Source organism: Mesoplodon mirus (assembly GCF_964341445.2).
Source record: "Mesoplodon mirus genome assembly, chromosome: 11".
Lineage (NCBI taxonomy): Eukaryota > Metazoa > Chordata > Mammalia > Artiodactyla > Ziphiidae > Mesoplodon > Mesoplodon mirus.
The window spans coordinates 7709118-8860983 of record NC_138987.1 but is presented as its reverse complement, the minus strand read 5'-3'; the positions used below and the strand labels follow the sequence as shown (position 1 = coordinate 8860983).

At 36.3% G+C, this 1151866-nt stretch overlaps 3 protein-coding genes and 1 pseudogene across 21 annotated transcripts; 3 read left to right on the top strand and 1 right to left on the bottom strand.

Moving 5' to 3' along the window:
• Window positions 1–316555: 316555 nt before the first annotated feature.
• Window positions 316556–705725, top strand: PPFIA2 (PTPRF interacting protein alpha 2). 7 transcript variants are annotated; one of them, XM_082636667.1, is made up of 30 exons: window positions 316556–316632; window positions 339710–339763; window positions 513779–513880; window positions 525088–525252; window positions 531512–531586; window positions 561238–561354; window positions 584612–584833; window positions 600053–600199; window positions 601275–601409; window positions 606746–606829; window positions 607093–607224; window positions 608774–608836; window positions 612955–613046; window positions 617706–617841; window positions 619560–619780; window positions 622205–622442; window positions 626055–626084; window positions 629356–629486; window positions 631206–631360; window positions 642793–642886; window positions 667997–668078; window positions 672325–672525; window positions 680399–680461; window positions 682359–682388; window positions 684190–684365; window positions 688233–688330; window positions 694021–694196; window positions 695077–695145; window positions 700886–701045; window positions 702233–705725. In XM_082636667.1, exons 4-30 carry the CDS (start codon window positions 525142–525144, stop codon window positions 702289–702291), a joined length of 3297 nt encoding a protein of 1098 aa, XP_082492793.1. In that variant the 5' UTR covers window positions 316556–316632; window positions 339710–339763; window positions 513779–513880; window positions 525088–525141; the 3' UTR covers window positions 702292–705725. The 7 variants fall into 7 exon arrangements, with proteins under 7 accessions (XP_082492793.1, XP_082492794.1, XP_082492792.1 ...); XM_082636668.1 differs by having other exon boundaries at window positions 684172–684365; window positions 704344–705725; XM_082636666.1 differs by having other exon boundaries at window positions 684172–684365.
• Window positions 700941–856492, bottom strand: ACSS3 (acyl-CoA synthetase short chain family member 3). 9 transcript variants are annotated; one of them, XR_014295379.1, is made up of 19 exons: window positions 856099–856492; window positions 823156–823300; window positions 801894–802082; window positions 798036–798170; window positions 791825–791965; window positions 782294–782374; window positions 782118–782213; window positions 760041–760192; window positions 750835–750938; window positions 735446–735541; window positions 732657–732720; window positions 724273–724354; window positions 721999–722121; window positions 720447–720484; window positions 719079–719145; window positions 709713–709812; window positions 709452–709627; window positions 706751–708620; window positions 700941–701064 (listed from the first exon to the last, which is right to left on the bottom strand). XR_014295379.1 is itself a non-coding variant. In XM_082636672.1 (19 exons), the coding sequence occupies exons 2-19, from the start codon at window positions 854877–854879 to the stop codon at window positions 708552–708554; spliced, it is 1905 nt and encodes a 634-aa protein (XP_082492798.1). In that variant the 5' UTR covers window positions 854880–854914; window positions 856099–856172; the 3' UTR covers window positions 705798–708551. The 9 variants fall into 9 exon arrangements, 6 of the variants coding, with proteins under 6 accessions (XP_082492798.1, XP_082492796.1, XP_082492797.1 ...); XM_082636672.1 differs by lacking the exon at window positions 700941–701064 and adding an exon at window positions 854833–854914 and having other exon boundaries at window positions 705798–708620; window positions 856099–856172; XM_082636670.1 differs by lacking the exon at window positions 700941–701064 and having other exon boundaries at window positions 705798–708620.
• Window positions 856493–860266: 3774 nt separating this feature from the next.
• LIN7A (lin-7 homolog A, crumbs cell polarity complex component) lies at window positions 860267–1101193 on the top strand. Of its 4 annotated transcripts, none has more exons than XM_082636676.1 (11): window positions 860267–860379; window positions 876778–876832; window positions 878698–878815; window positions 911190–911297; window positions 970255–970434; window positions 970589–970679; window positions 1005867–1005985; window positions 1057321–1057392; window positions 1059682–1059891; window positions 1091525–1091743; window positions 1098844–1101193. In XM_082636676.1, the coding sequence occupies exons 6-10, from the start codon at window positions 970598–970600 to the stop codon at window positions 1091741–1091743; spliced, it is 702 nt and encodes a 233-aa protein (XP_082492802.1). In that variant the 5' UTR covers window positions 860267–860379; window positions 876778–876832; window positions 878698–878815; window positions 911190–911297; window positions 970255–970434; window positions 970589–970597; the 3' UTR covers window positions 1098844–1101193. The 4 variants fall into 4 exon arrangements, with proteins under 4 accessions (XP_082492802.1, XP_082492803.1, XP_082492804.1 ...); XM_082636677.1 differs by lacking the exon at window positions 860267–860379 and adding an exon at window positions 862851–862914; XM_082636678.1 differs by lacking the exons at window positions 860267–860379; window positions 876778–876832 and adding an exon at window positions 877436–877760.
• On the top strand, window positions 1054712–1056016 carry LOC309812117 (lupus La protein homolog; annotated as a pseudogene). Its single transcript has one exon. The product of its transcript is annotated as a lupus La protein homolog (transcript).
• Window positions 1101194–1151866: the final 50673 nt, after the last annotated feature.

Sequence of the window (1151866 nt, the reverse complement as noted above, 5' to 3'; positions counted from 1 at the left end):
AAATCTACACTGTCCACCAATGATTCCAAGAAGGTACTAAAAGAAGTAAAGTTTGGTAAAGGGAGAAGTGGCCTCATGAAAGAGGAAAACTGTCAGGATCCTCCTGTAATCTCCATCAAAGGGGACAGGTAAATCCCTATTTAATCATAAGCTTAAGGTTTAAACTCAATAGGTTAGGAGAATTAATGGCTAAAGAAGATTAGTAGGGGGATGCTGCTTCCCTACTCCTGATATTTCCTTCTATCTGGAGGGAGTTCCAAAAGTGTAACCTTCCTAGCCTCTCTCCTAATCCGCCTCACTCACTTCTTCCCACAAATGTGGAGTGAGTTATTTTACTGGAGAGCTTGGAAAAATGTAGTGCGCTTGTGTATTTTAGTTCCCTTCTCTCTCTCTCTATCTCTCTAATGCAGGTGGTTTTAAAAAAACTTAAAGATGCTCTTTAAAAATTTCTTGGGCTTCCCTGGTGGTGCAGTAGTTGAGAGTCTGCCTGCCGATGCAGGGGACACGGGTTCATGACCCGGTCCGGGAGGATCCCACATGCCGCGGAGCGGCTGGGCCCGTGAGCCATGGCCGCTGAGCCTGCGCGTCCGGAGCCTGTGCTCCACAACGGGAGAGGCCACAACAGCGAGAGGCCCGTGTACCACAAAAAAAAAAAAAAAAAAAAAAAAAAAAATTTCTGGTCCCCCTTTCCAGAGGTTTAATTCAGTAGGTCTAAGGTGGGCCCATGATTTTGCATTTTTAACAAATTCCCAGGCGATGCTGATGCTGCCAGTCCAGGAAGAACACTTTGAGAACCACTGCTGAAATACAACTCTGCCCAAAGAAAGCGTACATTCTGCTCTGCTCCTCCACCACTAACAGTTATGCAAAGGCAGCTTCTGCCCCTGTGGTAGGGTCAGCGCTAGGATTACCTCCAACAAGGTTGGTGTCTGGCCAATCCTGGGTCAATATACGAATGTCTCCTTGGTCACAAATGGAAGTGCTCTGCCTGATTTTGATTTTCTAGCTGTCTTAACATTTTGTCTATATTTTAACTTGATCAGAATTTGAGTAGGAAAGAAGGGTGCTATTGCTGCCTCTCCTCAAAATCTCAAAATTAATATCTATGCCCTCATGTAGTCTACCTGCCTGGATTTTAGGAAGTGTAGAGAGAAAGATGAGGGCTCTCTATCTTTGTAAAGTCAGTATGCAATCCAGTAATGCCCTTTGTGCACTTGAACCCAATGCTGATTAAAGAAAATCTTACAGATAAATATTATTTTCACCTCCCAGACAATGAAATATTTCATTGTTAGCTAGAATTTTAGAAGTTATCTCAAACACATGAAATTCTTTTTCTGTAGAGTGAACTATTAGCAACCTGTTTTGAAGAGCTAATGCTGCTGAAATCATTAGGATGGGACTTTCGGGAATGATGTCTAGTGCTCAGTGAGTAAGCCATCTTGATATATGCTATCCCGGGAAGTTAATTTTTCAAGTTTGATTAATCATCGACTTTATTCCTTCAAGGTTTTCTATCTCATGCTGGGTGGATTACAGTCCAGTGACTACTCCTAGCAGTTAGCCAGCTGGTGATAATTGCTGTTAATTTCCTGGTATTTGGCAACCAATTTATCCTTGACAACTGGAGGGAGATAACATAAGAAAGTGTCAGAAGGGAACTGCAAAAATAACATTTATTGTTTTTGCTTGATTATAAAAAGTGATACATTCTTACAGTTGAAAGTTTTAAAAACATGGAAAATAAAAGGAAAAAGTAAGAATTTAAACACAATCCTTTTATTCAGAGAAAAGCATAATTTTTGCATAATTTTAGTGAATTTCTCATCTCTCCATCATCTTTCCTTACACATCCTGATATGTACATACATACCACCACCATCACTACTACCACTTCTACTAAAAATTTAGCATCGTTCTGTTTTTCCAGCTCTGAATTCTACTGTTTTCTATTTAAAAATCAATCCTCAGCATTTTCCATCTTTAGTTTTCAGAAGAATTATTTTTCATGGCACTACAATATTCTATTATATGGTTGTGGAGTATATAACCAGGAGCAAAAAGGTAATCAAACTAGCAATTTATCCTGAAATTCTTTGTAGAATCCAGGAGGAGTGATTCTCAAAGCAGTCAGATAATGTTATTTCACTTGATATACTTTAGCCTAATGAGGGCCTATGCAGCCAAAGAAACAAGTCTAGTGTTGTAGGACATATGTTACATTTTTATTGTATATATTAATCAGTCAAAAACCCAGACTTGAGGAAATGAGAATTTATTTTTTAATAACTAAATCTGAGTCTCACCTAGATCTATCTTTCTGAGTTATAAATAAATTCAGTCATTATTAGGAATTCCTTTTCTCCCAGGTATACAGTGTTTCCATAGTCCAATGCAATATCAAGACATTTTCTACGTGTAAGTGCTGATTGAGGTATAATGCTCGCTTGTCCTGCCTATAGGAGCTCCTCCGATGCTTAAAAATTACTCTGAAAGATTGGTACTTGTATTAGTCAGGGTTCCTCAGAGAAGTAGAACTAATAGAATCCATAGAGATAAATGTGAGGAGATTTATTATAGGAATTGGCTCATGTTGTTATGAAAGCTGAGAAGTCCCACAATATGTCATCTGCAAGCTGGAGAACCAAAAAAGCTGTGGAATAATTCAGTCCTATCTAACGCCCGAGAGCCAGGAACTTTGATATCTGAGGGCAGGAGAAGATGGATGTCCCAGCTCAATAAGAGCGTCAATTTGCCCTTCCTTTATCTGTTTTCCATTAGGGTTCCCAGTGGATTGAATGATGACACCCACGTTGGTGAGGGGGGATCTTCTTTACCCAGTATACTGAATCAAATTCTAATCTCTCCTGGAAATACCCTCACAGAAACACCTGGAAATAATGTTTTACCAGCTGTCTGGGCATCCCTTAGGCCTGTCAAGTCCACACATAAAATTAACCATTACAGCACTCATTGGTGCTCCTGGGTGCCTATTCTTTGGGTGCATATCACAAGTATTTCTTCAGAGTCTTACCAATCTCCCCAGCTACTGCCCTAAAGTACCTAGAGGTGGAACGTACCTTCTGCCCTCCAAATTTATTTTAGTCTGTGGGAAATATCTCCTTTTATTTTCATGCTCTTTGAAGATATAATATTTTTAATGAAATACGTTGTTAATTAAAATAGGAAAAAGCATGGTTTTCCAATAGTTCCTCTTTTGGTGAGCAAAAATCTCTAAGACAAGGAAGTATCAAGGACTTGGACCAAAGTGAAAAGGACATTTTATAAAGTTTAATATATAGTTTTGAATACAAGAATGGATGAATGAATGAATGAATGGTTACCAAACTATGAATAGCAAGGATTTCTATAGTGTGTTATTATTCAAAAAATCACATGTATTGTCTTATTTTACTTCACAATGACTCTGAGGTATAGAGACCATTATTCCCATTTTTTAGAGAAATTGGTGCTCAAAATAGTTTCGACCTGCCCAGGGCCATATTTGTAGAAAATATCAGGTCTGTGGAATTTTGATCCTAGGATAAATGTTCATTTTGCCAAACATGATTCATACAATGGAGTAACCACTAGAGAAAGAAGAAATAGTACAAAAGTCTAAGGAAATTGAGTATATAAAAATCCATAGCAAGCATTCAGAGAATGGAGACTGATGGCTCAGGAATGAAGAGAACAACTGTGTAAATTTCTAACTAGTACCACATATGCTACTTGTTGCATCAAGGGAGACACTCAGGAGAAAATGTGCTTTGTGAAATAGGATGAGAAAATATTTGGAAATCAAAACAAAGCCACACAGATAAAGAATTTTAAAAAGTGATGTAAGTAGGAGAGTAGAGAAACAAACTGTTCTACTGGAACTCTAAAATCAATAAGCATGTTCTATTATAGGAAATCTAGATTTCTGGGAAAAACAATGTAACAGTGTAATAAGTCCCCTGAGTGCCATTGATTCCAAGAAGTCAGTATAGCTCCTGGAAAGTACCTATGGTTTATTATTGACTCCCAGCTGAGGGTTGTAGACCTAACATGAGCCGCTAGGAGATGTGCTCGTTGACAATGGGATGGAACAGACAGCCTGTCCCTCCTTAATCTAATCTGCTGGATGCTAATTGTCCCTGCTAATTTACAAGGAGGTGAATGATATTCCCAGAGAAAGGCTCCCAAAATCTTAAAGAACTGCAAAGTGACTTTGAACAGAAAACTGAAGTACTTCAAAGAAAAGTGATGTTTTTAAGTTAATTCAGGTATTACAAGAGGTACTGAAAAAGGGCATTTGGAGTCTAAATCATAATGTCAGAATCCTTGGTGTAGAAATTAGCTCACCTCACAGGAGTCAGAGAATGTGTTTGTTTTTTGCCTGCAGACTGCATGGCTTGTCCAAGAATGCACTGAGCTGAATAGGGAGGAGAGATTCAAATTCTAAGATAAAGGAACAAAACTGTGGAGAATAGATATACTGGCCATTAATAAACATAAATAATTATTTAGAAGAGGCTAAAAAATAAACTTTATGGTCTCAGATGTCTATAATATACCAATTTTTAACATATGGATAGTAAAAAAACTAAACATGAGATTATTGCTTAAGGTGTAATGTTTAACCTCAGTGATGTCATAAAAAGTTGTTGAAGTGGATTCACAAAGGAAATAAGTAACTGGAGCTAGTTAAAAAGCAAATACAAATCAGGAGAGGAGAACCAGCAGTAACCAACATCAGGAAGACATATGCTAATGTGTTGGATTGTAGAGTGGATTAGGGCTGTTACTGATACATAGATGTGAGTACATTCTCTTCCTAACGGCAGTATATATATTTTTACATCCATTCATCTTCATGGACCTTCTTGGAGAAAACAATATCAACTATAGAAAATGAAACAAATTAAAATCCAAACAAGGCTTGACTTTTTCAGTACTTAGGGTGTCAGCTAGATAAGCACTACTGGTGAATTGAGGTATCAGGAGGCATCAGAAGACAAATTGTAAAGGAGTAGGGGTCTGGGAGTGGAATGTTTGACACCTGAGAAAGAATTCTTTCAAAGGAAAGAAAATTTCTGATCATCAAAGGACAGCAGTGGCTTAAACTATAATTGGGAACTGGAAGAAAAGTGAATCTGTAACTCACTTCCTCCCACTTCCCCCAAGGCAGGCAATTTTGACTGGACCAGATCTTGTGAATATTCTGGTGAAATTTGCCAGCTGGAAGATAAATGAAGGTCTTCCAGGAGCTGCTGTATACTGACCAGGTATCCTTTTAGCAGATAATTTCTGTTTCTTTAGGACTGTTTATTATAAATAAACCTACAATGGATTTATGAGACATGACTGTATTGGACAACAGAAGTTAGTCACATAACCTTTGTAGTTACATGATTAATAGTATATAAAGCCTGAGAGAACCCCAAGCTAAGTAGCTTCTCTGTAAAATTTGTAACAGTCTTTGTCAGTGCTGGTTACTCTAACCTAAAACACACTTCAGAGTGAAAGCGATTTTAGGAAGGTGAATCTGATGGGGTTAGCGCATCCCAAATTTTGATTTGGCATTGATTGTGGCTCTTCTCTTGCGACCTTTGTGAACTAGGAGTAAAGCTCAGTGCTGGATAAGACTTATTCTGTGTGAGTCTGGTTGAGAATTGTGCCCTTTGGAGGAGGGCAGTGCTGTGCTATTGAACTAAAGATGAACTGAGGCCCCATAGTCAGGTATGTGGGATAAATGAGCTAGTAAAATCTAAGTCTCTATGATTTAATGTTAAAGTGACTTCAAACTAGGGAGCATTTGTGAGAAGGTAAAAGGAGAGAAGTGCTGGAGAAATATCATTAGCATTTCAGAGCCAAGTACATAAATGCTGCTTCTCTACAATCCTTACATTTTAAGGTGACAGACTAACAGATGGAAGGAATGGATGATACATTCCTGACACAAACTACAGAACTGGCACAGAGGCAAATTGAGGGACTTTCTGGACATCTGCTGGAAGTCTCAGTTGGCTAAAATCAGAGTATCTGACAAGTTCTCGACCTGCTTTGCTGGTGACTTCATCTCCCAAAGGGTAAAGAGAGCAAGAACAGAAACTGCTATTCCAATTTTGACCCTCTCTTCAAAAGAATTGGTGGAATAGAAGAGATGGAAAGCCTTGAGGAAAAGAAACAATATTATTTTGTAAGTTACTGTGCCATGAAGGGAAGACTGGGCCTACACTGACCTATAATCTAGATATTGTGAAGGCCAACTCCATAAAAGTCAGGGGAAAATAGGCTCACTTCCATGAGATAGAGCTCTACAAGGGAAGAGAGTTGTGAGTGTATTGGTTTTCTATTGCCGCTATAACAAAATTACTACATAATTGATGGCTTAAAGCAATGTCCATTTATTACCTCACAGGTTTGTGGGTTAGAAGTCTGGGCACAGTGGATTCTGGATTCTCTGCTCAAGGCATTGGAAGGTCAAAATTAACATGTTGTTTGGGCTGAAGTCTTACCTGAAGGCTCTGGTGAAAATTTCACTTCCCAGCTCATTCAGGTTGTTGACCAAATTCATTTCTTTGAGGTTATAGGACTAAGGTTTCTATTTCCTTGCTGGCTGTCAGCCAAGGGCTAGTCTTTGCTTTTAGAGGTTGCCTGTGTTCCTTCTCCTGCTTTTTATGTGGCTCCTTTCAGTAACAGCAGATTGAGTCCTCTGACTTTTGCTGCATCTTTCTGACTCCATCTGGAGAAAATTCTCCGCTTTTAAGGGCTCATGTGATTAGACTGGGTACACATGGATCATCCAGGGTAATCACCCTTTCTTCAGGTCTGTAACTTTAATTATGTCTGCAAAGCCCCTTTTTTTTCATGTAAAAGGGGAGGGATTAGTGCATGGATATCTTCAGGGGCCAGCCATTCTGCACATTAAATGAGAATTTTCTTGATAAGATTTAAACAATACATAGGATCAAAGTAAGGCATGGAAAGTGCAGATAAAATTTCCCTTGAGGGCTCCCCTGGTGGCGCAGTGGTTGAGAGTCCGCCTGCCGATGCAGGGGACACGGGTTCGTGCCCCGGTCCGGGAGGATCCCACATGCCACGGAGCGGCTGGGCCCGTGGGCCGTGGCCGCTGAGCCTGCACGTCCGGAGCCTGGGCTCCACAACGGGAGAGGCCACAGCAGTGAGAGGCCCGCGTATAGCAAAAAAAAAAAAAAAAAAAAAAAAATTTCCCTTGAGCTAAAAATTTTAAAGAATATGTGTACAAAGTTTTTAGAAACTTACATTTTAAGTATAGTGTCAGGAAGTCTAATACCCTAAATGAGCTATGGATCTGAAAATGTTGAAAAAATACCAAAAGGACAATTACATTTATATTTTCATTAAGAAGATAGAGAATTTTAGGCTTGGAACAAGCTGAAAGAAGAGTATTAATGAATATCCAAGAGATGAGGGAACTTTTCCTTTAAAATAAATTATCTTCACACTGGAAAACAATTCATTCAGGAAATATATGAAATAATTGTTGTAGCTGCTCAAATGAGTTGCATCTTGACCTACTCTAGCTGAATTATATGCTAGGGCAGTGAGAGGATTTAAGAAAAAAAACACCAAACATAATCTTTGAGAAATCATATTGAATGGGAGAGATTCAAGAAATACAAAGCATGAAAGCATTCTCTGTCTTGTTCTGTTCAGTATGTTAGACAAGGACTTACACAAGAATACAGAAAGGTTTGCTTAGAATTATCTTGTTCTTTAATTAGGAAGGGGAAAGTTAACACACATTAAACCCTTCCAAAACTCTGATTTGAATGTTTATTATTGGAAACTAACAATGAATACTCATTCAGATGTTATAAACTGATGTGGACACAAATGGTGGCCAGATAATATTCTTAAAAAGATAAGGGAGGATTGACAGTGCCTGCAGACTCATTTTTTGTGTGTGTGAAACAGAAATATAAAGATGATATATAACAAGTTCTCATATCAATCGCTAGTTTTTCCACATTAAGGAACCAAAAACTTTTAACCAGAATGGAGAAAATAAATGTTCTCTGGTCTGACCTATAGTTTTTTTCCCAGAATTTGGTAATTAAAAAAAGATTGTGTCATGTTCCTCTTGTCCTGAACAATTTGTACTTAGTAACCATTTTTTATTTCAAATTGTAAATTAAAATAATGTGTTCATTTTTTAGCAAGTGATTTTTGAATACCTGTTATAGAACAGAGCTGGCTCCAGGCAGAGTTGTACTCTTTCTTGAATCTCTGTTTGTTTGTGGGATCAGTTTTCTTATTCCTGAAATGCATTACTAGGATAATTTCCCCCAGTGAGGGTCTGTTGAAGGTAAACTTCCTCAATTCTTATATGTCTGAAAACCTTTCAAGCACACTTAGATGATAGTTTAGCTAGGTATAAAACAATATAATTTTATTATAAATAAAATTCTCTTAATTTATTTCAGATATTGAAAGGTATAATTCCTTTGTCATGAATTTTTTGTTGCTGTTGAGAGTTCTGTCATCTATTAATTGTTATTGTTTTCTTGATAATCTGTTTTCTCTCTTTGGTTGCTTCTCCTTGTCTTTAGCATTCTGCAATTTCATTTTGAAGTATCAAAGTATGGATTTGGTTTTGTTTCATTTTTCCTAAATTGTTTTTATACTTTTTGATTGCTGATTTTTGATATCCTTTATCAATTCTATATATTTGTTAGCTATTTTTTTCCTTGAAAATTTGCCTCTCCCCCACTCTCTCTACTTTTTACATTGTATACCTTTACAATTTGTCTTTTAGAGCCCTTAATCTTTTTATAGAAAACTTTTCTCTTTATCTCTGCCTGCTACATTTCAGATAATTTCTCCAGTTCTAACTTCCATTTTACTAATTATCTCTTTTATTTCTTCCAGTTTTATTGAGATATAGATGACACACAGCACTGTATAAATTTAAGGTATACAGCAAAATGATTTGATTACATACATCATGAAGTGATTATCACAATAAGTTTAGTGAACATCCATTCTCTCATATAGATACAAAATTAAAGAAATGGAAAAATGTTTTTTTCTTGTGATGAGAACTCAGGATTTACTCTCTTAACAACTATCATATATAACATACAGCAGTGTTAATTATATTTATCATGCTGTACATTACATCCTTAGTACTTATTTATCTTATAACTGTAAGTTTATACCTTTTAACTACCTTCATCCAATTCTCCTTCTTTCCCATCCCTCTGGTGATGAAAAATCTGATCTCTTTTTCTATGAGTTTGTTTGCTTGTTTGTTTGTTTTTGAATTACAATTGACCTACAACACTATGTTAGCTCCTGTTACACAACATAGTGATTCGTTATTTCTATACAACTAATTATCTCTTGAGCAATTGGTCCACTATTTGACCAAGTCATTAAAGTTTATTTTTATTTCAATGACTACATTATCAATTTTTATATGTCCTTTGGCTTCTTTTCCAAAGTTGCCTGGTTTTGTTTTCTATAGATTTCTTTCTCATATTTTCAATTTTATCTGTATAATTATTTAAAACATCCATTTGATAATATTTAAACTAATAATTACATAATCTGAAATTCATGAGAGTAATTACCATATGTGTTGCTTCCACTGACTCTCACTCACAATGTTTGTTTCCTCCTATATTATGGAAATTTGCATATTTATGCTTATTTTCATGAGAGTTTTATCTGTGGGAATCCTACAGGACTCAATTGAATATTTGCTTCTGTTAGGCACCTATGGAATTTTATATATATATGAAATTCATACCCTGAAATTATATGATGGCAGGACTGGGAATTTTTAGGGGGAAGCTTATTTGTTTCTACCAGGATTCTATACTGGACAATGTTTTATTTGTTAGGAATTAGTGATCTTTTGGATATGAATGTAAGAACCCAAGCTGGCTTATGCAGCAAAGTGGGGTTTAGTGGGGACAGATGAGTTACAGAAAATCCATAGAGTTATTTACTGGTGGATAGATAAAACCCAGCTCACCTGTCTGTCTGTCTCCCTCTTTTCTCTCATTATGAATTATTGGAAAAGGGCATATTGGGTCAATTCATATGGTCTGAAAGCATGTTCACATCATGAGAAATGGATTTTAGAGGACCTGCTCTTTAGGTAGGTAGAAAATTAAGGAAGGAGTAATAATAATTTTGAGAGACTGGAAGCTATTTTTTGGTGTAATGTAAGCTGACTATTAGCTCTCAGTTCCCAAATACTAGGCTTATTTAGCAAATCATATTTGACAATTGATGGTATCAGCACATGAACAGATGTACCCAGTGAACATAAAAATTAGAGAGCAGAAACATCATGAAAAATCTAAATTATGATACCTAAGAAAAGAATGGAGATGGATTAAGTGTGACTATCCCAGAGGACTCCCTCATACATGGCATAGAGCCTATGGAGGGGGTAGTGATTCTCTGGGTGCCAGTAGTGAGCAACATACAGAGGAAAGTGTGCCTGTCATCACCCTCAGATGCTGCAGCACAGTGGCCAGAACACAGATGTATGAGATATGACATATGATTCCAACATAAATCCAACACATGAGCTCAAGCCAAAGGGCTGGTCAGCAGTATGCTGTTGGTAGCTCAAAGCCCTGAACTCATCATGTGCCCCATGTCAGTGAGCATCACACACAATCAGATTGTCAAGGCCATTCTGGAAGCTCAATCTTATATAAATAATCCTGTGAAAGAAATAATACACTGGCTTGCAGGGAGCAATTGTCTTTTTAGGCCACCCTCTAGGAAATAAGGCCCAGCCCAGTGGGCCCTGAAATGACCTCATAGGCATGAGTTTTGGAGCTCCTTGGGGGTCTCTGGTTGAACCCATGCGTAGGATTGAAATTTGGAAAGTGCCTGGAAAGGAGACACGGGCACCAGGGGCTATACAGGTCCTAATCTAGGCCTGAGACTTTCTACCTGTATATCACTGCAGACTTCAGCTGGCACAGGCACAGGAGGAGGACTTTGACAATTTTGAGAAAGATCCTTTAATATCTAGGGCCCCTTGAAGAGCAGAGCCTGAGGCAGGGGCCCCACTTGCCTGGATCTAAAGGAGTTACTGGTCTCCATTATGAACTCCAAGAGGGCAGGAAAGAGTACATTTTCTTCACTGTTTCCTCAGAACCAAACACTTGATAAATATTCAAAGAAGGAATGGACTGGAACTTGATTGCCACACACATGAAAGATTAATTAATCATGACAAAATTTTAACTTAGGGTCCTAGCCCTTAAATGTAAAGTATATATCATAATACCTTTCTCATAAGATTTTAAAAATATTACTGTGATAATTCATGTAAAGTACTTAGAAGAGTTACTGGCAGAAATGTATAATTAATACATATTAGTTGAACATATAAATTAATTAAACCATGAATGAAAAAGAAAGTTTTTTAGATTTTCTGCTTGTAGAGATTTAATTCATCATTTAATTCATGATTTCTGACTCTACTGTGACTTAAAAAATTAATTTCAGAAATGGTAGGTCCTGGCTCTGATTTACCCTGGTTGGGTAAAGGCCCAACCTTTACCTGGAGAGAATGTAGACTTTGCTGGAGAATATGTAGACTTCGTCTCCTGTCCTTTTTAATTTTTTCTTTATCAAAGAAAGGAACCTCTGGGGTGCCAGGCACCAGTATTTAGCTTAGTGTTTATATACAGTAGGGGCTTAATAAGTTTTTGTAGAACTTAGTTGATTTTACTGAAATAAAATTGATTGGTTATATTGATGTTGCTCTGGCCTTAGAACCTGCCAGGGTCTGTATAGAAGTTCCTAGAATTTTCTTATCTGCCCTATTTGTGTAGAGGCCTTGAAGATTCTGAGAAAAATCTGGGTTTAGGTTTAGAGACTTCCCACTAGAAAAGCTAGAAGTGAACTTAGATGGGTTAATTTCCTTGGAGTATTTCCAATTATTTCATATTAAAAGTAGCACTCTCAAAGGCTCAAAGATTACAGGAAACATAACTTAAATATTTGAAGCATGTAGAATAATGCTAATTTTTCTTTTATTCTTAAGTTATGTACATTGTATAACAAACAGAAAAATGTTGAATATTTAATTTATCTGTAGGACTCTAACTCATATTAATAAAAAATATGCTGAGAGTTGTTCATATCATACCTTTCCTTGGAAAGTCTTTGAGGGCTAAGATTATTCTTTTATACATACATAAAACCCTCATTCTCTGACGTATTTTATCTTAATATAACAACCACTGTCTGAAAAAAATGTATAATTCCTTTGTAGCTAAAAGCTAGATATATCTCTGCAGAGGTATGGCATATTCCGGAGGAGAATAAAAGAAAGTCTGTAATTTTATTTGAACTTGAGATTAAAATAACCAAAATATGTACTCCTTTAAATTAAAAAATCTTTTTAATGTTTTTGTATTTAAAATGTCATTAGTATATAATGACACACAACTAGTATCTTGAAACTTTGACCACATGTTTCTCACCTTATGTTGGACTGCATTAGGATAACAGCTGTCAGTATGATCTGACATAAATTGAGGAGTCTGCTCTTTTCCACTGTAGTCCCAGCTACCCATAAAGGCCCAGATACCCACGAAGATGGTGTCAACTTCAATAATAAGTACAAAACTGTCTTCCCCAGAGCATGTCATGATCCTCTTTATCACAAAGATTCAACCTGAACATTAACATCATGCTAACTGGCAATGTGTAGTTGATATTAGAGAGTTTACTTTGTTTCCTTTTCTAAGGAATAAAGGAAAATAAATAGATGAGTTGCACCATGAAGAATGCATAGGTGGACAACAGCTATTGTTCCCTTGATTGCTGATGACTAATAGGCATAGGAATTTCCCATCAACTAATTTAAAATCATTGTTTGAACAGTATAGCTTAAAATAATTCCCTAAATACTTTCTTATTTAGAAATCCTGAAACAGTGGCAATGGTCTCTATGCTTTTGATTGTTATAATGATCATCACTTTTAGGTTTAATTAATCTGAAATGGAGAGCACTTTTTGGCAAATGGGATTCGTTTCTATCGAGTCTCACCATCAGACCCATGAAATATATCAGTACACCATGCACTGAATCACGTGTAAAGGTGGAGTATGCTCAAAAATTGAGGGAGGGTGTCTTTTAGCTGCTTTTCTTGTTGTAATTGAACTTTGATAACTGAAAGCCTCTACATTCAAAATGTCTTCAAATGACAATTGCTCCACACTGTATGCTTTTTATTCTTTCTTGAAATTGTAACTGGTTATAACATCAATAACTGACTTTTAGTTCACTTGTGTTCATTTGAGCTATTTTGCTGTTGTGTGCATGCAATATGAATTATAAATGAAGAATGCAAAGCAATGATCTCACTAACTAACTAATTAGATCTTGCTTTTTGAATTCTATTGCTATTAAATGCAGTAGGTGTGTGTATGTGTGGGGTCAAATAGGAAAGGGAGCTACTATTATTGATACCATTCTTCTGGAACAATGTCATCAATTCAACCCAATGCATATTACCCACATCTAGACATGCCTAACGTTAAAGATATATGGATATTTATAAAAAAGTAATAACATCTAAGTGAACAGCAGAAAAATTAGTGTCTATTTTAAGCAGATTAATAGATGAAAAGGAAGTTCTAAGCAGGTATTTGCTCCCTACATGTCTTACAGATTTCTGGATCTTATTTTTAGAAAAAATGTCACCATTATTTCGGGCCATTCATCACTGAAATAAGCAAGATTACAGACAAAATGCAGCCATAGTAACCTAGTTTAGGCTTAACATATATTGGAAACTTAGGCTTAAAATTAATTTGGAAAAATTTAGAAATAAGATTGCTCCATCCCCAAGCTCCTTCAATATCCTTAGCAGAGGACATTCAAGAAGCTTTAAAGCAGCAGCTTGGCATCTAACTACTTTTGCTATTAGTCATGCTCTAATCTTTGCCTCAAAGCCTACATACATCTGAGCTCTTGCCTGAAGTCCATCTCTCCTAGGTGGGTCCCTGCCCCAGTTTTGTGCCAATCTCTTTCATGTTGAATTTAACACTGACTTTTTACTATATTTTCTGGTTATCTTGTATTTCCCACCTTTTGGTCCCTGTATTAGTTTGCTGGGGCTGCCATAACAAAGCACCACAGACTGGATGGCTTAAACAACTGAAATTTATTTTCTCACAGTTCTGGAGGCTGTAAGTCTAAGATTAAAGTGTCAGCAGGGCTGGTTTCTTCTGAGGCCTCTCTCCTTCACTTATAGATTGGCTGTCACTTCCCTGTGTCTTCACATGGTCCTTCCTCTGTATTGTGTTCTGTACACGTCTGTGTTGAAATTTTCCCCTCTTATAAGGATACCAGTCATATTGGATTGGAGATCACCCTAGCGACTTTATTTTAACTTAATTACCTCTTTAAAGACCCTATCTCCAGATACAGTTACATTCTGAGGTACTGGGGCTAGGATTTCAGCATATAAATTTGGAGGAGGGCTATAATTCAGCCTATAAAAGTTCCCATCCTTTCTTCTCCTTTTACAACAGCAACAGTTATTATGATTTTCATAGCTAACATTCCTTGAGCACTTATTAGAGACCAGACACTATTCTAACTGCTTCACTTCTACTGTGCCATAAAGACTAGAGCTCTGATCTCACACTTTAGATTGCCAACCTTGTGACATGAGCCTTGTTACCCTCTGCCCGAGTCTCTGACGTTAGTTGGTTGATACCTGACTCTGTAGAGACAGGATTGCCTAGTAGTTATAAGTGTGGGCTTTAGAGCTGGACAGCATGCATTTTAATTATAGATCTGCTCTTTATTGGTTGATTGATCTTGGGAAAGTTACTAACCTCATTGTATTTCAGTTTTCTCATCTGTGTGAAAGAGGAAATAATATTAGCTATAGAGTTGTTGTTGATGGTTAAATGAGTTCGTACAAGTAAAGTTCTTAGTTTTTCTGGGTGTGTGGTAGGCACAGAGAAACACTTAGTGCAGCCTACAGTAATGCAATTTTGGATAAAATGTGATTGGCAATCAGTTCCCATCCTCTGCAGCAGCCTTAGCCCAGTCATTTCATTATTCAAATATTTTAACTTCACATTGTACAGGTTATATTTTTTGGATCTCACATATGGTATTATGATGGAGTTTCACTGTACTTGCTCTATTTTAACTCTTATTACGGTTTCATTTTTTCCTGACACCGGGATTCCTGCTTCTGTTTCTATACTTGCCTTGATAACATCTGCTATTACCTTTTATGTAGGTATCACCTGCTTGAATTGCCACCTAACTGTTACTCTGTGAATACTATACCAGCCTGCTTTTGCGTCTGACTGCTGCCTGTAATAGTTTTGCCCTATTCCATTGAATATGTCTAATTCCTCACCTGGTTTGGTCATTCTAGTGCTGACGTCCCATACTGGAATACGGCATAAGCCCTTAAGATTCACCATCTGCTGCAAAGAATTTTGCTATCTCTGTGTAAATGCAAATAACCAGTAGGTGACCATGTTCACTGGAGTGATAAAATTAGTTTACTCCAATTACTCAGCAATGTATGTCTTCAAGGCTCTACCGTCTCTCAGTGTCTCATCCAATAGTTAGCTGTCAATAAAACTCTTTGCTGCCCTGTGCTCGAAATTGTGGGCATGGTAATAATATGTTTAGAAGGTGTTATAGTACATGAGTTAAGTCTATCACCTCTGGCATCATATTGATGGGTCTGAGTATCAGTTCCACCACTTACCAGCCTAATGATTTTAGCCTCGGTTTCCTCATCTGTAAAACTGGCATATTTGGACCTATGGAGAAGATGTAATGAAATAATTTACTAATCAATTACATGTGCCAAGTGCTCTACAAACATTATCTTATTTGATAACCATAACAACTCTCTGTGTTAATAATTATTATTCTTGTTTCATTTATAGAAGTGTTGTGATCCAACCAGAGTAAACCCTGCCATTCCTTCTACACTTTGCTACTGTTTTCTTGTAAAATATCTTCTATTATTTGGATGTTCAGATATTATTTATGAGCTTCCTGGACAAGGAAAATATGTTATGTTTTGCATCATGCTAAAACCAGCTCTTACTCCTGATAATTACATACTATATATTTTTTGAATAAGTAAATTAATAAGTTTCCTGAAAGTGATTTTATAACAAAGTTTTATCACATGGGGATCTGTCATGGCAAATAAAGAGAATTGTATTTTTTCACTTTTCTAACAGAACAGTCATATTTGAGAAGGTGTAGAAAGCCCATGAATAAGAAGGATGAAAGCAAAAGACACTGACCAGAAAAGATCATTGTTTTCAGTAGAGGTCATATTGGGCCTATCTTTTTTTCTGGAAAAAAGTTGCATAGCTTTTTAAAAAAGGTCATTCTTGGGATGGCACATCTCAAATTTAATTTTGGCTTATTTTAAAAAATGACAGTAGAAATCTTTTAAGAAAAACAACTATAGTAGAAATGCCACATATTAGAAAAAGGTGATACTATAATTGGCATCAGAACCATAGTCTATTTGGGCTGAGATGGACTTGAGTGATGATCCAATCAAAGCTCTCAAGATAAAATGAGGAAACTGAGCTCTGACTATGCCATCTGCTTTGCTCAAAATCACACATATAGCATCAGAGCTAGGTTTAGGACCTTGGTCCTATGTCCTTAAAAAATATAATAGTAATGGATGTTGAGAAAAATGGTCCTTAAAACTTTGTGTACTTTGTACAGATTTATTCTACTATAACAAATATGTTAGACTTGCCTCATTTAGGCTCACTTGCCATTAATGTAATTAATTCACCTACTGATATGTGTATTTGTAACACAGTCACTCTCAGTTCTGCACTGTAGCTTCTTTGTCAAAACACTCATTTATGCTATGTGCAGTCATTCAGTTTGCTCTTGATTATATTTTCTTTTTTTGCTCTATAAATGTTACCTTCCTTTTATTTATTTATTTATTTTTACCATCTTTATTGGAGTATAATTACTTTACAATGTTGTGTTAGTTTCTGCTGTATAACAAAGTGAATCAGCTATATGTATACATATATCCTCATATCCCCTCCCTCTTGCACCTCCCTCCCACCCTCCTATCCCACCTCTCTAGGTGGTCACAAAGCACTGAGCTGATCTCCCTGTGCTGTGCGGCTGCTTCCCACTAGCTATCTATTTTACATTTGGTAGTGTATATATGTCCATGCCACTCTCTCACTTTGTCCCAGCTTATCCTTCCCCCTCCCCATGTCCTCAAGTCCATTGATTGTATTTTTGAATACATGAATGATGTTATGTAAACATAATTTCAATTTGAATTCATTTAGAATAAAACCTAAAGCTAGTCGAGGGGAAGCTGCCATAACATATGGAACCTGGAACACCTGTCTATCTTTCTTCTTGAGAAGATGGTGATCATCTATCCAAGAATCGGTAGAAGGGGTCATTGTTAGGTTGACCACATTTCTTGCTATTGTTCCTGTTCTTATTCTCCTCAGTATCACCACATTGGACATTTCAGTGTATTAGACTTTTCTGAAAATGTGGGATTTAATACTATACCAATGAAAATAGCTTATAATTGAATATTAAATACTCTTTGTTCTAAAACATTCCTTTTAGCCACAAGAAAGTTCTCCTCTGGTTACTCTGTTGCATTCTCATTCTCTCTCACTCTCATCTCTTCCCTCCCCTCTCTGCACCATTCCCCCCACCAATCCCCCATCTCATTCTCCTCCTCCCCCACCTTCTTATCTTCCTCCTCCTTCTCACCCTGGTCCTCCCCCTTTCTTCTTTCTTCTCTGCTCTTTTACCTTGAAATTCTCACCGATTTATTATGAAGTTCAGTTTAGCTATGGCTTTTGTCTATTTCATTATTGTATAACCTAGATTCAGCTTCCTCCCTAATGAGGTTACATCCCTCTAGCAAATTTGGAAACAAGGAGTTTTGCTTCACATCTGCTGCTGAATCAGATCCATGCTGCAGCTGCTAATCTTACTGCCTAGCTCTCTTCCTCCAAGTGATGTTTCAGGTAGATATTGTCCTACACAAAGATGCCCCCCTTTTTTTGCAAGCATCTAGGGCATCCATGTTGCAATAATAATGTTTTTCCATCTTGAAGTTTAAAAATCTTGCTTTACTTTCTCTTTGTATGTGTCATTACTTGACCTTGATATTATCTAATCCAGTGCTTGCTCCTCTGTTTACTGAATCAGGATATTTCTAATTCTTATTCTACTTGATTTCCACACCATTACAGCAGGTGGTATTTGATAGGCATTTATGTTTCTTGTTAGAGGAAAACACAGATGACTTATTATATGCTTCTGGTCTCTTAATTTTATCTCCTAACCTTTGGCTTTGGCAAATAGCATCAAGATTTAGTAATTATGGAGCAAGAACTTAAATACAAAAAGGAAATGGGTCCTTTGCTAATAATTAGTAAATGTTGTATCTAATTTTATAGTTTTACGTTTATTATAGAATTACATAACGTCTTTAACATCTTCTGAAATGGCAAGACCCTGAGAAATCAAACAATTTCAAGGTTATAACCTGTAGACAGGTCAAACTCATATCCAAAACCCAACTCATCATTCCTACTACAAGTTGTTTTTCCTCCTTGGTTTCTATGGTACTACCATACATGTTCCCTTGACCAACTGTAACACATGGGTTCATCCTTGACTTTGGTCTCTCCTTCACTTCTTAAAACCAAATCTTCTCCAGTGTCTGCCTATTCTAACTGTTGAATATCTCTTGAATCTTTTATTGTCAGTCTATCCCTACTGATAACACCTTGCAACAACCTGCTAACTGGCTTCCCTGTTTCTAGTCTTGATTTTGTTCATTCTGTTCTTCACATTGAAAGATGGATATTTTTAACATGAAAATCTAAGTGGCTTCTTCCTTTACTCAATTCAATGGCTCTTAGTTGCTTTTATGATACAATCTAATGTTACATGGTGAATACAACAGCTCAGCTGCCCATGCATTCAATTTTCCTTTTCCCATATCAAAAAACCCTTGGTTCTATTGGTTCCCTATGGTTTTAGGGCTATTGATTCCAACCAGGCTCCAAGCATTGAGCAGGAGACATGGGTGAGACAAATCAGTCCCTTCTAATACCTAGCTTTCATATGACCTAAATTGAACCAACCAAAGTGAATTTCAGGATTTTTCTGTAAATAGGACTCACCTTCCCCCCCCCTTTTTTTTTTAATGCTGGCTGTGAAGAGGAAGCAAGTAGATTTGGAGAACTGCTTACAGTTACTTTAAGACTATCAGTACAGGTATTGGGTTGCCAAAAGTGAATCAGCGGCGAGGTACTGGATCTGAGGAGAGGAAAGAATAAAATGGGTCCTACTTTAATTGTTTGCCCACCCAGCTGAGGATTTAGAGGTGATTTTTCTGTTACTTGTGCTGAAAGCATCTTAACTCATACCTCTTACCCTTAATTTAATCTCTACAATAGAATTGTATAGAATTTCATTCAGGTCACTCCTTCTCTCCTTTCTGGGTCATTGCACATATAGCTTGCCGCTGTTGAACAGTTTTCTTTCTTTTATGTTCACCTTTTAAAAACTTGGCTAATCTCCAAACATTTTTAGGTCTGAGTTTTGATTTCAGAAAGCCTTCCTCCAATTTCAGAGTTGGTACCGCTGTTTTGTTCTCCTCTCCCACAATATTTGTGATCTTGGTTCCTGTAATTATATACTTGTCTGTACCTTCAGTAAAACTAAGTGCTTTCATGAGAGGGATCATGTCTATATGGTTCATTACTGCATCTTTGGCACCTGGTTCAGTGCATGGCACGTGATAAACATTTATTCATTCACTCAGTAAATATTTATAAAGTACCTAATATAACCTGGGAGTCTTCTAAGATCTGGGTTTAGAACTGTGTATATTACAGATCTTATATTAAGATCTGGGTTTAGAAGTTAGTGAGGTTAATGACTCCTCTCGTACAGTTCATATTCTAGTGGGTCGATATGAAAAATACACCAATAAAATAATAAATATATAATAGGTTAGGTGGTGATAATTGCTATGCAAATGAATAAATCAGAGCAAATGAATGAATAAACTTCAAGAAGTTGGGCTTTTGTTTTATGTTTATTATGGTATACGTTTATTATGCTAATTTAAGAAATTTAATTGTTCTGGTCATTGTTGACCTAAAATAGATTGCCAGATATTTCTCCAGCAAAGATGGGTTTATTTGGGATCAGCAGAAAATTGCAGCTTATGGTATGCAACCATGGCCAGCTATGTGCAAGTAACCCCACGGCAAAGGGAGGAGAACACTTTTATAGAGGGGAAAAGGAAGTTGGGAGGGCTGTAACAAACAGAATCCATGACTTTTCATTGGCTGGAAAGAAGAGTCTTTCTTCTTGCTGTTGGGCTCTGCTATTGTTAAAGGGCGTGAGAGTTCCCCCTTCTGGTCTCCTGACTCTGTTTATTTGAGGTTTCTGATTATTAACTTTTTACACATTTAAACTGTCCCTAACAATTATTTTCTAAAGAAAAAGCTTTACTTTTTAAAATAAATGTTCAGTAGTTGGAAGAGCATTGTTTAATCATCACCTCCCAACATTTCTCTTAAACCTCCCTCCAAGTCTACATTTTTAAAGCAATAACATTATGAAGTAATATTTCTAAGAATCTGTTAGCCATCTTCTTAGCCTTTTACTCATCGTGTTTGAATAGTTCAGATTATTATTAAAGTATAGGTTATTATAACTTAAAATAATAAATCCTAGAGATTATTTATGAATATTTAAATTCCTCAATCATATCTTTGAACAAGTTGTCACTTTAAAATTGCCTTTAAAATGATATCTCAAAGTGACTTTTTCATTTTCTTTCCAGAATCATGAATTATAAATTATAGTATAGAACTATCTATGAGACAAGACTGAAAAAGAGGTAGTTCATAACATCTTTGAAGTGGTTTTAAATTACCGTAATTTCAGCTTTTGAGTCCTGATATAATTTTCATTGAAACTAGATACATATGCTATCATAAAGGAAAGAGATTTTTGTTATTTTTATGAATGTTGACCTTTTAAAAAGATACAAAAAACTTCCATTTCTTTAAATTATAGGTATTTGGAAGTATAAGTTTTCAGTTTGACAGCAATATTTGCTTCTTGTGTATGTGCTTCTTTTAAAATTTACGTACATATTTATTGATGTATAGTTTTTTTAGAAGGTCCACTTTCCTTTGCAATATTAACAAAAATATCTAACATATCACCGTATTTTCTTTTGTTATTTTATATAAAAAGCGGTAGAAGGGTGTATTTATTTAATCAATAAATATTTAGAATGCCTAATGTGTGCCAATTACTGTGTGCTCTTTTTTTTTTTTTTTTTTTTGCGGTACGTGGGCCTCTCACTGTTGTGGCCTCTCCCGTTGCGGAGCACAGGCTCCGGACGCGGAGGCTCAGCGGTCATGGCTCACGGGCCCAGCCGCTCCGCAGCATGTGGGATCTTCCCGGACTGGGGCACGAACCCGTGTCCGCTGCATCAGCAGACTCTCAATCACTGCGCCACCAGGGAAGCCCTACTGTGTGCTCTTTATCTCAATTATTAAAACCAGAATATAACTATAACATTATTAAAAAATATCAGCTAGAGTCTCATCAAGCTATCTCATTGAAAATAAAAATTCTAAGATTGTTTGGAAATCCTTCTGTACAACTGAGATGGATTCTGTAGCTCAGAGATTTAAAGAGCAGAGAGGAAAAGGATGTTTCTTCCAGAGGATAAATATGACTAAACTGGAGAACCCCCAAGAGTATCTAGAATTAAATGGACATGAGACAGTATAAAAAGTGTGCTTTAATATTTACTTACTTGGTAACAACTGAGAGGCGTAATGCTAAACTGACATTTTGTGCTATTCTACTCTTTCAACTTTGCAACAATGAAGCTTTCAGATATCTCTGCTGGTTTTGTATTATACTCTTAGGTTAGAATAAATCCTATGCCTCTGTCTGTCTTACAGCAGCACAGCGCAGGGAGATCAGCTCAGTGCTTTGCCATGACCTAGAGGGGTGGGATAGGGAAGATGGGAGGGAGGCTCACGAGGGAGGGGATATGGGGACATGTGTATACATATGGCTGATTCACTTTGTTGTACAACACAAAGTAACACATTATTGTGAAGCAATTATACCCCAATAAAGATCTATTTATAAAACCAAAACCTATGCCTCTAAAATGTCCTGCTTGCTCAGCACACCTTGTCTGGGCCATTGGGACAAGTAGGGCTCAGCTTACGAGGTGCATCATAGCAGTTTGGTAGCCAGCCTCTAAGATGGTGCCCAATGATTTCTGCCTTTTTGTATCTATACCTTTATGATTGCACCAGGGTTGTCTCTGTGATCAATAGCAATTAGAAGAAATGATGGTATGTCACAAGGTTAGGTGTAAAAGACTGGAGCTTCTGTCTTTTTCTCTCAATCACCACTTGCTTCAGGGAAAGTCATAATGTTGTGTGAGCAGGAGAGGCCTCTGTAGAGAGGTCCATGTGGTAAAGAATTGAAACCTCCATCAGAGGTCACATGAGTGAACTTGGAAATGGATTTTCAGCCCCTTAAGAGGATAGCAGCTTTGGTTGACTTGACTGCAATCTCATAAGGGATTTTAAGCCAGAACCATGCAGCTAATCCCTGCCTGAATTCCTGACCCTCTTAAATAGAGTTGAGATAATACATGTTTGTCAACGTAAGCTGATAATTTGGGGGGTATTTTGTTACACAGTAATAGATAACTAAAACACCTGTAAATTATTTTTGTCTTTTGGTTTTATAAACTAGACTATGGGTTCAGCACAATGAATTTTCAATAACTGAAATCTATTCTTAGGGAAAACTCAGGAAAATTTATAGAGACTTGCCATTTTTTCCATGAAGTAGAAATGCTTGTCATTTTATTTTTTCAGGCTTCCTTTCCTTAAACCCATGGACATGTCTTTAAGGAAGGAAAAGAAGGAGAGAGGACCTGAAAGAGGGACAGTGGGGCAGCATCTTGAGTGCTTGCTATATTTCAGGACTCTGCTAGGCAATCTATCTAATCTTGTCACAACCAGAATTCAAACATGGCTACGCTTGAGTACAATGACTGATTTTACATTATACAAAGCTACTAAATAAAAACATCAGAGACTTAAGTCCATAATGTGTGAAGGCTATTCTGTCCAGTTCAGTTAAAATATTTGGGGAATCCACTCTAAATATCTGTATCGAGAAAAATATCTGTATTGACAAATTTGTTGTAAGGATAAAATGATAAAGCAAGTGCAAACAAAGCTTTCACCACTGCAAAGCACAAGGCAGTATAAGACCTGGTATGATTTTTATAGGTCTTGTGATGGATGATCTGTTCATGGATAAAGCTGCTGAACAGAAGTAGATTTTATCATTTTGTATGCAAAATGAGTTTTTAATACACATTAGCTTGATAATCTGCATGTTTCTACATAACTACATAGATTTAAATTTTTTCTATACATGTACCCAATATATATTTATTTCTTGCATTGAGAATCTATTTTTGAAATATTTCTATGTATATAAAATTTGTGAGAGAAAAATAATCTTCAAGTTGAGTGTATAGAATGTTACCATTCTACATTGTCTGAAGTGCAAGAGTATAGATGGAATAGTTTTAAATTGCTGAAAATATATGTGTTAATGTCAGTTTGGGTTACTTTATCTTATATTTGCCAATTGGTTTTAGATACCTATATCATTTTGTGACTGCTTAATGTTAGCTGAGGCATTACCAATATGCATTTCTAGGAATGATCTGTTTCGATTAATACCAAAATAGATTTGCAATTGTTCCTTTCAACTTAATGTGTTGGTGGCATGTTTTTACTTTTGTTTTACTGCTTTACTTATGTCAATTCTAAAAGCAGCCATATATACTAACAAAGATTACTAACTTATGGTTATAGCTAGTTAAATAAGGGAACAACTGGATAATTCTATGTGCAAGCTGTTGGTTTCTCATAGGGAAATGAAGAATCAAGTAAAAAAAACCTGAAAATAGAGGTTTGGCTGGCCCTCAATGATTGCTTTGTAATACTGATGAGCCACAGATTAGATCTCAGTATCCTTATATGTTACAGAAATGTTTGTTAAATTCTTTTTGAAATTATTTTGAGTTCCATGACATAGAAGACGAGAAATTTATTTTGTATCTACACGTAATGAGTTAAGACTAGAGCCCATGCAGCTGACTGGTTAAGGCTTCTAACATGGGATCTGGGGCAAGGTACCTACTTTGGGCCAAAGAATGGGAAATTGTGATTAAAAAGGAAACTACATAGAGATAGGCTTGTGCTGGCCCCTTATTTATTAAAGCCTTAAAAAAAAATATATATATATATATATATATATGGTAAATTTAAAATATTTTTTTTAGATTTTTTTATTTAAAAATAAAATAATTAATAAAAAATAAATGAATTAATGAAACTGGAGAAGCAATCATGTGCCAATCTTTCAGGTTATGACAAGGTTTTGAATTTTATCCTAACAGAACTGGGGAGCCACTGAAGGGTCTTAAAGAGGAGGTGAACAGATTTTAGATTATAGAAAGATCATCTGATGGCAAATGGATTAAACTAGAGGCAATAAGTCTGATCATATGGCTGATCTGGGCAAGAGATGCTGGTTTGTTAATAAGAATCGTTAGAGTGGGACACAATTCTGAACAGTTGGTATATTAACTAGAAAGTAATATAAATAAAGTAATATGCCAACGTTTGGCTGCAAGTAGTAGAAAACCTATCTTGCAGTGGTAAATATCTAGTTTATTTTTTTTAACAAGACTCCTAAAAGTAGATGGTGGCTATTGTTGGTTCAGGATCTGAGTGATATAAGGACCAGTGTCTTTGTAGTTCTTTGGAAAATCTCATGTTTGTTTTCTCTTGAATACAAAAGTGATGTGGGATAATGGCTGAAGAGAAAAGTGTTCTGCTAGGTACATATATCTCTTTTTATCGTGAAAGGAAAAGCTTTCCCAGAAACTCCTTCAGCAGACTTCCTTTTAAGTCTTTTTGGCCAGAGCTAGATCCCATAGCCATCCTAGCTTGAGGGGAGGTTGGGAAATCAGGGAAAAATATGGTCATGACTTATTATCATGATCCATCACTAGGGTGCCATATTGCTTCCCTAATTAAAATCATGATGTTAGTAAAGAAGGGAGAATTAACAGTGTCTTCCACAGTTAGCCATTTTGACCACAGTGGCACAGTGAAATAGGTTTCTGTGACTCTCTCTGTATTTAGGTGTAAATGTGCTGCTTCACTGGCTGATTCATGTCCATGATTGTTTGTGATAGGCTTAATTAGTGAATATATAACCTAAATGGATGTGAAAATTCAATTAAAAAATAAAGTTTCTCAAGGAATTTAATCTTCCTTACCTCCCATTTTTATTTATATCATCCATACACACAACCTGTACCAACTAAAGCATCTCTCTCTTTAGCCAGACTGCCATGGAGCTTTTTGGTTCCATGACGATAAAATGTATGATTTTCATTTCAATGAGAAGGAATTGAAATACAGGCTTCAGAACTACAATGTCAAAGGATACCATACTACTGACCTGCACTGAAAATTTTTCATTATTCAGAATTCTATTATTTTAAAGAGTTTTCATCAAGGCAGGTGATTTTTCTTGTGTCAGTAGTTCCTCAATAGGAGAAAAATCGTATGATTATACAGCCTTCACAATCTGCTTCAGTTCTTTGGCAACAACGGCTGAAAGGATATTAACTCCAGGGAGCCTTCATCAGGCTTGAAGAACTGTGGCATCTGGCGTGTTAATCAGGGATTTTTGTAAAGTCAGTAAAAACAAAATATCTCCCATGTATTTTTAACTCATTTAAAAAAATTAAATGCCATGGACCTTTAAATGTTATCAATTTAGTAACTGAATAACAGTAATCAAGCTCTTTGTCTGTTGAAGTGAAGGTATTATGTGATTCCCTAAGAGGTAGTGAAAAGAGCTTGCTTCTTAATTTATCTTTAAGGGAGAACTGAATATCTTAAGCAGTTTTGTTACAGAGTAATTTTTTGGATAGAAACTAAAAAATATGCAACTAAAATATATAATCAGAAGAAAAGTAAAGTTAATAATCTTAGCCAATGAAATTAAATGTATGTCATGTCTTGTACTATTTTCTATTATGTTTTCTATTTTCATATTTTATGCTTACATATGATATATTTTATTGCTATGTACTATAAATAAAAACTAAGATGCAAATAAATATGTCCTATTCCACAAATGTGCTTACATGTTAGAATATAGGCTAAATAAAAATATCTTACTCATCAGAAAAACAAAACAATTGACAATGTAATTCTTAGAGTCATTGAATTTTAGATTACAGAGATGGTTTGAGAGATCAATTGCTTAAACCTATTTATTTCTCAGATAAAGAAATACATAGCTCAGGTCATTGAGTTACCTGTTCAAGATCTCACAGCTTATTAGGAACAGTCAGTACTAGGGTCACAGGCTCCCAATATTCAGTGTTCTCTCATGATCCCAAATGCATATTCTTAAATGTACAGATATAGTCATTGCTCAAAACAGGAAATCCTTCAACTGTACACTAACATCAGATAGGTGGTGTTGGTCTATTATGCACCAAAGAGCCCCTTAACGTAGTTACTCTTTGAACCTCAATTTGTAGAAGGGTGGAATCTGTGGCAGGGTGGGAGATAGTTGACTGGAAATCATTTGAGGTTTGCCTCATTCATTCATTCATATAACATATATACATGAGTATTTGTCAAGTGCCATGTATTGTTCGAGGCGCTGGGGTTATAATAATGTACAAGACATAAAATTCTTCTCTTAGCATTTGCATGTAGAGAAGATAAGTAAGGATTAAGCAGACAAAGGAATAAACAAGAAATGTATTTACCTGGATATGTTCATTCTTAAAACCTTTAATTTCCCAACTCTGAGAGATCCTACTCATTCTTTGAAGTACATGCAAAATCCCCTATTCTTCAATATTTTTAAAGTTTGTAGAAATTTCTTTAGTAAGGGAATTATCTAGCCTTCTTCTGGCATTGCACACTAGAAAACTGTGGGCTTTGGAATAAAAAACACCTGGGTTCCTATCTGTACACAAGCACACATCATATTTGTGACCTAACTTTCATAAGCTTATCTCCTCACCTGCAAAATAGACCTAAAACACTATGCCCAGCACATATTATTAAATAGGTACTCAATAGATGCTATTTCCATTTACTCCCATTATTCTTAGGGTTCACTCTACATTGAGAAATATAGATTCAGTGTCTGAGTTAAGCCTGAATAAATCTCCTATCTAAGGAACCTCTATCCAGAATCTAATTCTGTTAGAAGTATAGAGTAAGTAATTAATAAGAGTTGGTGGATAGCAATGTCTTGATATTATGTCCTCTAGCTGAGGACATAATCAAGTCTTCACTAGGCCTTTCTACCATTTTATGGGTGATAAGACCAATAAATCCCATGGACATTAGCCCTTTGTCTATGTCTTTTGTCATTTGTCTGGTGATTAGAAGTAGTGTTGTGTGAGACAAAATGTTGACGCATTAGTAAGTCCACAGATGGTGGCTCAGATAGAAGCATGATGGGTAAGGAAAGCAAATTCAAAAGCATAATGTGTCTATTTCCCCAAAGATTTTTTACTGCTTCCTTCATGATGGAAGAGATCCAGTGTAGTCAATCTGTCATCTTCTAGCTGGCTGATTTTATTAAGGCTTGATAGCATGATGAGGTTCTAGATTTAGTCACCACTTCTAAAAAACTAGGTGACAGTGGTGGAAGAGAGCTAAGTCTTCATGAAGAGAACTCCAAGGTGCTATGCCCATGTGTGTTCTATATCCATGCCAGCATGGCCGCCCACCTTGTTATGAGTCCACTGAGCAAGCTCTAGTTTGCTGGGAAGGAGGCTAACCTACTTCCAGAGTAGGTGAACATATGCATCAGATTATTAATGGTCTGCTTCACTGTGAAAGTGTTTTGTTGAGTATTTCTTCCCTAATGTTCTAGTCACAAGTCTTTAATCTTGTTTCTTACAAGTCCCTAATAATTAGCCACAGCCCAGTAATAATTGGTACAGCTCCTTCCCTCAAGCCATCTACCTTTGCAGATAAAGTGGACAATGAGATATACGGCTAATATTCCGCCGGCTGAAAGAATTTTCTTTAGTCTCTGACCTTCAGTCTTTCAGAATGTGGGTAACATAGTCCACTTTTGGATCTGTGTCTGGGTTTTAGACATCTTCCATCTATTGGTCTATGTCATGTGGTTTTGATTATATTTACTTCATGGCAATTTTAATAAATATTAGTATATACTTCCTTTCAGCATTTTTCTTTAAAATATTACTGCCAATACTTGCGTATTTCTTCTTCTATGTGATCTTTTATATTAATATAGTAAAACTAGGTAGTTCTATTGTTTAACTCAGTTACTCAGGGCCTATTTTAAGACTTTTATTAGAACTGAGTATATATTTTGCCTGGTTTTGAAGGTCCTCCATAATAGAACCTCACTCAAACTATTTAACGTTGCCTCAATGATCAATCAGACTCTTTTCCTTAGAGTAACTCACACAGCTATTTAAATTAATAACAGCAATAAAATATTTTGAACGTACTATATACTAGTTGCCAAGAAGTTCACAGAGTTGGTCAAATATGCTCCCTTTCTTCTAAACATTTGCAATGTAGTAGAGAATATTTGTTATTCATGAGTAACAATGGCACAAGCTAATCTGTAATATATGTTCCACAGTAAAAGTGTGAATGATTTATGGACCCAGCCTGCCCATCCTGTCTCCATCACTTTCTCAGTGTTACCCATCTTCAAAGCCCAGATGAAAATAATTTCCTACATGAGGTCTTCTATCATGACTATACTTCACAGTGATCTCATTCATTCCACTATACTTCATAATATTAACTATATAACTAACACTGAATGCATTTCCACTTTGTGCTAGATATTATAGTAGTGATTTAGAAAAGTTTATTCTCCATATCTTATATGGGAGGATGCATTACTATCATTCTCATTTTATTTATGAAAGAATTAAGGCTCAAAGAATTTTCATACTCCGAAGTCATTCAATTAAAAACTGGTAGAGTTAGAATTTGATCCTATATTTGTTTGGCTTCAAGGTTCAGACATTTGACAACTTATTTCCTCTTTACTCAGATTAACACTAATTTAATAGTCATATGTTTGTTATTTTTATTAGCTTCCCATTGAGCCATGTATATTATTTTATTCCCTCAAGGGCCATTTGTCACTAAAATTCTATCAACATGTTGGCTAAGCTTATTCAGCATTATAAACAATTCTTTTATACATTCAACAAATTTTGAGGTCCATTTCCCCCTTAAAAAAAACTCCTCTTTTTTCCTCATTTATCTATTTATTAACATTTTTATTGGAGTATAATTGCTTTACAATGTTGTGAGCAACCTTGTCTTCTTCCTGATCTTAGTGGAAATAGTTTCAGTTTTTCACCATTGAGAACCATGTTGGCTGTGGGTTTGTCATATATGGCCTTTATTATGTTGAGGTAGGTTCCCTCTGTGCCCACTTTTTGGAGAGTTTTTTATCATAAATGGGTGTTGAAGTTTGTTGAAAGCTTTTTCTGCATTTATTGAGATGATCATATCATTTTCACCCTTCAATTTGTTAATATGGTGTATCACATTGATTGATTTGCGAATATTGAAGAATCCTTGCATTCCTGGGATAAACACCACTTGATCATGGTGTATGATCCTTTTAATATGCTGTTGGATTCTGTTTGCTAGTATTTTGCTGAGGACTTTTGCATCTATGTTCTTCAGTGATATTGGCTTATAGTATTCTTTTTTATGACAGCTTTGTCTGGTTTTGGTATCAGGGTGATGGTGGCCTCATAGAATGAGTTTGGATGTGCTCCTCCGTCTGCTAAATTTTGGAAGAGTTTGAGAAGGATAGGTGTTAGCTCTTCTCTAAAAGTTTGATAGAATTCACCTGTGAAGCCATCTGGTCCTGGGCTTTTGTTTGTGGAAGATTTTTAATCACAGTCTCAATTTCAGTGCTTGTGATGGGTCTGTTTATATTTTCTATTTCTTCCTGGTTCAGTCACAGAAGGTTCTGCTTTTCTAAGAATTTGTCCATTTCTTCCAGGTTGTCCATCTTATTGGCATATACTTGCTTGTAGTAATCTCTCATGATCCTTTGTATTTCTGCAGTGTCAGTGGTTACTTCTTCTTTTTCATTTGCAATTCTATTGATTTGAGTCTTCTCTCTTTTTTTCTTGATGAGTCTGGTTAATGGCTTTTCAATTTTGTTTATCTTCTCAAAGAACCAGCTTTTAGTTTTATTGATCTTTTCTGATGTTTCCTTCATTTCATTTTCATTTTTATTTATTTCTGTTCTTATTTTTATGATTTCTTTCCTTCTGCTAACTTTGGGATTTCTTTGTTCTTCTTTCTCTATTTGCTTTAGGTGTAAGGTTAGGATGTTTATTTGAGATGTTTCATATTTCTTGAGGTAGGACTGTATTGCTATAAACCTCTCTCTTAGAACTGCTTTTGCTGCATCCCATAGGTTTTGGGTCATTATGTTTTCATTGTCATTTGTTTCTAGGTATTGTTTGGTTTCCTCTTTGATTTCTTCAGTGATATATCTTGGTTATTTAGTAGCTTATTGTTTAGCCTCCATGTGTTTGTATTTTTTCCAGTTTTTTTCCTGTAATGGATATCTAGTCTCATAGCATTGTGGTCAGAAAAGATATTTGATATGATTTCAATTTTCTTAAATTTACCAAGCCTTGCTTTGTGACCCAAGATATGATCTATCCTGGAAAATGTTCCATGAGCACTTGAGAAGAAAGTGTATTCTGTTGTTTTTGGATGGAATATCCTATAAATATCAGTTAAGTCTATCTGGTCTAATGTGTCTTTTAAAGCTTGTGTTTCCTTATTTATTTTCATTTTGGATAATCTGTCCATTGGTGAAAGTGGGGTGTTAATGTCCCCTACTATGATTGTGTTACTGTCAATTTCCCCTTCTATGGCTGTTAGCATTTGCCTTATGTACTGAGGTGCTCCTATGTTGGGTGCATAAATATTTACAATTGTTATATCTTCTTCTTGGCTTGAACCCTTGATCATTATGTAGTGTCCTTCTTTGTCTCTTGTAATAGTCTTTATTTTAAAGTCTACTTTGTCTGATATGAGAATTGTTACTCCAGCTTTCTTTTGATTTCCATTTGCATGGAATATCATTATCCATCCCCTCACTTTCAGTCTGTATGTGTCCCTAGGTCTGAAGTGGGTCTCTTGTAGACAGCATATATATGGGTATTGTTTTTGTATCCATTCAGCCAGTCTGTGTCTTTTGGTTGGAGCTTTTAATCCATTTACATTTAAAGATACGTAGGTTCCTATTACCATTGTCTTAATTGTTTTGGGTTTGTTGTAGGTCTTTTCCTTCTCTTGTGTTTCCTGCCTAGAGAAGTTCCTTTAGCATTTGTTGTAAAGCTGGTTTGGTGGTGCTGAATTGTCTTAACTTTTGCTTGTCTGTAAAGGTTTTAATTTCTCCATTGAGTCTGAATAAGATCCTTGCTGGAGAGAGTAATCTTCATTGTAGGTTTTTGCCTTTCATCACTTTAAATATGTTCTGCCACTCCCTTCTGGCTTGCAGAGTTTCTGCTGAAAGATCAGCTGTTAACTTTATGGGGATTCCCTAGTATGCTATTTGTTGCTTTTCCTTTGCTGCTTTTAATATTTTTCTTTGTATTTAATTTTTGATTGTTTGATTAATATGTGTCTTGGCATGTTTTTCCTTGGATTTATCCCGTATGGGACTCTCCGTGCTTCCTAGACTTGAGTGACTATTTCCTTTCCCATGTTAGGGAAGTTTTCAACTATAATCACTTCAAATATTTCCTCAGACCATTTCTTTTTCTCTTCTTCTTCTGGGACCCCTATAATTCGAATGTTGGTGTGTTTAATGTTGTCCCAGAGGTCTCTGAAACTGTCCTCAATTCTTTTCATTCTATTTTCTTTATTCTGCTCTGCAGTAGTTATTTCTACTATTTTATCTTCCAGGTCACTTATCTATTCTTCTTCCTCAGTTATTCTGCTATTGATTCCTTCTAGAGAATTTGTAATTTTATTTATTGTGTTTTTCATCATTGTTTGTTTGCTCTTTAGTTCTTCTAGGTCCTTGTTAAACATTTCTTATATTTTCTCCATTCTATTTCCAAGATTTTGTATCCTCTTTACTATCATTACTCTGAATTCTTTTCCAGGTAGACTGCCTATTTTCTCTTCTTTTGTTTGGTCTGGTGGGTTTTTACCTTGTTCCTTTATCTGCTGCATAGTTCTCTGTCTTCTCATTTTGTTTAACGTACTGTGTTTGAGGTCTCCTTTTGCAGGCTGCAGGTTCATAGTTCCTGTTGTTTTTGGTGTCTGCCCCCAGTGGGTGAGGTTGGTTCAATGGCTTGTGTAGGTTTCCTTGTGGAGGGGACTGGTGCCTGTGTTCTGGTGGGTGGGGCTGGATCTTGTGTTCCTGGTGGGCAGGGCCACATCTGGTGGCATGTTTTGGGGTGTCTATGAACTTAGTGATGTTAGGTACCCTCTCTGCTAATGGATGTGGTTGTGTCTTGCTAGTTGTTTGGCATGGGGCATCCAGCACTGGAGCTTTCTGGCCATTGGGTGGAGCTGGGTCTTAGCGTTGAGACAGAGATCTCTGGGAGAGCTCTTGCTAACTGACATTATGTGGGGCTGGGCAGTCTCTGGTGGTCCAATGTCCTGAACCTGGCTCTCCCACCTCGGAGTCTTAGGCCTGACACCAGGCCGGAGCACCAAGACCCTGTCAGCCACATGGCTCAGAAGAAAAGCAAGAAAAAAAAAAAGAAAGAAAAAAAAATAATAAATAAAAATATTATTAAAATAAAAAAATAATAATTAAAAAAAAAGAAGAGAGCAACCAAACCAATAAACAAATCCAGCAATAACAAGCACTAAAAACTATACTAAGATAAACATAAAAATCAAAAACAAATCAGTGGCAGACAGCAAACCCCAAGTCTACAGTTGCTCCTAAAGTCTACTGCCTCAATTTGGAGGTAATTCATTGTCTATTCAGGTATTCCACAGATGCAGGGTACATCAAGTTGACTGTGGGGATTTAATTCACTGCTCCTGAGCCTGCACTGAGATACTTCCCTTTCTCTTCTTTGTTCGCACAGCTCTTGGTGTTCAGCTTTGGTTTTGGCCACACCTCTGTGTGTAGGTCACCCTCAGGATTCTGTTCCCACCCAGACAGAATGGGGTTAAAGCAGCGGCTGATTAGTAGGCTCTTGCTCACTCAGGCTGGGGGGAGGCAGGGGTATGGTATATATAATTGGAATGCGGGGTGAGTCTGTGGCAGCAGAAGCCAGAGTGATGTTGCAACAGCCTAAGGTGCACCGTGTATTCTCCCGGGGAACTTTTCCCTGGATCACGGGACCCTGGCAGTGGCGGGCTGCACAGGCTCCTGGGGGAAGATGTGGGTGTAGATTGTGACCTGTGTTTGCACACAGGATTTTTGGTGGCTGTAGCAGCAGCATTAGCATTTCATGCCCATCTCTGGGGTCCAATCTGATAGCTGCGGCTTGCGCCCATCTCTGGAGCTCTTTTAGGCCGTGCTCTGTCTTCTGTGGGCAGACAGGGAAGGAATCCCCTCTCCTCGTGCAACCCAAAACAATGGTCTCTTGCCTGTTTGGTAGTTCCAGAGTTTTTCCCAGACTCCCTTGCAGCTAGCTGTGGCACAGTAGCCCCCTTCAGGCTATGTTCATGCAGCCAATCCCAGTCCTCTCCCTGGGATCTGACCTCTGAAGCCCTAGCCTCAGCTCCCAGCACCCACCTGCCCCGGTGGGTGAGCAGACAAGCCTCTCAGGCTGGTGAGTGCTGGTTGGCAGCGATCCTCTGTGCAGGAATCTCTCCATTTTGCCCTCTGCACCCCTGATGCTGCAACCTCCTTCGTGGCTCCGAAGCTTCCCCCCACCCACCCCCTGTCTCCACCAGTGAAGGGTCTTCCTAGTGCATGGAAAATTTTCCTCCTTCACAGCTCCCTCCCAGAGGTGCAGGTCCCATCCCTATTCTTCTGTCTCTGTTTTTTTTTTTTCTTTCTTTTGTCCTACCCAGGTATGTGAGGATTTTCTTGCCTTTTGGGTAGTCTGAGGTCTTCTGCCAGTGTTCAGTAGGTGTTCTTTAGGAGCTATTCCATATGTAGACATATTTTTTATGTATTTGTGGGGAGGAAGGTGATCTCTACTTGTTACTCCTCTGCCATCTTGAAGGTCCCCCCTCAAAATCTCTGCTTTTACCTTGAGAATTTTTCAGTACACACCTTTCTATTTTATCACTAAGTGATCCTATAAAATAGTGAGTTTAGAAAGTGATTCATAAATATTCCTGTTTAAAATGTAATGAGAGCCACATTTTGATTGACTATACATGACAATTTTGTCTGAAATATTCATTTCCTTCATTGTCCATTTTTTCAGTGTCTATTTGTTAAATGCCTAATTTATTATCTTTTTTCTAGACTGGGGATATGGTGGCAACTAAGTGAGGGTAAGATGAGGGCACACAGGCAGGAAACCCATTCTAGTTTGCAGTATTCCCAGAGAATGTGACACCTAACCTGAGATCTGATGGATGAGGATTACCTAGACAAAATAGAGGAAGAGCACTTTAAACAATGGAAAAAGTATATGTAGAAGTTCAGTGGTTTAGGAGAGCATGGAGAATTATTGAAGCAGAATACATGTGTTGGTATGGAGTGGGACATGGGAGTGTGTGATAGGAAATGGGTAGAGAAAAGACCTGAGTTGTGTGGAGGGGAATGGTTATACAGCTTTTGAAAAGACTGGACTCAGTTGTGAAGTCAGTGAACTGCTAGGACACTTCAAGAGGAGTATGATACTCAGAACATGGTAGGAGAAAGATTATTTTACTCTGGCTGAACTTTGGAGGATGCATTGGGTTGCAGAAGGTGTTAAGATTAAAAGCAGATAGCCCAGTCAAGTGGACAAGTTAAAAAAATACTGGAGGTGGAACTGGCAGGACTTTGTGATTGAATGAATGCAGAGATTCAGGAGTACCACACACTAAAAACAGTAGACCAGCCATATGCAACCTGAAGCTACAATTCTTGAAGAAAATATTAAGGCATAATAAATGCAAACATGATTATAATTATAGGTGTTATTTCCTGATAAGTTACACAGTGGAAATGAAATATTTTATAAACAGTATTTAAAAATAATTTCTAGGCAACACATCAAATGTTAAAATGGCCTTCAGATGTGATCAACATGTAAAGGCTGTTTGAGATTTTTGAAGTGTGATAATTTGCTCCATTCCTGGTTTTATTTACAAACAATATTTACTTAGCCAAAGATACTCAGGAAGACAGTGATTCTTTCTTATACACAGTGGATTTGGCTAGTTCAAACCTAACTAACTGCTATATTAACATTTTTCTGACAATGTAGAATGTGATATGGTGTTTTTAAATATATGTATTTCATTGCTATTATATGTTCTTGTTGCTATGAGACATTAGTACTACCCAGAAATCCTCCTTTCTTATTTGCTATTCATTTCCTTATTGCTATCAAACCTCAAATCTTTATAAATTATTGCATTAACATTTTCTTTTTTCCCTCAGATTATTCCATTATCCCTATAGGTGAAATGTACAAGATGAAAATTAAACTAAAATTAAACATAATCAAACATGATTTCATCAAACCTCAGCATATATTCTTTAATGAATGGAAATATTTTGTCTCGTTATACATTAATGTCCTAAGAACAAAAGTAAATTACATAGAAAAATTGCCAATAAAGAAAAGGGGAAATGAACAAAGTAATTGCAATGAGAGGACAAATGATTATGAATATTGTTATGTTATTTAATTTCAGTGTACTCTTTTGGTGCCAGTATTACTCAGTTATTTAATCCAAGTTATTGTCATTTGAAGTAATGCTTATTCCAGGGTACAATAGAAGGCAAACACCAGTGGTATAAGTAACACTAATTAGAATTTTTTCATCATATTGGTGAGTTAAATTTGTTTTTGATGTTTTATTTATATTCTATCTACCTTTTTTTTTTTTTTTTTTTTTTTTTTTTTTTTTTTTCTGTACGCGGGCCTCTCACTGCTGTGGCCTCTCCCGTTGCGGAGCACAGGCTCCGGACACACAGGCTCCGCGGCCATGGCTCGCGGGCCCAGCCGCTCCGCGGCATGTGGGATCTTCCGGGATCGGGGCACGAACCCGTGTCCCCTGCATCGGCAGGCGGACTCTCAACCACTGCGCCACCAGGGAAGCCCCTATATTCTATCTACCTTTGAGAGTATTTGGGTATCTCATTTGATAAGCACTTTCATATTCTTTACCTTTTTTGATCCTACTAATAATACTGTTAGAAAATTATTTTTATCATAATTTTATGTAAGAGAAAAATTGAGACTTGGTGAGGTTTAGTGACTTTTCTGACAATACCAAGCTGGTAAATATCAGAGCTGGCACTTGAACTTAGTTGTTCTGACTCTAAATCCTATTTTTTTTCCTATATCATCATTATGCTTAAAAAAATGATGAAATGTAGTGGCTCATTTTCAATTCCACTGACATTCATTAAACGCCTAATTAGGTGCTGAATGTTAGTTACGTGCTACATCACTCCAGTTGCAGAGGCTAACAGCAGATCTAGTCTCAGATACAGGTAACTTCAATACATTTTGATATATGCCTTTTAATTTAGATTTTTGTTCAGTTAGTATATTCTTTGAAAATGCAAAAGAAATGCCATCCACTGTGAAAAATGTGAAGAATCAAATTACAATTCAGATTGTTTTCATTAGATTCCAGTGGTAAGATAGGAGGTGACAGTCTATACTGGCAACTCATCTGTGAACAAATGTTTCCCCACCCTGCCTCGCTGTGGTACTAAAGAAAAGGGTTCAGTGAATCCAATAAGCATAAGAACCCAAGTATGGTCCTCTGCCATTTGTTAGATTTTGCTCAGCTTTATTCAGCCAAACAACATGGCACACCTCATTGCCCTAGATCACAGGAACTAGTGGACTATTCCAAGTGCCACATTTAAAGTAACCTCTTTTTAAACAAAGAGGACCTATCTTTTTCAGTGGTTTGAGAGATGAACTCTAAGTAGCTTTTCACAAATAAAAAGAAACAAATACATATATCTAACAGGCTTCCATATAGTTTGCGGAGAAGCTTATTCTTGAACTAGAAATGGGACTTATTGTTTTTGTCCTTCAAAAGTAGTCTTAAAAGGAAGAATAATGTTAGGACTACTTTCTTCTATTGGAGTTCAACATTAAATCTAAATTCTTGCATTAAAAAATTTCCCCCGTTGGGACTTCCCTGGTGGTCCAGTGGTTAAGAATCTGCCCTACAATGCAGGGGACAGGGGGGTTCGATCCCTGATCGGGGAACTAAGATCCCACATGCCATGGGGCAACGAAGCCTGTGAGCCGCAACTACTGAGCCTGCACGCTCTGGAGCCCGTGTGCCACAACTAGAGAGAAGCCTGCACACTGCAACAAAAGATCCCACATGCTGCAACGAAGATCCCGTGTGCTGCAACTAAGACCCGACACAACCAAAATATATATATATATATATCATATATATATATATATTTCCTCCATTATATCAGCTTGAGTCTTGGGTGAGTTTAGATAATGTTTTCAATTACAAATATTGATTTATTAGGAATTTACTAAAAATGAAATGATTGCTGATAGAGCAAGCATTTCTCCCAGTTTGCAGCAAGTTGATTTTTAGGTTAATAGACTTTAAGTAGAAATCCTCATAGGTAAATAGTCAAATACAAATTATAATGCTCTGAATGAAATTATCTTGGGGAATGTGAACATTTTAATACGCTTGAAATTTTTATTCATAGCATTTTTTTTCCAGTTTACTTCTTTTCATAGCCAGAGAGAGAGGAAAAAACTGCTTGTTGATCTTTGGAAGCCTAGTTTTTAGTTAGTGCTATGTGCTGTTGAAATTCCACTGGAACCGATTTAAAGCTTAAAGGATATTGAAAACCTTTCTTTCTGTCTGAGCATGAGGTCTCTGAAGCATAAACAAGCTTCAAGAAACTACCATACAAATCCCAAATTATTGAACTAAGGTAAGGAGCTACAGTTTTATAACCTGACCAGATTCTCTGTACTTATTAAAGAATTTTTAAAGAATGTAGCCCTGGAAAGTACCAGTGAATTTACCCTATCTTTAAATGCTTATAAATGCCCTGTATTAGGCTGATGGAAGATTTGAAAGCATTTGCGTGTGGGGAAAAAGTTATCTAGTGCTGCTGATGGCAGCTGAGGAGACTGCCTGCGTTTGGTTCGTAAGGGGGCTATGTCTGAGGGAATACTGATAGCGCTGCCAAACAGGTTTGTCTGCCAGACACTCAGCAAGCCAAACTGAGATGCCGAGGTTTGCAGCAAAGAGTTTATTCACCAGGCAACCAAGTGAGGAAATGGGAGAACAAGTCTCAAATTTGCCTCCCCAAAGGAGAGGGGCTCAAGATTATATATGACTTTAAGAAGCAGGGTGGTCTGAGGCGTGGGGAAACATGATTGGAGATAAGAAAAAGGTGAAGGTAATCGTCATTCTGCACAGGGGCAATTAAGCTACAGGCTTCTTCATGGGACGCATGTTTAGAAAATTTCTTAGGTCACTTGATTCATCCAATTTTTCCTTTGAAACCCACCTCCTTCACTAAAGCAACGCCCTCCTCCATTTCCTCCTTCCTCAGATTTTTGAGTACGTTCAACGTATTCTGCTGTTTGAACATGATGCTTGAAGGCATTCTATGCTAATTGTGGCCATTGATACACAGCACACAATATTCCCTAGTTACTGCAAAAAGATTATATTGTACCCTGGTATCATGGTAAAGCTTTCTAGAATCAAATATATTTCTACAATTTTTGCTAACTTTCTTACTCATAGGTAGGTCCAAGTTTACCACTTTCATGTGCTTTCCTTTATCTTTATAACTTTCAACTTTAAATTAACTTTCCAATATAAGTTTTTATTCTAGCACATGAGATTTTCTAGGGCTCTTAATTCAATTAGTTTCCTTAAAGCCTTTTACCTGTTTTTGGAGACTTTTTTTAACTTAATAATGTGGGGGAGATTATAGCCAAAATACAAAATACATTTAAATGACAGAGTACAAAACATGATCCTGTTGGAAGAAAAGCTGAGATATGATGACAAGTTAATCCTACACTTTCTTTTCAGACTCACAGGCAATTTATATTTTTGTTAACACATGCATATAGATTCACTGTAAAGCTTTTTGATTTGGATACAGAAAATTGAACCTACATGACAGTACTCCATGGAAGCATATATTCAGATAGAGAAACTTCAGCTACAGAGAATGTAGCTAACTGGATTTTTGTTCCAGCTCTTCACTCTCTCCAGTAACAGGATTATACATCCATACCCTTTACCATGCAACTTTACAGTGCCCTCCCACTCTGGGAAGGCTGTCCTCCCCTGTCCCTTATCTGGGTTCAGCAAGTGACTTGCTTTGGCCAGATATTGGCAGATATAATGCAAAAAGGGGCATGAAAAACATATGGGTGATTGTGCCTCCTTTCCACTGTCATGGGAAGAACATGCCAGGTCAGCACGCTGGTCCCAGGAGGAGGATGACAGATACATGGAGCAGAGCCAACCAAACCAGGTTGACCCCAGATCAGCCAACCCCCATCCTTTCCAGTGAATGAGCAGCAGAGGCACTCAGTGAAGCCTAGACTAGAACAGACAAACTAGCCAACCCACAACTTGTGGGCTAAAAAAAAATTTATTGTATGCTGCTGAAATTTAGTTGCTTTTTTTAAAATATAGAATTATTGTGGCCATAGTTAACAGATATAGAGGAATACTTACATAAATAACTGAAACATAAGTTTCACATAACAACTCCTTTTGTATGCTAGCTTAATGTAATGAAATACTATGCACTCTGATTTTTTCTATAATTATGCTATTTTTATATTCCCCTCTTTTTGTTTCTATTTAATTATTTAAAAGTGATGGTTATAATCAACTAGAATATATTACATGGCCACTACAGGATCTCCATCCAAAATATCTTTATCATTTTGTTGTTTCAGTTCTCCTGGACTCCTTCCATATTCCTTGTGACATCTCATGTTGTGCCCTTAAATGTGACATAGTCAATCTGGAGATCTTGTTACTGTCAAGCTAACACATAAGATTGGCAAGGCCAAGCCCAAGGCTTGATTGATCCAACTGGTAAAGATACAATGAGCCACTTACAGATTTATACCATTTACTACTTACATAGACAATGGAAAGAAGACTAAACCAAAGGTGCCAGTTCCCTGTGATTCTTGTTCCACACACTAAGAAGGATAATATTGAAACAAAAGGGGCTGGATGATGGCAATGAGATCTGTTGGAGACACCATTGCTGAGGAACCAAAGACAGTCTGTAGCTATGTTTAATTTCTGACACTATTCTAAGGGGGATGGGGTAGAAAGCCCCATACTTCATCAAAACCCAGAGACCATGAGAAACTGTTTTGTAGATTGCCTCCCAGGGGAAAAAAGGTGAGTAGGAAATGGCCTCATAACAGCTCCTTAGAGGCATCCTATCCTCTTGTACTCCAAAAGAATCATAAGGCATCCTGCCAAGACTCAGATAAGCTGTGATTCAAACCTCTGCCTATTTGGATATGTGCAAGGTAACCAGGACTTCATGGCAGTTATTCCCCTAGAGTTAACATTGTATCTGATTTTGTTACAGCAAATGCTCAAAGTTCACAGACTTTGCAGAAATGTGACATGCTCCAGGAGTCTATGTAAAAATAGTAATGGCCTGTTTTACTTGTTATCACAAATGGCTACACAATAAATATATTAGCATCTTTCTTATAAGTGCACTTAGTAACTGATTTTTACCTCTGACCTAATAATTGTTTTCTCCTGCATAATTAGCATTATGCTCATGCTGGTAATTAAAGGGTTACTTAAACCTCTTTTGGAAGGAAGACTAATTTTCTGCTTCAAGTCTGAAATAAATATGGACTTAGGCTGCACAGTGCCATGAGGTTTCTTGTGTAACACCAATAATTTTCCTCCAGAATCAATTTATTCAAAGGCTTTAATATTTAATCATTTCTTTTGATATTATTATATTATTACTATGCTCTAGTAGTTTCTTGATGGCATCGTTAGGATTTTCTATGTATAGTATCATGTCATCTGCAAACAGTGATAGTTTTATCAATGAATTCCATAAAGTTACAGGATACAAAACTAATATACAGAAATTTGTGGCATTTCTATATGCTAACAACAAAATATCAGAAAGGGAAATTAAGGAAACAATCCCATTTATCATCACATCAAAATTAATAAAATACTTAGGAATAAACCTACCTAAGGAGGCAAAATACCTATACTCCAAAACTGTAAGACACTGGTGAAAGAAATTGAAGATGACACAAAAAGATGGAAAGATATACCTTGCTTGGATTGGAAGAATCAATATTGTTAAAATGACCATACTACCCAAAGCAATCTACAGATTCAATGCAATTCCTGTCAAATTACCAGTGGCATTTTTCACATAACTAGAAAAAAATAATTTTTAATTTGTATGGGAACAGAAAAGAGCCAAAACAATCTTAAGAAAGAAGAACAGAGCTGGAGGAATCATGTCCCCTGACCTCAGACTATACTACAAAGCTACAGTAATCAAAACAATATGGTACTGGGGCTTCCCTGGTGGCGCAGTGGTTGAGAGTCCGCTTGCCAATGCAGGGGACATGGGTTCATGCCCCGGTCTGGGAAGATCCCACATGTCGCGGAGCGGCTGGGCCCGTGAGCCATGGCTGCTGAGCCTGTGCGTCCAGAGCCTGTGCTCCACAACGGGAGAGGCCACAACTGTGAGAGGCCCGCGTACCACAAAAAAAAAAAAAAAAAAAAAGCAAAAAAACAACAATATGGTACTGACACAAAGACATACAGATGAATGGAAGAGGATAGAAAGCCTAGAAATAAGCCCACACACTTATGGTCAGTTAATCTAAAACAAAGGAGGCAAGAATATAAAATGGAGAGAAGACAGCCTCTTCAATAAGTGGTGCTGGGAAAACTGGACAGCTACATGTAAAAGAATTAAATTAGAAGTTTCTCTAACATCATATATAAAAATAAACTCAAAATGAATTAAAGGATGAAATGTAAGACTGGATACTATAAAACTCCTAGAGAAAAACATAGGCAGAACATTCTTTGACATAAATCATGGCAATATTTTTTTGGGTCTGTTTCCAAGAGTAATAGAAATAAAAGCAAAAATAAACAAATGGGACTTAATTAAACTTAAAAGCTTTTGCACAGCAAAGGAAACCATAAGCAAAATGAAAATACAACCTATGGAGTGGGAGAAAATATTTGCAAATGATATGACTGACAAGGGCTTGATTTCCAAAAGATACAAACAGCTCATACAGCTCAATGTCCAAAAAAACAAACAACCCAATCAAAAAATGGGCAGAAGACCTAAATAGACATTTCTCCAAAGAATACATGCAGATGACCAACAGGCACATGAAAAGATGCTCAACATCTTTAATTATTGGAGAAATGCAAATCAAAACCACAATTAGGTAACACCTCATACCAGTCAGAATGGCCATCATCAACTAATAAATAATAAGTGCTGGAGAGGGTGTGGAGAAAAGGGAAACCTCCTACACTGTTGGTGGGAATGTAAATTGGTGCAGCCACTATGGAGAACAGTATGGAAGTTCCTTAAAAAACTAAAAATAGATTTTCCATATGATTCAGCAATTTCACTCCTGGGCATATACCTGGAAAAGACAAAAACTCTAATTTGAAAAGATACATGCACCCCAATGTTCACAGCAGCATTATTTACAATAGCCAAGACATGGAAGCACCTAAGTGTCCATAAACAGATGAATGGCTAAAGAAGATGCAGTATATATACACAATGGAATACTACTCAGACATAAAAAAGAATGAAATAATGCCATTTGCAGCAACATGGATGGAACTAGAGATTATCACACTAAGTGAAGTAAGTCAGACAGAGAAAGACAAATATCATCTGATAACTTATATGTGTGGAATCTAAAATTGATACAAATGAACTTATTTACAAAACAGAAATAGACTCACAGACACAGAAAACAAATTTATGGTTACCTAAGGAGAAAGGGGAGTGGGGAGGGATAAATTAGGAGTTTAGGATTAACAGATACACACTACTATATATAAAGCAGATAAACAACAAGGACCTACTGTATAGTACAGGGAATTATATTCAACCTATATATTACTATGCTAGAGAACAATACTAATTAAATAAATAATAGTTTGGAATTTGTATTTCAAATAGTATTGTCAGATGTAAGTTTTTTTGTGACTCAACTTTTCAGAGGATGCAAAATATTATTACATTAGGGCAGTGAAAATACTTTGTATGATGGATACATGTCATTAAATATTTGTCCAAACTCATAGAATGAACCCTAAGGCAAACTATGAACTTTGGGTGACTATGATGTGTCAGTGTAGGTTCATCAGTTGTAACAAATTCATTACTCTGGTGGGGGATGTTGATAATGGGAGGGGCTATGTATGTGTGGAGGCAGGGGTATACAGGAAATCTCTGTACATTCTCAATTTTGCTATAAACCTAAAAATGCTCTAAAAAACAAAGTCTTTTAAAAAAGACAAAGATTTATTACAGTTCAACCATTAAGTTGTACTTACTAAAATGTAGTCTATTTCACAGTAAATTCCATTTCCTTATAAATATAGAAAAATATTAATTAGACCATTGAAATTTCTATACAGTCAGAAAATGTCTTTTTCCATAATTGGCATGATTATAAAATTACTAAAATAACTTCATTAGGTTTTTCATGAACATACATGGCTTGATTGTTCTGAGAGAGATAAAGCAATTAATTCTGCACATGGTTTCCACAAATGTTTTGGCTAATGAATCCATCAAAATAGCAAGTTATATCTCTTAAGATACTTTTTATAGGACATAGGTAAAAGTAAAAATACCCCCAAATATTAGGGTTAACTCTAATGATTTAAAATAGCTATCCTTGAAGAAATTTTGCATGACAAGTTTAAAATTAGATAATGGTTGATGCAAAGATGTTAAAAATAAAAGATGGAAAAGAAGTGTTCCTTTAATACACACAGTCAACAGTTTCAACACTATAAAAAGAAGGCCATTTCACAACTTTCCTAGAAATTGCATTGAAAAAACAAAGTTATAACATCAAGCTTCCGGCCTCATGCAGATCCATCTGGAAATTGACTTCTTGTCTCTCAGCATTGTGTGCTTCAGCTCAGTGACATTTGGATAGCTATTGGGCTCTTCTTTCTGGCTTCTATCCTACCTTCCCATCAAAATCAAGAATCTTTCAGCGATATGTTAACTCTTCTGGGACCAAACCTTCCTTTAAAAGAGTAATCATGATTTTACTAAAAAGTCTTCATCAGTGTTGTGGAAGTGTTGACCCACATTATCTTCCCCAATAGCAACGTTTTGCTAACTGTGTGTGAGTACAGCTGTGCTTGACCAAAATACTTCTATATACAGTTTCCAGGTGTCCTCACATAGCAGAAGCTAAATAATGTTGCTGAAAAGAAAAGTAACTAAGATTTTGAAAGTTTTTTGGAAGATCTCAGCTTCTTTTTGAAATCAAACCCTCAGATTATGTCTAATAAGGAATTAAGAGTCACCTGAAAGAAAAAGAAAAGAAAAGGGAGGGGTGCCACAGGAAGATGTTCTTAAAATTATTCTAAGAAGAATATTGGTCTGGAAGCCTGATTTAGTCCTTCTCACCTGACTGGGGAGACCCTATATACGGTATTTTACATTCAATTTTATGCAAGGGACAATTTTAATCACTTGATAATGATGAGCTAGAGGGGTAGGACTACTTGGTGTCAATTTCTAGATTTTTCAGAGGGTGCAAGTCATAAGATAGTATTATAGGTTTGTTAGGAACTAGAGATTTTACCTGCTTAGTTGAAGTACATCTTTCCCTTTCTCAAAGATATACACACACACACACACACACACACATGTGTGTATATATATATATATATACACACACACACACACACACACACTATATATGTACATATATGTATATTAGTTTTTGAGAAAATTTGTTGTTATTTAGCTGGATTATTTTATTATAATTTTGTTGTTGTCATTAGGGCTATTCACAAATCTTTCGTTTCTCTGCCTTTGTTGCCTTGGCTGAGAAATTGTGAGCAGATACTGTATGCATAACTTCCAGGTGTTAACATACCAGTGTGGGAGGCAGACTCTATCAGCGTAGGTCTGTTAAGTGACCTCCATGAACAGCCTCTCTGCTGACCTGCATTGGACATGTAGCATGAGGGAGAAACAGACTTTTATTGTCTCAAACCAGAGAGATTTGGGGATTGTTTGTTACTGCAGCATAATTTAGCCGGCCTTGCTTATCCTAATACTCATGATTTTTCTTTTCCAAATATATCCCCATGGTTGCTGAATGATTTCTAATTTGTTAAAATTTCTATCAAAATATCTTATTGGAACACATTAGTTTTGTTATTCCAATCATCATATGGTGTTATATCATTAAATTACATTCCGCAAAATTCTCATCCTTGTTTCTACTTCTAAGAGAATTTGTACCTGGTTCTCCATGCCACCACTTGTTCAGATCATGCTCATATCTTCTCTGATTTTATTGTCTTAGTTGTCATGTCATACAACCTTAGCAGTTAACATTAAGGAGAGCCTCCACTGACCATATGTTTGACTCTTAAAATTAATAAACGTCTTGCATAAATTGGTGTACCTGATACCTACTCATGCCACTGCTTATAATACAGGGATGTATCATCTTCTGAGAAGCTGCTCTGATCTCACATACTAGGAAAAGAAGTTTTTCCCTCCCTCCGTTTATAACATGGGGGAAGACTTTGTTTCATTTCAATTGGGAACACTGACTATAAATATAGCAAATTCTTTTGGGGATTGATTCCATGAAGTCATAAACTTTTATTTAATAACATTTAAAAATAAGGTCCAAAATAATGTAACTAAATTAGCTTTTCATCCAACAACAAAGCTTTAAATTAAGATGGATATTGGAGAACACAAATTTTGCATCAATCGTTAGAACCTATAATGTTACATATGATATTCATTTCTCAATAATTTTATTTTTTCTTTTGCAGTCACTCTCTTGTGACTTAATTTGCAGTCTGCCTGCCACAACTAAGACCCCATGCAACCAAATAAATAAATAAATAAATATCAAAAAAAAAGAATGGCTATTTTAAAAAATTAAAAAAAATAAAAATAGATAATCTTTCCACCAACTGATGCTCTCTGGCTTTGACCTCTCATTCATCTATCTTGTCTTCTATCCTACCTCAGTCATATATTTCCATGGAAATACCCCTAAGGCCCTGTCCTTACCACAGTTACAGCCACTCCAGATTTCAATTTTGTTGTATTTCACTCTCTAACCACATCCTCTTTTTATTATTTACCTCGAGTAACTAGACCTCAAGCCTCCTTCAATCTAACCAGTACCCTCACTGCATTCATATGGCCATTATTTCACTGTTCTTCACCCTCCTCATATCTTTTTCTTCCACTCAACTTAAAATTGTGATCTCTGATTTTAATTCCTTGTGTATACTCTCTACTCCCTTACTTTATGTTATTCTTGCTTTATTTTACTTCCTTAGCAAAACATAAGTCTTGTCTAATTAAACTATTCTCTTATATACCAGGCTTCCACCTGTGTAACATAAGGCTGGGAAAAAAGCACAACTATGCTAACTTGTCTCACTTTAAATTCATGACTTTGAATCACAGATGGATCCTTCATTATGCCCAGCAATCTTACTCTGTATCCCTAGTAATTTCATATTTCCTCTTCTAGATGACTATTTATTTTCTCTCCTCCTCAAACTCTCAACATCTCTTCATCCTCACCTTACTAACTACTTCACTGAGAGGATTGTAGCAAGTATCAGTGAATTTTCACAGAAAGCCACTACTACATCTAACAATCTACCAATATTAGCACGTTCATACTCCAGTCTTCCTGCTTGTCGCCATATGTGTATTCATAGTGTTTCTATTTAAAGACTACCCCTCTGCTTATGCACAAGATGCCATCTACTGTCACATACTCATTGCCTTTGTTCCAGAAATCCTCTCATCTCCAATATGATTTTTTACTTGCTAGTGGATTGTATACAAATATATTATTTCTTCTGTCTGAAAATATTTCTTTCCCCATTAGCCTTAATGCCGTTTTTCCAAAGAAGATACACCAATAACCAGTAGGTACATGCAAAGGTGTTCAACATTATTGATCATCAGGAAAATGCAAGTAAAAACCACAGTGAGATGTCACCTCACACCTGTCAGGATGGTTATTATCAAAAAGGCAAGAGATAAATGTTGGTGAGGATGTGGAGGACTTGTACTTTGTTGGTGGGAATAGAAATTGGTACAACCATTATGGAAAATAATATGAAGGTTCCTTAAAAAATTAAAATTGAACTACCATATGATCCAGCAATCCCACTTCTAGTAATGTATCCAAAGGAAACAAAATCACAAAATCACTATCTCGAAAAGACACGCACTTCCATGTTCACTGCAGAATTATTCACAATAGCCAAGCTATGGAAACGACCTGAGTGTCTGTTGACAGATGAATGGATAAAGAAAACATGATATATATGCTCAATGGAATATTATTCAGTGTGAAAAAAAGAAGAAAATCCTGCCATCTGTGACAACATGGATGAAGCTGGAGGGCATTATACTAAGTGAAGTATACAGACATAAAAAGACAAATACTGTATGGTATCACCTATACATGGAATCTAGACCAAGAAAAGTAAAACTAATAGAAACAGAGAATAGAATGGTGGTTACCAGCAGCTGGGTGGTGAAGGACATGGGAAGATATTAGTCAAAGGGTTCAAAATTACAGTTATAAGTTCTGAGGAATTTATAGTACAGCATGGTGATAATGATTAATAATACTGTATTATATACTAGAAATTTGCTGAGAGTAGATCTTAAGTGTTCTCATCATACACACAAAGTAACCATGTAAAGTGATGAATGTGTTAATGAATTTGATTGTGGTAATCATTTCACAATGTACACGTGTATCAAAACATCAGGTTTTACACTTTAAGTATATAAAATTTTACCTGTCAATCATACCTCAATAAAGCTGGGGGAAAACTCAGTATTTCAAATTAGTTCTTTTTAGAGTAGAATATGATTTGTCCCAGATTTAGCCACACATTTACATATTTTAGCTTCTAATCATTTTTCTTAAGTTGTACACAGTTTCCTTATGAAAAATCTATTTATGCCTTGATTTCATAATGAAAAACCAAATACTTTTCCATAAAATAATTGGTAAGCCTGATGTTGCAAATTTACCCAATAGAAAATACACTCTTCCAATAATTTATTTGTCAAGATCCTGTAAACAGATTTTATTCTAATTGTTATTTCTGTCCTCACTTGTCCTTTATAGAAAAAGGACATATTGCTGTGTTTCAGATTCATCAGTATATTTGTTTAAGAATTCTGTTAAATATGAAAAGGAAGTTGATCTTAAGTACTATAAATGGTACACATTATTCTATAGGGAGGAAATATCTCGTTTAAGTCATATGCCTGCTTATTCCATAAATAATTCACAGATATCTTTGGCCAGCTCAAAATAGAGTCCTGCTAACTCACAAACTAAATGTGGAACTTGTAAGAAAATAACAATATGGGCAATTCTAGTTGCACAATTTTAATGGCAGATTATTGCAAAGTTTATTTGAATTTTTTGACTTATTTTCTTTATGGATTATATTCTACATATTTTGGATGGGCTCTTTACAATATTTAGTTTACAAAAATGGTACCACACTTATAATAATTGTTGCTTCTAGTTAATAGAGGTATATTTATTTACCTGGAAAATGCTCTAAGATTCTTAGATTTTATTAGGTTATAGTTTATGAAATTGTAAATTGTTTCCTATATATTTATGTAAAAGGTGTTATCATGTAAAATATTTTGAGTACCTTTTTGATATATTTTTTAAAGTCAAGTTTATGAGCAATAAAAGAACTAGACTGATGAAATTTAATTGTGAATCACTCCTTTTCACTGGTTTTTACATTTTTATGTGCATTTGGAAAACAATGCATAGAGTACCTCTATGTATAAATATGTACATACGTATGTATATATGTAGCAAATTTTTATGATTCACTCAACTAATTAAAAACATCATCAGACTTCTTCAACAATCACATAGTTTTATTTGTGATTCTGATTTTTTTTTTTCTGAAGAAGTAGACAAGGTGAGAAGGTGAAGACATGAGACTTTTAAAAATGGAATTAAAATAGTTGTATTAAGTGAGTTTTCACTTAGAAAATAATCACCGTTGGTGACTATATATTTATGTCATGTTTAAAATATTTTAGAGCACGCTTTTGAAATTAATTTTGAGTCAGATTTATGAGTGATAAAATAATTAGCTCATTGTTAGACTTCATATATAATGGAAATGTAGTTGAAAATCACACCCGTATTTTTAGAGTCAAAACAGCAGTCTGAAATTTTAGCCTGGTAACCTTGGCCTACCATGGGCTACCAAGGACATGGGCTCTAGGTGCGTGGGGTTCAGTAGTTGTGGCATGCAGGCTCAGTAGTTGTGGTGCATGGGCTTAGTTGCTCCATGGCATGTGGGATCTTCCCGGACCAGGGCTCGAATCCATGTCCCCTGCATTGGCAGGCAGATACTTAACCACTGAGCCACCAGGGAAGCCCCATGCACACGTGAAATTTATACAGTGTTATAAACCAATGTTACCTCAATAAATAAAACATAATTAACAAATTAAAAAAAGGACATTCCTTAGTAGCACACTTCACACACACAAAAAAAGAATATAGGCTTTTTAGTTAAACTATAGATATTCAAATGTTAAATGTGCCACTTTTAAATTTTGTGGCCTTTAGTAGATTATCTCTGAACTTCTATTTTCCCCCATGTAAAGTGGGGATAATAATGGTACTTGATCAGAGGTTGATGTGATGTTTAAATGAGATAGAACATGTAAAATGCTGGTGACAGAGAAAGCCTTCAATAAATGCTATGTTTTGATATTCAGGAAACTACATGTTAGCTTCTTCAGCTGTAAAATTTAAAGTCCTTTATAACCTCAAAATGTTACATTTCTGTTATTTTAGGTCATGTCAATGTAAACTGAAGTAGACATTTAATCAGTTATTCAGTGAACAGAGAAAAGAACCACTCTATAATCAAGGTTTATGAACAAATTGTAAGGACCAGTTTTACATTAACGACCCACTGAAAAATTACTCGTTTTTTAACTGTAAGAAGTCAATCTCATTAAACCTCCTTTTTAAAGCATTTAGATATGCCACAGATGTAGTTATATTGTATGCTAAACTGTCTTAGCTCCCAATTACCTCACCCTTTTCTTCCAAATTATTATATTTTTTATTGTCTCCCTCACATTATGGATTTTGCAATTAGAACAAAGCATGTATACAATTAGCAACTTAATTTAGGTTGAAATAATGTTTTCATGTTGTGCTTGGTAAAAAGACACAACTTTTTCCTTTTCTAAAACATCTTAATTCTCTCCTTACCTGTCAGTAAATATTTGCTAAAGATGATAATATTAATGGAAATATGGGTCCATTTTCTCTTCCAATAGAAGAGCAAAAAAAGACTGGAAAAAAAAAGTTTAATTGGCATTTGCAATTACAGAGGGTCTCAGAGCAGAAAATAACTGGGTAATTGTTTTATCAATTTAGAGATCATACACAGAATTATAGCATTTGCATCATTTCACTGCATGTCTTGAATTGATAGTGTAAACTATTTGGGGATGATTTTGGTTTCAAAATATGCAATGGATTTTTTTCCATCAAAATCAATATCTCTAAAAATGTGTGCATGATGAATGAAATTTTATGCCTTTAGTGATGACCTCCATACTTCTCAACTATTTCTTACTGTGAAGTACAAAGTAGCTACCGTAAAATGAACTTGCATCAGGCTGTCCATTGTTTTCTTCAAATTGTACACTGATTTCTTATATTTGGATTTTACTGCCTGAACTGAAATTGGCTCATTGATTGTGATACATCTCGCTGCGCTTCTTCTAGTAATTGTTTGCCAGAAAATGTAGCTTACCCATTAAATGCTAAACAGCTTGTGTAGGATTGGCCAATATCCATGATGACCCAAGAATAAAATGCATGGTATATCATGAAATATTGATAACTTTCATGACATAAAAAACACTGAAACCAGCAAATTCCATTGAAACCCTTATAATTAAAAAGGGCTTACAGTCACAGACAATCATAATTTTAATATTGCTCAAATATTGTTATCTAAACTATGAAAGAAATTAATGTGTATATTAATGATGAATGAGAACATCACAAATATCCTGTTGGAAAATCAGCTTTATCTGAGACAGCAAAGAAAAGACTACTGGCTCCTTCTCTCTAATTCTCTGTTACTCCTAAATTTAGTCCAGGTCTCACAAATGTAAATGCCTGAGAGAACTGGAACATAAATGGGTAAAGAGGGTAGAATAACAGACAATAAATGTGTTTATGAATCCCATGCATGGCATCTGCCTAATTTCACTGCTGCTTATAACAAACAGCTCAAACAGGTCACATCTTGGTTGAGACTAGTTTTAACAACTTTGTTTAGACTGTATCCTCACTTTATCTATCCTGTAGCAACTATTGTCTCTGCTTTCCACCTCCAATAACTCAAGTACACTCTGCATGCCTCTACACTAGTCAGCTAAATAACCAAACTGATTACATCATTTCCTGTTGAAAATATCGTTTTCCTTTTTACTTCATGCAAACACTTCACTTTCCAATACCATCCTCTGCCTCTGGCCTCACTGCAGCAGCCCATGCTCTAGACACATGAATGTCTCACTGAGCTCTTTCAGTCCCTCAAGATTTTTCAGGACTAACATCCATCTTTTAATATCCCTCACTCCTGAAAATTTATATAGGATGAAAATCCTTCTTTTAAAATCAACTGTTTTTCATCCTGATTCTACCTAGATCCATACACTTCTCACACTGTATTGCAATTTTCAGCGCCTGTGTATGTTTCTGGAACTTGGCTTCCAGGACAAGGAAAATTCTTGTTCATATTTGCAGCAAAACCTAACAATATCTATTACTCAATAGATTTTCAATTAATGTGTGTGTGTGTGTGTGTGTGTGTGTGTGTGTGTGTAGAAACCAATGAGTGAGCTAGCAGTGTGGTAAAATTCAAATTCAAATATGTGCACATCAAAGCATGGTAAATGTTTCCTATAATTTTTCATGTAGTGGAGATTGGTTTCAACAAATGTGAAAGTACAGAGAGAAACAAAAAATGCAGTGAGAGTTTTCAAAGGAAACGGTTCCTTTATTTCCATATTAGCAGAGATTAGTCTCTACATGTATCTACCATTGTTCCTTAGCCTTGACCCAAGGGCCTTTCATATCTGTGGTTCTTTTATGATTTGCTACTTTTCTGTAGGGTTTTCACCTGCTTTTCATTTAAACAACAGAACTGTCCTTGAAATCTCAATGTTTTTAAAGTAACTGAGCTCTTTAGCTGTCTGTTTCTGAGATAGCAGACTTTTCTATGATATCCCGCACCTGGGTCTCAATTACACCTCAAAAGACAAAGCCAAAAAAGCTCAATAAAATTTAATTCTGTGCATGAATGTGTGTGTGTGTGTGTGTGTATGTTTAAATAGTGTGGGCTAAAGCTAGTGACTCGAAAATTCAGTGTAGCTTTCTAGAACATATATTATTACCTAGGCCTCCATAAAAACCTTTATTTTTCTTTGCTGAACCTAGAATATTGCTATTGCCTGTCTTTGTGATGATTCTGCTCTATTATTGTAACAACTCTTAATTAAGCTTCCGTTAAAACTGATTATAAAGACTGTTGGAGGAACAAAGTCGTTGCCTACTTTTTAAACAAAGACGATTATGTATGTCTAAGAAACACAATTTTCTTATCTTAATTTGTGTTATTTTTTCTGATCTCTTTAAAAAACATTATCCACATTTTTATTAAATCACACTTTAAAAATAAGAAATGTTTACATTTCTTATTGCTGAGTTACTTTAATATTTCTCTGGCCTTTTCCATTTCTTTGGTTTACTACAAAGTTCTAAAACTGTTCTCTGTGATTTTTTGTGTTCCCCAGAGAGTTCAAATTATGAATTGAAGCTTTAGTGTCAAATCCAGTTAGAATAACATCTCTGCCAATTATTTCTATCTTGATTAAGATATTTAACGTTTCTAAGCTGTAGAGAAAATAAGTATAATACTAGAATCCATGTCATAAAGTTGGGAAGATTAAATAATAAAATGCATGTAAAACAGACTGAAAAGTATCTAGCACATTAGCATTCAATAAATGTCAGTTGTTGGAATAATGATGAGGTCAATGATGATGATGATGTTAAATATTTTCTCAATGTGCATTTACACTGCAACACCTTTGCAACCCAGCTTCTACCTACATTGCTTCACATATATAACAATTGCTGCCTATAATGATAACCATTCATCACATTCAATAAGATCTTCCAACATGCACCAGGCACTGTTCTTGTGGATGGAGATACGGCAATATATGTAGAGACAAAAATCCTAGTCTTTTTGAAGCTTACATTAGGGTTGAGGGGCAATAGATAATATGAAAATAAAAAGTTCATTATAGGGCTTCCCTGGTGGCGCAGTGGTTGAGAGTCCGCCTGCCGATGCAGGGGACACGGGTTCGTGCCCCGGTCCGGGAGGATCCCACATGCCGCGGAGCGGCTGGGCCCATGAGCCATGGCTGCTGAGCCTGTGCGTCCGGAGCCTGTGCTCCGCAACGGGAGAGGCCACAACGGTGAGAGGCCCTCGTACCGCAAAAAAAAATAGCCCTCAATCTCTCATTATCATTCCATAAGGTATCGATATAATTTAGCAGTACCCAGTAAACTCCACTGCCTTTCTAGGTATCCTCCCATCCCCCAATTTTTTAAATGCCTACATCATTTCACCTGCCAAGTGAAAGTCTCCATTGGGACTGTTTTCTTTCTTCTTTTTTAATTTTCAAGTCACTACAGGTAAAATTGCTGGCAAGTACACTGACATTTTGTGCCAGTGACTAGCCATGCCCCATTTATCAGACACAATGACACTCTCTTCACCTTTTGGGTGGTGGGTGAGCCAGTCCCAAATCCTAATCTTATTGCTTGCTTTCTTACATCACCCTACTTCTGATACCACTTATATTAGTCTAGGTTCACCAAGAAGCAGACATTGAGATGCGTTAAGTAAGCAAGGGTTTTACTAGAGAAAATGCCTCTAAGACAGAAAATGAGAGGGAGCTGGAGAAAGCTGGGGGAGGCAAGTCTGACCCATAGTAAAGGAAAGTTAGGGGAAAGGATCTTAGTCTGCCCTGCAAGTTCAGAAGCTTCAGCGAAATCACTAGAGAGTCCTGGAGCTATTTTAGGATTCCTGGTGTGTTCAATCATTGGTGGGGAGCAGCCAATAAGGAGTATGGCCTTCGTGAAGATATGGTGGTGGATTCAGAGTGCAGCAGTTGATACCTGTGGACAATTAAGCTCCCTAGAATTGGAGGTTTGTAGGTGCATCCTCATGGCTGCCACATTAGATGAATAAAATATAACACATTAGTTCAGGAGTGGAGGGGAGTGGATTACAAACTCAAAACTACAGAGGTGAGGCAGGTAATATAAATTAACAACGTAGGCAACCTGGCTACTGGAAAGAAACAATGCTCAAGCTTGAAGACAAGAGCCTCAGTGTTGGAAAAACAAAGTTTGGTGCTTGTGAGGGAATGACTGTTGCATGGAGAAATTGGAGTCCACCACTGTCAAGTCATCTGATATATATATTTTAAGAAGCCAGAAATGTGCATATTTATATAGATATTAGTTTTACATACTGAAAACTAATTTTACAAAAACCTATTGGGCTAGCAGAATAGATGGCATTAACAAGTTGATTTTGGTTTAAAGACTTCAAGTTTGCACTCTTCCATTTAACTAATCTTAGGAGAGGACTCATTCTTCTTACCTTCCTTTCTATTGACATACTACAGGGAGAATGCTCTAGCTCATTCTGCAGTCCCAAATGTGAGATGGGATAACTCCATCACCTACTCTTTATTCTCTGTGCCTTCTAGTACTTGAATTCCTGGCAATGCTGCACAAAGGCAAAGGTTTAAGACAACCAGGTGAGGAAAGTTCTGCCCTCTTGTGCTGCACCACTGTCATGGTCACTGCCAAGGATGCCTTCCACCCTGCCCTACTAGTTTCCATTGATACACTCTTTTTTCCTCTGGCCTTTGCCAATGATCTTTCCCAGGCTTATTGCCACCACTGTATATCTGTTACCATTTCAACTCTAAAACTAATAGTCACTTTTACACTATTACACTCTTTTCTTTAGACAAAATACTTTCCACATGTATGTACCTGTAACTTGCCAGCTCTCTTGTTAATGCAGATGGGCAAACTGAGAAAATAAAAGTGCCTGGAATTTTTTCCCCCTTGTTGTAGAACCTCATCATCAAAAATTGTCTAAGGTTAGAATGGGCTGAGAGCTGATGTTTGCTACATTAGAATGTGTTTTTTTTTCCCCAGTGAGAAGATACATAGTTTTCATCTGAATCTTAAATGAGTCCTTGACCCAGAAAATATATACGAAAATTTGTGGGATTTTTTTTTTTTTTCCTGATTCAGAACCTCTTTTATGAGGGAAATGTAGTTGGTCTCAAGCGCCCTTAGGGCACTTTTCTGTGTTCTCTGTTTCAAATCCATGACTTTCTCATCCACCAATAATAGAAATTTAGAGAAGTAAATGTTCTCTCCTGCACACTCCTCCACACTCCAACCGTTCCTCCCTTAGAATTAGTCCCACTCAAGAAATGCACAATTGCATCATTCCACCTTTCTTTCCTTAAGTGTTCATCCAAAGAAAGAGCATTTAGAGAGACTGAGTCCCATTCGCAGACATTATTTTCAACCCCTAGTAACCTCAATCTAAACTACTCAATTGCTTACTCTCAATGCTAAAAGCAGTTTAAACTGAGAAATAAGAAATGTTATTATTTTAGCATGTGTAGATATAGGAGTCTCATTCATCCACTTCCTTATAAAAACAATGCCACAAAGCTTACATTTCCCGTAAGAATGTTATTGAGGATGTCGTTCAGTGCATTAAAGAGGGTCTTTTGAAAGGGTCCATGGAATAAATTTCACTCTGGTCTCAGAATCAGGAAGAGTTATTGCTTTCCTTGAGAAACTAGTTGTTTTTATCTTAACACACTGAGAATGTAACTGAATAAATGCCATTCTTCTGGAAAGCTTGGAGCCAACCTGTAAACCCTTCAAAAAGGTTAATGGTATTTATTTTGTATTAAGCTCATGCTGGCTCCATTTTACTTCCATGCTTATTTTCTCTCTGCCTTGTATTTCTTCTCTTTTTAGAATTTAATATTACCTTGCTATATGGCATAACGTCTTTCATTGTATATCTTCTTAAAAGTCTTTTCTGGACCAAAGCAACATAGAAATACATTGCACATAAAGTCAAAACACTCCTCCAACTAACAAGTTCCTAATTACACTGAATGGCCACATCTGAGGCTTAAATATCATGTAAGATTTTATGAGAGCCTTTAGCCTGCCCAATTCTGACATATTACCACAGGTGGGATTAATTTTAGAGTTGTTTCCTGAGTACATGGCGACATTTATTGAAAGCACATTGCAGAACGAATGCACAGAGTGAAATTCGGTTACGTCTACCAGCAGAAAACTTGTGAAGTGTGGCTCTACATAGAGCCTGACATTCTCCAATCCCTGCTTCTCACCAGTGTCAAGATAGTCCTGTGAGATGTGACTTCCTGAAGAAATAATTTGACCTTCTAAACCTAGACATTTGTAAAGAATAATTTGCTGCTCTTCCATCTAGATAGGGATAAAGAGAAGAACATCATAAGCAGGCTAGGGTTTCATTAAATTTCTGAGGCTTCAACTCTGTCTTAGATCAATAACCTCTCATAAAAAAACTCAGACCTTAGTTGATATTGTCTTTAAAAAATTTTTTTTGCATGTAATGTAATGATTGTTGATCCCTCCAGTTTTTTCTCTGAAAACTCTATACTGTTTTATTACAGTGTGGATAAACTTACTCTTGCTATTTCATATATTACAATTTAAAATGCCATTCATGTAGCCTACATTTAATTAGACTACTAACAGGTTAAACAGTCATAGGAAAATTCACTATTTCAAAATGGTGGACATCACATCTCCACTGCCTAGGACCCTTCAAAAGCTTCCCACTGAATTTAGAATGAATCTAAAATCTGTACCATGACTTGTAATTCTCCCCTAGTCTGATGTCTGCCTAACTCCTCTGACCTCACCTCCTACCATTCTCCCTTTCATTTTCTGAGTCCTGTAATACAAGTCTTATTTTATTCCTCTAATAACCAATATGGGTTTCCTCTCAAGCTTTTGCACTCACTCCACCCTTTTCATGGAAATTCCCCCTAGAATCTTGAAATGTCTGGGTCTTTCTCTTTATAAGTAAACCTAAATAGTGGACTTTTATGAATAATAGTCTATAATATTTATAATAGACTACTTCCCTGTGTCCCCACCCAATCACCTCATCATGTCATTCTTTCATTTATTTTATACAGATTACACTAATTCATTTGTTTTTTAGTAGTTTACTTACTTCCTGTTTGTTTTCCATTAATATGGTATTTCTGCAAGAAGGTATCTTTTGCCTTCCAAAAGGCATTTTGTTGAGATTGACCAAAATGGAAAGTTGAATGGTCTTGAATATCTTTTCTTATGGTTCATTTATTAAACATCCAGTGTAAATAAATGTGAATCTGATGTTTTTTAAATCTCAAATTAAATACATAAGAAAACAATTTTCTACTTATTTGGAGGTGACATCTCTGAACCAGGAGATAAATTCCTAAATAATTCAGCAAGTTTTATTTTGCACCTACTATGAGTTTACTCTAGTACATGGTGGGGATAAAACAATGAAAAAGACAGATGTTAGTTCCACCCTAAAGGATATTATAGACTAAAGGGTTCCTTGTCAGAGCTTCACTGAAGTGTCAAGCTTAAATATTTGTCACACCTTTTGATGTGTTTTGAGGTCTGTGTATCTGCTTTTACTCCATTACCATCTGGACAGTCAAGAAGAATAGCATAATGAAAGGAAAAACTGTCCAAAGTATCTGTCATTTGATTCAATTGATACAGATTGTGAAGATAAATCTTACTAATAGGGTAAGCAAGAATGAGTATTGTCATACTGTGTATAGCAAGCTGGAAATACAAACATAAAAGCAAACAAAGGAAACCCAGTTCATGCAACAAATCCAGTTCAAAGTGAATTCAAGGTCTACAGAAATGGGACCTGGGTAAAAATTTTAAACTGCTTTATATTATTATTCTCTTCAATTACATGCTATAGACTATTTCTAAAATGTGTTCTAATGTGGGAAGATATTTACAAAATAATAAATAATCCCCAGTGATGAAATTCTATTCTCCATTGCTTACAAAAGATATTTTAATCCTTTAAGGTATCATTATTTTTGCACTGACCAAAATCTTCTTGTGGAAAACCACTGGTGTAGAATGTGTGTGTGTGTGTGTGTGCCAGTGCATGTGTGCCTGTGTGTGTGTGCCTATGTGTGCACTGTTGCATATAACCCTTATATTTTTCCCTATATCATTTGATTCCCTGTCTTATACTATATGCATTCTAGGGTTTCTGCTAAACTACTGTTCTGTATTAAATTGAAAATCCTCATGAGGAAATATCTCTTCTTTCTCTAAATAGATTTAATATAGTCATACAAAGGTTTATTCCCAAGACCTTTAGTTATATTCCATAAATATGCCCAAATAAGAGCATGCATTAGTTTTCATATCATCAAACTCAAGGATAATATTCCTGGGGCAGCTTTACAGCACTCTATAATATTAAATGTACGTAATTTTTTTGTTGCAGTTACCTAGGAACACATTGTGTTTGAAAATGCTTCCAAGAGTCACAGTGAACTTGTAGCAGTAGAATTGAACCAAGTACAAAATTTTGCTTTATGAATACAGTTTACACTAAACTCCTTTGAAAAATCATACCCTGAGATGTGGTGATAAAGTTGCTTCTGAAATAAATAGAAAAAGTGTAGCTTATAATTAGTCATATTTGCTAAAATACTAAAAATTCCCACATCTTTTCTCATATGACTTGGTTGCTAGACTACATGGTTAATGATGTTTAATCTGTGAACGTGTGAGTACTCCCTTAGTACTCTGACAGGATGTTTCAGTTAATTATTTCTCCTATAATTTATCTTCAATTTTGAATATGATTCCAGTGGTGAAAGGTTTATAAATAAAAATATATTTGCTATATCATTTTGCTTTCTGGGTGAGGAAATATTTGGGCCTGGAAAGAGTTTTACTCCAAACCAGTGCCCAGTGTTAGGAAATGCATGGCTAGAGCAAGCTGTGCTATTCAAAAGTGTTCTGCTTTTGTCTTTTTGAATAATATAAATAAATGTCCTATTCTTTCTTGCTTATTGAGTTTTTTGCTACGGGTCTAATTTTATTATTTTATTATTAGTCGCTAAATACTACTTCAATCGGTTTACATTTTACACAAAGTATCTTATTAACTTGTACCAAGATTACTGGTGTAAAAAGCAATCTGTATGTGACCTTAATGTAATTAGAGAATTATGTAATTGCATAGAGTTCTGATTGGTTTTTTTTGATTTGGACAGGCAGTGATCCACATCTCAAAGATGCAGGGAGCATAAAATATTCCTTCAGCAAATGTAATACTGCCTGAGTTTTACATTTAAGATGATATGTGACAACCTATATTTGTTCTGTATAATTTTTTTAAATGGCAGTTCAACAAATTCTGCAGATGAAATAACCCAAAACACCATACTCATTTACATTATATCTATAAGCCAGATATCTTCTGGGTGGAATCTCCCACCTCTTTGAAATCACTTCAGATAGGCTCAAACTTCCAAACATAACCTTTGGAAACCTAAGCCCTTTCTCTAACATTGTGTGAATTTATTGGAGCTTCTGTGGTTATGGTCTCTGCCTTCGGGCTTATGCTTTTGTACATGCTGTTTTACCTCATACAACTCAGAAGTGAAGCTTATTTCCATTCACACTGTTTTGGGGAAAATATCCTACAAAAAATCACTCGTAACTGAGGTGGTCCATCAAATACTGATTGGAAAGCATATTATGATGAGGTGCTAGAGTTGGGAGAGGAGAAGCTGTATACTGAAGCAAGAGAAATAACTAGAAAGTAAATAATTTCCACTGGATATTTCTCACAGGTATTCCTGCCACACACATCTCTCTGTTTCTTCCAACTCTCTCTCTATTCTTTCTTTGTCTCCCTGGTTCTTCTGACTCTCTCTCTATTCTTTCTTTGTCTCCCTGGTTCATCTGACTCTCTCTCTATTCTTTCTTTGTCTCCACACAGTTCCCTCTCAAGAGCAAAACAAATGCCTATCCTTGTCTCTTAATAGAAAAGTTTAGTCACACTGTATCTTGGTTTTTCCTGATACTAACGTCCATAGGACTCAACCTCTACAGAAAGTAGGTTAGCAGGGAAATTACTCAAAGTCCTTTCCCTTCCAGGGTAAGTTCTTGTTTTTGCTTTGTCCATCTGACTTTTGTGAATGCAATGTTCTTATGTGAATGAAGCAGAAATGGTTCACTTGTAATAGCTGAGGGTTTGACAATCTCTAGTTAGGACAACAGGGGGCGTCTTGAGATGGTTGGTTAACTTAGCTCCTCACCGAATGGTAGCTTCATCAGTCACCAAGTTTATCCTATGGTAGAGCTACTTCTGTAAAAGTAAAGCAGCATTTTCATAGGAAAATAATTCAAGGGCTTCTTTCTCTGGTTTCAAAGGACCAGACTTACCACTTATCACAGCATTATAAGAAAAGTGAGTCTTCTCTTTTTGTGTGACAAGTATATTCCAGATATTTGTAGTATTAGTAATGAAAACCTACATTTATTAAGTAATAAGTTGCTAAATTTTTAGTATCTACCCTCATAATAAAATTATATTAATTATGTAATAATTTCTAAATTGGAATATGTGTTATCAAATCAGGTAATACCTTCGTGTCTTGCTATTTTCCCAGAAATAATATCTGTAAAATATACAATCTATTTCCAGAGCAGTGTCATTCATCCAGAACATCTGCATAATTGTCTGTTTAGAAGCTTCAAGAGTTACAACAAAGAAACCAAAAGTATTTAGAAAAATTCTGGGCCCTGGCAGGCCAACAGGGCCGATGCAGACCTGAAAAATTATTATTCAAAATTAACACAATAGAGTTGAGATTTTGCTTTCTATCACATTCAATCTATCCACTTTCTCTGAATACACAAACTCACATATACAATTCATTTTTGAAAGAGAATGTTGAAAATATTTATTTTAAAATAATAGACTTGATTATACAAAAATGCCAGACATATTACCATAGACATTTTATGCTCATATTTTAGACATGTCTTTGTATTTAAAAATTGTTTTACATAGTTGCTTAGCAACAGTCTGGTCATTTAGTTCAAAAATGATCTCTAAATCACAAAGTCTTTTGTCAAACAAATCAAATAGTCTGTTTTTTTTTCATGTACAGGAAAAAAAAGCAGAAGTCTATTGTTATATATAAAGGGCTATAGTATGAAATGCTGAAAAATAACATTCTGACTAGATTATTTGTTGTGATCTTTATTTTAAGTCTTTTTATCTAAGACATTAATAACAGTGAAGTCAACTGTTCTTCACTCTGTTCAGTTGCTGGTTAATGTGACATCCAATTTATATCCAAAAGGTTAAGTGTGTGTGGAGAACCTAATCTTTTAAGAAAAAGCTATATGAAAATGTGCTCCTTTATTTTCTGTTTTTGTATTGCCTGAGGAAGGGATTAAGTAGGGACTTAATATTTAAAACACATAAACATGTATTATATGCATAGTACTTACTTGTATTGTAGAAACTTGTAACATTCTGCCTGGTATTAGAGTTTTGTGCATATTTTACCCTCCACACTAGTCTCTGTGTTCCTTAAAATCACAACCCTTTCTTATTCATCTTTTAGTTCCTAAATCTAGTATATCTTGTATACAACAGACACTCCATAAATGTGTCAAATTGAATATTTAATAATAGTAATAATCATAATAACAACCATGACATTTTTGAGCAGTTATCTATGTGTCATGTATTATACCAAGTACTCTCTTTTAACTGTAGAGGCAAGTATGGTTATTTTTCCTATTTATATCAAGGACAGAGAAGAAAGAAATCTTACATTATAGAAACTGTAAGGGTTGGGAAACACTGAAGTAGAAGACCAAGAATTGCAGTCTTGCATATTGTGATAAATAAGGTAAATTTAAATGCTTATACTCTTAAGATTGATGGGTTTAGCTATTGTTTTTCACAAACTTAGATCTCAAAACACAGCAAGAATAATTGTTTATATCTTAGTGTAGCAGCTATCTGTTGATTTAGCCTGTGCACCATCTATTGCCTCTTCTGGTAACAACATTCTGTTTTTTTCTTGGGGCACCTCCTACCTTCCATTCTCAGTTGATGTGATTACAGTGGGATAGTCCATCCTCCAGCTGCAGGTGTGGGAACATGATCCAGGCCTCATCTATGACAGTGGTCTTCCCTTTGGCTATCCCTGTGGTAATCAATTCAGCAATGACTATATGACCCAAACAAAGGAAACAACTGGTAGCACTAGATGTTTTGTTGCAACTGGCGGAACTTCTCCTTTCAATGGGATTGCTGAGCTGGTTGGACTTAATCTAGAGCTACTTATAGTCACTATTTCTTTAGCAGTGTCCCTGTGAGACTGAAGCTCATGAAGAAGAAACAGTGCCAAGGCAGACATCACAGAATAATCATTCCAGACAATATCCACAGATGGGTGATAAAATCATTGGGTGAAAGTTTGAGAAGAAACAATTTGTTTGCATAGTCTCAAAAGTGTCTCTTCCAAGTTATTTATCAGTTACAAAGGAAGAAATGTTAACTTTATAATGGAGAAACCGGGCAGAAAAACCTTAACTTATCAAGGTTAACATCTCCAGAAATAAGATTTATTGGCATTGTGTTCCTTCAATATTATGCATTTAGAGAAGAAAAAAAGTCATTACTCTGTCGTATTCTTGCCAAAATTGCCTAACTTCAATCTAATCATTAGACAAGAAGAAATACCAGACAAACTCAAATTGAGACCCATCTGCAAAATAAGTGACCAGTACTCATCGAAAGTATCAAGGTAATGAACACAAGGAAATAATGGAATTTTCACAATAGGAAGAGGCTGACGTGACAAAACAACTAAATGCATGATAGCTGTCTGGATTGGATCTTGGGAAAGGAAAAAAAGACTTTAGGAGAAAAAAAAAAACCCTAGTGAAATTCAAATAAGGTCTACCATTTACCTAATATTATTGTTCTAACATTAATTTCCCAGTCATAAAATTGTATTTTGGCTATCTAAATAGTTAACATTAGGGAAAACTGAATAAAGAATACATGTGAACTCTTTGTAATAGTCTTCCAAATTTTCTGTAAGTGTAAAACTTTCAAAATCAAAAGTTAAAAAAAAACAAAGAAATGGAGTCAAGAGATAGAGAACAATAGATTCCTGGCACTTTATATACCTCCATCCAGCTATATTTCCACACACTAGGCTTTTCAGGTACACAAACTAAAAAATTCTTTAATCATTTTAGCTGGATTTCTCTCATTTCCAAGCAAAAGCCATATGCCAAATATGTATTTCTTTTCTTTGCCAGTGAGTTTACTGTGTCCTGTCTAGAAAATGCCTCATGACCAATGAAATGTTTCACAGAAGGGAATTTTCCAGATGGCTTCTGTATTCAAGGCAGTAACTTCTTTAAATTTTAATACTATTGCATGGAGGCATTTCTATAATGTACTTTTCACTTTCATGTCTTTGTTGTAGAGCGTACTGAAGTTGATTTTTCATTGTTTCAGTGATTTTCGATTCATCACTCTAAACATCTTCCATTATATAATGTGTTGGTATCATGATCAGTTGAGGTGTAGAAATGTATGTTTCTACATAGATTGACCTTTGATTAAGATTAACTTTGTCTCATAATTTTTATGAATCACCTTTAGTGTGTATGGTTTTACATACATTTTCTCTGCTGATGACCTATTTATAGCAGTTCCTTCCCTCTAGAACTTTCTGCTATATATTTGCTATTGGAAAACACAACCTTATTGAAATCAAATCTAAACCAAGAGTCATACTGAAAATGAGGGTGTCTCATACGATCAGAAGGCATGGATCTTGTGATATCCATTTTGGACAAAGCAATTTTGTTGGGTTTTTTTTCTTCATGTTTGTAACTATGGACTACAATCTATAATGGTGAATATATTGCATATGTCACTTTGGGATATGATAGTGTGACTTAATTAGAAGTTAAAGTTTGTTTTTATTAATATTTTTCAGCATTTGTTTTCCTAATAAGTCATCAGTACTCCTGTTCACTATGATACATTTCCCAAAATGCCCTAAGAAAAATGAACATCACATACTGACAAGAACTAAGAGTAACTCCGTTGAGCAGATTAAATGTGTCTCCGTGTACCAGGGCCTGTGATTACCTCGTCCTGCTTACAGAGTCATTCATGATGTCCCTTTTGTGACAGGTCCTTTATCTTAGCTGATGTGAATTAGAGTTTTCTTTTTTGTCTGAATGTCAGTTCCTTACAGCCACCCTACCTGCTTACTCCCTTTTATCTTGGGTTCCTTCAAAATTTGTCTCTGCATACTTATTGGGCTTATACGTAATCCGAGCTGATGGCACTTCTTCTTACTGCCCATATGCATCTATTATTACCTATTCTTTTTTTTTTTGCTTCCTTCAATCCAGCAGCAGGTATACTGTACTGTCATTTCCTTGGCCTGGAATCAATGGTCTCTTCCTGCCAAGTGCCATAGATCTTACAAAGTGCTTCTGCTGCAGTAGTGATTTTGTTACCTATTAAAAATGAACAGCATAGCTTCAGAGCCTTTACTATAAACAGCATGGAATTTCTCAAAGGTCTCCCACTGATTGTTCACCAGATTAATCTCTACTAATAGTCTTGATTCATAAATTGACATTTTAGCAGTCCTTTCTAAATTTTTTCCCATCAAAGTGCCAATTAATTTTTATTGTTTGTAGGGATTGGCTCTTAATCATTTATTGTTTGTTTATTTTACAGCACTTACATGTTAAAATATCTACTCTTAAAGAAAGAGAAAAAGAAGAAATAAACACGAAGATTCAGAATCTTACACCCTGTCTTGTTCTTGTGAACTGTTTGTCCCTCAACCCTTTAAACAGACTATAACTGTGAAGGGATGCTTTCTGTGCATTCTGTCAATTCTGATCATCAGTTGCTAAGCAAATTTATTGAAAACTGACTTTGTTCAGAGTACAGTGTTCAGTAAAAGCGAAATGATATAATGGAGAAAACCTGTGAAGGGAGCCAGAAGAGGTAGCTTTTAGTCCCAGCTATGCCTATATATTTCTGTGTACTACTGTGTAAGTTCAATTCCATCTTCTGAAAATAGTTAGGCTTGACTACATAAACTTAAATTACTTTCGTCTCTAATATTTTATGAGTCTACTGTGCTCCTTAAGGAATTCACAATTTAATTGAGATGTGAAATGAGAAGAGTGGCATTGGCTGCAATTCTTATAAGAGTTCTGTAGCACAGGGACCATGTCCTATTGCTCTATGGTCCTTAGTCCAAGCATAAGCCCCAAACAGAAGTTCCATTTTTTTCCTACTGAGACACAAATGACAGATGACCTTCACATTCATAACACCTACTCAAAGGAGTACATAGGATTATGAGCTATTCCATGTCCAAATGGTAACTTACATCCTTCTCTGTCATACTGAAACCCAATGATACTCTTGAACCTGCTGTTCTTCATGTATTTAAAAATCTTTATTCAATAATAACTGATAAACTTTAAATAAACTTCACATATTTAAAGTGTACAATTTAATGTGTCAGCATATGTATACACCTTTAAAATTATCACAATCAATATAATGAACATATCCATCAATTCCAACAATTTCCTTGTGCTTCCCTGTAATTCCTCTTTTCTACTTCTCCATAATATGATTCCATCCTCAGGCTACTACTGATCTGGTTTCTATCACTAGAGATTATTGTGAATTTTCTAAAATTTTAAACAAATGAAATCAGGGAATGAGGAGATACAATTTTGGGAGGAGGTGGAGGTCTGGCTTTTTGTACTGAATGATTATTTTGATATTTATTCATCTTGTTATAAGTATAAATAGATAATTAACTTTTATTCTTGGTCATATTTTATTATATGAATATACCACAGTTTGTTAATCCTTTCCACTGTTGGTGGACTTCTGTTTGTTTCAAGTATTTGACTAATACAAAGTAAAGCTACTGTGAACATTTGCGTATATGACTTATATGGACATAAATTTTCATTTATTATTGGGTAAATACCCGGGAGCAGAATAACTGAATTATATGGTTGGTATATGTTTACATTTTTAAGAACCTGCTACACTTTTCCAAAGTAGTTATACCATTTACATTCCTACTAGCTGTGTATGAGAGTTCTAGTTCCTCAACATCTTAATCAGCATTATGGTCACTCATTTTAGTTTTAGCCATTTTAATAGGTGTGATTGTATATCATTGTGGTAAGGTAAATTTGCATTTCTTTAATGATTAATGATGCTGAGCATTTTTTGTGTGTGTATATGATAGAGATTTATGTATCCCTTGTAATATGTCTGTTAAAATCTTTTGTCCATTTTTTATAAATTTGGGTTTTTTGTTTCCTTATTGCTAAGTCTTGAGAATTCTTTACATATTATGGATATAAATTATTTATCAGATATATGAATTATACATATTTTCATTCAGTCTGTGGCTTGAATTTTCATTCTCCTTATAGTTTCCTTTGAAGAGTAGAAATGTTAAACTTTGTGTGCTAATTTATTTTTGAAATAATAAGTGGCTTTCAGATTCTGGAAAAGTAATTTTGGAATATAACCACTGAAAATAGGAGAAGGCGAACACAATAGGTTACTATGTGTAGTCAGATGTAGGAAAGAGCTAAGGACAAATACTAAAAGTCCAACAATATCTATCAATTACCTAATTCTTTAATATTAGAGCCCCCAAGTTTTAGTCAGAGCTTATGGCTATCATGTACAGGCTATATGGTTATCACCTACAGGCTACATTCCCGGCTTTCTCCACAGCTGGTGTATCTGTGTGACTAAGTTCTGGCAAATAGGGCATAACTGGAAATAAAGGATGACATTTGTAGTCATGCTCATAAAATGAAATGTACTTGTGGTCCCTTGCCTTCTTATTTCCCGCTTGTGCCAGATAGCAAGTACTGGAACAGCATCTTTTGCTCCAAGGATGGAAGTCATGTATTCAGGAATACAGATTGCCTTTTAATCTCAGGCTCCTTACCTCCAAAGAGGTAAGGATTTATGAAAGATATAAGAACCATCTATTTTCTTTGTTTCTTTGTTTCTATAACTTTGGATTTCTTTGTTATAGTAGTTTAGCTTGTGCTCTAATTAATAATGTCAGATTAAGGAAAAGCGGGTATCACAAATATATAAGAGGTATAGAAGACAAGTTTGTTTCATATATTTTAATTTTTCTGAAGTTTGATAATGTATGGAAAACACTTTTAAATACTAAAATTGGACTATTTCCTCAAAATAAACTGTATATTTTCACATTATAGGGATGTTCAAAGGATTCATCTGCCAAATGATTTTTTAATGTGTAACCTGAGTAAAATGGGCTTCTTCAGAGGTCATTTAAAAATCTAATGGATACTCTTCTGGAATGGCAAATAAGATATCTGATCTCAAGGTTAGGAATTATTGCCTAATTACATATGCAGTGGTTACTTCTTTCCCAAAAAATTTGCTGATGCACACATATAGGCATACGTATATATACACACCTATGAATGTAATCATGCTTAAAACTGATAACTCAGTCTTTAAGAATTGTACAGATCTGTTTTTTTTATTGTATTATTAGGTTTAAGATATGTACATTTCCCAAGGTCTGGACATTTTCTGGTTGAGCCTTGATCACAGTTTTAAGCCTTAGGTTAGTAAGTGGGAGTTGTGGTAGTTTTTGACCTTGATAGTATTCAGAAGCCTATGTGGTTCTTGAAGTCAGTGTTTCCTGTTTTGCAGTTGACTCTTTACCATGTAGGCTGGGGAGGTTGCTTTGATCTTAGCCTTCTGTAAGGGTTGGCCACATGAATTTACGAACTTGCCAGGTTACTACCCTTTATGAAAGCTTTATTCACAGACTTGTAGCAATTTTTATTTAGGTGAGCAAGTTTTATGCAGGCAATTGGCTATTTTTAAATCAGTAGGACTACAGCAGCAGCCTTAGCAAATGTAGGTGGACAGTACTGCCTTTAGCAATCATGCACGGCAGAGGCAAAGGATTTGGTTATAGAGAAAAAGTGTACTAGATTTCTGTGGCCGTGTAACACATTTCCATAACCTTAATGGCTTAAAACAATACAAATACTATTTCATTGTTTCCATGGTAAGGAGTCCAGGCAAGTGTTGGCTGGATTTTCTGCTCAGGTCTCCCACTTCTGCAGTCAGGTAGGAGCAGGGGCTGTGTTCATATCTGAGGCTTGAGGACCCCTTCCAAAATCATTCAGTTTGTTGGCAGAACTCATGGCAGATTCCATTTTTCTTTTAGACCAACCCAGAAGAATGTCTCTCTCATACCTCACCTTATTTTGTCTATCTATCTATCTATCTATCTATCTATCATATATCAATCTATCCATCCAGCTATCTGTTTTGCTATCTATGTATATATCTATCTATGACATATTTATTATTGTGGTAAGAATATTTAACATGAGTTCTACCCTCTTGACAAATTTTGAAGTGCACAATACAGTATTGTTAATGGCAGACACAATGCTGTATAGCTGACCTCTACAACTTACTGAATAATTGAAACTTTACAGCCATTGACTGGCAGCTCACTATTTCCCCCTTCTCCTCACCCCTGGTAAATACCATTCTACTTTTTGTTTCTCTAAACTTGGCTTTTTTAGATATTCATATAAGTGGCAGTATTTATCCTTCTGTGACTGCCTTATTTCACTCAGCATAATGTCTGCCAAGTTCATCCATTTGGTGAATAGTGTTGGGAATACTGAATATTCACATGCACAAGAATTAAGTTGAACTCTTGTCTTATACCATACACAATATCACCCAAAATTGGATTAAATACTTAAACATAAGATCTGAAACTGTAAAACCCCTAGAAGAAAACAGGGGAAAAGCCTTATGACAATGGTTTGGATATAACACCAAAGGAAAAGACAACAAAATAAAAAATAGACAAGTACGACCACATCAAACTAAAAAGCTGCTGCATAGCAAAGAAAACAATCAACAAAGTGAAAAGGAAACCTGCAGAATGAGAGAAAATATTTGCTAACCATGTACATGGTAAGGGGTTAATTTTCAAAACATATAAAATTGAACACTTAAACTCAATAGTAAAAAAAAGAAATGACTTGACTGAAAAATAGGTAAAGGCCTTGAATAAATATTTCTTCAAAGAAGACATACATATGGCCAACAGGTGTATGAAAAGGTGCTCAACATCACTAATCTTCAGGGAAATGCAAATCAAAACCACAGTGTGAAATCATCTCAAACCTGTTAGAACAGTAATTTTATATATATAAAAAAAACAGGTATTGGTAAGTTTATGAAGAAACTGGAATCCTTAAATTCTATTAGTGGAAACATTAAATGGTTCAGGTGCTATGGGAACTATGTGGAAGATCCTCAAAAAATTTTAAAAAGGTACTATTATATGAGCCAGCAATCCTGTTTCTGAATATATGTCCTAAAGAACTGAAATCAGGATGTTGAAGAGATATGTACACTTTTATGTTCATTACAGCATTATTCACAATAGCTAAGATATGGAAACCACCTAAATGTCTGTCAACAGATGAATGGATAAAGAAAATCTGACATATACATTAATGGAATGTTATTCAGCCCTTAAATAAAAAGGAAATTCTGCCACTTCATTTTACTAAAGGACTTACCTGATCAGGTCAGACTCACCTAGGATAATCTCCTCAATTTAAAGCCAGTTGATTAGGGATTTTAATTATCTCCTAAATCCTTTCACAGTAGCACTTATATTAGTGTTTGAATAACTGACAAAAGTTGTATACATTAGGGGCCAGAAATCTTGGAGTCAGGGAGAGGCCATCTTACTCTTATCAATTCTGCTTACTTCAGGGAATCTCTCCTAAATAGGTCTTTAGACATTAAGGTGAGAAATAATTGTTCAGCTTCTTAAATTTTTTCTTAGCTGAACCTACAAACTGAGGCTTAAGTTTTTATTCATAAAGAGAGTTGAGTTCCATGTAGTGCTATAGAGCTCTGATGACATTTTAAACTAAGATTGTTCATGCCGGGCATACATGCCTCAAAGTCAAGAGTAACCTTCAACCAACCTGCTCTGGAATTGTAATTACTGAATTTTGAATATAGCTTTAGATATCTGAGCCTCAATGTCATTTCACTCACAATGAAGTGATAGATATTATTTGTAAACAAATACAAGTAAATAATTTCCTATTATTAAAAAAATCCATCTTTCAGGGCTGTGGTAGTGGAAAATAACACAATGACATTATTGCAAGCTTCAAGGATAAGACACCAGTAGCTCTCATACAAACAAAATGGCAGGGTAGCCAGAAGCTTAGTAAAGAGAACTAGGGAAAGAGACAGTCAATAAAAGCCCTCCTGGGATCATAGACAACACTAGGAATTGGAAAGCACATATACTACTAGGCTGAGCCCACTCAAGAACAATCAAGGCAAGAATTGAAAGCATACCCCAAGCCTCACACAGATCAACAGTGTCTGTCTGAAGTTTCACAGGGGCTAAAACACAACTTCTGACTGAACACTGACAGAATAAGTTACTCTAACCAGGGGTGACTCCTCAAAAGCCAAGTTTTTAAATAACACCACAGTCATCCCTGGAAATCTCAAAGACCATGTGCATGCCCAAGGCTGCATTCTCTTAGTAGTGATCAGAGAGAGAAACTTCAATCTATCATTCCTGGCTGAACATGGGAAGAAATATAAAATCCCTGAAATGTGATAGTCTCCAAACCACACAAACACATTCAACAAAAACCTAACTGGCTAAGGAGGCTTATGTGTAACCTTTGACCAATAAGTGGCTGTGCTGACCCAAGTGGCCAGGCTTAAGAAAATAAAGGGTTGGGGGACATGAGCAGCAAACATGAGTCTGCACACTGCAGGGGAAATACATTTTATAGAATCAGTTTTTTCAAGTCACTAAACAAATAAACTAATGACCTAGCAAGTAACAATTCCCAGGGGTGATAAGTATCTAGAACTTGTACAATATATTATCAAAAAATGTCCAGTTTTCAACAAAAATAATGGAACATGATAACAAACAGGAAAGTGTGACTTATACATAAGGAAAAAATTAGCAGTAGAAAAGGTTTTTGAAATTGCCCAGAGAGTGGACTGAGCAGAAGAAAAACTTCAAAGCAGATTTTGCAAATATATTCAAAGAATTAAAGGAAGCAAAGCTTAAAGAATTAAAAGACGGTATCTCTTTTATATCTCATAAAATATTGAACATCAATAATGGAACAGAAATTTTTAAAAGGAACCAAATTAAATTTCTATAGTTGAAAAATACAATAACTGAAATGAAAACTTCACTAGAATGGCTCAACAATAGATTTGAGATGACAGAACTTTAAAAAATCAAAGAACATGAAGAAAGAGCAATAGAGTTATGTAATCTAAAAGAGAGAATAAGGAATTAAGAAAAATTAACAGAGGCTCCCACACAAAAACTTCTAGAACTGATAAATGAATTCAGCAAGGTAGCAGCAAACATGATTAACATAGAGAAATCAGTTGCATTTCTTTAGACTAACAATGAAATATCAGAAAGGGAATGTAGACAAACAATCCTTTTTAAAATTGCATCAAAAAAAAAAACTTAGGAATAAACCTCACCAAGGAGATGAAAGACTTATTTGCTGAGAGCTATAAAACATTAATAAAGGAAACTGAAGGTGATTCAGAGAAATGGAAAGATATCCCATGCACTTATAGACTGGAAGAATTAATATTGTTAAAATGGCCATACTACCCAAAGCAGTCTACTGACTTAATTCAATCCCTATCAAATTATCTATGACACTTTTCACAGAACTAGAACAAATAATCTTAAAATTTATACGGAACCATTGCCAAAGCAATCCTGAGGAAAAAGAACAAAGTAGGAGGCATAGCCCTCCCAGACTTCAGACAATACTACAAAGCTACAGTAATCAAAACAGTGTGGTATTGGCATTAAAAACAGGTATATGGATCAATGGAAGAGAATAGAGAGTCCAAAAATAAACCCACACACCTATGGTCAATTAATCTTCGACAAAGGAGACAAGAATATAAAATGGGGCAAAGACAGTCTCTTCAGCAAGTGATGTTGGGAAAGTTGGACAGCCACATGCAAATCAATGAGTTAGAACACACCCTCACACCATAAACAAAAATAAACTGAAAATGGCTTATTGCACAGCAAAGAAAACAATAAACAAAATAAAAAGCAACCTACAGACAGGGAGAAAGTATTTGCAAATAATGCAACCCACAAGGGTTTAATTTCCAAAATATACAAATAGCTCATACAACTCAACAAAAAAACCAACAACCCGATCAAAAAATTCACAGAAGACCTAAATAGATATTTATCCAAGGAAGACATACAGATGGCCAATAGACACATGAAAAGATGCGCATCACTGTTAATTATTAGAGAAGTACAAATCAAAACTACAATGAGGCACCACCTAACACCAGTCAGAATGGCCATCATTAAAAAGTCTACAAATAACAAATGCTGGAGGGAGTGTGGAGAAGAGGAAACCCTCCTACACTGTTGGTGAAAATGTAAATTGGTGAAGCCACTATGGAAAACAGCATGGAGGTTCCTCAGAAAACAAAAATAGAGTTGCCATATGATCCAGATATCCCACTCCATATACACAGACAAAGCTATAATTTGAAAAGATACCTGCACCCCTATGTTCATAGCAGCACTACTTGCAATAGCCAAGACATGAAAAAACCTAAATGTCCATCAACAGATGAATGGATAAACAAGATGTGGTATATATATATACACACATACATACACACACAATGGAATATTACTCAGTCATCAAAAAGAATAAAATAATGCCATTTGCAGCAACATAAATGGACCTAGAAATTATCATGCTAAGTGAAGTAAGTCAGAAATAGAAAGACAAATACCATATGATATCACTTATGTATGGAATCTAAAATATGACACAAATGAACTTATCTACAAAATAGAAACAGACTCACAGATATAAAGAACAGACTTGTGGTTGTCAAGAGGGAGGGGTCTGGGAGGGTTTGATTGGGAGGTTGGGACTGGCAGATACAAATGATTGTATATAGGCTGGATAAACAACAAGGTCCTACTGTATAGCACAGGGAACTATATTCAATATCCCGTAATAAACCATAATGGAAAAGAATATGAAAAAGAATATATATATGCATAACTGTATCACTTTGCTGCACAGCAGAAATTAACACAACATTGTAAATCAACTATACTTCAATAAAATTTTTTAAAAGGTGTGAAAAAACAAAAAGAAAAATTAACAGAGTCTCAAGAGAAATGTGAAACACCATTAAACACACCAATGTATGTAATAGTACTACCAGAAGGAGAGGAAAGAGAGAGTAAACAATTAAGGAAATAAAGGCTGAAACCTTCCCAAATTTGATGAAAAATATGCATACATGACAGTCAAGAACTTCAACAAACTACAAGAGAAAAAGGAATCATAACATCAAGCTAACTGCTCATCAGAAACAATAGAGGTCAGAAGGCAGTGGGATGACATATTCAGAGTACAAAAGCAACAACTGTCAAACATAGAGTGTTATGTCTAGTAAAACTATTTTTCAAAAATGAGGGTGAGATAAAGTCATTCCCAGATAAACAAAAACTGAGAATTTGTCGTGAGTAGATCAACCTTAAAAGAAATATTAAAAGACTGAAAGCAAGTGACAGAGAGTAATTCAAAGTCATAAGAAAAAACAGAGTGCCACTAAAGGTAATTATGTAGGTAATTATAAAATACAGTATAATTGCATAGTTTTTCTCCTTTCTTCTCCTGACTGATTTAAAAAGCAATTGCATAACACAACGTGTATATGATTATATTATTGAGCATATAACACAGAGAAATGTAATATATTTGACAAGAATAGTATGAAAGAAGGGGATGGGAACAAAGCTATGGTGAAGTAAAGAAATTACACCAGGTAGAAGAAATAAAGAAAACCAGAAAGGGTAAATAAGAAAGTTCATACAACAAACTCTAAACACATATACATGCTTTTACTTCTTTAGCTTTCTTAAAATATATAAATTATATAAAGCAATAATTATAACATTGTATTGTTCAGTTAGTAAAATGTATAAATGTATTATATATGACAGTAATAGTATAAAATATAAGGAGGAAATGGAGTTATATAAGAATAAAGTTTCTATATATTATAAGAATTGTCAGTATAAATCTGAAGTACACTCTGATAAGTTAAGATGTATATTGTAAATCCTTGAGAAACTGCTTTAAATGACTCAAATTGTAATTAAAATTTGCTTGAGATTAAAAATATTACCCTAAACAAAATCTGCTTAATATAAAAGAAGTCAATAGAGGAGTGACAAAGATGGAAGTAGGAAGACCCTGAGTGCACATCCTACCATGGGCATGTCAAAATTACAACTATTTACAGAACAAATATTGATGAGAATACCTGAAAACTAACAGAAAAGATCTTCTACAACTAAAGATATAAAGAAGGAACCACAACAAGACAGGCAGGAGAGACAAAGACGCAGTATAGTCAAGATCCATATCCCCTGGTAGACAACCCATAAGCAGGAAGATAATCACAATTTCAAAGGTTCTCCCCAAGGACTGAAGTGTTCAAGCCCCACATCAGCCTCCCCAGCCCAGGAGTTTTGTACTGGGAATATGAGCCCCCACAATGTCTAGCTTTGAAGGCTAGTGGGACTTGCTTTGGAGAGAGCCAGAAGGATGTAGGAAACAGAGACTCTGCTCTTATAGGGCGCACACAAAGTCTCACATGCTCTGAAACCCAGGGAAGAAGCAGTAATTCAAAAGGAGCCTAGGTCAGCCCCAGTTGCTGATCTCGGAAATCCTCCTGGAGAGGCAGAAGACAACTGGGACTCATGCTGGGGACACAGATGCTGGTGGTAGTCACTTTTGAAAGCTCATTCTACCATGAAGATACTGGTGCTAGCAAGTGACATTTTGGAGTTCTCCCTCTAGCTTATTAGTGCCAGAATCCAGCACCATCCACCAGCCTGTCTGCACAAATTCTAAGACTTTCCAGGCCAAGCAATTAGCCTCACAGGGACACAAACCCACCCATCAGTAGGCCAGAAGCAGTCAGAGCCCCCCTCTCCCCAGATCCCCACCCTTCTAGGACTCAACACTGCCCACCAGATGTCCCAGGACCCAGCTTCACCCATGAGTGGGTCAGTACTAGCCCTGGAACCTCCAGGACCCTGCATCTAGCCATGTTGGGACCTGACGCTACCCACCAGTTGGCTGGCTCTGGGAGACCCTGAGCCCCATAGCCAGCCACCCCAGGAACCAGCCTCAAACACCAGTGGCTGGTAACCTATATACTAGACAACCAACAGGACCAGGGATAAGCCACACCTACCAGTGCACCCATAGTAATTGGCCCCACCACAATAGAAGGGCCCACACAGCCTACATAAGGGTCACCTCTAGAAATATAGCTTGGGTGAACAGAGGGAAGTGTGCTGCTGGACCCCATAGGACATCTTCCACATAAGGCCACTTCTGCAAGATAGAGAAAAGTAGCTAACCTACCTAATATTTAGGAAGAAAAACAGAGAATCAGGCAAAATGAAGCAGCAGGGAAATATTTTCAAAATGAAGGAACAAAATAAAATTCCAGAAGAAGGGCCAAGCAAAGTGGAGATAAGCAATCTACCCAATAAAGCATTCAAGGTAATGATCACAAAGATGCTCAACTAACTCAAAAGAAGAATGGATGAACACAATGATAAGTTTAACAAAGAGCTAGAAAATATAAAGAAAAATCAAACAGAGATGAAAAATGTGATAACTGAAATAAAAAATGCACTCACTGGAAGGATCAACAGTAAATTGGATGATACAGAGGAACAGTTCAGCAAACTAGAAGACAGAGTACTGGAAATCACTCAAGCTGAACAGAAAAAAGAAAAAAAGAGCTAAAAAATAGAAGAGTTTAAGAGATCTCTGAGACAACATCAGGTGTACTAAATTCATATTATAGAGGTCCCAGAAGGAGAAGAGAGACAGAAAGGGGCAAAGAACATATTTGAAGAGATAATAACCGAAAACTTCCCTAACCTGGGAAAAGAAACAGACATCTGAGTCCAGGAAACACAGAGTCCAACAACATTAAACCAAAGACATTCACATCAAGACACATTATAATTAAAAGGGCAAAAATTAAAGATAAAGAGAGAATCTTAAAAGCAGTAAGGGAAAAGCAACTAGTTATGTACAAGGAAACTCTCAAAAGGCTATCAGCTGACTTTTCAGCAGAAACTCTGCAGGTCAGAAGGGGGTGAAACAATATGTTTAAAGTGATGAAAGGGAAAAACCTACAACTAAGGATGGTTCAATATCTTCAAATTAATCAATGTGATATACCATATTACAAATTGAAAAATAAAAATCACATGATTATTTCAACAGATGCAGAAAAGCTTTTGACAAAATTCAGCATCTGTTTATGATAAAAAACACTCAAAAAAGTGGTGGTTATAAAGGGAATACATCTCAACATAAGAAAGGCCATATATGCCAAGTCCACAGCTAACATCATACTCAAAGCTGAAAAGCTGAAAGCATTTTCTTTAAGATCAGGAAGAAGACAAGGATGCTCAATCTCATCACTTTTACTCAACATAATATTGGAAGTCCTAGCCACAGCAATAAGAAAGAAAGAAAAGAAAGAAAGAAAGAAAGGAAGGAAGGAAGGAAGGAAGGAAGGAAGGAAGGAAGGAAGGAAAGAAAGAAAGAAAGAAAGAAAGAAAGAAAAGAAAAGAAAAGAAAGAAGAAGAAAGAAAAGGAATCCAAATTGGAAAGGAGGAAGTAAAACTGTCACTGTTTGCAGATGATATGATAGTATATATAGAAAACCCTGAAGATGCCACAAAAAACTGTTAGAACTTATCTGTGAATTTAGCAAAATTGCAGAATACAAAATTAATTAACAGAAATGTTTCTATTCTGTACACTAACAATTAACTATCAGAAAGAGAAATTAAGAAAACAATCCCATTTACAATTACATCAAAAAGAGTAAGATAGCTAGGAATAAACCTAACTAAGGAGATACATGATCTATACTCAGAAAACTATAAGGTACTGATGAAAGTAATAGAAGAGGATACAAACAGGTGGAAAGATACACTGTGCTCATGGATGGAAAGAATTCATTTTGTTAAAATTACCATACTACAAAAGGCAATCTATAGATTCAATGCAATCCCTATCAAAATACCCATGGCATTTTTTCACAGAACTAGAACAAATCTAAAATTTGTATGAAAATACAAAAGACTCCCAGATAGCTAAAATAATCTTGAGAAAGAAGAACAAGCTGGAGGACTTTAACACCCCACTTACATCAATGGACATATCAAAGTATACTACAAAGCTACAGTAATCAAAACAATATGGTACTGGCACAAAAACAGAATGATAGTTCAATGGAACAGAATAGAGAGCCTAGAAATGAACCCACACTTATATGGTCAATTAATCTATGACAAAGGAGGAAAGACTATACAATGGGGAAAAGACATTCTCTTCAATATACGTGTTGGTAAAACTGGACAGCTACATGTAAAAAAATCAAACTGGACTACTTTTTCACATCATTTACAAAAATAAATTCAATATGGATAAAATACTTAAATTTAAGACCTAAAACCACAAAACTTCTACAAGAAAATAGGTAGTACATGCTTTTAAATTAGTCTTAGCAATATTTTAGGGGGTATGCCTCTTCAGGCAAGGGAAACAAAAGCGAACAAATGGAACTATATCAAACTAAAAAGCTTTTACACAGCAAAAAAAGTCAACAAAATGAAAAGGCTGCCTACTAACTGGGAGAATATGTTTGCAAATGATATATCTGATAAGGGCTTAATATCCAAAATATACACAAAACTCATAAAACTTAATATCAAAAACCAAACAACTCAATTTAAAAAAGGGTAGACAACCCGAATAGACATTTTTTCAATGAAGACATACAGACAGCCAACAGGCACATGAAATGATGCTCAACATCACTTACCATCAGGGAAATTCAAATCAAAACCACAATGAGATATCACCTCACACATGTCAGAATGAGATTTATCGAAAAGATAACAAATAAGTGTTGACAAGGATGTGACGAAAAGAGAATCCTTGTGTACTATTGCTGGGTATATAAGTTGGTGCAGCCACTATGGAAAACAGTAGAGCAGTTACTCAAAAAATTAAAAATAGAATTACCATACAATCCAGCAGTTCTACTCTTGGGAATTTATCCAAAGAAAATGAAAACATTAATTCAAAAATGTATATGTACCCCTATGTTCATTGCAGCACTATTCATAATAGCTAAGAAATGGAAGCAACTCAAGTGCCCAGCAATAGATGAATGGATAAAGAAGATGTGTGTGTGTGTGCACACATGCGCATGCATGTGCGTACACCCAAAAAACTCTTTAAAGAAGAACAAAGTTGGAGGGCTTAAACTTTCTGATTTCAACCCTACTGCAAATTATAGTAATCAAGACAGTTAGTTATTCCAGTGGTACTGACATAATTATAAACATATGGTCAATTTATTTTTGAAAAGTGTGCCAAGAAAATTAAACGGTGAAATAATAGTCATTTCAACAAATGTTGCTATGAAAATTGGATGACCACGTGCAAATGAGTGTAGTGGGACCCTACCTCAAATCACATGCAAAACACAATATAATACAATGCAGTACAATAAAATGAAAATAACTCAAAATTGATCATAGACATAAATGTAAGGACTATGAATATAAAACTCCTGGAAGAAAACATAGGAGTAAATCTTAACCACCATGAGTTAGGCAATGGTTTCTTAGGTACTACACCAAAAGCACAAATGCTAAAAGAAAAAAAGGACTACGTCAGTTAAAACTTTTGTGCTTCAAATGATACCATCAAGAAGATAAAGTAAAATAAGTTTCGTAGACTGGCAAATACATTTGCATATCGTATATCTGACAAAGGACTTGTATCCAGATATTTAAAAAAGACTTACTTTTCAATAATAAAAGACATATAATGCAATTAAAATGGGCAAATAATTTAAACAGTCATTTTCTCCAAGGAAGATATACTTATGACCAATAAGCACATATAAAGATGTTCAACATCATTAATGCAAATCAAATCAAAAGCACAATGATATACTACTTTACACTCATTAGGATGGCTATAATAAAAAAGACAGACAATAACAAATTTGGCGAGGATGTGGAGAAATTGGAACTCATACATCATTAGGGATAGTGTATAATGGTGCAGCCATTTTGCAAAACAGAATGGCGCTTCTTCAAAAATTTAAACACAGTATTACCATATGACCTGACATTCAACTCCTAGATATACACTCAAATGAAATGAAAATATATGCCACACAAAAACTTGTACATGCATGTTCATAACAGCATTATATAGCAGGGCGATTGAAGATTTTCTAAATTAGATTTAGCTTAGTGCTGGAGTTGAGTGGGGGAGAATGGAGATTGATTGCTTATGGGAACAGGTTTTTTCAGGGGGATTGAAGATGTTCTAAATTAGATTTTCACGATGGTTGCAGAACTTAGTGAATATACTGAAAAATGTTGAATTGTATGCTTTAAAAAGATAAATCATACAGTATGCAAATTATATCTCAATAAAGCTGTTTGAAAAAAACAACAACAAAAAGAGCAATGACATACAAGGCCAGGGACTTTCTGAAGCTGTACAGGATAATGTATTTAAGATCACCTGACAGAAGTTGGCCCATCCTAAGCCTCTGGGGTCACAAGGTACAGAAAAAAACAGATGTTTTACCTTAGAAATATGCGGATGGTGATTCTCCAGTTGAAACAAATGAGAAGACTAGAGGAAGCCTTTCTTATGCCACAGATTTCAAAAGTCTCTACCCTTATTAAATGACCTAAAGCACAGGACTAAAATGCTTGCTTACATAATAGTGTGAAAGCATAGAGCCCCAAAGAGAAATACATTAGAAAGGATTGAATTAAATTTAAAGGCTAGACGGGGAGAGAGTAAAACAGCATATGGTGACTGGAACTGGTAGCAGTGCACTTCTAGACTTTGTAAGAAGGCAACAATAGCTCAAATGTTGCGTGAGAAAACGGTATGAGTAGGTGGCTTTCCCAGCTCCAAATGAAAGACATTTAGTGAAAAATATTAACTCCTCAATGAGAACCTTCTCCTGATTGTGTTTCTTAAAAGTATGTTTAAATATACACTGACATTGAGTGTCTGACTTCCCACCATAGCTAAAATAAATATTTTCCCCATTTGTTCTCCTTTCTTCAAAAACCATTGAATTTCTGCTGTGGTCTACAGCAGTGATTTTTAACTCTGACTGGACATTAAAATACCGTGAGCCAAGATGTCCTTCAATAGGTAAATGGATAAACAAACTGTGATATATCTATATGTTGAAATTTTATTCTTCAATAAAAATAAATGAGGTCGGTGAAAAGACATGGAAGAATCTTAAATGCATAGTGGTAAGTGAAAGAAGCCAATCTGTTAAGGCTATGCTCTGTATGATTCCAACGAGGGTATTCATGTGAAAAGGCAAACCCGTAGAGACAGTAGAAAAATCGGCGGTCTCCAGGGGGTGGTTGGAGGAAAGAAGGGGTGAGTAGGTGGAACACAGGGGACTTTTAAGGCAGTGAAACTATTCTGTATAATACTATAATGGTGGATACATATCATTTTTTTAAATAAGGCACATTGGAGACTTTGGCGGAGATAAGCTCAACTTTATTGGTGCTATGGGATTTATAGTTTTCTCAGTAGACAAAAACTGACACTATAGCTGCAAGTATGCAGACCTCTTCTTGCAGAGATTAAATGAAATAAGAAATTGGGTAGGACTTTAAATTCATCAGGCTTTAAATTCTTTCATATGAATAAATTATTTCAATTTTAAATGTAAAATTTCTTTGGACTGCTTTTTTCATATCTTCCTGTGAATTAATAATGGAAGGGATTTATATTCAAATATGGAGCATATCTTAGTTGTTATTTTATCACTAGTAAACTTAAACTCATTTAATCTTATTGCAGAAACTGATGAACTATAGTGACATGAACTGACATAATCTGGGTTGGGAAATAGTAAAGAGTATTACATTGGATTGAGCAACACTTGGAGTTAATTTGACTGATATATTAAAATAGTTTTAGGATGGGTTGTGCAGCTTTTTGTGGGATATATCTTACCCATCCTCAGATCAAAGATAGTCCAAAAAGGAGCCATTGGTATTTTGGTTGGAGCCTTTTGGTTATGGTAGTGGGATAATTCTGAGAAAAATGCTGATGTGCTCACCTGAGAGGGAAAATCACATCCTAGGTAGATCATAAGTCAAATGATCAAGTCCTATAGCTGAGAGTGAAGAAGTCTTTGGAGGTTGACAATGGCCACTCCTTTCTTTAGCAAGTCTTCCCTAGAAAGGAGGTTCCTAGGATGAGCTGTACATTAGAATCACCTGGGGAGCTTTAGATAGTACCAGTGCCTTGGTAACACCCAGGCTAATTAAAGAAGAATATCTTGGATGAGACCTAACATCACAGAGAAGTAGACGTGACATTATTTAATGAATTTGGAAGAACACATTGAATGTATGCAGATCACCCACTGCTTCCTGCCCTCTGAGTACAGAGAACTATATTATCTATGCCTTCTTCTTCAGGATCAGGTACTCGTGGGTGAGACCTGCAGAATTCCTTTCAGGTTTGTGACTGGGTATGTAAATCTGGCAAATTTAGGATAAGTTATTAGAAGATTGCCCTTCTCCAACTTAGATTTGATCACTAATTAAAGCTGACAATTTGATTTCTGTTATGCTTCCAAGGTTGTCTCTCCATTGGTTCCAAACTAGGGACCCAATTTATTAGCTCTGTACAATCCTAACTGATATGTCTGTGAAGCACTTAGGAACCAGAGGACTCTCAAAGAACCCAGTTGCAAAGAATACAGCTAATTTCATATGTGCTAGGTTATAAGTAGCCTCTCTCCTGTTCTTTTGTTATTTTCTCTTTCTTACACTTGAATTCTCTCTCCTAGTTACTTCTCTCACGCTGTGTACTGCACATTGGCTTCACTCTTTCTCTTTAGATAAACAAGCTTGTCGATGAGTCTCTTTGTAGCTCATGGTGACTCGAGGTTTCTATGACACTGGTTTAAACACCAACTGAACAATACCTTATAAATCAAAGAATCAATACCCACAAACTAAGTCCCTGAATCAGAAAACATAAATTTCCAAGAGAAACAATAAAATTAGGTTATTTTGGAATATATGCCCATTTTTGTTCCCATCAATTGTGTTTGCAGGGAAGTCACAGGTGCATAAGAGGGCAGTTCAACCCTTTATCAGAGCCTGGGTCTGGGGATGCTTCTCAGAGAAGTGTTGGCTGGGAAGGCATCCCATAGTATACCTACAGAATCACCAGCTTTCTTTTATTTCTATATTTATTCCAGGTCTTCTAAGTAACCTTCAAAAAGCCATTGAAACTTCTCATCCCACAATTGCAAAACTACAAAAATTCTCATTGTAAAAACAAATGAGATAATTGTATGCACCATTTTGAGAATTTTGGGAAAAGCTCATTTCATTGTATTTTTAGGTAGTTCAATTGTATATATGAAAATTCAGGTGAAATAGGAGTAGTTGTTTAAACTTCAGAAGTTGTTACTATTTTTAAAAACATAGAATGATTATTGCAGGTAATACTACCTTGGGAAAGATCATCACAAGCATTTGATTTCAATAATGATCATTGTTAGGCACTAATTATTGCTCTATAACACTTATTTTTTAAAAATTCTTTAAAGTGTGTATTAACTGCAGTCCTGAATATTTGGTTTTGTTTAAAAATAGTCTCGACTGAATTCTATCTCTCTCATGAACTATATAAAAATTGATTTTTGCTTTTCAAGAGAAGGGTTGAAAATGTAGCTTGTTAAGAAAGGACTGTTTCATTTTGTTTCCTTCCTCATGTTCTCTTGCATTGTTTGATTCTTTTCATTTAGTTGTACTTTAATATTGTAGGGCTTGAAAATTTCCTAGGGAAATGAAAGTGCCTGTTTTGGTTTCCCCTTTTATTAACGAATCATTGATTAGAAGCAGTACTTTTTATAGCTGAAAAAGCACTGGATAGAACTTCGGAAGACCTGTATTTGATTCTACGTCTCTGACTGATGAACTGTATGACTTTGGGTTGGTGACGGTATTTCTGAACCTCATCTGTTTTCTGAAACTCCTCACAGTTTTCTCATCTGTGAAAGGAGTTACAATATATTTTCTTTGATTACCCTTCTAGCTCTGATATACTCTTCTATGAATGGCTCTGTGGCATGATTCTTGTTTCACACTTATTATGGTAAACAATTACATGACCAGAGAATTACATTTAAAAATGTCTGTGAAACACCATCAGAGGTTCACTGTCAATGAGAGACACTTGTACCACAAGAACTTCGCAGAGAATCCTAAAAAATGCGAGTAAATCTTGATTTATTCACATGCATGAACATTTGCTCCTGATCCAAATGGTCTCTGAATTTGCCTGAAGAATGAAATGCTATGTTGGTAAAGGTGGGGAGTGACACGTGTGCCCAGAAACAAAAGATATGAGATTTGAAACTTGTGCAAAGAGTAGGATCTTTTCTGAGAATCTGAAAGTAAGTCCACCAAATCCAGATTTAGGAATGCTTCATGGTTGCTGTCCATTCCCAGTTTTGTTCATTCATCCTGTTATCTTTCATGTTTGCTTTGAGTCATGGGCATATGCATGAAGAGGGGCACACAAAACAGAGGTCCAGGCTCTGAATTGGTATGGCATCACTCCCATTGCCTTCTAGGGGTCAAAGAAAGCCACAAGACCAAGCCTTGTGGAGAAATAGGCTTCATCTCTTAAGGGGAGGAGCTGCGAAGTATTGAGGTTATTTTTGAAATCTATACATCCTTAATTTTTGATAAAATTAGCATATGATATATACCTTACAGAGTTTTCATGAGCATTGAGTAAAATACAGTGCCTGTTTCAGTGCCTGAAAAGAGTAGCCACTCAATAGATATCTCTTTATCAGCTTCATAGTTATTGTTAAAGATCTTACCTGTGTTTAGGTCATCAGGATAACCAAATTCTGTTACTTCTACTCCTATTTTGCACTTCTTCTCTATCTTCTCAACAGTGCCTGTTGCTACTGACTGAATTGTGACCCCACCCCTCATCACTTCTCACCATTTTTATTGAAATAACCTCTTAAATAATAAGCAACTAGCTATCTCTTTTGAGGAACTATAAACTCCATGAGGGCAGGGACCCTGACTTTCTGATTTATAGTTGCATATTTATTTCCTGATACAGTACATTCTCACAGATGTTCCACCAATATTTGCTGAGTGTATGAATAGATGATTAAACTCTGCATACAAATAAAGTTTTAGAAAAATCAAAATCTTGTTACTCTGTTTTTTTATATTCCTCCAATGGCTCCTCACAGTGTTCAAAATAAAATATAAGTTTCTTAGTTTAATCTACAAGGCTCTCCATGATCTGACCCCTGCCTCTGAAACTTCATCTATCACTCTTCTGGTACATGTAACCTATCTTCCAGGAGTTTTCTCACTCAATTATTATTTACTGAAAGATGTCCTTTTCCCTTGGAATAGCCAGATGTCCCTTATTTAACTGGAGAAACTCCTATCTGTCTTTAAGGCTTAGGTCAATAATTTCCTTCTCTAGGTCATCCTCTATGAAGTTCCAACATTAGCCAAATGCACTCTTTTTATCTCTTAGCATACTGTGCATAACCATGTCACAACAATTATCAACTTACAAATCAGATGCTACCTTTTTCATCTCCATATGACCTGAAAGCATCTAGCATATAGTAGATGTTTCATAATTACTATATGAATGAACACAGGCAGGATAGCAGGTATGGAGGAAGTGTAAAATTCATTGCCAGGAATTTGATGGGGTATCCCACTTAAGCCTGGAGATGTATATTTCTTCTATTATTAAAGTCTCATTAGAGTTTTCCCCCACTAAATGGACTAAATTGCCTTTCTTTGCTGTTAAAATAACTCTTGGTAGTAAGCTTGGTGTTACTCTATCCCCAAATTACTATTGTCCTAACCTTTTTTTTGCACTAAAGCCTGACTTCATTTCTTTTTGACTGGTGGATTATGATTTATTCCTGAACAATTTCAAAAGACTTAGACTACCCCAAATGAATCTATGTTTGTATGATGCCAAACGACTCATTTGGTAGTGACTAAATTACTTTGGCATCGTGAGCACAGAGCCAGTCTCAGCTTCTTCAATAATAATAATAATGATATTTTGTTAGTATAAGTGCCTCCAGGAAAAAAGAGAAATCCAGCATCGATTTGACAGGACTAATGTTTAAGTGGATCCTGCAGCATTTGCTTTTCAATAGAAAGAAAAATGATAGTTGTACAAAGCAGCTTGTGAATCCTGTGTATGCCATTGGTGCATCAGTTAAAGTTGCCCCAGGCCACTTTTTACTTACTCTTCTTTGATTTACTGTCTTTCTTAAAGTGGAATACAAATGTATTCTAAACAATTTTAGGTCACCTAGGGCTTTTTTATTTTTCCCAGCTATAGGCCAAATTTCTAAATTCTTAACTATTTAGAGGAAGAATAACAAAAAAGCACATAATTTAGTAAAGAAAAATACAGCAGAACATGAAAAATAATCCTCAATATGTGAGTAAGCACATTTCCTCACTTCTTAAGATTAAACTAGAGCTAATCCTTTCATAAATACACTTGAGAATTTCAAAAGATGAGTGAACTTCTTTTGGGAAAATTTTTATCTTTTATTTTTCTTTGTAATGTTGCCTAAGATTGAGCATGTGCTTTCATCGTTTATTAATTCCTCTCCTTACTGCACTAAATAATAACTGACATACTTAAAATGCAACTTAGGATGAGTAGAGGTTTTCTTGATGAAAACTCACATCCTTTTTATTCAGGTAAGAAAACTGAGGCCCAAGGAAAGCATGTGACTAGGACAAGGTCATACAACTGTGGGCAAAGAATGTCACCTGTCATTTCAGTAGAAAAAGGATGCTGCAGCCATAAGGCCATCAGCCACTGCAGCTGCCCCTGATGATGTACACTGAGGGAAATTCAGGATGGAGAAAAGCAGGATACTGGTCCTAGATAGTTAAGGTACATATCAAGGGAATAATTTCAATAAGCTTAGAATCTTGCATCTTCCCATACATAGAAAAGCACTAAAATCATTAACTTTAAATGTCTGTTTCTGTGATTAATAGTAATCTTTTGATGTTTGACTACTGTCTTTTTTTTCATCAAAAACTCCTATGTATCCTGGCTTCTCTGTACTTCTTTGGAACAATCTCTCACAGCTATCTGAGAGGCAGTATCCTGGGCTTAAGTCCTCAGTAAGTCTGCAAAATAAAAAATAATTCTCAACTTTTGGGTTGTACTTTTTTTTTTCAGTAGACAAAGCTATCTAATTCAAGAACTAAACCAGGTACTAAGACTTCAGTCTCTTTCTATTCTTTCCACTACATCAATATATTTTTTATTCTACTTGTTCTTTTGGTGTTATCTCTCTGAATTCTTATTAATAAATTATTTTAAAGGTAGCTATACAGTTTAAAAGCAATGAGAAATTTAGCTGAATGAAATTAGTTTTAAGAAGGATTTGTTTATAATGCAAGACAATTATTATCCAGTCCTAATTTTAAAAAGCTCTGTTTTTGACACTATTTTACATAAATAAAAGAGAAATTAATAATTAATGTTGCTATGAAGATTGTAAGTCTTATTGGGAGGTTATTTTGGGATATACTCTATAGGCAAGACATATTTTGGAAGTAAAATGTATTATCTATTTTTAATTTGTATTGAATTTTATTTTTACTTGATGCATTAGGAATCGCTTGGGAGTGTTCTAAAGCATTGTTCTGGACCTGCTTACGTTGCACTCAGTATCTAAAACAAAATAAATCTATATACTGAAACCAGATATATTTATGATCAATCCAACTTTGCAGTTCTGGCTAGATCAATATTCATGCAGTCAAGATACAAATATGTCTGTATAGTATTAAATAATGGCTGAGTTCCTTTCCTTTTAAATTAAGTCATTTGTACACATGTTGAAGTGCTATAATGTATATGAATTCCATACAGTTTACAGTTTGCTATATTTGTAAATATATGAAAAGAACTTGCAAAGTTTTATTTACAAAATTATGGTCTAGCTGAACAAGAATGCAAATATTCTTGTATATTTCAAGATAAAAAGGGCATATATATAAGTATTTATATGTGTATTTATTTTAAGATCTTGTTCATTTAATATCACCTAATTTTACTTTTAAATGTGTATCTACCTCTTTTAAGATGTCATTGTCGAAGAGCAAATTCTCATGGTTCAAAGCATTTCTCTGCTCTTACTAATTAGACTTTTGTAACAACACTATGAGGAGTAGGTATTACAATTTTTATTAGGGAAGAACTAAAAAGGCAGAAATACTTTTAAAAACATGTATTTTCCCAGCTAGTTTTATCGTCAAAATAAGTGGGACGAGTCTCAGGTTTCCTGAGTTTTTGTTTTACTACAGGTCATGCTAAAACCTTATCTCTTTCTCTAGGGAAAACAGAGAACTGTGTTTAGATTAACTTTGATAGCTACACATTTTCAAATGAACTGTTTATTAATTAAGAGCGAAATGATAACTAGCATTTTGAGTGTGTGTATGAATGTGTGTGCTGATTTGGGAAAGGAAGAGCATGATAATAAGAAAGTGAGAATGTTTCTGGAAGAGCATTAAGAATGTTTTCTGTGATTGCTATCAGCCTGACCTTGGGAGAAAAAGAAAGAAATGACCAAGAAAGGATCTCTGGACAAATGGCAAGAGGAAGCACTGAGGAAGAATCCAGCTTAAAACAATATCACCAAATCAGTCAAATAACTGGTTGTAAGTAACAGAAACCCAGTTCAATCTGGCTTAAGCAAGAATAATTCTTATTACAAAACATCCTAGAGACAGATCTAGTTTCAGGCCAGCTAAATCCAGGGTTTTGACCCTTCGGATGTCATCAAGATGTTGCTCTACAACCTCTCAGCTCTGTTCTTGGTGGTGTTTTACAGCCTGCCACTTAGGAGTGAGATCTGTAAAAGAGGTATAGATTTAGGCGTCATCACGGGATCAGTGTTGATTGTATCCCTGAGAAAGGATGAAATCACCCAGGAGAGGGTCCTAGAGTGAGAAGAGAAGAGGACGTTGAAGAGAATCCTGGAAAATACTAGCATTTCAGGATGAGGCAAAAGAGCCCAAAAAAAGACTGAGAAAGAATCTCCTGAAAATAAATAATACTAGCAACACAGGGGCCATGGGAAAGGTTGAATGTGCCACAGATATACATTTTCTGGCTATCTGATTTACAACAATTTCTTTTATTTCCAGAAATAGTCTCTATACTCAGGGTATGGCCACCAGGATTATATAACTTGACTTCTGGCCACAGCTGAATGCTTTAGTGGGTCCAATTGAGCCAAACTGGCCCTGTCAGGTTCTTGTTTCTAATAAACTGAAATTTAGAACTGACAGACACAGATACCACTTATGCCATGCTGAGTCAAAGCAAACAAGTAAAACAAATTAAGTAAAAATAAAGCCAGGGACAAGTCGGGAAGTAGAAGAGTTTAAAGAGTCTCAGCACGGAAAGAAGCATCTGTTGGAGAAGGTTGAGGAAGGAAAAGCATAGGGACTGGGGAAGTTTTTGTTTTGTTTTGTTTTTAAGTTGTAAAAGACTTGAGTATGTTTTAATATATTTGCTTCCCCATTCTCATCAGATGAACTTGCTTTCCGAATCACGAAGAAAATAGAACGCGGTAGATAGAAAATTCCTCAATTCCTTGCCACCAATGCTGGAACTATGAGCATCTTCGTTCATTCCTTTGTTCTTCCTTGCGTTGTGTCACAAAGGAAAAAGGTGCCTGTTGGGTAATTTACACCACTCTAATATTATAAGCAGATCCCCAAATTAAATAACCTAATATGTGGGGGTCACTTTATAGCAAGATTAATGAAATGAAGTCCAAGCCTGCACAGCAAGCATCCTAAATTCCAGGGGTCTGTCTGCAAGGTCTAAATCCAATTTGTTCTGGCTATCGTTTGGTACCATCTTATAGCTGCTCTCTACTCTGGCTTAAATATGCATGAAGATGATTCTAGGACATGAATCCGGCTGTGACTTCCAGGACAGCACTTGCAATTCCAATATTCCTAGTCATCTGGCCCTTGAGACTGGGACTGAAAAAAAATGAAAACATAAAAATCAGCAGTGCCTGCAGCTTCCCTGCCTGACTCCAACCACCTTCCATATACTTCTCTTCCCCCCAGGAAACAAAAGCTTTGATCTGCTTCCGTTTGAGAAGGGGAGCTGGATGGAGGACAGGAGCCGACTGCCAGGTTGCACTGTATGGCAAGTTTCTCCTGTTTTCTCAAGCGTATTCTCTAGGATTATTGTATTCTCGATGCCAAGCACAGGGCTCAGTACATAGTAGGATCTCAATTCAATTTTGCAGAATATGTGACAGAATGGAAAATTAATGAACAGGTGGATAATTTATGCCAGTTTGGGAGAGGGCAGGATCCAGTGTACAAGAAGAAGGATACATTTTCAGGAAGAGGAACTTGTTTTTTCTGCTGAAACCTTTCTATTCTGCAGGGAAAGGAACAATATGGATTCTGCCTCACACACTACAGAAAATCAGATACTAGGTATTTGATGTTCTTTTAAATTCTAAGAATAGTGTTCTGTGTGAATAAAGAATTACAATAATTGGGAATATCTTTCAATGTTTACTTCTAATTTTCATTTCCAAGTGAATTAATTGAAATAGTCTGACACAATTTTCTTATTTTGGAACAACCAACATTATTAAAATAAGTTATGATTTTAACAGCTGCAAGTTTTAAACTAAGCATGACTTATTAAAGCAATAATCTTGGGTTTGAAAACGAAGTGGCTTATTTACATTGCTACAATTAAAATGTGGCTCTGTTTGATCAACACCTTTGGGTTTGTTTGGTTTTTTTTAGAAAAAATACGTATACACATGCTTTTAAAATGCTAGTGTTCACTTTCTGCACCTTTCTTCTTTAAATCAGGCAGAGAACAATTCTTATTCCCTAGTTCTCTTGGAAAATTAATCTAAGCCAGGCAGAAGCAACTATCTAGAATGGGCTTTATTTTATTGTATGTCTAATAGGTTACCCTGGTCCTGAATTTTTTCATACTGTCTGGTTTTATCTCCTGTTACTATTAAACCATCCTGCAGCACTGTATCTTTTGATAGTCCCTTTCTGATGAATAAAAAACCAAACTCCTTAAAGATCTCTTTTCAAATTGCAAAGCGTTGGAGATCCTTTAGAATATAGGGATGTAGATAAAAAGAAGTGTAATTTTGTTACTGTAGTTGACCTCCGCTTAGAGCAGAAACCAAAGTTATAGTGGGTAATACAGTTTCTGTGGGGCACCTGTCAGGGATAGTTTACAGTGATGTTTGATTCTGTGCAAAATTGACCGAGCTAAGCTATGTCCATATAGCTGGTAAAACATTATTTCTAGTTATGTCTGTGAGGTGTTTCCAGAACAGATTAGCAATCTATTCTGGAATAGATTAGCAAGAAGGTCCTCCTCACCCATATGGGAGAGAATCATCAATTCCTTGTGGGTCTAAAAAACAAAAGGGCAAGGTGGAAGAAAGGCAAATTCTCTGTCCTCTCTTCTTGAGCCCCCCTCAGACGTCGGAGCTCCTTTTACTCAAGCTTGTGGTCTCAGACTAAGAGTTACACTATTTGCTCTGCTGGTTCCTGGCCCTTTAGACTCAGACTGAATTACACCACCAGCTCTCCTTGTTCTCCAGCTTATAAATGGCAGACTGTGGGACTGTTTGGCCTCCATAGCAGCCTAAGCCATCCTATAATAAATCTCCTATATATGTATAAGAGATCATTATAATCAATATAATAATAATTATAAATATTATTATATATAATAATCTCATATGTATATACATATATATATATATATATATATATATATATCCCATTGGTTCTGTTTCACCTCAATACATTTACATTTATCTTAGAGAAACAAGATTGAGATAAGACATTTGTAATTTTAAAAATTAAGAGTATTATGGCATTTTTCACAGAACTAGAACAAAAAATTTCACATTTTGCATGGAAACACAAAAGACCCCGAAGAGCCAAAGCAATCTTGAGAACAAGAAAGAGAGCTGGAGGAATCAGGCTCCCTGACTTCAGACTATACTACAAAGCTACAGTAATCAAGACAGTATGGTACTGTCACAAAAACAGAAATATAGATCAATGGAACAGGATAGAAAGCCCAGAGATAAACCCACGCACATATGGTCACCTTATCTTTGATAAAGGAGGCAAGAATATACAGAGGAGAAAAGACAGCCTCTTCAATAAGTGGTGCTGGGAAAACTGGACAGCTCCATGTAAAAGAATGAAATTAGAACACTCCCTAACACCATACACAAAAATAAACTCCAAATGGATTAGAGGCCTAAATGTAAGGCCAGACACTATCAAACTCTTAGAGGAAAACATAGGCAGAACACTCTATGACATACATCACAGCAAGATCCTTTTTGACCCACCTCCTAGAGAACTGGAAATAAAAACAAAAATAAACAAATGGGACCTAATGAAACTTCAAAGCTTTTGCACAGCAAAGGAAACCATAAACAAGACAAAAAGACAACCCTCAGAATGGGAGAAAATATCTGCAAATGAAGCAACTGACAAAGGATTAATCTCCAAAATTTACAAGCAGCTCATGCAGCTCAATATCAAAAAAACGAAAAACCCAATCCAAAAATGTGCAGAAGACCTAAATAGACATTTCTCCAAAGAAGATATACAGATTGCCAACAAACACATGAAAGAATGCTCAACATCACTGATCATTAGAGAAATGCAAATCAAAACTACAGAGATATCATCTCACACCAGTCAGAATGGCCATCATCAAAAAATCTACAAACAATAAAAGCTGGAGAGGGTATGGAGAAAAGGGAACCCTCTTGCACTGTTGGTGGGAATGTAAATTGATACAGCCACTACGGAGAACAGTATTGGAGGTTCCTTAAAAAACTAAAAATAGAACTACCATACGACCCAGCAATCCCACTAGTGGGCATATACCCTGAGAAAACCATAATTCAAAAAGAATCATGCACCACAATGTTCATTGCAGCTCTATTTACAATAGCCAGGACATGGAAGCAACCTAAGTGTCCATCAACAGACGAATGGATAAAGAAGATGTGGCACATATATAGAATGGAATATTACTCAGCCATAAAAAGAAACGAAATTGAGTTATTTGTAGTGAGGTGGATGGACCTAGAGTCTGTCATACAGAGTGAAGTAAGTCAGAAAGAGAAAAACAAATACCGTATGCTAACACATATATATGGAATCTAAGGGGAAAAAAAAAAAGGTCATGAAGAACCTAGGGGCAAGATGGGAATAAAGACATAGACCTACTAGAGAATGGACTGGACGATATGGGGAGGGGCAAGGGTAAGCTGTGACAAAGTGGGCGAGTGGCATGGACGTATATATACTACCAAACGTAAAATAGATATCTGGTGGGAAGCAGCCGCATAGCACAAGGAGATCAGCTCAGTGCTTTGTGACCACCTAGAGGGGTGGGATAGGGTGGGTGGAAGGGAGGGAGACGCATGAGGGAAGAGATATGGGAACATATGTATATATATAACTGATTCACTTTGTTATAAAGCAGATATTAATGCACCATTGTAAAGCAATTATACTCCAATAAAGACGTTAAAAAATTAATAGTATTTAATATAATTTGAAGTGGGGCTTTTCTCTTGCCCTACATTCAGCCTGTGTTGCTGTGATTATAATTGACGCTGTCCACCAATGTTTCTGGTTCTCCTTCCAGACACAGGGTAGGCTTTTATGTCCTAGCTTTCTTGATGACAGGCATGGACATGTGACTTCCTTTGGGAAATGAAGTGTGAGCAGAAGTGACATGTGTCACCTGAGAGTAGAAGCCTTTGCTGATTGAGATATAGTTTGTTGTGTTCTTTTCTTCCTGTTGTGGCAAACTACAACATTTCAGGAGGTGGAATCCCCAGCCGCCTACAACCCTAAAAGAGGACGAAGTAGAGCAAACCCCCCCTGCTCACCCAAGACCGACAAGCAGCATGAGTGAAGTAAACTTTTGTTTTAAATCACACTGATTTGGAGATTCATTTAAAAAAGAAGAAGCTAGCTACTTTTACTAATATAGGAATTGATCATGAGTAGTAGGGTCCTCCATAAAAACTAAAAAGCAATATATGATGTTGGCTTAGGAGCTGGTGGTTAAGAAGGCGATCAATGTCATGTGGTGACAATTCATGTTATCCTGTGGGAAAATATTTGGTAAATCTGTCTCCTGAGGAAACTTGGGAGGCAAATCATGTACATATAGAACTCTTAGCTTGAGGGAAAGAAGTCAGAAAACAGAATGCCAATGTACATATTGGTTGCTGTTGATTGCATTTCCCCAGGAATTGCAGGAAGACATGAGCTCAAAAAAGAATTTGTTGGCTCTGCAAGTAATAAATAACAGGACTAGATATCCCAGAAACTCAGAGCTTTAAAATATTGGCAGAGACAGGTATTTTTAGACCCTAAACAGTGAAGATAGCATTGAAAAATGCTTTAAGCAACAAAGATATATATATATATATAAACTCCATCTTACCACATGTGTCAGGTGGCTAAAGTCCAAAACACTGACAACATCAAATGCTGGTGAGCATATGGAATAATAGAAACTCTCATTCATTTCTGGTGGGAATGCAAAATGGTACAGCCACTTTGGGAGACAGTTTGACAATTTCTTAAATTAGTCTTACCATATGATTCATCAATTCTGCTCCTATGTATGTACGTACCAAAAGGAGATGAAACCTTATGTTCACACAAAAACCTGCACATGAATATTTATGGCAGTTTTCTCATAATTGCCAAAAGTTGGAAGCAACCAAGATGTCCTTCAGCTATACACCTTAAACTTGTACAATGATGTATGTCAATTATTTCTCAGTAAAACTGGAAAAAAAAGATGTCCATCAATAGGTGAGTGGATGAACAAACTGTGGTACATCCATACAATGAGGTATTATTCAATGATAAAAAGAAATGAACTGTTAAGCCAGAAGAAGACATAGAGAAACCTTAGATGTATTTTGCTAAGTGAACGAAGCCAGTCTAAAAAGGCTAGATACTGTATGATTCCAACTATACAACATTCTGGATAAAGCAAAACTATGGAGACGGTAAAAAAACGATGGTTTTTAGGGTCAGTGAACCCCACTTCCCCTACACACACCTGAAAGTAAGCTGGATACTAACATGTGGAAACAGCACAAACAATCATTTCATTTTGACTGGAACTTTCTGTTGATAATTGAGTAGCACTGAAGAAGGATGAGGTTCAGCAACTGGCTTATTTTTCACTCTCAGCATGGCAAAGGAAATACTAGCTGACACGAGAATGAGAATCTAAGGGTTTGGTACAAATAATTTGCATGCTTATGAGTTCTAATTCTATGTAAACTTTGGGGATCTTCAGGTAAATATTTACCTTCTTATTACTCTATTGTTTTTGAGAACAAATAGTTACCTTTTGGAATGTATATTGTGTGTGTGTGTGTGTACTTAAGTGCATTTAACCCAGAGCTGCACAACTGTAAAATTAAGAAGTCTGTGCAAATCCCACTTATAAGAAACCTGGAAGGAAAACAGACTTGGGTCACCAGAGTATAAGTAGACTTTGCAGCACTGCAGTAGGGTGGGAAGAACCTGGGCTTGGAGGTCAGGCAAATTGAGATCTAATTCAGGCTTTACTGCTAGGGCCCTTGAGACATTTTTGTTAACCTCTATGAGTTTTGATTTGCAAGTGGGATTAATGACCCCCCATAGGATCACTGTGATCATTAAATGAGATGATACATGCAAAGAGCTTGGCTCATAGTAGAAGCTCAGTAAATGTTAACTAGCTTCATTATGCTGACATTTAGAAACCGTTGAATAAATAGTGAGTCAAATAAGAAAGTAAATCTAGAGAGACACGACCTTGGTCCGGGCACCGTAGAGATCTTGGTCTAAGCTCCATATAGATCCTTTCGTACAAATAAGTAAACTTTTCTTTAAACTCAGTCTCAAATATTTACTGAGCAATTACTTTAAGTCCTATATTAGACTAAGGTATATGAATTTTAAAATATATAAACCTTTTCTTCAAGATGCTTAGAATGGAGTTCAGAGAGTGATTATTTATATATCCAAGACAAACAGAGCAAACATTGTCAAAAAGCGAATGCTAATTGGCAAGTGAGGCAAGATTACTATGATGTGGGAGTGTTGGCAAAATTCAAATGGAAAATGAAGGATTTTATCTGGGTCTTAAAAGAGGAAAATGGCTTAAATAAATGAGTATGTGGAATAGAACATGAGAGAGGAGTAAGTGACTGATGTTGAGTGTTTACTATGTTTCAGGCACTATCTACATATATCACAATATATAGATAGGGCCTGATACAGTGTTTGCATACAAACAGATGGATGGTGTGGTGGGGGGGGGAGAGACATGGAGAATGAAGATGAAGACATTGAAAATTACTCCACCAAGAAATTTGTCCAAGCTCTTATAGCCAGCAGGCACAGAAGTGGGTTTACCAGCTAAATTCTGACTCACAAGATTCTAATATAGCATGACACTTCTTGGCTATTTTTTTGAAGAGGGGTAGTAAACTATAAGGTTAGAGAGGTTAAAGTCAAATTATTCGCTTAGATCATGTCTGCTCTCCCAGATTCACAAAGATTTCTGTATGGATCAAGAGTAAGGCTGGACCCTCAAGTTGGAAAGAGGGAAAAAGATGAAGATGTGTAAATCTTATTATGGAATACTAACTAAAATTTTTATTTGGATTTTTACCTTGTAAGTTCAGAAATAAATTCTTGAGATCACTATTTCTTTTATAACATTTGTTTTCATAAAAATTTTTACCCATTAAGAATTCCTCCTACTTTCATATGTATTTTCTGGTAAGCATTGTGTTCAAAATTCACAAGTTGACTTCAGCAGGCAGGGTGATGGAATTAGATTGTATTGCATTATCAAAAAGAGAATCTGGTAATTTTTCATTTTAATAAATTTAAATTTGTTTAGATTATAATTTTTGTGCTGGATATAATATGACTTGTATTTACAATACAATTTTATCATTATACTATATAATATTGAAATACAGCAGGTTGCACATTATTAATCATTAATAATGACTAATTTGTTTGTCTGTCAAACATTTATTGGACCATTACCAAGGTCAGTAAAAGAATTATCATAATTTATTCTTACTGTGCTTGAATACTTTTTGAATGGCTTTAATTTCTATAATCTTTAATGAGATATCTTCAAAGGTAAGTGAGTATATATGGATTGAGGAAATAGTTACTGATATTCTACATCACAAGTAAGTTATTTTATCAGTTTTATATGTTTGTTTTGCTTCTACTGTTAGTTAACATTACCTATTAACATTGCTATAAAATTTTGTTGGTATCTCCTTTTTGTTCTCTTGGGGTAGAGTTTTTTGACAGTCATTAATTTTCTACAAAATGCTGTGTGACACATTCGTTGCCTTTCACACAAAGCTTACATAAAGTTTGCTTAGATCGTCACTGGATTTTTCTCTCATCAGCTTAGTATATTATTTTTATGTGAAGTTATTATTTTGGTTTAGTTTGTGCTTAAAATTGTATCTGTTTATTATGATTTTCCTAACAGTTGTCCAACTATCTTATATCATATGTATTACAATTGTAAACTAGTCACAATATTTACTGTCTTTTGGTGTTTTGTATAAAAATGTAAAACATATTAACTGTATGTAATATTTATAATATAGGCACATATAAAGAAGAAAATAAGTTACCCATAATTCTATGACCCAGGGATAGCTACCATTAACGTTTAGGTACATTTTGAGAGAGAGATAAAATCGATACATGGATGCAAAAATTATAATAGGAATTTCTCGGTGAAGTTACATTCAGACACACATTTCTCAAAAGAAGATGTACAAATGGCCAACAGGTGCATGAAAAGGTGTTGAACATCACTAATCATCAGGGAAATGCAAATCAAAACCACAATGATATATTACCTCACCCATGTTATGATGGCTATTATCAAAAAATCTGAAAGAAACCAACGGTTGGTGAATTTGTAAAGAAATTAGAACCTTTGTACACTGTTGGTAGGAACGTAAAACGGGGCAGTCACTATGAAAACCAGTGGGGAGGTTCCTCAAAACACTGAAAATAGAACTACCATACAGCCACTGCTAAGTATCTAATCTGCCCCCAGCAGAGACCAACACTGAGTCCCCAGTATGGCACCATTCCCCAGGGTGATCAACCAGCTACCTGGTGACAGGTTTATTACACTGTATTGCTTCCATCATGGAAGAAACTGTGCTTTATTCTTATTAGAATAAATACTTACTCTGGATATGAACTTACCTTCCCTGCACACGATGCTTCTGTCATAACTATCATCCAAGAATTTACAGCATGCCTTATCCACTGTCATGGTATCCCACACACACAGTTTGTGATCAAGAAACTCAGTTTACAACAAACTAAGTGTGGCAGTGGTCTTATGCCCATGGAATTCATAGGTCTTACCATGTTCCCCATCCTCTTGAAGCAACTGGCTTGATAGAACAGCAGAGTAGCCTTTTGAGGACTTAGTTATAGTGCTAGTTAGGTAGTAATATTGTGCAGGTTGGCAGCAATGCTCTCCAGAAGGCTATATATGCTCTGAATCAGCATCCAATATATGGCCTATTTTCCCCATAGCCATAATTCATGAGTCTAGAAATCAAGAGGTGGAAATGGAAGTCACACCACTCACAGTTACCTGTAGTTGCAAAATTTGGGGCTCCTCATGCCTCTGAATCAACAGGCAAGGAAGGAAGTTACTATTCTGGCTGGGGTGATTGATCCTGATTACCAAGAGAAATTGGACGGCTACTACACAATGAAGGTAAGGAAAAGTATGTCTGGAATACAAGATATCCCTTAAGGACTTCTCTTATTACTACCATGACCTTTGATTAAAGTCAAAGGAAAACCATGATAACCCAATTTTGGCAGGAAAATTAATCACCCAGGTCCTTCAGGAGTAAATGTTTAGGTTATCCACAAGGCAAAGAACCATGAAAACTGAGGTTTCCTGGAGAAAAAGAATCTCTCTTAAGACTGAAGCATTAACTTCTGCCTGAGTTTCCTTCTGCCCTCTAGATTTCAGACTCAAGACTACAATATCAGCTTGTATCTGAGCTTTTAGCTGGCTGACCTGCCCTGCAGATTTCAGATTTGCCAGCTCCCACAATCACATGAGCTGGTTTCTTAAAATATACTCTTAATATATATGTATGTGTATATCCAGTTTGTTCTATTTCTTGGAAGAACCCTGACATAGCAAGTTTCTAAAATTCTCAGCTTAGCTCTTACATGGGCGAATAAAACTACCTATATTATAAAGTTGTTATGAGTAAAAACTGAGACAATGCAATCAAATTACTTAGAAAAATATCAGACAAATCATAAGTACTTGATAAATACTAGCTTCCACTCTTTTACTATTACTCTGATTTATAAAGAAATAGTATTCCAGGGCCTCCCTGGTGGCGCAGTGGTTGAGAGTCCGCCTGCCGATGCAGGGGATACGGGTTCGTGCCCCGGTCTGGGAGGATCCCATATGCCGCGGAGCGGCTGGGCCCATGAGCCATGGCCGCTGGGCCTGCGCATCCGGAGCCTGTGCTCCGCAACGGGGGAGGCCACAACAGTGAGAGGCCCGCATACCGCAAAAAAAAAAAAAAAAAAAAAAAAAAAAAAAAAAAAGAAATAGTATTCCAGGTATAAACTTCTTTTTTTTAGCTATATCTTTATCTCAATCTATTTTAATGTAATAATTTCACTTTGCTTTTTCTCTAGCAGACTCCAGGAAATGATTAAACTTTCTAGGTATTAAAAAGACCAGTTCTTTTTGATAGCATATTCATTGATTAACTCAATTTTCTCAGGTTGGCTGAACACACATCTTAAGTCTCTGAAACCATTGTGCAATTATGATTATTGATTAGATAATGTCCACAGAAAATCTATGATCAAAGAAGAAAATGACAAGAGATCCACAGTTTCCCCAACAAGCCTTTGGTCATTTGGGCCTAAATGCTGGCTTTTGGTAAAAATATTTAATGAGCACCTACTATGTGCCAGGGTCTGTTCTACAGACTGATTAAATAGCAGTAAGCAAAGCATACAAAGTCCCTTTTTCTCATAGAGGCTGCATTCTATAAGCCCATTGAAGGCTTTTCTTTGGAAAGAAAACTAGCCTTTGGAGGGTTTTGAACACAAGGGAGGTGTATAGGAGAAGAATATGAATAAGGGTTCACAAAATAAGCTCTTTGCATGATAGGATAAGCAAACAGAAATTAGGTCACCTTTCTGGTTATAATTCTCCAAATAAATGATATATGGTACTTCTTCCACAAGTTACAAACTCCTTAGCAAAACCGACTTCACCTTTCACATGCAATCTAATGTCTGAACATATGTTATGTTTTTGTTATATAATCACCACGTTTGAAAACTGTTTTGCTATCTTGAACAGAATAATGTAAACTTGGTATAGTTAGTCATCTTTCATTTTTCTTTAAATTCCTTTTTTGTGTATTTTTTATTTGATTAAAATTGAATAATAAAGAGAAAGAGAGAAAATTGCTAGAATAAAGTCCTTGAGTAATGGGGAGAGTATTAGGATTTGCACACATAATTTGAACAACCAGCAATCTGGGGAAAAGCCCCGATTTATAGCATTTGCCAATTTTTATGGTATAAATACTCCCTCCCCCTAATTTTCATTGGCTTGTTCAATTTAATAGTGATTATGACCAGGAGGGTTAAGAGCATCTGCCTAAAAGTTGTCACTTACCCAGAATTTTTTTCTAGCCTTTTTTTAGGAACATGTAAATATGTCTGCCATTTTATCAGCATTACTGGAACAGTACTCATACACAATCACCTCTAAGATGAAACAATATGCAAGCTCATTTTTTAAAGTAATAGTAATTCTCTTCTTTCATTCTAGAAAATGAAAAATAGAAACAATAATAAAGCTACTATATTTATAGTACAGGCACTGAGAGATTTGAATAAAATGGCAACATTAAATTAGGGTCATTTCTACTCCAGGAGACCAGAACTTAAATTGATTGAAACAGGAGACCTTCAAGATGGGAGAGGAGTAAGATATGGAGATCACCTTCCTCCCCACAAATACATCAAAAACACATCTACATATGGACCAACTCCTACAGAACACCTACTGGACGCTGGCAGAAGATCTCAGACTTCCCAAAAGGCAAGAAAATCCCCACGTACCTGGGTAGAGCAAAAGAAAAAAAGAAAAAACAGAGACAAAAGAATAGGGATGGGCCCTGCACCTCTGGGAGGGAGCTGGGAAGGAGGAAAAGTTTCCACATACTAGGGAGCCCCTTCACTGGCGGGGATGGGGGTGGGCGGGGGGAAGCTTTGGAGCCACAAAGGAGAGTGCAGCAACAGGGGTGCAGAAGGCAAAGCAGAGATTCCAACACAAAGGATTGGTGCTGACTAGCAACTCACCAACCTGAGACACTTGTCTGCTCACCTGCTGGGATGGGTGGGGGCTGGGAGCTGAGGTTCTTGCTTCAGAGGTCAGACCCCAGGGAGAGGACTGCAGTTGGCTGGCTGTGTGAAGACAGCCTGAAGGGGGGCTAGTGTGCTCCAGCTAGCTGGGAGGGAGTCTGGGAAAAAGTTTGGACCTGCCAAACAGGCAAGAGACCATCGTTTCAGGGTGTACAAGGAGAGGGGATTCCTTCCCCGTGTGCCCACAGAAGACAGAGCACCACCTAAGCAAGCTCCAGAGACGGGCATGAGCCACGGCTATCAGCTCAGTCCCCAGAGATGGGCATGAACCGCTAACGCTGCTGCCACTGCCACCAAGAATACTGTGGGCAAGCGCAGGTCACTACCCACATGCCCCCGGAAGCCTGTTCAGCACGCCACTGCCAGGGTCCCGTGATCCAGGGACAACTTCCCTGGGAGAACGCATGGCGTGCCTCAGTCTGTTGCAATGTCACACCAGCCTCTGCCACTGCAGGCTTGCCCCGCATTCCAATTATGACTACCATACCACTCCCTCTCGCCGGCCTGAGTGAGCAAGAGAGCCCTAATCAGCCGCTGCTTTAACCTCCTCCTCTCCGTGTAGGGAACAAAATCCTGAAGGTGGCATACACTCAAAGACAGGGCCAAAACCAAAGCTGAACCCTAGGAGCTGTTCAAACAAAAAAGAGGAAGGGAAATTTCTCCATGCAGCCTCAGGAGCAGCAGATTAAATCCCCACAATCAACTTGATAAACTCTGCAACTGAAGAATAACTGAATAGACAGTGAATGTTCCCAAAATTGAGACAGTGGACTTTGGGAGGAACTGTAGACTTGGGGTTTGCTTTCTGCATCTAATTTGTTTCTGGTTTTATGATTATCTTAGTTTAGATTTTAGTGCTTCTTATCATTGGTGGATTGTTTATTAGTTTTGTTGCTCTTTTCCTTTTTTAAAATTTTTATTTATTTATATTTATTTTTTAAATTTTTTATTTATATTTTTAATTTATATATATATTTTTAATTATCATTTTTTTCATTTTTCTCTTTTTGTTAGTGTGTATGCTTCTTTCTGTGATTTTGTGATTAGGTTTGCTTTTACCATTTGTCCTAGGATTCTGTCCGTTTATTTTTTTTTTCTTTCTACCTTTTCTTCTGAGCCGTGTGGCTGGCAGGGTCTTGGTGCTCCGGCTGGATGACGGGTCTCACCCTATGAGGTGGGAGAGCAGAGTCCAGGAATTTGGACCACAAGAAAACTCCCAGCCCCACGTAATATCAATTGGTGAGAGCTCTTCCAGAGATTATTTTCTCAATGCTAAGACTGAGCTCCACCAATGGCCAGCAAGGTCCAGTGCTTGACGCTCCATGGCAAATAACTAGTAAGACAGGAACACAACCCCACCCATTAGCAGAGAGGCTACCTAAAGTCATACTAAGTTCACAGACACTCCAAAACACACCACCAGATGCAGCCCTGCCCACCAGAAGGACAAGATAAAGTCCCACCTACTAGAACACAGGCACCACTCCCCTCCACCAGGAAACCTCCAAAAGTCACTGAACCAACTTCACCCACTGAGGGCAGACACCAAAAATAATGGGAACTACGAACCTGCAGCTTTGAAAAGGAGACCCCAAACACAGGACGTTAAACAAAATGAGAAGACAGAGAAATATGCTGCAGATGAAGGAGCAAGGTAAAAACCCACCAGACCAAACAAATGACCAGGAAATAGGAAGTCTGCCTGAAAAAGAATTCAGAGTACTGAGAGTAAAGATGATCCAAAATCTCGGAAATAGAATGGAGAAAATACAAGAATATTTAACAAGGATCTAAAAGAACTAAAGAGCAAACAAACAATGATGAACAACACAATAAATGAAGTTAAAAATACTCTAGAAGGAATCAATAGCAGAATAACTGAGGCAGAAGAACGGATAAGTGAACTGGAAGATAAAGTAGTGGAAATAACTGCCATAGAACAGAATAAAGAAAAAACAAAGAAAAGAATTGAGGACAGTCTCAGAGACATCTGGGACAACATTAAGTGCATGAACAGTTGAATTATAGGGGTGCCAGAAGAAGAAGAGAAAAAGAAAGGGTCTGAAAAAAATATTTGAAGAGATTATAGTTGAAAATTTCCCTAACATGGGAAAGGAAATAGTCAATCAAGTCCAGGAAGCACAGAGAGTCCCATACAGGATAAATCCAAGAAGAAATACGCCAAGATACATATTAATCAAACTATCAAAAATTAAATTCAAAAAAAAAAATTAAAAGCAGCAAGGGAAAAGCAACAAATAACATACAAGGGAATCCCCATAAGGTTAACAGCTGATCTTTCAGCAGAAACTCTGCAAGCCAAAAGGGAGTGGCAGGACATATTTAAAGTGATGAAGGAGCAAAACCTACAACCAAGATTACATTACTCAGCAAGGATCTTGTTCAGATTCGACAGAGAAATTAAAACCTTTACAGACAAGCAAAAGCTAAGAGAATTCAGCACCACCAAACCAGCTTGACAACAAATGCTAAAGGAACTTCTCTAGGCAGGAAACACAAGAGAAGGAAAAGACTTACAATAACAAACCCAAAACAATTAAGAAAATGGTAATAGGAATATACATATTGATAATTACCTTAAATGTACAGGGTTAAATGCTTCAATCAGAAGATAGACTGGCTGAATGGATAAAAAAACAAGACCCGTATATATGCTGTCTACAAGAGACCCACTTCAGACCTAGGGACACATACAGACTGAAAGTGAGGGGATGGAAAATGATATTCCATGCAATGGAATTCAAAAGAAAGCTGCAGTAGCAAGTCTTACATCAGACAAAATAGACTTTAAACTAAACACTATTACAAGAGGTAAAGAAGGACACTACATAATGATCAAGAGATCAATCCATGAAGATATAACAATTGTAAATATTTATGCACCCAACATAGGAGCACCTCAATGCATAAGGCAAATGCTAACAGCCATAAAAGGGGAAACTGACAGTAACACAGTCATAGTAGGGGACATTAACACCCCACTTTCACCAATGGACAGATCATCCAAAATGAAAATAAATAAGGAAACACAACCTTTAAATGATACATTAAACGAGATGGACTTAATTGATATTTATCGGACATTCCATCCCAAAACAACAGAATACACTTTATTCTCAAGTGCTCGTGGAACATTCTCCAGGATAGATCATATCTTGGGTCATAAATCAAGCCTTGGTAAATTTAAGAAAATTGAAATCATATCAAGTATCTTTTCCAACCACAACACTATGAGACTAGATATCCATTACAGGATAAAATCTGTAAAAAATACAAACACATGGAGGCTAAACAATACAGTACTAAATAACCAAGAGATCACTGAAGAAATCAAAGAGGAAATCAAACAATACCTAGAAACAAATGACAATGAAAACACAATGACTCAAAACCTATGGGATGCAGCAAAAGCAGTTCTAAGAGGGAAGTTTACAGCAATACAATCCTACCTCAAGAAACAAGAAACATCTCAAATAAACAACCTAATCTTACACCTAAAGCAATTAGAGAAAGAAGAACAAAGAAACACCAAAGTTAGCAGAAGGAAAGAAATCATAAAGAACATATCAGAAATAAAAGAAAAAGAAATGAAGGAAACAATAGCAAAGATCAATAAAACATAGCAAAGGTGGTTCTTTGAGAAGATAAACAATATTGAAAAACTATTAGCGAGACTCATCAAGAAAAAAAGGGAGAAGACTCAAATCAACAGAATTAGAAATGAAAAAGGAGAAGTAACCACTGACACTGCAGAAATATAAAGGATCATGAGAGACTACTACAAGCAACTATATGCCAATAAAATGGACAACTTGGAAGAAATGGACAAATTCTTAGAAAAGTACAACCTTCCAAAACAGAACCAGGAAGAAATAGAAAATATAAACAGACCAATCACAAGCACTGAAATTGAAACTGTGATTAAAAATCTTCCAACAAACAAAATCCCAGGACCAGATGGCTTCACAGGTGAATTCTATCAAACATTTAGAGAAGAGCTAACACCTATCCTTCTCAAACTCTTCCAAAATATACCAGAGGGAGGAATGCTTCCAAACTCATTCTATGAGGCCACCATCATCCTGATACCAAAACCAGACAAAGATATCACAAAAAAAGAAAACTACAGGCCAATATCATGGATGAATATAAATGCAAAAATCCTTAACAAAATACTAGCAAAGAGAATCCAACAGCACATTAAAAGGATCAGACACCATGATCAAGTGGGGTTTATCCTAGGAATGCAAGGATTCTTCAATATATGCAAATCAATCAATGTGATACACCATATTAACAAACTGAAGGAGAAAAACCATATGATAATCTCAATAGATGCAGAAAAAGCTTTTGACAAAATTCAACACCCATTTATGATAAAAACTCTCCAGAAAGTAGGCAAAGAAGGAACCTACCTGAACATAATAAAGGCCATATATGACAAACCCACAACCAACATCGTTCTAAATGGTGATAAAATGAAATCATTTTCTGTAAGATCAGGAACAAGGCAAGGTTGTCCACTCTCACCATTATTATTCAACATAGTTTTGGAAGTTTTAGCCACAGCAATCAGAGAAGAAAAGGAAATAAAAGGAATCCAAATTGGAAAAGAAGAAATAAAGCTGTCACTGTTTGCAGAAGACATGATACTATACATAGAGAATCCTAAAGATGCTACCAGAAAACTACTAGAGCTAATCAATGAATTTGGTAAAGTAGTAGGATACAAAATTAATGGACAGAAATCCCTTGCATTCCTATACACTAATGATGAAAAATCTGAAAGAGAAATTAAGGAAACACTCCCATTTACCACTGCAACAAAAAGAATAAAATACATAGGAATAAACCTTCCTAAGGAGACAAAAGAATCTATGAAAAAAAATGGTTTTGAAGAACCTAGGGGCAGGACAGTAATACAGATGCAGACGTAGAGAATGGACTTGAGGACATGGGTAGGGGGAAGGGTAAGCTGGGGCGAAGTGAGAGAGTGGTGTGGACATATATACACTACGAAATGTAAAACAGATAGCTAGTGGGAAGCAGCCACATAGCACAGGGAGATCAGCTCGGTGCTTTGTGACCACCTAGAGGGTTGGGATATGGAGGGTGGGGGGGGAGGCACAAGAGGGATTGGATATGGGTATATATGTGTACATACAGCTTATTCACTTTGTTATACAGTAGCTACTAACACAGTATTGTAAAGCAATTATACTCCAATAAAGATGTTAAAAAAATAAATAAATTGATTGAAACAAAGCATCACAAGCTAATTTGTTGAATCTTGATATAGGATATTGGTTACTTCTCATGTGGCAAGAAATTCATTCCATAGTCTTCTCTCAGTTTAAAATGAGCATCATTTTTTCTGTTTTGTAAAACAATGGTACAATTCCAATAAATTTATGTGTTGACCAAAACAATCTTTCATTCTAAGTTTACGCATAGAGATTTTCACTATTCATGGTAACCGACTGTAATGCTTTATATTGCTTTATTGAGCACATTATATTCCAGATGCTGCCTGTGTCCTTGAAATAAAGTAGTAAACTACATGGATAAAGTCTCAGCATTAGAATGTTTTGGAGAGTTTGTCTTACTATTTTGTGATAGGTTTTAGAAGAAAATGTAAAGTATTTTTCATGTATGCTTTAGAAAGATAAGTAAAGGAAATGTTGAAGGATGTCATAGATGGAGCTCCCCAAGAGGGAGATTCTGAGAAGAGATTTGCATGTGAAATTTATTAAGGACTATTTCCATGCCTGTGGAAGGAAAGCAAGAAAGGAGGTTGGCCAAAGGGAGAAGTTGGGCTGTGATGCAGTCTCAGCAAAGTTTCAGCGAATTCCAAAAAAAATCCTGAATGTGATATGACCCTACAGAGTTTTCCTTAGTTTGGGCAAGAGTGCCAGATTTAGTAGTCTTGCACTGACCAATCATTAAATGCAGGGTACTCTGGGCAGGAGCCATGGCCTTGGTTGAGGAGACTCTCTTCAACTATGGTGATTCTCAAAGAAGGCTACTTGATGGTAAGTTTTATGTGTTACCTTGACTAGGTTATAGTCCCCAGTTATGCAGTCAACTACTTATATAGGTGTGGCTGTGAAGGTAATTTTGGTTGATGTTAAGTAAGGGAGATTGTCCTAGATAACCTGGTTGGCCCTAATTCAATAAGTTGAAAGGCCTTAAGAAAAGAGCTGTGACTTCCTTGAGGAAGAAGAAATTCTACATGTGAATAGCAGCTTTAGCTTGAGCCCAAAAGGTCAAGCTTGCCCTTCCTGATATCCTGCTCTACAGATTCCAGACTTATCTTGCCAGTCCCTATAATTGGGTAAGTCAATTTCTTGCAGTAATTTTCTTCATATACACCTTCTACTGGTTCTGTTTCTCTGAACCCTGACTGATACAAGCTGACAGCTAAAAACTGTCTACTAACAGAATGCCCAGTAGCTAGTTGATTAACCCTTCAGTCCTTAAGGGGTATCTGAGATGGACGTCACAGTGTTCATTATGGAGTAGTTAAATTATTCCTCGTTCTCTACCTTTCACATTCAAATTCATACTTCCTACCACCTGCCAGGCAGAGAAAAATAAGAGAAGACTAGGAAGAGCTATTATGCTATTGTACTAAAGGTGACTCATATTCAGGAAGCATACATCCAATTCAAGCAGTCTTAAACTACATAAATTGAAAATCTGGAGGCAATGCTAGCTTCAGGTGCTGCTGAACCCAGGGATTCAAAACAAGTTATACATTTTTGGATTCCCATCCTTTATCTTTCACATCTGCTTTCATCTGGATTAAAAACATTCTCACCATTTGTTGGCTTCCTCCACTGCTTAGGATTTTATAAACCTCACACAAGCAAGTCTGATGCAAACAAACTAAGAAAAAAATATCTGCATATCAAGCATTCTGATTTTAGAACTAGTATTAAGTTTTATTTCTCATATTTGAATGATAAGAGTAACACTTAACCGATCACTATGAGCAAGGAAGATAAAATATGCTGATTGAATAACAAAGTCTGGGTCACTAGCCTACCACTGGAGATGGAGGTTTTTAAGTTTCATGAAAGGAAAGGAGCTGGAACACTGACAAGGAGGTGATAGTGAGACACCTGTCTATAGCTGGGAACAATCATTATAAAGATTTTTTAAAAATCCACTGCAGAATAAGAAGATGACAAGGAAGGTTATCTTTCTCAGCCTGGACTCTGGGAAGAAAAATAATCTATTATTATTAAATAAGTATTATTATATAAGTGATATGTAAGTACTCATTATATAGGTATGTTTAACATATAAAGTATAAAATAAAAAATCAAAGATAAGAAATGACTGTTTTATAAAACTCAATGGATATTAAAAAGAATAAAATAAAACCTACAGAATTAAAGTATATAGTTAGTGAAGTTAAAAGCCCAGTAGATGGGTTAAATAGCCATTTAGTCACAATATAAAATGAGATTAGTAATATAAAAAATAGACTGAAGAAAATTACTTAAAATGCAGCACTTCAAATTAAAGAGAGAATATTTGAAAAATTAATATAGAGGGAGATTCAACATGTATTGAATAGGAATTCTATAAATACAAATGAAATGGAATGAGAAACAGCAATATTTGAAGGGATAAAGGCTTAACATTTCCTAGTATTGATAAAAGACTTAAATCCTTATGTTCAAGAAGCACTGTCCGTTCCTGAGGAGAATAAACTAAAAATAGAGCCATACCTCAACACACTATAGTGAAAACAGTACCAAAAGAAGGTGAAGGCAAAAGTCAGATCAGGTACAGATCAATGGTCATTTTTGAACAGTAGACTTTTCTTCTTAAAATCAAAAGAAAGTATACTATTAGCTTCAATGTAAAGAGAGAGAAATAGTGTCCACCTAAAAGTCTATTCAGTGGTGTGTTGGAGCCAGCTCATCCTGACTTGGAAGAGCAAGTTGTTAAACCATTGGCAGCTCCCAGGTTCAAGAAATAAATATAGTCCCTGAGATAGTAGCTATGAATTTTTCTGAACTGAAACAACATTACCTCATATTCCAGAAGCTCAACATAACTTAAGTAGGGAAAACAAAAAGAAATACATTTGCTGACACATCTGAGTGAAAATTCAGAACACCAAAAACAAAGACAAGATCATAAGTGAAGATGGAAGAAAAAAACAGGAAAACTAACATCAATCTGTTTGTCAACAGTTTTCTCTATATCACTAATAGGAGTCATTAGACAGTGGAATAATATCTTTAAAGTGATAAAATTTAGAACTGTATGCTAGTCATATATGTGTATTTTAGCTAACCCTGTTTAAGAAATTGTATGTTTTAATATGAATTGAGCTAAGCATTTTATGCTTTTCTTTAAAAATAGGAATAAATTATATATTATTATCTTTTCATGTTACACTAAACTTAGAATAGGGCTTGGACTTCTAAAAGTTTTATATTCGCTCTATAATATGTGTTGGCTTATTTTGGTTTCTCTTTTATATTTTTATAATAAGAAATCTAACTTAGAAAGTAAAAGTAAATATTATCTCAAATCTTCTGTAAACTTTTTAATATTTTGCTATGGAAGTTATAAAAGTTACCTCTATATACTTAAAGAAGTAAATTGAAACCCAGTTCATCTTTTTCAACAAATCCTTAGATCATCTGGAAGTACAAAAGCAAGCTGAAGTTGCTGGCTAGAAAAGATATTTATTACTTCAAAGGAATTTGGCCTATTTGAATTCCTAACTCTTCCTGGAAGTCTGTCTATATCTACAGCCTTTGATCAACTTGTCAGTCTGGTAAATGGACTGGTTCACCACCCAGAATAGATTCTGATGGGCAATATAAAAACCTTAGCTGTCTTCTTTTCTTATCCCATTTCTTTGTTTTGTTCTACTTTCACTCTTCATGATAAACTATTTTTAAAAGGATGAATTATGTGTATTTTATAATTGTTTTTGACAAATACTTTGGTTAAAATTTTATATAAAAGGAATTTGATTAATAATAAACCATTGTACTGGATTTATATTTCTATTTTCCTTACCCTGAAAAGTCTACAACATGAACTCTTCAATGTTTATTTGACCCTCATTACTTAAACACTTCAAAATTAGTTTTTGGGGGGATAGGTAAAATGAATTCTACCTACCAAAACTTTGAGTAAGATTTTGTCCTACCCTAGGTTTAGCCTATCATACAAAATGATAATAGTGTGTAATTTATTCCTGTCTTTAAAGATAATCATAAAATACTTAATTTTAATTAAATTTAAAACATTATTCATAGGGACCTTCAAGATGGTGGAGGAGTAAGATGTGGAGATCACCTTCCTCCCCACAAATACATCAGAAATACATCTACTGTGGAACAACTCCTACAGACACCTACTGAATGCTGGCAGAAGACCCTAGACTTCCCAAAAGGCAAGACAATCCCCACGTACCTGGGTAGGACAAAAGAAAAAAAAAAACAGAGACAAAAGAATTGGGATGGGACCTGCACCTCTGGGAGGGAGCTGTGAAAGAGGAAAGTTTCCACACACTAGGGAGTCCCTTCACTGGCAGGGACGGGGGTGGGGTGAAGCTTCAGAGTGACAGAGGAGAGGGCAGCAACAGGGGTGCAGAGGGCAAAGCAGAGAGATTCCCACACAGAGGATCCATGCAGACCAGCACTCACCAGCCCGAGAGGCTTGTCTGCTCACCTGCTGGGGCGGGTGGGGGCTGGGAGCTGAGGCTCAGGCTTCCTAGGTATTATCCCAGGGAGAGGACTGGTGTTGGCTGCATGAACACAGGCTGAAGGGGGCTAGGGCACCACAGCTAGCCAGGAGGGCGTCCAGGAGAAAGTCTGGACCTGCCTAAGAGGCAAGAGACCATTGTTTTGGGGTGCGTGAGGTGAGGGGTTGCAGAGCACTGCCTAAACGAGCTCCAGAGATGGGTGCAAGCCATGGCTATCAGCGCGGACCCCAGAGATGGGCATGAAATACTAAGGCTGCTGCTGCAACCACCAAAAGTCCTGTGTGCAAACACAGGTCACTATCCACACCTCCTCTCCCAGGAGCCTGTGTCCCGTGATCCAGGGACAACTTCCCCGGGAGAACACACAGCACACCTCAGCCTGGTGCAATGGCATGCTGGCCTCTGCTACTATAGGCTCGCCCTGCATTCGGTATCCCTCCCTCACCCCAGCCTGAGTGAGCCAGAGGCCCATAATCAGCCGCTCCTTTAACACCCGTCCTGTCTGGTCAGGGAACAGATGCCCTCAGGCAACCTACATGCAGAGGCGGGGCCAAATCTAAGGCTGAACCCCAGGAGCTATGCGAACAAAGAAGAGAAAAGGAAATTTTCCCCAGCAGCTTCAGGAGCAGTTGATTAAATCCCCACAATCAACTTGACGTACCCTGCATCATTGTAATACTTGAATAGACAAAAATTCATTCCAAAATTGAGGTGGTGGGCTTTGGGAGCAAGTGTAGACTTGGGGTTTGCTTTCTGCATCTAATTTGTTTCTGATTTTCTGTTTATCTTAGTTTAGTATTTGGAGCTTATTATCATTGGTAGATTTGTTTACTGATTTGATGCTTCCTTCTTTATATATATATATATTTTATTCCTTTTTCTATTTTTGTGAGTGTGTATGTGTATGCTTCTTTGTGGGATTTTGTCTGTATAGCTTTGCTTTTACAATTTGTCCTAGGGTTCTGTCTGTCCCTTTTTATTTTTTTAGTATAGCTTTTAGCACTTGTTATCTTTGGTGGATTTCTTTTTTGGTTTAGTTGCACTCTTCTTTCTTTCTTCTTTTTTTAATTATTTTTTAATATTTTAATAATATATTGTTATTGTTTATTTTAATAACTATTTTATTTATTTATTTTCTTTTTTCCTCCATTTTCTTCTGTGCCATGAGCTGGCAGGGTCTTGGTGCTCTGGCTGGGTGTAAGGCCTGAGCCTCTGAGGTGGGAGAGCTGAGTTCAGGACATTGGTCAAGCAGAGACCTTCTGGCTCCATGTAATATCAAATGGCAAAAGCTCTCCCAGAGATCTCCATCTCAATGCTAAGACCCAGCTCCACTCAATGACCAGCAAGTTACAGTGCTGGACACCTTATGGCAAACAACTAGCAAGACAGGAACACAACCCCAACCATTAGCAGAGAGGCTGCCTAAAATCATAATAAGTTCACAGACACCCGAAAACACCACCAGACGTGGTCCTGCCCACCAGAAAGACAAGATCCAGCCTCATCCACCAGAACACAGGCACTAGTCCCCTCCACCAGGAAGCCAACACAACCCACTGAACCAAACTTAGCCACTGGGGTCAGACCCCAAAAAACAATGGGAACTACGAACCTGCAGCCTGCAAAAAGCAGATCCCAAACACAGAAAGTTAAGCAAAATGAGAAGACAGAGAAATAAACAGCAGATGAAGGAGCAAGGTAAAAATCCACCAGACCAAACAAATGAAGAGGAAATAGGCAGTCTACCTGAAAAAGAATCCAGAGTAATGAGAAAAAGGATGATCCAAAATCTTGGAAAGAGAATGGAAAAATTACAAGAAACGTTTAACAAGGAACTAGAAGAACTAAAGAGCAAACAATGATGAACAACACAATAAATGAAATTACAAATTCTATAGAAGGAATCCATAGCAGAATAACTGAGCAGAAGAACGGATAAGTGACCTGGAAGATAAAATACTGGAAATAACTACCACAGAGCAGAATAAAGAAAAAAGAATGAAAAGAACGGAGGACAGTCTCAGAGACATCTGGGACAACATTAAGTGCATGAACAGTTGAATTATAGGGGTGCCAGAAGAAAAAGGGAAAAAAAGGGACTGGGATGATATTTGAAGAGATTATAATTAAAAACTTCCCTAAGATGGGACAGGATATAGTCAAGCAAGTCCAGGAAGCACAGAGAGTTCCATACAGGATAAATCCAAGGAGAAACAACAACGACATACATTAATCAAACTATCAAAAATTAAACACAAAGAAAAAATATTAAAAGCAGCAAGGGAAAGCCAACAAATAACATACAAGGGAATCCCCATAAGGTTAACAGCTGATCTTTCAGCAGGAACTCTGCAAGCCAGAAGTGAGTGGCAGGACATATTAAAAGTGATGAAAGGGAAAAACCTACAACCAAGATTACTCTACCCAGCAAGGATCTCATTCAGATTCGACTGAGAAATTAAAACCTTTAGAGAAAAGCAAAAGCTAAAAGAATTCAGCACCATCAAACCAGCTTTACAACAAATGCTAAAGGAACTTCTCTAAGTGGGGAACAGAGGAGAAGGAAAAGACCTACAGTAATAAACACAAAACAATTAGAAAATGGTAATAGGAACATATATATCAATAACAACCTTAAATGTAAATGGATTAAATGCTCCAACCAAAACACACAGACTGGCTGAATGGATAGACAAAGAAGACCCATATATATGCTTCCTACAAGAGACCCACTTCAGACCTAGGGACACATACAGGCTGAAAGTGAGGGGATGGAAAAAGTTATTCCATGCAAATGGAAATCAAAAGAAAGCTGGAGTAGCAATTCTCATATCAGACAAAATATACTTTAAAATAAAGACTATTACAAGAGACAAAGAAGGATACTAAATAATGATCAAGGGATAAACCCAAGAGGAAGATATAACAATTGTAAATATTATGCATCCAATATAGGAGCACCTCAGTACACGAGGCAAATGCTAACAGAGATAAAAAGGGAAATCGACAGTAACACAATCAGTAGGGGATTTTACTACCCCACTTTCACCAATGGACAGATCATCCAAAATGAAAATAAATAAGGAAACACAAGCCTTAAATGATACATTAAAAAAGATGGACTTAATTGATATTTATAGGACATTCCATCCAAAAACAACAGAATACACATTTTTCTCAAGTGCTCATGGAACATTCTCCAGGATAGATCATATCTTGGGTCACAAATCACGCCTTGGTAAATTTAAGAAAATTGAAATCGTATCATGTATCTTTTCCAACTTCAGTGCTATGAGACGAGATATCAATTCCAGGAAAAAAACTGTAAAAAATAGAAACACATGGAAGCTAAAAAAGATATTACTAAATAACCAAGAGATCACTGAAGAAATCAAAGAGGAAATAAAAAAATACCTTGAAGCAAATGACAACAAAAACACGAGGACTGAAAACCAATGGGATGCAGCAAAGCAGTTCTAAGCAGGAAGTTTATAGCAATACAATCCTATCTCAAGAAACAAGAAACACCTCAAATAAACAACCTGACCTTAAACCTAAAGCAGTTGGAGAAAAAGAACAAAAAAACCCCAAAGTTAGAAGAAGGAAAGAACTCATAAAGACCAGATCACAAATAAATGAAAAAGAAATGAAGAAAATGACAGCAAAGATCAATAAAACTAAAAGCTGGTTCTTTGAGAAGATAAACAAAATTAATAAACCATTAGCCAGACTCATCAAGAAAAAAAGGGAGAAGACTCAAATCAATAGAATTAGAAATGAAAAAGAAGTAACAACAGACACTGCAGAAATACAAAGGATCATGAGAGATTACCACAAGCAACTATATGCCAATAAAATGGACAACTTGAAAGAAATGGACAAATTCTTAGAAAAGCACAACCTCCTGAGACTGAACCAGGAAGAAATAGAGAATATAAACAGATCAATCACAAACACTGAAATTGAAACTGTGATTAAAATTCTGTCAACAAAGAAAAGCCCAGGACCAGATGGCTTCACAGGCAAATTCTATCAAACATTTAGAGAAGAGCCAATACCTATCCTTCTCAAACTCTTCTAAAATACAACAAGGGGAGGAACACTCTCAAACTCATTCTATGAGGTCACCATCATCTTGATACCAAAACCAGACAAAGATATCACACACACAAAAAAATAGAGGCCAATATCACGGATGAACATAGATGCAAAAATCCTCAATAAAATACCAGCACACAGAATCCAACAGCACATTAAAAGGATCATACACCATGATCAAGTGGGGTTTATCCCCGGAGTGCAAGAATTCTTCAATATATGCAAATCAATCCATGTGATAAACCATATTAACAAATTGATGGAGAAAAAGCATATGATCCTCTCAATAGATGCAGAAAAATTTTTGACAAAATTCAACACCCATTTATGATAAAAACTCTCCAGAAAATAGGCATACAGGAAACTTACCTCAACATAATAAAGGCCTTATATGACAAACCCACGGCCAACATGGTTCACAATGGTTCTCAGCACTATAATTCAACATAATTTTGGAAGTATTAGCCATGGCAATCAGAGAAGAGAAAGATATAAAAGGAATCCAAATTGGAAAAGAAGTAAAACACTCACTGTTTGCAGATGACATGATACTATACATAGAGAATCCTAAAGATGCTACCAGAAAACTACTAGAGCTAATCAATGCATTTGGCAAAGTAGGAGGATACAGAATTAATGCACAGAAATCTCTTGCATTCCTATACATTAGTGATGAAAAACCTGAAAGAGAAATTAAGGAACGAGTTCCATTTACCATTGCAACAAAAAGAATAAAATACCTAGGAATAAACCTACCTGAGGAGATAAAAGACCTGTATGCAGAAAACTATAAGACACGGATGAAAGAAATTAAAGATGATATAAACAGATGGAGAGATATACCACGTTCTTGGATTGGAAGAATCAACATTGTGAAAATGGCTATACTACTCAAAGCAATCTACAGATTCAATGTAATCCCTATCAAACTACCAATGGCATTTTTCACAGAACAAGAACAAAAAATTTCACAATTTGTATGGAATTACAAAAGACCCTGAATAGCCAAAGCATCTTGACAAAGAAAAATGGAGCTGGAGGAATCAGGCTTCCAGACTTCAGACTATACTACAAAGCTACAATAATCAAGACCATATGGTACTGGCAAAAAAAAAAAAAAACAAATATAGATAAATGGAACAGGATAGAAAGCCCAGAGATAAACCCACACAAATATGGTCACCTTATTTTTGATAAAGGAGGCAAGAATATACAATGGAGAAAAGACAGCCTCTTCAATAAGTGCTGCTGTGAAAACTGGACAGTTACATGGAAAAGAATGAAATTAGAACACTCCCTAACACCATACACAAAAATAAACTCAAAATGGATTAAAGACCTAAATGTAAGGCCAGACACTATCAAACTCTTAGAGGAAAACATAGGCAGAACACTCTATGACCTAGATCACAACAAAATCCTTTGTGACCCACCTCCTAGAGAAATGAGAATAAAAACAAAAATAAACAGATGGGACCTAATGAAACTTAAAAGCTTTTGCACAGCAAAGGAAACCATAAACAAGACGAAAAGACAACCCTCAGAATGGGAGAAAATATTTGCAAATGAAGTAACCGACAAAGGATTAACCTCCAAAATTTACAAGCAGCTTATGCAGCTCAGTATCAAAAAAACGAACAACCCAATCCAAAAATGGGCGGAAGACCTAAATAGACATTTCTCCAAAGAAGATATACAGATTGCCAACAAAAACATGAAAGAATGCTCAACATCATTAATCATTAGAGAAATGCAAATCAAAACTACCATGCGAGATCATCTCACACTGGTCAGAATGGCCATTATCAAAAAATCTACCAATAATAAATGCTGGAGAGGGTGTGGAGAAAAGGGAACCCTCATACACTGTTGGTGGGAATGTAAATTGATACAGCCACTATGGAGAACAGTATGGTGGTTCCTTAAAAAACTAAAAATAGAACTACCATACGACCCAGCAATCCCACTACTGGGCATATACCCTGAGAAAACCATAATTCAAAAAGAGTCATGTACCACAATGTTCATTGCAGCTCTATTTACAATAGCCAGGACTTGGAAGCAACCTAAGTGTCCACCGATAGATGAATGGATAAAGAAGATGTGGCACATATATATGATGGAATATTACTCAGCCATAGAAAGAAATAAAATTGAGTTATCTGTAGTGAGGTGGGTGGACCTAGAGACTGTCATACAGAGTGAAGTAAGTCAGAAAGAGAAAAACAAATACCATTTGCTAACACATATATATGGAATCTAAAAAAAAAATGGTTGTGAAGAACCCAGGGCCAGGACAGGAATAAAGACGCAGACATAGAGAATGGACTTGAGGACATGGGGAGGGGGAAGGGTAAGCTGAGACGAAGTGAGAGGGTGGCATGGACATATATACACTACCAAATGTAAAATAGATAGCTAGTGGGAAGCAGCCACATAGCACAGGGAGATCAGCTCGGTGCTTTGTGTCCACCTAGAGGGGTGGGATAGGGAGGGTAGGCGGGAGACGCAAGAGGGAGGAGATATGGGGATATATGTTTATGTACAGCTGATTCACTTTGTTATAAAGCTGAAACTAATACACCATTGTAAAGCAATTATACTCCAATAAAGATGTTAAGATAAATAAATAAATAGGCAAGTCACAGAGTGGGAGAAAATATCTGTGAAACGTAAAGAACATGTATCCAGGACATATATAATTCTATAGTTTAATAATAAAATTCCAACAATCCAATTTTTAAGTGAGCAAAATATTTGAACAAATCTTTCATAAAAAAAGATAAATACTGGCCAATAAGCACATAAAAAGTGCTGAAGATCATTAGTCTCCAGGAAATAATAATTAGAATTACTTCAAACCCTACCAGACTGAATAATATTAAAGTCTGAGCACACCACTGTTGGTAAGGATGTGAAGCAGTTGCAACTGACATATATTTTTCATATAGAAAATGGTACAGTCACTTGGAGGAATGTCTCATAGCAATTCCATTCCTAGATATTTACACAAGAAAGATAAGAATAGATATTCATAAAAAGATTTGTACAATAATGTTCGTGGAAGCTTTATTCATAACAGCCTTAAACTGCAAACAGCCTAGGTGTCCATTAATAGAAGAATAAATAAACTGACTATGGTATAATAATAATAGGATAAAATACTATTCAACGATAAAAAGGGAAAATGTACTAATATACAAATGACATGAACAGTTCTCAAAATAATTATGCTGAGTAGAAGAAGCCTTACAGGAAAAAGTGCATACTATTTGACTCCATCTATAAGAACTTCTAAACAGGCAAAATTATCCTATTCAGGAAAAAATATCAGAATAGCGGTTTACTTTTGGATTGGGGAATGACTGGGATAAAGCACGCTGGCGATCAGTGTTCTGTACCTTGATCACAGTTTTGTTACACAGGTCTGTTTGCATCTGTCAAAACTTTGTTAAAAAACACATAAGATTTGTGGTTTTTTTTTTTTTTTTGCAGTACGCGGTCTTCTCACTGCTGTGGCCTCCCCCGTTGCGGAGCACAGGCTCCGGACGCGCAGGCTCAGTGGCCATGGCTCACGTGCCCAGCCGCTCCACGGCATGTGGGATCCTCCCGGACCAGGGCACGAACCCTTGTCCCCTGCATCAGCAGGTGGACTCTCAACTACTGCGCCACCAGGGAAGCCCAAGATTTGTGCATTTTTATGTGTGTTTTATATCAAAAGAAAAAAGTATGAGCAAAATATTGAATTCTAGTTATATATGCATGCCGAAATATTTGGGGAGAAATGTACTGATGTCTGAAATTTATTTTGAATTACATCAAAAAATAAGATGGAGTGATGGATAGATAGATAATTAGATGGATAAATAGGTAGTAAAATAAGTATAAAACATTTTAATGACAGAATTTAATGGTAGATATATGAATGTTTGCTATAAAATTCTTTCAACTTTATTGATGTTTGAAATTTTTCATAAAAATTTTGAAAAAATAAAAAATAACCATTATTCTTAAATAAGTTTAGCTAAAATAAAAATTATTAGAGGACTTGAAAAATATCACTAGATATAGAAAATTAGTGTTAGGATATGGAAAAATTTGGAGGCTATATTTTATATGAAAAATGTTAGAAAACAAGATGTTCAGCCTGAAGAAGAAATTAATAAAAGTAGACATAATGACAGTCATCAAAGATTTAAGAACTTTCAAACAGTTTTCTTTTGAAAGAGAAATTAGTGTGGATTATGAGAACACATTTTAGGTTACTTTGTAGAAACCCTTTTTAATAACCAGCAATCCAACCTTGGAATTAAAATGAATAATTATGTGATACTGGATATATGAAGGTATGATATAAAAACAATTCCTGAATTAGATGAGGTCTGGGATTAGAGTATAGCAAGTATAGCAGATTTTTGGTTTTGCTTACAGGAAAACAAATGGTGCAGAAAGAGAATGTGGGGCAAGAGAAATTTGTTTTTGTTTTTTAAGAAAGAAGAAAATACAGCATGATTATATGTTAAGAAAGATAATTCAGGAGGAAAGGGAAATTTAGGAGAGGGACAGAGAGGGATATAGTGGGAGCAAAACTCTAGACCATGATAAAGCAGGTAGAATGTAGTCATAAGTGACAGATAAATCTTTGATAAAAATGCAAGTAGTTCATTTCTTGTGATGGAGGTGAGGCAGAGAATACGAGTACAGTGCAGTAGATTGAGGCATATCATGGTGAGTGAACGAAAGTGTTCTAATAACCTATGAATATATATCTCAACTGCCTAGTCCCTGAAAATTCTGAAAAAGTTTGATTTTTGAATTTTCTTATTTCATGAGAGAGAAACAGAAAAAGAACAAGAAGGATACCAACATTTCCAGAATACGTACTACATTCCACACACTCTAAAGAAACTTTACTTGTGTTATCACATTTTATACTCATAAAACTCCTGAAATAAAGGCATTAGTGTGACTATTGTATTGATAAGAAAACTGAGAAACAGAGAGATAAGCTCTTTGCCCAATATGATACATTGAAACGACAAAGTCAGGATTTAGAACAAAGGTCTGGCTGACCTTAGACTCCCTGTTCTTTCCATAACCCATCATTGCCTAAATAATTGAAAACTATACACAAGAAACTCCATTCAAATTCATTTTAATGAAAAATTAATACTAATATGTTTTTAAAATCTTTCCTAGGGTGCAAATTTTATGATAATGGTTTGAAACAATTATATAAGCTTTCTTTATTTTCAGTTTTCAAGGACTTAAGACCACATTGGCACTCTTGTGGTACTTAACAGACAATCCCTAAGGAGGGCACTTAGAAACTAATATGTACTGTTTATAGTTCAAAATATGTCTTAATTTGCTAATTCATCCATTTTGTTATATAATTTTGATGCCCAATAACTACTTATATATTTTTTTGAAAATGACAACACACCATATGTTTAATGTAAAATATGCAGCACTATTTTCACAAAGTCTTGAATTTCAGGTAAAATATCTTGTATTTTCAAAATAGTGCATTGTCAGAAAGTAACTGTCCACATGGTGATGAATATCAGTAATTCTTTTTCACTTGAGTACAGTAGGAAAATCAGTTGTGTATTCTGCTATTTTATTAGTGTGCATGGTCATTTATAAATCAATAGCTTAACTTTAACAAATATTTTGCATTGTTAGCAGGTAAATATCTGGTGCCATCTGTGCATGGGAGATTCGATAATACTTGAGAAATCTTTATAAACTGGAGAAAAGAAACTCTTATTCTTCTTTCTCTAATTATTATTAATATTAATAAATCTCAGAAATATGTACATCATCAAAAGAGTTATATATAAAGTTAGTAGAATACAAAATAATTTTGTTGGAAGTCAAAACAAACTTCTGCACAAAGAAGCATACTAATATTATATGTAACTCCACTCCCCTCCCCTCATCTTTTTTAAAGACGGAAACAAATAACCAAGACAGAACAGGTCTTAGAAAATGTTAAAAATGTTAAGGTTGCTCAAAATGCAAATTTTCAGGAAAAGCGTTATACAATATATAGGGATATAGGAGACAAGTCTGTTGTTTTTAGAAATACAAGATATAACAATTTAGAAATATTTAGATAAATTATTTTATGATGAACACTCTGGATGGTACATTATAGAGAGTCTGGATTATGTTGACTTCTTAAAAAAAAAAAGAGTATTGAGCTTCTGGAAGGCAGTTAGGTGGATCCTTTTGATCCCATGAAGCTTTTATTCTTTGGGCAGTTTATTTTAGTTATATTATTACTCTTAGTGTGTGGTCTTATTCTATGCATGATTCCTACTCTTAAGATTTGGCTTTCAAGGATTTTACCTGTAATTGAGTGAGTGATGGCCTTGCAAGGAAGTTCTCTTCACTTTGGTCAAGCTGAAATATCATGGCGTGACCATGATTCAGCCATGCAGCATTAGGTCTTGCCCTTTGCATCTGCAGTGCAGCTATTGATCAAAGACTCATAAGGAACCCCACATAGGCTTCTGGATCATCATCATTAGCTTTTGCAATTAGCAGCCACTTCATTAGCCTTAACTTCAATCTGTGATCTTTAGTTCAGGGAAACCATGGCTCATATTCTCTGTCTAGTTTTGTAATTATTTATGGTACAGAATAGGTCCAATACCTATTACTCCACTGTAGCTGAAAGTGAAAGTTATATAGATAAATTATTAACCAAAACAGAATGAGGGTTTTGTTTTGTTTTTTCTCCTAAAAACTCTTTCCTGAAGGGTATGTATTGAATCAATTTTAAAATCACAGGTATTCTATGTATATTGTAGGAGGGAGTAAATCAATATTACCTTTTGTAACTTATGCTATTTGTTGTTAACTGAGCTTTCTAGCATAAAGTAAAATTATGCAGGTATTAAATCAAAGAAAGAAAGTAGAAACACACTGTAACTGTGCAATTCATGGGAAAAAGCAGTATGACCACTTTAGTTTTTCCTTTTTAAAACTTTACACATTCCCCAGCTCTGTTAATTGAAAAGGCGTGGAGGCAATGAAAACATACTAGTATTGAGCTCTTCTAGCTTTCACATATTGTTCTCTAAATATCTTTCCCCAGTAGAAAAAGGAGGCTTCTTGAAAACATGACTGATTTCAAGTCTGGGTCAGGAAATGTACAGGAGAAGCCTGACATCCCGTTGTGCTAGAAGGTAAGTTATGGAAAATAAATGAGTTGATATCAATGTTCACAGGAAATGTCACCGACTAAAGATGAGAGAGTGTCTTAAAAAAAAAAAGACTGACTTTGTTTAAAACACAGTGAGTACTAAAGGTCATGAGTTTATCACAGTGTTTAAAAGAAAGGAGAGAGAAAGAAAATTCACTCCACACCACAGGAAATAGATAGTATAGCAATTATTCTAATTGAATTTAAAGTATGATACTTAAAAAAAAGAATTAATCAATTATTCTACCTTCCCAACATAAACTATAATTCTATGTAACAAAAAGACCCTAGTAGGTGGAGAAAACTGTCTTTTATAAGAGAATTCCACGTAATAAATGCAGAAGAAATGACATAATTGGAAAACACTCTTTTGCTACTACTAACAAAAGAACTGATTTGGGCAATGGTCAATAATGGATGCTAAAACCATTAGGTGAAACTTGATGGAGAATTTTGCAGTGAAGGAATCAGACTGCAACCATATGAAACTACATATCAATCAGTATCACTGAACTGAGACAACTGGACAATATGTGCCTCCAATGAGATGCAATATGATGAAGAAAGCATCACCTATAAAATATTTTTGCAAAAAAAGAAAACAAAGTACTTGAATTGAATCAAGTTTTTAAGGACTTATATCCAGTCTAATAGAATACAGTGTAAAATGCCACAGGAAATAATCACCCAAACCAGACTGTGGATCATCTATAACTAATCTAATTTCCTCAAAACAGCTATGACAAGAAAAATAGAGTGGGAGGAGGGGAGACTTTTCTATATTAAAAAAATAAAAGAGACAGAGAGAGAATAATTTAGGAAATACAGTACCAAATACAAAGAATGGAGCCTTTGGATTGGATTCTAATTTTTTAAAAAGCACATATAAAAGGATATTTTTCAGACAATTAAAGGCATTTTAGCTGATAATAAGAAATTGTTAATTTTGTTAATTGTTCATAGTAATAGTGACATTATGAATTTTTAAGAAAATTACTTTCTTTGCTTTTGATGTATACTAAAATTGTGTGAAATGATATGCTGTCTGGGATTAGCTTTAAAATACTTCAGCCCTTCCCCACCCTCACCACTTGTCTTTCCTCCCAAAAAGGGCAAGGAAGATAGATTGAAACAAGTACAGTAAAATATACAGGATTTTTGAAACTGGGTGATGGGAGTCACAGGTGCTTATTTTACTCTACTGCTGTGTATGTTTGGAAATTTTGTTAATGCAAATTTATAACAAGATAACAAAGATAACTGTGAAGTTGTATTTTACTGTCTTTGAAGAGAAATGTTTAAAACAGGCCTTATTTTAACATGTGATGTTAATTTCCTCAATTGTCCTAGACAGGAACTTGAACTCAGTTCATATGTAGCATCAGTATGATACATATACCCAGCAGGAAACAGATGGCACCCTCAAAGAAGTTAACTGACAAAAGTTTAATGGCTGAATTATTTTTAGAGATGAGTTCAGGGTGAAGGAAACCAAGGGATGGTGAAGCCTAAGGGGTTTATGGAAGCGAGTATTATCCTAGGCCTGATAAAACAAGGGCAGGGAATGAAACAGTGTTGCTGGAATTTTTGAGAGCTGGAGCCCTGGGAATGGGCCACAGGAAAGGATCTAGAGCTGTGGAGACAAGACATGTGCAGGAAAAGCATCACCTTCTATTCCCCTGCTGGTGTCTTCCATCTCCGTAGTCCAGCTGGAAATCAGAGGCTGCAGTCCACAGAAGTCAGACTACAGGAGTACACAGTAGGGCAGACTACAGGAGTCCATAGAGGGCAGACTACAGGAGTACACAGTAGGGCAGAGGTGGGCAGAGAATTGATGGTAGATGGGGGAGGCGAGGAAAAGTGCAATGGAGAGAAGAATTAATCTAAGTGTTTATTCCACTAAAAATCTGGTTCTGATTCGAAATAATTTTGTAATGTAAGGTAAAGTTTTACAAGGTTTTCAGAAGTTTCATAGTATGTACAATATCTGTCAAATTTGTGTTTTTGTAATTCATAAGTTGCCAATTGCTTCCATATCTTGGCTTTTCTGAGACAACATGGATGGACCTTAAGGGTATTATGCTAAGTGAAATAAACCAGAAAGAGAAAGACAAATACTACATAGTATCACTTATATGTGGAATCTAAATAAAAAGTCAAACTCATAGAAACAGAAAGTAGAAAAGTGGTTGCCAGGGACTGGGATGTTTGAGAAATAGGGAGAGTTTGGTACAAACTGTCAGCTAAAAGATGTCTGAGGTCTAAGGTTCTAGTGAATAACATGGTGACTATAATTGATAACACAGTACTGTATAATTTAGATTACTAAGAGAATAGAACTTAAATATTCTCACCAAAAAAAAAAAAAAAGATAAATATGTTAAATGATTCCTCCCTAGATGGGAGGAATTATTTCACATGTGTATGTGTATCTAATCATCATGATGTAAACTTTAATTATCTTATAATTTTGTCAATTATAACTCGATAAATGTGAAAAAAATCATTCATTGCCTTAAGTGGAAATACTAACATATTACATTTTAATAATATTTGATCACTATATTTACATTTTAGAGTATACTAAAATGTCCTTTTTCCCAATGCTATATTTTCTCTTTCACTTGCCAAACTTTTTAATAATATTTTAACCTCTGTTTTTAATAAATACGGTCACTTGAAAGACAAACAACCTGAAGTTAAAATTACTATTAATCTTTAATTCAAATGATAATTTACAGAATTCTAAAATGAAGGTATCCATGAAAAAATGGCATCCAATAATTTTAAAAGCTGCATCATGAATGTGGCAAGAATTTAAACACAGGAATTTAAATAAAAGATGTGTTGGAAACTATATTTGAAAAACTGCATGGACCAAGATCATGCTATTTCTTTTAATTTCAAAAATGTACTAAATTGGCAGAAAAGAATGAATTTAGTCAAGAGATTTTGAGCATCACAGTCGCATTCAATTGTGTATACACTGTATAACTGAGTGAATAAAAGCTACGTTACAAGTTAGGATTGAATCTCTGTCCATTTGACCCACATATTCATATAGTTTTCAGTAAAAGAGAAATTACACCAGGTCAGTTAAACAGGCAATGAAAACTTTTTTCAAGACTATCACAACAGAAAAGAGAGACTGTTGTAATAGGGCACAAGTATTGAACTCAACTCCACTGAAACGAAAAGTGGAAAAGTACTGAAGGACATGGGGGTGTGGAGGGGAGGCTCAATCAATGCGAACAGGCTAATTGATGCTTATAGAAGTTAGGTTCCTACCCTCCTACAGAAACTGGGGAGATAGGGGTGATATCTTTCTTGATGATTACATTTCAGAGAAATGAATCCCAGGTCCTTGAGAAAGACATTCCTGGGTTGTAGAAGATTTACGTCTCCAAAGGGCATAGAAATAATTTACAATTGCAAGTTTTCTAAAGTAAATGTTCTAAGAAGGGAGATCAGGGGCATATAATAAAGAAGAAACTTGGTTGAAGTTTAGTAAAGCTGAGGGGAACATTAAGGAAAGTCCATCTTGGTCAGCTACATCAATATTCAAATTATTGGATTGAAATGAAGATGTCATAAAACAATGTATTTTGTATTTGATGTTTTCAAGGCATTTAGGGATATATTACTATTCAAAGTTAATCTTACATTTAATCTCTAGAGAATCTGGTTAATTGTACATTTTGTTTTACTTCAAAGAGTTACACTTTCATAAAACTAAGGCTTCCATATACCAGTAAAATGATGTGAAGACTCTTGATCTTAGACTAAGCAGCCAATTTGTTGTCATAGATAATGAGGGGGCAGGAGCAGCCCAACCGTTGAAAAAAGTAATAAACCTGCCTGTTAACTACTGAAAGGAATTCTATTTACCAGGGATCCTTTGTGGGAGGGTTGGCATAACCATAAATTGTAAATCAAAGCATAAACAACCATTGCATGACAAAAAATTCCTTCAGGCAATTCAGTGAAGAAAATCCACCAGAAAATTTTTCTCTTCTCTCTTTTCTAATTGATATGCAACTTATGTTCCAAAAGGCTCTAGTCTCTTTTGGCTTAAAACTTTATACCTGCTGCTCCTTAAGCTGTCTTGTTTTTTAAGCTGGGTGAAAGTACACAGGGGAATATGTTGGTAGAATATTTAAGGGAGAATAATTCTATAAAATCCCTTGGAAAATGTAAGCAAGGAAAAATAAGTTGTATTTTTGAACAAAGACAAATCTAAGGTTACCTTCTCTTAGATATGACCAAAATGCTGAAATTGAAGACATTTGGAATAAATATGTTTTTATAAAACAAAAGAATGATTTATTTAGGTACAGAAAGAATATTTGCAAATGTTTGAGGAAAAAAAACAAGAAAGAAAAAAATCAACAAAGGATTATGATGAAAAGTTGTGGAAGTGGGGAAAATAAGCCATTTTCTGAAAATACTGATGTCCAGTTTACATCTCAATGAGAAACTGAACATTAATATTAGAACCAGTTTATAGATATAGCCTGATACTATTTGTAGTTTTGTAGCTACTCATGCTTAAATTAATCATTAGAACATAAAGTATAGCTCACTTTTGTATGAGGTCACACACTTAAAAATATATTTATATGTAATTATGTTTTTTTTCTTTTCAAGCTCATTCTTCTCTATCTGCTAATAAATTTGAAGCTATTCAAAGCAAAGCTCACCACCAAAGCTCTCCCTATCAATTACATCTATGACTGTGTTTTTTTTGTTGTTTGTTTGTTTAAGCACGTGAAGGAAGATAGCTAGATGAGTCACAGCTCGTGTATCTGATCTAGGACTGTAATCTAAGCTCCAAAGCAAATACTAACAGTTTACCTGGCATCTTCTCCTGGGTGTCTGAAAGCACCTCAACATATCCGAAGTTGAACTAAACCCAAAGGCAATCCTGTGAAAGTCAGCACCCTGCTCACTTCCCTTTGCCTCACCACCCTCCTTATCCAGTGCTTTCCCATGACTTGTGACTTTTACATCTTAAATGTCTTTTGAACCTTTTTGCTTCTCTCCATTTGTACTGTCACCACCTTCATCCAAGCTAGCATCCTTTGACATCTACATAATTGCAACAGCCTGGACCATCTACATCTTTCTTCCTTACCCTTTCCTCACCTCCTACACCAACACATTTCTGTCACTTTTCACTTCAGCTGGAGTGAGCTTTCTCGAGTGTAGAGCTAACCACCATGTTAACCTCCTCTTTCAATTTTTTAATGGCTTCCCTTTGATTTTAAAATAAAACAGAATTATTTTATATGACTTTCAAGAATCCTATCTTGCCAGCCTTATCTCACCCCAGACTTCCCCTTGCTGCTTCTCAGCAACCACACTGGCTTTCTTTTGCTCTTTTACCACCTCACTAACATACTACATACAGGCATACCTTGGAGATATTGCAAGCTTGGTTCCAGTCTACTGCAATAAAGTGAATATTGCAATATTCACTTTACATGGATTTTTTTGGTTTCCCAGTGCCTATAAAATTCACATTTACACTATATTGTAGTGTGCAATGACATCATGTCTAAGCAAACAATGCACATACCTTACTTAAGAAAAATTCTATTGCTAAAAATGCTAACCATCACCTGAGCCTTCAGTGAGTCGTAATCTTTTTGCTGGTGGAGGGTCTTGCATCCATGTTAATGGTTGGTGACTGACCAGGATGCTGGTTGCTGAAGGCTGGGGTGGCAGTGGCAATTCCTTAAAATAAGACAACATTGAAGTTTGCTGAATCAATGGACTTTTTCTTTCATGAACAATTTATCTGTATCAGGCAATGTTGTTTGATAGCATTTTACCCACAGTAGGCTTCTTTCAAAATTGGAGTCAATCCTCTCAAACCCTGCCTCTGCTTTATTAACTAAGTTTATGTAATATTCTAAATCCTTTGTTGTCATTTCAACAATCTTCACAGCATCTTCGCACTGTGAAGTTTCCATCTCAAGAAACCACTGTCTTTGCTCATCCATAAGAAGCAGCTCCTTATCGTTTCAAGTTTCATTATGAATTATTATAGCAATTCAGTCCCATCTTCAGGGTCCACTTCTAATCCTAGTTCTCTCACTATACCCACCACCTCTGCAGTTACTTCCTCCACTGAAGTCTTGAACTCCTCAAAGTCATCCATCAGGCTTGGTATAAACTTCCTCCAATCTCCTGTTAACATTGATATTTTGTCCTTTTCCTATGAATCATGAATGCTCTTAATGGCATCTAGAATGGTGTATCCTTTCCAGAGGTTTTCAATTTACTTTGCCCAAATCCATCAGAGGAATCAATATCTATGGCACCTATAACCTTAAGAAATGCATTTTTTAAATAATAAGACTTGAAATTTGAAATTACTCCTTGATCCATGGGCTTCTGACGGATACTGTATTAGCAGCATGAAGACAACATTAATCTCTTTGTACGTCTCCATCAGAGCTCTTGGGTGACCAGATGCATTGTCATTGAGCAGTAATATTTTGAAAGGAATCTTTTTCTGAGCAATAGGTCTCAACAGTGTGCTGAAAATATTTAGTAAACCATGTTGTAAATAGATGTGCTGTCACCCAGGATTTGTTGGTCCATTTAGAGAGCACAGGCAGAGCAGATTTAGCATAAATTTTAAGGGCCTTATTTGGGAATGGTAGATGAGCATTGGTTTCAACTTAAAGTCACCAGCTGCATTAGCTCCTAACAAGAGAGTTACTTAACCTGTCCTTTGAAGCTTTGAAGCCAGGCATTGACTTCTCTCTAGCTATGAAAGTGCTAGATGGCATCTTCTTTCAATATAAGGCTATTTCATCTACATTGAAAATCTGTTGTTTAGTGTAGCCGCCGTCATTAATGATCTTAGCTAGATCTTCTGGATAACTTGTTGCAGCTTCTACATCAGTTCTTGCTGCTACACCTTGCACTTTGATGTTATGGAGATGGCTTCTTTCTTTAAGCCTCATGAGCCCACCTCTGCTAGCTTCAAACTTTTCTTCTGCAGCTTCTTTACCTCTCTCAGCCTTCACATAATTGAAGAGAATTCAGGCCTTGCTCTGGATTAGGCTTTGGATCAAGAGAATGTTATTGCTGGTTTGATCTTCTATCCAGACCACTGAAACTGTCTCCATATCACCAAGAATGCTGTTTAGCTTTCTTACCATTTGTGTGTTCACTGGAGTAGCACTTTTAATTTCCTTCAAGAACTTTTCCTTTGCATTCACAACCTGGATAACTGTTCAGTGCAAGAGGCCTAACACATGGCCTGTCTCAGCTTTCAACTTGCCTTCCTCACTAAGCTTAATCATTTCTAGCTTTTGATTTAAAGTGAAAGATATGTGATTCTTCTTTTCACTTAAATACTTAGAAGCCATTGCAGGGTTGTTAATTGGTCTAATTTCAAAATTGCTGTGTCTCAGAATAGGGATTTTGAGGAGAGGGACAGAGATGAAGGAACTGCTAGTTGGTCAATGGAGCAGTTAGAACACACACAACATTTATCAGTTATGTTGGCCATCTTATATGGGTGTTATTTATGGTGTTCCAAAACAATTACAATAGTAACATCAAAGATCACTGGTCACAGATCACCATAACAAGTATAATATTAATAAAAAGTTTTGAAATATTGGGAGAATTACCAAAATGTGACACAAAGTGAGCAAATGCTATTGGAAAAATGGTGTCAATAGATTTGTTCAATGCAAGATTGCCTTGAAGCTTCAATTTATATATAAAAAAAATGCAGTATCTGCAAAGTGCAGTAAAATGAAGTGTGCCTGTGTATCCTGTCCTCAACTAGAGATTTATGCTTGCTAGTCCCTCTGCTTGAAATGTTTGCTCCTCAAATGGCCGTATAGGTTCTTCTTTAAGGTCTTTGCTCAAATATCACTTCCTCAGTGAGATCTTCCCTGACCATCCTCTTTAAAATTTAAAACTTTTACCCCAACTTCTACACTTCCTATTGTTCCCTCTATTCTTTCAATGTCCTAGTTTTTCTCCATGGCTATTATCATCTTGTTGTATACTATATATTTTATTTATTTTGTTTATTTTATGCACCATCCCATTAGAATGTAATCTCCCTGCCTGAAGACATTTTTCTCTGTGAACTGGTAATACCGAAGAGCTTAAAAGAGTACCAAGAACACCGTTCTGCATATTCTCCATTTGCTTTACCAGGTCTGCTTCAAGTTCTTTCCCTGCATGTTCTGTGCTATGGGAGGCTGGCCTCTACAGATTACCAATCTGGACTCGCTTGCCCTCTGGCTTTATACTTGCAGGAGTTTGACAGTGGGAAATACTTTCAGAGACTCAGAGGAGAAAGGAAATTTAGGGTTTATATTTATTCCCCTTGAAGCACCCCAATAGTGGCTATGTTTGTCTATTTAAGGTTACAGCTCTCCCATAACACCTTTCCAAAGGTTCTAGGATCCCTAGGTCTGGTAACTGCTAGCTGTCCTTGCCCCTCAGGGGACAAGTCTTCTGTTTTAATTGCTAGGCTTTTGTCCTGTTTCTTTTGTTCCTTCAACCCTTCCTACACCCCTGTAACTTACCCTTCATTGAAGCTCAATTACCCACTTGAGTGTGCCATCTATTTCCTGCAGGTACGCAGACTGATAAAGAAAGAATTTAACAATGAGACCAAAAAAATAGTGTTAATAAAACTATTTCTAGGAAAATAAGATGTGTAAAACATGGCATATTTCTAAGTACACTGTTAATGCTCAATAATATGTACTAATTATTAGACCAAAATTTATTCTCAATATTGGCATCAATAAATCCTGTATGGCATTTTGTATACAGTATAGCATTTTAGCATTTACTACAGCACACAGTATAGCATTTTACTAAATCCACCTGCCCTTTCCCGGGTTAAAATATGTCATCAATAACCAGAAAGTAATATAGTAATAACTTTATTAAGACATGGGTTTTCATGATTAATTTGTTGTCATTTTATAAAAATTCAAGTGCGTTCTCTAAAACTGCTGCAGTAGCAAAAATATATTTACTTTGTTTTATGTCGCTGGGTGACTCCTCTGTGTACAATAATGTAGTTCAAATACAGCTCAATTTATGATGCAAGAAGATAAATCATAGAACAAGGATTCTAAAAATAGCCAGTGATTACCTGTCAGCAATCTGAGCTTCAGACCGCTATACAAAGCGACTCACTTCTACTTAATTGAGACAGTGGCCACAAAATCCAAATGGCCAAATATAAAGCTATGGGGAATTCAACAATTAATTTAAAGGTATGTTTCGAATTCTGTGTTCTACTTAACGTTGTGCGTAATTTTTTTTAGGAAGGTAAATCTACATGATGCTACTTATGTCTTTTAAAAATTCTCCCTAGTGAAGAAATCAACACTGCAGCCTTCTGTATGGAATTCCTCTTAAGCTCACACCTGAGCAAAACGTAATCTCTAAGACATTGCATGGGATCCCAGAAGATCTTTAATGAGCTGAGATAAGAATTACACTGGTGTCTACAGGGAGTCCTACAAGTTCTTCTTTGCCAAGAAGATAAAATTCAAAACAGGGAGGACCAGAGCCTTTGGTCAAGATATAAACTTAAAAATAAAATTATACAATTTTATTTCTATAGCCACACTATGTAATTTATTTCATACTGTAATTATAATTTTTAAACTACATAATTAGTAATTTTAGTTTTAGTCATTTAATCTAGTCATTTACTTTTATCAACAGTACAAAATACATGATTCTAAATAAATCTGATGTTGTTTAAGGCCAAATGTCCTTTCAGACATTTCAAATAAATCCATGTGGAATCTACATTTCTGTCATTCATATCCACTATGACTACAAAAGGCAAAAAAAGCGTCATATTCCCCTACTTTCCACAAATTCATTTAATTCAAATTCTTCTGTGTCTACTACGTATGACATTTGTCTTCCACATTTAGAGTTAAGCAATTTGTCAGAAATCTCTTCACTCCTGGTACATAAAACCCAACCAGCTCTTTTCAATTTTTATCCCTTCCAAGCCTTTTGGCTCAGTGACAATATCTCACCTCAGAAAAAAGCCATTGATGTCTTGGGATAAGATGATGAATAAGAAATTCCTTTGGAAATTTCAATATTCTCTATATACAAAAATTGTTGAAAATCATATTTTATTCATACTATCTTCCAGATTGATTTGTATCTTCAACAACAATGTATCTTTTTTTTTCCACACTTTGGAAACTTTGTTATCTATATTCTTATCTCTTGGAGCTAGTAATGCCATTCTTTCTAATTGTCACTTATTCTCAGCTCTGGAGTATACAGTGTCCTTGACCAATTTTCACCCAATGCCGCATTTCCACCTATGCTAACTGAGGATGTGGACAGACCCATAACCACATTTTACAATTGTAGGGTCTGCTTAGGGCTCCCCTGGAGTTGTGCAGTGTGGGAAGTAGGATTTCTCTGTGGACAGGCAAGAGAAACAAGCTTAAAATCCTACAAAAACATTTGCTAAGTATGCCCCTAATGTCATCATAGAATTAGTACAACTACAAATGTAGGTACCCATAATATCACACCATGCAAAAATTGCTTCTGGGAATTAAAGGCTCTTCCAGTTCCTCAGTCCAATGATAAAAATGGCCAAAAGTTCAGTTTGTTCACAGATCACTTAGGATAAGGAAATGCCTTATCATGCTCCAGAGAGTCTAACTCTGAACATTTCCCACTCCACAGTAAAATAAAGACTGCTATGCTAAGTGTTGTGAATGTTCATCTTAATTTGTCTAATATAGCTACATTTTAAAAGATCTAAAAAGTCTAAGTTCAATGAAAATCTATGGAAGATTTTTAAACAAAGTTAATTTAAATTTGTTGATATTAAAATAGCTTAAAATGTAGTCAATAAGAAGATCAATAACTTTGTTTTTAATTCAATAACTTCATTAATTCAGTAACTTTATTAATACTTTATTAATCAGATCATGTGACTTTTTTCCTCATGGAATTAAGATTCCCTACTTTGACTACTCCCCCTTGACCAATTGCAAGCTAGTCAGAGGCAGCAGCTGTGGCACATCCCTTTGCTGAGCTTCATGCCTATGCCTCTTTGTGATATGAAGGGAAAAGCAGATGGACTGGAAAGAGCAATGAGAAATGCATAGATGACCTCTATGGTGCCTTTTGGCTTGGAGAGTCTGGGGCCTGAGATTAGATACTAAATTACTCATTTAATTTCACTTCTGCCTAGACAGTACTCTTTACATTTAGCAATTACATTTAGCAATTATAATAAGATTACGTTTTGAGATAATTGCTGCACCAGGCATATTATAACATTTCATTCCAGGGGTTTTTACTGAATTCATAGAATGTTGCATTTTTCTCTCCATTAACTACCCCCTCCTCCATTTTTGCTTTCATATAAAAATATTTATCAAAGTAATTTGGACATACAGTTTAAAAATACATAATACTGCAAATCACACTCTCCACTGTTAATCTTCAGTAGTAATCATTTCTCATTCATTCAGTTGTCTCTTGTGATATTTACCTACAGATTTCTAAGTAACATGTTAATGTCATTACTTACTAATTTGTATCTTTGTATAATATATATTGACTTCCTTTTATGGCAGGTAAAGATTTTGTTTCCTTGTGTTCTTGCTATTCCCTTTCTTCCACTCAATATGGAAATCATAAGTTTTAGCTTAATCAATATTCAGTGCTTAGATTATATGGCTATGTAAATGTTAAATGTTATTCATTGTTGAGTATATTGTGATTTATATTTCCTTTCTTGAATATCTTTTTATAAAGTTAATAACTTTTTAATGTTTTCATAAATTTGTTATTGTTTTTGAATTCTCTGGTGAAAGCCTATAATCACAAAGATGATAAAATATGAAAGGGTAATGTTGCAGAAGACACACCAATGGAAAGTTTAAAATGCCAAAAGTTCATCATATTAGTAGAGTTTTGCAGAGAAAGAGAACAAATAGGATGCGTGTATATATGTAAATATGTATATCTCTATCTATCTATCTATCTATCTATCTATTGAGATTATAAGGAGGTGGCTTACACAATTATGGAGACTGGCAAGTCCAGATCTATAATGTGGACCCGCAGGCTCAAGCCCCAGGAAAGCTGACAGTGCAGTTCCAATCTGAGGGCCAACAGATGAAGACTTAGGAAAGCAATAGATACAGATAAACTCCAAAAATAATCTGCTGGAGAATTTGCTCCTGCTCAGGGAGGCCATTCTTTTTGTTCTATTTAGGCCTTCAACTGATTAGGTGAGGCACACTCACACTATGGAGGGCAATCTGGTTACTTACACTTTACTGACTTAAAAGTCAATCTCATCCAAAACCACTCTCCAAGTTGACACATAAAAGTAAACATCACATCCATGACTTTATTTAAAATTATATCCCAACATAATCAGGTTTTCCTCCCAATATGCGTATCTTAGGAAAATTCTGAGAAAAAATATGGTCTCCTCCCTACATGATTATTTATTTGAAATAGTAGTTGGCTTTGTTGCATCCCCTGGGGATACAAAAGGTCAAATAAAGAGAGAACATGAGTTTTCAGTGACTAGAATTGAAGCAGAGAGAAAGAAATAAACTATAATTTTTTAATACTTATGCTGCTGTCTCTCTGTTCTTTTTTTTTTTAAATTGTCTCTTATACTTCCCTAGACCTGTGCTCTACAATGTGGGAGCCACTAGCCACATATGCCTCTTTACATTTAAATGAATTAAAATTAAATACAGTTAAAAATTCATTTACTTGGTCACACTTGCTACACTTCAAGTGTTCAATGGCCACATGTGGTTACTCTACTGCACAGTGCATATATATAGAACATTCATATTACCACGAAATGGTCTATTGAACAGCACTGCCCTAGACAAATAATATAGAATTATTAATCATGAACAAATACATTGTGCCTGTCTTGTGAGAAGACTGAAGCATGAGTTGGGCTTACAAAGGCTGCTTGATTCTTTTTACCATTAATAAAAGATGCTTGAAATCCAAAACTAATAAAACCTGAAAGAAATCTTATCTTTAAAACACTGCATTAAGATTTCTTGGTTTTTATAACTCAGCCTATGACTCAATTGATAATAAAGGCCAAGACATGAGAAAGAACATGACATATTAGAGGAAAAGCAATGTGCTTCATATTTGGGAATATGGCACACGAGGAAGAGTGCTAGCCTGTCAGGGGCAGGTGAAGGGCTAGGTTCTGAAGGCGTATGTGAAACATATTAAGAAGTTTAGTTTTAGTCCCAAGGACAGTAGAAAAGACATTCAAAATTCTTAAACATGGAGGTAGCATAAGCAGATTATTTTCTTTAGAAGCAGCTCTGTTTTATGAAGAAAGCAAGCTAGAAAGCAGATAGGATTTAGAGTTAATCTTTTCTGGATTCACATTATTTTTTTGTCTGTCACAATCTGAATGGTCTGGTACAAGTTCCTTAAATTCCATCTATCCTAGTTTCTCATTTGCAAAATGGAGCTAATAATACTTCATGAGTTGTTAAGATAAACAAATGGAATAAAATATGTAAAGTGCCTATTGAATACTTGATATTTAATAGGAATTTTGTAATTTGCTAGTGCATAGTCCTTCCCTTATTCACAAAGATATGAAATGGAAATTATGCAAGTTTATATTATATTTGAGCCCATAGCTCAAGAAGATTTATACATGGTTTAATTGCTGGGAAGTATAAGAAGTTTGAGATCAGGTAATAGCTTTTCAATCAACCTGTGACAGCTCTGAGTCCAGCAACATCATGATATAAATGAACACCTCGTATCAAGTGGAAGCAGACATCTTGCTGATGTACTGAACACCTAACTTACCAGCTATTCTGAGACCCATCGATATAGCATTAGGCACGATCAAAATACATACAAAGGAGAAAATAGTTTTTATCATATCAAAATGTTTTTCAGTTAGCGTCATGGTTCACTGGGTACCACAACCCAGAGATGTGCTTTCAATCTTCAATAGATGTGTATAATTTATATTTTCTACAACTGAGAATACATATTATGAATATATTTATTTGATCCCCTCATATGGCTAGAAAGCTTTCCTCCTAGAGAGTCACATAACTTGTTTTTATGCTTCATTCAGGCATGTGCTCAAGTGTCACTCTTCCAAGGGCACTTCCTTGACCATGCCACCTAAAATAGCATTTTTCCACACTAATTTGAAAAGAAACATTCACCCCAATGTTCATAGCAGCACTATTTGCAATAGCCAAGACATGGAAGCAACCTAAGTGTCCAAGGACAGATGAATGGATACAGAAGATGTGGTACATATGTACAATATAGCCATAAAAAAGAATGAAATTTTGCCATTTGCATTAACATGGATGGACTTGGAGGGTATTATACATAGTGAAATGTCAGATAGAGAAATCCAAAACTGTATGTTATCACTTATATATAGAACCTAAAAATACAAAACAAACTAGTGAATGAAACAAAAAAGAAACAGACTCATAGATGTAGAGAGCAAATTTGTGGTTACCAGTGGAGGGTGGGAAGTGGGGAGGAGCAAGATCAGGGTAGGGGATTAAGAGGTACAAACTAATATGTATAAAATAAATATACTGGGCTTCCCTGGTGGCGCAGTGGTTGAGAGTCCGCCTGCTGATGCAGGGGATGCGGGTTCGTGCCCTAGTCCGGGAGGGTCCCACATGCCGCGGAGCGGCTGGGCCCGTGAGCCATGGCCGCTGGACCTGCGCGTCCGGAGCCTGTGTTCCGCAACGGGAGAGGTCACAAGAGTGAGAGGCCCGCGTACAGCAAAAAATAAATAAATAAATAAATATACTACAAGGATATATTGTACAACACAGGGGATATATTTTTCTATAATAACTATAAATGAAGTATAACATTTAAAAATTGTGACACTCCGTTGTACACCTGAAATTTATATAATATTGTAAATCAATTATACCTGAATAAAATATTTTTTAAAAATAAAATTCACAGAAAAAAATAATAATAAAAAAAGAAACATTCAACTAGTGAATACATTAGTAGTGTTGATAAGACTTGGTCCTGTAGTCTTGCATTTATTTATCTTGGATTGTTTTTAAACTTCAAATTGCCACATTTGAAATCTCTCCCTAAATGTCTTGAAAAATGTTTCCAAAGAGGTTACTTGAAGGAAAACCTAACTACTAATTATCTTGTTCTCACATGTGACCTCTAGCACATGACAACAATGGACAAAAATTGTGTTTGTACCAAATATTTTCATCTTTGTGTTGGGAACCTGGAAAGGCTTGAGTCTAGATATTTCAAATAGCCTGGGTATAACCGTCAGGAAAGTAGAATTAAAATGATAAAGTACTCATTTTAAGAATAAAGAAAAATTTATCAAACCTACAAGTCTACTCCACACTTTCCAGGAAGTCATTGTCAGTCATTAGTTCTGTTTTGTCTGGATTGTTTTATTATCTGTATAGCATTGTTGGTTTATGCAATGATTTGAATATTTTATTTATTGTAAATCAACTATACTTCAATAAAAATAAAGAAAAAGGAATAATGTCACTAATGATTAAACTGGTATGAACTCCTAAGAATATTACATAACACTTATTAAATTTCTTTTATTTCCCATTAAAATATAGCCATATAATTTGGGAAAGATGAAAATTACTTACAACAATTTAAGCAGGGGCTGGGGAAATTGATAATTTAAATCATGCTAAATGTGCCTCACCAATTTTTTGGAAAAATGTTTCTTACCTACTGTTTAAAAATTTCTGTAGCAAAAGGTTTTTTTTTTTCTTGGAGTTTTCCATTAAAACAAACTTTGAACATTCCCAAAAGATTCAAACTTCTTATTTCTTGATAGTTATGAATAATCTGATCTGGAGCTACAATGGATTCATAACTTGAATGCTTCACTTGGAACTTTTCTGAACTCCAAAAGGCATGTTGGATTAGGAGGTACAGCCTCTAGTCCCAAAGGCAGAATATTTTTGACACAATTTATGTCACAGAGGTTGCAAACCGGATGCCCACTTGTCACATCCTGCTTGAAGTCATGTTTTCCTTGGCTTACATGATGTTTCAAAAATGTTAAATTATTTAACAACAGTTTAAAATGTTTCATTTCATAGCAAACTGAAATTTGGGATTCTGGGCTCCATTATTGCTACCCTGCATGACAAAAATCTTCTGGAATAAAGCAGCCGTGGGGCTACCAGGATGGGGCTCTCACACTTAAGTTTGCCACACAATATCTGCATTGCTCATTGTCTTACTTGTCCAACTACTTTATAGAAGTTGAATTTATGACCACTTCTTTAGGCTATGTCCAAAGTCTTGCCTGACAGAAAATGATTTCCCAAAGTGCTTGCTATGTCATCAAATTCCCCAAAATAAAGACATTTTTTGGTTTATGAAACTCTACAAAATTTCCAGGCAGAGAGCAGACATGTATCATGGGAAAGATTAATAATTTCATTCTCCTGTTAACAAAGATTGGTTTGTTAATGCCCAAGTGGGGAGGAGAGTTCTAAGTGAAGGTCATATATAGGATATGTAAGTGTTCATGAGGGATGCAATAAACAATGGGTACCAAGTGTCTATAAAAGTCTGAGTGGTCAGGCTGTGGAGAGGAGAGTTAAAATGACAGTTCATAAAAAACAAGAGAGTTAATTTACTTTTGAAGTTAATGGGTAAAAATTCCCTGACCTGTGATGAACACAAATAGCAGGTTAAAAAGATGCTCACAATGGCTTTTGAACTATTTTGAATAAGTTGCAGATTTTGAAATATGTGGTTAAATATACATATTTTTAAAAGAAGAAGACGAACATATGTTTAATATTCTATGGTCCTTGATCTCACAAGTGCTTTTTAATTCTCATGCTTTTCTTGCTTTTCATGAAAAACAATTTTGAAATCTGTTGTCTTCTCTTCAAGACACATGCAATTAGTTTTTTTTGACATTGCTCTAAGAGTAAACATGATTAAAATGGTAATGAACCATTCATACAACCATTAATAAAATGTGTATTAAATCCATACTTAAAATTTCCATGTAGTTCTTTCTGTAAATCTATTCAACTTTTTGAATTTTGTCTCATGTAATTTTGGAACTGAGATTTACCACAGTCAGCCATTATCAGGATTATTTGCTGCCGTAAGGGATGATAAAAACTGGGTCAGAGAATACAGGTCTAATTTGAGGAAATAGAGTATATGCTCTTTTTACTCATTCAAAAACATTTACTAAAATCTGATTACATGTTACTTAACACTAGTCCTTGCTGAGGAGATTCCTGTTCATAAGGAGCTACCACCCCAGCCAGGCAGAAAGACAGCTATTGACAGAAAGACAATAACTAGTACAATGTGATAACGGTTTAATGATCTGAGGCAACTGCAGAGGGAGCATAGGAGAAGGATAGATTAATATTGCTATGAGAATAGGAGAGTTCGCCCCAAAAAAGTAATAACTGTGAACTGGACTTAGAAGGATATGATATTATCACATAGCAAAGGGATACAGAAAAAGCACATGGTAGGTTCAGGGAGCCATAAGTAAACTCATGATTGAAAAATAACTTTGATGAGAGATAAGACTGCGAAAGGGTATTGAGACCAGATGGCATGTTTCATACTGAGACATTTTCCAAGGAAAATTGAGGACAACTGCAAAATATATACCAAGAGTCTTGGAAGTTATATATACCTTGAACAATTTCATGTATCGCAGTTTTTTTTCTAAAAAAATAACGTGAAATAGACTGTGATATAGTAGCAGGGATGCTCCTCACAGCAATATCTAGAATACAAAAATTTGGAAGTATCTTAATAAATGGGCAACAATAGGGGCCTGAAATAGGGGTAGAGCTTCAGAATAGATCTTTAGAATTACCTACATTTTGATATTTAAGGATAAGATTTTATAGTTAAAGCAAACTGAGTTATACAAAGATCAACTTCCAACCTCTCTAATTATTTCAAGACTTGAACTATTTCTCACATCCCCATCTGCAATATTCCCATTGACTTTAACGACTTGCGAAGAAGTTAATAGATTCAGAGGAGGCCTGGGGGAAATGGTTGTTTGGCAAAGTGAGTCTGATGGAGAGAGAGCCAGGTTTCTGCATTGTATCCATTTATTCACCCTCACCCTTTGGTACCTATTGTTCACGTTTCATTTACATTTTTGGGGGACAAATTTATCACTTTTCCCTAAAATGTGATTCTTAGTATGTCCAGTATATACTAAGACAACCTCTTATCAAAGGCAGTTTTTTTATTCATTCTAACTTCTAAATTTTTTTTTTACTTCCTAAATTATTTCTTTATTTTTATACAGCAGGTTCTTATTAGTTATCTATTTTATACATATTAGTGTATATATGTCGATCCCAATCTCCTAATTCATCCCACCACCACCACCCTCTTCCCCCCTTGGTATCCATACGTTTATTCTCTACATCTGTGTCTCTATTTCTGCCTTGCAAACCAGTTCATCTGTACCATTTTTCTAGATTCCACATATATACGTTAATATACGATATTTGTTTTTTTCTTTCTGACTTCACTCTGTATGACAGCCTCTAGGTCCATCCACGTCTTATTTAACTTCTAAATTAAAGAATGGCATATGAAGGCAGACAGCTTGACTGCAAATTTTGTCTCCACCATTTTCTTTTTTATTTTTTGAATTATTTATTTATTTATTTATTTTTGGCTGTGTTGGATCTTCGTTGCTGTGCATGGGCTTTCTCTAGTTGCGGTGAGTGGGGGCTAATCTTTGTTGAAGTGTGCGGGCTTCTCATTGCGGTGGCTTCTCTTGCTGCAGAGCATGGGCTCTAGGTGCGCGGGCTTCAGTAGTTGTGGCTCACAGGCTCCAGAGCGCAGGTTCAGTAGTTGTGGTGCACGGGCTTAGTTGCTCCGTGGCGTGTGGGATCTTCCCAGACCAGGGCTTGAACCCATGTCCCTTGCAGTGGCAGGCAGATTCTTAACCACTGTGCCACCAGGGAAGTCTGCCTCCACCATTTTCTACCTGAGTGATCTTTGGCAATAAACTTAACCCTTCTCTTCCTCAGTTTAATCATCTGTAAAAATTTGGAATAAATTAAAACTTACCTGTTATGGCTTGAATTGTGTCCCTCAAATATTTAAATATTGACGTCATAACCCCCAGTATCTCAGAATATCACCCTATTTGGAAATAGGGTCATTGAACATATAATTACTTAAATGATGTCATACGGGAGTAGAGTGGGTCCCCAATCCAATGGGACAGGTGTCCTTATCAAAAGGGTAAATCTGGACACAGACATGGACAAAGGAAGAATGCTACGGGAAGATGGAGGCAGAGTCTACAGGCCAAGGGATACCAAAGAGTGCCAACAAACACCAGAAGCCAGGAGAGAGGCATGGAACAGATTCTCCCTAATAGCCATCAGAAGAAACCAAACCTGAGATATTTTGGCTCTAGACTTCTACCCTCCAGAACTGTGAGACAATATATTTTTGTTGTTTAAACCACCCAGTTTGCGGTACTTTGTTAAGGCAGCCCTAACAAACTGATATACTACCTCATGGTACATTTGAGAGAATCAAACGTAAAGCTTATAGAATGATTCTTCTCACATAATAAGCTAACACTTTTAGCCATCAACTGAAAGAGAAATAGAAGTCTGGGTACAGCTGTTCTTTGTGGTACTCCTCAATTATGACAGCTACCTAGATCTAGTCTGCTCTTTGTAAGTCGGGTAAACTAAAACTTAGCACTTAAATAACCAACTCACCATTAAAAAAAAAATTCCAGTGTGAACCCTTCAGCTAGACTGTCCCCTATCCAAAGAATGCTGCCATCTTTTTCTTATTTTACCCCTTCAATTTGATGCAAAAACTTCAACTCATTTTTAGCTTTTCTATTTCCTTCATGATTGGTCACAAAATCTTATATTTTTTTTTGGTGTATGTTCAGGTTTTCATAACATAACATTTAGACTATGTTAATGGTCTCCATATTATTTCCCTGTATATAAATTCTGCTGATCAGCACATTATCCTGAAATGTCTTTCTGAGCATGTCGTCACCTTGTTAGAAAATGTACAGTGTTTTCAGAAACTGGTTTAAATTCTTTAACTTGACATTCAAGACCTTTTATGATTAGACTAACATTTAATTTACCAAACTCATATTCCACACTCAGGAAGTTGATTTCCATTTAGCAGGTATGCCCAGGGCAGAAAGCATAGCAAAAAAAGCTTCCTGGGCTTCCCTGGTGGCACAGTGGTTGAGAGTCCGCCTGCCGATGCAGGGGACACGGGTTCGTGCCCCGGTCCGGGAAGATCCCACATGCTGCGGAGTGGCTGGGCCCGTGAGCCATGGCTGCTGGGCCTGCGCGTCCAGAGCCTGTGCTCCACAGCGGGAGAGGCCACAACAGTGAGAGGCCCGCGTACCACAAAAAAAAAAAAAAAAAAAAGCCTCCTGTTTTTGCATTTCATCTTCTGCCAAACAAATATTATGGCTCAATTTTTTAATAAACTGTCTTCTTTGTTCCCAGAATACTTCACTGCCATTATTTTATTTTTAATAACTATGTTAGACTTAGGAAAAAGTTTATAAGATAATATGGTGAATACTTACTTACTAATTACCCAGAATAAAATACATAGCCTTAAAAAATATCCTCAGAGGTTCATTATGTGCTCTTCCCCAACATAACCTTCTTTTTAAACTTCAGAGAAAACCAGGTTCATAAATGTCTTTATATTTGTACTATGTTTCTACCTTTAAAAAATACATAGTATTATTTTTACATTTAGTATTTTATATTTACGCTGTATGTATCCCTCTACAACTTGTTTTTTACTCCAAATTATGCCCTTGGGACTCATCCTATTGATTCATGTAGCTCTAGTTCACTTATTTTTCCTTTTGTATGGATTTTTATGTGTGACTATATCAAAATGAACCCATTATCCTGTTGGTGGACATTTAGTTGGCATCTGATTTTATTCCATTCATTTATCATACATTAAAGAAATATTTATTACGCATCAAAGATACAAGAGGAAAATGAATTACCCATCCTCCTGAGGCTTATGTTCTAGTACAAATCCATCCTCTTTTACAAACAAACATGAGTTTATCTAGAGTAAATTTTCAGTGATGAAATTGCTGGGGCATTGGTTATACATATCTTTAACATCAGTAGAAACTGTCAAATTTTCCTCCACAGTGATTATACCAGAATATTAGAATGTTATTTGATCTACATCCTCATTAATGCTTTACGTTGTCAAACATAAACTTTACCAACCTGATAGTTGTAAAAGAGTTTCTCGTTATAGTCTTAATATGCAATTCCCTAATTACTATAGATATAAAATTTTTTTAAAGTTCATAGGCCATTTGTGTTTCCTGTGCTTTTGTCTATTTTTTGTACTGGAATATTTGACTTTTTAAAACTGACTGGTAGGAGTTCTTTATATTTTTTTGCATGCTAATCTTAATGCCTTTAAACAAAGTTTTATAATTTTCTCTACAAAAGTCAACACTTCTTTTGATAGATTAGTCTTACCCTATATATTAACTTTTTAAAATGATGTTTATAAATTACATTTTCTAATTGTTTTTGTTTGTAAATGGATTTTATTTGGGGATCTAAGTCAGGGGTTAGCAAATCTTTCTATAAAAGTCTAGTTAGTAAATATTTTCAGCTTTGTAGACCAAGGAGCAAAATCCAGCAACTGTTCTCACCAAAAAGCTAAGAAATTTTTTACATTTAAAATCATTTTTAGCTCATGGGTCTTAGAAAAACAGGCAGCAAAATGGATGTGGTCTATAGGCTGTGTAGTTTGCCAATCCTTTTACTAAACTGTGGCACACTTACCAAAAATTCTATTGTTAAGTGTAATAAATTGTAGATTTGTATGACTGTTCTAATTAGGTACTTTTCTTTCTAATCGTGATAAAATTACTTCTTTTTTACTGTATTTGGTTAGGACTTCCAGAAAAATATTTAGTAAAAGTGTGTTGATCGTGCTATACTCTTGGGGTTTTTTTTGTTTGTTTTTTGTTTTTTGTTTTTTTTTTGCGGTACGCGGGCCTCTCACTGTTGTGGCCTTTCCCGTTGCGGAGCACAGGCTCCAGACGCGCAGGCCCAGCGGCCATGGCTCACGGGCCCAGCTGCTCCGTGGCATGTGGGATCCTCCCAGACCGGGGCACGAACCCGCATCCCCTGCATCGGCAGGCGGACTCTCAACCACTGCACTACCAGGGAAGCCCTATACTCTTGTTTTTTGTATAAAAGGGACCATCAGAATATTTCACCATTGGGTATGGTATTGGTTATGGGCTTGTATTGGAACATTTGTCAGCTTAAGGGACTGTCTTCTATTCCTGGTTTCCTGAGAGTTTATTACTATTATTATTACTATTATTATTCTTATTTTATTATAAATGCATATTTAATCATTTTTAATTTTTCTTCTTTTAAATTAAAATTTTATTTTCCCCTTATGACTAAAGCAAAGCATATGAAGATATTTTCTCATGTCAAACTTTTTTGATTATTTGTATTAAGCTTTGCTGAATAAGATTTGCTGCTATTTTACTTAGAATTTTTAATCTATGATAATATATAAGATTAATCCATAAATTTCCTTTCTCATATTGCCCTTTTCTGGTTTTGGTATCAACACTATATTAGCTTCATAAAGTGAATTGGAGAGTATACTCATTTTACGATTATTTGAAAGGATTTGCATGTAATTGAAATTATCTGTTTCTTGAAAATAGGCTTCACCTGCAAAAACATCTGAGATCAGCAGGTTTAGGTATGTATGTCTGCAGATTTTAAACTATTGATTCCATTTCTTTAATGGTTCTATATCTTTTGAGATTTTTATTTCTTAACAATGAGATTTGATAAGATATGTTCTAGGAAAACTTGCTCCTTTTACCTAAGTCTTCAAGTTTATTGGCATAGATTTGTATTACTTTGAGTTTTAAGACATTTTATTATGAAAAATTTCCAAACATTCATCAAATAGATTAATAAAATAAACTCCCCTGTACCCATTTGCCAACATCAATTATATATAATTATATAATCATTCTACTGTTTAATTTCACCTATCTTCTTGACACACTTTTTATGGCACAAATATTTTAAAACAAATCCAATAAATCATATAATTTTTTTTGTGAATAATTCACTATGTATTAATTTAAAAATTAATAATAATAAATAAATATCTTCTAATATCTGTCTGCATTTAGCTTCCCTCTATTTTTTTTTTTTTTGAATGCATCCTTTGGGGGAAAAATTTAAGCTTCTAAGCTCAGTCTGGTTTTCTCTGTAGTTTCTCTCTTAGAATGAATTAGTTTCAGTGTTCATATGGCCTTGTTATTCATTTTATCTTCATGGTTAAAAACTATTCTGTAATTATAACATTGCATATAGAAAAACTATGCAGCTTGAAATTAGAGAATCTGAATTATAGTTCCCACTTACTATCTACATGCAATTTGCAAGTTATTTAGGTCTTCTGCATCTCTGTTTTCTTAATTGGTTCAACAGAGCAAAGTATTTTATTTATCTCCTACTGAGAATTCAAGAATTTAAATATATATTAATATACTTGTAAATTTTTAAATGCTATAGAGAATGTCATTTGCAAAAGCAATATGAAATGCTGTATTAATCAGTGCAAATTTCTCTGGACTTCTGAATGGAGAACTCAATGTGCATGATCTACTGATGGCATATAAGTAGCCCAATCTCTGTATATTAGGGATCAAGTTTTAAGTTTGTCCTATAATATTTGATATGAGCAGAATTTTGCAGAGGAACATAATTTAATAATAATCCTACTGCTGCTGGTTTGGAGTTGGGTAAAAGAGGTGATGATATTTTCAACTCTTAAAGATTTATGTTCTATCCAATGGCAAAAGGAATTCTCTTCTGTCCCAGTATTTATACTTCGAAAATTATAGCGGAGGTGCTAGGACAGTATGTCTCCATATATTTTCCAGCTACCACTTGCAATCTCTTTCATTAATTCTCATACTCATTTTCCTAACCCTCATATTAAAATTTTATACTGGATTCTAGGCTTAAGCTAATTTTTGGTTGTTGAGATATAAATGAGCAAGAAGTGTAAATGGAAAATGTGTTATGTTGTCTTTTTCTACATGCTTGTTTAATTGTGGTACTTGGATACATTTGGGTGATGATGGAGTTAATTTAGCTTAGTAAAGAGGAAGAAAAAATGGAGGCAACAAGGGTAACTGGGTATCCTGAGCTTGTATTAGGACTGTGTAATGCTGAAATATGAGAAACTTGTTCCTATTTCCTGCCTTCCTCCCAATCAGTTTGCATATATACAGAAAGGTGTTAGTTCCCAAGGGCTGTTTCAAACTCTTACTGTATGCAAGTATCTATATGTACATATGTTCACACACACACACACACACAACCCTTTGGCATTTGCAATTTTGCCTTTGTAGCAAAAGATACGGTTTTAGTCCAAAAAAGATATGATGAAATTGTCTTAGAAATAAAGGACATGGATGTATTGTCTCTCTATTCTTCTTCTGTGTTTAGGGTGATATTTGAATCTTAAATGTCTACTTTGCACAATTGCTTATAACATAAATCAATGTGACAATGGCAATAGCCCATGTCAGACTTTTCATGCCAGCTGATGTCCAGTCATTAAATAACTCTATCAGCCACAATGATGCTTGGAATTGAAAAAGTTATTTTATCACACATTAGTCTGGCAATGAATAAAAGGCCAGTGGCCATTTTGAGTGTTAGACTTTTGTTTCTACAGAATATATAAAACTATAAAATCGATCCAACTAATAAATGCTTCCACTTCTGCAGATACTATAAAGTTGTAACTTTTCTTTTTTTTACTAGAACTATAACTCACTTACCATCAAAGTATCAAAAACTTGAGTGCTTATTTTTGACAGCACACTGGAGGATAGATATTGAACCATCAACAATGACGAGAAGAAAACTATGCAGGAAAATATATTGACATCCTGCTCAAGCCACCCTAAGATGAAACCTAAATTTACTAGAGCTTATACTACTGCTATTGTATGATTCAGCAGGTATATACCAGTGTGACATACCACCTGGGTGTTCTGATTTTTCAGGCAGTTCTTATGACATACAAGTTGCTAACAATAGTGAACTTTATCATTGTTTAGAACTAACTTTCTTATTTTAAAGTGATATATGATCAGGAACAAGATGTTACTTAATGTGGGGGAGAGAGAAGAAATTTTGTGAGAAGTGTCTGGAGGAAGTGAAAAATTGGATGTGGAGAAGGAGAGCACAAGATGGTTTATGCTCAAACTTCCTTCCATTTACTAGTTTTGAAATCTCTAAAAAGAGTCCTATAATTAAAAAGTGAAGGTAAATGTTTTCAAAGTAATTTTGGAATACAGAGAATATACAGTGTCATCTCAGGGCTTAGGAGACAAAGTGTGATCTTGAGTGGTTGGTAGTCTTTTTTCAATATCCATGAGGATCATACTGCAGCTCTGACACCATGAGAACTGAAACATTATTAATGTCCAGGAGAACTTCACATCTAGATGGAAATGAGTAGAAAAACTTGAGACAATGTCTTTGGAATCATATAAAATACACATTGGTGACCTTCAAAAATAATTGGAGATTGGGGAAATGGTGGAATGAGTGTTATGGTGCTGAAGTCATTCTCTTTAAAACTAGACGGTGGCAAAATAGGGTAATACAAGTAACCTAATATACATAAATATAAGTTACATAGGTAAGAAGGGATGGTGTCTCATGATCTTAACAGCCAGTGGTACAGAGGGAGAGAATTTTTTTTTTTCTTCGCGGTACGCAGGCCTCTCACTGTTGTGGTCTCTCCCGTTGCAGAGCACAGGCTCTGGACGCGCAGGCCCAGCGGCCATGGCTCACGGGCCCAGCCGCTCCGCGGCATGTGGGATCCTCCCGGACCGGGGCACAAACCCGTGTCCCCTGCATCGGCAGGCGGACTCTCAACCACTGCGCCACCAGGAAAGCCCAGGAGAGAATATTTTTATGTATTGCAAAAGGTTAATGAATTATCTCATAGTCATACTGTATTGAGTACTAAGACAAAGCAAAAACAAAATTCTGCTTGTGGGACTTTCTGCAGACTGTTTGAAAATAATTGATATGTAGCTGTTCCAATATCTGCAATTAAATCTCTTTATAGTTGAACATCTAAATCTTTTTGTTCATTGTTTCATCTGACTTTGACTTATAGTGGCTTCACTTCTTTCACATTTGGTGATCTTTGATAGACTTTATAGCTGCATCTTATCCATTGAGAATCTAGCATAACACAAATTGGGAGATCTTTTTTCCTAAGACAATTTTCTTCTTCATTTACTAGTATCCAAGCTGAGATCGTTTCAGCCTCCTGATGGTCGTAGTCAGTGGGGAAATCACAGACTTTGTGTCTCAATTTCATTCCATCTAAGACTGAATATACTCACGGCAGTGTTATTGTTGGAAAATGTCCTCAGAACAACCATTTTTAGGGCCATGTACCGTTCTAGCGCTGGATCTTTTTTTTTTTTTTTTTTTTTTTTTACTATGACAAGATAATTAAAGACCACCTTATATCTTGTGAAACCAACTATGCCTTCTGGGAAGTGTTCTATTTAGGATATAGTTGGACTGTTGTAACAATGGTCTATCAATACACTTAGCCACTTGTAAACATAATGTGTGAAGCAGAAGTAACAGTAACTATATACAGACATTTGTCATCACTATCTCCTGGAGCTTTTATTGTTAGAATCTACAAAATAATCTGAAATACTGATGTGCTATGTTTCCTCTTTTACCTGACATTACTCTTTGCCTTTTTAAAAAAATCTTGGAAGTCACCAGTTGGAGAGTTTTCAAACATGGTAAAACACTTTATTTCTGGGGTTTTTGTTGTTGTTAATCTTAAAGTTTATGGTTTTCTCATTTTGAAAAAAATTTATACTTGAATAATTATTTGGAAAAATATATTTTAAAAAGAGGAAAAATGACAACTGTAATTCCTTCATATAGAAAAATAGAATTATCATTTTGAATTATTCAATTCTAGCATATATATGCATTTTTACTAATATATTTTCATTTAATATGAATAATTGATAACATATTTTCATTTAGGGAACAGATTTAAAAAAAATAAATTTATATGATCAATCTAGAAGTTCAAATAAACTTTAAAAATTGAAACAAAATATGGCATAAAATTTTAACACCCTAATGTAACCACTCTAATACTTTAATAAACCCTATCAAGATCTCTAAGTATACCCCCACACACACGCTTTCCATATATAGCATATTATGTAATATCATGTTATACTTGTTGTTCTATAACTACCCTTTTCTCTTCATAGTATGTTCTAAACTGCACAAAAACAACTTTTAAGAAAAACTGTAATAAGGATACAGCTCAAGATAATAGTTTAATCGAGACAGTGAAAGCTTAGATATGTAACATTTATTCTCATCTTTTCATGAGATCTTTCAAATATGTGCCTTTATAAATCATTGCCATCTGTGATTTGGTTCGTTTCCATTCATTCTTGCATGTATGTATACATTAGGCATTAATTTCACTATTGAGAGTCCATTATTTTGAGTGCTAGAACTAGATGCTGGGAAACAAACATAGCTCTGCCTTTGAGACATACCAACTCAGTGAAGAGGAAACAGAATTAAATACATATAAAACATATTCATGACCTATATAAAAAACACTGGGGGTACTTAGAGGAGTGGGCAATTCTTCATAAGGGGGAAATTGGTTTAAAAACCCTAAAGAAGAATATCTTAGTTGAGTCTTGAAAATAAAAGATGCTTGTTTAACTTATGGACTTGTAAGACTCAGGGTGAAGGAGAAGAAATACGAAATAGTATCTGGTATTCAAGTAACAGCAAGTTCAATATAGTCAGTAAGTCAAAAGTGTAAGATTATTAAATTATAGGTAGTAGTGGTAGCACTAAGCAAACCTAATTAACAAGAAAGTTAATCAGGTAGAAAAAGACATTTTTCCAAATTCAATTCTTTTTTTTTTTTTTTTTTGTGGTACACGGGCCTCTCACTGTTGTGGCCTCTCCCGTTGTGGAGCACAGGCTCCAGACGCGCAGGCTCAGCGGCTGGCCATGGCTCACGGGCTAGCCGCTCCGTGGCATGTGGGATATTCCCGGACCGGGGCATGAACCCGTGTCCCCTCCATCGGCAGGCGGACTCTCAACCACTGTGCCACCAGGGAAGCCCTCAATTCATTTTTAGTGATATGTACTCCTTGTATTGTCAGACACAGCAATACATATGTATTATATGCTCTCCTGCTATGATGGTGAGATTAGATATTCATTTCAGTAAACACTTGAGTATGTTTTAATTAAAATGCCTTCTGAGAAAATGGAATGTCGCATTTTTAAATAGAATTTCAGGTTGCTATAGTAACTAATAAAACTGCCACTATTTATTCAAAATAACATAAAAAGCATCTTTAAAGATGGTAAATCACTTTCAAAGTATCCCGACCATTAGTTACTGATATTAAATTGAATTGTATTCACAATTAGTTGAATGTTTCATGTGTGAGAAACTGCAGAAAATGTATATAGAAAAACAGAAAATAGAGATACCCTTTAAAAGCTTATGTGTTAGATGGAAACAAATGTTTAATGCACCTTCCACAAAAGAGAAGATGGTTTCTCTTCACTGATCAGATCATCTGTTAAGTTCAAATCATCCAGTAAAATTATTTTTTTTGTTGTTCCCATGAAACTATGCAAGCCACTGAAGCATAAGGGTGGCTAAATGAGGGAAACAGTGAGTGACGTAAGTGAGTAATGCATCCTGGAAATATGTAGCTCTTATGGTAAAATTCCTGCAGGAACACCTGTCTCTATGTTGCAGACCTTCCGACATTGGAAACAAAAGGCCAACTGCAAAAAGGTTTAATATTTAGTTTTTTCACAATATAATGAATGCAATTTGAATCTAAGATATTTTCTGACACAGTTTGAAAGTTAGTTTAGTCAAATTAATACATAATCATGTTTGTATTTACCTAATAATGGCAGAGACCGTTAGATTATTAAAAAAATTAAGTCAGGAACTTGAGGTCAAGAATCCAAGTATAAAAGTTAAGAAGAATGCCAGCCAAAGATTTCAAAGACACACTCAAGGCTTGAAAGCAAATTCCAAAAATTACACGTGTGCATACTACTAGTGGACACCATGATGCTTTCTCTTCTTTTTTGAGAAAGCAGCATATTTGCTCTATTGTTCTAGATGGTCTTTCTCTGGCCTTAGTTTCCTCATTTTCATTTTCAGCATGGTGAAAATAATGCATACTGAAAATGGAGAAATAATTTTAAGGATTCTAGCACAGTGCCAATAATCTTTGGTTTCCTTCTTTTGCCCACTGTCTTCAAGTTTCATAAGATTTTATAAATCCTACTTTGCCACGGAAATTTACAGAAGAGTGTTTTCACTGAAGGCATAATTTTGAAATTAAGGAAGAGTTAAAAAGTCCTGCATTTTTTTTAAAAAAATGAGCAAACCACGCATGGCAAAGCAAAGTAATTGGTTTCATCGATAAAAAGACGCAAACAGATTCTGAGATCCTTTGTCTTATTAGTGCTGACATGATTCATTACTTACATTTAAGAATCCCGTCCATATTGTTTTGCTTCTATGTCGTTGTATTTCCTAGAATAGTAAAAGAAAAAAAAAGTATATTCTTTCCTTTATATTGTTTTATTTTTCTGTTTAAAGAATTTGAAAACTTTAGCTGAAATCCTCCTTACATCCTAATGTCTTTCAGGGTTAGTCATTTATCTGTGAGGGTTTCACGAATTTTTTATGGAGTAATGGAACAGACATAAGCATTTCTTATTAAATGACTCCATAAAATTTTTTATGATAATTTGGAATCAGAACTTAATTTTTAAATGTAATTTTCATGAATTAACTATTTTCCTCATTTGTTCTAGCAATATTTGATGGATAGCACATGTTTTCTTTGAGAAGACAGAGTTAGAAGGTATGATCAGAAGAAAAACTTAAACCCTACCAGAGAAAAGAACTGCTAGGCATTCATAAGAAAATAATATTTTAAAACTAGGACTGGACATTTAATTATTTCTTTTAACAGTAAAATGAAATAAAATGATGTCTATCAGCCAAAAATTATCCAAGAAACAGATGGCAAGAAAAAAATGTTTTGTGTATCATCAATTAGTTCATGTTAGTTCTAGCATTCTAAGGAAAGAAAAACTCTTTTCTTAAAATGTATTTATTTTTCCAATGTTAAAGGTAATTACCCTGATATTAAGGTGGTGAAATCAAAGCATGAAAATTAGGTGCTAGAATTAGAAAATTCTGAGTTTTCATCCCATATCCGTTGCATATATATTGGATATATTACTTAACTTCTGTAAGACCCAGTTTCCTCAACTATGAAAAGGAGAAAATAGTAAACAACTGTATGTAAAATATGAGATTATATGTGTGACACCTTTAGCAAACACTGTGGGTTGTTGATGGTAAACAATCAATAAATGTTATCATTACACTTATATTTATTTTTCTCTCAGCATACAGTGTTATACTCAACATAATTAAAATACATTTTCTTCATACTTCTACTCCCTTTGCATGGTTAACTCACTGTTGATCAAGGTAAAGCTAGTGGTGAAGCTTCAGGAAAAATATGGTTTTCAATGCCATTTCTACATTTCCCTAAATTTTAATAATCATTAGAAAAAAATTAAAATATATTGATATATTTATACTTTTTCCAAGGAATACTATAATATACCAAATAATCAGTTTTTGTTCTAGTATCATATTTAAGTAATTTTTTAAGAGGTGGAGGAGGGAACAAAATGACTACGATTTCCTTGAGTACCTTAGTATTTAAAATATTTGCACATCCTGAATGCATATATATTTAAGACATAGTAGTGTATATTTAGGGCATAAAATTCCCTTAAAAGCATAATGACAGATATTTAAGGATTAAAATATCAAAAGTAATTTTACTACATTATAGGAATGTTCCTGAATTCCATCTAATTTTCAAGTAAGTACTTACATCAAGTAACACGAATAATTATATGCTCCTCTAAATTTGTATAAAACCATTTTCATGTATGCACTATATGACTTTAACATAACAGAGGAAGTGCCTACAAAATGCAGAATGTTTTAATCAGTGTTTTATAAACTATTTGGGGAAAAGCTTGACAGTCAATCGGAGAAAACCAGTTTAGAAAGAGTTTACCACACATTGTTCACTGCACTCAACCCCTATCTGCATGTAATAATCACAGTGGTTTTCCATTGTTTCTATATATAGGGCTTTATATTTAAAAAATTTTATGTCTCAGAATGAGTTTCTGAATTATATTATCCAATTTGTAGATTTCTTTTCTCAAACCAGATTATACATTCCTAAAGGATAGAATTCCTTTTCATCTAACTTTGAATGAACACCAATCAGTACCTGGTACTCATGGCTGCTTGACTGGATTAAATTGAATTGCATGAAAGACTTCTGGAGTCTGATTTTAGGAGACTTAAATTCACATTCTAGCTCTTCTGTAAATAATCTGTGGGTTACTGAACTAGTTGCAAACACTTTTGAGTCTCTGATTCCTCAGCTGTGAAATAGGGATCATAACATGCTCTGCCCTGTTGTCCTCAAAGGTCTATTTAGTACAATAATATGAATAAAAGTGTGTTGGTTTACCACAAAAGCATTACTTCCTTTCTAATCAGGCAGGAGCTCTCCTTTACCAGCTGACACTAAATTATAGAGCCCAGATTTTACAAGGCCAACCTTGGGTGGCAAAATAAACAGTCCTATTCCCGCTTCCTTTCTCATCAAAAACAAAATAAACTATGTCTCCAAATATTAACTGATATCCTTTTCTATAGAACCAATTATCCAGTAAAATTAAGGAGGTTGCCAAGGACAGGAGTACGGTTATGTCTATTAAGACGCTGAGCCTAATAACAGATCTGGACAATTTTATTAATTTGATTATTCATTTTTAATTTGCGTGTGCTTTGTCAGCTTTGATTTGTGTTTGAATTGGATATTTATGCCTTGCCCCGAACTGGATTTGCATCTCAATTGGGCAAATTTTTTTTAAACATAAAAAACCTCATAAACCAACTACAAACTTTTATCAGTGCTTTTATGATAGTGTTTCTGGCAATTATTCTACTGAATTGTTTTCACTATGATACTTAACATATATTTGACACTTTTATTAAACTGTCTATAATCAGCTGTGTGAGTGTACCGTTTCCTGATGGACACTAGCTGATACAGAGTATAAAGGATAGTACCTAAAAAGAGAAGGAAGCTACTGTATGTGAAGGATTTTCATTTCACTAAAGGAGTAATGACTTTGTCCTATAATCAGGGTTTTAAGCAGAAGAATGGTATTTTCAAATTTCCATGATTCTCCTAGTAGTAATAACCCAAGGTCATGGCAACCCAATATATCAAGAGATTCTGAAATTTCAGTATTGAGCACATTCAGATCCTGTGGTTTAATAAAAAGCAAATTAACAAATAGCTTGCTTACATCAGTTTATTGATTGCTTTAAGGTATATTTAACCCAGATGGGACAAGATACTGGAAAGAAGGCTTAACAATATTAGTCTTCTCTCAAAAATGCCTTCAGACTCCTCACACAAACATTTATGAGCCTCCATTCTTAGCCCACTTTGTTATTATCATTATTTTTTCTTTGTTCTACTATCTCAAAAGTACTAATTGGCATGCCCCTGACATCTTACCTTAACTCGATTTGTATGTTGTTCTCATTTCTGAGAAGAAGTCTCAGGAACTTTACTATCCTGTATAATGTATTATGCAATTTTTCTTACTCCCTTTTGTCAAAGTCAGGAACAACTTATTAAAAGAAATGTTTTTGTTATTTATTCTTTTCAAGGCTGCTGGCAAATTTCCACATAAAGTTGTTCAATCTTAAGTAAGTTGATGAGGGGGAACAAAGATTTCCATTTAAAATTGTGTGTCTATGGTATGTAGGGGGGCCAAAGAATCTATTAAATGTCAGATTTGTTTTAGAAAATCATGTGGAGGTTGGATGGGGATGAGGCAGGAAGACCACAGAGGATGCTATTTCAATAGCATGAATAAGAGAAGTTAAGTGAATGAGGATAGAGTGTAGGGAAGAGATTTAAAAATTAGTCACCAAATGCAGAAGATGATATTAATAGAAGAGTTGCTGAGTAAATGTAGGAGATAATATAAATAGAAAAGTTGCGGATGGTTGTAACTTGAGCGAAGCTTGGTAAATGACATGACTATTTCTGTCATTCTATGTAGGATCTCATATATCGCTGGTGGGGTTATAAACTGGTATTTCTTTCCTCCCATTCTCTCTTATACCATTTTAATTAGGTCTTCACTTCCACTACTCCAGTGAAAGGGCTCTTGGAAAGGACACCGATGACTCGTGCGTTGCTATACCCAGATGGTCAATTCTGTTCTCATTTTATGTGACCCCTTAGCAGCATTTGACAAAGTTGGTCACTATGTACTCTTTAATATACTTTTGTCACTGGTTTTCTGGACACTAAACTCTTGATCTTTTTCTTTCCTCTCTAATCACTCTATTTTTTACAGTCCATCCTCTTGTGAACTTTTAATGTTTGAATGTCCCAAGGGTCAGCTCTTGGTTCTATTTCCTTCTCTACATACAATCACTTCCTTATAGTCTTATCCAGGGTACTCTAACTTTTCTCAAATTTGTATCTCCTGCTAAGAACTCACTTTCAAACTTCAAACTCCTAACATGGTATAAAACTTTCTTTAATATAGAAATAGCTCATATAACTCAATAACAAAAAAAACAAAAAACAACCCAATCAAAAAATGGGCTGAAGACCTAAATACACATTTCTTCAAAGAAGACATACAGATGGCCTATAGGCACATGAAAAGATTCTCATCATTGCTAATTACTAGAGAAATGAAAATCAAAACTACAATGAGGTGCCACCTCACACTGGTCAGAATGGCCATCATTAAAAAGTCTACAAATAACAGTCCGGGTAAGATGGCGGAAGAGTAAGACGCGGAGATCACCTTCCTCCCCACGGATACACCAGAAATACAGCTACACGTGGAACAACTCCTACAGAACACCTACTGAAGGCTGGCAGAAGACCCCAGACCTCCCAAAAGGCAAGAAACCCCCCACATACCTGGGTGGGGCAAAGCGGAGGGATCCCCACACAGAGGATCGGTGCCGAGCGGCACTCACCGGCCCGAGAGGCTTGTCTGCTCGCCCGCTGGGGCGCGCAGCGCTGGAAGCTGAGGCTCGGGCTTCGGTCAGAGCGCAGGGAGAGGACTGGGGCTGGCGACGAGAGCTCGGCCTGAAGGGGGCTAGTGTGCCGCGGCTGGCCGGGGGGGAGTCCGGGAAGGCTCTGGAGCTGCCGAGGAGGCAAGAGACTTTTTCTTCCCTCTTGGTTTCCTGGTGCACGAGGAGAGGGGATTAAGAGCGCTGCTTAAAGGGGCTCCACAGACGGGCGCGAGTCGCGACTGAAAGCAAGGAGCCCAGAGACGGGCGTGGGACGCTGGGGCTGCTGCTGCCGCCGCCGAGAAGCCTGTGTGCGAGCGCAGGTCGCTGCCCGCGCCGCCCTTCCGGGAGCCTGTGCAGCCCGCCACTGCCGGGGTCCCGGGATCCAGGGGCGGCTTCCCTGGGAGAACGCACGGCGCGCCTCGGGCTGGTGCAACGTCACGCCGACCTTTGCCGCTGCAGGCTCGCCCCGCACTCCGTGCCCCTCCCTCCCGCCCGGCCTGAGTGAGCCAGAGTCCCCGAAGAGGCTGCTCCTTTAACCCTGTCCTGCCTGAGCGAAGAACAGACGCCCTCCGGCGACCTACACGCAGAGGCGGGGCCAAATCCAAAGCTGAGACCCAGGAGCTGTGAGAACAAAGAAGAGAAAGGGAAACCTCTCCCAGCAGCCTCAGAAGCAGCGGATTAAAGCTCCACAATCAACTTGATGTACCCTGCATCTGTGGAATACATGAATAGACAACACATCATCCCAAATTGAGGAGCCCGGAGTCAGTGCTGTGCCTCTGAGGTGGGAGAGCCAACTTCAGGACACTGGTCCACAAGAGACCTCCCAGCTCCACATAATATCAAACGGCAAAAATCTTCCAGAGATCTCCATCTCAACACCAGCACCCAGCTTCACTCAACGACCAGCAAGCTACAGTGCTGGACACTCTAAGCCAAACAACTAGCAAGACAGGAACACAACGCCACCCATTAGCAGAGAGGTGGCCTAAACTCATAAAAAGTCTGCAGACACCCCAAAACACACCACCAGACGTGGACCTGCCCACCAGAAAGACAAGATCCAGCCTCATCCACCAGAACACAGGCACTAGTCCCCTCCACCAGGAAGCCTACACAACCCACTAAACCAACCTTAGCCACTGGGGACAGACACCAAAAACAACGGGAACTACGAACCTGCAGCCTGCAAAAAGGAGACCCCAAACACAGTAACATAAGCAAAATGAGAAGACAGAAAAACACACAGCACGAGAAGGAGCAAGATAAAAACCCACCAGATCTAACAAATGAAGAGGTAATAGGCAGTCTACCTGAAAAAGAATTCAGAATAATGATGGTAAAGATGATCCAAGATTCTATTTCCCAGATCCAAAATCTTGGAAATAGAATAGACAAAATGCAAGAAACAGTTAACAAGGACCTAGAAGAACTAAAGATGAATCAAGCATCAATTAAAAACACAATACATGAAATAAAAAATACTCTAGATGGGATCAATAGCAGAATAACTGAGGCAGAAGAACGGATAAGTGAGGTGGAAGATAAAATAGTGGAAATAACTACTGCAGAGCAAAATAAAGAAAACAGAATGAAAAGAACAGAGGACAGTCTCAGAGACCTCTGGGACAACATTAAACGCACCAACATTCGAATTATAGGGGTTCCAGAAGAAGAAGAGAAAAAGAAAGGGACTGAGAAAATATTTGAAGAGATTATAGTTGAAAACTTCCCTAATATGGGAAAGGAAATAGTTAATCAAGTCCAGGAGGCACAGAGAGTCCCATACAGAATAAATCCAAGGAGAAATACGCCAAGACACATATTAATCAAACTGTCAAAAATTAAACACAAAGAAATCATATTAAAAGCAGCAAGGCAAAAACAACAAATAACACACAAGGGAATCCCCATCAGGATAACAGCTGATCTCTCAGCAGAAACTCTACAAGCCAGAAGGGAGTGGCAGGACATAATTAAAGTGATGAAGGAGAAAAACCTGCAACCAAGATTACTCTACCCAGCAAGGATCTCATTCAGATTTGATGGAGAAATTAAAACCTTTACAGACAAGCAAAAGCTGAGAGAGTTCAGCACCACCAAACCAGCTTTACAACAAATGCTAAAGGAACTTCTCTAGGCAAGAAACACAACAGAAGTAAAAGACCTACAATAACGAACCCAAAACAATTAAGAAAATGGGAACAGGAACATACATATCAATAATTACCTTAAATGTAAATGGACTAAATGCTCCCACCAAAAGACACAGATTGGCTGAATGGATACAAAAACAAGACCCATATATATGCTGTCTACAAGAGACCCACTTCAGACCTAGAGACACATACAGACTGAAAGTAAGGGGATGGAAAAAGATATTCCATGCAAATGGAAACCAAAAGAAAGCTGGAGTAGCAATTCTCATATCAGACAAAATAGACTTTAAAGTAAAGACTACTAGAAGAGACAAAGAAGGACACTACATAATGATTAAGGGATCGATCCAAGAAGAAGATATAACAATTGTAAATATTTATGCACCAAACATAGGAGCACCTCAATACATAAGGCAAATACTAACAGCCATAAAAGGAGAAATCGACAGTAACACACTCATAGTAGGGGACTTTAACACCCCACTTTCACCAATGGACAGATCATCCAAAATGAAAATAAATAAGGAAACACAAGCCTTAAATGAGACATTAAACAAGATGGACTTAATTGATATATATAGGACATTCCATCCAAAAACAACAGAATACACATTTTTCTCAAGTGCTCATGGAACATTCTCCAGGATAGATCATATCTTGGGTCACAAATCAAGCCTTGGTAAATTTAAGAAAATTGAAATTGTATCAAGTATCTTTTCCGACCACAATGCTATGAGACTAGATATCAATTACAGGAAAAGATCTGTAAAAAATACAAACACATGGAGGCTAAACAATACACTACTTAATAACGAAGTGATCACTGAAGAAATCAAAGAGGAAATTAAAAAATACCTAGAAACAAATGACAATGGAGACACGACGACCCAGAACCTATGGGATGCAGCAAAAGCAGTTCTAAGAGGGAAGTTTATAGCAATACAATCCCACCTTAAGAAACAGGAAACATCTCGAATAAACAACCTAACCTTGCACCTAAAGCAATTAGAGAAAGAAGAACAAAAACATCCCAAAGTTAGCAGAAGGAAAGAAATCATAAAAATCAGATCAGAAATAAATGAAAAAGAAATGAAGGAAACGATAGCAAAGATCAATAAAACTAAAAGCTGGTTCTTTGAGAAGATAAACAAAATTGATAAACCATTAGCCAGACTCATCAAGAAAAAAAGGGAGAGGACTCAAATCAATAGGATTAGAAATGAAAAAGGAGAAGTAACAACTGACACTGCAGAAATACAAAAGATCATGAGAGATTACTATAAGCAACTCTATGCCAATAAAATGGACAACCTGGAAGAAATGGACAAATTCTTAGAAATGCACAACCTGCCAAGACTGAATCAGGAAGAAATAGAAAATATGAACAGACCAATCACAAGCACTGAAATTGAGACTGTGATAAAAAATCTTCCAACAAACAAAAGCCCAGGACCAGATGGCTTCACAGGCGAATTCTATCAAGCATTTAGAGAAGAGCTAACACCTATCCTTCTGAAACTCTTCCAAAATATAGCAGAGGGAGGAACACTCCCAAACTCATTCTACGAGGCCACCATCACCTTGATACCAAAACCAGACAAGGATGTCACAAAGAAAGAAAACTACAGGCCAATATCACTGATGAACATAGATGCAAAAATCCTCAACAAAATACTAGCAAACAGAATCCAACAGCACATTAAAAGGATCATACACCATGATCAAGTGGGGTTTATTCCAGGAATGCAAGGATTCTTCAATATATGCAAATCAATCAACGTGATACACCATATTAACAAATTGAAGGAGAAAAACCATATGATCATCTCAATAGATGCAGAGAAAGCTTTTGACAAAATTCAACACCCATTTATGATGAAAACCCTGAAGAGGGTGGGCATGGAGGGAACTTTCCTCAACGTGATGGAGGCCGTGTATGACAAACCCACGGCCAGCATCGTCCTCGATGGTGAAAGACTGAAACCATTTCCACTAGGATCGGGAGCAGGACAAGGCTGCCCACTCTCACCACTCTTGTTCAGCCTAGTTTTGGAGGTTTTGGCCACGGCAATCAGAGAAGAAAGGGAAATAAAAGGAATCCAGGTCGGAAAGGAGGAAGTAAAGCTGTCGCTGTTTGCAGATGACATGATACTGTACATAGAGAGTCCTAGGGATGCTACCAGAAAACTACTGGAGTTGATCAATGAATTTGGTCAAGTTGCAGGATGCAAAATTAATGCACAGAAATCTCTGGCATTCCTATATACTAATGATGAAAAATCTGAAAGTGAAATCAAGGAAACACTCCCATTTACCATTGCAACAAAAAGAATAAAATATCTAGGAATGGACCTACCTAGGGAGACAAAAGACCTGTATGCAGAAAATTATAAGACACTGATGAAAGAAATTAAAGATGATACAAATAGATGGAGAGATGTACCATGTTCTTGGATTGGAAGAATCAACATTGTGAGGATGACTCTACTACCCAAAGCAATCTACAGATTCAATGCAATCCCTATCGAGCTGCCACTGGCATTTTTCGCAGAACTAGAACAAAAAATTTCACAATTTGTATGGAGACACAGAAGACCCCGAATAGCCAAAGCAATCTTGAGAACGAAAAACGGAGCTGGAGGAGTCGGGCTCCCTGACTTCAGACTGTACTACAAGGCTACAGTGATCAGGACAGTATGGTACTGGCACAGAAACAGAAAGATAGATCAATGGGACAGGATAGAAAGCCCAGAGTTAAACCCACGGACATATGGTCACCTTATCTTTGATAAAGGAGGCAGGAATGTACAGTGGAGAGAGGACAGTCTCTTCGATAAGTGGTGCTGGGAAGACTGGATAGGGACATGTAAAGGTATGAGATTGGATCACTCCCTAACACCATACACAAAAGTGAGCTCAAAATGGATTAAAGACCTAAATGTAAGGCCAGACACTATCAAACTCTTGGAGGAACACATAGGCAGAACACTCTATGACATAAATCGCAGCAAGATCCTTTTTGACCCACCTCCTAGAGAAGTGGAAATAGGGACGGGAATGAACACATGGGACCTGGTGAAGCTTGGAGGCTTTTGCACAGCAAAGGAAACCATAAACAAGACCAGGGGACAACCCTCAGGGTGGGAGAAAATATTTGCGGGTGAAGCAACTGACGGAGGATTGATCTCCAAGGTTTGTGAGCAGCTCATGCAGCTCAATGACAAAGGGACAGGCAACCCAGTCCAAAAATGGGCGGAGGACCTAGATAGACATTTCTCCACAGAGGATATACAGACTGCCAACAAGCACATGAAAGGATGCTCAACATCTTTACTCGTTGGAGAGATGCAAATCAAAACTACAATGGGATGTCATCTCACACCAGTCAGAATGGCCATCATCAAGGAATCTAGAAACAATAAATGCTGGAGAGGGTGTGGAAAAAGGGGAACACTCTTGCACTGCTGGTGGGAATGTGAATTGGTACAGCCGCTATGGAGAACGGTATGGAGGTTCCTTAGGAAACTACAAATGGAACTACCATGTGACCCAGCAATCCCACTGCTGGGCATATACCCTGAGAAAACCATAATTCAGAAAGAGACATGTACCAAAATGTTCATGGCAGCCCTATTTACGGTAGCCCGGAGATGGAAACAACCTAAGTGTCCATCATCGGATGAATGGATAAAGAAGATGTGGCACATATATACAATGGAATATTACTCAGCCATAAAAAGAAATGAAATTGAGCTATTTGTAATGAGGTGGATAGACCTAGAGTCTGTCATACAGAGTGAAGTAAGTCAGAAAGAGAAAGACAAATACTGTATGCTAACACATATATATGGAATTTAAGAAAAAAAATGTCATGAAGAACATAGGGGTAAGACAGGAATAAAGACACAGACCTACTAGAGAATGGACTTGAGGATATGGGGAGGGGGAAGGGTAAGCTGTGACAAAGTGAAAGAGCGGCATGGACATATATACACTACCAAACGTAAGGTAGATAGCTAGTGGGAAGCAGCCGCATAGCACAGGGAGATCAGCTCGGTGCCTTGTGACCGCCTGGAGGGGTGGGATAGGGAGGGTGGGAGGGAGACGCAAAAGGGAGGGGATATGGAAACATATGTATATGTATAACTCATTAAATTTGTTATAAGGCAAAAAATTAAAAAAAAAAAAGAAAAAAAAATCACTGGAAAAAAAAAAAAGTCTACAAATAACAAATAATGGAGAAGGTGTGGAGAAAAGGGAACCCTCCTACACTGTTGGTGGGAATGTAAGTTGGAGCAACCCCTATGGAAAACAGTATAGAGGTTCCTCAAAATACTAAACATGGAGTTGTTGTGTGATTCAGCAATCCCGCTCCTGGGCATATATCTGGACAAAACTATAATTCAAAAAGATACATGCATCCCTATGTTCATAGCAGCACTATTTACAATAGCCAAAACATGGAAACAATCGAAATGTCCATCAACAGATGAATGGATAAGAAGATGAATATTATTCAACCACACAAAAGAATGAAATAATGCCTTTTGCAGCAACATGGATGGATCTAAAGATCATCATAGTAAGCCAAATAAGTCAGAAAGAGAAAGACAAATACCATATGATATCACTTATATGTGGAATGTAAAATATGACACAAATGAACATATCTACAAAACAGAAACAGACTCACAGACACAGAGACAGACTTTTGGTTGCCAAGGGGGAAGGGGGTGGGGAGGGTTGAATTGGGAGTTTGGAACTAGCAGATGCAAACTATTATATATAGAGTGGATAACAACAAGATCCTATTGTATAGCCCAGGGAACTATTGATATATTCAATATCCTATAATAAACCATAATGGAGGGACTTCCCTGGTCATCCAGTGGTTAAGAATCTGCCTTCCAATGCAGGGGACGCAGGTTCAATCCCTGGTGGGGGAACTAAGATCTCACATGCCACGGGGCAACTAAGCCTGTGCACCGCAACTACTGATCCCACGCGCCACAACTAGAGAGGAGCTCACCCGCTGCAATGAAGAGCCTGCATGCCACAACTAGGACCTGACACAACCAAATAAATAAATATTTTTAAAAAACATAATGGAAAAGATTATTAAAAAACCTGTATATTTGACATATTTACTTGGATGCCAAATAGATATTTTAAACATGTGTGAACACACCCAAAACTACGCTCTTGGTCTTTCTTCAACAAACTTTTCTTGCTAGACTTGTCGTTTTAAGTGATGGCAACTCAAACTTCTGGTTGCTCAGGCTAAAAGTCTTGGGGTTATATTTGACTTCTATATATCTTTACACACCATATACATTCTCTTAGAAAATCCTTTTCTGCTTAACCTTCAAGTGCAGGTATCCTCCACTTTCTGATATTTCACTAGTCCATCTCACTTTTATGAAAGACCTACATTAGTATGTATTGGCTTTTTCCATAAAAGCAAAAATCCTCTTCAAATTTCTTTTGGCTAATTAAAACAGGTACTAAATTCTTACTCAACTGAATTTTCAATGTAATTAAATTCTTCCCTGTCCCTGCTCAACAGTCCTTCCAATACTCCTAAACCTATTACACTTTTTTCCCCATAATGCTTATCACCTTCTAGGAAACTCTGTAATTTACTTATTATATGTATCATCTGTAGTCTACACCTGAATGTAAACTCTATGAAGGGAATATCCTTTGTTTTCATTCATTAATATATTATGGCTACAAAATGATGCTTCTCACAATATTTTTTCAATAAATACTTGCTGAATGAATAAACCATTTCACATATCATTTTGACATTGTGTTGTGATATAGAACATTCACATACTCTCCAATAATTCCACTTCAAATTACATATATCCAAAAGAAATTACAGCATATTTGCACTAGGAGATATATACAATCCAAAATACATATGGGACTCCTATAACTCAATAGCAAAAAAGCAAATAACCCAATTTTTAAAATGGGCAAAGGACTTGAATAGATGTTTCTCCAAAGAAGTCATCCAAATGGCCAATAAGTATATGAAAAGATGTTCAACATCACTAATCATCAGGAACATGCAAATCAAACCACAATGAGTTATCACCTTACATCTTTTAAGATGGCTATTATCAAAAAAACAAAAGATTACAAGTGTTGGCTAGATTGTGGAGAAATGGAACCTTTGTAGACTATTGGTGGGGCTGTTAAATGGTACAGCTGCTATGGAAAACAAAATGGAGATTACTCAAAAAATTAAAAATAGAACTGCTGTATAATCCCATAATAGCACTTTTCGGTATATATCCAAAAAATTGGAATCAGTATCTAAAAGACATAGCTGCCCTCCCATGTTCATTACAGCACTATTTACAATAGCCAAGATATGGAAACAACTCAAATATCCATTAACAGATGAATGGATAAAGCAAATATGGTATATACATACAATGGAATATTATTCGACCTTAAAAAGAAGGAAATCTTCCCATTTGCAACAACATGGATTAACCTGGAGGACATTATGCTAAGTGAAATGAGCTGGTCACAGAAGGAAAAATACTGCATGATTCTACTTATGTAAGGTGTCTAAAAAAGTCAAGAAATAGGAATAGTAGGAAATAGTCAAGTATAATATGCAGGAAATAGTCAAGGAAAATATGCAATGAATCTTAGTAAAAATGTTGAGTGAAAAATGCAGGTTCAAACAAACTACATATGATGATGATAAATATAAAACGCAGAATACAGATTTGATTAGGAAAGGAATTCAGAGTAAATATAAATTAAGGTTAATGTTATAGTTTTTAGTTGGTGTTGGATTTATGGTACTGTTTGTTTTTATAAAGAAAGAAAATAAGACAGAAAGAAGACTATATATGAACCAATGTTAATAGTATATCATGAACTGTATGATATTTTATAATAAGCCATGAATCTAATTCTCTGCACTTAAGTTCCAATTGGAATTTGGGGAGAAATTGTTTATATTTCCCTTGGTTGTGCTTTAACTGGCATTTTATTCTCATGTCATTAGAAGGCCTAGGACTCTTCAGGGCAATTATCTTTTACTTCCCTGTCCTGGGTGTCTCAGTTCTTATAGGAGCATGCTCAATAAGCTATTTGAATAAAGTTGTATCTGTGTCATAGAATTAACAAATATTTAAGTGTGATCCAGAATACCAGAAGTTCAAAATACCACCCTATTCATGTGGTTTCAAAAAGTGGAAATGTATTCTCAGCATATAGGTAGGGGAATTTTGTTCAGCAATGTACTCTCCTTAAAAGTAGTCAAAAGCAAAAGTAGTTTAATTTTAATGAAACCAGATACTCTGGTTTTTGAACTAATTTAGAAAAAAAAGTAGAAATATGAGTAATTAACTACATGGGTGAATTAAGATGAAAACAGCTACGAACATGATGAAAGCAATATTTAAAAATCAATTTCTTTGAAATATGGTCAAATTTAATTTGGGATGTTTTGGCCACTAAGAACTCTCACTTGGCTCTCTAAATGCAAATGTTCATTTTATTGCTTTTAAAATATTTATGTGTATTTTAAAATTCAGCAGTATCTTGGTTTATGAATTTATTTTATCCTATAGACATAATACAGCAAAGGTGATGATGATGGTGAAGATAATATACTGTTTAGCTATGACACTTTCTGAAAATAATAATTAAAAAATATTATCATGAATACATGCACTAGAAAACAAATGAAAAATAAAATCCAGATCAAATAATTGGCATAATTTAGGAAAGAGCCTAGAGTTTTAGTCTTTATTATTAGTCATATTTTTCTTACTGGAAGAGACTTATGAAATATACCTCTAATATTCATAATAGTTTCAGGAGAATAATAGGAGTTTAATGTTTCAAAACACACTTAGCAATACATGAATAATATGCTGCAAATTGTGTAAAAACAGTTATAATTATTTTAGAATCAAAGGGTAGATGATAAATAGGAAAAACCAAGTTTTTTGGCTGGGAAATATTTTATTCTTTCCATAAGGGGATAGAAAATTTACTCTATCACTTTCCTGGTTCTTTACACTGTAAAGGACTAGATAAAATGAACATGAAAAATTGTTTCTAGTGATAAAAATATAAATGCCATACTAAAGACTTAGTAAAAATTTCTAATGAAGCAATGGTTTATGATTTTATTAAGTATGTTAATTTTATGCAAAAATTTCTATCTTTATTTTAAAGTATTAGTTAAATTAAAGTGGGTTTATATTTTAATATTTAAAAAAATACTCTTACATTTCACATGGAGTCAATGTCCCAAAATAAAGTGGGTTTGTTCATTTGTTTTTTCCTAGAGATGTTAGCCAAAATTAGCATTGACCATCATTATAATATAATTAATTCAGATGACAGTGGTCAGCAAAGCAGCATTTAAATCATTTATCATATTAAAGAAGTATTTTCTCATGTTTAAATTAAATATAGGATACCTGAGTTATTATAATATACTAGAAGTTCTTACTCTATCAGCTCAAAACTCCCTATATCTTCACAGCTCATAATCTGTTTGATATTTATAAACAACTTGCTGATTATTTCTTATATTAAACATAACTACATTTTGGATCAATAAGAAAGCCGTAGCCCACTGGAAAAGAGAGAATAAAACCAAATCATAGTGGGTTAACTGATTTGCATGCTCTGAGATGTTACCAGCTGCTGCTGTTAATAATAAATGAAGTCATCACTTTCACCAATCTGGAAAATAAACTGAAATAATTATGTTTTTAATTTTGATTTAACTGAAAAACAGTTATTGGGAGGGGAAAGAACATTCTCCCAACTGAAAAAACTGTAGTTCACTGACAGCCAGGTCAAGAGTGTATTTTTTACAGTGGCCTAATTTATTGGGTTGCCTATCCACTGAAGTGAAGGCAACCTCAGAGGGCCTTAATGCAGAGGTCCAAGAATAAAACTCAAAAAGCTCTATATTGACAGTCACCAGATATTACTTAAAGGCACTGTTTTTAGATTAATACTCATTTCTGACCTTACTTTATATAAATAGCTAACATTATTAAACACTTTAACTTGCTTTTCTGGTACAGTAAATATCACATTTAATCACCAAAATATACTTGAAAGAAGGTTGATGCTATTATGGTCCCTATTTTAAATGTAAGGAAACAAATTTATTCACTTGCCCAAGGTCACATAGTAAATGACAGAACATGAATTTCTACAGTCTTTCTGATTCAGACCCTGAGATTTTTTTGTCCCTGTGATGCTGACTTCCTATGTGCTCATTATTAAACCACTATTTACGCTGAGGAATTAATATATAGATCACATATTTGGTTTAAGAAATGTTTTCAAGAGAAACAAAACAGCTCTTTATATTGGCACATAGCATAGTAGCCACAATCTAGTACCATGAACATTTAAGAGCCCAGTATTCCAGAAGACAGAGCTAGAAGTACCCAGTAGATAAGTTAAAATATTTATTTTATTTGATCTTATAAGTTAGTAGTTAGATACAAAGCTATAGCAATTCAGGGTTACAATGTACAATTGTGGTGTTGTACACCCACAACTCTAGTGAGCACTATTCATGTTGCAGACTATGTAGCTGAGATGATGCACTGGAAGTATCCAACTTCTGTACACATACTTCCAATACTTTTTAGACTTTTGATTTCAAAGAGCTAACACTGGAACACATACCTTTTCTATGTATTTCACTAAGCAGAAAATAACTAGGAAGTAGTATTTACCCTCTTCTAATCAAGGAACTAAAATACAAATAAAGAACAATATAAACTTACATAGTCAAAGCCTTAAGTATGTTCAAAGACAGACCAAAAGCAATATGTCAACTGTAACAGTTTAGATTTTTCTAGGGAAGTATCAATAGTAAGAGTTCTGGAGTCTGTTTTAATCTAGATTCTGTTTTTCCTTACTAACAGTAGCACATATCTCATAATTAGCTTTGCAAATTTAATGAGCTAGTGTATGTAAACCCCTAGGCACAGTGGTTGTGACATAGACTAGTTCAATTAGTGTTCAATAAATGTTAACTAGTTTTAAAACAAAATTGCAAATATGGCAGAAATAATTGCTTGTTTTATAAATAATTCTTACAAATTAATGAGAAAAAATAAAATAAATTATAACTAAAATAGAAGTAGGCAAACAAAAGAGGTAATATAATTACTGCATAAATAGTTATTTTTAAAAATTCAACCTTGGTCATTATCAAACTAATGCAAAGTAAGGCAAAATGAAAAACATTTCTTGTTGTACTCATTAAGCATAATATAATAAATAATATTTATACTGGAAAATGTGATATAAAAGTAGTTTTATCCTTCACTGATGGTGACATTGTAATTATACAACTGTATTAGAAATATATTAGGTAATATGTATTAAAAGGAATCTTTATGTTAATAATCTTTGATCCAGTAATATCTGTACTGTGGATCTTATCTAATGAAATAACCCTGATATAAAAATAAATACATAAATATACTCTGATAAGGGACTCTTACATAAATAATAGTTTATATAAGAATATTGCATACTATTAAAAATAAACATTATGAAGAATCTGTAGCAAAAAGGAAAATCCTTGGAGTTTTAAGTGAAAAAGAGAGTAGAAATTATAAGTATGTAAAAAAGATAAAAGAAATACTAGCTTGAGATACAACATCACGTCACAGTAGTTGTATTAAATTGGTAGCATTCTGAGTGACTTTTTTCTCGCCTCTTTCCATATTCTGTAATATGGTTACAATACTTTTATAATTTTAAAATACATATTATAATATAAATGATATTAAATAAATTTGTGATTATTTACATTATCTACATTGGAAAGTTATATTGAGAAACTATGGTGGCAGCCCAAAGAGGAAATATATCAAAATTGTCTGAGAAGTAATTTTTAAAGCCTCAAAACAACCACAAATAAAAAGCACAGTTTCTTTGACTATATTTAGGTATAAAAATTTATAAATTGAAAACATTAAGAAGAAATACCGGGCCTCCATATGAGTTAAAAGTAGAAAGACTACACAAGAACAGCACAACATATATTATTTCATATATGAACAGTAAACAATATAAAAGAAGATTTTAGTCTTTGGGAACTCTGTAAATAAAAATAGTACCTACACTCCTTTATTATCTATCACAAATCAGGCATTATGCTCCACACAGGGGATAAAAATTTAAAAGATTTAAACATAGAATGTCCTTTCAATGAGTCTGAGGCACATTTAGGGAAAAAAAGTTAGTTGAGTTTAGGAGTTTAGAAAACACATTGTGGAGGAGTTTATATCTTAGGCAAATTTTGAAGGATGAGGAATGTTTGATAAACCAAAAATGCTAAGAGGAAGAGAATACAGCATGAGCAGAGATATTATAGAAAAAAATATCATAGAAGAGGTAGTTTGGTATTATTATAATGTAAATTACCAGACAGGAGTAGCAAGAGAGGAAAACAAGGAGATAGGTCATGGAAAAGCATATGTGAAATATTTAGGGAAATAAGCTCACTAGTTCCTCTCTTGCTCTGGGCCATGGACCTCTGATTACCCAACAAAAGTAATTAACTGACTTCCTTTCAAAATTGTATATATTAATAAATGCACTCTATTATTTTGCATACAATTTTAGATAGTTCACTGAGCACCCAAAATCGATTAACTAACTCTGAATCCTGTGACAAGTGAAAAACAAAACAAAATAAAGCAGCAAAAACTAATCTCATTAATTAAGCAAAAATTATGTCAGAAAAAAAGGAGCTATAATTTCTTTACCAGAAAGTCTACCAGTAAATCTTGCTTGTTCTAATTCTGAAATACATTCCAAATCAATCCACATTTTCTCACTTCCAAAGCCCCCTCCCACACCTAAACCACTGTTTGGCTACCTAGAAGACCTCTTAGTTGGTATCATCGTTTCCGTTTTGCCTTCCTATAATCTATCTGTACTCTGCACTGCAGCCAGAGTGATCTGTCTAAAAGGCATACCAATTCATGGTACCGCTGATTAAAACTCAAAAGGCATTTTATTGCACTTTGATTAAACCCACAGCAAGTACCAGCGTCCAGAAGACAGGTGCTCTGGCCAGGACTGACTTCCCAGCCTCACCTGATACCCTCTTTCCTGCTGTGCCTGAGCTCTAATCCACTGGCTTCTTCATCCTCTTCACCTCCCCAATTTTTTCCTATCTCAGGACTTTGAATCTGCTCTTTCCTCTGCATTATACGCTTCTTCCAACCTAATCATGATTGATTACTTCCTAGAATAAAAATCTCAGCTCAAATGTTTACCCCTGAAAAAGAATTCCTTAATAACCCAATCAAAAGTACCCTGCTCCCTCCAGTCACTATTTCAATAATGTATTTTTATAGCAATTATTAATATCTGATACACTGTGATTATATGATTATTTACATTATTAGTCATTTTCTCTCTCCCCCCACCCCACTCACCCTTAAGCAGAATTTGACTGTTTTCTTCTCACCATTCCTATCTGCTTGGCACACAGTAGGTAGTCAACAAATGTCAGTTAAATCAATTTCTCTAAATAATTGAGACTATGTATAGTGCAGTATTTAGACTAAGTCTAAAATATTAGCGTCCATGTGTGTCCTGAACAAATGTGTTAAAGGAATGGATGATGTCTTTTAGTATTGTTTCATGTTGACATTTCTGAGATGAACAATTAACATTTGCAGATGGATTTAGGTTTACATACAGTACCGTAATTTTTTTTTTTTGCGGTACGCAGGCCTCTCACTGTTGTGGCCTCTCCCGTTGCGTAGCACAGGCTCCGGATGTGCAGGCTCAGCGGCCATGGCTCACGGGCCCAGCCGCTCCGCGGCATGTGGGATCTTCCCGGACTGGGGCATGAACCCGTGTCCCCTGCATCGGCAGGCGGACTCTCAACCACTGCGCCACCAGGGAAGCCCACAGTACCCTAATTTGTTTTTCAATTACTCCTTTTAAAGAAATGACTTAAGCAATTTTGCTTAAAAGTTTGAAATTTCTATATATCTAAATTTCTATATATATAGATATCTATATATCTAAATTTCTATATATCTATATATTCTAATATCTAAATTTCTATATATATCTATATATCTAAATTTCTATCTATCTAATTTCTATATATCTAAAGGGAACATAAAATTATCTGTATTTTTCCTAAGTCCTCTGCCAAGTTGTTTTTCTGCTTATTTGAAGTATAAAACAAACATTGCTGAAAACTGTTTCTCAACATTGCTACTTAGTAGGTACCATACATTCAGTCCCAAATATTTGGAACTAGTGAAATAAAAATTTGGAATTGTAGATATTTAAGTGCTAGAAAAACAATGATTAACATGTAGCATAACTTCTATTTTTTAAAATGCATTATGAAATATGGGTGGGATGACTATATGTTTTGGTGTGCCTGAGATAGTCCTAGTTTATGTTTGCTGTCTTTATTATTTATACTTTTATTCTCAAAGTATCTCAAAAATGATGTTAAAGTATATACTAACTATAACTATGGGTAATATTTAGCTTTGGTAGCATTATTTGTCAAACGGTGAGGAAGGATAATAATAGTCTCTACTTTTATAGGTTGCTGTATGGATTAAAGAGTTTAGTGCATGTAATGTGCTTAGAAAAGTACCTGGCATATGATGCATGTGAATAAATGTTGGTCATTATTATCTAGTTCTATTATCTAGGACGGACGAGCAAAAGATGCCCAGTTAGGCAGAATGACAGCATTTAGTGGGTCCAGAAGCACTGGCCCTTCACAGATATCTTTTCCTATTTAGTTGTGTTCAATTTTTCACCTGATTTTTCTATGTAAATGGAAGCCAAATAACCACCCAGATCACCTGCAGTCCTTTAAAATGATTGCTTCCCTTGTAGGTAGATTTTCCTGGTGTTTGACTTCAGTAGGAACAGGTTATGCTGAACAAAAGACTTTGAAAACATATAACATATGGACATTATTTGGTTAGGAATATAGTAATACAATTTTTTTCATGTGGGGAAGGAATTGGACTTTGGATTGTGTAAGAACTGGAAGACTGAGGTAATCTGTTTGAATAGAGGTATAGTGCATTAGTTAATATAGCAATTCTAGGCCTCTTGTTTTAGAACAGCATTCATTTATTTACCTTAGGTAAATCACTATCAGATGGAATAGAACTCACAACTGAAATGAAAGTATATGTATTACATTCACGGCCAAAACCAGAGGGCTGTACTATTCATGTGTTCAGGTCCTGTGTCTTATAATAAAAAAGGATTTGGGGATTCCTCTTTTAGAATCTTCAAGAAGCAAAATTTAAAAAATATAACTCTTTTGTTTTTCTTTAAGGGAAACACAATTTTTGTCGTTCAATTTATGCATGGAGAATTCAATCCTAATAAATATGAATCAGTTTACATAAATTTCTCAGGAAACATCTCTAGTAGAAACAAAATTGGTCAGGAGATCTTCACTCTTGAATATGTCTGTGTGAAAGTTCATTATTTATTTCAGAATGCTAAGTTACCATGGTATTTATAATTCTTCTTCATTTATAAATTAATTACAAGAGGATTTTGGAAAAATTGCTGACTTATATTTGTATTTTTATATTCATTGGTCCTTAGTTTACATTGTTATCCAATTCTAAATATATTCTTCTGTAAGCAGATCTTTTTGGGAAATCTACAGGTAAAACCATCTTGATCATTGACAGAGAACAGCTGATTCTTCTACTCCCAAATTCTGTCTCAGGACAAAGAACATTCAATGCTGATTTTTAGTCCACATTTCCTCAGACTATTGTCTTCCTTGCTCAGACTACTGTATTTGTGGGAAATGTTTTAATTTTATTTTTTAATTTATAAAAAGTGTCAACGTGACAAATATGGTGCACTTAAATGGTTCATTACAGTGCAAAAATAGATCCTTAATATGAATTTACAATCAGTATCAGTGGCTTGGATTTATAATACTTCCTATAGAATAAAACAAAAAGTAGAGATCATTTGCCAATTAATCGGTTGTGAAATATTCTGAACCAGTGGAAAATTACCTGGTTTGTGGATGACAGAAATCCTATATGATTGTAATGAGCTGGAGGATGATGGCTTATCATAAAAGGATGCTACTGTGAAAAACAAGAAACTGATGACAGATATTCTGAAAGTCACTAAGAAAATGACAGCCAAGGCAAAGAGAACTCCTAAGAAATAACATGTCTGATATAAGCTGTCAAATAGTAACTTCTACATGAGGTTGGATTTGTATTGGGTTAGCCAATATAAACATCTTACGGAAAATCCCGAGCAAACTTTTTGGCCAACACAATACATCCAGCAAAATTGAGATTGTTGATTGTGAAATGAATACTGAAGATCTGATTAGACTCCATTGAAAGAGCAACCAGGAAAAATGTAGTGTTACCGCTTTGTCAAATTAACCATTGGATTATTTTAGATATTGGCTCTCCTACACACATGAAGGCTGAAAAACAACTGTTGAACCCCCTATCCAGTCATTTTTGGTGCATTATCTGAGACCAATCTATAGAATTGCTACATGCTAGTTGTGGAGATGATTATCAATTTGGATCATGCATTTGTTCATTTATCAAATAATTATAATAATAAACATAAAAGAGCAAGCATTTATTGTGCAGAACCCTGGAGATTCACTATTGACAGAATAACTTGTTTCCTTTGGATAATATGAAATACTTTTTGGATCAAATGGCATACTGGTAACATGGGCTTAAAGAGTTGGGTTCGTTGTTTAAATCTCTCAAGTTAGAGTTGATTGACATTTTTTCATCTATCTTATAGAAAGAACTAATTGATAAGGCAACTAAGAAAATATCCAGAAATATTTCACAGTAAAAGCATTACTGATAACATTTATTGAGCTTTCACCACGGGTGACGCTATTTAACACCGTAAGGTTATTAAATCGTTCCTCACAACAATCTTAGGCCAGTTGTATCAGAGCAGGGTAATCTACTTTAACAAATGGCTCATTCCAATGGTTCAGTTAAATAGTCAAAGGGGATTATTCCTGGTAGATGGGCAGAGGTATGCCCACATTCACCTGCCATCAACTGGTGGAATCAGAAAGAAAGCATGAAGGAAAAATACTCTCTTCTTAATAATCTTGGTCCAGAAAAGACAAACATTACTTCTGTTCAGATTCCTTCAGGAAGAGCTAGTAACGTGGCCACACTTGGCTACAATGATAGCTGAGAAATGGAGTCTATAGATGGGCAAATCTTGCCCAGCAAAACCTGACTAACATAGAAGGGGAGAGAGTTGAACAGCTAACCTACCTGCCTAATATATGTTAATGTGATCCACGTTTTACTGATGAGTAAATTGAGTCATAGAATTTTTGAGAAACTTGCTCAAGACTACACAGCTAATAAGTGGTAAATTTGGGAATTTCACTGAGAATGTGCTGTCTTTCATTCCCCATCTCTTAATTCTCAACTACTAATTTAATTAATTTATAGTAAATTGCAAGTTGCTTTTTAAATTCCCTTAGTTTTCTCATGTTTATATTTTGTTTTTCCCTAACTAGCATTTATACTTAATAGCAGAGACTCTGCTTCTTTCTGTTTTTGTAACACTCTAATATTTTTGAGGCTCTGAGATCACTTCAACTCATAATTAATGTTCAGTAAATCTTATCTGAATGTCAGATTACAGATTAATGTTTAACCTAATTTAAAAACATAGGGCATGATGTAGGAACTGATGTAAGAAAGGAATGGAAGTAATGGCTGAGTTCAGTGTCTTGGCAAATTTTCAGAAATAAATTACAATGTAAAGTTAAACTACTAGCACAATCTCTGATCTAACCAAGGAAATGATGCATGTGACATAAACTATAACTATAGTTTATAACTAGTTTATAACTAGTTTATAACTAGTTTTCTTTTCTTTTGGTATCATTTGAAAAGGTCTTTTCTAAATAAGCTGTTAATATTGTATGGTAAATAAAGGAATGGTTGCTATACAATGCTTAACCTTATTTTTAAATGCGTCAAGGTCTGACTAAATGAATAAAAGCCATACATTTATGTCAAATTTTTTCAGAAACAATAGAAACATTTTTCCAACCCAAAGGAACCAAATTTATTATGCAGGTAGTAATAAAAACACACCATAGTTAAAAGTACTCTGATGGCCAGGCATAATTGTTAACTTACTGAATAATCTTTAAAAATATTTTATATAACGTTTCCCCACCAATTTCTGTAGAATATTTTAAATCTAGACTTAAATAGGCAAATGTATTGAATATGTTCTTCTGGTAGGGAAAGGCCAGATTCCAGACATGATCATATCACAATTGTAGAATTCATGGGAAATATTCAAGAAAAATTATATGAACCAATCTAAAATTTTCCAGGTTGACTACATGTTGAAAGATAGAGATAAACCTTGGAATTAAATGAATGTTGGATTTTATATAGGACATCTGGAAAAGCAATGTCTTTGTAAAAGACAAATTTAAGTGGTCCTTGTTTTGACACATTGAAATGCCTGGTCACTATGTTGGTGAAATTAGAATTTTCTTTATAGATTGCTTTCAAATCTTGAACATACTATTTCCCCAAATTTAGGCACTTTGACCTTTGAAATTTTTACCATTTTGCAAACTGCATTAACTATTATTTACTAAATACTATATTTAAATGAAGTTTTCTTTTTTCACTTAAAGAAATTTATTTTAAAGGAAAACTTTATATCATGCCTTTAAATAAAAAAGCATCAATTTTTACAAATAAAATATAAAAATTAATAATAAAAATAAAACAGTTTAATTAATTAATTAAACTAAAATTTATTAAATTTTTACTTTAACAAGTATGCAAATTTTTCCAGATAATTATTACTTGAAAAACATATATTATCCAGTCTAGAAAGGTGTTAAATAAAGACAAATAAGCAATAAAGTGAGATTTTCCTTTTGAAATAATTAGAAAGATTGAAGAGAATATTTGTCTCAGTATTTGATTTAATTTTTTAACATTGTGTTCACATAAATGAAATCATCTTTTACCATCAGTGGTATGATCCACAATTGGGATGTATCAAGAAAATGTACTGAATATTTTATTGGTATGAAAAGCATTAGTGTTTGTAAGGGGATTTGACTACATCGTGAGCTTTTGTGTTACTACTACAAAGAACAAGAAAATTGGCTTACTTATTGACAGTAAAATAGGTCGTGAATTTTTGCTACAGCCATTCTCTCTGCCTCAAGTATCTTCATTCCCATTTCTGCCTGTTAAAACACTTCTTCATCTTTTAAATCCCAAATTTAGTGCCACCTCTTCTAAGAAATCTTTCATGATCACAGTCAGCAAAACTTTTCTTCTTGGTTTATGACTATTGACCTAGAATCTCATCTGGTTTAGCGTATGTCCCAGAGTTTTCACTATTTAATTATTACCAATAGTGCATTAAAATAAACTGACATGCAATTGGTTGACTCCACTCTGCCCATTTTTTACCATCATATTTTCTAGTAGTATCTGAAATACATGTGCAGTGCACAGAGTTTTCACTTGAAAGTGCACACAAAATGGAAAAACCACCAGTATCAATATATCTCTTTTCCACTGCTTTTTCTAGGCACAAGTTAACAAACACCTCTCTTCATGGGCAGCATGAAGAGCAAGACCTTCTGGGCCTCTGCTGGGCACTGATGTGACCATCAGCTGTGTCATGGCCCATTCACAGCCTGTAAGATACATGAAGCTGTGTGAGAACAGTTAGCATTATCAGTGGGAAATTACAGTTTAGCTGTACAAAATGTGAGCAAGAAAAAGAGCCTGAGCCCCATGATTTAGAGAGCATAGAGATTCTGAATGTTCTTGCTTCTACAGTTTTGCCATTTATTATTTGATATAAATACACAGTATTAAAATATGCATTTATTTTATGTTTGTTAACATTTTGAAATTTGGTTTGCTTACATTTAACATCTGCCATGGGCCTCATGATGATATCAATGGCCCATGAAAGTAAAAAGTCATAAAATCTGCTTAAGAGGCATCAGCATCTACTTCAAATGTAAGTCTTCATTTTAAGAAGATGGTGCCCCACAAGATGAATAATTAACTCACGTAGCTGTAGAAAATGTGTTATGGATTTCTCTCGAACCATGACTTTTATTTAGAGCAAATAACTATTCTTCTAAATTAATTTCACATTTTTCCCCAAGTTTCTTTTACATGTACAAAAGGTAAAACAGTCAGTCACTTTTAATGTGTTGCTCCGTTAGCAGAACTCTGGGAACAAGTAAAGGATAATTGTTTCATATCAACGATGACTTTTCGTCAGTGTTATCTGATGCTTCAGAGAGAAAATCAGTTGTTGAATTAATCTACTGCTTTCATTTCATGAATTCAAAGTAAAGCATTGGGAAGTTCACTTTGTACAAAGTGAAATACCTGACAGTGTTATGAATACTACTGTAAATTCAGTTTAAAAATTCAACATTGAACATAAAATTTGTGGTTTTGTAGTGAAAATTCAAACACAAATTTTGATGGAACACAATGTCATGGAAAACCTGTTTTCTTAGCAAATTCAGAACCCTCAAAGGAGTAATGTGGTTTGATTTTGATTGTGGTGCACACACAAATTTATAATTGTGTAGAAACAAGCTGTGATATTCTACCAATCACAATAAAATTGTCCATGTTCACAAGTATTTTTTTATTATACACTGTAACCTATTTTACAGTGAAGCTGATATTAAATACCAATACTACAGCATAGCATCATGTGCTTTCCTTCTTCATTGCCCATCAGCAAGTGGATTTTTAAAATGTTGAGCCTTTGATGAAACTACCTTGTAAATTAAGTGCCTTAGAATAATATTGAGTTTATTTTATGAATTTGTGTTCTAAATTGGTTGCATTTGGCCAAAATCATTTGGAAGGCTAAAACCGATAAATAATGCAATAACAATCTACAGCTTTCAGAACTCTTAGTAAGTTACAATTACTGAAAATGACACTTGCAAACAGGAATTCATTTGTTTCCTACAAAAGCAAGGGAGGAAGTAAACAAATTAGATGATGGAAACATAAATAGTATATGAGATATAGTTTTGAAATAGGGTAGTTATTATTATATATTGATTTGTCTTAAGACTCTTTGAAGGAATTTGTATATTTAATTGAATAAACTTACATTTTATGCCAAAACTAAATAAACTCGAGAAGCCTAATGATTTTGCAGCATCTAAATTTTGTGACATTTAGAAAAGTAAATATAGAGTTAATTTATTGTTTAGTTTGCTGTAAACTGTAAGAAAAAGTTTCTCTGAGTTAAGGCAAAAAAGACAAGTACATTTGAAAATATGTGGGTTGAAATAATTATCTATTTCAGTATAAAAAAATAGAAGTGACAGTATCCTTCATTTACCAGAATATTCTCTGAGTTTCTTTTACCTCAGTACCTATCGGGAGATTATTTCCTCAAAGAAGATTACGGTCTCTAGAAGAGGTTTAATTAAACACGTCAACCATTTCAAATGTACCAACCATAAATGCAATTTTGAAGATAATTTGCAGACCACTTTATGCAAAAAGAGAGACAATTTATTCTTCAGAAAGATAGAAGACATGACATTAGAATAAGATATGTTTATAGATCTCAGTAAAGTTTATGCATGCTTACCAAGAATAATTTTGCTTATGGAGTATATCAGTGATTTACAAAAAACTATTAATTGAAGCATATGTGTACATCTCCAAAGAGTTTCACTAATTGAACCCAACGATGTAATCAGGAAACAGAACACTACCAAGAACACATAAACCCTCTTCATGCCCCTCTCTACTTGCTATTAAGCTATAGATCTGTTTTGCCAGTTTCAAATTTTATATAAATGGACTCATACACTACGTAGTCTTCTTTATTTGGCTTCTTATCTCAAAATATTGATAATAATGTTTCCATATTCCCTAATATTTATAGTTCTGGTTAACACATTCTCATTACTCTGTAGATTTCCATTATGTGAACAAACAAAATTTACTTACACATTCTAATTTTGATAGACATTTTGGTAATTTCCAATTTGGGCTATTGGAAAAAAGTGCTTTATGAATATTTTAGCATATGTTTTGGTGTATTTTAGTTATAAGGTCATATGATTATAGTTATGATTATAACTATTTTATATATCCACCACGAATAATAAAACAATTTTAAAGTCAATACATAAATATTTTAAATTATGTGATTTAATTTTAGGTCCCCTTACCGTCTCAAAACTGTCCCAGTTTAAACAATAAAATAAATGATCACATTAATAATAACATGTTCTACTTTATATTATGAGGCTGCAAATAAGAAACTATTCTGTTGTGTGTGCTTTTTGTTCCCCAAATAAAAGGACACAATTATTTACTATGAATAAAACATTCATGCAATTTGCAATTTGCTTTGATTGTAATTCAAGTTGAATACAGTTCAAGATGGAGCATTAACAGAAAGTAAAATGTTCCTTGCCATTACTAAATTTTTTTTTCAAATAGTGACCAAATCCAATTTCGAGTGAGTAATTAGAAGCACAAAAAAATAATTTAAAAACTAAAATGATTCACTTTTAAAATCCATTTTATTTAATGGGCAAATGACAATAGTGAAAAAGAAATAATAACATAATTCAACTAAAATTTTCCATACTTGAAACCACAGCTTAAAATATTATTGTGGCAAGTATAACTTAACATTCTGTTATTAAAGGGAACATTCTTGAACTGTTGGTGGGAACGTAAATTGATACAGCCACTATGGAGAACAGTATGGAGGTTTGTCAAAAAACTAAAAATAGAACTACCATATGACCCAGCAATCCCACTACTGGGCATATACCCTGAGAAAACCATAATTCAAAATGAGTCATGTACCAGTGTTCCCATCTTACCCCTAGGTTCTTCATGGCCTTTTTTTTTTTTCTTTAGATTCCATATATATGTGTTAGCATACGGTATTTGTTTTTCTCTTTCTGACTTACTTCACTCTGTATGACAGACTCTAGGTCCTCCACCTCACTACAAATAACTCAATTTCGTTTCTTTTTATGGCTGAGTAATATTCCATTGTATATATGTGCCACATCTTCTTTATCCATTCATCTGTTGATGGACACTTAGGTTGCTTCCATGTCCTGGCTATTGTAAATAGAGCTGCAATGAACATTTTGGTACATGACTCTTTTGAATTATGGTTTTCTCAGGGTATATGCCCAGTAGTGGGATTGCTGGGTCATATGATAGTTCTATTTGTAGTTTTTTAAGGAACCTCCATACTGTTCTCCATACTGGCTGTATCAATTTATGTTCCCACCAACAGTGCAAGAGGGTTCCCTTTCCTTCACACCCTCTCCAGCATTTATTGTTTCTAGATTTCTTGATGATGGCCATTCTGACTGGTGTGAGATGATATCTCATTGTAGTTTTCATTTGCATTTCTCTAATGATTAATGATGTTGAGCGTTCTTTCATGTGTTTGTTGGCAATCTGTATATCTTCTTTGGAGAAATGTCTATTTAGGTCTTCTGCCCATTTTTGGATTGGGTTGTTTGTTTTTTTGTTATTAAGCTGTATGAGCTGCTTGTAAACTTTGGAGATTAATCCTTTGTCAGTTGCTTCATTTGCAAATACTTTCTCCCATTCTGAGGGTTGTCTTTTGGTCTTGTTTATGGTTTCCTTTGCTGTGCAAAAGCTTTGAAGTTTCATTAGGTCCCATTTGTTTATTTTTGTTTTTATTTCCATTTCTCTAGGAGGTGGGTCCAAAAGGATCTTGCTGTGATTTATGTCATAGAGTGTTCTGCCTATGTTTTCCTCTAAGAGTTTGATAGTGTCTGGCCATACATTTAGGTCTTTAATCCATTTGGAGTTTATTTTTGTGTATGGTGTTAGGGAGTGTTCTAATTTCATACTTTTACATGTACCTGTCCACTTTCCCCAGCACCACTTATTGAAGAGACTGTCCTTTCTCCACTCTATATTATTGCCTCCTTTATCAAAGATAAGGTGACCATATGTGCATGGGTTTATCTCTGGGCTTTCTATCCTGTTCCATTGATCTATATTTTGGTTTTTGTGCCAGTACCATATTGTCTTGATTACTGTAGCTTTGTAGTATAGTCTGAAGTCAGGGAGCCTGATTCCTCCAGCTCCATTTTTCGTTCTCAAGATTGCTTTGGCTATTCAGGGTCTTTTGTGTTTCCATACAAATTGTGAAATTTTTTGTTCTAGTTCTGTGAAAGATGCCAGTGGTAGTTTGATAGGGATTGCATTGAATCTGTACATTGCTTTGGGTAGTAGAGTCATTTTCACAATGTTGATTCTTCCAATCCAAGAACATGGTATATCTCTCCATCTATTTGTATCATCTTAAATTTCTTTCATCAGTGTCTTATAATTTTCTGCATACAGGTGTTTTGTTTCCTTAGGTAGGTTTACTCCTAGATTTTTTATTTTTTTGTTGCAGTGGTAAATGGCAGTGTTTTCTTAATTTCACTTTCAGATTTTTCATCATTAGTGTATAGGAATGCCAGAGATTTTTGTGCATTAATTTTGTATCCTGCTACTTTACAAAATTAATTGATTAGCTCTAGTAGTTTTCTGGTAGCATCCTTAGGATTCTCTATGTATAGTATCATGTCATCTGCAAACAGTGACAGCTTTACTTCTTCTTTTCCAATTTGGATTCCTTTTATTTCTTTTTCTTCTCTGATTGCAGAGGGTGGAACAATCCCAAACCCATTCTATGAGGCCACCATCACCTTGATACCAAAACCAGACAAAGATGTCACAAAGAAAGAAAACTACAGGCTAATATCATTGATGAACATAGATGCAAAAATCCTCAACAAAATACTAGCCAACAGAATCCAACAGCACATTAAAATGATCATACACCATGACCAAGTGGGGTTTATTCCAGGAATGCAAGGATTCTTCATTATATGCAAATCAATCAACGTGATACACCATATTAACAAACTGAAGGAGAAAAACCATATGATCATCTCAATAGATGTAGAGAAAGCTTTCAACAAAATTCAACACCTATTTATGCTAAAAACCCTGCAGAAAGTAGGCATAGAGGGAACTTTCCTCAACATAATATGACCATATATGACAAACCCACAGCCAACATCATCCTCAATGGTGAAAAATTGAAATCATTTCCACTAAGATCAGGAATAAGACAAGGTTGCCCACTCTCACTACTATTATTCAACATAGTTTTGGAAGTTTTAGCTAAATACTTTTTAATTCCAAAAGCCCACCAGGATTAGGCATAGTAACAGCTTGCATGAAAAGAAGGAGGAGTTGGTGAGGCTCATATCCCATTTCAAAGCACTTTATTCGGTATTGTTTGGAATATGGAAGGCATCTGGCATTGTAATCCAATTAGTTTGCTTCACTCAAGTAATTAGCTGAATGTATATTTCTGAAAAAACTATAAAGCCTGTACAACATTGGCTTTGTTAGGGATGGACCAAATGATGCAGGCCATGTTGAGGATTTTGAATTAGATCCTAGAATCAAAAGGAAGACATTGAGGACCTTTCAAGTGACATGATCCTATTTGCATTTAAACATGATTTTTGGGGAATAGATTGGATTGAGGGAAAAATAGTGAGCTGAAGGTCAGTATAAAGGTTCAGCTTACTATTTTCCCCTCATTTTGATTACAGATCTCTTTCCTTGCCTGCTCTCCCATTTTAAGCAGAGAATCCTGAATCACTCTCCACTTCGTATGAAAGTAACACTCATCAAGACCAAACATCAAAAGAGAAATAATCAAGAAGCAGACTCTCAGTATAGGGAAACAGGAATCACTTATAGGCAGGGGCATAACCAAAGGGAGCATGAAATATGAATGCAATGGTGGTAGTCAGTGAATGTTTGAAAGCCCAGAGTCTTAAAAATCACTGCTCAAATCAATTTTACTTAATTTCTATTTCTTGGCAAGATTGTTGGCTATGTAATAAACAAGTATGATAAATGTTAGGAATTAATACTATCCTAATATCATATTTTAAACTTTTGACTGAAAGAGAAAACAGTCTGAAGAGGTAAGGAGACAAATAGGACAAATAGTAAGAAAAATTGTTTTAAAATGATAATACTTAATCCTGAATGATAATTTGGATGCATGAATTTTTGTGTTGGCTCACAAAGCTGAAGATAAATCATATTTGAGTTGATTAATTATTTTTGCTAAACTCAGATTATATTTGATATTCAAATGAAATTTATCATCACTTTTTTTTTTTTTTTTTGCGGTACGCAGGCCTCTCACTGTTGTGGCCTCTCCCGTTGTGAAGCACAGGCTCGGACGCGCAGGCTCAGCGGCCATGGCTCACGGGCCCAGCTGCTCCGCAGCATGTGGGATCCTCCCGGACCGGGACACGAACCCGTGTCCCCTGCATCGGCAGGCGGACTCTCAACCACTGCGCCACCAGGGAAGCCCTATCATCACTTTTGAAGTAACTTGCAAATTAAAAATGTATTGCTTACTTTCAACTCATCTCATGTACATTATGACGAAATAGAAGTAATGTTTTAAAAGAAAAGAATAATTATCCTTTAAATTATGTTTATAGTTTTAATTATTTTCTTAAAATTGTTTTATTATGCAAAACCTTTTGCTTTGATTGTATCAAAGAAAAAGATTTATTAAGCCATACATTTTATGTGAGATAGAACATATAGATTTTATATATATCTAAGAAATTCAACATATTTCACATGATAATTGCCACTCATGGTTCTAAAAGTTTTTCTTACACAATACAGAAAAATAAGTACAAACGTAATCAGGTTAATAAATTATCTTTTATTTTTATTTCTTTTTTTGTACATAGATGCTCTCTAATTTTAACATCAAGTATTATGGGAAATATGTTCAATTCATTCATTGGTATCACTTAATTAGGAGCCTATTAGTACTACAAAATTAAGTATGCAACAAAATAAACTTATGTAAGCATTTTCAAGAGATGCCAAAAATATGGGAGCAGGTGGGAGAATGGTAGGCATCCTGGAAACTATAGCTTACTGAAAAGACAAGCTCTACACTACATTCCTATTTGAAAACCACATCCAGATTAACTATAGCCTCATATTTTGAAGGAAAAAGGAGGTAACAACTTAAGAATACTAGTATTACAGGATAAAGTTATTAATCATTATGAAGAAAGTAAAACATTTCCTTAAAAACCCTTCCATCTTCAAATGTGATTCATTAGGTCAGAATATTAATTGTAAAAGATTCAGGATCTTGTCAGCAAAGTCTCACGAAGCATGAAGAAAACAGAAGGACGTCATTATGTATCAGCTTAAAAAAATTTAACCAGACCAAGTGTTTTTTCAGACTTGCTTATGCTTAGTCATGTGCATGAAGCATGTGACAGGATGGCTGGGCACCTCTTCAGGTGAACGTATCACAAGTAAAAGTAATGACTTTCTCCTCTATATTTTCAGAGCATTTGATCATACCTATTCTTGTGTGAGTCTCAGTGTGAGTGTGTGTGTGTGTGTGTTTATTTTATAATTGAAGTCTACATCTATACAGTTAATTGCTCTAATTTTAAGTGTATGACTGGAGAAATTTTAATATATGATTTTTCAATATGAATACACTTATATAACCACTACTCAGACCAAGATATTGAATTCCAGAAGATTCCCTCATTCTGTGTTCCATCCTAGGGTCCTTCCTCTAGAGATAACCAGTATTCTGATATTTATCATATTTATCACCATAGATTTGTTTCACCTATCCTTGAAGCTAGTATAGAGTCATATGCTATGCATGAGTTCTTTCAATCAACATTTGTGAGATCTATTTATGTGTGGTTATCGCTAATTTGTTCTTTTTTATTGCTGTGTAGTATTCCTCTAAGTATGCATAATACATAATCTATATATCCATTCTATTGTTTATGGCCATTTAAGTTTTTTCAAGTACTTGGCTACTGTAAAGAAAGCTCCTATGAATAAATGATTTGTAACTCATATGCACTCTTAGGAATATCAAAGAGTAGAAATAATAGGTCTAAGGTAAATGTACGTTTAATTTTCCTAAATACTACCTAAAAGTTTGCCGAAGTGGTTGTACCAATTTACACTAAAATCAGCAATGTATGAGGGTTTTCCTTACTCCTTCTCTGTTCTAACACTTGGAATGTTCTCTCATTTTAATTTTCGCCACTGTGGTGGGTATTCTGTGGTTTTAATTTGCATTTCTTTGATTAATGATGTGAAACTTTTCATATGCTTATTGACTATTTGAACATCCTCTTTTGTTAAATGCTTGGTCAGTCTTTTGGCCATTTTCATTTAAATAGACATTTTTTTTCAAATCGAGATTTTTAAAATATTTGTTTTCAAGTGGACTCAAGTAGAGTCCTTTATATTCTCAGTATGAATCCTTTGTCCAGTATATTTATTGTGAATAATTTCTTCAAGTATGTCTTATTTATTAACTCTCTTAATAATAATTTTTGATGAACAGATAATTTTAATTTAATGTTGTACAGTTAGAAATTTTCAGTGAATTTTTTGTATGTCTTACTAAAGAAACCTTTGCCTACTCTAAGGTCATGAAGATATACTCTTATGTTTCTTTCTATAAGTATTATTGTTTTACCTTTCTCTTTTGCATCAATAGTCATAATTGAATTTCTTCTTTACTATGGTAAACATAAGAGTACAGATTTATTTCTTTCTAATTTATATTTAATTTTCTAGTACCATTTATTGAAAAGGCTACCCATTCTCCACTGACTGGCATTGGCATGTTTATTTATAAATAAAATGACTCAGTATATATAAATCTACTTCTTGACTCTCTATTCTAGTCATTGGTTTATTTGAATAGTTTTATGCCAGCATCACACTGTCTTAACTATTATAGCTTTATAGTAATCCTTGTAATCTGATGGTGTAAGTCCTATAAGATTTCTTTTTAAAAAATTGTCTTTGATATTCAAAGTCTTTGGATTTTCAATAAATTTTGTTTGGGAACTCTAATTGTGTCAGAGAAAGACAAGTTCATGTTTTAGTCTATAAATCTTTATTACAGTAAGCAAGCCTTTGTTATTTTATTATAATATTATTTTACTGCTCTTTTATTAGCAGAAATTCTTCCACAGTAAAACTGCAGAAAGCGCCAGTGAGATGCAATTTTTATTATGGGCAATTACAGATTTTTTTAATGTGCCGTTGGAAATTTTCAGAATATCTAGACTTATCAAATGTTATGCAAGAATGGGAAATTCACAGTATATCTGACCACATATTGAAAAAATTTTGAGTTAAAATTCCAAACAATTATCTAGGAAATTTATAGTTTAGCAGTTGAAACTTTTCGAAAAATACTGTGATAGGATTGTGATTTTTTAAATGCAGTTTGATAAGATCCTTTATGTAGATTTTAAGACTCAACAACGTTTTTTTTTTTAAATTTCAAAACTCCTCCATATCTTCTTAGCAAAAGCAGGAAGGAGATGGTTTGTTAGCTAGAAAAGTTTGTTTGATTTAGGAAGGTTTTGTGCTTGTTGTTTGTTGTATTATAGGCTTGATCATGCTTTAATGCAAACACTTGAAAGGGAAAATTTGAATGTAAAGGAAAAAGAAATAATAACCAGTGGTGTGAGTTGAGGTTCTTGAGAGGGCAGGAAGGTGTAGGTTAGAAGCTCAGATAGAAAAATTGGGCTTGGATGTGATGAGGGACACCTCTATTGAAAGGGAAAGAACACAGAGGAGAATGAGTATACATATAGGCTTGCAAGATTGGTGGAAGGAAGCTGAATGACTTCCTCTTTCTTTTCTTCTGTCAAATAGCAAGGGAGATCATTTGCTGACAGAGAGGGGCACAGAGGACAGGATACAAGGAGTGGAGAAGTTTGCAAATAATTTATAGAGTGAGAAAGCAATTTGACCAGAGAAACTTAGCAGGTCAGCTGTTGGGTGGGACTGAAGGTTAATGTTAGTTTTGTTATCATAAATTTGCTTAATGTAGAATTCTTTCCAGAAGTAAGTGTAAAATTGTCCTCTTGTGTCACCACAAGCTATTGTGTTTCTAAAAATCTTTTCAAAATATGTTATCTCACAGAGGTTTATTTCAGTACAAGTCTAGATATCTGACTTCATTGGGAAACATTCTTTGATACAGAAAGTTATTATGCTTGGAAGTTTTAAGAAAGTCTTTATTTTAATTTCCCTAGATTACAAAATTTTTTGTTCTGTCTGTGGTAAAGAAGGAAAATAACTGTCAACCATTACCTGTATGATTGATCATCAGCTACTTGAAAGTCATTATAAGGTCAGGTTATGTTATATAGATAGATATAGATATAGATACAGATATAGATAGCTCGCCCCCACCTTAGATGAGCTTCCCTCCTATCTTCTGTTCTTTATATTCCTTTTAATTGTCAGGTTTACAACTATTAACACCTTATATTTGCATAAAACTTTAAGGCTTGCCAAATATTTTCTCCTTTCTTGCCCAAGTTCACTCAACCGTTATGCTACACATTTGGCTACAAATGCAATTCTTCTGAATCCAACTCTAGTTCTGTTTCCACTATACTACAGGAGGAATAGTAATACACTTTTAGCTAAACTGATTTAATTGTACTGGGAGGAATGACTTGTATTTATTTCTGCATATGTTTTTATTTGAACATGACTATTCAAATACATGATTTTCTCCTTTTACGTTTCATAAATATCTCGTACAAACTCACTATTAATTAGTCAGATGATGATTAAATCCAGTGGACAAATGTTTTAAAAGAACCTTGTAATCATTTCTTTCTTACTTTTCTCGGCAAAAGAAAAGAATACTTTATAGTGTATATATAATTTTACCCTAATTTATTAGTTTTGTAAATGTAGAGTCTTTTATTCCAGTATTTGTTAGAGTGGGGCATACTTGGATTTATAAAAAGGAACATTAAATAACACTCAATAACCAAGAATTTGAATGTCTGCATTTCAGCTCTATGTATATTTTACGGAACAAGTTCGAGCTTTGAAGACCCGGTTCATGGTTTAAGTCAACACTGGTTGAGATCCAAAAATAAATAGCATGACTAATAAAGAAAAAAATGTTTCTATTTCCTCATGATCCACACAAAATTTTTTTTGTTTTTTCTACATATATAACTGCACAAAAATGACAACTGAAATGTCCCTTTGAAAATCTTCTCAAACTTGAAAAATCAAGACAAGATCATTTAAAGTTTAGATCTAGGTAAAAGATTTGAACAGATATTTCTCCAAAGATGATAAGCACATTAAAAGATGTTCAATTTCAGTAATCATTAGGAAATGAAATCAAAACCTCATGAAATACCATTTCACAACCACTAGACTTGCTGTGATAAAATAGATAGTAACAAGGGTTGGCAAGGGTAAGGTGAAATTTGAACCCTCATACATTGTTGGTGGGAAGGAAGAATGGTGCAGCCACTTTGGGAAACAGTTTGGCAGTTATTCTAAATATTACATAAAAAGTTATCCAGAAACTTCACTCCTAGGTATATACCCCCCCCAAAATGAAAAAAATATCCACACAAAACTTGTACATGAATGCTTATAGCAGCCTTATTCATAGTAGACAGAAAATGGAAAGAACCGAAATGCCTATCAACTGCTGAATGAATAAACTAAACATGCTATAGCCATCACAATGAAATATTATTTGGCAGTAAAAAGGAATTAAGTACTGAAACATGCTACAACATAATGGAACTTGAAAGCATCATGCCAAATGAAAGAGGTCAGTCACTTCAGTATTATATGATTCCACTAATATGGAATGTCCAGAATAGGCAAATACATAGAGGTAGAAAGTAGATTAGTGGTTGCCTATGTGTAAAGAAAATTGCATGAGACAAGTTAAAGAAACAAGGAAGACTTTCTTCAAGACTATCGTAACAGGGGAGGGAGATTGAACTCAACTTCTCTAAACAAAAGGTGAGAGGATTGTTGAGTGACTAAATGTGTAGGAATGCTAAATTTGATCCCTTCTAGGAAACACAGGACTCTTGACCAACTTTGGTTCAAGCGCACAAATGGCTTTGCTGAACCTCCTTGTCTCCATCCAAAGTTCTCCCTCTCTTTCACTGATTTTCAACACAGTCTGAACAACTTTCCCACCCTTCCGTAGCTCCTTCTCTATTTCTTTATACACAAACATTTCAAGGACTGTGGCAAATAGAATCTGAGTTGGCATCAACACCCAGAGACCCAAAGCATTGTCGTGCTCTCCTTCTTTCTCTCTTGTTCAAATGAGAACCTATGGGAGCCAGGTAATAAACTGAGTTTTGGTGAAAGTCTAGCCCATAGTGAATCTACTGGGTCTGCACACCCATTCAGTGCTCATTTTCTCAATTGGTGACCACATAAATGGAATTGGTGTACTTGGCAATAGGGGTGACTCTACACTGAGTCCCTGGTCTATGGCATAAGAGCTAATGTACTTTGGAAAGCCAAATGGAATACTTTGAAACTACTTCCCCAACCTCAACTCCATCCAAGAAAACAATATTTTTTTCCTGAGGAGTATGATGAAGATCAGTGCAACCATTAAACACGTAAGAGATGCAGAGGTAATGGGGTCCTATCACATATCCATTTAATTTGCTGTTGTGGCCATTGCAGAAATTAGAGAGTTACCCATAGTCTATCTCAGGCTCTACCAAGTAGTAACTCCAATAGTAGCTGTCGAGTCACTGCTAGAGCAGATTAATAATACCTCTGGCACATGGTATGTGTTTTTTAGTTTCACACACGCATTTTTTAACATTCCATTTATAAAATAAGTCAGAAACAGTTTGCATTCATGTGGGACAGACAAAATTAACTTACGGTTTTGTTTCAGGACTATGTCAACTCTCCTGCCCTGTATCAAACTAAAGTCAAAAAGATTTGGGCTACAGAGAAATCCCATATAAACCATAGTGAACCATACTGATGGACATAATGCCAATGTGACACAGTGAGCAAAAAGTGACCTGAGTTAAAAAAATATATATAGATCCATGTTACTCACCATTGTCTTGGTCAACTGGTCAGAGGCTTGGATGAAAGAAGACTGAAAGGTCAGAGACAAAATCCCTAATAGAGGCGTGCAAATGGACATATGGCACAGGACACAAAGTAAAAAATTTTGTATTTACTTTACACCAGAAAGCATCCATCATGGAAGAGACACTGAACAATGAAGTAGACAAAATGACTTAGCCAATTTTCTTCAGTGACCACCCCCAAAATGGGATGAAGAGCAGAATAAAAAAGTGGCTAAAATGGCAGACATGGCGGCTATTTATGGGCCCAATTTCATGAAGTATTTTACCAATGGATATCTAGCTATAGCTGCCTCTGAATGTATAACTTTAAGGAACAGAAGCCAGTACTGAGCCCACCATATGAGGCTATTCCTTGAGAACCATCAGGCTATGACCCTAATCAGCAGAAGGCTATAAGGCAGTTTTACACAATGAGAGCAGGGAATAATGCATGTGAAACCCATATGATCCACTTGGGGTTCCTCCTGATATTCCCTGGTGGTCCCCTGGTAACTGTGGATAGACACATGAACTACACTGAGAAAGGTATGACTATCAAGTGTCCAGACCATACAGAGGGGGTGTTTTGGAAAGGAATTTTTTTACTTAGTATTGGTTAATTAACTCAATGTTGATACGTTATACTTAGGCTAAAAAACAAACTAACTCTTCTTAGTTTTAGACAAAATTGGTCTTCTCTTATAGACTTTCTCCATAGACTTCTGAATACACTATCCTATATAAAAGTGATAATGAAGGTTACCTTGAATCCAAGGTGGTAATAACTCTGTAATACCTTTGTTAGAAATTATGAAAATTTTATCCACTATCATACCATTCTCAGTATATTTTCATCAGTTGCTTCCCATCTTAATTTAGATTGAGATTGATTCAAGAATATTTTATTTAGAAACATATATCAGAGATAATGATTAATCTATATGTTTTCACTTTCAATAAAGCAACAGACAAATTTTAGAAAATATGTCCCTTTTGTTGGTTATCCTTAAATGTTATTGAGTTGAATAGCATCTGTTTACTCCTCCACCTTTTTACACTCTGCTCTCTGACCTAGGAGGCTGACCTGGATAGCCTATATCAATGGGTACCATTTCTGTATAGCTTCCAGTACAGAAAATTGGAAACTGTGGCAAGAGATCAGAAAAAAGTAGGAAAGTAAGATTAGGAAACTTGCTACCCTGAAGTCTTTCCCAAAGGGGTTCTTTAAACTGGTTGTTTTTCTCAACAAAAGGTCACATCTCCTCTCAAATTGGTTATTTAAATATGGGTATGTGCTTCCAAGTTCTTTTAACTGTTCCTCCTTCTTGTCTCTTTTGACATACAGGCGGTACCTACCCTCAGGCTATCACACTTTCTTATTTGGTTTTCCAAGATCCTACCCGTACTTTTGTAAATAGTGTTTTAAATGAGAGTATATAGTAATGCAGTGTTTCTCAATATTTTTTTCATAGTAATTCAGTGTTTCTCAACATTTTTTTGCTATCTATCTCCTATAGAATCTTTTTAGACGTTGCTTTTCTAATCGCGCCAACCCCCCATCTTGTCCTTCTCCTTCTATTAAATACTATTATAATATTCCAGATTTTTTACACTCAAAACCCAATATTCCCCACTTGGGGGTACCCCTATTGAGAATGCATGGAAAACTGATAAAAGAAGAAGTAGCCTAATGGGATTTAAGGGTTGCATACTCATACCATCAAGGACCTCAATTTGGGGGAAGAAATACGACATAATAGGCTTACAGGAGATGTGATATATGCCTTAACTCTCAGCTCATATATGCCAAGAATGGATAGATGTGGGAACCAAGAGATGACAGTGAAGGTGGTTCTTCTCAATATTACATATAGTAATATTTTGAGGAATTTTTCTTCTTATCACTACAACCTTGAACTTGGTAGGTATGGGGGTTCTAGTACCCAAAGAAGGAATATTTGCTCAAAAAAATACATTCATGATTCCAACAAATTGGACGCTAAATCTGGCCATTTTGGGCTTCTCATGTCTCTAAATCAACAAGAACAGAACTAACTGGCGTTATTGATCCCATTAGCTGGAATGTATTGGGCAAAAAGAAGACTATTATTGGAATCCAGGAGGTTCATGGGCGCCTCTTTTTACTTCTTTGTGCTTGTTAATAGCCCTGATCAGTGGAATACTGTGGCAATGCAAGGTGTCAGATTCTGTAGTAAAGATGATTTGGTTTACCACACTAAGGAACCCTGTCCAGAAACTTACTGGCTAAGGGTAAGGAGAATATGGAATGTATTGTGGATTAAGGTAGTTATAATCATCAACCAAGGTCTTTTGACCAGCTAAAGAAGTGGTGACTTAGCCATATTTAACATTATTTAACTCTTTATCCCTCTTTTTCTCCCACATTCTTATATGAAAACTGGTCATGGTTAATATTTTAGATGTCAGATAGGAGTATGACTGAATGAACATGCTGTGGGTCTCTATGTGTCTCCTGTATTGGGAACACATTCAGACCAAAGACAACAGTGTATGCTGAGAAACAAAAGGATGAACAGTGCCATATGTCTTCTGTTTGTCTTTTTAGATTCACTCTTCACTCTATTCTCCTTCCTGAAAAGTACACCTATATTGCCATCTCATCAGGCTCTCTTGTCCTCTTCCAATTGAATTTGGCCAATAAAGAATCTCAGACAGATGATCGGAAGGAAGGAAGACAGATAAACTGGTTATTTAGTGCATCAGCCATTTCCCTATGGAATTCTTCAAGGGTTGCCACACTACTAACTTTAAAAATAATCTCTTTAATAAACCCTCCTCAATTTATCCTAATTGAATATACCATCTTTATCTTGCTGAGACCTTGACTTATACATTACTTCTGATATATTTTTGTTTATATGAGCCTAATTCCAAGATTATATACTTATGTTAGTCATATTACCTATAATATGATATTCAATAAGAAACTAAACTGGAGGAGTATTTTTTGCCAAAGAAAGTAATCTGAATCTTGAAACCTGTAAAATTAATTGCTACTGTGGAAAAAACAGAAAACAATCTGACCTGATAAATTCAACTATAACAGAGTGTAACATCATTCCAGTGAAAACCAAGTTTTTTTCTGAAGACTGTATGGTAATTTACAAACTATTCTATGGATGGGCAAGAAACCTAATTGAATTATTCTCTAAATTTGCACTTTTTTGTGCTCATATGCAGGTAAAAATCATGTATACACTTAATGTGTCTTAACTGTATTTAGCTTAGTATGTGATTATTTTTAAAAACTAACACTTCTATTTATAAAAGTTACAACCCCAAATATAAAACTAGAGGTCAATTCAAGTATTTTTTAAATGTAATTAAGATGATGTTCGTTTCTGATTAAATGGATTAAATGTACCATCTTCACTGTTTTGTCCCCAGGGTATAGCACAGTGAATGACCTACTTTTCAAGAATTACAATAAACTATCAATATTTATTGAATGAACAAAACCTAGTTTAAAAAAAAAAACTACCAAAAATGTCCCATAAAAATGCCAAGAGTCTTATGTAAAATCTAAGCTGAAGTCAAAATAACAGCAAAATGCATTCAATGTGACATTGTTCACAATTCTCAAATTTCTTTTATATAATCTTTTAGAGATATAAAACAGAAAAAAGTTACCATTATTTTAATAACAAAAATATGAAATCATTTTAGTCAACTCTATCAATTAAAATAATGAATGACCCAGATATTTAAATTAATACTCACAATTTTCCAGAATGGGAAATGAACCACTTCGATTTTCCTCCTTGTAGTCTAATAAATTTTGTTGACTTAGGCCTTTTTGGAGATTCACATCTTTCAAATTTGCATTGTGGCCCATCAAATTAAAAAGGAGAAATACCTATTCTATGATTCAGAGTGACCTCTGTTCATAATGATGTATTTCTACACACCTCATATATGTGTTTGTTTATTGAACCAGCTATTGAACAATTTTAATTAATTTATACCCTCTAAGAAATTGTTGTTCATAATAACCGTGTCCATGTCATGACCTGATTGTCCATAAAACAGAAAGATAAACTATAATTCAATAAAGGGAAATTTCTAAAATTAACAACTAAAACAATCATCTAATAAATTCTATTAAACTCCTCTCCAGTGATTTTAATGAAAACTACTAAGTTCCTTAAAGGAAAAATAATTCAAATCTCCAATCTATGTGCTTCAAAAGCTTTCATTCAAATAAGAGAGATAAAGAATAATCGTCCTTCCCAGTTTCCTCAGGGCAGTCTGAATTTATACCTGTGTTCCTGACTTAATTAATAAGATGCCCCTTTCATTTTCAAAGGTGGCCTTGTTAGGTCAATAAATCATGTGATCACCCTAGAGATAATGCATATAAACCAATAACTAAAATATAAAGTGGTAAGTAATTAGTATCTGGAAATAAGAAATGTACAAAGCAAGTACGATTGGAATTCATAATTGGGTGAGTTCAGTTCTCCCTAGTGATCAGGGAAGGCTTCAAAGCAGAGGTGGCAGTTATGTCAGATCTTAAAGAAAGAGGAAGATTTCAATAGAGATAAGATGTAGGGCAGGAAGCTTATTCAAAATGTGTATATATTTAATGTAAAAAATTCACATTAAAGTTTGAATGTAGATTAAAATGTAGCTTTTTAAATAACAAATCTGTTTCTCTTTTTTTACTGACCTTGCATTCACCATTCAGTGGCGGAAATTTCACATTTTAGTTTTATCCAGTTTTAACCCTCTTCCATGAAGATAATTTAGTCAAGAGACATACACAATAAAACAAAATGTTTAGTCTCTCATATATTTTGAGTCTTCCATTCAGAAGAGTATTTACTGTGCACTATTTGCAATGTTCTAGCATTGTTGATTTTTTACAAGAATTTTAAGAGTAATACTATATTTAATTCTAATTAGTTAAGACTGCTATATTTTTCACTCCAACAATACGTCCATTGCACTTTTCCTCATCTTGAGTGAAAGGAGAGTGGCTGCTGGTATTTTGGGGTTCCACTGAAAATGTTAAGACTGTTTAGTTTGGGTCAAGGGTGACAGTTTTTTGTTTTTGTTTTTGTTTTTTTTGCGGTACGCGGGCCTCTCACTGTTGTGGCCTCTCCCGTTGCGGAGCACAGGCTCCGAACGCGCAGGCTCAGCGGCCATGGCTTACGGGCCTAGCCGCTCCATGGCATGTGGGATCTTCCTGGACTGGGGCACGAACGCGTGTCCCCTGCATCGGCAGGCGGACTCTCAACCACTGCGCCACCAGGGAAACCCAAGGGTGACATATTTTTGAAGGTCACCGAGTACTGTCATGTAGAGTTCTGTTATGCTAGCTATCTCAGTGTAGCAATGGCTTCCCAGAACTTCTCCTACTATTGTCTACTCTGATAACTCACTCTACTTCATGACATGAGGATGCACAGCAAGAGGATTTAATATCATATGAACATGTTTTATGGCATCAGAGACCAGAAGTATGTGGGTGTGATGGAGAAAAAAAGTCTAAAATGCATGAAATGCATGGAGCCAGAAATTAATCTGTAAACAAATTCTTCCAATTATCAAATTATCAAATTGCCCAGGGTGTCTCTCTCTGTCACTCTGTCTCCGTCCTCCTTTCTCTCTGTCTGCCTTTCTTTATCTCTGTCTCTCTCTCTCAATATGTGTGATGGGCATTGCTTGACATAGAATTAATCAGAGTTCAGTTTTGTAGGGCACAAACCTGTAGCAATACTACCGAGAGTTAGGTCTGAAATAAGAGAACAGTAACACCCATAATCCATTTCCTTTCAGTTTGGTTAAAGCATGATGGTGCTTCCTGACAGACTTACTCTCACCTCAGCACTTTCTGTGACTCCCCACTTGGGTAGTTCACCTGCCTAAGTAACCTTGGAACAACTCTCAGAATCTAGCAGCCAGCACCCTCACTATCTTCCAGGTCCCACATCAATTTATGCAAGAATTTTGGGGAGTCAAACCCTACCATTATTGCCTAACTATGTCATATGACCACTTACTCTGCTATGGGAACCCCAAGATTGATGTGGGAGAAGATAACACCTGGGAGATAGTTTTATTCCATAATCCAAAAGGAAATGAACCAGGACATCCTCTCTCTTTCTCATTATCTGACTCTTCTTTCCATGGCAAAGGCTGGAAAGAAAAATCAGAGGAGGAGTTTTGCCGATTTCACTTTCTTCTCTCTCCCTGCTTCCACAATCCCACAGGACAGAGAAGGACTGGCTTATCCCCATTCTCTATGTCCTAATTTCTTTCTACTAAGAACAAAGAGCCTTAAAGCCTAGCTGTCACAGGAGGAAAAGATATCTTCTCATTGCTATGGCTGTGTTATTACTACTCTTCAAAATGTTAAGTGAGAGATGAAACAAACTGCTATTTTTTTTTTCTCTCCATAGAGCTGGTTCTTCATGTCCAATGTTCTTGCTAAAAAGAACAAAATCCTACCCTTTCCTTCCCAGGAGCTATAAACTTCCTGGCTTAGTTCTGGAGGTGGGAGATGGAAAACTCAAACATGATTTAAAGGGGAAATTAAAATGCATGTGGGTCATCATTTGCAAAATATTAATCATGATACACAACTTGTATCTTTTAGCAGCTTTTCTTTTTCCCTTATCTTGGTCATAACCCTTCTTTTCAGAATGGAATACAGAAAAATGATAAAAACAGATCCTGAAGCACTTTAAAAGTATAGAAAATTGATATTTTTAACTTAAAAGAAAAGTTTTGCTCCACCCCTTGTTAGTACCCTTTGAAACTATGAATTTTATTTTCCTGGGATAAAAAAACTTTCATGACCAAAGTTCAAGAAGCAATACCTATATGAGTATTGAAACTTTTATGCATACTAATAAAAGTAATGTGAGGTTACATTTTTATCAGCACTCTGTCATAACTTACAGCATAACTCTCAAATCACATACCTGATTTATTGTTTTAAATACATATTTAATAAAAAGAAGTTAAATTATGTAGGCTATACTACCAAATGGTAACATAGAGTCCAAACCTAACAGGAAATTCTGTTATTCTGATGCCTAAAAGTAATATAATAAAAACCTCCTCCAGTTTGTCATATTTTCTGTGCCAGGAAGAAAGGGAAGAATTCAGTCTTGTCTTTAAAATCACTTTTAAAACTACTTTTTTCAATCACTACAACTATTTATATTAGATATTTGCTGTATTAGGATAATGAGGCTGTTAAAATCAAAAATCTGGAGGTTACATAGTCCAGGTCTAGCAGAGATACTCAAGAGTGTCTTCAGGGAACCCTGCTTCTTCTATCCTTCTCTTCCACCCTCAACATACATTTTCTTCCCTGACTTAGGAAGGCTCTGAACTTCTGATCATCATGTTCATGTTCTAGAGATGAGGAAGGCGATAAGAGAAGGTCAAAGGCAAAGCCTAATTTTCAAGAGATTTTGACATTTCATTCAGGAGGTAAAACCTGGGGCATCCTTCTACATTCTACTGGCCAAAACTCTATATCCTGACCAATCCTGTAAGGAGGTTGTAAAGAGACTGGAGTAATGAGTATTTTGCTTCCCAGTCTCTACAGAAAAGGAAGGAAGAGAGGTTTCCAGTGAGTTGTGAGTGAGCCAACTGCCAGCATCTGCCACACTGACATAAGGCTGTCTTTTGGCATGAGTTCAAACTTAAAGGAACTTTGAAAATACCATTCCCTATTTACATTCATGATTATAAATTACATTTCTATGATAAAGCTCTATTTATAGTAAATGTTTATGATTTGGGATAAAGAGTCCATTAACTAGAAACTATACCATTTTACATGCTATGTAGCATCTAGTATAATTAAAAACTAATTCTGATCTATCATGGCAAAGTTTCTTCATGACTGAGACAACAATTCTTAGTCAAAACCACAGTAGGCTGACAATATTTTAAGTTATAATAAAAAGTCAAGGTGTTCAATGTTAATTTTTCCACAGGAAACAAAAGCAACTGATTTTCAATTGAAATTCTACTTGAGCCTCAGTGAAAAAATCCTTTGGTCACCACATCCAAAGGTATACAAAAATAAAAAGGAAAAGGCAAAACTCATGAATGAGGATGAACTTATTCAGGAGAACATCATATTTAGCTCTTTTATTTTCTTTAGGTAAAGTTCTTTATCATTGCTACAGTTTAAGTTATTATATCTGATAATGCACTATAACTATGGCAGAATGAGAAGTTTGAGGATAAGGGTCAGACGGCATCTTGAGTTTGTATGAAACAACTTATTGTATAATGATAGACACCTGGTATATGTTTAATAAATAAGGAAAGGAATTTGTGTAAATGGAGGGATATATGTAATTCACACAATTTCTATGGCAGAAAATGCCTAAAACCAACTTCTGAAACCAAGGTCTCATAAGAAAATAAATATCCTAAGATAAGACTCATGATGGACAGTTTTGAGAACTTTTAGATAAATATGCAGACATTATCCATTCAGGAAATACTTACAGAGCATCTATTCTATGCTAAGGCAAAGTTCTAAGTGATGAGAATACAATAGTAAATGAGAGAGATGTAAAGATGTCTGAACCATACTTTAAAATGTTCAGCCTACAGAACATGATATTAGTTTAAGAGCCAAAAACTAGAGGCCATTAGCTGGTGTAATCAAGAGTTACAGTCTAGGGTGGTCAATCTCCATTGTTTTAGAGGACCAATGCTTTAGTGGTGGTTACAATAAGGGCTTCAGATATCAGTGTGTTGAAAAACAAATGGTTTTCTAGTTGGCATACTGGACTTCAGAAGTGGATTTATATTAGTGAAAAGTGTGGCTCTTGCCTATTATGATGAATATTACACTTGGGGATTAGTGGAGAACTTAACAATATTCAAGAAATATCCATTCGTTAAAATGTCTTAGAACTACTTCCTTCCTTTACACAATAGAGCATTAAAAGATAGCAAATCATGAATCTTGTGTCCAACAGTCAGCCTCAGGCAGGGTGATAACTTGCTGCCTGAAGATGACCATAACTATGACAGAACATTGTTTTATCTGCCGTTTGTGCAAAGTGTGGTTGGTGTCCCTGAAAGGACAGAGAGCTGGGAGAAGAAAAGGAATATAGAGGAGAAGGGCCAGGCCACCCGAGACCTCTTTGCCAATTGCTGTAATCTACAAATATAAAACTAAAAAAAATAAAAATTTAAAAATTGTGCATGACCAAAGCAACTTAGGTTGTATTACAACGAAAAAGATCCTACCCTACAGAGCTTATATTCTGGTAAGAGAAATGAACAGTACACAAATAAATATAGTAAAATGGTACAAGGCCCTATGGGGTATTCCCAGGACAGACTCCCCCTCCCATGACCTCAGCACGCCTTTTGTCTGCAGAAAAACTTTAGTCAAAGAACAAATTTAACCAGAGAAGTGAGGAAATGCAGAAACAAACAAACAAACAAAATGCAGTCAAATAGGGCAAAGTAATAATAGTTTAGTAATTAAGCAAAGTCAAGGACATTTAGTTCCTCTCAAGGGCTATAGGTAATATTCTGAGCCATATCTTTTGAGCTGTTTTGTAGATACTGAAACCCTCACAGGTGGAAGAAGTTAACTACATGATGACCTGACTGTAGCCATGACATAAGCTGCCACAGTTCTGAGAACTGGCTTCAAAGAAATGGGAACAAACCAACTCTGGAACTGCAGATTAACTATACTTAAAACAATCAAGATGATGCTGATCAGACCACCATATGACTAATTTCAAGATAACTGTCAGAGCTGACTATGCTGTTCTGCATGTAGCTTTCTCTCTCTGCCTATACAGCCCTGAAATTCCCATTTAAAAGCTCTTTCCCCCTGATCAACAGGGGGTGTTGGCCTTTGGACATGAGTCTACCTTCTCCCCAGGTTGCTGGCTTCCTAAATAAAGCAACCTTTCCTATCTACCAACACTTGCCACTTGAGTATTGGCTTTTGAGTGGCAAGCAACTGGACCTGAGCTTGGTAACAATAGTACATATTAAACTACTTTATTGAGTATTCACAGAATGCCTTTGAGTAAGTGGTTGAGCCAAGATCTGAATGAAATGGACAGAAGCAAGTTTTTTTTAAAAAATTACATAACATAGTTTTGCTTTGGGTTTTTTTTTTTTTCAGGTATCATCAGGATTTTGGAGCTCTTCTCCCTAAACTGTACATAAACCAATGTTGTTGGAACTAAGTGTCTGCTAACGATACAAAATGAGTGCTAGGTGGGAGAAAATAATCCTCAGTACTAAAGAACAGTTTGAACATCTAGCTATGTCATCTGGGGAGAGAAAGTGACTATTTTGTAGTTTATGATACATAAACTGAGATTGGAATGTAAAATACCTAATGTCTCTTTCAACTCTAAAATTTAAGTGATTCTTATTCTAAATAGTCTAGGACTAATTGACATTGTAGGCTTTGATATTAGTGAAAGTCAAGACAAGTATTTTTTTATAAGAACTTCATTGTGATATAACTCACATAACTTACAACTCATGCATTTATGGGCGTACAATTCAATCATTTTCAGTTGATTTACAGAGTCATGCAACCATCACCACAATTTTTAACCACCCCCAAAAGAAGCCCTGTACCTATGAGCAATCTCTCATCACTTCTTCCCAAACTATTCCTCCAGTCCTAAGCAATCATCAATCAAGTTGCTATCTCTATGAATTTGCTTACTCTGAATATTTACTAGAAATGGAATCATACAATACAGTATGTGATCCTTTGTGACTGGCTTCTTTCACTTAGCATAATGTTTTCAAGGTTCATCCATGTTATACCATTTATCATTACCTCATTTCCTTTATTGCCATATAATAATATTCCATTCTATGGATATACCACATTTTATTTATCCATTCATCAGTTGATTTACATTTAACGTTTTCTTACTCTTGCCTACTATAAATCAAATGCTGCCATGAGCATTTGTGATCATGTTTTTGTGTGGACTTATGTTTTATTTTCTCCTGGGCATATATCTAGGAGTGGAATTACTGGGTCATATGGTAACTCTATGTTTAACATTTTGAGGAACTACCAGACTATTTTCCAAAGTTGATGTAACATTTTACATTCTACAAGTAGTGTAAGAGGTTTCCAATTTTCTACAGGATAAGCATTTAAAGGTAAGCTTTTAAAATTCAAAAGTTAATCTTAGGATAGAATAGCAGATCATAGCCCTCCAAGTTTGCACTTAGTAATCTCAAACCTTCATTTTATTGTGACTCTCTGAATGGACCCAAGCAGTTTTATCACCTACTGTAACTACTAAATAGTGTGCACTTATTTTGCCTCTCATTCTTTTAGGCTCTTATTTCATTATCTGCTATTCTATTCACTGAAAGTGGTCACATTTCTCACATTTCTCAGGTGTGGTAGGCTGAATTATGGACCCCAAAGATAAGTATTAATCTGTGAGACCTTTGTGACATTATGTAGCAGAATAGACTTTGCAGATGTAATTAAATTAAAGATCTTGAGATGGAGAAATTATCCTAGATCGTCCAAATGGGCTCTAAATGAAACCCCAAATTGGGAGGCAAAGGTAGATTTGACACAGAAGAAAGCAACGTGACCACTGTAGCAAGATGCTACACTGCTAGCTTTGAAGACAGAGGAAGGGGCCACGAGCCAAAAATTCAAGGAATAAATATCTAGAAGCTAAAAAAGGCAAGGAAATGGATTGTTTCCTAGCACCTCTGGAAGAAGCACAGCAATGGCAACATCTTGATTTTGACCTAGTGAAACTGATTTCAGACTTCTGACCTCCAGAACTCTAAGAAAATAAATGTGTGTTGTTTTAAGCCAGCAAATTTGTGGTAGTTACAGCAGCCATAGGAAATTAATAGATCAGGTAATACATTCACATTTTAATAGGATTCTTAGGGGACCTGTACTTTCTTACCTTATAGGAATAATTTTTTTAATTTAATTTTCTTAAAGTTTATTTATTTTTTATACAGCAGGTTCTTATTAGTTATCTATTTTATACATATTAGTGTATACATGCCAATCTCAATCTCCCAATTCATTACACCACCACCACCACCCCCACTTTCCCACCTTGGTGTCCATACATTTGTCCTCTACATCTGTGTCTCTATTTCTGCCTTGCAAACCAGTTCATCTGTACCATTTTTCTAGATTCCACGTGTATGCATTAATATACGATATTTGTTTTTCTCTGACTTACTTCACTCTGTATGACAGTCTCTAGGTCCATCCACATCACTACAAATGAGCCAATTTTGTTCCTTTTTATGGCTGGGTAATACTCCATTGTATATATGTACCACATCTTCTTTATCCATTCATGTGTCGATGGGCATTTAGGTTGCTTCCATGGCCTGGCTATTGGAAATAATGCTGGAATGAACATTGGGTGCCTGTGCCTTTTTGAATTATGGTTTTCTCTGGGTATATGCCCAGTAGTGGGATTGCTGGGTCATATGGTAATTCTATTTTTAGTTTTTTAAGGAACCTCCATACTGTTCTCCATAGTGGCTCTATCAATTTACCTTCCCACCAACAGTGCAAGAGGGTTCCCTTTTCTCCACACCCTCTCAGCATTTGTTGTTTGTAGATTTTCTGATGATGCCCATTCTAACTGGTGTGAGGTGATACCTCATTGTAGTTTTGATTTGCATTTCTCTAATGATTAGTGATGTTGAGCAGCTTTTCATGTGCCTCTTGGCCATCTGTATGTCTTCTTAGGAGGAATAATTCTAATGGAGTAGGTAATCCTAGGAGTATTTGGGGATAAATAAATTTTTTGTGTCTCATCAACCACAGATTCTACATGGTAGCTTATTCTTAAACTTCTGTAATTGGGAAAGTACATAAAGATCTTTAACCTTTGTATAAATAACAGACAGGATTCCAGGGAACAAATTCTATGTTCCACTAACTCAATGTGTAAGTAAAAATGTATATTTATTCTTAATTTTTTTCTTTACTCCCAAATCTATGATCACTAGAGGTATTATCTTGACTTCCTTTGACTCCAGTAGAAGGAGGTGTAGCTGAGAGGTTTGCAAACTCAGGCTTTGGGATTTGATTACAAATTGTGCTAGAAGATACAATGCATGTATATCAGAGTTCATTATGTGAAGAATGAAGGAGATAAGCTTTATAAAGTACTTAGTACAGAGCCTAGTGTATAGTAAACATTCAAAAGTGGCCATTACTATTGTTTATTACTATTATTATTATTATTATTATCAATGAAGTTATCAATGAGTGACAGCTGCACACTGATAAAGAGCTCAGATTCTGAAGTCAGACTCCCAGGATCTGGGTCCTGGCTCAGATAGGTATTAGGTGTATTAACCTGGATAAGTCATTTATCATCTCTGTCTCAGTTTCCATCTTTATAAAATGGTTTTAATAACAGAACCAACTCACAGGGATGTTGTAACTACGGGATGAATTCACGGATGGATGTGTGAAGAGTCATGCCTAGCACCTAGAGGCTTGGTAAATTTTAATACTTCATATTATTTATTGAAGAATTACTTTAAATTCCCTACCTTAACACATCTGAGGGTCTCACCTTTTCTGCCTGTAGAGTCTTATTTGTTTGTATGTGGGTACTGTAAACAAAGAATGTTGGCCGCCATTCTAGTTCTACATGGATCAAGCCATTAGCCACTGCTAATGTTGTCCTGCAATGGTGCACCTGAGGGGAATTCAGGATGGAGAAAAACAGGAAGCATTCTGTGCTATGGATACTAGCCCTAGATACTTAAGATGCATATCTAAGGAATAATTATGAACCCAGATTCTGGCATCTTCCCACATACAATAAAGCACTAAAATCATTATCTTGAGATGTTTGTTCTTTGTGATTAGCAGTAATCATTTGATGTTGGACTACATTTTTTTTTTCCTGCAAAAAAACTCATGAATATCCTGGCTTCTCCCTTACCTCTTTGGAGTAGCCTCAGAGCTATCGGAGAGGCTGTTTCCCAGGCTATGGCCCTAAGTTAGGTCCCTGAATAAAACTTAACTTGTAACTTTTAAGTTGTGCATTTCCCTTTCAGTTGGCAGTGGAGAAAACCTGAGTAATCTGATGTTGTGTTTCTGTGTCTCCCAGCCTGTCACATAGCTTTTGTCACAACACTCTGTGTACCAAACAGTGTTGCCTGGATCCCACAAACCAGTGGGGAAAATCCCCTATTAGGTGGCCCCTTTACTCAACCCACTTACACAGTGCTTGGTGATAAAGAGGCTTCTGGAATTCCAAAAGCTTCCTTGGGGGCAACATCCTCAGGCCTGCCACTAGGGTGCAAATTTGTTTCTACTTTTGGGAAAGGAGCCTTTTTTGCCATGATAACTCCCAGGCAAATACCTAATGGAGCTCAGCTTACATGGAATCTAGGCTCTAAATTCAGGTTAGGCATGGGGGGGGGGGAGCAAAGCACCCTGCACAAGCATACCAGAATCAAGGTCAGAAGGGAACAAACAAAATAATACCCTGAATTTTATGGATGAGTTTTTCTTCAAAAATGTTCATACAAATTCGTATAATTTGATTCCACAAACACTATTTTGATAAATTTTCTTAAGCACAACATTCTTATATTGCACATGTGCAGAGCATCATCATATTTACTCTTGAAAAAATACCCTGGAATATATACTATTAACCCCATTTTGCATTTGAAGAAACAAAGATTAAGATAAGTTAGGTAACTCAGAACAAGTCACAGATAAAGGAGAGAATCAGGACTTAAATCTATGCCTACCCATTCTCCCAACAGCAGATAGATGTGACAATGTGCTTTTTTTTTTTTTTTTTTTGCGGTATGCGGGCCTCTCACTGCTGTGGCCTCCCCCGTTGCAGAGCACAGGCTCCGGACGCGCAGGCTCAGCGGCCATGGCTCACGGGCCCAGCCGCTCCGCGGCACGTGGGATCCTCCCGGACCGGGGCACGAACCCGTGTCCCCTGCCTCGGCAGGCGGACTCCCAACCACTGCGCCACCAGGGAAGCCCGACAATGTGCTTTTAATCATTTTCCAAACACTGAACATGTAGGTTGTTTCCAATATCTTGTTATTAAAAGTAATGCCACAATGAATATACATGCACATTAATCTTTGTCAGGATTTTTATTGCCTCTAGATAGAATAGCAGGAAGTAACACACAAGGTCAAAGGGTATGTAATATTTTTAAAGATTACTTTTTAATACATGAGATTGTTTCTCAGAGGGTTGTTCTGGGCCTTACTCCCAGCAGGTGAAAGAGTGCTTAATTTGTACACTTTCACCCACGCTATTATTCTTTATTCTTTGTGAATTTGACAGGTAATACAGAATATTAATTTAAGCAATTCATGATGAGGATGAAAATTTTTGTATGTTTATTAGCCCTTCATATTCCTTCTAAGATAAGTTAGGTAACTCAGAAAAGATATGAGTTGTCTACTCATATCTTTTTTATGTATATAATCCCCTGTGCTATACAGTAAATCCTTGTTGTTTATTTACTTTATGTATGGTAGTTTGCTTAAATTTCCATGCTTAGATTTTCTTTATGGTGGTCTTGTTTTAATAGATAATTATACCTAATATTAATATATTCAGATTAATTTTTCCTTTATGAGTTATTTCATGATTTTGTGCTTAGAAAACTTTATTATCTCTCTCCCCTAGATCATACACACATGTTCCCCTGTATTTCCATCTTGTTCCTTTGTAGTTGTATGTTTCACATATAATTCTTCAAACTGTTTGGCATTATTATATTATATAGTGTAAAGTTAAAATATGAGTTTATTTTTTCTCCTATAGCTAAAAATTTGTAGCCACATCATATGTTTATTTATCCTCAGTAGTTCTTATTAAAGTTTTTAATTAAGCCTGTATTACAGATATTATCCTATACTTTTTATTTTTGCATTTTTGTACTAGCTTTGTAAATTTTTTCCATCATTTTAGTTTTCCTTTATTATCTACAAGGATGCTTATGATTCTATAACACTAAATAACAAAGTAAAATCATAGGATTAATAAGTGATGTGGCCAAGCCTGGATTTGAATGCAAATTTTCAAACTCTAAATGCCATGTAGCTATCATCCTGCCAGTCTATCCCCATTTTATTTCTCCTCCTTTTTTTCTTATTTCAGATAGCATGTATTGTTCTTATATTTTAGCGATAACACATAGTAAGTGCAGTCTAACATTTTCTTACATTTCTTGTGGGACTACATTTCAAGAGTCAACTTTGTGCTACATTTTTAAGGCAATACCCCCATTACACTCTGCAACAGTCTTTTCATTAGCTTAAGGCCAATTCCTTACCTTAACACTTCCTCTAGTTTCCTTTTCTTGAATAATGAATACTATATCTTAGTAGTTTGCTGTTCAGCATAGATAAGATGTGCATTTTCTCCTTGGAATCTTCAGGTCCACCTGGATGCTGCTAGAATACTGCTCTCAGATCTTCTGCTTGAGGACAGTGCAATGTACAAATTTCTCCTGTCTGGCAGCCTTTAGCCAGTGTGGTTCTGCAAGATTTAGGAATTATCTTGTCCTTCTCATTTTGCCTGTTCTTCCAACACTGAAAGATGGTATTTTCCTCCCCTGGATACTTCGAAATAAGTGGTATTTGTTTTGCTAGGCTCAGAATGGCTGCTCCAACATACAGTGCCATTCACGTCCCAGGACTGACATCCCTGTTTGGAAATTTTCTCAGTTGGCCAAACTACATCGTGGGTGCATAGTGTCCAGGGCAAATGCTTATAGAGAGGGATAGTAATGACATAAAACTGAAGAAAGCAGGTTCAGTTTTGGTACAGATCCTGTTGTTTCAAGGGCACCATCCATGTGATTTTACCTGAATCTCAAACTCATGACTTCCCTGTGTGGTGGTGTTTGTTTCATCCACCAAAATATAGAGCAGGTCTGAGTATTTGCAGAATGTGGCACATCTGCTGTGTAGCAGAGGAAATACCTCCCACAGTTTGGCAAATCAGAATTAGTACTCTCCCTTCTAGGGCCATGGAGACTTGGACACTTGTGATTTCATGAGTAATTTGAAGAGAAAGCAGAGGAGGTGGATGAGTCAATCATTGAGAAGTATTAGTCACCAACATAAGACAAAAGCCATGCTTGTTTAAGAATTCTAATATTACACAAACTACAAAGATTTAAAGACTTGTGACACCTCATTTCAATCCATTTCCCTGAGAACTGTTCTTGCAGTCCATGATTTCAGGCAAGCAAATGCAAAAGTTCTGCCTGCTTCTTGCCCATGCTTTGTACTTTTTCCTATCTATTCCTTTTCATGGAACCCAGCTATGTGATGTCTTTGTGAGACATGATAAGTGGTTGTAAGTTGACTCTGACAGGTTTCCCTCTCTTACCATTTTGCTCTATTGTTTCCAACCACCCTTACATAGTTGCTATGCTTTTCTTCATGAAAATCCAGATAAAAGTTACACTGGCCCTGAAAACCATCTGAATCATTTTCCATTCCTTCTCTACTTCACTTATCTTTAAGAGGCACACATAATGAAGTCCTGTTCCTGTTCTCTTGGATCAACAATTTTTGGTTCAAGAGTATCTTCTGTTTTGTTTCCTCCTCCTCACTCAGTTATTATTTTGTACTTACTTGAAACAATTTTTCAAAATATATAAGACAAATTGTTAGGAGTATTTTCAGTGGCTTGCTCATAGTCATATACCTGATAATCAGTGGTAGAGCCCAAAGTGGATGCAAGGATGTTAATCTTGTGGATTTACGGTATAAAATTCTTTCTAATATACTCATTACCTCATTGGAGGTTATAATTCATATTATAGCTAATGATTACAAACTAATATGAAATATATATATATATATATATATATATATATATATAGTTTTTTTTTTTTTTTGCGGTATGCGGGCCTCTCACTGTTGTGGCCTCTCCCCTTGCGGAGCACAGGCTCCGGACGCGCAGGCTCAGCGGCCATGGCTCACGGGCCTAGCCGCTCCGTGGCATGTGGGATCTTCCCGGACCGGGGCACGAACCTGTGTCCCCCGCATCGGCAGGCAGACTCTCAACCACTGCACCACCAGGGAAGCCCTGAAATATATTTTTGATGCACTATGACGTAATGTGAATCCTTCATAAAGCTAAAAAAAATTGCCTTGATTATATTTGATTTTATAACAATTGATTAAAGGGAGTAAATGAGAATAAATATAAGTGGTTAGCACAGGGTCTGGAACATAGTACTCAATAAGTCTTTGCTATCATTATTTATTAAGTGGCTAATAGATGTCAAGTAAGATGCTATTCACTCTATAGCTAAGGAAGCCTTTAAAGCAAATTATTTAATTGTTCTGGATTTCTTTTTGGGCTTTGACATTTTCCTTGGGTTTATTGTATCTACCCACTATTATTTCCAGTATAATTGAAATCTCAGTATATCATTAAGTGATTTAGAATTTACATGTCAGAGAGTCGTATGTTTTCTTCATTTATTTAAGTTCCTTTAGTTGTATGTTGTAATGAACCAGCCAGGTCCAGAATTGTGTTTGTTGGAAAGAAACACACTCTCATAAGTCCAGTTATGACTATTTGTCATAGTTTCTGTTTGAAAAAAATATTAAAAACCTTTAAGATATTTTTATGCTGTAATATTTCTTACACAATGAGTATATCAAATGAAACCTTGTGATTGAAAATAAGCAATTGCAATGTAATAACATGGCTTCAGTTAGTACCAGATACACATTAAGGCCATAGTTAGGTAAGGGTAGTTTCTAAATCTCTAATGTTTAAAATTAAAGTGCGTAATAATTTATTTCATAAATATACAAAGGCATTTTTTTTTTTTTTACAAAGTGTGCCTAACAATTCCCTGTATGAAACACTATCAGGTTGTATTTCCATTAGCAACCTAGGATGAAAACGACCACCACAGCAATGTCCTTAATACCTCCTTTTCACAGAAGCCATATTTATGGTTATGATTGGGATTTCAAGACTCAGATCCTTCTATTTTCACAGTCTTCAAAGACAAGATCTTTTTATACATTGTTTCTTGCTCTTTCAATTGTCCAAAGTTAACCTTCTGTTCCTTCTGGTGGTTGTGACACTGATCTCTATTCTTCCTCTGGTCTGTGTGAATGATTCAGAAACAAGAAGAAACTGAACATATGTGTATTGCTTACCATCAGTCAGGGCTTTCTGCCTATGCATTATCCTCTTTTGCCCCAATATAAAACAAACCCACGTCAGAAGAGGTACCGTGTCTGAATATGAAGTGAGATAAATCAGAGCAGCATAACATGTAGGATGTGACATATCACTTGTGGAGAAGCAGAGCCCCAGTTTTCTTTGAGAAGGAAAGGCTGAACCTGTCAGGAACACATATCCTTCTGCATTGTTTAGTTACTTGCATTGAGAAATGCAGATGAAGAAGCTTGATTACATTCGGAAAGAGGCACACCCAGGTATTGGAGTTTGCTCATGGTAAATCTCTCTTTTCAGTATTCCATGTTTCCACTTTTTGCTCTATCCTGTGTCCCAGTCTAAAGAAAATCTCAGTTATCTGTAGGTCAATCCCACTAAAGCATTGATCTGAGAGTAATTTAAGGGAAAGGTTTTCAGACTAGATGTGTGTACGTGTGTGTGTGCCAAGAGGTAAAAGAGAGAATTCGAAGCTCTTGAATAAACACAGTATATTTAGTTAGGAGTGCAGTCAAGTGCATGTTAAAGAAACCTACCTACATATTCAACTAAACAGAGGTATAATCTAGTTGTGCTATCAAATATAGTGGCCACTAGCCATACATGGCTCTTAGTTAAATTTTAAAATACATTAAATTAAAAATTCATTCTTCAGTCTTACTAGCTGCACTTCAAATGCTCTATAACTTTGTGAGGACAGTGGCTACTGTATTGGGCAGCACACAACACCACAGAAATTTCCATTGGACAACAATGGCAATCACAGCACTGGTGACACTCAGGCTCCTTCTAGATTCTTACTAGGTTGTTCACTGTGTATACTTGTCCATGAGTTCAAGCTTAAAGTGACTGTCCCATCTCCAGGCCTCATGTCAATGCTCCAGGCAAGAAAAAGGGAAAGAGTAAGAGCCAACAGGCTGATTACAGCTGATTCTCTCCTCAATTATTTTTTCCAGAAAAATAATAACTCTTCCAGAATCTCCAGCTACTAGGCTCTTTATAGCACATGGAACTGAAATGGGTCATACGGCTTCCCCTGACTGTGAGAAGGTATAGGGTGGTGGATATTTCTATTGACACCTTGCTACTACAAACAAAGTCAGAGTTGTGATGTAAGACAGAAAGAAAGAATCAAAATTGAGTAGGCGGGCTTCTCTGGTGGCGCAGTGGTTGAGAGTCTGCCTGCCGATGTAGGGGACACGGGTTCGTGCCCCGGTCCGGGAAGATCCCACATGCCGCAGAGCGGCTGGGCCCGTGAGCCATGGCCGCTGAGCCTGCGCGTCCGGAGCCTGTGCTCCGCAACGGGAGAGGCCACAGCAGTGAGAGGCCCGCGTACAGCAAAAAAAAAAAAAAAAAAAAAAAAAAAAAATTGAGTAGGCAACATCAGAGTTTGAAACTCATGGGATACCTCTTTTACAGCATCAATTTTACTCAACTTTAAGCAATTTAAAATATTTGCTTTAAATTTTTGACAAGCAAATTTTAGGTAATTTAGAATATTAAAGTGCACATTAAAAGAAAGATGAATATGATATACTATACAGTAGAATATAAAGTTATCATGGCTTTTTAGATAGAGCTTGATAATACAAAGAAATGTTGTCCTTTGGCAGGACCACTTTAATATATACATCCACAAACTTTGGGGATCCTTATTCTTCCTCTTCTGCTATTAGGAGGATTTTAGTTAATTATTTTTTAAATATCTATCTATCTATATATATATATAAAATATACATAGTACTTCCTTTATGAGTAGATTTTTCATTTTTGTAGGAGGCTGTAAAGAACTGATAAGTCTTCAGGATGTCAGGAAATAACGAACCCTCCACCATGGTGAGAGTTGAAAAGATTTCGGTTGTTTGGGCTTGTGTGGGAACCAAAGCTTTCTGCAGTCCCTCAGATAAGCCTCAGTGACTATTAAATATAACTCGTGATACTAATCATCTCCCTTAAAATACCCTTTAAACTGTATATACCACCTTCTTACAATTAGAAATTAGATTTTGGATTTCCAAATAATATGGTGATGGAAAGAAAGCATCAATCTAATTCTTCTGCCATCAAATGATTACTCTCATTTACTCAGGATGTGACTGTGCATTTACAGGCGCCTTTGTTTTGAAAGTCCTGTAGAAGGTCTTTTCTAAGGTAGCATTTTTGTGTGTGTTTGTGGGGAGAATGATACCTTTTTCCTTTCCTGAAAAATAAGTGATTTTTTGGAATGGTTTGTCTTTTTTTATTCCAATCACATTAACTTTCTTAAAAAGTATGATTTCTTTAATGACCATTATAGATCTTCCAGGACCTGAGCCCAGTCGACTTCCTTGATCATGATCTTAGGACACTCTAGGTCTTTTCTTAAGCCTCTACTTTGAACAAATCTGATGACTCATATTCCTCGACAATGTTATTTGCTCCTTCTTAGAGTTTTAATAATGCTGTTCCCTTCACCAGCATGGACACAGGCTTAATGTACCACATGGGTGGTCCCACCGAAGGCTGGTCTTAGTAGGGGAGAGCTATGATTTTGTAGAAAAAGTGACCAACAGTGGATCAATTGTCCATAATTTTCCTGACTGCCCCCCACATTCCAAAATTTTCAATTAAAAAATGGGATTTTGGGGCTTCCCTTGTGGCGCAGTGGTTGAGAATCTGCCTGCTAATGCAGGGGACATGGGTTCGAGCCCTGGTCTGGGAAGATCCCACATGCCACGGAGCAACTAGGCCCGTGAGCCACAACTACTGAGCCTGCGCGTCTGGAGCCTGTGTTCCGCAACAAGAGAGGCCGTGACAGTGAGAGGCCCGTGCACCGCGATGAAGAGTGGCCCCCGCTTGCCACAACTAGAGAAAGCCCTCGCACAGAAACGAAGACCCAACACAGCCAAAAATAAATAAATAAACAAATGTGGGGTTAAAAAAAAAATTTAAAAAAAAAAAGAAAAGCCTTACAGAATTAAAAAAAAAAATTGGATTTTGATACATCATCATTCCTTAATGACTTCATCCTGAAAGCTGCATATTAGTCACAAATATTAAAAACAGAAATGACCCTTTATTTTGTCTCTGTGATGGTATGGTTTATGTAATAATTTAAAATATTTAGTATTCCTCAAAATGCAGCATCTTATTCTGTAGCATGGACAAACTTCTACATGTTGTTGTGCTTGGCACTCTTCTAGGTAAAGAAAAGAAGGAAAGGAAATAACAGAGGGGACTCTGCTCTCTCCCTTATACTTACAATTTCAAATGGATACCAGGGCATAGATAAACGCAACCAATAGCAACGAGTGAATAAATTGAAGCATTTATGTCTTAAACATGGGAAAATTGAAGTAGTAGAGATTTTACATTTGCTTTTGTTGGAATGACAAGACAGTAAAGAAATTCAAAAGGTCACTGAATTCATTGTTTTAAACTCTTTAAACTATACGGTACATACATAAAAGTGCACAAATCATAACTGTATTGCTTGATTAAGTACTAAAATAAACACACCTATGTAACCACTACATATATCATCATATAATAGAGACCCTGCACTTTGAGAAGACTCCTTCATGTCGCTCTCCAGTGCTCTCTCCACAGATAACTGCTATTCTGACTTGAATCACAAAAAACTATTTTTGTTACCTTTTTTGCATTTTACAGGAGTGGGATCATACACTGTATATTCTATTTTGCATGGACTCTTTTGTCCAACATAATACATCTGAGATTACCCATGTTGTTGTGTGTAGCAGTGATTTATTTATTTATTTATATTTATTTTTTATACAGCATGTTCTTATTAGTTATCTATTTTATACATATGGGTGTATATATATATATCAGTCCCAATCTCCCAATTCATCCCACCACCCCACCCCTACTTTCCCCCCTTGGTGTCCATATGTTTGTTCTGTACATCTGTGTCTCTATTTCCGCCTTGCAAACTGGTTCATCTGTACCATTCTTCTAGATTCAATACGTATGCATTAATATACGATATTTGTTTTTCTCTTTCTGACTTACTTCACTCTGTATGACTGTCTTGAGGTCCATCCAAGTCTCTAAAAATAACCCAGTTTTGTTCCTTTTTATGGCTGAGTATTATTCCATTGTATTTATGTACCACATCTTCTTTACCCATTTGTCTGTCGATGGGCATTTAGGTTGCTTCCATGATCTGGCTTTTGGAAAGAGTGCTGCAATGAACATTGGGGTGCATGCGTCTTTTTGAATTATGGTTTTCTCTGGGTATATGCCCAGTACTGGGATTGCTGGGTCGTATAGTAGTTCTAGTTTTAGTTTTTTAAGGAACCTCCATACTATTCTCCATAGTGGCTGTATCAATTTACATTCCCACCAGCAGTGCAAGAGGGTTGCCTTTTCTCCACACCCTCTCAGCATTTGTTGTTTGTAGATTTTCTGATGATGCCCATTCTAACTGGTGTGAGGTGATACTTCATTGTAGTTTTGATTTGCATTTCTCTAATGATTAGTGATGTTGAGCAGCTTTTCATGTGCTTCTTGGACATCTGTATGTCTTCTATGGAGAAATGTCTATTTAGGTCTTCTGCCCATTTTTTGATTGGGTTGTTTGTTCTCTTGATATTGAACTGCTGAGCTGTTTATATATTTTTGAGATTAATCCTTTGTCCATTGATTCGTTTGCAAATATTTTCTCTGATTCTGAGGGTTGCCTTTTCTTCGCCTTTGTAGTTTCCTTTGCTGTGCAAAAGCTTTAAGTTTCACTAGGTCCCATTTGTTTATTTTTGTTTTTATTTCCATTACTCTAGGAGGTGTACCAAAACAGATCTTGCTGTGATTTATGTCAAAGAGTATTCTTCCTATGTTTTCCTCTAAGAGTTTTATAGTGTCCGGTCACACATTTAGGTATTTAATCTATTGTGAGTTTATTTTTGTGTATGGTGTTAGGGAGTGTTCTAATTTCATTCTTTTATATGTAACTGTCCAGTTTTCCCAGTATCACTTATTGAAGAGACTGCTGTTTCTCTGTTACATCTCCTTGCCTCATTTATCAGAAATTAGTTGACCGTAGGTGCATGGGTTTATCTCTGGGCTTTCTATCCTGTTCCATTGATCTATATTTCTGTTTTTGTGCCAGTACCATATTGTCTTGATTACTATAGCTTTGTGGTATAGTCTGAAGTCAGGGAGTCTCATTCCTCCAGCTCCTTTTTTTCCCCTCAAGATTGCTTTGACTATTTGGGGTGTTTTCGGTCTCCATACAAATTTTAAGATTTTTTGTTCTAGTTCCATAAACAATGTCATTGGTACTTTGATAGGGATTGCACTGAATCTGTACATTGCTTTGGGTTGTATAGTCATTTTCACAATATTGATTCTTCCCATCCAAAAACATGGTATATCCCTCCATCTGTTTATGTCATCTTTGACTTCTTTCATCAGTGTCTTACAGTTTTTTGAGTACAGGTCTTTTACCTCCATAGGTAGGTTTATTTCTAGGTATTTTATTCTTTTTTTGCAATGATGAGTGGGATTGTTTCTTTAATTTCTCTCAGATTTCTCATCATTAGTGTATAGAAATGCCAGATATTTCTGTGCATTAATTTTGCATCCTGAAACTTTACCAAATTCATTGATTAGCTCTAGTAGTTTTCTGGTGGCATCCTTAGGATTCTCTATGTATAGTATCATGTCATCTGCAAACAGTGACAATTTTACTTCTTCTTTTCTAATTTGTATTCCTTTTATTTCTTTTTCTTCTCTGATTGCTGTGGCTAGAACTTCCAAAACTATGTTGAATAATAGTGAACATCCTTGTCTTGTTCCTGATCTTAGAGGAAATGCTTTCAGTTCTTCACCATTGAGAACAATGCTGGCTGTGGTTTTGTCGTATATGGCCGTTATTATGTTAAGGGAGGTTCCCTCTATGCCTACTTTCTGGAGCGTTTTTATCATAAATGGGTGTTGAATTTTGTCAAAAGCTTTTTTTCTATCTACTGAGATGATCATATGGTTTTTATTCTTCAATTTGTTAATATGATGTATCACATTGATTGATTTGCATATATTGAATCCTTGCATGTCTGGGATAAATTCCACTTGATCATGGTGTATGATCCTTTTAATGTGCTGTTGGATTCTGTTTGCTAGTATTTTGTAGAGGATTTCTGTATCTATATTCATCAGTCATATTGGTCTGTAATTTTCTTTTTTGTACTATCTTTCTCTGGTTTTGGTATCAAGGTCATGGTGGCCTCATAGAATGAGTTAGGGAGTGTTCCTTCCTCTGCAAATTTTTGGAAGAGTTTGAGAAGGATAGGTGCTAGCTCTTCTCTAAATGTTTGATAGAATTCACCTGTGAAGCCATCTGGTCCCGGGCTTTTTTTGTTGGAAGATTTGTAATCACAGTTTCAATTTCATTACTTGTGATTGGTTTGTTCATATTTTCTATTTCTTCCTGGTTCAGTCTTGGAAGGTGATAACTTTCTAAGAATTTGTCTATTTCTTCCAGGTTGTCCACTTTATTGGCATAGAGTTGATTGTAGTGGTGTCTCATGATGCTTTGTACTTCTGCCGTGTCTGTGGTAACTTCTCTCTTTTCATTTCTAATTTTATTGATTTGAATCCTCTCCCTCTTTTTCTTGATGAGTCTGGCTAATGGTTTATCAATTTTGTTAATCTTCTCAAAGAACTAGCTTTTAGTTTTATTGATCTTTGCTATTGTTTTCTTTGTTTCTATTTCATTTATTTCTGCTCTGATTTTTATGATTTCTTTCCTTCTACTAATTTTGGGTATTGTTTGTTCTTCTTTCTCTAGTTCCTTTAGGTGTAAGGTTAGATTGTTTATTTGAGATTTTTCTCATTCTTGAGGTAGGCTTGTATTGCTATAGACTTCACTCTTAGAATTCCTTTTGCTGCATCCCATAGGTTTTGGATTATCGTGTTTTCATTGTCACTTATCTCTAGGTATTTTTTGATTTCCTCTTTGATTTCTTCAGTGATCTCTTGGTTACTTAGTAACGTATTGTTTACCCTCCATGTGTTTGTGTTTTTTATGTGTTTTTCCCTGTAACTGATTTCTAATCTCAAAGTACTGTTGTCGGAAAAGATGTTTAATATGATTTCAATATTCTTAAATTTACTGAGGCTTGATTTGTGACCCAAGATGTGATCTATTCTGGAGAATGTTCCATGTGCACTTGAGAAGAAAGTGTAATCTGCTGTTTTTGGATGGAATACCTATAAATATCAGTTAAATCTATCTGGTCTACTGTGTCATTTAAAGCTTTTGTTACCTTATTAATTTTCTGTCTGGGTGATCTGTCCATTGGTGTAAGTGAGGCATTAAAAGTCCCCCACTATTATTGTTTCACTGTCGACTTCCTCTTTTATAGCTGTTAGCAGTTGCCTTATGTATTGAGGTGCTCCCATGTTGGGTGCATATATATTTATAATTTTTATATCTTATTCTTGGATTAATTCCTTGATCATTATGTAGTATCCTTCCTTGTCTCTTGTAACATTCTTTATTTTAAAGTCTATTTTGTCTGATATGAGTATTGCTACTCCAGCTTTCTTTTGATTTCCATTTGCATGGAATATTTTTTTCCATCCCCTCACTCTCAGACTGTATGTTCCCTAGGTCTGAAGTGGGTCTGTTGTAGACACCATATAGATGGGTCTTGTTTTTGTATCCATTCAGTGAGCCTGTGTCTTTTGGTTGGAGCATTTAATCCATTCACATTTAAGGTAATTTTTGATATGTAAGTTTCTATTACCATTTTCTTAATTGTTTTGGGTTTGTTTTCATAGGTCCTTTTCTTCTCTTGTGTTTCCCACTTACAGAAATTCCTTTAACATGTGTTGTAGAGCTGGTCTGGTGCTGCTGAATTCTTCTAGATTTTGCTTGTCTGTAATGCTTTTGATTTCTCCGTAGAATCTGAATGAGATCCTTGCCGGGAATAGTAATCTTGGTTGTAGGTTCTTCCCTTTCATCACTTTAAATATGTTGTGCCATTCCCTTCTGCCTTGTACCGTTTCTGCTGAGAAATTAGCTGTTAACCCTATGGGTGTTCCCTTGTTTGTTACTTGTTGTTTTTCCCTTGTTGCTTTTAATAATTTTTCTTTGTCATTAATTTTGTCAGTTTGATTACTATGTGTCTAGGCATGTTTCTCCTTGGGTTTATCCTGCCTGGGACTCTCTGCCCTTCCTGGACTTGGGTTGCTATTTCCTTTCTCATGTTAGAGAAGTTTTCAACTATAATCTCTTCAAATATTTTCTCGGGTCCTTTCTCTCTCTCTCTTCTCCTTCTGGGACCCCTATAATGTGAATGCTGGTGCATTTAATGTTGTCCCAGAGGTCTCTTGGGCTGTCTTCATTTCTTTTCATTCTTTTTTCTTTATTTTTTCCATGGCAGTGAATTCCACTATTCTGTCTTCTGGGTCACTTATTCATTTTTCTGCCTCAGTTATTCTTCTATTGGTTCCTTCTAGTGTATTTTTCATTTCATTTATTGTATTGATCATCTCTGTTTGTTTGTTCTTTAATTCTTCTAGGTGTTTGTTCTTTAACTCTTCTAGGTCTTAAACATTTCTTGCATCTTCTTCATCTTTGCCTCCATTCTTTTTCCAAGGTCCTGGATCATCTTCACTATCATTATTCTGAATTCTTTTTCTGGAAGGTTGCCTATCTCCACTTCATTTAGTTGTTTTCTGGGGTTTTATCTTGTTCCTTCATCTGGTACATAGTCCTCTGCCTTCATTTTATCTATCTTTCTGTGAATGTGGTTTTCATTCCACAGGCTGCAGGATTGTAGTTCTTCCTGCTTCTGCTGTCTGTCTTCTGGTGGATGAGGCTATCTAAGAGGCTTGTGCAAGCTTCCTGATAGGAGAGACTGGTGGTGGGTAGAGCTGGATGTTGCTCTGGTGGGCAGAGCTCAGTAAAACTGTAATCTGATTGTCTGCTGATGAGTGGGGTGGGTTCCCTCCCTGTTGGTTGTTTGGCCTGAGGCAACCCATCATTGGAAGCTATAAACTCTTTGATGGGGCTAATGGCAAACTCCAGGAGGGCTCATGTCAAGGAGTACTTCCCAGAACTTCTGCTGCCAGTGTCCTTGTCCCTGTGGTTAGCCATTGCCACCCCCCGCCTCTGCAGGAGACCCTCCAACACTAGCAGGTAGGTCTGGTTCAGTCTCCCATGGGGTAACTGCTCCTTCCCCTTGGGTCCTGATGTGCACACTACTTTGTGTGTGCCCTCCAACAGTGGAGTCTCTGTGAAAATCCTACAATCAAATCCTGCTAGCCTTCAAAGTCTGATTCTCTGGGAATTCCTCCTCCCGTTGCTGGACCTCCAGGTTGGGAAGCCTGACAGGGGGATCAGAACCCTCACTACAGTGGGTGAACTTCTGTGGTATAAGTGCTCTCCAGTTTGTCAGTCACCCACCCGGCAGTTACGGGATTTGATATTATTGTGATTGCGCCTCTTGTACCATCTCATTGTGGCTTCTCCTTTGTCTTTGGATGTGGGGTACCTTTTTTTGGTGAGTTCCAGTGTCTTCCTGTCAATGATTGTTCAGCAGTTAGTTATGATTCCAGTGCTCTCACAAGAGGGAGTGAGCACATGTCCTTCTACTCTACCATCTTGAACCAATCCCCCTAGCAATGATTTTGTTTATCATTGCTGTTCTGTACTCCATTTTAAGAACGTAACACCATTTACTTATTCTACTGCTGATGGTTATTTGGTTTTTTTTCCAGTTTAGTGTTATTATGAAGAGTACTATAATGAATATATAGCACTGTGTTCATATTACATGTTTCTGTTCACAATTCTACTGTACATTGTATATTATATCTACCTGGAGGTGGAATTGAAGAGGTGATTAGAGTCTGATTTGTTAGAAACTACAAAACCATTTTCCAAGGAGATTGTACCAATTTCTGCCCCAGCAGCTGTACATGAGAGTTCAAATTATTCCTCATCCTCACTGACACTAGGCATTGCCAGCTATGCCCGCTATTTTTTAAGGCTTCCTTTTGGGTGTAGTGTGGTATCTCATTGTTGGTTTTCATTTTACTTTTCCCTGATGATTAAGGATGTGAAACACTTCTTCACAATGTTGAAGTGAAAATAGAAATGAAGTTTTCCCTCTACTAAGAGCAAAGAAAACAAAGCGAACAATGAACAGGCTAGAGAAGAAACATAACCTGGCCTGAAAGAGTTAATCACTCCTAGTTTTATTTTAACTGTTACTAATCTGTAGTGTCTGTAGTTAGATTTGTCCTTCACAAAGCTAACCTGTCACCCCTAATCCTATGTAATTTAGGTAATTTCTCTTGTAGCAAATCACACCTTGTAGCTGTTTGCATTTCAAAAAGTAGGTCACAGACAGATAGCCCAGAGATGAAGGGACCCATTTACCAGGCTGCCTGATTCCAGCAGTGACTGTTTTAAAATATTGCAAGAAGAAGAAGAATGTAATACCTTCACCGCTTTATCTTTATCACTTACTCTGGATTGTGAGTTCCACCTATAAGACCCCCTGTAATTCCCCTGGACGGGGTGGGGCACAGCTTTTGAGGCACTGGCCTGCTGTGTCTTCCCTTTTCCTGGCAAAGAAGATAAAAAACCTCTCTATTTCTTATCCTCCACATCTGTCTCCTTATTTCTATTCAGCTTCGGTGCACAGGGAGCCAAAATTTGTTGGCAACAATATACCTAAAGGCAATTTGGATTTCCTCTTTTGTGAAGAGCTTGATCAAGTCATTTGTCTTGTTTTTTTTTTTTTTTTTTGGAAAGGGTCATCTATCTTCTTTATCTTGTTGGATTTTTTGAATGTGAAATATTCTGAATGAAAGTTTTCTTTAGATATAAGTATTACAAATATCATCTCTCTGAAGCTTGGCTTTATATAGTGCCTTTTGATAAATAAGTTTTAATAAAAATGTATTGCGACTGGAGAGACATTGGTACCACGCAGCAGAACTTAATAAAAATTTCTATAGGACTCTTTCTGTCTCATTCATCAGTATTTCCTTCCCCCGCACCTTTTTTTGATGGTCTATTTAATCAATTTGTGCCTATAAGTTCCTGTAAATCTGTGCTATAATTCCCTTTACTCTCCTGTTCCAATCCTTAAATAGCTTTTATTTTCACATATTTATTTTACTTGTGAATAAAAATACATTTGTGACAGGAAAATATTAAATATTTCAAGCCCCCAAAGCTTTATAAGGAATATGTGTTGCTTGCTGAGCTGGGTGATAAGAATGAAGAAATTTGCAAGACCTGAGAGGCTGAGGGATTACTGCATTCTGCTGAAGAAGAACCCTGAGGGCAGATTCCAGAGGTTGAAAAGCTGTAGTCCTGAGGCCTGTGTGGGAAGAGAGAGCTACAGGAGGAGGAAGGAATAGAAGGTGCTTAGATTGTTCTGAAGTTCTGCTATGTGGTTGCAGTAAATCTCCATTTTCATTAAAATCTACATTGCAAGTTGCTGCTTTTTAGAATTGTACTTTGGAGAAGGGTGTGCAAAAAGTTTCTTACTCAGGATGGGAAAAATAAATGAGATGCTGACCATGGGAACCCCATCACACTTGGGTTAGCTGCAATTCTAACTTAATATCTGCACAGTGTAAATATGCTATTTTTCGGTTGCATTTTCAGTTAACAATAGAAAAATGATTTATAGCCCTACAGCAATGTATTTATTACAACAAATAAAATTATATAATATTTTTCCAATCCAGTATACTTCTCTAAAATGTAGACATGTGAGAATTATACCACAATATATTTGACTTGGGCTTACCTTTGAAAATTAGTCTTTTTTTTGCTACATCATATTCATACTGTTAATTAAATTACATTGGTAATATAGAAGGTCACTTGCTATTTTGTATTTACAAAGTAGGTTTTATCTTATTTGATGTACTTTAGCCATGTCCTTGTTCTTCCCTCTCAATTATGTAATTTAAGAGGAAGTGTGGTTTTATTGTATCCAGAAAAAAGAATACTGAAAAGGATGAACAGTAAAAGTAATAATTGCCTGTCTCTTATATTGACATTTCTTTTTGAAAAAAAAATGAATGCTGTACCTTCAGAGGGTACTATCAGTACTATTATGTTTAAAAACCGTATTTTATTATGGTATACCACTAATCTTTCCTCTTCCACTTGATTCTCTAATGTTTTCTCTTCTATAGCATTAGAAATTGATAAAATTAACTGAACTACTCCCTGACAGATGATAACTCCTGCCCTCCTTCCCACAAAAGAAAGACTTTCACCTAAGATTACTGTCAAAAGAATTTCAAGATGTCTACAATTTTGTATGCATGTAAAATTCTTGTAACATGTACATTCAGAAAGACATGTACATTTATGGCTAAAATTATCATTGGCGAGAACTGATATAATGGGGAGGGATGCCAATGCTCTGGCAGGTGAAAAAGGGAGAAGATGATTTCTACAAAGAACCTGAGTGTCAAAACTAGAGTCTTGATGGAATGCTTTGTTTAGACTTTCGACAGAGATTTTCAAAGTCATGAACTTTAAATGTTGTTAATTCCAACATTTTAAAAACGACAGATAACTCATTTTGTGTTATATCTTCTACCCCCAAAAGTTAATTTTTTGTCTTTGTCTGGTTGTCAAGGGCTGATTAGGTAGTACAGACACTGATTACTAAAAGATTCCTTTTTTAAATTAAGGAATTCATGTCTACAACCTTCCAGAATGAAAAAGATTTCTACTCTTTTGCCACTGGGATGAAGAGATTTTTTTTTGTTAATGGAGTGCACGTGAAATCAGGCAAAACGTTCAATAGACACAAAGGGAATATCTGTTGAAGTGCCTCCTCCTTTTTAGAGTCTGGACATAGGAAAGTACTATTTCTGTACATTCTGCCTTCCATGTGTCTATGGACAATGACCATCAAAAATTCCCAGCAGCCAGTGGCACCTCCTGTTGGAAAAGTTACTCTGCATGAGTTTCAACACTCAAGGAAGGTGTCCTAAATTTTACTTCTTTCATTAGTCTGGAGAGAATGTTACTGCACAGGTGCCAATTCTCCTTGTGGCCTTTTTTTCTCCTAAGTTGCCTTAAAACTGGTGTCTAAATAAGGCAGGTTGTTACTCTTTCTGTATATTTTACTGAATCAGGGGACATGTGTCATACAAGAGCAATATACAATGTCCCCAGTCCTGCTGAATGTTTTCCCTGCCATCAGTTTCATGATTCTTCACTTTGCTTCTCTTACTTAGCTCTAATAAGCAAACAGGGAAGGTAGCAGCCATCTCTGGTTTTTCTTTCATCCAGTATGTATCACCCTGTTGATAATTTTGTTTTCTTGAGGCCAAATATCATTAAAAGTAAAAGCAAATTACTAAAGGCAGTATGTTGTCGTATGAAGAGAGGGTTTTGGAGCCAAGGGTTTTCAGTTTAAAAGTGGCTGTATCATCTACTCAGGAGTGGGGACTTAGTCAAGTTACACGTCTTCTGTGACTTAGTTTCCCTAATATAAGATGGTGAAAACAACACCTAGCAGGAGGTGCTATGTAATTAGATATATGAGATATATAATGTTCTTATAACACAGCAGGCATGATTTAAATAATAGCCAGAAGTCAAAAGTAAAATTCAATTTCTCTGTCTGTAAGCAGCTTGGAATATAATTGGAAATACATCACACACACACACACACACACACACACACACACACACACAATCAGTATTACAATATAGTATATAATTTTGCCAGATGATTGATAGGGATGATTACTAGGGAATTTTAGAAGTCCAAGAAAAATATTCTATGACATTCATAAGCTAGTGACCTTTTCTGAGCCAAAAGCACCACAGTGAAAACATTGTCTTAGGCAGGTTCTTTTGACAGCAGTTGCCCCAAGACACCAGATGTGGCTGTGTAAAGTTAGAAAGCTACTGCATAAATTTAACAATGTGCTAAAGGCCAGAATTGTACAGACAGATAATTCTGTTCACGCTAAAATTAAAAACATTTAAGTACTGAGGGGAGTAAGCAGTACAAATAGGTAATTCACTCACCAATGTTAAAAAGAGATGAGCATAATTTTCTTCCACAGATAGATTGGTAGCACCATTGATTTGAAATGAATTAAATTGTACCGAGCTACTTATTAATCCATAGAAAACCAACTGGGGTTGTGAATAAGTACCTTGCCAAATTTTTTCCCTAGCAACTTTACACCCTGGTGTTAGTGTTGAATTTAATAAAACAGGGCCAAAGAAGCTGTGGCAATTGAAGCATGAAGCTTAGCTGCAGAGCTGAGGGAGGCCACACAGGGCTTTATCCCGACCATTTCCCAAAGATATGTAATATCCACAGAATATACCTCAGGATTTGCTCCCCTCCAAATTCTTAGCCCTCCCCTTACTCTTGGCCTCCTACATACAGATGTAGAAAAGATTCAAATCCTAGTGCCTAATAGAGTAATAATAATAACTGTATTAGTCTCCATTTGCTTAGTACTTTACAGTTGTCAAAGTGCAGTCACATATATTTTCAGTAGTTTTTATTGTTTGTGTTTCCTAAATTTCTAAAGATGTTTAAAAAAATACTTTATTTTTTAAAAAGATGTATAATATTCACATATTATTGGAGGCTTTTCTGAGAATTAAATTAAAAAATCATTTAAGATGTCCCTATTTTCAAATAACTTTAGACATATAAGATGAATGGAAATATAAGAAATTTAATCAGAATAATTATGTTTCTCGGTAGGAAAGGAAATGGAAGTGTGAAGAATTTGGATTTTGCTTAGCAAATCAAAATGAGATGTTTGAAATGGGGCCTTGAAGATTCTGGGCAAAAGAGAAAACAGTAACATTTCCCCCTATATCTCAGTTCAGCTTCTTTAATGCATCTGTGTAGCATTAATATGGTTTTATAAGTCTTTAGAGAAAGAGATTGGAGTTTCCAGGACTGTAAACTTAGACACTGAGAATAACAAGTATTCTCTGAGTATTGAAAGTGACTCTTAAACACAGCACGCTCAAGGACAAATACCCAAGTCGACAAGCATGTCTTGCTCATCATCAACTCTAATAAAGATGAGCTGGGCAAGTCGCAATGTATCTACCAGCGTTTCTGACAAGGAAATGAATATTTTCAAGAAGTATTGCCCTGAGTGGATGATTGGATGATTCAGCTCTTCAACTACAGGAAATCAGTAGTAAAGCATAAAAAGCCAAAAACAAGTCAAATAGAGAGCCTTTTACTCTGTGTGGTGTGTGTGTGTGTGTGTGTGTGTGTGTGTGTGTGTAAGGGAAAGAAAAGCATCTAGTTTAGGTAAAAAGTTGAGGTTAAAAAAAAACATTGGAAATGATTGTTTAAGTGCTATAAAACATTGAGTATTTCAAAGCAATGCTTCTGAGGTTTCCATTAATACTATGTTTTCTAAGAGTTTAAACATCCTATTTGGGGAGGGTGCAGAAGTAATGAGACTTAATCATGCTATCTCTGTCTTTTGGTCTGTTCAAATATGTTGTGAATATAAATTTAATCTACAGCCAATATGAGACTCTGTCCAGGGATATTTTAATATGACAATATCATAATAATAATGTTTATAGTATTATTAAAATAAGAAGTCTGGGCATTGCTCATGTTTTTCACATGCTAGGTAAGGTCACAGCAGAAGGTAGACATTTCAAAACAGCAGTTTACTGAATACAACTTGCCATACTTAATGCAAGAGTTAAAAGTTAGATTTTACTAAAAAATGAAAAGTCTTGGACAAATATAAAACTGGATGTGACACCATAACAACAGCAAGCATAATTCAAGTCTCTCCTGAAAAAACCAAGAAATACTGTCATTCTGGTTATATAGTGTCAGGGCTTCCCTGGTGGTGCACGGGTTAAGAATCTGTCTGCTAATGCAAGGGACACAGGTTCGAACTATGGTCTGGGAAGGTCCCACATGCCGCGGATCAACTAAGCCCGTGCACCATAACTACTGAGCCTGTGCTCTAGAGCCTGGGAGCCACAACTACTGAAGCTCACATGCCTAGAGACCATGCTCCGCAACAAGAGAAGCCACCGCAATGAGAATCCCGCGCACCGCAACGAAGAGTAGCCCCTGCTCGCTGCAACTAGAGAAAGCCCACGCGCAGCAACAAAGACCCACCTCAGCCAATAAACAAACAAACAAACAAACAAATAAATAAATAAGAGTGTCAAATGCCCATTTGGTTTAGCAACATGAAGCTCAAAGTTGACATTAGCTAGAGAATATTGGTGTGGGTTGTAGAATGAGTGGGAGCTAATGAAATGAAGAGATTACAGATGAATATGTCAGGGAATTGGCTATAAATGGGAAGAGAGCTAGAGTAGTAATAGGGAGAGTAGATGGGTCCTACGAGGGATTTAAAAGATGGATGAGGCTTGAGCAGGTTTATATGTTTGAAATAAGGAGTCAAAAGAAAGCAAGAGGTTGATAACAAAAAAGAGAAAGAAGATGAGTAGAACAAAACATGGTGAGCACTCCAGAGCACTGGCATATATTTGAAACCAATTTAAATGAATTTTGAACATTCTATAATAAGTTCATTTTTACTTGTGTGAAACAAACCTAAAGTGAATTAGAACCAACAGAAATAACAGAAAAATTACTTACTAAGAAGGGATAAAATAATAAGCTATGAAGACAAGGCTTCATTAGTTTGAAATGAATTTCCTTATAAAATACATTAAATAAATGAGAAAATATTAAGAAGACTGATCATGGTAGTAATGGGTTTTAAGTTTCATGAAATGCTGTGATAACTAGGTTGGAACTTTCAAGTGGAAATTGAGTGATCATCCTTAGAGATGCAAAATATTCCTGGAACTTATAACAAGGATGTTATTAAAGTGTTCAGATAAATATAATTCTGGCTCAAAATAATAAGCTTTCATTTATCATCTTAACTCTCAATAAAATTTGCCTTCAAATGTTTTGTTGTTTTTTTTTTTTTTTTTTTTTTTTTTTTTTGCGGTACGCGGGCCTCTCACTGTTGTGGCCTCTCCCGTTGCGGAGCACAGGCTCCGGATGCGCAGGCTCAGCGGCCATGGCTCACGGGCCCAGCCGCTCCGCGGCATATGGGATCCTCCCAGACCGGGGCACGAACCCGTATCCCCTGCATCGGCAGGCGGACTCTCAACCACTGCGCCACCAGGGAGGCCCTCCAAATGTTTTTATGGAAAGTAAAATTCTGTCTTATAGTTTTTACAGTTTCTGGATGAGAACTTCTGATACCCTTCTAGGATTTAAAAAAAATGTTTTAAAGAGTTGAAAACCAGTGAAACTGCTGCTATAATGAGATATAATTATAGAATTCATCTGTTTAAAACTTTGGTTCAATTCAGTCATTACTTCATTTCTCACATAACAATGTAACTCAATAAAGGTTGAGTTTATTGCCTACATTTGGCTGTGTCATTCCATCCTTTTGTTATTTATGCCACTACTGGAAAGAAATCAATATCTGTTTATATGTGATAGCTGATAAAATTAAGGTTTCTTCATTATTAAGGTACATAATACAGTGACTCTAGTAAAAATCTAAAAATGAGAAATACTATATTGTATTATAAGATTGTGACTTTCTCACTGGGTAACAATACAAACATCAGTCTATCTTTTTTGATATTTCACTGCTGCAAGTGGAACTGAATGAGATAACATTTCTTTTCTACAAAGATATAGCCATCCTATCCTCCATAGCATTTTAACAATACTATGACTATTAATGATATAGTCTATTATTGTTACTATTTATTTTATCCAATGTGTTCAAATATATATATATATATATATATTTTTTTTTTTTTTTTTTTTTTTTTTGCGGTACACGGGCCTCTCACTGTTGTGGCCTCTCCCATTGCAGAGCACAGGCTCTGGATGCGCAGGATCAGCAGCCATGGATAATGGGCCCAGCCGCTTCGCAGCATGTGGGATCTTCCCGGACCGGGGCACGAACCCGTGTCCCCTGCATCTGCAGGCAGACTCTCAACCACTGCGCCACCAGGGAAGCCCTCAAATATTTTTTTAATGAAACAGTTTCACCTGCCATCAGAGTGAATCAACATAATTTAACTGATTTTTACTTGTAGTGGTGAAAAAATTACAATGTGGGTAAGAAACTAACATTTTTCTCATGCAGTGAAAGAATGCACATGAAAGACACCATATTTGCAGACACTTTGAGAATAACAGACGGATTTCAAAATTAAACATGCCTTTTAATTGAAATAAAAAAATGTTTGTGTGTGACTTCAGTTTATTTTTTTTAATTATTCCAAGAAAAGGTAATGTGAAATAAAGAAGCATAAATTTTGACTAGTTTTACTCTCTTTTTTATTATATTGGTTATCCATATGTGAAAACCCTTTGTAAACTGTAAAGCCATATACAAAGATTTTCTTATTAGTGTATTCCTATTCTGGTAATTATTAATAGATTGATTCTTTTTATCAAAACTTGTGGTATCAGGAGAGTAAACATTAAGGATGGGGTTTATGAAACTGTGAAATTTTATTTTCATTTGCCATAAAGTTTCATAATTATATACCCACACATCCTGGCCCCAAACACTTTTGAAGCAGTATACTCTGCATATTCATTATTTAATTAATACATTGTTAATGAACTAATTTGATATTTTATTATTTTTATTATAGACTAGGCGCTATATAAAATATAAATTGTAGCCCATCATTTAAGTCACATGCACTTAATTAGGTTTTGAAAATCCTAATTACAAAATGATTCAGTGACTTAGCATAGAATTAAAGAAAAATTTTCCTGTATTACTGAAACAGCTTTTCTTAAAGCATCTTTTTGTTCTTCACTGTGAACTTTAGCCATACAATGTAAAGGTAAATGGAAAAAAATAACTTGAAAGATAATTCAGTATGGCATGTGAAGTGGAATAATTAATTCTTCCACACTATACCATATTAAGGGAAATGTCCTATCTCAAGTGAACTTGGGAGTGAGAAATGCAGGGAAATTAATTAGTGTAGAGGAGGGCATTTATCCTAAAGTGGGGATGAGGAATGAAGGGTGATTGTGAACAAGAAGTAACTGGAATGGTGATGATATCCAAAGGACAGAGCTTGTCAACAGGAACTCTTAGCCCATAGCATTGCTTCATGGCAGGCAAGGGGCATTTTCTGATTCCTAGAGGTCACCTAGCTCCCTGGAGCACATGAAGAGAAGCTGGCATCAGGGAGAAGGAGCCACTCTCAGGAGGGTGGAAATTAGAAGTACTAGGCAGAGTGTCACCAGCTACATGGACAGAGGTTCAGAGGAAAACTCCAACCCTATGAAGGGAATTGGAGACATCCGGGGAACTACAGTAGAATCATCAGACTATGAAAATATGACAGAAGTAGGGGGAAGATGCAGCTCACAGGGCCCTAAGGTACTCAGGAATCTCTTCTAAACTGTAGCTCCAAAACATGTCTTGAGGAGGCTGATTCCAGAATCATTTTGCTGACTTCCACACATTTCAATGGAATAAGTAAAATATAATGGAGGCATCAGTGACTGTAGCTGAACCATGAAAAATTCTCAATAACTTCAAAACACTAGAAATTGTACAGAGCACATACTCTGGCCAGACTGTATGTGTAGTGAGGTGGTTGCACCCAGAGTCTGTCATACAGAGTGAAGTAAGTCAGAAAGAGAAAAACAAACACTGTATGCTAATGCATATATATGGAATCTTAAAAAAAAAAAGAAAGAAAATAGTAGTGATGAACCTAGTTGCAGGGCAGGAATAAAGAGGCAGACACAGAGAATGGACTTGATGACATGGGGTGGGAGGGTGAAGCTGGGGCAAAGTGAGAGTAACATCGACGTATATACACTACCAAATGTAAAATAGTTGCCTGGTGGGAAGCAGCCGCATAGCACAGGAAGATCGGCTCAGTGCTTTGCGATGACCTAGAGGGGTGGGATAGGGAGGATGGGAGGGAGGCTCAAGAGGGAGGAGATATGGGGACATGTGTATGCACATGGCTGATTCACTTTGCTGTGCAACAGAAACTAACATGGTATTGTGAAGCAATTATACTCTAATAAAGATGTATTAAAAAATATATATATAGGGGCTTCCCTGGTGGTGCAGTCATTGAGAGTCCGCCTGCCAATGCAGGGAACATGGGTTCGTGCCCCGGTCTGGGAGGATCCCACATGCTGCAGAGTGGCTAGGCCCATGAGCCATGGCCGCTGAACCTGCGCGTCCGGAGCCTGTGCTCCGCAACGGGAGAGGCCACAACAGTGAGAGGCCCGCGTACTGCAAAAAAAAATATATATATATATATATATATATTTATATAAAATATAATAAATAAATATATAAAAATATAATCATGTAAAATGAGATACACAAAATAATGATAATTGGGATCTGTTGCTTCAGAAAGGAAATCAATTTCAAAATTGCTGAGTATTGACATGGAGAACAGACTTGTGGTTGCCAAGGGGGAGGGGAGTGGGAGAGGGCAGGACTGGGAGTGTGGGATTAACAGATGTAAACTATTACATATAGGATGGATAAACAACAAGGTTCTACTGTACAGCACAGGGAACTATATTCAATATCCTATGATAAACCATAATGGAAAAGAATATGAAAAAAAAAAAAAGAATGTCTCTATGTGTATAACGAGCCACTTTGCTGTAGAGGTTGGCACAACATTGTAAATCAACTATACTTCAATAAAAAATTTTTAAAAATTGCTGAGTCTCGGGCTTCCCTGGTGGCGCAGTGGTTGAGAGTCCGCCTGCCGATGCAGGGGACACGGGTTCGTGCCCCGATCCCGGAGGATCCCACATGCCGCGGAGCGGCTGGGCCCGCGAGCCGTGGCCGCGGAGCCTGTGTGTCCGGAGCCTGTGCTCCGCAACGGGAGAGGCCACAGCAGTGAGAGGCCCGCGTACAGCAAAAAAAAAAAAAAAAAAAAAAATTGCTGAGTCTCTAGGAAATAATAATAAAAGTCAAAAACCTATGTATGGACTTCTGCTTCTGGCCAAGATGAAGTGACAGAGACTCAATTTACCCTACTACCTAAAAACAATGAAAAAATAAATGGACAAGATCTGTAAATCAAAGGTATTCAAAACAGTGGACATAAAGCAAGGAAGGACAGTGATCCCTAAGAGACAGGGCAAAAAAGAGGTGAGCTCTTCCCAGCTTTTTGCCTTGAGAGAGCTTCCATGCTGTGTGGCACAGGGAGGGGGTACCTAGGTAGAGACTGCCATGGTCCCTGAGTTAAGGAGTCTGAGCTGAGGTCTGGAGAAACCAAGGTGGAAAGAATTCTGCAAATCCCAACACCTGAAAAGAGAGCTGCACAGAGATCTGCAGTGGATTCCTTGAGTATTGAAGAGAATACTGATCAGTGCATGACTGTGAGAAAACTCCTGGAGGCTGGGGAAGGCTTAAACGCCCTAAAGGATGGGGATGTTGTTTATAAGCATGACATGAAATAGAGGACCCCTAAAGTAGTAGATTAGTGAATTTCTTTACATAATAGCTGAGAATACTCTACATCAAAAAAGTCAAAAGACAATGATAGATAAAAATGTATGCAATAAATGGAACAGATGAGAGCCAGTTTTCCTTAATATGCAAAACAACTCATAATTAGTTAAGGAAAAGATTAATAGTCCAATGGAAAATGAAAAACACTGTAAAGGTGCAGAGTATGTGGAAGGGTGATTATTGCAGGGTAATTTGTAATTAAAAAAATTTTTTTTCTATATTCTATCAAGAAAAATGTGGTTGAATATATTTTGGTACACTCACAAAATGAAATATTATTTAGCATATAGAAAGAACAAGGGAAATCTCTATATCCTGATATGAAGAGAATAGGACAAGTTATTTTGGAAATAAAATTACAGAATATTAATATAGTATAATCCTACATTTGTAAAAATTATAATAAATGTGTTTGTAATACAAAAAGAAAATAAAATAGAAAAAAGTTTATAAAATGACATTAATAATGAATAAATATAAGAAAATAACATACCAAAGGCCAATATATCTATGAAATATGGATGTATTAATAAAAATAGTATCAGATTTGTAAAAATATAAACAGTTGATAAACAACAGTGTTCATATCTGCTATGTAAAACAGAAATTATCAAACAGTTAGTGTTACAGATTCTGGAGTCTGAGCCCGAGTCCCAGCTATACCATTGACAAGAGTGGCTATGGGAAAATGGCTTAACTTCTTTAAGCCTTAATTCCACATCTCTAAATAAAGCAGGTATTGTCTGTTCCATTGGGCTATCATGGGAGTTAAATGAGAGGATGAATGTAACATACCAGCCAAAAAGATTTGGGTCATTAGTAATGAAAGGCAACATGTACTGATTGTTCACCATGTACCACATATTCTAAGAACTCCGTATGAACTATTTTAGTCTTCAATAGCTCTATGAATGGAGACTACTACATAAGTTGATATGTATATATTTATATCGTATATAGTGTCCAGAACATAGAAAATATTATGTAGACGTTTGTATCATTGTCATCCTAATTTCCAAAATTTAAAGATAAGGGAGCTGAGAGTTTAAATATTAAAGGTTAGTTTATCTATCAAGGAATTTACCTTGAATGTGAATTTAGAAGTGTGGCTCTAGAACATAATCTTTATTTTTTGTGCACTTATTAGGTAAATAATACCTATGATTGTTATTGTTAAATTATTTGATTCATGTAAATATGAATATTTGTATGTTCACAGACTATGTCAAGGAAGACTATGCATCAAGCCATTAATTTAAAAATACAGATATATGAATTAAAAATAAATTATGTAAGTATATGTATATCTGTGTGTATATTTGTATACTGTCTACCTCTATACATATGAAGTATCTGTCTATAAATGTGTACATATATATCACATTAAAATGTAACAACTTATATATGTACAACAAAAATTAGCACGTGCATTGATTATTTTGCTTGTAGTTCCTAATATAAAGAACATAATTTTTTCTTGTAGCTAATGAACAATAGTCAAAAGTTTGAAGCTTGTTTCATTGAATAAAATTGCTAAATATATGTTATGTGTTAAAAATGTACAGTTATAATATATTAGAGAAAATAGTGTTTGTTTTCTATGGATATGAAGAAGAATATCTTCATATATGAGAGGTATGAGCGGTACTTTTGCTTTTGTGCTATCACCAACCTTATAAGATGATTATTTTTATCTGCAGAATGCTATTTCACATGTTAATGAAAGAGTATACTTTGTTCATTTGTTTTATTTAGAAGCCTCTGATATTGTTTAATATAAGTAGTTGATCTTTTAAAATCCTGTCTCTTATTGTATCTCCCTCAGGAATAGAGGCTGCTTCAAAATACTGAAATATGCCTCATATGATGGACATAACACAAATTAATAGAATCTCTTACTAATGCAGAACTTCTAATGTAACCATGGTTTCATCATTGAACATTTCTATTGTTAGTTCCCTATTCTAAAGGAGAAAGGCAAAACAGCAGGACTTTTTGATATCAGGATAATCTGAATGTAAAATGACAGAATAAAATACAAAAGGAAGATAGCTGAGCTTTATGTGAGTATGGATTTAAATATATAATCTTAATTTCCAAAAGGTAAAATGGATTCCTATGCCAAAGCAATGCCTCTAATTTAAACTACAATTTATTGTGAAGAATGAAGTGCATGATGAACCATTAAGGCAAACTGTCAGTACTGATGCTTAAATGTTGTGATTACAGTTGCTATTTGGGGGTAGAGATCATTTTGCTTGAATTACTTGCTGGTAAGTTTATTGTTCAAATAATATGGTCCCTAAAATGTGGTATAAAATGGATAGCTACAATCAATAGACTTGTGATTTACATATCTGTTGTAGATATTTTCATTGTTAAGTTGCTGTGTATAAAAAAAATAGAGATGGCAAACCTGTGGGAAAAATGTTGAAGATGGAAATTACAGATTATGCTATTAATTCACTCAGTGGCAGGGAAAGTTTCAGGCATACACCAGCTTCACAGTGTTAATTGGAAGAGAGTAAATGTTCTAAAAATACGTAAAAAAAAAAATTAGCTTCTTTGGTAAATAATATTAAACAATACTATGTGATAGTGAAGTTAAATTGTACATCATTTATATTGATGGATAGATCTGTGACATAATTGATTAAATTAATAGTTGTAATGTGAAGTTTAATTTCAAAAGCTCCCAGAGCAAAATATTCAAAGAAAATAAATTAAGTTTTCTTTGACCTGTCAGCCAAACATTGATGGACACAGGAAAGGATACTCCTTTTTCGATAATTTCACCCTTACCCTCATCAAATTACATTCCACTAAACAAAACCCTCCTACCTTATCCTTTAGAATACTGTATCAGAGTTCCTAGTTAGGTTTTGGCAGATTTTTAAAAACATGTATACATTCTTTAAACTGAGATATAATAATGATGATCTAATGACTGACAGTTAACTCCTTGAAAAAGATCTCAGCATGGCATTTTAAAATTTTCATGACTTATTTTGAGCTACTACAGACTTTCCATATCCATTTTTTAATTGTCTAGTATTGGAAAACATTTCCTAACTAATCAGAGATGCAGATTACAGGAGTAAACATTTTATTTTAGCTCTAGCTTTGATTCTAAAGCACTGTATAAAATGAAAAGAGTAATTTAATACCTATGGCCTGATTACCTTATAGGACAGGTTTTATTATTATTTGTGTTAGTATTACTATCAAGGATTAGTGGTTTTTTTAGTTCACAATGGGATCATGAAATGGTGTCATTTATCGTGGTAGGCAAGAATTGGTCTTACTATGGAAATCATATATTATTCTCAAATTCCTTACATGTGAATAAATTGTTTGCACATGGAGGAGTTAGAAACTTACAAATGTATTTCAAGCCTCCCATACTATACCTACTACTGAGCATTTAATCTGGTCATACTTGAAATTCTTTGATGAAATGCAATATAATTAGCTTTCTTATCTTCCACAAATATAAAATGTGTGTGTGTATATACATGTGTTTATATATATATATATAATCTAGGTAAATGTTTTTAATCTAGGATACAAAGATAAACAAGCAATTTGTTTTATTCTGTGTGTTTTGGACATTTTTAAGTTAAAGTTTTTTAAAGTAACTTTACTCATTTTCAGAGATCTAAATGAAAGTGTACTGGCAGCACTCTGTTTAAAGGTGTCATATAATGACTACATTTTAGCATGTTTTCCTTTTACAGTAGTTAAATTGTGAAGTGCATGGCCAGAATAGCTCCTGATGTGAAAAATTCACACTACAGTCATATCATTTAAAATTGATTTATCTTAGAAAACTGACAGTATAATGGATATGATGTCATTAACCTTGAAACCAAGATCTATAATTATCCAAAGTTGAAAGGAATAAAGGTCACCATCTAAAGGTTATCCTCAATATCTTGATCTAATTTCTAAAGGACAAACTACTTCATCTAACATCCACTGTCTAAGTGATCACAAAATAATCATTGTAAATTAGTCTAAACTAAATCACCTTGTCTATCTGTAGAGTTCCTTTGTCCTATAATAGGTAAATGACAAAGGAAGGGAATATTGGATTACTCTTGTTGATGCCTACATGGTGCCTGCCCCATAAACGTATGCAGCCTATTAAGCACGTGGTGTTTTATTAATCTCAGCCAGATTGGCCAGCGTGGTTAGTCCTTTCTAAAATGTGTCCTTCCTTCATCAAATAAAGGTTTTTCTAAAGTTTTTCAAGAAGATGACATCACTGCAACCCTGTTGTCTTGAACAGGGTCTTGAACCACGTGAATAAGTTAAACAAATCTTGAGGTTACAGAAAAGCAATTAATCCAGTCATCTGAAGGACTTTCAGGTAGAAACACTGTCTTCAATTTACATGGTAAATACATTATTCCAGTAAAAGACAAGAAAATAAATAAGTACAAATATTATTTCGTACAAATATTATTTCAGAAACGTTTCAAGTAATGTAATGTGGGTATGTAAGATAATATAAAGCAAGATAAATACTTAATATAAGTACGCATGTAGGAAATAACTATAAATAATATGAAGAGACTGGGTATAAAACATTTCATGGAGACAGTAATTGATAAATGATAAATGATAGTAATTGATAGTAATTGTTAAATGATAGTAATATTCCTTAGTTGTAGGCTCATTTTCCAGTGTTATGACTACCTATTTTATTAGTCATATCTTCAACTATTTGGCCAATTTTAAATGTGCATAATGCCTTATGTGTAGTTTGAATTTACATTTAGAGTACATTCGTATGGAATATTATAATTTATTCATTAAAATTAGCGCTTTTGATATAAGTATAAACTAATGTCTTTCCGAAAATGAACCAAAACATAAATTAAACATTAAAAATTTTTTTTTGTGGTACGCGGGCCTCTCACTGCTGTGGCCTCTCCCGTTGCGGAGCACAGGCTCCAGACGCGCAGGCTCAGCGGCCATGGCTCACGGGCCCAGCCGCTCCGCGGCATGTGGGATCTTCCCCAACCGGGGCACGAACCCGTGTCCTCTGCATCGGCAGGCGGACTCTTAACCACTACGCCACCAGGGAAGCCCGACATTTAAGTTCTTAAAATGTAATGTTTATGGCAATAACCAGAACAGGATATAATGATATTCTTAAACACTGACTGACAGGAATATTGAGTTTATTCTTGGAGTAAAATGGAGAAATTAAATAATATTTTCCCATATCAGGAAAACTAACTCCCAGTTTTAACCTCAATATAATTTTAATATTCAGTTTTTGATAATAAGAACCCAAATATTCAAATTATCTTAAAGTACTTAAGAGATTTTCCTATAATATGCCTCCTGTTTGGAAAAGTAGTATCTGTGAGGTAATTATTTTTAGTAGCCCACATTTTTTTTTTTTTTTTGCGGTACGCAGGTCTCTCACTGTTGTGTGGCCTCTCGCGTTGTGGAGCACAGGCTCCGGACGCGCAGGCTCAGCAGCCATGGCTCACGGGTCCAGCGGCTCTGCGGCATGTGGGATCTTCCCGGACCGGGGCACGAACCCGCGTCCCCTGCAACAGCAGGCGGACTCTCAACCACTGCGCCACCAGGGAAGCCCTTAGTAGCCCACATTTTACTTAAGATTTTGAAAATGGTTCCTTCTAAGAAAATGCAAAATCCCAACATTTGCAGATGAAAATATTTTCTCATAACTGCTATCCTTGACAGTATCAGAAATTAGCCTGAGACTATTATAATGCTCCATCAAGTAAGTGACATCTTGGTGAAGTAGGAGGAATAAACAAACAAATAAACCTGAGTTTGACCTAGAGTAAAGCAATTATGAAAAGTTATTCAAGTGAACAATCTATCTTTGCATATTTCAGTTTAAAATTCTAAAATGTCACTTTTTTTTTAAGTTCAGTTTGTCAGCCACTTTCTGCATTATTAGAGTGATATTTAAGCACATACAAGTTTTTACCCTTTCAAAGCAAAAATAATACCTTAGGATAGTTTAACTAGATGTTGCTTGCTTTTTAAAAATTGAAGTATAGTTGATTTACAATGTTGTGTTAGTTTCAGGTATACAGCAAAGTGATTCAGTTATATATATTATATACATATACATATTTTTTCAGATTCTTTTCCATTATAGGTTATTATAAGATATTGAATATAGTTCCCTGTGCTATACAGTAGGTCCTTGTTTATCTATTTTATATATAGGTAGTGTGTATCTGTTAATTCCAGACTCCAAATTTATCCCTTCCCTGCCCTTTCCCCTTTGGTAACCATAAGTGTTTTCTATGTCTGTGAGTCTACTTCTGTTACGTAAATAAGTTCCTTTGTATCATTTTTTCAGATTCCACATATGAGAGGTCATATGTTATTTGTCTTTCTCTGTCTGACTTACTTCATTTAGTATGACAATCTCTAGGTCCATCCATGTTGCGCAAATAGCATTATTTCATTCTTTTTATGGCTGAGTAGTATTCCATGGCATATACTATATACCACATGTTCTTTATCCATTCATTTGTTGATGAACGCTTAGTTTGCTTCCATGTCTTAGCTAGTGTAAAGAGTGCTGCTATGAACATTGGGGTGCATGTATATTTTCAAGTTAGGGTTTTCATCTTTTCCGGATATATGCCTAGGAGTGGGATCACATGGTAACTCTATTTTTAGTTTCTTAAGAAACCTCCATACTGTTCAAATGCTTATATTCTGATACAAAGACAATGACCATAACTACATTAAACAGCATTTTATAAATTCATTAATAAACTAAATGGTATATTGGTGGCTTAAATGATAACATAAATTCTATATAATTTAGTTATTTATTTTTTAGATGAAACCTCAAAATTGAGAGGGTAAAGCAAGGTGTGTTTATCTATCAAGACCACCCCTGACTTTTACCTGCTTGTACAAATTTGCTCTACTGTGTGTGACCTCTACTTCTTATCTCAGCTGCAAATACTAGGTTTTGCCTGATTTCTCAGGTCTGGAATTACTGGTGCTAAGAATAACTGGCATTTATTTAGCTCTGTATATAAATGATCTCCCTTATCCTATGATATAGATACTATTTTATCCCAATTTTATACATAATGAAATGGGAAACAAGAAAATCTAAATAATTTTCCTAAGTCAGCTGTCATATGAGAGGAAACCAGGCAGTCTGCTTAGATGATGCTTTTAGTACTATATTTTATTTCCTTACTTAGGGCAGATGTCCTCCCTTGCTCTTTCAGCCTCTCATGGGCTGAAATTCGGCTCCTATCTATATAGGAGCAAAGCCCACATGCTGCCAGGCATTCTACTTGCCCCTACTTGACTGCTGGATTGTGACCTATTATGTATAGACATGATGATTCAGATGCTCTGCCTGCTGAAATATTTGTGTATAATTTATCAGTATATCTCAGTGGTACATCTCCCTGCCTGCTTTTAGTTCCAAGACTCTCTTTATATCCTGACTTCCTCCTACACTTGCTGAACTTCAAGATTATTAAAAACAACTCAGATGACTTCTACAATAATGTGGAGTGGAATATGGAGTCACAATGGTAAAAAAGAGAAAGAAAAACAGGAAAGTTTTGTAGTTAAAACTCAACAAATCTTAGTATCGTATTAGGTACGGGATCAAAATTTAGAATTAAATGGAGATTCCAAAATTATGAACCTTAGTTATTGGGAGGATGGATGTGTCATACAGAGAAAAGGGACACCGAGAGGAGTTAGGAATAAAAAAGAAAAGAAATAAATTTGGTTTTGGCTACATTAAGTTTGAGGCAAAGGAGAAACATATGAAGAGTATCTTGACATGATGTTCACATGTTTATTCAATCACTTTGCATAATATCATGTGTTTTTTTTTACTTTTTAAATATCTCATAGTGAGATGTAGGAGCTCAGTAACTTGCACTAAGAGGCACATAATTTTCAGGAATTTCATTGTAAATTTAATTATAATTATTAGATGAAGGCATAGATTGATATCTAAATTTGCCATTTTCAAGGCCAATTCATTTTAATTTGAATGTGCTATACTTAATTGATAATAAATTTTTAAAAATATCAAATGATCTCACTAAGGCAGAATCTGCTTTACAGATATATTCAATTAATCTCAAAAAATTTCAGTGTTAAATTTGAAAATACTCTTAATTTTTATTTGTGACCTTAATAACTTTAAAGTGAAATAAAAAATCAGTCTAAAAGTTTCTGATTAATGATGCTTAAGTTTTCATTGCAGGTAATTTTTAAGGTGTTTTAATAAGTATCTTATTACAGAATTCTATATTATAAAGGAACAGAGGTTTGAAGGAAGAGATTATAAGATTTATTCCTGATAATCTGCTTAGGCAAATTTATATAATTATTACTTACAATATTTAAAATATTCAATGAATTAATGTATTTATATTTAGAGAGCCAAGAATATTTTTTTCTGTTTTCTTTGACTTTTTCTGTTTCTCTTTTTTTTTTTTGACTTATTTAATTAGAATACTGAAACCCAATTCAACAGAAATTAATTAAAGGAGAATTGTATTTTTTGCTATATCTTTAAAACTGATTGCCTTTAGGTTCTGAAGGGGTTTAGAAATCATGAATACAGTTTTGTGTTTTATAAAATTTTCAAATATTATTCCAAATTTGTCAACTTTATTATAACCTGGAAGTATCTTTATAGTCATAAAAACCACACATGATAAAAAACAAATGCAATGAGGAAATAAATAAGTTTTGTAAAGAAGTACATTTTGTATTTAAGCTTCTCTGTAACTTAATAGGAATATAGAAGTGAAGTGTATTTTTAATTGAAGTAGTTGATTTACAATATTATATTGGTTTCACTTGAATAACATAGTGATTCAATATATATTATACTGTATATGAAGTTATAAAATGTTGGCTATATTCCCTGTGCTGCACATTACATCCTTGTTTCTTATTTTTTTATACATAGTAGTTTGTAACTCTTAATCCCCTACCCTTATCTTGCCCCTCCCTGCTTTCCTCGCTCACTGTATCTGTGAGTCTGTTTCTGTTTTGTTATATTCATTTGTTTGCTTTATTTTTCATATTCCACATATAAGTGAAAACATGATATTTGGCTTTCTTTTTTTTTTTTTTGCTGTACGCGGGCCTCTCACTGCTGTGGCCTCTCCCGTTGTGGAGCACAGGCTCCAGACAGGCTCTTGGCTTTCTTTATGTGACCTATTTCACTAAGCATAACACTCTCCAGGTCCATCCATGTTGCTGCAAATGGCAAACTTTCATTCTTTTTTATGGCCGAGTAGTATTTCATTGTATATATATATATGGCTTCTTCTTTATTCTTTCATCTCTTGATGGACACTTAGGTTGCTTCCATATCTTGGTTATTATAAATAATGCTGCAATAAACACTGGGATTCATATATCTTTTTAAATTAGTGTTTTATTTTTCTTTAGATATGAACCCAGGAGAGGAATTTCTGGATCACCTGGTAGTTTTATTTTTAATTTTTTGAGGAACCTCCATACTGTTTTGCATAATGGCTGCAACAATTTACATTCCCATCAACAGTGCACTAGGTTCCCTTTTCTCCACATCCTTGCCAACACTTATTATTTGTTGTATTTTTGATGAGAGCCATTCAGACAGATGTGAGGTAATATCTCGTGGTTTTGATTTGCATTTCCCTGGTGATTAGTGACGTTGAACATCTTTCCATGTGCCTACTGGCCATCTGTCTGTCTTCTTTTGAAAAATACCTATTCAGGTCTTCTGCATTTTAAAAGTAAGATATTTGTGACATGCTTCTAGGGTCAAAAGTTTCTCCCTCTCTCTCTCCACACACAAACACGCACACACACTATGGGTCTATGGTTTGAAAAGTACCATACAATAACTGATATTTATAACCATAATACTGATGAATTGTCTGATGAAAAGAAGATCTGTAATAAATATTCTGGAATGAATGAATGAATACTAGAATGTAAATTCCATAAGCACAGATTTGTTTTGTTTTGTTTGTTCACTGCTACATTTTCAGAATCTATAACATTGTCTGGCATATCATAGATGCTTAATAAAGCATATATAGGATGAAAGAAATAAAATTTATAAATAAAATTAATAAAAGCAGTGAAAAATTATATGAGCAGAAAAATGTTTCTGGCTACTTGGATTAACACTGCCAATCCCTAAAATCTTAATTCCCAACCAAGCATCAAGTATCATCTTGGATTTCTAATTTTACTTCTTGTTCTTCCTCTGTTATTTATTTCCATATAAAATTAACATAATGCCAAAAGATCTTTACTCCAAATGTCCTTTGGTTTCTTAATCACTAAAATTTTAGGGTCATCTATTTGAGCAAGCTAATAATCTCATGTCTGATAATTTAGATGTATGCAGGTCATCTCTCAGTCAGATGATCCTTCTCATCATTTAACCCTTTTTCTCAGCTTCTCTCATGCCCCAAATAAACTCTGTATATTTGTTCAACCCATTTACTCATACTTTTCCCTCCTAATATAACTCACAAAGAACATTTAAAACCAAATTCATATTCACTTAATTTGAGATACTACTTGTTTGATTTGCATAAAATTTCACTGGCTTATAATTTTACTTTTCCATGCTTAAGTCCATTGTGATTTTGTCTTATTTCTCCCTTAGGGGCCCAAGGAGTGAGGCCCCAATTTTCTTCCTGCATAGTTAATATTAAGCAATATACTGTCATCATTCAATATATACTTGTTCTATGGAAAAAAAATTCTTGATGCAGTCCTTCTTTTTCATTGCTTATATAGAACGGAAAAGGGGGAAAAACCTGAAAATGGCAACAACATCCAAAGAATAGTGATATGTGAGCATATTAGAAAAGATACTGTTTTGAAGAGTATACTTATGTACTAGTCAGGCTGAAGGAATAGCAACTATTGTGGATCTGTGGCAGAGGGAAAAAAGCCACAACAAATTGTGATGATTCTTCACATTTCTGTTAGGTCTTCTTGGCATGGCCACTTCTGCTCACATTCCATGAACAGAAACAAGTAACATGACAAGGTCTATGTCAATATGGAAGGGACACATACTCCTTCCACAAAGGGCAGTGAAATGAGCTTTGCAATAGGTGGCGATTTATAACCTTCTTCAGGGAATATTATGAATAATAGCAAACAGTAAGAAAATATACCACAATAGGCATTATAATAAAGTAACGAGATTTGTTTTCCTGTCCCAAACAAAAACAGTCACAATAATATATTGTCATTGTATATAAACTCAGGTCTATACAAGTTATAAAGATTATACAAATAGTGTATAAAACTAATGGGTATCTAATACATCATATACAGCTCTGATTACTAATATTTTGATCTCTGATTGCCTTAAGAATCTCATGCTATAAATATTCACCTCAAAGAAATGTACTTATGCATATACTTCAAAGTTTGCATACAATTTTGGGGGGGATTCTGGAATTTTCTAATGCCCACCTAATGACCACTTAGAGCACTACTGACTCCCAAGACAAGAACTCTTATTATATCTTTTCAGCTTGCTTCCATCTCTTCCACACCATTAGTAGCCACATTTTATGGATAGCTACTATTTCTACCTGTAATCTTCTTAAGCCATTGTGATTTGTTTTCTGCAATTATCACTTCAGTGCAACTTCCCTTGCTAAATATTCCAGTAATGTCTACTGCTAAATCTACAAAATGTTTTCCAATTTTCATCATACTTGATTTCCAGGAATATCTGACACTGGTCACCACTCACCTCTTCCTTCAAATGCTTGTTCTCTTTCCCTGGTATCCCTGACATATACCCTCCTATTTTCCTTTCTTGCCTCTGCATATATCTTGTTAGAATTATTTCTTAAATACTTGTGTTAATTGAGGTTCTGTGGCTCTACTCCCATCTTGTCTAATTCTATACTCTCTTCATTGTCAATGTTGTTCACTTCCATTGTTTCAAATGTCACTAATGATTTTCAAACATTTATCATAGGCCCAGATTTCTCATTTGATAGATTAGCATTTCCAACTCCTTTTGAATATCTCTAATTGGATGGCTCACAGTCAGATAACAAAATTCAACATGATCAAAAGTGAATTCATTCTGTTTTCACTGAAATGCACTCCTGCTTGCTTTGTGTCCCACTGAAGGATGGTTCAATCGTCATATCTTACCTATTGCTTTCTTTCCTAGTTCCCAATTTTTATCCTGTCCCTTCCAAAATGTGCTCTAACTTTTCTTGATTTAAAACTTTCCTAGGCTTCCTATTCCCCTCAATAAATTTTAAGCTCTAACAAGATTTACATGTTCTTTCACATATGGTGCTTAGGTTTTCATTCTTTTCTTTCAGTCTAAGCCTCTCTTATCTCTACACAGTAGCCAAATGGGCACTTTCCCCTGTTTCCTATGCAAGCTATAGATTATCTGCCTCTGGTTATTTGCCCTTGCTGTTATATTTTCACACTGTTTATTCACAGACTTATTTAGAAAATACTTCTCATCCTCAGCTCTGATCTCCCATAAGTAGATTAGTGGTTCTTTTCTGTGCTCCTATATCACCTCCATTATATCTCTTGTCATATTGTGTGACTCCTGACTCCCTACAGAGCTGGTTCCTAGATGATGCATGGACACCTAAAATTATGAACAAAACACTTATTTACAAATGTATAATATTATAAAATAAGTTTCAATACCCAAAGACCCATTTTACAACCCCAAAACTCTAAAATTCACTGGGAAATTAAATGAAAATAAAACACTGATGTACACCACAACAAATATTTACTAACCATGTTAAAATGGTTTCCCTATACAAACCTAACCTGGACCCAGTTACAGTTTGGCATTATTTGATGATAGTTGTCTGCCACAACATACGTATCTGTGAGATGATTTTGCATTCTGTGCTGAATAAGATTTCAGGGAACATCCAGTAGGCTGGCATTTGGTTAGTATCAGGGTTTTTTGTTGTTGTTGCTCTTTTTTGTTTCTTTGTTTTTGTTGTGAGCCGAATCCAGAGAGATAACACCGGAAAAAAATATGTGGGGTTATAAAGGACCCCAAATTTCCCTTCCCACTTCCTAAGATAAAGTGTCATATGGGACATCACCTTGAGGCAATGGGAGCCTCAAAGTACATTACCAACAAGGTATATCAGAGGTCATGGAATTGAAAGCTCACAAAACAAATGAAAATAGTCAAATCACTCATTTTATCAAGTCTGTTAAAAACACACAGAAACAAGGGAAAAGAGATAAGATATATTAACACAGATGGGATAAGGTGCAGTGGGGAAGGACCACACTATCTGAATGCTGGGGTAATCTATGTTCAAATGTCCTGTTCCTCTTTCTGCCATATCAACCGTCCTCACTGATGATGTGGTTACAAAGGCCAGAGTTAAAGCTTGAGCTGGGGGTAAAAAGGCAGAAGATGCTCTGGGTAAATGACACACACTTGTTCTACTAGAGAGATGCAGGGACAAATACACCTGGCCAATATTTCTAGCTCTCCTATTATCCTAATGGACAGCTATGGATTTTATATGTGTTACTTGGGCAGAAGGCATATAGGGTGATAACTGAAGTCACCAATGGGTGGCCAAATAAATACTTCATGAATGATAATTTTCATGTGTATCTTGTGTATCCTGAATACTTAGAGACTCCTGTATATTTGTTCTTACATATATTTACATATTATAAATATATGGTACCCAGATGTTTCATGAGCATTAAGTATCTCTGATCTTTCCATCTTATTCTGTCTATTGTTTATTTTATACTTAGCAATTCCCATGAATTCTGCCCATGTCTAACAAACATTTTACTTACCAGTTACTAATCTATTCTTAAAACATTTTAAATGTAAAACATTTGCCTACATTTTGCAAACCACAAATTTATTCATCTAATATAACTGAATAGTTTTAATAGCAACTGTACATCTCACAAAGGTAGATGGTGTGGTTGACTGTATTTGCCAAAAATGGCTTCAAGAATACTCTTCTTACCATGTGATTTTTGATGCTTCTCCCATTGAGAGGTGGGGGTCAATATTTCTCCCCCATGAAACCAAGTTGGCTTGTGACTGTCATCCAATAATAGGTGGAATTGACACTGTGTGACCTTCAAAGCTAGGTCATAAAAAGTGAAGGAGCTTCTGCTTGTTCACTACTTCTTTTGACTTTGGTGTAATATCTGACTGCCCTTAGGCTGCCATGTTGTGAGGAAGCCCAAATCATTCTATTTAGCAATATTACAAAAAGAAGCCAGGGGATTAGAGAGAGAAAAAGAGATCTCCCCTGTCAGCCCCAGCTGCTTTAGCTGCCTACACCTCCCCTCTTCCAGATCTAGCCACCATCACACTACAACCACATGAGGAATTCCAAGCCAGAACTACCCATGTGAGCACTTTCCAAATTCCTGACCAACTGATACCATAATAAATAAGAAAATGACTGTTGTTTTAAGTTACTAAGTGTTGGAATAATTTTTCACTCAGTAATAAATATCAAAACACTTGCCATTTCCCCACATGGTCTTGAACTCCCTTCCACATCTCACCCTCCATATTCATGGGCTATGAACTTGAGTCCACCCCATTTAAGACTGAGCAGGATATAAGACTCAATTGCTAAAGACATTACACGTAACCGTCATTTTGAAGAGCGTTTTCTACATGACTTCAACTATCTAGGACTTATCATAAAATTATTCTTAGTTAGTATTGAAGATGCTGTCTTCTATTCATATTCTTTCTAAAGCATACATTTGTATTCTTCATTGCTCTGTGAATCTTTAAACTATCTAAAATGAGGATTACCCATATCAGTTATTTTCATCATTTAGTTTACTATCCATAACTGCTTGCACATGTCTTTAAATGGTGAACACTAAGGAAAAGCTCATTTTCACATTGGTGATTATTTTTCTGATGATTTCTCATCCAAAGAACAGCAGTGATCACTGATCTCAACTTCATGCAGTTTATTTGTGTTGCCAATTGATTCAAAGAAATAATTGGATTAGTATCATTGATACCAATGATCAAAGTAGATAGGTAATCATAAATAAGTCTGAGTCAAGTTCTGGAAGATTTATATTTAATAGGAAAAGTCAAAAAGTAGATATCAAAAGTCAAGCTGTACCTGCCTAGTTTCTTCAGGTACTTGAGCTAGAAAACCGAGGAATTAGTACTACTGAGTACTCATCTGTAAGACTGGAGTTATAGTAAAACTCACAGCATAAAATTCCATGATTCTTTAATTCCAAAGCATGGCTCTCTGAATTGGAGCAGAAGCAAAAATTAAAATCTTTATTATGGGGCTTTGTGTTAGAATAAATCTCCTCTCTAGATAAAAACAACTGTTAAATATATTTAGAATGTTTCTTTAATATTTTACCTCATAGTAGTCTAAAGAGGAACATAGATTTTCCCCATGAAATATTATTTTTCCTTTAAAAAGGAGAAAAAGTTATTTCATAAGGCATCACTGTTCTAATTTATTTGTTTTCAGTGCCCTCATATTGCTCTTAGATTTGATGCTAGACACTGAATGATGCATAATAAAATTCTCTGAAACATGTCTTATTACACTTTGACTTCAAAAAATAACTAAGTTTTTGCTCCTCTAGAACACTAAGATTCCTTAGTTATAAGTTGAAATCCCTGCGACTACTTGTTAAATTGCTACATATTACAGTAATCTCATCTAAATGCATAGATAAAGGCTGATTAATGTAGCCTTTTACAAAATTTATCTTGTGAGAATTGATACTTATGCATTTGTGTGGAAGCACAAGAATCAGCAACTATGTGCTTATATAACTTTCATGTGCTACAGTCTGCTTTTTTAGACAGGTAAAAAGAATAATGTGTAGCATAAATGCAGCAAGTTACATGAAACCTATATAATAAACAATGCTTACTATTTGTGACAGAATTGGGTACTAATTGTATGATCATTGATTCCAATTAATTGCATTTTTTTTAAATGTACACATAACAGAAAGTTTAAACATATCGTCTACATACTTTTTATTTCCACTATCACTTTCACAAACAGTATGTGAGAGAAACTGGATGAGTTTTTACCAACATCCTCTTTATTCTTCTTCTGTCCTTAAGGCTAGACTACTTTCCTAGGCTCTCTTGTAATTGGAATGCTGCCATGTGAGTTATTCTCACCAGTGGCATATGAGAAAAGTATGTTTCACTTCTGGACCAAGGATTTTAGAAGTGGGTATGCTGCTTCTCCCACCATCTGGGTTCAAAACCCAAGAAAATGGTAGAGATCAGACAAGAAAGGACTCTAAATTACTGCATGGAAGAAAGCAGCCCACTCACCAATTCTCACCTTGGAATATTGAAAAAGTAAAAAATAAATTTCAGTTGGCTTTGTGACCCATTATTTATGTGGGATTGTTTTGTTGCCTGCTCTAAATAATACAGTGTAATAATATCACATGGCCTAATTTTTTAATGGAATAAAATAAATTTCATGTTCCCACAAAACTATAGGTAGGTAAAGTGTATGATGGGAGTTATTAAAATATCTATTCAAACCCATCTTAAATTTTAAATTCAACAGTAAGCATAATGTCAGTAAGCATAATAATAAAATGTAATTTGTTTCAAAAATGTTAACATTAATAACAGAATATGAATAATCCTCATAACAGTTAATAAAACTGTTGGGAATACAGGCAAAATATTTTCATAGACGGTTAACTCTATAGCTGAAATGAGGTGACATTGAAAGTAAAATGTCTATTACAACTATAAATATTTGCTTTATTTTGCTTCAAAATTATATTTGCACTTAAAAGGCAACTTACTGACACTTACTAAATCTTTGTTACTGTCATGGTCCATACTTAATTACTCATTTTCTTTGGCATCTGATCTTAGTACACTTAACCTTGACATAAAAAACCGTCCTTGGTTTAAAATAGGACAGTGCTTTTTATTATTATTACTATATTATGTTACTAATATACCATGTGATATTCAGAATATCTAAAGAGATGGAAGGGCTGGCCACCATAGTAAAAATGAGAGTAGTTGTATAACATGCTCCCCTTAAAAGAGCATATAGACAAAAAGACCACATTTGAAATACAATGTGCAGAAGAATTAGTAAGTGTGCCTAGTGATAGTGTATGCCTCTATGGATTAAATTTTTTCATTGATGCTAGGCACTAAAACTAATAAAAGAGGTGGGTTCCACTACCTCTGCCTAAACCTAGTTGACTTTTTAGAAGATAAGCATATTTCATCTTTGTTTTTAATGGGAGTATAGCTGCTTTATAATGTTGTGTTAGTTTCTGCTGTACAGCAAAGTGAATCAGCCACACGTATACATGTATCCCCTCTTCCTGGATTTCCTTCCCATTTAGGTCACCATAGAGCAGTGAGTAGAGTTCTCTGTGCTATACAGTCTGTTCTAGCATATTTCATCTTAATCATTGATCCTTGGCTATCAAAAACCATTAGGAGTAGAAGATAACCTTAGCATAATAATTCGTTTTATATTTGTTTGGGAGACCTTTTTGCCTTAACTGCAAAATATCAGCTGTTTTCTTGTTCTGTACTTATTTTGTTCCCAAATTTCTTCAGATTTATTGATTTAGTGTTCTCACAGTGGGACTCCTGACCTAACAGTATTCTATTACCTGGGAACTTACTAGAATGCAAATTCTCTGGCCATATCACAGACCTACTGAATCTGAAACTCTAGGCATGGGGCCCAGAAATCTGTGTTGTCACAAGCCCTCTAGAGATTCTCTTGCTTACTAAACTTGAGATCCACTAAACTAGAAGAACGGGTGTAGGGGATGACTACATTGCCTAAATGTTATTTACACTCTTTGCAGTGGTGTTAAGGGTGAGAATGTGAGAACAGATAGTTTCTAAGCAGAGAATGACCATGAAGAATATTTCTTCTTACTAAAATACTCTTTACTCCATGACTGTTTCCTGCCATCCATTATCAAACTGTTCCTTTCTGTGATATCAACTCTCAGGTAGCTTTTAACTGTGTTGTGTCAATTATATGTGGGTATTATATTTAGAATTAATACTTCTATTTGATATATGAATAGGAGTCAGGCAAATCAAGACTTTCCTTGGAAATACTAACAACATTTGAGGCTGTACTTGGCAAATGTTGATTACCAAGGAAATTAGAACCAAGGTTTAATAAGGAAGGAATTCTTGTACAAAGAGACATTTCAACTGTCTTTAAAAATAAGGTTTCTGAGGTTTAAAGAACATTTTATGTCTTCTGGGGAATTCCAGAGAGTGAAAGTTATGAGTACTGATATATGATTAGTATGATAAAGCTATTATTAAATTAGATCTATATAAAAATGGACTGGGATGCCTCGTGACTTAATGAGCTTCCCTGTGGTTAAGAGTATTTAAGTCAACATCAAATGGTAGCTTAATTGGGTGATCTAGATACTTGTTATGTAAAGTGTGGTTTCATTTGGTAGTTGTTATAGGTGCAGAATCTCAGAGTCCACCCCAGTCCTAGTGAATCAGAATCAGCAATATAACAAGATCCATGGGTGATCTATATGCACATTATGTTTGAGAGATAGTGCTCCAGTTGACATGTAATGAATCTTTATATTACTCTTATACTTAATTTAAATAGGTTTATGTTGTGACGCAGAATTTGAATAACAGTCTAGAAGAGATGGGGGTAAATATGTGAGCTTGAGCTCACATTCTACTGTGAGGTCATTAACTTAATTAAAATGCTGCCCCCAAAATAAAATAGTCTGTTTCCTGAATACTGCACTTAATGTAAGTGAGCTGGTATTTGAATACTATTTCTATAGTTAGCTTTGAACTATTTGTTTTACACAAAAGTGAAACATACCTTTTGGGTTTATTGCACTACCTCATGAGGATATTTGTACCAACTTCCAAATTATACTCAATGTTGAACCCTTCTCCCAATTCCCTCTTGCATACCATCTTCCTTTTCACTAAAACTAGGATGTCTTAACTTCCCTTACTGAAACCTTTCCTTTCTGCTTAGAGTAGGTAGTAGTTGTGTCTTCTGCTTCTTCCCTATTCCTGATGGGTCTATATGAATGGGCAGCAGAGGCAGAAAGAAAGGAGAATACCTCAAGTGGTGTATAGGAATGGGGGAACTGGAAAAGATCAAGGGAGCAGACTTTGCTCAAAGCTGAAATGTACTCGGGCAAGGAATACTTAACATACAGTTCTCGTTGCCAAAGCAATGGATGGAAAAGAGCTGGAGAGGTAATGAGAAGTGACAGATTCCGCCACACCCTAGATTGACTCAGGTCTCTACAACCAAGACTTCCATGCCCTGGTCCTGGGAGAAGGAAACCGCTTAAAGAAATGACAAGCACGCAAGGCCAGAGAGCCAGAAGATCCCCAAGCCTGTTCCCGTCCCCAGCAGTGTGGGCCAACACACGCCTTCCTGTAGAGACCTTTGTGTGTGGGAAGCCCGGGCGAGGAAGAACGTACCCCCTTCTCACACCTGCCCATCCCCAGTTCTTGCTTTCGCCGGGGGCACTGGGACCAGCGCGAGCCGGCAGCGGCTTTGGGGGAGTCGTGTGTATCCGCGAGCGCGTGTGCGTGAGGAGGAGAGCAAAGACGTGATTACTTCAGAATTTATTTAAGGGCCGGTGGAAACCACTGCAGCAGCTTCCAGGGGAAGCCCTAGTTTCAGAGGAAGAGGAGGTGGTGGCTGCCAAGGAGTGGGTGGGTGGGGGGGCGGGGGGGTGGAGGGACAGAGGAGGAGGAGCAGCAGCAGCAACAGCACAAGGCAAGTAAGGAGAGAAGATGCTATAGCATCCGCACCGGCGCCCAGCAGGTTGCTTCTCCGGGCCAACTGATGCCAGCAAAGAGGCTTACAAAGAGGCTAGGAGGCGAGGCTGGGTGTAGGGGGGCTGGCTGCTTGCCTTTCTGGAGAAGAAACACCTCTTTTAGGTGAAATAAGACACCCTAGCTTGGAAATAGGCAGGGGGCCAGGAGGGGACCTGCCCTGCTTCTCGCGTCCCTGGGGACTCGCTTCCCTTTAGCTTTCCAACTCCTGGCAGTAGCCATAAACTCCAGAGGGGCTCCGGGTGGATGACTGGGTGGAGAAATTCCCTTCCAGATAGTCCTCACACCTTTCCCCAAAGCTCAGGTTTCGGGGCCACACTCTGGGTGGCCCGGTGGCGGAGGGAGAGCAGCGTCGCTTGGTTCAGTTTCTACAAGTCAAACCCAGTCCCCACTTGCCGGCTCCCCGGGTCTCCAGCAGCACGCGGGGAGCTGCGGCTGCTCGGGCAATCGGGCCGCTGCTGCTTTAAGAGCCGCCTCCCCCTCTCCTCCCTTTGACAATGGTCTGAACCGAGCTCTGCTTCCCAAAGCAAAATTTGTAATATGCCATTTTTCCGATGGACGCTTCTCCTTTTGGCTGCTGACGGAGCCGCGGGAAGATGCCGAGCTGCTGCCACGCCACCCAACCGGGGCACGTTCCAGAGGACGCCGGGGCACCCGACTGTCTAAGCTGCCTTTCTCCTCGCGTTGCTAGGGAAATGGTCCACGAGTGCCGGGTGTGAGCCTCCCCGCTCGTCAAGCCGGAGACTGCGGTTGTCAGTGATCAATTGAAGAAGCAGGACCCGAAATTACAGACATTAGGTACAGAAACTGTATTTGAGTTACACGGCTCCCCACCCCCCACCCCGGCTTTATTTTTTTACCCCTTCCCCCACCCACCACCGCCACCCCGGCCCCACCCCGCCCCCAGGGAAGATGAGATGCAGATTCCCTCCTTGTCAATTACTGTTCCGTACCTCTTGCTTTCCACCACCATCCTCTCCCTTCTCCTATTTCTCTACCTTCTCCCTACTTGAATATCTCCTGTTGGGCAGGATGAACAGTTTTGGTGCAGAAATTACGAAGTCAACTTCTTCAGGGTGGTGGCGGGGGGTGGGGTGGGGGTGTGGCTGAGAGAGAACTGTCCAGCCCGCCGTATGGTGTGTGCAGGCTCTTTGGCCAGCTGTAAATGCACTGGGGTAAAGAGAGTGCAAAATGCTTCCATTAAAGGGGTTAATAATATTTCCCGAGGACAGGGGACTTCAAAGAGTTAACTAGGAGGAGGAATATTCATGTAATGTAATCAGACAATGGCTAGGATTTCTCTCACCGAATTATTCCTTGTGGGTTAACTGAGATGTAGATAGGTCAGTTCTTAAGACTAAATCTTTGCAGAAGAAACTGACTACAGAGAATAATTACATCTTTTTCTCTAGTAGGATCTAAATCCTAAAGATCTGTTTGAATAAAGTGATTCATTGACAGAAAAAAGCCTTTTGTAGCACTGTCATATCTGAATAGGTACTGTTTGAACAGCACATATTGCTAAGAAACACACTGGATCTTGAAAGCCCTTGGGTAATGACTCCAGTGGGCATTCAAAACTTTTATTTTGAAATCTGAGGGATTTAGAAGACAGTCAAGGTTATGTGCTAAGAAAAAGGGAGTTGGTTTTCCTGGTATAAAATTCTTCAAGCTATATTTAAGCACTGAGATAATTAAACCAACTAGGTGTTTTGTTTTGTTTCTTTTCACAATAAAATAATGTCTCTAGACCTTGAAACTTTCAGTAATTTAATGAACAGCGGGCATCAACATCTAGAAGAGTATAACATAATCCATATATCAATTGACTTTGGGGAGGGGATGACGAAAAGACAAATACCAAAGCAAATTGTTAGTATGCCCTTTCTGGTTTTTCAGGAATTATGTGATACACTGCAGTTTTTAATATTGAAAATGATTCTAAAAGTTAAAAGTGGTATATGAAATAGACGAGGTTGAATGACCATAGCCTTCTGTACTGTGCAAGTTGCTTCAGATTTCATCCATTCTGTAAGAGGGTGTTTGACTCTTACATTGAATACAGATTTTTAATTGCTTTTAATACCTAAAAATGTGCATTTAGGAAATAAGTTATACTATATTTTAAGGAATATACAACTATTTTGTAATTTATATTAGAATCTCAAGATTCTGTTTTATTGCAAGAAACTAAGCTAGCTCATGAAAGTGGCCTTATTTTTTGCAGACAAATTTTTGCCTTCTAATTTTGATGAGAAGACTTTAGATTTACTTATTTGGGTTGACTGTGAGGAAAAAGAAGCATGTATTCATCTTATTTCCTAAGTAACTTTTGCATAGCTTGATTTTTTTTTTCAATTAAATTTGAAAAGTTTAGAGCACCCATTGGAATTAAACCTTTAGGCATGGAAGCAGAATGAATCATAAAGGTAAAATACTCTTTCTGCAAAGATCAATGTTGGTCATTTTATAATAGAAATAAATACTTGAATTTGTAATAGTCCTTTATAAGTTAACAATCTGTTCTCAGTCAGGTATCCTATTGGACCCCTACAATGGGCTTGCTAAAATAAATGCTTGCATTATTATTCCTACTTTACAGAAGAGAAAACTGAAGTTTGGAGACATGAAGTGAGCTGCTCTGGTTCACATGCCTTGGGAGTAGAATTGAATCAAGTTCTTTTGAGTGTAGATTTTCTAAATCCCATCATAGCATCTTTCAACTAACTAAATCAAAGACCAACTTTTATACTGATCTAAGAGCCTGAAGTTTGTGAATGTCTAATGTCTCAAGGTGATGACGTTTGTTAGAATTAGGGTAGGATATTCAGAAGAAAACTGTAGCTGAGGTAATCACTACAGTTATGTTTTTCCTTGGAATTTAAAGTTGTTATAAGTAATTCAGAGTAGAGGCAGACTAATAGCTTTCTTCAGGAAGGATATGATTTAAAATACAGTTTTGAAAGTGTTTAACCTTAAATTTAAACCTTGCAAGTGTTTTGGCACAGCTTGTCACTGTGCTACCATTTCCTCTCCCAGTATTTTGTTTTAACCTTAAATGTCAAAAAGAAACACATTGGCTCCTTATAATGATTTCTCAGAATGACACAGCTGTTCAGTTTGTGGATTTTATGCATGGTATGTGAACTAATTGCTTTAAATATTTAAATGTGTTGGAACATATTTTTGTTTTCCAATTCCTTTTTAATTAATGTAAAGAAAATTTGTAACAGTTAGAAAAGAGTCTCATTTTTTCCATCTTTGTGATATTGTTTGAATGAAATTCAGGTTAAAAAAATCAAAAAATATATTTTCATCCATTAAGTGGTTAACAATAATATCAAGTGTATGAGTGTGAGTGTGTGCATGTGTGAGTTGTGAGTTCGTGTTTAAATACATCCGATATATCTACTCTGCTCTATACTTTAGGGTGAATAAGAAATTGAACAATTCAAGTTCTTGTCTTCAGGGAGCCCAGTGTTTTGAATGATGAGCAATAATTCAAAGCATTACCTTGAATTGTTCTAAAATCTACCGCTGCCTTAATTCTTTTGTATAGGCTATCAGTCACAAAATACTTTCCTTTATCTTTCAAAAAGTTTCTCCTGGTTTTCAGTGGGCCCTGACCAAATTATTCAGATAATTGAATTCTCTCCTCAGTAACCCAATTTATATCAAGAATCATAAAAAATAATTAACTATTGAGCTGTTAAGTCTTGATATTTTATTTGAAAATATCATCAGAAATACTTTCCCCAAGGACAGGAATAGGTAGGCAGAAAAATGAATTGACAATGTATTATAAAACCAAAGAATGCTCCAGGATCAACAGCCAAACCAGCCTTTCTCCACATCAGACTTCTGCAAAACCAAGCCCTCTAATTAACAGCTCCTGGCCTCAGTACAACAACTGAAATTGAGATGGATTTGATTTTTTTTTAAACATAAGATAGAAAAGAGAAAATGATAATTTCTGATTTTTAAAATGCTACACAATAGGTCAATGTTACATCTTAATGTCTGTGTTTTCTATTTTAAATAAATAATGTAAAAATATTCTGAACAATTCATTTATTTTATGACTGACTCCTGATTAGCAGTTAGGATGTGAAGTTTCTACATTAGCTAATGTACTTTATGGCATCTGTTCTGTGGAATATTTGAAAGAGTGTTAGTTTGTATTGTTTGGATGGAAACCAGACAAAGCAGCTCACAGGAAACAAAGGAGTAAGTGTAATTGGTAGTATAATAACCTAAACAAATTTATGCATCTCAGTCTATTTCATAAAGCCTATGTCTAATTTAGTCAGAATCACTTGTCTACCCTGTATAGACTACTGTAGGGATTCAGGAAGAGAGTATATAAAAGTACTGGGTTGGCCAAAATGTTCGTTCATTTTTTTCCATAAGCTGGCTCTAGTAGCAATTAGTTATCTTTGACTTCATTCAAAACAATTTTGTTAGACTGTATGTGGCAGCTGTCATATTGGTCTGCATTTAAAAAAACCTTATCAAAATTGGTGAATTTTTGTGTAGTCATTTTAATATTGAAGATGGAAGGAAACAAGCAACATTTTTGGAATATTATGCTTTATTATTTCAAGAAAGGTAAAAACGCAACCGATATGCAAAAAAAAGATTTGTGCAGTGTACGGAGAAGGTGCTATGACTGATCGAACGTGTCAAAAGTGGTTTGCAAAGTTTTGTGCTGGAGGTTTCTCACTGGACGATGCACCACGGTCCGGTAGACCAGTTGAAGTTGATAGCGATCAAAACGAGACATTAATTGAGAACAATCAACGTTATACCACGCAGGAGACAGCCGACATACTCAAAATATCCAAATCAAGCACTGAAAATCATTTTCACCAGCTTGGTTATGTTAATCACTTTGATGTTTGGGTTCCACATAAGTTAAGTGAAGAAAACCTTCTTGACTGCATGCGATTCTCTACTTAAACGTAATGAAAATGTTCCGTTTTTAAAACAAATTATGACGGGCAATGAAAAGTGGATACTGTACAATAATGTGGAACAGAAGAGATTGTGGGGTAAGTGAAATGAACCACCACCAACCACACCAAAGTCAAGTCTCAATCCAAAGAAGGTGATGTTGTGTATCTGGTGGGATTGGAAGGGAGTCCTCTACTATGAGCTTCTTCCAGAAAACCAAATGATTAATTCCAACAAGTACTGCTCCCAATTAGACCAACTGAAAGCAGCACTTGACGAAAAGAGTCCAGAATTAGTCAAAAGACAATGCATAATCTTCCATCAGGATAACACAAGACCACATGTTTCTTTGATGACCAGGCAAAAACTGTTACAGCTTGGCTGGCATGTTCTGATTCATCCGCCATATTCACCAGACGTTGCACCTTCAGATTTCCATTTACTTAGTACAAAATTCTCTTAATGGAAAAAAATTTCAGTTCCCTGGAAGACTGTAAAACGCACCTCAACAGTTCTTTGCTCAAAAAGATAAAAAGTTTTGGGAAGATGGAATTATGAAGTTGCCTGAAAAATGGCAGAAGGTAGTGGTACAAAAGGGTGAATACGTTGTTCAATAAAGTTCTTGGTGAAAATGAAAAATGTGTCTTTTATTTTTACTTAAAAACTAAAGGCACTTTTTGGCCAACCCAATAATAAAATGGGAGTTGTAAAGTCAAGAAGCTTTAAGTTAGTTGTATGAAAAAAATTAATTGATAAAATTAAAAAGTAAAAGCTAATTTTTATATAAAATGAATACTCAATTATTTGGGGATTTTCTAAATGACAGAATGAACATTAATTCAATCAATTATTTAATACAAACATCATTTACTTCCCACCTGTTAAATGCCAGACACTATGCTTGCTGTTATCAACATAATAACGAATAAGGGTAAGATGGAGGTATTAGCTATAAGTGAGTTGTAAACTTGCAGGGAAAGAAAGGTGATCAATTAATAAGCTTAGTAACATCTTATTATAAACTGAATTAGGCGGGGTTAATCATGAAAAAACTTTGAGAAGTAGGTGAAATCAAGCTGTGTTTTGTGGGTAGGAGATATTTAGACTGTCATGAAAAGAGAAAGCATGTTAGATGGAGGAAGTCAGTGAATCATATTTCATTGAGGTCAAAACTTTCAGCATCATTGGAATTGGGGCAGTGGGTAGAGGAGAAATAGACAATTAGGTTGATGAGTTGCAAAGAGTTTGGAGAGTTGAGGGTCAGGTGGGATTATTGGAAATCATTTTTTTTACTAAGACTTCCCTCCCTTTTACTTTCTTTAAGCAATGATGTGTGAAGTGATGCCCACAATTAATGAGGACACCCCAATGAGCCAAAGGGGGTCCCAAAGCAGTGGCTCGGACTCAGACTCCCATTTTGAGCAGCTGATGGTGAATATGCTAGATGAAAGGGATCGTCTTCTAGACACCCTTCGGGAAACCCAAGAAAGCCTCTCACTTGCCCAGCAAAGACTGCAGGATGTCATCTACGACAGAGATTCGCTCCAGAGACAGCTCAATTCAGCCCTGCCACAGGTATGCCTCCTGGGAGCTTCTGTCCTTCCTACTGCAACTGAAAATGTGATAAGACTTAAATAAGCTTTGCTTTATTCCCATTCTTAGAATTACTTTTGCCCTTAGTAGATATGATATGCAAATTTTGGTGAGAAAAACTTAAGAATAGATAATTAATTCACATGCAACCTTGCCTCAAACAAAACTGTGGTACTTCGGTGGTGGGGGATTTGAAACATGAGTTCCTATCTGGTCTTTCTCTTGAAAATTTTATCTGTTTTTTGGTGGAGGTAGAAAATTACCTGTTGATCAGCTTTTAATTACAAGAATGGGGGAATAGTTTTCTCCTTCTTACTTTTTAAACACTGTTATGACATTTGGAAATATGTATTTTACATTTTCAGTTATGTAGTCTGTCTTTGGAAATAATAGTTCTTTGGAAGTCTGCTGTCCAATATTTTTTATTTGTCTTTCTTTAATAATGCCTGACACCTGCTTAAAATTCTTGAACTTATTGATGTATTACCCTCTTCTGAAAACAACATTTTGACCAGTTTCTTTTTAAAAGAAAACATTTTGGAAATAGGAGAAAAGGAAAAAGTTCAGCTTTATTCTCACAAACTTAAAATTGTTAGATTTTAACAATTTTATAAGTAAATATTTATAAAATAATTATTTTATATGTACTATGTAATAACATGTTATATGCATTATGTATATGTAATAATATTACTATTATATGCAGTAATATTATAAAAAACAATATATATATATATATTTTGTGTGTGTGTGTGTGGTACGCGGGCCTCTCACTGCCACGACCTCTCCCATTGCGGAGCACAGGCTCCGGACGTGCAGGCTCAGCGGCCGTGGCTCACGGGCCCAGCTGCTCCGCGGCATGTGGGATCTTCCCGGACAGGGGCACGAACCCGTGTCCCCTGCATCGGCAGGCGGACTCTCAACCACTGTGCCACCAGGAAAGCCCCAACAATGTTATTTTTAATATACTATTGTCATATGTCTTATTTTATAGAAAAAACAACATTTTAAGGATTTTCAGCTAATTTATATACAAATTTAATAATGAGTCAATTCTCTAAGAATAGCATAATTGTGTTTATTTTAGGTATGAGAAAAATCATAGAATATGAATGACGTTTTTAATAATCACCCCTCAATAAACTATATTTTTCTTTTAAATACAAGTTTGATTGGCCCTCTACTTAAAAGACAGTATAGCAAATGTTGAAGAGTTGACCTCTCTCCATGAAGTTATGTCTTGTAGGAAATATCTTTTCATAAACATTGAAAATTATATAATCAAAGTTGATAAAATTCTAAACCCAGCCATACTGTTAACTTGCAGTATGATGTTGAGATATTCATGACTCTCAGAATAAAAAGGATCACCTAGAATGCTCTGTCACATTCCCATTAGGTAATTCCATAACTCCTGTCCCGGTTCTTTTCATTTTCAGTCTGTCTTGTGTTGAGATGCAATAATATTTCCAATAACTCTAACCTGTTGGTACACTAATTTGTTTAATCACAGAATATGTTGATTCATTTCAAAAGACAGCTATCATATCTTCACTAAGAATTATATTTTTCAAGCTAGACATTTCAGTCTTTGCAATTGTTCTTCATAAGGTGATTTCTAGAATGATTATCATCATGCTTACTCTCCTCAAAGATTATTTGAGTTGGTTAATGTTGTTAACCAGGATTAGTCTCAGAACCAATCACACTATTCATTACCTTCTGTGACAAGCACAGAATGGGGGAGTCATTTCTCTTTGTGGACAGAGTGTTTCATTAGGAAATATAGGATTGTATTATATTTGGGGGTAAGTTCAGCATACTTTTATTATGTATTAGAAAAGCAGAAAACTGAAGTTTATAATTGAGTTGCATAAATGCCATGTATTCCCCAATTTCCCCACACTCTTCTTAGAAGTTGACTCTTTGGTCATAAGTGTAGGACTACACAAGTATTCCTCCTACAGTTATCTTCTTATATTTTATTTAAGCTTGATGCTATCAATTTGGGATCCTAACACTATCAAGGTGATTCTAAGAATAATTTGGTTTTTAAATTTTTTTTCTGTCTATAAACACATGGTTGACTATTTTATAAGGATGTTATAAAAATAAAATATTAGAACAAGGTATTTGGGAGGAAAGGAGAAAACTGGAAATGTTTTCATACATAACTATATTGCATAGATAAATCTCTTCTTAAAAGTACAGGAATGAAAATATTTTAATTGTAGCATTCAGTTATGTTGAAAATCTAGATTATAATACCATCTAAGTTAAAATTTTTTGAATTTTTTTTTTCTTTGCGGTACGCGGGCCTCTCACTGTTGTGGTCTCTCCCGTTGCGGAGCACAGGCTCCGGACATGCAGGCTCAGCGGCCATGGCTCACGGGCCCAGCCACTCCGTGGCATGTGGGATCCTCCCGGACCGGGGCACAAACCCGTGTCCCCTGCATCGGCAGGCGGACTCTCAATCACTGCGCCACCAGGGAAGCCCCTTGAATTTTAATTATACTGGTGCACAATCTCTTATCTAAACCCCTTGTGTTTTAAAGTTTAGAGTTTCCCCAATTTTCTGCATGTGTACAATGTATACTATGGAACACTCCACTAGCCAGATTCTGGGAAGCACCCTATAATTATACACTTACATATTTCTGAAGAGAATTCTATGAATATTCCTACTGTGTGGAAAATATAAAGACTATAAATGACCTCATGTTAGTATGGTCTGGTTTTGCCACCAATCAAGTTTGCAATATACTTACAAATAAATATCAGTTTTCAGAGTATTTGAGTTTTGGAATTATAGATTAGGGATTATGAGCCTGTACATTTAGATGGTTATAGTTCCAATCTCTTTTATAAATACTTTGACACATTTTTTCAATATTTATTTGTATTCTACAATTAGAAATATTTAATACCCCTAGCAATCCAAAGGTCCTTAAAGATAGTGATGGTCCTGTCATTTGTTAAAGCAAGTATTTAATAACCTCATCTGTAACTTTAGAGCTATAAGGTTTTTTGCAAGTAATAGAGGAATATAAAATTCTTCTTTAATTGGTATCTTTGAATCTTTTAAAATATTTTGTGAGCAATGTACCTGCGCTGTTTGGTGGCATTGCATTTGACATTTACAAAATGACTCCCATAAATGTGAGTTTTGAGGCAGAAATAAAGTATGTAAAATTGAAAACTACTACAATAACATAAAAGTAAAATTTGTTTTAGCAAACATGGGATAGAATTCAAAGCAGAGTCAAACTTTATGACATATCATGTTTTCAATTGCCTATACAATATTTTTTAGTTGTTGATGATTTAGTGCTTTGCTTTAGTCATTTTCTCTCCTATAACATTTTTTCTGAACACATGCAGCAGTGATTTTAACAATCCTAACCATGAAAAGTATTTTGTAGTCATATTGTTTACTTTTTCATTATGTGATGGAGTGTAACTGTGTTTAACAAGGACTGATAATTCCACGTCATTCCACATTCTAGGCCTGATGTTTCTAAGCTATACACCGATTTTCTACCTTTCTAATGCACAGATCCACTTAATGTTCCATGGAACCTGAGATTCAACATGCCCAAACTCAGTTATCATCTGCCTCCCACTCGACCAAATCTGCTCTAACTCCTCACCCAGACACCTGAGAGACCTCATAGCTAATTGTTTTCTTCCCCATCTCTGAATTGGGCCATACTGTTTTTTTTCTCTTAAATAATCTTCAGATCTCTCTATTCTTTTCTGTTCTTTGGCACCTGACCCTTAATTTCTTTTTTGCTCTATCTCCTAACATTCCCACTTTTGTAAATGTGTCACATTGTTTGCTTGAATAATAGCACACTGCTTGCTGTGTCCTGACAAACATCATGCTATTCCAGCCTTTTTCCTTCAAGCATATTCCTTTCTGCCCATAAGTTCTTCCTCAATATCTTTGTCTGGTTCATTTCTCATCCTAGCCAAGACTTTGTTTGTTCTAGGAAGTCTTCTCTGAATCCCCAAATACATATCTTACCCTTATCATTTTATCATTACATTATCTGTTTATGTGTCTGTTTCCCACTCTAGACTATAAGCTCCTTGAGAACAGGAGTATATCTCAATCACCTACAACCCTCTGGATCAGCAGAGTACCAGGTCCATAGTGAGGGCTTTTAAAGTAAAACTAAACTAAATGTATATGCATTTTGATGTAGAAAGAGGAAAAAAATTGACATAGGAAGATCTGGTTTGTAATGTGTTTCTATCATACATTATCAGCTTGAGTCAGGACTTCAAACTGACATGCTACAAAAAGTGGTTAATACTAATACCTCACAAGGTAGTTTGTGATGATTAAGGAAAGTAATATAAGTAATTGAGGCATTTATTTATAAGGCATTAAATATGGAAATGCTTGCATTTGTTTTATCCAGAATGCTAAAGATGAACTAATTTCTACATATGTATGTCAATGAGTATTAGAACAATTTGCTAGGAATACTGATAAAATAAATAGTCTTTAACATTTTTGAAAACAGAGCAAATATTTACCAATTACTAATATGCTCACTAAGAATATTTAAAGGAGAGGTAAGGGGAGTGAAACTTCCATTGCAAAAAGTCATTAGATATAAAAGTTTAAAATTTCTTTTCAGCACCTGATTTAGCATATTTTGAGGGTCTTCTGTGTATTATTAAATGATTGCATATGTTGTAAAGGGGATAGAAAAAAAGGAACATAGTTTGGTTCCCAGAGAACTTAGGAAATAGATATAAATGGATCCAAATTAATATAGTACCAGAAGATTATAGAAGTACTGAAAGTATTTGCACCATAATACTGATATGTTATTAACTACAGAAAGTTTCATGTGGAAAGTGATTAGAGAGATATTTTTAAGAAAAGGTTAGAAAGGGCTAGAGGGTATTTCGCATCAGACAGTACAGTTGTGCATAGAGGACCCTGCTCAAGGACATGTGGGGGATTAAAATTCAGCCTGTGGGGGCTTCCCTGGTGACGCAGTGGTTGAGAGTCCGCCTACCGATGCAGGGGACACAGGTTCGTGCCCCGGTCCGGAAGGATCCCACATGCCGTGGAGCGGCTGGGTCCGTGAGCCATGGCCGCTGAGCCTGCGTGTCCGGAGCCTGTGCTCCGCAGCGGGAGAGGCCACAACAGTGGGAGGCCCACGTACCGCAAAAAAAAAAAAAAAAAAAAAAATTCAGCCTGTGTTCTGCCTTCCAGGCTAGGCTTGGTGTTCCTAATTTGCATAAAGGAGACAGTTGATCGAGCAGTATACCTGGTTAAAAAGAGAAGAGTAAATAGGAATTAAATAAGGAGAATAACTAACGGATTGTTTGTTGAAGGGCTATAGGGTAGGAATGAAGTTTTGTATAGTGACAGTGGATGACTGCAGCCTGTTCATATGTGTGGTGGAAACTAAGGACAGACATTTGTATACAGGGTAAGCAGTAGAAGTTTGAGTGAACTAGTGACATGATAAGGCAATAAAGAAGGAATAATATTCTGCCATTTTGATTTAGGATAGCTTATATAATACTCATGTATCAGTTATCTGTGGCTAAAATAATGCTATGTAACAAACAACACAAAACCTCATTGTCACGCAAAATAATGGGTTTATGGAATTCAGCTGACCTTGACTTGGACTGATCTTGGCTGGGCTCACTATGCCACTGGTTGGCTGAAAGTTGGCTCAGTCAACTGTATGTTAACTAGCTATCTGATCTAGGATGCCCTTAGCTGCACCAACAGGGGCCCCTCAACTCTATTCATGTGTCTAACCCTTCAATAGGCTAGTCTTTGCATGTTTTCATGGTGATGGCAAAGGAGTAAGAGTAAAGCAGAAACAAGCAAGTACTTTAAGCTTCTGCTTGGGTCTTTTTCTCTTTTTTTGTGTGTAATACCCCTTGGCCAAGCCCAGAGACAGAGTGCAAAGCAATGCAGCATCACATGGCAAAATTACAAAGAGAGATGAAACACAGTTACCATCATTTTGGTCATTATTTATGTTAGGAGAGCTTATTGTGATAATGTAATAGTTCTGGTGAGGTGTGGGAATTTGAAATAGAATTGTGAACCTTGAAACTAAGAAAGACATGTTAATGTAAAGAATGTGGAGGGGAAAGAATGGACATAGCCAGATAATGAACTAAATGGCCATGACTTTGGACTTGAGTTAGAAGATCTGAATTTGAATTGGAGTTCTTCCACTTATTAGCTGAGATACCACTGGTAAGTAACTTGACTTCTCTGAAATTCTGTTTCCTTAATTAGAAGGAGGGGATGATATCTACCCTAGGAGTAGTTAAAAGGAGGTGTGTGTATGTGCTTCAGAAACCCTAAACTTTATAAAATGTCACCTGGTATTTTTCATAAACTGGGATGTGCCAGTATATATTCTGATGAGGAATTAAGTTAAAAGAGGCTACTTGTGGAGAAGAGGAATACATTTATATTTTAACATCTTAAAATACAAAATATTTAAGTGAAACTTACAGGGAGTTACAGAAGTCACTTTTATTCTAGAGGCGCTCTACCTAGGTATATTTTGGGCTTGCTACTTACTAGCTTAATAACCTTGGTCAAAGTACGTAGTTCAAATAATGATAGAACCTGCCTCACAGGATCATTATGAGAAATAAATGAGCTGGAACATGGCAACTGATCTATTCAGTACCTCACAGAGAGTACATGCTCAATAAATGGTACATGCAGCTATTGATGCCGTTATTATTACCATAGATATTATCATCATTATCCTTAGCCAAACTTAACTGCACAGTTTTACTGAGTAATAATGAACACTAGCAAAAGTTGAAAGCACTAAAAATCCTTACTCTCCACAATCTTTATCAAATTTTGTAAGTTCTTTGATTGATCATTCTTTAAGGGAAAAAAAAATCTTAACTACACTCTCTTAAATGGTTTTCCCAAATTCTTCACTTCCTCAGTGGCCAGTCTCACATGTCCCTTGATTAAGTCAAACAACATCCTTCCTGTTGTGCTAAGAAGATAACATCTGGATTGAGCTCCTTCCTCTTCAATGAAACCTAATACCACAACACCACATACACAAGAGTTATATCCCTCGCTCCTGTCAAAAAGAAAGATGCTGCATATTTTGCTACCTCTGATTATAGTTATTCTATTCTTAATGTGTTTCTCTTTCTTCCAGTTAGGTATTTTTCCCCTGGCCAAATGAAATGGTATTCACCTGCAGCCTTTATTTCCTGTTATTTATAACCCTTTATTTGTCTTTCTTTATATCTCTTTTTTTTGGTGTGGTCATGCCGTGCGGCATGCATGATCTTAGTTCCCTCACCAGGGATCGAACCCATGCCTCCTGAAGTGGAAGTGTGGAGTCCTAACCACTAGACCGCCAGGGAAGTCCCTCTCTTTTCTTTTTTAACCCTTGTAATCAGGCTTCTCTCATCACCATTCTCCTAAAACTACACTCCTGTATGCCACCAATCGGTATACATTTTGCAAATCTAGTGATCCTCTTTCATTCTTCATGTTCCTTGGCATCTTTGTGCCAAGTTATGCTATTAATTATTTCATCTTGAAATTCCCATGTCCTTAATTCTTCATAACCATTCCCCTCATAGGCTACAACGTATGTTGTTCTTCAGTACTCACTCTTTTCCCACATACTCCATACACTTATTTATACCCATGCTTGTCTTTATTTACCTATGTTCTCCAATCTTAAGCACTGCCTTTCTTGTTTAAGACCAATACTTCCCTTCAAATCCTTGATCCCCTCCTTTTCATCTCCTCCTTTGACTTTTTTTTGTCTCCAGCATCTTCAATTTCTCCCTCTCCCTCTCAGCTGGCTTTTTGGTAACATATTCAAATCTGTTCCTTAAAAGTAAATGATAGCAAGTACAATACCAATAAAAGAGTGCCTTAACACTGTGTCTCCACTTAGCTACCAATCTATCTTTTCTTTTCCTTTATTTCCCAACTTGTCTATTTTCACTGTCTCAATATCTTCATCTTCTATTCACTTTTTGAGCAACTGCAGTTGGGCTTTTCCTCTAACACCCTGCTAAAAATTATACTACCAGTAGCCAGTTGATGAATGCAATAGGTTTGTTTTATTAAAATTCACTGCAAAATTTGACACTGTGATTAACTCCCTTCTCAAAAATTATCTCCCAAAACAAAACAAAAAAAAACCCAAAAAACTATTTTACTCTCTTAACTTTTATGAAACCACATTGTCTTCATTCTTAAGTCCTTTTGACTTTTTTCTCATAATTTTTTTCTGTGAGCAGTTCCTCATCTAGCCACTTTTTAAATGTTAAATAATAAATAGAAGATGAATGATAGTAATAGCTAACATTTCTGAACACTCTGCCTACACCAGACAATGTTTTTATTTAAGCATCCAGATATTAAAATGGAAGTCTTTCTGTTTGAGGGGAGGCTAAATAAGTGAGGTACAAGACTTTATTTGCAGGATGTGCTAACATATAATCCAACTAATAAATCCAGTATTAGGTAAAACTCGATTTTAAGACTCTACAAAGGTTGGTAAAGCTAAAACAGAGACAGAACTGTTTTGCATAGCTGTTGGTCTGCTGTGCATAATCTCCTACTCCATGTATGAGGCATGGGGTGATTCCTATTCAACTTAGACAAGTGAGAAGGGCTTCAGGGGAAACATTCTGAGCTTGATGTGTTTCCTCCAGAAGCTGAAGAATATAGAGGCTGAAGTCTAAAAGTCACAGCCGTGGCTGGAGATGCCCCTGCCTCTACAGCAGATTGAAGAGTCATTTCTCAGATAAACAGCAACTCCTCCGATATCAAGACAAAGATTAATTTTTTGAAGAGCAAATGGTTCCATTCCATTCATGGCTTACTTTTGTTTTATTCTAAGCCATCTTCTTTACTTCATTATGTTCATCTAGATTTAAAGAAGTATTAAACTTCTGTAGAAACCTTTAAGAGACATGGGCCACTGAAAGCACTTATCAGGACCACTCCTAAGTTCTAATAAGGAAAATTTTATTAAAATAAAATTATTATTAATGAAATGTGAAATGATTATTAGAGTTGGTATAATTATACTGAATATAATTATTCAAGGATCGCAAATCCTCATATTTATGATACCATGAATTTGCTTTTTATGTGCCTTTTTTTAAGTTAATAAGCAAGACAGTATAGGCTTCAGGGAAAAGTATTTAACTAGAAATTACAATACCTGGATTTCAGTTTCAATTTTGCCAAACCCTGTGACAACAGAAAACCATTGAACTTCTCAGGCTTCTGTTTATTTACATATAAAAGATGGAATTCTAGTACTGTTTAATATGTTGTATACTTTTGCCAATTTCAAATGATCATAAAGGGTATGCACCTTAGCTTTATGAATTTATTCATAGTCATTTAATACACAATTATTATTTATTCAACAAATATTTTAGGGCCTGCTCTGTGTCAGGTTCTGTGTTTACAGTATACATATATATATATATATATATATATATATATATATATATATATATATATATATTATTTTAAGACCTTGGCCAATTATGGTTTCTAGGAATATGCTGTGGTAATAAGAATACAATGCCTATAATCCACTGAATATTATATTTATTTGTAAATTCTCTGAAACTATTGTTTCTAGTTATTTTATTGCCTTTTATTCTCTACTGTGATGAACAGTCTATGTTCCTAGAATAGGCCAGTTCCCTCTTTTGTGTCCTAGATATCCTCCCCTCTTGCTATTCTAGGACAAAACATTTTCCCTCTTTTTCCTACATCATCAATGTTTCCATCTGTAATGGATTATAACGGATAGCATTAAATATGCTTATATTTCTCCCATTTAAAAAATCTATTAACAACCCTGCTCTACCAAGCTACCACCCCATTTATCTTTCCCTTTACAGTGAAAGTTAAACATTTTTTTTCCTATACTTGTTCTTTCTAATTTCTCTCCTCTCACTTCTCTTGAATCTACACCACTCAGGCATTCACTGCATCAACTTCATCTAAAATGCTCCTGCAAATATTATCTATAGCTTCCATATTGCTAAATGCAGTGATCAATTCTCAGTCTCCATTCCTGTTGATCATTAGACACTTTTCTTGTACTTTCTTCGTTTGGCTCTAAGACAGATCACTTGCCTGGTTTTTCTCCTACCTCACTGGTCATTCCTCAGTCTTTATTGTTAGTTACTTCTCATCCTCCTGACTCATTAATACTTGATTACTCCAGGTCTCAATACCTGTACCTTTTCTCTTTCTATCTCTATTGACACCATTGATGATCTCTTCCATCTCCTGTTTTTAAATACCATCTAAATGTTGATGACTCCGGAATTTACGTTTCTAATCCAGACATTTCCTCTGACCTTCAGACTCATGCTGTCAAATGCAGAAATTTAACATGTCCAAAACTGCGTTCATGATCTTCATTTAGTCTTCTGCATCTCAGTTAATAGTAATGTCAATCTTATGTGGGCTTAGGCCAAAACCTTGGTGTCATTTCTTTCACATTCTGTATTCAGTTTAGCAGTTAAGCCTCTCAGTTCTATCTTCAAAGTATGTATAGAATTGAACCACTATAATCACCCCTACAACTACTCTTAAGAGTAAGAGTCACCATCTTTTCCAAGAGATTAGGATTTTGCTAACTGGTCTCCTTGCTTGTATCCATGTACCTTATCAGTTTACTGCAAAAACAACAGCAAGAGAGATCCTGATTCTGATAAAAGGTAGGTCAGATTTTGTTTCACATCTGCTCAAATCTCTGAAATGCTTTTCCATCTCAGTGTAAAAGCCCAGGTCTTTAAACTGGTTCAAAGGTCTAACATCTCTGCCTCCTCCTCTTTATCCGTCTGATATCATCTCCTGCTATTGTCTAGCTCACTCACTCTACTCCTACCATCCTGATGTTCCTGTTTTTCAACATGTCAGGCATTCAACTGCCTTAGGGGCTTTGCCCTGGCTCTTCACTAGGCCTGGGAAAGTTGCCTCCCCATAAAACCATGTGACTTGCTCCCTCAACTCATTCTGGGCTTTACTCAGATATCACCTTCTCAGTGAGGCCATGCCTGATCACTCATTTAAAATTATAATAACCCCCTCCTTAATACTCACAGTCCTTCTTCTCTGCTTTTACTCCACAGCACTTATAACCATCCAACACAGTGCATATTTTATTTCTTTGTCTTGTTTATTATCTCTTTCTCCCTCACTACATTCTATTCCATGAAGCCAGGGGATTCTTTTTTTACCGGTTCACAGCTGTGTTTTCTGCCTATAACAGTATCTGGCATTTAGTTGTTGTTCAAAAAAACTAAATAATAAAATGAAAGCAAAAATTATTCCTTTGCTTTCTGAACACATTCTCTATATTTTGTACTTATATGGCAAGTCAGATAGTCATAAACATGTTAGACACCATATATTAAATATCTTGATAAAACAAAAGAACAAATACAATTTATAAAGCCTTATGGCTAAAGTGATTATAATGCTAAAGTCATAGTATATATGAATCTGGTGTTAATATTACACCTCAAAGCCCCTTCCAGAATGAAGTGAGTTTTATATCAAGAGGTGGTGGCATTTTGAATATTTTACAAATCAGAGCATGGGAGATCAGAATGTAAATGACTTGCTTTGAAGGTATGAATAAAGATATTACTCCAAGTTCTTTTGACTTCAAATTTCTTTCTTTTTCACATTTTTCATGCTCTTTTACTAAGGAGTTTACTTCCTAAATTAAAAGAAATGGTATAAATAGTTTTGTGATGTTACAAAACTACTACCACTGTTTGACATCTATATCTGACTTTCATTTTATGGAAAAACAAAGATAAAAGTAGAATGTTTGGGTTAGTTTTTATTTTTGAAGCAGTTTATTTATTTATTGTTTTGCTTGCTCTCATTCTCATTCTCTAAAAATAAATATTAAGAGAAAAAAGCCATTAGTATTCTCAAGATGAATTTCTAACTTGAGTTTTCTAATAAATTTTATAGTCTACTTTGGTATACTTAATATTAGCATGCATATGATTCATTTGTTTTTTGTTAATCTTTGAAGAGAAAATCTAGATTCAGTAACAAAGACGCTGAAATTCACACTATTTACTTTTTCCTGGATATTTCTCTTCAGAGCCTTATGGCTCAAAACTAGGTAGCAACCATAAAAATGCTGTAGTTTGGGAAAAGAGAGAGAGTTTAGAACTACAGTTGTGGAATTCTTTTAAAACATGACTATCACACCCTAGCTAATTATATCATACATCTTTGTATTGACCTCTGCAATTTAATTAGTTTACAAAATAGTAGCTCTGTGTTAGCTTATGCTCCATGGCCCTTAGTAAGCCCTTAAAATTTCTTCTCTGATTATTTAACAGTCTTAAAGATTATGTGATTTAATCTTATTGAAGACTAGCAGGCCAAAGGTACATAGGACTTGAATTTTAAATTATACTCTGTATTCTAATCCAAGTTTTATTTGTGTTCTAGTGATTTTTTTACATAAAAGTCTACTAATTTCCCCCAAACATGACAGAATTTATTGAGTGAGATTCTGAATAATAGGTAATTTCTTTCTTGATCCTTGAATTAGGACACATTTCTCCCAAAATGAAATTTTTAAACTCTTTTTTTGCCTCCCATAAAGTGAGATCCCTTATCCTGGAACTTGGAATGGGTACTATGGGAACAAAGTAAATCTCATCTCTCTTGGCTCTTATCCCCTCCTCCCACCCCTCCCAGGAGGTGTTCAAGAGATCAGATCTCAGGTCTGCTTTCAAAGGCAGGTATAAGAATTAACAGTTATTCCTCAAGTACTTTGGCAGAAGAAGATTTTCGCTTTGAAATGTTTCTTTGACTGCAAGCCCATGTTAATTTTGATGTTAGAGGAAATTGTTGAAGAATGGAAATGACTAGAATTTGACATCACATTGTTCTACAGTAAACTAATTTTTCTGGTTATTTTTTACCTATGATTCTTTTTATGCCCACTTTTACGGTAAGCTGCTTTAAGATATATATTTTGGCTCAAATTTTTTTCTATTCCTGTTAGAGTTTAGAAAATTCACTTATGTTTTGGTGACTTATAGATTTTTAATTGACTAAGTTAAAAAAATACTGGTTATTAATTTGAAAGTTTTTCATGATGAAGTCCTCACCTAATGATCAATTAACTCCAAATAATGGCAGTATTATTTTATCATTGTTAATTTTATATATGGGAAATATTATTTAACAATTCTTATTTAAAATGTCATTTAAAGATTTTATTGCCTGATATACTCTGTCATCAGAATGTGGTCCTATGAACTATATTCAGTCTGTACAAAATATTCCATGGCAGTTTACATTGCTAGAGATAGAAGAAACTTATCTACTAGCATATTTTTCATAGAAAAGATGTGATTTCTAAAATCACATTTTTTAAAGTAACATTGTTAAGTAAATGTAACTTTTCTTTTAAAAATGTAATTTCATTTGACAATTCCAAGTATAAAGTTCTATGTTGGTATAAATCACAAATTTTAATGACTCCCACTATGATTATAGAGTTCCTATTTCTCTTTACAATTCTATTAATTTTTGCATATGTTTTGAGGATTTTATTAGTTGCATTCAGCTGAATCACTGTTCACTTCATGGCCAATTTAACCTTATGTCATCATGAAGTGTCCTAGACAGGCATTTTCTCATAAATTCTATTGTGTCTGATTTTAATAGTATTACAGCAGATTTCTTTTTTGTTAGTGTTTGCACTGTGCATCTTTTTCTATCCTTTTACTTTCAATGTGTTTGTCTGTACATGTATCACAAATAGCAAATAGTTTCTGGATTTTATTTTTATGCCGTCTGTCAATCTTTCTTTTTAAATTATTTGGTCTCTCTATATTTACTGTGATTACCTGTATATTTGTACTTAATCTACTGTCTTACTAAGGGCTTTTTATTTTCTCTATATGTTTTGCATTTCTGTTATTAACATTTCATGTCTCCTTTTGAATTGATTAACTATGTATTTTTTATCATTCAATTTCCTCCCTATATTACTCTGGTACTTTTACACTCTTGCTTTTCTTCTAATAGTTAATGTATAAATTACAACATCCATTTTCAGTGTACCAAAGTGTAATGTTTTGGGTTTTTTTGTTTTGTTTGTTTTTAATTAATTTTTATTGGAGTATGGTTGCTTTACAATGTTGTGTTAGTCTCACTGCACAACAAAATGAATCAGCCATAAACATACAGATATCCCCTCCCTTTTGGACTTCCCTCCCATTTCCAAAGTGTAATGTTAATGTGTACTTTTCCTGCCTTATATTTCCATGTGTATGATGTGAAGATATTATTTTGTAGCTGTTTAGAGGCAATATTTCCCTTAGATTTATTTATACATTTACTGTTTGTGTTACTACTCACTCTTTCTGGATCTCAGATCTTATATCTGAGGCCATTTTTATTCTACCTGAAGAGCAGCCTTCAATATTTTCTTTAGTGTAGATCTAAAGATAAGTAATTTCTCAGCTTAGGACTTTCTGAAGATGCCTTTATTTCACCTTTACTCTTGAAGGATGTTTTTGCTGGATATAGAATTTTAGGTTAGTGGTATTTTCTTTTGGCACTTTTAACATATTTTATTCTGAACTTCATTGTTGATATTGAGAAGGCAGTAGCCAATTTAATTGTTGCCTCCTTCAGAATAAATTGTACTTTTTTTGTTTTTCCTTTTGGCTGCTTTAAAGAATGTTTCTTTTTTTTAAGAAGTTTTACTATGATGATCTTACAATAAAATGTATTTATTTTTTCCTGTTTTGTGTTCATAGGTATTATTGACACTGTAACTTAATGCCTTTTATTATTTTGGGAAAATATTTATTCATTTTTAGAAAGCATTGCTACCATCAAATTGTGTTTTCCCTTTCATTCTTGAATTCTACTTCCCGTATGCTTATTCTTCTCATTTTGTATTCTATGCCTCATATACCCTTTCTTTATTTTCTTTCCCTTTGTCTCCTTATGATTTATCAGGAATATTATTGGTACCTACTTTTAAAAAACAGTTTATTTATTTATTTATTAGATCTTATTGTATTAGATCATAAGTAAACCAATTTTTTTTTAATGTGGAACATTTGTACTTTTTCTTATCAACAAAGCTCATTCAACTTGCAGTATGCCATTATTAGAAGCAGAAGGCTATGAGCTTTAATGAGCTCAATAATGTAATTAATCGAAACGACAGTTTAAAGCAATTTTCTTAAACATGCCCAGTTCTGTGAAAATTAGTGATCAATTATCTTTCTTAATTCATTTTCTGATGTATTCCTAGTTTTGTTACATATTCCTGCTGGATTCTGGTTGTCAGTAACTATTTCAACAGTGTTGAAAAATCATCTCTTTTCCTCCAGCATTTCCTCCTTCTAATATGTCCTCCACACAGCTGCAAAATTATCTATTTAAAATTCTAATATGACTATGCTACTCCCTTTCTTAAAATGCTTACATGTCCACAAAAAGAAAACAAAAAACAAACAACAAACCTCCAAAGCTACTAGAACCAATAAACTAGTTCAGCAAGGTCACAGAATAGAAGATGAATATGCAAACATTGACTGTGTTTCTATCTAGTATCAAAAAGTAAAAAAATAAATTAAGAAAACAATTCCATCCACAATAAAGTCAAAATAATTGAGAATAAATTTAACAAAATGCATAGCTTTATATGTACTGAAACTGAATACTGAAAACACACACTGAAAATTATAAAATATTGCTAATAAAAATTAAAGGGATCTAAACAGGGAGAGACATTCCATGTTCATGTTTTGGAAGACTCAAAATTAATATAACACATATGCACACATTGATCTATATACTGAGCACAATTCCTATCAAAAATATCAGCAGGCTTTTTTGCAGGAAGGGAGAAGGTGATTCTAAATTTTATATGAAAAGGCAAAGAACACTGAATAGCCCAAACAATCTTGAAACATAATAACAAATTGAAGGACTTACACTTACTGATTTCACAACTTAGTCTAAAAGTGCTGTAATCAAGATAGCTTAAGGATAAACATATCCTTAAAATAGATTAAGCACAGACATAAGGATAGAACAATGGAAGACAAGAGAGAGTACCAAACAAAACTCTTAGATTTATGGTCAGTTGGTTTTTAACAAATATACCAAGACAGTTTAATGTGGAAAGTATAGACTTTTCAACAAAAAATGCTGGGATAATTGGATATTCACATAAAAATATTAATTTAGATTCTTTCCCCATACCATACACAAAAATTAACTCAAAATGGCCCAGAGACCTAAACGTTAGAGCAAAACAGTATGCATTTTAGAAGAAGAAAAATTGGAGAGAATCTTTGAGAACTTGGATTAGCCAAAGATACATGGCACTAAAAACATAATCCATTAAAATTGATATATTGGACTTCATCAAATTTTTAAAATGGATACTTTATAAGCCACCGTAAAGAAAAATAAAAAGACAAAGACAACTAGAAGAAAACATTCCCAAATTATTTATCTGATAAAAGACTTGTATTCAGGATATAATAGGAACTCTCACAATTCAATAATAAGATAATTAAAATATTCCTAAACAGAAAGTGATGTCAACAACATAGTCTAATAATAGTCCCTCATTCAAACTGCCCCCTCAACAACAACAATTTGGCATTCCATTCATGGATTAAAGTGCCTTTGTGGAAGCTGTGGGATTCAGCACTATACGCCAAGAGATCTGGGAGGAGTCTCACCCACTATGTATTGAGTAATAGACATATAGACCCTGGTCCCAGCTGTGGACCCTGCAGTGGCCCGTGAACTGTCTCCAGCCCCTCTTCACTGGGGTCTAGAAGACACTGGAGAACAATGTCTTAGACAATCACCAATAATCAAGAGAGCCTTTGTGGAAGTCCAAGTTTCCAGTGGACAAGTTGCAGCACCAAGAAAATTGGTACACTCACTATGGAAAAGAGTATGGAGGTTCCTCTAAAAAGTAAAAATAGAATTATCATATAATCCAGCAATCCACTCCTGGATATATATCCAAAGGAAATGAAATCAGGACCTCAAAGAGATATCTGCATTCCCATGTTCATTGCAGCATTACTCACAATAGCCAAGATATGGAAACAACCTAAGTGTCTGTTAGCAAATGAATGGATAAAGGAGATGTGATATATACATAAAGGAATACCATTCAGTCATGAGAAAGTAGGAAATCCTGCCATTTGCAACAACATGGATGGACCCTGAGGGCATTATGCTAAGTGAAATGAGTCAGATAAAGACAAATACTGTGTGATATCACTTATATGTGGAATCTAAAAAAGCCAAAATCATAGAAACAGATTGTAGAATGGTGGTTGCCAGGGATTGGGGGCAGGAGTGGAGACGTAGTATGTGGAGGGAGAATAAGGAAATGTTGGTCAAAGGGTACAAACTTCAAGTTATAAGATGAATACTTTCTGGGGATCTAATGTACAGCATTGTGACTGTAGTTAATAATACTGTATTACATACCTGAAAATTGCTGAGAGAGTAGAATTCAAATGCTCTCAGCACAAGGAAGAAATAGTAATTATTTGATGTGATGGAAGTGTTAACTAATCCTGCTGTGGTAATCATTTTATGATGTTTAAATGTAATCAAATCATCATATTGTAGACGTTAAACCTACACAATGTTATATGCTAATTATATCTCAATAAAGCTGGAAAAAATGGAAGATATTGGAACATTAAAAAAGTGGGCAAACAACTTGAATAGACGTTTCACTAATGATGAGGAGTGGATATCAATAAACACATGTAAATATACTCAACAACTTTAGTCATTAGAAATTCCAAACTGAAACCAAAATGAGATTGCAGTTCACACCCACGAGAATGTTATAATCAAAAAGACAGCCAATATCTAGTGTTAATGATGTTGTAGAGAACCTAGAACTTCCATCAATTGCTGATTGGCATCTAATATAGTACAGCCACTATCAAAAACATTTTGGCAGTTTCCTAAAAAAGTTAAACATAAATTCCATTCTTAGAAATCTACCCAAGAGAAATGAAAACATATGTCCATATATAGTCTGTTTACAAATGTTCATAACAGAATTATTCATAATAGCCAAAAATGGAAGTGGAAAAAGCATCCCTCAATTGGCAAATGTATGGACAAAATATTGTATATCCATGTAATTAAATGCTATTCAGCAATACCAGTAGCAAACTACTGATACTACAGCATAAGTGAAACTAAAAAGCATTATGCTAAGGGGAAGAAGCAAATCACAGAAGATCACATAGAGTATGATTCCGTGTATATGAAATATCTAGAAAAGGCAAAGCTATAGAGATGGAGAGCAGACTAATAGTTTCCTAGAGATAGAGGTGGGAAAATGAAGTGACTGCAAGTGAGCACTAGGGATCTTGGGGTAATGGGAATACTCTAAAATTGTATTGTGGTGATGATTATATAACTCTATCCATTAAAATCATGGCATTGTACACTTAAAGCAGATGAATTTTATGGCATTTAAATTATTTCTCAATGAAGGTTTTAGAAAAATATTTTTTCACGGCTCCTAGTCCTCTAGAACAGTTTTCAAAAACTTCACTGAAAATAAGAAATCACAGTGCTTGTTGACAATGACATCATCTTCTCTGGATATTTCAATTTCATATTTTTAGTAATCACCTCCGATAGCTCATATAATTAGATTTGGAAAACACTAATCTGGAAAATAAATTATTAATCTTCTTACTATATTTTAAAATCTGATTTCAAATCTGCCTCTCTTCCCCCTAATATTCCACTGTCTGGCTCATAACTTAAAATACAAGCCTAAACTTCTTATTAATGCTGTCTTTCTCAGTGTCATTTCATGTATTTTTTTTTCTCTAAATGCATTCTCTGAGAATATAGAGATTTTATCTTATATCTCCATATCTCCCCAAACTACTAATGCAGTGCTGAGCCTGGCTTTATCCACAGTTAACGATTGTTAGATGTTTGAAGAGGTTCACTTGGGGTTAAAGAGAAAATCAAACTGTGAGCACCAGAGGCACAGGGAGAGCACCTATCATTTTCACCACAGTATTCTCAGATTTGAGTGCTATATGCACCTTAAATAGAAAACAGTGGTAACATGAGACCATGGTTTTATCTAGGACAAATATTGATCATTTTCAAGCTGAGAGACACTGTATTCCTGCCCTCGATGATTTTACATATTTTCAGAAGTCACAGATTCCTAATCAAAACATTATAATAAAATGTCTATGTTATAGAGAGGCATGTGACTAGTAGTACGGGAACACAAAGGGCAGGCATGTAGGTTATCCTGGGGTGTTATTGTACTTCACTTATAGAAATGAAAAAAGGTAAAATGAAAGATGCCTCTGCCTTAAGGAATGAGTAGCTTATTTGAGGTGACTGATGATTAAACCTATATTTATGATTATATGTGATAGAAGTTTGACAATGATGGAAGTATGCAAATAATGAACAAGAGCAAAAAATCTCAGAGTAGTGGAATAGGGGAAGAGAAGAAGCATGTTGATCACAAATTCCCAAGTACTATATTAACTGACTCCTTCAACTGTTTTATTTTGTTCTCATGAGAGTCCAATATAAAATAAAACTTCTTTTAATTAAAAAAATTTAAAAATAAATAAATAAATAGTATGATGTCGAGGGGAAAACAGAAACATTATGGATTAAAAACAATCTCATAAAAAAAAAAAAAAAAAAAACAGAGGGCTTCCCTGGAGGCGCAGTGGTTGAGAGTCTGCCTGCCGATGCAGGGGACATGGGTTCGTGCCCCGGTCCAGGAGGGTCCCACATGCCGTGGAGCGGCTGGGCCCGTGGGCCATGGCCACTGAGCCTGCGCGTCCGGAGCCTGTGCTCTGCAACGGGAGAGGCCACAACAGTGAGAGGCCCGCGTACTGCAAAAAAAAAAAAAAAAAAAAAAAAAAAAAGTACTGAAAGTAGTCCCTTTAATTCTGTTTTATGTATAGCAAGATAAAAATCTCAGAGAAGTATGTTTTCTCTCTCACACTACTGGTAAGTATCACAAGCAGGATTTAAATACAGGTTTCCCTAATTATTTTATTTTATATATATTTATTCATTTAAAAATTTCTTTTCTTATGGTAAGGACACCTAACATGAGATTTACCACCTTAATTTTTTTTTATGTGCACAATACAGGATTGCTAACTACAACACAATGTTGCATAGCAAATCTCTACAATTACTCATTTTGCATAACTTAAATTTTATACTATTGAACCTTTAAAATGCAATCTCTTTATTTTTTGAATTTTATTTATTTTTATACAGCAGGTTCTTATATACATATTAGTGCATATCTGTCCATCCCCATCTCCCAATTCATCCCACCACCCGCTCACCCCACTTCCCCCCTTGGTGTCCATACGTTTGTTCTCTACATCTGTATCTCTATTTCTGCCTTGCAAACTGATTCATATGTACCATTTTTCTAGATTCCACATATATGTTAATATACGATATTTGTTTTTCTCTTTCTGACTTACTTCATTCTGTATGATGGTCTCTACATCCATCCATGTCTCTACAAATGACCCAATTTCGTTCCTTTTTATGGCTGACTACTAATATTCCATTGTATATATGTACCACATCCTCTTTCTCCATTCATCTGTCCATGGGCATTTAGGTTGCTTCCATGACCTGGCTATTGTAAATAGTGCTGCAATGAACATTGGGGTGCATGCGTCTTTTTGAATTATGGTATTCTCTGGGTATGTGCCCTGTAATGGGATTGTTGGGTCGTATGGTAATTCTATTTTTAGTTTTTTAAGGAACCTCTATACTGTTCTCCATACTAGCTGTATCAATTTACATTCCCACCAACTGTGCAAGAGGGCTCCCTTTTCTCCACACCCTCTCCAGCATTTATTGTTGGTAGATTTTCTGATCATGCCCATTCTAACTGGTGTGAGGTGATACCTCATTGTAGTTTTGATTTGCATTTCTCTAATAATTAGTGATGTTAAGCAGCTTTTCATGTGCTTCTTGGACATCTGTATGTCTTCTTTGGACAAATGTCTATTTAGGTCTTCTGCCCATTTTTGGATTGGGTTGCTTTTTTAATATTGAGCTGCATGAGCTGTTTATATATTTTGGAGATTAATCCTTTGTCTGTTGATTCATTTGCAAATATTTTCTCCCATTCTGAGGGCTGTCTTTTCGTCTTGTTTATAGTTTCCTTTGCTGTGCAAAAGCTTTGAAGTTTCATTAGGTCCCATTTGTTTACTTTTGTTTTTGTCCATTACTCTAGGAGGTGGATCAAAAAAGATCTTGCTGTGATTTATGTCAAAGAGTATTCTTCCTATGTTTTCCTCTAAGAGTTTTATAGTGTCCAGTCTTACATTTAGGTGTTTAATCCATTTTGAGTTTATTTTTGTGAATGGTGTTAGGTAATGTTCTAATTTCATTCTTTTCCATGTAGGTGTCCAGTTTTCCGAGCACCATTTATTGAAGAGACTGTCTTTTCTCCACTGTATATCCTTGCCTCCTTTGTTATAGATTAGTTGACCACAGGTGCATGAGTTTATCTCTGGGCTTTCTATCCTGTTCCATTGATCTATATTTCTGTTTTTGTGCCAGTACCCTATTGTCTTGATTACTGTAGCTTTGCAGTACAGTCTGAAGTCAGGGAGTCTGATTCCTCCAGCTCCGTTTTTTTCCCTCAAGATTCCTTTGGCTATTTGGGATCTTTTGTGTCTCCAGAAAAATTTTAAGATTTTTTGTTCTACTTCTGTAAAAAATGCCATCGGTAATTTGACAGAGATTGCATTGAATCTGTAGATTGCTTTGGGCAGTATAGTCATTTTCACAATATTGATTCTTCCAATCCAAGAATATAGTATATCTCTCCATCTGTTTGTGTCATCTTTGCTTTCTTTCATCAGTGTCTTATAGCTTTCTGAGTACAGGTCTTTTACCTCTTTAGGTAGGTTTATTCCTAGGTATTTTACTCTTTTTGTTGCAACGATGAATGGGATTGTTTCTTTAATTTCTCTTTCTGATCATTCGTTGTTAGTGTACAGGAATGCAAGAGATTTCTGTGCATTAATTTTGCATCCTGCAACTTTACCAAATTCATTGATTAGCTCTAGCAATTTTCTGGTGGCATCTTTAGGATTCTCTATGTATAGTATCAAGTCATCTGCAAACAGGGACAGTTTTATTTCTTTTCCAATTTGTATTCCTTTTATTTCTTTTTCTTCTCTGACTGCCATGGCTAGGACTTCCAAAACTATGTTAAATGATAGTGGACGTCCTTGTCTTGTTCCTGATGTTAGAGGAAATGCTTTCAGTTTTTCACCATTGAGAATGATGTTTGCTGTGGGTTTGTCGTATATGGCCTTCATTGTGTTGAGGTAGGTTCCCTCTATGCCCACTTTCGTGAGAGTTTTTATCATAAATGAGTGTTGAATTTTGTCAAAAGCTTTTTCTCCATCTATTGAGATGATCATATGGTTTTTACTATTAAAGTTGTTAATATGGTGTATCACATTGATTGATTTGCATATATTGAAGAATCATTGCATCACTGGGATAAATCCCAGTTGATCATGGTGTATGATCCTTTTAATGTGCTGTTGGATTCTGTTTGCTAGTATTTTGTTGAGGATTTTTGCATCTATATTCATCAGTCATATTGGCCTGTAATTTTCTTTTTTTTGTAGTATCTTTGCCTGGTTTTGGTATCAGGTGATGGTGGCCTCATAGAATGAATTTGGGAGTGTTCCTTCCTCTGCAATTTTTTGGAAGAGTTTGAGAAGGTTAGGTGTTAGCTCTTCTCTAAATGTTTGATAGAATTCACCTGTGAAGCCATCTGGTCCTGGGCTTTTTTGTTGGAAGATTTAAAATCACAGTTTCAATTTCATTACTTGTGATTGGTCTGTTCATATTTTCTATTCTTCCTGGTTCAGTCTTAGAAGGTGATACCTTTCTAAGAATTTGTCCATTTCTTCCAGGTTCTCCATTTTATTGGCATAGAGTTTCTTGTAGTAGTCTCTTCTGATGCTTTATATTTCTTCAGTGTCCATTGTAACTTCTCCTTTTTCATTTCTAATTTTATTGATTTGAGTTCTCTCCCTCTTTTTCTTGATGAGTCTGGCTAAAGGTTTATCAATTTTGTTTAGCTTCTAAAAGAACCAGCTTTTAGTTTCATTGATCTTGGCTATTATTTTCTTTGTTTCTATTTATTTCTGCTCTGATCTTAATGATTTCTTTCCTTCTCCTAACTTTGGGTTTTGTTTGTTCTTCTTTCTCTAGTTCCTTTAGGTGTAAGGTTAGATTGTTTATTTGAGATTTTTCTCATTTCTTGATGTAGGACTGTATTGCTATAATGTTCCCTGTTAAAACTGCTTTTGCTGCATCCCATAGGTTTTGGATCATTGTGTTTTCATTTTCATTTCTAAGTATTTTTTGATTTCCTCTTTGATTTCTTCAGTGATCTCTTGGTTATTTAGTAACGTATTGTTTAGCCTCCATGTGTTTCTAGGTTTTATGTTTTTGTCCCTGTAACTGATTTCTAATCTCATAGCCTTGTGGTCAGTAAATATGCTTGATATGATTTCAATTTTCTTAAATTTACTGAGGCTTGATTTGTGACCCAAGATATGATCTATCCTGGAGAATGTTCCATGTGCACTTGAGAAGAAAGTGTAATCTGCTGTTTTTGGATGGAATGTCCTATAAATATCAGTTAAATCTATCTGGTCTATTGTGTCATTTAAAGCTTGTGTTTCCTAATTAATTCTGTCTGGATGATCTGTCCATTGGTGTAAGTGAGGTGTTAAAGTCCCCCACTAATATTGTGTTACTGTCAATTTCCTCTTTTATAGCTGTTAGCGGTTGCCTTATGTATTGAGGGGCTCCTATGTTGGGTGCATATATATTTATAATTGTTATATCTTTTTCTTGGATTAATCCCTTGATCATTATGTAGTGTCCTTCCTTGTCTCTTGTAACATTCTTTATTTTAAAGTCCATTTTATCTGATATGAGTGTTGCTACTCCAGCTTTCTTTTGATTTCCATTTGCATGGAATATATCTTTTGCCATTCCCTCACTCTCAGACTGTATGTGTCCCTAGGTCTGAAGTGGGTCTCTTGTAGACACCATATAGATGGGTCTTGTTTTTGTATCCATTCAGCAAGCCTGTGTCTTTTGGTTGGAGCATTTAATCCATTCACATTTAAGGTAATTATTGATATGTATGTCCCTATTACTATTTTCTTAGTTGTTTTGGGTTTGTTTTTGTAGGTCTTTTTCTTCTCTTGTTTCCCACTTAGAGAAATTGCTTTAGCATTTGTTGTGGAGCTGGTTTGGTGGTTCTGAATTCTCTTAGCTTTTTCTTGTCTGTAAAGCTTTTGATTTCTCCGTCAAATCCAAATGAGATCCTTGCTGGGTAGAGTAAACTTGGTTGTGGGTTCTTCCCTTTCATCACTCTAAATATATTGTGCCACTCCCTTCTGGCTTGAGAGTTTCTGCTGAGAAATCAGCTGTTAACATTATGGGAGTTCCCTTGTATATTATTTGTCATTTTACCCTTGTTGCTTTTAATAGTTTTTCTTTGTCTTTAATTTTTGTCAGTTTCATTACTGTGGGTCTCGGCGTGTTTCTCCTTGGGTTTATCCTGTATGGGACTCTCTGTGCTTCCTGGACTTGGATGGGTATTACCTTTCTCATGTTAGGGAAGTTTTCAACTATAATCTCTTCAAATATTTTCTTGTGCCCTTTCTCTCTCTCTTCTCCTTCTGGGACTGATATAATTCAAAATTTGTCATGTTTAATGTTGTCCCAGAGGTTTCTTAGGCTGTCCTTATTTCTTCTCATTCTTTTCTCTCTATTCTTTCCTTGCAGTGAATTCCACCATTCTGTCTTGCAGGTCACTTATTCATTCTTCTGCCTCAGTTATTCTGCTAGTAATTCCTTCTAGTGTATTTTTCATTTCAGTTATTGTACCGTTCATCTCTGTTTGTTCTTTAATTCTTCTAGGTCTTTGTTAAACATTTCTTGCATCTTCTTGATTTTTGCCTCCATTCTTTTTCTGAGGTCCTGGATCATCTTCACTGTCATTATTCTGAATTCTTTTTCTGGAAGCTTGCCTATCTCCACTTCATTTAGTTGTTTATCTGGAGTTTCATCTTGTTCCTTCATCTGGTACATAGTCCTCTGCCTTTTCATTTTGTCTATCTTTCTGTGAATGTGGTTTTCATTCCACAGGCTGCAGGACTGTAGTTCTTGCTTCTGCTGTCTGTCTGGTGGATGAGGCTATTTAAGAGGCTTGTACAAGCTTCCTGATGGGAGGGACTGGTGGTGGGTAGAGCTGGGTGTTCCTTTGATGGGCATAGCTCAGTAAAACTTTAATCTGGTTGTCTGCTGATGGGTGGGGCTGAGTTCCTTCCCTGTTGTTTGGCCTGAGGTGACCCAGCATGAAGCCTAGAGGCTCTTTGGTGAGGCCAATGGCAGACTTTGTGAGGGCTCATGCCAAGGATTACTTCCCAGAACTTCTGCTGCCAGTGTCCTTGTCCCCGTGGTGAGCCACAGCCACCCCCTGCCTCTGCAGGAGACCGGCCAACACCAGCAGGTAGGTCTGGTTCAGTCTCCCATGGGGTCACTGCTCCTTCCTCTTGGGTCCTGATGCACACATTACTTTGTGTGTGCCCTCCAAGAGGGGAGTGTCTGTTTCCCCCAGCCCTGTCAAAGTTCTGCAGTCAAATCCCGCTACCCTTCAAAGTCTGATTCTCTGGGAATTCCTCCTCCCTTTTCTGGACCCCCAGGTTGGGAAGCCTGACGGGAGGCTCCAAACCCTCACTTTAGTGGGTGAACTTCTGTGGTATAATTGCTCTCCAGTTTGTGAGTCACCCACCCAACAGTTATGGGATTTGATGTTATTGTGATTGCGCCCCTCCTACCATCTCATTGTGGCTTCTCCTTCATCTTTGGATGTGGGGTATCTTTTTTGGTGAGTTCCAGTGTCTTCCTGTTGATGATGGTTCAGCAGTTAGCTGTAATTCCGGTGCTCTTACAAGAGGGAGTGAGCGTACGTCCTTGTACTCTGCCATCTTGACTGCAATCTCTTTTAAAGCACTTAAGTTTTAGAGTCAAAGATAGTCAAGAACAATATTAAACACTTGATACTAGTTGTTTTACATTTCTGGAGTAATCATTTAACTTGAAACTTTATTAAATAAAAACTGATTCTTAAGAATGATGACATACTTTAGAACCAGAATTTTTTTCTATTTCATCATCATAAACTTAAATATAATGTATATAATCCTAATATACAGAGGCCTGAAAGGGATTGCTATATTAATTTGTAACATCTCTTCAGTAAGAGATTTGTCAAAAACACAAGATCAGATATAACTAAGAGAATATTTTCTGATGCTCTGAGCTGATTTTCAACAGAGTTTGTGGCACATATTTTGCTGATTTTCCATTTTGAGTCCCATACTGACCTTGTCCAACTTTGGTCTGTTCTTGGAAGTTGTTTTCTTGTGTATTGCTTGCTTTGTGCTTTGCAGAAAATGTTCAGGTATCTACACCTACAATTATTTAAAGTTCAGTTTAAGTAGACTTTAACATCTCTTACACTAGTAGAGAGGTACTTTTCTCAAAATTAGAATCATATTATATGTAATTTTATATGCTACTTTTCTCGTTTAACATATTATGAGCAATTTTTCCTGTCATTAAATTTTCTTTCCTTTTTCTTTGATGTTGCCTTTGTTTTTTTTGCTTTGGCTGTTGAACTGGGTTTCCTTGCTTTATTCTCTGCAGTATATATAAGAAAAACAAATTATTTGTAATTAAAGTAGTGAATACTGTTTTTCTTTGGAAAAAAAATCACCTATATTTCTTTATTTAGCAAGATTAGGAGAGTAACTGTATCACTTTTGCACATGCTATAAAGTAGAAGAACTGGATATTTCTCTATTCTTGCTCTTTTCCCATACTGAACTTCCCCATCTGTGTTAGCATAAATCCATATTATTAGAAACTTTTATATAATACTTTTACCCTAACGTATATTGTCTATATTTGCATTCAGGGTTGCAATTAAGTGTTCAGCAGCTATTAAATACACTCATGTTTAATACGTTTGAATGTTTGTATCATTCCTGTATACATCATTTACCCATTTTTATATTTTTTACCTTTGGGTTCATCTCTTGGCCAGATGGAATGTAATCTTTTGTTTGTTTGTTTGTTTTGTTTTGTTTTGCGGTATGCAGGCCTCTCACTGCTGTGGCCTCTCCTGCTGCGGAGCACAGGCTCCGGAGGCGCAGGCCCAGCGGCCATGGCCCATGGGCCCAGACATTCTGCGGCATGCAGGATCCTCCTGGACCGGGGCACAAACCCGTGTCCCCTGCATAGGCAGGCAGACTCTCAACCACTGCTCCACCAGGGAAGCCCAGAATGTAATCTTAATTAAACTTTCTAGGAAAGATATTTGAGTGGTGGTATATTTTCTGAGCCCTTACATATATGACAGTTTCTATTAACTTTTTATATGGTCAAATTCCATGTTATATTCACTTATATCCCTCATATCATGTTGTGACATAGGTTTTAATAATTGAAATCTTTTATAACTGCTCTTCATGCATCCCTGCACTAACTCTTCAGACTAGTGACTAGAATCAGAAACAGAAATGATAGCTATTGTTTAAGAGCTTGTGTTCCAGAGACAGTTCTAGGACTTTACATATAAAACAATCAATCTGAACCACTACCTTATGGACTAGAAGTACTATTATTCCTCTTTTACAGGTGAGGAAACTGATATGGAGAGGGTTTAACTCACCTTCTCCAGGTTGCAAAGTAGTATATGTCAGAGTTCCAATTCTAACTAAGAAAGTCTGATTTCTGAACTCTCACACTATCAGTCTACATGGGTATACTTATATACTGGTATACAACTTTTGGTACTATTTCAAACTTATATATCTTTTACTCAACTGAAATGTCCTAAAAGGAAAGGTTGTTGTTGTTGTTTTCCTGTTAAGATATTAGCAAAATAAAGCCCTTTTGTAAACCTGAGACACTTAGGTCTATGGACTCTAGACCTTGATATACAAAGAAAAGGCATTGCCTCTGAAATTTGAAGTGTAGATTTCAAGTTACATCAACCTATTCAACCTCTCTGTGCTGCAGATTCTTCATTTTTGAAGAGTTAATGAGGTTCACATCCATAGCCAAGAAAAACCAGCAAAAAGGACTAAGCTAAGCCTTCAAATTCAAGTATTTCACACTGTCATGTGGAGAAATGCAGACACACTGGAAAGTTCCAGTTCTAGTCTTAGTTCTCCCAGACAGACCAGAGATAGTTTTCTTTTAACTGCTGATTTCAAATAAGAAAAATAGAAAGGGAGATGAAAAAGAAGACAGCATTTTTTGAGCAGCCAGCACCAGGCCATCAGATTAGCATCCAAAGGAGGACTTCTGAAGGTAAAAACTGAATTTAACTGAGCTTTATAGCAGTGGTGGCAGTGATTTTAGCCAATGGAAATGGTGGTAGTTGCAATCAGAGTTAGCAGTGCCAGGATGTCTGGAGCTACAATGTAAGAATTTAATTGTATTTAAAAAAAACACAAAAAACTGTTTTAGTTGATGGAGTCTATTTTTTGTCTTAAATATTTATAATCCTAGGGAAAGTAATGACTGTTTTTTTTTATTTTTAAATTTCTTTTTTGCGGTATGCGGGCCTCTCACTGTTGTGGCCTCTCCCATTGCAGAGCACAGGCTCCGGACGTGCAGCAGGCTCAGCGGCCATGGCTCACGGGTCCAGCCGCTCTGCAGCATGTGGGACCTTCCTGGACTGGGGCACGAACCCGTGTCCCCTGCATCGGCAGGTGCACTCCCAACCACTGTGCCACCAGGGAAGCCCATGACTGTTTTACATTAGAAATTTCTCAGAAGCAAAGCCTGTATCTAATTAAACTTTGGGTATTCCCAGCACTGTACATTATCTAGCATACTGTAAATTTCCTGCAAATTTTTGGTGAAGCAGGGTGGGCAAAAGGCAGTTTCAGAGAAAATGAACTGAGTAGAATTAGAGATTTCAAGTAGAAAGAAATGTTTCAAGAAACTTTGCTATAAATAGGAAGATACAAATGGATGGTAGCTGACGGGTAAAGTGGAATCAACAGAAATAAATGTTTTCTTTTCTTCCAGACAGAATAACAGGATGTTTTTACACTGTCAGTACTGATGGAAATAATCTCCATAAATTTGTGATGTATGGGGGGGGGAACTTTCTGGAGTTAAGTTTTTGAGGAGGTTTTGGGAATGGGAGAATGTATAGCTTTTTACATAGGAGAATACACAGTTTTTTGTTTTTTTCTTTTTTTCTGTGATAATAAATGAGATGTTAAAGTATGTCAGTAGAGGTGCTAGAGAGCCTGTGAAAGTTCTCTGCTGGTTGTTTCAGTATTCTTAGTGCAGTAGGGAGCAAAGGAATAAGTTGAGAATGAATATGGGTGATAAGCTGGGGACAGAAGAAAAGATGAAATAGTTTTCTGAGAGAATGAAAGAAAAATGAATTAGGATGTAGAGTATGATTGCTAAAAAGCATTTAAGGTTTGTTATAGTACCTATTGTTTACTTGTTATTTTTTCTTATTCACTTTGTATATTTATGCATTCTCCTCCCCCTTTTTTTCTTGATTAGAGTACTCAAAATGCTAGCTTTTGTTGCTGTTTTTTTAACCTTACTGACTTTTATTTGGCTTATCAGCTTTATAATATTTGTTTCCTTATTCATCAATTTATTTTTTTTTATCATTTTCAAATACTTTATTCTCTCTTCTGTAGGTTTATCATCTTGTTCTTTTTCTAACTTTATATGTTGAATGTTTAATTCACTTATTTTCAATTTTTCTTCTTCATTATTATGAATATTAAGGATTTTTTTCTTCTGAGAACGGTTTGTTTTCTTATCAATAGGTTCTGATATGGTGTTTAAAATATTCTGCAGTTTTAAAAAATTATATAATTGAGTAAATAGTTTTGAACTTTTCAGATCAAGAAATATTTTTGGCTTATTTTTCTAATTTTATTAGTGTTTCTATCTTTAATACATTCTGATCAGAAGCTGTGGTTTTTACTAGTGCCAACGTTCAACTTATTGATTTTTTAAAATATTCTAATATGGTAAAATTTGTGAACTTTCTAAGGCAATTTGGGAAAAAATTTTATTCTATTTTTTCAAGGTAGAAATTAATGTATATATTATCTAGACCTATTTTATGCAATTCTTCTAAATTGCTATTTAATTTTGGTACAGTTGATCTCAATATCTCACATGAACTGAGAAAAGGCTGAATTAATTATATAGGAAATTTAATAACATTTTGTCATTTCTTATAACTACAGAGCTTTCAAGTTATCAGCCAGGTATAACACAATGTCATTTTGAAACATAATAAGTACAACAATTAATAATCACTGTTAACAATATCAAATACAATCTTTTAAAAGAAGGTATTGCATAAATCTTTAGTGTTATTTTTAAGATTATTCAAATTTAGAGATAAACAGTTGTAGCCAAGCCAAAAGATGACTGGAAATACTCTCATATGAAACAGTGATATTTTTCTTTTTTTTTCTAATATTTTCAGATAGCTCCAATATTTAAAATAAGCAAACTAATAATAATTTGAAATTCCCTAAAATGTGCTTCAATCTTAGACATTTTAGTTGACAATTTAGATAAAATTAACAGAAAATATCATTTATAATTTATCTCATTGAGAAGTTTTTAATTTTATCCTCTAATTTGTGCTTTCAGATATAAAGCACCTTAAGTGGTGGTGGTGGGGAATTATCCCATTGTAATATGAAGAATTTTCTCAATGAGTTGCTTTATAGACAGAAATTCTAGAGTGGCTTTATATTTCATAATTTGAATTACAATAGATGTTTTTGCAAAACTTAATGCACTCAACTGGAAGCTTTTCAGTGTGTATAGGGAATTGTATTCTATTAAGTGAACGACATGATTATTTTTATGAAGAGTAATTATTTTCTTGGACACCTGGAGTATGTGTTAGAATTAAAATACCAAGGAAAGAATAGGTGACTATATTGATAGATGAGATTGTGTCTCATTGATTCTCCTAAGTACCTCAATATGGACAGCTTTCTACAGAGTGACACACTTTGGTCACTGTTTTCATGAAAGTAAATTCAAATTATTAACATTTTATTTATTAACATTCTTTTAACTTTATATATTTAAAACAAATTGTAAATGTGCCATATATCATTTCAACTAATCATCACTATAATCTGAGGTGGCTTGTGCAATCTTGGCTGTGTATTTTCTGTAAACTGACAATGCATGTCCTTCTTATGCTTTCAGCTGTAGGCAGAAAGGGTACAGTGAATTAGTCAGTATTTCAAAGTGTCAATTATAGGTTTCAAAGAGGCTGTGTAGAGTTAGTGGAGCAGTGAAATATGAGGCAGCCAAGCAAAGGCACAGCATATTCATAACCTTTGTGTTCCTGAACATGTTTGCCTATATGCTTTAACCTGTAAACATGGGCAACTAAATTTTTAATTGAGGCTAGGCACAGATGATAGAAGGTTATATCCTCAGGCTAGGTTCTGTTGGTTGATGTTATATAATGCCAGTGGACATGTAATTCATGTATTTCAGAGACCTGACAAGTTGAAGAGGTAATTAGTATCCTTTATGCTTGACACGAAGCACTTTGTGAACTATCAGAAGAGAAATTTGGAAATAAATCATGTCATGGCAAAGCAGCGAGACCAGTTTAGATAAGCATCAAGTGGGCAGGTTTTTCAGAATGGAAATCTTCCTTATGCAGGTTGGAATGAAGCAGCCTATAACATCTATATCAAGACCTAAATTTTGAATAATAAAAAGTTCCTCTGTAGAACCAGAGCTTGCCTGAGGTGGTGTCCTGATTTGTCTTTCGGAAGGCAAGGAGAAGAAAAAACAGTAACTATTTCTTAAGGGATATTGCTGTGGGAAGCTGAAATTTCATAAAGAAGTTAGAGGTGCACTTTCTCTCCTGGGGTTCTGTGATGTTAGATAATCCTTTGCTGATAAATGAAGAATTAAAAAAAAATTTTTTTGAGGCAAACTACAGAAGCATTGTTACCTTTTATCTTAAAATATATTTGAAAGTTTAATCCCAGATCTAGCCAGTTTAGATTTGGGAGTAAGGTATATGTTATATGTACATTATGAGAATTCTCATATGACTTGATGGACAATGAATCTTGTTTAGAGAAAAGTCTATATTAGAAACAGGTTGATATGCATGAAATCAAGTTCTTATTGTTGATTGCTGTAGAGCATATTTTAATATTATTGCAAGGCTCAAGATACCACTTGATTTTTGGTTAAGATTAAACTTTGCTGGAAAGTAGGAGTTGGGGGAGAGAGTGAAGGTGTGTCATACCACAGAACTCTGTCTAGGTTATACCTATTTTATGTATTGCAACATCTATGTGAAGTTTTGCATGAAAAAATATTATTTTAGAGATAAATGCTATAGATAAAGTTTTCTCTGAAAAACAGATATGTTTTCCCTTTTGGACAGGAGGAACAATTATAAATCACAGATCTAAACTAGTGACCTATATCTATCACTACAGATATATTTTGGTTCTACTACATATTGTTTTAAATAGTAAAAATGTCTAACGTATTAAATTCTTATAATTTATCAGACACTCCATTAACTCCTTGAAGTCCTTACAAAACCTCTATGAAGCTGATATTATTGTTTTTCCAGATGAGGTTTAAGAGAGAGTGATTGTCGTGTCCATGGAATAGCAACAGTAAATGATGAAGCCAAGGCATAAGCTCCAGCAGTCTGATCCCAGAGCTAATTTTTGGTTTTAATCTACTAACTATGGATTAATTTCTAAATTTCAAATTTGGGAGATTTCACATAAAGTCCGAAATTCTAATCTCTCTAAAAACTTGGGTAATCTGGTTACAACAGTTTGCATTTCTTCATGGGAACAGTAAGTGTGAGCTGAGCAGCTACTGGCCCTTTAGACACATTTCTGCAGGGCTCTCACAATTGCTTAAGATCACAGGGGTTGAGACCCTGAATGGTAAAAGTGATCATGTTCTCCTCTTTGTTTGGATTGCCAAGATATTCAGAATGCTGTTTGTGACGAAGTAGTAATTTTTTTCCCTCTGGTATTGATTTTTTATCTTCATAGTTCACTAAATTTTTTTTTATTAGTCATCAATTTTATACCCATCAGTGTATACATGTCAATCCCAATCGCCCAATTCAGTACACCACCATCCCCACACCACTGCGGTTTTACCCCCTTGGTGTCCATACATTTGTTCTCTACATCTCTGTCTCAACTTCTGCCCTGCAAACCGATTCATCTGTACAATTTTTTAAGGTTCCACATGCATGCGTTAATATACGATATTTGTTTTTCTCTTTCTGACTTACTTCACTCGGTATGACAGTCTCTAGATCCATCCATGTCTCAACAAATGACTCAATTTTGTTCCTTTTTATGGCTGAGTAATATTCCATTGTATATATGTACCACATCCTTTTTATCCATTCATCTATCCATGGGCATTTAGGTTGCTTCCATGACCTGGCTATTGTATATAGTGCTGCAATGAACATTAGGGTGCATGTGTCTTTTTGAATTACGGTTTTCTCTGGGTATATGCCCAGTACTGGGATTGCTGGATCATATGGTAATTCTAATTTTACTTTTTAAAGGAACCTCCATCCTGTTCTCCATAGTGGCTGTATCAATTTACATTCCCACCAACAGTGCAAGAGGGTTCCCTTTTCTCCACACCCTCTCCAGCATTTGCTGTTTGTAGATTTTCTGATCATGCCCATTCTAACTGGTGTGAGGTGATACCTCATTGTAGTTTTGATTTGCATTTCTCTAATAATTAGTGATGTTGAGCAGCTTTTCATGTGCTTCTTGGCCATCTGTATGTCTTCTTCAGACAAATGTCTATTTAGGGTTTCTGCCCATTTTTGGATTGGGTTGTTTCTTTAATATTGAGCTTCATGAGCTGTTTATATATTTTGGAGATTAATCCTTTGTCGATTCGTTTGCAAATAATTTCTCCCATTCTGAGGGTTGTCTTTTCGTTTTGTTTATGGTTTCCTTTGCTGTGCAAAAGCTTTTAAGTTTCATTAGGTCCCATTTATTCTTTTGTTTTTATTTCCATTACTCTAGGAGGTGGATCAAAAAAGATCTTGCTGTGATTTATGTCAAAGAGTGTTCTTCCTATGTTTTCCTCTAAGAGTTTTATAGTGTCCAGTCTTACATTTAGGTGTTTAATCCATTTTGAGTTTATTTTTGTGTATGGTGTTAGGTAATGTTCTAATTTCATTCTTTTCCATGTAGGTGTCCAGTTTTCCCAGCACCACTTATTGAAGAGACTGTCTTTTCTCCATTGTGTATCTTTGCCTCCTTTGTCATAGATTAGTTGACCATAGGTGCGTGGGTTTATCTCTGGGCTTTCTATCCTGTTCCATTGATCTATATTTCTGTTTTTGTGCCAGTACCCTATTGTCTTGATTACTGTAGCTTTGTAGTAGAGTCTGAAGTCAGGGAGTCTGATTCCTCCAGCTCCGTTTTTTTCCCTCAAGACTGCTTTGGCTATTCAGGGTCTTTTGTGTCTCCATATAAATTTTAAGCTTTCTTGTTCAGTTCTGTAAAAAATGCCATTGGTAATTTGATAGGGATTGCACTGAATCTGTAGATTGATTTGGGTAGTACAGTCATTTTCACAATATTGAATCTTCCAATCCAAGAACATGGTATATCTCTCCATCTGTTGGCATAATCTTTAATTTCTTTCATCGGTGTCTTATAGTTTTCTTCATACAGGTCTTTTGTCTCCTTAGGTATGTTTATTCCTAGGTATTTTATTCTATTTGTTGCAATGGTAAATGGGAGTGTTTCCATAATTTCTCTTTCAGGTTTTTCATCATTAGTGTATAGGAATGCAAGAGATTTCTGTGCATTAATTTTGTATCCTGCAACTTTACCAAATTCATTGATTAGCTCTAGTGGTTTTCTGGTGGCATGTTTAGGATTCTCTATGTATAGTATCATGTCATCTGCAAACAGTCACAGTTTTACTTCTTCTTTTCCAATTTGTATTCTTTTATTTCTTTTTCTTCTCTGATTGCCATGGCTAGGACTTTCAAAACTATGTTGAATAATAGTGGTGAGAGTGGACATGCTTGCCTCATTCCTGATCTTAGAGGAAATGCTTTCAGTTTTTCACCATTGAGAATGATGTTTGCTGTGGGTTTGTTGTATATGGCCTTTATTATGTTGAGGTAGGTTCCCTCTATGCCCACTTTATGGAGAGTTTTTATCATAAATTGGTGTTGAATTTTGTCAAAAGTTTTTCTGCATCTACTGAGATGATCATATGATTTTTATTCTTCAATTTGTTAATATGTTGTAGCACATTGATTGATTTGCATATATTGAAGAATCCTTGCATCACTGGGATAAATCCCACTTAATCGTGCTGTATGATCCTTTTAATGTGCTGTTGGATTCTGTTTGCTAGTATTTTGTTGAGGATTTTTGTATCTATATTCATCAGTGCAATTAGTCTGTAATTTTCTTTTTTTGTAGTATGTTTGTCTGGTTTTAGTATCAGGGTAATGGTGGCCTCATAGAATGAGTTTGGGAGTGTCCCTTCCTCTGCAGTTTTTTGGAAGAGTTTGAGAAGGATGGGTGTTAACTCTTCTCTAAATGTTTGATAGAATTCACCTGTGAAGCCATCTGGTCCTGGACTTTTGTTTGTTGGAAGATTTTTAATCACAGTTTCAATTTCATTACTTGTGATTGGTTTGTTCATATTTCCTGTTTCTTCGTGGTTCAGTCTTGGAAGGTTATAGGTTTCTAAGAATTTGTCCATTTCTTCCAGGTTGTCCATTTTTTTGGCATAGAGTTGCTTGTAGTAGTCTCTTAGGATGCTTTGTATTTCTGTTGTATCTGTTGTAGCTTCTACTTTTTCATTTCTAATTTTATGGACTTGAGTTCTCTCCCTCTTTTTCTTGATGAGTCTGGCTAATGATTTATCAATTTTGTTTATCTTCTCAAAGAACCAACTTTTAGTTTTATTGATCTTTGCTATTGTTTTCTTTGTTTCTAATTCATTTATTTCTGCTCTGATATTTATGATTTCTTTCCTTCTGCTAACTTTGTGTTTTGTTTGTTCTTCTTTCTCTAGTTCCTTTAGGTGTAAGGTTAGATTGTTTACTTCAGATTTTTCTTGTTTCTTGAGGTAGGCCTGTATAGCTATAAATTTCCCACTGCGAACTGTTTTTGCTGCATCCCATAGGTTTTGGATCATCGTGTTTTCATTGTCACTTATCTCTAGGTAATTTTTGATTTCCTCTTTGATTTCTTCAGTGATCTCTTGGTTATTTAGTAACGTATTGTTTACCCTCCATGTGTTTGTGTTTTTTTCATTTTTTTCCCTGTAATTCATTTCTAATCTCATAGCGTTGTGGTCAGAAAAGATGTTTGATATGATTTCAATTTTCTTAAATTTACTGAGGCTTGATTTGTGATCCAAGATGTGATCTATCCTGGAGAATGTTCCATGTGCACTTGAGAAGAAAGTGTAATCTGCTGTTTTTGGATGGAATGTCCTATAAATATCAATTAAATGTATCTTTTCTATTGTGTCATTTAAAGCTTCTGTTTTCTTATTTATTTTCATTTTGGATGATCTGTCCATTGGTGTAAGTGAGGTGTTAAAGTCCCCCACTAATATTGTGTTACTGTCAATTTCCTCTTTTATAGCTGTTAGCGGTTGCCTTATGTATTGAGGGGCTCCTATGTTGGGTGCATATATATTTATAATTGTTATATCTTCTTCTTGGATTGATCCCTGATCATTATGTAGTGTCCTTCCTTGTCTCTTGTAACATTCTTTATTTTAAAGTCTATTTTATCTGATATGAGTATTGCTACTCTGGCTTTCTTTGGATTTCCATTTGCATGGAATATCTTTTTCCATCCCCTCACTTTCAGTCTGTATGTGTCCCTAGGTCTGAAGTGTGTCTCTTGTAGACAGAATATATATGAGTCTTATTTTTGTATCCATTCAGCAAGCCTGTGTCTTTTGATTGGAGGATTTAATCCATTCATGTTTAAGGTAATTATCGATATGTATGTCCTATGACCATTTTCTTAATTGTTTTGAGTTTGTTTTTCCAGGTCCTTTTCTTCTCTTGTGTTTCCCACTTAGAGAAGTTCCTTTAGCATTTCTTGTAGAGCTGGTTTGGTGGTGCTGAAATCTCTTAGCTTTTGCTTGTCTGTAAAGCTTTTGATTTCTCCATGAAATCTGAATGAGATCCTTGCTGGGTAGAGTAATCTTGGTTGTAGGTTCTTCCCTTTCATCACTTTAAGTATACCATGCCACTCCCTTCTGGCTTGTACAGTTTCTGCTGAGAAATCAGCTGTTAACCTTATGGGAGTTCCCTTGTATGTTATTTGTCATTTTTCCCTTGCTGCTTTCAATTATTTTTCTTTGTGCTTAATTTTTGTCAGTTTGATTACTATGGGTCTCAGCGTGTTTCTCCTTGGGCTTATCCTGTATGGGACTCGCTGCTCTTCCTGGACTTGGGTGGCTATTTCCTTTCACATGTTACGGAAATTTTTGACTATAATCTCTTCAAATATTTTCTCTGGTCCTTTCTCTCTCTCTTCTCCTTCTGGGACCCTTATAATGCCAATGTTGTTGTGTTTAATGTTGTCCCAGAGGTCTCTTAGGCTGTCTTCATTTCTTTTCATTCTTTTTTCTTTAGTCTGTTCCGCAGCAGTGAATTCCACCATTCTGTCTTCCAGGTCACTTATCCGTTTTTCTGCCTCAGTTATTCTGCTATTGATTCCTTCTAGTGTAGTTTTCATGTTAGTTATTTTATTGTTTATCTCTGTTTGTTTGTTCTTTAATTCTTCTAGGTCTTTGTTAATCATTTCTTGCATCTTCTCGATCTTTGCCTCCATTCTTTTTCTGAGGTCCTGGATCATCTTCACTATCATTATTCTGAATTCTTTTTCTGGAAGGTTGCCTATCTCCACTGCATTTAGTTGTTTTTCTGGGGTTTTATCTTGTTCCTTCATCTGGTATATAGCCCTCTGTCCTTTCATCTTATCTGTCTTTCTGTGAATGTGGTTTTTGTTCCACAGGCTGCAGGATTGTAGTTCTTCTTGCTTCTGCTGTCTGCCCTCTGGCTGATGAGGCTATCTAAGAGGCTTGATGGGAGAGACTCATGATGGGTAGAGCTGACTCTGTCTCATTGGCGTTCCTTCTTTATATCTTTAGTTGTAGAGATCTTTTCTGGTACGTTTCAGTCTTTTCCACATGGTTGTTCTGCAGTTAGTTGCCTCTTCAATAACTGGTGCTGGGAAAATGCAAGTAATAAAGCCCTCCTTGTCCCGCTCTTTGCCTTGGTTGTGTCTTTTGGCTCTGACATGCTCTGAGAGGTGAACCCAGTTCTGAGGTTATGCCATAGCCTCAGCTCAAAAGTCTCCCATAGTTCACTAAATTTTTGTGTGCGTTTATTTTCAGGCATGTCAAAGTCTTTGTAGAATGCTTTATTTGACTAGTGTGCTAAAATCTCTTCTGTAATTGTATAAAGACCTTAGGTTTTAAAGAGACATAAATTTTGTCATAAAGAATTTATATAGATTGGCATTGAAGAGTATTAGAGCTACTATAGTTCTGCCATGTTGTCCTTAGGTTTATGAAGTTTATGTAACTAAAAAAAAAAATGTCGATCGTGTATGTACCAGTGCTATATCATGAGATTATGAAGAAAGAGGTAGAGTTGCTTTTAGAAAAGACTTGTAGTAAAATAATATTTTTCTAATGGTAAAATTGTGTAGAATATGCTTTGTGAGACCCCCAATTCATTTGAAATTATGTCTCAACAGCAGCTACCTAATCATTGAGAGCAGTCTTAGAGATCAAATTGCCAATAAATGTGAGTGTGTGTGTGTGTGTGTGTGTCCTTATTAACTGGAATGAAGTCAACATGTGTTAACAGAATAAAAATTCTGCAGGATTCACTCTACCAGATATAGAAAACATAGTAACAACAAGCTCTGCCCAATTTCAGCTTAAGAATCCATTAAAGGATGCAAAAGAGCTTAGATCATATGCAAAACAAAATATATAGTCCTGCTGAGGGGCAACAAAGTTGATCACGGGAATTTTTCTAGGAAAATCTCTGGGATCAATGTGAAAGAATATCCAAGCTTGACCTCATCTACACCTGTATCTCCACTTCACTTTTCTCTTTGTTGTAGAACTAATGTAATTTCTAATAGCTGCAGCTAAGCAATAAAAACTGTCATTTTTTTTTCCTGCTAGGTTGTTACAGTTTATTCATTAATCACCTGCCTGCCTGTTGTACTTTGCAAATTAAGTTTGTTTTGTTTTTTTTTTTTTGCAGTATGCGGGCCTCTCATTGTTGTCACCTCTCCCGTTGCGGAGCACAGGCTCCAGACGCACAGGCTCAGCGGCCATGGCTCACGGGCCCAGCCGCTCCGTGGCATGTGGGATCTTTCTGAACCAGGGCACGAACCCATGTCCCCTGCAATGGCAGGCAGACTCTCAACCACTGCGCCACCAGGGAAGCCCCCATATTAAGATTTATGGCACGTTTTATGTGCCGATTCTAATTTACTTAGTATTACTTCCCCACAAAAACATTTATTTTTTTCTTAACATATAATATTTTATCATTTTTGTGAGCTTTCATTGGCCAGAGATTTTTGCTTGTAAGTAACAGAAGTTGATTCTGGCTAACTATAGCCAAAAAAGAATTTATTAGACATATGCAAGGCAGTGTGGAATCTCAGAAAGAAAACCTAATAGTTAGGTCTCAGAAAGAAGAGGGACCAAGGAAAATCCAGTGATGTGAACAGGAACAGAAGAACAGTCAATGGGGTGTTTGCATATGAGCTGTATCATCTCCAATTCTTTTCATGCTATACGGCACTCTGTTCAAAATGCACATACCCAGGTGAAAACTGAAACAGCCAAAGTTGAGTCACAAGCTCACATCTTGGCCACAAGGGGTCTAATTGATGGTCCAAGAGTATGTGACAGAGAGGGGCAGTGTTCTAAAGAAGTTGAATTCTCATTAACAGAAAAAGGGAATAAATGCTGTGCTAAAAACCCATAGATGACACTTCTGTTGGAGTCTTAAATTCTATCATTTTAGTTCTATTTATATGTATGTAGCTCTTAGCCATTCAAGAATGAAGTCTGTATATGCATTTGACATGCAGACCCAAATGTATTTAGTGCCAGTAATTTCAACCAATTTTTCTTCCAAAAAACATTTTAAAATCAGTTAGAGCTTTTTCCAGAACCATTTCTCTTCCTAATTAAAGAATCCTGTTGAGAGCAACTGTCCTCACAGAAGAAAGTAACAATTAGGGATTTGATTCTATTTGAAATTTAAGATGTGGGCATATGTAGGCTATGCTTTCTCACTGATTATATCACAGGTTAGTTCACAAGAATCATACTTGACTTCTTAAAGTAGAGAATGCCAGTTCACAAAGAGTCATGTACCACAATGTTTATTGCAGCACTATTTAAAATAGTCAGGACATGGAAGCAACCTAGGTGTCCATTGACAGATGAATGGATAAAGAAGAAGTAGCACATATATACAATGAAATATTACTCATCCATAAAAGGAAACAAAATTGATTTATTTGTAGTGAGGTGGATGGACCTAGAGTCTGTCATACAAATATCATATAAAACAAATATCAAATAAAAACAAATATCATATGCTAACACATATATATGGAATCTAAAAACAAAATGGTTCCGATGAACCTAGGGGCAGGACAGGAATAAAGACACAGATGGAGAGAATGGACTTGAGGACATGGGGAGGGGGAAGGGTAAACTGGGACGAAGTGAGAGAGTAGCAGTGACATATATACACTACCAAATGTAAAATAGCTAGTGGGGAGCAGCTACGTAGCACAGGGAGATCAGCTCGGTGCTTTGTGACCACCTAGAGGGGTGGGATAGGGAGGTTGGGAGGGAGACGCAAGAGGGAGGAGATATGGGGATATATGTGTATGTATAGCTGATTCACTTGGTTGTACATCAGAAACTAACACAACATTGTAAAGCAATTATATTCCAATAAAGATGTTTAAATAAATAAATAAATAGTTTGTATTAAATATCAAATAGATAAATAAATAAAGTAGAGAATGCCAGCCTATGTTTAAATTGCATTAAGTTTTCTTGAGGCTTGCTAACTTTAAATACATTTAGAATGGTTACAATTTGCTAATAAAACAAACATCATCTTTAACTGTAAGAAAATTAAATAATGCTCTTTCACACTCAAATATTCTTTATATTTAAAACAAGGATTTTTAAATAAATTAAGCAAAGTATGTCATGATGTTATTTATCAGACATACCCTATTTTTTTTTTTTTTTTTTTTGCGGTATGCGGGCCTCTCACTGTTGTGACCTCTCCCGTTGTGGAGCACAGGCTCCGGACCCGCAGGCTCAGCGGCCATGGCTCACAGGCCCAGCCGCTCTGCGGCATGCAGGATCTTCCCGGACCGGGGCATGAACCTGTGTCCCCTGCATCGGCAGATGGACTCTCAACCACTGCGCCACCAGGGAAGCCCTCAGACATACCCTATTTTAAAAGCCAGTGGACATAAACACTATTTTGAAATGAGTTTGTCCCACCAAGATATTTAAATATATATAATTGCAGGAAAGTAATGAATTTTTGTTCAATGATCCTTTTAAGATCTATGGTTGAATGCTGTTTTAAATACTGATTTAATTAAACTAAGATAGATACAGGTGTTCAGGTAAAAATTTTAACTCCTCCAAATGCATCAGTTTGACTTAAATTTCTCTTTGATATCATTGGTATCTCAACATGTTTAAAAAAAAGAAGCAGAAGAAGTGTGACACAGAGATGAAAATTAGGCTTCTATTTCAAGGACATCTCCTTATTAAGGGATAATCACCACACTAAGAAATTTTTAGTGGCAAATAATCAGGAAGCACTATTAGGATCAGAAATTTGTATAATGGGAGAATTGACATCAGAATAGTGACTACACTTACTGATACTGTATTGTGTACTTAAAATTTGCTAAGAGAGTAGATCTTACATTATTGTGGTAATTATTTCACAATACATATGATTATAAAATCATGACACTGTATACTTTAAACTTGCACAGTGTTATTTGTCAATTATTTCTCAATAAGGCTGGCAAAAATTGTCTATATATAAAGGTCAATCGTATGTATTGAGCTATAATTATGTTGATAATAATATGCTCAATTTTGTTTTAAATTATTTCATAGAGAATATAATTGACATATAATTTTTTACTAGATTCAGGTATACAACATAATGATTCAATATTTGTATATTACACTGGGAAGCAATCACAATAAATCTAGTTAACATCCATCACCATACATAATTACAAATTTTTTCTTTTGATGAGAACTTTTAAGATCTACTCTCTTAGCAACTTTCAGATGTACAATACAGTATAATTAACTATAGTCACCATGTTGTACATTATATCCCCATGACTTGTTTATTTAATAACTGTAAGTTTGTACCCTTTAAATTAGTCCTAAATGGTAAAATATACAAGGTAAAATGAGATCAAGGGTGTATAAGCCATTAGCTTCTCTTAAATTCATGTGAAATATATACTTTTGCCAATAGTAGTTCATTTGATTTATATAATTTAGATTTCTTTGCCTAAGTTTTGTACATCCAGCTTGCAGAGCATTACTTAAATTACTAATGAGTTTTCATTATTCACCCTAGCATTGAGGTTTATGTTCATAAAGTCTGACAGCAAATGCTGCATTTCTCTCATTAATGTTATGGCCCTCACCTGAATGTTATGAAAAAAAAAAAGCTGAGGAAAAGCACATAACATTTGATCATTACCTAATCTGCCCACAGCCAATAGCTTTCTTTCACTTGAGCATTCAACATGAAATCATCTGAGAAAATGTATACTTATTTATCATTCCCTATTTTTAAAATTTTAAAATGTTATTTATATAAAACTTAGAACACAAGCACGAATTTAAGAACATGTACCAGATTCAGCTATTAGTATGTAGCTATTAACATGTAGTAAATTCAGCTTTAATATAATGAAATTCTCTTAATATTAGTAAACAGGGAAAATAGATAAATGAAGATAAAAATAATTCTGTCTTATAAATGTATAGAAAGTGTTCCCAGGATTAGCACTCTATGTAAAAAAATTGTGTTATTACTATGGTCTGCTGTGTATATTAGGAAATTATCTGCATATATATACTAGGGTTCTTGTGCCGTTTTGTGAGATTAGAGCCAAGGAACACTTTCATTTCTTCAACAACTTGACCTCCTATTGCCTGCAAGATTAATAATAAGAAGAATGACTCAGGGAAATTTGTAAACAGACTTTCCTTTTCATTAACATCCATTGACCATTTAAGGATATTTATAACAAATTCTCCATCTTTACCTCTTGGAAATGATGTGTTGGCATGTGCTCTTGACCCAATTCCATGCTAAGAATTAACATATGTATCCCTGTCATTGCCTTTATTTTCATAAAATAATATCAACTTTATATTCTTCTTGGTTCATTGGTAAAGCCAAAGGCTCTTCTCTTATTCACATACATTATCTCCATGAACTCTACCTTGTATCTTTTATGAGAGTGTAGTTGCAAAACATAATATTGTCATAAAATATTGTCTGAAGGATATTAAGATCCTCTATTCCTTCAGATTTTATATTCTAATTCTTTTTCTTGATTCAAACAATGTAATTTCTCTGTCATATTCATAGCCTCTAAATGTCAACCAATATCAAAATTGGTCATCTGTCTTCTCATTTTACATGGACTCTGAAGGTGAACTCACCCAGTCTCATGGCATTAAATACAATTCATAACATGACAACTCCCAGATTTCATCTCTGGCTAGTAATGCTTCCTCAAGGAGGACTCACAACTGCAACTGGTTGTTCAATAGCTCCATTTTGACACTGAATAGGAATCTCAAATTTAACATATCTATAACTTGAACATCTAACTCCCCGCCAGAATTGCTCACCCAATTGCCTTCAACATCTCTGTAATAGCTTCCATTCTTCCAGGTGCTTAGGCCAAACATTTGAAGTCATATTTAATCTTCTTTCTCTCATACACACACGAAAAGCAGCATTTAATCTTTTTGGCTCTACTTTAAATACATAGAAATGTGTGCATGTCTGTATATATGCATGTACTACATACACACACACACACACACAAACACAAACACATTTCCCATTTCATCTGCCCCTCTATCTCTTTGACCATACTACTCTCCTCTGTTTTCTTCCGTGCAATCACACTGGTACTCTGGATATTCTTCAGAACTCTTCCTGGAGTGGCCTTCTCCCAGAAATCTATATGGATCATTCCTTTACTTCATTTGGATCTTTAATCAAATGTCATCTTATTGTTGAGATGACATTTATATATAATGTCACCATCTCATATAAAGTGACTTCTCCCATCTTTGACTTTTTCATCCACAGCACTTATTGCTAACAGACAAATTATTTATCACTCATCACTGTTATCTAGAATATAGGCTTCATAAGAGCATGGATTTTGTTTCCTTCTCTGCTGTTTTCCCAGTGGCTAGAACAGTAATGGACACATAGTAAGTATTCAATAAATGTCAATGAATAAATGAATCAGGCTGACATAGGAGTTAAATTAGACAGCAGGAAACTCCATGGCAATGATGTGGGAAGTATGCTATAGACAGAGTACACTGGCAAACCCATGATACACCCCTAACACATTAGGATTTCCAGAACTTCTTAGGAGTAATTGAAATTGGGTTGCCTTAGAACTGTAGAAGTTGGCCTTGCTGGATCAGTGAAGTGTTGTCTATTACTTTCATTATTACCCTGTCATAACTTCAGATTATGGAAGCTGGAGGAAAGTGTAAGTTTCGTGAAGCAGTAGAGAGTATACTCTTTGAGAGGGGCTGTAGAAGCAGCCTGCCTACCTTTGTGTCTTATCTCTGCCATTCCTAGCTGTGTGACTTTGGACAAGTGTCTTAAGTTTCTGGTTGGTCAGTTTTTTGCCTGTCAAGTAGGAATATAAATAGTACTAACCTCATGAGTTTGCTATGAAGATTAAATGAATTAATATTCTTAAAGCTCTTAGCATACAGTCAGTCCTCACAACAGCTTTGTTATTATTAGTTATGGTATTTTCTAACAAATTTGCACTGAAATATTAAAGGGAACCACAGAAATACTAATCATGGCTATGTATCACACAGGTGACAATTTGTCTTATTATTAATTTCTATTATGCACAAAAAGAGCAAGAAAATGAAAAAAGTTAACATGAAAATAAAAAATTTAATATTTCAGGCTTCCAAAAATAGGTTCCAGCCCTTGCCTTGAGAATAATGAGTTTATGATAAAAGCAAACTTTACTTACTCAGTGGGACTCTAGCCCCATCATCACTTCTCTTGGAGATGTGGTTGAATATAACAGAACATTTAAGGAAGTCTTAGGTACTGATAGGATGGTAACTTCATTATCCAAGTTAAAGACAGCACAATTGGAAGTATAACCCAGTCTTTTTTTGTGTGTGGTTGATATCAAAGAAAAAAAAAAAGAACAGTGATGTCCCACTAAAAAATCCTTTTATGTTATTGTTAGAGCCAGAGTGAAAGGACTGAGTCACCCACTAAGCCACGTGTTAAATCACGATGTTTCAAACTGTATCTACCTTCAGAATATATTTGAGAGTGGGCTGTTTGTTAGCCATAACTGGAAACATTATATGGCACCAAAATGCAACCTAAAGACATGTAATCTCTATTACTGGTACTTACTATTAAACTCTTACTCTAAGTTTCTAAGTCTGTTTAGAAGTTTAGGCAGCCCCTTTTAAGGCACATCCTTATGAAACAAAATTAAAGTCAGTTGAGAAAGACACATTTGCAATTAAGGGATTTTAGCATTTTTGTCCTATACAGGAACAATATTATTTGTGAGGTTCTCTTTAAGATCAATAGAAAATATTAAGGGCTTTTTATCAAGCTATCAGGATGGTACACTGATATAAGCCTCAACACTTTCAAACTTGCAAAGTGATTTCTCTAATACTTATAGATTTTTGTTGAATATTAAAGATGAAAATGAGACCAATATATAGCATGTACATATGTGATATATATTATAATATATGCACATTATGTATATTTTGTGTGTGTGTAATTTTCATAGTCTTGGGATAAAGTGGCACCCTGTAAAACTTGATACTAAAAATAAAAAACTTGAAGGGAAAACAGATTTTACTATAAAACAGCTAAACATACATGAAAAAGATAAAATACATATAAAAATTAGAAAAAATTATATGCAACAGAGTTATTTGACTACACATATTAAATAATCTTAATATGTGAATAGATCTTAGAAATTATTGAAAAAGATAGACTTTCCAATGTTCCAAAGGCCATGAACAATTCATTCAAAAAAGAAATGATAGGGACTTCCCCGGGTGGCACAGTGGTTAAGAATCCGCCTGCCAATGCAGGGGACACGAGTTCTATCCCTGGTCCGGGAAGATCCCACATGCCATGGAGCAACTAAGCCCGTGCACCACAACTACTGAGCCTGCGCTCTAGAGCCCACGAGCCACAACTGCTGAAGCCTGCGCGCCTAGAGTCCGTGCTCCGCAACAAGAAAAGCCACCGCAGTGAGAAGCTCATGCACTGCAACAAAGAGTAGCCCCCACTCACCACAACTAGAGAAAGTCCACGCGCAGCAACGAAGACCCAACACAGCCAAAAAAAAAAATAATAAAAAAATAAGATGTGATATATTCTCCCCTACTGAAGTGGCAAGTATTGATAATTTCCATATTGCCAAGACTATGGAAAAATAGTCACTTATACAAAATGTTGATGTAAGTAGAAACTGGTAAAACTTTTTTGTAGAAAAGTATGATTATATGAGTCAAAATTTTAAATTTGTATATTTTTATTTACTTAGCAGTTTAACTTAGAATTTATCTGGAGGAAATAATCAGGCAAGTGTTCAAATATGTACCTACAAGGATGTAAGTCAAAATATTGTTTATAATATGCAAAAATGGTAGGAACCTAAGTATCCAACAATAGAGGATTTGATAACAAAGTCTAGTGTATTGAAATGGTGGAATGCCCTGTAATCATTAAAACATATGCTACAGAGATATGCTTATGGACTTTGAAAGCTCTCAATAGATTTGTTTTTAAATTATTTATTTTTGGCTGTGTTGGGTCTTCGTTGCTGCACGCGGGCTTTCTCTAGTTGCAGCAAGCGGGGGCTACTCTTTGCTGCAGTTCATGGGCTTCTCACCACGGCGGCTTCTCTTGTTGCAGAGCACGGGCTCTAGGCGCGCAGGCTCAGTAGTTGTGGCACACGGGCTTAGTCGCTCCGTGGCATGTGGGATCTTCCCGGACCAGGGCTCGAATCTGTGTCCCCTGCATTGGCAGGTGGATTCTTAACCACTGCGCCACCAGGGAAGCCCTCTCAATAAATTTTTAATGAAAAAAAAATACCTACCAAATATCAGGAGCAATATGACAATAAATATATTATATATTTATAAATATATGTGTGTGTGTGTGTGTGTGTGTGTGTGTGTGTGGCATGTGTGTATGTATACCATTACTTAATTAATTAGTTTGTTAGCAGAGGTGGACAAGCCAAACAATGTTTCTGCTTCCATGGAGTGTATGTTCTTCAGAGGAAAGTCTAACAACAACTATGCACACAAATTAACAAGATAAATTCAAATTTGATGATTGTTCTGAGGAAAAGAAAGGAATAATTCTTGCATTAGGCGAAATGATGAGCACTTAAAAAGGGAACTCTGGAAAGAGGACTTTGAAGTAGTAATGTTTGAACCAAGATTTAAATGAAAAGAAGGAGCTAGTCATGAGAGAACTGAGGAACACTGCCTTTCTGGAAGAGGGAACAGCAAGGACAAGGATTCTCAGGCCAGAATAGGCTTGCAGGGCAGGAGCAGGAAGAAGGTCTCTTGCACAATGAGAAGTGTGTGAGAGAAAGTCTGAGATGTTGGTAGTACAATGGCCCTGGTGGGTTGTGAGTATTTAAAAGTGTACTTTAATCTTAGTGCAATGTATGAATTTTTTACAGTTACAAAAAATAATGAAACAATTTTATTTTAAAAATTACCTTGCCTTATAAGTAAAAATTCACATAGAATCTTTAACATTGCCTTCCTAAAACAACACTGTTTTGCCTTCCCTAACAGTTTAACAAGGAACCAGGTTCATTGAATCACAGCTAATTGTAAAGCTTTCAAAATTAGCAGGAATCTTCCATTAAGGGCCCAGTGATTATGTTTATTAGTATTTCTGGCCTGATTTGTATTAGGTAAAAGATGCTATTACAGTGTAATCTCATGCATTTTAACAGCTGTGTTATTCCCAATCATTCCAAGAAGCCTATAAACTGAGTCTCTTATATGAGCAGAAATTCCCTAAACACAGTAGATAGTAACAATCCATTTTATTTTAAGGCACTTTGCAGAAATTAGTGGCTCTATGTAATCAGTTTAATGTTATGGAATGTCACTATTGCTTCATGTTAACTCAGCTAAATAAATATTAGTTGTAATTTTTGTAGAAGTAATAATTTTACCAAAATAACCTCGGAAAACTTTTTATTTGAGGTTTATTGACTTACAAATAATTTCTAAATGCATTTCCTTAATTGTATAGTAATTGGTAGATGGGTCCCAAAATGTCTACTTTTGACCAATAAATATTGACCATTTTAAGCCATTTTCAATTTGATTCTAAATTATGTTGTCATCTTCTTTACTTTCATATTTCTCAAAATTAAAAAAACTAATCACAATAAAAATAATTGCTATACATTTCTACCTGATTTCATTTTAATTTTATCTTTAGCTTTAATACATGCAAAGTGCTATTAAAAATGAACAGAGTCAAAGGAAGGGTATCACACGTGGATCAGAAAAGTATTTTTGTATATTAATTTTCTAAGATTGTGGAAATAACAAAAGTAACACAATAAATAGCCTCATTTAAAAAATAAAGGTGGTCATGAAATTCTCCACTAAGGCAACACAGTACTGTAAGAAGCTTTCCAGGTTTAATTAAAATTATAAAATACAGCTTTTCTAGGTGAAACCACATTTTTAAAAAATACTCAATGCTTTCCCACATGTATAAGAGAATACTTATGTGTCATACAATGCTAAACTTTTATGGTTTTCATTTTAATCACATAAATTTTAGAGAGGATTTTATGGGCTCAGTGTTGAATAATCCCTAATCTTCTAAATTGGTGTTGTCCATTCCTAGAGAATAGCATTAATTTGTTTTATAAACCTTTTAGAACAGTACTCTTTAATAGAAATAGCTGCACATGTAGTTTAAAATTTTCTAGAAGTCATTTAAAAACAGGAAAAATAAATACAGGCATACCTCATTTTATTGCACTTTGTTTTTTGTACTTTGCAGCTATTGTGTTTTCTTTACAAATTTAAGGTTTGTGGCAACCCTACCTCAAGCAAGCCTATCGGTGCCATTTCCAACAGCATTTACTCACTTTGTGACTCTGTGTCACATTTTGGTAATTCTCACAAAATTTCTAACTTTTTCATTACTATTATATTTGTTGTGGTGATTTGTGATCAGTGATCTTTGATATTACTATAGCAAAAAGACTAAGACTCCCTGCAGGCTCAGATGATGGTTAGCATTTTTTTTTTTTTTTTTTTTTTTTTTTGCTGTACGCGGGCCTCTCACTGTTGTGGCCTCTCCCGTTGCGGAGCACAGGCTCTGGACGCACAGGCTCAGCGGCCATGGCTCACGGGCCCAGCCGCTCCGCGGCATATGGGATCCTCCCAGACCGGGGCACGAACCCGTATCCCCTGCATCGGCAGGCGGACTCTCAACCACTGCGCCACCAGGGAGGCCCGATGGTTAGCATTTTTTAGCAACACAGTATTTTTAAATTAAGGTATGTACATTGTTTTTTAGACATAATGCTATAGCACACTTAATAACTACAGTTCAGTGTAAACTTAACTTTTACATGTACTGGGAAACCAAAATATTTGTATGACTCGCTTTATTGTGATATTTGCTTTACTGCAGTGGTCTGGAACCAAACCAGCAATATCTCCAAGGTATGCCTGTAGGTGAAATAATATTAATAATGTGTTTTATTTAAACCAATGTATCCAAAATATTATCATTTCAACATGTGATAACAGCCACGCTTCCAGTGCTCTGTGGCCACCTGTGGCTTGCAGCTCCAAATTGGGCAGTAAAGCTTTAGAACATGCATTGATCTGTGATTTAAGTCCCTAAAGTTTCTCCAAAAGATAGACTATTTTTCATTTAACAAAGATGGTTAACACAGCAGAAAGAAGTTAAAGGACTGATTAGGCAGTTTTGCATCATGACAAAATAACCAGCTGTATCACCATTATTTGGATTGTGTTTTTGCATTTTTCCTTTAAGTAGAATGTTTTGGCCTGGGTAGAAAAAGTCTTGTATGCTCCAAGAACCTATTGTATTAATTCACTGAGACTGCTTTGCATTCTATATTCCACAGACAACTCGTATTCTCTCAGGCCTATGACTTTGAACAAGTCATTTCTTCTATCTGGAATAAGCTTCTCTCATTTTATGAGCAGTCAAAACTCTACTTATATTCAAGGCTTGGCTCAAATGACACACCCTGTGTAAATCCACCTTAGACTCCCACAAGCAAATTAGTTGACTCCTCAATCATGGGGCTTCCATAGCATCTTTGTGTGTATGTATTTTCTATACCACCTGTTGAACTGTATATTGATTTGGCTTTTATATGATTATTTTACTTCCCTCTCCCTCCAACCGTACTATGCACACACTGTGAGTAGGTATATACATTATTCATTTTTGCCAGTCTGACACCAGTCAGAGGATAAACACAAGGTAGGTTACTATTGTTTATATATTATATTTTGCTACCCCAAAGTGTTATGTACTTTGGCTTTTTTTAGATAAACTACCATTCTAAATTCTTCTTATAAATTATCTGCAGGTATTAAAAATTCCCAAGGCACATGAACTTTGCATGTGCACACATATATGTAATATGATTCTGCAACTTTAGTGGGACCTGCTATTGTTATTTATTTTATCTCATCTCATAGGTGCTCACTTTTTGGAGGGCCATGACTCTTCATCAAATAGATCCTCATTATCATTAAGTTTCATTAAATATTTTACAGCTATTTTTCACATCATGAAATCATTTTATACATCCTTTCCATGTTTTTTTGTGTATTTAAACATTAGCTCCTCCAGATTGTAATCTTTTTTTAAGAGTAATGATTATCTTTATTTTTAATCAACTCTCCCCATAATACCACAGAGTATTCTGGGCATAAAGTAGGTACTGGGTTCAATAAAAACTTGTTGGTGAACTCCAAATATTTCTACATAACAATTATGTGTAATATTTAAGCATTACTAAATAGTAATATAGTTAAACATGTTTATATGGTGTAATTTATAATAAACTCTAATTATTTAAGTGCATGTTGAATGCCTGTTTCATACTTGAGTTCATTCATTCAGCATATTGAGTGCTACGAATCCAGCAAATGTGCTGGATACTGAGCATGCATTAATGAATACAAGGAACAAGATCCTGCCCTTTTGTATTTTACAGTGTAATGAGAAATAAAGATAGCAAATATATAAGCAACAATACATATAAAATACTCTTAATTCAATGAGGAACAAATGGTTGAGAAAGAAAGAATAACAAAGGGAATCCACATAGATGAAGTGGGTAGGGCCTCCATGAGCAGGGGACATTTAAACTGGGATTTGAAGGATTAATAAAGAATCACTATATGAAGATCAGCAGAAACAGCATTCACAGGAGAGGGAACAGCATGAGTAAGACAGAGCATGGTCCCTGCTGGGATTTAAGAGATGGCCACTGCACCTAGGACCCAGTGGCATGAAATGAAGGTGGATGGGTAGGCAAGACACAGGATTAAGCTGAGATCTGTAGGCAACAGCAGAATTGGGTTTTACTTAAAAGATTTTGAGTAATGAGGGCATCATACATATTTTAACAGATGAATCTGCAGAAGCAAGTGGAGGAGGGCAAGAGGGCAAATAGAATAAGAGGCACATTGTAGGAGTTCCTAGGATAGAAGATTGTGACTTGGGCCAGAGTCGTAGCAGTGGTGAGGAAAAGAAAAGGTGACATATTTTGGATTGATTTGGAGAAGACTTAAGGGATAGTATGGGAGGATTAAATAAAGAAGGGTGAAGAATCAAGAATGACTAACAGTGCTTCTGCTTTGCAACTTGTGGGTGTTAAAACTTCTTTTTTAAAAAAAGATGGGCAGACTATGGAGAACAGCATGGAGGTTCCTCAAAAAACTACAAATAGAACTACCTTATGACCCAGCAATCCCACTACTGGGCATATACCCTGAGAAAACCATAATTCAAAAAGAGTCATGTACCCCAATGTTCACTGCAGCTCTATTTACAATAACCAGGACATGGAAGCAACCTAAGTGTCCATTGATAGATGAATGGATAAAGAAGATGTGGCACATATATACAATGGAATATTACTCAGCCATAAAAAGAAACAAAATTGAGTTATTTGTAGTGAGGTGGATGGACCTAGAGACTGTCATACATAGCGAAGTCAGTCAGAAAGAGAAAAACAAATGCTGTATGCTAACACATATATATGGAATCACAGACGTAGAGAATGGACTTGAGGACATGGGGAGGGGGAAGGGAAAGCTGGGACGAAGTGAGAGAGTGGCATGGACATATATACACTACCAAATGTAACATAGATAGCTAGTGGGAAGCAGCCGCATGGCACAGGGAGATCAGCTTGGTGCTTTGTGTCCACCTAGAGGGGTGGGATTGGGAGAGTGGGAGGGAGATGCAAGAGGGAGGGGATATGGGGATATATGTATATGAATGGCTGATTCACTTTGTTATAAAGCAGAAACTAACACACCATTGTAAAGCAATTATACTCCAATAAAGATGTTAAAAAAATAAATAAAAATTAAAAAGATGGGCAGGACTAAGAAAAATACAATTAGGAAGCTATAAAAAACAAATTTTAAACTTAAGTTTGAGGTATCTGTGAGATGCCCAATAAAATGTAGGATAAGTATATTGTTATAAAAATCTGGAGCTCAAAGGAAATTTGGGGAGCCAAAAGTACAAATTTGTAATTCATTGACATATTTAGATAGTCTTGAAAACTTATGGAACTGGATGAAAACCCCTGGAGAAAAATTGTAGAGAAAGAAGGAGGAGGTCTCCAAACTGAACCCTGGGGAACACCTGTGTATGAGCTCAGGCTGCCATAATAAATACTACAGACTGGGTGACTTAAATAACCATTTATTTCTTACAGTTCTGGAGGCTGGGAGGTCCAAGATCACTATGCCAGCAGATTTGGTTCTTGGTGAGCGCCCTCCCTCTGACTTGCAGATCTCTGCTTTTTCTCTCTGTCCTCAAATGGAGGAGAGAGTGAGAACTCTGGTGTTCCTCCTGTGTTTATAAGGGCACTAATCCCAGCCTGAGAGCTTCACCCTCCTGACCTAAAGCTAAGCACCCTCCTAAAGCTAAGCACTTCCCAAAAGCTCTACCTCCTAATACCATCGTTATGGGGATTAGGCTTCAACATGTAAATTTGGAGGAGATGCAAACATTCAGTTGATAACAACTGGCATTTAGAATTTTGTTTGAGGAGGATACACTAGAGAAGTAGGTGCAAAACCCAGAGAGTGTAGTGTCACTGGAGGCTTCCCTCCCAAAAAATCTTTTTGTGGTTTTCTAGTGCACTTTGGATAAAACCTCAAAATCCTTATTGTGATCTATAAATCCCAGTGTTTTGAAAAAGGATACGAACAACTCCAGGAAATTGTACTGATACATAGTAAAATGGACTTAAATAATTTGGTGATGTCAACAAGACTGGCTTCCCTGGAATGGTGTATTTGAAGCCAGACTGCAGTGAAATAGGCAATATTTATAGTGGAAGGAACTAGTGGAGACAACAGTTATAATTGTGGCTGTCATTGGCAAGAGAGAAACATAGTAATGGGGAAAGAAAATGGACAGAGAAAAGATACATTTAGACAGGGACATCCTACAGCACCTTTCTGTATTGAAGGGGTGTGTGTGCAGAGCTACATCAGCTTGCAAAATCTGGGATAGAGCATAGCATGGCTCTAGACAAGAGTAGTCACAGTGCCATTGGTGGTGGGGGAGGGTCTCAGAAAGAGAAGCTAGAGCTGGGTGTTTGCCAGCTGCCCTACTTTTCTTATTCCTATCCAACAACCAGCTGCTAGGAGCGAGTGACAGGAAATTCCTGCTTATATCCCATGTTTTCTCTCACTTTCTCTAGTTACCAGTCTGCTGTTCTTTCTCTTTCTCTCTCTCTTTCCTTACTCAATTCTTGTAAATCTAAGCTTTTAGCCACTTCCTTTCTTACTCTTTTTACCTTCCCAGAATATATATAGCTTACTCTTCTGAGGTTAATTTAAATCAGAAAAAGAGTTCAGTTCAGGATTTATCAGAAGAACAGTTATGTGGCGAAATGAAGCATAAGTAATAAGCCTCTATTTAGATAGTCTTAGTGGATAACCTCATTACTATTTTTACAACACACTGAAGGATAAAATGGTAGATTAGGCAGTGATTGATATTTATTTATTGAGCACTATGTTTCATATGCTGTTTTAAGTGCTTTATATGAAACATGTTATTTAAATTTCACAATAACCCATTTAGTCAGCTATTATTTTCATCCTCATTGTATAGATAAATAAAGAGGTTAAGTGACTTAAATTAAGATCATGCATTTCGAAGTCTTGGAGCCAGGAGTTCACTCAAGTAGTCTGACACAAAGTTTAAGCTCTAACCCTTAAATTCTACTGCCTGAGGCACCAGATATGGATGGATGTCCCAGCAGAGTTCCAGAATCATGTGGTTCCTCAGAGATGGTGCCCTCTAAACGAATGGATCAGTTTGACCCAAGCCCCAAAAGGAGGGAACCATGTCTCTGTCTAACACTTATAAGCAGCAGCTACAACACCCATGCTTCATAAGAGCTGCCCTTTGCTGAATGGTGCCTAAGTGCCAGGCGCTGTCCCAACCACTTTACTTGTGACATTTTCATTTAATCTTCCAAATAATGTTGTTCAGGGGGCCCTTGATGATCTTTATCTCACAGATGAGGGAAATGAGATTCACAGGTTGCTGAGTCATTTCCAACCTAACCACTAAGTGTTGGAGGAGGCAACATGACTCCGAAGTCTAAGTTGTCAATCTCAAAATTTTGGATACTTTTACTTGTTCAAAATTTTTACTGAGTTTAGCCATTTCTCCACAGTCCATCTCTATTTTCTAAACCTTTTAATCTCAATTTGGGAGTCACTTGTAGGTGACATTTTGTTGGTTTTTAAAGTATATAAAATATAGGAAGTCCGTACTTTGAGCATTCTCAGTGAAGTTTATTTCCATTCAAAATGTTTCTTTTTACTCAATTTTTATAATCAAGTAATCTTTTTAGATTTCATGTGTGTTTGTTTTCTTCTTTGTTGCTTTTACTGGTAATTGTCCTCTGAAATATTTCTGTGGTAATTTTTAGCCATCACTTTACTTTTTATATTTCTCAACACTATGCATTTGAAATGTAAATTCAAACATAATGCACAATGCCAGAAGTGGCACTAGTAATCTTTTATATAATGATATAAAACTATTTTGCAATACATGTTCTGATATCATATGCTTTGGAATGTGAAAAAAACCCAAAAAACCCAAAACTTTGGACAGAGCAAATTTTCAGTTTCCATGTTTTATTCCTATAAAGAACAAGAATCTTTATTCCTTATAAGAATAAGCTCTTCATTATTTTTTTTCACACGCTATGACAAATTTTACATTTGGCAGAAGAAAACATCTTTAAAAAGCCTAAGAACAGGAATTATAACTTATTTTTAAAATTTGAAAGTGATAGACATACAGTTAGTACAACTTTGCCTTTGATGAATAACTGTAATGTTTCAAAACATTTTCATTTACATATCCAGTGTGATCTTTGTTATTACTTTTACAGTTACATAGGTTTATCTTTGCTTTTCAAATGAGGCAATGGTGGTCCTCAGAGGCTAGCCTCAGAGAGCCAAATAATTTTAAATACAGGCAAGCCCAGAATTAGCTAGATGACAAAGATGGAATATCCCCTACCTTTTTTTTTTTTTGTCATTTCGGCCCCTTCTCAGGGACTTCACTGGCAGTACTGAACAACCCCATGGACGCAAGAGGTGCTCCCAAAGAGAGTCAAAAGATACTACCCTCCCAAGACCCAGCGCCACTCCTAAAGACAACCAAAAGAAAAAAAACTCAGACAATTCCCCTGAGAGCTGCAACAGTCAGTAGGAACCCAGCCGCAAACAGAGTGCAACCCACATTTCTGTCCAGCCATATTTGGGGGACTCCCCGCCACCTGACTGTTGCCAAGCCAACGAGACAATCAAGAAGGCAGAAGCTTTCCCTGGGAAAGAATCAACAACCAATGGGTATCCAAAAGCAAATTCACAAGTCAGTTAAAAGATCTAATTCTTACAAGTGCTTTTTGCCTGCCAGTCTGAATTTGGGAAGGAAGAGACAAAAATTTTACCTTCCTCTCTCAACCAGGCACCACAAATAGAAATCTGGGAGCGCTGACTTTGATAAGAATTCTTACCCTTTGCTTTCTTCTGCCAGTTTTCCCCAGGATTCTACAGGCTCTGGAGCGAGTGCGATGTCCACCAGAAGCTCAGGAGGCGGCGGAAAAATAGTTTTCCTTCTACTCATTTTAGTGAGTGCTTGGCCTAGAACTCCCTTTTTCCTAGGGCACCTCGTAGGTGGAAAAGCTTATCCAGGTTAAAAGTTCTTGCTGTGGCCGCTGTAATTCACGGTTTATCTCGGGTAAGGTTAACCCGCTTGTTCGGCCTTAAAACAGAATTTGTTCCCCTGACGCCTCACGCTGGGCCCACTCCAACTTCAGTCCGGCCCAGTCTGACCCGGAACCAGTCCCTTTCCTAACTTGTCCGCGGTCCGACCCCAAACCCGGTCCCGTTTTTAAGTCGGACCCACCTCTGACCCGCAACTCGGTCCGTTTCTAACTTGGACCCAGTCCGAGGTTTCCGCAGCGACCCCGGAAAAAGATAAGTTCAAACACAGTCTGAAAGCGCCTCAGGCAGAAGCCGCGGAGGTTCCTCGAGCGACCGACCCAGCACCTCCTGAGGCGGCGAGAAGGACTCGTGCTCAGGGCTCAGCAGGTATCATGTCGGGGTGCTCGTCGCTCCTGCGGCCGTCGGGGGTCTCCTGCGGTTCCCTCTTCTCACACGAAGAGCTCTTAAAAAATAAACTGCGGCATTTAAAAAAGTTTAGGAGGTGGGCTTCCCGGGTGGCGCAGTGGTTGAGAGTCCGCCTGCCGATGCAGGGAACGCGTGTTCGTGCCCCGGTCTGGTCTGGGAGGATCCCACGTGCCGCGGAGCGGCTGGGCCCGTGAGCCATGGCCGCCGAGCCTGCGCGTCCGGAGCCTGTGCTCCGCAAGGGAGAGGCCACAACAGTGAGAGGCCCGCGTACCGCAAAAAAAAAAAAAAAGTTTAGGAGTTATATATGAGCAAAAGCCGATTCAGTCGAGAAGCATCCATTCTAGCAAATGTAAAGGAGCTCCCAGGAGCTGTTCAAAATGAAAGACTTTCTTAGTCAGAAGGGAGTAGGAACGAGGAAAACAAACTAGGCAAAAAAGCACGTTGGTTGGTTACAACAAAGTTACTTTCCTTTAAGGGATGGCAGGCGTCTATCAGGCAGATTCCTTAATTAAGGCTGATCTGGCGATTCCTGACTGGTTTAAGATGCCATTTCTGGGAGAGCCAACACTGTAAGTTGTCTCAGTTTGGTGAGGGGCTTAGCGTAAGCAACTCCATTTTGGGCTTCTTGTTTTAAACAAAGAATATAATCTTTTCTAATGCAGTATAAGATAGAACAGTAAGACTTGAAGAAGAAGCAGAAAAAAACATCTTACTGACTTATACAGCTAAGAAAAGACAAGGTCGGGTAAAAATAATAGGATCTTTACCTTTATACATCTCCCACCCCCCTCCACTATTTTCAAAGTACTGTGCATTATCAAACGTTATAGGACTGATGTCACAACAAAGGGGGTGCCTACATGCCTAACAACATTATTAGTTCCCTCTTTTCTTCTTTGGTGATTCCTTATCCACAGCCAATATGCAGCCTGTAAACATGTTCAGATCTTGCCATCCTAAAAAAAACAAACTTCCTCTACTAGAAATGCAGATTTTCAGCCCCAGATCCTCTGAATCAGAAACTTTTGGATAAGGTGTAGGATATGCCTTTATATCAGCTTTCCAGTTTACTCTATGTGCAAAGAAATTTGAGACTGACTTACAAGGTAAAAGTAGCAGGACTGAGTGATCAATTAAATGTGACAGAGAAAGGAATCATACAGGGGTTTCTCAAAGTTTGATCTAGGTGATGAATGTTGGTATTATTAATTCAGGTATGAGGGACAGTTGAAAAGATAAAGACTTCAGTTTGGATATACTATATTTGAGATTTCTTGGTGACATTAGGCACCAGGACAGGTAATGATTTAGGAATCATCAGTATATATTGTCGCTGGTGGTTATGACTCTATGAATGAATGAGATCATCTGAGGGAATCACAGAGTAAGAAGACAGATGGGTCAAGGATAGAATTCTGTGGAATACCAGTTTCAGGGGAGCTCAGGTGAAGAAGCATCCATGAGGAATCTGAGAAGGAGTGATCGTGAGGTTAAGAGTGGAACTAAAAGAAAATCCAATATTTTTATGGAAGACAAGTTTCATGGATTAAGATTTTAAGGAGCGAAGATTTACCCATGCTATAGTAGTACTGACATCTAATAAGAATTTTATTTGGCAACATATTGAGATTATTGTGCCCTTGACAAGATAAGATTCAGTACAAATGTGGAAATGGAGACAAGTTTGGAATTGAATGATTAGTAAAGATATGGAGAGAGAAAAATGTATACTACACCTAAAAGATTAACTAAAAAGAGAAGGAGAGATAGAGAGATACCTGGGGGATGATTTAGGGCTAAGAAATGTATATTCAGAGACAATAATTAATACTGCTTAATATTATAAGATGGAGAATCAGCATGGTGATAAAATCCACTAAAAGCAAACTTTCATGTTTATAGAACCATCTTAGAATCCAATAATTTGTTTTTCCTTTCATTGTGATTACACTTAACTAACCTATACCTAACTTTAATAATCAAGGTAGAAGCTTACTTTTGTTTTAGGGTATATTTCATAATTTTTAATTTACATATTCTTGACAAAAGCTTATATTACTAATATGAATAAAGTAATTTGACAATTACACAATTTTTGTTACATCAAATATTCATGATACTGAAAAAAAACTTTAAATCAAGAAGAAAATATGTCTGCAAAAAGTCATTTACACAATTATAACATCATAAAAATTTGAAATAATTTTATGTATTGTATTTATTTTTTTAAAAAAGAATATATAACAGAGCAAGGTCTGCTTAACCCTATCACATTTTTAAACTGCTATTGAAACAAATCAGATTCAAGTCAGTAGTCAATTGGTCCAGTTTTACCTTTGAGGATAAATTTGCCCATTAATAAAGGTTTATATACTATATGCCACCTTTAGTAACTTCTTATAATTTCTTGAATCCTACAATGTTTTATTTCTGTGGTTTTGATTTTGAGTATCCTTTGATAGTAGAATATCAGATCTAAAGGTTTTTCTGAGTTAGAAGAAATAACTCTGCTTTTCAAAGTTACTCAAAGATAGCAAATATCTTAGCTCTAACAATATTTGCAATACAGTCTCCTGTGCTCAAATATATTTTATTACAGTACATGGTAATTGTCATGGAACATACAATAGATAACTTGCATCCAGTCTACTCAAAGCCACTACTTTAAAGAAGAAAAGGAATGAATCTCTTTCCATAACAGTGTGTGTGTGTGTGTGTGTATGTACAAGTGTGTGCATATATATATGAAAAGGATTAGGTAGGTTAAATTAGTAACACCTCTAAACCACACGTTCCACACACCACCCCTCCACAGGCACAGGAAATGGCCAAAAGTTATGCAAATTAATTTGCCGCAAAGGATTTGCCTCAAATTATTTTTAAAAATTCTGTTTTTTCCTCAGGGTCCTATATCTTCATTTTCCTTCTTCTGACTCTTTATCCACAACAATCCTACATAAACAAATCTAATTTCTTAGAAACAAATATTTTCAACTCTTGGTCTACTAAATTAGAAACTCTCAGAGTAAGATATGGGATCTGTATTTTTGTCATCTTCATGTTTCTCTCCTGGAATAGTGATACCCATGGTGACATTCATGTAAATATATGTTATGTGGCTTATTTTAAAATGTCCCTCAACAAATTTATCTGAATAGGATTATTCTTATCACATTGGTTATGGTATTCTATATTGCAGATTCCAAACCCCATATATAAATTTGTTTAAAAAAATTAATGTCAATACTTCCTTATTGATCATTCTACCCTGATTTGAATGGAAATAGTATATTCATCCAGTCAATCATATTTATTGAGTGCCTATCATATGTAAACATTGATCCAGGTGCTGGAAATTGAGCGGTGAACAAAACAAAGTGTTGGCCTTAAGGAAACATGCTGAATAGTGAAGGGGAGAGAACTTGAGAGCATTTGTAACATTTTAGAAGTTTTTATTGATTGATTTTCATTTTACTAAAGAGAACCCATGTTCTCTTGCAGTTTCTAGGTTAATGTTGTTACTAAAAAGTATAAATTGCCTTCTTCTGAATATGTAAATCTAAATCCAATAGTATGATATAGTTATGTATAGATTTTTCAGCTCAAGTGTCCTATAAAACTCTTCATAGTTATAAATGTGACTTATTTAATTTATCTGTTTTTCTTTTCCCTTCCTTCCCCAAACTAATTGGATGTATCTCCCTAAGTCTGAGCTGAGAGTTGTCGTAAGGGAAGAGAATTGTAACTAAAATAAATAATTATATTTTGTAAATCAGTTTTAAATAATTTATCATATAACATAACGCTTAGTGAATCGGAATAGCCTTAAGGTCTTAAAAATTACTGAGAAATTATCTCATTTGGAATGTATACTTTCCAGTAAGACCTCCCAGTTGAGAGGGAGGGGGAAGATATCTTCCTTTTTATGTTTAATTCATTACACAATTAAACATGTTCATTACATAAAATTTAGAAATTCAGAGGAAAATCTACATTTTCTATGTAAGCCTTCCACTTCTCTCATTATGTCTATCTGTGATTTATTTCAACAACAAAAATGATTCTAGATTCATAATAAACACAGATTTAAGATTAAAATTATTTTCTTTCACATGCAAAAAAAATCTTGTTCCTTAAGAGAAAAAAAATCAAGGTCAAAAGGTAGAACTCTATATCCTTTTAAGTGTATGAGGTTTAAGGATGAAAGAGTATCTTTTCATCTAGTGGAGAAAAACGTAGCAGGAGATCAAATAGGTCAGGACTAATTGGATCCCATTTTAGTAGGTTAATTTTTTTTTTGCCTATTTTCAAAAAAACTGTCAAAAAATCTTTAATTCCTTTCCTGAGAGAAGAATTCATGATATGGCTTGAGAAATACCTTGATCAATAATGAATTCTGAAGAAATGAAAATACAGTAATATGTACTGTAGACAAAAAGTTTTGCTGAAGCCATTATATACAAGAAGACTTCAAGAAACCATACTTAATTATAGGTCCCAATTAAACCTGCAAAAATATTGAGATCTGTTCACCTTGGTTTATGTCTCTGCTTCATAAGATAAGCCTGGTTGCTTCATGGTTTTGTAAGTCAAATATGCAAGGTTTAAATGTGTAAATATGCATTTTTTAAGTCTTTTTCCCTCAACTTTTTATTCAGTCACAATGTCTCCTGATGAAATTATGGTGCCACATTCTTTATTATTGGATTATGAGCGTGGAGGGCCTGCAGGCCACATACCTGGTAGAAGAATCGAAGAGCCAGCTTTTTTTCCGCCCCTACCTGTGTGTGATTCAAAATAAAACAAAACACATCGAAACAATGTTGCAATTAATATTGTTGTTGCCACTATTGCTACTCGTGCTACTGCCAGCTAAACCTTATTTGCACGTGCCGTGTGCAATCATTTACTCCCCCAACAATCATGTGAAACAGGTACTGTTATTATATAAGTTTCATATATGAGACAGTAAAACACAGAAATGTTAAGTAAGTAGCCCAAGGTTACATATCTAATCAGTGTCAAAGTCAAGATTTGAACCTTGGTATCCTGGCTCTAAAGCTCATACTTCTAAGCAAGCTATACAGCCCCATGTGTTAGCACGAACACGAAACTGCATGACAGAACCACAATATGTTGAAATTAAATTAGCTTATATGTTGATTTTATGATTGCACAGTTCTGGATAAACTGTTTTGTCATTTTGGGGGGGCCTACTTGTTCAGACAATTACGTAACGCTGGAAATTAGGAATGAGGTTAGGGAGCTGCCTAAGGACATTAGGGTTGAGGAATATAAAATGCTAAACCATTTAGAAGAAACAGAAGTCAATTGACGTGTAGTGGTGATCAGTTGAGCAGAAAGATATGTTTTCTAAGGAAAACGTATTTTTATTTTTTTGACTAGTGTGTGTGTGTGCGCAGAGTGTGGCTAGATCATCTGTAAATGCTCCTATGGGGGGAATTCTTTACATGGAGTTTTAAGAATGTCATATACTTTCTAGTGCCTCTTTGAAAGGATGCTTTTAAATTGCCTTATTTATTACTAAAGCACTAGGTAGAAATAAATTGGATACATATGTTCATATTTTTACTATGTGGTCAGATATTGAATGAGGAGTATTTTAATCTATGTTGTAAAATATCTCAGGCTAAAAATAAAACATGAGTCATCTGCCATGATGGTATATTCAACAGCTAAAAATCACAGTGCTTTTTAAACATTCTTTTGTGTCAATTTGACTGAGTCATTCGTACATAATTGAAAAGAAATTGCTTTTTCTTTATAAGATTCCATATCATACCTGATAGTTACATGTGGCTTTAAGGTATCAAAATTGAATCTAGTAGTAGTCACCACAAAAAAATATTTTTCTTAGAAATTTAAAAATTCTTAAATATTCAGAAATGGCCAAGGCAACAGAAATGTATATGGAAGAAGATACATTGTGAGTTTTGCATACTTTTGGGGGGGGGTAGGAGTTTATTAATTAATTTATTTATTTTTGCTGTGTTGGGTCTTCGTTTCTGTGCGAGGGCTTTCTCTAGTTGTGGCAAGCGGGGGCCACTCTTCATCGCGGTGCGTGGGCCTCTCACTATCACAGCCTCTCTTGTTGCGGAGCACAGGCTCCAGACGCGTAGGCTCAGTAGTTGTGGCTCACGGGCCTAGTTGCTCCATGGCATGTGGGATCTTCCCAGACCAGGGCTCGAACCTGTGGCCCCTGCATTAGCAGGCAGACTCTCAACAACTGCACAACCAGGGAAGCCCTTGCATACTTTTTATAATTCATACTGAGAATTGTTAATAACAGTGCAGTCAATTGGTTAATCCCTTAGTGTTTTTTCCCCAGCATTCCTTTACTTTTAGAAATATAATTAGAGTTGTACAAATGCATAAAAACCAGAACAAGAAAAATGCTTATTTCTTTTATTGATTCACTGGTACAAAAAAATTAATTCTGTGAAATATTTTTATTTTATTCATGAGCCCTTTTATGGTGAATATTATTAGAACTGTGTGAATATTGAGTTTAGTTGCTGTATTAGTTATCTATACCTGCATAAACAATTACGCAGTTGTGTAAAACTCAAAACCAACTGACTTAAAACAGCAGCATTTATTATCTTACAGTCTCTGTGGGTAGGGATTTGGTGTGGTTTGCCTGGATCCTCAGACTCAAAGTCTCTCATAAGCCTGCAATCAAAGTATCAGCCGGGCTGCAGTCACCTTAATCTCAAGTAGGGGAGGAGTGGCTTCTGAGTTCACTTACATGGCTTTATTTCCTGGCTGCTTATTGGCATGAGACATTAGTTTCTTGCCACATGGACCTCCCCATAGCAATATTTGTAATGTGGCAGCCTCTCCAGAGGGTTGAGAGAGACAGAGACTGAGAGAGACAGAGAGAGAGATCACAGTTTTTGTAACCTAGTCTCAGGAGTGACATCTCATCACTTTTACTACATTTTCACTAGTTCCAGCTCATACTCAAGGGGAGAGGATTACACAAAGACATGAAATTTAGGAAATGGGATCATTGAGATCCATTTTAGAGTCTTCCTACCACAGTTTCCAAAGATATCATAAATATTGAAAAATAAGTGAGATGTATCTTTTCTTCCCTTCCCCTTTTTGATAATTTTCTTCTTTATGGAATTCTCTCCCTGGGTGTTACCTCTGGTCTGAAATGATGCATCTCCTTCCCATGACTGATTAAAATTCGCTTTGCGCTATTATCCCTCAATAGTTACTTGTTGAAGTAATCTTATTTTATGTGCAAGACATTTGGCAAATGCATTGTGGACAATGAAAGAATGAGTAACTTAATGTACTTCTTCCCACTGAGTTTGCACTTGAGGTGCTTAAGGTTGGACAGAATCTGTGGAAATGATTCACTTAGTGTTAGTGACTAATTATAATTTTAATTATGCCTTAGGTTTCAATGACTTAGAATAGAAAAATAATGTATCATGGGAGAATATCAGGTACTGGGACCTGAAAGGAGTTACTTTTTAGCAGAGACCTTAAGAAGGCCTTGCTACCACCATATAGGCAACTGTCTACGCCAAGCTTCCTTCCATGGCTTTGGGGTTTTTTGAATGAATGTATTTTTTGAGAACCCACAGAACATAGTTAGATAAATCTCTGCTAAAGGAGTTAGAATTTATATGGAAAGAAAACACATAGAATGATAATGTAAGACTATATATTGGGTTGGCCAAAAAGTTTGTTCGTATTTTTCGTACGATCTTAGAGAAAAACCCGAACGAAATTTTGGCCAACTCAATATATATGAAAATAAACATAATGAAAATTCAGTGGATGGAATTTTTTAAAATTATATTTGACATTTTTATTTTAGGGTGCAAAAACAAAAACAAGCAAACAAACTCCTGGCTGGGCTGGTCAAGAAAGTGTTATTTGTTTTGAATCTGAAGTATCCTCATACATCCTGTGATTCAGGTCAAGCCTACTCTGGCTTGCATTTTTAATATCCCCTTGTGGAAGGTTGAATAATGGTCCCCCAAAGATGTCCATGTCTTAATTCCCAGAACTTGAAAATATGTTACCTAACACAGTAAATGGGACTTTGTAGGTACGTTTAAAGGATCTTGAGATGGGGAGATTGTTCTGAGTTACTTGGGTGGTCCAGTGTTATCATAAGGGTCCTTCTAAGAGGGAGGCAAGAGGGTTAGAGTCAGAAAAAGAAGATGAGAAGGTAGAATCAGAAATTAAACTGGTGCTCTTTGAAGATGGAGAGTGGGACTCTGAGCCAAGGATGTAGGTTGCCTCTAGACACTGGAAAAAGCAAGAAAGTAGATTCTCCACTGAAGTCTCCAGAAGGAACACAGCCCTGCCAACACCTTAATTTTCAGATTTCTGGTCTCCAAAACTGTAAGAGAATAAATCTGTATTGTTTTAAGTCACTAAATTTGTAGTAATCTGTTAAAGCATCAATAGGAAATTAATACACTCCTTATCCCCAGGGATTCCACTCATCCACCACCAGGCTAGTTTGCTTAATCCTTCCAGGTGGTCCTTTTGGGTCAACTATATTTCAAGATGCACTCCTTCCTGTACAGCCCACATCTAGTCCTCAGAAATGTGTGTGTATGTGTCTGTGTGTGGGTGGGGGGGTGTGCTTTAGGGTTAAGGAGTGAGAAACAGGGACAGGCTTTGGTGCCCATATCTGAAGATGCCACACATCCTGAAAAACAAAGATACTGTACTATACACAAAGAAGATAACAAATGTTGGTGAAGATGTAGAGAAATTGGAACCCTTGTACACTGTTGGTGGGAATGCAAGATGGTGTAGCCAATGTGAAAAACAGTATACAGATTCCTCAAAAAATTAAAAATAGAAGTACCATGTGATCCAGCAACCTCACTTCTGGGTATTTATGCACAAGAATTTAAATCATAGTCTCAAAAAGATTTTTCACTGGGTCACTATTCACAGCAGCTGAGATGTGCAAAAGATCTACATGGATGAATGGATAAAGAAAACGTGATATGTGTACACACACACACACAGACAGACATACACACATACATATATACACACAATGGAATATTATACAGCCTTTAAAAAGAAAGAAATCCTGCCAAATGCAACAAGATGGATAAACCTTGAAGATATTATGTTAAGTAAAATAAGGCAGTCACAGAAGAACAAATTCTGCATGATTCTACTTATATGAAGTATCTAAAGTAGTCAAAGTCATAGAAGCAGAGAGTAGTGGTTTCCAGGGGTTATGGAGAGTGGGAAATGAGGAGTTGATAACCAACAGGTATAATGTGTCAGTTATGTAAAATGTGTAAGTTCTAGAGACCTGCTGTACAATATTGCAGCTACAGTTAATAGTACGGCATTGTGCACTTAAAATTTTGTTAAGAAGATAGATCCCATATTAAATGTGCTTAATGTATATAAAATGATATATATTTTTTCCTACCCAATATGTCAATAATGCCCCATTAAGAGAAGATGCTTTTCAATTCTGGCAGAACATTTCTTTACAGTATTTTAGCAAGACCTGGTTCAACTCCTTGCTTGAGGATGTGGGGATGCTTGTCACCATAGCATTGTTCTTGGCCTTTGGGCCAAGCTAAAATTGAGAAGAATTCCAATTTTAATATTGGATTATACATAGCTACTGCATTATGTTTTCAGGATTCACAATCTAGTTTTGGGGATGCTGGAGGCAAAGGAATAAAGACTAATCTACCATCTAAAAGTAACTGCAGGCAGTTCTTACTTTGCATGCTACTGTGTTAACGGAAACCAGTGCATGTTGGAACCCGAGGAGCTGTGGCCTTGCTTTACACAGCAACTGAATTGCCACAGAGCCATGCAAAACTAGGACATAGTTCTTATACTCACCAGATTTGGTTAACGCTGTATCATGCAAAGTGAGGACTATCTGCATGTATTGCCTGGAGGGCTTCATTTAAGAGAAATAGCCAAATTTCTTTGCCACTGCACTAATCTCAAGAGACTTAGAATTCTATGCACTTTGGAATTCTTATCTGGCTGAGTGGCTCAGTTGAATGCTCTCATTTACATCTGGAAGGAATAATAAATAAGGAAAAATAAGTTTCAGAAATATTAAAGAAAGGAGAGATCCGAATATGAAATATTCCAATTTTATTTGATTTACTGTATCTTATAAATCAAAGCGTATTTATTATAAACTTTGATACTTGGTATTGGTTGGGTTTTTTGGGAACCTGTTCAGTTGAATAGAAGAAAACAAGACTGTCTATAGAACATATACTGACTATAGAGCATTCTGTCATTGACTAAATCTCCAGCTTGGAAGTCTTTCACACTATGATATAATCTCAGTTAGTTTCATAGCATAATATCAGTACATGTTATGCACTGATTTCAGTCAGCTTCATTTTCTTTTATTTAATAGTATTTTGAGAATGTGATATTGATATTGCAAACATTGATTCATATCAGAATCCCGGTAGCATCAATTGAAATGGAGCTGCTCAGAAGAAAAAATAGAGAAATTATAGTCCTCTTGCTATTTCTGGTTACCATTATAGTCATCATTCTTTACTTCAAAAACAGAAGAGATAGGAAATGAATTTAAAATCTATTTCTTATGATTTAGAACTTGATAAGTTTTTTTCTTAAAAGAAAATAGCAAAATAGAGGGAAGTTGTCTGCATATCCCTTAGATTCAAATTAGACTTCTTTCTGAAAATTTTGCATATCTTATTTTAGATAATGCTACTTATTACTGTTTTATCTAGTTCTCATCTCTCTACCTGATTTCTACATGACTATTATTTCCAAAATTAAGGTATTATCATGAAATACTTAATATTTAGCTGAAAATCCTGTGCCAGACTTGTCTGTAAGTGTGAACTTAATGGATTTGAAAATATTTCATCTGCTTTCTTGCCAGTTTCTCATGATTACCTTGAAAAACTGTATATGTTAATTGGTCTAATACATAAAATTTAGACAGATATACTTAGATATTTGTTAGAAATATCTGTAATATACATATTTATTTTTAAATAAACTACTTGTCCTATTTTTGTTTTCAGTTCACAATCAATTCTTCCTTGTAGTTATTTATAAATCAAAATGATACATGTCTTTAAGGTACTGCAGTCAGTGGAATTGCCGATAATAGTTGGAAAAGAGATATATTTTATTCTTTCCTCTAAAAAAGTCACCTCAGGATAATATCCAGTTTTTTTTTTAACCCAGTAAAAGTTTTAAGCTATTATTTACTGAGTTAAACATAAAATCTGATTTTTTAAAAAGGATGGGGTATTGTATTTTTTCCTAGATATCTACTTGTGTTTTGTGTCAGGGAAAGATCAAGCATCATATAATTGAAGGTTTAATTGTAAATTAAGATCACAGTAATTGAGTCTGACTCTCAACCAATAAAGGCTGATAGATAAATTTCCACAAATTTTGTGTACCTAGGATCATAACGTTGATATCCTCTTTTAAATGTTGGATCCTTCCTGTCAGTTGCTATAGCACATTTCAAACAGGCTTAAAGCTGCCCACCATGGTATATAAATATGTGACATCAGATAAAACAACACTGAAAGAGGAGTAAATTGTGTATACATTCATGAATTTTATACAAAAAATAATTCTTACTCTACAGCAAAAAGATTCCTCAAACTTTAGTAGGGAGAATAAAAATTATGTATTTAAAAAATACTATTGGTGAAAAATTTATAAGAACCAAAGCCATAGAAATGCATGAAAATTATAGGGATAATTGAGGAGGTAAAATATGAAACTTAGGATCTCTCGCCTTTCAGGGAAAATACATTCTAGAAATTTAATGGAGATTCGTACCTAAAATTAATCTGTATGTTGGTCTCATCTACATGCATGCTAATGCTTATCTGTTTCAATGTATATCATTATGTAATGTGTCCATAGACTATCTTTATTTTATACATGTATAATCTAATCTGTACCTGTACATTATTCCATGCTTAATAATAGCTACTTTTAATTGATAATTTACTATAGGTTATCAATTTAACTTTCCATGAACAATTGTAATTAATAGTCCAAGGTCCTCCTAAGATAAGTAGTAAGACATAGGTTGACTTATTTTATATGAGGTATATAAAGGAATTTGCCCAAGGTCACATAGCTAGTAAGTAGTGAAGCTAGGCTTGAACCTGTTCTCTTGATCACTAAGATATTTCTTCTTCCATGTGTGTTACATCTTGTAGGCTTGAGGTAGAATTAAAGGGCTGTTGGCTACTCCTCAGCCAGGTTCTCTTGGGATGATTGGTCCTCTATTGTGTTAACAAAAATATCTGATCATCAGTCTTGCCATCCAGAAGTTTAAATTCTGCAGTAAACTCAAATATATTCAGCTTCTCAATGGCTGGTATACACTAACCAAACCAATATATATCCAGAATGAAAATGTACTAATATAGGATAATGAACATTTCAGAGTGATCCCAAGTACTACTGTCAGCCAATCAGCTTGCCCTCTCCTTATAGGAGTTCATGGGAGGCTAGATTCAACATAAATTTATGAAATTCCTGTAACATTTATTAGTCATGCTTTGTGATAACTACCGAAGATAGAGATGGTAAGTGCCTCATTGAGCTAATTTAGCCCTCAAATGAATGGCAAAGACAGATGAGTAGAATGACAATTATAAAATGATGTGGTAGAGTTGTGAGTGGGTTAAGTGGAAGATGCTGTGGAAATAACAGCAGAACAATTACCCCAGCTTGAGGGACTCAGGAAAGACTCCTGAGCGGAGGTGATGCCTGGGCTGAGTCTCAAAGGGTAAGATTTATCCAGAGGAGGGAGGGGTGTCTTTCTAGGCAGAAAGATCTGTGGAGCAGAAGCATAGAAGTAAGAAAACACTTGACACAAAAAGGAGGTACAGGGTTCATTATGATAGAGAGTATAAGGTTTCTTTTGAGGAAGTGGTAAAAAGTGAAATAAGAAAAGTCTAGAACTATATAATGAATGACTTCATGCATAAATATGCTTGATATGTTTTTCATCCTAAAAAGAATAGGATCTTATTAAGGATTTTGAGTATAGGAGTAACATATACATATTTGCATTTGAAACACATCATTCTGAAGTAGTGGTTCTTAAACTTTAGCCTGCATCAGACTCACTTGGAGGGCTTGTTAAGAGTTTCTGATTCAGCAGGACTGGAGCAAGCCTCAAGAAAATGCATTTGTAAGTTACTAGGTGACACTGATGCTACTAGTTTCCAGGTCACATTGTGAGAAACACTTCTCTGGAGAAGAGATTGTATAAGGATGAGAGTAGAAAAAAAAACTCAAAAAGACACTATTTTGGAGAAATCCAGGAATAGGGGAAAAATAAAATGAGGCTTTGACCTAAGGTAGTGAATGGAGTGGATGATGAAAGGAGGTAGTAGGTTGAACTAAGCAGATATCTAGAAGGAAAAATTGACTGGCTTGGTATTTGAATACCAGAGTGAGGGAACACTATTGACCTCCAGAAATCTCGATTGACTGTTTATTGGAAATGCCAAAAGAGATAAATGCTGGGAGAAGAAATTGGATGGAGGCAGTTGCCCAGAGTAATGGCAGAGGAGGAGAGGAGGTGAGGTCTGATTTGGCCATATTAAATTTGAGATAACAAGTACCCATCAATGTGTAAAAGTTGGCAAAAGGGAGCTGAGTCTGAGTCAGGATTTAGCAAAAGTTTCCCTTTATCACCTCAGCCATATGGAAGGGAATAGACAAGAAAAAAGGCAGCACAAAAAAATCATAATGGAAAGTGCTTCAAAGAGGGCACTCCATGGAAAAGGCAGAACCTTAAACCTCTTTGGTACTTTCTTCAGAAAACCCTATTCCATGCAACACTGACACAATTATGTTTTTGATACATATTGGATTTCCTGTCTAGGTTTGAGTTTGAAAAGGATACTTTGAACTTAGAAATATATAGCAAAAATCTTTGGAATTTTACTTTTTTGCTAAATCCAGTGGCATTAACGCTCTTATCTGTAGGTCAGACAAGGATATTCTTTTTTCCATCAGAGAATATCCACCTCACCTCAGAAAAATCCTGCTTGCAATTTTATTCATTTCTTCTACAAATATTGAATAAGTATGTTTTCTGCCAAGTCACTATGTGGCATGCCAAGATGTCCTCCACATTTTTTTCCACACCTCCACTTGCTCAAGAGAGCATAATAGTTAAAAATCATTGCTTCTGAAGTTAGCCTGTTTAGCTTTGAACACTTAGTAGTTATGTAACCTTTGTCAAGTCATTTAAACTCTTGAAGACTCAGTTTCATCATCTTAAAAATGGTGAAAATAATCAGCTAAAAGAGCTGGGATGCTTTTTAATGAGGCAATAGAACTCTCAGCGTGGCATCTGGTACAGTAAATGCTTAATAAATGTTAATAATTATGTTACCCAACCAAGGTCTTAGGGCAGACTTACCCAGTGTGCATTCAAAAACAAATACAATTCCAGCAACATGAAATACTCAGACTTATTGTCACTTTATAAAATTTCCCTTTACAACCCCTATATGTTGTAAATTCAGCACCTTATTTCTCTGAATTCTTCCTCGTTATTCTTCAGATTGACATTCTGAAGGATCCTTGAAGTCAGAGAGGATGTCATAGCCTCTGGATTCCATACACCAGATTCAGTGTGGTGCCTTGTGCTTATTTTGTGTGCAGCATGCATTTGTTGACTAAATTGTCTTTGTCATTCTCATGCCCTACTAGACTGTGGACTCTTGGAAAGCTGTGACCTTGACTTATTCATCATCATGCTCTCTGTGTCCAACACAGTGCCTCAGTCATAACAGATGCTCAGTCATTCTGAAGGAATTAATTGTGTGGCTCAGGGAAGATTCAGATTTAGGCTGGACTATGATCACAGTAAGAGTGTAGGTATTTTCCTTTATTAAAAAATTTTAAAGAATGACTAAATAGGGCTCTTTCTGGCTTCCGTAAGAAAGACGATTTATTGGTTGTGTATGTTTCTTTCTTCTTCTCTGCCTCTCCGGAAATTTACCCTGTAAAGTTGCCAAGGAAACACTAACAGCTTAAGCCTGGTAGAGGAGGAAGATGCCTCATTAATAAACTCAGCTTCATTATTTGGATGCTTGCCTCAAGGAGCTGGTGTTCTGGGATGAAAGATTGTTTCCATTAAGCCTTATGTAAAAAACTGAATGATTTTTTAAAAGAAATTTTGTTTTCTGACTGTTACTCATTGCCAGTGCTATGTACCTACACACTATGAAATATTACATAAAAATAAACATTATTGATTTTTAGTTTAATGTATTTGAACTGTTTATTAATGCTCAGCACATATGTTATATAAAGTTATCAAGCATTGATTTATTTATTGTGCAATCATTAGGGTATCGGGTGTTTAATTTGAAGTATTGACAGTATTTCACCAGAAGATAAACTTAATGTATTGTTTATTATCTATTAAATCAGTTTGTGTATTTTCCTTCTTATGAACTAGAAACTCTGGGATATATAGAAATGTATTGCCTCAAGATAATATAGAGTTGAGTGTCTTTTTTAAGGAGGATATCTCATTAGTGATGTATAATGGAAAAAAATGTACACTGTGCTTGGGGTTATAACACCCAGGATTTCAAAGCTTCTTTGGAGCATTTACCGGCTGTGTGATCTTGGGCAAGTCATTCATTAACTTGTTCATTCAGGCATTCGAAAAAGATTTGGTGTACAGATACTATTACCTTGAGCCATGCTTTCAAAGTGATACATTTATACAACAATTAGAAATACTTCATCATTTGTATACTCTGAGACTTGGCTTTTTTAGGTATAAAATTATATTACCTGCTTTACTCATTCAGTCAGTCATTTATCCATTCAGAAAGCACTTGTTGAGCTCCATGTGCGGCAAACTGCTCTAGAGGCTGATGAGTGGTGCCCATCCCTTGCTGAACTCCTGACAACATTGTTCTTTTACCTTTACTCCTTTGGGCTTGGAGTGGTTATTATGACTTTCCGTCAGTCTCCATGCTTCACATTCCACTGGATCCATTAAACCCTCCATACCTCTATAAAATATCCTCTGGTTAAATGCTCTTTTACATTGTCTTTGAGTTTGCCTTTTGTTTCTGGGTAGAACCTTCACTGATTTAGACAGTTAGTTATATTTGGCTTGTTTTTTACACAGCAATGGAGCCAGTGTGGCTGGGTGGCATGGGAAAGAAGGATATGGCAAAAGACAAGATCAGTGAGGTGGGCAAAGCCAGATCATCACAGGACTTGCATGACATAGTAATAAGTTTGTATTTTGTTCTAAGATTAGTGGAAACCATGGAGGGGTTTGGATCATGGGAGTAATCTGATCTAATGTGCATTTTAAATAGATAGCTCTGACTGCAGTGTGGAGAATATATGAGGAATGAGGATACAAGAACAGATGCAGGGACAACAGTTAGGAAGATCACTCTTTAGCCCAAGGGAGAATATTCTTGATTTGGTCCAAGGGATCAGGTTGGTAGTAATGCAGGTGGTAAGAAATAGTCTAATTCAAGCCATATTTTAAAGATAGAATTGGCAGGATTTGCTGATGGATTTGGACCTAAGAAACTGGGTAAATGGTGATGTCAAGATGGACAGTACTGGGACAGAAACCTAATTTGGGGGAGGTTCTGAGGTGAAAATCAAGTTTGATTTTGCATTAAGTTTTAGATAACTGTAATACACCCAAGTGGAGGTTGTAGGCAGTGTAAATCTCTGAGGATAAAAGGAATCCAGAATTCATTAGCATACATGGTACTTAGAAGCCATGGTACTAAATAAAATTACACAGAAGGTGAAACTCAATGGATACTAAGACCAAAAAAAGTATTTCAAGAAGGATGGAGTGGTTAACTGTGTCAAATGTGGCTTAGAGACAAGAAAAATGATGATGAACATTGACAGTTGATTCAGCTAATTAGATGTCATTGGCAGCCTTGATAAGAGGGGTAGCAGTGATATAGCGGGGACAAAAGCCTGCATCGAGAGAGAATGGAACATGAGGGACATTTGGGGGAATTTTTCCATAAAAGGGATGAGAGAAATGCTTAATTTTGATATTTTGAATATATGAATTTTGTAAGCTTCTCTACAAACATAAAATACCTCATCATATTTTTAAAGACCTTGAAACAAATTTTAAATATAATAATTCAGTAAATATGGTTGATGTTTTACTATTTTATATTGATTTCACTATACTAATATATTTTTGATAGATTGTTTAGTGCATGAAAATGTACTGTATATTGAAATATATTCACTTTCCTCTAAAGATATTCTAAAATAATTGCAAATTACAAATATGCATAAATCAAATTTCAAAATACTCATAGCTGGTAACAATATTGTAATGCTTTAAGTATTTTCATATTATATAAAGTGATTCTTTAGAAGAGTAGTACTTGAAAACTTGATATTAACTTTAAATGTAACTATTAGGTTTTAAGATATTCTGGGTCTGATGGCGTGTGCAATGTTAGATTCAACTGACTGTTTAGAATTTTCTATTCTTCACTTTTAATGTATTTGATACCCAAGCTACCTTAACATCTTTTCCTTGGCCGTAACTGGCTGATCCTACTCTTCAGGGATAAAAATAGGATCCAGCAATAGCCCTGAGTGAAACCTCAACTTCTAATATCCTCCTTTTTCCCACCTCCACACAGAGGAAGCAAGATTTACAACATCTGAACTTAATGACCTGCAGGGCAAACCACATGATTTATCCCTATAGCTCCATCATTCAAATTGTCTGTCAAGGGAAAAATATGTCAACTTTTAGAGCAAGGGAAAAAGGTGCAGATGGGCAACCAACAGCATCAGTGCAGCACAAAGTAGAGTTTATTTTAAACCTGGGTGGAGGTGATACCCATGCTCCAGGCTGCCCTCAAATCTCACTCTGCTTAGAGCTCTGACACTGACTGCTCCACTGTATCTGTGGCTCGCCCTTCCCAAGCCTTAAGACTTCCGATTCATGGGTCAGCCTTGAATTACCAGGTTTCCATCTCAGAAGCAGGGTTTTCCCATATTAAAAGAGACTGACTCTATACAGCTTGTGTCAAGGACTGCTAATAACCTGGCTCAGGTATTTGACACCTTGGAGAGGGAAGTGAAACTTTCATTAACTGAATTTTCTTTTTAAGAAGTGAATTGGCTTCCATAATTAATAGATCCTAGTTTATTTGGTTCTGTGTAGATAACAGCAGCCCGTATAAAGGAGGCTATATAATGCTGATATTAAGCAGCAAGCTGTCACTGAGCAGCAGCACGTGGGCAGGTGCCAGGTTGGCTTGCCACTCTTCTGTAGATTTGACTGGGAAGGAGACAATGATTCCAAATGGATCGAAAGAGTATATTACATATACAGCATAAACAAAGTCTCCATGGTGTCAGCTTTCCACACCCCTAGAAGGGCCAGGACTAGGGTGAGACAAGTAAGGTACTTAGGGCACAAAGTTTAAGGAGTCATTCACTCTCAGGATTGTACAAGTGTCAGCTTGTTTTTGCAGATGTCTAAGAATGAGGTGCCTAGGGTATAACATTTAAGGAGGCACTCACTCTCAGGATCCTGCAAAGGCAGGATCAGCACCTGTATGACCCTCAAAATGAGTGCCTCCTTAAATTTTGCGCCTTAGTCACATCAGTAGCCTAAATCCAATCCTGTACATGGTCGCTAGGCCCACAGGACAACACTAAATTGAATGAGCCAGATGACAGACAACAAGAGTGACAGGCTGCTCTGTTGGGGAGGAGCCCACTCCATATTGCACCTTAGCAGTTTTATAGCCTGCAGATGGATCTGGGGATGGGGGAGATGAGTGCAGTGGAAAGTTCCATGCCTCATTGGTGCCAGGGACGAGAATGAGAAACAGCCATGTGTAAGGTCTTCATGACTTGCTTACCTTGTCATGTTCCTGGGAGGTCCACAGGATATTCCACCAAGACATGGGCCAGCCTAAGGTTAGCCTTGCCTACATGGCCCATGTGGATATGTGCAAGGTCACCAGAATGCCAGGATAAAGCTGTTCTCCTACAACTGGTATTAAAAACACAGGTTTGGAGTCAAACAAATATATTTTGTAACCCCACTTCTTAATAGCTGTGTGATATTGGGTAAATTATATGAACCTTTTAACCTAAGTGAGAAAAGAAATAACTACTTTATAAGGCTCTTATAACTACCCTATAAAACGGTTTATAATGTATATAAAGCATTTAAAGAGTGCCTGCATGTAGTAAATGTTCAGTAAGTAGTTATTATTTTATTAGCTATTAAATCTAAATGAATATGGTGTACAACATAGTTTTTAAAAATTCCATAATGTAGTAAAAAGTCAAAGTTTGTTTTGAATGTTTTAATCAAACAAATAACATTATTACCGTAGTAAGTTTAAAAACTATCTAGGAAATCAATGTTTTTACTTTTTAGTGTCTCCCTTTTAGTTATCTATATAAAAATACATGTAAATAACAAGATAGACAAATTTGTCAAAGATTTAAGTTATATTTTGTAGATAAGATATTCAGCAACCATCAGAAAGACTGACTCACTTTCAGCTATTTTCAGAGTTTCTCAAGGGATTTATTTCACCTATTAATTTTACAACATAAATGCATTCATGCACACTTATGCTTATTATTCACACCTGAAAATTTTTTTTGCATCCAGTGATAGATAAGCCATGTTTAACTTGGGCATCTATCCAAGTAGGACACTCTCTCTCAACTTACACTCAAAATAGAAAATAAGATCAAAAAAAAGGTTTTTAATTAAAAGAATAAACAGAACAAAAGAATATATCTGTATTCTCTTTAGAGCCATGAGTTCATAATTTGCTTTAATTCAACATGTTAAAAAACAGAAATACCGGGCCTCCCTGGTGGCGCAGTGGTTGAGAGTCCGCCTGCCGATGCAGGGGATACGGGTTCGTGCCCCGGTCTGGGAGGATCCCATATGCCGCGGAGCGGCTGGGCCCGTGAGCCATGGCCGCTGAGCCTGTGCGTCCGGAGCCTGTGCTCCGCAACGGGAGAGGCCACAACAGTGAGAGGCCCGCGTACAGCAAAAAAAAAAAAAAAAAAAAAAACAGAAATACCAATGCCTTTTCCATTCACCTTCAAAATTCTATTGTTGCTTTATTTTTTTTCAAGACCATGACTATCATGAAAAGTTTAAAATTTTACAGATCTGAGCATTGGCCCAACTTTTCTATGATGGCGAGAAATCATCATGGTAGAACTTTTAATTAACAAGATGACAAAATGCCTCAACTAAACTGCTAAAATATTTCTTTCTCTGAATTAATTTCCCTATTATCTCTCTGATAATGTCATCAGAAATTCTATTGTTAATATAATTTATATGCCTTTCTATGAATAACGAAGGTATTAACTCAAAATGTACTTAACACCTTTTTTTTTTCTTTTCATTTAAAATGTGCTTGGAAGAAACCTTTCATGTGAATAGAACTTTGTTTTTTGTCATGGTCATAACAGGAGTATTATCAAAAAGTGCAAAGGGCTGTGTGTTTTATTTTCTGTTAATCTAATACTTTAGCCATTTTATTACCATTTTATTTCACTCCATGAAATTCTAAAACAATTTTTAGATTATATTTTATCTTTGGATTCAAAAGGAATGCTAATTTTGTTTGCCAATTTATAAATATGTTTCATGCTTAATTTTATTGTATACTGACATGATTTACTTAGATAACAATAGAAATGTTAAAGATCACGTAAGATCAAATAATTTAGATGATTTGATTGTTTATGGTATGCGTGGTGTTGAAATAAAGAATTTCAGTAGGATGGAGAGGGAGGGCCTTTTCAAAATAGACTTAATATTGCAGACATATTAATTACGATCTTTTAGTGTTTGGGAGCCAGAAACTTATCTTAAAGTTGCAGGCAGGGAGAACATCCAGTTTCAAACATTGCTCAAATGATAGTATCAAGGACTTAGACACTCCCATTATATCTTATAGAATCCATATTGCCTTAATTCTCTGGCAGGCCCCTACAACATTTGAAGCAATTTTTATAAGCCTCTTTTAGAACTAGAATGGGGAGGGAAGAAGTTCCTCAAAGGGATGCTGGGTAGGAAAAAATATTATATACAATATATGCATTACGAAGAAGACAGTAAGTTTCTTGGCAAGCATTCTTGTGGTTGCCTTATCATTCATGGCCCTTAATAAAATATGCATGCAGAAATTCATCACTCACCGACTTCCTGTTCAAAGTCAGCTCCTTCAGATGGAAACTTACCACACCATCCCTTCCTTCTTCCCTGCCCTGCCTTTAATGTTTCCTTCACATGCTCATTAGAGTCCCATATTTATTGTTAAGATTCCCCATTTTTGAGATACCAGTGAAATGATGTAATTGAGTCCCAAGTGAATTAGTAGCATGTCTTCTTTTTTTTTTATTAGTTTCTGCTTTATAACAAAGTGAATCAGTTATACATATACATCTGTTCCCATATCCCTTCCCTCTTGCGTCTCCCTCCCTCCCACCCTCCCTATCCCTCCCCTCTAGGTGGTCACAAAGCACCGAGCTGATCTCCCTGTGCTATGTGGCTGCTTCCCACTAGCTATCTACCTTACATTTGGTAGCGTATATATGTCCATGCCTCTCTCTCTCTTTGTCACAGCTTACCCTTCCCCCTCCCCATATCCTCAAGTCCATTCTCAAGTAGGTCTGTGTCTTTATTCCTGTTTTACCCCTAGGTTCTTCATGACATTTTTTTTTTTTAGATTCCATATATATGTGTTAGCATACGGTATTTGTATTTCTCTTTCTGACGTACTTCACTCTGTATGACAGACTCTAGGTCTATCCACCTCATTACAAATAGCTCAATTTCGTTTCTTTTTATGGCTGAGTAATATTCCATTGTATATATGTGCCACATTGGCATGTCTTCTTAATGATATCCAGGTGTTGGCTGTTTCTCTGATCATAGATATTTAAATCTCTTTTCCTTCTATCTTTACTCAATTATCTTTCTTTCATCTTTGATTTCTTACTGCAATACATTTCCCCAGGTTCCTCAAACCTATCCATTTAACTAGATGCAAACAGATAAGAAGTGACCAGGGTCACAAGAAAGAAACTTTTTAGCAAAAACTGTAACTTATCAATTTAGCCCCAAACTCCTATTCATCTACCTATGAGCAGAAGTTTGTTGTTGTTGTTTTGTTTTTTCATTTGGGAGCAGTGGGGGGATGGTTTAAAAATTAAAACAGTTGCAAACATTAAAGTCCTGAGAGATTTTACTTAAAAACCTAAAATTCTAGCTTCTTTTGAAAAAGCCATATGATTAGTAACCCTGGGACCAAAGCCGTACAACTGATAAGGCTGAGCTCTAGTTCCTAAATCAGTGCACTTGCTCTCGAGTTTGTCACAGCATCACCCATTTCTTCATTTGTGATACCTTTGTCAATTGTAATCATTTCTCAGGCATGATCTACTGTGTACCGATTTAAGATTAGAAATCAATCCTTATAAAAGAATAGCTAATCTGTCCATATCTGTTAATATTTTCATCTTCTATGTATAGTAATAGAGTGAACTGTAGATAATTAAATTTTTTTGTACTTTAAGCGTTTTCCATGGGTTCAGTATTTGCAAATAATATGTTAAATTGCAGTTTCATTAAATTTTCTTTTTTCTGTTCTGCCCTCAATTCAGCTTCTTAGAGAATGAAACATCTGCTTTCCCACCTAGATCCATTTTCTTTACATATTTCAGGAATAATTAGTCTGTTTGTATTTTTTTCTATTTACAGATTATACAGAGTTGGAGAAAATATCTAGATTTTTAGATATGACAATTGGTAAAGCATTACAGTGTGTAAGATTGTCTCAAAACAAAACAAAAATATAGCTGAGTGCCCTAACTTTGTAGCTAAAGAAAATATTACACTGTGGGACTGGGAAATTCTCCATGCTGTTGAGTAGCATTTTACAATCAACCCCTCTCCCCTTTTCAGGATATCGAATCCCTAACAGGAGGGCTGACTGGTTCTAAGGGGGCTGATCCACCGGTAAGTTAGATTCTTCATTAAATTTAACTATTGACAAAATGAATTATGTACATACCAGATCATCAGAGTTACTTGTATACAATTTGTTATACAGGTAACTTTTTGAAATAGTTTCTTTCAAAACTTTATAGCTATTGCAGTAACTAATACAAAAATGTGAACTTGCTCTGAGGTGTCATTTAGTGTTTTAAAAAGTTTTAATACTTGTAAAATTCATCTCCATACATTGATTCTAAAAATAAGAATAAAAGCTTCATTAGTATGTGTAAACACCTTATGTCCTGCTAATGGGCTACAAAAAAAGTTAAAACTGTTTGGAACTTGAGAGTTTACCATTGTAAATAAGTGTATGATTTCAGTTGCAATATACTTTCTAGTTACTGAGAAAAAATTATTTTATCAGCCCCTTTTTTTCACAGTATTGATTCTTGATATTGCTGTTTCTTTCCTGCTTTACCCAGGAAGCTTCTAGAAAATTGGAGAAAGTGCTTGAAAGTTTTAAATGATTATCATTTTTAGGCAATAACAAGAGATTGATAGTCTAGTATTGGAACATTGTAGTCCTTTCTGTGATGTCTGATTTCAGAAAACATTGAGTAAAACAACATTCCTGTGATTTCATGCTTGAGGCACAAACATGAGTTCATGGTGTATATCTAAAGTTATAAAATTCAATTTGTTTCAACAAACAGCCAATGCATAAATTTGTATCACTGCTTGCTTTTCACTTAGCACTGCGAGGTTTAATGTGGAACACACAGAATCCTGTGTTGTCAGTTTTTAGCTATACTTCATCTAGGCATCTAGCTGAAGTATATAACTACTTTAAGACACCACTGAAGTGTTAAAAAGATAACTTTCAATTGTAGCTCTTTCTCTCCTGTCTCACTCTAATGTGTCTCATGATGTTGTCTAATCTTCATAATGCTCCTAAAGTAGGCTAAACAACATATTTTAGTCCTTTCCCTTCCTTTTATTTTCATTGTCTAAATGTATGCAGGAAAAAAAATGTACTGTCTTCAGATAGCTGCTTATATTTAGTCCCTGAACCTATTATACTGCAGCATAAGACAAGATGAAATGTAAGTCAGTATAGTAGTGTAGGTGACTGCTTATGTGATGTAATTTCATCCTGCTGCTTTGCGTTATGTTTGTGCATAGCATTCAACTTTTATTAGAAGAATAAATCCATTTCCTTTAAAATACCTCCCTCACTGTTCACTGATTCCTAAAAGAATTCTGCGATTAGAGATATGTTGGTTTTAAGAGGATTTGTCCCTTGTTCAAAACTAAACTAAACTAAACACCTCTCTTCTGCATGTGACGATAAAACTCTTACCTGCTATTTACATGTTAAAATAAATTAGTTTATCATATCCTTTCAAGAAAGCAAGTTTCTAAACATGGAAGATTGAGTCAGCATAAATCCTAGTTACTGAAAGAAGCCCCTTACAGGGGAAAAAGGTCACAGAAAGGAAAGATGGTGACCTAAAGGCGAACTTAATCAACTTCATTCCCAAAAGCTAAAAGTGAACTGTATATTTGTCTGCATTTTTATACTACATGTATGTATGTCTTTTTTTCTTTGGACATAATTTATAATATTATGAAGATATAGGTTCTCTCTTGGCCATCCCTTACCATGATGATGGGTGTTTTATACTGCTACCTACATTTTCTGAAATTCAATGACAGTGCTTACTTTATAACTTTTTGTAAAGTGGAAAACATCACACAAATGTCAGAGTACATAAGAGCTTAGACAATCTAGGGTGTTAACAGTATATATACATTTAGTGTTTCCCATTGTTAAAGAGATATTGAGAGGATATTACCAAGAGCTAGGTAATAAAATCACTTTTTAATCTTCTATAAAGCTTATATAAAGTAGTCTAAGTATGAAGGTAAAATGGTAATGGTGTCTAGAGTTGCTTCAGTCATTTAAGAATAAGGCTTTGAATTAAGCTATTGTTTTTGCCCCCAGGTTAGAAAACTGAAAGTCAGATTAAATTACACATAACCTAAGTCCATTTGAAGTTTCATATTACTTTTTCTTTCTTTAAAAAAAGGCCTTTATAATAGATTAGCTGAATACTGTTATCAATTATCCATTTCTAAAGTTGTGTCTTTTTTATAAATGTTGACAGTGTATTACTAAACCCATTCTATGATGAAAATTTCATTGGTAAGAAATTCAAGTTCCTATAATTTTTTCTCATTGAACAGTGTATATAAAGTGTTGAATGAATGGTCTCTCACAAGGATATGTAGCTGTGGAGTAATTACTAGTATAATAGAAATATCAGATACATCTTTAAATATAAATGGTATATTTAAAAATTGAAAATTTTTCTGTGGGTAGATATAAATATTATTTCTGAAGCATTAGAAAAAAGTGAATTTTGCATTTTTTCAAATAATAAGCATGTATAAAAAGTGTCAAATTTGCAACTGTCATTATAAATAAATTTGCATATCTGATAAGAATAAATTTGAGTAACTCCAGGAATATAGTTTGCATTAATATTTTTAACAATAAATGCTAAATAGGCTTTTTGAAAATTCAAGAAGTCTCAGGTTTAATGCTAATAATGAAAGAGAGAATCACTCATTCATTATTTTCAGGGGCAATGCAAGAAGTTTTATAATGGCTTTCTTCTGAAAAGAATTTCAAAAAGTATGTTTTTAAATTTGTAAACTGGAAATCAGTTGCTGCTGAAAATAGAACTTGCAGATTTTTCTAAATCACATAGTTATCTTAGAAAATAAACCCTTCTATCATTAAGAAAAATATTGTCCATTATGTTAACTTAAAATTGTCTTTGAAAATTTGTATCTAAGATATTCTACATTCTGCATATATATATATATATATATATATATTTTTTTTTTTTTTGTGGTACGCGGGCCTCTCACTGTTGTGGCCTCTCCCGTTGCGGAGCACAGGCTCCAGATGCGCAGGCTCAGGGGCCATGGCTCACGGGCCCAGCCGCTCCGTGGCACGTGGGATCCTCCCGGACCGGGGCACGAACCCGTATCCCCTGCATCGGCAGGCAGACTCTCAACCACTGCGCCACCAGGGAAGCCCTACATTCTGCATATATTTTTCATTCACAAAAATTAGATCACAGATTAACCTCCAGTGTAAAAACATAGCATATATTTACATATAAAAATAAAAAGAAGGAAATAGATAATTAAAATCTAAAGGGTAAAATGTCATTATTAAGTGCTTTTTTAATATACCATTTTTCTATAGTGTTTTAAATTTAAAATATTAACATTATTAAAAATGAAAAGCTCATGAAATGTAAGGTGTCAGGGATATCCCTCATTATCAAGTCGTCAGGTCATCAGGCCAGCCATTAGGAAGGCCAGGGTAAGGTCTAGGTAACTCAGTTTCTGATAGCCAAGGGGATTTTAGATGCTGAAAAACAGGTATAAAGCATGAATAGTTAGTTATACTGCTATACCAGCTGAACCTGGTATGTGGAGAGCTGTGGATATGCCGGTCCATGTGGTACCAGTAGTGTGTCAGATCACTGTCCTGTTTTGAGCCCATGAGCCAGTGACATAGAGGTGTTGGCCAACCCTCAGCCTGGAGCCAGGATTTGTCCCAGACTGCAAGCTAGGTCTAAGTCTGCAGGTGGGTTTTAGTAGTTCAGCTGGCTTGGCCACAAAAGTTAAGTTTCGTGATACAGATCCAAGCAGACTAATGTATACAATGGAGGGGAGTTTCTCTTTGTCATTTGGTTTAAGAAACTTTCTGATTATTTATAAACTGATATAAACTAGCTTCTTACTTTCCTATTATTTGTGATTCTTTTTGAGGGTTAATATGGACAAAATCTAATAAAGAGTAATATGGGACAAACCCTAGACTATATGAAACACATTCCTGAACACACTGGTCAAATGTCGAAGTGTCCTGATAGTTCACAATTCTATTATCAGTATTTGAATCAAGTCCACCTCATTGCCTCATCCAGGACTTACAGCAAGAATGCCACTGGGGCTATTCAGTTCCTCCTTTGTTTTTCTTTCTATTTGTTACCCCGGAGTGATAAGCTCTATAAATTTGCTTCCTACACAACTTAGTATTTTAATTGTTCTAAGTTTCCTTTATTCAAATGCTAATGGTTCTCTTTATTTCTAGAGTGTGATGAATAAGTGAGTATGCATTTAATTGGTATCCTTGGGCTTGATATGCACACTGTCCTGAACATTCTCCAGCTCTATTAATTCTTCCCCCACTGAGGAACCAGAATTGTACATTCCACGTTTTTGTACTTTCTGTTCTCATTTTAATGGTCTTCCTGATGGTTCTTATCAATTTGAGTAAACACTCCACAGAATTTAAAACAAATTCAATTTCCTGAGGGTGCTATTTAGACCAGGTTATATATTTTTCATATTGTAGATAGCATTAAAATTTTAAAGTCTCCAAAACTGATCTTAATTTGACTATTCAAAAAATGCCAATGTTCTATTCACTTGCTTCAAAAGATAAGGGAATAAAATATGTGAGTCTGAATTGTTATCTAATTTAATTCCTTTCAGCCTGAATGTTATATTGCTATATTACTAACTTTCATTCTCATATTTGTTTAGTCAGAATTCAGTGTATATTTGAGTGTATGCTGTGTGCTAGACATTTGTTTAAGTTTTGGAAATACAGTGGTAAACAATTCACAGCTTCTTGTTTCAGAATCGTACAATATAGTGGAGTAGACCGGTTGGTAAAAACTAATTACGATATAATGTAAGCACAGGATGAAATGAAAATAAGAGGATCACGTAATCCAATTGATGGGAGTAAAAAGGGGCTGGAGGATCAAGGAGGGCAAATAAAAGAAAGTAATGTCTAATTGTAGAATGAGTTGAAGTTTGCCAACTGGGAAAGGTGGAACATGGAATTTTAAATAAGGAAATACTATATGCATAAGTTAAAAATTAGAAAATAACTTAGAGTGGCTAGGGTATGAAATAAGCTGAAGGATGGGAGGTAGTGGTGAGATAGAAGGTAAAAGATTAATCCAGGGCAAGAAGTAAGAAATTTCATGGAAAAAAATTGTACTCTATACTAAAGAACATGAGGACCCATTAAAGTCTTTAAACAGGAGAGTCACTTAATCAGCTCTGTCCTTTGGAAACATTTTTCTGACTCTAGTGGAGAGTTGATTTAGAGAAACGACTAAGCAGGAAAACCATTGAAAAAGGCTCTTGCAGTCAGCCAAAGGAGGGTTGACAAAAATGATAATGGTGATTTTTTTTGTCTGTCCTACTACATTATAAAACTAATTGAGGCAATGTCTCAGGAGAAAGTCAACATTCTATTTTGTTTAAAACAATAAATTTTCAGTATGAGCCTATCAAGTGACAGTGAGAATGGAGAGGAATAAACTGATTCATGAGCTGTTAAGGACTTAGTGAACACACAAGAATAGGTGGTTGTTTGGAGGAAGGAGAATAAAACTTATTGAAGAGTCAAGGATGACTTTGAACTTTCTAATTTGGCAATTGAGTGGATAAATGTACCATAGAGAGAAGAATCCCATGAGGTAGAGCATTTCTGGAGGGGGGATATTGAGTTCAGTTTTGGACACATTAAATTGAGGTGACAGAGTTGGGAATGTATGAATGATTTTGGAATTTAAAGGTCAGATATCATTTAGAGCCATTAATTTGAACATATAGAATAGTTAATTGACATTGTTGGAGCTGATGAAATCATTCCAAAAAAAAATGTATTCTGAATGAGAAGATAAGAGTTCAGAATAAAGCCCTGAGGAAGAAATGCATTTAAACGTCAGAGGAAAGGGAAAGGGAAAATTAAGAGGAAGAGTATTCCTCAAAAAAGATAAAACAGGAAAGAATACCGGAAAGTTTGTAATCATGAATGCCAAGGTCAAGAGAGGGTGGTGAAAAGGGTTATTAGCAGTTTCAGGATGTTGAGAGTTCAACAACAGAGTGCCCCACTGAAATTTAGCAACAAGAGGATAAAAGGTGGTCTAGGTGAGAATAATTTTAGTGGAGTAATTCAGGTAGAATCAAGTTTCCAGTGGCCTAAGAAATTAAAAGGAAGATAAGAATTGGATTCAGTGGCTAAGGAAACAATTTCTAAGTGTTTAATTATGAGGGAAGTGAAAAGAAATAATAGCCAATATAAGCGATGAGGCTGAGAGACAATTATTTTAAGGAGAGAAAATTTGAGTGTGTTGAAACATATGGAAAGCACATAGAGAGGGAAAAGGATTTACTGAGGAAAGAGAAGTTAATTAATAGGTCATTGGATGGAGCAGAAAAAGATGGACTCCAGAGCATGTTACATAGAAAGAGAAATGTCGCTTCAAATGTGAAGTGGAAGTAGAAAAAAATAATGGAAACTGATGCAAACATTTTTGTAGGTGGGGATCTTACAAAGTTGCAAGAGTTTCCATTTAATGGTTTCTATTTTCCCCACAAAGTTAAAAAGACCTAATTAGCTGACAGTAGTGGGGAGATGATGGGTTAAGATATTTCAGGAATATAGAGACGATGCATCTAGCCATTATGGATTGTGGGAGAATTAGGTAGACCATAGATGGATTAGTGGAAAGTGTTGGGGTACACTTGTAGGCAGTGAATTTGTAGCGGTTATAAATAAACTCAAAGGTGTGTTTTCTTTTCCTCCAACAGTGCTCTGTAGCTCAGGTATGGGGGGAGGATGCCTACAGTCATTTTGATTTCAGGCTGTGGTTCTGCCAGTCAATTACTGTGGAAGGCCAGTGGAGCAAGATAATTGAGAATATTAGCAAGAATGTCATAAAGTCTAAGCTGAATAAGAATTTCAGTGAAGGTAGGAAGGGATTGATGAAGCAGAGTATTCAGGGTCTCAATAAATTTGAAAAACAGTGTGTAGGAAGAGGGATACAGAACTGTGGTGAGAGAGTAAAATGCTTGATTTAAGCATTTTAGGACCAAAACATTCCCAGGTGCTGGTAAGACCCAAGTTGTGGTCATGGAAATGGATGAAGTACAGAGGGAGTGAAGCTCATTGGAACTGATGACATCAAGGAACTGAGAGGCTAGTTAGATGGATTATCTATGTGGACCCTGCAGTCTTTTCTACCTATATTTACTCCCTTGATAATCCTAGCCTGTTTTACAGCTTAAGTGCCATCTAGACACTGATAACTGAATAATTTACATCTCTAGACTGGATCACTCCCCTGAACTTCAGACTTGTATATCCAACTAAATATTTGACATATCTACTTGTATATCCAATATGAATTTAAAGCTTAACAAATTAAAAACTGAGCTTCTGGTCTTCTCTGTCACTCTCCACAAACCTCCTGCAGTTTCCCACCTATCAATTAATGGCTATTTCATGCACTATTTACAAAGTTAAAACCTTAGAGTCATCCTATGAGTTCTGTCTTCATAATTTGTTGATAATTTAACCAATTTTCAGAAACACCCCTACAAAATTACCACCTTGATCAGAACCACCATCCTTTTCATATGTCCTTTTTCAGTGAACCAAGCAGGATAAATTTCTTAAGATATGAGTCAGATCATGTCACATCAAGGCTTAAATCATTGTTGGCTTCCCATCAGAATAAAATCCCCAAAGCCCATGGAGTGGTTTCTAAGACACTTCATAACTTCTCACCTTACAATTCCTCTAGGAACTCATCTCATACCTTCCTTCCCATAGTTCATTCCAACTTGCTATCCCTTTACCTGGGTGTGCTGTTGCTATTATGTCTTCTGCTTACCATACTGTCTCCACAGATAGCCCCCAAACCTATCTCTCACTTTCCTTGGGTCTTTGTTCAAATGCTAATTTATCAGAAAGATCATCCAATATTCTTTTCTCTGCCCCATGTGTTTATTGTTTGTTTTCTTCTACTATAATATAAACTCCATATAGTCAGAGGCATTGTCTCTTTTGTTCACTATTATATTCCAAAGGTCTAGAATAATACTGTGAGTTCCTCAGTGTATATTTGCTGAATGAATAAGAACAAATACTCTCAAACACATGATTTATATGATCATATTTGTGTGCTTAATGTATTGATAGTAACTCTAGCAGAATACCGTATGGAGAAAGGGATCGAAGCTGTTATAATAATTCTGGAATGAGATTACACGAGTGTACTTCAGATTATGGTAGTGGTAGCAAGAATTAAAATAGCAGAGAATAAAAACCTTACAAAGGCAGTGTTAATAGAATCATCTGGTGGGAGAAGAAATAAGACTCAGGGATAACTACAAATATTGGCCACTGGGAAAAATAACAGCAGTGCAAAAATCATAAGGATATATTTGGATACTGAATATCTTATTTATTTATCTTGTTTAATATCATTAAATATAATCCCTTTGAAGGCAGAAATTTATGCCTGGTTTATAACTACACTCCAACGAACAAATGAATGAAGAAGAGGAATTTAATAGGTCTTCAGATGGAACAAATGGAAACCAAGTATTGAAAATTTCAATAAATAAGAAAGTAAAAGATGTGAAGTGGAACTTCCATTGCTGATTCAAAATTTTACTTAGAGCCTCAAAGCTAGTACCATTGGTGATAAGCATCTCCGCATTTCATGGAGAAGTGCTAAACATACCACAGACTTACTAGTTAATAATTACAGTAGTATCAGTCCTGCCACTGTGAATCACCACCTTTAGCCTCTCTAAGTGAAAACCAGAAAAGACTCATTAGCAGAATTTCAGCTGGTGAGAAGTAATGCAGGGTTTTTACTCTCATGAAGAAGAGAAGGGTGTCCTTCTAAGCCACATGGGAGTGGACCCAAAGGAAAGACTCATAGAAGAAGGCAGTGTTATCTCTGTGTTTAGATATTTATTCAACAGCTATATCAGCAGGCAATTCCATGGAATATATGTAAGGCAAGGGGAGAAGGAAATTAATGTGTATCCCTTAGAGTTTGAAGATAAACACGTAACAACTGAATCAAATGTTTGCTTCCTATGTGCCGGTGTGGATAGGGGATAGGGAAGAAAGGAATCAATAACTTCATTTTAATTATTTAACTTATCAATATTTTTAACTAGTCAACTAGTCAGAATAGGTACTTAAAATATTGAAGTCATGAATATGTAGCCAAAATAATGAAAGATAGTTCGTATGCAGGAATTTTGTCGTGAGAGAAATGTAATGCTTTGTATATATGATACCAAAAGATTTCCATGTTAGGTAATTTCCTATTCATTAATGCATTACTGATTAGACCTATTTAAGCATCTGTATTTCAACACAAACTACTTATTTAGAGGGCACATTTGAACATGGTTTCCTGTATTCAAACATTTAAATCATGTTTAATATGAAAATGAGCAAAGAGATATGAATTATAGACTAACATCCAAAAGTTGGGTTAGAATAACACTGAACGTGGAAGCACTTTTGAGATCTCTCAGCATATTGTTTCACTGGTGATTAACGTGTTAAGAAACATTTTAGAAATGATTTTTTCCAGGATAGGAGAAGTTATTTGGGAAGCTGAGAGTAATAAAACAACTTCTTGTTAGAAATAAGGGTCTTAGTTGTTACTTACTGTTAATTTCTAATCAATCTATAAGAATAAAGGTACTTGAAATTTTTTTGAGGGAAAAGCAATATATTAATGCAAAAGGACATAATAAGTAAAATAAATTAGGAACTTGCATTATTGCAAAGATATATTATTTTTGTTAATAATAATAAAACAATAAACTATATATTAATATATACTCAGTTTTCTGATCATATAAAGTTTAATATGAATCATTTTAATTTACCTATCTTTGTTCCTCAAAATCTCTATTACAATTCTGTCGAAACTAGTATTTCAATTACAGACATTGTAAATACTTGTATTTTATTCTTTTCCTATCTTTTCTATTTCTCTTTATTTTTATTATACATAAATTTATTTGTACATATGTGTGTGTATTTATATATAGCATATATAAACACATTTAAGTATATATATAAATATATGTAATATATATAAACATACATATTTATATATATTTCTTTTTTATTTTAATATGTATTTTCTCCTACAAAAAATGGGATTTTTTTAGTTTCTTGACTAAACAAGAGGCTGGTTTCTAATTAGACTGCTCTTATCCAACACAATAAAGTGGGACTATTTTTATTCTTGATCGAAGATGCTTACAATTTAGGATGTTTATTTGAAAGACAGATGGATGAATACAGCTTTATACATGTAATTGCTCATTAAAATGTGAAAAATATAAAGTAAGAATAAAAGTTTATTTAGGAAACATATTTGTAATGCTATTGTGTATGCAGTACTATTCTGGGACTTCAGAAAAAATGAAAGATATCAATTCAGTGCTATAGATTTTTGCACTCTAACTGGTTAGCAATTGTTTCTTTTTAAAACATGATTGATAAGTGTAAAAAAATGGTACATAGATAAATAAATACTTTTGTGTTATATGGAAATAATCACAGTAAGTGTGTTTGGGGGGGTTATTTTTATTTTTTTGGAAGACTTGTTTTGAGAGGTGAATGTTGAACCAGATGTTGAAGATCTAATTTGCATTAAATTAAAATCTTTACTTTGGATGGAAGGAATTAAGGGTCTTTCTCTCGTATCCAAAAGTAGTTCAACTCTATAGACTTTAGCAACTCATAAAACTGGCTACTGCAACTTATTTATAGTACATCAGTTTAAATTTAATTGCTGAAGTTTAGAGTATAAAATTAAACCTGGTCTGGGGGTATTTTTTTAAAAGTATATGTGAGTTATTTTTTTCTAGGAAGCCCCAGATACCCTCCAGGCACCTCTGCAGCTTAATGGCTAAACACCTGTTCAGCCTCAGTGAGATTAGACTATGGGCCAATTCTTATTTGGCCATTCCAGAAAAGAGTCATGATTGCACCCAACTGGCCCTCTAAGAAGGAGGGTCTGATGAGCTATTCCTGCATAGCCTGAGGCAGTAGAATTTGCATAGATTTAGGGCTGCTGCTGTTGCTTTTCCAGGGATCCCAGTGAGGTGATGCACTACCTTCTTTGGCAAAATGAGAAAGGAGCTAGTTTTCTGATGATTTGCCCCATTCTACCACTGGTATTCATCAGAGGTTGGCTGGAGAAACTGCAAACTTCTGTGGCTCCCCTATTTCCTCATAAGGCTTCCAGAGGAGGCAGCATTAAGGCTTACTTGTCTTCTAGCCCTGCCTAGGAACTTGTGTTGCCATGTGAAGGAACTTACCTGGAAGGAGAACAACTTATTCTAGCTACCTTTCAGTAACTACATTGTCTTTTTCAAATGCAAACTCAGGGAAACATGAATCAGCAAAATGTGAATGCTGAAATTACATGCATATTCGCTTTTTTCACTTAACATTAATTATAACCACTACAGGCACTTTAAAAAGGAATCTGATTATATATTCATAACAAAATTATTATTATGCAAAATTATTATTTTCAATTGAAATCTATGTTGTTTCAAGAATACCACATAATAGGAATATGCCTTAAAATTATTTTTCAAAAGATATTTGAAGATAGGCTATTAAATTATTTTTCAAAAGATATTTGAATATACTTATTTATAAGTGTAGGCTATTAAATTATTTTTCAAAAGATATTTGAAGATATTTGAAGATATTTGAATTCAAATATCTTTTGAAAAATAATTTAATAGCCTATACTTATAAATATACTTATAAAATTATAAGCATTATAGGAAGTATACTTATAAAATTATAAGTGTTATAGGAAAAGTAGAAGAGTTATAATATTAAAAATTTAATATTTGGCTAAAAATGTTCATCAAAGTCCCTGGAAAGTTGCAAAATGATCTTTTGGCTATATAACAAATTCTCCAGATACCTTATATTTTACTCATAGGAACAATTTATATTTTTATTGGAATATGGTGGAAAGTTTTGTGGTAATGCTAGTTACTTTTTCTATTTTTCCTTTTCTTCATCATAGATTAAAATGAGTAATCCACATGAGTGACTATTTTTCTTCTATGGACAAGCTTTTTGAAAAAAAAATTAAAAATCTTGGTATTCATATCCAGAAACACTGGGTTTCGTTTAATTTACATTACCGTTCTCTAAAAGGCCAGGAAATTCACTAAAATATGACATTACAACCAACATCATTATTTTAACTTTTAAATAAATGTATATAAGTAATTGCATTAAATATAAGTGGAATAGTCAATGTGAAATAAAGACTGTCTGAATGAATTTTTTAAAACTATGTGTAGCTTATAAAAGAAATCTAAAATATGGAAATAAAGGTTGAAACTAAAGTGACATAAAAGATATACCATATAATACTAGGTAACTAAAGCAGGTGCAGCTATATTAATATCAGAAAGTGTAGTCTTTCATAAAAAACAGTAAATATAAAAAGAGAGATACTTAAATATAAAAAATGGTATACCAGGAAAGTAGAAATTTTAAATGCTTATGTACCTAATAACAAACACTTAAAATATAGAGAACAAAAGTTAGCAGAAATAAAAAGAGAATAAAAATGCCCTCTGTCATGGTGGAATATTATAACACTTTTTCAGTACCTGACTGGACAAGAAGATAAAATCTGTAAAGATAATGATAATATGAGCAATGTGATAAACAAGATTGTCCTCAGTGATATATAGAGAATCTTGCATTTTATTTCCCAAAATTGACCAGATGTGGATCATACAGGAAAACTCAACAAATTTAAAAGAATTAAAATCATACAGAATATGTTCTCTTACAATAGCAGAGTTCAGCTAGAAATTGATACAAAAAATGAAATTAAAAAATGATAAATACAAAGTACTTAAGTTTTTAGAAAGTATGCTCTATGCTTCTAATTAACTCGTCGGTCAGAGAATTCAAACTAAAAATAAGAAAAAAATGTTGAATTTAGTGATATTAGAGTACTACATATTGAAACATATTAGGAGGTAAAGCCCCGCTTAGAAATTTATAGCATTATTATATGTTAGAAAAAATAAAGGCCAAAAATCAATGATCTAAGCATTATCTCAAGAAGCTAGGAAATAAAAGAGCAAATAAAACCTAGGGTATATAGAAAGAAGGCAAAAATGAAGCTAGCAGCAAAAATGAATAAAGTAAAAATATTTAAATAGAGTATAAACAAAGCTAAACGTTGGTTTTTAAAAAATTAACTGATAATTCTCTGGTGGATTGGTAAAGTTCAAAATAATGAGGCTATTTTGAGCACAATTTATGCTGATGTATTTGAAACTGTAGATGAAATGAGAAAATTCCTAGGAAAACACGTCTTAACCATGTTAACCCAAGAAATTAAAAAGTGCAAATAATACTTCACATGAAAGAAATGGAATCATCAATTAAAAAATCTTCTCACGAAGAAAAATCCAGGGCCAGATGGCTTCACCTGTGAATTCTGTTATCATTTAAGGGAGGAATTATACTAACTATTAAAATTTCTAAAAGACAATTAAAATGAAGAAGCACTTCCCAAGTCGTTTTATGAGGTGTATTATTTTTCTATTGCTGTGTAACAAGTTACCACAACCTAAGAGGCTTAAAGCAAGACACTTATTATCTCAGTTTCTGTGGGTCAGAAGTCTGAGGATAGCTTAGGTGGGTCCTCTGCTCAGAGTTTTAACTGGTTGCAATCAAGGTGTGGGCTAGGCGGCATTCTGATCTGGAACTCCGGGTCTCCTTCCGAGATCACGTGATTATTTGTATATATGTCTATATATACATGTATGTATGTGAGTGCTTGTGTGTATATGCACATATACACATACATGTGTAATGATGGTTATGATCTCCATTACCTTTGTCATTCATATTCTGTTTAGTTAGAAGCAAATCACAAGCCCTGTGATGCTCAAAGGTACGCCCCATATTCATTCCTTCTATAAACCCCCTGCCCATGCTCAAAGGGAGGGGTTTATAGAATGGATGAACATGAGGGCCACTCTTGGGTCTGTCTGCTACATGAGACCAAAAAGTCTTAAAGCAAGACCTGAAATACTACCAAAATGTTAGTTAATTAAATGAAGCAATACATAAGTATATGATGACAGGACCTAGTTGGGTTGCAGAAATGCAAAGTTATTTTAACTTTCACAATTCAATGAATGTAATTCTCCGTGTTAATTAATAGAGAAAAGAATTCATATGATCATCTACACAGATGCAGACTAAATGTAGATAAAAATTCAGCATTTGTTTATAATGATATTTTTATATCATATAATGATCATGTAATGACTTAATATCATTACATATTAATGATATAATGATTACTTTTCCTGGTAGAATTTCAACATTCTAGAAATAGAATGAACTTTCTTATTAATTATTCAATGTCATTATTTTATTCAAATGTTTATTGAGCAACTAATATTTGCCAGGAACTCAGCTGTTTTCCTTGTTTATATACACTCATGAGAATGTCTTCCTTTAAAATACTGACAGCTCTCCATGCATATTCACTATACAGAGAAGATTACTCTACTTATCAAAGTACTTACACATCAAAAGTACACACAAAGTACTCTACACTTACCATAATGTATAGCTGGGTTAATTTCTATTTAATAATAAATATTTTTCTCCCACCCTTCTATGTTTATTTCCTTCCTTTTTATTTAACGAAACATAGTAGATCTTCCGAATCTTTCTATATTTAACAGCTGGAGATGTTTAACTTTCAAAACTCATTTAATATAATTACTCCCTTTTAATGGCTAGATCACACAAACTTACTTCTTGGCCAACCATACGAAATTAATGAAATAAAAAATCTTTGAGAGGGCTTTCCTGGTGGCACCGTAGTTGAGAGTCCACCTGCCAATGCAGGGGACACGGGTTTGTGCCCCGGTCCGGGAAGATCCCACATGCCGCGGAGCGGCTGGGCCCGTGAGCCATGGCCGCTGAGCCTGCGCGTCCGGAGCCTGTGCTCCGCAACAGGAGAGGCCACAGCAGTGAGAGGCCCGCGTACCGCAAAAAAAAAAAAAAAAAAAAAAAAAAAACTTTGAGGAAATGTGACTTTCACCCTAGTTTGATTGTTTTTAAGTGTAAAGAAGATAGATTATAGAAGATAGAAATAAATTATGTGATATACTTCCCAGATAATTTGGAGCATGAAAATTTTGTAACCTGTAATAGTTACACTCATTGTATAGAAAGATAACCAGCACCAGAATGAAGATTTAAAAAGTTATATTCTTTTTGTTTCACTACTCTGTGCAGAATTTTAATTCTACAAACAAACCACCAAAACGCATACATAGTAAATGATAATTAGGTAGAGGTTTATATTAATATCCTTTTAAACTACCGATAAATGTCTGGAATTATGTTTATTTTATGTTTGTTAACATTGAGACTTAATATATCGCAGCCTAAAAAAGTTTCCAGTATAGAATAGCCTTTACCTGGTATTGTTTTTAGAGGATGTAACTAGTATTAAGCTAAAGAGTACAGTTGATATCTTGGATCATATGGTAAGACTCCCTTCCTTCCTTCCCCCCTTTAAAATTTTTACTTATGGATCTATTTCTTTCAAAGCACTAATCAACTCTTTACATTGGATTACATGGCAATCAGTCTTGATTTGCTTATCTAAACTAAATGATGTTGGATGCCATAAACAACACAGGAAGAATGCTGTGTCCTAGTCCTTAAGAAATGTAGTTCTAAAGTCGTCAAGGAATTAAGTTCACATTTTCAATGCTATTCAAACAAGTTTAAATATTTATTTGGACATAAAGGAATTCCATTTTCAAGATACTGTAGTAAGAAAGGTTGCTGAAGATACTCAAAACGAAGTTTCATTTATATTAGTGTTGAAGATGTGTCAAGAATTGAAATGTATTGCCAAAGTGTAACTCTAAAAATGCAGATTTTGCTAAAGTATATAAAGGTTTTATTTAACTATCATATCAAGCAGAGTATCCATAGCCACTCATCTAACTCTCTTATTATTTTCTATCAAGGTTAGATTTAATATGAATGACTGAGAAGGCAACTTTCTTTCCTTTTCTTAAGATGTTATTGCCTTCGGCAAGCTAGTTTTTATGGAAACCAAAAAAAAAAAAAATTCCTTTTGCAGGTCTATCAGAGAACTCTATAATCCTTACTCTCAGATTAATAGACTACAAGTTTTATATTTAGTTTTTTTGAACTTTAGATGTTTTTTCTCAACAGCTCATGTAATACAAAGTGTTATTGCCTTATGTCTTCCCTTTTCCTTTCCATTATTTTCTCATATTTTATCATTAACACCCGTTTAGATTTACAGGTGTTTTTGTTCATTTTATTTTCTTCCTCACTTGTACTCTTCACTCCTCAAGTAATTTTGTTACTCTTCTCCATTCTTAAATACTCCAGTTGTTTCTTGCTAGCTTCTTTTGAGTATGCACAATGACAAAGTTAAATTAAGAAATACTCCAAAAAAAAGAGAAATATCCTATTTTCTTAACTGATCATACAGAGCATGTGTGTGTACACACATACACACAAACACGTTACTATATAATGTTTTATCTTACATTTATACATTTATATTTAGTATGTATATATGTATACATACATATATATGTAAACTTAAATACTCCACTGAAATTATACATGTTTGGCTGGTGTTGTGAAGGAAACAACAGGGGGCTATAATTAAGAATGAAAGACAAGGTCAAGGAAGTTCTCTCTGAGGAAGTGACTTCAAAAGGATGAATTACCTGACGAGTAGATGATGAATGATCTGGGAATATGTAATAACATTAGGAGAGTAGTGGGTTAAATAGTGTTCCCCCCAAATTCATGTTTACCCAGAACCTTGGAATGTGACCTTATTTGGAAATGTAGTCTTTATAGGTGTAATTAGTTTAGGATCTTGAGATGAAATCATACTGGATTTAAGGCGGGCTCTAAATCCAATGACTAGTGTTCTTATAAGAAGAGGAGAGCACACAGAGAGACATGTAAAGGAGAATGTCATGTAAAAATGGAGACAGTGATTGGAATCATGCACCTATGTATCAAAGAATGACAAGGATTGCTAATAATCACCAGAAACTAGGAGAGAGTCATGGAATAGATTCTCCCTCAGAGTTTCCAGAAAGAACCGAACCTGCCCAACTACTTGATTTCAGACTTCTGGCACCTAGAGGTATACATTTCAGTTTTAAGCTACCAAGTTTTTGGTAATTTATTATAGCACCCTTAGGAAACTAAGACAGGGATTAAGAGTGACTAAAGTTTAGTAAGCTAAAGACAAAGTACATTTTCTTGGAGTATTACATTTGATTGGAGTAAGAGAAAATAGTCAGATCATGTTGTGTCTTACAGAAGTGTGGATTTTATTTCAAGTGCTATAGGAAGTCATAGGAGAGTTTATGTGAGAAAATATGTGTTAAAATAATATGCTGGATGCTCTTAAAAACTGAGTAGAATAGGACAAGAATTGAAGCAAGGAGAACCTGGTAAGCGGGTAGGCTACTGTAGAAGTCCAGGTAAGAGATGGCGGGAGTTTGGTGTAGAGTCATGGCAACAGAGAAGTAAAGCAGGCTGAGATCTATTTTGAAGTTAGAACTGATGACTTACTGATGGATTGAAAGTTCATGATGAGGAAAAATTTTAAACGCCTTCCTAAGTTTTGAGCTGAGCTACTGGGTAGATGTTCATTAAATTTACCAAAACAGAGAACATAAGGAAGATAAAAATTAGGGAGCAGTGAGAAAGGAGGATTTTTTTTAACTTTTTATTTTATATTGGAGTATAGCTGATTAACAATGTCGTGGTAGTTTCAGATGCACAGCAAAGTGACTCAGCCATACATATACATGTATCCATTCTCCCCCAAACTCCCCTCCCATCCAAACTGCCACATAACATTGAGCAGAGGTCCCTGTGCTGTACAGTAGGTCCTTGTTGGTTATCCATTTTAAATATAGCAGTGAGTACATGTCGATCCCAAATTCCCTAATTTTCCCTTCCCCACCCCCCCGTAACCATAAATTCGTTCTCTAAGTCTGTGAGTCTGTTTCTGTTTTGTAAATAAGTTTATTTGTATCATTTCTTTTTAGATTCCGCATATAAGGGATATCATACGATATTTCTCTTTCTCTGTCTGACTTACTTCATTCAGTATGACAATCTCTAGGTCCATCCTAGAGATGCTGCAAATGGCATTATTTCATTCTTTTTAGTGGCTGAGTAATATTCCATTCTATATATGTACCACATCTTCTTTATCCATTCCTCTGTCGATGGACACTAAGGTGGCTTCCATGTCTTGGTTATTGCAAACAGTGCTGCAATGAACATTGGGGTGCGTGTATCCTTTCGGACCATGTTTTTCTCCAGATATATGCCCAGGAGTGCCATAAACAAAATGAAAAGACAACCCACAGAATGGGAGAAAATATTTGTAAACAATGTGACCGACAAGGGATTAATCTCCAAAATATACAAACAGCTCATACAGCTAAATAACAAAATAATAACCAACCTAATAAAAAAAAATGGGCAGAAGACCTAAACAGACGCTTCTCCAAACAAGATATGTAGATGGCCAAGAGGCACATGAAAAGATGTTCAACATTGCTAATTATTAGAGAAATGCAAATCAAAACTGTAATGAGATATCACCTCACACCCGTCAAAATGGCTATCATCAAAAAATCCACAAACAATAAATGCTGGAGAGGGTGTGGAGAGAAGGGAACCTTCCTACACTGTTGGTGGGAATGTAAATCGGTACAGCCTCTATGGAGAACAGTATGGAGGTTCCTTAGAAAACTAAAAATAGAGCTACCATATGACCCTGCAGTCCCACTCCTGGGCATATATCAGGAGGATGTTATTTAGCTTGACATATGTGAGTTCTTTACATGGATTGAGATTTAAATTTCAGGGACTCCAGTATGTAAATAATATTTAAAGGCATGAGAATAGTTAAGGTCATCTAGGGAGAGAGTGTAGAAAGAGAGAAGTCCAAGCCAACACTGAAGCTAATTAGAGGAAAATATGCAATATAGGACATTAAATAAGAAGCTTCCTGCTGGAAAATATATGAAGGTTTATGAATGTTATGTTATAGAAAGAAACAGAGGTAAGTAGGGAACCAAGTTCTATTCCCCTACTGTAGTGAATATAACAGATTTATTTGTATATAAACAAGGGTTTCATGAGTCAAATGATTCAGAGTTTAGGACTGTTTGCCTATTATCTTGAGAAAAGTTTTCCTCAGCAATACATTCAGAGCAAGTGTCTGGAATTTCTGTGTTTTTAGTCTTTATGCTACTTTTTACTATTTAAGACAGGATAAGGAATTACTGAAGCAAATTGCCAATGACATTTTTGCAAATCCACAAATCTAATTCACATTGCTTTTGATAGCTTCTATGAGCAATAAACTTCAATAACATTTTGTCTTTAATTTCACAGCCAGTTCAAATAGTAAACTTTAAAATGTTTATATGTAAAATCCAAATGAAAAGAAAGGTGGATGCAAACATATAGCCAATCCAAAGTTTGGTTCATCAATATGGTAGAACTGGTCTTTTACAGTCAGTCCATTTTTACACTTGTATACTATAGAACTGGAATTGACCTTACAAACTGTATGGCTTGTATACCTTTACAAATAAGGGAATCAAGATTCAGAAAGACAACCTTCCTGTGGTGGTCATATCTTGTTAGCGGCAGAAGTGGAACTAAGATCACTGGTTTTCTTTTGGCTGGTCAAAGCTGCAACTGTGGAAACCCCTCTTTGGAATTAATCACAAGGGGATGCTGTCTTTAAAAGGCAATATTAGATTTTAGTTTCATTGAGGGAAAGAACAAAAGAGAGAATATTTATTAAATACTGTGATTATATGAGATAGAAATAAAGTCTTAAGAAATGACCCTAGGGTTTAATCCCAATTTTATCACTTTAATAAGTGCTTTGATTTTAGACCAGCTACTTATTCTCACAGAGCATCAGTTTTCTCATCTGTCAAACTAAGCCCGCATTTCACTGTTTTGTGAGCATTTATCATAATCCTTTAGTAACTATAATTAAGATTCTGAGCCTCTTGTAGCCTTCAGACATAACACCATTAAAGTAACACCATTTTGAATCATCACCTTGGAAGCTGGCCTTGATAGGAAGAATCAAGTAGAGGGAAGAGGGAGAAAATAATGAAAAAAGAGAGAAAAGAAAATAGCACTTTTACGTTTTAGTCATGTACATACAACATTGATACATTGACATTGTATCATGTACATGCCTGAAGATTTGTCTAAGTATTCCTGTAACACCCTCAACTTTCAGAAGACTCTGCATGCCTGTGCTACAAAATGGGTGGGGGGAAATTTCTCTTTGCATTATTGGGCCCTCCCTAGCAATAGACTACTGTAGCTTGTTATACATTGTGAAGAGCCAGGAAAAGGGAGACTGGGAGTTCATAGTTCTACTCCTCCAGCCTTAGTGTTAAGCTGGTTCTGTGCATCAAGCCTCAGGACAGGGTCTTTCTCTACTTCCCTGGACCTTCCCTAGTGGTCTAGAGTTTTCTACCCTCCCTCCAAGGCAGCTGACCTCTGTCTCAAATCAGTAAGTGTTTCCACAAGCTAGTCTCCTGCCCTTCCCCCATGGCAATGGACCTCTTTTTTATATCATTGCAAAGTCCTAGAATTAGGTCGGTTTCTTCCCCCTCTCCCAATGGCAGATGTTTTTTTCCTACTGGCCATGATGGTTAGAGGAGGTGGATTTCTATTCCACTCCCAGTGGCAGCTGACCTTGTCCTGGGAACAAGGAGTGAGAGGATTCTCTGTGCCCTCCCTAATGGCAGCCAACTTCTGCCTGGGACTTATGGCAGGATTTCCCTTCCTTTCTTGTGCAGACAGATGACTCTTGTTATCAAAGCAGGACAAGAAAGATGTTAGATGCTAAAAGGGTTCTCGCCCTTTCCTCAGTGGCAGACACCTTTTTCTGTTTTTATGCCTATCCCCAAGCAGCAGTTGAGCCCATCTTATAAAAAACTGATGGTGGAGCTGGTGCAGGAATTCTGATCTCTCATGATAGCCCACACTATGCTTTTAAGAATTTGTTAAAATGTGAGTTTATTTCCTACTTCTATGACTGCTTTTACTTGTCTCAACAGTTTGAGTATCCTGTGTTTCCTCAGAGGGTCTTGTCAACCTTGAGTATTTGATTTATCTGGTTGCCTTGCATCCTCAGCTCTCTGATTTTTAAAGGAAAAATTGTGATGTTTTTAGATCACCTTTTTTTTCTCATTGTTAGCATAGGAGCAATGTTCTCTTAACACTTTCTATTATCCTAAGTGGAAGTAGAACTCCTCACCCAATTTATTTTATTTTTAAATTTAAATTTAATTTAATTTTTTTATTTTGTCCATGCTATGCGGTATGTGGGATCTTAGTTCCCTGACCAGGGATCGAGCCCATGCCCCCTGCAGTGGAATCTCGGAGTCTTAACCACTGGACTGCCAGGGAAGTCTCTCACCCAATTTTTTTTTATCCAGTATTAGAATTTATTATTCTTCCTTTGATTGGTTACTAGGTAAACTCTTTACCTAGTACTGATGAGTGATGTGAACAAATAATATAAAAGTTTGAACGTTATCATGGGCCTTAAAAGGTGAGAGGTAATACTCTGAGAGACTTGAGGGAACTAAGGGCACCAAAGAAATAGCAAATTCAAACTTCCTACCTCATACTCAAGAAATGAGATTCTTGAAAGAAATGGTGGATAAAAAAAACAAACAAACACAGTCATTATTCATTCTCTGCTTTATATCTTTCCTTCTTTCTCTCTTTCTATTTTTTCTCCCACCCCCCTTTTTGCTTTCCCCCCACCTTCCCCAATAGCTGAATTCTAGTTAATAAAATGTGCTTAATGTATGACTTCTTTGTACTTGACTTGATATTAAAGATCTTCTAGACACTGTTCCCATGCTATATTCTAGCTTCCCTCTATATCCAGAGAAGAACTTCTGTTCCAGACAAACTTATATTCGTATTATCTTTCCCTCCATGTTTTTGCTTATGTATAGAATGCATTTTCCCATTCATATCCTAACTCTTAATTTTTAAAACATCTAAATTCTCAGTAACTGAATTGCTACCACCACAACTTATTTGTACATTTAACATTTTTAAAATAAAAATCTGACTTTAATCCAATGTGAAATAAAATGATCAATAAAAATAAATTTTAAGTAACAAATGCATTTCCACTGCTCATTTGATCATTTACAATATGCTGAAGCCTGTACTATATCTTTGAGCACTATACAAATATAGAACAAAACTACTTTCTGTTGGAATTTTTAAATGAAGAGCACCACCTTGTGGGAATATATGCTTATATGTAATGGAAGACAGGCATAATAATTCATTTAAAAAACAGTGCTTATAATTTATACTATACTAAATTATTAGCGTAGAAATAAAACCTCATGATTTTTCCTAAGGAAAATTAAAAGATGGAAATATGGAATTAGAAAAATTTTATTATGCAATCATACATCAATTTTTTTCATATTTAGTGAATCAATAAAAATCCTCTAAAATTATAACTACTAATGATTCCTTTTATAGGAACATTATTTTAGAACTAGTTTTTAGCATAACATAATAAATAGCATTATAAGGAACTATTAAGATGACCTGACCCCCAAAAAGCCTTTCTTTAAAAGTAGGGAAACCAGAATTGAGGGAGTGAATTTAGTGTGTGCACAAACTTATGTATAACCAGTGGAGGGCTAGACGTGGTCACGAAAACATCATTCCTGTTTGCCTGACTGGTTTTGATCAACTGTCAGACATTAGAATATAGTAATAGTTCATTGACCAGTACTGGGGAATCCTTCATTGATCTGTACCGGGGAATAGATTACTTAACAAAAGCGAATTTTGTTATCATAATTTAAAGAAATACGTAACATATAATATACTATTGTCTACTTAAGAATAATACTCATTTTTCTAGAATCTTTCTGTGGCACATTATCCCTATTTTTCTAACAATAAATAATTAATGCATCTAGTATTTCATGGAATTTAACTTGAAAAAAACTTAACATTTTTTATGGATTAGATTGATACTGGTTCTTTTAGAGCTTCCACATTTGACATTATTTCATCCCAACTTACTTTCAAAGGTTGGACTGAAGTTTGGTGATATTCCTCTTGCAATTGGGAGCCCAGAGCTGGAAAGTATTTCCTCCTCCCAAATATAAAAAGAACACAGGTTTCATCACCTTACAAACATTGTACTTATGCTTTGGGATTCCAAATCACCTTACTACTTTTTGATAACAAGTCATATCACTCTTCTATGCTGAAACTGTGGAAGAATAAAATCCATTCTGGTTTTTGTTCTTTTAATGGTTTATTTTTTAAACATGGAATTTTCTTAAGCCAGGTTTTCCCCACCCTGTTCTAACATGTTTGAGTTGGGCAATTATTTCTAATGAAACTATGCATCTGACTTTCATTCTTTCAGTTTGTTAGAATCTTTATATATCCTGATTCTGTTCTTTGCTTCTTATTTCTGTAACTTTGAGTGATAAATATAATTTGTAAATGTGCCTTTGTGTCTTCATATACAGCAACAGCAAACTATAAAGTTTCAGTTACAAAAACTTGAGTCTTGCCTCTGGTGACCAACATTCAGGTGACTCACAATCCAGTTATTCATTCTGATAAGAAACCATCTCAACCATCATATCGTCCAGCCTGCATGCCCTTATCTTTTCTCCAAAAGCCTCAACTCAGATAATCAAACCCACCAGGATTATTGGACTATAGCAGTATTTCTCTCTCTATTCTTATAACCAATTGTAATTCAAATAAATAATTTTACTTGTAGCTGTTTTCATTCATAATTTATTATACCTAATTAAAGTATGACTCTGAAGAACTACTAGTCACAGATTTATTGGATTTTGTATGATTTCAGACATCATTATACAGGGTAATTCATGGTAGCTTTAGGACAGGAGTCTAAAGGTATTTTAGTAGTTGAGAGGTCTTTGGTGTTTTTCTTTTAGTTTTTACATGGGCCAGGTGTGTTCAATAGATAGCAGTGGCAGAGGTTTCAAGATGGAGAGCAGAGCATGAGAAGTCTCTTGAGACTTTGATTCAGAACTCATACAACCTCATTTCTGGAGCATTCTATGGTCCTCAGTATATCACGTGCCAGTCCAGATTCAAGGAGTAGGTAACTGTAACTCCACTTGTTAGTGGGTGGATCTGCAAAAAAAATTGTGGTCACTTTTGTAATCTACCACAACCAGACTTGTAGCCATGGAAGTGGAAATGGTACTCTTTTGGGGTTCCTGGACCACATTCCAATGTGCATGTGTAGGGGGGGATGTCTGATAATTTAATTCAGTTCTGACACTATTTATCCAGAGATAGCATCAGATTCTACAGGTTGAGGGCTCAGTCACATAAGACCCCACCCCCCACACCAGATACACACACACACACACACACACACACACACACTCTTACACATTTTCAGACACCAGTCAGTTGTAAACTCTGGCTAAATAACCTGTGCTTCTGACCAATAGGCTACAGATTGGAGGTTCCAACAGCCCCCTCTTTGAGTTTGATTAATTTGCTAGAGTGGTTCAGCAAACCTGTTTACTCACTAGATTACTATTTATTATAAAAAGCTATAACTCAGGAACAACCACATGGAATAGATGCATAGGGCAAAGCATGAAGAAATAGTGTGGAGTTTCCATGCCCTCTCCAGGTGCACCACTTTCCCTGAATCTCCACCTGTTCACCAACTGGGGAGCTCTCCAAACTGTGTCCTTTTGGGTTTTCATGGAGGCTTTATTACATAGTCATGATTGATTAACTGCTTGGCCATTGATGACTGAACTCAATGTCCAACCCCCTCCCTGGAGGTCAGTGGGTGGGATTGAAAATTCAGATCCTCTAATTACTTGGTTGGTTCCACTGGCAACCAGCCCCCTTTCTTAGGAGCTATCCAAAAGTCACCTCATTAACATAACACTTTATCACTCTCCACACTTAGGAAATTACATGGGTGTTGGGAGCTGTGAGCGAGGAATCACACAAAGACCAAATGTATATGAGTCATATATTTTGGTCATCTGAATGACCAAATATATATATATATATATTTTTTTTTTCACAGTATCACCATACACACTGTGAGACAATAATCAATGGGATCTGGAATCAGAGAAACAATTGAAGAAGGGAGAAAAGTCAAATTAAATCATTTGACCTAAGAGACTTTGTTAATGAGATGCAACATAATTTATGTGCTTAAAGATTTGCAGTAAAGTTGACTTGGATTAAAAGTCTGTTCAATTATTATCACTAATTCCCTTCCCTAAAACTGACCTTAGGCATGTCATTTATTTTCTATAAGTTCTGATTTGTTTCTTCATTTGCAAAAAACTGGAAATGATAATAGCTACCTCATTAGGTGATTGGTTGGATTAAATGAAATCATGAAAGTAAAGTGCATAATTGTATGCTTGATAGAGTAAGGGCTCAAAAAATGTCATTAGTTTATTATTTGTAGAATTAATAACTTCCTTAGTAGTATTATGAATAGTGTCCTGATTACAACAAAACACATATCAGAAAGAAAACTCATTTGCAAGTAATCTGTTTTGGACAAGGTGTGATTGTATTGTCAATGGAAATAGTTGCTGGGGCGTTGAAAATTTAAAACTGGGGTTTTAGATGGAAATCACAGATAGAAATGTCCATATAGAGAGGACATTTGAAACCTTGGGAATGAAGGAAATTTGGAGCAAAGATCTGTACAAGAAAAAGAACAGGCAGCCAAAACTAAATACTTAGGAATTTAGAAGATTCGGTTATGATTAATTTGGCAAGTTTGATCAAATATATAGGATAAGATGGTATTTTTGTTGTTGTTTGCTTTCCTGGCACTAATTTTTGCTCATCATGTTTCCAATCATTGGCATTGTCACCAGCTGTTAGAATCCTTTTCCTCTGTAAGGACATTTCATACATCCCCAGCTTTCCATGCTTAATGATCTCAGCCTGAAGCATAGTGTAGGTGAATAATAATAGCTCAAGAAATATTTTAATTTAATAAAAGAGAAGACATAAGGTTCATAATATAAATAAGATTCCAAAAATGTTATGATAGTCCTTCATATTGCATAAACATTAAATTTAACTGTATCTAACCATATACATTTGTATGTAATCATGTTCACATTCAAGGATCATCTATCATATCTAAGTTTCCCCTAAACTCAAAACTCAAGTATTTATTTAAAAAAAATAGTTATTCCTGGTAGTTGAGTATAAAATTAACAATACCAGGTACAAATGGTAGTAACTAATTGCAGTTGATATAGGAAAACATGGAATCATCTGTTTTTTTCAAAAACAACCTTACATTCATTTTATTAATGGCTCAACATAGGGCAGAATATTGTCCAGATTATGAACAATTTTGGACTCCTATATAGTTATTATAATCTTAGTGTGAACTCTTTTTTTAATTGAAGTCTAGTTGATTTACAATGTTGTGTTAGTTCAGGTGTACAGCAAAGTTATTCAGTTATACATATATATATTATTTTTCAGATTCTTTTCCATTATATGTTATTACAAGTGTGAACTCTTTAGTGAAATATTATGAAAGTTTCCAGTTCTGTATAATAGACATTTACTGAGCATATATTCTGTGAAGGATGTTCTTCTTTATCAATTAAGAAAACATTTATAACCTTTGTGTAAAACACATATACTTTAACTTTCTTAGTTTAAATCCAGAAATATTTTCCAGCATTAGTAAAACCTGTTGTGACTGCATAATGTATTATATTTTATTGCTGACTTTAGGAAAACTAAATTTTTCAACTGAGTAGACATTCTTTATAAGTGTGGTTAGGGGGAAAGTGTGTGTTTGAGTCATGCTAGATGTGGGAGGGGGATGTAGGTCGTTGTATTTTATTTTTCTAGGCTGTAGGCGGTATGTTGATATGTCAGGAATATTTCAAGACTCAGGAGTGAATGTTCTATTGTTTCTATTTTCTTTTGTCAGAGGTCTGCTGAGTGTTGTTTTTGTTGTAGGTGGTATTTGGAAATTTGATCCAGAGGAACATGTTTTAAGAGAAAAAAAGTGGATGAAAATTGATACCAGTCAAACCTACTCCTACACTACTCATCTGGTAGTTGTTATTGCTTTTGTAGTTTTATTTTGTTTCCTCATGAGGCACATAGTGATGAACAAGATTGTTGGCTTTCCTATTTGACACACTAAGGGCTTTGACAATTCCCTTGCTAATAAGTACTTCTTTCAAAGGAGAGAAGAGAAAAGCCACAGAAAACTAGGGAAGAAATATGGGAAGGAGTCTCCAAAATATATTGAAGTGGGGAAGAAAATTTAAGACAATAAAAAGAAAAAATTGGAACTGCAGCAGTTTTCATCTCACCATATTAAATATGGAGCTCTAAGAAATCTTTGCACAGAGACTCCACACTTATAAAATGATTATCATCCTGGATAGATCATATGTGGGTGAAATCAATTGGACAAACATTGCTCCAAGACCCATCCTCAGCTCTCTACTTATCTCTCTCCATAAAATCATCCAAACTTGTGACTCCAAGTATAGCTTTAAAAATTATCTATCTCTATATAGATAAATTTCTCTCAACATATGCTATTTACTACTTATTATTGATTACTTATGTTTTTCCTGAGTTCTAGATCCACTTTACAACTTGCATGTCACAAACACCTCAAGTACAAATCCAGTATTGCCATCATTTTTTCCTCCTATATTTTATATTTCAGTAAATGGTTCTACCACCAAGTCAAACACTTCAGTTCAACACTTAAATATCATTCTTGAATCTTTCTTTTTCCTGAACTACTCTTTCATCACCAACTTTCACCAATGTACTCTCCAATTTCCATCAATTAAATCTTTAAAATACATCTCAAATCCAAACATTCCCTTTTCACTGTTAGAACCCTGGTCCCAATCACTGCTATCTCTCAACTGGACCTCTGCAACAGCCTCCTCATTAGATTCCTTACACACAGCTTCACTCCCTCAAATTGTTCTCTAACTTCTATAGTAAGTGGCCCTGTGACATGTAAATCTGATCACAGCATAGCTGCAATGGAATACAGGAAGAAGTGAGGTGGATCACCGGAGATGGTAGTCAAATACTTAAATTCTTATAGCTGGGCTTTAGAAAATCAGGCAGTCACTGACAATGAAAGATCAAGCATTGCCATATGAGCATGGGTGTCAGAGACTAACGGAGGCAAGGACACTGAAAAACCTAAAAAATCAGGTTGTTGAATGAATTTCCTGTCATTTTTCAAGCCATTAAGAATGGCAATAGGAATAGGTTGAGAACCTGGACTCCTGCCCCTACCTGGAATTAATGAGGCAGTAACCACCTCACCCACTGGAGGCTTGCTAAAACATAAAATTTAAATAAGTTTCAGGATTCATAACATAATACCCAAAATGTCCAGGTTTCAATAGGAAATTACTAGCATAGCAAGAATGAGGGAGAGTTCAAACTGAATGAGAAATGACAATCAACAGACATCAATCCTAAGATGGCACAATTGTTAGAATTATCTGTAAAGGATTTTAAAGCAGCCATCATTAAAATGCTTCAATGAGCAGCTATAAACATGCTTGAAAAAAATAAAAAGTAAAGTCTCAGCAAAGAAATACAAAGTTTCATCAAAGTAGTAGAGGATATAAATGGAACCAAATGGAAATTTTAGACCTGAAAAGTGCAATAACAAAAATAAAAACTCAATGGCTGTGCTCAACACCAGAATGGAGAAGGCAGAGGAAAGAATCACAGAATTTGGAGATGTAAAGAAATAGAAATCACCTAATCTGAAAAGAAGAATAAATAAACTGAAAAACAACATAGTCTCACACACATATGGAACTGAAACCAAATCTCTATCATTCATGTCAATGCAGTCTAAAAAAGAAAAGAGAAAGAAGGTGGGCTGGAAATGTCTTCTAAGAAATATTAGCTGAAAATTTCCCCTTTTCCCATTCTAGTCAAACTTCTGAAAACAAATACAAAGAAAAAAATCTTGAAAGCAGCCAGAGAGAAATGACATGTTATCTATAGGAAAAAATCAATTCAGATGATAGTGGAATTTCATCGAAAACCTTAGATGTCAGAAGAAATACTTCACTTTTCTCCACAAGAGGGCAGTGCAAGAGCCTCTGGGGACTCTTGTTTTAACTGTGGAGAATTAATGTGTAAGACATGAAAATGACTCAATTTCAAAAAGTTATTAAACAGCTTTCCCTGCTCTGGGGAACAGCCAAGTTACATTTGGATTGGACCACTTCATCAAGTCACCTGAAGACCGGAAATATTCCCTTTGCTCTAAAGAATACAAAATGAAAACTTAAACATTTTTTCATTCCACAAAAGAAGCTTATAGAAATCATTCTGGCTATGAAAAATGGGAATAGTTAGCTGCAGCAGGAACATTCAAAGAAAGAATGGAGACTTTTTGCCTTATACATAATTTTAAACCCTTAACTATAAAATTCATATTGCAAGCTACAAAACGATGCCAACCTTCAAACCAACAATTTATGTAGAGCAGCTCATGAGAACAAAACCCACTATTAAAAAGATTACAGACATTTCTAGAAATGAAAAAAGCTCCAACTTCTATTTGCATTCATACGTGGTGTGGCAGGGCACAAAAACTGCTTTACTGAAAAAAACAAATGGTAACATTTTACTTATATTCCAAGCCATTCCAAAGTGAATACCAGCTTACCACAGAGAGTACCTATAAATAGATTTTTTACTTCTAAGTTTTGCTAGAGTCCAGCAGAGTTTTAAGTACCTGGTTCTCTCATTTTTGGCATATATTTTCCTGAGATCCCAGTAAAAATAGAAACAATCCCTCTATTACCCCCACAAAACACACAGCCACAAAACAAAAATAAAATTACCTTAGATATCGTAATAAGGGATTATGGCTAATTTTACACTCTCCCATCTTGTTTAATAGTTTCCATTGTCTCATTATCTTTTTCTATTTAATTATACAGTTTTCATCTGTATAAATGCGTGATCTTTAGTTTATTAAGATTTCTTTCCTTTGATCATAAAATTCCTCCTGCCTGAAATGCTGTATTGCTGTATCTACCATACTCTTCTCTATTGGCCAGTTCCTTTTTATCTTTCAAGAACAAATTTAAAAGTCACCTCCTCTGGGAAATCTCTGCAAGTATTTTCTTTCTGCCCTTCAAGAAAAAAACATGAAGAAGAAGAAGAAGAAGAAAAAAAAAACCCATCCTAACCTAACCATGACTATAGCACTAGTTCTTTTAGCTGAGTACCTAGGTGACCGTGCATCACATTGTATTAGAATTGTTTGCATATCTGCTTTCCACAAGGTTGTCAGAAACTGGAAGGTGAGGACAATGAGAAATTTTTCACCAAATCTCCTGTACCTGGCCCAGTACCCAGCACAGGACTCCATTGTCTGGTTTAGTAAATATTTCCTGTATTTTCTGTTAATGAATACTTTCGAGAGTTGTATTTTGATAAGAAGTCTACATTAGCACCATGTAAAAACACCTGTAGACAAATATATGATATCGCTTATATGTGGAATCTAAAAAAAAGATACAAATGAACCTATTTACAAAACAGAAATAGACCCACAGACAGAAAACAAACTTATGGTTACCAAAGGGGACATGTGGGGGGGGATAAATGAGGAGTTTGGGATTCACATATACACACTACTATATATAAAACAGATAAACAACAAGGACCTACTATATAGCACAAGGAACTATACTCAATATTTTGTAGTAACCTTACAGGTTACTGCAAAGAATCTGAAAAAGAATATATATATATAAATATATATATATATATTTATTTATTTATTTATATACACACACACACATATATATACACATATATATGTATATATATGTGTATATATATATAGCTGAATCACTGTGCTGTACACCTACACGCACACACCACATCTTCTTATCCATTTACCTGTTGATGGGCACTTAGTTTGTGTCCATATCTTTTTTTTGATATTGAATTGTATGAGCTGTTTTATATTTTGGATATTAATCCCTTATGGATTGTATTATTTGCAAATATTTTCTCCCATTCAGTAGGTTGTCTTTGTGTATTGTCCATGGTTTCCTTTGCTGTGCAAAAGCTTTTAAGTTTAATTAGGTCCCATTTGTTTATTTTTACTTTTATTTCTTTTGTCTTAGGAGACAGATCCAAAAAAATGTTGCTATGATTTACGTCAGAGTGTTCTGCTTATGTTCTTTTCTAGGAGTTTTAAACGTACTAGAGATTAATCAGCTTTTATAAAAAATCTTTACATCTAAAAAATTTTTTTTAATGATGCATAGGTTTTAAATCTATCGTTAAATCATATATTAAAGCTCATTCAATGAATATGCATTTTATTGGTGTAATTGATACATTATACAATCACTATATATAAATATATCTCCTCAGATCTATGTTATGTAAATATTTACAAAGCTTATATGATCTAATTTATGTCCATTTCTGATCCTGATATTAGCCACAGAGCTTGTTTCACCTTTCTTCTTGGCATATATCCCTTCTGGAAGAGGTAGAAAGGTCAACTAATTTAGTTTACCCAGGGGAGCCTGCTCAGCCTCCCTTTGCCTGGGGTCCTTTTCCTCCATTCTGTTGGCTCTGGGCCACACCTTGCTATTCTAGCACTGAGAACAACAGGAGACTGTAAACACTGTGTGTCATTGAATCCGATTGCTCTGAAAAGAACTATCTCTGAAGGCTGCAAATGGGATCAGGAGGCAGCAGCTTCAAAAAATGAGAACGCAGTAGATATTTTGCCTTGCATTCTAGAAGTCAGGTGGGGAAAGTAAAAACAAGAACAGAGCTGTTGATTGCTAGTTAGTTCTTGTGAATGGGATGTAGTCACATCTGAAATAGATGTTAGTCAAGATTATCTGGCTCAGATTTCTCTCTGTACAAATCAGGAAACTGAGGCCGAGAAAGCTTAAATAGCCAGCCCAGGATCAATACATATTTAACAGCTTAAGTACCTGATAGCATAGTGGTATTATTTTAAGCTGTCTTTGAGAATAAAAGTGCTTTATAAGTATGTTAGATAACCAAGAAGAAATTCTTTTTAATACCAGTAATAGTACTTTTCTAATACTAATCTTAGATATTACTATTATATTCTAAAATTTCTTTCTCCTGAAAATTATATTAAGGATAGGACTAAAACTTTATTTTATGAAATTAAACCATTATATTAGCTTTATAGATCAATGAATGTTCATGGTTTAAAACTAATAAATAACCATATCAAACCTTCTTTTACTTATTATAGTTCTTGAATAATTTTATTGCAGCCAATAGTGAATTTTCAAAAATCAATATTTTGCTTATAATTCAAATTGAAGAATATTAATGGGTATCTTATCATTAAATGTTATAAAATGAATATTCAGATATTAATAAAACCTCAAGGCATTTACCAGATAGAATGAAACAAAATATATGTAGCATTTTCATTTTGTTGTTCGTAGTATCATATATGGCCACAAGAGGGCAATCTATGAAAATAATTGAAATTCCAAGGACCACCTCAGCAGCATTTAATGTGTGGATGTTGTGTTATCTTTGATCATGAATTTAGTATTATTGTCAGAATATATAAAAGGATACCATTTTAACTATATAGTATTTAATTTTTTTTCAAACTTGGAAATGAAGACAAATTAAGCTACATATTTTCGTTTAGGTTGTGATGTTTACAACTATGCAATTGATACATCCCATGAGTGACACCAGAATAAGATTACACCCTTCTCATAATGATGTAGTGGAAAAACAGTTATAATGAACAGCCAGTACTGTCCTAGGAGAGTGACCGTCTTTCAGTGATCAAAATGACTAATTTTTAAAGATTGTCAAGGATTTTGGTGACCCTTGCCTAATCACTGATAATCTGTTTTCAAGCACATCATAGAGCACACCTAAGGCAAAAAAGGATCCCTTATAGATGTGCTCTATAAGGGATCTTAGGTGTACTCACATCATAGAGCACACTTAAGGCAAAAAAAGGATCCCTTATAGATTAAGATCTATTTTGAGAGGTAGAAGTGGATTGATTAGTATTGTCTATATCCCTATGACTCAAGGTAACGTAGCATAAAATGGGTACTTTCTTTACTACTAGGATCAAAGAGGAAAAAAGGGTTTAGAGATTAAAGAAAGATTTGGTATACTGAGTACTTCAAAAATCTCTGCCCATGCTAACCTCCCACCCAACAAATTCCCAAAATAACACACATCATTCAAAATGTATGCTTTTGTTCCCAGGGAAATAATGCAACAGAGTTTCCCAATTGAATTTCTGGAAGCAGGTGTCCTTTATGATAGCATCACCTTAATTCCTGCCAAGAACATAATGTTCAGGACACAATCCCAGTTTTATTTATTTCATTATTGTTTGCAGTACTCTGCCCACTCTACCAGACATACTGCAGGGCGACTCAAACAGCTTGGCAGAATTTCTGTTTATATCCAACATTGTGTCCATTTGGTTACATGCCTCAATTTTTAAGAGTATGTGGTTTTTTTAAATTTAATAAGGATGTAATAATAATACTGGATTAAATATTTTCTGGAATTATATTTTTGTGGTCCCTCACACCATGTAAATTTGAGATTTTATAAGTTGAAATAGGCTACATTAGTAGAAAGCATCCCTTTGATGTGCAATGGAAAAAGCTTGAAAATAGCTTCTTTTTCAATTTACAGAGAAGAATTCTTTCAGGTAGCTTTAAAGTCCTTTTTGACCTAGGATAAGTCCTCTCCACGTGCTTTAATGTTCCTGTAGTAGGTAAGATGTGTACATTACATTTACAAACTTGCTATAAATGGTATCAGCATGAGTTTATAATCTAACTTAGAAAAGGAGTAACAAAATCTAGTGTTAAATATCCTGCTATGGGAACTAGACATTTCTCTCAGTTAAGTAAGGCTCTATGTTTGGGTTTTTAATGAAATCTGAGAATGATTGCTATTGAGAATTGGTCCTCCCTCTTTCTGTGACTTATGCATCACATTTCTCTCTATCACAAACAGCTAATATATAGCACATAAAAGGATTATGGGGAGTAAAAATAAAAGAGAGAAAGAATCAGGAAATAGCAATAATACTTAGAAAAATACTGGAGAATAATAGAAATATAAATGAAATCAATAAATCTTTTATTTTACTACCTATAATGCTAGTTACTTTCAAATAAGATGTTCAAATACAATCTTCTCAAGAACTCTCTCAGGTATGTGTTATTGTAGCCAGTTTACAGCCTTAGAAACCATGACTTTAAAAGCCAAGAATCTTACCCAGGGACACAAAATAGCAGCTATACAAAGTATCAGAGCCAGGATTCAACTCATGCCATCTGAATCCAAGCCAGGTGATTTTTTTTTTTTTTTTTGGCTCTTGTGAAAATTTTTAATGACCATTACTGAATTACCAGAACACTAGAGATCAACAAATTTCCTGGCCTAATAGAAGAAGTTGAGAGAAAGGATATAAAAGGAAGAAAAATAGAGGAAGAGCAAAAAAGAGGAAAAGTTTGCCAGGACTGGAGATGGAGAATGTTGGGCTCTGTATCTGAGAGGCACCAGAGCATAGTGGAGAGATAGAATCCACTTCTCTACACATATGCTCCTACTCACCTGTATCCCATCCTGAACCCTGCTCTACGCATGTGTTGTCAGCTCTCGTGGCCTGTGCATAAGCTGTGTATCACCCTCTCACCAAATGTGATAAGGCTTCCTCTCAGATATTACAGATATGTCAGTCAACTTTGGCTGAATTTTGAAAGCTCTTTGGGGCTTTTTTTCAGGCTTTTTTTTTTTTTTTTTTAAGCTGGGAGATTTTTGCTAAGTCTGACCAAGGAACCTTGCAAGGAAGATCATGTCGTGACATTAATGTATCTATGATACCAGCTAAGGTTTTTAATACACAGCCTTCAGCTCTTTCCTATCACACTGAGTTTTCCTGTGTTCATGGGGTGCCATCCGAAGGGAGTTCAAATTTCAGTAATGAATCTGAGGGCAAGCATAATTTTTCTTGCTAAATTTCTTGTTTCAGGATGTAAATATAGGCTTTGAATTCCTCATTCACAGCTCTTTCCAAGTGTTTAGGACATGTCCATGCAAATTGGACATATTACAGACAACCTTGACCTATCACAGTTATGGAGATTGATAAGCTTAGACCCCAACCATAACCCTAGTTAAAGTGTATAAGTACACAGTAGTGACATGTCCCACACTGTCATGAACTTTTATTTAAATGACCATAGTTTTGAGCCAAGTTTCTCTATGACACAGGACAGCTCTTTGCAAGACAGTGGTAAGCATGGGGTAAACTCTAGTACCACTTCAGACAGTGATTAATTTATATGAACAACATCATAGCATCATTACCTATATGCTTTAACAGAGTTAATGTCATTCTACATGAAATTTGCCCAATTATTCATGTTTTAACTGAATATTTAAGTTACTAAAGTGTTTTGTTAATAAGGTAGCCCATTGCAAGATGGCCTAACCTCCCTCACTTTTGCAAGTTGATATCATATTTAACATATGAAAAGACTTTTAAATTTATACAACCTGTATCTTAGAAGTTGTTACTTCTATCAAAATTTTGTGAAAGGCCAAAACCAGTAAAGAGTATGTCATTGTCTAAATTCTCATTGTTGTCTCTGGTAGAATTTGAGGGGGAAACCTTTAAGATATTTCATCATCATCCTTATCACGATTAGATATTGTATATAAAATTGTGACTTGGGACAAGTGCTAAGCAACGTACAGATTATAGGATTGGCCTGGCTCGGAACCTAAGAAATTAATAATTAAAAAATAGGGTATACAGAAAGTAACAGTCATATATCTACTCTATATTTTTTGGATTTGCAAGTTGGCATGTGATTGTCAACTACTAGGAAGAGTGTATTTTGACCTTTAGTGTTTGTAGAGATGAAGATCCATTTTTCAACCTACCTGTCTCTTCCATTGAACCTGTTCCTTCCTATTCACTGTTTCACATGGAATCTTTTCCCTTGGCAAGGGGAAGATGTATTAATCACAATAACCAATTAGTGCAAAATAATAGGTGATTCAATATAAAGGATTATTGGTGTTTTGATCAAGAAAATAGTGAATATTGTTTTAGGTTGTATGTCTGTGTGTTTTTTATTATTCTTTTTATGCAGCTATTTGAGTAGTGCCCAAAATTTAGCTGACTTGTTTACAGGAGATAAAAGAGCACTAAGTAAAATTTGCCTTTTTTAACCCCAATATCACAGTCTTACTTTCATCACATCACATGGAAAATGATGTGGTTAACACTTCTCTATTGAAAATAGACTCCAAACTCAAAAACATGATATCTTTAGCTAGCACATAATAATTTCCATTTCCACAAAAACTTTCTTGGTGTCCTGATTTATCTAACTTGAATTCTACTTTTTAAAGTATTCTTGTATAAGTTTTTTAAACTAACATATCATAATAACACAGGCTATTTATCCTAATGTCTATGGTTCTTCATAACAATACAAAAATTAGAAATCTTTTAAATTAACCATTCAATAGATATTGTTTTAAACATTGAGGCATAGAAAATAGAGTGGTGAATAAGGATCTTTACTTTCATGAGGCTTACAGTCTTAATTTATAGGTGAAAATACAAAAATACAGATTTGTCTGTCACATTTTATGATTCAACTGTCACTATATTAATGCTAAAGGTTAGTAAGCCATTATACATGCTGTTTAAAAGAACTGACAGTGAATTGAGGGTGATGAATATACAAATAAGTCTAATGTAAGAAATACAGTTACAAGCCTTCTAATAAAACTAAACAGAATCATCTGGGAGTATATGAGAGGAAGAAATTACACCACTGTGGCTGGAGGTTTGTATACAATAATGAATAATGAATAATTATATGAACATTTATATTTTATATCAAATGAATAATTACAACATAGTAATCACACAAGGATGATTGCACCTGTGATAAGCTTATTTAGGATGCAAGATTTTCCTTTTCTCTTTCCCATTTTATACACACACAGACACACACATAGAGTCCTTTTAAGAAATCAAAATTAAATACTCATTTCTCTTTTGGATCACCTACCTGCAAGCTGAATTTTAACCAACCCTGTGGTTCTTTTTGCTTGTATACTTTTTGGTTTTGTTTGGTTTTAACTACTTTGGCCTACTTTTAGGTTGAGTGGAAGAACCTTATGCCACCTAACCATGTTTTAAAGCTTTCCTCCTTCCTGAATCACCGCTGATGATTACTGGCTTAGGTAAAATTAGAAAAATCAGTTTCTTCAGAATCAGGGACATAGAGAACAGACTGGTAGTTGCCAAGGGGGACAGGGGAGGGGGAGGGATGGAGTGGGAGATTGGGGTTAGCAGATGTAAGCTTTTATATATAGAATGGATAAACAAAAATGTCCTACTGTATAGCACAGAGAACTGTATTCAATATCCTGTGATAAACCATAATGGAAAAAATATATTTTTTAAAAATTGTATATATATGTATAACTGAATCACTTTGCTGTACAGCAGAAATTAACACACTATAAATCAATTATACTTCAATAAAAAATATTAAAACTGAAAAAAAGAAAAAAACTTAAAAATTAGTTCCTTAATTTTTATGGTTTGTTTTGATTACCAAATACTGTTATCTTTCTATTTTCACCAAAAACTCAGTGTATTATTTATATATTGGGAATAACTAATGTCTTTCTTTTCCTAAAGAGTGAATATATATTTTGAGGCCTCCTACCTGTGCAAGTCTACAATTCTACTATGCAAAGTAGCTTGTTTAAAATGGACATTTTACTGACTTCCAGGGAATAGTGTTGTCACTTTGGTTTGTGTATGTTAACTGGTCTTCATTCATTCAATAGTCATTGAGTTGTAACTTTATGTGAGGCACTGTTCTAAGTCTTAAGGTTACAGCAATGAGCAAAACAAAATTCCCTCCCATTATATAATTTACATAATTCTAGTCGGAGGAGAAAATGAGTGAGTTTCATTCCTTGTCATGTGTTTTTATATCAAATTTATATAAGAAAATGTCCAGATACATATCTTAATCATCAGGACATTTGTTCTTCGTTCAAATATCTGGTTTTAGGAACTGTACTCACATACTCACCGGATAGAATTGTGGATATACTGGATATACAATCTGAAAACAGGTGGTAGTGGGAGTCTTATATTGTAAAGGTAAGTTACTCTGACATCTTTGGCAGATCATTTCACTGCTCACATTTGTAAACTAGTGATATATCTTTCAGCCTTAGAAAAAATAATGTCTCAATTCTATGTAGTAGATGGATGAAGTTAATGCTATATCATTTTAAGCCATTAAAATTGCCTAAGTTCTCATCACTTTAATGAGCATTTATAAATACCAGTTTGTATTTCTCATGACACTTATTCCTTTTTATCTACTCTTTGAGATTAGTTCATGCATTTTGAGTGTCTCTTTTTTCACTGTTTTGAATACTTCCTGAAAGTCTTTTATCTCTAAATAAGTTGGAACATTCCTCTTCAGGGACCCTACAAGATTGCTTTTCTATTCACACTTCCACTTAGTGCTTGCAGGAAGGCTAATCTCCCATTTGATTAAAATAGATTGATATTGGATGCAATTGGAGGTTCATTATCAAGCGTGCTCTTCATTGCAACTACTGTCTTTCCCAAATTCGTTGTGGAAGAGCATATTCACTGTCTTGTTTTCCTTTTGTTTTAAAAAACTTTTTTTATTCTTTATTTTATTTTATTTTTTACATCTTTATTGGAGTATAATTGCTTTACAATGGTGTGTTAGTTTCTGCTTTATAACAAAGTGAATCAGTTATATATATACATATGTTCCCATATCTCTTCCCTCTTTCGTCTCCCTCCCTCCCACCCTCCCTATCCCACCCCTCCAGGCGATCACAAAGCACCGAGCTGATCTCCCTGTGCTATGTGGCTGCTTCCCACTAGCTATCTACCTTACCTTTGGTAGTGTATATATTGTCCATGTCTCTCTCTCGCTTTGTCACAGCTTACCCTTCCTGCTCCACATATCCTCAAGTCCATTCTCTACCTTAGAATTAATATATTCCTGAAATGGATAAACTTCACTGTATATGTGTATTCTTATTCACATCAGTTTTATTTTCTTCTAGACTATAAATCTTCTCTCTTTCTTTAAATTATAATTTACTTAACATTATTGCTAGATGACCCTGGTTGTCCCCAGTATGTTTTCTTTAGCTTTGGAGGTTTTATAACTGAGATGTCATAATTCTGGGGGAAAATCCAAAGTATTGACAACCTGGGCTCAGTCTGTTCTATCTGGTCCATTTTTCCCAGACCTTCCCTGACTACTTCAAATGCCAATTTTTTTCATCTCTGACCTGCTTTCTTTTTAAGCTTCTGCCAGTGCTTTTAAGCCATGTTTACCAGGACTCTAGGACTGTGTCAAGATGCCCCAAGGACAGTCCAACAGGGACTCTGAACAGGCAGGTCTCTGATTCTGCTACCTCTGCCTCAAAGAAATCCCACTCTTGTATATCTTATATTGTGGGCTTCCACATTTAATTTTATTTAACATACATTCTTCCATTTAGAAAAAAGTTTAAATTACTAGTTACTGGATTATATCAACATTTTACTCAAAGAATCTATATTATGCCCCTTAGCACTGACATCTAGCCCTCCAGATTATTTTGGTGTTGGTGTTGAACTCTATATCAAATTGCAAACACATGTTGTTTATTGGTATATTCCCATCCTGACCTTCCATTAAAGTCAGAATAGGATAATAATTATGTGATAATTTGTCACTTCATTGGTCACCACTGTGGGTTTATGTGACCTGGTTGGCCAGGAAAAGGCCACCTCCTTTTTCAATCCACCTGGCTTGTTGTCCAAGTTATCAGCTTGGACAAAAGCCTCCCTGCTCTAGATGGGAGGCTCTTGCTTCAAGCAGGAGCATAAGAGTGTGCTGCTCCACCAGTGAAACACCAATCCTAGTGTGATGCTTACTGGCGCCTCCTTTTAGCTCCGTTTAGCTTTTAGCCTTTTAGCTTCTTTTGCTGGTCCTTCCTCATTTCACTGGATTCTGTAATATTGGGGTCCTGGAAGATTCTCTCTCTACATTTACTCCTATACACTTAAGCCTATACACTGAAGACTCCCAAATTTATAGTTCTTTCCAGGATTCGCCATTGAAATCCAAGCTCCTGTGTCCAACTACCTCCTTGACATATCCTCATGAATGTCTAATAGATATCTAAAACTCAACATGTTGAAAACTGTGCTCTGGATGGTCCTTACAAACCTGATCCAACCATAATCTTCCCATCTCAGTTTATGGCCACTCCATCCTTCCATTTGTGGTAGGTAAAATTCTTGAAGTTTTGCTTGTCTCCTATTTCCTTCACATCCAAATCTACCTTCAAAATATTTTTAGAGTCCAGCTAGGTCTCACCAACTTCCACACTACCACATTGGTCTGAGCCACCATCTGCGTTTACCTGCTCAGCCTCCTAGCTTGTTTTCCTTGTTCCACTCTAACCACCCCTCTCCATGCTTTTTTTCTCAACCCACCAGTTTTGAATGGTGACTTAACTCAAAAGAAGCAGTGTGATGATGTTCACAAACAATCTTTGTGTTTTGATTTTTATAATTATATATATATATGCAAGTTTGTTAATAATTAAAGATGCTTTTTAAAAAAAATTATATCCATCTTCTGAATTGTTGTATCCTCAGTGCTTAGTGCAGAAGTTAGAATGTTATAAGCACTCAATTAACAATTGTTGAATTAATGAGTGAGGGATCTCATTTAGAGAAGTTTGGCAGGTTATTGTTATCTATAAAAGTGTGATGGGCATAAAAAGCAGGACTTTTTAATATGAAATGTTTTCCCAATTAGTGAGAGATAATATATTGGTGATTAAATTTCAGTTTTCTTGGCTCTACCTTTTACATTTAATAACCATTAGCTGAAGCTAATTATTACCTGCATTCATTTATTTAATAAATATTTACGATAACTTTATGGCAAATAGTGTCCTAAGCACTGGAAATACAACAGTTAATAAAACAGAAAAAAATATATTCATCATAAAATGAACAAATATATAGATATATAATGAAGTGAAGAAAATAAAGCTGATTAAGGGAATGGAGAGCTGCAGTGGGGATTGGGAGTATACTTTTTACACTCTCGTCAGATAGGGACTTCTGGAAGTGTTGACATTTGGGCAGACACTTAAATAATTCATAGAAGAAACTATATGAATATTGGGTGGGCTTGGGGGAGAGCCAGGCAAAAGGAAAAGCAGTTGCAAATACTAAGGGGTGAACATGCTTAATATGGGATTTGAAATCACAACTGACTAATCTCTTCTTCCCTTGCTCTAGTTCTTGTCCTCCCCTACTCTACTTCTTTCCATTGCACTTATTCCTTTTTGGGGTACAATATAATTTACTTATTATGTTGGTGGTTTCTGCACTTCTTTCCCACTATAGTGGAAGCTCTACAAAGAAGGATATTTGTTTATTGTATTCACCAATGTACCCTAAATGCCTAGAATAGCATGTGACTCATAGCTTCTGCTCAGTAGATCTTCACTGTTTCAGTTGACATTATATTTTGGGGCCTGCAAGGAGACTGTGTGGCCACTGGATAGTGTGCAGGGGCATAATGGCATGAAGTAAACAGGCAAGGCCATGATCAAATATTGCATGGCTTTGTAGACTTGGAAAGGACTTAGGGTTTTCTCTGAAGTGTGATAGGAAAGTATTAAAGAGTTGAGAGAAAGAGAATGGAATGGTCTGATTCACATATTTACAGATCTTATAGGCTGCTGTATGAAGAACACAATTCACATTTTCTAGGATCTCCTAGTTGAGTGGACAGGTGTACCAATATGCTAATAACTCACCTATTGCAGACCTTGTTAAGGGCTACAATTGAAGTGCAGACTAGTGGAGTGAAAATAAAAAAGATTCTGGACTGGTGAGACTTCATAGAAGAGGGGGCACTGGATCTGGATCCTGAATTTCAGTAAAAAGAGAATTCTGGGTAACAGAAGGCAATCAAGAAAGGCAATACAATCTATTGGTGAAAAAAAAATTTAGAAAGGAGATTTGATTCTGAGTGAGAGGGTAACGATGACACTAAGGGCTTTACATACATTATCTCACTTGATTTTCACAACACCACCAATGAGTTAAAACCTATTTTAATCTCCACTTCTCAGAGAAAGAAAACTGACAGAGAGGCTAACTCAAAGTTTTATTGGTCAAGAAAGTAGAGGCATGGGGATTTGAATTTGGATCTGTTTGACCCTAGAGCCCATGTACTGAGTTGATGATTTAATGATAATACAATCATAACTCAAAGACATATCCAATTCCTTGCATCTAATCAGTTCAATCAAATTAACATTTTTTGCATGACTGGGGTTTCCAGTGTATATAATGCTGTCCAAGACACTGTAATCATATTACTAATTATGTGTCCTTTTGATAATTAAATCAAAGCATTTATAATACAGATTTCTGCCTTTGTTATGAAATGTTAATATTTATGTTCCTTTCATTTATTTATATGTGGTGAATGTTAATTACAAGGCAGATAAATTGAAGGAATTAATAAATGCCCACAATTTATCATGACATAATAAACTCTTAATTCTGTGTCTGCATGGCCTCCTAATCAACAAGCTACAAAACTGTGACTTGACCGTAGTCATTTAGGTGTCTGTCTACATTTATAGCTAAGAAGTTGTGATTCAGTAATAATAATTCACTGTCAATATGTTCAAAATGAAGTTTTGCTGAGGTCATTCCCTAAGTGGTGGTTAATCATTCATTCCTTATTTAATTATTGCACTGAAGAATGTACTAATAACACAAAACTAGTCAGATGACCTGGATTTAGAAGAGAGGGTAAACGTAAAAAATGGAATTTAATGGAGAACAAGGTGAAAAGATAAACTTCCCAGAGAGGAAATATTAGCCAGCAAATTTTGAGGACCAGGGTACACTAGATGAGTGTTTCTCAACCTGATTCACATAATGGCACAAAGAGAAAATCATGATATTTCTACATCACAGTAATGTAGACAGAGGAGCATACTCAAGCCTACAATTGAGCACCTCAGGAGCTCTGCAAGTCCCAGACTTTGAGGAGTCACCCTGAAACTGAGAAACTGGTGTTGCAGCACACCTGTAACCTATTTGCAGCACACTAGTTGAGATGCTCTGCCCTAGTTAGCTCAGAATGATTCATGGTATGACCAAGAAGAGCAGGATATTGTTATCTCTCTTATATTCAACTTGACTGTAAAATAAAAGAATTGCACTATGTCAGTGATCCCTTAATCTTGTTTGTATGTTGAAAAACAAACAAGATTAGAAAAATACTAATTTGGCATCCTTAAACTAATTAAACCAAGATCACTAGAAGTGAGGCCTAAATATTGGTATTTTTTAAAGCTCCCTAGAGAATTCTAATGTTGGAAGATTCTAATGTTGCTAGATGATTGCTAGGGTCTTTTATGCCTCTAACTATCTGAGATTTTAAATAATGTTTGGAGATAGTGTATAGCAACGTAAGTTTAGAGGCGAGTGAATATGTGGATGCATTAAAGGGACAATCAAGGGAAATCCGTAAAAGAGACAGTCCCAGAAAAGAGATTGCAAGCCATTGTCAATGATGCTTAAGAAGATTCCCTGTAGACCTGAAATTGCCAGGAAGCTTCTCTTTCTCGTTGTGACAAAATCAAATAGAAGTATCAGTCTCAGACTTTGAGATGAGAGAAAAAGATAAGCATAGGTGCAAATACATGTAAGCGTATAAAGAAAGGGATTTCACTATAAAACTACTGTTAATCTGTGGAGGGTGAGTGAGCAAGCAGGGGATAAAGGCCTTAAATAGATTGGAGAAAAGTTTATTGAGCTGCTGTGAAAGGAGAAAGAGGGAAATAATGAGGGGCAGGCAGCTTAGGGAGCACTGCTGAGGTGGAGCCTGGCAAGCTTGAAAGTGCATTGGTTGTATGATGTGCTCCAGCAGCACACATCAACTCAGGTTGTAGCAGAGAAGATGGACGATTGGATTAAAACAATTCTTTACTGAATGAATCAAATAAAAGTATATTAGGAAAATAGGATGATGATATCAGCAAGAAAATGGAAGTCATAATAGACCATAGATTCTTGGTTAGGTGTGGAGAGAGTGGAAATAAGAATTGGCTGATAAATTGGGAGAAAACTGGGTTAAATGATGTCTATTTTCATGATGTCCAAGAAAAAAATATAGTGGAAATATAAGAATATAGGAGTGAGAGAATGAGGATTGATTGTTCTGGGAAATACCCTCTATACCATGTGGCAGGGATCCCATTAAAGTAATACTTCTGACCTAACTTGTACTCTTCCAAGGATAAATGATTTCCTGGGTAAGCCAGTCTGAGAGAATGAACTTGGATGCATGGCTTACTTTTTTGGTCCCTCATTTTATCAGTTTGTGGAACTGCCTGCCTCAGGGGCGCATGCATTGTAAACTGCTTTTTGCCACGCTGTAAACTTTGTAGCTTCTCTCAACCCACTCATCTATAGCCAAAACCTTTAATTTAAGGAGGTAAAGTCCACTGATTTGCTTACATATCTAAGCTATGTTCTTTAATATGGTTATATTTCAATATTCTCTCTCTCCCCTACATGATTAATTCATACCATTCTCTCACTTCTCAAACATTCAAAACACCCTTCCCCAACCTACCCTCAGCTGATAGCCTTGCTTCTTAAGTTCCCGAGGATTTGCACAAACTCGTACCACAGTTACCAGCATAGGGACTCACGTACTCTGCCTTCCACCTGTTATCAAACATGGGGTCCTCTTCCTCTCTAAAGACAGTCTCTGTTCTCATAGATTCTGTCTCCTCTCTACTCAAGGGCATTGCTCCAGAAATTTGCCCCTTTTCATTCTGCATCATCAGTTTTTCATATTCTACTAGAGCCTTTCCCTCAGCACAACATGTTCTTATTTCTCTCCTTCCTTTCTTTGCCAGCCACTGTCCCACTTCTTTAATTCCCTTTGCAACAATATGCTTTAAAGTGTTGTATAAACAGTCTCCAATTTCTCTCCTCCCATTTTATCTTAAACTTAACTTCAATCAGCTTTTCTTCCAACCCTCCACCAAGCCAACCTTCACATTGTTAAATCCAAGGGCCAATCTTCATCTTAATTTATCTCTCAACATCTGATACAGATGATCACTCTCACCCCTTGTATTCAGGTTTATCACTGGCCTTTCAGGACGCATTACTGTCTTGGTCTTCCCCCTACTTTGCTGATTGTTTCTACTTATTCTCCTTTGCTGGTCTCCCAGGATGCTTACTGTTGGAGTGCATTAGGGCTTGGGCTCTTACCTCTTCTCTCCTCTATTTACATTCACTTCCTGAGGACTTCATTTTAGTCTTTTGGTTTTTAGTCTGTATGCTAATTTGGGCTCCAGATTTGTATATTCAACTTCCTTTGTAACATCCCTATTTAGATGACTAATAGAAACCTCAAACTTAACATGTGTAAAGCTGAGCAACTGAACTTTTCCCAAACCTGCTTCTCTGGCAGTCTTCTCCATCTTAGTTGGTGGCAATCTCATTCTTCCACTGATCAAGCCAAAAACTTGAGCAACTGCTCAGGTCAAAGGACTTGCAGTTGTACTGGATTATTTTCTGTCTTTCACAACCCACAACTGATCCATTAGGAGAATCTGAACACTTCAATATTAAAATAAATAGTTCATCAGATAGCCAGCCACCTAAACATTTTTGGATGTATGAAATCAATCAATCAATCATGTGTAAATCCCCTTTTCATATTCTGTACTGAATTAAAATCAGTGGTGGATAAAGCAGTGCCAAGATATAATTTTGAGTTACAGTGTGGTTTTGCAATCAGATAAACCTGATTTCAAGTTAAGTGACTTTCTCACTTACCAGCTGTATGACCTTAGACAAGCTATAATTTTTCTAAGACTCAGATTCTTTATATATAACTGAGGAATAAAATACCTCCTTTAGAAGGTTTTGTAAAAGTCAGCACTATGACTGGCATAGAATATCATTCAATAAATGGTAACTGTTGAGCCATTGTTTTTGCTCTTAATAAAAAATAAAACAGGATAGTGATTGGCTTTAGCTTCCAAAGAAAATTCTTGGAAAAAGTATAATTAAGGAGGAAATAATGTACTTGCTACCATGACAATTTGGCAGTAGAGATTTTAAAAAGAAAGAAATAGTCTAAAGATTAGTTTAGTCCACTCCACAGTTTTGCGTAATATTGCCCTTGTTCCTGTGTTATTGCAATCTTTCTAATCTTAAACATGGGATTATGAATGGAGTGTCCATCCATATAAATTAATTGTTTTAATTATTTTATTATTCCAAGCTAACCATGGTAATGTTATCCTAAAGGTCCTTGCATAGAGTTGGTTACCATCATGATTTCTCTCATCCTATCAGTTAAATCTATTTCTTCTGGGGTGGTATAAAGTGTTTAACGTAAAGTGAACCGGATGAAAAGCATTAGAACATCTGTCTTGTTTGCTTGGAATATACCTTTATTTTCTTTAATATGATATTTCAAAGCTCTGTGAATGTGTGCATGGAGAATTTATGCGTACATTTGGGTGAGTGGATATATATATGTGCAAAGTGAGCTGTCTCAACATATATATTTAAAATCTATTTTCTAAACCGCTACATGGCATTATTTAATAAAAACAATATGGGTTGGTAGTTAGAATATCTGGATTTGTTCATTCTTCTTTTTGTACATTTCATTCAGCAAAGACTTGCCTATTATGTACCAAACAGTGCACTCAGCACAAAGTTGGACTGTTAAATATACAACATATTAACTGTAAGAATCTGGGAATGAGAATAAAGATTTTTGAATTATCAGGACTAGTCAGCAAGTCAAAATGAGATAGTTAATATTAAAATGCAATCCATGAAAAAAGAGAAGCAAATCAGCCAGAAGAGAATCTTTAAAGCATTTCCCAAATACTTATTGGATGCCTATTCTATGGCATGCATGGTACTGGTTCTTGTTAGGGACAGACAAGAAATTCCATATAAGCCACAACTTTTGCACACTAAGGAAGCTTCTTTTACCTCAAACTTTAGCTAGGAATTATGCTTCCTGATTAAAAAAAATAAAATTCAAATTCTTTATGAGCAACTGAGAATTCTCTGTATTTTGATGCAATAGTTCTAGTGCAGAGTATCTGAGAACATATATGGAAACTGGACAGTATATAAGATTTGTCCAGAGTGGAGGTATTCTGTTTGGTAACAAATGGCTAAGAATTTTATCAATTTGTAAAGAAAAGTGAAACTTAATGTAAAAACTGTACCATATAGTAGAGCATGTAGGGCATATTCCGGTTCAAGTTCAACATATAATACTATATATGTAGTTATCATGACATAGAATGGACCTCCTACTTCTCTACTAATTCTTTTTATGTGTATAAAGTCAGAGCTCTGAAACTTTTTCAGGTATCATTATAAAAACCTGAGCTATGCGGGCATCTGGTATCCAGAGTGGTAGATGACGAAATAGCATCCTATCATAAAACTTTAATGTGATTTCTGTAAAATCAGACTAATGACATATATTTCAGAACATAAAATAAACTTAACATAATGTAATGAAATTATTGACTTGTAGAATTTAGAGTTCTAATCAATTAATATTTTTTCTGCTAAAGGGCCAAACAACACAAAAAAACTCAATGCTGAATTTCATACAATTAATATTTGTAATTTAAGCACAAAAATATTCATAGGCTATCATCATAATACATGTAAACATTTGTGAAAAATGTGGTTCAAGAGAAACCAGAGTGAAAGAGAAGAAAAAATATGAAACAAGATAACATTTAAAAGTTTTCTAAGTTGAGTTCTGAAGACAGTATACATGCAGGTATGTATGTGTATGTATGTGTATATATATACACACACACAGGTGTAATGTATATACACATGTGTATGTGTATATATGTACGTGTGTATAATTTACACAATATATGTATATACATACATATATAGATACATATATAAAACTTTATGAGATAATGTAAAAATATAACACATTATTATCAAGATATGGATTCAAGCCAAATTTAATATTTTTGTTTTGCTATAAATGGAAGCTTGTCAGTTTCAATTTCCATATGCTTGATTTTTTTTTCTTGGTCTACATGGTCACAAATCTTGAGGGATACTAAGGATTGTCTTTATTTGGGACACCCTCAGTGAATGGTTAACTAGCTAAAAAAATTTTTTGAACTTGGCAAAAAGTCTCTGAGGCATTAGAAGATTTTTTTTAATTGAAATACTTTAATGAAAGATCTCATTGCTAGACTTGATGACACCTGTTACATCGAGAATCTCATTGGCATGGTACAAAGTGCTGTTTCCCCTCAGTTCACCTGCCTTTCATTTCTGTTCTAACTGTAATAGGGGTCTGGTACATCATCTCCCTTCAATAAAGATTTGTTGAATCAATGAGTGAGTGAATGAATGAACAAGCCTTACAAACTTGTGCACAGCCAGCTGTATCAGAAAGTAGGAAACTCAAAAGCAGGATGTAAAAGTTTTGGCTATCTATATAGGGTCATCTTTGCTGCATCCTGAAAAGTTCATGATATAAAGACAAGGATACAGATATAGATAAAGGTGCATAATTATGAATATATATTTAGATGGGTAAATAGATGATTGATAGATACATGATAGGTAGATAGATAGCAATATATACTTAATTATCTTCCATATGTCATCCATATGGATTCACTAGGATGTATTTCCCATCTGGGCTGTAAATTTCACTCCATCTGGCATGACTTCGAACTGAATGCTTGGCTATAAAATTCTTTGTTACAAAGCTATGATGAAAATTGTATCGATATCTCTCCTCTCTCCTTTCCTCTTCCACCTCCTCCTCATCTTTCTTCCTCCTCTTCCTTCTTCTGCACTCTCTCTCTCTCTTGTTCTTCATCCAGTATGATACTCCCCCTGAGTGTTTATTGGAAACTAACAGCAAATGAGAAGCCCTTTTCAGTTTAACTCCCCAAATTCTTATCATTGTAGCAAATTTTTTAGCTCATTATCCAATACCTATAAATGAATGAAAGAAAAGCTATATTGAATTGCTTGTCTTGAAGCAGAATATGTCTAACAGTTATTTGTTGAAAAAAAATTATGTTGAAGGGATATAAAAATGTTTGTGCTTAATCTTCCTGACAGGATATGAAATAGTAGCTCTAAAGTATCTTTGAACTTTTTATAAAACCAAACTCATAACATACATTTCAGAAGGCTTAAGAGTAATTATTCCCAGAGGCAGAAGGGTATATTATATGACTTCTGGGAATCTTCCCTGTAAGTCTATTAAAAAGAAGTGTCTGGCTTGAAGACTTTTATTTTACCCGTTTTTAAAAAAGTGTAATTTAGTTATCCTTTTGCTTTTTCATTTTCAATTTTTTTTTCTGTAAAAATTCAAGTGCTTGAGATAGCTGGCATTAAACCTTCTAGAGTTAATATCGTTAATTTACTTCTGTTGGTGAAAGATATATCTTGAGAGATTTTAGGGAGTGATCTGTGTGTAACAATTGAAACAGACATATTATTTACCCATCATGTGGCAAACATTGGCTGAAAACCAGTTGCTACCATCAGCACGTTAAATTTCGTTTTACATAGTAATACTGTACTTTTTTTACTTTTATGTTAATAATTAAAATAATCTTATTTTAAATCAGAGACAATTAAACTAAGTATGAAATTTCTTGACAAGCCACAGCCATCCTGGAAAGCTATTTGGAAAGCTAACCAAAAGTATGAGAATATGCCTCTAGATTCCATATATATTTTTTTTTAATTTTATTTTTTTTATTTTTGGCTGCTTTGGGTCTTTGTTGCTGTGCGCAGGCTTTTCTCTAGTTGTGGCAAGCAGGGGCTACTCTTCGTTGCGGTGCATGGGCTTCTCATTGTGTGGCTTCTCTTGTTGCGGAGCACAGACTCTAGGCACACGGGCTTCAGTAGTTGTGGCACGTGGGCTCAGTAGTTGTGTCTCGCGGGCTCTAGAGTTCAGGCTCAGTAGTTGTGGCGCACGGGCTTAGTAGCTGCATGGCATGTGGGATCTGCCTGGACCAGGGCTCAAATCTGTGTCCCCTCCATTGGCAGGTGGATTCATAACCACTGCGCCACCAGGGAAGCCCTCATATATTTTTAGAAGACAAGTATGTTCTAATTTTACTTGATTTCATAGGAATAGGGTGTTCATAGACTGTCTCTTTACTAATTTCACTTGAGCAAATGTTTCTATATGAAAAAAACACACCTAGCAGACTTACTTCTTATGCCCTGAAATGTTTTCAGCCATATTTTCCGAACTGTTCTATTTCTATGCCATCTCATATCTTTTGACACATGGATACTTCTCTTTGGAAAGCCTTCAACCTCCTATTTTGGTGAGGGTCACTCTGATACATCCCTTGAATTAGATGCTTTTCAGATGACCTCACTTAGTCTCCTTTAGGTTAAGTCAGTCGTCAGTATTAATTAAACTGCATTTCAGTTGTCTTGCTAGTTAACTGTCTCTTACTAATTGATGTTTCTTCCACCAAATTTAAAGTTCCTTGAGGACAGATATTGTGTCTTTTAGAGGTATGCCCCTAGCATCTGGAAACAGTACCAGGCCTCTATAACCAAAATGGATAAGGTAGGATTCTGTATCCTAGCAATTTTCAGAACTGGGCACCACTTTTATTATTGCTACTAGGCAGAGAGAGAAAGCTGAGTTGTCTCCAAATAGACCTTCAGAACAATGAAATAATGTTATTATCATAAATAGCCTACATAGAAAAAAGAAAAGTTTGGGGAAGAATATATAGTTTGGCAATTTCAGCAACATTTAGAATAAAGCAGTGTGCTTAAAATAATTACGTATTAACACTATTTCTCCTTCCTACTTCTTTCAACATTAATTCATACTGCTTTCCTCCCCTCTCCACAAAAGAAATATGAAAAAGAAAAAACATATATTCTTATTGACCAAATACTTCAGATTTCCTAGCTTATATAGTTTTCTGGATGATGCAAATTCAGCAAATATATGAGATTTGCCAGGAATATGTGATATTATAGCAGAAATATTTGATTTATTGTCTATTCTACATAATAATAAGAAATATAGTGAGTCATTTGATCTAAATTATACCAGAACCAACTTACACGTAAGCATAAACGTACATGGGGGTTATAGTTGTACCATAATAATCTATTTGGCAAACAAATTTTTCCTTTAAATCCTGGGCTCCCAAGAAACTTCAGATTTGTTTTTGAGACATGTTTTCCACTCACAACTCTTGAGAGTATGAGTTACGTGGTCCCACCCACCATAAGAGGAATTATGATCCCAACATTAATTTCAAGGGGGAAGAACCAAAAATTTATATATACATCACTGATTACCACAGCTAATATGTGTATATAGTTACTTTATTTGAGAATCAATGGAATAAACCCCATGTGGGCTAAGAAATCAGAAGGGTAAAAATGATTAATTTGAAAAACAAAATAATATGGCCAATTAAAATAATAATGGAAAAGGAAAACATGACCTTTCAAGTAAACTTGCAGTGATAATTAGAGTTATAGTTAAGGAGACTAATCATTTTAGCAAATAATACATACTTTATACAGGAAAAAACATTTTTAAAAATAATTATTTGTGCTTAAAGAAAAAGAGGATGGGAGCACATCAAAAGGTAACACAATCCAACCTGAAGGACCTCCTGGTGGCCAATGCTGGGATAATTTAAGCATCAAATAAATGGTATTATAACCCAAAGTATAAAATAAATATACCTGAGTCCATGCCAATATAAATAAATGATCGAAAAAATAATCGGATGAGAGAAGCAAATCTTCTGTACAGAATTCCGTGTAACATATATACCTACTCCCACCTCCAGGAGGTAAAGCTCAATTTCACCCCTCCCTATCACTTCTTTGAGAGCATGCTAATGACTAACTTCCAAAGAACAGAGTATGGAAAGGGAAAAATAGTAACTTTACAGTTGAAAAACCTAACAAATATTACTTTAACCAAGTGATGAAGGTTAACATCGCTAGTAATATGTGGATATCATGTATACCCAGTATGATCTGATGAGGTCACTTCATTAATATGAGGTGATGAGAAAGTCACTTCACTCCTATGGTATTCTTTTCCAAAACCCATATCCCTAGTTTAATCTTGAGGAAAACATCAGACAAAATAATATAAGCATCAGATCAGGAGATATCCTACAGAATACTTGACCAGAAATTCTTGATAGTCTTCTAGAGACTATCAAGATCATGAAAAACAAGGAAAAGCTAAGAAGCTGTCACACCCCAGAGGAAACTAGGGAACCATAGAAACTAAATAAATGTGGTACCCTAGATTAGAACCTAGGATAGAAAAGGGACATTAATGAAAAGACTAGTGAAATCCAAGCAAAGCCTAGTTTAGTGAATAGTAATGTACCATATCAGTTTATTAGTTTTAACAAATATACCATAGAAATGTAAGATGTTAACAATTAGATAAATTGGGTGAGGGATATATTCATACTATCTTTGCAACTTTTCTATAAGTCTAAAATTATCCCCCAATTAAACACTTATTTAACAAGTTATCTTCTGATTTATTTAGCAGCTTGCTAAGTAAACAATTACCTACTTACATAATTTACCATAATATAGGAATCCCATCTAAGGAAATGAGAATTATTTCTACTTCTTCCCCATTGATATTATAAACTTGAATCATGACTAGACAATCAAAAGTAAAAATGGATAATAATTTAAGTTTTAAGAGCTCATCACCATCATATTACTTTTATAGTCTTCAGGTTCAAAGGAGGTGGTTCCTGGTTCTTGATTGTAAATAACTATGTCATCTTAGATACGTTCACAAAGACACCACTTTTGGTTCATTCTAGTCTCTGTCCTCCTGAAGTCTCCGCCTTTGAACGATGTGTAAATGGAACATTTATTTTTACCTCTAAAAAGTGTAAAGTCATCTGAATATGATCTTTTATACAGACTGAATAATCTGTGTGAAAAGACATAGAAAAATGAACATGCATTGCAACACAGCCTAAATATTTGTAATCAATATTTTTAGATCTTGGGTCAAAAATTTTCATGTATCTAAAATATGTTTTATTAATTGCTTTCTATATACATGAGATAAAGTTGTAATTATTTAAAACACATGTATGGTACTTTTTAAAGCATTAATTGTGAAACAATTTTTTGAGTTAACGTGGGGGAAATAAGAAAACAATGCTTACATTCATATTCATTATGTTCTTTAAGAGTTTAGAAAAGTAAAAATAATTGAAGCATTTTATTTGATAAAGTGCCTAGTATTATATAGCCTTACTGAATTATATGCCTTGCCCCTGAATGTCCTAGCCAGCTAAAATATGACTTGATCTATACATTTTAAAAAGAACTGTTTATTTTTTTTTTTTAAAGGCTTTAAAATTTAAAATCTCGTTGAACAGACTGGGATTAACAAAGAGATTTAGAAACATACAGAAATAATCATGATGAAATAATAATTTGTTACTAGATACAGCTTTAAACAGTATAGGAAGCATGCTTCAGGTTAGTCAGAAGAGGTCCTCTGAATTACACTGTGCATGCTTCCCTGAAATGAAACTGTATGTTATTGGTTAACCAGGATATTTAGCATAATCACTCTGCTAGACTGTGGTGGAGGGAGGTGATTATCACTGAGAACAGATGGGCAGGTCCACAGCACTGCCAGATTCTGCACAAGCTCCATTTATTGTTGGTTCTTGCTTTTTTTCCTTCGGTGTTTTAATTTTTTTTTTAAACATTGTATGTTCTAAAGAACTAGCTGCACAAAAGGTCAGTAGCCGATGACCTTTCAGCTTAGATTTCAAACGTAGGAGAAAGATTCAAAACGCTATCACTGTGTATCTAAGAAGGATGGGGCAGATTTCATTTTACCCTCTAGCCTCCCTCAATGCATGCACGGATTTATCTGTACGCTAAGCTCTCTGCTCTGCATCTCTAGCTCCTTGTGGATTATATTGTCTCTCTGATCAGAAATGATTTTCTCGGATATGAACACCGTTTCTGGCTCCCCTAAAGTGCATCCTCCTAATGGGACCCGGTTTTACACTTTTCAAGTAAGTGTGCTTTAAATGGCTTCACTACTTAGGAAGTTAATATATAGTCAAACTTTTAATAAAAAGAAAAGTAAGGGAAGGAAAACTGCAAAGTGTGAAAGTATTAAAGGGGATGTAAGATATAGATAATGTGCATGTCAGTTTAATCTGTTTTTTTTTTATGTGGAGATGAGATGGCGTTAGGATTCTCTGTGAATTCAAGCAAAATAATAGTGAACCCTTAATTTTCACAAGGATTCTTAAATCTGCTACAGTATCATCTTTTGAGAGTTTATGAGTTATTCTCTTGAAGTTGTTATTTATAGATATAATATGGTGAAAATTACAGAGTTACTTCCCTGATATATCACAGAGAGGGTAGAATTAAAAGACATTTTAGGGAACTTTGCAAACTATGTTCTCTCGGCTTAGAAAAATGTTTTGTATTTCATATACATAGCTTAACGTAACTCCTGTTATTTAATTTTGTTATGTGTGCAATATACAATCAATCAATAATACAGTAGCTTAAGTACCAGGTTTAGTATGCTTTTCAATTTGAGATAAAGTAGAAACTCATTTAGATGGAAGATTTTCTGTGTTATCAAAAAGTCAAAATGATTTACAATATAAATGTAAATGTGAGTTAAAAAGCTGTTACCTACTAAATGTATTTCAACTGCCTGTGAATAAATCAGTCATCAGTCTAGAAAATGGTTGTCTAAAGTAAATCATATTCTACTTCATTTTTATCCTCAAATTGCATTTTTCAGTACTAAGGATTACTTTGCAATTCAGTCATATCATCATTAGATTAAAAGGAAAAATGAAACTCTTCTCTTTGTAGATTTTACACTATGGGAATATAAACAGCCCACCATTTAATTATTTTAGCTATATAGTTATAATGCACTGAAAAAATAAATGTAAAGACCTAGAGAATTAATATGGTAGAGGCAGCATGAATTCTTTTGAAAGGGGACTCTGAATAAATGCACATCTGATTGATTAAAGTCTCTTGCCTTTGCAAACTGTAGCAGTAGATATAATTACTCTCTCTCCCCCTTCTTATACTTCTGTTTTTAATTCTGTCGCCTCTCCTGCCTTACACTGATGTCTACTGGTAGTGCAGGTCTGTGCTGTTACAGAATATATTTACTTCCCAGTGACTAGCAGCTTATTGTGGCAGTGACTCAAAATGCAATTGCCCCGGGGCTGTTCTACAGAATTATTACTTTTTTCTTCTCCGTACACTGAGATATAAACACTCCTTACAGTATATCTCATAGCTGCCTCTTAGGGGCAGCTTTTGACATTGGGTATTCTGCTTCAGTTTCTTAAAGTTTAAGGGTCAGTGAATTCCATAGCTCAGTCATGACACAGGCTTTTTACAATTCTCTCAGTAGATCTTGCTGACACATTTCCTGGCAGGTGATTTTCTTTGAAAACACACTAGAATGATTTTTAACCACTTATTTTTTTTGTTGATGTTATAACAATTCATGTAAAAACACTAGGATTTCAGATAAAATAGAAATGTTGGCAAATATGAACTCTATTCTCCTACATTTTTAAAATCACAAAATGGTATTTGATCCTGGCATTCATGATAACAGGCAATGTGTGTTTAACTTTTTGTTGCTATTGTTTGTTTTTGCTTTTGGTGGAAGAGAAGGAAGAAAGAAGGATGTTTTTTTTTTTTTTTTTTTCTTTTTGCGGTATGCGGGCCTCTCACTGTTGTGGCCTCTCCCGTTGCGGAGCACAGGCTCCGGATGCGCAGGCCCAGCGGCCATGGCTCACGGGCCCAGCCGCTCCGCGGCATATGGGATCCTCCCAGACCGGGGCACGAACCCGTATCCCCTGCATCGGCAGGCGGACTCTCAACCACTGCGCCACCAGGGAGGCCCAGAAGGATGTTTTTTAAAGCATGAATATAAAGGTTTATAAAAGTTGACTCTTTGCTTTTATTTTCAAAGGTCTGAATTAAACAGAATTATTTTTCTTATATATATATATTAGCCTATTTAATGCGGTATACTTTCTTTGGTTGAAATACTGTCATGAGAAATGAGATGCTGTAAAAGTAACAAACGATTTGTCAAAAAATGTATCTTGTGGAAATGATTAGTTAAATTTTCAAAAGTGGTTCTCATTATAGAATGGCATAAATGCATTTCTGAAATGATTCTGTATCAAGGAATTGAGATTTTCATGCTTACTTTCTTAAAATTATTCTTGCACAAGAGTTAACATATGCAGAAACATTTAAGATAGCTTAGTATGAATGATACTGAGTTTCAGTTCCATCTTCTCATCAGACGTTTAAAATAGCTTGTCATTTTTGCTGAAATTGTACAATATTAAATTTTAAAAGTAAGATATAGAATGTATTTGACCTGAAGGGTTCAAAGGTAAAAAGACAACAAATAAGAAGCTGAAGGATATTCTAATTACAAGCCTTTCTTTTTCATTGTATTTTAATTTAGCCAAATATATTCATACTTCTACACACACATGCAAATACTATTTTGTATAGACTAACACTTGATTTAAATTAATTTCCTTATAAATGAGACCTCACTTCAATATTCTGTGAAGATAATTGTGTCTGCATGTTTCTATTCAGAGGTTCTTAGACCCTGGGTGATGCCAACACCCAATTTGCACTATATATTTTGTGCATAAGTTATCACCCAAAATCAAATTTTAGAGTATAGTTGCCTAGAATGATTTTTGATTGACAGAAATTAAAAGCAATTATAATATTTGTATGTATTAGAACTGTCAATTTATGGGACTCAAATATGTACAAATGGGAAACCTACCTTCAAACAAAATTATATTATATTATATATATATATGTGAATACAGTAAAAATTCTTTTAAATTTTATGTCCATAAAAATGATGTCCCACAACTCGGTGCTTTGTGACCACCTAGAGGGGTGGGATAGGGAGGGTGGGAGAGAGGGAGACACAAGAGGGAAGAGATATAGAGATATATGTATATTTATAACTGATTCATTTTGTTATAAAGCAGAAACTAACACACCATTGTAAAGCAATTATACTCCAATAAAGATGTTAAAAAAAAATGATGTCCCAACATCATTTCACATTTAGCTCTATTTTTGCAAGTAAAACCATTTAATGTGCTTTATTAAACTTCTAGATTAGCTAATCATGACTTAATGTGTTAATTCTCCCAGGGGTATTGATGAGTAACACGCTACCCCCTCATTTCCTAGAGATTAAGTATCTTCACCTAGATGTTTTCAAAGTCTGTGCAGTCCTAAGATTTCATGGGAGTTTGTCAGTAGTTGCTAGAGACAGTAGGGAAGAGGAATACATTCTTTTGAGGTTCTTCATGTTTCCTTATTCTCCATTTACCTATTTTATTCATTGAAGCTCTATGCAAACTTTCATGAACTACAACAATAACAAATAGTATACTATTATCAAAAACAAAGCAAAAGTGGTTTGTAAACCACTTCCTCAAACCAAAGGAATATATTTCTGATGGGAGCAGTTTTGATCTATTGAATCCACAGAGCAATTATTTCTGCTTAGAATACATTTCTTTGCCATTTCATCCTAGTATTAATAACATTAACTGCCAAGAATGTGTGTAAAAGTTTTTGACTGTTGCCCCCGGTATCCACTGAAAACAAGAGAAAGACACTTTGTCACAAAATATGGAAACACATTAATCTTCCATTTGCATGTTTAAAATACTTTATGTATCCCCTGTCCTTAAAGGATAAAATTCACTTCTTTAGCTTGTCATAAAAAAGCTCTTCCTGGTCTGGAGCTCATGCAACATACTACTTTATTTACCTGCTTTCCCAGAAATTTGTCTGTACGCTTCTGTTCTTTGCCTCTTCACTGAACCTGCCCATTGGAAAACTGTTTTTGCTTAAAGACTCATCTCAAATGCCACCTACCCCATGAAGCCTCCACTCATTCACCTGATTCATGCATGATGTATTAAGATGTATTAAGTATATTTCCTTTGATCATTTGCCTGTTTATACCACTACTGAAGCACTTACTATGCTTTTTTTTTTTATTGGAGTATAGTTGATTTACAATGTTGTGTTAGTTTCAGGTGTACAGCAAAGTGAATCAGTTATACATACACATATATCCACTCTTTTTTTTTTTTAGATTCTTTTCCCTTATAAGCGATTATAGAGTATTGAGTAGAGTCCCCTGTGCTATACAGCAGGTTCTTATTAGTTGTCTATTTTATATATAGTGTGTATATGTCGGTCCCAATCTCCCGTTATCCCTCCCTTATTATGCTTTGTTTTAATCCCCGGGAACATTTTATTAATCTGTGTCCCTAGCAAATGGATACTGCCAATATCTCTGTATAATAAGCAGAGGCATATATTTGGAAGGTAAGTGATTAAAATATGAAAATTCAACACAATAAACAACAAATTCTTTTTGTGTTAACTATATAAGCAGTTGGTGAGACATATATTATTAGAGAAATATCTAAAGATATATAAAGGTAAATGTGTTTAATACTAAGCCTTTGTGTACCATTGTTGGGTTCTTCAAAATAGATAACAGTTACATTGGTGATCTCAGAAAAGCTTTAATTTTATTGTCTTTAAAATAGATTTCTGTTACAGCTAGAAAAAACCTTTTTGAGTTTTTTTTATACCTCTTTACCATTCCTTATTAATTGGGGCGTTTCATATTTTATCAAGAGAACTTTAAAATTGATTAATATATCATTTTTCATTTAGCAGATACTATTACTTGAAATATATAGAAGACTAATAGGCAAGTTGGAAATCTCAATTGCATGAAGAATTTCACTCAAATTCTTAATAATTAGGATGGGGCACCATATCTTTGTGATCATATGAGGTTGAAGTAATTCTGGCTTTTCAGGAAAAAAAAAACAGATTTTTTTATATTCTGTCATTTTTTCTCCCTGGGAATACACCATTATTTTTCTATTATTGGGAGCATATTATAACTTCTTACTGTTAATATTTTTTAAACGTGCTGGAAATATCTATCAGAATGCTTGGAACATGTTATGTATTTAAAAAAAAAAGAAGAATGAAAGCAAAGTAGCCTCATAGAGATAAGAAAGACAGACCCTTTGGCTCCAAGGTTACAGAGTAATATAAGCAGACTTCCCCAACTTAGTGAGAGAACTGAGGTTTTTCTCTGTTGCCCAACTGTATGCAGTCGTGATTATGATTATGACTGGTAGAGCTAACACAAGAGGTATTTCAAGCAAACTGACTGACATGTTTAAAGGTACATATTGGTGTCTGGGAAAGGCAGAGTTTAGTATAACTGGAACATAAGCTGGAGAAGGAAATGGCTAAAAGTCAATGTGCAAACTCCAGAATATAAAAATAGGTTTGAATGTCAAGTCCAGATCCTCAGGAACTTGAATTTAGGATTCAAGGATTTTCAGCAAAGAATGACAAGCTTCGATTTACTGTTTAGTTAGAATATTGGATTGTGTCTTGGCTGGTTGATAGGACAGAGAAAACTATTCAGTAGCTTTCCAAAAAAATCTAGATGAATTGTCATGATTTCCCTGCTTTACAGATGAAAAAAACTGATGCTCAAAAAAGGCACTTAAGTAGTTGTTAATAATGCAGGGTATATGTAACGTAGTTCCTGTCTGAATCTGGGGTTATGGAACCCAAAATTCAACAGTCTTTTCTGTATAGTCTTCTGCCGAAATTGCTGATGATTACATACATCAGCAAAAGTATTCCAAGCTATATAATTCTAATCCTGTTGACCTATTAATTCAGAAACTTATAGAAATTTAACGCTACTTCTTCAAAACATTGTACTACAGCCTCGTTGGGTTTTTAAACTTGAGATTCTTATTCAGTTACATCTCCTCATTTAATCCTTATTAACACAGTTTTCTTCTAGTTGGAAATATGTTTTTATAGTAATCAAATTGCCAATCAAATTGTGCTGAAAGGCAAAAAGGGAAATTGAGGGGGAAAATCTTCCCTAAACACGCACCTTTGTTAATATAAGAATGCTCTGTATATCAGTGAGACCAACCGTAGAAAACAATGAGTAGCTCCTGAGCTCCCCATAGGAAATCATATGTCTTCCATCTGCAGAGGTTTGTGCTTAATAGAATTTGGCTAGGCAATATATTCTGAGAGGGCAGGCACTTTTTTTTCATTGTTAAATCATAGCACCAAGCAGTGTCCAACACACAGCCTTGATTTAGTAAGTAGGTGTTGAATTGAATTACAAATTGAAAAGGAGTATGTATTCTGATCTAGAATGACCTCTCCATAGGAATACATAAATGGTTGTAAGATACCCAGCATAGCGTCCACAAATATATTTCACTTATACCTAGCTAGCATAGCTTTATATTTCAAGTATTGTCTGCAGGGGAAGGAAATTGGAAGTAGGGAAATTAATTAGGAGGCTCTTAAGGTAAAGCTTTTTTTTTTTTTTTTTTTTTTGCGGTACGCGGGCCTCTCACTGTTGTGGCCTCTCCCGTTGCGGAGCACAGGCTCCGGACACGCAGGCCCAGCGGCCATGGCTCACAGGCCCAGCCGCTTTGCGGCATGTGGGATCCTCCCAGACCGGGGCACGAACCCGTGTCCCCTGCATCGGCAGGCGGACTCTCAACCACTGCGCCACCAGGGAAGCCCCTAAGGTAAAGCTTTTAATGCACGGAGCACAGTGCCTGGTGGTTAGTAAGAGCTCAATGAGCAGCAATCACAACAGCAGCGACCAAAAGTGGGGTCTGCAAAACAGACTAGACAAGGCAAGGGTATGAGCATAAAGGACCAAGGAAAAGTCATTAAGAGATAGATTCAAAGGAATCCATTAACTTACTGAATATAGGAGACCAGAGACAAAGGCAAGATTACCTCTAGTGAGGGAGAGAGATATATGGAGGAGGAGCAGCTTTGCAAAACAATATATTGAGTTTGGTTTTGGACAGATTGAGTAGACAGTTGGAAATAATGGGTTTGGTTCTGAGGAGGCAGGTCTGCCTGAATAGTAGTTGTAAATGTGGGAGGCATCTGCTTACAGAGTAGGGAAAACTATGGAAGTGGATGAAATTACCTTGGCAAAGAATGAGGAGAATGGGGGTGGGGGTGGGGGTGGGGCTGGGCGTGAAATCCTTGGACCCGCTGACTTACCCAGAATTATTATCACTTGGAGTGTGTGTGCTTGGTTTATTTTGCAAACACAGTTTGGAAGCTTTTTCCTAATCACCTCTCCTTGAATATCACCTCTGAACCTAATTCAGTTTAGGTGCTCTTGCCTCTTTGTGTGTGTCTTTGCTTTATTTTGTAAATGCATTTTGGAAGCTAGCATTTCCTTTTAACCCCCTCCTTAAATATTGTCCCCGAACTTTAATTCAAGTTAAATCCTCCTGTCCTTAACACCTTCACAAAGTAACTTGATGTATGTCTATTGTATTATTTATTATACCTTATTTAAGTTTTTACTTATCTCTCTTCACCACTAGTCTGTGAACTCCTGAAAAGCATAAAATTTATTTTACTTAACTACTCATATTTGTTTATTGACACCTAACCTAATGCTTGTCGTATAGACAGAATCTGTTTTTTGAATGAATGAATTCATGTGTAAATTGAAGGCTAGCTAAAATTAATCCTCATATTAATTTCTGAAATCATTTGACACACCTTGTTGAATATCCCCATTATGCCAGACTTTAACGATGGTGAGCAAAATACCAGTTTTCTGTGCTCAGAAGTCTTAGTCGCCTCTTGGAATATTATCCAACAGTCATAATAGCACATTATTTGGTTCTCTGAAAATACTTTGACTGTAAAGGTTCATATAGATATTACTATTATAATTTATGTAATTCCAATTAAATAATTCTAATTCCAAATCTATTTTTAATTCTGATTCACAGTTAACTTTTCCACTGTTGGTTCTTTCTTTTATATTTTCAAAATATTTTACAAATAATAAGAATTATTCTCAAAAAATAAAATTGCACGGTAGTTTGGAGCATGCCTTTTGAAATTAAACACATGGTTCAAAACTAGTTTCCACCGTTCACTAGTGTCTAGCTATAAGCACGTGAAATTATTTCTTTCTTTTCACTTTCCATGACTGTCTATAGGAAAACAGTAGAGCATGTCATGAGGTTATCATGATGCTAAATGGATTATTTATAGAATAATATATAAAGTATTTACTTCCAATAAAGATGGCATTCAATCAAGATTAGCTAGTGTTGTTTTAATGATTAATGTACTTTCTAAATAATAGCATAATTTATTCCACAAGTGATCTTTTTTCCTTTTGCTTATTTTAAATTTAGGAAAAAATTAATGCTAAGAAAACATATTCACCACTTTAAATACTTTAAGTGCTTCATGTATACGCTAAGGGATCTTATTAAAATATATTTATTAACTTTTCAAGATCTTAATTTTATATTAAATATTTTTGTGCTTATAGAATATAAGCTTTCAGAGAATTGATTTAAGTATCCCTTTGAAAGTATACTTGGATTCCTTTTATAAATACATTTTTGGTATTTTTCAGTTGTATTTGGTAAAGTCATTTTGACGTTTACCTTGTATCTTCATTATGACTTTTATTATCATCTCAAGTTTTACACAGATACAGATGCAAATTTAAAATGACCAGTTTGTGAAATTGGCTAACTTAGGATATAATTCAAAATATCTACAGATTAAAAGAGAGTGGCTCACTTTGTATGCTGGGTGCTCCACACAATATGTAAAGATTTAGAGTAATTACTAAATTTATTTAGAGCCAACCAAATTTGATGCTATTATTGGCAGCAGAACTGTCAAAGAATTGCTGAGTATGTTAACAATGCTAAGGAGTGTATAACATTTTTAAAGAACATCACAAAATTATTCTCTAAGTTATATCACAAAGCAGAAGTTGGCAAAGTTACATGGACAACTGAGCAATGTCATTAGGAAGAAATGAATATAATCTAGTTCTTACAGCTTAAATATTCTCAATTTTAATTATGTTGGTGAAAAAATACAGAAGATACACAAAAAAAGACATACTTATTTGTTGTTTTCTATCAAATAAAATCAATGCAAAAGCGACAGTTGTGAACTACAATGTAATGTTACACTGTTACGTAGCATACTGTTTCCTTTTATTTTGTATTTTTGTTTTTCTCATTAAGCACATCATTAATCTTCTCTTTCTAAAATAATCCATCTTTGAAATTACAATAGGCCTACGAGATGCTAAAAAAAAAGCATTCTTTGAACTCCTAAAACAAAAAAGCTATTATTATAAAATATTATAAACTCACTGTATTTGAAAAGTTATACTTAATCATTGTTAAAGTATATCGTGTTGTAATACCATTTTGTTTAGATGTTAAAATATTTAATGCATAAAAAATCAAATATTTTAACAATAATATAAAGCAGTTCAAATATTTGCATACACATTTCTTTCATTCAAGAAACACTCAGAGAAATTGCTTTAGATGTGGTCTACATTTTCAAGGAGCAAATGTTACAATACATAATAAGTAAAAATAAATATTAGAACAGAGAATCATGCAAAATACAGTGTTGTGCTAAAAGAATCAGTAAATTTCAAGTGTGTCTTTGAGAAAGACTTCAAGTAAGAACATTACTTTTAAAAAATAGTAAAGAATTTCAAAATAACTATATCACAGAAATATAAGTGAAAAAAAAATTTTTTGGCTATTGTATGCCAGCTATGTTCTATGACTGGCCAAGGGGCCATTATCTGTGGGACCATCCTAGACAGACCTCTGCCACTGCAGGGCTTTCCCCAGATATTCAGTGTCCTGTATCTTTTTGCAGTTCCAAAACATAGTATAGACACCAGGCCTCTGTGTCTTTACATATGCTTTCTCTGTGTCTGTGTTGTGTCATATACATATAGAGACACTCATTCAATACAACCTTATGTCCCTGACTTCAGATTATACTACAAAGCTACAGTAATCAAGACAATATGGCACTGGCACAAAAACAGATATATAGATCAATGGAACAGGATAGAAAGCCCAGAGATGACCCAATGCACCTATGGTCAACTAATCTATGACAAAGGAGGAAAGGATATACAATGGAGAAAAGACAGTCTCTTCAATAAGTGGTGCTGGGCGACCTCCCTGGTGGCGCAGTGGTTGAGAGTCCACCTGCCGATGCAGGGGACGTGGGTTCGTGCCCTGGTCTTGGAAGATCCCACATGCTGCAGAGCAGCTGGGCCCGTGAGCCATGGCCACTGAGCCTGTGCGTCCGGAGCCTGTGCTCCACAATGGGAGAGGCCAAAACAGTGAGAGGCCTGCGTACGGCAAAAAAAATAATAATAATAATAAGTGGTGCTGGGAAAACTAGACAGCTACATGTAAAAGAATGAAATTAGAACAATCCCTAACACCATACACAAAAATAAACTCAAAATGGATTAAAGACCTAAATGTAAGGCCGGACACTCTAAAACTCTTAGAGGAAAACATAGCAAGAACACTCATTGACATAAATCATAGCAAGATCTTTTTTGACCCACCTCCTAGAGAAATGGAAATAGAAACAAGAATAAACAAATGGGACCTAATGAAACTTCAAAGCTTTTGCACAGCAAAGGAAACTATAAACAAGATGAAAAGACAACCCTCAGAATGGGAGAAACTATTTGTAAACAAATCAAAGGACAAAGAATTAATCTCCAAAATATATAAACAGCTCATGCAGCTCAATATCAGAAAAACAAACAACCCAATCAAAAAATGGGCAGAAGACCTAAATAGGCATCTCTCCAAAGAAGACATACAGATGGCCAAGAGGCACATGAAAAGCTGCTCAACATCACTAATCATTAGAGAAATGCAAGTCAAAACTACACTGAGGTATCACCTCACACCAGTTAGAATGGGCATCATCAGAAAATCTACAAACAACAAATGCTGGAGAGGGTGTGGAGAAGAGGGAACCCTCTTGCACTGCTGGTGGGAATGTAAATTGATACAGCCACTATGGAGAACAGTATGGAGGTTCCTTAAAGAACTAAAAATAGAATTACCATATGATCCAGCAATCCCACTACTGGGCATATACCCAGAGAAAACCATAATTCAAAAAGACGCATGCACCCCAATGTTCATTGCAGCACTATTTACAATAGCCAGGTCATGGAATCAGCCTAAACGCCCATCGACAGACGATTGGATAAAGATGTGGTACATATATACAATGGAATATTACTCAGCCATAAAAAGGAATTAAATTGGGTCATTTGTAGAGACGTGGATGGACCTAGAGACTGCCATACAGAGTGCAGTAAGTCAGAAAGAGAAAAACAAATATCGTATATTAATGCATATATGTGGAATCTAGAAAAATGGTAGAGATGAACTGGTTTGCAGGGCAGAAATTGAGACACAGCTGTAGAGAACAAATGTATGGATGCCAAGGGGGGAAAGTGGGGTAAGGTGGTGGTGGTGGTGTGATGAATTGGGAGATTGGGATTGACATATATACACTAATATATAAAATAGATAACTAATAAGAACTTACTGTATAAAGAAAAATAATAAAATAAAAATTTAAAAAATACAACCTTATGATGATGGTGATCATGAAGAGGAAATACTTCTTCTTCTAAGAGGCTTTCATGAATAGAATCATTCCTGAACTAGCATGGTATTCTGAAAAGAGCAATGACTGATTTGTTTTACTAAATCTTAAACATTCAACATTTACTCTTTTTTAAAGCAAAAAACCATTTTGCATAACAAGAAATAAACTATATATTTTCTCTGATCCCGAACATATGTATTGATAGAGGGTAGAGAAAGCTAGGGAAATCGAGAAGGGTGAGGCTAAAGGAAGAGCTGCAACATTGGCCTTGGAAAGAAGAATGCTTTGCTTTCTAATAAATAAAACATAAAAGGTGAAAATGGATCAAGGGATAGAAAGGTGGCTGTGTCTGGGATAATAGACATCAAGTGGCAATGAGAGTGGAGCCAAGAATGGAAGCATAGTTTTGGATCAGTCTTAAAAAGTGAGTTTCTGGGCTTCCCTGGTGGCGCAGTAGTTGAGAGTCCGCCTGCCGATGCAGGGGACACGGGTTCGTGCCCCGGTCTGGGAGGATCCCACATGCCGCGGAGTGGCTGGGCCCGTGGGCCATGGCCGCTGAGCCTGTGCGTCCGGAGACTGTGCTCCACAGTGGAAGAGGCCACAACAGTGAGAGGCCCGCATACCACAAAAAAAAAAAAAGTGAGTTTCTGTGTTAATCTCCCAAAATGGAAATTGGAATGGGAATAAATATTGGTAAATGTGGCAAAAAAAATCAAGTAAACAAAGAATCAAAGTGCTAACAAGATTAAGGTTAAATTATCTGAACATGGGTCAGTCTTCAGTCTTAATAAACATAGGAAGAAATATTTTTGATTGAAATTATATTTCACTTTTTTTAAAAGAGGGGAAAAAAAGCTCACTGAAAAATTACGCTTTACTCAATGCTTCTATAATACGATGTTTTAGACATAAGTTCCAAGAAAGTGTATTTTATTTAACAGTGATTCCCAGAACATTCCATCATGCCTGGCACATAGTAAGCTCTCCAAAAAATATATGTAGAATGAATAGATATTCTTTAATAATATAAATTTAAAGATTTTTTAACCTCATGAAATATTATAACTGAAATAAAGTTAATATAGTTTACACTATTAGGTAATTATCAAAGTTATTTAAATATTTTGCCTATATGTAATATTAAAGATTAAATGGCAATATACATCATGTATTTAGGGAAATATGAGTAGATAAAACATTGTAAGTAATGATAAGAGTACAGTCATAACTTATTATAAGCTAAACAAAAGTTAGCGGAGTTTGTGCCTTTGTGGGGAAAGCTCAACATACCATCATATATATAGCATGCCACAGGCTAGATTATCTAGAAAATTGCCCTTACTTTTCACATTACATTAATATAATTTCATTTAATATAGCCTGTTAGGGTACCACATTTTAAGATAAATCTTTAATATGGAATGCTGTCTACATAATTTATTAAATGAAAAATAGATCTTTGAAGAAAAGATGGAAAAAATTGTGGACATTATGTAGCCCAGGGAAAGGAATATGGAAGAAAGACATAATCTCTTCCACTCAAAAGAAATGTTCTTTTGATTTGGTACACTGTAATTGTTCAATATATGTGGTGAGAAAACTGCAGGAATTCATGAGTTTGAATAAAAATAGAAGTTTCAGTTGGATATAGAAAATGAGTTTATGACTATTGGGGTGATAAATTATGAAAGTGGGTAGTTGTCAGTGATAGCTCAATGAAACCTTTATATTGGGGATTTTCCAGGGGAGGCAGAGTACAAAAGGCAAGGTGCAGGTGAGATAGATTTGAGTCTCATATCTGCAACTTAAAACACGTGCATATGCAAAAATTATTAAACTTCACTAAGATTCCATTTCTTCACTTTTAAGTAATGAGAATAATACATTTCTCAGGGTTGATGTGAGAAAATGTACTTGAAAGCATTTTATACATTTAAAAACAGTTCAGTTAACGCTCTTTACAAGCAACAGAAACTGATTATGGTATGTTAGTCAAAAGAAAAATGTATTTGAATGTTATGGGAAACACTTTTATTGACTCATACAGTAAACTGTGTGCCTGGTTCTGTTCTATGCATTGGATAATTAGTGAGTAGGTGAAAAATGAGGCTTTTATTCTGGTGGGACAAAACAGGTAATAAATAGGATAATGTATAGCAATGAGCAAGTGAAACATGAACCTTATACTCTAATTGGATGAAACAGATAGTAAAATAAATAGGACAATATATAGTATGTTAGATGGTGATAAACGCTAAGGAGAAATATAGAGCATAGACAGTGGATAGGGAGCATCGAAGTGTACAGCTTAAACTTTGGGCAGTGGCGGCGTTGTAGAGAAGGGGACATGTGAGTAAAGACCTGGAGGAATCAGAACAGCTTTGGATCTCAGTACGAGAATGAACTGAAGGGTGTACTCTTCACAGCACTACCACCAGATAGGTTAACTCTACCTACATTCCCTCATTCAAGATTAAATTCAAGAGAGAGAAGTCTGGTTGGTCCAACCTGGACCTCACTTAATCATAAACATGCCATCATCTACTTGCCTTCTGCCTGGCTTGCTCCCCCTCTGTGCCAACACTTTTCCATTTACTATAATGAGGTACACTCCAGACAGAATGCAGTGCTCAAACAGATTTTAGCCTTTCTTTAAGAAAAGAAAGTATCCATTACATGTCTATATTCCTCACTCCTCCTAGAACTTCCTTTCCCCATTTTCTACCTGTTTGCCCCCAACTCACTCATTCTTTCAAACCATTTACAATATGTATCTTTTGTGGATATGTCAGTTCCCAGTTAAGTTCACTACCCTCCTTGTTGAGATCCCATAAAATGTTGTGCTTACCTCTATCATAATAATTAACACCAATCTACTTTAAGTAGGCATGTCTGTTTCCCCATTATACTGTGAGTTCCTTAAAGACACAATATATATTTGTTAGCTGAATGAATTATGAGTGCTCAATAAATGTCTGGATATATAAAGGATACATGTCATTTTCCCCAAAAGTCACAAGGTGCCTTTTATACCAAGCTTTATGTTGAGACTATGTCAATTAAACTTGACAATGTGACTACAAAATATGAATTATCCAACAGAAGATAGTTATCTTGCCTCTGTGTGTGTGTGTGTGTGCGCACATGCACACATGTGTGCATTATTATTGGTGTTGTTTTCTTTGTTTATTTGGTGGAGAGGAGATGTAATTAACAAAATAATTTTTTGTAAAAACTTTGAAAGAAAAAAATTTAATACATTCCTAAATTTTAAATAAATATATTCATTCTTATTTAATGTCCACTAAATGATATCAGGATCTATGCACTTCATGTGAACTCCATATAACACTTAGATGTTCCATTTCAATCTGATTGATGCTCTACATTACCATGCTGTACATCAGCTTCAATTTTCTTTCCCTATCTAATATCTTCCTAAAGCTATCAGGTTTGAATATTAAATCCTCATTAATCTATAGTGCTATAGTATAGCAGTTTGAAGGCAGACAGACCTGAGTATCTCTGCCATCTACTGGGCATAATCTCTCTAAGTTCATTTTTTTTCATCTGTAAATGAAGTAGATAGAAATTTTGCCCTCAAAGGATTGTCATTAAGGTCAAGTGAGATGTTTACCATGGGGCTCAACATGCACAAATGTAAAACAAAAATACTTAAAGCATAATTTTTATTAATATTATTATTAAAGTATCAAATATTTGACTGGAATACTTTGTTTCTCAAGACAATAATTACTTCCTACTAACTATCAATGGAAATTCTCTCTGGGAATTGATATTGGGCTTTCAGATTTTACATTATTGACTATAGTTTATTTTATCCTTCCTCTCTCATGGATCAGAATAAAAGATTCTTAGAACTGTTATATGGATTGTCAAACTTTAGAATACATAATTATCCAGAAATGCAAGCTACCATATACCACCCCCAGAGATGATTCAGAAAATCTGGTAAGGGCCAAGGAGCCTTCATTTTTAAACAGAATTCCAAGTGTTGTCTATGTGGAAATGTCACAAATGGGGAACCAGTGGACAGGAGATGGAGTTCTTTTACCACTATAAAAGGTACTTTCTGTTTGAAGGATAACTGGTGGGTAGAAGGTTAAATATCCACAAGGCCTTCTTCTAGTTATAAATAATTATTCTGTTTTAGAAAGACATGATTTTGATTTGTTGTGATGAATTCATTTAGTTATATCTTTCATGGGCCAATTTTTAACTCCAATTGATGTATGAATTATGAAAATTCCAAACCATTTCTTTGCATTAAAATAAGCTAATTAAATCAAGGACCAGCCCTCAGTAATGATGACCTTTAACTTATCCCTCCTTTAGGGGATGTGTTTGTCAGGGAATTTCCAAATTCAGATTTAATATATTGCTGTGTCAAGATTGATACTCATCTGTTGTTAATTAACGATTTACCTGTCACCCAGAAATTATGTAAAATGAAATAGAACCTTTAAATTATCTACTATAGTAAATGTGACCAGTTCTGTTTTAAAAATTCTGATTTTTAAATTAAATTAGAGCCTGATTAAAGTACTAAGTGTTCATTAGAAAAGTGGTGTTATGTAGTTGCTATTCCTGGACTACATAATTCTTAAATAACAAGAATAAGCCCTCTTGTGTGTTTGATAATTATCTTTATGCCTTCAGCTGAATTTCAATAATAAGGCCTATGAAGTGTCACTTTGCTTTCATAAAATATCTGCCCTTATGTCAAGATGTATTTGCAAGTGCAAAATCACAACAAGTTCATAGGAAAATTATAATGTTGAAACAGTCATGAAAAAAGCACTAGTTTATTATTGGTTATAAGTTCATTAATAGCTGTCTCAAGATATTTTTGAATTTAGCTTCAATGAGAAGGTAGTCAGCAATCTTATTCTAATCTTACAAAATAAGCATCATCATTAGATATATTTTAAGAAAAAATGCTTTTAAAATACTTGAATTATTAGTGTTTATTAATGCCTCTGTCTCCAGCCCTTTGTGCTATTTTTAAAAAGTGCAACAGTCACTATGCAGACATTTTTTTAACATCCAGCAGGATCATCCTAGAACAGACAATATTTTTTGAGACTTTGTGGCATGGTTGAAGGAGTGTAAGATTAGAAATCAGATCAACAGATATCCGGCCAGTTACCACCTGTGTGACTTTGGGCAAGTTATTTAACTTTTTAGTTTTAGTTCTCTCACTATAAAATGAACACAATAAAACCTATCTCACAGGAATTTTATGAAGATTAAAAATGGGTAAACTACCAAGTACAGAGTAAGCTTTTAATATTAAAAATAATGATGATAGGGGCCTCCCTGGTGGCACAGTGGTTGAGAGTCCGCCTGCCGATGCAGGGGATACGGGTTCGTGCCCCGGTCTGGGAGGATCCCATATGCCGCGGAGCGGCTGGGCCCGTGAGCCATGGCCGCTAAGCCTGTGCTCCGCAACGGGAGAGGCCACAACAGTGAGAGGCCCGCGTACAGCAAAAAATAAAAAAAAATAAAAAAATAAAAAAATAATGATGATAATAATAATAATATTAATGGTACATGATTTGGTTTCTAACTTCCAGGGTAACCACCAATGGTTCTCACCTCCTGAAGTTCATGCCTTTGTGTAGATCTCTCCTTCCTTAAATTAGAACTGCCCCCGTGTGAATAACAAAATATGGTGTAAGTGGAAGTGCATGCCTTCTGAAATGAGATCATCAAGTCATTGCAGCTTCTACCTTGCTCTCTTGGAATTGCTCACAAGCCAGCTGCCATGCTGTGAGGATGCCCCAGAAGCCCTATAGAGATGCACACATGAAACAGAACTGAGGCCCCCAGCCAATAGCCAGCACTAACTTGCCAGTCCTGCGAGTGAAATACTTTGGAAATGGATCCTCTAGTAGTATAGTCAAGGCTTTACATGAGTGCCGCCCAAATCAATCTCTAACTGCAACCTTCTGAGAAGTTCCAAGGTAGAACTACCCAATTGAGCCATCCCCTAATTTCTGACTCACAAAAATAATGAGATAATAAATAATCACTGTTGTTTTAAGCCACTAAATTTTGTGATTTGATATAGCAATAGATAATTAGCACGACTGTCAAGGCAACCTTGTCATCTCTAAACAAGTTCATGGTAACCTAGTCTGTCCATTTATATTTCATTACCCCTCATATAACTTTCCTAGCCAAACCAACTTGCTCTTTTGCCACCTAATTTATCTTTGCTCCCCACTTTACCTCCCTGCTTTTACTTCATAAGTTCTTCAATCTTCGAGCATCAATATCCTTCACATGAAAACTATTTCATGAGCCTTTCTTCCTGAAACTCCTTTCTAAGATGTTTACAAAATAAACATATAAGTTGCTTTATCAGCAGGCAATGTCACTTCTCTTTGGATTCTTTTGGCAGCTCATCTGGTTTAACGTTATTTTATGGTGGTTACATAAACATATATGTGCTCTCTGGTACTTGCCAAAGGCTTTTTCTTGCTAAGAAGGACACATGATTGAAGGTCACGTCTACTTGCTAAGACTGTGCACAGGACAGGAGCTTTTCAGGCAGGGGATAACCAGTCCAAAGAGAATATTTGGAAGAAAAAATAAAAGAAGCAACCCCTCATAGGATTTTTTAAGTGGAATATTTTACTGTAATTTACAATTTTCTTCTAAGCAGAATAATGTTCATTTTAGTAATCTGGATAAGTTAAAATAATTATTTTATGAAAGAAAGATACACGAATATTCATCTTCCTTGAATAAAATACCATTTTGCTTTGAAAGACTTTGAACCCCTATTAAGTAAATATACAGATTAGAGTAGCTTGGTTAGTAATGTATTTTATTATCTTAACAAAATTCAGCATAACATTGATTCTAATATTTGAAGTGTGATAAAGTTTATGTGAAATTTTAGTATCTTCAGTTGTACTTTAACTCTGTCAACTCTGGGTTTGTCAACAAATAAGTGATTGATCTAAAAGTATTTGAAATTATTTTGGATAAATTTCCAAACCCCTTTCCTCCAAAAATAAATGGTCACAGGATATTTTCAGAGTATGTATATATCAGACAAAAACATAAGCAGTTAAATTGACTTATTTTAACGTGTTTTCATTGAAATATTTCCTAAAATATGAGATTTTATTATCTAAACATTTTCAAAATCTTTGCTTTAGCTCAGCAAAAAGTGCTTCAAGCAGCTCTTATAAAATGTATATATATATATATATATATATATATATATATATTCTGATGACATTTATATGATCTTGACAGGAGAGATTTATTTACTGTGTGTCTCTGATAATATTAAAAGCTTAGGGCTTCCCTGGTGGCACAGTGGTTGAGAGTCCGCCTGCCGATGCAGGGGACGCGGGTTCGTGCCCCGGTCTGGGAAGATCCCACATGCCGCGGAGCGGCTGGGCCCGTGAGCCATGGCCGCTAAGCCTGCGTGTCCGGAGCCTGTGCTCCCCAATGGGAGAGGCCACAACAGTGAGAGGCCCGCGTACCGCAAAAAAAAAAAAAAAAAGCTTATATAAGCTCATAAAAGTAAACCTATTATAATTAATAAACAGAACAAAAACATTAATCATATACCAGGCTCAAGAAAAATAGTAATATAGAGAAACTGGACCTTATCTAAGGAGTTAACAAAGGCTATTATGTTAGATAAAATTAGTTAGGATTCAGTTGAATTGAATATTTTAAAATTCTCAAAAAGCATTGACTACAACAAGAGAGAAGTTCTTTTCTCTACTACATAAAAGAATCCTGAATACGAATGGTCCATGTCCAGCTTTGTTGGAGGCTGGTATAGCCATGTGGATTGTGTTTTTGCCAGGAATTCTCTTCACTCTTCCCCTCTTCCCTAACACTTATTCATTCTTCAAACCTCAGATCTAAAATCATTTTCTCAGGCAAACTATGGTAGATACTGATACTTGCCTCCAAATATCTATTATTTTATTCTTCTCTATTAAAAGTGACTCAGTTCTTAATTAGGCACATTTAATATGGCTTTGTCATCCTCCTTTACAGCTAGGTATGGCTATATGACTGAGTCCTCACCCACTAATGTAGTAGGGCTGGTTGTGTAATACTTCTAGGAAGCTCTTGAAAAGAGATGAAAGGCACCATTCCCCACTTTATTCCTTATTGATAGTTGGAATGCAAAGCTGATTGTTGGAGCTCTGGAAGGCATCTTTGATGATGAGGTAGAAGCACATCCTCAAATTGGCAGAAACAAAAGAGAAGGAATATGGGCCTCTGTTAAATTGGAACTTCCATAAATAGCCTTGGACCGCATACATCTATCAGTCTTTTCTATAAGACAGCAGTAAACTTCTCTCTTGCTTCTGTCACTTTTATTTTGTGATTTTTATATCAACGGAACCTTATCCTAACTAATATAACAGCTATTGCTAACCCATTAAATAACTTCAAGTTCCTCTGTTTTACAGGTTTATAAGCACCATACTCTTTTCTAGTTATCTCATTATATAATTATATATATATGGATTTTTTAAATGAAAACTCCAGACAGCAGAGCCCATGTATGTTTTTGCTCACTTTTTTTCACTGAAGCCTGTCTTGATACTGACCACAAAGTCAATATTTCATAAATGTCTGTTCTATAAGGAATGATCATAAGGTCAATATGTATGAGCTGAGATTGATAAGCTTAAGTGGAACTTTAAATTTCTCATAAAGCACAGAGTCCTCTGTTTGTACTGGTTGTCTGTCCAGCAGTAGTAGTGGATTTAAGACTATCTCTTTGTCATAAGACTTAGCTGGTGAGAAAAGTAGTGTGAGAAATACTCTCTGCTTTGGTGGGATGATGAAATCCACTGTCCTCATCACTCTGATGAAATTCACAGTTTCCAGGTTTCTTAATTTCATTTATCTTTACTTTCAGGAACTATTTCCATCGTGGAGATGGGGGTATTGAAAAATAGTTATTAAGCATTTGTTCACAAGTCTACAGTAAGATAGAAATTTAACAATCTTAAGGTGATTTTAAAATCTCACAAAGGGGCTTCCCTGGTGGCGCAGTGGTTGAGCGTCCACCTGCTGATGCAGGGGACACGGGTTCGTGCCCTGGTCCAGGAAGATCCCACATGCCGCGGAGTGGCTGGGCCCGTGAGCCGTGGCTGCTGAGCCTGCTCATCTGGAGCCTGTGCTCCGCAATGGGAGAGGCCACAACAGTGAGAGGCCCGCGTACTGCAAAAAAAATAATAAATAAAATAAAATAAAATCTCACAAATATTGCATCTTTAAACTTAGAGGATATTCTTCACCCTCTTACATACTTTGAAAAAATTTTAAATATATATATGATTTTTTGCTTCATTATGAGAATTCTGCCAGTTTTCAGAACCAAAAAAACCCACAATTTTGTTTCAGTTTATTTAGCATTCAAATTAGTTTTGATACAATTCCATGAAAGCAGGAGAAAATATCAAAAGAATTTGGGTTGCATATCATCTTACCTCAGGAACACAAAGCCTTACCACAAAGCCTTCCAAGCAATTAAACTTGGCAAATGTAAGAGCAGCGAGAAGCACAAAAGAATCAATTAAATTGTTTAATTGATTCTTGTTTAATCAATTAAATTGTTTCCATAAAGGGACATGAATGTTAGCCTTCTCAGGGGAGTGGAGGGTTTTTTTCCCCAAGAAAAACAGAAAGTCTATAGAGGCACCATGGTAACTACAGGTAGAAAAGCATTCGTATGTATTTTGCTCATGGGAACTGGAAAGTCAAAAGCTGTTCTAAGGATCATATTACTAAATAGGTAATTGGTGGGTTGTGCAAATTGTTACCATTGCATTCATTTAGTCTTAATAAAAGGATGTAAACATTTATGCCTGGAAAGCTGAGCGCAGTGGCATAGAAATAAGAATCATCTTCCTCTAATTCTGACCATTTTTTATTTAGTGGGATTTCTCTAAGGTTGTTTTTTTTTTTTTTAATACAAGAAATTTTAAAATTCTGATGGGCCTTCTGAAACATCAAGAAAAGAGTCAATAATGGTTCATGAAGTTCTAGTCTTAGATATATTCTAATTCCTTAAAAAAAGATAATTGCTATTAAATAGAATTTTATATCATCTAGAATTCTCCATTAATTCCCTGGTTAAAACAAAAATATATTAATAAGCAATACATCAACAGATGGTAAGGCATGACATGCAACCTGCTGGTTGTACAGAAGTAGATGACAAAAGAGGAAATGTGAAAGTTATTTTTCCTGGGTGTCTACAGAAAATGGATATGCAGCCCATGATAACTATTTTTGTATTGCGATATTAGAAAATTTAACATTAAAAGTGCAATTGAATACCATCTGTATAGTTGTAAGCCAGAATCATGATCACAGATCAGACATATTAAGTAAAGCTCTAATGAGAGGGTGAAAGTCAGAGGTACAATTCCTACTGAGAATGTTTCCAGACTAGAACAGTGTACAGATTGGATTTATTTTTTCTTTCAGTTGAGATATTAGAGTGCTTTTAAGTTAGAAATATTGACCGCTCTAGGAACTTGGGGTCAACTAAAGCTTCTTTAACAGCAGTAGATATTTCAAAAATAATTTAATACATTTAAGGACTGTAATTAATTTCTATTCTACAGGAGTATTGTAATTAACAGTTTTGAAGCTTCTAGCAACAGTGATTGAAACTGTGCTGCTCTTTTTCTGTGTTCCTTAAGGGGTTTATAAATTCTTAGCTGGGAAAGTGAAGAAAGACTTGTGATTGTGGTTATCAGACCAAACCCAGGATCAGAATCACGAGGTGAAAGCTCTGAAATTAGAGGCAGAGTGGAATGTGGGGATTCAAGTTCACCAGAAAGAACCTAGAAGTAGAGACAGCTTGTGAAACCTAGGTATTGACTCTGCTGTTTCCCCTTTGAGGATGCAGTCTTGCTAAAGCCAAGTGTGGGTCAAGGATCACAAGAATGGGTGTCTGTAAACATTTTTTAAATGGACATGCATAGATTGTTGGCATTACAAAATGATGACATAAGGTCTAAGTATAGAACATTATGTTGTTATTAGAAAGAAATTGGCTATTTTCTCACTACTACAGACAATGTGATAGCAGTTGTGTAGCCACCCTTTAGGGAGTCAAATGATAAGGAAGAGACGAGCCAAGATATGCTACTGCTTTGGCTGGTACCCCTTCTTTTCTTAAGGTCTGTGACTGTCACCATTTAATTGGGAACTTATAGCACATGAATACATCTGTGCGGTTTCTTCCCACCAATATGTGACAAAATCTGATAATCTGAAGTTACTCATATTTGACATTTGGAGCATGATATTTAATTAAACTTATTATTAATTTAATTAATCAAACTTCTTATTGCCTTCTTATGATATCAACCAAGCTATATTAGCCTATTATATATTTTATAAGTACTTTTGAGTTTAGGTTATGAATTTTTATTAATTTTCCTTAAGCATTTTCTTTACATATGGTATGTTAATAACTCACCCTTATTACTAAACAACAAAAAAGGCTTTTCTAGAAAAATAACTTTATTAAGCACTGACCATTTTTACATGATTATAATTAGAATTATAAAAAAATCATTATTTTATTGTTTTATAGATAAACAGTAAAACACGTTTTTTATACAGTTCGATGAATTTTAACACATATATAGATTCATGAAACCACCACCACAATTCAGGTACAGAACTGTTCCATTACCCCAAAAACTTCCCTACTGCTATCACTATTCCATCACACTCTCCCTCTATCTCTATTCCCTGGCAACTTGATCTATTCTCCATCATTATAGTTTTACTTTTATCTTTCAAGGATGTCATATAAATGGAATCATACATAATTTAACCTCTTGAGACTAGCTACTTTCACTCAACCTAATACATTTAGAGATTCATCCAAGCAGTTGTATGTATTAATAACATGCATGTTTTTAAAAGCTTCTTATACATAGTTCTGGAGGTAATTTTTGTTCCAAATGCCTATATCTTTTTCCTAGTAAATATGCCATCGACCAAATTACAATTTTAATATCTCTTACTAGAAACAGCAAGCGTTAAACTACAAGGCCAAAACAATTTTTATTTGATCTCTATTCACAATAATAGTGTGGGAAAAGGCAAGATTTTATTTTAAAAATTTGCTAGAGGCTTTATCATAAAAGCATTTTAAAATTGCATGTATAAAAATGTTCTTTTATTAGCAATCCTTTCAACCATTTTTATCCCCAAGTATCAGAATAGAGACATATACTTTGTGTTTAATGGGAAGAGTTGGATTTTAACAAATGTAGTTTATATTAATTATCAATTAATTTTTATTTTCTAAATATCTGAAAAGTAGCAATTTGGAGGAATGGCCAAAAAAAAAAAAAAATCAACATGTAAAGCAGTGCTTCCCAACCAGAGAAGATTTTGTTCCTCCAGGGGACATATGACAATGTTTATAGACATTTTGTGGGGTTTTTTTTGGGGGGGAGGAGGGGACAATATCCTAGCATCTGGTGGATATAAGCTGGAATATTATTAAACATTCTACAATGCACAGGGCTGTCCCTCGCAACAAATAACTATCCAAAATGTCACTAGTGCCAAGATAAAGAAACCTTGAATACGGTGTTGTATTCCACAAATGTTAGCAATTAATTTTCATCAACATTTTCTAATTTATATACAAAGACCATATTATTTATTATCATTATGCCAATTTCAAGCATCCAAGTTTTGACACTTGTATTTCAACTTTTTGTTATGAAAAATTTCAAACTACAGTGAAACTGAAAGAAACCGTTAATGTTTTCCAATATTTGGTTATATTATGTCTATTTTTTCTTTTTTCTGAACAATCTCAAAGTAAGTTGTGTAGATCATTGCAATTCATCATGAACTCCTAAGAGTAAAACATTCTCTTCTATAACTACAATCATGTCACATGTAAGAATATTAACAATAATACCCCAGTATATATCATCTAATACACACCTCATATTCCAATTTTTCCAATTGTTCCATAAATATGTTTTATGACTTTATTTTTCTTTTGAAGAGGATCAAATCAAGGATCATACATTGTAGTTGTTTTTTGTCTCTTTAGTCTCTTTTATTCTAGAATAGTTACCCAACATTTTGGCATTCAAGGATCCGTGGTCCTTGACTATCATATTTTCCTTTGGGAGTTCTGAAACAGTAACTTTATCATCCTATTATCCCTTCTATTTATTAGCTGGGATACTACTATAAAGAAGAGCATTGTCTTATTAACTGTGGATGAGCTATAGTTCCACCTAAAATAACAGAGCAACTCTGAATTACCAACAGAGTAAAGAACTGATGCTATAGAAACTTTCTTATTTTGTGTGTGTTGCGTGCATAGAGATTTTATAGGTGAAATTTCTCACATTAAAATAGCACAAGAATCATTTTAGACACAGTACAATCAATACAGCAGTTGTTACACAGTATTGACAACTTTGAATTGTCTCACAAAATTTGGATGTATGATTTACAAATATCTTTTTCATTCAGTAAGTTTCCTTCTCATTTTGATTATGGTTTTCTTTGTTGTGCAGAATCTTTTTAGTTTGATATAGTCCCATTTGTTTATTTTTGCATTTGTTCTCCTTCGGAGTCAGATCCACAAAAACATCACTAAATCCAATGTCAATGAGGATACTGTCTATGTTTTCTTTTAAGAAGTTTATCACTTAGGTCTTACATTCAAGTCTTTAATTCATTTTTGAGTTAATTTTTGTGTGTGGTGCAACATAGTGGTCTAGTTTCATTCTTCTACATGTGGCTGTCTAGTTTTCCCAACACCATTTATTGAAGAGACTATCCTTTCTCCATTGTATGTTCTTTGCTCCTTTGTCATAAATTAATTGTCCATATAAATATGCATTTATTTGGGGGCCTTCAATTCTGTTCCATTGATCTGTGTGTCTGTTTTTTGTGCCAGTACCGTATTGTTTTGACTACTGTAGCTTTGTAGTATAGCTTGAAATCAAGGAGTGTGATACCTCTGGCTCTGTTTTTCTTTCTCAGAATTGTTTAGGATATTTGAGATCTTTTGTGGTCTTGAATTCAAATTTTAGAAATTTGTTCTAGTTCTGTGAAGTATGCCATAGGAATCTTTATTGCATTGAATCTGTAGATTGCCTGGGTTGGTTGTTTTTTTTTTTTTTTTTTTTTTGTGGTACGCAGGACTCTCACTGCTGTGGCCTCTCCCGTTGCGGAGCACAGGCTCCGGACGCGCAGGCTCAACGGCCATGGCTCATGGGCCCAGCCACTCCATGGCATGTGGGATCCTACCAGACCGGGGCACAAACCTGTGTCCCCTGCATCGGCAGGCGGACTCTCAACCACTGCGCCACCAGGGAAGCCCACCTGGGTTTTAACAATATTAATTCTTCCAATCCATAAACATGGAATATTTTTCCTTTATTTGTGTCTTCTTCCATTTCTTTTATCAGCGTCTTATAGTTTTCAATATTATAGGTCTTTTCAGCTCCTTGTTTAAATTTATTCCTAGATATTTTTTTTGAGGTGACTGTAAATGGGATTGTTTTCTTAATTTGTCTTTATGATAGTTTGTCACTAAAGTATTATATAAAAGCTACAGGTTTTTGTATTTTGATGCTGTATCCTGTGACTTTACTGAACCCATTTATTGGTTCTAATTTTTTTTGGTGGACTCTTTACGGTTCTCTCTATATAGTATCTTGTCATCTGCAAATAGTGACAATTTTACTTCTTTCTTTCCAATTTGGATGCCTTTTATTTCTTTTTCTTGCCCAATTGTTGTGGCTAGGACTTTCAAATACTATGTTGAATAAAAGTGGAGAGAGTGGGCATCCTTGTCTTGTTCCTGATCTTAGTGGGAAGCTTTCAGCTTTTGACCATTGAGTATAATGTTAGCTATGAGTTTACAATATATGGCTTTTATTATGTTGGGATACATTTCTTCTATACCCCCTTTATTTAGGGGATTTTTTATCATAAATTCATGTTTAATTTTGACAAATGCTTCCTCTGCATCTGTTGAGATGATCATATGATTTTTATCCTACATTTTGTTAATGAATCTTTCAGTGTGGCAAATTAGTGTCTCCCCTTACCCCCTTCTCTCTCTCTCAAACACACACACACATACACACACACAAATCTTATTATGGACCCATGCATTTTTATATTTTCAGTACATTAAGAACAATTAATCAATTGTAGACATTTGTTTTTATACTCAAGTTATCCTAGATTTAATCAGTGGGAGCTCCTTCAAGCTGACCCTTGTGTCCTTTGACATGCCTCTGTTAGTCTTTGAATGCTTATTTATTTTCTGTCACAGAAAAGTTGTATTTCAGGCTCACCTTCCTTTCCCTTCTCCAGACATAAAATCAGTCAGTTATCCAAAGGACCTTGGTTTCTTTTAAAGGTAAAATGTCTTTTTAGAATCCAGGATCTGAGCACCAGAAGAGCTCGTTACTAATTTTTAGTAACTGGGCACAACTCCAGGTTGTCATATGATCTATTTAGATTGTACTCAGGAAAGCAAATAGCTCAAGAAGCATTCAAATTGAGAAAGTAGCTGCATTTATTCTTCTATTCATTAAATATTTGAGTATGTGCTCTGTGGTAGTCACTGTTCTTGAGGATACAAATTTTATCCCCAAGATAGTCACTGTCTCTGAGGCTACAAAGACAGTTTACTGTTGTGATGGTGCTTCACTCTGTGGAAAGGAGATTGAAAATAATAAATAAGCAAATAAATATTTAGTATGTTTTATAATGATAAGTGATGTGGGGGTAAACAAAGCAGGACAAGGTAGGGGGCAGAGTAAAGGAGACAGAGTAAATGTGTGGTGGCTATTTTATAAAGGAGTCCAAGGGGGGGAGCTTGCTGAAATTGTGACTTTTGAGCAGAAACCTGAAGGAGCTGAGCATGTGAACCAAGCAGGTTATAGGCTGGTGGAATGGTAGGGCTGGGAGGAAGGCTAGTGCTTAAACTGAAGGAGCAGCAAATATAAATCTGAAGTGGAAGATAACTTGATGTGTCCTAAGAAAGCAAGGGGACCAGTGTGGCTGGAGCCAGAGTGATCAGATACGGTTAGGCAGAGCTGCATATCTGGCATGTTCTGAGGGATACCCTAAAGCAGTTCTCTCTTTAGCTTCCCTAGCTATCAGTTTTCATAATCTAGTATTAAATTTACTGGTTTGGCTTATTAACAGGATTAGGGAATATTTTACATGGAAGGCCACCTCTACATATGAAATTGGAAAGAACACATTGGCTTTCTCTTCTATTAAGTTCTTAATTCCTATAACGTATCAAGAAATATTGTTTCTCATCATCTTGGACAAAAATATTCTAGGCCCAAAAAAGGAAAGAGAAACAGTTACAGTATTCTGTATATAATTTTGGAATAAGTGAATGAAAAGATTATTGAATGGATTTAATTATCATAAGGTTATAAAATAGAGGGAACCAGGGGTTTTTTGTTTTTTTTTTCTCCTACCAACATTTAGAGTACACACCATGTGCTCTGTCCTAAGCAGTTTACTCACATATTAGCTAGTTTAACTTTATAATAATTCAGTGTGGTAGTACTGCTATTATCCCATTTTCAAATGAATAACTTGCTCAGGGTCACACAACTAGTAAGTGGCAGAGCCTAGATCTCAACCCAAGCAGTCTGCTCCCGAGTCCTTGAACCAATATACTAGAGTTCCTCTAAGTATCAACATGCTGCCACATTGCTAGTAGAAAGGTAAAACAGAGAGAGGGAGAGTTGGTAGTATATACAGATATTTTTTCTCCTAATATTTTGCCTTTATGTCTCTATTAAGTTGTTAGACACTTTTTCCTTTATTTTTCTCTATCTCCAGTGCCCAGTTCAGTGCTCAGAATATAGTTCAGAAACGTTAATAGCAGTAACTAATCACTACGTGGAACTCCAAAGCTGGATGATGTGGAAGAATATTCTATAGCTCTTTTCCCAAGGAATTTTCAACCCTAAAATCATCCTCAAAGTAGTCACATTCTAATTAGGTTCTGCAAATGTTGATGCCATAACTGGTTGGTGTAACCATAGCATAGCAAAATGTAAAAAAAAAATCCTCAATATGAAAAAAAGATTAAATGAGTTAGTTCTCTGTTGATTACAGGGAATGTTCTAGAAGAATTCTTTTACTAGAAGATGCAATTTAAAATAGGCCATGTAGGGCTTCCCTGGTGGCACAGTGGTTAAGAATCCCCCTGCCAATGCAGCGGACACAGGTTTGAGCCCTGGTCCGGGAAGATCCCACATGCCGTGGAGCAACTAAGCCCATGCACCACAACTACTGAGCCTGTGCTCTAGAGCCCGCAAGCCACAACTACTGAAGCCCACGTGCCTAGAGCCCGTGCTCCACAACAAGAGATGCCACCGCAATGAGAAGACCGCACACCTCAACGAAGAGTAGACCCCACTCACCGCAACTAGAGAAAGCCCGCACACAGCAACGAAGACCCAATGCAGCCAAAAATAAATAAATTTATTTAAAAAAATAAAAATAAAATAAAATAGGCCATGTAAATGAAAAAATATATAAATCTAGATTTATAGGTCCGTCAAAACCAGCAAGACAAATTTATCTTCAGTTAGTTTCAAACTGGCTTTCTATGATGGGATAATATCACCTGGTAGACACTGTGGAACTATTTTTATGAACTGTTCATTATGTTGCAATTAACATATAAAATTGTAACTTTAAGTTTCGTCAATAGATACAGACTTTTTTTTTTTTACAGTGAATGGGACAAAATTTCTCCCCCTTTTTAACAAAAGTGTCTATCATTCATGAATGTTAATGAATGCATCAATTTTTGAAAATAAACAAGATAGCATAAAAGGTACATAATAGGTTATTTTTAATGAGTCATGCATTCTGTATTTGTCTTGTCAAAAATAGCAGTGTCTCTTATTGCTCATATTTCAACTCCTATCACTCCGCCTAAACACATTTCACAATTTGACAACACAGCAGTTGTCTTTCTCTAAATTTAAGTTGCAATAAGTGAAGGGCAAAAAAACCCCGAAAACACCCAATAAACTTTAGTATGGACTTTGCAAGTTATCAGTAGGGCCTATGAGTTTTGAAAGTCTTTTTTTGTTGTTGTTGTTTTTGTTTTTGTTTTTTTGCGGTACTCGGGTCTCTCATTGCTGTAGCCTCTCCCGTTGCGGAGCACAGGCTCTGGACACACAGGCTCAGCGGCCATGGCTCACAGGCCCAGCCGCTCCGCAGCATGTGGGATCTTCCCGGACGGGGGCACGAACCCGTGTCCCCTGCATTGGCAGGCAGACTCTCAACCCACTGCGCCACCAGGGAAGCCCTGAAAGTCTTAATTTAAAATTTTATCAACATTTAGGGGAAAATATACAAACTAATGTTAAATGCAATTGTAAAGTTAAAATAGAGCATCTTTTGTCCTATTTTTACTGGGTTTAGTCACAACAGGCTTATTCTTTGTTAGGTTATTTTTGGCTCCTGATGTTAACTATACAGAAAATTATCATGTATTTGAGAAATAGAAAGTAGTACTGATGAGCATAGATTGGAAACAGAGAGGAGGGGACAAAGAATTGCTGAGCTTTGAGGTAATTGGGGATAATGGGCTAACCTGTGTCTAGATTTAGAGACTTTGTGAAAGAGCTGGTAGATATGGCTCATTCTCTCAGGATTGTTTTTCAGTAGTAAATTTAAACTCCAACTTTAAACTTGGAGTTTAAATTTCAGATAGGCCTGACTTCAAAGACCTTCACAAACTATTACCAGCTCTGTAACCTTGAGTAGTTGACTTAACCACTTCTAACCTACTAAAAAAATAGATACAAGGAATAATGATAGTGCTCATATCATGTGTTGCGTATTAAGTAAAATAGAATATATACTTTTTGCACAATTCTTGTTTTCATTAAGGCTAGTGAAGCTATTGATTGGTGATATTATTTAATAGCTCCTTAATTCCACAATGAAAGTGTTCTGAAATTTTTTAATATTCAAAATTTATTATTTGATGTTAAATTAAAAATACAGGGCACAATGTTCAGTGTACAGTGTAATCCTATTGTTATAAATGTTTTTTTTTTTTTTTTTTTTTTGGTACGCGGGCCTCTCCCGTTGCGGAGCACAGGCTCCGGAAGCTCAGGCTCAGCAGCCATGGCTCACAGGCCCAGCCACTCCATGGCACTTGGGATCCTCCCAGACCGGGGCACGAACCCCCGTCCCCTGCATTGGCAGGTGGACCCTCAACCACTGTGCCACCAGGGAAGCCCTGTTATAAATGTTTTTGAGTGAATGTATTTTTAAAATTCTGGAAGTATACCCTGAAAGATATTACAACCAGTTTTTTTCTTTCCAGAACAGTAGGATTTAAAGTGATTTTACATGTTGCAAAATACTAAAGGTTTTTTTTTTTTGTTAGATTTGCAAGATTTTAGGTGATTTTATTTTGTTTTTGCTTACTTGTACATTCAAATTGTTTTAGAGTAAATGTACTTTACTTTTTTGCTGAGAGATAAAAGTTACATACAATGCTAATCTTAAAAATATAATTTTAATTTTTCACTTGTGCATCAGAGCTAATAAATAAGGTACAAAGTTCTTTCAAATCATGGAAAGCCTTCTAGGTATTTATCATATATTTTGTTTATTAATGATAAAAGAATATAACAGCTCCATTATCACCAAAGTGCATGCCTTTGGTCTAAATAAAATTGTTGTGAGCTTGTTTATCATTTGGCTCTGACCTGAATAAACCTGAAGAACTGAAGCATAGAAAAATGACATGATTTATACAAATCGTGATACCATGTAGGTAAATTTTCAGCAATATTAATGAAAAAGCATGATTCAAGATAAGTGCATATTGGTGACTAAATTAAATAGTTCAAATGTTGGTTTGTTTTAAACAATTCTATTTGAATATCATTATGAAGAAAAGTAGAAAAATATCTAATTTAGTTTTACTTTAAACAGTGGTTTTCTATTTTTGGCTACACATTTTTATTATTTTACATAAGTAATAAAAAATCTATATCCTTATTTAACAAAGGATAATGTTTTGAAAAAAGTTAAACTGAAATAATTTTCCCATCAAGCCATAGTTTCATTGGTAGCTTTTAACCTCTGACACTGAGTAATAATGTAGATAATGGGTTAAAGCCTGACCCTCTCTAGCCAGAGGGGAAATAAGAGGAATGATGGACAGGAATTGAGCAGTCAAGATATAGTAGGAAAAAGAGAGAGAGGCATATAAGGCAGAGAGAAGATTTGACCATAATGGACTTCCTGTTAGATACTCTGAGATGAGATTCCCTCAGCTAGGGGCAGAAAGGAATTTGGTTTCCTTAGCATGCCTATTTCCCCTGTAGGACATATAAACCTGTGAGTTCCCAGACCAAATACTTCCTGAAAGGACACACTGAAAGGAGCTGATTTGAGAATCTGTGGGCTTGCCATTGGGCTAGATGTGAGAAAAAGCAATTTGACCCAGCAGTAAATGTGTGTGTGTGAAGGGGGAACACCCATCCAAGGAAAATCAATGGACCTTGAGGCTTAGGTAAGGATAAGCTGGCTGGCAATGTTGACCAGCTCCAACAGACATCCCAAGCTACATTAACAAGCTACATTAAGACCATTTGTGAATGTAAGAACATAAGATGGGAGATGCACCACTGGACAGACAAGGAACAAAGGAGGTAGGGATAGCATCCTTTGAGGCCCCTGACTCTTGTTCTTCTTTTGTGAGCTTGTAGAAGCCTTACCACCCTGAGCTGTCTTCTCAGAGAGTAGCCAGAGTACAAAATATGGAAGTCCTGGGGAATCAGAGCTTTACCTGAAGAGACTGTTTAAATTATCAGACTGGATTAAGTTAATTTCTTATCCACCACCCAATGTGTGTAGCTTCTTCAGGAGAATTAGGTGAATTACATAGTAAACAAACAACTCACTCTACCTTCAAACATAGTGCTAGTTACATTTATGACATGGTTACTGTAGTGCAGTTCTGACACTGGCTACCTATAGTTAGCACAGACTTCATAGTTGAGGACACAATCCTCTATAAGACTCTTCATACTTCAGACACCAGTGGCAAGCTCTGGGGTTCCCAAGCTACCCATACTTCTGACCAACTGGCTCTAAATTTAACGGTCCATACTACTCCCTCAGTTTCAATAATTAACTAGAACAAATCAAAGAACTCAGGAAGCCGCTATACTTACAATTAAAGTTTCACTACAAAGGATACAAATCAGGACCAGCCAAATGTAGAGACACTTGGGTGAGATCTGGGAGGGTCCCAGCTGTAAAGCTTCCGTGTTCTCAGGATGCATCACCCTCCTGGTACATTGATGTGTATCACCAATCAGGAAGTTCATCAGGCTTCAGGTGTCCAGAGTTTTTGTTGGGGTTTTATTATGCAGGTATGATTAATTGAATCACTGCCCAAGTAATAGAACTTGATCTACAATCCTATCCTCTCATTGGAGGTCATAAGGTCAGGCTAATATCACCTGGCTCAAAGCTCCAATCCTCTAATCACATGGTTGATCTTTCTGCATTGCTCTGACCCTATCCTGAAACTATCTGAGGGACTATCATGAGTCACCTCATTAGCATAAACTCAGGTATGGTCTAAGGGACCCACCATGAATAATAAAGATACTCATCACTGCGGGCATTCCAAAGTTTCAGAAGCTTCCTCCTAGGAACCTGGGACAAAAGACCAGACAAATGTGTTATTATACAACAGTTTACATATTTTAGAAATTGTATTATTGTTAGAATTTTAACAAAATTCAATAGTTTTCTGAAACAAACTTTTATACCATCAAAACATTTCTTGTACTACGTATATGTGTATAGTTGGGTATACATATACATAGTATACATATGCATAGTATATACATAGTATGCATAGTATATATATCAGAATATATACAGGTATGTCTTATATATATGAGAAAAGAGTATGTATTAAGCGGGATGGCACCATTTGCACATGTATCTTACGTAAATTCAACTATTCATGTACTGCAACAACAAAAGGGGAGACAAATAACCATTTAAATGTTGCAGAAGATTCCAGACAATGAACATATTCCCCAAGTGAACGTGATATGGGAAACCTAAACAATTTCTGTAGTAGATCCTGTGCTTCTCATGGTATGAGCACCTTGTGAGGCTGAATGCAACCCCTGTTTTAAAAGATACTTCTCATCCATTAAAAAGTACGCATTGTACTTTTCATACAAAGAAGCCCCATGGCAGGGAAGGTCATCCATCTGGTGCTCTTCCTCAGTGGGAGTGATATGTTCTAACTTGGGAGAACTGCCTGGAATGGACTTAGTGTGATGTAGGATGTCGATCTCCAGTGTGATGCCTCCCTGAGGGATTATCTAGAGTGGTTTTGAATAAATTGGTTTTTGCCTTATGAGCTGACTTTAAAACCTAACCCTCTCCACAGAAAATATGTGATTTCCCTGTAAACATGTATATGTGACAGGTTTGAGGACACCATATTCAGGTTAGCCTTTGGCAACTAATTTTTAAAAAAACAAAAGTGAATAGTTGTAGATTTGCCCTAAAATAGAGTGACCAGATGACAGGTAAAAGAAATATTTGTTGCATTATCTATGATATTTTTTGAGGCACAGCTTGTAATTTTTTACATGAAAGACATTTTTAGGAATCTAATTTTCTCATTCTTGTTTCTTAGGGCAACACAGTTTTAGTTATGTTAAGTAACATCCATTTGAGCATTCCTGGGAGTTTAACACTGTGTTTAGGAGTTGCTCTATCATTTTATAATTGGAGTAAATGGGGGGAACACATGTGATACTCATTAAAATATTTTTCTTTAGTCTATTGTAAATACTTTCAGAAAGAGGTATGTGTATTTCACTATATAGACTTACTATTGTGCTCAATATGCCTGTTTTAGAAAGATCATTTGGAACAGAGCATCCTGGGTTCTGATTCAATTATGCCCCTACAAATCTGCATGATGTGGAGCAAGTATCTTCCAGAGAGTCACTTCTTTCTTTATAAAATAATAGGTTTGGACTAAATGATCTCTAAGACCCCTTCAGCTTTAAAAGACTATAGTTTTATAAGTTTTTTTCATTTCACATATACAGCCTCTGAAGTGTCATTTGAATAATTATTAATTTCATAAGTATTCAATGAAGATGAATGTTCTCTATTTACAATGTTAATCAGAACTAATATTCAAAATATTGTTCTTCATACTTAAGTCTATTTTACAAAATGAATGAGTCATTCATTCTGTGAGTTTTTATGTCATTCACACAGAACTCTTTAGAAGCCATTTTTATTTCTGTCTAAAGGAAGAGATTTATATAGAGTAATTTTTGTTGATTTTATATACTTGAATTGAAACAGTGATTTGTATTAAAGATTTTAAAAATGAGTCCTCTTCCATGATACCATACTGTAATGTAAATATCTCTATTACAGCATTTATCACATTTTATAATAATTATTTGTGTATGTTTTTCCTCTCAAAAGTTCAAAGACCACATCTTACTGAGGTTTATACTTTAGCATCTACAATGATGCCTGCCAAGTGATAATGGTTTAATATCTGTTAAATGAAAAAATTAATGAATAGTGACCAAAGAATGTGTCATTATAGAAGCCAAGAGTGGAGACAGTTTTAAAGAAAGAAGCAATAATTTGTATCAAACCGATTATTAGAAGTGGATTAAAAGGATCACTGGATTCAATTCATTAGAAATGAAGCCAGATTCCAATGAACAAATTAAACCAAGTGGAAGCAGTGAAGTTAGACCACTTAAGAAGCATAGTTATGAAAAGGAGAAATCTAAGGCAGTAGAGTAGAGGTTGTAAATATGTTAAAGGCATTGTTTTTAATTTTTAAATATGTCAATGGTATATAATGTGTGAAGGTCATGCTGAAGGATCCAGTGGAGATCCTGGAAGAGAAAGGTACCCAGGGTGAGTAGCAGAATGACACATCAGAGGAGGTAGAGGAAAATAAAAGTAATTCATAAACAAATTGATATATTTGGAAAGGAATAGATGACTGAGTTCTTTGGAAAAGATACTTTAAAAAGAAAATGAATGCATGTGTAGAAAAGAGGGCAAGATAAAGAGATTCACACGTAAATAGGAAAGACTAAAGATGGAGGCCATACCTTCTCTGGGTAGACAATGGTCATTGTCCATTGCAATGAATAATGACTTATAAGAATCTCTCTCCTTGCCTAATATCCTGAAGGAGTATTCCTATTACCATATTAGAATTCTCCAGAGCACGTGGTTATTGTTCAGTCAACACAAACTCTCTTATAAAATGGCTATACACTTTGAAATATTCATCAGTGAACCGTTTTTAGCTATCACCTTTAGTCCTAACAACACAAGAGTTTTCAATGTTTTTCTCTAATAGCATTGTTTCTGTAATTATCTGTAGAATAAAAGCAAATTATCTGTGGACAATAAAAACAGTGCACTTTCTCTGAATTATTTTCATTTTATATGCTGGCTTAATCATTTTTTACTTAAGTTTTAATTTTATGATCAGAGAACATTTGCAATTAACCATTGGTTTAGATTAGTTTACTGTATTCTTCTTAGTAACTTACCACTTTTAGATTCATTCAGTTTTTTTTTCTTCTACTGGGTTTTCGTAATTTTCTCCTCCTGTCTCCTAAGTTATATTTATTTTTCTGCAATGCTTGGCAACAGAAAACTGCTGTGAAACTGGGTCTGAAAAACATGCAGGACCATCCTCTTCTCATGAGATAAGGAAACTAGAATTAAGATAGTTCTGTCATTATTAACTTATTAAATGATTTTTTTATCTTTGATAATATCTCTGTTTTATGTCACTAGCAAAAAAAAAATGTGAACACGGAGTATTTGTTACAGTTAAAAGAAAGTCTAGCGAGAGTTCACTGGACATAAAAGGCTGTCACTGGACTCTGAATATTACTGCCTCCATTTTGGTGGAATGAATTGGCTCTGTCCATGTTGCTGCCTATCACATGTCTCAGATTATAAACCGCAGGTAGAAGCATCCAAATGGCTGAATGTACTGGTGCTCTGGTCGTTAAGGATCAGGGTAAGCATCTGGCTTTTGGCAGTGAAATGCAGACCTTTCCTTCCATCAAGACACATGCATCCATCCCTCTACCTCTCTCTCTCCCAACTCAGTTACAGTCTGGGCCCTCTGTATCCACGGGTTCCACATGTGCGGATTCAAAAATTTTGGACAGGGAACCCTCGGATACAGAGGGGCCGACTGGACTAGCCATTTTATATAAGGGACTTGAGCATTAGCAGATTTTGGTATCTATACATTGTCCTGGAACCAATCTCCTGTGGATACCCAAGGATGACTATACTTACTTCAGGTGGTGACCACCTTGTCTAAACTCATCAATGAAATCATTATAGAGAATTTTAAGAGAAACAGGAAAAGAGGAAGCTCTGTACTTGTACACATAAAGTTTGGGAGCAGTATGGAGTCCCATCTTTTTAAAACTAGGGAACCTAAAGAGAGAAGGCAGACTTTCAGTGGGTAAAAGAGAAAAGAAAAAAGAAGATTAAAGAGAGGGGTACAGATAAAAAGAGTGAGTCTGTTGACATTCAAGTACTCTTTCTTTTCTTCATTCCTGAGACTCATTTTTATTTCTATCCTTGAATTTTATGACACCCATTATTCTTATAATAATTTATCTTTCTTAAACTAATTCGAGCTGTTTATCTGTTAACTATGGTTGCTGTAAGTACATTCCTTATTTGTAGGTCAATTAAAATGTGATAAAGTATGGTGAAATTTGATGTAGATGAGATAGTCAAATATTTATATAGTGTTTGACATTTATAAACTTTTAAAATTATGAACTAAGTTCTACATAAATAATGTCATATAGGTTGGTATAATATAAAAATCCTATTAAAAAGGAGAAAAAACAAAGAAATTATACCCTTGCAAAGCCTAATTTTTTTGCTTAGAGACAGAATTAGTACTTCAACGTTTAAACTTACAAACAATAGGTTATTTCCATTTCAACAAATTACTTGCTTACCTGACTGTATTTCTTTTGAAAATACTTTAGTGTCTACAGTCACAATACAAAGGATCTAAAATTCTTCCAGGATTCAAGTAGTGAGTTTTTCTGTTCAGCATATTCAAATTTTCAATTAACCTTCACACCATAACATTTCTGGATTTTAGGGGCCTCTTCTTGAAAAGCTTTTCAAAATATTTATCCCAACTTATAAGTATTGTTTAAGAATAATACAGATAGCAGAATTTTAAGTCAGATAATTGTTGATATTAAAATGTATTTGTGCTTTTTATATCTTCTTAATTGTAGATATATAACAGATAGTTTTTATAAGGGATGCTGAATTATACTCACAATTTCTGAATTATTATCACAATTATTTTTATCAAAATATTATTGCTTTTTAATTTATACATATGATTGGAAGAAGAGTAGATATTTTTAAATTGTTTTTTTTTAAACTATAATGCATGACCATATTTATTCCTTTTTATTTATTGAAAAGTACCCACATGGAACTTCATTTCTATCAGACAGGTGACTTCACACTTTTCAACACGAGTGCCTATTCCAAGCTCTGTGTGTTATACTTCTCTATATTCTAACCCCCTGGTTCCCTCTTACATCATCCCATTTACCTGAACTCTATGTCTTCTTCTCTTACCTCCTCCATGAAGCATCCCTGATTATCTCCCCGCACTCTATTCTCCTTTCCTTGAACTCCATGTGTAATCTTCTAATAACTATCTCAAAAGAGTTAATGCAAACATGAAATTAGATGGCATCTCTACAATGATTGATATATTTCAGGTGCTCAGTATATACAAACTCTCCCTTTGATGAAGTACATAAGTATCTAGACAGAAATTTTTACTTGACATTAACCAAACCAAGCACCAAATGGGTGATGTTTCATAATATTTTAATTACATAAATATATACACATATATATTTTGAAAAGAAAGTGAAGAATCTTTGCAAAGTGATGCCTTTTACCTAGAAAACAGAAGTTAATTGCTTGCATCTGATACTAATTCCACCAGAACTCTGTGTTATAATTAGGACAAAGTGGTTTGTGAAACTGTCTCAGTAAATGCTCCGGAGAATGCAAAAAATATTCACCTAGAGAAGACAAACCTTTTATTTACATAGGTTTAGGAACCCCTGGGGTGCCTACAGCAATGTCTCTACACACTGCGGTTTTCTCCTGAGCCACACTTCATGAAGCCATGTCTTTCCTATGCGCATCCTCATACTATGAGTAAACCTCCTCTGAAAGTTGTACTAAGTACGAGTTTAGTTGTGTATTTGTAAAATATAAGTAGAAATCAGCAATTAGCTTTTCATTTTGGAATCAAAGCTCATTTATTATAATTTGTGCAGAATGTCTTTTGCATAAAAGACGGTTTGTTGGTGTCTATTCTTCCTGATCAGAAGTCTCAATAGATTAAATTTATCGGCTGTTTTTATATAGATATATTTTGTTAAATTTTCTAAACTAAATCCTCTATAGTCACCAAGATATCATTCCTATAATGATAGAATCTGAGGTACCTATACTAGAGCTGAAACTTAACTTAGGTCTCTGTGATTCCAAATATGGCCTCTTTCTACTATCCTATGCTTTCTCTTGCTTACAAACATAAGGTTCTATGATGTTTAAAAATAGTAAAGGCAAATTGTTGACATATTTAAGCTAAATTAAAATATTCAGAGCTACAAATTTAAGATCTGAAAAAGTCTTCTTTGAAAAACTGAGAGAGAGCCCAGTTTTCTGCCTGACAAATAGTAGGCTATTAATGGATATTTATGGACATTTATTAAATAAGTCAGTTCAGTTTTTATTTAAAATATAAATAAGACATCCTGATAAATCTAAGTTCTTTTCAAAATACATATGATTCTCTGTTAATATTTTATAAGAACAATCAAATTTTGAGGTCATATCAATACTTGTAACTAATATTATTAGTACATATTGCTTTTCACAAATAATTCTTCATCCAGTGCTAAAGGATTTTCTCTCTCTCTCTTTCTCTCATACACACACGCAGAGTTATGTTTCTTAAAAAAAAGAGACGCCAGTACTTCTGATAATATTTTAAACATTTTACCTATACTACCTCTAGTTTCTATATCATTTCAACCATATTTTACCATTCTTGCATTTCAGCCTCTGATACCTGTATTCCTCAGGATCACAAGTATAGCCAATAAATGTCATTGAAAAAGACAAAAACAAGAAAGGAGGTGCACAGCTCTTCTGCCTGTTATTGTGAAACAGAATAAGGTGTTATACTTTGGTTGGAGGAGGCCACATAGGTCAGCCACAAATTAGCATTTGAACTTTTTATTCAGGCTAAATGAGTCTACTGAGATAGGATGTTAATTAGTTTGAGCAGATGTATGTCAACATCACTCTAGGGAAATAAATGAGCCAAAAGACTGAAAAAGAACTTAGCATCATGGAAAAAGTACTGGATGAGAGAAAAAAAAATGTAATATCATTTAATAAATATTTTTACTTTGCAATTTTAAAGAGAACATCCCATTTAAATATGAAAATGTTTTCTTTTGATGTTTTTGTGAACTCTTTGATATAGTAGAACTTGAATTCATTCTTAAGTCTAGAATTACTGAGCCCTAAAAACAAAGAGTCTTTTAAGGGCATCTTGGGTATAATTTTCCATATATTTATAAAATTTCTTTAGCTTGAAGTCATACTTTTGGTCATGCAACAAAGAAAACACTAGTTTAACTTTGGGATAAAAATTATTTTCCTTTCAAATGAATAAAACTATGGAAACCTATAACAGACAACTCCATGAAAGTCCAATTTCGCATCATCTTTTCTTGGCCTTTAATTGTCTTACCACCTAAGATATGTGCACGCATGTGTGTGCACACATGTGCATGCACACACACACGTACTGCTGTCACCACACCCACATTCCATTTTTAAGAAGAAAAACAAGGCTCTTTAACACTTATTTTTGAAATGTAGCTAGCTGTTATTATCTGAGTTTTGCACCAGTTAGAGTATCCTGAAGCAATTCTTGATTCCTTTAGAGAAATGGAGGATGACATTTTCTCCCTGTGTTTTAAAATTGTTTCAACTATTTCATGTTGTATAGCATTTTTTTAAAAGGTTCAAAATTTCTTAATTTTCAGGACTATTAACTTTGGGATGAATTTTAAAAAAGAGCTTAAGCTAGCCAAATAGCCCTATATTGTATTTCAAGAACTTATAAAAACAAGTTTTATGCTTTTCTATTACAAAAAGGACTAAATTTCAGCCTTTTTAATACAAAACATACTCACCTAGAAATGGCACAAATGCCATTGTGTAAAATAGAATAGAATCATACATACGTTCATAACATACATTGCAGTGCATGTTTCCCCAGGCAACTCCAGCCAGAGTGTAAATTGGCAAGTAGTAACCCATATTTTACTATCTGTGCCCCCACTTGCCATTACAGGTCTTTAAATCCTTAGCATAGGGCCAGCCACAGCTTCAACTGTTTTAAGTCTCCAGAGGTATCTCAGGAGTTCTCCTAAATAAATTCTTTAAGCTACTGTTATCTTCATTGACTGTCCTGGACTCTTTGATACACATTGCTCTATAGCTCTGTGATCACACTCAGATGGGCTTGTCTCCACTATCACCAATATGCTAGGGCCATGATCTGTTCCATGCAGAAGCATGGGAATCCTCTCTCTGGGTGGTCCAATTATTGGCGACTTATTTGTATTTTACTTATCTGAATTTCCTGATTATTGTCAGTGAGCTTATCTCAAGTTATAAATTATAAGAAAATATATTCGCATTAGGGTAAAGAAATATACATCATATTAACTATGCATCAATCCTCCGTTTGTTTTAAATACTCATTTAAGTCCAAGCATCACAAACTGAGAAGTATAGAGAACATTTCGAAAACCATGAATATAATTCTCTGCGTATTACAGTTTAGTTGTGAGAAAAATCGGACATGATACAATAGTATTTCTTACTTATAAGCCAGAGTAAATCATCTGTATCTCCTCTGAGAAATGAGCCAATATCTGGGATCCCAAGAAACTATACTTGGTAAACCCAGAAGAATATCATCTTTTTTAGGGTGATTTTGTTTCACGGGATATCTTTAGAATAACAAGATAATGACTCAAAAACGTTTTGAACACTATTATTCAAATAATGGCCTTCTATAATGGCAGATTTCAGCAAGTACCACTTGATTCCAGGGAAAACCCTTTAGTTGTGCCATCCTATGACTCTTATTTGAGAAGTGCTTTAGTTTACCAAAATATGTACATTTCTTGTCAGTGAGTGTAAGTTAGCTTCTACAACTTTTTTTTCTCCATTCTACAACTTTTTTTTCTGCATCCTACAATGTATTTCCATGACATATAGATTTAAAACTTATTCTGTTCTGTTTCCAAAATGCATTGTGGATTTATATGAAAATATTGTTTACTTGTATTCTATGTAAGATAGCATCAATAAAATATGCAATATAATTTTATTATAATACTAATATTTGCAAATCTAGATAAATTTAGATGTGTCAGATAATTAAATAAATATATTTTCTTACTCCAGTAAGAAAAATAAATGAAAATGTTGTGGTATTATATGTCTACATATTAACACTTTAAGAAAATTGAATTATAAATACATTAATGTAACAAATTCTTCAAAGAGAGCTATTATAATGGCTGTCATGAAATTTGACCCAGGTACAATTCCATATTTCTGCCCTTCAGATTTTAGAGAATGAAGGTGGAACATTTCTATGCCACCTTTTGGCTAATAAGATAGAAAAGCAGAATGCACATTATATTTTATTTTTATTAGCTGTGTAAAATTCTTAAAAACATACATTAAATATTTGAACATATCTTTAAACAATATCACTAAAATGTTTCATCTCTGATGAAGTAAAAAAAATACCATATTTCACACCCAACCATATTATATGAACCAAATAAATGAAATTAGAAGAGAATTATGGTGTAGTTGAAAAATTATGATCCAGGACCACTGATTCCCAGCACATGACTTGTAACTGGAAACCCACCATCCTTTAAGGAGCTTGCTGATCCCTTTTTCTATGATAATTCATTGAGCTCTTGATAAACATAATAGGTTAGTCAAATCTCAATGTGTGAGGCTTAGTGCATTTATAAACTGTTCATATAAACGTTCACACAAATTAGGCCATGGCTTTTCTATAGACACCTTTCCTGAGCCTTTGATGATATTTGAGACATAATTTATGGCCAGAGACTTTGTAAATGCATCTTAGCATAAGTATTAATTCTCTCAAACCATTAATACTTTTAAGTAAATTACCCATTTAGTGAGCTAAGTGCTATTTAATTTGAAAAGGCTCAGTTGTGATCTGAAATTATTTAACTCTGAGTAATGGCCTAGACTTTCTGTATTTTCGGGCATTAGTTTAAATAATAGAGAAAGAAAATTACTATAGCTATTCACCTATGCAAAGGCTAACTTTAATGATAGCTGGTGGAAATTGCTGAAACAATGCTGCTTCCCAGAATAATTGATAGCCTTTGTGATAAGATCTTTGAATAAGAAATCATTAACTATAACAATTATATAACTTTTTAAAGTTGATCAATTTTAAAGATCCTTCTCTACTCTGGTAAGCAGAAAAGAAAATATGCAAGAATTATAACCAGAGTGAGTTTGACAGAAAGGATTTTAAATATTCCTTTAAGGTTTTGGTATTTGGAGATTTTGAGGGTCTATCCTGTACAAGAAACTGCTGATCTGGGAATATCCCGATGAATGAAAGTAGGCCTGATTCCTCCACACATGGAGCTTTCTTTCAGTCCTGTTGGCAGACAGTAATCACTCTAAATAGTGTATAGCTGTAAATCAAGAAAGAATATTTAGTTATCTAAAAATATGTAAAAATGACTTTAATTTGGAGAGGGAATAGAAAAGGCTCCCATAGATGAACATAATTATATTTCTTTTTACTTCAAATCTAGTGTCTCATAATTCTCTAGCAATCTCTGTAATCATAATTTAATGGTAAATTGAGTTGATTTTACCAATTATTCAAATCTAAATGTGAACAGGCATGGGAACTTTATCAATCAGAATAACCAAGATTGCAAGAATGCTTGGTAGGATTTACATTGAAATGGTTAGATAATCTTAACTTCATTTTATGAAAAAGACTATTTGTGTGTGTATGTGTGTAAGTTTTGGAATCGAAGAGACCTGATAAACTGCTTCTTATTTAATACCTTCTTTTTCTTTTGAAAAAATAAAAGTAGGGGCCATCAAGGTCACTTAGGTCATTTATATAAATATAAATTTTTTTTCAGCAGCTTAAGAAATTGAGTTGCTACTTCTAAATTATGTTGAATCTGAAAATTAGATAACCTGACACATTCTTGCTAATAAATGAAAAATGCAAATATAAATGTAAGAAATGCAAGATGTATACTTCTGATGTATACCTTACATTTTAGTTTCTCTTAGATCTATCATGAATTTCAGTAATAAGGACCCCAACAATGGGTAGCTCTCAGGTTTCATGCTATATGTGGAATTTCTTTCTTAAATTGGTTGACTGCCATTGATAAGGTTTTTGCTTGATGTCTTACCAGCCACAAAAGTTAGTGTAGGGGGTAGATAAATTGAATCTAAACAACCTAGTAAGCATTCATTAAAAGCTGGCTCAAATTTCCCCACTTCCGTTTGATGACAAACCCCACTTCACCGCCTACCTAATCTCATCTTATGCAACAAGCGTTCACTCATAGAATGGCCTATCAACACATTTTACATTTAGTTGGTGAAAAACAGTTCAGAATTTTGCATCTTTTAAAATGCATGGAAAATTGTAAGAAATATTCTATAAATAATCACAAAACCAAAGTCAATCAAGTTCAACAAGGAGCCTGTTTAAAATGTTAGAATGTCAATAAACCCATCCAATTATTCATAATAAGATGTATTATTCACTTGATAGCCGTAGGTTTTTGTTTATTCGTTGGGTTAATTTTGGTAAAATAGCCATCACACATTTACCAATGAATAATTATTGGACTATCTTCACCCTAAAGTATTCAGCCTAATCAGTAAGTTTTCATTATGATGAATAAGTAATGATAACTAGAAAGTGTGAAAATATAGTGTACATTATTTAAAGTATTTGGAAACAGTTGGCAAGTGACCTGGATGCACCCAATCCAGTGATTCCTCATATCATGGCTAGTCATAGATGAGTGGTATCAGAATCACCAAGGGTGCTTCTGAACATAAACATTTATTAGTTCTTTGCCAACAACTTTTTATTCATTTTATTTAGGGTTAACCCCTGGGAGTCTCTATTTCTAAAAACTATTCGAAGTATCCTGATAGGCAGCAAGGTGCAGGAGCCACTGAATTTGACTGTGTCCTCTTATATTTTATCGGTGCCATATTCAAGCACCCAGAAGAAGTTTAACTGTAGTATGTATATCTCTGAGCCTTAGGCTTTTTGTTCTTCAGACATGGGTTGAGAGTCTGGATATTTTTTTGCTCTTCATTTACAATTAAAGTGCTATTGTTTATTTTGCAAATGATCTCAGCTCTATCAAGTTACTGATTTGCTGATTTGTGCTCTAATCTTATTCTTGTCCTTTATGAAATGAATTGTAATGTTTTGTGTTTTACCAAAGTATCAGTGAAAAGGTTAACAGAAACCCATGACTAAAGAACTACTTATTTTCTCCTAATGAAAGTCTGTCACTGTTTGAAAATTATGCCTATTAAGATTTACAGATTATCAATTCAAAGAATCTCACATTAATGAGATATAATCTCTTTTGGGAAAAATAGGAAAATAATGCCAATGTTATTCTTTAGTTATAGTTATCATATTTAATGAGATTTCATTTAATGAATAACATGTGATAATGATTTTATACACATTATTATATGTTATAACACTATATTACATACCATATAATCTAAATTAGAATTATAGTTTGAATACTTCCCATTTTGAAATCATGGAAATAAGTTTTTAAATTAACATTATCTTATATGCATTTCTCACAACATGTACAGAATATTAGAAACGTTATTAAAACTTTGTCAACTACATTAGAAAGTACCATATATATGTATATATGTATATACATACATATATGAAAGAGAGAAATATGTTTTCAGAGCTTTTAATCTTCTAATCTATATAATGAATGTCTAAAAGGCAGGCACAAAATGTACCACTTCCAGAATTTACATGATCACAAAAGCCTGTGTTTTTAAAGTATTTAGAGGAGCTCTCTTTGGGAAATGCTGTTCTAAAACTAATTCACTCCCTTAAAATTTGCTCACAAACCATAGCCTTTGGTCCTATTCAGCAAAGAACTTCTACCTTTAAAGACAGGAGAAAAGCCTTAGTTATTCAAATATCCACCCAGCCTTGTCACTGAGAATTTAAAATGAATTCATATGGTACCAAACAAGAAAAACCCTGGCATACATTTCACACAACCTTCAGTTATTGTGCTGAAAATATTGTATAGCTTTTTAATTAGCTCAGAAAACATTTCTGTTTCAGCTCTCAGAACTGAGAACTTTTACTTGATCTGTTTCCCTTTCACATGTACAGAAACATTTTCTGCTGTGAGATTATTCACCACACCTCAGACAAAACTCCCCTTTGTCTCAAATATCTGCCCAGAAAATTTCTTAAACATTTTGTTCCTAGATCTGAGGAAGAGAAAATAGGCTTTCTTTTGGATTAGGGACTATTAAGTGTAAATCTTATCCAATTTGGAGGCCATGTTTTCCTCCATTAAGTTGAAAAAATTGGAAGAAGCCATTGTACAGAAAAAGAAAAAGTAAATAAAAAAGATTTAGGGGAACCCTCTTGCACTGTTGATGGGAATGTAAATTGATACAGCCACTATGCAGGACAGTATGGAGGTTCCTTAGAAAACTAAATATAGAACTGCCATATGACCCAGTAATCCCACTACTGGGCATATACCCAGAGAAAACCATAATTCAGAAAGACGCATGCACCCCAATGTTCAATGCAGCACTATTTACAATAGCCAGGTCATGGAAGCAACCTAAATGCCCATCAACAGACGAATGGGTAAAGAAGATGTGGTACATATATACAATGGAATATTACTCGGCCATAAAAAGGAATGAAATTGGGTTATTTGTAGAGATGTGGATGGACCTAGAGGCTGTCATAGAGAGCGAAGTAAGTCAGAAAGAGAAAAACAAATATCGTATATTAACGCATACATGTGGAACCTAGAAAAATGGTGCAGATTAACTGGTTTGCAGGGCAGAATTAGAGACACAGATGTAGAGAACAAACGTATGGACACCAAAGGGGGAAAGTGGTGGGGTGGTGGTGGTGGGATGAATTGGGAGATTGGGATTGACATGTATACACTAATATGTATAAAATGGTTAACTAATAAGAATCTGGTATATTAAAAAAATGATTTAGGAAGAAATAGAGAAGAAAGGAAGAAAGAGATCTGGAGACATTAGAGTTCCTAGTTACAGTTGCCCCCAGAGACCCAGACACATCCTAGTCTTTGAGTTCCAGGACAAACCTCACTATCCTGGAAATATGTCCTACTTTGGCTTAAGAAATTTAATTTGGGTTGCTGTCATTTTTGTAGTTGACTACCCAAAACTGTATCTCCCAACAATCGAGTTCTACAATGTTTTTTTTCCTATATAGATCTTGACACCACTTGTATCCTACCTTCCTTACTGCTGGCATTTTAGTTCAGGCTCATTATTTTCACTTCAATTATTGAAGCACCCTTCTACCTGGTCCCCTGATTCTAGTGTTAGCTTCTTTCAATTTAAGTTGCAATATCTAACACCGTTACTTGTAGAAGATCAATTTCTAACAACAACAACAACAAAATTGTATCAACTCAATTAGAATTTTTCTGTCTAACCACTGCCTTTAAGATAAAACCCGAGGGAATTCCCTGGCAGTTCAGTGGTTAAGACTTCATGCTCTCACTGCCAAGGGCCCAGGTTCAATCCCTGGTCGGGTAACTAAGATCCCACAAGCCGTGCAGTGCCACAAAAAAAAAATAAATAAATAAAAATAAATAAATAAAACCCAAATCTTAAAATTCCATAAAGATAATTCTTAATCTGGTTCCCAGCTACTTCTCCAGATCTATCTCTTACCACCTACCCCATCATTACCACCAAAACATACACTCTATATTTCAGTTATCTACTGCTGCTGAACAAAAACTCCAAAACACACTGGCTTAAAACAACAATTGATCATTATTTTTCATTATCTGGTAGTTGACTGGATGATTCTCAGAGTCTCTCATGAGTTTGCAGTTGGAAAGCAGTTGGGGCTGGAGTCATGTGAAAGCTCAACTGGGCTGGACATCAAAGATGGCCTCTTCACTCTTAGGTCTAGCAGCTCAGCGCTCCTCTGCTCCTGGCCTCTCAGCGGTGCCAGAACTTCTTGCACAAAGGCCTGCAAGAAGCAGGAGGCAGAGGTTAGGTCATTTAAGGGCTATGCTTGGAACTGGCACACTATCACTTTTGCCACATTGTATGGGTCAAAGTATTTTATTCTCGTTTCATACGTAAAAGATAGATTTGTACTGAGCTACAACAAAGGCCACATGAGTGAGTTTTTCAAGTTGTTTAAGTCTTATAATAGAACTTAAACTTTCATACAATTCCTAAATATGAAAAAAAGTCCTATAAATCTCCTTATTTTCTAATAATGAATATCTTCTTGCTCTTCAGCCTTCATCTCCTCATTTGAAGAAACATGTGATAGCATCATAAAAGAGACCAAAATCAATAGCTTTTACATAATTATTCAGTTTTTGGGGGGAGGATAAGGTTGGGGAGGGGTTCTATCCATGCCCATGAACTTTCTTCCTTCCCTCCTTGCCAAGATTGTATCTGGATGGAGAGGAAATATTAGGTATTTTTTTGACATTGAATTAGATTTTCTTAGTTTTAGGTGTCTCACCATGATCTCATAGCATCCGCTGTGGTGAAATTTTACCTTCCAGGAAATTGCTCATCATGACCTGGTATCCATTGATGTGTGTGGCTGGTCCCATCTGATCTTTCAAGTATTGTTCTGGAACTCACTGCTGATAACTGTATACCTGCCCTTTGCCTGTAGTCAAGAGTTCCCAAACTCTGGGATGCTTTTATATTTAACCCAGGCCTCTTGAAATCCACCATCATTCTCAGAACTTCTGTATATCCCTTGGTGTCCCTTGTCCGAAAGATTTCAACCACATATTTCATAATTCAGGCTGGAGTGTGCCATATCTGCTGAGGCTACTCTCATACTCATTCATCTAGACAACTTCTCCTGTCATTACTTTGTTGTGTTATGGAGACCATAGCAACTGGTAACACTGGGGCTTCTCTGAGGGCTTTGGAGTTTGCCAAGACTACACAGGGGGAAGCAGGAAAATTCCAAGATGATCAGTTTCTCCAATCAACCTGAATTGATTCAATCTTCCTAAATCTCTTTATGTGTCATTTACTTTATCTGCTCTTTCTTCTGACATTATGGTCTGTCATCTCAGCTTTGGTTCTTAACAGATATAAACTCTCCTTTGGTTTTTTCTAGAAAAACTTTTACTGTCTCTTTTGAAAGTCTGCTTTGCTATGAATTTTTTAGTTAAGTTTGAAACTCAAAGTTCAGTAATAAACTTTTAGTCCTGGAGGTTCCCTCACGGTCTTCTCTAAAATAATTCTAAAAGAATGAAATGTAACAAGAAAGTAATTTAATTTCCAAGAAGGGAAAATACATTGGAAATATTTCAAAACTTTGGCCTCCTTAATTGCACTCCTTCTTTTACTTGGTAAAATATCCAGCAAGGAAGTGATGATTGAAAGATAAATATTATATTATTCAAGGTCACTAGGAAACAGGATGGCACAATGACCTGAAGCAAGGAAATACGAATTTAGGAACCATTATATTTGAAGATGATCTTTGTCATAACACTGATAAGTTGTAATTTATATTTCACATTTATCCCTGTAGTACTATTCTAATTCAGAACAATTTTTGCACCCAATTTTATTCCCACTCAAAACTTTTACAAGTTTTAAAAACTCATAAGTAGTGAAAATCACTATAGAAATTCTGCAACTGAGTATAATCTACCAGCCCTTATTGCTATAGATTTTGAGGTCTGCTCCATTGTACTCTTTTGTTTGTTTGTTTTTTAATAACCTGGGCCTGAAGAATAGGATAAAAAGGGTATTAGAGACATACACCATTTAAAGAATATATGTATATATTTGATAGACCCTAGAATCATAAATGATCTTTGGAGAAAATTAGTACGTTTTATAGAATATTCTTTTATATTAAAATGTTTCAACATTATTTATAACAGTACCATATTGAATACCTATAAGCATTTCGAACATTTTAACCAGTGTCCTTTTCATCTAGTTACCCACTGCATTTTATTCACCCCTTTCTTCAGCCAAGGTATTGGTGACATTGGATATGAAACTAAACCCTGCTTTGCTCAGACGGCTAAGTGCCCCTTCACAGCATTTCATACCAGTGTTATGATACAAAGTTGGAATGTCAGCTAAATTTTGGCCAAAAACCAGTTACATGAGAGACACATTATTAATAGAAAACTCTTAAGTGAAATTTGATAAATGGAGACAACTTCTTAATTGAGATAAAGGGGCATTTGCTTTTATCAATGAGAAGCTACTTCTGTTAATATGTTGAGAGGAAGATGCAAATAACAAATTTAAAAACTTTCCTAGGCATGCTGCTAAAGAGTAGGTGGTTATGGGATGGAGGAAGAAACAAGCAATAGGCAAAGTTCATGCTTTGATAATTCCATCATAATATCAAGAATTTTCTAATAATTAATACCTAAAATTCTGAAAATGGAATAGACTATATCCAAAAATGGTGTGCTTCTGTTAACTAGATATTCACAGAGAAGCTGGATTTTCTTTTACACATAGAGTAAAGGAAAATCCTAACTGCATAGTATCTTATGTGTTTGTTTGATTATTGATTTCTTGCATTTTTCACCCAGTTCTCCTTTGGCTGAAAGCAACAGATGCTTGTGAACTAGATCAATAACAGGGAGTATTAATTATAAAGGTTTAAAGGACCTCACAGAATCCAAGGATGGGAGTGAAAGGATTATCTGACTTTATGAAAACTGGCAGGCTGAGCCAGTCTTAGGCTGCCAGCTGAGCTGTATGAACAGGCTCTCGGGGACTGCATGATTATTATCTCACTTTCCTTTTTTATGTCTGCTCTATCCTTCTTTCTCTACAAATTGGCTTAGTCATCAGTTTGCACAAGCCTGAAAATATCCACCCCAGAACCTAAGGGTACATAATCTTCCAGCTATGAAGTCGACAGCTCACTAGTAACAATCTCTAAATCTCTAATTTGATTGGATTAACTCATCTGTTAAAGCCAGACCACCCAAGTCATAAGATTCTGTCCAGCAAATGTCATGACTGCATTTATTTCAGAAGACTATTTTTGACCCAACTGTGACTGAAGTTGTGGGTGGGGAGACAGGCTTACATTAAAGATAATGCTGACCTTTTAGGAAACTGAGCAGCACAGTTCTCAGGTAGTATGTCCATTACATCTATTTTCTTAATTAACATCTACTTAATTAATTTTGTTATTTCCAGAAGTGATATCATAAACCTGGGAATTGACCTCTGAGTTTCTTTCTAATTTTCAGATTCTGTTGTTCCCATTATTTCTTACCAATTTTGTTATTATTTTAGCCCTTAAATTCACCTCCTTGACTCCAGTCTTACTCCATTTCAGTGTACCCTCCTGTGTCATTCTCCTTAAGAAAAAAAATAATAATAATCTTCAAAACATCCCCGGGACCCTTACGAGGAAATCTTCCCTTTCATATCCTACAAGGTTTGTGGGAAGGAAGACCTTCTTTCTATCTCATATCTTGCCACATCTTCACATGCCAATATGTCAATCATCTGATCACTTACTGGTTGCCGATTATTATCTTCTTCTTCATCATTTGTTTGTTTTGTTTTGTTTTGCTGTACTTTGATTGATCCAGCCTTAGCCTAGGGAACTCTTCATTATTCAAAATTCCATCCAAACATTAACTCACTCTGAAAGTCTCTGATCCTTTGGTGTTGCATTTTGTTTCCCTTTTCTGTGATTTCATGGTATACTCTACTTACACTATCATCATATTTCTTCTGTACAGGTAGTGTTGTTACTTAATTATCTGTCTCTTATGCTCTACTACAGTTTTCTGAAGGGCAGGGGCATTATCTTTTATCTGTGAATGTGTGGGGCCCTGTTGAGTCCTAGGCACATTGTAACTAATTACTCAACAGGCATTTTTTTAATGAATAAATACCATACTGTTTATGACAGTTTGATTTGCTGGCATGGTTTCCATTTCCTGGATATAAGAAAACTGAAAAATTTCCCTTGAGAAATGTGAATGATATAGTAGGAAAATAATTCAAGTTATTTTTTGAATATAATTCCAAAGAATTATAACTTTTTGCACCTTAGGTTTCTCACTAATAAAATAAAGAACAAGGAATAAATGATCTCTAATAATTCTTCAAAACTAAAACACTAATATTATAGAAAAATATTGACTTTTTAGTGTTCAGTAGTAACATCAGTTTTTTTTACTCATAAGTATTGCTATGGTAAATCAAAATTATGTGTTGATAATTGTACTCCAAGCTTATCACCAAACTGATATAAATGAATTTGAAGTATATTAAAACATAACAAAAAACCAGATAAACAGGTGTAAGTCTCAAATGTATTTCCGCTGCCCTGACTTCCACAGAGTCCTAAAGTGTATATACAGCTGCATACTTCACATCTCCTCTGGGATGTCTTAACAGACACCTCAGACATCCTCAAAAGAGGATTTTCCACTCTCAAACCTTGCGTCTCTCCAATCTTCTCCATCTCAATAAATAACAGCACCATCTATTCAGATTGCTTTTTCTTTCTTTTTTCTTTTTAGGATTCATCCTTGATCTCTCCCTTTTCCTTATATATATCTCATCCCCCAATTCTCAATGGAAATCAGCAAATTCTATCAGCTTTACCTGATGTCATGCATCCAAATATCCTAATTTCCTTCCAGTGTTAGATGATGTCAACTCTTAACTGAAATATAACAGTAGCCTTTTAACTGGCCCCCCGTGCTTCCATATGTCTCCCCACCATAGCAACCAAAGTGATCCTTCAAAAGAGCTATCGAGGGACTTCCCTAGCAATCCAGTGGTTAAGACTCCACACTTCCACTGCAGGGGGCGTGGGTTTAATACCTCGTCAGGGAACTCAGATCCCACATGCTGCATGCCCCCCCAAAAAAAAAAAAAAAGTACTGATCCTGTCTCACGTCTTCCATACTTAAACCCTCTAAGGGTTTCCAGTGTACCTGGAAAAAAGAATTCTTCAAATCCGGACTCTGCCCTCCATAGCCCTCCTCTACTGTGCTCATGCCTGCCTGGAGTGCTATGACCACAGATCTTTGACTCACTCTTTTTTTTTTTGGGGGGGGGGTTCTGTTACTTTTTTTTTAATTTAATTAATTTATTTTTTATACAGCAGGTTCTTATTAGTTATCTATTTTACACATATTAGTTTATATATGTCAGTCCCAATCTCCCAATGCATCCCACTACCACCACCACCACCACTTTCCATCCTTGGTGTCCATAGGTTTGTTCTCTACATCTGTGTCTCTATCTCTGCCTTGCAAACCAGTTCATCGCTACCATTTTTCTAGATTACACATATATGCATTAACATAAGATATTTGTTTTTCTCTTTCTGATTTAATTCACTCTGTATGACAGTCTCTAGGTCCATCCACATCTCTACAAATGACCCAATTTTGTTCCTTTCTATGGCTGAGTAGTATTCCATTGTATATATGTGTCACATTTTCTTTCTCCATTCGTCTGCTCATGGGCATTTAGGTTGCTTCCATGACCTGGCCATTGTAAATAATGCTGCAATGGACATTGGGGTGCCTGTGTCTTTTTGAATTATGGTTTTCTCTGGGTATATGCCCAGTAGTGGGATTGCTGGTAATTCTATTTTTAGTTTTTTAAGGAACCTCCATACTCCTCCAATTTACATTCCCACCACACCAATAACGCAAGAGGGTTCCCTTTTCTCCACACCCTCTCCAGCATTTGTTGTTTGTAGATTTTCTGATGAGGCCCATTCTAACCGGTGTGAGGTTATACCTCATTGTAGTTTTTTTTGTTTGTTTGTTTGTTTTTTGTTGTTTTTTTGTGTTTTTTTTTGCGGTACGTGGGGCCTCTCACTGTTGTGGCCTCTCCCGTTGCGGAGTACAGGCTCCGGACGCGCAGGCTCAGAGGCCATGGCTCACGGGCCCAGCCACTCCGCGGCATGTGGGATCTTCCCGGACTGGCGCACGAACCCGTGTCCCCTGCATCGGCAGGCAGACTCTCAACCACTGCGCCACCAGGGAAGCCCCTCATTGTAGTTTTGATTTGGATTTTTCTAATAATTAGTGATGTTGAGCAGCTTTTCATGTGCCTCTTGGCCACATGTATGTCTTCTTTGGAGAGATGTCTATTTAGGTCTTCTGCCCATTTTTTGATTGGGTTGTTTGTTTTTTTAATATTGAGCTGCATGAGCTGTTTATATATTTTGGAGATTAATTCTTTGTCCTTTGATTCATTTGCAAAGAATTTCTCCCATTCTGAGGGTTGTCTTTTCATCTTTTTTATACTTTCCTTTGCTGTGCAAAAGCTTTGAAGTTTCATTAGGTCCCATTTGTTTATTTTTGTTCTTATTTTCATTACTCTAGGAGGTGGGTCAAAAAAGATCTTCCTGTGATTTATGTGAAAGAGTGTTCTTCCTATGTTTTCCTCTAAGAGTTTTATAGTGTCTGGTCTTACATTTAGGTCTTTAATCCCTTTTGAGTTTATTTTTGTGTATGGTGTTAGGGATTGTTCTAATTTCATTCTTTTCCATGTAGCTGTCCAGTTTTCCCAGCACCACTTATTGAAGAGACTGTCTTTTCTCTATTGTATATCCTTGCCTCTTTTGTCATAGATTAGTTGACCATAGGTGCGTGGGTTTATCTCTGAGTTTTCTATCCTTTTCAATTGATCTATATTTCTGATTTTGTGCCAGTGCCATATTGTCTTGATTACTGTAGCTTTGTATTATAGTCTGAAGTCAGGGAGTGTGATTCCTCCAGCTGTTTTTTCCCTTCAAGATTTCTTTGGCTATTCAGGGTCTTTTGTGTTTCCATACAAATGGTGAAATTTTTTGTTCTAGTTCTGTAAAAAGTGCCATTGGTAATTTGATAGGGATTGCATTGAATCTGTACATTGCTTTGGGTAGTATAGTCATTTTCACAATATTGATTCTTCCCATCCAAGAACATGGTATATCTCTCCATCTGTTTGTGTCATCTTTGATTTCTTTCATCAGTGTCTTATAGTTTTCTGCGTACAGGTTTTTCACCTCCTTCGGTAGGCTTATTCCTAGGTATTTTATTCTTTTTGTTGCAATGTTGAATGGGATTGTTTCCTTAATTTCTCTTTCTGATCTTTCATTTTTAGTGTATAGGAATGCAAAAGATTTCTGTGTATTAATTTTGTATCCTGCACCTTTACCAAATTCATTGATTAGGTCTAGTAGTTTTCTGCTGGCATCTTTAGGATTCTCTATGTATAGTATAATGTCATCTGCAAACAGTGACAGTTTTACTTCTTTTCCAATTTGTATTCCTTTTATTTCCTTTTCTTCTCTGATTGTCATGGCTAGGACTTCCAAAACGATGTTGAATAATAGTGGTGAGACTGGACATCCTTGTCTTGCTCCTGATCTTAGAGGAAATGCTTTCAGTTTTTCACCATTGAGAATGATATTTGCTGTGGGTTTGTCATATATGGCCTTTGTTATGTTGAGGTCAGTTCCCACTATCGCATTTTCAGGAAAGTTTTTATCATATGGGTGTTGAATTTTGTCAAAAGCTTTTTCTGCATCTGTTGAGATGATCATATGGTTTTTGTTCTTCAATTTGTTAGTATGGTATATCGCATTGATTGATTTGCATACTGAAGAATCCTTGCATCCCTGGGAAAAATCCCACTTGATCATGGTGTATGATCCTTTTAATGTATTGTTGGATTTTGTTTGCTAGTATTTTGTTGAGGATTTTTGCATCTATATTCATCAGTGATATTGGTCTGCAGTTTTCTTTTTTTATAGTATCTCTGTCTGGTTTTGGTATCAGGGTGATGGTGGCCTCGTAGAATGAGTTTGGGAGTCTTCCTTCCTCTGCATGTTTTTAGAAGAGTTTAAGAAGGATGGGTGTTAGCTCTCCTCTAAATGTTTGATAGAATTCTCCTATGAAGCCATCTGGTCCTGGACTTTTCTTTGTTGGAAATTTTTAATCACAGTTTCAGTTCCATTACTCGTGATTGGTCTGTTCATATTTTCTATTTCTTCCTGGGTCCGTCTTGGAAGCTTATACCTTTCTAAGAATTTGTCCATTTCTTCCAGGCTGTCCATTTTATTGGCATAGACTTCTCTTTTTTCATTTTTCATTTTATTGATTTGAGTCCTCTCCCTCTTTTTCTTGATGAGTCTGGCTAATGGTTTACCAATTTTATTTATCTTCTCAAAGAACCAGCTTTTAGTTTTATCAATTTTATCTTCTCAAAGAACCAGTTTTTAGTTTTATTGATCTTTGTTATCATTTTCTTCATTTCTTTTTCATTTATTTCTGATCTGATTTTTATGATTTCTTTCCTCCTGCTAACTTTGGGGGTTTTTTGTTCTTCTTTCTCTAATTGCTTTATGTGCAAGGTTAGGTTGTTTATTCAAGATGTTTCCTCTTTCTTAAGGTAGGATTGTATTGCTGTAAACTTCCCTCTTAGAACTGCTTTTGCTGCATCCCATAGGTTTTGGATCATCATGTTTTCATTGTCATTTGTCTCTAGGTATTTTTTGATTTCCTCTTTGATTTCTTCAGTGATCTCTTGGTTATTTAGTAACATATTGCTTAGCCTCCATGTGTTTGTGTTTTTTATGTTTTTTTCCTTGTAACTGATTTCTAACCTCATAGCATTGTAGTTGGAAAAGATGCTTGATATTATTTCAATATTATTATATTTACTTTATTTGTGACCCAAGATGTGATCTATCCTGGAGAATATTCCATGTGCACTTGAGAAGAAAATGTAATGTGCTGTTTTTGGATGGAATGTCCTATAAATATCAATTAAATCTATCTGGTCTATTGTGTCATTTAAAGCTTGTGTTTCCTTATTAATTTTCTGTCTGGATGATATGTCCATTGGTGTAAGTGAGGTGTTAAAGTCCCCCACTATTATTGTGTTACTGTCGATTTCCTCTTTTAGAGCTGTTAGCATTTGCCTTATGTACTGAGGTGCTTCTATGTTGGGTGCATATATATTTATAATTGTTATATCTTCTTCTTGGATTGATCCCTTGATCATTATGCAGTGTCCTTCCTTATCTCTTGTAACATTCTTTATTTTAAAGTCTATTTTATCTGATATGAGTATTGCTACTCCAGCTTTCTTTGATTTCCGTTTGCATGGAATATCTTTTTCCATCCCCTCACTCTCAGTCTGTATGTGTCCGTAGGTCTGTAGTGGGTGTCTTGTAGACCGCATATAGATGGGTCTCGTTTTTGTATGCATTCAGCAAGCCTTTAATCATATGAAAAAGAAGGGAATTTACATGGCAGAGCAAAAGATATGCAAAACTTAATGAAACAATTCTCTTAAAATTCTCAAACTTATTTTTATAAGATGCAGAATGCACTTGTAATGATTAAATGACTTAAGCTGATTTTTTTTTTTATTGCAAACTGTTTTAACATCAGCTTAGCCCCCATGTATGGTATTCAAAAAGAACACAGCTTTTGAATTAGAAAGATGACTTTAGTTAAAACGAGGATTGAACTTAGGAAAAGGCTGGGGTTTCTTCTGAAAGGAATCTTCAAGTACCAATATGTATAGAGAAAGAATACTAATTTTGGTTACATTTTCCCCCTTAATGTTAAATATAGAAACTATATAATACCTTTCAAAATAAAACACTCACATAAGATAATTTTGCTTGGAGTAATTAATCCATTCACATTTAAGGTGATTATCTATATGTATATTCATATTACCACTTTCTTAATTGTTTTGGGTTTGTTTTTCTAGGTCCTTTTCTCCTCTTGTGTTTCCCACTTAGAGAAGTTCCTTTATCATTTCTTGTAGAGCTGGTTTGGTGGTGCTGAGTTCTCTTAGCTTTTGCTTGTCTTTTGATTTCTCCACTGAATCTGAATGAGATCCTTGCCGGGTAGAGTAATCTTGGTTGTGGGTTCTTCCCTTTCATCACTTTAAATATTTAAATATTCCCTTCTGGTTTGTAGAGTTTCTGCTGAGGAATCAGCTGTTAACCCTATGGGAGTTCCCTTGTATGTTATTTGTCGTTTTTCCCTCATTGCTTTTAATAATTTTTCTTTGTCTTAATTTTTGTCAGTTTGATTACTATGTGGCTTGGTGTGTTTCTCCTTGGGTTTATCCTGCCTGGGACTCTCTGTGCTTTCCAGACTTGGGTGGCTATTTCCTTTCCCATGTTAGGGAAGTTTTTGACTATAATCTCTTCAAATATTTTCTCAGGTCCTTTCTCTGTCTCTTCTCCTTCTGGGACCCCTGTAATGCAAATGTTATTGCATTTAATGTTGTCCCAGAGGTCTCTTAGGCTATCTTCATTTCTTTTCATTCTTTTTTTCTTTATTCTGTTCCATGGCAGTGAATTCCACCATTCTGTCTTCCAGGTCACTTATCCTTTCTTCTGCCTCAGTTATTCTGCTGTTGATTCCTTCTAATGTATTTTTCATTTCAGTTATTATATTGTTCATCTCTGTTTGTTCTTTAATTCTTCTAGGTCTTTGTTCTTTCATTCTTCTAGGTGTTTGTTAAACATTTCTTGCATCTTCTCGATCTTTGCCTTCATTCTTTTTTCGAGGTCCTGGATCATCTTCACTATCATTCTGAATTCTTTTTCTGGAAGGTTGCCTATCTCCACTTCATTTAGTTGTTTTTCTGAGGTTTAACCTTGTTCCTTCATCTGGTACATAGTCCTCTGCCTTTTCATTTTGTCTGTCTTTCTATCAATGTGGTTTTCATTTCACAGGCTGCAGAATTGTAGTTTTTCTTGCTTCTGTTGTCTGCCCTCTGGTGGATGAAGCTATCTAAGAGGGTTGTGCAAGCTTCCTGTTGGGAGGGACTGGTAGTGCGTAGAGTTGGGTGTTGCTCTGGTGGGCAGAGCTCAGTAAAACTGTAATCTGATTGTTTGCTGATGAGTGGGACTGGGTTCCCTCCCTGTTGGTTGTTTGGCCTGAGGTGACCCAGCACTGGAGCCTACCCGGCTCCTTGGTGCAGCTGATAGCAGACTCTGGGAGGGCTCACGCCAAGGAGTACTTCCCTGAACTTCTGCTGCCAGTGTCCTTGTCCCCACGGTGAGCCACAGCCACCCCCTGCTTCTGCAGGAGACCCTCCAACAGTAGCAGGTAAGTCTGGTTCAGCCTCATATGGGGTCACTGCTCCTTCCTCCTGGGTCCTGATGTGCACACTACTTTGTGTGTGCCCTCCAAGAGTGGAGTCTCTGTTTCCCTCAGTCCTGTAGAAGTCCTGAGGTCAAATCCCCCAGGCTTCAAAGTCTGATTCTCTAGGAATTCCCCTTCCCATCGCTGGCCCCCCATGTTGGGAAGCCTGATGAACCTTCACTCCAGTGGGTGGACTTCTGTGGTATAATTCTCCAGTTTGTGAGTCACCCACCCAGTGGTTATGGTATTTAATTTTATTGTGATTGTGCTCCTCCTACCATCTCCTTGCAGCTTCTCATTTTTCTTTGGATATGGGATATCTTTTTGGTGAGTTCCAGTGTCTTCCTGTCTATGATTGTTCAACAGTTAGTTGTGATTCCAGTGCTCTCGCAGGAGGGAGTGAGCACACATCCTTCTACTCTACCATCTTGAACCAATCTCCTGACTCACTCTAAAATGTCACCTTCTTACTGAAGTCTTCCCTGGTCAAGAGTTCAATTCATGTTTCTTTCAACATACTATGATCCACTTTCTTTTGATATATATTACTATGTAAAATAATGTACATTTATGGTTATTTATTTTGGGGGTTTCCTTCCCACCTTTCACATATATCTATGAGGTCTATTTTAACATGTAGAAAAAATTTATTAGATGATTACTTTAGTTTTAAGAATTAATATTCATTGGTTTAAAGTTATTAGTCTCTTATTCTCTCATTTATTAGCCTTAAATTTTAAATTGTGACTCGTATTTTTCTACTCTTAATTCTAGCAAATTTTAACATTCACCTTTACAGAGCTTTGTTAAATTTGTATGTTGTCATTTACAAACTTAATTAATACCTTTTTATATTTTGGTCTGCATTCATATAGTTAATAACTTGATTTCCCTTTAATAGTTTAAATTGTTTGGCAGATAACATCATTTTAAATTGCACTTTAATAAATATAATATATTCAAGTCTAAATTTCCTTAAATATTTCAATATTGTAAACTTAGTAAATTTTTTTACTTAAAATAACAGTTCTAACTAAGCTGACACAGAACAAGAAATAGCCTTGGTCACCATTGTACCTAGAACAATCTTGATGCATAGATAATTTATCTCTATCGCTCCATCTCCCTCTCTTATCTCCATCTATATATCTATATCTATAATTGGAATAAATATAAAGTTTATATTTTTCCTGGAGGTTATTCCTTCATGCTGGACTATTGGATTGGGCTTTAGTTCTCTCATTGGACCTCTCATTTTTTTCTCTCCCCCACAATTTTTTTGTTTTTGTTTTTTAATGCATTACTCATTATTTTAGAACTGTGCAATATAAAATAAAAGGTTAAGAGTATTAGATTGAAAATAGGAAAATATAATTTTGAGGAAATTAAGATGTTACTTCATCATTTGATGCTGGAAAGGAAAATGAGATATTAGCATTAGGCTCAGGACTCTTTTTTGATTGGCTAGAAAAATCTATAACAGCCTCATTTTTATATTTTGTTTCTTAAATCTTTATTTAATATAGAGAAATGTCTTCTTTGTTAATGAAATTCATTAAAATAAAAATAATTCTCATTTTGGCAGTCAGTTTTTTATTCCTCTGACACATTGACTCTGATAGCTGATGGCTTCTTTGCTTTCAGATGAGTTCTTCTTTGTGTTGAAAAGAAAACAGTTTCACTAATGAGTTATAAATGAAGATGTTTGATTTCTTGCATTTCATCTTCTAAAATTATAACTCTTTGTGCAACACTTTAATTTTAGAAATAATCCAAAATTAGAATATGATACATTTTACTGATATTGAAAAATACCACAAGTGTTTCTTTTCATAGCTGTTATTATAAAATATGTTTTTTACACTCATTGGTTTATGTCTAATTGTAGAGTGCACATGACTGTTTTATGTGTAAAATATAATTTTCTGTTGTTCATGCTGCTGATTCTGTTGTGTGGGTGAGCACCACAGTCCCATGATTCTGAGAAAAATAAAACTTGCCTTTAGCCCATTTCCTCTGCTGCTGATTATAGAGATAATTATTCTGATGTTTCTGTGGAAATACTTTTAATGATGTGTTTTGTAGCTGTGTTGCTGGTGTAGTATCTCTGTTTGTTTACTTATTTACAACTTTATAAAGTTAAATTATATTTATGGGCATAGACAATGATAAGTCACTACTGCTTAGGGCTGAACACGTAAGTACCCAGTAATTTGAATGGAATGTAGATTCCCTCTCATTGTCAGGAACTCATTTTATTTCATTCCATAGAAGTTATATTTGTCTGCTTCCACTTATAAAAAAGCTCTGTTCAAAACAAGTTCTGTCTCTAGAATATATGCAGTATGTATGAATATTATTTTCAGTAGAAAGCTGATGCTTTATCTACTTCTATTCTTAAAGGTGGAGTCCTATGCATTTTACCTACTCTTTTGTTGAGTCTGATTTCCTTTTACCTATAACATTTTTTGGGTTCTTGATCCTTTTCAAACAACCTGTATGCTTTAAGACGGTACCCTGACATCCTCTGTCTATTAATGATGGCTGCCGTAATTCTTGCTTACTGGATCAATGGTGCTCTCTCATTCATTCAATAAAAATTATTTTGTGTCTACTAATGGCCAGGCATTATTCTAGGAACCGGGATACTGAAGTTAAAAAAATAAATAGAAGACTCTCCCTTGTGGAGCCTACATTCTAGTGGGAGTGACTGGTGATGATGATAAATATATAAATAAAATATAGAGTATATCAGATAATCATTAAGCACTAAAGAGAACAGAATTCTGGAGTTATTAGGAAAGGCTAATCTGAGTATTACATTTGGGCAAGAACTCAAAGGAGGTGAGAAAGGAAATGTGCAGATATTGGAGAGTGTGTGTGTGGTGTCACTGTATACCCTGTCAAAATGAGTTTTAGTCAGGGGGGTTTGGAAGGGAATAGAAAGAGTGGAGGTAAATACCATGAGTAGAGATGACTTCTGGTTTTTTTGCATGGATTATGGCTCATTTTTAATTTGTACATGGCTCCTTCCAGAAATTATAACCCCTGTTCTTACAAAGTAGGTTTAAAATAAAAATATAATTTGTTTAATAGACTGCTCCTATCAGAGGTTGTCCCTATATTAGTTTTCTTTTGTCTGTGGAATGTGAGCTGGTGCTAAATTTAAATGTAATTTCAGAATGAGATTAAGAAATTATAATCTACTCTTACTTTGCATATTTGTTAAAAATTATTTAGCACCTCATAGAGTTCCAGATAAAATGATTTATAATTGAAATTACATTGTTACTAATACCTTTTATAGGTGTACATTTCTTTTTGTTAATTAATTTTTATTGGAGTATAGTTGCTTTACAATGTTGTATTAGTTTCTGCTGTACAGCAAAATGAATCAGCTATACTTATACATATATCCCCTCTTGTTTGGATTTCCTTCCCATTTAGGTCACCACAGAACACTGAGTAGAGTTCCCTGTGCTATACAGTAGGTTCTCATTAGTTATCTATTTTATACATAGTAGTGTATATATGTCAACCCCAATGTCCCAATTCATCCCATTCCCCCCTTTCCCCTCAGTATCCATACATCTTTATATCTGTGGAGACAACTTTTAAAAATAATTTTATTGTAAAGAAAAGCAGAAAAATGGGATGGTGGTAGGTAGGAGATGGAAGGACTAAAAATGCATTTTTTAGGATAGTTGAAATTGCAGCATGTTTGTATGCTGATGGGAATGGTCCAGTGGAAAGAGAAAAGTAATGATGCATCAGATGCCCATTTCTGGTTTCTTAGTCTGTTTTTATGTCTTGCTTATGTAGTACTGACACCTATTAAAATTAGATATTGATTATCCCACTTCCTTACAGGCAAAGAAAACATTATGATTCAAAAAAAAATAGATCAAGACACAAATATTTTGACCATATAATTGGCATGGATTTAGTAAAGATTAGAATAAACCTCAATTAGGTGATTAATATGTCAAATCACCACTCACCAGAGTTACTGTATTGAGCAGCATTTATTAAGGACTGTTATCTAGGGTGTGTAGAAGGCTCAAAACTCACTTTGATCTTTTGTTAGTGATCATTAGGCCACACATTTTCTTTCGTGTGACTCCTTAGATCTGTAAGTGTCAAGAACAGGTTGTTTTCCATTAACTCTAGTCATTTAGTTATACTCTAGCAATCCATCTATGAATATTTAACACCACTCTTTTTTCAAAAAAAAATGTTCTATAGTGTCTGGATTTATGTGATTCTCTAACATTAACTACAAAATAGGACAGCATATAATAAAAAGAAGTTTTAACTATTATCTTTTATGATACTTTGATAATTTGACACTACCCCATCTTTCCTCCCTCCCAAAAAGCACTATACTGGCTTCCCATTGCACTTACAATAGAATCCAAACTCCCTCCCTGGGCTACCAGACACTGCATGGTATGAATGCTACCTACCTACTTCCTTTTCACACACTTACAGTCATCCATTCTGTTCCCAACACACTAGCTCTTAGAATATACTATGCTTTTCCCACAGGAAAAGTTGTGTATATGCTCTCAGGAAAGCATCCTGACCCCTCCCTCACAACTATTCCCTTGACTGACTGCTTCTTAACCTTCAGGTCTCTGACACCTTTTCTGTCTTGTTATTTGTTATTCTGCCAAACCTGTTAAAGTACCTGACACATAGTAGGTCACCAAAAAATATTTGTTGAAGGAAGGAAAGAAAGAAGGCAGAAAGGAAAAAGGGAAGAAAACAACAGTTGTCTTTTGCATTGTGAGAGGTTACAAATGAATAAACCCAGATAATTCCATTTTTAAAATAATCCATCATAAATATTATGATAAGCTCTAAATAGCATTTTGTGTAATATGCCTCTACAGCTAAAGATTGGCAGGTTTTAGCAGCATGTTAATTATACAGGACTTGAAACATTTTTTTTAAATATACTATTTCATGCAATTTGACATACTATAGATTTCTGGATGGCTCATTATAGTAATGAAAGCAACATCACTGTAAACAATCAAAGTTACATGCATGTAAGTGTATGGATATAGGCTCTCCTATTGCATGCTTATGTAATGTGGGTCTCTCTGTAATTAGCTAATCAGTTCAAATAATTTTTCTAATTTAATTTTCTTCTCCATTTCCTATTAATAGATTGTCATGGTTGATTTATCTGATGTAATTAATAGCTTGGGAACTACATTATGACTGCTGAAAGGCATCATTAAAATGAATCTTTAAATATTTTCAAGCTATTTAATTTCCTTAAAGACAAATTGAAGAGGATAGAATCAGTTTGAAGAGAATAAGAGTTTCAGTACAACATTAATAAAACATATAGTTATTTTAATTGACCAATATGAGAATTCATTCAATTCGTTATCTCATATATTTTTAATCTTTAGAAATTATATTGTTACTTTAATTGAAGAAATTATCATTAAAAAGGTGGGAACTTTTATGAGGGAAAATAAAAAAGAGGAAAAATTTCAAATATATATATATTCAAATTTCATATAACTAAAAGAATAGGATACCTTTGTATTTCTTGGTATCGCTGACTTTACAAAATGGACTTTTCCATTTAGCTTTAAATGGGTAGACCAAATAGAATTGTAAGGGCTTGCTTCAACTTAGAATTGCAATTCTTTATGACTCATTTATTCAACAAAATATTTGAGTACCTATAACGTGACAACCAGTGTTCTAGTTAACTTAAGGAATTATTACAAGATAACTATGTCATTTATTTACTCAGTTGATATTTTTTGAGTTTTTAATACATGCCAGACAGTATGGTACATTCTGAGGCAACAGCAGTGAACAAAACAGTCTTTGGCCTTGTGGAAATTATTGTCAAGTGAAAAAAGAAGCAGATGGATGGATAGAAAGGTGTTAGGGAAAATTATAAGTCAAGAAAAGTGATTTAGAAAGTGCTGGAGAAGACAAGGCGATGCTTGGAAAGGTGAAGGTGTCTGCAAGATTATAATGATGGGTTACAGTATCTAAGATGGGTATCTAGGGCTGTGAGGACAAGAGGCAGAATGAAGAGATGATATGCAGTGGATGTGGGTGCTCCTAGCTTTGGAGAATAACTGAATTTGGGGTATTTGAGGGAAGAGTTAGAAGTACAGAAAATGGTATATAGAAATGAGATATTTAGAATTTAGATTATGGTAATTAGGGTGTAGCTGTTGATGTTAGCAGGACATAGCATGACCTTGAAAGTGGGTGGCTAAGATATGATTGAGGATCAAATCATTGAAAACAAGAAGGTCAAGATTCTTTTGCATGAATGTTGAATCATCAAGAATTCTGACTGGAAAAAAGAAAGTGGCTTTGAGCCAGATGTTAAAATATTTAAGGTATGAGGGAAAGTAATTAAATTACATCTTTAAATTACTACAACAAAGAAAGGTAGCAGGCAGTGTATCCTAAGAGTTTGGGCTTCAAAACTGGAGATTTTCCAGAAGGAAATAGTCTGACAGTGACAATGAAGAGTAAGAGCTCCTATACAAGAAAGTTCATTGGGTACTCAGCTACTTCCATATCAAACAAACATCGCTAGTTTATCTGGTGGGTATGGTAGATTGATGCTCAACACCATCCCACTTCTAATGGGTCTCGATGAATAGCAGAATATGGAAAGCTAGAACCTACATTTTCAAGATTCTCTTGCAGCCGGAGCTCCTGATATGATTTGATTCAGGTTTAGTCGATCTCATGACCTCTCAGAAAGCTCTCTTTCTGTGGCTTCCATCCTATCAGCTGAAAAACACAACAGAGAGGTATTTAGGGCTTCTGTGGAAGAGTTAACAGAGGTCTCAGCATCTTGTTAGCCACTTTGTGGATGCTGAGAGGCAGGGAGTGTGGCAGAAATCTTAATTGGTGCCAGCTGTAGCAGGTATGCTGGGCTTCTGGAGCTTCCACTGCTGTTGTTTTCCTGATCACTGTGTGGTGGCTGAAAGCTAAGGACTTCCTGATTGGGAAAAGATAGCAGTTCCCCTTGATCCTTGTTATGTGGGGTAGCTTTAGGATTAGTTATTAAATATTTAACCTAAAGTCGGTTTATTTAGCCCTCCCAGTGATTCAGTAACTTAATACGCTATGATGAATCCCCCACTAGCTAGAGTGGATTCTGATCTCTCTAATAGCATCCTCTTTAATAGAACAATATCCAACAGTTAGAAAGAGCTACACAGAATTCCATGTGGTAGTCATACAGAGAGAACTTAAGGAAAAATGTTACATGAATGACTTTTTTTTAGCTTCTCTTTTGATCACGAGGCCTTCCCTTTGGCTGTGTAGAAGGTAAGGGTAATTATTTGAATATGTTTTCCTCTGAGTTTGATAGCATTTCCTGTCTGGCATTATAAATATCTTTCATGAATTATCTAGTTACCTGAGAACTTTACTAAGTGCCATGACAAGTGATCTACGCATTCCAAGTGAGTCTTTTTTCTTCATTAACCTTCTAAAACAGTTAACACCAGAATGGACACATTTATATAAAACAAATAAAACAGCTGTATTACTTCGCTGAGGTTTCTTTAACAAGGTATTACAAACTGGGTGGCTTAGACGATAGAAATTTATTGTTTCACAGTTCTGGATGCTCAAAGTCTGAAATCAAGCTGTTGGCAGGGTTAATTTCTTCTGAGAGCTGTATGGGAGAATCTGATCCATGCTTCTGGTTGTCTCAGGGATTCCTTGGCTTTAGGTAGTCTTCTCCCTGTGTCTTCACATTGTCATCCCTCTGTAAGTGTCTGTCTCTCTACCCAAATTCCCCCTATTTATAAGAACACAATCATACTGGATTAGGACCCAACCAAATGACCTCATCTTAGTGTGGTCATCTGTAAAGATCTTATTTCCAAATAAGGTCACATTCATAGATACTGGGGGTTAGTAGTTCAACATCTTTTGGGGGAACACAATTCAACCCATAACAAAAACCAAATAAAAATATAAATGTCTGGCAACTGAAAGGTAAGTGCATAGTAGAGTTGATAAAGAGACAAGAAGTTTGTATGTTATATCTAAATCACTAATTTAATCTCAGTAAGAACTCTATCAGGAAATATCATCCTCATTTCGCTAATGACTAGACTGTCCTGATATTTCTTATTTCTTAGTTTGATAAATATACCAGGACTATGTAAGATGATATTCTGGGTATTTGCATCATTCAGCCAAATTTAAACAAAAAACAGTATTTGTACTCTGAAGTTCTAAAACTAATCTATTTGAAACAAATCTAATGCACTTTTCTACTCTTCTATACTGTTTTCCCCAAATAGAAATTTACATAAGAATTATAAATCTAGAAACATCCTTTCCTTGATTTTCACAATCTTCATGGAAAAAGATAACATTGTAAGAACTATTTCAAACATGAGGAACAGAAAAGTTGGTATGCTGAGAATTTAAGGTCCTTCCAGGAATGTGATGCTGCTGTGGTGGAAACTTTTGGTAAGAGTTTCAGTAAGAGGTGATAAGGACTGAGGGGAAGCAGAGGAGGAATAAGATCCCAGAAATGTGTCCAGGATAGAGTTTATAAGTCTTTATGATTTATTGGATGTGTAGCAATGAGAAAAAAGGAGTTTAGAATGACTCTCAGATTTCTGATTTGAAAATAAGGTCATAAAATAATATCATAAAAGCATCCACGTGTATATAGAACCGTATTCAAAAGGAGAAGACATAGAGAAAGTAAGTTTTGAGGACATTGAGTTTGAGGTGACTTTGAAACATTCAGGTGACGTGCACTAAGTTCAAATATGAGAATCTGAGCCGATGGGAGAAGCCAATGATAGTCTTCTGAGTCCTACTGAACATCAGAGTAAATGTTCAAGAGCAGCCAATTCCAAATATGAGTCATAAATCAGAAAACAGATGAAGCTGAAATAATTGTGGCACAGTACTTAGAATTTTTTCACTAATTACATTTTTATTAATTTAATTATATAAGCCCAGTATGTTGTGCAATATAAATAATATACATTTGGATTTATATATTATTTGCAGTTATTAGAGTATGTTTATACATGTTAGTTAATCCTCAGGATTTCTGAGAAACAACAGGTTTTGTCCTACATGTAAGTTTCCTCTTGATTTACACTTGCCAATGATTCAGTACATCGAGTTGGCGGGAAAGAGGGGTGTAGCACTGTCGTAGATTATGTTACTGTTAAGTTAGCATTATCTGCTATTTTTCAAGTGCCAAATACTGCTCATTACAAAAGTATAACTTTGTCAGTCCATTTTTTATAAGTGATTTAAAAATACTAAAAAGAAAATGAGTGTTATAAAATTCATGCAGATGTCAGTAATAGGAACATACTATACTTTCTCTCTCATTAAATTCCTCTTAGTTTTCATGTATATGGTCTCACAGATTAAAGTTAATAGCAGGAAAGAACACTGAAGGAATGCCAAAAAATACATAAGAAGAAAAACACTGAGAATCCACAAGTGATTATTCTTTAAAATAAAAGCATAAATGACAGTTTAAATGCTAAAATGTCATAGAATAACAAATGAATTAATTTATTTCTACAGTACGTTATCAAGGAAAGGACAGTAGATTGCAGAAAGGAAAAGGCTAAATCATGCAGGATAGTTTAGTAAGTTTACTATAAGAAATAGAAATCAAATCTATTATTGTATAAAGGTAATTATTTTGAATTTCCAATTTTGTCAGTAATGTGTCATTTATTTGTATCAGAATACTATAACTTTCTAAAGTTTTTTTCCTAATTTCCTGGTCTTAATAAAGTGTTTATCTATATGTGAATAAGTTATAAGAGAGTGCATCCCTCCAAAAAGATCCTAACTTTGTGTGGGTGAAAATGCTCATTTAAAAAATAACTTCTGAAGGGTTAAAATAAAGTATCCTCACTTACAATTAATCCATTTCCCCAGATGATTGCAAAAAGAAGTTACAGGCATTTGTTATTATTTAGCAACTCAGTACATGAATTACTATCATACAATGTAAAAGTCAAGGCCTTCATTCTGCTTGTTGCATATTACTTAAATTAGTCTACTCCCAGGGTAAAAGGTAAGGTAAGGTATTCTGAATGATAGCATCAGTAGGAGTGTACATGTGGGTAGGGCTTAAAGAAAAGAAGAAAATTTCTGAGCAGGTCTGCTTATTGGACTGACTCTACGTACAGAGTTTGTATGGAAGGGTTCAGGGGAGGAATCTGGGCTGGGACAGAGAAGGGCAGGACCAATTAACAAATACAGTCTTTCCTTAGATTCTTCTAGTTCTATTGAAACAGACTTAAAAAGATTTTCTATCTATCCTCACAATTCCAATTCAATCTGCTCATGTAGTACCGATTCAGTGTGTCTTTAAGAAATAATCATATAAATAAATGAGAGGATGAAACACAAATACATATCCCTTTTATTTTATTTTTCATTTGTTTATTTTTATAGAACAATGGGGTTTAGTTGTGGCACTGAGGGGGAAAGAATCATATATAAGACAGGCTGCTAATTTATTGCTATTTAAATGTCACAAATGAGAAGTAAATCTAGATTCATTTGATAAATTGCTATTAGAAAACTGATCTTAAGAGGTCACCTACCTATCTATGCTTGATTATTCTACAGTTACTATATGTTATTGATGAATTTCAAATAATATAGCTTTTAAAAAATACATAAATAATTAAAAAAATAAAAGTGTTAATTTCTTAGTTTGATAAGTACACTGGGACTATGTAAGATGTTGATATTAAGAAAATCAGGATGAAGGCTTTATGGGAACTATATCTTTAGAGCTCTTTGAAAAGAAGATAAAACTGTCTTTGTTCACAGATAACATAATAGTCTCTGTAGAAAATCCAAAAGAATCATCAAAAAAACTCCTGGAACTAATAAGTGAGGTGGTAGGATACAAGGCTAACATACTAAAGTCAATCACTTTCCTATATACCAACAATGAGCAAGTGAAATTTGAAATTAAAAACACAACACCATTCACATTAGCACCCGAACAAGTGAAATATTTAGGTATTAATCTAATAAAATATATACAGATCTATATGAGGAAAAATACAAACTGATGAATGAAATTAAATAACTAAACCAATGGAGAAATATTTCATGTTGATGGAAAGAGGCCTTCTATAAATCTAAAAGTAGTTTATAATAAACAGTTAAGAAAGTAAACATTTTTGAGAAAAGCTAAAATTGTAAAAGAAAATTCAGTAAAAACTAAAACAATCTATTTATTTTAATGGTTGTATAGTATTCCATTGTGTGGAGGTATAATACTGTATCTAATTATACATGAATTAATGGGCATTAAGTTGTTTCTAGTTTTTTTGCTGACACAGAAAGGAGTGCAATGAACATACATTTACATACCTTTAAAATAATTTTAATAGTATATGTCAGGATAAATTTTTAGAAGCAGAGTTAAGTCAAAGAATACCTGCATTTTCAATTTTGATAAATATTACCAAGTTGCCTTCCAAAGAAATGTGTGACTTTACATTTCCCTAGTTGAATGTGTGCCTACTCTGCCTAAATCACCTTATAAATGACACTTATGACATTAATGATCTTATATATGACAACTATAATACTATGTGGAAACAGTGGCTTCCTTTTACAAATGAAGAAAGTATATTTCTAGTCACTTAGGATATACATTTTTTATGTTTATTGGCCTATTGTGTTACTTGGTAAACCCTCTTTTTCTGCCTTTTAACTTTTCTGCCTTTTTCTGGTTTAATTTTTTTTAATACAAGATATTCATGTTTTTAAAAATTTATTTATAAATTTTCATTGTTTTGAGTTAATCTTACTAAGCTCTTATTTTTCATTGATAAACACTGTCACTGTTTGAAAATGAAAAATATCATTTTCTATTTTGTTAGAAAGAAAGTATTAAATCCTTCCCATTAGCTGTTAGACTATTTTAGGAAAGGAGTCTTAATGGTATTTGAAATATTATAAATGCCTTTATTACACATAAGGTTACACATATGCTAATGATGAAAAAAAGGCAGATGATCAAAACCTATAACAATAAAGTGCTGTATTAGGATATGAGGCGTGCCAATGAGATGCCTATGAACATAAAGTGGTTCATTTCTAATTTGCAAGGTACCTTGGAAAGCTAGGTCCATACTAAATGTGCTTTTATGCTTAATTGGCCTCTTTGGTAAACCTGCCTTAAATTATTAAAATGTTCTCTGAAAAATCAAGTCTTTTTGGTTTTGAAACTGATACAAAATTAGTACATCATAACATTGATTTGGAAAGAAAAAAACAGAAGTAGTTATGAATGAAGACTCTGGGTTATACCCTGTGTTTAAATCCCTGCTCTGCCACACGTATTTGTGACTTTCTGTACCTCTTTTGTTTTCACTAAAATTGGTATACTCATGAAACTTATCTCATGGTGTTGTTTTTAAACACATTAAAATATGTAAAGAGCTTTGAATAGTATCTTGTACCTAATAGGTGATAGATAAATTTTAAATATAGAATATGATTATAAATGTATTTATATTTTTTTCTTTTAAAATTCTGTTCAGTAGTCAATGATTTTATTGTGGATGTACTGATAGATTAAAGTTACACAAGTATCAAATTCAAACTTAAAAACAAATGTGAATTTATCCGTGAAAATTGGAAAAACTAACATGTAGACAAGCTTGAGGTTCAAATTACCCAAAGCTCATGAGAAATGTATTTCTGAGGGAAGTTATTATACATACAATATGTACACATACACACATACACATCTATCTCATATGTTTATTTGTATATCTATTATTATGGGAATATATATATAAATATATATATAATAGCTGTTTGAAAAATATTCAATTCTTGAGGGTTCAGCTGAAATTTGGAATGTGTGTGAAGATAATTTGGAATCTGCCAAGTGAAGAAACCAAAATATAAGGCATAGGCAATTAGGTGGTTGAAATAGTCAGGTTGCTCTTTATCTGTGGAATATGTTCCTTTCTTTTTTCCTCTTCTAGTCTTCCTTAACATCTAACAGATAGAATATAATGGTTCTGAACTTTTTAAGATGTTCACGTTACTTCTGATGAAGAAAGACAAGGTTGAGTTCTCACAGAAATGATCTTGAGTTCTTTGTTGTCAAGGAAAAGGGAGAATATTTACTTTAAAGGTTGTGTCTGGCTTCCTCTTTTGTTCAAGTTCTGTTTTCAGAACTCTGACCTGTCCTGGATCCACAGAAGCCTCATTTGATTGGGGGACTGAGTGGAGGTGACCTGGAGCTTTGAGCTTGGGGCAGAGAGAAACCAAAGACTGAATTTCACACAAGAAGACATCATGCAATTTCAAGTTTAAAGAGAAAGTTAGGAATCAAGAGCTAAAATTGAAATGAAGGGGCCTCAGATGGGGCTGGGTAGAGTGAGCAGGTTCAGAAAGCAAGGACTGAAAGTAGTCCCTGAAGCAAGAGGACATGGTTAAGAGGGAGCTATCAAGGGCCCTAAGACCCTTGGGACACAGATGACTTTATGTAAGTCACTGTAATTAAAAGCTTGTTCACCTCAGCTTTATACCTGGGATTTGGCCCAGATATATCATCTCAGGTCAAAGGTAGGAGAAGAGGATGATGGAATAGGCACTCTAGTAATATAATTTGAAGGTCTTCCCTCATCAACAGGAGGGCTAGTGTTAAAAACCTTCTTTCCCTTACCATTTTCTAATTTCTGTGTAATATCTGAAGTCCTTGAACCGCTGTGGAGTGGTACTACCTGATTTCCAGCATCCATATATCCATACTTCACTGGGAATTAATGGACAGGTAGTTCTGCTTTGGTTCAGACCCCAATGAAGTGGTCTTGTTCCTCCTATTCTTTAAAATGCCTTACTTTTTGTGTAGTCATGGTAGAGGAAGACTGGTCTAGATGAGAGCCACATCTGTCCCATTACCTATTTTTGTAAATAAGCTTTTATTGGAACACAGCCATACCCATTCATTTACGTCTTATCTATGCTTTTTTTGTGTTGCAACAGGAGAGTTGAGTGGTAGGAAAGAGACTGTATGGTCTGCAAATCCTAAAATATTTTCTATCTGGCCCTTTGCTATCCAAATGATAGTCCTGATCAATGCAGATAATATATCTACTGTAGACCTTCCTGGTTATATAATATCTGAATATTATGTCACATTTTTCACAGAAGACATTGATAAACATTAGCTTCAAGATAAAGATTAACAGAACAGTATAGGAATAGAAAACCTAATATATGTGTTTAATTTAATTTATCAACAAATAGCATCCTTAGTATATATCAGTAATGTATTTTGTTTGGAGTAAAGAATGAGCCACAATCCGTGTGCTCAATGAACTAATATTCTAATAGAGAAAATATACATAAACAAATGCAATGCTAGGTGGCAATGTTAAGGTAGAGTTATATGCAAAGTGGTATCTGAACATAAGTTAGTTCTGCTGGTGGTGAATTGGGAAAAGTTCTAAACAGAGTAGACATTTGACCTGGGCTTAAAAACAAACGAAAAAAGGAAAAGAAAAAAGAAAAAAACACTTGGAATTTGCCAGGCAGACAAGACAGAAAAAGTATTCAAAGAGAAGGCCGTGCATGAGCAAAGCATATCAGTCCTTTTGGGCTGCTATAACAAAAATACCACAGATTGGGTGGCTTATAAACACCAGAAATTTATTTCTCACAGTTTTGGAGGCCCAGAAGTCCAAGGTGAAGCACCAGCAGATTCAGGGTCTGGTGAGCAGGACTAGGGACTGCTTCCTGTTTCATAGATGACCATCTTCTCTCTGTGTCCTCTTATGGTGGAAGGGGCTAGGTGGCACTCTGCGGCCTCTTTTATAAAGGCACTAATCCAATTCATGAGGGCTTTACTCTCATGACCTAATCACCTCCCAAAGACCCTACCTGCAAATACCATCACATTGGAGACGCTTTCAACATATGAATTTGGAGGGAACACAAACATTCAGTGTATAGCAGGGTCTCTGATAAAAAGTAAGCATAGGGAATATCTTATAAGCCCAGTTTAACTGAGCATTATGTATGACCTCCAATTTCCTCAACCTTGTTCCTTACGCTTGCATGGCAGCATTCTCATGGTATTAGCAGCTGCTGAAATACTTATTGGTACTCCATCCTTACTCTTCATCAAGAACCTGACAAAGTCAGGGTAGCTCTGTTCTGTGTTCTGTGCTTTAATGAGCCCTGCTCTGGTCCTCCTTTGATCTCATTCATCCCACCAGAACAGGTGTTCTTCAGGTCAAGAGGATATGCTCAACTAGGTCCTCCACTACCCCTTTTAGGTCATCTCTATGTACCAGGAACCCTGAAATGCCCTGACCCAGTAACCTGAGCCTGCTCCCAAGGCCTGAAGGGACCTCTTCCTCTGTCTATAGACCTCATCTCTGACATGTGCACCCATAGAACCATTGAGCCAAAGAGTGGCTTTTTGTAGTGGAGGAGCTCAAGCCTGTGGCCCAGAATGTACATGTGCACACATGTGTTTGAGCCTCTTCACTGTGTGGGACAGAGCTCTTTTTGGTGGGAAAGGAAGGCGGACAGCACTCAACCTCCTTTTGTACTCTTGTCATAAGCCCTGCAAATGTTATGGGCAAACCTGTAGCCAGATGCCAGAAAACAAGTACTAACTGCTAGGACCAGTACTCACTGTAGCTCTGGGTACAGATCAGACCTGCTGGCCATCACTGTAGTTCTAGATACAGATCAAACCCACTTGCATAGAGAGCAAGAGCTCAACAAAGACATCAAATAAAAACTGTCATGGGGAAAATACTTGGGTAAAAAGAATAGAATGCCAGATCCTGTCCTTTTGATTGATTGACAAGATTTTCTATCTCTTTCCAAAGATGCCTTGTAACAGTTAGTCTTATTACTCTGAATACATTCAGGTGCAGCTTCTTTTTAGCATTTTAATAGTTTGGCACTTTCTTCTGTTTCCTTTCCATAGTCAACCTGCTTCTGAGCCTCAAAAATTTATGAGAAAGAAGATTCTGTGTTCATCAAGACTTTTAAATACTTGGGAAATACCTAATCTATGTGTAATTAGTGTATAATTAAATTATTTAGTATGAAACTGCATGTAAAAGTATCTGACAACAAATAATAATAATCTGCCTCCAGAATATCAGTCTATCTTTAATTGTCTTACTTTAAATATAGTATTATTTTGCTCAAATTACCTTTTTTGTATTTTTTTCATAAACTATAACAATCCAAAAGATTTTCTTTTAAATGAGTTTTTGAACTAAGCATTACTTAGCAGTCTGCCCCAGTTTTCTATACATTGTAGATTCGGCTTAAAATACCTTCTTTGTGTGTTTATGCATAAGTGTTTGCATGACTATTTAGACTTTGAGGTCAATTTTAAAAATGTAAGATTTATAAATAGGAAAAAATGAACAATCTCCAGGGACCCAGGAAAATCAATTTCTGTATAAAGATTGTAGATTTCAGTTCCTATTCTACCAAAAGGTTATCAGAAACTGCATAAATGACAAGAAAACTGTTTGCATTTTTTTGTTTTATTTTTTCAGTTAGTAAAGGTTATTCTTTTTACAAAACAACAAAAGAGTGAATAGTCCTATGTATCTAGACTGGGCTAGCTAGAGTTGCACAAGAAAATTTGATCAGAGTCAGGTTATGGAAAACTTTGTATGCCGTGCTAAACCACTTGATCTTGGAACTTTATCATGTGGACAGTGGGACTTTGTTGGGCTTTTTTTTTTTTTTTTTTTTTTTTTTTTAACAGTGTGATGAGCAGATCTGAATTTCAGGGATATTTTTTTGAGATCTGAAGTTTTGTCTGGAGTGTAAAGATTCTAGAAAGGAAACTAGTTGGAAGGCTGTTACCATAATCCTTACCAGAAGAACTGATGTGGACCAGGGCTGTGGCAGTGAAAGGGAGAAAATGAGAGAAAAGAACTCACTAGAGAGAAGTGGTTATGGGAGGTGGGAATGTTTAATAAAACACTGGAGAATAAAAACCACACATAGGATTTCAAAATAACTGAAGAGCTCTTGTTTGGTGTCAAAGTGAAATTAAATATTCTCTCTCTGTCTCTCTGTCTCTCTTTGTCTCTCTGTGTCTGCCTCTGTTGCACTCTCTCTTTATTTCCTCTTTTAAAATTTCTGTAAGTAGATGGCTGTATATAGAGGAAACTTTCCAAGTAAAGGGAGCAGTATAAGTGGTATTAGATAGTAGATGATGGCCTACTTTTACTAATTGTAGATATTGTTTAGATAAATGATGAAAAATAAATTTAGATTAACTTGAGTTCAGAATGTCTAAGGCTGAGGATAAGAAAGAAAGATTGAAAGGTTTGCTTATAATGAGAAAGGGTCATTTGATCTATTTTCTTAAAATTATAAATCAGGTCAAGGCATGGATTCGACGAAAATATGGTATTCCACTGGGAAACAAAGTAGTGCCTCCAAAATGTACATCCCTTTTTCTGAGAGAAAATGTTCCTTATTATGCAACTTCCTCTCAATGCCAGGGCTCAGATCGCTTTCTTTTCAAAGCCACACTAATGTCTTTAGCTCTATGCATCCTTGGCTTTCAGTTTCTTGTTCTTTGATCTACCTTAGCAGCAAATTGACAATAGGAGTATTAGAAGCACTAGATCTACTTGAGTCAATCTTTGTCTTGGAAATAATATTGTCTTTAGTATATTCTTTAAAATTTTTCATTAAAAAATAAAAATATTAATGATAAATGTAAAGATTTAGTAAAACAAGACCGTATATTAGCTTCTATAAACTGGCTAGTATTATTTAGTAATAATAATCCATGCCTCGAACATTTGCAAAAGCTGATAATGACATGTCCATTTATTTACTCAATCATTTGATAAATATGTTTTGAGCATCTGTTGTGTGCCAAGTATTTCTCTAGACTCCATAATATAACATGGTCAAAATAGAGAAATGTGCCTGTGTCATGGAGCTTACATAGTGTTCAGGGGGACTAGACAATAAACACAACAATTTAAGCAAATATATAGTATGTTAGATAGCAATACATATCCTGGTTGAAAATAAAGCAAAGAAGGGTGTTGCAAATTTAAGTAAGGTGGCAGAGAATGCCTTGATGACATGAGGGAGAAATCCTCTGGGAAAAGGCAAAGGGAGTAGCAAGTGCAAAGGCTCTGAGGTGAAAGCATTCCTGGCATGTTTGAGCAAAAAGGACAATTCTGCTATAAGAGAATAGATTAGGAAAAAAAATAATCAGTGATAAAATCAGAGTAGAGGCGTGCAGATCGTGTAGGACATTGTAGGCAATAGCGGTGACTTTGGCTTTCTTTTACTCTGCGTGAGTTAAGAGGCCCCTCATGGATTGTGAGCAGTGGGTGGTGGTGCTGGTCTGACTTTCGTGTGAACAGAATCTCCCAGCTAGTGTTGAAAATAGACTGAAGCAGGGCAACTGCTATTATTGGCAATGGTTTTGACTTCTTCCCTGAAGCAGCTTTATCTGAATTTATCTGATTATGAAGAGCAGAAGTCAGGAGTACAAGTGTTAAGTCCTTGGACAAACAGAAACAGCAGCTGAGAAATCAGGCTCAAATTAACAGATAAAATTCAGAAAAGCCCACAGCTCAAAGATATGGGTCATATAGCAGGTCGGGACTTGAACATCATTAGCACAAATGAATGAGTGACCATTTGACACCCTAAATGCTACTTTTATAAATAGCATCTTAAATGCTACTTAATATAATACCCAAGTAAGACAAAAATCTGATTATGTTAATTTAAGTTATATATTTTATTTATTTATTTATTTATTTATTTATTTATTTATTTATTTTGCGGTACGCGGGCCTCTCGCTGTTGTGGCCTCTCCCGTTGCGGAGCACAGGCTCCGGACGCGCAGGCTCAGCGGCCATGGCTCACGGGCCCAGCCGCTCCACGGCATGTGGGATCTTCCCGGACCGGGGCACGAACCCGTGTCCCCTGCATCAGCAGGCTGACTCTCAACCACTGCGCCACCAGGGAAGCCCTAAGTTATATTTTTAAAACAAATAATTTACTGTATTTTTTGGAAATAGAAATTGAGCAGTTTCTGTTGTGTATCAGTGGCGGCAGGTTGTTAGCTTGACAAGATGTTGGAATCTATTTGCCAAAAGTAGTGTTGTATGTGGAGTGTGCTCTTTGATCTGGAAGCTTTCCAATCTGAAATGGCTAAAATTTTGGGTAAAATGTATAAATGAACTCAAATAAAAAGCTTATGGAAATTAATTAATGCAATGAAGTTTATGGAATGCTCATTGTATTCCAAGCACCTTACTACAAGCAGGGGCTGGGCAGAGGTGGATGTTACAGGGATGAATAGGATAGAGAGGGCATATACTGCAGTGGTTATGAGGTCAGGCTTTGGGCCAAAGAGACTAGAATTCCAACCCTGATACTTGGTAGCTTTATGACATTGAGTAAGTAATTTAATCTTTCTAAACCTCAGTTTCCTCAAGTGTAAATGGTGATTGCATATCTGCTTTATATTATAGGTCTGATGGAATATTAAATTAAATGATTATATAAAGTACTTTGCAGAGAGTCAAGCATATAATAACGACTCATTTAATGATGCCAGTTGCTCTGTTGCTGCTTTTTGTCTGAGTTTAAGAGTTCACAAGTTAGGATATCAAACTCTACATTTCATACTGTTATGTATTATAAAATAGATTGGATAGTATATAGATAGATAGATGGTTCAATGTAATTGCAAGGAAGAAAGTACTAAAGGTATCTGGAGGAATCAAAAAAGATATCAAGAGGGAGCCAATAAGCCGGATTTTGAAGAATGCATTCGAGTTTCCAGGTGGAGGTCATCATTCATTCATTGTTAGTCATTTAATTAATATGCATTTATTGTGTGTATGCTATATCCTGGAACTGTGCTGGAACTGCAAAACTTTATAAGAAATAATCTTTGCCAACCCTTTTCCACTATGATGAGAAAGAGCAACTTGTAAAAATCAACTGTTAAACTATGTGAATGTGTATTTCCTAAAGCTGCCTGTAGGTTACATGCCCTGAGAGTAGAGTGAAAAGAAGGTAAAGGTTGATTCTGTTTACAGTAATGAGAAAAGGGAAATCCTGCAATATCCATTCTAGGTGCTTTACACACTCACTTAACCCTTACAACAACCCTCTGAATTAAGTATGTGTTCCTCATGTCACAGATGAAACTAAGGTTCAGGGATTTTAACTATCTTGTCCAGGTCACTTAACTAGCAAAGGGAAGAATTAGGATTTGAAGGTGACCACAGCTAACTTCGTAGAGGGGAGGGAAGTGCATGTTGCCATGTGCCCAAAAGAAAAGAAGACCTGGAACATTTGTGAGCATCTCTAATGACAACCACAGATGGCTCCCTTCTCTGAGGAACTGGTCAGTGTTGTGTTGGCTGAAGTAAGACAGTGCAGGAGGATCATGTCCTTAGATTTAAGGTTTCCTGGTAAGGGCTGGAAATAGCAATGCAGAGTATTGGAAGCGTAGTGTTCTGGAGGGATTATCAAGTAGGCACTTAGGCATGAGGAATAATCAGAGACCCAGACACGGGATCTCACAGAGATGAAAAGTTTCCAGGAAGTGCTGGGCAGCCCATGCTGCCATGAGAGTTATGTGATCAGCCGGACTTCTCATTTTTAATAGAGTCCTAAGACCTTGGGCATGAAGAAATTTGTTCTGTGAATTCAGGATCTTTACAGATAAATAATGTTAAAGCCAAGTGTAAAGGTCAGAATCTTTGTGTTCAGTTTCTCATTTTGCCACATTCCTACAAGGAATTCTTAGTAATTGTTGAGTGTGACACAGGGAGCCATCAGAAACAGGGAAATCATTTTTGTTTGTACTTTAGGATTCCAGGATTTATAATACTCATTTGTATTAGAATAGGACTAGCCATATGAAAGGGGAGGCACTAAACTCTTTAAGGGAGATAAACAAAATCCTTCTCAGACCTCTAACAGGGTCCAGTCTATATATAATTGAATAGAATTGAATAAGAACTTTGTGAAACCCTTGTGCGCTATGGATATCACTGTTTACATCATCTCTGCCTTTTAAAAGGGATCAGAGCCACAGAAATAGCCATTACCAAATATCTCAGGGTAATTATTGGAGTACCCACCCTCCAGAAGAATGGGATCAGGATTGGATTTGATTGGTGATATCATGAAAATGTATGCCTTTTAACCTTGGACTCAGAGAGTGTGCATGATTTATACCTCCAGGTGAGAAAGGGAGGAACCTTTGGTCTTTACTCCTTACTACCTGGCTGTCTTTGAAGAATTTTTTTAATCCCACTGAACTCCACTCTCCTCATCTGTAAAATAGAGAAAATAATATTCACCTCATAGGTACTCAGATTTAAATGGGATCTGATGGAAAGTGCTGAGCATGGTACATACATGGTGACTCATCTTCCCTTCTTCCCCTTTCCCTGTTCTTCAGCGATATAATAATTATTAGCTGAGCCAATATCTCCAAGGTGAGAATTAACTCAGGGAAGAATGTGGACTCCCATGGGGCATTGCTTTTGACTGTGCCTCTCTGCTCTGATGTAGATTAAAAGAGAGGATTGAGAAAATAAAAGAGAGAAGGAAAGTTAGTAGCCCTTTTTTGAAGTTATCAGCAATTTTCTTAGCTGGAACAACAACAACAAATAACAGTCAGGGACTCCCTTTAGTTATAGTTTTTGACAGTAGAAGATGGAGAGCAGATGTGGAATGGTTCACCCTTCGAAGAGGCATTACAGAGACATGGAACAGAGACAGGGTGTATGTCCTGGCAGGGAGAATGTTCCATGCGCTCACTGCAGGGTTGGCAGGGCCTACAAAGATGAATGTGGCAGAAGTGCTGGAGTCCTTGCAACACCCTACTTGCTAACTTATAGTGTTGGTTTATGGCCAGCAGGCCAAAAATGCCACCAGAGAGAATATCGTAATAATTTTTCTCTTCCATTACTTGATGCATAACGCTTTTCTTTCCCAGAGAGAAATATGCATTTTAAAACTCTATAATTGTACACCCTGAGATGATGCAATAAGAGGGGCACAAAAGTTCATAGCCTCAGTGTAATCATGAGAAACTATCAGATAAACCCAAATTGAGGGTCATTCTACAAAATATGTGACCAGTCCTTTTCAAAAACATCAAGATCATTGAAGACACAGAAAGACTGAGAAACTGTCACAGATTAGAGGAGGCTAAGAAGACTTGATGACTTAATACAGCGTGGTATCTTGGATTGGATCCTGGGACAGACTAAGAATATTAGTGGAGAAATTTATGAAAACTGAATAGTTTAGTTAATAGTCTTGCACCAATGTTAATTTTTTAGCTTTGATAAATATTCCATGATTGTATAAGATGTTAACAGTAGGTGAAGTTGGGTAAAGGATATATAGGAACTCTCTGCACTGTCTTTGTAACTCTTCTGTAAATTTAAAATTTTTTCAGATTACATATAAAGAAAACCTCTATGGCATATACTACAGTGTGCTCTCACCAGCCAAGCTAACTATATGTAAATTTATGAGAAAAGCAGCTATTAGGTTTTTTGTTTATATTATCAACATTTGGGATACTGTGTCCCCCTCCTCCAAATCAATTTTATTGAAGAGATTGTGAAAGGAAAAATTATGGAAAAAAGAAATTGCGCAATGACCATGAAATGTGAAGGAAGTGCTTTAGAACTAGAACTTCAGGTGTGTTTAAGAGGATCAGAAAAGGTCCTAACTATGAGTTATGGGGATGTATTTAGACACAAGACCGTCATGACCATCATGAGAGCAGAGAGGAGGCCTTTTTATAGTTCATCCCTATTATGTTTTCTTATGTAACCCATATGCCAAAAACATATAGGGAAACCTGTGTTCTTGAAAAGAAAATTAATATAAAGAAGATTAATTTACAAATAATCTTGGTAAGAAAAAATATTGTCACCAGTCTCATCTAGGAATTCAAAGGCATCTCATTTTTTTAATACTTAATTTTGAGCCAAAAATAATCATGAAATGACCTGAAAATGTAGCCTGGGTGCAAGGGCTTCTGTTTTCATTTTTATTAATCACAAAGAACAATCTCTGAGAGGATTATTTCTGTAGTCACAACTGTCATTGGTGAATAAAGCATTTGGTTGTCTCTAGGGAAGTGGGATTGCTGCCAGACAGCTCATATGCATGAGGAACTAAGCATGGGTTAGAACATACATTTTGACCTTTATGATTTGGGACTATTCATTATGGCAGATTTTCATTACTGATTGTTGAATTTTTAAGAACAGTCTGTAACCCCACTCACCAGGGAAATGGTGCTCCAGTAGGGCTAAAGCCATTTTAAAGTCTATTAAGTTAGCTCTGTTTGCTCTGAGGCATGTCATAGTCAAGAAGAAGAGCAAGCTGTGGTACATTGCATAATATACCACCTTCTCGGGTTTATTTTTATGCCTCAAATCTGTCTCCTTTTTTATGGTACTAAACCATCCTTCTAGTCTTACTCATATAAACATAACATCATCAACATCGCATGATACACATATACTCAGCATATCCCTTCTGTTTCATTTCTGGATGTTGAATTATCCCATACTATCCCACAGGGTTGGGTGCTAGAAACACATTGAACTCTGATTATGTGTATTAAAGCTGACAAAGTGTGTAGAGTCAAAGTTTATTGTTATCAATTTTTTTCTCTTCACCTAGATTTGATCATTTTGCACATTTGTTTCACCTGTTTCTTTCTCTGACTTTTTATCTGAGACATTATAAAGTAAGTGGCAAATAACATGGAGCCTCACCCCTAAAGGCTTAGCATGTCTTTCTCCCGTTATAACTGCTGTACTATTATCACACCAAGGAAATTTCACATGATACAATGCTATTGAAGAAATAAACCATATTCAGTCTTCTCCAGTTCTCCTCCAAATATTCTTATTCTTTGTAGCTTTTTAATTCAGTCCAAGGATCATACATTGATCCATGATTGGATCTTCCATGAGCTCCCTTTCCCCAAACTGATTTGCCTAGTGAAGAATCATGCTGATTCTCCTTTCTCACATCCCGTTTCTCAAATACCTATCTCCCTCTATATAAAAGAAAGAAATATGAAAGGAGAAAGGAAGGAAGAAAAGAAGGGAGAGAGGGGAGAAAGGAGAGGGAAGGGGAGAGAGGCAATACATAACTTTCATCCATCCCAAATTTTTCATGGTACATTGCTCTAAGTTAGAAAAACTTCTGAGACACAAAACAATAAGACAAAACATGCATTGGCATCTGTGAAGTTTTCCTTAATCAAGTTACAATATTTCCTCCCTATCTTTTTTTATTATGCTACGCATTGCAAATAAAATTTACTTCCTGTATTTTATAATTAATCATTTTATTATATGTATGTTGCTTTTCTTTGAATAGGAATTTGACTAATAATAATTAGTCAATAATTTTGACTAAAAATAATTTGACTAATAATTTTGACTAATAACAATTCATGAGAACTCAAGGTAGAAGGAAGATTTTAAAATTGGAGCCTTATGATATTGCACATTTTTGATTCAATTTATTTAAATATATTTATTGCAGAAAATTTTAATAGGCCAAAATTTACAATATATCAGAAACTGCATACTTTGCTCCCAATTTAACATAGAGTAACAAATTTTATATGTCACTCTAAAGATGTGTGAGGAGGTGTGTTCTCTAAATTTCTTTTAGGGGATAATTGAACAAATACTTGAAGACTTGTGTCCTAAACAGTACTTTCACACCTTCACTTTCTCTCACATTTGCAACACCACCTTTCCCATCCTCATTCGCAGTCGCTGCCTCTTACTCAGAGAAAACAGAAATTCCCATCACCATATCTCCCCACCCCCTTGCATCTCATGCCGCTATGGTCTGTCTTCCCTGTTGTTACTGTGGAAAAACCTGCCCTATTCCTTGCAAAGACCAATCCCTTCCTCAGCTCCCTCTTGCTTACTCAGACGATTTCTATAATCTTCCTCTCTCTCTATGCTTTTCTTTTCCATCAATGTTCAAAACTCTGTTATTTTCCCATATTAATAATAACATTTTTACAAGTTCTCTTGACTCCACTTGTGGCTTTAATTACACTCCCCACCCCAGTTTCTCTCATTTCCTTTACAGCAAAATGACTCAGAAAATTGTGAATGCTCATTGTCTCCAGTTTCTTCTAATTCTCTCAGGCTCTTGCCCCCAGCTCTCCACTGAAACTGATAATATCAAGGACATCAGTGATCTCTGTGTTGCCAAATCCAGTGATTAGTTTCTAGTCTTCAGGGGTATTTGGCAGAATTGATTACTCTCTGCTTGCAACGTCTTCCAGCCTTGTAGTAATAACATTTCTATGTTTTTTCCCCTCCCTCTCAGACCACTCTCTCCTAGTTGCTCTTATTGGCTCCCTCCTCATCTCCCCAACATCCAAACACTGAGAAGCACACCAGACTCAGTCTGTGAACCTCTTCACTTTTTATTCATTTTATCACATACCTTTGGTAATCTTGGCTGAATTATAGATTTGAGTACATTTTATAAGTAATGACTCCCACATTAACGTCTTCAAGGTGGATTCCTCCAGTAAACTCCAGACCTCAAAAAAATACATCTTCATTTTCTAAATGGCATCTCAATTTAACACATCGAAAACTTAGTTCCTGACTCCCTGCCCCTTGCTCCAAACTTGCCCTTCTCATAATTTTCCAGATCTCTATTCTGTTTTCCAGATGCTTTGGCCCAAATTCTCCAAATCATCAGCCATCATCCTTGACTTTCCTCTTTATGTCACACCCTCATATAATTTTACAATATATTTAAAGTATATTCATATATACACTGGCTACTGAAACTGGCTGCTTCAATCTGGTCCAAGTCACCACTGCCTCTCTCTGGATTCTTGCAAGAGCCCTCTCATTGATCTCTCTGCTTCCTTTCTTGCCACACTTCAATCTGTCTCTCCAGCAGCTACCCAAAGAATTACATTAACACAGAAATCCCATCATGCCAATTCCCTGCTCAAAATCTTCCAGTTGCTTCCCCAAAGCCAAGTCCTCACAATGGCCTATAAAGTCCTACATGCTTGAGGCCCAAGTTACTACTGGGACTTGGTCTCCTCCTCTTCCTTGTTCACTCTGCTCAGAATACTCCGTCCTTTATACTTGCCCTTCCATCATACCAGAAGCACTGCACCCACCCCTTAGATATTCATGTCTTATTCCTTCATCATCTCCTGCCTTTTCTCAAATGTCACACTCTCCCTGAGTGCTTTCTGCCCTCCCTATCTACATTGCAACCCCATCCCTCCCTGTTTTGGTTTACTCCTTAGCACTCACCACCATCTACTGTTCTCTATATTTGCCTATTTGCCTTCTTTATTTTCTGTCTTCTCAGCCCTCACCACCAGCCCTGCAAGGATGTAAGCTCCCTAATGGCAAGGATTTTTGTCTGTTTTGACTGAATATGGTCTCCTACTGTTTCCATTTTCTGACAGAGCGCTGGATCTTCAACCAGAAAGCCTTTCAGTGTTTTTGTGTGAATGCATTCATGGAGGAGTGTAATGAATTTTTGAAAACAATGAGAATTGAGAGATTTTCTGGCTTTTTATTTTGCAACTTTATTATATCAAACATAAACCGTATAATAGTTATAAGGTACTTCTTTCATACAACAATTTGTAAGACTATTTTAAATTGTCTTCATAGTCAGGAACATAAAACTCTGCTTAGATCTGAGTAAGTATGAAGAAAAAGGGAATGGTCATTAAATTCTGTAGCAGTTGGAGAAGGGTTCACTGAAGTGCTAGAACTTGATCTAGGCCCAAAATAAAGAACAAAGATTTAGAAATGTAGAAGGATGAATGAGAGAATGAAATAGGCAAGAGAAATGATGTGAAACTGAACAGGCAGGAATGTATGTAAACATGATTTTTTATTCCCTGAGGCACAGAATTCATTTTAAAGGAGTAGTAGAAGTTACAGTTTAGGGCTGTAGGTAGAAGCTCTACAGGGTGACCTTGAACAAAAGGCTAAGGACTTTTATCCTCTAGGCATGGGGTGTTTATCAAATATTGGGTTGGCATATTTTTTTTTTTTTTTTTTTTTTTGCTGTACGCGGGCCTCTCACTGCTGTGGCCTCTCCCGTTGCGGAGCACAGGCTCCGGACACACAGGCTCCGCGGCCATGGCTCGCGGGCCCAGCCGCTCCGCGGCATGTGGGATCTTCCGGGATCGGGGCACGAACCCGTATCCCCTGCATCGGCAGGCGGACTCTCAACCACTGTGCCACCAGGGAAGCCCGGGTTGGCATATTTTGATTGGAGAATGGGGGAATGAAATGACCAAACAAGGTGTTGGTTTCAGTGCATTCTAGCTGTAAGATGAATTAAACATAAAAGACCTTCATAGAGAACCCAAATTGGGTTTTAGTAGAGTGGTGATAAAGCAAAAAAATATTAATGCTGAATTGAGTGAAAATATCAGAAGGTAATTTTCCAAAAGCATGACAGAATAGAGAGAGAGATAGTAACTGATAAGAAAGGGTTGCAGAAACCTAACTTAGAGTGGGTGAAAAGGGAAGCCCTCTCTCAGAAGATAGCACTGAAGAGAGGAGAGCCTTTCAGGCCTAAAGAAAAGCAAATGAGAAGTCCATCTTCAGGCAAGAGTCTGATGTAATAGAGGAATGGGTAAAAGTAGCATTATGCTCAAGTGGGAAATGGCAGGAGATGAAGCCAGAAATTGTCAGAGGCCTTGAAGAAATGAAGTCAAATAACCGCTTACAGTTGGCAAGTTAGGCTGTCATTTCCTTTCATTGAAAGATTCTTAATAGAGGAGTTATGCGTCGAAGAAAGTGGAATGAATTGAGGGTGTTAAACATGAGTGAAATCAATGGAACATGTATAAGTAAATGCCTAAGTGCCAAAAGCAGCAGCATAAAATGAGAACAAAGCAGGAAAAGACTGGTGAGACTGAAGGAAAATGCACATTGGAAACGTAGAGGGGGGGTTCTGTGATAGACAATCTGAGGGTCTGGAAGTCTAAGAAGTCTGAAGGAATTTTTCTTGCTTTTTCCATTGCACAGAGCTACTTAAGAAAAATTACTTACATCTGATGAATGTGAATCTGACACCCAGATTTCGTATAGGATCTAAATATACAAACTTCAGCAAACCTCTAACTGCATTTAGTGCTCTAACTTTTGCATTTTCTTTTTTTTTTAATTTTTTTTATTTTTATTTTTATTTTTATTTTTTATTTTTTGCTTTATAACAAATTTAATCAGTTATACATATACATATGTTCCCATATCCCCTCCCTTTTGCGTCTCCCTCCCACCCTCCCTATCCCACCCCTCCAGGCGGTCACAAAGCACCTAGCTGATCTCCCTGTGCTATGCGGCTGCTTCCCACTAGCTATCTACCTTACATTTGGTAGTGTATATATGTCCATGCCGCTCTTTCACTTTGTCACAGCTTACCCTTCCCCCTCCCCATATCCTCAAGTCCATTCTCTAGTAGGTCTGTGTCTTTATTCCTGCATTTTCTTAAACATAAACATACAATTTAGAATAAATAGTATGTTGCTTATTTAGGAACATTAGTGATGGCAAAATTGTGATAGAGAGAACCATGGAAAAGAATGATGCTGATAGCTCAGATTCATTTCTCTCTCTTTGACAATTATGAGCTTCCATCAAGGTAAGTGTTTATGTTTATGCTGAGTTTCTAATGTTTGCATTTGCAATTTTCAGTGGGCTACCTTTCTAGAAATATCCTACAAAGCAAAATAAACAAACAAAAAAATCAGAATTTTTTGAAAGGTGACCTCATAGCTCCTAAAATTCCCTGGGTAGACCTATCTGTGAATCAACAGACATTATAAGTTTGAGTTGTGTATTTCCAAACCAATTAATTTGTTTAATTCAATATGAATTTATTAAGCATCTACCATATGCTCAACACTGCTAAGAGGTTTATTCATAATACCAAGACTAATGTTATGTCTTATAATGGGGAAGATCTTGTAATGGGGGAACTGGACATATATTCAAAAGAAAGACTATAATAGTAAGAACAAATGATATAAGATAATAGATAGATAGATAGATAGATGAGAGAGAAATATAAGGACGATTTATTTCTAACTGGGGGAATTTTTGAGTAACCTTCTCTATAGTGGTAGAATACAAAATGAATCTTGAAAGATAGGTAGTATATCAATAGGAAATTATACATAAATAAACCCATGCACTTATGGTTGATTAACCTACAACAAAGGAGGCAAGAATATACAATCCTGAGGAAAGACAGTCTCTTCAGTAAGTGATGCTGAGGAGTTCCCTGGTGGTCCGGTGGTTAGGACTCGGCTCTTTCACTGCCATGGGCCTGAGTTCAATCCCTGATCAGGGAACTAAGATCCCACAAGCTCCATGGCATGCCCCACCTCCAAATAAAGGGATGCTGGGAAAACTGGACAGCTTCATGTAAAACAATGATATTAGAACATTCCCTCACACCATAAACAAAAATAAACTCAAAATGGATTAAAGACCTAAATATAAACCATAAAACTCCTAGAGGAAAACATAGGCAGAACACTCTGAGACATAAATCATAGCAATTTTGTTTTGCATCTGTCTTCTAAGGAAAAAGAAAGAAAAGCAAAAACAAACAAATGGGACATGTTAAATTTGAAAGCTTTTGTACATCAAAGGAAACTATGGACAAAACAAAACGATAACCTACTGAATGCAAGAAAGTATTTGCAAATGATACGACCAATAAGGGTTAATATCCAAAATTTATAAACAACTCAAACAACTCAATATTAAAAAACAAAGAACCCAATTAAAAATGGACAGAAGACCTAAATAGATATTTTTCAAAAGGAGATATACAAATTGCCAACAGGCACATGAAAAAAAAAAAAGTTCAGCATTGCTAATCATCAGAGCAATGCAAAAATCACAATGAGATGCCACCTCACACCTTTCAAAATGGCTGTCATTAAAAAGTCTACAAGTAACAAAAGTTGGTGAGGAGGTGGAGAAAAGGGAACTGTTGTGCACTGTTGGTGGGTTTGTAAATTAGTGAAGCTACTATGGAAAACAGTATGGAGGTCCTCAAGAAAACTAAAAATAGAATTACCATATGATCCAGCAAATCCACTGCTGGATGTAAATCTGAAGAAAATGAAAACAGTAATTCAAAAAGATATGTGCACCCCAATGTTCATAGCAGCATTGTTTACAATTGCCAAGTTATGGAAACAACGTATAAGTGTCCATTGATGGATGAATGGGTAAAAAAATGTGGTGTGTATGTATGTGTATATATATACATTGTATATATATACAATGAAATGTTACTCAGCCATAAAAAATAATGAAATTCTTTTTCAGAAGAATGAAATTTTGCCATTTGCAACAACATGGATGGACCTAGAGAGTATTACACTTAGTGAAATAAGTCAGACAGAGACAAATACTCTATGGGATCACTTACATGTGGAATCTAAAAAATAACAACAAACGAGTGAATATAGTAATAAAGAAACAGATTCACAGTTATAGAGAAAAAACTAGTGGGGGGTGGTAAGGCATGAGATAGGGGTACTACTATGTATAAAATAAATAGCCAATAAGGATATATTGTACAGCACAGGGAAATGTAGCCATTATTTTGTAATAACTTTAAATGAATTATAATCAATAAAAATATTACACCTGAAACCAATATAATATTGTAAATCAGCTATACTTCAATTAAAAATTTTAAAAATAAAAGACAATAGTACTGGAAAAGGAGATGATGGATAGATACAGGAGATATCAAAAAAGCAGAATGACAAAACATGATAATCAGTTGGAAATTGTGACAGAAAGACAAGGAGAAATCTTTGTGTTATTTGTCTCTGTTTCTTTTAATTTGTGTGTTTGTACGTGTGTGTGTTGGTGATAACTGCTCCCAGTTATGATGGAACAGGGAGAGATAGCATGTGATCTTTAAGAACCAATCCTGCAAAAAGACATGTACACCCCTGTGTTCACTGTGGCATTATTTACAATAGTCAAGATATGGAAACAACCTAAGTGTCCACTGTTGGATGACTGGACAAAGAAAATGTGGTATATATATATTCAATGGACTATTACTCAGCCATAAGAAAGAAGGAAATCTTGCCATTTGTCATAATGGAACTTGCAAGTGATTTTCACAATGCTAAGTGAAATAAATCAGATAGAGAAAGACAAATACTGTATGATCTCACTTACAGATGGACTCATAAAAAAAAAGAGCTTATAGATACAGAGAACAGATTGGTGGTTGCCAGACACAGGGTGAGAGATAGGCAAAATGGATGAAGGGGGTGACAAGGTACAAACTTCCAGTTATAAAAGAAATAAGTCATGGGGATGTAATGTACAGCATGGTCACAATAGTTAACAATACTGTATTGCATATTTGAAAGTTGCTAAGATGGTAGACTAGACTAGACTTCTTATGGTGATTATTTCACAATATATACAAATATCGAATCATTATGTTATACACCTGTAACTAATATAATGTTATATGTTAACTGTACCTTAATTTAAAAGAATCCTGAAATGTCAAAATGGCAGGTGATGACAATCAGTAGTGCTGGTGGGAGGAAACAGATGACAAAGTAGTGCATTTTACTCATTTGCGGATAAAAATTGGAGTGGATTCTGGTTCAATATGGCCATACCCTCTGTATGTGACAAATGTTTCACATTTGTCTGATCCTATTTGCGAAATGCAAATATTTTTAAAAACCTGGAATAATAAAATGATAGGAAAAGACAATGAAAGATCAACTCTTAATTTATTTTGTGTAGTATTGTTACATAACAGAACTTTTCTTTGGACAAGTGCTGGAATTCTCAGCAATGATCAATATATTCACAAAGTATTTTACAATGTAACATATATTTTAAATCGCTAATTTAAATGTGAAAATGAATAAAAATTTAAACAAAATGCAAATGCTAATCAAAAAATCAGCTTATGGGACTCATTATCCTCACACACTTCCAAATTATTTGTGAGTCTGATATATTTTTTACCTTTTGTCTTCTATGGTCATTTATATTAATTGCTTTTTCTGTCCAGATCCTTTAAACATCAGGCTGGCCATCAAACAACTGTCATTATTATGATATTAGGCCCAAATGACACTTTTTTCTCTCCATAATAGAAATAACTGGAATTGACTATCATAGAATTCTGAGGGGGAACTTGAGAGCCTGGATATGAAATATCATCCATGGAAGCTGATAACTAATGTGACAGTGCCAGTCTTATAGATAGGTGGGGCTTGGGGATAAATGGCTTACTCCTAGAATCACCTGTGACATGAGCTTCCTGTCCTTAAAGATATGAGCTGTGAGTGTGTTCCAATAATAATTTTAAAAATTAATAATAATAATAATGTTAATCAGCAAGTACTTATACTTGCTAAGCACTTTACATGAATAATTTAGTAAAGTCTCACAGCAACCTAATGAGGCTGGGTGATTAGTTCTGTGATTCATCCCTATTTTACAGATGAATCATATGAGACACAAAAAGGTAAAGTAAATTTCCCAAGGATACACAGCTGCTAAAGGAATGGAGCTGAGATTCTAACAAAAGCAGTTGTGTCCAGAGCTGGACATTTAAACCACTTACCTAATTTACCTTCCCAGAAGTCACCTTTCTTTCTCATGTGAATAAACTAATGACAGACTCACCCCCAACAGACATGCTAGATCAGCGCAGTCATGGCCATTGGATGTTACAGATGCTTCAAGCTTAACACACAGTGCTGTGCATGTTCACATGTTTTTCATCCCTAAGGGAAGCTCCCTAAGGTCAGAAGTCACATTAAGTTTTACAAAATATGAATATCCATTGAATAAAGGAATTAATATATACAATTTTTATAAAGAAATCTAGTCCCAGGGTTTTACATGATTCATCATTTGACTATAAGAAGAACATGGAGTTGACTGGCATATGTTTTCAGGTTTACTTAACCATTAATATTTAGCTAAAATATGACATATTTCTCTTTAATTTCACTTGCACTTTCTCATCAGCAAATTGGAATTGACAGTTATGTAAAAACAATACATTTAGACAGACTAAAAATGTAATTATTATTGTTATAATGGTTACTATTAGCCAAGAGTGAATATATAACTCTTCTCAACTGAAGATGTATAGTTCCTTTCCTGTTGTTACTAGAAAGAGTTACATGAATTAAACATGGCATACTTATTAGTTTTAAGATGTAATCACTAGCACATTTAAGGATTAAGCAACCAAATTTGAAAATACTTGTGTACATTTATTGAATAGAGTTATCATTAGGAATCTGCAATGTTAAAATATTAATATGTTTATAAAAAATCGAATTTTTCTTAAGTAGTTTGTGCTTGAATATGCATTGGTAATAGCATTTTTTAGAAATACAATGGTTATTTATCCTTTCTCTGAGCTTATATCCTAAAGTTTCTGCTTCATACTCTATATGAGATTGTGTTACAGTGTCCGTGTAATAATGAATGAGAGTGGCAGTACTGTGTAGTGCTTTAAAAACAGAACATTGACACCAGACAGCTGGCTTCAAGTGCTAACCTTTCCATATAAGACATTGAGACATGTAAGACACTGGGGAAATTACTTAAATTCTCTGTGCTTCCATTTCCCCTGATACAAAATGAGATGTGCATAGTAGCAAGATCAAATAATTATCCTGAATATTAAATAAGTCAACACATGTAACGGTCTAGAACAGTGCTTGAAATATAGTGAAAATTATTGTTTGGTGCTATTATTATTGATCATATGAGTTGTGTTGTATCTAGAAACTAATTTAATTCCTACCCCTGAAAATGTATGATAATATAACAGAGATTATCTACAATGAACTGACTGAAATGTGAAGCCTAAAAAGGAAATGTTCTTTCAGAATGTTTAATTTTCTTCAGTAAAAACTTGGTATTGAAAGATAACTATTTTTCTCCAGGAAATCTTGGTATTGAATGATAACTAATACACCAATTAGTTTGAATAGTTATAATGGATAAAATTTGAATTAGTTTAACATATTAACTACTTTCTGAAAACAAAACTTGTGATCATAAATGAAGAACTTTGACCAATGTCTCAACTCCTCTAGTCCATTGCAGCAAGTTTCACCCAACAAAGCAAACCTATACTCAAAAAAAAAACCTGTGACCCATTGACATAGTGACATTTTAAATAGAATTTTCAACCATTAGCTAATTTTAAAGTTTATCCCCTTAATAAAAATATTAGCACTTAAAATTAGCAATGCTCTTTATATTTTAATAGAAAATATTTAATATAGAAAAACATCAAATTATGCCCAAATGGAAACAAAATGGAGATTTAAAGCTGAGAAGATTAAATATGGTTTTATGCTTTTCTCGCTAAAATAAGGGCCTGGCCCTCTGTGAAATCTGTTTTACCAATTCTATTCCGTTTTCAAGGTACCGCAAGGAATATTGCTATTATTTCAACTTACTGAAGTATAAATAAATTAGAAAGTATGAATTTAAATAGTATGGAAGAGTGATGGCGAACAAAGCCTGTTAAATGTTTGAATATATTCGACAATATGAAAACAATATCTTTTAAAGCCAACCTTGGCTCCCACACTTAACATTAATCCCACTCCTCTGGAGTGTTCCTATAGCACTTTGCACACTTTTAATCATAAGGTCCTGTCCCACTGTATATAACTATCTGCTTTGTTTTCCCCACTAGATAATCAGCATCAATGTGGTTGAAACTACACCTTATTCAAAAGTGTCTAGCAGAGAGCCGGGCTTAAAATAGTGTGGATTAATTTTTTGAATTTGTGCATTATGCGTACCTCAAGAGCTTTTGACTCTTACCCTGGTGGTTTTAGGCCATTTATTTGGTCTTATATAGGGCAGTAAAATGAAACAAAAATTGCTAGCATACAATGGAGTTATTAATAAGGAAATGACTTTTACCCAGGCACCCGGCATTTAATTTTTTTCAGTGTCCTCTAAGAATATATTACCACAGATGAAGCAGTATGGCATTTTAAAAGTGATTCCTACCCCAAAGACCCTTCAAGTTTCTGCATGAAGACAAGAACCAATTTACCTTTATATGTTCACCAAACCAAAAAAAAGGGGATGGGGTGATTCTATCAAGTACTTTGAAATTATTACATTTATAATGTTATAAATTCCCAAGTGTTCAGCAAGGTATTTAATTAAACTTGAAATCTATATCCTGTAGAACTGAAAATATTAGATCTCAAAAATGGAAAACATGTCTTCTATGAAAGTCATTTTCCATTTTGATTTTTAAAAACTCTATGTAGCTTTCTTTCCCTTATAGTTTTTTATAATAGCTTTATTAAGATATAATTTACTAACTTTAAAATTCACTCTTTTAAAGTGTACTCTTCAGTGATTTTTAGCACATACACAGAGTTGTGCAACCTTTACCACTATCTAATTTTAGAACATTTTTATAATCCCCACCAAGGAAAAAAACTTGTACCTATTAGCGTGAATTCTCCATTCCCCTTCTCCTCCAAGCTCCTAGAAACTACTACACTACTTTTCTTGGTCTATGGATTTGTCTATTCTGTATATTTCATATACATTTCATATAATTGGAATCACACAATATGTGATTTTTGTGACTGCTTTCATTTATCACATTTTTAAGGTTCATCCATGTTATAGCATGTATCAGTATAGTTCATTTCTTTTTATTGCTAAATAATATTCCACTGTATAGATCTACCATCCAACAGATAAAACTTTGTTTATCCTTTCGTCAACTGTTGGGCATTTGTGTTGTTTCCATTTTTTGGCTATTATGAAAAATGCTGCTATGAACACTCATATACAAGTTTTTGAGTAGAGATGTCTTTTCATCTCTCTTGGGTATATAACTAGGAATGGAATTTCTAGGTTATTTGGTAACTCTATGTTTAACATTCTGAGGGAGTGACAAACTTCCAAAGTAACTGCACCATTTTGCAGTCCCACCAACAATGATAAATGTTCTATATAACTTTTCATGATGCACAGTTGAGTTGCAGAAAAATTGTCTCCACTTTTTGGAATAAATTTCAATTTTAATCACAATATAATATATATCACAGTATATCTGGAACATGTCTGTCACCTCCTTAGACTGTAAGCAGAACTTAGAGCTGAAACCTATTTCATCCATCTTTGTGATGCCAGCACAATTCTGACACATGACAATCACATAAAAAATGTTGAATTAATAAATGGTGATGTGAATTTATAATTTAATAAAAACATTTTTCTGACTTCCTTATAATAATTCCATCTGTGAAGTAATTCTTCCAAGTGAAAGCCTTTCAAATAATTGAAGGTAGCTCTCATCCCCTCTTCTCCTCTCAGTCCTGAGGTTTTGCTTTTCTTCTTCAGACCAAACATCTTAACAGAAAACACTTTCACTGATGAAATGTGAATTTTTTAGTTGACTGAATTATTTTAAGTACAGTTCATATTTTATGTGATATAAACCTAGATTCCTTGTGTTTTTCTTTTATGAACTCATTAATTTTTTTATGTCACATTTAATCATGTGTCTCACAAACTAGTTAACTCACAGAGAAAAAAATTCCAAAGATAATTCTCTGATAGGTTGAATCATGTTTAATGTTAATTCAATATAGGAAATCAACATCTCTAAATATTTTATCATGTTCAACTTCCACTTTCTGCTCATGTGGCAAATATGAAAGACCTTCACAGTACAAAAGCCTTGGTAAAATGCAACAAATAGGCTGTTGAAAAACCAGTGCAGTGTTTTCTGAAGACTTGAGCAGCCTGATGACATTTGCTGATCCCAAGAACTAAAAACTCGGGGTTTAATGTCAATCGGGTATGCTGGGAGCAGGGGAGGAGACAGGGCCTTGAATATAGGAAGAAAGAGAATAACTAAAACCCCTGTATAAATCCAGAACACTGAAGGACTACACTCCCAGAGACAGGATTGCCTTGAAGAAATCTACCATCAGCAAAAAGATGTCAGACTATCAGTATGAACCTGAGTTAAGGTTTAGAAAAAAAACAGTTATTACCACCATACTGCCCTTGAAAAGGATTTGAGTTCAGATTTTTTAATTACTAGTCCCTGCTTCACAGTGCCTAGCAGAAGGAAAAATATATTCTCTCTGAAGGAAGTTCTTTCAGCCAGACCTCACAGAATTCCCACACGATCAGATAACCAAACATGAGCTTGCAATTTCTATTTTAAATCACAAGAAGAACTAAGTTGCCTTGTGGTAGAATCAGAAGACACAATAAGTAGCAAATTTTATTTCCAATGATATCAAATTTTAGAATTATAATACACGTAATATAAGTTTAAAATGTTTAAAGAAGAGCGCTTCTAGGGACTTCCCTGGTGGCGCAGTGGTTAAGAATCCTCCTGCCAATGCAGGGAACACGAGTTTGAGCCCTGGTCCGGTAAGATCCCACATGCCACGGAGCAACTAAGCCCGTGCACCACAACTGCTGAGCCTGTGTTCTAGAGCCCGCGTGCCACAACTACTGAAGCTCGCACACCTAGAGCCCGTGCTCCGGAACGAAGAGTAGCCCCCACTCGCCGCAACTAGGGAAAGCCTGGGTGCGGCAGCAAAGGCCCAACGCATGCAAAAATTAAATTAAAAAAAAAAATAGTGCTTCTAAAAGAATGAACCTGGTATGGCATGCTTTAAAATTCATACCTCAATAGCTTTATCAGGAACAATATTTTAGTTATGGTTTTTCTAATGCTAATCCATCTGCATTCAAGTTTTCATTACTAAATGTGAACAGTTTAACATTGTCTTTGTTTAACAAATGTAATCTCTTTGACAAACCCAGAGTGAGGAGCTGGCAATATAACAGAGGCAAGAAAGTCTTATTTCTGGCCCTCACAGAATTTACCATCTAGATGCAGAGTTATTTATATTGGATTAGAATGAAAAGCTTTTAGTCTTCTGTCTAAATGAGAATGAAAAGTTTTTAGTCTTCTGTCTTCAGATCTTACTGGGATCTGAAGATTTACTAACCTTGATGAACAAAAATCAAAGGAAGAGTGGAAAGAGTAATTTAAGATGAGAGATATCTCACCTCAAAATCTCATTAATTTTAATGTTTTATGTATTATTGTGTTCTAAACAATTCATATTTCAACATCTGTCAAGATTCTTCAACCAATCAGGGTCCTCCTTTTGTGTGTACCATTGATTCACCACTTCACCACTCAAATGATTCTAAGAGTGATCTTTTTTCAAAGCAACAGAGCAAAATTAGCAAACTCATGGCTAATTAGAAGAGGACTGAACCTTCTTTAATGCATTAAAAGCAGAGATTTAGAAAAGCTAATTTGATTTTTGCTTGTGAAGTATAGATACAGGGTTTTTAAAGAACACAAGCAAAAGGCAATAATAAATTTCAGAGTAATTAAGTTATTGCACAATGAGACTGGGTGCTAGTATGTATTTAATAGTGTGGGGCTGTTAAAGAAAATGTAAAAACTCAGCATGCAGGAAGTGTTGAAAATGTTTTCTTCCCTGAAAAATAATCTCCTTTTACTTTTTCCTGTATAAAATTCTTACTCAAAATATGTTCTTCTTCTTGATGTACATTATTAAACAAATTATTTCAACAACGAAAGATAAAATTGGGAAAAAAGAACATCTGAATATATACTTTGACTCATAGCTATTTTCCATTCTCCCAAGAAACATTAGCTTAAGTAAATTAAAAACAAGTAAGGAGTGCTATGGTCTCTCAGTCAAATAAAGTGACTTTACTGTGTTGCTTTATCTGCATAATGTGGACAAGAGTCAATCATTCTAATGCAATTTATGCATGTAAACAAAAGATGATAATCTAAAACATGGTTCTGCAGTTGAAAAAAATTTCTACAGAAGTTTATAACTTGGACTATTTGCAAAGCATTAATTTTTGAAGAAGATGTGAAAAAAACATACAATTTCAGAACAGGATGGCAAATAGGGTTCATATCCTGTGCCAGTTTGGGTTACTAAGTAGTTGCTACTTAAAGTTCAGATCGAGGAATTTTACAAGGCTGCTTCAAGAAATAAGTGATTATTTCATGTTGTCTCAGGCGAGGGAAGATAGAGTGCCAACACATGTGATTTATTTGATGAAGCTGTAGAAAGACAGTATGATAGTAAAAATCAATGTATTATGTACATGATTATACATTTCACTCTCTGTATGTAATTTTATGCACATGTATGTTTATGTAGCAGTTCAGTATTGCTAAGACGTGTTCTATAAATGAATAAATATCTGTAGGATACAGGGAACTCAAGAGTTTTTCCTAACTTTGGCTAAGTCTTTGCAGATTTCTTATGAGCAGTTGAAGAGGTTAAGAATATATGTGAGTTATTTTCCATATATTTCCTTCTTGAAAAATTTATCTTGAAGGGTACTTCCCAAGAAAGTAGAGTCTTCTGAGATTCTTCATGCTTCTATTGACCAGAAAGACACTCAGATGTTAGGGGAAGTTTCCTGGAAGGAAAAGGGAAAATGACATATTTCTTATGTACAGTGTTGTTATAACATCTTTTGTTTTGTTACTGGGGAAGGGATGTCAAGATTGTCAAAAAGGAATGGAAAAATTTCTAATGGCAACAATAAATGAATGCTGATGAAATTAAAAGAATTGGATGTAGACAAGAAGACTGAATGGTTATTAAAAGGAGTATGCCAGGGTGTTCTTGCCTTGATAAATTTAATAAGGCCCAGAATCCTACCCTTAGTTTGGCAAGTGCAGAATTTTGTTGCTTTCAATGTCTCTGAGTGGTTGTTAAACTCATAAGAAGGAAGATCATGTTAATAATGTCATTCACCTGCTTAAATCCCTTCCACGGCTCCCACTACCCTTCACCAAAGACCAAAATAATTAACATAGCTTACACTACACTGAGTCCATACTGAACTGCCTTGTTTAAACAGCTTTATTGAAGCATCATTCACATGCCATCTAATTTACCCACTTAAAATGCAATTCACTGGCTTTCAGTAGGTTCACAGAGCTGTGCATCCATCACCACAATCAATCTGAGAACACTTTATTAACCACAAAGAACTCCTGCACTCCTTAGCTATCACCTCCAATCTCCCCATCTCCCCTAGTGCTAGCGACCACCAATTTCCTTTCTGTTTCTATATATTTGTCTATTCTGGACATTTGATATGAATGGAATTATACAACACATTGTCCTTTGTGACTAGCTTCTTTAACTTAGCATAACATTTTCAAGGTTCATCATGATATAGCAAGTATCAGGACTTTGTTTCTTTTATTTCTGCATAATATTCCATTTTATGTAGATACTACATTTTTTCATCCATTCTTCAACTGTTGGACATTTCAGTTGTTTCCATCTGTTAGCTATAATGAATAATGCTGCTCTGAACATTCATGTTCAAATTTCTGTGTGGACGTATGTTTTCCATATTCTTGGGTAATGGAGTTGCTGGATCATATGATAACTCTATTTTACCATTGGAGACATGGATAGACTGCTTTTCAAAGCAGTTGTGCCATTTTACATCTCCACATCAAGGATGTGGTTTCTCTACATCCTTGCTAACATTTATTATTTATCTTTTTGATTATAGCCATCCTAGTGCATGTGAAGTGGTATCTTGTGGTTTTGATTTGCATTTCTCTGATAGTTAATGATGTTGAACATCTTTTCTTTTGCTTACTGGCCATTCGTACATCTTTGGAGAACTGTCTATTCAGATTCTTTGCTCACTTTTAAACTGGGTTTTGTTTTTTTTTTTTAGTATATTTATTTATTTATTTTGGCTGTTGTGTCTTTGTTGCTGTTCTCGGGCTTTCTCTAATAGGGGTGAGCAGGGGCTACTCTCCTTTGTGGTGCGCAGGCTTCTCATTGTCATGGCTTCTCTTGTTGCAGAGCACAGGCTCTAGGCGAGCAGGCTTCAGTAGTTGTGGCACGTGGGCTCAATAGTTGTGGCTTGTGGGCTCTAGAGCTCAGGCTCAGTAGCTGTGGTGCACGGGCTTAGTTGCTCCGCGGCATGTGGGATCTTCCCAGGCCAGGGCTCAAACCTGTGTCCCTTGCATTGGCAGGGAGATTCTTAACCACAGTGCCACCAGGGAAGCCCCTAAACTGGGTTATTTTTTTATTCTTGAGTTGTTACAGTTATTCATATATTCTAGAAACAAGTACTTATAATAAGATACATGATTTTCAAAAATGTTCTCTCATTCTATCAGTTGTCTTTCCTGGATGATTTCACTTGAAGTGCACAATTTATTAGTTTTGAAAGTGTATTAGTCAGCTCAGCCTGCCATGACAGAATACAATAGGCTTGGTGGCTTAAACATTTATTTCCTCACAGTTCTGGAGACTGAAAATCTGAGTTCAGGGTGCCAGCATGGCCACGTCCTCTGCCTGCCTTAAACATGGCTGCTTTCTTGCTTTTCCTCGAATGGCAGAGAGAGAAACCTCTGCTGCCCCTTTGTTTTCTTCTAAAGGGCAATAATCCAACTGCCATGACCTCATCTAAATTTAATCATCTCTCAAAGGCCCCATATCCAAATACCATCACATTGGGGGTCATGAATTTGGGTGGACACAATTCAGGCCATAGCAGATGGTGTCCAGTTTATCTATTTTTTCGTGTGTTGCTTGAGCTTTTAGTGTCGTCTCTAAGAAGCCATTGCCTAATCCAAGATTACATTTTACCCCTGTGGCTTTTTTTAGAGTGTTATAATTTTAACGTACTCATGGTTTTGTGGACGTTAGGAAATCGTTTATGCTGTTCCCTAATCTGGAAATGTTTTTACTCAACAGATATTTTGTCTAGCTAACTGTTACTCATTTTTCATATGATGCTCCCTCCATACACATACCCACTACAGGGGTTAGTTGAACTGTGCCTGTGCATGCTGAATACCTTGGTTATAGCTCCATTGTAGCACTTCCCACATTGTACTGTAATTGCTTCAGTTACCTTTGTTTACTATGTTTTTTCCACCATTGTAGATGTTGTAATATCTGAAAAAAATTACAGGATCTCCTACATGTTGGACATTCAATAATACTTTGTGGAGCCAATAAAGGAATTATCAAAATGTCAGTTTATTAATTTACAGTGAGAAATAGAATTGTCAAATAACCTGGTATCCAAACTGAGCTGACAAATCTCCTCACTGCAGGAAACTACACAGAAAATTCAATTATTCTAAGAATATTTCTTGATATCCATAGACTCAGAACATGTTACTGAACTTTTAACAGTACTATGTCATGGTAGTGTGTCCTGACAATTCCAGAACACACATACACTTGCCTCTCCCCCATCCCTGATGACTCTAATCCTTGAGCCTTGACTCCCTTTCAAAGACAAAGTCCTTAGAAGAGCCCTGCCAGCTCTTCTTTTCCTATGGCTTGTTTTTCTCTGTTATTTGGTACCATCATCTCCCCCTTCTCACTGACAATTTCTGCTTTAATTATATATCAGTACAACATAATAGGACACAAAGTGTTATTCTCTGAGCCCTGTTCCTCTTCTAAATACTGCACACAGTAAAATTCTCCAAGGCAGGGCAACACGTTTTAATATACTTTATAACTTTATAACTTTCTATAGCACCCACTACCACATTTTAACTCGGTGGATAGCAAACAATGCCATAGCCTGAATATTTTTGGTTATATAATTATAACTTTGTTGATTGCTAGAGAGACATGATTTAGTTTCTTTTATTTAGAGTTAGAGCTTTGTTGAGTTATGTTGGGAGATTTAAATATTCAGCTTGAATGCTATTTTGTGTGCCTGAGAGTGTTCGCCACAGCAGGTGTTACCTAACCAGATGCTAAAGCCTTTTAAATTAATATGCGGCATCTTGTCAAACATGCCTCCTGCTTTACACTGTCAGAACTGTTGAAAATTCGCTTTTCCTGCCAACAGGGTTTTCGGTTGGCAGTGACTCAGCTCTGACATGCTTTAGCTACAATGCTTACTGGGCCAGGTGATTTTACTAATGTATTTAGAATGTTGAGTTTTAATAAATTTCCAAATTTTTCAAGCACCAAATAAGCAAAGATATCTTTTGGGCATTGGTAGAGATAAAAGATTCTTTCCCTTTCTTTCCATAAAGCTGAGTCAAGATCAAGGACAAGATCATTAATTGGGTTATAGAATTAAAAGCCTTGGTTCGTCTGTTAGGATTTCCCTCTGGTGACCCTCCTCTCTCTTCTTCCATACATCTGATACAATAAGATCAGGCCTAAGGGCTTTTTCTTTTTTGGCTAAAAATACACTGGGAACTGGAGGAGGTTAAAGGGAAAGGACACTTGAAGTAGGTAACTTTAGTCTTGGTTCTAGGCCATTGATTTTGTGTTTTTCATTCCAGTAATAATAGGCAGAGGGCAGGATCTGGGAGTTAGAGAAACTACTCAAACTTAGTCAGAGGCCAAGGGGGAGGGCTCTTCATTCAGCATGGTTCATCCTAATCACTTGGGTTAGGAAATCTATAAAAGGCTTTAGGCTGAAAACCTGGATTCTGGCCAGAATTCTTACAGGCAGCTGGGCTCCTCTCAAACAGCATCTCATAGCAGCCAACACAAGGATTCACTGAAAGCTCCTCAAATATGTTTTATCCTGTCATTTCATATCTGACGCTAGACAATATCTTGAGAGTTGTGTAAGCCCCAGGGTAATGGTTATAGATGCAATCAGAGAAGTGAGGAGAGAATAATAGCAGATAAGATCAGAGACATGTGTTCTAGGGCACTTTAAACAACAGTTTTACGATGTCCAGAGAATTTCCTCATAGTTTCTATCTTTATAGCCATTAATATTATGGCTTAGTTTAATAAGAGAACATAGAGTGTTATTTGATGTGTTTTAGGTAATAATAACCCAATTAACTGATCATCAAGAATTTACTAAGTGCAAAGGAACAAAGAGGTAAGACAAGTCATTTTCTCTTATAAAAATGTGCTGATTTTAGTCTATCACATTACTTTTGATAATTTTTTAGCATTCTGGTCCACTAATGACACAGTGACCCTCTCTTCTTTATTGTTACTCTTGAGAACAATCCTGCTGTCCCTGATTTATCATTAGGAGTGATATCAGGATCTTCCCAAAAAAGAGGGGATGGATGATTAGCAGTGAGATTTATGTAAGTGATATATTTGTCAGTTATGTGACTCTTCAGTTACATTTCAGTTAACATAAAGAAAAACAAAAAAACTACACAATTTTTTTTTATTTCCTGAAGCATCTAATGAAATATCCCATCCTAATATGGAAAATTTGGTCTTGGAAGAAAAAACATTGTATGTCAAATAACTACATGTAGCTCAAAAATTACTGAGTATATAATATATAATTTATGGACATCTATTGTAACCAGGACCTATGCTAGTCACATTTTTACTAATGTCTCATTTTTTTGTTTTACTCTAAGACTTTATTTTTTAGAGCAGTATTAAATTCACAACAAAATTGATTGGGAGGTACACAGATTTACCATATACCCCTGCCCCCCATGCATGCACAGCCTCCCATGTTATCAATATAGCCCCCATCAGATGGTACAGATAGCCTCCCCTGTTATCAATATAACCCCCATCAGATGGTACAGTTCCTACAATTGATGAGCCTACATTGACGCATTATCACTTAGAAGTCCATAGTTTACATTAGGGTTTATTCTTGATATTGTACATTCTATGGGTTTGGAAAAATGTATAACAACATGTATCTGTCATCATAGTATCATAACAGAGCATTTTCACTGCCCTAAAAATCCTCTGTACTTTGTTTTTTCATCCCAACCCCCTCCAACTCAACCCCTGATAACCACTGACAGTAAAAATTACTGTCTCCATAGTTTTAACCTTTCCAGAATGTCATGTAGTTGGAATCATACAGTATGTAGTCTTTTTAGATGGCTTCATTCACTTAGTAATGTGCATTTCAGGTTTCTCTATGTCTTTTCATAGCTCGATAGTTCATTTCCTTTTAGCAGTAAATAATATTCCATTGTATGGATGTACCACAGTTTATTTATCCTTTTACCTATTGAAGGACATTTTGGTTGTTTCCCAGTTTTGTCAATTGTGAATGAAACTGCTATGAACATCCATGTTCAGTGATTTTTGTGGATATGAGTTTTCAGTTCATTTGGGTAAATACCAAAGGGCATGATTACTGGATCATACGGACTAATGATTTCATTTTTACCCACACTAACCCAATAAGAAGGCACTGCCACCTACATTTCCTAGATATAAAGCTGAGGCTTAAAAAGTTCACTGCTATTGGCCTAGATATTAACCTAGCTGTGTTTCACTCTGAAATCGGTACTGTCTGGACCAAGCCACACGTGACTTCCATGTAGGCAGAGTATAAGGCCAATTTACCCATTAGCCACAATGAAAGCACCACTTAGACCTCATGATACTTTTAGGAACCCTTGGAAAAGTTTCGATTACTTTTAAAATTAAAAGAAAAAAATGAATATAATTCAGTCTGTATTATATTAATCTTTATATCAGCACAACCATAAGATAAAGATTTAATTTTTTTTTATGAACAGAGGGGCCCACAAAGGCAAAATTACGTAGGGCCCACAGAAGGCATAATGCATTGCTGGCAGAGTCGTCAATTTTGGGGTTCTGAAAAACTAAGTGCCTCTATATGTGTTCACTGCCAATCTATGATAACATTGCCTGCTCTCCAAAACTCAACCACAAAGCCAAATTATGTCAAACAAGTGTTGTTAAAGAGCACATGATACCTGGGGCAGCTCTATACACACACTGACAAATTAAAGTCTGGAAAGCAGAGCAGGGATAAGATATAAAACGGGCACATTTCAGTGGGTGTGTAGCAAGCGAGGCATGATAGGAACACGACTTGATGGCCAGACAGCCTGAGACTGCCTGACAGCACCTGTATTTGACTCAACAAGCATATACTTTTTGTATGATGCCAGTTACCTTGATTGGAAGATTTTTGAAAACAAAGTTACCCAGTACCTATGGCCACATCTCTATACCATGAAGTGTCTCTTGTAGCATGTTTGATTTTGAACAGACTTGCATCTCTCAAGTCATTATTAACATAATCTTCTTACATTAACATAATCTTCTATTACGCAGTTTTAGCAAAAAGACAAAACAGTTGTCTTATTGGAATATGGATACTTAAAAAATCAAGGGGACACAAAATAGTATTTGCATAAAGTTTGAATCTCATTTTCCTTTTAAATTGGGCAGCCTTACTCAACAATTTCTGTGAAAACTCTAAAAGTCCAGTTGTGCCTGTCAAACTGTATTATTATGCAGGCATCTCTACCTTCGAGCTGTCTAGCCCAGTGCTGACCATGAGGCACGGCTCTTTCACACAGTAATTTTGGATGACAGATTTCCCTGAGCTCATGCAAGTCTAGGAGGCAATTATAAGACCAGAGGTCATTAATACCGCATTTGATTATATAACATGAGAAAATAGGAAAAAATATATGTAGAAGAGGGAGAGATAGGTATTGATTCCTATGAATCAATGCTTTTTTGCTTCCAACCTAAATGATTTCCAAACTAAATTTATAAAGACTCTTGTGAATTCATAACAACAAATATTCTGAGATATGTATAGATACAAAATTTAGGGAATATATTACGTCTTTTAGTTGCTTTGTTTTCATCTCTCCAATGTAATACTTCTGTTATTAATTCTAGAAAGTATGTTCTGTGGTGTGGAGAAGGAGATGGGTATCTTTATACATGTAAATTTATGACTATTTATATCCAAATAAATATAAATTTAAAATCCAAAGCTTTCCACCAAGTAATGCAAATAGAATTGCTAGAAGAATTTTCAATTTTCAAAAGATGAGACACCAAAATATAGTAAACTGGGTACACAGCCTAAGGAAGTCATTATAAAAACATGTTGAAGTAATTAATTTGTCTAATTTAAATGCTAGATGGTCAAGTCAGCATGCTTTCCTGCCATATGCTTTCCTCAGAGCTATTTTTGAATTGCACAAATGTTAGATGGTTGGAGAATAAACTTAAAAGATGCTTTTTTGTGGTTGGTGAGGGTGTTGGTGGTGCTTAGGAAAGCTGAATTCCAGCTCATCCTTTATTTTTTCTCTTCTCTTTCTGACTGATTTACACTCATGGTTTTTCAGCCAGTGCTTACTCAGTGCTTATATGGTTGAAGAAATAAGGCCATTGTCAGTTCATTAATTAAGTGGCCCACAGAATGCAAGTTTAATTGAAAGATAAAGAGCGTTAAAATTGTAATTATGATGAATGGATAGTCACAGATTACTCTGGAGACTACTGCCTGGTGTCAATGACTTGAAATTAAAAGGTTGAATTCCCCTTCTGTCATGCAGCTTCTGCTGACCTGCTTTTATGAGGTGAGGACTCATCTATTAAGTCAAGGCCTTTCAAACTTACGGTTAATGAGAAAATATATCCTTTTCCTTCAAATAAACCTCCTCAAGTAAGCACACCATCCTGAAATGAGGCCAGGAAGTTAGTCTCTTTCCGTCCTTCCATGTTTAATATTAGATACCAGAAAATGCATTTAAAGATGAACGTGTATAAGAATAGAATGTTCCGGGGGCTTCCCTGGTGGCGCAGTGGTTGAGAGTCTGCCTGCCGATGCAGGGGACACGGGTTCGTGCCCCAGTCCGGGAGGATCCCACATGCCGCGGAGCGGCTGGGCCCGTGAGCCATGGCTGCTGAGCATGCACGTCCGGAGCCTGTGCTCCCCAACGGGAGAGGCCACAACAGTGAGAGGCCCGTGTATCGCAAAAAAAAAAAAAAAAGAATAGAATGTTCCGTATCTGTGTGAAGATGGGCAGCCTGGTAGGTTGTGGTGATTTACAGGGTGGAAAAAGGAAGGATTGCCTGAGGAATCTCTGAATCTATACAATGTTTGCCTGACCAGGATGTCTCTATAGAGTGTAAGTAGGCACAAGAACTGAATCAATCTGTACTTTGCCGGTGTATCTTTCACTTTGAGAATACACATGGAGGGCCCAAAGCAAGAGAAGTTTCTTTGCACTAAACTGATTGAGAACAGCCCACTAACTTAAGGGCTGTTAACTGAAATACTAGCAGCTCAGGCACTTGACTTACTCAAGTTCACCCTTAGCTCACTTGCCAGCACTGACATGGTTGTATACTAGCCTGGGCCTTGCTAGAGTTACTTAATCTCTTTCCTTCAAGTTTTCTCATCTGGGGAGAATAAGGCTGTCATGATGAATAAACAATATAGCATGTAAAATTCCTAACAATATCCCTAACCTATAATAAGTGCTCAAGAAACGATAGCTTAAGAAGAGGATGCGGTGGATAGGAGAGAAAAGAGGTAGCACCAAGAACTTAGTGTTAAAAATTGACAATAAAGAAACTTTGAATTTTATGCAATTTATGAGACTTGTAACTTAGAATTAGGAGGACACAGAAATTAGGCGACTGGTGTTCATTTGTAAGAAATGATGCTTTCCTTTGCTGTACTACTGAAACTAACACAACATTGTAAATCAATATAATCTGATGAAAATTTTTTTAAAAAGAAGGAAAATAGGAAAACAAGGAGGCAAAAAAAAAAGAAATGATACCTTCAATTTTTTAAAAATACTAACAGGAAGAAATTTATTTTAATTTGCTCTCTTTTTAAAGGAACTGCTGCTCTATATCATGAATTGCATTAGTACTGAGGGGGATTAATGTAGCTAGAAATGATTCACTCTGAGTAAAAGTACATTGAGTGGTAAATGCCTGAAAGTGTGTAAACATTTTGAGAGTAGGGACTTTTACTTGCTTCCTTCACTGTCATCTCCCTAGCACATAGGGAGTGCTCATGTGAATGTTTGTGCGTGTGGTGTGCATGAATACATGCTAAGAAAGAAAAGGGCACTCCCTTCTGTCTGAGGATATTTCTGTGGCACTGTGTGTCCTGACCACTCTTTAAAATTCCAAGAAAAAAAATACAGAGTGGGGAAAGTCATTTTGGTTATTGGGAAAGTAAGAATTTTGGCAGGCTGTGTTTGTGGAACAAAATGGTCTGAAAATTGTTGAATATGGTTTGTGATTGGCAACTGATCTACTAATTCTGTCTCAGTGATTCAAAGCAAACTCAGTTCTTCTTATAGACTCCTTTGAATTCAGACATGTGAGGCATGAATGAAATTTTCCTCTAACATTTATCCTTCACTGCCTTCAGCTTCTGACAATTCTCTGTGTTACACTTGATGTTCTGTTTCTCACCTTTTTTAATGCAAAATCATATTTTTGAATTCTTTCCACGTTGTTATATAAAGATCTAACCAACCTATTTTGCCTTTTACACAATATTCCATCATGTGCTTTTACTATATTTGATTTATCCATTTTCCTATAGATGGAAACCTGGGTTGTTTCCAATTCTTGGCCACAAAACCAGCTTTTGTCAGAATCTCTTATATTCTGATGTCTGTAGTATATTTTCAAGAGCAAATTACGAACCTTGCATCATTTCCCAAATCCATTTGGCCATGCTTTTTTTCTGGGGAGGTTGTGGAAATACTGTTCAATGAAATATAGTTTGAGAAACTCTAGATTAGAGAAGTAACATGAGTTAAACATGCATTTTTACTTTGAGAATGAATAAGACAAAAATAATATGTCCCATGAACAAATGATAAATCTGAATGCATGAATTATTTAGGAACAATAGTATTACTTCATATATGTGCAATAAAATATAGCAGACAATAATGCCATTGCTGTGTAGAATATAGTATGATATAATTTCAGATATAGGCAAATATAATACGGTATAATTTCAGATATAGGCAAAAACAACAGCTACAAAGCAAAAAGAATATCGGGCATGTTATATATTGAGCAAATTCTAACAATCTCACTCAGAAAAAGAAATAACTCTAATTATACCTTTTAAAAAATGTTTTTGGTATTAAAGTTAAAGTTTAGGGAAAGTGAACCATTCACATATTGTTACAACAAGGATTTATTGAATATCTACGATTTGTCAGAAACTCTGCTAAGTCCTGAGGCTATAAAAATAAACAAGGGGGCTTCCCTGGTGGCGCAGTGGTTGAGAGTCCGCCTGCTGATGCAGGGGACACGGGTTCGTGCCCCAGTCCGGGAAGATCCTGCATGCCATTGAGCGGCTGGGCCTGTGATCCATGGCCGCTGAGCCTGCGCATCCAGAGCCTGTGCTCCGCAATGGGAGAGGCCACAACAGTGAGAGGCCCGCGTACCGCTAGATAAATAAATAAATAAATAAATAAACAAACAAGGTAACAAAATTGTCTTCAAGGATCATGCTGTTTATTTGGAGATGAGTACATAATTCAATTATTATGAAAAAATACAGTAAGCACATTGATAGACCTTGAACAAGGTATTATAGATCATTAACAAGGCAAACCTGGTGCTTTAAAAATAAGTCAAGCAGAGAGGATAGGGAAGAGTATTCCTGGTAAAGTAAATAGTATGTGAAGGAAATAGAAAATAAGAAAGATGAGAAAATGGAAAGGTGGAGATAGAAACAGGAAGAAGAAATCTGTGTCAGATGCAGAAGATAGACATACTAAGAAGAAGGTATTAGAGAGGGAGAGCTACCTGTAAGTCAACAGGGCCTCTAAGCACATAAACTAATATTTCTTCCTGTGTGGCACTTTGGTGATGGGTTTTGAGTGCTTATTAGTGATGAAAATTCCTGATATGCCTCAAATGTGAATTCTGAAAGATCTATGAGGCCAAGTGCAACAACTATGTCTAAGTTATCTCCATATCTACAGCACTTAACATAGGGTCTGGTATGTGTAGATGCACAATAAATGTTGTATGTATGTATGGATAGTTAGAGGGATGATATGTTTGTATTAATTGCTACTGTTGAAAATTTTGATGATTTTGCATTTTCAGTGAGAAGAAAGCAGTGTTGCAGAAATTAAAGAGTTTTGGAATCAAGGAGGATTATTTTTAGCTGTGTGACCTTGAGCAAGTTATTCATCCATGCTAAGCTTCAGTATTCTCATCTGAAAAATAAGAAAGAGATGAAGTAATTTATATAAAATACTAAGTTCAGGGCAGAGCAAAGTGGCTCCTGCTCAAAATGGTAATTGCTATTTTTCAATGAGAAATAAAGCTAATTAATTGTGAAAGGGCCATGTTTTGGATGGTTTAGATTTTAAAAGTTAAAATCTGTTTAAATTTGATGTGCTTAAAAGCAGGAAGCTCTGAAAAGTTTTGTGAGCTTGAGGAAAATGTAATTTTTCAAAGACTGAGGAAGGACAAATTAGAAGGGGAAAGACTGTGATCAGGAGAGGAAAAAAAAAACCCAACAATCTATTGTAGTCATCCACTATGAAACAAATCGTCTGGATTCAAAGCCCAGCTATACCATTGACAAAGTGTCTAACTTTTGAAGTTTTATTAACTTCTCTAGGCCTCAGTGATTTTTTAAAAAAGATTTTATATTCATAGAGCAGTTTTAGGTTCATAGCAAAATTGAAGGGAAGGTGCAGAGATTTCTCATGTACACTCTGCCCCCACGGATGTATGGTCTCCACCATTATCTACATCCCCCATCAGGGTGGTACATCTGCTACAATTGATGAACCTATATTGACACATGATTATCACCCAAAGTCCATAGTTTACATTATGGTTCACTTTGGGTGTTGTATGTTTACAGGTTTGGACAAATGTTTAATTACATGTATCTTTCATCAAATATCATACAGAGCATTTTCACAGCCCTGAAAATCCTCTGTGCTCTATTCATCCCTCCACACCCCCAACACCTGTGGCAACCTTTCATCTTTTTACTGTCCCCATAATTTTTATTTTTCAAGAATGCCATATGGTTAGAATTATACAGTAGTAGCCTGTTTCAGATTGGCTTCTTTCACTTACTAATATGCATTTAAGGTCTCTCCATGTTTTTTCCTGGCTTGATAGTTTGTCTCTTTTTAACACTAAATAATATTCAGTTGTCTGACTGTGCTACAGTTTATTTATCCCTTCACCTACTGGAGGGCATCTCAATTGCTTCCAAGTTTTAGCAGTTATGAGTGAAGCTGCTATAAACATCATTTGAAGCTTTTTTGTGCAGACATAGTTCTCAGCTTTCTTTGGAGTGACATTACTTTGGAATGAAATACCATGGAGTGAGATTGCAGAATTGTATGGTAAGAGTGTTTAGTTTTGTTTAGTGAGATTTTAGTATTGTGTTACAGAGTTTCATTAGGATTAATGAGATAATCAATATGAATTGCTTGGCAGAGTGCCTGGAATATTGTAAGGGCTCAGTCAATGTTAACTACCTTTACTGTTACTGTTATCTAGGAAAAGTTGATTAAAAAAATGCTCAGTTCATGTGATAGCATGGATGGAGGAGTAGGTAAAGAAGAGAGAAATGTCAGTGAGAAAGTGCAAAAACATTTCATGATTAACTCCAAATGAGGCATATGCACCTGTTGCAGTCCTAGATATGCAGGATGTTCTTGTCTAACACTTGTTGCTCTGAATGGAAGGAATACCCCACTTCCTAGTTCTCCACACTCTCGTTGGACTAATTAAGAAGAATCCTAAACGGTAATTATAAGTAATGATTATATAATTCTCCAGTTAAAAGAAAAAGGATTGCTAAATGCACTCCAAATCTGAACCATATAAACATGATGGACATAGCCTCATCTACCAGAAGACAGACAGCAGAGGCAAGAAGAAAGAACTACAATCCTGCAGCCTGTGGAACAAAAGCCTGTGGAACAAAAACCACATTCACAGAAAGATAGACAAGTTGAAAAGGCAGAGGGCTATGTACCAGATGAAGGAACAACATAAAACCCCAGAAAAACAACTAAATGAAGTGGAGTGAGGAAACCTTCCAGAAACAGAATTCAGAATAATGACAGTGAAGATGATCCAGGACTTTGGAAAAAGAATGGAGGCAAAGATGGAGAAGATGCAAGAAATGTTTAACAAAGACCTAGAAGAATTAAAGAACAAACAAACAGAGACAAACAATACAATAAATGAAATGAAAAATACACTAGAAGGAATAAATAGAAGAATAACTGAGGCAGAAGAAAGGATAAGTGACCTGGAAAACAGAATGGTGGAATTCACTGCCATGGAACAGAACAAAGAAAAAAGAATGAAAAAAATGAAGACAGCCTAAGAGACCTCTGGAACAACATTAAATGCAATGACATTGACATATAGGGGTCCCAGAAGGAGAAGAGAGAGAGAAAGGACCTGAGAAAATATTTGAAGAGATTATAGTCGAAAACTTCCCTGACATGGGAAAGGAAATAGCCACCCAAGTCCAGGAAGTGCAGAAAGTCCCAGGCAGGATAAACCCAAGGAGAAACACGCCGAGACACATAGTAATCAAATTGACAAAAATTAAAGACAAAGAAAAATTATTGAAAGCAACAGGGGAAAAATGACAAATAACATACAAGGGAACTCCCATAAGGTTAACAGCTGATTTCTCAGCAGAAACTCTAAAAGCAAGAAGGGAGTGGCATGATATACTTAAAGTGATGAAAGGGAAGAACCTACCACCAAGATTACTCTACCTGGCAAGGATCTCATTCAGATTCGACGGAGAAATCAAAAGCTTTACAGACAAGCAAAAGCTAAGAGAATTCAGCACCACCAAACCAGCTCTACAACAAATGCTAAAGTAACTTCTCTAAGTGGGAAACAGAAGAGAAGAAAAGGACCTACAAAAACAAACCCAAAACAATTAAGAAAATTGTAATAGGGACATACATATCGATAATTACCTTAAACGTGAATGGATTAAATGCTCCAACCAAAAGACACAGGCTTGCTGAATGGATACAAAAACAAGACCCTTATATATGCTGTCTACAAGAGACCCACTTCACCTAGGGACACATACAGACTGAAAGTGGGGGGATGGAAAAAGATATTCCATGCAAATGGAAATCAAAAGAAAGCTGGAGTAGCAATACTCATATCAGATAAAATAGACTTTAAAATAAAGAGTGTTACAAGAGACAAAGAAGGACACTACATAATGATCAAGGGATCAATCCAAGAAGAAGATATAGCAATTATAAAGATATATGCACTCAACATAGGAGCCCCTCAATACATAAGGCAACTGCTAACAGCTATAAAAGTGGAAGTCGACAGTAACACAATAATAGTGGGAGAGTTTAACACCTCACTGACAGCAATGGACCGATCATCCAAAGGGAACATTAATAAGGAAACACAAGCTTTAAATGACACAATAAACCAGATAGATTTAATTGGTATTTGTAGGATATTCCATCCAAAAACAGCAGATTACACTTTCTTTTCAAGTGCACACGGAACACTCTGCAGGATAGATCACATCCTGGGTCACAAATCAAGCCTCAGTAAATTTAATAAAATTGAAATCATATCAAGCATCTTTTCTGACCACAACACTATGAGATTAGAAATCAATTACAGGGAAAAACCGTAAAAAACACAAACACGTGGAGGCTAAACAATACGTTACTAAATAACCAAGAGATCACTGAAGAAATCAAAGAGGAAATCAATAAATACCACAGACAAATTACAATGAAAACATGATGATTCAAAACCTATGGGATGCAGCAAAAGCAGTTCTAAGAGGGAAGTTTATAGCTATACACGCCTACCTCAAGAAACAAGAAAAATCTCAAATAAACAATCTAATGTTACACCTAAAGGAACTAAAGAAAGAAGAACAGACAAAACCCAAAGTGAGTAGAATGAAAGAAATCATAAAGATCAGAGCAGAAATAAATGAAATAGAAACAAAGAAAACGATAGCAAAAATCAATAAAACTAAAAGCTGGTTCTAGAGAAGATAAACAAAATTGATAAACCATTAGCCAGACTCATCAAGAAAAACAGGAACTGAGGACTCAAATCAATAAAATTAGAAATGAAAAGAGAGAAGTTACAACAGACACCACAGAAATACAAAGCATCCTAAGACACTACTACAAGCAACTCCATGCCAATAAAATGGACAACCTGGAAGAAATGGACAAATTCTTAGAAAGGTATAACCTTCCAAGACTGAACCAGGAAGAAATAGAAAATATGAACAGACCAATCACAAGTAATGAAATTGAAACTGATTAAAAATCTTCCAACAAAGAAAAGTCCAGGACCAGATGGCTTCACAGGTGAATTCTATGAAACATTTAGAGAAGAGCTAACACCCATCCTTCTCAAACTCTTTCAAAAAATTGCAGAGGTAAGAACACTCCCAAACTCATTCTATGAGACCACCATCACCCTGATACCCAAACCAGACAAAGATACTACAGAAAAAGAAAATTACAGGCCATTATCACTGATGAATATAGATGCAAAAATCCTCAACAAAATACTAGCAAACAGAATCCAACAACACATTAAAAGGATCATACACCATGATCAAGTGGGATTTATCCCAGGGATACAAGGATTCTTCAATATGTGCAAATCAATCAATGTGATACACCATATTAACAAATTGAAGGATAAAAACCATATGATCATCTCAATAGATGCAGAAAAACCTTTTGACAAAATTCAACACTGATTTATGATAACAACTCTCCAGAAAGTGGGCATAAAGAGGGAACCTACCTCAACATAATAAAGGCCATATACAACAAACACACAGCAAACATCATTCTCAATGGTGAAAAACTACGCATTTCCTCTAAGATCAGGAGCAACACAAGGATATCCAGTCTCACCACTATTATTTAGCATAGTTTTGGAAGTCCTAGCCATGGCAATCAGAGAAGAAAAAGAAATAAAAGGAATACAAATTGGAAAAGAAGAAGTAAAACTGTCACTGTTTTCAGATGACATGATACTATACATAGAGAATCCTAAAGATGCCACCAGGAAACTAATAAAGCTAATCAATGAATTTGGTAAAGTTGCAGGATACAAAATTAATGCACAGAAATCTCTTGCATTCCTATACACTAATGATGAAAAATTTGAAAGAAAAATTAAGGAAACACTCCCATTTACCATTGCAACAAAAAGAATAAAATACCTAGGAATAAACCTACCTAAGGAGACAAAAGACCTGTATGCAGAAAACTATAAGACACTGATGAAATAAATTAAAGATGATATCAACAGATGGAGATATATAACATGTTCTTGGATTGGAAGAATCAATATTGTGAAAATGACTATACTACCCAAATCAATCTACAGATTCAATGCAATCCCTATCAAATTACTAATGGCATTTTTTATGGAACTAGAAGAAAAAATCTTAAAATTCGTATGGAGACACAAAAGACCCTGAATAGCCAAAGCAGTCTTGAGGGAAAAAAAAAATGGAGCTGGAGGAATCACACTCCCTGACTTCAGACTCTACTACAAAGCTACAGTAATCAAGACAATAGGGTACTGGCACAAAAACAGAAATATAGATCAATGGAACAGTATAGAAGGCCCAGAGATAAACTCACACACCTATGGTCAACTAATCTATGAGAAAGGAGGCAAGGATATACAATGGAGAAAAGACAATCTCTTCAATAAGTGGTGCTGGGAAAACTGGACAGGTACATGTAAAAGAATGAAATTAGAACACTCCCTGACACCATACACATAAATAAACTCAAAATGGATTAGAGACTTAAATCTAAGACCAGAAACTATAAAACTCTTAGAGGAAAATATAGGCAGAACACTCTTTGACATAAATCACAGCAAGATCTTTTTTGATCCACCTTCTAGAGTAATGGAAATAAAAACAAAAGTAAACAAATGGGACTAATGAAACTTAAAAGGTTTTGCACAGCAATGGAAACCATAAACAAGGCAAAAAGACAACCCTCAGAATGGGAGGAACTATTTGCAAATGAATCAACAGACAAAGGATTAATCTCCAAAATATATAAACAGCTCATGCAGCTCAATATTAAGGAAACAAACAACCCCATCCAAAAATGGGCAGAAGACCTAAATAGACATTTCTCCAAAGAATACATACAGATGGCCAAGAAGCACATGAAAAGCTGCTCAACATCACTAATTATTAGATAAATGCAAATCAAAACTACAATGAGGTATCACCTCTCACCAGCTAGAATGGGCATCATCAGAAAATCTACAAACAACAAATGCTGGAGAGGGTATGGAGTAAAGGGAACCCTCTTGCACTGTTGGTGGGAATGTAACTTGATACAGCCACTGTGGAGAACAGGATGGAGTTTCCTTAAAAAGCTAAAAATAGAATTACCATATGACCCAGCAATCCCACTACTGGGTATATACCCAGAGAAAACCATAATTCAAAAAGATACAGGCACCCCCAATGTTCATTGCAGCATTATTTACAATAGCCAGGACATGGAAGCAACCTAAATGCCCATCGACAGACGGATGGATAAAGAAGATGTGGTACATATATATAATGGACTATTACTCAGCCATAAAAAGGAACGAAATTGAGTCATTTGTTGAGACGTGGATGGATCTAGAGACTGTCATACAGAGTGAATTAAGTCAGAAAGAGAAAAACAAATATTTTATGTTAATGCATATATGTGGAACCTAGAAAAATGGTAGAGATGAACCGGTTTGCAGGGCAGAAATAGAGACACAGATGTACAGAACAAACGTATGGACACCAAGGGGGGAAAGTGGCTGGCGGGGGCAGGGGGGTTGGTGGTGGGATGATTTGGGAGATTGGGATTAGCATGTATACACTAATATGTATGAAATGGATAACTAATAAGAACCTGCTGTATATAAAAAAAAAAAAACAAAGCTGATGAACAGTTAGGTCAAAATGGTATAGTGCAGAAGCACTGGACACACAGTCTGGAGAACTGTGTTCACAGCATAACTCACTCTCTATGGGTTGTGAGCTTCATGAACTTCAACCTATATCTTGGTAATTCAGTTTCCTCAGCCATAAAATGGGAATGAGACTCTCTCACTATTTATTTAGAGAGCAAGATGAAATAATGAATGTGAAGATAGTGCCTGAAATTTGCTAGAAAGTTAATAAATGTAAGACTAATCTTAATACATGGAGTCACTAAATAGTTTGCTCCGAATCAGTGCTATGATAGTGAATTAAAAATGCAAAGTTGGGCTTCCCTGGTGGGGCAGCGGTTGGGAGTCCACCTGCTGGTGCGGGGGACGCGGGTTCATGCCCTGGACCGGGAGGGTCCCACATGCCGCAGAGCAGCTGGGCCCGTGAGCCATGGCCGCTGGGCCTGCGTGTCCGGAGCCTGTGCTCCACAACGGGAGAGGCCACAACAGTGAGAGGCCCACGTACCGAAAGAAAAGAAAAAAAAAAACAAAGTCATCTGTCACTAATAACATCTTGACTAATTTCTGTCATTGGTTATGAATACATGATTGTTTCAGTGTACTTACAGATTTATATTTTCTTTTTTCACTAAGCATAAAAGCATTTTTCTCTATTATAGAAAGTTTTGATGACAAATACATAGCAGAAAACTAAAAACAAAATTCACTGATAATTTTGCCACCTGGAAATATGTAATGTTAATATTCTGAAATATTTCCTTCTGATCTTTTTTTCTTTCTGTAGATAGCAAGCTAAATCTCTAGAAAGATAAACCAGATACATGTTTTGTTTTAAAATGGTATGATGTTAAATGTACAGATTTGATTAATATTTTGCCTTATAATATTCATGAGTATAGGATTAATTTTAAATATATATGTTAATAATATACAATGCAGAATCTTTGTTACTTTCTTCTTTTCTCCATTAAAACTATGCCATTTATATGAAGAAACTTTTTTTATGGAAGTATTTATTGTTTTCTACTTGTTGCTTATTTCCATTCTCCACTTAAATAATATACTCAGAGAATATCAACATTTAAGCAGGCACCAGTCTGAGGAGAAAACATTTATCTGTAATGCCAGCCAAATGTAACAATGAACTCTTTCATCTTGATTCTACACTAAGTCTACTCTGAAGTCTTTGAAGTACCCACTTGGTTTGAAGCCACTCAGAGAAACTTAGCACAATAAGTGGTTTGAAGCAAACAAAAATAAAAACCCTAAACCTTTCCCAGCTTTGCATAATCATCATATTCATTTACTTTTTGCTAAATTTGCCTTTGTGGAGATTAGGTTAACCAAACCTGTCTCCTCATTTGGTTTTTATTTTTGATCTTCTGACAGTGCTTTTCCAGCCTGGTGCCAAATTTTCCCAAATACTTACATGCATTTGACAAGCATCAATTTTATTACTGAGAATCACTGTAAAGAATTTAATGTTAATATGGGTCTATTACTATTTACTATTTTTCAAAATTATTTAAAAATATTTGTAAGTTAGAGTAATGGAATAGTTGAATTAAGTGTCTTACCCTTGTTTTTAAGCAAACTTTATTGTGTCTAAATGCATAAATTAATAAGAGAATCTTAGATAATGTTATCAAGTCTTAGATACGTTTATTATTTATAATTTTGTAAGATACAAGTGCATTCTCCTTCTTCCTCCTATTAAATAAGTAAACTTCTTAATCTCTAAATAGTATATTTAAGAATTTTTTTTTGATTGTTGGTGGTGGTGGTTGGTTTTTTCTTATGATATAGTATGCTCAGTCTAAACGTTGCTATCTGGAACGAGAGTATGAGATCTTTGGAGTTCACAAAATTAACCAAATTTAAATTATTCTATATTATCAATATGTTATCATACTAATGTTAAATTCAATATGATATATTGATACATTTTGAAATATATTTTATACACTCATCTGAGCAGCGTATTATAATATGTATTTGTTAAGTACCATGTACTAGCATTTTTTTAAGTTGGAACCAAGTTAATTTAATAACAGCAATGTACATATAAGTAACAGCAATGTATAGTCATCTAGGCCATGTTTTCTATTCTCTACACTCAAAAGTTTATATTTTGATTTTTTTTTAATCTGGAATATGTCTTCAAAATTTTTTATTCCTCTTTCAGGAATTTGCTGCACTGACAAAAGAATTAAATGCCTGCAGAGAACAACTTCTAGAAAAGGAAGAAGAAATTTCTGAACTTAAAGCTGAAAGAAACAATACAAGAGTAAGTATAAAACTGCCTCTGCTTGGAATTAATTCCATGTATAGCTCAGTGCCTTATCTCTAGTATACTCATAGAAATATAAGCCTTTAAAAACTTGAGCAAGACTTTAAGAAGACACCAACTCATGGTCTGTTACTTAAATTAAAAGAGAATATACTGTACTACAAAACTCAAAACAGGAAGACAGGAAACCTAAATTACAGTCTTGGCTACTAAATCATTATGTTGCCTTAAAAAAATGTTAGTGTTTCTTCTGGTCTTTGCTTTATTCGACTTTAAAAAGAAGAGTTGTATTTCAATAGAGTTTCAAACTGTTGCATTGGAATAGGTGGGCAATGATACTTCAGAAGCTGGTGGTGGGTAATGGGGGAGGGCAATGGGTTGGAGAGGGGAGCATGAGTTTTGACTTTGGGGTGCTATGAGGGCATGACCTGACATTCATCCTCACCTCACCCCAGAAAAATAACAATTTTTTAAAAGGTGTTAAAAACATAAAACCACTGGAACAGGACTCTCCTAATTAAAAGAGGCGTACCTTTTCTATTTTAGAAGATCATTAAGGAGACTTCCAGTTCTGATACTGTGATTTTATGAACCTGATGGAATTTACAATATTCTGTTCTTGGAAACCCATGTATTTGTTTAATCTCATAACATGCCATGTAACATTAAAGTTTAAAATTTCATCAAAGATGCTATATTTTCTAGTTTAGAAGAAAAATTTACTAAATTTCATAAAGTATATAAATCGCCATATTACCCATAAATAAGAGAATTTTCTCTAGTAAAAGAATGTAGAGAAAAACCACTTTGGTGTGATTATAGTTCAATCTCAATGTGAAGTAGGTAAAAATATTTTAAGTGTTAGAGCTATGGCAGATTCATGCTGAGAAGGTAAGTTACAGTTAACTGTATATTCATTGCATGCTTGGTCTTAGAGAGTAATATAAAAATGACAGCTCCACAGTCAGCTTGTGCCCCTGGAATGAGCTTTTGCCCATGGAATGAGAGTTTCCATTGCATGCATAATAGTTACATGATCAAACTCAGTTTCTTATTTTTCAGGGTCTAACTTTATGGTAAAGAGAATTCATAGGGTATGTACATAAGGAATTGGTTTGCATTGAGACTTTGATGAGCCAGTCACATGGACTGTCTCTTATAGGACATAACAAGAGCAATTTAGATCGTGTTATCAGGTGTCAGATTAATTTTTTCTGTTTCTTTCTCCCTCTATATATTTTTCCCACCCTTGATTTTTCAATTATACTTTTTCCATACAAATTTAAAATGTATTTCTGCCATGAGATTTATTCTGCCCTATTTCACTCTTTTCTATTTTAATGCTTTAGGCAACATTCCCTAGTGTAACTCAATATAGCCAAATGTAAAAGCAGGAACAGGGAGCTAAAAATGGAGGGAAATGCAAACTTCTCAGTAGACTTCCAACTAATCTTATTTAAAATGCACCAGAGGGCTTCCCTGGTGGTGCAATGGTTGAGAGTCCGCCTGCCGATGCAGGGGACACATGTTTGTGTCTGGGTCCGGGAAGATCGCACATGCCGCGGAGCGGCTGGGCCCGTGAGCCATGGCCGCTGAGCCTGCGCGTCCGGAGCCTGTGCTCCGCAACGGGAGAGGCCACAAGAGTGAGAGGCCCGCGTATCGCAAAAAAGAAAAAAAAAAAAAAAAAAAGCACCAGAAACTCTTTCATTAGCCATGTATGTATTTCTCCTTTATACAACCCTTTAATCCTTTCTACAGCCCTATGAGGGAAATATTATAATTATCCCCTTTTTACAGATGAGGCAACTGAGCTCAGAAAAGGGCAAATCACTTACCAGAAGTCACACAGTTAGTAAATAGCAGGGAAGGGATTTGAAAGCTAAGACAAACTAACTCCAGAGCCTGTGCCCTTAGCCATGGGGCCATCAGCACAATTACTCAAGTTAGATCCATGAAGAAACTCAAAGATTTACTACAGTTTAGGGGAAACATTGCCTAAGAGTAGACACTGTAGTATGGGGTGTGTTAATGCCTTCTTGATTGTGACTAATTCCAGAGACTGAGAGGTTTGGCAACAGCATCCTCACAATTTCCATCACATTACACCCCATGAAGCTTGGAACTACCTGTCGTTATTGCATCTGCAAAGGAATTTGGGGTTACAAAGAAAGCAAGGCAAGCTGTATTTGAAATACCCATTCAGGAATCAAAGTGAGAGAAGTACAAATATTAAGTTCCATTAGGGTAATAGAAAATGAAGCCATTGATTTTTAAACATGAATCATAACTACTTTGAAAACATGAATCAAGCTGGAAAACATTTTTCTACCTTTCCTAAAGCAATGATATGGAGGATTTTTGTTGTTGATTATGTCAAGGAAAATAGATTTATGAAAACTTCCTTGTGCAAAATATTGATTATATAACAACTTCTTAAGTTACATAACCACCTCTCACCCTCCCCCACCACCCCAAAAATACCCAGGACTGAAAATCAGACTACCTTCTTTCTTCCTCCATAATGCCCTATTAAATTGAGAACATCCAAATAAAATCATCCTAATGTTATTCATGATTATACAAAAATAAAAACTTCATAAATTGTAGTGGGTATTTACAGAAACATTCAACCAAGCTTTATTGTTTAATGTTTCCATACTACCAAAAATGTAGAAAAAATGATGAAACAAATTTTATTATTCCTAAAACTTCTCTGACCATACCTAGGCAAGTTATACTTATAGAAAACAGCATTCCTGCCATTATTTCAACATCCTCAAATTGACTACTAAAACTTATGTTTTGGCAGAATTATCTGAATTAATGAAAAAGTAAAGGAAACCTAGAAATATTAATATAGTTATTATTTCTTAATATCAGAGTAGAAAAGTTTTGTTGTTGTTCTGTTGTTTCAACTGTTTTTGTGCCTGAAGATCTCAAAGGATGGTTTATATTATTAACAGTGTTTCAGAATGCAACTATTGTATGACTTTGAAAGAGAAGTTAGGGTTTCAAGAGCTAGTCTTAATGTCAGTTATGAATAATTACACTGTAATTTCATCTCATAGGTTATAAACTAAAAAAAAGACAGTTATCTTTAGTTCAAATTAAAGACTGAATTTAAAACATTCCTTACTATGCCTTTTTGTTTTGAGCCAAAATAATGTTAAATAAATGTTCAAATACAATCAGACACCTGCCATTAATAAAGAAAAGCTTCCCATTCTTGACAAACCTGTTTATACAAGTTAACCATTTCCCTCCAAACTTATTTCCTCGATGAGTAGCACATACAATCCAGTTGAGAAAGGAAGACCCTAGTAGTTGAAAGCAGGTGAAGATATGTGTGTGCATGTATGGATTCATGTATACATATTTATGAAAGTGCTACAACAAGATATGACTGATACAAGAGTGAATAAGGTAGGACATATACTCTCCCAACAGCTATTTCAATGTGGGACTCAAACACTTACATAAGAAGACACATAGGTTATCTAAACCATACTTGAGAGTAAAGGGTGCTGAGTGGACTGATCATGAAAGCAATCAATTTGAAGGTTTTCATTTTCAGATGTTAGTATTGTGTTATGTGACCATATTACAGAGGCCAAATTAATTTACAGGGCAGAATGCATTTCTACTTGAAAGCCATATGTGATTGAAAATAATTGCACACAAGGTTATGTTGAATTCATATCTAATGGAAAGATTTATAGTTTTAGAAATTTAGCTTAAAAATTCCCAGTGAGGCAGTATGTGTATATGCATATACGATATGATATGTTTGTGTGTATACATATATAGGCTGTGGTCATTTAAAGTGAATTCCAACATAGATGAATGGCCACTCACATGGTCCCTGCAGTCCTTTGAGTGTACCAAAGAGAGTGCCTTCTGAAAGATTTATGAAACATTAGACTAAAGTTTGGCTCCCAGCGAAGGTGTACAAAATAGTAGACTGTTAGTGGCATCTTAGGTAAGTTCCTTTTTATTTTTATTTTCATTTGAAGTTTAAAGGTATAGAGACATGCTAGATGAGAACATTTTTGGCCACGTTCTCCAATGTACATAATGTACATTCATTATTACTTCAATTCAACAGGTACTAAGCATATATTATATAGAATATTTTCCTAGGCATCGAAGAGTATTCAGAATAAATTTTTAAGCCCTTAAGGAGTCTGTTTTATATGAATAAAAACACAATTGGTTTTATTGTTATATGGATGAGAGTTCCTAATTGCACAAAACAACACAGTTTGCTGTTTTAATCAAGAAGGCATTAATTAAAGCATATAAGAAATCTCTGAATTTCCAGGCACAATTTCTTAGCTTTGTAAGTTTATTTTACACCCCAAGTCCCAGAAACATGCAGCGTCTGCTAATACCTGTGCCAGCAAAATGGATGTCCCATTCCCAGAATGTTTCCTCATCTGGATCCCCTCAGAATCTGTCCTGTGCAGGGAGCTCTGGTTGGCCAGCTCTTAAGTCACATGTCTGCCACCTGGTGGTAAACATGCCTGAGAAATGTTCTTTGAATCATACTGTGGGAAGATGGCATTCAGAATGTGGAGACCTATCAAACATGGAGGGTACATTCAAAAGATTTGGGGCAACCTGAAATGGCAGTCTGTACTACCACCCAGAATTTATCATACCCTTTTTTCATATTAGAATTCTAAATAGCAGCAATACTGACATGTATCTACCCAACAATACAAATAGACTTCTTAAACAAAAATAAAATCACCCTTTATCAAAAAAGAAGGTTCATAACCTCTAGTTAACTGCATCCAGCTTCATCCAGCTTCATGGGGTTCTTCAGTGTGTACAGTGTTGCTCTCATTAAATCACAATCTTATCTTAATATTCTGTAACCTATGGACTACTTTAAATGTTCATCAGAATCAACATAACCAATATAAAATAGAGTAAAAGGGTAAAAATATAACAAGAAAATGGGAAAATAATATATACTATGTGTATGATACAATAAAAATAGAAAGATCCTGTTTTCTCCAACTGGTTACAAAGTCCTCTTGGCAAATATAAATTCCAATTCTAAACCTTGATTCCTGGACCTGGGTCTATACCCATATATATCGGGTCTGAAACTGAGAGAAACTGAACCTTACTTCCATCACTAATTCTGAGTGTATACTAATTCCAGGATGATAGCATCCCAACCTAGCAATGTGTTATCTCTCAATTTAAATTAAAGTAGATTCTTCCTTGGGTCACTTAACCATTCTTAAGGATCATCTGCTTCTGAACGATGTGATAGCATGGTGAAGCCAGGGCTGGGAGCATCAGTCAGTTGCATCGGCCCTTTCACTGTAAGATGAGTTTTTTGGGGCAGAAGTAATACTGTGTATGATAACAGGATTTTAAGCAAAAATCTAATAAGATGGTGTTGCTGGTAGAGGCAGAGCCATTAGAGAAGGCAAATCCACATCCAGAAAAAGTTTTTATTATAGTAGCAAAAAACAGCTGCCTCCCTGATGGAAGGGATTTGATGTAATCTGCTTGATTCAAGGTGAGTAGTTTGTTTCTAGGTATATTGCACCATGTCAGGGCTTCAAGGTTGATGGCTACAGCAAGTAACTTGGCTATTCAGCTGGGGTGGTAACCCTATCAACCTTAATGATGAGAGGCCCATTTTGTCAGGTCGGTGAATAACTTCTATCCCTGAAACCATGGTCACTATTTTATGCCCATTGAGCAAATGCTGTGGTGGCCAAAGAAATAAGTCAATATCCAGAGGATGAATCATTTTGTCTACCAGATTGTTGAACGCGTTTATACCAGTGGGTACCAAAGATATAGTCCTAGCTTAGTGCTAATACCCAAAACAGTTTTGTATTCTATTTTCCTTAGCTGTTACCATGCTACATGGTCACAGGTCCCTTTAGGGAAGATTTTCTGATTATCTATTGCTTTATAATAAACTACCCCCAAATTTAATGGCACAAACAATATTTTACTATACACACAGTTCTATGGGTCAGGGATTCAGAAAGGGCACAGTGGTGACAGCCCTTCTCTGCTCCATATTGTTTGGGCTCTCAGCTGGGATGACTTGATGGCTAGTGACTGGTAGATGATTTATTTTTATCAGAAAAAGCAAAAAGCACTGATATATACTGTTTGTTAATTTCTGTGGTGTAAATACTCCCACAGTGGCTGTTTTCAAACTTCCAACATGTTGTCACTAAATGCAGAGTTGGGAAAAGATGCACAGTAGTGAACCATTATATAGTATTTCTACTATCAAATACCATTGAAATAAACAACCCTATGGGCATGAGTAATAGTATAATATAGTAAGATAATTAGGAAGTGATATATTTTGAGCGTTCACTATCTTTTAAAAACATTTTATTAAATCATAAGCTTACATAATTTAAGCTTCAACAATAACTGTGCTTAACTACCAGCTCACAAGATTTCTGATTGTAATTCAATGACCTCTCCTAGATCAGGCTCTTTATCTTTTTTCTGTTATGTCTTGGGACCTCAATAAGAGGCTGTTATGAGCAGCCGTAGCAACTATTGAGTTCTCTGAGCCTTGACCTAAAATTTACAACCTTATGCTTGTCATTTTCTTTCTTTAAACTCTTCAATGCAGCTCAAAGCATCCAGCTCACCTCACTGTCCTTATATTCTTCCTGCCCTTCAAAATGGTCTTTTGTACATATGACTCAGTCCATCAATGCCTTACTGTCAGAGACACCCCATTTCAGGATAACTCAGGTGGTCATTTCAGTAGCTATCCATGAACCATGGGAGACAATGCCCCTTTTATGACGTTAGTCTAATTATTACTTTGTCAAATCTGTCTGGGTCAGATATCCCATATTCCCATTTGTCTGAAGAGTTCTTACTTATAGCCATAGCTGTTAAAAACTACTGTTTTAATCAGAGTTCATTTATTCATTCAACCAAAAATTTATGAGCATCTACTATGCCAATCTTCTAGGCACTGAGAGATACAGCAATGGACAAAATAGGAAAAAGTAAATAAAAACACTTCATTTCCTCATGGGCCTTACATTATTTTTGGGGAGACAGACTTAAACAAGATAAGTGTATAAAGTGAATAGTGAATTAGATATAGACAAATGCCAAGGGGGAAAAACAAACTTGAAAGGAGATATTTCATGCAGAGGGTGACTAGGGAAAGCCCTGTTGAAAGGTGAGATTTGACGAAAACCACGAAAGAGACAGTGGAATGAGATGGTCATGCATATGTCTGAAAGAGAGTGTTTTAGGCAGAAAAAAAACAGCAAGCACAAAGGCCCTCATGTAATAGCGTGGATGTCTGATAATGTTAAAAAAAACAAAACAAAACAAAGCTACAAGGAAACCAAATCAGCTGGACTGGAGTGAGCAAGAAGAATAGGAGATGAGTTCAGAGAATTGAGATCCCTTTGGTACTTTTAAGGACTTTGGCTTTTACTTGAGCCAGATAAGAAGACCGTGAGGATTTGAGCAGAGGTATGAATGACCTGGCTTCCATTTTAACTTAAATAGTGTTTTGAGAATAACCTGATGGAAGGATGAAAGCAGGAGGATCAGTTAAGAAGCTACTATAATAATTTGTGGGAGATAATGGGTATTGGGCCCAGGTGGCAAGTGGATGTAGTGACAAGTGGTTGGATTCTGGAAGTTGTAGGAACGTGGAAAAGATTGATTTTAAAGACTGAACTATAAATTTTAAGATGGGTAAGAAGAAAGTGAAGGCAAGAGTATGGTGAGAAGTAGTAACAAATTTCTACGATAAAGGGATTGAAGGTGCAAGTATTTTTAGAGTTTGAGCATTTAAATAACTGAACTAAACTAATGATTTGTGAGTTGTATAATAAAAACTGAAATTAGTCGCATTTATTGATAACAGTAGAGTCTATCATGAAACCATAATTGTGAGTTACTGAAATAGGGGGGAAATTGAGACCATTGGAGTACACAAAGTCTAGAAATTTAGATGCCAATATGCTGGAGAAATCGTTTAAATGAGTTATAAAAATCACCAAGAATTACAACTGGGGTAACACTGGAAAAATGACAATAATCTAGTTGCTAAGACGTTCACGGAACAATGACCAGGGTATGGCAGATGACTATTATGATGAAAGGTAGCAGTCAGTATGACCTGATGTACTGTCATAGCATTCTTACTTACATATAACAGAATTCACTCTCTAGCTAGTTTAAGTAGACAGTGATTTTTAACAGTAATTAAGAAATTCTTACCCAAAACAGTCTGTAGCCTAACCTTTCAGGAAAAAATTTTAGAACTTCACTGCAAAGCTGGTAAACAGATTCTTTTCTGTGCAAAATCGTGATTCCACCTCCCATTGAGCAAACTAGATACCTTCACCAACTTATTTATATGGCTTCTAACTTATTTATACCACTCATTTCTTGCATGTGTGTAATTAATAGAACCTCTGTGGCACCAAACACTGAGAATTGTAGTTTTTTTTTTTTTTTTTTTTTTGCGGTACGCTAACCTGTCACTGTTGTGGTCTCTCCCGTTGTGGAGCACAGGCTCCGGACATGCACAGGCTCAGCAGCCACGGCTCACGGGCCCAGCCGCTCCGCGGCACGTGGGATCCTCCCGGACTGGGGCACGAACCCACGTCCCCTACATCTGCAGGCAGACTCTCAACCACTGCGCCACCAGGGAAGCCCCAGAGAATTGTAGTTTTTTGCACTCTATGTTGAGAAGGTGGGATTAACATTGTGAGAAATTTGCCAAATGTAAGGAGTGTGATTGAAAGATTTAGATAATCTCCAATAACAGATGTCCTTTAGAGCTTCAATATAATACTCATATTGTGTTTCTTGCCTAGAGGGTACAGATTATATCTTATACAATTTTGTATCCTACCTACTCCCATGCAATATTAGAAGCTCAAATAGTTATTAAATTACTGTATAGATGAAGACATCTCTAATTTACAGTTAGAGAAACCAGTTTTCTTGTATTATGTCTTGTTTCTTTGTAAGTACATCATTTACCTAAAACATACATATATATATATATGTATGTGTATATATATATATATATATATATATATATATATATATATATATATACACACATACATATATATATATATATACCATGTTAATTAGCTTAAGCTTTTAAGAAATAATGCCAGTTAACCATGGCTGCAGATTTAGCTTTGATATAGGCCAGAATGTACACTGGGAAATTTACCTAATTTATCATTTTTTTCTATTCATTCAATAAATATTTTTACATATGCATAGATGCCAGGAACTGAGCCAATACTCAAATACAGAAAAGATCAAATCAGACATGGTGCCTATCCTCATGGAACTTATATTTCAGTGAGGAAATAGAATGAAATTTAGTAAAACTATTTTTAAGAAATTACACACATTAGATGAAGAAATGAAGCAAGAGAATGAAATAGAGAGTTATGAAGACTTGGAAGAGAGAGAGACCTACAAATGCTTTGCCTAGAGTAGTGGGCAAATGCTTTATTGAGAGGGTGATATTTAAACTGAGACTTAAAGGTGAGAAAGAGCTGACCAACTAAGGAGCCAAAGGACAGTATTTCAGGCAGAGGGTACAGCACGTGCAAAGGCTTGGAAGACTGAGGAACTGAAAGTAGGCTGGCATGGTTAGAGCAGAGTTTGCCAGAGAAAGACTAACAGCAGATAAAGTTGGAGAAATAGGCAAATCTCTATAACCTATGTGAAACAGCTTGGATTTAGCCAATGCACACATGTATCTATAGAATTCAAGAGAGTAGAATACCATGAATATAATCAGAGATTGGTAAATAAAAGAAAAGCTCTTTGAAAATATTAATTGATCATCTTCATATTGAAGAACTTTTAATATTATTTTGATGCTTACATATGACTCCGGCTGACTGATCTGTATACCTTTAGGATCTCAAATATGTGTGGGGTTTTTTGTGTTAACAACAGACAAAATTTTCTGACACATTGAATCATAATTAGTGACAGTGAATATAGCAAAATTAACTTATTAAGAACTAAGAAATGTGATATTAATATGTGACACTGAATTAACAGTAGCATTGTTAAAAACAAAAATTTTCATTACAGTATAAGCTTTAGGAAAAATCTTGAATGAAAATAGTTTTTCTTTACTTCTTTCCACCTCAGTATCTTATATCTTATTTTCCTTTATTGTTTCAGTAACTCCTGCTTATTTTGCCTAGACATCATTTGTTAGCCTATGCTTTTCACTAGCCTTCTGAAAATCTCTCCTCCTTACTAGTCATATATTATTCTTCACTAGCAAAATTTTAATAACTGATAACAGTTTTTTTATTTTCTTTTCATATATCTTTGCTTTTAGTTGCAGAACTGACTTATAAAATAAAATGAAGGTGAAACTCCAATTCACAGAACATTTAAAAGGAAAATTTATCTGGGAAAAGTTAGAGCATAGAGTCTGGAACCAGAATGAAAGATTGTTCACTGGACTTTCCCCTAGTCTCTATCATGGCACCAGACACTCACTGGTGAATGTAGGTTCCAGAGTAGACAGTTTAAAAATTATGTCCTTTAACCTCTTTTCTCAAGATGACTATTGCTGGTCTCAGTTACTATATTCCAGTTGGCTGCATATATTTTTCTATTATGTAATCTAAGAATTTAATTGTGAATAAAATCATTAGTGTTACCACTATAATTACTATAACAACATATGATTATAACTATAATCACATTTAAAGCAACATGATGATTATACTCATTTCCTTCAATTTAAAAAATTTAAATGATCAGATATAAATGAAATTAATTTTGACTTTCAATTCTATTCTCTAACAAAATCATCATGCTTTGTTCAATGTTCTTCAGCCATTATCCTATTGGATCATATTATGGTGTGTTCTAGTTCTCCTCAATTTAAACAGAAATTATTAAATCTTCTAAAAGAATGCATATAATTCACATTATATTTTAAATTCAGTAAATTGTTACGTGATAGAAATGCAATTTACTTTTAATATATTTTATGAACCCTGGTTTATGAACTCAGGTTTGTGCTTCATTGATGCTATCTGTAGTATAATCTGAGGTTATCATTAGATACTATATAAATCTGAAATCTACTAAAATGGAAATTATCTGTATGTATTAGTGACTTGTATCCATAAGATAATTACATTTTCCGTTAAACCCAATAGCTGTTACTGGAGCATTTGGAGTGCCTTGTATCACGACATGAGAGGTCACTAAGAATGACGGTGGTGAAGCGACAAGCCCAGTCCCCCTCAGGAGTGTCCAGCGAGGTTGAGGTTCTCAAGGCGCTGAAATCTTTATTTGAGCACCACAAGGCCTTGGATGAAAAGGTATAGTATTGTGAAAGGATTGTTACAATTTTATGTCAATTATACTTCAATAAAGCTGAAATTTAAAAAAAACTACTGGAAAAAAAGGTATAGTATTGATGAAAGATTTCAGGCTTAACTGTGCTTTTGTCATCAGCATCAAGCTCCTTGTCTTCATCCATGACTCTTACTGACTGCTGAAGTCAGTCAGTTCAGAGGAACACGTTTGAACTACAGGAAAAATCACTAAAAAAAAAAAAAAAAAAACTCACCCTGACTATTGCATGTATATTGGTAATATTCATAACCATTTTCTTTTTTTAATACGTCTGAATCTGTGGTTTATCAAGACTTCTATTATGGCACATTAGAGTCCTAGTCCAGATGGCCATTTCAAATTTAATATTGTCATTTAACCTTTCTGTTTCTCCCTCTCTCTCTCTCATTCTCTCCCCACCCCTCAGTCTCTATCCTCCCTACCCACCTCTGAAGTGCGTGGCTATAGATGCCAACATAGGAGACTGTTAACTGACAATAAAACATATCTTGAAGTGTAAACTGGAAATACTTTAACCTTTAGAGATTCATATTAGAAGCATACAATTTTATTTTGGGGGTTTCTAATATCTTAGTTCTGAACACACATTTTTAAGAGTTTCTGTGGGTAACAGCATAAGGTATTAGTAGAAAAATCTGCTTTAGGTCTTTTTTAAAGTAACTGTAAGTTTCTCTTAGCTGTTACTCAAATAAGCTCCATGGACATTAATAAGCCAATATGATGATAATATTCTTTGGATATTCATAAGGCTTATGAAATCATTTCAATTCTGTAAAATTTCAAAGAATGAATTTTTTTTTGAAATTAATAAGGCTTTAGGATTTTGTACAGTGGGAATTGGGGCACCTCATTGTAAAGTATCTGACAAGTTCTGAGCATTAAAATACAAACTAGGGATTATTACTCAGTTATATATAGGTTTTGAGCATAGAGACACTTTTGCTCTATTTAATATTTATATACATATATATTTTTATCATCAGTCTTTCAGATGTTCTTAGAGCAGGGGATTTATGTGGAGTGTGTGCATAGCATATCTATAATTCTGTCTTCTAGATTATTAAGAAGAAATTGTATCTTATTTTTTGTTTTAGTATGAGAGGCAACTAGTTTATGAATAATTTTGAGTAAAACAGAAATGGATATTATATAAAAATCCCTGATGAATATAATATCAACTAATATCAAATAATAATTTAATATATTTAATGTTTACTTTCATATTATATTTCATTTCTTATTACAAAACTGCATTATTAAGAATTTGCAAGACTTTATATTTATAGAATATCTATTATGTGTCAGACTGCTTGGCATATATTTAGCACACAAAGATAAATAAGACATTTTCTTTACAAATGAGGAGTTCATAGTTCTGGAGTTCACATGTCAATAAGAGGGAGTGGTAAGAAGAGATATATACGATGTGATATGGAGTCAGAGGAAAAGTTGTGACTAATTTTTCCTGAAGAAGTGATAAGAAAGTCAAGAATGTCTTCACAGAGGGGGTGACATTTGGTCTGGGTATTAGAATGTGTAAGGATTTTTTAAGCAGAGAAGTAAACATACTCTAAGCAATATGATCAATATGTGAACTAACCCAGAGCTTTGAAAAGAACATGGCCTGTTCAGAGAAAATTTAACAGTTTTGAATGACTTGAATGAGGGACTTGAGAATGAGTGATTTGAGATGTTCCCTAGATGTGCTCCCACATCACTTAGGTGAGGGATGCTTTTATGAAAAAATAAATAGAAGGCAATAAACAGCATTTAGGACAAATAACCTAATGGGTGTGAGTACATTTAAGAAGAAAATGGTTGCAGTAAAATTTAGGATCTAAAAGTAATTTAGTATATAGATAGATGTTCAGTGAACTTAGCATAACTAAATGAAGTATTTAATACTGTGACCCTCGGAATTGTTATAGGGTTTAGTAACTCATCAAATGTGCCCTGGACATTGGTGAGTTCAGGACAACAGAACTGATTATCAACTAAGTAATACCTAACAGCCTGAAGGAAAAATATTATGAGCTTGGGCTTTGGAGTTAGACAGACCTGGACAAGTACCTTAATTTCTCTTAGTCTGTTTTCTCTTTTGAATGAAGAGAATAATAATACCTACCTAATAGCATTGTCTGACATGCAAAGCTCCTAGCCAGTACTTAGCATATGGCAAATGCTCAGTAAATGTTAATGAATGTTATTGTTAATGATAAATTTCAGCATTTGACAAAAATATTAAACTAAGTGAAGATATTGGTATCACTGTTGATTCACATGCTTATTTAAATTAACATTTCATTTAGTTATTAAGGGGTTAATATGTGCCTAAGCACCTTCATAAACAATTCCCCTAAGAATAGCTCACAGCTTCTTGTGTAGATCAGGAGAGGTAAGGAGACAGACATATGAACAAGTAATTACAATATTCTATTTTAAGTGCTATGGATATTATGTTAAAACATATATGGAATATCAGAAGAAGATGCAATTAATCAAATCGAGGACAAGAAACTACCAACTTTACCACAGAAGGTTTAGAACACAGGAAGAGATAAATAAAATACAAAAGATTGAGCATAGCTGTGGACAGTTACAATGACTGGCAGTCTTCATTATTGATGTCCTTATTTACGTATCCACTGAGTTGTAGGGTAGAATTTACCCAATTATCTAAGACCAGCAATGATTTTGACATAAGTCTCCAACATGTTTACCAATTCTGTGGGCTGGAGGAAATGAGAAGTATACATGTGTTTTTCAATCACTCAGATATCACTGAGTATTTTTTAAAAAGATATACTGGGTATGCATGGGAAATGTAACCAAAACACATGTTACATACACTCCACATATATTCCTGTGATCTAATATCACAGTGCCAAAACTGGATTTGAATGTCTGGTCTAAGATTCCCTCACGATGCTTTCTGTTGCAGGATTGATAATTCCAAAATAAACCCCTGCCACACCTTAATTTAAATTTGAAATGTATGCTCTTCCACCCAAGTCCTTCTTTATCCTGCAACATACTCGTCATTCTTAGGGACTTATTTTAATCCTCAGGGATAACATTTCTCTTGAAACATCTTTTTTTGGGGAAAATTTTTTTCTCTTTAATTATTTTTTCATACCACTATGAAGAAAATAAATGTAACAGATGAAATTAGAAATCAAAAATTCTAGATGAGGGGCTTCCCTGGTGGCACAGTGGTTGAGAGTCCGCCTGCCAATGCAGGGGACACGGGTTTGTGCCCCGGTCCGGGAAGATCCCACATGCCGCGGAGCGGCTAGACCCATGAGCCATGGCCGCTGAGCCTGCACGTCTGGAGCCTGTGCTCCACAACGGGAGAGGCCACAACAGTGAGAGGCCCACGTACCGCCAAAAAAAAAAAAAAAAAAAAAAAATCTAGATGTACATAAATATATTTGGGACGTTATACCATAGCTCTATAAATAAGCAATCACTATACCTTAAAGACTATGTGGACAATAGATTAATTGAATGTAATTAAATAGCAAAAAACTAGAAAAAGTAAAGTATATAGCCAAGACCATCAACTGTGTACTTATATTTAGGAAAAAATTAAAACTATAGTTTTTTCATGTCTAGATAACTTCAAAAGAACACCAAATTCAACAAGAAAAATAAGGATATCATGGCATTCTGCTGGTGCTGTGCTCAGAGCAGTGCAAAAAGCTACAAGCCTTGTCAGAAATACTATTTTTTCTTACCAGTGGAGTTCCAGTTATATAGACAAGATAAAATGTTAGATTTCTTTATACTCTAGAAAGGTTACTCCTTTGGATCCTCCCTTTGTTTTTCCTTTACCAAGTTTAGCAGAGATTAGTGCAAGAGGAAGCAAATATGTTTCATTCATTTGAGTCTTACCCAAGAAATAAATACAAAGAGAATACTTCATTCTCATATAAATGTGAATAAAGCATTCATATCATAAATGTATTAATATTTGTAACATCAGTTTTTACATTTATAACATGAATTCAAACTATATTCAGCAATTATTTTTATTTTCTTGTGAAGAGAGTTTTAGGTTCATTACTTTGTGTATAATATAATTTCAAGTTGCAAATGCTGTTATAAATTTATTGAGGGGTGATTTTCCATATTGTTTGAAAAGCTTGATAATTTTTACTACTTGAAGGCTCAATATAATAAGAATATACATGCTTAACTTGTGGTAAATTTGAAACAGTTCGGAACAGTTTCTGTGATTTTCAGTTTAACAAAGAAAGGAAGACATTTAACCCGCAGTATAAGCTGGTTTCAACTGCTCCTTATGTGGCTTGCATGACTCTGTTAGGAACATCCCAATCATCAGTATGTCTTTAAATATAGTGCCTTAACCTCTTTACTGCAGTCTAAATGTGATCTGATTTTGTTGCTTATGTTGAGATTAATTTATATTTAGACTGTTTCATATTGCTATTCTCATCAACTAGGATTCTTAGATTTTTATCAGAATACCCATATTTTATAGCTGCTATTTTAAGAAGTGGACATAAAACTTTACAATCATCCCTATTAAATAACAAGGACATCTACTAAGATATTTGTTGATATCTGCATTCCACATATCAGCAATCCTCCTCATTTTCATGCCTTTGGGATGTTTGCTTTGTTTGCATCTATCCAAGCACTCATGAAAAAAGTATTCCCCAAGTCAAATCATTAAAGATTTCCTTCTAAGAAGCTCTTGTTCAGTTATGAATCGGCATTAGTTTTATACATTTTTATGAACAATTGGATATTTGTCTGACAACACTGGTACCTGGCAGCCCATCTCGTGTACTTAAATATCATGAAGGATCTTCTGTGATTATCTTTGATATGAAATGTCCATTTATGTATGTATTACTAATTTTTAGAGAATTTGAACATAACTAAGTATAATTAATATTAAAATTCCAGTCAGGCATTAATTCTTTCTTATTCAAGATGTATTTCAGGAGTTAAGTGAACCCAGTCACCTGAATATATTTCAGTTATCATTATACATTACTAAAATAATTGAGATTTTTAAAAATTTCTAATTAGATTCTAGATTCATTGGATATCACTTGTTTTTTGTTTGTTTGCTAACTAGAAAATAATTTTGTAACTTCAACTTTAAAATTACTATGTATCTAGGTTTTTAGATATTTTGTGTATTTAATTTATATTCCCAGTTAAATCTTACTAAAAAAAGAAAAAGACCATTAATTAAAATATACCATTAATAAATTACTCAAATGAATGTTCATTTAAATAATTTATTTCTATAATTAAAATGCACACTGTTATATTCCCATGGAAAATCAATGTTAATTCATAAATAATCTAAAACTCACCATGAATTCCATATTGAATTGAAGCTATAAACTTTGTTGATTTTTTTTAAGGAAAATTAAACTGCTGTAGTCATTTATTTTAGTTTAGCCAAATTTCTTTCTCTGAACTTTTCTACTTTTGACAAATTTAATATAGAGCATATCTATAGATCTGAACATATAATAACTAAAACAATTTTAGAAGTTCTGAGAAAGCAAGGATCAAAGAAACACTTCTCTGAGTTTCATTTGTGTATGAAATATTTGGAAATCATTACTTTCAAACTAAATGTGCAGTCTTTGGTTCTATAAAATATAATGGTTTAACCTTTGGTATCTGAAAAGTATTTAGGAATTCCGGAGTAGATATACACTTTCCAATCCCTCAATAACAGTGTAGACCTCTAACTAATACAAAATTAATTTCATGAGCAATGGACAACATTTTTCAGCTTCTAAGAATCCTTTGCTTTTAGACAAATTATTTTGTACTAAATGTCAAAGGAAAACAGTTATTATTTTAAAGAAGTAGAAAGTCTTTTGCCTATATCTTATGCTTAATCATTGACTGTTTTTCAGATGAATTCATAATAAACTTTTGAACTTTGCCTCCACTTACTATGAATCAGAATTCAGAACAAGAGGGGTTGATCTTCAACCCCATTGTAAACTCTGTCACGAAACACTAGAAGGGCCTGCTTACAAGAAAATCCCTTAATACAGTCATACTATGAGGTGACAATGTAGTCATAGTATTCCTGAGCACTTCAGGCTATATATACTTTAATACTTTTTCAAATGTGACTGTCTCTGATAATGTTAATGGATTCAGCACAGTTTAATATGTATGGGATGTACATTACTGCACATATTTTGGTTTTTCTTCTAGGTAAGGGAGCGACTGAGGGTTTCTTTAGAAAGAGTCTCTGCACTGGAAGAAGAACTAGCTGCTGCTAATCAGGAGGTAACATACCAAACTTTCTCCTCTTTTGAGGTGCAATATCGCTAACCTTATATCCCTTGTGTTTCACGTCACTTTTATTAAAACCGTCACAAAAAATAAATTACATTTGGTATATGCCACTGAACAAGACCTGTTAAAACTAGTTGCCAGAGTCATGCTTTCTGATTTCTGGTGATTCAGATCTGTCACTAAGAGATGAAAGGAGAATTATCATGAGCTAGTGATATGAGAGCTAGTGAGGTGGGGATTTAGAAAGACTGCAGGCAGGATGCCGGGCCTTCTGAGAAGTAAAACACAGATCCAAAACTGGAAAACATATCAAATATCTGTTAAATTTAGAGAATGTTACAAATGAAACATTGTGCCCATGTTTAGTGGCATCATTGAATCCACTCTTTTGCTCTCATTCATGACTGTAAGAAAGTATTTTATAATCATCCATGGGATTTAAAGAGTTGTTTTTTCCTTAGAAGATTTTACTTCTTTGGTTATTTGTCTACAAATGAACTTGGGTCATTAGATAAGATATAGATAGGTCAATAGGTGATAGATAAATAGATCTCAAATTAAATGTATATAGGGCACTAAAATAGCCCCATCTCTCTCTCTCTGTCTCTCCCTCTCTCAGATAATTTACAAGGCTACCTTTTTCAGAAGTTTATTCCAGGAATGCAAATTTATGCAAAGTTATTTAGTAATAACTTCCTACTTTTAAATAATTAAGGAAATGGGAGGCCAGTGTCATTAATTATAAGTCTTACCAAGAGATTCTTAACAAAGTAATATTTACATTTACATTTCACACATAAACAAATACACATTTTCAACCATGCTAAAAATCTTGTCTGGTACAAACTCCCTAGTTTTTTAAAATAAGCTAGGCCAATTAAATGAGCTTCTGTAGGCTTTTGTTTGTCCTAGGTTCAACAATTTAAACTTCAAAAATGAATTTCCCATTCTCACAGATGGTTTTGGAGTTATCACCCTTTAACACTTTTCTTTATATAATCTCTCCCATGGAGACTTCATCCATTTCTCATCCATCCAAGGCTTCAATGATGACTCTGGTGAAAAAGAAACCAAATCTATAGCTCAAAGTCCATGCTCTTTTCTGAGCTCCACAAAAGATTGTAAACATTGGTTTGGCATCTCCACAGGACTTTGCTTTGCTGATGTTTGTATAAATTGTTCTCTGACACACATGTTCAGCAGTGGTTAATCAAGGATTAAAAACCAGCTTAGGGTTTGATAATGAAGACATGCACTAAAGGGACTGTAACCACTTATAGGGACCAATTTTTCTAGTTTACACAAAGGCACCATATGTGCTAATGGACCTGGGTCTCCACTTAATTTTTCCTTGTGTCCCCTTAGATTCTCTATGGTACATTAATGCAGTGAAATAGTCTTCTTAAAAAGAATATGAGATAAACTATATGTTCTGTTCTGAAAAGATCCAAAATGTTCTACTATACAAAAAGGAAGAAGTTGCAGAGAATGCTCCCAATTTTGCACAATTACAAGTAATAATAACACATTATTATAGGACTAGGAAAAATAAATTTTGGATATAAGTACCAAACTGTTATTATTAGTTGTCTTTGGTGTTTGCAAATATGTACTATATATTTCTGTAGTGTTTGATTTTTTTAAATAAAGTTTCATTTTGCTTATAAAGAAATGAAATAATAAAGATATTTTAGAGTCAGATGCCATTTTCCATATTAGATTATTCTATTGGTAAATTAATAATAACGATAGCTAATATTTACCAAGTGCTTTAAATCTCTAGGCTGTAGTCTAAGTGCACATATATCAGCAAAATGATACTGGAAGTTAGGTACTACTATTGTTTTACAGGTGAGCCCAGAGAGGTTATTTCTCTTAATGTACCACTGTTCTCTCCTACTTGAAAATGTGGTTATCTTTGAATTTATCTTAGGTCTATGTATTCAGGTGATTCCAATCCATACATTTAACTATGTCCACAGTCTACCCTACATCCATTTACTCTTAGCTTTTTCTATGTACATTAAAACTACCGTAGTTCAGATCTTCATTATTCTCAACTGGGATATTACAGTATGTCTTCTGCTATATAATTCTTCAGGTTTAAAACAGCTAAGCAAAGCTCCAATCATATTGATTATTTTTCATAATATTTTCTGACATGTAATATAATGTAACATATGCCATATTAATATACTACTAACATAATAATATAATTTACATATTTATTATGTTAATAATATAATGGTATCTACTACTAGACCTGTAATATACTATTGAGCATCTCTTCAGTTGTCCTAACCTAAAAATCACCCTTAATTCCTATTACCCCTACTGCTCTGAGTCATTCTAAGTTCTTGTTAAGTTATAGTAGTCACTGTTTTTGAAAGCAGCCAACATTCTTCCTGACTAAATCTTACTTATGCTAATGTCTCTCTTGGAATGTCTCCACAACCCCAATTCACCCACTGAACTCATACTTTCCCATTTAAACTCAAGTTCAGACATCACCTTTTTAATGAAATCTTTTATGATTTCTTGCCAACAGTCATTGCTTCTTAGTTTAAATTGCTTAATCTCATTGCTTCAGCATTTGTTATGACTGTTCAACAAGTATTAGAGTTAATTATATACCTGTCTAAGCCTAGGTTGCTAGTTCCCTGAGAAAGAGGGCTATGTCTTGCTCATTTGTGCTTATTTCACTCAGTACAGTGATATAAACCTTGTGATCAATATATATTTGTCAGATTGCATTGTATAGAGTTCATTCTACCTGGTGTGTTTTCACATTATTCCTTGGCTATCCCCTTAATAGATAGTTTGAACAACCTTAGGCGTGCTCAATAAACAGCAATACATTGATCATATTATTAAATTAAGTTGTTATTTCAAAATATAATTATTGAGCAACTACTATGTGCAGAAAATTCTGTGAGTCCCTGACAGGAACAAATAGAAAAAAATAAAATAATTAATAAAGCATTATGCAAATGTTTATATAATTTGCACTCCAGTGATGGAGACAAACATATAAACATATAAGTAAGATGTAATTTAGTACAGAGCTAAATTAATATAAAATAGAGACCCAAACAAAGTGCAAAAGAGCAGAGAGAAGGGTATTCATTCTAAACCAAAGTATCAAAGACGGCTTCACCCTTGAAGGAAAACAATGATTTGGCTTAAAAACTGTGGAGAAACATTTCAAGCTGAGCAAACAGTATGATTAAGGAAGCCTAAAATTGCCTGTTTTAGGGATAATGGATGATATTGTGTATTGGTAAGAATTAGGGTATGAAAAGATGTAGAAGAGGAGTGTAAAGAGTTGATAGGATGCTGATCCTAGAGAACCCTGAATGCCATGCTCAGAGTTTGGAATTTATACTTTATGAAATGAGAGAGCTCTGAAGGTGTAGTTTTGGTTTTGTTTTGTAGTGTTTTGTTTTTTGGTTTTGGTTTTGGTTTTGTTAAAGTGAAATCCACTGAAAGTATGTTCTTTTTTTTTTCTTTTTATAAACTGTGGGGTTGGGTGGAGTAGAGCTGGAAGGTTGACAATCTGATATGGGTAGCTGACATAGTCACCTGCTATGTGAGTTTGATAATGATACATCAATTCAACAGACATTTATTGAGCATCTTCTGTTTGCCAGTCATTGCATTAAGTACTGAGTATAAATATATTGATAAACTAAGAGATTAATAAAGCAACAATTCTCTCAAGTCTGTTATGGAAGATAAACATGGTAAAAAGTAACTATAATAAGGAGTTATTATTTAAAGGATCCAGAATTTCAGTTTGGGAAGATGTGAAAATTGCTGAAGTTGAATGGCAGTGGTGGTTGCATAACAATGTGAACGTACTTACTGCCACTTAGCTGTACACTTAAAATGGTTAAAATAGTAAATTTTATATTATATACCTTTTATCACAATTAAAAGTAATTACAATACAATAAGACTAAAGTGAAAATGAAAGTACAAGCTTTAGTAGTATTACAAAGGAGAGTAATTAATTGTATGGGCATGAATGAGGAAAAGCAGATGGTGTTACAAAAATCTTCCTAGAAAATTCCTGCAATTTGCAACAACATGGATGAGGATGAACTTTGAGGGCATTAGACTAAGTGAAATAAGTTAGACAAAGAAAGACAAATACTGTATGATCTTATTTATATACAGATTCTAAAAATGTAGAACACAAAGAAACAGAGTAGATTGGTTGCCAGAGGCTGGAGTGTGGGGGAAATAGGGAGATGTTTGTCAAAGAATATAAGCTTTCTGTTATAAAATGAATAAAATTAGGGAATCCAATGTACAGTATGGGCACTATAGTTAACAACACTGTATAGTATACTTGAAATTTACTAAGACAGTAGGTCATAAATCTTCTCACCACACACACACACAAATAGTAACCATGGGGATGGGGATGAATTGGGAGATTGAAATTGACATATATACACTAATATGTACAAAATAGATAACTAATAACCTGCTGTATAAAAAATTAAATTAAAAAAAACAAATGGTAACTATGTGAGGTAATAAATAGGTATGTTAGTTAACCTTATAGTGGTAATCATTTCATAATATATACATATATCAAATATTCACATCGTATACCTTAAACTTATACATGTTATTTGTCAATTATATCTCAATAAAGCTGGAAAAAATTTTTATATCTTCCTAGAGGAAAAAATTTACCTAGAATTTGAAGGGTGACTACAAAGAGCTTGTCAGATGGAGTTGGAGGAAGAAAAGGGAAGCAGGAAGTAGTAGAGATGGGGACGAGGCTGCAGAGAAAGGCAAATCTGAGTTAGGGATGCCTAGAGCCTGGGCTTCATCCTGTAGACAATGATGAGTCAGCAAAGGGTTTTTAAAAGGGAAGAAATATAACCAGATTTTTAAGTTTGCAGACCAGTGTATAAAAATTAAAGATGAAAAAATATATATCCTAATCAAGGTACTGTGTTTATAGTTCAGATTTGTAAAAATCACTACTGTTTCTTGAAAGAAAGGGCTAGTGTTGCAAAATACAGAACTTGCACAGAGAACGTGAACTTGAACAATCTGGCATTTCTTATGTTCTTTTAGTAATGGGAAATATAGATATAAATGAAAGAATCAAAACAATATTTTAAATAAATATATATACGTAATGAAAATTTGCTGTCATTTTATGCCTCTTTGAATAGCCCTGCAAGGGCAGATTGTATTGTTAACACTGAATACATTTTCCAGGCCATTGTCCTAAAAAAGTGAGTCCAGATTATTTAGACAGAGAAAATACAATCAAGCCTTTATTTCTTGCAGAATATTTTTGTTACTGCTTAAAATCAGAAAACTACAAAAAATGTACAATAAAAGGAAATGCAGAGGAATAAATAGATTACATTCTAACAATGTGTTCTCCTTTAACAGAAGCCCATATGCTTTTTGAATTATTTAATTAAACCAGACAAAATGGATTATTCAGAAGCTACAGTAAATATTCAATTGACAGACTAATTTTCAGTGAATGCACAGCTGTACTTATTTTAAAAGCTTTTCTGCATGATTGTATTATATATAAAAAGAACTGGCACATTTAGTTGTAGACTAAACTATATTTTTATGTTGCTTTCATTCTTTGTTTTTTTTTATTCCAACCACTGAATTTACCAACTTTCAATTTGAATTTTCTTAAGGAAATTAGCATTTCATGTTACCTCATCTACAACCAGCCTTATTCTTGAAGTCTAATTTCCTAAGGAAAAATTAAAGAACTTTATGGGCAAACCAGGTATCATTCATATTCAGAAGAATATTGGGTCAAATGGTGAGGGGAGCTAGAGGCAGCAGATTCACATTTTGGGGGTTTATAGGACCACGGAATACGGCCATTGTTTTAAATACATTATGCATTTAATCATCACAGCAGTCTTTTGAGTTGAGTTAAGAACCAGTACTCTGTTGAATCCATGGAAATGAATGGAAATATGGAAAAGGTAAACACATACAGGCAAAGGTGGAACCTACCTCCAAAAACAAATAAAAGGCAGGGAAGGAGCAACGAGAGATGTTATGTGAGACTCAAGTGAGTCAAGAGTCCTTGAAGCAAAGAAATGATAGAAAGAGGGAGAGAGAGAGGGAGAGAGAGAGAGAGTTTTAAGTGTAGGGATTGGATGTGGTTGACAGTATTAAATGTCTCATGAAGGCATGTAGGAGTATGTCTAATATGAGGTGATAAGATTTACAATTAGGTCACTGAAAATGTTTGCAAAGACAGTTTTAGTAAACTATAATGGAAGGAGAATAGCTGTGATGAAAAGAATTTGAGTCAATTAGAAGGTTAAAAATGCGAGACAGTGAGGAATACTCATTTGAGAAGTTTGGCAATGAAGGAGAGAGGAGGCTAGAAGCTAAATAATTAGGCAATATTGAGAGACGGCCTGTTGAAAATGCTTACAGCCAATGCAAAGGAAGAAGAGACAAAGGAGAAAGGATTATTGATGGACAACAGGGAAGAGGATAAGCGTGGTTTGGAGATCAGTGGCAAGTAGTGGAACTCCTTCCTCTGAGAAATGCAGGAAGGAGAACAGAATGTGTAGTAGAGAGATGAATGAAGATTTTGATTTGGAGAGGAAAGAAGACATAGCAATTTTATCAGAGAGTCTTCCCAAGGAAATGGGTTATCTGCTAAGTGAAGTGGAAACAGAGTTACTTTAATGAGTTTAAAGAGACTGAGAATACGATAATGTAGAATATGGCAAAGAGTCAATAAGACTAAGCAAGGACATTTTAAGGTGGATGGTAGACCCAGAGGAAGTTCTCATTACATTACCCTGACAAATTAAATAAAGCCAGTTTCCACAGAACTTATGAACTGAAGCAACATGGATTCACCATGGTATTTCCTTATCTAATCTATGAAGTTCTGTTATTCATCATAATTTGAAAGGAGGAGATACAAATATGAAACTAACATTGTCTCAGATGACTTTGGTCCAGAGGTAAAATGTTTCCCTAGACTTGACAGGGGTAAAGATCAGGAAGCTTCTGAAATCCTTGAGCAACTCTATATTTAAATAGTTAGAAAGATATTTGATAAAGATGATCTAGGAAAACATGTGGAAAGTGGAAAAGTTGTTGAGCAGTAATTATTAGAAAATTTTGCCTTGGGGGAGCTGATAGCAATACTCACGTAAATTTATAGGATCACTTATTTGCAGAATTAGTGAAATGACCAAGTAATTTTTTTCTTCAAATTAAAACTGCCATATCTGTCAGTGGAAAATTCCAGATGTAGAAAAAGACACCACTGAAAAAATTCTTAAGTTAAATTATTTCAGAACCCTAAAATTGATAATTATTTATATTGATAGACCCTTTGCCAGTTACTCATTTTTTGGTTCTCTTAATTCTGTTTCTTTCCTGTTCTATGAGATAAAAGCAGATTTAATACTTTATGTCTCTCACTGCCTTTAAAAAATGATTAATCTTACAACGGCTTTCTAATTTCCTGCATGTTTATGTACACCACACATCCTAATTCAGCTGATTAATTTAGTTTCATCATTAGTAACTGTATGAAACTGTTTTCATTATTAGTAAATTCCATGACCAACTGTGAATTAACATTCTAACAGAAAGTCAAATATAAGTTTTGTGCTTTATTAACATTGAAGCAAGTCACCATGGCTCAATTTAACAAAAAATAGTATTTTTTTAAATGACAACAGTGTTTGCATAAGGTAAGGGCATCCTTGCAGCTCCAAACTTACATCCCTTGAAGACAATGAAAAATTCTTTAGAGTCTCCAATAAAGCCAAAATGTTACGAGTCTCCAATAAAGTTACCAGTTACGAGTCTCCAAAATGTTACAAGTCTCCAATAAAGCCACTTATTGGGAACCTACTCTTCCTGTTGGAGATGTATCATTTTGGGTTAGAAAACTGTATAGTTCTTAATTGATTTTGTTTAATGGAAGAGTTTAGTCATAGTTAAATGATGTCCTTTTTTGCTTTATATTGATAAACTCGAAGTTTCAACATTGTCAAATCCATAGTTATTTACAAAGGCCTAAGGTTCCTCATTATACCTCTAGATGTTTCTTTACAATGATACTGCATTATAAAGATAAGTGTAGAAACTCTAAATCACCCAAATTATTATCATCAATAGAAAAATGTCTTCTTTGCTGTTGATAATTGTACTGTTCCAGTACAAAGAATCTTTCCCAAATTGAAAGAAATAAAGACATCTTATGACAATGTATGTTAAAACCCAACAGTGAAAAGAGAGCTAAAGAAATTGCTGTTTGCTACTTCCACAGTTTTTACTATTTCCAAGACCTCTATGGAGCAATTGTTTTAAATATAGTTTAAAATTGTCTCCTGTTGTTTATGAGACTTTTGAAGTCTATTCGTAAGTCTTTTCAAACTCTCCTGTTTTGGTTAGAATCTTTTCTTTGACGAAAGTATAAGGTTTGTTTTTCTTGTGATGGCAGACTTGGTTGCTTTATCTTTGCACATGGAGATCATGAACTGTTTTTTTCTCTTTCTATTAATAGCAAGATCATGCTTGATATTAATACTTTGAACATAAGCATCACAATTGATTATTTTACACATGTGTTTATTAGAGTAGTCTTATTAATTTTAAAGCTAAATATTTGAGAGATTACTTATCTTTTAAAAAATGTAAGTGGAGTACTGAAATTTAGTGAGATACAAGGTACAAAGTAAAAATAAAAAAGAATATTAAATTCAAGTCAAAAGATTTCAGTTTGAGTTGACTCCCATATCTATCACTTACTGATTCTATAATCCCTGGCAATTTATTTAACCTCTCTGCACCTCAGCTTTTTCATCTGTGAAATGGAATATTAATAAATTTTGGACTAGCCTATCTTTCAAAGAAGTCATGATGTTTAGATAAAATAATATACAAGGAAGCGCCTTGTAAACTTGAAGTACTAAAGTTGTATTTCTATTATTACATTCAAAAGGTGAATATCAGGTAGTTATTAGTTAAGTAGATGAAAACTGTCTTCTGTTGACAATTCGAATGTGCTGATAAAATAACAGTACTTTATTTTATACTCGGAACAAAATCTCCTTTTATTAAAGGAACAAAAACCTTACTGTTCATAGGATGATTCTGTAGCACATGCACTTTATAAATGACTTTGCAATTCACTCCTTTGTGCAGCTAGTAAAAATAATAGCATCTACAAACTTGAGGGAGACTATTGTGTGCCTGGCACTATGCTAAGCACTATACATATCCCCCAACACACACACACACACACACACACACACTTTTCAGTTAATCATCACAATGAACATCTGAGAGAACTGTAATTACTACTAGCATTTTGAAACTGAGGGTTCAAAGAACTAGGTGAATTGTTTTGCATGTTATCACTAGTCAGTAGCAATCCAAGTCCAGGATATCAGACTCCAAATTTGAGTGTTTAACAGTAGGCACAAGGCTGCCTGGCCTTTCTCTTAATAACAAACTTTCTTTACATATGAAAACTGTGTTTCCAAATCAACAGTTTACCTTTTACCAGTTATTTAAATTCATCATGACATCTTTATATTTGTTGTATTTCTGTGGATTACTTCAAGGATCATAGCTTCACTATATTGATAGAAAGATAAGATAGGCATTAATTAATGACACACATTAAATCAATTAGTTAAACTAACCTGCATTTCAACTGCCATATATTGGGTTGAAATTAAACATTTAACTCTACAGAAAAGATACATTAAAACATCTAGATTCTATTTGCAGTTATTTGGATAAATTCAACTACTGGATTTTAAACTTTGCATCTAAATGTTTTCCCTTGGTGTAGACTTCAGGGTGACGCTGCCTGAAGACCTGAAATAAACAGCATGATAACATTGTATTAGTCCCTGTACTTTCAGTGTAGAAAATGTGAGACCTCAAGTTCTACTAAACAGTATCAGAGGATTTTGGCAGCACTTCTCTGTTCCCATTTCATTTTGGCAGGGAAGAACAATGGATCTCAAATGTTGAGAAATTTGGAAGTTCCAAATAGGTGAGCTTTGGGGATGCTAAAAGGAAATGTATGGACAAAAAGGATGCACAAATTGCTTTAATCTGTTTTGTGTATGTGAGTGTGTGTGTAATTAGTAACTTGACTGCTCATGATTTTACTTTTTAAAAAGTTGATAGCAGAAAACATCACAAATTAGATCAGCTTGTATTTACCATATACTATTTATTTGTCTTAGTCTTTTGGGCTGCTAAAACAAACTATTATAGACTGGGTGACTTAAACAACCAATATTTATCCCTCACAGTTCTGGAGGCTGGGTAGTCAAAGACCAAGGAACTGGCAAATTTGGTGTCTGATAAGAACTTGCTTCCTGGTTCATCGATGGTGCCTTCTTACTGTGTCCTCACATGGCAGAATGAATGAGGGAGACCTCTGGGGTCTCTTTTATAAGGGCACTAAAACCCACTAAATGTGGACTCCACCCTCATGACCTAGTCATCTCCCAGAGACCCCACCTCCTACAACTATCACATTGGGGGTTATGATTTAAGATATGAATTTGGCGGAGGGGGGCATAAACATTCAGTCCATAACACCATTACCAGCATTTAGCCAAACTGTGAAGCTCCGGGGCAGTCATTCGCAAGACTGGCCTCACTTCTGACACCAACTGCAAGTTCATGGGGCTCCCAGATCCATTCTTAGTTTTGATAATTCACAAGAAAGACAGAACTCACTGAAAACTATTACATTTACAGTTATGGCTTATTACAGGGCAATGATACAGATCAAGATTAGCCAAGGAAAGAAACACACAGGGCGGAGTCTGGGAGGGTTCCAAATGCTAAATTTCCATTGTCCACAGGATGCATTACCTTCCTTGAATTGATGTGAGATAATTCTCCAACCTGGGAAGTTCACTCAAGCTTTGACTGTCCAGGGTTTTTACTGAGTTTTATTTATTCATTACATAAGCATAATTGATTGTTTGATTGTCCATGTGGTTGATCTGAGACACAAAGACTCCTAAATCATATGGTTGGTCTTTCTGACATTACCAGTCCCAATTTAAGACTATTAAGTGTGACCAGCCCCATCCTAAGATCCACCATAATTAGACCTCACCCTAAACGAAAACATTCATATCAGGTATGACTCAGATTACCTCCAAAAGCTGAAGGCAAAGGCCTGACCTCTCTTCAGGCAAAGCCAAACTCTTTACTGCACAGCTAGAGATCATCTTAACTGGCTATCCTAACTGAAGATTTTTTAATGAACACTTAGTGTTAATAATATCTCCTACTTAATAACATGCTGATAAAGCCAATATGTTATTTTCCACTCAGAAAACACTGTAATTGGGAGATAAGGAGGAACAAAACCTTTAGGTGGAATCAGAATATGTGTTGAGGAAGTTTTAAAAAATCAATTAACAAGAGAGAAAGTGAGAAAGGAAGAGAGAGCGAGAGAGAGAGGGAGAGACGTGTGGAAGGGAGTGGGAGAAGGAAAAATATAGTTTTCTTAAGAGAAAATTGCAACACAGTTATAGTGTGAGAAATATTTTTGGGGCACCTACTGTTTTGGGGCACTGGGCCGGGTCAAGCACTTAAGTGCTGTGTTTTCACAGGCTTCCAGGCAGTTTTAGTCATTTACCTCTCTTCACCTTCAGGTTTATGGATCCCCACATTATGAGATATTTGATGTTATTAACAGAGAGAGTTTATTGAGATCCTGCTAACGTCTCATCACCTTATAAGGCAGAATGTACTGTCACTATTTTAAAGATGCAGAAAACATGGTTTTAAAGCCTGAAGTAAATCACCTGAAATACACAGCTAGTAAATAATTGAGCAACTGCTCTTTTGTTGAGTCTATTCATTTCTTCAGATCCCTACTTTTAAAAACTCTTCCCAAGGTACTGATTATTTCCCACTGATTTGCAGAGGTATAGCTATTTTCTATCCAAGGAATTAGAAGGATTTGCACTCTCACTGATGTTTCTGTTGCACCAAGAACAAAAGAACAGGGAAGGAAAATAAGTTAATATTTCAGTATTAGAAAAAGAGAAATCTACTGATATCCTTTTAAAAAATTATTCTTTCTGATACACAGAAGCCTCTCGTAAAGAGGAGAACTAGAAAGCTTGTCCACCCTAGTGCACTAGTTCTCCATCCTGGCTGTACTGTACACCTGTAGAGCATCTGAAAAATACAAATGTATCCAGAAATTCTGATTCATTGTTAGCATGAGTCCTGGCTATCTGCACTTAAACAAATTATATAGTTTGATTCTGATTTGAGCCTATAGTTGAGAACTATAGTAGAGAAAACTCATGGGCTTTGAAGCAAACAGACATAGGTTTGACTTAGTCTGCCATTTAAAAGCTATGTGACTTTTACAAATAGTATCATTTTATGGAAAAGGAAAAAGGCATAGAGAAGGTAAATAACTTAAGTTCATTCTGTCAGAAGGTGGTAGAACCAGAATTCTACTTCATAGTTCATGATCTTAATCAGTACTCTGTAAAATCTACTGGACATGTACCAAGTACTTTTTGGGTCTTGAGGACATACCAGTAACCAAGTAAGAAGTAACTCCCTGCCCTCAAAGAGCTTATGTTAGAAATTTTTGATTTAAAATTAATTTTAGGTAGAGAAAAATTCTATAAAACAAGTTACACAGAGCTATGGATAGAAAGCACTGCAAATATAGTCCACACTTATTTTTAGTTTTTTTCTATGTTTTCTCAGTTCTTACTTTTGTAATATTAACCAATGACATCTAAAACATTCTTATTTAGACATGAGTTTAGCAAAGAGCACGTGAAAAAAACATATCCACTTCATCAGGTAATTGCATTTCAGGGATAATTTATTCTATGTTTCTACTTATTTAAGTGAAATTGGAAATAATGTATGAAAGTGAATAGAGAGAATAAGTCTAAAAATCAGGAAGTAGAGTTATAATTCTGACTTTCACTGAGTCCATTTGAACAGTTTATAAAGAAAAAGATGGACGTGGGCCAATATACCAGGGATCAGCAGACTTCTTTAAAGGGCCAGCTACTAAATACTTTAGGCTCTGTGGGCTAGAAGCTCTTTACCACAACTACTCTACCATTATAGAGCAAAAGCAATCAGACAATTATGTAAATAAATGAGCTTGGCCCTGTTCCAGTAAAAACCTATTTATGAACAATGGAAATTGAATTTCTTTTAACTTTTATGTATCACAAAGTGTTATCCTCTTTTGATTTTTTTTCAACCATTCAAGATGTGAAAACCTTTTTTATCTTGTGGGCCTGACAAAACTAGGCAGCCTGGAGGATGTAGTTAGCCACCCCCGCACTACGTGATCACTGAGGTCATGTCCTAGAGGCTTACCCTGTTGCAGCCTTCAGCAGCCTTTCACGGGGCTGCTGCCTCTACCTGCGATCCAGCAAGAGCAAGAAAAACTTCTCTGTACTTGAAGACTTCACATGCATCGGTCCTCAAACTGAAGGGTGTATAATGGTCACCTGGAAGAATATTAAAATGCAGATTCCATTTTAATGAAATCTGCCTTTTAAGGAAGCATCACGATGATGTTGAACTGTGAATAAGAATCTTGATGTAAATATAACATAAATATAGGACATAGAATCCATAAACTGCAGATCACAACACAGTGAGAAATGTATCACAATAGAAAGAAGGAGACAAAAATATGAAATGTTCTATGAGAAGTGGATAGTAAGAAGCAGTTAGAAGTTAGTGTGGGCAAGTGGAGAGAGAGTGGCAAGTACAAAACCATCATCCTATCTAGACTGTTCAGTTGGGTGCTGTGAATATATTCTGCCCTGGCTGATGACAAGAAAGGAAAGGAGTAAGCATACTCCAGACAGGGCTGTAACCGCCACCCCTGGGTATTTACTTTCCCCCTAAATGGTTCTGCTCTTTGCTAGCTCTGTGACTACAGGCAATTTCCTTATAACCTCGTTGCGTCAATTACCTCAACTCTAATAGAATTTACCTCATCAGGTTGTTGTAAGGGTTAAATGAGTTAATACACTGTCGACTGAAAAAAAAATGCACAAGGTGAGAGTTGTGAGTTAGGTTTTATTTGAGGCAAAATGAGGACTGTAGCCCAGGAGATAGCATTTCAGATAGCTCTAAGAAACTGCTCCGAAGAGGTAGGCGGGAAGATCAATATATATGTGATTTTGGTGAAGGGGGAGTACCTGCAATCAAGTACATATTTTTTACAGAAGTTTTCTGCTAGTTTCATGAAGGTTTCTGCTAGTCACGAGGAGCAGATGTCACCATGAAGGATTTTAGTGCTTTTCTAAATTTGAGGAGGTACAAGAATTGGGCTCATAAAATCTTCTCCTGAAAATATCTAGCGATCTAAAGACCTGTTCTGCCAGTTTCTCCCAGAGCACAGAGTGCCTCATTCCTGATCTCCACCCTGAACTCCTTTCAGGGGGTGTTGAAGGTCCGCAGCTGCAGTGGTTCATAATTTAATCTTCGTAGAGGTAGATGGCAAGTGTCGATGGCAAGTGTCAATTTGTAGGTAACACATGTAGAGTGCTTAAAATTGCTTGGCACGAAGTATCTTTCAGTAAATATTACTGTTATTGATGTTGACGTTGATCTTTTTAGCCATGATACTGTTCAACTCCTTTTTAATAAGATGATTGAACTGAGATCTGGAAAGGTGGAGTGCGTGTCCACAGTGGGACTGACCAGGTGACAATTTACTGGGGATGGGAAGAGGCTTACCATTCATTCTCTGTAAACTTCATTTTCTTCACCCATAAAAATAAGGTGTAAAGACCACATAAGTTGTGGACCCTTCCCATTCTGGCATTTTATAATATGTACACATTTAAGAATCACATAAAAATAAAATTGAAATGCATGCAAATGAATATAATGCAAGATTATTACCTTTAGAACCCAAGCAAATGGATTACTTTAAAAAGAATTGTTCAGAATAATGGGTTTAGTATGCTGCTTTTGTGATTTCTAAGGAAGGAACTAAATGGATAAAGCCTTTTTATTGCCCTGGCTTGCTTTTTTATAAGCAAGGATGACTAATGGATATTGTTTCTGCCTTCTACATTTTCTCAAGTACTTTCAAACACTTTGAAATGCTTTTCTTTCCCTTAAGACTCTTTCCCTTAGCATAACACAGATAAAAGGAATTGTTCCAGGACACAACCTATAATTTTGTCACTTCTGCCCTGATTGGAGGAAAACAACAACAACATACCTCAACTGTGTACTTACAGTATTAGCCCTGCCTGGCTGAGGAGGTCAAATTTCATGGCGCTGAAAGAATAGTATAGTCCATCTCCACAGAGATTTATTTTATTTTTTTCATAGGCTTGTTGGCCATTTTGATTTTTTAAGCATTATTGAGGTATAATTAATATACACAAAATGTACTTATTTAATGTATACACTTTGATGAGTTTGGACATATGCATACACTCACGATGCCATCACCACAGTCAAAGTAATAAACATATATATCACCTCCAAAAAAGGTCCTTGTGTTCTTTTGTTGGTTTTGTTTTGCTTTTGTTTTTGTTTTTGTCATGAGAACACTTAGATGAGATCTATCCTCCATTAAAAAATTATTGAAAGAAAACAATTTAGGTGATAAAAACCAGCTTTATTTAACACGTTGTGAAGTGGACAGTCTCTTTTCAGAAAACTGCAAAATGGGATGGAAGGCAAGAAGCTTTTATAAGATAGAGAATAAAGAACAAGGAAGAGAAAAATAGAAAATATCTGATTGGCTGGGCCCGCACTGTTCACCTTGTTAGGGGTGGAAAGGCCCAGAGTTGGCTTGGTGTTTGGAGTTGACTGACTGGATATGCTGCTTTTCTGGTCATGAAGAGCATTTACAAGCACAGAGTTACCTAAGTTACCTAAGGTCTGGTTTGCTGATGTGGGTCCATCTCGGACCTAGAAAGTTATTTCAACATCTCCTAACATATGTTAAAGTGCACAATACCATATTGTTAACTATAGGCTCTATGTTGTACAGCAGATCTCTAGAACTGATTCATCTTGCATAACTGAAACTTTATATCCATTGAGCAACAACTCCCCATTCTCCCCTGCCCCCAACCCCCAGAATGCACCAGATATCTTTTCTGATCTCTGCAGCTAAGCAGGGTCCAAGCCTGGTTAGTACTCAGATCACAGAGATGAATTTTAATGTGATGTTTTAAAGGATTCAAATATATGTTGATGGAAATATAGCACCTTTGGATTACTAAAACAGAATGAATGTTCATTCTAAAACATCCCAAATTTCCTGACAGCAGAGGGACTGCAGTTGAATAAACAGATGACAGAGATGTGATTAATATTATGTAGACCTACCTTTATTAATTTAATAATCAGTATTTGCTTGATGAATTTAATACTACTTTGTATACATGAAATAACTAAAGAAGAAACTTTTATTCATGTCAGCATAATTCATAAGAGTAAATATTGAGACTTTTGAAGACAGACTTTTAGTCACAGAGCGTACCTGCTACTCTATAAACGTAAGTTCTCATTGGACTATTCAGTTTGCTGTGACCCTCTTCTCAGCATAACTCGGTCTCCTCATTTTGCTTTCCTTTTTTGTTTATTTGGAGGAGAAGGGATGTATGTAGTCAGTTGTCCCTCTGCCTTTAGCTGAAGCCCAAAGCAAATTAGCATATTTTGATACTTCTGACTTTAGAGAGTAAGGGACCTAGTGGTAGTGACCGTGGGGAACATGAAGAAGTAAGCCTTTGTTCTATGTCAAGAAGTACTTTATCATGATCAATACCTATAGTAAGTCCTATTTGCTTTTTTCATTGTGAGACAAGTGTTAAAAGATAAACTGAGGCATATTAAAACTTTGTAAGAGTTTATTTGAAAAAAAAATCAAATCGAGCAATGCCAAACCAGAAGTGGTCAGGAGTGCTCCACCATAGGAGCCAGGGGAAACCCTCAGAAATAGTGCAGGAGCAAAGAGAAATTATTTGATTGGCTGTAGCTTAAATCCTAACTGGCTGTTTGTGATCGGTTATCCTAAGCGTTTGGTTGTGTAATCTTGAGGCGTTACAGGCTTAGATTTTGGTTTGCTTCTGTAGGTCGCTTTGGCATTAGAGCCACCTCAATCGGATGGCCTTCTTTTTTAATTAAACTATTTTTTAAGTAGGATTCTGCTCTTTTCTTTAGGGAGGGAAGTTATTAGCAATGGCATCTTCCAGGGTGATGGAGATTGCAATGTACTTTTTCCATGACATTCAAAACTTTCAACTAAATTCCTGCCACCATTCTCAGCACTCAACACTGAATTACTGCAGTTGTTTACATGTGGTGTTGCACTTCTCAGTGTCATTTGTTTACCTCAATGAATATTTTCCACCCCTCCTCATTTATTTATTTGCTTATTTATATTTTCAACTGAGGCTTGCTTTCTTGCAGTGAAAAATAAAATTTGTTCAGTATATGTTTTTCTATTATTGACACTTTGGGAAAACTCTTTAGGACTTCTCTTTTGCTTTTTTTCTCTGGATTAATTCCTCTACTTTACCACACTAACAGCTTCCTTGGCCATTCTTATTACTATTCTTTCATCTAATGCCATTCTTAGCTGCTACTCTACTACAATAGCAGTACTGTGCCTTAACAATATCCACTAATACCGTCCAATTTAAGTTGTTTTGTATTTTCCGAAGCCATTTATATGCTTCTAATGACAATGCCAGCATTTGATTTTATCATCATTTTAAATATTAAAGAATTATTTGAATAGTGGAAATAAATAAAAATATAGAGTAACCAAGTATCAGAAAAATGTAATGACTGAAATACCAATTAGATGAAAAGGATAGAGATAGTTTGGTAGAGAGTTGTAATTTAGATCAGAATTACATATCAATAACTATCCTAAAATACAGCTATTGTTGAAATTACTGTTGTTGAATGTTATAGTTAACATTGGAAATAGAAATCATAATCGTTCACTGTAAAAACAAATCTATCTAAGGAAACATTTGAAATTTTATTGTTCTTTCAACCATTGTCTTAAACTTAAAACTAAAAATAACAGTTTCGCATGACAGTTACTGTTTTAAGAATGGTCTTAAAAATCTTTAATATTATCTTAAAAGAATTTTTTCTTTTTTTTCTTTTCTTTTTTTTTTTTTTGCCGTACGCGAGCCTCTCACTTTTGTGGCCTCTCCCGTTGCGGAGCACAGGCTCCGGACGCGCAGGCTCAGTGGCCATGGCTCATGGGCCCAGCCGCTCTGCGGCATGTGGGATCTTCCCGGACCGGGGCACGAACCCGTGTCCCCTGTATCGGCGGGCGGACTCTCAACCACTGCGCCACCAGGGAAGCACTAGAAGAATTTTTTCATCATTAAAAACTAAATAAGCTTAGATTCCGTAGTCATACAAGGTATCTTTATGTTTTTAGATATAAGCAGATGTAAAATTTGGAAATAGCCAAATTGCATGTACTGTTTGTGTACTATCTTTTTCATCAAAGCATCACCAGAAACTTACTGGTGATGTGCTTTTAAATTTTAATATCCGGTCAGTTTATCTAATGGGAATTGGAAAGGCTGGTCAGCCAAAGTGGAGGAGGTTAAAAATAAAAGTATGCAGTATGTTCTAATTAATTCAATAATTATTTATTGACTGAATAGTACAGTGGTAAAAATTCTAAGCAACCACCAAATTAAACTGTACTTCCCACCTCCAAGCTGTCTGGTCATTCATTAGGATAAATGGATTCATTCTTTAAATCGTTAATTAAATAACTATTTTTTAAACTTGACAAGAGGTGAATCCTCACAATTCAAACCTCTGATTCCCATCTCAAGACAATTTGATTGTTCATTGGGTCCGTTACGTTTCACAAGTTTTCAGTCTATCCATTCTCACTGAAAAACAATGAAAGTTAATGTTACACATGAGCTGATCAAACTTCATTGGACTACATGAAGTTGCTTTTCACTGGTTTTAATATGCTTCAGTGATGCTTATAAATCTTATGTCCAAAAGCCAGAGCTGAGAAGTGAAATTGCTATTGCCTTAGTATCCTTAGTTCTGTTTGAATAAGTGTCTCAATCTTTTTGGTTTCTCAATTAATATATAACAACACAAATCCAAACTATTGTGTCTGGGGAGTTGAGTTGCTTAAGTGTAAATTGTAAATCCCTGCTTTTCTACTAGTTGCTTTGTCTTTGTTTTTTTCATGTTGCAACCTCAGTGTAATCTAAGCCTGGAATTAAGCTAAATTAGAATAAGTTATCTGTGTAGAAGCAAATTATGTGTTGGTGTAGTGAGACTTCTGTAAGTCTCACTCTTGGAATTGTTAATTGAGTTTGGGGTAAAAATAGATGAAAAGAATCTTTGTTAATTAGATGTGGGCACTGTCTGGAAGTTGTTGTTAAATACCTAAAGGCAAATATGAATTTAAAAACATCAGAATGAAGATCCCTGGAGAATTAGCATGAGTATGGTAGACGTGATTTATTTTAAAAAGTAGCTGGGAAATTTTCAAGGTAAACTGAAATGCCTGTGCCACAGAAGAGTTATAAATGAAAATGATAAATAATGTAAAGAGCATAATTTCTATTCCTAAAAATAATTGAAGACATCTTCTGTGTCTAAATTGTTTTGCCAAATGAGGGCAGGTAAATTCCCCTGCTATCAGACCACAAAACTGTAGTCCTGACCTAGATATATATTTGGATTTTGTATGCAGTGAATCATTTCATTAATTTTCAAAAGGCATTATAGCATAATGCTTAGAAACCATCCATTTTGAAGGTATCATACCTGGATTGGAAACATTTGTCGTATCTTTTTCTGTATGACCTCAAGTATATTATTTATGCCCTTTATGTTAGTTCCCTTACTTATAAAATAAAAATAATAATACCCAGTTTATAAGGTTACTGGGAAGATTAAATGAAATAATATATGTAAATTTCTTTGCATGTATGTGGCATATAATTGATGTTCAACATAGAGCAGCTATTATTATTGCTAGCAGTTCTTAATTATACATTTAATTTCTAAACTCCTATTCTTATTTGTCTTATTTGTCTTCCTTCCTTATCCAACTTCAGGGAAATGTCTCATACATTGACATTTTCAAAAAGATGAGGAAGAGGAAAACAAGTGAAAATTAAATTAATTTACATTGCTTTTCTGTTTCCACTTTAAGAATTTTGTTGGCAGAAACAAATTTCTAGATACCCTTGGAATTCCACTTTCCATCTAATGTCAATCTATCCTAAGTCTAAAGCATATAAACACAGTGTGTACTTCAGTGCACCTCAATCATATTACCTAGGCTACAATACACTTGTAAATTTTTTTAAAAATATTTTAAGACACAATGAAATTGCCTGTTATGTTATATTTATAGAGTATCTCTTGTAGACTTTCTTTAAGCTGCCTTTCCATGGTCCTATCCCTATCCTCCTTTACAGTTGTCTGTGCCTTCTACTTCACCTCCTCACACTGACAGTTGTGAATATCCTACAAGGCTATGTCAATATTTCTTGTCCTTTTATTTCTGTATTTCCCCAGTGAGCTCTTCCATGCCCAGGGCTCCTTTTCACCTTGAATCATGTAATACGAACTTTAGGAAAGACTTCAAGTTCATATGGTCTTTTATGTGGATAACTAATTTGCTTCTCCATGTATACATTCTCAAGTATTTTTCCATCCAATTTTTCCAACTCCCTATAGGACTTTTCCATTCATACAGTCTGCTGTCATTCAATACTACATAAATATTTCTAGGGTGCTTTCTACTTGTCAGGGAGTTTACTAAGAACTGGGAATAAATAATCAATCAGATATAGTTTCTGGCCTCAAGGCACTCAGTGTCAAAATGGGCAGTCAGAAAACTAACAGCCAGTTGTGCTAAAGAGTGATAATTTGTATGATATGAGTTATTGGAGAATGCTAAGGAATTATGTAACTTAAATCACTGGGATGCCACCCATGCCACAGTGCATGACATACAAGCTAAGACCTGAAAGATAACTGAGAAGAGTTAAGGAGAAGGAAGGGTGTGTAACGAAAAACTCTGTCCTACCTCCTGTGATTCTCCTTTCCGCTCACACTACTGCTTCACTTGCAGCACTTCCAACACCAGCTGTACGGGAGTTTTTCCCCTACCAAACAACTCACTGCAACACCAGCAGGGTGTCCTGTAGTTTAACTCAATTCTGACACTGTCTACCTGGAGGTAGCACCAGATCCTACAGGTTAAGGGCTCAGTCCCACAAGACCACTCCCACCCTCCTTCAGATGCCAATTCCAAGTCCAATTTGTCATCTGTGCTTCTGACTGAATGGGTATAAATCAGAGACTCCCACTGACCCCTCCTTGGGTTTGATTAATTTGCTAGAGCAGCTCATAGAACTCAGGAAAACATTTACCTAACCTATGTTTACCAGTTTATTAAAGGGTATGATAAAGGACACAGATGAACAACCAGATGAAAAGATACATAGAGTGAGGTCTAGGAGGGTCCCGAGTTCAGGACCTTCTGTCCCTGTGGAGTTGGGATACATCACCCTCCCAGTATGTGGATACGTTCACCAACCTGGAAGCTCCCCAACCCCTGTACTTTTGAGAATTTTATGAAGGCTTCATTACATAGGCATATCAGTCATTAAGTTCACTTCCAGCCCCTGTTTCCTCTCTGGAGAATGGTGGGTGGAGCTAAAAACTCCAAGCTTGAAATCACAGCTTGGTCCTTCTGGCTATGAGCCCCCCCCATCCAGGAGCCCACCCAGAATCCCTCATTAGAAAAAAAGATGCCCTGAGTGCTGTTGTCAGGAATTTACAAGGGTTTTAGGAGCTCTGTGCGTGAGCATTCCAAATGAATATAAAAACTCACAGCCAAGATGGCATTTTGGGTGTGTGTAACTGCAAATCCTTCAATAAGCTAGAACATGAAGTATGAATAAGAAGATAAAGGTGATCATTATTACATTATAAATGCTTATAGTACATCATATACAATTAAGTATTTTACAGTCCAAGCACACTAAAACCTAGATATTATTATCCCTCATTTTATAGCAGAGGAACATGAACTTGAGGTTAAGAAACTTGTATAAAGTCATACAACCAGTAACACCTAGAAGGGCCAGGACTCATCCTAGGCCTTTTAAGAATATTTAAGAATGCTATGCTTCTCAGAATCACCTTCCAAATAAACTACTGTGCGAAATTATTTGTCTCAGGGTCCGCTCTCAAGAAATCTTAAACTTGGAAGAAAAGATAGTATAGATGAAATGATGTAAAGAAGAAAAATTTATAAAATGTGCTGAGCACAGTTTTTGGCACATTGTAAGAGCTCATTACATGATTGTTATTTTACTGTTGTTGTCTTACTGCTTCTTTCTTTGTTTCCCTCGTTTACTAGAATGTAAGCTTTTTGAGAGAAGGGCTTTTTTCCCCAGTGGTGTCTCATATTTAGAACAATGATCAATGAATATTTGTTGAATAAACAGATTAATACATTTTAGGGACTTCCCTGGTGGCACAGTAGTTAAGAATCCACCTGCCAATGCAGGGGACACGGGTTCGAGCCCTGGTCCGGGAAGATCCGACATGCCATGGAGCAGCTAAGCCCGTGCACCACAACTACTGAGCCTGTGCTCTAGAGCCTGCAAGCCACAACTACTGATCCCATGCGCCTAGAGCCCGTGCTCCACAACAAGAGACGCCACCACAATGAGAAGCCTGCGCACCGCAATGAAGAGTAGCCCCCGCTCGCCACAACTAGAGAAAGCCCATGCTCAGCAACAAAGACCCAATGCAGGGGCTTACCTGGTGGCGCAGTGGTTGAGAGTCCGCCTGCCGATGCAGGGGATGCAGGTTCGTGCCCCGGTCCGGGAAGATCCCACATGCCACAGAGTGGCTGGCCCCATGAGCCATGGCCGCTGGGCCTGCGCGTCCGGAGCCTGTGCTCCGCAACGGGAGAGGCCACAACAGTGAGAGGCCCACGTACCGCAGAAAAAAAAAAAAAAGACCCAATGCAGCCAAAAATAAAATAACTAAATAAATAAATAAATTTAAAAAAAAAGTGCTGCAAGGGACTTCCCTGGCAGTCCGGCGGTTAGGACTCTGTGCTTCCACAGCAGAGGGCATGGGTTCGATCCCTGGTCGGGGAGCTAAGATCCCACATGCCACGCGACACAGCCTAAATAAATAAATAAATAACAGTAATAATAAAAAAATAAAGTGCTGCAAGAAAAGAACTGTCAACAACTCTACATCTGGCAAAAAATATCCTTCAGGAATGAAGTAAAATAAAGACATTCTCAATGAAAGCTAAGAGAATTTATCATCTGTGGGCCTGCTCTAAAAGAAAGTTAAAGGAGGTTCTTCAGGCTGAAGGGATATGACCCCACAGATAAACTTGGAAGTTTAGGAATAAATAAAGAGCAACAAAATATGAAAAAAAAAAATACATTTTAAACACTTGAGAAATGTGAGAATATAGAGATATGAAATAGGCTCTATTATTTTCTCCCAAATCACATTTCTCTTCAGAATCACAGGTTTCTGTGCATTTCCTGACACCTGAAGTTTCCAAGATGTCAACTTTCAGTGATGTTTTAGCTATCTTTTGAAGAGGACATCTTACATCATATGAAGAACTCACTAAAACATTTTTATGAATCTCAAACTTTTGTTTTCAATAATGAATTTCATTTTCTGAACTCTCTGCCTGGAAAATTTTTCTCCCAGATAACCACATTGCTTCCTCCCTCTCATCTTCAGGTCTATACTCAGAAATCACCTAATTCCTAATTAAACTGCACCTCATAGCATCCCTCCCTTGCTTTAATTTTCCCTTTGCAATTATCACCATTTAAAAATGTATTCCATTTATTTTTGTTTGTAGTTTGTCTCACCCAACAAGAATGAATTAAAGAACTTTGCCTTTTCCCCCTATTAATTTTCCTAATACCTGATATATCATCAGTGAAATATCAAAGAAAATATGTGAAATGAATGAATCTCTCCAGGTCATCAAGGAAAACTGTTTTTCAAAGAAAGAGGATCGAAGAGAGTCTGTTGCAAGACATGCTAGGAACCATGAAACAGTCTGGTAGAAAAAGGGATGGGGGCTGGGGAATTTTCCTGACTAGAAAATTGGCCACCAAGACCACCAGTAGTCCACTGTGTGAGCTCAGAGCTTGTCAGAGATTGATAAGAGCCAAAAACAACCTGACAGAGGCAAAGGTTTAAAGAAAAAAACTTGGAAGGCTGCCATGGGAATATAATGGGTTTGGGAGTACCTAAAAGCAGTGAGTCAGGCTGTCAGAAGCTTAATGAGCTATCAGGAAACAAAGAAGGGTCAAGGCAAAGCAATAAGCCAGAGAGCAAGAATCACACAGATGCCAGAGTTATAGCTGAAGTACGTTAGCTTTTTGAGTCACCTGTCATTCTTTTATCTTCTTCCGTTTTTTTTTTCCTCCTCCTCATCACCTTGACTAGCCTGGATGAGTACCGGTACACCCTCATGTATTCTTTTTTTCTAAAGAACTCTTTTTTTCTTTGCCCTAAATTTAAAAAAAAATTTTTTAAACTTTTTATTTTGTATTGGAATATAGCCGATAAGCAATGTTGTGATAGTTTCAGGCACACAGCCAAGCAACTCAGCCATACATATACATGTATCCATTCTCCCCCAGACTCCACTCCCATCCAGGCTGCCACATAACATTCAGCAGAGTTCCCTGTGCCATACGGTAGGTTCTTTTGGTTATCCTTTTTAAATATATTAGTGTGTACATATCCATCCCAGACTCCCTAACTATCCCTTCCTCCCACCCTTCACCCCCCCCACCCCCGGCAACCATAAGTTCATTCTCTAAATCTGTGAGTCCGTTTCTGTTTTGTAAATACATTCATTTGTATCATTTCTTTTTAGAGTCCTCATATAAGCGATATCATACGATATTTCTCTTTCTCTGTCTGACTAACTTCACTCAGTATGACAATCTCTAGGTCCATCCATGTTGCTGCAAATGGCATTATTTCATTCTTTTTTATGCCTGAGTAATATCAGATGCGAACTCGTTAACGGTTGATCCCCAAATTCCCCCCCACCCCCATGAGTTGCATGCGTCTTTTTTTAAATAAACACACCCCAAATCTCTGTAACATATGGACCTCCAGGAGCAGGAGAGGTGTCTGGGAAGTACCTGGCTCGGGTTGGCCAGAAGGGCACATTTCCACCTCCCAAATAAGTGCAAAGACACTTTTAGTTGCAAATGACAGAAAACCAATCCAAACAAGTTTGAGCACAGAGGGGAAACTTTGGGCTCATTTTACTGAAATGCCAGGGATAGAGTTGATTTATGGCTAAAATCAGCAGCAGAAGTAATTCATCAGGGCTCCAGCTTTTCTACCTGCTTCTCTATGAGGAGGAACTGATGGCAAACAGAACTCTGATCATATCCCACCAGCTCACGTTCCATAATAGAAAGGAGACTCTTCCCCCATATCTCTGCCAGAAATTTCTCTCAAGGAATATTCTAATTGCCCTGGCTTAGATCATGTGCCCACCCATTGGCCATGAGCTCTGGCCCCCTGATTGACAGTCTCTCTAAGATTAGAGTGGGGAAGGAAAATTCCCCAGTGAAAATATAAGATGTTGTCACCAAAAGGAATATGAATGAATTCTGGGCATTTTAAAATAAGTGTGAACAAACACTTGACAAATCATGGTTGATCAGTTAAAATGACTGTGGAAAGTTTCTCTTGACCAGTGTTCCATGGGCCTCAGTGGATTGGTATGTGTGGAAATGCATGCAAAATTCTGCCTATATGTGAATCTGTCCAGGGAGGGGTCCATACCTCAATGAAGTACAAAGGATTCCAAGGTGGGAGGGTAGCAGTGCTTCGAAAGGAAATGCTTCCTCCCCGTCCTCACCCACCATTAACTTCCCCTGACTTAATAGAGCCCAAATGCAAAGCCATGTGAGACAATGTGACATAGTAAAAAGTATAAAGATAAGGATTTTTGATTCCTTAGTTCTCATTAAATTCTCTTTATCTCAGTTTAATCACTTGTTAAATGTGGATCATAAGACCTAATTTGCAGATTAAAATAGTTCAACACAGTTCTCGGCACATAGTGGGTTTCCAGTGCATTGTGGCATTTATGTCACAACTGAGTAAGCAACAGAGACTCCCCAGAAGTGATTTGTCCTAATCACCACGCCATCCTATTTATAATAGGTCATGCTATTTAACAGTGAGGGATCCAGTCCTACTTAACTATTCTAGACAAGTCACTTGAGCCCTCCCTTTAACAGCTTTTTCTGTCAGTAGAGCCCAGAGAATGTTTTAAGGCTATCAGCCACTTTCATTCTGCTTGCTATATTTGTAAACCACTTCTGAAGCCACCTACTGCATTCCTTTGTCAAGCCAGCTGGGAGAATTTCCTAAAGAGGCTTGTGCTACCTTAAGCTACAGATTTCTAGGTGACCTTCTCTGCCCTTTTGAACACACAGAAGAGCAGACCCAACCCCCAAAGTTGTATTCGCAGGAGAGAACCTCTCACTTTCCCCAGTGTGAAAGGAAGAAGAATCAAGCTTATTAACACCTACAATAAAATCAGATGCTGAAGCTTTGCTTTCGTAACTACCCAGGATAATTTGTTATTGAGCAAAAATAGAACAGAATATAATCATATTAGAATGATAGAGAATGTAGAGGATCCTGCATCAATTCTCCAGTTTCAAAAATCTAATTTGCAGGATTGATTTTTTTAGAAAAAGTAGAGTTTGCATGTTAGTGGTTGAAAAGTTTGTCTTTCTTGGAATTAATTGTCATGTATATATTTTATGAAAAACTGGAAGTTTGTAATTTTTTAATATAGTGGCACAACCATATTTGCATAAGATTTTCCATGTGAATTTGGTGTTTTGAGTTTTCTTATTTAAGGTCATTAATTTATCATTTCACTGAGTCATTCAATAAATCTTTATAGATGGCCTGCTTTATTATAGGCACCAGGGTGTATTTGATATTTATCTGAACTACTAAACAAATTGAAGTTATTCTGTAAACTGAGAGTTAAGTTTGATGTTTAAATATTTTTTAAAAAGGTCTCTCTTCACTTCTAATTCAATAATGGAAGAAAAAGCATAGAATTTTAAAATTTATTGTTACTGTTGTCTTAACATATTTAAGTCATGGATGTTATCTTAGTGAAATGTCAGCATACAATACTTTAATTAAAAAATTCATAATAGGGCCTCCCTGGTGGCGCAGTGGTTGAGAGTCCGCCTGCCGATGCAGGGGATACGGGTTCGTGCCCCGGTCTGGGAGGATCCCATATGCCGCGGAGCGGCTGGTCCCGTGAGCCATGGCCGCTGGGCCTGCGCGTCCGGAGCCTGTGCTCCGCAACGGGAGAGGCCACAACAGTGAGAGGCCCGCATACAGCAAAAAGAAAAAAAAAAAAAAAAAAAAAAATTCATAATAAAGTTTTATTATGTATTGATTATAATATAATATTATTGCTTTATGCAAGAGAAAGATGTTAAGAATGTAATATGAAAATGATATATCCAGGGACTATTTCATTCTTGTTTTTCCTTTGATGTAATTCATTTCTACACTAACTAACATGAGAGGAACGTCTGATGATTCTCAAGCACAGTAAATCTTTATCTTTTGTTACTTCTGAATGAATTAGGTTTATATTCTTTGTTTTTCTATATCCATTTATTATTTAATTTAACATTTATATTGAATCCCTGCACATACTAATGTGATGTGCTGCTTCATATGAAAATGTTGTTTTCAATAATGTATTCCTTTGAAAATTATTTTGCCATGAGATATTGTTAGAACTTCTGCTAGCTAAATAAACAAGCAAAATGAGTAAGTAAATAAAGGAGTAAAATATTAGATTTTAATGAGTAAGATACACACCAAAATAAACACAGATATATTGTAAAAAGTATAATGGCTAGGTACACTTTCTCTGAGAAGTAGGTTTTTCAGCTGACTTTTGAAAGCTGAGATTGTGTCAGCTGTAGTCTGAGCTGGGGAAGAATCCTTCAGGCAGGAAGATCTGCAAGTTCCTCAGTTCTGGGTGAGAAAGTGCCAGGTCCGTTTGAGGAACAGAAAGGAGGCCATTGTGGCCGAAGGGATCATGTAGGGTGTTATAGACCTTGTTAAGAAGTTTAAAATTATGCTAAATAAGTTGGGAAAACAGAGAGGCTCTTTGGAAAGCTGAAGAGTGACACAATATAACTTAAGTTTAAAAGACGAATCTGGCTGCTTTGTGGATGATAGATTGTAGATGGGCTAGAATGGGAGTAAGGGAACCAATTATTTTGGTGACTGCAGTACTACAGGAGAGAAGAGCTTTTACAGAGTTGTTCTTCATTATGTGGTGATATGCCCTTAAGAAATGATAAGTTATGTGTTGAATTGCTGGAGATCATATGCAAAATCACTTTTTCTCATGAATATATCATTGGCATGTGGGCAGCAATGGCAGGCAGCAGGACACATACCCAATCTCTCGATGTCTTTTGTTTACTTGATAATTCTTTGTCTGTGTGACATGTTGGTCTCATAATTTCAACATATAATTTTAATATGACTCAATATTTAATATAAATATTCAATATAAATATAAAATTCAATAAATATTGAATCATATTAAACTTATATGCTTAATATGTACTAAAACTATGGACATTGATTTCCCCTAGAACCAATACTGACTCAATATCTGAGTTGATACTATAATAAAACTTGCCAAGAAACAAATAAGTTATGCTATTAATGTAATGTAAAATATTTTCAAAATAATATGTATAAATAGCAAATATATTTCTAAAATGCTAGAATGTGATTTTCCACTCTGTATATTATTAAGATCACTTAAACTACAACTCTCTGAGAATCTGTTTCTTAGTTCAAAGTATCATGTATATAAATCTGAGCTAAAATTTTGCAAGAATTAATTGCCTTCTGAGAAATTTTTTTTTTGTAAATTAACTATATTTGGACTAGAAGTGCTAAAATAATGGCCGTTAAAATAATGACAATGAGACCAATTTAATTCTAAGTGCTCATGATAGTGGCGCAAATTGTTTAAGTCTAGCCTCTTTATTTGCTTGTTTTAAAATTGCAGACGTGCTGTCTCTTAGGGAAGATGAATGTGCTCATAATTAGTTTTTAGTCATCAATTTTCTGATTTATCTTTCTTTCATACTTTAAAAATTCAGACTAATACAAATTTTATTACATTTCATAAGTTAAATTAAAAAGTAATTTCTGAATTAATAGCACATGGATCATGCCACTGATTTAAAAACATCTCAAGCTAGATAGATACATTTTCCAACTAGAAAATATTTTCTTAATTTCACATTCCTATAAATATTATTCGAAATGCTAGCCTAAATTTTAGAAATATTTTTGAACTAATAATATGAGTAAAATTCAAAGTTTATTTTCTGTCTATTTGTTTGTATTCATTAGTTCTTAGCCACATTCAAGTAAACTCAGTTTTCTTATACTTCATACTCTATTTTAGATTTTAAAGGCATAGTGCTTTTATTTTGCAGATTGTTGCCTTGCGTGAACAAAATGTTCATATACAAAGAAAATTGGCATCAAGTGAGGGATCCACAGAGTCAGAACATCTTGAAGGGATGGAACCTGGCCAGAAAGTCCATGAAAAGGTATGACACATATGACATGCTCTTACATGGAAGTGTTTACTTGCTATATCATTTGACATGAGTATGAAATATTTGTGTAATTCATGTAATAAACATTACTGTGTTTTGACTTGTTGATCAAAAGTGCATTATTATTTCCTTTATCATTAATTGCTCCTAATTTAATTCTCTCAAAAATAATGTATGTGTGGATTTATGCATATATATATATTTGAATTTCTCATTACTTGCTATTAACTTCTCTTTAAAAGAACTTAATTACATATCTGTTTGAACATATCTATAATTGAATAAATTATAAATTGAATAAATATCTAAATATATCTATATATCTATATAGATATGTTAATAATCTATATCCAGGGCTGTTTAAAATACAGTAACAATAATTTTGATTTATAAGTGATATTATGTACAATTCGTGACTAATCTGTGGCTTATCACTGCAAAAACTTTTTTATAATATCTTATTTGACTTATTTTCCATGTGTTTGATAAGACCACAGCAGTACTCCAGTTAATGAGAAATTACATAAAAAGATATCTTAAGTCATTAGACTTTTACTGTTTTTTAGAAGAAATTGATTTTCCTTTCGGGTGGGGCATAGACCCAGGCCAAGGAAACCAACAGTCTGTTTGGCGCTTTTCTGTGCTGAACCACTTGTTCCCAGCACAAGAGAAAGAAAGTCAGTTGCTGGTAGGTCTGGAATCAGATTAAGATTACATAGGCATTTGCACATCCTGTGCATGAGACTTAGACCATCTCCTGGATATTTGCAGGTTATAGCCCTGGATGCTTGAGCTCCTTAATCATCAAGACCTCATAAATCAGGTAGCTAAATTGGTGTCATTGTGAATATCAGGAGGTTTTAAAACATAGCGATTAAGAAGCAAGTGACTGTACCACAAAACAAATAGCACTAGACTTCTTATCATAAAATAAATTGAGCACTTCCTCATTTATCCAGTTGAAACAAATGGAGGGGCTTCTTATGTTTCCTCCTTCAACTGTAAAAGCAAAAGAAGCCAAGTAAACCAGACATTTCCTGAGACCGCCATCAATTCTGGTGGCTGAGAAGCAAACAACTCTTCATTAAAGGCTTTACTATTTTAGCCTTTATCAATGTATTTTATAAAAATCTTAAGCTAGGTATTAACAATAAGCTACAATCTGACAGCTAGATTTCATGAGCTATATTTCAAATCTGAATAAGACTTATTTCTCTTTTCTTCAGATAAGTAAACTGACATTACTTCAGTAAATAAACCACCGAGCTCTTTAGAATAGGGCATTGGCACACAATCCTCAGTTTAGGAAACTAACATGTCATTTTACTATTACTGTTTCATTTTACTTATGTCATCAGTAATACAGTGCTCTACGTTTCCTCAGAGAATTACAGAATGGCATTGGTTTGAGTATGAAAATGGACTTTATGGTCATCTAGTCTTTTTCTTAGAAGTCTTCAAAATATAGTGATGCCATATTATGCTAATCTAGACTAAAATTAAAGAAATATGCTTTCAAAGGCATAAGGAACTTAAGATCTTGTCTATTCGCTAACAAACCGTTTGGTGCTTAAAGCATTCCTCTAGTACTTCTGGGGAGTGGTGTACTCATACATGTAGTTTTTTTCAAATATTATTTTTTTAAGATATAACCCCTAAATATTTAGTCATTATAGAATATAAGACAATTCATGTCAGATTAATTTTCAGAAACTGATTACAGAATTAGGATGAGGACCTGTGAATAAATGATGTTTGTCTCTATTGGACTCAACAGATAGTGGTATATATGTGGAGGTTTCTGAGTATTTGAAGACTTAAAGTACTTGTCTTTAACTTTCTTTGCCTTCCAGTTCTCAGTGAAGGCATTTCAGCCAGGGTAGAAGAGAAATTCTGTGCCATTGCTAACTCACTCACACTTTTTTATAGATGTAACTAAAGATTTTTAAACATTGTAATTATAGGCATACTTTTTTAAATTTCCCAGAATTGTAGGAAGAGTGATTTCCAAATGCTTTGATATAATGATAGACTAGTATTTTTAAAAATATCGTGCCCCTATCCTGCAATGTAATCCTAAAATGTATGTCACATATTTTTTTTAATTTTAAAAATAAACTGTGCTTTAATCCATATTACCCCTGAGATGATTCAAGAAAGCACTTTAAAAGTTTTATTTATATCATATTTCTTTGCCTGATATTTCGTTTTCAACTTTATTGAGATATAACTGACATAAGATTATATAAGTTTCAGGTGTGCAATGTGATGGTTTGCTCTACAAATTGTGTAAAGTTAAGGTATACAGTGTGATGATTTTGTATAAGTATGTATTGTAAAATGATTACCATGATAAGATTAGTTCATTCATCACCATGTGTGTGTGTGTGTGTGTGTGTGTGTGTGTGGTGAGAACATTTAAGATTTACTTTCTTAACAACTTTCAAGTATACAATATTAACTATGGTCACCATGCTGTACATTAGATCCCCAGAACTTATTCATCTTCTAACTGCTGACATTTTTTTATAAAAGCTGAAATAATATCCTAATTATTATTTTTATCATCCCTTTATAAATACTGCTAAATTATGCACCTGAACATTATAAATCATCTTTTTGAAATTATCCCCTTTAAAAGGATTATTTAAAGTATGTTAACACCATTGAATAACAAGTGTTATAGGATTGTAATTTAAATCCTAACACTTACTTTTTCAGTAACAAGTGTTTAAAAGGTATATTAAAACAAAGGAAAAGAGAATATTATTTTGGGGAGTGTCTATGTAGCGAAGGTTACCAGCGTAGGATGACTGTAGTATTAGTGTATAAACTGCAGAGGGATTGTTGGGGAGGAAACATGAAACTATTGTCAGGTGCTGTGGAGCTGTCAGAAAGTGACTTGCAAATCCTAGTCACAAGGATCGCCCTTTGTTTAGGGCAGTAAAGTTACTTAAATTACATAGTCAGGGTGGGTTATTAGCCAACAGGAGAGGTTTTACAGCAGTGGCTTGAAAACTCTGTTGACAAAATAGTTGATAAAAATAGTCTCATAAAAGCACACTCTGAAACAGGCCTACTACTCATAGAAAAGTTGTGTAATTATTACCAACATTTTGAAAACAAAAATGAAAAGAAAAAAATAAGCTTAACTGAAACAATTTTGTTTCTGTGTGCCATGGATTTAATTGGTGTTCTAGAAGAACATAATTATCCACGGGATAATAAAAAAATTTTCAGAACACTAAATTTTACCTCATTAAAAGTTCAGGGCTAGGATCCATAACTTTCTTCCTGCTGCTTTCCAGAGAGGAGTTAACTTGTGAAAAATAAATTTTAATAAACATGCTTCTCTTGTCAAAGAGATAGTAATGCTCCTGGCTCATATATTCTGTACTTCCAATTATTTTTTCCAACTGCAAATGTTTGCTAAGTAATGTGGATAAGTAGTATGTTAGACAGTGGTTGAGATTCAGAAGACATTCCCTGTAAAATTTGCAGGAGTGAAAATAATATGCAGTGAAAATAATCTGCCCAAATTAATATTGCAAAACATGATGAATAAAGTGGTGTCAAAAATGATACTAGAGTTTAAAGGAGAGATACATTAATTGTGACAGGAAGTGTCAGAGAGACAGTGTGGAACAGTGACTCGTTTAAAGTCAGTAGACCTGGATTCAAATCCCATCTCTGCCAGTAACTACCTGGGTGTCCTTACTCTGTAACCTCCCTGAGTATCAGTTACAGGTAAATAGTCATGCCTAACTTGTAGCTTCGTTGTAAAGAATAGAAACACTGACTATGAATGCCAAAATTCTTGACACATTGATTACAAGCAATAAACAGTATGGTTATAATATTTATGAATACTGTGTTCTCATGGTCATTCATTTTTCAATAAATATTTAGCGGTGACCTTACTGAAGTGCTGGGAAATTTGTCCTGTTCTGTGTGGTTGGAACGCTAATGAATAGGACAGATGAGGGCACAGACAATAAGTACATACATGTAAAAGGGGGTGGGTGTGATCAAGGGGCAGGTGTGAGGTGGTTGGGGAAGATAGGTAGACATGGCACTGAAGGGCTTCTCAGGAGGTGGAGTTTGAACCGGAACCCAAAAGAGTACAGAGGGTTAATGGAAAAGCTTAGAGTTTTTGAAACAAAGGAAACACTAAGTGCAAATGCACCGACAGTGGGAAAGAGCTTCTTGGGCATAATCTTGGGAAGAAAGGCTGACAGGGTAATGTAGTCTAGCTGCCAGGAGAGGGAGAAGCAGGAGACAGGGCACCCAGGGACAGTGAGCAGGGGCCAGATCATTTAAGTTCTTGTCGGCTGTAGTAAGGAGTCCAATTTTATTTTCAGAGCAATGGGAAAGCATAGAAGTGTTTTAAACATGGAAGCATCTTGATTAGATACTTGTTAAAAAATCATTTGCACTACAATTTTATGTCCATTTATCATTTTTTCACATATAAGACTTCTGAAGCAGTTAGAGACTTTCTTTCCTTTTCTTAATTTTACAGACAATGAAATTGATGCCTACTTAGATAAACTAAATGACTTATTTGTCCAGAGGAGGACGAGAACCTCAGTGTTCTCACCTCCTTTGTACTCTCATGTTCCTTCATGCCAGGACTCTTTCTCTAGGTGTTATTATTGATTTTTGAAAATTCATTCTAATCCAACCTTATTTTTTTCTGATCTTTTAGTCTTTCATAATTACACGTATTTATTTGTCTACAGTTGATTATTTTATTCTACTTGAGTATGATTTTTTTTAATCCCTTACTTTTTTTCCCAAAAATCTCTATTATATTTTTTTACTCTGAACAGATGCTCCAAGGCAGTGGCATTTAAAATTTTTAACTACTATGAGTATGGCTTTTAAACCTGGGCAAGAGGGGTCCACAATTTAGCAGGTCTATCTCTGGCCCTCTGTGCCTCTCCCTAAGTATGAAGAGTCCATGGCACCAGGGGAAACTGCACAGGTGTGAGCCACAGCAGCACCCCTTTTTGACCACATGCCAAGCTCCTGGCAGCCCAGACTTTCTGACCAAACAGACCTGAGCCTTCAGGGCCTTTATGAGCTTGTTCCTAGCAGCAACATCTGTCTCTGCCCGCCCTCCAGTGCACCCATCCCTGGACCTAAGAAGAGACCAAGGGATGCCTGTTTTTTGGGTCTCACGGAGTTTGAAAGTGCTGAATGAGGTATCCACATATATACAAGTAAAACAGACCAGTATTCTGGAAGGAGCTGAGGCTGAGAAGAGAAGGAGAGCAGGCTACAGTCCAGGGCCATATCTGGGTAACTAAGTTGTGGTGTGGAACTTCAAGTGGTCTGAGAATTATTCATTCTGGCCTAAAAGCCAGTGTGAAGGTATTATTTCAAGGAAGATAGTAGGACATATTTTTATTTGACAGTTTGTTAGCTTGATTTATAATTGTTACATATTTGGAGTTACGGCATGTAGGCCTCTCTTTGCTCTTTTGCCTTGGGCTCCACAAACACTAAGGACCCACCTGTCTGCTACCCACTATAAGAAATATGATTTAGTTGCAACCTTTTACTACGCACGCACACACGCACATATGTGTGCATGTGTATGTATACATCTGTGTGCATGTGGGTGTAAAACTGAAACTGAAGTTTCACAAAACAATAGTTACACTTTACTACATGCAATACATTTTGAGATTTTTTGTTCATTAGTGACTGAGGAATTGCCGTAGTTCTTCCCAGAGCTAAGGGTGGCTGATCTTTCCAGTGATCACACAACAACACATCCTTGGCACGTCATGGGAGGTCCTTTCCAAACTGGCTGGCCTCTTCTCACCTCTCAAGCTTCTCTGCTTGTCACCCCACTCTGAACTTAGGTCCTCTGAATGAACCGAGCTGATGCTTCCCTTTTCAAAAGCGTTGCTCTTGTTATTCTCTCCTCTTAGAATTTGACATTAATTTGTGACTGTTCTTTAAATTAATAAAATGCAACATAATAATTGGGTAATATGTAAATGCGCAGGCTGAATACATATAAAATCAGAAATATATTTTTGTTTGCATTTTTTCAATTCTTTAATTCATGCCAGATAGGCAGAAGAACTTGGCCAAAAACGTGTAAAACAAAATGAAGAATCGGTGGCAAGAAAAATTCTGAGATCAGAAAATCTAGTAATTGTCTAATGGCTGCATTCTGTGCATGAAGGACACTGAGCTGAAGTTTTATAAAAGATGAAATATGGGATGTGCCTTTACCAAAATTAAGGGTTTTGTGGATTTTTAGTGATACAAGGCTGTTTTAGACTGAACTACCAAGAACAAAAATGGGCTAGTAGAAAAAGTTAATATAACTATGTGAGCAATATGCACCTCAGTAATGACAACAGACCTTTATTTCCTCATGCTATTGTGCCATATTATGAAATACCATAATACACAGATTCTACATAGTCACATACAAACCTGTTAGCTGTATGTTTAAATGTTTGGCTTATGAATATATCACATATCTATTTAAAAATACTATAAGATACCATTTATCACAAATGCTATTCTTTCAAAGATCTCTGCTATGTTCCAGTTGAAAGCCCTCATCCATAGGGATGTGTCCAGATATTAACTGTATTTTGCCCATTTTTATATGCCTTCTTCACTCCATGTCAACTACTGCCAGTAACTGTTCATCCAAAAATTCAGTTCTTTGTTAATTGTGGCTTATTTTATGCATTATTGGTTAAGCCCCAATTTCGTCTCTGTATCAAAGATAATTATCATTTGAATTTTTTTGCATCTGAATAGCCCTAACAGAACATTTTCTTCTGTGTGTTGATCCCCTATATAGTGATCCAATTTCTCATAATGACATGATAATAAAGTGTATACTTCCCTTTTAATTCATCAATTGAATTTTCAAGCAATGAAACCAAACAGAACTATGGGGTTTATGAATTTGCCATTTTGGGATTGGCACACCTCCTAGCAAAAAGAAGGTCCAAGTATAGCCCTCGATATACGAGACAGGAGTAGCCTAGAGGACTACGATTGGTTAGAAAAGGGCCCAGAAGAGGCAAGGTTAGGCTGTTTCATGGTTCATCCATATGCACAGGAAGTTAGACTGTATCAATTTTATAGGAGTTGAGTATCAATTTTATAGGATAGGAAGATTATGACCAAAAGTCGTCTTTTATATACAATGGCAAAAATAAGAAGTAAAAATCTTCTAATGTTGTATGGGAATTTACTAAGTTCAAAACAAATCTCTCTCTGAATGCAGTGACTGGATTTTTATGCTTTCACTATTCTTTTAATAGATGGGAAGTGAAAGTGGAATTGACTCCTCTATCTTTTTTTTTTTTTTAATTTATTTTTGGCTGCGTTGGGTCTTTTGTTGCTGCGTGCGGGCTTTCTCTAGTTGCAGCAAGTGGGGCGCGTGGACTTCTCATTGTGGTGGCTTCTCTTGTTGTGGAGCATGGGCTCTAGGCACCTGGGCTTCAGTAGTTGTGGCACGTGGGCTCAGTAGTTGTGGCTCGCAGGCTCTAGAGCGCAGGCTCGGTAGTTGTAGCACACGGACTTAGTTGCTCCATGGCATGTGGGATCTTCCCGAACCAGGGCTCAAACCCGTGTCCCCTGCATTGGCAGGCAGATTCTTAACCACTGCGCCACCATGGAAGCCCTGACTCCTCTATCTTTAATAAAAAATCTAGTATCATTTATATTATTAGCCCAGATTCGAGAGAAGCCGAAAAAACAAATTTTTGCTGTAGTAGGATAGTGTCAGACTTTAAGAGGCTGAGTGATTCACAAGAGTTTGACAGAAAGTTTGTTCATTTATCTCTGTCCTATTGGCATAATTTGAGTGTCTAGTCTGTGACAGGGACTCTGCTTTCTTATATGGATATAGAAAAGAACAAATACTTTTCCTTCCCTCTTCATTGCTTTGTCTGATCTTTAAGCCAATCCAGGAGAATTTTTAAGTCTGTCATTCAGATGTTCTGCAATTGGCCTAATTTTATTATTCACTTTGGTAGAGTTTATCCATCTTAACATTTCTCATGAAGCATGAGTTCCCCAGAAATTTAATGGATGTTTTACAGAACCCACTCCCCCCAAAAAAGAGATTTCTCAGGACAAGAATATTAATATATATTATGCTATACAATTTTGAACTGTTATCTTTACTGTAGTAATTATTAAAATTTATTAAAATTGCCCAAGAGGAAACATAGTACACAGTGTTTCCTAAACTTGTATGACCAGAAATTCCCTTTATTTACAGGAGAATTGCACGTGCCAAAATGAGTATTCTGAAAAATATTCCTTAATGCTGGCTCTGGCCTTTTAAAGACAGGCAGACTGTTCTTCAAAGCTGTCTGTAAACCTCATTAACAAAAGGGCTACATGCCAATGAGAACAAGATAAATAACTTGTACAAAGCCCTTTACATTTGCCAAAAGTACTTTTACATAGTTGTTGTATTGGATTCCTGTAATAACCCTGTCATGTTTGTAGAGCAAAGATTACTGGCTCAAAGTCACATAGCTTGTGAGCAGAATGAGCCGAGATAAATAGTGTAACAAGTATACAAATATTAAAAGTGAACATGGGTGGAAAAGGTAGCATATAAACTACCTGATTTCATGGATTTCAAAATATGAGTATTTACTTTAAGCAAAGTCTTAAATCTGTCCAGGTGTCTAAAAGCATGAAAGAGCTTATTAGACTGAACATGAGTCTTTAAAAAATAAAAAAAAAAAAACCTTAGACAAAGAAAACTTTGTTACACCCGTGAGTTACACCGTGTGATGTCTCCACAATCATCTAGTCAAGTGTACTTCTCCAGCAGTTCTTACTGTGCTCTCCTTTGCCATCAGTTTTTTTCTTCATCCATCCCATTCCTATAACATACAAAGTTCTTCCAACTTAAAAGAAATTCTCTTTTGGTCCTACTTATACCATCAGCTATTGCTCTATTTTCTACTCCCCTGTGCAGCAAAGCTCTTCGAAAGGGTCATCTACTCACTGTCCCCAGTTGCTTTCTTTGCTTTCTTTGTAAACCTATTCCAGGAAAGTCTTTCCTCCACCACTACACAGAAACCTCTCCTGTTACTATCGTCACTAATTTTATATTGCTAAATACAGTGGCCAATTCTCAGCCCTTCTTGAGTTGATGTCATAGTTGTTCACCTTTTTTGTTTGTTTGTTTTTAGATTCACCTTTATTTTTCACTTGCAGTATAGGAAACTTCACTCTCTATTTTTCTCTTCCCTCACCAGCGGCTCAGTCTCTTTTCTTGGATCATATTCTTCTTCCTGACTTCTTTTTTTAAGCATCTAGATATGTACTTTATGTCCAGTGAGATTATTTTATCCTGAGAGTTACATTAAATTTGCTTTAAACTCCTATCCCCATCCAATGGAAACTCCTATATACTTTCCAAGATTTTTTCAAATTCCAGAAAGTTTACATTCTCATGGTCATACCTTGCTCTAATATTTATTTGTTTGTTTGTTTGTTTGTTAAAATATAGTTAATTTACAAAATTGTGTTAGTTCTAGGTGTACAACATAGTAGTTCAGTATTTTTATAGATTATACTCCATTTAGAGTCACTATAAAATATTGGCTATATTGCCTGTTTTCTTCTTGAATTCTTAATGTTGAGGTGACCTGGGGCTCGGTTCTCCATCTTTTCTCTCAGTGATTTCAATCAGCCTCATAGCCTTAAATGCTGTCCATATGCTAATGACTTACAAATCTTTACCTCTATAGACCCTACAACCAAGTATATATATCCAACTGCCTATTGAACATCTATCATCTCCACATGTGTATATAAAAGGCACTGAACCTTAAAATGTCAAAAACCTTACCTTTTGATAGTCCCCTCCAAAACTCCCTGCATCTTCTCCATCTCAAGTGATGGAAATCTCACCTTTCCAGTTGTTCAATCTAAAGAATTGGGAGTTATCCTCAAGTCCTCCCTGTGTCTCACACCCCACATCAAACTGTAAAGAAATTCTATTTGCTCTACTTTCAAAATATATCCAGAATCTGCCACTTCTTATCACTTCCACTAAGCACTCTGCTCTAAACTACTATCATCTCTCACCTAGATTATTATAATCACCTCCTTCCAAGTCTCTCTGCTTCTCTTGTGGGCCCTTATTGTCTATTTTTAACATGACATGAATCAGAGTGATGCTTTAAAACATAAATCTGATAACATGTCAATCATATGCTCAAAACTCTGCAAATGTTTCCCATTTACACAAGACTCTGCATGATTTGACTTTCCTCATTTTATGACTTCATCTCCACCATCACCCCAGCCACACTGGCCTCCTGTTGACTTCTGACTTGTTCTTCCTTCCGTCTAGAATGCCCTTCTTCCAGATATCTGCGTGGATATCCTCACTTCCATCAAGGCTTTGTTCAAATGTCATCAATATAAGACCCACTGCAGCCAAAAAAGACCCAATGCAGCCAAAAATTAATAAATAAAAATAAATACATTTATTAAAAAAAAAAAAAGAAATCATCTGGTCTAGAAACCTTCCAAGCAGGGCAATATTTAGGCAATTCTATTATAGAGGTTTTTTTCTTCTCATCTTTCAGAAATAAAAGATAAAGTCAAGTCGTTCGTTTGAAATATTACATTAAAAAATAATTAGTTGATTCTAGGGTCTGCTATTCTTGGGTCTATTATCACATCTTTTATTACATTTATTTCACCAACAATTTTATTATTTTATTACTTTGAAGCTTTTCCTCTTTATGCCAGTTTTTTAGGTTTGATGAATAAATTAGATACAGTTATTAGTAAAGTACCTGGATAATATGGATCTGTGGTTCTTAACCTCAACTAAACATTGCAATTACTTAGGGAGATTTAAAAACAATTATATGTCTGGACCCCACCCTTGGATATGGTCTAGAGTGGTTTCCATTCTATATTTTTATTCAGTTCTTCCAAGGATTCTAATGGTTGAGAATAACTGATATGGAATACAAATATTAGTTCAGCTTTGTTATAGGCTCTAGGTTTACAGGGATTGTAAATAAATGATTTACATATAATGAAACAGATTTAAGGAGTCATTATGGAATTAGAAGTAACAGCTGTGAATTCTGTGCTGGAGAATTTCAAATCAAAGACAAAATGTTGTTATTTGTTGGACAAGATTTGAAACCTGAAGTCAGGTCTGATTTTTGAGAGCTAAAAGCAATATGGAGATTAACAAAAGCAGTGTAGGCAGATGCCCAAAAGCCATAGCCTTGAAGCATTAGGAATCCCCAGTGCTGAACTGCTATCTGGTCCTTATGAATTTGGTTAATTGGCTGCTTTATTTGGTTTATTCTTTTTTCCCACATTATGCTGCATTTAAGCAGGAGTCTTCATATTCTGAGCACCCAACCTAGTGTCTGGCATATGGTAGAAGCTAAACAGAGTTTTGGTGATTGAATGAATGAATAAGTGAAACAATAAGTAGATTTAATGAATGGATAAATGAAATGATAAATGAACAAGAGCAAATGAACAAAAAAAGAAAAAGAGAGAAAATTGACAAAAGAAGGAAGAAAGGAGAGGGGTAGGTAGAGAGAAAGTACAGACTCCTAGGAATATGAAACTGGAATGCTTTCATTCAAATCTTAATCTTATGACTTTTTAGTAGTGTGACCTTAAGCAAAATACATTCTGTGCTTCAGTTTCCTTTTCTGTATCCAATAGGTTGTTACAGGGATTAAAGAGTGTATGCACATAATGCATGTGGAACAGTACCTGACACTTAGTCAGAACTTAATAATGTTAGCGAAATAGAGTAATTGTTACAAATGAAAGCTTAGAGCCAGAAAAATTTTTAGCTATAAGTTCTTGGGTAAGTACTCAATAAATGTTAGCTATTATTATAATTTGTCATTATTCTAATGAAAGATACAGTCTTATATGGGGATTTGGAGGCAAATCCAAATTTGAGTAGTTGAAGTAAAATGAGGAGTACAACGATCTCTTGGAATAAAAGGAAATATTTGCTAAGGTATCAGATTGACTGAAGTCTTCCAAGTCCCTTCTTTGGTCAAGGCCTGGTCTCAGATTTATTCATATAGTCCACATACAGACTTCATTATCAGCCTATGAAATCCCTGACTGGTTCCATCTTTCGTTCTGTTATGTATATTTCTTTCATCCTAATACATTGATGACTCTCATGGAATTTACAATGAACTATCAGCTCTAATTTTTGTTACTTATTATTTTTATGCCTATGAATACTTCCTTTTTATGGATTTTGGGTTTTTTTTTCTTTATTCTTTGTTCTACATTTCTTTAGTACTACATTTCTCTTTTCCTCACAGAATGAAATATATTATATTACTTTCCTGTTTTAAGGATTTCTTCATATCCACTAAAGAATTATTAGTGCTGGATATTTATGTTAATGATTGAAAATCTTAGTGTAACTTCTTTGACCAGTCAATAATTCATCTCTAACCATAAAATTTTATAGAACTATTTTCAAAAATGAAATGGAACTGCTTATTGTTTACCCCTTAAATGCTGATGAATTTTAAGTATATCTGTGCCTCTAATATCTGAATTAATAGTAAGATAAATTCCTAATTTCCAGTCTTTAGCATCTTTTTCTATTTTCTCTAGAAAGATTAATAAACCATGAGAAGTAAAATGCATAAAAGAAAAAAGAACTTTTTGAAATTCATTAGGAGAGAATCCAAGACTTATGTTTTAGTCATGAAAAACTTGGGCAGGGAGGTGTCAAAAATGTACAAGTCAAGTTCAGAAATATGTTCATAATAAAGTTTGAGTTATCAGCTGCCATAGTGACTATAGTTAACAATACTGTATTGTGTATTTGAAAGTTGCTAAGAGAGTAGATCTCAAATGTTCTCACTACAAAATAAAAATGGTAACCATGTGAGGTGATGGCTGTGTTAACTAACCTTATTGTGGTCATCATTTCACAATGTATATATACATCAAATCATCACTTTATACACCTTAAACTTGCACAATGTTATATGTCAGCTATATCTCAGTAAGTCTGGGGAAAAATTGTCTACTATCAAGTGTAATAGCTCCTGAGGAAAATGAAAAAGGTCAACCAAATATTCATTCCGCATGGGCAGCACCATTGAACTCTAAAAATTTATAATTAACATAGCTCCTAAATCCTCTGGAATAGCTTGTCAAGAAATATCTATCCAAGGGAGAAATCAATTATTGTTATGTTAATATAGCAATTTAAATGCCCTCTATTCTGTACACTCAAGAGGCACTCTCATCACTTAAAAGCACTGTGAAAAATTATTTATTATTATGTTTAACAAACTGCTATTCTTTGGCAGGAGAGCAATGTATGGCCACAAATATATGCCCAAAATAAGTAATAACCATTAAAGGAGCATAAAATGCAGAATTAAAATGGTCACATTAGTAATTTAACTGTACTACTGTTTTTTAAGCATGTTAGAGTATTCTTTAATATATGCTAAAGCTAGAAGTAGAGTGAAAAAAATATTAATGGTTAGGTCATTTTGCCGGAAATTATCAAATTCAAAGAGAGACCTATTTCCATTTTTTACCTGGTATAATATGGAAGAATATGTCTAAATTCCTGGCTTCATCTCATGAGAAGTCACTGTGACTGTGACATGATGAGGCCTCTGGGGCTTCATTTATTCCACTTGGTCTTACACATAGGCTGTCTATTTTGACCATATTATGTACTTTAAGGTGAATTTATAACAATGGTTTCCTAATTTTACTTCAAATTTTTCCACTCTTATAGATAATTCATCTATATAGTGCTTTTAAAACAGGATAAAAAAAGACTAAATTCCCTGTCATAAACTTTATACAATGAAAGCTAAGTATATTGTCTCTATATTTCTTTTCTTTTTGAATCCTTACTGTTTTTCCTAAAACTCATCATATTCATTAATGGAAATATTCATTCATTCATCCAACAAATATATTTTTGTGGAAAATGCTGTTTTGGTCACTAGAGACATAGAAGTAATCAAAACATTTATTTAGTCAACAAAAGTCTATTGCATCATGTGCCAGGCATCTTTCTAGACACTTGTGATACACCAAAGAGTAAACATATAAAGGCTCTTTACCTCCTGAAGCTTATAATCCAGCAAGTTGGAGGAGGTTAGCAGAAACTAAACAATAAATATAAATAAGTAAATCATTTGTCATGTTAGAAGATGATAAATGCTATTGAAGAAAAAAATTAGAGAAACACAAAAAGATCAAGAGTCCTAAGGAGACATAGGGATGGAGACAGTTTGCACTTTTAAATAAGGTGGTCAAGATCGGCGTCCTTGAAATTGTTGAGGTTTTTAGTCATGTCGGTTACTAGGGGAAGAGCATTCCAAGCAGAAGGAAGAACTAAGCAAAGACTGTAACTTGGGACACTGAATGACTTATTAGAGGAACAATGAGTTTGCCAGTGTGGCTGAAGCAAGAGAGGAAATGGGAGAATAGTAGGACAGAATTCAGAGAGGTAAAGGCATGGGGGAAGGGAAGGGGAGTAGGGAAGGGGAGGGGGAATAGGGCAGTGGTTATTGCTCACTGTAAGTTTTCACTCTTGTGCTGAGTAGAATGAAAAACCATTGTAGTGTTTTGAGCAGAGGAATAACTTTATCTATCAAGTAACAAGATCACCATGGATCACTCTGGTTGTTTTAAGAATGAACATAAAAGGACAAAGTTAGAAGCAAAGAGACCAGTTAGGAGGTTATTACAGTGATTCTGGTGAGAGTAGATGATGCAGACAAGGGCTGGTGTTGAGCAGGAAAAACCAGCTACCAATCCTAGGTGAGGATTTGCATGGAGGATGGCAAAGATCATAACAGTACCAACCACCAGAAGTCAGAGCCCACATACCTCAGCCTATTGCATCTTCTGGGGTTTCAGAGTCAGCAAAGAGGACTGAGGACAAGGAGCTCCTTGACATTACAGGAGGTAGCATACATGGGTAAGGTTCACATGTACTACAAAGATAAAGCAAACATGTTTTCCCAATAGATTGCCCCTGCTCTGCTCATAGAATCTTCCTCTGGTTCCCATCTCACCCAGAGTAAAAGTCAAAACTCTACGGTGATCTCAAGAACCCACATCATCTGCCCATCTATATCCACTCCCATCCTCTTTCTGTAGTTTATTCCGTTCTAGCCACACTGGGTCCCCTTGAAAATTCTAAACCCACTTGTGTCTCCCAGCCTTTGATCTTTCCAACTGGAACAACACTACTCACAGAAAGGAGAAGAGAGGCAGCAAGATCAGCATCTGTAGCCTGCACAAAACTCCCATGGCTAGGGAATTGGTCCTTCCTGGTAGCAGAGGCAGGACAATGGACTGCACGCACACCTCTCAAGCTGCAGGGGAAGACCTGTTCTCTTCCCATGAGGGGCAGATACACTGGTGGGGCTGGCCAGGTGACATATAGCACATGCAATACAAGGAAGTTCACTGCATACCTAGAACAGGGAAAAGGTTTCTCCTAATAAGGAAGAAGAATCTGGGGCCAAGTTATAGCTTGACACCTAGCTTCCATGTAGGGGAATATTCCAGATGCAGGACATTGACTGGGCAATCCTGGAGAGGGTTGGCAGTTTGCATGAAGGCTGCTTCCCCAACAGGTGACAGCAATAGACAGCATGAAAATGAGTCATATTTATTCTATTGCAAAGATAAGGCAAACATGTTTTTCTAATAGACTCAATAGGAGATGGGAGAAAAAGAGAGGACTTGGTGGTGACTCCAAAGTTTTCAGCCTGTGGAAGCATATGGAAGGATGGAGTTTTTACCAACTGAGCTGGTGAAGGTTGAAGGTGAAACAGATTTGGGGAAGAGGCACAGGAATTTGGTTTTGAACATTCGAGTTTGGTTGGACTGCCTATTTGATATTCAAGCAGGAAAATGGAGTAGCATTTGAATATACAAGAATATACAGGTTAAGCCTGGGATAGAAAGAATATTTAGGAATATATATTTTAGTGAGTGAGACAGACAACAAACAAAATACATATTACATAGCAGGAATAAAAGACCTCTCTGATAAAGTGATATGTGAGGAGATCTTTAAAGATACATTCTTAGTCACCTTTGATGATCCTCCCCTCTGACTCCACAGGTGATCTCATCCAGTGTTATAATTTTTCATAGAAAACATCCATGCACTGACTACTCCTGACTGCAGGCTCATGCAACAGCCTAAGAGACTTAACTTTGACATCTCACAAGTTACCTCAAACTTTGTTTCCAAAACCCAGTTCTTTATTTTACCCCATCCTAATCCCAAATCTGTTTCTTCTGAAGATTCCCCCTTTTCTATAAATAGCAACACCATTCTTCTAATTGAAGACCAAAATTCTTAAAGTCATGCTTGAGTCTGTGCTTTTGGTCACATATCACGTATTAATCCATTGAAAGAATACGACCAATTCTCACAACCTTCACTGCTAACACCCTGGTCCAAGCCAGCATTATCATCCACCTGGATTACTTAAAAGCCTCTATAATTCATCTCTTTAATTTTATCCTTTACACCTACAGTCTGGCTTTTACAAGAAAACAGAGGGATGCGTTGAAAATGTGAGATCATGCCACTCCTCTGCTCAGCACCTTCATAGGGTCCCCATCTCACCCAGAGTAAAAGCCAAAGTCCTGCAATGATCTCAAGAACCCGCATTATCTCAAGAACTTATATCATCCTTCCACCTACACCCACCCCCATCTTCTTGCTGTAGCCTATTCAATTCTAGCTACAACGGGTGTCTTTAAAAATCCTATACCCACTTGTGTCTCCCAGTTTTTGATTTTTCTGTTTCCTTTGTCAAGTAAACACATAATTTATGCTTTCATTCTGGGTTTGACTCCCCCTAGTATATGCTTGACCCAAATATTGCATGTGACATCTTATACTGAACAATTTTTCATTGTCTCTCTGAAATTCAAATTTACCTGGGTAGGTGAAAAATTCGGGAGATGGATGATGGTGAGAGTTGCACAACAATGTGAATATACTTAGTGCCACTGAACTGTACAGTTAAATATGATTAAAATAGTATGTTTTATATTATGTGACTTTTACCACAATAAACAAATTTTTTTAATTAAAAGAAAATAATAAAGTGCATTCCAAAGGGAAAAAATTTTTAACTGGGTACCCTGTATTTCATCTGGCAACTCTAACTGTGGGGAAGTGAGAAGGAAAAATGGATGCTGAGCAGGCAAGCAAAAATTGTCCACTACAGGAAGCTAAGAAAGGCTTTACACAGACCACCAGGATCATTAGATGAACAGGTTGCCAGCAAATGTTTACAGGTAACTTCTCTGTTCAGAAACCTTTGATGACTCTCTGTCATTCTGTTTAGTACCCAAAGTTCATGCTATTTCATATGAGAAGCTAAGGACATCTTAATGTATGCTGGCCCTCCCTTTCAGGTCTCATATCCTCCCATTTCCCCACAGCACATCTTTTGCTCTGCACACAGGGCTACTCATAATCCCCCTGCAGAGAATGCCTCCCTGCCTTTGCTCATGTTGTTTCCCCTTCCTGGAATAACTACCCCCTCCCTTATTTTACTTGAAATATAATTGCTTACCTTTAAAAACCCAACTCAAAGAGTGTCACAAAAGGTATCTTCTTTCTGCTTCCATAACACAAATATGTAAGCAAAACATAACTCTATGATAATATTTCATTTCAGTACTTAATAACTGCTTGTTTGTGTGTCACTTCTCTGCTTGATGAAAATTTCCTTAATGTCGGGAATGTATCATCATATATTTTTTTTTTTTTTTCTTTTTGCGGTATGCGGGCCTCTCACTGTTGTGGCCTCTCCCGTTGCGGAGCACAGGCTCCGGATGCGCAGGCCCAGCGGCCATGGCTCACGGGCCCAGCCGCTCTGCGGCATATGGGATCCTCCCAGACCGGGGCACGAACCCGTATCCCCTGCATCGGCAGGCGGACTCTCAACCACTGCGCCACCAGGGAGGCCCATATCATCATATTTTTTAAAAATCCTAAAACCTAATTTCTTCCATTTGGCACATAGTAGGTGTTCAATAAGTAATTATTGATTGAATCAAAATATATATTTAAAACATTTTATCATCTGAGCCTTTTTTGCCTTTGAAAACTAGTAATTTAAGTGTATACTTCTACACTTTAAAAGAAAAAAAATTGAAGTCTTTATAAACTTATGTTAAGAAATAACTTCTTGGTATAACACCAAAAGCACATAAAGGAAAAAAATGATAAATTGGACTTCATTAAAATTAAAAACACTTTCAAACAGCGCCATCAGGAAAGTAAAAAAGATAATCGAAATACTGGAAAGAACTATTTGTAAGTCATATATCTGACAAAGGACTTGTATCCAAAATATATATAAGCAATTCTTATAACTCAATAATAAAAGACAAATAACCCAATTAGTAAATGGGCAAATACTTTGAATGGACATTTCCCCAAAGTAAATACACCAAACGTCAATAGGCATAAGAAAAGATGCTCAACATAATTAGTCATTAGGAATTACAAATCAAAACCACAAGGAGATTCCACTTCATACCCACAAGAATGGCTGTAATAAAAAGACAAGTTTTGGTGAGGATGTGGGGAATTGGAACTCTCGTGATTGCTGGTGGGAATGTAAAATGGGGCCACCACTTTGGGAAATATTTCTTCAAAATGTTAAACATAGAATTATCATATGATCCAGCAATTCTTCTCCTAGGAATCTCCTAGGAGTTCCACAAGAACTGAAAACGTATGTCCACACAAAGGCTTGTACACAAACGTTCACAGGAGCATTATTCACAGTAGTCAAAAGGTGAAAACTGTTGAAATGTCTATTAACTGATGAATATATAAATTACATGTAGAATATTCACATGGTAAAACACTATTCAGCAATAAAAGATATGAAATACTGATAATATGCCACAACATGAATGACTCTCAGAAACATTATATTCAGTGAATAAAGCCAATCACAAAAGACTATTCTGTGATTCCATTTATGTGAAAGGTACATGATATGCAAATCTATATTGAAAGAAAGTAGATTAGTGGCTGCCTGGGGCTGGGTGTGGGGGTCTGCTCTTAGGGGACTGCTAATGGGTATGAGGTTTCTGTTAGGGGTAATGAGAATATTCTCAAATTAGATTACATCGATAGTTGCACAACTCTTTAAGTATTCTAAACACCGTTGACATTTACACTTGAAATGGTTGAACTTTATGGTATGTAAATTAGATCTCGATAAAGCTATTTAAAATAAGCATTGGGTTTTCCTTTAATTCACTCATTTGCCCTTTATGTTAAAGTGCCACAATTTATTTTAAAGGTAGACCAAGATAATAATGATTTGGAACAAAGTTATATATTCTTTTTCTAAGGTATACACCACAGGTTTAAGATGACCTTTCCACTCCGAACTTATGAAAACACATATTAAGCTCAGCACAAAATATATTTAAGGTGAATTGAACAGATGAAATATTACACATTTTTAAACATATAATGTCAATTAGCACTTCAGAGAAAAATTGACTGTTCAAAAATTTTCCATGGGTAGTACTAAATTCCAAAGTAGCATAAAGACTATGCAGTACACATCTGTTACTTAAAGGAATTGAAGAGGTTAACATTTTGAAAGTGTTTTATTTTTGTTGTCTGATTACTGTTTATATTTACTTAAACTTCTCTTACCTTGAGCCCATTAAAAAAATTGCAACTTTTAGACAAGATTTTAATGGACTTCAGGTGCACAGATTTGGAATAATCATTTTTCTAATTAGAAAATTAACATCATTCAGTTGCACTGAACAAATATTTGTAGAATTTATACGTGTGTGTGTGTGTGTACTGTTGTATGTATATTCATATAGCTATACATACACACACTACATTCTTGTTACTTGTCAGTACCATCCAGCATGTGTTATTTTATCATTTTGATTTTTATGTTCTGATTAAAGTAATATGGTAAAGGGTAGATGAAATGACCTGGGAATTCAATGTTCTGCATTTTAATTCAAATCAACTTCGTGTAATTACCTAAGTCTCAGTTTCTCCAAAGTTCTTAAGGACTCAAATCTTAAATGTAATTTTTCAATGACATAAAACATTTTTCACTGCAAAAATGTATTTTCTAATGATTTTTGTAGTTTCTAAAAAGTGCCATTTTTTAATTGACTAGAGGAAATTCTCAATGTGAGGAGGCAGAAATTCTATTAAAGCTTAATGTTACCTCATTACTTGTAAGTGGTGTACAGAGTTTGAAGATATTTTATTATTACAGAAATCCTGCTATTATTACAGAAATCCTGTAATATCATACCTCAGTTATCCCAAATTTGGACATAATTGATTGGCAATTCACTCTAGCCTTTCTCCCTAAATCAGTTCTCAAGTGCTGTCTAATGAATATAAATAGGCTTTTCCCAGTTCAATGTACAGATAATGGTATCTTATATAAATGTCACTATCAATGTTTTTGGGTTTTGTGTTCATAAAAACTGTCTAAAATGTTGGTTTTTTATTAGCTTCGCAATAATACTGCTCTGCATTGTATGTGGTATTGCACGCCCCAACGGAGGGGTTTAACTTTGGAAAGGCAGTTCCCTTCCACTAAGAGCAATTGCTAGGCATGTTCTCAGCTCTGATCCCTCCACAAGCAAGCAATCCCAGCAGTTAGGGGAATCAAGACTCTGAAGGAGCAACTGGTCAACTGATCTTTGATCCTTTCCAACATCTCTTACACCTTTCACTAGATAATAAGAAGTTTGGGACCTGCAATACAAACGTTCAGTAATATTTTCGAAGTACTAATTCTGCAGATCCAACTGGTATCTTAAGATGCTATCTTAAGACTGACTCTGTCTTTCTCTGCCCCTTTTTTTTTTTTTTTTTTTTTTTTTTTTTGCGGTATGCGGGCCTCTCACTGCCGTGGTCTCTCCCATTGCGGAGCACAGGCTCCGGACGCGCAGGCTCAGCGGCCATGGCTCACGGGCCCAGCCGCTCCGCAGCATGTGGGATCTTCCCAGACCGGGGCACGAACCTGCATCCCCCGCATTGGCAGGCAGACTCCCAACCACTGCGCCACCAGGGAAGCCCTCTCTGCCCTTTTAATTTTGATTTGTCCAACTGTTTCTCCACGTGTTAGGTAACTGGACTTACCAATACCTCTTGCCATTTGTTTGCTTTCCCATTCTCTCTATTTTATCTTTCTCACTGCTTTTGTGATGCTTTCTATACTCCTCCTTTTATCCTACAGTCAGTTTTGTCTAATATGACATTTGCATTCCAAAATATCTTGAGTTATGCAAAATTGCAAAATAAAAAACACAGGGCTTATGGGGGAAAGGGGTTTGCAGTACAACACTAAAACCTTTATCAATGACTTTTTTTTTTTTTTTTTTTTTTTTTTTTTTTTTTTGCTGTACGCGGGCCTCTCACTGCTGTGGCCTCTCCCGTTGCGGAGCACAGGCTCCAGACACACAGGCTCCGCGGCCATGGCTCGCGGGCCCAGCCGCTCCGCGGCATGTGGGATCTTCCGGGATCGGGGCACGAACCCGTGTCCCCTGCATCGGCAGGCGGACTCTCAACCACTGCGCCACCAGGGAAGCCCTATCAATGACTTTTAAAAGAAATAGAACACTATTTCTAAATACTATTTCTAGTATTTCTAATACTAAAAATAGTAGCACAGTTTTACACATGTTAAATGGTTAAGGATTGCATAACTGCTGTGTTAAATTTAACTCTTTACTTTGAAAAAGATCTGAAGTATGCTGATCACAGTGGGTGTCAGAAGGGCTATAGCTGTGAGCTATTGTGAAGTGGTGGGAGGAGGAGTATCTAGAATCAGACAGGTGTAACACAGATATGGATGGGCTGACTCAAAGCGCTTGATGAAGTGTGAGGTTGGTGTTAGATGTTTGAGGAAAGTGCATGTGTGCATTTTGTATATTCCTACACTGATTGATTCAGCTAGGTCTGGTTTTCTGTGTTCAACCAGTGATTATCAGGAATGAGATTGTACATAAGAAAACACAGAAGTTACATTATGTTCAAATTGTTTCTTAATGTATCTATCATGCTAGAATGAATTCATATTTTCCAAACAAGCATTCTAGCAGAATTGATAGTACTTTTTTTGCTTTTTCTCCATACTTTCCTATTTCTAGTTTATTGTGATCTTTTTCTCTTAGCACTTATTTCTCCCCAGTTCCTGCACTGTCTTCACCACAAAATGTCTCCAATGCAGCTAGGCTGTAGGTCATCCTTCTGAAGACATGAGTTACCCTGGTTTCCAGGCAGCCCCTTCAAAAAGAGGAAAAATCAGTCTCAAAGTATTTAAACTCTTCAGCCTCTTTCCTGTGGATTGTGTGCACTCATGACTTTTATGTTGATAGCAATATAGAAAGCAAGACTTTTCTATGCTATACCTTTGTTCCAGCTAGGTCAGATTCACAGCAGGAATAACTTTCTTTAAAAGAAAAGTGTAAGTTTTCTTTTACTGAGAGTCATTGAAAATAAGACTTGCAAATTCACAAAGGATCTTGAATAAAAATAGAAAATAGTACATAGTTTCTGTGCCCTTATTTATTATTTAATAATAATATGCTGTGTTACATAAATATTTATTTATAATAAATTTTATACATTATTGATTAAAAATAGCTGCCACTTATTGAATGTTTATGCTATATCCATGTTTTGTGCTAAACTGTGTATAATGTAGCATATATAATAGCTTCCAGTTCAAATGCATCTATTAACCTATTTGAAAATTACTGATCTACCTTTATATTTTAATGTCAATTAAGAGTTTTCTCAGAAACTTAGTTTTCCTCCAAAGCTAGTTCTGTTAGAGTTCTTATTTCTCAGTATGAAATCTTTTTTTTTTTTTTCTTTTTGCGGTATGCGGGCCTCTCACTGCTGTGGCCTCTCCCGTTGCGGAGCACAGGCTCCGGACGCGCAGGCCCAGCGGCCATGGCTCACGGGCCCAGCCGCTCCGCGGCATATGGGATCCTCCCAGACTGGGGCACGAACCCGTATCCCCTGCATCGGCAGGCGGACTCTCAACCACTGCGCCACCAGGGAGGCCCTCAGTATGAAATCTTAATCAGTCTCATATCTTTAAGTTCATGAATTTTAAATTAAAGATGAAGAAAATTCTAAATGCAGTTTCTTTCTCTTTTCCTGCAGCGTTTGTCCAATGGTTCTATAGATTCAACTGATGAAACAAGTCAAATAGTTGAACTACAAGAATTGCTTGAAAAACAAAACTACGAAATGGCCCAAATGAAAGAACGTTTAGCAGCCCTTTCTTCCCGAGTGGGAGAGGTGGAACAGGAAGCAGAGACAGCAAGAAAGGATCTCATTAAAACAGAAGAAATGAACACTAAGTATCAAAGGGACATCAGGGAGGTAAGTCATTCACAACACTTTCAGTCTTTGCTTCCTGAATGCTGTCTCTGAGATGCTTTTTCCATAATTTCCCCTAATGGCATATACTCTTTACCTTTTCTCAGAAGACCGTAAATCAGTATGCATTACATTAGTTATGAAACTTGTTCACTAAGGCAAAAATAGTTTACTTCATCACCCCTTTAAATATGTATGGAAAGAAAATGTTGGTATCAAATCTCAGAAGTAATAAAAACTACAGGTTTTTAAATGAATTTTTAAATGTTTTAAGCTGTTAATTTTAAATAACCCTAGATTCGGGTACGAATAATGAATTGCTATACTCTTAGCAGATGGGAATACTCAAAGACATTACTTTAAAAATATCCCTCTTATTTTGGTTTTCTATCTGTGAATGTGAAAGTACATGTGTGAAAGTGGGAACCTTTCTTTCTCTATATGTTCAGTTCTTACTAAACTTAACATCACTTCATCTATTTGAAAAAGTGGGTACTTTAAAGTTACGACAAAAATTACAAGGAGATGTCTTATTTGTGATATTGCCAAATCATCTTACCAGCTAAGGTGAAAAGTTCAGAATCTTTTCACTGTTATCACTCTATTTAATCAAAAAGAAAATTATCTATATTTATGAAAATTTTATTTTGTGACTTTTTGCCTTTTCCATTTTTACGTTCTTTTAAATCATATTTTTTTTTAATCTTTTGTACATCATTAACTAGCTGTTATTGGAGTTGACTCTATGTATCCAATTCTTTTCTTCAAATTCTCCTTTGAGCCCATTTTATCATACTTTTCCTCCATGGTCCCATCAAAACTGTTCTTATCCAGTTTGACCTCCATGTTGCTGAATCCAGGAGACACTTCTCAGTCCTTTGAAGCACTTGATCTAATTACCACTTCCTGGTGTATTTCTTCACTTGGCTAATAGCACACTACACTGTTCCTGATTTTCCTTCATTTTTACTTGCTACCCGCATCTCAGGCTCCTTTACTGGCTCTACTTCTCATCCCCAACCATGAAATGCCTTCCCTCCTCAGTTTACCTTAACTCCACTGGTAAATTTATGCTGTTTCATGGCTCCAAAAACTACCTGTGGTCTTATGATTCCCAATTTATATCTCCACCTTGTCCATCTCTCCTGATTTCCAGATGCCTGTATCTAGGTCTCTAACAGGTATCTCAAAATTAACATTCTCAAGACTGTTTTCCTGATATTTCCCCCAAGGAGCCAGACTTAATTGCAGTCTTACATATCTCAGCTGACGGCAACTCCATTATTGGTGCTTAGACCAAAAACCTTGGAACTGTCGGTACCTCTCTTTCACTCACACACTGCATTTGCTTCATCCATAAGTCTTATTACTTCCAACTTCAAAATATATCTGTCCTGTGACCTCTTCACACACTCTTCATGGCTTTGTCTTATTTCGCACAACCACCATCTCTCATTGGATTATTCTAATAGTCTATACTCAACACAGCAGCCTGAGTGACCTGTTGCAGTGTAAGTCAGCTCAAATCACTTTCTCCTTAAAACTCTTCAATGGCTACCTCTTCTACTTACAGTAAAATCAAAGTCCTTGCAGTGGTCAACAACCCTGTACAATCTCTACTCCCACCCTCTGACCTCTGGGAATTCATCTACTACTCTTTCACTTTAATCCACTCAGTTCAGTTACTGTGGCCTCTTAAGCAAGCCAGATCTATTCTGTTGCATTTTCTTTTCCTTCTGCCTTTTACTCAAATGTCTTAGTGAAGTGTTCCCTAACCATGGTATTTACACATATACACTCTCCTTCTTCTTTCATTTTTTAAAAATCTCACAGAATTACTGCCATCTGACACAGTATGTACTTTGCTGATTTACTTGTTTGTCATATGCTTCCCTCTCCACTGTATATAAAGATTCATAAGAGCTGGGTTTTTTTTGTTTTGTCTAGTTTTGTTCATTGCTCTATTTTAATCACGTACACAACTACTGAGTATATAGTAGGCACTCAAAAGCTCTTGTGGAAAGGATGGATATTTATGGGTGTTAGATGTAAACATCAAAAGGCACGGATGAAATCAGAATATGTCCCCAAACAATGCCCACTATCTCAGAGTAAGGTAGATAATCCATGAAGTGGTTCTGTCACCACACAGATAATGATACACCTTTTTATGAGTTAACAGTTCGGGAATGCATCTCTCATCTTCACTCCTCCCACAACCCAAACTCAGAGAATTTATAAAGTAGAAGAAGTTTAACCCCTCTTCTATATTACTGTTAAGGAACACTAAGATTTTTGACTAGTAAACCACCAGGGCCATTTCTTGAGCTTTCGCTCATTTTCTATTTCTTCATTCTCTTAGTCCCACAGATTTAGCTGTTTTTCTTTCACTTAACACTCACCTACTCTATTAATGCTTGTTTAATCCAGTGTCATTTGCAGGTAGAGCCCAGTGTCTCCAGCTCTCCCTTTCTTATGACCTAAGTAAAAATAACCCTTTGATCCTAATAGTCTTTGGATGTAGGTGACAAAAAGCTAAGTCAGATTTAAAATGTCAATCATCTATCTGATACCAATTTTTTTTTTTATAATTAGGAATACATAGGTAAGGTGTTCTGCTTTCACCAGGAATTCTTTTTTTTTCAATTTATTTATTTATTTGTTTTTATTTTTGGCTGTGTTGGGTCTTCATTGCTGTGCGCGGGCTTTCTCTAGTTGCAGTGAGCAGGGGCTACTCTTAGTTGTGGTGTGCAGGCTTCTCATTGCGGTGGCTTCTCTTGTTGTGGAGCACGGGCTCTAGGCATGCAGGCTTCAGTAGTTGTGGCATACGAGCCTCAGTACTTGTGGCTCGTGGGCTCTAGAGCGCAGGCTCAGTAGTTGTGGTGCACAAGCTTAGTTGCTCCACAGCATGTGGGATCTTCCCGGACCAGAGATGGAACCTGTGTCCCCTGCATTGGCAGGTGGATTCTTAACCACTGCGCCGCCAGGGAAACCCCTCACCAGGCCACCAGGGAAACCCCTCACCTGGCCCTCACAAGGCCCCTCTTTTACAATATAACTATTCTTATCAGCTCTATAAGTTCTGGGTAGTTATATCTTAGAAGAATTTCACGAGAGAGGAATATTTCTCATCATTCACTTTTGAGGGGACTTGCAAACACAAACGTCTTCAAAGCCAGGCAAACAATATAAATGTGTGAAGTGCCAGGTGTAACAGTAGGAAGTGACAGGGTTAATGAGACCTGGACAAGGAGCCTATACTTTGTCTGACTTTCTAGATGCATCACATGTGTGTGTGTATATGTGTGTGTGTGTGTGTGTGTGTGTGTGTGTATTAAGCATACTGTGAAGGCCAAGTAAAATATTTCCCGTAAGATTCAAGATGCAGGTCATGGGAGCCTGGTTTATATTTAATTTCTTTAATTCTTTCTCTCCTTTAGGGAAGGTACTTGTAATTGTCCCATTTTTCTCAGGTGATGTAAGGTAACTTGTCCAAGGCCTATCCACTATTCTCCCCAACACACTACCTTCCCCACCCCCCAGCACCAGGAAGAATAGAGGACTACTCCAGCTTCAAAATCTGTGCTTCTTCCACTATGAGCAGCTTCCAAAATCAACAAGATGCAATCATTTACTCAGTGATAGCAACTATCATAAAAAATGCAGCTGCAATATAACTGCTTCTTAAATAATCAATCTTTTGATCTTTCAATAAGCAAGAAAATGTGAAAATCACATACTTTAAAAAGGTATCACATAACACTGAAAACTCCAGACTTCGCTTTTATGTATTGTTGAGCTGTGGTCACAACAAAGTCTACTAGATTGCATGATTTTAAGTAGAAAAAACAAACAAGGTGATTCTCCTTGCTACCCCTAAAGCACTGCTAACCCACTATGATTTATATATCATATAAGCAATAACTATTTGTTGAATTAATTAGAAAAAAATAGAGAATAGGAAAAAACTAACCACATAATTAAAAACTGAAATGCATTTTGCTGTGCACGTGCATAGTCTAATATATCTGAAACAAATTGTGTAAGTATATTTCATTAATGGTTTCAGAATATATTTTTGCAATTATTCTTTGTCAAGAAATAAATCTATTCAAAATTTACTTTTTTTTTTCTTTTTAAGCCAGGGTGATGATTACATCTGTTTAATTTCTTGTATGTTTACAAAGTTTACTTTTGTTTGAAGTTTTGTCTTAAGTGCTCCTTAAATTAACTGTCACTTCTTGGAGTAAGGGTTAAAGCTTGGCACAGTACCCAGACTAGAAAATAAAGTCAGTCTCATAACGGAGGCTTAGTTTACTTCTCCACTCTTTTTTTTTTTTTTTTTAAATCGGGGTATAGTTGCTTTACAATGGTATGTTAGTTTCTGCTGTACAACGAAGTGAATCAGCTATATGTATACATATATCCCCTCCCTCTTGGACCTCCCCCCCATCCCACTCCTCTAGGTAACCACAGGGCACAGAGCTGAGCTCCCTGTGCTATATGGCAGGTTCCCACTAACTGTCTGTTTTACACATGGTAGTGTGTATATATGTCAATCCCAATCTCCCAATTCATCCGACCCCCCTTCCCCCCTGCCCCGTGTCCACACGTCTGTTGTCCATGTCTGCATCTCTATTCCTGCCCTGCAAAAAGGTTCATCTGTACCATTTTTCTAGATTCCACATATATGCGTTAATATACGATATTTGTTCCACTCTAATCAAAAAGCCTACTAATCGGGTATTTGGATACTAATATCTCATTAAATATATTGATATTCAAAGAGTTAGAATTTTCTGTGAAGTATTTCAGTTATATTTTGTTTTGTGAGTAAAAACAGCTTATCACTCCAACTTCTTATTAAGAGCTCTTTGAATGTTCACTATGGATTATATGAGTGAATACATATCAGTTTTGTCTTTTCTATTATCTGAAACATGGAGTTATATTTTTCACTTTACTAGCTCTAAGTTACTATAGAATTATATTTATTTGATATAAAAAAATCCAGTTTTAACATAAACTTCAAGTTAAGAGAAAATTAATCCTTTACACAGTTTTTTGCCTTTTTTAGGCAGTTTTCAGGAGCTAGAAAAAGCTTTCTTTTTTAAAATTCCAAGTAACACACAGCGAAAAGATACTTCTTCAACTTTTAAATTCAAAATTTATTTTTGGCAACACAGCCTGCAGTTATAAATTGAATCTCCCATATGAATCACTGAATTAAAAATGAAATACCAAAGTCACATCCAATGACTCCTATATGTAATATATGCCATTGTCAGATCAGCTAATTATAGGCATAATAGTAAGAAAAAAATAATACATAAATAATAATAAAAAGCTATTATTTATTTAGTGTGTATTGTACATGGTAATAAAAAAGAATAATAAAAAAGAAGCTAGAATTTACTGAGTGTATATTGTACATAAGACATGCAAAGCACTTAAAATATATCACAATAATGTCATGTATTAACATCCCAACCAAAAACCGAAAAAAAAAAAGAAAAAGAAAGAAGATGAAGTTTAGAAAAGCTAAGCAGTGTTTACCCATAACAGGGTTAATAAGTATCAAAAACTAGGATTTAAAGCAAGTATGTACTACTTCGTGCTCATGTTCTAAAGAAACACGTGTATGCCTTTAACTGAATTTATGGCTATGATAATTTTGTAAGACGTTTATATATGTAGGCTAAATTTAGAATTTTTTCTTGGGCTACAAAATTGACATAACATTCCCAGAGTTCTGTATGAAAATGAAATTAACAATACAGAATTAACAATTGTAAGCAGCACTCTGAAGGAATAGTCTAAGATTGAAAACTCTACCCTCATTGGACTAAAAAATATAGGAAACAGAAAAACTCAAAATCTTAAGCTAAAGCTTTTTAAATAGTAACTTTTATTTGGATGGCTAAAATCTAAGGATGCATATATAATGTTGAAAAAAATTAGTTTGGATAATTTTTGCCAAATTGATGGATTGTTTCATACATTTGAACATTAATATTAACATAATTAACCAAGTAGTCTTTAATTTGGTCTTGAAGTTCAACAAGACTAAGGTAGTCAAAAAGGCAGCAAAACCTCATTCCGGGTAGAAATGTCGCAGAGTGTGTTAGTTTCCTAAGGCTGCCATCACAAATTACAATAAAAGGGATGGCTTAAAACAACAGTAATTTATTCTCTCATAGTTCTGGAGACTATGAGTCCAAAATCAAGGTATCAACAGAGCCATACAGTATTCCCTCTGAGGGCTCTGGTGAAGTATTCTTCATTGCGTCCTCTAGCTTCTGGTGGTTGCTAGCAGTCCTTGGTGTTCTTGGCTGGTGGCTCTATAAAGACAATCTCTGTCTCCCTTTTCACATTGCACTTTTCTCTGTATATCTCTGTCCCCAAATCTTCCTTTCCCTGTAAGAACACCAGTCACTGGATTTAAGGCCCAACCTATCCTGTATGATCGCATCTTAACTTGATTACATCTGTAAAACCTTATTTACAAATGATATCACGTTCCAAAGTCCTAAGTGAACATGAATTTTTCACTATTCATCTCAGTACATAGAGATATTGTACATAAAGAAAGCGTCAGGACATTAAGCTATGTGTTTGCAAGGCTTTGTAGCTCAGATTTTACATTGAAGATGGAGGGGAACATACAAAGGTATTGTCAAGAAGCAAGTTGGTCAGCGGGTTGGGCAAAAGTAAGCAGGAAAAAAGACTAATGACAAGATGACACATTAGGCTATTAAGTGGGAGTTAGGGTAGAGGAGTTTTCAAGGATGATCCTAACTTTCTGTGCAGCACGGTGTCATTCCCTAGTCAAGTAATACAAGGTAGGGGGAGGCATGGGGACTAAGGACAACATAATGAGTTTCTTTGTATAATATGACTCTTTAATTAATTTAAATTTTTATATACACATAATTTTCAAAGTCAAATACTATCAAGAGAGTACAAATCTAAACACACGTGCACAAAACACATACATATACACAAAGCCACCACCTATCTCCCATCTCACGTACCTGAAATTCTTTTTTTTCCCCCCACTGTGTCCAAATTTCTTTTTTTTTTAACATCTTTATTGGAGTATAATTGCTTTACAATGCTGTGTTAGTTTCTGCTTTATAACAAAGTGAATCAGTTATACATATACATATGTTCCCATATCTCTTCCCTCTTGTGTCTCCCTCCCTCCCACCCTCCCTATCCCACCCCTCTAGGTGGTCACAGACCACCGAGCTGATCTCCCTGTGCTATGCGGCTGCTTCCCACTAGCTATCTATTTTACATTTGGTAGTGTATATATGTCCATGCCACTCTCTTACTTTGTCACAGCTTACCCTTGCCCATCCCCATATCCTTAACTCCATTCTGTAGTAGGTCTGTGTCTTTATTCCCATATTACCCCTAGGTTCTTCATGACATTTTTTTTTCTTAGATTCCATATATATGTGTTAGCATACGGTATTTGTTTTTCTCTTTCTGACTTACTTCACTCTGTATGACAGACTCTAGGTCCATCCACCTCACTACAAATAACTCAATTTCGTTTCTTTTTATGGCTGAGTAATATTCCATTGTATATATGTGCCACATCTTCTTTATCCATTCATCTGTTGATGGACACTTAGGTTGCTTCCATGTCCTGGCTATTGTAAGTAGAGCTACAATGAACATTTTGGTACATGACTCTTTTTGAATTATGGTTTTCTCAGGGTATATGCCCAGTAGTGGGAATGCTGTGTCGTATGGTAGTTCTATTTTTAGTTTTTTCAGGAACCTCCATACTGTTCTCCATAGCGGCTGTATCAATTTCCAGTCCCACCAACAGTGCTAGAGGGTTCCCTTTTCTCCACACCCTCTCCAGCATTTATTGTTTCTAGATTTTTTCATGATGGCCATTCTGACTGGTGTGAGGTGATATCTCATTGTAGTTTTGGTTTGCATTTCGCTAATGATTAATGATGTTGAGCATTCTTTCATGTGTTTGTTGGCAATCTGTATATCTTCTTTGGAGAAATGTCTGTTTAGGTCTCCTGCCCATTTTTGGGTTGGGTTGTTTGTTTTTTTGTTATTGAGCTGCATGAGCTGCTTGTAAATTTTGGAGATTAATCCTTTGTCAGTTGCTTCATTTGTAAATATTTTCTCCCATTCTGAGGGTTGTCTTTTGGTCTTGTTTATGGTTTCCTTTGCTGTACAAAAGCTTTTAAGTTTCATTAGGTCCCATTTGTTTATTTTTGTTTTCATTTCCACTTATCTAGGAGGTGGGTCAAAAAGGATCTTGCTGTGATTTATGTCATAGAGTGTTCTGCCTATGTTTTCCTCTAAGAGTTTGATAGTGTCTGGCCTTACATTTAGGTCTTTAATCCATTTAGAGTTTATTTCTGTGTATGGTGTTATGGAGTGTTCTAATTTCATACTTTTACGTGTAGCTGTCCAGTTATCCTAGCACCACGTATTGAACAGGCTGCCTTTTCTCCACTATATATTCTTGCCTCCTTTATCAAACCTAAGGTGATCATATGTGTGTGGGTTTATCTCTGGGCTTTGTATCCTGTTCTATTGTTCTATATTTCTGTTTTTGTGCCAGTACCATACTGTCTTGATTACTGTAGCTTTGTAGTATAGTCTGAAGTCAGGGAGCCCGATTCCTCCAGCTCCATTTTTTGTTCTCAAGATTGCTTTGGCTATTCAGGGTCTTTTGTGTTTCCATGCAAATTGTGAATTTTTTTGTTCTAGCTCTGTGAAAAATGCCAGTGGTAGTTTGATAGGGATTGCATTGAATCCGTAGATTGCTTTGGGTAATAGAGTCATTTTCACAATGTTGATTCTTCCAATCCAAGAACATGGTATATCTCTCCATCTATTTGTATCATCTTTAATTTCTTTCATCAGTGTCTTATAGTTTTTTGCATACAGGTCTTTTGTCTCCTTAGGTAGGTTTATTCCTAGATATTTTATTCTTTTTGTTGCAATGGTAAATGGGAGTGTTTTCTTAATTTCACTTTCAGATTTTTCATCATTAGTGTATAGGAATACCAGAGATTTCTGTGCATTAATTTTGTATCCTGCTACTTTACCAAATTCATTGATTAGCTCTAGTAGTTTTCTGGTAGCATCTTTAGGATTCTCTATGTAGAGTATCATGTCATCTGCAAACAGTGACAGCTTTACTTCTTCTTTTCCGATTTGGATTCCTTTTATTTCTTTTTCTTCTCTGATTGCTGTGGCTAAAACTTCCAAAACTATGTTGAATAAGAGTGGTGAGAGTGGGCAACCTTGTCTTGTTCCTGACCTTAGTGGAAATGGTTTCAGTTTTTCACCATTGAGAACGATGTTGGCTGTGGGTTTGTCATATATGGCCTTTATTATGTTGAGGAAAGTTCCCTCTATGCCTACTTTCTGCAGGTTTTTTTATCATAAATGAATGTTGAATTTTGTCGAAAGCTTTTTCTGCATCTATTGAGATGATCATATGATTTTTGTTCTTCAATTTGTTAGTACGGTATATCACGTTGATTGATTTGCATATAATGAAGAATCCTTGCATTCCTGGAATAAACCCCACTTGATCATGGTGTATGATCCTTCTAATGTGCTGTTGGATTCTGTTTGCTAGTATTTTGTTGAGGATTTTTGCATCTATGTTCATCAGTGATATTGGCCTGTAGTTTTCTTTCTTTGTGACATCTTTGTCTGGTTTTGGTACCAGGGTAATTGTGGCCTCGTAGAATGAGTTTGGGAGTGTTCCTCCCTCTGGTATATTTTGGAAGAGTTTGAGAAGGATAGGTGTTAGCTGTTCTCTAAATGTTTGATAGAATTTGCCTGTGAAGCCATCTATTCCTGGGCTTTTGTTTGTTGGAAGATTTTTAATCATAGTTTCAATTTCAGTGCTTGTGATTGGTCAGTTCATATTTTCTATTTCTTCTTTGTGCAGTCTTGGCAGGTTGTGCATTTCTAAGAATTTGTCCATTTCTTCCAGGTTGTCCATTTTATTGGCATAGAGTTGCTTGTAGTAATCTCTCATGATCCTTTGTATTTCTGCAGTGTCAGCTCTTACTTCTCCTTTTTCATTTCTAATTCTAATGATTTGAGTCTTCTCCCTTTTTTCTTGATGACTTTGGCTAATGGTTTATCAATTTTGTTTATCTTCTTACAGAACCAACTTTTACTTTTATTGATCTTTGCTATTGTTTCCTTCATTTCTTTTTCATTTATTTCTGTTCTGACCTTTATGATTTCTTTCCTTCTGCTAACTGGTGGTTTTTTGTTCTTCTTTCTCTAATTGCTTTAGGTGCAAGGTTAGGTTGTTTATTCGAGATGTTTCCTGTTTCTTAAGGTAGGATTGTATTGCTATAAACGTCCCTCTTAGAACTGCTTTTGCTGCATCCCGTAGGTTTTGGGTCGTCGTATTTTCATTTTCATTTGTTTCTAGGAAGTTTTTGATTTCCTCTTTGATTTTTTCAGTGATCTCTTGATTATTAAGTAGTGTATTGTTTAGCCTCCATGTGTTTGTATTTTTTACAGATCTTTTCCTGTAATTGATATCTAGTCTCATAGCATTGTGGTCAGAAAAGATACTTGATACGATTTCAATTTTCTTAAATTTACCAAGGCTTGATTTGTGACCCAAGATTTGATCTATCCTGGAGAATGTTCCATGAGCTCTTGAGAAAAATGTGCATTCTGTTGTTTTTGGATGGAATGTCCTATAAATATCAATTAAGTCCATCTTGTTTAATGTCTCATTTAAAGCTTGTGTTTCCTTATTTATTTTCTTTTTGGATGATCTGTCCATTGGTGAAAGTGGGGTGTTAAAGTCCCCTACTATGATTGTGTTACTGTCGATTTCCCCTTTTATGGCTGTTAGTATTTGCCTTATGTATTGAGGTGCTCCTATGTTGGGTGCATAAATATTTACAATTGTTATATCTTCTTCTTGGATCGATCCCTTAATCATTATGTAGTGTCCTTCTTTGTCTCTTGTAATAGTCTTTATTTTAACGTCTCTTTTGTCCGATGTGAGAATTGCTAGTCCAGCTTTCTTTTGGTTTCCATTTGCATGGAATATCTTTTTCCATCCCCTCACTTTCAGTCTGTATGTGTCCCTAGGTCTGAAGTGGGTCTCTTGTAGATAGCATATATATGGGTCTTGTTTTTGTATCCATTCAGCCAGTCTGTGTCTTTTGGTGGGAGCATTTAGTCCATTTACATTTAAGGTAATTATAGATATGTATGTGCCTATTCCCATTTTCTTAATTGCTTTGGGTTCGTTATTGTAGGTCTTTTCCTTCTCTTGTGTTTCTTGCCTAGAGAAGTTCCTTTGGCATTTGTTGTAAAGCTGGTTTGGTGGTGCTGAACTCTCTCGGCTTTTGCTTGTCTGTAAACGTTTTAATTTCTCCATCATATCTGAATGAGATCCTTTCTGGGTAGAGTAATCTTGGTTGTAGATTTTTCTCATTCATCACTTTAAATATGTCCTGCCACTCCCTTCCAGCTTGCAGAGTTTCTGCTTAAAGATCAGCTGTTAACCTTATGGGGATTCCCTTGTGTGTTATTTGTTGTTTTTCCCTTGCTGCTTTTAATATGTTTTCTTTGCATTTAATTTTTGATAGTTTGATTAATATGTGTCTTGGCAGGTTTCTCCTTGGATTTATCCTGTATGGGACTCTCTGTGCTTCCTGAACTTGATTAACTATTTCCTTTCCCATATTAGGGAAATTTTCAACTATAATCTCTTCAAATATTTTCTCAGTCCCTTTCTTATTCTCTTCTTCTTCCGGGACCCCTATAATTCGAATGTTGGTGCATTTAATGTTGTCCCAGAGGTCTCTGAGGCTGTCCTCAGTTCTTTTCCTTCTTTTTTCTTTATTCTGCTCTGCAGTAGTTATTTCCACTATTTTATCTTCCAGGTCACTTATCCGTTCTTCTGCCTCAGTTATTCTGCTATTGATCCCTTATAGAGTAACTTCTAATTTCATTTATTGTGTTGTTCATCATTGCTTGTTTTCTGTTTAGTTCTTCTAGGTCCTTGTTAACTGTTTCTTGCATTTTGTCTATTCTATTTCCAAGATTTTGGATCATCTTTACTATCATTATTCTGAACCCTTTTTTCAGGTAGACTGCCTATTTCCTCTTCATTTGTTAGGTCTGGTGGGTTTTTATCTTGCTCCTTCATCTGCTGTGTGTTTTTCTGTCTTCTCATTTTGCTTATCTTACTGTGTTTGGGGTCTCCTTTTCACAGGCTGCAGGTTCATAGTTCCCGTTGCTTTTGGTGTCTGTCCCCAGTGGGTAAGGTTGGTTCAATGGGTTGTGTCAGCTTCCTGGTGGAGGGGACTAGTGCCTGTGTTTTGGTGGATGAGGCTGGATCTCGTCTTTCTGGTGGGCAGGTCCATGTCTGGTGGTGTGTTTGGGGGTGTCTGTTGCCTTATTACGATTTTAGGCAGCCTTTCTGCTAATGGATGGTGCTGTGTTCCTGTCTTGCTAGTTGTTTGGCATAGGGTGTCCAGCACTGTACCTTGCTGGTCGTTGTGTGAAGCTGGGTCTTGGTGTTGAGATGGTGATCTCTGGGAGATTTTTGCCATTTGATATTACATGGAGCTGGGAGGTCTCTTGTGGACTAGTGTCCTGAAGTTGGCTCTCCCACCTAAGAGGCACAGCACTGACTCCTGGCTGGAGCACCAAGAGCCTTTCATCCACATGGCTCAGAATAAAAGGCAGAAAAAATAAAAAGAAAAAAAGAAAGAGGATAAAATAAAATAAAGTAGGATAAAATAAAATAAAGTTATTAAAATAAAAAATAATTATTATGAAAAAATTTTTGAAACTAAAAAAAAAAAACAGAATTGACAGACAGAATCCTAGGACAAATGGTGAAAGCAAAGCTATACAGTCAAAATCTCACACAGAAGCATACACATACATACTCACAAAAAGAGGAAAAGGGGAAAAAATAATATATCTTGCTCCCAAAGTCCACCTACTCAATTTGGGATTATTCGTTGTCTATTCAGGTATTCCACAGATGCAGGTTACATCAAGTTGATTGTGGAGATTTAATCTGCTGCTCCTGAGGCTGCTGGGAGAAATTTCCCTTTCTCTTCTTTGTTCGCACAGCTCCCGGGGTTCAGCTTTGGATTTGGTCCCGCCTCTGCGTGTATGTCTCCTGAGGGCATCTGGTCTTCGGTCAGACAGTATGGGGTTAAAGGAGCAGCTGATTCAGGGGCTCTGGCTCACTCAGGCCAGGGGGAGGGAGGGGTACGGAGTGTGGGGCGAGCCTGCGTCGGCAGAGGCCGGCATGACGTTGCACCAGCTTAATACGTGCGGTGCGTTCTCCCTGGGAAGTTGTCCCTGGATCACGGGACCCTGGCAATGGCGGGCTGCACAGGCTCCCGGGAGAGGAGGTGTGGAGAGTCCCTGAAATTCTTAATTTCAACCCTTTTAGCCATTACTTCTGGTATTTTCTCTTATTTAAACTTATCCTATGTTTTGCTGTTATATTATATGAGGATTTTAACTCTCTTATTCTTTCCCTTCCTTTCTCTTAAACCCATCTTTCCACTATAATCAGCTCAAAATCACATTCAGTGTTACCATTATTATGACTATGTAAATAGTTCCACAAATGATCCAAGTAGTCATTTTCAATGATAATATTTCCTTTTGTATGGCTTTCTGTTTTTCCAGGATTTTATTAATTACCTGATAAGTAAATTTGCTTACTTATTTTTAAAGCTATGGTTAAGTCTTCCCACCCACTCCAACAGTTTGGTTCTATAATTTCAATTCAGATTATAGACAATGGTCATGCAGATAATTTATAATTCTCATTTTTATTTTCTTTGAATCATCTCTGTTTCCTCTGCTCTCCACCTCTGATCTGTACTAAATTTTTTATAAGCCTGTTTCATTCTTCTAGCTATTGTTATGGGATTTACCTCTACTAGCACCTTGAAAATTCAGGAGAAAAAGTGACCAAGATCGCTGAAGTAGAAAAGGCATAAAACCCAGAATACAGATAATGACTGAACTTTGAGGGAAGGTGGAACACCTGTTCTAAACTGAAAGATAGAGGTTAAGGATTTGTGTGGATGTAGTTAAATTTCCAGATGGTGGTGAGGGAAGATCAGGAAGCTGAAGGACTGTCCATTTAAGGGCTTCTATTTCTTCTGGAAAATTAGAAGGGAATTTATCTGTTCTGTGCATATGGCAGGATTGACTCTGGATCTTGTAGGAGAGTAACAAAGAGACTGCTTAGGAACAAGTGGTCAAAGAAACCTGGATGCTAATAAATGGAAAACACCACCATCTCCTCAATGTCAGGCTCCTTATGCAAAGGAGCTTCCCAAATTATCAGAAAACCACACCAGGCCCTAGATGCTCTCTTCTGCAGCTGATTTTTCCCAATATCTCAAAAAAGTAGATTATCTACCTACTAATAAATTCCCATGTAAGCTATTAGGAAGATAAAATCATTTCCATATTATCTATGAATTATATGGTTTAAAATTATTGCTTAATATAATAGTTAATATTATATTAATAATATAGTATTTAAAATTATCCCTTCATTTGCACCAATAACTGATTTTCCCCTAGAGATTTGTGTTCATTGAGTTCTCTAAATTATTTTTAATTGGAATATATCATATTACATTTAAACAAGGGAAATGGTTAAGTTCCAAAGTAAATTCCTCAATTCATTTTTGAGTGTGATTCAAATTTACTTTTTTTTCATTTTTGCCTTCTCTTTTAACCACTGAGCTATTCTTACTTATACATAACAATAAGGATACTGATGATATTTATTATCCTTCTTTGAAAATCCCTTTGCAATTTGGAACTATAGCCACCATTTTACCAATTTTATGGTTTGCAACTCTACCCATAATTATACTTATTTCTACTGTGTAATGAACTAATTTTTCTGCCACTTCTTTTCTAAGAATACCAATTCTACATTAATGAGTTTTAAATGTACTCCATTGCATTCTCAGAGAGAGAAAGCTTTTTGCTAACCCAAGACATAAGAAGAATTCCGACAGATAAGTTGAGAAAACTGACATGAAATCTTGCATCCCCTTAATGAAAAGAAAGGAATGAATATTTACCTCAAGAAAGCATAGTTTCTTTTTTATCTTACTATGTAATTTAAATAATAAGATAATACATAAACTAAGAATCTGATTTTTTAAATTATTTTAATTGTAGGCTATGGCACAGAAGGAAGATATGGAAGAAAGAATCACGACCCTTGAGAAGCGTTACCTCAGTGCTCAGAGAGAATCTACCTCCATACATGACATGAATGACAAACTAGAAAATGAGTTAGCAAATAAAGAGGCCATCCTACGACAGGTTCAGTATCTCTATCTTGGTTTTGTTCTGGTTTGTGTGTGTTCTCACCATTCTCACAAAACATGGAGTAAATAAAATATGGTATTCCTTGGTAATCAATCATTCTCTAAAATTTATAACCAAGCTAACTGAACAGATGTGATTGATTTTCAGTGTGTAATCTAGAAACCTATCTTAATAATAATAAAAATAATGACTAATATTTACTTTGGATCTAAACATGAACCAGAAACTGTGCTAAACAGTTTACATGTATTACCTCACTTAAATCCAACCACCACCTGTAAGTACAATTATTATACTGTAAAGTATAATAATTATTATACAATTATTATACTGAGGAGTAAAGTAAATACAATTATTATACTGAGGAAACTAAGGTTCAGAGACATGAATGCTCTCCTAAGGTCACACATGTGGTAATTGCAGAGTCAATAATGGAAACCTAGGTCTATTTGGCTCTAGAGAAGGAATGGGCAAACTATGGCCCATGTGCCAAAACTATGGCTCTGTTTTATAAATAAAGTTTTATTGAAACATAACCATACCCATTCATTTAATCATTGTCTATGACTGCTTTTGTGCTACAACAGTAAAATTGAATATTTGGAACCGATACTTTATGATACACAAAGCCTAAAATAATTACCATCTGGCCTTCACAGGAAAAGTCTGCCAACTTCATCTCTAGAGCCTGGACTCTCAATCATTATGCTACATTCCCTCTCCTACTCCAGCTAATGTTACGATTTTCAGTATGTTGCTATTACGGTGTATCTGAAGTCTTAGTACTAAGTTGTATTCCATTTGTCCAAGTTAATACTCACTATTAACTTCTTTTCTTTTCGTTGCCATCAGTAAAAGGTTTTCTTTTTTTATGTGCTGAATTTATTAAGGAATATGGATAAGTAATATATGAAAACATGAGAACAATAATCTCTTTGCACAGTAGGTATGATAGTAGTAACTTATTTTAACTCTAGAAGAGTGGCTTGAAGCCCACAGCCCCTGGTGACTGGTGTTTGCTATCCTAACTGTGACAATTTAAGTGTCTCTTTTTTCATCCCTATTTCAGATGGAAGAGAAGAACAGACAGTTACAAGAGCGTCTTGAGCTAGCTGAGCAAAAGTTGCAGCAAACTATGAGAAAAGCTGAGACCTTACCTGAAGTAGAGGCTGAACTGGCTCAGAGAATTGCAGCCCTGACAAAGGTACTGCAATAAAACAATTGGTCAACCTAGATATACTTATAGAAATGACTAGTAATCAAAATGGAATATATAAAGATTTTCTTTAGGCTTTATGAAGATTAAGTTTATTTAATCTTTACTGTATTGGTCTGTTATTTAGATGAATTTTTACATTACACATATCTTATTTATGTTGAAATGAATGACTGATATATATGATGTGATGATTCCTTTGCCTATTTAAACATTAACAAAAACGAACAAAATACCACGTCCTTAGAGTTAATTTTCCATGGTTATATTTGCACATATGGATATACATGAGACATAATAATTTAGTAAGCTCAACATAAATTGTATGGTATTAGAAATGTAGGAGATATCATATGTAGTTGATTCCTTTCTGACTATGGTATGAAAAAATTTTGTTAGAAGTTAGACATTAGATTTGTAGAAGTCTAAAGCCATTAAATAGTCAGAAAGTGATTTTAATAGTTGTAATTTCTTCTGAACCAATTAAAATCAATAATATTCTGAAGAATGTTCAAAATTAACTGCTATGTTATGGACGTTAGATTCTGCAATTATATGCATATTTTAGAACTTAGCAACCATTATAATGCTAAAACGACTATTCTTACCTTTCACAGTCAAATGGAATGGCATTGCTTGAAAGTCACATGTCACTAGAATAAAAGTACAGATTTTGTCACTAAAAGCATGTTTGATTTTTAATATCAATTCAAAAATGTACACACATTTTAGAAGTTCACACAGTCATTACCATGTGCTGTTTTCCACACCACTGCAGTAAACGGGTCAGATAGATATATGAACTGCAAGTTATAAATTCTGGCGTTAGGGATTATCCAAAACAATTGATGCAGCAAAATAAAAGTAGACACATATAGTTACTTTTGGAAAAGTAAATAATTAAAGAGGAACAGTAAACTGATGCCTATTAGTTAAAATAGGATAGTTAAACAGGTAGTGAAAAGACAAACAGTTGACAAAGCAGAAAGTATTGATATAGTTGGTTGTAGAGTATTGGACTAACTAGCTGAATGAAACTTAGTCTGATTAGGGTAATACAATCTGGATCCTTCCATAGTCACAGACCATGCCATAAACCACTCTGGAAAATTCAGAAATGTGGGATTTCTAAAATAAATATAAACTTATTTAACTTTAGAAATATTATTGAAATTATATAAAAAGTGCAAACATAGCAGTAGTAGTATGCTATTTTTTCTTGCAAACACATTTAAAATGACTATTATATGGATTAAGATGTGTATACTTAGGCTTTTCATCTGAGGAATATAAAGAACTTTTATAAAGAGTTATCTTATTGAACTGAACTATTTTAGGGGGAGTTAGGCAAGTGGCTAAATAATAAAAGTAACTTTTGTAATATTTTAGTGTAAAATAATCATCAATAGTGTCATAAGTAAAATACAAGAAAGTCCAGAATCTCTCCCCCCAAAAACACAATTTAAAATTCAGCAAAAAATTGCCCCAAAGTAATCTCTGATGGATTGAGAATAAAGCATAATTTAAAATATAATACTTGTCATATGAGGCTTTAAATATTCCTAAGAATCCTTAACTTAGAATGTAAAAAAAAAAACTTAAAATAGGTGTCTCATCTGTTTTGCCCTCTATTTTATTTCATTGAGGTCATATTTGATACATATATTCACTTAAGCACCCAAAATAATGTTCTCAGTTCACTCCTACCTGATAATATATTGCTAAAATTCCACTTCATCTGGAATTAAAAGGGAATAGACACTTTTGATTTCCTCACTTTTCAGCAGTTTTATCCCGCTTAAAAAGTATGAAAATGTTAGAATTCACTCTGCTTGTCCTTTTTACTGCTTTCTCTCCTGACTGGCTCAGTATCAACATTATTTCAGATATACAGTTTTTAGATTATCGCCATTATTCACACGCCTCTGGTGCTGAGATTTTATTTTCAGTATACTCCCTCTGCTTGTAACCCTTTTATAACATTTGAAGATCAGTCTTTCATTTGCTCTCCCAAGCTTTATGGCTAAAATGATTTTTGACCATTTTCTTATCTCTGTTCTCAAGACCTTTAGGGCCTGTCTCTAGAAGCGGTTTTAGTTATTCATTATTTCAATTCCAATTGGTTTTCAATATCTTATTATTGATCTCCATAGTCTTTTCTACTTCATAATGTTTTTGACTTCTCACTAATTTATGATTTATGCTTAGTTTAAACCTAGGCGCCCTCTCCTATATTTTGAATGATATTGTTAACAATCCCTCATATATTTCAATTGGTCTATAAGTATTTTTTCTACTTTTATTATCTGCCACTATTGTTTTCTTCTCTTCGGCCCTCCTCTCTTTAAATTTGATTGCTTCTCCATTTCCAAATATATTCACATTCTTCTCAAAACTATTTCTGCCCATAAAAGAAAACTGTAAAGTTTTCTTCTAAAACTTTAGCTCGTTTGAAAATTGCCTTGTCACATTAAAGAGTGAAACCAAGATAAGCCCTATATCCCATCAAGGAGTCAAAATATAGCAGATTGTTCTTATGTGACTATAGTATTTACACCAGTTGCTTAAATTGCAGTCTTCATAAGGTTAAGGTGAACATAAAGCAATAGTGGTTGCAAATTGAATCAGTGTTTGTTTAAAGATGATGTCTGAATTTATTCTTTGGTTGATATGAGTATCTTTTTTTCTACCAGTGGTGTGTGTGTGTGTGTGTGTGTGTGTGTGTGTAAAAATAGGTAGCTAAAGCTCATTTAAGGCTTTTAGAAAGTCAGAAGTGTTGAATAATGGCTAGGGATAAAATTAAAAATTTGGCTTTGGTGAGTGTATATACAATTAAATAATAAACATTTTGGGATCCCAGTCTTATGATTTATGATGTTTACTTCTTTAATTAAAATGCATATTCCTCAGCAAGGACATAATTCATCTTGAATTCCATAAGGTATTTCATTCATTTTTAGTACCAATAAAAAGTAACAACAATAACAGTGATTTAAACATGACAGAATTCTCGTTTAATCTCTGAAGTGAATTTTCACAATGTTTGGTGTGTTTTCAGTAGTTAAGATGGAAACAGCTAGAAGTTTTAAGGACCTTTGAAAGATCTACTGACTTACTTGTATATTTGAATAAACAGTTTTGGAAATTGAAATGTTCATGCCTTGACTACCTTGAGTCAGTCACCAGATTAATTGTCATAACATTAACTGCTTGTTAAAATGTACTTTTGAGAGATTACAGATATGTTTAAGAATTTAAAATATATAATTTCAGCAATATTTTGATCCATTTACTGTATTCTTAATTGAATTATAAATTTAAAAAAATATAAAATCATTTTGTGGCATTTGAAGACTATGGTAGCATTCTGTGTTGCTTCTGTTGGAAATCTGGGGAGAGAAATTTGTTATTTGTTATTTCTTCATTATTTTCCCGATTTATGAAATAAGAATATCAGAAGGAAAATCTTTCAAAATACAAATGTTGAGTTATTATTTGCATAAGCACAGCAGTTAAATGTTAAATGTTTATTTTATAGATTAAGTTGGAATTTGTTGCATAAAATAGTACATATGCATATGAACCAATACATGAATAGGTTACTATTTCTTTTCAGGTACTGCATGATATATTTATATATAGTCTTATATTTGCATAAAGTAAGTTTCACTGTTTTAGAATAAACTTATAAAATGTAATAGAATATGCTCTGGAGTTAAATTTTGTTATCCTGACATAGGGTACTTTGACTGTTGTGATTATTTAACTTGTAATTATGATTAAAATGTTGATGTAACTTTACATGTGATCTGTGCATAACATACTAATACAATTCAGCTATCAGCAATGTCACATGTGTTGAGCACTCTGCATCTGTGGTAACCTGACATTCACCTCCAAGACATGTAACTAACCTTGGCACTGGGCAAACATTAGCTCACAAAAGGCACTGTGCTGCCTATTCACTTTAGGGCAAACTATTTTGTTGCCATAGCAACAGATCAATGCAGAATCAGTTTTAGAGTGGTCCCTAGTATCATTCAGGAGAATTCACAATAAGTTTTCTTGTCCTCACAGCATTATTGTCACTTTATTTGAGGACTTTTAATCATTTTCATTTAAAATGTCGAATTAAGGCTATGTCTAATAATAGGCACTGAGGTTCTACACCTACAGCCATAGTGTGTATTCAGAGACCAGAAGTCATTTTGCAAGTTTGCCAGTGCTGCTGAGGAAACTCAATCCTGCTTGAATTGGAGAATACTCATAATAATTAACCCCGTGGCTTAGCTTTTTCTCTGATTTCTACAGAGCTGGGTTTATAATAAATTTTGTTCCAAATTTATTTCACCTGAGTCATTGCCTTGGCCTACTCCTCAATACTGAGGTACTTTGTTTCCATTATTTTTAAGTAATATGATAAACAAACAAACCAAAATATTAAACTTTTAACAATCTATCAGAGACATATTCTAGTGTTTGGTTTCCCGTAATTCCAATTATTACATGACTCTTTCAGAGTTGCTTTAATTCATTCTGTAGTGGTCTTTCATTGCCAGCCATCACTAACCTTCCATACCTTAGGTTGATAGCTTTTTATTTGAGCATATCATTATTTTTCACTTATAACCATCAACTTCATCATGTTCACCAGATTTCAGTGTAGTTCTTTCCACATAAAATTCTATTAAAGTATTAAATTTGCTGTCACATTTTTCTTTTAAGCATTCTGTGCTATGTTCTGTTCAGTGTCAGTGCCTTTAGTTCTGATTTTTCAATTTTGTCCCTCTCCTTTTCCTTGACTCGTTAGTCTGATCCAACCTCTTCTACCTCATCTGATGATTATCAATATGTTATGGAAGCTAAACTACAAGAAATGATCTCCATACGTAGGAAGGTAGTCCTACTGGACTTTACTTTCTATTGCTAAATAGAATTCATCTAAGTTTTTCTTTTCATTTGTAAAAATTATGTTACTTTTATTTATTGATAATCGACCATCTGTGCAGTTCAGTGCTTCAGGAGCTTAAGATTGGACAATGGCAGGTTTGTGTTCAAACCATGCACAGTCTGCATGTTACATTTGGCTGATTTCATTGCTCATAAATAACTCCAATGTTTTGCTGATGCTTGGATGTAACAGGCCTTTGTAGCTGACACATTTCAAGCAATGCTGTTCAGCTGCCTGTTTAAAAAAAGTTTATTTTTTGAAAACTACATTTGCGGTTGGTAGTAGCTTGCTTTACATTTTATTTCAGTTTATTTAGAGGAAAAGTGTTAACCATATCTTACATGTCAGGTGCATTCTTCATATTTCTTAACAGGCTGAAGAAAGACATGGAAACATTGAAGAACGTATGAGGCATCTAGAAGGTCAACTTGAAGAGAAAAATCAAGAACTTCAAAGAGTATGTATTTTAAGACCGTCCCTCTCAAGCATCAGTTTATGGATTTATATTCTACATATAAGAACTGAATGCCTTTCTCAATTATAGGTTATATTTAAAATCATATGAATATGCCCTGTGCATTAAAAAAAGTTTCTGCCAATTTAATCAAAACAGACATAAAATTAAATCCAGTTTTAAAGCTAGAAAAAATACAAAAACAAACCCAAATATTTTTAAGTGATTTTTATGTTAAATTTATTTATTTATTTTTTGAATGTAAGGCTAGGCAAAGAGAGAAAATGAATGAGGAACACAACAAAAGATTATCCGATACTGTGGATAGACTTCTGACTGAATCCAATGAACGCTTACAGCTACACTTAAAGGAACGAATGGCTGCTCTAGAAGAGAAGGTAAAAGGACCAGTAGAATCACATGATTATCAGCTATGTTCTTATGATCATGTTTGTTTTACACTCTGCTACAATCATTGCATTGTTCAGATGATCCATTTACTTTCCTTAATTTAAAAAAAGCCTGATATATTCTTAAAAGTGAACAAATAGTTTCTGTAAAAATATGTAAGATCAATTTTTATATGAATAAAAAATGTTACATGGTATATAAATCTTACATATTAGCATGATCATACAAGACAAAGGTATTAAAAAGTGTTGCACTTTTGTGATAAAAATATTTCAGTTGTCTTTCACGTGGTGTGCAAAAAAGAAGAGTAAGACAAAAATTAGTATTTTGGAGTGTGTGGGGAGGCTTGCTTTGAACCATACAAATGTTTCAAGTAACTGAATCTACTGCTAGTCTAAAAGCCAAAATGTGAGTGAGTTTATATCACCAATAGCACTAGTGTCAGTCCACCACAGAGTTTAGAAATGCAAAACTTTCAGCTGCATTGTTTCCAAAAAAGTGTTTCTGTACAATCTACAATTTCATTCACAGTTAATATGTCCGATTAATAGTTGGTGACTACCTGACCAGCAAGAGCTAGTGAGCTGGTTGCCAATTCCAGAGTATAAAAAAAGGTAGGGACTAAAACCTAGGTGGAGAAATCATTTTGGAAATTTAGATTGAATGCCAATCGCTACTTAAGCTAGACATTTTCCCCTGCTCCATACAATAAACCAAAATAGGAAAAATGTTTCAATGAAATGTTAAAGTAGTTTGATTAATTTACCCATTAAGAAGTCATAAGCCATGCCTTCTTCCCATTCAGCACCAAATGCATGCCAATAACCACACTCTTGTTTTAATTTAACTCTATAAATTTGAAAAGAATACATTATTTTAAATCATGCTCTGTAATACTATAAGAAAAGCATAAAGCTTTTACAACAGTAATACTTTTATGGCAAGGATTTTTTTCAAATCTATGATGCAAGTTATTTCCACATTATGATATGTAACATTAGTTTTTAAAAAAGCTAATATTTTATTTTTATTTATCTAATAATTTAAACATTATTAGAAATTGTTAATTCTGTATTTGAAATAAAGTTCCAGAAATTGAACTTCTAAAATAATCTGATCTTACAATTTCTTCTTTCTTTGGGTAGTAAAAATGAGTTTATCTGAATTCTTCTCTATGATAGCTTTGGCTAATATTTTGCTTTTTATTCACTTTTTCTCATTTGAAAAGTAACCTAATTATTTCAAATTTTAAAAAGACTGCGAAGAGGCAGTCAGAAATAGCTTAAAAGTTAATATTTATCTTATTTGTCAATCCAAGTGTTACAAAATGACATTTCCTATTTAAATTATGTATTTCTAAAAATGTTAAGGTGTCTTGTTTAAAGATTCCATTGAAACTTGGTTTCCATGGAAATGAAAAAATAGATGCACCAAGGAAGGAATCAAAGAAGATTCTTGAGTGATAAAAAATTGATCTACACATTTAATTATTTTCTGTTTTATTTATTATTTATCTGTTTTTTTTCTTTTCTGTAGAATGTTTTAATTCAAGAATCAGAAACTTTCAGAAAGAACCTGGAAGAATCTTTACATGACAAGGTATTATGGAAGCTTACATTTTGCCCACTTTTCTATTTTACATTGGTGAATATTTTGTTATAAAATAAATTTGATAATAAATAAGTTTAGGATGTTATCTTTTAAAAATATTTTAACTTTTATATTATACATACAGAAAAGTGTACATATATAGGGAGAGCTTGATGAATTTTTACAAACCAAACACACTGAAAATCAACATCCTGGAAACCCCACTTAGTTAGCATATAATCACTACTCTTATCCTAAAGGATAATCACTATCTTGACTTCTAACAGGAGAAAAATGTTTTTGACTTTTTCATGTTTTATATAAATGGGATAAAAATGTATGCACTGATTTGTGTCTAGTTTGAGATATTATTTTAGCAGAAATGTATTAAGTACCTACTGTGCATAAAATTGTGCTGTTATATTTGCAAACATGAACTTAGTTCTAAAGTACCTGAAAAGTCTAATTGAGGAGAGAAAACACAAAGCAATGAATTGTAGAGTCACAGATGCCAAGTGTCAAATGAATGAAAGATAGTAAGAACTACAGGTAGGAGAGATCAATATACATTGCTGCTATAAAGAAGGCTTCAGAATGCTTTAAGGAAAGATAGGACTGTTTTGCAAGGCTTTCAAATACAGTGCCTGTGCCATGCTTGCAAGTGCTTAGAGTGGGGAGGAGGTGAGTAGTGAGTTTGATATCTTAAATAATAATGGACATAACCGTTTGGCAGGAATCAGTTATTCTTATTGTAGGATATGTGATAGACTAGGCAGATAAGGACCAGATTATAAAATGTTAAAAGCTCTAATTGCTAATGTGTTTTCCTCCTTCCTTAACATGTAAAATTCTTGTTAGCAATTTTGTCTTATTTCATTTTGTTAAGCATCAGTAAATGAAATAATATAAAATCACTGACTTAAGAAGTGACTTATAGATGTATATTAAACAAAAGATGGAAGGAATGGAAACAGAAAGGAGGGAGAGAGGGAGTAATAGAAGGAAGGAAGGAAGGGAGGAAGAGAGGAAGGAAGGAGGGAAGGGAAGGAGGTCTGGCAACAGTATGTCATTTGGAAGGTATTGGAAAAGATGAGAGAATAAAGATAAGAAAGAACAATTGTACATTTAACTGTATTGAATACTACATATTATGATGTTAATTTAAAAAATAACTATTTAGTACCACAGTCAGGATGTACACACCCTTAAACCCGAAAGATAGGTGTATTAGAGCAATACAATATGGTGCCTAGAAGATAGCATCTAATTCTTTCTGAAGTAGTTCAGAAAGTCTACAATGAAGATAACATTTCATCAGGCTCTTGAAGGCACATTTGATCTTAACAAATAAAGAAGGGTAGGGAAGAAGACGATAACCATGCAATAGCACAGAGAAAACAAAGATGGTTGATTTGCTGAATCACCAGAAGTTTGCTGTGACTGGTATGTGTTTAAAGAACTAGGGTGTAAACAGATTGTGAATTCGGGACTTAATCCTGTTATGGAATGTTATGTTATCCAAAGCTCTGTGTGCTTCTGGCAAGATCCCCAGGACCCACTCCCCAACCTCCTACCCAAGCCTGTAGCTCAAAAAGTCTGCCCAGGCAACCTGCAGTACTAATCATTCCATGCTTTGCATTCCTGTTCATGTCAATCACTAGAGGCAGCAAATCCCAGGTCATACCTCATTTATGAATATCATTCCATACAGCTGAGCACATTTCCTCATCTAACCACATCTCCTATAACTCCTCAAATTTTCACTCAATTATCTTTAACTCACAGTCCATTATTAGTAAATATCCTTCATATACTCAACCTCTTCTTTTCATGTTTCTCTTCATTATTTTGATCTCTAAAATTTGAAGTTCCTAAGACTGTCCTTGGATTTCTTCTCTATGTTCGGTCCCTGGTGAGTTCATGGATTTAAATACCATCTGTAAATTGAGAATTTGCAAATTTAGATCACCTACTATACTTCCTCTTCCCTGAGGGAGTACATATATTCAAGAGTCAACCCAGTATCTCTGTTTGGACACATGGTCATCTCAGTCTTAACAAGTAATCCCCCAAGCCCCCAAACACCACCACCACCTAACCTAATCACCACCAGCAGCAGTCTTGTCAGTAAATCACAACTTCTTTCTCTTAACTACGCAGGCTAAAAACTTTGGAGCTGTTCTTGACCTCTTTCTTTATCACACACCCCATAGCCAGTCCAATAGCAAATTCTCTTAATTCTATTTTCAAAATACAACCAATATCCTTGTCATTCTCTTTCTAACACCATTGTTATCCAAGCCATAATTCTCTTGCCTGTTTTTGGAAGAACATAATAATTTTTTATCTTCTCTACTTCCCAGTCCCATTCATCAGTCCATTTCACAGCCATCAGAATGATCAGGTCATTTCTCTGCTCAGAAATCCCCAATCATTTCCTATCTCACTCAGAGTAAAAGTCAAACGCTTTAAAAGTGGTTTGCAAACCCTTACCAAACCCTGTAAGCATGATTTTCTAAATCCATTCCCATTTGTCTCTCTCCTTAATCTCTCCAATCTAGTCACAATGACCACCTTATCCTCTCCCTCACCAAAATAGTCCTCCTAAGAGGCATTTGCACTTGCCATTTCTTCTATCTGCCATTCCTTTTCTTAATGTATATTTTAACTCCCTCCCTTTCTCTAGGTCTTTGCTAAAATATCACTTTATTGGAGAGCCCTTCCATTATTCTCCTATTTTCTCCTTCCTACCAACATCCTATAAATCCAAATTGTTTACTATCTTTTCTGCTAGATTGTAAATTACATGAGGGCAAGAAATTTGTTAGTTCACTATTATATCTTAGGGCCTATCACACAAGAGGTGGTCAATGCATATTTGTGGAAATAATGAATAAATGAATTAATAAATGCAATAAGAAACTATCAAATAATTATAAACAAAGATTTTATTTGATCAAACGTGCTTTTTAAAATGATACATCTAGCAGAGGAATGTGTGGGAAAGAGATTGAAGGTAGCAATACATCGTTGAAGCTGGTAAAATAATTCAGGAAAAAGGTAAAAACATGTGTAATGTAGGATGGTGGTAGAAAGAATTTTAAAAGGAGCAGATAAGAGAAACATTGCAAAGGCCACATTGACAAAAAATTGTGGTGAGAAAAGAAGTATGAGTCCAGTAAAGTGTCCAGCATTGGCCACATGGAGGGGGAAAAATAACAGCAATAGAAAATCTGGAAGGACACATTTATAATGTTATAAAATTTATAATCACAAAAACAAAATTAAGTCCTTACATGAGTATTTAATTAAGGGCTATAAGATCACCCTCATCTTCATAAATTTGCAGACTGAAACTGTTAATGCCAATCTGAGAAAATTATCACATGCATAAATTATTGTACCAATATCGAGCTAATAATTTTAACTTACATCAAGTGATAATATTTTTCTCATCCTTTTAATTTAATCTTCCTTCTCTTTCACCCATGTGTCCTTCGACCATTATAGGATGGTAGAAATCCTTTACTTACTGTAGAAATAAGACCTTTTCTTTATTTTATTTATTTATTTATTTATTTATTTATTTTGCGGTACGCGGGCCTCTCACTGTTGCGGCCTCTCCCGTTGCGGAGCCCAGGCTCCGGACGCGCAGGCTCAGCGGCCATGGCTCACGGGCCCAGCTGCTCCGCAGCATGTGGGATCTTCCCAGACCAGGGCACGAACCTGCGTCCCCTGCATCGGCAGGCGGACTCTCAACCACTGCACCACCAGGGAAGCCCCTTTTCTTTACTTTTTAAACTGCTGTACTTTCTACTCAGATTTTGAAGTGATGTATACATAGCTGGTCATGACCTTAGTTTTCCCATATGTTTAGAAAAACTTAGCATTAGTGAATGTTAGGGAATGTAGATAAAATTTTATTGATTTCTGCTGTCATATTTTCATTTCAAGGAGAAAATCAGGCACTTTTTTGCTGTCATGTCTAACAATATGTAATAAAAACATGTTAATTATTTTTTCCATTTTTAAAAAGTCATTAAGCTTGGTTGTTTGGTTTATCATAGTTGAGTGTTGGTACTATTGGCATATGCATATCATCTGAGTAACGCCTCTTTGATTTTTAGGAAAGATTAGCAGAAGAAATTGAAAAGCTGAGATCTGAACTTGACCAGTTGAAAATGAGAACTGGCTCTTTAATTGAACCCACAATATCAAGGTAACATTAAATAAAAAGCTTTTTCACCAATAATCAATTTGAATTTCCTTATGGTTTCATATCTCCTCAAGTAAAATAAATAAGTACCTCCTGTTTCTCAGCAGGCATTGCCCTATTTTGATCCATTACTGATTTACAGTTTCTACACTCAAAAATAATTATCTAATTCAGTAATGCTTCCCTCAAATATGCAATAAAAATATAAATTATTACCTTTCATATTCTGTAATATATATAGAACTATGTCTTCTTATATATTGTAAATGAAGAAGTGGATCCATATATACAGAGATTACGTCTCTTTCCAGGAAGAGTCATTTTCTCTACATGCAGAAATGTTTTCAATGTTTAATTTTGCTGAAGAAACATTGGTATGATCACTTAGTATCTGACTATTTTGTTAAACTAATTACAATAAAGAGGGAAGGAGAAATTAAATGTGTTTAAAAAAAAAAAAACTTCAAGTAAACTTGTTTGTACTCATCTACTTTGACTCTATACCTAATCTTAAAAAAAAAAAAAACAAAGAGATCCTTGTTTACTCTCTAGATAGGCAGATCGAGCTCAATAATTCACATATAATTTTCCTTTGTGCTTAGTGCCTTTTATTTAAAGTTGATAAAAAAACATAGAGGAATTCACCCATTTGAGCATTTATTTGTTAGACAACACAGTATCAGCTATTTGAAACTTTTGACCACCACAGATTTCTAAAAGTCCATTTTTCTTGATGCTTATCCTAAGAATGTTAGCTCCACAAAGGTTGAATATTTTGTCTGTTTTGAGTACTATAATCTCAGCACCTAAAAACAGAAACCTTGTATATAGTATACTCTCAATAGATATTGTTGAATAAATGAATATCTAGTAAAGCATTTTTTGGATGTTCAGGTGAAAAATCCAGATTTAAAAAAATCCTAAGGATGCTTACATTCTCTTCAATGTGAGTATTAATAAGAACAAAATACAGTATTTTGAATTCAGTTTAGTATAAGAATACAGTTCTGGAGGCATAAATATACCCAAGGAACTTTTAAATATGTAGGTTTTTAATTTTGAAAATAATGTTTATTTTTCTAATGTTTTATTATGGTTTATATATCTGAGGCTATTAATTCAGTGATATACATGGTGATGATGATGATGGTAAAGGAGAAAGAGCTGATAAAATACCAACAGAGTAAATACATAGAACTAGCATTATTCAGTCAACAAATGAGACATATTTTAATAAGACCAAATGGCCATTTCATTGTCTTTTTGACCTTCAGTCTCAGAAATACAGAGTTCTAGAAGTGTTGTCTAAAAGTTCATCACCTTAGTGAGTCATCATGGCAGCCTAACAATGTGACATTAATCCACAATGAAGGATCATCAGGGAAACTTGGGAACTACATACAGGACAACTATTCTTTGATACAATGGATTGTAATAGAAACAACACTAGACCAAAAATAAGAAAATTGACATTCCTAGGTCTTAGACATACAATAACTAGCAGTTTGATTTTGGAAAACCCATTTTTCCTTAATAAGTTCAAATATATATATATATATATATATATATTTACATAATTATATAAAATAATTTTTATAAAATATATATGTATATTTACATGCATTATATAAAAATATTTTTTATAAAATATTTTACATCTGTCTCACAAGATTACTTTGCAGATAAATGAAACAAGTGAGAAAAGTGTTTTGTAAACAGTAAATCAACTCACAAATATAAAGTACTATAGGAATTATTAAGATAGCTAATTTATAATGAGATAACTGAATATTTATTAAACAGCAATTATTTCTTGAACATTCATATTTCTGAGTGCACATAATTGAAAAAAAACCAATAAAGAAGACAGAAAGTGCATGAGAACTTCATCTACTAGTTTTTGTTTTGTTTTGTTTTGTTTTTTGTTTTTTGCGGTACGCAGGCCTCTCACTGCTGTGGCCTCTCCCGCCGTGGAGCACAGGCTCCGGACGCGCAGGCTCAGCGGCCATGGCTCACGGGCCCAGCCGCTCCACGGCATGTGGGATCCTCCCAGACCGGGACACGAACCCGCGTCCCCTGCATCGGCAGGCAGACTCCCAACCACTGCGCCACCAGGGAAGCCCCATCTACTAGTTTTTGATCTTACAGGTGGGGGGGTAAGAAGAGTTGAGCTAAAGTGAGTATCAGTGACTAATATCCTCTACCAGAATCTCATCTGAGAAGAAAGTAAAATGAGTTCCAGAGTGGCCGAGAAAGGCTGATTTGGCTCAACTCAGGGGAAAGGGTAGGATCTGGATAATTGAAAAGGACAATGAAGGACATCCCAGGAAGCAGAGAAATGGGTAACAGCTTTTCTCTATGAAAATTCGTGCTTGATTTATCTATTGAAGCTCCTTTGTGAGATTATATTCAAGAGTCACAGGAGATTCAGGAGGGAAAACTACCTGGTTCCTTGTTTAAAGGAACCAGTGACTGTATTGTAACTTAACATCTGCAAGTGCCTCTCAAAATATTGTACACCAAGAATAATTTTAAAACTGAAATATATGGATATACTGCCTCTGACAGATCACAGAGTTGAATAAAAAGAGAGAGGTGACGGGTAACTGCTTTAGATGAAGTATAAGCAATGGCTCTTCTACAGTTGGTGTTGGTTCAGGTCTTTGTTCTCTCAAGATCAATTAAGTACTTTCTACCTGTGAGACTGTGACATTGGAGATACAGTGGTGATTGTAGTGAAGAATACATGTTCCAGATGGAAAATGCAGGAATATGAATTTGAGGACTGTTATAATAGAGGGAATAGCAGGAGCTATAATAGTATATGAGGATGGGACTTTTAAGCTGAGACCTTAAGAATAGTAACCACATAAATGTTTGAAGAGACGATTTCAGGCAGAAAGAATAGCATGTTTTAAGGCTCAAAGCAACAGAAAGTATAAGTTTGAAGAAAATGACAGACAGCACAGCTAGACGAAGAGAGAAGGCAGAGAGTAACTAGCAGTGAAACTGGGAAGTAGGAGGGGCCCAGGTAGAGGACCTTGTAAGGACACTGAAGAGTTTTGAGCAGGGCTTTGATGGGACCAGATCTGTGTTTTGTTTCATGTTTTTATAAATGACTTGGAGTTGAGAGATAAAACAACAAGAAAACAATACTCCTAGGATGATGTGTTAAAATTTTAGAAATTCTACTCTGATACCCACAGAGACATTACCCTAAACAGCCACAGACTAAAGGTCCCTAGGATGTTCTGACCTAGACAGTTAGGATTGTATTATAATCAATTGCATCCATTCATTGTCTTACCAGATATTTATTAAGTTCTTATTGTATTCTAGGAATACCTTCTTGAGCATACAATAGTGACTAAAATCTGAACTTTGCCTTCATGAAACTTATACCCTCTGCTATAAATAAAGACAGAGAGTTGTGCCATTTAATGACTATGGCCTGGTTGGTTAGTTTTTAATATATGACTAATTCATAATAAAGCCATTTTGCTTGACTAAGTCTCAAGTTCACTGCTATAAAAACAATAGCTGTCATCTATTTGGGGGATGATTCTTTAGTTCATTTGCTTTAATGTCCAATTTGGCAAAACAAAGACATGCATCAGTTAGGTCAGTGTCTTCTACTTTTTCAGGAACCCAGACCTCACCTAACCTTTTATAATCTTGCCAAATATTTGGGGATGTTTGTCTTTGTTCACAAAGAGAGCTAAGAGTGAAAGCATAGTAGATCAGCAGGAGCCCCAAGTTCAAGAGAATACACGGCTTTAAGCATATTTCCTAATGATGATGGATCATTTTATAGGACAGCATGTTGCATTTGTAATTATCATCATTATCGTAGCAGTAAACTGAATTTGCTGTAAATCTCTATATAAATAATATACTTGGAGAAACCTTTAGTGCACTTTGATTACAGTGTACTTTATTATCATGTTTTTTGAAAACCAGTCTGACAATATTTTCCAATTAGAATTTTCCAACTGTTTCATCTCTAAGCAGATTTCAGAATTAAATGTGCTTATTAAAAGATTTTTCTTAATCTTTTTGGAACAATATCTTATCAAAAGCTGAAAAACTCTTCTGGTGAAAAATCCTATTTTATTTAAAAAATAAGATTATTAACCTTGGGCCAATCTGATTTTAAGTATTCTGTTGATTTCCTAAATTGAAAAATAAAACATTGGAAAATAGATAATTTTGTGACCCAAAAGTTTACACATTTTTCTCTTAGCTGAATAAGGAATATTTAAAACAAATACATTGATAAATAGCATGTACTGGGATATCCACTAAATAGCTCAAACTAAGAGTTGTCGGAATGTAAGCCAATGGATTTTGGTTGTCAATCTTAACATGTTCCATTGGACTACTGCTTTTGAAAATAATGATTAATAAACAGAAAGGTTTTTTAATATTCTAAAAAGAGAAAATGAACTTGACCTTCAGAATGAAACTGAGACTGGGGTTTCTGACATAAGCCTCCGAAGAGACCTCTGAGAGTTACACTTCAACACTTATTTTCTTCCTTGAAGTTTTTTTTTTTCTTCCTTTGAGGATTTGTGCTTTACTGCCAATTAAGCAGTGGATAGTGATTTGCTGGTAAGTTTAATTTTTGAGATTGAGCATATTTTATGTTTTCCTTGTTTCCAGAACTCATCTAGACACCTCAGCTGAGCTGCGGTATTCTGTTGGATCCCTAGTGGACAGCCAGTCTGATTACAGAACAACTAAAGTAATAAGAAGACCAAGGAGAGGCCGCATGGGTGTGAGGAGAGATGAGCCAAAGGTTAAACTTTTTATTTCAAGTCTTTGATGGTTTAAGTAAATGCACTCTTCCACTTTGGATAGTATTTTAATACTGAGAGAATTTATTTTTATTAGTTTCAGGTGTGATATATAACATATTTTAAAAACTATAACTAATGTATAACCCCTACTATGTACCAAAAGTTGAACCAAGTATGTCCCAAGTATTTATTCACATAACATTGTAAATTGAATACTATTTTATACTAATTTCAGATGTGAAAATATTGAAGCTGAGAAATTTTAAGTGTTCAGACTTACACAGCCATTAAAGTGATAGAGTCAAAACTTGAGCCTGTATTCGTGTGATTTCAAATTCCATATTTTTATCTATTATGCCATATTGCCAAACAAATGAGCTTTTGGTTTGCTTGGGCATTTAAGCAATGGCACTCATATCATAAATTAAAATTACATATTTTAATAATAATTACTGTTTTAGTAACACTTTGAGGAAAATGTACACAGACTGTTGAAAGTGTTTATAGAAAACTGTTCATTATAAGCTGCAGTGCCAGCCTTTCATTCAGCCAATAACTTAAAATCTGTAGGCTGTATATGTTGAGTAAGTATATAGTTGCATTTTATAGAGAAGTAATATATAGTTCCTGTGTGCCCTAAGTATAGTTTGTTTTCCTCAACCTCTTTTATGGGTCCAAAATACTATATAACCTAACTTGTCCTTATTTATACAAGGCTCTTGACATCCTTTGATTTTTTAGCTGGCAACTACATGTCATGTATAAGTGAGTCCCTTGTAGTAGGCATTCAATATCTAATGAATGGATAAATAAATAAATGAACAAACGAAGAATAAATAAATCCATCTCAGACCTTTTCTCAGTTTTATGTGGTATTAATTAGTGCTACTTGGTACCAAAACAATTTGTAACACAAGTACTTACTCAGGTCCTCAAATCTGAAGTAACTACTCAGGGCAGTATCTTGTGGTCCCCCCAAAAGTCATTTTACATCATCACAAAAATGAAAAACAATTTTTTAAAAAGCAGAAAATCTAGGACTGCTCTCTTACTTTCAACCATCTCCTACCTTCAGACCACAGCTTGAAAAGCACTGGTCTGTTGGCTACTCAAGACTTTTGTTCACATGGAGGATTTATTATATTCATTTAAAAAACATAGTCATGTAAATTATTGTAGTATGCCTTGGGTTTAAAAAAATCAGTGAGGCATTTAAGTGACCAGAGCACTGGAGATGAAATTAAACCTCTGCATAATATTTTTATTAATACTTTCTTAGAATGTTGGAGAGAGAATTCTTGTGTAACTTATTATGTGGTAGTATTGGTACCCTCAGCCTAATTAGTATAAGAGATGAAAATGCTGAAGTACAAGTGAATAGAGATTGTTATATTAGAAAACAAGTTAAAATGTTGCATAGATGCTTTAAAGTAATTGCTGCCTTGAATTGGGGTTGAACTAAAAATCATGCAGAAGTTTATCATTTTTATTCCTATTAAAATATTGATATTTATGCTGAAAATTAGTACCTACCATTATTTAAGTATTCAAGGAACTATTTTATTGAAATGATAAATTAAAATATTAATAATAATCAGTTCTACCTTTGCCAAGTAAGCTATAAAGGAAGCATGTATGTTTTTAGTTTTTATTTTCAGAATAATGCTTTGAAAATGAGCAGCATGATAAATACTGTAATTGTTCCTTTACCATCTAGGTGAAATCTCTTGGGGATCATGAATGGAATAGAACTCAACAAATTGGAGTGCTAAGCAGCCACCCTTTTGAAAGTGACACAGAAATGTCTGACATTGATGATGATGATAGAGAAACGATTTTTAGCTCAATGGATCTTCTCTCTCCAAGTGGTCATTCTGATGCCCAGACCCTAGCCATGATGCTTCAGGAACAGTTGGATGCTATCAACAAAGAAATCAGGTGAGTTCAATGATTTTTGATGGTCTCAAGTGATTAGAAGACCTTGATTTTAAAAATGTGATCATCAGATCAGAAACATTGGCATCACCAATAAAGCTTATTAGAACTGCAGCATCTCAGACCTCGCTTCACACCTACTGAATAAGAATGTGCATTTTCACAAATTCCTGGAATTAAATTAGGACAGCTTTTGTAAGAAACATATATGAAAAATATACAGATTAATGATGATATTAGAGCAATATAAAAGAATGAGGTAAAGGTGAAATCTTTGATGAGTTTTCCAAATAAACTGAAAATCTGGGTAGCATTGGACTTTTTGTTTGATTAAACTTCAATCTATCTCTTACTCAACTAGTTCCTCTAAGTTTTACTCTCCTTTACAATTAATAGAATACCTAGAGTTTAAAACTGCAATTTTTTGTATAGCAGAACCATATTGCCTGTCACCAGAAGGTTTTTCTGGAATCATTTACCACCAATCATTTGAAAGTACAAAATTTCTTTTTCTTTTTCATTTTTGAAGAGGAGGCAGTTTTTCCATTGGAATGTGTTTGAACATTAATAATGTTGTACTGTGTTACTTAATTAAACCTTCCTTTGGGATTCTGATCTTTGGGTGAAGTTAAAATGCACCATGAATTCACTTTGTTATACAGCAGAAACTAACACAACATTGTAAAGCAATTTTACTCCAATAAAGATGTTAAAAAATGCACCATGAAAATAAACTTCAAAGTAACAGAATTCATATTCTTTGTGTAAGTGAAAAATTAAAATTAAGAGTAAATTTGCCTCAGTATTTGTATTGATTTATTTTTTAGAGAAGTTTAAGATTCACAGCAAAATCGAGGGAAAAGTACAGTGATTTCCCATATACCCCCAGCCCCCCACGTGCATAACCTCCCCCATTATCAACATCCTTAACCAGAGTGGTACATTTGTTACAACTGATGAACTTACATTGACACATCATATCATTCAAATACATAGTTTACATTATGGTTCACTCTTAGCTGTTTGGAAAATGTATAATAATGTGTATCCATCATTATGATATCGTACAGACATAGTATTTTCACTGTCCCCAAAACTCGCTGTGCTCTGCCTATTCACCCCTCTCCCCCACCCAACCCCCGGAAAACATCTTTTTACTGTCTCCATAGTTGCCTTTTCCAGAGTGTCATATATTTGGAATCATACAATAAGTAGCCTCTTCAGATTGGTTTATTTCATTTAGTCACATGCATTTATTGTTCCTCCATGTCTTTTCATGCCTTGATAGCTCATTACATTTTAGCACTGAATATTGTTCCACTGTATATATGTACCAGTTTATTTATCCATTCACCTACTGAAGGATATCTTCGTTGTTTCCAAGTTTGGACAATTATGGATAAAGTTGTTCTAAACATCTGTGTAAAGGGTTTTGTGTGGACATAAGCTTTGAAATCCTTTGGGTAAATATGAAGGAACACAGTTACTGGCTTATATGGTAAGAGTATGTTACGTTTCGTAAGAAACTGCCAAACTTTTCCAAAGTAAATACGTAAAAAGAAAACTTTGCAGTGATCATAACCTTGAAGTTAAAGGTTATATCATAGGAAATCACAATAAGCCATTTGTAGTTAAGAGGAAAATATCTCAGAAGAGGTGGTTTCTAACTCCATTTTTCAAACAAACTATACTGGTACCCAGTTTTATTATATCAATATGCAAAATGTGTATAGATTCAACTTAAATAGGATCTTGAAGCAACCCAGCTAAAGTTCTTTATTCTTTGTGTCTTTGTAATAAATAATGTATACATATTCTTGAAGCTTCTCCCCATTTAAAGAAAGAGTAATAGTGTTTTGTCTTCTCAAAAGCATTTATAGCAACAGTATTTTTTAAAAAAATTTTAACTATCTCTCATATCTACATTATTAAATTGCTTGGTGCTTATGTAAAGGCAACTTGGCTAAGTCAGTGTTTTATTTGGCCAAATTATAATTATGAATAACCATTTATTGAGGATTCTATCAGTTATACTTTTTCATTGGATAGGAGGTAAGACTCAATGACTTTGTTGAGATTTGTGTTTCTAAAAGTCTCATATATTTGTTCCTGAGTACAAATGTAAGATTAGGATTAGTGGCAGAAATTAACTAGGCACTCAGGTTTTAAAAGAGTTTTAACAGGTGGTAGTATAGAAATGGGGTGAAAATGAAAGTTGGGAGGAATTATGTATCATTTGAAAAGAAAGATTTTCTAATTTTCAGCCAGGAAGTCTCTGGAATTTATTGAAGTTATATTGCCTAGGGAAAAAAGAAAATATTAGATTTGATATAAAATGTTCACAAAGTTATTTATTTATTTATTTAGTAATTTCCGATTAACATTATAACAGCATAAAATGTATCAAAATTAAACTGTATCTTTCAGACTAATTCAGGAAGAAAAAGAATCTACAGAGTTACGTGCTGAAGAAATTGAGAATAGAGTGGCTAGTGTGAGTCTGGAAGGCCTGAATTTAGCAAGGGTCCACCCAGGTACCTCCATCACTGCCTCTGTTACAGCTTCTTCGCTGGCCAGTTCATCTCCCCCCAGTGGACACTCAACACCAAAGCTCACCCCTCGAAGTCCTGCCAGGGAAATGGATCGGATGGGAGTCATGACACTGGTATGATGTGTCCAGAGAACCTTTGCTTCCATTAGAATTACTGATGCATTAGCTGAAATCTATTCTAGTCTAAAGACTTTCTGTGTGTTTTATTTTTTTTCTCAACAAACCTATGTGGTAGATACAAATATTAATCGCACTATGAAGTGAGGAAACAAAGCCTACACAGGTGTAACTTTCCCAAGGTCACATAATAAGTAAATGGAAGAGCAGAAATCTAAATATCACATCAGAAATCTGAATGACTTAAACCATTAAATTCATTTTTACTGATGATACCTTGATGATTGAGACTGGGTGGGTTATTTTTAACACAATAAGTTTCAAAAATTATTTATTATAATCGCTTCAATACACCAACATAGAATGTTATAATTTTATAATATACATAATATAATTTTAAAAGAAGAGCTATCAACAATAGCAGCAATTTCCCAATTGAGTTTTATAATTCATGTCAACATTTTCACCCTTCTTTGTTCTTTAATTCTTTATTTCATATATCTTCTTTTCGGATTAAAAGTTGGAAACCTAAATTAGGAAGTACCCTTAACATAAGAGAGAAAAAAAATCAGAGTACTCCTTGCTAAAAATAATGTTAGGTGGAATGACTACTGAATGTCATGATGTTTAGTCACTTGATTCTCGTGATAACATTTGAAAATGTTATTATCTCGAGTGAAAGTAACTGAAATGTTGAGAGTATGGGTAAATTGTCCTTGTTCAACACAGCTAGTCAAGAGGAGCTGGATTTTTTTTCATATTTGCTAACTCAAAAGCATATATTGTTTTTTTTTTTTTCTGATTACCTGGAAATATGTTGAAATGACAACAATAATGAAGATTTAAATATTCTGAACTCTTTATGGAGGTAAAATTCTATGTTTCTTAATGAATATTAAAACTATGTTATTAAAACAATAAAATTCCAATTAAAAATAAAAGTTTGAGGATAGAGATTAAGTAAAATGCAAATAGGTCAACTAATAGTTTATATACTGCAAAAATCTAGCACAAATGTAACAAATGGAGGAGAAATTAATAATATGACAGAAGAATATTAAGTGTATATAGTGTTTCCGGTCAGAAGGCTGTGAAACTTCTATAAAAAGTGTCACAATGCCTGCATCTCTGTGTATATGGGTGTGTATAATATCTGAACAAAGAAGTTTAACTCAATTTCTAAATGGTATCTTTAAATAAATATGTTGCAATAATGTGTATTGTGGCAAAAAAAAACCTTTAAAAATTATTTTCATTAGAATTAATTTATATAAATGCACACATATGTGCATATGTATGTGTGTATGTATATATATGATACTCTCACCCCAAGGGAAAAACTACCTTATAAGTAAATAAGTTTTAAAATTTTATCTTCATAAAATTTCTATTATGTGTATCAGTTTAGATATCTTTTTCTTTAACTTTGCGACTGAGAATTGAAGCAGAAAACTGTTTATATGGTGAGGCAATATTTCCCATATCCAGACTCTTTACAGTTACGGAACTTGCAAGTAAATCTGTATAAACGAGAAATGATGAAAAACAATTTTTGAAAGGAAATACTTACCTCCTTAAGCCATTGAGTTTACTGTTCTTTGCTTATTTCCAGACTTGATATTAAAGATATTTTAAAGTAGATAGCACAGACAATGGCAAGTCCAAACAAAGGCCAGCTAATCAGAGCTGATCCCAGCTAGATACAGCACAAACTTTTAGCCAATGTACTAAGATAAACTAACCCAATATACTGATCTACATTATGATCTGCTTATTTTAGAAATCTAGGAACCGTCCATCTGATTTCATTAACTAAAAATGATATTGTCTCTGGCTTAGTTTATCCATATGTAATTGATGACCTACTTATTATCAAAGCTACAGTAAGAATATTGGCCCACAGAGCATAATTTAGTCAGCATTCAAATTAAGAAAACTTTGGTTATTTCTGTATTGCTATTATTTCCTTACATTTTTGCAACCTAGTATTTTGCCCTTTTAAATATTTTCATTATATATTAGCATTATAACCCTTGACAGTGTTATTATTTTTATAATAATAAAATAATATATTCATAGCCATTTACACATAATGTTTGTGTATGTATGAATAGGATTCCACTGCTTTCATGCATTTTCTTGAGCAGTTAGTTATAAATAAATCAGTGGTAAATGAACATTATTATACTATAATTAGAGTACTTAAAAGATATTTAGAGGGACTTCCCTGGTGGTGCAGTGGTTAAGACCATGCTCCCAATGCACGGGGCCCCGGGTTCGATCCCTGCTCAGGGAACTAGATCCCACATGCATGCCACAGCTAAGAGTTCACATGCCACAACTAGGGAGCCCGCCTCCCACAACTAAGGAGGCTGCTGCTGCAACTAAGAGACCCGGTGCAACCAAATAAATAAATAAATAAGACACCTAGTTCAAAAAAAAATACAGATATTTAGAGCATTTCCTGAGGGTAAAAAAAATATTTAAAATGTTTAATATCTGACTCAGAAAAACAAAAAATAAAACCCAGGAAGTCTTTATCACCTAACAAAACTTTGTCATCAAATTCGTTATTGTTATAGTGAAAGACAGGAAGGTTTTCTTTTACCTGTAGAAAATATTGGAGAAAAAATAATTTTGTTGCATATAATTCATGTTTGAATATTCAGAGCAAAATTTGAAATTTTAGGGACAGAGGGACAGAGATTGATAAGACATTGTATTCATTCGTATTGTATATGTTTATATGTTTTGCAAACATTATTATTTGTCCTGATAATAAAGCCTATTTGTATTTACTTTTACCTCACCACAAATCCATAGACATAAATAAAATGTTAGCGATATCTAATTAGAATATTGAATGAGATAAATCAACCCATTTTTCAATAGCAACAAAAATGTAAAGTATAATGGAATAGTTTAGTAGAATGTTTTACTTACATAAGAAAAATTAACAAATATTAAGTGAATAAGTTTTATCTAGGATCATAAATAAATAACTGTTTTTTAAAAATTCTCTAAAAGAGCACTGACAAGAAAACAGCAGCCCCAGAAATATGATATACTGAGGCCAGAGCTTTTGGTATTTGGGAATGGAGAGTTTGTTAGGATGCCAGGAAGTTTGAGATCACATAGGAACAGCATATCTACCCCGAGAAGGTCCAAATCCCTGTGTAGATGAGACAAAAGTGAGTGTTTATAAAATACATATATGTGCATTGGATCTTCATTTACACATAGTCTTCTTCACTCCCATCTATATTTTCTCGGGAGGATATAGTCTCATATTTACTTCTGGCTAGCTCACTGCATATGTGCTTCATATTCCCTAAGGTCCATGTCTCATGTCTCATGTTTTATGTATATACACATGATCCCATCATGAAGACATGTCCCCTGCAACATGCCATCTAGGAAGTTTCCTCTCTAATATAGCTCCCTAGAGGAATGCTTTTATAATGGTTAAAAGACATTTATTTTGAAAAGAATGGAATGAAAACCAAAAAAAGATAGTTAAATTATAGATACTGTTTAACTTGTGACATGGTCAAATGGTAATCATTAATTGGTTCTGTTTTATGTCGCTTTTATTACTGCCAATCACAGCCAAGTGATCTAAGGAAACATCGAAGAAAGGTACTGTACATTTCTTTGATCTGATTACTAGCTGAACATTGTTTTTTCTAAGATTTAAAATTATATTTCTTCTAACTGAAGCATTTTATAAAAAATATTAAAAGTATTTAAGTGTTTTTGAATTGTTTAAATATGATCATAAGAGCAAATGTCTCAAAATAAAATTGTTTATGCATTCTAGGGTAATTATTAGACTGTGGGGACTAAAATATCCCGATTTCCCACAGAATTTTTAGATCTCTCTTGGTAGAATTAGATAGTTTACTGTCGATATCTAGAACAACAATGATGCTTGTTTTAAAATATAGGTTTTACCATTATTCAGATATATAAGACCAACAAATCAAGAAACAATTGCCAATAAATGATAGCTTCTTACTTCTACTTCCCAAGAGCAAGGGACCAGCTTCACTATGCCGGGTCAAGGGGAAGCACCAAGTCAGCGGTCAGAAAGAGTGAGAGGAAAGCATGGGAAGGAATGTGTATTGTGGTTTTCGTAGGAATGGAAAGGCAGGGTAAGCAGGTTTAAGGTTGGCTCATTTGAACAATTTCAGTGGGCTGTAGGGTCTAGGGGCTCTCTCTAGTTGTCAGATACCTGGCCTGGGATGATTAAGACAGAGGAATAGTGCCTCCTGGAATGTAAGAGCCAGATAGAGAAGAGGATCTGAGGTACTGATGGAGATGTTTGGTTTGCATATGGAAGACACACTCCAGGAACGTAGTTACCTATCTCTAGGAATTAGCTAGCCCTGGGATGGGCATTCTCAGCATGGTCTCAGAAACTAGAGCGTCACAAATACAGAAAATATAAAAATAGAATTAATATACTACTTTACTGCTTGGAATGAAGTCAAGAGAATAAATATTGGGTATAGGAAACAAAATGCACTACAGTTCTGATTCACAAAATGACATCTTGTTAGATGACTGAGAACGGCAGAGCTCAGACTCACAGGATATCAGATGGGACAAATTTCAGAGGTTCAACCTACTATCCAGTACATCAATCTCTTTTCAGCATCTTCAAGATGTGGTAGTCAGCCTATGCCCAAATACTTCTGGAACCAGGGAACTTTTTTTAAATTAAGGGAATCCATACTATGCTTACATGGCCTTAGATTGATTGAATTTCTTTTTATTTTCCATTGTCTATCTTCTTTTAGCATCTTCTCCTGGATACTACCAGTTAGTTCTCAACTGTCAAATTTACTATGCATAATGTTATTACTATTTTTCTTTGACCTCTTCCACCACTTAAAAGGATTATACTGGGAATAAAGGAAGAAATCTGAGCAGATTATGTAAAAGAATTTCAGTGTGTATAAGGAAAAAAAAAATCATAAAGGAAGGTCCTGTGCAGAATATAGCCTCAGGGAATTCAGGGAGTAAAGAGATGATTGGTAAGAAAGGTAGGTCATAAGAAAGAAAACCACAAACTAAAATTTGTTTTATATATATATATATATATATATATATATCAGGGTAAGGAGTTATATGCATGATTTAATTTGTACATCAAAAGAACAAATAAAACTAAGTATTATCAGTTCTATTTTATTGATGAGGAAATTTAGTCTTAGAGTAGATAAGTAATTAGCACATGTCATTCAACAAATAAGAGAAACCAAGATTCAAATCCATCTCTGATTCTGAAGCTTTTCTCCTCCACTTTGTTTATATAGTGTGAGCTCTAAGCATTATTCAGAGAAATGGTTTGTGTATGATGTTTTTAAGAGCTGATATTTTGGTAAAGTTGGCCTAGTTTGACCTGCCATGGGAGAGAGGAAGGCATTTTATAAGAGTGTGTTTCAGGAAAACATCTGAAACAGAAGTAATCAGGCTTCACAGAAACAATTGTGGAAAACAATCATGGTTAGATAATGGAATTGTGAAAACTTAAAATGGAATTGTGAAAACTTAAGTACGTATTAGGAAGAGTTTAGAAATATGCTTTATGAGTTTAGATGAATTTAGATGAGATGTGAGTTTAGAAAGCATTTTCCATAGTGTTGACATCATGCTGAAAGCAGTTCCTGAAAACAGTTCTTCTGGTGGCACTGTGCTCGTTGAAATGGAGAGAGGAGATCTTATTAAGATGACTGCCTAAGCTGTTAAAAGTAACCTAGGCTTAAATGACAAGAGCCCAGACAAACAATTTCATTAAGTTTCTCCAACACATAAAGTCTTTATCATATATAACACACTTATGCATAATAGCTTAATGTAGAAACTAGCAAGACATGGTATAGACAAAAGATGAGAACACAGCTTTAAACATTTTGTTATAACCATATTGAGAAATTTCTTCATCAGAGCTTCTAGAACCATATATCTTTTAGCTATGCTTTCTACAATCTGTCTTTCTTTCTCTCTCTCTCTCTCTCTATATATATATATATATATATTTTTTAATGCACAATGGTGCTATGAAAAAATACAGCATTGTTTTTAAAAATATCTTTATTGTACAATTAAGTTGATTGTTGAAAACTCTTACAGTTCTATATATCTATCTCTGACAAAATTTATGGTATCCTGAATTATTCCAGACTCTGAACTAAATTCTTTAAAGAAATCCCTTCCATCCCATCTGCTTATAGTGCTCTGTATGCCTTTGTCAATTTTCCCATGAGAGGTAATGAAAAGAAAAAATTTGCAGAAATTCTGCTCTTACCTTTTATTATTCTCACTTTAAAAAGAAAGTTTTTTTTCTTATAAACTGCAACTCTTTTTTTAAACATCTGGGAGCACATTTAAATAGCCTAATTTAAAACACTTTATCTGATACAGTTATATTTTGCCAACTTCTCACTTCAAAAATCTCCCACTTAAAAATGTCCATGTTATGATAACCTGACTATGCATATTTTTAGTGAATTAGCTCAAATATGTGTTCAATAGCTTTTTGTAAAGCTTTTACATTCTGATATATTCAAATGGATTCCAAGATAGCTGTTTCATAGTCCCTGGATATTGATCTATGGTGTTTACTTACTCTTAAATAATATTTTTGTGTAGTGAGTCTATTTCTGTGTGTGTGTGTGTATGTGTGTGTGTGTGTTAACTGGAGTGTCTTAATTTTTAAATAGTTATGAAATTCATACTCTTTAATAATGTGAATTTATATATGTAATACCTATATGCCCCAAGTTTCTTGTTCTGCTTTTATACTAGAATTACTCAAATAACCTAGCTTTATTGATTCTCCGTTTTCATCAGTTTCAGTTGAAATTTAGAAAGAGTTCATCTGATGTATCGTTTTTGCTTCTAGATTGCAGTGGTAGAAGAAGATGGTCGGGAGGATAAAGCAACAATTAAATGTGAAACTTCTCCTCCCCCTACCCCTAGAGCCATCAGGATGACTCACACCCTCCCTTCTTCCTACCACAATGATGCCCGAAGGTATGACTCTCCCAGCACACTGCACATTGTATGTTCTCCTTCCAAAAATATTCCTCCTTCTTTCAGTGTTATCAAACAGCCTACTTAAAAATGTATTTAAAATTTTTAATTTAAGCTATAATTCTGCTCCCTCTCCAATCCAATCCAGATCTCCAAAATTCTGAGATCAAATTTTCAGTTTTAAATTTAACTGTATATTTATGGTCTTAGTTACTAGCCAATATTTATGAGAATAGATTTTCCACTTTTAGTGGATATTTCCTATTAAAATGGAGTCAGACTACAGGAAGGACTTATTAGAATAGTTACAAAAAAACTAAAGGATTCTAATACAAGACTATAAATCTGGCTTCTAGTGTAAGGATAATTAAGGTCTGAAAAGTCCATGCTTGTACCCCAATTACTTTTAACAGACAGGTATGTAAATCACCCTATTGGTGCTGCAAGTGTCAGCTATAACAGCTCCTCCTTAGAGAAGAAAAAAAAAACCACATTTGCCGAAATATTAAAAGAAAAGTTTACATGGGGAAATACCCCATTTGTCATAGCAACTCTTCACACTGTCCTTTCCATCTGCCTAAAAAATTGAAGCAGATCTCTATAATAATGCCATAAATAAGTCTAAGCATGCAATTTACATCTTAAATGTATGTTCTTTCACTGTCATCAATTACAGCATCTCTGAACACTTAACTGATATAACTGAATGTAATGACTTAATGATTAATACTTTAAGACTCTGTCTTCTAAATAGTATGTGTTTTACAATAAACGTTTTTGAAAACAGAGCTTTCTGTGCCAGCAGGCTTTTTTTTTCCTGTTTTGTTTATTTTTAATTTCTAAGGTGAAAAAAGTTACTCCAGATTCAAAAGTTATACTTACTTTACTCTCAAAAAAAAAGAGTGAAATATATTGTAACATATGAAAAGCAGTAACTTTTGGAGTTTAGAGAAGATGAACTCAGATTAATTTGGATGAATAAAGTTAAATAACTCGTCACAATATTGTCAAATTAACAGCTGTAAAGAAGGATAACAGTATCATTGAACCTATCCTGTTAATACAGTGTCAAATACATTGACCAGGAATGGAACCTAGATCAACTTGCTTGGAAATCATTTCAGCTTATCATGTACCTAAAAGAATACCTGAGAACTGTAAGAAAAAGTATACAGTGATCACTAGGGTATATGATTTGTTACTTCAAAATCTCACAGGTGATTTAAAATTCAAAGAATTAGTATCCAAAACTGAGAGAGAGAAAGATAGCTAGAGGAAAATCCAGTAAAACCGTGGGCTAGAATAGAGCATAAACTTTATTAGCTATAGTTAAATTTCTTGTCATAGGTCATTATGTTTAAGATCTTAAAAACAAACTCTGCAAGAAGGAAATAGGTAAAGAGCCAAGGGCTAATTTATAGAATTTATAAATTAATAAACCAACCTATGTTCATTGATTAGTTTGATACTGTATGAAAAATAAGGAAAATATATTTTGGAAAAAAAGAAATTTTTCTAGAGAAAACTTGGAGGCTCAGGGCCCTAAGCCTGAGGAAATCACATTTTAATATGCTTAAGAAAAAACATGGGAAAAAAAGAGAAAATAAGGTTTGAAGTGTACTTGTTCCTCCTTTCGTACTTTTATCAAGGAATTTAGTCTTGTGTACCTTGTGAATCCTACACCAAAGCAAGCAGTTTGCCCTCTTTCGTGTTTTACAGTAGTTTAACTGCCTCCCTCGAGGCTGAAAGCCTTGGGCTTGGCAGTACCAACAGCAGCCAAGACTCTCTTCACAAAGCCCCCAAGAAGAAAGGAATCAAGTCTTCAATAGGTCGTTTGTTTGGTAAAAAAGAAAAGGCTCGACTTGGGCAGCTCCGTAAGTATGCATGTTTGACTTTCCACTGCCACCCATTTTCCTCACTTCTTAGCATCCATCTGTCTTTCGTTTCATTTCTAATATCTTTATTTTTTTCCTACCTGACAAACTTTCTGTTTTAATCAGCTGTATTTAATCCAATACAGCTGAATAAAGCTTGACAAAAGTTTCAAAGGAAGAATATTGTAAAACTTTCAGTCCTTTTGATTTCTCTGTTAATAACAATACCTAGAATTTATGTAATGTTAACACTGTGACAGACACAAGGACCCTCTGAGGCAAGTGCTATTACTGTCATCCTTATTTATTGATGAGTAAACAACGTATTAGTAATTTGCAGAACTGAGATAGTTGTCCTAGAGCCATGTTTCAAAACCAGCTTAAAACCATTGAGTATACTGCATAGATGTGTATAAGAGCTTAGCTGTGTGAATTTAAAAGCTTTTCTGTTGAAAAAATTAAGAAGCCTACAAAAAATCCAAAAGAATTCTTTTTAGGTCAAAATCATTATAAAGGGCATAAAATGTAAAAAAAGACAAGGTTTCTTTGTTTTAAACTGTCACAACTTTCCACTAACAAACTCAACAACATGTAGCTGGTGAGACAGAGGGAAGAATCAGGCAATAGAGATTGTGTTAGAATTAACTATTGGGGGTGGCTAATTGAATAAAATAGATCAGTACATTTGAAATGACCCTAGGTAAATATATAAATACATAGATACCTTGTTAATAGATGGATGGATAGATAGATAGATGGATAGATGGAGAGTCTGAAACAAAAAGAATATGTGAGATGTATTTTCTAAAATGATGATATATACACTTGGTCTTTTTTTTCTTTGGTGTCTTTCTACATATTTACTTTTTTTCTGAAATCTCTTTTCATCATCTTGGTTATTTATGATTGCCTCTTCTTTTTCCCTGCTCTTCTCCTTCTATTTAATTTAGAACTAGAGTTAAGTTACATGGAAAAGGATTTAGCTCTTACCTCTAATAGTAAGTGATGAAGAGAATGATACAAAGTTCTTAGCCCTCCCTTTGGATTCTGAAATAAAAGAAATATTATGCACAAGTAATGTCCCAACCCCTAGACTTAGTTTCCTGCCCTGGCACCGCAAGAATTTCTGAAAATAATATTCATTTTTGCAGATTTGCAGCCATGATATTATTCAAAAATATCTTTCCCCACTTCCACAGCCTGAAACCCACAAAACATCAGAAGCCATAGGAAACCGATGTTTATAACACATGAGCAGCCAGTTGTGTGATTGAGTGTTACCATCAGGAGAATTAAATCCTCTTTGCGTTTCTCTTTCTCAGGATAGGAACCCCTTAGGATATAAAAAAAGAAAAGTATTATTGCATAAGGAAAGAAAAGAAAAGGTGATTACTTGGGGGATATAAAATGTACATGCCAAGATATTGTTTTAAAATTTGTTTTATTTTATTTGGCAACTATTCATAGTCAAAATCAAGGTATCCAGGATATAATTTAAAGTCTAGAAAAATATAGAACCTTCTAGAAACAGCCTTTTTACCCATTTTCAGAGACCGTGTGTCTCTATGTCAGAACAGATGAGAAGGGAATCAATTACAATTAGGTTCTTATCAACTCCATCCAAGTTAGAAAATAGCAATAGCTATTCAAGATCACATTATAGTCCTGAGAAGATTTCTGAGCTCTGAGCAATTTTGTTTTACTTCATAGAACAACCAAGTATAAACAAAGCCAGTGTCAGCAGCATAGTAAGGACTACAATGCTGATGAGGAAGACAAAGACAAAAATCTAGGCCTCTGGAGCTATACAGAAGCTACACTGAGGGTGAATCAAAGCTCCTGGAGAAACCAAAACTAAAGGTCTTTATCGACAATAATACTTGAGAAAATGAGAAGAAAACACAGGCACAAGTCGGTTTCAGGAAGTCATATTTTCTTCCAGAAGAAATGGTACATGGTACCACCAGTGCTTTGGTTGAGGGGTGTGGACCCGTGTTTACTTGCGTCCTGAAAGATGTACATCCAGGTTGTGAGGGGGGACCAAGAAAACTTACCGAACCCAGGGGCTACCACTTAGTGCTGCTGATTCACACATCAGAAGCAATTAGGGAAACATCTCTAGTGATCACGATTTTAATATCTTGACCTAGAGAATTCTGACATGGGAGCACTGTCAAAGTTCTTTCTTCTACCAATGAAAATAGAAATAGAAGATAGGAAGTGGTGGCATGGAAAGTAATATGGTAGAGTGATGATAGTGTCAAAGAACCAAACTTGAAATTTTGGACCAATTCCCAATATTTAGAACTCTTAAAGAGTTTAGCTCATAAATGCAAAGAAACTTAAGTTAACCTGAGAGTAGCTGTGCTAGATGCCTTTAAATGAAATGAGGTGTGGAAGAAGAAAACTTTCTAAATAGAACTATGAAAATGTTCACTCAATTGCATCAGGAATGATAAACAGAAAGGGAGGAATTCTTAGTAATTCACAGAGAAGAATAATTGTAAAGGGGACATTATTTTCCTTATATAACAATCTGAAAAGCTAGGGTAATAAAGTGAACTTCGGTTATGATGAGTCAGTCAGTGTGACTGCATTGATAACCACTAACCATGTAGAATCAAATTCAATATACATATAATCTATTTTTACAAATGTGTTATAGCAGAGGCAATATAAATGTGGAAACTCCAAAAGTCAAAGGAAGCAACACATTGAAAAGCATTTGAATAAAGCTAAAAATACTTTAAAGATAAAGTATTTTAAATGATTAAACATATATATGAACCATGCCTCGTTGAAAGTCACAATTGAATTTTGGGAGAGTGTCCTGGCAGAGGAAATATTCCTTCTAGCAGACTTGGGGATCTGGTTTTAGTTTCTCTTTCTCTCTTCTTTCTTCTTTCATTTTCTTTATATATTACAAGCACCAATATGAAAAGATGCAAAAACAGGTTCGACAATCTCATTGAGGGACACGGAGACAGCATGGCCAGTAAATACCTCTGCTTACTTCCTAGAGCATACAATAGATTCAGGATGCAATAACACCCTTTAAAGACTTAGCAGCCCAATGACCACAACTTTTCCCCCCGATTAATGCATCCAGATGCAATGCACCTCTGATATTTCCATTAATCTTTTTGTTTTCCATTAATCTTTAAACATGCTCATGTCTAATCTATATTTTAAAGGTCATCATTAATCCTGCCATCTTCCCAAAATATTGACTTATCTTTTCCCTGCCCTTATAAGCCAAGCTTAAGTGAGTTGTCCACAACTACTATTTTTACTTCCTCATCTGTCAATCACTTTACAACTTTCCATATCCTGACTTCCACACATAAAATTCTAGAAACAAGTTCAGTTTTAACCAATATGGAAGGAAAGGCTAGATAGTATCAGAGCAATTTGAGGATGGTAACAAACTCACAGCTATATTTATGATAATGTAAACTTAAGTACTAGATCTGAAATAGGTGACCTCTTCCTAAAAACAGATCCTAAAAAATTCTGGTACAAAAGCTGTATCTAACAAATAATAGATATAAGTGAATGGCATAGACATGTAAGAACAGTGTCAAAAAAGCCACCAACCAAAATAAACTGATTATTGGAAAAACTGCCTAGACCAAAAGGGGAATTATAAAATTCTTATTTTTATTATTTTTGTTTAGTAATTTTAAAGTTTAAAGAAAATGAATAAAATGAAGGTGTACCTTATGTGAACAAGATATACAAATAAGTGGACCTATTCCAAAACTCACATTTTTGCCTCTATCTGCTTACTTGAAAAGCAAAACTTCATCCAGAAAAGAGGCACTAACAAGAGGACACTGAAGCCCAAGAGAGTTGATATCTTGAGGGGTGGAACAGGGGGAATGCTGATAATCCAAAGTCATTTATTTATTCCTACTTTGAGTGAATAGCATATGTTGAGCCAATGTGAAGTATAGAGTACCAACCATGGACTTTAGGAAAATGGTTAAAGCATGGCATTGGCATCAAAGAACATTCAATTTAGTGAGACAGATAGTACATAAACATGGACAACCTTTCATTAAAACAAATCAAAAACTTCAATATGTTTCTGGCCTAGAAAAGTTTTACCTGCTACATTGTCTGTCCTGTCAAGACAACCATGAACAGGAGTTCTGAACCTCAAGATCCATGATTAAGCATCAGTAATTGGAATCTTGACTGGCTTGACTTTTAATTTTATCTGAAGGCATCAACCTGTTTTGAAACAAAGCAAATTAAATTGTGTTTAAAATAGGCATATCAGATCAAGCTCGTTTGTTTCTTTGACAAAGTTACTCAGTAACAGAACAGGGAAAGGCATTTGGGTGAGCTGTAACTCATGACAGCCCTGTAGACGAGATGTCAAAATGGGGCCTGGGTGATGGAAAAATGGGGTGGAATTTATAACTGGTTGCATAGTCCTCCTTTAGAGTGATGATAAGTGGAGTGATGCCACCTTGGATCCAGGTTTCTAGTGGCATGATTAGGATTCACCCTGTTCTTGATCCTCACATCCCCCAATCACTTGGACATGAATATTTCGACAGCCCAGTAATCTGATTTATGGATCACTGATAGGGAAAGAAATCACAAATGAAAAAAAAATCAGTGTTCTTCCTTAAAGACTACCTCAAAAAACTGAGATTTGGAAGGTCCAATATATCCCACTTTAAAAATATAACTCTCAGGAGAATTTTTTACAAGAAAAATTTAGAATTTTCAGGTAACTCTAAAGTCAAAATATTAGTCAGTAAATTTAGTCCACATTAATAGATGTACAGCATTGAGATAAAAGAAGACTTTTCCATTCTGTTCTGCTGTTGTAAAACAAGAGCCAAGGAATAGTATCCATTTCTGTTGACTACACTTTCGGAGGTATATCATAACCTCAGGTAAAGGTTGGAGGAGAGTATTAAGCTGATGAGGAGGATTGAAATTATGTGAGGAGTAGCTAAGTACAGGGGTATGTTTATTCTCCTTGCTGATCTGTCTGGATGGCTGATTAAGAATATCTGAAAAGCTGTTATGTGGCAGAATCTTTGGTCTTTTTGTTGTTGAGTGAGGGTACAAAACTGTAGCCAAAGTGTTAAAGTTGTAGAAATATTAACCTCATCTAAATGTAAGAAAGAGAACACTGGTGAGTCATAATTATATACAAACAAGCTAGCTTGTCAAAAAATGACTTATTTGTCACTGGAGATGGTCAAGCAGAAGCTAGGTAAATACGAGGAAGAACTGCTGTGGAAGGGGTCCAAGAATTAGAAAGCAGTTGGACTGGATGATCTTTAAGATCTATTTCAACCCCAGTAATCCTGAATCTATGAAGCTCTAACATTTAATAACATTTAAGCCTTAGGCCCAGCAACTCTTCCTTCTACAAAATATATACCATGAGTTATTTACTATGAAAATGCATATTGTTTTTAAAGTTACAGACTTTCAGAATTAGAAGATATCTAAAGATCATGTAGTGAGCCACATTCTATACTATACAGAAACTGAGATGATTTTAACAATCATCATGGCAAAGCAGCTGCTTGGTAGGAGAATTGGCAGTGGTTCCCAGATGTCACTTCCTGGTCTAGTGTTTCAGACAATATACTCGTGGGACTGTTTCCATCAAAAAATACCTCACTGAGCTCCTAGTCCCATGGAGCATGTTTGGGAACTTAATGAAATTAAAGACATGATTATTTTTTCCAGAAAGTTTATAACTTCTTGAGGATATTACACACAAATGCATAAAAAGTAAAGAATAATTCAAGGCAGTAATAAAAAAGATATCACAGAATATATTATAAATTTTCTTATAAAACATATAGACATAATGTCAGTAAAGAGTTCCGATTATTAGTTTTTCTCTCTCTGGATATGTTTGATTCTACTAGGAACATCTAAGTGCTGTTTTCCTTCAGAATTGAAAAGGTTAAAGCTTGAGTTTCAAATAGGACTTATCTCTGAAAAAAAGGATACTAAAGCCACATGAAAGGACAAACTCCAAGGGAAACATGATGGAAAGGAACCTGGCTCTTTTTATGGTTAGTTAGGAAGTGGGTACAGTCTGGGGTCCAGAGTGTGAAACTAAATTATTAATATCAAGCAAAAGAAATGATAAAAATTGAGGGTCAAGTTACCAAGCTGTGGAGATTGGAAATGCAGAGATTAGGAGACAGCAAATTGAAGCAGACACAGCACAGGAAACGATCTAGGTTCCAGGGTCAAGTATCCAAGCAGAAGTGAGAGTTAGGAGTCAGAGCAATCAAGTACCACACTTTAGAGGCAGTTTACCAGCTTAGGAAAATGGTAATAGAGAGTGAAGAGGTAGTGATGTTAAAACATTTGCTACTTCTGAGGGAGTCATCTGTTCCATATGATTTTAACACATTTACTGCCTAGGAAACACCAGCCCTCCCAGGCCTTCAGAGAGTCCTAATAATAATGACTGTAAAGAAAAAAGAACAGAACACACGTGACTACCCTAACAGATGTCAACAGTGAATGGTAAGCATAAAGAAAAGAGCATTACAAGAAGGAAACAGAAATCAAAGACAGAGATTTTCAAGAATGGAGAATTGATCAAAATATAGCAAAGCTATGGAAAAATGGTAAAAGCAGAAAACTATATGTAAATTATACAAGTAGTACCTCTAATTACAGATGTATAAAATGCATATATTGTTGAGTAAAAAAATAAAAACTACTCTTGCAAATTTCCTTTAAGTGTATATGAGAAGCAGTATATTTCAGAGACTTTTTTGCCTGATAAATTGCAGTTTTCTTTCCTTTATGGTCATCTGTCAGATTATGTAATAATGGCCTGAATTCTTTGATTTGTTATACTCAGCATAATGAAGAAAATAATTTCACACTGACAGAAACAGCATCAACATTGCACCAGCATTAGTTAGCAAGCACCTTTCTACATGTAAAATTTGGGTGCCTGTTCTGGCCTTTACCCCGAAATTCAGATTGTTCCTAGATGTTATGGAACTAGAAAATACAATATAATTTCCCAAAGTATCAATTAGAGATGAGTCATGCTCTGCATAATGAAAGGGTCTTCTTTTGAAGAAAGCATTTTTTAGCTTCAATTGTGAATGCATTTATTACATACCATTTATGCGCCAGGCACAGTGCCTAGGTGCATCCTCCAGAGAACTAACAGACTAAGAGTCATGAAACAATTAAGTAATCACTTATAAATTCAAGTGCATTTAAAATCAAAATGAGTGGATGGATTAATACCGAAGTGAGGTCAAGTAGAAGAAACATGAAACTACTGATCAGCCACAGATTATAGTCTTAATCTCCCTGGAATTAGAGTTCCCTTTTCAATACGATAACAGGGAACACTGCTGGAAAAATGGAGATACAGAGCTTTTGCAATGTGCGTTTTGGCCAGAAATTCCTACGGACTTGTACCTCAAGGGTCAAAATGAAATAAATTATTCTGATTGGAGTCTGAGGCCCAGGCATCATAGAGATATTTGCCTTCACAATCCAAACGAACAGATATCTCCAACGAGTCCCATCCAAAGATCTGGGCATATGAAGGTCCTTCCTCAAATTCCTCAGCCTGGGTCTTAGGTAATCTCACACTTTGTAGCACCTCTCTTGAAATTCTCTAAAACCTTCCTTCTGGTCCCTGGGAGAGGTTGGGGCTGGCAATGCCATCCAGGCAAAAACCCTCACCCAAGACCTGGACCTGTGTAGGTCGAGTCTCTAGAAGCATTCAATTTTTTTTTTACCTTTCAGAACCTGTAACTAGCCAGAAAGGCAGTGCCATCTGGGCAGGGTGCCTAATCCAACCAAACCATGTGCACCTGAGTCCCTGTTTCTCCCTAACTCCCTACCTCGTATCTGGGGTTGACCAGATTCCTTGGGGAGTGCAGAGACTTGCCTATGGGGTTGTTCTGGACCAGCGGCCTGACCCTGGTTCAGAAGGATGGTCTAACAATTGAATCACTCACTCCTGCCTTTAGAATGGTATCATATGAGATTGGACAAACTAGATTGTCGTCCCACTAATTTTGGGTTACTCAAAATGTTTGTATAGAAAGGGGGTTGGAAAAATATTTGACTAGGCCCCTCACACCCTAAAAGTTATTCTGTCTCAAACACTTCCAAGTCCTTGACAGCCTCACAAAAGAGAGTGTGCCTGAGTGATAGAGTGCCCAGAGAACTTCACTGAGGACGTGAATTTTGGCTTGGGCTTTTGCATATGCAGGCATTAGGGGGCCGCCGACAAGGTGATAAGCAATTTATTATCTGAATGTACACTGGCTCATGGGACTCGAGCCTTCTATGCCTGAGCACTTTATGCCATGAGATGGGTGGAGTTAATGATGCTCTCTCCATATTCCTACGGGGTCTCCTGGAGAATAAGTAACGCTTAGCGTCCACCAGCCAGTGTTTCTCATTGGGGACTCTCTTGCCATTTCAAGATGGGCAAGCTAAAGAATTTTCTACTCATTGAAGGAAGTTTAGATTTCTTGTCTCCTACCTAATATATATCGGTTGCACTTTGCAGTCGTTGTGACATCTAAAAATGTGGCCCTCTTCCTCCATCAGCATATGCAAATATTTACATTCCCTCTGGAAACTGGTACTGTGTCCAGTATAGAACCACTACTCTATAGCACTGCTGAACAGGCATATAATGCAAGCCGCAAATATAAGTTACATATGTAATTTTTAATTTTCTAGTAGCCATATTAAGATAAGTAAAAAGAGATGGGCGATTAATTTTAATAATGTATTTTATTTAAACCAATATAGAAAAAATTATTATTTCAACATGTAATCAATATAAAATTATTAGTTAGATATCTTCTTTTCTTTTTTTTTTTTGGTACTAAGTTTTCAAAATCTTTTGCATATTTTATACTCAGAGCACTTAATTTGGACCAGCCACATTTCAAGTACTCAATGCCATATGTGATTAGTGAATACATTCGTCTAGATGAGTAGATATTCCTAAAGTCCACACAGCCATGGGATCCCACTGATACCTAAGAAAAATTGAAGCAGACTCTCACCAGATTTAGATAATCATCCACAGAGTAAAAGAGTTCATAAGCTGGTTTGACTGAGGTCATCCTACCAGTTAGCTGGTCAGGTGGTTGGAAAGACGAACCTGGGATTTATGGGACAGCTGGATCAGTTCTATGAAAGAATGTTTTTCTCATCTAGAAATGTTTTATTTGGGCTTAAAAAATGTACATAATTAGACTTTTGCTCATGCTTAAGGGTAGAGTTCTACATATGCTGCTTAAAAATAATTTTGCCTACTATGGCCTTAAGTGTCATTTTCTATTGGCATTTTCAAACAGGATGTGTCGACAATTCTTTATTAAATTCTTTTCAAAGGATATTAGATTTTGAAGTGCTCAGAGTATTTCCAAGTTCCTCATGCTTTTTATTTTTATAATTTTATTTATGAGAAGAAAAGTCTAATATCTACTTTTTCTGGGTCTAGTTTTGATTCACAAAATTCCTCTAGAGCTCTCTTTGTTTCTCCTCCAGAGCGTTTTATTTTTTAAAAAACTGTTCTTTTCTCTAATTAAAATGTTGGGTTCTTGAAAAAAAATTTAAATCATAATTTATATGTTCTTTGCTCAGAAGGGCAAAAAGCCTGGTTCATTCAACCGTGTAGTGGTTGAAAATGTCTCATTGTTTATAGAATGGGTCTACTCATCAATCTGTGTCCCCATCTGGACTGATCAAGAATTTTTAACTTTTTTTTTTTTTTAAGAATTTTTAACTTTTAAGTGAATCATTATTCCTTTCCATTTATGTTTCAAGAGAACAATTTTATTGTTAATTACAGATTGTGAATAGTAATTTATGGACATACAGTAGGGCAAGTATACCAATGAGAAAAATAAAATGAAAATATTCTCACTGTGCATAAGGGAAATTTCCACATTTAAAAATGTTTCCCAAGAGTATTTTAGTCAACTAGTGGATGACTTTCCTAATGATACCAACAACGAAAATCATTCACAATAAAATGTTCTTTAAGTATTAACTGCATACGTGCATAATTGAATAAATTTCAGTCCTCAAACTCTGAATCCTTGAATAAGATCTAGACAGCAATGTGTTTTGAATTAAAGAGGACTTTCTTATAATTATCCAGTTCAGTAACAGAGTTAGTAGGCTATGAGATTAACTTATTTATATCAATGATCCAGAATTAATAATACTGAGTATTTAAATTATTTGTTAAAATGAATTATGAAAAATAATTACAACAAAATTATCTTTAATAGTACTTATTTACTGATATATTGGTGAATGTTTTTGTGTAGACTTTTAAGAATTAGTATTAGCTTAAATCTTTCTACTTAATCTTGAGCTTAAATGGAAATTTAAATCTCTTCCAATTAAAATGACTTAAAAATAATGAGCATTTTTCATTTACCTTGACTTCATGTTTTTCACATAGTAAATAGCAAAGGGAAAACAGAGCCCAGGATTAAGTTCTCATTTTTCAATTACAACAGATAATTTATGAACAATGATATGTTTAAAGATACTAGATAATTGCTTTGTAAAATTGTTTGATGCCCAACACACTTTCCTTTCTTCCTTCTCCTATTCCAAGGTTTTATATATATATATATATATATATATATATATATATATATATATATATATATTATATATATATATATATATAGGATATATCCCAAAGCCAATAAAACTGACACTACATCAAATAACTTGTGACCTGCTAGGTAAAAACAAGTCTTACAGGGTCTCTTGAAGAAAGATTTAGAATTTTTTCAGATATTATTATAAAAATTTCAAAACAAAACAAAGCCTGCCAGAACATAGGAAGTTCTGGAAGTTACGTTGGTACTGAAGGATATAGGAGTCATCCAAGTGAGCAGAAGAGGGTTCCAGAACAAGACACAGAAAGTTTTGATAACTCAGCAAATGTTTCTCCATTCTCTCAACTTGGAATTGAAGACGTACACCTGAGTTTCTGCTCATTGGGCTATCATTTATTTCATTATATATGAAAAATTTCACACATTTGAAACATCGAAAAAAACCTCACACACTGCACAGTTTTTTTCATTTTTCGTAAGGAAAAATAGACCTCATAGCTTTCAAACTATATATTCAAGTGTTTGTCAGTATACAGGTTACATGTATTATGTTGCTACTAGGTGCAATTGAATGGTCTACCAAGAGGTACCTTTTATTTTTTTCATTGTCTCAGTGTATGTTTATGTATGTACCCATGCCACTGAATGCATATTGTGTTAGAAATACCAAGGCAGGCCAAAAAAAAAAAAAAAAAAGTAATACTAAACAATTGCTCAAATAAACTTTTAAAAATTTAATTTCAGAATTGACACAATATATCCAACCTAATATGAATAGTTACTTCTTCACAGGAGGCTTTATGGAGACTGAAGCTGCAGCTCAGGAGTCCCTGGGGTTAGGCAAACTTGGAACTCAAGCTGAGAAGGATAGAAGACTGAAGAAAAAGTAGGTTTGGAGATTTTTTTTCCTCCTTTTTCTAACTTTTACTTACTTTGTCTCATTGTTTGTGGGGACTTAAAAAGAGAGTAATTGGAAACAAAACAATAGACAGAGGCCAGTAGTGTCCTGTTCTTCCCTAAAACTATTTGGTGCACCAGTTTCATGGTTATAATGGGCTAACTATTAAAATAAAAATCTTTGGCACATAGTAGAAATAAACAGTTTTTTCTAAGAGATCATTTATTTCAAAACTCAAATATATTTAAAATATTTAAATGTAGCCCTACAAATAATGTAATATTCCATTTGATGTTAAATTCAGTACTGAATTGGTATGATAAAATGAGAGAGTATCCAACTTTGTGTTCCTCTCACAACAATTAAAGGACCTCCTCTTAAAATGGAGTCTTTAAAAGGAGAATGTTTCTCTGACTGACTGAACATAAACTTATTTTAGACTCACAGCAGATTGTTTTGCATCTGTCAGGAAACTGATAGTGTATTTTTTTCATTCATGTATAATATGGAACCTTTAAATGACTTGCAAAACTGGCAATTTTGGAGTCTCAGCAGCTGTTAGAAAGCAAGTGGGTCCATATATAACATATTTTTTAAAAGCTTAGTAACATTTGCTGTGATGAAATAGGACCTTTAGACCGTGTTCTTTAAAATCCAAAGAATTTCTCTTTATTCCAGAATCATTTGATTGGTTACTCCTTTTCTTCCCTCTCAAATATTACATTGTGTTTATAGTTTTCATATTAACCTTCTTTCCTATGAAAGAATGTTCATTGGTCTAGTCATCATTATTGTAACATGGTTATATTAGTCAGGCTAATGTGCACGTGGTTATACTAGTCAGGCTAATTAATTTACTTCATATTTTGCCTTCTCACTTGCTTTGCAGATGTTTGCTAATAATGAAATATGTAGTTACAAGTGTAGAAAAGTCCACTAGTCTAATTGTGTCATTAATTTTCTACTTACTAAAATTAGTTATATACCTAAATTTAGTAGAAATACTGTTCAGAAAAAAGAAGTGACCGTGGGAGCATTATTTCTTGAAGACAATTAAATGCTCAGTCACATTCCACACTAATAAATATTTCCTCTTTCATTACTGATTACTCGATATTTAAATATTATCACAATCTATTCCTATCAATAAATGTTATATTTTATGGTTATTTACTGAGAAAAAAAACTTCTGCTTTGATAGACTCTAAAATTTATTTGATGTCTAAAGGATTTTGAAGGTATTTATTTAAGATTGCTTTAAATCTAAATGAATAAGAATAATCAAAACCTAGCCTGGCTAATGGACATGGTTTATTTCCCTTAAAAGTTAATTCTCATTTTTCCCACAATGAAATATTTATAAATAATGGCAATCTGGCCAGTTTTCATATTGCATATAAGGCAATGCCTCACATAGTTCATTTGTTGTTTATGGACCAAGTTAAGTGTCCATTTTAACAGCTACTAAAGTTAAAAAATTCCAATTATACAATGACTTGACAATATCATAAATTTATGATTAAAGTTTAGCGATTGTTAAGTTTACACACTGTTGGATTGATTTGATATTAATTTTATGGAATTTTTTCTTGAATCCTAAGTATCCTCATAGTCAGAAAGTGATTTTAGTTCTGGACTTGCTTTGAGATCTTACTATGCTTGACTTTATTGTTTCATTTTGCAATATGTTTTAGCAAAATATAATTTTTAAATGTAGTAAATAGAATACTAGTCTTGAATATTAAGAAGAATATTAAAAACAAACTATAATACAACAAAGGTTAACATTCCTTAGCACAACTATTTCCTATAGAATAATAATATTTGGGTTAAAATGGATCTAACAAGGCTAGCATTGTTAATCAGTGAAAGGACAGAAATATTTCTCTTATTATTGATCATCTCATAGCAAAGCCCTGTGAGCACAAATATGCAACCTGTATTTGTAAGACATATAAGGAAGTGCTAACACTTATTCAGGACTTCCATGGCACCATGCCTGGGTTTCTGGGTTACCAAAGAGTGAAGTGTCTTCGTGTAATGGGTTTTACAAGATAAGCAAGGTAACTTATTTTTAAATGACATAGTTTCAAAATTTACTTCTATCAAATGTATTATTAATTATGATTAAATATTGATCACGTTCTCAAATTTTCTAAAGCATTTACAATTTTATTTAAACAATTCCAATATTCTTTTTTTTTAAAGACACCATATCCTCTTTAAGTGTGCTTCAAGGAATCATACTCATTTCATGTGTAATTGGCTACTTTCAAGATGGAAAAAAATTCAAGTACTTTTCTGGAAAAAATACACAAAAAAATGGAGCAAACTATTTCAAAATGTTGAACACTATAGATTGTACATGCATGGTTGCAATGACTGCAGTTTCTTAACAGTTATTTTTCTACATTTTATCTAATGACCAAGCCAAATGATGTGTCCAGGACATAGTACTTAGACCTATGATCACTGTACCAAAGTTCATATCAGAGATTCATTAGTCTACCTGTGGGAATAGCAGAGCTGGAAAAAAAGTCTTCTTTTTAACTTTACTAGGATATCAGGTATCTACAGTTGACAATCTGTGAATTTAATTTTAATTGGAAGAAATCTTTAAATAAATTACTTACAACACATTTTTAAAAACCATATGGGGGACATACTTTCAGAAAGCAGCATTCAAGACATTCCAAATTCTTGCAAAGTTCAGAAATTTGCAACGTTAGCAGTCCCAAACAAAGGTCTAATTTGAGGTGCATTTACCATCCAGCAAATTAAACACGTGTAGATTAAAGCATTTTACTTGGTCTGTGTTCCTACTTTGTTCTACTTCTACTTTGCTTTCTGGTGCAGAAATTTGTTTTTCTTATATTTCTAGCTACTGTCCTATGATGATAAATAGGAAATCAACAATACTGGATCTGTTAAAGTACCTACTGTTCTAAAAATTCTTGAGTTGAGTATTCTCTTCCTGAGTTGTGTATTATCACTCAGGTGATATTCTACCATCAGAACAACATCTAATCTTAAGGTCTAAAGTCAATCTGTTGTTGTTCTACCTGGTTCATTTTTACTGCGTCTTATCTTTGGACCAGTTTTTCTGCAGTCTTGTTGTATAGTTCTCCTAATCTTTAAGGATTGAGTCACTTATTATTTGCAATATGTGTCTCCGTATTAAAATTATGATTCTCCACAGTTTTCTCAATGTGTCACTACTCTCTGAGATCTTTTCCATCATCCGTTGTTTAATTTCATTGGATGGCAAGCATCTTTTCTGATTTAACACAAACTGAATATCTTCCTCATTTCTAAGACTAGACCTGAGAACTTCACTTCTTCTCTTTCATACTTATCATCCTGATCTTCAAGAACTTATTTCCCTTTCTTAGCTCTCCAGCAAATGTTTTAGACTAAGCCCTAAAGCTACTTGCTCAGGATGGCCAATGAAAGTCAACCACACAACTCCAAAAAATAACTGCACAGCATAATAGAAGCTACTGCAAGGTCAAAAACGTACATGGTCTGGCCCACCAAGAACCTCAATTTATGAATGTTCTTTAACTCCCTAACTCCCCGAACTTCACTTAGAATCTAGGTGTGGGTATTTTGATACCCAGTAAATAGAAACTCTGTTCTTTGCCAAAGTTTAGAATTTATTTGGTAATAGACAAAGGAGTCAGACAATAAGAGATCAAAATGTCAGCTTTTTTACTGATACAGCTGATAGGACATGATTTAGGTATATAGGGAAAAGGGAGGTTCCTAAAACTGAACCCCAAGTTAGATAAAGTTACCTGACACAGAAAGAGCTGGGTAGTCATAGGTTTCTAAGATGTGAAAGTATAAGCCCCATCTCTCCTTAAAAATAGCATCTACAATATTATGATTCCATAAATATGTTACTTTAGAATCAATAACTATGAACTCACAAGGAAGAAAATAAAATTTTATGTCATTAGCATCTTTGCCTAAAAAAGAGTTTTAGAAGTATCAATATATTTGTATTAATATCTCTTCAGATTTCTTATTTTTTCTCCTGGAACATATTTAGCTGCCAATTTCCCATATCACCATCTCTGGAAATGTGTTGGTAAGGTTTATGACAAACTTCTTAAGATCTGTAAATATAATTTATACATAAAATTAATTGAAAATTGTAAAGGTATTGGTTTAAAATAATTTTTCCTCAAAACTTTAAACATAGCCCTCTTCTGGCTTCCAGTTGTGTCTAATGTCAGTTGATTGTCATTCTTTAACGTATAACATGTAGGATTTCTTTTTCCTTTCTTTCTCTCTCTCTCTCTCCTGAAAGTTTGAGTTCTCCCTTTATCTTTGAGGTTCAGAAATGTCATAAGTATGTTTATATTCAAATGATTTTTATGTTTCATTTTTCTATTTCATACTTTCAATCTAAAGACTTGTTAGACTAGACTGTGTTACATGTATTGACCTAAAAGATTTTTATTTCTAGACTTAACTTTGATTCTAAGAAGCTTATTTTTACAGCGACTTATGAGATTAAAGATGAAGTTGTCTGTTTCAGTAGTAATACCCCTGTCTAACTCTCACAACAGTCCTTGATAGGCAGTGAATGTATTAAAATCGACAGAATACCCAGTGAATGGTTACTTAGCTCCAGAAATACAAATCCTGAAATATCTGTGTCGTTTTTTATCTTCCAGTGTTTTTCTCCTGCACTTTAGCACTGTGTAATTTTTTATTAAAACATATATGCATGTTGAAATCTTCTGTATCTTGAGACTAAATTGAAAGATACCATATGAATATTAATATACTGACTAATATATCATCTTCAATCTTTAGTTATAATATAGGTAATATATTATTATATGTTAGATTTGCTATGTTCTCCTGAATGGATATCACTGCTAAGTGAATATGGATTTCGTATTTGAAATCAATTTCTCAACATCATTAAAATGAAATTAGCATTCCAACTCAGCTATTGGCAGCATCCTCCAGAGAAGTAGTTTTATCCTTGGAGCATAACAGTCACAGTTAATCACTACCGATGAATCTTTATGTTAGAACTTCAAAGACATAAAAGTGAAGCTGTATAGATTTAGTTAATTTATTTCCATTGCAATCCTAAGGGTCTTCTTCAGTGCACAGACGTCAATGTGTTTTGAGACTTGGCACTTTTAATCTTTGGCATTTGGAAGTTTCAGAGTTTGCATATCTCTAAGCAAAATAAATGTCACTGAAAATATTCATAATTAAAGGTATCACAGAAACTGCACAACATTCTTTCATTCAATAAATATTTATTAAGTGCCTACGTGCCAAGTTAAACTTATAAATGAGTTGTATTCCAGAGGTTAATTTGTAAGACATGTGTTAGAAGCTTTGAATACATTTTCCCATGTAAGTAAGGTCATATATATGGAAGGTAAATGTCTTTGCTTCCCCCACAAAAATATATTTTGTAAGAATGTTATAGGCACTAAATTTGGCTGAATAAAACAAAAAGGGGAATTCACTGGTAGGATATTAGAGTATCTCAGAGATTGCAGAAGCAACAGTGCCAGGACAACTCTAAAATTTCAACTACGACAGATTATGAAATACTTCTCTAGAGTGTTGTCAAGAACTCATCTTTTCTGTTTCACATTTTTAAGTTCCTAGGTGAAAGAATCTGATTGGCCTAATGTAGAAGAGATATTTGTACTTGGATCAATTAGTCATAGTCAAGAGTTCATTTAGCACAGACATGGTTACAGGGGAACACTCTTGGGCAACCAACTCAAAAAGCTCTAATAAAAGTAGAATATTTCAGAACCTAAACCCAATGTTCTCAATATTTATCTGGGAAAATGTGTCAGTTTCCTACTTGGAATTCCAGAAGTTTGTCCGCTCTGCTGAGGAGCTAGAGCTATCATTGCCTTACCATCTGATCATGGATAGCCCTGCCACGCTCCAGCCATGGACAATTCTAAGAATTTCTTGAACCTAAAAAATACTAATAGCCAAAGGCTAAAGGCCAAAATCCATTGAAATTTGTTAGGAAAAATGAATCTGAGGAAAACCAATGTGCTCTTTATATATATATACATATGGAGGAAGGAAGAAAACATGGAGGAAATAGGGCTGCTCTTATGAGCCTGCGGTGCAATGTTAATAGATTACAGAGTACGTAGAACCAGGAGCCATGTATAGTCTCCGTATTTGCTGTCCATGAAAATGAAAAGAATAAAATAAGAATTAAAAATAGTAAGTGAAAACTCAAGATAGTTACATGTACCAGAAGAATGACCTCCTTTTCTAAAAATTAAAATCCATATTGTTTGTCTTGATTGAAGTAAATCCTAGATTAATGGAACATGCAAATGATAACTTTTCACTCATTCACTTAGTGCCTATTCTGTCCCAAGAACTGTGTTAGAAACTACCGATATTGAATTATACAGTTCCACTCTTCAAAGAGCTTATAGAGACACGGTCATGAAAATAAATTATTGCACTTAAGTGTTTCAGTGGCCATGATCCTTTCTCTAAGTCTCTGGTCTTTGAATAGAATGAGAAAAGTGTCATAAGCCTAAAGCCACCTAATGTTCTTATTTAACGGATGTTCTCTGAGATAAAGACTGGTCACCTCACTGTTAGTTCCCAAAATAAATGTGAAACATCTATTAGGTTATTTTTGAACAATAAGAAAGGGGATTATCGATCACCAGGAGTAAATGGAGTTCCTTAAGAATAAGCTGTGTCCTTAAACTTTTTAAACATTTTCCAGACATGTAGATGAGGAAAAATGCTGTTGAAATACCACATATTGAGTTTAGCAAGGTATTTCAATTACTTTCTAAATGAACATAAGATTGAAATGAGACTAACAGCATGGAAATATAACTTGTGGGACCATTGTAATCACAGGGGCTGAACAAGTGAATTGATGATGACTGAGTGAAACAGAAGGTGGTGGACTCAGCCTTTTCATATTTGATTTAAATACGAATATGAGATTTGTGAAAGCATGAAGCTAAAGGACATAGTTAAGTTTTAGATAAATAATTTTGTTTAAGGAAAACCTTTAAAGAGAGATGTAAATCTAACAAGATGAAGTTTAATAGGGTCATTTATATAAATCTGCATCCAACTTCATGACCATACATATTGATTACTTGTGTATAGGGGGATATATATCATTTAACTGCAGCTCCTAAGAAAAATGTTGCTACCAAAAAAAGACAAATTAACAATGCCTGATAAAGATATTGATTTCCAATATCCAAAAAGCAATTGATAAGGCAAAAACTCTATGCACTGACCAGATCATAGCTGGATATTCAGTTAATTTCTGGGAAATAGGCTTGAGGTAGATGTATTCAGACATATATTCAGAGGAACGTGACCAGCATAACAAGATGACACCAAACCATGTCTTCAAGCAGTGTTAGAAATAATTAGGAACATGTGGAGTGTAGACAACAAAGATCCAGATGCTGCTAAGAAAAGAGCAATTAGGTGTATTCTTTTGGCTGCATGATAAGATCTTGGGCCAAAAGTGAGAGATTGTTACAAATAAATTTGAGCTGCGGGCCTCCCTGGTGGCGCAGTGGTTGAGAGTCCGCCTGCCGATGCAGGGGATACGGGTTCGTGCCCCGGTCTGGGAGGATCCCATATGCCGCGGAGCGGCTGGGCCCGTGAGCCATGGCCGCTGGGCCTGTGCATCCGGAGCCTGTGCTCCGCAACGGGAGAGGCCACAACAGTGAGAGGCCCGCATACCGCAAAAAAAAAAAAAAAAAAAAAAAAAATTTGAGCTGCGTCTAAGAATTGTTAACAATCACAGATCTGAGAAGAATTGACCTCTTAGAAAGAGTTGTTCCTCATGATTATGTCCAACATAGACCTGCCAAGCATATGGACGTGGCAAAATTATTAAATGAGGGATTCAAATTTCAGCTGAGAGATTGGATTACATGCTCTTTAAGTTGCACCTGCCTTGGGATTCTGTGATTCTCTACACAATTCAAAGAACTAGATGCAGAGAATCTCTGCTTTTTTTAAACATTTGCAATGCTTGGCATAGTGTAGGTACTCAAAACATATGTTCAGAATAAATGAACACAGGACTAGAAGCTGGGTGGAAAAAGAAGACGAAAAACTAAGAATCTGGTACAGGAACTAGGGCAGTCACTTTCACCCAGATGACCAGCCAGAAATCTGGGCTTTGCCTTTATCCCTCGTTCTGCTTTGTCCTTACCCTTCCTCTAGGCACCTGCGTACATGATCACTGTCACCTCCTATACTGTTAATCCAGATACTAGCTCTTTAAAATCTCTCAAGCATGTTGATTTTCTTCTTTTCTTTCTCAGGCCATCATACTAAAACAGTGTCTATACTTCCAGCCTTGCCTTCTTCTAATCCATTCTTCACACTTCAGCTAAAGGGATCTATCTAAATCATATTTCTAAACTTGCCTAAAATCCCTCAATCATTTCCTAGCATCCCTAGGATAAATTCCAAATACTTTTATATAGCCCCTAAATCCCTATATTATCTGGTTCCTGTTTATCTCACCAGCTTTATCTGTCTCTACTTCCCATCTTACATGTTATGTTCTTAATATACTTAATATCTATTTCTTGTTTATAACTACTTCTGTCTCCTTGTGTGCATATATCCTGTTCCATCTTCCTCCTCATCCTTTGTGTAGTAATGGTAATAATGATCTACTTTATATGTAATAAATATTTAATAATCACACTGAGTAGTTGCAGTATGCTAGGCATTGTTCTACACATTTTACATTTATTTTCTCTTTAAGTTTTCACAAAGATTTTGAGGTAGAAACTGCTATTTCCTCCACACATGAATAAACATAGCTTTCCAAGCACTGTGGTATATAAAAGTGCAGGTTTCCTGAGCCCTGTTTTCTCTGAATTATTTAGGATTTGGGATAAGGCCACAATTTAAAGAGTATGTAGTCCAGTCTTTCAGCTGGACCTTGAGTACCCTATCTAATTTTAAATGGTCTCCACGAGGAGTCAAAAAAAATCTCTGTCTTTATACTGTGAAAAGAGTAACATAATTTTTTTCATAGATAATAATTAGCTTCTTATCTGACCCCATCCCATCCTTCAAAATGAGCAACAAATGTATTCAAATTAAACACCTTTTTTTAAGAATGAGAAATGGAGGTAATTTCAACGTGGTGTAGTTGCTTTATAAAATTGATTTTTTTCTGATATAATTAGCCACACATATTATCCCAAAGTTTGATATAAGAATAGTAATGCTGGACATATACCCTGAGAAAACCATAATTCAAAAAGAATCATGTACCACAATGTTCATTGCAGCACTGTTTATAATAGCCAGGACATGGAAGCAACCTAAGGGTCCATTGACAGATGAATGGATAAAGATGTGGCACATATATACAATGGAATATTACTCAGCCATAAAAAGAAAGGAAATTGAGTTATTTGTAGTGAGGTGGGTGAACCTAGAGTCTTTCATACAGAGTGAAGTAAGTCAGAAAGAGAAAAACAAATACTGTATGCTAACACATACATATGGAATCTAAAAAAAAATGGGTCTGATGAACCTAGGGGCAGGGCAGGAACAAAGACGCAGACATAAAGAATGGACTTGAGGACATGGGGGGGGAGGGTAAGCTGGGACGAAGTGAGAGAGTAACATTGACATATATGCACTACCAAATGGAAAATAGATAGCTAGTGGGAAGCAGCCGCACAGCACAGGGAGATCAGCTTGGTGCTTTGTGACCAGCTAGAGGGGTGGGATAGGGAGGGAGGGAGGGAGACGCAAGAGGGGGGAGATATGGGGATACATGTTTATGTATAGCTGATTCACTTTGTTATACAGCAGAAACTAACATAACATTGTAAAGCAATTACACTCCAATAAAGATGTTAAAAAATAGTAATGATCACTAATAAGCTATGTAAGAAATTTAAATATGTGCTTGAATCAATCTGTTATTCATCCCAGTAAAACGTTCAAAGTTAGTGCCTAATAGCAAGGATAATTAAGTTCCTTTATTAAAAGGAAAAAAAGTGACTAATTAAGGTAAACTTAAATATAATGGTGACTGACATCTTAATTGGGAGAGTATTCTCTATATTTATTTCCACAAATATAGGCTCTTATATTAGCTCTGTATGGTAATTTTTATAAGGACTTTGAAGATGTGCTTTTTTCCCATAGTTATTTAAAATTAGCCTTTCAGGAAGCAAGCTTCTCTACCTTGTTTCCACATTTCTAAGAAGGCCACTGATTACATCCTATTGCTACTATTTTATAAAACATAGTTCTATAACAAAAGACTTTTCATTCAAAAATATATATGTATGTGTATATATGTTATATTTTATGCATATATGTATATACACGAACATACAATTAAATGTCTTTATTTCAGATTTTACGTACTTAAAATTTTTATTTGGGGCTTGACTGTGGTATTATTGCTAGGCCAATGAATAACAAAAATTCTTGGAAGAATAAAGATTTTTTAACCTCTTTTAAAGAGTCGAATATTTTAGCTATTTTGAATCAATATTAACTTTAAAGAAAAATTATTTCTGAAGAAGTATGATGATGAACCATACTTAAAACTTCTGAACCATTTTCTTTCATTTGTAAGGATCACTAGAAATGTGCTTCGCTATTTATTTTTATCTGTATCCCATCATCTGTCTTTATATGTAAAGCAATTTCTGCCATCACCCCGGGTGCTCTTGTATCCATATAGAACAACCATTCACAACTTAACCTTTAAGTTCACAGCTTCATTACTTCCAATGTCATTCTCTACTCCAAGCCAGACACCTCTCATGTTGTATTCTGAATCTTCTCATCATCCCCAAATCATTCCTGTTTGAAAATTACTAATTCAAGCATATGATTCCTTCCTATCTCCTCCCTTCAGCTCCCTTTATCAACTTCTACTATCGTCTTTTTAAAATCTTCTATCCTTTCCCAGTGCATCAGCCCCATTTGGTCCTCTTCTCTCTCCCTATTTAGCTTGAATTCTATGTCCATAATTTCACCACACTCAAAAATTCCTAAAGCCCATCACTCCTCTTTCATTTGGTGACATCCACATCGTAACTACAGCCACCAATGAATATTCTTTCTCCATGGCTACATTTGGGCACCTCTGTGCTGCAGGAGAAAATTAATGCAGGGAAATTTGGACCAGCTTCATTTGGGAATTCAACACTGCCAAGTAATCCCAGTACTTTTCTCTCACCTATCTTCTTTCTACTCTCTGCAACTTCTGTTGGAGACCTCCACTGTCCTCAAACCCACATATTCTGCAGGTGCGTTCACATTCTACTTCAGAGGGAGAGAAAAAAAAGAGACCAATCTGAGTCCTCTGAATTATTTGCTGCCAAATCCATGCTAACACTTGCCCCCATCCTGCTTTATTATGGAAACTAGGTTAATCTCGTCTTACTTAAGAGCATCCTTTCCCATTTTGTCTGTCACATTGTGCCAGTTTCCCACTTGTACTTATACATTCAAATTCTGCTCTCTTCAGTGTTGTGGCCATCAGCATTTAAACATTCTTACGTTTCACCTATTGAAAGAAATCCTTTCTTCATTCCACTTTTCCACTTCAGTTACTACCTGTTCACTTCCCAATTTGGTGTTAATAATTGATTTTTTAAATTTCTGAGTCACCAACTTGAACCTTAAGAAGGAAGAGGCAACTATATTCCACATATGGAGTTCATTTAGTAAATTATTTCTAATATGGAGTTGTACATTCAAAGTTAGCTAGTTTATAAACAGAAGGCCCATTCATTCAGTAAGAGATCTAGAAGAGTAAAGTGAGGCAACTTAAACATTTAAGAATCCTGTTTTGGAATATAAGATATACGTTAGTTGATAATGTCTTCTTGTTTGTGTCTGGATGTATGCTGATGTTCCCAAGGAAAATATTGTGCCAGTAACTGGATTGATCTTATTCATTATAGGGTACCTTAAAATCTGTTTTCTAGGTCAATGAAAAATTGTTATTTGCCTATTACTTACAGTTGTCTTTAACTGAAAAATGTTAATTCTTGACCAGAATCTCTCTTGATAGTCTCGTAACCTTGACAATCTGGAGTAGAAAGAAAAAGAATGAGGTTATATGTTCCTGTAAATAACTGCATGTAGAAAAGAATATCAATTTTATAAGAAGAAAAATCACTTTATCCAGACCAAAAAAATTATGCAAATATATATTACCTCTGATATGAATTTATAATATATTATCACAAACTCTCTTAGAGTCATTTACGATTACAGCTTTGTCCTTTGCAGAACATATTTTTTTTTGAAGGTCGTGAGCTGAAATACTTACTATGCTAAAGTGAAATAGCTGCTCAGTATTGCTCTTAAACTAATTGACTATAGAGGAGAAGAAAGTTCATAAAAACTATGAAAAGTCAGATAACTTATATACATCAATAAATATATTAGAACTTTAAGTAATACTTCTTGACTGATGCCTTTATATTTGTGTTTCCTGTTTATTTTCATCATTTCTCTTATGTTTTATATTCAGGGTATTTCTATAGGTACAAGTTTCCTATTTTAAAAATGATAAATGTGTGAGAAATATTAATATTCCACCGTGTGCAGATTTGTTCACCTTGTTTTATTGGAGAGCAATTCCTAGGTAGCTAGTAGACTGAGGAAGATTATTTTGTCCATGGTAATAACTGGCCCCAAATACTTTGGCAATTTTCATGAAGAGCACAGAAATTGCCCTTTTCTCAGAACTCATCAAAGTGTTCACAGGTATGTTGACAGGAAAACCACTTTAACCGCCTGGAATGTATCTCTTTGGGTCTTAATTTTCTTTATGTTGCATATATGTTGTAAGAAATATTCCTTAAATTTCTTAGGACATTGTGATGCCAATTTGTATGGACAATTATGTTTTTGTTTATGTGAAAATGTAAAGAGCTTGCCACAGCTGTTCTGCAGCTAAGGTCAACGAACATGCATTTCTCTAAAATGCACATTTAATGAAAGAATATACAGTTTCTCTGAATGAATGTGTTTGGAGGAGGCATGTGCAGGGTGTGGCATCGCACGTGCAGCTTTTCTTTATAATGATTGTGCAATAAAAAAGGGAGCTCTCTAACTTGCCTCATTTCTTGGATAGGAATCTCTGCTTCATATTTTGTTATATTGACTCTATTTTATGAGCTATAGTAAGTTTTATTCTTCTAAGAATTCGTCTATTATGCTTGTAAAGAAAATTTTAAATAATATTCTCATGGTCTTTTGTTGGGTTATTTAAATTCCATATTTTCCCAGTGCCTCTATTCTATCCAGGGAACAAGTGGGCTACTTCAAACACTGCATCTAAATCTACGTTTTTGTGATGATTTTTGGTAGCATTGGTGAACCAATCTAGTTCATTTTCTCCCTCAGAGCAACATTTATAAACATTTGCCCAGATAAATAAATGCTTCTACTGAAAGACACCCAGTTAGCACAACATTTATTTTGGCAGTTCACACAGAGGAGGAGGAATTCCATGTGGTAGAGGAAGAAGAGTGATAGAATTTTTTATACTTTCTCATGATCTGATCACTGGCACATAATTACTATTGTTACAGCACTTGTTAGGATTATAAAATTACGGATCTGGAATGTACGCATTTCTTCTTGCCTCAAATTAGGTTCAGGAGATTGAACCTCAGAAGCTACTAGTGATTTTGATGAAACCATGTACGTGAACTAGAATCCAGACACTGACCCTCAAACCAGTGCCTTCTTCAAGTTGCTGCCTTTCCAAAAGTCTGCTGTATTTTTCTTAAGCTCTAACAGTAAGCTTATAAATCTGTATGAGAATCTGAGCACCACTTAGTAAGTTACTGCTTCTATCTGTAAACAGTAGCCTGAGACAAAAATTATTCTTTAACAAGCTGCCTGACTTCTTCCAGGGGTTTACTAGAGGCTGGGAAAATGTGGTCATGCATGTTTCAGAGTGGCTCATTTTCAAGAGACAGACTTACTGGTTGACTATTAGAACTGCCCTCAGCCTGATTATGCTTTTGGACGCAGTGAGTATGTGTGTCATGGTGAAAAAAAAAATACCATGTCTTTCTCATATCTGAGCTTCCACACATCTGAAATGATGCTCTTGTTTTATTCCATGGCTTTCTTTGGATTGAAATGTATCCATTAACATTTGTGTGCTTTTCTTTTCCATCCGTCCTTCTTCATCTCATGAAAAGCACGTCAGGGTAAGTTGAATCACAATGGCTGCTGAACGTGTTTCTTTTCAGCACCATCCTCTTTTTCTTTTATCTTTAGTATTTCTCTTTTCAGTTGTAACACAAGCTGCACTGCCTCTGACCTAAAATGAAAGTTGTGAAGTGTATTCATTTCCTTACCATAAAAGGAATCATTGGTTCAGAGAAATGTTGTTCACATTCAGATTAATCATGTTGCCCTTTCAGGCACTTCAATTTCTTTGGTTCTATTACACATATATCAAAAGGCAATCCAGATGACATTTCCCCTGTTTCTCAAGTCACTCTCTAGGAGTTAGTGTGACATTCAGTGAGGCTTAAGTAATAGTTGCAGGCCACTTGAGTACTTTTGACTGTGCTGAAAGGCTGAGACCGCCTGTATGTTTTTCCTAGTGCTTTGTGGTTCTCCACCAGCATTATATTCAAGAGATAAGTTTATTTGTTGATTACTAGAACTACACGTACATGAAGAAGATTAAATGCTGGATCTTACCCAGAAGAACTTTTACACTTAGATTCCAAAGTAATCCTTGGTTTTGGCTGAACCCTTTGGTTTTGTGTGTTCTCTTGTTTCTTATACTACTAGTTAATTTTTAAAGCTTGGAAAAGGTATATTACTAAGATTACTGTTTTAAATTTCAAATCCTGCTTTTTGAACTAAACTTAGAATTTGTTATTTATTTCTAAAACCAACTGGGCTTCAAAGTAAAACAAATTATGCATAATATTATAAAATATTACCTTCGTGTAATGTCTGCATTGGTAACATGGTGAGCTACAAAACACTTTAGATCAAGAGAGGTTTTGCTTTTACTTTTAAGGCAGAACATTTTGAGGGGACAAGTAAAATGGCTCCAATAAGATGCAATTATTCAGGAATTGTGGAGGATGTCACTAATTGGCAATATGGATATTTTATATACCAATAAAGGTCATGTGCTTTGTTCATTAATATGGTTTATATTTGTTATATTTTTCCTACTCTAATTTTAAGTTATAGTTACTATTACTAATTATTTAACAATGCAATATTTACTTAAGTAAGGATAATTTATGATATTAAGTTCTAGGAAGTGTTCTTGCAAATGCAAGGTAAGCTGTGATTAGAATACTATTCAACTATGCTGGCCAAATGCAAGTTGTAAGATCTTACTTTTTAAAAAAATCGATATTCTGACATTGGAATTTTAAAGCATTATTTTCATGTCATCATGAATTATTGGCCTAACGATTTTAAGTTTCCTGAGGAAATTGAAATAATGAAAATAATGTCAAGAAGTACAACTTCATTCCCCCATCCCTTTTTGAATGAAATATTGAAAAATAATAGATTCATAATGCATCAATATTTATGGACTTTAAGAAACTGATATAATTACCTTAATTGGAAAATTCAATTTCTTGTCTTGCACATGCTCCTGGAATTTAAACATTTTAAGACCTCAAAATTATTCCCTTAGTACAGTTGCTAAAAGAAAGCTTAGGAGGTTAAATGTCAGGAGAAGACAGTGCAAACATAGTAAAGACGTGGGAAGATTTGAAGTGGAAAGAATATTGAATTAGGAATCAGAAGACAAGACTTTAAGCCCCAACTTTCCCATGTGTTTGCTGCATACTTTTGAGTGACCGACTCATATTTTGTACACTTTCTAATATTACTGTCAACTTCCCAATACTCACAAGAGTATGAGAAGATATGAATAATCTCAGAAGCATAGAAAGTATAAACTTCAAATCTGAGTTAAAGAGGGCTCAAAATTAGATGAAGCACTAAAGCCATCTAGTCTAAATGACATCCATATAAACCTGAAAAATTACCAATGTTCCTCCAGTAAGTCCCCAAATTACAGTCAGGAAGGGACTGGGAAGAACAAACCACAGTGTCTTGCAAAAGTGAAATTGTTTACTGGAAAGTAACACAAGCCCCTCTAGTTTTTAATAACAGCATGAGTAATTGTATTGCTCCATCGCATTTGTGCGTGCGTGTGTGTGTTTATACCTTTTCAATGGTTTTGAAAGTGATTAAATTCAGAACAAAATGAGGAGTGAAATTATGTAAACCCCTACTCAAATTCACAAATAAATTAAATTTCTTTCCTGAGAATGTGCCCTCCATTTCAAGTAGCTTGCAGGGAAAAAAAAAGATTTCAACATGAATGAACTTTGGTTTTATGTAATCAAATAATTTCAAGCAACCTAGCATGTATTCTGAGAATCTAAATAAAACACTACTTAAATGTATAATGGACTTTTATATGCACTACATGTGAAAATGTGCCATAACGGGATACACAAACACACACACTTGCACTTACACACGTACAAAATCGCAGCATGTCATGCTTTCAAAATCAAGTCAACCTTGTTAATGTCGGATTTGAAACCCTTAATTTTATGGAGCTAAATGTGTTTACTTAGGTAATCAATGTCTGAAGCAGCTGATTGGGATTTGTAATATATTTCTGTTTAGGATAATTATGTTAATTAAGATATACATTTTCAGCTTAAAGAAGTTAAAGAATTTGAAGTGACTCCATATTTCCTTCATATTTCCTGACCAGAATTTCAAACAGTTTCTCAAATAAGTAATTTTAATTTTCCTGGAATTGATCAATAGATATAGATTTCTGAATGATGAGATTATAGCTCATTGTCTGGTTGAAATTTGAGGAGATCATGTTCTATTTACCCTCTTGAATGTTGAAGTTTATTGGAACAAGATACATTTTATAATTAATAATGGTGTGAAGTCTATGTAAATTTACTGTTATATTATGTAGGGAAGATTTATTCTCAGTGCTACACTGTTAAGAAGTAGATTCAATTGTCAAATTATTTTGACTTATATTTCATTCTTGGTTCTTATCGAGCCACATACTTATTTCTCCTGGTTGTATCAATAAGTAAGTACTTGTTGTGTGCCACAGTAAGTAAATAAGCCCTAAAGATAAATTATTCAACCAGAGAATTACTTTGTATTACAATAATACAAAATTAATTGAACTGAAACAAATTACAACAAATGCAGCTTTTCCATCCTGATTATATAAATGGGGCTAACCTCCTTCCTCTGGCCAAGATTCAGAGCCTGTTTGTAGTAGGGAACAGCAAGAAAAGAAAAGTCATAGCTCTTTTTTTCTCTTATAGGGTTGAGGACTGAAATGTGTGATAGTGAGGGGGTAAAGACTATCTATATTAGCCAGGAAGTCACATAAATGTATGCCTAAATATGAATGAATAAAAAGGAGAGAAATAAAGGTGGGAAACTATCATTGTCTTTAATTCTAACAGAGAGGTGGTTGTTACTATCTTCCTTTTACAGTTAGGAAAAGTTCAGAGAGGTTAATTAGCTAAAGGATAGTGTGGGGTGTTAAGAGGCTGACTCTGTGACCAGGTGGCTGGCACTCAAATTCTGGCTCTGCACTCACCGACTCTGCTCCAAGTGGCCTCTTTTCTTCAGTGTCCTCATCTGCAAATGTGTATCAATATGTATCTTATTGGATTGTCATGAAGATTAAATGACTTACACATATAAAGCACTGAGGATAGTGCTTCACACATAGTAAGTGATATATGCATGTCAGCTATTATTATCTGAGATCTAAACCCTAATTTGCCTGCATATAGAAACTTTGGTCTTTCAAACCATGATATTATATCTTAGAAGGATATGAAGTGGTTCATATGAATAAGAGAGCACATTAGATAAAGTTCTATTATAGTACTCACTGTATTCAATTGTAATACAACTTATTTAATTACATTTAAATACAATTTTAAATTTTAAATGAGAAGTATAGTAAGTGCAATAACTAGAGTATATACAAGTTATAATATTTGTGTAGAAGAGAAAATTAATTCTCCCTGTGAAAGGTCTTGGCATCTTAGCAGGAAAGATAAAGCATAAATTTTGTCAGAAAGATAAGTGTGAGTTTGTCACAATTATTATGCAAAGAAGGATGCTCTAGGCAGAAGAAAAAGGCATATACAAAGTCATAGAGGGTAAAATAGAATGAGGTATTTGGAAAATGGCAAGTATTTCAGTATTGCTTGAGTAGAAGAAGCTGGGAGATAGCCAAGGGCCAGATCACCAAGGGTCTTTTTAGTTGAGCTAAGATATTTGACCTATATTTTCAGTTGCCTGATTAAAAACCTCAAGGGGGAGATTTTTAAGCAGGCAACTCTTACAAAAATTTTTGTGTTTAGAAAGGTCTTTCTGGAAGTTGGAACAGGGATGAGAGGTAGGGAATACCAAAGGAGAGGCAGACTCTGGGAGCTCATTTCCACGATCTACAAATGAGAATTTGAACAAAAGCTTTGGTAATAGTTGATCAATTTACAAAATGTCATATTTAATGTTAGAGAGGGCACTTTTATTTCTTCCTGCAGCCAATCTGTGTAACAGGTAAGCAGAGTTCTTACTTCTTTTTAAGATGTAATAAGTAGTTGGATATTAACAAAGACATAGAATCCTTAAAAGCTGCCCTTTGATCAAGGATCCTGGATGGTTGTCAACACTGAGAGTTCATGGATTACAAAATAGCAATCTTGCAAAAGATATTCCTGGCTAGATCCTGCAAAGAAAAATGTGTGGTACAGTAGAAGAGCAAACTCTCGTCTCCAGGACTTTAGTCTCAGGTGGGAGATGAGGCCTATTATGTGCTGCTCATCAACAGTCTTTATGAGCAATGCTGACACTATGAGTTTCCAGATTTTGAAAGATAAAAAAGTCATTGTGGGATCTGGGATGATCAAAAATAAAAGGAAGTTTTATGATTCAGGCAAACAGTAAGATTTTGATAGTGAAAGAAGAAGAGAAAGAACTTACCAACTCTGGAAAATGGTACTTGCAAAGATGGAATTATTCATGTTCATATTATTTGCCAAAGTAGGTTTTCAGTTCTAGTGAAAAATAAGGAAAGATGATTGGAAAGGAAAATCAAGACTAAACTGATTTCAGTTTTTGTAATCCAGGTTAAGGATTATGCTTTAGGCATTCGAGGAACCATTGAAGGGTTTTCAGAGGATAGTGCAATGATAAATAGCTCACGTATTGGCTGTTTCCTTTGTACAAGTCACTGTTGTCATTTTCTTATTCAACTCTCATACCAACCCTCTGAGGTAGGTACTATTATCAACCTCATTTTACAGATGAGGAAACTGAGGCACAAAAAGGTAAAGTGACTTGTCTTTGGATGCACAGCTGAGAAGGGAGGGCACCAGGAATCCAGCCCAAGCATTCCCACTTCAGAGCCCACTGTATTACCTACTTTGCCATGACAGCAGATTTTTTTTCATGGCAGTGTATTGCAAGGGTAAGAAACTTGGAGAGTGGGACCAGTTAAAAGACAGAAAAAAGAATAATGGCAGTGAAAATAGAAAGTGAAAGAAGATAAAACACAAAGTATGAATCGGAAATTGACAGGCGTTAAATGGAGGGTGACTGAAATGGCCAGTCTGAGTGACAAAGGAAATGGTACCATATGGTAGACAGTCATGTTGCAAATTGGCAGTCCCAAAATAACATCCTAGGCTAAGTGGTCTGAGAATAAAGTCTCTTTTCACTGACAGCAATGAACCATCCACATTGGGAAAAAATATGGAAAAGGAGACTTTCCTGCCCCCATAGTTTATGAATTTTTGAGTAACTAATGAATTTCATTTCTCAGAGTTTTATCATCTTATTGAATTTGTTGATTTACAAGTTGTTCTCCCAAACTGTAAGAGTACGAGAACAGGGACTTTGTATACCCCCGGACTAGGTTTGGCAGTCAGTCATTAGATTTTTGTAGACCTACCATGTATCTGGTTTTTGTCCTCAAAACAAAAAATAAAACTGGCTAAATCTCTGACTCAATAAAATGTTAAAGATATTCTAGGGAAAGTTGTTTAGTACTAAGGGGCCTATAGAAATAAGTAGTAAATATTGCCCCTGGGTCCAGGGTAGGATGGCTTCTGAGAAGAATTATTTTTGTTGTGTCTTGAAAATCAAGATAAAGTGAGTGGGAAGACAAGACAGGAAGGTATGTGGATATTGTTTAGTGTGAAGGAAACAGAGCTTAGAAATGTAAGCATACTCCACCTATGAGGTCAAACTGAAATAATAGGAGAAAGACATAAAACCTGAAAAGGAGGAGCCAGACATTTCTATTTGGATGGAATCATTTAAGCAAAATCATACTTGCTTAAATTAGTCTGGATTAGTATTTAGGAACTACAAGCCTGGAAAATACCCTTGATTTATTGACATTTTTAGGCATTCTCAATCCTTTACCTAGAAATCCTTGGGTCTAGACGTTACTAGGGGGCCCACACTTTGTTCCTGTCTTCAGATCAGGCACAAGCAAGTGCAGGCCGCCCTCTGCACATTTCTGTGTGAACTTGCCAGTTACTCACACACCTGCGCGTTCCCCAAGTGCTGGGCGTTCTTAATGTGTCACATTCCATTTACAGTCACTCACTGACACCCTTATCAAGAGAGTCTGAGGCCTTTGGAGGGAATCTAATGGTATTCTTTATTGCAGACAAGAATGTGTTCCCTGAATATACTCAGTGACTCAGAAGTTTTTCTGATTCAAAATGACCTTCACTTACAATTAGTACTTTTCTTTTTTTTGTTTCCACACAGGAAATGACAATCCTGTACCTGAAACTTCCTCTAGAAGGAAGTGCTACTGATGTCCTCTAAAATCTGGTCTAAAATTTAAAACAAAAATGGGTGCCCATAACTATAGTAATGTATAAGTGATTTGAGGGGAAAGGATGGTTAAATATTAGATTGTCTAAAAGAAAGGAAGGAAGGAAGGAAAGGGAGGGAGGGACGAGAGGGAGAAAGGAAAGAAGGAGAGAAGGGATGAAGGAAGGATGGAGGGAGGGAGGGAAGGAAGGAAGGAAGGAAGGAAGGAAGGAACGGAGGCAAAAATGTTTCTTCAGGCCTGAATAGAAAGACAGTAACTTCAGACGCAGATGAGTACTGAGGAATGTGATCATGACATCGCTCTGGAAGAACTGTCACTGAACCTTTGAAAAGGTTGAATCTGGGGCACAGAGAGAATGCATAAATTTCTACACATGCACTGGACGAACAGAGAACACCAGTATATACAAAATGCCTATTTGGGCCAAATCAGTTTTGGGTTTTTTTTGTTTTTTTTTTTTGCGGTACGTGGGCCTCTCACTGTTGTGGCACAGGCTCCAGACGCACAGGCTCAGTGGCCATGGCTCACAGGCCCAGCTGCTCCGTGGCATGTGGGATCTTCCCGGACCGGGGCATGAACCCGTGTCCCCTACATCGGCAGGTGGACTCTCAACCACTGCGCCACCAGGGAGGCCCCAAATCAGTTTTATATTTAATATTTCTAATATTTTTCTGACAGTGACTTCAAAATATCTAATGACAACAAGCATGGCCCCATGAAATTAATGCTATACATGCCCTTAATAATGTTATGAAATCATCATGTATTAAACTCAGTGATTTCCAACAGTTAGAGCATTACCCATATTGCTTTATTTTTCTAACAGTGCCTCTCTCTCAAGCCAATACGCCCAGATATATGTCTCTTATAAATTCTGTATAATGCAGACTTTTTTTTATAATAGAGAAGAATTAAATGTAATATTGCTTTGAGAATTTCAATGCATTTCTTTACATAATTAAAACTGCCCTTGGGTTAAGAAAAAGCAGGTCTGGAGTTAACATCAGGTAGCACACAGTCCTAGAGTAAAATCCAGCTAGCCACTCCAATCTGGCCTGTTTCTCACAGTTTCAAGTGTGTCATTTCAAAGGCCTCTACTTGGGATTTAGCCCTGCCAGCTGAGGACCAAAGGGCAGAATCCACTGGACTTGAGCCCCCTTATTTCATTATCTTTGCAAACTCTTCCTAAAGTTATTGTGCTATGAGAGTTTGTGATTTAAACACAATAAACAAAGCAAAAAAAAAAAAACAACTTTTCCAAGGTTTACATCGTCCAATGACTTCTCAAGCAATTGTATGATAAATTTCTGTTCAAAAAGAGAATAGGATTATTTGAACACACTGGATTACCTCAACCAGATTCCTATCAGGGGTCGCAAACCAGATCAGACTCTTGGACTCGTGTGGAATGGGTGCTATGCTGACGAAGTGGCTAAAAAAATGGACTAAAAAATACATTATGGGATGCAAGTTACTGAAACAAGAAGCAGCTAAATGCAAATACTGACTGACATGTTCAACATTCACAGCTATTTACAGAGCACCTCTTTGGTGCCTGCCTTTGTTCTAGATGCTTCAAATGCACTTCTGAACAGAGTATGTATCTGAAACATTCGTCCTCCTCGAGCTTATTTTCTTTCATGTGATGACAGATTGAGGAGTAAATGCCACTGTATGTTAGAAGCTAAGTGCCATGGGAAAAAAATAAGGCAAGGAATGGGGATAAAGAATGTCTTCTTGGTGTTATGGGAAGGAGGGGAAGAGACATTCAGAGGGAAGGAGACATTTGAATAAAGATTTAAAATATGTGAGGGAGTCAGGCATGTGAAGATAGAGGGGACAAGCATTCAAATAGAGGGAACAGCAGATGCAAAGGTCCTGAGGCAGGAAAAGGCCTGGGCTGTTTCCAGGGAGCAAGAAGTAAACTAGTGTTGTGGAGTGAGATGGGAATTGAGTCAGAAAGAAGAAGAGGGTAGGGTGGATCCTAACAGCTACTTGAGCTTTTATTCTCAGTGAGACAGGTAGTAATTGGAAAGTTATGAGCAGAGAAGTTACATTATCCAATTTAACTTTTAATAGGATCACTGCAGCTCATGTGGTGCATTTGTTTTTATTAAGGAACTAGTCAGAATTAAAATGTTCTAGTTTTCAAAAGTGGCATATGTACAACTCATGTAATTCACTTGTGAAAATGTTATATGCTTCCTAGGTGTTAAGTGCATATTAACTTGCTTTTTTGCTAAATGTAGCAAAAACCAGTTGTAAATGTATACTTGTTTCTTCCCCTTTAACACCACTCACCTGTCACATAACTGGAAGTATTTTTCCCTAATGAATATAATATTTCAACTCTCAGTAATGCTCTTGGCTCTTGCACATATTCTGTGTCCAGTCCTGCCTCTGCCCCCCCACCCTTACTGCTCATCCAGATTGGAACATCAACTGTAACTCCTTCCCACCAGCCCTTCAAAGTCAGTTCAGTTGCTGCAAAGCCTTCACTGATCATTTCCATTGCTACTAACCCCTTCTCCAAAACCCTCATCCTCAGAATATGCATCATTGAGTTTTGGCATCTAATTGTGCATTGTGCATGTTTTTAAACAGTTTCATGTGTTTGCTTTTTCTACGTAACCAGGGATCTCCTGGAAAACTGGGTGCATGTCTGTATTTCCACAGGTCTCAGCTCACAATAGGTGCTCAATAAGTACCTGATGGTTGGTTGTTTAACGCTTCAACCCATTTCTGTCAATATATCTTTCACAGTGAGACTATGCTATTCAAATCTGGTTTTCAATGAAGGAATGTCACTGGGAAGCCTGAGGGAACGGGTGAGGGTAAGGCAAGCCAGGTGAAGGAGCCCCTCTAGTTTCACCTTTGATTCATGGCACCAGTGTCGCTGTTCCCTTTCCCAGGTGCTGAATAGCTTACACATGCTTCTTTGCTATCCCATGAAATGATAGAGCAGTTGATTTATGTGTCTCTTCATCTACTATAACTTTAATTTTTGTTTTGCCTCTCTGTTTCTTTGTCACACTGCATTTTTTTTTTGGTAGCATCCATCACAGACACGGAAAGCTTTCGTGTTAAAAGACATTTTTATTATATATTTTAACATATAGTCCACCACAATGAACAATTAATCAGTTGGTAGTAGGAAATAATTAAATGCTTCATTTTGGAGTTCCTAAGCATGAAAGACACACAGTCAACATAAAGCAATATGTGTAAAAATGTGTGTGTAGGATCAATGCATCTAAGGAATAGAGAATATATTTTCCAATATAGTCCTGGCCAGGTATATATCAATTTGAGTTTCAAAGAAAACAGAAACTTTCTATTTCAATCATGAGCGATCTGAAATTGGTTTTGTAGATGGATGTCAAGGGTCAGTAGTAGAGATAGTGATTAAAGATGCATTTGTCAAGGTTCTTTACAACTTTTTGTTATCAGAAACAACCATTTGTTGTCATTGAGATGTTTTGCTTTCATTAAAACCAGTAGTGATTATAAATGGAAATAAGTGTACTATTGAATTTTACACCTTACATTGCTTTGTAGTGATGGAAGTCAATTTACCTCGGAGTTCTCTTCAAATGAGAAGTAATTTTGTAGTCTATACAAAAAACTAACTCCTAAGATAGCCATCTGGACCCAGAGAGCATACTAAAATCAAGCATATCACTTGAATGGGGCTAAAATGACCAACTTGATCTTCTGCCTCTATAAACAGGCATTTATCTACTACTGAAATAATAAGGGAAACAGGCAAGACAGATGGAAGAAGCCTCATTTAGATCCTGTAGTGCATGCCAGAATACGCATACGTGGGCCAGTTTCTTGTTTAAGGGATAAGATATTTGCTGATAATAAAATTCAGCTTCTTAGTCCATTAACATTTAATGTTTGAATTTTAGTGAATAAGTGTTGGGGAAAATTGTTTTTAGATGTCAGTGTTTCATTTCTAATAAAATCAATGGATGCTTTGCATGTTTTATTCAAAGGAAGAAGGATTTCTGTTATTTCTGTATTAACTCATAAAAAGTTTATAAAGGATTATTGGGTTTTTTTAAAATATTGTCATTAAAAATAATCACAGCTGTCTTTTCCCATATTACCTGACTAATAATCTTTTCTGTATACTTCAGGCATGAACTTCTAGAAGAAGCTCGGAGAAAGGGATTACCTTTTGCCCAGTGGGATGGGCCCACCGTAGTCGCGTGGTTAGAGGTAAGAGAGTTAAACCAGAAGGCTCTTAATCCAATCACTGCTAACTTGATAGTATTTTTAGAGACAAGTAAAGACCGGTTCCTGACATCCTAGTTTTCCAATAGTCTGGAATAACTTATAAAGAGAATATTTGCTTTATCTAGGGACCCATGAGCATTGTTGTGAGTTTACTCTGATGTTTTCTTGCGATTGTGGCCGAAGGAAGCAGGCCGCGAGATAGAAGAAAATTTTGGTAAATTCTATCTTCTTCATATCCAGAGTAAATCAAGAAACAGTTTTTGAGTGATACCTCTGTTGTTGCAAGAAAACATCTGTCCCAGTACATCAGTCCAGAGCCCTTCCTCATCATCCCATTAACAGAGAAGAGGCATCTCCATATATTTAACACTTCTGACTTATCCAAGATATTGCTGCCATCCCTTTGCTTGTAGTATAATTCCTGAACCTAGTTCTTTAAGACTAGGGGCCAGCTAGATTTAGACATTTGGAGTTATGCAGAAGAAGATGCATTCCCTTGTTCCCTTCTGTGTCTAGACTGAATGTTTTAATGAAACAAAAACTACATTCAGCATTTCCTGCATAACACAAGGGTCTGGAGAAGTGCGTTAATACTTGATCAGCTTGGAGGCAGCAGGAGCAGACCAGGGCGGTGAACGGAATACATCTGACCACGAAGGGCCCCTTCATACCGCTTATCAGTAGTTTTCACTGCCCCTTCCATTCAGTTCTCTAGTGTGGGCTGTTGGTAGCTGCTAGGATATGCTGATGTCAAGGCAAAGAAGAATACAGTCAGCCCTCCCTGTCCATGGGTTCCCCATCGTGGAGTCAACCAAACACGTTCAATCTGAGACAGAATCCGAGGATGATGAGCCTGTGTATACCAAGGCCCAACAGTAAGGGACTTGAGCATCTGCGGATTTTGGTATGGGGTGTCCTGGAGCCAATTTCCTGAGGGTACCAAGGGACTGACTGTATGAACTTTTCTTGCTTGGCAGAGGCAATTAAAACCCATTGTTTTAAAAGGTTCGGGATTACAAAATTGTCCACCTTCATTATCATATCACATCCAGAGCTAATGAATTAATAAGGAACAATCAAAACTCACTTGAGTTTAAAAAATAATATTATACAGCTAAATATAAAAACATGCTGCATTTTTTTCTTGGACTGAGAAAGAAGGTTGTGTTGTGTCTTGCTTTATTTTATTCTTTTATATCAGTCAGGGAATTTTTAGCTTATTAGTGATCAGAGCTGCTTCTTCCAAATATTTCTTTCAAATTACTATATTTTAAAAGTCAATTATAAGGCAAAATGCTTAAGAAAGCCCACCTCAAAATTGAGAGCAATTCTTTGTTCAGTTTCACTCCAGTAAAATGAGCTGCAGTTTGACAGAGAGTTAACTGCTGTTTTGGCAAGTGATGAACAAATCCTTTATATATTAAAAAAACAGAACAAAACAGATTTACTGACATTAAGGGGCTAGAAAATGACAGGCAGTGAAGTTTGTGCTAATTAAAACTATCCTGAGCATGCAGAAATTGCTCATAATGTGCTCCATAAAGTGACTTTATAAAATGACTTTATACAATGATTTCACAACTATTTACAGAGCACCTCTTTGGTGCCTGCCTTTGTTCTAGATGCTTCAAATGCACCTCTGAACAGCGTATGTATATGAAACATTGGTCCTCCTTGAGCCTATTTTTTTTCATGCGATGACAGATTGAGGAGTAAATGCCACTGTATGTTAGAAGCTAAGTGCCATGGAAAAAACAAGGCAAGGAATGGGGATAAAGAATGTCTGCTTGGTGTTATGGGAAGGAGGGGAAGAGACATTCAGAGGGAAGGAGACATTTGAATAAAGATTTAAAATATGTGAGGGAGTCAGGCATGTGAAGACAGAGGGGACAAGCATTCAAATAGAGGGAACAGCAGATGTAAAGGTCCTGAGGCAGAAAAAGGCCTGGGCTGTTTCCAGGGAACAACAGTGTTATATAATAAGTGAAATTATACAATGGAATAAACAAGATGAATGAGGTGGGTGATCCAATGAATGAGAGCTCTTAACTTTCACCTCCTTTAGTATCTCCTTCAATGCACAGTCCACTAAGAGTGATGTGAACAAATAAGTCTGATGCTTCACACACCATTTATCGACACGAAAAACTTGGTGAAAGTCTAATCAGGTATGACCTTGGTAACCATGTATTGGCAAGCATTTGGGTAATGTTAACCAGTGTGGAAATCCAAATATCTTAACACAGAGGAGACGAAAAGAGGTGACAATCTTTAGGGACCAGTGAAGGTATATTTAGATGTTTAGTTATTTTGAACAACTTGAGTTTACAAACGATGAAGTCAAGTCCCATCTTCTGTCGTAGCTAATCATATCTGTCAAGGCAAGGTCAACTCCTTTGCCTAACCTGTAGGAGATACTATATTCAGTCATGCACTGTACCTATATCCCCTCTCTCCTTCTCTTATCTCAGTCACAGCCCAGGCCACATTGACTGAAAGATTTGACTTTTTGTGTTTACAGAGGCAAGCAACCCTTTAATATGGCAGAATTTTTTAATTAAAAAAAATCAGTGTTACCTATTATCATGTAACAAATTATCCCAACACTTAGCATTTATTTTCCTCCTGGCTTCTGTAGGTCAGGAATCTGGACATGGTTTAGCAACTGCCTCTGTTCAAAGTCTCTCACAAGGCTGCAAGCAAGGTGTCAACCAGGACAGCAGTCATCTCAAGGCTTGACTTGGGGAAATCCAATTCCAAGCTGACTCAGTTCCTTGCTAGCTGTTGGCCAGAGAGATCTGTTCCTTTCATGTGAGCATCTCAAAGGATAACTCACAGCCCTGCAGCTGGCTTTCCCCAGAGCGAGAGCTCGGAGAAGACAGAGGGGGAGAGGACTGGCAGGAATGAAGCCACAGTCTTTTCATAACCTAATCTGGAAAGTCAGATGCCATCACTTTTATCATAGTCTTTTCATTACAATAAGTCACCAGGTCCAGCCCAAACTCAGAGGAAGAGGACGATACAAGGGCAGGAATGTCAGGAAGTGAGATCATTGGGAGCCATCTTAGAAGCTGTGTAACACCAAGCCTTAGAAATAATAAAGCCAAATCCCTTCCATTTTACAAATGGGGAAAATAAGGCTGAGGTTTAGAGGACTTACTTGACTCGCCAATGACAAGGAAGGAATTAGAGCCCAAGCCTTCTGATTCTTGATCCAGAGCTCTTGGCGTTGTGTACTGCTGATTTACAGTTTTTCTTCTCTTACTCTCTCACTTTTTCTCACTCTCATGCTCTCTCCTTTTACTCAATCTGTTCGTATCAACAAATAAAATAAACAACAACAAAAAAAACAGTATTTTGGCTGTTTAAAACCAAGATTTAAACTGCTCATTTGCATGTGCCCTGTTTCTTAATCATAGCTAATGATGGAGGAGGGGCGGGGAGGAACGGAAAGAATATTCCTTATTTAAGTGTATGTAATTCAGATGCTACAACACAGCGCGTTCACCCTGTGCTGCAGATAATGTGCCAGGCATTATGCTGTGCTCATTGCACTACCAATTCAAGTGTCTTTCCAGAGCCTCACAGCAAAGCTGAAGAATCACAATCCCTAATTTCTAAAGCATTATTCATTTTGTAACTCTCTTTAGCTAATGTTTTCCAGATGTTTATAATGTTAGCCTCTTCCATTAGCCCAGCATTTCATTCTCCAAAAAGTATTTTCATATTTAGCATCTAATTGAGCTCATACACCTATAGGTAGATAGATTGGAAATGTGGCTTAGCCACATTAAAGCCTTTGATCAAAGGCACTCAGAATTCCAACGGAGAGTTATAAACTGAAGTCTTCTATTAAGCAAATGTTAATTGAGCCTTTACCTAATGCAGCTTGTAGCTGTTCTTGTCCTTAAACTCAAGAGGAGATTTGGTGAGGTGCAGCTGTTTCATGTATCCCTAATAATATAAATCAGTTGTTAAACTGCAGACCCTGAAGACTGCATTTCCAATCTTTGTTTCCATTACTGCCTAACTGGTTTTTTTGAATAAATTATTTAATGTCTTTGTGCATCTGTCTCTTCTGGGGAAAAAATAATAGCATCTCTTTCACGGGGTGTGGTAATAAATGAGTTCATACAAGTAAGGTGCTTAAAATAATGTCGAGCGCATAGACATTGTTAATGGTTAACTATTATTATAACCTGGGTATGTATTTTTCCCTATCCAACAGCTCTGGTTGGGAATGCCTGCTTGGTATGTGGCAGCCTGCCGAGCCAATGTGAAGAGTGGTGCCATTATGTCTGCTTTATCAGACACTGAGATCCAGAGAGAAATTGGAATCAGCAATCCTCTGCATCGCTTAAAGCTCCGATTAGCAATCCAGGAGATGGTTTCCCTAACCAGTCCTTCAGCTCCTCCAACATCCAGAACTGTGAGTCCATTTGTGCTCCTTCCCTCTCCCAGTGCTGGGTGAATAGCAGCATCTCCAAGTCCACAGAGCAAAATTGTGGCAGCACGCATTTCAATGTCAGCATGAATTATTCTGAGGAGATCTAGCTTGCTCTCCATTAACCTTGCTGCTACTTTTAATAGGTTTTCAACTGAGGAGCTGTGATTCCTATCAGACTTGAAGCCTGCAACCAAGATAGACTTTTGAGCTAGCCTCTAGACTAAAGTTTAGATTTTTCTCCCAAGCAACAAGACCAAGAGTTTACTCTTTTTCAGAATTTTTCTTTTTAATGTAATCCAACATCTCAGGAGATGAGCAATAGGCATTAGTACTTTTTGAAGATGTAATGCTAAACTCACTACTTCTTAAGCAGTTTTCATAATTATGAAAGTACCTTAGTATTTAATGTTTTATAAATACCAAGTGGATTACCTTCCTTCAAAACCTGTTTGCCTTTTATTTATAAATCCCTATTTCTCTCATAATTTCATCCCTATCTTAATATTAGGAAAGAACAAAATATCTAAAAAAGGCATGCCAGGTGCCAAATTCAAACACTGAGGAGAAACTCCCAAATAGTATTCATTCTTTCTTTGGTCCTTTCCCAAATTATATCTTTTGCTGATAAAGGATATGATCTCTGTTGTTAAATGGACTTTTCTGGTCCCATGTCTTATGCAAAATAATAAAATATGGAAGAATGAGGTAAGTTTGAATAGTGGGCAAAAGATAGAAAAGCGATATGACTTTATTTCAGTTTTCAGGCACAAAGCTAACTTGAGTATAAATTTTTACATGTGGTCTTAAACATAGACCATAAATTAGAGAAATTTGCTTCATTTTTATTACATATGTTCTTGTATTCCTTCCCAGTGCACAAGATTCCAATGCTAGAAATACAAGGTCAAATTTAAAAAGTGTTTATCTTTCTTGTATAATTCCATCTTAACTTCTTCCTAAGAAACATTTAGGAGAAAACATATACTTTAACAAATTCTTACATATAACTTGTGTAACATTTTAAAATGTATATAAATGTTGTATACTATACATTTTGTATACTATACTATACATTTTGTATACATTGTATACTATACTATACAATAATGAATACATTATTCATGTATTACTGAAGCTAAAAAATAATTCAGAATATGTTTAAAATAAAAGCTGAGAAGGCTATTAAAATAGTTATTGTAAACTGATTTCAGAACTGATGTTGAGTGTCCTGAGTAACTTCCAACTGAGGGAGAAGTATCATGACTGGTTTATGTGCCTGAAAACAGTCAAATGTGAAGAGAGCTTATGAAACCTTTCTTGATCTATTCTCAGTTCGCCTCAGAGGCTTTATTTCCTCAGATAAGGATCCCAACAATACAGAACTACTTTCAGTTTCCTAAACTTCTATGATTTATGTTGATTATAAGCTTTTTCAATTGCTCTTCCCTCTGCCTGGAACCTTCTTTCCACTCCAAGATCACCATTCTTCTCCAACTCATCCTTCATCTAATGATTCCTGAATGTTCTTCCTCTAAAAAGTTTTCACTAAGCCCCAAAGTCTGGGTTTTCTTCCCTTCCTGAGTTACTACTCTGTATGCTTATAAAAGCTATTTTATAATTTTCTCTTCTTGATTCATCCCACACTAGGCCAAGCAAGTATATTATCAGGTTTTCCATAGTCCCCAGGCCTTAACTCAGTGCCTGGCAAATTGTAAATAGTAAATATGCATCTTAAAATGATGATTGTACAAGTCACTCTACTCACCATTATAGAGGATATGAGATATGTATACCCTGATTACAGAGAGGGCAATCAAACTAAGAAAAGGAAGATGTGTTCACCAGGAGGTTTAGTAGAAGATTCATAGTTTAATTCCTTAATGTGAGATAGAAGCAGAGTGCGGTGGAATTCAAAGGAAGGAGAAATCACTTCTGGTTAAATAAGGCTTCAAAGAGGAATTAACATTTGAAAGACAGGTAATATATTGTTAATTAATTATTAAAATTATTAATATTTTCACTATTAACTTTTTGATAGAGAACTTTTCATTCTTTCTCATTTTATAAAATTGAATTATTTTCACATAATATATTATTTTGTAACTTTAAAATTTAGTAATATAGCATGAATATTTCCCCCATTTTATTAAGTGTGCAATTGTAATATTTTTAATTGCAGCATACCTCCTTAATGGAAATACTGTAATTTATTTAACCAAGTCCCTAATATTGGACATTTTGCTTATTTAACAATTTTCTTTGTATTTCTAATACCATAGTGGATAAGCAAGTAGTTATATTATTGCATTAACTGAACTGTAGTAATTTCCAAAGCAATATTCGTATACAGGGCATTTATACTCTTATTACTTTTGAACCTTAATTGTCAAATTGTATCGTATAGTCCTTTTTTTCCTTTGTCAATGTTAATAATTACATTGCTTAAATTTACATTTTAAAAATTACTAGTAAAGTTAAATTTTTTCATATGCTTATTTATTTTAGCATTTAAGTAAATTACCTATTCATGACCTTTTTCATTTTTCTATAGGATTATAGGAATACTCATTTTTCTACTAATGTGTAAAAGTTCTTTATTCACAGAAGACATATGCCCTTTGCTAAATATTGATGCAAGTTTCATAAGAGATAAGTTGTCTCTATTTGCTTTAAAAATAATCTACTGAGTGCTTTTTATTTCTTTTACTCCATCTACATGGAAGTATTTACTTGTTTCTAATATATTTCAAATATGATTTGCTTTGCAAAAAAACTACATGTGAATTTCTAGGAATTAATCCACTGCATAAAGTGAAGCTGAAAACATTTTAAAGTCATCACCTAAAACTATATACTAGGATTCACACTTTGAAAATTCAAAAGAAGTTGGTTTGGGTTTTTTGTTTTTTTCTAAGAAATGTTATCACGTCTTCTAGAACACTGCACATAGTTCTGATCCTACAAGATTTTCCGTGTGTTTAGGTTTGGGTTTGGTTTCTAAGAAAGATGTATCTTGTTCAGTCACTCAAATTCTAAGAGGAAAAAACAAGATACTTAGATTATTTTTTTTTAACTGACAGAAATCTGCCTCCTTTTCTTTCTAGACGAAATGGGCTAACATTAGAAAAATCTAATGTTTACATTTATTATTATTATATTATTTACATTTATTATATCTTTGGGCCAGCCCTAATCTTCCAGCTTTCTGTTTCCTCTTCCTAAGCTACAGTTACTGTAGAAGGCCTCTTACAAAATAGAATAGAGATGTAGATATCAGGTAATTGAAATATTTGGTTAAAGAGGTGTGTCATAAAGAATAAATAAATACTTTAAATATTTTATCCTAAGTAAAAATATGTAAATGTTCAGGCACTTGCAAATTTAGATGAAACCCTAGGACTTTTCTTTGAGTATAATTCCAATGCCTGGAGTTTCACATTATGTTTATTTGATAACTTCATCCATTAAACATCTTCAATTTTTAAAATTTGAGTTTCTTTTTAAAGTGAAAACTTGAAGATACTTGAAAAGCTATGTGAGTGCAGAATCCTCCTGGAAATTTACAAATTCTTCCCCAGACTTTGCTGAAGTTGTATCTCACTGACAATGTGTTTTAAGGTTTACCTTTATCTGGTCTTTCCAAGTAATTCAACTTAGTGTTCATACATGAGCCAAGTTTATTTAATTCTGGCTCTATGTAATATTTATTTAAATTGCCTAATTTTTTAAAAAGTGCAGTGGGAGTAGACAGGTCTGGGAACAAATATAAATGACCTTTAGTAAACATATAATTCAGCAAATTTGAGCAGACATGTAAGGCATAAGATAGGCTTCAGCACAATGTATGGGGAAAATAGCATGTATTTATTAAACTAAAGATTTACTTGGGTAGAGATTGTTTAATGAAAATTCTAATGAAATTGTAGTAACAGCCTCAGTGGAGTACTTACTAAGTGTCAGTCCCTCTTCTAAGTGCTGTACATTCAATAACTCATTTGAGCCTCAGGACAATGCTATGAGATGGGTACTTTTATGACATCACTTTTACAAATGGGAGAAACTGATGAACAGAGAGGTTAAGTGACTTGTCTAAGGTCACACCCCAGGTTGTTTTGCCCCATAGTCTATGCTCCTAACAAATGTACTCTCCTGCTTCTTGAACTCTACCAGTTTTCCTTCTTTTTTGCAACATTCTTCCAGTCTACTTTGGTTCCACTTTTCATTATTACTAACCTCCTAAGCCTCAACCTTTAATGTAAATAAGGTGAAATATAATTGTGTAAAACTAGTCTTATTATAATGATAAATATTTCTCTTCTTATGGTGAGAAATATCAATTCAGATAAGGGGAAAATGTGGATCTAGGCCATTTTGAAAGTGAAAAGTAAATTTCAAATTAATTTACTTTGTAATTCAATTATAAAGTAAAAGGGCCTCCCTGGTGGCGCAGTGGTTGAGAGTCCGCCTGCCGATGCAGGGGATACGGGTTCGTGCCCCGGTCTGGGAGGATCCCATATGCCGCGGAGCAGCTGGGCCCGTGAGCCATGGCCGCTGGGCCTGCGCATCCGGAGCCTGTGCTCCGCAACGGGAGAGGCCACAACAGTGAGAGGCCCGCATACCGCAAAAAGAAAAAAAAAAAAAAAAAAAGTAAAAAATTCTTCAAAATGACTTATGTAGTAACAGAAGTTACTTCTAGCTAAAGTTTAGGATTATTCTGAGGTCTGGCTGCTTTACTTATTTTGTATTTCTGACAGCAAGAGAATTATTTTCCTCCAATTAATTTTCATGAATTATCCCTTAAACTCATTTTTTCCTTAAACTCATTTTAATATTAATTTTTATATCATAATTCTGTCCTGAATGATTTAATTAGTTAAGTGCTTTAATTCTCAACATCCTTTAGGAATTTTCCCACTAGATCTCATTTGATAATACTATCTGAATACTCTACTCCATCTGGACTAAGGGGGGGCCAGCAAGGCACCTCAAACAAAATTGAATGAGGCACTCACTGTCAGTACCGACCTTGCACTTGCATGATCCTGAAAGTGAATGCTTCTTTAAATGTAGTCCCCTTGACACCTCACCTACCTCCCTAGTCCCAGCCCTGTATCAGAATACATTACGTCATAATTTTAAATTATTTGTATTTTTTCTAGTATGAGTATGCAGCTTTAGTCTACTTAACAGATGTAGGTTATAAAATTTAGAGAAGTTTAGGAGATGTCCTGGGTAGTTACTGAGAAGTGGTACTGCTAGAACTCAAGCCTCTTGATTATAATTTGGTAAATTTCCAGATAGTTAAAATTTTAGAAATCATTTGCGAGACTCAAATGGTATTTGCCACCAAAAAAAAAAAAAAAAAAAGTCTACTGGTTTGCATTCTCCAGCTCAGATGCTGGGGGTTGCAGCATGGACTGATGTAAATGATTTTCAGCGGCTCTCAGAAAACCACAACCAAATTATATGATACTTGTCCTTTATGCCTTTCCAAGCTACTTTTTGCATTGTCTTTATCCTTGGACCCAAGGCACCAGAGTCCTTTGGTTGCTCAAAGCGTCCCACTCTAGCTATTCTCTAAGACGTGCTCTTTGCTGAAACACTCATGCTCTAAAGCACCCTTTTATGACTTACCCTGTTGAAAGTTCCATCCTTTAAACTGGCGGTAAAAAGAAATAAATCTGAATACTTGACTTACTACACATGGGTTTGCTTATAAAATAAACTTGTTAAAACCTCAGCTAATGCCTAATTGATTGGGTTGTTTAGAAGTCATTTTATGGATTACTTTACAAGACTCTAGAGCAGGCAGTGCTCCTCAGAAGTAAAACTGCAGAGCATAAGTGAACAGCTAACTTACAACTTCAGCAAGTTTCACAGCCATACTTTAGAAAATTGCCCTGGATATATACTCATTTTGCATGTAAAGATACAGATAAAGCCATAGCTTGCAGAGTCCTACTCACCCCAGAATATGGTGATAGACTGGCAAATATAGATTTTAACCTCTGAAAGAGATTATACATGTATGTATTCTAGTATGAAATAATACTGGTCAAGTTTCTTATAGAAGGAGGGAGATCTTCATTGTTTGGATTCACAATCAAGGTCGAATCTTTAGAAATCATTGTAAAACAATCTGGCTTAAATGAATTTCCTCTCAGGTAACCGTCACTGAAGCTCACGTTGAACAGTATAGCCACTCAGGCAAAACACCGTTGTCACTGGGTGTAAAGGGAATGTGACAGATGATTGTAAAATTCTTTTTAGCATAGTACACGGCTCAAAAAGTCAGTAAAAGCAATTTCTGCCAAATGATTTAATGATTCATATAGTCATACACAACTTTCTGTTTATAATGAGCACCATTCCTGGAAGCTAGGGATAGAAGGGAGGGGCATTTAATGACATGGATGGCTGCTGTATTCTCAGTATATTTTACAGTTGTGCACAGTTTTATCTTTTAGGAAGAAATTCATATATGCTCAAAATTCCAAAATGGTAGGAGAATGAGAATTCTTTACATATATATGATGCTTATCCTTTGAGATTTTTTGCCCATATGATTTACTTATAATTATAAATATTTACTACTCAACTCTGTTTTGTTACTCAAGTATATATATGAGTAACTCTCTTATACATGAGATTTATCTTATGTCAAATTATATTCATCAATTTAGTTTATATGTAGTTATTTTTAAAATTATATTAAATTACATTATTTATAATAAAAGATAAGTCAACATGGTACTATGTGTTGGTAGAAAAGGCAAGAGAGAATTATGGTGATGACTTATGTCAGGGTATCAACTTTGCTACTTCCAATTCTTTGAAACTAGACCCCTTCCAAAACAAGTAACAAGCAATACATAAGATTAAATTCCACTGTAACTATAGAATTGATGTGCTTGGACAACACTGAAATGTTCATAAATATTTCCCAGTAAAATGGTGGAATTTGATGGAAGGTGGTTCCCAGTGATCTGTATGTTACTAAGTGGACTTTGGTCTAGAAATTTTATGTATTAATACTTCAGTGTATAAAACAAACATCATGGGTTGTTTTATTTAGAAGGCAAATGAGACTTCATAATAGAATAGTGCCTGCTAGAGGGAAAGTTTCCTTTTACATCATGTTCTTCTCTATAATAGTGAAGGATACTGCTAAAAAAATAGGAAACCTAGGTTTCGTGACTTCTGACAATATTTAGTGGAAAAATACCTATTATTAACTCCAAAATAGCATTTCTCTTCTTTTTTCTCTGTAAGAATATAGGAAAACAACATATTTACTGAACTGTAAAAAGGAAGTGGTCATTTGGGAAAAGCTGATATTGGTTTCCAAACAGTTTATGATAGAGCTTTCAGCTTTGTATTTACAACCAGTTTTCTCTTTCCAAGGACATTGAAGAATTAAAACTTTGTGAACAAAATATAGGTAATAACACAACAAAATACATGTGCCTTTGTTTACTGAAGAAAAAAGTAAAAATATTCTTCTACAGATCAAATTTATTCAGTTCTCCATGATTACAAAAAGTGGATCCAATAGCCGCATACCATTGAAATGCAAATTTTGATTAAGCCTTTTTCCTGATTAATAATTACAGAAGTATCATTTTAAATCTATCCCATGTGAGCTTCACAGCATGCCTCTTTCTATTTAATCTTTTGAAGTAGAAGAAAAAGGCAGCTATGAGAAACTAGCAATGCTGTCTCTTGTGCATGCTATAGAAGCAAGAGCATGGTCGTGTTACTGTGGTACCATTAACTTACAGTGGTGCTGCGTTTCTTCTTTACCACTGCTTCCCTCCCATGGATCCCACTGCTTCCCTCTGGACCTTCTCACTAGCCTTCAGGCAACGTTTGGGTGACCCATGAAGAAATGGAAAATCTTGCAGCTCCAGCAAAAACGGTTAGTCTTTACAGCTTTGTTGAACATGAAGAAAAGTTATTTTGCTGCTATTTGGATGGAAAAGCTATTTTGTTTGTGACAGATCAGAGTAATGGGGTATGTTTACATAGTAATATGCAATGATAACTAACATTTTTCATTGTGGTTTTATTTCACTGACCCTAGACATTTTTAAATGAAGCTGTACTAGATTGGCATAATGTGGTTAATATAAGAGTTTGTAACATGCAAACAATAATCAAGAATTTAATGACACTTATTTATCCATTTTGCAACATTGGAAAGTTTTGATAACAAATATCACTTAAAATTGAACATATTCACAGGTAATGCATGTTACCAAACCCAATTAAATTTGTAATAGAATGTGTAGATTGAATACTCATTTTAAATATAATTATTTAGTTTCTTGTACTTTACCATCTCAAATACAGAGCTTCCTCCTCCCACTCGCATGCAAAGTGTTCATTTAGTATTAAAAGCACAGACTTAAAAAATTCATCGTGACTCATTGTAATTGTCAGCTTTTAAAAATATATTACATATAGTTATTTCTCATTTAAAGTAACAAAGTTGGAAAGTTTGTTCAGAGCACAGTGTATCTAGAAAGAGTTCTGAATGGGAGCTGAAGACTGCTGAGGTAGAGGGGAGGGAAGTTTCTTAGATTGAATTAATCACTCCCATGGAAGAGGGAGTTGCATACACAATAATGAGAGATTTGTTCAACTTGAGTAGCACTTCAGCGGTTGAAGCAGTTGAAGGATAAGGTTGGAGTTAGATTTAGAGGAGGAGAGTGACACGTTGGTCTCCCAGTTTCAGATATTTGACTTCTAATAGAAAGGTTAAATCTGAACCCAGTTTACATATGCATCAAAGCAAGAGTTTTTGTAAGAGTGAGGGAAAAGTTGTTTTGAAAGGAGAATGAAGATGCCAATAGTTTTCAGAAATTAAAAATTTTTGGTGCGGAGTATAAGGTATTATACGTCTTGCATGTGCTGCTCTTTAGCGTGTCACACTTCCAAACGCAGGGCAAATCTAAAGGGGGAAGAAGGGAGGCTTTGTCCTCTGGGACAGATAGCTTGGGTGGAATCCATCACTGCCCTGTGAGAAGAAATTCTTAGTGCACAATGAGTGGCTCTGTACTATCTACCTGTTATATTGTTATTTCAAATAAAAGGTTAAAAATTCTTAAAAAAATAAAATAAATAAAATAAAGTAACAAAGTTGGGCATGCTATGCATTTTATTATGAGCAACTTATTTTTAATTATTGTCCTTTTAATTTTATTCCTGTTTGAAAAATTGATTAGTTTATGATGAATAAAAATGCCAATGTTGTATACTAATTACATTTTTAGTTTGTTGTGCTTGGTCTTTTCTTGTTTAGCTTTGTTTGTTGTTGGTTCTTGCTGAACTCCATTTGATTACCACAAAGTTTTGTTAGAAGGATGCAATTACTTTGTCCACTCCATTAATTTACTTTATATAAGATTTATCCATCATATGTATGTATACACATTTGTGTATTTTATATTTGTATGTATATAATCAGAAGTTTTTGTCATAACTTACTACATTTGTAAAATCCCACACTTTTAAGAATTAAAAAAGGTTTTGAATGACCAGATCAAATGTATCATGAAAAGTCCATATGTTGTATGTGTGTGCATTTAATTAGAATAAATTAGAAACTGTGTAGGTGCCTTTGTAGTTGCCCTTGAACTGCTCTATTGATTACTGTGGATCTGAATAAGGATCTGTGTATTTATTTGTCTGTGTCTTAATTAACATTTTTAATAACAAAGCAATTTTGCTTCTACTAGAAAAAATTTACTGTATTAATTTGAGATTAATTTATCTTTATCTGCTTTATTAATCATTTCCTGCTGCTAACACAGAAAGAATCTGAGGAAGGAAGCTGGGCCCAGGTAGGAAATTCATATGCTTTAAAACAATATCATTTAGTAGGCTATAAGGATATAAAGTAAGAAAATTGTATGTCATAATATTATAAGTCTTCACTTAGCTTAAGGTTAGGCTAATCATGTATTTGACTTTATTATGTTTAATACTATATAGGTCTTTTAAAATCAACATATTTTGCAAAGAAGCTGATCATCATTTTATACCTGGCCTCTTTTGAAAGGAAAATTTCATTTCTCCTTTAAAAGAATGAACTATAACTTAAATTTCTTGGAAATCACCCCTGAATATATTTAATCAGGAATCATTTATGTTGGATGTAAGGGGGGAGGGGAGATTTCAAAAAGCTTATTTGGAATCACCTATGCTTTAAAGTATAATGGAAAGTGTGTGAGAAATGGAGTTGGAGGGACATGTGTTAGCCTTGCGACTACACAGTCAGAAGTCACTCCCATTTATTGAGATGGCATATGAGCTAAGCATCTGTACTTTGAACAAACATATATGCTTGCAAGGAAGCTGTTCCTTTTTCAACATTTCTGCATGTTTATTACTAAAAGAATTAATGTGTGTTATAGGTAATGTGATTCAAACTTTGTAAGAAAAATTTTTGTAGTTATTACTAGGACCTACATTTAAACATTTAGTAAATTAAGGTTGCATTAGGTTTTTATTTTAGTGAGAATTTCATTTTTTAAGAACACACAAAATAAAGGGAACACCTAGATTTTCGTTAGAGATACATGTTATAATTGTGAATTTGTTGTTTGATAAGGAACTAAATAGAAGACATTGTCAAATTAATAGAGATTAATAGTTCTTTTTAAAAATTGCTTTAGAGATGATGGTTGATTTTGGCTTTCATTTTGGCTTTTAAGAACAGTGGTAAGGCTAGTGGGAAGCAGCCGCATAGCACAGGGAGATCAGCTCGATACTTTGTGACTGCCTGGAGGGGTGGGATAGGGAGGGTGGGAGGGAGACGCAAAAGGGAGGGGATATGGAAACATATGTATATGTATAACTGATTAAATTTGTTATAAAGCAAAAAAATAAAATAAAATAAAATTAAAAAAAAATTGATATCATAAAAAAAAAAAAGAACAGTGGTAAGATCAGTTCATATTGTTATATTAAAGAATTAGATTGTCTTACAGTTTGATCATGCTCTGCTTCTTTAAGTACAGAGTCTGTATTGATTGATATCTAAGAAAGACTGATTGCATCAATTTTTATAGAATACTGGCTGCATGCCTCACTAGGTAACAAAAATGACCACATAAAGCTTCAGCATTTCTATCTCCCTAGCCTTGTGGCTCCTTTCTCTATTCATTTACTGAGGTTTCTATTTTCACATCAAGATTTGCCATTACACCATGGCAATGGTTAATAGTAGCATTGAAGAGAAGGAAATGGTGGCGTATTGGCTAACAGATAAAAATAAAATAAGTTAAATAAATCTATCAATACAAAGAAAGGATCTTTAAGCTCAGCATTTGTATTATATCATTCATTTTAGCTTTTGAATTAAAATGCATATTTGTATAAAATGTAATTCCTTTTGAGCAAACAAAGTGAACATAATCATTCTCTTTAGGCAAGGACCTTGATACATGTACCCAGAGTTCCACTTTGTACCAAAATAAATCAAATATTTAGAGCTAAATATTATTTCCGCTTTGTTTCAATATATCATAGGAATTAAATATCAATTATAATGATAGCCCATACCCTCCAATTACCATCTCATTTTATTGGCTAAGAAACTTGACTGCTATAAAACAATTCTAGTGTCCGGTTTTTCTACAGACCCTGGCATATGGAGATATGAACCACGAGTGGATTGGAAACGAATGGCTTCCCAGCCTGGGGTTACCTCAATACAGAAGTTATTTTATGGAATGCTTGGTAGATGCAAGAATGTTAGATCACCTAACAAAAAAAGATCTCCGTGTCCATTTAAAAATGGTGGATAGTTTCCATCGGTACGTTTTCTCCAAAAAGTAATTAAAGTGAAAAGTAAATAACTGTATATATTACTAGAACATAAAGAGATATTTAAGAAATATAGAATATGTGCTCTTTGAAACATCTGTGTACATCTACTTGGCAAAGTATCTTTATGCAACAAATTGCGGGGACTATCTAATGTAGAGCTGGGTGCATATTACATGCCCAAAGTTTATGGAACTGGACAGTACAAAATTCTCATACAGCGTAGATCTTTTTTTCCCCTGTATCTGTAGGAAATTTCATGTTTGTGATTTGTATCTATATATGTTTTAATATTAGAAAATTATTTATTAAGAATAAAATCATCAGTCTCAACTATATATGTAGTTATAAATTATATAACTTAGGGATATACTAGAAAAAATTTTGAGAAGGAATTGTCTTCTGAAGAAAATTTTTGTTTTTGTGTAAACCTTTTAGTGCTTTTGCTTATTTGTACATTAATTTTCAGGAAAAAAATACTGAATGGGTTATGAGACATTGGTAAGAACACAGATAAATGAAAGGCAAATGAAAATTAGTTTTTAAAGTTGCTTGTCATCTAGGGAGTTAAAAAAAGGGTTGTTATAATACCATGTCATAAATGTTATCTAGTAGCCTGATCTCTTTGTAGGTTATCTGCAAAATTGTCAGTTGTATTATGATTATTTTATATACAGTTAGTTATTATAAATTAATAAATATAAATCTAGACAATTTGGGAAACTATTTGTTCACATCCTGTCCAACATTTAATTGACAGAAATTAAAATGGTATAAAAATCATATATGTTAATGACTAAAGTTTGGATAAAGAGATAATAACTGAGATTCTTCAGTCAAATTTATCAAAATGCTTTGAATCTTACCACAGTTATTTACACTGTTGGATTAAATTTAGTAGAGATAAATATAACATCGTTTTTAAAAACCATTAAAATGCTGGATAGGGAATTCACGACTTAAAAGCAGTTCAAGTGAAAAAGATATGTGATTTATAGTTGACACAAAAATCTCAGTTCTGGTTAATGGCTTGACAGGACATATTTAGACTGTGTTTATTGGCAGGCACAATAAAAGTCCTACCACGTGGTGAGATAATAATAAGAAACTGTATTAATTTATGGACATTACATTGTTATTGATAAAGTGGTAAAAATCTGGGGGAAAGGAAGGAATTAAAGAAATTTAGCTTGGATAAGGGAAGACTTTAGATAAGTTTTCTTATGTTTTAATATGTGATAGAGTAATATTTGCTGTCTTGAACATGTGCTTTTCTAGTACAAATAGGTATAGATAATAGGGTGAGTGATTTATGTTCAACAGAAAATACAACTTTGTATCACTCTCAATTGCTCTATAGTACACACATTGTGAGGTAGTGAGTTCCCTGTCACTGAACATTTAGGGCCTCAAATTTTGTGTGGTTGCAATAGACTTTTAAATATTAGAATTTTTGTTGACACACTTGTGCCTGTTTTCTATTCTTCACTGGATCAACTTTTAATTGCTTTATTATTATAGTAGAAATGATTCATCCAGAGATCAAGTTTTCTTTTTTAAAAAATAAAAATTACTCAAATGGCAGGGTTCTTGTTTGTTCTGGGAAATACACAAGCTTCATCTTTATGCTATGCTTAGCTCTGACTTAAAGCAAGTAATACTTTACTGCATATGGCATCCCATTGTCTTTACAGCCCAGTTTCCCATCTGACAAGACATTGTTGTAACAACATATATCCTTTTTATAGCACAATTTTACATTACATACAAAAACTGGGCAGAAGTTAGGCAAGACCCAGTGGTTTAACCTCAAGCTGGCTAATGTCTATGATGGTTTTTACACCAGTATTACCTGGTATTCCACTGAATTAGTTTGCTTGGGCTAGCATGACAAAATAACATGGATGGGTGGCTTAAACAACAGAAATTTATTTTCTCCAAGTTCTGGAATCTAGAAAACAAAGATCAAGGTGCAGCATTATTGGTTTCTTCTCCTTGGCTTGCAGATAGCTGCCTTCTCACTGTGTCCTCACATCGTCTTCCCTGTGTGTGTGTACTTCCCAGGTTTCTCTGTGTGTCCAAATTTCCTCTTATAAGGACACCAGTCTTACTGGATTAAGGCATACCCTGATGATCTGATTTTAACTTAATTACCTCTTTTAAGACCCAGTCTCCAATCACAGTCACATTCTGAAGCATTGGGCATTAGGGCTTCATTGTAAGAATTTGGGGAAAAACAGTTTATCCCATAACAGCAATTAATGCAGATTTCTTTCCATTTTCCTCTAATTCTGAAATATTTGAACTCAGTGTTGTTCTTATTAAAATGCAGGGCTTAGAAATGCATCCAGCACTTAAGGGTAGCCTGGCCAATGTGTATGTCTAAATTTGTCTATAATTCTAAACATTTAAGAAATCACCAATATTCAGTGCTCCTTGTTCTTGAGGCCTAGAGATTCTTTTTACCTATTATACTCTTCCACATCCTTTATATATAATATCAGTAAGTCTTCTTTCTTCTCTCTGAACATCTCTGGTTTCTAGATTTTCTTTTCATGCTTTTCTTTGTCCTTAGTGGGACCTTTATTTTGACAGCATTTCTTCTTCAACTAATTTCCCTGTCCCCTAGAATTACCTATTTTCCCCAACTCCTGTATTACTACCAGATTATTCTCTCTTAAACCAAAGCCTTTTATTTTCATTTTTATCCTCCTGCGAAAATTGTCCAATAATTTTTATTACCTTGATGGGTTCTACACTTACTCTGAATGCAAACTTTCCTTAATGTAACCCCATTCTCCAAATAAAATCTTATTCCTCCTAACTTCCTGGCATAGATCTTCACTCTGGACAGAGGATCTATCACCACACACTTAACATTTCATCAGCAATCCTATGTTCATGGTGCTCCATATCCTTTACTAACCCTCCCTCTGCCTGATCCTTTAAGGATCAGTCAGTTTTCTGCTCTTCCACAATATCCTTTCCACATAGAGTTTCAATATCTGCTGACTTGTTCCTTTCACATGTTTCTGTATCACTTAGGGTTGGTGGCTATTCATTTTGGTATTTGGTTCTGTATGTTATCACTTAACTCATTCATCTTTTTATTATTTATTTATAAATTTATTTATTATTTTTGGTTGCATTGTGTCTTCGTTGCTGTGCTCAGGCTTTCTCTAGTTGTGGCAAGCAGGGGCTACTCTTTGTTGCGGTGTGCGGGCTTCTTATTGTGTTGGCTTCTCTCATTGCAGAGCATGGGCTCTAAGTGTGCGGGCTTCAGTAGTTGTGGCACGTGGGCTCAGTAGTTGTGGCTCGTAGGCTCTAGAGCACAGGATCAGTAGTTGTGGTGTATGGGCTTAGTTGTTCCGTGGCCTGTGCGATCTTCCCGGACCAGGACTCAAACCAGTGTCATTCTTAACCACTGCACCACCAGAGAAGCCCCTCATTCATGTTTTTATATTATTTTTCTCATCAGCTAAAAAGAAAAGTATCCCTTTCTTATAACTTCCTTCTTGTCTCCATAATAATGACTCTTTTCAAAGGAGTAAAATGTTCATTTTTCTTCAAACAGTGTTGGAATAGCCTAATGGAAAACAAAGACATGTGGATGAACAACATAATCCAAGATTATTTTTAAGACTATGGTTATTTTATTTCGAAAATACTTTTTTTTTACTCTTTAGAAACACTGTGTGCTTAGAATAACTATAATTTTAATTCCCTCCAATTCTAAAGGATTTAATTACAAATGGAATTTATTAACCTGTTGTCTGAAGAAGTAGTACATAGTGTTGACTATGCTTAATCCTCTACTGAGTAAACTAAATGTGTTTTCTCCTTTAAAAAAAAAACAGAACAAGTTTACAATATGGAATTATGTGCTTAAAAAGGTTGAATTATGACCGAAAAGAACTAGAAAGAAGGCGAGAAGCAAGCCAACATGAAATAAAAGGTAATATGTCTTTCTTTCATATCAAATGCCTTTTTTTTTCTGGGATTTTTAGCTTTCACTTTTATGAACCTAAAATGCTGTATGCATTATAATTGTCGTTAAGTAATGTTAAGTATTCAGCTAGAAGAGTGTCATCATTATTTCTTTTTCATTACTTTTCTGATTAAAACTCAGTAAAGGATATCATCACTTTATAAGATAGATATCCCATTTGGGGAATATTCTTGATTTTCTGAATTGAGATTTATTCCTCTGAACCTATTACTTATATATTCTGTTTATCCTAAACATGCCTCCACATAGATAGTTTTGTCAGACTTTTAATAGAATATTCTCATTATGATTCAGAGAAACATGGTATATATTTTATTTACAGCAGTTTATCTCTGGTTTGCATCATTTGAATTCTATTTCAGTGACTAGATATTTTATTTTTGTAATATAGTTGTTGAAATTATACAGGGATTTTTATATAGAAGTTACAGAGGGAATTTTCCCCTATAAATGAGACTAGTCCACTAATAATTTTAGCTAGGAATGATTTTAGAAACATTACTAACTGCTGCAACTATTGTTTGTACAAACCAATAAGACACTTCCTATAACAGACTTATTAGAAAAGTACTATATTTAGTAATTAACCCTTTAAATGTTGAGCAGTACCTTAATATACAGGGGAAATAATTGTTTAAAAAGAACATGTTAGACTTTATACTTGTTAGAGACCACTTTATTTTTATTATTGTTGCTGTTGAGGGGAAATTTAATGATTAGGTATAAGATATAAATATCTACGGGACATTTTTGGGCAAAAATCATAAGCCCTTTTATGTCTATTTATACTTTTTAATGGAAAAAAGGCTCAAATTCTTTGAAGAAAATTTTGAGTAGAAGCAAAATAAACTCCTTATATTTCTGTTTACCATTACCCAGGAGTTGATATATGGAAGCATTTCATCAAATTCAATAAGTGTTTGTACATTAATTGTTCAAAGTTAGGCACGAGTCTGTTTATTGTCATCTTCACTGCCTTTAGGGCTTACCTTAGACATGAAAATAGTCTATATTACACGTTACCCTTCCTCCCCATATTAAAGTTTAGCACTGTTTTATTCTTTCAGATCACCTATCTTAGACTTCTGTAATTTTCATTTGTGATAAATATTGTCAGAAATCACTTTTATCTTTGGCAGTTCTTGGACAGTACATTAGTTAGAGTGGAATGGGTTTGAATGCCTGTGAAGGTGATTGATTAAAAGTATTTTTCTATATATGGTTCATTGGAGAGTAGACAGACACACAATGGATTTCTTGTAACACTTCATTTGACTCATTACCTAGGAGCAAGAAAGTGTTCTTCCATTATCAAAATTGGGTTATTTGATTTCATTTTATTTTGGGGACCCAGGAAATTGCAAGTTGTTTTTAGAGCACTGCTGTTCAGTTGAATTGAAATTTGGGGACTAATTGGCCAAAGAAAGACACCAGAAGGAAGTCTGTGCTTGACCTAACAGAAGATGTTTTAGCACACAAATAGATTTTACCCGTGGGATACCCGTTTCTGGTTTTCTTTTTTGAAGTATTTTTTCCAATTAGATTTTATTATGCTTGGTCTCATCACATGAAATGCTTCTTATATAGACAGATGATTTGGCACTACATCAAATATTATATTAGTATTTGGCAATTGCTAGTTAGAGTGTAGCTCTGAGAAAAACTGCCAGGATTCACTATGATTATACACAGGCAACTCCATGTGTGATGTAGCTGTGAGTGAGATCATAAATAGCCCGTTTCCTGTAACTGATCTGATGATATTTACAGGAATAACTCTTGACTGTGACTAGGGGTCTCTGTTATTATCTGAAGTGTTAATTAACCTTGACCTTAATGAACAGATTTCTGAAGTGAGACCATGTGAATATCAAGAATCTATAAGCATTTAATTTGTTGCTAGGAAACAGTCAACACTGATCTCTAGACATTTATTGTTTAGGTCAAGAGGATCCTTACAAAGCTTTAAAGTCAGAGCATAAATTTTGCTTGGAAACAGATTTATAGAAAGGGATCTGATTTACAAAATGAAAAAAACAAAACAAAACTATGTTGTTCTGAAGAAGAGAATTCGGTATTAGTGTCTTATTTACCTTTACCTTGTAAATAAATGGATTATTTTATACTTATTATTTCATGAATAACTACAGGTATGGCAATGGAATTTTTGGTAGACGTATATTTACAGAAATATGGTAACTACAAAATATGTCATAGACTATCAAAATACAAATTCAGCTCCAGAAAAGAACAAATACTTCCTATTTACAAATCCATTTAGTGTAAAGAAAACTCGACATTTTTATTGAACTATTGTCCCATTAGTTTTTTAAATGTTGCATTTAGTAAAAATAATTGGAGAACTGTTACTGCCAACCATACATACCATACATACCTACCCAACTTTTGAAGTACAAGTGTGGTATAACCAGTAGTTAGAACTAATCAGTTGCTATCAACAGCAGCTGACTAATGTAACCAAAATATAATACCAACCAACTTACATCCTGTTTTCTGAGTCTAATGCCTCAATGGAAAAACTAATGAATGCTCAGAGGAAAACATATACTTTAGGACTGACCAGGGAGACCCAGTGAATATATATATATAATATAAAATTTCCATAGATAGTAAGGATTATTACCTAAGTCCTTTGCTTTGCTGAAGACATGGGGAAAGAAAGAGCTGAAACTCTGAGGGAGACAATAAACATCCTACTTCCTGAAGAAATTCATTCTTTGGCTGGAGCAGGATATAGTAATGCGATTGTGGAAAGTGGGCATTTTGAGTCTTTCCTCACATGTTTCTCATTAAACCAAATCCAAAGAGAGACTTAGGGCCTTTCTTTTGAAATAAGATTGTTCAAGCCACAATAGGAGTTAAGTAGAGGTATATGAGGTATATATACCTTCCAGATTCATATGCAAATGCTTTACTACCACCATGGATTGGTAGAGACAAAAAGAGTACAAGTTAATCTGAGGAATTTCCACTTCTGACTATAATGGAATACATTAAATCAGATCAATCTTCAACCAAGAACAAGTAGAAAAACTAGATCAATCAATAAACAGCTGTTTGAAGGCAGCAGAAAGCAACTAAGACACCTGAGCCTTGAGAGGCCATGATCTTGAGAAAAAGAGAAATGTGTTGAGAGGTAAGCCTGTTATTCTCTGCTGCTTCTCCCTGTCTTACAGAACAGGGGAGGGAACATTGTAATTTAGAGGTGCCAAAGCTGCCAGGCCTTGAGGAACCAAGAACCTGGAAAAACAGGAAATAAGTAAGCCTGACACTTTATGCAACGTTCCTCTTGAGGCATTTTTCAGTCATAAAGTCAGGGATTTTATACACACACACACACATATATACATATATATATGTATATATATATACATAAAACATGTCAAATATTGGGGCAAAATGAGGAAAACCAAAAGGAATAAAACAGAAAATAGAAATATATCCACAAGTGACCCTGGATGATTTTTTTTCAGACATGGACTTTAAAACAATTGTGGTTAATGTGTTAAGAAAATAGGTGACAAAATGGAAAATTTTTAATAAATAGCTAGAATCAGTATGTTAAGAAATGATTAAGTGGAAATTTTAAGAAGCAGAAAGTTTAAACTGGAACTAATAATGAAATAAAAGATATATCAGTTGAAAATATCTGGCCTGAAACGTGAAAAGGAGAACAAAAAGATGAATGATACAAAACAGATTATTAGAGACACTGGACACAGGGAGGAGTCTAGTATAGGTGTAATTGGAATCCCAGAAAGAAAGGTAAGAGAGAATGAGGAAGAAGCAATAGTTGAAAAGATACTGGTGGATTTTTTTTTTTTTTTTTTTGCGGTACGCGGGCCTCTCACTGCTGTGGCCCCTCCCGTTGCAGAGCACAGGCTCCGGACGCGCAGGCTCAGCAGCCATGGCTCACGGGCCCAGCCGCTCCGCGGCATGTGGGATCTTCCCAGACCGGGGCACGAACCCGTGTCCCCTGCATTGGCAGGCAGACCCCCAACCACTGCGCCACCAGGGAAGCCCCAAAGCAGCACTATTCTTAATAACCACAGTAGAATCCACCCAAATTTCCATCAACAGTAGAAGGGATAAATTGTGACATAATCGTACAATGGAATACTAAATAAACAAGCTACTGCTATTTGCCATAGCATGGGTGAACCCTATATTGAGTGAAGATACATATTGTACGACAGCATTTATAAGACACTAAAAAATCAGGCAAAATTAATCTGGCGTGAGCATAGTCAGAATATTAGTTATTGTTGGGGTGAGGATAATAACTGAGAAAGGACATGAGGGGACCTCTGGTGCTGAAGTATCACTTTATTGCTTTGATGTTATACACAAGAAAATCTGAATTGGTTATAAATTAATGCATTAGGACAAATTATTAATGCTTTTGAAAAACTTAATATATAAATACTCTCCCCCCACATACACACACACAAAGAAGGAAAATACTAATAAGATTTTTGCAGATAATTTAAATTGGGGAAATGAACAGTTGAAGTTGAAGAATAGTTCCCAAAGTGTTCTTTATACTTTTTCCGGATAAGGTATAAATTTCATTCTGAAAGAAAAAAAAAGTAATAGGAAAACTTACTTTTACTGTACTAGTAAATTATGCATTTAATTTCCCTTTCTAGAAATGAAAAAAAGTTTTCTTTTTTTAGAAAAAAAGTTTTAATAATTTTCTCATTTCCCCTTAAGGATTAAAAAAAAAGGTTTAATTCTTTTCTTATTTCCCCTTAAGTTCCTCAAAATTCTTTCTTTTCAATGGACCATTCTGGTCCTTCTGACTGTTTTGCTGGCTATTATGTAGTATTATGTCAACTTATAATAAGGAATGGAAAAAGGATAAAATATACTTTGATATGTTTTGGTCTAAGAAGGTATATATGACATTTTTCTCTAAAGGTTTTAGTTTTAGAAAATAAAATTCAAAGTGTTTTGTACCTTAGTAAAATATTGAGTTTCAACCTAAAAGGAAAAACAACTTATGACTTGAAAGTGGTTGATTTTTGGATTAGTATGTGATGGAGAAATAATGGATTGACAAAATAGTAGGCTAAGTATCAAACCATTGAGTGCCTGTTCTCTTACTATTCTGTTCTCTGACTTATTGCTTCAGATGGAAAAAAAAAGTTTCTTCTAGCCTATACACAATAGTTAGGTAGTAGTTTAAAAATACTCTGATGAAGAACCATTTTAGATTGTCATCTTGCTCTCTTGACTGAAGAGCTGTATATGGACACAAATAAGAAATGTCCCCATCTGGTGGTAAAAGCATTGAACTTCAGACAGACCCCTAGAACTCCAGAATGAAAACAAGAAACACTTTGAGACATGATGTTCCATGTGATGGAAATGCTCTCATTTCAGTGATAACAAACACTCTTAAAATCACAAATTGTTTTCTGGGCTAAAAGTAGAAAGGGTTAGTTATTAGAATGGTAAATATAGGTAACACAAGGAGCCAGCTTCACTAGGGAGTGGATAAAGAAGCCAGCATAAATGCTGACTTGGCCAGACGCCTGTGGCTCATTTCAGCCAGCAGTTTTTATTTACTATGCAAAATACTGCAGCCTAAAATGATGCACCTCTTTTTCTAGATGTGTTGGTGTGGAGCAATGATCGAGTTATTCGCTGGATACAAGCAATTGGACTTCGAGAATATGCAAATAATATTCTTGAAAGTGGTGTGCATGGCTCACTTATAGCCCTGGATGAGAACTTTGACTACAGCAGCTTAGCTTTATTACTACAGATTCCAACACAGAACACCCAGGCAAGCCCCTTTGTGCTGTGGTTGCACTGTGTCCTGGTTTATGTAAGGACAAAGTAAACTTTTAGGAAAAAAAAGTCGGCTGTGTATTCATGATTCCTAATGGGAGCTGGTTCAACCTTTGATATATGTCACTGGGACTTTAATTTCAAGCTACTGGATTTCTAGCCAAAACAAAATCATAAAATTAAGTAGAAAGGGATTTAGAAGTTATGTGGTCCAACCTCCCACCTGAATGCCAGATTCCCCCAAACAATCTCTCTGACAGATGGCCTTTAGTCTCTGCCTCTCTGAGGGGCAGTCATTTCTATTTACATGTCTGAATTTTACAGACACTCAGCTCTGGGTGTGCCATTGATTCCCAAGTCTGGATAATTATTTGAATTGCTGGAGTTCCTTAAAAATTTAAAATAAAACGTGCAATCTACATCACAAGCCTAAGAAATCAGATATCAAGAGATAGGACACAGGAACCCTAATCATTTAAAGTTTCCCCAAATGATGATGATTGGCCAGGTTTGAGAACTACCTGCATAGACTTGATAAAAATGTGGCAGTCTAACTTTACTTTTTATTTCATTTTTATATATTTCAAAGTTTACATAAAATATTCAATTGGAATAAAGTAACAGAGTGAGGTCAAACCCTTTGACCTCAGATGTTTATGTGAGGCTGTCTCTACTGTCCACAGACTAAAGAAAATTGCCCTTCCTTGTGTTTATAGTTAAAATTTACAATGGCTTATAGATATAGAGGATGAAAAAAATGAGACCCCTGTAAATAAAACAGGTTATTGGAATGTTTTCTCAGGTAAATATAATCGCTATGATTTTTCAAGTAAAAGGTGACTTCAATGATGTTAACTCTAATCTGATCTCGACAGGCAAGGCAGATTCTCGAAAGGGAATACAATAACCTCCTGGCTCTGGGAACTGAACGGCGACTGGATGAAGTAAGTCTTTGTCTGTCATTGTCATTCAAAAGGGACCTGGGACAGTACAAGTACACTTAAAATTTTTTTTAATTCAAAAATTTTTTTATTGAAGTATAGTTGATATACAATATTATATGTTATAGTGTACAACATAGTGATTGTCAATTTTTAAAGGTTATACTCCATTTATAATTATTATAAAAAATTGGCTATATTCCCCATGTTGTTCAACATATCCTTGTAGCTTATTTTATACATTATAGATTGTACCTCTTAAGCCCCAACCCTATTTTACCCCTCCACTCTTCCCTCACCCCACTGGTAACCACTAGTTTGTTCGCTATATCTGTGAATCTGTTTCTTTTTTTGTTATATTCACTAGTTTGCTTTTTTTTTTTAATTTCACATATAAGTGATATCATATAGTATTTGTCTTTCTCTGACTTATTTCACTTAGCATAATACCCTCCGAGTCCATCCATGTTGCTGCAAATGGCAAAATTTCATTCTTTTTTATGGCTTAGTATTCCATAGTATATATACATGCAACATCTTTTTTATCCATTCATCTATTGATGAACACTTAGGTTGCTTCCATATCTTGGCAATTGTAAATAAAGCTGCTATGAACATTGGGGTGCATGTATCTTTTCGAATTAGTGTTTTCATTTTTTTCGGATATATACTGAGGAGTGGAATTGCTGGGTCACGTGGTAGTTCTACTTTTAGTTTTTTGAGAAACCTCCATACTGATTTCCACAATGGCTGCAGCAATTTACGTTCCCACCAACAGTGTACAAGGGTTCCCTTTTTGCCGCATCCCCTCCAGCATTTCTTATTTGTGTTCTTTTTGATGACAGCCATTCTGACAGGTGTGAAGTGATATCTCATTATGGTATTAATTTGCATTTCTCTGATGATTAATGATGTTGAGCATCTTTTCACAAGTCTGCTGACCATCTGAATGTCCCCTTTGGAAAAATGCCTATTCACGTCTTCTGCCCATTTTTTAATTGGGTTGTTTCTTTTTGTTGTCGAGTTATATGAGCTATTTATATATTTTGGATATTAACCCCTTATCAGTCATATCATTTGCAAATATTTTCTCCTATTCAGTAGGTTGTCTTTCTAGCTACTATTGTGGAATTCTCTATTTCTCCCTTCAGTTCTGTCAGGCGTTGTTTCATGTATTTTGGGACTCTGTTGTTAGGTGCACATAATTATATCATTTTGATGAATTGACCCTTTTATCATTATAAAATATCTGTCTTTAGTATATTTCTTGGTCTTAAAGTCTATTTTATTTAATATTGGTATAGACATTTTACCTCACTTGTGGTTACTGTTTGCATGGTGTATATTTTTTCATTCTTTTGCTTTCAACCTATTTGTGGCTATGCATCTAAAATGTCTCTTGTAGGGAGTGTATAATTGAATCTTGTTTTTTTAATCTGGTGTGATAATGTTTTAAGTCATTCACATTTAGTCTGAATGTTTAAGTTATTTATATTTAGAGTAATTATTGATATGGTTGGATTTCTCTGTGCAATTTTATTTTTTTCTATATGCTTCATGTCTTTTGTTCTCGTTGTGCTTCTGTTCTTCCTTTACTGTCTTCTTTTGTGTTAAATACTTTTCTAATGTACATTTTAATTCCTTTGTGGTTTATTATATTTTTGAGTTACTAGTCTGTTTGTTCTAGAGATTATATGTAATTTATCACAATATACTTCAGATTAATACTAACTCAATTCTAATAAATTATCAAAACTTCACTCCAATATAGCTCAATTCCCTCCCTTACCCGTTGTGCTATTATTGTCATATATATTACATCCATATGTGTTATAAATCCAATAATAGTGTTATAATTATTGTTTCATATGTCTTTAAAAATTTAAGAGGAGAAAAAATATATTTATAGAATTTTAAATATTAAACCACATATTTATCATTTCTGGTTCTTTTCATTTTCTTCTGTGGATTCAAGTTACTGTCTGGTGTCCTTTCCTTTCTCCAGTATAACTCTATTCCCTCTTTATGTTATAAACCTGACAATTGTTTTTTAACTCAGTTAAGAGAATACAAGAGAAAAAAATGTTTATAGTGTCTTTGTATTTACCTATATAATTGCCTTTTGCTCTTTATTTCTTCATGTGGATTCAGTTTACTGTCAGGTGTCGTTTCCTTTTACCCTGAAGAACTTCCTTTAGTATTTTTTATAAGGCAGGCCTGTTAGCAACAAATTCTCACTCTTTGTTTGTCTGGGAGTGTCTTTATTTCACCTTCATTGTTGAAGGATACTTTTATTGGACAAAGACTTCTTGATTGACAGGATTTTTTTCTTTCAGCACTTTGAATATGCCATCTCATTCCTTCTGGCCTCCATTGTTTCTGATACAAAATTAGCTGTTAATTTTATTGTGGTTCCCTTGTATGATACGTCAATTTCTCTCGTGTTCAAGATTTTCGCTTTAAGTTTTACTATGATGTCTACTTGGACTTTGGATGTGTAAATTAATGTTTTTCATCAAATTTTTGAATTTTTGGACTATTATTTCTTCAAATATGTTTTTCTGCCTAATTCACTCCTCTTCTGGAATTCCCATTAAGTGTATATTGTGTGTTCAAAGATGTTCCATGGGTATCTGAGGCTCTGTTCATTTTTCTTCACTCTTTTTTTCTTTCTGTTCTTTAGACTGAATAATCTCAATTGCTGTATCTTCAAGTTTGCTGATTCTTTATTCTTCCAGCTCAAAGATGCTACTGAACCTCTCTAGTGAATTTTTTTTTTTAGAAATGGCTTTTATTTATTTATTTTTGGCTGTGTTGGATCTTCGTTTCTGTGCGAGGGCTTTCTCTAGTTGCAGCGAGCGGGGGGCCGCTCTTCATCGTGGTGCACAGGCCTCTCACTATCGCGGCCTCTCTTGTTGCAGAGCACGGGCTCCAGTTGCGCAGGCTCAGTAGTTGTGGCTCACGGGCCTAGTTGCTCCGTGGCATGTGGGATCTTCCCAGACCAGGGCTCGAACCTGTGTCCCCTGCATTGGCAGGCAGATTCTCAACCACTGCGCCACCAGGGAAGCCCCCTCTAGTGAATTTTTAATTTGTTATTTCACATTTCAATTCCAGAATTTCCATTAGATTCTCGCTCTCTTTCTCTGTATATATATAATATATATATCATATATATAATACATTATATATGTGTATACTTTCTGTCTCTCTATTGATATCCTCTATTTGATGAGTCATTTGATGAGTCTTTCCTTTTTTTAACATCTTTATTGGAGTATAATTGCTTTACAATGGTGTGTTAGTTTCTGCTTTATAACAAAGTGAATCAGTTATACATATACACATATCCCCATATCTCTTCCCTCTTTCATCTCCCTCCCTCCCACCCTCCCTATCCCACCCCTCTAGGTGGTCACAAAGGCCATTCTCTAGTAGGTCTGCATCTTTATTCCCTCCTTGCCCCTAGGTTCTTCATGGCCATTTTTTTTTTTTTTAGACTCCATATATATGTGTTAGCATACAGTATTTGTTTTTCTCTGACTTACTTCACTCTGTATGACAGACTCTAGGTCCATCCACCTCACTACAAATAACTCAATTTCATTTCTTTTTATATCCATTATGGTTTATTACAGGATATTGAATATAGGTTCCTGTGTTGTACAGTATAGCCTTGTTGTTTATGTATTTTATATATAGTAGTTTGTATCTGCTTTTAATCCTTATTCTTGTTTAATCAAAGATAGTCTGCATAAATACATACACACTTTTAAATACAATTATTATCCTTACTTAAAAGTTGGAAAAATTTTAATAAAAATTATTAAAGATCTGCCATATCATTAGATTCTAAAATGCAGACTGACCTGAAGTAGAGGTCCAGTCAGAGACACAAGTCTATGTGGGTTCTAGTGTTGCTTAAAAGTAATGAGCAAGTTGAAAGGCCTAAATGGAATGTTATTATCTGCCTTTAAAATATGCTGCCTCTTTTTATTACTAAAAAAGCACGATTTTATCATTCAAACCCTCTAGTCACTTTTGTCTCAGTTTTTTGTTTCTTTGTTTGATTTTGGTTTTGTTTTTTGATTGTGAACAAAAATATCTAAACAACTTAGCTGGAGCCAGAATAGACTTGTTTCTGGGGCTGATCGCATTTAGATTCCACTGAAATGATTTGAGAAGTGTTCATGTGCTGCTACAGAGGATATCCTCAGTTGAGAGCATATCTTTCAATCTCCTCTCCTCTCCTCTCCTCTTTTCCTATGATGTTGTTGCTTATAGTTCCCATTAACTTTCTGCAGTAACACTATGTTGAAAGAAGTTAAGGAATCATGATTTAAATTCCCAACTTACTGGCATATGTGTGAGCCCTTATCTCACACATTATAGGAGCTGTATATTCCTACAATGTAATGTAATGTTTTATAGGACTGAAGAAAATTTATGTTCATGCAACAACTTCTCCAAGATTCAAGAAGTCAGAGAGGCCACAACTGTGAAATTCTGCTTCTTTTTTCCATTTATAAACATTTGGAGGTCTAAGGCAAAGTAAAATGCAGCAGCTGAGAAGAGTAGCAGAAATCTCTTAAAGTGTAAAATGGCTATCAAATCTAAACAAAATTTATATATTAATAATAAGGATTCTAAAAGAAAAATGGATAAATGTAATTACATAAATGATTTTATTTTCCCCAGATTAACCTTGTATGCTACTTAAATTAGTAGTCTATGATGAAGAATACTTTATAGTGTTTCTTATTTATAACAATAATTTAGGCTGAATATCTATCTATATTCTCTATGCCCAAATGAAGTCACCTGAGCTAACAGAGTCAACCACACATATTTAACTATAATTTTAGGGAGTAGACAGTCCTTCCTTAGATGAAAAACTTAGTGATATAAGAAGATAAGGTCTATGTAGAATGATTAATATTTTCCTTAGATTAGAAACAAAGAATATCAGTCAAATGGTAAATTACATACTGTTGCTTACCAATTCAGAGAAAATAATTGTTTGTCTGCAGGTACAACGTGTATGCACAGAGAGGGAAGATTTTATGCAATTAAGATACAATAGAATCAGCAACAAGAATTACATTGTAAAACAGCAACCAGAGTTACATTATGCTTTTAGTGGCATCTAATGAGCACATGTATTAAAAGGAAGGTGACCATTTGCATAGGTTTTTCAACAAACTACAAGTTAATTCTGTATCAGCTGAAATCTAGCAAATGACAAATTTAGTTTCTTACACAGAATATAAATTATCGTATCCCATATGAGACAGGCTGTATCAAATATAGATTTCCCATAACACATATCTTGTATACATAAAAGCAAAATTCATGAATTAATCAAGTGTGTGAATCAAATAGTGTTTACCCAATACTTATTCAACTAAGTATATCATCTCATAACATAAAAACAGTTGGCATGAAGTGCAACAAAGTATACCCAATATTCTTTTTGGAAAAACTTTGGGGTTTTATTTTAAATTTTTTAAGATTTTACTTTCATATATGTTTTAGATTCGAAATCATATGAACTTTTTAATAAAAACATTTCTATTTCACATATCCTGCATTCTCATTTTGGAATCAATATAACCCTTGAAATAAAGTATAATATTCCATATGTATACTTTATAGACTGGATGTAAATAATCAGTGTTACATGTTTTAAGCACCTGGACTAGTTTACTTGTTTTCATTACATCAAGTTGTATCTCTGTACTGGCAGAGCGATGACAAGAATTTCAGGCGTGGGTCGACCTGGAGAAGGCAGTTTCCTCCCCGTGAAGTACATGGAATCAGCATGATGCCTGGGTCCTCAGAAACATTACCGGCTGGATTTAGGTTAACCACAACATCGGGGCAGTCAAGGAAAATGACAACGGATGGTACAGTAGTTTTGCATTTCTGCTTATAAAGTAAAAAGCTTGTTTAGCAAATGCTATCATTCTCTGATCTTGCATAGCTTTCTAGAATTGATTCTTTTCTTAAGTTGGTTTGCTCTGCTTGAAGTTTACTTTGCTTTCATCAGACCATACTCTTTTGTAAGCTGCTAATGCATGAACTCATGGCACTTTATTCATATTTTAAAAATAATTTAAAATATCCTAAAAAGGACAATTTTGGCTAATGTCCACATCTAGGAAGAAAAACATCTGCATGATTTGTGTTTCTTTACTCTTCTAGTCACCAAGTAAATAATTTGTTTAGAGGATGGATTTGGACTAAAGGTCCTTAATAAATGGAAATTAACTCCACTGTCACCCTACATGCTTGAATATTGCAAGTTTTCTATTTCATCTTAAAAACTCAGACGCATCAGATATTCTCATCTATGACCAAGGCAGAAGGCCTTAAATAAACAAGCACAACATGAGAAGAGAATTAAACAAACACAAAACCGACAGTAATTTCCCAATTAGTATTTCCTTCTGTGGACATTAGACTTGTGTTATATACTTCACAAAGGAAGACAGCCATTCTGGAGGAGAGACAAATTTGAAGTTGTAGTCACAAAGTTATGTCTGTCTGGTAAGCATTAAACAAAAAAGTCCCACTCTCTTTATTGAGACAATCACCTAGAATTATTATTTCTTGTCAAGGTGATAGTTATCATGGCCCTTAAAATAAGTTCCATTATAAACCATGATCTTTGATCTATATTTCTTCTAAGTTGTTACTATTATGGAACACATTAACAAAATTCATGAGCAATTTAACATGATTAAAATGAGTATAGAAGCTTTTCAGTATTGGAGGGGAAGACAATCCATCATACTGAATTCTCCAAGAGCAATCTTTGCTTCAAAAACAGGAGCACCCAGGGGAACTGTTCTTGTTAACAGATTTCATCTAAGGAGGAATACACAACTTGAAAGCTCAGGTGAATCACATTGGAATAAATTTTCTTTAGTAGCTTGTCTTGAGAAAAGGAATATGAGTGGCTTCTATCTGAGAGAAAGAAGGTCTATTAATATGTTCAGATCCCTTTATGCAGGGAAAATAAATCTTTCTCATCTGAAATTTTGTACTCAAGTCATCCAAGTCCCTCTAAAGCCCTTTTCTCCGTTTGCAGTTCCTTCATCAAGACTGCAGAGGTTAGACAACTCCACTGTTCGCACATACTCATGTTGACAAGCCACTCAAAGGAGGCAGCACTGACTTGCTGTGAGTAGTTTTCCTTGGCTGACAAAAAACAAACCACCAAAAAAAATGGAACCTACATAGACTAGTATATATACACGATACTCTTCATTGTGGCCTAGCAGTACAGAAGTGAGATAACCCCTTTGAATTGCTAGAGAGTGGAAAGGTTCTTTATATTGTAACTCTTAAATCTAGGATTTCCTATCACCATCTGTCTGCTATGGTTTAAGGCCCATCTGTTGGAGGCCTGTCACTATCTTATTACACATCAATGGGTTGCTACTACACTGGTTTCTACTTTTTCGTAGCACTTTATATTGATGCATATAGGATTTTACTGATGAGAGTTTGGCACTTACAGAATAATACACTTTTAAGTGAGTATTTTATATAGGGGAAGTTGAAATAGGCAAATGGTATTCTAGTAGGTACCCAGAGTAAAACAGTGGCAGAATCAGGAAAATGATTTGGAGGTGACTGCACATTAAAAACAAAAGTATAACGGAAAAATCTGAACTTCTGGTATGTTGTTTTTCATCGATGTGATTAATAATTGTTGAAAACGTATAGGAATTTTAAGTATCTGGGGTTTATAGCAGATAGAAACCCAGTGAAATAACATTATAACAATGGCGGACAGGACAGAAAACCATCCTATATAATCATAAGATATAAGGCATTTGTACTTCGAGAAATACTAGTTGATGGAATCTACTTTCCAAATCCATATGAAAATGGAGTTTTATTGGAAACCGGTCTTAGTAAAACTGTGTTTTCATAGAAAATAAATGTCAAGAACTCATAGACATTTTTTAGTCTACAACTGTGCTTTACCAAAATATTCTACCATTTACGATGAATTAAAATTTTGGAGAAACACTTTTTAGAGCAATATTTAGAACCAAATATGTGCACAGGGATGGGGAGAGGAACAGCTCATCTTGTGCTGTTTATTCATTGCCTTGAACTAAAAGCTCCACACAATTTACTGATGGTCTTTGGGGGCCTAATATAGGAGCTGATATGCTGCCTTATTTGGGTCACTATTTGAAGCTGCTGATGATAAAACAAAAAGCTTTCAGATAAGAGATTTAATTTCAGAATGTAAAACCCTAACATTAAAAATTTAATTATGGTATACAATTTGGCATCTTATTAGGCATGATCTAAAATTTGTAATAATTTGGCTAAATAACAGGCTTTACAAAATACTGTTTGTAATAGTTTCTACACATAACATGATAATTTACCAGGAACTAGAATTAGAATACTTCACTAATTTACAAATGACTACTTAATATGTTGAGTAGTGCTTGCTTCTTAGCTCTTGACTGATGGGTAGAATTACTCTTTAACTATTTGTAATCTATATTTTGTGCTTGGCATTCTAGTTCATATTTCCTAGTTTTTACCATTAAATGGGATAAAGGTATTTATTTCCAATAAGTTAATCTGGAACAACCAATTTCTACTGTGAGGAAACATTAGCATTTTTATTATTAACACAATTCAGAACATATCATTTATCTCTTGTGTCGGGATAGTAATTGTGATCTTTTCCTAAGTATATTATGACTGGAAAGAATCAGTGATGCCACATCACTAACCCAGATTCTTTATATGTTACTGATTATCATTATGTTTTTGTCACAATTAAACAAAGGTCTCTTTTGAAGAGCTCTAAAATATATGAGTTAGAATACAGATCTATTCCATGGAATAGGTCAACTCAACTCAATTTATTAATGAGCAAGCTGTACGCTTTTCAAAAGGACTGCTGAGGTTTTCTGTGACTACCTTTGTTTATATTACTGCCATACTTTCTACAAAGTTGAGCAAATCTTATTTATGAACCTCGCCTGCACAAAATTAGAGAGGAGCAAATATTAATTACATACAGCCATTGGTTAGACCTGAGATGATATCCTACCCTTAGGACAAAAGTGGGCAGGATGCATGGAGGTGCACCAAGAGTCACAGAGGGAGATTTTCCAATCTGGGATCTTTCAGTAAACTAATGCTGTCCATTACATATTTTAGATGTCGTCTTTTCAGTCTACTCTACCTAAAGTGCACTACCATCTAAGAAGATAAGCAGTGAAAACCTTTGTGAAGACTGAATTCTAAGGAAATAATCACAACTAATGGTTTATTAAGCTGAAAATGTGATTTTAGGGGGAGTCAGTCAGATATTAAGTTTGATTAGTTTACTACAATTGTAAGAAAATGCTTAAGTCATTTGAGTAATAAGCATCATCCACATCATAAATTCTGTACAACAGATAGATGCTTTTATGAAATGGAGCCACTTGTTTTTTCATGTTTTATTGTAATATACTTGGCATTTATGTATTACTGTGTATGCATTTCTTTTTAAATGTGTAAGTCTTATGTAAATGGATATAAATATGATTTTTTAAAAAATAAAATATATGGTTCATGGAGTCTTGAGTGCAAACATTTGACAATTCCAAGTACTGTTTGTATTTTACCATTCCACCATTTTTACAGTTTTTGAATTGTAACAAATTGATATGTTTCCTGGAAGCATGTTTCATGCTTCCACATGTTTCTCCTTCAAGTCTGTCTATCCTTAAAGCTGAAAACCTGCCTCTGATCATGTAAAAAAGAATGATTTAACCTGGAACTGGAGCCAAAAATAGACCTTTAAAGGAAATCAGGGATGTCCTATATCTTTAGAAATAGCACTGTGATGGCTCGATCTCCTTTTCAATACAAAACAAAGCCAAACTGTTTACAAGAGTCAATTATTTAAAAAAATTTATAAAGAAAAAAAAATCTCTTCTTATTACCTGTGGACCAAGGGGAAAAAATAAAAAAACTTCTTTACTAAGAACCACATGTTCATCCAAATACCTTGAACCCCCAGCCAGCCCTGTTCAGTGAATGTCAACCACTGCAGAGTCTGAGGTCATTTCCACTGGAAAAAGCAAAACCCCAGAAACCTTTCCCTTTTGTCAATGTAATAGGGCATTAGCCAGACTCATGTCTAACGTTATATGCTTTTAGCCGAGAAGGCCTTGTTGCGACTTCCCTGAAGTCAGTCTTATCAGAGGAAATAAAGACAGAATGATTAACATATATAGTGTATAAAAGTATAGAATAATAATCTCTTCCCTGTGGCTTTATTTGGTGGTGTTACTGTTGTTTATTCTTTGTTTATATGGGAGATTTCAAAGTAAAATCTATTTAAGAATACCATTTATCTAACTGCTGATTTTCTGCTGCTTGATCTTATTAACAGCAAGACCTGTCATTAGTAATTCCTTTTTTGTATTTAATTTGCTATGTTTGCACGTACATTACATTTGTTTTGATGTCGATTTTTGTTTAACAGATTCACTCAAAAGGTAATGGTAACAGAAACCCTCTCCATTGTCAATAAACAAAAATACTTCCAGTTCTCTGTTTAAGCTTTGTTTTCTAGTCACATATAGTTTAAAATTTTACTTAAACTATAATGAAAATCATTCTTTTTAGTGATCAATCTTTTATCTTCAAAAGTGAGTCTGCCACAAGAGGGAGCACTAAACTTGCTTATGAAAGTGATTTTAAATTTTCTAAAAATTTGCCTGATTAGAAACAATGGGAAAGAGCTTTTTAAGTTCATCTGAATATGGGGATCTTGACTTACAGAAATGAAATATAATATAGAAACTATGGTATCATAATACAACAAACTAGATTTGTATCTACGGTTCTGCACAACTTAATTGCGTAAAGTTTTTCCCCTTTAAGAGATCACCTAATAAGAGATATTAACCATTTAAAATAGACTCTAACATACAGGGATATAAAAGATCCAGTTACTTGCCTCAAAAACCATAAAATATTCTTCGATGTATAAGATCATTTTGCCAGATTCTAAAACCCATTTAATGGATTAAGCTTAGAACCTTGGTTTTCTTCCTTTTAACTATCAACATTATGAATTTTCATATTTTTAATAATCAGAGCCTTTACAAATATACTTTTCTATAAATAAAACTGCTTTTAAATGTAAAGCAGTTCTCATTTGTATATACTTAGTACATTTTCACAGGCAAAACAGATCAATTAATTGGTACTTTTCTATAGATCTTAAAAGAAAATATTTACATTTTAATTTTAATACCTTACAGTAAAAATATTCTATGCAACTATCAAAAGAAGATCATGCAGAATTTATTTCAGCAAATTACATTTTTTAGTAACATGATATTATTTTTAAAGACATTTAATTCAAAATATTTTAAGTACTATTGAGTGAAAGTAACTTATGGTAAATATTAACATAGAAAATTCCTTTTTTTCCTTCCAAAATTTAAGCAATCTGATGACTGTATCTTTCTTGCCCCACATTCAGTCTTGTGAGAGGAACAGTACTTTCTCTGACCCTGCAAAGGAGATCACTTTCCTTAACCAGATACAAGAAAACACCACTTACCCGGTCTTGTGCACTGTTTTCCAATCCCACGCAACAGGAAAATAACCCAAGCCTGCTCGCTGAAGTGTCTCTCAGATTGATTACCGCGAAAAATGTGCATGAGGATCAAAGATGCAATCGTTAACACAATTCTTGTATATGCCTGGGTTCATACCTTGCAGATCAACTGTGATACACATTCGGCTAAAGAATTTGCCGTTTCAAATTAACTGAATTTTATATGAAAAAATAATACATCTTAATTCTAAGACATTAAAAAGTGTAAGATTACAGTTGTGATAAGATAAAATGTACTCAAGAGAAGAGACAGATTAAGGAACCCAACAGCTTCAAATTATAAGTTGAATATCTAATTAGTTTAACTCAGTCTACTAAAATAATTAAAGGGAAGAGTTAGATGAATATTTTTTCAGGTGTAACAATCAAAAGGCCAATTTTAGCAAATAACAATTTACTTTGAGAAGCCATTTATTTTATAGGCTACAGTCCAAAAAATCCTAACATTTTCAGAATGTTTTTATACAAGTTGTAAGCAATTTTTAAGAAACAAACAATAAGCTCTTGTCTATTATCTCTCATATATATTTCGTGATATGTTACCAGACTATATGTTAAGACAGTTGCTCTTAAAAATAATGTTCCTGATGGACTGAGGAATACTTTAAGAACCGTCAAAGACATGGTTATGGTATTTTTTGAGTTTAAATGTATTCTTTGATAACTGATCTCATGTAGCACCCTAAGTAAACCAAATATGTAATTATCTATATCTACCTACTCTGGTTAATTGGCACATTATCACATGCTTATTAACAAAGACTAATTTTCAGTATTTTTTTAATGCTCAATAGTTTTACAGAAGTTTAAATGGAAAGATGTGCTTTGGATATGACCATTTTTTTTTAGTGAGTTATTTAAAAATTAGAGATTTCACACAAAATCTGGATTTTTGGTTTCTCTTAAAACTCCTCCCGGTTTTTAGCTAATGTAAAAACTTTTACATTTCTTCCTTAAGAGCTTTCCTTGCCAGTTTCCCCATTTCTACACATTTCCTTGTTTCCAAAAGAAGCTGGAATCATTAAGAAGTATACAACTAAGAACCTGAGACAAGAGGAGGGGCTCCAAAGAGCCCTCATCTCCATGACAAAGAGATTGGATTAATTGACCTCTAGGCTCTCTGCCAGCCTGTGATTTCCCTTGACTAAGTAACAAAGGATTGAAGAGAGCTGTAACTTGGTTGGTACCCAGCCTTCCCTCAAGAAATATGTGACTAGACAGATTCTCCTACCTAGAAAATCATGTCTAGATGATTACCTAAAACTTCCCATTTCATCCATTCCATTTAAAATAACCATGCATGTGGGCATCTCAAGAATATTAGAAAATATTCAGAATTTCTATAAGAAAATTATAATTGTTTTCTGACTTCACTTGAGTTTTAGGTCTTGGGTCAAAGCTGTAGAGTCCTAATTTCAGCAAGTGGCTCGATATTAGTGTCACTTTCAATTAAAATGTTTTTTTGGGGGGGTACAATTTTTATAAATCATTATGTCAGATATATTTTTCTTAAAGTTCTGGAAAATCTATAATGAGCAATGTTACAGGTAACCAGTAACAGTGCTAATTGGGCTAATCAAACAGAAGGCTTTTTACTAGTTTTCACGTGCATTGTTTTCAGACCAAGCTCTACAATTTACATTTTAGTTTGCATGTAATTTCTATTTAAATATTTATTTCTGGGAAATAATTCCAAAAACTAACTCCAATTAGAAAAGTGACAAAAAAAGAAAAAAAAAAAAAGTCATAATGCCTGCTTCAGCATTTCTTCTATGTGCCCAAAAATGCTGGGGTCTTCAATTGTAGGAGATACCTGGAGAGAAAATTAGAGCCAGATGAAGGTGCTTCATTGAACCCCTTCCATTCTATACAATTAAACAATTATATGCAATCTTATATTCCCCATTATCTTATCATACTCATATGGAAAGGTTCAAAAACAGGGAACTTTGAACTCACTATTTTAAAATGTATAGTAAAATAAACTGTTCAGTTAGCAAAACTATTGGTCCTAGATGGTACTTTCTTTTATGGGCCTTTCAATGAGCATCTATAGAAAGAATTTTTTTTTGGCATTTGCCCATACAACCACTCCTTACTGTTGTATCACTTTTTATTAGATCTTGATGATTAAAAATACATATATTTGTGCATGTATAATATGAACAAAAATTAGAAGAATGCATATGCTTGAATCAGCCTAAATTACCTAAAATAATTTTCACTCAAAACAGGAAAAATAATGAGCATATGTATCAATTAGAATTTTCAAAATATCTATAGCCAGCCTCTATTAGTCACTAATGACAGCAATGAAGGAAAATTTATCCTTAATTTAATAAGATTGAGTTTCCACAAGTTTGAATTTGACATATTTACTAACAGTAAAATATTTTCACATACTTTTGGTTCTTATAATCAAAAGTATATGGTCTTAATTAATCTGTGTTTCTCTCCAAAACCCTCGTTCCTACAGAGAGAATGGCTATGCAATTTCCCCCATAATATTGAAAAAAAAAAGTACTGTTATGTGTTTTTTAGGGATATAATTCATGCTTGAGAACCATTTAAAGATCTTAGTTGACACCAAAGAAGTGGGGGAAAACATTTCAAAACCAAGCACTCAACATCCTTGATAATTTACCTTATATGGCTTGCCATTGACAAGGGCATACAGAGCTGAGCGGGGAATTTTGCCAGATCTGGTTTTGGGTAACTGTTTCACAAACACCGCTTTTCGAAAAGCAGCCACGGGGCCAATGCTCTGTCTAACATGTTTCACAATTTCTTCTAAGACTTGTTCCTCTGTTATATTTATATCTAGGGAGAAAGTTCAGATGGTAAGCTCTGAATTAATTTTAATCATTCAGGGCCCCAGCGGTCGGGGAGGAGAAAGACCTCTCACCTCTTTTCAGCACGCAGAGTGCTAACGGGACATGACCCTTCAAAGGGTCTTCCTTGCCAACAACAGCGCAGTCGGCCACAGTGCCATGGGAAAGGACAGACTGTAATTTTAAAAAAGCATTCATTTAGAATATCTATACACATATATATGCAAAATTTATCATTTCAATTGGAGAAAATAGTACACGTCAGATAACTTAAAAACCCATACCTGCCTCTGTGAAAATTACTGCCAGTTCACCATTCACATCCCTATTACTGAGATGATTGGTTAGGATCCCCAGGTGGTCACTCAGTAAAGGCTGACTAAGCAATTAAGACAAACTGCTTAGCTTACTTGGAAAGTAAGGGAATGATTTCTTCATCTCAATTGTTTATTAATGAAGTCTGGGAAACTATGCAGTGATACCACTTGGGAACAAATTGCAATGAGCCTCGGAAAACAGATGGCCTCATGGTGTTTTGGCTTCAGTGCTGGCTACCATGAGGACACCTTCCAGAGGAACCCAAGGCAGCCCCATCAATAAACAGTGATTTGGGACTTCCCTGGCGGTCCAGTGGTTAAGACTCTGCACTTCCACTGCAGCGGGCACGGGTGTGATCCCTGGTTGGGGAACTAAGATCCCACATGCCACATGGCACAGCCAATAAGTAAATAAAATTTAAAAAAATAAATGGCGATTTTATTTCCACCTCTGTTACTGAGCAATGAACAGAGCACACTTCTCTTCTTGAGTGACCACCCATGCAGAGAGGATTTTCCAAGAGGTAAAGAAAAGGCTGGACGTGGAGTGAAGCCCTGACATCAGATAATCACCACTGTTGACGAACCATTTTCATATTGTTCACCCTAAGCTCTAAATGCCTTAAAGAGCAAAGCAAATTTCTCTCTGGAATCACAAGAACTCAGAGAATAGAGTAACCACATGAAATACAGAAGCTTAGGATTAAGAAAAAAAAATTCTGCTGTGATGGGACTTTTAAAAATGAATGTTCAAAAAGTTCTTTTCTGAGATTAATATATATTTCAGTGACTCCAATCCCCTATGGCTGGAGAAAACAGTGAGCAAACTTGTAACCCAGGGCGAGTTCGGCAGTCCCCATTCTTTCCTCCATGCGTTCATTCAACAAACATTTACTAATACCTCCTATCCTCCAACCTCCTATATTGCAGTAGACTTGGTGGTGAGCAAAAATAAGCTGGGTACTGTCTCACGGTGCTTACAGTCTAGTAGCAAAGGGTGATATTAACAAATGATCATGAATATTTAATTACTATGAATGTCTAGATATAAAGTGGTACAATCTTTGGGGAAATAACTTGGATTTCTAAATGAGAGATAGAGACAAAGCAACCAACGTGGCAGAAGAATATGGATCTCAAAGAAGCCTTCCCTTAGGAAGTGACTCAGGATGAGCTCAGGTCTAAAGGGTCTGTGTGCAAGGACCCTTGCATACAGGGGCGGGGCAAATGCCCTGTAGAAGCACCCGGCTTGTACCATTCAAATCTAAAAGGGACCAGTGTGGCTGGAAAGCAGAGAGCAAAAGTGAGAATGGTGTAAGAGGAAATGAAGCTACGGAGATAGAAAAGGGCTGTGAATGCGAAGGGCTTCCAACTATTTTAGTAGCACTGGAAGGTAATAAAGCACTTTCAGGAGGTGAGGGGGCGATGCAAGATCAGAATGGATTTTTTAACGGACTTTATTTTTTCAGAATAGTTTTAGATTCACAGCAAAATGGAGCAGCAGAAAGTACGTTGTTCCCATATAACCCCTGCTCCCATTTACACACAGCCTCCGCACCATCAAAACCCCTCACCAGAGCAGTAGAGTTACAACTGCTGAGCCAACACTGACACGTCACTCTCACCCCACTCCACAGCTCACGTTAGACCTCACTCTCGGTGTTGGACATTCTATGGGTTTTACAGCACGTATCCATGATTACAGTATCTTACACAGTAGATTCGCTGCCCTAAAAATCCACTGTGCACTGCCTATTCATCCCTCACCTTCCAAAAACTCCTGGCAGCCACTGATCGTTTTTACTGTCTCCAGAGTTCTTTTCCAGAATGTTAATATAGTTGGAATCGTACATATGTAGCCTTTACAGATTGGCTACTTTCACTTCAGAGTGGATTTTGAAAAACAAAAACTTACTTTGGTTCATTGTGAAGAATAAACAGAGGATTGTTGAAGGTGGGTGTCATAGTTTACTCAGGGAAACACCCAGAGAGGCTACAATAGTAGACTAAGGTTATAGTAGTGGGTATAAAAAGATTCCAGAGTTTTTAGAGGTAAGATGGACAGAATTTGATGATAAATGGGATATGAAGTAAGAAGTCAAAGGGGTTAAAGATGATTCTGTGGTTTTTGGCTTGAGTAGCTGGTTGGATAGTGGTGTCATTTTCTAAGCCAGAAAATGCTGGTGAGGGCTAGGCTTGGGAGGAAAAATCATGTATTAAATCTTGGAGATATTCCATTTGAAGTACCTTTCAGACATCCAAGTCAAGGCAATTGGATCTGAGGGAAATCTTAATCTGAAAATGCATATTTGAATGCCATTAATGTATAAAGGACAATGAAAGCTATGCACATGGATGAGATTATTTGGGGAGAAAGCAGTGAGAAAAAAAGGTGAAAGTCTTAAAGAACTCTTAACATCTAAGGACCGTGTGAAAAAGGAAAAGCTGACAAACTGCACTATAAAGGTACAGTCAGAGAGGGAAGAGAAAAACCAACAAAATCCGGGACATGCCACTAAAAATCCCAAACTTTCTATGGAAGAAAAAAAATTAATCCAAGCTGAAAATGAGCTTTCTCTTCTCTGAACTCCTAGAAGACTCAATGAACTGCTAGAATGTTTGGTACAAACCCAGTGGACTATCTCACACTGCCCCTAATTAAGCATGCAGATCAACATTGCCCTGTATCCTATTGTAGCATCAGCCTTGAAGTATTCAGTTGTGAGGGCTGCCATCGACATAGCTTTTGACTCCTACAGTGCTCAGGATGGTACGTGATAAATAAATGATTTTTGTACTATATGTTTTATTAACTTCATTGCTGAGGTAAAGGTGTCTACGCCCTCTTTCCTTTAGTTGGTCCTGACTCAAAAGCTTCTGCAAGACACATACTACACAGATCATACAATACCACCTTCTCTCGCTGCTTCAGTGTGAACTCTCAAAATGTTTCCCATTTGTTAAGTTCTTATTTTCTTTTCAGTCTGTATGTTGAGAGTAGAGACACACTTTATTGTCAGAGCTTTGTTTGGGCAGTTAGTCTTGACGGTCACCAGCCCGTGGAAGAGAATACCTTCTCTATAGCAGGTAGGACACAGACTTGGTAGGTCCAATCCTTTAAATCCTATTTAGTATTCCCTTAATGAGTAGAGAAAAATACTTTTACCTGGCTAAGCAGAGTTTTCATGGTCAAAATCCCATTTATTAAAGTGTTCACTGGTGCTTCTATACCTGAATTTTTGAAGTTTTACAGTTTAAATCACTGTAAAAAAAAAACCATACATCTAGATATTTTGCACCTAACCAGTATGACTATAATTTTAACTAAACTGAAAAACAAAACTTCTAGTCTAGTCACTTTGCTATTTTAACGTCCATCCTTGGTCTCAGTGTTTTTAGAAGTGGATGGGAAAACGCTGACTGGTTTTCTATAAGGGCAGAGAGTATTTTAAAATCAGAAGTAATACATAACACAATTCCTTATAATATCAAAGTTTCCCATTTTTTGCCAACTGAAGATACGGTTCTTAAAAATCTGTGAGAAACATGTCATTCTCCAGAATTCCGTGCCATCTGTAAATGAAGTTCATTATAGTGGATAAAACATTATATTATTCTATCAGTGTTAAAAAGATGCCATAAAGGAAGAGAGGCAGCTTTCTGTGTTGGCTCCACAAACAGTATTTGCATGCCAAATAATGATTTCAACAACTGAATTGTGAAAAGGGAAAGCATCAAAATATGTCTTGGCAACATACTGGGACACAAGCCCACCAAATGCCCTATGGGGGGGAATCAAAAGCCACATTCATATATTCCCTCCATATAAGATTCATGAAGTATCTGTGGTTAACTGGCATTCAAGTACCCCAAAAAGTGATGCAACTTAAAAGGTAATTGTTTCACCCAAAGTGAGCCTATACATGTTATGATAACAGGCCATTCTTGGTTTCTGCAGTACTGCCATTTTTGTGTAAATTTTATTTGATTTAAATGGTTTTATGGTTTTAGTGGGCTAAATTACACAGGTTTCTTAATTTTGTTTTAAGTATTTTAATTTTAGAAAAAATTAGTTTAAATCAAGCACCCTCATAAAATACAAGGAGTCACTCTGCAGAGGGAGATTGTCTTTGCTATGGGAAGAGGAGGAATATTGTTTTACCTCCTCTGACAATGGAGTCACCTAGGAAACTGCCAGATTCCACATCTTCATCAATATTCATATCAGTGCCCAGGAAAATATTCAGCAATTTGACAACTATTTACATCCAGTAGTCTTTAAATGTTGGGTAGAAATGAAATTGCATGGCATCTTTGTTGAATGTGCACTTTATGGAAATATATTCAATCTTGAAGAAATTATTCCTAAAGTAGTGAATAAAATAGCTAAGAAAAACAAACAGTGATGCTTTGGTCAGAATAACTTTCGAAAGGGAAAACTGTATGTGAACACTACCCTAGGCTTTAAATGCAGTATTTTAACACCAGATTTCCAAGTTTCCAAGGATACTCGTAGGATTATTTAACAAACTAAATCTTAAGCTACAAGTGAAAGAATGAAATCAGGGAGCCCAATTTGTTCCCTGGAGATGTCTCTGCATGAAAAGATCTGCCCACAACAGTGAAAGAGAACTAAGCAGAAGGACCACATTGACTCCTAGTAACTTGAGCTCGCATGACCTGAACTAGCAGATTTAGGACACATTTTTTTTAGAATACCTTGAACTTCCACCTAAGTGTCCCAATTGTCTGGCTAGATGGTAGGCTTTCAAAGATTAATCAGCTGTTCAAATAGATTTGGTTATTACTTGATATTTATAGAAGGCCCTCACATGAATTGGGATATGCAAGGATAATGTCCTCTTAAATTTCTAAAAGCCATTGTAGGACTATTTTCTTATGTTGGGAAAAGAACATAGCATTTCCTGAAATGTTTGTGATGTAGTCATTTTAGTAGAATTTCTGTTTGATTTAGTCTTATGTAAGGTGATAAATTTGTCAAATGTTACTCTGGGAAACTGAAAAAGCTCAGATATTTTCACTGTATATAAATAGACATTCAGTCTATTTTTATTTTCTATAAATAATACTCCCAATGGACTTAAGACCCTCAAGTCCTATTTCAAAAAATCAAAGTGGAATCCAGCATTCATTATTAAGAATCCCAGAAAATCATTTAAATATAAAATAAGGTTTGGGTACTTTAGTAAAAGCTGTCATCAATATGAACATTTCATGCACATATTATCAATTTGTTAAGCAACTTTACTAGGAGCTGGGAAAAAGCTGGTAAAAATGTTGGTTTTCAACCCTCTAATAGATTCTAACATGGAGAAGACAACCCAGAATTGAGATATTAATTTCCTTATTAGACATAACTATACAATAAAGAGTTAATCATTTAATTCATATAAAGGGAGACATTCACTTCAAGAAGGCTTAAGGCTGAGAGGTGTCCTGTTACATGCTATGAGCACTCTAAGACCCAGGGACAAAATTCCTGTTAGATGTCATGGATTCCAGCACAGTTTTTTCAATTTTGCTGTTTTAACTGCCTATCTTCTGCCTGCCTCACTCTGCTGTTACATATAGTGAGAAGCATGTCAGTAGAAACATTAAAGCACAATATATATTTGAATAGGTGGCACTCTTCATTCTAAAAATAAAAGAGAGAACTAAGAATTTTGACTGATAATAAGAGCTATGCATATGTAATCTCTGTATTTTGATTAGCTGCATCTGCCAGAAATGGACATAATCTCCTATAAGCAAGAAATTAAAAGCTCCTGAAGCCAGAACCACCTTTTGTGAACACACCAAAATACATGAAGCATAAATTTCAATTTCAGGTTATCACAAAATTCAGTTAAAAACAATATTATAACAGCAGATAAAAGTCACATGTTTCAAAATATTTTATAAAATTATTTCCTTTTACTCAAATAATATCACATTGACTGTCACTAAGAAAGAAAAGCCTACATGACAAGAAGTGTTAAGTGTTAAGTTTGGGCTGAAGTTAAGTACAACCTTTTGAGAAAGTGACCATTTTTTTAATTAGAGAAAGGGGAGCTATGATTCTGCATACTCTCATCCTACTGCATTATCAGTCATACTGCTTTAAGCATTTTCTTTCATTTAAACTGCAGTTTGCCCAATTCCATTCGAAAACTATTCTGGGTTTGGTTCTGGAAAAGATGGAGTAAATACATTCCATCTTATCACTTCCACTAATTGCGATGAAATACTTTGGGCTAAAATTCATACCAGAAGGGCTTCCCTGGTGGCGCAGTGGTTGAGAGTCCGCCTGCCGATACAGGGGACACGGGTTCATGCCCCGGTCCGGGAAGATCCCACATGCCGCGGAGCGGCTGGGCCCGTGAGCCATGGCCGCTGAGCCTGCGCGTCCGGAGCCTGTGCTCCGCAACGGGAGAGGCCACAACAGTGAGAGGCCCGCGTACCGCAAAAAAAAAAAAAAAAAAATTCATACCAGAAGACTCTATCAGAACTTGAGAGACAACCTGATGGTGAGTCCCTTGTTTTTTGTTTGTCTAGAAGTTTTTGGTTTTCATTGTTGTTATGGTTTGTTGGTTTGTTGATTTTGCCTCCTATATATTCTGGCCTGGGTTCTATATCAGTCAAAACTGATTGGAACTGCCAATAAGTACAGACAGAAAAAGCCCGAAAAAATGCCTGCTGTGTCCCCCTAGAGGCCCAGGAAAAGGAGCAGAGGGGCTGGGAGACAGTCACTTTGATTTTCTCCTCCTACTGCAGACGGACGCCAGCGAAGAAGCAGCGCCCCCCTTCCTTCCTACAGAGCTGTAACCACCTTGTTGGCTCCTCACACCTTTCACCAGGCGAATGCAGCCAAAAAGCTGTGTCCTCTCCCTTCTCCACTATCACTGTGCAGCAGATCCTGCGGATGGAGCGCTGAAGACTCCCCCATCTTACACCAAGAGAGCCAGGAAAGATTCAGTACCACTTGTCCTCCCGACCAGCAGCCATCCAGTTCCTGAGAGTTGATCCCTGTTGACTAGCTCTGCCCTATACCAGGCAAGTGCTAGCAAAGAGACAGAGTCCCTTCTGCTCCCCAGGGATGCTGTGTAGGTAGACCTTGCAGGACTGAACCCCAGCAGGAGTACGGGGAGGCTGAAGCCCTGACTTTATACCGAGAAGAGCAGTAAGGGGGAGCCCTGGGAATCAAAAAGTGAAGAGTAGATCATGGAGAGAAAGGAGCTAGAAAAAGGGATATTTTAAATCTGAGTATGATGTCCTGAGCCTACTCTAAAGTTGTATATGCATGAATCCAACCAGAATCAGCACAGCACAGAGTTTGGGCACTTAACTTGAGTTTCAGATTGGCCTCTGGGAGAAAGACACAGTGAGATGCACTAGAATAGCACTGTAAAGGCTTTGAAGACAAAATTGACATTGGAACCACAATCCACAGAAAGTGGGTAAGGACATGTGGTATGATCTTAAATGGCTTGACCATCTGCTAAAATAAACAATCACAAGAACAAAAATCCAGATGATTTTAAAAGGATCCAAAATCTCATGAAGTAATAGTCAAAATATAAAATGTAAAATTACTGGGCATGAAAAGAATTAGGAAAACCTAAATACTCCTTTAAAAAAGATAATCAACAAATACCAAACCCCAATCCAAATATTACAAATATCAGATAAAGATTTTAATGTAGCTATTATATCTGTAGGGGAATAAAACTTTTCTAGATTTCCTCATTGGCCCTACAAAAAACCCTAGCCTCCTGAGGCTCTTCAAATACCTTGAGAATTTGATCTATAGCTGTTTCCTTAGTTAACTGCTCTGATATGAAAGGATAATAAAATTTTCTAATTTTCCTAGGTGGGCAAAATGCTTACATCCTAGACTAGATCCCTAGGTTAAACTCATAAGGTGCTGGGGAGACTGGCTCACTATCTTCCTTGGTATTTACATGTCAAAAAGATGAAGGCTTAGAAGTTTGGAAACATTTCTAGGTTGTAAAAGTTGAGACACACAGGGCTATCTGCCTCCTGGAGAGATGTTATGTACATATCAAAGAGCTGGAGTTTGGATTCAGGCTATTATGTGTCCAAGGAGACCTCTTTAGGAGGGGGAAAGATAGCTGCCTCCTTCCTCTTTATAAGCAGAGAAAAATAATTTTCCTTATTTCTCATCTATGGTGTAGCTGGCTACTTATGTAGGGAAATTTCCCATCGGCTCTTGTTGGGTCACCTAGGGATAAGACCGGGAGTAAGAAAGCGATGACACACTTATTATTAAGACATCTGTCTTTGACAAAGAATGCCTCATTTGCACGTTTAGGATAAAATTAACAAAGATAAATATTAACAACTCTACAGTAACTGTGGCCCTAAAAGTATGGGCAAGCACCCTTGGAATGAAAGGAGAAGTTCTCAGAAAAGAAATAGAAGCTACAAAAAGAGAACCAAATGACTTAAAAGAAGGGAGAAAATGTAACATGAGGGAAATTAAAAAAGAGAAAAGGCAAGAAGGAAACCAATAATAAACTTGGAGACATAAATATAAATATATCAATACTTAAGTTAAATGTTAATGGTCTTAAAAACACCAGTTAAAAGATAGAAATTGTAAAATTGGATTAAAATAAGAACAAGACCCAGCTATATGTTATCTACAGAAAGGCCACAGGAAACATAATGATATAGATATATTAAAAAGGAAAGGATGGAAAAAGATAAATGATACAAACACTATTAAAAACATGATTACTACACAAAGCCAACTTCCGATCAGCAAAAATTACTATAAATTAAAAAAAATCAATATATTAAAACAACAATACATTGCAACTAAGTGAGGTATATCCCAAGCAATGCAAGGCTGGTTCAACAGTTGAAAATTAATTAATGTGATTCACCATATTAACAGGCTTAAAAAGAAAACCCACACAATCATATCAATAGAAGCAGAAAAAGCATTTGACAAAATTTTACATTCTTTCAAGATAAAAAAAAAAGAAAAAACCCCAGCAAATTAGTAATAGAAGGAAACTTCCTCATTTGATAAAGGCCATCTACAGAAACATCTACAGGTAACGTCATTCTTAACGGTAAGATATTGAATGCTTTTACCCTAAGATCAGGAACAAGACGAGGGTAACTGCTCTCATCACTCTTAGTCAGTATCATAGTGGAGGTTCTGACCAGTTCAAAAAGGCAAGAGAAAGAAATAAAAAACATTCAGATTGGAAAGAAAGCAATAAAACTATCTCTATTCAAAGACAGCATGATTGTCCACATAGGAAATCCCAAGAAATACAAACACACACATATAAACACAACTCTTATAACTAATAAATTAATTTAACAAGATCATAAGATACATATCAGTTCATAAAAGTCAATAGCAGTTCTATATCCACTAGCAATGAAAATTTGGAAAACAAAATTTAAAAAAAATTCTATTTACGATAGCTCAGAAAACTAAATACTTAGGTATAAATTAAGAAAATATGTTCAGAAATTGGATCATTTGTACAGACGTGGATGAATCTAGAGACTGTCATACAGAGTGAAGTAAGTCAGAAAGAAAAACAAATATCGTATATTAACGCATATATGTGGAACCTAGAAAAATGGTACAGATGAACTGGTTTGCAGGGAAGAAATAGAGACACAGATGTAGAGAACAAACGTATGGACACCAAGGGGGAAAGCAGCGGCGGCGGCGGGGGTGGAGTCGGGTGGTGGTGGTGGGATGAATTGGGAGATTGGGATTGACATGTATATATACTAATACGTACAAAATGGATAACTAATAAGAACCTGCTGTATAAAAAAATAAATTAAAAAAAAGAAAATATGTTCAGAATCTGCATACTAAAAAGTATAAAATGTCAGTGAAACATATCAAAAAAGACCTAAGTAAATGGAAAGACATACAAAGTTCATGAATTGGACAATTCAGTAGAGTCCAGATATCAATTTTTCTCAAATCCATCTATAGATTTAACACAATCCCAATCAGAATCCATGCAGGATTTATTTTAACTATAAAAAAGCTCATTCTAAAATATATATGGAAAAGTAAAGGAACAGAATATCCAAAACGATTTTTGAAAAGTGGAGCGATTTTGAAAATAGTGGACACTATTCAACTCTAAGACATTCTATAAAGTATCAAGACAGAATAGTATTGGTGAAAAGATAAACACACAGATCAATAAAACAAGAGATACTCTAGAAATAGACCCACTCAAATACTGTCAGCTAATTTTTTACAAAGGTGCAAAGGCAACTCAATGGAGAAAGTCCAGTCTTTGCAACATATAACACATGGAAGAATTGGCATCCACATTAAAAAAAAATCCTCAACCTATATCTTGCACTGCATACAAAAAAATCCTCAACATGTAAATGTAAATTGATATAAAATGTAAAACAATAAAACTAAATGTAAAACTATAAAATTTTAGGTGAAAACAAAGAAGAAAGTATGACCTTGGGTTAGGAAAGAGTTCTTCGATAAATATCATCATCTATAAAAGAAAAAAATGCTGAATTAGACTTCATCAATATGAAACACACTTTTGCTCTATTAAGAGCACTTTTAAGAGAATAAAAAGACCAGTCACAGACAGGAAAAAAATACATATTTGCAAACTGCATATCAAACAAAGGACTTGTATCCAGAATACCTTAAAAACTCTCAAAACTGAACAATAAGAAAAACAACCCAATTTTTAAGAAGATGGGCAGAAGATTTTAATGCGAGAGAAGATACATGGATGGCAAATAAACACAAGAAAAGGTTTCCAACATTTTAGTCATTACAGGCAATCAAATTAAAAGCACAATGAGATACCCTTACACATCTATTAGAATGATTTAAATAAAGAACACTGGCAATTCTGAGTACGAATGAAGATGGGAAGAAACAGGCGCCCTCAGACACTATGGGTGGGAATATAAAATGGCACAGCCGCTCTAGAGAACAGTTTGGCAGTTTCTTATAAGCCTAAACATACACTTAACATGTAACCCAGCAAACTCACTACAGGCATTTATCCTAGAGAAATGAAAACTAATTTTTGCACAAAAACCTGAACTTGAATGTATATGGCAGCATTATTTATAACTCTCTCAAACTAGAAGCACTTAAAATATCCTCTAATGGGTAAAGGAAACATAAATGGGTTAGTACATCCACGCAGTGGAATACTGCACAGCAACATAAAAGGACAAATAATCGACATACACACAACTTGAATGGATCTCAAACGCACTTTCCGAAATGAAATAGCCCAGTCTCCAAAGGTTACATACTGTATTACTCCATTTATATGAGATTCTAGAGAATGCAAAAACATAGGAACAAAAAAAAAATTAGTGGTTCCCAGGGGTTAGGGGTGGGGAAGGTCAGAATAAAAAGGTGACATTATGGGGAAATTCTTGGGCAGTGTTGAAATTTTTCTGTATCCTGGTTGTTGGTGATGGCTACAAGAATCTATACTGTAAGTAAAAAACTCATAGTATTATACAATAAAAAGGAGGATTTTACTCTATTTTAAGGTAAAAAAAATTGAAAACATTTAAAAATACTCTCTGGGGACTTTGTGTAATTTACATTGGAAGAAAATTCTCAGGATTTAAGAGTACAATAAAATGTTTAAATCACACACCCAGTAAAGACTATTTGTGCCTGGTTATCAACAGGCACAAATCAAAAGGCTAGAAGCAATCAAGTAGCAAGGATCAAGAAGCAAATGTATATAGACTCTCCCATAAATTACAAATATATGGAAGTGCTTAAAATTCTTCTCTACCACTCAGGCAGGAATCAGGGGAATTTGGAGAACAGGAAAATCCACAGGAGAGAAAGTGAGGTGAGAGAAATACCAGAGTGACCAACCAAGCCTATGCTTCAAAGGAAAGGTCTGGAAATTTTCCAAGTGGGATGACTTAACCTCAATATTGACAACCTCAATATTGACTTCAGCTCAGTTCTGTCCCTAAACACTACCTGGAATAAAAGACCAATAGTCATCAATACCTCTTCAATGGCACCTGCAGAAATCCTGTGACCTGCAACATTTATCACGTCATCAACTCGAGACATAACATATATGTAACCTTCTTCATCCATGTAACCAGCATCCATGGTGTCATAGTATCCCTGAAAATAAGAATAAATAATGTCTGATTAGCATGTAGTACTAGGTAATGTAATCATTTTTAAGCTTGGTAAAATATAAAATGTGACAGAAATAGGTTTACTGTATTCATTTGAATTTTATCATAACTAGCCTATGGAATTAAATTATTTTTTATTTTGAAAGCCTACTAGAATCTCTCTGCTCCCCTAACAGCCAGGAATAAAAGTGTTCTTATATATGTTCACGTTAAATGTTTGAACTGAGAGTTGTAAAGCTTATGAACACAATTTCTTCCTTTTAATGGAGAAGCAATAGCTCAATATTTCCAGTATACTTTGGTATTGCAAAGTAGTTCTTTGATAGATTTCTTCTTTAATTGTGTTAATTTTTAAAAGCATTAAAGCTCTCTATGAATAATTACAAAATAGACCACTAGCTTGTTAACATAGATTTGGATTGCACTGGAGCTTCAGTGAAATATAGTTAAATAGTAAGTATAAAATTTAATTTTTTTTATCGACTCAAGAGTAGCAGTACATCTTCACTGGTCCAGATATCACAATAGAATGAAAAATCAAGAAGAATAAGTAGCAGCAAGAAAGAAATATTACTTCCCCTAATGCTTCTGAGTTACATTAATACCTGTATTACAAGCATGGGCTTCAGGACAAATCCAGGTGAGTCACTATTTGTGTTTCTAAATCTTCCTAAGACTCAGTATGCTCATCTATTAAATAGGGTAATGGACCATACTTTATAAGGCTGTGAGAAGCATACATGAGATGGGGCACAAAAAGAGGGCAGACCCTGGCACATCATGAGCCCTGAATAACTGGCAGCACTTACTGCAATTACTATCAGAGAGTACAGTTAAGACATGGGCTCTGGAGCCAGAATATATGGGTCCAAATGTCAGCTCTGTTACTTCTAAACTGTGGGCAAGTTATAGAGCCCTTCTGTGCTGTTATTAAGCCCTTAGATGAAAGGGTTGAGGTCAGGGTAAGAAGACAGAGTATAGATTCACTACATACAGTGTTTAATCATAAACTATGGTTTACGGGGCTTTGAAGGAGCTTTCAGTGTTAAAGGTGGTCATGTTGAAAACCACATGCACATATTATGAACCACTGTCAGGTTGTAATTAATCACATCAGTACTCTGGTGATTTGACTGTGGCCCATCAGGCACATAGACTGGGCTGATTGGAGTCAACTCTACTGACAAATCTTCCCTGCCACAGTCCCTTGGGGCATGTTTAATCTTGGCTACTGAGGTCATGTAACCCTGAGATGTCTTTCTAAAGGAAGCTATTTAAATTCTTGTCATTTGTCTAGTTGATTAGGTTAGCTCTCCTTCGCTCACAAATAATAAAGATAGAATGCTAAATAGACTCACCTTTTCTTAAAATGAAATTCTAATCATTCATTCTTTTTTACCCAGTGTAAAATGAGGACCAGGTATCTCTCTCAGGGAAAGAAATAGAAGCGAAGAAACAGCAGAAAGATGATAGTGGGACCCTTTCGCGTGTTATCAATTATGTGCTGTTATAAACACAAACCACAGAGTAACAGGTAAATGATAGAACACAGAAAGGTACTTTTCGTTATCCAGAGCACTGGAGGTTAGGCGTTGAGGAACACTGTCTCTATCCTGTATCTATATTATAAAATAAAGAACTCAGAGGACACTCAAGAAAGAATGTCAGTAACAGCTAAAGGGATTTAAAAAGATACAACTTCTGGCAAGCAGAACAAAGTTTGCTCACATAACCGGGGGAGAGGAGGTAAAGAGGTTCTAATGACAGTGTCCAGTTCTGATCAGATGTTCTCAGTCTGTGCAGAGGAATCCAATGTGAGAAATCATAAAGTCCCCAGAAGTTTTAATTTAACAAAACCTTTCTTGATATGAAAGGCTGTTAAATTTCAGAAAAAGCTGCTAAGAGAAACGGAGACATTTCTACGTCCAGAGATTGATAAAAAATATTAAAATGACTTATTCAGTCATTTGAGGTTTGGGCATTCTTATCCCTGAGATCTGGAAACTGGTCCAAATAACCTTTAAAAATTGCTTTGTGATCCATGATTCTAAAAGCCAGCCACTCAACTTAATAGGCAAGAACTATAGAGAAGTGTGTAAGATGATTAAAAACAAAAGTACAATAAAGTTCTTACAGGAAATTTTTCAAAGTATAAATGCTTGAATGCCTCCTGATTCTTCCAGAGTCCTGAAAAAGCTCCAGGTGGTAATGGCAACCTTATATAAAAACAGAGCAGTGAGAATTATGATGAAAGTGGTAATAAAGACAGATTGATTAGAACTAACAGCTTTTCACTGTGATGGACAATTACAATTCAAATCCCACATTGAATTGTAACACCTAAATCCACTGGACAGATCATGTCTAACTGAGGTGGAAGTGGCTGACCATGACATAGCAAAGTCACGAAGGGATGACTGTGGTTTCTGGGAAGCGCACAAAAGGCACACACATCTGGCATTCAGATAGGTATTAGCATCAATCATTGTTTCAGTAAGAAGCATAACATCTGCAAAAAGGAACCAAAAATGCATCACTGAATTACTTTTTGAGAGAAATATCCTTCCACCATAGGCAAATAAATCTATTTTTTTGAAGTATCAAGGTACTAACTGCCACCTTTGCCAGTCTCTTTGTGATAAGATGTTCCAATTAAACATCCCACAGACAGCCTTAATCTTCACAATCAATGTGCCTCCCCACTCTGAGAATTCCCTCTCACTCTTCTCTCTTCTGTTCTTTCTTTCCATGAGCATCCAGACCTATGAGATTTCTCACCCCTATGAACACATGAAGATAGGTGAGCATATAAAGTAGAAGGTAGCATATATCTGTTCTCTTCAATCAATTTCCTCTTATATTCCATTCCTCCGTAGTATGAAACAGGTGTTATACACACAACAAGGGCTTAATCTTTATCTATCATCCGTCTATCTATCTTTAGGTAAACAAATGAATTCTCATATTGCTTCCTTGTAGGAAGTATTACCTAACGAAAATAACCGCTCAGTGTATTTTCAGGAAACTTTTTAGATGCTTTATAGTTTGGAATTTTAGATACTGTAAAACTTAAGGATTTTCAAAACCCTACCCTCCTGTACTCACAAAAAAACCACCAAGTGAAGTGGTGACTTCACAGTGCAGATGTGAGAAAATGGAAAATGAAGCAGACGTGGTTACTGCCAACATGAGGCAACATCACACACCTTCTACCCCCAGTTAGACTTCTGAGACACTGAACTGTATTCTCACATTCCGACAGGCAGAAAATGCTGTTGCCAGTGGGACCAGCTGCTCAGCTGGGATTGCCCATTTCCTCTATGTCTGGCCTACCCATAGGTCCTCCCTTGCTAGGTCTCCTTTTTGTAATATTTTAAGATGGAGGAAAAAAGGCTACCTCAGCGTTTCTGGACTCCCGTAATTTCATAAAATGCATGTAAAAGCATTTTGTAACCTGAAAAAAAACCCAAAACTACAGAGATGCTGCTACATTGTTGTCGTGGCTGTTGTCACTGTTACTGTTCATCACTAAACCTGCAGGAAGGCAGCAAGCTGAAGCAGATGATCCCTTCGGGTCCTTCTACCTGATTTTTCTGTTAATCTTCCGAATGAACCTTGTATATAATTTCACTTTATCTGTGTGTTTTAATTGTTAATATTTTTATAACAAGTGTAAAAATCATCATTAAACATTGAAATACAATGTGACTATGGCAACCACTAAAAATCATTTATTTAGCAGCATTTACAGGACGCTGAGGGTAAACAAATGAAGAGGACGCTAAGAAGAAATGACAAATCAAAAGCCAACATGGGCCACAAGAGGAAACATTAATGAGTGAAGCCTACTATACTCAAAATATACAACTAGAACAATAAACTTGACAGAGATGCATTCTGCTTGCATATTAAGTAAGAAATAATTTTCAGCTGTTCCCCCAAAATGTACCATAATATATAGTACTTTCTGTGTTTCATGGGGATATTCTTTTAACAGACGCTTGGGTATAAGAAAATACCTCCTTACAATAAGAATAAAAAGGCAACTGTGATAATAAATGGCAACTAACATTCAGGCTGTACTGGGGACAACAGAGGGTGGTGCGGGCTGAGATAAATTTGAACGTACACACCAGGTCGAGTAGCAGCAGTTGTTCCTTAGTTCCACAGATACACAGACACACAGATATCCTGATCCAAATCCGTAAACACAAAACACTGCCCATACGAAGAACAATGCATATAGAAGGGCATATTGTTAAAGAAGTGTCTCATCCGTTTTATCTACCCCAAATCTAAGATTTTGGTTCACCAGCGACCACACACTGCCTCTTCACAACAGACTTCTGAGTGCTTGCAATAATAATCCAAATGAGTTAGTACTTAGTGTGTCAAATGTGAGCTGAGTTTCCTGGTGGCCTAGAATGTATCTAATTCAGTGTGTACACGTGAGACCAAGAGTTTAGCATTTTCTGGTAAGGGTGTAACTGGAGAGAAAAGGAAATCTTACACTTCGCAGAGGCTGGTTAAGTTTGCAATCTCCATTCTTAAAAGAAGATGGCCTGATAATCTGTGTTTTCTCTTACTTCCTGAAAAAAATTTGGTACTAGCAATTAGTAACATATAGATTATATTCTTATAATTAATTAAAGCCTAGAGGATTACAAGTAGAGGTAGCCATCCTCCAAAATAAATAAACAAATAAATAATAAGCTTTAAGGACACCAGCTTTCTCAGCTGTTGCACAAAACTTTAAATATCTGCATAAAACTTCTGAAGAACAGGGACAGTAGGGATTTTTATATCATCTGTGAGAAAGGTCTGCATAAGTTTGGATATACCTATAGACCTTGGGAATTAAGTATAACATAGCAAGGGTATATCCAGGAAGAGATTACACGATAGGAAGGAGAAATCCAAGGCCAAACACAGTATTAAAGAGGGACCAAGGAAAAAAGACCATGAACAAAAATAAACAAATCACAACTGTACGAGAACCAGGATAGTATGTGAGGGGCCTCCAGAGCAGAGTTTTAATAATGACTGAGCATTCAACAAGGTGAAGTGAAGTGCAAATTCTGTTTGAAAGTGGATTCAACAGAGGTCATGGAACTTCATAAAAATTCATTGGACTGGCAGAGGAAAGAAATTTTCTGAAAATACTAAGAAATATGTCGGGAAATGCCTATCCTCATCTTTCAAATACAAGATCAAATGTTACCACCCTGTGACACCTTTCCTAACTCTTCCCAAACAGAGTGAAAAGGTGAGTTTTGTTACAAACTATCCAATTGTGAATGAGGAGTTCCTCTTAGAGGAAACCCTTTCCAAGGAGAACATTCTTAAGCGGTAAGAGAAATAACTAAGGCAGCAGTAATATATATATGTGTGTGTGTGTGTGTGTGTGTGTGTGTGTGTGTGTGTGTGTGTGTGTGTGTGTGTGTGTGTGTGTGTGTGTGTGTGTAGGGGGAGGTATCATAGAGAAATCCTTAAATAGCTGATGAAGGAAGAGAATGTCCATCACTGTGGAAAGTAAACATCCCTGACCAATCTGAAATAGATAAAACTCCTAGATGCCTCTAATCCCAGATAAAGGACGGTCTGTACTCACTGCTGCATCAGGAATCCCCATTTGCAACACAAATACTGTAAATTGAAGACAAAACTCCTGTTCCCTAGAGAATTCTGGAGTTAGATCCCAACTTTGCTCTCCCAGTATTTCCCACAAGGTCTTTAGGCTTTACTTGTGATTTTCCTATGAAGCTACTTTTCATCTCCCCAGAAGAGACTGATTAGGCCATAATTTCTTTCTCTCTGGGCAGACAAACAACTGGCTTAGAAATGTGAGTTCTAGCTGTGTAACTGCCGATGATGTTCAGATTTCCATGTCGAAAATGAGATAGTATCTGTCCCACAGCCTACCGCACAGTGTTGTTGTAAGACTAATAAAAGATCATACTAAAATCTGCAGAGGAGATTTAGAAAGGAATGGGATTACAATTACATGACATCCTTGGTTTATTCAAAGGATACACTGGTGAAGGAAAGCCGTACTGATCCTCTCCCAAACAGCAGCACAGTAAGTGACCAAATCACTCCTGCAAAACTATAAGGATGTGAACAAACATCATTAAGGACCAAGTGTTCAATACCTGGAGGCTGAGAAATCGGCAGGCACCAGAGTAAAAGCCACTTAGACAAGGCCATCCAGCTCCCTGGCATCCCATCACTGCCTGCAGGGCACAGGCCAGTGGGACACAGCGGGAGGCAGACAAGCTGAACTTCCAATAGCAACAGCCGTGTCTGGTCAGAGAACAATGTGTGTCCACGAGTCAGGAAGAGTCAGAGCCCTATGGCTTTAGTAACAGTGAGCACTGTTGTACTGAGGAAGGCACTGCAGTTAACCTTTTCTCTCATGCCCTGCACGGTGTTGCCTGGAAATTACTGACTCATATTTCTGCACTTTGAAGCTCTGGTTGCAATTACAGAAGCACCTTCTAAAATTCATGAACATTTTGTATTCATAGCAATTCAGGTATCATAACTTTCCCACAAAATTAAGTGCCTGGGCTAAGTTTCAAAATCAGAAGAATTTTCTACTATGCAGGCATGCATTTTGCTCTTCTACTAGAAAGATAAATCCTTTGAAAGCAAGTAATCTACAAGAACTGCAAGATTCATGTTTATTACATCCTAGGGTCTACAATAGTTTAGGAATCACTTAAGTGTCTACCTTCTAGTTTAGGGATCCCCAGAGGAGCAAAACAGAGATTTCTAGAAAGCCTTAACAAAGGAGTTAAAAGAGCTGAAGTGGATCAAGAGGTTTTTCCAAAATTACCACATATCATTGTTTCTGGTTTGGGGATGAGTCATCTTAATATGATAAAACGAATCATTATGCTTAGTACCTTGCAAAACTTAGAAATATGATTATAGCTTCAGATTTTAAAGAAACTGCCAGAGAAAGATAATTTCAAATGTTACTTACACTATTTATAACAGATTTTACAGTGAAGCAAGAAGCTATAACTGTATTTATAAAAAACAAACAAATTTGGGATTAAAACAGTGAGATGTAATTTTTTTACTGACTTACTTTAATGTAGTTTGAACCCCATACATTTAAAATATTCTATGCAGCTTTTTCCCTCTATTCTTTCTACTCACTACAGGTACAGTTAGTGAACATAAGTAGCATTAGGGAATATTTTTCTTTCAAAGAATATTCCACTTAATTATTATACAAGTAATAAGGAAAAGCATGGGCATGAATATGGAGAAGAATGGACGTCTATCTCTGGCTGGCGGTCTCTCCCCACGGTAGCTTTTTATGCCAGCTCCGTTTTAAGCCTCTTAGGGACAGAGTCATTCTTTTTTTTTTTTTTTTTTTTTTTTTTTGCAGTACGCGGACCTCTCACCATTGTGGCCTCTCCTGTTGCGGAGCACAGGCTCCGGACGCGCAGGCTCAGCGGCCATGGTTCACGGGCCCAGCCGCTCCGTGGCATGTTGGATCTTCCTGGACCGGGGCATGAACCCACGTCCCCTGCATTGGCAGGCAGACTCTCAACCACTGCGCCACCGGGGAAGCCCCAGAGTCATTCTTATTATTGATGGCCTCACCTCATATCCATGCAAAGATAGTATAATATAGCAATACACCATATAAACTAGAACTTTTTCTGAAAAAGAAAAGGTTATATTTTTGCTTTTGAAATCATACGGCAAGAAGCCACACCTATAGTTTACCATTGGTTGTTATTTCTTAGCAATCACTGTACATACTCAGGAATCATGGGAAGTAAGAAAACACAATCTAAAAATTATTTGCAAATAAAATGAAAAATTTATGAAGACTAAATTGACAATGAAGTTGTTATGATGTTAAAGTTTACAGATTTTCAATTAAATATATATTCATTTTGATTATAAATTTTTCAAGTTTCTTAAATATTAGAATTTCAGATATTTTGTGAATCCTGGAAACCATATATAATCTCTCATCAAAAACCTTTAAAAGTCCACCAAGTGGTTCTGGGGACTCAGGTAGCTGGTCCCTGGGAAGGACCCTGCTTTTCAGATAACAAACCTTTAGAATATGGTCTACATGGAAAAAATTATTCTCTTCTCAAATTACACACTGCTTTTTTAAACCATGGTAATTTTTATTAAGGCAAGAAGGTGTGCTTTTCCCCTTCCCTTAATTCAATTAAACATGTATCTATTATGTGCTCTTAAAAAGCATTCATCAGCCATTTTCCATTCTGGATGAATGATGTGTGTCCCTTCAAAGCATACAGAATAGCTACAGATGGATACAAGCAAGTCTTCTTGATTAAATATAAAAAACATCCTATGCATACTGCAAGCAGCTATTGGGACGCATGAAAAATTTTCAGGTCAGTGAGTTAGACTGGAATGGCTACTGGAGATGAGGGTTTCAAAAAGAAATCCTTGCTCTCACAGATAAAAATGAGCTCCTGAAATAAGGTTTCAAGAGTGTTCTATTACAAAAAGAGAGATCTTGGTGGTAACATTTTTTCCTCATTATTTCTACCTTACTTTTTGAATATAATTATATATATATATATATAATATTTTCAAATACCTAGTTTCACTATTAACTTAAGGGATGAATCAAAGTCCACTGCATGTCATAATATATTGTATCATCAAATAATTTATAATGAAATCTCAGAATCCGAGATCTGTACAATAACATCCCGTTTAGGAATAGAGAGGGAAGAAAATCTTTCTGAATTGGCGACAACCTAAAGCACAGAATGTTTTAAGGCAATAAATAGTTCTGTTATTTTCAAGTACTTGAAGTAACACTAATGGCTATGAGAAAAAAATTATAGTTTATGTGCTTTATTATTTCTGAATGGATGTGGGGTGAGGCCACTGATAATTAGAGTGACAGGATGCATGATGGGTTTAAAACTCTACTGGCATCAAATGCCACCTTTGGGATCTTGCAAACATTGCTTTATGAAATAGATGACTCACTTAGAGTTAGGGGTTATGTAAAAGTGTAAGCTGCTAGAGTGCTTTCAAAAGCTCTCACAAACCATGTGCTTCCCTAAGCTAGTTAAGCATCGATCCACAATCTTGTTCAGATTAATCATTTATCAAGCCTTCCTCTTGTCCCCAACAATTTTCCCCCTCACAGGTAAGATTTCAATCAGCTCTATGTTAATATGGATTCTGATTCAAAAAAATATGAATAGAAATTGTATATTCAGTATTAATTTTTCCATTTGCCAGCAATGTCTTAAAATGTAAATTAAAAAGAGTAATAAAGTGTTCACATGTTTACTGATAACAATAAAAAATCTGAGAAGAAATATCCATAAAGTGCATCTCCTCAATTAGCCTTTTATAAGGTTAAAGTATCCCTACTTGAAAAAATACATTCTTTTTAAAATAACTATTTTTCATTTAATTTTCAAAGAACTTAAAATGTTTTATTAACCTGAGAAAAATCTTATACCAATCTGAGAATGACAATTAATAAGAATTCTTTTAAATAAATTGGAAAATAAAACTTTTTTAAAACCACATGCAACGCTCTTTATTCATAACAGCTCATTCTGGCAAATTCTACTACTTAAGGCGTATCAGTAGAGATGCCAATATCACGCTAATCAGAAGCAATAAAGCTACCTGTATCAATTATTAAATGTCGCATACTGTGTGTCTCCAGCTTAATCAACTTCCAATTCAGCTTCTGCTAGCTTAACAATTTTAAAGTACTGATTTAATCAAAGTATGTTTGAATATTTTTACTACAAATTTTAGCACTTTGTCTATCAAATGAACAATGATAAAAACTTCTAGCAAGAAATTGTAGTACTTGATGAGTCAGGGATTATATATTGTACTATTATCTAACCTAGTAATTACACTTTTAGAAATTTATTCATACTATTGTCATTATCAGAAAAGAAGAAAAGACAACACAAAAGGGATGTTCGATACTGCATTATTTATAATCATAAATATTCAAAAAAGACTAAGAGGCCTAGAAAGGGAATAAACATTTTTAAAAGGCAGAGTAAAATTTAAAATGCTTGTGAGACAGGGTTAAGGAAAAAGAGGAATACATGAGAATTAACCAAGTTGTTCCAACAACCTAAAACGCGTTTCAAAAAGTGGAAAGTCATATATATTACAAAATTAACACTGTATTACTGAAGGGTCAAAGTACAGAAACTTTATATACTTCTTTATATTTTTGGTACTTAAGTTACTTTTATCATCTATGCATTACTCGTATAATCAGAAATATTTTTTAAAAGATGCAAGATTTATCTTTTTACAAGTCCTATCTAAATTGGTTCCACTTTATGGGGCTTCCATGTTAAAATTACAACAGCTGGCACTGAGTATTCTCAAACAATTTACAAGCTTTTTCTGGAACCTCTTCACTAGTAATATCATTGCAACCACTCTATTTTTTCTTAATTTTACATACCAATTCTTGCTCTTTTAAATAGTAGCACTGCAAATTTTGCTTACTTTACCACAATGTTTCCTAAACACCGAGCCTTCAGTTTTTGCATGTTGTCATCCAAAATCATAACTGGAAAGTAAAATATTAAAAATAAATAAATAAATAAATAAATAATTGAATAAAAACACATAAACTTAAGGCTTAAATTTTCCAAATTTTCTATATTCAGTTTCCCAAAACTCTAGCTTTAAAAAGGCATCCTTTAATTCCTGTGAGACCACAAACATATATAAATAAGCTAAAATGAAAATTTAAAGTGTACATGTTTTTAATTTTTAATTAGATAATGAATTTTTGCTCAGAATCACCCTTAAATAAAGACATAGTATTTCAAATACACGGGTAATTTTAAAATCTACGTTTATATCCATTCAAAAATACCCCTCCATTCTGTCAAAAATACTAAAAACATGTTCAGCTTTTCAAAAATTAAAGGATACAAAGTGTTAAAACACAGATAAAACATATTTCAAACAATAAAAATAAAGAATTTAAAACCCTGGCAAACTCCTTTTTCTGATTTAAGGCTTAATATCCACTTATGAGCTTTAAGGTCAATTTAACCTTCCCAAATATTATCCCAATGTGTTTTATGCTACACTGTTAAAATCCTGAAGGATTTCAAGAGACCAAAGCTTGAATCCATATGCAGTAATCTTTAGAGTAAGGATATATCATGTTTTAAGCTTTAATAGATCCTTTATGTGGCTTCATCCATCCAGGTTACTCTACTGAAAAATGCTATAAGAAAAGAAGAACATTATCCCCAGAAAAAGTTAATTGCTCCTGTGTGTTCCCAGAGTACTTTGCTTCAAAATTCTATTCTGACAATTATTAGCGGTGTAGGTATCTGTCCCTCACTAGATGTGAGCTCATTAAGGGTGAAGCCATGATAATTCATCTTTGTCTCCCCAAATCCCAGTACAGTGGCCAATTTACTATGTGCCCTGGAACACATTCTTGCTCTATTACCCCTCCCATTTCCCTATCTAAAAAGTGGAAAAAATTCCCTTCTCATAGTGTTGTACAATAATTACTTGAAAAAAAATATAGTGATAACCTTGCATAAGATACTCAATGAATGTGAAATTAAGTATTACATTACATTGAATGTTTTTCACACAAAAATGGTTTTCTTTCCTTTCCCAAAAGGATATGGCTTTTTAACATTATAATATTAAATGTTACATTATACTTTTGAATCTCTGAATAACCATAAAAATCATGCATCATAAAGTCATTATTTCCTTGGTTATAAATACCTTAGTTCTAGCGTTTAAGCTGTGCTGTCTGTAAGCCAATGGCTTTCAGACAATGAGAAACATCTGTACTGAAATTCCATGAGGCATCAAAGCTTTAACTCTTTCTTACAGCTGGATATGAAAATGGTACTGAAACACTGAAAGGGAACGTAGCTAGTATCTCCCACAGTCATCAGCCCCTAAAAATGGTTCAACACAAAAGCAATTTTTCTAATAAAAGGAGTAGCGATGACAAAACTGTTCAAAGGGAAGATTTCATAAAGCTGCGTTCACCCTTCCATGACCGGAGAAGTCACTGACTTCACAGGGTATCTATTTTTGCCCTTAAAAAAAAATCTTACATGCCTTTTTATAAATATATCTGCTAGGTTAAACCAAATGATCCTTAACCAGTCATTGTCCTAGAAGGAAAACGTAATATTTTTACATTAGAGAAGCAAAAACACATCTCTAAATTTTGTAACTTACATGCAAATACAAACTGTATGCAGGAATTATATTCTGTTCCTAGATGCTGGGTTTAAGCTAAACTGTGCAACTTTATGCAAATACCGTAACTTCTGTACCTCATTCTCCTTGTCTGTAAGATGAATGTGTAAGAGTAAATCAAGCCAGCCCTCTGGCTTCCCTGAAATATTAATGACACTACTAGCTAAGGCTTAGTTCAGTCCTTCTACCAGCAGGTGCTATGTTAGTGCTTCACTGTGTTCCATCAGCGACCCTATGATTCCCATTTGGAAATGAGGAAGTTGAATGTTTGACTTGTGTAACAATGTATAACTTAAACAAGTCATCTTGTATAAGACATACAACCAGGAGGTGAAATCCAGGGGATTACTGAACTATTATAATCAGTACCAATAATTTAAAAACAAATATGGAAAAGATAGTGTTCCTCATGGTCGCATACTGCCAGCAAGGATGAAATTATTTTTCTTTTTAGAATCCTTACTCTTTATATTCATTTTTTTTAGCCAACAAGGTTCAAAAGCTTTATCATCACTTCTAAATTAAAAGATAGCATATATAATAGGAAAAACTGAAGCTTTTATAACAGAAACAAACAAACAAAATAAAACATAATGGTTTGCATTGTCTTCAGGACCTAATGAGCTGTGTTACCTTAGGAAAGTTATTTAGTCTCTCTGGGCACCAGCTAACTCATCTCTAAAATGGGAGTAATATCGGTAAATTAAATATACCTCAGCATTAGTTGAAAAGATGTATGGAAAGTACTTGGCACCTAGCATGTATTCCATAAGTGTTAATCTCGCATACATATGCTTAACTTGCCTTATATTATGTCAATCATTTAGAACATGTCCTTAGAAGTCTACAATCCTACTTTTGATCAAATTGGCTAATAACAAAAGTTATCACAAAAAGTTAGACATTTTTAATACAAGGCGTTCACTCAATCAAATACTTATTAAGCACCTAGTATGTTTCAAGCAATATGATTCACACTAAATACAGAAAAATACCAAATTTATTAACATTACATATTTCAAGTTATCAGGGTAATTTCTCACCATTGTATCCTGGAACACTTTTTCCTGCTTGCCCCGGAGGAGGTGTTTTAGAATTACCTAATCCAATGCATGATGCTGTAATTGGGGAACCAGTCTCTGGAGAAATAAATATTATTTATAATTTAATATTTCAACTTGAGATCATGATGTTTCTTCAGTGCCTGCACTGCCCCCTCCCTCCACAGAATTTCACTGCATGAGGAATAGATAAATGGTGCAAATGAACTATTTAAAACTGAAACAAATCCAGTAATTGATACGATATTGACATTTTTAAAATTTAAGGACACAAATTTAGAATACTATGTATAGTAGGTGCTTCTTTTAAAGAAAAGAAAGGCCTCTCTAGTGTTTTCAGTTGTGGGTCGGCAGGCATGAAGAACGGAGAATCACATGACTGTGATAGTTTTACAAAACATGTGGAACACGGAAAACTCTCTAGAAAAGATGCTTTCTTTTAACTCACCTAAAGCTATTTTATCAGGGTAAATAACGGCAATGGGCAAAATATTTCTGTTATTTACACTTTAGTCTCTGGAACAGGTAACATGAAGATTTTTTAAAATATATGAACAGTATCATATTTTAATTTTTTAAGAACTACATTTGCCTAGAGACCTTGCATCTAAAACTGAATTTACCAATGCTCTATCAAATTTCTCTTAAATCTGTTGCTCCTGGACTTGTGAAGGCCCAAAACCTAGGAAGGAAGCTACTTATCTTATGCTGATTATTTCCTCAAGACCAGAGACTTATTCACAATTAGCCTTCATTGATTAACAAAAATGTTAAATTTGTCTTCTCTGTCTCAAGTTGTAACAGTCAGAATAACAGCAGCTATTACATAATAATCATAAGTTCTAAAACTGATAAATTTTTATAAAAGAATGCATTCGTTATTATTGGCAAATACAAGTTTGGAGTTACCAGAATATTTTGAATATGAGATTTGTCTCTATGGAGGGTAAGATAAGAGGGTATTGATTGTAAAAAGTTTCAGAACTACTGGCTTAATATTATACACCTAAATGTACACCTACATACACTCAAGGGATTAACTGCCAAACCATTCAGATCCAAAGTAATCCAAAATATTAAAAACATCTATCTTCCTAAGGACTCAGAATGTATTTCTTCCACTCTGGTCTCCACCATGATTTATCATATATTTATATCACTTTAGAATGATGGGAAGAATTTATTACTGTTCTTTACCTTCCAGAGTAGTTCAGTTTATTATTCACGTTTGGATGGCGGCTCAGCTGGTATCAATAACAGAAGATGAACTCTCGATCTTTAAAACCCAGTTCCTGAGTGACAGTCCAGTGCTTAAGGTGCTAAGCCAGATGGTCACCGCTGAGGAGAAGCAGCGAGTAACCGGAGAAGACATTGCTGATGTTTGACAAAGAATTCTCAAATATTTTCAGATCATGACCAAAAATCGGGAGGTATTTTATGACATGGCATTCTATCAGCTATGAGCATTCTCCCTACAGCACAATCAAAGCATGGGAGGAAATCCACAGGTTTGGAAATTTAGCAGCATTTTTCCCTTTGCCTTTTGGAAAACGTCTGAGTACTTATCTCAGCTACCCTGCAAGAGCAGTGAGATAAGAGCAGTGGTGATGACAGGAAGCAACCCTGAAGAGTGAGGTGCTTAAAGGAAGGTACTCAGACATAACAAGGTGACAAGAAGAACAGAACCTACTAAGACACATTAGGAAAGGAGATGTTCCCTTCAAGATGCTGCCGCTCCGCCTCCCACCCTGGTGAGAAGCAGCTTCTGAAGTCAATCTTCTGTTTTTAAAGCATATCTTGTTAAGTTTGGGTGCTCAGTAGGGGCACTCCGATCAGCTGAAGTTCAAACTCTTGACACTTCTCAACACCATAAGGCCTCTCAGCCACTTGTCACCACATAGCTCTAGAACGTACAAATGTACCTTCCAGTGGCTCTAATACCTACCAATGGTTCTAGTATCTGCTGCTTAAAAGAAAAACAAAAATCCTGCAACAACGAAACTGTAACTGTACCCTGCTTCATCTCATCTCAGTGTGGATTCTTATAAAAGATATGGGCACTCTGTAGGGGCTTCCCTGGTGGCGCAGTGGTTGAGAGTCCGCCTGCTGATGCAGGGGACACGGGTTCGTGCCCTGGTCCGGGAAGATCCCACATGCCGCGGAGCGGCTGGGCCCGTGAGCCATGGCTGCTGAGCCTGCGCGTCCGGAGCCTGTGCTCCGCAATGGGAGAGGCCACAACAGTGAGAGGCCCGCGTACGGCAAAAAAAAAAACCAAAAAAACAAAAAAACAAAAAACATATGGGCACTCTGTTCTTCTGAAAACTGGGAGGAAGGGAGTGTGGGAAAAGGAAGGGAGAATAAAACTTACTCTTAAATAAAGACACAAGAAACTGAAGCGCTGTCAATATCTACTGCCTAAGTTGACATTATACCTCCTATTTTGTTTTTGTTTTTTGTTTTGAAGTACGCAGGCCTCTCACTGTTGTGGCCTCTCCCGTTGCGGAGCCCAGAATCCGGACTCGCAGGCTCAGCGGCCATGGCTCACGGGCCCAGCCGCTCCGCGGCATGTGGGATCTTCCCGGACCGGGGCACGAACCCGTGTCCCCTGCATCGGCAGGCGGACTCTCAACCACTGAGCCACCAGGGAAGCCCCTTCCTGAGATTCTGATTACATACTCATAACCTTTAACCTTCAGCTGTTTTGTTGTAGTTTATGATTGTAAAGCAACTATGAAAAGCATATTTTTCTATATGATTATTTTGACTGAATTTTAAGGGCAATGAAAAGTATTATCCATTCAGTTACTTCAAGAAGATAATGTAAGTTTATACTTTGAACATTAATATTTTGAGCATCTTCTTGTCTTTATTTTGCGCAGGGGCCACACTCATCTTCTCTATATCGTTCCAATTTTAGTATATGTGCTGCCAAAGTGAGCGCTTATTGACTTTATTTTGATATTCATTTAGAGCATTAAAAATGAATTGTTGGTAGTGACATGCAAAAGATACAGTCAGACAAAATGACAGTTCCTAGGAATCTAAGTATAATAAGCAGCCACAGTTAGGACAAAAGTGGGTTGAGAAAGACCATCATGGTTGTTACAGAGACTTTGGTTTTCTCTCTTTATACCCGCGAACATCCCAAGACCCAAGAACTGATCAATCTGCACCGCAGGCACACAGATGCATGCTCACACATTCATGCACACAGACTGTATAACCACCCTGGCTTCCCAGCAGGTCCACGTGCAGAACAGGCTTCCAGTTAGGGAAAGCCCCAGGCATGCTGCAGTCCTTAATCAAGCTCCAAAGGATTCCCAAAGCCCCATTTCAAAGACGTTCTAAAAACATCTGCTTCACACTGCCCAGGCTATAATTAACTGGCTAGCAGTTATCTAAGCAGACAGGAAATCCAGATGTCACATTTTGACTGGGAAAGAGCTACATTGAACAAACCAGAACATTCTCTTTGAAGAAAAGAATTGGACACTTCATTTGGAGAGATCTTTCCAAAGAGGTCCAACCTTAGAAAGACAACGCTCAGCAATTCACCAGCATAATTTCCTTAGATAAGAGACAACCAGGAAGAAGATGGCAGGAAATTGAAGGCTGTGAAGAATAAGTTACCTTGGTATGTTTTATATTCACACTGCATTAGAAGCTAATACAGACATTTCACTATTATTTTTGTGTTTTTACTGCCACACTCCACCTTATTGCATTAGTGAGCTGTTACCTAAATGAATTTTCCTTAAAAATTCTAAAGGAAGAAAAGGAGAACTAAAAAACATAATTTTTTCAAACATGAATTATGCCATGTACCATGTGCTAAGTGCTTTTTGTTTATATTATTGCATTTAATCCAGCTATAAGCTGATAGGGAGAAAAGGAAATATTATTTTAACAGGTGAGAAGTACTAAGGCCTAACATAGAAAATTTAAACCATTTGTCCTGGCTCGCATAGTTCTTTCAGAGCAGGAGAAGAATGGCATAGATAAGTGTGCCACTCATGAGGTTCCCATGTAGAATACAGAGGAGAGAAGAAAATAGAGCTCACCCAGGCTGCATCCCAGCAGAGGAAGAAAAACCTTTGTGACACGGAGTGAGTCCAGTCTCTCATACTTGCAAATGGAAGTAATGGTGGTACGTACCACTTATTAGCAAACATTTATTGAGCAGCTATTATGTGCTAGGTGCTGTCATTAGAACTGGGGATAGAGCAATAAACAAAAGTGACCAAAATCCCTGCCTTCGTGGAGCTCACATTAATTGGGGAAACAAACAATAATAACATTCAAAAGTCTAACATACAGCATGTCAAAGAGTGATAACCACTAAGAACATAAAGAAAGCACAGATAGGATATGAGAATAGGATATGAGAAGTGATGGGAAGGGATTGCAATTTTAAACTGGGTAGCCCGAAAAAAAACTCCCTGAAAAGTGACCTTTGAGTAAAGACTTGAAAGAAGTGAGGACGTGTGCCTTGTACATATCTAGGGACAAAGAATCCAGGAGAAAGGAACCGCAAGTGCAAATGTACCAAGGTAGGTTTATTCCTAGAGTATTTGAGGAACAGTGAGGCAGCCACTGTGACTGAAGCAGAACAAATGAGGAAAGTATTAACAGGAAATAAAGTCAGAGAGGTAGTGAGGAGACAGCTCACGTAAAACTACTTCAGAGTCCTCTTAAAACCTTAAGTTTTTAGTCTGAGTGATGTTGCGAGCTAGTGTGGACCTTTAAACAAAGAAGTTAATGAATCGCAACAATGCAAATAGAATACTTAAATAGTTGAGCATCATGTAGGTTTTATGATCAGGTTTATTTAATTTGGGGTTTTCAGAGCGATGTGGGAGAAAATGATGGACAGATGGGAGCTGTTTTAGGATGGCTGGTTAACGACAGAGATTCCTGTGGCTTTCTGAACAGCAAGAATCAATTCACTAGATTGACAGAAAGACTAGAGCTCAGTTAGGTGGTAGATGGGAGACAGATTGCCCGCACAAGCCAAAGACAATAACTTTTGTTATATAAGTGTTAGAGTTTCTACAAATCAATACAGCATTTCTGAAAGGCAAGTTGGCAATTCTTATAAAAAGCCTTAAAAATGGCAATTTTTCTAAAAAACTCTTAAAGGTTGAGCATAGCCTCTAACTCAGTTGTTCCACTTTAAGGGATATACACAAGGAAATATTTGTAAGAGCTCACAAATATTAAGCATCAAGGATGTTTACCACAGTATTGTTTATACTAGAGTTTAAAAGATTGTCCAAAAAATAGGAATTATTCCATTAATTATTCCATATTAAGGAGTAATGCAAAACCAAACACTAGGAAAATGTCTAGTGATAGGAAATAATTCTCCCAAAATATTGTTTAGATAAATGTTGTAAAACAAAATGCACAATGTGATTTAATTTTTTAATAAATAATATACACTGGGCAAAAATATACATCTTGGCAAGATACACATTAAAATATTAACAGAATTTCTTAACACCATTTCTGAATGGTGAGCAAAGGAGAAATTACATTGAAGAGTCCAAAGGCTACACCACAACCTTGAAATCTCTCCACAGTCGTGGATTAAAGGTGGGTGCAATTTGTTTAATACTTCTTCTACTGTCTTGTGATGGCTTTGAGTAACAGAAAAGAAGGAAAGTGATGCTTTGTCAGTTTATAGGCACAGGCCTTAAGAAATTTAGAACACTGTCTCAGGAACCCATGAGGTGCCATGTAAGGTGGTCCACTACTCTGAGTCCGCCAAGCTAAAAATGCCACTTGCAGGCATTCTGGACAACAGTCCTAGCTGAGTCCAGCCTTCCAGCAGTCCCAGGCATGAGAGTGAAGCCACTTTGGAGCCTCCAGACCAGCTCATTCACCGCACAATTCTCTCTGTGTTGTCTCAATCACCAGTACTTGGAGCACAAAATCCCTAGCTGATCTCTACTCATATCTTTGACCCATAAAATCATGAGATATGGTGATTATTTTTAGCCACTAGGTTTTAGGGTAAATATTTCTTACAGCAGCAATAGATTCTTGGAACAGTTGACAGTAAGAATATTACAAAATCTTTCAAAAAAGAATTGTGCATGTAATTATATGGAAACACTCTCTAGCCTGCAGTTGAAATCAGGTTCTTGTGTGCTTTGAGAATCATTTGTATCAGCAGGACCAAAGTCTAACCCCTGACATTTTGTGCTCAGGAAATGTTTTCTGCCTAGTAAATACATACTTACATAATTTTAGGCTCTGACTCCCATTATTAAGATCAGTGTTCTTAAAAAATAAGTAGCAAATCACACAATGCAATCCCAAAATGAACAAGAGAGCAAGAGAAATAGAGGACTCAGGAAAGAGAAAAAAACTGTGTTACTGTTGCAATTCTGTTACAATCTTTTTCTTATTCCAAGAATGATATTCAAAGGTCAGTCCTTCAACAAATATTTATTGAACATATCCAACCTGCTTAATACATTTCGTTTGGGGAGAAGAGAGTGTTAAAGGTGGAAAGACAGCCTAACAGAAATAGAAGTTATGTGCAAAGCTGAGACTTTAGACCACCAAGGACTGACTTCAAGTTATTTACCAGAGCAAAGCTTGCAGGGCTGGGGGGGTGGGGGGTGGGCGAGGGGTGAAAGAAGAGAAATAATAAGGAACAAAATGAGAGGCGGGAGCAAAGGCAGATCGCGAAGTGTTAAGAAATTTGGATATTATTCCGGGAACACTGGGGGACTCAGGGAGTTGTAGCAGAGGAGATTTGTTCAGATTTGCACTTTAGAAAAAACTCTTTGGGCTTCCCTGGTGGCGCAGTGGTTGGGGGTCTGCCTGCCGATGCAGGGTACGCGTGTTCGTGCCCTGGTCCGGGGGGATCCCACGTGCCGCGGAGCGGCTGGGCCCGTGAGCCACGGCCGCTGGGCCTGCGTGTCCGGGGCCTGTGCTCCGCAATGGGAGAGGCCGCGACAGTGAGACGCCCGCGTACCGCAAAAAAAAAAAAAAAAAAAAAGAAAAAAAAGAAAAAGCTCTTCACTTGCAAACTGGAGCACTAAACTGAGAATCCCAACCCAGAGCAAGAAATCAGTTAGATGTTGGTGGTCTGATGCAGGTGAGTGGCAGTGGAAAATGAGACCAAGTTGGAGTTACACTCAGAATCAAAAGGCCTTGCTGATGGTTTGGATATAGGGACAGGGCAAGAGGGAGAAATCCAGGACAACCCCCAGGGTTTTGGCTTATAGATGAAAGACAACACAGAAAGAAGAGTAGATGTGAGTGAGGGCTAAGAGGAAGAACATTATGGCAGGTTCAGCTCTATAAATAAGTGCTCCTGCTGCATCTGGAAATCTGCCATTGTGCTCCCACTGCAGTTCTAGAAACACTACATTTAAGCAATATGGATTTTAGAAGTTGGTGGCCCATGCAGAGAGCTGAAGTCCTGGAAATAAATCAATTCAGTGGCACAGGGCCCTTGAGTCATATTAATCACAGCATCATGATGGGCACAGAAGCAATTTGTAAAGAAACCATTCTCTACACCTCTAAATCTACACTGTAAGCTATAAATAACCTGCATGGTGGTAGCAAAAAGAAAGTAGAAACAGTGAGATGTACACCAGTGAAAGAAAATCAATTCAATCTTTTGTGTTCACGAGATGGTACATTTTAAAATACTTGATTCAACGTAGCCTACCTTTTGGTACTGGAAGCAAACCATTCGTTCAAGCTGGGAGACACTGGTCTTAGCCTACTCTCTCACCAGCACAGTGCCTCTAACCTTAGAGAAACTCATAAATAACCTGTAGTTGAATTAGATTAAAAATGCTGTATTAATGCAGGCATCAGATAAAACATAAGAAGAAAGGGCTCTGATCAACACAGAACAGTGAGAGTTCTGGTTCTAATCTTAACTAGCTAGTTGACACTGGGAAATTAAATTCTCTATGATTAATATTTTCATTTATAAATTGAGCTCTTATGTTCTAAGTTTTCTTGAGTCTGGACTATCTATCGACCAGGATGCTAAAAATGACCTTTATATTCATGAAAGATTATTCACAGAAAGGAAAGGAAAAATGTTTATTGAATGTTACGATAGGCCAGGAACTTGCTGCATTGTTCATACACATTTCACTTCATTTCAAGCTTTCTACAAGCCTGTGAGCAAACACACGTGCACTAGATGAGAGACTTGCCAGCGGCTACAGAGTAAGTGGCTAAACCAGGATTTAAACAGTCTTATTGGGATTCAGTATCCCTTTTTACTACCCACATTGCTTTTCCAAGGAGAATAGTCGCCTGTTATTTTCTAATTAGAACGGACAGCAAAAGAGGAATTGGGAACTACTACTTAATGGGGCCAAAGGGCCCACAGTGCAGAGAATTACACGCAACAAGGGAAAATCAAATTTCCAGACAATAAGGTTTGTTAAGGGAGGGTTTAGGAACTCTTTTCTTGTAAAGATCTACAAAAATGTGACGTATGTTCACCTTTCTAGAGTGTATTAAATGAGATTCTTGCCAAGGGTAGGACAATTAAAATAAATGATATTTCAAAGACCAAACCAACTTTATATTATTAATCAATTTCTTTTTTTTTTCTTTTTTTTTGCGGTACGTGGGCCTCTCGCTGTTGTGGCCTCTCCCGTTGCGGAGCACAGGCTCTGGACGCGCAGGCCCAGCGGCCATGGCTCACAGGCCCAGCCGCTCCGTGGCATGTGGGATCCTCCCGGACCAGGGCACGAACCTGTGTCCCCTGCATTGGCAGGTGGACTCTCAACCACTGCACCACCAGGGAAGCCCCTATTAATCAATTTCTTAGTGTTTAGTCTCTTGTCAAAAATTATCACTAATATAATAATGAGCAGAAATAGGGATTCTAAAAAGCAATTATACATATCTGAACTACTTCATGTATAGTAATCATATCTGTAAAAAACACCAACTTAGTGTTCTTCCCACATTATAATGCTGTAAAGATGAAAATGTCTGATTCAATGGCTGCTATTTGACTTGGGATATTCATTTTCAGATGGATTAATAATTTGTAAACAGTTATTCATTTCAAAAACAGAAAGCCTCATCAAACCTAACATTTGACAAAAGATTATTGCTTCCACAAACCAAATTCACACAGCTTACCTCTAAGCTCCTGCTTCTCAAATTGTCAGTAACAATTACCTACTTTTAAACTAACGAAGACTTGCTCTAAATGAGAAAAAAAAAATGCTGTTGCCAGGCAACAAAGATGACATCAAGACATTTCTCCTCTCTCGCCAGATGAATACTTTCACAGTCTTACTAGCTGAACACTGCTGACATGACACTGTGTCTATAGGACTGCTTTTCCCAATCACAACTTCTCATGCCAACTATCTACAATTTATTTCCCATGAATGAAAAAAAAGAGATGAATTTATTCTTGACCATTCTGTTGGGAAAAACAAAATTCATCAGACAATAGTAATTCATTCATATTACTAAAGACTCTTTACATTCTGCTATTTGAAAGCATCATAGGGTATATTCTGGACAAGCCAGTTCATGGGGCAATGGCACTGCCTATCCAGTCTAACCCTGAGTTCCACAGTGTGTATTTCAAAGTCTACTTCAATCCACCGTCTTTGAAAATGCAGGCCTATACTTTAACCAAACCCTACCATCACAGCCCAAATTTGATGGGCTCAGAAAATATTAAGTAAAACCCAGAAAGCAGGGAATGACAGTTGAAAAGTAAAACCTAGGAAGGCAGCATTTGGTTGTATATAGAAATATTTTACTTCAAGATCTGCAACCAAAGAAATGTATGCTAGTGGCTATTGGCACCCAAACCACAGATAACAGATTTTTGAATAATTAAAGACAGAGTCATCAAGATAAAGTCACCAAGAAGATACTTTCCTCGCTGTATTGTCAGCCATACAGAGCTTTTTATCCCTTAGCCCTAGGAAGCCATTTTGCAGTAAAACCTACAGGATTTTGCATGGGGCACAAGCTAGGTATGTTTAAGATGGAAGAAAGTCACACACTAGCACATGGGCGTAACAAGGTTTAAATAAAGGCAGAAATAACAAGAGTCATAAAACTCCCAATGTGGAATTCCAGGGATAAAGAGAATACCCTTCACAGACTAGACTCAGAACTACACACTGACAGACTGAAATTCCTCTTCAGTAAGTATATCAGTTCAGATGCCTGAAAGTGCAAAGTGTGAAAATGCAAGGGTAACCAAGGAGGAGGACAGTCCAGAAAAAAAATGTGGCTTAAACTATGACACTCTACCTATCAAGTCTTAAATCACATTTAGTCTCCCCAGGAGGAATGAGACAGTCCCATATTTGAGCCTGTATCATTTCTCATAGAGATCTCTGGTTAGGATAACTGTTATTAAACTATAATGAATTACTCCAATTTGTGGTTTTGATTCTTGTAAAGAAAAGATACTGCTGCCTTTAAAAAATCCTGGGCTAATGGGTCTTCTCCAGATACACCTAAGAATAAGGACTGAATTTGGTCAGCTTAACCAATTTTTGTGGGTTAGAACTCTTGTCCCAGTTGTCTATCCTCAGGAAGTATATCCTACCAAACAGTGCAAAAATAAGGATTATCAGGTCAAGTAGCCTTGACACATTTTAATAATATGGTATTAGGATGTGTGTGCCTTTAGGATCAATGATTTTGATTTAAGGACCAGCGTGACTGAAGTTTGCTGGAGCCTGTGGGTCCATTTTAGTAAAATCCAGAATTGTCAGATTCTTCCTCAAAGGAGGAGCATTTAGGCTATATATAGAATATAGTTACTTCAGAACTAGCAACTGTAACTAAAACTGCAGCAGTTCAATCAAACAGGGAGAGAAGTGCTGTGATTACTTCAAGATATAAGAACTCGGCAAAGATGGCTCAAGGCAGATAAAGTAAGATCAATGGCCACCAATGTCTCAATCCATTAGGAGATTACCATTTTCTCACTGAAATCCCTCCTAGGGGTTTTAAAAATTCTACGAAGAGTTTTACTCCTACATTAAAGTGATGGAAACAAAACAAACAACAAAATCACCCAGTGCTACTCAAGTTGGTGGTCATTACCTCATTTCAATTACTTCATCACTACAGTGGGGTGGGGGGCATCACTTAAAACACTTTAACATAAGGTTTGTGTCTTCTGATGGAAACCACACAGATTTGTTCTGCTAGCAGGTGGAAAGAATCATTGATTCTTTTGATCTAAACCCTTCACCAAGTTGTCCCTTATAAAAGCTACCATGGAACTTGAGTATTCTAACTTTGCAGTGGTTATCTTTATTTAAGTGATGGATAGCAAGTAAAAGAATAAAGTGTTTCTACATAAAATTAAATAACATTACAAAGTGGGATACCAAACTTTTTTGTTGCAGTCATTTCTAAACTAGTGCCATGTCTTATAGTAAATGGGAAGGAAAGAGAGAAAGAAGGAAGGAAAAAGAAAGGGAAGAGAAGGGAAGGCCGGAAGGCAGGAAGGAAAGAAGGAAGGGAAAAAGGAAGGAGGAAACTTCAAAAAGGGATAAAGTTGACTATGTTTTGGGTTTTAGTACTTAGTTGTTTAATTTTTTTTTTTTTGTACTAGGTGATTCACTCAAAAGGAAAACAGTTCCTTCATAGGCATCTTAAATAAGAAAAAAAAAATTCTTGCAAAGGACACAATGCACCGCACTGACAGTTCTTTCTCTGTGCTGTTTGATTTCTGGAAAAGCTCATCTTAGTACTAAAAATGATCTAAAACAGTACAGTGTTGTATCTGGTGATTGTACAACTGAGGATAATGAAGTTCTGGCTGTTTATTTCTTTGTACACAAATTATCATATCTTAAGGGAACAATGATCAATTCTCTTAATTTCCCCTTTTCAAATTATGATTGTAGCACCTCTATTTCTTAACCCCTATTTAAAAAAATGAAAAATTCAGTCAATAATCCAGATGCTTCCAATCGTCTTATGGATAAATTACTATGAAGATAAAGCATCTGAGTAAATGACAGTTTGTCTATTACCCAGAATTATGAATCAAATATGTACAACTCTCCTATATAAACTTAGCAAGACCGATTTCCTTCATGAGAGCATTAAATGTTTACATTATTAAAATCCAAAACAAGGGGTTAATGCTTCAGTGGTGTTGAACAGAGACAATTCTTTATTAAAATGCCCCTACAAGGAGTTGATCTGTTCTCGGATTTTCCACAGATTAGTTCTCAATTTAGAATCTTAGGTATTATTTAAATCAGACATCAAAGAGTGTTGATATTAACAGATCAAAAGAAGATGTTAGTCACTAGAAATCTGTTGTTGCTAATACAAATTTCACTTGGGTAACAAAAACAACATTGTAATATAAATGGATTGACTGCAGAGTGCCTTCTTATAGCCCAAGTCACAGGAACTAATCAATTTTCACTCATACATTTTAGTTACTTAATATACCCCTTACTAATTCCAAATTACACATCACAGTTTCTTAAAAACTCATTTGTACATATATTAATGTAATCAGAGAGCAAATTCATAAATTATGCATTGTATGGAAGGCTCATAAAAGTGTGCGATTGTATAAAATAATATCAATTTCTAAGTCAATAACAAGTAACAGCAACCTTGTAAAAGACTTGAAATTTTAAATAAAGACAAATATTCCTTTGGGCAAAGCTTCACCTTCCTTCAAATGTTATCAGGTTTTTGCTGATCTACCTCTAGGGGAAGTGCATGACCATCTATTTGATATGTAAAATATTAGGAAATTCATAAACGTGCTAGAAATATCAAATTTTTCTTTCTTTTTTCTAAGAGTTAATAATAACCCATAAAGTGCTTACCTTTCCCCCCATTAATCTGATATCACCTTAAGAAAGGTGAACAGTTGCAAATATTAAACTTCAGTATCACTTTGCAATTATTTACCACAACATACAACTTTGAAAATACGGAACTGATTTCTTCTATGCAAATGAATAAAGATTCTAACTAAATTTTCTGTTAGTAGCAGACACCTGCACCACATAGGATAAATTTCTTTTATAAAGGACAAAACCACTAACCTAGCTAGCTAGCTACCTACCTACCTACATACCTATCCCTATGTATGTATCTGTGTACTTCAGTTGGACACAATATCAAATGCTGTAAAATTAAATGTGGGGGGTGGAAAGAATCCATCATTATTAGTAGAAATCCACTCTGTTTTCCACAGTAATGAGCAGCCATTCAAAGCACACTGACATAATGTGTCTATTAATTCCTTCTGAACAATACGTCAAAGAAAAATTGCAAACTCATGTGGAACTCAGTACCCACCAGAGACCTCTTATGCTTGTTTCTCAGGATTCAATGAGCTTTTTTGTAAGGCTGGATGCACTAACTACATACATCTGCACAGGCTATTATGTGCAACGATATCAGTAAGCAAAAGTAAAGGAATCAAAATGTTATTTATTAATGTGTCGGTTGCCTTCAACAAGCTTTAGCATAGTCACCTTTAAGGGAGCCAGGGGTGGGGAACAGAACTCTTCCGCAAGCATTTGTGTAAGGTCACTGTGTATTGGAAACAAGTTGTATGTTGACCAGGAAAAGAAAACCACCTTGGAAAACCATCTTAAAGGTGATAAAATATTTTCCTCTTTATGCCCAGAAAAATAACTGTTAGAACTTTCTGGATGAATAGGGGATTCATCAAGTCTATAAACACTCTTCCTTGCAGAGGCAATAATTCTTCACTTGTTTTTTATGTATTTTACACATAGCACTGCTCTTTCTCCAAATTGAATCTTACCTTTTTTTATTTCCCAAATAGTTACAAATCTGGATTTAGATAAGAAATTTCTCCCTTAGCAAATCAAATTACAGAGAATAGAAAGTTTCTTTCTGATTTGCATGTTATTTAAAGAACATGTATTCTGCTCTGATCATTCATTTTTTTTTTTTTTTTTTTTTTTTTTTTTTTTTTTTTTTTCTTTTTGCGGTATGCGGGCCTCTCACTGTTGTGGCCTCTCCCGCTGCGGAGCACAGGCTCCGGACGCGCCGGCCCAGCGGCCGTGGCTCACGGGCCCAGCCGCTCCGCGGCATATGGGATCCTCCCAGACCGGGGCACGAACCCGTATCCCCTGCATCGGCAGGCGGACTCTCAACCACTGCGCCACCAGGGAGGCCCTGATGATCATTCATTTTATATTTCATATTATAATGAATATAGAAAACACATTTTCCAAAAGAGCAATATCCAAGGAAATATAAAAGTATAATTTATCAGAATCAAAGAATTCTAAAATATTAAACACTGAACTTCAGTGTTAGTCTCTCACTTGATCTTCTAGATCTTAAAATCAGACCTAATTTTTGCTAGAATTTTAAAAATCAGACCTAATTTTTGCTAGAAATTTTATTAATTTTTTAATCCAAATTTGATGCCCTGTCCAAAATGCTCAGAAGATGGAAATTCTGAAAATACTAATATACAACTAACTAGTTAGTTGAACTAAGTAAGACTGAACTGAAATATACACATAGGAAGGCTGTAAAGGCTCTGATAACTCATAGCTACTTTCAGTGGGCCAAATGGAAAAGCCAACAAAATCACTACATTCGGTGACAAGCAAAACAGATTCCAGGTAAACTACTTACTTTCACATATGTACACAATCATTCTTCAAAAGAAGCAGCAGAAAGTCTTATTTTATCTGTACCAATGTTTTATTCTATCCACTTAATATGATAAGCTGTTTCCCAAGGATCAATTAGTGGGAGGAAAATAGAGAATAAATAAGTAAATAAATAAATTACATATATAATGATAAGCGTTTTGGTGAAAAATACATTTGTCTGTTGAGTGCTAGGCAGAAGAGATTTGATTTTATTGATCATAAGAAAAGAGCCAGAGAACCACAGGAAATCCTATAAAAGAAACAGTGCTTTAAAAAAGTACTCCTGCAGCAGTGTGCAGGGTTATAGGAAAGCAGGGAGCATAGAGATGAGTGATGAGGATAATTTAAATCAGGGTAGATGACAGTGCGGCTGCTGCAGCTCAGAGGCAATGGGAGTACTGAAGATGGGATGAATCCAAAGGGAAATCTGAGATTTAGTGACTCACTGGATATATGAAGCAAAGAGGATGAGAAGCAAAAGTGGTCTTCAGGGCTTTATACCCAGGGACCAAGAGAATGGTAGCATCAATGTCATTTAAGAAGACTTTTTAACAAAAAGATAATCAAAGAATCGCTTATTTCTATCGAAACCAGAACCACCTGATTTCTGAGTTTGTGCCTGATGGTCGTAATTCAGAATTTCCTCCTATCCTTGCAGTGCCTCCGAGCATGTCTGCAATATTTATGTGTTTGGAAAATGCTCACCAGTTTGCCACCAATGGTCTAGGACAGGTACTCTGAAGACCTTTTTGGACCATTCCAGGGTCTCCACGTCACATCGTTCTCCAGCCACAAATAATGTTTTGAACCTGAATATTAGAGAGAGAGTGAATTCAAATTATTCCTTGAAAATAAACTGAAATAATTTCATCTACCTTCTTTTAAACATTGTAGAATCTAATCACATTAATTCTGTCAGAGGAAAACACTGTAGAATGGTTGTAGAATTGTTAGAGGCATTATTTGTTTGGACGTGGTATAACTAAATGCATAGCATAGCACTGGAGAGAGATGCTTCAAAAGTAGAATTCACAGCTACAGCTTCTCACTTCTGAGAAGAGCAACTGAGTTGATCTTTGTAATATATCTGTCATATTCACCTAATAATCAAAAATGAAAAACCTTTTTCCTCCTTGATATTATCTCTGCTAATTTTAGCTCCAAATTTGATTGCTGTATTCTACTTAAGTCTATACACAAAAATACACTCTGGAGTATCAGCTAAGGCAACGAATATGCTCATAAATATGATGCACTTGCTCCTTCTCATGAGTTATTTTGGTAAAGATTATTATGATTTCCACACATATTTCCCCTATTCCAAGGACATATTTAGGAAAGATAAGTGATTTAAAAAGAAATGCCATTGTGGCCTTCCAGGTTAAAAAGCCTCCTATCAAAAGGAATATATTATTACTAAGAGATGAAGAATCCTTTGCAGGGAACATCATGCCACAGTGTAGAAAGGATGAAATAGGAAAAATAGAATTGAGTTGACACTATTGGTGGTTCATTGAGAGAATGACTATTTTTTTCTTCTATTCTCAATGCCCCCATGGCCTGTCTGTCAAAGTCTGTCATACAGAGTGAAGTCAGAAAGAGAAAAACAAATACCATACGCTAACACATACATATGGAATCTAAAAAAAAAATAGGGTCTGAAGAACCTAGGGGCAAGACAGGAATAAAGACGCAGGTGTAGAGAATGGACCTGATGACATGGGGAGGGGGAAGGGTAAACTGAGACGAAGTGAGAGACTGGCAGGGACATATATACACTACCAAACGTAAAATAGATAGCTAGTGGGAAGCAGCCGCATAGCACAGGGAGGTCGGCTCGGTGATTTGTGACCACCTAGAGGGGTGGGATAGGGAGGGTGGGAGGGAGGGAGACGCAAGAGGGAAGAGATATGGGAACATATGTATATGTATAAGTGATTCACTTTGTTATAAAGCAGAAACTAACAGACCATTGTAAAGCAATTATACTCCAATAAAGACGTTTAAAAAAAGCTAATAAGAGATTTTAAGAAGGAGAGTGGCACAGTGAGATTTTTGCTTTAGGAAGATGCCACTGGCAGGAGTGGGGAAGACAGAAGGAAGGTCAGGACAGGAGCCCAGGGGACCTGGCTTTGGGAGGCTGCTGCCATCACAGAGATGGTGAGACGTGAACCCAGGCAGCCCCCGGGGACCCCCGGGGAAAAAAAGTGGAGGTCGAGATGGGGGATAATCTAGGAGGTCTGAGCAATGGGACTTATTACCACTGACAATTCCCATTTCCTCGCAAAGCCTTTTAGGAATATGTTGTATGTCACTGGAAGAAGAAAAACCAACACATAAATAAACCAAAAACCCAAACTCTCAAATACCTGACCCTAAATAAAAGTAACATTAAAGAAAACATGATTAGGAGGAAAACACGGCTATCCATGACGAATTGTAGAAGCAAAAAAGACGGAATGAAAACGTCCACTGTTCCCTGCTTTCGTGCTGCCTCAAACTGTACTAAACAGATACCTTTAACGACTGATCACTGATACATGCGTCACACTTTATCAATAGATTAACTTTAAAATATCATATTGCTGTTGTGTACTATCACAGGAAAATTGAAGAAGAGAAAGAACACACACACCTATATGTACATATTGGGATTTTTGTTGTATTTTTGCCGTTTATGACTACAAGGGGTTTCAAGCATGGCTGTCTTACTAACCAATAGAGGAGCTATTCTTTGTATTTCATTGAAGGTGTAATCATTTTCTGGAGCATATTGTACCTTTTCCACCTTCTTTCTTTGTAATAGCACATATGTAACAGAATTTATTAGTCCCCAATTTTTCTTTAAGGGCAGAAGTAAATTTCCAATAGTTTGCTGTCTGAAAAAAGAAGAATATTGTGCATTTGGATGATTTGTATTAAAATTTATAAAATGCTAGGTTTGGCTGATTCTAACAGTACAGGCAAAGAACAACCAAAAGGAAGTGTTTTATGGATATCAGAGGTCACATTTCCATCATCTGCCAAGCCACAGATTACTTCAAGGGGCTCTGGATGATCCATATAGTCATGTGATTAGTTTATATATGAAACTTAATACCTAGAATTTCAAAAATATTTATTAATGAAAATGTAATGCAAAATATTGTCACTTAAAAAATTTTAGCACACAGTATAAAATAATTTTTGGCTAATCCAGGGATAATTAATACCTGATATTACCAGCATTTTTACAAGTTTTAATTAATTTTTTGGCTTTTTTCCCCTAGCCAAGTAAACTTCTATTAATTTAATTGATTGTAATAATGAAAAAACATGCATAGCACTGATTCCTTATCTCATAAATTTCAGCATTATATATCTTTAAACGTAGTATTATTATTGTTTTGCATTACACTTCTATTGCCTTCCTTCTTATCTTTTAATTACATTAGTATCATCATGATAGCAATCTTCATAATGGCGCTAATAAGCAAAATAGAAAGGTATGATATTCAATAAAGAATAGTAAAAGTGGTGTCTGCCTTCTCTGCAAGTCAGAAAAAATCCCTCCATTTCCATTAAAATCACTTTACTATTTATCAAAAGCAGAGGAAAATTCTGGGGCTCATTGGTAATTTAGAAAAACATCAAATAGTATAGATGATCCCCTTTCCCTAAATACACTAGGAACTATCACTCTACTTTTGTATTAAAGTTCCTAAAACTGCCCCAAAGTTATTATTTTTCTCAATTACAGACTTCAAGTTGTATAATATTAATAAGTATAAACACATTATAAACAAAGATAAAATTCAGGAATAAGACATGACTGACAATTTAAAATCTTCTAATAAATATTTAATCCAATATTATTTAACTCCTAATTCCTCACAATAAACAAAACCATGATATGTAATTTTATATTTTTATAACCAAATGATTACTTAAAAACTCAGTATAAATCTATAATTGAAAGATAAATTATAAGATAGTTTAAAGATAAACTCATGCCTAAGAGCAAGAGTTGTATTCTTATTTTTTAAAGAACATTTAGTCCTTTAGGCTTGCAAAAAAGGAACTGAAACATTTTTCAACAGTGAAATTTCTCATTAATGACCTTGCCATTATTTTATTAATATTACAAACAGATAAATGCCCCATATTAAAAAATTCAAAAATATATTTTTGTTTACAAATTCATTTCATAAAAGTGAATGGGGAGTTAGTGTTTAATGTGGACAGAGTTTCAGTTTAGAAGGTGAAATATTTGGGAGATGGATGATGGTGAGAGCTGCACAAAAATGTGAATGTACTTAGTGTCACTGAACTGTACAGTTAAATATGGTCTAAATAGTATGTTTTATATGATGTGACTTTTACCACAATAAAAAAAATTTTTTAAGTGAAAATTAGCCATTTTTCACAGTAATTTGGACTCTCTGGAGAGTAAATTTACCCATATTAATTATATATGTCCTGTCTCTGCACTGTACAATATGGTAGCTTCCAGCCACCTCTGGCTATTTAAAATTTAAATTCGTTAAAATTGAAAAAAATTAAAAATATCAATTTCTTCATAGTATTAACCTTTTGTCAAGAGTTCAGTAGTGACATGTGGCTGGTACCTACTATATTGTAGACATCAGTTTTATTGGATAATGCTTCCCTAGATTGTTATATACTAATTCAATATATGAGAGATGCTCTGATAATGGTAACACATGGAAAGATGAATCTACTTCCAGATGAATAATACTAAAAGGATAAACAAAATGACAATATACAATACCCAGAGTAGAAAAAAGGGGGATAGAGATTAATGTGAATGAGACCTATACCTCTTTCCTCAATTCTATATAAAATTGAGTATAATTCAAGACTCAAATTAAATTGAAAATTAAGCAAAAAGGGAAACAGAAAAATGGTAATGTTGTTAAGTTAATTTTATTCCAAAATACACAGGAAGCTGCATAGTAATGGATACAAAGCCAAAGATAGATTATGGTGAAGAATTCTGAGGTAATAAAGTAAGGGCAGGGCTTCCCTGGTGGCACAGTGGTTGAGAGTCTGCCTGCCGATGCAGAGGACACGGGTTCGTGCCCCGGTCCGGGAGGATCCCACGTGCCACGGAGCGGCTGGGCCTGTGAGCCATGGCCTCTGAGCCTGCGCATCCAGAGCCTGTGCTCCGCAACGGGAGAGGCCACAGCAGTGAGAGGCGTACCGCAAAAAAAAAAAAAATAAATAAAAATAATAATAATAAAGTAAGGGCAGAAGAAAACTAAAATGAATATTTCTTTCAAGGTCCATAAACTACCAAACAAGAGAATATTACTCTTCACTTGTGCCAACAGAAGTTAAATAAAAAGATTATTTCAGTGATGCCTCATCAACTCTAGTTCACACAACAGAACATCATTATTTTTTTCCATCAATGTTCCTGTGGTTATCTCCATCTTTCCTTCATTCTGTTTTCTTCTATTACTCCCCACTAGAAAATTCAAATTACCTTTTGAAAAAACTCTCCATTTTGTTACAGTTATTTATTGCATTTATTTTGGCTTCTGTTTAAACATAATATCCAATTATAATTAGTACAGTAACAACTATATAAATTCAACAACATACTTCATCAGTTTTTGCTGCTGCTTTTTCATATCCCATACCATTCCCCTGTGTGCATTTTTCCTGTCAAGAAAGTCTCTGGGTTTTAAGTTCTCTTAGCTTTGTCCATATGCACATTTTTCTATTTTGCCCTCAGTCTTCAATAAAAATTTGTTGTTTAACACTTCTCCCTCAGAACTTTGCAGATCTTTCACTATTGTCATCTAGCATCTACTGGCATCAGTTTGGCTTTTCCTCTTTGGTGCTCTCTTGATTCCTCTGGTAGTCTTTTGGATTTTATCTATAGCCTCAGTTCATGTTTTGCAATTTTCAAATGACCTGTCCAATGAGAATTTACTTATATTTAACCTTCTTAGTACTTGGATGGCACTTTCCAACTAGGATCCACATCTTTCTTCAATTCAGTAACATATTCAATTATTGGCTCTTCAACTTTCTTTTTTTTTTTTAACAATTCTTCCATTTTCTTCTGAAATTCTTACTAGATACATTTGTAGTTTCCTATTCTTCCCTCCAAGTCTCTTTAACTGTTCTTTCAGATTTTTTACTTTGTCTCTCTGTTTTACATGTTGGGTAGTTCCCTCAATAATATCCTATAATTTTTAACAGTCTTTCCTTGTGCCCATATATTTGTTTCATTTATTTAGTTTACACTATCCATTGTACTTTTTAATTTTTTCATACCCAAGTTTAATAATTTTATATAAGAGTTATTAGTTTATGACTCTGATTATCCTTAACATACTTATTTTCAAGTTTGATTTGGCTATATTACAAAAATAATCTCAATTGGAATGAATCCATGTTCTGTTGATTTTATTAGCATTAGAGTTCTTCATGTGTTTGGAATTTTATTTCCCACACTCTTTTTGAAATAGAAGTTCTTTGTTTTTGTTTTTTTCTCCTCTCTCTCTCCTATGCTCACCTTCTCTGTTCAATAGGTTTGTGAGTGATATAACTATCCTCTAGAGATCCAATGCCATAATGATGATTCAGAATGATTAACCCACAGTGATACTCAGGATATATCACAGATCCTATTCTAGGATGACAGATGGGCAGTTTCGCTTTGTCTCAATCAGATCCCTAGACCAAAGCTTGCTATACGTCATAGTCCCAGAAAACAAGTGAGAGTCATTATTATCAACCTCCTTTCTTGAGTGGGGAGGAACACCCCAGCCCATCCTCAATCACTGAGCAAGCTCTGACTCCATGACCTAAGCAGGGTAATACTGAGTCCCTTTACTCTGCCAATGCATGCTTGTACACCTAGCAAGCCTCTGGCATCAGCCACCCTTACCGCGTTGCAAATCTAATCCATTTCCAGCCCACAGAAAAGTTTATTTTTCAGCTCAGCTCTGATGCTCTGCTTCTTGTTTTTCATATTATCTCTCATTGCTGTGTAATGGGGAAAGAAAGGCTGCATCAAAGTACAAAGTACTGTGTCATCTTGAGTGGAAATCCCAGCACAGAATTTTTTCTAACTTTACTAAAATTGAACTAGAAGATCATGGGAAAATAAATCACTATGATGTGACAAAAAAGAGCAGTGAATTAGAAAGCAGAAGATGATAATAACATTTAAGGCAGTCTATGTTATGAACAGCTCCAAGTGCTTTGCATGGATTATGTACCTTTTATTTTCATTATATTCTTGTACTATTACTGCTCTTATAGTCCACACACAAAAAAAGAAAGAACAGAGAGGCTATATAACTTTCTCAAGGTCACACAGCCAGTAAATGGTAGGTTTGAACCCAGATAGTCTAACTCCAGAGTCAGAATCTAAATTACCATACCATACTGCCTAGTCCCAGCTTTGCCCCAGAATAGCTTTGTAATTCTGGGAATGTTATTTCACCTCTTTGTACCAAAGTTTTCTCTACTGTGAAATGAAATCATTACACTAGATGATTTCTCGTCTATTTTTACAAACTCTAGTTGTCTGATAAAATGAACTTACAGTTCTGGTTAGTTACCTATTTCAGAGTACCCTCTTAAATTGGGGGGAACATCTTTAAATTTATTTTAAAACAATCTTTAATGAGCTATGTAACATTTTAAAAAGAAAACTTCATCACTTAAAATGTTCTATAGAAGGAGAGATAAGCAAACTGCAAATCAATCATGAGCCTGCAATTACAATATCAAGAGAACGTCCATTCAGTAAGTTAGTATGAAACGTCTTGAACGTAAATATAAACTTAAAAGTATAGCTGTATGAGAAGATTGGGTTCTCTAACTTGGGTTCTCTCTTGCCTCTAACCCAAACAACTTTTCTTGGACCTTGGTTGCCTAGTGAGATAGTTGGATTTTGGAGGTCCCTTCTGTTTCTAACGTTCTCTTTAGCCCACAAGTGAGAATCTATCAAAGTAGATCAGTGAAGGTATTATTTGTATAGACTACAAATATATGAAAAGGAAAAGCTGCACTTATGCCATGAATGACAAGAATCCCTGGGTCAAGTTAGTTTCCTAATTTACCTTTCATAGGAAGAGTATGTCCATGGAATTTAGTTAGGAGTGTGGGCTCTAGTCAGATCACCTGAGTTAGTTTCTTTCTGAAGAGTTACTTAAACTCTCTGGTCCTAACTTCACCCATCTGTAAAATGAGAATAATCACAATTCTTACTTATTTTTATAACCAAATGAGATAACAAACTTTAACTGCTTATGCCTAGCACACAGTAGGTGATCAGCAAGTGTTTGCATTTATTAATAGTAGTTATTCGAATAATTGAGGCTGTTCATAGAGTCTGCACTCCTAAATATCTATTAAAAACATAGGTTAACATCATCATGAAAAACTTAGATGCCTAAAGACAAAGGGGCATGATTGGAGGAACTTATCACAATTTCTCTTACCCTAAAATCTCATACTCCGTGTCTATACCTATTAGTTTGAAAGAGTGATGTTTTAATAGATATTCAAAAAAAAAGGTATTCATTCGGTATTGTTTGACGCTTTATATTTCAGGCAAATTAGAAATGGTTCTTGCCTTTACAGTAAAGGTTATCATCTAAAACCCATGTATAAATGGGAAAAGATGATGCAGCAAACAAGACACCTTAGCTTGCTGGTCACACATCTACATGCCCTGTAATCAGAATGCATTTGTCAGAAAAGAGATACTGCAAGAACAACAGTCACTGTTTCTTCAAAACCCCTGGAATTGTCTTAAGACGTGGAGACGATACATAGGCTCAGATGTTTTTACCAAAAATCTATGTTTCTATGCTTTTAACTGAAATGGAGAAAACTAAGTTGAAATGTAGTGAATAAAGGAACAAAGAGAGAGTGAATAGAAATATAATAGAAGATTCATTTTATGAACACATTGTATGTTCATTTTATGAACACATTGTATGCTCATTTTATGAACATTTTATGTAAATCCAGATTCATTTTTTCATAAAAAAAAGAGGATAAAGAAACAAATAAACAAAACCACTGACCCTGCCCAAATTGAAACCTTCTTGCTTATATCTGCAATTGCTGTATGATACCTGTTTAAACCCCATCTTGGGCCATAGCAGCACAAAATTCATAACATCTGGCATTTAATTTAAAAAATTCAAACTGATTTAATTCAAACCCACTTTTGACTTGAAGAAACTACAAAATGCTTTTAGTTCATGACAGCAGTGACCTATTTCAAAAAGGTTCAATAAGATTCGACGTTGGAAACTGCCTTGAAGACACAAATTGCTATAATTATCTTTGAATATACATATCATTAAACTAAAATGAATGGCAATAAACCAGCACAAAAATACCTAAACTATTCAGAGCACATTATTACAAAACAATAGAAAAGTAATTTCCTTCACTTTTTCAACATAGGTAATTTGGACTATAGTTTCCACGTTTTATCTCTATAAGTGAAATCAAATAATATTTCCCTCTATTTAGACTATGAGTCTATTTTCAAAAGACAGATGTCATATATGTATGTGTGTATATATATACATACACATATATGTATATATATATATATATACATACTCATTTTAAGTTACACTTAGCATTTTACTTTAAGGAAAATACATAAGCTGAGTAGTTTAAAAAAGAGAACTATTTTGATAAAATTTGAACAGAAATAAACAGGATATGGTATTAAAAAATATTCACAGTATAGTTAAATTTCCAACTATTTCAAAGATATGTTTAGAACAGTCATTCTTAACATTCAGAACCTTTGGCTCTTTCCATAGTGGTACTGCAGTGATAGAAAAAATATATAATGTTCAGTTATTCATTCTGATTGCAGTTTTTAATGTAATTTGCCCTGTGCATCCCGAGTTCACCTTGTCAGAGAGTACTGCTTCCCCAAGGCTGCCCCAGGGTCCTGTTGACGGATTGCTCTAATGGCAGTTGGCGCTGTAAACAAGGCAGCTACTCCATGCTCCGCGAGCACACGGAAATAAGCGCCAGCATCTGGTGTTCCCACAGGCTTCCCCTACAAGGAGATTCATTTAAAATGTCACTGGGTAAAATGTCTCATATTTCACTAACTGTTCCATACTTACACATTTAACACAGCAATATTAACAAAATGGGGTTCTCAACATTGAAACTATTTATCTTAGTTTTAAAATACTCCCATGTTCCATCATAAATAAAACAAACCAAATGCCCAGGCATCAGAGAGCCCATTTGCTCCAATACTGCATCCTAAAAGCTTTTCAAATTGTACTTTTCCTTTCATAAGTTTTGAAAGATAAAGGACTGGAAAAAATATATATATATCACATTCAAATTAATAACATAAAACAGTCTTGTATTTTCCAAGCAATTAAATACATTGTTTTGTCTGGCAGATTATATGAGAAATGTGGTTGCTATGAATTTCTAATATTAAACTTTTTTTCATGATCACTATTAAAAGTGACAATAGCAATTATCAAAATATATGAGAAGACAGAAAAATCTGGAATCACAGTGATTTCTGAGCAATGACCTTTTCAATTAAATGAAATTTTAAAAAACTCCAAGAAAAGCAATTTCTAAGATTTTGTAAAAAAATCAAATATCTCAAAATATGTAGGTTTTCCACAGCCTCAAAATGACATTATACATGTTCAAAGGATAATCCATTCATAAAAATTTAACAATTTTTATAGACTATACAGTTCAAAATGACACAAAGCATTTTTTAACTGATGTTCCTGCAAAGTGGAAAATAAGCATGGCATAAATAAATCAGTAATTCTGCAAAAATTCAAAGTGTCCCATAAAAATCTATGTTGGCCCAACCATATCCCCTCATTCCTCAATACATTCTCATCACTGATACTTCTTCCTTTGTTTCTAAAGTCAGGGGTCTGGAATGTTAATATATATATATATATATATATATATATATATAAAATATATATTTCACAGTCAAATCCTTTTGGAAGGGGTTGGGGTAAACAGGTTTCCTATTTTGGACCATTTCTTGAGACTAAAAAGTGTTAAAGTACATCAGGAAATTCTAAGAGATGAGTGACTCTATGTAATATTTCCTAAACTTTGTCCACATCCCCCATCTGAGCATCCCATGGACCTTGTATTCTGGAAAACACACTTGGGAAACACTGAACTATGGTAAGAAAAGGAAAGGAGAGGGGAGGGGAGGGGAGGGGGAGGGGAGGGGAGAGGGGAGGGAAGAGGGGAAGAGAGGGGAGGGGAGAGGGGAGGGGAGGGGAGAGGGGAAGAGAGGGGAGGGGAGAGGGGAGGGGAGGGGAGGGGAGAGGGGAGGGGAGAGGGGAAGAGAGGGGAGAGGGGAGGGGGGAGGGGATGGGAGGGGAGGGGAGAGGAGAGGGGAGGGGAGGGGAGGGGAGGGGAGGGGAGGGGAGGGAGGAAGGCAGGAAAGAAAAAATTTGCTAGAAGCAACTCAGAGGTCTCCCCAAATAGAGAATAATAAAGGAGTGGATGACAATATGAGGCCAACCATAGCCATTTAATAATTTTGATTCACTATCCACTTCTAATTGGATCTTTGCTAAAGCACTATTTAGATTTTACATTTATTTTTTTAATAGTTACCCTTAATATTCTTTAATGTAGTTATATTTTCCTCTTTTTTACTACCTCTTTGTTATATTCTGTTGCTTCTTCTCATGCTCTTTTAATACCAAAGAAGATATTTGTTGCAACTAGAAATTCATTTTTATTATCACAACTATGCCAAAACACTTGATTTCAATTTATTTCATTACTATCCCACACAGGTCAACACATTGGCATAGTATAAAAAGCTGCCAGATACAATCTGGCAACTCATGTATATAATTTAACTCACAAATTTTGAAGCCTTGAGCATATCAGCACTAACTGTATTATTTCTAACCAAGGGAGGTAAACATTTGACTTTTATTTCTTCAAATATATCTTAGGCACTGATCACCTTGTACAGTAGACTGTGTCTTTGGAAACTTGACCTCACCCACATAAAAATGATTTGTCAACTGACCTTACGCAATTGACTTGCCCTGTCAATGCTGCCATTTTCTTACCTGCTAAATAAGAATAAATCACTTTTCCAATATGATTCCGATAAGCTAAAAGCACTGAGATAATATTTTAAGATGGTTTGACCTCTACTGAAGAAAGATATTTTATAGCCAATTAGAGTTGAATTCCACAGCAGTGCCAGCGTCATGGGACAATGATAATATACTCACTAAGGAATGCTATTAGCGTCATAATGAAAATGCTATACCACAATGACTACCTACATGGAGGACACAATTTGATGTATTTTACAGTGCCTTCAAATTAATTGTATCTAATGATAATGAAACAAGAGTTAATTAGAAATAATAGTTAACAACTGCACTATACTTTTCATAGATAATATAAAATTGTTACTGTTGCAATTCTGACCCTGCACCAAATTTCCAGCAATATTACATTTATTGAGCATAAAAAATCAAAATAACATGTCATTACAACTAGGATACTAACGGAAGTGATGCATAAAAGCTCACAGTGTTTTTTTGTAAGTCAGTTGAATTAAGAAAGGTTCAACTGTTTTGTCTTTTATTGTCCATGCCCCAGAAGATTATTTGAGGCAATGAGTGATATTTCCTTATTTTGGAATTACGTTAATATTTATATATTTTAGTTTTTATTTTCTTAAAACTTCTATTTGATCTCAAATTTTGATTAAAATATAAGTTATGATACATCAAAGAAATTATTGTTCCCCAAAACAGCCTGCTGATTAACACATACATTAGGCTCTGAATGATATAAACATCTCAGCAAATATAATACAGCACAGAATAAGATCTTTCATCAGAAATGATTGTTTGCATACAAACAATCATAATACATTAAACAGTGCTAATATATTAATTTAATAAATACTTAATGGTCATCTACTATGGTCTAGACACTTTTCTAAATTCTGGGAATAATTATTTGAACAAGCCAGGTAAGGTCCTGCTCTAAGGGAACTTACACTCTAGTAATTGGGGGGTAGTGGTGCGTGTAGTAATATTATTAAAAATTACATAGCAGGTGCTATAAGCTATTTTGTGTCTAATAAAGGGAAAGACTACAGTGATAAACGTAGGACCCATATGTTCTCAGCATCTATCACCACTAGCAGCTTCAGAAAACTGAAGCAACGCCGGTGAGCCTCTTTCATTATTAACTCTAAATGTAGATGACTCAGTGCCTTATTGATTTGATCGAACACTCTTCTCTCCTGCCCTCCAGCACATCATAGGCTCATGTGCACACACAGACATGCACGCACACATAAGCAATATGACCCCTTTATAATGCTTTTTAAAAGTAACCAGTAACATACTAAGTGGGCTGAGCTGCTTGGAAAAAATGACACTGACTCCAGAACTTGCATATTCAGTAAGGGGCAATAGCTCCAAACCTATTCAATTTTAAAATAAGAAGATTCTGGGCTTCCCTGGCGGCGCAGTGGTTGAGAGTCCGCCTGACGATTCAGGGGACACGGGTTCGTGCCAAGGTCCGGGAAGATCCCACATGCCGCGGGGCGGCTGGGCCCGTGAGCCATGGCCACTGAGCCTCCGCGTCCGGAGCCTGTGCTCCGCAACGGGAGAGGCCACAACAGTGAGAGGCCCGCGTACCGCAAAAATAAATAAATAAATAAAAATAAAATAAGAAAATTCTAAGATTATAGGGATTTTTAACAAACAACATATACACCCAAAGCAGTAATTCAGATAACTTAAACTCTGTTTAAAACTCAATCGATGTCATTACCAGTTGCTTTGGTTCCCTGCCTCTAAACTAAAGTCTACAGTGTTGATTGCTGCCCAGAAAACAAAGGCAGAAAGCAATCCCTAAATGGCAAAGCAGAGATTATGAGCTTTCAGCTGTTATAAATCATGACTTTTTAACATCAGAGATCTATAAAATATCAACTGCTTATATTTATACTGTGGTTAGCAAAGGTACAAAGCACAGAGAACATGACAGCTCTCTTCAGATACCAAATATCGTAAAATTAACCTTCACTTATAATCGTCTACCACTTACTGCTTCAATGTGTTAATGTTAATGGACCACAGATGTAAGTTCAGAGTTAGAAAACCAGGTAATGCCTAGACTTCTCACACAAGTTCCAGGTTAAGTTTTCAACACAGGAAAGTAGTGAAATACAACTTAAAACAAAGGTATACGTAAACATTAGAATTAAATTTTTGAGTAAAAAAAAATTGGCTTTATTATTAATCCTATGATTTCAGTTTATTCAAGGCTTGGGGGTCAACGGTACTTGTGATTTCTCAGACTTTGGCATAAAATTTTTGAGTCAACTACAGTTTTTGCCTCTTTTTGTGGCAGGATTTGAAATACATTTGGTCTCTTTTTGAACACTACTTCTGAGAACGTCATGGAAGGCATGCTTTTACTATAGTTCTAAGGTGAAGACAGCAAAAATCCCTTATGGACTAGTTCTGAATTTCATTTCAGCATACAGGTGCAGCAGTGTCAGTTTATTTATTTAGGAAGAGTGATGAAACTGACAATAGCATTTGTTGAGTTCCTACTACATGCCTGGTATCAAGGGATGCAAGTTTGGACATGCAACGTCTAAACCTGAGACTTGTTAAAACATAAGCAATTTTCCAGGGTATATTATTTAGTGAGAAAAGCAAAATGTAGAAGAGTGTGCATACCATTTGTACAATGCTGTTTGTATACAAAAAGAAAAGACACTGCTTATACATGAATGAACTATTGTAAACAAGAGATTGATTGCTTCCAAGTGAGAGAAATTGGACAGCTGGGAACAGAGGGCAATGAGATTTGCACTCTTTACCCTTTTGTGAGTTTTGAAATATGCACCAAGTGCATGCATAACCTTTTTTAAAGATGGGCTTTTTCTTTCCTGAAGTTCCTCTCTTGATAACTCACATTATCTTGTGCCAATTTTGAAAACATTACTGCTGCTTTAAAGCCGGATGGGATAATAGCCCTGTGACTTAAGACCCTCAGCCCTAAGAGTCTATGTTACTATAGCAAACTCCTTTTTGTTTGTTTGGGGTTTTTTTGTTGTTGTTTTTTTGTGGGGTTTTTTTTTTTTTTTGGTGAAAAGGAAAGTTTGCTTTATTTTGGATGCCGGCAACCACGGGGGAGGGGGAAGGGTAGACCCTATCCAAAGGCCAACTGCCCTACTGACAACCAGTGGTCAAGAGCTTTTATAAGTTTTTTTTTTTAAGTAGATCTTTATTGGAGTATAATTGCCTCGCAATACTGTGTTAGTTTCTAGTAAAAATTTACCTTTAAATACAATTTAATAACTAAAAATTTATATTGACTAACTCATTATTTACTAGAGATTTCCCATTATTCCATGGGCCTCACCTGTGAGAATATGCTTTTATCTTGCTTTCCTTCATCGTATCCATACCACCATCTAATTTTACTCTAAACCAGTGATTGTCAACCCTAAATGTACATTAGAACTTCTTGGAATGCTTTTAAAAGGTACCAATGCCTGGTCCCCACTTCCTGAGATTATGATCTAATCCGCCTTGAGATGGGGCTGGACAGTGTTATGTTTTATGTGTTCACAAAATAATTATAATCCACAGCCAGGATTAAGAACCAATGCCTAGTCCTTAGATATTAAGCATTACCCAAGGCTAGGCTATTTTCCAATATCCACCTGCCTGGTTACCCTACTGGATGAGCCTAGAATTTAACAGTAAACTTTGCTGCTTTTTTCCATATGTTATTAATAAATGAGCCAATCAAAGTATTGGTAGAAGAATATACTGATAATTGAAATCTGATCATAGCAGGCCATCTACTGAGAAAATAATTGGAGAGAAATTCCTCATTGCTCCAAATTCTTTATGCCTTGATCTATAAACCAGACTCCAGACTGGAGATTATATATATGATTTGTAAGACTTAGCATGCTGAGTACAAATGCCTTATCTCCAAAGGTGGAATGATTAACCCCAGCCCAGCTGCTCTTTCTGTGCTTTCCAGAGACCTTTGAAAATTAAGTTTTAGTTTGGGATTTTACTTTGGTTGTATCACTGCTTGAAATCAATATATCTTTATCTTTTAAATGAAGGTTTCTGACCTGAATTTCAGGGGGTTCATAAATATTCTGGTTTTTGTTTAATGTGTATATGTTCATTCTCCTAGGGAGGGAAGTCAACTGCTTTTAGCAGATTCTGAAATCCCTTTCATAACCAAAAGGTTTCTACATATATCCCTAGGTTTCTAGGCAAAATCTCTTCAAAGATTTTGTTTTGCTCTGAGAAACAGCTTGGATGAAGCGAGAGGGCAGATGTCCAGGTAGAGATCATAACATCTATTCACTTTCTTCTCCACAGGGTAAATAAGTTTCCCTAGTCCTACCCTTTTAATCCACTTTTATCAAAGAGCTACAAATAGTCTCAAAAACCAAACTTAGTCGTCTACCTGAGGTCCCCAACCAACCTGTCTTCTTTTCCCTCCTATTATTTTGATTATAAGAATTTGCCATTTGTGTAAGTCAAAACCAGTCGAATATCAGCAACTTCACCTGGTTCAAATGAATGCTTTCTATAAACTTGTTATTTTGACAATCCCTCTTTACTATCTCCTATGGTAGATACCACGGGGATGCAATTCCTCAGGCTTGAGTCCTTGCCTTTCTTCAGTTAAGAAGGACATGCTCTAGCTTCCAGCCTGAAAAGGTAAGACTTCTCCATGACTATATTAAGGATGTGTATGTTTATCTATAACTCCATCTAGATCTATCCCTTTTGTACAAACTTTCACCTGTAAGATGCATAAGGTCTGAGAATCTAATGTATAATATGGTAACTACAGTTGATAACACTGTATTATATAATTGAAATTTGCTAAGAGAGTAGAACTTAAACATTCTCAACAGCAAAAAAAAATTAATATGGGAGGTGATGGATGTTTTAATTAAGTAGGTGGGAGGAATCCTTTCATAATGTGCAGATATATCAAATATCCTACAATTTTACTTGTCAATTATACCTCAGTAGAGTTGAAAAAATCAAACACAGATCTATTGCTTTTGGTCTGGTTCCTCCCCTGCCTTCTCCCACCTCTAGGGCTGACCATACTGGGCCTTGTGGTGATCCTACCCCAAATGAATAAACCACTGCTTCCACCTTGGTCATAAAAATACTACAAAGATGCTAACCCCCAAAAGTATGAATGGCAAGTAAATGAAGAAGAGCAATGGAATTGGTAATTCTGCAGACCCAGTGCTGAGCTAATTAGGGACTCTGACATATTTACCGTTCTCAGCAGTCAGAGAGCATTTATCACTAGGATAGCTGGTAGTTCAAGGCTTCTAGCAGGACTGCTTTCACCTCTGAATTCCTCCACGCTGATGAGCAATCACTCTGCTATCCTGTACTAGAGGAACAAATTCAGGTTTTCTTTACTCGTAGTGAGTAGTGAGACTTTGCTGTAAGCAGAGAAATTAGATGGCTTCTTGCATTATTACCCTAACAGATTTCTGCCCAGAAAGTAAAGTGTGGCTATTCCGTATGTATACTGCTATTCAACCTGAGGCTGTACAAAGCCTGACTCCTCTGTACATCCAATAATTTACCAGTACAACCTTCAACAGGCTCCTATTTCCCCATGTTAAAAAAAAAAATGAACACACAAATTTTCTCACGAAACTGCTCTGATCAGGGTGACTAACCATACCCAAATTGCCAAGCTCTCTCCAATTTTTGTCCTACCAGACCTCTCTCTGTAGCACTTGGCACTGCTGATCCCCCATCTTCTGGAAAACCTCCCCTCCACTGGTCTTCAAGACACTTTTCTGATTCTTCCATCGCCTCTCCAATTTCTCACTCTCAATTTATATTGCTTTCTTTTCTCAGTCTTCACCTCTCTGCATACCTTGATCACCTTAGGGACTTAAATTATTAACTCTTCTACATCTCTAATTCTGAAAGTTCTTCTGAGTTTCAAACCTGACTTCCCAATATCATACAAATGTCTGCACAGCCCCTTTAAACTCTACATTACCCAAACTCCTCCACAAGAGCTGTTGCTCCCACACTATCGTACCTCAGTTGGTAACTGCCCTTAATCAGTTGTCCTAGCTGAAGACATCAAAACTATTTTCAACTTCCTTTTTTACCTCTGTCTTAAAATATCCACTTGACACTCTAACATCCTGCCTTTGCCTTAATGTTCAGATCACTGACACCCTGGCTCTGGCCATCTGGTTTGCAATACTCAAGTTTCCCAATAGTTCATCTTAAGATTATGACTAGAGAACACTGCCTTTGGGGCCAGAAAACCTTGTTTCAAATCCCAGCTCCATCACTCTTATGCCACTGGTAAAGTTATTCAATGTCTCTGATACTCAGTTTCTACAGCTGTAAATCGGGATGCAAAAAATTTACCCCATGGGTTTGGAGACAGAATTAATTAAAACCATATAAACTTCTTAGAGGAGTTCCTATCATCCAACACTCAATCATAGTAGCTATTATTATTACTTGTACTGTCTCATCCACAAAGCTTTTCCCGTCTATCTACCCTAGTCCTAAACTTCTCTTAAGGGACTATAGACAGATTGTCGAGCCAAGGTGGAATCCAAACACTGCCATTTACAAGCTATGTGACCTAAGGCAACTTATTTAATTTTTTTGAGCCTTATTTAGTTCCACCATCAGAAAATTGTATCAAAACAGGTTCAAGAATTGATTGTAGAGTATTAATGGTTCAATGTAATAGTTTCTGGAAATTTTTTCACATCTTCTATACACGGTAAGAAATTTCTTAGGTAGTGTCTCTTCAATTGGTTTGCTTTCTGTCCTTTATATTAATCTTAATTATTTGACTATATTGTCAGTGCTTTCCGTGCAAGGAGTGTATATGATACACTCTGCTTCCCTATCAATCCTAGCAAAATGTAGAGCTCACAATAGGCACCAATAAATATTGTGGATGGAGCTATGACAATAGATGCTCTTGCTTGTTCTAACGTAAAACACAGGCACACAGAGAAAAATACACTCAAAAATAAAAGTCTTTGAACAACTAGTCATGTGAGAAACCTAAAAGATGCTGGCATCAGCTTTACAATCTTTTCCAATTGAGATGATGAAATTATACAGCTGGGATCAAAGTAATAACTGAGTCATCATTTTTCTCATTCTGTACATACATAAAAGCTCATTGCCATTATATTAGATTTAAAAGAAAGAAATAATTTTCTATTATATGAGGAATAAGGGAAAAGTCTCTGATGTGTGCCTATTGAGTGTATTAGTTAGCAACAATTGTGGCTACTAGTATTAAAGAAGTAACATACTCTATGCTGGAAAGAAGCAAATCTCTGTCCTTGAAAAGGGGATAATCAATAAAGAAAACAGGTTAATATAGGTGGAAGTGCAAATTTCTTGAAAAGAGAAGATAACTCTATATATGCAAGTGACAGTTACATTGTTGAAAAGAAGCCTGGGAGGGGCTAAGAATTCAGAACATCCATGTGTGGAAAAATACATCATAGGATGTCTTCATGGAGGTTACAGATCCAGTGCAGCACAGAGCAGACAAGATAACATTGAAGAAACACTGGGGATGATTTAACAAGAGTGTTCAACACAAAAATAATTTGAAAGTAGTTCAAAGAATTATCCTCAATATTCTCAAACATGAGACTTTCATACTGGAAAATGGCTTAACATTTTGATCTAAGTATATACAGTGATAATAATGTCTCATATTTTACACAAATTTATATTGTACATACTGTCATATTTTGTATGTATTTTATACATACAAATACATATAATAATATTTCTTTGAAGCTTTCAAACTAATTTCACATACATTGTCTTATTTGATTTTTATACAAATAAAGGAAAGTATAGAGCTCATTTCTACACTAATCATTCTATAAAGAAAGAAAAAAATAGGGGTATCTAAACTCTTCCATCCTCCTATGAATTCAGGAAAAGAACATTCAGTAAGAGATTATCAAGCTGAATACTCTGAAGTTTTCAAAGACATATAGGCAGTTTAAAAGCTAGTAATGATAAAGCCCATCAAAAGTAGAAGTGAAGGGTTATAAATGTTCAGATAATAATGAACCATGAAATGTGTTATATTATTTGCAGATTAAAGACTTCCAGGCCACTCTCATTTCATTCACAAGTTCTACTCTGAAAGGACAGATCCTTGAGGAGAGAGACCACTGGGTTATTTTCCACAACTGCTGCTCATTCTTCAAAGTTGGTAGGACCAGGATCAACACATCTCTGTGTGCTGATTCCTTTGCCTGGTGCTTAGAAGGGAACTAATGGGCTCCAAAGGGAGTAGCCTCTAGTGTTCTGATGGCCGCTTCACAGTTGTGAGAACAAACACACTTTGAAAGAAGAAATGTGAGTACCTGAAAATTCAAGCATTACAATGGCCGGATTGCCAATGGGAATGAATGGTTAGTGTTTATATTATAGAATTTTATTCTGGGAAAGAAAAAATTCATAGTTTTGAATAATAATAGTAGCTTATAATATCTAATATTTATTGTACAATTATATCCTGGCAACTCTCCTAAGGGATTTCAATGGATTAATCAATTTAATGCCATGTAATTTCTTTTACTATTTCTTGTACTATTAATAGTGATATTTATTTATTATTATTATTTTTTTTGTGTGTGTGTGGTATGCGGGCCTCTCACTATTGTGGCCTCTCCCGTTGCGGAGCACAGGCTCCGGACGCGCAGGCTCAGCGGCCATGGCTCACGGGCCCAGCCGCTCCGCGGCATGTGGGATCTTCCCAGACCGGGTCACGAACCCGTGTCCCGTGCATCGGCAGGCGGGCTCTCAACCACTGCGCCACCAGGGAAGCCCAATAGTGATATTTATAGATGAGAAAACTGAGGCTAGGAACAGTTAAGTAACTTGTCTGAGGCCAAATAATTAATATGTTGAAGTTTCAGGAATCATGCTATGGAAGTCTGAACTTCCATGCTTCCTCTCGAACGTTAAAAATTTTCATTATTTTAGAATGAAACCTTTCTTCAGTAAATGCATGTGGAAGGTGAGCATCACTCACTATGAAAAGAAATTGGAATTAATTCCAGAGTTAAAAAATTAAAATATGTTATCAAATAATATATTTATTCTAGAAAAAAAAAACAACAACTGACTTGGAGAAGATTCACAGAAGTGCAAAGCTGGAAGAATACGTGCCAGTCCTCTAGCTTTAATGATGAAGAATTCCCAAAGAGGGTGAATTCATTTGTCCAGGGTCATATAGGTAGATGAAGGCAGAGCAAGATAAATAACATGAATATTCATATTTCCAATCCAGTGACCATGCTACTACAACACAACTCAGAATCTTAAATCCTCTACTTCTTCTAACTAATGTATTGCCTGAGAAGGCAGAATGTAGTACGTATCTTCAAAGATAATTGTTGAATTATTAACAGACAACCATCTGCCCTGGTTTATCTAGTGAGGATACCAAAGAGTTTATTGAAATGGCTTGCCACTATGAAATATACAATCTGTGAAATGCAAACAAATATAAAATGAAAGCAAGCTTTCATTCCTTGATTTCAAAGAGACTGTTATTACATAAAAATGATGATTGCCAGTTGGTCAATTATACCAACTGGTTTATAATTTAATGCCAAAATAGATTTATGGTGACTAATAACTAATAATCCACTCTAGGTAATAACTTATCCAAGTTGATTTCTTTTTCTTTTTTATTTAAAGTACAGTCTACTTTATTTTGTGTTATTTTTATATACAAGTAGTTTACTATCATTTTTCTCCATTTACACCTTTGTTGAGGTGTAATTTTAAAAAATTATATGTATTTAAGGTGTATAACTTGATATTTTGATACATGTATACATCAACAAATAATCACCACAAACTAATTAATATATTCATCACCTCACAGTTACCATTTTCTTTTTTCTTTCTTTTCTTTGTGTGTGTAGTAAGAACACTTATGATCTACCCTCTCAGCAAATTTCAAGTATGCAAAACAGTGTTGTTAACTATAGTCACATTGCTGTACATTAGATCTCCAGAAATTAATCATCATGAATAACTAAAACTTTGTATCCCTTGGCCAACATCTTTCTACCCAACAGCAGAAAAATATACATTCTTCCCAAGTGCATACAAAACATTCTCTAGGATAGATCATATGTTAGGTCACAAAACAGTCTTTACAAATTTAAGAAAACAGAAATAATTCCAAGTATCTTTTCTGACCACAATGGAATGAAACTAGAAATCAAAAACAGTAAGAAAGTAGGAAAATTCACAAATACATGGAAAATAAACAACACACTCTTGAACTACCACTGGGTCAATAAGGAAGTCAAAAGAGAATTTTAAAAGTATCTTGAGACACAAAGAAATGAGAACACAACATACCAAACTTGTGGGATGCAACAAAAGCAATACTAAGAGGTAAATTTATAGTGATAAATGCTGTCAATAAAAAAAAGAAAGGTTTCAGATAAAATAACTTTTTATACCTCAAGGAACTAGAAAAAGAAGAATAATTAAGCCTAAAGTTAGCAGAAGGAAGGAAATAGTAAAGACTAGAGTAGAAATAAATCAGAGAATGGAAAAACAATAGAAAAAATTAAAATTACAACTTGATCTTTTTTAGAAGAAAAAAATCGGAAAACCCTTAGCTAGACTAACTAGGAAAAAAAGAGAAAAGACTCAAATAAATAAAATCAGAAATAAAAGAGGAGACAATATAATGGATGCCTCAGATATTAAAAGAATCGTAAGGGACTACTATGAGATGTTTGTCATCTAAGCTGGTTTCTTGTTCAGCCACCACTACCATTGTGGAAGCCTGAGTTCCATGGTACTAGGCAATTGAAATGTGTACAAGATACATATTTGTCCATTAGCACCCAAGCAAAGATAAGGAGAAAGACAGGACCAAGGAGGATATGCTTGCCCTTGAGAAGAAGGGTTGGGTTTTGATTTAGCAGATGCCAGGCCTTTTGAAAAAGGGTGCAAATAGGAAATAGAAGAGAGAGGCCAGAAAACATATGAGTATAACCACCATTTACAAACACACACACACATGCCCGCATACACACAGCAGGTTGCTAAATTTGTTTATACATGAAAGTTCCTATATTAGAGTACTGTTTGTTACATTCTTCCTCTTTGACAAAACCTCTATACCAAGTATATCCTTGTCCATATGTTGCTGGGGATAGGTCTGTTTCAATCAGCATGCATTAATAAAGTAAATTTATAGAAAGGTACTGTTTGTTTTCTTCCTCTCAAAAATAAGGACTGAATTATTCAGAATTGGTTTACATATTTTAATTGGTCAGTCCAATATGGCTTCCAGAATTGCATATTAAATATGTCCAGGTCAATGAACAAAATTAAATCTTTGCTTATTAAAAAATATAACGGATTACTTAAGTTTCTCATGAAGTTCTCTAGTAAAGACAATATTAGAATTACTTTTTCCTCTCTCAGGGAAAAAAGTCCTTACTTACAAATGAAGTTTTTGCGTTTTTTTTTTTCTGATGTATTCATTCAGGCATTTATTTAACAAATATTTATTGAGAACTCAGAATGTGTCAAAAACAAGGCTAAAAGTTGAGACTTGATGGTGAGCAAACACTAACATGATACCTTCCCTCTCAGAGTTCAGAACAGAGAGGGGCAAACAAATCAAAGGAGCCTATAAACTAATGTGAAATGGCAACTGTGACACAAGTCAGAAAGGAAAAACCCAAGGTGCTTAAGAGAGACTACAAAGATTTGACCTAGTCAGAGAGGTCAAGGGGGGCTTCCCTCAGGAAGTGACACTTGGTTGTGCTCTAAAGTATAAGAGGAATATATTTCAGGCAACAAGTAGGAAAAGTACTGTAGCAGAAATGAGCATAAGAATAACTTCAGAAAAATAGGAGCATGTTGTGCCTTAGAAGGGAAGAAAGTGACTAAGATAGAGTGAAAGTCAACCCTTTCAAATGTTGAAAAGTATGAAGAGGACTGAAAATGTCCATTGGCATCTGAAAAAATAGAGATCACTAGGGAAATTATCAAAAAGCTGTTATTATGAAATGATGATGACAGAGGCCAACTGGAGAGGATTGCAGAGTTAAGTTCTAGGTTAGAAAATGAAGCTATTGGATGTAGGCAAGCCTTTGAAGATGAAGAGAGAGTATTGTAACTGCAAGGGGATAGAGAATCAAGGATTTTTGTGGGGTTTTTTGGTTGTTGTTTGTTTTAATGAGAGAAACAGGGATGTGTTGAAAATTTGGTAGTTACCAGGAAGCTAAAACCAAAGCAGACAACCAGGATTTCCAACATGTTTTTACCCTGCAGATGTTGGGCTATGTGTCCTCTATGGCAAAAAAGAAAATCTTATTTAAATATCCACTGTAAGCTTTTATGGTGAAACACAGATTGTTTCAAGTGGGTAACTCTTATGGACTTAGAAGTTAAACTGAATATCCAACTTAGTTATAACCATTTTCAATTTTTTTTCAGCCATTGTAATTATAGATTTGTATTAAGTTCCAGAATATAACTTTTTTTTAACTTTGCTGAGAAAAAAAGGATTCATTCATCATTTATTTATAAGGTATCATGAACCATTTGCATTTAATAAAAAGAGAAATGTTTTTGAACTGGTTGCTGTACTCTAGATGATTTGGGCACATAATGAACTGCGAATCTCTTAATACTTCAGAATATCAATTTTTGTTAAATTAAAATATATCATTAAGGAAAAATATTATCACAGATACCAATTCACTGTCTACCTCATTTATAGCTTTGAAACACTATAATTCATTAAGAATGAAAATAAAATTGTGATCAACTGTATGCTTTTATTTCTCTTTAGAAAACGTAATCCTATGAAGATATGAATGATCTACTAAACTATTCTGTTCACTATGTAAAGAATGTATTTTTATTATTTAATGGGAGATTTTAGTTTCCTAAATAAAAAAATACTAATAATACTAAAATAAAATAATACTAATATTAATTTGGTAATCCAACTAAAATTGGGACACATGTGGGACGATTATTTGGTGGAGGTTAATGAAGATTTTTTTCACTTGCTGGCCTAGTGACAAGTCAGGACTCTCCTATACCTTTGTTTTGTGCTAATTAATCAAGCAAGCAAGTTTTTTCCCAGCATTTTGCATGTTCAAGTTGTCAATTAATCTGCTTAGAAATGGTTCATTCACACAACGAATTTTACCTACCTCTTGAAAGGCACTGTGCTGGACCCTGGGGGTACATAAATGACAAACATTCCCTGCCCTCAAAGAGTTTACAGTATCACAGAACTGTATTTACAAGATCAAAGGAATCTAGATGGTATAACAGAAGTATAAAGAACTTCAATCAGCCTGAGGAAGGCAAAGAAAATATCAGAGAGAAGATGTAATTTAAGTTGTTCCCTTAAGAAAAAGAACCACTCGGCTACGTGATCAGAACAAAAGTGGAATTTTAGTAGAAGAAACAACTTAATCACTGGCAGTTCTGTTCATGTAAGTGCCAGTAGGACTGGATTGTTGGGTGGGAAGCTGAATTAGAGGCCAGGAACAAGAGACAGACTTTAGAGGTAGGCAAAGGTTAGATTACTATGGATCATTTGTATCATGCAAAAGAGTTTGAATTACGTTCTTTGACAGGAGTTCCCTGAAGCCTTTTTTGTAATTTTTAGTTACATTTTTTATATGAGATAATTGTAGATTCACATGGAATTGTAAGAAATAATACAGAGATATGTCATGCACCCTTAATACAATTTTCCCTCTCAGTAACATCTTGCAAAACTATTGTTTAATATCACAATCAGAATATTGATATAATCAAGATAAAGGACAGTTCCATCTCTACAAGGACTCCTCATGGTGCTCTTTTGTAGCCAAAGGTGTTTATTATGCAGAAAAACAATTGATGTTTGTATGCTTACCTTGTCTCCTGAGACCTGGTTGAACTCACTTATTAATTTCGGGTTTTAAAATAAGTTTTATAATTTCCTACATAGACAATCATGTCATCTGCAAATAAAGACAATTTTATTTCTTCCTTTCTGATATGTTTCTCTTTTTGTTTCCATATATTGTCTTATCAAATTGGCTAGAACCTCCAGGAGTATATTGAATAGAGTGGTAAGAGTGGACATCCTTGCTTTGTTCTCAGACATCAGGGGAAGTACTTAGTCTTTTATCATTAAGTACTGGCCACTGGCTGTCCCTTTTGGGGAGGCCTAGTGGTGACAAATTCTCTAAATTTTTCTTCACCTTGAGAATGTCTTTATTTCTTCTTTATTCTCAAAGTATATTTTGGATGAATATAGAATTCTGGGTTGACAGTTCTTTTCTTTCCACACTTGAAAAACATTGTCACTTCCCTCTGGCTTCCCTAGTATTTGAAAAAATCCTGTCATTCAAACGGTTTTACCCCTACAGATAAGGTATCCTTTCTCTTTCACTACTTTCAGGATTATTTCATTTGCCTTCAATTTTCAGAAAGTTAAGGTTTTTTTGTGTGAATGTGGATTTCTTTAGAGTAATCTTGTTTGGGAGTTTGCTCAGTTTTTTTTTTTTTTTTTTTTTTTTTTTTTTTTTTTGCTGTACGCGGGCCTCTCACTGCTGTGGCCTCTCCCGTTGCGGAGCACAGGCTCCGGACACACAGGCTCCGCGGCCATGGCTCGCGGGCCCAGCCGCTCCGCGGCATGTGGGATCTTCCGGGATCGGGGCACGAACCCGTGTCCCCTGCATCGGCAGGCGGACTCTCAACCACTGCGCCACCAGGGAAGCCCTGCTCAGTTTCTTAAATCTACAGATGTATATCTTTGGCCAAATTTGAGAAGTTGAGAAGTTTTCAGAAGTTTTCCATTATTTTTTTGAGTATTTTTTTCAGGCCCACTCTCTTTCTCCTCTCCTTCCATGACTGAAGTCACAAATGCTAGATCTTTTGTCATCATTCCACATATCCCTGAGGCTCTGTTAGTTTTTTCTTTTCAGTCTATTTTCTTTCTGTTGTTTAGATTGGGTAATTTCTATTGTTCCTTCTTCCAGTTCATTAATTGTTTCCTCTGACCCCTCCATGCTGGTATTGAGCCCATCTACTGAGTTTTTATCTTGGTTATTGTATTTTTCAGTCCTAAAATTTTCATATGGTTGTTTGTTATAGCATCCATATCTTTGCTGGAACTTTTACTTCTTTACTGTGACTGTCTATTTTTTCAATTGTTTCAAGAATGTCCATCATCAATTGTTGAAGCATTTTTACCACAGTTGCTTTAAAATCTTTGTCAGATAATTCTAACATCTCTGTCATCTCAGTATTGGTATCTGTCAACTGTCTTTTCATATTCAGCTTGAGATCGTTTTAGTTCTTGGTATGAGGAATGATCTTTTCATCAAATCCTGGACTTTTTTTGTATTATATTATGAGACTGACTCATATTTAAATCTTGTTTAAAGTGGCTTACTTAGATTTCACTCCAGCAAAGAAGGAAGAGGTAAGGGTAGAAATCCAGGTTCCTCATTTGGCCTCCATTGATACCCAATTGAGAAGATGCACTTCATTACTGCTGGGTTGCTTCTAGTTCTAACGGTAGGCTTCCAATGGCACGTCCCTGGCTGGACAAGGTGAGAGTTCCCTGTTACTGCTCCCAACATGGTGTCCACTGACACCACAGGGAAGAGACAAGTGGTGTTGTTATTGATGGTGAAAGTCCTGACTTTCTACTAGGCCTCCACTGACCCCATCCATCCCAATGGAGAATGGAAGGGGTACCTCATTACTGATAGGTGAGGGGGATAAGTCCAGCCTCCTTATTTGGTCTCTACTGTCATTCCAAGTTCAAGGGGTCCTCATTACAACCTAACAGGGATGAAAATCTTGGCTCCCTAGTCAAACTCCTTTGACACCACCCTGTGGGAAGAGGGAGGGTTACGGCTCCTCCTTAAAGCCTGACAATTTTGGAAGTCTAAGCTTCCCACTTAGCCTTTGCTGTTTGGTGGTGGGGGTGGGATTATGGATTTTCCTGTGGCGTTTATCTGGAGTAGAGCCATCTAAAAGTTTTATGTCTTGCTTAGGCTGCTCCTTCCTAATTCTTTGGCTTGAGAGATCAGGCTTTATTTTTTTCTTTTTGGAGGGTTTTTTTTTTGTTTTTTGGTCTGCAGTTGTTGGCATTTCTGGATTGCCAGCTTCTTCAGACACAAATCTAAGACATATGAAGGAAAAGTAAAACCCAAGTTCTCATCATTATGTTGTTTCTTGAGTCCCAAGGTCCCTAAAGACAGTTTTCCTTCTTCTCTCTAGCTTTCAGTCTTATGTTTGTTTTAGACATAACACCTAAAATGTTTAGTTCTACTTAGTGGGAGGAATAGAGAAAAATATATCGTCTCTATCTTCCTGGAGGCAGAACTCAACCCTTTGAAAAATTTTAAGCAATGAAGTTCTATCTTGGCCTTTGCATTTTAGATAGATAATTGTTAAGTGAGGAGAGCTCAGAAATTGAAGTTTGGGTAGAGATGGCCTGGAAGGACGTCTGAAGGCAGGAGTATTTGTTAGAACATTCTCTAGACTGGCTATCTGAAATATACAACTGGAAAGGATAGGGACCACACAAGTGAGATCAGAAGCCAACCATAGAATACACACCAGTCAACAACATACTAGCTAAACTATCAGCCTTGAACATATGGCAGGAGACATGGAAACAAGAGGACACTTTTGATAGGTACTAAAATGTAAATTCAGTAGAATGTAATGAGCAATAGGTTATGATATGTAAGGAAAATGAAGTTAGTATCACTTCTTGATTCTTAGTTTGGATGACTGAGTGCATGCAGGTAAAATTAACAACACTGTAGAGTATATGGAAAGCAATGTCTTTGCAGGGAAGAGAGGAGACAGCGAGTTCATTTCACATTGTCTTGAGCACAGGGATGCCTGGGCCATCTGAAGGTGCCTAATAATAAGCTGATGCTTAGCAGGAAGGTCAGATATAGAAAAGAGGAGTTGGGAGCCTTGGTTTAATTAGTAATACTCAAATCCAACTGCATGGAGATTATCCAGGAAATATAAGCAGAATGGGAAAAGAGGGCTAAGAACAAGACCCCATTAATCCCCAATGTTTAGAATCAAAGTAAAAGAAACCAAGAAAGGAAAAGGAGGACAAGCTGTCAGAGAGGTAGAAAGAGAACAGAGGAGTAGCATACAATTTAGTTCTATAAGCATTTATTAAGTGTTTAGTGTGTACTCTGCACTATGCTGAGACTGGTTTTTGAGGCTCCCACACTTTACTAGGTATAAATTCAGGACAGTGTGGTCAGCTCACTAACAGACATATGCTCAGGGGGGCAACGGAACCACAAAAGGGGAACCGAGCACAGCCAAAGACTATGAGGAAATTTTCCAAGAGATGATTACATCTAATCAGAGTCTACAAGGATAAGTAGAATTAACCAAACAAGGAAAGACAGAGGGAGAGTCATGCCAGGCAAAAGAAACAGCCTGGACAATAGCAAAAGGGCAGGGGGCTCAAGAAAACAGAGAGAATTACCTTCAGTCAGCAGGGTTGATGCCACTGAGAGAAAAAATAAAATCAAACTGAAGGGGGCCCTTTGACTTTGTCATTTATGAAGTCACTGTTGACCTCTGATACAGCAGCTTTATAAAGCAATGTGGAGAGAAACCAGACTTCAGTGAGATGAACAATAAATGGAAGAATATAAAGTTCACACAGTATGGGAAGTGTATTTTTTCAAGAAACTTAGGGGAGAAGAATATAAAGATGGGATAGCTAGAAATGTGCAAAAGTCTAAAAGGCTTTGTTTTGTGATCAGAGAGAATTGAAGATGTTTACAAGTCACAGGAAAGAAACCAGAGTGCAGAGATAAGGTTTAAAAGGTTAAAAAAAGATCACTCTTTTGTACAACAAATACTTTTAGAGCATCTACAATGTTCTTGAGCACATCATTCCAAGATAAAGACAAACAACAGAGCCCCTTGCATGGTGTTAAAGTCATGTTTTAAATAAACTTGAGAAATAAAAAAAGGCCAATGGTAAATGCACAAAAATTACATGTACTTCAGTTCTAAAGGCAGATTAATACTTATAAATATAAATACTTTTCAATATAATGGCACCTTTGGCTTTGTCACTTTATGTTAGCAATTTCACAATTCATTGTAAGTATTCAGTGTTGAGGCTTATTTTGTTTACTTCAAGGGGAATTATTATTTTAACAAAAACATTTACTCTATTGCAAGGATTTTGGTATGGGACAGATGTGTCAAGATTATTTTATGTTTTAATTATAACAAACACCACAGTGCATATTAAGTCTACAAAGCACAAAGGCATAGTATAAAATATGTGGAGTAGTGCGTGATGGCTTAATACTTGTGTCACAGTCTGCCTTAGTACCTCTGAGCATTCAGAGACAGAAAACCAGCCAGCTGAAAATGAAGAAACACTCATGTCTTTAAATGGTGACTGGGACTAGGAGACTTCCATGAAGATCAAGAATAGTCTCTAATTTTTTCAGAATCATTGAGTTAAAGAATTTTAAGATTGTAAAGAACTTTGACATCATCTAATACTATTATCCACACCTCGCATATAAAATTCCCGCCTTCAAATTTCTTTCTTGATGTTGACAGACTTTAAGCGAAAGAGAGCCTCCTATTTGATAACTTCCCTATTCTACTAATGGACAGTTAAATTTTCTCTGATTATTCCCAAAAGATAGGTCTCTGGAACTCCACATTACTACATGACTACACTACTTCCTTGATATGTGGCAACTCTTTAAATGTCAAAAGATACTTAACATATATGCACACTAAATATATTATTTTTATCAGACTAACCATTCTCAATTCCTTCATCTCTTTCTTGTATGACATTTTCACCCTGGTCCCTTTCATCCAAATTCTTTCTAATAAGTTAATGATTTTTTCTCCTCATTAAACTGAACACAGATTTCTAAGTGTGAAAAAATAAAATAAGATTATAACATTGCATATGGTGAGTATTTTTTTAAAGCAATCCTATCAACCGCTAATGTTTGAACTCATAATACACAGGGATTTAACCACATAAACTGCAACCAACTCAAGTTTCCCTTACTTCATTTTTGCAATTATTTTTAATATAAATATAAGATTGTAAAGATTTCCATATTTTCCCATCTTGTGTTTTTTGTCCCAAAAGTCCAAGATCATTTGTATACTGATCTAGCAAACCACCATTTTGCTGTCCCTCTCAAATTCTGATCTCCTACATATCTGATAGGTATGCGTTTTAACTATTTGTATAAGGCATTTGCTAAAATTAAACAGAATAGGCACAAGAGCAGAATTTTCTAATATACACCAAAAATATTATTCCTGGGTAACATTAGTCCATGCAATAGAATCTAAAGCAGTTATTTATTCAGCTATGAATCTGATCAGTCTGATTCTCTCCCTTATACATATAGCAATCATCAGAAACTACCAAAAATGTCTAGCTAAAATCAAGAACCCACATATTTGAAATCCATTAATCCTATAAGAACACAAAGAGACGAATCTCTGTTGCTTGTTTTATGATGGCTATTTTCTAAGATTCTAAATCAGTATCAGTCTAGTAATATTTTCTAGAAAAGGGACAGACATCAAGCTTATTAGTGTATATTTTTCAGAATATAATTTTTATGTCTTTGTTCAACACAATTTAAATAGTTGTTTATTTTTTTCTAAATATATATTTCTTTCTCTTATGAAATAACTGGAAGAAGATATAAAAACGTCCCCTGCCCCCATTCAATTTTCTTTTCCTACTTAGGACTACTTCTCTAAAACTTTTAGTAAACTTAATATTATGTATATGTAGTATTTTTATTTTATTACCTCATATAAAACTGTTGTGTTTCCGTGTAGAAGAGGTCCATAACAGATATAGGAATGTCCGACAACCCAGCCTAAGTCAGAAGCTGCCCACCACACCTAAACAAAAAGAAGATAATAAAATGCATATATCTTAACCACAGAAATGTCATGTAATGTGAATTTAAAACCATGATTACCTCTCCAGGTTGAAGTCCATATATAGAAGACATTGACCAGTTAAGCATTACAGCGTATCCTCCAGTGGGCCTCACTACACCCTAAAGAAGAGAAAAGGTGAAATGAAAATCAACAGACAGTGTGTTAAAAGATTCTCTCTCTTCATACTGTCCACTTAAGAAAAGTTCCTGTTTAGAGTATTTCATATTCTATAAGCTATAAATAACTTTGGCTTTCATATAATTGTATCTGAATCACTATTTCTTTGGCTCCTCCAATAATAAAAACAGAATAATTTGTCCGTATTAGTCCATTTGTAGAATCCATTCTCACAGACCATTCTGGACCTTCTAAAGAAAACATTTTATGGAATCACATTCAATAAAACAAATTTCCAGTGGTAACATAAATTATCAACATTACAGGGAATTCCCTGGCAGTCCAGTGGTTAGGACTCTGCACTTCCACCGTGGGGGGCATGGGTTCTATCCCTGGTCGGGGAACTAAGATCCTGCACGCTGCGCACAGCAAAAAAAAAAATCAAAGACTTAGCATGAAACTTTCAACAATTACATTTTCACACATATTTCCAGAACAAAAATGGGAACTCTCAAAATTAAGTGCTCAGAAATGTCAAAGGTAGCTGTGTGCCTAAGATACAGACTACTATAAGGATGTTTATTCCTTAATATTATTAAATAATAACAGGATGCTTAGAGGAAAGAGTCATATTCTAACTGGATTCTTAATACAATGTTACCCTTGTGGTCACACTACCACAGTATCAGAGCTGAGCAGTTCTTTAGTGATGAATTCTCAAACTCTGAGGAATCAATCCTGATGAGTTGGATCTAAGGCTGACAGATTTTCCTTACATTACATTTGGGCAAAAGTAGGGATTGTTACACCACAGTACTATAGTTTCTAGCAGCTATCCTTGACAGTGAACATATTCAATGTTAATACAAGATTAATTTTTGAAAACTGAGCACAAGAGTTATCATAAATAATAACTGATAGTAAATTTAATAATTAATTTATTGCTTCTCTATAAACATTAATCATCATTGGCTCAAAAAGACTTAATGATGTGAATATTCAGAGCAAGAAGGTGAATGCTTGCTAAGAAATATATTTCACTCACAAGTATTTTCAAGCACCTCTCAGTAGAGCAACTAGAATTGCTTTGTGAAGAAGATAATTATTTTACCTGAAAGGGCACGCATGGTCCTAATTAACGAATGTGCTACTAGTTGAACATTTTTTGGCACAGTTCTGTAACTGTAACACACATACATGAATCAGGAGAATGAAAAAGAAACTGAATTTCTGTTTGTTACTAAAATTGCTGCTCTCCTCAGGTACCACTAATAAAACATAGGTATCAAGCTGTGGAATACATTTTATCTGGTCTCTTGGCAAACATCACAGGCAACTTTGTTGGCATTTGATGGGTACTTTCTAGGTTGTATGACATAGTTAGCATGCAGTTGGCTCTTTGATCACCTTGGGAGTATTAGAAATCCTAAGCCCCTGCCAGTAAATTTCACACATGCATTTTCCCACGTAAACTGAGCAGCTCTTTACCGAGTATATGCTGTATGGTCTTCCACGCATTTTGCTAATTTTTTTGTCCCATTGAGGTCTTTTCCTATAGTTCAATACCTTGATGAATTTGATATTAATCAACTTGCAAACACTCTTTTCTAAAACTTTTTATTCCTTTGGTAGAGGATAAAATGTGAAGTTTTTTCATAGACAATATGCTATCCATATTCTTTGATAATTAATGTCAGTCATGATTTCCCTTAAGATGTTTTAGAATTTGTCTTCACCTGCCTGTCCCTGCATTTAGAGGTCATTTTTATAAATAATTCTAAATATCATTATAAATGGGTAAATTTTTATATTAAATGAGGGTAAGATTAATCAACTGGAAGTTATAGAAAGGAATAAAAGGCTAAGGAGAAAATAAATGAGTAGTAATTCATTTGTAAAACTTAGAAGATATTTTAAAGGATAGGTTATCAAATTTCTGTTTGCCTCTCAAGTGAACCCTTCTTTAAAGTTTACCAATGTTGCTTTGTCTGTAAAATGGTGGCTACCTAAATCCATTTGACCCCAAAAAGTTAGACTTAAAAATGAGACCATGCATGAAAAAGAAAATTATACAGGCTAGAATTTAATGTCCTCCTAACAAAATTATTTCCTTAATTCTAGCAATTACTGTTTTTGTTTTGTTTTGTTTTGTTTTGTTTTGTTTTGTTTTTCCCGTACGCGGGCCTCTCACTGTTGTGGCCTCTCCCGTTGCGGAGCACAGGCTCCGGATGCGCAGGCTCAGCGGCCACGGCTCACGGGCCCAGCCGCTCCGCGGCATGTGGGATCTTCCCGGACCGGGGCACGAACCCGTGTCCCCTGCATCGGCAGGCGGACTCTCAACCACTGCGCCACCAGGGAGGCCCCTGCAATTACTGTTTTTTTAAAAATTTTCCCTGTGCTAATACCACACAAAAGGCAGAAATGTTAAAAATTTAGAGGTTATCATTGAACATTCTCATTAAAAACAACTAAAATGGAGCTACAGGAGACAGAAAAGTCATGTCTGTTTATCACTGGTCTTTGATATCCACTTATTTTTATTTTTTTAAAGAATGAGTATAAAAATTTTCTTCAGACATCTTTTTTTATTCATTAATATAGATTATCGATATGAAATATCAGATGACAGTTTTCAATTTACTGGGTATTTGGTATGGTGCAGAAAATAAAACTGCATAATTTCATATTTTCCATGTAGATCTTTTATAAGAAGTTCAAGAGTAAAAAAACTGAAAGATTAGTTTTAAAAAGAGAGTTTCTTTATTATAATGTTAATATGTGACTAACATTAAGATGATAAAGCATTTCTTGTTTGTAATCATATTTTCCAGGTAATGATAATTAAAATGCAAAAGATAAACCCTGTTCAGCCTCCAAAAATACATAAACCATGCTCAGAAAAACCTACAAATCATTATACTCTAGTATGCAAAATTAATCAGAAACAAAAAATGGCATTTTAAAGTATATTTGAAATCTTGAGTATGAGATATAAATATTCAACATCAGTGCTTACCCCTAAAACACAAGCATGCTGCATTTCACTCTTTTGAATATGTTACTTTATGTACTTATACCCTATCTACCTTAAAAGTAAAGATAGATGATCTAATATATTTTCAGAAAAGTCCTGTAACCTGCCAATACACTGTTCTAGTTTTTGTAGGATCAGCCATAATACTTCAAGTCTTCTGGAGAACTTGAAAAACATCCAGGTGGGACTAACACTCCATGTCCCTAATAAAGACATGAAAGTGAATTCTATCTCAGAATAGACAGGTGCTCTTTAAACAAAACACTTTTTAATGTATATGGGTATTTTAAAAATTCAGTCCATACAAGTGAAACTAAAGGCTGATTATTCATCATCCAGGAATGGGACGGCAGTTATCACAGATGGTTCTTTATGATTTCCAGTTTAATGAGCTGCCTTTGAAGACAAGGAAAGCCACAAAATATTATAAATGGGGCCATTACATAAAACAGAAAACATGTCTGTATCAAATGTATACTGTTTGGTTGCCACAATTTAAAAAAAAATACAGTTGAAATAACATCAGTTGTAGTAGAAGAGAAAGGAAGTTTGAGATGTGTGGTAAGATTAAGAGTTTGCGAGTCTTTAAAATGTTTTTTAATAGATCTATAAAAATCTGAATGGCAAATCTCAAACTATTCAGGTAAGAGAAGTCTAGATAGAGTAACCGAGAAAACCTCATACTACCTAAATTGAGCCCCTCTATCACCGTACTCTGTAATAAAGGCTTGTACAAGACAAATATACATATTTACATACATATACTAGATATTCATTCACACATACATATGTAAATACATATGCGTATATGTCTATATGTACACGTGCATATGCCTATGCTTTGTATGTATGTTGATATATACATTTCAATTCAGTCTAGCAAATTAAGTAAAAACAAAACAAGAAGAAAGAGGAAACAAAAATATTACCTGAAGAAAAGAAATCTATCACCAAAGAACAGTTGGAGTCAGTGAGTTGAAAAGTATGAGGTATGGTTCTGCTTACTTAAAAAATCCAACAAACCAACAATACTCTTGCTCTTATAGTGGTTTTACAGGTGATATCCCGTCTTCCTAGAATGCACCCTCACCCCTTTTCTGAACCTGGTTAGCTCATACTTGATCACACAAGTACTTAAAGACACTGTGAAAGTGTCACCTCTTCTGGAAGCCATCCAAACTCACTAGGTTTGTGTTAAAAGCCTCTCCCTCCTCTCATGGCCCCAAGACCTGCAAACTTCTCTAAGCCTCTAAGCATTAACAACATCCACCTACTGCTAAGTCTCCTCCACCACTCTGGGCACCATAAGAATGCTTTTGTGTCTTCAGCATAGAATAGGCAGTTAATACATTTTCAGACTGATTAAAAGAGTGAACAGTTAAATGAATAAGCACATGTAGGAAAACTATAATTTTTTAAAAACATTCTTCTTTGTTCAAGAGAAACCCTTGAAACCTTCAGAATTTAATGAATCATATTAGTAGAAATGGAATGATTCCATCTGGTATATTTCCTCAAACATAAAATCTCTTGCTGTAGACAAGACAATGACTCTGAAGCTGCCTCTATGGAGGATACTTTAGCAGCAGCATAATTTTTTATTGGTCTGAACAACTGTGAGATAAGGAGCAAACGTGTAGCAAATTCAGCATTTTAACTGCAAGAATTGTACCACAGATTAAAAAAAAAAAGTTCACAGGTTTTTTTATTTGACTTTCTCTTATTTTTTTCTACAGTATAGAATATGAATAAGTTACCTAACACGTAGGAATAAAAGTTAACGTAAATTATATAAATTCACATCAGGACAAAGGACTTATCTACCACCTTCCTGTCATGCCTTCTTTTCTAATTCTTTGTTTTTGGTTTCTTTTCCCCTGTGCTCCTTTGGCACTAATTTTTTTTTTTTGGTTATCTCCATACCTCCATGACAGCAAGCCGGAAGAAGATAAATATGACCTTCACTAAATCTCCCACTCCCAAAACGACACCCCATCCAGATGAGGGATTCTTCTATTGTGTAGTTCCTTGAAGTAACTTGGATATAGGTACCCAAACCAAACAGGATAAAAGTGTACAACAGGACAGAAATGTATGCAAAGCAGGTCAGCTGTGGTTGCCAGAATATGTGCAGCAGCTAACAGATTAACCTGTCATATAACAACCTGACAAATCCAGGGTTGGCAGATGCAGAGATGCAAATATGCCCTAGATGTATCTGAAAATTCTAACCAAAGAACAGACTGCATTGTGTGTGTCTTGTATGTGCCTATGAGAAATGAGCATCTTTAAGCAGAATATTTTTATGGGCTCACAACATTATTTTTCCTCATGAAGATCAAAGATCAAGAAAAAAAATTAGGGCTTCCCTGGTGGCGCAGTGGTTGAGTCCGCCTGCCAATGCAGGGGACACGGGTTCGTGCTCCGGTCCGGGAAGATCACACATGCCGCGGAGCGGCTGGGCCCGTGAGCCATGGCTGCTGAGCCTGTGTGTCCGGAGCCTGTGCTCCACAACGGAAGAGGCCACAACAGTGACAGGCCCACGTACCACATAAAAAAAGAAAAAGAAAAAAGAAAACAAATTCTATGATGACATGAAATTTATATTTAAATGCTTCGTAAATGCATGTGTGCTCATCTTTCCTGTACTTCTATTCTGGGAATCCCAATATTAAAAATTCAGATCCTATTAATTCTGATTATGCCTACCAAAAATGAAGTGAGAATCATATGAATAAAGAGCCATCTGGATACTCAATATCTTGTAATAACCTATAATGGAAAAGAATCCAAAAAAGAATATATATATACATAACTGAATATATACATATATATATACATATATATATATATATATATATATATATATATATAGCTGAAACACTTTGCTGTACACCTGAAACTAATACAATATTGTAAATCAGCTATATTTTAATTTTAAAAAATGCATCTGGGAGCTAACTGGAAAAGTAGGACATTATTTAACAAATATACCATGGCCTCATTCTAAGGTTAGTGCCATAGTGGATTCAAAGATGTATGAAATATATTCTAAGACCTCAGAGAACATGCAATGTTATAAAAATAAGTAAATAAAAACTAATATATTAAAAAGTAGAATAAAATAAGTGGCACAAATATTTGTTGCCAACATATAATTTTAATGCAATTGAAATTCTAAAGTCCACTGGAGGGTTAAGGGAAATGTTTCTGAAAGACCTTAAACGACTACTTTGTCTTGTCATTCTGCATGTCCTACTCTGTAAAACCTACTCGTTCCCATGATTTAAATACCATTCCTCTACAACCAATGATGTTCCAAGGGTCTATCTGCAAATCCAGATGTATTCTTGGACCCAGACTTTCACTTCCAGCTACTGGCTGGGCATCTCCATGTTAACGTCCCAAGGATACATCATACTCAATATGTCCAAAACCTCCCAGTTTTCTCAGCCCCAAACCATTTTCCTTTGCTTCTACTTTAGTAAATATTCGAAACCACTCTTCTATGTTCTCAGGTTCAAGGTCTCGGACTCCTCCTCTGCCTTACTCTTATCCTTGAACCAAATCTGATTGTTCCCTAGTAAGTTTGCTGTCCTAAGTAAGGTCCTAAACTAAACACAGCCTGAAAAACCAATCTCCTTGTTTCCATTATGTGTATTTGTCTATCTTCTCAACAAAATGTTGCAAGGGTTACCTTCCTTCATATTTTTCTCTCTTTCTTAAGAAGCATTAGTGCTCTCCATTCCTTACATACAGTATATAAACTAAATTTCTTGGCTCAGTTTTAAGCAATTGGCCCCTGCCTATATATCTGGCCATTTCTCTTCTTTATCTGCACCAAATGCACTAGCCATCCTGGAACCTTCCTTACACACTCCTGCCTATGCTTATGTCGACCCAATCTACCTGGCATGCCCTCCTCCCTATTATGTCACCTGATGAAGAAGTTCTAGTCATCTTTCCAATGTCACCCTGTCAAGTGCTTTCCCTGACATCTCCCTGATAAAAAAGCACTCCCACTCTTCCTATCACCCTTATCCTGCTTTATTTTTCTTCAGAACACATCACAGACTGCATAGTTCTTTATTTGTTTACTTCCTGTGTCTAGCCATAGAATGTAAACTTCTAAAAGACAGATATATATATTTGGGTGCTCAGTAATCTTTGTTGGATTAATGGAATTTAATCCTTCAGACACCATCCAATCTCATCTTTTCTTCAAGAAAGCAAGAAGTAGGGTTGCCCTCTTAGGGCAAGGATCACAGACTATCTTACATTATCTGTGTTGATATATATCGCAATCCCACTATGCTGAAGGGGCTGTGGTTTACTCATATTTTTATCTCTTTTAGCACCTAATGAACACTCAATAATGCATACTGAATTGAGCTAAATTCAATGTGAATAGAAATCTCCGAACAATTAAATCCTTCTCCAATCTGTAGAAATAGATTATCTTCAGGATGGTACTACATTACAAGGAAAATGAGGATGATCAAAACATCAAACAATCTTCAGTTTGGGCATCTAGGAATCCCACAAAGCACTTCTTGAGCCAGAGAAAACCTGGAATAGCTAGGTTTCTTCCTTATTTGGAACCACCACTTTTCAGATTTAATGCCCTGTATATTACTTTTATTTTATTTCTACTACACTAGCTGAGTCAGCTTTGAGTTGATGACAAGCTCTTCTTCGGCCCTCTCATAAGGATCCCCATCCAGGCCACAGTGAATTTCAGTGATTTAAAGTCTTGAGGTGGCACAAAAGTTTTTATAAGATTCCTTCAGGCTTTTAAGGAGCTAAATTAATTTTTTTATTTGGTTAGGTTATACTGTGTTTTCAGGGTCAGTGGTTTCATCTCATGCTGATACTTTTATATTAGATTATAACTTGCTGAGTCCCCTTTTATTTTACAGCCAAACGTTCATTTGGACTCTATGTGGCTGGTGCATAATGCAGAATTTCAAAAAGTGAAGGGTAAGGATTGCATCCAGCAGATCATTTGGACTGCTTATAAAACAAATCTTAGAGTCTGCAATATAAGAAATATTTATTTTTCAGATGACCAGAGTTCTTAAAATAATCATAGGGCTTTGATTTTACAACAACACAAATATCTTCATGTATATGCATTAATTTATTTATGCACTCAACAAAAATTTGAGTACCAACTACATATAAAACATGATGGTATGGGGCCTCCCTGGTGGCGCAGTGGTTGAGAGTCCGCCTGCCGATGCAGGGGATGCGGGTTCGTGCCCCGGTCTGGGAGGATCCCATATGCCGCGGAGCGGCTGGGCCCGTGAGCCATGGCCGCTGGGCCTGCGCGTCCGGAGCCTGTGCTCCGCAACGGGAGAGGCCACAACAGTGAGAGGCCCGCATACCGCAAAAAGAAAAAAAAAAAAAAAACAAACAAACAAAAAAAAAAAACATGATGGTAGACCAAAATGTAATAAAACATGGTCTCTGTACTCAGAGAAAATATATCCCTCTACCAAATGTTCTCTTTTTCACAAGCAAGTGAATTTTATATAAAACGTCTTAAGTCTTAATTTTCCTTTACTTACATCTAAACTAACAGAATCACTATTTTAAGAGCGTTAGCAGGTAATTTTTCAGAATTCTGATGCTACAGAGGTCCAGTATTAATAAAGAGGCCAAAGCCCTACAGGATTCAAGTGATTGTAAAAGTCCCTTTGCCTGCTAACATTCTATGATTCAATGAATATTGAACTCCTTAATAAAGATGAATAGTAAGATGATATCACAAGTCTTTATGAAGTTATATGAAAAAAACAGTATTATTTAGAGATACTAGGCAAAAGTGGTATTTGTTTGGTATCTGACACATTCAGGATTATTGACACTTTTGACTTTGTTTTGTGAAAACACCTTTCAGGGTAAAAGACTTAAAAAATCCTTGAGTGTCTTCAGTGCTGCAAATCAAATAGTTCAAACCCCTGAATAAATTCCCTGTTGTTCAGAGTGTCTAGGCCAATTCTCAAAGTTGCATTTTTAATGATAAACTGAATTCCTCTAAATCAAAAATCAGTTTTCATACTATATGAAAGTTATGCCTCAATTTAAAAAATAAAAATATTTCATTTAAAATATATTTTATATTTTATAAAAATATTTTATAAAATATATTTTTAAAATATATTTTATAAAATACAACTGATATTCAATCAAATATATATTAATTTTAACAGCTTACTAAAGCAATTGAATATTGCAGATATTTGTGAAGATTCTGAAAGAAATAAGGACAAAGCATTTGACATTAAACATAATGAATATTTTTATATATTCAGACACAATATGTCTTTAAGATATAAAGTACTTTCAGTCAGTAGTCAAATATTCTTGGTGCAAAAAAATCTGCCAGTATAATTATCCCTAAGATAGTGCATACCTTTGGAAACCCCGTTGTTCCAGATGTGTAAAGAATATACAGTGGATGTTCGGAAAGAACAGGAACACAATCATGTGACTGTGCTTTTGCCATCTCTTCATCCCAATCAAGGTCACGACCTGGAGCCAAAGGAACCGGCTCCTACAAAGCAAAAATATAGGGATATGCACTGAACAAAGGAGATTAAATCAGGAGCACACTGGAGAGTAGCTAAATCTATATTAGTCTGAGCATCTGACTGAAATCTAGGCCTATAGAGCACTAAATATCAGACTTATGACTCAGTATCTCAGGGTCACGAGTTAAGACAAATGTTCATAAAACAATCCAACAGTTTGATGTTGGCTTCAACTAAACTTACAACAGAAAATGTTTTATTCAAACCTAGAAATATCCTTAAGAAATTCAATATGATGCAGGCATGATTTCATCAACAGTCAGAGCTTAACTAACAGAGGTTCATGCTTTTATAAATGCATGTACACTAACACCTTTATAAGCTAACTTCTATTTTCTTTTTGACCTGAAACATACACTTTATTTTTTTTTAATTGGGGTATAGTTGCTTTATAATGTTGTGTTAGTTTCTGCTGTACAACGAAGTGAATCAGCTGTATGTATATATATATCCCCTCCTTCTTGGACCTCCCTCCAATCCATCCCCCCATCCCACCCACCTAGGTCACCACAGAGCACCAAGCTGAGCTCCCTGCACTATACAGCAGGTTCTCACTAGCTATCTGTTTTATACATGTTAGTGTATATATGTCATTCCCAATCTCCCAAGTCACCCCACTCCCCCTTCCCCTGCCCCGTGTCCACACGTCCATTCTCTACCCCTGTGTCTCTATTCCTGCCCTGCAAATAGGTTCAACTGTACCATTTTTCTAGATTGCACATATATGTGTTAATATACAATATTTGTTTTTCTCTTTCTGACTTACTCTGTATGACAGACTTTAGGTCCATCCATGCACCCCAATATTCACTGCAGCACTATTTACAATAGCCAGGACATGGAAGCAACCTAAATGTCCATCATCAGATGAATGGATAAAGAAGATGTGGTATATATATACAATGGAATATTACTCAGACATAAAAAGGAACGAAATTGGGTCATTTGTAGAGACGTGGATGGACCTAACTCCTATTTTTCATAACCTATTTCTTTTACTTTGGAACTACTGTCTTCACAATGAAATCTCAACTAACTCACTAAAATGTCTCTTTATACAGGGCCATTTAAGAGTAATACTGTGGCCATTTTTCCAAATGAGAGAATATTAAATAACTTTCAGGGGTGGAGGAGTAATCTACTTTTGCTTTTTCAAGAACAAAAATCAGTTTTGAAGTTAATGAGAGTATGAGACATACACAAAAAGCTATCCAAGTTTTCCTCCATCTACTTTATTGACTAATATGGTAGAAATGTTTGTTTTCTTTTTTGTTCCTAGAACCAAGCTCTAGTGTTATAAACTTTATAATAATAGAGCCATGAATTAGGAAGACACATCTTAAGTTAGACAGACCTCTTTAAAAATGGTGCCAATGAAATAAGGCAGATAGGTTAAGAAGAAGGAAGTGGCTTATGAAAAAATTACTCTCGTGGGGAGTTATAGCTATTTAATTCTAGTTATGATCCAGTACATATCTAGTTATTTTATGAAATGTTGACTAAGCTCAAGATGATACATCAGGAAGTTTACAGTTGGTGAACTTGTTAGTAGGCACAAGGCAAGACTACTCATTCCTCAGTGAAAGTAAGTCCACCATCTAGAGAGTATATGTAGCCATTCACTTCATCAAGGTGAATCCCTGAACTAACTTCAGAGACTCTGATAGATTTTTAAAAGCCAGGCCATTTCCACTTTTCTGGTTCCCTAATGTTTTGATTAGGGTTGTAGAAACCGGTCATATATTTAAATGGGTACATTTACAAATTAACATTTCAATATAATATCACAAATATGATGCCTATATGAATACGCACATTGATAGACAACAATCTGAGTTGACCTTCATGAAGGGGAAGTTTTAGGCCCAACTGGTTTCTCCAGCCTCACCTTGAATGTGCCCTGGATATGCCATTTAGATAAATAAAAACAGATAACTGTGACCAAATTATAAACTTCCATTTGTTTTTATGTATCAGATAAACACAACTCATTTCAAATTATCAAGCCCTTGCCATCACAATTACGGACCTATAAAAAAATCATAACACTGTGTAATAAAAAAGGTCAATTGATTAATCACAAAAATAATTGCAGATAAAATGAAATGAGGACTTGAATGAATGGTTATTCTTTAAGCTAAGAAATACAGGAATGTATAAAGAAGATCTGATGAAAGGAAGAGAGGGGAAAAATCAACATTAGCCTTTACATACATGCGTTTACTTTTATAGACATGTCCTTCCTAAATGTTATCATTCTTAAAATGCAGTCCTGGGGGAAGCACCAGGGGTGACTGATGTGACCTGCCAGTTAAGCCGTCATTGTTTGCCTGAGGCTTAGGAGTGGCAGCCAGGTTTTTATTTCCTCTGGCAAAAATGCAATCCTGGTTAATGAAATGCATCACCGAGCCTCATAATTTGTGTCTCTCTAAACTCAAAGCAAAGCCAATCCACTGGGCTTAATAAGTGCCTCAACAGCATGTCAGATATGAAGGACAAGAGACATCCAACTAAAATAAAGGAAAGTCAAAACAGAGGGAAAGGTTTCAAGAAAAAGAAAGAGGGAGAGAAAGGGAGCTAGTTATGGGAGGGGGAAAGGGAAAGTGGATCTCTACCTATTAAGAGGGAAGAGAAGCCTACCATCTTTTTTTTTTTAATCAAGTGTAAATAGACTAAATATTTATTTAAAAGGCAGAGATGGTCAGATTGGATAAAAAAATTAAGGCCCCAAAATATGTTATCTATAAGAGAAAATGTTTTAAAATATAAACACATTACTGGTTAAAAAGAAAGGGATGGGGGCTTCCCTGGTGGCGCAGTGGTTGAGAGTCTTCCTGCCGATGCAGGGGACACGGGTTCGTGCCCCGGTCCAGGAAGATCCCACATGCCGCGGAGCGGCTGGGCCTGTGAGCCATGGCCGCTGAGCCTGCACGTCCGGAGCCTGTGCTCCGCAGCAGGAGAGGCCACAACAGTGAGAGGCCCGCGTACCGAAAAAAAAAGGAAGGGACGGAAAAGTTACACTATGCAACAAAAAGTACAAGCAAGATTATATGGTTATGTATCAAAGTAGATTTTTACAAAATACCAAATGATAATAAAAATGAGCAACTGGAACTCTTGTAATTTTCTGGTGGAACAGTAAAATGATATGTCCACTTTGTAAAATTATTTAATAGTTCTTTATAAAGTCAAATATACATCTAATACATGAATCAGCAATTCTACTCCTAGGTATTTACACAAGAGAAATGAAGACACAGGTCCACACACAGACTTGTACAAGAATATTCATAGTAGCCTTAGTCATAATAACTCCAAAGTAGAAATAACCCAAATATCCATAAACAGAAGAATGGAAAAACAATTTTTGATATATTTATGGTATGAAATACTACTCAGTAAAAAAACAATAAACTACTGATACGTGCCACACAAGGAGTATATCTCAAGAACATATTGAACAAAAGAGGGTAGACACAATAGAGTATATACGGTATGCTTCTAGTTATATGAAGCCTGGGAATGAACAAAAATAATCTATGACAATACAAATCAGAAAGCATTTGCTTCTGGGGATGGGGAATGGTTGACTGGAAAAAGGAACAAGTATGGAGAAATTCTATATCTGGATTTGGATGGTAGTTACACAAGTGCATGCAATTTTGAAACTGCATCAAACTGTACTCTTATGATCTGTCCATTTTATTGTATGTAAACTATATCTCAAAAATTAAAATAATAATAATAATTTGAGTATCTACAATGTGCATAATATTATATTAAGATGTGAATAATGCTGAATAGAGATAGTGTACAAAAATTAAAAATAAAAAAGAGGAAAAAGAAGATATTTGCCTGAGAAAAATCTGAATAGGAAACATTCATATCCATATCCAATGTATTTATAAAGTAAAAGAAAATAGCACATATCTTGTTGGTTAGAAGTCATTAAATTGAGTTTAAGTCTTGGCTCCACCACTTACTAGCTGTGACTTTGGGCTATGACCTGTCCATGACTCAGTTTCTTCATCCATAAAATGAGGCCAGTAATAACATCTACTTTATTGGTTTATAAGAATGTAAGAATTAAATAAGGAGTACCTGAAAGTACTTTGTGCTTAGCATTAAGTTTTTTGTAAATTCTACATGAATTCATACATGTGTGAATAGTACACACACACTAAACACTTGTGTGTGTTTGTTCCTACCCTTCCTCTAACCTTCTCTTACCCAAAGCCTTCTTTATTACTGACTTTGCATTCCCTGATTGAACAGCAACAAGCCTTTTTTAAAAACATGCTGGAGGTCATCTGAAAGAAACTTAAAATTCTTCTTCGAGACAGTAAAAATATTAAAATCATTGAGTGCAACAGTTCATGAACCACAGACTACTAAAACTACTCAGGAATTTAACATGGTAATGTGAATTGCTAGGTGGTAATCAAAATGAGAGAGCTTTAATGCTCTCTGTTCTTATATCTTGTCATTTAAGCATTTTCCACAGATAACCTCTCAAGAGTTCTACAAAATTATACATGATTCTTTGCACACTTTCAATTTTCCTTCTGCAAAAAATTTTAATCTGCTAGAAACCCAAATTGGTCCCAGTATAAATAGCTGGGGACTTAGCTTGGATGTAGAAATGAGGTGATCATTAGGGCAAATTTGCTATAAAAAGCATTGTAAAATATAGTCATTGATGTATTTACTGCTTTTCCTTCCTTCACAGATCACAGAATAATTTATCTGTTTAGAATATTCATATTTTGTTTTCCTGAACATAGTTTTTATTTCCAGACCAATCACTTTTTCTAAACTTTTTAAAAGACATTTTAAATGCAAATTAATCAAGACTGGGTAGCTGAGAGATTAAGCATCCAGTCAGAGTATACACATTCAGATCATGACCCTGACAAAACTTGCAGGTGAACCACATTGCTTAGAAATATCAAAAAAATAAGAAAAAGTTATGTCATGAATGCATATATGTAGATACTACTTTATCCTTACATAGGCATAAGGTAAGTGATATTTAATATAAAATTAATAATGTGGTAGTTTTCTTAATGTTTTATAACTTTGCTTTCAAAGAATTACATTACTATACAGTATGCCTCTTTCTCTGGTAACTGGAAAAACTGGGTATCAGCCTATCATCACAGGTAAGTGGTTTGCTAAAAAATTTAATGGTGTTGCTAATACTGTAGTATGAATATGACTGTAATGCCATATGCCATAAAAACTGTATAATTATTCACTCATTAGTGTGTAGGCTGGGCTACCATGAAGCAATCATATTGCTGCTGCTTCTTTATCAATGCATGAATCATTATACCTAAATATGAATTTGTTTTTCACATTATCTTTTCGTTTTTGATGTTTAGTGTTGTAATACGTAGAACATCTACAGTGTTTTATATCATATAAACCAATATTTATGCAGGTACTGATAGACAATTCATCTTGTAAACAGATGACATAAACTTATGGTATGAGTAAATATAGTTATAAATCTACTTTCTCTTCCTTATGATTTTTTTAGTAACATTTTCTTTTCTCTAGCTTACTTTATTATAAGAGAATACAGTATATAATACATATAACATGCTAATCAACTGGTTATGTTATTGGTAAGGCTTCCGGTCAACAATAGGCTATTAGGTAAGTTTGTGGTGGAGTCAAAAGTTATAAGCAGATTTTCACCTGCCCAGTGGGCCACTGTCCCTAACCCCCGCATTGGGTCAACTGTATTATTATTATAGCTATAATGTAAATTAATAAAGGACACCTCAATAGACTACACATTAATTCTAATTCATTAATATTACAGATACTCCTATGTCCCGCTCTTTGTGTTTTAAGCTCGTTTTTTATAATGACAGAAAAGATCATTCTTTTTTGCCAAAAATAGTGACATTCCTGAAGTATTGTATATTCAACAGTTTATAAATCAAGTATTCCTTTCAAATGGTCAAAAAGAGTCATCCTTAGCACATCACCATAAGCAAGGACCAAATTCAATATTCAGATTACCATATTTGGACGATTATAAATGAGAACTTTATCTGGCTTGTGTTGTCCTATTCTCAGAGCTTCTTCTAGAAGTGGTATGTATTCTACCTTCCTTCCAGGTTCAATGCCAAACGATGCTGTAACAACGACCTTGGGCTACAATGAAAAATAAGTAAATAAATACATGAGAAAGCTTAACCATCCTAATTAAGGTAACCACAATATTTCAGATGCAGGCTGACAATTTAACATTTCTTAAGAAACGTTTGAATGATTCTGTTCTCTATTAAATAAATGGCCTGAAAACCAATAAGCTATTTTTAAATGTTATAGCCCTAACCACTTCCACATAAATCTCACTTACCTGTTCAGAATTCCACACTTAATGATGCTTCTGGCTAATAAACATGAGCTGTTAAAAAATACTTTCAAAAGAATTCATTAAATCAGGTAGATGTCAATTTGCCATGAACCAGTGATATGGAAGCCTAGGGCCCCCTCACTTGCAGAGGCCTGCATAACAGCTGGTTGTTGCTGAAGTTGTAGCATTTCTTAGCGGGGGAGACCCAGCCTGACTGCTATTAGGAAGCATTTCTTAAGTTTTTTATGCAAGCATCTCTGCTTGAACACCTAGAGAGACCTCAGAAGGAAGAGACCTGAATCTCCAATAATTATTTTATGATTCTTTTCTCATGCCAAATACATACTCATTTTCACCAAATTTTATATTGTAATTTTGTCATATTTTTCTTAAAAGGGCCCTCATTTAAGTTTCAAGCCCCACAAAGCCTGAACATGCCCCCGTCATTAAGACACACTTGGCACTCTTCTTTACCTGACAACTTGCTAGTCATTCTTCAAGATATGCACAGGTGCAGTGAAAAGGCTTAGGATCAATCTTCCTTCCCTGGTAGATTCTGAGCAGGCTTCAGATATCTAACTATAGTCAAAGTGTTCCTTTGTCCCCACCTCTGCACAGGAAGCTCTCCACGGCCAAATTTGGACCCTGTTACCTCCCTGTCTCCTATGCCTGTTACAATGCTTGCCATACCATAAGCTCTCAACAAATATCTGTGGCACTGAACCAAAATTCTCGTTAGTCTGCAAAACAAACATATCTTTGTTCTTTTAAGTACACTGTTTCTTCATGGAGAAATCCAAAGCAAAGGAAACAGATAATAAATTACTCAGGAGAAAGATAATCAGTCCAACATAGTGCACCTATTCCTGAATTTTGATTTCTGGTTACAATACATTTCACCTAGGGAAGGTTTATATAATGTCAAATATATGCATATATAGCACTTTCTGGTTTTTAATATCATTTAATATTCATGGATCTGAGGCTCAGTGCAGTTGCATAACTTGCTCCAGGTTAGAAGTGTTGGAATCAGAAAGAGGGCCAGTACTGACTGATTTCAGAATCTTCCTCTTTCCACTATTTCAAGCTGCCTTAAATACTTTAAAAGCAAAAAAAAAAAAAAAAAAGGAAAGAAATGAAAAAGTAAATCTTGTATCCTTTTTTAATATTTTTAAAGGTCAGACATTTGACTATAATTCACATTTTAATATCTGAAATATGTACAAAAATAACTCCAGATAACATTCCCTAAGATTAGAATTCTGAATTCTGAATAAGTGAAAGTAAGTTACACATCAGATTAAAAACATATATAGAATATATCAAAAGTTGAATAATTTAATAAAGTCAAAACTAGAGTCTTCCTCTAGAAAATAATCCCTTTCACATTTCTATTAACAGCCTTTTATTGGAGGTTTTATTCCATCTCAAGTGGACTACATTCTTCCCATCTTCATCTGTTAAAATAGAACTTTTTCTTTGGCCTAATTAGTTGAAAATTATGACATCAAAATCATCCCTGGTTTCAATTATCATCCAAATATCTCAGGTATGTATCTCTATGTCCATCTCCTCGCCATTAATTGGACTTGCTCAATGGTCCCGCCCATAAGAATATGCATTTACTGCCTAAACTCCTTAACAAGGTTGGGGGTGGGGGAGGTGTCTATGTGTGTGTGTCTTATGGATGAAAACTCTTCCAGTGATACAGCATAAGTTTTATAAATTCTTATTTTATATATATATATATATATATATATATATATATATATAAATTTTCCCACATCATATAAAATCTTTTAAAAAAGAAACAATATATCTCATCCCTTTGCCCAAATGGTGTTTAAGATTTCTGTAGCTGAAAAGCTAGAGTCTATAGCTTCCTCAGAGAAGTCTCCAACTGCCCACTGATTTGCAGATCAGTGACTGATATTTCCCCCTAGATTTCCCTTCATAAGCACTAACTCAACATGTTTTTAAAAAGAGAGAAAAAAGAGAGTCCAGCCAGTTAGTGTGCAAACCAGCTTCCTACTTCTAATAACTGATCTATTACCAGATGAAGTCAGATATGTAAAACCTCACTCCATGCCTAGTACTCTGGGGACCCTCAATATATATTAGTTCCCTTTTTTTTTTTGTTAAGAATGTTTCTCATCCTGGGCTTATAAAACTCTGTAAAGGTCAGTCATCTCCTACTCCCATAATGACCTTCCTTCTTTAGTCTTCCCACTGCTGTTCCTCTCCTGCACATTGCCCACTAGCCACTGATTCACAAAGAGACCACCTACCAAAGGTTCTCGTTCTAACCTCTCTCCCACTCACATCATATTGCAAGACTTGCCTCCTCTTAACATTGCTTAAAACATGACAGTCACCTGCTCAATAATTTGACCGGTCAGCCTCTACAGGATGCAATTCAGACAATAACTTCTTCCTTTTCAAGCTCACCTTCTCTCCCTCTTCAATCACATTGGTCTATTTGCTGTCCTTTAAATGAATTTTTACCCTTTCCTGCCTCTCATGCTAGACTCTTATTCTTTTTCTAGCCTTTTGGACCCCACCATGTCATTCTCTTCAACTAGCTGAATCTTAGCCAAGACGTAACTCAAATCTCACCTCCTTCAGGAAGCCGCCTTCAGCCACCCCAACTAAACGATATCATTCCTGCCTCCAAATCAGGGATCTGCAAACTATGATTCAGAGCCAAACTCTGCCCAAATTACATCCTGTAAAGTGTTGCTGGAGCACTGCTTTGCCCTTAGTTCCTGCAGTGTCTAAGGCTGTTTTTGTGCTACAACAGCACAGCTGAGTAGTTGCAACAGAAACCATGTAACCCGAAATGCCTAAAATATTTACTATCTGGTAACTTACAGAAAAAAGTTTGCTGATTCCTGCTCTAAATTCATAGAACCATAACAGCTAACCTTTTTTTTTTTTTAATGAGTGTTATATGCCAGGCACTGTGTTAGTGTTTTAAACTCAGTATCTCAACGATATTTCACAACAGCCTTTCAAGTTTGTGATTTTAGTACCCCATCTAAACGTGTAACTTCACCTGTCCCTAACACACCCCCTTAACCACTGTGCTATACCACCATTCCTGGAAATATATAGATTATGAAACTAGTCATGTGTCCCATCCATTTGGTAAGTATCATTTCTTAACCAGTTCCAAGGACAGTACCAGGCATAGAGTGGAAGCTTAATAAATACACGTTGAATGAGTAAATTAGTTATTATTTTTCTTAAATGTCTTACACAAATATATGGCAAGTTAACTTGAAAGGCTTGCACCTTATATGTTATATTCTTCACAGTATCTAGAAAGATGTCTACCACATAGGACTGACTCGAAAATAAAATTTTGGTTAATAGTGTACACCAAATTAAAAGTAAACTTTATCTCATTTGATAGGAGGATCTAATAAGTACAGATCATTCTTTGATGGTTCATCCACAGATAAATACAGCTGTACTATATGAAGCTACTACTTGATTTCTCCAAATAAAGCACTTACCTTTGCATGATCAATGCGACTGCTTAGTTCTCTGGATGCAAATCCCCCAAATATGAGACTATGGATGGCTCCTATCCTAGCACATGCCAGCATGGTGTACATCGCCTGGGGGATCATGGGCATGTAGATAACCACGGTGTCACCCTTCTTGACATCATGCTTGACCAAAACACCAGCCAGCTTAGAGACCTATAACAACATCATCAGATCAGCAAAGTGTTCTCTGTGATAATTCACTAAACTTCTCAGTTACGACAGTAATGCAAGAAGATGATCACCGCCCCCACCTGTAGTGGATTATAGAAGTCTGAGAAATACATATTTGATGATGGTGGTAAGAGTTTAGATGGTGACAATAATAACAGACATCTGGATTATAATAATTGACTATAAACCAACTTACTATTATTATGCCATATGAATTCCATGGCTTAAATTTGCTTAATTATTCATTCAACAACATTTTTACTAAGCAACTATCATGCGCCAGACATTGTGTTTAGGGTTGGGAACACAACACTGAAAAACAAAGACAAAGACTTGTCCCTGTGGAGCTTTTATGCTAAAGGGGGAATCTGTCAAGTGTGCAGAAAAATAAAATAATTACAAATTTAGTTATATGTTGGGTTAACTGTTGAAGGAAACAGTTAAGATCAAAAGCCTACACATGATAAAATTTGTTGCAAGAAACTTTTTCATGGGCAATTACAGCAAGCTGTGGGAAGTATGCCAGATCTAAGTGAGGATCTAACAAGTTCAACATTCTTTTATTTAAAAAAAATATATATTGAGTTTCTATACATCTCACACACTGTTTTCTGATACATCAGTAATCAAACAAGACAAAGATCTCTATCAGAGTACTTATGTTTTAGCAGAGGATATGCAATAAATGTAATAATTATGTATTATGTTAAAAGGTATTGAGTGCTATTTGATGGGGGAATAGAGCAAAATAGAGGGGATTGGGAGTGCAGGGGATGTAATTCTCAATGGGACGATCACAATAGTCCCAAAAGGGACTTCCCTGGTGGTCCAGTGGTTAAGACTCCACACAGACTTCCACTGCAGGGGGCACGGGTTCAATCCCTGGTTGGGGAACTAAGATCTCGCATGCCGCAGCACAGCCCCCCCCCCCAAAAAAAGATAGACCTAAGAAAGTGACATTTTAGCAATGACACATAAGAGGTTGAGACTAAGTGGATACCTGTGAGCATACTATTTCAGGCAGAAAGGGCACCAGTACAGTGGCATAAGGGGGATCATAGGTGATGTGACTGAGGAACGTAGAGGAGACCAGGGGAGCTGAAACAGAAAGAACAAGTGAGAAAGTGGTCATAGATCAGGTCAGAGAGCTACAGGGTCAGTAGGGATCCACGGGGCAAATGGAAAGACTATGGCTTGGCTTTGAATGTGACTGTTCAAGCTAGTAAACAGAGGAGGCCTGAGAGAAGGAATTAGGCCACACTGCTATTTGAGGTTCCTTTCATTTCACTCTGCCTCTCCTACTTTTTGAACAAGTTCAAAGGGTTCTGAATCCTGATCATGCTTCCTTTTTCTCTCTATTCCCTTCCTCTGTGCAGATGGGGAAAGATGTGGTCAAGGTTAAGGGCTCTGGGGAAAGACAGTAACAAGCAACTCTCTCAGTGTTTTATCCTGCCCTATATTGCAAACTCTAATTTAGTGCAATTTTTTAAGAGCCCCAAGTTGCCCAGTAGAAAGTTACAAGAAAGATAAATCAAAGTAATATCAATCATGAACTTAAATTCTATTATATGGAGCTCAAGAACCAAGACAAACACTAAACGTTATATCCAAACATCTCAGTGTAAACCCTGCAGAAAGTGGCCATGCTCTGGGATCGCATTACTGGGTGTCCTGTTTAAGGTACAGCACTGGGAGAGACCAACGAGAAGAGTTTGTCCTATTTACAGCTATAGCCTTGGCATCTTAAATAGTGTTGAATAAAAAGAATTTTCAACCAAAACCCAATCTAGCAAAATGATTCAGTAACTTTATAATCCTGTCTTACTTCACAATGTTGCTGGAAGATGTCCAAAATTTTTCTGTCCTCTGAAAGAAATGAAATCAATAAATTCAAGACTTTCTTTAAAAGAAGGATCTCACAATGGCTAAATGTAGCCCCAAGATGTATTTAAGGTGGGGTCATGTCACACCTAAAAAAAAAAAAAAAATGAGCCAACATATTAAACTTAGAAGGTTTCATATGCAAATTCAGATTTCCAGGTTCTCTTGAAAAACTGGAAGGTCTAGCCACAGTGGGTCTGTGTTCTTGAATGACAACAATCAATTGAACCCAATGATCAGCTGCTGGGTTTGCCATGAAGTTGCTATTCCCTAGGGCTATTTATAACAGAGGTTGCATTTTTCTTTCCTTCTGGGTTTAAAATATATTCTTCTACATCCTGTTTACTTTGTCATGTGCTTACACCATAGTTCCATAACCATAGAGATGTGATATATACAGATAATTGATTTTTCTCTCATCCGTGTCTCCCACTGACATTATCTGCCTGGTTCCTGCAGGCATCTGAGCTGTTAACCACTGCCTTGAAGACAATCTTCAGTCAAATTAAGCTGCACTATGTCTGTATCACCAATAGATGGTGCCCATTTGGCCTTGTTAACCTCCCTTCTTGGAGCTACTCCTCAATGTTTAGATAACAATACTAACCACACCAAAGTTGCTCTGAAGACAAAAGTTTTATATGATCAATAGAGAAAAATATCTTTTTTAGTAGTTTCTGGGGCTAAATGTCACTCCAGTAAAATTTTCCATTGTTACTTCTAAATTTTAAAAAATATATATTTATTTTTATAAATATGAAAATGAATGGGTAAATATGTTTCAGGTAAGACTTCTAATAAATAAGCTAATGAAAAATGAAATATTAGCTCATAGCAAAAGATGGGATTGATTTAACATGAAAATATTTGAGAATGTTTCATTAAAAAATATTCCTCATTAATATCATATCTAGTGTTGGGACTTCCCTGGTGGTGCAGAGGTTAAGAATCCGCCTGCCAGTGCAGGGACATGGGTTCGAGCCCTGGTCCGGGAAGATCCCACATGCCGCGGACCAACTAAGCCCGTGCTCCACAACTACTGAGCTTGCGCTCTAGAGCCCACGAGCCACAACTACTGAGCCCACGTGCCACAACTACTGAAGCCCGTGCGCCTAGACCCTGTGCTGCGCAACAACAGAAGCCACTGCAATGAGAAGCCCGCACACTGCAACAAAGAGTAGCCCCTGATCGCCACAACTAGAGAAAGCCCGCACGCAGCAACAAAGACCCAATAAAGCAAAAAATAAAAATAAATTAATTTATTAAAAAAATATATTATATCTCGTGTTGGTTAATTTGGAAACCCCAGAACAGAATACTTAATAGTCTTACTCAGATGCAAAAATAATCATTTTGAAGATAAGCGTAAGCAACAGTGAGCAATTAGAGCAAATATCTAGAAATTCAGTCACTTAAGAGTTCATAATCACTCAAAGTTCTATGAAACCAACAAAAAGGACAATTTGATTATTGCTATTTCAGGGTTCACCTTGTTTTCACTGGCTTTTTGATGGAAAATTATCAAATGGAAGATAGATATTATTTTTATTCAATGTTATATTCTTATTCTACCATAGGGGTCTGACTGTAGATTTATAATTTCTATTATTATCCAAAAGGAAAAAATTTTAACATGTATTTCATATAACCTACAGTTTTTCAACTGAAGAAAAAATTAAATCATATGCCACTCACGCAATCCATATTAATCTTTGCACCTTCTTAGAACTATTTTAATTTATCAACTATTTAATAGTCGTACACAGGCACAAATCACTAAAACTGGTTTTCTTTCTGACATCAAGTGCAATACATAACCCATACAATCATGGTCAGGCCATGATACTCCTCTAACATGAGGATAACGGAGCTGGGGACGAAGCCTGAAGAAATGAAACAAATGTATATATACATATTCATTTAGAACAACAGTGTTTGCTTTTTCCCACTAGTTATTTATTACATAAACTAATTATTATTTTGGTACTAATTTAAAGTTATTTTAATATCTAAGTATCCTGCCATTGATTCAAGTTATATAATATCTGCTATGTGTCCTATACTGAGGTCAAGTCGGCAGGTGCAAAAATGAGGAAGATATGTTCCTTAAGGCAAAGAAATTCACAGTCCAGGAAAATATATCATACATAAATAGTAATGATAAAATAAGAAAATGCAACAAATATTTATGTAATATAAAATGGTATACACATATATTTGGTTTATATACAACACACATATATTTGGTTTAGATGTAAGTAAAAACTTTAAATTTTAGAATGGTAAAATAAAAACATGTAAGCATTAATAATGAAAAAAATTTCAGTAAAATTTTTATGTACTCATTCTGGAAAATCTTCATTCTAAAGCAGTCTGTGAAGAAAGACAAATACCATATGATGTCACTTATATGTGGAATCTATAATAATAATAATATAATAATCATAAATGAACCTATCTATGAAACAGAAACAAACTCAAAGACATAGAAAACAGACCATGGTGGGAGGCGGGGGAGGGATGGATGGGGAGTTTGGGACTAGCAGATACAAACTATTATATATAGGATGTTTAAACAACAAGGTCCTATTGTATAGCACGGAAAACTATATTCAATATCCTGTAATAAACCATATTGGAAAAAAAAGCAGTCTGGGACTTAGTAGAATTTCATGACCAAAAGCCCATGACACAAAAATAAACATTAGTCAAAACTGATCAAAGACTATGTTCTATAGAGTAAATTAGCACTTGTTTCACAAACTGCCAGTGTGTCCATCTAAGAAAATTATGTTTGTATGACAAAGACAGCGTTGGTGTCCCAATTATAGTAAAAACATAACAATCAGAGGCAACCTCAGGGCCATGTCAAAGAAAATTACATGAAAGAGAACACAAGAGAAAGCATGTTTTTCAGCGGCGATGATATTACTATGCAAACCCTGGTCGAATCAATATCAGAAAATGTAACTACTTTAAAAATCAATTATAATATCTGAGGAAACAGTTTATTAAAATTGGAGGTGAATGACCTGTTCTTCAGAATATATAGAATTTCTCATAGAAAGAGATAATTACCTAAAATACCTGCATTTTACTTTTAAACATGTAAGTTAATCACATTATTTTGTACATACACAGACATCATACACACGTTTTTGGTTTTTCTTGTACACACATAGAGAGCCACGAAAAAGGTAAAAATTTATCTCTAATGAATTGTTTCTTCTTTTGGCCATGCACCAGCCATGCATCCAGGTAAATAAATACCTGTGAAAAGAATCAGTTATACTAAAACTGCTTAAGATCTGAAATAATACTAAAACTATCTTTTTGAAAGGAAATCTTTCAGGAATGCAAAATATTTTCATCTAACATAAGAAGCTTCCAGAAATGTAACTTTTTAAGACAGTGCCTATTTATTGGATATGAAATTGAGATAATTCTCATTTAAATATGACGCTATATTAAGTCCATTCAGTTGTGAGATATTCCTTTCAATGTGGAGGTGATGTGATGTCATTAAAAGAAGAGAAATCTTTCCTCAAAAAATAAAAGTATACCATTTATATTCAAGAGTAAAATGTATTATTACTCTCTAAAACAGAGAATATATGTTCATATTTTAAAACAGAATTCTATTAAAAAAAAGTACAAAGTAGTATCTAATTTTCAAAACAGTTATCTGACAGTGAGCTAGAAAACATTTACTAACACATTTCCTTTCAAATAATTTTCTCCACATGAAGGAATAAATATCATTACTCAGAATAATCATTTTTCTCATTCCCATTTTCTTCACAAGTGGGTTTCAATCAATATTTCGTCATTTTAAGACTGTATTTGCAAGCAGAATGAAATGGAGAATTGTTTAATCCATTTAGTTCAGGCTCAAATTAACCACAATTTCAATAATCTGTGAGCTTTCAAGACTAATGTGATTTCAGACTATATTTCACAGAAAATTAGTTCAATCCTACATTTCCCTATGCATATGTGCTCATAGACTTGATAAGGAATATGTTCTTCCATTTCTTTAATACTCATATGTTGTGATTTACAAGTACATCATCAAAATTTATCACATCTTATAAAGGACACTTTGTTCATTTTAAAATAGTACCTCTATGTAACATTCAGGCCAGACAGAGAAAATAATCTTACATCAAGGAGAAGTCCAAGGTCTAAAAGAATAGAAAATGTAATTGATGCCTACCATTTACTCATGATATGACTACAGAATGTGTAATAAAAAGGAAAGGAATTATATAGAAAAGAAATAATTAATTATTGCCTCCACTTTTTCCCATTTTAACATCTTTCCACTCTAGTCATTAATGGTCGAGTAATAATGACTTCCTCCTGCTTTTACTCACTTGATAATTTCTGCCAAAGTTCCTAATCCTCATGGAATTTGCTATTTGGGTCAGTAATTTGCCTGAGAAAGTAAAGGCAGTTCAGAATGGATAGAGCAAGAATTCAGGGTGAAAAAAGGTTGTGAGATGGCCTGGAAAGGTATGGTGTCATATACTGTATCTTTCAGAGCCTTAAGTTCTGTCCAAAGTTTAGATTTATCCTAAGTTCAATGTGTAATAATTGAAAAGTGTTAAATCCTCTGTAGAATAGGCATTTTCCTTATTCTTGCAATGCAATTATTATTGCAAGATCTAGGGTTGTGACACTGGGGATAAAAATAAATAATACGACTTGAGAAATACTTCATGTAGACTGTATAGGGACTGATGATTGATGGATGTAGGGAATAATGGGAGGAAGGGAAGAAATGGGCCCAGATTTTTGGTTTTAGCAACTGGTTGGAAAGTGATTTTGTTCACAAAGTTGGTTCCTGGGTTTGAATCAGTGTTCCCTGTTAAGCTTGAGGCATGGAGATGGGAAGGTCAAAAGTTTAAAATGGCCTTTGGAGGGCAGAAGACAAAACTTATTAAGGGAATGTTAAAGGAGAAAAAAATACAGCACTGAAGCCCCAGTGGATACCAGGGACCATGAATTTGTAGTAAACCCGTATTTTTAGTGAGTTAATTTTCCTCCAACAGGATTCAACATATTAAAATACAGGAATGAAGATAACAAAGAACTGGGTTGATCCAAAATGTAAACTAGATAGCTAGTGGGAAGCAGCCGCATAGTGCAGGGAGACCAGCTCGGTGCTTTGTGTCCACCTAGAGGGGTGGGATAGGGAGGGTGGGAGGGAGACGCAAGAGGGAGGAGATATGGGGACATAGGTATATGTATAACTGATTCACTTTGTGATACAGCAGCAACTAACACAACAATTTAAAGCAATTATACTCCGATAAAGATGTTAAAAAAAAAAACAAAGTAAACACAGTAGGCAAAATAAAAACAAATTTTTTAAATAAAGAATTGGGTTGATCCAGGTCTGGAGTTCCACCACAGAGGTGAGGTAAAACAACAACAGGTAAGACAGGTGAGCATATTAGCAAGGGAGTTGTGTTGTTAAAGAAGCTAACCAGGATAGCTGAGAGATAGAATCAGAAGAACTTAGGTAATGACTACACACAGTCAGAACCATTTAAAACTACGATATTCAAATGATATTGTGTCTAAAACTGAAGACTGTCTGAAAATATGGTTTTGCTGCATTGTATACCAGAGGTTTAAAATAGACACTCCGAAAATGATAAGACCCAATTTACATATGATCTTGACCCTTTCCCCACCTTCCATCTACCAAAAAAAGCCAAACTCTAGGGTTCCCTCATGCATCTGTTTCCAGCTGATCCTCGCAAAGTACTCCTTTTGTCCTTGGGACACGTACGACGTCCCCCTTTCCCTCCACTGTTCACCCCATCCCTCAGCTTATCCCACCTCAGGCAAATCTCCTTCTCACAGATTCCTCCAGTTAACACATCAACCTCTGTAGCTCTTTACAATGCTCAGAAAGACCTCTCAACACTAACTCACTGCTCTCTATCTCCACACTTCCCTCCAACGGAACCCGCTTTTCTCTGGCACCAATATTGCCAGTAATTTTTCATTTGTATTCATTTTATTTCCCTCCCTTAATCCCTTGAATTATGAACATGGAGTTTATTATTTGTCACTGCTAATGCACCGTATTTCAGCTATTTTATGTGTTAAGCAGTTTGGTAGCTAGATTGGAACACAAGCACCACTCAGAAAAGTACCATGCAGAGACGTATGGAGAAATATCATACAAATTCCAATTAAAGAGTTCTCAAATGAATGTTTAAAGCATAGCTGAAGTCAAAGTTGATTACTTTCTGTATGTTTCCTAGAGCATTTCTAAAGAAAATATTCCAAGTCCTGAGGCAAGTGTTATTACATTTTTTAAAATATAACCCACCTGGACTGAAATGAAACAAATTTCAACTATTAGAGAAGTCATTTTTCACAACTTTACACTCACGTATCTTTACATAGACCTTCTAAAAAAATCTAACAAAATGTGGTTAAAATATACATTTTTCCAAATTTATGTTTAAAAAGGTACAGAATCCACTGTGTTTTATTAATAAAGAACATTCAGTTCAATACAAATTTATGTAAGTCATCTAGATATGGCTATATTCTTCAATGAACATAAAAGCCATGATAATAATTATTGCTCTACATGTTTGTATATACAGTAATAAGCATGCAAAATGTAAAACAAAGTTAATATTTTAAAACAGTTACAGTGTGGCTGCTATAAACACCACATTAAAAGGCTAATGGAGAATACTTTTTTAAGCAGCAGTAAGTAAATTAAAACTACATTCCTTTCTCTTGGTCTAATAAATTGTATAATGTTGTATTTCTCAACCTGGGGTCTGTGGAGATATTCTCACAGTTGTCCATGAGTCTTCTATGAGAATTTTTTAATTTTGTGTTTTAATTTTGATGATCATTTTTAAAAATAAGGCAAAACATATTCTGGATTATATGAGCACTCATGCAATTTCACTGTATTTATTTGTATTTGTTTTTTATAATCTCATGTATATTAACTAAAAGCCAAATGATATCATGGTTTTTTATAATAAAATTGTATAATAAAAGGCTTTATGAAAGTTCAAGTACTACAATGTGACAAGAGAATTGAGGCATCATAGGGAAAGTGTTGCCAAACTCAAAGGACCCAGGGCCACAGCACTCAAACCATAAGCACCTTGCAATCAGTCATTCCATTCTAGCTCAATATCATTCACTATATGAAATTAATATTGTCAATTTGAGATTGACCGACTTTGTACATTTGTTTTTATCCTGTTTATATATCAGGTATGGCTTTATATATGTAATGAGCTATAAATAAAGGATATTAAGACCTAGTTTTAATTGCACATTAAAAATAATTAAGTCAATACAAAAAGTATGTAAGAATGTTTTTTCTTTATGAATTGTTTGTATGTCTCAATTTTGAGAGGGGGAAAAATGGTTTCTTTGATTTTTCTTCTCATAAAGAAAGACAAATATAAAAGAAGCAAGAGATGTCAACAGGAACCTTGAATCATTTAGAACAATTCTGCACTGATTATTTAATCAAAGCTTTAATTGAACAAACACCCCCAGAATTTTTACAGACAGTACATAAAACATGACAACTAGTCTGGGTACACCAACCCCACTTCCCAGAATTTGCCTGTGTTCCTGTTAACCTTTAATGGTTTTGTTGGTCAATACACCCTGAAAGTCAATCAATATATATAAATGGCTCAATTTACACTGAGAAGTTGCTAAATATCCCAGGAGTGGTACAAGGACATGAGATCATTCCAATAGTTGGGTCTGTTCTCAACAGCATTAAGATCAAAAGGAGGCACACATATCTTTAAAAAATGAAAAATTCACAAATATAATGCATACCCTAGTAACTAATAAACAAAGCAACACAGATCATCACACATGCCAAAAATATATCATAAATATCCATAAATAGATCAAATTTCCCATAAAAACTATATATGATAATGCTAACATAATTCAGCTTTATAACAGAAACAAAATGATCTTAAATCAAGTATGGTAGGAGAAAATGAACAATCAATTTCCCCAAGAGCTCCAATCTTCACAATAATTCTGCTGAATGCAATATGCATTGATTTACTAACACTTATTTAACTAGTACAAATGGCAAAAATATTAGCATAAAACTGTCAAACGAATTAATAATGTTAACAGCATCATTTCCCATGTGTACATATTTACTGATTTTGAAAAGTCTTGTATGAAAATATTTCACTTCATATACTTGAAATATGATTCTATCCTCATATCTTTATTTGCATCACTAAGACAATCAGTGTCTTCAATTTATGTTAATTAGCTTTATCCTCTGCTTGCTATGAAAATTATGTCAGGTCAAATAATTTCATAGTTTCATACATCTATTACTAAAGGTCAGAAACTGAAAGTTGATGATGTCCCCAGCTGTCCTAAAGTTGGTGACTATACAACAGGTACAGGTGCTTGTCAACAGAAGAATAATCGTTACCAATTCCTTGCACTTCCAGCTGGAGGAACACATTGTTTTCTTTTTCTCCTCTGCCCCTTGTTGACTTTAGTAACTGTCTGTCTCCTTCCTTTATTCTTCAACAATCTTTCTATTTCATTTCCCATTTAATTCATCTTGTTGGCCTAATTTGGGCCAGCAAAGACAACCATTGTTTGTCTTTACAGCGCACACCTTCATCGTTAACTATGTCAGGTCCAACACTTGGATAAATCTGCTGCAGACCAGGGACACCTATAGGGAGGTGTGTATGGGGCACATATTTCTATTTTTCTTTCACGACTCAACTAACGCATCACTTCCACGCCAAAGGCTTCTCTCAGCTACTGGGGCCAGACTGGTCCCTTCTTCCTCTGTGCTAAAAATTTTATCGTTATATTACACACAGTTGCTTTTGTGTTGTTCTCACCAGGCACACTAAGAGCTTGAGGGCAGGAACCATTCATCTTTCTGAGCCCACTGCCTAATACAATTAGCATTCTATATGCTGAGGAAAACATCACTGAAGATGTTTTCCTTCTCTACCTCCAGCACACCACCTATGAGACTTTATTTTCAGCTATTATTTACCTCCCTGAACAATTTTTTATTGTCGAATAAAATGTCCATTATAACATTAACAAGTTACAATTATTTACATATAAAATCTGGTATTTACTTTGCCTATGGAATGAAAAGTATTTGTGGTTAAAGAAAACAAAACAAAACTCCTAATTGTCCATCAAACTCCATCCAGCTACACTACATTTTGCAGCCTTCCTAGAAGCTGATCACCAAACAGGATGTCCAGGAAGGTCATGTATGACGTTGCTGGTTATGGTTTAAAACACAGCATGTCTGATCCTCTACATTCTCTCCCACCATCCCCAGAGTTGGGACACATATGCCTTTGCCTCAGTGTCAATGATGCAGATGAGAACAAGGAACTAGGGGATGAAGGTACAGTAAGATTTAATCTGGGTCACGCCAAACTGAACCTCATCATCTTTTGACAAGAGATGCATTTAAAAATGTTTAAGTCACTGTACTATTTGGCACATTTATTTTAGCAGCTTAACCTTTAACCTAAAATTTTAAAGTTTTTGTTTAACATTATCTCAATTATTAGGCAAATTTTTAATGATGGTAATTATCCAAATAGTTTTTTTGTGTAATATAACCAAAAGAGGGACTTTCCTGGTGGCACAGTGGTTAAGAATCTGCCTGCCAATGCAGGGGACACGGGTTCGATCCCTGGTCCAGGAAGATCCCATATGTGGCGGAGCAACTAAGCCCGTGTGCCACAACTACTGAGCCTGAGTGCCGCAACTACTAAGCCTGTATGCTGCAACTACTGAAGCCCGCATGCCTAAAGCTCGTGCTCTGCAACAAGAGAAGCCACTGCAATGAGAAGCCTGCGCGCCGCAATGAGGAGTAGCCCCCACTCGCCGCAACTAGAGAAAGCTCGTGTGCAGCAACGAAAACCCAACGCTGCCAAAAATAAAATTTTTTTAAAAAGGACTCATTAAAAAAATATATATATATACATATATATGTGTATATATATATATATATATATATATATATATATATATATATATATATATATATATAACAGAAAGAGAACTAAAGTGCTTCTAACTAATAGTCTTCCTTTCCTAGGATTCTGCTTGAAAACTATACAGAAACTTTCCCTTGGGGTATTACACAAAAACACCTCAAAAGATAGAGAGCGGCAGGGCATCTATAGGTGGCTGCCCTATAATAGACTTAATGAGACTTTTTGCAAACCCATTAGGTGAAGCCAGAGATCCAAGATAAGATACGTATGTGGAACAGCTTCCAGAATCCCATGGCACAAACCGTATCCTATCCTTTAACTGCCCACATGCAAGCACATGTTGCTACTGTTAAGGGGATTTAAGCCCAAGTGGTGCCCATTCATTTCTCTCTTGGATCATTTGTCATCTCCTGGTTTCCAATCTTGTCCACTATGTTCTCTGCTTCTTCAGAGATGCCAAAGTGATTCCTTTAATAATATGGAGCTTCCTGTCATACTCAGAATAAAATATAGTCTTTACCGTGGCCTGCGAGGTCCTACATGCCCTGACTCCTAGATACTCCCCCATCCTCACTTTCAACCACTCTCCTCTCATCACCAGTCTTCTGGCTCTCCAAGTCTATTCTTACTTAAAGTCTTGCCTGATATAATTTCCTCCAAATGTTCACATGATTTCTCCCGGCCTATATTTGAGTCTATGTCACTGGGTCATCTCCTCAGTGATAAGTAGTTTTCTCTGACAAATCTATATAAAAGGGCAGTCCAAGTTACTCTCTAGCCTTATACTTTTCTTCCCTTATATCGTGCTATCTTTTCACTTGTATTGTATTATCTTTTTATTCATAACATATCTCCCCAATTAGAATGCAATTTTCCTGTAGGCAAAGACTTATCATTCACTACCGTAATCCACGGTGTCCACAGAAGTGCCAAAAATATATTAGGTATTCTAAAAGTATGTTTTGAATAAATAAATAAATTTGGCTCCATCACCATTCCAATCCAAGAAAATAAATTCAAAGCAGATTGTCTACTGATTTTATTGAGTTAACTTTCAAAAAGGTCAGAGTTTAACCACCCTGAAGGTAAGACAAATCATCTAATAAGAACCTACTAATGAATGATAAATAAATTCATTAAACAAATGTAAGAATAAAAACTACTACAGACCAGATTCCAGGTTTCCAAAATGGCCAAGTAAGGTAAATGTTTTAAGCAGAGCTTTGGATGCAGAAAGATATAAACCTTCACAGCCAGGCAATGTATTAAAATAAAGAAGATTTTCATCCTATTAAAAAATTAAAATTTCCCAATGTAAAAAAAAATTATGGTGTGGAAGAGACAAGTGATATTGGAAATAATCATTTCTCTTAGACAAGAATTAAAGTTTTTTTTTTTACGTTTTGAATGAAAGTAGAACTATTGAATGTTCTATTCATGAACTCATTCAGTATGTAATGTGAGCTTATGCTACGAGGCCTGATTAGGCATTGTATAGATAAAATAAATTAATTAATAAATATTACCCCTATCCTCAAGAAGCTTTTTCTCTGGTCAGGAGGTACATTAATAAATAAGTAGGTACACCAATAATGTAGGTACAATGCTAAGCAAAAAATGAACCAGTGCTTAGAGAAAGGTACAAGTAAAGTGGTCTCAACTTCAAAGCATGGTGAGAACTTCTGGCATAAGGGGAAGTGAAAAGAAGTAAGTTTATACTTCAAACAGTAATCTTAATTTCAGAAATGATATAATCTCTCTAAAAACCTGGCTGAGAAAATCCAAAGGGGTTGCCCGTATTGTTGCCATTTTGGGTTGATGTAAACATTATCTTTAGACATTTTTAGTTTTGAATACATGTCTCTAAACGTGGGGAAAAAAAGAAGCTAGGAAACGCCAAAACGTTGTTTTCTCATTTAATTTATTCTGTCTTATATTATCTATTAAATTGGTCTAATACTTATCTTTTTTAATATGGATACTCTCAGAATCTAACTAAAATTTCATTAAGTTGAAAAGTTACTCAAATAACGTTCCAGTTACAATTTTGATAAAAATTTAAATCAGTAGGTGGTATATAATCATCTTCAATTTCAAATGAAATATGTTTCTGCTAAACCACATTATACAACTCCACATTGTACAAATTAGCTCGCTAAAATAACGAGGCTTATGGGAAAATTAGATGAAGCCAGACCGCAGGCTCAGCGGCCATGGCTCATGGGCCTAGCCGCTCCGCGGCATGTGCGATCTTCCCGGACCGGGGCACGAACCCGTGTCCCCTGCATCGGCAGGTGGACTCTCAACCACTGTGCCACCAGGGGAGCCCACTAGAGCCTTTTAACATCCATAAGAGTACTAACACAGCATCATCTTCAGTAGATCATTTACAGCCTTAACACTGGGGGCGTTGCTTCCTGCTTTAAGATATTCTACTATAGGGCATTTGCTTCCAAATTTTTTTCCAAAGGATGGCTAGTCAAGACTAGTAGAGTATAGACTTTATCATTAATTATTTTTAAAACAGGGGAAAATGTCATCTTTAGATTCTTAAAACTACTTAATCATCAACACTTGCATTAAAAAAATCTTCATCTTTTTAAATTAAGGTTTTCAGATATTGATAAGATATTCTCTTCAATTGTAAGAAAGTCTCTCACCAAAATTTGCTAACATGTTAACAATCCAATAGAAAAATGAATGCAAAAAAAAAGATTTGAATGGGCACTTCAGAAAAGTCAAACAACAAACGGCCCAAAAGCACAGGAAAGGGAGCTCAACTGCATTAGCCATTAGGGATAAGGAAATTAAAGCCAAAATGCAATATCACTGCACGTTCACTTGAAAGCCCCAATTTAAAAGACCTGGTATTGGCAACACCAAGTGCTGGCAACTGCCATTCTCATATACCACCACAGGGAACGAAAGTTGGTACAACCACTGTGGCAAACTGTTTGGCCCTCTATCTATGCAAACCAAGCATGTGCCTGCCCCATACAACAGCCATCTCACTCCTAAGCACATCCCCAAAACAAATGCTCAAATATTGTCATAAAATTTTGTGCACAAACATATTCATATCAGCATTATTTGTAACAGTCCCAAACAAGTCATTACCCAAGTGACCAAACTACAGCCTCTTGCAATGAAATGAAAGAATCCCAAACAAAAAGTTTAACGGAAAAAGCTAGACACAAATGAGTACACTGATTTATATAGTTTATACAAAGTTCAAAAAAGCAAGTAAACTTCATCATAAACAGTGTTTAGATATCCGGATAACAATCACATGAGTGCTAAGTGAGAAATGACTCAAAGGAGACATAATTAGTGCTTCTGGGGGCTGGGAATACTCTGTTTCCTGATCTGGTGACGTGGGTGTGTTCTGTTTGTGAAAATCTAACAAGCTTATACTTATGACCTGTACACTAATCTGAATGTATATTACATTTCAATACAAGTTTAAAAAACTGCATGCTAGGAAAATACATGAACCATTGCAAATTCAATCTCATACGAGCCTCATTCATGGATTTACCACGCACGGAAAAGGTAATTTGCCGTACAGAGAGACACTTTTTAGTGGTGCAGACTGTAATACACCTGAAGTATTTATTGCTTATTTAGGAAGTTTAAGGAAAGAAAACTAATCATATGCACTGTTGTATATTTTCTCCTCAACAAGGCAACCTCTGGCAGGGCTGAATTTCTGCGTGTTCTGGTTTTTGTGTTTTAGGGTTTTCCTTATGGAAATACTGATGATGTGACAGACAGAGAAATATCAGATTATCTTACCCTGACATGTTTCTGAGAAGAAGAAATTCATATTTTGAAGAGAGCTTCCTAAAAGGCAGAGGTTGGAAGGAGGACTTCTCATGGGACATGGCCCTTGATTTCAGAGTCATTTTCTCCTCTAAATTATTCAACCTTTATAATTACAGCCACTGCCATAATTATATTTCAAAAATTACCTTTAGTAGAGATAATAGACACTTTCAGTTTGAATTAAATCAGGAAAATTTAGTACACACTGGGTTTCATCAATTTTCCCCGTATACATATATTCACGAATATTTCTCAAATGCCCTTTACGGGTCATATTTTTGTTTAGTGAATATATACATAAAAATTCACAATTGTTTGAATACTAAAAAAAAAACCAAACTTACCACACACAGAGGTAAATTTAACATATTTTTGTTTAGTGAATATATACATAAAAATTCACAATTGTTTGAATACTAAAAAAAAACCCAAACTTACCACACACAGAGGTAAATTTAACATGAAATTAGATACAGAGAAAATAAACTCAAAGTAGGAATTTCTAACAATGATAAATATATAATATATACACACACATGCAAATATAAACTCACACACACTCTTTTTTTTCACTGAGGTTTGATATAACTACTAATTTGAAAAGAGGTAAGAGAAGGACACAATGAACACGTGTCTCCTGGAATGCAGATCAGAGCTGTTAGTATGGGAAATTCAAGAAAGAAACATTCATCTTGAACTACCAAGCCAAATGTAAATAAGCTAAATTTTTTCACAAATAATAATAAGTTAGAATTTAGTTGGAAAGAAGATCAAGTTCTACTACTGATACAATTCAAAACTAAAAAGTTCCTGCAATAAAGGAAGCTGGAGTCACTTAGAAATTCTAAATGGTGGCTCATTCACTCATTCTTCCATTATTCAACAAATGTTTTCTATGGGCCAGGCACAATCCTGTGAACAAAACAAAAAATCCCTTCCCCCATGGAACTGACATCCTAGAAGAGGAAACAACTCTAAAGAAGATGGATAAATAAAATGTGTAGAATGGTACTGAGTAATAAATAGTTAAATTTTTAAAAGAAAGCAGAGAAAGGACGCATGAAGTGGTATGCATGGGAACATTTATTTTTAACATGGCCAAGGAAGATCTCACTGAGAAAATAATATCCAGGTACCAGGAACCTTAAGATAACTGGAAGAAAAACCATCTCAAGCAGAAGGTAGGCAAGTCCAAAGGCTCTAAGGTGGGAATGGGGCAAGCCAGGAGAGTTCACTGCAGGAGGCAGTGGGGGGTGGGGTGGGCAGTGCAGTTCAGTGGGGCTTGGGAGTAGGTCACAGGAGCCAGATCACGAAGCACCACAGCTCACTGTACTGTGGTCCTGAGTGTCCTCCGAGTCTGGCTCACTGGAGCCCAGTCTCCCTACCCCCGGCACTGTGCTTCATTCCAAAGCCACTGTGGCAGCCCTAGATTCTCTCCTCCCAGGATCTCTGCATGTGCCATTCCTTCTGTCTCCAGGACCCTCCCTCTCCCTACCGTTTGTCTTCCAACTTTTGGTCATTTGGGCTCATTTTAGACACTGACTCTTGCAAAAGCCTTCTTATGCCCTATTAACCCCTGGCTGAGCTGGGTGCCGTTCCATGTGTTTCCACAAACTACAACACTGCGACACACAACCTCTGTTATGTTCACATAGTTTTTTAGCTCCTAGAAAAAATAGGGAATGAGTTCATGCACCTGTATCCCTTTGTTCCTAGCAAGGTCTGCCATACAAAATAAGTATGTGTTGAATGAGCGAGGGATCCTGAACCAGGCCAAATCTCTCTACAAATATCTTAGTAAAGGGTTTTTTGTTTTGTTTTGTTTTTGTTTTTTGTGGTACGCGGGCCTCTCACTGTTGTGGCCTCTCCCGTTGCGGAGCACAGGGTCCGGACGTGCAGGCTCAGTGGCCATGGCTCACGGGCCCAACCGCTCCGCGGCATGTGGGTTCTTCCCGGACCGGGGCACGAACCCGTGTCCCCTGCATTGGCAGGCGGACTCTCAACCACTGCGCCACCAGCGAAGCCCTAAAGGGTTGTTTTAATTATCAGCTCCACACAAAAGATGACAGTTTAGGAAAAGCTCTACTTCTGAATCATTCTGTAAAATCTTCAGGTCCTGCAAGTCACTGAAACACTTTGGCCTGAAATTTGTTGGTTCACTAGTTAATAAATGTCTGTCTTCTCTACTTAATAAAATAAAAGCCACAGAGAACCAGGAATGGGTAATCAAAGTGGAGCACAATGCCTCCGTCTTTCCTAACAGTCCTTCCTTTAGTACTTTAGAGAAGAAAAACCTGGGGAATCAGAACCTGTCAGCAGGTGAGAGAAACAGGCCTTTTAAGTACTCTGATGTCAGGCTAAACTGAAACCAATGAACCAGTACAAATCTCAAAAGGGTCTAAGAGTCTAGACTCAATATTAGAAAATCAAGATGAGTTAGTAGAACGGCTTCTAAGCAAAATCTGTGTGTATACTTATCATATACACTTACTGATTAAAAAGAAAATAACAGAAAATGCAAATAGAAGTAACCATTATTTAACTCTTCCAATTTTATGTTTCTAAAGTGTTTTCTTTGATGCTTGGTCATGTGTCAAATTCAATATACTGATACAGATAATATATTTATAATGTATAAATAAGTTGCCTAATCAGTATAGCAATTAAGATTAACCAGTACCTTAATATTAACCTAAGTCTTAAGTATTAATAAAATGAGACTACGGCAATATGCCCAAATCATAGGATTAAGTTTTTAAACATAGACTAAACCTTATCTAAAAGCTGAAAATGCAAACCTAAAATAAAACAGAATATAACAGGTTATCAGGAAATTTCTGTTATCCCATAATAAAACACGGCCTCAGATGAAAAACAAGGTCATTTGGTAACAGAGTGCCTTAACTCCTCAGCCCCAGCGTGAGCTCCGTCTCTGTACACTTCATTCTGAAAATACACAGTTCCCACTTACAGACCAATGAAATATATCCAACAGTATATGTGCAGCACTATTTCCTTCGGTTCTGTATTCAGTTGCCCAGTATTTGAACTCCCTTCTTATTGGATTGGAATTCCCCTAGCATGAGTTCTAGAGAGAGGCAGGGCCCCACTCCTACTAAGAAATAAAAAGACAACAAGAGGGTTTCCCTGGTGGCGCAGTGGTTGAGAATCTGCCTGCTAATGCAGGGGACACGGGTTCGAGCCCTGGTCTGGGAGGATCCCACATGCCACGGAGCAACTAGGCCCGTGAGCCACAACTACTGAGTCTGCACGTCTGGAGCCTGTGCTCCGCAACAAGAGAGGCCGTGATAGTGAGAGGCCCGCGCACCGCGATGAAGAGTGCCCCCGCTTGCCACAACTAGAGAAAGCCCTCGCACAGAAACGAAGACCCAACACAGCAAAAATTAATTAATTAATTAATTAAAAAGACAACAAGACAGTTCCTCCCAACCGCCTGGGACTTTGGGCATGTAACCTAAATTTGGCCAGCTAGATGTACCTACTCTGTCAATCGAGAAGTCAGGTCAGCAAGTCTACTTACTAGACAATTTGTGGATTCTTAACTTTTCACGGCTGCCCCGTCTCCCTTGGGGTGTGCCATTTTTCTGAGCCTAGTTCTTAAGTCTTCACTTTTCATAAATTCCTCTTATGTTCAAATCAGCTGAAGGTAGAATTTGTTGCTGCGGCCAGGCTGATACCCAGCCTGTGCAAAACCACCTTTTCTCTCTTTATTGTTTGTAGCAACTCAGGATTGGGGCAGTAATTGTTTTGTCTCAGTTGCCTTTCTTGAAATCTCTTAGAAAACTAAACACAAATATTGCTGATGCAAAAGGATATTATTTCAGAGAGCCAGGAGGAGTTGACTGAATACTCTAAAAATCGCATGAAAATTCTAAATGAGGCTTTAAAAAAAACGGCAAAGGAAGAGAATGTGATTCGAAAAGCTTCCATAAAAAAGCAAAGGCCTCCAAAACCTAGCATGACAGACTCTGCTCAACCAGAAATTCTCAACTAGAGGTGATTTTGCCACTCCAGGGACATCTCAGCAATGTTTGTAGACATTTTTGGTTATCACAACTGGGGAAGGGGTGCATCTAACGGGGAGACCAGGAATGCTGCTACAAATCCTACAGTGTACATAAGAGCTCCCCACAATAAAGAATTATCTGGCCTAAAACGTCAATAGTGTCAAGGCTGAGAAACCCTGCCCTCCACTCTACCTCCCTTCAAATCATAAATAAATAAATGCCCTCCCCCAGAGCTAGAATAACTCTCCCACAATTCATAATACCCAAATACTTTTATAATTACTTATGCAATCCCATTTCTACCCCAATATTAAAAGAAAAAAAATCTCATAACTTATCTGTCAATATCATGATCCATCTGAGAACTAACTACCCAAATGGGAAAAAACTAAAGAAAGAGCAAATAAGGGAAAGTAATGAGCATGTGCAAAGAGCTTTAAAGGGCCAGGAAGCCTGAGGGAGTGGCAGGACATACGGGTTGAAAAAGGGTTGCGTTCATGGCCAAGAATGTTGGGAAATGAAGCTTGGAGGGATCATGTGATCAGACTCCAAAGTGTCTTGTACATCACAGAAGTCCCGACTTTGCTCTCTGAATAACGATAATTTTTTTTTTTTTTTTTTTTGCGGTACACGGGCCTCTCACTGTTGTGGCCTCTCCCGTTGTGGAGCACAGGCTCCGGACGTGCAGGCCCAGCGACCATTGCCCACGGGCCCAGCCGCTCCACGGTATGTGGGATCCTCCCGGACCGGGGCACGAACCCGTGTGCCTTGCATCGGCAGGCGGACTCTCAACCACTGTGCCACCAGGGAAGCCCAACGATAATTTTTAAAGAAAAGATTTTTAAGTGGGGTAGAGAAATATGTTGTTTCTTAGGAAGAAAATCCTAGTGTCACTTTAGGTGACAATCTGACAGGTGCAGAGCCTGGCAGTAGGGAAGTCAGGAGGTTAGGAGACTACGTCAACAGTACAAGAGCTGAAGAGAACAGCTGAGCAAAGGGGATGGCAGTGTGGATGGAAAACGAAGGCCAGAGAGAACATAAGCATGTTCTTAGAGCTTTGTTAACCTCTTCCTTTAAAATAAGTATCTTCCAGTACTGTAAAATATAATTAAGGAACAAAAATACTTTAGATGCATTAACACACCTCTATCTCCAGTGTGCACCAAAAGTACAGTAACATGTCAATGAACTAAGAGAATTAAAGTTATGCAATGAGAATGGATGCTATTGAAATAATTTCTGTATGATTTCCAAATAACAGGCACAGAAAGTTTATAATATTACCTGCTCCAGGACTTCTTTATAGGTAATAGTGGCTTTAGTATTTGTAACAGGACTGTCATAAATGATAGCAATCTCATCTCCTTTACCATTTTCAATATGACGATCGATGGCATTGTAACAGATGTTAAGCATCCCTTCCACAAACCTGAAAAATTGGAAAGTAAAAGTGAATGACTTCAAAATACATATTGTTACTTAACTAGGTTTCTATAGTCCTAGCTTGGCAGAGCTGCCCTTAAAACAGTGTTTCCCCATGCAAGTTATGTCAGGTAATGATGGCTGTAAACTATTTAAGCTGGTACAGAAGTGACACTTCTAATAAATATGTATTTATTTTCATGTGCACAAGAAGAAAATATACATCGCACTTCAAGGTGACAATTTTGTGGATTTTATTGCTTAGGATGAAACTAGAGTATACAGCACCGAAATAATCTACTTTACATGGATGAAATGAATTGTATATAAGTGCAGCACAGATGCATTAAGCTGAGAGGGCAAACAGTAGATGCATGACTGAACTTTGAGTACCTGCTGTAAAAAGACAGACTTACTAGAAAAATCAATTCTTCTTTGAAAGATGTATATATGTGTGTGTGCGTATATATACACACACACGTTTGTTTCAATTAAACGCAATACCCCCAACTTCACAAAGAATAGGTAAGTTCTTTCTGCATGTTTGAAATGCTTCATAATCTGAATAAACAATCAAAATGCACATAAAACGTTAATAGCTTTTAAAAAACTTTTAAATTCACCACTCTTTATCTCAATTGCTGAGTGAGTTCCTTTGAAAATAAAGACATAATGTAGATAGATGGAGATAATTTTTAAGAAAATATAGCTCATTTTCCTGAGCATGGAATTTGCCACTTTTTTAGAAGGAGAGTATTAGATAAAAAATAAAAGTATAGTAATGGTCCATTTGTTCCAATGTCAGACTAGCAAATATTATAAAAATGCAAAATAACAGGAGGAAAATATTGAAGCAACAAGAAAAAGTCCCATTAAATAGCTGAGTATCACTGTCAGGTCTTCACTCAAAGAGCCCTGTGTGAAATGAAGCAGGGAATTAAGAATGCCTATAGATACAGTGGCAGCAATAAGAAATAACAGATACAGAAGGCAGGAGGAGGAGGAATCACTTAATCAGCATCAAATGTCCCTGTATACATCAGTAACGGTGAATATGATGGCCTTACAGTACAGCACAATGAGTAATTAATACAATGATTCTGAATTGCCAAGTGCAACAGATTTGATGTTTGCTCAGAAACATTGTCTCTTCCCCTCACCCTTACTTCTATTAAAAATATTTTGTGTCTTCCTCTTGCCTCCATCTTCCTCAGTGGAGAGTACTTCCCTTGACTTTGGGGTCATCCATGTGATGTCAGCTCTGGCTAATAAGCAGTCATGAAGCGTGCACTTGCTTGAAAGCGCTTGACACGACTGGGCTTGCTCTCCTTCACCTACACCCCCTCCAGGAGAAGAGCCTCCAGGTATTAGTGCTGCCTCCACCTCGGCCTGGTGCCAACAATGAGTATTTGCAGATGGGGGCAGAGACCAAAAGAAGCAGGGAGCCCGACCCAGCCAGACACATGTCTTAGAACAGCGGCCCCCAACCTTTTCAGCAACCTTTTCATGGAAGACAATTTTTCCATGGACCCGGGGGAGCGGGGGTGCAGGGGGGATGGTTCAGGCAGTAATGTGAGTGATGGGGAGTGATGCGAAGTGGCAGGTGAAGCTTCGCTCACTTGCCCACCTCTCACCTCCTGCTGTGTGGCCCGGTTCCTAACAGGCCGCAGACCGGTACTGGTCCGCAGCCCGGGGGTTGAGGACCCCTGTCTTAGAAAAACATTTCCAGTTGTGCTGATCCCATGACAACCTACAAATTAAGTGATGAATAAATACCTTATGGCTCAGAGATTTTTATGGTGATATGCAGCATAACTGTGGCCATAATTAACTAATGCACCAAGAAAAAGTAAAAAATATTTACTCAATATTTTGGCAGAAATAAGGAAAGATACTTTATAGAATTTTCCCACAAAATACTTATTCATATTTTTGTGTTTTTGTTTTTATTTCTGAAAAGAATACATTTCAGACACATGAAAGACTGACTTACTGGAACACTTCTTGAGGATGTCATTATCCTCTATCTACCACTTCTACTCTACCACTCTTTGGGCTCGATATTGAATTATGCCCATAACATTTCACAAAACAAGGAGCCCCCTCGATTCCAAAGATTCATGGAGGACTCACTTTGTCATCTGCCTTATTGTTCTCCTACTTCTTACTTGTTCCTTCTAGATATCTGTTGAAGGAGTTCACAGAGAGGATGTGACCGCAGGTTGACCTGTCAGCTGGACCCAGGCAATCAGAGGATACCCCCACCCTTGGAACATGTGTGCCACCTACTATTCCCATACTAGTAGCTGTTTCAAGGACATAGCCTTGAGAAAGCAATGTGTTGTTGAGTCCATCTGGACTGAGTATGTGTCTGAACCCAGATAAGGACGTTATTTTCAAGATTCTTGTGGGTGGGTGCGGAGATCTCCTCATCTTCTGGCCACCCACGACACGCCTCAGACGCAAGTTTCCTTGCTTATGAAATCTGCCACCCACCCACCATTCTGGAGGGGCCTGCCCCTTTCTTTGGGCTCTCCTTGCCCTCCATGAATGGGAGCCAGTTTGCCAACCAACAATATTTTTCATGAAATCTTCTTCCTTTGCCAAATCTTTAATTGACAGTAATTTCTAACATTCTATATCCATCCCTTTGCTCACTCTACGTACATTCCCTGGGTGATCTCTATACTTTTATGGTTTCAACTTCCATCTTTAGCTCCAGCTCTGATCCCCTTTCTCAACTCCATTCCCTTATAGCCAACAGCCTACTGGACATCTCTCCTTGGAAATAATAACACATCCAAAACGATAATCATTTTCACCCCACCTCCAACTCACAGCCCATCTCAACTGCAAACTTGTTCCTCCTCCTGTTTTCCATATTTCAAGGAACCACCTTGCAGCCATGCAAGGTGTAGAAACTCAGAAGTTAAATTTGATCCCTCATTCTCCACATTCTATCGATTGTATGCACTGTCACATCTGTCTTTGCAATTGTTCAGTGCTCTCACTGATAACCTGGGTTACAATTCCTTCCTCTTAATTAATCCCCTTGCCCTAGGTCTTACCCCATCCTCTCAAGTCATCTTCCTTTGCTACTAGAACGTCTTTCCTCAAATTAAATATCATCACATCAAATGGCGCTCAAACTCATTTAGTACCTTTCCATAAAGCTCAGGACAAAAAGTATATATCTTTAGATGATATAAAAGACCCTTCATCTACTCAGCTTCATTCCCTCTCATTCCCCCTCAACTTCCCATGCTCCAGCTATATTGAATTACAAAATGTGCAATTCCTAGAGTTCACATTATTCAAAGAATTTCTGTGGCTGTTCTTTCTGTGGCTGTCCTTCTCCTTTACCACCGCCCTCTCCCAAGTAGTTCCAAAGCCCTGTGCACATATCTCTACAATACTAATCATATTACATTAACAATTAGTCCACTTACTTAAATGTTTCCCTCATTTTACTATAATCTACCTGACAGCAGAGACTATATTTTCCATATAGTCTGAGGATCTATATATTAGGCATCCAATAAATATTTGATAAATGAAGCATGAAAATATTAGTAAACATTCAAGACACTTTGGATTTAGGATCCATGTACAGTAGCCAGGGTAGTTTTTACTATTTTATTTTAAAGTTGAGGGAATGGAGCCTTAAAAAGAATAATGCACAGGACATTTGGCTAAGAATTGGAGAAAGCCATACCTGCAACCCAAGTCTTTGGACATCCTGACTGGTGTCCTAGTCCACAATATCCTATTAATTCATTCATTTATAAATATATATTTTTTCTATCCTCGAGTTCACTGATTCTTTCCTTTGTGATTTTCATTCTGTTGTCGAACCAATTCAGTGAGTTTTTATTTTCATTATCATATTTTTCAGTTCTAAAATTTCCATTTGTTTTTTCTTTACATCTTTTATTTCTTCGCTGAGGCTATTTAACTGAGGCTTTTAAAAAAATGTTTCAAATCTATTTGTAGTTGCTCATTTAAGCATTTTTTTTACGATGGCTGCTTTAAAAATCCTTGTCCAATAATTCCAGTCTCTGTCACCTCAGTGTTAGCATCTACTGATTGCTTTTCTCATTCAAGTTGATATTTTCCTGGTTCTTGGTATGACAAGTGATTTTTGTTTGTGTCCTGGACATTATAAGTATTTTATTAGGAGATTCTGGAGCTTATTTAAAGATCCTATTTAAATCTTCTGTTTTATCAGGCCTCCTCTGATACTGTGTCAGTGGGGGAGGGAGACAACTCATTACCACCAGGTTCAGGTGTAAGTTCCAGCTCCCCATTAGGCCTCCACTGACATTCATGAGAGTAAGGGGTACCTCATTACTGCTGAGCTAGGGTAAAAGTTCAGGATCCCACTAGGCTTCCATTATATCATCCTGGCTGATAGGGGGGAATGGCACCTCATTTTGACTCCCCACATGGACTCCACTGACAATGCCAGGGGTAAGATCCCTCTTACCTCTTTATCTTAGCCATAATGAAAGTTCCAATTCCTGATATAACTTTCTCTGACACCACCAGGGGAGGTGGCGATGTTTAGGACACCTTGTCACAGCCTGGTAAGAGTAGAAGTCTAGGTTCTCCATCACCTTTTCACTGGTGAAGATGGGATAGGAGCCACAGAGCTTTCCATAGTGTTTGACTGTATTAGGGAAGTTACTGGCCAAAAATGTCCCGTCTTGGCAGGCTGTCCCTCCCCACCCCTTTTATCTTTGGGGGGGAAGGTCCAAAGAAGTTTTTGCTGGAATTTTTTTTCTGCACCCATTGGTGTTTCTAGGTTGCTACCTTCTCCAGCACTCAGTATAGGATATATAAGACAAGAAAGAAAACCCAAGGAACTCAGTGCCATGTCATTTCTCATGTCCCAAAGTTCCTAACTGGTTTGGTTTCTTCTCTCTTCCTTTCAGAGTCTTCTTATGTGTATTTTATATATAATGTCCTATTTTTTAGCTATATTTAACAGGGTGAATAGGAAAAAGTGCATTTTGTCCAACTTGTCCTGAAAGTTTCTAAGTAATATTTATTGATCCCTTATTCTAGACCAGTATTTCATGTGTATGAAGTCATCTAATCAAAAAACAACCCTAGGGACCCTTGTGCACTGTTGGTGGGAATGTAAATTGGTGCAGCCACTATGGAAAACAGTATGGAGGTTCCTCAAAAACTTAAAAACAGAACTACCATAAAATCCAGCAATTCCATTTCTGGGTGTTTACCTGAAGAAAATAAAAACATTAATTCAAAATGATATATGCACCCTTATGTTCACTGCAGCATTATTTATAATAGCCAAGATGCAGAAGCAACCTAAAATGTCCATCAATAGATGTGTTGAGTTGATCAAGAATATATATATATATATACACACACACACACACACACACACACACACACACACACACACACACAGGAATATTACTCAACCATAAAAAAGAATGAAATTGTGCCATTGGACGTAGAGGGTATTATGCTAAGTGAAATACATCAAAGAAAGACAAATACCATATATTCTCACTTATATATGCAATATAAAAAAAACAAATTAACAAACAAAACAAAAGAGAAACAGACATACAGATACAGGGAACAAATCAGTAGTTCCCAGAGGGGAGGTGGATAGGGGTTTGGGCAAAATATGTGAAGGGGAATTAAGAGATACAAACTTCCAGTTATAAAATAAATAAGTCACAGGGATGTAGTATACTACATAAGGATGTAATATAGTCAATAATACTGCAGTAATTTTGTATGGAGCCAGTTACTAGACTTATCATGATGATCATTTCCTAATGTATTTTATTTTCAGATCACTATGTTGTACAGCTGAAAAATATCACAATATTGTACATCAACTGTACTTCAACTTTAAAAAAACCTACCCTATGAGGTAGGTACTATTGTAAACCCCATTTTATGTATGAGGAAACTCATCTGACAGCAACTTGCTAAAGGCAGCGTATTATGGAACCAACCCCATGAACATCAAACGGCAGTAACTCTACAGGCAATACTCAAAGAACTTCAGGTTTTCTTTCCAATTATTTGCAAATTTGGAGGGGTTTAATATTTAAATTACTTGTACCCTAACATTTTCTTTTTGAAGGATGCCCTTAAAGAAACTTAAAGAATTTTAAGGGTACCCTTTGGGACAGACAAGAAGGAAATTCAAGCAGAGGGAAAGGCCTGCAAGCAGTGTTAAGCAAGAACTGTTGCAGAAAGTAACACATTGGCATGGCTCCAGAAATGGTTATAGGTAATGAATATACAGCTATAAATTGGCTAAATTTAAGGAGTGGTTTACTGTGGATGACTGGACCAGGTGACCTGCAAAGGGCCTCCTGGCTCAAAGATTTGATTTTTCTACTATGAGAAGATTCGTATTTCATTTTAAATCAAATCATTTCAGTAAAGGTCAACTGAATGCCTTCTATGTGCTGTCTGTTCAGTACCCCTTCTAAATTTATGAGAAGGTTTTAAATGGTTTGTCTCCCCAGATTATTAAAATAACTAATGCTCACTGCAGGAAACTGAGAAAATATACTTTGGAGTATTTTATTTTTTCTATATGTAAATATTCTGCCTCTATGTTTAAGAGTACATTATGAGTTTTTTCCAATGATCTGAACAATTCTCAGAATGCATTTAACGAAGGCATAATATTCCATTCAACTGCTGTTCAATAATAGCCTCTGCAGCACTATTTAAGCACAAAATTATCCTGCATTGTTGCAAATTGCTTTTCACAATATTTTCATTATTTTAAATGATCCCAGGATGATGTTTCTTGTAGAGAAATATTGGTCACATTGCTTTTTAGTACATATGCCAGCAAGATTCCTACAATCAAACACACACACACTTTCATACATCAAACAACCAAACTGCTTTCTGGAAATACTGAATCAATTTATATTACCGTCAGCATTAGCTGAAAGTTCATTTTATCACACTCCTCTAAACACAGATTCTTCTCAATCTTCTTCAATTTTAGAAGCAATTTTAGAAGTTTTAATTTTGGTTTATGTGATTACTAGTATTAAACACAATGTCTTACCAATTTTTAAAAGTTCTTTTTACATTGAATTAAGTCTGACATTGTTACAAATTATATTCTCAGTTTATTCACTAACTTTAATTCATAGTGTTTCCTGATATAAAGATATGTTAAATTTGTATGTAGTCAAATAAACTCATAATTTTCCTTCACAATTTTTCCCTCTAAGATAATTCATACTACTATCTTCTGATTTAATTTTTTATATTGATGCCTTAAATGTACCATTAATTTATTCATATATGTATATAATCTGTATGTAAAATCTGTTATATATTATACACATGTACTATGATATGTGTGTATATATATTTATATATATATATATATATATATATATATTATGATGTGGCAGTACAATTATATTTATTTATCAGTAGTTAATTTGCCAAGCATCATTTTTTGACTAATCCTTACTGTCCTCATTCGTGATGCTCCATTCTTCCCAAATGTATTAGTTTTATACACACACACACACACCACACACACATATCAGCACCTTTGTCAGGGCTATATAGCTACTAGATATAACTACTGGAATATTCTACCAATAGTCTTTGACTAGCTCTCTTTTTAAACTCAGTCAGATTTAATTGTTGCAGAAAGGAAAAAACTTCATACTCTTTATCCTACCCAACCCCTGCCCTGAATTCCTTCTGCAGAAAATTGGAAGCAACCTGAATGTACCCCATAACCTACTTGAATAACAGAAAAAAATATAAACCTGAAATAAAATTGAAAGCGATATGGAGCCAAGAGAAATGGTGCTACCCCCAGATCAGAACAGTGGAAAAAATTTTAACATATAAAACAGAGAGCAGCAAAGTGACTGCTCAATCCAGAAATCATGAGAAACATGACAGATCCAAGGGTATGATACTGAAAGATTTCCATGACATTTTATATACTGCTAAGTTAAAAGAAAGAAAAGGAAGGTGTAGAAAAATTTATAGAGCCATACAACAGAACACTCTACATTCATGAGGAACCTATAAACCCTAAGGAAATACAAAGTCTCACCAAAAAACTTCCCTCAATAAAACTCTGAAATAACTCCCAGATCAGAGGGAGGTAGGAATAAAGAATGGGCACTGGTGTTTAGATAGAAAATTAAGACATAATCAAACACACACACATCATACAATATTTAACCTGTCTAGAGTCTTTCTAAAATAAGTACAATTTCTGCATGGATGATTGTTCCAAAGATTCAGGACCTGTAAAATAGGAACAAGGCTCTGTACAACTTCTAAGAGGCCTAGAAACTCTACATACAATTGCCACCTGGAAATCCCCTGTTCTCCCTCAAACAATTATAGGAAGAATGACTCTAGCTATCAAAACCTGTATTCATTGACAAGTGAACAAGGATCCTTACTTGGGTTTTGAAATGTACTCAGCTACCTGCTGAATCTTGACACTCAGATGAGCATGTGTGTGTGTGTGCATGTGTGTGTATTATGTGTATGTGTGTGCATGTGTGTGTATATGAATTAGAAGACAAAATAAAGCTGAGGTGTGGGGAGGGCATATTCTCAATATAAATAACAAGGGGAAAGGTATATTTGCAACTTCAATAATATTTAAAGTGTTCCTACAAGTCAAGAAGAAAAAAATTTTAAATCCAATAGGCAAAGAATTTCAGCGCACTACCCACAGAGAAAAAAAACGATAATGGCCAATAAGCATAAAAACAGTGCTCAGTCTTACAAACATCAGGAAAATAAACATTAAAACAATAATGAGATGCCATTTTTCTAAACTGGATTGGTATAAAAATATAATACACACTGTTGGTGAAAGAAAAGAGAAACTGGCATTCTCACGTAAAGTTGGTAAGCAAATAAATTAGTTCAGCAATTTAGGAGTGGATATATATACTTATCTCCAAAATGTACTTTTAACTTAACCAAAGCAAGTTGCTTACATGTTCATCTCTGTTGCATAAAAGCACAAGAAGGAGTCTAGAAAAATGGACAAGAAAATATTAATAGTAGTAAACTCTGGGTAAGAGAAAGTTGGGGGAAGGGATGGTCTATATTTTTATATGATACGTACTTCCTCTGTTATTTAATTTTTATGAGCATGTATTTATATACTGAATACATGATTTAAATATATTTAAATAACATTAAAAACTTTAACAGTCTAGATGGCTTGTCTCCTGATGTGACTGAATCATCAACTCTATAATTAGTATAACTACCATTAATGAAAAACATTCTAATTTAATAAAAACATCTTCTTGAATATTCTTCTGGTAAAAAGAAGCATTTCTTACACTTATGATAACATCTAAACTCAGTTTTAAGAACTAAAATTTGGACCATAAAAACTTCATTCTTTTTATTTTTCTCACCAGTATTAACCTCAAGCAGCTGAACAGTCAGTAATAAATAGCTAGTTAGAATCTTCAAATCACATAGAGAGATCTGTCATAAATTTGTGGTCATCATTCCTGCTGTCCATATCATTTTGGGTGTCCTCATTCCAGGCACTTGTAAGACTGCACTTTCATATCCACTTGAAATGAGGTGTGGCCATGTGGCTTGCTCTGGCCCATGAAATGGCAACAGAAATAATGCAAGGAGTCTTCAAGAGCAAATGCATGCTGACAACTTCTCCTTCTCCCTGCCACAAGGATACTCCAAATGGCAACTGCACTGTTAGCTTATATCCTTGAATGAGGATGGATGACATGGTGCAAATCTCTTGGGTAACCCAAGATAAACCTGTAGTATAAGTGAGATACTCCTGGGCTATTTTAAAACGGAGAGATTTGAGTGTTGTTTATTCCTGTAGCATAACTTAATCTATCCTGATACAGAAGTCTTAATTTAAGATCCAGAAATTTTCACAAATTCAAACAAGCTTTAAAATTGTCACATTTCATAATTTAAAAGGCAAAGGGATGCATTCCAGGACAAACGAAACAGGAGGAATCTCAGCTAGTGTAATTCTATAGTCACTACAGTAATGTTAGATTCCTTGAAAAGGAGTCAGAGACGAGCCATCATCATCAGTGTCTGAGTTCACAGAGGCGGGGCTTGAGGGTTTTCAGAAGGGGCTCAGAAAAAATGAAAGGTTCTGAAATTCGTTCTAGATGTCCTGAACATAATTTTCTATTTTCCTTTGCCTTTTTCTCATCAACCCCTGCTAACTTACATCTAGCATAAAACCTTGGACTCAGCTCTTTGGAAAAAATCTGCCTTGAGTTGTATTTCTTCTGTTCTTCACTTCAGCTTACCCTAAGTCTTCTCTGTCTTTCCTAATATTTGATTCTAGCCTACCCTGCATTTGACTTTGGCTTTCTTCATCAAATGAGTTAGACTGGAGTGTGTACTTGGCCCACACATTGGGCTAAGTCAGTGAATGTGGGTGGATGTCTGAAAGATTTTTAAGAGGTAGGGAGCCTGACAAGCGCCATGGTCTTGATCTCTGGATGCCAGAAAAAGCTACTGGCAAATTTTCACATGATTCTTCTGTTCCCATCAATTCCTATAGCCATCAACTTCCCCTCTGTTGAGGGCTAAATTTTCTTTTTTAAGCATGTATTTATTAAGTCAGTTTTCAAACATTACACAAGGAAATAAAACGTTGACACTCAAAAAAAAAATATCCTCGTGTCAGAGGGGAAAACTGATAGCATTTACTCTGTGGATTTGATTACCCAGCAATGTAAAGTTAAACTGGTAAAGTCTAAAATGTTCCTCTCAATTCCACCACTGCCTCCTTTGCCAAGAATAAAATTGATTTAATATACTTCCAACAGTGTGACCTATGAAACTCTTTCACAAACTGCCAGATTTTAATTTGCATAAAATAACTGTTGAAAGCTTCCTCCAGCACAACCATATTTAGTGGTGACAATGTTGTAACCCTCTCTGTACTCTCAGCTGCTCTGTACTCTGCAAATTTTCATTATTAAATAACTGGAAAGTCTAACTTATAATTTACCTTCTGATACGAGTTTACTTCCTTCAGATCAGATTATAATTTCCTTCCTTGATGACCTCCTATGTGGGTCTTCATTTCATCACAGTTTCAGAAAAAAACAAAAACAAACTCCAAGCTCTTTTTCAAACGTTAAATAAACCTGAAGCCAACATACTGAGAACAATTCAAAGATGATGAATACATTTGGTTATTTGTATACTAAAACACTAAATCTATATACTAAAATAGTGATGAACATATAATCTTTATAATTGATAATTCATTATTTTATAAGAAGACTATGGCACATTATAACCCCCAGTATTAACTGTCAATAATCCTTTCAAACACTTTTCTGTTCAACAAATTTAACAGTAAATAGTTTATTGTTGATTAGAACTGAGACTGTGAAGGAAGGGGAAAAAATATAACTGGGTACATGTTCTCCACTCTGAAAGGCAGACTAATTTGCAATAACTATAATAAGAAGCAAAATGTGGCAAATTTCCTGACAGAAGTACAAACTAAGTATGATGAAAGCACAATAAAAAAGAGTTTAATTCCAACTACAGGTATGTGGTAAGGAGAGGGCTGGATGTTGTAAGGAATGCATCAATAGTTACCACTTTGGGCTTTAAAGTCAAAAGGCCAGAGTTCAAATCTCAGACATGTTGTTTACTAGCTGTATGACTGTAGGCAAATTAACACGTTTAGGCCTTTCTTCCCTCATCTATGAAACTAGGAAAATAAAATAAAAACCAACTACATAGCACTTACTCTGTACCAAGACAATACTATAAGCATTTAATACAAATTAATTCATTTAATTCTCCTAACAACTCTGTGTGTACGCTAATATCACCCTCATTTTACAGATAAGGAAACTGAGGTACAGAGAAGTTAAGTGGCCTATCTGAGGTCCACACTGGAGCGTGACAAGCTGGGACTGGATGTCAGGCTGTCAGGCTCTGAGTCACAACCACTATTCTGTGTGGATGAGTTAATGTGAGAGAACTCTACACCCACCATGAGCACAATTTTATACACATTTCATTGACTCCTTTCCGTAATGCTATGAGGTGATTACTATCACTACATACATTTACAAACGAGCACCTGGCTTAGATGAATTATGAAAGGACACTTTTGTGGCAATGGGTACAATGAGCTGGAGCAGGACAAGAGGAGAGAGGACTGATAGAGATTTTTTACAATAATCAAGTGTGATGATAAAGACGGAAATGAGGGAGAGATCTGAGAAATACAGAAGAATGAAAAGAAAATTTTTAGAGTAAAAACAGGAAGAGAATGAAAAAAGTATCTATCAAAGAAACCGGGACTCTAGAAGGGTCAGCAACCCTAGCCTCTTGCCAAATCTGGACCACCACCTGTTTGTGTAAATAAAGTTTTATTGAAACACAGCCACACTCAGTTGTTTATATATTCTCTGTGACAGCTTTTGCTCAACAACAGCAGAATTGAGTGGTTGCAATGGAACCTATCTGGCCTGCATAGCCAAACATATTTACCATTTTGCACCTTAAAGAAAAACTGCCAATCCTTGCTCCAGAGAAGCCCTGTCCGATAGAAATTTCTGTGATGATGGAAGTGTTTCATATCTCCACTGCTCAATAGGGTAGCCACTAGCCACAAGTGGCTGGCTAAATTTAAATTCAAACTAATTAAAAGTAAATAAAATTTAAAATTTAGTTCTTCAGTTGCACTAGCCACCTTTCAAACACTCAATAGCATCATTAGCTAGCGTAAATTTTATTTAATTCTAATTAAATTGAACTTAAATTTAAATAACCACAGATGGCTTACTGGCTACTATACTGAACAACACAGCTGTGGGAAATTTCAAAGAGGTAGATGTGGTCCCCAGAGTTAAATACTATAGAGAGACCAAGCAAGGTAAGGACTTCAAATCAGTCCATAGAATTAAGCAACAAATAGGCACTGATGATCTTTGGGAGAGTAATTTGGGTAGATTGACAAGGCCTGAGGCCACCTTTCAGGGGATGCAAGAGTGTAAAGGAGAGGAGGACCTGGAGAATAGACAACGTGGCCAAGAAGTTAGCATGTAAAGAGAAGGGGAATGTTCTAGCTCCTCTTATCTTGTGCAAATCTTTCAACTGAATTTTCTTAAAAGAGAAGGGTGAAACATGAGGGTAGCTGAGGGGAAAGGGACTGAAAACTACTGGAAATACTGTTTGTTTTTTAATGGCATTGGCAAGTGGGAAAGTAAAAAACAGGGCAAAGTTCAGGTTCTGTTTTGGAAGCGCAAGGGCATCAGTGCCGCTGAGAGAAGAGATGTGTGTTTTGGGCATAACAAGAGCTAAGGCAAGAGAGACCAGTGCAAACCTTACCTTAAAAGCCCTGAATACCTCATTAAGAAAGGGGAGGCCATTAAAGGGGAATGCCCTCTTCAGAAAGGGATGTCAGGTCACTCTTGGGAGGCAAATGAGGAAACAGAATCAGTTAGGATCTATTGACTATCCTAGAAAGTCACAGGAAGTTAAAAAAAAAATGTGGGGGAGGTATAGAAACAAATCAAAGGAGCTAGAAGTAGAAAGAAGGGTGTGTCAAAGAAAACTGAGGTCACATCATCTCTGTGTATCAGGTTTATGTTCTCTTTAAGGGACACCTGAAATAAGAAAGAAAAAACATAATTTTGAAGTAAGAGTAGGAATAACATTTTGTTAATTACCAATAATGTGCCAGGTTCTGAGTTTGGTAACTCATTTAATCCACGCACTACCCCTTCAGGAAGACAATGTTATTCCTATTTTACAGACGAGAAATGAGGCTTAGAGAGGTCAAATAACTTCCCAGAATTATCAAACTAACACATGGCACACTGGAACCCAGTGCTTTCCCACTCCAGGGAAAATATGATGAATTTCCAATTCTCCATGTCTGTGTGCTAATTTGAGTAATTCTTATACCCTCACTAGACACTGTCTCCTGTGGGCAAAGACCACGTGCTAGCTCATTAATGGCACACAGCAAATTCTCAATAATTTTTATCTTTTTAAACATTTTTTAATTAATTTATTTATTTTATTTTTGGCTGTGTTGGGTCTTCGTTGCTGCACGCAGGCTTTCTCTAGTTGCAGTGAGCAGGGGCTACTCTTCATTGTGGTGCATGGGTTTCTCACTGTGGTGGCTTCTCGTTGCGGAGCACGGGCCCTAGGCGCGCAGGCTTCAGTAGTTGTGGCATGTGGGCTCAGTAGTTGTGGCTCACGGGCTCTAGAGCGCAGGCTCAGTAGTTGTGGCGCACCGGCTTAGTTGCTCCGCGGCATGTGGGATCCTCCCGGACCAGGGCTCGAACCCGTGTCCCCTGCATTGGCAGCAGATTCATAACCACTGTGCCACCAGGGAAGTCCCTCAATAATTATTTTTAAATATATGTTACAAGTGTGAATGAATGTGAATTGAAGTAGTACTCTTCTGACACATTAACACAAATAAGTAAGAGTCTCATGAGGTAACTGCTCAGCAAAAACAATGACGCGCTCAAAAGACTACTATTGCACACAAACAGAGAAGGCTTTAAGCATTTTTAAGAGAGCATCATATTGCTTTGTTCACACTGTGACATCTCATCTAAATTACAGGTACTTGGCCTTGGGCAGTATGAACTGACTGTTCCGGGAAACCCTCCAAATTGGGTAACTGCTTACTTGGGGCAGCATAATAACCTCATGTTAATTGAACCACTAGGATATTGTTTTTGTAAAAGTAGTTGGAAAGCACATCTCTCTATAGGACAATATTTTAACAGAGAAACATAATGCAAAGAGAAATCTGTTCTTTAGCCCTACTGATACTTTCCACATGAGTACACTCAGAACCTGGCCCCATCCCACTAGCTTTCGCCACAGATTGCCCCCATCTCAGCATGAAAGGACAGCTCAGGCATCTACACCTCTGCCAGATCATCTTGGATTATAACTGAGTGAATTGCCAGTGAGAAATGCAGCCAACAGGAAAAAGAATAAAAAGAAAGGCTTTCAAGAAATCAATACCTGTTATCTGAACTGGATCCACTGTCAACAGAGAGAGAAGGCATGAATGAATGGTCCTAAAGATCCCCAGGTTGTGAGTCATGCTTGGCAGCTAGATTCAAAGCAGAAGATGAGGACACAATTTTATCTTGTTGCTTTATTTTTATTCTAGAGGAAATGCAGGAAAAACAAAGAATTGAAGCAAAAGGAAATGGGATTCAGCTTAATTCAAACGAGGAAAAGATAAAATTATAATTAAAGCTAGAGGTCAAATGTAAAAGTGAAGATAGAGATGTTTACATTTCAAAGCATAAATTTATTAAAATTTAAATATAATCCCCAATAAATATATGTTTCAAAGTACATTCTAAAGGAAAGTAAACTTCATCAGTCAGCCCTATTCAAGAGAGCTACTTAGGACACTCTTTGGAGCAGTGGTCCTCAACCAGCCAACTCAGAAACAGGTCATGATAAGCTCATAAGGAACCAAACTCCAAATCAGAGCAGCTTCCTAGAAAACCAGACAGAGACCAGGATGCCCACGGGGACCCTAAGCAGGTAACCCTGAAACCTAAGAACCATCCAGGGAATCGGGAGAGGGCAGACGAGGAGGAGGTACACTCTCCAACGTGAACCGATATTTGTTGGAAGGGAGAGAAGATGCCTTTTAGCGTTTAATCCTAATGATAGCCATGACAACGTGATGAAGAAGGAACAAAAAGGAAAGGGGGAGGGGGAGAAAGAAGAAGAGAGAGCAGCCCCAGCACCATGCAGGGCAGGAGAAAGCCAGTTTGTTGACATAGTGTCATCTTGCTCTGGTTAAGGAGAAATGGGAAGAAGAGAGGGGAGAAATAGGTAAGGATTGAAACTAATGTGCTCTAAAACTTAGGACTTTAGGACTGCATATTTTTTCTGTGTTCATATTACATCTTCATCTTAACTATCCATTTCTCTCTCTTGAAGGCTATAACTCAGGCAGAATGATACGCTGCAATGTTCTGATGGAACTGTCCTCTACAGCTGATGCTCCCAGAAGGCAGATACCACATTCATTAACTCATTCTGCACACTTAGCTCATGTCCACAGAGAGATGTTCTATACAAGCTCTTATTAAAGTGGAAGGATACAATCAATCATTTTAGAAGGTCTAAAAAGAACTTCTTCTTCCCACTGAGCCTTGTAAATTATTCTGAGATTGTTTCTATAAAGACTAGGTAATTGAGGGAGATACACAGGGAGCATCAATTTTGTTTGTTTTATTGCTTAAAATAAAACGATCTGAAGCAAATGTGACACAATGTTAAGATTTTACAATGCCCAATGTTCAGTGTCCACTAAATTATTACCTTTATTTATTCTCTAAATGTTTCATAAGGAAAAAGACTGTGGAGTCTTAGTCACAATATTTATTAATATTTTTGGAGAAATATTTTGACAATATACATCAGAAAGTGTATAATTTCTCTTTGACCCAGAAATCTTCTAAGAATTCATCAGCAAGAAGGAAGGAAAGAAAGAAACAGAGAGAGACAGATGGACAGTCAGACACAGGGACAGAGAAATCTTTGGAACGCTGCGTCCAAAAAAGCAAGTATTTCTGCAAGTAAAGAGAAACCACCCAAAAATCAACCGGAAGGGATTGTGAAATAAATAATCTTATATTCACCCAATATGTTTAAATATTCTGCATACACTAAAAATCATGAAATAGAAGAATAGAGGAATGGAAACATCACAACTTATTCCAAGTGGGAAAATGAGTTATCAAACAATATGAACAGTATAATTCCATTTTTCTGTAAGAACAAAAATAGAGACCCAGAGAGTCAAACAGACTGACAAACAGACAGAGATAATAGATTTTTAAAAGGCACAACACATACACATACAAAAAATATGTGTGGGGCTTCCCTGGTGGCGCAGTGGTTGAGAGTCCGCCTGCCGATGCAGGGGACACGGGTTCGTGCCCCAGTCCGGGAGGATCCCACATGCCGCGGAGCGGCTGGGACCGTGAGCCATGGCCGCTGAGCCTGCGCGTCCGGAGCCTGTGCTCCACAACGGGAGAGGCCACAGCAGTGCGAGGCCTGCATACCGCAAAAAACAAACAAAAAAAAGTGTGTACAAAAACTGGTGGTGAATCTGAATAAGGTTTGCAGTCTAACTAACTGTATTGTACAAATGTCAGTTTTGGTTTTGATAATGTACTGTAGTCATGTAAGATGTTACCACTGGGGAAAGCTGAGTGATGGGTACCAATGACCTCTTTCTACTATTTTTGCAACTTCTTATGAGTCTATAATTATTCCAAAATAAAAATTTAAAAAGAAAATAAAAGACTGAAGGGAAATATACTGACTATACCAAGATATATACTAAGAATTATTTACATATTGAACTATAATTGATATTCCACCTATTTTGGCTTTCCTGAGTTTATCTAATTAAAACTTAAAGTAATAACTGCACCTTTGTGGGGGAAAAGCATAAACCTAAATTTCAATCAGAATTACTTTTGAATAAAAAATGTCAATGAAAAGTAATTCAAAACTTAGATCTCAAACCTAGGCTTTGTGATTATAAAACCTCTGCTCTTTTACCTAAGCCAGATTATATCCCCTCCAATTTCCCACCTTCACTCTCACCAAAACAACTTTACACATAGACAGAAACTAAATCCAACTTAACTAACCAGATACCACTGAGTGTAAGTTAAAACATTAAGAAAAGTAACCTACTGTACAGCACAGGGAACTCTACTCAGTGCTCTGTGGTGACCTAAATGGGAAGGAAATTCAAAAAAGAGGGGATATATGCATACATATAGCTGATTCACTTTGCTGTACAGTAGAAACTAACACATTGTAAAGCAGCTATACTCCAATAAAAATTAATTAAAAAAGAAAAGTGGACAAAATTTTTATTGTATTTTTTCCCTAGTTTTATCATCAAAAAAATCTAAGAACAAGGTCACAAACTACATCTTTGCTCTATCCTTGCCAATTCTCCCACTACCTACATATCATATCATAGAGAAAACACTTTCCACTCACATTTCGATGATTTGAAACTTGGACACGGTGCAGCCTGCTCAAGTATCCAAGAGTTCATTATCCAGCTGGTGCTAACCAAGCCCATTATGTCCCTTTATTCTCTTTTTTGTTACTTGTCTTTTCTTCACCTTCCTGCGTGTTAGCACCTCTAGCAAAAATGAGAGGCTGCACAAAGGGATAAAATTAAAATTGGTTGACTTTTATCTATTAAAGGATTCGCTGGTCACAAAATGACCACTGTTCATCACAATGTGAGCCTGAATGCTCTAGTTACTCACACCTCAACAGTCAAAGGTAATTCAGAGTAGACTGTAAAATAAAAGCAAATTTTATTACCCATATTTTCAGAAAATAATAACTAGGTAGTTCATATCACTCATGATTACTCTCCTTTTATTAAACAGGAAAATGAAAGCTATCTTCTCACAAGCAAAAACACTTTTTTTCTTTGATGTATGAAATCATACCTCAAAGCTATACTCTTCCTGGACTCTCATTCAGCACCTGGAATAGTGCCTGGCATGTAGGAGGCATTCAAACATTTGATGAGTGAACAAGAGAAAGAAAGAGAGAATAAATGAAGGAACAAATGAGTTAGGAATGGATAAGTTCTAGAGCCAAAAAACTCCACTTTTAACAGGTCAACAAACGTGTGTGTGTGTGTGTGTCTGTGTGTGTGCATCTGACTTGTTTTTAAATCTGTTAACACCAGTAGTATGAGGATAAAACAGGACTAACTGGAGAGGAAATATGACACAATGAGAAGCTGATACACTCTAAAGTCTAACAGATTTGGTTTTTCATCCAAGATCTGCCACCTGCATTCTAAGTGAACATGAGCTACTTACTTAACTTTCCCTAAATTCTTCTTTAAAAAAGTATTCTCTTGAGAAGTTAAAAAACTATGGTAAGGAGTATTACTGCTGCTATTCTTACTGTGATAATATATTTTGTATTGTGTAACACTTCAACACACACTCACAAACACACTCACATATGTGCATGCACGCACACTCATACAAGTACACATGTACAGAGTAAAATCATCTTTTAGGATTTAAGAGATTTTGATTTGAGTATTATTATTTCCATCAAATACAATACTTGAAATAACTAGATGTTTAATAAGAAAAAGAAAATCTTCCTAATTAAATTTTTTTCTAATTATAAATTTTAAAATTAATCCTTTTATAAATTAATTAAACTAAGGAAAGGAAATTTCATTAAGTTGGATCTACTAAGGCTGTAACAACAAATTACATTTCAAACAGTTCTTGAAATATTCGGGTGAAATGAGATGTTTAGAGTAGATATATGTAGAAGATCTTGAGCAGTCAGAACTCAACATTTTAAAATAATAATAAAGTCAGTTTTGCATTTTTCTAAAATTCAAGCTTTTACCAGATTAAGATCAGCTTTTATTCCCAATGTAAACATTAACATTTTTATCATTTGTGGCAATACCATAAATGTATCCTAGAGAAATAATATTTTTATGTTACCTCATAGCTGTCACTTTTTTTCTTTCTTTTTAAGTTTTTTAAATGGAGGTATAATCCATATATAACATTATATTAATTTCAGCATATAACATAATGATTCGATATTTGAGTACACGGTACACAAATTTTTTTTCTTTTCTTTTCTTATGATGAGAACTTTTAAATTTTACTCTCTTAGCAACTTTCAAGTATGCAATTCAGCGTTATTAACTGTAGTCACCACGCTGTCCATTACACTCCAGGACTTATTTATCTGGCAACTGGAAGTCTGTACCTTTTGACCACCTTCACTCATTTCACCTACCCCCAACCTCCTCCCCTTTGGCAACCACCAGTCTGTTCTCTGCATCTATGACCTTAGTTTTTGTTTTGTTTTGTTATTTGTTTTGGTTTTTAGAATCCACATGTAAGTGAAATCATATAATATTTGTCTTTTATTACTTTTAACCAGTGGGCTTTCTTTGGTAAATAAAATTTGGTTTATCTGGTTAAGATATTTACTAAAAAAAAAAAAAGACTAAAAAATGATAATCTGGTAATATGATACTGATACAACTCTTAAATCTGAAATTCTTGGAACCTGATATGTGCCGAGACAACTTTCCCAGTCCATGTTCACATGGGAACTTGGTCTGTACCATGTAAGTAAAGTATTTCCCTCCTTGCAGTATATATGTCTTTGCAGTATGTGTGTCTTTGGCTTGAGGACTCGATAAATATGTTGAAGAGAAGCAAAAGGAGCCAACTGCCTCATAATAAAACTTAGACTCATGAAGACAAGAAAATTTCAGACCCTCTGATGCCTAGACAGAAAGAAGATTCATGGATCATTTTGGGTCTTGGTGGGATGGATGATTCAGGTAGAATCTACCTGTAATTTATATAAGAACCTAGATTTAGAAGATGGATTAAGAAGGTTAATCTCTATGTGGTGAAGTTTTAAAATCAGTTTGATGGATCCATACAAGGTTATGTGCATTCCACTGCAGAGATAACAACAAAGGTGACTGAGATCTGACCCCTGCCCTTCTATCACCTAGTTGTGATTTTCTTAATTACTGGTAAGAGAAAAGTATCAGTGGAGTATGAGCTTATATAGTGGGTGTATAGTGACTAAATGGAGATGGGAATTGAGCATTCTTTGCCAAACTAGCTTAAAGGGAAATAAGATTCAAGGTGATGGGCTTTTTAGGAAAGAACCATTTGTCAAGAAGACATGTACAAGTTGACTCTGGGAAAACAGTGAAGATATACATTCCACTAAAATGAGAGGAGAGTGGAAGACACATAGAAACCTAGGAGACACATGGGAGAAAGGAAGTTACATCTCTGATTAAAATTTTTTTTAAGTTTTAACATTGTTCTCATTCCTTTGCACTTTCTAGGTACAGTCATATGACAACCAGACAGAAGAAGTTAGTGTAGTCACAACTCATTACCAAAATTAGGCTTTTACCACGTGACCCAATGGGTGTGAAAAATGAAGTCTACCGCTATATTACAAGTCACTTAATCTCTCTGTCCTTTAGTTTACACAGTCATAAAAATGCATTATAACTAAACCTATCTCACAAGGCGTCCGAAGGATTCAAAACATACGTACAGTCTTAGCATAGCGTCTGACGCAGAGCAAGTGCTCCATAATTAGCAACGGCTATTGTACCGCCATGGGTGTTATCACTCTTGTTGTTATTATCATCATTGAGAGGCGTGCCTCAGTTTTAAAGAAAGGAATGAATAGCTCAGTCATGAGCTAGAGAATAATCACATGTGAGTTTCCTTCTCAATCTATTACAGACTCTGCAAATATTATTGTGTGTCACCCCCTAAACACTCAAAGGAAAATTTAACATTTTTAGATCATTTGTTCCCCAAAGTTTTGCAACACCTATGGTGTAACACAGATAAGTGAGACAGCCCACAACTCATGGTCCTTGTACTGGATTTCAAAAATAAGATATTCATATTGGAGCCAAGAGAGACAGATGCAATATGATTCCTAAAAATACTCATCTCTGCACTTAACATACACCATTTATCAAGGCCTGTCCACCTGCACTAGGATCAAGATGAAAAGCAATGAAAGCAAAACAGCAAAGAATACTATACTTGAATGTATTAAACAAAGTAATCAAAATTAACAACGTCCATAATTACAAACATACAAGTCCTAGTATTTTCTTTTACTGAGAAGTTGGAGGGAAATTTTTCAAATATTCATAATTAGATGAATTAACTAGGCTACTTATCACCATGTTCTCATAAAAATAATGTTAAAGCATACTACAAGCAATGAGTAATGTGGTCATTATAGATTTTCCTTAAGCCAGAAAACCAACACAGCATTTTTAAGAGAAGGGCTTAATATTGTTTTCTACTGTCCAGGAAACATTTCTAAAGTAGGTAACAATTAATATAAAGCCCCTCTCCCACCACTTTTGGGACTGTTGTACACATTTTAAATATTTTATATAAAAAAAATTTATTTTTTCAAAGAACATCAATCTATTATTCCAGATATAATAGAGATATTTTCCAAATGTTTCTGACATGTAGATCCAGATTTTTTAAATTACTTTTAGTGGTTTCAGTGGAGAAGAGGTAAGAAAAGAAAAAAAACAAAACTAAAATTAACTAAGACAATTATTATAGAAACAATATAATGCAGTATATATTTAGATAGAGTACAGACACTAAATTCAGACTGCCTGGGTTCAAATCCTAGATCTGCTACTTACTAGTTTTATATGTTTAGTCAAGTTTCTTAAACTCTCTGTATCTCCATTTCCATACCCACTAAACGAGAATAAAAGGTACCCTACGTCACAGGGTTGTTAGAAATATTAAATAAATTCAAGTACTTAAATAAATTTAAGTACTTAGTATTGTATCTGGCTCATAGCATGGATACCATAAAGCTTAGCTGTTCTTACTATATGCTGGACACTCACTATTTATGTACATGAGCAAACTTACTCATTCTAACAGTCCTAGAAGTTATTATTATAGATTATGCATATATTGTTGATTTCACAATCAATAAAGATAGGCTGGATTACACACAGTAACAATGGCAAACTCTCAACAACTTGAAAAAACGTTTACTTCTCACTCATGCATCTTTACTGAGGCTTCAAGTGGACTCTCAGAAGCATTGTTATCTATGCATTTTTGTTCAGCAATCAAGGCTACAGGTGCTTCCACGATGGATCTGACAGACCAGAGGGGACTAAGGATTGAAGCACTGGCCACTAAATGTTTCACCAGGAAGTGACACGCCTTAGTCTGGTTGCATTAGCCAAAGCTAATCACATAACCACGCCTGGGTGAGGAAATCCAGTCCTCCTGTGTGCTCAAAAGTAGAGAACAGACATTGCTGAACAATAATACCCACCACAGTCCCCATTTTATACTTATTTGGGACAATGTATTGTTCAAAGAGTGGGGCCTAAGTTTTAACCCAGATCAGTTTGTTTTTCTCCACTAATAATGATCCTCGGGGCTTCCCTGGTGGCGCAGTGGTCGACAGTCCGCCTGCCGATGCAGGGGATGCGGGTTCGTGCCCTGGTCCGGGAGATCCCACATGCCGCGGAGCTCCTGGGCCCGTGAGCCATGGCCGCTGAGCCTGCATGTCCGGAGCCTGTGCTCCGCAACGGGAGAGGCCACAACAGTGAGAGGCCCGAGTACCGCAAAAAAAAAAAAAAAAAAAATAATAATAATAATAATAATAATGATCCTCAATAGTTTTTTTCTCCTACCCACCAAAATAGCTTATCGCAGGGGTCCCTAACCCCTAGGCCAGGACCAGTAGCGGTCCGCTGCCTGTTGGGAACCGGGCCACGGAGCAGGAGGTGAGCAGTGGGCTAGCGAGCTCAGCCTCATCTGCTGCTCCCTGCTGCTCCCCATTGCTTGCGTTACCACCTGAACCATCCCCCCACAGCCCTCGCCGTCTGTGGAAAAACTGTCTTCCACAAAACTGGTCCCTGGTGCCAGAAGGTTGGGGACCACTGGCTTATCGTACAAATTCCCATTAGTAACAGTGACAAACTTCATTCGGCCTTGATGAAGCAGGGAGAGTTGGGAAGAAGGCAATGTCAGGGCATTTGTGGTTTAAAAAAGTGCTAAGTTCTCAACTAAGAATTGATGAAACTTTACGAAATCTTTAAAAAAGTGTGGAGAGAAAGCAAAGTGAGATTAGGGCAAAAGTAGATTTTTCTAAGCTCCGATGCATTTGCCTATGGTTATTTTAGCAAACAGTCAATAATAATGATTTTATGTCCCTTCGACTACTAAATTTTTTTTACCATTTTATTGTACTAATTTTTTTTTTTGCACAAATATCTATATTGATCATGTCTACAGCAGATACTGAGCATTCCTTCTTCTTCCTTAATCTACCCAAATTTCTTTTACTTAACTGATGTCACTTGGGAGACATCTTAAAAATTATACTTGGGAAATGTTGTTATTCTAACATCAAAACCTAAGGAGAACGTATTCCTATTGTCCAGAGTTATCTCTTAAATCAAAGACCTACAGACTTTAGATGCGTTTCTTCCACTGAGAGCAACTTATATGTTAAATCAGTAAAATTCACTACTTACCTACAAGTTATAAATCAAACACTATCCTTCTCTAACAATGTATTTGAAAAACCTGTTTTCAGCTATTCTAAGATTTTCAACTGGACTATTTCAAACTGGAAACTCTTAAACTTCAATTTTCCTAGATAGTATAAGAATAATACTTCTCCTTTCTACACACTGTCGCTTACCTCATTTGGCCATAATACCAGCAAAAGTTTATATAATTCATACTTTTTACAAGTTCTCTAACCACATGGTTTAAATAATTAATTTCTACATTCAGATGTGCTTCCTAAAACTGTAATTTAAAGAAGTTATTACATTCATATGTATTATCACAAAGATTCATTAGCCTCCCACACATTTCTCTCACAAATGTCACACCACAATGGAAAGCAATGATCTCCCTCATGGAGTTGCTGCTTAAGCAGAAATTCTTTAAAAAGAAAGAAAAGCAAAAGAAGAAGGAGGAGGAGGCGAAGGAGAAACAAATAATTTCAACCACTGGATTTTTTGTTTCTCAACTAACAGTATATAGCCTGAACAAAGGAAAAGTAAGCCACCTTCCAGGAGGTGATAAGAGTTTGGACTTTCTCCCACACTTGGTCACAGCTGATTGAATTTCCATTGTTCATTGATTGTGCCATTTGTCAGGCAATCCATCCTTGCTTATGTAATCAGAGCATTCCAGTAGTTCACTCTGTTCTGTCCTGAACTTTCAGCAGCATGACAGAGAAAATTACACACAGAAGAGCACCAAGCCGCCGACCTTTAGAATATAAAATAAGACCGATCTTTTGAAATTGGTCTTTGTTGATGAGGTTATCTGAGGGACAGCATCTCTAACAGGCCATTTTTCATGCTGACCAGGTACCTTCATAAAATATTTTTTTATTTATAAAAAAGGATAATTTAAATTTTAAATATACCTGTACTGTGCACAATGTTATGAATAAATTCATTTCATTTAGAGTTTGTCAAAAGGGGACACATTTTTCATCTCTAGATAAAACTCTCACCTTCAAACCAGAATTAAATATAATTTTAATAATACCTGATAAATACGAAGGAAATTTTACAGGAAAGAAAGAAAGAGAGAGAGACTGAATTTCTGAAACAGCTTAACGTGGCTGACTAATTGTTTGCCAAAGAATCAAAATTCAGTAGAGGAATTAAATTACTTTCTGATTATATAAAGTCCACATTATATTTGTTTTCTTTTGAAAGAATGTCAAACTCAGAAAAGTTGCAAGTACAAGATAAAGAATTTCCTTCCCTCTGAACCACTTATTGACATGATGTCTGAAACCCCAGAATAATTTAACAAAATCAACAAATCTTAGTTCCTTCATCTTTTTTTAACTGTCTCCTTATCTTCCCTGTCAAACTTACAATCAAATGCTTAGATATCTAGCTCACTAGAATCTCTGCAATATACAACAAGAACAAATAGATCTGCTGAGTAGCTTTTTACTCCATCTTTTAGACTTTTCCATTTTGTTTCTTCCATGAACTTGTGGTATCTAAAGAAAAAAAAAAAAAGAAAAGAAACCACACAAAGTTCAACTTGTAAAAACACAGAGTCCTGTTGATGGGGAACAGGTTTCAAAATAAGCAAAATTCCCTTGATTCCTATTTCACAGATTTCTTCACTTCTGCCATTAAACAAAGGATTCTCCTAAAGGGGGAGGAGGGGAAAGTAAAGATATTGAGGAAACTATTTTTCAGGTAACCCAGACACCTCCACACGGTATCATCTTGTCTCCCCTTCCTGTCACTGTCAAACATCTCCATGGACTCTTTTTGCCTACCATCAGTTCACCCTGTAATGCAGGATTCTGGCTTTGGCTTTCATCTCTCCATTGACATCGCATTATTAAAAGTCACTGAGGAGGGCTTCCCTGGTGGCGCAGTGGTTGAGAGTCCGCCTGCCGATGCGGGAGACACGGGTTCGTGCCCCGGTCTGGGAGGATCCCATATGCCGCGGAGCAGCTGGGCCCGTGAGCCATGGCCGCTGAGCCTGCGCGTCCGGAGCCTGTGCTCCGCAACGGAAGAGGCCACAACAGTGAGAGGCCCGCGTACAGCAAAAAAAAAAAATAAAAATAAAAAAGTCACTGAGGATCCCTGAGTCAAAACTGCTATCCTTCAATCCTCAATAGCCTCAAAACATCTCTCGACCCCTTTACCGCCCCTTTACCGCTATTGACTTGCCCTATTTTTATCTCTTCTCTCCCTCTCACTCCATGGCACAAAACATCCTGCTGTTCCTTCTCCTACTTCTTTGAACAAGCCTCATTCACTCTCATAGGTTTTTCCCCCCCTTCCACTTGTCTTCCAAGTTCAGTTTTTAGTATTTTTTTTCTTTCTCTCTCTCTCTCTCCTCTTTCTCCCTCTAAATTGCTCTCTCTCTCCCCACTTGGCATTCACCAAGCTTCAGCTTTCACCTCTTTACAAATTTCAGTCAAATCTATAATTCTACAAGTCCTCGCCAAGTTTTCAACTCATTATCTTTAATTTCACAATCAGTTCCTCCACCTGGATATCTGAGTCAAACTGTCACGTTTACCATAACTTCTTTACTTCCCTACACCCCACTGCCAGGCAGTCACTATGTCTAATTTAGCTTGGGACAGCAGTCACTCAGTTCCAGCCAAGTGTTGCAATGCAAGAATGCTGACTCACTGCTGACAGATATTCTGCTTTTTTTTTTAAAGAGAAGCCCCAAAAAACTGAATCATTAAAGGAATTTTAGATTTTAGATGAAATCTTCCAATGTTTAAATACTGACAACTACTTTTAAAAAGCAAACAAACAAAAAGCACCTGGGTCACACAAAACCTGTCTGCAGGATTACAATCAGGTTGTGATTTACAGCCTAAGAAGTGAATGCAAATGTCTTAGCTTCTATTTCAAGCCTTCCAAAACCATCCTGAAACTACCTTCTGAATTCGAGTACAAGTAACTCAAAATAACCACTAGAAGCCAACTGGTCTACTGTTCATTCTATCCTACAAGCATATTTGGTTCTTTCTCACCGCTATCCCTCTGTCATGTTTGTTCTGCACACAGAAGTGGTTTTCTTTCTAAGTCCTACTTTAAGATTGAGTTTAAATGCTACCAGTTCCCTGAAAACTTCCTGGACCCTCCTAGCTTATATATTCCAAAGACGTTGGTACCTAGTACTGTGTGTCAGGCACAGTCCTAGACGTTTTACATGCTCCCCACCACCACTATAATCCTAAAAAATTGCTACTATTATCATTCTTATTTTATTCTTCTTCAATAAGGATATTGAAGCCTGTCCAAAGCAAGCGGTGGACCTGGGGTTGAACGCAAACATTTCTTGTTCCAGTGCAGAAAGAAAAGTAGTAAATTCAAGTTTTGATCATCTACTATGTGACATGTGTTTTGTGCCAGGAAATTTTTAGATCCTTAACAAGACTCACCAGACCATTTACAATACGGCTCTCTTCTTCTTCTATTATTTCTTGATAATTTCCCTGCCTCACTAGCCTTCTTTCAGTTTCTAGAATTTACTGAGCTACTTCACACCTCACGGACTTTGCACGTGCTGTTTTCTTTGTCTGCAATGTTCCTCTCTCCTTCTGAGTCTAATCTCCACTCATTGTGATATCAGTTTAACCATCATTTCTTCAAGACTCCTACCATGATCCTTCCAGAAAAGATTATGTTAAATCCCCCTATTATTTCATAGTATCTACTGCAACTCTAAATAAATAGGTTTGTAATAATTTATTTAATGTATGTCTCCCCTACCGCTGTGCAGTGAGTTTCTCCACTATCTCTTTCATCATTTTCTCTGTACTATACACACAGTGAGTGAATGATTGGTGTCTTTCTCACTTATGAGCCATTTTAAGACCTGGAGGGATTAAACAACCTTTATCTCATAGCTAGTAAGAAACTGATATCTTGCATGTTAACCTAAACAATTTCCATTATAGAGATGTTAACCAAGCAGAAATCATTTTCCAATAATCTGCATTTAGTCAGAGACTTTTCCTTTTCAGCTTATAGTCACTTTTAATGCATATTAAATTCTAAACCAAACAGTATGTGAGAGTCTGATCATTGAATGTTGTTTAAATAAAAATAAACTAAAACAGAATTGCAATGCTTTCAAAGAAAGGGATAAGGGATGACTCAGACTGAAGAGTTAACCACAATGCATGCAAAAGTGAATTGCCTAATTCTTCAGAGTGGCTGCTGGATTTCAATTTCAGGAAAGGCAGCAGGATGTCTAATTCATCAGGAGAAAATAACCAAAGCATCCATTCTGTTGTTCCAGGATTAGAGAAATTACTAGGAGTTCTAATTGCTTCACCTTATATTGCAATTCTCTACTGAAGTCTCTATAATAGAGAATTTAGTCCCCCCAAAGCTAGGTGTCAACAATGTGCATTAACCAACAAACTGTGAGGAAAGGTGGTTCTTCACATGTTCCTCAAGCACCTACATGTAATATGTCTTTCAAAGATCTCAGCGATTACAGTCCCAGAAATGTGTTTTACAGGGCTATTGCCTACAATAGAAAGTCCCTAGTATATCATCCTTAAAGATTTCTATTCCATGCTCACACTACTGCATTTGTAAACTATTATTGGGTAGTTTACGCCATTATAAAAGCTAATATGCATTACTATTTATGTGTTGGGGCTCTTGGTAGGCCTGTAGATTCAGAGGGGAGTTTACTTTCATGAAAAATGAACAGACAAGCTTTTAATGAGGAAAGAGAATCCCTCTTGCCTCTCGGAAGCCAAAGGGCATCAGAGATCTTGACTACACCTATGTCAGCTCCACCTAGAAGAGAACAATTAGCTGTAGCAACCCCTCCTCATTTTACTTAAGAACTTGGCAGTCAACATCTCCCTTCCCCCATCCCAGCTTCAAAAAGAAGTAAGCAAAGCACCTTCACATCAAATTGTGCCTGTATCCACTTACCACCTCCCAAGACATACAGAATCAAAACCCATCAGATCTATGTATCCTGTTATCTGACTATCACTTTTCAAACTCATATGTCTGTTCTGTCCTAGAATCTAGGGACATAAATTAAAAAAAAAAAAAAAAAAAGACATTTGTCCTGCCCTTGAGTTTACCTTTTCAGAAAAAGGTTAACCAATGAGAAATATCTGCAAATAGGATTCAGATTGAAACCATGTATTGAATGAAATTTCAGATTAGATGTATGGTCTGCTGAGCCTACTTGCCTCCCCAACTCTGCTCTGTCAACCAAACTCCTTAGTAAGACGGAATCACACTGCTAAAATAAATACAGACTCAAAGACTTATCTGTTATTCACTTTGATCTTTTGGGCTGCTGTAAAACAGGTACAACCATGTGATTCCAAGAGTACAAAGACAAAGAATTCAGATACAATATTGTCAAATGTCAGTGATCTACAATGTACTGAATTTTTGAAAATACCTACAAGAACCCTTTGACAAAAATCCTCATTAAAAAAGGAACATTTTATGCATACAAATTTTTTAAATTAATTAATTTATTTGTTTTTATTTGGGGCTGTGCTGGGTCTTCGTCACTGCACGCGGGCTTTCTCTAGTTGCAGCGAGAGGGGGGCCACTCCATGCTGCTGTGCGTGGGCTTCTCACTGCTGTGGCCTCTCCCATCGTGGAGCACAGGCTCCAGGCACGCGGGCCACAGCAGTTGCGGCACGCGGGCTCAGTAGCTATGGCTCGCGGGCTCTCTACAGCACAGGCTCAGTAGTTGTGGCACACGGGGCTCAGTTGCTCCACGGCATGTGGTATCCCCCCGGACCAGGGTCCGTACCCATGTCCCCCTCATTGGCAGGCAGACTCCCAACCACTGCACCACCAGGGAAGCCTGCGTACAATTTTTTAAAATTTAGGCAAGCAACTAGAAATTAAAAAGAGAAAAAACATCAAGAGAAAATCTCCAGATCTTAAATGTCTATCTGATGGACACTTTGATTTCCACATTCTCTGCACTCCCTTGAGCCCTCACCAACTTCAACTAATCCTCTAGAAACCTGCCCTTTCCTTTCCATTGCCACCATTGGCAATGGTCTGACCATTGCCTTAGGTCTGGCCCTCATTGGTTGTTACTTGGAATATCCCAGGGACTTCTTAATTGGGTTCTCTGCACACGGTTTTATGTGAAGGATGCTCACGTAAATAATCTCAGTTCCATACTTTATGACAGATATATGGACATAGAACTTTTTAAGAACACATTCTTAGGTGAGACAATAATTCTGTGTTTTGATCTGAGAAACACTAGGATTTCCTGTTCTTAAATAATTGTGGTATGAAAGTACAAAGACAACTATTCTTCCTCTAACATTCATAGGGTCTATTTTATTAAGACTTGGTCTTAACTCTTTAATAAATTAATCTTCTTACTAGTTCTACATTTATATACGAGAAAACTGAAGCACAGAGAGATTAAGCAACTTGCCTATGAACACACAGCCAGTAACCATAAGGGCCAGAACTCAAACTCAAAATTCAGGCACCAGATACCATGCTGTTGACCATCAAGACTCCTACCCCTACTGCTTCACCGCATGCATACTGAGTGCTTGGGCCACTGTCCACCACATAAGAGAGGATCTGAAAAATCCTCTGAAACACTACTGAAAAAATTGAACTGGATGGGGAAATGTGCTCAGATTCTAAAGATAAAACCACGTAAACAGCTCCAAATAATCAACAGAGGACAGAGCATGGTGGTGACAGAGAACAGTCTCCGGTCAAGATGTCTTTCTCCATTTCAGGTTCCTACTTTTAACAAGAAGGCATTTGTCGCCATCATCAAAAAATCTACAAACAATAAATGCTGGAGAGGATGGGAATGTAAATTGATACAGCCACTGTGGAGAACAGTATGGAGGTTCCTTAAAAAACTAAAAACAGAACTACCAGGTGACCCAGCAATCCCACTACTGGGCATATACTCTGAGAAAACCATAATTCAAAAACAGTCATGTACCAAAATGTTCATTGTAGCTCTATTTACAATAGCCAGGACATGGAAGCAACCTAAGTGTCCATCAACAGATGAATGGATAAAGAAGATGTGGCACATATACACAATGGAATATTACTCAGCCATAAAAAGAAACGAAATTGAGTTATTTGTAGTGAGGTGGATGGACCTAGAGTCTGTCATACAGAATGAAGTAAGTCAGAAAGAGAAAAACAAATACCGTATGCTAACACATATATATGGAATCAAAAAAAAAAAAAGGTTCTGAAGAACCTAGGGGCAGGACAGGAATAAAGACGCAGACCTACTAGAGAATGGACTTGAGGACACGGGGAGGAGGAAGGGTAAGCTGGGACAAAGTGAGAGAGTGGCATGGACTTACCTATACCACCAAATGTAAAACAGATAGCTAGTGGGAAGCAGCCGCATAGCACAGGGAGATCAACTGGGAGCTTTGTGACCACCTAGAGGGGTGGGATAGGGAGGTGGGAGGGAGACACAAGAGGGAGGAGATATGGGGATATATGTGTATGTATAGCTGATTCACTTTGTTATAAAGCAGAAACTTAACACACCATTGTAAAGCAATTATACTCCAATAAAGATGTCAAAAAAAAAAAGAAGGCATTTGTCAAATGCAAACCTGACCATGTCATTCCCCCATCTCACTGTTGGGAACTTGGAAATGGTAGTGGGAAACCCCACTGCAGTGTTTTGCAAACTTTTACAGGAAACATCTCTCCCTAATGGCTAGCAGATGAAAGCAACCACACTCTTAAGGCCCATGGCCCAAAGAGCAGCCACAACTCTTGAGTTCTGATGGTGTGACTCACCCTTAATACTCTGGCAAGTTTGACATTTATTCTACAAATGTATCTGTTTGTTACAATATAAAAACAATGTTTATAACTACTTATAACTGCAACTCTAGGAGGAAAACGAAAAACAAAAAACTTCATTCCTACCATGATTTCTAGCACCACCTACCTGTATGCATATTCTTTCTGGGTACCCCGTACCGCAGCTTCATATACAGGACAGGGCTGTGGACCTAATCCGAGCTACTTGGAATGATACCTAAATCCCTTCCCAAACCAACCCCTGACTCACCAGCACCCTTTCCCACCTCTCCAGCCAACACAATTATTCGCAACCATATCAACAGTCAAATTTCAACCTGTGTTCCACCTCGTGGACTTTAATAATTAGGACCTTGCGGACTTTGAGAAGACATATCCACCCTTCCAAACCCTACTTAGGTGTGATCTTATTGAAGTCGTTCTTCCTCCGAGTGTGTGGATACTTAGTAACACTCCCCTAGTTTATCCCTCGTCTTGCACTTGTTTCCCCGTGGCTGCTTCCCACACTAGACTGTGCTGTCCCTGGGTGCTGGCTCTTGCTCAGCTAAGCAGAGCCCTGCCATACAGGTAAATTTCTGGTCTATAGGAAGCGGGGCTCACAATAGGTAACCGAATCCTTCAGGACAAGGCAAAAGAGCTGACTACGAAATTGAAATTAAACACAAATTAAAAGGTCTGAGCACATCTCCAGTCGCATTCTCTTTCCCCAAAGAACTCCAGGTTCCGGTGCAGGGGACGCCAAGCCTTGGCACCCAAGAGAGACGGGGGTGGGCGAAGGCGTCACTTACCAACTGGTGGAAGGCGAATGTCTGTTCTCCAGCGTTTTGGTCCAGGGCTTGTACCAGCTGATCTGCTCCGCGGCTTTGCCCCAGAACCTCTCGGGGTCGGCCACCGAGGCCGTGAAGTGGGTCTTGTACTCGCAGCCGCCCGAGGACAGCGCCCGGCAGCCCCGGCCCCCGAGAGCGCCCCGTGGGCCGGGGGCCACGTACGCCCTGCGGGCCGGGCCGGCTCCCCGGGCGGGAGAGGACGCGGGCAGGGACCCCCCGAGTCCCCCGGCGCCGGTGACTTTCCGACACTGCAGCCAAGATGGCTTCATCGCTGCCGGCGGCGCCCCCCCGCAGGCTGCGCTGCCCGCGGTCCCGAGCCCACTCCTCAGGCGACTCCTGGGGCGCTCGCGACTTCCTGGGGCCCGAGGGGAGCAGGCGGGAGGCGGGGGCAAATTCCGAGGTGTGCCCAGAGCCCGGGAGTTTGGAAGTCACACTGGAGTCGCCGGGAAAAACCGACCTGGGGCGGCGGGGGAAGCCACAGGCTTCAGCGGGGGCGGGGAGGGGGGCTCACAGCGTCCTCGCGCGCGGCTAGAGCGGCGCCGCGCGAAACCCGACGCCTCCGCGCGTCTCCAGCTCCGCGACTTCGCCTGGAAAACCGCCCTCAGGCTGCTGCGCGGCCCCCCTTCTCCGACGCACAGGTACCCCTAAGGTGAGGCCGACGGACCCAATTCATTGTTTTCCAGCAAACAAGCTGTGTGCAGCTTCGCAGGGTTGGTCTCTGGAGAGCCAGCCGGTGGAGCGGCCGCGCCTCGGCCCGCAGCGGAAATCCGCCAAGCTGCGCTCTGCGGCCCCACCCCCGAAGTGCCGAGTTTTCTCTTTCTCTTTAAAACAAAGCTCCATCCTCGGCTATTTAGAAAACAAGTGGCTCCTGTGCAAGGGCTGCTCCAGGATTTCCCGACAGCTGAGAGAGGAGGAGTGGAGGGAGGTTGCCCGACCGAGTTGGGAAGTGCTCTGGGGGGTGACTGGCGCTGGGGAAGGTTACGCCGCTGGAATGGGGGTTCACTTGCCGACTGGACTCCCCGCAGGATCTAGGCAGAAAGCGGAGTGACTTGTTGCTTTTCCTCTCTGCCCATTTGCCTCTTTGGAGTTTCTTTGCCCTTTTTTTTTGGATGAGACCCCACGCTCCCCCCCAAAAAAAATTTAAGCCCAAAGGAAGAGCAAAGTCAAGACGAATCAAAAGAGAAAAAGAGGAAGCTGAGGAAAATTAAAAGAGAAAGGCGGTATAGATTACTGTCTGGGTTTAACATTCTTCAGATTCCTTCACTGGTTTTTCTACCCGTTAGTGAATTTTAGATGCGCTCTCGTTTGCCTTTGTTACGCCTAATATACGCTGTTTGGTGTGACGGTGTTTGCAGTTTTAAATGTAAAGATGTGTATTCCCAAATCTGAAGTGGGAAATAATGAATGCCCCGACCCTAGGAAGATTGTAAACAGATTTTTTTTTTCTGCAGGAAAAGAATAATGTGAAGATAAAGGTTAAACAGAACAGAGATAAATCTAATGCAAAACAAAGAACATTTCTTTAAGTAATCACCTCAGCTATTCCCTTTCAACTAAGAAGGCACTAGACTTTTCCCTAACACCTGCAGCCTACTCTCTACCAAAGGCCTCACAGCAAATGATTTCCAGTAGCAAAAGGCACTTGTCACTATTTGGATGCAGAGAGAGTTAGGAAGCCAGATAACCTCCTGTCCTCCTCCTTTCCTCTGCCCAGCCGTCTAATGCTGCTGTCTGGTCTACAAGATCCTCTGACCCCAAATCATCCCCTATTGTGTTACAGTGATGTCCATCCATCTTAGTCGTTTGCTTAACAGATGTGTGAGCCCCTGCATTGTGTAAGTTGTGACTTTTGGGGGGTGGGGATATGAAGGAAGCAAGCAGATCTCTACTGGCTCTTACTGTGTATCCACATTGTGCTGGCACTTTCAAATATGTTAGCTCTTGTATTTCCCAAGTACTAAGAAGCGGGAAGTATAATCCCAGTGTTTACCACCTTGAGGCTGTGTGATGGATATCCTGGCACACCAGTAATTCAAGGTGCACAGGCTCCTCAGGTTAGTCCTGTCACCCACCCCGGCATACTATACAAAGACCATTTGCTCTCTGTGCCCCGACTTGAAAAAGGTGGAGAATCTGACTCCAAAGTCCATAATTTCACACCAGGATGATTATTAAAAAGAAGAAAGATTTTAGACTTCCAATAAAATATGACAAGGTGAATACCCACATCCATTCCTCTTCTTCTAGGAACCTCACTGAAAAAGAAAGTACGGTGGTGGTGGCGGTGGTGGTGATGGTAAACACCCAGAAGAACAAAGAGAACAGGAGAGGACAAGAAGACAAGTGAAAGAATGGAAAGAAAATGAATTCATGGTATGTGACTGGGGTGGGGGCAGGGGGAGGTGAATGGAGAAAATGGATTTCCTCATCACACACCTGAAATGCCTCAGGATTTGGAGGCCCTGGATTCCCCTGGAGGTTCAGAATGAAGGTTAAGGGCTTAAAAACTAATTAAAAGATTGTGTGAGATGAAATTAGAGCCCCCCCCCCCAGCAACACTGCTGGGTGGAACCATTTTCTCTGGACCCTGCAGTACATTGTCATGTTTTAAGTAATTTTACGAAACAGATTGTGAATGTAAGTTCCATTTCAAGCCAAGGGAAGAGCATACAGTACAGCACAGGAGGAGTGTGGTGGAGAGGCAGAACAGGAGTGGGCAGTAAGACTAGAAACTTGAGCCAGATAGAGAGCTGCAAACTAGCGTCAAATGCAGGCCAGGACCTGAGTTTGAGACCATTCACCTTTGACACTAAAAACCTGTTGACTATCGCTAAGCACGTGAAAAGCTTAAAATCGTTAGCCATTGAGACTCGGTTTGAATCCTAGTACTGCCCATAATTAGGTGGGAAAACTAGGAAAATGAGCTAATTTCCCTACACTGTAATTTCAGTATCTGTATTTTGAGGCTGATAATCCTTACCTCACAGGATTGTTGCAAGATTTAAATATGTGTAAATTGCTGAGCACCAAAGCAGTAGCAAACGAAGGTAATTTAAAGCCTGTGAACAAACAGCCACTCCAAAAAATCAACCCCCAAACCTCCAGCTTCATTAACACCCTTAAAATTTTACATTTAGAAATTTTTGCAAGAAATTATTTTGATTGAAACATGCATATACATTCCATACTGCTTCAAAAAATAAAATTAGATTTTTGACTAATTTGGAGACAAGGTAGTTGCAATCTTTTCAGTGTTCAAGCCCTCTAAAATTCCAGCTTTTTATAAGTACAATATTTATTTCATTGTATGGCAATAAATGGTATATTTAATGTGCTATTCAAGATGACATTTTAAAGAAATCTTAAACAAAGATTAATTGATCAGATTATCTGAGAGAAACTTTCTAGTAAATGGAAAAAGCATAATAATGAAGAAAAGAGTGAAGAGTATCAAAAAGTGTGAAAGACTGCTCAAGAAGGAATGAGCAGAAGGGAGGAAATTGGAGTTGGAATACTTAATGCCTAAGAAAAAGTTGCTGAAAATTAGAAGAGCAGAGTGGAATTAGAATTAAAAGAGAAAAAAGATACAGGAATCCTACAACTTAATTTTTCTTAGGATTACAATTTCTGCCTAGGATCAGTCATTCTTAGTACAGACAAACTTTTTTAGCAGAGAGAGTAAAAGGGATTAAAGAGTACACAATTTAAAAGTAAGTGTAGACTACCCTGGTCATGTATTCTGCTGACCACACAATTCAAATTTTTGCATAAATTTCTTAAGAGTTAAATGTCTAACTTTGGGTAAGTATTAGAACTACTAAGATTTTTACTTATGACAAAAGCAAAAATGTTATATATTGAATTTCCTGGATATTATGAAAACTTGGCAAGTACACATGGAATCATTTGCAAAAATTACTTTATCTCTGCAGCAGGTACATGCTGAGCTGAAATTTGAGCCTGCAGAAACACTGCAGATTTATTCTGATTTAGCAAAGAATTTCTGGAAAATATGCTGACTTTCATGGCTTAGTAAATATTTTTAAAACTTCTAAAGTGAAATGACTCATAGTAATGTAATTATAGACTCCTATTTTGAAACTTTCTTCTTTTTGCCCACATAGTAATTGCAATAAAGGCAAGGAGAAAAAGGCAGATGAAAGAATTGTTTTAAAACAAATAACATTCCAGTGGATGGGAAGAACTCTACAACTTCAGTTCATTCTAGCAACCAAATTTAAGGTATGGGATTCTTCCACCAGTCTTATTTTTATTTCTTAAAAAGATCCTAAAATTTAGTGTTAATTAGTAAAAGGTAATAAAAATGTAGTTGTTTTTATTTGAGAAAAACTGGAAAAGGAACGACCTAGGCAAATATTTCCAATCATTTTTTTCGAGTTCTTAGGGTTTTTTTTTTCATTTTTTTGTTTTTTGTTTTTATCTGTATAGCAATTTACATTTGAGGGGGGGAAAATCTCATCATTGCAGTTGTGATGGAAAATCCAGTAAAAATGGCTAATATTTTAATCAGATCACCGAAATCCTTGAGAGATCATTTTAATTCTTCTTCACAGATAATTCCTAAGAAAGTATTCTGTTTCTGTTTTATATTCTTAAACCAAAGCCACTGCTTGTTACTCAATTTTTTGTAATAATACTTTAAATATATAAGAAATGATCTCATTTTCAGGGAACAAATGATGAAAAGGAAAAATATCCTTTATAATAAAATTGTTCATAAAGTGTAGTTGATTACCTAACATTACTTTGGGTTACCAATGTGTGTGTGTGTGTGTGTGTGTGTGTGTGTGTGTGTGTTAAGAAGATATAAAGTTAAACTAGAAAATGAAAAACAAGTCCAGTTAACCAAAACAAGAGCTGCTCTTATGTAACAAGGAAGTGGGTAATCATTTGGGGGTTTTAAAGACAACGCAAGTCTTTCAAATGAAGCTATTTTAAAATTGAAGAAAATATGGAGGCAAAGAAATTGCTTACTTTAAGTAGATCGTGAAAATGGATATCTCATTTACATGCATAAGGAAATTATAAAGTATTTGGACACTTTTTCTAACCATCATTCTGAATGATGAGACTTCAGATGACTCTTGTGATACTTTTCTGTTTTACCTGTTAATACAAATCCCTACCTGTTTTTAGAATTGAACACCTGAATATTTAGAGCTCTAGAGTGTGTTCAGAATTCCCAGTGGAGATATTTTGTGTATAAAAAGGATTTCAATGGACTTCTCTTTGTTATTTGCTTACACTTGCTTTTTTTTGCTTAATCCAGATACTCTTATAACTTGGTGTGAATATAAAGTTTGCCTCTTTATATCTATATACTTATAACTGTATATGGATATAGAGTTTCTCTATAACATTATATTGCCTCCTCCCACTGAAACTTTTATTAGCCTAGTATAAACCAACTTATCAGTTTTGAAAGAGTAAGAAAACTGTTATTGGTATTTTTATTTTTTATCATTTTTTTAGTAACATTGTTTCATACCTATGAACTTCAAGTAATATTGCTGGGAATCTCCTCCTTTCATCTCTGCTGTGACAACCCCAGGAGACAGTACAAAGATTTAGGTTTTTTGATAGACGATTGCACCTGCAAAACTAACTAAAAATGTATGTGTGTGTGAAATGACTAATTTCTGCTTTCTTCTCCTTTGACATTTCTAAAGTCCATTCCTTCGTCACTCCTTCAGCGAGCTAATCTAGTACCCTGCTAGCCCAACTCCCTTTCTGCAGGTTCAACTATCTCCTATCACTCAATTAATTCACAGGGGTTTACTGAGTGCCTCTCCCTCCCCATGCTCAGCAGGATTCTAGGAACACAAAGAATTGTTTATAAATGACTAAGAGGTACTAATAAATCCATCTCTGTTCCTAAGTAGCTCACAGTCTAGTCAGGAAGAAAACACATCAGCAAGTGCCACATAGTTCGTTAGGCCCTTTAGAGGCAGATGAAAAAGCAATAGTGGAGGGCCCAAAAATGGAATGGAAGGCCCTAGGATTAAGGCAAAAGTAATCATTCTAAAACATAAATCAATTGTATCACCATCTTGCCTAAAATCCGTCAGTGGCTTCCCATCTGCCTATGGTGAGAAATCCAAAGCCCAAAGTCTTTAGCATAGACCTGCTGGTTTCACTTGGGATCTATTCTGCTCCCCTAGAGGGCATTTGGAAATGACTAGTGTACTATTATCTATTGCTGTCTAATAAATTATTCCCTAACTGAGCAGCTTAAAACAACAGATATTTATTATCTCATATGAGTTTCTCTGGATCTGGAATCAGGATGAGTTAGTTAGCTGAGTGGTTCTGGCTCTAATCAAGTGGTAGCCAGGTGGTCTGTTGGTCACAACTATGATCATGTCAATGGGCAGGGGTATCGAGTTCATGCTCACTTACATGGCTGTTGGCAGGAAGCTTCAGTTCAAGGGGCTGTTCAGAGGACATGGCAGCTGGCTTTCCCCTGAGCAAGATGAGTGATTGAGTGATAGATTGATTAAGTGATGTGATATGTGTGTGTGTGTGTGTGTGTGTGTGTGTGAGAGAGAGAGAGAGAGAGAGAGAGAGAGAGAGACCAAGACAGACTCCACAATCTTTTATAACCCAATCTCATCCCAGAAGGGCAATTTGTCACTTCTCCTTTATGCTACTGGTCACACAGACAAACTTCAGTACAGTGTGGGAGGAGACTACACAAGGGTGTGAATAGGAAGAGTCTGGATGATTGGGGACCATCTTGGAGGCTGGCTGCCAAAAGTAAGAATACTTTTGATTTGTCGTAGTGACTGGAGTTTACTTATTAACATGGGCAAAGACCAAGGCTACTAAAATCTTGTACAGGAAAGAATTATAGCCCCTTACCAAACTGCCAACAGTGTTGCCAAATAGTTCTTCTACACTTTGTATATACTGCCTTTTCCTACATGCACACACCTGGCTCTATTCATACCTGGCTTCTCACAGTTCCCTAGAAAATCCTAGTCCTTCAGCTTCCACAAATCTTCCTTCTGGCTGCAGTGCCTTCTTCACCTTGGCAACGCTTCCAACTCTCTCTTTAGGATTTAGTACAAATCTCTTCATCTCCTGGATGCATTCCCTGATCCCATTAAGCAGATGAGCCCTTGCTTTTCTCTGCCCTATTCATATATTTGTTACAGCATACACTACTGTAATTACCTTTATCAACCCTTCTCCCCTGGAAGACTGTGAGCCCCTGCAGGAATATGTATTATAATGTTAGTTTAGCCTCAGTGTTCCCATACCTTACACAGTTCCCACACACAGCAAACACTTCTTAATACAAGTTAGTTGAATGAATGACCAAATTAGTGGCATGTTGTCTGTGTTTGTGTACATGTGTGTACAGGGATTGTGCCATTTAAGAGAGACTTGCAGAATGTAAAAGCCTGAGAACAACTGATCTGCTCTGTTTCAATCCAGACTCTGCTTTGTTCCATTTGTTTCCCATTAAAGTACAAATTTGCCTTCACATCCCATAATCTATTTTTTAAATAAACGTTTTATATCTTTCCCAAAAGGATAACCGAAAGTTATATTTTCATAGATCATGTCTATAAATTGTAGGGGGCACTACCTGATTAATACACTTATTTTTCAGAAAATGTTTAAGATCCTCTCTAAATCAAGAAAGAATAATCCTGCTTCAGTGCATTTAATGATATTTAACTGTTGAACTCAAAGAGTTAATATAAATTCTAAATGTGCTATGTTACAGCCAATAGAATTTATTAAAAGGAATCTGCAGTAATAGGACAAAAGGTTACTATCCTAAAAGAGTTATTACAAGCATTAAATGAGCCAAGTTATGGGCAAGAGCAATCTAAAGCTATGAAGACTGAAGCTTACTATTCTAAAAGAGCTAATGCAATATCCAAATGCATTTACCTAAGGAGTATTTTATTAACTGAAGTACCTATGCTATTTAGGAATAATTTGGGAGCCTCTTAGGGCTTGGAGTTTTGCTCCTGGAGCTGGATTCCAGAATTGTCCAGTTTCATGAATTTCTATTTATGAAAGATTGAGCCTCCCAGTCATGATTGTGCCCTGACAGACTTCTGCCAAACCTTCCAGATGTTGAGTGACTTCCTGGACCTTCACCTGCTCCAAAACTCCTCTGTTATTCTGCTTGGAGACATGACTAGTTCAATGTATGCTCATTTGTTCAGGTAGCCCTTTCAGCAAAGAGCTATTGAATATCAACTATATGTCAGGCATACATGGATACAGAGGCCAAGAAGACAGACACCTTTTGTTAGATTGCATGATGTATATGTTCTAGTAATCAGATATAGAAAATAATAACTTAGCACACTATAACACAACATATAACTATATTTGAGATAAGGGTGTTGGCTATGATAAAAATAAAACAAAGTAAAGGGCAAGTGAGCAAATTCCCGTAGGAGGCGATATTTAAACTAAGACCTGATCTATAGGAAGGAACTGCCAATGGGAGTATCTGGGGGAAGAGAACTTTAGAGAGAGGGACAGACGGAACACTTTCAGGGTCTCTGTGGATGGAACAAGCTTGATAGGTATGGGAGTTAGAAAGTTAACAGGTGATGTTGGAGCATGTTTAAAGGTTGAGAGTTGCTGTATTAGAGACAGGAAGAGCTAGATCATGAAGGACCTTATAGACTACAGAAAGGAATTTAGATTTTACTCTAAATGCAGTTGAGAGCTATTGGATGGATTTCAAAAACAGAAGTGTATCTGATTTATGCTTATAAAGTTCGGGGGTTTTGAGCCTCCTATTCTGGTCCTTACCATAACCATTAGCTCCTGAATCTGACATCTGTAACAAAAGGCCTTCAAAGAGGTGGCTTTCAGTTTGCTAATGACACACTGTCTCTTTTTTCTACGATGTTTATATTTTATGGAACTTTAATACTGAATCCCACCTTGACTCAAGTTCAGGAAGCCCTTTCTCCTAGATTCTGTATTCCAGTTTTACCTGTCGTGTAGACAGGCACTTAATTCTTCAATCATTCTTAGCCTTTGCTAATTCTCTTGTCAGGTCCATATTAGAGAGCTATAAGGAAATTTCACCCTCTCCCCTTGCAAACAACCAACCAACCAACAAACAAACAAGAACAAAACCTAAACAACCAACCAAACAAAACCCCCAAACATCAACATCTCAAACCCCATTCTGGACTTCATAAGACTCAAGAAAAGTTGAGTGCATTAGCGCCCCCCCAAAAAAAATACAATTTTAATATGGCCAAATAGTGCCCAATACCCCTTAATTCATTCACTGTCATAACTGATAGTAATTTTCCAAATTGGAGTACACTCAATGGCTATTCTAGACCCAGAACATCCAGTCTGCTTAATAAAGTTCTTAACCTACTACCCTTAGAAAGAAGATCAGTCATTTTAAAGGTATTCCTCACCCCTTTCCTCAAAAACATTCTCCTTGACATCATCAAGACCATGCTTTTCCCATGTATGTTCTCTGTGATGGGAAAACATTGAAAACAAGCAAGAGTCACCTGGTATAAACAAGTACAGAGGAGGCAGAAGCTCAGTTAAGTAGACGCCTCCTTTGTAATTTATAATTTGTCTCCCTGGGATCAAATGCTTTAGGAAGTGAACTAAATATTTTGTCTTTGAACAACACTGTTTTGAATGACACTTAGACCACAATCAATATTTGAATTAAAAATGTAACTTAAAAAAACACACAATTTCCTTAAACATGAACATTTATTCTTTTCAGGATTAGATAAGCAGTAATAGAAAAGTGACTGACTTTTGCCCTGTGTACCCCTTTGTTACTTACCTCATGTGCAATGCCCGTTGATTTTGACAATGCTGCATGTAGTAGCACTCTATAAGACTCTATAGAAGGAAAATAAATTTGAATCTCAACACTGTAAATGCATTGTGGTAATTAAAAAGACCAAACTATTATAATTAAGTTGTAATTAAGATATGTAACAAAATTCTTAAATATGAAAGACAAAATAACTACATAGAGCAAAGCAAAGACTTTTACTGTAAAAACTAAATTAAATCTATCCTAGGGATTTAGTTATGTTGTATATAACTGAATGGTAATCAGATTTTTTTGTGATTGTTATGGTAACCCCAAAGTTGACTTGTTTCTCCACAAATAATATTAGAAAATAACATTTAAGTGATTTATTGCAATATACATTTAAATCAATTCAAAATAAATAATCCTGTGAATGTTTAACTGAACTGCTGCAATTTTACTTTTGGTAATTTGATCAAGGTTTTTGTGCAAGATCTAGATCTAAGACATTTGGGAATTGTAGGCAGTATTCTTCCTCTGTCTCTCAAAACTACACTTAATCAGCTTAGGTTAGAAAGATAACACTCAGAAAGCGTCCCAAGGAAAAAACACAACCCACTTCAAATTTCTCTTTAGAAATGGAACGTAGGTTAAAAAAAAATTTTTTTAATAACAGTAATACCATTGGCATGCAATCAAGACAGATTTATTAAGAATAAAAGATCATAACTATTTTAACTCTACTTTAAACTTATCTGTAACCTCCCCTCTTATTAAGAAAAAGAACCAAGATGTCTAACCATACAGTAGGGGCAAATTAACAAAATTTGAGGTGTACACTTTGAAAATACATCAGGTCAAAATACAAGTGGAAACATTGATAATGAACATGTGTAGCTAACATTTATCCAAGAGGAGAGAGAAATGGAGAAACTTAAGGACATTTAAAAACTATGATTTTTTTCCACTCACTAGAATAACCTTTGATATAGGCCAAACAAGTTGTAAATCCCAGTTCAACAAAAACAAATGAGTAAATATAATAAGGAGAACCAGGGAGAAATTGTTATAATAGAGAGGTTAGGAGTTCAGGCTCCAGAATCAGACAGTCCTTGCTTTCAGTCCTTGCTCTATCACTTATTAGCTGTGTGATTTGGAGCAAGTCTCTTATTCTAAGACTCAGTTTCCTCGTGTGTAAAATGGGAATAATACTAGTGAGCTTAAGTGAGATAATGCATATAAAGCACTTGGTGCAGTGCCTAATTCATAATTGGTACTAAACAAATGGTTATTTCCATTCATTCATTCAACATGTATTTATTAGGCATCAGGTATATGCCAAGCATTCTGTTGGCTAATTGGAATATAACAGGAGCAAGATTCTGTTATCATCAAATTTATAGTTTAGTAAGGAAAAAAACTTAAATAATCAATTACAAGAAAAGTGCTGTGGGAGTATGGGAGTACATGATCATTCTTGAAAAAAGTGGGAGAAGGAGGTAAGCCAGAGAAGGCTGCTTGAAGGACATAATTTTTAAGCATGGAAATGCAATAATAGGGGTTGAGCAAGAAACAAGGCACAAGAGTGTTCCAAGCAGAGGAAAAAGCTTATGAAAATGGCTATAATTTTTTCAGAGGTTCAGATAGACATATGCCTTTCTCATCTTCATCTCTGGCCATGCTGTAACCTCTGTCTGGAGCACACTTGAGCCTCTTTGTATTCTCCCTGCCCCATCTCACCTCACCCAGACAAAGTGGTTACTAACGGTCAAGTGAAGATATGGCCAGTACTTGTAAGGTCGTCTTAGTGCTTCTTACACCTCATAAAATAATATGGAACTTATCTTCAGGGTCAGAGGAAATTGGAGGCTTTTAAGTACATGTACATGAGTGTGTGTGGGTGTGGGTGTCAGACAGTGTTGTTTCCTGGAGGGTTAGAGTCCCCATTGCATTTTACTAGGGCAGCATCAAGTTACCTTGGAGAAAAGAGAAATGGATCTTCCTGGGCTGCCGAGAAAAGAGACCCATAGATGGAATAGTCCAGAAGCATCAAGTAATAGCATTAATTTAAGTTTCAGATAGCCCCATGGTCAATGTGCAAACAGTATCTGCCATGATACTAGACTTTTTTTTTTTTTACAATCACAGATAATTTATTATTCAAAAAAAACTGAGGCGTAAGAACTCAAGTAAAGAAATTAACAGAAAATATTTTACAAGGGACCTTGAAATACTAGACTATTTCATATATAGATCACAAAGGAAAACTGTACACAGCAGGAAATAAATGTTTAAATGTGCAGAATATATAGTCCAAAATACTTAGTAATGGCAGTGATGACAACAGAAGCATGACTGTACACTGAGAAAACTCACAGAAGACTTTATGCCAAATTATGACCCAAGAAATGGACCATTCAGGTCAGATACAGAAGAGAAACTGGGGAATAATTTGATTTGCCTAGTGTACTCCAGATAAATTCCAAATTCTTCAACCTAACTTACAAGGCCCTCCATGAGCTATCCTCTCTTTACCTCCCCTTCCTCATCTCTTACCAGATCTCCAAGTTGCTTTATGACTGGTTCTCACTCTCCTCTGCTAATACACATTGTTTTATTTCGCTAGACCATTCTTTTCTTTTTTCCTAAGATAATTCTTCCTCAGCTTGAAGATCTCCTTGTACATTGCCTATTCCAGGAAGCCTTTTCTAAGTATAGTAGGTGCCTCTGTTTCCACTGTCTTAGCACTTATCACAATCCACTCTCTGCCACAGTAAACTCTAATTTCTGAGGGTAAGGATCAGGCTTATCTTGGTATCCTTGATATCTAGCATGGTAATGTTACATGATAGATATTTAATAGGTGTTTTCTGGAGACTGTATCTGATTGACCAATTGACTTAAAGAGTGAGTGAATGAATAAGGGAAAAAAAGACACACACACAGTCCCTCCCATCAGGAAGCTTGCACAGGCCTGTTAAATAGCCTCATCCACCAGAGAGCAGACAGCAGAAGCAAGAACAACTACAGTCCTGGAGCCTGTGGAACGAAAAACACATTCACAAAAAGATAGACAAAATGAAAAGGCAGAGGGCTATGTCCCAGTTGAAGGAACAAGATAAAACCCCAGAAAAACAATTAAATGAAGTGGAGATAGGCAACCTTCCAGAAAAAGAATTCAGAATAATGATAGCGAAGATGATCCAGGACCTCGGAAAAACAATGGAGGCAAAGATCGAGAAGATGCAAGAAATGTTTAACAAAGACCTAGAAGAATTAAAGAACAAACAGAGATGAACAATACAATAACTGAAATGAAAAATACACTACAAGGAATCTATAGAAAAATAACTGAAACAGAAAATGGATAAGTGACCTGGAAGACAGAATGATGGAATTCACTGCCACGGAAAGAATAAAGAAAAAAGAATGAAAAATAATGAAGACAGCCTAAGAGACCTCTGGGACAACATTAAATGCACCAACATTCGCATTATAGGGGTCCCAAAGGAGAAGAGAGAGAGAAAGGACCCGAGAAAATATTTGAAGAGGTTATAGTCGAAAACTTCCCTAACATGGGAAAGGAAATAGCCACCCAAGTCTTGGAAGTGCAGAGAGTGCCAGGCACGATAAACCCAAGGAGAAGCATGCTGAGACACATAGTAATCAAATTTGACAAAAATTAAAGACAAAGAAAAATTATTAAAAGGAACAAGGGAAAAACGACAAGTAACATACAAGGGAACTCCCATAAGGTTAACAGCTGGTTTCTCAGCAAAACTTCTACAAGCCAGAAGGGAGTGGCATGATATATTTAAAGTGATGAAACGGAAGAAGCTACAACCAAGATTACTCTACCCAGCAAGGATCTCATTCAGATTTGATGGAGAAATCAAGAGCTTTACAGACAAGCAAAAGCTAAGAGAATTCAGCACCACCAAACCAGCTCTATAGCAAATGCTAAAGAAACTTCTCTAAGTGGACAACACAAGGGAAGAAAAAGACCTAGAAAAACAAACCCAGAACAATTAAGAAAATGGTAATAGGAACATATATATCAATAACTACCTTAAATGTAAATGGATTAAATGCTCCAACCATAAGACATAGACTGGCTGAATGCTGAATGGATACAAAAACAGGACCCATATATATGCTGTCTACAAGAGACCCACTTCAGACCTAGGGACACATACAGACTGAAAGTGAGGGATGGAAAAAAATATTCCATGCAAATGGAAATCAAAAGAAAGGTGGAGGGCCTCCCTGGTGGCGCAGTGGTTGAGAGTCCGCCTGCCGATGCAGGGGATACGGGTTCGTGCCCCGGTCTGGGAGGATCCCATATGCCGCGGAGCGGCTGGGCCCGTGAGCCATGGCCGCTGGGCCTGCGCATCCGGAGCCTGTGCTCCGCAACGGGAGAGGCCACAACAGTGAGAGGCCCGCATACCGCAAAAAGAAAAAAAAAAAAAAGAAAGGTGGAGTAGCAATACTCATATCAGATAAAATAGACGTTATAATAAAGAATTTTACAAGAGACAAGGAAGGACACTACATAATGATCAAGGGATCAATCCAAGCAGAAGATATAACAATTATAAATATATATGCACCCAACATAGGAACACATCAATACATAAGGCAAATGCTAACAGCTATAAAAGAGGAAATTGACAGTTACACAGTAATAGTGGGGAACTTTAACGCTTCAATTACAACAATGGACAGATCATCCAGACAGAAAAGTAATAAGGAAACACAAGTTTTAAAAGACACAATAGACCAGATAGATTTAATTGATATTTATAGGACATTCCATCCAAAAAACGGCAGATTACACTCTCTTCTCAAGTGCACATGGAACATTCTCCAGGATAGATCACATCTGTGTCACAAATCAAGCCTTGGTAAATTTATGAAAATTGAAATCATATCAAGCATCTTTTGTGACCACAATGCTATGAGATTAGAAATCAGTTACAGGGGAAAAAATGTAAAAAGTACAAACGCATGGAGCCTAAACAATACATTACTAAATAACCAAGAGATCACTGAAGAAATCAAAGAGGAAGTCACAAATTACCTAGAGACAAATGACAATGAAAACACAATGATCCAAAACCTATGGGATGCAGAAAAAGCAGTTGTAAGAGGGAAGTTTATAGCAATACAATCCTACCTCAAGAAACAAGAAAAATCTCACATACACAATCTAACCTTACACTAAGGGAACTAGAGAAAGAAGAACAAACAAAACCAAAGTTAGTAGAAGAAAAGAAATCATAAAGCCCATAGCAGAAATAAAGGAAATAGAAACAAGCAAAGTAATAGCAAAGATCAATAAAACTAAAAGCTGGTTCTTTGAGAAGATAAACAAAATTGTTAAACCTTTACCCAGATTCATCACGAAAAAGAGGGAGAGGACTCAAATCAATAAAATTAGAAATGAAAAAGAGAAGTTACAACAGACACCACGGGAATACAAAACATCCTAAGAGACTACTACAAGCAACTCTATGCCATTAAAATGTAGCCTGGAAGAAATGGACAAATGCTTGCAAGGTATAACCTTCCAAGACCGAACCAGGAAGAAATAGAACATATGAACAGACCAATCACAAATAATGATATTGAAACTGTGGTTAAAAGTCTTCCAACAAACAAAAGTCCTGGTCCAGATGGCTTCACAGGTGAATTCTATCAAACATTTAGAGAAGAGCTAACGCCCATCCTTCTCAAACTCTTCCAAAAAATTACAGAGGAAGGAACACTCCCGAACTCATTCTACAAGGCCACTATCACCCTGACACCAAAACCAGACAAAGATACTACAAAAAAAGAAAATTACAGACCAGTATCATTGGTGAATATGGTGCAGAAATCCTCAACAAAATATTAGCAAACAGAATCCAACAATACATTAAAAGGATCATACACCATGATCAAGTTGGATTTATCTCAGGGGTGCAAGGATTCTTCAATATACACAATTCAATCAATGTGATACACCATATTAACAAACTGAAGAATAAAAACTATATGATCATCTCAGTAGATGCAGAAAAAGCTTTTGACAAAATTCAACACCCATTTATGATAAAAACTCTCCAGAAAGTGGGCATAGAGCGAACCTACCTCAACATAGTAAAGGCCATATACGACAAGCCCACAGCAAACATCATTCTCAATGGTGAAAAACTGAAAGCATTTCCTCTAAGATCAGGAACAAGACAAGGATGTCCATCTCATCACTATTATTCAACATAGTTTTGGAAATCCTAGCCATGGAAATCAGAGAAGAAAAAGAAATAAAAGGAATCCAAATTGGTATAGAAGAAGTAAAACTGTCACTGTTTGCAGATGACCTGATACTATACATAGATAATCCTAAAGATGCCAACAGAAAACTACTAGAGCTAATCAATGATTTTGGTAAAATTGAAGGATATGAAATTAATGCACAGAAATCTCTTGCATTCCTGTACACTAACAACAAAAATCAGAAAGAGAAAGTAAGGAAACGATCCCATTCACCATTGCAACCAGAAGAATAAAATACCTAGGAATAAACCTACCTAAGGAGGTAAAAGACCTGTACTCAGAAAACTGTAAGACATAGATGAAAGAAATCAAAGGTGACACAAACAGATGGAGAGACATACTATGTTCTTGGATTGGAAGAATCAATATTTTGAAAATGACTATACTACTCAAAGCAATCTACAAATTTAATGCAACCCCTATGAAATTACCAATGGCATTTTTTACAGAACTAGAACAAAAAATATTAAAATTTGTATGGAGACACAAAAGACCTCGAATAGTCAAAGCAATCTTGAGGGAAAAAAGCAGAGCTGGAGGAATTAGACTCCCTGACTTTAGACTATACTACAAAGCTACAGTAATTAAGACAATATGGTACTGGCACAAAAACAGAAATATAGATCAATGGAACAGGATAGAAAGCCCAGAGATAAACCCATGCACCTATCGTCAACTAGTCTATGACAAAGGAGGAAAGGATATACAATGGAGAAAAGACAGTCTCTTCAATAAGTGGTGCTGGGAAAACTGGACAGCTACATGTAAAAGAATGAAATTAGAACACTCTCTAATACCATACACAACAATAAACTCAAAATGGATTAAAGACCTAAATGTAAGGCCAGACTCTATAAAACTCTTAGAGGAAGACATAGGAAGAACACTCTTTGACATAAATCACAGCAAGATCTTTTTTGACCCACCTCCTAGAGTAATGGAAATAACAACAAAAATAAACAAATGGGACCTAATGAAACTTCAGAGCTTTTGCACAGCAAAGGAAACTCTAAACAAGATGAAAAGACAACCCTCAGGATGGGAGAAAATATTTACAAATGAATCAACAGACAAAGGATTAATCTCCAAAATATATAAACAGCTGATACAGCTCAATATCAAAAAATCAAACAACCCAGTCCAAAAATGGGCAGAAGACCTAAATAGACATTTCTCCAAAGAAGATGTACAGGTGGTCAAGAGGCACATGAAAAGCTGCTTAACATCACTAATTATTAGAGAAATGCAAATCAAAGCTACAATGTGGTATCACCTCACACCAGCTAGAATGGGCCTCATCAGAAAATCTACAAACAACAAATGCTGGAGAGTGTGTGGAAAAAAAGGAACCCTCTTGCACTGTTGGTGGGAATGACATAGCCACTATGGAGAACAGTATGGAGGTTCCTTAAAAAACTAAAAACAGAATTACCGTTATCACCCAACAATCCTGCTACTGGGCATATACCCAGAGAAAACCATAATTCAGAAGGACACATGCACCTCAGTGTTCATTGCAGCGCTGTTTACAATAGCCAGGTCATGGAAGCAACCTAAATGCCCATCGACAGATGAATGGATAAAGAAGATGTGGTACATATATACAATGGAATATTACTCAGCCATGAAAAGGAACGAAGTTGGGTCATTTGTAGAGACATGCATGGACCTAGAGACTGTCATACAGAGTGAAGTAAGTCAGAAAGAGAATAACAAATATCATATATTAATGCATATATGTGGAATCTAGAAAAATAGTACAGATGAACCAGTTTGCAAGGCAGAAATAGAGACACAGATGTAGAGAATAAACATATGGACACCAAGGGGGGAAAACGGGGAGGTGAGAGGCGGTGGTGGGATGAACTGGGAGATTGTGATTGACATGTATACACTAATATGTATAAAATAGATAACTAATAAGAACCTTCTGTATAAAAAATAAATAAAATTTAAAATACACACACACACACACACACACACACAAACCAAAAATTAAAATGACAAAAAACCCTCAATAGCATGGGTAAAAGAAAGAGGGAGGAGCAGGACACTCTTTTGATGCTTTACCAATAGTGTTTACAAAGAATTAACCACCCATTATTATTATCTTATTTACGTCTTACAAAACCTTGATAAATTGACATAATTATCCCTGTTTCATAGGCAATGAATTTAAGCCTCAGAAAAATTAATGCCTTGCTGAAGACTAAACTGATAGTATGTAGAAGAGCTTGGAATAGAATCAAATTAGATATAGTAAGATTTTGAGTTAGAGAGTAAAGTGTAAACACAAAAATATTTACAGTGAAACAAATATGGTCACCTTTGATACCAGTATAAACTTTGATGTTCCACAGTTTTATGGACATGATATAATAATTGTACTTTTTTAAAGCTTCAAAATATGTGGGTAAAAGTATTGTGGTCTAACTAGTATTTGAATCTTAGGTAAAGCATGTACTTTTCTGCTTGGGTCATGTGATCATGATTTATTCATGATGTGAAAGCTGAGAGCTGGAAATCCAGCTCCAGATATCCTAGATCTGCTGATTAACAAATATCAGCATTTTGACCAGCAGCATTTGCACAATTTTTCTCAGAGTTAACATATTATTAGGAGTGGAAATTTTTAAAAAATCTAAATCTCAAATACCTTTAATGCACATTAATTAAAATAAATTATAAATGACACCCCCAAGCTTGAGTAAGTAGAATATTGAGAGAATAAGAAACTTAAATTTCCTGATACGAGAATTTTGAAAATACAAAGCAATTGGCCAGGCTTTAACATCAAGTAAATAGTAGAATAAAAGTTTGAAGAATATTTATATGTCAGTCACCTATAAAGACACTAAAATATAACATTAGCAAGGTTTGGATGATGTTCCTTTCTTGTTAGATCTTGCTATCATAAGATTTATATCTTATCACCCATAAATGTAGTTATTTATTTGCAAGAAGATCTATGAGATTTTAGTTTTATGGTTGTTATTTTTATTATTAACCTTGAGCTTTTGATGCTTGTTTACTTGGGTGTTATGGAAAATTGTACTTAATCTTTGTGGATTTTTTTTTAGGAAATTAGATTTTAAATCATTCAGATTTAAGCTGCTGGCAATTACTTAATTGATCTTGTTATAACTGATGCAATTTCTTTACAATAGAATTAAGTCAGTATGTACACAAGATTGTTCAGAGTCTCACAGAGTTAGAAATGAATGAATTAATATCACTTATGATTAAATAAAAATAGTGTATGAAGGTAACAGAAACATCTGGAAAAAATAATATCATTACAATATCAGCAAGAATCTGTGAACTTAAACCAAGTATCCTGAATTTCTATAGAGGATTACCAGACCCCAGCCAGTTGGGACTAATACCTATGTTCTCGTCTTGTTTTTGAATGATGTATACTGTCTGAGCTGGGCCCCAAACCCTTGGATGAGACACTCCAGGTACTTTTTCCTACCTCTCTGCTGCCTGGCTGCAGAAAACCCTGTGGAAGACTCCAAGACCTTAGAAAATGGTGGAGCTACCTGACAGGAATCTATGTCCCTGACAAATCATAAAGAACAGTCTATTATGTCCCTGTCACTTCCTAGGTTAGATGGAATGTGAGTGAAAAATAAACCTCTATTGTGTTAAGCCATTGAGATTTAGGGATAGTCTGTTACAGTAGATAGTCTAACATGAATAATACAGAGGGTGTGAGGAAAACCCCAACCTTGTCTCATGCTTTCCTCTCAGCATCCTCAACCTTGCTGTATATTAAAGTATCATTAATTATGTACCAGTTGGTCTAAATAAAGGTGGCTTTGATCTGGATATTGATAGAAAATCTATCAGTTGTTTCCAGCATTCCTACAATAAGAAATATGGGTCTAAATTAGAAGTATACAGTGCTTACCATAGGGCCAAAATATTCTTCCTTTGTCCCATAAAACACTGAAATGATTTTGTTAATGATTACTCATATTTTCCTCTCCCACAAGGTCCATTTTTTCTGCTAAGATATTTCTATTAGACAATTTCCTATCAGTGGAAAAAGAACAATTTGGGATTCTAGGGAGTCTGATTTAATGAAAAGCTATATTGGTAGTTAAAACTCATCAAATCATATAATGAAATGCTCATTCCAATTAGAGTTAATCCTCAAGTTATTTGAACTTATAAGATGAATATATTTTCTATTAGTAAACCAAAATTGTATGCTAGCTACCAGATTGATTAATTTTTAGCAATATAAAGTTTCTCATTCTTTAAATGCACAGAAAATGTTTGGTCATGATGGCTAACAAAAGTAGTACAAGTATTTCTGAAGTATTTCTGAAGTAGGGTACACTATTTTCACTTAATTATATCCAGAATCCAAACATCAGAATAATGAGTCTCTGTTATTCTGAAATAACATTTTTGACTTACTGATTTTATGGATGGATGAAATGTTTCTCTTAATTAATTCAACCTAAGAGGAAGTGAGCTTTTTACATTGCATTATATCTGTCATTTTATAGGTGAGAAAACTGAGATTCAGAGAAGGAAGGTAACTTCCCCAAGGATCCACAGCTGGTAAGTGAGGGTGCCGCAATTTGAACCAGATGAGATTGGCTCTATGGCCTGAGCTCTTAATGACTAAGTCCATTAACCAGAATTTCTCAGACCTGAGATCATGCAGACTGTTGAGAATGTATCTGTGGGTCCCTAAGGGTCTATGGACCCTAGATTGAGAAATACTATAATTAAATATTAAACACATATTTAAAATTACTACTCAGCACACATAAGCTTCATTATGTAATATCTTGGTCTAATAAAACCATAAACACAAATTTACATAGAAGGTACAGTGCAGTTGCATGATGATAAAAGAATCTATCAGATGATCTAAAACATGTGTGTACATACATGCAAATCTATCTATCTGTTCATCTAGTTTTTCAGTTATTGAAGAGTATGGACTTGGTTGGGTACAAATAGGGAGTTTTAGTTTTCTTTAATTACTGCCTTTACAATACTCTTTGGAGCAGTTTCTAAACCTAGGTATGCAAAGCAATATAACACCAAGAATTTAAAAGGAATAATGGAGCAAGGATGTGTTCTTTCCTGAGACGGATGTAGCTGAGAATAAGTCTGTAGAAGGGACTTCAAGGCAGGTTCCTCCCTTCTACCTTCCTCTCCCTATCTCTTCTATCCTGCTTCACAAAAGAAAGGCACACATCTCAAAAATCTCTCTGGACGTCAAACAATGTGACTTCAAAATATTGGCTTAAGAAAACAAATCAGTGTCAATGGATAACCAAGGAAATATAAACCATCTCAGGACTTGGGTCTTTTTCTGTCTTACAGATATTTCTGTTAAAAGTGAAAAACTGGCATTTAAAATGGATTGGTATTGATAATTGTTATTTAAAGATCTCACCTCTTCCAGCTTTTCACATGGTCAAAGAATGTATCAATTTTCAGGGAGTTCCATAAGAGCAAAGCAAATAACACGTAGGTAAGAAATGTTAAATATCAAAAATAGCTTTTTTTCATGTATTTAAATATAAGTAGTTCTTTTAAGCTATTCTCAAGATTCATCCTTGGGACCTGTCATTAGCTAAAAAGAAAAACTTTGAAGAGTTGAAGCAGTATAGGTTAGTGAAGTAGATCCTTTTAATGTAATTGGAATATTTTTTGAGATTACCAAAATTTTCAAGATACACTGGATAAAACCCACAGGCAAATTTTTTATGCTTTCTTTCAGATTTGGTATGTATTATTCAACAAAGTAGTTAAAACCTATTTTATCAAGTCATATTGTGAAATATTTAATTATTTAATCCTCCTCTTATTTCATCTTATGAAATGACTATTTTCTACCTTTTATTAATAAAAAGTAAAAGTAAAGCTAGCCAGACTGGTTAATTTTGGCAATAGATAAATTTCTCTTTATTTAGATACAAGAAAAATTTGATCACAATAGCTAGTAAAATAATAGAGTTCTTTCTGATTTTGTACAATGCTTTAATTTAACTATTTGAATGACAAGCATCAGAGTTTAATACATGTATGTACACACATTTAACAAGGAAATATTTCTAGGTAAATAAATGATTTATGATCTGAGCTATGTATTACATTGCATTGTTAAAAAATAAGTGATGAGAAATAACACATTGATTTATAATTTTGTTTTATAGCTTATAAAATTGTATGAATTAATCTTGTCTTAAGAGGATGCTATCTTAATCTCATTAAGAATTCATTTCTAAGAAATTATTATATACTTGTAAAAAAATTTTACTTTTAGTTATTGTGTTTTGATGAACTGCAGATCCTATTGAAACAACTGGGTCCAGAAAAAAATACATATTAAACGTACAATTATAAGAAATTTTTAATAAATCACATTTAATTTATATCCATAAACTAGTTCTCTTACCTCTGAACAGACAGGCATAAATCAACAAGTATGCTGCATAAGAAAACGTTCACCTGGGGAGTGAGATACAAGTGTTGACTTCTAATTTCTGGTGGTGGCACTCCTTGAGGTCTTCTCTCTTGGATTTGGTAAGCACCATTTCTTCACTCTTCAGGCAAGGAAGTAAAAATCCGTAGTTTCCTCCTTGGGTAAATAATTCACAACTTGAATAAATCTTGGTTCTCCCTATTTCCTGGGGTTCTGCTTAAACGGACTTGATGTTGGGATAGGGACTAGGGCAATAATCGGGAATGGGAACCAGCCATCAGGGAGCTAATAGCCTCAATTATTTTCAACATTCTTTTAAATGCAGAGAATTGATGCTGCTTTTTTATCAGCCTTGGGTTTTTAGTTGTTGAACTTAAGACAATAAGAACATTGCTGCTCAGCTCACATACACAGAATGAAGCATAAATTTTTAAAATTATACAGTGAAATGATTGTAAAAACCACAGAATACATCCTCAGATCCAGGGGGGGCTGAAGACCCCAATTTCAGGTTCTATAATCAGTATGCTTTCCAACTTTTAGACAGGTGCCATCTAAATCCAAGGTAGCCTGTGAACTGGAGATTACATTAGTCTCCACAGAATGTCTATACTACTGTTCATAGAACAAATTTCACTGAGATGTATTTTAAAAAATCAAAACAGATTTGACCATTTCTAAATAATCTGCCATTTTATTTAGAAATTTCAGGAAAAATCATGATAAAAATTAAGATTATTAAACATTGTAGGTTAAAATTCAGAACAACTTTTAGTACTTTAGTATCAGTTCTTTAAAACTTTATTAAAGAATAAATGTACCAAAACTAGAAGAAAAAGCACATTTATAGAAATATAATTATCCCAATTAATTTATATTTTTATAGGGAATTCAATAATCTAGATGAAAAGAGTATTTTCAGTATCCAAATATTTTCTAAAAATAATTAGCTAACAACATTGCTTTTTTTTGCTTGTTTTTGGTCACCATTCTCTAATTTATCACTGATGTGATCAAGTTAACATCTCTAGGGTCTGGGAATAGACTTCAACTATATGAAAATAAATGAGTTTTAGAGATACATCAAAGTCCTCTATAATGTAGATATAATAGAGACAAAGTATCAATATATTCAGCCTAGGAGATATTAGTAAGAATAAAAACATTTTTTATAATAAAAAAATGGGAATATATAAAGAAACCCAGAGAGTTCCCAAGGGATGCTCACTAATCTTGCAATTTTCAACTTATACCACATTATCCTCTCAGGGTACCATTACGCAGAATTGATTCTGGCCTCACATGTGGAAAGAAGCAAATTCTAAAGTTGATGTGTGACTTTTCCTCTATATCTAAACCAATAACTAAAGATAAAAACCATTCAAGGCAAGGCATATATTTGTTAATGTAATAGTATTGCCCAAGAACACAATATATTATTCCCACGTGTCATTATCTCATTGATAATAACATCTGATTTATTCAGTGGTCAATCTTTTGGTAAATACAACATCTGTAACAAATCTGAGAACCTGATAGTAAATGGAAAAAGTTCTGACCCACTGAAATACCTAGTATTCTAAGATTCATGCATCTTGTGTACTGGCTAGACCCTTGATTCAACATTAGATGTAATGAATGCACATTTTTAATACTTGGGTGTCTTACTTCTCTATCCACATCAAATTAGGACGAGAACTGGAGGCTTCATTTGAGAATTTGTGCGTCCATTCCACAAATATTTTTTTAAACTTCTCATGTGCTCAGCATTACACTGACAAACTAAACTGTTATTTAATAACTAAATAACAGTAAGAAAGGAAATAGAGAAGCAACCATACTAAAACCAAGCATAAAACTGATGATTGTAAAAATGACTCTAAATTGTTAAAAGAAGAGCTTGATACTTTCTGTTTATGTAAGCAAGCAGGTAAATGTGTTTATTTTAGTAAAACATTTATTTTATTTTCATGTTAGTAGGATTATAACTTGAAATACATATTATTTAAAAGGTTATTCTTGATACTTAAAGAAACAATTTGTTATCTGAAATTCATTTATTGAAGCAATGTAATTCATAACAGCAGCAGGTGTATGCCAATAATAACAAGCAGTGTCTCACTGTTTCTTTAGAAACTTTTAGAATTTATTCTTATAAAAATAGTCACCTCTTGGGCTTCCCTGGTGGTGCAGTGGTTGAGAGTCCTCCTGGCGATGCAGGGGACACGGGTTCGTGCCCCGGTCCGGGAAGATCCCACATGCCGCGGAGCGGCTGAGCCCGTGAGCCATGGTCACTGAGCCTGCGCGTCCGGAGCCTGTGCTCCGCAACGGGAGAGGCCACAACAGTGAGAGGCCCACGTACCGCCAAAAAAAAAAAAAAAAAAAAAATAGTCACCTCTAAAGGCTGGTACATCAATTTAATAAGCTCCAGATTAATTTTGATTACATTATGTCTCAGAAAATAGACATTGTGAAACAAGGCACAGCCAGGTTCCTGGAGAAACCACAGTGGTTATTCTCAATTGGCTATTTCTATTAGATACAGGAATAGCACTGAGAAGCTTTGAAAATTTAATAGTTTCTGTCCTTCCTAGAGGACTAAATCAGTAGATTGAAATGAAATGTTATGCTGGATTTCAAAATAGAATATTGTGAATTATGTACACAAAATAATATTAGTGGTCATTCAGAAAAGCAATCAAGTGTTGCACATGTTAAACCAGCCATGTAGACTGGCATGGGTTCATAAGTTCAGGGACTTCATAAAATACTGCTGTGGACAAGTAAACATTTAAATCAAAATTGAAAATACATTCCTCAGGTCTATCGTGTCGTGTATTTTTCAGTCTGAGCTACATATGCGTTATCACATTTTGTGATCATGTAAAAGCACAGGTTCCCAAAATAAACACAGTCACCTCCAATCAAGTTATTAACAACCCAGTGAAATTGAATTTGGCTAAAAACCAAAATTGGCAGTCTCCTCTCTGATCTTCTATAGATGTTCTTTCTTCCCTGTATAATGCATCCATTGTTTTAACCTAACAACATACATCAGTACTAATCATTAACACAAACAGCTATGCATGACCATCCATATATTTTGACATGTAAAATTTACAATTGTTTCTCAGCAAATGTTTCATATTTTACTTGCCACCCACTGATTTCTAGGCTTTTCCCAGAAATGGCAGTTTTGAATTAATAATCCTACATTGTTATTATGTTTCTATAACAGCATTCTGTTAACAGTTCTTAGCACTCCATTATATGTAATTAGAGTTATAAGTGCAAATGAAATAAAAATAAAAATTCTACCAGATGTTTGATTCATCCCTTGGTAAAGCAATTGAATAAAATGAAAATCTGTCATCTGTTCTATGGATTAAAAATCCACATGTTTGTAACATGGCCTTTTGTAACCTTTTGATAGCTATGATTTCCAGAGGAAATATATTAAGATAATTTTTTATTATACTTCTCAAAATATTTTGGATTCTCTGCAGTTTTATGAATTTATGATTCTTGATCTATATCAGTTTTTCCTTCCATTCCTTAATTTGTATTATAAATCATATAGGTGTTTTAAATCGTGAAAGTAGCTTTTAGCTTATTTTCTTGAATGCTAAAAAGAAATTAAAGAAAAATCTGTTTTCCTGGGCACTATCAATGAAATCTCAAAAGAATGAGTTTTTAGATCTATTACAATTGGGGAACATAGAGCTTTTTTTAGTAGTGATATTGTATAAAATCACCAGATGGCACCTCCTAGTCCCTGTAGAAGATTTCTGTTCTCTTGGTAAACAAAACATTCAAACGAACAACAACAAAAATTACGCTATACCAAAAAGGAGGCGTTTCCAAGTACTGCTTATTTTTGTATTGTACTTCTCTCACTTGTTAGTCTCTTGCTTCCATTTTTACTGATTTCAAAAAATATTTATTGCCTATGTAAACTGTAAGGTTTACAGACAAGGAAAGGTCTAGAATCAACCACTAAAATTCTATTCTTGAAATCTCTCTCCAAGGACATTAAGTCCAGGGTGAATGTCAATTATCTTTCTAAAGCTCATAGTACAATAATGGTAGTTCTGATTCAAAGCTGAGCTTTGCTACAAGAGGCAGAGCCCAAAAGACAAAATTAAATGTGCAACGTCTAAACTGAGCTCGCTGACCATTCTTCTTTTCCCCAGAATCTCAAGCTGTGGTTTACAAACAGCTTTCTTGTGGGGTGTGCTGTGAAATACCAAATGGAATTTAACTTATCTATTACCTCGGGGCTTTGTTTACTTTCCTAAATGGAGAGCAGCAGGATATAAAGAAAGAATTCTGGAAAACTCTACCATCTAGAACTGTTTCCCAACCACTCTTCTGAAGAAAAATATTGCTATGGTCCAAGATATTGTAGAAATAACTGATTAAACAGAAATAAGTGTTTTTGTTTATCTGCTTCTTTGAGATGGCTCAGGACTTCTCCTATTCTAATGTGTCTGGTGAATCTCTCAAAAGGAAACATGGATTAAAGAAGTATAAACAGTTGTTGCACCCTAGCATATGTATTTTGTTGATTTCTTATCAAGATTTTTATTCAAATGAATATGCTTTGGGGAAAGTTGACCAGGAGGAAGGTAATATTAATCATCAGTTTTAAGGGATCAGTTATAAAATTTTCAACAATGTCATTAATGGTGCAATTTTTTGTTTGCTCATCCATTAATGGATGAGCAAATTTGGAATTTTTTTTATTCCAACTTCTATTGGAATAAAAGTTTTCTCTGCTATCCAAAAGTTGAGTGTTCCTGTGAAAACTTTGGAAAGCAGAAATGGAGTAAAGTAAAGAAGCGATTACCTGATGGCACATCTTGCTAAGGACACGCAAAAATAAATTGAGATAAAGCACAGATGCTCACAGACAGTTTAAAGCTTTCGTGGCCTGATGCTAAGATGCTGAGTGTAGTTCCTGGGAAAAGAGCTTGGAGGTGCCCTCTCGCTGCTGGGGGGTGAGCACTGCCTCTGTAAACGACTCGCTGCAAAACAAATGCTGAGTACTATTGTCCCATTTTTCCTAAAAGGAAAAATCCTCTTAAGATTTCTTTCAGTTAGCAAAAATAGGTACTAATGAGGGTCTTTTGTAAAAGTGAAGTGATATAAAGCAAACTTTCGAAAAGAGGGGGATACCTTGTATTCCATTTAGGTGTGATGTATGTCATCATGTGTTTTCTCAAAGAGAAACTTGTATACATTAGAAAATACCTGAGTAATTGACTGAAATTATTGCTTTTTATATAAGATGTGTTGATGCAAACTGACATGGCACAATTGTTTAAGAGATTTTTAAAAATTTTCCTTGAATCATACAGAATGTTGAAATATGAAGACATCAATGGGACTATCTTAACAAATTTACCTCCCTCATTTTAAGGAAATTCCAGGGAGGTAAAATAATATGTTCAAGTTTGAGTATTTTTTTAAAGCAAAAAATTAAGAGAAAACCATAGTAACCAAACAGAATACCTATGGCATAAATGAGACAAGTTTATTTCTCTTACATATCCAGGGAGCCCAAAGGTTTCCATCCCAGGCTCCTGTCTTGCTACTATGCTATAAAGGACTTCCATTCCCAAGGCCACCTCAAGGTCCCTGATAGCTGTTGGAGTCTCAGCATATAGAGGTACTCATTTTAACCAGCAAGAAGAGAGGGATTAAAAGGACCCTCTTAAAAAGCATTTTCTGGAAGTTGCACACCCAATTTTCCTTAGAGCTGTTAGCTAATATTTAGACATATGATCAGACCTAAAGGCAAGGAAGCTCTGTGCCCAGCTAAAAATTGAGAAGAAAGTGAGAATAGTGATTAGGAGGTAATTAGAAGCCTCTGAACTCAGGTAGCTAGTGAAGGAAGAACTTGTGAGTTAATTCAGCTCTTTAGAATTCCTGTCTTTTCTTTCTTTCTCACATTTCCACTTATTATGTGAATATACCCAAGGTTCTTTATTGTTACATTCTTCAAAGTGTACTTCAAGTCTCCCCTACCTCACAAAGTTTTTTCTAACAACTACATCTCAAAATAATGAATTAACTCTCTAATTTTGATGTTCAATCTATACCAGAAAGTCTGGGGTGTATTGTATTGTGGAGACTTCGGTTTCTATGCAGCCTTTTTCCAACTGCATTACACGTTTCAAGAAGACAGGGAGTATAACTTTATTACAGTTTGTGGCTAGCCCTATTTTTTGATTTGCTGGATCCAGTGGCCTTTGAGTCCTCATCCTAATTTACTGGGTGTAACCTAGTCCTACCCCTCGGCTTCTGTGGCATCTCTCACCAACTCTTCTTAGTTTTAGAATACTGTGTACCCACAATCCACAGGAAAAGAGATCTTGAACTCTGGTCCCTCTCAGTGTTCATTTGTAGGATATTTTAGTACTGTCGAGGTTTGCAGACTATTGGCCTACAGATCTAGTTTGTAGACATATTTTGTTTGGCTCATATAAGGTCATTAAAAGAATGATTTAGTTGCCAACATTTAAAAATCGGAGATGTCACATTAAAAAAAGAAAATTAAATTTCTGGCTGCTCTTAAAAAATTGAAAGGTCTGGCATCATCAGGTCAACACTCCCACATGCTTAGTAGTGTCATCCCTTGTGGAAGAGACTATGCTTTGTGTTCACTAAATTTCATTTCTTTCCCTGTGCACACAACTAAATTACATTTCCCAATAAATTAGGTGTGGCTGTTTGATTGAGTTCAATCAATCAAATGTAGATTTATAAGTTCAAGGAATGGCTGTTGAAAAAATTACCCATATGATGCTCAGTGCTCACTTTCTCACCCTATATGTCAGACTGATGCATTTTTATTTCCATAGTTCCTAATACCAAAAATAGATACATGAAATTTTATGTTTCTTTGTATGAACTCTCTCAAAATAGGCCCAATAACTATACAATATAGCCATCTTTAAATTTCATGAGAATGTTTACAGAATCCCAGTTAATGTTGATGTCATCAAAATATAAAATATATTTAAGTGATTTTCCTAAAATAATTCCTTTACCTGAAAACATCAAGTATTTCCACATTTCTGTCCTTCTCTGTACTTTTTCAATCTATATGACCTAACTGGAAATTAAAATGTGAAAGATACAGTTGAAGTCACCTGGCTTCTTTTTCTCCAATCTTATTCACATCATTCTCTTTCCAGAAAGAACTATTAGCCTAAATTTGGAATTTATCATTCCCATGCACATTTAAAATTTATTAATATATAAGTAACAACAAGTTATATATTATTGATTATATATTATTATTGAGTTATATATTATCACTTATATATTATATAAGCAAGTATCAATAAGTTATATATTATGATTTGCCTGCTGTAAAAACATACATGCACAACACAGAATGCAATTTTCTTTTTCTTATTCAATGTTATGTTTTGTTTTAGAAAAAGAAAATGCATTTTTGTTAAACGTTTTACTTATTTCTTCCCTTTAAGCATTTAAACAGTTAATTAATTTGTGGAACAGCTAATCCATTCACATGGATTCCAAAGTCAGTAAACCTAAAACACTGTGGAGTTGAAAATCTCCCTCCCACCTCTGTACTTACAGCCACTCAGTTTCTACCCACCTCAGTCCCCCAAAATAGGTACCCATGGTTACTAGTTTTTTCTGTATCTTTGCAGACAAGTTTTATAGGCATAAATAAATGTTAGCATGCTGTGCATTATTTTGTACATTGCTTTTTCACTTAATAACATATTGATTATCTTTTCATATCAGTGCATAAAGAGCACTCTTATCCTTTCTTTGTATAGCATCATGTTTTATTTCATGAATGAACCTCTACTTATTTAACTACTATTCTATTGATGTACATTTTGATTGTCTCTACTTTTTTAGCAATTACAAATAATGCCACAATATATAACACACATACATAATTTTGCATGTATGAGTTATATCAGTTATTTATTCTAGCATAATAAATTAGCAGCTTAAATTGATAAATATTTATTATCTCACATTTTCTGTGGGCCCAGAACACAAGCAGAGTTTATCTAGATTCTTCTGCCTCAGTAAGTCTCACAAGGCTGTAATCGGGATTTGCCAGGTCTGTGTCTTCATCTGAAGGCTTGACTGGGGAAGGATCTGCTTTCAAGCTCACTCACTTGGCTGTTGTCAAGATTCAGTTCCTTGGACATTTTTAGACTGAGGGCCTCAGTTCCTCATGGACTGTTGGCTGGAGCCCTTCCTTATATCCTTGCCAGATGGACCTCTCCATAGGGCAGCAAACAACATGGGAGCTTGCTTCCTCCAGAACAAGGGCTCTATGAGAGAGTGCAATGTAAATAAAGAGCCACAAAGAATAAGAAATAAATTAGTAGATGCACATGCACATGTGTGTTTGTATATGTGGAGGAAGAGGCTGCCAGGGGAGAGGGAAGTAGAAGAAGAAAGCAGTGGAGCCACAGATGGGCATGAGAAGAGAGCACTCAAATAGCCAATAGATGTTTGCTGGAAAGCACTGCAAGACCATAACAGCCAGAACTGACACCGGGGGGAGTTTTGGCATGCTTCAAATGTAGATAAACACAAGAGCTTGCAGTAAGGAAGCCTGAAGGAGTGGGGACAATCTAGCTCTCGAAAGGCTTGAAATTGACCTGCCAAAGACAACTTCCAGGGCAGGGCCCAGGGAGGAAGTCAAATTTAGTGTAACATAGATAACAGAGAGGAAGGAAAAGATAATACTTGTGGAGAGAGTAGAGCCAGGAATGTCAGGAAGCAAGTTACTACTGGAAATAACAGAAGAGGGAGCTCTGTGAAATAAAAGAACCAATCAGAATCAAAGCTTCCTTTAAAAATTCAGGAAAACTAATTTCACATAAAAATGAGTAAGAGAAAAATAATGTGTGAATCCCATACGTAGAAAGAAAAAAAGGAATAGAAGAATATCTACACAATTAAAAGACCCCAGAAAAGAAATACAATAGATAGATAGACAAATAAATATTAAAACCATGCCTAATATTTCAAAGTGAGCTAAAAGATATCAAGAAAAATACATAAGAAATAAACTAATAAAAATACAACATAAAATCAGAATTAGAAAAACTCAGCAATGACCTGACAGAACTCAAAAAACATCAGATTTGACTTTTTCAATGCTCTTATAAATATTTTGTACCTTTAACTTGGAACACATGTGCTAGAGTTTCACTGAGGCATATGCCTAGTTGTGGAATTGCTCCATCAAGGTGTGTGAACATCTTCAAATTTGCTAAATATTGCCAAATTGCTATCTGTAATAAAATGGTTATGCTAGTTTACATTCACACCAATATCTTAGGAGAATCAACAGTTCTGTATATATTACCCACCTTTTTACTGTCAGCCTGTTTCAATTTTTCCAATCTATTGGGCATGAAATGGTATCAAAATATTATTTAAAATTTTATCTCTGTGCTTACTAATGAGGTTTAGCATTTTTAATGTAATTTTTATCAAACTTTCTCTGAATTACCTGCTCACATGCTTTTATCTATTTTCTTCTGGGTTGGTTTTGTTTTTCTTATTGATTCATAATAATTCTTCTATTTATTTTAAAAAACAGTTCTCTGTTACATGGATTTTAAGTATTTTTTTAAGTTTAAGATACATCTTTTTAAGATATGTCTTTTTAGTTTACAATGTCTCTTTTCAAAACAAACCTTGTAATTTTAATATAGTATATATTTCAGTACGTTTTCATACATAGTTAGTGGTATAACGTTTTTGTGCTTTTTTTCTCTCCTACACCAGTAATGAAAATGAATGTCCTATACATTCTTGAACACTTTATAAAGTTTTGCTTTTACATTAGAGTCTTTAACTCATGTGGAATTTATTTTAGGTGTAATGTGAGGTATGGTTCTAATAGTTTATTTTTGTTACATCAATAACCACATTAAAACCAATTTTCACTAATACAAACAATGCTGCAATTGGCGTGCCTGTGCTCATGAGCACGTGCTTCTTTATGGTAGCACCTAGAAGTGGAGGGACTGGGATGAGAAGCATGCACATTTTCTTATTCAATAGCTGTTGAGAGATTATTCTCCTAATGGAATTTTTGAATTGACACTCACCAGTGAAGTTTGAATTCTACTTCCCTATGAGTGTCATCAGACATTAATTTGAGCCAATCTGATAAATGTTAATTGTATCAGTAGTCATTTTACAAAGATTTTTTTCTTTCAATTTGTGTTCTTGAAATATATAATCACTTGTTCAAAGTGGACTATTTTCTGAATTTGCATAATTTGTGAATCCCAGAGTATTTGTTTCAGAGTGATAAGCAAATATCCCCAAAGAAGGTATTAAATAACGATTCGTTCCCTGTATTGTTACCTTGTATGTAAGACACTATGTTAAAGATGATCAAGGAAAAGGAATTTATAATTATTTATTTGAATTTTCTCATCCCCATGCTTTAAATATTCATACTACTGCTACTAACTTATATCTGCATGAGCACTTGACAATTTTAAAGAGTTCTAGCATGCATTTGGACAAGAATTTAAAACTCAGAGTTTCTCATAACTAAACATTAATAAAAGTGATAAAATGTTCTTTTTTGTGCTAATGAGTCACTCCCGGTTTTTTAGCTCCCTATTATTTTGTTTCATCAAAAATGCTTGCATATTTATATCAACTTTCTGTTTACCCTTATTCATGCCTGAGTGGTGTGTCAGCTGCAGAAATAGGTTTAATGAGTTTCATGGGGATACCTCATTCCAACAACAAAAACTGGAAAAGAAATAAAACACAAATGCCTGCATACTAATATGGCCCCTTGTTAGAACCAATCTCAGAGTACAAGGTGATAGATCGCCCTTACACAATATACATCTCCTTTAGAGAGGCCTTTACTTTGAATTTGGCTTTCTTTGTGTAATCTCCTACAGACACCACACTAATTCTAAATATATAAACAACAAAATACCCAAAGGTAGGGGTTACCGTTACTCTACCCTGAATATTGTATTTCTCTGCACCTGCTCAGGTTTTATAGACTATTGCTTTGTTCTGCTGCTTTTTTTCCTTCTTTCTTTTTTAAGAACGATTGTGGTTTATGATAGAAACCGTTCCCATAAAAATAAACATTTAACTAATCAGCATTCTACACAGACATCCTATTTCTTTGAAAGAGAGCCTTAATTTACTTTGGTGAAGATAATGCATTATAAAGCACCTTTTTTACATATTTAATATATGCTACTAGTGCTCGTCTATTGGGACAGCAAGCAAAGTTAATTTAAAAGAGTGAAATTTAAAGTTGGTCTATGAAGCACATAAAAAATGGAGAACTAAGGCAATTACTCATGCTTTTCAGATTAAAAATTCCTATATATATATATATATATATATATATATATATATATATATATATAAAGAGAAAGATTTTGGATCTGTATAATTTAGATGTATTATTTTATGTATAGTTCCTCTGTGTGTGTGTGCATGCATGCATGCACATACGTGCATACACAGCAAAATACATGGAATTATAATCTTGATATTCTAATGCTCATGAAAAATTTGATCTTAAATTTTACAGTAAACATTAAACAAAAGATTTGCAAGGAACCCTCCATTTTTTAAGCCAGGTGAAGTTTTTGAAGCAATATTAACCAGTGGTATTTAGAAGGAATCCATTAACTTGTCTGAAACACAGGGGGAAATATTGTTTGATTTAGTTTTGATCACTTTGAACTATATTCAGCACTTTAAGATGGATATCTCTAAATTTCCCAATTTCCTTGGATTTCAAAGAGAATAAATTTCACTCATTAAAGCGGAAAAGTCTTGATTCCTCCACACATAAAAAAATACTCTGATGTGGTGCTTAGCTGACAGTGAAGAAGGAGATAGGCAAGAGGGACAAATAGGAATAAACATTAATGACTAATTTATGCAAAACACTTTACACATATATTTATATTATTATCGTGGTTGGTGCTATCTCTTGTAATCCACTCACTTATTTCATTAAAAATAAAAAAGAATTTTTCTTCTTTTTTGGCACATGACCTGAGAAAAGTTAGCAATTGCTCAGTTTGCATGGTTGGTATCAGAGTTGGGATCAGAACTGAGGTTTGAACTTTATAGTCTGTATGACTACAAAGTCAATATCCTATCCTATCTAACACACCATGCAACAAGGAGAAGTACACAGTAGATTTTGACTAAGGGTGATAAGATGTGCAAATGTGTCCAGTAAGAGCATAAGTGTGCTCTTAATTCTCTTCTGTGTTGCCGAGAAGGAATTAATATGTGCCAGCACCATATACCTAAGGAACACAATTGTTTGGAGAAAGTTCAGATATTAGATACTACTACTAACAGCCTCTATAGTGATACAGAATTTACAAAAATATTTTATATGATTTAGATACCATATATTGAGGGCCCCCTTATGCCAGTCATAGTCCTATTATCACATTTCATTTGTTCAATAAGCCAGTGAGTGAAGTATTATTAACTAATCTTTGTAGAAGATACTGAGGTTCAAAGACTGATCAATATCATAGAGCCCTTCAGGGATTTATCAGAATTTAATCTAAGGTCTCCAAACTTCTCATCCTCTAAACTTATACTCTTTCCACTGCTCCAAACTAACCACTCAGTACATCAAACAGAGAAGGCACTCAAGAGCCCAACAATAATTCCAAGTTCGAGAAATGGAATAATTATTATGATTGTTCATACTTTCAAAATTCCTTTTTTATACAGAGTAGTCCAACTCTTTGGATTCCAAAACATCCAAATCACTATCTCAGTCCTTTATATAACATTGCCCCAAGAAATTAAGTAAACAAAACAAACAAACCCAAACAAAAACCAACCTCACCATCAAATTTTTTTCAATTAGATGAAGAAATAATAAAGAACACTTCTTTAAACTTTCTTGAATGTGATAATAAATGCTACAGTGTTTTCAAACATCATTTAGGAAGGCCATCTATTGTAACAGTTAAACACTATAGCTGTAGAGTTCTGACTTCCAGAATCCAAATTCTAGTTCTAGAACTTATTAGGCAATGACATAGCAAATCTAATTTTCTGCATGTATGTAATGGGGATAATAATACATCTGTGAATCATTTAGGATGCTTGATTATAAGTTTTAAAAAAACTACCTCCCCAAAATTTAAATAACCAAAATAAATACATTTATCTCATGTAAATTGAGATTTCAAAAGTTTCAAGAATGCTTTGATCGCAGCTCTGGCTGCATTTTTCTAATGTTGTGTGCCAATGTTGGCTTACTTTGGACTAGCCAAATGTCTGAAGCAGTTGTGAGCCTCCCATCTCACCCTGTTCCCTCCAGAGTTAAGAGAACCCTGCTCTTCTCACAAATGTCAAATATAAGGCCTTCAAACTTCATCTGGATTTAATCATCTAGAGGCTTATGCCTACCCTTTAAAATCATTTCTATAGCAGGAAAAATGACAAAGAGTGCTCTTACTGGTGTAGGCCAATGTATAGATTTGGGGCTGGGTTCAGTCTTAAAACAGACCACATAGCAGCTTCACTGCAGGGAGAGAGAGAGAGAGAGAGGGCAGCTGAGAATGTCAAAATCAATGTCCCCTGCAGCCTGCCTTATAGGGTGAAAGAAATCATCTATGTAATGCACCCAGCAGAGCTTCTGATACACAGTAAAGGATACATAAATGTAGATAATATTATCCTTCTAATGTTTTTACTTTATTTTTATTTGATTTGATAATTTTATTAGTAGGCAATAGAAAATATTGAAGGAAAGATTATATACAGTATCTTAAAAATAATTTTTGTTCTAGAATATAATTCTATATAACTAAATTAGACTGTTGTTACTTTATGTGCTGAATTTGGGCTTAAAAGAGAACCAAATCATATATCTTGGTTTAAACAATTCTTTGCTCTCATCCTCCTTCATTTTTTTCCCATGAAAAATATTTATAAATTAAATTAATCTTTCAGCGACAGTTAATTTGGCAATAAAAACTACACTAGTGTAATTTCATTAACTAGCCTATTGGTTCTCAAGCTGCATGTATTCGCGATACACTTTCAAATGCACCAATTTTGGCTGAATACTTAAAGGGATTAAAAGAAAATGGGTGATTTTTTTAAAGGGCACTTTAGAAAATTGAAGGAAAGAAAACCCTCATTTCACAGTTTTTCAGCTATCCTCTTCAGAGCTGAGCCACAGTGTTGTTTTATTTTCTACTCTGACCCCACTCCTGTGAACTTGCAATGCAAAGTTTTCACATGTTCTGATAAAAATGTCATTTCTCTTTTCTTCACCTTCCCTTTCCTTTTACCTCTTTTTTTTTTTATCGTAAGAGATCACCAAACCCAGGTTTCCGTAATGATAATAATAGCTAAAATTTATTGAGTGCCCATTATCTCCCAGAGACTGTTTTAAGTTTTTGTATATGCATTAATTCCTTTAATCCTCAAAATGGTGACATTTCTTTTGAAGGGTTATTATGGTCCTTTATGCAGTAGCACACATGATTATTGCAAACCCTTGAGTACGTCTATCTTTTATTGTAATATATGCTTTAAGGAGTTATTTTTGTAGCTTGAATAAATTACTATAAGCAAGGATGCTTATATAGTCATCCCTTAACACACACACACTCACACACACACACACACACACACACATATCCATGCTATGTGATAAGTCTCGAGCTCTTGAACTAACATGGGTCTCCAGGCACAGGACCCCCACAGTTCTTGAGTTTACAGCTTTGAATTCATGCACACTCAAAGACTGCCTACCTGTCTCTGAATCATAGATTCAAGTTCCTGTAAGACAGAATCTGATTGGCCTATTTAGGGTGAAGTGTCCATAAATGATTCACCCAGCTATATCTGGGAGGAAGAATTTTATAGGTTGAAAGAAGGAGAAGGAGAAGAAAGGGGAGGAGAAGGAGGAGAAAATATATCATAGACTCATCAGTTTCTGCTATTAGTAATAATGTCCCTGATAAAAGGAAGCAATTTTATATCAGTGCTTAGTGGGATTGGAGGAAATGGGGACATACAGAGATCAGCAGAGGCTGGACAAAGGAAAAGGAAAGATACCTTACAAGGAGAGTTCCTTAGCTTTATGTCTAAGGATCTGAGCAAGTGCTTTAGTAATGAGCATGAGAAATATATGAATTATTTATAGTTATTTAATTGTGTTTAACTGCACAGCACACTTGGTTTTCTCTGCAGTGTGAGTTGAATCATTCTCATTCAATTTCTCATAATTTGAATCAAAGAAACCTTCCTAGTATTATTATAAAGTTATATTGGAATAGAGACTTCCATCAGAAATTATAGTTAAGATTCTTATACTTAGGGCAGATCACATAGTTAGCAAAATTTGTAGAATACTGCAGTAATGATACATTCCTGTCTGCAAGTATTCGGCCATTATACCTACTATTATTTAAAATGTTATTTCTACAAGAAAAGAAGTGAAGGAAGAATATAAAGACAAAACAAAAGAAAAACAGAAGTGCAATAATCAGTTCCCTGGACATGATGCCTCTAGAAGTCTTTTCACATCATTTCATAGAGAGTAATTTATGCTATAACTGAGTTCTGTTCAGAAGCTTTCTATGAGCCCCTCTCTTCTTGTCTTGTTTGACCTTTCTCCCCACTGTACTGAAGAACACCATAGTTTTCTTTAACATGAAGAACCACAGGTTTTCTTCCAAGAAGCTTACTAGTCAGTATCCATAATGTCTGTCCCCTGAGAATATTAACATGTAGAGGAAAAGAAAGAATAAGACCCTGAATTATCAATTTAAACTTAATCTCAAATCAAGAATCTGAATTTTACCTCATATCCAAGTTCTTGTAAGTAAGAAAACATTTGGTATTATTAGTCTTTTAATTTTAACAATTCCAGTTTTTGTGCAGTGATACCTCATTACAGTTTTAATTTGCATTTCCCTAATGACCAATGATGCTGAACATGTTTTCATAGTTTTTGGCCATCTGAATCTCCTCTCTTTGTTTGCCTTTACGTTTTCCCCATTTATAAAATCGAGATCTATGTTTTTCTTATTGATTGATTTTCTTAATCTTGTTGATTGGTTTCTATTGAACAAGATGTATATTATTCTGAAGACAAGTTCTCTGTTGGATGGATGTGAGGCAGTTATCTTGTTCCAGCCACTGGCTTTCCACTCTCGTAATAGTGTCCTTTGTGGAATAGGTATTCTTAATTTCATAAAAACCAATTTATAATTTTTTCTTTCAACATTCACTTTTTGTGAACTGTTTCAGGGACCTTTGCATACCTCAAACACCTGAATACCTTCTCCTATATTTTATTTTGGAAGCTTTATTATGTTACCTTTTATATTTATATCTATGGTACATCTCAAATTAAATTTTTAGAGATCAAGGTTTATCCATATTATTTATGAATATTCAACTGGCCCAGCACCATTTATTGAAAAGACTGTTTTTGTACAACAAACTTCAGTGATGTTCTTATCACAAAACTGATGAACCCACGTGTGAATCTATCTCTGAACTCTCTGTTGTGTTTCCTTAATCTATATATCTATCTTTGCACCAATATCACATATTCACAATTACTATAGATTTATGTCTTGATGTCTAGAAATATAAGTAATCCAGCTTTATTCTTCTTCAAGATTTCCTTGGCTCATAAAATTCTTTACATTTCCTTATAAAGTTTTAGAATTAGCTTGTTCATTTTAATTTTTAAAAGCTTCTGGTGTTATTGGAATTTTGTTGAATATGTAGATTAATTTGGGTGAGATTTAAAATTTTTAGTGTTTGGGGTTTCTATTGCTGCATAACAAATTACCACAAATTTAGGGAATTAAACTGACACTCATTAATTATCTCATTTTCCATAATCCAATGTCTAGGCATCATTTATCTAGGTTCCCTACCCAGGGCTAGGGCTCACAAAGCTGTAGTCAAACTTGGCAGGGTCTGGGGTCTGATCTGAAACTCAGGGTCCTCTTTTAAATATTCATTTCTTTTTCTTTTCTTTTTTTTTTCTGCACATAGCACATTATTTGACTAATTGTTGTGACAATTTTGGTAGCATCACAGTTTGGCTAAGTCCTGCTCCAGATGTAAAATAAATTGGAGAGTAGGGGATGGGATGGGTAGCAAGAGAGGAGAAATGAAGAGACAGCTAAATAATCCAAGAAGAGAGGAGGGCAAAAGAGGAAAGGAATTTACAGCAAGAAGAAATATATAAGCCCTAGAGAAAGCAGCCCATCAAGAGTGCCCTAAATTAAACACTTCAAGCAGGTAAAAGCTGGTTGAGATTTTTCAAATATGCATTTGGTAAGTCAGGCCTGGAGGGTGGAGTAGTTAAATAACCAGCGTAAAACAGAGAAGCCAGATACCTTCTAATATAGGAGGGCCCACTCCATCGAGGGATGGAGAAGTTGGGTGGAGGGATAACCAGGTTCCTGCTGGCCCTCCCTCACCCCCTGGTCTTGTTCTTGGATGAGTTTAGGAGTGAGCAGGTAGGAAAGGTATTACAATATGGTTTTGACCAAAAGTTTCAACATTGGCTTTCCCCTTTGGTCTAGTCCTGACCCAAGGTGAGGTGCCCCTAATCCAGCTGGCACTTCAACCTCACAGTTTGTGCATGTGAGAAACTGGCCCCAGGTCTATGTCAATATTCTGGATCAACTCAAAGATAAATTCCACCAGGGTCTCAGGCTTAGACTGAGATATTATTGTTGATTCCTCGGATGCTCCTGAAGCCCTAAGGCTGGAGGTGGACTGGGTTGAGCCAATAGATGCTGGTGGTGAGGCCATATAGTGTCAGCTGTCTGTGTTACAGTAGTAACTACAGTCGTGGCTGGGGGCCAAAACTGACTTCCAGGTGTATGAACTCCATAATCTGGTGGAGCAGTTGGCAGCCCAGGGCTTGGTCATCAATGAGGCTGATGAGCAGGGGTCAAAGTCACTCAACACATGGAACCCGACACAGTCACCAGCCACAGTGTTCTTAATGAGCTCTAGGGTCTCCTGGACTGTCTGTGTAGGGTGAATCTGGGAGTTCATTGTGGCCTGAATCACTGGGGGGAATAACATTTATTTGACCCCTGCATTAAACATGGTAAATGCTGTGAAGGACCTTACTAGCTCATTGGTTATGTGATTTCTCTCCATTAACCTAAGGCCCGAGTCTCCCTCTACTTTAGATCTGCCTCAGGGGCCCTCAGAGGCCAGGAATCAGACCTTGACCATACAGAAATCTGGCAGCATAGAAATCTGGCAGCTTGCTTCTTCAAGACCAGGAGGAAAGAGTCTCTGACTTCTTCCTTCTTTGCTGTCTAAACCCTTTTTAAACGGCTCATGTGATTAGCCAGGCCCACTCAGGATAATTGTCCTTTTTCTTAATAATTAGGGACCTTAGTTATGTCTGTAAAATCCCATCACCTTTGCCATATTCTGTAGGTTAGCAGCAAGTTAAAAGGCCTGCCCAGAGTCAGGAGGGGGAGATTACACAATGGTGTGAACCATTAGGGCGCTTTTTAAAATTCTGCATGGTACAGAGTAGTGAGTCTTCCAATCCAGGAACATAGCATTCTTTCTGTTCTATTTATTTTTGTTATTTTAAACTTGTCTCAACCATATTTTGTAGTTTTAGCAATCTATTGGAAGATTTATTTCTAGGAGTTAGATTTTTTGTGCTATTATAAATGATATTTTATTGTTATTTTCTAATTCTTGTCTACAACATATAGAAATAAAATTTACTTTTGTATATTAGCTTTGAATCCTGATAAATTTACACAGCAATTTCTACTAGTTTATCTGTAAATATTACTAGATTTTATATATATATACACAATCATGTCATCTGTTTCCCTTTTTCCTCCCAACCTTTATACTTTTTTAATGCTTTTTGACCTGGACAGAACCTATAGTACAGAGTTTAATAGAAGTAATAATGGCATTGTTGCCTATTCCCAACGTAAGGAAAAAATATTAAATATTTCATCATTAAATGTAATGTTAACTATGAGTTTTTAATAAATATCCTTTACGCAATTGAGGAAGTTTACTTCCACTGCAATTTGTGGAAATTTTTTTTTTATCATTATTGAGTGTTGAATATTGTCAAATGACTTTTCTGTATCTATTGATATAAATTATTTTTATTCTTTATTCTCTTAATGTGATTAATTATATTGATAACTTCTCTAATATTAAACCAAACCTGCTTTCCTGAAACAAATCATAGTTCATCATGATAACACATCATATATTTTTATATTACTTTATTTGACTTGCTAATGTTTATTTAAGGGTTTTGCTTACATGTCACGAGAGATACTAGCCTGTAATTTTTCTTTCTTACATTGTCCTTGTCATGTTTTAGTATCAGATTTATTCTAACCTCATAAAATACATAGGAAAGTAGTCCCTCTCTTTATATGCCAAGGAAGGTTTTGTTTTGTTTTGCTTTGATTAATATTATGTATTTTTTATTTGTTTAGAAGAACTCACAAGTAATGGCTGGCATTTTATTTTTTGTGAAGATTTTAAGTTATAGGTTCAATTTCTTCCATAGATATAGAACTGTTCAGAGACTATTTTTTATTATGTCACTTTTGGTAAATTATCTTTCTTAAGGAATTATTCCTGTCATTTATCCTGTCCTCCTTCTGTGTCAGTCTCAGTCCAGGCTTCTAGAATCTCCACCCCAACTCAATTACCAATGGAGAGTAAGTTAATTCTTGACATAAATTCTTCTGAAGCTGTTAGGTAAGCTTAGTAACTATTAATTAACTAAAGAGATTTAGTTGTCTAATTAACTAAAGAGATTTATTTTTTACCAAGTATAAAGAGATACGGTTTTCAATTTATACCGTTGTATAAAGTCAAAGAAGAATCAGGCAAATAAAAATTGCCTGATTTTGTTCATTGGTTGGTTGGTGTTTTCACTCTCTTGGTTTGTTTTGGGTACTCTTGGAAGGGTGTAACAAGTTATTGAGGGATTAGTGAGGGATCAAATGGAGGGCTTGCATGCTCAGACAAGGACAGTATTCTACAAATAGAGTTGAATATTCTGAGCTGTGCGAGAAGCATCATCAGAGTTCACACACCAGATATACTGTGTTTGCTCTGAAGCCCAACAGAAGGCTTTCCCTTGTGTGCGTTTTGATGCTTTCCCCCCTCTCTCTGCCGGTGTAAGTTCTTGTTGATTCTCAGCTGACATGCCAAATACTCTTTCCTCTTACTGCTAAGCATCCCTTTGATGGTCTCTCTCTAGACCTTAGTCCCTCATTATCCATAACTTTAAACTAATGCTTAAATGGTTTACACCATGTATTTTCTTATGCCAGTGTGAACCTGAGTTTGTGCCTAAAACCCAAGGAAATAGATCTGTAACCGTTTAATATAGAGGTGCAAATGTACGACCAGCTTTCTCTGTAAGTATCTACTTGGTGGTCTGATGGAAGAGAACTTTGCTTAAATATGCTATAATATTGAGATTCCATCACTTAGGTATTCACCACTTTGGGCCCTCAGTGTTAAAATCCATGTATTTTTCACTGGGTAGGCTCCTACCTTACACTGCCCTATAGTGAGGAATCAGTTGAAAACTAGTCTTAGCATTAGTGGGCAAAAAGAGCTCCTGTGTTCCAAGGACTTAGAAAAGATATCAGTATAATGGAAGGAGGAGCCCAGAATGAAGATTAAGTGTTTGGGATGCAAGAAGATGTCTTCCTATAGATTCTTCACACATTTACCTATGGTTGATTTTGTCAAAATATGTTTATTTTGCAAGTGGGATCGAGTGAAAAACAGATACTTTGATAAAAGTTACAGAATATATTTTTAATTCTTTCATATGGGTTATTTAAATGCAGAGAAGAGTTATTTCTCCTTTTCTGCCATATTTGGAAGGGTTTTCAGTTAAACAGTATCTCTTCTTTGTGTATAAAAGAATTTTTTCTAAACACAGGAGATGTGTGCAGACTGAATAAACTATGGGAAAGAAAAAGATAAGACACATAGCTTATCTTCTGGCAAACTCTTTGCATTTTCCATTAAGCCCTTTTTACAGCAGTTTCAGAACCTTTGTGAATCTAGTATTAGTATCATGAAATTTTAGAGCTGATAAAGACAACCTAATTTACACTCCTCATTTCCCAGGTGACGAACAAAGATCTCCTAAATCCCAGTTCAGAGGTGATTCCACAACATCAAAATGCTGTTGTCTCCTTACATATTTATTTTCATTTATAATTGTTTCAGGAATGGAACTGATACCTGTAAGAGAATAATGTTCAGATTAGTTAGCATATTGGAGTAATTTTTGAGTAAGTGCTTTAGACAAAGCACATTGTTTTAGTATATATTTTGTTCAAACACTGAGTAGCTGTTTTGCTTATTTTCATGTCATGTGAAGATGCTGAAATGACATTATCAGTATTAAAGGCATATAAATTAATATGAAATCTAGTCAAAATTCTCCCTTGGCTAAGTGGACTTATCATAAACAACACACATATCATTTGAAATTTCCATTTTAAAAAAGCATAAATCCAAGCCTTCAAGAGAGAAATATTAACAAATAGTCTATCTTTAATTAAACTTCAAATAACTTGCACTTTAAAGCATGAAACTTGGGCTTCCCTGGCGGCACAGTGGTTGAGAGTCCTCCTGCCGATGCAGGGGACACGGGTTCGTCTCCCGGTCCGGGAAGATCCCACCTGCCGCGGAGCGGCTAGGCCCCTGGGCCATGGCCGCTGAGCCTGCGCATCCAGAGCCTGTGCTCCGCAGCGGGAGAGGCCACAACAGTGAGAGGTCCGCGTACCGCAAAAAAAAAAAAAAAAAAAGCATGAAACTTAACTAAAAATCGTTATTTTCAATTTACTCAGTGTTTTTAATCTTATGCAGTGCTTTAAGTATTGAGTGTCCTGCAGCTCTGCTATCCTTCTATTCATTAAATACATGATTTTGAACAAAGAACTGACTCCTTGAAATGCATGTTGTTGCATTTCACTAAGTGAATTTCTAAGTAGATCAAGAAAATGAACTTAAATTCTTCTGACTTAACGCAGAATAATTTAGTGCTACACAATAGAGAACTAAAAAACCAGCTTAGTCACTTAGAATTTTAGGAGTTATATTAAGTAAGAATTACTGGGAGGAAATATTATCATAAAGTACATAGACATAGATATTTAAAATTATTAGATTTATAGGGAATTCCCTGGCGGTCCAGTGGTTAGGACCTCACACTTCCACTGCAGGGGGCCCAGGTTTGATCTCTGGCCAGGAAACTGAAATCCTGGAAGCTGCATGGTGCAGCCAAAAAATAAAAATAAAATAAAATTGTTAGATTTATAAAATTACTAGATCTATAAAATTTAACTAATTGTAAGAATGTTTACTTCATTATTTAGAGAGACCCTATCTTGAGCAATTTTCCCTCTGCCTTTCAACTTCAGAAAGTGGAATACTATGGGAAAAATAAAGTAAATGAAATAAAATAACTATTTTAAAAAAATACCTGACCACTGTTCTTTCAGGTTAGCTGTATTTTGGTCATTACTTCCTATGCTCCTCTAAGATTGTGAGACCGCATTTTAAGAATCACTGTTTTGAATTGCTTGACTCTTATCTACTTTTTCTTCAAATCTATTCCAGTTGCCTCTTTTTCTAAAACTTTGTCAACCTGAAAAATGAATCCTTGAAAGTTTTCCCCTCTTCTGAATAACATATTATTCTGATACATGGAATGTATTTTTTATTATCTGCTATTATTTTGAATCATATAAAATTGCCATTTGAATAGTCAAACCATTAAAATATTGGCAGTTTCATATAATTCAAACTAATATATGCCAAGCAGTTCATGCATGCTTTCAAATGTGTGATTCATTTCATTCCTTCACATACTCATTGTATACTACATTTTATTTTATTATATGTAATTACATATCAATATCCCATCTAGCTTATAAACTCCCAAGGAAAAGAACAGTCACATTTTTTGTTTTTAATTAAGAACAGCACAAAAAATTTCTGTTGAATGAACAAGTGAAAGTAGCAGTAGAATAGAAGCAAATACTGTTATTGCATTAACAAATCCACTTTTAACATTTCTTAGCTTGCGTTTTTTATATAAGAAACTAGAGCTTCTTATATAACTTTTTCTTGGTTTAAAAAAAAAGAGAAGCAATATAAAATTTCTTCGATATGTGATATGTATCTTTTAATCCAGAAGCATAGATATTCATTCATTCATTCATTCATTCATTCATTCAACAATATGTTGTCTGCACCTACTATGTTTTGGACATCATACTATAGGCATGAGAGACAAAAATAATATAAAATATTTATTGAGTTCTTGTATGCCAGGCACCATTCTAATGTTTTACATATTTTAAGCTCACATGGAACCTATGAAATACTATTTACAGTTATCAAATGGTGAAAATAAGACACAGGGAAGTACCTTGTTCAAGGGTATACAGCTCATAAATAGTAGAGATGGGCTTCAAACCATGCAGTCCAGTTCCAAAGTCTGTCCCCTTAACCACTGTCTAGTACTGCTTCTCACAACAAAATCTGAACACAACACCCACTACACTCTGAGTTAAAAAATCATTTGTATTATTTTCCTCACTGTATCCTGAGCACCTAGACCAATGCCTGGTACATCTTATGTACAGAGTAGCTGTTGTTGCATAAATGAATAAATGTTCAAGAAGAATTCCTCTAGAGAACTGATATGCTGAGATAAAATCTGTTATAGACATATGAAAAAAAGTATTATAGAAGGTCTTATGATGCAGGACCTAACCTTGTCTGATAGAATTAGGACAGATTTTATGAGTAACATGTGAGCAGTATTGAAAAGATATTAGCCATAAAACTATCCTTGGTGTAGAAAACAGCATTTGCAAAAGTTTTGAGTCTTGAATTGAGTTAGGTTCTACTGCTGGGTGTTAGTAGAAGATAGCAGAGACCGGAAAACTGGAAAGTTGCTCTGGGATGGGACTATGAAGGGTGATGTATCTCAATCTTGGGAGATTGCATTTATCCTAAGGGCAATGGGAAGGCAACCGGCTTGTTTTCTTTCTTCGTGTCTCTTTCTGTTTGAAAATCTTTTAAAAGTGATTCAATCCAGGGACTTCCCTGGTGGTGCAGTGCTTAATAATCCACCTGCCAATGCAGTGGACAGGGGTTCGAGCCCTGATCCGGGAAGATCCCACATGCTGTGGAGCAACTAAGCCCGTGAGCCACAACGAGTGAGCCTGCGCTCTAGAGCCTGTGAGCCACAACTACTGAGCCCACGTGCCACAACTACTGAAGCCCGCGTGCCTAGAGCCCGTGCTCCGCAACAAGAGAAGCCACCGCAATGAGAAGCCTGTGCACCTCAACAAAGAGTAGCCCCCGTTCTCTGCAAACACAGCAATGAAGACCCAATGCAGCCAAAAATAAATAAAGAAATGAATTTAAAAGTGATTCAATCCATTAGCAGTGTTGCTCTTGTTATAATTGCTCTCAACTATATCTCAGCTAGATTTAGCGAAATACCAGTCACTAAAATGGTAAGTTTCAGATTTTAAAACAACGTAGCAATGTATTGAACCAACCTTCCACAAGATCAAGGAGAATGACCAAAAATAAACACTTTCAGAGGAAGATAACAGAAATCACAGTTTTTACACCTTTCTCCCACAATGTCTAACATGTAATAAAAAGTACTAGACTTCAAAGAAGTAGTGAAATGTGATTCATTGTCAAGAAATTTTTTTTAAGTATTCAAAAGAAGAAGCTCTACGGCATGGACATATATACACTACCAAACGTAAGCTAGTGGGAAGCAGCCGCATAGCACAGGGAGATCAGCTCGGTGCTTTGTGACCGCCTGGAGGGGTGGGATAGGGAGGGTGGGAGGGAGACGCAAGAGGGAGGGGATATGGGAACATATGTATATGTATAACTGATTAAATTTGTTATAAAGCAAAAAAAATAAATAAAATAAATAAATAGATTACTATAAAAAAAAAAAAAAAGAAGAAGCTCTATGGTGGCTCAGGTATTGGAAACAGCAGACAAGGCCTTTACATATATTCAATGGGCTTAACAGAAGATTGGAGACAGAAGAAAATGTCAGTGAAATTGAACTTAGATCAACTGAAATTCGCCAATCTGAAGGCAGACAAAAAAATTGTAAAAAAATTAAAGAGTATCACTGAACTGTGATAACTGTTATGTGGTCTGATACATGCAAATGGAGTTCTAGAAATATAAGAGAGGTACAATAGGGCAGAAAATATTTGGAGAAATTTTTCACAAATTTGGGGACTAACAAGAAGCTCAGCTAACTCCACACAAGGATAAATACAAAGAAAATATACCGAGGGACAGTATAATCAAACTACAAATGAATATCAAAAGCAAAGAAAGTGTCTTAAGTAGCAAAAGGTGGGCAGGGGGGCGAGATATATTACACTCAGAGGAATAGCTATATGAATTAAATGAACTGATTTCTCATTCAGAAAAAAAAAACAAAGAAAATGGAACGGCATCTTTAATTGCTAAAAGAAACCAGAATTCTATGTGCTAAAAGAAATCAGAATTTGATGTTCAGCAAAAATATTCTTTTAACAATAAGAATAAAGAAGAAAAATTTCAGATAAGACAAAACAGATAATTTGTTTCAGAGATCTGCACTACTGGAAATGCTGAAGACTTTAAACTATAAAATGTGACTGGGTAGACTTCTTGCTTCTTTATGTATTCTTCCTATTGCATGTCACAGTACCCTACACAAGGTAGGTGCTCAATAAATCATTTTTTTCAGAATCCATGTTTGTAATTAATTAACAAATAAAAAGCAGTTTTGGACCAGTTTTGGACCAGTTATCTGAACTATCAATACGATCATTCACCAACTTTTGCAATTTTTGTTTTCCTAGTCCAGTTCTGTTTTTCCTGGCATTTGAAGGTTTTGATTTACCTATACTCTCCAAAACACTTTACTAAAATTAGGTCAATATTTAAAGAGAAAATGAGATTTGTGATGCCCAAACAAATTCTGAACAACCAACAATTTTCCTTGAAAGATTCATGGTTTCATTTTATTCATTTATTATGCCTGAAGCATCCAAGTAATTGCCTTGTGTTTAGAGACTTACACTTTATCATAGTATAACGTATTTAAATATTTCTACCTTTATTTTCTAGATAAAATATGATTTTAAAAGTATTAGTGTGCATTTTTCTGGGATATGCATTAAACTATGGTCTGCAAGAAATAATTATGGGAAATATTCTGCTCTGTGTGTGTGTGTATGTGTATGTGTGTGTGTGTTTGGCCTGCACAAAATTTATTATAGCCCTAAACCTTCTATTCTGTATTTTAATTATCTTAATTTCCGAAACTAGAATACAAACTCCTCATGAACAGAATAAAATTTGGAATCCTTTGCTACAGTGTTTTCTCCCTAGTAGCTGCTCAGCTATTGGTGAATGAAAGAAAGAATGAATGAATATTATAGGTGATAGAATCTCTAGTTAGGTGTACAATCTTCTAAATTCTAGTTATTCCAAAGTTGATATTAAAGAAGTTGGATAGTTTGCCACACAATTCAATTATTTATGTATTGTTGACCTCATAGCCAACGTCATAGATTTATCTATATTTCCTCTCTGTATGCTTACTGTATTCTCCCTTCTGCTCCTGAAACTCCATTTAGCAAGGTCTCAATACTTTCCATCTTACTTAACACAGTGGCTTGCTTTCTATCGTCACTATATTCCAACTCTTAGAACCAACACCCAACCTGTTAACTGAAACTTTTTTCTCACGGTTTCTGTAACACCATACTTGCCTCATTTTCCTCTTGGTTCATCAGCTTCTAGATATGTAGTTGTATTATATACAGTTTTGGTTATTTATTGAAATGGTTGTATTTTTTCTATAATACATTGATAATACAATATCACTATATTTCCTAATACTAATATATCCTTGAATTCCTATGAATAACTCTGTGTGGTTGTAGAGGGTTATTAGTTTGTTGTAATTTTTGTATTGAGGTATAGTTGACTTAAAATGCTGTGTTAGTTTCTGGTATACAGCAAAGTGATTCATATTCTTTTTCCATTATGGTTTATTACAGGATATTGAATATAGTTCCCTGTGCTATACAATAGGACCTTGTTGTTTATCCATTCTATATTTAATAGTTTGCATCTGCTAGTCCCAAACTCCCAATTCAACCCTCCCCCACTCCCCATCCACCTTGGCAAACACAGGTCTGTTTTCTGTGTCTATGAGTCTGCTTCTGTTTCTGTTGTGATTTTTAATCAATCCCAAAGGTTTTTTTTTTTATTCTGCGTAGTCATAAGCAGGATTGCCTAAAGTGAGTGAGGGAGAGAGAACTTTACTGTGTTTTGAGCTCAGAAATATGTTCACTTCGAAAATGACAGAAAAAACTTAACATTTTTCTAACCTGTGGTAGTTTGTATAGAATCAGTCACATCTACAATTAAGCCATTAAGGAAAGAATTCTTTAATAAATTTAATAATGTATTTTTTATTTCTCCATGGTTATTCAATTTTTTTTTACTTTTGTAGTCAATATTGGTAATTTTTCAGAAAATTACCTATTTCAATGATATTTTCAAATTTATTAGTGGGTCTATGAAAGGTAGTCTCTTAAATTTCATATCTCTCATTTTATCTCCTGTTTTATGTCTAAAATTTTTTTTCTTTTATTACATTTGTCACAGAGTTTATGCTCTATTTTATCACACACCCTCCTCATCCCTACTTTCCACAAACATGCAAAAACAAAAATAAGTACAACAGAAATCACATATTTTGGATTTATTTATGAATTGTTTCTCTCCTAATTTTTAAAAAAATTATCACTTTTCTACTTTGATCCCATTTATTTCCATTCTCATATTTCTGTAAACCATTTTCATCCCTTCTATATTCTTTATTTGAACAATATATTAACGTCTTGGTTTTTTTTAACATGATGCCCTCTTTAAAGCATGTTACTTTACCTCTGAGTATACATTTGGCTGTATCCCCCAAGTTCTCATTTTTCTTTTCTTTTTATCTAAGAAATTTATTAATGCAGATTTTATTTTCTATTTGAACAAATAATTGCTTTGCAACATTTTTAACTAAAGTTTTTAAATTCTTACTCTTTGTAAGCCTCTCTCCTGAGAGACTATTTCCTATCAATGTCTGATACTTGCCTATCAGAGCTCCCCATTCTTCCCTGACACCCTGCACCCAGCAGTTTCCCCTGCAGACTTCACAGGTCTCATATGCTTTCCTTATGTGCACATGTAGTTTACAGAATTTCCATGCTTCCTAGTTTTGCAGAAAATATAGTTTGTGAATTCCCTTTTTCCTCCCTCCATTCTCCTTGATGCTGTGTATGGTTTCTAGGAAAGCAATGGGAATATAAGTAACTAAGCCATTGCTACTTTTTTTTGGAGACTGAATTTGTAAAATATTAATAGTGACTTAATAAATCTGCTACAGCAGAAAGGACCTTTTCTCTCTGCTAAAATTTCTGCTCATTGAATATATATATACTTTTTATAGCATTTCATTACTGCTAAAGTTAATGTTAAATTCTTTCATTGACTAATCTAACCTTAATTAATGTTCCGGCATCCTGTATCTGTTCAAAGAATGTGTGATTAACATTTTAAAAGCTAACTTGAGTTTATACCTAGGGAATTATACCAACAATGGTAGCTGGATTACAAGGTATTTTGTAGGAAAATGATAAAAATAAAATGAATCCAAGGAAAAACAGTAAGCTGCCTATTTGCATGTCTTCAATACTTAGAAAACTAAGTGAATCATTAGAATAATCTGTTTTTTATCATGGACTCATTAATTATTTATATGACTTAGTGAACTATTCTATGACCTCTTTATAGAGTTTGATTTAATTTGTATGTATGATATGATCAAATCAATTTGTGACTTAGACTCTTAGCTTTTAAATATAAAATGAAAGGCTATCCAGATTTTTTAAATTGAGGAAGGATATTAATATTTATTAATGTAAGTTTAAAAATATCTTTCATTTAATAAGTATTATCAAGATCCTAATTTTCATGTTTTTGGTAATAGGCTCTAAATAATGATCTATACACAAGATCCGCTCTTGCCCAAGCTACATGTAAGCCTTCTATATATAAGATTATTACTCATCACAATATCATAGTCTCTCCTCTGGCTAACAAAATTGTCTCTAAAAATTCTAGTGGTAGATTTATATTAATAAGGACTAACCTGTCTCATAATATTAAACTGCATGCATATTTCAAACTATCATATATCATTACCTTTCAAAGTTGCTACCTTCTACTTGGTTAATTTCCAACACTACCTTTTGGTTACAATTGAACACAACATAATGTGTGTTTTTTCACCCTCTTATTTTACAACTTTAATTCAAACCTTCTTTGATTACTTGATTAATAGTTTGCAGGTGCTCTGTGGACTCTGCTTCTAAGAGTAAACTGGGGCTTCCCTGGTGGCGCAGTGGTTGAGAGTCCGCCTGCCGATGCAGGGGACACGGGTTCGTGCCCTGGTCCGGGAAGGTCCCACATGCCGCGGAGCGCCTGGGTCCGTGAGCCATGGCCGCTGAGCCTGCGCGTCTGGAGCCTGTGCTCCGCAACGGGAGAGGCCACAGCAGTGAGAGGCCCACGTACTGCAAAAAAAAAAAAAAAAAAAGAGTAAACTGGATACCTCTGTCAAAAGTATTATAACCTCATTGTGGTTATTGTATTAATAATTTCTATGATTACTTACATTAATGCATTTTTATGTAGTTCATCCCAGCTGCACAAACCCATTCTCTTATTAATAACATAATTGTGATGTCTACAAAGTTTGATCCTTCTCTTCTTTCAGGTCGTAACTCAAATGTTATCTTCTTGGCAACGTCTTCCCTAGCCATCCTATTTAAAAATATACCTCCAACTTCCCTACTCTCTATCCTGAATTATTTTGCTCCATAGCATTTATCATCCTCTGATAATTTATATTTTACTTATTTATTTGTTTGTTTATGGTCTGCCTCTCCTATTTAGAATTTAAGCTTTATGATATCAGGAATAATATGTGCCCTGTTCATGCTCCAGTCACTGCTGCCAGAATAGTTCCTGGAATGTAGTACGTTCTCAATAAATATTTGTTGAATAAACAAAGAAACAAAACCCAGAATAATACGGACATTATAGGAAAAGATACATAGGAAGTGTCAGGGGTGTTAAAGAAAGTAATATTTGACATAATCTTGAGACAGAAAATAAGAATGAAGTCTCTGTACTCTGGATTCATGTTTACAATAAAGATGTTAAATTAGTAGTGAAATTATGATCTGAGCATTGGCTATGAAAGGGTGGGAATATAGTAGAAGCTAGAAATCTGAGTCAGATATGCTCGTGCTATGCTGCGTCTTCATTTCCCTTCAGATGCTGGGTCTCATTCAGTCATCCTCATTGTGACTTGCCTCTCACTGTAAAGAATACTTTGCTTGAAAAATTTAAGACAGCTTCCATCTCTATTGGTTTTTTCCTGTCTTCTGGCATGGATGGTACTCTGGGAAATAAAAACCCCCCATATAGTTGGTTCCTCTACTATTTAAGGCGCTCCTCAGTGTCTAATGAAGCAAAGGGTTCTATAACTGAGTAAGTAAGGGCATCAGTACCAAAGCAGCTGGAATCATAGCTCATTTTGCCACTAGTGTCTGATGCAGGATGAAGAAAGTAGCAATATGCCAGGTGGAGATAAGTCACTTAACTGGCTGATCACATCAAATTGCTCTCAATATAATCAGCTGGGACACATTTACCAAACTGGCATTTTAAATCATTATAAGGAAGTTGAATTAATTACCTGGTTATATGTTTTAATATTATGTGTTCAGTATGTGCTCATAGCAAGCACTTAATAAAAATGTTAACCATTATATACAGAAGGAAAAAATAGAACAAATAAAATCATAGCTGATTTCTTGGTAATGTTAGACTTATCTTTACATAATGACTCTGGAATATTGTCCTAATCATAAACTCGTTAGTTATCAATGAATGTTTTTGATTACCCGAAAATCTGTACTGAGGCATCAGCTGAGAAAATTAGGAAAAACGGACTGGAACCTATAACACTTAGCACCTGAATGTCCTTGTGTCATTTTCCATTTAAAGTCAATCACAATTGGATTGAAACTCATTTGTAAATTTCCCTGGTTCTTCGTTGCTGTATGTCTGCCAGCCCCTGAATCACAATTCAGCTGTGCTGCGTCCTGCATACATTCCTCTTAAGAGGCTTTATTGGTTGGTTGCGATGAGGTTTTACACAGTCCCTCGATCCCGCAGAGCTCATTGCCCTGCCGTTTTCACATTTCATTACATGGCATGGAGAAAACGAAACATGGGAAAGACCGGGGCATAGTATACATCATTTTTCTAACCTTTGAAACTGATGACAAATGGCCATAAAAATGCATTTCAAATCCTAGTATAAGTGACATTGAAATGAATGTAAATGGTGAGTTCTGTGGGTCCTCTGTCTTCCTCTTCCATTAAAAAAACTACTGAATACTACTGCCTTGATACCATAAGAAAAATTTGTTATGCTTTTTTAAAGCTGTTTTTGGAACTAAATTATTTTGTTCTTAAGGACTTTAAAACTCTGACAACGTCAAAATTACAATGATAAAGAGTTTACGAAGGCTTTTATTTATCACTTCAAAATAATTGTCAGAGAGCCTCTAAAATTTTACTCCTGGTACAGGAAAAAAAAAAAAAAACCTACCAAACTTTTAACACTGGCTACGTTATGAAGCCATATTTTTAAAATTTGATTTATTAAAGTCAGAAATATTATTTTTTAATTTAAAATATTTAGCAACAGGGCTTCCCTGGTGGCGCAGTGGTTGAGAGTCTGCCTGTCGATGCAGGGGACACGGGTTCGTGCCCCGGTCTGGGAAGATCCCACATGCCGTGAAGCGGCTGGGCCCGTGAGCCATGGCCGCTGAGCCTGCGCGTCTGGAGCCTGTGCTCCGCAACGGGAGAGGCCACAACAGTGAGAGGCCCATGCACAGCAAAAAAAAAAAAAAAAAAAAAAAAAAATTTAGCAACATAAATGTGATCAAAAAATAATAACTCTCACTTCAAATAAGCCCTTAGTTTTTATTGAGGGCATTTATGACAGTCCATAAATTCATTTGCCATAAATAAGAAAATGCACTTATTCCACTGTATGTATTTCCTCAGTGTTTTTGTAGGGGACAGTTGACTTCTTTATCCTACTGCCCATTATCCTACCATGCATCACCCTACTGCCCATCTTATTTGGGAAGAATTCCCCTGATTCAAGTGATAAGAGAATTCTGTCTTCTACTACAGAAACTGAAGGATCCAGATATCACCTCTCCCTGACCCCCTAAAGAGCCAGCTCATGATACTGAATCAGTGAAATTCTTCAGCTTTGACTTTGAATCTGCAAAGATGCAGGTATGCTTGAAGACATTAGCGTAACAGTACTGTGAGGCTTGCAAAGGTGCCAAGAGTGGTATCCTTAGCATGAACTAGACTGTATTCCCTGATTTCTAACTGAGACTGATTCTCCGGCTTTTGAACTGAAGTTTTTTAACTAATCATTATTCATCCAGGAAAATAATTTCTCCTTAAGTTCTCCAGAGTTGGTGGTGTTGCTTACAATAAACACTCTGGTGAAGAAATTGGTATTTGTGAATAGATTGTAGACAGCAGATGCTTAGAGAAGGGAGGATTCTTGGGTTCAATGTTGCCTAAACAGTGCTGAAGGGGAATGCAAATCTCCTGTTATTATCGACAGGTGAAAATCTGGCAATGAAGGTATGCAAGGCATGAAGGATTCAAGACTATAGGGCGGGGTAGTTACTTATAATCATACTGAAAAGCTTGAGGAGAGAAAAAGAGGATAAAACCTGTGCTGTCCATATGGTAGCCACTAGCCACATACGGCTAAGTAAACCCTGGATACTTGAAAACTTAGTGCTTAAGAACAAAAGAATGTAAAATATCTCATTTTTAATTTGCATACTGCTTTTATGTTGAAATCATAATATTTTAGGCATATTGGGTTAAATAAATTATAAAAATTAATTTCATATGTTTATTTTTACCTTTTAAATTGTGGCTTACTAGAAAATTTTAAATTACATAAGACATTTTTTTTTAATTTTTTAAAAAATTTTTATTGGAGTGTAGTTGATTTACAATGTTATGTTAGTTTCAAGTGTATGGCAGAGTGAATCAGTTATACATATACATATATCTACTCTTTTTTAGATTCTTTTCCCACATAGGCCATTCCAGAGTATTGAGTAGAAGTTCCATGTGCTATACAGTAGGTCCTTATTAGTCATCTCTTTTACATATAGTAATGTGTATATGTCAATCCCAATTTCCAATTTATCCCTCCCCCTCTTAACCCCTGGTAACCATAAGTTTATTTTCTACATCTGTAACTCTATTTGTTTTGTAGGTAAGTTCATTTGTACCCTTTTTTTAGATTCCACATATAAGCGATATCATATGATATTGGTCTTTCTCTGTCTGACTTACCTCACTCAGTATGACAATCTCTAGGTCCATCCACGTTGCTGCAAATGGCATTATTTCATTTTTTATGGCTGAGTAATATTCCATTGTATATGTGCACCACATCTTCTTTATCTATTCCTCTATTGATGGACATTTAGGTCGCTTCCATGTCCTGGCTATTGTAAATAGTGCTGCAGTGAATGTTGGGGTGCAAAACATATTTGTGACTCACAATTTATAGCATTGGTTCTGAAAGAGTGAGGACATAATAGGTGTGGTTATATGGGTGAGATTCTTAGGGCTTAAAAGTATACCCTCGTTGTCCAATCCCACTAACCAGATAAAGAAACCCCTTTCCATTTGCTTAAAACACTGTAACTCCCTTGCATGAGAGTGTTCTGCGGATAATTAAGTCAATTTTCTTCATATCCAGTGGTCCATCCTTCATGGTTTCCAGGCTTCCAACTGGAGCCATATACCAGCATGTTTCCTACAGACTCAGAGAGCTTCAGAACTTTGATATTTATGTGTGTAAATATGTGGGAATATTAGTGAAAATAGACGGTGCTCCACAAAAGAGGGAGCAATAATGTACATATATACACTACCAAGCGTAAAATAGATAGCTAGTGGGAAGCAGCCGCATAGCACAGGGAGATCAGCTCGGTGCTCTGCGACCACCTAGAGGGGTGGGATAGGGAGGGTGGGAGGGAGGGAGACGCAAGAAGGAAGAGATATGGGAAAATATGTATATGTATAACTGATTCACTTTGTTATAAAGCAGAAACTAACAGACCATTGTAAAGCAATTATACTCCAATAAAGATGTTAAAAAATAAAAAATAAAAAAGGAGCAATATAATTTGAAATTGGGCTGAAGGTATTACTGTGAGCACACCTCCCAGAGACTCCTGATTCATTCAGTGTGTTACTCAGTCAGCTGACTTGGGTCTAATTATTTGCTTCCCTAAAATGACCTGTGACTGGTTACCCACCTAACTTGCCCAGACCTTTCAGGGAGTTGTACACTGAGACAAGTTAATTCCCAGTATCTCAGACTGCCATTGCAATCTGCTGGAAAGAATGAGAGTTTATTGCAGTTAGTAGGCTGGTGGAGTTCTGGCCAAAGTCTGTCTCTTGTCTGACCCAACTGAAGCCAAATTCATAGTGATTTTATTTCACAATTCCTAACACTATTCTGTAAATTTCATTTCTGCTGAAGTTAACTGGAGTTTATTTCTGTTGCTCACAACAGAGGGCACTCACTGGCTGATGTAGATTTATGGAACTTAGCAATGTCTTCCATTGATTGGAAAGGGTACTGATGTTTATACGAATACACCTATTTTAAATTTCAGCTTTGAAACTAAATAACTGTGACTTTGAACACCTACCTTCTTCACTTGTAAAATTAGAATATTTGACCATCATTTGGCTTGCCTCCAAGCCTAAAATTCTTGATTCTTTACACCATAACTGAATCTACATGTAGTGTCTCCAAACTACATTTTTTTTTTTTTTTTTTTGCGGTACGCGGGCCTCTCACTGTTGTGGCCTCTCCCGTTGCGGAGCACAGGCTCCGGACGCACAGGCTCAGTGGCCATGGCTCACAGGCCCAGCCGCTCCGCGGCATGTGGGATCCTCCCAGACCAGGGCACAAACCCGTGTCCCCTGCATCGGCAGATGGACTCTCAACCACTGTGCCACCAGGGAAACCCCAAACTACATTTATTTTTAACCCAGTGGTTTGACAGCTCCCACCACAAATACTCAATGTGTCAATAGAATTAGAATTATTAAGAAAGGCTGCTCTAAATCTGAGGTTTTTTATTTTCCTGCTCAGTGATATATTCACCAAAGTTCTAAAACATAAACCTACATTCACTAGTTTATCCCCTGAAAAAATGTTTCTCCCTATTTATTTTTAACCCTATAGTTACAGCTTTTGATTGTTAATTTACAACAGTTACAACTAAATCAATTTCTTTAGTCTACAGTAGAACATAATCTCCAGGCCAAAGAGGAAGACAAATACAAAAAGAACAATTTTACAAATATATCACAACAACTGTGGTAAGTGCCACAAAATTTAATAGGGTGGGGACTTCCCTGGTAGCCCAGTGGTTAAGAATCCTCCTGCTAATGCAGGGGACATGGGTTCGAGCCCTGGTCTGGGAAGATCCCACATGCCGCGGAGCAGCTAAGCCCGTGCACCACAACTACTGAGCCTGCACTCTAGAGCCCACGAGGCACAACTACTGAGCCCATGTGCCGCAACTACTGAAGCCCACACATCTAGAGCCTGTGCTCCACGACAAGAGAAGCCACTGCAGGGGGAAGCCTGGGCACTGCAACAGAGTAGCCCCTGCTTGCTGCAACTGGAGAACGCCCATGAAGCGAAGACCCAACACAGCCAAAAATTAATTAATTAATTAATTAAAATAAATTAATAGGGTGTTCTGAGATCACATAATGAGGCACCTGGCAGATAACTGCCTCTGAAAGAAGCAATGTATTTTTCAAGGGTATGCTAAAGGTGAAATCTGGATCACTCTCAGGCTGGCAGCTGATGGGTACAGGCCTTCTGCAGCTGATGTGTTAAATGCAGATCAAACTGAAGCACAGGATAATGTGTGATGTACCAGTTTGCTGACATCAAAATGCTTTATTAATCCTCATTTCCTCTTGGAGTTATAGAACCTGAAATCTCAAACCTGGATCTAAATCCAGGTTTCCTCCCCTCACCAGCCCAAATAGGTGTTCATATCACTTGGGAAGGATAGTAATGAAAAGGCAAATAAATGCCTTCTGTTTGCTTCAAACATCAAGATATCTGCAGAACTCTGCCTTACATGTATGAAGCCTTTCCTGGTTAGTTCTACTTTCTTTTAAACTAAGAGAATAAAAGTTCTCACTTGCAGGAAATAAATCCAGAATTCTCCTTAAGAAGCAGAGTCCCATACGAATCCACTATCCACAAAGCAGAAAGTAGATTTTCTTTTAGGCCTAGTGTCCTCATTTTCTTTGCCACTTTAGTTTAATTTAGGGCATGTGTTTATTTTCACAGAGGTATTTGTAGAGAGAAGAAGAAAAGAAAGAAAAGTTTAAATTTGAATTTCTCCAATGCCTTCAAGATACTGGGCCTTTCTCTAAGGGACATGAATGTATGTATTTCCTTCATAGTGACAGCTTCCTGAACATGATAGCCTGGTTAAGTGCCACTCTCTGGAGAGAGTAGGCTGGGTTATTATTGATACTTCATCTACATGGAAAAATCACTCAATCACCTAGGCCTCAACTTTCCAGTCTGTAAAATGTGAACAATAATAAGACTGAATGAGATACATTTCTGAAGTGTTTGGCACAGTGCCTGGCCAATATGTACTCATTAAACATTAGTTATCAATATAGCCATCATTATTGTTTTTAACAAATAACCAATACCAGAATAGTGGTGGGAGTTGGGGGAGGGGGCACAGAAAGACAGGGGAAGGAGCACAGTCATGTTACATAGACAACCTCTGAAAATAATTTGTATAAAACCTATGGTCACCTATATTATACATTTTAACTACTTCTATTGACTATGCATCTTTGGATTGACTTTTATATATTGCATTACACGGCAGCATATTGCAACGTTTAAAAGTAAGGTCTCTGGAGTCACAATACCTGGATACAAATGCAGTCTCTACCATTTTCAAGCTCTGCAATGTCAGGCAAATTACCTGTCTGAGCCTCTGTTATTATATCCTTAAAATAGGGGTAAACATAGTGTCTCCCTACTAGGATTGTTGTGAGAATTGAATGAGATAATATATGTCAAGTTTTCAGAACACAGCCCGACAAAGTAAACATTCAAGAAATATTAACGCAATATAATTATGTTATATCAAATATCATAATTATGTTATATATCAAATATGATATATCAAATATCATAGATTTTTGATATTCTTCCCTAAGAATCAATAATGTTTTCTCATCTTATCCTGGAAAGCCTATTTAAGGGTTTTGCTCAGTGTGGTAAGAGTTGATCTATCAAATTTTCATTGAAAAGTTGAGGCTAAAACAAGCAGTGTTGCCAAATCTCAAATTTTTAAGATTGATTTAAGCAATTGCATGGTATCAATCATAGTTCAGTCATAAAAATAAAGAAACCACTCTGCTACTTTAAGCAGGGAGAAATTTAATACAGTGAACTAGTGACTTAAAAATATATACGGGGCTCTCCTGGTGGCGCAGTGGTTGGGGATCCGCCTGCCGGTGCGGGGGACACGGGTTCGAGCTCTGGTCTGGAAGGATCCCACATGCCGCGGAGCGGCTGGGCCCGTGCGCCACGGCTGCTGAGCCTGCGCTCTGGGGCCCGCGAACCACAGCTGCTGAAGCCCGTGTGCCGTGGCTACTGAGGCCCGTGTGCCTGGAGCCTGTGCTCGCAGCGGGAGAGACTGCCACGGTGAGGGGCCTGTGCCCCGCAGCGGGGAGTGGCCCCCGCTCGTTGCAACTAGAGAGGGCCCGCGTGCACCAGCGAAGACCCAGTGCAGCCAAAAATTAAATAAATGAATAAATAAATAAATTTGAAAATATATATATATATATAGGAAGGCCTGGAGAAGCAGCGACTGTGGAAAGCACTCATTATTACTCACTATTACTCAGTTTTATCACCAGCCATGAGGGGATTAGAAAGTTTCAGGATCACAGGAAACTTCCACTAATGATCTCAGGTCACCCCTACACCAGATGAACAACTTCCAAGGGGATCCAAAGGAACTGCAAAGCATCACAGTTGTTCAAGCCCATGAGGTCTACTTACTGAATGAAGAACAATGATTTCTGCTTCTCTTGGCATTTTGAACTTTGTGGCCTCTGCCTGGTGGACTCCAAACCAGGAACCTGCTGGCAAGAGATTCTGGAAGATGCATTTCCTAGACTTCCAGTTGCTGTGATATGAGGACAGGAAGGAAAAGAAATAAGGGTGCAGGCGGTTGGTCCCTCCAAAATAATACACAGCACAGTCATTCCTTTGTCCGTTCAGCATTCATATAGAACCTTCTACCTATATTCAAATTTAAAAATAGCATTCTTAAATCTAACATGTTATAATTATTTCTTATTCAAATAAATATATGCTCACTCTCTCCCTATAAAGGTATGATCCCAAATTCCATCAGTTAATTTATTCAAATCAGGGTGATATCCTTCTAGTTTGGTCACAATATTTTTAAACAATAAATTATAAAGTTAACAACCACAAAAATACTTTATATAAAAATAGTAGAGGGCTTCCCTGGTGGCGCAGTGGTTGAGAGTCCGCCTGCCGATGCAGGGGACATGGGTTCGTGCCCCGGTCCAGGAGGATCCCACATGCCGCAGAGCGGCTGGGCCCGTGAGTCATGGCCGCTGAGCCTGCGTGTCCGGAGCCTGTGCTCTGCAATAGGAGAGGCCACAACAGCGAGAGGCCCGCGTACCGCAAAAAAAAAAAAAAAAAAAAAAGGAAAAAATGACATAGGTTAATATACATAAATATATGCATAGAAAATTAAGCAAGAAAGTATGCCTGGGCACTGTAGTGATTTCTGCACCTGGATGTGAATCAATAGTTGATACTAACTATTTCCTTTTTCTGGTAACTGTTCTAAGTCATCTTTGTCCTCACCGGCTTCTGGTCCTTTACCTGGTGGAGTGCCAGGTAAAGAAGAGTTTCCCTTCTATTTCACAGGCCACCCCACTGTGTAGTAGAGACCTTAGTTTTCCTTAACAGGAGCATTCATCCCAAACTGTGCAGTAAGCCCCTTCGTTGCCTGTTGGTTCAGTGACAATTGCAACTTCTAGTTTTATAGACATTTTGTTTTGTCCCATGGTAGAAGTGTTCCTCCCTTATGCATCAGAGAACCCAAAGTTGTTAGGACAGGACTTGGGACAGTAGTAATGAGATGAACCGCTCCCACTTATTCCCTTAGGGCCAGACCCACATGTTCTCATCGTCCTTTTAGGTGATTGGGTAGCTGATAAGATCAGCAAATCCCAGGGGTATTAGTTTATTGCCACACATGGCACAGTAAAGGAGTTGCTTGGTCATAAATAATGTTTGAGACTCTATGACAGTCAGTAAGGCATTCAGTGGGCCCAAGGGTTGATGCTTCTGGGAAAAGATTATGGAACTGAGAAGGGATATCCATATACACAGTGTCTGTTCCACAGAGCTCAGATTGCTACCCTTAATAAGATGTAAAAATTCAATACATCAATTTGCCACCAGGTGACTGGCTGGTCCTAGTGAATGGTGCCATACTGGGGACTCAGCTTTCTTAAGTCTTGACAGACTGGATATTCAGCAATAGTGTTCAATGGCCAGATTAGCCTTGGAGAAAGTATGCCCATATGGCTTAACTTTTGTACAACTTCCATCTGAATGGCCTTGGACACTTTGTTCTTGAATTCATTGAGCAAGCACTGGGGTGGCTGTTGAAGGAGACTGATTAACATCTATAGGTCAAGTCATCTTACCTACATGATTATTAAGAGTCTCTGCAGTGTATGCCCTTTGGTGAGGCGGTGTATATACGGGATACAATTATCTTCACACTCAGTAATTACCTAAAAGGTTCTCCTCTGCTGATCTCCCATCTACTCCTCCCCTAATGTCCCTGTTACTTATGCTCCAGTTATGTTCTTTCCATGTTCATCACTATTCAGTAAATCTGTTGAGACCGTCTATTAATTGGTATATACAGACTTATGAGGGTTTGACCTATGAGTTTTCAACTTCATGATGGTGCAAAAGCGATACACATTCAGTAAAAATTGTGTTTCAGATTTTGAATTTTGATTTTTTGGGCTAGTAATATGCAGTATGATACTCTCTTGTGATTCTGGGCCATGGCAGCTAGCCTCCGCTGCTGGTCAGCCACGCGAGGGTAAACAACTGACACTTTTACAACCGTTCTATATCTATACAACCATTTTGGTTTTCACTTTCACCACAGTATTCAAGAAATTACATGAGGGTTTCCCTGGTGGCGCAGTGGTTGACAGTCTGTCTGCCGATGCAGGGGACACGGGTTCGTGCCCCGGTCCGGGAAGATCCCACATGCCGCGAGCCCATGGCCCGTGAGCCATGGCCGCTGAGCCTGCGCGTCCGGAGCCCGTGCTCCGCAAAGGGAGAGGCCACAAGAGTGAGAGGCCCGCGTACCGCAAAAAAAAAAAAAAAGAAAAAAAAGAAATTACATGAGATATTCAACACTTTATTATAAAATACGTTTTGTGTTAGATGATTTTTGCCCAGCTATAGGATAGTATAAGTGTTCTGAGCATGTTTATAGTAGGCTAGGCTAAGCTATGATGTTTGGTAGGTTAAGTGTGTTAAAAGCATTTTCGACTTACAGTGCTTTCAACTTACAATGGGTTTAACAGGATGTAACCCCATTGTAAGTTGAGGAAGATCTGTATCCATATATCTTGTCATTCCCATCACCAGCAAAGTGAAACACTAAATGTACTGCTCAAGCTTCTACCTGCTAGGAAGATCTCCCACTGTCTTCCAGGACCCTAACTGAGTGGAGTTGTTATATTATATTTTGTAGTTCTGACTGGTTGCAAATCTGTTTTCTTCCTTTTTTTTTTTAAGATTTTTTTTTTTTGATGTGGACCATGTTTAAAGTCTTTATTGAATTTGTTACAGTATTGCTTCTGTTTTATGTTTTGGTTTTTTGGCCCGGAGGAATGTGGGATCTTAGCTCCCCGACCAGGGATCGAACCTGCACCCCCTGCATTGGAGGGCAAAGTCTTAACCACTGGACTGCTAGGGATGTCCCACAAATTGTTTTCTTATGTAAACCACCCTTGGAAGTTTCCTTTTTCATTCAATTGTTTATAGAAACTCCCCATGAGGTCACAATGCATATTGAGAGAGAGGTGGCAATGGGTGCTGCCTGCAGAATTTAGAGGGGCCTTTTTCTCAATGGTGGGGGGTGGGGTGCAAGATGTAGCAATTTATCTTTTACTCTGGAGGGAATATGTCACCGTGACATAGGCCACTGGCACTTAAGAAACTTCACCGAGATAACGGGCCCCAGAATAATCCTAGAGATTACTTCCTAACTTCTGGCACATCGTGCGTCATGACAAGGCGTCTGAGGTATTTCTTGACTCTTGCCAACCAGACCTAAAAAGGATGTCATCAGTGTAGTAAACCCCAAACCCTATGGGTTGAAGAGATGGTTATGATTCCTATAGAGAATTCCTGTGGTGAGGCATAAAATTAAAATAACTCTGCTAGGTACAATTAAAAAAAATTAAAAAACTGCTACCAGTAATATTTTATTGAGTATAACTTCAGAGACAGACTGCAGGTTTTGAATTTATGTGAATTACTATTTTAGGAAGATTCAAAATTGGGTGAAAAATTATTTTCATATCTAATTAGCAGATTTATAAAATAAAGCCAATGAATAAAAGTGATATCTAAAAAAAAGTGATATCTAAGAATAGGATAGGAGTATTACATAAAAAGAATAAATAATCATGTAAAATGTCAAGAGGTAACAAATAGAATCATAAGATAGAAGTTAGAAATTAAAAATGAATTTTAGAGAGATAACGAATATGAGGCAAAAGTACGGATAAGGCAGAGGAAAAAAAGCAATGATTATAAAGAATGCTAGTATAATCTACTTATGAGTTATTCTATCATAATTATTTTTGTTTTTAAATTAGTAACTGTGAAAGGGAAAATATCCCCAGTGGTAAAAACATATATGACTGGTATAGAAGAAAAAAAACATTTTGCTACAGTGCTGAACCAGAAAAATCATAGATTTTATTTGAAATTTAAATGTGCCCACTGTTCATCTTATGTAGACATTTAAAACTCAAATATGCTGATTCATTATTTTCATTTTCTTAGTTGCCATTGTTCCGAAAAAAATTTGAGTATTTCTCTTGAATAATTCAACGTCATTCTCTCCTAGTAAAGTTAGTCACCTTCATGCTACTGTTATAAATTAGGAAGATGTTGCTGGTTTTAACAATAGCTTTCTTTGCTTTAGCTGAAACATAATAAATACAAAAACATAGATTTCCCCCAAGTTTCTTCCAGTTTAATGTTATTTAATAATTCTTTTAGTATTTAACATTCACATTTTATTACCTTTATTTTATGGCGATGTACATATAACAGACTTTTAAAAATCAGAATATATGTCTAGATTCTTTAATTTCGCTAAGTCTAAAAGTGTCAGCATTTCACATTCTTAATACTGCAATGCTGGAAGGGATTGAGAGAGAAGCATCATTAAAAGTTTGTATTTGGCATCCATGTAGTAGGATTGATACCATGTTGACTATAGTATGAAACCTAAGTGCTCATTTTCATCTGGTAACATATAATCTAATTTATAAACCACTCCAAATCCCTCCTCACTTTATATACCTGTGAATAAAAAACTTTTTAATCTCATTTCATTATTTTATAATTTGTTTTGTATTTTATAACTTATAGTTCTAAGTATTTGTCAGCATAAGAGTTTAATGACTAGCATTCTGTTCTTTGTTTTACTTTCAGATTTCAGCTCTGCCATTTTTAAAATTACAGTTTTATTGAGATATAATTCACATACCATAAAATTCAGCTATTTAAAGTGTACAGTTCAGTAGTTTTGGGTATATTCACCACTATCTAATTTTAGAACATTTGGTCACTCCCAAAAGCAACCCCATAGCAATCATGACTTGTTCCTCCTTAACCTCAGTCTCTAGAAATCACTATCTACTTTTTGTCTCTATGGATTTTCCTATTCAATACATTTCATATAAATGGAATCATATATGTGGCCTTTTAATCTAGTTTCACTCACTAACAATGATATTTTCAAGATTCATCTATGCTGTAGCATGTATCAGTACTTTATTCTTTTAAGGAGGAATAGGACTGTAGGACTATACCACACTTTGTTTATCCATTTATCAGTTGATTGACATTTAGGTTGTTTCTACAGTTTGGCTACAATGAATAATGCTGCAATAAGTATTAATAAGCAAGTTTTTTTGTGGACTTGTGTTTTCAATTGTTTTGGGTATGTATATGCCTAGGTAGGAGTGGAAATGCTGCATCGTATTGAAACTCTATGCTTAACATCTTGAGAAAATGTGAAACTGTTTTCCAAAGTGGTTGTAGCATTTTACAGTCCCATCAGCAATGTATGAGGGTTCCTGTTCCTCCACACCCTAAGCATACTTGGTATTATTTGTCTGTTTTGTTTTAGCCCTCCTAGTGTGTGTGAAATGGTACTTCATTGTAGTTTTAATTTGCATTTCCCTAATGAATGAATGGTGTTGTGCCTCTTCACATGTATCTTTTTTCTCTTTGGTTTAGCTTCATTGGAGATAGGTCTATTAAAATCTTTTGCCCATTTAAAAATAAGATCATTTGTCTTTTTGTCGTTGAGTTGTAAGAGTCCTTTGTATATTCTGGATACAAGTGTCTTATCAGATATATGATTTGCAAATTTTCTTCCCTTTTGCAAATATTTTCTTTCACTCTTTGGCTGATCTTTTTACTTTACTGATGCTGTCTTTTTTTTTTTTTTTTTTTTGCGGTACTCGGGCCTCTCACTGTTGTGGCCCCTCCCTTTGCAGAGCACAGGCTCCGGACGCGGCAGGCTCAGCGGCCCTGGCTCCCGGGCCCAGCCGCTCCGCGGCATGTAGGATCTTCCCAGACTGGGGCACGAACCCGTGTCCCCTGCCTCGGCAGGCGGACTCTCAACCACTGCGCCACCAGGGAAGCCCTGATGCTGTCTTTTGAAGCCAAAAGTTTTGTTTTGATGGAGATGAACTTATCCATTTTTTTCTTTTGTTGCTTGTGCTATTGGGGTCATATTTAAGAAACCATTGCCTAATCCAAAACCACAAAGGTTTACTCTTATGTTTTCTTCTAAGAATTTATATTTTTAGCTACTACATTTAGGTCTCTGATCCCTTTTGAGTTAATTTTCATATATGGTGTGAGGTAGGGGTTCAGTTTTATTCTTTTTTTAAAAAATAAATTTATTTATTTATTTGTTTATATATATTTATTATTATTATTATTTTTGGCTGCGTTGGGTCTTCATTGCTGTGCACAGGCTTTCTCTAGTTGCAGCAAGTGGGGGCTACTCTTCGTTGTGGTCTGCAAGCTTCTCATTGCAATGGCTTCTCTTGTTGAGGGGCACAGGGTCTAGGTGCACAGGCTTCAGTAGTTGTGGCTCACGGGCTCTAGAGCACAGGCTCAGTAGCACCAGGGAAGTCCCAGTTTTATTCTTTTGCATGTGGATATCCAGTTTTCACAGTGTTTTTTATCAAAAGACTATCCTAATTGTTAATGCCTACAACTAGCATTTCTAGTTGCTTGTTATTCATCTATGAAATAATATATTTAATATAACAGTATAAATAAATAGACTGAAAGTACACCTATCAATATAAATAAATTTCATTCTTCTTTGAAAAAAAATTTTTTTAATGACCCAGACTAAAAACTTTATGAATGTCTTTACCTATCTTATCATGTACCTACTTGGCTTAGTGTAAATGTTATTTTCTCTTATCTATGTTTGTTGGCAACTTAACACCATTCCTGAATCATTCTTTTCTCTGTCTGTTTCCCTTGCCAACAAGATTATGGTCTAGATCTACCAAGAAAGCCGCTCATGTGAGAAACAAAATGCATTGCTCCTGGTCAACAGTGGGATGTATTTGAGCTTCATTGGATGTTTTTGCAGTAGCCTCTGAGAATTTCTCTGCAAATTATCTGCCTTGGAGCTTCAGACAACTATAAACATACATAGTGGATCCCTATATTTCCTGAAACTGCCTGAGTCTCAGAAAGCTAACAGCGAATCTGAAAGTTATGGTAGCTGTTCGTTACCTTTACTCTTCCAACATACACAGTGATTTTCCAAGCTTCCAATTCTTTGTATTAAACCTCTTCCTTATTGGACTATTTAGAGTAATTTTTGTGTTTCTTTTTGAAGTATAACTGATATATTTATTTGGAGGATATGCCACACACATATTTTTAAGTACTATGGAATCAAAATTATACCCACACATTTAAGAGTTTTTTAAAAAAAAAACCTTAACTATTTATTTGTTTTATTTACTTTGGCCATGTTGGGTCTTCATTGCTGCGCACGGGCTTTCCCTAGTTGCAGCGAGCGGGGGCTACTCTTTGTTGCAGAGCGCGGAGGCTACTCTTCATTACTGTGCACGGGCTTCTCACTGCGGTGCCTCCTCTTGTTGCGGACCATGGGCTCTAGGTCAGTGGGCTGCAGTAGTTGTGGCATGTGGGCTCAGTAGTTGTGGCTCAACAGCTCTAGAGTGCAGGCTCAGTAGTTGTGGTGCCCATGCTTAGTTGCTCCGTGGCATGTGGGATCTTCCTGGACCGGGGATTGAACCCATGTCCCCTGCATTGCCAGGTAGATTCTTAACCACTGCTCCATCAGGGAAGTCCCCTAAAATCTTAACGATTATAAAAGCTTTGTCATGCTGTCATCTTCCTTGCCTTGATACTGCTGAAGCTTTGTCTGGGATATCTACAAAAGAGGGAAAGTTTTCCACTCATACTCCCTGCTGAAGTCACTGACTTAGTGCCTGTGGCATAATGGGCTCTGCTTTCTATCCCCTGAAAAACCATAGCCCACTGAATTTTCTTCCTCTTTTCACCAGATGTCTCCTCATGGACGATATGTAGAACCTTCTCTGATTTCTTATGGGAGGACTGAGTCTTTGTGGGAGTGCATGGAGAGTGTCTTAGTTTCTATTTTTCACCTTGGAAAAAGAGTTCCCAGAGTGTTATTTTCTCTTCATTTTGTTTTCAGCCAATTGTCCAGTTCTTTCTTTTATAATACATTCTGGTAATACAACTACAACGGAGGTATGTAGTTAATGGAGATTGATGGAGATGTTGATATCTGTAAACACACGAGTAAAGGCTACATTTTCTGAGAACCGACTATGTCCTAGGTACTGTATGATGCATTTTACATTTTAATATTTTTAGTGGATACTATGTTCAAGGCACTATGCTAAGGAGTTTATAATCATTATTTTATTAATTCTATGAGGTAGGTACTATTATCATTTCCATTTTACCTGTGAAAAAACAGATTTTAAAAAGGTTAAATAATATCCCCACAATCATAGAGTTATTATGTAGCAAAACTAGGTTTCAAACCCAGGTCTGTGTGGCCTTGAAGCCCATATATTTTAGATTAGTCAATTCTGTGACTTATATGTGTGCATATAATAAAGAAGTTTATACCTTCCTTCTTTATTATTCCAGTCCATCCTCCATTACCATGGGGTGTTTGTTTTTTTCTTAAGCAGGTAATAGAGTCACCTCTTGTTCATGAATTTTCAGCGGTTCCCTACAACCTACACTCTTTAGTGTGGCTCAAAAGCCATTTGGTGATTTGACCCCTTGAACCTACTGAGTCTTACTTCCCTTTCCTCCTCCAAACTGTATCTTATTCTAACATGTTTTCCCTCTGTGTGAAACGCTTACATGACTGGCAAACGCCTAATCAATTCTTCAAGTCTTGTCTCCAAACATCACCTTCTCTGTGCAGGTTCTATTGATGTGCTTTCTTCAGCGAGACTTGGACAGAAGTTCACCTCTACTCTCATTGCTTCTTGCATATTTGTGTGAGGAAACTATGCCTCTGAAATAGGTTTGTGGTGAGGATTAAGTAAGATTATCCGTGTAAAAGACTCAACAGAATGCCTAGCACACAGTAAATGCTCATCAAAATGTTCGTTATGGGCTTCCCTGGTGGCGCAGTGGTTGAGAGTCCACCTGCCGATGCAGGGGACACGAGTTCGTGCCCCGGTCCGGGAGGATCCCACATGCCACGGAGCGGCTGGGCCCGTGAGCCATGGCCGCTGAGCCTGCGCATCCGGAGCCTGTGCTCCGCAATGGGAGAGGCCGCAACAGTGAGAGGCCCGTGTACCGCAAAAACAAAAACAAAAACAAAAAAAATTAGTTATTATATTTGTATTTTTATTACTAAGCATTAGCCAAAAATATAAAATTAGAACATAGCAATTTTATTTAGTTTTTCTTATAGCTTTCCATTTTTTATTGTTCTACCTTTTAGATTGTAAATTCTTTTACATAGTGTTTGTGTTTCTGACCAGAGAAAACCTTGGGAATATTCTAGGCTGGGCTTGTTGGCTAATAGTTACCTGCTGCTAAGGGTGTCTAGTTGGTAATCAAACCAAATTTGAAAAAGTTCTTAGACCCCTATTTGAAAATAACTTGTTACGATGATGTACCTGTTGGTTTGTATTTAAATAATGTGATGGGCTGGGAAGATTTGAAGTGAACCAGCTGAGCATCTATGGTCATGGCAGAGAAGAAGCATAGTTTCAATTGCTCAACTCTTTGAAAGGAGGTGGTGCTAGGCCTACTTTCAGGGACAGCTTGATGGAGCCACACAAGCTCCTTGCCTGCTCTGTTGGCTGCCACCATGACATGCTGATAAAGATACCATCACTTGACTGAAAGGAAGAAGAGGATACAACAGAGACTCACAGACTGATAGGATATACCTACTCCTTCGGATAGGGGAGCTCATGCAGTGTGCCCTCAGAGCCAACAAAAAAGTGGCCTAATGTTCTTAAACTGAAAGTAAGTAGGTATATGTGACTGTGTCGTGTCTTTGTCATCCTAAAGCATAAAAGAACTTGACACAGACATGGAGTCAGGTTTACAAGCTGAGTAATAACATCCTTAGGCATTACTAATGCACTATCTTTTTAATCTTTATAACCACAATTCTTAACAATATTTTTGTCCCACATCAGACATTGGAGGAAAGATACAAGGAGAGATGAGGAAAAAGGGGGGGGTAGGGAGAAATAGAGAAAGGAAGAAGGAAAGAAGGGAGGAAGAAAGAAAGGAAGGAAAGGAGGGAGGGAGGAAAGAAAAAAAATGAAAGGAAAGTTAAGGAAAGGAAGCAAAAGGAAGGGATGGTTGGAGGTGACTTTTCTCCCTTTTACTGACTACACCATACCCTGCTTCATTTTCCTGTTGCCTATACCTCTGGATTGTTTTCTGCTAAAAAGTGTTTTTTCTCCTTATCTTTTAACATTATGCTACCCTGCAACAGCCAGTTTCTATTGTAATCCTTCTTTTATACTCAGAGCTGTTACGGCAGACATAACTAGAGCTTTCCTGGATAGACAAGAAGAAAATATATCCTCGTAAAGTCAGGAATGCCCATGTGACTTGCTTAGGTCCATTAAATGTGAGCAGCAGTAATGAGTGCCTCTTTGTCTTCTTTTGGATAGAAGCATTTCCGAGTGGAGAGCAAATGTTCATGCTCTCCTTCCCTGCCAAGGCAAATGTGGAAGCATCGTGTTGAAAGAGTGACTTTACTTGTAACCTAGCAGATCCTTGTGTCACCATGATACAGCTTTCTGGCTAAACCAAGTTCATATGTATAACACAAACAGTAAATGTTATTTTAAGCAACTAAGATTTTGGTATTGTTTACTACTGCAACTAACCTTTAATATTTTGAAAAATAAAAACATACCTTTGCATTATACACATGGATCTGAAACAGACATCAGTCCTCTCAGTCCAATAAAAGGTCCCATTATATCAATTTGACCACAGATAAAGGGAACTTCCTAGACATATATTTCTTTTTCATAAAGTTGATCAGTTGGGCTATACAAGTCATTAGGTACACTGAGTTTCACCCTGACCTCACAGTATTATTGGTCTGTCTCTCAGTATCTTGGCAGAAATTCTTTTTTTTTTTTTTTTACATCTTTATTGGAGTATAATTGTTTAACAATGATGTGTTAATTTCTGCTTTATAACAAAATTAATCAGTTATACATATACATATGTTCCCATATCCCCTCCCTCTTGCATCTCCCTCCCACCCTCCCTATCCCACCCTTCCAGGCGGTCACAGAGCACCAAGCTGATCTCCCTGTGCTATGCGGCTGCTTCCCACTAGCTATCTACCTTACGTTTGGTAGTGTACATATCTCCATGCTTCTCTTTCGCTTGTCACAGCTTACCCTTCCCCCTCCCCATATCCTCAAGTCCATTCTCTAGTAGGTCTGTGTCTTTATTCCTGTCTTACCCCTAGGTTCTTCATGACATTTTTTTCCTTAAATTCCATATATATGTGTCAGAATACAGTATTTGCCTTTCTCTTTCTGACTTACTTCACTCTGTATGACAGACTCTAGGTCCATCCACCTCATTACAAATAGCTCAATTTCGTTTCTTTTTATGGCTGAGTAATATTCCATTGTATATATGTGCCGCATCTTCTTTATCCATTCATCCGATGATGGACACTTAGGTTGTTTCCATCTCTGGGCTATTGTAATTAGGGCTACTATGAACATTTTGGTACATGACTCTTTTTGAATTATGGTTTTCTCAGGGTATATGCCCAGTAGTGGGATTGCTGGGTCATATGGTAGTTCTATTTTTAGTTTTTTAAGGAACCTCCATACTGTTCTCCATAGTGGCTGTACCAATTCACATTCCCACCAGCAGTGCAAGAGGGTTCCCTTTTCTCCACACCCTCTCCAGCATTTATTGTTTCTAGATTTTTTGATGATGGCCATTCTGACCAGTGTGAGATGATATCTCATTGTAGTTTTGATTTGCATTTCTCTAATGATTAAAGATGTTCAGCATCCTTTCATGTGTTTGTTGGCAATCTGTATATCTTCTGTGGAGAAATGTCTATTTAGGTCTTCTGCCCATTTTTGGATTGGGTTGGTTGTTTTTTTGCTATTGAGCTGCATGAGCTGCTTATAAATTTTGTAGATTAATCATTTGTCAGTTGCTTCATTTGCAAATATGTTCTCCCATTCTAAAGGTTGTCTTTTGGTCTTGTTTATGGTTTCCTTTGCTGTGCAAAAGCTTTGAAGTATCATTAGGTCCCATGTGTTTATTTTTGTCTTTATTTCCATTTCTCTAGGAGGTGGGTCAAAAACGATCTTGCTGTGATTTATGTCATAGAGTGTTCTGCCTATGTTTTCCTCTAAGAGTTTGATAGTGTCTGGCCTTACATTTAGGTCTTTAATCCATTTTGAGCTTATTTTTGTGTATGGTGTTAGGGAATGATCTAATCTCATACTTTTACATGTCCCTGTCCAGTTTTCCCAGCACCACTTATTGAAGAGACTGTCCTTTCTCCACTGTACATTCCTGCCTCCTTTATCAAAGATTTGGTGACCATATGTGCGTGGGTTTATCTCTGGGCTTTCTATCCTGTTCCATTGATCTATCTTTATGTTTTTGTGCCAGTACCATACTGTCTTGATTACTGTAGCTTTGTAGTATAGTCTGAAGTCAGGAAGCCTGATTCCTCCAGCTCCATTTTTCGTTCTCAAGATTGCTTTTGCTATTCGGGGTCTTTTGTGTTTCCATACAAATTGTGAAATTTTTTGTTCTAGTTCTGTAAAAAATGCCAGTGGTAGTTTGATAGGGATTGCATTGAATCCGTAGATTGCTTTGGGTAGTAGAGTCATTTTCACAATGTTGATTCTTCCAATCCAAGAACATGGTATATCTGTCCATCTATTTGTATCATCTTTAATTTCTTTCATCAGTGTCTTATAATCTTCTTCATACAGGTGTTTTGTCTCCTTAGGTAGGTTTATTCCTAGATATTTTATTCTTTTTGTTGCAATGGTAAATGGGAGTGTTTTCTTGATTTCACTTTCAGATATTTCATCATTAGTATATAGGAATGCCAGTGATTTCTGTGCATTAATTTTGTATCCTGCTACTTTACCAAATTCATTGATTAGCTCTAGTAGTTTTTTGGTAGCACCTTTAGGATTCTCTATGTATAGTATCATGTCATCTGCACAGTGACAGCTTTACTTCTTCTTTTCCAATTTGGATGCCTTTTATTTCCTTTTCTTCTCTGATTGCTGTGGCTAAAACTTCCAAAACTATGTTAAATAAGAGTGGTGAGAGTGGGCAACCTTGTCTTGTTCCTGATCTTAGTGGAAATGGTTTCAGTTTTTCACCATTGAGGACGATGTTGGCTGTGGGTTTGTCATATATGGCCTTTATTATGTTGAGGAAAGTTCCCTCTATGCCTACTTTCTGCAGGGTTTTTATCATAAATGGGTGTTGAATTTTGTCGAAAGCTATCTCTGCATCTATTGAGATGATCATATGGTTTTTCTCCTTCAATTTGTTAATATGGTGTATCACGTTGATTGATTTGCGTATATTGAAGAATCCTTGGATTCCTGGAATAAACCCCACTTGATCATGGTGTATGATCCTTTTAATGTGCTGTTGGATTCTGTTTGCTAGTATTTTGTTGAGGATTTTTGCATCTATGTTCATCAGTGATATTGGCCTGTAGTTTTCTTTCTTTGTGACATCCTTGTCTGGTTTTGGTATCAGGGTGATGGTGGCCTCGTAGAATGAGTTTGGGAGTGTTCCTCCCTCTGCTATATTTTGGAAGAGTTTGAGAAGGATAGGTGTTAGCTCTTCTCTAAATGTTTGATAGAATTCGCCTGTGAATCCATCTGGTCCTGGGCTTTTGTTTGTTGGAAGATTTTTCATCACAGTTTCAATTTCAGTGCTTGTGATTGGTCTATTCATATTTTCTATTTCTTCCTGATTGAGTCTCGGCAGGTTGTGCATTTCTAAGAATTTCTCCATTTCTTCCAGGTTGTCCATTTTATTGGCATAGAGTTGCTTGTAGTAATCTCTCATGAGCTTTTGTATTTCTGCAGTGTCAGTTGTTACTTCTCCTTTTTCATTTCTAATTCTATTGATTTGAGTCTTCTCCCTTTTTTTCTTGATGAGTCTGGCTAATGGTTTATCAGTTTTGTTTATCTTCTCAAAGAACCAGCTTTTAGTTTTATTGATCTTTGCTATCGTTTCCTTCATTTCTTTTTCATTGATTTCTGATCTGATTTTTATGATTTCTTTCCTTCTGCTAACTTTGGGGTGATTTTGTTCTTCTTTCTGTAATTGCTTTAGGTGCAAGGTTAGGTTGTTTATTCAAGATGTTTCCTGTTTCTTAAGGTGGGATTGTATTGCTATAAACTTCCCTCTTAGAACTGCTTTTGCTGCATCCCATAGGTTTTGGGTCGTCGTGTCTCCATTGTCATTTGTTTCTAGGTATTTTTTAATTTCCTCTTTGATTTCTTCAGTGATCACTTCGTTATTAAGTAGTGTATTGTTTAGCCTCCATGTGTTTGTATTTTTTACAGATCTTTTCCTGTAATTGATATCTAGTCTCATAGCATTGTGGTCCGAAAAGATACTTGATACAATTTCAATTTTCTTAAATTTACCTAGGCTTGATTTGTGACCCAAGATATGATCTATCCTGGAGAATGTTCCATGAGCACTTGAGAAAAATGTGTATTCTGTTGTTTTTGGATGGAATGTCCTATAAATATCAATTAAGTCCATCTTGTTTAATGTCTCATTTAAAGCTTGTGTTTCCTTATTTATTTTCATTTTGGATGATCTGTCCATTGGTGAAAGTGGGGTGTTAAAGTCCCCTACTATGAATGTGTTACTGTTGATTTCCCCTTTTATGGTTGTTAGTATTTGCCTTATGTATTGAGGTGCTCCTATGTTGGGTGCATAAATATTTACAATTGTTATATCTTCTTCTTGGATCGATCCCTTGATCATTATGTAGTGTCCTTCTTTGTCTCTTGTAATAGTCTTTATTTTAAAGTCTATTTTGTCTGATATGAGAATTGCTACTCCAGCTTTCTTTTGGTTTCCATTTGCATGGAATATCTTTTTCCATCCCCTTACTTTCAGTCTGTATGTGTCTCTAGGTCTGAAGTGGGTCTCTTGTAGACAGCATATATATGGGTCTTGTTTTTGTATCCATTCAGCCAATCTGTGTCTTTTGGTGGGAGCATTTAGTCCATTTACATTTAAGGTAATTGTCGATATGTATGTTCCTCTTCCCATTTTCTTAATTGTTTTGGGTTCGTTATTGTAGGTCTTTTTTTTTTTTTTTTTTTTTTTTTTTTGCGGTACGCGGGCCTCTCACTGTTGTGGCCTCTCCCGTTGCGGAGCACAGGCTCCGGATGCGCAGGCTCAGCGGCCATGGCTCACGGGCCCAGCCGCTCCGCGGCATATGGGATCCTCCCGGACCGGGGCACGAACCCGTATCCCCTGCATCGGCAGGCGGACTCTCAACCACTGCGCCACCAGGGAGGCCCTATTGTAGGTCTTTTCCTTCTGTTGTGTTTCTTGCCTAGAGAAGTTCCTTTAGCATTTGTTGTAAAGCTGGTTTGGTGGTGCTGAACTCTCTCAGCTTTTGCTTGTCTGTAAATGTTTTAATTTCTCCATCAAATCTGAATGAGATCCTTGCTGGGTAGAGTAATCTGGGTTGCAGGTTTTTCTCCTTCATCACTTTAAATATGTCCTGCCACTCCCTTCTGGCTTGCAGAGTTTCTGCTGAAAGATCAGCTGTTAACCTGATGGGGATTCCCTTATGTGTTATTTGTTGTTTTTCCCTTGCTGCTTTTAATATGTTTTCTTTGTATTTAATTTTTGACAGTTTGATTAATATGTGTCTTGGCATATTTCTCCTTGGATTTATCCTGTATGGAACTCTCTGTGCCTCCTGGACTTGACTGACTATTTCCTTTCCCATATTAGTGAAGTTTTCAACTATAATCACTTCAAATATTTTCTCAGTCCCTTTCTTTTTCTCTTCTTCTTCTGGAACCCCTATAATTCAAATGTTGGTGTGTTTAATGTTGTCCCAGAGGTCTCTGAGACTGTCCTCAGTTATTTTCATTCTTTTTTCTTTCTTCTGCTCTGCAGTAGTTATGTCCACTATTTTATCTTCCACGTCACTTATCTGTTCTTCTGCCTCAGTTATTCTGCTATTGATCCCATCTAGAGTATTTTTCATTTCATTTATTGTGTTTTGAATCATTGCTTGATTCATCTTTAGTTCTTCTAGGTCCTTGTTAACTGTTTCTTGCATTTTGTCTATTCTATTTCCAAGATATTGGATCATCTTTACTATCATTATTCTGCATTCTTTTTCAGGTAAACTGCCTATTTCCTCTTCATTTGTTAGGTCTGGTGGGAATTTATCTTGCTCCTTCTCCTGCTGCGTGTTTTTCTGTCTTCTCATTTTGCTTATCTTACTGTGTTTGGGGTCTCCTTTTTGCAGGCTGCAGGTTCGTAGTTCCCGTTGTTTTTGGTGTCTGTCCCCAGTGGCTAAGGTTCGTTCAGTGGGTTGTGTAGGCTTCCTGGTGGAGGGGACTAGTGCCTGTGTTCTGGTGGATGAGGCTCGATCTTGTCTTTCTGGTGGGCAGGTCTACGTCTGGTGGTGTGCTTTGGGGTGTCTGTGGACTTTTTATGATTTTAGGCAGCCTTTCTGCTAATGGGTGGCGTTGTGTTCCTGTCTTGCTAGTTGTTTGGCATAGGATGTCCAGCACTGTAGCTTGCTGGTCGTTGAGTGAAGCTGGGTGCTGGTGTTGAGATGGAGATCTCTGGAAGATTTTTGCCGTTTGATATTATGTGGAGCTGGGAGGTCTCTTGTGGACCAGTGTCCTGAAGTTGGCTCTCCCACCTCAGAGGCACAGCACTGACTGCTGGCTCGTCAATTTGGGATGATTCGTTGTCTATTCATGCATTCCACAGATGCAGGGTACATCAAGTTGATTGTGGAGCTTTAATCTGCTGCTTCTGAGGCTGATGGGAGAGATATCCCTTTCTCTTCTTTGTTCTCACAGCTCCCAGGTCTCAGCTTTGGATTTGGCCCCACCTCTCCATGTAGGTCGCCGGAGGGCATCTGTTCTTTGCTCAGACAGGTCAGGGTTAAAGGAGCAGCCGCTTCGGGGACTCTGGCTCACTCAGGTCAGGAGGGAGGGAGGGGCACGGAGTGCTGGGGGAGCCTGCGGCGGCAGAGGCCGGCGTGATGTTGCACCAACCCGAGGCATGCCGTGCGTTCTCCCAGGGAAGCCGTCCCTTGATCCCGGAACCCGGCAGTGACGGGCTGCACAGGCTCCCCGGAAGGGAGGTGTGGAGAGTGACCTGCGCTCGCACACAGGCTTCTTGGTGGCGGCAGCAGCAGCCCCAGTGTCCCACACCCGTCTCTGGGGTCCGCGCTGATACCCGCGGCTCGCGCCCGTCTCTGGAGTTCCTTTAAGCAGCGCTCTGAATCCCCTCTCCTCGCACACCAGGAAACAAAGAGGGAAGAAGAAGTCTCTTGCCTCTTCGGCAGGTCCAGACTTTTCCCCGACTCCCTCCCGGCTAGCTGTGGCACGTTAGCCCCTTCAGGCTGTGTTCTTGCCGCCAGCCCCAGTCCTCTCCCAGAAATTCTTTATCAACTTCTATACGTGTGAGTGAAAAAGACGGTTGCATGCCCCCATTAAAGCAATAATATAGAAAAATCTCTGGCTTACAATGTATGGCTACCACAAGTAGAATAGCCACTCTTTCTATTTTAACTTTTATCCTGATAAAAGACAGATTCTTATGACTAAAAGAATTCTTTCCTAGTCCAGCACCCTTCTTACAAATAAGTTTTTTGGTTCATTGTATTCCTAATTATACACAGTTCTAGCCTAGCTCCTAAGATCTGACATAGTCAAGTGTTCCTTTGGTTTCTGTTTCATAGTACTATAAGTTAGTTGTAGTTACTCACAGATTTTAAGAAATGTAGGAGTCTGGGTCATTCTGGTTTCCTTTTTCTTGCTGCAGGAAAATCAGAGGTGTGATAGGAGCGGAGCTGTTTCATTATTTCCTAGGGATGTGTCTATAGTTCTAAGCTAAACACATCAGCCTGACAACAATAATTACTGTCCTGGAGAGGAAACCCTCAAAAACCTTAGCATTCTTCATTTATTTATTCATTGAACAAATATTTACTTTATGATGATAGTAGTTCAGGTAGTTTTCCAAGTACTGGGGGCCCTGCCCTCATGGGGATACCAAATAATATACAAAAAAATAAATGAGCTAGAAAATGTCAGATAGTGATAAGGGCTACCAATAAAATTAAACAGTTATTGGACTAGACAGTGCCTGGGGTGGGTCACTTTAGATTGGGTGGTCAGCAAAGACTCCTTACTTAATTAGTGTGATTTAGCACTTATTACTGGGCTCTTCCAGGTGAGTACACACTTGGAAGCAAAACAAAAACAAAAATAGTAGAAGACAGAAAACTGCCCTCCAAGATATTAGTGAATTTGGGAAGAACTATGACCACATTGACTCCAGAGAACCTGTTCAGCTCCTTCTGTTTTACTGCTCACACCATCCCCCCTTCCAACAGTTAGGCCTGATCCAAATCTGGTCACATCAGTTTCTATCAGAATAAGATCGGTGTTTTGTTTCTGTTTTTGTTTTTGTTTGTTTTATTCTTTTTTTTTTTTTAGTTTCTGCTTTATAACAAAGTGAATCAGTTATAATATACATATGTTCCCATATCTCTTGCCTCTTGCGTCTGCCTCCCTCCCACCCTCCCTATCCCACCCCTTTAGTTTCTTCATGACATTTTTTTTCTTAAATTCCATATATATGTGTTAGCATATGGTATTTGTCTTTCTCTTTCTGACTTACTTCACTCTGTATGACAGACTCTAGGTCTATCCACCTCATTACAAATAGCTCAATTTCGTTTCTTTTTATGGCTGAGTAATATTCCATTGTATATATGTGCCACATCTTCTTTATCCATTCATCCAATGGTAGACACTTAGGTTGTTTCCATCTCCGGGCTATTGTGAATAGAGCTGCAATGAACATTTTGGTACGTGTCTCTTTTTGAATTATGGTTTTCTCAGGGTATATGCCTAGTAGTGGGATTGCTGGGTCATGGCCATCATCAAAAAATCTAGAAACAATAAATGCTGGAGAGGGTGTGGAGAAAAGGGAACACTCTTGCACTGCTGGTGGGAATGTGAATTGGTACAGCCACTATGGAGAACAGTATGGAGGTTCCTTAAAAAACTACAAATAGAAGATCGGGGTTTTTGAATGTGGTGAATCACACTGCAATCTGACTCTGCCTTTGGCTCTGAGTGTACCTCAGGCATGGAGTCATGTAAAGCCAAGTCATTTCAGATCTGAAAATATCATCAATATTATATTCACTAAACATCCTCATTTTTATCACAGTGCTTTTATTGACAGATATGAAAAGGCAAATTATTCTAATCAGAACCAAATTTTTAAAAGAGTCAATGAAATAAAGTTCAAGTGCCTTGGAGTACTAAAGATATTTTGTTCTGTGTTGACAGCAAATGAAACAGTCATTTAGAAAAACTAACAGTATGTGGATTAAGTGGTCAACAAGACTTAATGCACAGTGGATTTGAGTCTTTCATTGGCATCTAGGAGGGCAATTACTGAGTCTCAGTGCATGGAAAGTTAAAAAGTCTCCCTCTGAACTTTTCGTGCATGCTAATGCAGAGGATGACTCTCCAAAAGCTAGACAATTGTCTAGCTGACACCTACAAACTGATGGAAAAAAGGAAAAGGTAGCCACAGTTTATTTAGTGCTTTTGGTGGCTCCTCATCCCTGGTGTCCTTACATTTCCAGCTGGAATATTTTACCAGGGCATCAACCTCTGCCCTTATAGACAGTCTTCAGTTATGTTCAGGTCATTCTGCAGCATTTACTGGGACATAGACGTGGAGGCTCCATGGCTGTAGTTATAGTTTATCAGTTCAGGAGAGTAGTGTGTATATTCCCATAAGACAAGTAAACACAAACTCATAAAAGGTTAAAAGTGCATATTTACAGAATCCCTTTCTACAGGCAAATTTAAGAGATGGAGAATTCTGTGCTGTATCCATATTCGAATTATACATGCACAACCTCTTTAATAAAATAAAAAGAATAGAAAAGAAAGGACAAAGAAAGAAAGTAAACAAAGGATTCTATCATCTTGCCTCTGATATTTTTTAAAGCTTTTTATATGGTAAGATCAGCAAAGAAAATATAATGTCAATACTGGGAGGAGATGAAGGGAAGAACCAAATGGTGGAACACAGGTTGAGAGCCTCTGTGGCATACCCCCTTAGGCTAGGACATAAATTAAACCATTCCCCAAGGGTTGCCTCACAAGAGCAGACTGTCTATTAAGGCAAGGCTGAGAGACTGTCTTATTTATGGTGTGGGGTTTTTTTGTTTCTTTTTGTAACTAAAGCATAATGGACTTTTTTTCTCCTATATTTTCATTTGCACCAAGGTTATAAAAGTGATCTGAATTGTATATTAGCCATTTTACATCCTCATGAAATCTCTCAATATGACGCTTTTGAAAGTGAATGATTATGTGAGGTATGTTTAGAATAGCAAAGTTGTACTGGGAAATGTGAATTGCATTTTTGACATTTATCCATAAACTAATTACTCAAGTATTCATGCATAACAGGAAATTGTTGAATTTTTTTCATATGTTAATTACTGACCAAGATCTTATTAATATTTAGATATACATCATTCCGGCATTATTTTCTTATGTGGAGTATATCTCCAGAAATAAAATAGGAGCCTCTAGGGTAATTGAAAAGCCACTACATTTTACGATTATCAGATAAAGTCTAAGGTGATAAATATTGCTTTTAAAACACCTGGGAAACTATAATTTCTAGAAATAAATTGTAAACTAATCATGATTTTATTTTGCAGGGCTTTGAAGCTATAAATCAATTTATGCTTGCCTCTCTATTCATTTAACCTATGGTTCCCTCGCTTTCCTATTTCCAAGGAACTCATTCAAGTATCCCAGGAAGTGATAATAATAACCCCTCTGTATCTCATAGCGGCTACTATGAATATAAATGGAATAATATATGTGAGCATGCTTTGGGCTACTTGAATGAGTATATATACTCATATATATATGAGTATATACCCGAGTATATATATATACTCATGAGTATATATACTCAATGAGTATATATACTCATTCAAGAAAGAATACATAAATTAAAAAGTGGCTATGGGCTTCCCTGGTGGCGCAGTGGTTGAGAGTCCGCCTGCCGATGCAGGGGACACGGGTTTGTGCCCCGGTCCGGGAAGATCCCACATGCCGTGGAGCGGCTGGGCCCGTGAGCCATGGCCGCTGAGCCTGCGCGTCCGGAACCTGTGCTCCGCAACGGGAGAGGCCACAACAGTGAGATGCCCGCGTACCGCAAAAAAAAAAAAAAAAAAAAGTGGCTAATATTGATTTTTATTGAGGAACTATAGAATGAACATTTAATAAGTTTTATACTTTAATTCAGATAAAATTTCATAAATATATTCAACATATTTCAATAAAAGAATCAGTGATTTAACATATCCTCTGATTCAGGTGATTCAGAATAAATGCTCTTGATTTCCTCTTGACTTTGTTATTTCTGATCACTCTAGTAAGTCCTCATGTGCCAGCACTCACTAGCACATTTTCTGGTCTGTTGAGCCTAGATTCAGAAAGACACCCATATCCTCCTACCCTGTGTTACAACTATAAACAGTTAAGTCAGAGGCTATCTAGAGTTAACAAATTATATTCTTCACATTAAAATTTAAAAGCCATTGTGTTATCTTCAATCTTTTTTTTTTTTACATCCTTATTGGAGTATAATTGCTTTACAATGGTGTGTTAGTTTCTGCTTTATAACAAAGTGAATCAGTTATAATATACATATGTTCCCATATCTCTTGCCTCTTGCGTCTGCCTCCCTCTCACCCTCCCTATCCCACCCCTCTAGGTGGTCACAAAGCACCGAGGTGATCTCCCTGTGCTATGCGGCTGCTTCCCACTAGCTAGCTATTTTACATTTGGTAGTGTATATAAGTCCATGCCACTCTCTTGCTCTGTCACAGCTTACGCTTCCCCCTCCCCATATCCTCAAGTCCATTCTCTAGTAGGTCTGTGTCTTTATTCCTGTCTTACCCCTAGGTTCTTCATGACATTTTTTTTCTTAAATTCCGTATATATGTGTTAGCATACGGTCACCTTATCTTTGATAAAGGAGGCAGGAATGTACAGTGGAGAAAGGACAGCCTCTTCAATAAGTGGTGCTGGGAAAACTGGACAGGGACATGTAAAAGTATGAGATTAGATCACTCCCTAACACCATACACAAAAATAAGCTCAAAATGGATTAAGGACCTAAATGTAAGGCCAGACACTGTCAAACTCTTAGAGGAAAACATAGGCAGAACACTCTATGACATAAATCACAGCCAGATTCTTTTTGATCCACCTCCTAGAGAAATGGAAATAAAAACAAAAATAAACAAATGGGACCTAATGAAACTTCAAAGCTTTTGCACAGCAAAGGAAACCATAAACAAGACCAAAAGACAACCCTCAGAATGGGAGAAAATATTTGCAAATGAAGCAACTGACAAAGGATTAATCTCCAGAATTTACAAGCAGCTCATGCAGCTCAATAACAAAATAACAAACAACCCAATCCAAAAATGGGCAGAAGACCTAAATAGACATTTCTCCACAGAAGATATACAGATGGCCAACAAACACATGAAAGAATGCTCAACATCATTAATCATTAGAGAAATGCAAATCCAAACTACAATGAGATATCATCTCACACTGGTCAGAATGGCCATCATCAAAAAATCTAGAAACAATAAATGCTGGAGAGGGTGTGGAGAAAAGGGAACCCTCTTGCACTGTTGGTGGGAATGTGAATTGGTACAGCCACTATGGAGAACAGTATGGAGGTTCCTTAAAAAACTACAAATAGAACTATCATATGACCCAGCAATCCTACTACTGGGCATATACCCTGAGAAAACCATAATTCAAAAACAGTCATGTACCAAAATGTTCATTGCAGCTCTATTTACAATAGCCCAGAGATGGAAACAACCTAAGTGTCCATCATCGGATGAATGGATGAAGAAGATGTGGCACGTATATACAATGGAATATTACTCAGCCATAAAAAGAAACGAAATTGAGCTATTTGTAATGAGGTGGATAGACCTAGAGTCTCTCATACAGAGTGAAGTAAGTCAGTTAGAGAAAGACAAATATCTTCAATCTTAATTGTGCTATTTTAAATCCACCATTTTACTCATAAATAGAGAAGAGTAATGATGTAAGTTATCAGAAAAAACAGATAATCCATTTATCTTTCCAGCAGAATAAACAGTTGTGTGCAATGGGGACAGTTGTGAGGATTGTAAAAATGTGGCTGTAACTGGGTTGAATTTATTCTTTCTATGGCTTTAGTATAATATTGGAGGGGAGTCCCAGCTGGGCTCTCCACCCCCCCTCCCAGTGAAATTTTGGCTATTCATGGTTTCAAGGTCATCAACAGTCAGAAAATGAATGCAGATTAATATAGGGAATTAAATTTAATTCTCATTACTCTGGAGAAATAGCGCTGGGAATGGATGCTATGCTTGCTTGTCTGATAGATCCTTCTTCTGTGTCCCCAAGGCACCTTGCCTACAAAAATATTTTCACTTGGACAAATAAATAAGCCAGACTATGGCATATATCCTTTAAAAGACCAAAAGCATGGACTGTGCACTTTAACCCTCAGCATCTAGAGTAGTGGCTGGGATGGAGTGAATGTAGTATAAAATATATGAAGAATGAATAAAAAAATATTCATTAGCCATTTTAGATCTCAATTTGGAAAAATGTTACTCTTTTATTCTGACATCAGATAAAATTAGAAAAAGAGGCTTGGAAAGGAACTTGGGAGAAAGCGATGGAATTCAAATAGTCCTTTAAAACATAGATTGCTTTCTTGGGGAAGGGGAAATACCTTATTAGGCTATTCAGTTACACATATATAAAGCAAGCACTCTGCCTCCTGTTTTTTGTTCTTGAGGGAAACTGGTGCAATTATTTGGACCTTTTAAATCAGAACTCTCCTTATTCTTTCCTTTGTCCAACATGTCTTTCTCTCTTTCTGTTTTATTTTGAATATGTTTACAGCAAGATGCCCTGCACTTTACACTGCCTTTGTAAAGATTGTGTATTCTTCTTTGGGAAGTTACTTATGAAATAAAAAGAGCTGAGTCTGAGTCACATAAGATGATGAAATCTGACCTTTAACTAGGAATTAAATGATGGGCCATTCTTAGGGATCTATATATCGCAAACACTGGTCAGGCCCCAGGAAAGGCTACTTCACATCGCTTGCCCTGTGTCTTCAAAACAAAGGCAACTGCTGTTAGTAGGTGTGGAAGTTTATGTGTTGTACTGCTGCTGAAGTTTCAGACAGACTATACTTCCAAGGATAGGGGTGATTAGAATGGTGAAGAGTGGGAAAAGATAGAAGGCAACTAATGTGTTGAATTCATTGTCTTAGGTATGCAGTAGAATCTTGCCTAACAAAGTACCATTTCCCAGTCGTACTGAATGTCCATTTTCTTGCTTCCTGTTCCAATTCATAGTTTCAGAGGTAATTTCATATTGTGCAATGGTTGTGACAGTCACTGATGGAGGCTGAAACACATTTTACAATATAAAACAATTCATATTTCTCTTAAATTTGAGTATAGGTCGGTCTATACCTACACTGTCAACATGGTAGCCACTAGCCAAAGTGGCCATTGAACACTTGAAACGAGGCTGTTCCAAAATGCTATAGGTGTAAACACTGGATTTCAAAGAGTTGACAAAATAATGTATTATATCTTAATAATCTTTTATATTGATTATTTGTTGAAATAACATTGTTTTGGGGTATGTTAGTTAAAACATTAAAATTAGGGCTTCCCTGGTGGCGCAGTGGTTGAGAGTCCGCCTGCCGAAGCAGGGGACACGGGTTCGTGCCCCGGTCCGGGAAGATCCCACATGCCGCGGAGCGGCTGGGCCCGCGAGCCATGGCCGCTGGGCCTGCGTGTCCGGAGCCTGTGCTCCGCAACGGGAGAGGCCACGGCAGTGAGAGGCCCGCGTACCGCAAAAAAAAAAAAAAAAAAAAAAAAAAAAAACATTAAAATTAGTTTCATGTTTTATTTTTACTTTTTAAATTGTGACAAGTAGAAAATTTGTAATGACATATGTGCTCACATTATATTTCTATTGGACAGTGCTGGTCTAGATCTAATATGTGTGAAGGGTAATACCAAACCCTCACAGAGGCACCTAGTAGGACACTAAACTCTAGAAGGCAGAATAGTGGTATTTGCCACAACTACTAGTGTAAAAATGTTTAGTAAGATTTAATAGAAATTTCAAAAAGTGGTTAAAATTTTCTATTTTATTTAGTTAAAAGACTAAAAATAAAATACATTATTGAAATTAGTAATTTCAAGGGCAAATTCATGAAATAGCCCTAAATGTGTTGCTAAAGAAGAAATATGTACGTTCAATAATTATGGCCAAACACCCAGAATGATTATTCATGCTATGGGGAATTCCCTGGTGGTCCAGTGGTTAGGACTCTGCGCTATCACTGCCGAGGGCCTGGTTTCAGTTCCTGGTTGGGGAACTAAAATCCCACAAGCTGCGTAGTGTGGCCAAAAAATAGAAAAAAATTTATCTGTGCTATGTATTCTACTTTGAACTGCAAAAAAAAAAAAAAAATGCCTTCAGCTATATCAATATAGTGGAAAATTTTTTTAAGACATTTGGTGGAATAAATACCAAATCCCACCTTATCACCATTCTCAGACTCACTGTGGAAATGTCTACTACATGCTTTTAAAACAAGATACACTAGAGGAGTTAAAGAAAACAACAAGGTTCTCAAATAAAACTTGAATGATGAAACCACACCCTAAACACAAGGAATGCTGAGTAAAGGGAAGGCTTGAAGGTCTTGCTCTGTTTGGGGAAAGATTTGTGGAATTTCTGTATTTCACATGTTATCCAAATATTATACCAAACCATTATCTTGTTAAATTTAATTAGTCCATGCATTGCCCCAGAAAACCCAAGTTCTTAAGAATTTGTCTTAAGCACAGAATTTTTCTATCTTCTTTGACCATAATAGGTCTGAGAATCTCATGGGATGTGTATGAGTATGGAATTGTATCTTTGAAATAGTTTAAAATTTTTATACTGTTGTGATGGGAATTTGAGGTTTCAATGTTTATTAATATTTTTAGAATCTGTCTAATTTTATATAGTTGATGCTCAAAATTGTGTGCATATGCTGCACAAAATTAATTGCAGAAAATGTTCATCATGTATTAAAAATCTCCATTTGGCTTGGTATAAATAATTGGATAAAGTATCAAAAATATTAAAACAATCTTTAAATAACCAACAATAAAATAGCGAACTATGGTCTTTGACAGAAAATGAAATCAATTTTGAATTTGTGCTATCTGCCGTTGTTTGATATGAACTTTTGCTTGACATCGATAATGTTAACAAATACTTATAAAGGTAAACAAAACTAATTTGGATACTTCAGACAGTTTAAAATACACTATTTCAAAATTTAGAGAAAATGATTTTTCTAATTTAAAAAACTTTGTGTAAGATATGCAACAAAATTGAATTTCTAATAAAATGAAGAAATTAAGAAAACTAAAATATTTGCATAACTATTATAAAGGAGAAGATTCGTAGACAAATAATACTGAAACTAATTTCTATAGATACCGTTTTCTGGCTATTATAAATTCAAGGTATGGTCTTGATGGAATAGAGCTGAGCAAATTGAGCAAGGCATATATCACTACCTTAAATTTTCTTTATAATATCCTAGCAGTGAAACAACTCAAAGAAACATGTATGGTTATAGATGGTGCAGTATGAAATGGGAAAAATCTTGATATAAGTAATATAAAATTATATTAATATAATTAAATTAAGTATTTTTGAAATAGTTTCTGTGAAATGTTAATTTTTCAAGTCTTACCCCCATTACAAATATTTGAACATGAAACTTTATAGACTAATTCCAAGTACTGCATTATAACTTTATAAACAGTTCCAGACAAATTTTTCCAAATTGAAGTTTTTAAAGCAAATAAACATATTTTAAGCACTGTAATGTTCAGCAAAGGTCTAATATGGCATTATTGTCAATAGAATACAAATTATGTGAAAACCTTGATTATAACAGTGTAATGAGTAATTTTGCTGAGGGCTAAAAAATTAAATTATATGAAATAAATATATAATTTATAATTTGCTTTGCTCTATTACTCATCCAAATACTTTCCTCTTTTCAACAGACTAACCAAGTATGTGCCATAATATTTGAATTTGTTCATTTTTGGAATTTTGCTGACCTTCGGTAATAAACATTACCAAAGCCTAATAGATATTTTTCCGTGTGCTTATTATGAAGTGATATTTGTCAAAGTAGGAGGGAAGAATATATTTCATTTAATAGCCTGTAGTCATAATTTATAAGTTTCAAATATTTAGTCTTATTGTATATGGACCTACATTTGTAATGTTTTCCAAGTTCAGACTTGCTCTGAAGGAAGTAGACATTTCTATTTTTACTAATCTTGTGAAGAAGCCAATCAGAGTATCAAAGTATAATTTTCTAAAAGTTAAAAATATAACTCACAGAAACATAAAGTAAGCTCAAGTCAAAAACATTAGTGAGGGATTAAGCCAAATGTTAAGCTGGTTCAATGGAGTATAAGAAAGAACGAAGTATGTACTACAGAGAGAAAAAAAAAAAATGCCGAAATGACATTGCTAAATTAAATACAAAACTGTTTAATAGACTCCAGGACCATAAAATGTAACCTTTTGGGTTACCTTTTCTATCAGACAGAAATCATTTGTATCTCAAATGGACAAAAATCATTTACAGTTTAACAATCTTCTAAAGGTTAACATTTAACTACATGGAGTGTGGAACTTTGTCAGTAGTAAATAGTTAATCAGACAAAACCGAATCCTCTTAGAGAATTAGATAAGCCTTGAGCAGACCTGTTAAATGGTACTAAAGTATGTCATGGAAAGGGCGTGCAGTCGTCCTTTTGCATCCCAAGTTTTGGATACTTTTTCTTAGTAAGGGAAAAGAAACAAAAGCTGGGAAATTCAGTCTTGAGAGGGACTTCTTCTCTAACTGGAGCTTGGGCAGTGGGCCAGGAGGCTGATGAATAGAGACAGACTTAGAAACATGCCATGTGGTAAGAGGAAATTGGCCCCGGCCATTTAGAGGCAGGTCTGAAACCAGGCCAGGAGGTGCCCTGTGACTGCGACTCTTCAGGGATGGGCCTGGACTGGCACTCTGCAAAAGCAACCTTATTTTGTTGTAATTATAATTTATTCTGTATTTTCAAATCCTTTTTTTATCTTCAGCCTTCAGTAAAATCCAGCCAAGTGGTAGCTACATATTTAGCTGTGTTGTGGGAACTTAAAGAGAGGGTCTCTTTGTTGTTTGGGTGAGGTATTCATATTAGGCATAGAGAAAATGGGGAAGGCCAGTGTTTTTCCTCACGCTGAAGCCAGAACAGTGATAGTAGCAGTGGCTCAAGGGAATGTGACCAGAAAGAGAAATTACTCACCATTGAAATTGTTGGTTATTCAAAAAGGAGGAGCTATGTTGATCAAATGTGGCCAATACCAGTGGCAAGAGAAGATCAGGCCATATGAAATACCTGGGCAGGTATGTATCAGAAATACTTGGAAGTGGGTCTTGGAAAAACATTAGCTTTTTCCTTTGGACAAATGAAACAGGTTCCAGAGCACCTGTGCTTGTTGAATTGTAGTACAGTGATTACAGGTATCAACCCTAGAGTTATATTGCCTGGGTTCAAATCCTAATTCCACCTCTTAATAGCTATACCAAGTTGATATTATCTAGCTTCTTTATGTTTCAGTTTCCTCATCAGTGAAATAGGTATAAAGCATACCTACCACACAGGATTGTTATGAGAACTAAATTAATATCTTTCTATCTGAAAATAGTTAAAATGGTACCCATCATATTGTATGTATTTTGGTCAGTTTTCTCCTGGAATAAGCTCTATTCTTGCCTTCCTTCATTCACTTTTGAACTGTAGAAGTAGTAGCCTGCAAACTGATATATTTCCCTTTTAAGTTGTGTACAGAATTTTGGAAAGCAAGAGGAAGAGAGGTGCCATCTTTCCTTGCCTTTGGAGATGCCTTCAGCAGAAGTAGTAGCAGTAATGTCACATAGTCTCTTCTATGGGAGTGGGAGTGTGGCTCCCAGGTTCCCACTCAGCCTCAATAACAGCAGGGACATAGCCTCCATCAGAGTAGTGGCAAGGCTGGGCTTCAGCGCAGGAATGGTGCCAGCTCTGGATCAATGGATAAAGCGCTGTACTCTTTGGTTCACCCAGCTTTTCCGACAATTTTGTAACTAATTCTGCATTAAATCCCTTTACACTTGAAATATCTAGAGTGGTTTCTGTATTTCTGACTGATGGACACAGCTATTATTGTGTCCATTATTATATTATATAATATATATTATATTATTTCCATTATTAATATCAATTATAGTATTAATATTATTATTAATATCCTCTGGAATATTATCTATGAACCAAAAAGTCTAACAATATAACCTTCTTACCCACCTTTTCCAATCTACTACTCTAGTCCTTTTTTCCACAGACTTCATCCTTGAACCAGAGCATATATAGTGAATGATCAATAGTTATATGAACTGGTGTATCATTTAAATACATCACTGTAGGTTTATATCTATCACTGATCAATGGCATAGTGGGTAGAGAGATTTATTTCATTTGACACCAGTCTAAGAAAGATCATATTATTTTGAAGAATGAACTTTGAACAATTAGAAACAATTAGTAAAATCAGTAACAGGAGAGTTCTTATGTCCCATATAAGGCATACTGTGTGATTAACCTTTAATACTTTATCTTTCTCCAGCTCTCTACTGATTACCATGACTTATAACAATTTTAAGGAAGAAATATATACACACAAGTAACCTTGTTTCACAGCTGGACTGCCTTGGTAACGGAAACCTTGATCAATGGATTTAGCATCCAAAATTATAAACTCATAGAAGGATTTGTGAATATGAGGGCTTAAAACTTGGGAATAATTCAAAAAAATGGTCTGGAAAAGACAGAATTGATATAGAGGGAAAGTACCTGGCTCAGCAGTGAACTTAAAATGTTCTGAGAGATCAGTCTGGCTCATATTTTTCCTTGGTTCTAATTCTTCCCTTTTTTTTTTTTTTTTTTTTTTGTGGTATGCGGGCCTCTCACTGTTGTGGCCTCTCCCATTGCAGAGCACAGGCTCCGGGCGCGCAGGCTCAGCGGCCATGGCTCACGGGCCCAGCTGCTCCGCGGCATGTGGGGTCCTCCCGGACCGGGGCATGAACCTGTGTCCCCTGCATCGGCAGGCAGACTCTCAACCACTGCGCCACCAGAGAAGCCCCTGTACTCTTGATATGCTATAATGAGAATGATACTTTGCCTCTCTGGTCTTTCTCCACAAAATACATCATATCCCAGTCTAATTATGAGAAAAATATCAGACAAATCCCCATTGAGGGACATTTTACAAAATATCTGACCAATATGCCTCAAAACTGTCAAGGTCATCAAAAACAAGGAAAACCTGAGAAACTGTCACAGCCCAGAGTAGGCTAAGGAGACATAACTACTAAATGCATTGTGGTTTCCTGGATGGAATTCTGGATCAGAAAAAGGACATTAGGTTAAAAACTAAGGAAATCTTAAACTATAGACTTTAGTTAATCATAATGTTAGGATTTTATTGCCACATTAATTGTAACAAATATATCATACTAACATAAGGTATTAACAATTACTTATATTGGAAACTAGGTTTGGGGTATATATGAACTCTGTTTTCTATTTTGTAATTCTTCTGTAAATCTAAAACTATTATAAAACAGAATATTAAAATATTTGGTAGAACACTTGAAAAGTTATTATATTTGGATGACCATAAGTTACATATTTAGATGCAGAAATTATTTTACCATATAGATCCAACAAAGCAGAATAAAATGAAGAAGGAGTTCTAAATATGTTTATTCTTTCATGGTAATATACCATACTAAAATGTTTTACTTGAAAATTTTTGCAGCTTTTGCCTATGTAACTAATGGGCTTCAATCCTAAAAATGCTAAAGAAATAAGAAACTTTATTTCAAGTGGAAAAGACAAAAATCGCAGGAAATAACAGTCATTCTCTAAAATATAATAAAGTCATTGAAAGGTTCTATATAATAGCAGTATAAAAAAGAGAGAAGGACACAGTTAAAGGGTAAAATCTTTTTTTACCCTTTTTTTACCCTGGGGACACATTTAATTCAAGTATTGTATTTTGGAAACTACCCAAAAGCAGTAATAGAGTTAGCATAACGTCTGGGAAATCACAGTGAGCAATACAATAGAATGGCAGTTCATTTGTATATTTGGCGGAAGAAAATCAGTATAATAAGGAAGAAAACAAGGTTTTCCTACATATAAAGGGAAAAAATAGTCTACACCATAAACATATTTCCCAAATAAATAACTATCTCCCAGGTAGAAAATGTGTAGCTTATAATGTGCAGCTTGAAATGCAAGGGCAGTTCTATGTCAAGAATACATCTAAAATTGACACACAGTTCATTGCAGAGATTGCTGAAGTTTGAATGCTTTAAAAAGTTAGGCAAAGAAATCCAAAGCTGTCATCTGAAGCATTTTAAATCTGTGACAAAATGCTTAGTTATAAAGTGATGGTTCTAAGCCAAATTAAGCCACAGTGACAATCTTACTGAAAGAGAAACTGATATTTCACAAGGGCTGTGTCACATCATGTTGGAATAAGGTATCACTGATACCCTGGGTCTCTGATGCTAGAAGTGAAGTGATAGACCCTGATTTAATCCTCAGGAAATATCTTTTTCAGTCTATTTGAAGATAAGGAAGTAATCTAATCATTTGGAAGACCTATGGTAGTCCCTTCAAAAGACATATTATTAGGAATGTAGTTAACCACAAATCAGTGATTTCAAGGGCTTCCCCCAATATAATAGAAAAAAAAAATTTAGAACCATCCTGCCTTTGCCTAGAAAATTACTTTTTGTTGTTGTTGGTTTTTGGTTTCGGGGTTTTTTTGTTTTCACTAATAATCTCCATTTATTGAGAGTTTATTCTGTGCCAGGCAGCACCAGGCTAAGTTACTGACCTTATTTCACAGATAAAGAGGCTTGGAGAGTGTGAAGAGTTTGCCCAAGATTAAGAGCTAGTAATTGGGGGAACTGGGGTTTGAACTCAGGCGAACTTCTGAGGTAATAGATTCACGTGACAGAACATTAGAAAAGGTACACAGGGGAATTCAATGAAAAGTCACCCTTTTCCCCAAGTTCCCCAGCCACACATTTCCCTCCTCAGAGACATCTGCTTTTGCCATGCTTGTGGATCCTTCCAGAGAAATATTTATACCCCAACATGTATGGATCACAATTTATTGACTAATCTGTCCCACTGATTTGAAATGTCACTTTTATGGTATAATAGATTCTTATATGTATTTATATTACTCTTTTCAGAGCTGTCCTGACTCTTTTTTGCCTACTTTTATGTTTGCCATTTCTCTAAAATTCTTTTTATCTTCTCCTTGATTTAAAAAAATTTTTCCTTTTCTTGTTTCTTTCTCTTAAGGCATTATCCATTATGTTCATTCACTCGTATTATTTTATTTAATTTAATTAATTAATTAATTAATTTAGAAAATAACTTTTTTAAATGGATAGTCCTCAAGCAACTCAAGCAATTTAACTTTATCTATTCATGATGCTAGATCAGAGAGTATGTGTTAAATAGAAAAATGTTTATTAGTTTTTTGGTACTCTATGCTAATACTTAAATATAGAAAATCTATACAATGTGCTATTATGAACTTAATTGTCAAAATAATTTTCAAAATCTGATTTTATTGATTAACTCCAAATTGAGTATGTAAATTCGACACATGCTTACTTTGGCCTGATGTCCATAGTTTGAACATTTTTTTAAAAAGCAACTAATATTTCTTTCAATGAAGAGTAAAACACTAAAGGTGAAACAGACAGACTGATTCCTGTGATTGTCTGATAGTTATGTTGTTTAACTTCTTGGCTAAAGGAATTAATTTTGCTTATTCCATTATAGCCTTAGCACAGATCATTATTAACATTCATTTATTTAAAAAATATTTACTGATCACAAATTTGCATCAGGCATTGTGGTAAAATTCAGGGGATACAACTGTAAACAACATCAGAAAAGTCTCTATCCTCATAGAGCTTATAGTCTAAAAAAGAAGACAGATATTAATTAAATAATCATATAAGCAAATATGAAATTCCTCTTGTAATAAATACTAGGAAGGACAAGTGCGTGGTGTTGTGTGATTTAGTCAGACTCGGAGAAATCTTCTCTGAGAGTCACACTTGGGCTTAGATATAATGAGTAAAAGTTCACTAGACCAAGAGAAGAAGGAAAATTTCCCAGGTAGAGGGTAGAATGTATGCTACTAACTTATGGTGGAAGATAGTTTGGCCCATGAATAAGCTTTGAAGATCATGGTAAGAACGTTTGCCTTTATTTTAAGAGAGTAGGGAAAGCATTCAAGAGTTTTAACCCAAAGTGACATAACTATTTTTGCATTTTAAAAATGTCACGCAGTCTATTATGTGGAAAAATGGTGAGATGACGCTGGCCTGGATTCAGGTAGATTAGTCAAAGGGTTATTATAGCACTCAGGAGTCAGTTTTTGAGAAGATGAGCCATGATTTTTTTACTGGAAATGCTAAAAAGTGGATAGATTTGAGAGCCATTTAGGAAATAATATACGCTGGATTTGGTAATGGGTTGAATATGGGGGTGAGAGATAAAAGAGATTTCTGGCTAGTGTAGCCTAATGAGTATTGGAGCAATTCATTAAGACAGACTATAAAAGAAGATTATTAAAATGTAGGGAAATACAATGTGTAATTGATGATTCCATTTGGGGATGTTGACTTTAAGATACCACTGAGACGTACCAGAAGGGATGACCCAAGTAGCATTTCCAGAGTGACAGAGTCAAGATCTCCAGAAATCTGCTCCCCATAAAAACAATGAGAACACTAGCAATAATTCTCAAAATTAATTTTTTAAAAACTCTGGAAGTTAACTAAAGGCTTACAACAATTACAGAAGTCTTTATGCAATGAAAATGGCTGAATCTCAGTAAGAAGAGTAAGTATTGTAGCGTTTTAACTTGCCTTACTCCCATCACCCACTTCCCAGCTCCATAGTAGAACTGAAAACCCACAGGCTCACAACTAAACAGCTGTAACAACCAGCAGTCTAGCAGCCACTGGAGGGACAGAGTGGTTTTGGATTTTCCTAAAGTCTCATCCCCAGAGAAATGGTATTATCTGACCTTTCTAGGAGCTCCTAGGTAAAGTTTCATTCTTAGAACTTGCCTTTATTTGACCTAACTCAGAACTCTCTATGTGTGAGTCTTATTTCCAGGGTATTTGTAGAAAACAGTTACTGGTAATTGTTTGATATTGCAGCTGCCTGAGGCAGTGATACTACTTGTAGCTAACAAGAGATTGACCAAAAATCTCAAAAAGGAAATGGGGAATGAGATGTTTATTGGGGGATTTGAAAAGGACTGACATATTCCTGAAAATCTAGGAGGCGATGCTCACATGCAGAGCTGTGAATATACCCAGGAATGACCTGAGAATGCCCACCTTTGGCTGATGTTGATGCTCTACCTAGGTAGGAAGTAAAGACTAAGCCAGAGATTCAACTGTGCTGGAGCACTGAAGGCGTACCCTAACACACAAACAAAGGGTCTCAGCAAGACTGAGAGACTTACTGGTTCAGGGCCTTAATGCAAATCTCTGTCTAATCATTAGCTGATCACTAAGTTAACTGAGAAGAGACTTCATTGGCTGGATACAAGAAAGGACACAGACTGAATTAGTCCAAGAAAGTCATTCAACAAACAACTTTGCTGGTGGGGTTGTAAAGTGTTGCAGCCACTTTGGAAAACTGTTTGATAGTTCCTAAAATTGTTAAACATAGATTTACCATAAGATCCAGAAATTCTACTCCCAGGTATATGCCCAAGAGAAATGAAAACCAATGTCCACACAAAAATTCATACATGAATGTTCATCGCAGCATTACTTATAATAGCAAAATAGTGGGAAAAAACAAATATCCATCAACTGAAGAATGAATTTAAAATATGCTGTATGAATCTATGTGATACACCATATTAACAAATTGAAGGATAAAAAGATATCAAAATCTCAATAGATGCAGAAAAAGCTTTTGACAGAATTCAACAACCATTTATGATAAAAACTCTCCAGAAAGTAGGCATAGAGGGAACTTACCTCAACATAATAAAGGCCATATATGACAAACCCACAGCCAAGATCATTCTCAATGGTGAAAAACTAAAACCATTCCATTAAGATCACAACAAGACAAGGTTGCCCACTCTCACCACTCTTATTCAACATAGTTTTGAAAGTTTTAGCCACAGCAATCAGAGAAGAAAAATAAAAGGAATCCAAATCAGAAAAGAAGAAGTAAAACTGTCACTGTTTGCAGATGACATGATACTACACATAGAGAATCCTAAAGATGCTACCAGAAAGCTACTAGAGCTAATCAATGAATTTGGTAGAGTAGCAGGATACAAAATTAATGCACAGAAATCTCTTGCATTCCTATACACTAATGATGAAAAATCTGAAAGAAAAATTAAGGAAACACTCCCATTTACCATGGCAACAAAAAGAATAAAATACCTAGGAATAAACCTACCTAAGGAGGTAAAAGACCTGTATGTGGAAAACTATAAGACCCTGATGAAAGAAATTAAAGACGATACAAACAGATGGAGAGATATGCCATGTTCTTGGATTGGAAGAATCAACATTGTGAAAATGACTCTACTACCCAAAGCAATCTACAGATTCAGTGCAATCCCTATCAAATTACCACTGGCATTTTTCACAGAACTAGAACAAAAAATTTCACAATTTGTATGGAAACACAAAAGACCCCAAATAGCCAAAACAATCTTGAGAACGAAAAATGGAGCTGGGGCAATCAGGCTCCCTGGCTTCAGACTATACTACAAAGCTACAGTAATCAAGACAGTATGGTACTGGCATGAAAACAGAAATATAGATCAATGGAACAAGATAGAAAGCCCAAAGATAAAACCACGTACATATGGTCACCTTATCTTTGATAAAGGAGACAAGAATACACAATGGAGAAAAGACAGTGTCTTCAGTAAGTGTTGCTGGGAAAACTGGACTGCTACATGTAGAAGAATGAAATTAGAACACTTCCTAACACCATACACAAAAATAAACTCAAAATGGATTAAAGACCTAAATGTAAGGCCAGACACTATAAAAACTCTTTGAGGAAAACATAGGCAGAACACTCTATGACATAAATCACAGCAAGATCCTTTTTGACCCACCTCCTAGAGAAATGGAAATAAAGACAAAAATTAACAAATGGGACCTAATGAAACTTCAAAGCTTTTGCACAGCAAAGGAAACCATAAACAAGACCAAAAGACAACCCTCAGAATGGGAGAAAATATTTGCCAATGAAGCAACTGACAAAGGATTAATCTCCAAAATATACAAGCAGCTCATGCAGCTCAGTATCAAAAAATCAAACAACCCTATTCAAAAATGGGCAGAAGACCTAAACAGACATTTCTCCAAAGAAGATATACAGATTACCAACAAACACATGAAAAGATGCTCAACACCACTAATCATTAAAGAAATACAAATCGAAACTACAATGAGGTATCACCTCACACTGGTCAGAATGGCCATCATCAAAAAATCTACAAACAATAAATGCTGGAGAGGGTGTGGAGAAAAGGGAACCCTCTTACACTGTTGGGTGGGAATGTAAATTGGTACAGCCACTATGGAGAACAGTATGGAGGTTCCTTAAAAAACTAAAAATGGAACTGCCATGTGACACAGCAATCCCACTACTGGGCATATTTCCTGAGAAAACCATAATTCAAAAAGAGTCATGTACCAAAATGTTCATTGCAGCACTATTTACAATAGCCGGGACATGGAAGCAACCTCAGTGTCCATCGACAGATGAATGGATAAAGATGTGGCAATATATACAATGGAGTATTACTCAACCATAAAAAGAAATGAAATTGAGTTATTTGTAGTGAGGTGGATGGACCTAGAGTCTGTCATACAGAGTGAAGTAAGTCAGAAAGAGAAAAATACCGTATGCTAACACATATATATGGAATCTAAAAAAAAAAAAGGTTCTGATGAATCTAGGGGTGGGACAGGAATAAAGAAACAGGCATAGAAAATGGACTTGAGGACACAGGGAGGGGGAAGGTTAAGGTGGGACAAAGTGAGAGAGTAGCATTGACATGAATACACTACCAAATATAAAATAGCTAGTGGGAAGCAGCTGCATGGCACAGGGAGATCAGCTTGGTGCTTTGCAACCACCTAGAGGAGTGGGATAAGGAGGGTGGGAGGGAGACACAATAGGGTAGGGATATGAGGATATGGGGATATGTATGCATATAGCTGATTCACTTTGTTATACAGCAGGAACTAACACAACACTGTAAAGCTATTACACACCAGTAAAGATGTTAAAAGAAAACTTATGCAGGAGTGAATTGGTACGTCTTAGAGCAGTGGTTATGTTATAGGAACACAACTTTTGAGTGGGATTTGGAACCTAACCCTCATATAAATTGCATTTAATACCTAAGGGCCTGAGACTGATTCCTGTTCAGTGGGGCCTCAATAGTTACCAACAGTCTGGAAAGATAGATGTAAGCAGTCAAGGTCATCTCCATATCTTTTCCAGGAATAGTATGCATGTCCAACTGCTCACATGCAAGATTTAGATTAAAATCCAGTAATCGTTGTCTACTGTGTGCCAGTGACACTTTATCTTGTTAACCTCCTCCTAAGACACAATTTATTTATATTCATTAAGTTTACAGAGGCTGATTTATTAAAACAGGAAGGAGTAAATCCTTCAGGCAAACAGAAACGTTTTATAATTCTCATCCATCATTTGTTCTCTATTAGGAATTTTATAGTTGTTATAAAGTCAGGAAGAATAGCAAACACACTTAGTGCATGCCAGACACTGTTTCAAACAGTTTACACAGATTATGTCATTTGACCTTCACAACAACCTATTCCATAGGTACCATTTATAATACAATTTTACAGATGTGGAAACAGGGCAAGAGACATTGTCATTTAGCCAGGGTCACACAGGTTCTAATCATTGGATCTAGGATTCAAAATCAGCAGGCTGATTTCAAAGCAGGGACTGTTAACGTTGAAGCCATACTCTCACTGAGCACTGAGTGACTCACTCCTGAGGGTTTCAACTTTGTTTTGACGTAAGTTTAACACAGTACTCCTAAAATTTTAATGCATTTAAGAATTACTATATAAGGGTATAGACCCCAAATCAAGTTTTATAGGTGATAGAAGGGGTTTTTCAAGGGCAATCTTTTGCCTTACTAGCTGACTTTAGGATTAACCTTAGGAAGAAGCAATCTCACTGTAATTTGCAAAATCACAGCCATCCTGTGAAGTAAATGCAATGTAAGTAGAAGTTAGTCCTCCCTAACAGGGTGCTGGGATATGCCAATTACAGATAACTTATCTATTCATTAGGTCTCAGAAGTTTTTAGGTAACACTAGTCTACTTGCTGTATTGCAGGTGGTATATGAAATTTAAGATATAAAATAAATACTTAGAAACATATTTTTATTAGCAGTGTTGCCTTTTCAGACAAGTTTTAATCACTTCATTTATTTGTTCATTCATTTGTCCCTTTCCTCTTTCCCTTCCTTCTTTCCATCTACTCATTATTCATTCACTACTATATTTTAGGTGTGTGGACAAAATAAAGCAAAATGAAACAAAACTCAAACATGGTCTTGTCCATGTTTAGCTTATGCCCTTTAAAAGAATAAGGAGTTTCCACATTTTTCCGTATTGGTTTAACTCTTAGAAACACGCCCAGTGTTGATCAGTGGAACTGGATCTTTTGCCTAAAACCATAGAAAAATTTTAAATGCATTGAACTATGTCTTCATATTAATATATTAGAACTCTAATAGATAACATTCTGGTACAAGATAAGGATTATAAGAATCTCATTTGACTTTGGTAAATGCATTTGTTTGTAATCACAATACTTTCTTTTATTGCTAGATAATAGAAATAATGTATTTAGCCTAAAAATGTCTACCTGTTATCAAGCTGGGAGAATCAACTGCAATTGTCTATATTCTTTTTTTATATTTTCTTTTTTTTTTTTTTTTTTTGCGGTACGCGGGCCTCTCACCGCTGTGGCCTGTCCCATTGCAGAGCACAGGCTCCGGACGTGCAGGCCCAGTGGCCATGGCTCACAGGCCCAGCCGCTCCGCGGCACGTGGGATCCTCCCGAACGGGGGCACAAACCCGCATCCCCTGCATCGGCAGGCGGACTCTCAACCACTGCGCCACCAGGGAAGCCTGAAAGCCAAATTACTGAAGCAGCATATTTGAAGTCAGAGGTTCTTTGCTTACATAGAAGAAACTACTAGTCATTGAGTAGGTGGATCCCAAAGGAAACTACTAAAAAAGAAAAATGACCTGTCGGATGATAATTAAAATTACCTGGAGGCTTAGCATTGATGATGTACCGCAATCCTTAGCATGCCGGGGAGACATATAGTAAAATATCTCTTTCCTCACAAAATCTATTTTTCAATCATATTACTTGGTCATATTTTCCGAGGAACTATATTTCCAACTCTGTATTGAAAATGGATAGATGAATGGCATTTGCTTTATTTTTTAAATGCCTTGAAAGTCAACTTCACAGACCATTTCTCTTCAATAACCTAAGGAGTCAAGGGAGGAAAACATTCAGACATGGGATATAAATAATAAGTGAAGAAAATACAAGTATAGAGATGAAGGAAAATTGAAGTACAGAAGTATAAATGCTGCAGTTTTACCTACACTTTTTCTCCTGAATGATGTTGAATGCAACAATTAACCTGGCTCTAACCTCCACCCACACCTCCCATTGACTCAGTGGGAACTCTTCACAGAGCTGCAATTATGAGCTGCACATAACACAGAATTGTTAACTTGCTCATTTACCATCTCTCCTATTTCCTAAATATATCATCTCATCTCCTACTATGAAAGTTCCACTGATATCAGATGTGGATACTTTATGTCTCAAGAGCTATAATATTTATATATATCTCATATGAAAATGAAAGATTAAAAATCTCATATCTATGGTTAAAATAGGTCTTTCACACATAGGAATCTCTGTTTTATATGACCACTAGTCTGAATAAAAATGCCAATCACTATGTACTAACACATTATGATGCTGAAAATCTAGGGTGGGAATTTTGTCCGCATAAAGACTGGGGTAAGGAGAGGAAGAGACCTCCGGCCTGATAATACGATTTCTACAGGCTCAGTAACATGTTCCAGTTTTTTCTCTTCAGGCTTTGTCTCTAATTTTAAAACTGATGTTGATATTAATTAGAATTGACATAAATGACCCAGTATAGGCACCACCATTTAAATCTTTATAGCCACTCTCTGTCCTCATCTAGTTCATTTTCCTCAAAACATTTCAACTGAATGAATGTATTATTTTCATTATTTCAAAGCTTACCTTGGAATGAAGAAGTTTTCTCAATAATTCCCTAAAACGTCTCCTGATGAATATCTTATTTTCTATGTAATAGCAGTATTTTCATTATATCCTCTCCATAACAAAATCTCTCATTTTTTCCTGTTATTTTATTGTTCTTTTTATACTACCTGGAGTATAAGGTAAGCTACTACAGTTAGTAGGAGTTCACAAAAGAGCAAAGAGTTTGGGGGGATAAATACAGTGACGTTTTAGGGAAGATGTGAGGTGTTAAGAAATCTTGAGTCCTCAGAATTTCAAACTTTGGCCACTGCTTACTTTTTCTTTGTATACTAGAGATACTTCTTTAGCTAGAGTCAAAAGCCTTCAAAAAAGTAATGTTGTTTCATATCTTCCATGATGAACAATGAAGAAAATTGCATTGAGTGCTATCCAGCCAATCAACCAAGCTACAGTTTGGTGTGAAGGCCTGTCTGTGTGACCTCAGATTGGGTCTTTTCTCTTCATATGTGACTAGAACATCACCAGTTGATATGGATAATTTTGACTTTCTGCTACTCTATTTAGAATTTGTAGTCATTTTCCTTATAAATTTTAATATACTATTTCAAGAAGAACCTCCTCACCTTCCTGCTCAGAAACTTTAATGGCCTTCTGAATAAATTCTAAACTTTTCTGAGTGGCTTCCAAAGCCCCTATGGTACCTGCCATTCCCCTTCCCTACCAGCTTCTTTCTAATCTTCATATTTTGCTACTTCCTTCGCATCTTCCATGTTTCAGTCAAGTTTAACTGTTTCAATAATAACATACATGCCATTGCTTCCTGAGGCATACATTTATACATTCTGTTCAGTTCAACTCAAAGGTCTATTCAGTTCTGCCTCCACCTAAAAAATCCTTCTGTTTCCAAAGACGCAGCATAAATGACATGTCTTTCATGATGCCTACCATGTTCCATGTAATCCTTTGTTCATATATTTTAATGTTGTGGCATTTACTAAGCCCTACCTTATTCTGGAGATAATTATGATGGCTATATGTTACTGTAGGGCAGGGGTCACATTTTATCTATCCTTTTCTTGTGAATCTCCATAGAATATAGTAGAGCAAATATCTTGTACAAATTAAGCAATCAATAAATATAGTGAGCTAATTTTTCATTGTAAAATGCATTTAAAGTGAAGTTTATCTTCTAGGAAAAATGATTATTTTACTCATTCTTTTATTCACTAGTGTTTATTGAGCTCTGGTTTTATGCCAAGCAATGAATATACGGTGGCAAACCAAACATTGACTCTCTGCTTATGAAATTTACAATCTAGTGTTATAGTGTAGTATAAAAAGCACTGAACTGATGGTCACTTGGCTTTCAGTCCGAGCCCTGTTCCTCACTAGCTAGGAAAAGTTGGGCAGATGATTTAATCTCTCTGGATCTCATTTTCCACTATTGGTCAAATTTGATGTTCTTTAACATCCTTACTGGCTCAAAAATATCATTATATTTTATTTTGACTCTGGAGGAATACATTTGGGTGGATGCAACTTGTTCAATAGTACATATGTCAATATCAATGCTGTCCTTTTTTTAGAATTAAGTTGCTTTCTCTCTGTTGGGACCGAATACAGTAAGAGCATGTGTGGGTATTTACTAAGTAATATCAAATAGTCATGAAAAATAGTAATCAGCTTCAAACAAATATTTTAGTAGTCCTAATATAATTTACTAAATGTTAGTAATAAATATAGGACTGGTATGTATTGCTTTAGACAAATGATGACCATATTGTAAAATCCTGGCCAGGAAGTTCCCCAGAGTAATGAGTGTTCCTTCCATTTATGTTCACTCAATCAGGCAGTAATGATGGAAAAGATAACTTTCCCAAATCAGTTCTGTGCTTAAGAAGGAACTGAAGATACTAAAGAATGGCTAGTATTTAAACATGCTCAAGTCTCTCCTTAAACACACCATTAACGTTCCATTTTTGGAGAAGTCATTTCTGAATCCCTAAACATTGATTTAGGTTATAGATTCTCACTGTACCATGTACTTCCCTTAATAGCATTTGTAACGATTTTAATTGAGAAGTAATTCCACAGATACCAATAATTCCAGTGTCAGTGGTCTTGATTACTGCTTTATCTTCAGTGCTTTATCTTCAGTGCACAGGGCTTGGTGCATAGCAGCCACTTGACATGAAACTATATAATGAATGAATGAATGTATTTCCTTTCTCTCTATCTCTCTCTAACACACACACACACACACACACACACACATACTTCTGAAGCAAATAGCTTTCATAACTACCAGTAATAAACTTTGCTCTTAAGCTTTAAAAAAATCACCACTAAGTTGATTTTTTTAATATTTGAGGAGTGGAACAGGAAGGAGTAGTGGAGGGAAAAAAAGAGAAGAGCTCATGATGGTGATCACTGTCCCCTAAAAATTGCTGAATACACCCAGCCACCCATTCTCCTCCTAGGAGGCCTTCACCTGTCTTCTCCAGGGATCAGGAAAAGCAAGCACCTTAGATGCTGCCACTGCCTATTAACTGTACTGAAAAACATTATCCCTTGCATTAAAACTATATATCCATCTTTTTAAATATCTCTGTATTACCGAATTGTGATAATGTATGTCAACAATTCATGTGCAGAGTTCAAAACTGACTTCAGTATGGAAATTCAAAAATGAATATTTGTGTGTCCATGCACACACACACACACACACACACACACACTTAAAGTAGACACCAAATAGAAATTTTTAAAAAACACTAGTAGTCTTTTGGGATAGAGACAATTTTCATGACCTTTTGTAAATACAAATTTGACACAGAGTGTAGCTGCAATAAAGATAAGACCAGTAGAGAGCACTACATGCACTAACATTTAAATATTCTTTTTTTTGTTTTTGCGGTACGCGGGCCTCTCACTGCTGTGGCCTCTCCCCCTGCGGAGCACAGGCTCCGGACGCGCAGGCCCAGCGGCCATGGCTCACGGGCCCAGCCGCTCCGCGGCATGTGGGATCCTCCCAGACCGGGGCACGAACCCGTGTCCCCTGCATCGGCAGGTGGACTCTCAACCACTGCGCCACCAGGGAAGCCCCTAAATATTCTTTTGAATACTAACTAGTAACAACATTTACTGAAAGAATAGTATTTCTCACTTTAAATTTTACTTAGAGTTTTCTCTAATTAGTGAATCAATGTGTTACTTTCTTTGAAAAAACAAGGTACTTAAACATCTTCTTGTGTTTTCATTGTGTTCCTATCTCATTTGGTGGAAATAAAACCTTCAATAAAACAAATATCCAAAAGTGGATTTTTTTAGGCTCTTACTTTTTTAACTCGCTTTAGACACTGTTAGCTTCTCAGTTGAAAATTGTGGTGATCATCATTGATTTACTGGATTGCTGGATGGTGCTTCATACCACATATTTTGAAGACAAAAATGGTCATCAGTCTATGGCAAATAGTTTTTTTCAATCACTTTGGCATCTTAGGTTCAATTAAATATGACAGTTCTATAGAAAAGAGATAGCAATTCTCATGGGATAGAATGCCTACAATGAAGCAGGAATAAAATGGCTGCAGGTATGATAATGTGAGAGCATTATCATTGAAAAGGGCCACATTAGTCCTGGGTTATACGGAAGTACACAGTTATAACCGAGTGGAATTTATGCTCATAAAGATGATATAAGCAAGAAAGATTTTCCTTCTTAATGCCATTTGAGACAACAAAAACCTAGAAACAACCTGAAAGTTCATCTCTAAGAGAAGATTTCAGTGGAATTTTTTGAAGTAGTTAAGAGAGATTTTACATATATAATGTATTGATATGAAAATATCACTAGATAAAATAATCAAGGTGTAAAATACGGTGTATAAGGCTATTTGAGTTTTTAAAAAGATATGTGAACACACATGTATGTGTGTAGATATATATATATGTGTATGTACATACAATTTCTGAAAGAAGACACGAAAATCCCTGTTAACATTGGTCACTTGTGGTAAGGTTTTGTAATACCTATCAAGAATTGTTTTCCATGTGCATTGTCTTACACTTAACATTTCAAAACAAAATTCCTCATTAAAAAGAAAATATATTGGGCTTCCCTGGTGGCGCAGTGGTTGAGAGTCCGCCTGCCGATGCAGGGGACACGGGTTCGTGCCCCGGTCCGGGAAGATCCCACATGCCGTGGAGCGGCTGGGCCCGTGAGCCATGGCCGCTGAACCTGTGCGTCCGGAGCCTGTGCTCCACAACCGGAGAGGCCACGGCAGTGAGAGGCCCGCGTACCACACAAAAAAAGAAAATATGTTAACTACATAAAAGACTTAATAGTTTACTTGCTTGTCCTAGGTTAAAAATGGCAGAGATTTGCTTACTTTCTCCATTTATTTGCAATTGCTTTGATTTGGGGTCTAGACAAAAATATTTGGCTTGATTTGCCACTACTGATCTAGGCAAAATTCGAGGTGACAGGTACCTGATGATATTTAGAGTTAAAACATTTTTCATTTGCCTTATTTTTTTTTAATTTTTATTCTAGTTAAATCCTCAAGAAGCCAAAATAAAGTCATAATTGTGTTTATTATTCAATTAAATGCTTTGAGCAAGAAGTAAAATTAAGAAATCACTGAAAGAGGAAGTTTCTTAAAGACACTGTATTTCAGGATGGTGTCTTGCATAGCTGCGGATGTGGGGAATGGCACGATAAGGTTATAAGCATCAGAAAGATCCACCTACACGAGCAAGGGGATAAAAATTCATCGAGGACCAGAAAAGCAGGGAAGGCAGAGAAGCAGAGAATGAGGCACTTAGTTTAAGAAAAACATAATTTGACCCCACTGAGAAGTTTTAGGAAAAAGATATGACACTTTATGCTTCAGGTTGAGCCTAAGAAAGATCACCTTTAAATGCAAACCGATTAAAATTGTAGTGATATTTGCTTTAATTTAGAGAATTGGAGGATAAAAATAAGCGTTTATCACTCTCTCCTGAATGTGCTGTCCATGCTAATGTTGCGTTTTGCTCTCAAACTTGCTAATTACTGGCAGTATGGCCCTCAGCACACCTACAGTAAATTCTATTACTGCCTCAATTACTGCATTGTGTCACAATCTGGGAAGAATTTGAAGATGGCCTTTTCATCTCTTTCTTCCTAATATTCCTAATTAATTCCATTGTTCCAGAATTAGAGAGAAGTAAGTTGGGCAGGATTAAGAAAAGAAATGAAAGTCAGGAACTGAGGTGCTTTTCAAGAGAAAGCCACTTAAACCATATTTTAAATAAAGCTAAAGTTTGAAACAAACAAATAAGCCTTGAACATCCTTAGTGTCCATTTTTAAGGATCAAGCCAATAGAGTTCTCTTATCACCATGATAAGATTCTCTAGTAACACAGGCACCCAATTATGATAATCTTGTCCCTCCTTTTCTTTCGTTCTCATGAAATCCCATAGAAGATCTGGTCCACTTGGTTAGCAATCTTTTGATTCAAAATTGCAAAGAGTAGCTTTCTCCTCAAAGGTGTGACATTTTATTATCCGCACACAGGAAAGAAAATATCTCCAAGTCTCCTCTAAAAGTGAATGTAGGGACTTCCCTGGTGATGAAGTGGTTAAGAATCTTCCTGGCAATGCAGGGGACATGGGTTTGAGCCCCGGTCCAGGAAGATCCCACATGCCGTGGAGCAGCTAAGCCCATGTGCCACAACTACTGAGACTGCATGCTACAACTATGGAAGCCCGTGCGCCTAGAGCCCGTGCTCTGCAACAAGAGAAGCCACTGCGATGAGAAGACCTCGCACCACAACGAAGAGTAGCCCCCGCTCGCTGCAACTAGAGAAAGCCCGCACGTAGCAACGAAGACCCAACACAGCCAAAAATAAAAAAAATAAATAATTTTAAAATGTATTTTAAAAAATAAATAAAAGGGCTTCCCTGGTGGCGCAGTGGTTGAGAGTCTGCCTGCCAATGCAGGGGACACAGGTTCGTGCCCCGGTCCGGGAAGATCCCACATGCCACAGAGCGGCTAGGCCCATGAGCCATGGCCGCTGAGCCTGTGTGTCCGGAGCCTGTGTTCCACAACGGGAGACGCCACAACAGTGAGAGGCCCGCGTAACGCAAAAAAAAATTTTTTAATTTAAAAAATTTTAAAAAAATAAAATAAAAAATAAAAGTGAATGTAAACTGCCTCCAGGAAGCATTCAAAGAATCCAGAGGGTTTTTTTTTTATTATGTATGCCTTTAACATATACAAATTTATACTATCACTTATTCTTGTTGATACATCATTGTGTAATTCATACTATGCCTTTCCATTGATGCTTCTCTTTCCTTTCCAAATATTTTGTAATTCCTCAGAAATAACATGAATGTCTCCTATTTCTTCTAACTTCATCCCAGGCCCAGCATCCTAGTCAGTACTCCATCAAATACAGGGTAGATATGTTATTTAAAAAATTTTTTGTATCAAACACAATGTGACTTATTTTCTGATCATTCTAATGTTGCCTGCTCCCTGCTGCATGTTTCATCACAACTTTCTATTTTATTTTCCTTGTGGACTTCGTGGTATGATGGCAAATGTTTAACAACTAGCTTTCCTGAGGAAAACACAAAGCTTCCATATGTAGTATTTGCCAATATCCATGGTGTAAACACTCCCACCATGGCCAGTCTAAAGACACCAATGTGATGTCACTAAAAGTGACGTTGGGGCAAGATGCACATAACTGGGTCTCAAGTGTGAACAGGCTTCAGCATATCACTGTTTGTGGTTCTTACTACTACCTAAGATTATCTGATTTATTGTTTATTTGTGTTTTATCTGTTTCCCTTCATAAAATCTAAGCTCCATAAGGAAAGTCACTCCCTCCATGTTTACCACTGAACATAGAGCAGTGTCTGGCATATACAGTAGCAGGTGCATCATAAAGATTTGTTGGATAAAAGCATAATTGTAGACTCAAAATTGAGTATATTAAAAAATTTTAAGATGTGATGGTAATACAAATATTTTTAAAAAACCATTAAAGTTTGTGGGTTCTAAAAGTTCAGAAATATCTCCTGAGTAGATGAGAGGAAGAGATGAGTCCAGTATCACTTTTAAAAATCATTTTATCTTGCCTCTCTTGCATCTATTAGGCTTTCCCAGTGGTGTAACTATGAGGTTGGGATGCATAAAGAAAAAAGGAAAATTGTAAGCTTTGAATTTAAATTTCATTATAAAAGATCAATCATAACTTCTAATTGTGAAAATAGAAAAATGTTCATTTCAAAATGAAACAAAAACATCGTTTTATATTCTATGAATTAAATAGGCATAAATAAAATATACAATTACCAGAAAGACTTTGCACTTATTACATGTGCTATTGCCTATGGCAGAATCAGAGCAAACATTAATTATTATATTTATTATTTGCATGATAACTGGTAATGTAAAATAATGCAAATAAGACCCTACAAATGAGGATTATTCAGATTTCAGAATTCTTTCAGAATTTTTAAAAATGTCTTTTGAGGACTTCCCTGGTGGCTCAGTGGTTAAGAATCTGCCTGCCAATGTAGGGGACACGGGTCTGAGCCCTGGTCTGGGAAGATCCCACATGCCGCAGAGCAACTAAGCCCATGCACCACAATGACTGAGTGTGTGCTCTAGAGCCTGCAAGCCCGCGTGCTGCAACTACTGAAACCCGTGCACCTACAGCCCATGCTCCGCAACAAGAGAAGCCACCACATTGAGAAGCCCGCGCACTGCAACAAAGAGTAGCCCCTGCTCAATGCAACCAGAGAAAACCCGTGCACAGCAACGAAGACCCAACACAGCCAAAAATAAGTAAATTAAAATAAATAAATTTAAAAAAAATTTTTTTAAATAAAAAATAATTAAAATCGACATTTTATATTTTTATTTCATCTTCAATTTTCTAACATCCAACACTGAATTAGTAACTTTATTTCATTCTGATGTTAGTAGTTTTTAAAGTAGATGCTACAACACAATTTTTTTTCTTAGCCTGGATAGTCTGTACATTTCATTGTATGATGGGCACAAAGCTATTCATGAAAGGTTCATTTCATTTCTATTAATTACATTATCTTTCACAACCTGACTCTCAATGGCCCTGCTTAGTCTTGTTTTTCTTATGCTCCAAATTGAACTGCCTATTTTGCCCAAACGCACCATGTCTGCTCTCCCATCCCTGGCTTTTCTCTCCCGCTTCTCAGAATGCCCTTTTCCCTTATCTCTGTCTTTTGTAATCCTGACATTATTCTAGACTCAATTCAGTCCTCAAATTATTCATTCTCTGCACAGCACATAGTCACTAACTGATCTCTTTCTTGTTTGTTTCTTAGGTTTTTTTATTGTCTTTCTCTCCTGTATAGAACATAAGCCAAGTGAGAACAGGGCCTTTTCTTGTTCACTGCGATATCCCAGTGCCTAGAACAGAGTCTGGGATATAGTAAGTACAGTATTTATTGACTGAACAGACAGATAAGTAGTTATTAAAACAAGTCTAAGATTCAGATATTTTACCATGAACATACTTGTCACTCAGTTTAAAAAAGCTCTAAGGAGAGAATAATATAGTAAGATTCTCTATGATTATTCAAAAAAAACCCCAAACCTTTATATTCCAAAGTATAGGTTGGCACTTCATCTTAATCTAGTGCTATTTTGACAAAGCTGTGAGAATTAAAGAAAATAACGTGATATTGTAACTCAGTCAAAAATAATTTCTAACACCCAAGGCTGAAAGAATTCCAGTTCGTAGGTGCTATTTTCCTCATATGAAACTGTGCTTATTATATTCCATTTATAATCTAACTAAACACATTTTCTTGGTATGCTCATGCTTTATTCAAACCTTCTCTTGATTTTGTCATTTAATTCACAAAGATTCAATTAAGTGAAACAGACCTTAATGTAACTTTGAATTTTTTAACAAGAAGAGACTTTATATTCAAAATAGGTAGTCATTTTAATATTAACCTGTATTTATATAAAATGGAACCAGTGTCATAGTTCTTTCCTCCTTTGACCTAAATTTCCTCCATGCATTTCTCTCTTTGAGTAAATCTCAAGCATAACAAAAAAGAGAAAGGATACACACACACACACACACACTCATATATGGAACTCTGAAAAAAAAGGCTGAAATCACTAAATCTTGAATAATGCAAGGTGAAGCGTGTTTCTCAGTGGAAAGCACGGGGGCTCTTGAATACAGGTGCTACTATTTTTTTTTTAAAGACATTCACTTTAAAACATTTTTTTATTTTATTTATTTTTTGGCTGCATTGGGTCTTTGCTGCTGCACGCAGGCTTTCTCTAGTTGAGGCAAGCCGGGGCTACTCTCCGTTGCGGTGCATGGGCTTCTCATTGTGGTGGCTTCTCTTGTTGCGGAGCACAGGCTCTAGGTGCACAGGCTTCAGTAGTTGTGGCTCGCGGGCTCTAGAGTGAAGGCTCAGTAGTTGTAGCGCACGGGCTTAGTTGCTCCATGGCATGTTCTATTGCCTATGGCAGAATCAGAGCAAACATTAATCTTCCCGGACCAGGGCTCGAACCCGTGTCCCCTGCACTGGCAGGCAGGTTCTTAACCACTGCGCCACCAGGGAAGGCCCAGGTGCTACTATTTTTAAGCAAGTTGCTTAACCTCTCTGAGTCTCAGTTTACTTATCTATAAAATGGGATAATAATACCTAATCCTCTGGGCTGAAAAGATAAAGAGAAACCAACCTAGCTCCAAGCCTGGCATATATATAAAGTGTTCAATAAGAATGTCTGAATTAATGAATTTCATTGAAAATAAAGGCGCCACAGAGGTACATTACTATGTATCATTTAATGAAAAATTGCACTGATTGTGTAACCAAATAGCTAAAAGTATAATCACAGGTGTTTCTAACAATTCCCTGATTAATACACAGTCAGCAAGGCAACACACATGTGAAGGGACCAAGTATACTGACCTTGATGAGACACTGTGTTTGGAACAGGAGTGGTCCAGGCAGTTACTCAAGAGACTTAAGCATGGTCATAGCTACCAAAGCAATACAGTAGATTAAGGATATTTTCTTATGTTTCTGCATGTCTCAATTAGAAATTCACAAGTGTTATTAGAGACAGTAGCTAGTTGTTCATCCTTCATAAAAAACAAAATCTAACAGATAATGAATTGTTTATTATTCATTTTTCACACCTGTGCAGACATAAGCTAAAAGCATTGAACTTGCCACTATTAGAAATAATAACTAACGAATATATGGTGATTTGTGCTTTCTCGTCCTGTCTTTTTCAATCCATACAAAAACCCTACAGAGTCAACACAGAGGGAGAATGGTAGAGTAAATTTTCAATTAGGGAGCTCAAAGCATAAGTCCAGAAACATTCTATTAAACATTTGGTGCTGAGGCTACATCAGGAAACAAAAAGACAAAAAGCCTACCTTCATGGACTTCACAATCTGGGATTTGTGTTGAAATCATGGCTTTTAGATTTATGAATCAAGCCACTAAAGTACATAGTCACAATACAGGATGTTGTTAAGAACTACATTAGTGGCCAAGGGATTTGTATGTTCTTTTCGTCCTCAGTTATTGAATGAGGTTTGATATTTTGTGCAAAGCCTTGGAACATACTCTGTTGTTATTGTCCACAATTCAACTTCTGTCTGTTGTTTGATTTAGGGGAGATGAATAATGATAATCCACCAGAATTGTTGCTTCCCCCTGTCTCCCACAGCACTTCCTTTCTACGGTGCTTAGAGCACTTGCTGCTCTCATTTTTGCTCAGAGCTTGCTCATATTCTCACAGCCAGCTCATTATTTGTCTCCCAACCTGTACTGAGCACTGTCTAGAAAAAGTGCCACGTCTCATTAAGCTTTGCATGGCTAGCGCCTAGCAGAGTCTTGCCATACAGTTCAGGTGGGATGTATGTTTGTTGTATGAATATATTTGTATATACTTTACTGTTTTCAAAGCACGTACATGTGCATGATCTCGTCAGACCCTCACAAAACTCAGTGAGATTGCAGGGAAGAATAAGTTTCCTCATTTTACAGAACCTCAGTGAGATTGAAGATTACAAATGCCCTTGTTTGACAGATGAAGAAACTGGGGATCAGTGAGAGATTTGATTTCTGAAAAGCACATAACTAAGACTTGAATTTCCAGATCAGTGTTCTGTCTAAACACTAAATGAAAATATAGGCATGCTGAACCATTATTTTCCGTATGTCTTGAAGGTGTGTTAGGTGTTTGGCCAATCATTTATGACTTTCTCAAATCACTGGTGAAATCTTGTTTTAGTTTTTTTTCAAATGTAAACCATGAGATGGGAAAGTTTTCAGAAACCATCCGTATTGTAATCAGAAGACAATGACGTAGATTATATGCAAATCTTTTGCTGTAAAACTGTGTCTGTCTTCAAGAGGATATTGCTAGCCAAAACAATTCTGCTCTGTCATAGGGAAGGTGACGGAGGCAGCTTTGTCATTTCCAATCCTGAACCCATAGTCATCACCCTTCTGCTTACACAAGATTTCTATATGCCTCTTAATTTCTTGATCAAAAAAAAATGAGAGTCCCTACAGTGGCAAGATAGTGAAAGCAGTCTGTTGGGGTGAAGGGGTCACAGCTAATAGTTGAAGGTTCTAGTAACTGAATCTTGATCAACTGACTCTAAAGTCACCCTTTTAAAGACATCATCTCCCATTAGATTACAGGCTACTGGAAGGCAGGACAGTATTGAATCCCCAAGTCAGGCCATGGCTTAGTTCAATTCCTGTCACATATGTTAATTAGCAAGTGGCAGCTCTGAGGATCAACCTGGAGGAGTGCTAGGGACATGTTTTTCAAACTTAGTGATAGAAACCTCTCTTTGTGCTTTTAATTGTTTTCTCATCGTGATTTTTAATTTAAAACCATTATTAAGAAGTTTGCTTGTGAGATACGTTATTTTCTAGGCAATATACTCAGGTCCTTAACGGGGGCCTAGTGATGGAACTCTGGCTTTACGTCAGTTATCTCGTGTACTGTTATAAGTCAACATTCCGAAATAAACTTTAACAGAAATTAACAGCAACTACAGTTAAACCCCAACATTTCTGTACTAGAAGCATTTTCCTTCTAGGGGATGGGATTAAAGGGTTGACAAATTCTCTTAATCCGAAAAAAATCATCTCTCTGCCTCCCTCGTCTCTATCCCCTCCCTTTTATTCTTCTCCTTCCCCCAGACGCACGGACACTCTGACCATTCTGTTTGAGTGGAAAGTTGAAAGAAAGCGACACACTAGCTACACGCATCCGGCGCTCCTTGGGGTGGAAGAGCAAAGTTCTAGGGCAGAGCCTTCCTTGCCAGAGCCCGCGATGCTTTCGCTCTCCGGTCCCTGCGCAGCTTCACGCCGCATCTGAAGGTCTGCCCCTCGCGGAACAGTCGCGTCTCCATCTGGCTGCCAACCCACCCAAGCCTTCTCTCCTCCACAACCACCACCTTCCCTCCTTCCCCCCTCCTTTCCGTCTTCCCTCTCCACCCCGCCCCCAATCTCCTCCTCTTTTTCTCACTACAAGCGGTTGCTGATGCTGAAGCTGAGCGTCACTTCGGCTCCCACGGCAGACATGGCGACATTGACAGTGGTCCAGCCGCTCACTCTGGACAGAGGTAAGGGAGCAGCTCACCCGCCAGGCCACTGCGTCCCCTCTGCCTCCCCCTCTGGCCCCGCCAGCTCCCACCGGGACCGCCAGACGTGCTCGGGCAGGGGGAGCAGGGCAGCGAGGAGGAGCGAAGAAGGCTTTCGCGCTGAGAGCAGGATACTTTCTTCCCCTTTTCTCTGCCCGCCACGTCCCCGCTGCCCCCTTCACGCCTCACTCGCCCGGCACAAGGGTGCCTTCGCCGGGCTCTGGCGCCCCCGCCGCCACTCCCAGCCCCTCGCCGGATCGCCTCCGGGCCGCCGGCTTTGTTGGAGCGGAGGCGCGGGGATCGCTCGGCGCCCGCCCGGGGCTCGGGGTTGGTGAGGGGCAGGGAGGAAGCTGGCCGAGCCGGGCGAGGGCGGCTGCAGCCGGAGACCGGGAAAGCCTGGCGAGTGAGCCGCTTGCCAGCCTACGCTGCCGGGGGCCTGGGAGGAAGGAAGTTTGTCCCCGTGCCGGGGGGCGAAGGTCGGTCAGGCTGCGGGTGCCCGGGCAGCCGCCCGGGGACGGACAAGGCGTACCCCGTGTGACCTGTGCCGGGGCGCACGGCGGCTGGGCTGCTGCGGCGGGGAGCTGCCCTCGGCCGAAAGGGCAACGCGGAGCGCGGGCAGCCGTGCCGGGGCCGGGGGCGCAGCGTCGCGGCAGCCGTGCCCTGCTCTCCCGGCTTTCGCGCTCTGAAGGCGCCAGGGGTCGTGTCTGCCCTCGCCGCCGGCGGCTCTCCGGCAGTGGCAACTCACAGTTTCTCCTGCCCCAGCCAGCCTCGTCCTCTCCCAGCCCTGTGCCACCGCGGTGCCCGGGCTGCGGAAGGCGCTGGGACGCAGCGCAGGCTGGGTTGAAATTCAACTTCTGACCTCCGACCCTGTGCGTCCTGCTCTCCGACTTGACTGGGGAAGCAATGTTTGCTTCCTTCCCAGGCCCTCCCCAAGCCTAAGGACGGAAACCTCCGCTGCGATCTCGGCCTCTCCGGTGCATCCGTGCGGGGTTATACCTGGCCTTTGCGTGTTCGAGTTTCCTTTCTGGCTTCCGACGTCCAGTTATGAATGCGCTGAGTCTCAGGACTCTGCAGCGGAGGACACCTCCTCGTCCTGGTCCGCAGCGGCCGGATTTAGGACCGTGGGCGGCCATTTGGAAATGGTGTGCTCAGATGAAAATGATTTAGTCCGATGTGCCTCTAAAAATATTCTTTCTAGCGGATTAAACTGGACTATGGGGCAAGGCAAAAGAGCATCCTATTGCGAGTACAGTGAAAAGGCCAGGGCAAACTTAGTGAGGTTTTTAATTTGGAGAGGTTGTGGGTGACTTTAATGTAATCTGTTGGCGCCAGAGCGGATGTTATGTGGTGCCCATAGCAACCTTACTTGGGGTAGGAGTTGAAAGATAAAAAAATAATTGATTTTATGTTGGGAAATGTTGGTTTGCAATCTAGTGAGTTAATAACAGTAGTTAAAAAGGTCAGAAATCCATTGCATAATCCATGATTTCTCCCCAGGATCATCATCTACCCTAAGCAGGATAAATCCATTGCCTCTAAAAACCAAACAGGTGGCAAGCTATTAGAAATTATGGATTTCCCAAGTATTTCTGTTTTAATGTAATGAGATCTTATATTGTCCCATTCCTAAATCATAGTCTTTAAAGATTCCCAAGTAAAACGACTATGTTAGGAGAGAAAATGAACAAGCAAACAAACTCCAAGAAAATTGCATACCTGAGGAATTTTATATACTACTACTACTAAAAACATTTCACTTTGGGGGGGGTCTTACTTTAAATGCCTGGATCAGTTGTGGAGAGGAAGTGCAATCAGACTAAGTTGTATTCTTCTTGTTCACAGCCAGACTGCACCTGTCCTTCCCAGTTGTGATTAGGTTCATGGATTAAGTAGCTCAAGAGGCAAGGGTGGGTGACACAGTGAATGTATCTGAATAAATTCACCAGCAGCTCACTGCGAGGTCTGTAGTTTACAGATGGTGGGTTACTGGCATCATTACTGTGCATGAAGTCAATACATATTAATAATTTCCCCTATACATTATTAAAATATAATTAACTGATTAATTACATCATTAAATTGATGAAATAAACTGATAAAAATTTTCCTACAAAAAATAAAAATCTCTTAAAAGAGAGAGCCCAATAATACTTATCTGGCTCCTAGCTGTAACTCTGATACTCACTTTGGAGTAGTTGGTTAGCCTCTTTGGGCATGTTTTCCTCTATGGCACATAAGGAGTTTGGATTAAATGATTCTGCCACTGTGCAGCTTTAACAGTTTAGAATTCAACGAATTAAAATTAGGACTCAGTTTCCGGTCACCTACTGGAAGATTTTGCAGATCACTTCCTCTCCCACCCCTTCCAGGTGTCCTGTGACGTGCTCTGAGGTCACCCACTACTTTGGCCTCATCAAAGCATTTCTCAAACTCAGCTGCATCTATCTCCTCATTGAACGGAACTCCTTGAGGGAAGAGACCATTTCTAAATTCATCTTTGTATTCTCAGTGCCTGCCATAGTCCCTGATCACAGTAGAAGATCAAAAATTAATGTAAATTAGTGTAAGGGAACTAAGGATTGTAACAACTTACGCGCCGTTAAAATATAAGGTTTTCATAGTGAACAGAGGTACAGCTCATAGATTCACAACATTTTTTTTTTTTTTTTTTTTTTGCGGTACGCAGGCCTCTCACTGTTGTGGCCTCTCCCGTTGCGGAGCACAGGCTCCGGACGCACAGGCTCAGCGGCCATGGCTCACGGGCCCAGCCGCTCCGCGGCATGTGGGATCTTCCCAGACCGGGGCACGAACCCGTGTCCCCTGCATCGGCAGGCGGACTCTCAACCACTGCGCCACCAGGGAAGCCCGATTCACAACATTTTGACCCTGGAAAGAATGGCAGGGAGAACATCGGCCAGTGGTTCTTAAACTTTCTTTTCCCCCATGCACTTGACAGATTTCCATCAGCAACCATAGCTCACTTATCTGTGATTATTAACCAAGGGGGATTGTGGCAGGTGAGCACAGGAGAAAAGGAAAGAAGACACTGCATAAAGCCTCCTAAGGGCATCTCATCAAGCAAACCCAAATACATAATCCATATGTATTCTGCTGGCTCTTTTCTAGCATCTTCATTTTTCAAATGAAAAACATGAAAGAAACAATGATAAGAGATGTTTCCAAGGTTACTCTACTAGTTAGTGGGAGATTTTATGCTAAAATCTAATTTTTCTTGTTTGATGCCCTTTGGCATTATCAACAGATTCATCTGGAATCTTCAGGGCGGAGGTTTTAAGCAAACAAATCAAAGCTATGGCTTGAAATTAAGATTGATCCCTCCCAGAATTCAAAAGATATTATCTGAAAGTAAGAAGCTCAGAAGTCTGCGCTAGTTTCCTGGCTCTTGTCTGGGAAGCAAGCCTTAGCTGGAACCAGCCTGGCCCTGAAAGGACAAACAGGGTGGCTTCAGGTTTTCACTGCTCTGTGTACATCCTAAACTCTTTTCCATCTGCCATTAAGACCTCAGATTAACTCTATGGGGGCTTATGTGTGGCTGTGGTCACAGCAGCTTCCTGTTCACGCTGGTCCCAGTCCTTAGGATTGCCTATTGAGTGCCTACAGCAAGTCAGACCCTACTGTGGGATTGCTATATACTGGTGAGCTAAACAGACTACCACATAGTCTTCATGGTAATTAGAGCTTAAGGAGGGAAAGAAATTACACACACATGCACACACACACACACACACACTCATTCAAATTAGAGCTTAAGGAGGGAAAGAAATTACACACACATGCACACACACACACACTCATTCAAACCATTCATTAATTCAATAAATATTCATTTATCACCTGCTATATACGAGATGCTACAGGAATGCCAGAGACAAAGTTTCTGCTTTTATGGTCCTTAAGAGTCTAGTGGGGAAAACATAATAAGTTAGGAATTCGTTCATTCATTCAACAAATTATTGAGTGTCAGCCTTACGGCAAGCACTGTTTTAAGCAATATGGCGGTCCTAATGAACAACGTAGATAAAGCCTAATGGACTTTACATACTCATGAGAGAACCACACACTGAACACATAGGTACACAACTATAAGTGCTAGTGAGAAAAAGTAAGACAATCAAAGAGAGTGATGGGCTGCTGTTTGAAACATGATAGTCAAGGAAGACCCTCTCCTCCGAGTTGGTGACATTGGAGAAGAGACCCGATGGAAGTGAGGAAGCAAACTTTGCAGATATCTGGAAGAATGTGCTCTGGAGAAGGACCTCACGTGTGTATCCTGGGAACATCAAGAAAGTCAGTGCGAAAATGTGAGCACAGGGAAGAGTGGCAAAAAATGGGCTTTGTGAGTTGGTGGCCAGGGGCCAGATGTATAAGTTATAATCACGATTTTAGATTAGTTGAAAATAGGAAGTGCTCTGAAAACAATAAACATGACAGGAGGATAGAGAATAATGGGGAAGGACCTATTTAGATGGTGTTGGTCGAAGAAGGCTCACTGAGAAAGTAACATTTAATCTGAGTTCTGGTGTATTAATAAGACCCTTAGGAAAAGCATTATGGATAGAGGGAAGAATACACAAAAAAGCAGTTGCACATGTAAAGCTTGGCTACCATCCCATTAATACCTCCATAACCAAGCAAATGATTGAAAAGAAAAATTACCAAGAAATAACAACACTCTAAGTATGTATCTGGGGTAGATATTTGGTTATAAGTATACCAAGAAAATCTCAACTTTTTGCTTCTTACTGCTAGACTAAAACACTATATATTTAGATTTTCAAAGATACCTTTTTTTAAAATTAATTAATTTATTTTTGGCTGCGTTGGGTCTTCATTGCTGCGTGTGGGCTTTTCTCTAGTTGTGGCAAGCAGGGGCTACTCTTCTTTGCAGTGTGCAGGCTTCTCATTGTGGTGGCTTCTCTTATGGAGGAGCACGGGCTCTAGGCACGTGGGCCTCAGTAGTTGTGGCTCATGGGCTTCAGTAGTTGTGGCTCATGGGCTCTAGAGTGTAGGCTCAGTAGTTGTGGCTCACGGGCTTAGTTGCTCCGTGGCATGTGGGATCTTCCTAGACCAGTGCTCGAACCTGTGTCCCCTGCATTGGCAGGCGGATTCTCAACCACTGCACCACCAGGGAAGCCCCAAAGATATCTTAAGCATTGTAATTTACATGTCACTATGCATAGATCTACATGTTGAACCCAAGTGGTCATTATATGAGATATATTCATTTTCAGTGTAATATTTTATATTAGACTGTGATGTGGAAAGTAACTGTAATTTACCCTTGTGGCAAAGAGAAGATGCTGATAAGGAGATTAGTGTGGAATCATCTCTTCCAGAATTTAAAATATTCAGTGCAGTTCTTCCCTACACCTTTGCCCGGATTTTAATCTCTACAACCAGGAATGACCTTCAGCTAAAATCAAGGGAACAAGGCAGGGTGCAATCCATGATACTTAATACCATTATAATGAAGAACATAAAAATACTTCACTATATTAAAAAATGCATGGATTTAGGAACTTTCCTTCAGTCCAGTAGCTCCAACTCTCCTTCACTTTCCATCTCAAGGTCAGAAAAGATAATACAATGGAATTCTCCAAAATGTTACTTCTGCTTATCTTTTTGCCCTGATTTTAAGCAGAATGGCTTTTTAAAAAATCATGACTTATAAGGAAGTCTTTACATGACTTATAAAGAAGACTGACAAAATCAATTCTTGGAGAAAAATGGATAATTAAAATAATTTCTATGAGTAATTGAAATTGTGTAACTTTAGGGATTTCCCTGGTGGTGCAGTGGTTAAGAATCCACCTGCCAATGCAGAGGACACGGGTTCGAGCCCTGGTCCGGGAAGATCCCACATGCCGCGGAGCAATTAAGCCCGTGCGCCACAACTACTGAGCCTGCGCTCTAGAGCCTGTGCGCCACAGCTACTGAGCTCTCGTGCCACAACTACTGAAGCCCACACGCCTAGAGCCTGTGCTCCACAATAAGAGAAGCCACTGCAGTGAGAAGCCTGTGCACTGCAAAGAAGAGTAGCCCCTGCTCGCCGCAACCAGAGAAAGCCCGCACACAGCAATGAAGACCCAACACAGCCAAAAATAAAAATAAAATAAATAAATTTATTTTTAAAAAAGAAATTTTTGGGCTTCCCTGGTAGCGCAGTGGTTGGGAGTCCGCCTGCCGATGCAGGGGACACCAGTTCGTGCCCCGGTCTGGGAAGATCCCACATGCCGCGGAGCGGCTGGGCCCCGTGAGCCATGGCCGCTGAGCCTGCGCGTCCGGAGCCTGTGCTCCGCAACGGGAGAGGCCACAACAGTGAGAGGCCCGCGTACCGCAAAAAAAAAAAAAAAAAAAAAAAAAGTGTACTCAACAGTTGACTGGGGAAAATATAACCAAGAGTGACTTTTTGACTCTTGTTTAGTGCTGTTTAATTGTGAAGCATCACATGATGCTGAGAGAGGCATACACATGCCAGTCAGGGGTGTGAGCGCTGGATCCAGACGTCTGGGTTCAAATCCTACCTATGCCTGCCTCTTCCTTAGCTCTGTAACTTTGGCCTGTTAATATCTTCTCTCTGTCCTTTACTTTTCATCTATAAAATTGAAAATAATAATAGTTTCTATCTCTTAAGATTACTGTAAAAATTAACTAAGAAGACATATGCAAGTGCTTAGAACACTGCCAAGTCCATAGTAAGTGCTCAACACTGATTATTCCCCACCCCTCCTCCCCAGGGCATGTGTTTTTCCCAGTGCAGTAAATGAAAAGTGCGCAGGCTTTGGATTTAGACAGAATGGATTTGAATTGCAGTTCTGCCACTTACTATCTGTGGAAGCTTAGAATACTGCTTACTCTCTCCACATTCTGCTTCTTTCATTCTTAATATAGAAATAATGACACCCACTTTATGTGGTGATACATAGGCTACAGGCTGTGGTTACATAGGCTTGCAAGGCTAAGGTTCTTCCTTAGCCTTACAAGGAAAAGAGAATGAGCATCTACCATGTGGCAGGTACCGAGTCAAAGGCTAGGGGTAGAGCGCGCAGTCCAGGGAAGACAGACATGAAACATAATTTATGATAACATAGTTTGAGTATTATAGTAACAGCTCACACATTTTGAGCATTTACTACACGCCAGGCATTGTGCTTAGAGTTTTTCATATTTCATTTCAGTTAGTCCTGAAAACAAACCTCTGAGGCACACGCTATTAGTATTTTGAAGATGTGGGGATTGAGGCAGAAAGAGGCTAAATAAAGGGATTGGAACTCAGTCTGGTTTATATTGAGACCTTGAGTTTAATCACTATGCTACGCTGTGGAGAGCAAGTACATAGGTCTGTAACAGGGTCTGTAACAAGACTTGAGGGACTTGGACTGGTAAGGGATGGCAAACGCAGAGGTGCTTGCAAAGGCTTCAAAGAGCAGACAGACTGGTAGGAGGCACCACCAGGACGGTATGTTGTTCAGACAAAAAGGAAAGAATTTTATTCAATGCTTATAAAAAGGGGTATATACTAATGCTGGTAAAGACTAATTTAAGTGATGTATTTTAAAAGTCTAGCACAATTCTTTGAAAATAGCAGGTGTTTAATAAATGGTTGTGCTTATTATTAATCACGTTTATTACTTTCTTGGTACAAAAGATCAAAATACCCAAATATGGAATTATAAGAAAGTCTAGCAAGATTCTGTTCCTTCTTTCCATGCTGTGCCAGTGAACCAAGAGATTATGACTGTGACATTTAGATTATCTTTCAGTGATCTGTCATGCGCAGATAAAACTCCTTCATATACTTGGAATTTTGACAGGCTCACAGAGAGAGTTGAAAAAGTGATAATAGGGCCCCAAGTCCCTTTCTGTACAGTCTTTGCTGTTAAGTGAGACAAGTGCAGCACAACCTGAGTTCCAGGCATGAAGAGAAAGCTGTGACTTCTGTTTTTTCTTCAAGATTGGCTCTAAATGGCCTGAAGGACATAAACACACTCTGCTTACCCACGATCTTTAAAATATATGCCTTGAGGTTTTAACATGTGTTTCAGTGGCCCACGCCATGCTGTATTTGCCTAGCATTAAATGTGGGAGAGATGATCCATCTAAGTAAACTGATCTCGGAGAGGCAGCAGTGAGTGGTGGCAGGAAGCAAGATCTTAATTCCCTGCCCAGGAATTGAACCCGGGCAGCCTGTATGAAAACCAGGAATCCGGGCTTCCCTGGTGGCGCAGTGGTTGAGAGTCCGCCTGCCGATGCAGGGGACACGGGTTCGCGCCCCGGTCCAGGAAGATCCCACATGCCGCGGAGCGGCTGGGCCCGTGAGCCATGGCTGCTGAGCCTGCGTGAGAGGCCACAACGGTGAGAGGCCTGCGTACCGCAAACAAAACAAAACAAAACAAAAAAAAACAACCAGGAATCCTAGCCACCAGACCCTCCTGGCTCTTGCCCCTAGTGAAAAATACATTTCTCACGGAGGCAAAAACTGTAAAAACACATACAAAGTTTATTATTGGAGACATACCACAACAACAAGTGGGAGAGCACACAGAGAAACGGTTGGTTTAGTTAAGATAGAAGCAAGGCAGAGATGCACACCCGGAGAGGAAGGTGTGGGCATCCTCCCTAATGAGGAGGAGTGCAGGAAAGAGGCAGTGAAGTCATCTATATAGGGCACTTCTTCCAGGTCTTTGTTTACCTTTGGCCAATTATCTGGTTTCTTTTTCCACACCTGGCCTAGGACTTTCCCCGACATGTGTGCACAACTTTTTTCCAAGATGGATCACAGCCCAGAGACCTATGGGACGGCCTTAGCATCACAAAGTATGGGGTGGTGCTCCCTCCTTTTTGACCCCCAAGGAGCCTTTCTGTGCATGTACAATGTTTCCCTTGCCCTAAGGATGGGAAATGTATGACCTCCTGATCTTTTAACAGCATTTAGTCCCTCTCTGTCCCTGCCATAAAAGTGTCCAATGTCCAGTTATCTACCCTATGCCTGTTGCTGTTTCTTATATCGAAGTGCAGATCTCGAAATATAGAGAAGAGTCCGGTCATAAATATGTAGTCCGGAGCCCGTTTTTCTCTTGCCTCAGGAAGTATAAACAGGGGGCTGGTAATGAAAGTGCGGCCTGGAGACCATCTTCTTCTCACCCCAGGAAGTGTGAACAGGCCAGTTGTAAATGTCCAGCCTGGAGCCCACCTATCTCCTGCCTCAAAACCTTACAGACAACTGAAAATTAATTAATGGTTAATTTTTAACCTTTTTTTTTTTTTTTTTTTTTTTGCGGTACGCGGGCCTCTCACTGCTGTGGCCTCTCCCGTTGCGGAGCACAGGCTCCGGATGCTCAGGCTCAGCGGCCATGGCTCACGGGCTCAGCTGATCCGTGGCATGTGGGATCTTCCCGGACCGGGGCACGAACCCACGTCCCCTGCATCGGCAGGCGGACTCCCAACCACTGCATCACCAGGGAAGCCCAATTTTTAACCATTTTTAACCTGAAAATATAGGATTCATTTTCTTTCCTTCTCTGATATAGTATATGTTCTCTAGAAAATGGAGGTTTTGTAAAAGAATAGTGGAAGATAAAACAAGTAAAGCAGGACAATAATGCATATTACTAACGGAATGATGAGATATTTATGTGGCTAGCTCACAGGGAAATTCTGCATCACTCCAGCTTCTCAGACCTGTTTTAGTTAGTTGAGTTTGACAGATATATGCCTCTGGATAAATAAGGTATTCTGGATCATGTAGACACTCATTTCTTCTGATGACACACATTTTCCAAGTATTGACAGTTTGGCTTCCAAATGATAACTTTGAATAGCAAAGTATTAAGATTGTGTATATGCTATGGACTGAATGTTTTTGTCTCTCCCTTCCCCATTCATATGTTGAAATCCTAACCCCCAATGTGATTTGGAGGTGGAGGCTTTAGGCAGGAATTAGAGTTAGATGAGGTCATGAGGGTGGGGCTGATGATGAGATTAGTGCCCTTATAGGAAGAGACTAGAGCTCTCTCTTCGCCCTGTGAGTACACATCCAGAAGGCAGATGGCTGCAAGCTGGAAAGGGACTTTCACCAGAAACTGAACCTGCCGGCACCTTGATCTTGAACTTTCCAGTCTCTAGAACTGTGAGAAATAAAGGTCTGTTTTTGAAGCCACTTAGGTTATGGTACTTTGTTATAGCAATTTAAGCTAAGACAGTATAGCAATCATCACATGATCTTAGCCTCGGCAATCCTCTATCCTAAGTAGTTGGACAAATTAGCTATAGGCAAGATAAGTTGTACACAGATACACATTAAAGTATGCCTAATTTCCTGCTTAGTTTCATTTTTTTCCCTGTGTGAGTTTTGAAATCTTTGTCTTACATGTACTAACAAGTTTTCAGAGCCTCTTCTCTTGGATTGTTCTCCATTATTTTCAAATACATTGAATTATTTAAATACATTTAATTATTTTTTTCTTAGCAGTTTCTCCTGGATATTTTTCGAGATGAAATTTTCTATTTGTAAGTTATGCATTTTCCAAATGTAAAGGAGCTGTATCTAATCATTTGTCTTACATTCAAACAATACTTTACTGATCTAATATTGATGTAGGCCTTTGCTGATTTTGCTGTCTTTCTTTTAATGTTTGTATTGTGGGGGGGGGGGTGTTGGCTAGGGTCGACAGTGTGTATCGTTAACTTATCACAGCCTTCCTTAAAATAATATACTTCCAACTGCCGCCTCTTGTCTTTTGTGCTATTGTTAAATCTATGCTATAAATGCATAATTCATTGCTACTAATTGTGCTTTAAACCAGGGCTCACAAGTTATAACCCCCAAACCAAATCCAGCCTGAGAGCTAAGAATGTTTTTTTCATTATTTTAAATGGTTGGAAAACTCAAAAAGAGAAATATTTTGTGACAATGAAATATTTTAATACAATGAAAATTGTATTAAATTCAAATTTCCATATTTATAAGTAAAGTTTTATTGGAACATAGCCATGCTTATTGATTTACATGTTATCTATGGCTGCTTTCAGGCTACTTTCAGGCTACAGTGGCAGAGGTGAGTAATTTCAGAGACAGAGACCATTTGGTCTGTAAAGCTTCAGCTATTTACTCTCAGACTCTTTACAGAAAATGCCTGCCAACCTCTGCTTTTAGAGCATTAAAGAAATGGAAAAGAGAGAATGGCTTTTACATTTGCATTCAGTTGAACCATTTGAGTTGCTTGACCCTCAGCTTGCAGTCTTCCTTGTACACCCGTGTCCCAGCTGATTCTTGCTCTTTGCTCTTACATTCCCCCAGGGGTAGACTACTGTTGCTCTTTTCTTGGTACTTACTAGCCTGGTGGTGGGGGACACAGGAGCTTCTCTGTTGTCCTGGCCCAGCCTTGGTCTCAGGAAGACCCTGTGCCTGAGTCTCAAGGATGGGCCTTTCTCAATGATCCTGCCTCTTCCTGGTCTACCAGACTAAACTCTGCCCTCATCCTTGGAGGGTCTTGGTGGGAGAGCTCCCTGCCCCTTCCCCAATGGTAGGGGGCCTCTAATAGTATTGGTATTGGATCCTGGAATTAACAGTTTCCTGCTTCCCTCTTCCTCCACCTTGGCATACAGGTTTTTTTCTTTTAGTTGTCTCCCAGGTGTAACAGGTTTTTACCTTTACTCTTAACTCTGATCCATTCTTTCTCACGAGCTCCCAGTAAAAGTTTGTAAAACTTGCCTGTATTTGCCACTCCCAGAGGTTTTATATTGTCATGGTAGCTCACATTTGGACTTGCATCAATCAGTGAAACACTGTAGCTGAATTCTTCTTACCCACTTGTATGGCACCCAGTGTCTCTTGTGCCCATGCTCTGCCACAGATGAGTGAGCCTGTGCCGGGTGTGAGCCTGGCTCACCTCCCCTCTCTGCTTGGATGGGTCTCTATACTCTTCAAGTTTCCTATACTATTACAGTTTTGCAAAGTTAACTTATCCTATGTGAGCTAAAATTCACACTAACCTAACTGAGTAAGAAATTGTGTTCCCAGTTGGGAAGACAGACTTTGAAAGCATTTTTGCAGCCTGGTTAATTTTTGGTATTTATTTGCACATCTGAGCAACTGTTTGGTTAGGCAGACTGTCTTTATGTTGTTGCTCATATTTCAAATTAAAATCCAATTTAGAGACTAATTTGAGTGAATCTGTAATATGGCAGACTGAGCTAACACAGAACCTCTCCCATTACAAACATCAAGATGTGCCACATAAAATCTAACAATTAAACTCTCTACAGCTTAGAATGCAAGTGAGAAAGCAGAATCTCCAGGTGCCAGGAATGAAAGGGGAAATGAAGGCTGGAATGGTCGTGGTATCGTGCTGACATCTTGGTACAAGCGGACAGAGGGAGATGAAAGGGATGCTAAGTGGTCCCAGACTGAGAAATAAGCCCCATGGCTGGGGACAAAGCAGGAACTGAGGGTGATGTGTTAGATCTTCATTATACCCATACCCTAAACTGCATTGCTTAGCTTGGAGTCTGAATATATACCACTGAGCTGGTTCAGGAAACTTTTTCTCAAGGAACTTACATAAAACGAGTCCTAGCCTAGGACAGACTAGAGGAAGTAAAATGAAAGCACTCTTAAGAAGCATTCAGCTACATCACTGGTTTCTCATAGAACAAACAATCCCTGCCAAACGTGAGCTCACAAATAAACATTAGAAATGAATGAGAAGGAGATAGAACATTCGAGTGAGTCAGTGCTGACAACAAACCAGGGGGTTAGTGAGCCCCGTGTTTTGGGCAGAAGGAACAGAAATTCAGAGAGAAGAAGAAAGATATGTCTGGAAAACTAAAAGAACTCGATATAGAAGAAATCAGAAAGAGACTATAAGCATATTTATAATGATTTTAAAATGCACTTTAAAAATAGAAACTATAAGGAGAGAACATGACACTGAAAAAATAAGTAAATTTGAAAAAGATTCCTGAAAAATATGAGAAAAGAATGCTAAAAGAAGATTTTTTAAAAATAAAATGACATTAAATTATATTAAAGTTTTGAAAAACTTGAGAACTTCTACTTATAAGACTTTTTTTGTTTTGTATTCACATACAGGAAAATAATTAGCACCATTTTCACTTTATCTGATACTAAGGGCTTATATTAGAAATGACTGTGGAACCTGAAAGGAAGCTCTTCTTGGTTAAGTATCAAAACAGCCAGGAACTGGGGGTAAGGCTTGTGTTTGGTTTTCATTTTCTGAGATATTAATCTGATCATGTCATTCCTTGCATTAAACTCTTTAGTGGCTTCCCATTTTCCAATATTTTAAATCAATCTTAATATGTTCTTAATTTTATTAACTGACCATATGCCAAAAATTATGTATGTGTAGCCTTTCCCCTACTTATGTCCCAAATACCTAGAACCCAGCCTGGCACATTGCAGGTGTTTAATAAATATTTGTTAAATAAACAAAGTCAGGATCTTGGCAATGTTGTTCTCTTTGTGGGGAGAACTCTTCCCTTCCTCTTCCTCCTGTTTCTTGGCAAATTCCTACTTGTCTTTTTAGCATTTGGGTTTCAGATTCCTTAAAAACTCTTTTCTTGTTCCCTGAGCCTAGTTTAGTTCCCTCTGTTTTATGCTTCCATAGCACCTTATAATGCCCTTTTGTAAATTCACCCAATTATTCACTCAATTCTTGAGCGCCTACTATGTCCCAACTCCTGTTCTAGGTCCTATGTAGTGAACACAGACATAATTTCAACTCTTGTGAAGCGTATATTGTAGTGAGGTGGAGGTGGAGGACGACAAAACAAACAAATAAGTACATAGTACTTTCTATAATTTTAAGTAATCTGAAGAAACATGAAGCAGGTTTGCGGGGGGGCGGTGAGACACCCAAGGAAAGTAGGGGTGGATCCAGGGAAGTCCTCATGTATTAGATACAGTAAGTCCCCTACATACAAACGAGTTCTGTTCCAAGAGTGTGTTCATAAGCCCAGTTCGTTCGTAAGTCCAACAAAGTTAGCCAGGTACCCAACTAACACAATCGGCTATATAGTACTGTTCTGTAATAAGTTTATAATACCTATCACCACTGCTTTTACACTTGTTTCCGGACATCCTGGGCTTGAAATAAAGATGCTGTACTACTGTACTCTATACAGTACTGTACAATAAAGTGCACAACCACTTGTGGAGGATGCACGCACATGACAACGTAACCCAGACACGTGAAGTAACTTACATGATTGGATGTGCGAATGCACATTCGCATCTTTGAAAGTTCGCAACTTGAAGGTTTGTATGTAGGGGACTTACTGTATAAGTAAATAAGGAGTTCTCCCTGAGGATAACTGGGGAAAAGTAGCACAGAGGAAACAGCAAGGGTAAAGGCTTTGAGGCAATAATGTCATTTTTTTTTTTTTTTTTGCGGTTCGCGGGCCTCTCACTGTTTTGGCCTCTCCTGTTGCACAGCACAGGCCCCGGACACGCAGGCCCAGCGGCCATGGCTCACGGGCCCAGCTGCTCCGCGACAGGTGGGGTCCTCCCGAATCGAGGCACGAACCCGCGTCCCCGGCCTTGGCAGGCGGACTCCTAACCACTGTGCCACCAGGGAAGCCCGGCAATAATGTTGTGAAAGTATTTTAGGAACAGCAATGAGCCCTGTGCCTGGGGCACAGTCAACAAGGGAAAGGGTAGAAAGAGATGAAGACAAAGAGGCTTTGGGTTTTTTTGGGTTTTTTTTCTGGACAAGTGATGTCATTTTAGTTGTTACAGTTATCTCTGGGATGGGCAGGGCCAAGGGCGAAGGCGCAGGGTGTGGGTTCTGGGTGACAGTCCTAGGAAAGCCAAGTCCTAAAGGTGCAGCCTCGGGAGCAGCCACGAGGTGGCGCCAGGCCGCTCCAGGAAGTGCAACCCGAGGATGGGGGCTGGGAGTCTCGGTGATTCCCTGGGACGCCAGGCCTCGCTCTCCACCGGGCTGGTGGGCCCCCGAACACCCCAGAGGGGTTTCGCTTCCGTCCGGGGTTCCGAAGATGGTACCCATCTGTTTGAGGGGCAGTTCAGTTGTCCCAGCCTGGGGACTGCCACCGCAGCGCATCCACCGCGGCAGGTCTGCGCCCAGCTCCTTTCTGAGCTGCTGGGGAGGTCGGGACAGGGGGCCCCAGGCAGCCTGGTCACCACGCAGCTGTAGGGAACCCGCCGCGGGACATGTTGACTGCGGCCGCTGAGGGCCACCTGGCCGCCCCCGGGAACACGGCGGCCTGGACGCGTTCCGGGAGCCCAGCCGAGCACTGGAGGTAGGCCAGCCCGCCCTCGGACTGGAGGAGGCCGACGCTTGCTATTTTGGGGACTTTGGCTTTTAGTCTAAGATACTAAAGCCACAGATGGTGGGATTTTTAGTTTGAACGGGCTAGATTAGTTGGGAAGTAAATAAAAGAATCCAGATCAGAGATGATGGTGGTAGGGATCCTGGTAGTAACAGGAAAGGTAGTGATGAGTGGTCAAATTCTGGACACGCCTGGAAGACTTAGCCAGCACGATTTGATGCAGGTTTGAGTATAAGGTGTAGGAGAAACAAAGCAGTTGATGAAGAATCAGGTGTTTGGTCTGAGAACCTGAAAAGATGAAGTTTCACCTGAGATTGGAAAGACTCCAGAAGAGCGTAGGGGGAGGCGTTTACATTCAGGAGAAATACCGATTTTGGACGTGTTGAGATATCTGTTAGACGCTAGAATGAAGAGTTTGAGTTGCCAGCTGTATAAAAAACTCTGGAGCTCAAGGGAAGAGTCCAGGATGGAGATATAAATACGGGAATTATCAATGTATAGATGGTATTTAAAGCCATCTGGAGGATGAAAAGATGGGACGTTTGATGACTCAGCTCTGCGTAATTAAAACACTTAAAGGTTGAGAAGATGAGGAAGCACCAGCCAGGGAGGAAAAGCGAAAGACAGTGGTGGTCAGAGGCCAAGTAAATGAAGTCTTTTAAGAAGCTGGGAAGGCTTATCTGTGTGAAATGGTAACAGGTGAGGTAAGACCTCGTCTGGGAATTGACCATTGCGATTAGCAGTGTGAAGGTCATTGATGGTCCTGACACTTTTTTGAAATAGTAGGTAAAAGCTTCATTGGTGTAGGCTCAGGAGAGGATGAGATATTTTAGGCACAGTAAGAACAACTTTTTGTAGAACTTTTGCTTTCAAAGAAATAGCATAGTAGCTGGAGGGAGATAGAATTCTCAGCATGCCTGGAACTCCTGGTAAGAACTACACACTGTGGTAACGACTGTGTCCATCTTGTTGACTGCTTTTTGCCTGGTACCAATGCTTGACCCAAAGCAGATGTGCAACTAAGTATTTCTTGAACAGTAAGTACCATTTCAGTTAAAATTATAGCCTAAAATTTGTTAACGTTTAGAAGTATTTTCAATAGATGTTACTTTTTTTTTTTTTTTTTTTTTTTTTTTTTGCGGTACGAGGTTCTCTCACTGTTGTGGCCTCTCCCGTTGCAGAGCACAGGCTCCGGACGCGCAGGCTCAGCGGCCATGGCTCACGGGCCCCGCCGCTCCGCGGCCTGTGGGATCTTCCCGGACCGGGGCACGAACCCGTGTCCCCTGCATCGGCAGGCGGACTCTCAACCACTGTGCCACCAGGGAAACCCAGATGTTACTTTTTAAAAATTGGATAAGAATATGTGTTTTGACACTGGTTAAGAAATGATTGGGCTTCCCTGGTGGCTCAGTGGTTGAGAGTCCGCCTGCCAATGCAGGGGACACGGGTTCGTGTCCCGGTCCGGGAAGATCCCACAGGCCGCGGAGCGGCGGGGCCCGTGAGCCATGGCCGCTGAGCCTGCGCGTCCGGAGCCTGTGCTCTGCAACGGGAGAGGCCACAACAGTGAGAGGCCTGCGTACCGCAAAAAAAAAAAAAAAGAAAGAAAAAAAGAAAAAAAAAGAAATGATCACAGGTAATATGATCATTCCACATCTACTTACCAATTTCCCATCTGGCTCAATTATACTAAGCACCACATACCACCTTTATTTCAGGAAAACCGTGCAATAATGACAATTTAATTTGCTAAAAATATTCAGTGCAGGTAACTTTATCTACAGCAGAGTTTTTCAAATCATGGAGAGAAGAAAGTAAATATATTTTTCTTTAGCAAAGTAGACTTTGGTTTAAGTTTGGAGAGCATCAGGAAGCCATTAAGTCTTTAAAGAGCTGTTCATAGTACCAGAGTTTTGTGTGAAAGGTTGATTCATTGCTAAATGATGGTACACATTTATTTAATGAAACACGTTTATTTGGTTTGAGGATGAGCGGTTGTAGTACAGTAAATCCTAGGTTTGACGTCTGGTGAACTACAGAGATGAATGAAGTCATGAAAGAGCAGATTAAACATGTAGGTTGCAGATAGATAGAGGTGCTTAGCTTTGTTTGATGGGTAATCGAGAGTGTTTGAAAATTTTGAGCAGGGAAGTGAAATCATCTGAGCTGTATATTTATTAGCTACCATGAAAATTGAAGGATTGAATCTATAGGGAAGAAGAATGTTTTACAAACATGACTCTGGGAGATTTTATTGGACGCTCCTTGAAAAACATTCCATAGTAAAATGAATTAGGAGATATTGGGTTTCCCAAAATCAGGTTAAACAAACTTAATAAGATGTTTCTTTACTGTAGCCTTTCAGATACTTTGTGAATCTCTAAGTCGTATGGAATATGCAGATCATGGAACTCTTTGTTCCAGGAATCCTATTATTCTTTGGAACAGTTTGACAATTTTGGACCACTGTTGTATTATCGTTGTAATCTGGATGACCTAACCTGAATTTGAGGAAGAGTTGTAGGAATGCAAAGGAAGGATGAGATAACAATGAGCATACCTTATTGACTAACAGATGATGAAAATGGGGAGAGGAAAAAAGTCAGAGGGGAGACATGTGGGTTCACAAACTTGATGAGTTTAGCTTAGCACTTGATGAACTTTAAGATGTTGGAGGACAACCAAGTATAAATCAGGGTTTTAACCTGAAAAGCATTCAAGGCTGGAAACAAGTTTCAGGAGTGCAGATACCATGTATATAGTGCAGGAGGCTAATCTTGAAATGATTAGAGCATGAATAAGCGATATTGAAGAAGTGATAGCTACAGATTTTTTTTTCCAGAAAAAAAAATGTGGGATAAAGCAAAAGTCTAATTTTAGAAAAGATGCGGCAACAAGTGCTTGAAAGTAAGTACTTGAAAGTAAGCATCATTTTCAGTATTCAGACTGAGACATAAAAAGAAAACCAGTGTAAAGTCTGTTTTTATGCTCAGGGTGTTAATTCCCCATGTCAGTAAAGTGTGATGCCTCCTTCAGAAATCCTGACATCCTCAGCATACTTGGGCAATTGGTGTATTGTGACAAGCCAGGAATTCCTCACTGTTTCAGCTTTGTCATCCGCCCTGTGATGATTCATTGGGTCCACATAAGGAGTACAGTCCTAGGTTTCCAACTCCTCTCTGACATTCTCAGAGGTCTGCCTTCTGGGCCTCCTTGTGAACCACTGCTCTCAAAGAAGCAGTTGTTGCTTAGAACTGTGCTTGTCGGCACTTGCAGGTGTATCATGGAAAGTCTAGGAATTTATTTATTTATTTTTTTTAACATCTTTATTGGAGTATAATTGCTTTACAATGGTGTGTTAGTTTCTGCTTTATAACAAAATGAATCAGTTATATAACTGTATATATACATATGTTCCCATATCTCTTCCCTCTTGCGTCTCCCTCCCTCCCTCCCACCCTCCCTATCCCACCCCTCTAGATGGTCACAAACCACCTAGCTGATCTCCCTGTGCTATGCGGCTATTTCCCACTATCTATCTATTTTACGTTTGGTAGTATATATTTGTCCATGCCACCCTCTCACTTTGTCACAGCTTACCCTTCCCCCACCCCATATCCTAAAGTCCATTCTCTAGTAGGTCTGTGTCTTTATTCCCATCTTACCCCTAGGTTCTTCATGACCTTTTTTTTTTCCTTAGATTCCATATATATGTGTTAGCATATGGTATTTGTTTTTCTCCTTCTGACTTACTTCACTCTGTATGACAGACTCTAGGTCCATCCACCTCACTACAAATAACTCAATTTCGTTTCTTTTTATGGCTGAGTAATATCCCATTGTATATATGTGCCACATCTTCTTTATCCATTCATCTGTCGATGGACACTTAGGTTGCTTCCATGTCCTGGCTACTGTAAATAGAGCTGCAATGAACATTGTGGTACATGACTCTTTTTGAATTATCGTTTTCTCAGGGTATATGCCCAGTAGTGGGATTGCTGGGTCGTATGGTAGTTCTATTTGTAGTTTTTTAAGGAACCTCCATACTGTTCTCCATAGTGGCTGTATCAATTTACATTCCCACCAACAGTGCAAGAGTGTTCCCTTTTCTCCACACCCTCTCCAGCATTTATTGTTTCTAGATTTTTTGATGATGGCCATTCTGACCGGTGTGAGATGATATCTCATTGTAGTTTGGATTTGCATTTCTCTAATGATTAATGATGTTGAGCATTCTTTCATGTGTTTGTTGGCTATCTATATCTTCTTTGGAGAAATGTCTACTTAGGTCTTCTGCCCATTTTTGGATTGGGTTGTTTGTTTTTTTGTTATTGAGCTGCATGAGTGGCTTGTAAATTTTGGAGAGTAAGCCTTTGTCAGTTGCTTCATTTGCAAATATTTTCTCCCATTCTGAGGGTTGTCTTTTGGTCTTGTTTATGGTTTCCTTTGCTGTGCCAAAGCTTTTAAGTTTCATTAGGTCCCATTTGTTTATTTTTGTTTTTATTTCCATTTCTCTAGGAGGTAGGTCAAAAAGGATCTTGCTGTGATCTAGGAATTTATAGAACAGCTGAAAGGCTGAAAAACTGTCACCATCAGAAATAAAACCTGTTAAAAAAAATAAGAAAACTGAGATAAAATAAAATACAGCACAATATGTCCTTTGTTGTGTTAATATCCTTTGCATAATTAAGTCAACCTGCATTTATGTTTAGAAGGAAATGCATGTAGCAAAACATGTAGATGCATTTTCAAGGTCAGAATGGGGAGTTTGGAAGAAAAATACGGAGCAGACGGTAAGCTCATAGGAAAATTAAGTCAGCCAGCTCTCCCCAGATGGTCACCTTTTATACTGTTTTTTGTAGTTTGCGAATTAGGCACCTGTGTTTTCGTCAACTCACTCCCTGCCATGTGAATTCTTGCATTTGACATTTTAATTGCAAATAAAAGCAATAAATTCTTGATTTTTTTCCACCAAAACCCCCATATTTTTTATTCTTATTTTTTCTTGGAATGAAATAACACTTATTCATATTTTGGAATTCCTAAAATGCTTATTTGAATTTTACAGTTTATCACCTGGTATGGTAATGGTTCAATTCACATAAAGGGTTTCTTTTTGCACTTCTCAGGAGACTGGCTTGAGTTACTTTTAAGAACTGTTCAATTAAAAAAAATATATATATATATATATGTTTTCTACAAAATGTAGTTTTAAAGGAAGTCTATGATTCATGATAAAAATAGCCATATTGATTTCATATCTAATTTAGTTTAAAATGTTCCTTGACTTTGACAGTCACATGTTAAGTACATCATCTACCCCCATACATAAGAAGAGCATAATGCCTTTAAATACACAATGATTTTCAGGTAAACAATGTGTTTTTCTCAATCACTGCTTTCAGAGTTCTATGGCATTTGAACTGGCGTTCTATTATTGAAATGTCAGATAAAAATAGTAAGGCTACCTCTATCGGCACTTAATAAACCAACATAACAATTTCCTCTTTTCTTTTGCATCGTTTATATGCATTAATAAGTGTTGACACTGAGATGCATGTAGAAGAAAAAGGATCCCTAAGAGAGAAATGTTAAACTTTTTCCTTATCTGTTAGAGATATCCTTGATAAATGTAACGAAAATAAATGTGTTTAAAGCATTATTAGAATGTGATGACGTTCTTGCACCTGAGTTAAGGTATTCAGAGTACGTATAATTAAAGGTAAGATAAAACTACTCGGCAAACTATGGCAGGACTGGCTTATGTTAAGGCTACTTGAAAAATAATGCCTTTCAAATTAAACTTGTTTATGTATGAGTAGCTTGTTCTGCATTAAAAAATGTGAATTCATACTCAGATTTAAGTATTGGGATATTAGCTTATTCAAAAGATAAAACGAAGCTAAGCTTATTTTATTTAATCTTCTCTCAAATGGAGCAAAACCCAGCTATTTACCATAAATTCAGGACCTTGTTGAACAAGTCATTTCAAGTTTATTGCATTTGCCTGTTTGTTTTGAGTCAGATCCTAATGACTCACGAACTAGAAAAGGTACAAGTATAATTTTAAGGACATCTAGTGGTCTATGGGATTAAATTGTTTTCATCTGACAAGAAAATGCTAAGTTATTTTTAATCTAATATGAAGTTGCAGCATCTGTTTTTGTCCAAATAAATGTTTTATTTGTGAATTTTAAACTTAACTCCTCATGCTTAGAGTCTACAGCCGAGCCTCCAAACTTCATCTCCTAGAACTTCCTTAAAATTACACTTAAAAAATGTTTCTGATACATTTTCATGCATACAGCAATTGAATTATGGTTACGGAGTCAATGAACAGTCTTTTGTGTAGTGTGTGTTGAATAGCATAGAGCAAGTCAACACTACTCCAAAATATTTCCTCCATCTCTGGGCAGGTATTTTCTTTTGGCTCATTTATTTATTCAGTAAATATTTAATGAGTACCTGCCATGTTACAGACCTTCAGCTGGGAATGGACATCAAAGGAGAACAAAAAACAATCATGGTTCTTGTTCTCATGAAGCTTACACTCTACAGGAGACAGGTAGTAGTCAAAGAGTCATGGAGATAAATGTACGATTACAATAATGATAAGTACTAGGAAACAAAGATGGACGGTACTATGAAAGAACCATGGATGGCACAGAGTGGGCATCTTAGAAAGAATGAGTAGTGATAGTCTTGATAGCATAAATTAAAATTTTTGCACATTTTTTAAACAAAGAAAACATATCTAAAGCATAGGACTGGAATTTATATTTACCCTATAAACCTCCCCAAGAAGTGGATTTATTTTGTAATTAGGGGAAAAAGGCATTCAAGTTTGTTTTTTGTCATCTTTAAATTTCTTCAATAGTTCGTATAACTGTACTTATGACTAAATAACACTTCATTAGTTACTATTAGTTTGCTATGCAAATGCAATAAGTTACTAAACAATTATTTTTCCTCCTCCTCTGTTCCCAAGATTTGTTTTGTAAAAGAAACATCAATTGAAAGTCTGACAAAGCAGCCCCAGGGAATCTAATGTAATGAGGAGAAACTCATTATTTCACGACTTTTACTTGGACCTTTAAATCATCTTTTGTACAGCTTGATAGTAGTCATGTTCTCAACAGCTATCCACCATAGCAATTTCTGTAGACACCCAGCTTCACTTTGTGCTCTGACCATCTTTTAAAGACACAGACAGCACTGCACTAACCTCACCATACAATTCTCAAAGTGACTAAGAAACTGAGTCATAGTATGATATAGTAGTGATAAGGTAACAGAGGAAACATTATTAAGTAGCTTGATAGCAGAATAATTTATCAGAGTGTCAGTTTAGATAAAAACATTCATCCATTCTCTAGTGTAGGAGATATTTGAGGACATGAACAGTTAAGTTTGTAAGGTTTCTTTATAATGAGCTCTTTGAAAACCCTGAACTCGATTGGGTGTCTCTCCAGCAATTTCCTGGTGAATTTTCCCTTCCAGTTTCCTGAGCGATATGAACAAGGCGGTTGGGACGTCCTAGTAATAGTTACTGGGAAAAAAATGTCCAGTTTGACAATATACACAGGTGGAATCACTTCCAGTGTAAAGGCTTGGTTATGTTGTATGTACTAAGCCAGGGAAACACTAAACCTCATAGAACCTAAGGATCCGTATCTTTTTGTGTCCAGTATTTTAAGGTGCCAGACAATAATTATTTAACTAACTTTTATTGAGAAAACGTTAGACAGATAAGGAGTTATGGAAGGGAAGGTAAAATGTATAGACTTCAATTAAGAGTTAAATTTAAAGCTCTGTGAAAAGTGTTTTGTTCTTTCATCAAGTGCATCTAAAATCAGTTGAGGCTGTAGATGAAGTGTAAATAAAGCGTAGCGTGGATGGACAGGCCGGGCCGCTGGTGATGCAGTGTTGAGGTATCATCTTGCTAATCTGTACGAGGTAGTTGTATGCCTACAACTATACTCCCAGTACTTAACTGGCTAATGAAGAAATGCTCATTGTATTCATTGTCTCAGAAATTTTAGAAACAATTTGTCTGCATACAAAATGTAGTTTGGACAATGTACTTTGAAATACCTCCCAGAGAGTTTAAAATAAGGCTTCCCTAAAAATTTTCATGAGTGCTAAAATAAACTCTGATCCACTTTCCAAGTCATACCCATGGTTCTTACTCCCCCCACTTGTAGAAGGTTAAAGTTGATTATTATAAAAAGATGGAGTCTAGTCCCTTAAATCCTAATTTTCTCAGAATTCACATTTTGTAAGAAACCCAAATCTTGTCAAATTGGGCTTGATATAGTATCTCTGTTAACTAGTGAAGACAAATACTTGTATATAATATTAATATAATATATAGGTATATATAAGTACATAATACATAATACTTGTATAATATAACAATAACATTTAATTCCGTACAATCAGTTGTATTCAACAACCAGTTTTTAAGTGCCTACAATTGTTATGATTCTGGATTGGATATAATGGAGCATACAAAAATTAATAGGGCACAGATGTTTTAGTATTTAGTGTAAAAGAGGGCAGTAGTTTGTTCAACTTCTTTCAGACATGCAAAAACAGATTACATTTTGGCCAGGTCTAATTTCTCATAGATTCTCCAAACACGATCAAGTCAGGTGTTCATTTGCGTGGTTGCCAGGAAGGCTGGAAACAGAAAATGAGATGAGCTAATTTCACTGTCATTAGGACTAAGGTTATAGTTGGCTGTCATTATGTAAAGACATGGATGCAAGATTAAAAAGAAACGTGAGGTGAAAATATAGAAGAAAGGGAAAGACATCAAATATGAGATAAAAAAAAGCTCAAACAAAAAAGGAAGTTGAAACCTCTGATTTCCTGAGGTCTCAGGTGATAGCAGGCAAATCAAGCTTCAAGTTTAGCTGCTTGGGAAAATTAGATGAATTTTTTTTAAAAAGGAAGAAGGAAAGAAAAAGAAGAAAACGTTGAATATAGTTCCTATAAAAACTGGGAACACGTTACTCATTCAGACCACGTAACAGGGATTGTTTAACAAAGCTGTATCTTAAGCTTTGTATACTTAAAGATTTGTTTATTGGGTAAGTAATCACTGTCAAATGAAACAGGTACCTGCCACTTCAGAGAATCTCTTAGCAACTACAGCTTTTCATTTTGTAGTGTAAAGTGTTCTTCTGGTTGCAGTAGGTTTGGCAAACGAGATTTTTAAACTGAGCATTCTTTGGTCCAATCTTTAGATACCTCATGAAGCTAGTAATAAGTCAGTATTTCATGTACACTATTTAAATTGTAGACTTAATAATGACTTCCACAATACTGTACATGAAATACTAACTTACGGCTAGATTTAGTTGTCCATAGTCATTTAACTTAAACTCTGTGGGTCAAGTATGTTTTTAAAAAGAGGACCTCTAGTCACCTTTTCAAAGGAAATTTGAGTAGCATAGTTTCATTCCTATAATTTAACATTTCCTCTTCACATATTTCCACTAATAGAACAGGAAGTGAGGACCCACAGAAAGAAAGGGTTAAAAGAAAAGATGGTATAGATGTCATGTATAGTTCATGTGCCAGGTACTCTATATGAAAATCTCATCATAATTACATTCTCCTTCAGACCTCACAATAACTGTATATAATCAGTATTACCACATTTTATACTTCTCAGGTCTCTGACTTTTAGGTTTATATCCATATTCTCCAACTGCTTGGTGCAGTGCTAAAACATTTTATAACATTCCTAATTGACGCTGAATAGAGGGATCTTATATGGATAGGAAGAGACTAACAGGATAAAGTGCCATACTCTTATGTGCTTTTAAAATAGTTCTGTCTTCAGGGTGCTGATACTTTTCTTCTCCCTTGTTATTCTGGTCACTTGTTAAATTTGTTGTTGACACCATCTGCTTATGGCTAAAGAGGCAGACACAATTATTGAAAAAACAGGCTAAGGCATGTGACTGTATTCACTAGTAAATCCTTTTCTGCTGAAGAGACATTCTTTTTTTTTTTTTTTTTAAAGGGCTTCAAATGCTTGGCTTATTTATTTATCTATCTATCTATCTATTTATTTATTTATTTATGGCTGTGTTGGGTCTTCGTTTCTGTGCGAGGGCTTTCTCTAGTTGTGGCAAGCGGGGGCCACTCTTCATCGCGGTGCGCGGGCCTCTCACTATCGCGGCCTTTCTTGTTGCGGAGCACAGGCTCCAGTCGCGCAGGCTCACGGGTCTAGTTGCTCAGCGGCATGTGAGATCCTCCCAGACCAGGGCTCGAACCTGTCTGCATTCGCAGGCAGATTCTCAACCACTGAGCCACCAGGGAAGCCCAGAGACATTCTTTTGAGACCTCATCATACAGCTGTGCACCTCCTCAGGGTACTGATTCTTCTTCTCCCCACCTGTGCTGTCCACGTCTTGCCATCCCCACTGCCACCATTTAACACCATTTCTTGCCAAGACCACTGTAATAGCCTTCTTCCTAACTGGTTTCCTGTGTATATGCTTGACCCACTGTAACTAACAGTTCAAACAGTAGTCATAATGATATTTGTAAAATGTGAACCAAATCATATCATTCTGCTAAAAACTCTTCAATGGCTTTCTTTAGTAATTACACCAAAATATAACCTTCTTATAAAATCTTCTTAAAATCTAACACCTGTTTACTTCTCAAACTTTGTTTCCTATACAGTGGTGTGTTGTAATTGGTACTTTCTGCCTTGTGAGAGCTGAGTGTTGAGTAGTCAAGAATTTTTCAAGCCAGTGGTTATCATGTTGGTAGCTGGAAACTGGTCATGGTAGCGGTATTTACACTACAGAAATCAGAAAACACTACAAATAAGGGCTTTTTCTGTTTTGTGCATGTGTTTTGGAGAGCTGGTTGTTCATCATTTACCAGCACACCATTGTTGCGATTGCTGTCTGCCTTACACACTGTGCCCCACTGACACTGGTTTTGTCTGTCCCTCTAATATGTACGCTTGCTCCCCTCAGTTTAGGGTCTTTGCCCTTGCTATTCTCTTCGGATATTCCTCCTTCGGATTTTCATATGGCTGGCTTGTTAGGAATATTCAAGTCTCAGTCCAGTGTCACCTTCTCAGAGAGGCTTTCCATGGCTGTCTTATTCAAAGGACCACCACATGTGACTCCAGTTTCTCAATATCATCAACCTTATCCCTGCTAGAATAGTGCCTTTAAAGTCATTTCCTCTGGTATTAGTTAGTTTGTATTTGGTTGCCAGTCACAGGGAACCAAACAGTAAAGCATATATTTGTCTCATAGGCAAGAATCATGGGGTTGCACAGTTCAAGGCCAGTACACAGCTCAGTGATGGCATGAAGGGCTAGGCCCCTTCCTTCTTCCTACTCCACCTGCCTCAGCATGTGACAGCCGTTTGCATGATCACAAAATGGCTGATTCACCTCTAGGCACATTTAAGGCTGGCAGGAGAATGGGGAAAGAGTAAGGGTTCGAAGACCTAAAAGCTGAAGCATACGCCAGCGTTTTGTTCATCTAAAAAGCCTTCCTGGAAGCCATACCCAGTGACTTTACACTTACAACAACTTGGCCAAATGACAGAAGAGTCTGGAAAGAGAAGTATGATTGCTTTCCAGCTTTTGTAGTAGAAGAAGGCAAGGGATGTGAGGGTTTTAGATGACTTTGGGGTAGATAATTCATATTGTTTGCTATAGTACTCAATAAATTTGTGTGGAATTAGTGGACAATATGCCTTAAATGACCCAGCTCTATCTTCATCCAAGGTCCAGATGCAGATGAGTCATGGGTTAAATTCTGCAGTCTAAATGTTAACCAAGTTAATAAAAAGTTATCATTAAGGAAAGAGAAGATGATAATTGGACTCTTCCAGATGACTGGAAGTTCATCCCATTTAAGTTCCACTATTTTATTGTTTTTGGTTATAATGTTCAACTACTTTAAAGGAAGTCTTTCTGGAATATGTTATCTTAATATCATCAGGCAGTTGATAATGATTTGATCATTTTTAATGATTAATATATGTTATCAAGGGGCTTTCCTGGTGGTGCAGTGGTTGAGAGTCCGCCTGCCAATGCAGGGGACACGGGTTCATGCCCCGGTCCAGGAAGATCCCACGTGCCGTGGAGCGGCTGGGCCCGTGAGCCATGGCCGCTGAGCCTGCGAGTCCAGAGCCTGTGCTCCACAACGGGAGAGGCCACAACAGTGAGAGGCCCATGTACCGCAAAAAAAAAAAAGTTATCAATATGAGCACATTGATTATACTGTAATGTGTTGAAGGGTTACCTTCCAGGACTTTGGGCAGTGTTATATCTGTTTGCCTCAGTTTGCGATGATGCTATATTTAAAAAATAAGTTTGCCATACCTTTATTGTTTTATTTCTAATCCCTTTTCCATGGCAGGATAGGGAAATAGATAAGAGCATGGGCACTGGAGTCAAACCCCTCTGGTCTTAAATCCTGGCCCTACGAGCTGTGTAACCTTGAGCCAGATAATTCATCTTTCTGAGCCTTAGTTGGTTTTTTGTTTTGTTTTATTTTGTTTTTAAGTATACAGTAGGGACAGTAGTAATCCTTTTATATATTTTTGAGGATTTTATAAGATGAGCTAAGTACGACAAGAAAACAATGAATAAATGATGGCCTTTAACTCACTTTATTCTGGATCACATATTAAACTATCAGTAACCTTAAAGTGCATTTGTGAACCACTTTCTGCATCAGCACCATCTGAGACGACTACTAAAAGAGCAAATTTCAGAGCTTCACCCTCAGCCTCTTTTTTTTTATCTTAATTTGTTTTTCTTTTTTTTTTTTTCTTTTTTTTTTTTTTTGTGGTACGCCGGCCTCTCACCACTGCGGCCTCTCCCGCTGCGGAGCACAAGCTCCGGACGCGCAGGCCCAGCGGCCATGGCTCACGGGCCCAGACCACTCGGCGGCACGTGGGATCCTCCCGGACGGGGGCACGAACCCTCGTCCCCTGCATCGGCAGGCGGACCCTCAACCGCTGCGCCACCAGGGAAACCCTATCTTAATTTTTAATAAATGGTCCAGGGTTATTTTGTTGTTGTTGTCGACTAAAATTTGAGAACCACTGTTTTCAGCCCTCAAGCAAGGATTTGTTGATCAGATTAGCTTAATCTCTGTTAACAATGTTGGAGAAGTGGTGCTGGGAATGATTTTAACAATATAGATTCCTGAGACACATCTCAAATGTAGTCCAGGTTCTAGAGCCATATTGCCAGGATTCAAATCCTAACTCTACAACTTACTAGCTCTTTCCTCAGAGAAGTAATTTTAACTCTATGGGTCTCAGTTTCTTGTTCTGTAAAATGGAGGTAATAGTACCTACCTCATAGTGCTAAGAGAAGGAAAATGTTTAAAATTCGTGCATACTAAACACTGTACATGAGAGCAATTAGCAATTGCTGTACGTGACAGCAGTAAGTAACATTGTTATTAGATTTCCTGGGGTGTACCTTGAGAGGCCATATCAGTGATTCTCAGCATGGTCATGCATTATATCTCTAGGGAACTCTGAAGATACTAATGCCCAGGCCATATGCCAGAACAATGAAATCAGAAATATATGTAGGTAGGATCTAGGTATCTGTTTTTTGTTTTGTTTTGTTTTTCAGTTAACCCAGGTGATCCCAGTGGGTAGCCAAGGCTGAGAAACACTCTTCCCTATCATTTAAATGCTCTCCAGGGAACTCCCTGGCAGTCCAGTGGTTAGGGATAGATGGTGGAAGTATGAGCTTGAGAGTTGGCAGACCAGAGGATGAGTCCATTTCAGAAAAAAACTGTGAGATCTTCTTGCCTTCATTGTGTTTGTCAAGCAGCCTCCCCAGTCGTTATGTAATATTTCTTCTAGTCTGAGCTATCCTGATAAACCCAGACTTCTGTATTCGTAACCAAATTTTGTAGAATAGTTTCATAAAACAAGTGTTCTCAGTGAGAACCCTAAGGGAACTCGTAAATAAACTACACACACTTTATTGCAATCATTTTAAGAACAAGTATTTTACTTACTCAAAGGCTTCTCTTGCTTTCTTCCAGACCTTGGCTTGCAGGTTTCTGGTACTTTTACAGAGCTAAAGGGAATCAGAATTTCATTTTAAGCTCCAGTCTAACATCCAATTTATCACTCACCACATCTTTGCAGCACCAGCCAGGACTGGGCTGGAGGGACCTGATCTCACTCACTCTTAGTTTTTAGATTTCTTTTGGCTTTTACCAACTGCCACATACCCCATGACCTCATACTGCTAGATTCCCTTGGGTAGGTGCCAGCAAGATGGTTCCTGCTCTAGTACCACTGCTCTCCAGTTCTCTCCCTCTGATCAGATAGGCAGGGGGCAGGCAGATCACCATGTCCACTGCCTGTGTCACCAGGAAAGGGGTTCTAGTCTCCCTCTGCAGGCAACCCCCAATGGCTACAATTGGTTCTATTTGGAACACTCCTCGCTTGGTTAATGGAAGAGAAGCAAAAGACCTAGTATTCTGTCCAAAGTTAATGACTTAACAATTTTTCATGAATTTTCTTTCATCTCACGATTAGCTCTTTTTTTTTAACCAATTTATTTATTTTTGGCTGTGTTGGGTCTTCATTGCTGCATGTGGGCTTTCTCTAGTTGCAGCGAGCGGGGGCTACTCTTCGTTGCGGTGTGCGGGCTTCTCACTGCAGTGGCTTCTCTTGTTGCAGGAGCACGGGCTCTAGGAATGCAGGCTTCAGTAGTTGTGGCTCGCAGGCTCTAGAGCGCAGGCTCAGCAGTTGTGGCACACGGGCTTAGTTGCTCCGTGGCATGTGGGATCTTCCCGCACCAGGGCTCGAACCTGTGCCCCCTGCGTTAGCGGGCGGATTCTGAACCACTGCGCCACCAGGGAGATCCCACAGTTACCTCTTAATAAGGACTGGAAAAGGCCTATGGTATTACATTACATAACAGGGCCGGCCCAGCTTTGAATAAGTCTTAATATGGTGGATAGTGTCTAATTTCTTTGATCGCTCTTTTTTGAACTTTATTTCTCAACTTTGGATGGTCATAGGAATCATCTGGAAGCTTAAGAACAAAGAAACAAACAAAACCTCATGACTGGATCTCACACTTAGAGATTTTGAATAATTGGTCTGGGGAAGCAGGCTGGTTTTAAAACTCCACAGGTGATCCAGGTGAGCAGCCTTTGCTAGGAGCACTGTTTCAGGATGGGGCTGGTACTTAACACTAATTACTTTCATTCACGGACTTTTATCAATAATTCTGAGACTTCCAGAAGAGTCCCATTCAGTATCCTGTTCTACAGGGTATCAAAGAATAATAGAAAATGCAAGAGTTTCTAGAATGCTGGGGCTGAAAGAAACCTGAACTGTCATTTTGTTCACTATCTCTTGAAATGGGGTCTGTGAAACTACTTTAGAATCACTTGAGTCATTTGTTTAAAAGGCAAATTCCTGGGCCTTATCCTCATACCTCCTGAATCAACCTCCCTCAAGTGGGGTGAAGGGTCAGGAACCTACATTTTAATACGTTTCCGCAGGTAATTCTTAGGCACACTCATGTTTTAGAACCATTGATTTATAGCAGAGGTTCTTAACCCTGCATGCACATTTGAACTAAATAGGGCTATAAAACTACCCATGCCAACTAGACCAGTGGTTCTCAACCATGACTGCACTTCAGCATCACCTTGAGGGCTTTCAAAAGCCTAATGCCTAGGCCTCCCCCATGCCAATCTCATTGGAATCTCTGGGGTGAGACCCAGGTATCCAAGGGTTTTAAAGCTCCCCAGGTGGTTCCAGTCTGCAGCCAAGGTTGAGAACCACTCTTCCACATATTCTGGTTTAATTCATTTGGGGTGAGTCTCAGGCATTAAACTTATTGTGGTAATCATTTTGCTGTATACATATATCAAATCATTATGTTGTACACTTAAAGTAATACAGTGTTATGTGTCAATTATATCTCAATAAAATGGGGGAATAAATAAATAAATTTTAAATGTATTCCAGGTAATTTTAAAGTGCAGTCCAGGGTGAGAACTCCTTTCAGATTTTCTGAACTTCTTCTAGTTCAGTCACGTGATACCCTTTAGCCTACGGATTCAGGCTTGCGTCCTTCCCCCCCACACCAGACCCAAGCCGGTCTTGATCATGGCTGATGGTGATCTGGAGGTTTAGTCTCAGGAGAAGTGAGTTATATGTCCACCTAGACATAGACCTCTAACCCCTGCCTTCCTAGCTAGTCTCATTAATTAATCCATAATTCATTCAGCAAACATAAACACCTAATATTTGTCAAGTACTCCTCATTGAACTATGGATACAATAACAAATAAGATACTGTTCCTGACCTCAAGAAGCTAATATATTTGCAAGGGTGAAGGATGGAGACATATATGCAAAAAGAGCTATAGCAGAGAGTAGTAATTATTACAATGGATAAGTGAACAAAGGACTGTGGGATCATGGATGTGATAGCAACTAAATCTGCCTTGGAGGGTCAGGGAAGACATGCCTAAGGAGATGCTATTTAAGCCAAGTCTTCCCTACATGACCTAACACACCCTCCATGATATGATTTCTCTCTACTGCGTCTCTTGCTACTCTTGGCCTGGTTTCAACTTCAGCCATACTGAACTCTCAGTTCTGTGAATGCCCCACACTCCCTTGGTAAGACTTCAATCTGCATTTATTTGCCTGGAACTTTTTTTCTCCTTTTCCCCACCTGTACCTCCTACCCAGGGCTCTGCTTAGCTATTACTTTCACAAAGAGCTCCTCCCTGACCTCCTGGATGATGATAAATGTCTTGGTTAGACATCCATGTACTAGCCTGTTGAGCTGCTTTTATAGCTCATGCCCCCTCTGTTGGGTATCTGTGATCCGTCAGACCTATAAATGCCATAAAAGCAAGAGCAACCGTCTGTCTCTGTTACCACAGTGTCTCCCATGCCTGGCACAATTGGATGAATAAATTAATTGCATTCCAGGAACAGGGGATGATATGTACAAAGTCACAGAAACATGGTGTTCTGTGGCATGTCCTAGAATGGTAAAAATTTTGGATGGTCAGCGTATAGGATGGGCAGGAGGAGGTTTCTAGAGATGAGTCATAAGAGGTTGGTTGTTAAGGGCTTTGTATGTAGCCCTAAGTGGTCCGAACTTCACCCTTTAGGCAGTAGGAAGCCAGAGAAGGTTTTATGCAAGAGAGTATAATAATGAGATTTATCACTCTGGGAGCAGAGTGGGCAGTGGACTGTAAAAGAAGAGCCACTTAAAGAACAGTTCGGAGATGCTCCCGTACCTCAGGAGAGAAGTAATGAAGCAAAGGGTTTCCATTCAAAAGGCATTTTGAGATAGAACCTAAAGCACTTGCTGACTGATTGCGTGTGGGGGTGAGTCTGAAAGATGATGCCATGGTCTAGCCTGGAAGACGGGCTGGATGGAGATGCTATTAGTGGAAATATGGAATATAAGAAGAGAAGAGCTCATTTCAGGAAAAAAATATGATGAGCACAGTTTTACACATGTTGAGAGTTCCAAGTGCCTGTTGGCATCTAGGTAGAGTCTTTCATGCAGTTAGAAATGCATACAGTTCTTAGCTTGGTGTCTTACTGACTGTGGATGTGGCTGGTGTGGTACAGTTGATTATGTTGACTTTCAGTTTATGTATCAAAGGACAGACTTTTGAAACTGGCAGCGTCTTACTGATTTCAGGATTTATGCTTCCTTGGGCTACGATTGGCAATCAGTTGGCAGTACGTCAAAGGAGAGTCTCCGTTAAAGTTACTTTTTGGTTATTTTCTTTGGTTAGATACATAAACCTATACCAACCCCACCCTAATTCAGAGGTGGTAGAAATTTTATTATAGGTAGCTATACTGTTATGTTTTTTTCTCATTTAGCTTTGAATTCAGAAGTGTGTCTTGTTAAGCTAGTGCCAGGTCTAATAGGAACACAAACTGAGGGATGGATGGATGGATGGATGGATGAATGAATGTATAATCTGATGCCAGGGATACGGGATACTTTCTGGAGTTAATCACTTAGGAATTGAAAATCTCTATACATAAATGCCTAAGTGACTTTTCAGTGAGTTATTGACTACAGCAAGAGAGGTAGAAGAGATCACCATACGTATTTTTAAAATAGCCTTCATCATATCATTTTCTTTTGGCAATACAAAACCATCCTGGAATTTTAAAGCTATGGCTATAAGAGACTGTGTTTCTTGATACATTAACGTGTGCGTGTGTGTGTGTGTGTAAGTTTTATTTGGGGCAAAATGAGAACTATAGCCTGGGAGACAGCATTCCACATAGTTCTGAGAAACTGCTCCAAAGAGGTATTAGGGAAGGTCAGTGTATATGTGATTTTTGTGGAGGGGGAATACATGCAATCAAGCACTTACTTTTTGGAGAAGGTTTCTGCTGGTCCTGTGAAAATTACTGCTAGTTACGAGGAGCAGACACCACCATGAAGGATTTTAGTGCTTTTTTAGATACGAGGAGATGCAAGAACTGGACTCATAAAATCTTCTCCTGAAAATATCTAACTATCTAAAGACCTGTTCTGCCCGTTTTTCCCAAAGCACAGAGGGCCTCATTATCGACCTCCACCTTGAACTCCTTTCAGGGGGTGTTGAAGGTGAGCAGCTGCAGCAACTCGTAATTTGATCCTTGTGGAGGCAGATGGCAAGTGCCAGTTTGTAGGTGACAGGGCCCCCTCATTGTCATAAATTTGACCATGGTTTGAGAGGTATTTCATGACCATTTTGTCCCACAGCGGTAGGAATGCTCATTCCCAGGTCTGGCGAAGATTTTGTTGATAGGCCACTCTATGTGCTATTATTGGACTAGACCTATTAACAGTAGCCAAAAGTCTCTGGACCGTCTGTCTTACTAGTCTGTTGCAGTCCAGGAAAAAAATCCCCTCTTGTTGCATCTTGCCATATCTGGAGTTACACTGTTACATTGATCTCATATAGAACTCTATATTTTTGTCAGAGGCTCGTTGACACATTTGGTAATGCAAGAAACAACAATCTGGTAAAACAGGCAAAGTGCAAATAACATAGCTAGTAGTATTATTAAAGTCATAAGTAAGAATGAATTTTATTCTTCCATTAGGTGCGGCCCAGTGTACCCCCAGGTCATCTGACTTAGTCTGTTCTCTACTAGTCCTTATCTTTCAGGGAAATTATATATTGGCACTGTCCATAAGGCCCAATTTCCTAGCATTATTAGGCTGGTTATCCTTAGTATAATTTAATTGTTCCCAAGATAAAGGGGGGCCTTAAAACTTAAATGACCATAACACATAAATTACACCAGACTCTGGGGCTGCAGTGGTGAATAAACCCAATTAAGTTCTTACCCTCAGGGAGTTTATCGACAAGTGGAGAAGATGCACATTAATCAAATCGTCATACTAATAAATGTAAAAATGCAGGTGTGATAAATGTGGAATGCGAAAAGAAAACCTGAAAAAAGCATCTCAGAGGTAAAATTGACAGGATTCGTTTGGTTGTTGGGGTATCAGAATATACAAAAGACATGCTTCCTTCTATTCTTTCCTGAAAGAATATTCAAACTAATTTGTGTGACAGAAATAACTTATGAGAAATGCCATTAAGGAAGATGTATTAAGTGACAAATTGTGTGGAACAGATTTAAATGACCTTTTATCAAAAGAGATCAATAAACTATGAATTGTAAATTCTCGTTTTGCAATTAATTCCACTTTTCATTGTCACTGAAATGATGGTACTTTGGTGAAGAGATTCAGTTTACTCCATGTCTCTCCATTTTGATTTTTTTTTTTTCATTCAGATGTTGCCAGAGCAATTGAATTACTGGAAAAACTGCAGGAATCTGGAGAAGTACCAGTGCACAAGCTACAATCCCTCAAAAAAGTGCTCCAGAGTGAGTTTTGTACTGCTATTCGAGAGGTATGAGACTAAGATTTGGATAACTATATTCTGCCATATGTCTTCTGAATAGAAGACACATCTTTTCCACACAAACAGTCGAAATAGTTAAGATTGTAACTGCATCTTAGCTTTCTAACTGCTTGGACAGATGATAAAAATAATTTAGTCTGCTAAATTCCAAAATTAGATTCAGTTAGGATTTATGCATTCATATGAAACCAAATGTTGATCTTATGGTACCAATGAAGTGGCTGCCTCAGCAGGGGACTCTGGCGTGTAGTCTAAACTATTTAGGAGTCACGTGAAGTCATCTGGAAATTCTGGTAGAAATAGTCATAATTAATGGGGACTGAGCTTTTCTTAAAAGAACACTCAGGTAAGTCTTCCTCAAGAGTAGCCTCCTACTGACTGCAGTTATAGTAATACAGACATTACTGTCCGGTGCAATAAGGGGAGACTGGACAGGCTGGCGTGCCTTCAACACATCTTTATAAGGCTTCCTGGTTAACAGCGCCAGGAAGCCTGAGGTGGAACAAGCGTGTTTCAAATGACTATTGGAATGTTTTATTGACTGGTGGTGGAAGTGACTAATCAATTAATGAATTTCACTGGTTACAAGATGTTCACTTAAGATATATACACTACCTTGTTTTATTCCGTAAGCCCATCACCCCTTCCCTATCAGGCACGAAATAACAATTCATTAATTAGCACTTAAAGTCCATATATCCAACATATCTGTCCTGCTAGAAGTCCCCAGTAGTGAATTACGTACTATCATTCTCTCCAAAGCCAGCTGAACCCAGCGACCGCCAGGAGAGTTTGCTGTAGCAGCGGGCAGGCACCTCTCAAGGAATGCTTGTGTCAGCCTCCCTTCCTCTTTGCAACTCTACTTGTGGGTACCGCATATTCTGTGCCTCAACAGTGCTAGCTGATGAGTTGTCACTCAGTGAAAAAACCTCAAGTGCCTAAGGCAGAGACACACAAGTCCTCTCTCACTACATATTTAAACCATAGCCTACCCAGTGAGGTTAATATTTGGATTTTGCTGGGATTTGACTTAGACTGTGCTTGTGCTAAATCTTTATTAAGTGAAGGTGTTAACTACTTAATTTTTGTTTATAATGAACGCATCTTAAGGAAATAACCATAATTCTATTTCTAAGTTTTTTTAAATTAATTTTTATTTATTTATTTATTTATTTATTCATTTTGGCTGTGTTGAGTCTTTGTTGCACGCAGGCTTTCTCTAGTTGTGGTGAGCGGGGGCTATGTTGCGGAGCATGGACTCTAGGCGCACGGGCTTCAATACTTGTGGCACACAGGCTCAGTAGTTGTGCCTCGAGAGCTCTAGAGTGCAGCCTCAGTAGTTGTGGTGCATGGGCTTAGTTGCTCCGCGGCATGTGGGATCTTCCCAGACCAGGGCTTGAACCCATGTCCCCTGCATTGGCAGGCAGATTCTTAACCACTGCGCCACCAGGGGAGTCCCTTATCTCTAAGCTTTAATCGATGAATTTGACCAAAGACTGAAAGAAAATTCCTCAAAGTGTATGAATTCTCGGCCATCAGCTGCTCAGTGGGAAAGGTATAAGATACGTAGAAACTCCACAGGCCTCCTGTAGTCACTCTGTAGACTAAGGCTAAGTCCCCTATATACTCTCTTCTTTCACAGAGTGCTACTCCCCTGAGATTTGGTGGCTGACTTTTCATCTTAGACATCCCATCACCTTTCTATTTCCACAGAACTAACTAAAGAATAGGAACCATCAAATATCTCTCTGCTCACTGGGAATTTGGCTTGTGATCAGTGCAAAGTCTCTACTTTTATGGAACTTACATTCCAGTGAGAAAATGATGATAAATAAATATATAATACAATATCAGAAAGTGACAAGACTGTGGAGAGAAATAAAGCAGGATTAAGGGAGTACGGGTAGGGCTCTATTAAATTAGGGTGGTCAGAAAATAACCTAATTGAAGGAATAAGTCACACAGGTATCAGGGGGTATAGTGTTCCAGGGAGAGGAAATCACAAGTGAAAAAACACAGAGGCAAGAATTATCTCAATTCACGGAAGGAACAGTGAAATAAGGAAGGTAGGCTTCCTAGAGGCAGCTGGAGAGCAGATCACGCAAGGCCTCGCAGGCCATGGTAAGAACACTGGACTCTCTCCTAAGCATGATAGGAAGCCCTTGGAGAGTTTTGACCTCACCTGATTAGCTTTTTTTTTTTTTTTTTTTTTTTGCAGTACGCAGACCTCTCACTGTTGTGGCCTCTCCTGTTGCAGAGCACAGGCTCCGGACACGCAGGCTCAGCGGCCATGGCTCACGGGCCCAGCCGCTCCGCGGCACGTGGGATCTTCCCGGACCGGGGCACGAACCCGTGTCCCCTGCATCGGCAGGCGGACGCTCAACCACTGCGCCACCAGGGAAGCCCTGATTAGCTTTTTAAAAATGTTCCTCTGGGCTTCCCTGGTGGCGCAGTGCTTGAGCGTCCGCCTGCCGATGCAGGGGACACGGGTTCGTGCCCCGGTCCGGGAAGATCCCACGTGCCGCGGAGCGGCTGGGCCCGTGAGCCAGAGGCTGGGCCCGTGAGCCATGGTCGCTGAGCCTGCGCGTCTGGAGCCTGTGCTCCGCAACGGGAGAGGCCACAACAGTGAGGGGCCTGCGTACCGCAAAAAAAAAAAAAAAAAATGTTCCTCTGACTACTGAGAGAATACAAGTGTCTGTGCAAGAGTAGAAATGAGAGAGACCAGTAATAAGGTAAGGAGTAGGTCACATAAGAGATGAGATGATGGCAGCCTGGACCAAAGTGACGGCAGTGCACGTAGTGGGGAGTTGTCAAGTTCAATGTGTATGTTTTTGAGAATAAAGGCAATAAGCATTGACATATTGGATATATGGATGAGGGAGAGGCGTCTCAATGGATTCTTAGGTTTGGACTTGAACAATCAGATCAGTGGTGATATAATGAGGTGGGAATCTCTGGGGGTGGACCAGGTTTGGAGAAGACTATACAAGAGCTCTGTTCTGGGCATAGTAAATTGATGGTCCTTTTCAGACATCCACGTAGAGATGTCTGGCAGGTATCTAAGTCTGAAGCTTAGGGGGGAAGCTGATGCTGGAGATGTAAATGCAATGTAGATATCTGTTCACATAAACACACAGGCCTTCTTCTTTAAAGACCTTGGTAAGGAAAAAGAGGATGGGAGTAAGAAAAAAAATGAAAAGAAATATGGAGACATTGTATAGGCATTATAAATATATCTTACGAACTCTGTGGTAAAGTGTGCTATGTTTATCATTAGTGATCCATGCAAATCTGTAACTGATCTGTAAGCAGTCCAAAAATTTCAGAGGGGAAAAAGAGATGATATAATTTATCTACCTTACATTTTATAAACTTGGACTAAGGAGATTAATTTTATGTTCACAGCACCATCCTTAGTAATAATTTTGTTCTTAAAGGCAATACATGTTATATAGAAATTGATTTGGTCCCTTCATCTTGGCTAACATTTCATACCAGTTGCATAGTATTGTTTATATTTGTTACGTCTGGGATTTTTATTATTCTTATGGGGTTGTTTTACACTAACTGTGGGAAGTAATGATGAAAGTGTGAAGCCTATATGTATAAAAAATTCTGAATCATTGAATAATATTGCAAATCCATCTAGTGAAAATTCCTTCAATAAAAATATAAAATATGAATACATTTTGCCAGACAGGTGAATCCACAAGCCAATAAAGTACAGTGAGGAAGTATGATGATATAAGATGATGAATACCTGAAAATAACATCGAATTTCACTCCTGGTCTCTTGGGTACTGCCTGTTATGCTGACATGAAACCTTTGAAGTTTTGGTTTCTTATTCAAATAATGCTCAGAATTTCTGTGGTTAAATTGTTGGGCTTTTCAGAAATATTTGCCAGTAAATACTTTCCAGTGTGAAAGTTATAAGTGTTGTCAGGACAGTTGGAGAAAAGAACAAGAACCACAGAGGCGCCCTTCTTAGTGGCACTTACCAGAGCAAAAACAGGTGCAGGTCACCCCACTGCCAACAAGACTGTAAAGCCCAAATCATGCTTTAAAAGAAAGCAGGACAAGCTATTGCCAGTTTTGTTTTTGCCATATACATGTGTGATAGTAGTTATTGTTTCATGTTGAGGCAATCCCATATTTTGCTTTGCATTTGGATGAAACCACCGAATCAGCTTCTGGCGTATGTACAGCACTTATATGGGAAGAATAGTTTCATGAAATTTTATTTTGTTTTTTAATCAATGTGGATGATTAAAAGAGATTAGGTGTTTTCTCTACTTAACTATTTTTTCCATACTGTGTAACAAAGACTGAAAAAATTTTGTTGACATCAGTACTGAAATGAGACCATCTATGTATACAACTAAGAAAGGCATTGACCTGTTAATAAATGAGTTGCACTTGAATGATAATCCACACCCAGCTTTATTCACAGAATACAGATAGTAGTTGGCAGTACTTACCTCGCTTGTGTTTTTTTGCTCAGTGATCTTAACAAGACCTGATTAATAATTCAATTGTACCTGTTTGGTGCAAGTAATTTCGGAGTACATGGCAGAGAAATGGGGTGACAGGTGATGCTGCTTTTCTGAAGTGAGAGGTACCGGTTGGCAAAAGAAAGTTCACACAAAGTTTTGAATGAGAGATGAACTTTAAAAATCTATGCTACTGATTCCCAGTAAAAATCATCTCTGCCACTTTAAGTGGCTTCTTCAAGTTTTAGTTCATCACTGTATTAATTAGCTCGAATGACCCAAACTTATAAATTAAAATATAAGGAAAAATAAGGGTTGAAATAAAAGGATTATAAAATGTTGACTTTTGGATAAGAGAATTTCCTAAGAGAATTAAATTGCCGTTCAGGTAGCTCAATTGCCAAAAGATGGACTTTTCCCCCACACTTTATATTCTTGTACTTCAGAGTAAGAAATCAGTAGTACATGAATGGTCATATTTTAAGAGAAAATCCAATTTCTGCAACAGAATACCAAAAAATTCCTTCTGAAACTAAAATGATAAAAAAAAAACATGAACAAACAGAATTAGCCATCTATTTACTATCATTATCTTCCAAGTTTTAAAGCCTTCAGGCTTCCTGCTTTCCAGAGTGATATGCTCACTGATCTGGCCTATGCTGCGCTGCTAAGAGCAGACCGTGGTGAGGACTTGCTCCTACATTTATGCCTGTCGCTTGCATATTTGAACCAAATATACAGAACTGAATGACATAGTTACCCAAAACTGCCTTCCTTGGCCGATCACCAGATGGTATGTGCTAGTATTTTCTAATACAGTAGAACTATAGAATAAGAAAATAAAACCAACTCTACATAGAAGCTATCATTCTGGATAGTGGGTTATTGAGAAATATTCCAATTCTCCTCTCCTTCTTAGGACATATTACAGTTGGACTTCCCCATCCTCCCTTCAGCTACATGTGGTTACGACAACTGCTTTGAATAAGGAAATGTGAGTGGAAGGGTGCTTGCCACTTCCTCATGGAAACCTTTGAGTCAATGCAGTATTTGCTATGTTCCCTTTCCTTTTCATATGACTAGTGATGTTTTATATCATAAATGATCTATCAGCCTGGATTACAGAGTGGGAAAATGAGAAATGCAGGCTTTAGCTAACTCTTAATGAACACATAGGATCAGCAAGCAGTAAACCTTTGTTACTTTAAGCCCCCAGGATGTTGGGGTTATGGTACCACAGCAAAACTCAAGCTATCCTGACTGATACTAAAATAGTCATCAAACTCAAATATGTTTTCTATTAAATCATGCCTCTCCATTTTCATAGCTAAAAAAAATAAAAAATAAAATAGTCATCAAGCCAAATTTACCTTGGAAAAAGGTTATAAGCAGTATCAACCCTTTTACTGCTATAAAACAAAATTAATTTTTAAAAACTATGTTGTGTTTTTAGTAAGCTGTGATAAATCTTTTTAAAACTATGTGAAATTATTATCTGATATAGTATACCAATGCCCATTAGATGGCTCATAAATTTTTAAATGTTGAGACACTTTGGTCATAGATTCCGTTTGCTTCTAGCTTATCTCCCATTTGCTCCTACACTTTTTTTTCTTCCTTAGGATGGAGCTCATTAACCCTCCATCACTACCTCCCACCCCATCTAAGTCTCACACCATTTCTTTTCTTTTTTTTTTTTTTTTTTTTTTTTTTTTTGCGGTACGCGGGCCTCTCACTGGTGTGGCCTCTCCCATTGCGGAGCACAGGCTCCGGACGCGCAGGCTCAGCGGCCATGGCTCACGGGCCTAGCTGCTCCGTGGCATGTGGGATCTTCCCGGACCGGGGCACAAACCCGTGTCCCCTGCATCGGCAGGCTGACTCTTAACCACTGCGCCACCAGGGCAGCCCACACCATTTCTTTATGAAGGGTTTTCTTTGTCTTATAGACTTGAAGGTATAATCAACATAGAAGAAATAGTTGGAAGGTATCAGTTTGCTATTTAAGTGCTCTTAGTTTCCAATGAGATTTTTTTTTCTTTGGAGGGATGTATAGATTGAGAATTATCACCACCATGCCTTCCACCAGTAATATGTGGAAAATGTCACTGCTAGACATTTTGTCAGATCAGAGTGAGCAGCAAAGTCATTAGAGCCGTGTTGTAGTCAAGTTTACCAGTGTTTGAATCCCAACTTAGCTACTTATTTTTGACCTCTCTAAAATTTCGTCAGTTTTTAATAGTGGGAGTAATACCCTCAGCCTTGAGGTGATTCTGATAATTAGACATCATACATGTAAAACCTCCTAGTACAGTCTGGTAGCCAATAATTACACAATCAGTGGATGCTATTATTATTAAAGAATAGAGTCCCAAATTATTACTGGGTACAGTGTTTGGTAAGTCAGGAAATAGTTAACAGATGGGAATAGAAATGGTAGTTTCTATAGACTAGATCTAAGAAACCCCATAAGACTAATAGACATATTCATTGCCCCACTGTCATGCATTAAAATAAATTGAGCCATTGCATCCTAATTCCACAGTCTCATGGGCCGTAACTTTATGACTCAAGTGCTCATTCCTGATGCTGTTTTGTACAGCATCTTAATCTACTGTGTGCATGAAAACGCAGATGGCAAATGTAATGAGCTTTATGAGAAAGCTAATGATTGGTTGTATAATCGCATATAGATTTCTAATTACTTTAAGAAAACATATCCTTGGGTCAGCAGCGACAAGATGAGATGAAACAAGGATACACAGATGGAGAAAGAAGAGCTGGAGGAAGGGAGAGTGCGAGGAAGAAAGGAAGAGAAAGGAAGAGGAAGGAAGGGAGGAGGGAAGAAAGAAGGAAGGCTGGTGGATGCTAATCATGGCGTAATGCACTATAGTATAATGGAAACATAGGAAGAGCATTACATGGAATTACAAAGAGCACTGACAATGGATTCAGATAACCTGGATTCAAAGTTTTGCTTGGCCATTTAATTATGTGATCTTGTGCAAGTTACTTAATCTCTATGATCTTGGTTTTGTTTAACTTTTTTTTTTTTTTTTTTTTTTTACATAAAATAACTTCCTGGGACTGTTGGGAATACTAGATCAAATGAGATAAAAAGTATAAAATACCTTGACTAATATAGTGCCTAGCTAAAAGAGTAACTAGTTAAGAAATGGTACCTATTTTGGTGAAATAATTAGTGGTTTTAGTGACAACACAAAATTTTACTGTTACAGCTATAGAGAATAATAGTTCTTTAGTTATTAATCAAACAAACGTAGAATTTTCTTTTACACGATTGCTTTTTTTTAAAATTATATTTATTTTTGGCTGCGTTTGGTCTTTGTTGCTGTGCGTGGACTTTTCTCTAGTTGTGGCGAGCAGGGGCTACTCTTCGTTGCAGTGCATAGGCTTCTCACTGTGGTGGCTTCTCTAGTTGTGGAGCACGGGCTCTAGGTGCGCGGGCTTCAGTAGTTGTGGCTCGCGGGGTCTAGAGCGCAGGCTCAGTAGTTGTGGCGCACAGGCTTAGTTGCTCCGGGGCATGTGGGATCTTCCCGGACCAGGGATCAAACCCGCGTCCCCTGCATTGGCAGGCAGATTCTTAACCACTGTGCCACCTGGGAAGGCCCTAGAATTTTTTTTTTTAATAGGAAGATCCACATTTTAAGAAAAATGTTGACAGTCTGGAGTGGTTTTAGAATAAACCAATATCGTAAGGAATCTGGAAACCTTGTCATATGATGAGAAGTTGATAACAACGGAGGTTATTTGGTCATATTTCAGATTACTTTAGAACAAGAGTTTTTTAACTTAAGGTCATATATAGGTTTCATGTTGTAGGTGTGGTAAGAGCAAATATATATAAGATTTATTTTTATTTCCTTCTCTGTATGTGCAAAAATTTTTATGGCAAAATATGTTTTTACTGTTTTACTTTAAATATGGATAGAGTGGCATGGATTCATTATGTAAAATTATCATCCTTGTCACATAGTGGCATTTAGAATAGCATTACATTCATCAGAATTAACAAAAATATATCTGAAACTATGTTTATGCATATATTTCTGTTCATACTGAACTTAAGTTGGCAGATGACAAAGAAAAGAAAGCTTGGTGGCTCTTACATTTCCTTTGATTTTATTTGCATTGCTAAATGTGATGGGGCACAAAAGCCAGACTATTTCTTGTGTGATAAGTTTCCTGCCAACAAGAGCCTGAAGTCAAGAAAGCTTATTTCTGAGCATCCTGAAAATACATCACAGAATATAGGATTTTTATTTTCTACAGAAAAAGCTCAATTTTTAAAAAGTGAAAATTTACTAAAACTTATATTTGCCACAGTGTGTCTTGACACATTTCCAAGCAAAAGAAACCATTAAATAATTGGAGAAAGCTTGATCAAATCACGCACTCTAGAAATGTTTGAACTGGTGGGTTGCTGAGAAAAACAACAAAAAATTAAAAGAGTGCCTCTGTTCACTTGCTATAACCTACTTCTGAACTTTGATATTTTGCTAATATTTTGCAGCCAGTTATGGTGAAAATAATAGCTGTGCCATTTCCACTTGGCATGCAATTGGGTGAAAACTATGATTGTTTCAGTAAGTTCTGATTTTTATCTATCTTGTGAATGATGATATCCTGTTGTATGTGTGTGTGTGTGTGTGTGTGAGAGAGACAGAGAGAGAGAGAGAGAGAGAGAGAGAGAGAGAGAGAGAGAGGGAGGGGGAGGGAGAGAGAGAGATACCCCGTGGATATTTTAAAGGCCAAGTTGTTCTAACAGTGAAAAGTTTCTTTGTTAAGCAAAACTCCTAACGGAAGAAAAATCTTGATACTGTGTGTACATGAGGAGTACATATGGAGTTTCTGGGTCTAGCATCCAGCTTGATTAGTGTGGTGAAGAAGACAGACATTCTACTTTTCATAGAGACTTATTACTTTCAACATCAGGGTGCATTAATGTCAAGGACTCTGACAATAATCCTAAAAGATGCCTTGCCTGCTCTGTGGAAAGTGGTCCAATAATTTCACAGCTATAGCCTGGAACCTATATTTTCAAGTTTTTATTTAGGAGTGGAGCAAAATATGTTCTTTTTTTTTTTTTTTGCAGTACGCGGGCCTCTCACTGTTGTGGCCTCTCCTGTTGCGGAGCACAGGCTCCGGACGCACAGGCTCAGCGGCCATGGCTCACGGGCCTAGCCGCTCCGCGGCATGTGGGATCTTCCGGGACCGGGGCACGAACCCGTGTCCCCTGCATCGGCAGGCGGACTCTCAACCACTGCGCCACCAGGGAAGCCCAAACTATGTTCTTTTTACTGACAAAAGTTTCTTGGCTTTCCAGAAGATGTGTTAATGCTCTTGGTTGCACTTGGGTCAGAAATTTCAATATGTTTATTTTTTAAGTAAAGGATTGCTATATCTTAGAAAGAATTGACAAGAGAGGTTCATTCGAGGCTAGATTTTATTGTAGAAATGTTAGGCCATAAGAAGGAGGCTAGTCCCTAGATTCCAGATTTGCTGATCGTGTACAGTTGCTGTTGGAAACAGCTGCCATTTTGGATGGAGAGATTTTAGAGCTGAAAATTTGTGACATTTACAGCGCTGAAAGAAGGATATCTGTGAGGGAAAGGGAGTTGAAACAGAGAAAGCCTTGTCAGTTTATCCATGGGGAAGATCTACAACAACTGGAAAGCCTGCAAAACTCTTTTAAAGGTTACTTCTGCTTAGATAATTTAAATGTAGAAAGGATTCAAACGTCATTCCTAGCTGACAGAGGCTGCATAGTTGATACCAGCCTTTCCAAAAATAACATCATTTGACTTGAGGATAAAGGATTTGGTAGAACCTGAATTTAACTTGAAGTGTATTAGAGAAAGCTCAGGTGTCAATAGAAGGCTACTCTGCTCTGATAAAGTGTTTAACTGACTTTGCTATTGAAAGTGATGTGAGCTGCAGCTTTGAGCACTTCCTGGTATGAAACCAGACTCTGATTGGATACTTAAAATGACATAAATATTTCCATGTAAAAGATAACTCCAAATATTAGCTTTTTCTAAACCAAATAAAACAGCCTTCTTATTGAAACATACTTTAAGCAGGCACAAAGTTTTCTTTTTTATATGATTTGTTTAATTTGGAATTATATATTCCAGGGAACGGCCATTAATTTTCACGGAAAAAGAGTCACGTTATCCTTTGTGAAATGACTCAATGTCAAAGGCCAAAAAAAAAAAAAAAAAAGACATGAACATTTACACATGTATTTTCTTGGGATAACACTGTAACTTCATTAGATTCTCAGAAGGGTCTATGATATCTCTTCCCACCCCCATCCCTCAAAAACTGAAGAAAACTCTCTAATAAAGGGTGATGGTATGAGTTGAGTAACTACGTGACTAGTTCATCTCTAACTCTAAGGTCCTTCCAATTCTATGAATCTATACATAGTTACACAGCAAGTAATTAATGTTTTTCTTTTTAAATATTTATTTATTTATTTATGGCTGCATTGGGTCTTCGTTGCTACGCACGGGCTTTCTCAAGCTGCGGAGGGCAGGGGCTACTCCTTGTTGTTGTGTGGTGGCTTCTCTTGTTGCAGAGCACGGGCTCTAGGCGCGCAGGCTTCAGTAGTTGTGGAGCGCAGGCTTCAGTAGCTGTGGCGCACGGGCTTAGTTACTCCACGGCATGTGTGATCTTCCTGAACCAGGGATCAAACCTGTGTCCCCTGCATTGGCAGGCGGATTCTTAACCACTGCACCACCAGGGAAGTCCTTAATGTTTTTCTTTATATAGATTACATAAAATTATGTAAAGCTGAGTATATATGCATGGGAGGAATATATGACTATGTGAGACTGTATGAATGGGGTGGGAAAGACATACTATGAAGATTTCTAAACGGATAAAAATAATAAAAGGATAAATGTACTCATTTTGTTGAGCTTTTCGGAGAAACTAATCTATAATCTTATCACAGGAAATTGCAAAAACAAAATGACTACATCACTCACTGGAAACAGAATGTGTAAACTATAGTTAGAGTTCTATTCCTGCAGCTTTTTCAGAGAGAAGACACATTTTTAACAATGTAAGGCGTGTTTATAACATCAACATATCACTTTCTGGTAGCAAGAACAGGGTCTGTGTGGCAGGAACCATCTTAGAGTATAATTGCACTAATGGGTCATTGATCTTAAAGATATCTAAACAGACCCTTACAAATAGTCTGTAATGACTCTGAAGGCTGTTAGCATCACTGTTGGGTAAATACTCAGCTCTAGCCTTTCTATTTGCTACTACAAATGATAAAATAAACAGTACATATTTCTAGAAGCTTGTAATTACATGTACTTACACAGTGGTTCAAAATAATAGAGTCCTCAGAGAAGCTGTGTTTTATATCAGTCAGGTAAAATGAACATTCTGTCTTCTGTTGAGGTCATAGGACTGCAAATCAGAACTTCTATTTTTGGCACCACAGATGATAACTTTTTTCTCTCAGTGAACACGTCATTTAACCTTTTCTTGCTTCAGTATTGCCAACACGTGTAGACAAGTCCATTTGTACAAGCCATCTAAAATGAATGTTAAGTTACAAATCGGCGTTTTTAACCAGCTTGCTGTTATCCCTGAGTGTGATTTGTACATAGAAAAGGGAATGAAATTAGTATCACTTGTAATTCAAATATATGCAAGGCACTTAACTGCTCCCTCCCTTCTTTGTTTCCCTTCGTCATTCTTTTCTTCCTTTTTTTCTTTCATAGAAGACTTAGGGTTAAAAACTGACCACCACATCTTGTATGCATCATTTCCTTGATCTTTATATAGTCTGAGTGCCTGTGTTTAATTCTCAAACACATTTATTTTAATTTTATGTGTTTAAAATGTTATAATAAGGTATCATGCTAACGAAATCTTTGGGGATATTTTTTTTCACTTAATATCAGTGCTAAGATTCAAACTTTGTGTGTGTGTTGCTGTGATTCACTTGTTTTGACTGTTGTGTGATATTCCATTGTGAGAATGTTTATTAATTCACTCTCCCATTGGAGAGCATTGAGTTGTTTCCAGCTTTTCACTATGATCATTGGTGCAGCTATTAACATACATGCATTTATTTATTTATGAGATGACTAAGACTTCTCTTGGTTATATATGTAGATGTGGAATTTCTGGTTCATAAGGTGTAAAAATGTTCAACTTTAAGAGGTTATGCCAGTTTTTAAACTTGGTTGCTCTAATTTATACCCCAGAAAGCAATATAGAAGGTACATACTCACATTAGCTCCAACTCTTGGCATATGAGACATTTAAACTTTTACCAGTTGAGTAACTAAAATGGATCTCACTGCAGTCATCATTTGCATTTAATTGATCACTAAACTGTTGAATATCCCTTCTTGTGATTATTGTAAATATGTTTCTTTTTCTGTGAAACATCTGTTCATGTATTTTTCTACTAGTTTGTGCTTTTATATATGTATGTATACATATATATTTAATATATTCTTGTTATCAATTCTTTACTGGTGGTGTATATAGTGAATATATTCAGCTACTTTGTAACGTGTCTTTAAGATGTCTTAAAATTGTTAAATTTTAAATATTCACATTGATCATATTTTAAATAATCAATGCCATTTTGGTATCTCACCTAAGAAATATTTCCCTATGCCACTGTCTAAAAGATATTCACTTATAATTTCTACTAAAAGTAAAAATTTTATTTTTAAAATTTATGTCCTTAAGCTATCTAGAGTTGATTTTTGTATAGTGTGAGGTAAGGATCCATTTTTTTTCTTTTTTATCTATAAGGGTAAATATTTCCAGCTTTATTTATTAAATAATCCATAATTTCCTCCTTGATCCATTACATTAATATATACCAAAAACTATACACAGAGATCTGTTTCTGGGTTTTCTGATTAATTGGTCAATTTATCTATCCCTTCATTATTTCCCTACATACCTCATTTGGGAGATCCAAGGCAATGAATATGGGGGTGGGTGGGAGCGGCAGGGAGCGAGGCATAGTTTTAATTCTTGCAGGTTGTGATCCTAGCTTTTGTTTCATTAGGGGGTTTGTCAGTGCTTGCTAATGTGTAAAAGTAAATTAATAAGAGCAAGCCATTCACGGATCAGTGGACAATGATGAGTATGTGCCATAAATTAAAGATTATGGTAACTCCAATTCTGTTCTTTGCACCTGAGGTCCAAGGAGGGAAGGAAAAAATAAAGAACATAGCCTAATGTTCTCAGAGCATAGTTTCACATTCACAATTTGTGGGTCTCTTTCTATTTCTTTCATCAAAGTTAATAAAGGGTTTAAAGTCAAGTCATCTATCTTACTACAATGATAGCAGAGAATGTTTCAGCCATCACAGTAAAATTAGCACCTAGTATAGTGTCTATAATAATGAGCATTTAATAAATACCTGTTGGGTGCATGAAGAAATTCATTAAGATGGCTCATTTTCATTGGTAGACGAGCATATATTTGATTTTTATAAGTCTTGAATTTCAAGTAGGACTCTGAGTTCATACAAATCCCAGACAAAACATGATGACACCTTTAGTTCAAAATAAGATCTTACTCACTTTAAAATGGCTTTCAACTTTGAAAGGCTACCTGTAATTAGAAGCAAAATTTTATTTACATTTAAAAGTTGTTTCCAACCTTGAAAACTGACTTGTAATTAGAATCAAATTTCAAGGTTCTTTATGTATTTGCATAAATATATATGTTGGTATAAATGTGCAAATATGTAACATGTGGGTTCTCATGTAGTAACAGTATTTGACATAAAATTAAATAATATGTATAGGGTGTAAAAGGAATCTTAGGAAGCACTTAGTCCTGTGCTTCTTAACTTTGGGGAGTTATAAACTTCTTTGTGATTCTGGTGATTGTGAATTTGGTAAAATTATGGACCATTTTCCCAAGAATACGTACATGTGCAAATATTTTTTTTTAATTCAGGAGCTGGTAAATCCTCTGAAACTGATCCATTTGGCATCTTGATTTATTATAACCTCTTAATTTACAGATGAGAAAATAAGATCCAGAAAGTTTACATGGTCTTTCAAGCTAGTTAGTGCCTGAATTAGTACAGAATCAGTCTCTTGAATCCGAGTCTAGTTCAGGTTCCACTTGTTAAGGACAGTGGCAAAAATAGAACACTATGCAATGTAGAGACAATGAAACATTTGTTTCACTACTTATTGGTAATGAGCTAAAATGATTGGAAAATTGTATCATGATTCCATTTCCGTAATTCCTATTCATATCAGTGTTCCATGTATACCAACAGCATTATTTAAAATTTTTGCTTCTGGTTCTTTCTTTGCCTTATTTAACACAAGATAATGTATTGTGTTTTTGTAATATATTGTATCATATATTTGTTATACAAATTTCCAGAAGGCAGTGTAAAAATCTAGTTGCTAATCATTGTATACTTGGCATTATATCACCAAAACAGTTACGACATTTCTAGAAAATTTCAGTCCCTTCTGGAATAACTTAGGGCCTTGTTTTTTTTTTGGAAGTATAGTTAGTTGATTTACAATATTATATTAGTTTCAGATGCACAACATAGTGATTTGATATTTTTATAGATTATACTCCAAACAAAGTTATAAAATGTTGGCTAGATTCCCAGTGCTGTACTTTACAGCCTTGTAACTTACTTATTTTATGCCTAGCAGTTTGTACCTCTTAATCCCCTTTACCTATATTGCACCTCACCCAATCCCTCTACCCTTTGATAACCACTAATTTGTTTTCTAGGTCTGTGAGTCTGTTTCTGTTTTAATTTAGTATTCTTAAGACCATCTTTAGCAAATGTGTTTCAGGATCTATCACAAATATGCTTATCTATTCAAATGTGCCCATAGTCCTTTTCCTAATAAGTTAGCTCGACAGCCAGGGAAACCGTTTCAACCAATAGCCACAACTTTAGGGAGAAGGCCTGCTCTCCTAGATAAAGAGAAAAGAAAACTGTTACAGGTAATCTTGTCTTCTGAAACTACGTTGTATTCTCATGTCTACTTGTTGGCCATATTATAAGAGACCCCAAATATTTATTAAGCCTGATACTTGGAAACTTTTTTTTTTTTAAAAAGATGTTGGGGGGGGCTTCCCTGGTGGTGCAGTGGTTGAGAGTCCGCCTGCCGATGCAGGGGACACGGGTTCGTGCCCCGGTCCGGGAGGATCCCACATGCCGCGGAGCGGCTGGGCCCGTGAGCCATGGCCGCTGAGCCTGCGCGTTCGGAGCCTGTGCTCCGCAACGGGAGAGGCCACAACAGTGAGAGGCCCACATACCGCAAAAAAAAAAAAAAAAAAAAAAAAGATGTTGGGGGTAGGAGTTTATTAATTAATTAATTTATTTTTGCTGTGTTGGGTCTTGGTTTCTGTGCGAGGGCTTTCTCTAGTTGTGGCAAGCGGGGGCCACTCTTCATCGCGGTGCACGGACCTCTCACTATCGTGGCCTCTCTTGTTGCAGAGCACAGGCTCCAGACGCGCAGGCTCAGTAGTTGTGGCTCACGGGCCCAGTTGTTCTGCGGCATGTGGGATCCTCCCAGACCAGGGCTCGAACCCGTGTCCCCTGCATTAGCAGGCAGATTCTCAACCACTGCACCACCAGGGAAGCCCCTCGGAAACTTTTGAACTGCATTTTCTCCATGCTGCTGTTTCCAGTAGGTCAGCAGAAATACATCCCAGACTTGGCCTACTGGCGAAAGTGCAGCCAAAAATTACTTTGCTCTCCATTCACACATTGCTGGCAGCTGGAGGTGCAATCATAGCGTCCAGTCCCACCAGTTAATAGGCAAGAGACAGCGGTCATTTTTATTTTTATGGACGTATAGTTGATTTACAATGTTGTGTTAGTTTCAGGTGTATAGCAAAACGATTCACATATATATCTATTTTTACACATAAAATAGTTATAGACATATATATACCTATTTTTTCACATTCTTTTCCTTTACAGTTTATTACAAAATATTGAGTATAGTTCCTGGTGCTATACATACGCCCTTGTTGATTACCTATTTTACATATAGTAGTGTGTATATGTTAATCCCAAACTCCTAATTTATCCCTCCCCCCGCCCCTTTCCCCTTTGGTAGCCATAGTTTGTTTTCTATGTCTCTGGGTCTGTTTTTGACAGCAGTCATTTTTAAAGGCATCTTTGCACATTCCTCTGGGGCTGTGCAAAGACATATGCAAGTATAAAAATCAAACAAAGAACTAACCAAGCAACAGCAAAAACAACACAATAAACCATTTACCTCAGAGTCACCGAGGGAGGGATTAAGGCCCAGCAGACACACATACTCTTCCTCTCCTCAGTCTTGCATCTGGAAAGATGGGGTCAGTTGCCAAGGACAGCAGTAACAGGGAAATCATGGAGGTCTGGATAGCCCACAAAAGTGTCCCCTTGATGACAGTGGACAGATGTGTACCTTCTGCGTTAAACGTAGTAATGTTCCTCTTTCTTTAAGGTCAAGAAAGGAAAGGGAAATTAATCTCTCTGCAACACCCAATAGAATACAGTGTTTTTCTTTCACTGATTTCCTTGATATCATTTTCTTCACACACCTTGATCACCATTTTTAGGTCCTGTCTACTTGGAAATATCAACAGGCATGCAGTCATACAAAGATGACAGTGCTGTAACACATCTTCTAAAAAATACTCAGGGCTAACTATTCTGAGAACCGTAAACCCATATGTAGTCAATGTGGGAAAGGTTGCTGGCTGTGTAGAGAAATTAAAGAATACTACTTCTTGAAGTTTCTGATTGAAAGAATATTCTGTTAAATTTACTCTGTGACCACCTGCTTAACTGCTAGATATTTTTGACTCTTTATTTCAGAAAGTGAATTATAACTGGATTCTAATAACATTCATTTGAAAATCATTGTTTCCTCACAGATGGGACAGCAATTACTTTCGTGTCTAGGACAGAGATTAACCAACTACCACTGCACATTGAGAGAACTGGGATTGCCAGACATTAGCTAAGTAATTAGACTTTTCTAAACAAGCTGTAAAATATGTCCTTCCTCCAGATATGACAAAGACTTGTGTCATTTATATTTCAATAAAAAATATATCCACATAATTAGGTTGGAAGAAATTAAAGGACTTAGAAAATTATGAAGGCCCCATAATTTATTAATTACTCTGGTGAAGAGTTTATAATTATGAGTGTGATTCAAATCACACGGTTGATGTTTCATGCAAAATATCTTGTCAAGCATAGGCAATTATTCAAACAGTAGTTAAGGGGAAGAAATTCATTGAGAATGTTCATTTGCTTTAATTGTGTCACATGATTACAGCTGAGGGAGGAATTATCAAGATCTCCATGACATAAGGACTAAAAGTAATAGAATTGCTGAATCATACCTGATGTTCAAACTTTCATCTTAGAAAGAATAAACTTGGGTAATAAAAGAATCCATTTAAAATATGATTTAGTCATCATGGTATAAAAATAAAAACAAATGAAATTGACTGTTAGTGTAATTACAGCTTTATAATATTTGCATTGCCAAATGCAAAGACAGACTGAAGTGTCCAAATATTTGAACATATGACTACACATATGAATTTCCCCAATCTGAATTTCTGTATAATTAAAATTGGACTCTGTTAAGCTATAACTTAAAAAAAAAATCCCAGAACATTTATTCTATCATTAGTTAGCTAGTTATAATGATCTAATAGAAAAATAAATATTGACTAATGTGATTGTATTTCATAAAATATTTGCATTCTGTAGAAGACAAAATGTTTTCCTCTCATTGAATTTCCAGTGATATAAAGATTTATGTTTGTTCATTTATTATAAGATTCCAGAAAGTTTTTTTTTTTTTTTACGTTTATTTATTTATTTTTGGCTGCGTTGGGTCCTTGTTGCTGCGCGCGCTTTCTCTAGCTGCAGCGAGCGGGGGCCACTCCTCGTTTTGGTGTGCGGGCTTCTCATTGCGGCAGCCTCTCCTGTCGCGGAGCATGGGCTCCAGGCATGTGGGCTCAGTAGTTGTGGCTCGCGAGCTCCAGAGCACAGGCTCAGTAGTTGTGGTGCACAGGCTCCGTTGCTCTGCGGCATGTGGAATCCTCCCGGACCAGGGCTCGAACTCCTGCCCCCTGCCTTGGCAGGCAGATTCTTAACCACTGTGCCACCAGGGAAGTCCCAGAAAGTTTTTGACCATCAAATACTTATATTTAACTTTGAGAGATGTTTTACAGCGGATACTTAATTAAATATGAGTTTACAAGCAAAAACTTCATAAGTTAATCATCTGTCTGGCTATTTTATTTATTTAATGCCAAATGTTCAGATGTTTACAAATATTGATTTCCTTTGAAGAAAGCAATATTTAAAATTGTTAGAAAAACATATGCTTATTGAACTATATTTCAGTGTGTGTTTGGTATCAATGTACATACTAGCAACTAAAAGTAAAAGGAGAGTTTTCCTCAATACAATGGCTAATTTGAATACATAATACTATTTAATTGGATTTAGAAGCGGTTACATTGTAATTAAGCTCGTTGACTCACTTTACTAACAGAGAAATAACCTTTTAGAGATAGCGTTTCAGACAATGCAATTCAATATACATAATTTTATATTAATGTAGCAAGTTATTTAGGAAATAAATAAATAAATAAATAATATGTTGTGTTAACTCTGAGGGCCATTTCCTGTTTCCCACTCTTCTCCATCACCTCTCCTTTCACTTGGCCTCTAAAAACCGAGTATCCACTGATAGCTTCTCTTTACCTTCTCTCCTCCCATTGCCTTTGCCTTTTAGTGTCCGGAAGAGAAGCTGAATGAGATGGATGCATTCCCCCTCCCACGCTCCACCCCGCACATTCTGTTTTCAGCCTAAGATTCTTTAATTCTGTGTGTCATATTGGTTCTTTTTCTTTTCTTTTTTTTTTTTTTTAATGTAGCATTTACTAGGTTTATGACCTTGGGGCTTAGATCATTTTTACATGAATGCTTTTTTCCGTTTATAGCAGAATTTTCCATTGACCTTTCCTAAGGTATACAAATAATTCCTTAGAATCCTTGTTTGCTGCTAAAAATGATACAAACATATCACATTTACAGTTTTCATGTACAACAGGAAATTAGGCTCAAAATGAGTGAATCTGAATGTATCTATGATAGTACAGCAAAAATATTTTACCTTATGCCATGAAATGCTAATTTTCAGTTTCCAGCTAGTACCTGAGGCGCTCTTGGTGAAGTTCCTGACTCATCCATCCATATATAGTCTGGCCATAGTCTTGGCTCATTTGAAACTTGCAGAGTTACCTCCTGTTCACTGTGTCTAGTTACAAAAGACTTTGTCTTCCTTTGTGGCTTCCCCGTAAGCCATAGATGACGGTGCCAAACACCGTGGGTGTTTGTGATGATAGTTATAATTTAGTGCACCTTTGGAATATTTCTTCAGTCCTCTATGCTTGCTGTGCTCCCCACTTCTGCTTATTTTGTAGCAGCTGCTTGTCCTTCACCCTTTGCCCAGGACTTGCCCGGTTTCTGTATGTAGCGTCAGTTATTATGGGGACAAGCAGGATTCAACTTTTTTATTGAAAAGTAGAGTATACTTACATTAGTAAGTCTTCCGAACTTCTCAAGGGTACCGTGTAAGATTGTGCACTGAACCTTTTAGGAACACCATTTATTTTTGTGGTTGTCCTGAATTTGAATGTTTACTACTACAATTTCCTGGCAGATGGCTGTGTCTTGAGGAAGGTCCAGCTTTTTCTAATGGGCACAGAAGGACCAATTGTGCAAAGTATAGGATTGGATTTCTCATAACATATTCTTTGTCATTTGGTGCATTTGTCACAGAGGAGCAATACTATGTACATTGACATTCTACGAGAAACCCCAAATCTGTTAGGATTCAGCAGAAGTTCTTGGAGCCTTGCAACCAGCAAGTTTCCTCTCCCTGATTTAAACATCCTCACATCTTTTAACGTTCCTCATGCAGCATGGTTTCCCTTCCTTTCAATCATCTGGTTACCTTCCTCTCCATGAAGAACTCCAAAGTTTATGAGAAATGCTTACTGGAAGTGTTTGATTCTGTAATTTTATATTTTGTATGATTGGTTTATATGCAACACAGTTATCTAATTCATGTCCACTTACTCTCAGTACACCACGGGCCAGATTCAAGAGTATTCAAATGTGACCTTCTCTTAGACTGAAAAGAAGAAAATATATATAAAAAAAATTACGTAAGGGATAATTATGCTCTTACTAGCTACATAGTCATTTAAATTTGTAACAACACATATACTGTTATATGGCCATCTATCAATACTTCTTAGAATCTTCCAAAAAATGTTATTCAGTGAAATGTTTCCCAACAGTTTTAAAGTTAAGGATATGGCTATTCTAAGGACACCTGAGAGGTGAATTTAAAAAAATCAGAAGGTGCCAACAGACGTGGTTTTCAGCCTAAACTTCTGGGACTCTTTACCAAGCTTACTGCATGGTGCTCTGGTGGAGTGCGGTGCCCTCTGCCTGAAGATGACTCCGCACACAGCCAACTAAACAATCTGACCACGCAGTTTGAGTTGAGTAGAAGGGACAGACATATCCAGGTGCCCACAGAGCTCCCCCAACTGAGGAATCCTCTAGTTCAGATTGAATGCTCTCTTTATTTATGTGTGGCCAGAAAGCACATGCATCTTAAATAACTGAGTTCACATGACACCTTCACTTGGGCTTTGTAGACTTCTGCTCATTTGTCTCATGAACTAAAGGACTTTTTTTTGTTGTTGTGAAAGATTAAAATACCTTGGTTTGAATTGCTGAATGCCAGCATCCTTTCTCCACCTAAGCCAAAACTTAGATCACCTTAACTTCACCTTGTACTTCACCTTGCAGCTTCTTGCTGGCTGTTGTGTCATTGTTTAGATTGGGTATCACACCCTTATCAGTCTTCCTAAATTGTCAAGTGCAGAGCAGTTGAGATGCAGTGGGTTGGTTTTTGACACTGGAGACTTGTTGTCTGCTCTAGGATTTCCTCAAGGGTGAGCCTGTCCTGCTACTTGATAGCGATTATGGGTGATAAGAGCCCTTTGTGAAACCAGCCCAGAGGCAGGTACTGCCCTCCAGTGATATTATCCAATAAGTTGTATATGCTCACTTAGTTAATTAAAGCTGAGCGATAGGTCACCTGAGCAATGTGGCAGGTAGCATTTCTGATGTATCTTGTTAGAGGACAGTTAAATGAGATACTGTCCACTTCTTGGTTTCTGAATTAATTAGTTCCTGGGAACTTTGACACAAATAATACCAAGACAAATAATACACAACTGTGAAGAAAGACATAACTCTTTTCAGTTTCTTGCCTCTCTTATCATCAGGGCTGGTGTCTCTTTATCCTTGAGTAGACAAACACTGACATGTTTGAAGAACTTTGTGAATGATTACCTTGCTCCTAGGCAGATGGCCTCTCATAATTACTATTAAGCTCTCCTGGGAGGCAATTTCAGCATTATCAGAGGGAAGAAAAGCTCCTGAGGTGCAGTCAAGTTGCTAACCATCCATTATTCCACTACAGGAGGCTTAAAATAGCTGTTTCCAGCTTTCCCTTGCTCTGTTATCAGTGCGGTAACGCTTCAGAGATAAGTATTTTCATGTGGACTGTAAGTCTGAAGTATACATCTGGTTTGAGCCATTGTGAATTACATCTTTTGTTATTTCCATCTGAGTGCTCCCTAACTGAAACAGTAGAATTTAAATTAAAAAACATTGAAACTAAGAACATTATAGGTATGCGTAGCTATACTGGATTAAAAAATAGAAATAATAGTAAGAAAAATATAATAAAAAGTCAGAGAAAATGCTTTAATAGTTTTCAAAAGGAACTCTAAGTCAGTTGCTTAGCAATCTAACTGAACCATATTCAAATGTAATCAAGTACTACTACTCTTTTTTTTAAATAGATCTTTATTGGGGTGTAATTGCTTCACAATACTGCGCTAGTTTCTGTTGTACAACAAAGTGAATCAGCCATATGCACACACATGTCCCCATATCCCCTTCCTCGTGAGCCTCCCTCCCATCCTGCCAGTCCTACCCCTCTAGGTCATCGCAAAGCACCAAGCCGATCTCCCTGTGTTATGCTGCTGCTTCCCACTAGCTGTTTTACATTCGGTAGTGTATATGTGTTGACGCTACTCTCACTTAGCCCCGGGTTCCCCCTCCCACCCCGTGTCCTCAAGTGCATTTTCTATGTCTACATTTTTATTCCTGCCCTGCAGCTAGGTTCATCAGTACCTTTTTTTAGATTCTGTATATATGCATTAGCATATGGTATTTGTTTTTCTCCTTCTGACTTACTTCACTCTGTATGACAGACTCTGGGTCCATCCACCTCACTACAAATAACTCAATTTCCTTTCTTTTTATGGCTGAGTAATATTCCATTGTATGTATGTGCCACATCTTCTTTATCCATTCATCTGTCGATGGACACTTAGGTTGTTTCCATGTCTTGGCTATTGTAAATAGTGCTGCAGTGAACATTGAGGTACATGACTCTTTTTGAATTATGGTTTTCTCTGGGTATATGCCCAGTAGTGGGATTACTGGCTCATATGGTAGTTCTATTCTGTTTTTTAAGGGACCTCCATACTGTTTTCCATAGTGGTTGTATCAATTTACATTCCCACCAACAGTGCAGGAGGGTTCCCTTTTCACCACACCCTTTCCAGCATTTATTGTCTCTAGATTTTTTTGATGATGGCCATTCTGACTGGTGTGAGGTGATACCTCATTGTAGTTTTGATTTGAATTTCTCTAATAATTAGTGATGTTAAGCATCCTTTCATGTGCCTCTTGGCCATCTGAATGTCTTCTTTGGTGAAATGTCTATTTAGGTCTTCTGCCTGTTTTTTAACTGTTTTTGTTTGTTTGTTTTTTTTTTAAAATATTGAGCTCCATGAGCTGTTTGTATGTTTTGGAGATTAATCCTTTGTCTGTGGTTTCATTTGCAAATATTTTCTCCCATCCTGAGGGTTGTCTTTTCGTCTTATGGTTTCCTTTGCTGCGCAAAAGCTTTGAAGTTTCATTAGGTCCCATTTGTTTATTTTTGTTTTTATTTCTGTAACTCTAGGAGGTGGGTCAAAAAAGATCTTGTTGTGGTTTATGTCAAAGAGTGTTTTTCCTGTTTTCCTCTAAGAGTTTTATAGTGTCTGGCCTTACACTTAAGTCTTTAATCCATCTGGAGTTTATTTTTGTGTGTGGTGTTAGGGAGTGTTCTAATTTCATTCTTTTACATGTAGCTGTCCAGTTTTCCCAGCATCACTTATTGAAGAGGCTGTATTTTCTCCATTGTATGTTCTTGCCTCCTTTGTCATAAATTAGGTGCCCATATGTGCGTGGGTTTATCTCTGGGCTTTCTGTCCTGTACCATTGATCTATATTTCTGTTTTTGTGCCAGTACCATACTTAGTGATTACTGTAGCTTTGTGGTATAGTTTGAAGTCAGGGAGCCTGATTCCTCCAACTCCTTTTTTTCTTTCTCAAGATTGCTTTGGCTATTCGGGGTCTTTCGTGTTTCCATACGAATTGTAAAATTTTTTGTTCTAATTCTGTGAAGAATGCCATTGGTAGTTTGATAGGGATTGCATTGAATCTGTAGATTGCTTTGGGTAGTATAGTCATTTTTACAGTATTGATTCTTTCAATCCAAGAACATGGTATATTTCTCCATCTTTTTATGTAATCTTTGATTTCTTTCATTAGTGTTTTATAGTTTTCTGAGTACAAGTCTTTAGCCTCCTTAAGCAGGTTTATTCCTAGGTATTTTATTCTTTTTGTTGCAGTGGTAGATGGGAGTGTTTCCTTAATTTCTCTTTCTGATTTTCATTGTTGGTGTATAGGAATGCCAGAGATTTCTGTGCATTAATTTTGTATCCTGCAACCTTATCAAATTCACTGATTAGTTCTAGTAGTTTTCTGGTGGCATATTTAGGATTTTCTATGTATAGTATCATGTCATCTGCAAAGCGTGACAGTTTTACTTCTTCTTTTCCAATTTGTATTCCTTTTACTTCTTTTTCTTCTCTGATTGCCATGGCTAGGACTTCCAAAACTATGTTGAATAAGAGTGGCAAGAGTGGACATCCTTGTTTTTTTCCTGATCTTAGTGGAAATGCTTTCAGTTTTTCACCATTGAGTATGATGCTTGCTGTGGGTTTGTCATATATGGCCTTTATTATGTTGAGATAAATTCCCTCTATGACCATTTTCTGGAGAGTTTTTATCATAAATCGGTGTTGAACTTTCTCAAAAGCTTTTTCTGCATCTATTGAGATGATCATATTGTTTTTATTCCTTAATTTGTTAATGTGGTGTATCACATTGATTGATTTGCATATATTGAAGAATCCTTGCATCCCTGTGATAAACCCCACTTGATCATGGTGTATGATCCTTTTAATGTGCTGTTGGATTCTGTTTGCTAGTATTTTGTTGAGGATTTTTGCATCTGTGTCCATCAGTGATATTGGTCTATAATTTTTTTTTTGTGATATCTTTTCTGGTTTTGGTATCAGGGTGATCAAGGCCTTGTAGAATGAATTTGGGAGTGTTTCTCCCTCTGCAATTTTTTGGAAGAGCTTGAGAAGGATAGGTGTTAGCTCTTCTCTAAATGTTTGATAGAATTCGCCTGTGAAGCCATCTGGTCCTGGACTTCTGTTTGTTGGAAGATTTTTAATTATGGTTTCAATTTCATTGCTTGTGATAGGTCTGTTTATATTTTCTAATTCCTCCTGGTTCAGTCTTGGAAAATTGTACCTTTCCAAGAATTTGTCAATTTCTTCATGGTTGTCCATTTTATTGGCATAGCGTTGTTTTTAGTAGTCTCTTATAATCCTTTGTATTTCTGTAGTGTCAGTTGTGATTTCTCCTTTTTCATTTCTAATTTTATTGATTTGCATCCACTCCCTTTTTTTCTTGCTGAGTCTGGCTAAGGGTTTATCAATTTCGTTTATCTTCTCAAAGAACCAGTTTTTAGTTTTATTGATCTTTGCTATTGTTTTCTTCATTTCTATTTCATTTATTTCTGCTCTGATCTTTATGATTTTTTTTCCTTCTACTGACTTTGGGTTTTCTTTGTTCTTCTTTCTCTAGCTGGTTTTTTTTTTTTTTTGCGGTATGCGGGCCTCTCACTGTTGTGGCCTGTCCCGTTGTGGAGCACAGGCTCCAGATGCGCAGGCACAGTGGCCATGGCTCTCAGGCCTAGCCCCTCCGCGGCATGTGGGATCTTCCCAGACCGGGGCACGAACCTGTGGCCCCTGCATCGGCAGGCAGACTCTCAACCACTGCACCACCAGGGAAGCCCCCTCTAGCTGTTTTAAGTGTAGGGTTAGATTGTTTATTTGAGATTTTTCTTGTTTCTTGAGGTGAGATTGAATTGCTATAAGCTTCCCTCTTAGAACTGCTTTTGCTGTGTCCCATAGGTTTTGAGTCATCATGTTTTCATTGTCATTTGTTTCTATGTATTTTTTAAATTCCTTCTTTGATTTCTTCAGTGACCTCTTGGTTATTTAGTAGCACACTGTTTAGCCTCCATGTATTTGTGACTTTTACAGTTTCTTTTCCTGTAACTGATTTCCAGTCTCATAGTGTTGTGGTCGGAAAAGATACTTGATATGATTTCAATTTTCTTAAATTTTCCGAGGCTTGATTTATGACCAAGATGTGATCTATCCTGGAGAATGTTCCGTGTGCACTTGAGAAGAAAGTGTATTCTGCCACTTTTGGGTGGAATGTTCTATAAATATCAATTAAATCTATCTGGTCTCTTGGGTCATTTAAAGGTGTGTTTCCTTATTTAGTTTCTGTTTGTATGGTCTGTCCATTGGTGTTAAGTGGGGTGTTAAAGTCCCCTACTATTATTGTGTTACTGTCGATTTCTCCTTTCATGGTTGTTAGCATTTGCCTTTGTATTGAGGTGCTCCTATGTTGGGTGCATAAATATTTACAACTGTTATATCTTCTTCTTGGATTGATCCCTTGATCATTATGTAGTGTCCCTTCTTATCTCTTGTAACAGTCTCTATTTTTTAAAGTCTATTTTATCTGATACAACTATTGCTACTCCAGCTTTCTTTTAATTTCCATTTGCATGGAATATCTTTTTCCATCCCTTCACTTTCAGACTCTATGTATCTCTAGTTCTGAAGTGGATCTCTTGTAAACAGCATACAGATGGGTCTTGTTTTTGTATCCATTCAGCCAGTCTTTGTCTTTTGGTTTGGGCATTTAATCCATTTAACTTCAAGGTTATTATCAATATGTATGTTCCTATTACCATTTTCTTAATTGTTTTGGGTTTGTTTTTGTGGGTCTTTTTCTTCTCTTGGGTTTCCCACCTAGAGAAGTTTCTTTAGTATTTGTTGTAAAGCTGGTTTGGTGGTGCTGAATTCTCTTAGCTATTACTTGTCTGAAAAGCTTTTGATTTCTCCATCGAATTTGAATGAGATTCTTGCTGGGTAGAGTAATCTTTGTTGTAGGTTTTTCCTCTTTCATCACTTTAAGTATATCCTGCCACTCCCTCCTGGCATGTAGAGTTTCTGCTGAAAAATCAGCTGATAACCTTATGGGGATTCCTTTGTATGTTATTTTTTGTTTTTCCCTTGCTGCTTTTAATATTTTTCTTTGAATTTAATTTTTGTTAGTTTGATTAATATGTGTCTTGGTGTGTTTTTCCTAGGGTTTATCCTGTATGGGACTCTCTGTGCTTCCTGGACTTGACTGACTATTTCCTTTCCCATGTTAGGGAAGTTTTCGACTATAATCTTTTCAAATATTTTCTCAGACCCTTTCTTTTTCTCTTCTTCTTCTGGGACCCCTATAATTTGAATGTTGGTGCATTTAGTGTTGTCCCAGTGGTCTCTGAGATTGTCTTCAATTCTCTTCATTCTTTTTTCTTTATTCTGCTCCTCGGCAGTTATTTCCACCATTTTGTCTTCCAGCTCACTTATTCATTCTTCTGCCTCAGTTATTCTGTTGTTGATTCCTTCTGCTGTATTTTTCACTTCAGCTATTGTGTTGTTCATCTCTGTTTGTTTGTTCTTTAGTTCTTCTAGATCTTTGTTAAACATTTCTTGTATTTTCTCAGTCTATGCCTCCATTCTATTTCTGAGATTCTGGATCATCTTTACTATCTTACTCTGAATTCTTTTTCAGGTAGATTGCCTATCTCCTGTTCATTTATTTGGTCTTGCAAGTTTTTCCCTTGCTTCTTCATCTGTGACATATTTTTTTGCTGTCTCATTTTTAAATTTTTTTATGAGTGGGATTGTGTTCCTGTCTTACTGGTTTTTTGGCCTGAGACTTCTAACACCGGAGTTTCTAGGCTGTTGGGTAGAGCTGGGTCTTGGTGCTGAGATGAGGACCTCCGTGAGACCTCACTCCAATGAATATTCCCTGGGATCTGAGGTTCTCTGTTAATCCAGTGGTTTGGACTTGGAACTCCCACCACAGGAGCTTCACCCAACCCCTGGCTCATGAACCAAGATCCCCCAAGCAGCCTGAGAAAAAATAAAGAACAATAACAAGGTTAAAAAAGATTAGACTAGGAAACTAGCAGATATGTTAGAAAGAATATAAAAATAAAAATATAGATGAATCAGCAACTGGGAGGTACATCAGTACCACAATAGTAAAACAGAGGAGGAGGGAAAAGAAAAAAAAGAAAGAAAGAAAAGGGGGGAGAAGGCCTTGGCTGTGGAGGACAGGGCCTAAGCAAGGGCGAGGTTTGGGTGGTGGATGGGGCCTATGCTTAGGACAGGGCTGGAAAAGGCCCTAGGGGCTGTGGAGGGTGGGGCTTAGGCTCCAGGAACAGAAGGGGCCCAGTCGTGCCCCCCAACCCTGGTCTCAGAAGGCAGAGGACCTCACCTGGGAGCTCAGCAGGCTCCCAGTGCCCGAGTGGGTGGGGCAAATGCCGGCTGCTGCTCTCATGCTCCTCCCAGAGGGCCCCTCCCACCTGCCTCTCCTGTTCTCCCCTCGCCCTCCTTCTTTTGCCCCCAGGACCAATGCAGCGTTGGTTGGGGGGGGAGGAGGGGGCCTTGGAGGGCAGGGCATCAGCCTGGGAGCTCAGCAGGCTCCCGATGCCCGAGTGGGTGGGTCAAATGCCCTCTGCTCCTCTCCAGCTCCTCCTGGAGGGCCCCTCCCACCTGCCTCTCCTGACCTCCCCAGCCTCAGGGGCACCAATCCTGTCTGGCCTCCACTTCTCCTCCCCCCTCAGTCCCCCCACCTCCTACCGGTTCACTTGGGGGTTCCTCTCGTCTCCTTGGGCATCAGGGTTCCCCACCAGCAGCCAGCAGGCGCCGGCCTGAGATGCTAACTTGTCTTCTTCCCACACTGCCAGCTTGACTCCGCCCCCCACTACTCTTGATAGAGTAGTCTGATTATTTCCTTTTTTAAAGCTTTATATCTATTTAATAACCTGAAATTTAATTTATGTGAAATAATTAAAAGTGAGAGAATCCTTTCATCTTTATTACATTTAGTCTTTGAAGAATATGTCTGGGCCTCCCTGGTGGCGCAGTGGTTGAGAGTCCGCCTGCCGATGCAGGGGATACGGGTTCGTGCCCCGGTCTGGGAGGATCCCATATGCCGCGGAGCGGCTGGGCCCGTGAGCCATGGCCGCTGAGCCTGCGCATCCGGAGCCTGTGCTCCACAACGGGAGAGGCCACAACAGTGAGAGGCCCGCGTATGGAAAAAAAGAAGAAAAAAAAAAAAAAAAAAAAAAGAATATGTCTACATAATAGAAACAAATATGGGCTTTTATTACATATAATTTCAAGAAAGGAAGCTATATTTTTCTTGTCAGCTATTACAAATCCCCTCAACCACACACACATTCACACACACACACACACTTTTATTTAACACTGGTGAATTAGATTAAGGCCATCTGCTTTCTTACCTTGTTACCTGGTCCATGATTATCATAATATTGAATTTAGAAAACCATCTAAGAAATGGTCCACAGTGGCTTATGCTCCACTTGGGGAGGCACGGGCAAGAATCCTAACAGCTCAAGGTAAATCATGACAACAATTCTATGACAACCACTTTATGGAAGAAACATTTTCCACTCTCTGGAAGGCTGTACTTCCTCTTATTTTGAGGAGGGTAACTTCTTGTCATCTGCCTTTTCAGGGTGGAGATCACATAGCAGTAACTGTTCAGTTCATCTCCTTATCTAAGAGCCAGAGGACAGCGGCCTGTTTGTCTTCTCATAGTTTCATAAAACACTATGCAGTGGACTCTGAGTCTTGCTGAGAATTTCAGTGTCACCTTACTGTGTAAGAGTAGATATTTTGGGTACGCCACATGCTGACCACGTATGTGATCACACTACATCATGATCTAATATGACAGCTGCCAAAGAAAACTTCCGGTTTCTTCAAAGATGTTGTTAATATCACACGGCAGTCATTGATCCTATCCCTCTTTTCCACTGCTCAGTCGTTGGACTGGGTTTTTTTTTCCCCCCACAAGGCAAAAAAAATGTATATACATATGTATACAAAAAAATTATATACACATATATATAAGTATAGAATTTTTTTTATATTGGAGTATAGCGGGTTAACAATGTTGTGATAGTTTCAGGTGCACAGCAAAGCGACTCAGCCATACATATCATATATCCATTCTCCCTGGACTGGGGTTTTGATTTCTTACTTTGTCTTAAAGTAAGATAATAAGAACTGTATAGATAGTATATAATAAGTAGGCACCCCTAGTCTCATTAGATAGCAGGATAGGCCACTCAGTTTAAAAAAACAAGCCCGGTAAAATTTCAGATAAATGGGCTTTTCATTTCATTGGTCATGTCAATGTAGAATTTCTTTAATTTTATAATACAAAGTGATAATTTGCTTAACAGATGAGAAAAATGGCTATGCGACCTTATTCTTTCAATAAAAGCTTTTAAAAATATGCATTTACATAGGCAGTAAGAAAATAAAGAGAACACTATAGACTTGCAGGCATGGAATCAGAAGTTGTTTTCCTTTAATGCTGAGTTATGCTGACAGTTATCTCTGATAAAAATGAATGGGCTGTGTGACAGGAATAATCAGTGACTGAGAAAGAGATTCTTTGCATCAATCTGAATTGATAGCATTTACCTGATTGAGGGTAGGTAGTAATGAAGCAGTTCAAACTCATTAAAACTTTCTGAGCATTTTTCCCCCTTTCAAAAGTTAGATTTTTATAGGATTTAATTTGCAGGATATGGAAATACAAAGGCAGATTTTTGTCATGCCTAAGGACAGGTTAATAATGCATTCAGATTCAAATCATCTTCCACATTGATAAAACTGACCTACTTTTTCTTTCAGAGAGAAAATGTCTTATGAAATATTTTCTCATAAAAAATGTTGCATTTTGGTGTCTTTCTTCTTACATTCTATAATTAAACCTGGCATATCCCTCCCAAAAGTTAAATGAAGTTCAGTTCTTTTTCAGGTCTGGGCTTTTTAATGAGTTAGCATCTCTGCTGCCTGAGACAAGTGGCATTCCCTGCTTTGCATGCCAGAGAATTTTTCTGACAGTAGTGATAATGATGCAGATGTTTTTCTTTGTGTGAATCTTCCAACAATATCCCTAATGAAAACACATGCCTGCTTCCTGGCAAATAAAAAAAAATCATTTTTCAAAACAAAAAATTCAAATGCCTTCATCCTAAAATGGCAAATGTAAACAGTCCATTATTTTTTTCACATCATTTTTGCTGTGTTCTGTTGTAGCAATAAAGTGATTTTCTTAAACTTTTCTTTCTGGTCTTGATATGGAACCAACTTTTACAAAATTTCATATAGATTCCAAGTAGAGTGGGGATATTTAGAGCCGTAAGGTTATAATTAGATCACAGGGGTCAAGCTTTGGGAATTGACTATTGAAATTGATTTGCCATGCCATCTTGAACCTCATGTCTAGGTAAGCTCATTTGGTTTCAACAAAGAAATAAATACAGTTGCTCTTAGTATTATGCCCTTCAACTTATGAGTGTAACTTTGTCTGTAGATATGGAAATAATGAAAGATCTGTGTAAATAATCTTAAATCATTTTTTTAAAAAATTGAGGTATAATTGACATGTAATTTGACAAATCTTTTTTATTTTTTAAAATGTGAAATTTTGCAAAAATGCAGATGAGGTTTTTCTAAAATAAAATCTAGATATATTTGGGGGTTTAAGTGAATGCTTGCTGCTGCGCTATCCTCAAAGGAATATTTTAATGTGTTTTCCCCCAAAAAAGAGCCTTTCATCAGTTAGCTTTTGAAAAAGAATTTCCAGTTCAATGCACAAGAGATGTCCTTACCCTATTCTTTTTTAAAAATTATATTAAGAAGACTGAACATGAGGTATATCCTCTTAACAGAATTTTTTTTTTTTTTTCGGTACACAGTCCTCTCACCGTTGTGGCCTCTCCCGTTGCGGAGCACAGGCTCTGGACGCGCAGGCTCAGCGGCCATGGCTCACAGGCCCAGCCGCTCTGCGGCATGTGGGATATTCCCGGACCGGGGCACGAACCCGTGTCCCCTGCATCGGCAGGCGGACTCTCAACCACTGTGCCACCAGGGAAGCGCCTCTTAACAGATTTTTAAGTGTGCAATGCAGTATTGTTGACTCTAGGCACAGTGTTGTACAGCAGAACTCTAGAATTTATTCATCTTTCTTAATTGAAATTTTATGCCCATTGTTTAGTAATTCCCCATTTTCCCATCCCCCACCCCACCACTTGGCAACCACCTTTCCACTCATTGATTCTATTAATTTGATTTAGATACCTCCTGTAAGTGAAATCAGAGTATTTGTCTTTCTGTGACTGGCTTATTTCACTTAACGTAAACAAAAGACAAAAGTATTGGTTGAGGTGGAGAAATTGGAATCCTTACACACTGTTGGTGGGTTGGTGGGAATGCAAAATGGTGCACCTGCTATGGAAAACAGTATGGAGGGTCCTCAGAAAATTAGAACTAGAACTACCATATGATCCAGCAGCCCCTCTTCTGGGTATTTATCCAAAAGAATTGAAATCAGGATCTTGAAGCAATATTAGCAGTTACCCTATTCTTAGGCATTATGCGTGCCTGCAGTCATGACAGCTTTATTCCTGAGCCTCACCACAAGCCTGACCCACACCACCAGATGGGGTTCAGGATAGATGAGGACCAGAGATGTCTGTTGTACCCATTGCTTGGTCATTAAAAAAAAAATAGTGTTTTAAATTTACTTGTCTGTGTTAGGAGGACTATGTCAAAATGCCACATCAGATGGGTTTCAGGATAGATGAGGACCAGAGATGTCTGTTGTACCCATTGCTTGGTCATTAAAAAAAAAAAATAGTGTTTTAAATTTACTTGTCTGTGTTAGGAGGACTATGTCAAAATGCCACATCAGATGGGCCACATCAAAATATTTTCATTTTCAACACTTATTTACCACCAGGGGGTTATTGTGAGCCTCCTTTCTCCCTTCTTGGGTGACTGAGCAATCATAGTCATTAGGACATATAAGTAAACAACTCATCAGAATAGAATGGGAAGGGACCTGAGCAATCTGGATAATTCAGGCCAAATGAATCTGCCATTAGTAGCAGCTTGGTTAAGTTTGTGTGCACCTATGGGTAGGTGCTGTCCACTGTTCCTAAGGGCCAGAAGGCTGTGATGTACCTTTCAGAGAGAATGCTCTTGCTAGATTAACTTTGTTCAGGCATGAGTTATAGTGCTGTTGGCCTTGAGTTCAATGTTAATTATCAACAATATATATTGAATAAGGTGTCTTTAAACAAAAAGTCACATAAAACAAGCTAATAAATTCATCAATTGATGGAAATGTAACCAGAGACTTAGAGCATCCCAATTCTGAATTTTCCATAGGAGCAGTGGTTCAGTATTTGCTAATTCAATGTTTGCAGAGACTTTATAGACCATAACTATTGCAACTAACAAGAGTCAGTGGTGGTGTTCATTTTCAATACAGTCAATTCAAGAAGACAGATCAGGCCTAGGAATGCAGTTGTATAATATAAAGGATCATAATTCATAATTTTCCAGGATACCTAAACATGTGAAACATGATGAAACTATTTTTATAGGTTTCACAGAGATTAGCATCATGTGCCTCACTGTAGGGTTAGTGTACACTGAAGGATTTGGTCACAACTGAGACAGTTAAAACTTCTGCCATCTGATAACTTATTTGAGAAAGGACCAAATCTTCTGCTTCTCTGGTTTGAAGACTACTTGAAGGCTGCACAGCTACTATCTAAAAAAGTCTTTAAGTGGTGAGTTAGCACATGTTTTAAAAACACTTTCTAAATAGTAGGAGGAACTATGGAACCTTTGGAAAATTTAAGTGATGATGCAATCATTTGGTATTAAAACCCAGACCAGAAGTCAGGATACTTTTTTACTCATTTTCAGCATGTATCTGCAACCTCTTCCACTCTGAAGCTTCATTTATTAAACAATCTTTTTTGGTACTGACTTAATTTCAGAAATAATCTGTTAGTAATTTTCACTATTTAATTGTTATAGAAAAATTTATCTATAGCAAGCATTGCTTCCTGTAGTAAGTATAAAAGATCTTTATTTCTGTGTACCACATAAATTGGCAGAAAACCAGACAGGGAATTACTAGAATTATAATTTGTTAATATCTTCTCTTCTTATTGAACTGTCCATAACTCAGTTTTAACTTCATTTAACTTTCAAGTAATCAAAATAGAAAGAAGAAAAGCAAAGCAAAACAAAAATAATTAGTAGATTATGAAATAAGTTACACAATCTGATTCTATTTTTTTTTGCATTAGGAGTGAAATTCTGTGGTTTAAAAATCATGTCTATCTACAATAGGATTTTTTCTAATTCACATTTTCTTATAAAAATCCAGAGGACCCACTACTTAACATGTCTGTGCCACTAGGATTCTGATGAGTAATGCTTATAGATACAATTCATTTTTGTGTTTTAATGATCTGGCTCTGATCTAATTGGTAAAATACTGAGTTAAATTATATAGTGTATACTTTCATGCTCAGGAGTTAAAGAAAATCAGGACAAGTCTAATATGAATTTGGCAGTGAATATCCCAAAGTTGATCAGGAAATAATTATAAATAGTCTGTTTCTCTTTTCTTTCGATCCCATCCCTTTCATTTTTTATCAGACTTCTAGTTACCAGTAAATGGGCCTGTATTTTCTTGAGTCTATCTGAACAGAAGCAAGAAGAGGTAGGAATAACCAAGTATGAAGTATATAAGCTATAGTAAAAAGGGTAATTGATAAACTCTGTCTTTTGGACAGATGATAAGATCTATACATGGAGTGCCTTTCATTTTTCAGTCATTTTTTCATAAATACATTTGGCACATTTATAAGATTAAATATGATGGCACCATTAAAATAATGTAGAAGACTAATACATGGCAAAAATATTCCCAGTATTTTAAGTGAAAAATCAGATTATAAAAGGTATGTAATGACTGATTTGATATTGATTTCTTAAAATCAGTAAATAAAGCAGACTAGAAATAAATCCCCCAAAATGTTAACAGTGGTTATATCCTGGTATGGAATTATAAATGATTCTAATTTCTTGCTTGTACAGTTGTACAAATTTTCTATAGTATATATCGATTACTTTTACTGTCAAATCACTTTTAAAAAATTTATTTTTAAAAAATTTAAAAAAATCACTTTTAAAAAATTTTATTTCTCTCCTGAATATATTTTATTTGAAAAGGCCTATATATGAGTTATTTAAATTCAGATAGATGCCTTGGCTCTATAGGTTAAATATAAGACTAAGGCTCAGCCTATAAATTACATAAATAGATGTTGGAACCCCTCAAGACTCTCACATCTTCTCACTCTAAATTTCTCCCAAAGGATAACATATACACAAAGGACTTCATTTGCCAACTAAATAAATAGATAACTCACAAATTATATCTTACAGCCCATATACTTCTTCTAATATTCGGTCCTACATATCTAGCTGTCTACTGAACATCTCTTGGAGATCACACAATGACTCAAACTCATCCTGCATCCCTGCCCATGCCAGCAAACCAGACCCCTTTCCATCTTTTCTCGCCCAGAGGCTTCCAACACCAAATTCTGTTCAGTATACTCCTTAATCATATTCACCATTCTACTCTGAATTATATCCAGCATCTCTTGCTTGCCAAACTATAATAGTTTCCTTTTCAACCATGATCCATTTATGATGTCCTAAATATTGCACAGAACATAATTTAACTAAAACTTTATTCATCGTTTATCTGAAACTCCAATCTAACTGTGCATCCTGTATTTTTACTGTTACCTCTGGCAACTTTATTACTACCTGTAATAAATTTATTTCAATCAACTGAATAATCAGGTTGATTTTTACTGAGTTAAAGTTTTTCTTTACTATTCATTTGATTAGCTGATATGACTCATATGACACTGACAATATACTCCTAATTATCCAAAATGATTAGTTCATTTTCCTGATAAATACCTATTTTAAGAAGTAGAAATTGATTTTACAACTCTTGCAAACTTTTAAGTACGCTGGTAAATTTCAACGCTGCTGAGCCAATATCCTAGGACTTTGGAATCCTTCATGAGATTTCATATTGTCTTAATCCAATCAGAAAAAAAGAGACAGATTTTAAGCCCCAAACCTTGTTTGAATTTTACCCAAAGTAAGCAAATAGAGATAATCCAGTCCCTTTGAATGGTGCTATACTAATTGGAAATGACACCTTTCCAAAATTTTGCTCAGGTGTTTCCTGTCACAGGGGACTCTTGTTGTGTAACAACTACAGGACAAGAACAGCTGCCTTAAGGGAATTCTTTTTTAGACAACCATAAGGAAAGAGATTTCTCCCTGGTGGTTTGGCCACCTGCCACGTGGACCCTGTGGAAATCATCCATTATTTGTGATCTTATTTTTTCCTTGCAGTTATTAAATAATTTGTACAAAGTATTTGTACTACCTTATGAAAGTTATGTGTGTTAAGAACCCACTAGGAAATATAAACCAATTATAAAAATAAGTAGAGATGGGCTTCCCTGGTGGCGCAGTGGTTGAGAGTCCGCCTGCCGATGCGGGGGACGCGGGTTCGTGCCCCGGTCCGGGAAGATCCCACATGCCACAGAGTGGCTGGGCCCGTGAGCCATGGCCGCTGAGCCTGCATGTCTGGAGCCTGTGCTCCGCAACGGGAGAGGCCACAACAGTGAGAGGCCCGTGTACTGCAAAAACAAACAAACAAACAAACAAAAAAGAAGAGAAATTAATGGTTAATGGCATAGTTTTAAAAATTATAGTCATTCTTCAGTTTTATAGTTTCACAACTAATGCTTCTGCTTTTAGATAACAGAATAATTATAATTAGTTATAAAACTATAAAATTGAACAGAGTATTTTCTGTTCCCTTTGGAAAATGTAGGTATATGGCAGAATCATTTTAATTCACTTACCACAAATGATATAACTAACTTTTGGAAATTTAAAAATTGATGGAGATTCTGAAGACTGTGATATGTAATATACCAACAGTCCTGATGCCCCCCTACTGAGTTCCTACAGAACTAAAAAAAGAAGAAAAAGAAAGGATGTGCCATCCATTTACTGTCAGGCATGAAAGGGCATTTAATCCTCTTTGGGAAGTGATCCCAGGTTATCCTCCTTGAGGGGTCCTCTCATCCCTGCCACATCATTTCGGAAGCAGAGTGCTGGAGAACTTTCCTAGTGTGCCCTTCTCATTAGAAGTAACCTATAACAGCATTTTAAAAAAAGTTCCTGTCCCTTTATAACTTGGCTAGGAAGATGAGTAGATATTGAAAGGCATCAGTTTGTCCAAAATGTTTCTTATCTTCATCTATATCTAAGCATTGGTGATCACTTGCAATTTGAGGCTATATTTCCCTTCAGTCTAGTAATACCTTTTTCATAAATTCACTTTAACACACGAGTTAGGTCACAAATTATGGACCATTTCAATTCAGCTTTTCTACTGCTGTAGTCTACTTAATGTCCTTTAAAGCAGATCACAAATGGCATGTATCACTTTGCAGCAGAAGGTCTGAGTTATGGAGTCTCACGTGTGGACTGTGAGAGGTAGACTTGAGATTTCAGTGCTGTTAAGATGGTATCATAAGCCAATGGTCCAGGAGTACTCAAATCCTCTCCTGCATTCTGTCCTTCTTCTCAAGGAGTTACCAACCAAGGAAGCAACGTGAAAGGCCCATAACCAAATAGGAAACAAACGACCACTTTGTTATTAACATGGAAAGCACCCAAATCCTCTCTAGTATGGCTCTTTCTGGTAAAATATAGATTGGAGAATGAAGTTTGGGCCCTTACATGTAAATGAATCCCCCTTTTTCTCCAGTCTGAATCTGAGGTGTCAGGTTTGGCTTAAGAAGGTATTATAGAATAGAAAACGAGAGCAACAGCTACATCTCCTCCAAGCAGGCAACTCCTACATGAATTCTTGTGACATGGGTGCAGAAAGAGTAGAAGATAGGTCTCGTGGCTCCTAACCCTTTTAGAGACATTGTCAGTAACCCTGGTAAAACCATGGCTTAATACGGTTCTTGGGTGCTGACCAATCATGTGAGCAGATAGGTCTTCCTTCTCTGGGGATATTGAGGCAATAAGTAAGCGGGTATACAGAGGCCCACACTTGAAAGAGAGGGGTCAGAAATGTTTAGTTACCCCAAATGTCACATATTTTTCAGTCTTCAAATTCAGTGATTTTTGTTTTTAATTGTAGGCAATGCCACCATTTCTGGCAAGAATGTCAGTCGACATTGATTTTACCAGTAATAGTGTCAAACGTCTGTTTTAATGACTGAACTCTCTTTTCTAAAATTATTTTTATTTTTTTATAAATTTATTTATTTTGGGCTGTGTTGGGTCTTTGTTGCTGTGCACGGGCTTTCTCTAGTTGCGGTGAGCAGGGGCTACTCTTTGTTGTGGTGCACGGGCTTCTCATTGCGGTGGCTTCTCTTGTTGTGGAGCACGGGCTCTAGGCACGCAGGCTTCAGTAGTTGTGGCACGTGGGCTCAGTAGTTGTGGCACGTGGGCTCAGTAGTTGTGGCTCATGGGCTCTAGGTGTGTGGGCTTCAGTAGTTGTGGCACACGGGCTTAGTTGCTCCACAGCATGTGGGATCTTCCCAGACCAGGGCTCGAATCCGTGTCCCCTGCATTGGCAGGCAGATTCTTAACCACTGCACCACCAGGGAAGTCTCTGAACTCTCTTTTTAAATCAGTTCAACCTAATAGAGATGTATTATCCTTTGTTTCTCTATACCTGTCAATGTTTTTCTTGGCCAATGGGTGGCGTGTTTTCATCAAAGTTGATGGTCAAAGAGAGATGTAGAAAAAGACATTACTCAAGATATTTTATTCTTGGATTTTCACAGGATTGATTTGGCTCTTGATGGTCTTACTGTAGTAGACATGAATTGTAACCAGTGTGAACCATTTTCTTTTCTTTTCAAAAAATGGTTGGTTCTAGACATTAAATTTTATACCCTAAATTTTGTGGTTTATAGGAATTCTAACACTGTGATTTTAAATGGAACATTTCTACAGTTAGAAAAGCATATGGGGACAATATAGATACATGGATTGCTATAGATTTAAATGTATAACATTTAATTATAGCTGCCATTTTTCCAATATGGAAGAAAAAATTCAAGGCAAAAATTAGATATTTTTTGACTATCTCTTCCTTAATAGATGGGCCAGTTTTCAATTGGTCTGGAACTATTTCTACAAAGCCTCCTAAAATAAGTAGACCATGTGTTTGGTGACGAAATCTCTATTTCTATTTTATTCTAGTCACATCGAGTACAGTATGCACATTCACATCAGGGCACTCGATTTCAGCATGCATGGACTCCACTAAATGCAATTAAATTTAGAGCCACATATTTATTTTAGATACCTCCCTTGGCCTAAAATTTGCTTTCAGAAAAACTGCCGAGTTTTTATTATAAATACACTGTGGCTTAATATTGTGAATGTTGTCCAACTACCCAGGTGGCCTCTAATTATATAAGGACATGAGGGGGCTCAGTCTTCACTTTTAGTGTTATGAAAAATTTAAGTATTTTAAAATCAGAGTCCACATCAGATAACTTTATTCAACTCTTATCTCAGTTTCCAAATCTGAAAAATCAAAAAATCCATTAAAAAAATTATAGATAGCTATAGATATAAATACCAGTCTTAATACTTACATTGCTTTTTTTCTTATTAAAAAAGTACATTCTTGCTTGCTTTTTAATAAAAACCTACATATAAGAAGCTTTAATGAACATTATAATGTGGTAGGATTTGGACCATGTAATTTTCTCATTTAGACTTTCTCATTCATTTTCTCTAATCTGATCATATGTCTACTATTTTCCCTCTTGAGGTAACTTGGTTTAATGCCATTTTCATTTTTCACAATGTTGCTGAAAATTTTATTTCTTTTTTCCAGTCACTGATATAGAGAAGTTTATTTAATCTTGATTATAATTCTATTGACATTTTAGTAGCTAGCCCATCTATAATAAGACACTTTGAAAGAGATATTACCATCCATTAAAGTATATGTTGATTTCCACACTGATAAACTTTGAGGAATGGGGGCTAATGTTATCTTTTTATTATATTAAATACTTTCTTAAATATCTGTAGGTTTTTGTGTTTTAAAGTCTTTATTTTAGGTTTCCAAAATAACAATTAAGTTTCTGAATATTTTCATCTCTTAAGAAATATTTTCTGCTTTTTTAAAAGTCAGGTTTATTGAAGTATAATTGCCATCGAGTAATATTTCCCCTTTTCAGTGTACAGTTTCAGGGTTTTCGTAATCCCATACAATCATGTTAACCATAACCTTTATCAAGATATTAGAACAGTTCCAACACCCTGCAGATTTTCTCATACCTGGTAGTCAATTCATCCCACCCCCAGCTTCTGACAACCTTTGATCTGTTTTCTGTCCTTATTATTTTGCCTTTTCCTTAGTATCCTATAAATGAAATCTATAGAGTCTGGCTTCTTTCACTTAGCAACATGCATTTGAAATTCATCCACATTGTTGCATGTATGAGTAGTTTGTTCCTTTTTATTGCCTAGCAGTATTCCATAGTATGGATGTGCTTCCATTTGATATTCATTCACAGTTGAAGCCAATTGAGTTTTTTCCAGTTTGTGGTGATTATGAATAAAGTGTGCTTGCATCTAATTTTTGTATGAATATACATTTTTTATTTATCTTGGATAAATAGCTAAATGTAGTTAAGTGAATCTTACAAGTTTAGGTTTAAATCTGTGGAAGACTATTAATTTGTTTTCTCAAGTGGATGTGCCATTTCCTATTCCCACAAGAGTTCTAGTTGTTCAACATTCTATCACATACTAGGTATTGTCAGGACTTTTAAAAATCTAGACATTCTAATAAATGTGTACATGTGTCTAATTATGACTTTAATTTTAATTTCCCAGCAACTAATGATGTTGATTATCTTTTCATATTTGCCACCCATACACCTTTCTTGATGACATGCCTGTTCAGATACTTTACCCAATTTTTAATTGGGTTGTTTTCTTGTTATTGACTTTTGAAAACTCTTTCTATATTCTGGATAGGAGGCCATCATGAGCTATGTGTTTTGCAAACATTTCCTCTTAGTCAGTTTGTCTTTTCATATTCCTAACAGTGTTTTTCCAAGAGTTAGCTTCTCCATCTTTTTTTTACTGTGACTTTAGTCTATCCTCTCTTAGTTTCTAAATCCTCATATTAACAAATTTGCTTTGATTTCTAATGAAAAAATTATAACTTTTGGAATTGGAAGAGGCTAGAAGAAAACAGGCTCTAAATATAGCATAGTTCTGTATAACATTTACTTGAGTAATGTAGCAATGAGGAATTCTCTTGGCTGAAAGTAACAGAAAATCCACCTTCAGTGGCTGAAACAAATAGACTGTTTTTCTTCATTACAGTTAGTTGAGAGTAGGCAGGTGCTCACAGGGATTCAGGAGCTCCATGTGATCAGAGCTGATGTCTGTGTGTTTCCCTGGCCTTTCTCTTGCAGTTACAGGTTGCTACTACAGCTGATAATATCCACAATCAGGACGAGAAATAGAGGTGGGGAAACAGACAGTGTTTATACCAAAACAGCAACACTTTCACAGAAGCCTCTCATCTACTTCCAGTTGAATTCTCGCTGAACAGAACTGGGTCATGTGGCAGTGCTGGGAGGAGGGAGTGGAAAATGGGGGTGCGGTAAGGTGAGCCTAAGTAGTGTTTGCCTCATGCAGCAACTTTAAATAACATCAAAATACAAGAGTCAACATAGCTATCTGCAAGAGCGGAAGACAGAACAATCAGAATCTAGTTTTGAACTCAAAGTTTTTTCCACACTTCTCACCAAGCAGCTAAATTCTAAAGGCATCATTCCAACCAAATCTTAGACACGCATATAATAGTAATAATAGAAATATAACAGCTATTATAATAAAAGTATAAGAATAACAGGTTATGGTTCATGAAGCCACATACTTTGTCTTGTTTGGCTGACTCTTTTTTTTTTTTTTTGCGGTACGCGGGCCTCTCACTGCCATGGCGCTGCGGAGCACAGGCTCCGGACGCGCAGGCCCAGCGGCCATGGCCCACGGGCCCAGCCGCTCCCAGCCGCTCCATGGCATGTGGGATCCTCCTGGACCGGGGCACAAACCCGCGTCCCCTGCACCGGCAGGCAGACTCTCAACCACTGCTCCACCAGGGAAGCCCTGGCTGACTCTTGAAGATAGCATTTTACATAGTAGAAAACTAAGATGCACAGATAGTAGGTCCCTTACATCACATAGAAAAGGAGCAAAGGGCAAGAAACTGATGATATAGATTTGTCATCCCTTTCCTACATCTCTGTACCAATCAGGGTTTTCAAGATCAAGAAGAATGATTCAGTGTAAAGTTTATATTGTGATATTGTCTACATAGTCTATAATAAATGAGAGCTAAGAAGCAAGAATCCTCTTGCACTTGAATTTTAGCTGTGTGTTTTAACTCTAACTGGGAATTCTGTTGTAAATTTGGTCCACAAGAGAAGCTTTTATGACATTTGTACTTGATATTCTCCCAGTGACAAACTTTCCATCCAGAAAAGGTAGGCTATCTGCTTTTTAATATAAAAAAAAGTAAAATTTAAACTACTCACTTAAAAATATTTTAAAACATTCCTTCTATAATGAACATTAATACTAATTCAAAGTTTTAGAATCAGCCAATATTTTTTTTTCATATTTTGGCCCAGGTGCCTAACCTACTGACTAGAATAGCTTGTAAGTAAATATTAGTTGAATGAATGAATAAATGAATCTTTTTGAACCAACTCACCACATTTCCACTGCCTTTATTGAATTGATCTGTATTTGTAAATTTTCAATAGCTTAGAATAGGTTCTAAATATACAAAATGCTATTGAATTTGTGGGATTTATTCAAGGTTAGGAAATTATTGACTAAGATGTAAACTAAAACTCTATACAAGAGTTTTTATAAATTATTTGACTTTCACTAGGAATTAAACCCATAATATCCAATAGGATGTGCTTAGAAATGCTGTAGCTAAAGGTTGCCAGACATTTGGGGACCCAAAAGATTCAGAGAACCATAAGCCCCATGCACTGTCCCTTGAAGAAGCTCATACAACCATTTTCTGTTTTCCCTTCAGAAACTTTCTCAGGCTATCTGGGAAATACTTTAGCTTTCCATAACACCTTTCTTCAAAATTTTATACTTTTACAATTGTCCTTGAAAAGTAAGATAGGCAGGGATAGGTTTTGCCCCTTAGGAAGTAAAAAGCTAAGAAACGTTCCTAAGATGACATAACTAATGGAAGTAGAATTAATATCTCCAAGTTTTGACTTGACTCTATAACTAGACCATGACCTTTTTAGCTCACTTTTAAAAACCAGCTATCAGAATCTATTGTATTTTATAGGAAAAAAGACTGACAATAATGCTGGATTTATTTCACTTAATCTTAGTATGTTATAACCAGAAAAGAGGATTAAAATGCTATTTCACTTTCATTTGGAGTGGTGCATTTGTTGGTTTCAGAATCGTATTGTTGATTGGCAGCCACCACTTGTATAGTGGTAGACACCGTATAAAACCCAGAAACGTTTATGCAAAATATAAGTACTTGTGACATCTGCACATCTGTTTCAACACATGCTGCCAAAATAGTAGTGGTCCCGGGGCTTCCCTGGTAGCGCAGTGGTTGAGAGTCCGCCTGCTGATGCAGGGGACACGGGTTCGTGCCCCGGTCTGGGAAGATCCCACATGCCGCGGAGCGGCTGGGCCCGTGAGCCATGGCCGCTGGGCCTGCGCGTCCAGAGCCTGTGCTCCGCAACGGGAGAGGCCACAACAGTGAGAGGACTGCGAACTGCAAAAAAAAAAAAAAAAAAAAAAGTAGTGTTCCGATGTTGTCTCAATATAAGATGTGGTTAAAAGAGGAAACATTTGGGAGGCAACTAGATATCAATTTCTGTACCAAACTGGCCACTAACTAGCTGTACAGTTGTGGTTTTGTTACCATCTCCATGGCTGTTTTCTTGTGTGTAGAATGCCTGAATCACAAGTTGTGAGAATTAAATGAACTCATAAATATAAAATGCTTAGCACTACTCTTGGCCTACAGTCAGTCCTTGTTAAATGTGCACCAGAATCATGATATTTGACTCCAAAAATTATTTACTGAACACTTACGAGACCCTTCACTCAGTGCTATACAAGTGTTGTTTTATAGCTCGCTAATTATTACACATCAAAAGAAAATATATAGCTTGATTCATTAGTTCAGGGTTTCACAATCTCAGCATCATTGACATTTTAGCAGATAATTCATTATTGTGGGGAGCTGCCTTGAGCATTGTAGGATGTTTAGCAGCATCCCGGCTACTGGGCATGTCGACTACTGGATGCCAGCAGCACCATCCCTCTCCCCATTTGTGACAACCCAAAATGTCTCCAGACATTGCCCAGTGTTTCCTGGAGGTGGGGGCAAAATTCCCCTAGTTGAGAACTACAGTCTTTGATCAGTTCTTTCTAAAAGTGTTCATAGACTCCTAGTCCTAGAGGATTCTTCCTCAAAGATCCCAGGGTCAAATACATTGGGAAACATTAAATAATAATGATAATAGTAATGATAATAACTAATTTTTTGTGCACTTACTACATCCCACAAACTGTTCTTATCTTATTGAATCTTCACAACAGACCTAGAAGTTAATTGATGCTTTAAGCACAGTTTTCAAATGCAAAAATTGAGCCCCAGAGAAACGAACTGACAAAAATCATACAATTGATAAGTGACCCAGGGTTTCCAAGCCATCTCCAGAGCCTGTGCAATTATCTGTATATAGTACTACGTCTTGCATAGCACGTTTTTAAAGTCACAGTTCAAATTGGGGTGTTAAGGATAATTATTCTTAATTTGTGTTTGCTTTATCTCAGGCTCTTACAAAATTAGTTTTTCTTTTGTGCTTCAGTTTTCCTCATTTTTATTTTTTATTGAAGTATAATTGACATATATTAGTTTCAGATGTATGACACAGCAATTTAATATTTGTATACCTTGTGAAATAATCACTACAGTAAGTCTAGTTTAAATCCATAACCATGAATAGTTACAGTTTTTTTTCCTTGTGATGAGAACTTTTATGACTTACTCTCTTAGTAACTTTCAAATATGCAATACAGTATTATTAACTGTAGTCACCATGCTGTCCACTGTATTCCCATGACTTATTTTGTAACTGAAGTTTGTACCTTTTTGCCCACTCCCGACTCCCCTCTCTGGCAACCACCAATCCGTTTTCTGTATCTATGAGCTTGGTTTTATTTGTTTGTTTGTTTTGGTTTTTTAGATTCCACATATTAGTGAGATCATGTGGTATTTATCTTTCTCTGTCTAACTTATTTCACTTAGCATAATGCCTAGATCCATCTACATTGTTATGAGTAACAAGATTTTACTCTTTCTTTTTTGGCTGACTAGTATACCATTGCATGTATATACCATATCCTCTTTATCTATTTATCCACTGATGTCCACTTAGGTTGTTTCCATACCTTGACTCCCCTAAATAATGCTGCAGTGAACATGGGTGTGCATATATCTTCTCAAATTAGTGTTTTCATTTTCTTTGGATAAATACCCAGAGGTGAAATTGCTGGATCATATGGTAGTTCTATTTTTCATTTTTTGAGGAACCTCCATAATGCTTTCCATAGTGGTGCACTAATTTACAATGGCACCAACCGTACATGAGGGTTTCCTTTTCTCCACATCCTCTCCAACACTTATTTCTTGTCTTTTTGGTAATAGCCATTCTGACAGGTATGAGGTGATATCTCATTATGGTTTTGATCTGCATCCCCTGATGGTTAGTGACGTTGAGCATATTTTCATCTGCCTCTTGGCCATCTGTATGTCTTCTCTGGAAAAATATTCAGATCCTCTGCCCATTTTTATATTGGATTGTTTCGTTTTTGTTTTTGCTGTTGGATGAGTTTTTCATATATTTTGGATATTAACCTCTTATCAGATATATGATTTGGAAATGTTTTCTCCCATTGAGTAGATCGCTTTTTCATTTTGTTGATGATTTCCCTTGCTGTGTAGAAGCTTTTTAATTTGATGTAGACCCATTTGTTTATTTTTGCTTTTGTTGTCTTTGCTTTTAGAGTCAGATCCAAAAAATAATCTTTAAGATTGATATCAAGGATCTACCACCTATGTTTTCTTCTAGGAGTTTTATGGTTTCAGGTCTAACATTCAAGTGTTTAATCCATTTTGAATTAATTTTTGTGTAAGGTCCAAGATAATAGTTTAGTTTAGTTCTTTTGCATGTGGCTGTCCAGTTTTCTCAACACCATTTATTGGAGAGACTGTCCTTTCCCTATTGTGTATTCTTGCTTCCTTTGTCATAAGTTAATTGACCGTACATGTATGGGTTTATTTTTGGGCTCTCCATTCTGTCCCATTGATCTATGTGTCTGTTTTTATACCAGTATCATATGGTTTTGGTTACTACAGCTTTGTAATATAGTTGGAAAACAAGGAGTGTGATGCCTCCAGCTTTGTCCTCCTTTTTCAAGATTGCTTTGCCTATTCAAGGTCTTTTGTGGTTCCATATAAATTTTAGGATTGTGTTCTATTTCTGTGAAATATGCCATTGGAATTTTGTTAAGAATTGCATTGAATCTTGTAGATTGTTCTAGGTGACATGGTCTTTTTAACAATATTAATTCTTCCAGTCCATGAGTACAGAATATCTTTTCATTTATTTGTGTCTTCTTCAATTTCTTTCATCGATGTCTTATTAGTTTTCAGTGTACAGGCCTTTCACCTCCTTGGTTAAAAAAAAGTAGTTTTTGTTTTAATCAATTGATGACAACCATTCCTCCTCCCCCAATTATTTTCTACATGATTGTCCTCATAAACATCCTTGAATGCAAACAAACATGTCACTCCTCCAGAAAAGATGACCACAATGACTCCAGACAAACTCAGTTGGCCAGGAGCCAAGGAGGGAGAAATTTACTCTGCTTGGGGAAGGCAGAGAATGTTTAACAGAGAAGACAATATTTGAATTAACCCTTTAATGATTGTGTTAAACTTAGATAAATAAGAGTCTTCCTGATGGAAGGGCATTCCAAACAGAACATACAGCATGTGCAAAAGCCTGGGCAACTAAGAGGGTATGATATGTTTGGGTTATGGTCAGGGAGGAGAAAAGGATGTAGGAAAACAAGACTAAAGAGGAGGCTGTGCTCTGCATTATTTGCACTAGCTTGACTTTTGTAAGAATTTGACTTTGCAACCTTTACTGTAAGGGCAGCAGACAGCCAAGAGCACAGCAGCAGTATGGTCAGGTAGGTACTTGATGTTGATAACTAAAGTCTATAGTGTTTTGGTGGTAGAGAGACCCAATTAAGACACTAATGCCGTGCTTCGAGCAACAGATAATAAATAAGTTAGGATGGAGCAAACGGGTCAGATTTGAGAGAGTTTATTAACAAGAGAAACAGGCAAACAGGCTGGAGAAAATCCTCCTCTTAAATGGGCTGTAAGAGCAAGTAAGTGGCATTTATTTGTGGAAGGGCCATTTCTGTGAAACAAAACGATACACTTTCAAGGAAATAACATGGAAACATGTTTAGCCATTATTTTGGTAACCTAAAGAATTTGCATTAACAGGTCCCAGTTCCACAAAATGCTCTTCTGGACACTTGCTCTCTTCCTGTTCAGATTTCCCACAGAAACTGAATACCCCAGTTATTTAGTGGAAACATAAGGATAAAAGGTGGATCCTGAGTAGTGCTCCTACCTTTCTACTCCAGACCACTTTGTCTTTCTCCTCCTAAATATGCTACCTGGGAAAGATGCATCAGCATTAGTGGATATTCAACCAAATATATTTGAGAAATGTGCCAATAAAAAATGTTGGGAAATCGGTCCCAGACATTCAATGAATGGTTGTTGAATGGATGAATTAATCAAAGTTTGAATTCACCTTAATAATTTTTGACTTAAGCATATAAAATAAGATCAATAGAAAGGAAAAAATCTTCAATTAAAATTTTCCTATTTCATCTTTTACTGATGTAGCTAATGGGTCACTCCTGAAAAATACTCCAGCATAATACCAAATGGACTTTTACCCCTGTGCCTTATGCAATAGATATTTACAAACTTATTATTTAAATCTTCAAAATGAGCATATAATCAAGCATATTTAATCGTGTTATTTTTTCAAAATATCTTCTTCAAACTATCCTTTAAAATTCATCCTCTATACTTCAGTTTATTTAAAATTGAGCAATTTATTTTACTACTGATTTCTGAACCCCATCCCTGGTAGTTTAAAGGAAAAACAGTTTTTCTGTTATGTTTCAACAATTTGTATAGTTGTGTCTAGAATCATAATTAGTAATAATATCTGCTGTCTAAGGAGTACCTGCTGTGGATGGCGTTTTGAAAGTATTCTTTCAAATAAAAACAACCATACTGGCTGGGACAACCCCCATCTTCTTGAGGTGCATTGGGCAAGCAGGCGGTGCTGGGGAGGGGAGATGTTGCGGTCGCTGTTAGTGACCCTGTGGTGCGTCTCTGTGGGACCGGGAACTTAAAGATAGCCAGAATGGCAGAAAATGGTGATAATGAAAAAATGGCTGCTCTGGAGGCCAAAATCTGTCATCAAATCGAGTATTATTTTGGTGACTTCAATTTGCCACGTGACAAATTTTTAAAGGAACAGATCCACCTGGCTGAAGGCTGGGTACCTTTGGAGATAATGATAAAATTTAATAGGTTAAACCGTCTAACAACAGACTTTAATGTAATAGTTGAAGCATTGAGCAAATCAAAGGCAGAACTCATGGAAATAAGTGAAGATCAAACTAAAATTAGAAGATCTCCAAGCAAACCCCTCCCTGAAGTGACTGATGAGTATAAAAATGATGTAAAAAACAGATCTGTTTATATTAAAGGCTTCCCAATTGATGCAACCCTTGATGACGTAAAAGAATGGTTGGAAGATAAAGGTCAGGTACTAAATATTCAGATGAGAAGAACATTGCACAAAGTATTTAAGGGATCAATATTTGCTGTATTTGATACCATTGAATCTGCTAAGAAGTTTGTTGAGACCCCTGGCCAGAAGTACAAAGACACAGACCTGCTAATACTTTTCAAGGACGATTACTTTGCAGAGAAAAATGAAGAAAGAAAGCAAAACAAAATAGAAGCTAAATTATGAGCTAAACATGAGCAAGAAGAAAAACAAAAGTTAGCAGAAAATGCTGAAATGAAATCTCTAGAAGAAAAGATTGGCTGCTTGCTGAAATTCTCGGGGGACTTAGATGATCAGATGTGTAGAGAAGATTTGCATATCCTTTTCTCAAATCATGGTGAAATAAAATGGGTAGACTTTGTCAGAGGAGCCAAAGAGGGAATAATTCTGTTTAAAGTAAAAGCTACGGAAGCACTGGATAAAGCAAAAGATGCAAATAATGGTAACCTACAATTAAGGAACAAAGAGGTCACCTGGGAAGTTCTAGAAGGAGATGTGGAAAAAGAAGCATTGAAAAAAATAATAGAAGATCAACAAGAATCCCTAAACAAATAGAAGTCAAAAGGTTGCAGATTTAAAGGAAAAGGAAAGGGAAATAAAGCTGCCCAGATTGGGTCTGCTAAAGGAAAAGTACAGTTTCAGGGCAAGAAAACTAAATTTGATAGTGATGGTGAACATGATGAAAATGGTGCATCTAGACCAGTAAAAAGAGCAAGAGAAGAAACAGGCAAAGAAGAACCTTCATCAAAACAACAGAAAATGGTGCCAAAGACCAGTAATTTAGTAAACATTTTTTATTCATTTTAATTAGATTTTAAGCTGCTTTTGTCTTTGGAGCCTTTTAAAAAGAAAACCGAATTAGGTCCACTTCAATGTCTACCTGTAAGAAAGGACAATTTTTTTGTTGTTTAACTTGTCTTTTTTTGTTGTTGTTATTTTTATCCAAATGAGTATGTTTTTATGTATAATTCTGTTTGTGTTCTTTCAGATTATTCAAATATCAAAAGAAACATTCTTCCACTAAATTGCCTTTGTAATATGAGAATGTGTTAGTACAAAGTAATAAAATGTATACTGTATAAAAAAAGAAACAACCATACTAAATAAATATTCTTTACCCATCTTTCAGATGGGCAAAAAGAGTGTCAAAGTGGTAAAGTAGTTCAACCAAGACCTCATAGTTCCCCAATTGTATTATGAGGCTCAAACGTAGGTCCGTTAGTCAGCAAAACCTGTATGCTTTCTATGACATCATTCTGGGTCCAGATTTTACCCCCCTTTTTTTTCTATTTCATGTAAATGTTAACATGAACCCATAGTTGATATGTTGTTCTGTATTACTAATTCCTAGAATCTCTTACTTTACTAGTCTTTGCTCCTGAATCTCTATAGTTATGAATTATGAATGTGTATCAGTAACACATTCCAACTTGCATACCTTCCAACATGCAAGGAAAAGATATTGTAATCCCAGTTCTGTGGAATATTAACTTAGAAAACTATTTTTAAAGTGTTACCTAGATTCAGGAAATAACTATATACATTATTTTTATTACACATTTGAGAGATAGAACTATAAATAATGGTAAAAATTTTTACCAACAACGGTTTTTATAAAACCAAATATAAAAGTTTTGTTACTTGATAAACATGGATAGCCAAATTAAAAAGTGAATAAAAGTGATTGCCCGGGCTTCCCTGGTGGCGCAGTGGTTGGGAGTCCGCCTGCTGATGCAGGGGACACGGGTTCGTGCCCCGGGCCGGGAGGATCCCACATGCCGCGGAGCGGCTGGGCCCGTGAGCCATGGCCGCGGAGCCTGTGTGTCCGGAGCCTGTGCTCCACAACGGGAGAGGCCACGACAGTGAGAGGCTCGCGTACCGCAAAAAAAAAAAAAAAGTGATTGCCCTCTCCTCTGCCCTAACCACCGCCTGCCCCCCCCAAAAAAATGGGAGGGATTTTTGGTCCAAATCATCAGGATAATTGATTCAAACCTATTTCACTTTGTGATAGGAAACTTGTGTCTTACAATGAAAACTTATTGTCCTATCTGCAATGAAAGAATTGATATTCTTAATGTTCTTACACATTCTTTTTTATGTGAACATTTTAGGTGTATCAATATATGCATGAAACGATAACTGTTAATGGCTGTCCCGAATTCCGTGCCAGGGCCACAGCAAAGGTAAGACTTGAGTAACTTTAAAAATATACTTAACCCCAGTGATCTAGTAATTGACTGTGCGCGTGTGTGTTTCAGGTATTCTCGTGTGTACACTGTAAGAGAATTTAGACATCAGTGGCAGCCCAGAGTCTAGAACCAGTACTACTTCCCAGGTAAAAATCCTAATGGAAAATTGAACGTTTCTGCTGCTTCTGTAGCTTAAGAAAGGAGAATGATTTCATTAAACTCACTGAATGTTCATTTGGCACAAGCAAATCTGCTGGTTCACTGTATGAAATACTTTTGGTTTTCTGACACATTCCTCTGATCCAAAAGAACCTGTTCCCTATTCAACGCATGAAGATTTGTACAAGTCTAAAAGTTTGACTCAAGCTAGACATGACAAGAACTCACCTGATACCCACTGATGCAGGATTCTTCCACGTACTCAGCAGAGTAGCTGAATGAATATGACGTTGACCTAAAGGGAAGGTCTGTTACCTGTTTTGGTAGTGACCACATCTGCTCTTGAAAAACTCAAATCCAGAGATTGCAGAGACCTTCCAAATGAAAATGTTACAGCAGTAGGATCATGAAATTATCTGGAAAACAGACCATAGGAAATAATAGGTTTAAACTAAAATCACTAATGCGGTTCTTACTTTACAAGTACAGAAATGTTATAATAGATACACATTTGCTTTTTAAAAGCTTTTCTCTTTCTAATATGTATAAGAACTGCTGAAAATAGTCAGAATTTTCCATTTAATTCTTTTGTGTTACATCACCTCTGGTTTCTCTCCTGATTTTTCAGTTTTCATTCTGTAACTGAACACTATAGATTTGTGTTTTTTTTTGTTTTTTGATTTTTTTAACCCAGGCAAAAAGAGGGTATTATTATCATTACATCATGCTTTGCTTGTACTGAAGTAGAACACACACAGAAAAATGATCCCTACGTGGTTTAATTAAGGGGAAAGTGAATTATGTAGTGTTTTACCATTCTCATTTCTTATTCATGTAGAACAGCAGGATAGCAGCATAATGTTGCAATAGCACAATATTTTCTGGTTGTTTCTGGGCTGTCTGCATTGCATCCATGTCAGCCATTAAAATCTATGCATGACAGCAAGGTTTGCATGAGCAAATGCATGTAGCTAAAAACAAGCCATTATTTCCATATCATTCACTATCTTCCACTAAATGCAGACAGTAGCATAATGCTAAATTGATGTGATAATGCTGTGTGTGGAAAAGAATGTACAGTCATTGGGAATCAATATTTTCACAGTGTTGAGTAAATCACTTTATAGTAGGTATCTAACCAACTGTGGTTAAGGCAGTGTACCAGAGGTGGAAAATAAGAAGCAGGCAGAAGAATCTTTTCTTGATAGAAACTATTTAAATCTTCTCCATGGAGGGGAGGGGGGTGAAAACTAATGGTAAGTTGTTTCCTTCAACTTATTTTTAAAATTAATATATATGAATTTTAAAATAAAGTTATATCCATATTAAATGATATTTTGTACATCTAGGTATAAAACCATGGACTGCTCATTTTGCCTACGTTACAGCAGTAGTTGAAATAGTAATGTAAAATATAGGGGAAAAAAACCTGTGCCAGATAAGAGGACCTCTCATAATAATATGGAATACTGATATGAAATAATTGTAATATGTTTGAATCTATTATTTTCTTTTAGCTTTTTTTTCTTTTAGGCATTTTCAATTAAAAAAGAAAAAGAAAAAGAAACTAAATTTTCTAAGCCAGTGGTTTGGCAATAGCAAAATTCTAGATGTATTCACCAGTATATATACATATAAGTGCTCCTCAGTGTATCGAATACATTTATGTGCAAACACCAAGTTAGACCGTGTGTCATACAAAGAAGTGGAAGCCACGATCTCGGCCATTCGGGTGCCCATGGTCAACATATATACAATATATACAGTAATTATAGTTTATGTACCATATGTAGGTATTATGTGTACCAAAGCTATTTGGAGTCCAAGAATAGGAAGATTTGCATCTAACCAAGGTTAGTGGGAAAGATTTTTATGAGGAAGGGAAATTTTTATCATAATGGGTAAGGTCTAGAAAGGTGGAAATATCAATAGTTGGGCTGAGCTTTACCAAAGAAAGGAATTATAAAGGACATCTAAATGAAGAAAGCCCCCTCCCTTTCGTGTTCTTTCTTTCACAGGAGAATGCTATAAAATAGGAGGAGTTGCCTGATCTACACACTGCAAGTCATGTGATGAGCCTTATTTCCCTTGTTTTTATCACCAAATGACCATCTTTTCTTTCAGGCAACAGTTGCAGCTTTTGCAGCTAGTGAAGGCCACTCCCACCCTCGGGTAGTCGAGCTGCCAAAAACGGATGAAGGCCTTGGTTTTAACGTGATGGGAGGAAAGGAGCAAAATTCCCCCATTTATATCTCTCGCATCATTCCTGGAGGGGTGGCCGAAAGACACGGAGGCCTCAAGCGAGGAGACCAGCTACTATCAGTGAATGGAGTGGTATGTTCATAACATAATCAGAGGTTTTTCTCTGTAAGCACATTCTTGTTTTTCCCCTGCTGTTACTAAAGTCAATGTTGAAATCCTAGAACAAATCTTAATTTTGTGTCCAAACAGCTTCCTCAACATTGATGGATATTAAGACTACAAAAGCAGTAATTTTATAGTTTTGGTGTCTCATTTTGTCTTGTTCAGGGATGATAAGTAGGACCTAGTGGGAAAATCATCCCAAGATATTATCCCAACTAGTAGAATTTCCCCCATATAATACTATAATTGAATTAATATTTAAAAGAACATAATTTCAAGTTACTTTTATTCAGTTATTATAAGCAAATATACACATTTAAAAAATAAAGCTAAAACTTCTCTATATATTTTTCATTTTCATTAAAGAGGAAGAATAATTTTAATATGTGTAATAATAACACATGGAAAAGGCTAATGCACAGATAATTCTGTAAGCCAGGTATACAGCTATAGTATAACAAAAATATATCAGCCTCTTTCCTGGAAATGTTTGATTATATTATCTATTCATCATATTTATTTTACTTTTCACATGAAGTTAAAACTAAGAACATACATTTTTTTCATAACCTCATATTCTTTGGATGCCGTTACCTCCACATGTAATAACGAGTTGTTAATGAAATGGCTTCATGTGAAATGAATAATTTTTCCCCATAACTTCTACTTAAATAAAAAATAATTAACCTAAAAGCATAAATTTCAGAAGTATAGATAGGAACATATCAAAGCTTACTTTTCTGTTCACCTAGGATCTGTCTTCTAAGAACTTAAGATTTTAAAAAATAAATTAGATTTGGGTTATTTGTGGCCATATTGATATCTGCTAAGGACATAATATCCAAAATAAATGAATTTGGAATGTGATATTTTGTTGGTAACTATGGAGTAAATTCTTCTATTTATATATTGCATTGTTTTTTTTTTTAGCCTGATTAGTAGTTTTATAGGACCCAAAATCATTCATTCAACTCCACTGATCTCTGATGTACATCAAAATCATCAGTCCATGAATATTTTATTTCCCTTAAGCATTCCAATTCTAAAATTACCATTTCATTTACTTTTTTCTATGCAACAATGCTTTGAGATGAGCTTTTTATTGACCTTTAGATAACTATGACTTTTCAAAGCATGTTTCAACTGACAATTTTCATAGTCAAGCTTTCTAGGAGGGGGCTCTAGAGCTAGGTCATGCAGTTATGTCACAGAGTAATCTGTGCCTCAGTGTATGAAATTACAATTTCTCTGAATATATTGGGTAGATCAAAAGAGAGTATAGATTTTAAAACATGAGAAGTACAAAAAAAGAACCAAAACTATATTAATAGCAAGTATATACATATATAAAGGAACAGTAAATATATATCCAATCAATTTAATATGAGTTGACTTTAAGCTATCTGTCAAAAGGGCTAAAGAGCCTTTGTTTAACCCATACATTTGCAGGGAACCCAGCTGCTGCCATTTCATAACCACTCATCCATTCCTTTCAATGACCATGTGACTTTATCTGGGAGTCTGCGGGAGGAATTGGAGCAGTGGAATCAGACACATCAGGCTCTACCACTCATTATCCATATTTTTATGGATTAATATCCCCTAAACCTGAATTTTCTAATCTGAGTAAGGGGAGTAGTGACTAATTTGAAGGGCTCTGATGAAAATTAAAATGAGGCAAAATGTCTGTTGAGAGCTATCCTGTGATAATTTGATAGGTACGTGTGGTTACTGCAGAATGTTGAAAAGGGTTAGCAGTCCCCCTATGATATTGCTATCGCCAGTTATAAGTTTAAAAGCAAATTCTGCTACACATATAGGCATATTTTAGCAAACATTTACTAGCAAATAGGCATTAATAGTCTCATACAACCTCTTCCGTAAGTTTGATGACATCCTAGTTCTCTGCCCATTCAGATGTTCCAATCATCACCTTGAAAAAAAGGTTTACTTGAGGCAGATGAAACAACATTCCAGAGCCATGATTTTGTTATCTTTATATTCAGCATCAAACAACCAGAAATTCTACTAGACTGACAGTTGGAAATAAGAAGCTTTAGTGTTCAACTTAGGCCACTGATCCTTTGGTACAGGCTGTGGGCCTCCTTAAGAGTTTTGTAACCTGGTCATGCAAAGGTGGGGGACGTCTCCAAAATCTTTAGTATTCCACTTATATTTAAAACCTTTAATTTTGTTGATTAAGTTCCATTTATAATGCTAGTTAATAAGTCACTGATTGTGCCAGTGGGAATCCATTTCTGACATACGTTGCTAATAAAACAAAGCATCCAGTTGGGTATAACAAATGCTTTTGTAGTGACCAACCTCTAGAATGTTGCCTTGGTAACACTCTATAATGTTTGCTGACCACCTAGACTGCTTTAAGCTTCTAAGTTTGGAGTTTAAAACTTTGTACATCTATATAATCAAACTATACACTATAAACTACCTATTTTAAAGTACTTATAAGTAAGTTATATACATTTTAACAGTACTAATATTTATCAGATATTCATCAAAAGGTAGTTTTCCTTCTGTAAATGAGAAATTTCATGACCCAGTGGGTTTCCAATAGTCACACAAAGTAGCTAATCCAAGGCAACAACCCTGGGCTCCTAACACTGAATCCACAAGTCTTTTCAGGATAAATAATTCCAGGCAGATAGCAGTATTTAATGAAAAAAAAATTCTGTAATGGAAGGGCCAAAAAGAGAAAATGTTAGCAAATGATCAAATTTACACTTTAAAGTACCATTTGAGGAAATTAATAGGGAAGGTTTTCAGAACATGCCATTCTAAACTGAGAACAAATTTTGGAAGGAAGTGATTTGAAGGACTGAAGCAAACCTTACTACTTCAGTACAAGTACTCGGGGGAAAATTTCCTAGTGTCCTACTTGAAAAGTAAAGAAATTGTTGCACGGACCTTTAAACGTCTGAAAAGACACATGAAAAGATGTCTTAATTATGCATGTTTGTTTTTATGCCCTACCTGCTTTTAGAAAGGGTATATCATGATATCTGATAAAGGGTAAAATATGTTAATACAGAATCATTAACATGGCATGTTAGGTAATGACGTGGGATAGAAAGGAAGAAAATCAATAAATAGAAATAAAGAAAAGATACAGCAGTAGAGCAAGTACTTTTTTTTCTCTTAGCCTCTTAGAAACCAGAACAGAAGGGAACTTATAGCAGCTCAGCTATCATTGGTAGGGATTGTCTTCTGTCCCTGAGTTCCAGGAGAAATTTCCCATGGGATTTTTACAAACGTGACATTGAATCACCTAATACAATTTTATAGAAAATGCAGAGGCTTTTTGCGCATGGCTACTTCTTAGGTCAACCCTCAGTAAAAACTTAGAGCTGAGTGCTCAATGAAAATTTAACGGTAACAGGAGGTCATAATGTTACAGTTAGAATTTATAGCTTTCTAATGATCTCCTTTTCACCCTTTTATACCGAAGTGTTTCATCAGCAATTTTGAAAAGGACCTAAAGGGCTGTATGTAAAGGTTACAGCCAACATGCAGCCAGCAGGGACAGTAAATACATTTAGTGATTGAGTCTGGATACAAAAATTATCGATAGAATGGTACAATAGGCCTAATTTAATAAGAATCTACATGAAGTCCTGCTCATTTGCCCAGAAAACTAGCTACCTATGTGCAGCATCAGGAAGGAATGGCTAAATTAAAAAACCTGAAAAAAAAAAAAAAAAAAAAAGCCCGGGGGATTTCAATTGGTTTCAAGAGAAAAATGAAGCAAGTTGAGGGGAGAAAAAGAAAAGCACAAAAATATGTTAATGTAATCATAGGGGCCATTAATACAAATATCATGTACAGACAGAGGAGGAGACTGGTCCAACTCTGAATATGCTGTTCAGCTCACACCCCACTGTACCTTGATCGTGGTTCCATCCTTGCAAAGAACAATAAGCTCATCCAGAGTCAAGCAGTCTTGTCTGGGAAGAAGGACTTGCCTTGTTTAGGGTAGAGAAGAGACTCAGGGGAACGGTGGCTGCCTTCACTTGTCCTCCATTGTGGGAAGCAGCAGATGGCAGAACCAAGACCAGTGGCTAAAAGCCACTGGGAAGGCAGATTACAGCTTATTATAAGAAAGGACCTTTGAACACATAGGGAAAGACTGAATCGTAAGTCAGTATGTGCCCATCATTGGAAGTTTGCATCAGACATTAGAAGACTAACCAGCAAGAGGATTTCAAAATATGTGTACAATGTAGAGGGCTGGAACAGTTGGTCCCAAGGTCCCTTCTAACTGTGTGACTGTGTTTTCAGATGGGATTTTGCTGAGACTCCTAAATACCCCCCCCACACACACACACCCTCCTTATACAGGTAAGTAGGCTCTACATACTCTCTCTGTACCCTACTAATGAGACGTTTTTTCTTGAACAGAGCATTAGACATATACTACAATATAATGCTTTTTATTTATCTAGCATTTTACAGTTTATGAACAGTATTTACCTAAAATTCTCCCATTTGTTCCCCAAAAGTCTCATGAAATGGGTAGGGTCAGAGTTTGTTCTCTCTCTCTCTCTCTCGCTCACACACATACACACACACACACAGAAATGGATACACACACGTGCACACACAGGCCCACACCAAATACACACACAAGAAGTGAATTTCAGTTTTATTGTGATCATAACCGATGCTTACCAAATGTAATAACTGGTTACTTAAAAAGTAAATCCCAATGAAATCTGAATAAGCTCCATGGATTGAGCCTATGTCAATGCCCTGGTTTTAATATTATACAGTTGTTTTAAAAGATGTTCATATTTAGGGAAGCTGGGTAAAGGGTGCACAGGACCTCCCTGTACATTTCTTTTTAACTTCCTGTGACTCAATCATTATTTCCTAATAATTTTTTAAAAGGGAGAAAGTCCCCAAGAATCAACCTGAAATATGATATCCTCCTGGTGCTGATGGGAGAGAGGACAGGTGGAGACAGGAAGGCACGGGCCAGAAAGATAAAATAAAAGCATAAGAACTTTAAAAATATGTCACAGTCAGAAGAGACCTTCATTAGCTCCTGAAATCCAGGCATTGTTTCAGAGCATCATTGGTAGGGAAATTGCAGTTAAATGTGCCCAGCTCTGTAGTTAATCCTAAATAAAGCTGTCGATACAGTGTATGAACAGTGCTAATTGATTTTTAAGCATAACAGATGGATAAGTAAAACTTGAGGGTTGGAACAGCATAAATTGTTTTCCTGGAATCTGACTTTTCTCCCATTTTATAAATACCTAGGCCAAGTTAAGGGTGAGTCCTCACAGCCCAAATTATTTATGCAGAAAGGCTCTCAGGTGTGGAATGAGGATGAAACATAAATTAGAACTGTCTAGATCTGAGCTCTGTGAACCTACAGCATCCCAGGTGGGAAATCTGTATTAAATCTTACTTATCTGTTATCTGAACAAAGAGAAAATATACATAAGAAGATATTTTTAATTACTATGGAATACACTATAAGATTTCTATGGAAATTTAAGCTCTACATTAAAAACACATGCCCCATTGACAGCAGTAATTTTTGTTCATTGCCTTCAGTCTTAGAACAGCACCTATCGACATAGTCAAAGCTCCATATGTATTTGTTTAACTCCAGGCACCACTGTAAGCACTTTACATATTGCATCTATTATTTCCTCATAATGATCTTTTGTGGTAGGTGCTCTTATTGTCACTCTTATTTTACAAATGAGGAAACTGAGGAAAGCGAGATCAAATGACTTGCCCAAGGTTGTACAGCTACTGAATGACAGAGGTGGAGAGTCTAACCTGGGCAGTCTGGCCTTATTCATCCTAATTTAAGGGTAAATAAATATCTTAGCCCTTAAAAGATAAGTATTTTCCTGTATGGTATAGAAATGATCAAGTGGTTTTTTTGTTTTGTTTTGTTTTGTTAACTTTTATGGGTTTGCATAAGCATTTTTGGTTGGGAGAGGGTCTGTTGTTTTTCTGTTTCTCATAAAGGGCTTTGACCTTTAAAAAGTTAAGAACCATTCCTAAAAAACAGTAGCATTTTGGGAAAGGAGGCATTTACTTGAATTCAAACGGCTCAGAGTCCTGAGGGGGTGCAGAGAGTTTGGTATGAATGTGTTTGATGGTTCCATCCCTGCCTAACCCATCACTTCACCTTGTGTCAGGCACAGAAAGCACAGGGCCAGAGTGTGCCCTGAACAGCCAGTGACAGCCCTGATCCACACCCACTCTAGGGGGTCCACGTGGCTGTTAGAGGGAAGCTGTACAGGCATAAAGAGGGGGAAGGCAAAGCAGAGCCTCAGCCTTTGGGTCCCTGTAGAGGCCTGGCATGAGCATCCCTAAGTTCTAGGCTAGGAGGCCTCAAGTAAAGCTATTCTCAAATTCTCTTTGCCAAGGGGTTGTTACCAGATTCTTTACCTTGCTGGGCAGCTGAGTGCGAGATTGTTTGGGTTATAATTAAATAGGAGTGCAAGCTGGAATTTCAATTAAGTGCTGGAAATTTTTGTTCCCTGAATAATTTCATGGGACACTCCACTCACAATTGTGAAGGCTCCAAGACAAGTACGATTATGTTGCCTTAACCCAGTCACTTTAGGAATGGCACAAACAAGGCAACATAATCCAGTATATTTTGCAACATCGAACAGGCAGTGTTCCAGTCCCCTTCATTCTGAGTTGGCTCGTGATAGATCTTCTCACTTAAAAAGCAGAATAGAAGAATATTGTGCTATCCCAACTGAGCAGGTAACAATAGCTCACAGGCCAGAACTGCTACATTCCCGCCCTGCGGTTTCAGCCTACAGGAATGGGCACCAGGTACATTAGCTCTCAGACGTTAATAGACCAACTTGAGCTTTGAGCATATCCTGAGGCTGTGCTGATGAAATTGACCGAAAATGTATCAATGCCAGAATACACTCACACTTAGCACGTATCAAAGTACAAGTCTCTATATGCTGGAAAGCATTCCCACCCATGGGGTCAGACTGACCTAAATCTCTATTTAGATTGCTAGTAATGGGTATTTGACTATTCAGTTCTCTTCTGGTACAGTCTTTTTTGTAGTTATTTTTACCATTTGTTGTTTGTGTTTTTCTCATTTTGTGCTATTTTAGCAATATTTTTCATTCATTCAACAATTATTTGTAAAGCACTTATTATGTGACAGCTGCTAAGCAGAGACCTGGGTATAAATGTGAACAAAAGAGAAAGGGTTATAACCTTCATGGAACTTTCTGTCTGGTAAAGAGTAGAAAAATAGTGATGATGATAATAATAAACATACAGGCATACCTTGTTCATTGTGCTTTGCAGATAATTGAGTTTTTTACAAACTGAAGGTTTGTGGCAACCTTGCATTGTAAGATGATGGTTAGCATTTTTTAGCAATATTTTAAAATTAAGGTATACATATTTTTTTAGACATAATTCTATTGTACACTTCATAGATTACAGAGTAGTGTAAACATAATTTTATATACACTAAGAAACCAAAAAGTACGTGTGACTCACTTTATTGTGATATCTGGTTCATTGTGGTGGTCTGGAACCAAACCCTCAGTATCTCCAAGATATGCCTGTATACATATCCATGTATATGTAACTGGTGGTATAGCCATCACTTATCCCAGCATAAAGGAAATTCCCCCAGAGATTCAGTTCATTTCCACACTGGTCAGAGTAATGAGATTTCTACTCTGTGTGTATTAGTTTCTGTGGCTGCTGTAACAAATTACCGCGAACCTGACGCCTTAAACAATAGAAGTTTATCCTCCCACATTTCTGGAGGCCAGAAGTCAGAAATCAGTTTGAATGACCCCAAACCAGGGTGTTAGCAGGGCTGGACTCCCTCCAGAGGCTCTAGGGGAGAATTTGTTTCTTGCTTCTTGTAGCTTCTGTGTTGAATCTCCCTCTACTTCTTTCTTACAAGGACACTTCTGATTGCATTTAGGGCATTTAGATAAATCAAGGTAATCTCATCTCAAAATTCTTAAGTTGATCATATCAGCAAGGACCCTTTTTCCATACAAGGCAACATTTACAGTTTCCAGTGAGTAAGACCTGATGTCTTTGAAAACCATTATTCTAAATTCAGAGGGCTTACAAGTTTCCAGGACTGTGGAAAGGGATCGCTTGTCCACAGACCATGAGCACACTGGTTTTCCACTCTCAGGACAGTATGTGCTGAGTATTTTCCACCTACTCCTGGTTCTGACAATGCAACTTTCTTTTTCCCCTCCCACTTGGAATACTTTTCTCCTTTTACTTCCGCCTGTAATAACCAGTGAAGCTTTTCATCCTTCTCTTCCTCCTGCCCCCCGCCCCCCGGCCCTAATCTCTAGTCTTTGGATAATGGGGGGAAAAAAATGCATTTCTGCCTTACCGTCAAAGTCAAAGTCTTTCAGCTATTTCTGAGTTCTTTATTTGCTCTGTAGATGTAAGCTGAAGGAAGCAAAGGGGGAGGGGAAGTACACAAAAAACACAAATTTCTATCAATACTTCAGAATATAACACTGCCTCATAATGAAGTACTGTAACAGGTGTTAAAGGGGAAAAAGGAGAAGAAAACAAGGTGCCGTATAGAAGAATAAGAGGAGCTCCTTTTAATAGTGTTAGGGGTAGCCTCTTTGAGGGGTGACATTTAAGCTGAGACTAAGGGCAAGGATGAGTCAGTCATCATCAGAAGAAAGAGCTTGTGTGAAGGTATCCAGGCAAGAAAGTCCATGACTTGTAGTGTAGGATTGTTACCTACCAGGGTTCTTGGCCTTCCTTAATCAATAGAAATTGATAAGAAACCAGACAAGAAATTCAGGCAAGACTTTACTGGGGCCCCTGCTACAGCAGGGAGGAGCGAAAGTAAGTAACAGGCTCCCTTGCTCGCTCCCCAAGGAGGGGCGAGCTCATTCCTATATGGGGTGAGAGTAGGGGTGTGTCCAGGGGTCTGGCCCGAGGGATGGCTTAGGTGCTTTGCCCACCCCTTTGGTGGTGTTGAGTGCAGGGGGCATGCGCAGTACCCTGCTTTTGCTCCCAACATCTTGTTTTTGCTCCTGGCTCTTCAGAAATAGCAGTGGGATTTGGTCCTTTTGTATCTTGTTGTCCATAATTTGCCCCAACTGTGCATGCACGCAGTTATTTTTGGTCCCTTATAGTTTCTTTGTATTTTGTTGCTGGAGGAGATGTTTGTCCAGGTGCAAGCCCTGCAGCAAAGGGTCCCAGTCTCAGGTCCCAGCCTGTCTCAGGATTGGCTGAGAGACTGGGTCATGGAGAGTTGGATAAGATGAGCTGAAGAGTGGTGGGAGCCAGATAGGGCAGATTCCTATAGGTGCTACCAAAAAGGTTATATTTTATTCTAAGTGCAATGGGAATCTCGATGTTGTCCATCAATTCTGAAATCTGGTGTTATGCTAAGAATTTCTGATACCTACTATGGCTAGTCACTAAAAACTGAAGTGTCTTATACTTTTTCTGTTTTAGTGTAGTATTATTATTTTTTCTATATTGAAATTTTCTTACTAAACCCTTAAACCACTTGAATAAGATCTGGCATCTGATAACTTTAGAAGTAAGTAGTTTTCTGTCTTTTTATCGCTACTTTTAATGGAAATTAGAAAACTTTTACTTTATTGTCAATTGATATTTTCAACATTTCAAATAAGTCATTACATTTCAAGTTCTTATAGTTTCTGAGGAGTTTAAGGATAGTCTAACCATAATATGACCATTTACAATTTGGGGACTCTATTTCATCATCTGTAAAACAGAGATAATAATATCTTTCTCACATGGCTGATCTGAAGATTAAAATAAGAGAAAGTGTGTGAAAGTGTCTGCCACTATGGCAGGTATCTTTTGAAAACCCAATAGCTGGGACTTCCCTGGTGGTGCAGTAGTTAAGAATCCGCCTGCCAGTGCAGGGAACACGGGTTCGAGCCCTGGTCTGGGAAGATCCCACATGCCACAAGGGAACTAAGCCTGTGTGCCACAACTATTGAGCCTGTGCTCTAGAGCCCACAGGCCACAACTACTGAGCCCATGTGCCACAACTACTGAAGCCCATGTGCCTAGAGCCCATGCTCCGCAGCAAGAGAAGCCACTGCAATGAGAAGCCCGTGCACAGCAACAAAGAGTAGCCCCCGCTCGCCACAATTAGAGAAAGCCCGTGCACAGCAACGAAAACCCAAGACAGCCAAAAATTATAAATAAATAAATAAATAAATAAAATAATTTTTAAAACCCCAATAGCTGCTAACTATTAATTGTTATTAACTGTTAATATAAATTTCTTTAAGGCAGGTAATAGTCTCCTTCCTATCTTACAGTTTTCTTGCATGTAGATATAAACTTTCAGCTCAGACTAAGTCATTTCCTCTGCTCTGTTTATTTTCAAGAGACAATAAAAGTCTCTCATTAAATATTCTAATTTCAGAGGCAGTTAGCTCCCACTCATGTCCTGTTGATTATTGGCAAGTCATTGGATTTTTGGGTGTCCTTACATCTGTAAAACTGATGTAACGACAGCGTCCTATCTACCTTTCCTAATGAAGGTAAAAGAGAGAATTGATAAATATAGCACTGGCAAAAATATGACTCTATCTTTCCACAAAAATATAGCATTATTGCTGTATATTATTATTAAACAGCCTTTTCATCAAACGCCTAGATGGATGTCTTCATAGTTCTTGTGGCAGCAAAGTCTTAATTTACAAAAGCAGAAAATGTAAACAGAGTAAGGATCCTTCTATTGGCTGAGAAGTAAGCGATTCACCTTGAAGGAATACAGTGTTTGCCTTCAAGTTCTGTGCTAGGTCACATTCTGGCATCATTTATGCTTTATGAAACTCATCAAACCCAATTACCAGTTATTGTTTTAACCATTATTGGAGAAACCAATTTCTGTTGCCTAAAAGCTATGCTTTATGATTCGATTTAAGCCCAACTTGCTTGAGAAGGACCATTCTTCTAACTTACTAAATGTTGGCCTGGAGACTACTGGTACCAGCCTAAAGCAAATTCGGAATGTTGTTAATATAACCACAGCTCCATAGGTGTACCCAATGAAATGCAAACCAAGTTAAGTCTCAGAGTTTGTACAGTTTTATAGAATGGATTTTGATCTTGTTCCTGATTATACACTCAAAGAAAGAAGACACTGATACAGATGGGAATCAAATAACACTTCATGAGCTACATGTGATTACTGGGAGGTTCATGTAACATGCCCAAACTTTTTTTTTTTTTTTTTGCGGTACACGGGCCTCTCACCGCTGTGGCCTCTCCCGTTGCGGAGCACAGGCTCCGGACGCTCAGGCTCAGCGGCCATGGCTCACGGGCCCAGCTGCTCCGCGGCATGTGGGATCTTCCCAGACCGGGGCACGAACCCGTGTCCTCTGCATTGGCAGGCGGACTCTCAACCACTGTGCCACCAGGGAAGCCCTAATATGCCCAAACTTTAACTCAAATGTTAGTTGCTGAGCCTCAGCTATGGGAAATTCAGTGAGAGAGTCTTAGAAGTTGTGGTGCCAGAGCCACAGTTTCTAAGTTCTGCCATGGGGTGTGGACAGTTTTAATGAAGTTGCAAAGTGTCTCATATTGAACCATAAGCCTTCCCTCCTTGGTTTGCTCTGTCTTCTCATAGATACAGAATCATTCGTTGGTAACTTTTTTACTGCTGACTTTACTCTGAAATGTAAATTACATTGTAGCCCTTCAGTGGCACCTAAACACTTCTCAGAAGTCATGTTTTTATTCATAGGTGTGCCTGTTATCACCAACAACTATGCAAGTACGGCGTAGCTTAAGACTTAGGAAGGTAACTTTGCATATGCAGCAAGGCACTGAGACTTTACATCCTGGAGTTAAAGTCTGAATATGTTGCAATTATGTTTTTGACTGAGCATGAATTTAAGTCTCTGCAAGGCTGGTATGCACAAGATTTGATCTCCTAAAATCAGCCTGAGCCTAGCTTATCACCCAGCACCTGCATCTCAACTCAGCTTTTTTGTTCTGAACTCGTCACCACATATGCAGTAGTCAGTACATATTCAGAAATATAGTAAAATGTGACATTAGAAAACTTGAGGATTCTAGACAGTCACTGAGCTTCTACTTCTGAAAGCCAAGGGAGCATGATGCTGTAATAGGTTTGTTTTGTAAAAGTAGATTTGGCTCCCCTTAGTGTAGGAGTGATAAATTTGACTACAGTGGGGACCAAGAGAAGATTATATAAATGAATGGAGAGATGACCAAGTGGGAACTGTGGCAATCTAGAGAGGAAATGTCCCAACGCAGTTCCAGCCATTTATTGCCACTGGATAATGTGGACAGTGTTGGCGGACAGTTCAGAATTTTTAAAAACAAAAAACACCTTCTGGCTTTGTAGAGGAGATGATATATAAGTAGAATTTTAAAAGGATAAATAGTAGTTATCTATAGAAATGTCGGTTGATGGAGGGTTTACTCCAGGCAGAGGAGACAACATAATGCACAAACGTAAGAAACAGCATGATGTCTGTAGCAAAAGAGTAAGGCAAAGTGTGGTGGGCTTGGCTGTGGAGGGGTGGACAGGGGCCATGTCGTAGTGTGCCCCATAAACCACGATAAGTCGTCTGGACTTAGCATTTGAAGGTGGTAGGAAATGGCCAACATAACATGTTTTTTTTTTTTGCATTTAGATAAGTTGGTCTGGCCACTGCCAGCATGTGGGAGTGGGAGTATGTGAAGGAGTGGAGAAAAAACTGGACGTGGGGAGATCAACTAGGAAACTCCTAGGAGTTTTGGAGAAACATGATGAACGTCTTGCAAGAAAAGAATTAGGATGGAGAGAAAGGAAGAGATTTCAAAACTATTTTGGAGGTAATGGTACTATAAGCAAGACCTGGTGGTTGACTAGATGTGAGAGGTAAAGGAGAGGGAATTACCCAGGAAGTCCTAAGTTTCTGGCATGGTTCCTGCCTCTTGTGGATACAGGAGAAAAGGTGTTTCAGGCTGAGCTCTCAGGAGGACTTGGTGACCTCAGGTCAGAGGCGGGAGCCCGGAGGCATCATGGACGAATGTAAAGAAAACTGCATTTCGGGGCCTAAGAGTACAGTTCCACTTGGTGATGGTCCAAAATGTGTTCTAGTGACTTGGCAATTAAAAAAAAAAAAAAAAAAGTGTTTCAGGCAAGAAAGTGAGGTGCCCATTACTCAGCAAATTGTGGTTGTCTGCAGGTCATCCATGTGAAAGTATACAAAATAGAACGATTTCATCTGGTTTTGGAGAGGGCATAGGTTTTAGGCCGCGGGTAATTTTAAATGAATTAACTGAGCTCTAGCAAACTGGCAGCATTTTAAAGTAGAAGACTTTATTTTTTAAAAAAATTCTGCTTCGTAAACTTTTCACTAAATTAATTTGTCTTGATCAGAGTTTCTCAACCTTAGAACAGTTGATATTTTAAACTGGATAAGGCTTTGTTGGAGAGGCTGTTCTGTCTATTGTAGGATGTTTGGCCGCATTCCTGGCCAGTCACACTTCCCCACTCCAGTGGTGACCAACAAAAGTGTCTCCAGACATTGCCAGCTCTCCCCTGACGGGTGAAATCATGCCTGGTTGAGAATCATTTTCTTAAACTAAACTGGTCCAATTTCAAGGAGACTGATACAAACCAAATATTAGGTGCACCATTAAAATCTAAATTGCATACGTTATACCCTGTATGGTGTATGTGAATAGAATGGACTTCCACCAAATCATAGCATGCACGGAATTTCACAAATGAGGCCAATTCTTGAGAAGAGACTTTATCTAAGGCTTGTCTCTGAATTGAGGATCTGTGAGGAGAAGCCCTGCAGTTGACCCTAATTACCTTCTATGACAAAGGCAAGGAGATTGACCGCTCACCATTATTGAACCTGTCTCTACAGGCAAACAGTATTTTAAGAATACCACTTTGAAGGCTTCAATCCGACTGCCAAAAAAGAATTATTAACCACGTGCCATGTGCTTGGCACTGGGAAAGGGACAGTTTAAACAAATCATAGCTTATACCCTAAAGGAGCTCACTTCTATCTAATTCTCCTAGAAACATCAAGTTAAGTTTTTCATAAATAGAGAGGACCACATTAGTTATAATTGGCCTGAGCTGTAGGTTTGGGTGATTTGGAGAAATTGTTTGTCAATTTGTCACAAACAGAAATATGCTAAGGCCTCGCCACTTTTCTCTTCTGCCTAAGTCTAGAAGGCACAGTATCTATTTGACTACTCAGTAAAGTCTAAAAATGAAGTCTTCAGGGTACCAGAGCCCTCTGAGTTTTACAGCACATCTGAAATAAGGCTGGCCACAAGGCTAGGAGTGGGACAGCTGCTAATCCCGAAATTCTCTTTATTTTTGTGCCCATGATCTGTTTAAATTTTTTTTAAGTTTATATTAAATGATCATTATTATGTTGCTCTTCACTCTTATACAATGTTAGAAGCAATTTTAAATATTACTGACCAGGATGTAGTAATTTCTAGCTAATTACCACAGGGACCCATTGCACACATAATTTCACATGGGTCCTGTTTTGTTGGATGCAGTTGGCAAGAGGTATAATGCAAAGCTGTCTGATGCTAGTTATCAGGTCACACATCATTTTATGATGTCAACATTGTAGGTATTAAAATATTTTTTCCTCCAGTTGCATTGAATATAATTTTGCACATATTTTGAGTGTTCCACAAAGTACCCCAATCACTTAAACCTGCTTGGCCTCTAATAAATTTATTTAATTTTTAAGGAAATCATCGAGAGTTTAATTATGTGGATTTTTTTAGTAAGCATGTTTGATTATTCTGTGAAGAAAACAAGGCAAATATAGTCATTAAAATTCCCTCTGATGCACTTTCAATTATTTATAGGGATGTGGGTAACCTAAGTTGAACTTTTAGCTTTACCTCTCTTCGTTGTGTTACTCTTCCTAGATCAGACCATGATCACCTGCTCAGCTACTGAACCAAACCCTAAGTTTGACAGCTACTACATAGGGCAGTATATTGACAAAACATACGTAAATGCCCTGTATCTGGAGCACATACGTGGCCAAACGAGGTTGTACAACATTGCCTGGACATAGTCTTAACATGCATTCATTCATTCAAAAAGTATTTATTATCAACCGTAATAAAGATTAAGGAGGATAGGGGGTGTCAGGGTAGAGAGAGGAGGGTGCGCTGCTGGGCAGAGTAGCCTCAGTGAGAAGGTGGTATTTGAGAAGAGGAATCAAGGAGATGAGGCGGGGGGCGCCGCATGAGTATCTAGGGAGGAACATTCCAGGCAGAGGAAAGAATCAATGCAAAGTCCCTAAGACGGAAGAGCACTGGCATGTTGGAGAAGAAACAAAGAAGGTAGAGATGAATTTGGCAGTAGCAGCTCACAGTTTTAATTTTTAAAGTTTTTGCTAATGAAAAATATGCAACTTTTCAAAAATGTGTCTTCCGCTCAATATATATGCCACTATATTCATGGTAGTTTGAAAATCCCCAAACACTAGGTGTAGAAATAAAGCAGGCAGCCCTTTAAGTGTAGTAACAAAATTGACTTTTCTGTAGTAACAGAAAAGCCTTCCCTTGAGAGCTTACAGGCCAGGCATTTCCTAAGCACTCTAAATGCACTGGGCAAATTAAGTCTCACAAACTAATTCAATGTAATTTATGGAGTTTACGAAGTAATCTGGTAACTTCTCTGAACCTTAGTTTCCTCACTGCTAAGAGATGGTAATAATAGTGGCTACCTTGTTTTTATGTTTTGGTGTTTAAGTGGCGTAACATAGTTCCTGAGACATAGTAGGTACTATATAAATTATTTAAATTAATTAATTATAAATTATTTATTTACTATATAAATTAATTGTGTTGATTGTTACTACTAGTTCATAATTATGGGGGCAGCCATTGGTTTAAATAAGAAATCATTATGGGGCCTCCCTGGTGGCGCAGTGGTTGAGAGTCCGCCTGCCGATGCAGGGGATACGGGTTCGTGCCCCGGTCTGGGAGGATCCCATATGCCGCGGAGCGGCTGGGCCCCGTGAGCCATGGCCGCTGAGCCTGTGCGTCCGGAGCCTGTGCTCCGCAACGGGAGAGGCCACAACAGTGAGAGGCCCGCGTACAGCAAAAAAAAAAAAAAAAAAAAAGAAATCATTATGTTTTCTCTGAGAAGTGACAACATAGTTAAGTTACAGGTTTGTTGATGAACATTAATCCATAAAACTTAGATATTTATTCATTCATTCATTTGGCAAAATATTATTGGGCCTGGTATTGTCTTAGTCACCAGTGAAATAAAAAATAAAAACCCCTGATTTCACGCTTACAGGTATGGGGAGGAAATAGGCAGGGAAGAAGACTATCTTTGCAACATAGGTTATTTTGTAAATAAGGATAAGTATGGAGTTCCATGGGAGATCATAACAGGGGCATCTAACCCAGGCATGGGAGGGCCAGAGACGGTTCCTTCTGTGAAGAAAACTCATAGGCAAGTAGGGTAGGTGGATGGAGGCAGCAAGGAGCATGAAAGGGCCACCTCAGAGTAAACCATGCTAGAGTCCAGGCACGAGAGAACATGGCCAGGCCAGTTCTTCCATTTGGACCCCTAAGAGTTGACAAATGAGGCTAAACATGTAAGCCGGGCCCAGATTGTAATGAGGCACACTGGACTGCAAAGCTAGGTAGGGCTGTATCTGAGCAATATGGGGATTTAGACGGATTTTAAGCAAGAGAGTGACACGATCAAATATGCATTTTAGAAAGACTGCTGTGATTGCACTGTGAAGAGTGGTCTAGAAGGGGCTGGAATTTGAGGCGGGGTAACCAGGGACAGATAGAACTTAATGTGTGAATGAGAGAAGAAACAGGTGTCATTATGAACCTGCTATGTAGGGAACAGCTATGTGTCTTTGTTACAATACATTGTTATTTGGGGAGATGCGAGGAGAGGATCAAGAATAATCGTACTAAAGGAGAAACATAAAACCAACGCATTTCATTTGCAAAAGAATTTCTAGGTCGACTGATTCGTAACTCTCTCTGGGGTCTCACATCTGTCAGCCTCGAAATCACTGCCGTTTTTCATCTTAGGAGCCATTAGTGAAAAACAAAAATTCGAACATGCAGTGTTTCATAATTCTCCTTCACCAGTTCTTAGTCAAACATCATCCTCAATTTATATCATTCACACTTAAACATGAATGATCTAGCAGGTCATGTAATGAAAGCTAGCATGGACAAATAAACAACCAAGAGTTAACGGAGGAAAGGAAACCACAGGTTTCAGCAAATTAACGATGCCAGGAGAAAAAGCGTTCGGTCCTGACTGAATGGAATTTGGGTGGCCTTCCCTTATAATTGGGGTTTTGAAGCTCCCACAAACCACACTTCTACGTCCATAATTTCTGAGGTAATGTAGCTAAAACCCCTTCATTTCACCTAAATGGCCCAGGCAATTGCAGTTATAATTTATTTTTTGCTCAAATTACCTCAAAGCTGTGCCTCAAAGCACTTTGAAAACAAAAGTATCCTTTGTCCCACCTTCTTCAGTTTATTCTAGAATGACTCACTTTCCTCATGTTGATTCTGGGCTACAGTAGTTATACAAGAAATACGTGAATGCATCCTTATAAAATTTCCAAAGAATTCAATGTTAAAAAACTGGTCAGATTTTTTTTTAAAGCCTCTTTAATCATTTTCCTCTCCATCACTCCATTCCAGTTCCTTCCTCTCCCCCAACCCGAGGAAACACCATGATGATGGGTATTTATCCAAGTGTTTTCCTTTGCACGCAAGTACACACACACACACACACATATATTCAATTATTTAGTTATTTTTAGATATAAAGTGTATGAGACAATATAGAGCCGTGATTAAGAGGCCAGGCTTGGAGACAGATTTGTTACCCGTTAATGGTGCGCCCATGGAAACTTACTGTTCTTCAGTTTCCTCATATATAAAATTGGGATGATAACGTTACATACCTCACCAGGTATGTAGGAAGAGTCACTATTTTGATAAATTTAAAGCACTTAGAACAGTACCTGATAGTAAACACTCAATGAATGTTAGTCATTATTTTAAGTTTTTAAAATACACTAATATTTTCATATATACTTATTTTTCTATGACTTGCTTTCTCAGAACTATGTCTTGGATATCTTGTCTTCTCAGTACCTACTTATGTTTTTTAATCTGCTGTATAGTCTTCCATGGTATGTGGGTACCAGAGTTCATTCAACCATTCCCCTGTTGATGGACATTTAGCTTGTTACCCAATTGGTTTTTTTGTTTTGTCTCATTTTGTTATTGTGAACACTGCTTCAACGAAAATCTTTATGTATATGAATGACTATTTTTCTAGGGTGAATACTGATAGGTGGCAAACCAAGTTAGGAGCACAGGGGCACACTTTATTTTAATAGATGCTGCCAAATTGACCCCCAGCTTCTATTGCCAATTGTATGAGAATAAAAATTTCCACCAAATCCTCAGCAATAGTTATCAATTTTTAAAAATAAGTGAACAATTTTTATTGCATTCTGGATTTAATCTGCATCTCTCTAACTAATATTAAAGTTGAACATCTTTTACCTGAGAACTTTATGAGAGGGAACTAGTCATACAAAATCCTGGCAGGAATGAACCAGGCATGTATAATACAAAAAAGAACTCCAGTGTAATTTGGGGTTTGAATGAGGGGGAGAGTCTTAGAAGGTGGAGTTGGAGAGGCCAGCTGGGAGTGGAGAGTAAAGGTCTTTACAGGCCACTGTAAGGTGTTCACACTTAATTTTGAGCAAGAAAATAACATATTAGAGAATAAGTGCTATTTGGAATGGACTTTGAATGATGAGTGGAGGTCTCCTAAGACAGGAGAAGGAGGAAGAACCATCTAGTCTGAGGGAATAAAACTGAGAGATTACGGAAACACAAAAATATGTGGCAAAATCAAAAGCATGGTGCTCATATGTTGAAGCTGAATATAAGGAAATAGAGTTGGACCTGCCTGTGTGATGGAAGTGCTTTGCATGCCACGGGATACTTTTATTTTCATTTCTAGAAAATGGGGAAATATTCATGGGGTAAGGGGGCCCTCATTTATTGGGTGCATTCTGTGGGCCAGGTGTAGCACTTGGCACTTTACATGGGTAGTTCATTAAATTTTAAATGACATCTTTAAAGGAAATGTTATTCACATTGTTTTGCACGTTGGGAACTGGGGCTCAGGAAATGAAATAAGTTTCCCTACAGTACACAGCTGGTAATCTTTGGGCCTATCCTTCAAAGCCAGCACTCACCAGGTTGGGTGGGTACTGTGCACTGTGCTGGGTCCTGGGAAGAAACAATCAAGGTAGCTCAGTCCCTGCCTTCAAGGACAGGGTCTACCAGAACTGTGTTCTTTCTGCCCGTCACTGGATTGTCAGCAAGGACACAGGAAGACCAAGTGACTCAGGCTAGAATCTGGAGAAGAATTTAGACAAGAGAGAAACTAGAGGATATTTTAAAATGGTAAGAAGTAAGAGGGAGGAGAGGATGAGATGAGTTGGTAAATGGGGAATAAATATCAACCAGTATCCGTGGTTAATTGGATGTGGGTTGAGGGGAGAGTTAACAGCATCCCCTGGATGCCTAGTGTGGGTGGCTGCATGGCTAGTGATAGCAGGAGCCAGAGGGGAGGGGTGAAAGGAATCTTTGGGGATTAGAGCCAGTTAGAACATTTAAAATAAGTACAGTTTTATTTTGTCGAATTACCTGAAAAATCTTAGTATAAGTCACTGGTGACAAATCCAAAGAATTTTCTGTGGTGTGCTTTTAATTGGAAGAGACATTTATATGTAGAGCCAGTGAGATATTGGACAGTAAAACCTGAGATATCCCTTAAATTTTCACTCCTTCTCCTACAAGAAGGCATCTGTAATTTTGAGTCTCTGTAATTAAATTAAGCATTATAGCTATTATTACTGTTTCTTATTCATGGTACAAAGCAACATAAAAGTCCCTGCTGCTTTACACTGTACAGGAAACACATTTGACAGCTCTGGACTCGGACAACTTCTGCCTAGATTTGTTGTGTTTATCCTTTATCCTTTATATAATTGGCAGGGCTTCTAGAATTCTAAGACAGGTTAAATAATAAAGGGTACCCTTTGAAGGGTTTGGTTGAATAATTTCAGAGACCTGTTATTGTCTCCATTGATACCCCTTAGAAAACAGTGGTCTCTCTGAGATCACTAGTGTAAGATACTGAAGGAAAAAAGAAAACTATTCTGGTTGACAGAATCCTGATGTCATTGCAGCATAATACAAGCTGACATCTAGGGAGAGGAGATGGGATGATGTATGCCACGCTTAGTGAAAGGAGACTTCCCCAAAACTTCCTATAGGCTAATAAGCCTTTTTCTAGGTTGCAAAGTCTTTCAAAGAACCTTCCAGTGTTGGTCCTGTCTGCATCACATCATAACCCACCTGCCATAAAAATCAGTGGAGACTATCTGAAGGATGGGCTTTGGTATTTGTCCTCGGGGATCCAACCAGTGTCCAGGTATGCAGGCCTGGTTCATCAATTTTAAAAGCCTCACCTGAATCTGGATACTCCTCCTAAACTAGCTTTGCCATTTAAGCCAGGCTCCATCATCCTTGGGATTCTACAGTACCAGAAGGAGATAATACTCCATAGTACTAGGTCTGTCTTTAGGGTGTTGGCAGGGCTTCCCTGGTGGCGCAGTGGTTGAGAGTTCGCCTGCTGATGCGGGTTCATGCCCTGGTCCGGGAGGATCCCACGTGCCGTGGAGCGGCTGGGCCCATGAGTCATGGCCACTGAGCCTGCGCATCTGGAGCCCGTGAGCTATGGCTGCTGAGCAAAAATGACTCTCCTGCCCTCGAACCTATTCTTCCAAACCTTTCTCTTAACTCAGATCTCTCCTTCCCTTCCCTTTCCTCTCCTCATGCTGCCCTTTGGTGTTCAACAGACCCATCCTTCTTTGATAAAATTGCTCCCCACTATGTCCACTGAAAATTCAAAGCCCAGCAAACATTTACTGAAGATATATCATGTACCAAGCACTACGATGCATTCTTCAATCTTTACATTTTCCTGCATCTTAATCAGTGACCAACTGTCTAGGTTTGCCCAGGACTGAGGTATTTTCTGGGACTTTCAGTCCTACAACCAGGACAGTGTCCACCGGAGACCTGAGACACAAAGAGGTGAGGTCATTCTCTAAAGGTCACACTCTTCGACAGTGATTTCTTATGACTCAAACCGGGATCCTCCTAATCCAAATCCCTGGCCTTCCTGCCCTGTCACACTGGCTGTACTGAGGGTTGGTTTGACGACTTGATTAGGAACCACACTAGGTTTTAGTGACTGAGATGTATTTGCATGTTTAAGTGGAGCAGTAATAGCAGCACGTATGAGTATGAGGGAGGGGATCCTGGGTGGGTATGTTATCATCACCTCCACAGCCCCCTCTCAGGCCAAACCAGACCTGGACGCAAATATCGAGAGTCGGCAATTTTGATATTCCTGCTTCTGAACATTTGCAAGAGGCTCTGCCCCTGGGGGGGTTGAGTGTCACAGAGTGTCACGGCTTGGGAGAGTGTGGGTGGGCAGAGCACGTATTTTGGAAGCACAAATCAGTGTGAATCAGTGTGAATGATTGGAAGTGTACCTTGTGACTCGACTTGCCGGGTGAAACCTACCACTCAAAAATTAACAGACCGACTTAAAGATCTCATTTTCTAGGAATATGTTTCCACACAGCTTTGTTCTGGTTCCAGATGTCTAGTGTTCACATTTGTACTCTTGAAGATGGCTGTATGTATGTGCATGCGTATATGTGTGTGTATGTGTGTGCATGTATATATATGTTTATTGAGTGTATATGTATAGGTATACATGTATGTGTGTGTATGTGTGTGCATGTGTGTGTTGTATTTATCCCAACAACCATCCGGAATTTTTTCCTCCTGTTGGTGCCTGAACATTGAGGGTTAAGCAGAGTTACTATAAAGCATCACAACTGACATGTAGTAGCTGTATTTGTTTCCAGTTTTAGTCTCCGGATCTGAAAAGGTAGGCTCAGATCAACCAAATGTTAGATCTGTGATTGCTGGCACTGATTTTTTTCTTAAAGCTTTTGCTTGCTTTAAATTTTCTGCCCCTGGGCCGACTGCTAGTGCTGTGCATTCTCTACTTCCATGGTTCAAAAAATTTTATATGGGGCTTCCCTGGTGGCGCAGTGGTTGAGAGTCCGCCTGCCGATGCAGGGGACACGGGTTCGTGCCCCGGTCCGGGAGGATCCCACATGCCGCGGAATCACTAGGCCCGTGAGCCACAACTACTGAGCCTGTGCTTCTGGAGCTTGTGCTCCACAACAAGAGAGGCCGCGATAGTGAGAGGCCCGCGTACAGCAAAAAAAAAAAAAAAAAAAAAAAAAAAATTTTATATGTATAACTACTCTCACAGGATAAAAATGTGTGTAATTATATACACTTTTTTTCCTCATTAACCTCTTTGCTCTCTTGTAGTGTTTGGTTATTTGATGATTTTCCCCTCTCAAGTTTGCTCACATTATGCATGCTCCTATCAAGAGAATCTCCTGCACACGCTTCCTTTCCATAACAAAGTCTGGCACTGTGGAGGGACTGAGAGAGCAGTTTTTCATGAATAAATGATGATCGTTTGTAATTAGCATATCAACTGTATGTATGGAAATGATGCTTCTAAATTACTTGACTGTGATTAGAAGCAGTTGATTTACCTAAGTAGTTTCAAACCTTCTTCCAACAAATTCCATACATAATTAATTTAGTAAATACATTTCTTTGGCTTCTTAGATAATATACAAGAAACTTCTACCTACTCCAAAGGCAAATGACATTTTGTTGTTGCTGTTATTGTCCTTAAGCACCTGAAGCCCTACAGTAACATGATCACCCAGGAAACAGTTCAACAAACAGCTAACATTTTTTGGACCCTTTTTAAAGTGTCAGGTGCTCTTCCAAGTGCCTTGTATATATTATCAATAAATGTAATGCCCATAATGATTCTATAAAGTAGACACTCTATGATACCCTATTGACAGATGAGAAAATTGAGGCATGGGGATGCTAAGCAGCTTGTCTGAGCTCACAGAGCTACTAAGTTAAGAAGCTCAAATTCAAACTTGGGCAGTACTGGCTCCTTAGCAGCCGCATAGCACAGGGAGATCAGCTCGGTGCTTTGTGACCACCTAGAGGGGTGGGATAGGGAGGGTGGGAGGGAGATGCAAGAGGGAGGAGATATGGGGATATATGTATATGTATAGCTGATTCACTTTGTTATACAGCAGAAACTCACACACCATTGTAAAGCAATTATACTCCAATAAAGATGTTAAAAAAATATATATATATAAATGTGTGTGTGTGTGTGGCTGATTCATTGACTAAGTGTTTATTGAGCACACAGTAGACGCTGGGCACAGAGATAAATAAGACTCATCTTGCCCTCGGACAGCCTAGTGACAGCAGAATGGTTGAAAACTAATAAATTACAGTGCACTGAAATAGATATTAGCATTTAGGCAGGAACAAAGTACTATGGGAGGGAATTAGCATATTTTTTCCAGAGGATAAACGTAATACTTCTTATACTTGCCACTTTTCTTCAGGAAAAGAGAATACATTTAGAACAGGATATTAACATGTTTGAGAAAAGGAAAGGATCAAAGAGTCATAAAGGTTTTTTTCTGAATACATCCTATAACTTGTGTGGAGATAGTTCTTTTTTTTTAACATCTTTATTGGAGTATAATTGCTTTACAGTGGGGTGTGAGTTTCTGCTTTATAACAAAGTGAATCAGCTATACATACACATATATCCCCATATCTCTTCCCTCTTGCGTCTCCCTCCCTTCCACCCACCCTCCCTATCCCACCCCTCTAGGTGGACACAAAGCACTGAGCTGATCTCCTTGTGCTATGCAGCTGCTTCCCACTAGCTATCTATTATACATTTGGTGGTGTATATATGTCCATGCCACACTCTCACTTCGTCCCAGCTTACCCTTCCCCCTCCCACTCCCCGTGTCCTCAAGTTCATTCTCTACGTCTGTCTTTATTCCTGTCCTGCCCCTAGGTTCTTCATAACCTTTTTTTTTTTTTTTTAGATTCCATATATACGTGTTAGCATACGGTATTTGTCTTTCTCTTTCTGACTTCACTCTGTATGACAGACTATAGGTCCATCCACCTCACTGCAAATAACTCAATTTTGTTTGATAGTCCATTCTGAATTAAACATCCAGTCAATATGTATTTTTTTAATGACCAAAAGTGCTGACTACAGAGCTACACCAAGGCAAAATTGTAAGATTTCTCTCACCTATCCAGTCCTCTTTCCTGGAGTAACATAGTAAAGACACTCTTAAGATGGCATTTACTGTTTGAGGTGGTTATAGTCTAGGGCACTATGTCTAAACACTAATCTGCACATCAGTGACTGGCCGGCTGTATTACCTAGCTCATATTGCTGTGGACCTTCATATGGCAAGTCTGGGATACAGCCTAGGTCTCTATATTTTAAAAGTGTTTAAGTTGATTTCTGTGTACATCCAGGTTCAAGAAAAACTGGTCTGAAAATACTCATGAATAGGAGAACCACTGATATGATATTTACTTTCTCTTTATTACCTTATTTAAGGCTATGGATTAGTAGGTAAGAGCCTAGTCTCTGGAAACAGATCTCAGTTAAGTTCCATCTGTTCCACTGACTAGCTGGGGACTTGGGACAAATTTCTTAAGCTGTCCATTACCTCTCCATTACAAAGCAGCTAACAGTGCCTTGCACTCAATAAGTGCTCAATGAATGTTAGAGTATACACACATACCCCCCCCACACACCCACATTTATTATGTATAGACACACACACTCTTAAAATAATATCAAAACACCTTCATGGACTAAAAGCAAAACTATCATAAGAACAAAATGATCAGTCACTATTACCTTTGTGGGAAAGGAGTAGGTCTGTCTTTGGCTATATTGGACCTTTTCAAAGTTGAGAATAATAACCCACTAATAGTGAGCATAGAGTCTTATTCTGCTTCTTCACTGGCCAACTCATACACTTTAGAGCTAGGAGATGACACATCCTTGTCATTAGTTTCTATCCTTTCTCATCATGTAAAAACCGACCCACCATTATCTGAATTAGTTAATCTAAAAAAGCAGAATGAGGTTGTTGAAAGAGCAGTCATCAAGAATAATGAGTTCTGGGCTTCCTGGGGGCGCAGTGGTTGAGAGTCCGCCTGCCGATACAGGTTCGTGCCCCAGTCCGGGAAGATCCCACATGCCGCGGAGCGGCTGGGCCTGTGAGCCATGGCCGCTGAGCCTGCGTGTCCGGAGCCTGTGCTCCGCAACGGGAGAGGCCACAACGGTGAGAGGCCCGCGTACCGCAAAAAAAAAAAAAAAAAAGAATAATGAGTTCTAATCCAGCACTGCAACTAACAAATTTATAAAGTGGACCAAGTCACAGCCACTCTTGGTCTTTATTTCCTTATGTATTAAGGTGCAAGGAGAACGAGGTTGCTTCTAAGGGCCTTTGCAGGTATGATGTTCTGAGTTTGTGAGCTACTTAATTGTACTAACATAACTCAATATCTTTGATATCATTTTATTTCCTGATAACATTATTTGGTCCTTAATCCAAAAGAATGACTGATGCATTTAGGAGCCTATGCATAAACCTGGCTCTAGATATCTACAGTAACTGAGAGGTATAGCCAACTCTCGGTTATCCAACAAAGTGTTTAAGCAACTTATCAGCAAGCTGGGTCAGGATTATGTCCATGTAATCCTCACAGAGAAAGAACCACATGAACATGAAGACCTGGGCATGGGCCATTGGGAAACTGATTGTGCACAGATATTGAGATCCGTTTCCAGGGCAGGCATCTCTTCCATCTGAGGTCTAGACAAGGTCAAAATTTAACAACTGGTTTTTCTATAACGGGGGAGAGCACATATTGTGAGCAAATTCATGTATGCAGTGTAATCCAAAGTTCTCTCTTATTAGAGGGGATTCTTGATCAACCAGGATCTTGAGTGTACCAAGAAATAGCAGCCATTTTGATAACTCATATTGTGTGTGGGGGGGGAAAAAACTGAAAAATCAGAATGCAACAATGTTTAAAAGTTGGTTCATTTATCAGCCACTGACTTGCCAAATTTGCATCAAAGTAACTAACTTTAAAATTTCCCGGAGCTTTCCTACTACTACTACCTGAGATTGCTAATGAAACAAGTACACATCTGGTTATTTACTGAGATCATTTTCCCAGCTTCCTGAATGAAAATATATTCCTTTATATATTAACATTTTAGAAGATCCAGTTCTTACAGTTTTCCTTCAGTTTAGTATTTTATTAGTTTGTATTTATGCATTTGGAAATGGTAATATTAATAAAACCACTTGAACTATGCTTTTCATTTTGATTTCTATGTGTGTTTTTTAAAAATTTAGCAGGGGAAAGAAATATTTTCAGGATGGGAATGTCCATTCTTCCTGTGCATTATTTATTTATTTATTTATTTATTTATTTATTTTTGGCTGTGTTGGGTCTTCGTTTCTGTGCGAGGGCTTTCTCTAGTTGTGGCGAGCGGGGGCCACTCTTCATCGCGGTGCATAGGCCTCTCTTGTTGCGGAGCACAGGCTCCAGATGCGCAGTCTCAGTAGTTGTGGCTCACGGGCCCAGTCGCTCCGGGGCATGTGGGATCCTCCCAGACGAGGGCTCGAACCCACGTCCCCTGCATTGGCAGGCAGATTCTCAACCATTTCGCCACCAGGGAAGCCCCTTCCTGTGCATTTTAATTTACTTTGGTAAAGGCTCGTGGCCAGACTAGGCACTACTATGGAGTAGGTAATATTTCTCTTTAGGGGTTTTTCTTTTTTCAGACCACTTCTCTTTGGTCTAAATTTCCTGGATACCTAGTATACCCCCATGCCTTCCTCACCACCCCTCACCTCCTTAATGACATCCAACTTTTACCAGATGTCTGTTGGAAAGCCTTGTTAAATTAATCCATGCTAATGACTTCCTCAAATTGCAGTAGGTACAATAAACTCTTAAAGCAAGAGGATGAAATCTAAAACTACAGAATTTCTTTTAGAAAGTATAGAAAGCTCTTATGGAAAGTATAAAGCTCAGGGTTTTTTTAATAGAGGAGGGAATTTCACTTTGAAATTGGAAGTTTTCCCTGGTCTCCTCAAATCACGTAAGGGCCACGTTTTCATCCTATGTGAAAAGCTGGTGTTACAGGTTTTCAATGACTGCTCAAACTGAGCTAATTGTTATAAAGGACAATTCCTGAATCAGGAGGATGTGTGTGTGTGTGTGTGTGTGTGTGTACACACATATATATCTGTAATAGAAAGCTTAACTGTTTACAAATAAACTATTTCAAAACATGTTTTAAATATTTAGCTTGAAATGAGGCATAGTTTCATTAAGAGTGAGAGAGACTAAGTCAAAAGTAGGAATAAATGATAAACTTTGAGGGCTAAGGGAATACCTGCTGACAGGTGTTTGTTCCTCAGCGTGTATACCCTAACTGATCAGATAGCTTTTTTTATGCATGGAACAGGAACTCCATGGAAAGGTTGTCTGCTTTTTTGTTCTTACTTTAAAAGGGAAAGAAAGGAGAGAAAACTGCCTTATTCTTATTAAAAAGTTATACTGAAGGACTAAAAGCACTCCAGAGATAAATTATAGCTTAAGAAGACAAACATATGCCCCCCAAAGTATTTATAAAATAGGCAAAGCCAGTGGGAAAAGAGAGCCACCCAGAATAATCCTCAAGATTTTTCTGAAAACAATTTTAAAAACAAAGTTATTGAGTGTTTGAAATGATAGTCTTATAAACATGCTTATATTTCTTCAAATCTCTGAGTTACCTCTTTCTGTTATACTGCTTAATCATATAATTTGTATTATTTTTAACACAGCATTTTTAGTAGTAGAAATGAAGAAGTGTGACACTGCCCAGATCCCATGTGGGTTCTGTGCCCTGGTGGGAAAGACAGAGGGAAAAGGTAGAGTCAGACTAGGAGACCCGTTAACTCTGCCGAGCCCGAAAGAATCTGAGTCACCGTCTAAATCAAAGATACAGCACTGAGGCAAAATTCTGGATTCAAAGACCGTGGAGTCTGCTTTTTTTTTTTTTTGCGGTACATGGGCTTCTCACTGTTGTGGCCTCTCCCGTTGCGGAGCACAGGTTCTGGATGTGCAGGCCCAGAGGCCATGGCTCACAGGCCCAGCCGCTCCATGCCACGTGGGATCTTCCCGGACTGGGGCACGAACCCGCGTCCTCTGTATCGTCAGGCAGACTCTCAACCACTGCGCCACCAGGGAAGCTCCCATGGAGTCTGCTTTTTATCAGTTGCTAACTGTATTGGGGAGAGCAGCACTGTGGGTGAGAGAGGTAATCCTGCCAGTTCTGCAGGGCTGAGTACGGCACACCAGCCGTGTTTCTCAACCATTCTCTATGGTGAGAGCCTGATGGTCCCATGTATTAGTCCCACAGCCCTCCTGTGGCAACTCTAAATTGTAGGCAGAGTGCCTAAACTGGGATAATGGGCCTCCAAAGGTCTGGCCTAGAATTTCCAACCCTATTAAATGAAAGCAAATAGAACAAAAGCCAAAAAGAAGTCTGGAGACTAATCATCTGGCCTAGAAAATGGGTGAACCATTGTTATTAAAACATATAAACATGTAAGTTTTAATATTAGAAAAGAAACTAGAGAAGGGTATGAACAAGCAAATCACCCAGTTTTCCTTTTAAAGGAGAATTCCATACATTAATTGTTAATACATTAACAATTCACCTTGGGACAAATTACAAAGAAATTACGAGCACACTGAAAACAGAGTTTGTGTTGTACAAAGTTGTCAAAGTTTTCCCTTGTCCATGTTCTTCCAGAGAACTTAGTAGAACATGACTGGTAAAATAAATGCTTAATAAACATCTGTTGAGCATCCAAGTCAATGACTGAGTGAATAATTAAAGGAATAAATTAATCAGTGAATAAGCCTATTTTCCTAGGCTTCAGCCACAGATAAAAATTCACTCTGCTCAACAGCTGTTTATAACCCCTTGCTCTCTATTTAACCCAGACTTGGCAGAGGAATGGTTATATAAGTTGCCTCCAGGGCTCTCCACAGTCATTTCTTAAACCCTTAGTATCTGCCTGGTTTTCGGACAAATGACTGAAGGCCACCAACGGCTATCTCATTGCTAAGTTCAAAGCCTTTTTTTCCTGCAGTCCACATCCACCTCGCTGAAGCAAATGACAGAATGGAACACAATTCTTAAGTCTCCAAATCTGTATAATAGTCGTCATTAGGAATCTCAAGATATAATTTGTGTGCTTGAAATGCAAATTATTTTTTGTAACTCAAGATAATATTCATTTTAGCCCCCCTTCTCCTTGGCTTGTGAAAATGTAATCTCAACCAATTTTGGGTGGCCTTCTCTGCCACTTCAGTGCCACTCTTTGGTATTCTGGCAGTGTTTAAGCCTATCTTGGTCCCTATCTGTCACATCACACACATTTCTCCCCCGAGCTTTACCCAGGAAGCAAGTCAAAAAGGCCTTTGCGCTTGGATCCTATAAAATAGGAGTTATGTCATCTACCCTGGGGGTCAGCTGAAAGGGAAGGACTGCCTCCTTTTCTCAGGGTTCTCTTATGTCTGATTACAACTTTTCTTCTCTTTTACTACTCCCTAATCCCAACCTGGAGAAACCTTAAAAGGGTTGGGAAGAGCCTCTTTGAGTTTACTTATAGTAAACATAGTTTCCCCAGCTATTGTCTGTGCCATGACGTTCAAAGAGTATTTCTGAAACTCAAAAGCCAAGAATTGATTTATTTTTTGCTTTCTGTCACATCACATCGGTCTTATAGGTATGTGTGTATATCTGATTATATCCTTAGTAAATTTTCCTGAAAGTAAAAATCTTCATTTATAAAGGGTTTATCCAATGCATAACGATAGTGCCCTCCAGAAAAACTGTACCAGTTTGTGTTATATTATTAACAGTATATGAGTACCTTTTCCTTATGTCCTTGTCAATACACCATATTTAAAAATGCATCTTTACCATTTTTAAATTAAAAATGAAATATTTTTTCATCTATATTTCTTTAATTATTAGGGATCTTGGACATTTTTTCATAGGTTTATTGGGCATTTTAAAATTATTATTTGTCCATGAGTTCTCTTGCCTATTTTGCTTAGATCTTTACTGTCTTGTAAGAGCTCTTCATTTGAAGAATATTAACAAATTGACTGTCGTCTATTGAAAACATTTTTTATAGTTTATTTGACCTTTCATGGTGTGTGAGACATAGAAACTTACAATCTTTAAATCTGATTTTTGTGGGGGGTTTTCTTGGTATTTTTACTTAAGAATTCCTTTTGCATTGCAAGATGATGAACACTGACCTGTGCTTTATTTTAGTTGTTTCAGCATCATTATTTAACAGTCCTTTTCCCCTTTGGTCCAAATTTCACATTTATCATACAGTCAAGACTTATATATGATGGATCTACTTCTAGACTCTGTTTTGTTCTACTGTTCCTTACTACACCAATAAGACACTGCTTTAAGCATTGTAGATTTTTTTTTTAATATAACAATTTTATAAATTTATTTATTTTTGGCTGTGTTGGGTCTTCGTTTCTGTGCGAGGGCTTTCTCTAGTTGTGGCAAGCGGGGGCCACTCTTCATCACAGTGCGCGGGCCTCTCACTGTCGCGGCCTCTCTTGTTGCGGAGCACAGGCTCCAGACACGCAGGCTCAGTAGTTGTGGCTCACGGGCCCAGTTGCTCCGCGGCATGTGGGATCTTCCCAGACCAGGGCTCAAACCCCTGTCCCCTGCATTGGCAGGCAGATTCTCAACCACTGCGCCACCAGGGAAGCCCTAGATTCTTAATAAATGTTCATATTAGATAGGCAAAGTCCCCATTCGTTACTATTTTTATATTTTTTCCAAAGTGTCCAGACTAGTGCATGTACTCTTCCAGGTGAAATTTAGAAATTCCATTCTCAATGTTAGTGTTATTGTTTAGTTCTTCACTGTTTCTCACCCTCCTAACTTGAACTTCCATTCAATGCATCCTGCACCCCAGTGCAGCCTAACCTGCCCATGATTCAGCTACAAATGTAATAAATAATCACAATGGCAATACATCTCATTTGCCATATCTTCTTGAAATTTCAGACTAGGATTGTACTATGATACTAATGTCACATTTGGCTGTCGAGAAAAGAACATGGAAACTCTCCCCTTTAAGAAATGTCACTGTCGGGCTTCCCTGGTGGCGCAGTGGTTGAGAGTCTGCCTGCCGATGCAGGGGACGCGGGTTCGTGCCCCGGTCTGGGAAGATCCCACATGCCGCGGAGCGGCTGGGCCCGTGAGCCATGGCCACTGAGCCTGCGTCTGGAGCCTGTGCTGCGCAACGGGAGAGGCCACAACAGTGAGCGGCCCGCGTACCGTAAAAAAAATAAAAAAAATAAAAAATAAATGTCACTGTCTTTTCAGAGTGTGGAAGGAGAACACCATGAGAAAGCTGTGGAACTACTCAAGGCTGCTAAGGACAGCGTCAAGCTGGTGGTCCGATACACCCCGAAAGTCTTGGAAGAAATGGAGGCTCGCTTTGAAAAGCTGCGGACAGCCCGGCGTCGGCAGCAGCAGCAATTGCTACTTCAGCAACAGCAACAGCAGCGGCAGCAACAGACGCAGCAAAACCACACGTCATAGGTAGGCGGTGCCTCCTTCTCTACAAGGACAGTCCCTTACATGTTGTTTTGCGTTTTGTTTGTTTAAATATAGTTTCTTAGACGGCTGGAACACAAGTACTAGATTGAATAATCCAAACAAAATCAAACAAACGAACAAAATGACCTCAGAAAACGTAAGCACGACAGTGGCTTACTTTATGTGTCATTCAGCCATATTCCCTGCAAATGTAAGGTAGTTTTGAAGAATGATATTCTTTAGGAAGGCCAGGTACACACCATATGATGCCTTTATACAAATTACAAAAGTGCAGCCTCCGTGCAAACCCAGATCCTCAGGCACATGGCTATGTGACAAGAGTGTGGGCTAGATTCCATCCCCCCTCACCTCCTTGGCCAGTTGCCTTTGCACAGTGTACGAACTAAACTGTATAGTGCTGATCCTGGGAAGATCCCCTTGAGAACACTGAAACAGTTCACTAGAAAGCTGCTCCACTGAAAAGAATGAAGTAGAGACCTGTCAGTGTTTATGCTCTGAGAGATTTTGAAATTCTCTCTGGGTGCTCACTTAAAATGTGTCTAAGGTGTACCTGCCTTTTTTCTAAATTCCACTTTGTGACAAAGAATGCTAAATCAGGTTTTGCTACATGTTTTTAAGAAAATTCAAGAAAAAAATCTTAAGAGTGAGAATCACCATCTCTGAAGTGCCTGTTATGTGCTAGGCTCTTCTCACATATTATTCCTCAAAAAACCCTTCACAGTAAGTATCACTAAAACACCATGTTTTTAGATGAATGATACGAAGCTGCAATAGTTTCAGTGGATTCCCCACAACCACACTTGCAAGTAGCATAGAATTATTTTCCCTTCTTATTTTGCCAAGTATTTCATGTGCCAACATCAGAAATTCTGGAGTTACGTAAGTTTTCCTTGCTATCCTTTGGAAGAGACAGTTCATATTGTTATACACCTCTACGCTATGATGTCTGCAAATGTGTATTTGAAATGAGGTTCAAATGTTCTTGGGAAGATGACAATGGGTAATGGTGGTTTTAACTCATTCAATATCAGATTACTGTTTGCACACACTGAATTCGAGAAGAGATTTTCAACTTTTTTGTGCCACTCATGAAAAGAAGCTGCATGGGGAAGTAAAAAGAGTATGGGATTTATTCTCAGAGAGTTCTGGGGATTCAACTATCTTTCTTTTATAGCCTGCTAGTTTTGTTATATATATATCACAGTTTGGTGTCTTTATCTAAAATTACATTCCATTCTAAAAACTACATTTATTTTCATTTTGGATGATCTGTCCATTGGTGAAAGTGGGGTGTTAAAGTCCCCTACTATGAATGCGTTACTGTCGATTTCCCCTTTTATGGCTGTTTGCATTTGCCTTATGTATTGAGGTGCTCCTATGTTGGGTGCATAAATATTTACAATTGTTATATCTTCTGCTTGGATCGATCCCTTGATCATTATGTAGTGTCCTTCTTTGTCTCTTCTAATAGTCTTTATTTTAAAGTCTATTTTGTCTGATATGAGAATTGCTACTCCAGCTTTCTTTTGGTTTCCATTTGCATGGAATATCTTTTTCCATCCCCTTACTTTCAGTCTGTATGTGTCTCTAGGTCTGAAGTGGGTCTCTTATAGACAGCATATATATTTAACAATAAATATTTATTTGTTACCGTGATGGGCCAGGCACTGTTCAGTGGGCTGTAGAAACAGCATGAGCAGAGCAAAATCCTTGCTGTCATGGTGTTTACATTCTGGTTGGAGGAGATAGTTAATTAACAAGTAGATTAAAAAATCTCCTATTGAGACCAGTACTTTGTAGAGTTAAAATAATGTGCTTTGATAGAGACTGGCTAGGTGATGACCTTCTGTGAGGTGATCAGGGAAGACCCCTCCTCAAAGGAGGTAACATTTAAGCTGAGGTTGAATGACAATGCGAAGCCAGGAAATGAGCATAAGAAGAGGAGGAAATAGCCAGTACAGTAGCTCTGAGGCAGATGTGAGCCTATTTGACATTTGAGGAATAGAAAGAAAGCTGAGGTAGTTAGGCAATAAAGAGTGAGAGGACAGTTAGATAGATGGGGGGCCAGGTTATAGAGAGCTTTTTAAACTGCTTAGGGAAGTTAGATGTTATTGCAGTGGAAACCACTGAAGGTTTTTAAGCAAAAGAGTGACATGATTTTAAAAAGTGTTAAAAAAAAGTGTTAAAAAAGATCACTCTGGCTGCTTTGGGGAGAATAGATTATTGCAGGGTAAGAGTAAAAACAGAGACCAATTAGGAGACTATTATATAGGAGTCCAGGCAAGAGATATGGTGGTTTGGACTGGGATGACGGAATGATTTGGATGCATACAGACAAGTCATTTTGTCCATATCCTTCTTCTCTCTAATCTGTTTCAAACGTAAAGATACTTCACATTTATACTTTCAGAATCCTTGCAAAGGTCTTTTTGCTAATAATAACAATCCAGTATTCTTCAGTCAAACATTGACACTCTTTTCCTGAACAGATTTTTTCTTCCATTCTCAATAATACAGACTTGTACCAATTCTCCTAAATTGTTCTACCACACTGGCCCATAGTAAAATTGTTTTAAAGTGTTTTAAAAGAAGTATGTTGCCATTCCGACTTCTGAGGTCTTACTAAAAGCTTCCAGTATTTATGCTCATTCAGTCATCTTTGGAAGTATACAACTTGGCCATAAATACTGCTGGGCCATATACTCAATTCCATTTCTCTCTTCCATCAGTCTTCATTAAATCACTTGAGAATTTCCATGGATTTTATGGTGGATTCAGTCAAAGAGACCTACGTTAGCTCTTGTTCAACTTTTAATTAATTAGATTTTTTAAGGATTAAATGGGATTTGTTACACTTGCTGACTCATACTGTGGTTGCTTTTGAGAAGAGATCTGAAACTATTTACTTTGAACAGATCTCTGATTTTTTTTTTTTAAGTTTGACAAGTCAAGCAAAGACCAGGTAAAGCAAAAATACTTGTCAGATATTGTCTTACTGTTTATCACATGAAATGTAACTTCTGTTCTATAAATTAGAAATAATATTTTGTCTGAGATGGTAGAAGTTATTAAGTAACTAGCAATGGTCAGTGGTGCATACAGATGGAAAATAGGTTGAATGCAAGTAGTGTGTGGAAAACGTGTCTTATGCCTACTTTTAATTTTAAACTTCTCCTGAAGTGAATCTCAGTTGTCTTTTTCCCTAACTTCCATCTTTGTTAATCAGGAAGAATATACTACATTTCTTAAATGTAGTAAATATGATCACTACATAATTACATTACAGAAACCTAAGCAGATAATATGAATATAGGTTTCTTTTTAATACTATACCCACTTTTTTTTGAGAAAGTGTCACATTTATTCAGCTTTAAGAGTTCTTTTTTTCTTTTTCTTTTTTTACTGAAGTGTAGTTGACTTTGATTATTAAGTTTTAGGCATACAGCATAGTGATTTGACATTTATATGCATTATAAATTGATCATCACGATAAGTCTAGTTACTACCTGCCACCATACAATGTTATTACAGTATTATTGACTATATTCCCTATGCTATACATTGTCCCATGATTTATTTATTTTATAACTGGAAGCTTGTACCTCTTAATCCCCCTTCACCTATTTTGTCCCCCACCCCGTAAGCATCTCATTTATTTTATCTTGTTTTATTTATTTTTACTTTTGGCTGCATTGGGTCTTTGTTGCTGCCTGTGGGCTTTCTCTAGTTGCGGCGAGCAGGGGCTACTCTTTGTTGCAGTGCGCGGGCTTCTCATTGCGGTGGCTTCTCTTGTTGCAGAGCACGGGCTCTAGGTGCGCGGGCTTCAGTAGTTGTGGCATGCAGGCTCAGGAGTTGTAGCTTGCGGGCTCTAGAGCGCAGGCTCAGTAGTTGTGGCGCATGGGCTTAGTTGCTCTGCTGCATGTGGGATCCTCCCGAACCAGGGCTCGAACCCATGTCCCCTGCATTGGCAGGTGGATTCTCAACCACTGCACCACCAGGGAAGCCCATCATCTCTTTTTTTTTTTTTTTTTTTTTTTTTTTTTTGCGGTACGCGGGCCTCTCACTGCTGTGGCCTTTCCTATTGAGGAGCACAGGCTCCGGACGCACAGGCTCAGCGGCCATGGCTCACGGGACCGGCCGCTCCACGGCATGTGGGATCTTCCCGGACTGGGACACAAACCTGTGTCCCCTGCATCGGCAGGCGGACTCTCAACCACTGTGCCGCCAGAGAAGCCCCAGCATCTCATTTTTAAAAGTGTGACTTATATAAATCCATATTTCACTCAGATTCTCAAAGAATAAAAGTAAGAAAGGGGAGGAATACTCTTTGAGATGTCACTATTGTGAGGAAGTCAAGACCAAAAGCTTGTTTAATTTCTCTGACCTTCTATTGGCGGATCCAGGGTGAAGAATTCATTTACACTCAAATACAGGCTGCATCTTAGCAGATTTACAAAGCAGCCAGCCTTTGCCAGTAGCCTCACTGACTTTCTTTTTCCTCTTGCTCTTCAGGCCCCCACTTCCCTTATTTTATCTGTGATTTATTGTTCTATGCCTTCCATTTCCACTGCCACAGCCACGGGCCTCATGGTCTGATCCAGGCAACCACTGCCAGAACTGCCAGCCCACTTACTGAGAGGTCCCAAAGGATAATTCTGATAACACTGAATTCAAGGAACCCAGAGTTATCAAGCAGAAAACTGCACCAGAAATTATTATAATAATCATAATGCTGGATAAAATCTATTAAGAAATTGGGTATGCCAAGAACTCTTCTGAATGCTTCATGTATATAGAATTACTTAATCTTTACAAAAATCCTATGAGTATTAGGTACTATTTTAATCTCTTTTTAAAGAAGGAAACTGAGTCATGTAGGATTTTTTTAAGTCTACTTATTTCACAGCTAAGAAGTTATAGGGCCATGATTCAAACCCAGGGATATGGGCTTCAAAGCCTCTTTCTTTTAACAGCTGTGCTGCTCTTCCTCTTTCTTCAATGGCACCTGCCCTTTCATATCCCAGCCCGCCTCATGGACACATTCACATGAGCTTTCCAGGAATTCAGTCTCACACTGCTTAGAGTTGGCGCTAGCCCTCACCACTTCCCTCTAAGACAGTGCCCTATGCTTCAAAGTACTTCGCCATTACAGCTCTGTTTGTTTCCTGTTGCTGCCCTAAAAATTACAAAACACATTTAATGGCTTAAAAGAATACAAATTAATTTTCTTGTAATACTGTAGGACAGAAGCTCAAGACAGTCTCGCTGGGCTTTCAGAGGCTCTAGGGGAAGATTCATTTCCTTGCCTTTTCCACCTTCCAGGGGATGCCTGCATTCCTTGCCTCCTGGTTCCATTCCTCACCCTGCAAACCACCAGTGATGGTCGCGTCCTCACATTGCATCACTCTGACCTCTGCTTCTGTCATCACATCCCCTTCCCTGGGTCTCTCTTCTCTCACCGTCTTCCACTTCTAATTACATTGGACCCACCTGGACAATTCAGGATACTCTCCCTATTTTAACATCAGCTGTTTAGCAAGCTTACTTCCATCTACAACTTTAATTTCCCTTACCGTGGAATCTAACATATTCACAGGTTCTGAGGATTAGAACGTGGACATATTTCAGGGGCCATTATTCTGCCTACCACAGTGGCTCATTGAAAAATTAGCGAAGCAGTTTGATCAACAAAATTTAAACTAATGTGGAAATGAGGCCTTTATTTAAAAAAAAAACAAGGAATCATTCATCTGTTCAATTGTAAATCATGGGAATGAGGGAAATAGTGAGAACATTTGGGGCAGGTGGTTCTTCCCAGTGGGTATCTCAGTGATGCACAGTTTGGATGCCCAGTGCTCTCTCAGCTGCTGGCATATCCCTCGGGCCTACTCCCCCTCTGGGTAGATGAAGAGACCCAGGACTCTTACTAAAAGTCATCTGCTCAAAGTCCCATTCCCTGAGGACATGTAACTGTATGATAAGTTAATGGATTAAAAACTCAGTCACTGGGCAGCTCTGTCACCTGGTAGCTAAGGGACTTGAAGGAAGTTATTCAATGTGAGACTCATCATGGAAATGGTCTGTTATGGGGATTAAATAAGAAAAACTATGTAAAACTCTTAACAAGCTATGTGGCAGTTGGTGAGCGCTCAGTAGTAATAGTAACGGCAGTGGTAGAGTAGCTGGAATGTCAAGGGCAGACGATGCTTCCGTGCAGTATCGTGCTAGGTGACTCCTGAAGACGCACAGCGGCCGCATGCTCGACTCCAGTTCCACGCTGTGGGCCCAAGGTGCTTGTAGGCATTTCTCTAGAAGCCTTGGTGGCTGGAGAGTGCTGATGCAGAGTAGGCAGATGGCAAACCTACCCCCCACGCACACTTTCACGTCAACCAGAACAGTTCGTTAAAAATGTTTTTTGTATGTGATGCTCTGCGTTCATTGAAATAAAAATATCCGCAGCTTTAAAAACAAAGATCGAAAACCACTGTTCTTTCTGAAAGCAATGACTCCATAATGGTAGAAAAGTGACAGGTCTGGGGGAATGTTTGGGGAGGCTGCTCCCCCAGATGTGACCACATGGGGCACCTGCTTACTCTGTTCTACTCTGTGTCAGGCTGGCTGACCTCGTAGGAGAAGAGACAGGCCTACTATCTGCTTTACTGAAGGGATATTGGTGCTTCCAGCCTATCAGAGAGAGGCTTTGCTTGCATGTGTCTCAGCAGGAGCAACACTAAGCACCTTAAGAGTCATAATATATAAAGGTTATCTCTTCTTTACCTTCGTGAAGAAACATAGAGTCATCTGGAATTGGGAGGAAGAAATGCTTTACATTTGAAATGTTTCCAAACTGATTTTTTAAACTTTAATCTTAGGGAATAACTGTGTCTCTTCCATCCTCATTTGGTAATTACTTCCTTTGCAGACATCAAACAGTTTTTTCACATGTGGAAGGCTGTGCATGAATGATAGCGCCCAAAATACTCCTTGCTGTTCTCACATAGCACATGCTTCTTTGATATTTTTAGCTTATTGTAGTTGAATACTAATCACTGATTTCTCTTCAATCTCCCCCCCCCTTTCAGGTCCTTGAAGCTACTTGATCAAACACCCAATAGTCACAAGTTTGAAACCGTGCTTCAGAATCCCAGCACATAGTAAAGGAAAAGACAACACTGATCATTATACCTGTCAAGAAACTGTGAACACGTGGTGTATAAATTCTTTACAAAGGCAACTTGACACCTTCTTTCTCTGGGGCTGAACCCCCGCTGCTCACGTGCTCTTTACACACACAGACCTTCCATTCACTGCAGTGGGAATTCTCAGTGTGTAAAGCGAGAGGTTTTCCAGTCTGCAGACTGAAACAGTATAAGAAGAATAAAGTCCATGACTTTCAGATAAATCACCAGGGCCAGGGTTAAGTGAATCTTGGGTCTATAGCTTTTCCAGAGATTAACAAATCTCTCATTAGGCTATAGTTCAAACTGCATCAGTTCAAGGTTGTTGCCACTTAAAAGAAACCTACACATTGCCCCTCACGGGGACCTGTTCCACGTCTGTATTGCTGAGTTGTCTGAATTAGAATTCCAGTTAATTGCAAATTCAACCTCTGTTCCCCTCTTGAAAATGGCAAGTTATTATACTATATTTATACTCAATTCAGGTTCTAGAAGCATTTGGCTTTTTATTTTCTGTTTCCATGAATTATGCATTAATAGAGTGGGCAATTTCAACTCAACTTTTAGTTAGTTAAAAGCAAGGATAGAGAACTCTAGTACTGTTTTTTTTTTTAATTTAAGTCTTGCTTGTATCTATTCTTATTAATTCTAACAGAATATAATGTCTTTTATTCCACAAAATATATATTATCAGAGTGTATTTGTTACAAACTTAGGTCTTTTCTTACCAAGTGTTATGAATCTGGTAAGAGAATACTAGCAAAGGACCCGGCTTCATGAACTGATCCTCCTATGATATTTATAAATAACCCTGCTCTCAGTATTTTTTGTTAATTTTATATTTTTGATTGATAAACTGGAGAAATCTAAACTCTTTTTACCTACACTGATGTGCTGTCATAGAAGTCTGTTTGATATTTTAAAGCTTAGGGCTTTACAAAACTAAATTATGGATGTGCATATATATATATATACACAAATATATGTCATACAAAATCTAGATCATTTTTCCCAAGTATAAACTGGATATGTTTGGCAATGTAAGATCAAAAGTATTATTCCTCTTAAAATTAGGCATATGGAAACCAGAGATATTAATACTGTGAATGAAAAGATATTACTGCTTCTAGGGTAAAAATATACCTGCTCCATTACACATATTCATGTAGGTAAACAGACAGTGAGATATCATCTTTCAGAAAGTATCATTTACTATAAAATGATCTGTTAGAATCATCTATACTGATCATACCTTTTAACTTATGGTGAATCTAGGCACATAAGTCTGATTTTACTTTATGGGATTAGCAGGAAGCAATAATTATTTGGGCACTTAAATACCTTAGCCACACAAATGTACCTGAAGAAAGAATAAATGTCCAGTTGAAACATTCTAGAGAGATCATTAAAACTTGAGGCAAATATTTGAATATTCCGTTTTCTCAGATGAAGAAACCGATTCCCCAAGAGACAATAAATTTCACATTTCAGATAGTCCCTCAAATTAGAAATTTATGAAGCTCAGTTTAGGAACTGTCTTCTTGAAAATAAAACCAATTGGGACTACCCCGCATGTTTCATTTTGCCCTGTCGGGTGGTGTTATTGTCAATACCAAGTTCTGCCTACTCTTCATAGCCCGTCACTCAACAGAGGACAAACAGTAAGGAAACCAGGAGGTGCACCTATTTCAGCAATGTCCTGCCGTGGTAACAGATTCCCATTCTTGAACATGTATCATTTTTTACTAGAGAGAACTGGGGTGGGGGTGGAGCAGGGGTGAGGACCCTGAATATTATGTAAAATAGGGTTACAGAAGAGGTAAGCATGACTAAGGGAATGAATGAAGAATACGGGAGTATTATTCAGTTTGAAAGAGGTAGTTCCCATTTTTATAAGAAAAATTTAATAAAACATATATTTTAGTTATCATTTAACAGAAAAATATTCAAGGTATTCAGGCTATGCCACAGACTCTCATAAAGGGAAATCATTGCACCCTTGTGTTGAGGAAATGGTCATTTCAACACATCTCAGTACACTGTATAAATTTGGAGCTTAAGGTATGTTTTCGTTTAGCCGTAAGTGGTTGGTTAGTATTAAATTATCACATGTTTTCATGTCAATATAAATATTGTCATGGTGTTACAGAAGCAACTGTCAAATGGGCAGACAGCTTACATGTGTTTTCTGGAAACCTTTGTATTTTATGCTTCATTTGCATAATGTTTTCTGCTAATAAATGTATGCCAAGTCGTTTGTCCAAGTGAAGGGGCAATCCGTCACACCTAAGGCATCTAAGGACAGATTACATGTCACACTAGTCCTGTTTACAAATGACCAGTCAGATGGCCAGCTTTCTTCAGTAAAATCTAGTTGTTGAAAGCCTTCCCCTAAAGTTTTTGTCAAAAGTAGCCATCCCTAAGACTTAGAGAGGCTGCTTGTGGTTGTCTAAAGGTTCACTGAAGCCAGAGGGAAAAGGAAGAAAATTACCACAACTTGTATTAATGCCTTTTATTATTACTGATCATATTAGAGCCACTGACAAGTCCAAAATCATATTAAAATAAAGACATATGGGGCTTCCCTGGAGGCACAGTGGTTGAGAGTCCGCCTGCCGATGCAGGGGACATGGGTTCGTGCCCTGGTCCGGGAAGATCCCACATGCCGCGGAGCGGCTGGGCCCGTGAGCCACGGCCGCTGAGCCTGCGCATCTGGAGCCTGTGCTCCGCAACGGGAGAGGCCACAACAGTGAGAGGCCCGCGTACCGCAAAAAAAAAAAAAAAAAAAAGACATATCATGTTGCTCTTACATGAAGCTTTACTATAAACAAATGAGATAGTAAAAGTTGGGGGAAAATCTGTTGTGACTATTCATCAGTGATCCTGCTGAATTTTAATTCGTTCCCTTGACCTAATTGGTGGCCAGATTTTTCTAAACTCTTTCCTGCTGTGATTTTGAAGGCAGAATACACAGCATAGTTAAGTAAGAGAATCCTTAAACCTTTTCACTGAAGCATTTACATTTTGATTCTGTTGCCATTTGAAATAGAACATCCACAGGGAGATAATGAGCTTAAATGACAATTGACTTTGGAAAGACTAACAGACTTTGCGCTTCCTCCATCATGTAACCAATAGGGAATTCTCTAGTTCTGTGAACTACACTATCTTTTAAGACGATGCTAAGATCTCAATACAAAATCTATCATTCAGGAGCTTTTTAAGAATTCAAGGCTGTCTCTGAAGAACTTGGCTAGGGATGGGTTATACCAATTTACAAATGCAGTTTTCAACCATGACAAATCAAACTGATCTGATCTCAGTTCATTTTACTCAGCTGTGCCCATAGGACTCTGAGACGTTGGAATACTTTGTCTACATTATGTTTAACATCTATAGATATTTGTGGATGTGTAAATAATGCTTGAATTTCTCATCTTTTGGCTAGTTTGGGTTTATCACACAGACACAGCCTGTTAGTAAGACCAGCTTTAACAGCATCATGAAGTAGAAATCAATGCTCTAAAGGTTCAGGGAGGCCAACGTAAGGCAAAATCTCCTGAAACATGGGGTAGTCCTACACATCTCATCCCTCTCTAGATCATAAAATCCCTGAGAAAGGGCTATAACCGCCTTGTGGACTGCTGTATCCCTAGCATCTGGGATAATGTCAGCACAGTAGAGGCACTCAATTAATATTTGTTGAATGAATGGACAACTAAATAAATGAATGAAATTAGACAAAAAAATGAATTTTGCCTTCTGATAATTTGAAAAATTTCACCAATTTATATTATCCTGATTGGAATTATAATTTCTGAATTACATAATTAGAACCAGAATTGACTCTTTATAAATATTTTTTAGATATATGAATTTGGAATCGATTACTTCAAAGGCTTCAAGGGTTTGAGAACACTTAGATAGGAATGTTTAGGGATTCAGAGTTTTTACAATGAATAAAACTCAACCTTTCTAGTTATTTATGAAAGGTTCCTGAGTTATATGACAAGGATGATCCAAACATGGAGCTCCATTTATAAATTTTGTAAAATATTTTCATTTTTAAAAAGAAGAAAATTCATATCATCAAACATATTATTAATATGTCCTTCAATATATATTAACCACTTTTCTCTAAGGTTTTCATTGTAATTGGAGACACCATCTCTGAATCTTTTCCTGCTTTCAGAAGATCACTTCTCCTTTCTTATTTGATTCTTAGAATGTACCTGAGCTAAAGATTAATCACATAGCAATTAAGACTTTTCCATGTGTTTATTCATCTAACAAATATTTATTGTATACCTAGCATATGCTACGTTTTGGAAATACAATGGCAAACAAGACAGATGCGGCGCCCCCATGGAGTTTGCTGTGAGGGGCTCCTCAACACTTGTTCTAGCAATAACTAGGGTTACTGTCTAATGGATCCTTCTTCACAGCTAATAGAAGAAATGAAATCCCTTACCCCATGGAAACCATGAAGGACTCTGCACATATTTATGTGAACTTGCTCTTCTAAACACACCACTCAAAAATGCTGCTCAGTGTACCCAAACACCATAGTTATACCCCAGTGAGGCAGGTAATAATTTATTCATAACTAACACTTATTTAGCTCTTACTACTGTGCTCAGTACATTCATAGACTATATCATTGAATCCCTTCAACAACTCTAGTAGGTTCCATTTTATAGACAAGAAAACTGAAGCACAGATATGTGACCTGTCCAAGGTCACACAGTTAGCAGTTGGAACTGGGATTTGAACCCACACAGTATAACACAAAAGCTTATGTGTCTAAGCATTATCTGTGGCTTGGGGGACACCATTACATTAAAATAAATGTCAGTAAAATAAATGGGTCACTGTATATACAAGTTCTTTGAAATTGTAAAGTAGTATATAAAAAGATATTAGTAAAGTATTATGATCAACAAACCACATCAGTGGCAGAAACAGAGTGAGAACTCAGTCTTAAGTTGCAGCTTACTCTCATGAAGAACACTTCAAGCCAGGGAAATGGATAAAAGTACAGATCCAGAAAATTTCTGACGTGATAAATATTGCAATGACTTTTCAGAATTACTTATTGTTAGCCACTGTGTCTGTTTGGTGCTACAGAAAAAAAAAAACTGAAAAGAACAAAATCCCTTGCTGTAAGGGCTTATAATAAATACACAATGGGGAGATGAATCGAGGATATTCCACATTTATGGGGAAAGATTGGGCCATAGTACTATTTTCTCACCATTGCATGTGATCTTGTCTTTCTAATTGTTTTCATTATTTTTCTGAAAGAGCTGCAAAATTGTGCAGTGGTTCAACCTGACCAAAGTGGTAATATGCTGCTGGGAAGTAAAAGTATTAGATACCAGACTGGAATTATTGTCTTCATTCTCAAATTTAAGTCCTTTTAAAGCATGAATATAGGGCTTCCCTGGTGGCACAGTGGTTGAGAGTCTGCCTGCCGATGCAGGGGACACGGGTTCGTGCCCCGGTCCGGGAAGATCCCGCATGCCGGGGAGCGGCTGGGTCCGTGAGCCATGGCCGCTGAGCCTGTGCGTCCGGAGCCTGTGCTCCGCAACGGGAGAGGCCACAGCAGTGAGAGGCCCGCGTACCGCAAAAAAAAAAAAAAAAAAAAAAAAGTATGAGTATAGAGGGACTTTTAGATGCTGAAGGCACCTGAATATTTGGATTTATTAAGTAAAATAAATTAAGTTCCTGTTAAGTTCCTTGTGTTTCTCCATTCCAGATCATACTGTGAGGTCATGCTATTGAGGGGTTAGGTTCTAAAACCAATATGAAAGGCAAAAATTGAGAAAGAGGAATCATACTCATTATTTAAATTTATTCTCTCTCTGGCCCCTCCCAGTTAAATGGGCATATGATGCAACTTAAATGCTGGATCATATTTGTGGAAGCAAGGAGTATTCTTAAGAAAACTTTATTACCTCATCATTCTTTCCTACTACCAGCTAATTAGCTCCTTCAAATAATATTTTGGAAAGTTTAGCTTTACACGTAATACAACAGTAAACTCATAAGCCTTTTGTCCAAAACCATACTTAACTTCTACTTCCCTTTTGACACTTTTGTTTTTACTAATGATATTACTGTTCTCTGTACAGATTTGCTGATCTTTCTCATTTGCCATTCACATCAATTCTTAGATTCTACTTTGACAAAGTTTCTTGCAACTGTCTTATCCATTTTCAATATTCCTACCTGTGAACAGAAATTTAGTACTTTTTACTAGGACTTCTGTGAGCTTTTAACTGTTTTCCCAATTACCGTGTCTACCCATATAAATTTCCCTATATATTGATGCTTGATAACTCCCCCTGTAGCTGTTCCTTTGCTCAAAATTCTCCAAGGGGTCCCCCATCAAAAAAAAATTAAGATTTCTAGTCAAGACTCTGAACCAAAACACCAACATGATGTTGGAGAAGAACACTGTAGTGCGACCCCTCCATCTACAAGGGCAAAACAGAGAACATGAAATGTGATGGTACTGAAATCTGGTACATGGACTGTGAGACAGAAGTCACGGGGTTCCTTGACACTGAAAAATATCACAAGGTTTTCTTCTAGATGAAATGAAATGCAGTGAGAGACTCGCAGTGTTCTGTGGTGCAGATACGGGACTGTATCTGACTATGATGCACCAATTCCAAAATATTTGTTTGGGGTGGTGTGTGTGTGTGAGTGTGCGGGGTTATGCTAACACCCTAACATTAGACACAAGTATGGTTTGAGATGTGGATTTCCCGACTAGATAGCAGTGCTTTTTCAGCCGTGCTCTATCTTGCCATCCAAGTTGACCACTACCTATTCCTGGAAACTCCTAAACTTTTCTTCCCCTGAGCTTTTGATTATTTCTGAAATGCCTCTCTCCTTCTCCTGAAAAAAAAAAAATCCTCAACTTTTAAGGCCCATTTCAGATGGTCCTTCTTCCAAGAAGCTTTTTCTAATTTTTCCAGGCCTGATATTAACCATCATCAAATCCCACTGTGGTATCTGTACCCCTCCTTAGCTCTTTTCTTAGCTTGTCTTGTAGTATACCCGTTTGTGTCTTTATCATCTTGATTTCCCCTGCAATTAGTAATTACATATGGCGTGGGTGCTTAATATTTCATAAAAGGAATTACCTTTCACTTGTCAACTTCACAGAATGGCTTCCAGATTATTTTGGGGGGTCTCAGTTCTCAGTAGGTCACCAGCAAAGTTCATCGGAATTGAGAACTCAACACCAGATACTTTTAAAGAGAATGAAGCCTTAATTATTGAGTATTTTGATTAAAAAAAAAAAGTAACAATAAAAGTGGTAGTCCTTATCACTTATTTCCTAGGTTTTTCTGATCTGATTTTTATTCTCAGGATGAATGTGGAGGTCGATGTAAACATTTTAGATGACCATCACCACCACCACCCCCTCTAAACACACACACACACACAATGATTTACTGCTGGTTTACCCCCACATATTTGGTTACTTATTCCGCGGGAGAAATGATGAAGGATAAAATTGGGTTTCAAGTCAACAGCCAAACAAACAAAATGGACACCATAATACTACTTTCAACTGGACTCCAGTCCTGTATTAATGGTCCTCCCTATGGCTACTCTCCAACAGAACACAGAACTACCTACTCTTCATTAGTCCTCCCCCTCCAGACCCAAACCACTGCATTCGGAATGGGGGATTGGGAGAGTAATTACTATTGTCTCCACTCCTTAACTGACCCAGGAAAATAAAAGTTAATTGAAATCAAAACATTTCACTAGCCTTAGCCACACATTGTGTTATTTTGTGTTGCCAACACAATGTTTTATGAGTATGACATTTATATAACAAACATGTTCAATGTTTAATGTAAACATGATATTAATTTAATCCCTCCCCCCAACCTAAGGAAAACAAACCACAATATCCTAAAGGAAAATTCCCATACATAGACAAAGAAATGCACTTTGTTTCCATTCTTTAAGTTAGAATGATTACAAACAGAACTTCAAGAAATATCCCACATGAATACAACATAGTTTCAAAGAGTTTAATTGCTACCTGTCTAATAAATCTTGCTTCCTATGGGCTTCTGTTCATTAAATGCATTGTTGTATCTAAAAGGGCTATAAGAGTGAGAGGCTGACTGGCTGCCATAGAAGGAGACCCATAAATGGTCTATACCTGAATTTTTTTATTATCATTATTATTTTGTGTGTGTGGTATGCAGGCCTCTCGCTGTTGTGACCTCTCCCGTTGCGGAGCACAGGCTCCGGACACGCAGGCCCAGTGGCCATGGCTCACGGGCCCAGCCGTGCCGCGGCATGTGGGATCTTCCCGGACTGGGGCACAAACCCATGTCCCCTGCATCGGCAGGCGGACTCTCAACCACTGCGCCACCAGGGAAGCCCTATACCTGCATTTTTTGTAACACAACTTTCTAGTATCTGGTCCTCAGCTTTGCAGATCCAGGCTCATTTGTTTTTTCTAGGAAACCCAGGGACAGTCTCAGCTAACACCTGGTTTCTCAGAATAATTACAGCACCCCTTCAACTCTCAGAAGTGCCCCAATTTAGACAAAACAAGACGTTGTCAACCTACCTAGAAATGATAAAGCCCTAGGATGATGGTTCTTATTGACCTTCTTCAATTCACAGGATGCCTGGGAGATTCCATTTTGTTGCAAGTAACAAAAACAAGACTGAATAGAGCTTGAGTGAAAAAGAGAATTCACTACCGCCAAAGCAGGCCAGATCTGGGATCTCAGTGTTGATAGAATTCTTACCTCCTCTCTCTTAGCTCTACTTGTCTCTCCTCTTTTTGTCTGTGGCCCTTGTTCTCCCTGCTAGTCAGTTTCTCTCCCTTGTCTGTTTCTCCCTTAGTCCTTGCAGTACCAAGCATATATCTTTATAGCTCTTAATCTAAAAAGAAAACTAGACTCTTATTCTCAGAGTCTATATCGTACAGGCAGTCTCTGAATGGCCCTGCTTGGCTCTGGTGCTCACCACCTGAGGCAAATCACTATGGGAAAAGGTGGCATGATTGGCTAGCCCCGGTCACAACCTCATGCCTACTGAGTATCATTTGTTAGCTGCAGGGAATCCAAAAAAGAGTAACACACTAATAGTTGTACTCAAGCAAGCTAGGAAAAGAACCACAAAATGGACACAGATATCAAAAAGGGGGTTCAATTACAGGTGAGATAACACAATACAGAGAAACTAGAAGAATCTTCTTAAAAGAGATACCAGTTGAAATGGGTGGTAAAATCTGAGTGGGATTTGATAGGTATGGAAGGAGTCTGGAATAGCTTTGAGATAGACATTGACTAGAGGAGGAGCATTACCCCAAATCTTGGCTTAAAACAAGAATCATGTATTAGTTCTTAATTCTGAAGCTCATCAATTTAGGCTGGGCTCAGACAGGAAGTCCTTGTGGGTTTGGCCACCTGGGCTTCCCCAAGTGTCCATAATCAGTTGCCCTGAATCAGCTCAGCAGCTCAGCTTCTTGGTTGGCTGACTCCCAACTGAGGTGCCTCAGCAATCCTCCACATGGTGTCTTATCCTCCAGCAGGATAGTTTGGGCTTGTTCCCATGGCAAAGGGAAAGAATTCAAGAGAGAGCAAAAGTCCACAAAGCATTTCGAGAGTTAAACTCAAACCGACACAATGTCACCTCCACCACATTCTATTGACCAAAGCGTCACAGGGCCAGCCCAGATTCAAGGACTGGGGGCAAAGTCTCTATATTTTGGGTTTTTTTTTTTGCGGTACGCGGGCCTCTCACTGTTGTGGCCTCTCCCGTTGTGGAGCACAGGCTCCGGACCCGCAGGCTCAGTGGCCATGGCTCACGGGCCCAGCCGCTCTGTGGCATGTGGGATCTTCCCGGACCGGGGAACGAACCCGTGTCCCCTGCATCGGCAGGCAGACTCCCAACCACTGTACCACCAGGGAAGCCCAAGTCTCTATGTTTTGAAAGGAGAAGTTCATTGCAAAGGGCATGCATACACAGAGGGACAGAAAACAGCCATTTTTGCAATCAGTCCACGAGAGTACTTTTACTGAAATAAGATGATTGGTAAAGAATCCTCAGTAGGCAAAGTTATAGTTAACAGTTAACATTTATTAAGTGCTTACCATGTTCCAAGCACTGTTCTAAGAGCTTCACATATATTAACACATTTTAATTCCTGCAACATCTTTTATTTCAGAGAAATAGACTACCTGCATATGGAAGTCTAGATGTGGCTTACTATTATAAAAGGAAACAACTGAGTCCAAAGTCAGGAATTCCCTGAACTCTGGGTTGCTGTCCCTCCTCAGAAGTCAGACTATGCTGCATAGTTGCTGCTTGGGTTCCCAGCTGCCCATGTAGAAGGCGACAGCTAATAGGATGACGTGTTAGTTGGGGTTCTCCAGAGAAACAGAACCAAAAGGATAGACAGATAGATGTATATAAGAGGAGATTTATTATGGGAATTGGCTCCTGTGACTATGGAGGCTGAGAAGTCCCATGATCCGCCACCTGGCAACTGGAACCAGGAGCGTCTATATCAGAGGGCAGGAGAAGATGGATGTCCCAACTCAAGCAAAGAGTAAATTCACCCTTCCTCTGCCTTTTTGTTCTATTTCTGGCCCTTAATGGATTGGATGACTACCCACCTGCACGGGTGAGAGTGACGTTTACTCAGTCTACTGATTCAAATGCTAATCCCTTCCAGAAACACCCTCATAGACACACCCAGAAACAACGTTTTACCAGGTCTCTGGGCATCTCTTAGCTGAGTCAAGTTGACACATACGATTAACCATCACAGGTGGTTTCAACCTTTTCCTCTCAAACAGAATGTAATCCACTGAGGAAGATATAACAGGATGTTGAGAGAATTTGTTTTTCTGTTGTTCAGAATGATAGCTAAGGCCTGAAGCTGAAATCAGAATTTATCATATGTTCCCATAATCTAAAGAAAGCCTTGGACTTTCTAAGAGGTAGTTGAATTAGCCCCACTAACTTCAACACCTCTCGTACCACCAAACACCACAGCAACAGAGATAGAGAGAGAGAGAGAGAGAGAGAGAGAGGGAGAGAGAGAGAGAGGGAGAATGCAGTTTTTGGAGAGAAAGCTTTCAATCTCCACCTCCACTCCCAACCAGGCTAAGCCATGTGAGAGAGGGGAGCTTCAAGACAATCTCTCATAAAGAGTAGAGGTGACTTTAAGCAAAAAAGTCACTAGGGGCTTCCCTGGTGGCACAGTGGTTAAGAATCTGCCTGCCAACACAGGGGGCACGGGTTTGAGCCCTGGTCCAGGAAGATCCCACATGCCGCAGAGCAACTAAGCCCGTGTGCCACAACTACTAAGCCTGCGCTCTAGAGCCCACGAGCCACAACTACTGAAGTCCATGAGCCACAACTACTGAAGCCCACGAGCCACAACTACTGAGCCTGCGAGCCACAACTACTGAAGCCTGCGCACCTAGAGCCTGTGCTCTGCAACAAGAGAAGCCATCGCAATGAGAAGCCCTCGCACCACAGCGAAGAGTAGCTCCTACTCACTGCAACTAGAGAAAGCCCGTGCACAGCAACAAAGACCCAACACAGCCCCCCCAAAATTAATTAATTAATTGAATAAAAAAGAAAAAAGTCACTAGAACCTCACTCCCCAGATGAATGGCTACTGAGCTGCAGAAATCTATTGTTCCCCGATGTTGCCATTGCTTCTACAGCTGAGTGCCATGAGAGGGTTATTAGGAGAGTTTTGACATGTGGGGTGTGGGGACATACATGAACAAAGAGATAGAAGTTAGGGGGACCCCCTTCAGAGTTTGTGCCAGCAGGGCTTGAAGGGAATGTGGTGCCTGGGAAGAAGACGGGGACAAATCTCCACTTCATTCCAATTCCCTGTGGCCTTCGGGATTCACAGATAAGGGCCTCAGCAGTGGCACTCTATCCATGTGATGGAGTGTAAAACTTGGAGGAAGGGCTTGGATGGGCTTGGATGTTACATCAATGTCAAGTTACTACACAAGCTGCTAAATGCTTATTCTCACTTACTTTGCCTCTTACCAGTAGCAAACCTCATGGACCAAAAAGAGTCTGTCAACCACACTTTGAACAGCACAGCTTATGTACACTCTGGAGAAGAACTGTGTATCAAACATAAAGATTGCAGTTTTAAATAGAATTGGGTTTAATTTCAATAAAATAAGCAACCAGAAAGTTGTGGAATCTGTCCATGATATTGCAAGGGGGAAATTCAAGTAAACATTGCTGAAAAAAAAAAACAAAAAACCGGTTAGAAACAAACAAAAAAACCACAAGGTATAGAGATTCTGGGAAAAAAAAAGTTAGAAACAAACAAAAAATCCTATCACAATTCTGTTACACTCTAATTTTAAACTTATTTTATCCTTTTGTGAGTCCTTACCTTTGAATCAAAGTCCAATTCTAGCAAAGGACTTGCTTCAAAATTTAACCAATTAGGTAACAGTGTGACCAGATAAAGGGCTCACTGTCAGAAGCTCACAGAAGCCAGTACTATGGCACCGGTTTTTGAGAGGTCGACCGGCAAGGAGGAAGGAGGCAAGGCTCAAATCCGTCTTCCCGATCTGGGATGAGGTCAAGCTTTTTACGCGTTGGGGAGGAGGGCTGGTATGCGGAAGCGCTGGCGGGGCAGGTTTCCATTGCAGGGCTTTGGAACTTGGCCATTTATGGCCAGATGCGGTAAAGAGGCTTCAGCGCCACCCATTCCGGAACTATGGACCCTTCACTCCTGAAAGTGTCCTTGCCTTCAGGTTCCGGGCATGTCCTGGCTCTTTGGCTCCTGAAATTTTGGTTCCGAGTAGTGTGTGAGGTCAAACTTTTTTCCTCCGAGCGTGCTCCGGCTGCATGACTTGCAGTTTTGTTCTGTTTTCTCTGAAAAACAACTCAGTATCTTGTTAGAAACAGGACCCGGCCGGTTTGGGGCTGGTTCTGCTGTTACAATAGCCGATTACGATGTGATTTCTTTTGCGTTATGATTTCTACTCATCGTGTGTGAAACTCACAGGATTTAAGCTAAGTAATTCAAAATGGAATCACAATGGCCGGTGTGAACTGCCATCATTAGTTTCAAAACGTCCAATATAGGACTGCGAGTGTCTTAGAGCGTTGCTTTAGACAAGAAATTTGTTTGGTAACGTCCATGAAAAGACTTCACTGAAACAGGAGATGTCATAGAGGCAAGACCCCGTGGGGCATAGTTGTTACACCCTACTAGCAGCCTCCTTAAGAGACCATGAGCGACTTGACCAGACTTTAAGCTGTTGCGAGCTGTTCCAGAGGGATGCTGCCGGAGGCTCTGTCAGAACAGAAGGCAACTTCGGGATGAGCGTGAGTCCAGTTGCTGGACTGGAGACCACCTCTCATGCTGAGACGCTGCTTCCTGGATCCCTCTTCAGAGTGGTTCGTTACCTCCTTTTCTCTTTTCTTCTTTGCGTGACTAACGTTGTGCAAGGTTGTGTGATTTTGTGCCATAAACTGAGGGGATTTGTAAATTGAATATTCACTGCACTTTGTATATTTCCAATCTCATGATTCTTACCTAGCCTTACCACTGGGTCCTGTGACACAGCCCTGGATGATATTATTTGTAATAAAAAATACAGTCAGCCCTCCCTATCCTCCAGGTCTGCATCCAAGGATTCAGCCAACTTCAGATAGAAAATATTGGGAAAAATAATTCCAGAAAGTTCCAAAAAGCAACACTTAAGTTTGCCACATGCCTGCAACTTTTTACCTAGCATTTACACTTTATTTTCAACTATTTCCATAACATCTGCATTGTAGTGGGTATTAAAAGTAATCTATAGATGATCTGAAGTATACAGAAGGATGTGCTGCGTAGTTTATGTGCAAATACTATACTGTTTTGTATAAGAGACTCGAGCATCCTTGGGTTTTGGTATCCCTGAGGGCCCTGGAACCTATCCCTGTCGAATACAGAGGGGAGACTGCATTTGGTCTTTGACCCCCTTTGTGGCACAATGCTCCTAAAACCTTTGGCACTGTGTTGAGAATAATAAAGGTGTCTTATGTTATGTTAATGAAATGACTTTTGGAAAACCTCTGGGTCTTTTTTTTTTTTAACCATTTTTTAAAAATTGAAGTACAGTTTTTTACAATGCTTCAGGTGTACAGCAGAACTGTATATATAATAGTGTGTATCTGTTAATCCCAAATTCCGTTTATCCCTCCCTCCCCTTTCCGCTTTGGTAACCGTAAGTTTGTTTTCTGTGTCTGTGAGTCTATTTCTGTTTTGTAAATAAGTTCATTTGTATGATTTTTTTAGATTCCACATATAAGTGATATCATATGATATTTGTCTTCGACTTACTTCACTTAGTGTCATAATCCCTAGGTTCATCCATGTTGCTGCAAGTGGCATTATTTGGTTCTTTTTTATGGCTGAATAATATTCTGTTGTATATATATACCACTTCTGCTTTATCCATCCCTCTGTTGATGGAAATTTAGGATGCTTCCATGTCTCAGCTATTGTAAATAGTGTTGCTGTGAACATTGGGGTGCATGTATCTTTTTGAATTAGAGTTTTCATCTTTTCGGGATATATGCCCAGGAGTGGGATTGCTGGATCATATGGCAACTCTAGTTTTTTAAGGAACCTCCATACTGTTCTCCATAGTGGCTGCACCAATTTACATTCCCACCAGCAGTGTAAGAGGGTTCCCTTTTCTCCACATCCTCTCCAGCATTTGTTATTTGTAGACTTTTTGATGATGGCCATTATGACTGGTATTAGGTGGTACCTCATTGTAGTTTGTTTTTTTTTTTTTGCAGTACGCGGGTCTCTCACTGTTGTGGCCTCTCCCGTTGCGGAGCACAGGCTCCGGACGCGCAGGCTCAGCGGCCATGGCTCACGGGCCCAGCCGCTCCACGGCATGTGGGATCTTCCCGGACCGGGGCACGAACCCGTGTGCCCTGCATCGGCAGGCGGACTCTCAACCACTGCCCCACCAGGGAAGCCCCTCATTGTAGTTTGGATTTGCATTTCTCTAATAATTAGCGATGGAAGCCCCCAGGTCTTTATTCTTAGAGGAAATTAAATCACAATTGAGTGTGTGTGTGTGTGTGAGAGAGAGACCTTGCTTTATAAGAATTGAGAAGGGACCCATGATTGGTAACAGTTACAGTGAAGGTGTGTATAGGGGTAAATTCTGCTTTTGAGGGACCTGAAGCTTATACTGAGGAGAGGTGGAAAATGAAGCTTTTAAAGAAAAGTTGCAAATAAAAATTAGGTGAAACTGCATATTTATTTAGAGTGAGAAAGAAATCACAAGAAATTATAAATTTTCACAACTTGACAAATTCCACAAAATCCAGATGTTACATAATTTTTAACTTTCCCTTTCTCGTTCTTTTGTTCTTTTTCTTCGTTTTTTTTTCTTTTCGCTGTCTATGAATTCTCTCTTTTTTGTACAATTATTTATTTATTTATTTATTTATGACTGCGTTGGGTCCTCGTTGCTGCACATGGGCTTTCTCTAGTTGCGGAGTGAGCAGAGGCTACTCTTGGTTGCAGTGCATGGGCTTTTCATTGCAGTGGCTTCTCTTGTTGCAGAGCACAGGCTCTAGGCATGCGGGCTTCAGTAGTTGTGGCACAGAGGTTAAGAAGTTGTGGCGCACGGGCTTAGTTGCTCCGTGGCATGTGGGATCTTCCTGGCATGTGGGATCTTCCCAGGGCTCAAACCCATGTCCCCTGAATTGGCAGGTGAATTCTTATCCACTGTGCCCCCAGGGAAGTCCCTATAAATTGTCTCTTGATACAACATTGACTTCATAATATTTTCCATGGAAAAAATAGAAAGGTCATTCAGCAGTCTCCTCTAAACTGGTTGATTAAACTTTGTTGTTATTTTTTTGTTGTTTTTTGTTTTGGGTAGAGTTTCTTAAACCTTCATGACTTGATATTTGGAACATAAAATTAATTTTTTAGGACTGTGGTTAAATTTGGAAAACCTTCTGTCATATATAAGTCATAAAGTCTCAGGACAGTTTTTGCTCATGATTTATCTTAATATTAATTCTATTTGAATTGACAATACTCTTGTAAAAAAATTAATAACGAAAAACCTCCATTAAATAGAGTCTGGAGACCAGAACAGGGAGCTCTCATGCCCTATGAGGATAGCAGAGCCCACCTAGAAGAAGAAAGACTCCTCTCCTTCCCTGGCAGGGACTTGGCCAGTGAAAAGCCATGGCCTCTGTTTTCCACAGCCCTTCCAACTTCGCTTTCCCCTCTATAAAGGTGTTCTCCTTCTCTTGTTACTCAGGGACTTCAAGTGGCTCACCATGGTTGCAGACCCTGAGTTGCAATTCTCTGCTGATCCCAAATAAACTCATTGTTGCTGGAGAAATATCTAGCAGTCTATTTATTTTAGGTCAATACTCTGTAAACACTTTGTTACTGATGTCCTCACTGTAGTGGTAGCGCATTGCGAGTTTTTAAAATTTTCTTTTTCTGTCAGTATTTCTTAGCAAATTGGCAAGCAGTTTATCTTTTCCCACTCTGTTCATATGGAATACTTCCTTTTGACTGGCTTATCAAGCCAAGAGCCTACTTATTACTTTTATTCAAGCCTATCTTTACCTCTTAATAAAATACTTTTTTGGATATGATCTGATTTGTTGTTTTGTTGTAATTCACTCCTCAGTATCAGATTAATTCGTATTGATTTTGTCACTCATTTTCTTCTTTTCCTTTTTTGGGGGGGGGTCATAGGTCATAGTTTTTATTTTATTTATTCATTTTTTAAGTTTTGTTTTGGCCACGTTGCTGCACGCAGGCTTTCTCTAGTTGTGGTGAGCAGGAGCTACTCTTCATTGCAGTGTGCTGGCTTCTCATTGTGGTGGCTTCTCTTATTGCGGAGCACGTGCTCTAGGTGCACGGCCTTCAGTAGTTGCAGCACGTGGGCTCAGTAGTTGTGGCACGCAGGCCCTAGAGTGCGTGGGCTTCAGTAGTTGTGGTGCATGGGCTCAGTAGTTGTGGCACGCGGGCTCTAGAGCACAGGATCAGCAGTTGTGGTGCACGGACTTAGTTGCCCCGTGGCATGTGGGATCTTCCTGGACCACGGATCAAACCCGTGTCCCCTGCATTGGCAGGCAGATTCTTAACAACTGCACCAGCAGGAAAGTCCCAATCACTCATTTTTGTGACCTTTTCTTTTCATGTTTCACTCATGTGAATTTATATATCCTCTCAGTTCATTATTAAATACATTTTAAAGTGGTACAATAATATCCATATATATCCACATCAAGAGTTTATAATTTCTCCCTTGTTTTATTGAAACATTCCAAACTGGCTTTATAAATTACAATTAAAATGGAGTATCCTCAACTCATCGTGCCCTTGTCCCAAAACTAAAATGCCCAAGGCCACTGTAGGGGAAATATAAAGAAGCGCCAGTCAGTGAAAAATGGTTTTGACGGATTACAATAAAATGCTTTATTTTTTGCTAATCGTATAGGAACATATGATTATGTGAAAACATTTGCTCAGGCCTCTCGCAGGGCTGGCTGCTGCAAGTGAGGAGCCCCAAGCTTTAAGCCTCATTAGTGTCACAGTCATCCTGCTTCTGCTTACGGATTTTCAGAGTTATTTGCAGATAGATAGGTAAACCTACCTCCTGTTGGGTGTGCATATGCTTTAGGGGATCTGGGGACTTAACTTATAGGAGAGAAAACCTAGAGAAGAGAAGCTGATGCATTTGTCTTTCTAGGGGTACTGAGTTAGACTGAACAGTTGCCACACCACTTTGGGCCTAGATATCAAAATGGAAAATTATAAAAAGTGAATAATCACTGCCAAGAAAAGCCTATCTTCTTCATGTGTGTGTATGTGTTATAAGGAAGACAAACCAGAGGAAAGCCTAGGTCTTACCTACCATTCCAGCAATTCAGAAGCATCTTGTGAAACGCCAATCTCCCTCCCAATTCTAGGAATGACTCTTAATCTTGCTTTTCTCCTTTTTTGTTCCCTAATAACTGATGTCCCAGACTATAGCTCTGTACACTTGAAATGAAGCAATAAAAATTTCTCTGTATAAATGTTAGGCTATTATAATGAAAGGGATATTTGAAGCCTCAGTGAAATTAAGAAAACAATGATTTAACCTAATGCAGGACACACCTACTGATAAAATGAAAGACAATGGACTTCTGAATGCCAATTTGAAATATTATTATTATTTTTAATGTGGTTCAGAAATAACACACATGGTTTTTCAGTGCTTGAAAGTGCAATTTTCTATCTGACCACCAGGTGGCAGACAAATGCCTTGCAATAAAGGCTCTTCAATCACTTGAACACGAAAATGTCAAAAACTTACAACAAAAGGAGCATAAATAAAGCCGAAGACGTAAAGTGATTGACAAACAGTAGTGCTTTTGTTTTCAAAAATAAAGGATGCCAGAAGGCATACGCTAAAACAAAACGTCTCAGCCATTTTCCATCTCAATATATTTAAAGACTTTATCAACTGTCACATACTTTGTGGGTTTGGATTGAAGAGGCAGGGTCTCCTCTCTCTGAAAGTGAGCAAGTACTAATAAAAGGAAAGATGTCCACATGTACCGCCCCTGCTTCCTGGAACTACCTGAAGTGTCTAAAGAAGGTGAACACTGCGCGTTGTCACCATAGTTAATCTACTGACAGAGACATCCCTAGAAGTTCTCTCTAGTCATAGCAAGGCTAGCTGCAAAAAGAAGAAAAGTGAATTCTCAATTTAACTGCATGTGTAAGTGCCAATAAAGAGTTTAGTTTAGTCATTGGCACATTTTTAATTAAACTCCACTCCATCAACTATAAATCAATAAAATTGCATTAGAAAATTCTTGTTTCTAGGCAAGTTTAAACAAATTATTCTTTAATACACAAGATCACCATGCTATGTATTTTTCATTTAATTTAAAATACAGGCCTACCTCATTTTACTGAACTTCGCTTTATTGTGCTTTGCAGATACTGCTTTCTTTACAAATTGAAAGTCTGAGACAACCCTGAGATGAGCAAGTCTATTGGCACCATGTTTCCAACAACATTTGCTCATTTCGTGTCTCTGTGTCACATTTTGGTACTTCTCACAATTTCAAACTTTTCAATTACTATTATATTTGTTATGGTGATCTGTGATCAGTGATCTTTAATGTTACTATTGCAAACAAGATTATGACTCATTGAAGGCTCAGATGAGGGTTAGTATTTTTTAGCAATCAAATGTCTTTTGATTAAGGTATGTACATTGTTTTTTAGGACATAATGCTACTGCACACTCAGTAGACTACAGTATAGTATAAACATACCTTTTACATGCACTGGAAAATCAAAAAACTTTGTGACTCACTTTATCACAATGGTGTGGAGCTGAACCTGCAATGTATCTGAGGTATGACTACAATCCCTTAATGTTGTAAAACCTTCCCTGGGTTTTATTTAAACAGGTCTTCTCCAAAGGATCAATAGTCTTACGTAGAATCAAGTTGGAAAACTTGTCTTTGAAATCTGGGGGTTCTAATCTTCCCCCTCCCAGGTCTTTAACTTTACATTCTCTGTAACCCCAGCCCCCCATCTTCCCTGAGTGCCGAGTAGTCACGTGATTACTCCTCCCTCTGTCAAAACACCTGTTGTCATATCCTCAGTTGCCATAAAAGACATGGTGACTGGCTTTCAAAGTTACCCTTCTGAGCACTGACTGCGTTTTTATAGGACTTGAACACTTAAGCTGAAGAGAGAAGGGAGAAGGTACAGAACTTGAGACTCAGAAGTCAGAGTGCTGGATTTAAATCCCAGATCTGCGCCTTACTAGCAAATTGCTTAATCTCTGTGTAATTTATTTTCCTTTTATGTAAGATGGGGGAAAACGTTACAGGACCTAGCCCACGGGCCTGCTGTGAGCCTTAAGTGAGATCACGGGACAGTGTGTCTGGCATGATGCAAACTCTTAATGAGTGCAAGTTGTATGTCTTTGTTACAAGGGAGGTTTCCCGTAAGCCCCTTCTCGGGTGACTGGAATCATTACCCTTAACAGGTTTTCCCTTCAGTAGGCCAGAGAATTCTGACCATGGCTATGGTTATGCGGTCTGACCATGACTAGGTTGAAGTTTGAAAGAACAACTGTTCATGACAATCGTCATGCTGTGTAGCCCTATGCAAGCCATCCAATCCTTTCCACAAATGAACCTCTTAATTTGTAAAGACACGTTATTGATTAGACAGACAAATACTCTATTTACTGTAGTCTCAAAGCTCTTTTTCAACCAAGAAGTTCAAAGATAAGTTCTCAGATGACTAATAGACATCTCAAATCTAGTACATCCAAATTGAACTTCTGACCACCTCACCCCCCATTCAGTACCCTCTCATCTTAATTTGTGGCAGCTCCAACCTGCCACTTTTTTTTAAGGCATATGCATTGGAGTGACCCCCAACTCCACTTTTTCTCTCACATCCTACATCCAGTTTGTTAGATCATTCTGTTGCCTCGACCTTCAAAATGTATCCAGAAGCTGACCGCTTTTCCCTAATTCCATTCCCATCATCCTGGTCCCAGACACCATCTCTCACTTGAATTACTGTAATAACTTCCTAACTGGTCTCCCTGATTCCACATCCCCACCCCCAATCTATTCTCAACACAGCAGCCAGATCCTTTAAAAATACAAGTCAGATTGTGTCACTCCTCTGCTTAGAACTCTGTAATGCCTCTTCACCTGGAATAAAGGCCACGGTACTTAAAATGTCCTTCAAGGCTTCCTGTGACCCAGCTGTCACTTCTCTGCCTCAAGTCCTACCATTAGCTCATTCCCCTCCAATCACATTGGCCTCTATGCTGTTCCTCAAAAATATCAGGCATGGCCACCTTCAGGCCTTTGAGCTAGCTGTTCTCTCTGCCCAGAATACCCTCCCCCGTTTGACTAATTCCTGCAGATCCTTCAAAGCTGTGTTCAGGTCTTATTTTCACCACGTGGTCTACTCTTACCACTCAATTGAATATTGCAACCTGCCCGTCCACAGCCCTCCACATCCCCAGCCCATAATGCCCTGTTCTACTTAACCTTCTGTTCCTTAGTCCCCATCACCTCCAACCACATGCGTGTGTGTTTATATTCGCTCCCCCTTCCCTCCATCTTTTTTGCTGCTTATTTTATTTTGTCTATTTCCCTCCACTTGAATGTAAGCTCCACAGTGGCAGGTATTTTGGTTTGATTGATGGATGTGTCTCAACTACCACAAATACTCAATATTTGCTGAACGACTGAATTGGAGTAGGGGGAGAGAAGTAGTGTATAGAGAGGAATTAAGATACATTGAAGATTTATGGGTCACTGTTCTAAGCACTTTCACATATAAATTCACTTGTTTTCCTCTTTTATGTGAGATTGGCAAAATTCAAACCTCTGTTAACACAGATTTCTATCATCATTTCTTGCCAAAGAGTTGCTTTTCAGACGCCAGGAGTATAATTGAGTCAGAACAGTAAGAGTAACAAGAATGGGGGGGTGGAATCTAAGAGAAAAGAACAGGACAAGTTCTTTGAATGGAGTTTCAAAATGTATTTTACAATGCTTCAGGGTCTAGCAGTCAGGTTCATCAAATAGAAGCTCACGCTTATAAAGTCATTTTCATTTCCTTAGGAAAACTGGTTCGGATCTAGTCTATTAAAAAAAATGTCTCAGCAGAAGTTAAAATGGATAATTTAAAAGATAACTAAATTCAACAAACATATACTGAGTGATCATTATGCACTAAGCAATGTGTGAGTGGCAAGTAGCATACAAAAAATGAGGTGTTTTCTTCTCCCAGAAAGAGGTTCTAATTGAGTAGGAGGCGCAGACATACACCACCACCAATTAGAATTCACTGCAGAAAGTGATACGTGCTATCGTAACGGTAGAGGGCACAACAGAAAGATGGGACTAGGAATGATTAATTTCAATACTTAGAGACAGTCACTTTTAAATTTCAGTTTAAATATGTGTGTGTGTTTATCTCTTGCAAGACGCTTCAACTAAATTGACCTCAAGCAACTGCAAATAATTGCTGTGGGTTTCACTTTATGTTATCAGACTCTGTGCTCTTCATTTGTCACTACCTCCATTTGTTTAAGTAATGCTTTGCAAAGTACAAAGCCCTGAATCCTGGAGCTTTAAAGATTATTTTTTTAATCTAGTAACTTCCCGTAATCTAAAGTGCTAACTGGACTCAATTTAATTCATCATTTTATCTGAAGTTGAAATGAATCAGAAAATATGAAGTATGAATTCCATAAGACATAATTCAAGCATCTATCAATAAAAAATACTATAATGTTAGCTCATGAACACTACTATCTGAATGTATTTCAAGTAGATGATAAAAGTTATAAATATAGAAACAGATCAAAAATGATGAGGAGGGCCTCCCTGGTGGCGCAGTGGTTGAGAGTCCGCCTGCCGATGCAGGGGATACGGGTTCGTGCCCCGGTCTGGGAGGATCCCATATGCCGCGGAGCGGCTGGGCCCGTGAGCCATGGCCGCTGGGCCTGCGCATCCGGAGCCTGTGCTCCGCAACGGGGGAGGCCACAACAGTGAGAGGCCCGCATACCGCAAAAAAAAAAAAAAAAAAAAAAAAAAATGATGAGGAAATTCCTATGCTAATATTTGCTTTTTTTAGCAAATGATAACATCAGAATCAGAAACTTAGGAATTATCTTTGAAATCTCCCTATCTTTCCTCATGCAATAGCCAATCCAGCATCAGACCCTATAGATTTTTACCTTCCCAGTATCTTTTGTTTTTTTAATTTGTTTTATTTATTTTATTTTTGGCTGCATTGGGTCTTCGTTTCTGCGCACGGACTTTCTCTAGTTGCAGTGAGTGGGGTTTACTCTTCGTTGCAGTGCGCGGACTTCTCATTGCGGCGGCTTCTCTTGTTGCAGAGCATGGGCTCTAGGAGCGCAGGCTTCAGTAATTGTGGCACGCAGGCCCAGTAGTTGTGGCTAGTGGGCTCTAGGGTGCAGGTTCGGTAGCTGTGGCACACGGGCTTGCTCTGCGGCATGTGCGATCTTCCTGGACCAGGGATCAAACCCGTGTCCCCTTCATTGGCAGGGGGATTCTTAACCACTGTGCCACCATGGAAGTCCCTACCTCCCCAGTATCTTTTAAATGCATCCACTTCTCCTCATCTCCACTTTTATTCTAGTCCAATCTACCAACCACCATATCTCACGTGGACAATCGCTATGGATTCGTAACTAGATATTTTACACTGGCTTTTGTCCCCTAAAAGTCATTCTCCGCTCTACAGTCAGAGTGATTCCTGTTGGTGTGTGTGGTTATTTTGGGACCCCAGGTGTCAAGAATTGGGTGACTCATATTTCTCAGCTCATGGCACACTGTCACCATCAGTCCGTGCAATGTTCTTCTCTTGTTTCATATTCTTTTCTCCCTGTACTTCCCATCACCATTCTTTTCTCTCATTCTGCTTATTCATGTAGGTATATATACTTGTTAATAAATATGATACTATTTCAGCGTAATGGGCTTAGAAACTGTGTAAGTGTCATAATGCAAGAGATTATACTCTCTATCTTATTTTTTCTTTATTCAACACTATGCTCTTAAAATTTATCCATGATGCTATTTGTACATCTAATTAAGTACTTCTGCCTGCTGCCTAGTACTTTATTGAATGCATTCACTACACTTTTACTCATCATGCCCTGAACCCGAATTCTTTTGTTCAGCGTGGATTTATTGAGCAGCAACTAAGGGTCAGGCCATTTTCTAGGCCATTGGAGATAATAAGAGGAAATATAATGGACAAAAAAATGTCCTCAGGAGCTTATATTGTAATGGTAGAGACAAATAATAAACAAGATAAATAAGTAAAATATAGATTATGTTGGATGGTAATAATTACAGGAGAAAAGTAAAGCAGGAAATGAGGGGTAAGACATGTGCAAGGATGGGGGGTGTCAAGGAACACCTCTGTGTTCAGAGAAGGTGACATTTGATTTAAGACCTAAAGGAAGTGAGGATGTGAGCCACATGGGTATTTGGAGGAAGAGTATTCCAGCTACAGAAAGAGTAAGCTCAAGTCCCGAGGTAGGAGTGAACAAATGTGTGCAATAAACAGCAAGGAGGGGAAAGAACAGTACAGGTGAGAGTAGAGAAGTGACATGGAAATACCTCTTCAAGGACTTTGTAGATCACTTTTAGGAATTTAGCTTTTGTGCTGAATTATATGAGAAATTATTGAAGTATTTAAGCAGAGGAATAACGTGATCAGATGTATGTTTCATCAGGAATTTTCTGATTACTATGTTGAGAATAGACTGAAAAGGGCAAGGCAGGAGCAGAGACTAGGTAAGTGAGTCTCACAATAATCTTGTGTGAGAAAGTGGTAATTTAAACCAACATGGTAGCAATAGAGGTAATAAGAAGTTCTTTGGTTTTCGGTATATTTAGAAGGTGGAGCCAACAGGATTTTTTGATAAATCATTACAGTGCATGAAATAAAGAGAGGCAAAGATTACACAAAGGTTTTTTGTTGTTGTTGTTTGTTTTCTGGTTTTTTTCTTGCCTGAGTAGCTGAAATAATGTATTGTCATTTACTGCATGAGGAAGATAAAAAATTCAGTTCTGTTCATGTGCAGTTTGAGATGCCTGTTAAACATTTAAGTAGAGTGGTTCATCAGACAGTTGGATTTATGAGTTTATAGTTCAGAGAGAAAAAGCTAGACTAGAGATATAAGTTTGGGAGCCTTCACCATTTGATAATATGTAAAGCCATGAGATTGAATGATTTCACTAAGGGAATAATTATAGCAATATAAGACACTGATGCCTGAGTCACAACAACATTTTTAGATCAAGGAGATGAAGAAAAACTAGCAAAAAAAGGAAAGGGTGTCCAGGGAGGCAGTTCTTCATCTAGTCTAAAAGAGATTTTCTAAAGGCATGCCTTTTTCAGTCTATGGAAATATACCTCAGGTCCAAACAAGGACCTAGGTTTGGGGATTTGATAAGTTGACAAGACCAAGAGAAACTGCAGATAAATACCACTTAGCTCAAAAGGCTTTCCCTTTTTTTATTTTGTAAAGAAGCTAAGAAACATCTGCAAGCAAGCAAAATGGAATGGGGGTAGAGGGCATAAGCTATCTGTCCAGTGACTGACAGTCTTTCTCTCTAGCTTAGCCACTGCTCACTCCCAGTAGGTGTGTCTCATGGTGTCACTTGCAAGACTTACCTAACGGTCTGCACGTGGTGGTTTGCAGGCAGCTCTGCACACTCTCGAGGACTCGGCGATTCAGTGTGCCTCATAGTTTGGCCAGGAGACCTATAAGCTAATTGGGGAAACTGGGCACTCTGGAAGGGCCTCATATTCGATTGGTTTGCAGTTGTATCAGCCTCATTTTGATTGTTTAGACCCGAAGTTACATAAGCCATTACATCATTGATTATATAATGTTTTTGCAAGTTCTATCACTCCTTATGAATATATTCCAGAACTTTCCTTTTTTACTTTTCAAAATATGTTTGCATCTTTGAGGCACAGCAGATGTTTATCTTCTTTAACTGAAGTGCTCTATGCTTACCCAAAATGGAGTACACATGTTTACAACTTTAACAACTAGTGAGAAAAACATGTTTACAAGCAAAAGAACACTTCTGGTGGGAAAGTCTGCTTACCATTTTAAGCACAGCAAAACAGGTTTTTATTCATTCTTTTAAAATGCAGGATGAGGCATACTTAACAAAAAATTATTTCAAACATGACCCATGATGAACCATATTATCATTCTTCTGCTTCAAATGCATCAAGGGCTTCCTGTTGTTCTTAAGTCAAAGACCAATATATCTAAAGTGGTTACCAGGATCCTACAAGGTCTGGCTTCAACATACCTCTCTAGTTTCATCTCAAAATGATCTTTTTCATCCATACTGGCCCTTTTGATGGAACCCAGTTTGGTGCAGGGGCTTTGTATGCGGTTCCTCTGCTTGGAAATCTCTTCCCTAATCCCACACCCCAGCTACCCTCTAATCACTCAGTTAACTCCCTTAAATCTCACATCATTTATTTCTTCCTCAGGGAAGCCTTCCTGACTTTCTAAACTATATCAGGGTCCCTACCACTTGCTTTTAAAGCACCATATGTTTTTCCTTTGTAACCATTGTATCCTTTGTAATTTAACTTTTATCTGAATAATTATTTAATATCTTCCTAATTAGAAAGTACATTCCATTTCATTCCAGCAATTAGCACAATGCAAGGTTACATAGTAGGTTTTTATTAATATTTGTTGAGTGAATCAATAAATGGAAAATACTTATTGTATTTTAGTGGAACAGCACAGCTTTCATTTACTCCCCTTTTTGAATTGTTTCCTTTTCTTCCTTTCTTATTGAGGTGTAAATGACATATAACATTGTATTAGTTTCAGGGGAGCAACATAATGATTCAGTATTTGTATATATTGCAAAATCATCAGCACAGTAAGTCTAACATCAGTCCCCATACGTGGTTACAATTTTTTTTTCTAGTGATGAGAACTTTTAAGATCTAACCTCTTAGCATGGCTTTCCTTTTTTATTTTTATATAAATTTATTTATTTATTTATTTATGGCTGCATTGGGTCTTCGTTGCTGTGCGCAGGCTTTCTGTAGTTTCGGCGAGCAGGGGCTACTCTTTTTTGCAATGCATGGACTTATTGCGGTGGCTTGTCTTGTTGTGGAGCACAGGCTCTAGGTGCACGGACTTCAGTAGTTGTGGCATGCGGGCTCAATAGTTGTGGCCAGTGGGCTCTAGAGTGCAAGCTCAGTAGTCGTGGTGCACAAGCTTAGTTGCTCTGTGGCATGTGGGATCTTCCTGGACCAGGGCTCAAACCCATGTCCCCTGCATTGGCAGGCAGATTCTTAACCACTGCACCACCAGAGAAGCCCAGCACAGCTTTCTTAAAGTGCTTATTTTTTCACTTAAAAAATCCAACTTGGAAGCAGCATGTTATATTGAGAAATTCTGCATGTAATATAGGCATCTTAAATTTACCATGAAACTGAATGTTTTGCCTTAGTGATGCAGAAGCTAGAATAATGGATTTTATAATCCATGCTCTGTGATGTTTCAGTCAACAAATATGACCTGTTGTTAGTCTGAGTATCTAACATCTATGCATTACTTTTTGGAAGAGCACAGCTTACTAAGAAATAAATGGGAGTGGAATTTGACTCATCCATAGTTCTTATAATGAGTTTGGGGATTTTTATAGAACATAACCACAATGCCTATGGGTGTGAGTCATGAAATGCCTGAATTGAACATGCTCACATTCAAAGAGAGAATTTTGACAGCTCTGTTGACACTTCAATGCTTTCATTAGATGTTTTTAAATTATAATATGTATTCTGGGTTGACCAGCATGTAAATTCCTTGATTATCGTTAAGTAGGTTTGCAGAAGAATTTTGGATTGCCATTCATCTCATGACACCCAGAGATCTATTACACATCTGTGTGGACAGTCACAGTGTTGTTTCTCCCATTTAAGAGGAAGACACTTTTCCCTCAGTGCCTGCTGACCGCCAACCCCACAACACATTTTTTTAAAACTGTAAAGCCCAAACACAAGACACCACTTTCTTCTTTATTTTCTTGTCTTCTTCTTGGATCATTTGGCTAGGGAGACAAAAAGGGGTACAGCTTGTTTGCTAAGAGATTTGGAGTTTGATTTTAGGCTTAACTGAGTAAGAGGAAGGGGTGTTGTTGAGTGTGGAGTAGAAAAGGGCAGAAACTTTGAAGTAGGAGAGCAAGGAGCAGCAAGGTGCTGAAGGTCTTGCCCAACTAGAGCAATGTGCCTTCCAGAGACAGCTTTAACACCTCGAGTAAGCTGCAAGCTTGAGAGCTGAACAGAATCCGGTAACAAAATTATGAAGAGTTTTGATTAAGTTAAACTCTGGGAAGGTTGTACTCATTTTTGCCCTTATTCATGCCCTTTCATATAATACTGTTTTATTTTCATCATAGCATTTATCACTACCTAAAATGTTTTTATTTACTTATTATTTATTTATCATTTATCTGTTTATTAGTCTGTTGTTTATAGTCTCTTTAGCCCTACTCTGTAAGCCCTGACAGTAGAGACCTTGACGTTTTTGTTCTGGACTCTATTCCCATTACCTAGAAAAGCATATGGCACTGAGAAGTCCCTCAAGAAAACTTTACTAAATGAATTAAAGAATGCTTAAAGTCCCAACAAATATTTCTGTCTTCTCTGTAAAGTCTTTCCTGATGAAGTAAGTCATTCCCTCTATGTTCTGGAGTATATTTCATTCATCCATCCGTTCATTCATTCATGTTTGTTTGTTCATTCCTTCATTCACTCATGTATTCATTCCTGCAACAATCATTCATTGAGTGAGTGGGGTATACTAAGAACTCTGAGAAGTAAGAATGCTATACGGTTGAATACAACTGACTGTAGTTACAGTCTAGAGAGGAGACAGGAAGTCCAGGGCTGTAATAGAGATGTGCACAGGCTTTTATGAGCGTGCATGGGAAAGAGCTATTAATCCAGCCTCGTAGGGGCAGGAAAGGCTTCCTAGAGAAGAGATCCTTTAAGCTGAGATCTGAAGAACAAGTAGAAGGGAATCATATTTCACAAAGAAGAAACAGCATTTCCAAGGCTGAGAGGCTAAGATGGAACATGGTAGATGTTGAGAACTACATTGTTCATCAGACAAATCCCAGCAAAGAGACAATACCCTGCACATAGTAAGTACTCAGGAAACGTTTCCCCCAGTGGTTGTATGGTTTCTTCATTGAAAAACAGAATAATTATGAAAACTAAAAAATCATCCATAATGAGTTACTCTGTGCTTTCCTTGCCTTGATTTAAGATCAATACATTTCTGTCTCCTGCTATATCAATATATGGCTGAAATAGCATTAATTTCTACACATATTCTATTTTAAATGTCTTAAAGGACAGAATGTATGTCTTCTATGTGGAGCCATTACTGCACCACACGTCACAGTTCAGTGGCACAGAAACTCCTGTCATGGGTGGCAGAAAGGACATGAGTACCAACCATTTCCCCATCCTATACCCTAACTACTGTGTGTCTAAAAGGAAATCATCCACCTCTATCTTAGGAGAAGGAAAACTGGTGCTTAATATCTATATCAAAAAGCGTTCACTACTCTTTGGCAAAAACAAAAAACTCAATTATTCTTCAATCTTCTGGGTCTTCAGTATATTCCATGCTATTCCATGCTAGAATAACTTTGGAGGATTTCTTGGCAATTGTAATTCATGGCTGGCTTCTCTCTGTTCTTTATGATTTCTAGCCAACTCCCATCTGTTTTGTAGTTTCAGTAGGAACTTGTCACAAAAGAGATTCACTGCCCACCTAAGGTTCAAAGGAGTAGCACAAAAGCTGCAGAGATGTTTCACATCTCAATCTGTAAGAAAAATGCAAATGCCAGTACCCAGGGTACATATGAATCCTGTTAGAGTCAGAAAATGTGCGTTATTATTGAGGTAGTGAACAGACATCCAAAATAGATAGTTCAACAATTACTTCACTCTAAAACAAAACCACAAAACTCATATGGAATATAACAGGATCCTAAGGAGTGGGATTGCTGGGACAGGGTCAACTGTAAACCGCATGACATTTAGCATCCTACTTGAATGGCCATCTCAGCCCCACAGCCTTTAATCATTTCTAGTTCATCTCTTTTCTCCTTTTTCCTTATCATTCCTCCCTTTCCCTACAATGCACATACAAAGTTAGGAATTTTAACACAATTTCATTTAGTTGACACCATTTAAAAATATGACAATTTTAGGGGCTTCCCTGGTGGCGCAGTGGTTGAGAATCTGCCTGCTAATGCAGGGGACACGGGTTCGAGCCCTGGTCTGGGAGGATCCCACATGCCGCAGAACAACTGGGCCCGTGAGCCACAACTACTGAGCCTGCGCGTCTGGAGCCTGTGCTCCGCAACAAGAGAGGCCGCGATAGTGAGAGGCCCGCGCACTGCGATGAAGAGTGGCCCCCGCTTGCCGCAACTAGAGAAAGCCCTCGCACAGAAACGAAGACCCAACACAGCCAAAAATAATTAAAATAAATAAACAAATTTAAAGAGTTTAAAAATATATATATGACAATTTACCTAAAAATTGAGATTCTTAGTTTCTCTTGAAAAAAGAAAATGGGCCTGCGTTCTTTCTTGGTGATAATTAGGTAGAGCTGACAATACTTCCTGGAGTCTCTGTTTGCCCCAGTCCTTGCTAATCCCTTTATTCACACACAGACTCTTTCACATGTTTACATTATCTGTCTAGTTTCTGTAGGAGTTAGAGTTTCATTTCTCTGATTTTCTGTTTTAGCGCCTGTATCTCTCATGTATCACTTAATGTCTGCTCTTGTAGTTCTGGATAAACAAGTCCATCCTCTTCCTCAGCTGTTAGCTCTATAAGAGTTCTCTGATTCAGTTTTGGGCCTGTAACAATGTTCTCTGATTCAGTTTTGGGCCTGTAACGATGTTCAGTGAATAGTTGATGAAAAAATGCAGTAGATGAGAAAGTGTCACAGAGTAAAGAAAGGACTGTTTAGGGCATTTGGCTCTTCTGTCAATGAACAATGTGATCTTCAGCAAGAGATACCTCCATCTGGGGTCTCAGTTTCTGTGTTTTTAAAAATAGGAAAGTTAGTTTCGATGACCGTTGCTTTCTCTTCACTCTAGCATTTTATGATTCTAGAGTTCTTTGAACCGGACTTTCCTCAATTTCTATACATTTGCCAGCTGGGTCACGAAATCCCCACGCTCTTCCCCATTGAACATGAGTGGGAAGTTATTCTGATTATAGTTTTGCAAAGGCAGACAAAAGAGCATGTCAAGGGAAATCACACTTGGCACATTGTGAATGAGGTTTTAAACCAAATATTGTTAGACTGCTTCTATCCTTCGATGTGCCGTTATCTAAATCCTCCTTGCAGGACTCTCGTTTCAGAAGTGATTTAGAGTTAATGATATGGTAGGAATCAAGCAGCTCTGTCTTCCCGGCTATGCCACACAAAAGGGGAAAGTACAGACACCAGAGAACTCATGATGAAGAATTTGCCGAGTCATGTGTTCCTTTATGTTCTACAGAGCAGAGAGAATTCTGTTGCCACTTGAAAGATAAATAATAATAATTGTAATAAGTTCTTCTTTATTCCTGTCAGGGCTGTCAGAATCTGAATAGTACTCTTTTTGCAGTCTTCCAACTGGGGATACAGGCTCCCTGATGTCTTTGCAAGGCTCAGAATCATGTCAAGGTTTATTCTCTTTCCCCCGACTAGAGCTCAGACTGGATGTCTCAAGTAGAGGATGTGACTTACTCCTTCAAATGTATCACTACAGAAATATTAATTAACCATCGTGGAAAATTTTAATATAAATAAACATTTACATTTTTATAGGTTTAGAAATGTTGGAATTAAAATCACCTAAAATATTGCCTTGTAGCTACTCTTAATAATTCTAAATATGAGCACACACACATAATTTTGAAAAGGATATTTGTCATTTTGTACTCTAATATCTTTCCCCTTCCTACCAGTACTCTGCTATCTGTGGAGAATCATGTCTACCTCCCTTGTGTGTACTGTTGGTGAGATGACAAATTTGATGTTAGAGGGAAATATCATTTCCCAACTTTTATATTTCTATATGGAGCAGTCTTTCTCAGCTTCAGCACCACTGACATTTTGAGCCTGAAAAACCTTTATTGTAGGAGCTTTCCTGTGCTTTGTAGGATGGTTAGCAGCATCCCTGGCCTTTGCCCACTAGATGCCAGTAACACCTCTCCAATTTTGACAACCAAACATTTCTCCAGTTATTGCCACTGGGGCAAAATTGCCCTCAGTTGAGAACTAGCAGTATAGTGTGACTGTCCTACAATAAAATTCCAGGCCTCTTATGAGGGAGGAGTGACTTTGCTGTTTGGAGACTTTGAGGGAAGGAACTAAGCCTGCATGGCCTGGCACCTTCTGGATTCCCTTTGGAATCTGTTTGCCTCCAGGGAATATATTATGGTCTGCTCTTAGGCTTCTGGTAATATAACTGGAGCTTGAAGTTGTGGTGGTGGTTTACTTAATCAAGTGTTCATTTTTTTAAAATCTAGCTAATAGTCAAATTTGTACCAGCACGGCATGCTTTAAAGGTTACATAATTGACTTTAAACTGGCCTGATTTAGGTGAGTGGCTTTAGAACTTAGGATTTTGTGAGCACAAGCTATGTGGTTATTTTGACCTTGACAGGTCATCACAACTTAAGGTGGCTTTATCCTCAGGCAAATTGACTGTATCTCAGCAAAAATGGGCCATAATGGCCTTGGCAGATGTTGGCTGCTTGGGCTCTAGAATGCAAGCTGCTGTAGCTTGACTGTAAATAGTATTCTGTCATGGCACTGCAAAAGAGACAGAAAAATGCATTTGTTCATTTTTGCACATTGATAGGGAGAGAAACATTTGTTGCTTATGCTCTGTTTTTTTCAGCCAGGCCTTCAGATTGGGACTTTGAACAGCAGAGGCCGTTGAGTTCCAAGTGAACTACACTAATGAATTTCAGACTCTAAATTATTAGTGCCAGGCCTGAACAGACGGCGCTAGATCAGCTGCCTCAAATTCCATCCTTCTTTTTGTTGTCTTAAACTGCTTTCCTGGCAGACGAAGAGCTAACATCTTCCATTAATGTTCCTTGTCTGCATGTTCCTGCATGTACACCCTCCACTACCATCACTACATGGTCTCAAAATGGCTGGAGCTTTGTTCATTACAGATGTTCTAACCTTAGTTTTAAATCTCAGAGGCCCAAACTCTGATTTTATTTGTATTAGGTTGGTCAATTTTGGTAATTATGCAAAAAAGTAAAATTAGGTAGTTCCTTACCGTAAAGAGAATATTCCTTCTTCTTGGTTGGAGGCAGAAAACAACCCAAAGAAACTTTGCAAAACTAAAGGTTATGAAAGTAATTAAAGAGGCTTATACCTGGAACAAATTTTTCTTGGAATCACAGTTCCCAAGAAATCAAGAAATGGTTTGGAAAAATAGGTTTCAGCCATACACTCAGAAAGGAGCAAGAGAAGAATACAAATAAATAAAGGAAAGCAAATAAGTAAACTTGAGGAAGAGAAAGCATTCTTTAATTTTAAGACTGTAGATGATATTCTAGACAGATATGATCTTCAAGGCTACAATAAACAGATACAAAGATAGAAAATGCTTCCAGGTCTCGTTTCTTTTAAAGAGAACATATAAAAGGAAGGAATTATTTCCATTACTCACAAAGAGTAACTAGGATCCAATAACATGTAATAGAGGAAGAGAAGTAAGATCTTAAAGAGCAGGTTAGAATCCTGCACAAAGAGCAGGATTCAGGAAATTCCTGACCTTGAATGGCACAGTTAGTTCAAGTAAAGCTGCACAAAGTGAGTACACCTGGAGTCCCCCGCCTTGAATAGCTGTATCAAACAGTTTTGTTTGTTTGTTTGTTTTGGGGTTTTTTTGTTTGTTTGTTTTTTTTAAGGATCTCCCGTTGCGGAGCACAGGCTCCAGAAGCACAGGCTCAGCGGCCATGGCTCACGGGCCCAGCCGCTCCGCGGCATGTGGGATCTTCCCAGACCGGGGCACGAACCCGTGTCCCCTGCATCGGCAGGCGGACGCTCAACCACTGCCCCACCAGGGAAGCCCTCAAACAGTTTTAATATAGAGGATTTGGACCTACTGAGAAAATAAAACTAGGGACATTGACATAGAAACTCAAGAATTACTTGGTAAACTTTCAAGTTGAGAGTTATTGTCAACAGGCCTGCATATACTGCCTCTGCCTTGAAGGGATATGATCCAGGGAGTGTTAACATCACGAATCCTAGGGAAGGCACAGACGAGATGAGACACTAAAGGAAGCTGGGCAGAGCAAGAACAGAGTCCATGCCTGATCTGGATATTTGCCTGATAGAAGAACGTCTCCTGGGTGAGATTATCTGACTTGGGGAAAATAAAGGTGGACATCATCTGTTTGAATTATGGAAGCTTTTAGCAGCCCCTTAAACTTGATATTTCTGTCTAAAGCAGACACCAGGGAGACAAAATCTAGAGAAATATGTAAGAAAGATAAGTCTGAGCCAGAAAACAAAGATAGGAAAGGAAAGAACAAGACGTTCAAATTTGGCCAGCAGTGTCAGTTCCACCTGTCTAAACTGGGAAAGGGAGCAACTTAAGAATCAGGCTAACTGTAAAAGCTGGGCTTAACTCTTCTAAGCAGAGTAGGAGAATATTAAAGGGAAATAAAATATAGCAGCTCTGTAAAAAAAATATGCACAAGGAAGATCTGGAAGCTTCAAAAGCTTCAGGAAGACAGTGTCTTGGGGAGCACATGGCAGAGGTATTGGTCGTTATTGGACCCTGGGGTACAAGCTTCACTATTTCGAAAGCAGCATCAGCTCAGGAATCTGCTGAAGAAGATTCTGCAACTAAACCAATGTGGAGATCAGGTGAAAACCTTCCGAAGCATGCTGGTTTCACTCGCCTAAGAAATAATACAATGAAAAGCAGTGGGAACAACCACTATGCTTGGGCCCAGGAGAAAGTGGAGGCTTTGTCATTTAGTGTAGAATCACAACATAAGAAGCGCAGATTCTGGTGGGAGATGAAAATAAAGAAGCTTTGAATATGCTGAGTAGAAACAAATTAGACCTGGTCACTGAGGATCCCGCATTGCAAAATTTTTAAACTTTGCAAAGAAAAAGCAGTATTACCATGTGTCTAGGTAAGCATTTGCGAGGCTGATTAGGAAGGAAGTGTACTCTGGAGAGAGGGAATGGTGTCTTGTTCAAGACTAAGAGACATGAGATAAATGTCACAGTTGGAGGATTGCACCTGGGTCAAGTGATGGAATGAGGTAATGGCCAGAAATGAAGTCAGAGGATAGACCTCATGTTAAAAAAATATATATATATCCTGATCCACAGTAGGTACTGAGTATATGTTAGAAGGGAATGTGAAACCAAACAACCAACACGTTTTTTTTACTCAGTTTTAATAATGGAAATATTTCCTACATTAGGAAGTGTCTTGGGAAAAGCAACAGCAAGTAATATTCATGGTAAGATTGATAAAACTGAGCTGGGGAGGGAAGAGGTGCTACTACAAGTGGCAAGGAAATACAATATGCTATATCCATTGTCTACTGCTGCAGAGCAATGTGCCCCCAAATGTAGTAGCTTAAAACCACAAAAGTTTATTATTTTCATGATCCTGCGGGATGGTTGGATGGCTCTTCTGCTGGTCTCACTGGAGCTTCCTCGTGGGGCTGCGTTCAGTTGGTGTGTTGCTGGGGGATTGTGCTTGGCTGGGGCAGCTGGAATGGCAGGGTCTTTCTATGTACTCTTTTATCTCAAGAAGGCTTGGTTGAGCTTCTTTACAGAGTCTCAGAGTTCCAAGTGTGGGAAGGGGACAGCTGCAAGACTTCATGGGTTCTAGGTTCAAGAACCTGTACAGTATCACTTACACGACATTTTATTTGCTAAAGCAAGCCACAAGATCAGCCCACAGTTGATATGCAGCAAAATATTGTGGCCATATGTTTTCAGTCCACCCCATCAACTAAAAAACCTTTGACATTTTGTGGTCAAAATCAGTTGAGAACTGACCTCAAGTATCTGAATTAAAATCCACCGACCAGCCTGTGATGTCATCCTCATTCCAGATTACTCCTAGTCTTGGGTCTTGGGGTTCTATAAATGCTTTTCACAGAGGGGCCATATATCACATGGGTTATTCTTCCCCTCCTGCACAATGTTTTGTTTTCCATAGAATTCATTTTTGTTTTCTTTTGTTCTTGTGTGAGTTTTTTGTACATTTATATTAAGTTCATCTCCTCACTCATTCCCATGTTATTACTTCTCGATATATTTAAAAACAGAAGGTATTCTCCAGTTTTCTCTTCCTGAAGGTACTTATTCTGGTGAATTCTGTCTTGCTCCAGTCTGATTGGCCAGATGAACAGCTGTCCCCTTGAAATTTCCCATTAACCCATTCTTGTGTTTGCTTTCCCGTTTCATGGATTTTGTTTCGCTTGTTCTTTGTAAACCCCTTTCTACTTGTGAAATGCATCCTTTAGAAACTTTCTGAAAGAAGGTAAATTTTTTGAAGCCATGCATGTCTATTAAAAATGCCCTTTTTCTACCTTCACACTTAATTGAAAAAAATCTAGATTGAAAATACTTTTGTACAGAATTGTGAAGGTATTGTCCTTCTGCCTTCTATCTTTCAGCATTGCTCCTAAGATGTTTTTTGCCTTTCAGATCTTGATCGTATGTATAAATCTGTGTTCTCTCGGAAGGTTTCAGAATCTTCCCTTTGTCCTCGATCTTCTGAAACTGCATACTGATGTTATTTGATTTGGCCGCGTATTCACTCATTGTGCACCAGTGGTTAATTCAACCTGACGACCCCTGTTCTTTATTTCTGGGGAATATTTCGGTTTTTTTTCATTATTCCCTTCCACCGCTTTCTTTCTTCTTTCTTAGACTTCTTATTATTTGGATGTTACAACACTTGGCCTCGTCCAATAAAATGTCTGATCTTTTCCATGCTATTTGTTCTGTCTTTTCTACTTTTTAGGAGGTGTCTTTAATTTTATTGTTCAGTCCTTCTCTTGAATATTTCATATTTTATATTTCCATGACCTCTTTTGCTCTCCAAATATTCCTTTTGTAGGGTTATTTCTTGTTTCATGATACAATAATTTCTAGGCATCACAAGGTGGAGCCTTTTGTCTGTTCTACTTACTACTGAATCCCTAGTGCCTGGCACATAGTAGGCCCTTAAATATTTGTTTAATGATTGTCCATGGAGATATTTTTATAGATTCTTGGAGGGTTTTTTTTCTCTCTGCACAGTGTCTGTTTCCTCCCAAATTATATTTTCTAATTTATTATGTTTTCTTTCATTGTACATTTGCTTATTCTTGGTTGTCTACTCATGTTTAAAAGCTCGGCTCTGAAAGCTGATCAGAAGCTCTATATACATAAGAAAAACTTGTTGATGGTGGGTTTCCTTATAGGATTAGTCAAATTGAATTTAAAATATTCAGTCCCAGTTTATAGCACACATTTACTTAGATTTAACCACAGAATGTTCTAAATCATGGGAGATATATTTAAATTACTAGTTTTAACATGTTCTATCATTTTTCTCATCTTCCTGAATTTCTCTTAATCCTTACGGTAATAGTCTACACAGAGTAGGGTCACATCAAATCCTTTAACTCTTAATTACCATCCAAATATATTCATATAAATATCCAAAGATCTATATGCAAGGATATACATTGCAGTGTTGTTTGTAAACAACCCAAATGCTCATCAGTTTGGAAAGTGTAAAGCAAATAATGGTATAGTCATATAATGGAATACTGTACTGATTTTAAAGAGCATGAGGGAGACCTACAGTGCTGATATGGAAAGATGCCTGAATTTTGTTTTAAGCAAGGTATAAAACATAAAAATAAATAGGTGGTATTCCACTTGCATAAAAAATGAATAGGCACAGAATTTATTATCCCATTCCAGAAGTAAAGCCTGGGTTGTTGTTGGGGCTGAAGGAACCTCCTTTGGTAACTTATTCTAGGGATTAATAAGAATAAAACCATCTCTATTGTTTTATTTATATAAGAAAAATTTTAAGTTATTTCTTTATATATTACTCACTGTATTTTGGGTACCCTTTTATGTTCATGTATACTTCAGGTACTTTACATGTATTAACTTTAATTCTCACAACTACATATAGACACCATTATTATCCCCACTTTTAGATGAGGATGCTGAGGCACAGAGAAATTAGATAATTTGCATAAATATATTATCTAAGGTTTGAATCTACAAAATTCATGTCCAGGACCTATTCTTTGACCACTATATTATCCTATTTATTTAACCATTGAAAGTTGAGGATTTTGCTACTTTCAGCCCAAAGCATTTCTAGCTGATAGATGGTTGGAAGGGCCAACCTTTAAAATCACAGTTGATTATTCCAAAGAAAATGAGTTTTTAAACCTTTTAATCAAACTGCTATTTACTCTAATATGCACCATTACTCACATCTTCCTCTTTATTGGATTATAATTCCTATTGGTATTTTGTTTTTATATCTGCCTCCTTATAAAGACATAAATTCCAGACTTGCATTTGTCTCACCTGGTGCCGAAAGCAGCCAAGAAACATCTGTAAACTTGAAATCTAAGAGGTAGATTTTCACCACAAGAAAAAAGAAAATGGTAACTGTGTGAGGTGATGGATTGACAGATACGTTAATTATCTTGATTTTGGTGATCATTTCACAATATATACATATATTAAAAAATCAAGCAGTGTACCTTAAATATAAACCATTTTTATTGTCAATTTTACCTCAGTAAACCTGAAAAAAACCTACATTTGTACTTACATACTTTTCCTGGATGTCTTCTTTTCTAGTAGCTAGAGATACAGTCAGCAAACTGGCAGATTTATCATAGCATGAGCTCAGGCTAAACTCAGGAAATATATTCTTCCCCATATCCTCCCCTTGCCCTCTAAATGATGCCAAATAGTTCCTTCTTAAAGCTTATAAAGTGCATTGTAATTAAATCATATCTATGTATTATGACTGGCATGCCGAAGTTATTTCATTCCTACAACATTAGAGAAAATATAGAATATTGGAATAACATATCCTTAAACTAGTCCAGTTCCCATTCTCATATTTTTAAAAATTATTTTATTGGGGTGGGGTGGGGGGGTGATTGTATTTTTATTTATTTTCCCTAGGAGCCCCTGGGAACCTTCCTATCTATGGCTCACTTTACCCTTCTGATAGACCCTAACTGGCCCTTTCCATAGCATTGTCTCCTACTGAGAGAAAACTATTCCAAAGGGTAGTGCATGGGTAGTACCCATTGTTGCCCTGCCCAGTCCCCTCACATCCCTTTGATTTCATCTCTGTGTTCGTCTCCAGGTTCTGTGTGCCTTGTTTCCACACAAAGTGCTGACCCTGTCTAGAGCCACTTTCCCTGCAAGTGCAGAGAGCAGGAAGTTCCTAAGAGGTCACCAGCAGGGCCCTTAGGCCATGACTGACTTGATACTCAAATATGAAAGCCCAGATCCTTTGCCTACAGAGAGGACAAATTCTAACTTACATTCCAGGGATCCCAGTGAGAACAGGCTGTTACTGGAGCTTTGTCTGCAATCATCTCCTTTCTTGGCTTCTTCCTCTTCCCTGTTCTGACTCTCTCACTCTCTTCCCAGATTTTTCTGGGAACACTTCTTTAATAAGCTACTTGCACACAGATCCCCATTTTGAGATCTACGTCTGGAGATGCCAACTTCCTAACCTAAGACATAAAAGAATAGATCTTCATCAGGCTTTTATAGTGTAAGAGTCTCCCCAAACTCAGCCCTCACCCACGTGTCTATGTTCTTGTATGGGCTAGATCTGTTTACTTGAGTAGGTTTTTTCTCCCTATCAACCTAATTCATACTACTGTGGTATATGTGTGTGTTTGTTTCTTTTTCTTGAAATGTATCTCTAAGATTCAGGGTTCTTCTGGCTACTGAATATGTCCTGTACCCCACAGCCTCCTGAAAACTCTGTTCCTTGCTATCAGTTCTTTCTCAAGAGTTCAGGTTGATTCCCAAATATGTATTTTGAGATCTTAAATAATTTTATACATACATACACATATAAGTACATATACATTAAAATACTATTTGGTAGGACAAAGTCTTAAACTTTTACTCTTTCAGCCTTACTGCTCCTAGGTTATTGTTTCTGATTATATGGCTTGCTGCATCAGAATGACCTGAGTTGGGATGATTTTTGCTGTTACTCTCATGAAAATTATTTTTACATCATGATTCATTATACACATAGATACCTACACATTCCTACACACATGTTGTACACACACACGTGTAACTGAAATAGCATTTTAAAGAAATGATACTCTTACGACATATAATATGATCTGATATTTTGCATAGTACTTCATATTTTTATTCCACTTAAAATACATTAACTTTAAAACATATACCTGGGCTTCCCTGGTGGCGCAGTGGTTGAGAGTCCGCCTGCCGATGCAGGGGACACGGGTTCGTGCCCCGGTCTGGGAAGATCCCACATGCCGCGGAGCGGCTAGGCCCGTGAGCCATGGCCGCTGAGCCTGCGCGTCTAGAGCCTGTGCTCCGCAACGGGAGAGCCCACAACAGTGAGAGGCCTGCGTACCGCAAAAAACAAAACAAAACAAAAAAACATATCCCTTTTTTTCAAATTTGTGCTTTTATTTATTTTGCCCATATAATCTTAATACATTATAATTTTTATGACTCAAAGTCTTTTATTGATCTCAGTTATAATTTCCTGCAACAAAGGTAGATATAAAATTTAAATTTAAAAAATGAAACTTCCTCTGACTATAAAATCCTAAGTGTTAAAAAATTTCTTTGGGATTAAGTTGTGATTTTACAATTAGTAGTAATACGTAATTGATCAAAATAACTAATATTTATTTTGATAATTCTTAAACATAAAAAGCAACATTATATTGGAAATATCCCTTAATGACATACTTTATTTTTTGAGACAGTCCTCCTTGTCAATTCATGTATCAAAGAATGACTGTTACTAATCGCTAAAGTAAAACAGGGTTCAGATCCATTTTTTCCTAAAAATAAGCACTAAGAAATCTTATTCACATAAGTAAGTATGAATGGAAGAAGATAGCTGACTAATAACTAATGTCATTTAGTTCATTGAATTGTTTCTGAGTTATATGTCAAAATCACATAGGGCTCTACAATAAAACACTATTTTTTTTTTTTTTTTTTTTTTTGCGGTACACGGGCGTCTCACTGTTGTGGCCTCTCCCGTTGCGAAGCACAGGCTCCGGACGCGCAGGCTCAGCGGCCATGGCTCATGGGCCCAGCCGCTCCGCGGCATGTGGGATCTTCCCAGACCGGGGCACGAACCCGCATCCCCTGCATCGGCAGGCAGACTGTCAACCACTGCGCCACCCGGGAAGCCCTAAAACACTATTTTTAATGACCTATTAGTAAATACCTTGATTAGGTCCTCCATTAAATAAGTAAAAGGGGATGATTAGAAACTACTTGTCATCAAAAGGCTATGTTAGTCAGTCATTACAGCCATTCACCTTCCTAATACATACACCAATATTTACATTTGTTCCATTGTTTGGCATCCTGGTGATTTTTGCACCTGGGGTCAACGTACCCTAGTAAGGTTCAGGATGGGTGAGAGGATTATCTTTTTTTTTTTTTAATTTTTTGCCGTACGCGGGGCTCTCACTGCTGTGGTCTCTCCCGTCGCGGAGCACAGGCTCCGGACGCGCAGGCTCAGGGGCCATGGCTCACGGGCCCAGCCGCTCCGCGTCATGCGGGATCCTCCCGGACCGGGGTACGAACCCACGTCCCCTGCATCGGCAGGTGGACTCTCAACCACTGCGCCACCAGGGAAGCCCGAGAGGATTATCTTTGACCCATAAAATGGAAGAACGATTGTTTGAGAGGGGAGATGGAGAAGAACACATAAGAAACTTGCTGAGATGTGTTCTCATGCACACCAATTTTAAGCAAGTGTGCATGTGGGAATTGAGCACCTGAAACTCTATTCCTTTGAAATATCTTGGAAAGTCTTTGTATACTTTGAGATATATAAGTAACTCAGAAGACTTCTGCCCTAGGGTTTATATATTTAGGAATGAAATTGTTTTGTCACAGCCATGTACATGATTAAAATTATTAGTTAAGGGACAAGTGATGATCGAATATTTGTTCTAATTTACACTCCCACCAGCGGCATTTAAGAGCCCCCATTATTCCACATCCTTACCGACACCTGGGATTGTCAGCTTTTTCAACATTTGCCAATCTGCTATGCATAAAATGAGAGCCAATTATAGTTTCATTTTGTATTTCCTTGATTACAAATTAAGTCGAGCAACTTTCTGTATGTTTATTGGCCATTCAGGTTTCCAGTTTCCTTTTTTATGATTTTCTGGGTTATATATTTTGCCCAGTTTTTAATTTTTTCATTATTTATTTAAATATTTTAATATACATATATACACCTATATATTATATATGTATATTAGATACAATCCTTTGTTGGTTGATGTGTTGTAAAACCTTATTTGTGGCTTATATTTTCACTTTTTTATTACGTTTTTTGATGAACAATACTTAAAATTTTAACGTAGAAGAATTTATCATTTTTTTTCTTTTTGTGTTTTGTGCTGTGTCTTATGTTAGAAACCCACCTGAACATCATAAAGATATTCTTCTATATGTTCTTCTAAAAGTTTTGCTTTTCACATTTACATTCTACCTAAAAGTCTCCCTCCCTCCCTCCCTCCCTTCCTCCCCCCTTCCCTTCCTCTCCTTCTTTCTTTTTTTCCTAGGATAATAAAATGTCCAGGCACAATTTGTTGAAGAGCCATAATTTCACCACTGAATTTCACATACCACCACTATAATTCATAAAGTGTCCACATATGGGTGGGTCTGTTTATTTGAGGGCTCTGTATCCTCTTCCTCTGCCCCACTGCTCTATTTGTCCCTGAATCAGTATCAAACTGCCTAATTACTATAACTTTTATAGTAAATATTAATATTAGGTGGAGCAAGTACCCCACCTTTGGCTTTTTCAGTTGTATCCTGATCATTCAACATAAATGTTAGAGTTATCTCATCATATTCCCCAATGAAATTATACTGGATTTAAAGATTAAATGTGATGAAAATTGACATGAGTAAAATATCACATTCCCCTATTTATGGATATAGTCTACCTTTCTTTTTATTCAGATATTTCTGAATATTTTTCAATAAAGTTTTTAAAATTTCTCCCAAGAAATAAGAAATTTTCAGATATTGATCTTACAGTTAGCCATCTGCCTGACCTCTTATTGGCTCTAGTAACTTGTATAATATTTAAGTTTAATACACAGCCATCATATCTATGCAAATAAAAGACAGGTGGATGACTTCCAAAGTTTTCCCATGTTAGAGCTGAAACCAGAAGTCCAACTCTTTTTCTTAGAGTCCTGTGCTGCTCACTCCCCTGCCACCCATTTTATAAGGCATTATGGAACACAAGCTTTGGTAATAAATAACCCCATCTTCACTCCCCCATCTAATCAAGATCAGCTGACACTGTTACTTGCCACAAAACTAAACATACAATAGCAACCGCATATATTATATTTGGACCGTTGGCTTCCATATAACGCTTTACTAATTTTCTCAGACTTGTCAGACTGTGCTTTCCCAGCCTCCTTCACCAATTTGTCTTCCTTTCCCTGATTCAGTTAAATATTGGCAGCCTTAAGGAGCCTTCTTAATCATCTTCTCTTCATTCTACACTCCTTCCAATATGTTCATCGCTTCAAAGAATATTTAGCTAATTTAAAATCTGAAAATTTTCCTTCCATCCCAGTCCTTTTTTTAAACTTCAAACATATATATCCAATTGCCTCTCATCATTTACATTTGAATTTTTAAGAAACATCTCAGTAAATGTTTTTGATTGATAGAGTGATGAAAGGGTCTTGTGCGCTTCCTTTTCCTACAATGTCATTAATCAGTGAGCTCAGTAACTAGTGCTTGAAGATCATTGTCAGAGTCAGATCGAAGCTTAAAGGCAAAAAATGTCTGTTTCTTTCCTCCACATGTGATTGTAAACCTCTTGAAATTAGGTACCACAATTTGTTTATTATGGAAGGGCTCATAAATATTTTTTTAACACTTGAATAGTGTTAACCTGTGAGAAAAAAGTGACCAGAATAGCTAATTCTTCCTTTGAACTTATCTTACTGTGTTTATTGGTGATGTGCACAGCTCAAGTAGCACTGACATAGCATTTATGTTGACCTTAAAATTAAGAATTGATGAGATGGGATGGAGATGATGAAGAGGAAGAGGTCAGAACTGGGAAAGGTGGAAGGAAAAAAAAGGATAAAATGCAGATTCTTTAGCAGAGATATAATTAGGTTTACTCTGCCTTCTTTTGAATGTGAATAATCTAACTATAGGAAAAAAGAAAGTGATTCTGTCATACATCTTGGGCTTGAATGCTAGTCTAACATTTGAGTAAAGTTCTTAATCTAACCTCACATGGCTTCATAACCTGTAAAATAATGCATGTAGAGGAATGATTGCAGTGACTGTCCTTAGGTAAATTCTCAGTAAATACCTGTTATTAAAACAAGGCAGTGAATTAAAGTCCTTTGGGAGGTAAGACATAAATAGATGTCAGGAGTTGAGGAACTCCAATTGGCCACTCATTACTTAAACTGATTGAACACCAATTTAGAATTATTCAATCAGACTTTTGCTTTCAGATGAATGACTTTTTTTCTTCACTTTACTTACATTTATCAGTTTATTATAAAGAAAACAAGTCAAGAACAGAAAAAGGAAAGAGATGCATAGGTTAAGGTATGGGGGGAGGGGACACACAGCTTTCAAGCCCTCTTCAGGCACCCCACCTCGCCTCCCAGTACTTCCGTGTATTCACTGACCTCTCTCTAAATCACATTTTTTTCTCAGGTGAAGGGTTTTTAACATTTTCCAACCAAGTTCTTAAAGGAATAGAACACTTCTTTAGTGCTTACCTGGGTTACAAAATCAGAAGATTAAAGAAATAACAGTTTTCTTCGACAGTACCAAGGTTTTTCACCAGATTGATGCATCCTGAACTTTAGATTTTGTGCACACTCCACCGAATTAACCTGAACAGTTTGAAAAGAAAGAACATCTTCTAAAAACAAACAAGAAAACTACCTTTAAAATTCTGTCTACTCTGCATAGCAATTGTGAAATCAGTTTAATATTCCAAATGATGTACTATTCAACAAAATCTGCCCAAAATGTAAACTTTCATGTTACTCTAGTTTCTCCAGGAACATTTTTTCCCTAGTAAACACTGAAAAATGTACAATGAGGGCCCTGAGTAACTAATACCTGAAATTGGCTTTATATATTATTTGTTGCCTGATTTTCATCATGGTAGGGTTGCTTCTCACCCTACAAAAACCTAAGCTCCTCATGGGCAGCCCTGTATTGCCTGATTCTTTTATGCCTCCACATAAGTTCTCTGCACACTGATGACTCAATAAAGACCTGACACCTGGTTATATTGTAAGTCCATATATTCCAAACAAAGGCATAAAGAGGGTGAGTTCTGATTGAACTAGCGGAGCCTTCTAAAGAAGGAACATTTGGGAAATATATTTGTTAAGAGGCACTGAAAGTTACCTCCTTCTAAAAGGGCAAAAGAAAAACCCCGAAGCCAGTTGCATATCAGAAATGGCATCCATTAATCTCTTTGCCAAGCAGCATAATGCAAAGAGGCCCTTGAAAGCAGTGCCCTTCAGAATGGAGTCATGGTTTAATGTGTTTGGTTTGGAGCACCTTGCTTTTAGAAGCCAGCACCTGCAGCAGACTGACAGAGTCACTGCTTCTGGTAGCAGAGTGGGCGATGATGCTGGTGACATTTATGGTCCAACATTTCAAGAATTAAGTTATAGTGGAAATAGTTCTTAGTGCAGTGAATACATCACTGCACTGAAAGGTTGGCTCCCAGTTTATCAGCTATAAACTATACAGCTCAGCTTAAGTCCTTTAGAAGGCAAGCATTACAGACATTACTCACAGCTATTTGGGGTTCATAATTCACGGAGAGAATATTTGAAATATGAAGGTATATGCCCCTATAGTAAAAATCAAGAGCAAGAACCTAGAAAGGGATTTGGAGAGGGAGAAGAACAATAAAGAAATGTGTTCCAGGTGCCTCTGTGTCTCTTCCCTCCTCTGGTCAGATTTCCTATGGAAGCCATGTAATTTCATCCCTGATAATCCCCTATATTTTACATCAGGAAGTTCCCATGAAAACATTTTCTTCTTTCAGCTTCTCTTCTTTATCACAATTTATAGCCAGCCCATCATTTTTATTAGACAATTTTCTGTAAATCTGTTAGAAAAAGTAACATAAAGTATGCATCTTCATGTTATTTTGTGGATTTTATGAAAGAATTACAAGTCCCTCATTTCCAGTCTTCGGAAAAGACTAGTATTTTCCTAGGACTTCTGGAATATTCTCCATATGACTCTGACCCCCTGTTTTTTTCAGGGAGAGATGGCTCTGTCTACTGAAAGTAAAAAATACGAGGGATGTACTGGTAATAAACATACATCTAAATGTTGATTAAATTATTGGCTATAGGAATGAGACTTGTCTTATAATTGTAAAAACTAATACAAATTATGCAAAGGGATTAACATAAGCTATTATACTGCAGTAAGCTACAACAAATAATTGCAGTTAAAGGCTAATTATTGAGAAGCAGAGATACTGGAGTTGTAATTATTAGCACCTATTCTTGGCCCTGAAATAGACTTGGGATGAGCTCTTAGACTGAAATCATTATTTTTCTGTGTCTTTAAATTAGCACGGTCTTTCTCAAGGCAGATGTCTTGAGTATAAATAATATGTGGGGAGAGACAATTTTATGGGGGGGGTCTGAATGATCACAGGGGCAGTAGGGAAAGACATATACTCCAATTAGCATTTGCGAAGCCTTTTGTCAGAGTTCTGTATGAGCTTAATGGGTTTTTAGTAAGTCTGGTAGTATCCCTCATATACACCTTCCTTCTCTCCCAACCCATCCCAACCCTTTCTTCTTTTGGTCATATCTAATGAGAGTAGATGTATCCGTGTGCAAACAGCACATGAAACATTAAGGCTGCTTTCAAAAGTCAACTAACTCTCTAAAGAGGAAATTACAGGTTGGATAATGTTGATATAAGAAGAGTTTGTATAAGTTGTGCACTGTTTTGTTTTCTTTATTAAAGTGTCCATTTAAAACACTTGGAAAAATTAAAAAGGAAAAACTAATGAAGCAATTAAACACACTATCATTCTTGGTGCATTAATACATAGGAATATGTAGCACAAGTACTGTGTGGAGGAGTTTGCAAAATTCTATAAAATGTCATTACTTTTGACTGAACATTTACTGGGAGCTAATACATAAAATAATTGAAAAAATACCACCCATAAAAATAGAAGTCTTTTATATAGCTTACCAGCAAGTGATATGGCTCAGTGAGTAAAGCTAGGATGGGCATACCGGAGATACTCAACCCTTTGTCAATGTTCCCAAGTGCCACAGTAAATATAACACATGAAACTTAATAGCTATGATTTTAGGAATTAACCTCCGGAGAGGATTATACTAATAATTAGAATCCTATATATTTTAGTTTCAGTGAACTTTAAGTCTTGACGCTCTACTTTTTTGTTATACATTGATTTTAAAAGGGATGATTTTGCCTACCATACTCGAGTAAGGATTAAAAATTATATTCTCACATATGGTGAAATAGCCATATTAACCTAGATAGATTGAAGAGCATATGGTTGTAATATGACTGTAGATCACTTACACCAATCACTGGTATATGATTTCAGTATAGAACTCAGATATTTTTCTCTAAGGATTGTTAACAACTAGTTTTTGCAGTACTTTTGTATTATATGCTCACATACATTTGTTCATATTTCAGAATTTAATTTATATTGTGAAAACACTTTAAAGTTATATCTTTAGTTATCCATTCAAAGAATGAAGGCCAAAGTTTAGAAAGGAGATGGAATGGAGAAGATATAGTCTCTGGAATTGAAGATAAGATTTTATTAGAACTTGTACATTAACCAAAATAAAAGGAACAATGATTTTAAGTAATTTATTTAAATAACTTTAATATTACATCATTATATAACTTCCTGTTTAAACAGTAATATCTGTTTGAACATTCTAGAGTTTGTCAAACTGAGCTGGAAACAATTCATCTTGGAATTTTGAGTAAGTATTTACTGCTAAGCAGAAAACAAAGGAAAAAACATTAGTATGCTTATCTTTTCTCTAGTTCCACCTATATACAGCTCCTAGCTATGGTACTTAATCTGCCACTACTGCTGTTGGGTCAACAACTTTTCAGATCCCTAGGTTAAGAATAATTTAGTGTATTAGGAAATAATTCTCAAAATCCCCTCCCTGACATTTTGTATGAATTTTGCTGACCATTAATAGGCAAAATAATTTTCTCCATGTATGGTGTGTGTTCTATGTACTAAGAATTGATTTCAGAGCTTGATACACATATATATAACTAACCCTAAAAATAGCTTGTGGAAATGGGTATTGAGAACCCTGTTATGACTGAGGGAAAGTAGTTTGATCAACTTATAAGCTGGGAACTTGTGACTTGACCAAGGTCACTCTTACTTCACAGGTCATTCCCTTAAGTACTATATACATCGCTTTCTACATTCTTTATGTTGGATCAGAAAACCACAAAAGTCTCCATGTGATAGTACTAAAGAACTCTTGAGCTGTTGAATCACATCTTGAATTCAGTTGGTTGTACTAACATGACTTTCGTGGTCATTAAGTATACTAGAGACTTTATACCAGAGCAGGACATTTAACCTTTCTGCCAGGCCAGAAGTCTAATTTGAGCAGTTTTACTTTGATGCTCTATTTTTGATTGGTTAAGCCATTCATCCTGTTTGACATTGTTGTGTGGTGTTGCTATGCTTACTTTAACCAGCTGTCACATTCCAGCCCAGAGGTGGGTGAAATGATTTGTGTTTATATGTAATTCTGAAAGGCTTTTAGATGCTTTGAGTTGGCAGTATGTCAATATAAAAGACATTTATCCATCCAGCATAGCAAGCCTGAGAGACTTTCAAAATGCTTCATGTAACTTTATAAAAATTTCTTTCTGCCATTCAAATGTTGGCAGACTGTTCTTATGCAATTATTTCTAGCTCTATGATTAAGCCTGTGACTGTAAAGAGATGTCTTTGTAGCAGATACTCATTTCTTCATGTTGAATTGGTTCTAAATTTGTATGAGACTATTCATATCATATATCCTGTCTTTCTGAAAGAGATTATAACACTTAAAGCAGGATAGTTGTTCTGAGCTACAATTAGATATGGGAAGAAGTTTGAATTCCTCCAGTAGTGTTTCTGTACAAGTATACAGATTGATATAAGAATATAGAAATTTAATGAGCATTTAAATGCCTGAAGCAAGTCCAGGTGCTAGGGATACATAGAACAGTTCTGCATTGAGGGAACTAATAATGCAGCAGCAAAACAAAACAAAACAAAACAAAACAAAAAAACAAACCCACATACTTTTAGTATTCTTTAACCACAAACTCATAATCCTTCCAAAAAGTATTGACAGCTTAAATCAGTGGAGTTGTGGGTTTAGTTATTCAGGAAATCATCTCAATTTTTTGTTACTTTCCTCTGTAGAAAGCTTATCTTCCAAAAGAGCATTATCCCTATTCACAAAATGTAAAGCCACCCAAGTGATTCAAAAAGTAACTTTAAAAATCAATAATTTCTTCAAGAAAGAAAAAAAGGCCAACCCCATATCAATCAATCTCTTTAGCATCATTCACACAAAACACCCAGTTAACCAGTTGCTTTACTCAAACTTTCACTTACAACAGGTCAGCTTAGCATTTGGACATAGAATGAATATGATTAAAAGGCATTATCTTCAATGATAAATTAATATCCTTATTTTCAAGTTATATTTACTTGGAGACAGTTTTTCAAAGAACAAAGGTATGTTTCTATTACCATCATTACTTAATTACAGCAGTATGATTTTATCAAAATTGGGATTTAAAAAATACCTTATTATATGTAATATAGTTACTTAGGAGGATAATTTACTTTTAGTGAACTAAATATGATATTACAGTGCTTCGTTTTTATATCTCATTTTAACTGCACAGAAGGAAAGTGTTAACATTTAATTGTCTGTGAAATATTTTCAAGGAGTTAGCTTTGATGTGAAAAAATAATAGTTACTTAGGGAACTGTAATGCTATAAGCTTGAGACACCCAACCCAATGAAAATTCTTTGAATAAAAAAGAGGGCAACCACAACAAATAGTATTTAAAATACGTCTCTGATCATATGAAGCTTTCACTTTCTTCATTATTTACTAGTTCTCATTTATTTCAATGTTCACCTGTCTAGTATACCACCATTACTATTTTAGTGATTCATCAGCATTGGCAACCTAAGCATTCCCTAAAAAAAAGCAAGGAATAGCAATTGGTACATGCTCAAGCTGAGTTAACTCAATGCTGTTTATCTGGACGTAAAGTAAGAAAGGCAGTCAATCAGTTAAAAGTTTTAAATGTTTGATGGTGTTGTATCATGTAACCTTACCATCTGGATGACTGGATTTTAGTCTTTATATCCAGATGTCTGGCATCATGCAGACACAACCTCAGTGGTTCAATCAGTCAACAACTTTCATTGAGAGCCCCCTTTGCCTGGACAACTCAGCAAGGGCTAAAGGAAATGTCACCTCATGCATGGGCTATTACAGTATCCTCTTAATTAGTTCTCTTAACTTTACTCTCTCTCCATTCCAAACAACCAGGATACCAAAACACCATTTTCAAGATCTAAGTTAAATACTTGCTCAAGAGCCTTGCCTTGCCTCAGGTTTTCACTGAACTCTAGTTGCTTCATAGGTCTGTAACAGAAGAGTTTACAGAAACTCTGCTTTTAAATTAATCATGTTATTTACCTCTGTGTGTGTGAGCCCTTCTTCAGCTGTAGCCTGGAGTGGGTAATACTCAACTCTGTGAGCTGTTTTTACGCTTAGCTATATATTTATTATGCATATCAGACTTCAAAAACTGTTCCAGGCTCATAGTGGTCACTCCATGAATGGAGGTAATTATTTGTATCTACTCGTGATCAACATCAATAAGGCTTAGAGTCAACATTTACTTTACCCTGAAATCTCATTGATTATAAGATGTCCAATTTGCAACTTTTTTGAGAAGGAAAGGCATCCTATTCCATTAATGTCGGCAAGGACTATAAACCTCAGACTGATTTCATAAATTACAGTGTGGAAAATTATGCTTATTGAGGAAATACACTATTGTTTCTACTGCTATTACTACTATTATTTAAAAATTCCTTTTTGCATTATGATCCAGACAAACTAAATTAATTGTTGAGGTTAAAGGAGGAATCAAAAATGATTCTAAAATTTTTGGCATGCATACTTATGCATGTGGTGCCACAAAATGAAATACGATATGTAGGGGTAAAAGACAAGTTAAATTTTGTCCATGTTGAGATTGCCATCCAGGGGGAAAGAGTCCATTGGTCACTGAGTATATGAATGGCCTTCTGAAGAAAAATCTGCAGATTAATATTTGGAGAATATTTTACTGTGATTCTTTTAGTTACAAATCCACTCAGGGTAGCTCATATATGACTCCCATGAAAAGTAATAAGGGAATCACTTGAGCCAATGGTCACTAAACCAAGAGGACTTCTTTGGAATCAAGATAATTCCAAAGATCCCCACATCAAGCATTCATGAGTCTCATGAGTCATCCTAAATCTCAATCATTGTATGAGTATTTGTTATGGACTAGACACTAAGCTAAGCATTTTTTATGCCTTATGTCATGCAACTCTCACAAAAAGTCGTGTGAGTTATTCTGTTATTATCCACACTTATAAGTGAAAAAACAGCTTCTGAGAATCTAAGTAATTTACCCAAGTACCCTCAGCTAATTAGTGGTAAATTAGTGGTCAACTTCAACTCTTATCCAGGGACCTATATGTACTACAAATAGTGGGCGCCGTATTCTCTTCTGCCTCTGAATCCACTCTGTTCCACTACCAATTGGCTTTTTGGTTTACTTAACTCATGTTCTCCCATAATTTCAGCCTGCGTATGGCCTTTCATAAACTCTCCAGTCCCATCAACATCATGACCTTTCAATTTAGCTCCCACTATTAAATGGTGATTTAATTTCTCTATTTTTTAGTCTGGCTCATGATAATAAGAATCTGTTTATCTCAATGCAATATTGAAATCAAGCTATGCATTTCATAAATGTTGTTCAGTCCGTTGATTGGTTGCCCTCACATCAGATACGCATCCCTAACTGATTAACAGTTACTAAAAAGGCCAGCCAAGCCAATCAAAGGATGCATGTGGGGCAGCTTTCCTTAGGAAAGGTAAGACTGAAGCAATAGTAGAAACATCTCTACATAGGAGATAGGTGGGAGTTGAAGCTATGGAAGTGGGAAAGGTCCACAGTAGACCAAAAAGAAAAGAGGACACACAACAGAACCCTAAAAAGTAACTATATGAAGATTGGCCAGAATAAGAGAGGTCAGTATAAGAAATTAACCTAAAAGAGAAAATTATGAGAAAAGTAGAAAATAGTGTCAAGGAATTCTATGAATAAGAAAGTTTGAAAATTAAGGGTGCACTCCACAACAAAAGCTTCAGCAATATCAATTCTCATATAGTCCAGGGTTGAGCAAGAACAGGTCCTTGCTCTCAAGGTGGAGGAAACAAATGTTAGTAATCACACTAATTAATGCACAATTGCAGTTCTGAGACATGCTACAGAGAAGAGGTATATGGTATTTTGAAATCGTAGGATTCGAGGACTTGATACTGTGAAAGAGTTCAAGAAAATCTTGCCTTAGAATTGATGCCTGAATTGAAGTCTGAAAGGAGTGGGAATGGACTTAGGGGAAGTGGAGGAGGGAAGAGCATTGCAGACAGAGAGAATGTGTAAAGCTCCTTTGGTAAGAGGGAATGTAGTGACGCTGGAGCGGAGGGAACAAGGACTTGACCGGAAGGAGGTACTGCTGGAGAGGTCGATAGGAGGTAGACGCGCAGAAGCT

Coding starts and splice junctions, on each gene's coding strand:
- ACSS3 (XM_082636670.1), bottom strand. CDS start 856,406: ATGAAGCCATCTTGGCTGCAGTGTCGGAAAGTCACCGGCGCCGGGGGA. Junction 709,813..719,078: donor GTCTTGTTCCTGATCTTAGG/GTAAAAGCATTC, acceptor TTAAAATTACAG/TCTGTCCTTTCCCATGGCAC. Junction 708,621..709,451: donor TCAATGGCAAGCCATATAAG/GTAAATTATCAA, acceptor TTTTCTCTCCAG/GTATCTCCTACAATTGAAGA.
- LIN7A (XM_082636676.1), top strand. CDS start 970,598: ATGCTGAAGCTGAGCGTCACTTCGGCTCCCACGGCAGACATGGCGACA. Junction 1,005,986..1,057,320: donor TTTGTACTGCTATTCGAGAG/GTATGAGACTAA, acceptor TGAACATTTTAG/GTGTATCAATATATGCATGA. Junction 1,057,393..1,059,681: donor GTGCCAGGGCCACAGCAAAG/GTAAGACTTGAG, acceptor CTTTTCTTTCAG/GCAACAGTTGCAGCTTTTGC.
- PPFIA2 (XM_082636666.1), top strand. CDS start 525,142: ATGACGGTGGTGAAGCGACAAGCCCAGTCCCCCTCAGGAGTGTCCAGC. Junction 525,253..531,511: donor ACAAGGCCTTGGATGAAAAG/GTATAGTATTGT, acceptor TTTTTCTTCTAG/GTAAGGGAGCGACTGAGGGT. Junction 613,047..617,705: donor ATTGAACCCACAATATCAAG/GTAACATTAAAT, acceptor CCTTGTTTCCAG/AACTCATCTAGACACCTCAG.